We start from the raw sequence: 1,112,865 nt of genomic DNA, 5'->3' as shown, positions 1-1,112,865 counted from the left end.
CTGCCTTGTGCTGCCCACGCTGGCTTGCTCTCCAGTTAAACTAGAAGCTCCCTGAAGGTAGGGGTCCCCCTGCCTCCCACCACACAGCCCCACCCCCTACCCCCAACCAAGAGATTTTTTTTTTTTTTACCCAGAGCCATGTAAGAGATTCCCAAAGAGGGAAGCTTTGCGGTAGGAAAGTTTGGGGGTCCTTAGGTGAACTCTTCAAACTTTCCCAGCACCACAGAAGAGGCCCTTTCAGGGCCCCAAGGTCCCCACAGAATGGTCCCTAGGGCCCTACAATTTAGACCTGCCAGCTGCAGGAGTGACTGGGAGCAGCTCACAGCTGGGGGCTTAGGTGCAATTAACCTCCATGTGCAAAGCCAGGCTGTTCTCTGCTTCCTGTTGACCTGGGGGTACCCTGGAACACCTCCGCGCCATTCATGAGGGAGACATCCCTGCCCTCAAGGAGCTGCCAGGGTCACTGGAGAATGACGGCAGCGTGTGGGGACCAGCATGAGGAGCGCCAGCTTCCACCAGCTTCCCTGAGGAACTCCAGGTGGGGCAGGTGGCTGCAGCACCCATGCCTGGGGTTTCACACAATCTCTGCATGGCTCAGTGATGCCCACTGGGAGCCACGCAGGACAAGCCAGGCAGGATCTGCTCCCTCCCAGGTCTCTGGGCTGCCAGAGGAAACTGGCTTGTTTTGGCATCTGCCTCCACTGAGCTGGAGCCCTTCCTCTCCTGCTGCTTTGCATAGTGGCACTAATTCTGTCCTCCTGCATCCACCAGGGACCCTAGGCAGCGGGGCTGGGGGTGGGCAGGAGTCTTCACTTCTTCCCCTGAGCAGGGTCTCCCCCAGCTTGGGGCTGCCCTGAGTTCGGGGAGGCCTTGGTTTTACTGAAAGACAAATATCTTTGAATAACTGAGTTTCCCTAATGTTTTGAAGGGCTGTTGGCAGAGAATCATCAAGCAATGAGGCCTGCCTCCTCCCCTAGACACCCCCAAAGGCATTTGCCTTCATAGCTATGGTGTAGAAGTCCTCCTTGGGCTGCTTCTCTGTTTTAGGTGCTTACCCTATGGGAGTTGTCACATCTAACAGATCTCTGGCCCCCAGAACTGACTTAGGAAGAGGAAACAAAGCTGAGTGATGCTTGTGGAGATGATAAAAGCCTCATGTCTCAGTTGCTTTATCTGTAAAATGAGAATCACAAAAACTTGCCTTAGACAAGGGAGTTGAACCATATATTTTAAACATATATCACACAGTAAAGTTGACTTTGTTTTCTTTCGGGGTATAGTTCAATGATTTTTAGTACATGTACAGATTTGTATAACCACCACCACCACCACAATCAGGATACAGAACATGAACCAAAACCCTTTATTGGGCCCCCAAAATATTTATGTGTTGGCACCTCTTCTATGCCAATAAAACTTTATTGAGCACCGCTGTAATCACTTATGTGATCTGCTTAAGCCCCCGCATAACCCTGCAAGGGGGTAACATGACCATCATTTTACAAAGGAGGGAATGAAGGCCCAGGGAAATTACTATAATTGGCCACAGTCACACACAGACCTTCTGGTCCCCAAAGCAGCATTCTCTTCACCCCACCACAGCGCCTCCCTCAGAGGACTTTGCAGCCCCAAGACTTTGAAACAGAGGAGGAAGGCAAAGCAGAAGCAGGGAGGAGAGAATCCTGGGACGACTGGCCGTCCTCAGAGGCTTCCCACTGTTCACAAGTCCCAACCCTATGAGGGCTCCTCTCCCTTCTTAGTAGGGCTGAATGCCACATGCCCTTCCACATGCCAGACATTGCACCACACAGATGGCATATCGAGATGAACAAAAGACACAATCTTTTCTCTGCTGGAGCGTATAGTCTATGAGGAAGAGGGACAATAGCAAATAAATAAACACAAAGTGGTAAAATACATACAGAAATTTCACACTGTGGAAAGGGCTATGAAGGAAATAACAAAGATGTAGAGGTGACAGAATAGCCCGGGAAGTTAGGAACTGGGCCATCCTTCCAGGGGTCCAGCTCTGGGTGGCGCCTGTGGCCCTCCTCCCCAGAATGTAGCCCCGAGGCCCCGTGGTGGGCACATGCCCCACTGCCCACTGGGGGAATCCAGCCTGGTCCCTCGGGGCCCTAGGGTAAGCACAGGCTGGTTCCTCCTCCGTTCTAGCTTGACTTCCGGGCCTCTTGGTGCAGGTGGTGCTAGGCCTGGGCTCCAGCCTGAGGGCTGGGGTGTTTTTCCAGCAGAATCGGAGGTGAGAGAAAAACAAAACAAAATGCCAAAAGCTGCACCTGTTTGGGTGTCACGGCAGGTAGCACTTGTCCCTTCACAGGTGTCCAGGTCTTCTGCAAAGGGCCTCAAGGCCATCTGTAAACACAGGGCTTGGGATTCCCAGATTCCATCCTCACAGACTCTGCGCTCTTTAAACGACCCCAATAGCTGGGTTCAGAGCCCCATCTGTGAAATTCCTGGACATGCCCCGGCTCTCCACCCTGCTCATGGCCATGGCACCCTTGGGACCTGACACTGACTAAGTTGCAGACATAAAACAATAACAGCAAACCTTCAACTTGGAACTCCTCAGCCGCTGTCTCCAAACCCAAAGCCTCTACTTGGAAACTTGACTCCACAGAGAACAAAAGTTAACTAGCACCAAATCCTGAACTCTGAGTATAGCTTGTTAAAAACACATTTAGACAGACCCTAATGCAATCTTCAAATTAAAAACAAAGTCACCTTTCTCTCAGACGTAACACTACTCTCTCACCTGGCAGGAGAGGGAGGGCTGGCCGCTTTGCAGAACCCCATGTAGGGCTCAGTCTCTGTAGGTTGTTAAGTCCATGTAGAACATTTGTGTGCACTTGGAAGCAGCACACACATAGTGCCTCATCTACTTCTCTTACTTACATTTTTCATGCATGTATTGCTGTGCATTGTTATTTTTCTGTGCTTGTTATTTTAAACTCATTCTATGAGGATGAGACACTGTGGCCTGCCTTACCATTTCTGGCTGGGGGGTATTTGAGTTCTTGGCGCTGCCCTTCCATCCATTCCACTCAGCAGATGCTTGTTGAGTTCCTGGGCCTGGGACTGCGCCCACTGACAATTCCCCAACTTCCCGGCCTATTCTGTCACCTCTCTACCTTGACTATTTCCTTCATGACAATTCTCACAGTGTGAAATTTCTCTACAAATTTTACCATTACGTACTTATTTATTTGCTATTGTCTCTCTTCCCATAGACCATAAGCTCCAGCAGAGAAAGGATCGTGTCTTTTGTTCATGTAGACGCGCCCACCTGCCTGGTATGATGTCTGGCATATGGAAGGAGCACCAACCACTTGTTGATCAGTTAATGCATAAATAAGAGAATGAGTGAATGCATGATTCCATGAAAGGCAGGTTCCAGCCTTAAAGGGCATACAGTCCCATGAGGGGCATGACATGTCCACAAAGAACCACAGAATAAGGCAAGAGGAGGCAAAGGTGATTTCTAGGTGAGGCACCCATCAGGAAAGCACCCTAGAGTTCGCACAACTGCTGGATAAACCTCCATATTTTCAATGGGACTGTCTCCCTGGGGAATAATCCCCAAGGTGGGAAATATTCAATAGGTCCAGTCATACAGGTTGCTCTGCACTTCCAGATGGCTCAGAGACCCTCAACCAGTGTGAACAACACCCCTGTCAACCCCTCCCCCCACCCCCCAGCCCTCCAAGGCCCTGCCTCCATGCTTGAACCCTCTGGCAAACCCAAGGGTCCAATGAGATAAAGGAAGTGAAACGTGATGTACACTGAAACGTGCAATACACATGTGAAGGGATGTGACCTGGTTCAGTAAGTCCAGCTACACGGGGTTGTTTGTTCTGCCGCTCTTCTTGTGGCAGTGGATCTCATTCTGGGCTGAAGCTCCTTGTGTTCAATTCCCCCAGCTTCACTGAACATCCCCCGAGGGGGGACTTGATCCTGCCCTGCTAGCTTTGTGCTGAGGAAAGCCCTGTCTATGCCAGCAGTGCACTGTCTTTCCTGGGTGAGGGCTCTGAAGAGCTCGTGTAGTGGGAAGACCCAGGCCTTGAGTGGCCACCACTGAGGAGCTGAGAGATTTTATCCCTCTGAGCCTGAGCATCCATGCACGAAATGGGCCTCACACCACCTGCCACCCAGTGACGTGACATGGACACTCACAAATGTTGGTCTCCTCCCCTGCAGAAGCCCTTGGGAGTCCCCACATATTCTCTGAAGGCCTTGATCCAGCACTCTGAGTGATCACATGTTCAGACTGAGGCTGGAAGCAAACAGGAAGTGGAGGATGTCCTGGCGGCAATCCCTGCCTCTAGCCTCAAGAAGGCAGCGCAGAGCCAGCGGTGAAAAGTGTGGGCCTCACGTGGCCACGGGGGGAGCAGGAGGAGCTGTCCTCAGTCCTTCTGAGGCTGTCCCTCAGACTAGGGCACCTTTGACTCTGCATGAGATGGGCCCACGGACTTGAACTTCAGAGGGGCTCTAAAGCCTGGAAGGGGCCACTTTCAGATCAAGAACCCTGTGAGATTCCACAGTAGATGCAGAGAACCCCAGAGATGGTCAAATCCGGAGATATGAAGGCTTCCAAACACCCTGGAATTCATGGATTCCAAGATGATGGTGGATTTGTCATTAGCCTTTTGAGGCTGACCTCGGAGGCGCTAACCACAGCCCCTGCCCACTGGCCGCCATGCAGAGGCCATTGTTGGGCAATCCCTGAACCTGGAGGAGCCAGCGGTGAACCCAGGTGAAGCCCCAAGAAAGGGTGAGTGACTCCCCAGCACTGGAGGGAAAATCCCAAGGCTAATCCAAAGTTTATCTTCTAGTTATATATGTGGTCTCCTCACCCAAGGCCCTGAAAAGGTCCCCACCAGAGAAAAGGGTCGCCAGCAGCCACCTGACACCCGCCAGTTCTTTCCTCTTTGGGTGGGACGGCTGCCACTATGGCAGGTTTTGTAAGGGTATATCCCCAGGGGTCCCCAGAGTCCTGTGGTCCAACCTAGTCCTGAGGTCAGCATCAGCGGGTTTGTTGAGAGGAAATGCTCCCCTGCCCTGGCTGGTCCCACCTGCTCTAGGCAGCAACCTGCCTGTGGGGAGCCTCAACCATCCCTCACTGCGCCCACTTTGCGTGGCTCTTGAGCAGTCCTCAACTTGGACTCCTGTATCCCCACTCGTAGAGGAGGTCTGAGGCTTCTTCCATGGTCCACAGTGTGCATACAAGTCCCCCCAGCATTAGCTAGAAAACTGTCATGAAGGGCTCCACACCAGGGCCCCTTTCCTGGTGACACAGGAGAAAGGACCCCCTAAGAGGCAGAAGGCTGTATGGGGCTCAGTGATCCTCCTCTGCTTCCTGCCTGGCTTCCCCTCTTTGGTGGAGCTGGAAGGAGGGGAAAAGGGTGTCTCCCTTCCCTGTGGCCCCACTCTCCTATATCTCTAATGACACCCCACTCTGACCTTCCCACAGTCCTGCCTGGAAAATAACCCCCACAAGTCCCAGTATCCTCCCTGGAAGATCGCGAATCAGGGGCACAGTTGGGCAATGGCTCAGGAATGATGGGGGGAAAGCTCTATCTTCTGGTCCTAAAATGCGGAAGTGGCAAGGCATAGGCACTCACGTTCTGGGCCACAGGGGTGTGACTTTTCAACGCTGGTTGCCAACAGCATGACCAACTACCTCAGTAGGATTTGCTTCTTCATTTGTGTGTTTTCCCACAGGGTCAAGTGCTAACTGTTCTTAGACTCAAATGGTGGGAGGTTTAAATGGAGGGGAATGTATTCTTTCCTGCTTTTATCCCTGGGGTGACTTGATGCTGGTGACCTCCAGATGCTAAAACAGCCCTTACCCTGGGCACCAGGAGGCTGGAAGGCAGTGGTGCTCGCCTTCCTGTCCTGTTGTGGGGTCTCCAACATGCACCCCATGTCGCTGAGCCAGTCTTATCAGGGAAATGAGGGACAAGATTCTGCCCCTGAGGGAGGTACCAAACAAGGTAAAAGGACCTTTGTGATTAGGGCAGGGCGGGATCCCTGTATTTCAGAAGAATTTAGAAGTTAAAATAATTGAGCAGCACCTACCCAGTCTGCTTTGGAGAAAGGTCTTGGGATGATGCAACATAGGAAGTGCAAGGCTTTGGAGATCTGCTGTCTTGGCTGAGGTGGCTTGTGCCAGTAAGCCTCTCTGAGCCTCAGTCTCCTCCTCTGTGAAATGGGGTGATAATACCTTTTTCACAGGATGGGCATGAGGGTCAAATGTGGGAATGCATAGGCATGCTCGTCACGACCTGTTAAGCTCTATATAAATATTGAAAGGAGGAGAAGGAAGACTGGGAGGAGACTACAGTGTCTGAGAGCACCTTTCAGGGTGCTGTACCCCGAGTTCCAGAGCTGGGGGCCAGACAAGCCCTCAAGAGCTCTTTCAGCTGTGAGATTCTCTGATGGGGACAGAGCAGCAGGAGGAAGCACTTGTGGCCCGTGTCTGTTGCCACGATTTGTGCTTCTGGGTTTGCATCTCTGCAGCAGGTGCCAGGAGTGAGCACAATGCCTCAAGTTTTGGTCCTTTGCCCCATCCACCTGGGGGTGCTCCTACCTCAGAGAAAGGGAAGGGCATGTGTGGGGCTGGTGCCTTCTAGTGGTCAGTGTTAGCACTGCACCCAGGTGCATCCGGCTGGACCAAGTGGTGGGATGGCCAGAGGATGGTGATACCTGCAAAGGTTGGAATCTGGGGCTGAACTGTGCCCAGAAACCCCAGAATCTATTGCTGTTCTATGGCCCCTCTCCCAACACACATACATCTTCTCCAGTAGATGGAGGGGAGCAGTGCAAGGAGGAAGAAAGGCAGAGAGCGCGAAGAAGAGGTCAGCACAGCTCTCAAGGCACATGAGGCCTGACATAGCCCCACAATGATACCCTGACAGACTGCACTTGGAACCCAAACCTCCCCCTTAACAAGAGGACAGATGGGGTGGTGTCTCAAGCTGAGACCCTGTGAGCACAACCCTCAGGGCTGGTGACAGTGGAGAGGGGAAAATGACAAGCCTGGGGGACCTGACCCCAGGAGAGGAGCGGAACAAGATGAGTGGGAGGAGGTTCTAAATTATCCATTAGCACAGGCCCGTCAGTGGCCCCATGCATAAATGTGTAGAGAAAATTGGGGGGAGCGGAAGGGGGGAAAGAAAAAGAGCCGGGGTATAAAAAGGGCCTGCAAGGGACCAATTCCAGGATCCCAGGACCCAGCTCCCCAAACTGCTCAGGGTCCTGTGGACAGCTCCCCTGGCTGTGATGGCTGCAGGTAAGCGCTCCTGAAATCTCCCTGGGCGTGGTGTGTACTGAGGGTCCATGTGGCGTCCCTAACTATGAACTCCAGGGCTTCTGAATGTGCACATAGACATCTACACCCAGTCATGCTCCACCTTTAAAATGTTCTCAGTTCCTGCGGGGAGGAGGTGAAAGGAAAGGCCCCCAGGATGCGGAGCAGGCTGGCAGGATGCCCAGCCCCTGGCCCTGCCCATCCCTCTCTAGGCTCTGGGACCTCCGCGCTCCTGGCGCTGGCCCTGCTCTGCCTGCCCTGGCCTCAGGAGGTGGGCGCCTTCCCGCCCATGCCCTTGTCCAGCCTGTTTGCCAATGCTGTGCTCCGGGCCCAGCACCTGCACCAACTGGCTGCTGACACCTACAAAGAGTTTGTAAGCTCCCCCGGAAAGGGCGCTGGTGGGGGCGGCAGGAAGGGGGCAGGGGAGGACGTAAGGGGGGAAACCGAGGAGTTCAGGGTTGTTTCATCCAAGTGAAGATGCCGGCGGGCGAGCATAAACTCAAGGGGCTTCCCAATAAAGCAGCCTGAGCAACGTGCAGCAGCTTAGACGAGCGGGCGTTCCTCTCCCAGGAGCGCGCCTACATCCCGGAAGGACAGAGATACTCCATCCAGAACACACAGGCCGCCTTCTGCTTCTCGGAGACCATCCCGGCGCCCACGGGCAAGGACGAGGCCCAGCAGAGATCCGTGAGTGCCCGCCGCGGCCCGGCAAGGACAGCAGCCTCCCTCTCTCTAAGATCGCCCCCTCCCTTGGCAGGAGCCGGGTGGCGCGGCCTGCCCCAGAGGTGGCGGGGCTGGCGGGCCGGCGGTTCGGCGGCAGGGACCTGCGGGCAGAGGCCCGGCGCCTTGCCCACTGCCCTCGCCCTCCCGCAGGACGTGGAGCTGCTGCGCTTCTCGCTGCTGCTCATCCAGTCGTGGCTCGGGCCCGTGCAGTTCCTCAGCCGGGTCTTCACCAACAGCCTGGTGTTCGGCACCTCGGACCGCGTCTACGAGAAGCTGAAGGACCTAGAGGAGGGCATCCAGGCCCTGATGCGGGTGGGGCCGGCGTTGTGGGCCCTCCCCCTCCCCGGGGCCGTGCCCTCCTGGGCCTGGGGGCCCCGAGGGCCTAGCTGAGGGCTGGGGGCCTCCGTGGTCCGGAGGAGACCCAGGTGCCGCTCTCTTTGTGGCGGTCCTGCCTTGACCCCGGAGAAATCTTACCCCACGTTTCCCCTTTTGATTGCTCCACGCCCTGGTGGGGTGGGTGGGAATGTGGAGGGGCGGGAGAAGGAGCATCTCACCAGGACTGGGCCTCCCCTTGCCTTTTGCAGGAGCTGGAAGATGGCAGCCCCCGGGCTGGGCAGATTCTCAAGCAGACCTATGACAAGTTTGACACCAACTTGCGCAGTGACGACGCGCTGCTCAAGAACTACGGGCTGCTCTCCTGCTTCAAGAAGGACCTGCACAAGGCCGAGACATACCTGCGGGTCATGAAATGTCGCCGCTTTGTGGAAAGCAGCTGTGCCTTCTAGCTGCTGGGCATCTCTGTACCTCTCCCCAGTGCCTCCCCAGACCCGGAAAGTGCCACTCCAGTACCCACCATCCTTTCCTAATAAAATTAAATTGCAGCATATTGTTGGAGTATTGCCATTCCATTATGGGGTGTGGGGAGGCAGTACGGGATAAGGAATGGTTGGAGAAGACAACCTGCAGGGAACCTTTGGGGGCTCCTAGGAACCAAACCACTGAACCATAACTGACTCGGTTCTTCCTGGTCTGGAAAGAAGCTGACAACACTCCCCTCTGTGACTCACCAGTCCACCCCCAGGTGTGTGGGCCCAGTTTGCTGGGCAGTCACAGCTCAGGATCACCCCATTAAGTCCCAGCACCACAGCCCCAAACCTAGCCCTGAAGAGTGGGAAGAGATAGAAGCAAGATGGGCTATTATAAAGCGCAGAAGCAAAACACCCCAACATGTGAGAAAACAAGAAATCAGAATTTCATAATCACTCTTATGTAGAAATCTTAAGGTGAACACACATTAGGCTCAACTATCCTTAAGAAATGGGAATAAAATATCTTTGGGATGAACAGAACCACAATGTTTGGACACTGAACTGGGCCAAGGGAAGTGGAAGAGAGATGCTAAATTGGGGGTTGCAAATTTTGTGCCAGCTGGTTTCAGGTATATAACTACATAGGTAATGAGGGCTGGATGTGAAGGGATAAATCATAACTGATTCAGCCCCTTTGTGAGGGTACAGCATGGAGGGGTGGGGGCCGGAACAACCTAGAGAGCTCAGGTCCCAGCGGAGGGGGCCTATCCAGCCTTGTCACCATTCAGGTCTGCAGGAACAGGCTGCCAGACCTTCTGACTCCTGGAGACAGACAGGACATACAGGATACACAGACAGGTGTACATGCTGTCTTGCCAGTGGGTTTCAGCCCCAAACAAGTTCACTATGGATTCAATGAGACCAAAGAATTGACAGTGGAATGTTCTTGGAGTGAAAGGGTTTATACCCAATTTTATTCCCACGGTAGCAGGTCAGTCACTAGAATCCCATCCACTCAGAGCCACTCTGCATGCAGCAGGCCGGTCTCTGCCTCTGGGCCCCTCTGCCCCCGCAGCCGTCTCAGTCTCTGTCCTCGGCGCTGCCACCACTCCAATCTCATCTCTGCTCTCCTGCAGCCTTGCAGCCATACCACCATGTCGCCCAGAACACCGGGCAGAGCTCTTTCTATAGAATCAATAATGACGTATTGCCCACACGAATGTAGTGAGCTAGCCAACCAGGGCCAGGTGAGAATCCTGGCCATAGGAACCTTCACTTTATCCACATATGCAAATCGTCATTTTTAAACTTTGGGATAACTTGGTACAAGGGAAAGACTCAGAAAGACTTGGACTTGAATTTATACTTATGAATAGATTACTTAACCTCCCAGAGACCTGGTTTCCTCACCTATAAAACGGAGATAATAATATATTGCTTTACAAGGTTTATAAGATTAAATGAAATGGTGTTTCTGAAGTAGTTGACACATTACAGCACTCAAGAAATTACAGCTGTTTTTGCAGAAAATTTTGGGGTATTCCAAGTTTTCTAATGGAATGTTTAAATACCTGTTATTAAAGCATATTGTTTTCCTAATGGGATCTCAAATATTCCTTTCTTTTTTATTTCCAAATGAACTTAAAAGGTCAGTGATCAGTGCTTTAGAGTTGAGTTTTTAATCACCGAGGCACTTGACTAAGCAGTGACCTACATACAAATCAGCACCGAGATACTCGAAGTAATATTATCCGAAGGTGAGTTTACAGAGCCAATCATTCTTTTACAATGCAGTCAAGCTCCTAATTAGTCTTCCTGAAAGGTTCACATTTTCACATGCTATAATGAATTTTCTTTAAAACAGGACTCACCTTACAGAGAAAATGGAAGTTCCCATGGCCAAGATTCTCACCTGGCCCTGGCTGGCTTGCTCATTACACACGGTGGGCAATATATTGTTATTGACTCTGTATAAAGAGTGCCGCCCAGTGGAGAGCAGAGGCTGGAGCAGTGGCCATGCTGAGGACAGAGACTGAGATAGCTGCCGGGGTGGAGAAGCCCAGAGGCAGAGACCTGCTTGCTGCATGCAGACTTGCACTGAGGCGGACAGGATTCTAGCGCCTGACCTGCCACCGCAGGAATAAAGTTGGTTATACACCCTTTCACCCCAATAACATTCCATTGTCATTTTTCAGTCTCACTGAATCAAGAATGAACTTGCCCAGGGCTGAAACCCATTAGCAAGACACACCTCTGTTCATTTTGACTGTTTTACATTTAGTAATATAAGCCCTTTGGGAGTGGTGAAAATGGGAATAATCAGAACCCCAGAGCATCTTTTCTTAGCTCAGAAACCACTCGTCTGCCTCAGATCATTCTTTTATTGTCTTGCTTTAAAATCATGGAGTTTTAGGAGTGGGAGGCCTCAGAGATCATCCTAATTCCTTCTAATTTAGGAATCTTACTGAATAGCATCCCTTAAAGATGGTACTCACCTGTGTAGCACTAGCATCAAGCGAATTGCTATTTGATAAGTCAACTTACTCTATTAAAATGCTTTGGTGTCTGAGGAGTATTTCTTACATTAAGCTGAAATTGATATCCCTCATTTGACCTTAGAATTGTCTATTTGGAAATCTCATGGTCTTTAGAAGTTGACTTAATGAACGCAGATATAATTTTTTCGTGGTTTGATTAAGTGTTTTAAAAGAACTTAAGATGTGAGCCATCTTAAGTACTGTGTTTCTTGAGTGAATGTGACCAGAGAATGGTGTCTCCAGAGGGGGGCGTGTGAGGCTACCAGAAAGGGGGTTCTGAAGGGGTTGTGATTATAGCAGTGGACTGCAGGGGGAGCCAGACTCCAGGGAGCATTACAAGCTCAACTCTTCGGTTTTGCTCAATTAATTCCACAACCAAGGCTGATTGAGAATTATGAAGATGCCAGCTGCTTTTGCAAAATTTTGGAATTTAAGAAGACCTTAAAGGCCATCTACCCTAAACTCTTTGATTTGATAACTGTTATTCTGCTTTTCAGCGCTTCAGTTAGGCAGTGGATGGCAACCTCCACTGTAAATTAGAAACCCCTAGTATGTTTTCTTTCTTTTTTTTTTTCAAGAAAGCAAAGTAAGTTTTTTGTTGTTGTTGTTGTTGTTTTGTTGTTATCATTAATCTACAATTACATGAAGAACATTATGTTTACTAGGCTCCCTCCTTCACCAAGTCCCCCCCAAATACCCCATTACAGTCACTGCCCATCAGCATAGTAAGATACTGTAGAATCACTATTTGTCTTCTCTGTCTTGCACAGCCCTCCCCGTGCTCCCCCACATTAGACATGCTAATCATAATGCCCCCTTTCTTTTTCCCCACCCTTTTCCCTCCCTTCCCACCCATCCTCCCCAGTCCCTTTCCCTTTGGTAACTGTTAGTCCATTCCTGGGTTCTGTGAGTCTGCTGCTGTTTTGTTCCTTCAGTTTTTCTTTGTTCTTATACTCCACATATGAGTGAAATCATTTGGTATTTGTCTTTCTCCACCTGGCTTATTTCACTGAGCATAATACCCTCTAGCTCCATCCATATGGTTGCAAATGGTAGGATTTGTTTTCTTCTTATGGCCGAATAATACTCCATTGTGTATATGTACCACATCTTCTTTATCCATTCATCTACTGATGGACACTTAGGTTGCTTCCATTTCTTGGCTATTGTAAATAGTGCTGCGATAAACATAGGGGTGCATCTGTCTTTTTCAAACTGGGCTGCTGCATTCTTAGGGTAAATTCCTAGAAGTGGAATTCCTGGTTAAATGGTATTTCTATTTTGAGCTTTTTGAGGAACCTCCATACTGCTTTCCACAATGGTTGAACGAATTTACATTCCCACCAGCAGTGTAGGAGGGTTCCCCTTTCTCCACAACCTTGCCAACATTTGCTGTTTGTCTTTTGGATGGTGGCAATCTTTACTGGTGTGAGGTGATATCTCATTGTGGTTTTAATTTGCATTTCTCTGATAACTAGCGATGTGGAGCATCTTTTCATGTATCTGTTGGCCATCTGAATTTCTTCTTTGGAGAACTGTCTGTTCAGCTCCCCTGCCCATTTTTTCATTGGATTATTTGCTTTTTGTTTGTTGAGGTGCATGAGCTCTTTATATATTTTGGATGTCAACCCTTTATCAGATCTGTCATTTATGAATATATTCTCCCATACTGTAGGGTACCTTTTTGTTCTACTGATGGTGTCCTTTGCTGTACAGAAGCTTTTCAGCTTGATATAGTCCCACTTGTTCATTTTTGCTTTTGTTTCCCTTGTCTGGGGAGATATGTTCATGAAGAAGTCGCTCATATTTATGTCCAAGAGATTTTTGCCTATGTTTTTCTAAGAGTTTTATGGTTTCATGACTTACATTCAGGTCTTTGATCCATTTTGAATTTACTTTTGTGTATGGGGTTAGACAATGATCCAGTTTCATTCTCTTACATGTAGCTGTCCAGTTTTGCCAGCATCATCTGTTGAAGAGACTGTCATTTTCCCATTGTATGTCCACGGCTCCTTTATCATATATTAATTGACCATATATGTTTGGGTTAATATCTGGAGTCTCTATTCTGTTCCACTGGTCTGTGGCTCTGTTCTTGTGCCAGTACCAAATTGTCTTGATTACTGTGGCTTTGTAGTAGAGCTTGAAGTTGGGGAGCGAGATCCCCCCTACTTTATTCTTCCTTCTCAGGATTGCTTTGGCTATTCGGGGTCTTTTGGTTTTCCATATGAATTTTTGAACTATTTGTTCCAGTTCATTGAAGAATGCTGTTGGTAATTTGATAGGGATTGCATCAAATATGTATATTGCTTTGGGCAGGATGGCCATTTTGACAATATTAATTCCTTCTAGCCAAGAGCATGGGATGAGTTTCCATTTGTTAGTGTCCTCTTTAATTTCTCTTAAGAGTGTCTCATAGTTTTCAGGGTATAGGTCTTTCACGTCCTTGGTTAGGTTTATTCCTAGGTATTTTATTCTTTTTGATGCTATTGTGAATAGAATTGTTTTCCTGATTTCTCTTTCTATTAGTTCATCGTTAGTGTATAGGAAAGCCACAGATTTCTGTGTGTTAATTTTGTATCCTGCAACTTTGCTGAATTCCGATATTAGTTCTAGTAGTTTTGGAGATGAGTCTTTAGAGTTTTTTATGTACAATATCATGTCATCTGCAAATAGTGACAGTTTAACTTCTTCTTTACCAATCTGGATTCCTTGTATTTCTTTGTTTTGTCTAATTGCCATGGCTAGTACCTCCAGTACTATGTTGAATAACAGTGGGGGGAGTGGGCATCCCTGTCTTGTACCCGATCTCAGAGGAAAAGCTTTCAGCTTCTCGCTGTTCAGCATGATGTTGGCTGTGGGTTTATCATATATGGCCTTTATTATGTTGCGGTACTTGCCCTCTATGCCCATTTCATTGAGAGTTTTTATCATGAATGGATGTTGAATTTTGTCGAATGCTTTTTCAGCATTATGGAGATGATCATGTGGTTTTTGTCCTTCTTTTTCTTTATGTGGTGGATGATGTTGATGGATTTTCGAATGTTGTAACATCCTTGCATCCCTGGGATGAATCCCACTTGGTCATGATGTATAATCCTTTTGATGTATTTTTGAATTCGGTTTGCTAATAGTTTATTGAGTATTTTTGCATCTGCGTTCATCAGGGATATTGGTCTGTAATTTTCTTTTTTGGTGGGGGTCTCTGCCTGGTTTTGGTATTAGGGTGATGTTGGCTTCATAGAATGAGTTTGGGAGTATTCCCTCCTCTTCTATTTTTTGGAAAACTTCAAGGAGAATGGATATTATATCTTCTCTGTATGTCTGACTAATGTTTTCTAAACAATTCTTGCAGTAGCCTCCACTCCCTGCGATTCTGATTTAATTGGTCTGGAAGGCTTCCAGGCAAGAATGGTTTTAAAAGCTCCCCAGGTGAGTCTAATGTGCAAACCATGCTGACAACCACTAAGTATGGACCACAAAGATGAGATACACTTGTCCACAGCCACTATATTGGTAAAAAGGGGCAGAAGGAGCCGGGGACCTGGGCCAGTTGTGGAGCTCTCTATTTCTAATTCTAACTAGTCATTTAAAACTTTTCTAATAAGCCAGTAACAAAAAGACAAGTACTGTATGATTTATTTCATACTGAGATAGGGAGGCAGCAGGGAGTAACTCCTGCCCAGTTGAGGACACTGTGGGCCCTTGAAAAGGACAGTCTTACTGAGGCTTCAGGAATGTAGAGAAAGAACAGGGTGCTTGGGATTCAAACAATGTACCAGTGTATTCTCCCCACCAGGACCCAGTGATATGAAACAGCTCATTGCTCATGGTCATGCAGGCCCATTAGTTTACAATAGGGTGTCTGCGTAACCTTCACAGAGATAGGTTAAAATATAACTAGCCTTCTGGCTGAACCTATAGAAAACTGCTACTGCAACAAGCATAAAACCCTAGACACGGAGGCCCCAAGCAGCAACCTTCCCCTCCTTGCACCTGTGGGGAATACTTTCTCTTATCCTGAATAAAACTCTTTCTGTAAATCTCCTACCTTGCTCTCTCACAAAGTTCATTCTTTGACTCTGCGAACAAGAACCCCAGCATCAGTACGAGGTACTTAGTTACATTCAGAGACAGAAAGTAGAATGGTGGTGACCAGCATCTGGGAGTTTGGAGGAAGCTGTTTAATGGGGACAGTTTCAGTTTTGCAAGATCAAAAGAATTCTGGATATTGGTTGCAAAAGAGTGTAAATGCATTTGACATTCCTGAACTGTATACTTAAAATGGTTAAGATGGTTAAGTTTCATGTTATGCATATTTTACCACAATTTTTAATTTTAAAAAAATACATTTTTTCTAATGAGAAATCTTTCCCATGGTAAGTTACTGAGATGTGCACAAGAAAGAGTTCAATAGGCAGAGCTCAAATAATCCTGGACCCCTTGGAATAATATTTTCCTGACATCATGTAATCTTCTAAAATTTATTCTAACCTAAAATGACCACTTCTGAATTTCTTTCATCAGCACTGCTGTAACAGAATAGTGAGTTTTGTCTCTTTATACACATTTGAGAGCAGAATGGACACTTTCCCCTTTCTTCACAAGTCCCCCTCAGCATTACAGGGCCTGGGCTTCCTGGTCAGGCACATATGACACTCTGCCTTGCGGCTTCTTTCAGCCCCCCCGGCAATGCTGAGAAACACTTTGGAGATAGCAGTATCAGGGTCACCAACTCATCTCAGCTTGCATGAGACTCTCTCAATTTTGGTGCTGAAAGCCCCGTGTCCCAGAACACTCAGTTCAATGCAAAACGGGGACAATTGGTCATCCTACTAGGAGTCCTAAATTTTGGGGAATAAAAAAAAAGGGGCCTGAGGGGTAGAGAAAGGAAATGGAAAGGAAGAGAAAGAGAGGAAGGTAGAACACAGTGGAAAAGAGAAAGGAGGTGTTGATGGTGTATATGACTTTTGACGGCCTTCAATGGCTACCATGATTTTCTGACTCTTGCTTTGAGTTTATTATAATTATGGATATAATTACCACCATTATTAGTGTAATAATAAAAACTAATACTTGGAACACATGTATATAATACCATGTTAGTGTTTTTACAAGTTCCATGTCAATTCTTTCTAACTATAATCCCGTAATAGGTAAATACTATTATTATCCCATGAAGATTTAACTTGTTTTCTCAGGTCTGAAAAGAAAGACTCCAGAAGTCACCTTGACTTTAAGAGGGTAAACTTTTGGAGTATTAAAGGCAGCTCTTCACTTGAAGATAACCAGGGCAGGTATCCTTAATTGTGTCAGCTGGTTACTCTGTTGTTCATAAAGAGTATGACCTAAACCTTTTAGGGGGTGAGGCCCTCTGGAGACAAGGCAGCTACCCTTAGGCCACCAGTGGTCAGAGACTAAAAAGAGATGTGGGACCTTTTGTGCTTTAAGAACTGGTTGTACGGCCCCCTGGGGGAGGAAAGGGAGCAGAGGTTCCACATCTACATGGGGGAAGAGCCTACCCAAATCTGAAGAGCCCTGTTGGACGGATAGTCCAAAATACGGTACCCCAAGAAATGTAACCTTGGAAATCCATGCAAGGAGTCACCACTAGCTGAACTAAGCTCTGAGGAAACCAGTTGTCCTCCCTGAACATGGCAGCAGAATCAGGAACGCAGATCTGCAGAACTGCACGGTTTGTGTCGGACACGCTGTCAACAGCGACATCATGTGGCAGTGAGGAACAAAGGCAGGAGCTGGCTAAACCACCCAGGCTCTCCGCCGTAGAACCAGGAAGTCCGAAGGACCCCCTTCCTCCCTCCTCTTTAGCATTCACTCCGCAGGAGGGCTCTGGGGCAGGAAGTGAGCCTTGCAGGGGGATGTAAGCACACACATGATACAGCTGATATACTGAAATGGCTCGAGATTCCTGGATTAGGCTGCTCTGTACTGTCTTACACCTGCATCCTAAAGTATTCCCCCAAGTGCTTAATTAAAAAAAGTGAATGATTTATATTACATGCTGAGAGAGCAGTGGCTACAATATTTAGTGGAAAAACTGAGGCTGAGGTCTTTTTGGGGAGATGCTGTTTTGCAAAATCAAACTATTCCCAGTCACCTCCCGGAAGCCGTCCTTGATCCCGTGTTAGGCATTCTCATAAGAACCTGTAGTCTCCCAGTCATAGGAGTTAAGGCGCAATTTTAATTTTCTGTTGACTTGATCTAGCTTCCCTCACAGACTGTAAGCTTGTTGAAGGAAGGGACAAGTTTCATTCACCATTGTATCCCCACTGCCTTGTATGTGTTGAAACCAAAAGGTTATTTTTTTTTTTTTTTTTTTTTTTTTGAGAGGGCATCTCTCATATTTATTGATCAAATGGTTGTTAACAACAATAAAATTCAGTACAAAAGGTTATTTTTATACCTAATCTATAACCCAGGCTCAGGGAAGAATGAGAGAGAATTTTTTCACTCTGATGCCTATTGCTGCATTCTTTCTAGCGAGTGTCTACAATTTGGAAGGCTGTGGACCTCTGGCTGGAGGTCTGAACTTGAGTTTTGAGGGCAGGTCAAACAGGCTGCTGCTCTGAGCTAATGTGCCACCTGCCCTGGGTTGGTTGTTTATTCTACCAACTTGACATTCTTTTCTTAGAAACCATGCTCAAAGTGCAACTCTGTGGCTTAATAAAAGCTTTCAGCATGACACAGATGAGAAATACTTTCAGATATTCAATATTCACATATTTCAATAAAGTCACTTTTATTTTTACCATATCCAACATTGCAGTGACCCATACACGACTGATTTTGGGAGAAAAGATCTGATTTTATGATTCCCCATGTCTTCTCTAGGGGTGAATATTCTCTTCCCAAAGAACAAAGATGGAAGCTAAATCATAAGATCATATGGTAAATATTGTCACAAGAGACCTCCTGAAGCTGAAAGGATATAGTCTGTAGACATATGAAAATACATGCTTTTTTATGGAAAGGGGGAATAAACATGGGAGCTCTATCCTAAGAGTCTATATAGGCAAAAACAATATGTCAGTGTGAACTCACAGATGATTATAATGGATATGAAAAGGAATTCAGAGATACTTGAGGCTCTTAACTTATGAGGCTAATTTAATTGTCAATGAAAAATATGTCAAAAATCACCTTGAAAATAAAGACAGAGTTTTATTTGAGCCAAATTTAGGACCCAGGCCCAGGAAGATATAACTCCTACAGGTGGGCAGGAGATATGTTCCAAAGAGTCCAAGTCATATAAATGTTTTACATCTTTGGGGAGATAGACAAGAAAGACAGAACTTCAGAGGGATACATTTCATTCATATAAGGTAAGTGATGCAGAGAAGAGAGGGGGCTGACATACATCCTGGCATGGAAGGAAAATTAAGGGGAAGAGCAAATGTCCTTGCATATCTTTTAGCAGGAATGTGGGTGCTAGGTTAGCTGTTAATTAACAGATGGTCTTGTAATAGTTAGAAAGTTTAAGTTTTCATGGGTGGCCATTTTGAGACACCCAGGGACAGTGAAACCTTCAATACTTGGGCCTTAGATATCTTCTGGTGGTCTTTAGTATGGTGGTCAGCTTTTCTTTAGTTCATAAATGAACTCTAACTTCCAGGTCAGAGACAGAACACTGGGCTAAACAAGTGCTTGTCTGACCCAACACGTAATTTCTTACAGTTTTTACACTCCTGAAGGCACACAACATATGGTTAGTGGGCTGATGCCTAGGCACCCACTGACCCCTAGTGATGTCATCAAGCTCAGCTATGGGAGCCGGCCTTCCAGAACCCCGGGTTAGGGGAGCAGGGGACCGTGTAGGCAGGAATAGGGTTTTGAGTCCTATCCTTTCGGGTGGTACTCACTCTCTTTGATGTCCTGTCTCTCTGGACTAAGAAATTGGTTCCCACTTAGTCATGAGAAAACCATGAGAAATGAATTGCATTTCTGAGTTATTTATATCTCTTCAGTCTGATGTTTGGAAGCAAAGGGAAGTGGGAAGGGGGATGATGCAGCAAGGGCAGGATCTTCTTTCCTGAATCTACAAGTGGACAGATGAAGCACACAGTGAAGAGCAGGGGGCCCTTTAGCTAGTTGAATAAATAAGACTGGAATTCCTAGTGACTGGAATAAACTCAGAGTTGAACTTGTGGATAGATCAGATACAAGGGACAGGTTTTACGGACTGCAGAACACAGAGGATAACATCTCTTCCGTTCCCCTCTACTTCTCTTTCCTCCCTTAGGAAACCGCAGTAGTAGAGATCACCTCCAACCAAAGAGCTGTTTCTATTTAGCAATTACGTGCGTTGCACTCTTTTGCTTGTTGAATTGCAAACTGGCTTTCCTCCTCTTTATTCTTCTCTTTCTGCTTAGAGGGCAATTTCTGCCTTTCTATTTTGCAGGGCTGATAGTTGAAACACAGGGCTAGGGTGAGTACAGCCACTCCAAGGGCGACAATAATAATGACAAAGATGGTGGAGCTGATTCCTTCATCCAGACCTGCCCAAGCACAGAAGACAGAATTGGAAGGTTTGAGGGCGAGAATCACCCGGCCCCAGCCCACCGAGCCCACTTCTCAACTCAGCTTCCCCCACCCACTGAAATCTTTCTTCTTTCCATGTTTGGATAAGAATACCCGCCCACTGGGGGAGTTCCATCCTGGCCCTGGCAGCAGGGGGAGCCAAGCACCTTGAACAACGACAGCAATGTTTTTGCTGACGGAGCCCAGCTGGTTGGCAGCTGTGCAGCAGTAGGTTCCAGTGTGGCTCTTGGTTGCCTTCTGTGGCACTTCAAGGTCTAAGATCTCTCCATTCCACGTACACACCACGGTTGGAGTTAGGGTTCCCTTTGCGACGCAGGCAAGCATCTGCCCTGTCCCCTCCAGCCACCTCTGGTTGCCAGGGCAACCAGATTCCTCTAACCTGGGCTTGTCTGGAAAAAAGACAGTCCCCCAGTGAGCTAAACTCAGTGAGCCACATCCGCTCCTCGCCTTCACGTCAGCTCCCTCTCCCTCCCCGAGTCCAAATGCCGAGTCCCCCCCACCCAACAGCCTTCTTTCCAGGGGAGGGCCCTCTGTTCCCTGCTTTGAGTCACTCTTCTTTCCTCCCTTCCCCATGGACAAGGAGGCTGAGATGCAGCAAAGGGCATCTGAATGGAGTCAGACTAAATAATCCGGATGGCTCTATCAATGGAGGCCCTGGGGGCCCTGCTTCCATCTGTGCTTCTCGGTGAATGAGGACATAGGCAGGAGTGAACCCAGAGATGAGGATTTTTCTACTTTTCAAAATACAAATTTTTATGTGGAAATTTCCCTCCTCAGCATAAACTCTAACTATTGGTTCCTATGCCCTGAGCCATCAGCCCTCTAACACCACCTGATCACTTTAACCACATTCTTCTTTCTGTCCAATTTCCCCTCATGTTTCTCTATATTCACTTTCCTGGGAGTAAAGTAAGCCTGAAGAGCTTTAATTTTATCTTCTCCTTTGATTTTTTTCTAACTTTAATGAGAAAAATGTGGCAACTCTAATAATGAAGCCACTGGCCAAGAGCTCTGCAAATGGGTGACTAATAATCCTTATTTTGACAGCAAAGAGCAGGCCTCTACTCACATAAGACATGGAGCTGGACTGCCATGTTTCTCATCAGCCGCTGACCCTGTACCTCCAAAGAGGCCTCACAGGAGAAATTTCGGCCATCATCTTCCTCCTTGGTGGTAAGGGAAAGCCAGGCAGGCTTCCCAAGGGCAGGGAGGTCTGGAGCTCCCTGAAGCCAAAGAGTAGGGCTGGGTGATGTTAATACATGCCGTGAGCAGGTCACATTAATGTCTGTCCCTGCCAACGGGTATAATTCTTCTATCTCCAGGACTGGTGGAGGGAAGCCTATTAGGAAAGGAAGAAGAGAACCAAACATAGTTCTCAAAACCAGCAGCTGTTTCCATATTCTCTCTGCTGGTGGTATCCCCTGGCTAGGGAGACAACAGGGGAGAGACGGGATACGATTACTACCCTGTGCTGGGCGGCTGGAGCAACAGGGTGGTTGGGGAGTTGGAGAGTTTGTACAACAAATGCAGTATGCACACATTTGGCTATGCCGAGGCAGCAAGGAGAGCCAGATGTCTCTTCCCCTCACAGCTCTCCTCCTCACCTCAAGTAATTATTCCTAGAAACAAGTTCAAGCATCTACATCACTCTGTGTAGGATGGCCTAGGAAACTAAGGGAAGGATGGACAGAACTGCTGCCTAAATGCATGTCTCCAGCCTGCCTGCACTTACCAGAGGAAGATGAAGGCTAATGTTCACTTGCGAGTGTACCTAGCAAAAGTTAGCAGGAATATTTGCAGTTGAATCACCAAGCCTTTACCGGGAGTTTTCCACAGCTGGAGAAGGACAGATGCAGGTCACTCACTGTAGACGTGCACGGGCACGTCTCTTTTCTGTTCCATCAGACCCAGGGATACAAGGCAAGTCAGCTCCTGCTCCCCAGTCTCCACAGCCCGGACGGAGGCATTGGCCCAAGCTGTCTCCCTCCCAGGAAAGGAAGGGGCTCAGCTCCTGGTCTCCCAGGAACATGCAGAACACCACCTCTTTGGCTGGGAACACCCTGGCCACCTCGCAGCTCACAGTCCCGGCCATTCCAACCTCCAGAAGCAGAGAGACCCAGATTTGGGGGCTCTGAGAGAATTCTGCCAAGAAATGAGGGAAGGAAAAGGAGAAAAGCCAGGATAAAACCACAGTGTAGGAAGGGACTGGAGCTAAAAGCTCTCTGCCCCCCAGGGGGAGTTTAAAGCCCAAATACAAGTACAGCTTAGTTACCTTCCCACCATCCCAAATCCTGTGGGAACTTAGTCCCAAAGGCCAAGGTAAGAGGGTAAAATGCGCCTCAGGATTCCTTCCACACTTGGGCTCCGACTCACCAAAGGTCCGGAGCACCCTGACGGCTGAGCTGCCGCGAAAGAGCCCTCTGCCATGTGTACTCACGTCCAGGACTGCACGGCAGGAGAAATTGCACCTGTCATCCTCCCTTCGGGCTCTGTCACTGGGGACCTCAGCTCTCTGGGAGGCCACAGCCAAGCTTGGAAAGTTCTTTCTATGTAGTTCCTGGTCACCCTGGAGAAGGGTGAGGGTGAGGTTCTCCAGGGGCATCACACTGGGCACATGGCACTTCACTGTAAAGTCTTCATCCACAGCCACCCATGCAGGCTGCAGCTCCAGGATCACCTGCTCTGGTGGCTCTTGAAGACAAAAAGGCAGGCTTGATGAGAGAAAGCTACTCGCCTCTCCAGAAAGAAGTGGTGCGGGACAGGAAGCCTGAGGCAGAAGGTGAGTGCTACCCCGAGGCAGAGGCAGCTCTCTGCCACCCCTGCCCTCCATGAGTTAGCCTTCTGGCTCTTCTGCCCATCAAAGGAGGTGAACGCCATGGCTGAGAAATGTTGAGGGGTGGTCCCTTGTTTTGTCTGTTGCTGCCATTGTGGAGCTTTTTCTCTCTACCAGAGCTGCTTCAGAGGCATGAGCAGCCTCTCAGGAGCCCCTTAGCATCACACAAGAACTATACCGTTAACCAAGCTCTTACCACACAGAAATCACCCTTACTCTTACTGCCCTAGCTTTACCAATGCTCTCTGCCCACCTGAAAGGCCCTCCTCACCCATCCCTCTCACTTCAAATACTATTCATCCCGCAGGAGTACAGCTTAAGGCGTTCCTTCTCCATGGAGGCTTCTCTAACTACCCCAGCCCACAAAGACTCTCCTTTTTCCAAACTCTATTTATCCTAAGAAACTGTAGCAAATAATTCATCGATTTTATACTTTTTTGATCATTTATAAGGGTGCTTTATTAGCATTTGCTTCCTGTATTTGAATATATTCTCAAGCACAGATGTCTGGATGGCCTCTATGGTCTGCTCCTAATTTAGAAGCCTATACCAAAGAGAAATAGAAGTAGTTGGCTCTAGAATTCCTACAGTATGACAGAAATATTTAGTAAGGGACCTCATTCTCTCCCCTAAAATAAATCTCTAATCTTTCCCTAAATTAGGCATAGTCATGTTGCCCCACTCCCTCCCCAGCCCGGAGCCCCACTCCCTCCCCAGCCCTGAGCCCCACTCACTATACACGGTGATGCCAAGGCTTGTGTACTTTTGTGTCCCAGCGCAGGAGAAAAAGCACTGCAGGATGGAATTCTCTGTAACATCCTCCAGGAGAAACTCCTTCCACTGAGGCCCCCAGCCCACCTGGGTTCTTTTCAAGAAGGTCTCAATTCCACCGGGTCCTGGGTCTGGACAGGTGGTACTACAGTTGACCATTAGGGACTGTCCAACCTTTACCAGGGCCTGATCAGTCCAAACAGAAACCTCAAACAGCTCTTCAGTGGCCCCTGAAATGATCAACCACATATGCCAAAGACTCTGGTGAGGACCACGAGACCCAAATAAAATACAGAGACTATTCTATCTATAGGTTAGAGAATAGGAAACCTACCCTGAATAAAAGATACAGGGAACTGGATGAGAAAAAAACCCTAGTGAAGAAGATAGAACCCTGATTCCATCTTCATTCCCTCCACTTGTCATCTTTTTTGGTATCTTGATTTCTCCAGTAGAGTCACCATGGAAACTATGGAGCTGCTAAAAATCATGCCCAGGAAACCATTCTCTTCCCAAACTTCCAGATGTCTTGGAAGCTCCCAGGATTGGCTACTGAGGGCTCTCATGGGGGCCCCTAAGAAAAAGAGCTCTGTTACTTATATCTCAAATTTTGTTTCTCTCATAAGGATTTCTTTCACCAGAATCACCTGGAATGCTTGTAAAACTGGAGTGTAGCTCCACTTCAGACTGAATGTTTGAGTTTGGGAAAGTGGGACCTGGAAATATGCAAGTGAGCAAAACAAACACACCTGCTGATCCTTATGCACGCCAAATTATGAGAACCACTAGCCTAGAGGTGACTCGCAGGGTCAATTAATTCCCAAGAAATTTTTTACCTCTTCTCAAAGTAATCCTGTCCCATTTTGCTTTGTTGCTAAAGCAATGGATGTTTTTGGATGCTTAAGAGTTTCTGTTACAGGAACTTTCTCAGGTGCAATGAGGGAAACAGCAGATAAATCTTAGATGCCTGATGCTGGTGAGGGGCACAGCCTCCTGGAAGCTTCCCTACAGATCCCCTTTAGCTATTCCATGTCCGCCATTTACTTTGTCTCCCAAATACCAGTCCCCTCTGGGAATACACAACTCTTGCAGCAATGTTACCCACTAAGGCTCCAGTTCCTTCCTGCCATCCTGAGAACTCCTCACATCTGAGCCATGGGGCCCTGTCCTATCAAAATCCTATTGTAGTTTTTCATGATGCAGAGGGTGGCAACAAAGAAATAAAAATATTCTCAAGAGCAGAAAAATAGGACAGCGCTGGGGTAACAGGGAGTCAAGCAGAGAAGGCATATTTCTTAAGGAGAGTTCTATTATCCTGCCCCTTAATTTAGGTTATCCCAATTACAATTCTGTGTCCTAGTGATCCAAAAAATCAGAATGTCTCCCAAGGGTCCAGATAAGTGAATACGCAAGTGTTGCCCTGCTCAGGACTTCCCATCCTCTTCCTCATTGACCAGCCACTTGTGTCTGGGCACACGGTGACTAAAGAAACTCTCCCAAATAGCCTCACCTGGGCAAGGGATCAAGGTCAGCAGGGCCCAGACACCAAACAGTAGCATTTCCATCTTTATGAGAAGGTCCAAAAGCTGGAGAGAAAGAAAGGAGACAGCAATGCTGGAGAACGTGACCAAAAAAGAAAGAAAGAGGGTATAGAAAATGCTTTCTTTGATATTGTTAAAAGTCAGCCCCTTCCCTGAATCCTGGTATAGTTCCAGAGAAATTGCAGGAAGAATATCAGTGGTATGGGTGTCCTAAAGGAATGTCTTGCTTCTATTTATTTCAGTTTGGCTTATGTGTATAGCAAAATGACACAGAAAAATAATAGTAGCTATTAGATGAAGTGAGATTCCTGTTCAAGCTTGTACTGCACTTAGCTGTTTATATGTTTGCTTTCATCTATTTGGATCAATAGAAGAAGTCTGTCAGCATGAAAACATGAAAAATAAGGTGTAGAGAGAGGAAATTTGGCAGTGATTATTTACCAACATCCGATGAAAAGTGACCCTGAATTTGGAAATTAGGGTCACTATGGTCCCATTCTCTGATGTAAATAAGAAATGTTTCATCCGGCCTCTCTCTTCATGACCTCTATAAGATATTCTTCAAGATAATCCATCTCTTTGTGATCTGCCTCTACCATCAAGCAACTTTTGGATCATTATTTGGCTGAGTTAAGTCTGAAGGATCCACTTCTCTTTTCTCCACCAATCCATACCAACTTTCTTCTTTCCAAATGTCATTCAAGCTATTTTCTAAAAAATGTTTCTTAACTAACCCTCTCCTACTTCACAATCCCTCACTTATTACACATTTTCTGTACCTCATTTTATGCCAAACATGATTTCTGAAGCTATGCACATTAAAATAAAATTCACCTTAAAAGAATTATTTTAATGATGTAATCATTACTATGCTAGGAATTCCTTGAGGACAAAGGATTAGTCATCTTGCATTTCCAGCACCAAGCACAGTGCCTAGCATGTTATGGATATGTCATAAATGAACGGCTACCCTCAAGTCTTTTGGGGAGGGTACATAAAATAAAATGCATAAGTCTTAGTATAAAGCTCAATGAATTTTGGTATGGGTATACACTCATGTAAGCATCACCCAGATCAAGATATCAAATAATCTCACTAATTTTTCCTCTTTAACCTATCTCACCCATTCTTCCATCCTCTCCCCTATGACAACCACCAGTATGTTCTCTATGAGTCTATTTCTGTTTTGTTTGTTTGTTCTCAATCCCAAAGAGTTTTTAATCCAAAAGAGTGTGGTGCTAGACTAGTGCCACTTTGGTGGGACTACAGGATCTCCAGCAGGTGTGTTTGAGCATACGCAGGGTCCCGGAGACTACCCTGATTAAGTCGGGAGCAGGTATCGCCCCTGACCCTGCTCCCATCTGCACTATCAGTATGAGGGCAAGAACATAAACAATGGCGCTCACCCTGCTCTCCTCCACACTAGCAATGTGTGTGTGTGTGTGTGTGTGTGTGTGTGTGTGTGTGTGGTGGGTGGGAGGAGGGGTTGTAAACAATGGTGCTTACCAGCACCTCCAATCCTACAGTTCTGGCAGTTTCCTTACCATTTGGCAAGTGCTTTAGTTCTGAAAGTTGGTTTGCCTTTTAAACCAGTTTTTTTTCTGTGCCCCAGAGCAGGCAAATCAATGTTCTGGTAGCTCAGTGAACCTACCTACTGCAGGGCACATTCAGGGTGGGGCATCTCTCCATTGCCATGTCTCCATGTTTCCTGACCTTTTTTATGTGGTCCTTTTATCCCTTCTTATGCAGAAGGTGTTCATTCAGGCCTCAGTTCTTCCTCAGGACAAATTACTTGCTATGTAGGTACAGACTGGTGTGTCTGTGAGAGGAGGTGGGTTCAGGCTCTTTATAGGCTACCATCTTGGACCTGCCTCTCTACCTTCTAATTCTCTACCTTGTAACACTGTATTTGAATTTTCATCTGCTGGGCTTTGTACAGTGTACCTTTACTTGTATGCTGGTCTGAAAGGATTAGTTTTTTTTATACATGCATAAGGTAATAGGCATGTCAAAATTTATACTCCGAGGTGAACGTTACCCTTCAAAACAATCACTTTGGGAGGCTATAAACTTATTGCAGTGATGACACCATTATTCAAAACTTCTTTGGGGAAGTGATTTATTTAGATCTGGCCTTTAAGCTACACAAGAAAAACCAGTCTTTTTACTATTCTGTTATCCTTTGAGCAAAAACGTCATCACTCAGTCGTGTTATTTGCCAAACCTAGTGCTGGGTGACTTAATGTCTATTTTCAAGGAAGTTCTCCTATCATTGAAGATATTCTAACGTACCCTGGAGTCTGAAAGAAATTTCAAAACAGAAGTTTTGAGGCGTAACAGCTCACTTGGAAAAAATACCAAAGCCCCAAGCAGGACTATTCTTATTTATACATTCTTTCAGCGAACAATTGTCAAGAGCCTAGGACATGCCAGGCTCCTAGTAAGGTGTTGAAGGTATCACCACTTATCCTACATGTAAATAAAAAACGTCAATACACTGTGCCAAGTGTTATTATAAACACTGGAGTGGGGGACTAAAGTGAGAATAAATGAGTTACTTCAAGCTAAGTTGACCTCAACCCCTGGCACATAAGCCTTCAATAAATGTGACGATGCGGCGGTCCTGCTGCTAATGACGCGCTTTGTTTTTTTTACAGTGATGGATCTAAGCACACAGAACTGTTGCAGGCATTCAACAAGTATGAATGAATGAATGAACTAGATAAAATATTTACAAATATTTGAGTGGGGGACCTGTGCCCACCCACTCGTCTACGGAGCGTAAGGCCAGTTCTTGCTGGGAAGGGGTTTCTTGCCCAGCGAGTACACAAGGTGGCTCTCACGCTCTCAGTCCAACAGGCCAGGTAAGCTTTTAAAGGCGGATGATATTTAAAATACTAAAAAATAAGTGGGAAAAAAATACTTCAGTGAGCGCTCCTCAGGGTTTCCAGCTCACTAAAGTATGCGGAGGTGAGGCCCGCCATGAGGCCTGATCTCCACAAACTTGGTCGGGAAAGCAGGGAGGAGCTGCCAGAAAGAACCTGAATAAACCAAACCAAACCTAAATCCTCACTGAGGGCCACTCCTCGCCGCTCCCGCCGCTCCTCCGGCAGCCAGGCCGCCGCGCCGCTGGGCTCGCAGAACCCGTCGCGCGCTCAGACCATTTGGTGGGCACCACCGGGAGGGGGCGCGCGAGGACGCCCCTGGTTGGAGGATTTTTCTGATCTGCCTAGAAACTCATGACGTCTATGCAGATGTTTAACAAGGGTTGGCTGAGACAGCGAGGCGGGCGGGAAACTAAAACGACTGGAGGGGTGCGCCGGGAGGATGAAGATAGGCAGGGAAGCGTGTGTCCTGTTTGGCGGAGAGCGCATGTCTGCGTCAAGATAATGGCTTCTGAATAAAGCAAAGTGAGAACAAAAGGGAAAAGATTGTTGTAAGCAAATAATGGCTAAGGACAAGGGTTTGTCGGCCCCTCACCCGGCCCGTCCGTGTCGGGCCGGGCTGCGTACGCTTTCCGGGCGTTGGACCGCGGTGCCCCACTCGCCAAGTTTGCCCGGGGCTCCTCTGTGCTCTTCCTGGGTGAGGCGGGAAATGGACGCCTTGCCAATATCCGAAAGCCCTTTTTGTGCCCGTTCCCCCGTTTCTGTGCCGCACCCGCCTAGCATTCCCTTCCTCACCTCCTACCGAACTTGGTGGCCCCTGCTCCCCCGCCTAGGAGCCGTCAGTACGCCGTAAAAAGGGCAGTGAGCGAGAAAATCCTCTTCCGTTGCCTCTGCACCCCGGGACCCCTTTTCTCAGCTTCCATGTCAAATACCTTCCGAAGGTTGTTTCTAGACATTTCCCCAGAGCCCAAATTGGGCCAGTCTTCCGGGCATCCTGCTGCATCCTTGGTTCTCCCTCAATCTTTGGTCTGCCCCTGAGCTATGGTCTGGGTTCCTTGGTGCAGTGAAGGGATGCAGTTGAGGATTGGGGAGCTTGTTCTAAAGAGGACGGTTTTTATGTGCATCCACTATCTCATTTAATGTAACTACCTAAGAGGGAGGCATTACAATTAACCCCATTTCTCTATATGGAAGTGGCAAGCAAGGAAATTATTAATGTGGTTGGCAGTTTTGGTGTCCAGTGTAAGTCTTAAGAACTGTATTTCTTTCTTTTTAGACTATGAATGAGTGGCTTCTTGCCCTCGGGCTAACTCCTTTGGGCCACCCAGGGAAGTTGCTCTTCTTGAACCCTAGTGTACCGATGCCTTGTCTCCTTCCCCATACTAACAGTCTGAGGGAGAATAACCAATGGGTCGTCAGAAGCTTTGGGGCCAAACAAGCCTGTCTATGAATCTCTCAATGTCTTAACAGCTTTGGTACCATGGGAAAAGTATGTAACTTCTACTCTCCTCGTCTGTCAAAAGGAAGGACATTTAGTTTATGTATATGAAAGTGCCTACTATTGTTTTTAACATAGCTGTTCAGTAAATGGTAGTCTTTGTATTCCTTCTACATTCTCAGATAGGCCTTTCCTGACTATTCCCCCTAAAATTGCCAGGCTTTCTTTTTCTTTATAGCACTCATTAGTACCTGACATTAAGTTAAGTATCCAGTGGTGTCCTAGACCGGCTGCAAGAGATGGGCTGGCTCATCTCTTCCCAGATCTGTATTTAGGGATGTCAGGTAGCTTGAAAACCACCATGGTGGAAGTATTTACATCACAGAAATTGCCAAAGGTTACAAATTAGGGTTTTGTTTTTTGAGAACTGGTTGTTAAACATTGTTCTGTATATACCTGTTAATCCGTTCATTGTTTCCTCTCCAGTGTCATGTGGGCACAATAATTTTATCCGTATTGTTTATTGATGTATCCTTAGTACCTAGAACAATGCCTGCACTTAGTATGCACTCAATAAATATTCAGTAACTGAGTGAGTGAGAGTCTGTGAAGAGTGATGATTTCACACCTCCATTTTCTTTGTGGGGAGACATCAGGTAGCTCCTTCAGAGGACTCTTAGCTGTGTGATACTAGTCTCAGACTGCTTTCCATGTTCATTCTGCTTCTTCACCCTTTGTCCCCAAAGGTGGTGGCGACAATAGAATTTGGATTTATCCATCACCACAAACAAGCGTGGTTCATCATCCCCACCCCTGGCATCCTATGTCAGTACAAGAGAATGGAGGAACAATGCTTAGCAAATAAAATAATGAAAAAGTTTGAAGTATTCTGAAAATGAAAATTACCAAATTGTGACAGAAACACAAAGTGAGCAAATGATGGAAAAATGGCACCAATAGACTTGCCTAATGCAGCGTCGCCACAAACCTTGTAAAAAATGCAATATCTGCGGTGCAATAAAGCGAGGCACAAAAACAAGCCACAGTAAAACAAGGTATGCCTGGATTTAATTTGTCTGAAGTCATAGAGTAATTTAATGTCTTTATGATAATAGAGTATGTCAACATTTATCAAATTGTGAGGTTTAAATATGTGTATTTGACTGTGTCAATCATATTTCAATGAAGCTATTTTTGAAAAGTCTTTATGGGAACATTTAATATTCATAAATGTAATTTTCAGTGTTAGAAGCCAAAATTTAAGTTTCATGTGAGAATTTTTTTTAGGATTGTTTTGCCAATTTTTCAATTTGCATATCAGTTTAATAAGTTGTCCCTAGCAAAATGTATTTGTGATATGGTTTCTCTTGTTGCTTTCTAGCAAACTTGTACTTTATCTGATTTTGAACATGTCCACTTTCTCTTTTCTGGTTCTTTACAAATTCTTTTTCATGGTTAATGCATATCAAATCTAAGACTAGTTCCTAAGACCTACCATAGTAACCCCTTTAAGCTACCCTCATTTCTCTTTTGTGGCTTCGAATGGTGTTGATTGTTTATGTTGCATATTTATGCAAAATACTACCAAATCAGCATCCTATTCACTCTTTGCCAGAAACTAACCTTTTTGCACTTGTGTTTGCCAGGATTTCTTCACCTGCTTATTTTTTTCAGGTACTTTTGAATGTCATTTCCTATTTTGTCATATGCTTACATTTTTATTATCCTTTGTCCAATTCCTCAACGCCTTATCAGCCTTAACTTTCTTCAATCAGAATCTTAAATTTCAACATCTTTAAGGCTGTCAGTATAACCTCATCTAAAATAAAAATAGCTGTATCATATAAAATAGTCCTTTAAAAGTTCTGGTAATTTTATAAATTGATCAGAAGTGAATGAATTTGGCAAATGGTCTTGCTCCAGCTGATCCATTTCTTTATGCAAATCGTGCTCCTAAGGAACTGGAGTTGTTCCTTCGAATGGACAATTGCTTTGGTCCAGGCAGTCATCCTGTAGGTCTGGGTTACAGAAGTAGCAGGTTTGGACCTGACAAAAGCAGGAGGGACCCCAGCTAGAGGGCTGTTCCCTTGCAAAGCTGCCTCTCTCTTTGGGCTGCTCTATCTGTTTTCTGGGCTCCTCAAATCTGTTGCTTCCCTAATCCCTCAAGACTCTCTTCCTTACCTACTTCTTATTCCTGGGTCTGTCAGCGCCTGACTCAAAGGCAACTCATTGTTGATAGAACCTAAATGTTAAATCAGGATTGACAGAGTCTCAGTCAGAATTAGAAGAGCTGATAGTTAAGGATTAAAATCCGGAGTCCGTACTTAGTGAATTAGCCTTGGCCTGCCCATCGTAGTCAAGGTGAGGATAAGATGTGGGCTAAGAAGGAAACAACATAAAATCCAGGAATCCAGACAGAAGGTCACAAATCTTGTCCTAAGAGCAGGAGCATAAAGCTCAAGAAGGATTTGGGAGCCAAAGCTAACTATTAGGGTTAACCTTCTGCCCTGATGGGTTAACTCCTGATCAGGACTGACTTGGAACAGAGTTCTTGGGTGGGGAAGCGGAGGTAATTTTTATCAGTGTTACTTCCTGAGGAGGCATTGTTTCTGTACTGTCCTTGTCTTCCTGAGAGTTCACACTGGAGACAGAGCCCCAAATAAAAGCCAAGGCACAGTGTGAGGGGTACTGTTACAGAAATTTAGACCAAGAACCCTGGAAAATAGAAAAGAGAACAACAAATTGATGATGGCAGTTGGAGGATGGGGATAGGAAGTCACAGAAAATTCCAGATGCAGTGACATTTGAGTTGGCCTTGAAGAATAGAATAAACAGATACTTGCATAGCAGAGAACTGGGGAAGAACACTTACTCATTTAATAAACATGAATTGAGTACTTAACTTTGTGCCGGGTACAGTTCTAGGTAGTGGGGACACAGCTTCAAATAAGACAAAGCCCCAGCCTTGGAGGAGCTTATATTCTAGTGACATCAGAAGTAGAAGAACCACAGCACGAAAGGGCATGACATATTCAAGGAAGGGCAAGTTCAGTGTGGCCTGATGGTGGAATATATGGGAAGCTGGTGGAAAATAAAGCTAGAGAGGTGAGAGGACAGAGAAGGAACAGTCAACTTCAGAGACACCCCCCCCTCTGAGCTCTGCCGTCTCTCCTCACTCTCAGGTCTTCATACCAGCTCTGGGGAACCTGCAGTGGGGACCACAGTGGGCAGAAGGTTAGAGAGGGCATACAAACATGGGAAAATGGAAAGATGTGATCATATGTGTTGTCTTGGGCTAACACTGGCAGAGGGGATGGGGCAGGATGGCCTATTAGCAGAGAAACCATTTGGGTGGGTTATGGAAGAGATGCTGAGGACCTCACCTAAGGTGTGGGTAGGATGGATCCAAGAAATACTTAGGCAGAAAAACCAACATAACTTGGTGACTAAGACTGAAGGGGAGCAAGAGAGGAAAGAATGGAAGATGATTTCAAGTAAGAGCAGGATGGAGGTCCTGATGGCTTCCTCTCTTCTCTGCTTTTGGTTGTAGGAACCCTGGGCATCTAGTTGGGTCACTCCGTCTTTGGCTTTCAATTGCCTAAAGACTAACTTGAATGTCTCAGCAAGAAGTCTGGCCTTTTGCCATGTCCTCATGCCCTTAATCAGATAGAAAACACGAGGAGACTGGGAAGGAGAACAGTGAGACATTGACTTTGGATATACGGGTTTAAATGACCTGTGGAGCATCTAGCAGGGAGTTGGAAATGTGGATCTGAAGCTCAGGAGAGAGGTGGGGATTGGAATTAGATATTTAGGGTTATCAGAAAATAGTTCTTGAAGGAATGGGAGTAGATGAGTATGTCTGGGTAGGTCATGTATAGGTCTAAAGATAGAACCTGAGAGAACAAGCACATGAAGGGACCAGAAGGGGAGTAAGGATAAATCAGAGACCCCCTTTGGAAACCCCTGCTTATCTTTCCTCTGTCTTACTGGTCTGTTTTTTAGTTCTACCAGATGCTCTGGGTCCAAATTCAAGAGCCAGGAGGTTACCTCTGGGAGGGTTTGAGAAGTGACCCGGAAGAGGACCCTGAGACCACAGTGCCAGCTAGGTATCCAAATTTGCTATAACCCCCTACCTGTCTACCTTGCATGGGGAGAGAACGAATGGTGGAATCATGTCCCAGCCCTAGGCTCCAGAAATTCCAAGAGTGTCACCTGGACTATAGACATGAAGCCCACTTCTGAATCCTGGTATCTACTGCTGCTATTACAAGTCTCTCCTCTCCAGTTTTCCCTGCTAGACTTTGTTGACTATGAAAATATATGTATTAAGAACTGTGACCTCAATGTACACACAAAGGAGGAGCCTTTTGCCTTATGCTTCATGATCCAGCAAAACTGACTCTGGTCCTCCTCACCCTGTACTGCTTTGTGCCTTAAAGCGTTGTTCTGTTTTCTTTGCCTAACTCATTCATAACCTCTTTTGTATGATCTCCAAGAAATCTTCACTAATCCCTTTCCTCCATTAAAGGCCAACTCTGTTTCCCCTCAGTACCTTGTGAATATCTTAACAGTTGTCACATGGAGGAACGATCTACTATTTATGCATTTCTTTTCTTTACCAGAATATGTCAGGGACTAGCACATAGAAGATGCTCAAAAAATGCTTCTCAAATGGTGAATACAGGATCTGGTGTTTTACCATCCAGCCCTTCTGCTGCTCCCACTGGGCAGTGCCCTACCACTGCATCCATGTGGGAGACAGATGCATCAGCTGCCTGGATGCCCCACCTGGGATGGGCTCCTGGTATGGCTGCAGCAGTGCTATCATCCTGGTAAAAGTTTCCCACAATGACTTGACTATTCACATTGCCTCTCCTGAAATTCCAAGCTCCTGAGGGCCATCTACACTGAGGAGTGATCCTTTGCTGGCCTGCTCTAGTGGAGACACTGGGCCATCTGGCTCCAAGGGCCTTTCTCTTATGAATTCCTTGAGGGCTGTTTTACCCACCAAACTGCTGGGTGAGGGACCACAGAGCCCAAGCTAAGAATTATCGCTTTGGCTCTGTTTGTATTAAATACTTTGTTATTAAATACATTTTAAATTATATATTTTAGTTCTTTCTAGTCTCTTTGAGTGTCTGTAGATGCAGTAGGGTTCAAAGGTTATAGGAAAGTCCCTCTTCTGCAACCACAGAAGGTCATAGGATGAATTTCTGGAAAGTGGTCACTGAGCAGAATAAGTATCAAGGGAAGAAGGGAGGAAGAGAAAAAGGCCTGTCGAGTTGAGGGAATAAAGGCATGGGAATGCTGCTTCCATGACTGCAAGTCCTGTAATTGGCTGCACCATTAGGTCCCGTGAGGGTGGCAGTGGCAATGCCTCTCTCCCCCATCTCTACCAAGTCTTCAGTGTTAACTCAATGTTCTCTTCACAAGAATTGTCCCAAAGTGAGATATCAGATCCATTTGCATATTGGGTGACTACCAGTTTTATCTCCTTCTTCAACCCAAGTGCTCTGGGAAGTTTTACCAATCAAACTCCTTTTCTCTAAGTCCCCAGGGTATTTGCCTTTCAGTTTGAACACTGTTTCTTTGCAAGTAATAACAGACCAGAAGTAATGGAGATACAACAGCTACCAAGAAGAAGTCATATGTAGTGGTTAAATGCCTGGATTGTGGATTCTAGAGCCAGATCAGAACTAGACTTGAATCCCAGCACCATCACAGTGAGAGTGGACAAGTAACTGATATCTCTGCCTTGTTTATAAAATAGAGGTAAAAATAGTATTTACCTCATAATGCATTGTGAGGATTTAAATAGGTCATAGTGTACTAAATGCATAATAAATGTTAACTACATAATAAATTCTTACCGTCTAGGAGATCTTCCTTTAATTGTTACCATGCCTTAGACATCTCTATTTTCCCCTTAACACCTTGAGGACTTTGCATCATAGCATTGTTTACATTGTTTATCATTCACTCCTACTACACTCAAGGATCATTCACTTGTTTACACACATTTGTTGAGTAGTTTATAACAATGATTAAGAGACACAATATATACCCCAAAGAATGGAAACAGGTACTCAAACAAATACATATATGTGCTTGTTCATAGCGCCACTGCTCACAGTAACCAAAAGCCCAATGTCCATCAACAGATAAATGGATAAGCAAATTGTGGTGTATACATACAATGGAATATTATCCAGCCAGAACAAGAAATGAAGTTCTGATACATGCTACAATATCGATGAACCTTGAAATCATTATGCTAAGTGAAAAAAGCCAGACACAAAAGCCACATGTTATATGACTTCATTTATATGAAATAATAGAATAGGTAAATTCAAAGAGACAGACTGCAGGTTGGTGGGTATCAGGGGGTAGGAAGAAGGAGGAATGGGAAGCAACTACTTCATGGGTATGGATTTTCTTTTGGATTAATGAAAATGTTTTGGAACTAGATAGAGATGGTGATCATACAACACTGGATGTACTAAATGCCACTGAATTGGTCACTCTATAGTGGTTATTATGTGAATCTCACCTCAATAAAAAAAAATGAAAAATGAGACGAGAAAGAGAGAGTGTCTCTGTTCACAGTGCTTATAAATTTTAGTGAGGAAGCCAGATCAGGCAGTAAACCAGTACACACAAACAATTACATAGTGTAATGATCACTTGGTGGGAAGTAAGGAAAGTGAGTGGAAAAGTTAGGGAAGAGCTGGAGGCAGAGAGGCTCTGACATGGGAAGGGACTCTGCCGTTAGAATTGCCAGAAGAACCTCTGTACTGACCCTTAGCCAAAGCAAGCGATTTGGGGAGCTGGGGAGAGTTTTAAGCAAGGGATTAACAGGACCTGAACTACATTTAACAGTTTTGTTTTTAAATGCACTAACTTATCTGTGTTTTGCAGTAAGGAGTGTATTAGAATTACCTGGAGGCTTATTTTTAAAATACAACACTGGTTACATGTGTGTGTGTATGTGTATATAGTGGGGTGGCTGACAGGGATATTTTGGAATAGCTCCCAGAGCATTTGCCGCTACTAATTCCTCTAGAACTACTGTTGTTCTAGGAGTTTCAGAGGGTTGAAATGGACCTTAACTGTGCTATCATGATTTCTTTATCCACCCTACAGGGGTAGGGAGGGGCCCTGGTTCAACAGCTCTAGCAATTCTAGGGGCCTGTTCTCACACTGGCAGGTAACCCACTTTTAGGGATACAGAAGAAAAGGATCTCTGAGAAGAATTAAGTGGCAGAAAAGCAGAGGCAGTAGGGTTTATCACTGCAGGAAAGGTACCAAGAAGTATAGAAGAGCAAAACTAAAAAGGGTTGGAGGCCTGTTCTGTCAACAGGGTCTGGGATGCTATGGGGCAAAATTTGGTTGGGGATGAAAACAAAGCAGAGGATTTATAGAGTGAAAAAGTCTATATTGGTTACTTAAAAATGACTGAGTAGCAACAGCATGGCTTGGGAGCTTGTTATTAATTTGGAACCTTGAGCCCTTCCCTGGCCCCAGGCCTACTGAAGCATAATCTGCATTTTTAACAAGAGCCAGGATGTTTCTAGGGCTCATTAAAGAATCACTGGTCTGTATCACAAAGGAGGAAACCTCAGACCATCAGAAGGTAGGCTTCTTTGCACAGCTGAAGCACCTTATTTTGAACACTTTCTGATTTACAGGACAGTTGTTTTGGAAAAGGTACTGAAAATTTGAAAATCAAGTGCTATAAATCCTGGAGAAAGACCTTAACTGTAGGGAGGTTTCTCGTAATGAAAAATTCCTGTGCCTAGACACATTTCCTGTGGAGTAAAATATTAGGCTTCCTTAAAGTGAAACAGAGCCACGTTAAAAATATGCGATAAGAACTCGGAGCTTGTCTAAGGCAACCCTTTACACAGCTGGACTGGATCTGGGGCAACAGATGTCCCTTGGCAACTCTGAGGCACCAGGATGGGCTTTTAAAGAAAGTCAAGTTGGTGGCTGTTCTGCCCCAGAAAACAGCTCTCGGTTGAGTGTTTAATGCTGAAAATACAGAAAGGAGTGACAAAACTATTTTCAGGGGCGTAAGCGGGCACAATAGCTATCCGGCTGCACCAGAGCGAGAGTAGCAACTGCCAGTTCGCGGTAGAATCCCTAAGTGACCTTCGACCTCTGACCGCGCGCCTTGCTCGGCGTTTCCGTGAGCCGCTTCCGCCCCCGCCTCTTCGGCGAAGGGCTGGCCCAAGGGGTGTGGGCGGGCCTCTGCGGCTGGCAGTTAGGGGCGGTGCCTGCGGAGGGCGGGTCTCGCGAGGGGCGGGATTTGAGGAGGCATCCTGGCATTGGGCTGCCGGATATAGGCAGGGCCTTGTGCTGGGCTGGTTGGTGGGGGTTCGGAGTTAGTTGCTACCTCTGGGTAAGTGGACTCGGGTGGCCAAAGCTCCGGAGGACGGGGGCGGCAGCGGGCCCGAAGCAGATCCCGGATCTGGAATTTTCCGGGCAGGACCGGAATCAGGATCGGCCCTGCCCCAAACCGGGTCTGTGAGGAACTCGCGAATTTAGATTAGGAAATCCCGGAACCCGGATCAACAAATCCCAGAACCCGGAATTTAGATCGGGAAGTCCCGGAGCGCGGAACGCGGAGCGGACTCGGCACGGAGTCCGGAGCCCGGAGCCGGATCGCGACACCGCCGGACGGGACGGAACGATGTCGGGCCGTGGCGCGGGCGGGTTCCCGCTACCCCCTCTGAGCCCTGGCAGCGGCGCAGTTGCCGCGGCCCTGGGAGCGCCGCCTCCGCCAGCGGGACCCGGCATGTTGCCCGGACCAGCGCTCAGGGGGCCGGGGCCGGCTGGAGGCGTGGGGGGCCCCGGAGCCACCGCCTTCCGCCCCATGGGCCCTGCGGGCCCTGCGGCGCAGTACCAGGTGAGGAGGACGGACAGGCGGGCGGCCTCGCGAGCAGGCCTGGGGCAGGGGGCCGAGGAGGCCGCGAGTGAGGGCCTGGACTGCGGGCACAGGGGTCCTGCTTGCAGAGTGCACGGGACAGGCTGAAGGGCAAGGCCAGGGACCCTCGGGCTCGGATAGGTGATGGTGGAGGAGTTGGGAGGAAGACTTTGGGGCGGAGGGTTTGAAGCAGTTGGGAGGGGCTGGGGGACTTCCTTGGAACAGGGATTCTGAGTAACAGAGATGAAAGAGTTGTTGGACCTAGTGAGTTGTGCATGGGTAGGTTGAGAAAGTAGAGTGTAGATGCTGGGGTTGGGGGGACCTGGGAATGCTGAGAAAGTTTTGGAAAAGGGCCCTCACTGAGGAACCAGGGTTACCCTTCGTTCCACTCCAGTTCTGCTCGGTTTTTTTTTCTAGTTGGGAACTGGCAGAGTTCTAGCGTGTCTGAGATGGCTCCCAGCTGCTAATGAGGAAGAAGTGCCTGGTTTCCCATGGTGTGGGAGGCCAAGGATAGGGCAAGGGGGGGATTCCAGCCTGTGGGGGGTAGTCTAGTCCTCAGTCAGGCCCAGGAGCCTTTGCATGGGATGACTTTGGGTTAGACCAGAGATGGTGGTGGCCAGGCCTGAGGAAGGAGGAAAACCCAGTCCATCTGGGCAGACTCCTTTTGGCTTTCTGCCTGGTGTCATAATGTCCAAGAGTTGGTTACTCTGGAGGAGCCGAGAAGCTCCACTGAGCCCTGCTGGTCTGGGGCTGGAGAACCCTGCCAGAGTTGCCTCAAAGGGTTCCGTCCTGACACCTTTGGGGATTGGCTTCATGGAGAGCTTCTTAGGTTGTAGCTTCAAAGGCCATTGAGAGGCAGAGACTCAGTCCGTGGGGTCAGTGTGTGTGGAGCTCAGCCTGCTGGCGGTGCTCATCAGTCTCCTAGTCTGTTGTTTCTGGTTGTCCCAGAAAGCTTGGGATGGCCATCCTTTTCCTGCTCCCTCGCCACTTTAATTTAGTCTTTAGATTCTAACAATGCCATATCCCAACCCATGTGCCCAGCATTTGGCACTGGCTTCTTGCTAATCTCCCAAAGAAGCTTGGCTTTCTTTGTTCCAGCCTCATGTCTCCAGGTAGAGGTCCCAGAAATGGATCCTTATAGAGAGCAGGGTATGCATATCATCTCTGGGCCCGCGGCCCTCACTTTCTAAAGAGACGATTTAACTGGGGACGATGATTTCCCCCCCTTACCCCTCATTTTCCCTCCTTCCTCTAAAGAAGACAAAGGGCCCGGGTATTGACAGATAGAGACCTGGGGTCTGTCTTTCCCATCTTGTTCTACCCCTTGGGTATTCATGGGCTCAAGGTGTCACTGAGGGATCCCTACCTCAATCTTTGCAGCCCTTGGGCCAGCTAGCTGAGGCCTGGCCTGGGAGCCTCTCTCTGGGCCTTTGGCCTGGGAAGGTGCTAAGGAAGACAGAAGCCTCTCCAGTCTTTTTAGCTTGCAGCCCATGGGAACTGTGCCTTGGGAAAGCTCTGAGAGGATGGATTCCACAGTAGTTTGCAGGGAGTAGCCTTGGGCCCGTGGCAAGGCCCAGCTGGCTGGCTGGTTAGCCCTGGGATACTAGGGGTGGGGAACTGGAAAGGCGCTGAGCCTCTGCTTCCTATCCCACAAGCTTCTCATCACCACTGCCTCCTTTTCCAGGGAGGGTTAGTAAAGATATATGGGGAGAGGGAAGACCCTGCTTGGCCTCTTTCCAAGACCAGTTGTGTGACTTCCTGGAGAACGGAGGGGCAAAGGGGTTCCTGTGTGTCAGGGTGCGTGAGGTGAGCTGGAAGAACAAAGCTTTCAGGGCCCAGTTTGGGCAAATGGGGAGCCTATTGAAAGGGGAGAAGTGATGACCCACCTCCCTCCAGACAGTATTGTGAGCTGTGGATCTCAGTCAACTGAGGAACTTAGAGGGAAAAAAACACAAAATTCATATTGCTGGAATTACTCTGGAGATGTTGTACAGTTCTGAGGTTCAGGGCACCTAGCTGGGCCTATCTAGCTTTGCTGCAGGTGGGGAGTTAGGGAGCCTGAGATTTTCTTTAATCTCTTTTCTTTTACTTTTAACTCTTGGGTTGTTTTTTGGAAGAGGAAGAGTTACTGGTGCTTCAGAGCCCAGGTGTGGAGCTTGGCAAGGCCACGCTGGGACTTCATGAACTGCAAGCAGCCTTCCCCTGGGCCCCTTCTCTCTCTTGGGAGCAGTTGGGCAGCAGGGGGCTCTGCACCTGGGAAGTCTGGAGCAGATGACTGGGTGGGGCCTATTCTGGGTCCTGCCTGTGCTGCCCTGTCTTGGGACTTCCTGTTCAGGGAGTACTTGCCTAGGAGGGCTGGGTGGTGCTGAGGTTTTGTAAAACCCCAGTGAGTGGCTTCTGGGGGACCACAGAGCCCCAGCTTACTCCTGCTGCTTCAGTTGTTCCTCCCCTTCAGCTCAGGAAAACCCACCCAGGATGCCTGGGGCCTGGGCTTACAACTGTGGCTACCCTCAGTTTTTTCTGTAATCTCTGGCCATGGCTCATTAAGGCAGAGAAACAGGCTGTCTTTTGCTTTTTAGCAGCTCAGATGAATCTCTTTCTGATGAGGAGAGACTTCTGGAAGGCCTCCTAAGGTCGTTAGCCCTCATGTTGAGCGCAGATGCTTCCCTCCCACCTCCCCTTCCCCACATCTCTGGGTCATATTTCTGTCTGTCTCTGAGTCTGAACCTGCCTAAGGGGTCACGAGTATGGCGCTCTGTGGTGAGAACATGGGTTTAGTGTTAGATGAAGAGGTGGAGGGAGCGTTGAGTCTCCATGATGCTGAGGCCAGGGAGGGGATCCTTTGATTTGGTATGAGTCCCCTCCCAGCTTGGCGTGGTTGGCTGGTTGAACTGGTTGCATAATCTGGGCCCTGAGGCCAGCCCTGTGAAGCTGCCAGGGACAGTGTGTGCAAGGCAGAGCTGCCAAACAGGCCTTGCAGGCAGCAGCCATGGGGAAGGGGGGCAGGGGGTGGAGGTTACTCCCAGATGGGCTCCACAGAAGAGTCAGGGAGCTGGACCTCGATGGGAATTCCTTCTGCAGGCTTCTAAAGAAACCATTTCTGTCACCCAGATTCCTCTGCTGACTTTATGACTCTGATCCCTGCATCCCAAGATACTCTTACCTGCAGTCTCTGGTTTGGGATTGCAAGGGTTGAGTTGAGCCCAAGCCAGCCCCAAGTGCCAGCTGGTATATGGACCCCGGACAGAGTCCAGGTGCCAGCTGCTCTCTCCCCCATAGGCCACCCAGGAGCCATAGCTTCCCTTTGGGGGTCTTTTGGCATAGGCATAGGAGGCTGGGCAGTTGGGAGGTGAGAGAAGGGTCCGGTTCTGGGTTGTGCATAGGGGCCATATGGTGACCAGATGGTCTCTGCTCTGCCTGAGGCCACCCCCACCAGCTGAGACAAGTTCCAAGCCATCCTGTTGCAGCATGCTCACCTGGAATGCTGCTGCCTCGCGGGCTTGCCTGCCCGCTGGACTGCCTTTCTTCCCTCAGTCACCTACCAGGCTGGTGACAGGGTTCTGCCCTGTCAGCCTGCCCATATCACACTACACCCGTCCACCTGGCTGTGACATCGCCCCCATGCCTCCCCTCCATGCTGTGCTTCTCTCTCTGGGTTGGAAGGAGGAGGGTGCTTGGTGGCACCACCTCAGGGCCTCAAGAGTGCCTCACAGCTGGCCAGTCCCAGTGAGGTGTGGCGTGCTAGGGCTGCAAGATGGTGGTGGGCCCTGAAAAACCCCTAGGCCCTTCCCTCTGAGGGTAGGATTCTCCTCCCGCCCCCTGGGCTCAGGCAGGACTCATTCGCTGGCACAGCTGCCAGGCGGTGAAGGGGGCGGGGAAGGTGTGGTTTACACCTCTGCCCGGTTGCCTGCTCCCCTTTGTTCCTGGTCCTCCAGCCCAGGCTCTGCATTGTGCTGCTCAGGGTCATACCTGGCTGAGAAGAGGGATGGAAGGAATGGGCTATAGGCCTCATAGGAGCCTGCCACTGAATTATGCGCCCCCATTGACTCACTTTCTGCAGCGGCCTGGCATGTCACCAGGGAGCCGGATGCCCATGGCTGGCTTGCAGGTGGGACCCCCTGCTGGCTCCCCATTTGGCACAGCTGCTCCACTTCGACCTGGCATGCCACCCACCATGATGGACCCATTCCGAAAACGCCTGCTCGTGCCCCAGGCCCAGCCCCCGATGCCCACCCAACGCCGGGGGTAAGACCAGTTTCTCCCACTCTTCCCAGTACAGCTCTAGTGGTAACTTCCTTCTGTCCTAAGAGCTGCAGTGACTGAGGAAGATTCTTTGTTCTCTTTGGGGAGTGTCCTGGGGATGGGGACACTGGGTGCTGGGGGCAGGGATGGGGCATTTCAACTCTCAACCTCATAAATGGGTTCTGTCTTCCCTAGGTTAAAGAGGAGGAAGATGGCAGATAAGGTTCTACCTCAGCGAGTGAGTATGTTGGGAGGGGGCCCAGGAGGCCTGCCCAGTGGCTGACTTGCTGCCGGTGGAGGCAGTCTCCCTCACCCCTGGGATGGCGAAGGAAGGAACCAGCTCTGAGGCTGAAACAAGCTGGTGAACTCCTCCTCCCTTCTTCCAGATTCGGGAGCTTGTTCCAGAGTCCCAGGCATACATGGATCTTTTGGCTTTTGAGCGGAAGCTGGACCAGACCATTGCTCGAAAGCGGATGGAGATCCAGGAGGCCATCAAAAAACCTCTGACGGTGTGTGCAGCCTGGCTGCTCCTGGGCCTTCCCAAACTTCTCTGCCTGTCCCTGGTGTTTTTCAGGGGCCAGGCAAGGGTTTGCATTGGGCTGGAGTGGGATTTTTCACACTACACGATGCAGCCAGTTAGTGGAGCTTGGATTCAGTTTAATGTGGGCAAGCATGTTTTCAATGAAATATAAAATAGAAATTACAGTAACACTTCAGAGTAGAACTTAACCATAGTAGTAAACATTCGTGACATTCTTCTTTCAGATAGGGGTAGGGGGGTGGGGTGGTGTGTGTGTGTGTGTGTGTCCACATGCACACATGACCACATGTATGTATGTAAGACATTTTTCTTTCAGATAGGGGTAGGGTGTGTGTGTGTGTGTGTGTGTCCACATGCACACGTGACCACATGTATGTATGTAAGTAAACTGGGTCATGAGTTAAAATATAAATCTTACAGATTATGGTCAGAAGTTTGAAAGGCAAGACTAGAGGGTAAATAAGGACAGTTCCTATCTCCTTCCCTATCCCTAGAGAAGCTTTTTCTTTCTTTCTTTTAATAATAATCTAAGACAGACTGTGAGTGGTAAGGCTTTTCAGATGAGGTTATTCTGGGGCCATATGGATGTTTTGATTCATTGAAAATATGAGCCAGAGGCTTCCGATTTGCCCAGTAGCACCCAGTTTGTAGCTTTCACGCCACTGATCCCATGTGTCAGAATTGTTGGTAATGTGTATGTCTCCCCCATTATATTGTGAGGTCCTGAAGGCTGGACTGGAATTTTCTACTTTCGGTTCCTGGTGCCTAACATGGTGGTGTTTTCTAACACGTTGCTCTACCTCTAGCTGGTTGTCTTTCTCTCCTTAGCAAAAACGAAAGCTACGGATTTATATTTCCAACACGTTCAGTCCCAGCAAGGCAGAAGGTGATAGTGCAGGAACTGCGGGGACTCCTGGGGGAACCCCAGCAGGGGACAAGGTGGCTTCCTGGGAACTCCGAGTGGAGGGAAAACTGCTGGAGGACGTGAGTTGGAGAAGGAGGTATCTGGTGTGGGGTGGGGGAGTGGCCTGTGTAGGTTTAAAACGGGCCAGGCACTTGGGTACTCTCATAGAAGACCTGCCTGAGGGAGAGGGCGCTGCTCATGGTTGTGCTTTGCAGGACTCCAGGCTAGTTAGTGGTTGAAGATTTGTGCAGTTGTTAGAGCAGTTCTCCTTTAGATGGCAGTGAAGTGTCTCAAGGAAGGGGTACCCTTTTCTATTTAGTCCTGTATTGTCTCAGTGGCGCTGCATAGACAGCCCTTTCCCTGCCTGCAGTCTCTTGCTTTTCCCAGAGTCCAGCTGCTGCTTACAGGGCCCATGAATCTTCGGTATCCTGGGCTTCAATGTGGAAATAGTATTCCTCATTTTGGGGCTTAGGGTGGTTTAGGTTTTAGAGCTTAGCACCAACCCCATCTCATACCCTTTTCTGTCTCCAGCCTAGCAAACAGAAGAGGAAGTTTTCGTCATTCTTTAAGAGTCTTGTTATTGAGCTGGATAAGGAGCTGTATGGGCCAGACAACCATCTGGTGGAGGTGAGCAGTCTGGGGCATGGGGAGCATAGGCTAACCTGCTGTTGGGCAGAGAAATGGTCTTGGGCCCCTGGGAGGGCCAGGTGTGTGTTTGTGCCCACCCTTTGGTGAAAGAGTTCTCCCCTCCCCCCTGCCAGTGGCACCGGATGCCTACCACCCAGGAGACAGATGGCTTCCAGGTGAAACGGCCTGGAGACCTCAACGTCAAGTGTACCCTTCTGCTCATGCTGGATCATCAGGTGACGTGTCCTGGGGCCACAGGGAGTCCTCTGGGCGGGGGGAACAGGTTCCTGTTGTAAAACCCTGCCTGTACTCTTCTTCCACTTCATCTTCTCACAAAAACCCGTCCTCTGAATCCTGTCTGTCCCCAGCCTCCCCAGTACAAGTTGGACCCTCGGTTGGCAAGGCTACTAGGGGTGCACACACAGACGAGGGCAGCCATCATGCAGGCCCTATGGCTTTACATCAAACACAACCAGCTGCAGGACGGGCACGAACGAGAATACATCAACTGCAACCGCTACTTCCGCCAGGTTAGCCACCACACCGGCCCTCTAGTCACGCAGCCCACCTTGCCTACTGCTCAGAGCCTTGCTGGGCTCTTCCTTGGCCTCATTCTTCACACTGACCCAGAGACGGTCCTCTTCCCCCGTGCCCTCAAAGCCATCAGCAAGCCTTTGATGTTCTCTCCAGATCTTCAGCTGTGGCCGTCTCCGTTTCTCTGAGATTCCTATAAAGCTGGCTGGGCTGCTGCAGCATCCAGACCCCATTGTTATCAACCATGTCATCAGGTAAGTGAAAGGACTTCAAAGAGCTGTTCACCTTTCACCTGGTCTGAAGCTAAAGAGCAGTAGCAGGCGTGGTCTCTTGTTTTCACTATGTGCAGGTGTGGCCCAGGTGGGGTATGGATACAGCTGTGTGCTCACCCTTCCCCTCCTGTGCTGCCTACAGTGTGGACCCTAATGACCAGAAGAAGACAGCCTGTTATGACATTGATGTGGAGGTGGATGACCCACTTAAGGCCCAGATGAGCAATTTTCTGGCCTCTACCACCAATCAGCAGGAGATTGCCTCCCTGGACGTCAAGGTGGGCCCTCTGCCTCCAGCCTCCATTGGGGCCCAAGATGGGGGTAGGCAGTAACCGTACTAACCCTTGGAACAGGATCTCGCGTCCTTTGGGTTGGGCCTGCCTGGAAATATACCCCTTTGGGGGTGGGGCCAGCCTGATACATGTACCATTTTCCCCAGATTCATGAGACCATTGAGTCAATCAACCAGCTGAAGACTCAGAGGGATTTCATGCTTAGTTTTAGCACTGACCCCCAGGACTTCATCCAGGAATGGCTCCGTTCCCAGCGCCGAGACCTCAAGGTAGGGTCCTCTTTACTGAGGTCGATCCCGTTAAGCACTGAGTGATTTTTACCCCTATCACCATTTTTCCGGTAATGGGCAGATTGGTTCAGGGGAGGGAATCATGCTGTTGCCTTCCCCCTGGCTCTTCGCAGATCATCACCGATGTGATCGGGAATCCTGAGGAGGAGAGACGAGCTGCGTTCTACCACCAGCCCTGGGCCCAGGAAGCAGTGGGGAGGCATATCTTTGCCAAGGTGAGGCTCTGCCTGTTTGCCCTCCTGTGGCGCGAGAGCAGCAGAGGCCTCAGCTGCCTGCTGGTCTCTTCTCCAGGTGCAGCAGCGGAGGCAGGAACTGGAACAGGTGCTGGGAATCCGCCTGACCTAACTGCTCAGGGACCCCTCAGCCTGGAAGGCGACCATCCTCTGGGGCTGCAGACATGGGGAAAAGGATGGTGTGAAGGAGTGTCGTCTCCTGTCACCGTCTGCTCCCCAGCTTTAGTTTCATAAATGTAGTGATAGGATGCCTCATTGCTTGGTCCCCAAAGCCCTCTTACTTTACATGTTGGCTTTAACTGGGTTCACAACAGATGCCTCCTCTGCCCCCTGCAGGCAGGCCCAAGTAGGACTCCTGGAGGCCAGGCTTTGACATTGTGATGGGGACTTCTCAGAACCAAAGGACACTGGCTTTGCTTGTTTACAGACTCCCCCTGGGGGCGAGTTTCAGAGCTGGCTTCGGGGAGCTGGGCAAGGAAGAGGGGCACAGCTCACACCCTTCCTAGCCTTTCTAAACCAAAGTTCTTTGTCATTCCAACCAGCCCAGCCTTGTGGCTGGTATTTTCCCTTTCCTTTGGGCATTTGCACTATTTGGGGAGCAGGTTTTCTATGCGGGAGCCATTTTTTGTACAGGGGTAAGCTGGGATTTTCAGGGAGCCCTGTCTGGTGCCTCCTTCCTTATTTTCTTCCCTCAATCTATGCAAGCGGCTCTGGCCGCCATCATCTCCTGCAATGCCAGATGGCTGCCATCCCAGCTCTTGTGCCCAGGGCGGTAAACCTGGAGCGAGGACTTCTCTGGTGTGGCCTGAGGCACGGGTGTGTGTGGTTGGTGGAGGGCAGGGGGAGGTGGGGAGCACTGCTGCCCTCTGCAGCTTGGTTAGGAGGGTGGGCTCAGGGCTTGGCAAGTGCCATTTTGGCAGATTTGGGGATTTCGTAATAAATAAATCTTTCTTTATTGATGGTAGCAGACCCAGTCATTGAACAGTGTGGCCCCTCATTAACAGACTGAAATCCTAAAGGGCTTGTCCGGCAGAGCTTTATTTGAGGGATCCACATAAAAAGACATCCACCTCACTTCCAGAGCTTCTTAATGGACATGTTTTTCTCACTATCCTTCTGCATGACCTGGAGAGAGAGAGAGCATTACGTCATATGCTGGGTGAACACACCCTAACTCCACTGCTCCAGAGCCTCCGTCAGCAAAGGCAAAGATGGAGGCCTGTACCTTGGCTACTGCCATTTCAAAGTCCTCCTGGGTGACGTGGACCCGCCGCTCTCGTAGGGCATACATGCCAGCCTCAGTGCACACACCCTGAGCGGGGCAAAAAGACAGGCGCTGCTGCTGTGCCCCTGAACTTACACCCTCACACCTCCACCCACTGCCTTGGGTTCTCTAGTTACCTTCACTTCAGCCCCTGATGCTCCTGGCATGAGTTCAGCAATTTTTCGCAGGTTGATTCCCCGGGTTAGGTTCATTTTCCGAGAATGGATCTTCAAAATGTCTAGCCGGGCCTAGAGATGGGACAGGAAGAGCCTGAGCCTGGGCCTTCCCCACAGCCAGGGCCACTCCCAGTGCTCTCATCACAAACCTCCTCGTTAGGGGGTGGGAATTCAATCTTCCTGTCAATGCGCCCAGGGCGAAGCAGCGCTGAATCCAGGATATCAATCCTGTTAGTAGCCATAATAACCTGATTGGAGAAAGGGGGTGGGATCAGCTCAGCCCTTCCTCAGGCCGCAGGCCCTAAGGGCCCTCTTCTGGCTCATCCCGTGGCCAAGCCCATCATACCTTGATATTCTTGGTAGCCTCAAAGCCGTCCAATTGGTTGAGCAACTCCAGCATTGTGCGCTGCACTTCACTATCCCCTCCAGAACCCCCCTCCAACCGGGAGGAGCCAATGGAGTCAATTTCGTCCATGAAGATGATGGATGGCGCATGTTCTCGTGCCATGACAAACAGCTCCCTCACCATTCTTGCCCCTGTTCAGAGGCCAAGGTGGCATAAAGATGCCAATGAATTCCCTACCCTCACCTCCACCCCAACTTCTGCTTCGTTTTCATGTTTCTAGAACAATTACCTTCACCAATGAATTTCTGTACCAGTTCAGAGCCAGAGACACGAATAAAGGTACAGTCTGTATGATGGGCCACAGCCCTGGCCAACAGTGTCTTCCCGGTACCAGGGGGTCCATACAGCAGCACTCCCTAAAGACAAACGGCAAGACTCAGGGGTCAGGGCAGAAAGCCAGCCCCCAAGGTTCATTCAATGAATTTTACTGAGTACATGTTCTGTGCTAGAAGACCCCAGGGATACAAAACATGAACATTAAGGTCCCTTCTGGAGCTCTTATGCACATGACCCCAGTACCTGGCAGCATCACTCCCAGCTCTTCAGTGGGAGGGCCAGCTTAAGAATGCCCCAGTCTACCCTGCACTTGGTTTGCCAGAGGTCTTGGGGCTCGAGGAGTACCAGAATAGCACAGTCCTGCATAGAAGTCCTGTTTCTCACCTTGGGCTGCGCAATGCCCAGTGCCTCAAAGAGCTCTGGATGCTTAACAGGCAGCTCAATCACTTCCTTGATCTCCTTGATCTGCTTGTCCAGCCCACCAATCATCTCATAAGTTGAATCTGGTACCTTCTCCACCATCATCAGTGACACCAGTGGGTCAACCTTGTTGGGCAGGATCTTGTGCAGGGTGTAGCTGTCATTTCTTAGAGCCACCCGACAATTGGGTGTCACCTGGGGAAGGGGACAGTGTTTCAAGAAGTGGTGCGGTGAGAGCTGACCCTGACCTCCCACCTTGCCTGCTGCACTCACATCATTGATGTCAATGTTCTTGTCCACATCTACGACAAACTTGCCCTCAGGATGTACCTAAAGGAACAAGGGCTTGTGACCTCCCCTGACAGCCACCACATCACTAACCTCACCCATGAAGATCCATGAATCCTACATAACATGAGAAAACAGTCTTTGAAAGGCTACACACAAAGGTACAGGAATGCAGCGGGCAATGGGCTAGTCCCTGGGATCCTGCTGTCTTTACCTTAACCAACACTTTCTTCTTGTCCATGGCCCGGACTACTTCCCCCACATAGGAGCCCTGTTCCTGCAGCAGCTGTAGCTCCTCCCGCAACAGGCGAACTAGATGGGAAACAAACATAGTTCTCCACCCAGCTGCTTAAGTGTCCCTGCCCCCACTGCTCAATTCAATATGCAAGAACTAAGCTCCATCTTGAGGGAAAGCCGAAAAAGTCACTCACTCACGTCTTTAAAGGGTTGACAATGGGGCTAAGTAGACATGGGTGTGAACGATTACATAATGAAGGTCTAAAGCATCACCTTGCTTGGGGAGAAATCACTAAGCGCCAATGTAAAGACTACTTTGGGGAGCTCTGAACACTCAGACCTTAGACCAACTGTCCACACTTCCCATCATCCTCCCTTCACCTTTTGCATTAAGCTCATTTCTCTGCGCCTGCAGCCTTCGGAGATTTTGGCTCTTATCATTCACAATCAGCTGTGTAAGACAAAAAACAAAGGGCAGAAAATACTAAGAGGTTAAGATCCTGGCCATGACCTTCACAGGCTGGTATGAGCTGAGTCAGGGAAGAGCACAGGACACCTGCACATTGTTTCTAATTCTCCAGGATGAGCCCAATGACCCTGTCCTTTCCTCCAAGAGTCCCTCTGGGGCCTAGGGCAGTCATCAAAAAAGGCTGCTTGTCTAACACTGGTCCAGGAATAACAAACCCTAATGGAGAAAAGTTACAGCTGGCTTTTGTAGTCCATTTCTTGCAGGGCAGTAACATGGTACAGTGGGAAGATCTTTAAGCCAGAAGCCTAAGTTACTGCTCCACTGCTGTCAATTAAACAGCTAAGTAAAGCTACGGAAAGCCACTTAAAAGGTCTAGATCTGTTACCAAACCACAAGGGGGTATAGTGTCATCTATCCTGCCTTGATTTTCAGGACTATTGTGAGGAACAAATGGTATTATATATAAAAGCATTTCAAAAATGATAAACCAAATATAATACCTGCAAAAATACCTGGAGTTCAGAATTTTCCTCGTGGCTTTCCTCCATCTGATTTATATTCATTATTTTCCCTGTTTCTATGGTCCCTACTCGCCCTTTAGGCTTGAGCACCACATTGCCCAATTCCTTTTAATTCAGTCCCATGGAATCAGTGTTGTCCAGGCTTACTTCTGTCAGCCCTCACTCTAACTCTGCCCAAACCCCTCTTTGATAAATCTCATCTCCTGAGCCTATGCCTTCTATTTTATGAGAAATTCTCATTCGGGCTTTTTCCAAAAGGAATGGCTTTTGGTTAGGGGTACCTTTCCTGTTAAAGTTTGACTCCTGAAGAGGTCATAAGGTAACAAGCTGTGAATACCAATTACTTTCAAAGGGGTGGGGCTTGAGAATAACAAGAGACTGTTAGCTTTATGTACTTTATATTGTTGGCTGGTTACTTCTTTCCGAATTACAAGAATTTGTAGAAATCTGCTTCATTAATCCTTCATCCCCTTCTAGCTCCCTCTGGACCTCTGTCTGGAGTCTGTCCTCACCTGGAGTTCTTCAATCTTGGACAGGTAATACTGGCGCAGTCCACTGCCTGCCTTCCCCTCTTCCAGCTCCATCTGCAGACACAGTGTAAGTATTTAAACAGGCTAAACATTCAAGGGATAAAACCAGTTTGAACTCTGCAGAATTACGATTTGAGTTCTAATCCCTCACTCCCTGTCTTCAGAACCCTCCATTTCCCTCTGACTGAACTAAAAGAATGAGAATGCCGCCTACCTCAGAAGACTTTCAGGAGGATCGAGAGACGACACGCCCGGAAGCGCTTTGCACCGAGTCAAGCGCTGTACAAACCCCAGATATTATACCACAGGCTCAGCAAGAAGGACGACCGCCCTTGTCTCCGGCGATTCGCGGAAAGGCCGGTTCCGCTCCCATCGCTCCTCTCACTCCGCTCCCACCGCCGTCTTCCTCTCCCGGCCCTTCCCTGACCCGCCGGGGGCGGCGCTGACACAGCAGATCCGGTCCCAGGCGGCCCCCGTCTGGATTGGTCCACCCACTCCCGACCCACCCGATCCCCTTGCCCCAGCTGGCTGCCCATCTCGGATCACCCCAGCTTCGCATCCAGCCCCGGATCCCGCCCGGCAGCGGCCGCCTCCATACCTGTTCTGGTCCGTCAAGCGCCATCTTCCCGCTTCCGTCGAGACAGCCGGCATCCGAGCCCTCTTGGCGCGCAGGCGCAGAAGCAACGGCTTGGGGTATTAAGATCCGGGCAGAAAAAAGCTCCGGGTCAATGGGCGGGGTGTGCGGAGAAAGGGTAACGGGGGCCGTTATTGGGAGGCGGGGCTACACGAGGTTAGGAACCTTGGCAAGGGATGAAGAAGAAACATAACTTCTAAATATTGCTTTCTGGAAAGTTGGTTGTTTTTAGTTCAAGTAATCTGCTCTCCTGGTCCCAGTTTCCGATTTATAAGACCTGAAGACAAGAGTATAGAGAAAAATTTGTGGCCACGCTCAAAATGGCGGAAAACTTAGAGCCGGGGACACAAACGGCGGAAGCGGAAGTAGGTTTGAGCTTGCATGTGCCGCTCCGCCAGTGGGGAAAAGGTGCTGGGTGGAGAGGAGTGGAATGGAATGAGGCGCCCAGGTTACTGCTAAGGCAAATGGGGAACGGAAAGCGGAATCTAGTGTTCCGGGTAGAGATGTTCTAATTTCTGCTTTCTCCCCAGGTTGAGTGACACTCCTCCATTCCACTATGGGCAAGAAGGGCAAGGTCGGGAAGGGCCGGCGGGACAAGTTCTATCACTTGGCGAAGGAGACCGGTGAGTCCGGGTTCGCGCCGCTCGCAGGGTTCACGTTCGAGCCAGCGAGAGACGACCTTCTTCGGTTCGCTCCCCTTTTCAGCATAGCCTTCTTCCGCGTTAGGGTGGTGGGTTGTGAGGCAGCAGAAATCCCGTTGGTAAAGCGCTACGCGGGCTTTATTATTTTGTGGTGTCTCCAGGTTACCGTTCCCGCTCTGCTTTCAAGCTTATCCAGCTGAATCGCCGCTTTCAGTTCCTGCAGAAAGCCCGAGCCTTGTTGGATCTGTGTGCTGCGCCAGGGGGATGGTGCGTAACAGTCGGTACCTGTGGCTCCTGCTGGCAGCTGTGTTTCGGACTTGCATGACTTGAGTTGCACTGGGGGAGGGAGAGATACAGTAATGCCAGCCTCGAACTTCTGTGCATTCGAGAACATAGACTGCAGAGAAATGGTTTGGAATGTGTATACATGACGAACTCTGGCCACAGCACTTGGCACGGGCACCTAACACCAGGGTTTAGAGATGACATTGCGAAAGGGGACGAACAGTGCTGGGTGTTTGAATGTTTTGTCTTTTGTAGGCTGCAGGTGGCTGCCAAGTTTATGCCTGTATCCAGCCTTATTGTGGGTGAGTGACAGATGGACTGAGTGTTTTAGCTAATGGAAGTATGAGGTACTGTGTTCTGCATTTCTTTTCTCCTTCCTCGAGGCAGCGTTTTGGAATATCCTGACCTGATTTCTTCCAGGAGTGGACCTGGTTCCAATCAAGCCTCTTCCCAATGTGGTGACACTCCAGGAGGACATCACAACAGAACGCTGTAGGCAGGTAATGGCTCACTTTCTTCTTGAGCCTTTTATATGCAAACATCCATGTCTCTCTTCCCATCCAAATTCCTTGGTGGCAAGTCTTTCCTGTTTATCACTCTTTGAGCAGTGCCTGCAAGGTGTCTGTAGGACAAGGCCCACCATAAGCCTGGTGGCTTTACTTCATCAGGAATGAGGTGTTTGGAATTGGAGGAAATGCAGAGATTTTAGTGAAGTCCTTTCTAAGGGGCTTATTAGTAGACTGTAAGTTCCATGAAGACAGACATAGTGTTTTTTCAGTTGGATCCTCTGTGCGTGGAAAGGAATTGGTCCATGGTGGGGCACTCAGCAAATGACTGGGCGGACAAATGGCTGAACCAGGGACTTCATTCATAGCCATTTCTGTTTATTACCATAATCCCTTTTTCTTCTCTGTAGGCCTTGAAGAAGGAGCTAAAGACCTGGAAAGTTGATGTGGTGCTCAATGATGGGGCCCCCAACGTTGGGGCTAGCTGGGTCCATGATGCTTACTCCCAAGGTGCCAGGATGGAGGGCTGTGGAGATGAGGGTGGAAGCAGGCTAGCCCACTCAGGCTGCAGAGGTATTGGCTTAACTGTTTGTCTCCTGCAGCCCATTTGACACTGATGGCTCTGCGTTTGGCTTGTGACTTTCTGGCTCGTGGTGGCTGCTTCATCACAAAGGTTTTCCGTTCCCGTGACTATCAGCCCCTACTCTGGATCTTCCAGCAGCTGTTCCGCCGTGTCCAGGCCACCAAGCCCCAAGCCTCTCGCCATGAATCTGCGGAGATCTTTGTAGTCTGCCAGGGTGGGCATCAGGTTTTCTTTCTCTTGATGCAGTCTTCCCACTACCAAAGCACTTTCTAATATATCATATTATCTTAGGATTTCTGGCTCCGGACAAAGTTGACAGTAAATTCTTTGACCCCAAATTTGCCTTCAAGGAGGTTGAAGTTCAGGCCAAGACTGTTACTGAGTTGGTTACTAAGAAAAAGCCAAAGGTGTGTTTGAGGAATGGGGCCACCCTCAGGTCCTGGAACTCTGGGATGGTTAGGTCTGGTGGATCTGACAAACACCCCAGAAGGGACTGTTCAACCTTCTTCATTTCCCTTTCCAAGGCTGAAGGCTATGCTGAGGGTGATCTCACTCTGTATCACCGGACCTCGGTCACTGACTTTCTCCGAGCTGCCAACCCTGTTGACTTCCTCTCCAAAGCCAGTGAAGTGAGTCCCCAGACTTTGTGGGGTGAAATGAAGCTCCAGAACCATGGTCTGGAAATCAACCGACTCCTTTCCCTTCCCCCACAGATCTCACTAGATGATGAAGAGTTGGCACAACATCCAGCCACCACTGAGGACGTGCGAGTGTGCTGTCAGGATATCAAAGTGTTGGGGCGCAAGGAGCTTAGGTATGCGTTGGGGGTGGGTGTAGGTGCCAGGTGTCTGAAAGCCTCAAAAGCAGGGGAAGGCCTTTGAAGACCATGACATTGGATCTCTAGGAATAGGATGCTGTTGTGCTTGAAATTTGGGGTGGGGCCTGAAACAAGGGGCGGGAGACAGTAAAACAGTAAGGCCAGTGATGGTATTTCTGGGCAGGTCCCTACTGAACTGGAGAGCAAAGCTTCGGCGGTATGTGGCCAAGAAGCTGAGAGAGCAAGCGAAGGCACTGGACATCAGGTGAGGAGGGAACTAAACCAGGGCAGGGGCTGACTGCATGTTGGGGGTAAGCGTGTGGGAAAATAACCAAACTCCTTGGACTGTTTTGTCAGCCTCAGCTCGGGAGAGGAAGAAGGTGATGAGGAGGAGTCAACAGCCAGGCAGTCCTCTAAGGAGGAGGAAGAGGAGGAACAGCTGAACCGTACAGTGGCAGAGATGAAGGCCCAGGAAGTGGCGGAATTGAAGAGGTGAGGGAGCCAGGGAGTAGCTTGGGAGCCCCACTGCAGAGCTGTCCTCAGTATGTGAGGATGGGGGAGAAGGAAGGCATGGGTAGAGTTCTCAGCTGGGCAGGTTTAATTGCTCAAGCGGTCCCCTTAGGAAGAAAAAGAAGCTGCTGCGTGAGCAGAGAAAGCAGCGGGAGCGTGTGGAACTAAAGATGGATCTTCCCGGGGTTTCTATTGCAGACGACGGGGAGACTGGCATGTTCTCCCTGCGTACCATCCGGGGTCACCAGGTAAGGCAGAGTGAGGAGGCAGGAGGATCTGTTTGAGTATTTGGAGGTAGGGGGATTCGGGTGTTTTTTTTTGAGTGTGTTAAATGATTATGGCTCACAGTGGTTTCTTTATCGATGACTTGTTGAGAGATTAGGAAAAGAACAAAGGACTCATGTCTCAGAAGCCAGAAAGGAACATAGTACACCTAAAATGATTTCAGCTTTTAGAAGATTTAGATTTATTCTTCTAGAACTAGAATATGAAAACCAAGAGGTGCACTTTGGAAGTTTAGGCTATAATAGATGTAGCCAGGGGACCTGGGTTACCAGCTCGTAAGGGTTTCTCTCAGAAGGAAGCAATGTTATTCAGTTTACCAAGACCAAGTTAGTAGCTTGTGCACCGAGCTAGGGGTTGTTTGCTGAACACTGGAGAGCCTGCTTTTCCAGATAAAAGCAGTGTCACAGACTAGATGAGCTTTGTGGCTTGTGTGGGAACAGGAAACCAGGTCAACTTTGGTACAGAGAGGCAGTAAGCACAGTGGTCCTGGAGCAGACAAGCACTCATCCATTCTTTGCCTCAGTTAAAAAAAAAAATGGTTAGGTATAATCCTTGGGATGTAATAAACACTCATCTGGTAGCTGTCTTTGCCATGAGATATATTTTGAGGTCGATAATTGCCTTTGTAAGAAAAACAATTTTTCCTGTTATCGGTGGAATATGTACATTGTATTCTCAGGGGAAAAAAACAGTTTTAGATCATGTTAAGATTTGATGCTATATTGGCTGTGGGGTTACTTTTCCATGAACCTGTTTTTGCTACCTTTGAGGACAAGACAGCTGAGTGGGATAGATGAGTGACTTGGCTTAGAACAGGACTGTTCAAACAGCCCCATCACGTCCCTGTCTGTAAAAGGAGGTAACGTATTTGCCACAGTGCATTAGCAGAGAATGCTGCTAAGGATAAACTTGAGAAAACACACAGGGAAGAAAAGCAGTATGTTTCTTCTACATACCCTTGATCTCTTTTTCTGTCAAACTTCAGCTGTTAGAGGAGGTAACACAAGGGGATATGAGTGTGGCAGACACATTTCTGGCTGATCTCCCGAGAGATGACATCTATATATCAGATGTGGAGGAGGAGGAAGATGCATCTCTGGACAGTGACCTGGATCCAGAGGAGCTGGCAGGAGTTGGAGGACCTCAGAGGCTCAAGGCCCAGAAGTGGTAAGGGGGAAAGGGTACGTGGACACTCAGCTTGAGGCCCGAAGAAGAGTATTCCCTGGGAAGTACCTCCTCCAGGGCACTAATCCTTCACCCACATTACTTGGATCTATAGTGTACAATTTGCTGAAGTAGAAGATAATAAAAAAGAGGAGAAGGAAGAAGAGAATCCATTGCTGGTACCATTGGAGGAAAAGGCGGTACTGCAGGAAGAACAAGCCAACCTGTGGTTCTCAAAGGTAAGAGGAGGCTGGGGGCCAAGACAAGAATGGACATGCCCTGGGAGCAGGGGGCTGGGCTGAAGATTCCCCCCATCACAGGATGGCTTCAGTGGGATTGAGGACGATGCTGACGAGGCCCTGGAGATCAGTCAGGCCCAGCTGTTGTATGAGAGCCGTCGGAAGGGGCAGCTGGCACCTCCACCTTCCAGTGTGAAGACTGAGAGAACACCTCCCCGGTGCCAAGATGAGGCCCCTAAGGGGGCAGAGGCTCCACCAGGGACAGAGGCTGCCACTGGCCCTGGGGAGGAAGAAAGAGATGGCAGCTCAGACAGTGATAGCAGCAGCAGTGAGGATGAAGAGAGGTGAGTGGGTGCAGCTGATGGGAGAAGGAATGAAGAGGAAGCAGTGGTTCTGACCATTTCTCTAGTTCAGGGTTTCAAAGTTGGGTAAATAGAGAACTTTAAAAATATTGATGATTCTGGTTTAAGTGGTCGGCAGTACAGCCTGTGTCGTACGATTTCTAGAAGTTCCCCAAGCTTTAACTAGGAACCAGTGTTGAGATGAGGTATGTGTGGGTCTGAGTGGCGTGGGGAATGGTGGAACACACACCCAGCCTATACTCTTCTGCAGTTGGGAACCACAGCGTGGCAAGAAGCAACGCCGTGGGCCTACATCAGATGATGATGGTAGCTTTGAGGTAGTGCCCATCGAGGACCCAGGTGAGAGCTCTGCACCCAGTGGAATACAAAGAGACTGGAAGCTTCAGTGTGGGGAACTGAACTCTGGCTTTGCTCCTTCCTTCTCTAGCGAAACATCGGATTCTGGACCCTGAAGGTCTTGCTCTAGGTGCTATTATTGCCTCTTCCAAAAAGGCCAAGAGAGATCTCATAGATAACTCCTTCAGCCGGTAAGGTGGCCAGAGAATCATGAGAAGTGGCATGGGGAGCATGGGTAGGCAGGTGGTTTCTCCTCTAGGTCTGTTGTAGTCATCAGGGCTGGTGTCCTCTTCACCTAGGTACACATTCAACGAGGAGGAAGAGGAGCTTCCTGAGTGGTTTGTGCAGGAGGAAAAGCAGCACAGGATACGGCAATTACCTATTGACAAGAAGGAGGTGGAACATTACCGAAAACGCTGGCGGGAAATCAATGCACGTCCCATTAAGAAAGTGGCGGAGGCCAAGGCCAGAAAGAAACGGAGGGTAAGTGGTGAGGCTGCCTGAGATTAGGGGTGGGTGGGGCAGGGGAGGTGAAGAGGTCAGCCTGACTAAGGTCCCTGCACAGATGCTGAAGAAGCTGGAGCAAACCAAGAAAAAGGCAGAAGCTGTGGTGAACACAGTAGACATCTCAGAACGAGAGAAAGTGGCACAGCTTCGAAGGTAAGTAATGGGGAAGAGGTCACTCACTAAGGTACAGGGGATTGGAAGAGTGGCAGGAAGCCTCCAACCTGTTTCTTCCCTTCCAGTCTCTACAAGAAGGCTGGGCTTGGCAAGGAGAAACGTCAAGTCACCTATGTTATAGCCAAAAAAGGCGTGGGCCGCAAAGTGCGCCGGCCAGCTGGAGTCAGAGGTCATTTCAAGGTGGTGGACTCGAGGATGAAGAAGGACCAAAGAGCACAGCAACGGAAGGAGCAGAAGAAAAAACACAGGCGGAAGTGAACGGACCCACTAGGCCCCTGAGGAGACGGTATATGGACGGAGAGCACTTTGGTGCTGCCAACCCCAGCCTCCTGGTACCTCCTGTACCCTCGTGTGCTCCGCAGTCATCTGAGAAGACAAGTGGGGTACTAGAACTCTCCGGGTGGTCTTGAGTGGTGAGGAGGACATCCCATTAAAGCACTGCTGTAATGTCCTGCTGGTGCACAGCCCTTCTGTGAAAAGTACGGGGTACTGGATGAACAGTCATACCTTTTTAAAGTTAAGGGGAAGTGAAGTGTAGGCCTCTCAAGTTTTCCCCTCTCCTCTTCTGTGATCGTCTGAATAAAACTAGGATGGTACCAACTGGGTGTTCTGCCCTATTCTAAATTGTACTTCACAGGTACAACTCACTATGCAGTAGAAATGACAAACAATCCACCAGTCCCAGTAGTAAAACATTTACTAGAGCAAGCAGAAAGGAATGCACATCTTAAAGAAACCTTCACAAAGTCACAAAATTCAAAGTATATTTCTTTTCCTTTTATAAACAAGATAGAACAAAAATCATCAAAATCATTTCAGCAAAAGATTTTTCTACCATTGTGGCAAGTTAAAAAAAAAACACAATGAAATAGAAGGAGAAGACACTTTAAAAGCTGCTGTTGTTGGGTTTTTATTTTAAATTTAGCGACACTTCAAACCTGGAGCAAATACCGTTTCCAGGATCATCTTTCCCCTTCAATGGTAGCTGCACTGGGTCTGGCAGGCTGCTGCTTCCTCTCTCAGGGCTGGACACAAGCCTTGCTAGGGAACCTGAGCACCTATTCCGCCTTAGAATCACATTTTTCCCTTCCCTGCAGTCTGGAAGCACCAAAGTGCTTCCCATAACACCTCAATGGACTGGGTTTGCAGAAGCCAGCTCCTAAAAAAGGGAGTGCCTGGCCACACAGCTAAGAAAAAGAATTTAATCTAGGCGTTTGTAAGGTGACATTTTAGTAAAAAATATACGCTACATATAATATAAACCAAGAGTGAGTTTTGTGCCCTATAAAGGCCCTTTTCTTCCAAGGTTTCAAATGCCCCTCACGACAACTCACCTAGAGCCAAAAGAACTTTCTCAGCTCTGACTGCTTCCAAGGACCAAAACAGCTTCCTAAGAAAACATCTGAACATTGACCCAGATGAAGGGGTAATGTATCCAAGCTGCAGCTCTCCACTAAGGGCAGGGGGTCCTTACACCTAGGGCCCCAACCCAGCCCTGAGACACCTACTTACCAAAAATCTTTCTAAAAATAAAATTAAAGACAATTGATTCCACACTTTAGCACATACCCTCTAACTGTCCCATCGACTTTTCTTGCGCTTTGGTGGCTCTGGAACGGCAAAACCATCAGCTGTCTTATCTGTCTTGTTGTCCACCTTGTCCATCTTGCTGTCTACCTTGGGGTCCATCTTGCCCTCACGGTTAAAACCTTCTTTCCGGCTTTCACCATTCCGACCATCGTTTGCACCTCGGCTCTCCCCATGTCGGCCTCCACCTCCTCCATGTCTGTTCTCCCCGTGACGATGGCCATCACCATGACGGCCACTACTTTCTGGGTAGCGGTATCCATCTCCATGGCGACCACCATCTCCATGACGTGGGCTATCGCCATGCCGATTGCCACTCTCTCCATGACTATGACGGCTGCCACCCCGGTTCTCAGTGTATCTCTCCCTTTTCCCATTGCCACCCCCAACTCCTTCTCGGCCGTTATTCCCTGAAGCTGTGTTATTGACTCCCTGGGCTCCAGGAGTAGGGTAGGTCACTGGGGCACTGCTGAGGCTGCCGGCGCTGCTAAAGCCTGGGATGCCCTTGGCGGCACTGGCAATGGGGCTGTCAGGACTGCTGTGGCCCTGCTGGGCTGAATTAGTTGGAACAGAATTCAAGCTCCCTGCACTAGTCCATCCACTCGCCCCAGCAGCAGAGCTTCCAGCCTTCTGGTTGCTTAAGCTGGCAGCAACAAAGTGACTCTTGTACTGTGACTAAAAGAGAGACAACAGGAGTAGGTGAGATAGTAAGTTCAATTCAAGGAACGTGAATATATAAGCATGGCAATTATAAAATAGAGAAATTCTGCTGTCTTGGTACTGTGATGTTCGCATGTTGACCCACAAATCCTGCAGTTTCTGTGCTGCTCTATTAATGAAAAAGAAAAATCTTGGGATCTAATTAAAACATCAGTCTGGAGGCAAATACAATGTGTTAATTAAGGCCTAGCTAGTTCACTGGTTGTCAGCTAGATAACTGGAGCCAGAGTAGGTCTAGAAGGATGATGGGTACAGAGTGCGTAAGAGACGAGAATCAAATCTGTCTTAGCTAAAAAATGGTAATCACTCTCCACTAGATTGGAACAGCCTGGAGGTGGGCAACACTCCCGGCTATTGAGGCAGGGAAGGAACACCAAGCCTGCAGCGTACAATCCTGGGCTCTGGGTATGACTGAAGCAGGTGACCAATAAGAGGGGTTTCTCTAGCCTCTACACCTGTATCTCTAGGTAAGCGAAGGTTAAGTTTATATTCAAAACCGAAAGCAGTGAGAAGGCCCTAAATCCAGCATACAGCCTATACGCCCAGCCACCGATTCAGGAAGACTAGGTCCCCTTATTACTGCCCAAGAGTAATTTCAGACCTGGAAAGCAGCTTTCATTGCTGTCAGCCGATCTCCCATGGCTCCCGTGGAGGGCTTGTAGGCCTCGTAATTGCTCATTACATTGTTGTTATTTCCTCGGTCCTAAAATGAACACATTCGTGAGAATGGAAAAATAAGTAGGAAAAGCCCACTGCACAGACTGGGCTTCAATATACTGAAATCTGAAGTGGGAACTGCAATGGCAACAGGATATTTTTAGAAAGTTACTTATGTTTTGTGAGAGAAGATGCGGCAATAAATCATTTCAAAATGCTTTTGCCTTTCAACCCAGTAATTACTTCTATCCTGGGCACTGACCCTAATAATCAGAAATGAGGTCAGATTATGCCCCAAGCTGCTCATATGGTATTATTTTTACACATACACACACACATTATGTAATTATGTAAAAACTGAATGGAAAGGCCACAAGGCAGTGTAGCACATGAATGACTGCTAAAGCTCTGAATCCAGACCCTTGGAGTCTGAATCCCAGCTTCAACACCTGACAGTGTGTACCCTTGGGTGCCTCAGTTTTACTATCTGTATTTACTCTCACTGGCTGACTGTGTGTACCCCTGGGTGCCTCAGTTTTATTATCTGTATTTACTCTCACTGGCTGACTGTGAAGATTCAATTAATATGTATGATTGCTTGGAATGGCCTAGCACCCATTTAGTTTTCAGTGTTGGCTATCATCATCACCCATATCATCCATGCCACCACTATAATGTGGGAAGAGACTATTTCTCAGACACCAAGTTAACCAAAAATGTAGACTGATTCCTAAGCTAAGGACAAAAACTGTTGAAGTGACAGGGAACGTGCAGTTAAGCCATCAGGGGTGGTTTGTGAGAAAAGCTACCTCTCATCTCTGATTTAGTTTCCCAGATAACGTGGGAATCATTCCTACGGTTTAGTTACAACTACAGAGTAACACAGTAAAGGTAGAGTTCACAGAGTAACCATATGCCAATGTCTTATAAGCAGCAGGCTCTAAGCCAATGCTGGAGGGCTTATAATAGAAACAGACAACTGGGTCCCACCTCCAGAGTTTCTGATTCACTAACTATAGGGCGAAGCATGAGTCTGCATTTGCTGCTGGCCCAGGGACCATAATTTGAGAACCCCAGCTTATCTAGACTCATTTCCTGAGCATGCCTAGTCAGCCACATACACAGAGATGGTTCTTCAAATAGAAAGTCACAACATTAAGTACCAGCATTGTACTGACTCAAATTGGCAGATTAAACACAAGCTCCCTTCTAAGACAGGGTTTTGAACTCACTGAGGCTTTCTCAGGTTGGTAAGAACAGTCCTCAAGTCATGCACGACTCAGAACCAGCCCCAAGGGAACTACTGCAGTCTGGACTCACCGTGTTCTCAGAGCCTAGGCCGGGCCGCTCCCTGTAGCCTAGGCCGCCTCCACCGATGTTCAGCTTCTTGCCTTTCCCTCCTTTGAAACGGGATTTCCGAAACCAGGCATTCTGCATTGAACACCATTCACAGTTAAGCCAGGGGAGGAAGCAGCCAGAGGAAGGGGACAAGGTCAAAGAGGACACTAAGTGGGAGAACTTTCTGTTTCACCTTTAACCAATGTATTTATGGGAGGAACTGTTCACAGGAACCAAAGTTTAGCTTCTTTTTTGGTAGTTTAATCCACCAAATTTGTCAGGTTTAGCTCCTTATCTAACTCTTCTTTCCTGCTTCCTTCAGGGCATCCAGGAAGGTAAGTGACATGCGATAGATAATCCTCACGTGCAGAGCAGTTACTCTGGAAACTTCAAACTTCCTTGAAAATGAAACTATTTTTTGTTTCTCAAACAATCTGAACATACCACTGGACATAAAAATTTGGAGCTTTTAAGAATTAGCAGGTTTAGAAGTAAAGGAAAAAAGTTATGTGAAATGTGGTTTATTAAAATTGACTCTGGACAGATACCCAGGACAAGCAGCCACACAACTGAAAATTTTACTTACTCATAATAGAGCTTAAAAATTTTCACTGAACTCGATCACTGCCAGAATACTACAAACCAGATTTATTCACATTCTGTTCACAAAGCAAACATCTCTATGGGAGGTTAGAGCTTCATCAACAGTCACATGTTATAGTCAAAGTACTTGAGAGGCAGGACAGGCTGGGGCAGACTGCTTATCAGGGGACTGACGATGCACCACAATGTGAGAGCACAGGATTCCTGCGGCACAGAGAGAGATGTACGAAAATGCCCAAGACAAAATGTATCTCATTCAAAATTTGAGTTTGGGATGGGCTCTTTATACCCCAGGAAAGTAAAGAATATTCTAGTCCTTCCCGCAATTCAGGTCCTTTACTCCCAGGACCCTAAGCATGGGCAGTGCCACATCTCATCTGCATTATGGATTAACAGCTGGCCTAGGAATTTGACACACATGTAAATCTCTACTATCAGAACTTGTATACTGAACTCACCTATAATTTGGTCACTGCCTATATTAAGATGACTCAGGAGTTAATTGGGTAGAATGCTTCACTCGGTTTTGGATTGGTAATCAGTGTGGTTAAAGGTCTGAGATCCAAATCTTATAAGGAATAGTTAAATACATTGTTGTTATTTCTAAAGACATCATGTTTTAGCCCCCAAAAGAGAAGATGGCAGGGAAAGGCTGTAAGAATAGCAGTCATCTTTGCAATGAAATTTTTGCACGATTGTGGTATGCAACAAACAGAAATTTCAGAGGAACAGATTTTAGCAGAAAGAAAGGAGTAACTTTTTAACATATGTTGTTGAGAAGAAGAGAAGACCAGCCAGGTACATTTTAATCATATTTCTGTTATCTGCCTCAGACTTCAATTGTTTCACTTAGTTTTACAACCTGGAGTAACCTGAAGTGCGCCTGGCGCCTTACCTGCATTGCCAGATCTAGGAGTTCCTTGGAAACGTGCTGATTGGCTCCTTCCAAGTTGCGGACAAGGTCACCAGCAAAATTGCTGTCCTTGGGAGTCAGCAAGGTATAGGCCACACCCTTCTCACCGGCTCGCCCTGTGCGGCCAATCCTATGAGTATGGGTATCAATGTCTCGGGCCACATCATAATTAATGACAGTCTTAATCGAAGGAATGTCCAGACCACGGGCTGAAATAAAAAAACAACGAAAGTCTTCATTTATCATCTGGAATCAAAAGACCAAAGTAATTAAAAAATGCTCATCTGCCAAGAAGCCACATTCCTCTTATCTAGGCAAAGTGCATGGTGTGGTGAGCTCAGATACAGGCATACAAATTATAACTCTAGGACAAAATTCACTTTCATAGATTCTATGATGCTGGACTGTCTAGTGTAAGGAACACACACCTTCTGCTGTCAACAATCTGCCAAGCATGGCCTCTCTCTTGCAATAGGAATATATAAAAAAATGAAAACTATTATCAAACATGCACTGAAACACAGAAATAGCTATTGAAACTCAGCAGAACAAAGCCAAAAACCATCCTTCAGAAAGTTTTCTGATCTTGAATGAAGTATGCCTAACTAAATACTCAAGGTGAGATAACTACTATATTCAGACACATAACAAGGGCATAGTCTATGATATAACTGCCTTTGTAATTTTTCCCCCAAATGTCTTCCAACTGCAGGGATTCTTTTTTTCAGAGAGAAACATGAAATGAGAAGTGGTACCCAAGCTCCAGACTGTGATCACTGTGCTCTGACCTGCCATCCCACAGGGCATGGCCAGCTAGGCCAAAAGAATGCCTTCAATCAGCCTGCTCAGATGTTATAGGGCTCATACAGCAAGACAGAGCATCCTTACAGCACAGGAACCTAAGGCTATTGGGGAATTCATCCTCTACCTGCAACATCTGTGGCCACCAGGACTGGGATGTCTTTTTTCTTAAAGTCTGAGATGACCTTGTTTCTTTCACTCTGATCCATGTCCCCGTGGAGCAGACCAAGATTATGACCCTCCTGCTTAAGGTTACTGGCTAGCTCTTCAGCATTGGCTTTTTTAGTAACAAACAGGAGGACACTCCCTGAAGAGGTAAACTCCACCAGACGCCGGGTAAGCCAGTTCCATTTACTAGGCCCAGAATGGAGAATTTCTACAATCTGTGTCACATCTTCATTTGCCTAAAAAGGAATAAATAAAACAGATGATTTTGACATTTGTGACACAGGGCACCTCAACAAGGACCAGACAGCACATTTTCTACTTGCTTCTAGAAGAACCTTGAACAATCTCTCCTCTTCTTGCACATTCCTTCTCACATCACTGTGCTCCCCATCTCCCCCATTGTATACATACACCTAAGAAATTTGTAAGCCCCAGTACTTGGCAGTAGTTTTTAATATGCCTGTTCAGATTATCCCTAATCACGTAACCTCCTTTTCTGTCCCTCCCACTCACTATGTGCGCAGGTCATACACGCACATAGAAGGCACTCAAAAAAATAAAGTGAATGTCAAATGTTAATTGCTCAGAACTTAAATTTTCAACACATTGCATATGAACAGGTAATAAAAACCTGAGTTCATTTTTACCAGGCCTTTCAAATCAACCCACTCCATGCTCTGCAGGCCTCCTCCCACACTCATTTGAAATGTCAGTTCCATCCTAAGTGACCATTAGTGTTCTAGCTTGCTTTTTTCTTTTAAATTCCTCAGAAGTTGTTTTTTTAACTCTTTACTATGGAAAAATTTTAAACATAATCAGCTCCATGTACTCATCACCCAGCTTCAACAATAAACATTTTGCCTGTCTTATTTCAAATTCCCCCCATTGTGTTTTTTAAAAACCAAATCTGAAACATGTTGCCTCATCTGTAAATATGTAATAGCATTTTTTCCCTTCTCAATAGTGAAAAATTTATTTCATGTCTCCATAACATAAGAAATAACAGCTTGGGTCCCACCCAGCCCTGCTTAGGGTTACCTCTCCAATATCTCCCTGCACCACACGGATAGGGTCGATCAGGATGTCTCTGGCCAGTTTTTCAATCTTTTTCCGAAAAGTTGCACTGAATAAGAGAGCTAAAACGTAAAGTAAATTCTTTTAAAGAAACAGTATGACTTCTTTCTTGAATACCCACTAAGCTTCCTACTTTCAGAATTATTCACTTTTTAAAAACAAACCTACTACACTTCAATTCAGTTAAAAATTTTATTCACTAAGGAAAAAAGATCTGCCCTGGTTCTATTTTTATACATTTTCAGTTAAGACCGGTTGTCAGCACGGTTCAGAAAAATGGTCTTGACTTCAAATTAGAAATCTGCACTGTGCCTTGCCTTTGCTCACTGGTTAAACTGTATAAATTGAGGCAAGTCATTTAATTCTCAGCCTTGATTTTTTCATCTATACAAATGAGTTCTATCTGATCATCTCTAAGGTCCTGTCCAGCTCAGGATAATGATTAACTGTTATTATCTCCTTTTCCATGGTTCTCACCTGTACATATGATCATTTTTGCTGCCATAACTGTGAGTGCTTATAAAATAAATAGGTATTATACTCTGAGTACAAATGTGGCTGAATAAAACTGCTTTATACATACTCTGTCTGTCAGGACGAACATGACTTGCTATGGATCGCACCTGGTACTCTGGAAGAAGCAGAACAGTAAAATCAGTATTATAACTCTGTACTAGTTTGTGATACCTGTAAAAAGTCAGTTTTAGTAAAAATCTTCATATGTGAGGTTATAAGTAAATTTTGAAACTCTTACACCTATCATGCAGTATGAAACTCTAACATGTTCCCTCCACCCGTTAGGCTGGGCCCAGTGCTGTTGCAATCAATAAAGAGGTATTTGGAATTTTCACACAGCTGGTAAGTCAAGGAAGACAGGAAAACAAAGTGCCCTGAATGATAGGACATTCACCTACCTAAGAACACAGACCCTGACCTCCACAATCAAAGGCACGTAATAAAAACAAAGCATAGAGAAAATATACCCCTTATTTTCAAAGGCACTTTCAAATGTCCTCAACCCAATCAAGCCAAAAATGCTTTTTCTGAGAGAACTCCTAAAAATAGTTAACATCTTAGCTATCTCTTTACAGTATCCAGGAGTATTTTTAGCTTTCTCATGCAGAAAACAAGTTGGTAAGTCTAAAAGGACATGAAAAAACTAGTATCATGATGATGGGGACAGAAGAAATTGGTACTCAAGGCATACCAAATCCCATGTCAAACATTCGATCTGCTTCATCAAACACAAGGTAAGAGACTCTTTGAAGATTGGTAGCTTTCTTCTTCACATGATCAATCAATCGGCCCTGGGATTCAGAAATGAAAAGTATAATCAAAGGCATGTACAAGAACTTTCCAGAGCTGTGCTCCCGGCAAAAGTGCTAATACTCCAGTCTTGGACTGTACCAGACACTAGTCCAACAACCTTGGACTTTATTCATTACAAGCCCAAAAGAATAGAAATTTTGAAAGCACAATTAGATTTCTCCTTTATGTTAATTATGATTTAAATTGTGGGAAAATGGCCAGAAGTATTTTTGTGAGGCAATCTGAAGTGACCTAATTTAAAGCCTTATTGATATGTCTTAATTCTAGGCAGTTCTGACCAGATGCTGAGTGCCTTTCTGATTATTGATGCTCTCAGTAACCACAAATCCATTTTTTAGAAGAACATAAGAAAAAAACTGTGAGGGGAACTATAGTTACTATGAGTATCTATGTCAGAGAACCTTCCTGGACTGCTATTTTTGTCGACCAATCAAAATTAAACCAAAGCCACCAGCTGCAATTCACCAGGGTATTATCAACCCCACTTTACCACATTTTAGGGGGATTTCCTCTAGTAACTAGCCTTTTTTCCATATCAAGAGAGGCTCAGAAGCCATTTAAACCCAAGATATACTTACTGGGGTGCACACAACAATCTCCGCCCCTTCCTGAAGGGCCTTGGCCTGCTCCCACATACTCCCTCCTCCATACACAGCCACCGATCGAAGATTATATGCCTTCCCAAACCGCTTACATTCTGCATGGATCTACAAAGTTGTTGACATGACGACATATTAACAAACTGTGCCACTAACAAATATCTCTATCACAACCCCAGAGGAATTCTGAAAAACACACAACCAATGTGATGTCATAGAAAATCAAAAGCTAGAAAATGCTTTAAAGTTACAATTTTACTCATAAAGCAAATGAATAAAGTACCATTATTACATCTCAACAGGCTATCTAAACTCTTGCCTTGATTATTTTTTTCATTACTCTTCCTAACCCTATCATTGCCTTTCTATCAAGCAAAATGAACTATTGGAGGAGAAATCGCTGGGAGCTTATAATTCCTGTACCATACTTCTCTCAAAACAGTTTTTAGGTTAAAGTGTGTATCTGGTTATACAGAAAATATGTAACACATAGTATTTTTCAGAAGTTGTCTGGCAGCACAAGTGAATATGCTTAATGACACCAAAGTGTATACTTTAAAATGGTTAAAATGTTATGTTTCATGTAATGGTAAATCCACCACAACTAAAATGTTATTTTCCTGGTAATTCTACCCATTTGACTGGTTAGTCCCTTCCTACCTCACATATAGAGGGGCATTCTACACAAAGCACATACCTGCTGGCAAAGCTCCCTAGTAGGACACACAATCACTGCAATTGGTCCGTCACCTGGTTCCAACTCCTTCTGGTCCATTATGTGAATCAACATGGGCCAGATAAAGGCTGCAGTTTTTCCACTGCCTGTTTTGGCAATACCAATCATGTCTCTACCACTTAATGCCACAGGCACACCCTAGAGGAAAAATGAAGTATATCCACTCTGAACTTTCAATTTTAAACATGTACTGAAGGAAATCCTGGGGTTAGAGTAAATGACTATTACTGACATTCATTTCCAATGGAACTAAAATCTCCTGGGCTATGCACAACCACTATGAAACAATGAGATACACCTGGAATTCCCATCAACTTCTTGATTTATAGGAAATAGTATTATTATTCTCTTCATGTGGATTGGCCATCATTTACAAAATATGAATGACTACATTTTGTTAGAAATACAGAAGTGGTTATTTGCAAATTTATAATGTTAAGTGGCTTACTAAAACTTCTTACCCTTGAGAAGGTATACAACAGACTGTATCATCCATATACAGAAAATTCTCATCTTCTGTGTAGGAATGAATAAATCCCACACTTTAATGGGAAAGAAAAGCTATTACTTTAAGTTATAAATGAGAAATTTCAGGTCATGGACAAAGAAATCCTACACACTGACAGCACTGTTTCTCCACAATCTTTTGAGGCCTAGAACTGTTTCTTAAGATGGTATTTGCAAAACATTTATCAAATACAAAGAACAATTCCTAGCCTCGAGGCAACCTCTTAGGGTGATAAATAACTCACTTTTGCTCTGTAATTTTTACAGGTTTCAAAAATAACCTCGGATTTCACACATGTCATTTTTTCCTTCTTAATTAAATCAAAAGTTGAAGACTAAGCCAGAGAGGAATTATCTGGACATCTTCTATCCATGTCAATATAATTCTGCACTAAACACAATTTTATTGCTTTGACCTGTTCGTAAAATACAGTCAACTGAATATCATGCCACTTCATCTTTTCATTACATTTTACTTACCTGGCACTGTATTGGAGTGGGCTGTGTGTATTCAGATTTCCTAATCTGGTGCATAAGTTGTTCATCAAACCCAAAATGAGCAAAACTACTTCCTGGTCTAGGAGGTGCAGCCCCAGAGACCTAGAAATAAATACAACTCCCACGAATGACTTATACTTCAAAATAAATAGCACTGGAAGCTCAACAATGATTACCTGCATATAGCATTTAGCTTGAATATGAAGAAGTGAAAATATAAATCTGTAGCCAAAGCACACATTGTTTAAAAAGGTAAAACTCAATGGATCTAAAACCTCATAAAAAAATATTCCTGAGATAATTGTCATGTGACTTAAAACAATCAAGTGCCTAGGAATCTTAATTCATTTTCTCATAAGAAATGAAAAACTGTTCAATGAATTGGAAAAAGTGATTCATGGTTTTTTGCTTTTCCATTTTGTGTAACTATTAACCAGATGGCAGAAAAAGTAAGATTTACTCTTGAAATAAAATGAAGAGTGAAGATGAACACCAAATAAGACACGTCTATGCCCAATGGTGACAAACATTATCCACTATCTCCATTTTCAGTTATGCCTAAAGAGTTAATGTACCACTTAGTGATGGTCCAGCCACTGTCAAGCACTGTCCAAACTGCACCCAGGTGAGGAATGGGGCTGATAACCTCCATGCTGACTCCAACAGCAGTAACCTTTCACTGCTTTTCCAGTGATGCTCATAGTTCCAATTAGGATTTCATTTAAAAGGTTTTCTGGGGGGGGGTTAGGGGTGATAACTCTTGGAAAAAGACAAGTATACATACACACACCTTTTGGAAAACAGAAGTTCAAACATCACTTAGCAGCTGACTGTTAAGGAGACACAGGCCAGAAAGTTGTCCACATCAGAGTAGATGTTACCATATTATCTATCTGTGTTTCACTTAACTAACATCTAGCAGCACCCGAAAACAATGTACAACTCCTGACTTTTTTGGTGGACAATTTAAACTATTATTCTGAAATAAGTGCATGCATATTTTTAAAAGGTGTTAATTTCTTCTATCTTTAACTAAAGTGTGTTGTATATAATTTGAGAAGCATATTTTACATATGAAATATTCTAAGACTTCACATGCTGTTCACATCTATTAATCTTGTCTCTTTTTCCTGGAGATGAGGACTCCTACCCTTCATCTCTAGCCTACCCAACACAGTTCTTAGCACACTGTACTCATGCAGAAATATTGCTGATTAATTTTAAGGTCACAATGACCCATTGTTCCAACACAACATAAAAGTTGGCTGAACACATAGCATTTATGTATGTCACATAAAAGAAAAAATAATTATCCTATCCTAAAATAACTGGAAGACTAAAACAGTAAAATCAAGACACATGAACCCAAGGGATGTAGTTATTACTCTATCAAAGACAGTTCAGGAACCATTAGGAAAAAAGGCTATGTTTAGTTATGATAAGCAATAATACTAAGCCTGGACTAATTAACATTATAAGAATACTTGGCTTCATGGACAACTTACCCGAAGATTGAGCTTATGCCGCAGATCTATTAGCTGCTGTGGGGTGAGGTTGGTTATCTCTTCATGCTCATTGTAAAAATTTTTCTCAAATGGTGGATAGTCAATCTGCAGGTCCAATTATTCAAAGTTAGTCTAGAATTCAAGAGTCAATCTTGTAAGTTTGATTTTAATGCACAACAATGTTTTATAATTACACACAAGTAAAGCCATAACCAGCTAGAGAACAAAAGAATTCACTTATTCATGACACACATCCCCAAAGTACAAGTACCTTTTCCTATTCCCATTTTCAATATAAACACCAACCTACTTCCTGAAGAGATTCTTAGACACCTCAGATGTGAACAACCTTGACACAGACTAAGGCATCTTTACAATGCCAAAGGCCTCAGAGAACACATATTTTAAAGAAGATGTTACACCCTATAACATTTGAATATGTTTTGGAGTAAGCTGGTCACCTAGTTCTAGGGACTTAAAAACATTTCTAGTATTTTCTCTGAAGGGAGCTCTGCCTTTAGAAGGCAAGTCTATCTGTTAAAAAACAATAACTGTTTATATATCTTTAAAAAAATGTGTGGCTAAGCATTTCCAATTCCAAAGAAGGAAGAAGCCATTTCTGCTACTCTCTTCATAAGCTTATTGTAACGAATAATACAAACATAAGCATATAACCACATATGAATTTGGCTAAATGATTCCCTTTTGACAACATGGTATGTTTATAATACACTTATTTTTTAAGGAGAATATAAGCCTGATAGGTGGTCAAAAACTTCACTATTCTGGATACAGACTAAAAAGTAATTAACTTTCTATGGCACTATCAATGAAAATAAGAAAATTTTAAGTTTCCCTTTAGCATTATCAATAGGCAGAACTTTTTGTCATGCTTCCCACATTGCTGCACTAAGCTGTTAACAGATTTCCTTTTCTTTAGTTAAGCTCCACAAGGGCAAGGGTTTTTGTTTGTGTTCACAAACAGAAATATGTAAATTTTTACACACAAATTTTTTTGTATCCAAAAAAAAAAAATAATGTGAAGAAAGCTGCTTATAGGCAGAAGGGATCTCCTTTTTCCTTATTTCTGATCTCTGGCAGACTGCCTATTACATTAGGACAATTGTGGGATACCCCAGCATGATGAGAGGTTTGAGCACTTTGTTATCTCAAACATTTTATTAGATGATTATTCCAAATGAAATACTAGATAATTATTCTGATGAAAATCCTTACTGGATTTTTACCCTCTACTGTGGATGCTTCTTCCTAGGACAGATTCACGTACTTTAGTTTCATTTGCCATATGCAAAATACCACGGTATTATGTGGTAGCATCTGTGCAAAAGGAAACATTTAAAAAATTGAACATAACCCATACTCTAGTCGAGACCAGTAGTTCTCAAACTTTTTAGCCTTGGGTGCCCTTTACACTTAACAAAAATACAATGAGTTTTCGTTTATGGGGGTTCTATCAATCAATACTATAGTAGAACAAAAAAATTTATTAATTCAAAAAATAATGAGTCCTTATGCTTTAACATAAATGCTTTAACAAAAAAAAACCCTTTATAACATTGCTTTTCATTTTTACAAATCTCTGTAAGGTCTGATTTAAAATAAAATGGTTCTTGCTATATTCAAATTGTTGTAGTATGTTGCTCTGATTGAAGCCCATGAAGAAAATCTGGTCTCACAAAGACATGTAGTTAGGAAAGAGAAGAGCATTTATTTTCAGAGTCTTATGTGTTTTTACTTTTCTGCAAAACTACGCTAAAAACTTGACAATCAGTCATTTCTTAAAGGTTATTTTCACTGTGTAATCTGACACCACATCAATGAACTTTCCACATTCCATTACATTATATTCCATGGGTCTAGCATACATTCTCAAGAGCCTTTTATTTACTGAGGCATGATTGTGATAATATCATGCGTTGGCCACTTGAAAATACTGGTTCCCTGAGGTAGTATGCAGATCACCCAAATGGTGAAACAACTCATTATATATTTTTAAAAATCACAGTTGTTTATCACTATCAATTTCAGTAAAAAGGACTTTAAGTATTAGAAAACTGTCAAGCTCACTGTGGTGAATATATGTCTCCCAAATTCTACTTTTTGCTCAAAAGCCCGAACTTCTACCATTGGTGATAAACACCATGAACTGCTTTCCTTAAAATGTCACTTGTTTTCTCAAGTGAAAACAGTGTTCCATGAGGAAAAAAACCTAGTTACGCTCACAACCCAAACACCTATGTGCTTTTCCTTGCAACAACTATATTTTAGCATGCAACAGAAATGCTTTACTTCCACTTCCCATTTTGCCACACGGAATAAAAAGATATGTAACATAAGGATCAAAATTTAATAAATAATGATTTTTACTGTTTCAAGGGTATACTTAAGTGAAGCTGGCTTTTTTTTTTTTAACTATGATGGTCTGACAGGGAAGACTGTAACAGACTACTAGAACACTGTCCTGATTCATGCTAAGCCATCACCAGTTTTACCTACCACTGCTTTTAGCCATTGATGCAAGTGCTGATGCAGTAAAAAAGGTAAATAATCTTAGCATTATTAAGAAAATTCTTTTGACTTTGTAGACTCCCTGAACAGATACTTCCAGGAGTCCTTGGACCACACTCTGAGAATGACTGCTCTAGATCTAGAATCACTGGGACACACAAGCTCTAGTCAGTATTTAACCTTAATGAAACATTGATTTTTCTGCATATGGGTATACTGATAACCTCATTCCTTTTTCTGATTTAGCAAACTGTAATTCCTGGTTTCACTTTGAAAGAACCATCCCTCACCTTCCCCAGATCTGGCAAAACAGTAAAGATTTAAAGCAATTAAAAATCAAATGCAGGACCAAGGGCGCATTTTCAAAGCAAGATGGTTAGTAATGGTCTGGAAAACATGTACAAGTGCTTGAAAAAATTCTTAGCCTAAAACTGAACGTGAGCAAGTGACTCAGCTGAACCTTGAACAATATTGGCTATAAAGCGTCACTGACTCAGTCACTTTCTAACTCAACCACTCAGCAGAGCTGACAAGATCCAAAAGAACAAATGTTCTCATGACACAGGGAATAAGAGCCAGTAGTACTCAGACACTGAGAAAACCTAATTATTAAAGTTGAAGAAAACTATCAGCCTAAAACAAGAATCAAATTCAGCAGGAAATACCATACCTCTGAATGATCAATGGGAGGAAGAGGATCAATGATTTTTTTGGAAGGTGCAATTGGATTTCCATCACTATCATATTCCAGATTATCTTCCTCCTCCTCTTGAATCACACCAGCAGTTGGGTTCTCTGCCATATACCGAAAATAAGCTTCCTGCAGGAAAGCACAAGTTCATAATCATCCCAAGTATAACTGAGAACATCTCTGCTTCTGTAATTACTGCACACAGTGTACCAGATGACTGCACACAGTTTAAATACCTACCAAGTAAGGCAAGACTTTTACTAGAAACGATCCTTTACCAATAGCAGTATTGAGAGGGACAATCAGAAGAAATGAATGAGACATTCAGCACTACAAAATGATTAATGTGTTTAACAGAAGACTTACAAATCTGTTTCTTCCACAGCCTTCCTGGGGTGGGCTGTCTACCTCCCCTGCTCAGAGCTGTGGAATACATGTTTGGCTTTACCAGTCCAAGTTTGGAGGCAGACACTGATTAAAAGGGTCACAAACCTGGAATGTGTTACTGCTCACTCTGGTTCCCTCCTCACCATCCCACGACTGAACAATGGGAAAAATACTCAAGGACAGTCATTAAAGTAATGCTCCATCCTGAGATTTAAGAATTACCAACAGAACCCTTAGAAAGGGATATAAGTGAGACGTTGCTAGAGGCCATCAGTAGTCCCACACTACTCTACTTCTTGACTTATCAGAATAAACATTAAATTTGGATTTTAAAAAAAATCAAGCTGAATAAAGCCCATATTTGTTTTTCATGTCACAGTTGATCAAATGTTCCATTCTCAACATGGGAAGAGCATGTGAATCTTTATATTACCAACTGGTCAAACATGTAGAAAAGGAGTATGTCAAATGACATTTCAATGAAGGCAAGCTCTAGCTTGTCCCTAGTAGATACTTTGTGGGGTAAAAATAGAAGATAGAAATACTGCATAGGAACTCACTTGGTCATCTTCCTCTTCAATGTCATCTCGAATACCCCTGGAAAAACAAGCGGAGAAACAAACTTCCCTGCAAATGTTCCACATACCCAGCTCCACACTTATAGCAGATTAGTGTTGAATTCCATACAGCACAGGAACTCTCAACACTAACCCATAACAAAGCAGCAATAAGCACACTGTAAACTATCCATCCATCATACACGTGTGGCTTCACTCTATAACCTGCAACTTGCATTTCCCTTGAATGCAATGATATGGTACCCCTAGGAACACCAATTACTAGGAAGGGCATAAGGAGTAAAAACTTTTGAAAATAGATACCCAAAGATCCTAGCCTTGTCAACCCTATACAACAAACACAATGAAGTTGTAAAAAGCATTTTATTTTTTGAAAAAATCCTCCACTTGCTATATAAACTAAAATGTTGCAATTTAATGTTCCCCCGAGTTTCTAGCTCTGGAGTAACTGCATTCAACCTTAATCCTTGGGGACAGAGAAACTACACCATCTCTTTTGTAAGTTTTGGACTATAATTCTTAAGCAGTTCACATGGAGAAGGGGACCATCACCACTTGCTGCATCTCAGGAGCAACAGAAAGTATGGCTGCTTAGTTCCCACAGCCATCTCTTTCTAATCAGACTTTCTGCCCAATCCAGGGCACTTGCTATTCCGAAGGCAAGCAACAGCACCAGTGTAAGGCAGCTGGGAGAGGATGTGACACACAGTAAGCACCAAAGACAGGACTGAAATCTCCACATGGCACAGAAACCTGGGAGAGGGCCTGAAGCACTGATTGCCAAGCAGAGGGAAAAGTCCAACCATGCCTACTTCTGTCTGGTAGCAAAAGGCTTAAGAGAAGCGTATTCAGCAAGGAGGAGGAGAATTCTCCTTCCCAGAAAATAACGTATTTCAAGTTCTGACTAGTTAATAAAGCATGACGTCCCTCCTTAAATAAGTTGGGTTTTATTAATAATACACAATTTTTTTATGATATAGTCAACATTATATCTCATAATCATATAAGCATTAATGTATTTTGTATTAATTATGGGCATATGTATTAACAATGAGCCCAAACTTTAGTAATTATGCTCTTAACCCCCACTATAACTTCTTGTGTTTACTAAAAAACTATTTAGAGCTGAACACCAAATACTATTCTACCAAAAAGAATGCTTTTTAAAAAATTACTGCAAAGACTTGTGTTATCTCTATTGTCTCCAAAAACAGTATTCAAGATACAAGGGTAACTTCAAATGAAGACATTTGTGTATTTTAATTTTTCTCTATACACTCTTGGGGAATAGGCTTTTGTAATACTTTAGCAATTTTCATGTAAACTTTGTGAGAGAGAAGAAAACCACTTACTTTACATTTTTTCTTTCCTTGTCCTTATCTTCAAGCCTCTTCATATCTCGAGCTGCCTGATCCTAATGAAACAAAAGGCCATGTGGAATTACAGCCACTAACAACACTGAAAAGGAAATTCCTTTATGAAGAATTTTTAGATTTGAACAAATGCCATTGTAGTTTTAGCTGTGCATTTTGACAATTATTTGTCAGAAATACCCAAATGTTTTAAAAACTTGGCTCTAATGGATTGCATGATAGGCAATTATGTACCATGTATGGAAACATTAGCAAAAGTACTTGATTGGTCACTTAGAAAAAATTTATTTAGGCTATAAAGGGTCTTAAATTCAGGCCAATCATCCTTTTTCAAAGCGTCAGTTAAGGCTATTTACGTCAGATTTACCAATAGGGCTGTAAACAGTGCAGGTTTCTGGAAAAGACTCTGGAAAAGTGGTTCTCAACCCAGGGTGGTTTTGTCCCCAGGAGACGTCTGACAATCTCTGGAGACATTTTTGGTTGTCACAACCTGCTGGGGGGTGTTGTTACTAGGACCTAATGGGTGAAGGGCCACAAATGCCACTAAACACCTTACAGTGCAAAGGACAGCCCTGCAACAGAGAATTACTGGGCCCCGAATGTAAACAGTCCTCAGGTTGAAACTTTTGCTCTAAACCTACTAAATCCACCTCAGAATCCCTGAGGGTGCAGTTAAATGCACGCAGTTTTTTCCATTTTCCACAGGAGTTCTTATTCACAGGACATTGATAATCACTGATCTAAATTGTTTTATATATGTCAAAATCAAGGTCAGAAGAATTGAGTAATTTTTTCCAAAGTTACACATTCTGCACAACCGTTTGTTATAAAGCAACATTGAGTTTTTCTGACTTGATTAAAACAAAAAGCCACTATATTATAACCTGGCATAGTCAGGTATTCTATCTAATCAAATGTTCCTGATAAAGAGGAATTATTTTAAAAAGAAATATTATACACAATCCACTTTTCAAGAGATTGAGCCAGATGTAAGACTTAAGACTATAACGAAGTGAAGACATAAGCAACATAAGAAATTGGTCATAAACACATTATTATTTTTAAGCGTACATAAATCTTTTTTTGAAACATTGGCTAAAAATAAGTCTTCATCTTGAGTTCAAACACTAGGAAAAGTTTATACCTGAGACCAAGGACTAATGCGATACTTTGGCAATAATACCCTCTGCAATCTTTGTGTCCTAAAATCAGCAAAACCCTTTGGGTACTATACCAAAAAATACCCAGAAGAATGATACTATATCAAAAAGATTTAACCTCCAAACAGCTTCAATGATTTTAAATGCCAAGCAAGAGAATTTGGACCATTCTTGTATACTCCCATTCAGAAAGGGCTATGCCAGCTTGCACTACCAGAAATTAAATCTAGAAAATCAAGAGCTAAATTATTCTTCGAACTCATCATGGGATCTCAAGAAATAATGAGAAACACAGCCCTCTGGGAAACATCCATAGCTCAAGATGAAAAAAAAAGATAGGTATAGGACATCTCAAACATTACAAACCATTTACTGACTTTACTGCTAGGGAGAATCGTTGTATGTATTGACTAAATCACTACCATGTTACAAAGCACACATATGTTGTGAACAGTTTTGGTAAGTGTTATGGCAGAAATACACAGTGCTACAAGAACTCAGATACAGAATGATACAGCAGGAAGCATGTAGCTTCACAGGTGAATCCTGGCTCTGCTACCTATTAGGTGTATACTCTTTGGCAAGTAATTTGATGACTACTAAATCAAGGGTGGCAAACTCAGATACCTAATAGTTACCAATTTGGCAAAGAATGAAGTGAGCCAGGGTAAGAAAAGTTGCTTTCTTTTAACACAGACATGCTATGCTTGTACTTTACCAAAGAGGAACATTCTTCTCAAGAAGGATGCTAATTTTTCTTGAATCATATGGCCCTGGAGTCTTGTATTTTCTGGTATTTGATAAGAGATTCAAACTCAGAAAAATATTCCTCCACTCTAAGAAAACTACAACACAAGTGTGATGATAAATGGTTCTAAACAGTGGCCTCAATGTCAAGAAGACAACAGGGATTTGAGTGACCTTATGGTTAATAGAAAAAGCATACCTTATCTAAAGCAGACAGCCATTTGCTCAGCAACAGCTTGTTTTCGCCATGCAAGAATGCAGGCTTAGTATTGCCCTATTTTCCTTCTTCCAAGAGTATGTACTTTAGACAAAATCTCCCAATCTTAAAAATGATGGTTCCCAATTTTAAAAAGCACATCTATATTGGATTCTCTTTCCCTCCTTCCTTAGAGGAGAGATGAAGTCTGGCTAAAGACTTCAGGTTAACAAGTAGTAGAAGAATCTGGAAGGACATTATTTCATAAGCTATGAAGTAACAGTTTTTGAGTAAGAGTAGTAACATGGTAACAAACATACTTTAGTTTGGTTATACTGCAACTGTACAGCACTTGAGCAGGAGAGAATAGAGACCAGGCAAAAGTTAATGAGAGTGTAAAGCAAGATGACTATAGTGGAAACAGAAAGAAGGAATAGATGCAAGAGATGACATGAAGACTGACAGAGCTTAGCCAATAGTGAAAGGAAAGGAGACATGCTGTACTGGAATGAGCTAGTAGGCTCTCAGGACAACTAAGCAAGACAAACCAGATTCCCAGCTCTGTCACACAGTACCAGAGTGACTTTGGACAAGGGATTTGACTTATCCTAAGGTTCAGTTTTCTTATTAGTTAAAAAATAATATTTATGTATTTTTTCTTCCTATTCCCTGTTATTATTCTGAAGATTAGATGAAATAAGTCAGGAGCATGCTTGACTGTCTGCTAAAAGGAAAATAAGAAAGGGGAAACAGTGAAAGGAAATAGTGACAGCCAAGGTACCTATGTGAATACTGATGCAGGAGAAGTAAGACAAAAGAAGGACCTGGTTGAGGAGAAAAGGATGAGGAACTGGGTTTAAGATGCCAGGGGGACATACTCATGTAAGAATGGCCAATATGCTTCTAGAAAAGCACAGCTAAAACCAAAGAAAGACTACGAGACTGAAGGCATCAATCATTCACATTGTAAATTAAATTTCAGAAGTGGATGAGGTTACTAGGAATGTATAAAGAGTGAACACAGCAAATCAATACAGAGAACTTTTAGGAGACTCATCCTATATGAGAAATTAGAGAATCACAAGAATGACAGACACAGATGGATATGTAATGATTTTCTGGGTACAGTTGTATTTTTTAAGAATTACCTTATAGAGATATAAAAATGCTAATGGATGAAATGATCATATCTGAGACTTACTTTAAAATAATCTAAAAGGGGTAGGAGGGGTTAGATGACATAATATTGGCCAAAAGTTGTAACTTGATAAAGTAGGGAGAAGGGTACATGCAGGCTATTATTCTATTTTTGTGTTTGAAATTTTTCATAATAAAAAGCAAATTAATTAAACAGAAGGAAAAATCAGAGATGGGAGAAAAAGGACAAAATGCAAAAGCCTGGTGAGAAGAGTTTTAAGAAGGAAATGGTCACAAGTTTCAATTTCTACAGAGAGCTCTTGGATGTTGATGGTAATGTTGATAACAAGAAATAAACACCAATAGTACAGAATACAGAATTCATAATTTTGCCAAATTTCTTAAGTTTAACTGCCTTACATAAGTATATATTTAATAAATGCTAGAGCAAATGAGATTATGTTCATTCCGTTTAAGAATGTACCAAGAATTAAAGAAGAATTATAACAAAATACACACAAATCTTGGGTTAATATATTCAAAAGTTACAGTTTAAATTTCTAGGCACTGGTCATCTCTGAAAATGCTAGAGGAACAAGAGGAAGTTTAAGAAACTGTAGATACAAGCACAAAATTCTTCAAAAAAGGGGCCAGAAAACAAATTCTCCATGAGATTCATTTGATCAATTTGTAGTTACTTAACATTTTAACAAGAGCTGCTACTTGCCTCTACTTCTGCCATGAATGCTTCCAAGGGATCATCATCACTGTCAGAATCTGCCGGCCTGGAATGGAACTGCTGGCGGGTAGGTGAGTTTTCAGCAGGAATATAAGGTAAATCAACATTGCTGGAGTCTTCTTCTTCATCTTCAAAATATCTGAAAATTAAAATGCATGATTGGTAAAATGAATGTTTACTTTCGAGTTGGTGCCTCTTTCATTTTATGGAAATTTTTATTATATGTTACTATTAAGAGATTTACCACTATACAGGCCAAATCAGAGACCTACAAGTTTTGGCTAAGGATGTAATTATTAAGTATTATTTAATACATGAAAAATTCTAGTATTCCAAAAAACAGTCATAGCAGATTCTCCATTTCAATTGTGTCTGTTCAAATCATATTTCCTGTTCTGTTAAAAGGCATGAGTTTTGAGTAAAAATTTTAAATATCATTATTGAATAGATATGCAAATATTAAAGACTATATTCTACAGAAAAAATTTATTTTTGTATGAAATTTTAAAAATTGTTTATTCTTTATAATCCTCTAAAATATTTTTAGAGATATGTTCATAAGATTAGGGACCTCAGAAGTCAGGCTATTTTCTGAGGACCAACAGGAAACTTCTGGAATTAAAAATTTATGTTCAATTCAAAACCATTCACCATACTACTACTTCAGTACTCAGAAGAGACAACTTCAATGTCTGGAGAAAGACTTACAAACATTCCAGAGAAGGATTATCTATATACTTCTTAATAAACTAAAACAAAACAAAACAAAACAAAACAAAACAAAACAAAACAATTGTTTAGACCTTGCTTCATAATTACATAAGACAACCAAATATTAGTTTAAATAAAGAACTGCAGCTTAAAATTTTAAAGCATTTCAAGTCTTCATAGGACTTATTTCAAAAGCTCTAACAACTGTTATGTGCTACACACACACACACACACACACACATACTCATTTATATAGTAGGTTTCATTCATTTAACTAATAAAAAAGTATCCTAAGTAGTAAACTGCTCTCTGGAAAAATGACCCTTGACTTGGCTAAACCTTAAACATCTACTTCTGTATTTAGTTTCTGAACAAAAGATGTTTTAATAAATGCTGCTGTGTACTTTAAAAACTTCAATCTTAAGGGTTTTTTTAATTTAAAAAAAAGCTTAAGCAGTGTCACAACTGGATTGGAAATAACAGCAGTAAAAGATTTCTTCAGATTCAACAAAGAGAAATTACAATCTATAGGAATTAGAGCTCAAACCTTCAAACCCTGGCTTCTTATAGTAACCACCTTATTCGACAATCAAGTCGAAAAAGATAACTGGTAAATGTTGCCAGAAAACTGGGCAAAAATCTGAGTAGATCATTCTGCCACTATTAAGAAGTTATAACATAATAGTTTAAAGAACTTGGGTGTTGAGGCAAACTGTGTCTCGACCAGTTTTTAACAACGTCCTGTTTTCAAAACAACTTATATGATGTCAATAAAAGATTTCTGTATAGACCATCAAAACCACGTGAATTATTTAAAACTCTTCAGCCATATTTAGGTTTCAATGGCCTCAAATCTTTTTTGGAACAAATAAAGGTATAAGTAAGTACACAAGTATTACATTCCTTTCCAATGAGTAAACCTGACAATTTAACTTTTTAGGAACAGTGCAACTCATTTTTTTAAATTAAAAAAACCCTTAAGATTGGAATTTTTAAAGTATACAGCAGCAGTTATTAAAACGTCTGTTGTTCAGGAATTAAATACAGAAGTAGATGTTTAAAGTTTTGCAAAGTCAAGTGTCATTTTCCTGGAGAACAAGTTTACAAGTTCAGGGATACATTTTCTTCAGTTAAATGAATGGAATCCACTATATAAATTCATATGAATTTGTGTGTGTAGTTCATTGTTATGCAACTAACCCAGTATGATAACCAATTTAAAAAGTCACTATTATTTGGTAAACAAATGGTTTCTTTGCCTCCATTTCTGTTGATGGAATGAGCATCTCAAAGCCCAACCTTAGCTAAATTACCACTTACGCATTTTCTTCATCAAAGTTGGCCCGTTTAGATCCAATTTTGTAGAAAGAAGGGAGCTGTGGTGGAGCCGACTTTCCAAAACCAGAAGAGCTGGTTGCCCCAAAAGCACTGTGGGACTGTTGGGGGAGTTTAGGTTCCTCCTTCTTTCCAGCACTAATGGCAAAGCCTCCAAAGCCAAATCCCCTCTTAGTGCCAGGGCCACCTTTATTCCAGTTCATGCTGTCAATGATCTGTTAGGAGCAAGATACACTAATATTAACTGAACCTCAGTACAATCCACTGATTTTCATGTCTCTTTAAACCTCTACCTATAATTTTATTTAAAATTTTTGCCTCTCAATTAAAACTTTAATAACTCTGTACTTCAGATATATATACAATATGCTAACCTCAACAAAACAGTCATATTTTCTAAAATACAGGACATTTTTTTAAAATTGGGATCTCAATGAAGACAAGAATGCACTATTTAATATCATCCCCTTCAAAAGGATTTGATTGCTTGCTAACTTAACATTTTCTAAGCTGTCAAGAATACTTGGAAGACAGCAAGTATATTGAAGGACCTGATATGCTTGTGCCAGGCAACTGAAGATATCAAGATGAAAAGATTTAATCTCCTTATCTTTATCCTCAAGGAGTTCACAGGCTACCAGGAAAATAGATAAAAAGACAAATAACAAAAATGAAAGATAAAAACAACCTACAATTACAATATAATGTAATGCTTGCTATAACAGAGAGTGAGGTACTACCAGCAAGACTGTCCCAAAATCAGACTGTCCTCTGGTAAGGGTATCTAGAAGAATCATAGATTCAAAACTTAAAAGATTAATCTAGAAAGTATCTGTGTAATTGTCTCACAAGGGTACTTAAGAACCGTGCATTTATTGAGCAACAGCCCACTAGAACACTACCCAGGCAGAAACCATGACTCACTGCTATTTTGCCTGAAGTATTCACTTAGCTTATGGTTCTGGATTACAAAGAAATTTCCTGAGCATTAATGAAATCAGTTTAGAAACAATGCCTCCTATCTTATTGGTCTTGGCTCTAAAAATTCTTTTTGAATGACACAAGTTACCTAGATTTTATAGAAATGAAAAAAACTAGGAAAGAAAAAAGGAAAATTTACAACTACCTGAAATTTCCTCTCCCAGATAATTTTATATCTTTTGCTACTTATTTTTCTACATATATTTGTATTCACACACACACACAAAATTTAAAAACAAAACTGAAGCCACACTGTACCTATCGTTACTGATTTCTTGACCTAATATACTGTGAACATCTTTAAATGTCAATAAATACATGTTTCCACTACTATTTTATAATGTTATGAAACATATCATATACCTTTGTTTTGTGCATACCCTAATTATTTCCTTAGGATCAATTTTTTAAAATGCAATTGCTTAACCAAAGAGAATACACATTCTAAGTTTTAAAATTTTTATTACTACTCACATTTATGGAAAAGTGTCCATGACACAATGGGTAAAATAAGGGCATAAAACAAGGTGGGTGAAATGATTCAACGTAAAAGCATGTGTTACATATACAAAAAACAGCTAGAAGGCTGTTTATCCAAATGTTAAGAGCAGTTATTTGATTTTTACTTTCTTCTTTGTATTAAAGTTTATCATTAATAAGAAAATTTTAATGTTTATAATAGACCCTGAAGTGAATGTGGAAAAGAGTTTCAAAAACTGCTTTTTATAATGACACCACTGAAGGGACCAGGAACAACATGCTCTACTTTTCTGTTTCAATGCCCCTCCCTTACATATACACCTGTATATATGCCTTACAGGTTTTGTATGAACTGCTACTGTATTAGCACTTGGTTCAGTTGGCTACGTGTTAGATTTGATTTATGCCATGTTAATCTCTACTCTTAGTGCCAGGTAGGGACTATCTTTATTCATTTTGGACCTTCCACAAAAGTTATGCACGGCTAATGTAAGTACTTAGTATTATTAGTTTATCTGAAGTTAATTAAGACCATCTCTACTTTCTCGTAAGAGGATTCAATATAATTCTAGTGAGATGAGATTTAGTAAGAATGTTTACAAGAAAATTTTAGTATCTGATATTGTTTAACCCATCTTTGAACCTCGCTTTACAAGAGCTGTTCCTAAACAACAAACATGATGGACTCTGAATTTCAGCCTTATTTTACCTAGTGTATATAACTGATAATGAGTGGCTAATAAATAAGCCAGAGAAATAAAAAGTTAGGCAAAAGAAGGATGGAAAAAAAACGTTAGGTTTGGGTAGATCTTAAGATGAATCATCTCTTACAGGAAAATTTTCAATGGTTTACTGAAAGCTTGCTGAGGAAGGTCAGACAGTATATTAGTTGCTGGGCATTTACAGATAAAAGATACAGTCCCATTCTCAAGGAGTTCACACTGTAGTTTTAGCCAGCTAAAACAACAACATGATGTGTTCTAGTAGAGGTACTGCACAAAGTACACTGTGGCTCTGGAGAGGGGTACCCTCCCAGGATGAGTGGGGAAAAGGCACAGGTTTTCTGGAAATGATGCTTGCATTAAGATTCGAAATCTGAAGAGACATTAGACCAGGGAAAAAGCATCAGAGGAGGGCATTTTAGACTGTAAGTAGTACCTCAGAGAATTGGAAATAGTTCAGTGCAGCTAGAGTTCAGTAGGACATTTGGAAAGTTACACATTTCAGAGATGGGCAGGGCCCAAATGAACAGCTTAGTATGCTATGCTAGGAATATACCACACAAAACTATATTCTGCCAGATAAAAGGAATAATAATTTTAAGCAAGGGGACATGTTTCAGATCAGTGTTTTAGAAAGAATAGGTGAGACACAGTAGGAAAAGATGGAGGCAGGCAAAATGGCTACAAAGTAACTATAAAAATACACATGTAAAATAACAAGGTACTGATCCAAAGAAGTGCCTATGTATAAAGAGAAAAGGGGGTGGATTAAAGCTATTTACTTAGATCTCTATGAGAAAGAATCAACAGGGATGCATAACGAACTAGATGTCAAGCTAAGGAATAATGCTGGAGGTTTCTGACTTGTACAGATTGGGTGAATGGTGATGCCATTAGCAGAGATGGAAACCTAGAAAACCAAGGCTTGGAAAAGCATGCATAAGGTGAGAGTTTAGTACCTATGGGAGAGATGCCAAGTGGGGTCTATAACTCAGAGGCATCTGTGATGGAGCTATAGATTCGATAATAGACATTTGCATCTGAGGTTACTGATGTACATAAGCTACCAGAGAGAGGGCAGAGTGAGAAAGGGGGCCAGACATGTCAATTCTTAGGGCATGTCAATATCTAGGAATGGGAGGAAAGAGGAGCTCATACGGAAACTTGAGAAGGAACAGAGAGAGGGAAGAGAGAGGAAGGGAAGGAGGATAGTAAAGAACAGGGACCCAAATGACGAGAGAAGTTTCACAGGCAGAAAAGAAACATCCGGTGTTAAAAACTAAAGAGAAGGCTGGTAAGGTAAGAACTAAAAAGCTTCCACTGGATATGCAACCAGGAGTCACCAGTGAAAGCCATTTCAATGGAGCAGCAGGGGCTGGGTTGAGGAACCACTAGTAAATAAGCGGTAGAGGATGGAGACAGGTCAAAAGGAGTACAGATTACTTTCCAAACTGTTTACCAGTGAGAGTAAGGAGAGAGTGAGGTATTAACTAGAGGACTTCTTTTTGTTGAGGAAGATATATAAGCATGTTTATACGCTAAACAGGAAAAGCAAACAGAGATAGAAACTGAAGATGTAGGATGACAGGAAAAATCAAAGAACAAGGTTCTGAGAAGACTAGAAGAGACAATTAACAAAACCTTAATAAGAGGAATAAGTAACTCTTCCTCCTAGACAGGAGGATAGGGGAAAAGGATGGGTGTACACATAGTCCGAGGTCAGACTATAAAAGCAGCAAATCAAACACTTGGTCTCAAAAATTTGACTTCTGCCACAGACAAGAGGCAGTGTGACCTTGAGGAGGTGAGAGCTGCTTAATGCTTTCAGATTCAAGCTAAATGGCTTTCAGATTCAACAAGACGCAAAATATCCAATACTTTTTCTCTTTACTCTTTGGAGATTTGGTCAACCAAAAGACTGAGAACACTTTAATGTCTTCTCGCCTTTCAATAGTTGATCTGGAACACACTGCCCATCTCCCCTCGTTTATTCCCTAGCAAGGCGAAACAGCTGTGCTTTCTATGTATCCCACTAAACTAGAATGTTAGCTCCATGAGGGCAGGGACTGTCCCTGTTTTGTCCAGCACAAATCCATAGTGCCTAGCTGTTTGTGCTCAAAAAAATTTTTGTTGAATGAATAAATATTCTGCATTCAGGCTCTACAAAATTCATCTCAGTGTCTGCGAAAACCACCATCTCTCATTATTACAAACCTTGCTATTTAGATAGCCATCCTGCCTTCCTGATTAAATCACCCTCAATTCAACATTAATTCCTTACTTTCTTGACAACAGTATTTCCTACTATTAGACCACATCCCTGACAGTCACAGAGGTCTGAGGGATTACAGCTGATAACAAGAAGCAAAAGACAACCTAATCTCATTGTATTGGGTTTTCTGATGTTAAAAGAAAAACAAATCCTCCTCTGATTAGGCTATTAAATTAACTTGTGTTCTCTAAGCAAGCATTGTTTGGAGGAGGTATGTATTAAATAGTTAATACGGAAATCAAAACACACTGAGGATACTAAAAATTAACTGTAGTTAAAATGGCTACTATAAAAAAACAAGAGAAAAAAACAAGTGTTGGCAAGATATGGAGAAACTGCTATTTGTGGGTCTCCTCAAAGCTCCCCTTATTTGGTCTTAACCACACAGCAGGGCACCCATGCTTAAGCCTTCTCTCAGGTAATAATAATATGCCTAGTACATCCTTCCTACCAAGCAGGCAAACATATCAAATAACTCTGAAACCTCACCTGTCTCCATAAACACTTCTCAAACTGGTAACAGAAAAGATGAAAACACCTAGCTTCTGTGCACAGAAATCACCACATGGCTTCCAACACCCAGGTAAAGTTCACAGACTTCATTAAAAACAACAAAGAATAACAAAAAAAAAAATCCAATTAAAAATGGACAAAGGATTTCAACAGACATTTCTCCCAAGAAGGTACAGCAATGGCCAATAAGCATATACAAAGATGCTCAATGTTACTAATCACTACGGAAATGCAAATCATAACCACACTGCCTCACACCCATTAGGATGGCTACTACAAAAAACAAGAGGAAAAAAACAAGCGTTGGCAAGATGTGGAGAAACTGAAAGTCTCGTACATTGCTGATGGGAATGTAAAATGGTTCAGCTACTGTGCAGAACAGTATGGAAGTTCCTCAAAAACTTAATCATAGAATTACCATATGATCCAGCAATTCCACTTCTGGGTATACCCAAAAGTAGTGAAAGCAGGAACAGGTATCTGTACACCCATGTTCACAACAGTGTTATTCACAATAGCCAAATGGTGGGAGCAATCCAAGTGTCCAGCGGTAGGTAAGTAAACTAATGTGGATATATACATATATAGCAATATTATTCAGCCTTAAAAAGGAAGGAAATTCTGACACATGCTGTGACAACATGGATGAACCTCCTTGAGTATCAATCATGCCATGTTAAGGAAATGAGCCAATCACCCAAGGGCAAATGCTGTATGATTCCACTTAAAGAGGTACTATAGTACCCAAACCCAGACAGAAAAAGTAGAATGGTTGTTGCCAGGGCCGAGCGGGAGGGAAGAATGAGGGGTTACTGTTTAATGGGCACAGTTTCAGTTTCACAAGATGAAGAGAGTTCTGTGGATCGTATGGTGGTGATGGTACTACAACAATGTGGATATACTTAATTCCACTGTACTGTACACTTTAAAAAATGGTTAATATTCCCTATGTGTACTTTACCACAATTATAAAAACTATGAAAATTAAAGAGTTAGAATTCCAGTTGCCCATGTATTTTATTTTATCCAGCTTGAGGAAAGAATGATGCTATGTAGACCTGTTTTTATTCTGAAATGCAAACAATACTTGTGAAAATTCAACTATATTTTTTTTCTTTAGGAGATTGCTTTGTAAAACAAAACATCTAATTTGAACAGAAATGAACTATATAATAGAACCATTAACAAAACTTAATAAGCATTTGGTTTAAAGAGAAAGACCTAAGTTGGGTCTTGGTAATAACAGTTTAATACTGATCAATGACCACTTTATTTTGTGCCCAGTACTGAGGGACAGACACCTCTTCTTTCCACCTCTACCTCCACCTCTACTATTGCAATAATTTCTGAACAAGTCTGTTATACAGGCTCCACACCACTACTACAGTGATCAATGATTTAAAATATACCAAGTGCTTATTCTGCCAGGCGGTGCTCTTAGGTGCTGAGGATACAGTAATGGAATCGGACACAACTCCAGCCTTCAAGGAACTCAGACTGGTCCAGGAGAAAGAAAAAACAAACCATGTAATTTCAGATAGCAGAAGTGCTACCAAAACCCTCCCCCAAAGCAAGAACAAAAAAAAACAAGGCAAGAGGCAAGGCCTCTCTGAGGTGACTAGTACTTGACATCTGACAAGTGACTCCCTGCACCTCTACTGTCCTAAGAATGGTTTACTGGAAAAGTCATGTACATCTAGAGGCTGCATCTACAACCAGCAAATATTCCATAATCTATGAGAAGTGACTTTATGTGGTATAAAGTATAAAATGGTGAAGTAACAGTGCATCAGAGATAAACAGTAAAAAGAGAAAATGAATTTCCACCTCCTTTGGCTAAGAGTAGTGTTTGTTAATCCTGTGGAATCAGAGAAGTCACACCCAAGGAAGGGGAGCATTCAGACGCTCAGTGAAAACCCTCTTCCAGGTTTTTTCAGAGCCTGGCCCCAAACTTCCTAATGTGCATTTTCTCACTCTGTCATTCTCTTCAATTCAATAATAGCTCTCCAGAGTTAATAAGGCTGGAAATGAGTCTATTATGGCAACGAACTACTTTACCACTCATATGTCCTGGGCAGCAGCAGTTTTCCAAGAAAACCAAGCACTTTGGTAATGCTCTTCCCTTAACTTCAATTCCCTCTCCACCAAATCTCTCACTGTATCTGCCTAACCAAGGTGCTATCCCTCAAAGCACATCTCAAATAGCAACTCCCAGAACTATGACATGAATAGGATTCCACCAGAAAAGTGGTTATCTCCTTCCCCAAAATTCCTTTCTCATCTTAAAATACTCAACAACTAACCATAACTACTTGTGTTGCTTTATCTAACTCCATGTTACAGGTTTCATAGGTGAAGAAGCAGGCTTATTGATTTATTTCTCATTTTCCAAAGCATATACTCATTATTCATGTTTATTCAATATACAGGAGACCCAAGGAGATTTACAACTTAGCCAAGGAAAAAAACTGAAGGTAGTGTAATGTCCTACTTGGTATTCTAGGCACCAAAATGCTGTGATTGAGTAGAAAATCCTAATGGCATAGTAAAGCAGCACAGACCTCAGAGCCAGGCTATGTTTAAGCTCAAGCTTTGCGACTAACTTGACATGAACCTCAAGGAAGTTATTTAGCTTCTCTAGGCCTCAGTTTCCTCATATGTAAGATACTGAGAATGTTGCCTATTTCACAGGGTTAGTGTGAAGAACTGAATTCATACACCAAAATTCACTTAGAACAAAGCTTGGTGCATAGTAGGTGCACAGTATTATTAACTGTCATGTTTATCATTAATATTTCTCCAGAAAGCAATCTCTCCACTGGTAAATGGAGAATATCAAGTGCTACCCTAGACTACTCAAATCCTTTTCAACTCAGGGATTTCATACTTAAGAGCCACATGACAATCACTATGAACTGACAAGGGGAAACAGGCTTAATAACTAGAACCCAGGGTAGGCACAGAAAGGCAACTGAGTAGAGAAATGTGAAGGAAGACATTTTAGGGAGGAAAGCTAGAAAGAGCAAAGGCTAGGAAGTTAGAGTAAGCATGGGACATAAAGGAAGATAATTTGGCTAGAATTTATGTTTTGAGCAACGGTGGAAAATAAATCTGATCTAACTGACTTTAAAAAACAATGGACTAAAAACAACTGATTATAAAACCTTGTTACTCCACCACTTGTGTTTCTGGAGTAGGAGAAAGAGTTCTAGTGACAGTTGATTAGCATCTACTCTAATAATCCACCTTAAGAACATTTCATACAACTATAAACCAGTGAGTTTTTGAATAAAAATTCATACAAAACCCAAGAATCTCATCACATTCTTCTAAAGCCAAGTGTAAGTAAATGCTTGGTCACCCTTATTTTAGAGGCATATTCTCCCTCTCTGTTAGTTTAAGGAAACTAAGAGCTAATTACTTTGATAAAGCTAAAATATTAAGAGACCACAAAGAAATTCAAACGGTAATCAAAAAACTACCCAAGAACAAAACCCCCGGGCCAGACGGATTTACCTCGGAATTTTATCAGACATACAGAATATGCTTGCAACTCCATATAAATTATTTACTGACATCAGAGAGGCTCCTAAGAAGGCCGCAAAAAAGTTTGTGTGGCGATGTTGATGCTAATTACTGATCCCCTCAGGGCTGCACAAAGATCGCCGACTATACCTTTTACTGTCTACTAATTTGGCAGGTTTTGTCTACCGGGTCCCCCCACTTGGAGGCATCTGCCAACTGCTGCCGACCTGGGTCAGAACCCTCCCCGTGGCCATCCCTGCCCCGGAGACCAGTACCCTGCAAACCCTTCCCTTGCAGGGCGGCGCGCACCGCCTCCCGAAAGCCGCCAACAAGGTCTGGATAAGTTGCGAGAGAAGCGGGGGCTGTAGGAGGGCGACGGGTCTTGGAAGGACGCCTCGAAACCTGAGCCCTACACTCTCCCGCTCTCCGGCCCCCTGGGCCTCCAGTGCCCAGAGGCTCCGCCGACTCTTTGTTAAGCGAGGCCGCGGTTCCCCAACCCTCGCTAGGCCCCGCAGTTGCCTCCAGTGCCCTCAAGGGGTAGCGGCCCCGCGTCCAGACCCACCTCCACAAACCTGCTGTTGTGACTGCAGCGGCAGCTGCTACTACCGCCGACCCAGAAAGATCCCACAGGCTGAAGTACGCACAGTCCAGGCCCCGTCCCGCCGCGCTCCTTCCTCTCCGCCCCCTTCGACGACGCCGCCGCCGCCGCCTCTCGGCCCGTTGCTGACTGGGGGAGGGGAACGCAATCCTGACATGCGCAGTGGAGAGCGCGGGTCGAAGGGCGGAGCCTGGCGCTCCGGCTCCCGGAAGGCGCGGCGGGTCGGGACCTTAAAGCTGCAGAACACCTGCCAGTCTCCTGCACTCTGACAGCGCCCTGCTGTCAGGTACGGAGTGTTCACTGCCCATCTAGGAAGTGGACCTGGGAGAGAAGGAAGAGCAGCAGTGGTAGAGAGCCGCCCAAAACTCCCAAGGAGCTTGAGCGGGAACCACATGTACATAAAATTGCCAACCCTAAACTATGGTCTTTTGCAAATGCGACCTGTGCAACGTTTCACCGCGTGCCTCTGGCCACGTGGTCCCATGGAGCATGGCCACCTTTAGCTTCCGGGGCACTAGTGCAGCTCTGTGACAACTTGACTGAACCCTAGTGGAGATGGCTGGGATCGGCTAGGGCGGCTCTGGCCGGGATTATGTAATTTTCCCAGTAGCCCCGCCTAGCCTCCGCTGGCAGGAGCGGAGCAGTTCTCGCGCGGTCCCCTAGGTTGCGTCTCGTCCCCCGCCGTGCGCAGGCGCAGGCGGTCTGCTGGCATTCTTCGTAACGGATGGTGGAGGTTGCGTAAAGAGTACCTCGGCGTCACTTGAGCTACCTGGTCCAGCTGTGTCCTAGAGGCATCAGGGGCAGTAAAACTGCGGTGATCGCGCAGGCGGCCTGGCCGAAAGGCAGAACGTAGAGGTGACTCCGCAGGAGCGCTGGGCCGGGTTCTAGCCGCCGGTGCAGGTAGGAAGCGGGCCATGATGCGGTAGTCGGTGGGGCCCTGCCAGGCCGAGCGGTTACTCTTGGTTGCATGGCCTAGTCCTGTCTCACCCAACCCTCTAGGTCCGTCCTGTGATGACGTGCATCGCTCCCCTCGCCTTACCGCTAATCCTGACTTTATTAAAAACAGACTTTGTCCACCCAACGCCCATCTTCCTGTTGGTTTTCCGGATTGGAGTGATTTTAACGGTTTTTTGGAACCTTCCCATAAAGCTGCGAGCAAATGCCCACCCGAAGGGCAAAGTTAGAGAGGAAGCTTATAGTTTCCAGCAGGAAAAATAGAATATGGACGTTAGGATGAATTGATTCTCCTTGGTGGGGAAAGACTAGACCGGGATGGTTTAACAGAAGCAACAGCCTCTGTGACTAATTTTCTCTGAAGATTATAGGATGAGACGTGTTTTTGACCGATGTGTGTAAGGAACCAGGGGTATGTCACCATGATTTCCAGAAGTCTTACAGTCTGGTCGTTGTCAGCATGGCCTAGTCTAAAAATGGCAACAAGGAATGATTCCCCCAATTACTCCTTTTTCGTTTTTTAAGTCCTGACCCAGTCGCCGAGAGACTACTGGGTGAACTAGCAGAGGGTAATCAAATCAGACTTGTTAGTACTTGTGTTCACTGCCCCAGGAGTCTCAGGACTGGATGGCCTGGCAGGAAGTTGTGTTTTTGAAAAATGAGTTGACAGGTGCAGCAGAGAGGCTTATGAGAAAGAAGGCCAAGGCACAAATGGCTTGGAAATTTTTAACCTAAATAACCTTGAAGGAGCCGTGTTAATAATGCTGAGTTACCTTAGAAATGCGTGCAACCTTGGGTTGCAAAGTGTTGGGCAATAACCTTTGATACTGAACCGATTCATTTAAGAATTTATGGTATTGTAGATATGAGATGTAGAATATTTATTATTCTGGAGCAACTTGCAAGAGTAGTACCTACTATTTTTGTCACCCACTCACCTTCCATTAGTACTCCCTGCATTCTGGCTTCCATTCTTACCACTTCCCTGCAGTTGCTAATAATGATTTCCTTATTAACATGTGGAAAGTTGGGGTTATATCTTACTTGAACTTTATGCAGCAATTGAAACTGAGCTGTTTCTAAGAAATATGCTTCTCTTTTGATCTCTCTGATGCCACTTTGACCAGTCTCTTTTTCTTTAGCCATCTCTTCTTCATTTTCCTTCCTAGTTCTTCCTATTATACCCACCTCTTAGCTTTATGATTTAGTTCAAGATTTTTAGGTGCCTTTTTTTTTTTTTTTAACCTAACTCTCAATACTCCCAGGAGATCTCATCCATTCCCACACTATCTCTTTTTCTAGTTTAGGCTTGTATCCTGAACTCCAGACTTGTATTTCAAACTACTTCCTTTTCTCTCTGTAAGAATCGGTTATAATACCTTTTAAGGGATGGTGTGAAAAGTAAGGTAAATGTCAGTCATCTAACATAGTGCTTGAAAACACTCTGAACTTCTCAATAGGACTAACTGTAACTTATCTGCACCCCTTCCACCCCCCGCCCCTGCCCCGTTTTCTCCTCTGTTATTGCTTTCCATCTCAGGGATGACTTTATCCAGCTCTTAAGCCAAAACTTGGAATCACTCCAGATCTTCCTTTCCCACATTCCCTATACCCAGTCACTTTATGCTGACAAGTACAATTCTTAAATATCTGTCAAATCTGTTTTTCATTCCCAATACCACTGCCATTCTAATTAGCTCAGCCACTTCCCGTTTTTCCTGCCTCAGGTGCCCTTCTCCAGTTCACGGGATGTATGAGCTGTCAGAGTTAAACTCAAATCTGGTAGCGTCACTTTCCTATTTAAGTACTTTTGTTGATTCTAATTATCCAGACTTCTTAGTGTGGTATTTAAATAAAGATCATCAAGATCTGGCCCTTAGCTTCATTTCTCCCACTTGTCTACAAACTCAGTGCTCCATCATACCAAAATCCTAACGCATGCTGTTTCAGGCCTCTGTGCTGTAGCAGTTCTTCAATCTGCAGTGCCTTTGCAGTGCAGGACCCATGCTTTGGTTTATGTTTCAAAGAACTTTTTATTGCAAAAGTGGATCATAGGAAAATAAAGGCAAAATGCCCATAATCCTACCATACAGAATGACTACTATTTTTATGTAGGTGTATGTCCTTCTCAACTTCTTCATATGTATTTGCTTCTAAAAAGACATAGTTGTAACTTCATTTATAACAATTTCTAATGGACAAAAAGTAAATTTGTTTTTTGTATGTACCTATAAATGTAACCAGTTTTAAGGTTTTCATGTCATAAGTGATACTGTAGCACATATCCTTGAAGCTGAATTCTGGTGCAAATTTATGATTATTCAGGAATCATGTTGTACTTCTCTTGGCATATCTGATGTGATAACATGCTCAGCGAAGGTACATTTAATTAGATATAGTAGGATCATTTTATGAAAAGCAGTGAAAGGCAAAGGAGTTTTTAGATATTTTTGCAGGAACTGGATTGTCTTTGTGTTTTAGAAGGATGATAGTGATCTTTAGGGAGAGAGTTGAGACAGGGGAGACCATTTAGGATGATACTGTGTTTCTTCAGCAGGTGGTGATAACTTGGATTATCATGGTGGCTCTAGGAATCAGAGATGGAGACAGCCGGATTGATGGCTGTTTAGATTTCTTCAAAGAGAAAAGAAAGTGAGAAATTAGATACCTTGCTCTTTTCAACAAGACTGGAAAAATGGGATTGCATAGAAATAGAGAAATTAGGGTACCTGTTGATATTCAGGTGATTGTAAAGCAGGGGTCAGCAGACTACAGCTTAAAAGACAGACTGTTTTTATACAGCCTGTGAGTTAAGAATGGTTTTTACATTTTTAAAGGGTTTTTGAAAAAGAAGAACATTAACAGATGACTATGTGGCCTACAAAGTCTAAAGTGTTTACTGTCCGACTCTTTACGTAGGGGGTCAAAAAAAAGTTTCTAGGGCATCAAAATGGCCATGTCTGATACAGAGCTGGTGTTTAGGTAAGAGTGGAAGACTAAAAATACAGCCTCAATAGATTAATGGTTGAAATCTACTCTTCAAACTCCAACTCAAATGTTCTTTTTTTGGAAAGGCTGTCTGATGATTTTGTGGTCCTTCACATTTTCACATCATTTGATACATTTTGTCACAGATCCGATGTCATACTCTTGATTCAGAAACTTGTTTAGGTGGTAGAATACCTAGTGTTCTTTTCAGAAAGTTAGGGAATGCCAATATACTTAATTCCACCATGCACAGTAGGAACAATTCTGTTAGCAACAAAATTAAGTAAATAATATAAAACTCATAGCCACTGGCTTATATTTGAGAAACAGCCTGACAAGTGCTTCAGAACAGAGGCAAATCTGGAATCAGATCATAGCTCTGTGTCTTTTGGTAGTTGTAGTACTTAGCATCTCTGTACCTCATTTTCCTTATCTGTGAAATAGGGGTGTTAATAATGTTACTTTGCTCAGAAGGTCATTATGAAGATTAAATTAGTTTCTTTTTGTAAAGCCTTTAGGACAGTGTCTAGCACTTTGTGTTTTAAACATTTGCTACATGATGATGATAATGCTGCTATACACACACAGAAAGTTGATTTAAGTATGAATGGCTTTTCAATTTATATATTATTTTTGTTCCCATTAACAGATAAATAGTTGCATCTTATCCTTATTTCATTATACACTTCCCCAGTTCCTAAAGAGCTTTTTACAGGCTCTCAAAAAATGCTTACTGATTATGCAGTATAAATGGAACCAACTTAAGGAGATTGAATTAGTTGTCCAAGATTTTACAGATACCTAGTGACAGAATCCAGACTAGAACCTAGGCCTCCTGACCCTCACCTTGTTGTTTTTTATATAATGCTATCTGAAATGAATAGTATTAAATGAAAGAAAAGCAGAAAGGATTTGTAAATTAATTTTTTTCACTTTTTACAAAATTTGAGTATATGCAGTATATGTTGAATGGCAGTCCATTTAGGGTTTTGTTGGTTTTTTTGACTCATTTTTAAGGTGCAATGAAAGCCTTCCATGCTTTCTGTATTGTCCTGTTGATGTTCGGGAGTGTCTCTGAAGCTAAGTTTGATGATTTCGAGGATGAAGAAGACATAGTAGAATATGATGATAATGACTTTGCTGAATTTGAGGATGTCACAGAAGATTCTGTTACTGAAGCTCCTCAACGAGTGATAACCACTGAAGATGATGAAGATGAGACCACGGTGGACTTGGAAGGGCAGGATGAAAACCAAGAGGGAGATTTTGAAGATGCAGATAACCAGGTGAGGTTCTTTTTTGTTGATTTCTTGGGAAATTGGAAGGCTAGTGAACTTGGGAACTTGGCCCTCTTCCCAGACATTGAAAGTAAAACCCAGACGGAAGACCTTTACTCTCTTCTGTTTTTATTTCTGCTTAGTAGGTGGAGCTCTTCCAAATGTGGTGTGTTCCCACCTTTTACACTAATTGAGGATTGAATTGTGTTTTTCTCCTCTGTGGAAAGTCTGGCTGGAGAAGGGGTGGAGAATAGATACCATGAGTCGGTGGGAATTGTAGAATTCAGTGTTCAAAAGCATGGAGAGTCATCATTTGTTAAAAATATGTAATATCTCTGTGTTCTGTGCTTGCTACTTACATGTTCTGTATATCTCTATAAATGTTGCTTACAAAAATGAGATACAATTGCTGGAGACGTTTGTAGAGGAAAACAGATTGTGCATCATTTTTGTAGGAGGGAGATACAGAGAACGAGCCATATGATGATGAAGAATTTGAAGGCTTTGAAGACAAACCAGATACTTCTTCTAGCAAAAATAAAGACCCGATAACAATTGTTGATGTAGGTATATGGGATTCTGAATTCTAAAACTACCAAAAAAATATCTTCCTGTCATTCATCCCAGAAATAGAGTTTTGTGACATGCAGCTGGTGTTGATGAAATAGTGGGAGCTGTATGAAAGAGTTTGACATCAATTCTTCTGATGAAACTCCACACCTAGAGAAGCAACTTCTAGGTATATTAATCAAGGAATGATGAAGAGGATAGCCATTGAATTTATTTTGGGGTAGGACTGAGAATCAAATTTAATACAAGGGGCTTCTCAGCTTTCCATCCTCATATTTCCTTGAAGGTTCTTTTACAAAGGTGATCTAAAAAACCAAAGTGGGCATATTTTTCAAAGTACACCCATATTCAGTGACAGCTCATACAAAGTATCTGCTTCTGTTTGTGGGTCCTCTCATTGTCCTTCATCCAGTGAGTTAGATTCCATCCTTTAGCCTCAGCCAGTTAAATGGAATGATTGTTTTTCTGATTTAGGTTCCTGCACACCTCCAGAACAGTTGGGAGAGTTATTATCTAGAAATCTTGATGGTGACAGGTCTGCTCGCCTACATCATGAATTATATCATTGGGAAGAATAAAAACAGTCGTCTTGCTCAGGCCTGGTTTAACACTCATAGAGAGCTTTTGGAGAGCAACTTTACCCTAGTAGGTAAGTACAGCTAGTTCAAGTCCAGCTGCCTTCTTGAGAGCCATCTGGTAAGAACTGTTCGCACCCCTCAGCGTAAGTATCTAACTACTTTAACAGACTGCTGAAGAGGATGCTTTTTATCTCTCTCAAGGATCCCTATTTTTTGGGGGGTTTTATATATTGATTAAATTATATTTATGAAATAATTTCCTCATCCTCATTAACCAAAAATTGATTCTAATTACATTGAGACAATCAGTGTTAGTCAAAACAAGTTAATAAAAGTCAGGCTGAAAGCAAGGAACTTTGACATTTTAGAAATGAGAAATCCCTCAGCATTTCTACAGGTTCAGGATACTTTAGTTTCAGATCCACTGAAGAGGGATACACTGTGGACGTTGTACCTGAGAGGACTCCCTGTAGCTGTGTAGTATAGGGAGTAAGGTGGATGTTCGACCCCAACATTTTCAGTGAATCATACTAAGTGGTCTGATCCCTAGGGGATGATGGAACTAACAAAGAAGCCACAAGCACAGGAAAGCTGAACCAGGAGAATGAGCATATCTACAACTTGTGGTGTTCTGGTCGAGTGTGCTGTGAGGGGATGCTTATCCAGCTGAGGGTAAGTAGGGAATTTCTGGTACAATGTAGACCTTTCATATTTTGTCCAGCATAATTCCAGTCCTCTTAAGTTCAGTGTCTCATTCTTTCATGTTTGACTTACAACAAGGTCTAAAAATCATCTTTTTACTAACTAGAGTATGTTTGAAGTGTATGATTCCCCCTCCAAAGTCTTTCCTTTATAAGTATAAATTGCAACCATTCTCCTGTTTTTTGCAGTTCCTCAAGAGACAGGACTTACTAAATGTCCTGGCCCGGATGATGAGGCCAGTGAGTGATCAAGTGGTATGTATGTATTCTTCCTGCTAGTTTTACCTGTACAGATTGAATTTTTAACTACTTAGAGCTTATTCCATTTCTTGACTGGATTCCCTGGAGTTTTAGGCAATTTGTGTCCCTTACAAAAAACAGACCCTTTTTCAACACCAACAGCCAATACTCTGATTACCCAGATAGCATCTAGGTGTCCAACAATTTGGTTAAATTCTGACACTACCTACTTGGGTGTCAGTGCCAGATCCCATTAGTTAAAGGTCTCAGTCCCCCAAGATTGCCCACATTTTAGATGCCAGTTGCAAGTCCTAGGCCACCATACTTCTGACCAGCTATAAATCCAGAATTCTCACGACTCAGTAATTTGCTAGAATGCTTCACAGAACTTAGGAAAACTCTTTGCTTACATTTCCTGTTTTATTATAAAGGATATATTCAGGAACAGCCAAATGGGTGAGAGGCATGCAGTAGGATATGGGAGTGGGGCGGTGTGCAGAGCTGCCATGGCCTCTGTGGATGCACTGTCCTCCTAGCAAGTCATTGTGTTCAGCAACTGGGAGCTTTGGAGCTGGGGTCCTCTTCTCAAGGTCATTGAGGTTATTAGCAGAATTCAGTTCCCCTGTGATTGTAGGTGCCCATTTTCTTGTTATTTGTCAACTAGGAAACACTCTTAGTCCCTAGAAGCCATTCTCATGTCCTTGCCACATTGTGTCCCCCATAAATCCTTTTACATTTTGATCTTTTCTTCAAGTAGCACCCAGTCCCTTCTGAGAACTCACTTGATTAGGTCAGTCTGCTCAAGATAATGTCCCTTTTGATTTACTCAAAGCCAACTGATAGGGACCTCTGGCCATATAACACCACATAATCGTGGGAGTGATGTTGGTTTCAGGGGAGGGTAGGAATCTTGGGGGCCATCTGAGAAACCTGCCTATCACAGTACCTAACAGGTGAGTTTTGTTGATTTTTTTTTTAAGCAAATAAAAGTAACCATGAATGATGAAGACATGGATACCTATGTGTTTGCCGTTGGCACTCGGAAAGCCTTGGTGCGACTACAGAAAGAGATGCAGGATCTGGTATGTCAAGTTCCAACTCAAATGTATGTAGAAACTATGCCTCTTTCTTACATAGACAGTTAGCTTCAGGGTAGAGTATAATTAATGATAATGCTTGAACATCGTTAATTACTGCAGTGACATAGGTCAGTATATCTTCTCTTAAGAAAAAAAAGTCTTTGCATGATAAGTCATCATGTTTTACTTTCAATTCTTTCTCTAGAGTGAGTTTTGTAGTGACAAACCTAAGTCTGGAGCAAAGTATGGACTGCCAGACCACCTGGCCATCTTGTCAGAGATGGGAGAAGTCACAGAGGGAATGATGGATATAAAGGTAAACGGAATAGACGACATGCATTTGCAGACTGTGGCATTTGCAGAGTTCTCTCCCTAAAATGTTCTCCATTTTATGACAATGCACTAGTTGCGTATTCCTTTCCCACACAGACATTAAAATACCTTTAAGCAATAGATTAGCTCTTCAAAAATATAATTTGAGTAGTCAAGAAGTTCCTCCCTCTAAATCAAGAGCAAATTGTTCCTAGGATAGCTCATGGGCTTTCAGGTTTCTTTAAAAAGCACTACAACTTTAATCCTTATCACCATGTCATTTAGTCAATTTTTTCATTTCAGTTAATATAGGAAAAGAGAGAGGTATAGAGCCATTTTTTTTCTGTCAGTTTTTACTGTTAGTAACAGAACATTTTAGTATCATAAAAATATAGAATAACTCAAAGATAGTTGTAAGTGTAAGTTCAAGGTGCTGTGTTTATGAATTATCCTCAAATTATTTTAGATTTTATCTTCTTGTTTAGAACATTATTTTGAGACATATTTTCAACTGCTATTAGAAGAAATTTAATCATTGATGTGTCTAAGGAAAGATACCCATTTTATTATAGGGATAGTCTGCCTTATTTAAGTTTAATTTTTTTAAAAGCTTGAGCCTTAATGCCATTGGATAAAAGCAAGGAGAACTGAAGGGTGACTATCATTATGAAAAAAGGGATATGCGTCAAACCCTACTTTTAAAAACAAATTTTCTTTTCTTTATTTCAGATGGTCCACTTTCTTACACATAATGCTGACAAGATTGAATCTGTTCATTTTTCAGACCAGTTCTCTGGTCCAAAAATTATGCAAGAGTACGTATGTGATAAAAATATTGAAATTAGTTTTCCTCACTAGCTTTCTGTGTTGAAACAGCTGCAAGGTATTTCTGCAATTTCCCTTAGTAAATAAATGATTGAGGGAAGTTGGTGACGGGCACCCAAGTTTTCCTTTGCTTTGACTGAGTGCATCAGGAAGGTAACTGAAACCCTGCAGGAGACAAGCCTCCCTCGTTTGCATGTCACTGCATGTACCCACTACCCCCTCAAGCAAGGAGAATGAGAATCTTATGGAACGGTGAATACTAAGAAAATGCAATTGCTAATTTCTTTATCCTTTGTGATCTGGACTCTCTTTCTTTTTTTTTCTTTTTTGTTTTTAATTTATGATACGAATCTGCCTGTGATGTTTGACTTGTGTTTGATTGTAAAGAAGTGTACATTTTGCAATTCATGGCCTTTTCTGGTTTTCTTTGAATAGTTGGGTGATTATATTCTTTTGTAGTATACTATGAGGCGCCCTGAATGCCTGTGAAATTTCTGTCTTTATAGTAATAGTATTCAAATGTACATATTCAGGGCTTGGGCTTACTTGAATTCACATCCTGTCTCAGGAAAGTTGATCTGGATTTTAGTTGTGTATCAAAATTACTCTAGTCTATGGCTCTAGATAGTGTTGCATCATCCTTGCTTTGCTCAGCTAATCACACTGTGGGCAGTGTATCACATTGTGGCATCCATGGAGCCTTTTGTGGGGGTATGGAAGGAGTGGAGGGCTCATGGTTAAAGATTACAAAGGAATCTTTGGTGAGTTAGAACTAAATCATATATGCTGAAGTAGAGTATCTCTAAATTTATTCTGAGCCTGACTCTAAAATACTTCATTATAGGAAGATAGAATAAGAGTTGGAAATAAAACATAAAAATCCATCAAAACAAACAAAAGCCTTATTTAAAAGATGGGCCTCATACTGAGTACAGGCTCATTTCTGGCTTCCCAGGTGAGATGGAGTATATCCTGCCTGGAAGGAACATCACCGGAGGTGTTCAGGTATAGGATAAAGAGTACTTGGGAATGCATCCGTCAGACAGATTAAGTGGACTAAAGCCCTTTGGGTTTGGAGATTATATTTGACTTGGGGGTGCCAAGCCACATACTGTGCTGATTATTTGCAGGTTATCTGTTAGAAATCTAAGTGAATTGGTGACTTATGTACATGGAAAGTATCTTTCTTGTGTTCTTTCTGAAAAGACTTTTCTTTTATGACAGGGAAGGTCAGCCTTTAAAGCTACCAGACACTAAGAGGACACTACTGTTTACATTTAATGGTAAGTATTCTGTGTCCTGTCTGGGTTCCTTGTTTTGTGTGGGATGATCTTAAGGAGAGTATTGTTCCTCCTAAATGATAGCTATAAAAAACTAAATTAAAATTAACTCTATGCCTGCTTATTAGTTTTTGGGTTTCTTCACTAAGAGGTTCTTATTATAAGTTCTGATTTCTATTTACTGCTGCATTTTAGCTAAGAAACTTGTACAAAAGGAGTCTGTTAATTGAAAAAAGAAAAAAAAGTGGGGTGACCCAGAAGTATTCTGCCATTAACTCAGTAGGAAATGGCTTTGTTTTCTAGTGCCTGGCTCAGGTAACACTTACCCAAAGGATATGGAGGCTTTGCTGCCCCTGATGAACATGGTGATTTATTCTATTGATAAAGCCAAAAAGTTCCGACTCAACAGAGAAGTAAGACGTACAGCCTTTGTTATAAGTTGGCATCTTTTATATTTCTTTTCTCCCGGGCGTCAGTTGTCAAATGTTTTCTTTGCTAGTTGACTTGCAAGTGCTAAGTGAGAGCAGTTTTTATGAGAATACCAAATGGGATTTTGCTTCTGTTGGATTGAATTGGATTTCTTATGAAATGCTCTTTTTCTTGGGGAAAGGGTAAACAAAAAGCAGATAAGAACCGAGCCCGAGTGGAGGAGAACTTCTTAAAGCTAACGCACGTGCAAAGACAGGAAGCTGCGCAGTCCCGGCGTGAGGAGAAGAAGAGGGCAGAGAAGGAGCGCATCATGAATGAGGAAGATCCTGAGAAACAGCGCAGGCTGGAGGTAAGACTGTTCTTACTGCTGGGGTAAAACTAAGATGTATAAGGATGCCTCTTTGCACCGTATTGGCTGTTAAGATAATTCTGTGTAGGAATATACATACACAGCTAAGAGTTTAGCATTTTCTTAGCATTTGGGACATTTACTTAATTCATAGCACTATAAAGAAGAATAAATAATTTTCCTGTTCAAATCATGGTAGATTGAGTCCATGGTCCTGAGAATGATATGAATTATCCCACTCCACCAACACAATCCAATTTTGAAATTTCCACTGTCATCTTAATAAGCCAGACGCTTAACTGAGGTAGAAAGGAAGGAGTTTTAATAGAAGTCAGCAAGCATGATGCCCTGTGGTCCGAATAAACTTGTTTTATAAAATTTTTAATTTGATTACAGAATTAGAGAATTCTAATAATTTTTGTTTGTATTTTTGTTTTCTATTGTGTACATAACTAGAGTTTCAAACTCAAATTTTTTTAGGCTCTAGTATATTTCAGACATCAGCATGTTCTCACATCTTTGCAAAGTAAGGTGCCATAGTCCATCCTGCTCTACAATTTTAAGCCTTATAATGCTGGTCAAAAGAGAGGAGGACAGCAAAGTTCTGGGAGATGTGAATTTTAATGAGAATAATCTCAAGAACTGAAGAAATTCTTAGAAGTAGAGGAGGCACTCTGCCAAGAAAAAGTGGAATGCTGCATGCACCTCAGTTGGTAGTAGAGTCATCCGTGGAGCTGAGTGCAGTGCCCAGGATGCCACAGGCCTCCTCTCATCTGATCCTCTTAGTTTTTTGTTTGATTTGGTTTAATTTAGTTGACGGGTATTTTCCCCCTGAAAATTGAGTTCTGTGTTTATGCAACCTTGATAAATAAAGATGGCTTTTTAATAAATACACTGGAAGAATCTATATGGAATCATTAATAGATAATGCCTTTCCTTTTTTCTATGAAAAAAGTTCACCAGTTCTTTCTGGGGTTTGAAACTACAAAACGTTTAAGGAAAGGTTGGGGCAGCCAGAATTTTACTTGTCAGATTGTAAACTGCTTTGTGGGTATAAACCATGAATTTTTTTTTATGACTACCACTTTGTAGTATCTAGGCCTGGGTTCTTGTGAAAAGATCAGTGAATTAAATAAGAAAGGAGGTGGAGAGGACTTTAGTCAGTTTCAGACTTGGGTGAATCATTATCCAAATGATCTGGACCTTCCTGCCATTGCTAGTATTTGTTTTGTTTTCTTACATATTGAATCTGAAAACTAAAGAGAAACATACATACATACAGATTACCTTAATCCTATCATGTAAAAATAGTATAACATAATCCTTCAGACAACTCTGATCCCTAAAGTTAGCCATTGTTAACAATATATAATTTATTTAGTTCTGCAACTTACATATGTGTGTATTAGTGTACAAAATCTTCTTCTTGATGTAGATAATTTTACATTCTGCAACTTTTTATATTAAAAACAGAATTTTTCCAAGTGTCTTTCCGTATTTGTGCTTTTTTATTCCGTGAGGAAAACAATTGTAGGAGAGAAAGAGAAACTGGCTACCAATAAGTAGTTCTACCAATTTATACTTTTACCACTATATGATATGAGAGCTCTTTTCTCACATCTGTATAGAAACTAGTGATCAATTTTTTAAATGTATGATCCTAATAGTTGAGAAATAGTATCTCATTTATTTTGCATTCTTGAATTATTGAAGGTGAATATTTTTTCACATACTAACATTAACATAAATTTTTCTTAAATATGTTAATGTAAATAGATGTCTTCTCTTAACCACTATCCTATATTCTTCGTTGGTAGTTTCACACATGTGTATAATATGTAATATGGGAAGGGATGAATAAAGTGTTGGGGAAAGAATGAATATGATGGAGGTATGGGTTGGAACAGCAGGAAAGGGACCTGTGGACAGTACTTTGATGATGTTATACAGCTGTCCCAGAAGACTATAGCATGTGACGTATATGCTGCTGGTGTTTGCTTGCTACTAAGTCCTCACAAGAGGCAGCAGCTGCCAAAAGGGGTGGATTCACTCCTGCCTCTGAACCCAAATGCAGAATGCATTTTCCCATACAAGCAGTGTTAACAGTGATGGCTCTATTCTTTAAGATCTTTATACTATAAATAGCACAGTTATAGATGGTAAACATTCAGGCTTATGCTGCTGTATATGTGCAGAGTTTTTTGTTTTCTAATGTTGGAACCTGACAGTCAGTAGTTCCCAAACCACCAATTTACAAATCACCCTTTGAGACATAATATATTATATTATCAAGAACTACAGATACTATGGGCTTCTGCTTTTCCTCTTCCCTCTTTTCTCATCCTGGAGGATTGAGACTCCTGGAGGAGTATATTTCTTAGGACATTTCTGCCCCTTAAAAAAAACCCTAAAAAAAATTAAGTTTGAGATTGCAGCTGAAATCAGCTTTGACAGATCTGACCACTAATAACCAACAGCGAAGTCATACTTTGAGTTGACCTTGAAGGCTTCCCTCAATACAGGTAATAATAACCAGGGACTTCTGCTACCCAAATAATGTGTTCGAAGCTTCTTTCTTTCCTTCTACACAACTTCCTAATTCCTAAATATAAATATAAAAAATCCCCGTTGAACATTATTAAGTATTGTGCTCAGGAATAACATATATGCTAAATAAAGATTTATAATTAATAACTGATCAGATAAGCTCTAAAGGTTTTTTGAACTGAAGTACACATCCTTGGCTGGTACATATAAATGTTATCGTGGAAGTTGGGCTAGCGTTTCCTGGGTATGGGAAAAATCAAACCAGAATAACAAAGCTTAAATGTAGTGTTTAGTTCTTTCTAACTTGAGATTTTAGTTACTTTTGCTTCATTTCAAGTTAATTTTTATGAACCAACATAGATATTAGCAATTGTTAATAATTATCTTCTCAGGTGTTATTTACAGTGTAAGCCTAAGTTTTGAATAGTAATATAAGCAGTATCTAGTTGAGATTTTTTTTTTAAACATGTGCTTAGAACTTAGTTTGTATTCCCTCTTTCTCTCTAGGAAGCTGCCCTGAGGCGTGAGCAAAAGAAATTGGAGAAGAAGCAAATGAAAATGAAACAAATAAAAGTGAAAGCCATGTAAAGTCATCCCAGAGACCTGAGTCCTGATGCCACCTGTAAGCTCTGAAATCATAGGAAACAAAAAATAGCAATCCATTTCTCATCTTAAGGTTCGAACTCTCACAAGTGACTGAGAAATCCCTATTTCATCATCTGTTCAGTTTTTGGAGTTGTAAAGAGGTTATACGTACATTGGAAGGACTCAATAATTTTCTTCCAGATAATCAAATTATTTTGATTATTTTATAAAAGGAATGATATATGAAATCTGTAATTTTAAAGTATTTTAAAATTTATAACATGAATTATCAGTGCTTTCAGTGTTTTGATGCTTGAAGAAATATCATGAAATTTATAGATACATAATGAGTGTTGCTTTTGTTTAAACTAGGCAGTTGAAATGGCTTTGAAGACTGTCTCTAAACCAAGATTCCACAAACAACTCTTGGAATTGCACAATAAACATTGGTGTTTTTCTTCTGTGTTTGCATTAAACTTGTAAAAAAGTAAACTTTAGTACACTAAATGTGGTATTGAAATTTCAGGAACTCAAAACAATGTAGTTCAGTATATGTTTTGTAGGTGGGAAGTCCTGATGGCAGTATTACAGGATATTTGTAGACTTAGGATACTTAACATGTACATGGAAAATTCTAGGGATAAGTAGTACAGGAGCACAGTTTTTTCATTACCTGATAACACGAGCTAATGACAATGTGAATGTTGTATTTTAAGTGGTTTTATGTTTTTCTTGATATAAAAAATGCATGGAAAATTAACTGCTTCACCTAGATCAGCTCAGTGGTCCTATGTGAAGTCATAAATGTTTTCCTTCATGGTTGCCACAACCTATTGGATGTTCATGGAGAAGCTGTATTCTCTGTTACAGCTGTGTCCCTTTGCTTCTCCTTCTGCTTTCATATCTTCCACAGTTGAGACTGGGTATGTTCTTTCAAAGAAATAGCCATGAATATGCATAAATATACTTTTTAAAATGAGCTTTCCTAAACTATTCAGAGTACTTTCTGCCTCTTGAGGAAGGAACTCTTGGGAGAGAGGCCCATCTCTCTGCACAAGCATTTAGCTTGTGCAGATGTCTGCATTTTATAAATGCTTCTTACTAAGAAAACATTTTTAAGTCACTGCTTGTACCAGGTAACTTTTGCGGGGGACGAGAAAGGGTTGGGTGTTTTGGTGGAGAGGGGTGGGTGGGTATTTTTTGTTGATGCTGTACAGCAGGTGTGTTCTGAGGCAGTAACAAGCTGCTATGAAAACGGGATGTGCTGCTGCCTTTTAACTGCATGGAAACTTTTGACATGAGTTTTTCTCTAGGTTAATGCAGAAATGTATAAACTGGGAAATGCAAATGTAGTTTTTAATACATAAAATTAAGTTATTAAAATAACAAAAATTTAATTAATGTAATGCTATATAATTCTAGAATTACCCTTCTTTTACAAACCTTTAAAATACATTTTAGAAATCAAAGTTGATATGCTTTGCTGTCTTCTGATTAATAAAAGCTTTTAAGTCCCACACATTTGGACCATGGCAGCTAGTTTTGTAATTTAAGTATTCATATGAACTACCTATGGACATACATTAAACTAATTGACAAAAATTTCAGAGTGCTGCCTTTACTTTTCTGGGGTTGCCCATAGGAATGTTCTTTCTGTTCAATAAAAGTCAGTCCTGAAATGCCTTTCCTTCAGAAGAGTTGTCCTTGACAATAATTTCTTGGTTGCTACATATTTTTAGAATGTTGTGTATTTTTAGAACCTTATCTGTTATTAATGCACCCCTTCCTGAAGTCCCCCTCGTGAGTTAAGGCACCATTAGAGGATGAAGGAGAATGTTGTTGACTCATACATTGGAAAACCACTAAGCCTTCCATTCTTTTCTGCATAACCTGGACACTCATAAGTGCCAAAATGGGCACTGGACTGGTCGTAAGATAAAGACCTGGCTTTTAGTGCCAGCAACACCAATTACTAATCTTTGATTAGGGCAAATCACTAACCTGCCTGAGTCTCTCTTCTGGTCTTATTTCTAGAAAGTGAGGATAATTATGTTCCCTACCTACCTCACAGGTAGGTAGATACCAAGAGATGATATATGTAAAATCCTCTTGTAAACTTCAGCATTTTAAAAACATAAGCTATCATCTAGGATTGTTCTCCAAGTCATACATTTACTTTACTCTCTTTTGCTTTCCTTTCTCCCAGTGGAAACCAGGCAGATCCTTTCAGAGCTTTCTAACCTTAACTGCAAAATCTGATGGTACTTTGGAGGCGGGGGAATAGTTCAGGATTCTGTTTCCCTAGTAATGGAACCTTTTCTTGTCAAGCACCGGCTGTGAAACTCTTCTTTAGATGGGACTTAGACCAAAGAAAACCATTGGTTGGCATTCTCATTCCACCTGTCCAATAGGAATTGGCACTGTGAAAAAATTTAGAGCAGTGTTGTACAAGGATATATTGGTTTTGGTGGAAGAGGTGAAATACTCTACCCTCCAAGATTCTCTTTCCTTAATGTTCCCGCCTCCCTCATTTTAAACAATTTAAAAGGAGGTGAAAGGGAGGAGACCATTATACCCACAGGAGTGGCTTCTATTACAGACTGCTAAAATAATAGTGAAAAGTGTTAATTTTCTCAGTTTCTGGAGTTTGGTGATCAGCAAAAGATTTGCATTTGGAAGAAAGTTTAATGTTTTTATCTTTGCACAGTTGAATGCCATCTCAGCTCCATTAATTAAATAATAGCAATTTCAGAAGAAAACTAATTTTTTCAGAAAGCAGAACTTTCTACTACTAGCCCACTTTTAATGGATATTACTAGATTTTTACTTTCATCTTCTATAATTAAATATTCTTTTTACTTTTACCTATTTGGTTTTATCTAAATAGTGTAACTTATTTAAAGGACACACAGGCCTTCTTTAAGAACTTATTTCCATAGGAGTTACTCGGAAATCAGGTATTATAGCCATCTTGGTTATTGTATCAACCTTACTTCAGGGAGAACTCTTAACTGCTTTTCTATCACATTTTCAGCTTAAAATGTTTAAGTGCTTTCTTCTGCATCTTTTTCTTGCATATAATTGTATCACATAGCAAGGTTGTAGCAAAGCTAGAAGCCAGTTTTCTGCTTCAGGAAAGAGCCCTGGATTTGTGGCTGGGACCCAAGTGCTGTCCTAGTGTTTTTAACAATTCTGTTCCCTCATCTGTAAGTGGGCATTATCTACTCTTCCTTCTCTAAAATGGCTGTTTAGAGGACATACTAGATTAGATAATATGTATAAAATGCTTTGACATTAAATGCTTTACAAGTTAAATAGTCCTGCTCTACCTGTTAAACTACATATCATAAGCTTTTCTGTCTCATCTGAGTATCCTAGGCAATTAGGTGTCGCGACCCTTCAGGGACCGAAGCAACACGCCCAAGGTCTTGATTCTTCTCTAGGCTTTATTGTCTAATCTCTCGCGGAGGTTACAGCAGTTGTCGGGAAGCTCCTCTCCCTCCCGGTGGGCTCCCTTATATTCAGTCACCCAACCAATCCGGGACAGTATCATGTGTGACCTTTAAGCGGATAGGTGTCACACGCCACTCTAAGCGGGCAGCACGAGCTGTGCACGGGTACGGAAGTCTGCTGGGCCAATCCCCAACAGGGAAGAGGGGAAAGGGTGGTGAGCAGGAAGCAGGTGCCATCTTTAGGGCGTTGTCCAGCTAGAGTGGGGCTCAGCCTCGGCCGTAGGCCGGGCCCCCACAATTAGGTTTACCTTCCTCAATTTATGTGATTTCAGAAAAGGGCAGTGCACTTAGTTTAACCTGTATGGTGAGAGTCAAAACAGCCAGGAACTTCTCCATCTCCATTTCATTTAAGCTACTTTCAGAAAGCACCAGAAATCCTGGGAGAGTCCCAGTCCTTCCTTATAAGTGAAAAGCATTCAGAAGCTTGTGCATCCCAGGACTCATGACAAGGCAAAAGTAAAGCAGGCAAGGATTGACTTTGCCAAATCTGAAAATTGATGTTTCATTACACTGCTTTTCTAAACTACCTGGATTTAGGAGGCCCTTTTGCAAGGGTAACCAGAATGAATGAAAATGTGCTCCTTGAAACAGTCACAAGAGTCTGAGCCAAAAGCTTCTCCAACTAGCTTTTGTGGACAGTCATGAAGATGGTGAGATCCGTTAGTCCCCTGGGCTGATTAACATCCAGTTAGAAAATGACATAGCTATTGGGTCAGGTATTGTAACAGATGGGAGGTACCTCCAATGTTTAAATTCCCCATTGCGGTGGCTGCATCAATTTTGGCATCTTTTCAGGCACTGACATCTCTAGAACCCTCAATTCCAAAGACCACATGTGAAGGTTTTTTCAGAAGAACCCAGCCAAGAATTTTACTTCAGTGTCCACTATACTATCATGTTTTGTCTGTTTACCAAGTTTGCTCCTGTGAGAGGCATCTCTTTTTTGAGAATGAGAGAATAGGAGGGTAAAGCTTTGGAACGTTAAAGCACTAGGTAAGATCAAAGGGAAGTATGTAGAATTGACTGAGACCCTGAGGTGCATATCCACTTTCACTTTCAGTGTGGCATTTCCTCAATTCCAAAGGCTACATGTGAAGGTCTTTTCAGAACACAGTCAAGAATTTTACTTCAGTTTCTGTTATACTATCTTGTTTTGCCTGTTTACCAAGTTTGTTGCTGTTAGAGGCATTTTATATTGAGAATGAGAGAACAGGGTAGTGCTTTGGAATGTTAAAGCATTGGGTAAGGTCAAAGGGAAGTATGCAGAATTGAATGAGACTCTGAGGTGCATATCCGCTTTCAGTTTCAGCGTCATTACTTCCACCTGTCCATTTGAACGTAGCTGAACTTCTCTCCCATTTTGGAAGTTAGACCAGTATAAATCTGTGTCAAGGCTAAAATATATAAAGAGCTCACACACCTCAACAAACAAAAAGCAAATAATCCAATTAAAAAATGGGCAGGGGATCTGAACAGACACTTCTCCAAAGAAGAAATTCAGATGGCCAACAGGCACATGAAAAGATGCTCCACACCGCTAATCATCAGAGAAATGCAAATGAAAACCACAATGAGATATCACCTCACACCAGTAAGGATGGCCACCATCCAAAAGACAAACAACAACAAATGTTGGCAAGGATGTGGATAAAGGGGAACCCTCCTACACTGCTGGTGGGAATGTAAGCTAGTTCAAACATTGTGGAAAGCAGTATGGAGGTTCATCAAAAAACTAAAAATAGAAATACTATTTGACCCAGGAATTCCACTCCTAGGAATTTACCCTAAGAATGCAGGATCCCAGTTTGAAAAAGACAGATGCACCCCTATGTTTATCGCAGCACTATTTACAATAGCCAAGAAATGGAAGCAACCCAAGTGTCCATTAGTAGATGAATGGATAAAGAAGATGTGGTGCATATACACAATGGAATATTATTCAGCCATAAGAAGAAAACAAATCCTACCATTTGCAACAACATGAATGGAGCTAGAGGATATTATGCTCAGTGAAATAAGCCAGGTGGAAAAAGACAAGTACCAAATGATTTCACTCATATGTGGAGTATAAGAACAAAGAAAAAAACTGAAGGAACAAAACAGCAGCAGACTCACAGAACCCAAGAATGGACTAACAGTTACCAAAGGGAAAGGGACTGGGGAGGGTGGGTGGGGAGGGATAAGGGGGAAAGGAGGTATTACAATTACCACACATAATGTAGGGGGAATGGAGAGGGCTGTACAACACAGAAAAGTCAAGTAGTGATTCTGTAGCATCTTACTACACTGAAGGACAGTGACTGTAATGGGGTATGTGGGGGGGACTTGATGATGGGGGGAGTCTAGTAACCATGTTGCTCATGTAATTGCAGATTAATGATACCCCCCCCAAAAAATATGTGTCAAGGGTCAGAGCTGGGAAGAGCAAGTATTCATTACTCGATGATATATATCCAGTTTTGGAAGACCCTTCCACTCCCCAGGTGGAGTTAAGTCACTGAAATACCGCAGTCTCACAGAAGCGAGTCTTACTCCACCACGTGATTGCGTCATTTCTCAAGCCCTGCACGCCTTGGCTTACGCTTGCTTGCCTATTAAGGCAAACCTTAAAGGTTTCTGCAGATACCTCTGAGCTGTGGATAAGGAATGATGCAGGGACAAAAAGATCCAGAAGGAAAAAAAACCGATAGTTCCCTCTGAGCTCTAGTTGTTGAGCTATTTCCCTCCTTTTACAGATAAGGAACTTGAGGCACAGAGAAAAGGTGGGTTTCGCCTTTGCAGCTTCTCAGTCTGATGTCCGAGAGGCCAAAGTCAGGGGCACTTGAGATGTCTTCCAAGAAAAGCGCCAGACAGCGCTGAAGTCCTACCACACGAAATGGAAAAACAAACTCAAGGTAGCCAGGTCCTCAGCCAGGGTTGGTTTTCCTTACTCCCGTCCCCTTGACCGTTTCATTATTGAAAAACATCATACTTCCGGCTTCGGGACAAAGGCTCTGGGGAGTTTTCGGACGACCAGCTCGGTCTTTGGCTTTCACAGACTAGGGAAACGTGGCCCCCACACTAGAGGAAATGGATTTCTTCTGTTGGAGACGGAATAACATCAAGTACGCGCCGCGCTGAGAGACAACAAAGGCGTAGAAGCTGTTTTCCGTGGGCCTGAGGTGTGGGCCTGCAGCACTGAACAGGGCATGGGAACAGGGCGGAGCCTCCTCATCCCCGGGGGCGAGGCGGGGGGGAGGGGAGGGGCTTCCTCCGTCGCGGGAGGTGCGGTGGGCGGGGCGGAGCTCTACCCACCTCGGCCGGGTCCCTCTACTGCGCATGGCACGTTGCGTACCTCTCTCCCAGCAACCAGCCTGCAAGCGGCGCGGCCGTAAACTAAGGAGGCGGAGCTGAGACGGGGTCTCTACTGCTTGCTAACTCCAGGATCAGGTACCGGGCTGGCGGGGCCACCTGGTGCGCTCCAGGCATCAGTCTCTCCTCGCCCTGACGCCGATTCCATCTCCTCAGGGGTGCGCCTTCGCCAGAGAGGCCATCCCAGGCTCCCCGTCACCCTCCACGGGCCCCTTTTCACCCGAGTTCTCGATTCCCGCAATGAGGGGCTGCAGCCCGGGAGCAGGATAGGCTTGGGCCTGGCCTGGAAACACCGAAGCAGACTTGTCAGGAGGGACAGGTGGGCGCCTGCTTTTCCTCGCCTTCATCCTTCCCAACTTAAAGGTGGGAAACCTGGGGCCCAGGTGTCAGTTTGTCCTGCTCAAGCAAAGAGGTGGCAAATCCTAGCGCTGCCCTCCCCGCGCCCCATCTCCATCTCAACCCAGACTGGACAGTCAACGAGTCAAACCACCCCACCGCCCTCCTCCCCCCAGCAAACAACCCCGTAAGAAGAGAGATCCACCTAGGTGACTCCCTGAATCAGGCAAAACAAAGAGCTTCTAATTGCATTGTTTTCCAAGAATGTTTAAGGGCCCACAGTAGATTTGGGGTGGGGATGGTGGGCGGGGGTAGGGAAGTGAGCGCGAGGGTAGGGGAGTGGTTAAATAAAATTGTTCAAGTTTTCAGGAAATGGGGAACTAACTTCTCTGCCCAGCCTTCTGCTACGATATCCTAGCATATTCTAACTTGACTCATCCCAAAGAGGAAAAGCCGTTCAAATTGGTCCTATGGTAATACCTTTTGAAGTAGAACCATGTTCCAGCGGTGTATTTGCGGCATTAAGACAGTTCTTCATTGATTCCTACGTTATAGAGACACCCAAGACTGTTTCTTGTTCCTGAATGTCGTCTGATTACCTACCTCAAGCCAGGAGCCTATTCAGCAGTTACAGTGCTGAACTGGATAGATTTGTTCCCCCACCCTTTAACCACGTTTCTTAGAGGTATTGTGGCTCAAATGCATTTGTAACCCCAGACATGAAGGAAGTTTAGAAAAACAGTGACAAAAATCGGGAAAAAGGTAAATGAATTCTTTCTATACCACTTGGCATCTAGTCAGAAGCATTTTCAAATCAAGTGATGCCTGATGCCTTCTTTGTCATCACTATATCTTTGCACACATAGCCTTGACACTCTCCCTTGGCTTCTCAGTTATTACTGGTTTCTAGAGCACAGGCTTGGTCACAGGTCTAATCAGTACTCTACCATGTACTGTGTAATTGTAGGTGTTTGACCTTTCCAAGCCTTAATTTCCTGATGTGTAAAACGGGGGCGGTAATACTTACTGTGTGACCTTCTCTCTGTGAAGTATTTAGCACAGATCTGACACATAGTAAGTTCACTATAAATGTTTGCTGCTTTTATTATTTTTGCTATTATTAATTTACAGATATGGGAGCGCCCATATTATGTCAGACAGAGTAGCCCCTGGGAATGCAGCAGTGAACAAGATGCATCCCTTGCCCTCAAGGAATGTATATTCTAGCAGAGGAACCTGATAAATAGGCAGTTAGGAGTGTGGTAAATGTAAGGGTTGATCACCTAACCTAGGTGGATGACAGGTGGGGGAACATGTCAGGGAAGACTTCCTGAAGCACAAGATAGCTGAGATGAGTAGTGAAGTTAGCTGGGTTGGGAGTGGGAAGGTGCTCCAGGAGCAGAAGCAGAATCTTTAAAGTTTTTCCTTTGGGCTCCATTGCCTACCTGTCTTTCAAGTACCATGTCCTGAATATGGACCTGTCCCAAGGCTTGCTTAGCCAGGTTCTGCTTTTCTCTCACCATTTTCCCCTTCAGTAAATCTGCCACTCAAATAGCTTTCACTGCTAACTCCCAAGTTCACATGCCATCCCTAACCTCTCTCTTAAGCATCAGTGTTACTTTTTAAACTGAGTGCTCTGTATTTCCACTCAGGACGTAAAACTGTTTTCTCAAAACCTCAGTATGATTTAAAAACCCAAACTCATCTTTCCATCAAAACCACTTCCACCTCTGAACTTTCCTTTTTTATTGTTGATATGCTACTCTTTTCCCAGTTACTCCGGCACACAAAAAAACCCCAAGTCATTGGAGTTGTCCAAGGCAGAATGGGTTCCCTGATAAGGTAGGGAAGTTTTCAAGCTGAGACTAGATAACAGGAGTTTGTAAAAACTATTCCTCCAGATGGTGGAAGATGAGCTAGATGACTTATGGTGTCCTTACGAACTAAATATAATTCCTTTATTTTTCCTTCTGTCTTATCCATCTACTTCTTAACATTCCCTCTGCTATAGGCTCTTATCACCACAAATATGATCCACTAAAATTGTATTCTACTGGCTTTCCTTTCTCTGGATTATATTCACTTCTCCCTCTCCCATCCCTTTGCAGATTAATATTCCTTAGAATGTTGCTTAAAATAAGGCTTCTCAAACATTAGTGAATATAATGGTCCACAGATCAGCAGCATTACCACCATCACCTGGGGGCATGTTAGAGCTACCAGGCGCCACTCCAAACCTGAACCAAAATCTGCATTTTGACAAGGTCGTCAAGGGATTTGCATGCACGATAAAGTTTGAGAGCAACTACCTTAGACCACTGTTTAGTGTTTATTACATTTTTGTTCAAAACATACAGTGGCTTCCTTCTGTCTGCTGAATAAAATCCATCCTCTAGCATGCACTTAAAGCCTATTTCTTCTTTTCGTATATGCGGAGTTCTGCAACTGCCCTCACATTAATTGAAGAGTATAAGCAAAGTGCTGACTCACTTCTCAGCATGTCTGGTCAGTCAGTATTGCTGAGAGCCCACTGTGTGGTAGGCACTATTCTGTGGAGATACACCTGTGGAAAAGACAAAGTAAACACTAAGTAATTAGTAGCTAATACTATTTCATGCTTGGAATTCCTATTTTCTTTAAGTCCTACTGGACATTCAAGCCCCACGCCTTCAGTGAAACTATCCAGGTCCCCCGCAGCTCAGAGTAATCTTTCACTTTGATGAACTCTGTATGGAGTTGTCCATTTCTATTTGTGCACTCCCCAGACCCGCAGAATAAAATTTTTAGAGTGAGAGTTCAGGCATCCATTGGTTTTTATAATTATAAAAGTTAATTTGAAACACGCTGGTTTGGGAACCAGTGGTTCAGATCATTAGTGAAGCTGTTAATGTGGCAGCCTAGAACCAGTTCTTAGGTCTCTTCAAATGGACAGTTATATTAAGTTTATACAGTGTTTTGGAATTGATTTTATTTCCTATTTCCATTATTTATCCAGAGCATAGACAATACCTTCAGATAAAATTATCTCTTTATCTACATTAATACTCTTTTTTCTTTCTGTTATATATGGATATGGACCTTGTTTCCTCTTAAATTTCTTTTGCATGGTGCTTTGTGTTTAATGTTATTAAACAATGTGCATTCTAATCTTTTTTTCTTCAAGTTCAATCTATATTTTTACTATTTCATCGCAGGATAATTGATTCTCAACATGGGCTGGGGAGGGTGGGGTGGCTTCTATAAGATGATCAGGGTAGTAGTGAGAATAAATACAATTTGAAAAAAACGTATAGATGATTTTGAAAGGCCTCCTCTCTCCCCTGGATTGAAAACCATTGCTTTGATTTCTCTGGAGAAGTTCTAAGGATTCCAAGAACTCTATGTACCAGATTAAGCTCCCACCCCCATTGCTGTTATAGTACTATCACCAACCACCTAAGCGCACCTCAAAAAAAAAATGTATTTTTTTCCCTAGGTTCCTTAAAAGCATTTATTATTATTTATTTTAGTTATTTTACTTTTTAAATCAACTTTATTGAGATGTAATTTACCTACAATAAAATATACCTACATTAAGTGTATGGTTTGTTGAGTTTTGATAAATTCACTCATAACCACCACACAGTCAAGATACAGAACATTTCCATCACCACAGAAATTTCTTACGTTCCTCTTAGAAGATGCTCCCTCATCTTACCCTTGGTCCCAGGCAACCAAGAATATTTTCCAGAATTGGAAGATCCAAGTCTCCACACTAAAAAGGCTAAGTGCAACTGGCCTAGAAAGCAACTAGTCCCGATTATAGCAGGAGTATGGAAGACCTTGGGAAAGCAATCTCCAGTGAAAAACTGGAATGATGAGTTTGAGTGTATGGAAAAATACAGTGATAAGGCAAACAGTGGAGAGGTTGAACTATCTGGAAAAAGTTAATAATAGCTACATGGGAAATCAAGCATGTGAAAAAATGAGGCAGTTATTAACTCTAGGGGAAAAAATGTACAAGAAAGACTTGGTCTTTTCTGTTTGCCTCAGCTATGACCCATGTTTACATAGTCATAAGGATGTAAATGTAGACTATTTAACCAAAAAATATGTCAGAACTATGTCGGATGAATGAAGGCAGGAAAGTAGGATGCAGAAAGGTGATGAAGGAGAGCTCAGTCTTCATCTCCATGGCAGGAAGTTAGTAGATAAATGTCTAAAACAGATGTCATGCCATATAAACATTATTTAAGAATGATGATAAAAAGCAGGATAAACAGCTAGATGGATTGAAGGTAACTGCTTCTGGGATGGGATTGGTGGGAGCTTAGGTCAAGAGAAATTTAAAAATGAAAGAAGAAAGCCATATAACAAACTTGTCTTTTCTTATAAAGATGCAGTGTTTCAGAATGTTCTTGGCCAAAGACACCCACACTTATTGTCACTGAATGTTTCTTTAAACAAATCTTTAGGATCTAGCAATTTATAGGTCTGGCATTGTGCTTTGTATGGTAGACTTGTAGTAAGTTTCTGTTAATCAAAATATATTTGTAGAAAAGGAGATTTAACTAACTCAAACTGTTTCTATTTTCCTTTTAGGTTAAAATTTTTGAAATTGAAATAGGTCTTCGTATTAGGAACTCATGTCTTTTCTTGTAAGTAAACCAGAGCGAATTAGGGTGAGTGTTTCTATTCTTCTTCTGGATTTACTATTTTTATTTTCTGAAAAGCAGTGTGTTTTGACAGATGTTGTATGTGGTTTTTCATGTTATGCTTAGAGTAAAATGTAAGTGAGCGATGTAGGAAGTAAAGCAGGTTATATGCTGCCTTTGCTTCTGAGAACAGAGCTTGTAAGCAGAGGCCGACCAGAGACACAGAATGTACCCACCAGCTTGTCTGATAAAGAATTATCAGACAATTTTATGATTATCAGCTTATTTTATGAATATCAGTCATATAGCATTAAATGAGTTGATGGCTCTTTTCAGTGTATATATGTAACCACTAACAATCTGTCCATTTCTATGTATTTTTAATGAGTTTGTGTGTTTTAAAAAGCAGTATCACACTGTAATCATTGGAACACTTTTCTAAATATGATCATAGGTTTTAATTAAAGACTTTTTGAACATGAAAAATTTTATTATACCTGGAAACTTAAGCTAAAATGACCTCAAGAACAAATACTGGATTTGGCTTCTTTATAAGGTTCCATGATTTCACAAAAGGGTATCTAATTTATTGTCAAGTATTTAATTTCTAAATGTGGTAGTAATTATTTTAAAATTTGTAACAATGTATAAATGCCATGAGACATAATGAATATAACACTTTCTTTAAATATTAAAGTGTAAAGTACACATGAGTTTTTTATATAAAGTTTTTTATTTAGGGTATTATTTCTTTTTTATAATGGAAAAAATTGATACAGACAGAATAATGTTATAGTTCCAATTCATAATCCATATTATGTAGTTCATTCCTGAATATTAATCTTTTTTCTTATGTTTGTGTATATAAGTATATAAGAACAATTTATACTGGAAAGAGTAAACTTCACTGTTAATTAAGAGGAAAAATGGAGTGTCTCCTTAGCCTGAACTCTGCCTGATGGAAACTTTAATACCAGTCCTTAAGTGAAATATCATCTTGATTCCATTCCTTTTAAATACAAGCTGCTTTACCATTCCAACCTAGCCTGATTCATGTGAAATCAGACCACTGATCAGCATGATGGAAATCCAGTACTCGTTTGAGATACGCAAAGTGAACCATACATCCATCGGTCAGGCTAGTCTGGTTTCTGTAAACTTGGTAGAAAATGTTAAGTGGTGATATCTTTAGAAACTCTAGTGGGTGAAAGAATATGCAGTTTACCGTTCGCTATTACAAAGTAATAGAGACTTATGAAGAGCTACTGTTCCATCCCTGTTCTCTCTGTGCTGTGAATTCTGGTAATATTTTTCAAGTTGGCCAAAACATCTGTAATAGACAGCCATGGAATGAGTCAAATGGAACCAAAAGGTAGTTTTATGTGTAGGAAGGACAAAAACATTCTTCATGGCCAGCACTACAAGTTTCTCATCTGTCAGAGTTAAGAAGTGTTCATCAAATTAGGCCAAGAAGAATAGAGAAAAGGATTAATATGTTGATTCTAGTTGATTTAAATCCAACTTTCTTTTCAAAACTTTCCCATAGAAGTGAAGAGCTGGAATACTTATGAGATTCTGCCCATTTGTCACATTTGGTTTGGACAGACACCTGTAAAGAAGGCAGCCCACTGGTCATAGGCCTGTGTGATTCAGATTCATTTACACCTCTTCTCCCTCAACATGTAGTCCCCATCCAAAAATTAATTTTAAATGGGTCCAAAAGAAAACAGGATGTCAGCATGTGAATAGCCTTAGTCCTACCATTAACTAGTTGAATCTTCATCTCACTAGGCCTGTTTTCTCTTCTTTAAACTGGAAAGAGTAGTACTAGCCTTGTCTACCTCACTAAACTGTTATGAGGCTTAAATGCAACACTGCTTGGTAACCTACAAAGTAATTAGAAACCTATTATTAGATACAGCAAAGTGTGGATGATGGACTAGGTTCAAGGAATACAAATTATCTGTCAAGCTGATAGAAACACTTCTGTAAGGTTTTGGGGCAACAGAAAGTGCTACAATAGAAATGAAAACAAAGGAGGTGCTAGTACTGTGGCATATCCACATTATTCAGTAATAAGTTTAGGGACTAGTTGTAAAGAAAAGGTACCCACTACGCAATGTTCAAAGCTATCCAAATGTCACAAGGAGGGGTGTGACATGCAAATGCCTGCACCTTGGAATCCAGAGGAAATGCTTACAGGCCAACTTGCACCACTGGAGCACAGCCTAAAGATTTCAAGATCTCTGTGCTCTTTGCAGATTTCCTTCTACAGATGTTTTATCTTCAACTTATATCTATTAAAACTATGGGTGATATTTCTTAGACACCTGCCCTGCTTGTAAAATGTTCCTCCCAAGTCACCTGCAGGACACTTAAAGTCACCAGTTACCAAACTATAGGGTAGTTGGCTGTCCATTTATTGGCTGGGGAGTGGTTAAGCAGAGTGGATTCCTAACTCAGTCTCTTACTAGTTACATAATCCTGGGCAAGTTACTTAATCTCATTTCCTTTTCCACAAAATGGGACCAGTAATAGTATCCATCTTTTCAGGTTTTCTGAGGGTTAAATGAGACCATATTTCAACAAAAACTTGGAGGTTATAGGCAATTTAATCTGCATGCTGTTTGTCTGAGTGTCTAATAAAGTACCTTTGCTTTGGAAAAAAAAAAAAAAACTTTCCCATAGAAATGTATCTTAACTGTATTGAATGATTCTGGTTTTGTAGTTGTGTTTTTGTTTGTCTGTCTAATGGCTGATAGCTAATTTCTTGTGGCTTGGAAGAAATACTAATTCTCTTTGGGGTTTTCCTCTTTAGCGGTGGGTCTCGGAAAAGTTCATTGTTGAGGGCTTAAGAGATTTGGAACTATTTGGAGGTAAGTACAGTATGGCATTTAGCATTTACTTCAGGATACCTGTTACTACTGTTGTTGACTAAATAAATTATAGAAATAAGCAATTCAATGGGCGATTGTAAACTACAATTGTTATATTTATTTGGTTCCTTTTTCAATCCATGATTTCCTAAAGATTTGAGGAGTAATCTAGCAGTTTCCTTGGCCTATCTTGATTGTTAGAAAGCCAGTATTTACTCAGAAGCACATGTGTTTGTTCTAAGTATCTGTCCAGTTGAAATGTATGTTCTTAAGGGAAAAAAGAACAAATGTTTAAAAGTCTCTAGCCTTGAAGATTTGAAGAATAAAAGTATAGTCAGAACAAAGGTAGCAGTGATGTAGAAGTTCTGATTTTGCTGATCAATCTAGTTGACTCATCTTTTCGTGATAGAAATAATGAGACTTAAGAGAATTAAGGAAAAATGTATCAGGACAGAAATATTAACTTTCTATTATAAAATCTAAATGTTGATTTCAGAAGTAAAGTAGATTTGAACTTTGAACACTAATGGACCCAAGCATTCCCCTCTATTTTCAAATTGAGCCATTTGGGGAACTGTGATCTTAATTTAAGGTAAAGAAAAGTCTTTTCCTTAAAATAAGATAGTAGTAGAGCCCTATTCTTTGTGTCTGAACACCAAGATTCTATCTCAGACTCCTATAGCTAAAGAAATAAGCTATTAGACTGAGTGAATTGGTTGACTGATCCAAATACCCCAGAAAGGCGCAAGTAGGTGAAAGCTAAAGTTTGTTAGTCACTAGGTGGTACCTAGTGATTTATTTTCCCTACTGCCATTCAGAGAATTTCTGGAGTACGAGTATTCATGAGCTTTGTCAAAATGTTGTGTTTTAGGCAAATGAGAGTTTAGAAAAATTATGTTGTTTTTGTTTTTGTTACAAAGGGTAGAAATTAGCTGCACGGGAAAGGGAAGGCTAATGGAACAAAAATATTATGTTCTGGTCCTATTCTCATTTTCTTCCCAACATTAATAGGAATACAATTGTTTAATTGTAAACACTGGCATCAATGAAAACTTAGTTGGAAGTCCAGTTTACAATCAGTTAAGAATATTCCAGTATATGTTAATTGAATTAATGGATTTTGGTTTCAATGTTTTGAGTGTAGGATCTCTGGCTGCCTTTTGACAATTCCCTACTCTCTGATCTGAGGAGAGTGCAGAGACTGTTCTGTATATTGTTTAAATATATAACACACACATACACACACACTTGATTAAGTGTATACATACCAAATTTTATACAATTTGGAATTTGCCTTCTACTCTGGAAAATTGGGTTTGATTTCCTTTAATCTATTCACCTGGTTTCATAGCTTTGGTACACTGTCTTAAGCAACTGCTCTTGCCATATGTATGCCAGAAAACTTGATGTCTAAGGCAAAAAAATAATTCTTATTTTGATAAATAGAGGCTAATTTATCCTGTAGCCAAACTCCTGTAGCAGTATAGTTGGATGCTGTACTTTCTAATTTAAGATATTTGGAAATATATAATCATTCCAATACATTACCATTAAAAATCTACTTTGATGATTTTTATCACTTTTATGGAATGGAGAAAAATAAAGTACAGGCACAGAATTTGTCTGATTTAAGAACAGAGAGCTATTTCAGTTGTCCTTTGCTCTCTTTTTTTTCACCAAGAGTAGCTGAGGGCCAAAAAACCTTGTTTTATTTGCATTCAGAATAGAATATATCTGACTAGAGAATCAAACTGGGTAATGGTCCCATACACATATTGCTGTATTAAACTTTTTTTGCCTTTTTTGTTTTTAAATCTATTTTCTAGTCCTTGTGCTCCCTGGGGAAACAGCCAACCATCTCCATAAGTTTATAATGAGCTTTCTGTTCACAGTGTAAGACTCTGAAACCAGCCTATTGAGAGTGGCATTGTGTGCTGATGAAAAAATAGATGTATGACCAGAATTATAGTAATGGAGTTCTACGCAGTGAAGAACACCCACGGAATAATAGCCTTGCCAAGTTTTGAAGAGCTGTAGATTCATGTTTCAAACCCCATCTACCTGCAGCATTTTTACCGTGGATCTGTGTGTGTGTATGTGTGTTTACATGTGTGTGTTTATATGTAGCACAGCAGGCACTTTTTGCTGTAACTACTCAAGTGTTTTCTATTAAGAAATGTAGTCCTAAGTGCAATAATTGCTGTTCGGAATGTGAGTATGAAAAACAAAATGCCAACAATCCATTTCTCTACTCCAGAGCAGCCTCCGGGTGACACTCGGAGAAAAGTAAGTGACTTTCTAGGTTCTAATGCTGTGGCTCTTGCATGGAGGTGACATCATGTGGAAATTTGTGTGTTGTGTTGGCTTATCATTTTATGTTTCTGCTTATCCATCATTGAGTTTTATTTGTAGTTCCAAGTAATTATTTTACTTGTGGAGTTTCAGGTTTCACCCTGGAAAGACTTTAATGTGTACTCTGAAAACTGAAAACGTCTCAGGCACTTTGTATCTCTCTTGGAGATTGAGGTTTCCTCCCCTTCCCAACCCCACAAGTCATCCACCACCCCTTCCTCCAAAAAAGAAAGTTTAAACAATCTAGAATGTGGTTATCCATTAGTGGCTAGAGGTACTAAATTTTCCATCCTTATTAATAATAGATTTCAGTCCACAGAGATACTATAGAATTTCTGTCTAGATCATAAGGTAGGATCTGAAATCTCCTACCTTAAAAAAAAAAATTTAAAAGTACAAAATAGAAGATGTATTTTTTTACTGGCCAAGGTTATTAAGACTCTTGCCCTGCTTCTTACTCTTCTAGCTTATTTTACCTAAGTAAAGAATGCCATATGTGCACAGTGTACCAAGCGATTTTTGATAATATGAATCAGTGTGTTAGAGAGAGGATAAGACCACTTTTCCGAATAGACTGCTTATTCTTTTTGGATGACAGGCATTTGCACCTTTGCAGGCGCCCCACAGCTGAATGAAGGATGAAGATGTTGCCTAGGAATTTATCTTTGAGTAACATTTCAGCTGTGCTTAGATAGCCTGCTAGTCAGGAGCACCTCTCCATCAGATCCAAGTATTTTCTAGTCAGGAGACCAAAAACATTCCCTATAGGATCAGTTAGGTATTTTTCCAAAATACAATGCCAGTTAGATATAATTTTTATATTTTCATAGCTGCCAATGTGTCACCAAAAGTTATCCTGTGTGAAACCTGTGGGAGGTTGAATGTATTTATTTGGTAGCATTTCATAAATATTGTTTTTGTGTGCTTTATTGTTCTTTGTTTTAATCTATTTTAACAAAGTTATCATCTTATGGTCATTTCTGGGTATCAGTGGCTTATGTATTTTTCAAATTTTCAAAATAAATAAAGTGCTCTTTATAGTGGGGAAGGAAGAAAAGACTTTGATGAAATTAGTTTCTTTCTCTAGGTCATTTGAGGTTATGCATTACATGAATAAAACTATGCCAGGCTTTGTTTAAAGAGAATGGACTAAATATTTCACCCTTTTCATCTGAATTTTGATGTCTGCCATATCTGAGACAATAAAATGAACTAACCTGCCTTTCTTGTGGCAATATCAGAACAGACTTCCTCCTTTCAAAATACTGCCTTGTTTGTTTGTTTGTTTTCCTAAATAAAGGTCGTTTACTCCCTGAACTCAGACCTATAGAGGATCTGCAAAGTAGAAAGCAACCATTTTAGGGTTGCCTCCAGTGAGATGGGGACCAAGTGGTAGAGGAGCCCCCGCACCCACTAGACAGTTCATTTCTTGCAGGTCTTGATGACCCAAGAGTGCATATCCCCAAGTACCTAAAGAATTTTGTTTTCTAACTAAACTACTCAAAACACATTTGAGTGGTTTGCTGTAGTCAACAAAGGTAGAAATATTTTTCAGGTTACTAACTAATCAAATCAGTAGTTAACAGATCTTTCCCTACCTAGGCCCAACAAGAGTGTGTCTTTAGCGTGTAGCCTAGAAGACAGTATGTCTTAGGTGCACTACTAGCAAGGAAGGGGGGCAAAAGTAATATATCTAGTTTTCCAAAGGGGGTTATTTAAAATGCATATAATAAATATTTTCATCTCAGGATGCCAGCTGTCCCTCATAGTCTCTTTTTCAAATTAGAGAAACATTAAGAGTTGGCCTAGGAAAGATGTTCAAATACAAAGTAGCTCAAGATTTGTTCTCACTGGGGCCGTATTGTTACCTGCTGAAAAATGCAGCACTTTCTCACATGCAGATATCAGATCCTGATCTAAAAAGCGCGCCTGTATCAGGTGATCTAGTGAATGTGTTGTATGTGTGAGGGCTGGCTTTCCCATATTGGTCATTATGTTGAACCCCATTTGCAGTGGAATGGCTGGTCGTTTACCCTTTTCTCTTCTTCAGTCCATGGGAGTGTCAAGGTCATAGGCAGAAAACCTCCTCAATTCAAACTTTGCATAAATGATTTTTTTTAAGTATGTGCCAGCATCTTTCTAGGCATTGGGGAATACATCAGTGAACAAGACAGACAAGGGCCCTGCCCTCGTGGAGCTTGCGTTCTAGTGGAGGAGAAAGGCAATAGAGAAATAAATTGCAGTGATAACTATTGTGAAACGAGTAAAGCAAATGAACAACAGAGTGACTAGGAGTCTACTTTACCTGGCTAGACAGTCTTCAGTGAATAGATAACTTTTAGATTGAGACCTCAGTGAGAAGGAAGAGGCAGCGATGAGAAAACAGCAGGGCAGCCAAGGAGGAGGGCAGGAGTGTTCCAAACAAAGTGATAGCTAGTGTGAGTTTCCTAAGACAAGCTGCTTGTTTGTGTGGGTCAAGTGTAGGGAATCAGGGCAGCCAGGCATGGGAGGAGACTGTAGACAGAGGCAGGGGTCAAAGCATGTGGATCCCACAGGCTAGAGGAGGGAGTTTGGCTCTTAAAGAACCCCTGGATCTTGTGTTAACTGGTGACACTGATTTTATTGAGGAGTAGATTGATACTTGAGTAAATAGGATCTGCAGAGCAAGAGTTAGAGGTATAAGTGTGTAACAGGGAGTTAGAGGTATAAGGTTCAGAAGGTGGGACTCTGCCAGACTAATTGTGCAGCTTGTAAATTGTAAACTGGGGAGTTTGTAAAGATGGGGAGTCGCCATTTCAGAGCTCTTGGTTTGGACTTTTTGCTCAAATTGCTATTCCATTTTGTCCTTGGTTGTGTATCTCTCTTAGCTGTGTGAGGCACCTGGCATGTAGTGACCAGTATCTCAAGATTGTGTTGAAGACAAGACAGTTTCCAGAAGCTACAGTGGCTATTTATTAAATGATTCTAGAATTTGTTTTCAAAGATTTGAAAACACAGATAAGTGTTTACCAAAATCAAACCATCTCAACTCTTGATCAAACTCTACTTAGGATTCTGTCTTCTCCATTTTCTCTGGTCCATCTTATGAGCAGGAGAGTGACCAAAAAGTAGACAGCAAAAAAGGGAGGAGAATAGAATTCACATTTACTAATGCCCGTGACATACCAGATAGCACTAAGCTCTCTACATATTTTATCTCACTTAATTGTCACAACAACCTTATGAGATAGGAATTATTCCACTGATGAGATTAAGGAGAGCCCAAGAGGGTAGGGTGACTTGCCCAGGGTCATAGAGCAAGTGATAGACCTGGGTCGGAGTTCTGCATCTTTCTAGTCCCTGAGCCTATAGACTTTGCATTATACCATATGCTTTACTTAAAACAGCCTTTCCCAAATCATCTTTCCCAAAATTTAACAGACATAAGGCACAAAAAGGTTCTCTGGACAAGTATCTTTGGAAAATGCTAGGTTAAAGTTAAACAAGTTTCTTTACTGTAGAACTTCTCAAAGCCTTTACTATGTGAGTGTGCCATGTGATTCTCCATGAGACAGAGTATGCTGCATTTCCTAACTTAATTGGATGTGTAAACTTTATTCATGCATTAACTGCCAGGCTCCGTGTTCCATGGGGCCTACTTTGGGGAAACCCTGCATTAAGCAACTCTTAGAAAAATGAACGAGACAGAAAGAGGCATTTTTACCTTGGAGAAAACCCGCATGGCCAATAAATACATGAAAAGATGCTCACCTTCACTAGCAATCGGGGAAATGTAAATCAAACCCACAATGAGATTGGCAACAATTAAGTCTGAAAACACCAAGTGTTGGGGAAAAAAATGGATCAATGGGAATATGCATATATTGCTAGCAGGAGTGTAAATTGGTATAACCATTTTGGAAAACAGTTTGGCATTATCTCATAAAATTGTTAATATACTCTAGAAATTCTACTCCTGTATGTAAGCTTCAGAGTAACTCTTCCATGTAGGCATCAGGAGACACATTCCAACATGTTCTTGGAACACAGTTTACAATAGCAGAACCGAAAACAACCCAGAACACCCAACACTGGAATTGATAAATTGAGGTATGTTTATAAGGTGAATATTACACAACATGGCTGTATGACATAGCTAAATACAATATAGTTGAATCTTAGAAATATAAAAAAATGAAGGGTAGTTTGGTGACAGGGCTCAATTTGGCTTAACTAGGTTCCTCTTATTGTCAGAGAAAGTGGTGTGGGAGGCAGACCCCCACTTGGTTTCTTTGCCCACTGACAACATCAACTGTTTGAAACCAGATGTGCTTGAAACGTCAGGAACCCCCAACAAGGTGGTACCACTGTTTCGGAACATTGTCAACTCACACTATTCTGGCTAGTGCTGAGCTGAGCTGAGCCTTTCATGCACCCACTCAGACCTGTGCCTGACTGGAGGTTAGGTTTATGAATGCAGCATAGGAAATAGAGGAGCTAGCCAAAGGTTTTCCCTTTCAGTTACACACACATCTGAAGAAAGAGGATCCAAAAAAAAGAAAAATGTTCTCAGTCCCTAAGGCATACAAATAAATGTAGTTCTGGAAGGAGGAAACTGAGTCTCTTAAGCTTAAGGAAGAGCTGATGGTCTGCCATGTCTTTTGCTGGACCTTCCTTCAAGACCCCAAAGACCAGAGGTGTGACACGCATCCAAACGGCTGGGATCCAGCTTCATTTGCAGCACGAGTGGGCAGAACAAGGGAAAGGTCACTTCTGCTGCCGAGGGTGACAGCTGAGGCCGGACAGCTCTTTTTCCACCTGCAGCCCAGTGTGTAGGCTGTTTTCTTGCTTCACTTAGAAATGATTAGTCTGGGCTCTTGGTTTGCTAGAGAGGGGCTTCTGCTGGCCTCATTTTCCCTATAGAAAGATTCAGCATTTGACCTTTAGGATCTTGTAGTCAGGACCTTAATAATAGGACCCTAATGCAGAAGGAAATTGAGAACTCCCCCACCTCTCTATCCTTCTCTTTTCTAAATATGCCTTTATCCAGACATCCTTTCCCTAAGTAAAAATTTCTTAGTTTTTAGTAAGTGAACCAGTTGTTGGAAAGGACAAGCAATGAAGAGTTGACTCAACTCGTCCTTGACCCGTTTGTGGACAGCACTGACGCTTACGGCTCTGCTGCTGGTGCTGATTACATGTTGGATGTCTGCTGTTTTACTTTACATTTCTCATCAAATAGTGCTGACGCTATTTCTTTGCCCCAGAATCAGAAATTGAATGGTTGTTTAGATGCCAGTCTCCTCGTGGGTCTGAATTACCACCTCCCTACTCCCATACCACCTCCAATTTTCTCTTATTAACCTATTTTTCTTTTTCTTTAGACCAATGAGGCGAGCTCAGAGTCGATAGCATCCTTCTCCAAACAGGAGATCATGAGTAGCTTTCTGCCAGAGGGAGGGTGTTATGAGCTACTCACCGTTACAGGTAATGTCCGCGGCCGCCATTACCTGCACGCTGCAGGGGACTGCCGTGGCGGTCTCAGTGTCTCCAGAGAAACGTGGGCCAGATACTGTCAACTAGTTAGCAAGATTCACGGGAATAAAACTGGCTTTTGTGGGTCTTCTTTGGTTTTCTTCCAAGAATGGGAAAAGAGATCATGTTACCAAGAGAAACTCTTTTTGCAGTTTTTTCTTTTTAGCTGTACGCTTCTCATGACCTGGGCCGTGGAATGGTTGGCTAAGAAGGAACCGATAGGAGAAAAATCCAGAAGTGTCAGCTGTGAGAGTAATGGTTGCCTTGAATTTTATTTTTAAATCAAGTCTCTGTAAGGAAGAGGAAAATCTCTGTTGTTGTTGTCCTTGTTTATGGCATTTCTGTTCTCTCTTAGGCAAAGGATTTGAGGACCTGATGACAGTGAACCTGGCAAGGTACAAACCAACAGGAGAGTATGTGACTGTACGAAGGGTTAACCTCGAAGCTTGTTCCAATGAGATGGTGACATTCTTGCAGGTAATAAAATGTGAATGTAGCACTTGAAGGGTGGGCTCTTAATAGTCAGTAGTGATTATAAGGCATCTTTTATCTCTGACCTCTGGAAGTAGCTTGCAGGAAATGAAGGTAGACCAGACCAAGAAAGTGTGGAAGCTCTCCATGAGGGATCTTGGGCCTTTGGCACTAAAGGTTCTGTATGGCTGCTCAGCCCAATTTATATTTCTCTTTCCTTCTCCAGAGACTCCTTTGTGACTAATTTGTTCATTTATTTATTATTCAGAAAGGCTAAGTAACTTGCGCATGGTCACCCACACTAGTCAGCAGCAGAGGTAAGATTCAAACGCAGGGAGTCTCGTTCCAGGCGTGGGGTAGCTACCCTGCTGCCATGGCCACCTGCTGGCTCTCCACGTCCTACTGGCCTGAGGTTCCTTTCTATGAGAGAAGCAAGTAGCTACTCTCTTGTTAAACCGGCAGGGACCACAGGCCTGGTAACCTGAGGGCTGGGTTCTCCTTGGCTAATGGAGGCCTGCACTGGGACCTTCTGAGGTCCAGGGCCCAGGTCCGTGTATTTTCAGTAGTTAATTGCAGCCCCTCCCTCATCTTCATTTGCAAATGTTCTATTACCAGTTCATGTGTGCAGAGTAGTCTTATGGGTCTGAGGATGGAAAAGAAAGTCAGTCCCAGCTTAGTTATTTGGGGAAAAAGACATATCTAAGTTTGTTCTAGAGCATGCTGGACTTTATGATTCTTTTTTTAAAATTCTGTAGAGCCATGGACAGGTAAAAGGTACTACCTATTTGGCCTGAGCTCATGTGCCAGAGGCCAGGACCCTAGAGTTCTCTAGTTCTTTTGCCTAATTTTTTCCCCTACATCTTTGGTCCAAATTAATTAAAAAATTCCATAGGTCTTACACATCCTATAACTGCTCCTAAGGAAGGGATCTCTTAATCTGAGGCTCCTGTAGAAATGTATTCTAATGTTTAGTGGTTGTCACTGGCTCCTGAATACTTTCTTCCCTTGGTCTGTTGACCACACGTCTTCTTTTACGATAGGAAAACCTTTTTTATTTCCTTACTTAAAGAAGAATTCTGTGCTGTGGCCCTTGAAATCAAGCTGTCTCTGGGTGGTGAACCAGAACTCTCTGCTGTGTCATCAGCAGTCTCCCTGTTGGTGGGCACCTGTTTCTTGAGGCTCTTTGGGACTGGCTGGTGAAGCCAAGCTTAGGCAGAAGCTGGCAGAGCCATGCTGGGTCCCTGCAGAGTCAACAGAGCCTAGTGTCTCTCATATTGGTGGACATTTGCTTAGGCCACTCCCTGGACTCTGGGAATAGCATGCAGAAAGTACTAGATCCCCTGATTATTCACGCTGCCACCTTCACATTGAGCACCATTCTTCAGTACCCCTTGGTTCTGACTTCAGCTTACCATTGCTTTCAGGGGGAGCTTCATGTCTCTAAACTCTTCAACCATCCCAACATCCTGCCATATCGAGCTACCTTTATTGCAGACAATGAGCTGTGGGTTGTCACATCATTCATGGCATATGGTGAGTGGGAAAGAGGTACTGGCAGAGAGGGTCCTAAGGACTCTGTTGTCAGCTGGCTTATGTACTGTCTTCCTTTCCTGTTACCCTTCCCTATGTTCCCACAATTCTTTCTTCAGGTTCTGCAAAGGATCTCATCTCTACACACTTCATGGATGGCATGAATGAACTAGCGATTGCCTACATTCTGCAGGGGGTTCTCAAGGCCCTAGACTACATCCACCACATGGGATATGTACACAGGTACATTCTTAGGTGTATTCATCCTTTACGAGAGCAGGGATCTGTGCCCATGATCCCCCAGGTAAACAGTTGAAAGTTGACTGAAGTTAGTGAAGCCTACAGTTTAAGTCAACGCTGGGGATTCTGCCCTTGCTCTGACTTGGTGGACAGAGCATGTAGCCTGCCGGTGCTAAAGCTACTGACTTTCCTTTTACTGAGCAGTTTGGGCCTGCATACCTTGTGAGAGGAACTAATCTACTGTGGGCCCCTGCACCCCCATCCCTCCTCTCTCCTTGGAGGGTGTATGTGTCTCACAGTCAGCCCTGTACTGAGAGTCTGGGGAAAAGATAGGTTGCTTGCTTAGTAGATGGTATCAGGAAAAGTGGCTCATGAGAGGGAAGATAATAAAAACTGGATTCCTACGTAACTTTACACACAAGGAGCACTTCATATAGATTAGAGGCCTAAATATCAGATATCAAACTACAGATTTAGATAGAAGGAAAGGCAGGGAAATATTTTTGTGACCTGAGGCATAGAAGAACTTCTAAATGTTTTAGAAGCACAAAACGTAAGACAAAAACTTGATGGATTTGATTATGTCAAGATTAAAGATTTCTAAACCCACACCATGAACACAGTTAAGAAGTGGGTGACGACATGGAAGATGTTAGCTTTGGCTAAAACACCCAGATCAGTAACAAGGAAGTCTTGTCAATCAGCAAGAAAAGGGTAGCAAAGTTATAAGAAATGAGCAAAGTATATGAAGTTAATAAAAGAGGAAACCTAAAGGACTTGTGATCATGGGAACAGACCCTCAAATCTGGCAGAAATCAGAAAAGCAAGTGAAAACAGGAGGACGTCACCTTACACACCTGAGACTGATGTAATTCAGAGGCTGGATGAGGTCCAGTGTGGTGAGGAGGTGAGGTCTCCCCTCCACATAGCAGAAGGTGGCCCAGTGCAGCCAGTCAGCGTCACTCGGAACTGGGACCATCAACTCTGCCCCCGATGGACACCCCAAGGAAACCCTCACCCAGACCCACGCGGGACCTGTGTGTAGATGTCACTGTTCATATTTATGGTGGCAGAGGCAAGTGTGAGTGTCCCTTCCTAGAAGAATGGATGTGTGAGTGTTAGACCCCCCAGGGTAAAGGTGGCAATTAGAAAGAATGATTGGGTGTGTGTGAGGATGGCAACATAGCCCTGAGAGACAGAGGAACATGGGACTGTTAGGTAAATTGGAAATAAATGCATATGACACAATGATACACTTTACTAGAATACCTACAAACAAAAAGTACAGGTTAAAACAGTAAGTATAGGGGAAGCATTGGCCTGTGAGCATAAACGAGAGCTTCAATGAAATATAACTAAGTTTAAAATCTGGTGATATGTAAATGGGGCCATGCTGTTTTCTCTTCTTTTGTACAGGTTTTAAAGATTTTCGTAAAAACGTGTCTGTGTGTCCAGGCCGACCTTGTTTTATTGTGCTCTGCTTTTTAGTGCTTTGCAGATTCGGGCATTTTTTACAGATTGAAGGTTTGTGGCAACCCTGCCTCAAGCAAGTCTGTTTTGTACCATTTTCCAACAGCATTTGCTCATTTCATGTCTCTGTGTCACATTTTGGTAATTCCCACAATATTTCAAGCCTTTTCATTATTTTTGTTTGTTATGGTGGCCAGTGATCAGTGATTATGACTTGCTGAAAGCTCAGATGATGGGTAGCATTTTTTAACAATAAAATATTTTTAATTTAAGTATAGCAGGTACAGTATTTTTTAAACATAATGCTATTGCACACTTAGACTACAGTATAGTACAAATATAACTTTTACATGAGCTGGGAAACCAAAAAATGCATTTGACACCCTTTATCATTATACTCACTTTATTTCGGTCATCTGGAGCTGAACTGCAGCCTCTCTGAGGTGTACCTGTGTGTGACAGTGCAGATACAAGTAAGTACCCACAGCACACACACAAACATGCTGTCAAGGCAGAGAGCTGACTAGAGTGTGAGGACCAGAAGCCTGTGTGAGAGAGGCTCCTGCTGCTCTGTAACACCTCCCTCTGTGCCCCACCCCTGCCAGGAGTGTCAAGGCCAGCCACATTCTCATCTCCGCAGATGGGAAGGTTTACCTGTCTGGTTTACGCAGCAACCTCAGCATGATCAGCCATGGGCAGCGGCAGCGTGTGGTCCACGACTTTCCCAAGTACAGCATCAAGGTTCTGCCTTGGCTCAGCCCGGAAGTCCTCCAGCAGGTCTGTGCTGGGTCTCAAGGGGTCCCTGGCCCCCACCAACTCAGGCTTTCTGAAGGAAGCCTTTAGGAATTTCCTGTGATGGGAGCGCTGTCTGTTTCTGCGTGGAGTAGGGGATTCCCTGAGGGAGGAGGGTCCCTTGTCAGCAGGTAGGCTTGGGAGGCCTCGAGGCATGGGCGTTATGTACCCGTTTCAGGAGTAGTTTCCCCTCTTTGGGGGTCCCAAACTCTACCTGATGCTATTTCAGCTCCCTTCAAAGATCTTCCCGACTTAAGGGAAGAGAGAGCATTTGGAAATAAGGGAGCCCTCTGCACCCTGTGCTGAGCAGAAGTGCGGGGCCCCGCATTGCCTCCTGCTTGTTCCATAGCATCACCAACATTCATTCCTGTTCAGAGAGCAGCTGTTCCTCAGTAGTGAAGGCAAGGGGGGCGTCCTCGTTCGGAGACGCGCATTCTGTTTCACTCATCAGCTTTTGCTCCACTCCCTCTTTATCTGAGAACAGGGACCAAGGCTACAAGTAGTGATCTGTGGCTTTTTCTCCTGACTTAGAATCTTCAGGGTTATGATGCCAAGTCTGACATCTACAGTGTGGGAATCACAGCCTGTGAACTGGCCAATGGCCATGTGCCCTTTAAGGATATGCCTGCCACCCAGGTGAGCCTGCAGCCCAGTGGCTTCCTTCTTGCCTGCCTGCCTGTCTGCCTTCTGCCAGTGTGCTTGCCACACTCGGGACTCAAAGTCCTCTCCTTCCAGAGCCCCTCCCAGTGGGGGGAGATGGTTGTGTAACTCTGTTTACTTCTCTTTATGACAACTGCTGTGGCAATGAAGCCCAGGGGAGGGGACCCCCAGAACAGGCCCACTGCTGACATTTGCAGGGCCTAGAGCAGGACTGCCAATGGAGGCCCATGTACCATGTGTCTATTTAAAATACATAAATCAAGCTAACGACCTTTTATAAATTTACAAAATATGTTCTATCCTCTTATTTTGATAAATATATACCTGGAAGGCGAGTTCCACTTTAGAATTCTCAGACTTCTCAGGTTCTGTGCTTCCACGTTCCAGCCAATACCTTTGGAACCTCCAGCCTGCAAATTCAGCTTCTGTTCATGCCCCTGACAATGACCGCCCTTGGCTACTCCTAGGCACACACAGCCAACTGGCATAGTCTGTCCTTGGGAAATGGACCCAGGGGAGAGGCTTACACAGGCCCTGGCACATCTGTGATGTGGACCTGGTTCTTTTGGGCAAGGATTACCTGGATCCGAAGTAACTGGAGAATGATATAAAACTGGGGGTGGGTGGGGGCCAGAGGGTGGGCTCTGAGGGAGCCTCTCCCTTGAACCCACAGACCACTTGCCTTGTAGGGAGAGGAGCAGCTAGAGAAGGGCCAAAGGGGAGCTCCGTGGTGCAGGGTGCTCAGGGAGGTGACATTTGAGTCTCAAAGGCAAATAGGAATTAACTGTGAAAAGAGTGAGGACTAGAAGGAAATTCCTTTAGGCAGAGGGAACAGCATGTGCAAAGACCCAGACTCAGGAAAGAACCGGATCTGGGGAACAGCAAATAGTTGTAAATGGCTACAGTGTGCAGGTACTTCTGGGGGGCTGCTGGGTTATGTGACTGGAGAAGGAAGCAAGGGCAGCTCACAAGAGACTTTGTATGCCGCATCAGGCTCTTGTGTCGAAGCATATGGAGAACCGCTGCAGGCCTCTAAGCACAAGCGTGATACCTTGGATATATATTGCAGAAAGATTACTCTAGCCAATGGATTAGATCTGGTAGATTAGCTTGGAGGGTACGGAAATCTCGGTAAGGAAATCTAGAAAATCTAAGTAAGGCAGTAACAGGAGATGCTGAGGAACAAGGTTTAAAGGCTATTTCAGGTGAACAAAAAGTACAAATCCAGAACTCGCACTGTCCAACAGAACGTTCCAAGATGATGGAAATGCTCTGTATCTGTGCTGTCTATACCATGTCTGACCGGTGTGGTAGCCACTGGCCACCTGTGGCTGATGAACATTTAAAATGTGGCCAGTGAGACTGAAACACTGGATATAAATTAAAGTTTAAATAGCTACATGGTACTGGTGGCTACCATATTGGCACAGCTTTAGAGAGGGTTCCAGGTTTCTGGCTTAGACAGCCCATGAAGTTCATGAGGATATCCGCAGCAGTCCCCAAGGGGGGACTGACTTTACAGGCGCTGAGTCTGAGGAATGGAGCCGCTGCCGGAGCTTGGCCTGCCCGGGCGCGCGGGACCCTGCTGGCAGCCCCTGGTGTGGCAGACTGGGCTGGGCTTCAGAGAAAACAACCCGGCTGCTGCCCTTACCCTAGGGGGAGGGCTCTACAGTTAAAGGGCCTGCTGCCTTGTAAAGGGGCAGTGGGACCTGGGAGCCCCTTCCTTCCAGCCGTGGCGAAGGGTGACTTTTGCAGTCCCTCCCCTCCTCTTCAGTTTGGCCTAGCCAGGGTGTGGCTGCTGAGCCAGTGGCCAGCGTCCCTGTGCAAACGTTAGACTTACTCCACTTCCATGTTTTCTCTACATCCCCAAATTCACATTTATATATCAAGAAAAAGCTTATTTGTGAGGAAACTCAACCAGCCCTCCCTGGCTCTGTCCTCGCAGATGCTGCTGGAGAAACTGAATGGCACAGTGCCCTGCCTGCTGGACACCAGCACCATCCCTGCTGAGGAGCTGACCATGAGCACCTCACGTTCAGTGGCCAACTCCGGCCTGAGTGAAAGCCTGGCCACGAGCACCCCCAGGGCCTCCAATGGCGACTCACCATCGCACCCCTACCAGCGCACCTTCTCCCCACACTTCCACCACTTCGTGGAGCAGTGCCTTCAGCGTGGCCCAGACGTGAGGTACATCCACCGCAGAGCATGGCCTTCTGGAGGAGCCCAGGGGGCCCTGGAGTTTCAGGCAGGGTTTGAGAGGCAGTGTGTGTCCTGTAAAGGTCTGGGCTTCCCAGAGGTGTCCAGAGCCCCCACAGCAAGAGGGAGGAGCGCAAGGGTGTGCTAAGAAGGGGCCCGGGTAGTTCTGGCTGTTGTTTCTCGTTCAGCTGAGGGAAGAAGCAGAGGAGAACTGGAGGAGAAAGACTAAGTGCCAGGATTTTGGAAATCTGGGGGCCAGGGCTGATGCAGGTCTCTCTTGCTCTTTCCCTGCAGACCGAGTGCCAGCGCCCTCCTGAACCACTCTTTCTTCAAGCAGGTACAGTGGCCCTTTGGCCGAGCTCCCAGCTCCCTTTCTTGCCTGGGGCTCTGACCACTCTCAGCCCCTTAGCTTTGGGGCCTCCGGGTAGAGTCTCCTCCTCCCTTTGGAGCAGCTGGATCCAAGCCCAACTCTCTCTCCGCCCAGATCAAGCGGCGTGCATCGGAGGCCTTGCCTGAGTTACTTCGTCCCGTCACCCCCATTGCCAACTTTGAGGGCAGCCCATCTCAGGATCACAGTGGGATCTTTGGCCTGGTAACAAACCTAGAAGAGCTGGAGGTGGAGGACTGGGAGTTCTGAGCGTGGGACCACCCTGGGACGCAGGAGCCTCCCGGGACCCTTCCTGAGGCCTGGCCACATCCCCACCCGCCTGGGTGCAGATTGCATAGAAAGGACGTTTCTGCCAGGAGAGCTGGCTGCCTACTGACCTGGAAAGAAATTCCTGGAGAGACTTTTCTTTACTGCTCCAGGGCTTTTGAGACACAAGGGAACCCCAACAACCAGGGATCAAGAGGGGCCAGAAAGCTGACATTCCTGTCCCATCAGCAGCTCAGGTGACCTCGTCAGAAGGAAGAGGTGCTCTTCTGGCCCGAAGTCCCGAGCCAAGGGTTTGACTCAGGGACTCAGGGACTGTGTGGCTTCCTCTTCCCACCCTTTCTCTCCGACCAGCCTAATTCTATCCTTACCCTCTGCTCTCAGATCCTTGGTCCACAGAGAGGCAAGCCATAAGCAACCTGCGCCCTTCCCGCCACCCCCAAGAGCTCTCCCTAATACCTGAAGGGAAGGCTGTTTCTCCTTGAAGCACAGGTTGAGGTTGGGGCAGTCCATCCTTATCCGTTGTATTGCTGGGGCCCTGACTCGTAAAATTTTCCCACAATTCATCTTTGTGGCTCATTCCTTGCCCACAAGAGTCCACCTCACAGCCTCCTGCCCGCTGCCTCGGTGCTTTCTCCAAGGGCCAGAATGTCTTGCCTAGCCTGAGGGCTTACATCCATATGCTATTAGTTTCATTACCAGAAAAAAATTAAATTTTTTTCCAAAGAACCCATTGGAGGGTGGAATTGTGTGTTGGCCGTACAGGTTCAGACATGAGTCATTCCCCCAGGTTCTGCCATCCGAGAGTTGTCCCGTGAGTTGATGAGGAAGCATAGCAGTGACTTCTTTCAGTAGAGAAACAGCCTCACATCACACCAGTTTCTCTTAAAATCCGTAATAGATTGGTCTCAACTGTCTAAACTTTTGATGGCCTAGGGCCATCAAAACCACTTTGGGACTGGGAAGATCTGGGTGCTGGAGACCAGCCCCCTGCAGGACCCCTTCTGAATCACTAGGAGCCCAGCTGAAAGAGGCTCACTTTTGGCAGGAAAGGAGGTGGCGGGTTTTGTTTGTCAGCATGACTTGCAGTATCTCCTTACCATTGGAACCCAAAGAGCAGGTAACTGAAGAGCCAGACCTGCCCCCTTCTGTGACCCTGGATGCTGACCAGTGAATCCAGGGAAGGGGCGAAGCTGGCCTCGGTCCCCACGGCGCTTGGTGGCCTGCGTGTGCACCAGCCGGCAGTCCCTCGGGTGAGGCGCCCTCCTCTAGCTCAGCACTCCGAATGTCAGATTGCGGAAGTGCGCCTCCCTCTTCCCTGAAGCTGCTTTGAACCATCAGTGCCCTCACTTTGCCTGTCCTCAGAATTGTAACACCAGAAAGAAAACTAAAAGCCTCTTCCTCTGGGCAGTTACAGGGGTTGGCGTGAAGGGAATGACACCTACCAGGAGCTGGAATGGGGAGACCTGACATACAGTGAGAAGGCCAGATCACGTTTATTCCGACCCTCCTCCTTCCTCCACCCAACTTCTTTTTTTTTCCGCTTAAACTTCAAGTTCCCTTTTCTTAACACCATTATCAGCCTGTTTTCTTTCCTTGTGAACTGCTCTCTTCACGTTGCTGTCAGCTCATCCTCAACACCCGAGCAGCTGATCCTACGGTTGCTGTCTGCGGTTCAGCCATGTATCATCCTGGGCAGGGCGACCAGGCAGTGCCCACCGGCCGGCCTGGCCCTGCTCCTTGTGCCTGATGGCTTCACCTTCCTTGCATCACTACAGTCCCCTCTGAGAATGTGATGACAGATGTGAAAACTGTGGGAGGGATGCACATAAAACAGTTTTAGAAGTTTCTCATACACACTCCATCCAGGGAGTCCTCAGGTCTGCAGCTCAACCCAAACATAAATCTTCCTCCGGAGAGGGACAGGAGGCCAAGGAGAAAAGTGAAGAGCAGGATGGTACACTGGGTGAGCCAAGGGAACAGCTGGGGGCTGGGGAAGCCTGCTGCCTCCCTCCCTCCCCCGCCAGCCCCAACGCGGAGGCTCTTCTGTTCCCTGACAAGTGTGTGGGTGGCGCTCTGGAGCCACTACTTCTATTCCTGCGACAGTGTGGGAACAAGCTATGTTTAAGGCGGTGCTTCATGGCACAGCTTCCAGCCTAATGTCAGGCAGAGCCCAGCAGTTCCTGGTGCCCCAGTCGGCTGTGGTCTTGCTGCAGAAGTCCCTGTCCAGGAGGCCACTGCTGGGTGTTCCCAGCACAGCCGAGGCTCTATCACTGCAAGGGAGGGATGGTCACCTGCCCTCTGTGTGCCCCAGACCTGTGTGCAGTGTGTTGGAGACGCCAAGATGCCAACAGCTGGTTTGACCAGAGGGCGCCAACAGCTGGTTTGACCAGAGGGCAAGGAGTAGGGAGGGGAATCAGGGGGCTTGGCTTCTCATGCCAGCCCTGTTGTGCTAGCTTTGTTACTTGTAACAAATCACTTCAGATCATCAGGCCTCATTCCCTTCTGTCAAATGAGGTTTGGGTGCACCGAGATTTGCTTGTTTGAAGGATGCAAATCTCTCCGTTCTCAAGCTCTTGCAGGCAGCAGTACCTAATGGGGCCGGGGGTGACTAGTCCCACAAAATGAGGCCACAGAAACCGTTTAGGACGTTGGGCCTTAGGAGGGCAGGTGCTCTGTGACACTTAAGGCACAGCGTCCCCTGTCCCCTTTTTACGGGTGTGCAGAAGGTGTTAAGAGGTGGTCGTCCCGCCAGACCACTAGGGGAGGCCAGCCCTTAGGAGTGTGGGCGGCCGAAGGTGCCTGAACACAGGGGCCCCAGGGCCTTCTCTGCACCGCAGACCGGGCCTCGCAGCCTTGTGACCAGGCGTGGCGGGACCGCGTGCCGAGCCGCCGCTGCTATCTTCTTCCGCCGGCTGTGCGGACGCGCAGGGCGGCCCCCGGCGGTGGGAGGGCTCCGCGGCCCGAGGGGGCATGGGAGCCAGGATATGACCCTGGGCTGGCCCGCGGGGTCTATCAGACTGTGGGGCCCACCGAATGCCGGGCAGACAAGGGATCTGCAGGGCCTGCGCCCGCAAGGGCCAACCAGGGGAAGCAGAGGCACCCCGGTTATCTTTTTCTGCTCCAGGGGCTTCGCGGGGAGCGCCATTTGTCCCGTGACCCCAGGAGCCTCAACTTGAAATTCTCCCCGCTCTGGGGCATTCGGCGCCGGAGCCTCCGGCCCCGGTCCCTCTCTCCTTCCCAACGGGCCGACGGGGCGGCCGGTTGGCCGAGGCCTGCGAGCGCGTGGCCCGAGGCCGGTGCAGAGCGGCCGGGCGGGGACAGACAAAGACGGGGGACGAAGAGCGAGGGAAAGACAAAGCGCAGAGGGGCTCGGCGGCGACGACGGGGCCCCGGAGGCGGCTCCGGGAGCGGCGGAGCCAATGGGCGGGCGCGGGGCGGGGGCCGGCGGGGGCGGTACCGCGATAAGGCGGTGGCGGCTGCGGCCGCTCGGGGACCACTGGCAGCGGCGGCAGCTCGCGCCCGCGCCTTCCTCGCGCCCGAGGTGTCCCCGGGAGACCGAACCCCGCCCCGCGGCCCGAGCCGGGGCCCGGTGAGAACCGCGGGCGGGCAGGGGGGAGGGGCCTGCATCCGGCTCTCAACCCAGGGCGCCCAGGTGGGGGCTGCAGGCTCGAGAGACGCCGCCCGCGGGGTCCCGAGCCGAGCGCCTCCGCCCGTCGTTCTCACCCTTCAGGGCGGGCTTCCACTTGGAGGCGGGACCGAGCCCCCCTAGGCTGGGCCTTCGGGGGTCCTGGGTGCCCCCGGCGTGGGTCCAGGGACTGAGGAGCGGAGCGCTTTGTAGGCGGCTCGCCCGGCGGGGTGGGAGGCCGGGACCGCGAGCGCTGTCCAGGGACTGGGCCGGCCGAGCAGGGGCCGCCCGCGGTCTCGGCGCCTGGGCGGCCCGCCGGGCAGCTGGGGCCGGGGTCAGGCTGGGCCAACGGATTCTCTCCGCAGCCCTGCCCGGCTCGCCCACTCCTGACCTTCCCTCATCCCAGGCTGGGTCCGGGTTCGGGTTCGCGGGCGCTCGCGGCGGCTGCGCGGGGGCCCCCTCCCCCAGTCCCTGCCTGCGAACCCTGTTCTTCCCCCGACACATGGCACTCAGGGACCCCTGCCCCTTGGGGAGCAGCGTGGGGGGTGGGCAGGCGAAGGGGAGGTGGGTGAGGGACGGAAGTGGCAAGACCTAGAGCAACAGGAAATGACTTAGGGAAAGTCCCAACCACAGCCCCCCAGCCCCCTGCCTGTAAACACCCCACCCCCACCCTGCAGGCTGGAGAAGGGCTTGTGGGGCCCTCGCGATCGCGATCGACTTCCCCTTGCAGAACGCAGCGGGTGCGCGTCTCCACCCAGGGCCTCCATCACCTCCAAGAGCCATGTTCCAGGCTGCTGGAGCAGCCCAGGCCACTCCCTCTCATGTAGGTGATCCAGCTGGTGGGAGGGCTCCTGGGCAGGAGTCTGGCCTGGGGGTGAAGGGATAAGGCTCGGCATGTTTGCCTGCCACCCTTTACACCCCCCTGGGATCTCGGCTGGTGACCACAGCCATGGTCTGGGGCATCGCTCGGCTGACCCTGCCCTGACTGGCCCTCTCCCCCAGGAAGCCAAAGGCAGTGGTGGCGGCAGCTCTGTTCAGCGCTCCAAGGTAGGCGGTGAGGATGGGTGGGGGGAGGAAGCGGGTGCTGGCCAGGCCCTTGGCTGAGTCTCTCCCTGCAACAGTCCTTCAGCCTTCGGGCCCAGGTGAAGGAGACCTGTGCCTCCTGCCAAAAGACTGTGTACCCCATGGAGCGGCTGGTGGCAGACAAGCTCATTTTCCACAACTCTTGCTTCTGCTGCAAGCACTGTCACACCAAGCTGAGGTGCGCCCTCGCCCTGCCCCTTCCCTCCCCTTCCAGCCCTGACCTGACCTGATCACAGTTGTTCTGCTTCTGCAGCTTGGGCAGCTACGCGGCGCTACATGGGGAATTTTACTGCAAACCCCACTTTCAGCAGCTGTTTAAGAGCAAGGGCAACTATGACGAGGGCTTCGGCCGGAAGCAGCACAAGGAGCTGTGGGCCCACAAGGAGGTGGACCCCGGCACCAAGACAGCCTGAGGCCCTTCTGACCATCCACCCCCTCCACAGAGGGGCAGGGCAGGGGGAAGGATGGGAAAGAGATTGGACTTGGGCTCTGGTGGGCGGGCAGGTTGGGAAGGGGATGAGGCCGTCTTGCTCAGGCAGAGGGTTATAGGGGCAGGGTTCTGCTCCAGGATTCTTTCATTCTTCCTCAGTGGGTGTGGGTGGGGGTTTGGGAACCAGGAATGGGGTTTAGCTCACCACCCTGCCTCCAACCTATCCCACCTCACCACATGGTCCCGAAAGGCCCCCAAGCCCAGCTTCCCTATCTAGGTGCCTTTTCTCCAGCAAGGAGTCAGCATGCCCCCCTCAGGGTCCCAAGCTCCCTGCCTGCCACCCAGGGCCCTGTGTGGCCCCTATGTCTCCCCATCTACCTCTGCCCTTATTAGCTTGGTCCTGAGCCATGGAGACTGACTTGGAAGAAGGAGAGCCAGAGTATCCCCTGCTGGGCCTCACAGAATACCCACCAGGAGTCTGGTGGGGAAGAAGGGGGAAGTGGAAGCAGCCCTGCCCCCTGAAAAGCAAGGCTGGGGCATGCCCAGTGGGGCTTGGGACCAGCTCACAGCCCCAGAGCTAAGAAGCGGAAGCTAAAGCACCCAGCCAGGCTGAAAGCCAGACTGGTTTGGGGGCTGAGGGCGGCCATGCTCCCCTCCTCTTTTCCCATTTCTGCCGGTTCTGACTGTTGTGATCAACCCTGTTTTAAACATGTTTCACCAGATCCTGACTGTGTATTACGTGGCCTAATGGCAGGGCTTTGTGGCAGGAAGGACACTCACCACAGGGAGGTGAAAGGAGTAGGGTCAGCCCCAAGCACTCCTGGCCTTGAGGGGGTTGGGAAGCTGACAGTGGGTATCAGGGAGATAACAGCCAGCCTGAGAAATGGGAGTGCGCCTATTCTCAGCCAGGTGCCCATGCTGTCAAACTTGGGTGGTTTTAGAACTGAAACTCCACCTTGCCCCTCTGCCTTGTTTTGGTTGAGAGCTTGAGGCCGTCAGTGGGTGATGGTGCCGAGCCCTGCTGCTCTTCAGTATGTTGGGGTCCAAGGCAGAACCCTTCTGATTGCTTGTCTGGACCTTCTTTATGCTGGAAATCAGCGAGAGATGTTGGGAACCAGCAAGTCTGACGAAGGTTTCCTAGTCTCTGGGCCCTCTCCCCCACTGTTCTCTTCCCTGATTTTTCAAGCTCCACGGAGAGGAGCAACCACTGTCAGGTAGTGCAAGGAGTGGGACTCCCTACCCCCAGCACAAAGTCTGGGTTTTCTTGCCTCAGACCCAAACTGCCCGTGGGCTCCATGAGTTGGTGGAACAAGCAAGCCGACTCCAGGGGGATTTGCTGCCACCACCCCATACAACTTAAGTTCCTAAAAGAACTTGTGCCCACAGCACAAGGTAAGGAACTGGGTGTTGAGCTCTGATGGCAGATGGCATCCTTGGCCTGGGTACTCAGAGCGTGAGGAAAGCACTGAGCACCTCATTCAGGGCCGGTCCAACTTCTACACCAGAGGCATCAGATGGGGACAAGAGTTGTCTCTCACTGCTCTGAACTAAGCTCAGCTGCAGATAAATGAGGGCAAGATGGCAGTGAGGCAGTTCTTGGATGCACGTGGTCCCTACCCTGCAAGGATACAACTCTGGGTCTTTCTCTGAGCTGGGTAAGGTTCTGCTAGATACCAAGGTCCTGGGAACTCAGCTGTGCGTGACATTTGGGTCAGCAGGGCTGACGCTGTCACCTTGGTACATCAGCCTTGACGGAATCACCCTCAGCAGAGCTCCTGGAGCAGGGAGAAGGGATGTCACCTGAGTTAGCAGTGGTACCAGCCAAGTATCCCATTCCAGGATCCCTCTTGGAATCATCTGAAGTTCTCTGCCAAAGGACTCAAGTTTGTTACCAGGTACCATACCTAGTTCTTCCCAGGCAAACACCTGCTCCCTCCAACCCCAACCAAAAGCATTGCCACAGAGCCCCTCAGGTATAAATGATCCCTTTTATTGTAAATAATGCGCGACACTGGCCTGGCTTTGCACTGCAAGCCCTCGGTCAAGATATAGTCAAATAACTATGGCTGCAGGTTCTTCTGCACGATCCACAATTCAGACACAGACACAGAGCTGCGGGGGCGGGGGGCGAAGGGGTAGGAGGGCAGCGGAGTGCTGACTGGTCTGTGTTGGGTTGGCCAAGACTGACATACCCCACAGAATGATGAGCAAATGGTGGCATGGCCCATCCCACAGCAAGCCTGGGCCTGCTAGGAAACTGCCCTTCAGACACTTCAGAACCGAGGCCATCCTAGGCCCACAACTTCTCATCTGGATTATTTAAAAAAAAAAAACAAATAAATTAAAATTAAGCAACAGCTTGGTCCTGAGGATGCTGACCCAGCATATCCACAGTTTTTTGGCACAAAAAAAATCAGGGTCTTGGGTTTTTCTTGGAGTGCAGTGTTTGTTGGCTTGTTTGCAAATTAATTTTTAAAACAGATTCCCTGCGAGGTAAGACCCTGGGGTGTGGGGCTCTGTGAGAGCCTGAACCTGGGACACACAGAGTCGTCTCATTTTGTCAGACTGGGCACCATGCTGTTTCTCCTTGCGGAAAGGACTAGGGATGGGGGTGTGGGCCCAAGAAGAGTGCTACAGCCATCAGGACGGGGGCACAGAGAGGCCAAGCTGCCACTTGGCAGCTTTGGTCAAGATGAGGGGCCGGTCCGCACCCTGGGCAAGAGCCGAGGTGGTGGCAGGAGGTGCCTGACAGAGGCCCCTGGGGAAAAAGGATGGAAACAGGCCCAGGCCCAACTGGCACCGTGCAACACACATTCCTGCAAAACCAGCTGCGTTTGTTTTCTCTCTTGAGGTGTCCATCACCTGTAACAGTCTTGAATTGATATATATAAAAACCATCAATATGATCTGAGATATAAATTAACAAGTACAAGGCCTCACATTACATGATGTGAAAAGGCTAAAAACAGCGATAGAAACTACATTCATAAAAGTGCATCGTCAACATACAACGAAGGCTTTGGCTTGTTCTGGTGCCCGTGGGGAAGTGGGCAAGGCTGGCAATGAGCTGCCTGGCACTAATCCCCAGCTCCCTGGAGATGCCCATCCCTGGGCACTGGCTTTTTTTTTTTCCTTTTATGACAACTCCCAAGGAAACTGGGTGTTGAGAGGGAGGAGCTCTAGCAATAGGCACATTTTGGAGGGGAGGGGCCGGAAGAAAGGACCAGCACCCAGGCTGAGGTAAATAAGGCCAACTCTAAGCTGCTTGGAGACACTGGCTCCCTGACCCCTGCTGCCACGCCTCTTCCAGGGGAGGAGGCAAGAAGGGAAAGAGGCTGACAACTCATAGGGATGGGCAAGACTGGCCCATAAGGAAGAGAAGGTGGTTTTGAACAGTTGGTGGCATCACATGGGCACTCTCTTCTACCAGGTAGAGAGGGCTCTGGCCTAGCAGGGTTATGATTCACCAACAGGCTGATACAACTCCCCTAGCCATCCCAAACAGCCTGCTCAGGGCTCAGGGAGGCCAGCTGGGTCAGAGGCCCTCGCTGCACTGTCCAGTGTCCTCTCTGCTCCAGTGAGGGAACAGGTGCCAGGCCAGGTGCACTAAGGCCACTACCTTCAGCTCTTTCCAATCCAGCCTCAGGCCCAAGCCCACCAGCAGGGGTACTCAGAGCCCAGAGGGCACACAGTCTCCAGTTTAGAAACTGGGTACAGCATAAGAGTGACTACAACTTGTAAAACAGAGACAATTGCATTGACAAAACTGGGTCTTCCCCTTGGCGGGGTAGTTCCACATCTCAGGCCCCTGCTTGGGGAGGCAGGGTCACAGGGACAGGCAGGATAGGCTCCTCCTTCCCTAAATAAGGCAGCATAACATTTGCTTCATTCATCTTTGGTAAAGACAGGGACTGCAAAGCTGACCTGGGGGCTTCAGGGAGAACACAGCCTGGGCCTCTGCCTTCCATTGGCTATGGGATGCTGGGCTTTACCTCAGGCTTGGGTGGGCTTATCCAGCCCTGGGATGCCCTGGTGGTCTTCAGACAAGGGGAGGAGAAACAAAATAACACTCTGAATGAAAGTAACACTATTCAGACATCACGTCCATCCTGTGCCCCCAGACCCTCTGGGCTTTGGCGTTGATTGAAGTGTCAGGCCATGCCCCAAAGGTGGGCCCTGTGGCGCCTCTCACACTGTTCTGAGCCCCTTCTCCTCCACACTGAGCTCAGGACACTGGAGCTCTCGGGTCTGGCGGGCTGAGGAACCCCAGTCCTTGAAGCTGCAGCCACCCCACCCTGGCTCTGAGCCCCCACAGCAGAGAGGCACAAATGCTGGCTGGACTGCAGCTCCACGGTCCTCAGCCTTGCCTGGGAGAAGCAGCAATTTTGCTGAGCCCTCCAGCAGCCCCGTGCCCATGCAGCAGGGGCAGCCAGCAGCAGGGTGACCTTGAGAGCTCAGTACACGAGCTGTGCAAAGTGGTGGGTGAGCAGCTCCTCGGCAGAAGGTCTCTGGCGGGCCTCTACAAAAATGCGCCTCAAGAAGTCCCGGCCATGCTCAGATATGTGGGAGGGCAGCTGAGGATTGGTGGGCTGGGTGGCAATCTTGAAAATGGCAGCCATGGCTTCATACTCTGCCCAAGGTGGTTTCTCTGTCAACATCTCCACCACAGTGCAGCCCAGGCTCCTGGAAAGAAAATGCCATGTCAGTCTTAGCCAGCCCCAGGCTCTCTACCCTGGCTGCCCTTGTGAAGAGAGGTGCCTTTCTCAGAACACCTTGAGGTGGGATGGGGCAAGCTGAGGGCTGACACCTCTGTAAAGGGTCCCCAAGGCCAGAAGAGGCTTCAGAGCACTGCCAACCTCACACATGCGCTTCATCAACCTACATTCACCAGAGTGCCTCCTGAGGTTGGGGAAGAGAACCACTCAGTGTGGACAGAAAGGGCTCTGAGATGACTGTGAGTCTCCTACTGCTGCTGTAACAAACTATCATGAATCTGGTGGCATAAAAAACAAATTCATTCTGGAGGTCAGAAGTCTAAAATAAGTCTCTTGGGGCTAAAATCAACATGTCAGAGGAGGCTCTGCGTGGAGACGGCTCCCTTACCTTTCCCAGACTCCCTCTTAGAGGCTGCCTGCATTTCTTGGCTCATGGCTCCCTGTATCACTACAGCCTCTTGACTCCACTGTCCCATCTACTACCCACTCTGATCTCCCAGCTCCCTTGTATAAGGACTCTTGTGATTAGACCGGGCCCACCTGGATAATCCAGGATAATCTCCCTTCTCAAAAGTCTTAAATTAACCACATCTGCAAAGGCCCTTATGCCAGATACGGTAACATTCACAGGTCAAAGGGATTAGTGCATGGACATCTTCTGGGGACCATTATTCAGCCCACCACAATAATATTCCAAGGGGAAGAGACACTCTTACAACTTCTAGACCCTTAGAGAGGATAGGGATGAAGTCAGGTAGAGCAAATGCAAGCCGTCTGAACGCTATGGAAAGGGGCAGAAGCCTGTTTTGTTTACAGGCTGACCCAGGTCTCCAGAGCAGACCCTTCTTTTGGGGTTTAGCAAACACACACGATGTTCCCACAGCCTAAGTTCCCAGCAGTAACCGCTGCTATTTGGGGCTGAAACATGACACACGGGCCATCTGCGCTGTGGCAGGCACCACCACTGCTGCACGCATGGAGCCTGCATCCTGGCCTGGCTACCACACTAGAGCCCCAGAGGCCCATTTCTAAGCTTGAGCCACTACAGCCCCAACAGAGGGAAGGCATCCCAGCACGCCCTCAGTGCTCACCACACGTCTGCCTTCCGTCCGTAGCCCTCACCGCTGATCACCTCAGGGCTCATCCAGTAGGGCGTGCCGGTGACTGAGCGCATGCCTGTGCCTGACATGCAGATAGTCTGCAGGCGCTTGCTGGCCCCAAAGTCTCCCAGCTTCACATTCCCCGCAGAGTCTCGGAGGATGTTGGCTCCTAAGGCATGAAAGGGCGAAGGCTGCAGCCCTGGACCCTCTGGGCATTTTCTCCCATCCTCCCCCTTCCTGCCATCCCAGGTCACAGGCCTGCTGGGGAAGATGGAGGCTATTACAAATTAGACATGAACTGCACATAACAAGAAGGCTACTGACTGGAAGCCTTATCCTTACAGCACAAAATGATCAATCATCACCATGGCCGACATCTGCATGGCATTTTACAAGTATTTTCCCAAATTACTCCACCAATCTTTACATCAATCCCTGAAGGATGCACTGAGGGTCCTACTTTTCAGAAAGTTCAGAATGGTTAAGTGACCAGGTCTTAGGGACCACACAGCCTGTCCCTGCTCACCTTTGATGTCCCGGTGAACAATCATGTTGCTGTGCAGGTAGGACATGCCCTCCAGGATCTGCCGGGTATACTTCCGAGTCACGCTCTCTGTTAGAGCTCCATAGGCCTTCAACTGGTCTTTCACTGAGCCCTACAGCCATAAGAGTCAGCACGTCAGCACAGGAAGGGTGGGCAAGGGGGCAAAGCTATTTCCAGCCCCCAGTGTTGCAGCAAAGGTGTAATTCATCCAATCTCCATGCAACGTGCTATACTTTGCTAGGGGCTCTTGGGCAGCATGAAGAAGAGTATCAGACAGTCCTTCCCTCATACAACATACCCAAATCCAGAGGGAAGCCTTTCTGCTTCAGGTAAAGGCAGTACTTACTGGGCAGCACAGCCACCCTGTAAGCCTCAGGTTAGGGTGGCCTGGAACGCTTCTAATCGTTCACTGTAGCCAGATGCAGGGCCCTACCAACTCCAAGTCCCGCCATCACTTCACCTTCTTCCCTGAGCCTCTGATCAACAGACCTATGTCAAAACACCCTCCTCTGCAGCCCCCAGTCCCAGATCAGGCCTTCTCTTGTGTGTCTCACATGCATCAAGGAGCACATACCCCTGGCATGTACTCCATGAAGATGGTCAGAGTCTTCTCGGCACGGTCCCGCAGGCAACCATAGTACTGCACGATGCGCTCATGCTGCAAGTTTTTCAGCAACTGGATCTCACACTCCAGAGCACTAACCTCCTAGGGAAGGAGCCCAGTGGTCACCTTGGCTCTCAGGGCCCCAGTTCCACCCGCCTGGGATCAGTTCAGCTCGCCCTAGCCTGAGGCCTCAGAGGGGTCTGTCTGCTTGGGAACTTCAGCTGGAGAAAAGGGGGTTGTCTCAACTGTCTGGCTTTGATCACCATGCAGGGCAATCCTTGGGATGGTGGCACGCCCATGCTCAAAGAAGGGGTTGTGGTGCTTAGCTAAAGTAACTGCTGTATTTGCCCATGCAAACTGGAGTGTGGGCCACACCCAGGGCTGAACTCCAAAGACAGGCTCCTTCCTGGGCTGAGAGCTAAGAGATGCCTTACTTTGTGAGGGCAGGCAGGCACTGCTCTATGTGGTGCTGCTCATAACCTCTCAGTTTGGGTTGCTTGGTACTTTGACATAAACTCAGTTCCTCATTCCAAATCTCTCCCCTGCGTACTTGATGCTCTTAGAACTACAGTCTCTTCACCCCATGGCCAGGACCAGGGTGGAGAGTAAGGGAACCTGGGAGGAAGAACAATGGGGGAACCAACCTATAGCACCTCAAGCAATTAGTCTATGCAACAAGACAAGGCATTGTTGTTGAGAGGGAGAAGCTAGAAGTCTGCCCTTGGGGAAAACAGTACCTTGCTTGTCTCAGGACTGTCTGGGTCAAACTGGACCTGCTTGGAAGCAAGTTCTCGTCCTGTGTCCACATCATAGCACAAATAGACCCTGCCGAAGGCACCCTGGCCCAGGAGTTTCCCTCGGCGCCAGTTGATGGGGGCACTGGGAGCTACGAGAGCAGAAGCAAAAGGGAATCAGTTGGTGCACATGACTTACTGGACTCCTGTCCCACCCTCCATAGGCTCTATGATGGGACCTCTGCCTTGAGCCCCTTGCTCACCCGGCAACATCACATCGGTCAGCACATCCCCATCCACACCTGAAGCAGGCCCAAAGCCCTGGTCTATCAACCTGAGGCCTGAGGCCTGAGAAGCAGATGACTGGCTGAAGTCATCATTAAATGCTCTTCTGTATCCATCTAATACCTTTACTTCCAAAGCCCCTAAGTATCTTAACACAGCAGGGGTCAGGGAAACTGCTCTTCAGTTTACACACACAAAGGATTGAAGACCAGAGGGGGAAGTGGCTTGTCACACAACAGCAGAGTGAGGCCTAAGTCTAGTGGGTCTCCTGCCCACCCACAGGCTCCTCCAGTGTGGGGAGGGTGGGGCAGGGCAGGCTGCTGCTGAGCCCAAGAGCACCAGTAGAGCCACTGCTTCCACCCTGTAGCCTGTCCGAGCGTCCCCAGAGCAGTGTCTTCCTAGCCAGGGCCCACTACTCACACTTGGTTGGCACGTTCCTCTCCTGCACAGAGAGGGCGTTTTCACTGTCTGCGCTCCTCAGGCGCCCTCGGGGGTCCAGGTATTGCACTGCTAGACCCATGTTCTCGCCATTTGTGCTCAAGGAGCGGCTGGAGGGCACCAGGGTGAACAGGTTGCCTTGATGACGCCGTATTCGTGGAAATGTTCTTCTGCCTGAAGGGGTGCAGGGTCCACAGCAGAGCAAGTCAGACTGCTAGCCACAAGGCTAAATGTGCAAACCAAGTTATACCCCACCTCTGGTCCATCCTATCTGCCTTCCCACCTGACTTATGTCAGAATGGCTGATGTCCCAAGAACAATGAGAATCAGAACAAAAGCAGGAATCAGAAGCAGCAATAGGTGGTTAAGGGAGCCCTGGCCAAAGGGAAGGCACAGGGCTGGCCCTTAAGCCCCACATCACTTGCAAGGCCAATCTCCTGCTGAAGCCTGTTTTCCTTGGCATCCTAATCCTAAACCTCTGTGGAAGCTCCCTCTGTCTGCTGCCATGGGACAAAAGAGGGCACTGCAGAGCTTGTGCCATGGAGCATGCTGTGGACTCAGACAATGGCCAGTGTTTCCAGTGGCAGCAGCTTGGTCTACAAATACCATTCTCCCTCTCTTCCTCTGCCCCCATCTCCAATGCCTCAACTCTAGGCACAGTTCTTCAGGAATAAAGGATACATAGGGTCTGGAGAGCTCAGGCCCAGTGCCTCCAGTTTTCTGTGGCAGTCACCACATCCCTTCCGAGGCAGCCAGCAGGGGGCAGACGGTGGCACACTCACCGTCGTTGTAGTCTTTGTGGTGCACAGACACATGGTAGCGGCGGGGGTAGGTTCCACCTTTGACCCCTTTGTCATAGAGCTGAGTTTCCCGATCTGAGTAAGACAGAGGCATTACTGGCTTCTGGGTAGGTTAACATGAGTGAGCCGTTGAAGCCCCTGTGCCACCTGAGACCTCAGAGCAGCAGGCCCCAGAAGAATGAAAACACAGTCCTGGCTTCTCAACTCAGCCATCACACTGCAGTGCTCACTCACGCCCTGGTGGACTCACCCGAGAATTCCTGTCTGTTGTCTGGGAAGCTCTGAGCTCGGGACATTCTTGATTTCCGGAAGGATGGGCTGGAAAAAACAAAACAAAATCACACAGTAGATTTCAGCATACTTCCAAAGCAGTCCACTAGGGCAGAAGGCAGGATATCCAGATGGACTCCCTTTCCTCCCGCCCTCTTATGTCATTACAGGGTACGAAGCAGAATTGGAGAGAAACAGCCTGTTTCTGAGTTCAGTCTCCTACTTTCTCTTTACTGGTCTATGGCCCAAATCTGACAGGACTGAATAATAAACCCCTGCAGTTCCCCCTGGCGGCCACAACACTTCTTGCACTTTCCTCCCACACTGGCAGGAGAAGAAGAGGTGCAAAAAAGTCTCTTACTCAGGGCAGTAACAGAAATAGTAACAATACCAAGCACCTTCCTTTCAGACTGATCACCACCACTCCATTTTAGAGATGAGGAAGCCAAAGAAATAGATTAAGAGACTTGTCTGAAGCTACTTGATATTTGGTGGAGCTGGGATCTATCTGGCTCCAGATCCTATGATGGGGAGATGAAAGCTTTATGCTTAAGTCACACTGGGCCTCAAGTTAAGTCCACATCACTGGGTTTCACCCCCAAGGAGAAGAAAGCAAAGCACTGGAAGGATGAAGGAAAAATCCAAGAACCAAGTGGGCTAATTTGGCTATCCTTCCCAGCATCCACCTGAATGGTCCCTTCCCATCCATGTGAGTGCTTTTTGAGAGGGCCACAGGTGAGAAACTCCCACATCAGTGACATGGGGCTGTTCCCTACTTTCCAACTAATAGACCTTCTGTAGTCCTGCCCTATCACCACCCCCATCCCCACCTGATGACAAGGCTTAGGAGACAGTCCAAAGCCAGGCTCAGTCACTGTCTCGGCAGAGCCCTCAGTTCGTGGCAGCCTCCTGGCACTCTTATTAGGCCTTCTTGGTCTCCTGGTTGGAGAGCAAGCCCCAAACAAGGCTATGAATTGGGTACCAACAGGTTGACTACAACTGTATGCTATGATATATATAGAGAGAAGACAGTGCTCATCAGTGGTCAGATCTGTCAGGAAAAACACATAGTACACATTTAGCCATGGTCACAAGGTCATTACCTATGTGAACAATTAATCAGTTTTACAAAGAAAAAAATAATCTCCAAACCTGTCCTACAGTCTCTGACCATAGCCCTAAGCCCAGCCAGATGTGCTCTTGGGCATTAACAAGGTGAAGGTGAGAGACTGGCTGGATTAGTATCAAAGCCAACTGCAAACACACCCTCACTGATGGGTGAACCAGCTCCGCAGAACCATTTGGTATGTAAAGGACAGCACTTGAGATCCCTCCCAAAGTGTAAGAATGAGATCACACACCAAACAAGCACTGTGGGAAGCTGAGCGGTCTGGATATTTTATTTTCTGTTTTTATATCCTAGTTTCTTATTCTACCAGAAGCACATGGAGAAAACAAATGAAAGCAAGCCCACAGGTAATAATTCAACTTTGTCCCCAAACACTAAAGGGCTACTGCTTCTCAGTCCAGATCACAGCAATGAGGCCAAGAGTACAATACAAGCTCAGCCTGTATTATGTAGAAAGTCAAAACATGTAAAGCACTTGGAGCAATACAGCAAGTATTTAATACATGTGAGATGCTATTATGAGCTACTATTACATTCATCTAACTATATAAACATAACGTTCTCATGGCATTTGGAAAATTAAGAGGGCTAGGAATCCCAGTGAGAGGGTTCTTTCCCAGAAGCATGACACTTTAACAAAGGGTTTGCAGACCAGTGTCTGGATCAGAGGCACATATACTTGCTAACTCTATTTCTTCAGCCCAGCAGTTCCAAAAACGCCTACACACTAGCCCCCAAACCAGCCACAGTCTCATACCTGTCTGCTGACCTGTCCAAGGACTGGCAGCTTCCCGACAATGAATTTTCAGCACTGCTTAGGGGATCCAGCATCTGCAAGGCAAGTCATACAATAAAAGCCCAGCCCCAGCCCCAATCCCAGCCAGGCTTTATGGCCCAACCAAGGGCAAATGGTCCTTTTTTTTCGAAATAGGAAAATGCCCTTTTCTCTGCCTGTGTAGTGCTAAGAATGGTTAGAAAGGTACCACTCTTCTCCAAAGTTTGAAAGGTAAGTTTCCAGGAGGAAGAAAGAAAAATGCCTGGCTGGCATCCCAAGGAGCTCTGCCAAGAGAGCAAAGCAGAGATGCTGCTTCTCTTGTTGGCATTTTCTTGGCTCATGTACTTTGGCACCTGGCGCTAGAGATGGTACCACCCTGCAGAGGCTTCCAGTGCATTTGGGTGGGACCATAATACTTCTGTTTACAATCCATAATTTATAATTTACAAAGACAAGTATTACCCTCACTTTACAGATGAGCCACTGCAGGTCTAGAAAGGCCAGGAGAACCATCTGAAGTCATGAAATGAATTAGTGTGCAGTTGACACAGAATAAACATTTTCAAGTTCCTGTTTCTCGTGAACAAGCAATAGATATCTATGTAAGTATAAAATGTTTCTCTGGATGTAAGTATAAAATGTTTCTCTGGCCCCTGGTCAATCAAATGCATTAAAAAAAACTTTCAGATTATCTTTTTCTCCAACTACTCTCCCCTTTATATCTTCCAAGGTGGGCAATACTCACTACCAAAGTATTCATTATTTGGGATCCAAAGTTATACATTACATAGGGAAGCAGAGTATCAGAATTATGAAAATTCACTAACTTTCATAAAATTAGTTCCAACTCAAATGGTCTTCCCATTTAATACCAGGGCCCATCTCACCTGTAACTTCAAATGCTTTAGGGTGTACTGTCATGTATGATTAAAGAAAAAACTTGCCAATCAAGGCAAATTAACCGCAAAGTAAAACTGCAAACCTTGCTAAGAAAACAGGATTTCCCCAAAAGGATAAAACCAGTATGGGAAAGAACTGCTTCCAATCCATCAAATGCATATTTAATAAGGTCAGACCAATTAGCAGACCAAAAGAGGAGAGGATAGGCAAGTGCAAGTCAGTTGTGATGGAGGAGGATGCATCTCCAAGGTTCAAGAGAGGCCTTGGAAAACCCGCTGAATTCCATGGAAACTCCTGCAAAAAAGGACCCTCTTTATGACAGTGCTGCAGAAGTCAAAGAGCAAGTGAAGGAAGTTAGTTGTGCTTGCAAAATTTTCATAAGAAAAATGAAGCCAATGGGGAACCCTCCTACACTGCTGATAGGAATGTAAGCTAGTTCAACCATTGTGGAAAGCAGTATGGAGGTTCATCAAGAAACTCAAAATAGAAATACTATTTGACCCAGGAATTCCACTCCTAGGAATTTACCCTAAGAATGCAGCAGCCCAGTTTGAAAAAGACAGATGCACCCCTATGTGTATCACTGCACTGTTTACAATAGCCAAGAAATGGAAGCAACCTAAGTGTCCATCAGTAGATGAATGGATAAAGAAGATGTGGTACATATACACAATGGAGTATTGTTCAGCCATAAGAAGAAAACAAATCCTACCATTTGCAACAACATGGATGGAGCTAGAGGGTATAATGCTCAGTGAAATAAGCCAGGCGGAAAAGACAAGTATCAAATGATTTCACTCATCTGTGGAGTATAAGAACAAAGAAAAAAACTGAAGAAACAAAACATCAGCAGACTCACAGAACCCAAGAATGTACTAAAAGTTACTAAAGGGAAAGGGACTGGGGAGGATAGGTGGGAAGGGAGGGATAATAGGGAAAAAAAAGGGGGCATTACCATTAGCAGACATAATGTGGGGGGGGGCACAGGGAGGGCTGTACAACACACAGAAGACAAGTAGTGATTCTATAGCATCTTACTATGCTGATGAACAGTGACTGTAATGGGGTATGTGATGTGGGGGGGACTTGGTGATGGGGGGAGTCTAATAAACATAATGTTCCTCATGTAACTGTAGATTAATGATAACAAAATAAATTTTAAAAAATGAAGCCAAGAAAATTAAATGAATCACACTTTTATTCATTCTAAAAATCAGCAAATAGATGCAGCTATTAACTAAATCTGATTAAAGAAAAAACAAAATAAACTTATCTTAGTTTCAGTTTCAAGAAAGTCCCAAATGAATATTCTTTCACTATATACTATGCTATTTCTTTGTTAAGTGGATTTATCTTGAATGGCCGGTTACTAGGAACAGTTCTTTTCAGCCAAAGAGGTGTGGCACTGGGGAAGGACCCAGGCATCCCCCAGTCACCACCTTCCTTGGCCGCTTTCTAAAATGTCTGTCCTCACTAGAGGTCTGATACTCTCATACCTTCCAGGCTAGGTAGGTCAAGAAAAGAAGTAAAAGGACCAGGGTATAAGACCATGGGGAGGGATAGAGACCAAAGGCAATCAAACTGATTTGCAATCTTAGATTTTATACTCCAGCTGTTGGCCAGAAGTGCTCTGGGAAGAAAAAATGGAAAGGATGGTCAGGAAAATATCCAAGGAGGAAATGTGCAGTTAAAAGCATCCCAGGCCACTGTTCTAAACATAAATTTATCTGGATGGCTGGAGTATCAGAGAGAGAAGAAGCAGTGTAAAAGGGATCATAGCCTATGTAGTTTGAGTAATGCTGTACAGGGATTTAGTTATTGAAAGGAAAGAAAAGTTTTAAGAATCAGTTTCAGGGGAAAGAAAAGTTACAAGAATCCATTTTGTGTAAAATCCTCCATTTGATGGTGCTGGCCATTCCACTGAATGATTTATCCGTAAGAAACTTCCCCTTTCCAGACCAAACCCTAAAATTTCTTAAAAGCAGGTATTTCTTCTTGGAATCAAAGCAAGCACATTGAAAAGACTTCAGAATAAAGCCAGAGATCTCACTCTAGCTGAGGTTCACTAAATCAAAATGCCATTTTCATCAAGTGAGCCACTAGTTTAAAAGCCATCATTAAAATGGATGAACAATTGTGGTGAACACACCCTAAGGTGACCCCCCCCCCCAATGAGTCACAGCCTTGTAAATCCCTCCCCTTGAGTACAGACAGAACTGGAAACTTGCTTCTAGTCAATTGACTATGGCAAAGAAGATGAGATATTAATTCCTGTGATTATGCTTCATTATATAAGACTCCATTTTTGTAGACTGGAGAAGAGATTCTCCTGATGGCCAAGAAGCTGCAATACTGTGAGAGGACCATGTGGCAAGGAACTATGGGTGGCTTCTAGGTGCTCAGAGTGACCCCTGGCTGAGTCAGTAAGAAAACAGAGATCATGGTGCTACAGCCATAAGAACTGAATTCTGCCAACAACCATGTGAGCTTGGAAGGGAACCCCAAGCTCCAGAAAGGAGTGCAGCCTGGCTGACACTTGAATGCTACCTTACATAACCCTGAGCAGAGGACCCAGGTAAGTCATGCCTAGATTCCCAGCTCTGGGAAACAGTAAAATAAATGTATGCTGCCTGTGGTAATATATTACATAGCTGTAAATATCTAATATAGCTGTCTACCATCATAAAGTTCACCCAAAGTAACCAATCCAACAGTGTTATCTGGAGATGGTATACTCCTAACTTTCATCAAGAGACAGTAAAACTAAAATATGGCCAATGGGAAAAAAAATCTTATCAGTTTAGGATTGGTCATGTTAAAACTGCTGAAATGACAGGTGGTTGTAAGGGAGGATACAAATAACAGAGCGGTGTTCTGCAGGGAGACTAGTGAGAGGACCACAGAAGCGGATAATTTGTCAAATGCCCATCCAACACCAAGGAGGCAAAGTAGTTCAGATCCTGTTTTGCCTGGAATTGATATTCGGCCCCTAAAGAATAATCCATATTTGGGGAGGCCTTGTTTACAAAAAAGCTACTGGATGGAGTTCAAGTCCCTCAGCTCTATACCATGCGCACTAAGGAAAACCCATTATAACCTTGGTCTGACACACTCCAAGGCACCCCTCGGCCCCCATACTCACGCACTGCTCGCTGGTCTCTGGGATGAACTCCCCCTCACTGTTGATGCTGGTGTAGGACCCCTGCCGGGCAATGCGCTGCTGCCGCTCAGGCACATACCCTGGGGGAGGAGAGCTTCGACCAGGATTCTGGGAGCCTAGAGCACAGAAATAAGAATTCAGACTACAGAGCTCAGGACGCACAGCTGGAGAGCAGCAGATATGGCACCAGCTCAGACCTGTTGCAGAGGCTGGTCAAAGTCCGGTTACAGCTCTTTTAACAGCCTGGAAGAGAGATCAGCCTAACAAAGTGCTGCGGCTCAACAAACTTTCTGAGCCTGGGGGGTCCTCCTTCTAATCTGAGAACCCCCAAGGAGGAAGAAAAATAATAAAAAGGTCAAAGAATGGTGGGGAGGGTTGGTCTCTGAAAGACAGTCTCTAAAGGGTTTAAACTATTATTTCAAGGTCCTTCAAGAAATTGATTCCTTCATTCTTCTGCATGAAGCCAGTCATTCAGAATATATTAGCTCAATTCAGCTATATGGAAGACATTTTAATGAATTCACTACCAAGAACACTTCTCATCTCCTATTGCAGGCATCAACACAGTATCTCTAAGGACCACTGACAAGGTGTGGTGTCTTGGGCAGGAAGGCTAACCTAGGTCTCTCGGCTGCCTGACTTTCCCACCTGACACCAAAGTACAAGCCAGAGACAAAACTGCTCTGAAAACAGGCATAGAATTTTGCTGAATTTCCAATTGCAGCACCTCACTCACAGGGTAGAAGTTACTAATTCTGAAATAAAGAGGTACCTGAGCCATGCCTTTCAAATGATCTCAAATAGCATGTGGAGGAAAGAGTCAGTTTGTCCAAGTTTTCTAAGCCTTGGCTTAGAAAATGAACTGCTCTGAGTATAAATTCAGGGATATTATGTCATGAACAGAGCAGTGAAATTAGCCAAGGCAATTTTTCTTTTCTTTTTTATATTGTTATTTCTCATTTAATCCTTACAACACCCCTTCAGTGGAGGTGCACTATTATCGTCTACACTGAGCAGAAGGGAAGCCAAGGCCCAAAGTCATAGAGTGACTTAGTGGCAGGGCTGCAGATAGAAAACAGGCTTTGTGATTCCCAGTGCAGAACAGCCAAGGCAATTCTGAGAACATAATTTATTTCTAAAAAGGGAAGGCATGCTGCTTAACACAGTGGTGTAAGGCAAAACTTCTCCCTGAACTGGCCAGGCCATCCACTCTTCATGAGTGATCCAGAGGATGGGGATCCCCATGCATCGGGAAATATGCCAGCCTTTCTTCCAGGATCAGGAGGGAGACTAATGTGGGGATTTCTTGACAACACAAGGCAGTGTCATGTTTCATGAAGCTCAATTTCAGAGTGATTCTATCCACAGTCACTTGTGAGTCAGAGGCCAGGGATGCAACATGCCATGTAGCCAAAAAGAGGGCTCAGAGGCAATGACAAGATGGAGGTAAGGGGAAATATAGATTAGGAATGAAAAAGCTATTCTACTTTTCAGTGGCCCAGCTGTCAAAGACCCATGTAGCTGGCCATTTCCCTTGACACGGTATCACAAAATTCTAGTGTATGTAAAAAAGATGGTTTTCTTAAGCCTTACTGGGCTTCAAAACATAAAACAATATTTAACACTTGGCTTACAAACATCTCCTGCTTCCCACTTCTGACTCTGATAACATTTTAACAGTCCACAAGTTCTACAGAAATTCAACAATGTTTACAACATAAGCAGCAGAAGCAACCTAAATAGGCAAGCAAGGTGTAGTGAGAAAAGCCTAAGCTTGGGAATTAGATGAAAGGGGTTCAAATCAGGCTTTGTCACTCATTAGCTGAATGACTTAAATAAAGTCTTGCCTAAATTTCCACATTTACAAAAATGGGGAGAACCATCTATCTCATAACCTTTTTTGGAAGTTTTAAGTGTGGTGGCACAGGTACACAGTAGGAACTCAGCAGAATTCCACTCCTTTCCTTCACTCTGTATGGCAGATAGAACAGGCTGGACTCAAGATCATTCTTCCCTTCTTGTATGCCTTCCTGCTCTTCAGAAGTTAATCAGCTAAAAGCTAGTATTTTTAAGACCCCCTTAGGTTCAGCCACTCAGATGTACCTGTGTGAGATTTGGATGACTTCCTGCTATCCCTGAGCACAGACCCTGAAGCCTTGGTTGTTCTGCAGCAGCATCAGAGAGCTCCCTCACCTGGTCTCCTATTTGCCCACTATCTTGGCACAGGTGCAGGCAACCCCGTGTTAAGTGGTGTGGACCACAGTGGAGGGGCATTGTTTCTGGATCTGGTGACTTCATGATTATAGAAGAGGGAGGAGGTCTATGGTGTGTCTTAACCTAGAGTCTGTTTCTCTCACTCTCCCAAAGAATCTGTAAGCCAGAATGTACACTAAATCTCTTCTTCCTGAAACTAGTTAGAGTGGATTGTGTTCTATGTAACTGGACCCTGACCAATATGCTCTGGAGTGAAAAGGTATTACACATTTGACCTAGAACAAACAAAAATGTCTCTTGTAAGGGATTGATCAGAGGGAAAGAAAACTAACTTATTGATGATATTCCAGACAGTGGTCCAAAATATCCCTAGGCAAGATGAACTGCCCTCAATCTGTTACATGGAATATCGAGGGTTAGATCTCCCTGGGATAAAATACCCATGATCCCCTGACACTCTTCCTTCTTTCACCAGCTGCCACTGAACTCTCCCCTGGTTTTGCAGGTGGGATGGGACTAGCTCACATAAGGCCAGCACTACAGACCCAGGAGGGGCTGGGGGAAAATAACAAAGGTTTTCTGAGCTTTTATTTCCAGCCAGAGACTTTCACTTTTTCCAATACACATTGCTGCCTGCAGAGAGCCAGCCTTGTTATCTGATGGGCAATGGGCCAGGGGCTATTGTGCACAGGCCCACAGCTTGGGGCAGGAAAGGGAAGTCTCCCCAAACCAATGGCTATCAGAGGAAGTGAATGGAAAAACCAGGAGTTGGCAGAACTGCTCCAGAGCATTTTCAGTTTTGTTTTTATCTTCATTTCAGAAATTGGGAGCCAATGAGACGTATAACAGCAGTGAAGAACAAGTGAGACAGGGACCTGAACAGGACAGGATACTGAACTGCTAAGACTCACCGATGCTCACATATTTACCAGCAGGGACAGCAGTGAGCCAGACAGCGCAAACCACAGTGCTATGCAAGACAGCTCATTCTAGGTCTCAGAAGGCAAGTGTAGTGGGGATTGGAAGGCTCTATGGGACACTCTTTCTTGGCATTCCAGCCTGATCTTGCTCTAGTCTCATCAGGCTACTTGTACCAAGGGACCCAATTACTTCGTCAGTTGAAGCAAAAGAGCAGAGTAGTAGTCCAGTGTGCAGAGCGGCCTACAACTTCACATGAAGGAGTCTAACATAAGGAGAAGGCTAGGGGTTTAGGCTGCCTGCTGCCTGCATTTCTCCCAGGGCACAATAGCTCTCTCCTAGCCTCCTTAACCCAGACTGGCAGAGTCAGAGCAAAACTCTATCCCTAGGATATGGTTGAGACTCTAACTCAAAGCTGAGAGATAGGCTCTCAGGTTCTCGCCCTTTATAGGAGACTCCTGTCAGAGCGCTTGATGCTGTCAGGAAGTTGTCTCTGCAGGGAATTCTAGGGCTTTGGGTCAGTGCTAATGTGCAGGTCATTGCAAGTACAAAGAGAGAGCTTTTTTTGGCCATCAACTATTTTCTCTAAACCCTGTTCTCTCTTGGGGGTCAGATGAGATGGGATGAGGGACCAAGTCTTTTTTTCTTTCTCAATGGAAAATTTGAACCAGCATTTCCCAATATGCTCACAATGGACCAGGCTGTGAAGAACAGAGGTTCTCAACATTTTCATTCCATAAGCCCCTAAGAATACCCTATATGTTTCAACTTTCAAAATTCCCATTTTATTTTGAAGGTGCCTTCATTACTAAACAGTTTCTGGTCTCATCTAGTATCACAGAATAATTTATAGCAAGAAAGGAGAAAAAAACCTGTGGAAATGAAAGAAGCTGACCTCTGCAGTCCTGGCTTCCACTCTTCCAAATCTGTAACTGGACTGGAAGTTTGTACTGTGCATCACTCTCCAACCCATTATTGCCTCGGGTGGGGGGTGGGGGGGGTCACTGTAAGTCATCTAATCTTTTCAACGTTCCTTTTTGTCCTTTGCCTGCATTTTCCTTCCTCTCCCCTCCTTTCCTCCCTTTCTCCTTGCCAAGGCATTATAAGCCCTCTGACCCGGACTCCCCAATTTATCCCCAGCAAGAGTCAGGTCTCCATGGTCCCCTCATTACCATCTCAATCTCATTTTTAGCCGTCTTTGTGTCTCTGCTCATAAACATGCTCAGATCTCTACCTAAAAATACCCTGACCTTATTTCTGCCACTCCCTGAAGCCACTAGCCCACCTTTTTTTCTTTCACAGCCAATACTCCTTGAAAAAACTGATGGCCTCCACTCACTGGCTGCTGCTTCTTTGGGGTTACAATCTGGCTTTGCCTCACTGTGGGATGCAATGGCAAGACAGATGGGATGCAGGAGCAAGATGAGGTGAGAACAGAAGCAAAGGCACTTAACATGATGCACTAGACCAAACAGGAGTTAGAATTTGGCAGGGACAAGTCCTTCAGTTGAGGTTTGGCTACATGGCTTAAGGACACCACCCAAGGTATTATGCAAGAAATGGTGCTTGAGCTCAGCTTCAAAGGTAGGTGCAATTTCTGTAGTCAAAGATCTTAGGAAGGGCATCTTCACATAGGGAAATTCCATCTGCCCACAGAAGTCTCTCTTTTGGGTTAACTTATTACTTAGTAGTTTGCTTGCCTGCTTTTTGTTTTTTAGCATGAACTAGTTTAACAGACTAACTGGCATTAAAAAAATTGGAATTCAAGGTATGTGTATTATGATGGAAAAAACAAAAAATAAAAGGTGCACAAGATAGCTGGTTTCAAATATTTGAAAAACTGTCATATGAAAGATAGTATCTGTTATCTGTGTTGCTCAAGAGAGCAGTACTAGAGTCAATGGGTAAAGTGAAAGAAGGCATATTTTTCAACTCAAAATAAGGAAGAACTTCAAACAAACAGAGCTGTCTGAAATTGGACTGGGCTACCTTGCATGTCCCCATTACAGAAAATGTTGCAGTAATGGCTGAATGACCTGCATGTTGCAGTCTCTTGCTGAATACTCAGAGGTTCATTAACGTTGGTGGGGGAGGAGGGCAAAGAATCCCCTCTCCTGTTGGTGGGAGACTGAACTGCTAAGGTTTGTCCTTTGACCCTGTTTCTACTACTAGGACTTCTCGTCCTCATGCTTTGCCCCTGACTCTTTTTTCTGCTTCCTTCTACATCCAGAAGGCCTACACTATACCAGCATAGCAACAGCTCAGGCATTTGTGGATAAAAATGACAAGTTGTCTTTTCTAGCTCAGACTAGAGATCTGAGCATGTTTATGAGCAGAGACACAAAGACGGCTAAAAATGAAAAGTACCAGCCTGTCTTTTCCAACCTGGCTGGAACTATGTAAGGCCTCCTCTCTACCTTCTCCTAATTTTCCTCCTACTCCTCTGGTCAGTCCCTTCTATGTCCTTCGCAGGTTCATCCTCTAATTTTTCACTAAGTGTTTGGGTTCCCAATGCTTAATCCAGGCCCTCTTCTCTTACTCTAGTCTGGGTTTAGATATTCTCATCTGGGCCCATGGCTTCAGCTTGACATCATTTCCTTTTTGTTTTTCTCTTGCCCTGACCTTCTCCCTTCTGAGCCAGAGACCTATATATTTAACTGTCCAACTGTTACCTCCTCTTGGCCGTCTTAAAGGCACCTCTAATTCAACCTGTCTGAAATATCAGGTCTGCCCCTTCTCAGCACCTGAAACCAGGTTCTCTTCTATCGTTCCTATCTTAGTCAAAGACAGGGCCATTTATCCAGATCCATAAACAAGTAACTTATCTCTTGCTCTTTCAACACTTGCAAATTCAACCAATACCATAGTTCTTGAACCTTTTAGTCTTAGAACCGTTTTGCACTTTAAAAACAGAGGGCACTTAAAGAACTTTCATTTATGTGGGTTACATAGATTGATACTGTAATAGAAATTAAGGCTCAGAAATCGTAAAAACACAGTAATACACAAGCACACATTCCATCACCTATCAGAGCAATGACATTACCTCTGGCACGTAATCTCTGGAAAACGACACTGTACACTCGTGAAAGAATGAATGGAAGAGCAAATCATGTTTTCGTACTATTATGAAAAAAAGTTTCAACCTGGCAGACCCCCTGTAACAATCTCAGGGAACTCCTACCCCAGTCCCCACTTGGAGAACCACCACAATGCCATATTCTGTTAATTTCACCTTCTAAATTTCTCAAGTCCACCTGGCCCTTCCTCTCTCCACTACTGTCACTAGCCTAATCCAAGCTTCTTTCATCGGGACTACTGCATTAGCCTAATACGGTTCCCTTGGACCCATTCTTGCCCCCCCTCCAGTCTACTCTCCATACTGTAGCTAGAGCAATCTTTTCAAACACAAATCTGAATATGTCATGCCACCTATTCCTCTTTGCTTAAAAAACGAAGGTGGATTTTTACTGCTGTCAACATAAGGATCAAAATCTTCATCACGGTCCCCCAGGCTCTGCCTCCCTCCAGAGTCTCAGCCTGGTCCTCCTCCCCTCCTCCCCAGTCCTCAGCTCTCCAGCCCTCAGGGCTTCTTTCTGTTTCTCAAACACACCATACTCCCTCTGCTATCAGGCCTCTGCACTGTAGCTCTCCCTGCCTACAACGCTCTTCCCTGTATCCCCTTTGCGAAATTCCCATTCATGCTCTAGCTCATAGCCTAAGGCTTGCCTGGTTCCAAATCAGGACACATTTCTCCGCTATACACGCTCACAGCACCACACACGTCTTAGTCATAGCCTATAAATTATATATTAATAATATCATGATAAGTAAATGTCTTCCCATGGGTCTATAAAGGCCATGGAGACAGGAGCCATGTCTTTTTTGCTTACTATGCTTTTGGCACAGAGTAGATATTTTGAATGAATAAAAATGCAGTCTGATAACAAGGTAATGTGATGAGCATTATAATGGAGATGGACATTTTCAGTGGCTTCCCACTGCCTACCAAACAAGCCAAAGTATAGACATGTGACCCAGACAACCTTTCTCAGACTTCTCTGTATCTCCTCCCAAACATATCAGCCAATCTGAAGGACAAGTGAGATTTCTACAGGCAAATAGTTAAAAGCCCTCTCCCCTTATCCTTCCCTATGGAGATCTTCCATAATCTCTAAAGATCCAGCTCAAACAGCTCCTCCACAGAAAGCATCTCCCACACATTCCAGTTAGGAATTCTCTCTCCCTTCCTCAGCTCTATAAAGGCTGGCAAGCTCTGCCCACTTCTCTTGCCACATCCACTACACTCCACACATGCTCCAAATCACCGGGCATTATGGGAACCCACCACTTTATTTTGTGATTGTGCCTGACAGGGGCTCTTTCCTGTGTCTGAACTACCTGTCTCTACTCTATGCTCAGTAAATCTTCCTTCGAGTGTCAGCTCCGATGTTCCCTCTGCTGGGAAAGCCCTTCTCCAAGGTTCTGTGCAGAGCTGTTTACTGTCTCCTCTGTGCTCCCCCCCCCGCCCCCCCCGCCCTTCCACATGCCTACCTTGTGGCATTCATCCTAGCTCAATGGCTGGAGCATAATGCTTACTCAGTGAAGGAGCCTAGGATCTATGTGTGCCAGGAGGCTGTGTTGCCCATTCTCCAGATAAACAGAACTCATTCCTCAGCATCCTCAGACAAGGGAAACTCCCCGTGTGGCTCCCTACACAGCATCTGGCCCTCCCTCCACACAAATCACAGGCTCTTGCTTAGTATCAGGCAGCCCAAGCATTGCCCATATCAATCTTCACTGCTCACTCCACAAATTAATGATGCTGCCCTCCTCCAGACCCTCACTCTGTACGAGGGCTCTGGAACAGAGGCCAAGCTGGTTATTTTCCAGGCTTCAAGGCACCTGGGTTATAGGGCCAGAGATATTCAGGATAGGGTCTCCTTGGTGGGGTGCTGGCTCTCTCTTCAACCAGCTTACTGAAAACAGCAATTATTCCCATTAGAGAAATTAAAAATGCATATACAGACTTTCAGCTTGGCAACACCCACTACCATTGGTTGCTTGAGTTCCAGAGATTACTCCAGAAGGCTAAGTCAGTGCCTCAGTAACACACTTTTCCTGCTACTTCCTCAGGAGGCTCATCACACAGACAAGCTCAATGGCAGGACCAGTGTTCAGACTGCCCCAAGCTCAGCTCAAGATCTTCAGAGAGCAGTTCAGTTTGATACAATTCTACTTGCATGGCTAGAACCTGCCTTCCTAGTGCAGGAGGGGTCCCAGCGACATCAGGGTAGCAGCCTTGACACAAATATTTGGTAAGGCCAGATTTTCTTCTTGACACAAATGCCACAATTTAAGGAATAGGCTTTTTTCTCTGACTCTGGGAAATGGGTCCAGGGCAATATATTGGATTATCTGGTATAATACAGGGACCTGATTTAGATTCCTTTCCTGGGGAGACCAGGCAGCAACTATAAAGCTTTCAACCAAGTTAGCCAACTGTATATACTATGTCAACAGTTTCCTGTCCTTTCCAGACAACTTGATTCTTAAAGAGTTTCATTGGTCAACATCTTCCTCAAAGCATAAGGAAGATGCTTATGCTCAGGAATCAAACAAGATATTTGAGGTCATAAGTTAAACCTGAACTTCACAAGTTCTTTGGGGAAACACTGGTCAAAAATCAGGGAGCACTGCTGCTGGAGTCTTCAAGCAGATGTTTGAGGATATCACTTTCTTAGGGATGTTTAAATGCAACTTGATTATGCTGTCACACCATTATATTGTAAACCATCTGAGAGTCAGGACACCGTCCCGGTTATTTCTTTACCCTGTCTCTCCAGATGAAAGCATAGAGGATTACTCTGTACAGAGCAGCAGTTGATAAATGTTTGATGGCTATTTTTCAATTAACAAGTACTTGATTATTTAAAAATACAGGAAGACAGGTTAGATGAGAGGGGGAAAAGGGTGAAATACTCACTGACAGAGAGGTGCCTGCTTCTGGGCTCAGGGGGCTGGTAGATGGTATTTATGTCTCCTGCAGACTGAGAAGCTTTGATCCGCACCTGCCTGGACAACCCGGAATGGGGAGAGGAACTGGTCTGCAAGATAAGAGGAAGAAGGCTGAGCTGTCTTTAAGCAGGCAGGCCACTAAGGCTCCCTCATGCTTCCCTAGGCCTCCTCTTGCTCTCAGCTGTCTTCATGTTTCCAACACCTAGCTTTCCCCAAATCTCACTCCTCAATCTGTTTTAGCAAATCACAATTTGTTTGACGTAGTTTTACAGCTTCAGTGATATATGAGCACTGAGACCCAGTGTCCCAGTTTCACAGGTGATGATCAGAACACAAACAGCTAACAGGTATTCCTATAACAATATCCCACACAGAAAAGAGTTGTAAATACACTCTCATAAAATTCTCCATGGGGTTTGTGAAGAATAGCAGGAAATTATTTCACCAGCAAGATCACCTGCTGAGTGGGGGATGGAAGAGAATGATGGCAACCTCCCTGCCCAAAATTCTGCTGATAAATATTTGTATCAATCTTCATATTCATGAGCATGTCTTTTCAAAAACAGGCTGCTTCTTCCCCAACCATAATCACTTCCTGGAAATTAAGGTAAGATCTCAGTTGCTTCATATTACCAGGGTTTATGCATGAACCATCTTAGGACTGTGTTCATCTGGGAAAGGCTGTCATAGGCACCATTCTGCCCGAGGTCAAAGACCTCGGAACAGGCTCAGCACCCTTACCACATCCACCCCCACTTTTGTACTAACCCAGTCAAGCTACCAGGTGAGACCTAGAGAGAAAAAAAAAGTAACAAAGGGGGACTTTGCAGTAAAAAAGCTGAAAACTGAAGCTTAGAGGTGAGCAAGTGATGTCAGGATGTGATTACAAATACACAGAGCACAACTGAGAGTGGGAATGGAAGTGGGGATTTATAAATAATTTGGATCAAAGTTTCTACTTGCTTCTCTTTTTTACCTCCCACAAGAAAAAGAAGTCCGACCTAAACAAACCATATCCTGCCCTCTAGGAAAAAGGTTTCCCACTCTCAGGGGCAAGTTTGGCTGCCTCCTTTAGTCTCCACACACCAGACTTTATCACATGCAGGGCTGTCTTGACAAACCGTCTTGCTCTAATGGGAAGTCAGAACCAAGGGGAAGTGAATGTTCTTGCTGAAGCCACCGATGTGCAATAGCTCCCTGCTGAGAGTCAGAAAGGAAAAAACAGTCAAAGCCACATACTAGGGAAGCAGGGCAGTGAAGAGCAAGCAAAGGCCAGAGCCCTGTGGTCAGAAAGCCAAGAGCTGCGTGATGAGCACTCCAAGGACACCCACTTGAACACAGGGACTTTACACATAGTAGGAAGTCAATTATCTTGGCAGCATGAATCTAAAACACACCAAAGAATACATAGTCTATACTCTCAATTTCAAAATCTAAAAGCCGAGACAGGAAAGTAGGTTCAACAGCCAGCACAAGCATAGATTTGTCAAAGGGAAAGCCATAGATGTGGCAACAGGCTGGAAAACAGAAAACAGGAATTAGTGAAAGTTTCAAAACAGCATTTCTCACATTTTAACGTGCATACAAGTCACCTGAGACCTTCCTAAAATGCAAATTCTGGTTCAGGAGGTCTGGGGTGCGCCTGAGAATCTGCATTCCTAACAGGCTTCCATGTGGTGCTGATGCTGCACACAGACCACACTTACAGTATAAGGTCTTAGGAAGTGAGTCATTCTTCAGTTTAAGGTGATGGTTCTCAACCACTAGAACTGCCTGTGGGGTTTCTGACACCTCAGACCAACTACTCAGAATCTTCAGGGATGGGGCCCAAGGATTAGTGTTTTTTAAATCTTCCCAATTTGGGTATTTATAATATCCAGTCAAGTTTGAAAACCCTGGTTTAATGGGATAAAAGAGAATAGCACAGTAAACAAAAATGAGGTTAAGGCAAGGATTTAGGGAGCCTTGAACAAGGCTTAGAAGTGGGAAAGAAAGGAAGGAGGAAGGTGGACAAGGAAAAATAAAAGGGGACTGTAAAAGAGTGAAAGGAGAGCCAACAGGGGTAAAGGGTATAGCTAGGAGAACATTCTAAAGATGGCAAAGAGAAGGTGCCATGTCAACCTAGACTCTTCAAAGTTGTAAAAAGCAAATTCAATGAAAAACTCACTGAAGGACTCTGTGGGTAGCAGTGTGTATAGCTGACACAAATAACAGGAAACCAAGTGCATAAAGATTGAAATGACTGGAAGTGAGGAGATGAGCAGCAAAAGAGGCTACAAAAATTGACCCAGAAGTTATCTTGAAAAAAAGATTTGGTGATAAGAAACAAAAGGAACAAGTGGACTCAACTATGCAGGGGGAAGAGGTGTGTGTGTGCAAGGTTGCTTTAGTTTGGTCCATGGGAACATAAGTTGAGAAATGGCACCCTGGATCTCACCAGTCCTCTGCTTTGATGGTGGCACCAAGAGTCCTTGCACAAAAGAGCATGATAGTTATGACAGTTGTGGAAGCCTCCAGGTTATTTAATAAATTTACAGCTTTAATATCCATAAATTTATTAAAAACCTATAAAAAGAAATTTTCGAAGCCATAAAACTTCAGAATAATGGATGCCATGTTTGTACCACTTATACAAATTCTTATTTCCTTATTCTTTTAAGATAACCCCCAATAATCAAAGTGTTTATCCAAATTGAGATTATATGAGTACCCTGGGCTTTCAATATCCCTACTGTTCAATACTTTTTAGAGTTTGGTTATATATTTGCTTAGACTGCCATTCCTGATTAAAGAGTTTCAGGCTTTCTAGGCTATTCGCATATAAAAGTGATCCCAACCCCTTGAAAATTCTGTCTTGGACTTTTCCTAGCTCAGTTATCTTCTGAGCTGTGGGGAACAGAATAATACAGCATCTCTAGTTTTCCTTCTGGGTAACATTGTACTTTCAGTTCTGCTTCTAATGAACTGTAGAGGAAACTGGGTGAGGTTTTCCAAGGACCACAATAATTCTAAGATCCCTTTTCTGGATGGTAACCGATAGGTACTCAACTATAAGTCAGAACATCTGGATTCTAGATTAGCTCTGTCACAATATACTGCCTTACTTTGGGTCCAATTTATGAATTTTTGAGACTCCAAGTCTCAGTTTCCCCAGGTGTAGACTAGTGACAACAGATGCCTGGCCTGGACCCCTCAAAGTTGTAAGAATTGAATGGGAGATGAAAGCACCTCATACATGTAAGGTGTTACTATTTTTCATCAGGGACCAGACAGAAGCTGTTCTGTCCAGGAACCTTTGTTCTATCTTCCTGCACTTGCCCCATTATTTTAAGAAAACTAAAGAAGAATTATCCTTGATATTTTGAACTTAAATCATAGACAAGATAGTGTCAAACTCATTGATGGGAAATTTGGGACATGAGCAACATTTGGATGAAATGATTAGAAGTTTATTTTTGTCAGAGAGAATCTAACAAAACAAAATGCCATATTCAGTTTAAGGTGGCTAGGTAGTTTTTATCATATTCAGATATAAGTGACAGAAGAATGTTAAGCTTGAGATTACTTTATGACAGCAGAAGAGCTGGGTCTAGGAACTGTAAGAGGCTCAAGAGCAGAAAGATAAATGAAGAATTATATGTTTACATGTTTAGAGCAAAAATCTGTAATAGGAGTAAGTGAAGAATTGATGGTCCAGGCAGAGGTTATTTAATAAATTTACAGCAGAGGTCCTAGGCAGAGGTCTAGGGCAGCAAGAACTACTAAAGGAGTTGAAGTATCTTAAAATGGCAGTAGAAAGCAAGGCAAGAGAGAGGCTCTTTAGACTAAGGTGAGATTCTGTGATTACCAAAATCCAGTTCTCAGGTAAAAACAAAAAAACTCATCAAGAACTGGCTAAGACATGGTTGTGGCCAGAGGACGTGGCATAGGTACAATAATATACCTTGCCGAGGGATGAAGACAGAGGCAAGATCAGAAGCTATCACAGAAAGATCAGTAGAAAAGGAATCCAGAGAGAAGACAGGAATAAAAAGGGAAATAAAAGTTTGTGGTGGTAACAAAAGGTAGATGAGGCAACAGACTGCTTCTCAGCTACGTAGAGAAACAAAGTGGCTGACAGTTACCAGCAGAAGGAAGTGAAGACCAGGAAGATATGATATCCTGGAGCAGTACACTCAGGTGTTATTTGTGGGCTGGTGCCAGGCCACAATCTATGGTGTACCAGTCCTCCACAAGGTAAATACAGAGACGGAGAGTAACTCTTTACAGATTTCTATGGCAATCCGGCAAAGAGCCTATGTCTATTAAAATCTAACAATAAAAATTATGTGCTTGTATTTTGTAAATATTTTTCCATTTCGTTTTCAGTTTTTGTATTTTAAAAAACAATTGGTCCATGACAGACTGGAAATTAGAAGAACAAATCTGGTATTTCATCACAGACAGTTGGAGAACTATTCTAGAAGTAGGATTCCTGAGCACACAGCAATTTTGGATCATGATACTTCTGTTTATTAAAAAGCCTAAAGTCTAGCTGAGGAAGTTCTCAAGGAAAGACCTCATTACCCCTGCTAGTCTTAAATATTACATATCTTTATAAATGCAAAGAATAGAAGCAGCTTAAGTATTCCAACAGTAGCAAAAATAATTTAATTAAATTATGGTATATCCACTCAAGGGACTTATGCAGCCTTATAAATTATAATTATGAAGATTTGTATACTGACATAAAAGTGTGCATGACAATGCTAAGTGTAGCAAAAAATAATAATTTAATTAAATTATGGTATATCCACTCAAGGGACTTATGCAGCCATATAAATTATAATTATGAAGATTTGTATACTGACATAAAAGTATGCATGACAATGCTAAGTGAAAAAATAGATTAGAAAATTCATGTATGAATAGCATGATAATACTTAAAATATGTATACGCATGGTCAAAGACTAGAGGGTCATATGCAAAAATAAATCAATCAACATGTTAAGGTGACAGGATTATATAAAATGGTCTTTTTTTAAAATTTTGTTATCATTAATCTACAATTACATGAAGAACATTATGTTTACTAGAGTCCCCCCTTCACCAAGTCTCCCCCACAAACCCCATTACAGTCACTGTCCATAAGATGGTCCTCCTTTAAGAAATTATTTACAAAAAATTATACTGACTTTACCATAATTTTTAAAAATATAGGTAGGTCCTTAGAAAGAGAGGCATCAGTGTGGCATTTATTTTATGCAAAATCTAATGTAACACCATGAGTGTCAGAGCTCTCAAGGTCATCTTTCAAACAGCTCAGTGTGTTACAGAGGTATCTGTAGCTACGTGTACCCCTTCATGGATGGGAAAGTGGATATAAAGAGCCAGTTATCTATCCCTTTTTATCAGAGGGGTAGAGAGATCACAATTAGGGATACTAGCTTCCCGTCAAGCAATCATATCATTGAACCAAACCCCAATTCCAGCATCTGCTGTAAGGAAGGGGTTTGTGGAACATGATCTCTGCTTGACTCTTGCTAACAATTCAAGAACCATTCACTATGTTTTCTTAAGAAGATGAGTAGAGAAAAGGTTCCAAAATAATAGGAATCTCAAGGAGCTTACAATCTTCTGGGGTAAAACTTACAAATACGCAACAACTAGAGGGCAATCACTAGGCAACCTATAAACTAGTGTGAAATTATATCCAGTGACTAATGGAATAGAGAATAGTCAAAATGGCCTGAGTAAAAAAATACTGACCAGATTGTAGAAGGTTAATCAAGCTAGGACCTAAAAAAATAGTTATAGCCATGGTCTGGCAAAGAGGGAGAAGGAAGAGCTGCAGAATGGGGAGAATATGCTGAAGAATATAGAAAGATGAGACTAGGGAATTGAAAGCAATGGTTGGTAATAAACCCTGGATGCTAGGCTAAATTTAGATCTTATATGATAGGCAATAAGGAAGGACTGTGAGGAGCAGGTGAGTCACCTGACCAGAGAAATAAAATAAAATATTTTACCTCAGAATACTTCCCAAAACATTTTCAGGAAAAAGACCTATTTGGGATAGAGAAGACCAATCCTCATGCACAGGATTCTTCTATAACATTAGAAAATGTTTTCTTTATTCTATTGTTTCCTAACTGTGTCCTCCCATATCTCCCCCTAATCAATAGGACAGCCCAACCCCATAAGGCTTTTTAAAATAAATGGTCAGAATGAGCACCATTCCATCTAAGCTGTCCTGGTGTGGGGTACCCTGAGTTCTCATGCAGCAATGTCAGCTGACCACAGTTGGCTGTCTTCATAAGGAAAGGAAAGATTGCCAAGAAACCTTCATGGACATGCAGCTGAAGAAAACTGGTGGAAGAATCAGTGCTTAGAAGACAAACAGATAATAAGCATTCTTGTGAGAAGTAGGCTCCCCAACAACCCTTTAGGAAAGGAAACTGCATAAGGGATAATTCCTCACTTCTGACAGCCCCTGCAGATTGCCTGCCACTTGGTAAGGCAGCAGCTGGTAAGTTATAAGAGGCCCTCCAGCCCACGGCCTTTTCTCCATTAAACAAAAGCAAAGTTTATTTCCTATATGTGTCCTAAGGGAAAGGCACTGTTGCTGAGGAATTGTGGGAGTTGGGTTTACAAAGCATGACAGTCTCAACATTCAACTCCTTGACAGCCTTTGCTAATCAGCACCCCCACACTTATCAAATGTGTCTTGGGGTCCAAATCTAAATGAAAGAACGTTAAATACCGAGAAAAATAATTTTCTCCTTTACCATAAAATGTTTTCCTTCCTCCCACACCTCAAGCCAAGTAGTTGCAACCTTAACACTGACAATCTGACTTCCCAGTGAAATCAAATGCACAAGGAGAGCTGGTCACTGATGCAGTGGGCTGGGCCATGCTTATGTTCTCAATCAAGATGTGGCAAGGAAGACAAAATTCTCTCAAGGAAGCAAGGGGAACTCCTGAGACAGCAAGCTTTGTCGTTAGCTACCTGGCCATAATAGGGGCTGCTTACATGGTTTCTGTCCTGGGACAGCAGCAATATCCTGAGGCTTTTCATGCTTGAGCTTCTATCCAAAATGTCAATTGCTTTATCAAGATCATCTTGGTTCTTCAGTAGGATGGAGAGCTGTACCACAGGACACAGAAAAAAGGATAGCATATAAAATATAAGTCTTCAGTTTGTAAAAGTAAGTTTGGAGGAAAACCACCTCACTGGATACTATGGGGGTCTTAAACTGAAACCACAGAAATATTTTCTTTTCCTTTTCTTTAAGTGTGCAATTCAATAATTGCTAGTAAATTTACAGAATTTACCAACATTCAATTTTAAAACATTTCCATTGCTCCAAAAATCTCTTGTACCCATATATAATCATTCCCCCTTCTTCCCTCTAGCCCCAGGAAACCACTTATCTATTTTGTCTCTATGGATTTTCCTTTTCTAGACATTTCCTATAAATGGAATTATACAACTCATACATATTCAAATCATACATATTCTTTTACATCTAGCTTCCTTCACTAAGCTCAACCTTTTTGAGCTCTTCTGTGCCGTAGTACATTACCAGTACTTTGTTCTGACATATTTTCTGAAAAGAGCTTCCTCTCTAAAAATGTGCTTTACTCCAAAGCATTAAATCCCAAGCAATTATAGCCCCCGTATTTCTTCCAAATTAAGCAGTAGAATCATGTCCCACTCTATCTACACTGACATTAACAGAACAATCGGAAAAGGTACAGGAAGTAGAGATGGCCAGGCAGAGGATGAAAACTGTTACTCAGTAAGAACACAAATTTAGATCAAAGAGCAGGGTTTAGTATCTTAATGTTACAGAGATAAAAATCAGTGACTAGAGCCCAAAAACTATCTCTTCTATTTCATTACACCCAAGTACTAAATAGAAGGTCCCTGAGGGTACAGATAAGTCTTACTTGATATTAAAAACAGGAGACATTACAAGTATGTAGTATTAAATGATGCAAAAGTACACTTTGCCTAAGACCCAGCAAATACCAGATCCTATATATTTGTGGCACACACAAAATAAAGCTAAAGTCCAATTGATTTCTTCAGTTCCTAATTTACAATACAAGGGGATGAGAACTCTAAATCCTGGGCCAGGAAAAAGCAAATAGTAAGAAGAACATTTAAAATAAAACCTCAAGATAACCTATGGAATGGGAAAATATTCTGCATATCATGTTATATTATAAAGGAATTCCTTCCTGGGCAACATTCAAGGCAGGAATAAATAAAGACTGTGGGGGTAGGGAGAGATAAAAGAAATAACTGGACTAGGTATTAACTTTAAAAAAATTAAAGCTACAATTTTGCAAATGTGTAATAATGGTCTAGTAACCAGAATACATAAGAACTCATAATTCAACAATAAAAAGACAAATAATTTCCTTTTAAGTGGGCAAAGGATTTGAATAGACATTTGTTCAAAGAATATATACAAATGGCTAATAAACACATGAAAAGATGCTCAACATCATTAGTCATTAGGGAAATGCAAATCAAAACCACAATGAGATACCACTTCACACCGACTAGGATCTATAAACAACAAAAAAGTGTTGGCCAAGATGTGGAGAAACTGCAACCTTCATACATTGCAGGTAGGAATGTAAAATGGTGCAGCCAATGTGGGAAAGTTGAGCAGTTCCTCAGAAAGTTAAAGCACAATTCCACTCCTAGGTACATATTCTAGAGAACCAAAAACATGTGTTCATAAAGAAATTTATATACAAATGTTCACAGTAGCATTATTCATAACAGCCAGAAAGTGAAAACAACACAAGCATTCATCATATCCAGATAGTGGAATATTATATGGATGATATAAGGAATGAAATACTGACACACGCTATAACATGGATGAACCTTGAAAACATTATGCCTATTGAAAGAAGCCAAACACAAAAGACCACATATTGTATGATTTCATTTGTAGGAAATATTCAGAATAGGTAAATCCAGAGATACAGGAAGTAGATAAGTGTTTGCCAGGGGCCAGTGAGAGAAGGAAATGGGAAGTCACTGCTGATGGGTACAGTGTTCTTTGGGGTATGAAACAGTTCTGGAGTTAGATAGTGGTATTTGTTACACAACTCTGTGAATATACTAAAAACCACTGAATTGTACAGTTTAAAAGAGTTAATTTTATAGCAGGTAAATTGTATCTTGATAAAGTTATTATTATAAAAATATAAATGCAAATAAAGTGTCAACAGACTTTCCATTTGTGGTTCTCAAATTCTGACAAGGTGAACTTTAGAGGGCAAAGAAAAACAAGGGTTGAGGGATTTTAAATTACAACTTAAATTAGTCAATTCTTGGTCACTGACATTAGTGAAGTATGGAAAGACAGCATAATCTAAAACAATATTTATATTTGGCTTTTGAATTAATATATGCATACATATGTGTTTAAAGGAATGCCCAACATTCTGGGCAGCCACTTTGTTGGCAAGTGAGTTTGAAAATGGATTTTGGGTCATCTGGAATTCTTAACAGCAATATTAATAGAAAAAGAAATGAGTACTAAGTTGTCCAGAAAAATCTTTACTGAAGATCATCTTCAATGCTGATTAGCTAGCTGACTTTAGCCTTCCTTCCTTCCTTGTTACTGAAGTTTGAACCTAGAAGTTCTATGGATTTGACATTTATATTTTTTTGATTTTCATATCCTGTATTTAAAATGTTTCAGTATACATACTTGGAAATACTTAACATCTGTATTATATATTAACTATAGAGTTAGGGTTTATTTTCCCAATCTGCTGTTATTTCCAAAAGCAAAAGATCAAATAAGTCTTATTTTTGTTAGCCATTTGTACCGTATCCAACTGTAGTCATACATTTTATACATAGGAGACCAGGGAGTTTTCAGCCAACAAATCTCAGTTCCTACAGATTTCAGCCCCAAACTATAGAGAAAATTCTTAACTCTTTAACCAGTAAAATAAAACTACACAGTAAGGACCTGACTCTCAAAGAGCCATAATGTTGCCTAGCTTGTCTCACCTGCCAACTCAATTCCCTCAAGATACATGCTCTTGACTAGGCACAAACACATGTTCAGTCTAATGCAAAACATCAGCCTAAGCAGACTATAGCCTCTAATACTTTCTTGGAGCTGGGAAAGCAGCCAAGCAACTGACAAGTCAAAAGAATTCCTTCCTGGGTGATGTTCAAAGTATGAATAAATAAGGGCTATTAAGGTGTGGAATAGGATGAAGAAGAGTTAAAGAAATTACTGGAGTAGGTGCTAACTTTTGAAACAAGCTTCATTCACAAGTTAAACTCTGAGAAAAGAATCTGGCATTTATGACTGTCAATAAAGGATCTACCCACCAGTTTCCACACCTCCCCTGCTGAACTCTCTGCTTCTTGTTAAGGCTATGCTGGAAAGAAAAGGATAACCAAAAAATGTAAAGGAGACAACATAAGCCTAGCCTTGATGCTATACCTGATTCTACGAAGAAGTATACAGCTACTGGCACTGAATGAGCAGGAAGAATGGAAACAGCTATGTAATCTCCCATGTAGCAAAAAAAAGAAATACCAGAGTTATTTGAATTAAGAAAAGAGGCTCCAGAAAATGAAAACCTACAGATGATATTAGAGGAACAAACTAGGAAATCCCCAGTTAAACAGAGAGAAAAAAGGCAGGCACCTGTCCCCACACCACCCATCTACTATCTTACCTCATTGTTCATGTAATGTAGATCAAGAGGCTGCCCAAACACTGTTGTCACCTTGTGCTCCACATCTTCATATCTCACAGGCCGGCTGAATGCTATAATTCTGAAAAGGAACAGTAAGTATGGTTAATTGTGTATTTTAAATGTAATGCTTCTGAGTGATACCTTCCTTTTCAACATCGGTTCTCTTTCACACAGTTTGCCTTTCTCTCTGTTGTCTCTTTTTCTTCTCTCACCTATCTCTCACCCTTCTTCTGAGCATCACAAACACCACTCAATCCCAATTACTGTTTTATCACTTCATCTTGGACCTTTCTGTCAATGACAGTTGAGTCTCATAGCAGGACACCTGGATTTCAAAACTATATTCCAAACAGTCCTGTTAGGAAGAAAACCTGGAGATTGGAAGGTCTTTTCCATTGTTCATTTTTGAGATGCCACAGCAATCTCATTACCAATTATCCCTAGAAGTGAGATTTCTTAACACAGAGTCACAGGAATTTCCCTTGAGTTGAATATATGCCTGATCAATTTTCTTAATACATGTGGGCACATTAAGTCATGTTGATATTGACACTTTTCTAGATAGACTCATTAGGTTAAGTTCAGAGAACAATTTCTATAAACAGAGGGTAGAATAAGAACTTGTTCAAAGAAGTATTAAAATGATTCATCACCAAATGTCACAGCAAAATTTAAAAGTGGGGAAAAATGAAACAAAATTGGTATCATGTTAATAATGTTAAAGGTAGGTGACAGGTCTATGGAAGTTTAGTATAATATTCTCTCTACTTTTGTGTGCGTTTTAAATTTTCATAATGAAAAGTTTTAATGAATGTATTAGCTTGAACTATATGAATCTGCTGACAGTAAACAATTTTTTATGTACAAAAGTAACAATTTTATATGGGTCCAACCCAATACTCTAAAACTTAAATAAGTTAAAAAAAAATAAGCAAAGAGCTCAAAGAAACAGAAGAAAATATCAGAAACTCACATATATATATCTCTCTCTTTCTCTCTCTCTCTCTACACACACACACACACACACACACACACAGAAAAAATGTATTAAAAAAATAGAGTGGAGCAGGTCTTCCCAAGCATTACATAAAATACATATGACAAAAAGGAAGAAGATAGATTTGACAAAAATATTTAAACTTCTGATGGCAAAATAAACCATCAACAAAGTTAAAAAAACAAATGTCAAGTTTGGAGGAAATACTTGCAAAAATCACTAAGAAAGAACAATCCAACAGAAGTGTAGGCATGGGGTGCAATAACACAATTCACAGAAAAGTTACGAATGACTAATAAATACCTGAAAAGATACTTATGATATAATGGGGGGAAATGTATATTAAAACCACCTTCACCTCTCAGCACACCTAGGCCAGATGAAATCTGACTAGCTTGTGGTGGAGTCACACACTGGGCCATGGAGCCTCCATAGCTCTTGCCCTCCTCCATGTTTAGAGGAAGAATGTGTGGTTCTTTCACATCTTCCCAGCTCCCCCCAGAGTGGGAAGTGGTATAACCAGAGGAAGAAGCAATAAACCGCAGGAAAGAGGGATCTGAGCCACTGGATGTTAATGGGATCTAACCAGATAACTTCTTTAATGTTCTTTTGTGCCCAGCTGGCTCAAATCAGTGAGCAGCATAAAAGCCTTCATTACCTTGAACCGCACTATTCAATATGGAGCCACTAGCCATATGTACTTACTTATATTCAAATTAATTAAAATTAAATTTAAAAATGGCTCCTCAGTCCTACTTGCTATATTGCAGGTGGTCACTAGCTGCATATGGTCAGTGGCTACTATACTGGACAACACATAAACATTTCCATTATAGCAGTAAGTTCTATTGAACAACATTGATAGAATACTACTACAAACATAATCTATCCTTCACACAAACAGTACCATCTCAGGACAATGATTTCTCCATAATAACCTTTCATTTTTAGAAATTATACTGCTGTATATATTAGATTATATCTACCAGGAAATCCATATTGTAATCCTTGTATTTTTTCCCTCAAATCAACTATTCCAAGCAGTGATACTGTTAGGTGCTATCTAGATATGGGTGTTTTCTGGAGCTTTTTGAGAATGGCTTTCTATTAACTTAATACCAAATCATACCCTCCTTCACCGGAACCTCAGCAACAATTCAAGAGGCTGCCAAACACTGCTGTCACCTTGTGCTCCACATCTTTGTATCTCACAGGCCAGCTGAATGCTATAATTCTGAAAAGGGGCCAGCCTTTCTGAATAAAATATGAAGATACCATTGAGTTATACCCTAGCACACTGTTAGAAAAGGATCAGGCTCAGAGATAAATTCTCCTTATTTGGCCTGGCAATGAGCCATTCAAAACCCCCAAAAGTAAGTCTGGTCAAGATCAGAAACCAGGACTTTCAGGGTTGGTAAGATTTAAGATGCTGCCATCACACTGAATAACAGGCAATTTTAGGCCAGTGCTTCAAAGAGGGGTCTAATACCTTTGACAGCCACCCCTACCAGTGTTCAGACATGAAAGTTTTCAAAGGAAAGGAGATCCTAATCTATAGTCTTCCTCTTTGCTCCCCTAAAATTAAAATGGAGGAGGGTTAGGAGTCTGGTCCACATACTTCTAAAGCAAAAGAAAAGTCAGCCCACCAGAATGGACACTTTGCATAAACAAATGGATAAAGTCACTACTTCTTTCCTCTTTTCTGTAAACTCTAATTTAATTAATTCTAATGTAACATTTAGATAGAAATGATCCATTTTCCTTGTAAAAAGTAAAGAAAGCCCACAATAACATTCTCTACAAAACCCTAAAACACAAAATACATGAAGCCAGAGCTGTCTGGTACAGAGCACTTTCAACTTGGCTTTCCTGAACCAACTTATGAAGTCCTCAATTCCACACATAGTACACAAACAGTGAAATGTCATGGCTCCTGAGAACAGCTCCATAAAAAGAGAATGTACAGTTCTCAAAACCTTGATACCAATATTCTAGTGCTCAGGGCCATTCCTGCCTGACCACCTTAAATACTTGTGGTTTCAATCTGGCAGTGTTTCTGAAACTGAACACTCACACTTTCTCAGTGTATGTCTGCCACTGTAACTGCATACCACTTGGGGAACAGGAATTCACAAGAGCGTAACTGCATAATTAGGCCCTAACACAATTGAGCTTTTGATTTCATATCTATTTCTGAAAACTCTCTACTGCTCCAAGTTTGGCAATCTCTCCATAACTCAGTCAGGTCAGAAGTGTGAAAAACAGCAACAATGAAGTGACAATTTAACTTCCCTGCTACTGGCAGGACACAGGATAAGCAGCTGGGGACATACCTTAGAAGCCCTTCCTCCCTCCAGGCCTGGAACAGTCCTAGAACCCACAAGGCAACAGCAGGACCCTGGCTCTGCACACTGCTCTTTGCACAATGTTCCACCAGGCAACCTCTGACAATCCTGCAGGCTTGTGAATGTATCTTTTTAAGGGAAAACAGCAACTACAGATCTCCTCTGGAGGTAGCTTCAAGGAGGCTTAAACATGCCAGCAGCAGAGAACTACCTGTACTAAGAATGTCTGGAGGTACTAAAGTTCTAAAGTAGAAGACAGGATTCCTAAAGCAGGAAGATCTTATCCTCACGGGTAGGCTTTTCACCTCTCCAAATGCTCAAAGCAAAGGGAAGTAGGGTATCAATGGAAAAGAAAGGCAAAGAGTGGGAAACATATTAAAAAGCACATTTATGAACATATGTGCCATACACATGTCCACACAGGGTCCTGAATATCCCACAACCAGAGTTCTGTATGCTCTTTAAAAGCTTTTCCTTAAATAACTTGAGAAATTAAGTGGAGTCTTATTTTTCTCCACTGAGAACTACCCTGACTTCCTACAAAAAACTAAATATTGGCAATGGAGAAAAGGACAGAAGGGTTTTGTAATATTGCTTTCACTTCCCTAACAAGGTAAGACACTGAATATAGACTGAAAAATGTCCTCAAATGATCTGAAATATTTCACAACCAAGAGACTTGGTGCAGCTTCCCATGACCTAGAGACCTTATAAAGAAACTTCCAATTAGTCAACGTGTTCCCTGATGTGTTCAAAGCCAAGGCCATTCTACTAGGGATGGGAATGGCACCATGTCACAGAAGAATCCTGACCTCTTGTCCACAGGTAGCACAGAATGTTTGGAAGCCGTGACTCTGAATAGGGCTAGAGTCCTGACTTCCTCTCTTAGCAAAACAGCAGACTTCACAGCAGCAAAGTAAGAGCAGAAGACTAACACATCAGCAGTTGAAATGGCTTCCAATTCTAAGACCAGAACAAGATTCAACTGGTAGACCAACCCAGGAGTGAAACTTTCCCTTTAATGCCCAATCAACCCCATTACCCAGTCAGTGACCCCACAGGTACCCCTGAGGAAAATGGCTTCCACAAGCTCAATGCTTTCTGAGAACTGCTGCACACATGAACACAACCACTGATTAGAAGGCAGACTTACCGCCTCTCCCCGTTGTGCTCAAACTTGATTCTGACGTCACTCTGCCAAAGGAATGATAGACAGATTAGTGGACTCTGCAGCATGCTTTAATCCTGCCTTTCCCACGTAAGCCTCAGGCAGTCCTTTAGCAACATTAGTAGCAAACAGCCCTGATGCTCCTGTTCTAGCTTGTCTACCCCACAGGCATTCCTTCAGTGAGTTGGGGCTTTCCTCTTCTAACCCAACTCTTTGGGACAAAGTTCTTGGGACAAGATCTAAGTGGCTACCTCAGCTCAGCTACTATGCTCTGACATGTCATTTGTAAGTACCTACACTCTTTATTTCCACAGCTGGCTCTGGAGCTTCTCCTACTATAGCACCTCCTAGCCAGGATACCTTTCATTCTTGGCTGATATGACTGAACAGGGAAAGAAATCTTCGTGCTGATTCTTCCTAGCTATATGACCACAAGCAAGTTACCTGTCCTCTGTGAGCCTTAGTTTTCCATCTGTTGACATACCTAATTTGCAGAGACCATAAGAGCTTTATGAGATAATGTAAGTAAAATATCTGATACACAGTAGACATGCAAATAAATGGCTGAGGCTGCTACTACTGATTTCCATAATCCTTTCAAGGGCATTTCCAGGTGGGTAAAGTGGGACCCTGAACAAATTACCTTGTAACAGCCCCCAGTTTTGTCCTAAATGACCATCATGGGTAGCCTTAGCTCTGGGAGGACAGGGATCATGTCTATCTTGTTCCTATACTTCCAGTGACAAGCAAAGGAAAGGGTTTATAATACTTGTGTTTACTATTTGTTAAATGGTTTAACTGACTGAAGAACAGAATTGAATATAAATATCAGGAACAAAAGGAAGTACAAGTGTTAGCATGTGAAGGAACAATCAAGGAGATAAAGATACTGTAAATGGCTAACAAATAACTTGAGGTAGTTCAAAATGACAGGAAAAGGTTAGAGATATTACAGAAGAAAAGAACAAGTAGAGAGGAAAAAGAAAAGACTGTCAGGAAACCAACAAATAATTGAGATAGAAGAGAGAAAGGTTCAGAGTCAGTGAATGAAAATTATACTGAGAAAGACAAATTAATAGATTGTGCCTTGGAAGAAAGAACATATCTTTTGATTTCATATCTATTTCTGAAAACTCTCTACTGCTCCAAGTTTGGCAATCTCTCCATAACTCAGTCAGGTCAGAAGTGTGAAAAGCAGCAACAATGAAGTGACAATTTCAGAGTATATGAAGATAAGGAACACAGAGCAGACAAAGAAGACAGAAAGGGAGAGTGATTGAAAGGTAGGATGGGTGCATAAAGGACTTCCTTTTCCCAAGAGAGGGGGGGCTAAAATTCTTCCAGTCCACTGAACTAGACCAGTGGTTTTAATTTTGACTCTAAAAATTATTAAGGACCCCAAAGAGTTTTTGTTTATGTAGATTATATATACCATATTAGAAACTGAAACTTAGAAAATTAATTTTATTTATTTAAAAATAATTAAGAGCCACATGTTAACATGAATACATTTTTATTAAGAAACTACACACACATATATATATATATATAGAAAAGTTTAGTGAGAGAACGAAAATCTCTTTAATGCATGGCTTAATAGGAGACAGCTGGATTCACATGTCAGCTTCTGTTTCCAATTTGTTGTGATAACATGTATCATGTAGCCTCTAGTAAACTACTGAACATTCTTAAGAGAATAAGCATAAAAAGGGCAAGTAACCCCTTAATATTATTATGAAAATAGTTTTGACCTCATGGACCTCCTAAAAGGATCTTGGGGAACCTCCAAGGGGTCCCCAGACCACACCTTCAGAATCACTGAATTAAAATGTAATGAGCTGTTCTCCCTAGGTAACTGAGGTTCAAAGAGCTCTGTGTCCCTGAAAAGTTCACATATTAAACAGGGGACAGCAAAGAATCTCTGAGAAATAAGTCTGTGATGTGACAACTCTTCAAAACACAGTCCTGATAGAGCCCTTTCATCCTTTAATGGAACGTATGAGCCACTTTATTCATTAATGGTATATGACTATAGGTAACATTTATTGAACATTTACTACATACTAAGCCTGTTCTAAGCATATCCTATATATCAATCAAACTAGCCCTGACAACAGGTACTATTATTGTCTCTATTTTACAGGAGAAGCTGAGTTACAATAAATTTAAATAAGTTCCTTCAAGGACACAATGCTAAAGAAGAATCAAGAGTCAAACCTTGGAAGCCTACCTCTTTACCATGTTATGCTACAACTTAAGTGTTATACAGGTAAAGGAGGTTTTTTTTGTTGTTTTTTTTTAACTCACAGATGCAGGGCTTCAATGGGAGCACTGAAAAAAGTATCAAAGGATTGTGACCTTCCTTTCTGGAGCTCATGGAGGTGGAGTAATAATGGAATCAGAACTAGGAGATCGCTACCAATCATACAGCAAGCCATGGGGCCTGGGGAACCAGTAAGGGAGGTTTTAGCTACGGTTGTGAGTGGATGGGGCTGGAGGGGGTAGGACGGGAAGGCAGTGTGCCCCATCTGGTCTGCATTCCAGGTGAGGGTGTGCATGTGCACACATGCATGGGTGTATGCAAGCAGAAAGGGCAGTGCTGCAGAGGAAGTATCCTGTGGATTCAAGGTTTGCATGAGTGACAGCAGGTTTTTTCACTGTCTTCTTTTTCTCCTTCCCCTGAAATGCCAAGCAGTTACCATGTCAAGGGCCTTCCAAAGCACAGTGCCTGAGACATGCTGCCAGGCCCTGACATGCCATCTCCAGCTTCCTATACTCTCTAGTTCCCCAACTGGCTCTGGAGTACCCCCATGCTCACTGCTGTTTGCAGCCCTGTCTGTCCCTACAGAGGGTAACTCCTTGCTCACAGCCCAGCACACCTTGATGTAGCTCTCATTATTATTTTTTATTAATAGATTCTATTTTTAGTACAAATTTAGATTTACAGAAAAACTGAGCGGATAGAACACATGTACTTTTCTCCCCTCACACACAATTTCCCCTATTAACATCATACATTAGCATGGTATATCTGTTTCTGTTACAATTCATTAACCAATATGATGTATTAATCAAAGTCCATAGCCTATTTAGATTTCCCTAGTTCCACCCCCGACTGTTAATTTCTTTAAAAATATTTTTATTCCATTGTTGATTTTTATCTAATTACTTTAGTAGTAATAAAAAACACTTAACAGCGCTCATTCTTAAACTGGGATGTTATATGTAGATGCACCTCTGAAGGACTCCCCTCCATCCTTTTGAAGGACTGAAAGAACTAAATCTATTTCACAATGGACCATAATCCAAGCACTGTTTCACACGAATTTTGTCAGAAAGGTAATTAAACTTCTGCCTCAAACCACAAATCACTCCTACTCAAAACTAACCAAGCCTGTGATTAGTAAGCAATGTAAACAAAGATGCCAAGCACTCTGAATCTCTTCTTCAATGTGGTGAAAGCCTTTCCAGAGCAGAATGCAGGCCCATGACCAGCTTCCATGTGTCACACAGGGTATCAAAATCTTTCAGGTTCCTAAATCTGCATTTCCCCCATCAGGCTGACTAGAATAAGCTATGGATCAGGAAAGTTCAGATAAAGATACAGATTCAATTATTCAATTCCTTCCTGCCAACCACTGTCCTTGCCTCTCTCTGGGGCACTCTGCACTGCGGCCAAATCCTCTTTCACGGGGTTCTTTCTTCCCCCGCCTTCTGTGCCTCTACCCCATCCCAGAGAACCTGCCACCACTCTAACCACTTCTGCTTTCTTAGTGATTCCTCTTCCTCACGCCTACCCCCACCCCCACCCCCACATACGACCATTCCTCGATGTTTGGACCTTTGGGTTTTGGACTTCTCCCCCTCTCTTCACATCTTTTCCTCAGTAGGAATAAAAATTTAGGCAATCTAGGAGATTCCCAAATCTCTATGTTCAGACCCAATCTTTCAAGCAAAACATCATCTGTCTGTCAGGTATTTGAAGCAGATAAGCTGTTGTTAAGAAATTAGCACTAGAGTCAAACCGATTGGCTCCAAATCCTCGCTCTACAACCTCTTAGCTTTGTGATCTTGAAATTACTACTAAGTTTCCTCATTTGTAAAGTGAGAATAGTGATAGTATCTACCTCATGAAGTTACTGAAAGAATTAAATGAATTAATAGGGTAAAGATAGGAGAACAGAACCTAACACAGAATAAGTCTCAATAAAGATAGATAATACAGGGCATTACCCTTTAGCCAAAACCCATGAGGCCAAAATTGTTTCAGAATGTACTTTTTTGATTTAGAAAGGTAGTATGGTACATACATGTTCTATATATTATATGACTCCCCCAAGGGCCAGGTTTCTGGGGCAGCACTCCCATGGCCAAGGGGTTCTATGTTACAGTCTAGAAAGCCTAACTATAAACACACTCTGAACTGAATGGAGAAGTGCCACAGTTGCTGAGAAAAAAGTTCCAGTACAAAATTTCAGGTCTAAGCAGGTTCAAGTCCCCCTACCCACCACAGCCACTCTGGTGAAAGCAATAATAAGAAATAATAATAAGAAAGCCCCTCTGTACTGCTTAGTCTCTCATGAAGTTAGTTTGGAGTTTTGTGACTGGTTCTGACAAAGAACTGGAAACAGAATCTCCACAAGTTCCAGGTCGGTGGATCCACCCTCAATCATAGTCCCTAAGTGACTGTGGTGAGCACTGTCACTTCCTCCATACTAGACATATTTGTTGTCACTGAGGTTTATCTGTTAATACAACACAAGTTAGTTTTTGTAGTGCAAAGTATGAATATTCACAATAAGTGTAATAAATACAGACTATAAATAGGCCTGTGTCTGTTCAGGCCAGGGTCAGATTTTGTTGCCAAATGAGCTTGCTACAAATTTACAGGAAAAAAAAAGCCTTTAGGTTGCAGTATTTTTGGATTTCAGGATTGAAGATAAGTGATTGTGGACCTGCAAAAACCACATACAATCTCAGAGTTTTTTCACTGTAATATCAAACTCGACTTAGCCATATGTGTCTGAATCAACTACCCTCCCAAACTAGTCTCCCCTCTCATTGTTGCCATTTCTAACATTGCTACCACTACTCTCTTGGCTACAAGTTCGAATCTCTGAGTTGTTTGATTCTTCACTTCTTTCTCCTCCTCACATCCATACAAGTTCCAGTTTTCCCTTCAATAACCTCCAGGGTAAGACCCAAAATGACTCCATAACTCCTTCCACCAAATTCTAACTCCTTCTGCCAAGTTCATCTTTCACTTTCCTGGCCTCCTATGCCACTTACTATCTGTACTATATTCTTAGGCATACTTGCATCTTTCCTTAGTTTCTTGTTTCATGTATTTCTCATTTCCCAGTAAGTCTGCATAATTCCTAGTGTTACAGTCTAGAAAGCCTAACTATAAACACACTCTGAACTGAAAGGAGAAGTGCCACAGTTGTTGAGAAACAAGTTCCAGTACAAAATTTCAGGTCTAAGCAGGTTCAAGTCCCCTACCCACCACAGCCAATCTGGTGAAAGCAATAATAAGAGCCATGCCTGGAGGGCAGTGCAGATTTGGGAAGTCAGCAGGGGCAATAGGAGTAACCAATGATGATACCAAACTTGAGTAGAAATGATCTTCTCAAAGTCTGAACTCAGTAATTAAACTTGCAACCCAAGAGGGCTCCCAAGGCAAAAAAAAAATTCAAACAGTGTTTATTAAACAAAGGTTAGTGAACTAATTCGACCTGGAAAAGGCCTCAGCTAGCCATCATCCCTGGTACCCTTTTCTCTGATTCTGCAGAACTCTGTCCCCCTGTATTTGCTAAACACCTTCGATGGCTCCCACACCTTTGGCATTGAAGTACTTATTTTGCCAGAGACAGTAAATAATGAGAAGAAAAAGGCAACACAAATAATTTAATTTGTGTGACTCAGGAAAGTCCTAAGAGATCAGTGGATAAGATGATTACAAAGCAACCTTCTTTTCTGCCCTAGTTCTTTCTGTATCTTCAGTCCTAGAATTATGCAGGCATGCACATGCAGTAGGGAGTCAGTGACTATGAGTGAATAAGTCAATGATCAAATGGTGTATTAGTTATCTATTGCTGCTTAGTAAATAAACCACCACCAAAATAATAAAGAAAGAAGGGGAAAAAAGCAACCTTCTTACAAAATAGAATACAAAGCTTGTATATTGCTTTATGTTTTATGTTCAAACTAGCCAGCCTATCTTATCAACAGCCCTTGAAAGAGAAAGGAAGTCCTGAAGAGCCAGGTCTATCATAGTAAAAACAAGACAGTCTGCTCAATCCCCGACTCTGAGGAAGAATAGCTCCTAGAATTTGTCTCCTTTTAGAACTGATAGCCAAGAGCCCTGCTCAGCTAGTTACTGCTCTGAAGAAAGCAACCTTTCCATTCTTAAGCACCCACTAGTGAACATCTCATGATCCTGGGCTTTGTTTAATCTTCTACCTACTATTTTGATAAGATTTAAAGCAAAGAGGAATCCATGAAAATAAGGATCCTATTTCTTACTCCACTGGGATTTTTCAGAAATTGGGCAATATTTGGAGTTTGCAAAGGACCATCTGATAGACAGTAATGACAATCCAAAAAATGTAGAAAACCTTAACCATTTCAGTTCCAAGACAGTATGCACAGATTTGGTTAGAAGCTTTCACTAAAGCTTATAGCCACCATTCCAAAACACAACAGAAGTGATATAATCACTACTGCTTTTCATTTGCACATTTGTTTTATAATGTACAAAATGTTTTACATTTTATGATCTTACAACAACTTTAAGAAGTTTAAAAAGTTTAAAAAAATGATTAGACTTTCACATGGTAAAATTACCATGACCAAGAGTCAGAAGATCTGGTTTGCTTCCTGGCTCTATTCAATACTTTCATTAAATCACTTTGTAAACTTTATAATGTATTATACACATGCTTATAGTTTATGTTGTTAACTGCTGTTGTTGAAGGCACTCTAAATAAAAATTGTAAAATCCTATGTTACTGGATTATTAATAACTCAGTGACTTCTAGGCCAGTGCTCTTTCCACTACACTGAGCTGTCAAGCTCACAGAGTAACAGCACCCGTTGATAAAACTGACTTGGTGACTACTAAAAGGATGCTGCACATCACAGCCTGAAAAACTGTCCACAGGCCCCAGCCACACCTAGGGCTAAGAAGATTCAGCCAGCTCTAACCAGGCTGTAGGCTTCCAGGGACCCAATGTGTAAGAGGGAAAATATAGAGAACACAGATTCCACCTCCTAGCAAATAGTTCATAGCTGAGCACCTCATTGCTCAGGTATTTCCAGAGCAGCTCAAAATGCTTAGTTGTTCTCAAATGCATTCTCTTTTTTAATTATTTACCTAGCCTGTTTACTTAGGGAAGAGGATGTCTGAAGTCCTGCCAAGCAGAGATACTAAATTAGGTTTTCCAGTTCTTCCAAGTCCAAAACAGTTCTGTTAATGAACCCACAGTTCCTCTGGCTCTCCTTGCTGTGCCAAGTTTGAACCCCATGAGGCCATGCCAATCTCAGCTCTGCCTTCTGGCCAGATTGCCATTCTCACACTGAAGCACTCTTTGCCTTGCCAGCACCATCCCATCCCTGAATAAATAACCTCTCCTACTGGCCAAAATACTTGGTTAGATTCAACTGGGTCTCTGCAATTTGAATTGTTAGCCCAATTTGGCATCTCTTAGCCATTTCAATCAGGTTTTGATCTTTCATTCCTCTCTCTCTTCCTAAGCATGAATCTTCTGGCAGAAGAACTGGCAATGTAGAAAACTGTTTAATTCTATCCCAGGCCTAAGTGAACCAAAACAAGAAGAGTAATAAATGTAAATTCACTCTGTAAATTGTTAAGTCCTATGTTAACAGATTATTAACATCTCCAGACTATTAGGCCTGAATCTTTTCATCACACGAAGCTGTAACAAGTCTCTCCACAATGTTTCTCACACCCCAAGTTCACCCATCTTTCCTAGAACTGCATTCACTGACACTTTCCCTTTCTTTCTGCTTTCAGAATTTTTCTCCAGAATACTTCTTCCAGTCTAGAAGTTGAACATCTGCTACACTTTCCAGGAGAGACCACTCTACTACCTTGACTTTATTAGGGGGAAAAGCTATCTGGATACTTTCATTGCCCTTTTACCCAATAATAGCCTAACACTTTGAACTTCAATTTCTAAACAGCTATGTTAGTTCCACAGCTTCACATTCTAAGATCCCTATGCCCTCTGGAACAGAATCTTAGATAGGATTCCCAATGATGAGCTTATCACAATACACAGAAACTCATGACCTGTGTGGAAGAATGAATGTACCAATGAATCACAAAATATCTCCAAACATGCACTTAATTTCTTGCCGAACAAATCAAGTCCTTTATACAGTACATAAAGTTGCACTGTCCAAAAACAATAACCACTATCCACATGCGGCTTTTTAAATTTAAGTTGATTAAAATTAAATGAAATTTAAAATTCAGTTCCTCAGCTCAATACTTTTGTATGGCTAGTGGTCCCTATACTGGACAGCAGAGATACAAAATATTTCTATCACCACATAAAGGTTATTGAACAGCACTGATAGAAAGCTGCTTATGAATATTTTTGCTCTGAGAAATGGTGACCAGAAGCACAGAAGAACATAGGTTATGAGCAACCAGTGCTCCCTAAAATCCACTAAAATGACTTGTCCAGGAAATGAACTCCACACTCTTCCAAGCACTAGCATCAGATTTAAAAGCACATTTTAGCTTTAACAGGTAATTTGGTTCCTTACCAAAAATTTCTTTTTCTCACTGGCCCCTGCACATGAGCTTGTTGTTACTGGGGGGCTGTTCAGAAGGGCTGAGCTGCTGCTGTTCTGTTTTTTCTTTAAAAACAAAAAAACTGAGGTTAATAATTTGTATCCTCCATGCAACAGAAAAAGTTTTGACTATATACAAGTAAATTGTGGATCCAAAGAGCCAGTACCTCTTGTTCAGAATATTCCTAATCAGTAGTCAATCCTTTTTCCAGCCTTCTCCTTCATAACCACTGACTTCACTCCAGTAACAGAGCAACACACAAAGAAGAAGATCAGGACTTATCTTATAATAGGTTGTAGGCTCTAAGCAGAGGATCCTGAAAAGGTAATCTCCCTTCACTGAATGATCAGGGACCACTCCACTCCTTCCCTTCCCAACCTGGTCCCTTTGGGCCTTGCAACTCAAGTAAGCTCCCCCTTTTCACTTCCTAACTGATACCCATACTAACAGCCCCATTTGGAGAAAGATCAGCTGACTGGGGCAGCGGTAGCAAGCATACTTCACATAGGAAGACAGGAAGGAAAGTGAGGTCATTAGGCTCAAGCCTGGGGGAGGGGACTCACTTCTGGTAAAAGGCTCCTTCCAAAAGCAGCTTTGAATAGAAATGAGTTACAGCAAGGGAGAACTCACACAATTAGACAGAATAATGTAAGAAAACAGTACAAGAATGGGCCCTAATCTGTTGTTCCCCCATTTCTGTAAGGTAACCACAAAAACAAAAGCAGCTTTCTAAACTAATCCTTCTGTTATAACATGTAACAGAAGCATTCAGGGGCCCTAGTTTTCCTAAAGGCAGGAAATACTCTGGGAGGCTATATCTGGCAGACCTAAGCCAGAAAAAGTTCTAGAGCCTTATACTTTCTCTAGAAACCTAGGGTACTTTTCAAGAACTGGTAGGCAAAGTGCAAATGAGGAGGGAGGTTAGCTGATAACAAAGAGAACCACAAGGGAGGACGTCATGAGCAAATTTTCATGAACACACCAAACAACCATCTGATGTAAGCACTAGGTACCCACCAGGGAGGAAAGCTCCCCATCATTCACTCCTCTCTGTGGGTCAATATACACAAGAAACAAAGGAGTAAATGATGCTAGAGATAAGAAGAAGGTGCTCAACAGAGAGTAAGTTAAAAGGTCAACAAAAATAGGAACTGTTTTCCTAAAGAGCACACAACTCTCAATGAAACAGGCATTCTTATCTATCTGAGCTAATAAGGGGAAACAACTAAACAATAATAACTAAATCACTGACTGTTACCTTTAGAATATATTTTATGACTTTTTATTAAATAAATTATCTTCCTACTTATATTTTACATAAGCTAATACTACATTTTTATATTGTAAGGTAGCTAAAAACCTTCTGATTTAGGGATTGTGAATCTGGATAAAACATTTGCCAAATAATCAGTAACGGAAAAATTATATGAATATTGTCCCATAATAAGTGAAGGAATTGTTCTTACCCTCCACAGATGAAACACCATGCAGAAGGTCAGATGCACAAAGCTTTGGGACTCCAGATCATGAACCAACTGGTTGGTATATATCACTTAATAGACTATGAAGGCATGGAGCCAGTAGCATTCTAGTCTGATATTAGAGCATCTTTGTCTTCTCAAATATTTCCCATTTGAAAACGCATGCCCAACAAATCTGATTAAGTCTGTCAGGGCCACACACACCTGCCTATTTGGGTGTCCTGTGTCTTTGTTCTTCATGGTATCATATCCAGGCACACGGGGACGTCGGCTCATCTGGAGGGCCACCAGATCCTTCATGATCGAGTTCAGTGCCTCCTGTTCATCTGCAATGAAAGCAAGCACATGGGCTGAGACACTTTAACACAGACCAGCAAGGTACTTTCACAAAAAATTATTGTGTATTATGTGACTAATACTCAGGGAGTTCTGCCCAAGTGAAATGACAGACCCTGTAACTACAATCACATGGATTTGCTGTCTATGAAAAGTAGATAACTGAGGTCAGACTGTGGTGATTTGAATTTTAATGGATTCTTAGCGGCTCTCCAACCAGATTTCTGATAGCAGTGTTTACTAATTCACTGGGTTGGGCAAAGGAGGTGCTTGGAACACAGCAATTCTTCAGTGCCAGAGAAACTTAGCCAGAAAAGATAGATAAAAGTTGGAGTGAAGTGAAAAACAGCACAGCACAGCAGGATAGTAGGATACTGTGTGAAAAGATGAATTCATGCAGAGCTGATTATAGGACAGAATCAGTCACAGACTTATTCTTAAAGTATCACATGTAGGAGAGCACATTTTGAAAGGTACCAAGCAAGGACCTCAGGTAGCTGCTTTGACCAGAAGTTGATTTACAAACCCAGCCTTTGAATACCCACCTCCCAACTTTTTACAAGTTTATAGGCCTTCTGGTCCCCACAGGCAAGTCAAAGACAGCTCTATTGTTTTTCTTCCCTACCTGACCAAGCAATGCATTGTCTCTGAGACTTTTACTGGCATTACATTTAATCCCCTTTCTTCAAATAGCATTGAGTACTAGAGTTCTCATGTATTGAAGACAACTAACCAAAACCTAGAATCCAAACCAGCCCAATTCCAAGTTTTGCAAAATTCTTCCAGGTCCTTCAAGGAATCCTTATCCACACAAATAGCATTTGGGTGAAAATAAATAAATCTGTTCATCTGGAAAGGAACAAGAAGGATGAGTTGATACACTTATTTTGGTGACAAGTGAGTCAGTCACTTGGGGACTTACGGCACACCTTAAAAAAGCAAGTACAAAAGACTCCACCCAAAAAGAGTGCCTATCTTTTGCCCTTTATCATTGTCCCTTGGAAACATTCTAATACCTTGTGGAAAGAAAAGAACAGCATGAAGAAGAGGAAGTAAAATTGCACTATTTGTCTCTCCCCTCTTCCTAGACTGAATCTGCTCAGGTGCCCTACATACCCTCCAAGGAGATGCAGAAAAGGAAAAAAGTTACATGTCCATTAAAAGGTTTTTCCCTGCTCAGCAAAGTAAAATTAGATTTAAAATTTGCAGGAGAAACACCAGTAAAGAGCTTCCCATCTAATTCCACTTTAAAATATATAAGGAAGTATTTAAGAGAGTGATAATAGCTGTGGTACTGAAAGAATGAGGTAAATGGGATAACGAAAGAAGAGGAAGTGGGTATCTACAGACAGGCACTTGCCAAAATTAAAACACATATATCCCATCGATTATTTTATGTTTTCTAGCAATTTCCCTATAGGCTCCTTAAAGAAAGGGAACTTTCTTGGCTTTTTGCTTTTTTAACCTCCCAACCAAGGTTTTAAAACTAGAGGATAACATTTACACTAGGAAGACTGGCTTTATATATATTCTATATATGAGCTTATATATTAAATTGGCTTATATATTACTAAATATGTGTATAAAATTCTTGGGCCAACTATAACAGTAAATTGGGATCATTATAAGGAGGATTATGACCAGACAGATGTTTTCTGAGGCACATCCAGTTAAACTCCTAACAGCGGAATGACTGTTGTTTTCAGTATCAAGGTAATCATTCTTAGAATTGGTAACTTTAGTTGATTCAAATCAGATTATTGAGCCAAGATAGATGTAAATACACATACACAGATAAATATACATGTTTTCAGGTCAAATCCACAACAAGTATGACTAGAGAAACCATTTCTAATTTTATGTAAGATGATACTATTTTAAGAGCAGGTTTATCAGGTTGACAAATTCTGTTTCCAGTAGGCTAACCAATTCCTGGCATTACTTAATGAATAAATTTGTTTGGTAGTTCCAGCACGGAGAACACACTAGAGGAAGAGTTTGGCCCTATCTCTTGAAATCCAGACAACTGACACAAATGAAACAGGATTACAGAATCTGATTTTGGGTCAAAATCAAATACATTGCTAGAGGCAGACAGATTCTTAAACTGATACTTCAAACTAAAGGCATGGATAAAGACAGGAAGTAAATAAAGAGGCTCTTTTAGGCATTTTTTCCTGGATTGAGATTTTTTAACTGAATTACCAGCACATCAATACGGAATTCCTTAAAAAATAAAAACAAAACTTTAAAAAAAAACAAAGAGCAGCTTTTTTAGAGTACAACAGTTGGTCATATATGGACTTTGGAGCCAGAAAGACCTAAGTTTAAGGATGCCTTGAACAAATCACTTATTCTCCCTAACCCTCAGTTCCTCATCTGTAAAATGGAAATAATAAAAGTATCACTTCACAGAGCTGCTGTGAGAGTTAAAGGAAAAAACAAAACTTACAAATTACTCCTCATGGTACCTAACACTTAGTAATGCTAAAAAAATGCTGGCTATGATCATCAATGGGAAAAGACTGGAGGACACTTAATCTATCCTAATACTTAATTTTAGTCCTAAATTTTTATTAATCATTAACAATAACCATCTACTGAGTACCTATCATGTATTACACATTAGACAGTTTTGAAAAATACTTCAAGGTATTCAAACTCTAGTGGTAAAAGAATAAATGACATAAAAATATGAGGTCATACAAATAAAGAGATTGAATTAGACAATATACAAACCAGAGTACATAAACCTGTGTAAAAAATTTTTTTTACAGTGTGAGTAGCAAGAGGTTGTACATGTGATTTTACATAATTATTAACAGAATAAAGATTCTTTCAGAAAAGCAAGGTGTTCCAGCTATGCAAGAGACCTTAAAAAATGAACTGAGGACAAGAAAGGACATGATAGCAAGTGAGGGGTAGCAGGGACAAAAAGAGGGTCAGGTTCTAATCCTCAGTGAACAGTAATCCTTATGGAGTAGAGTAGGAAGAAGGTATGTGGGTAAAGAAGCCTTTAAGAGGATTGGAAAAAACAAGAGTGACACCACAGTGGCCCAACCCACAGAAGGGCAGCTGCAGCCCAGCCAGGTCCATAGGGCGGTAGAGACAGAAACAAAAATTTAGAGAATCAAGAAGCTGGAGATAAAATAAAATTGGAAGTAGTGGAAATCAACAACTCATTTGCAAACTTTACATGTGAACAAGTTGAAGCAGGGGTAATAGTATGCTGTAAACTTGAAAAGATTTTCTGAGGATGGGGATTGTCTGACACTTTTGAAAGTTACCAGGAAGAAGCACAGAGGAAGAATTAAGAGGTTAAGAATCTAGAGAAGGAGTATTCATAGAAAAGAGAAAAGAAGAGATCTGTGAAACATGGATTAGGGTTGGGTTTAAAAAGTGGAAGTTCTTCAGAACTCTTGACCAGACAGGTAATTATCTATCCATAATTATCCAGCACCATGTACTTTGTCTTCTCTGGACACCGTGACCTATAGTATGGGGGCTGCCAGGCAACACATCCTCTCTCTTTAGCTCTAGCAGAAAGTCAGTCTTCCAAACTGAACTATTACTTCTATCTAAAAGCAGGGCTTAAGGCACTCCCATTTATTTTACTTATTTATTTTTTAGTGAAGTATAGTTGATACATAATCTTATGTTGGTTTCAAGTATGTAACAGTAACCTGTATTATTAAATCCTTACCCCAACTAGTGCAGTTACTATCTGTCAGCATACAAAGTTGTTACAGAATCACTGGCTATATTCTCCATGCTGTGCTACCATCCCCTGACCAATTTATATTATGATTGAGAATTTCTGAAGGTACTCCCATTTATGAATTCCCTTTGCTAAGAACCCAGAAAAGTTTCCAGAAGCACCATTTGCTTCAATAAACAGTGTTGTCCTGCATGATATCTATTTACTATGTCAGAAAGTTTCTCTTCTCCATTTCTACAAATCCCCAAAATAGTATCTTAATCTTTGTTTTCACTTAACTAACGGTATTATTCCTTTATCTTGCCAACACTCTATCCAGTTCTGCCAGATTGTCTGATCACACTGCTCACCCAGGAGATCCTGTGCTTCAGAGTACTCCTGAGCCAGATTTGACTAATAATTCATGACATTTCAAATACTCCCACTGCCTCCACCCTGTCCATACCTGCGCAAACATCTTTTTCTAGTAAATGTAGCACAAAGACCCAATCCTCAATTCACAAGAAACTTTTTTCCTTCAAGGACATGACTGAACCCATGCTATAGCTCTGATGTTTGTTTTTCTGTTTATGGGATATACCTGTCCTTCAATATTAATTGATGGCTCAAAACTTAAAAATACATATTACAAAGTAAGTCACTGCTTACTTATAAGAATCTATATATCACTACTACATTTAATATTTAATGAAATTAATCTAAAGGTCTAGAGACTATAGGATTGTATATTTCAAACCTAAAACTACAGAATTGTTCTCTCCCCACTGTGTACCTTTGCACAGTTTTGACCAAGTACCTATAACACCTCATTGTTAATTCATTAAACTGTGATCCCAATTTCAATCAAAACAGTTGCTAACTATTCAGTCTACACAGATGGTCAGTTCTGGGCAAACTGAGTTCAGACTAGTGCAACTGGGAACTCCCAACAGCCTTGGAACCCTCAGGACACAAGGTATCTGTAAATCACATTGATTCTGACTTCAAATCAAGTTATCACACCAGAACCACACCATTCTTAATCCAATATTCCGTTCAATAGTTTCCTGTAACATTTCCAAATAGTAACATATTTTTCAGTAATATTCCCACTAAGTTTAAGATTGTGCTTATTAAAAAATCCAAATGAACACTAATTAACCTCAGGTGTTATTAATAGCATTTGCCACTATAACTGCTTAAACTAGAAGAGAATTCTAGTGTGACCAAGAAAAAACAACCAGTCAATCCCAATTATTTTTTATGACCATATAGTATCAAAACCCACCCACTTACCCACCAAAAAATTTCCTATTATTTACAGGGATAAGTGTAGTTTTCACCAGAATTTACTGGGGCTAACAGCTAATATAAAATCTGACCTGTTTTTATTACCAACTCAAGTTGTCAAACAGGCTTGAGTGTGGGGCTTAGAGCAGCTCAGGAAAATATGACTTAACCAAAGAACCTGCAGGGCATAGCCTCTAGTTTTAGTCCTTTCCTTGCTGGGCTCAAAATGAACAAGTGTAATGAAAATATCAGTAAGTCCATGTTTCTCTCTTTTCAACCCCTTGGAGTTTATTTAGAACTACAGCAACTAAAGCAAACTAACCTGGGAATTTGAATTTTTATCATTTATATCACCAAATGGAAAGCAATATTTAAAAGAGAGACTGTGTGTATGTACATATATTCTTGCTGATCCCTATACAAAGCAAATTAAAGAGCCAGGTTCTGGGAGAATTCAGTTATTAGCCCTAATTACATGTCAAGGTCATCTACAAAATAGAGAGAATGATATAGGGAAAAGTGTTGAAGGCAGGCAGTGATCTTAAACCAGGTTGCCAAATACACTGCAGCCACCAGGCAAGTTAATTCCCACCTCACTATCTCAGTTCCTTCATGTAAAACTGACCTGGGGACACATGAGAAGACACTGAAGTCCTGGTCCTTTTTCCTTTGGGGCTCTGGGCCCTATCTATATAGTTCCTTTCTTCCCTATTACTGTCTCTCCATATACTCAGACACTTAAACAAAATGTCTTGAAATGTGAGAACAGACTGACATTTATTTTCACATTAGACAATGAACTGCACCCAACATGTCTGGGCACTCTAACTGGTTTAGCAGTCAAGAAAGTGGGGAATGGGAGGTCCACAAACACTCAAGTATTTCATGCTCCCCTTTGGGACTTGAGACTGCCCCCACAGGTGAGACTCTCACAAATGCAGGTTCATAAATCAATTAAAGATTTATTTCAATTATCAAATTCCAGAACACAAGATAAATGAATCTGGGGAGGACAAGAAGAACTATGTGCTCCATTTACTATAAATGTTCAGTAAGTATTGGTTGAATTATGTATTTCAGACCTTACAGTTCCTTTTATGCTTACTGTCACAGGAGACTTTCCCCAAAAGAACAAGCATTTCTTGGGAAGGAAACAGTAAGTCCAGCAAGTGAAAAAAACCACCCCTTACTGTACGAGGGGCTGCATAGAACAAGGCAGTTCATTCAAACCCAAGAGTGTAGAGATAGGGCAAAAAATATCTGCCCTAAGTGACACAGCATACACTTAACCTCCTATAAAAATGACTTGACCTTGCTATAGGGCAAAGCAAACCTTAACATTCTCTCTTCACAAGGGGCACTTTACAGATGCAATGAATGGTTTTGCAAAGGATCTTTTGACATAAGTTTACCCTTTGAATTACTTAGGACAATACCAAACACTTGCCAATGCCAAACTTGCGATCGTGGACAACAGTGTCATTATTGATCCAGCAAGAAAAGCAGAGTACTGGACATCTGAAATGTTATTTGCTTCTTCATCTCCTTCAACAGTTATTAACTAAATTACCAAAAGGACATGAAATATAATTCAGTTCAAACGCTGTGTGTGGAAGACATTAAAAGATATTCTTAGATTACATCTTCACAACAGAAACTTTAAATATTGATAAAAAGGAAATGATTTCATAGAAATTATTTTGTATAGCGAATGCTTCCTTCAAAAGTTACATAATTTCAGGAATATCGCAAGATAAAAATAACGGATGTAAAACACTGCAACTGGATTTTTCAAAAAGTAGGATGTGAATTATAACTGGCAGCCCCCACCAATTCCTAACCTCCAGCAATCTGCGCGCAGCTCTCATCTCTCAACCGCGCGGTAGATAACAGGGATTGCCGTTTTAATCACCTCCCACCCTATCTCCCCACACTCCCTCCCCCCTGCTCTGGGGAGCGCACAGGGCTGGAGAGCAAGCCCCGGGAACTCTCACAGGCCGGCCTGTGTGAGCAAAGGGAAGGAAATGACACAGGCAGGAAAAAAAAGCAAATCAAGGAAAAGACACAACAGCAGCTGGGCCTGCACCAGCCTCCAGCCTGGGCCCCACACTGCGCTCTCGCTTCCCCGCCCTCGGGTTCGCAGTCCGGCTCGCTTGGGGCCGGGGCGGGCTGCCCCGCGGAGCACTGGCCCTCGATTCCGCTGCCGCTTCCTCGGGATGCGCCCATGGCGCGGCCCGGAAGGAGGCTGCCGAGTGGCCTCCGCCGGCCGGAACCGCCCCGGCGGGCCGGGGAAGCCAGAACCCCACCCCCGTCCCGGAGCCTCGAGAGGAGCGGGCGGGTGCCGGCGGTCCACAGTCCCATTCGGGCGGGCTGTCCATGCCTGTCAGGCAGCGGCCCAGGGTTCTCCTCCCCTCAGCCCGGGGCGGGGCAACGTGAAGCGCGCGGGCACAGGCCGGGGCGGTGGCGACACTCACCCATGGTGGCGATGGCGGCGGTATCGGCTCGGGCCTGAGTGTCACCTCCGCAGCCGGAGCTGCATGCCGGGGGCCTGGGCGGCGGGGACGGCAGCGGGCCTGGCTCCGCGCGGAAGGCGCGGGCTGCGCTCGGGCCCCCCGCCGCCTCCCCAGGCTCCGGCTCCGGCTCCGCCCGCGGCCGGGCGCTGTGGCATGGGCAGGGTGGGCCGCTACATCCCCGGCGCTCCTCGGCTCGGCCCAGCCCGGCCTTGGCGGCGCCGCTCGGCCCGCCCGCCTGCCAGTCCCTCAGCCCGGCAGTCGCTCCGTCCGGCCACCGTTCTCCACCTCAGGAACGCTCCGAAAAACAAACCGCTGGTCGCGCAGCTCGTCCCCTTGCCTGTCACTCACCGCAGTGCCCGCCAATCCCAGGCAATTACTGGACCTTCGTACCACCCCTACCCACCTCACCAGCCAATAATGAGGAAGTCACCGCCCCCACTGCCCACGCCCACCAAGCCTCTTCCCAACACCCTCTCAGCCGCCTGCTAATCATCAGCACCACACGATGGACCAATCCCGCCTACTCTCACAGGATGCCAATGGACGAAGTGAAGGCGGTTTCCGAGGGCTGTCTACCTTCTGCCAATCAGCTAAACAGCACCGGTTCACTCCGCGGCTAGCCAATTACGTAGGACTCTGAGCACCCGCCTCTGCGCATCCCTCGCCCGCCCTCTCCCCGGGAGGTCTGGGTTGCTCCAATCACAGCTCGTGGGTGAGGCTCCGCCCGCCTTCCCACCTCCCATCAGTTACTGAGGCTCCGCTGGCGCGCGGGCTGGCGCAGTTCCCCGCCGGCTACTTTGGGGCTGGAGTTTGGGAAAGCCGTTGGAGAAACACAGCGGCCTCTCGCCCTCCCGGTTCTCGACGGTCCCTGAGGCTGGCGTCCTGCCCGTCACTGTGCTCACACTAGGTGCATAATAAGCGGGACGGGTTCTGTCTCTGAGCGTTTCCCGGCGTGTGGCCACCTCTGCTGCCGATCCCCTGGCCAGTCCACCGGTCCATACACTGCGCTTGCCCGGAGGCAGGGGTGGCCTCACCACTGCCCGCCTTTTCCTGGGTCTCAAACCTTCGGGGCCACACCCTTGGAGGGGCTGGGGTAGTGCTGGAATGTGGGTCCTTGGAAATCTGCGAGTGTACTGCGGGCCAGGGCCGAAACCAGTAAGTGGAAATTCCAGAAAGGTTCTTTCGGGGTAAAAAAACCATATTTCTCTCCTTACAAAAGCAATACAAGCAAAAGTAAAAATACCACCCCGGAGATAACTTTATCTCTTTCCTACCTAGATAATACAATGTCTGACAAAAATGGTTTCATATTGTTTGGTAATATGCTTACATTTTATTGTTAAGTATTTTCCCGTGCCACTGAATATTGTTCCAAAACAATTCCACTGGCTGCATGATATTTCAAAACAGAGAGTGACCATAATTAATTTCCCAACCCCCATTGTTCAACATCTTATACACCCAGATCTGCAGATTCCAAGTCCACCACAATTAATGTGGGTTCCCTTCCTCTAGTCCCTGTTCCAGTGTAATATAAATCAGAGTCCAGAATAATCTTCCTCAGATGCCGTTTTCAACTGTCAACTAAGGGCCTTTAGTGGTGGCTTTACCTTGGCTGTCAAATCTTAAGAACTACCTTAGACTACCCTCTTTCTTTACACCTTCTCCCTCCCCCAATATTTAATCAGGCACCTTGTTTTGTTAGTTTATTGGGGTTTTTTTTCCCCCTTCAACAAGCTTTTAAGTCTGTCATTTTCCCACTTGACTAGATCCTTACCCAATTTATTGAAATTCCTTAACTATAATCTCTCTTTTCTGGGCAGGGGAGATAGAGTAAAGGAGAAAGAAAAGTAATATTTATCTGTCATTTACTGTATGCTAGGTACATCATCTCATTTAATCCTTCCAAAAACTCTGAGGCAAGTAACACCATTGGCATTTAAATGATGAAAGTGAAAGAGTAGTACCTTGCCCAAGTTGTAGAGCCAGGATTCATACCATGTCTGTCTGACACCCAAAGACCATGTTCTTGCACTAGGCCAGTACTTCACAGTTGTTATTTCATTTTCACTCCTCTCCAAGGTGAAAATTTTAAATTACATAAATTTAAATTCTGACTAATGAGAAAAATTAAATACTAAGGACTAAGATTTTGGTCAGGTAGGATTGAGTTTTGAAGGCCACATAACACTATATTATTTAAGGTTTTTTTCACCCTTAAGAATCATTTTTTGCCTGGTGGGGACATCACCCCATTGAGAATTTGGTAACAGGCCAGTGCTGGAGGAGGTCACAATCTGCCAATCTTAGGCTCAGATCTGACCCTTGACGTTATTGACCCTTGAGATAAATATTTCAAAAAGGCACATTTATGCCAATGGAAATCTAGTACCCACTCCATTGCCTGTATCCAAAGGTCTACTCAGCAGCTTTTCCTGGAATGTCTAAAACAAATCTCCAAGTTCACGTTTTACACCAAACTCATGGTTTTCGCTTTGCCTCCAAAAAACTCTGCTCCCAATTGTAAAAACACAGACCTGTGAATTTTCAGTGATCTTACTCTTCCTGAACAATCCTATATCCAATCATTAAGCAGTTTTTTCACCTCCTGTTTCAAAATATATCTGAACCCAACCATTTCTCACCACTACCACCCTAGTCCAACCTGCTATCCTCTCTCCTGGATGACTGCCCTAGCCTCCTAACTGGTATCCATGTTTCCTCTGTGGCCACCCAACAAATGATTCTCTGCACCCGCAGTCAGGATGATCCTTGTAAAACATAATTCAAATCATGTAATTCCTGTGCTGTCTACCTTCTAATGGCTTCCATCACACTTGGAATCAAACCCAAACTTTGTCACAGCCTTTCAGGCTCAACAGGAGCTGGAACCAGCTATTCTCTCCTACTTATTTCTACTGCTCTCCCATGATCACTGTCCTCCAGCCACACTGGCCTTCTTTTACCATACTTTGAAACCTACCAAGCTCAGAACCTTTTACCTCAGGACCTTTGCACTTGCCATTTTTCCTGCCTGGAATGCTCTTCCCCAAGATGTTCCCATGGCTAACTCCTGCATTTCATTCAGTTCTCGGCTCAAATGTCAAATACTAAGAATTCCTAACCACCCCACCCAAAAGAGCTTCTCTCCCCTCCATCATTCTCTATCCCTGTATTCTGCCTTATTTTCCTACAAAGTGCCTGAAATTTCATATTTACTTAGTTGCTTTCCCTCCAAACTACAATGAATATAAACTGTGTCAGACCAGGGATTTGTCTTGTTCACTCCTCTTACCACTAGCACTTAGAACAGTGCCTCACACATAGGAAGAACTGCATTGCAATTGGACAAGCCTTTTAACTAAAAAGAGCCCTCTTATTTTCCTTTTAAAACTCCTTTCTTTTGAGGGCTCCATTTCTATTGTCTGTCCCTTAACCAGCCATCTCAAACATTCCCATCCTGCGTTTAACATACAGGATTTTGTTCTGAGCTCCAGAGGCATCACCTTTGAGTGTCTCACAGGTGCCTCAAATTCTACAGGTCCAAACTGAATTCACCATTTTCCTTCCTAGTTCTGTATTTCCTCTGCCCATCTTAGCTTCTCAAGTTGGATGCCTCTGAGTTATCCAATTTGGAGAGCTCTATTTCCCTTCCTCTACAGCTAAGCTTGCCCATGTATCCAATCTATCCACCTCTTCCCCACCCTCAGCTCCACTATCCTAGTTCAAAACACTGAACTCTTTCTTTCACTGGGATTACTTAGTTTATCAGTCTTCCAATGTGTAATCTTTTTAAAACAAGCACCTGGTCCTCTCATGCTCTAACTAAAAACTAGTTTCCCATCACCCTTAGGAAAAATCGAATATGTGAATGTAGCTGAGAAGGCCCTTTAAGAGCCAGACCATTCCTTCTCCAGTCACAAGTTTTTCCATGTCCAACCTCTACCAACCCCATCATTCAAAATCTGTGTTCTGGCCACACAGAACCCTGACAGTTCCTCAAAAAGGACCCTCTGTTGCCTCTACACTTCTTCATATGCTATTTTGTTTCAAACATTCTCCTCCTCCACTCTTGCCCCTACCCCAGTCTTTCAGGGAAAGACTACCCAAACACCACTCCCTCCAGGAAGCCTTCCCAGATACCCCCAAATCTGGGTATCAGAGCACCTAAGTACTTTCTTTGTCAAAGCACTTGTCCTACTCTATTATAAATGCCTGTAAGAAAGTAAACATAAAGACAGAAGCTGTGTCAAGTTGGCATGCCCAGCATCTTTCATAGAATGTTCAAAACAACAAGTATTTGTTGAATAAGTGAATCTCAAATGGAGACATTAATAATTTATTTCCACAAGTCTGCCCTTTGTATTTTATCTTCTCTTATGTTGTTTCTTTCCTCACTCTTAATTTTCCCCATGTGAGGCTCCCATCTGGGCCATGATGTACCTACCCCTGGTTTTACACGGAGTTGATGCCCTGGTTAAGTACCTGAGATATACCTGACCCCAAGGATCACAACCTGCCCATAGCGCTCAGACCCTCAGAAAGTGCTGGTCCCATTAGGGGGCTCAATCACATGCTAGCTGCACACTTTCTTTTTTTTCTTTCAAGAGCATAGGGATACTTCTATGCTTGAATGATAGAGAACAATAAATAGAAATGAATGAATTCTCTTGGGTAACTCAATGAATCTGGTGTTAAAAAAGAAAATAAACCATCCAACCTATCACCGGATTTAATGAAAATTCTTTTAATTCAGAGGTAAACAGGACAAGTTCAGAGTACCAGTTCAACTAGTTAGTTTATCTGCATTGTTAAGGAATGACGTATACCTCACAGAAGATTTTTATCACATGATATTTATATATTATTGACATTAACTTTCAAAGAAAAATTGCTTTTCATGTTGAAATTCTACTTCTGCAAATTTATCCTAAGGAGTACTTTGCAAGTGAGCAAAGATAAACAATGTTCACTGCACCATCTTTTGTAAGGTAAGACAGCCCAAATGTCCACTGACAGGAGACTAATTAAATCAATTTTGGCATATAATTAATACAGTAATACTATGTAGCTACTAAAAAAAATGAAGCAGACTTCATACTAATACCAACAAATAAATATTCAGGATATATTGTGAAGTGAAAAAAAGGAGAAATGACAGGTTATATAGCAGAAATGTATATAATAATCACATTTCAATTTTTTTAAATGTTCATTCATACTTAGTATCTATTTCATAGGACTGTTTTGAGAATTAAATCAGTTAATATATGTTAAGTACTTCAAACAATGCCTGGCAACAGTAAGTGCTCAATAAATAATAGCCTTGTTTCCCACTATTATCCCCATTTTATAGATGAAGAAATAGGTGCAGATTAAGTTCTCATCCAAGTTTACTAGGAATTAGCAGTCAGAATTTGTTCCCCAGAAGATTGGTTCAAATGAGTAAAATAATATAGAGTAGTTGTTAAAGTTGGTTGTATCTTAGGAAGTAGATTAGATAGGACTCTTATTTTTTTGTTATATATCTCTATAAGGTTTGGCTTTTAAAAACCAGTAATTGTTACCTTTTTGGCATAGACAAAAGAAGAGAAAGTAAAAACTGCTATCCCATCACTGCCTGGAGATAAAGAGAAAATGAATTCAGTCAAGACTAGGGTGGTATCTATCATAACACTTGCTTTTGCTAGACCTACTGGCTCATTTATTTTTCTCTTCATAGAATGTCTCCTTCAGAGGAATTCCCAGGGATGCAAATAAAAATCTAGAATTTGAGGTCTCTCAGCACCTGAAGCTTTACTGACTGCTATGCTGTATGTTTCAGAGAGGAGAAAAAAAACCCAGCCATATGGTTGAATTCACTGTTCCTATTCAATTCATCCAGGGCCTTTGGCAGAGGTTGGGTAGCTACATACCACATGAGTGCTTCTTGTAAGAGTCAAGGCTGTGAAAGGAGCTTTCACAGATTCCTCCAGCCCACTGAAAGGACACTTGAAAGTGAGCCCAAGTCAGCTACAAAGTGCTGAATGATTTTTTGTTGCTAAGATAATGACCAAAGAGGAGGCAAAGGCAAGTCAGAAGCCAATCCCCCCGGAGGCTTTAAGGTGACTCCTGGTCTTTCACATCCTGTCTCCCTAGTTAGACAAGAATGTGACTAATTTTCTTGTAAAAAAATTTTCCCCTGATAAAAGTAGCTCATGTTTATGGAAAATAAAAATCATAACCACCATCTTTGATGTTATGGTACATTTCCTTCTAGAGCTTTTTTATAAGTTCATATGTATACTATGATTTATATTTTAAAATTTGGACCATACTATATATATAGTTTGCATCTTTGTTTTCCATTTAACATTATATATTAACATTTTCTGACATAAAATATTCTTTGAAAAATAATTTTTAGTGACAGAAAACTTCATATACATAAAAAGTTACTTAACTATTTAATTAAATAGTTAGTTATTTAACTATTTAACCTGTGTAGCTAAGGGTATCTACCAGATCTAGAGGCAGAAAAGGTCCAAACAAATAAGGTTTCATTTCTGCCTTTCCCATATTAACTGCAGGAAAGCCTGCAGGGCACCACCAGGGGTCAGTGCAGAGCCATCTAGTATGCCTTTATATTCAACATTTACAAATTATGTTTATTTTATACCAAGGTCTAGCAATACAAGAGATGTTAGACTTGTTCTCACCTGCTTGGTACGAGACCATTTGTGAAGAAAATACGTGGCTTGGCTATTTTATAGGTCTCCTGTGAAAATCAAGTAAAAAAGTATATGGAAGTATCATAAATTATGAAACAGCATTTAAACTTTAAGTTGCCCTGTTTTAATGATGTGCTTTTCAGATTATTTGTATGAGGTATCTATCACCTATAAAAATTAAAGAACCCCAGGTAGTATCATGATTATGAAATGAAGTGTAAGAGCATATGCTTTGGTATAACTGTGGATTATTTCATTGGTTTTCCTCCCCCTAGCCTTTGCTCTCCATCTGCTGAAGTCATTGTGAAATTGGTAATTTGTTTTTCCTAGAAGCTGAAGTTACCATTTATAGCCAATTTGGGTTGTGCTCTTTTCCATCCTCATTTACCTGAGGCTTCTTCAGGAAGATTACTCTGAGCTCAGAGCTGGTTTAAACAACTTACAAGTAGGTGAGTAGCAGGGATCAAAAATCTACTCCAGGCCTGACATTCTTGATGGGCTCTGGCACAGGTGTTTGGCACTCCTGGTCTCTCTAAATCCAGAAGTGACACCACAGCAAAAGGCACCAAGGCTCCATCTCCCACCTCACCAGGTTCCTGACTCACCCTTCCTTCTGTTCTCATTTCCTCTGCAGTTCACAGTGCCCCATTACTTGGCATCAGGGATGAAAAGGAGCTAGAGTTGGGCATCTGGTGGACCAAGCAGCTTTCAAAACCAGCTTGGCATAGCCTTTTCTGAGAGCAGTCTAATCTGCCAATGGGTCCACTCTGACCAATTTCAGAACACACGGGATCCTGGGCAAAGAGAGGCCTGAGAGTCCTTTATCACTGGCACTTGACTTCCCACTGGGTTAGAGCCTTAAGCTCCCTGGAGAAGCAGGGCACAGAGGCAACCCAAAGAGAATGAGGGTGTATGCACAGCAGCTCACACTACCCATAAAAGAGCAGTCCTGTGTCTTAGAGCAGGATCAACACAGAGCACCAATGGAACAGCTTGTGCTCCTGGTAAGTCTGGCTCCTGGTACATAGTAGGTTTTTGATAAATATTAGTTGTATGAATGACAGGTGTAAGCTACTAGACCAGCATTAGAGCAGAGTGCCTGGGGAAAGCTACATTTCTATGGTTAATCAAAAAATAGACAATAGTTCTGGGACCAGAGTAGTGGAACTAAACCTATCAACTTAAAACAAAGTCAAGAGGGTCATAACAGCTAGCCACAAAATCAGGAAAACTCAAGAGCCAAAAACAGCAACCCAGATCAACCACTGTTATTATTTAAGAGCAGTTTCTAATATAGGCCTTCAGGGCACCTACCTTCCTACAAGGGCCAACTTCCTGAGATCAGAGTCTGATTAGCTGACTGGGCTCTACTGTGCATCCAGGAGGGAGTGCAGGGACTCAGCCCGGAGTGCTCTGAGACACCAGCAGAGCTGACAAAGAGGCCCCAAGGAAATGTGGTGATTCCCTTGGCCACAAAACTGCAGGTCCTAGTCTTATGCCTCCTAACCTGCTAGGCTCCCCCATCTGCTTTAGTCTTACAGGACACTGCAGAAGGCTGTGTTCCAGAATGGGCTGCCAATTGCCTAGGAAAGTGCCCAGGGGGTAACCAGCCTGGTTACTCAATGTTGTCATAGACTTGGATTACATCCTCATGGTTGCCAAGAGCCTGGATGAGATGGGCAGCCTGCTCCAGGTCAGTGTCAGCCAGCTGCACCTTTGTGTGGGGGACGAACTCTAGTGTACAGGACACAGAACACAAGCCCAAGGAGTCCAGCTTCTTCCGCACTTGATGCAGTGAAGAGGTATCACAAATAAACTACGGACAAAGGAAAGTCAGGAAGTGAGCAGCCAGAAGATAACAGGGCCAAGTCAGATAGAACTTTGTAAAACATGAATAGAACTACTATAATGTATCACTGGGTTTAAGCTCTTCCCTGGCAGAGACACAGTTTTCAGTATTCTGAATCCTTCTACCAGTCTACAGTACAGTAAGCCCTATCCAGTATTCACTTAATAAATGTTTGTGCAAAATATGTGAACTCTTTATGTCACCTGTCCTCTGAGCACAGGAAAGAAACTTGAGATAGGCATGCCTTAATATGTATATTAGGACACTTAGAAGTCCCCCAAACACTAAGGCTTCATACTCACTTTAAAAATGTTCTTTTCCTCTTCGTCCTCAGTTTCCTTGACATCCTCAGCTCCTGCTTCAATTGCCAGCTCCAGGGCATGCTCCAGGTTCACAGCTTTCTTCTCTCGGTCCTCCACTCCCACTACGATCACCCCCTTTTTGTCAAATAAGTGGCGAGCTCCTTCAGCCATCATCCCCCTGACAGGAAAGGAAATGGGCCAGAGTGAATGCCTTTTAGACATTCAACCTCCACACAGCACTGCATTCAAACACTGTATTTTCCACCCAGCCTCTGGAGTATAGGCAGGCACAGAGCACCTCTCTTCTGGAAGGAGAAGATACAGCTATTGCTGGGCAGGGGAATAAGCCAAATATATCCCCACCTGATATTTTCTGCTCTGATCAGAATGTGGAGGATGCAAAGACTTTGCTCATCACTTCCTGTGCAATTAAGATTCCTGTCCTAGTGCTATGTTTCAAGGTGTGTACATTACATGGCTAAGATGGAATAATGGGACAAAGAGCCCCTTCTACACCTAATGAACAAGTCATTTGGATCCTGCTTAGTATAGAACACATAAAGAGAAAATAAATGATCCCATTTGGATTCTGCTAAGGATGAAGTCAGCTTAAAACCTGAAATACCACCAAGAGCAGCAGTACTTCCCCTGCAAATTAGAACCTCAAGGCTTCATCCCCTTCCCCTCTCCCAAACACACACCTACCTATTCTTGCTCAGGATATGTCTGATGTCCGAATAGCACTTGGAGCCACTGCTAGATAATGCCTCAATGAGCAGAGAAAAGCCACCAGGGCCTCGACCCTCATATAGCAAATAAACAGCCTTGGCTTTCTGTAATAGACAACACAAGCACATTTTCTTATTTCCCAATTCTCTCCTGCATGCCAGCCTAGAACCACATATACCACAAAGTGACTCCATGGGATGGGCTCTCTGGGCTAGAGCCCAGGCTCTCAAGTCTTTATTTTTGTCCTCACCCTCTGGGAGGAGGTCCTTGGGACCAACTTTTGAGGTAACTGGAAGTGCTTACTACCGCTTACTTGGAAGGGGTCATTTCTCTGGTCCCTGAACAATCAACCATCTCCCAGTTTTGTTTCCTCCCCTCCCCAGCTGAATCCCACATTTATTTCCCAGTCACTACTATGAAGACTCATCCTCTATACCCCACTCCACATGAAACCCACCTGGGATGTCTGTGCTCACCATTGTGGGAAATCACACACCTGAGCCCTACCATGAGCGGCACTGGAAATAGCATGGCCACAAAATTCAATCAATCAAAGGATTAATGACCAATCTCATCTGGACCTCCCAAGTCACCTCTACTCATCCCCTGCCCATGCATCTGATCTTCACCACTCTCTCCAAACACCCTGTCTGCTGCCTGCCCAGGAACTCTCAACCAATGACTTTCTTCCTCTTTCCAAAGGAAAAAAAGGCCCACTGGTGGTGGGGGAGGGAGAGACCCTCTGTCTCTACCAGCTTATCTGCACCATGCTCCCATGAAGACAGGATGTATAATGGTTAGAGCACAAGGACTGACATCTATGTGGTTTCAAGTCTGTCATTTTCTGTGTGACTTGGTCACCAAATCTTTCTGTGCCTCGTGTTCCACATAAGGTTGCTTTGAAGATCCAGAAATATAAGGCATAAAGGGTACTTATCAAAATGCTTGGCCTAGAGTAAGCACTCAATAACTTTTGTTATTAAGATGATTATTACTTCCTAAGATCCTTCCTACTTGTCCCAGAGAAAGAGGTGTCCCCTTACCCAGGCTCAAAGGCAACTCCCATACTTGGGCTCTACATTCCTGCTCCTCCCACTACCACTACCACTCTTGTCCACACACTCTCACTTTCTACTGGCTTTTCTCCTTTAGGATATAAGTATCTGAAAAAGAAAAGCAAACTCCTCCTCGATCTAACATCAGGGCTTTCCCCACACTGTAGCCCTTCTTTCCAGCCCATCCCCTTGCGACTTGGCTAAGCAGTACTAGGCTGTATGGGTCTGCACATTGTCTATCCATTCAGTCCCTTAATGTTCTCCTACAGCCAATATCCAAGGACACAGAGCCACCAGAAGGCTCTGGGTTGAAGGTGTCAACCACTAGGCTACCCCTTCTCTCTGATAATTTAAGGAGTGTTTGGTGGCCTTCCAGACGTGGACCCTGCAGGGGCTGTGATCAGTAAGAATGTCAAACTGAGGACACACCTCCATTTTCAGTGATGCCTCAATCGTTGACTTGGGCATGTGCTTGCTGCGACACACCTCTAAGATGTTGGCCAGATTACTGTTGAGCTCAGGGTTGGGTCCTCCTTCTGAGATAGAAAAGATGAATGAAGACATCGCATTACAGCATGGGAGATAAAAGGGATTTCTGACCCACCCACCCCCAATCAAAACAGTAAGTCATCACTTAGCTCTCAATGAATTTATAGCACTTTATCCAGTGCTTGAATAGGATATAATGAAGTATTTTGGAAGTTTCAAATGCACTCTTTAAGAACAGATCTTTCTGCTAGGTTTCAGTGAACACCACTTTATATTAGATGAATATGTAAGGGATATAAATTGTACCAACATTTCCTGTACTTATTAAAACAGCTTGCTCCGACTCTACTGTTTTGTGTGTAACTACTGAAATGCTCATATGACATTGCAATAATACTGCCTTTGAGGGCAGGGGCTATACCTTCCTTATTTTTGTTATCACCACTATCTGATGCCAAACAAACATCTGACAGTGTTGCTGTAACTTAGTACCAAGAATCTAGAAGAAAAGGAAGCCAAGAGAAATATCAGGCATAGGTTTTAGGGGTAAATCAATATTCACTGAATACGTATTTTGTGCCAGAAACTCCCTTAAGGTTGACACTATCCCTGTTTTAGAGAAGGAAACTGAAACTCAACAAGGTCAAGCCATTTGCTCAAGATCACAAAGTAAGTGACAGAAACCAAGTATTTCTGACTCCAAAGTCCACATATTTTCAGGACCTTTTCTCCATTCCTACAGGTATCTGACACTAAATTGAAAACAACAACAAAACAAAACAAGAACCTTTTTATGGGGACCATACAACTGAGAAGACATGGTTGCAAACCTACCATCCAAGAAAATTTGTCTCAGGAAACTTTAATGAAGCAAACTGAGGCCTGGGCAAGTAATAGCTTTATTCCATGCCCTGCCACAATATATATACTATCAGAGGGGACTGCAGAGGGCTTGAATTGTCTCTTCAGGAAAGATACATGTGACCTTACACTTAGGGTCTGTTTCTATGAAATATTCAGCTACAGACTAGGATGAAGTAGTCACTTTTACCATCTTATTTTCCTAAGAGCAGGTCCTTGAGAAGCTGGCAGATGCTCAGCATCTGGAAAGGTGAGTGGGGACATACAATGTAAGCAGGTGTTTGGAGGGCTTTTGAGGTGGGCAACGCTAAAAATTGGGAAAGGAAAAGAAAATGAGGGCCGAGGTTAGGAGTAGGCCCTGACCTACCTCCAGGAGGCAAAAAATGACTTTGGGCACAGAGAAGACAGAGGAGGGTGATCATCAGGTTCTCACCTTTAACTGCTAGGCGTATGCTCAAACAAAGCTTGGAGAAGATGCGACTCCTTTCCATGTCCTTGGGACCCTTAATGTGCCGGACTTTAGACCACTTGTTGTGTCCGGCAGGGACCGCCGCAGTGAGGTGCAGTGTCCTACCCCAAAAGGTGCTACAGCCAAAGGGGTTAGGCTGAGAGGCCGGGAAGACGCGCTGAGAAACGGCCCGGACCCCGGGGCATCGCTCCCGAAAGTATGGGGCAGCGGCCCTGCTCAGGGAGACGGCGGCCCAGGCAGCCATCTGATCAGACCCGGGGGCAAGGGCAGCGAAAGAGCAGCGGCCACGGTGGGCCCGGCCCGTCCGCCGCCTAAACAGATGTATCTGGAACCGGCAGCCGCTCCCACCCGTCACCAGATTACCAAAGGCTCAGGCCCACCCAAAGCAGTCCGAACCCGAAGGACCCTAAAACGTTTCCAAGAGGCCAGAAGCGGGTACGCTCGATAATGTGGCACACTTCCTTTCCCCGGTCCCTTCGAAAAAGGCGTCCCCACCGCCCGCAAAATCTGTTCCGCCGCCGCACCGTACTCGCTCCTCTCTCGCACCTGCGCAGAGCCGGGGTCAATGTGGAGCGACCCACTGCTCAATCCTTTATGTTTGCCTGGGGAGCCGCGGACTTTATTTCCCACGGTAACCAGTAGCTATACATCTGTTAGGTAACAGATGTTGCTTCCGAATCGCTTCCCAGCTCTGAGCAAGTCCAGAATAATAAACTTTTTGTTGCAAAAAAAGTATGTAGTTCAACCGCCTCATTTTACAGGAAGAGAAACCTCCGCCAGAGATATGATTTGCCCCATCATTTTCTTTCTCTCAACTTTTTGTTCCCTGTCCGTAAATAAAGTACTATTGCTTGCTTTGCCAATTTAGGAAGGTTGAAAAACATAAAATATGGAGATTTAAAAGTAATAAGGTCTTACATAGATAGCAATAACCATAGTGATGAAGCCCCTTACTGCAAGAGATGGCTTGAGGTTCAGATGAGACACAGGACATTCAGGAGACAAAGGATGATCAGAACAGCCTCCTAGAGCCAAATTCACTTTTCCATTTTCCCTCTGCTCTCCCAAAAGGGAAAACTGAGGCTATTAGGAAGAGAAGATAAAGAAGAAACAAAGTGCCAACTGTTGAAAACTTCCCAGCACTCCCATGATGGTGAGATTTAAGCCCAAAGGACTTGGTATGTTAGGTAGAAAACAAGACAAGGTGAAGTTTAGGCTTGTAGCTTCGGCGTTAAGACTGGGTGGGTCCCAACCTGGATTGTCCCACTAGCTGGTGTTACCTTGGGCAAGTTCCTTTACTCTCATATATTCCAGTGTCCTTACCTGCGGAATGACCTTACAAGGATTTACATGGGATAATGAACACAGGCACCTTGCCAGGATATGTGGGATAAAGTACACAGGTAAAGATTTTGTTAGTTTATTATATTAGGTAAAAGCCTTTATAATCTCAATCTACTCATCTTTCCAATCCCATGTCCTAATACTACCCTCCCATTGGAGGGAATTAACTGTACTCTGAATATGAATTCTGCTCAGCTGTCACCATTTTGGTGAAGTCTCAGTTCTGCTTTGAATTTCTAGCTATAACTAGTAGCTCACTTATGAATTGCTTTTTTATTACCCAAGCTACTTAGTGATGGACTCAGCACTCTCCTCCTTGTACTTTGCCAGATCAGAAACCCCAGGCTGCTCCTAGTATCTCTCCAAATTCCTGTATTAAGTACAAACCTTTCTCTTTGCTGGCTTGTGTTCCAATTAACTTCACCTGGTTAATTTTTGTTTTTCCTTCAAGATTCGGCTCAGGCATCATTTCCCACCAGAGGAAAACATCTCCAAATTCTCCAGGTGGGCTCAGATGCCCTACTCTGTGCTCACACAACCCTTCATGCATGCCTGTACCTTAGCACTTACTTTTTTTTAGTATCAAAATGTTTATGTCTGTCTTTACCATGTTATTAAATACTTTGACACTGTAGTCCTGGTGCAGCACAGTTCCTTTTTAAAAAAAATAATACCTTTATTGACATATAATTCACATTTCATACAGGTCAATTTAAAGTGTACAATTTTGTATTTAGTATATTCAGAGATTTGTGCAGCCATCACCACAATTTTACATTTTAATAACCCCAAAAAGAAACCTGTACCCATTAGTAGTCATTCTCCATTTCCTCCCAGATACTCCCATCCCAGGCAACCACAAATTTACTTCTGCCTCCATGGATTTGCCTATTCTGGACATTTCATATGGATGGATCATTCAATATGCAGTCCTTTGTAACTGGCTTCTTTCACTTACCATAATGTTTCCAGAGTTCATCCATTTTGTAGCATATATCAGTGCTTCATTCCTTTTATTGCCAAATTATATGCCACTGTATGCACATACCATTTTATAGAGCCCTTCATCAGCACATGGACATTTGAGTTGTTCCCACCTTTTTACTATTACTAATAATGCTGTTATGAATAGTCATGTACAAAGGGGTTTTTTTAGACATATTATTCTAATTTCTCTTAAGTATATATGTAGGAGTGGAATTAGTGGTTATAGAGTAACTGTTTAACCTTTTGAGGAACTGCCAGAGTGTTTTCCAACAGTTGCGTTATTTTACATTACCACCAGTAATGTATGAGGTTTCCAATTTCTCCACATCCTCGCCAACATTTGTTTTCATCTCTGTTTGACTATCACTGTTGCCTGCCTAGTGGGTATGAAGTGTTTTCTCATTGTGCTTTTGATTTGTATTTCCCTAATGACTAATGATGTTGAGCATCTTTTCATGTACTTACTAGCCATTCATATATAGTACTGCTTTTTGTAATTTAAAAATATAGTTTAATGTGAATGTTACTTTAAGTAGCAAAAAGAAAATTTAGGGAAATCTTAACCATAAGTAAGTATAAAGGCCAAAACAAAATTTGAGATTGCCTTAGCCCAATCAGCTTAAGTCCAACAGGGCAAACCTGTAGTTCAACAAAGTCAGACGACTGACCCACTTTAACAAGGGATACTATACAACAGGGGGATGGTGTGAGTCTTATCAAAAGACAAGATAGTTGTAAGATTAGAGGGTAAAATGCAGGTAGATAAAACTTCAATGAAATAGTTTGACAGGCACAAGGGAACACAGAGCTGTATGAAGAGGGTCAACGTCAGCTCTGGACTGCAAAGTGGACCCAGGGGCCAACTTTCTTGGAAACTACAAAGTTAAAAGTGGATTGTCGTGTTCAGAACCCCCTGCTCTGAAGCTCCACATTTGGGTTGAAAATCAAGGCTCCTTCCCTAAGTGACTTAGATTCTCTAAGCAAGACTGTAAGGCTTCCCCCTCAACTGATATTTCAAACAGCAAACTTTCTGACAGTCTATGATTTTTAGAGAACAAAGTTTCTCAGTGAATTAAAAAAAAATAGTAGTTGGTCAGAGAAGGTAATTGTTAGGACACTTAAGTTTTGGTGTGTGCTTGGGAGAAGTAGTATTTCCCATTAACACTGTATCTAGCTAGCTAATTTTATCTGTGATGAACGGCGGCAGGGTAGAGTTCTACTTGATCAGTCTTGGTCTGAACATGGGCTCAGCGCTAGCAGCAAATGAGGTGATGCTGTTTAGTCCAGATGCTTCACTAGTTTGATGGTGTGGCAGTCCTTACTATCTGTCCGCTACTTTTCCTCTAAGCACATGGTAAGGGAGTTCTCGACCTTCCTTAGAGTTAGGCTGGATGAGTCACATGACTAAACCTGGCAGACAGGCACAGGAGCGAGCGAGCCTGTCCTGAAACTCATCTCACCCCTCCAAAGCAACTCTGGTGGCCGCGTTCTGGGTGATGAAGCTTTAAGATGGAGGAGGGCTGACCAACCTCCAAAGGGCTTCGTGTAAGCAAGAAATAAACTTTCACTGAGTTCAGTCTCTGAGGCTTGGGGGTTACTGCAGCATAGCCCAGTCTATCAAAGTAAATACACTATTACTCCTCCAGCTTTCCCCTTAAAAACCCAAGGACAGGAATCACGTATTTCCCATAAAATACACATCATCAGACCCAACAACACAGTTCAGACAGAGCCAGCAGGTACTGGTCACATAGGTTTAAACTCTCAGATGACTTTTTGCAGACCCACTGCCACTCCCCATCTTCTGACACAAAGGCAGGCACTTAGTGAACCCATCACAATTTGCTTTTCTTCTCTTCCCTTCAAACAGCTCAACACGAATGAAAATAAAAATGGAGTACTCATCCAGGACTCATGGCATTTGAATAGCAGTGGGCATATGAACTCCTTCATCTGTCCACGATGGGGCACAGGCTTGGGAAACTGGCTCGGACTGGAAAACTCTAATGGGCTGTGAGAGCCTGGATACAAACCCACGGGATCTGGGAGTTATTTCTTTGTCATCCTTCACAACCAAGAGATTACTAAATCCTGATTATCCCATTTTACCAATCTCTTCAGTTGAGCCTCCTCCTTTCTGCTGCTCCTTAGTTCTGGCTTTGACTTTTTCTCACCTTGACAATTACATTATAATTGTGGACTCTGCCTCACCCCTGACTCAGAGGCACTTTTTTGACTCCTAAAATGCGGTTTTGAGAATGACTTCTCTCTATGTAAATTTTCTAGTCTCATGCAGGAATAAGGTCTAAGCTTTCTGCAAAGCACAAAAGACTGCCTGATCTGGGTCCTGTTGGAATGTGGCTTGAGCCACATTTCCCACCAGTCCTCATACAAAACCCCTCAACATAATAATTCTGAACACCATATACTTTCTTGCCTCTATAAGTTTGTACACAGATGTTCTGTTTTAAATGTCTTTCCCTCTTTCCAAGAACTCCTACTCAGCCTTCAAAACCCAGTTCAAACTTTCATCTTGTGAAGTTTTCCCTGACCCCTCTGGCTCCCACTCAGGCATGGGTGATTACCTCCTTCTCAGGGCCAATGGTTAGCCTGAATGCACCTGTTACTCCACAACACTGCCAGTATTTGTTTATGTGGATGCCACCTCTGGTAGACTGTGACTTGAGGGCCATGGACCCTGGCAGAGAATAGGCGTTCTGTGTTTTGCTAAAGACGGGGAGTCAGGCTATCTGACAGTATGGTGGGCTCGGGCAGTGTGTCCCCTAGCCAGGGTCTTGAACATGACCACGAGGGTAGAATGGGAAGCAGTGAATTCATCACATGAAGAAATTCAGTCAGTCTATACATGTTCAAGTTTTATTACAAAGTATGATGGGCAGAAAATATGGTACTTCTTATACAGGAGGCTGAAACAGAATGAAAGGGTGAAAATTAGGTTTAATATACTCAGGAAGCAAGAAATAAAGTCAGATATAACACTGCACTTTCAGGTGCCTTTGAAGTAGCCTTTGATGGAGATTTACCATCGTGGTTTTGTAGCACAGTGTTAAAAGTTTATTATAAGCCCTGTGTACAATCTGTCCTGTGAAAATAATGTTTTTAAAAGAAAAATGGTTACAGTACAGTTCTGCAAGGGGTAGCTTCCTCTCCACCTGACCACAGGATGCCACAAAACCTATAATAGAGGAAAATCCAAATATAACAAGAAATTAAGTTCAGACACACTAGGCTAAAGGGGACAGAAATTGGTTGGCTAAAGCTTAACATTTCAGAGAACAAGAAATCTCCATTTTCTACATTGAGGTTTGTACAATCATGCTACAAATTCTCACTTGGTGGGGAAGGATGGAAAATCATTGACAGAGGGGTCATAAAACACATAGGAACCAAAGCAAATGATTCATACTCGACTCAAGCAATTCAAAGCTTTAGCTCAACAAGTTTCATAACACACTGTAAATCCACAATCAACCCAAGGTGAGAACATTTCTTTTAAATGTCAGGTTTCACAAGTTCATATTCACTGGGTTGTCCCACAGGTGGGTACTTGTAAGTTTTCCAGCTGTTACACAGACCGCCAACACCTTTCTTCTCGCGTTTGCACTTTGATCAGCTTATCTGTTCCTAGTCCAGGCCTCTTTGGGTTTCCATACTTAAAAGAGCATTCAGCAAGGAGCCTGAGAGGACTTGGCCTCTACTGTGTGCCAACATATCTGACGTTGGCCATTAGCAGCAATGACAACTGTGGCAGAAGAGGGTACAGGTGGGAGGGGCAGCAAGGCTCGGCAACGCCACAGCCCCTCGGCAGCTGGCCCACCCGGCACAGAGAGCTCCTGGTAGAGCCTCGCCTAGGCTCACAGCCACTGCTCAGCTCAGCTTTCCTCCCAGAGAAAACCCACTTTAAGTGCCAAGCATGACCCACTTTCCTCATCCTGGAGGACACAGAGTAAAGGAAGAGTCTGCTTTAAGGTTTCTACTTCAACAGTCGCCATAACCCCAAGCCAGGTGGTCTAAGGGGCTGCCATATTCTCCAACTTGGGCAGGTGGAGGGATGGTTCTGGGCTGGCCTTCCATGTGTGGTAAACCCAGCAGCTCCTACCTGTCCTTACAACTGGGGAATCCAAGGCCCAGGCTGCAGCAGGGAGAAAGTTCTACAGTGGAAAGGGAGTGGGAAAGGAAGAGAAAGAAAAGGGAGGGGGGAGAGCAGGCATGACTAAAACCTCTGCTGCTTCTCTGTACAAGCCTACAACCAAGAGCCCCCATCTGTGACAGTCATATGACTCATGACACCAGCAAACATCACCTATGGCCACACGGCTGCGGGAAGGGGCTCCTCTGCCGTGAGCTGTCATCCTGTCCCCACTTAACAAGCATCACAGACACCTGATGGTCCAGGAAGGCTGACACAGGCTGAGGGCATGGTCTCCCACCATGGCCACATACAATGGACAGTCTGAATGCTTCCCCACCTAAGACCTTTACTGCCTTCTAGTATTTTCTCCTTTGATCTAGAGAAACACGACCAATTTTCTCCCACATCCTAAATCTCTTCCTACAATTTCAGCCACAACTATCACCAAAACCTGGTAGGAATCCCAATTTTTTTGGTTTTCTTCCCAAATCTTAACCAGTTCTGGGAGCCAATCCTGGTTCTGATAAATTACCACCCAGTTTTCAAATACCTTTCCTCTTCAAGTCCTCATCTTGCAGCCTGCTTCCTCCCTGGAAGGGGTCCACTATTCCTGGGTGTAAATACTCAGACTCTTGAAGGAGTTGTACCCATTCACGATTCTCTGTTGCAGAACCTCAGCCTTGATTTACTCAGCACCTCAGAGCAGACAAGGACAACAGCTTTGGCTCAGGGGTCGAAGACTACGTCAAAGGGAGCCCAGAGGGGTCGCTCTGCAGCCTTCCCATTGAAGTCCTGGCAGCTGCTCTTCTCACACTGAAGGAGAGAAGATCCAGGACCTCCCACCCGTCGTTGCTAGCTGTTGATTTGAGAACCTAAGCATATTAAACAGACACTTGGTTTTAAAACTACAACAGATCTCTGCTTACTGGAGCACAGCTGGTTAAGTGGCTTTCTAAATCCTAAGACTACAGAAATCCCCTCTTCAGCCATGAAGCCACCTTGTCTGTGGCATAAACAAAGAATAGGAGAGCTAGGACTTCAAAATATCAGCATTGCAGAACTGTATGTGTGTATCTGCTTAGGGAGACTGGGGAATCTCACCGGGATTCCAGGTGGGCTGCCAGGAGGAAGAGGACCACACTGAAGGGCCTACGCAGGGGTGATAGAGCTGGGAATCCACAAGGCAAGGGGAAAAAACATCAAAAGCTATTAGTTTCTAGAATAAATAGCAACTTTATGCACATATATTCTAATTACTATTGACTAATCCTCCCTCCTCAGGTTATTTCCAAGTTCCAGTTGACAAATCTCACTATTCAGGCCAAGTTTAAGTGCAGAAAAGGAAAGCAATCTTAACTCAGAACTCAGTGGAGTAAAGCCTTGCCCCAGCAGGACAGCCCCTCCTACCAGTCCGACCTCTAGCTCAGACATCTTCTAGGGGAAGGATCTGATGTCCTCCTAGAGCAAGCAGCCCCCAACAACTCAAACTTGCTACGGTTGAGAGAAGGGCCCTGGAATCATCAAACACCATTACAAGGAGAAGCGGGTTCTGACCAAGATCCACTCACTTTACATCCCCGAATAACAAAGTGCAAATCTGGTGGTAAATGCAGCAGAGTCAACATCAAGCAGATGGCTGAAGAGCCCCAAAATCAGAGTAAGAAAATAAAAAGGTGGAAGGGAAAATACCCCAACTAAAAATAGGAAACTTTTTCTTTGGAACAAGCTCCTGTGTAGTAAAGGGAAAGAGTGAGGACTTTGGGGACACAAATAGATCTGCTTCTGAAAAGGAAGACTCAACCTAAAGAGTTTAAGGGCCCAGAAAAACAAAGCAAACTGTTCTGTTTCTCAAGAGCAGGTAAGAGTCTGAGTAGACAAAACCATCAGCCTTCAGGTCTGCTATCTCCTACTCTTAGATGTGCAATTCAGAGGGGCTCAGAAACCTCAGAACTTGGTAGAGCACAACAAACCAAACACCCCACCTCCCCCCACTATGAGCACGTCCCAAACTGACTGCCCAAGGACTCATCTACCATTGGAATCACACACAAGGCCCCTGCATGGACTCATTCACTGTAACGGAAACAGACCCCTGCAGCCTCCAAGTCCAGTACTGCTCAAATCCTACCCTGGGGGCACGGCTGTTCACAGGTGTAGGCAGAGCTATTACCTGGCTGACCCTGGGGTCTCTGAATCTTCTGTAGCTATCTATTTACTTGACAGCCTATTAGTCCACCCCTTACAAGAGCTGACAGTCTTCCACATCATAGAGATCTTGTTCAGGGTGAGACACACAGATTGAGTGCCTCTCAAGCAGGACCTTGGAGCACTCAATCCAAAGGGTGGTCAATATACCACCAGTCACAGTAAACTAAACAGAGATACTGAAATTCAGCTTATAGATCATTCTTGGTTATCATCCAAGACATGAAAGAGAATGGCCTGAGGCTTATTTGGAGGTTAAAGCAGACTCTGAAACTATGTACTGGAAATTCGCTCTAAGCTCAGCTTTCCTGAAACAATTCCCCTCGAGTCAAGCACCCCACTCAGACTATCTCAGCTCTAACACATTCCCAATAGGTTCCGGTGGGGTTGGAGGGAGGTACTTTGGGGAGTAACAGGAGGGAGGCATTACTCGTCTGTTTTGGAGCCCAGAATGCCCTTGAGAAGAGCCAGGCTGTGAAAAAGTGAGAGGTGGCTGACTTCAGAGCACCAGGGCAGTTTAGGGCTCCTGGTCAGGTGCATTCCACTCAGACAGTGATTCAAGAAGGCAAACTGCTAACAGGGTTGATGACTCAGTGCCAGACGTGGGCACTGAGGGAAGAGAGGAAGGTCCTATAGGGAGGACTATGAAACAGGAAGAAACCAGGAAGAGTAAATTTCCTTTCATAAAAAATTTAGCCTGATAAAAAATATACAAAGTTGAAATTTGTTAAAGACATTGATAATAGGAGGAAAGACAACTTCAAATTGGTATGTGTTCCCACTTAAATGCTAACATGGACACGGACACAGATTGCTGCCTTGGGCAGCAGACAGACAGAGACATCTGGGGCAGATGAATACCTAAAGAGCCAGTGCCTGTGATGCTCATTAATACAACAGCTGACAAACAAATGTACAGAAATTTAATTGAAGAATCAAAGAGTAAAGGAGAGAAAAATCTTAAAACTCAACCCTGGGCTGAGGAGGTGCCACACAGCACTGCATCTGGCACAGACAGCGATGGGGTGACTGGCCAGGAACTCCTAGAGCAGCTTCTGGTAACAGTGGGTGCAAAGCAATGAAAGACATACTGGCCACTGGAACATTTTTCTTCTTACTTTGGGGGCGGGCCAGAGGTGGGCAACACACAGACCCCTGCCTCGTGGGCATGGCGCCACCAGCACTACACTCTGAGTATCTCCAGACAGTTGTTGTAGCAGATGGCAATCCAGTCGGGCTGAGTCGATGCCCACTGTACATTGTTGATCTCTCCTTCAGCTGTGTAGGCCAGGATGGGGTCCTCAATGGCCCGGGGCATCTGCTGGATATCCCAGATGAGAGCCTGATGGTCATCCGCTAGGGACAGAAAAAGCCAGCAAGCTAGGTCACAACTCAGGCAATGAGGATAATGACCCCTTCCATTAGGGTGCTGGGGGAGGTGGTGTCACAGTTTACAAACCATTTGTTCACCAAAACTCCAATGAGCCCCCACTTTATAGACGATGAAACGGAGATTCAGGACAGTTAAGGCCACTTGCCCCCAAACCAGAGCTATACAGCTGGTGAGTGGCAGGGCTGAGATTCAGAGTAAGGCCTGTGTCCCTGGCTCTACCTACTGCTACAGAGCTAGGCAGCAGACCAGGATTTAGATGGCAAGCATCAGGAAAGGATGAGGGGGTGGGATAAAAATAATCCCAAACTAAGTCACTGCAGCCACTTAAAGTACTTAAGTGATTACAGTTCCCTCTCTGATGATTCAATTTAATGGGATTCCCATTTTATGGATATTTATACTTCAGTGAGGCATTACACAGACAATGAAATAAAAGCACTGTGTGGATATAGTCTATTAAGAACAATTCTCTGATGAAAATGACCCTGGGAAACACAAGAAGGTAATTGTCTTAAAAATGTATATATAAGCATATGAAAAATGACTGGAAGGAAATATATCAAAATGAGAACAGCAGTACTGTTAGGATGGCAAGGTTTTAAGTTTATTTTTCTCTTGGTCTTAAGTGATCTGTAATGTGGTCATATTACTTTCATAAATCAAAATATAAGTTCGCAAATTACAAGAGGGAAAAATAAAAGCAATGACCTTCAATACCTCACTGTCCCTGGATACCAACCACCCATCCTGATGTGAAAGCCTCTCTGATACACAGGAGAATTGGAAAGGCTAAACCTTCCTGGGCCACGCTCATGTGGGCAGCACGCGCCTCCTGCCAAGGCCCTGCAGGCTGCACAAGCTGTGAGACGCCCTTCCCAGGGACACCTGTGTCAGATCTGGGGGGACGTTTTAAACACTCAGCACCTTGTGATGTATTGAGTTCCTTTTCCTCAACACTCAACCAAGCCACTCTTCAGCAGCAGTTCCTTTGACTGAGGGACTGGAGTCAGGCGTAATACACACAATGGCAGCAAGCCAGGCAAAGGCACCTGACAGGAGCAGAAGACGGGCTTCTGCAGGGGGCACCAGCACTGCTCTCCAGGAACAGTGGACAACACAACTTTCTTTTTTCCTTTTCCCACCCTTCCCTGTCCACACCCCTGGGAAAAAGGAAGGCAATAATGAAGAAGTCAGACCACAGAGGAAGGCAGCAGGCCCCTAACTGCTCCTCAGTGAGACATACAGGCATGAGCAGAGGACCCAAAACAGGAGACGTGTCATGCCTTTCAAATTAACGCTAAAATGGCAGACACCAAACCATGAGCAAGGAATGGCTCCACAATGAACAAGGAAATGAGGATGCCACTGATCAGTGAGGAGAGGAGGAAGTGTGTTAGAAGGAAACGCAAGGCACTGGAAAAGACAGGAGCAGAGCCTATGGGGCGAGACTGGACTCCTGGGTAAAACAAAGGACGAGACATTCACACTGGGGGGGGGGGCTGCTGTGTCCACATGAGAAGGCATGGATGGAGACGCTGCTCTTAGGGGTCACCTGTGGAGCGAGGGGACTGAGGGCGAAATGACTTTCACCTTCTTATTTTGTATACCTCTGTATTAATTTTTATTAACAGACTTATTTCCAGAATAAAAGCACACTGACTGACGGCCAGAGTATTACTAAGGGGTACCCATTCTGGTCTGGCAAATTGTGAAATGAGAACTGCAAGTCACACACCACTGACCAGGCCAGGCCACGCAGGGGCCCTTCACACGTCCAGAGCCCTGGGCATGTTCATCACACCTCCCAAGGGAGGTGTCAGTTGTGACGGTCCCTAAGATTCTGGTCATCCAAGAGAGACTGCCCCTCTTCTCCATGGATGCGCCCACCTAGACTTCAGGAGGGGTAGTGTGAGAGACACAGGCCTGTAACTGACACCTGAAGTGAACAGCATATGAAGGTGCCCCAATACCACTGAGGGCACAGGACCATCTGGATACCTGGACTGCTTCAATTTCACAAATGTACAGAGGAGCAACTGGGTTACTCTGTGTAAAGCTCTCACACTATCCTTGAAAAATAACAAGAATTACAATTTAAAGGAGAGAAAAAGAAGATCTCCTTCCCTTTGCCTTCTCATTACTCCCCCTTCCCATTCCTCCCTCCCCCACCCCAGCAATTACCTGCAGTACAGATGTGGCAGGATGAATGTGGGGCCCAAGCAATGCCATTGACACACGCTCGGTGGTTGTTTAACCTGGCAACAGGTGTGCAGGGAACTCGGACGTCCAGAATCACTACCTGCAGAAATAACAAGTAAAAGGCTCAAGAACTTCAGGGTGTGGCAGGAAAAAACAAAAAGATGCCACCCAAGAAAAAAATCTGCAAAGCATAACTTGTTCATTTGTGGATTTAAAGACTGTTAGAGACAGAGGGTCTCAGTCCCCAAAGTATTACATACTTTGGATATTGGAGGAAAAAAGAAAACAAAGAAGGCATAGACAGTTTGTATCTTAAGCAACACAAGGCCTTAGACTAATAAGGAAGAGGAGAAATAGGAGTAGGTAACATGAATTTGGACAAGCCAGGAAGTCCCAGCAGGGGCCTATGCTAAGAATTCTGTACACACTCCGCTGCATGAATGGGAGCCCCCTCCCCGCAACCCCCAAAGCAGAATTTGAAATGGAAGGAGCCTTAGGTACTGGCTTAACCGCAAGTTAATTACTGCATCATCTACACTCACCATTTACTGCTTTTATCAAGCAACAGGCTACAGAGAGCCGCCACTTCCACGTCTGTTTGCTAAAGCTGGGAGAAGCTGTCCAGACTAAAGTAGGGGAAATCTGTTCCTTTTTTTTTTTAATCTGTTCTTTACTCTGCACCATAAGCACTTATGACTTGGTTTACTTTTTAGATACCACTTTTTTTGGCTCCAACCCCGACTCTCTCCATGTATTAAAAAGTTTTTAACACACAGTCCTTGTTCTAAACCAGGTTTTCTCAGTACCACTCACATTTCAGGTTAGACAATTCTCTGTCGTGGGGGCAGACCTGTGCACTATAGCATGTTTAGCAGTATCCTTGGCCTCCATCCACTAGATACGAGTAGCACAGCTCCCTACCCCCAAGTCAGGGCAACCGAAAATGTCTCTAGACATTTAAAAAGATCTTCTGAGGAAAAAATTGCCAGCAGTTGAGAACCAGTCTTCTGGATACAGTAAGCAGTGCCAGAGGTAGGGGCAAGGCCTATGAGCGCCTGAAGTGGGGTACTTACTTCCATTCCATCCATGGCCATGGTGGCCAAGTAGTTAGGGTCCTGCTTGTTCCAGCAGAGGCGAAGCAGCGGGTGATGCTGTGGGTCTTCGTAAATGATGGTGCTGTGTTCTAGATGGCGGAGGTCAAACATCCGCACGGAGCCATCAGCGCCCACAGAGGCAAACATGTCTCTGCCACCCCCAGCCCGACTAAACGCGATATCATAGACCTGTTGGTGAGTAAGAAGCTCAGTTAGTCCATATCCGTAGCCTCCTCCTCCAGTAGCAGGGAAACCTGCTGTCCCTGGTTCCCCTAAATCCCACTCCTGGTGCAAGAGGAGGTAAATAAAGCCACTGTCTGTGAGTACTGCCACCTGGGAGCTCTAACATCAGTGACGTCCCCAAGATCACTCTGCTATAGAAATTGGCTGGCTTCTTCCCAAGTTCCTGCCTTTATCCCGTAACCCCTGTGGTAAAACAAAGAGCGCACACCCTGCTGTCCAGCACAGCACAAGTAACTCTGAGCCAGTGGCTGTCCTCTGCCACACTGTTAGACTGAGACATTTATTTCCCGGGCCTCAGTGGCTTTCACATGCGCACAACCAACAGCAGACCCGTGACCACATCAAGGCCAAGATCATCGATTTGACAGGTGGAAGCAGCCCTCCTGCAGACACTTAATAGCAGCCAAGCAAGTTCTGCAAAACCTGGACCTGACACTTGTTTGCAAAAAGAGGAACAGCAGTTTTGAATCGTGGAGGCTCAGGCATTCCTATATTCAGAGGTTTAGCATTACTCTCCTGTCCTAGGACATGCTCTTGTTTCTTCTCCTAGTTGGTTTATATTCACAAGTGAATCCATGTAGATTTTGAATCACTATTTTCTGCATTAATTACCTGTTGCAGACATTACACACCACTAAAATAGGAGTGGAGAGCAACAGAGATCTTCAGAGAAAGAAAGGGACAAGAGAGACAGACAAAGCCACAGGCAGGTGGCAGGTGGTGGTGGTGGTGGTGGGGTGGCAGTACAGAGAGAGAGAAAGAGAAAGTAAAAAACAACTGCCAAAAATACCCATCTTCTGGGGTCAAGGATAACAGCAGCCAACTTCTGGGGAGAAGTGAATGGAATCTCTTACTAAATACCAGCCTTCTTGAGGTTCTGCCTACTAAGGGACACTACCAAATGAGCATTTGTTTCTATTCAACCTGATAAATTCCTTTTTCTTGGGCTGACTGAAGGAATCGTGCTTTTCCTTCTATGGCATGAATCAGGAGTGGTTCAAAAGGGAACTGGGCCTGTCATCACAAGGAGGCCCGGCAGGTCAGGGCTCTGCCCAGCTGTGTAGGGCAGGGCACTTTTATCAATATGTGCACCCCCCCAGAAGCAGGGCCACCAGGGCAGCATTACTAAGCAATACGATGCCCGTCAGCGTTGTGGCTGAGGTGTAAAGCTCTCGCAGCTTTGACCGACTGCTCCTTCATCTGTGCTGCACAGTGTATTTCACCATAACCCCAGGCAGGTGACAACTCTCAGATATGTGCTACCCTTCTCTACACCAATCCAGCAGGCAGCAAAAAGAGCCTCCAAACGCCTTTACTTTGCAGTGAAAGAGAGGTGGACTGGGAAAGAGCGAGGGTGCTAGCAGGTATCACTGTTTCTCTCAGGGTGACCAGCCTTATGTCCACTTCTTCAAGGCCAGGGTGCTGGCCCAGGGTCTGTCTGCTGTTGAGATCCTTTCCCAGCCCTTCCCTCTGGTAGGGGGAACCTAAGATATTTCTCCTCCCCTCTATTCCCTGAAGTGTCTCTGGCAGTGGCTTTGTCCCCTCCACGGTTCCAGCTTTTGCCAGGTAGACCCACTCTGCGCTCCAGGAACCCTGCCTCTTCCTTTTGCCCCTCCAGCCTGCGGGCAGTAGCAGCTCCTGGCTGCTGCTATTCTCTGCGTTATCTCACTGGTGCTGGTGTGGCTCCTTGCTTTACCACTGCCTGTGTAAACCATCTCCTAGATCAAATCCCCTCAGTTTAAATATTTACAGTAGTTCTAGTTTTCTGGGCTGAACCCTAACAGAACAGCAGGCTAACTTGTCTTGTAACTAAAATGTAGCAATCTGTTCCACCTGATGCCAAGAGGATTTCCAGAAGTTCCTTACTGGGCCTCTCTGTAGGACAAACTCTTCCTTGGCCACTTGGTTAGCAGCAGCCAATCCCAGCAGTCCTGTAACAGATCCCACCCTCAGGGGCACAGAAAGCCAAAAAGAGCCCTTAGAAAGAATGATAATCTGCCCTCCTGTGGATGACCTCAAGCTTCCAACCTAAGGTCAAGGCATCTTTTTTATCTGTCCAGGTATTAATGCTTCTGACTGTGTGGAGTAAGGTGGAAAAGAAAAGGGAACACTACCCACAGGAAATCAGAGGGCTAGGAGCATGCAGTGACTCTGGGAGGAAAGATTTATGGCCATTTTCCAAAATCACTCAGAAAAATGCTTTAAAACACAATCACAAATAACTCTCCTCGGGTTTTCCCATAAACATAGGAGAAACATCACCATCAAAATAAACCATATTTAATTCCAAATAGTTTTCAAGTATTAAGTATTAAACATACTAGAATGTCATACACATTAGAGAAAAAATGATGAATGAGGTTTGTCTGCCAGGAAACTTTTCCTCTTCCTGCCTCCCTCCCACCATCCTTCCCCACAAAAAAGTAAATATATTTCAAGATAAGTGTCATTTTTTAATCACATCAGGGTCAAGTTTGTCTAGAGGCAAATTCATGATTACAAAACAGCAATCTCTGGCATAAAAACTATAGACTAGAATAAGTCGTATTATCCAATAAATGCCTTACTTTACCAGTGTGGTTTTCTGCTGTTTCAACACAATTTAGACAAGATGCTGGCATTAATTATGATTCTCCACACAATCTGCAAGTAGTGAGAGAACAGCCTGATCTCACACAGAAGGCACAGACAGCAGCTGAGGAAGGCAGAGAAGGAACGGTGTCATTACCTCTTTGTCGTGGGCGATCAGTTGGGTCTTCACATGGCCAGACACAAGATTCACTCGCCCCAACACCTGCCCTGTCTCCAGCCCCCAGATGGTACAAGTTGTATCAATGCTGGAGGTACCTGGAAACAACCAGTGCAAGTCAGGGCTACAGGAATGAGATGCCCACGCGAGCTCCTCTCCTCGTGCTTCACTCCTCCATTCAGCCCAGCAGACAACATGCCACAACACTTCCCAGCAGAGGCAGAGCCAGAGTCACGCATCCAGTCCTTACCCTAGGACCTTTGACTCTGACTGGAGAGACAAAATACACACTCATGGGAAGCTCAACTCCATTTAAGGAATTAACAACACATGCTGTGTTTAGCCTTTTCCCCACCTGGCCCCCTTCTAGGGTGATGTGATGCATGTACCTCAGGCCCCAGGTCAAAAACTGGCCCAGTGTTATATCTGAGAAAATGTATCTTTGCTCCTTCAGAGTGTAGTACACACTCCCTTACTCCCTTACCCAAAAGATAAGGATCCACCTCATTCCAGTCAAAAGAAGTCAGTGGAGCACAGAAATCCGAATTCTTGTTATTGTTTAACAAACATTCCAGCCTGGTCTCTGTTTCACCAACCTGAAGGAACAATGTTTTAAAAAGATCAGCCAGTCTTATCCTCACAAAAAATCTTTAAAGCCCTGTTTAGACAGTATCTTAGTAAATGAGAGACATGGGGGCAGAACATTTTTCTCAAAAATAATAAAACCCAGAGGAACTTCCTGAATGCAGCTTCTTCCAAAGCTCTCTCCTCTGCCCAGCTTAATTTTCAAATTCTCATCCCCAGATTTTTCTAGAGGAGAGGTCTTCCCCCCTCACTCAATCCGGAATCACTGTGCCTTGCCTGGCTGGCACTGACTTCCAGGCTGTAGGAGATGCCACAGGTGATGAGCTCAGCTGAGCAGGGAGGGGAGGCTTCAAAATCCACGCATACATCACTAGAATCACTGGCCAGTACTTTAATTTACTCAGAAATATCTTGGCTGTAAACAGAGTACAAGGCCTGAAGTAGTCTCCCCACCCACACAGGTTATCGTCATTACATTAGGTTAACTGAGCCTTGGGTTTCCAGAGCTCACTGCAGCCAGCAGCAGGACTTCAAAGAACCATGGCTAGATTCACTGGGAAATCTGCTGAGCCAAACAACATGATTCCAGATCTGCTACCACTGGTTTCTCCCGGGCTGCACTGACACCTGCTGCCTCTAACCCGCCTGTTCTCTGATGATGCCACGCTGCTAGCAACAGCTGATGAGGAGAAAGCCGGTTGGTCTGGCTACCAATCAAAGCACCTGCTTACCCTCCACACACGAAGATAGTCACCACTTGTTGCCAGGAGGTCTGGATAGACGCCTTTTGTGTCAGGGATCCACATGAGCTTTGTGGTGGGATAAGGATGGTCAAAGGTGTTTCGGCAAATAAACTCCGAACTTTCTTCATCTAAACCAACAAGCTGAACCTGTGACACAACCAAATCGAGCCATGTAAACATTTGATTTTCTGCAACAGTATCAAATACATCAGAACCCTGGCTGGGGAAAGAAGTCCTGCCGCTGTCCTACAATTTACAGCAGAGCGAAGAACTGTTACAGAGGGAGAGCACCATCCCTGTGCTCCGACGAGGAAACCCGGAATCAGGGTGGCTGAGTTACATCCAACACTGCAAAATGAGAAGAGGCAGAGCCAAATCTGAAAGTTTTTGGACTCTCAACTCCTGCGCTCCTGACCCAGTACCACAGAACCGCCATTACTTGCCCAGGCAGTTCCACCTTCCCCCACAACCCCTGAAGCACCTGACAATGTGTGCCAGTGGTTTCAGTTGCCCCAGTGACTTGAAGTGCTGTGGGTATTCAGTGCCCAGGGGCCAGGATACCAAACACCCTGCAGTCCCATGCAACAAAGAAACTAACATCTCACCTAAAAAGGCAGTCATGCACAAACTGCCCCCTGGCTAGGCACCCACCAGCTGGAACAGGCTTACACAGAGGAGTATGTCAGATGAACATTCAAGAATCCAAACCACCATGACAGGCAAAAAGAGTGGGTGCCATGGATGAGGAAGTTCCCTGGTTCTGGCCACTTATTCTTAGTCAATTTTATGTATAATGATATGTATCCACCATTACATACAGAATAGTTTCACTTCATTTTTTACTAGGTTGTTTTTCTTATTGAGTTTTTAGAGTTCTTAGTATATTCTGGATTCAGGTCCCTGGTTATGTATTTTGCAAGTATCTTCTCATAGTCTATATGGCTGTTTCGTTATTTTCCTTCAGTGTTTTTTGAAGAACAGAAATTTAAAATTTTGATGACATCAGTTTATCATTTTTCTTTTATAGCTCATGTGTTTTGTGTCCTAAGAAATCCTTGCCCATTGACTAAGTATTTTTGATGCTATTATAAATGCAATTGTTTTTAAAATTCTATTTCCAATTGTTTGCCACTTCTGAGAAATACAATTGATTCTTGCGTCTATTAATCTTGGATCCTATAACTTCGCTAAATTTTTAGTAGCTTTTTTATAGTTTCCTAAGGGTTCTTCCATGTGTACTTATAGATCTTGACATCCATGTTTGACTTGAAAAAAATCTGTATGGTGACCAAAGCTAAACAGGCATTTTTTTTTTTGGTATCATTAATCTACAATTACATGAAGAACATTATGGTTACTAGATGCCCCCCATCACCAAGTCCCCACAACATACCCCATTACATTCACTGTCCATCAGCGTAGTAAGATGCTGTAGAATCACTACTTGTCTTCTCTGTGCTGTACAGCCCTCCCCGTGGCCTCCTCCTCCACATTATACATGCTAATCATAATGCTCCCTTTCTTCCCCCATCTTATCCCTCCCTTCCCACCCATCCTCCCCAGTCCCTTTCCCTTTGGTAACAGTTAGTCCATTCTTGGGTTCTGTGAGTCTGCTGTTGTTTTACTCCTTCAGTTTTTTCTTTGTTCTTATACTCCACAGATGAGCGAAATCATTTGATACTTGTCTTTCTCTGCCTGGCTTATTTCACTGAGCATTATACCCTCTAGCTCCATCCATGTTGTTGCAAATGGTAGGATTTGTTTTCCTCTTATGGCTGAACAATATTCCACTGTGTATATGTACCACATCTTCTATATCCACTCATCTACTGGTGGACACTTAGGTTGCTTCCATTTCTTGGCTATTGTAAACAGTGCAGTGATAAACATAGGGATGCATATGTCTTTTTCAAACTGGGCTGCTGCATTCTTAGGGTAAATTCCTAGGAGTGGAATTCCTGGGTCAAATGGTATTTCTATTTTGAGTTTCTTGAGGAACCTCCATACTGCTTTCCACAATTGATGATAAACAGTCATTTTTATGGAACACATACAGGATTTCAAAACCCAACATTTGTTTGGGAAGATGATGTATGAAGTTGTAGGAGTAGGAAAAATACACTGCCCCCAAACACAGTAACACTGTCCTAAGACAGCCAATGTGATATCACAATTCATGATTAACTGCTTATTTGTAATGCAGATGTAACAACTTAGAGGAAAGAGCAACAGTTTCAAGTGGGCAAGTGAGAAAAAGTGGAGTTGGGATCTCAGCACTCTTCAAAGGAAGAGGCTGAAGGCAGGAAGCTCAGCCCTGAGACCCAGGTGGGAACTGCTGGGAAAGGTTCAGAGCCTTTGGCAGCTGGGAGTGAGAACAGCAGGAGATAAGCCGAGATGGCCACAAGAGGTATTCGACCAAACGAACAGTTTTTAGGGAATTAAACAGTTGACAGTCTGACCTTGCAGAAAGTAAAATGTAAAGAAGATTCTGGATGGAACAGGGAAAACTGGCATCAGCTTTCGTGGGGTAAGGAGGAGAAAACAGATGAGAGGCTAAATTGTTGGGCCCACTGGACAGAATAAAGTAAGCCTCTCACATACATTCTGGGCCAGGTACTTCATCCAAGTATTTATTCAACAAATATTCACTGAGTGGCTACTAGGTGCCAGGCACAGTTCTAAGCACTGGGGATACAGCAGCCAGCACAAAAGACAAAATCTGTCTCTGTGATTAAAAAAAACACTATACTGACTTCTAAAAGTTGCTTTTCAAATCAGGAATTCCCCCTCAAATCTCAAAATATCAGATCATGTGAGCATTCACCACCTGGGATCCCCTTAACCAGACATTCAAGGCTTTCTAACACCCAGCCCTGGCTTCCCTTACCTTCCACTTTTGTTTACCTAATTACTGCTTCCCTTCCCTTTCCTTACACTGCCCTCAGGTAAGCCTCTCACCTCCTTTCCATCAACCCACCAAATCCTCCTGCCCATGTTAATACAGCACAGTGGCATCAGGCTTCCAGGGCTCCTTATACTTGCCGCTTGTTAGCTGTGGACCTCGGACATGTTTCCCAAACCGTAAGGTGAAGATATCCACGGCACCTGCCTCAGAGTTGTATGTAACACTGTAAACTGCTCGGTATGTTAGATCTCACCTCCCTCCTAAACCACCTGCAGCAGTCCCGGTGCCGTGATCTTCCAGTACTCATCCAGTCCACCCATCTGATGACTAACCCCGTACTGCCTCATGAATGCACACACATTACTGTCTTGTGCTATTTCACTTAGTAAAAGCCCTAAAAACAGGGCCTGTGTCTTACGCTCAGCTTGTACTGCTGACAGCAACAGTTTCCACACTTGGCTCAGACTTACTGGAGTGCTTCACACATTCCTGGGTGCCCCAACTCCAGCCTAAGAGTCTGATTCAACAAGTGTCAAGGGAGGCCTGGAGTCTCCCTCCTTACGAGCCTCACTGGTGACTGCTTCAGCAAGGTCTGACATCTTCTGCACAACAGAGAACCCAGGCAAAATACCAGGAAATGGCTGGGATTTAATCTTTCCTGATCTTCCCAAAGACTTCATGTGTCTGGACAGACTTGTGCTTTATCCCTTGCCTAACTGACGTTAGCTCTTCTGCTCCAAGTTGCCAACCAAGCAGTGAGAGGAATAACTGGCTCGTGCCATTACTCCATTTTTTGTTCAGATACTCAGACATTTAAAATTAGTGATGAAAGTGAATGGAAGTTTTCTGTGAATATTCATATAATACTGAGTGAGGTGGTAAAACTTTGCATTAACTCTACTCCCAATTCTACACACTGACGCTCAAACCACAGTTTAACATATATCTTTCCAAGTCCATGCACTTATATACATGTGTATATGGCTGCATTCTGCAACTTGCTTTTAACAACATATCTTGGAAGATCTCATGTCAGTACAAAGAGCTCTCTACCTCATTGTTCCACAGCATACCGTGGCAAGCAAACCATAATTCGCTTAATCATTCATAGTTACTACCACAGGAATTATGAGGTAATAAATGTGTGTTTAAAGCTTTTAAAAAAATGTTAATAGATTTTTTCCAAAGTCTTCAAAGAGGCTGCTTCCATTTACACTTTCATTAACAGTATATGAAACAGTGCCAATTTCCTCATACCTTTGAAAATACTGAAAATAATCTTAGGTTTTTTGATAATCTGACAAATGAGATATGGTATTTCACCACCATTTTACTACTGAAGCTAAGCATGTATTTGTTCCCTATTTTTACTTCTAAATAACAACTGTTAATATCTGAATGCTTATGGTAGACAAAGTATTAAGCACTGTGCCTAAAGCTTCACACGCATTATTACTTCATTAACCTTCCATGTCTCCATGAGGTAGGTACTGTTCTTTTTCCCACTTTCATGAAATACTGAGATGTTTTCATGCCCAAGAGCATGAAGCTGCCTTTTAAATATAGTAGTCCCATCCCACAACCCAAGCTCTTCACCTTATGCTGAAAAACAGCAACTCAAAACACCAGTTTATTCTGAGTTGTGCGTCTCTTCCTTACTGATCCGTAGGCGCTCCTCCTCTTCCGGACGGCTACTGTGCCTTTGCTACCTAGTTCCTTTGGCAAGTCGCCCATAAAACTCTGAGGGTGCTGCCTTTCAGGAGGTAGAACTTTGATTACATTTTCAATTCATCAAAAAATACTTAAGAATTTAATTATTCAGGTTTTCTTCTTCTTGAGAAGAGTTTGGTACTTTTCTTCGCCTTAAAACTGTTTCATGTAGGTTTTTGACTGTAGTCTTACAAATCGGTAGCACTCTCATTCTTTACACCCTTTACCCGCCCCCCGACTCCAGTGTCCACCCGTGCCCACAGGAAAGAGGAGGCTCTGCCCTCTTGCCCTCATGAGGGTGAGGACTGTTGCTCTTCTGCCCCTACCCTTGACTCCTCTGACCGCTACACCGGCTGGCTGAGGCCTCCCTGGCCCTCGGGCACGCCTCACTAGTGCGCCTGCACATCCTGCTCCTGCCAGGAGGCAAATCAGCCTGCTCGTAACGGGTCTGGCCATCCTTTGCTCCAGCTTCTCTGTACTTTCAACTGAGTCGGGGAGTCAGGTTGGGGCTGCCTATGAATTAGAAATGGAAAAGCAATAAGTCTTATTCAAGCTTTAAGGCCAATCTGCCTTTTCCAACTAAATTTACCAGGGAGAAGCACCACAGTGGAAATGCTCATTCAGCTATTAATAGAATGGAGCTAGATTTCTCCTTGGCTATTATTATTTGTATATGATTTCCTTGGTAAGAGCTCCCAATGGGAACGGTGGTGAGTGAAATAATTTAGACACCAAAATTCTACCCTGAACGCCTGACTGCTTAACCTGTCATTTTTTTTTTTTTGCTCAGACTTACAAGTTTTATCTTAGTCATCTTTCGACTGGGTTTTTCTTTAAATAAGCTTTTAGATTAACAGAATTATATGTAAGACCATTGTATAAAACCAAAGTGTAAGTATACGAAAAAACTTAACTCCCCCATCCCATCCCAAATGTCACACTATTAATTTGGTGCACACTGCTTCTACAGTTTTCTCTAAGCTCAAACATATATAAACAAATATAAGGTTTTCCCTCAATTCTGAGAAAAACGGGATATTTTATCCAATGCTATAAATCTTTTTACGAATTTAATAAAATGGGCATTCCTCAAGCCAATATGTAGATCCAAGTCATTAATTAGTGCATATTTCATAGAATAGAGGCACTGTATGGCTCAACAGCTCCCCTAATCATGTACATTATGTTTCCCTTTTCACCACTACTTCCTATATGCTTTGTACATATGTGCTTATATCCTTGTATCTTTATTTCTGGAGGTGAACGTCCCAAGAATGAAATGCTGTATTAGAAGGATGTGCATTTAAAATTTTAATACATGATTTACTTTACAAATAGGCTACAGTAACTCATACTTCTACCAGCAGTATGTAAAGGTATTAATTTCCCCAAACCCTCAACAGTAGAAACATTAACCTAATTTTTATATACTTTGAAAGGGAAAAATACCACAAGGTTCAGTTTTCATTTTCTTAAACTACCTGGGAAATTTCACACTAAGTAAGTAGCTCCTACTGTCTGCAATTTCTTGAAAATATTTCCCCTGGCCTATCATTTGTGTTTTGACTTTGTCCATTGTGCTATCTTTCCACGCATAAATGTTTTGTTATGTACTGTCATCTGTCAATCTTTTCCTTAGTTGGCTCTGGGCGACAGGCTTAAAGACTGCATTCTCCTCTGCTCACTCCCACTGTTGCAGTACAAATTTCCCAGTCAATTTTCTTCTATTGTTTGTGGGACTTTCCTTTATATTTAATATTTGATCTGGAATTGATTTTCATATACAGTGTGAATTAGAGGGTTCTAAACTTTTCTGCCAGATGGGTAGCCAATTATGCCATACAAGTTATTAATTTATTTCTCCATGAATTAAGGTTCTATCTTATCACATACTACATACTTCTATTAGATACTTTGATCAGCTTTGCAATATTCTATGTAGTTCTGCCAATCTCTGGCTTTAAAAATATACTATTTCCAGTATGTTCATTCTAATCTGGTTAAGTCAAGTGTTCTCCCTGTTTTTCAACACATTCTTTTTTTTTTCCCATAATTTATTTTTTGACATTGGTATATATTTAAGACTGTGGAGAAAGTATTCCAGTTCTGGCTTTGCTTTTACCTTCTGTGTCATTTTGGGCAAGTCAGTTAGCATTTCTGGGCTTCAGTTTCCTCATCTTTCTGTACGTTATGAAACACGGTATTTTTTTCCAGTCAGTTGATTTCCCTTAACTTAAAAAAATGTTTTTTCTTAATACATAGTATTTTTGTAAACTAAGTTACCTTTTAAAAAGTGTATTATTTTTACAATATAAATCTTCCATATTAGGCATATTCTCAGATATTTACAATGGCACAATCTACAACAGTTGCAGATTTGTAGACATCACTGCATTACCTCTGACATCAAACATGGCTGGCCTAGCTTTCCTTCTCTTCAGAAGGACTTGATCATTTTGCCTGCATGTCCAAAAGATTCTTTCTTTACCCTTAAAATGTAGAACCTTTCTAGGAAAGTTTTCAGTACCAATTATTCTGTGTCCATTTTTCTTGAGATAGTTTGAACTCATTACTTCAAACCTTTATTTCTATAAAGTTTTAACTACTTGACTTTTTGTGTTTCATCTCTTTAGGCTTCTTCAGGGACATCAATTACACCTAAGGTAGAGCTCCTTTATTTTCTGCATCTATTATATTCTTTCTAATGGTTATTTCCACTTCACTGTCTCAATCTGTCTCCTATCCTTCACTGTGTTTACAGTAGTTTGCATTCATTTTTATTCTCTTTCCAGTGTGGCTTTTAATTCTGTGATACCTTTGTTTTGTCTTCTCTTCCATTATTTTCCTGGGCTCTACCTGCCAATGTTTCATTTTCTCCTGTCACTGTGACTTATCTTACCTGATCTCTTGTATCTCTGATAGGAGTTCTTTATTTTCTTAACTTCTTTGTATTTACAATGGAAGGACTATTAATTTTCAACTGAGGTAAAAACACTTTTCTAGTATGGGCACTTCACCTGCCATTTGTTTCCATTTTTTTCCTCCTTTCTTAGAGTATTTTTCCATAGTTACTATGTTGGCTCCTTTTGAATGAGGCAAGTTCTTCCTAGATGATCTGAAGGAAGGTCCTATGAGAGAGGGGCTAGGACCGTGTTCCAAGTTAGCAGAAACTAAAAACTAAAACGTGGAGCTTTTGCATCTCCCCAGCCAACAGAGATGAGGTGCTGTCAAGCTGCTCTCAATTCAATCTCTTTCAACCTGCCTCATTTTAGCCCTTCCAGAGAGGACAGCACAGGCTGTGGGTCTCCTTGTACAGCTTAGCTCTCCTCTGATCCAAGGATTTTGCTGGGCAAAATCCTATTCTGGAGAACTTTGCTCTTCTAAGTTTGAAATCTGCAGCTACTACTTAAAGCTGTTTTCAGTTAAAATCTGAAAAACAGTTTAAAATCTGCTTTCTTGGTCTCTTCACATACCCATTTGACCTTCACTATACTGCTGTCCTTCCTCACACATTGTGGAAACATAAGGCAATATTATGACTTGAATCATCTTATTGTCAACATTAAGGTTACCCCTGTGCCTTTTTCTCCAGTCTTCCCTGTCCTCCTACCAAACCTCTCTCTCTCATCAACTGCCCTTTCTGCAACTATTGCTTCACAACTTTATCCCAACATGTGAAACTAATGCCCCTAAAAACAAAAAGCTAGGAAGATAATTTTTACTTTAAACTGTGGATACTACTGTCAGATGTCTCCTAAGAAGCAGATATGCAACATAAAATGTTTATTTACTCCTTGGAGGCGTGACTTCACTTACAATTACTTTTCTGGATAACAACATAAATTACTTCTCATGATACTCATACCTTATGTTTTTAAAAGACGTAAAAGGTGCCATGTCTACCTTGTTATTATACTCTTTGAGAGGAAACTGTATTTCACTTTATTACACACAGTGCTATAGGTACCAGAATGTGAAGGTGAATGCATGTGTGTGTGTGTGTGTGTGTGTGTATAATGTAGTTTTTTAAAAAGCGCAAGTTACACCCTCCCCAACCCCTGCCACCAATATACCACTCCAGTTAGGGGAACATTTTCCTACAAATGTTAATGTTCCAAAATCAGCTAAAGCAAAATTCTGAGAGAATAAATGAGCTTTTTCTGGTCTTTTCCATCTGTCCTCCCTCAAACCTGTTCCTGATTACTATTGCTCAATAGCTACAGAGAGGTGCTGCCTGTCAAACTTTGAGATAATTCTGGCACAGCACCTCTTCAGCTCTTGGCTCAGAGCATTACCCAATCAGCTCTGGCATCTCGGCTCAGGCAGGCCAGACTACCTATAGAACACAGATTCATTCTCTGTTCAAATCACAACATCTCCAGTAAGTCTGTGTGAAACAGGTTACAGCAAAAGAAAACAAAGCAGCAGCATTTTTATCCAGTGGTCCCATGGAGGAATTAGTCCTCTCACTGTCTAGAAAAAAAAAAAAAAGAGGAAGTTAAAGCCAGTAGAGTTTTATATTTTAAATTCCCCTACTGACAAGTCTTGCCAGGGACTGATGGAGAACTGCAAAATTCTAAATATCTATCAAAAATACTTATGTTCATTAAAACACTTTCTCTTTTTTGCTGCCAATCTCAAATCTGCTAATAAAGTCTGTAGAAGGTTACCAAGTATTATCACTGTGAATAAAACACATGTGTATGTATTCAATACATATTTGTTGAACTAATGAGCATATGAATGAGAATCCTAACGGGCTGCTACAAATACTGATAAATGAAAAATTATATGCCGGAGTCAAAATCATGTGCCAAACAGACAAAGTAACTGCATTAAAAATCTCAGAGGAATGAACACAGGCTGCAAGGCAAGCATTCATCTCATGTGTATTTCAAGTACAAGGTAGTCTTACCCAGATTCATCACCAATATTACTCAAAATGCATTAGGTATACGGACAGTTTCTCTCTTCAGAACCTCAAAAATGTTTTCTGTATGTCAAATCTTAAAGAGCAAATGGACAGCTAGGTAAATATTAAGGCAAAATTGATCCCAATCACTCTGCCAATTCCATTCAAAACCAACCCTGAAGCATGCAACTAAGTGGTATAGATGCCCAGGAACTGCTACCCATCTTTCCCCATAAAAAGAGAAACATCACCTGTCTAAAAACCACAGATACTATCAAAACTCAGCAAAAATACCAGAATTCTTATATGAGAGCTACTGTGTCGAAGCCAGGTAGGACAAGAGAAAATGAGCTTAAACTAGCACATTATAGTATTTGGAGTCTGAGTACAAGAAGCTTCTTGACCACAAAATGGGTTTGGTTAAATTAAAGGAATCTCCCCACCTGACCCCCACCCTGGGTCTTTGAATTGAAAGCAGAGGAATGAACATAAGGACCTTTTGAGGTAACTTTCGGACATAAAGTCCTGATTCCAATCTGGAAAATGTAGAAGTCAAATTTACCTAACATCCATATAATTCTTCTTGATTATATTTCAATTATAGGCATAGTAATAATGATGATTAAATAATAATAGCTAAACATTTCTAAATCGCTTATTATGTGCCAGGCAGAGTTCCTGAGCCCAATATATATGTTAACTCATTTATCTTACTTATAACCCTCATTTTACAGGTGAGGAATCTGAGGCACAGAAGTTAACTTGCCCAAGACCACACAAAACTGGGAAGTGGCCAGACTGAGATCTCGGCTACTGCTATCTGGTAAGGGAGTCTTTTCCATGGGATGGAGGGCAGAACCAATGTCAGGTGCATGCCCATGCAAAAAGACAGGACTCCTGCCTGTGGGCAGCAGAAGCCAAGGCAGCTTCAGGGCAATGTTCTTAGAGTGCCCCCAGGACCACCAGGGCTGAATCACTTGGGTGTCTGTTAACTTCAGGGGTGGAGCCTAGGAATGTACCAGTCCCACAGGGGATTCTTACACACACACAAAAATGTAAAGAACCATTGCTCCAACACCCAGTAGAGACCACAAAAAGAGAACATAAAACATTACCAAGAACCAATAATGGGGCTTTTCATTCCAAGTGTAGTTGACAGGATCTGGTTCTTCGCTCTGCAACAATGCCCAAATTTATTCAAATGGTGGAACATCTGGAAGTCAAGTTCTTGAACCACTAACAGAGTTAATTCTATTGAACTACAAATAATTTTACTATAGGAAAACATGGTTATGTTAATACAAAATTTTTAAAGTTATAACATTTTCCTTACAGTGTCTCCACAGTAAAAACAGATGACTATTTCTGGGCTTTTTCATCAGTTAATCATCAGTTAATATGCTGTGTCCACTTATTTTGTCCTCTGCTGGCTATCACTATTGATGGCAAGCAGGAATCAAAGATCTGGAAAGTCTAACCAATAGTTTTTATATTCCTCTGTATTATGACATATCATACCTCCATGAAAAGGCGTCTCCAAAACTGAGGCTGAGAATCACTGCACTGAGGTGGGATTTATGGCCACGTGCCCCTAGGCACAGCTCCTCTACAGCACCGTTTCTTAACTTGAGGTCCAGAATTGCATTCATAATTTCACTAACCTCTAGCTGAAATTTCAGCATTTTCTTCCATTACAAATCAAGGCAGCTATTCACAGTGGCATCAATATCTGTGACTTTGTCACCAACAGAAATCACTGATTCTTTTCATATCACCTTTACAGTAATTACATTATTTTGAAATGCTGTTGACCTTCATCATTACTTCAAAATAGTAATAATTACACCGGAAGGTCTAATTTAATGAGTCAGTTCAAAAGTACATGTTAACACCACTTTAAAAAATGTTTTCGATAAATGTAGTTCACTGTAATTGGTTTTCTTCATAATCCTATGTATTTCATGCATTTGAAAACATAAAGATGAAAAGAGGTCTATGGGCTTCAGACTGCCAAAGCTGTCCATGTGTATGCACATACACGCACAGATTAAGAACTCTGACTTGGATAGGTGGGGGCACAAAAATAGTTTTAAGACATTGTATTGCCCACATCATGCAAGTGAGTTAAGACAGAGGTAACTGCCTGCGCTGTTACTACCAGGAGTATCAGTCTGCATTTCACTGTAAGACCACACTGCCTGTGCGCGTGGCACAAAGAAGGAGTTCCACACATTGCTAAATGAAAGGACAGACTTTGGGGTAGAGCTCCTGCAACTGAGGTGTGACACCATTTACATCACTGATTCCACCAGCAGCCTAACTGTAGCTCAGTTTCTTCTCTCTTGGAAAAAGTACTACCACTTACCCAAGCTGACTCTGAAAGAACTTACAAGAAAAAAAATCATCAATTCATATGAAAAAACTCAAGCCCTTAGGAAGATATAGTTTACTTAGAAAAAAAAAGTATTTTTAAACAACAGTTCTAGCGGCCCCAATTTTATGAACAGTTTCTACATCAAGACCTTGAATTACACTCCCAGCTCTGCTGTCCACTATGGCTATGTGGAAGCGAGAGGCATCTGAGAAAAGAAAATTAAGCTATAATCTTGCTCAGGACTTTCTGCTTTCTGTGAGCAATGGGTGGACTTCAAGATCAGTGCATACTCCCTGGGATTTGTTTATAAATTGTGTATTTGTGATGTCTGGGCAATATAGAGTCCATTGCTTTCATCTATTTATCAAAGGGGGTTCCAAAAAAGTTAAGACCTAACTCTAGAAAAACAATTGTGATCCTGAAAAATTGCACACAGACTTACAATGTTCAATTTTTTTTTTCATGGTACTTTTATGTGTGAAAAAAGAACTTTCCTACAACAAACCGTGGGTCAGAAATGGTAAGACTGGCAGGGGCAATGCCCCACAGCTACTCAGCGGATCAGACAGAACCCAACACTTGACCACCTTGGCTTTTTTCCCTGCACTACGCCTGTCACTATCCACACAGTTTTATTTTTCTTAATTCATTGTGTCAAGCAGAGGTACAGGCATAAACGCCACTCGCGGCAGCTTTCAGTTGCTCAGATCACTATCGATCACAATGTTTACTCTAATACAATACATAGAAGAGATTAAGGGGTAAAGGAAAAAAAATTCTTCCCACTGACTTATTCAACAACTTTCAAAAATAAATTTATGCTGCACTGCCAGCTTAAAAGCTTGCTCCTAGGACCCGTACTTCTATGAATTCTTAAATTATGGATGTCCAGAAAGACTTACAGCTCAAGTTTACACATCTATATTACCATGAAAGATGCCAAGAAAAGACAGGTCAAGTGTCACCCTTTCCTATTCTGAAAACAATGGTGGCATTCCAAAAAGGGGTAGCTTTGAAGAGAACGCATATGAGAAGGCAATGGCCTGGCAAAAGGGCTGGGACGGGCTGAGGGAGCAGGGGGAGGAGGAAAAAAGTCTGCGCAGTAAACTGCCCTAACAGAAACCTAGTTTCGCCAGAAGTGAACGACCATCGACCGAGGCTCCATCATTCTCCTTCACAGCCATCATTTTCTCTTCCCTCCGCCGCTCCGCAACTGAAGCAATGCGGCAGAAGAGGGGATAGGAGTGATATATGGCGTAGCTCTGGGGTATAAACTAGGTCCGAGACCTGTTTCCGTCAAGAAATAGCTGACTCGGGCAAGTCGCAACATGGTGCCTCAGTTTCCCCATCGATAAAATGGGGTTAACTTCGCTCCTGACCGCACAGGAAAGCTGCGAGGGTTAAATGAGACAACGAGTGCCAAACCCTGTGCACACGGCCAGACACAGAGGAACGGCCGAGGCGCTAAGGCAGGTCCGCAGAAGGATGCGGGGGTCTGCGCTCCGGCCCCGGAAGGGAGCCCCGGGCTGCTCCCCGCCCGCTGGTTCCGATCCCCGGCCCGGCCCACCTTGTTGTTGTACTCCTCCACGAAGCTGCCCAGCGCCAGGCGAAAGCGCTTGTCCGGCCGCACGCTCCAGTTCATGGCGTAGACGGTCCAGGGTGCTTCATACTTGTAGATCTCCTTCCGTTTGCCGTGCAGGGACATGGTGGCGGCGGCGGGGCCGCAGTACCGGCCAGGACGACCGCGGGCTGCCGCGGGCGGGGTGCGAGGCGGGCGCGGAGCCGGGCCTGGGACCGAGGGGTCAGAAAGGAGGCGGGGCGGGGGCGGGGGCGGGGGCGGGGAGGGACAGTCTAGCCCGGAAGAGGGGCCCCCGCGACGGACACCGACAGGAGGGCCCGACCCCCAGTTCCAAACCTGCTTGGGCTCGGGCAGCAACCCCCTTCCGTTTGGGACTTCGCCCCTCCCTCTTGGAACGGAAGACACAAGAGCCCCTTATCGGAGCCGGCCGTTGGCTGCCAGACACGTCCTTTCAAAGGGCTCCTTCTTCTCACTGGCTACTGCTCCTTTTAGATCCTGAAACCTCCTGGCTATTGGCGTAAGTGTTTGTCATTCCAATTACTTTCCCCACCCAATTCCTGGAGGGAGGTGCTCTCAGCCCCAAAGGTCATTGGCTAACAGAAATGTCAGTCAAAAAGATAGAGGCGCAGTGCGGGTGAATGGGGGCGTGGGTGACATAGAAGCTAGGCGTGCGGAGTAGCAGGCCTTCAGGTTCTAGGTCACGTACTTGCGAGTGAACCCTCTAGTGTGCCCTACTCTGACTTCCCCTGTGCTCTGCTATTCCTAGCGGCTTCTCTACACTGTCGACTAAAAATTAAAATTCCGTCTTAAACCAGCTTGCTGCTTTTTGCTGCTCTGAGCTCGGCGGCCTTGCAGCCTGGCCCTCACCAAACGGGAACCACCTTAATTGTCCCCTCGTGCTAAAACCCCCTTTAAATCAGGTTGTTGTTCGCCCAGTGCCGCTAGGGCAGGCCGCAGACAAGCCTTTCAGACCGACTAGCTAATGTACTGGGCTAGGCCAGCTTTAAGTCCGGCCTTTCTCTGCTTTCCTGACCATTCTAGAAAAGCTCAGAATTCTAGGGTTGGTCTTCAGTAGGCAGCGACCTGATGAACTTGGCTCAGAAGTTCTTGTCGGTTCCCATTCCATCCTTTCCCCGACAGGAGTTCCAAGACAAATGCTAATTAAACCGTAAGTCTATCTGTGTCATGAGTTTGAAATGCAGAAGAGTCTGAATCTATAATTTAAGTGTTTTCCAATTCCTTGCTTTCAACAAAATTCAAGGATTGTAGTGATATTTAACATAATTTTTAAAGATAAATGTGATTGTTGACAACTCAAAATTCAAAGAATGAGTGACACTGGTATGTCACCCCTCACAGTCTTACCTACTCACTTATGTGAACAGGTGTTCTTTGTTGCTTAAGTTTTATTAAAAAAAAGGAAAGAAAAATAGGTACAAAAATGTTGCTGAACTTTGTCCTGGCCTAATAAAAAAATGATATCCACATACATGAACTGAGAGAAAAATATCTTTTTAAGAGCTGTGTTTCCAATAAAATTTTAATTTCTATAAAAATCTGAATATGTATTATGTTGTTTTGAACAACTGTACTAATAAGTATAACCCTTAAAGCCTTAGTAAGGTCACAATTAATTTTAAAATTTCAATGTGTGTATGTATTTACATTGCAAATAGATATAAGGTTATCAATAGATCTTAAAGCATGGAAATAAATTACATGTAGCATAAACTATGAGGTGAATACAATGGAATTATGAGAAGAGAAAAGGAAGGATGTTAAAGAAGAGCTTGTTCTCATGTTTTTAAAATGAATGATGTTGGCTCTCAAATCATTATGCTCTTAGGTCAAAATGGATCAATATGAATGAAACAATTTATAAAGTGCCAATATTTACAGCACATTGGAAATTAGATCCTTTGCAACTATTTAAACTTATAATGAAATACTTCAGATGTCAACTTAAAAATGTGTAAGGGGGAAATATATTTTCAAAATTCTCTTAGGGAATCCTAAATTTGCAGTCTATTTGCAACAATGGGAATGGAAGTAAAGGGTATTATGCTCAGTGAAATAAGCCAGGTGGAGAAAGACAAATAACATATGATTTCACTTATTTGTGGAATATAAATACAAAGCAAAACAGAATGAACAAAATGGCAGTAGACTCACAGACACTGAGAACTGACTAGTGGTTACCATGAAGAGGGCAAGGGGGATAAAGGTGCACAAAAATTCTCAATCATAATATAAGTTGGCCACGGGGATAGTAGTACAGCATGGAGAATATAGTCAGTGATTCTGTAACATCTTTCTATGTTGATAGATAGTAACTGCACTAGTGGGGGGTGAGGATTTAATAATACAGGTACCTGTTAAACCGCTGTGTTGTATACTTGAAACCAATATAAGATTGCATATCAATGACACTTCAATAAAAAAAATTCTTTTAGGGAATACTGGAAAAGGACTGAGGATCAGAGACCAGGTACTTTTTGGACCACAGCCTGTTTCAGTGGACTGGTTAACTGCACATGTTCTCAAGCCAGCTGTCTGGGTTGAAATTATGTCTTTTTCCTGTATTGTTGGACAAGATGTTTTTTTAAAAAATCAAAAGTATAATTTACACTTAGAAGTGTACATACTTTCACATTTTCCACATATAACCAGTTATACATAACCACATATAACCTAGATCATGAAATATGAAAAGTACCAGCACCCCAGAAATGCCCCTCATGCTTGGGCATGTTTCTTAGTCTCTCTCTGCTTCTGACCCCACATTCTCAAATGGGGATAATACTGACCCCATATGGTTGTTGTGAGGAATACATGAACTAATATCTACAGAGTAATCAGCAGATGCCCGGCCCAGGGAATGCTATGGAAGTGTTGGCTGTTGTCATGATTCCTGTTGGCCACCAAGTGAGCACCTACCGGTTTCCCTTCACCCAGCCTGGCTAAGAGCCCTATGTTCCAGGGGCTCCTGAGCCCAGCAGAGCCAACCTCAGGTCCCCAAAACACTCCTCATGAGGAGAACATGGAGAAGACCACAGCTATTGGAGTCACACCCAACTGATGACCTTCAGGTAAATTACACACCCAACCCAACATGAAATGTGCAGACTTTATTAGCTGTAAAACACTCCACTGCCTTTATGGTCCTTAAGGTCATCACAGAAACATCAGGGGTGGCATGAGTGGAGGAATGACAGAGCTTGGTGCTCTGATGTGCCCACTATAGAGGATGTTTTCAGCTCCAGCCAGTTCCCAGGCTCTCAGCAGGAGGTCTGAGCAACCTTGGGTGCTGGGCAGTGAGGCGGTGTATAGTTCTGAGGCGGGAGGTGATTGCACCCAGCCCACAGCAATGTTGTCACACAGAAGATCAGAAACGGCTCTTTTCACTGACCCCTCCTTCTGCTCTGTAAGTTACCACCACGCCTGAGGTTCACCCACCCTGTACCAGGCCTGCTGTCTAAACAGAGCCCTGGAGGTGGCTGGGGAAAGTTCTCAACCTCTCCACCTGTGCCATCTGGGTCACCTGGGTTGGCAGTTTGTAGCTACTCTAGAATTGTTTTCAGACGCCCATTCTGGCAGCTGTCTGCCTCCCCCAAATCCTTAACTCTCCCCTCAGCCACCTTCAATCCCCTCATGGTATCTTTTATTTTGGGCTTTGCTGGTTCTAACTCCCTGCAAATCCAGGATCCGAGCCATGTCTCTGGAACACCAGCTGCTTGGGGACTGAGCCAAGGTGTTCAGGGAGGGAAGGAAAGCGGGGACCACAGAAAAGTCCCTGTACCTCCAAGGGATGCAGAGAGGAGCTCAGGGGTGACAGGAGCCCCTCAGGCTGCTCCACTTCTGAAGATAATCTCAGAGTTTTAGCCATTGCCTTGACCAGGTGAGGTGACCCGGAGGAGGAGTTCCTAGGCTTTGGCCTACATTCATCCAAGTCACCACAGCTTGCGGTCTGAGGGGGCGAGAAAGAGGGAGGCACACAGTGAGGGGAACCCTGCACCCAGGCCACCCTGACTTTGGGGATGGGAACTGACAAGCGCCCTATTGCCCTTGCCCCAGCTGTGGGGTCTGTGGTCACAATCTGGGCTTTGCCACCACCTGTCCAGGCTGCCTGTCACGACTCAGACTGTAAAAGAGGGCAGCAGAGACCACAGCTGTTCTCAGGCCACAGAGGCCCCGAGCCTGATTCCACACTGAGACCAAGTTGGGGGTGGAGGAAGAGACACAGCTGCCTCCAGGAAGGCCCCCAGCCCGGGAATCCCCTCACCTGCTCACCTGTGCAGGAGGCGGACTGCCCTGGGGCAGCCTAGTTCCTGGACTCTGAGTTGTTGAGGCTGCAGGAAACAAGGCCAGGTCACTGGAAGCAGGGGCTTCCAGAATGTAGCCAGTGTGACCCTGAGGCAGGGGCTGCTGAAGGAGCTGCAGGATACGGCTGAGGTCTGAGGACATGCGGGACTCCAGCCTGACAGACATAACCCCACAAAGTCAGGGTCAGAGTCAGGGTTGGTGAGAACAGCTCAGGTCCTGGGACCAGCTCTCAATTCTGTAGCCTGAATGCTCTCCCTGCTGAATAGCCCAGCCAGACCTGCCTGTAGCTATATCCCCACTACAGTCTGCAAACCTTGCCCAAATTCCCCTCACATTCCTGACTCATGTAATAACAGTGACCAGGCACTCCTGTACACATCTAATCCTCATAAGGAGGCTTTGATATGGATCATCTGATTATCCCCATTTCATGAAAGGACAAACTGAGGCTCAGAGTAGTTAGGTACCTTGCCCACACTCCTGCTGGTAAATTGCAGTCAGAATTTGAACCCTGAAGCCCTCAATCTGCCACCACACTCTGCCATCCACAGGCTACACCCTGTTTCCAAAGGCTCATGGAATTTTTGTCCAGAGGAGATCACGCCCCTCCCCCAAGAAGGCCTGCTTGACATGCCTGGGTTTGCTGGGACAAGCCATCCAAGGAAGCATGCTTAGTAGTAGCGATGGGGAGGGGGTTGCAGCTAACAGGGGCTCACCACTCTAAAACCCACAGGGCACCCAGCGATGTAGCTAAGCCACCAGGTGGGGGCACTCATCCCTAGCCCTCCACTGGGCCTGCCCTCTGCAGCCACCCCATCCCTGGCTCAAAGGGCACTCACCTGTTCATTTGAGCCTGGAGCTGCTCTAGCCTCGAGCCTAGCTCCTGAGGCCAGTAGTCGGGGTCTCCCTGAGGGTTTGGGGGGCTCTGCCTTGGCCTTGGGGGCACTTGCTGCAGCAACTCAGGCCAGAGGCCAGATGCATCTGAGATGCTCTGGGAAGGGGCAGCAGCTGCAGGAGGGAAAGGGAAGCCTGAGCTTCGGTCTAGCTGACCCCACAGGCCTGACCTTCTGGAGCAGAGCCAATGCCCCTCCCCTGCCTGCCAAGGGAACACAGGGTGGGCAAAGTGGAACTCCTTACCTGGGTGCCCTGGAGTACAAAGTCCTGCCCCCATGGAGATCTGGCTGCCAGGACCCAGAAGGGTGTAGCCCTGGGAAAGGGGCTGGGGCCCTAACTTGGGGGTTCTGGGTAGGAGGGCCCCGAGCTAGCCTTGCTGTCCAGGAAGCTGCAGCCCAGCAGGTCCCCTGCTACCTTGATGCGGAGCCCCAGGAGGCTGGCTAATATCCACCCCTGGGGCAGCCCTCCCTCAGACTGAGGACCCAGTGGGAGGAAGGGGGCAGGGGCCTCTAGCACTGAGCTTAAGGAGGGAGCCCCTGTCCACTCACTGAGGGGAGGCCGGATGGGAAGGACCTGAGAAGGGGCAGGAGGCTGGGCAGGAGCTTCCGGCTGAGGTGGGCAGACGCTGCTGAGGGTTGGCTTTGCTCACCTGACTGGTTGTCACTGAGGAAGAAGCCCTGGTGGTCCTGGCTGCCTGGATCCTGCTGGGGAGCTGCCTGGAGACCCACACCTGCCTTGTGGGGAACAAGAGCATCAGGTCAAAGCGACCAAAGCTGGGACGGGGCCTTTTTGTTCTCCCCTGCCCTGTGACCCCCATGGCCCTTGTGACAACTAGTTGAGAAAATGGTGACAGGTGCCTGGGCTCCGTAGTGATGCTCCAAGTGGCTTCCTGCAGGTTCTCTCCTGCATGAGTGGGCAGAGAGGAACAGGGGCTTGGATTCACACAGACCCCCACAGAGGCCGCCTTGAGCAGCAAGGTCTGGGGGCAGGAGGCAGAGGAGCTGTTCCCCTGGTCCTCCCTCCCCTGAATGCTCTGGGGCTCCCACCTCAGCATGGGCTAATGGGGGAGACTGCTCCAAGGAGCCTGGGTCTGGAACCCCCAATCCATTCAGGAGATGAACTCAGCAGTGCCTTGGCAGCCCTCCCTCTTGGCACCAGGACACTTTGAGGCACCCAGGGGTGGCAGGTGCCCCAGGCTACGGGGACCACAGCCCTCCTGCCCTGGTGTCACCGAGTACTTGGGCCACCTAGGCTCTTTGTGGCTGGGCCCCCCAAGGCAGGGTCCTTACAAAATGTCTCCTAGACAGATCAGGTGGGAAGGGGAGAGCATGGGGAGGGAGGAGAACAGCAGAGGGGACAGGGTGGGGGGGGCTGTCCACAACAAGAGAGCCTGCCTCAGCACCAACCCCCAGAAGCTGGGCATGGGCCTAGGCCGGCAGAGCCCCTCCTCCTGAGGCTGGGGGTGGGGGGCTCAGTGTCGGTCTCAGCCACCATTTGCTTCCACCATGTGCCCCTGCCCCTCCCTCCCACTGGCCGATTCCAGCCCCCCTCCCCCACTCAGCCCCTCTGGACACTTCCAGTCTGTACTGGCTGTCTTGCTCCTGGGCAACCCTGGGCTCTACAGAAATCTGTTCTCCCCACACACCCTCGTGACTTCCTTGGTTATTTAACTATATGGCTCTTTATTTTTCCTGGTTGTTGTAATCTCCTCCACTGAGTGATAAGCTCGAGAGGACAGGCCACTCTATCGCTTGTTTACACCCCTGGGACCTGGCACTGTGAGCCCCTGGGCAGCAGACACCCTCTCTTTCAGCTTGATACCATGTGGAAGAAAAAGCCTAGACTCTATGGCGTCGTACAAACTTGAGTCCACGTTTTGGCTCTGCCACTGGCTATATGACTTACTAATGGCAGTATGGCTTTGGTTATTTATCCTCTCTGACCCTCAGTTTCTTTATCTGGAAAATGGGGGTAAATAACACCATTTGCAAGAAGGCAAAATGAGATCATATAAAAGTGCTCAACAATTGATAGCTATCATCATACTTAGCATTATGTTGGCCATAGTAGGCACAGAAGATATGACAAAAGTTGCAGGATGGGATTGAAAGGGAGAGGGTCAGATGGGCCCCCTCAGGCCAGGCAGGCCAAACTCTCAGCCCAGTAGCAGCTGGCCAAGGGCCACCAACCACCCCAGCCCAGCCAGCCCCAACTCACATCCCGCAGGTTGAAGGTGACTTCCAGCTTACTCCAGAAGCTGTCTGCAAAAGCGGGGTACATGTCCAGCACCTCCAGCAGGTCTGCCCGCTGGATCTTGTGCAGGTCACAGTAGGTCAGGGCCCGCACATCCGCATTCGACTTGACAGGCTGGGCATGGAGGCTAACGGGCTCCCCAAAGATGTCATTCTTTCCTGCCAGCCAGAGGAGTGGGGATCTCTCTAAGGCCTGGTTCCAAGCTCTCCTCTGAGTGCCTCCCTGGGGGCCCCTTGACTCTGACTTCTCTCCCATCTCAGGGATCCCACCAGACTGGATCCTCAGGCTCAGGATCAAGCTCTGGGGACAAAGCTGGATGTGCTGCTGGCTTGGGGTGGGGAGGGTTGAGTGGGAAACCTGCCCTCCCCTTGTCCTCTGAGCTCTGCAGAGACCCCTCCGTCACCCCAAGGACGTGGGTCCTCCTGCTGTCTTCAGGCCCCAGAATCACCACTCCCATTTGCACCATTCCTGGCCACTGCTCCTACTCCCCACCAGGGGACAGTGGGCAGTAAGACACTAAGGGCCCCTGCTCAACCTCTTCCTCTCTCCTCAGCCCGCTGCAGTCAGTACGAGTGCAGGGACCCCAGGGCTAGGAGTACCTAGCTTCCCCAAGGCAGGGCCGAGGCTTATGTCTCCTTGTGTTCCCACTCCCCGTTGTAGGCCAGGTAACCAGCACGGCCCTCGCAGAGGAAGCCTGGGGAGGTCACTTCCCCTCTCTGGGCCTGAGTCCTCATCTCTAAAATGGCTGTACCCATGCCTGCCTTGCCTACCCCGCTGGCTGTCCAGAGGAACTGATGGGATACTTGAGCAAGTGCCTCAAATAGCAAGAGGCACCAGAGAGGTTGACACAAGGCACTGGGAGGGACAGGTGTCATAGGGTGGACATGGGATGGATCCTCAGGGCATGTGGTGAGGGTTTGGGGCTCTTGTGGTGCCAGGCTCTGTGTGGGCCACAGGGTGTAAACCTCCACCCACAAAGAGCCTCCCGAAGTCCCCACAAGACAGGCATATAATCTAACTGTTTACAGATGACCTACAGAGCATTACAACAGAGGGGAGCCAAGGGCTGGGGGAGCCATGGCGGCAGGAGGGGCTCATCTCCCCAGAAGTGGCCGAGGGCAGGGAGGAGGGGGCCTACAGATGAGTGAAGTAGGGGCTGGGTTGTAAGAATGGAGTAGGATGTGGCCAGTGCTGCAGTCAGGGCTTTGAGGACCAGGATTGCTTTGAGGTCCACTCCACATGGGAAAGTCAGCCCCCCAAGCTGGGCGATATGGCACCAGGGGCACTAATGTTTTACACAGTGATGGGTAGAGGCCAGGACACATCTCCACAGGATCAAAGGCCATTCACAGAGGAGGTGCATAGGGCCTGGCGAGGGAAGGGACTTGCCAGGGTCATATCCAGGGTCACACCCAGAAGATAGAAATCTGGGCAACATTATGAAGTGATGGCTTTCTAGTAGATGAAGGATTATGATCTAATGTGCATTTCCACTCAGGACAAAATGAGAGAATTTCAATGTCTCTAACTGAAACTTAAATTAGACTGGCTTCTTAATTATTAATAATAATGATTATCCTTTCCACAAGGATGGCACTTCTAAGTTAGGCTGGGAGTGTGATGAAGTCTCATAGAGGAGCCTGTGCTTGAGCTCAGCCTTGAAGGGTGACCAGGGTCTGTCAGGCAGGGGTGCAAGGTAGGTGCTCTGAGCAGAGTGGCAGCATGTGCAAAGGCACACAGGTATGATAAGACGGGCAGGTTTGGAGAACAGTAAGTAGTTTGTGTGGCTGGAGCATGAAGTGCCAGGGGAGGATGGCTGGACTTGGAATAGCTGGATTGGGAAGGACTGTACATGCCATACACAGGGTTTACATTTGTCCTGTGGGTGATAGGGAACCATGCAAGACTCTTGAGCAGAAGAGGAGTATGCACAGTTGTGACTTTAGGTCCCAGGCAGAGGTATGAGGAAGACAGAGTATGGGGGCAGATCAGATGCAGGGACATGGCAAAGGAGCTCCTGACACCAGCCCAGGAAGGACAGGATAACAGCTGGGTTCAGGCAGGGTCAAGGAGACAGGTGTGGGACAGAAAGGTTTTAAGGAGGGGGATAGACAGGGCTCTGTGGCTGCCTGGATGGGGGGCCTAGGGCAGGAAAGGAGAAGGCTGCTCCCCTGGTTGACTCCCAGGTCTCTGGTTGAGGCAATGGATGGTTCAGCGATGGGGATTCTGAAGGAGCTGCTTTTCAGGGAAGATGATTTCAGATTGAGAAAAGTTTTTTGGTAGGCCTGTGGAATATAAAGGTGGCCACACCCGGGAAGAAATGGAATATTCTGGTTTAAGGAGAGCTCTGGGGGGTTCTTTTGGCATAGGTGAGGCTGAGATCATGGGATTGCGGAGCTGGCCCAGGTGAGGGGGCAGCGTAAGGACAGCAGAGCACACACTTGGTGAACACTGGTTGAGGGCAGGCTGGAGGGAGAGGACTGTGCAGAGAAGCCTGAGAGGGCCTGTCCAGTGGCTTGGAGGAGAGCCCAGCCAAGGAGACCAATGGATGGCGAGGCTGGCATCCTGATCAGGGACTTGGGGTGGGCTGAATTCAGGGAGAAAGCAAGGATGGTGAGAATTGCCTCAGAGAGGTGATGTGACCTGCCCAATGTCACATGGCTGGTAAGCAGCAGAAGCTGGGTGTGCCCCAAATCAGACCCCAGCACAGTACTCATATCCTTCCTCCAAAGTGCCCAGCTGTCCTTACAGCTGCGTGGAATGAGACTGGGGACTCCCCCCAAGACAAACCCTCACCCTGAGCTCCCCAAGAGTGGAAGAAGGTAGGAGGCTGTCTGGACCTCTGAGTCATGTCTGGCCACTTTCCACATGCCCTCTCTGACCTCAATTTCCCTAACGGGAAAATGGGTCCTGTGGCAGAGGTTTGTTTTAAGGATTCAGTGAGCTGGGTATAAAGCTCTCCCAGGCACGTGGCAGGTCAGTAAGAGAAGATGCCACCATCATCAGGAATGCAGTGGTCCAGGCAGCACATCTCTGCTCCCACCACACCACCTACTCCTGCCTGGCCCTCCCCAACCAACCCACCTAGGATGGCCACCACCACGTCGTCGCGCAGGATCTCGATGGAGCCACGGGAGATGAAGTAGAGCGTGGAGAGCACGTCGCCAAGGTGCACCAGTGTGTCCCCGGGCGGGGCGTGCGTGGTCTTGAACTTGACAGCAAGCGCGCGCAGGCAGCCCTTGCTGGCGCCGTGGAAGGCAGGGCAGTGCTGCAGCAGCGAACGGTGCAGGTGCAGGCAGATGTCGGCCTGCAGGCACTCGGGGAAGCCCTTCAGCACCTGTGTGTGAGGCGGCGGCCGCGTCCGGAGGGGCGCGGTGTGGGGAGCGAGTGGAGAAGGCTCTGGTGGCGCCCTGTGTGGCGACCTGGGCCTCCCCCGGAGCGTTTGCCAGAGCTGGAACTTGTGCTGGGCCGCCCGTCCCACCCTGGGCAGGGCGGCAGGGACTCACCGCGTTCATGTCGATGCCATTGGTATAGGACCAGGCGTGCTGGAAGTACTCTTCGAGGCGCTGCCGCAGCGGGTTGGGGATCTGGTGGAAGCGGATGAACTCCTTGACACGCAGCATCTGGGTGTGGTAGCGCGCGGTGCCTGAGTACAGGCGCTGGATGATGGCGGACACGTTGCCAAAGATGCTGGCGTACATGAGGGCTGGGGTGGGGGGCGGAGGTCCAGGGAGTGAGCGCCTCTGTATCCCCACCAGGCCACACCACCCCAGGGCCCCCTCCAGGCCTCCCTCTCCCTGGGAGCCCCCATGGTCTGGGACCCTCTGTCCAGGCCAAAGTCAGGAGGGCCCAGAAGGGGCAGGGCAAGTGGGGAAAAGGCCCCGGGCTTCCTGTGCCCCTCGTCTGCCTATGCCTCTCAGCATCGTCCTGTGCCCAGCAGCCAAACTCCTGAGAACTAGGGCAATGGACTTTTTTAGTTCAGATTTGTTTTCTCCTTTAAGTTGTAAAAATAAAGGGAAAACTCTTGGTCTCTTGTTTTCACCCATTTTTTCCCTTGTTTTTGTTTTTCTGGGCTTTCACATCTCTAAATACTCTGAACATGACAACTTCATCTGCGTGTAAAGTTTCACACTGCCTCTTGTGTTCCTAGACCCGGTTTCTTGAGAGCAGGCAGCACAGTGCAGGGCCTGAGAGCACACTCAGCCCTGGGAACTGGCCCTTCTGGGATGGAACTGGGTTTCTCTACAGACCCTGGCAAGTTTCTTGGTTTGTACAACAAGACCTCTGGTTTCTTGGTCAAAACAGGGCTAATAATACGGCCTTCACTAATAACATAGCTGGTCCTGGTGCCTAGCACATCACAAGGGCTGTAAGGTGGCAAACTCTGTGTATAGTTGGTGTATGCATGCAAAATTTGTGCATCATGCTTACAATCTGCCTATCATGCACATTGTTATTATTATGTTATATCTCACCACAAAACTGAAAATCAAATTCCATGGGTAAGGCCTGGGGCATAAGGTGGCACTCACAGCCAATGAGCATGATGCAGATAGAGAAGACCTTCTCAGAGTTGGTGTTGGGTGAGACGTTGCCGAAGCCCACGCTGGTGAGGCTGCTGAAGGTGAAGTAGAGCGCGGTGACATACTTGTCCTGCACTGAAGGGCCTGAGGCTGGGTCGCTGCCATTGTAGTGCTTGCCAAGCTGCACACCCAAGCTATCCAGCCAGCCGATCTTGGGCTCCAGGTAGGGCCTCTCCACATTGCCGATGGCGTACCAGATGCAGGCCAGCCAGTGCGCGATGAGTGCAAAGGTGCACATCAGCAGGAAGAGCACGGCCGCTCCGTACTCGGAGTAGCGGTCCAGCTTCCGGGCCACGCGCACCAGCCGCAGCAGCCTGGCAGTCTTCAGCAGCCCGATCAGGGTTGTGGTCTGCAAGGGCAGGGAGGGGGCGTTAGCCGGAGCTTGGACTTGTGCTGGGCCGCCCGTCTCACCCCGGGCAGGGCGGCAGGGACTCACCGCGTTCTGCAAGGGCAGGGAGGGGGCCATGGGACCGGGGGTCAGCCCTTGAACAGCTGCACTGAGGACTGCATTCTTCCACTCAAGCCTAGGGTCACACAGTCATTCAACCAACACTTGTGGAGCACCTACTCTGGGCCAGGCTCTTGGCAGAGGCACAGTGTGTGACCTTAAGGAGCTCTCAGCTTAAAGCTCAAAACTGTTAATTGTTAGGACAGAAGTTCAGGGGAGCACAGAGGAAGGGGAAGTCAAGTCTTCAGGCAGGACATGGGAGGCTTCATAGAGGAGGTGATGCATGAGCCAAGTCCTGAGAGACAAAGCTGAGGCTCCAGGCAAACAGAAGGGAGAGGAAAAGGATATTCCAGGTACAGGGAGCAGCATGAGCAAAGGCATGGGGGTGTGAAATGGCAACGAAACATGGTGCTGCAGCCTGGAGCAGAGTGAGGAATTGGCCTGGAAGGTGGTCAGGGACGGCTCCAGAGGCCTGGGGGTCCACAAAGAGCATGGATTTTATTCTAACCCACTGTGGGGCCACTGAAGGTTCTGAGGAGAGGGTCAGATACGTGATCTGAAACTCACTCTGGCTTCTGTGTGGAGCAGGGGAGTGTGGCAGGTGTGGGGCTGGAGCAGAGGTGGATAAAAACACTCAGGGTCCAGGCAGGGGCAGTGGGGATGGAGGGGAGGGGAGAGGATTTGGGGGTAGATCTGCTTGCATGGGAGCAGGAGGTCACGACGGCAACCCCTAGTGGACAGGCCAGCTGGGGGGTGACTGGAGCACAAAAGGCATAGCTGCTCTGAGTGGACAGCTGATCCCGAGGAGGTGCAGCAAAAGCCCTTCTAGTGGGACTAGAAGCTGAGAGCTTGGAAGTGCCCTTGTGTCAGAGATGGGAAGCAGGGTGGAGGGGCTGGAGGGTGGGAAGGGGGCCAGGCAGCCTTGCAGGAGCAGCCTGGGGATTCCCTTTCTAACCCCAGGGTAAGTGTGGTTTAGAAGTCAGCCTGAGGGGCTGGTACTACAGGAATGCCCATCCCAGAAGGAGCTGAGTTGTTGAGCACAAATAATTCCCAGGCCTAGGGCACAGCCTTGGCTGGTCCTTATCCAGGGCTGGGAGATGGCAGATGCCTGAGGCCCCCTTTTCACCTCCACTTGCTTTGGCAAAGATGCCCAGTGCCAGGCACTCTCTGCAACCAGGGCTGTGTGGCTGGGAGGCCTCAGGGCTGGGACGCAAGGGTTGGCCTGAACAGGGCTTGCTCACCTCATCAGAGCCGGTACGGAAGATGAGCAGGTCAAAGGGGATGGCAGCCACCATGTCTATGAGGAACCAGCCCTTGAAGTAGTGGACGGCGATGTGGCGGGGATGGCTGACCACCTCATCGTTGGTGTCGACATAGGTGGTGCGGAAGTTGATGACAATGTCCACAACAAACATGATGTCCACGATGAGGTCCACGACGGTGAGCGGGTTGCAGGTGTAGCTGCAGTCCCCGTGCCGGGACTCGTCCTGGTCACTGAGCAAGAAGGCAGCCGAGTAGGGTGTGAAGACAGCCGTATAGATGACCAGCAGCAGGATGAGCCAGTCCCACACGGCCTTGAAGGGGCTGTAGTGCAGGAGGGTCCCACGGTGGATGTGCGGGGCCTGTAGTTTATACTCTGGAAGCACGTCCGCGCTCAGGGACAGGACCTACGGGTGGGGGCCACGGGGTGGTCAATGGGGCAGCCATGCTGGGGAGACAGATGGGATGGCTTAAGGCATAGGGCTGAGGCCTAGGAGGGGAGCATGGGAGAGGGTGGGTGACAAGGGCTGTGGAGGGCAGGGTGATGAGCAAAGGTGGGGTGGGCATGTATGAGGCAGATTCATAGGGGCAGGTGTGTTGGAAGGAAGTGAAGGGTGGGTGCACACAGGACAAGGAAGGCGGCTCTGGCCCACAACAACCTCAAGTTTGAAGCTCACAAACTCCCTCAGAAACAGGCCGCCCTGGGGTGGGTGAGACAGGGCTGGGGGAGGGGACCCAGAGAGGGCCCAGCTCAGGGTCATCTGTGGGCATGTTCCAGAGAGGAGCTCAGACTGAGAGGGTGGCTGGGAGGTCAATCCTCTCCTGTGGGTTTGTAGGGTTCCCAGAAGTCCAGGGTTCTGAGGGGAAGAAGTCATCCCCAGAATAGCTTCTTAATTCCTAAAGGATCTGATAATGTTATCTGTCTGTTTTGGGGCAAGTTTTATAACCTCTGTGATTCCTAGTTCTCTCATCAGTAGAATTGGGTAACAAAGGATAACCAACTCCCTGGGGCTGTGATGATTAAAAGATGGCGCATCTTGATGGTGCCTGCTGCACTACATGAGAATTCCTCTGCCCTGTTCATCCTATGGCAGACATTGCCCCAACAAGGGCAGAGCCCAAGGGGTACCACACCGACCCCACCACCCCCGGATAGGGCCCAGTACATGGCCCTGGGTTAAGAAAATCTGCAGTGTAAGGTTCTGACCTTGCAAACCAAATCCATTAACAGATGGGGTCGCAATAAGGAAGATCCACCAAAGGGCTGGTTTCAACCAGAGGGCCCCTGATCTGCCATCCAAACCCTAGGAGGGGCATGGTGCCCCTACCCTGCAGTGACCTTTTGCTCAGCCTTCTTTTTCTGGCCTCCACTCCTATTCTGCCTCCTGAGGAAGCCTCCTCTGACTGTGCAAAACTTGGGCCCTCTTTTTCGATTTACCCCATCCCTTTTAAACATCCCTGACCACGTGGTTATTCTCCACTGAACTGCAGGCCACTTTATATGCCCAGCATTGGGCCGCATGGGAGCTCAACTAACAGGGGCCGAAGGAGCTCCAAAGGCTGGGCCATCACAGCCACCCCCACCTTTCTGAGCTGCTCAAGACCAGTGGAAGATGAAATAGCAAAGCTTGGGGAGTGGGATGGAGGATGCAGGAACTGGGGGCAGGGGGGCGAAAGGAGAGTGTGCCATCTCCCCCATCACAGAGACCCCCATTCTCCCCCACCTCTGGAGCCAGCATGAGGGCCCTTCTCCGGTAAAGCCAGTCCTTCCCAGTGTCACCAGAGATGCAAGGCCCCCCGGATGTGGGAACTCAGATGTGGGGTCACAGCCCTCCAGGCCCTGGTGGAGGCCCGGGTGACCTCCCTGCTCTGGGCTGGCTCCTTCTCCTGAGCTCTCTGTCAGGCCCCTAGCCCACCTTCAGGCCCACACGGGATGGGTTAGGGGGGTTAAGGGGGGCTGGGGTAGGGAGCAGGACAGGAGCAGGCAGGTGGGTGGGCGCAGGGACCCCGGGCCCAGCCAGGCCCAGCACTCTTCACGGGCAGCTCTCCAGTCCGGCAGCCCCAAGCACTGCTGCTGCTCACCCAAGCGCCCTGGGGTGAGCAGCTCGGTGGCGAGCAGGCCAGGCTGTCGGGCCACTGCACCTGGCCTCTGAGGGCTCGGCCCTGCCACCTGGGGTCCTTCTTTCCCCACGGTTCTTGTGCTCAGTGAGGGCTGTGTCACAGGGAGTCTCCACCCCATCTGCTCCAGCTCAGATGTTTCAGGTAAAAGCAGGCAGGGAGGAAAAAGAGCTGCTCTATCCCTCAGGAAAGCAAAGCCCCAGGGGAAGTGGGGAGCAGGCCCCCGCCCATGCTCTGCCTCTCCTTGCTTAGACCTGGCCTAGGTGCCCCGTGATGCCTTCTGGGGCTGGCAGTATTCAATGTCGAATGGGTCCTCAGAGATCACGCAGTCCAGCTCTCCCCTGCAGATGAGAGCCGGGGGCCCAGGAAGGGGATAAAGGCCCTTGCCTAAGGTCACAGAGTGAGTCAGTGGCAGGATGCTGGGCCCCTGAACCTCAGGTAGGGCTCTTTGCATTCTGTTCTGGAGTGGTCAGTGGGGGGCCTGGAGCATTAGGCTCCAAGGAGAAGGGACAGTGGGGCCAGATGAAACAGAGGACTCAGGGAAGTTTGCCTTGGGCTGGCCCAGGAGGGACAGAGTGGGAGGAAGGCATTTTGGGCCCAAGCCCTAGGAAGCTGCGCAAAGAGCTGAAGATGTTAGACTGCATACCCTCTGCCTGGATTGAAGGCGGACTCTGTGGTGTGTGGGTGGGGTGGCTGTTACCCCAAAGGCAAGGAGCAGGAGCAGAGCTGGGGTAGGACTTTGGGTCTGAAGTATCACACTTGATACACAGACACTAGAGGGCTAGACAAACTAGCTCCCTATGCTAGCACAGGCCCTGGAAGGGCCCAGGCGCAGGGCCTAAGATGGGGCCTGTGAGGCCTGGCACATCCCTGTCTGCCCTGCCCTGCAGCCCGCACCTGGGTGACCTTCTCGGTGACGTTCTGGGTCCGCTCCACCACTTTGTGGGGTGCGATGATCTCAATCTCTGTGGTGGAACCCGAGCGGTGCTTCTCCAGGTTAAACTCCACGAAGTTGAGTGTGAACTGCGGGATCTGGCTGATGGTCCTGTACTTGACCCTGCCCGTGCCAGGCCCCTGTGCACTCGGCCTGCTGTGAGAGCCCTCTGAAACCAGAGCCCAGGTCAGAGAAGCCTGGGCCAGGGGACCAGCTGCTCCACCTGGGGCTCCCGCTCACCCTCCCACTGCCACCTGCACCCCACCTCACCAGAGCCCAGGAAGCTCTGGGACAGCAGGCACTGGGACAGGCTGCGGCTCCCGCTCTTGGCCAGGAGCTGGGCGAGGTCTTCAAAGTTGAGGATGAACATGATGACAGCCCCTTCCTCATTCTTCACAGGGACCACATCCACCAGGCAGCGGAAGCTGGAGGCTGCAAACATCATTGGCAGGGGTGGGGGTCACAGAATGGGTTTTTTACTGCAGTAACCTGGCCAAGGGAAGCTAGAGAAGGGGCTGGGCTAAGATCAAATTAAGGGCAGCCATGGGGTGAGGAGGCCTGGACAGCGACCAGAACTATTGGGCAGAGGTGGGTGATACTGTCCAGCAGGTGCCCCACCCACAGGGCCGAGAGGAGGGGAGAGCAGCTAAGCTGCTCATTAGGAGATAATGTTGCATCAGGCCCAAGTCCACACTTGGCCCTCAGCTCAGGGTTTAACCTTGAGGTTTGCTTCTGTTATAATTAAAGCTGAGCAGATGGGGGTGGATTAAGTGGGGAGGTGAGGTTGGGCATTCTGCCCCCATGTAGCTCTGGCTGGCCCTGGGTTCAGCAACTCTATTCCCATCCCACAAAGTTGCCCTGCTCCCCTGACACTGAAAGGGACTCAGTGAGCACTGAGCCAGCTGGTCCACTGGGTCTCCAGCTCTGTGGTGGCACCCAGTGGGGCTTCAGGGGGCAGACATAGACCCCTGTCCTGCAGGTCCTGGGCTTGAGAATCCGACTTGCCGGGGCTGGAAGGGGACTTGGAGTGGGGATCCCTGAGCTCTGAGCACACAACAGCTTAGAGAGGGGAAGGGACTTGTCTGGGATGGGGACACGGCAGAGAGGCCCAGGCTGCTGTTCCAGGCCTGGGGTTAGCTTGGGGTCCCAAGGAATAGGTGCTGGGATGGGAGCAGGGAGGGCAGTCGCCTGGGGTCTGGAGAGGGAGATGGCAGTGTGGGGGCCGGAGAGGCCCCTCCTGCTGCTCTCCCCACCCTTTCAGCAGCCCAGACCTCACTGCTGGTCCGCCTGTTCCTCGCGCTCCAGGACCAACCTCCCCTTACCCTGCCCTCCACCGCGCCTGCCCACAGGTGGGTGGACCAAGGCTAAAACTGGGGGCTAGGTGGGTGCTTTATAAGCCCCTCTCCATGATACGCATTGGTCCCATGCCCCTCAGCTCAAACTCCTGGTGGGTGTCAGGCCCAAAGTAGGATGCTAAGGGGCCGGGGCATGCTAAGATCAGAAGGCAGAGCTGTCCTCCCTGTGGGCAGGTTGGGTCTGTTCCACTTACCAGCAGCCAGCAACTGTCCATCATGTTGTGTGTTAATTGAGTGAATGAAGGAATGTGTGTGTAAATGAGTAGGTAGGAGGCTGACTAGCACTGGGTGTATTGCTACTTTGGGGTCCGCTGGAATCATACTTCCCCTAACTCCCCAGTGATGCTCACCTCCCTTGGTGCTTCATCACACCATCAAGTGTTGGGGTGCAGCTGAGCTCTCCCCATCCTCCCTCGGAACAGGAATCTGCTGGATCAGATTCCCAGACTCCCAGGCCAGGCAGTCATCTGCCAGCTGCTGTACTGGGCCCCAGGGGAGACATTCACACTGAGGAGAGGCCTCCCACCTACCTCTGTGACCATTACTGGGCTCCCAGTGCCTGTAGGCTCTGCCTCCCAGGCCAGAGCCTGGCACTTGTGTCAGCCCAGGGTGTTGCAAGGACCTGACCAGGAAGCTGCCTTCACCAGTGACCTGAGACACTGTGCCCAAGGTCAGACTATGTCCTCATTCTCTCCAGCACTGCAGAGGTTGAGCCTGGCAGGATGCAGGGAGAGGGCAAAGCTGGGTAGAGGGGCAAGGCCTCCAGGCTCTCTATGCTGCTGGAAGCTGCCAAGGCCCAGGCTTCAAGTGGTGGTATCCACCCACGGATGCTGTCTTTGGAAAGCTGGGCTGGGAACAGACTAAAGCCCATCATTGCCCTAAGGGCTGCAGCAGGGCTGTGCATGGCATCCTACGTCGGATCCTCATGCTTGTTGTCTGTGAGGTGGGCAGAGGCAGGGGGCTATAAGGATTTGCACAAGTTCAGAGCATTCTTCCCCCTATCCTTAGGCTGTCCTCGCTTACAAGTAACTGTGTCTGGGTGATGAGAAGTGGGTGAGTCTATCACCCTAGGCTGTGCCCAGCAGAGGCTGTGCTCCTGTGCCCCAGCCCTGTCCCTGAATGTGAAGCCACAGCCTCTGCCTCGTTCTCCCTTCCCAGGGCCCACCTCCAAGACCAAGGGCAGCAGGCTCATCTGCCCTCTGGGACACTTCCTTTCTGCTCTTTCCTGCTTCTGGGATGTGCTCCTTCCTTCAGTTTTCCATCGTTCCCTCCCCTCCCACCTGCCCCGCCCCTCGCTCCTCTTCTGCAGCCTCCCTGCTGTCTATTGCTTCTATCTGTGTGCGCATACCCTATCCAGGATTGCAGTGGGCCCTCAGGGAGGAGGTGGTGTTACCAAAAGCTGCCGCTAGGAAGGTGGCTGTCCCATGCCGCCTCCATGGTGTTTCTGGCATTCGTGGGTGAGTACGAGGAAAACACTGGGGCGTGATCTCGGCCCTTGACCTGGCCCGTGACTGGAGCAGCCCCAGCTTCTCTGGTCTGGCTTAGGGATTAGGGGATCCTCTGGTTTTGAGTCACCAGAGAAGAGGACCTGGCACAGGTAGGCAGGGCAGAGCCCCTCTGGCAGGCCCCCAGTGGAGGCAGGGGTAGGGTGAGGAAAAGCTGAGAGCTCTCCATCCCTCCCTTCAGACTCTCATTGGCTCTAGTCTGGTGGCCATCCCCAATCCTCCTACCTGTCAGGTTCTTACATTTCCTAGTAAAGGCAGATGGAAGAGTCAGATTCTCAGGGGTCCCCTGAGTCTCAGGGGGTAATTTTGGCCAAGTGCCCTCTCCTCTTTGAGTTTGACTTGGCCCAGCTGCACAATGTGGAGATATATGGACACAGACTTTCCACCTTGACTTGGAGAACTGTCAGTGGATTACCCCTTTAAAGGAAAAGAGGATTATAAATCAGCTAGAGTTCTGTTCAGGACCCCTTCCTACCTCCCTGGAGTTGGGGAGAGGTGGGGACAGGACATTTGACCTCAACAGGGAAGATATCACCATTAGCAATTCCCTCAGTGGGAGTATAAGGTGTACATGGATATGATTTTAAAAAATTATGTCATCAGGGTGGACAATAAGGTGAACAAAAGTTATCTGAGTACCACATCCTTCTTGTAGGATAATACAGACCAGAAAGCTCCCTTCTCCAGGTTTCAGGCCAATTTTAGGCAGGTCCCAGTGGTCAAAGTCTTGTTCTATAGGACAAGGTAGGGCGTAGAGTGGGGATGGGGGCAGACTGGCCTTTACGGGCCCTCAGTATGTGGGTAATTTTCCATTCTCATTCAGAGCCAGCCTCCAAGACTAGGTCCCTGGCACCCCTTTTGATAGCTGGAGGGCCCCGGCAGCGTTCCGAAAACCTGGGTCCTGATGTCCGAGGGCCACGGTAGCTCTGACCTCTGCCCCCTACCAAAGCACATGCAGAGTTTTGAGGAGACCTTAACAGCCCTGATCTGACATCCTTAGGAGTCTGGGATTAGCCCTCACCACTTTGGGACCCATGTAGAGCTCTGGGGCCAAGGATGGGGGGGGGGACAGAGAAGGACCTTTCGTCCCCCCTCATTTCCTGGTGTCCTATCCTGTTTTCCAGGACCCTTCTCACTCCCCTGACTGTCACCTCCTCCCTGCAATGATGTCAGGAGGTGAGGTCACAGCTGTTAAAAATATTCTGCCTTCATTAACCCTGTGAGTGCTGCCAAACTAATCTAGGTTCTTCCTAGTCCCCTAATCACTACCCCTGCATTCACTGGCATGGCAGCAGCAGTGGGCAGCAAGAGGGACGGCTGGACCTGCCCAAGAAGCACCCTGGCAGCCCTTAGACACACACATGCATGCATGCACACACATGCTATCATTCACACTTACACTCATGCTCCATGCACACACCAGGCCTCTGATCTCTGGCTCTTAGCACCTCCAGGCCCAGTCCAAAGATGCCTGCCCTTTATCTGCACTCAGATGATCCTCACGCCTGTATTTCCTGGGAAGGGCCCTCTTCTGGGGCTTCCTTCCCCAGAAGTTCCTCCTCTGAGCACAGAGGCAGTGGGGGGTCCTTTCTCTCCTCTTGGAATTACTCAGATCAGACATCTCTTCTGAGGGAAGAAACCAGAGAGTTGGGATCCAGTCCCAGGTTGGACCCCAGCCATAGGATCTTGGACAAGTCCCTCTTTTTCTTGGGCCTCAGTTTCCTCATTCATGAAATGAAGGGATTTATCTAAACCAATGGTTCTGCAACTTGGCAGAACATCTGAACCACCAGGGATACACCTGCTTGGGCCTCACTGCAGCAGTCTGAGTCAGCCGCTCTCTAGGGAAGGTGTATTTTGGAAAACACACTCCAGGTAATTCTGATGTAGAACCAGATTGGGGGGCCATGATCCAGGTGACTTCAAGGAGACTTTCAGGATCCTAGGTTCCACCCATCTCCCCCAGCCCTACCACCTGAGGTCTGAGACTCTGAGGTCCAGGGATGGGGTCGGGGTCCTAAAGACCTGCAGAACTCTTTATCCTCAGCCTGTGCCCTATGCCTCTGTTTTGCTTGCAGTAAACTTGAGTCTCTAGGTCAAGACAAACTCCAGACCCTATCTCCTGGGGTAGGTGGAACTGGGTAAGCCAGGTCACCCCTCTTTCCAAGTCAGCAGCCTCCACAACTTGCCTGGCCACAGAGGCCTTGAAAGGGTGATTCCTCCACTAATCCCCGGAGCAGACGGAGATGAGGAAAGGTTAATTTCCATCCCAGCTGCCTGACAGCTGGAGCTGACAGTGACAGAGTGGGCAGCCAGGAGCCTGGAGACTTGGGGAGGGATAGTGGAGTGGGAGGCCCTGCCTGAGGCCAGGATCAGTTGGTGGCTTGGCCTGGTCCCTGGTCTCTGAAAAGGACCTCAGAAGTCATGCATCCAGTGCCTATTGCTTCCACTAATGTTAGAGAAAACTGAGGCCCACGCAGGAGACAGAATCTGTCCAGGCCCTTTGGTCCCTGGGTCAGTGCCCTCCCCATGGCCACTCTGGCTAGATGAGAGAGGGGCCAAACCTGCCCGGCAGAACCTGTGGCCTGAGGGAGTCTCACCATCCTTGCGGTAGTAGAGGATGTCCACCTTGCACTCCTCGGCCCCCAGCAGGGCCTGCGCCAGGCGGGACATGGCACTGCGTGGGGTGTTGGGGCCTGTGAGGAAGTCGCAGGTACATGGTCGCTGCATCACCTCCACTCGGGAGTAGCCGAAGAGTTCACAGAAGCCATCGTTGCAGTAAATGATGGCGCAGTTCTCCATCTGAGCATTGGCAATCAGGAACTTACGACCTGAGGTGGGAGGTGGAAGGTGGGAAGCCCATGGCAACCAGGATTGGGCAGCAGGGAGAGAAAGATCACAGGGGCTCTTGACAGCAGTGGGGGAGGGGGTCTAGGTGGAGGAGCAGAACAGTGACCAGAATGAGGAAGGGGGGAGGTCTGGGGAGGGTGGGAGACCAAGGAGGCCACAGTCATGGGGGAGTATGCAGGACTCCTGAGTGGTTAGGAGGGAGGGGAGGGCAGTGACCAGAGAAATGGGTGAGGGGTCAGGCCTTCGGACTGTGGGAAATAACGGGGTCGGTGAAGTGGGAGGGAGGCCCGAGGCTTCCTGGAAGCAGTGAAAGGGGTCAGGAAGTGAGGGCAGGGGTGTGACTATATGGGGGTCCGGTGTGGGGAGAGATCCTAGAAAGACCAGAGTGGTAGGGTCAAGAGGTGGAAAGGAGGGAGTCAAGGAAAGCCCTGGAGGAAGTGGGGTGTCAGAAGGGGTAGGTGGGTCAGTAATAGGAGAGCTAAGAAAAAACTCAGGGGAGAGGAAGGGGCTGCACTCTGCGCCGAGTGCTCCCGAAGGGAGGGCGGCACTTGAGGTAAGTGGGGCCCGCTGAAGCGGAAGGCGTTGGGGGTCTTCCAAGCCACAGATTTTTCATTCAGCATCCGGGACCTCCCACCCTTCAACATTCGAAGTTAGTAAAGGGGTCCGGCCACTCCTGCCGCCGAGCCAGGACTGCAGGTCGTCCCCTCACCCCAACGCACACACTCACTCTGGCCCTCGAACTTGCGGATGATGGTGTCCAGGTAAGTGTTCTGGGGCGCGACGTGGCCCCTGCGAACTGGCATCTTTCCGCCGCGGCCCTTGCCGGGAGGCAGCAACACCCGGCTCTCCGCGCCCCAGCCTGCCCCCGGGCTCAGCTGCGTCCGGTTCCGGGTGGGCGCCGCCCCCGGGGAGGGCCGCGGGGCTCCGTGCCCCGCCCGCCCGCCAGCGTCTACTCTCCGCTGCCCTCCCCTGCCCTCCGCGGCCGGCCGCTGCCGCGCCTCCTCCCACTTGCACCGCCCCGGAGCTGTCCTCGCCGCGGTGCTGAAAGACGCCGCACGGCGGCAGCAGGCGGGGTCCCCGCGGCGGGAGCATCTCTCCCGGACCCGACGGGGCAGGGGCGGGGCCCGGACTCCTCGAGGGCGGGGCGGGGCGGGGCGGGAGTCCCGCGCCGGGATGGGGCTGGGCTTCTCTGAGGAGCTCCTGTCCCAGGGGCCTGAAGCCCCAGCCCCTCTCAGACCCTCTGGGTGGAGTCTCTCAGGCCGGGGCTGGGGAGCTGAGAGGTGGCAGCGGGATTGTTAGACGCTTCAGGTGGTCTTTTGCTGAAGGTTCCTTTCCGGGTCTTACCGCGGGGCCTGACCCTGCAGTAGGATGGTTAGACCTCGTGCCCTCCCCTGCCAGTGCTCTCCAGCTGAGCCCCATTTCCCGTGCAGAGCTCCTAGTGGCAAGCCCATCCAGAACCTGGTTCTGGTAGAATGGGGTAGGAGTACATTCGAAAGTGCACAAGAAATATACAATAAGGTGCTTTCTTCAGAGGCCTGAAAGCTCTTAGCATACCGAATTGCTTGAGAGAACAGATTTAAAACCACCTATTAGCAAATGACCACTGATAAAAGTGTCTGAGTACTGACTGAAAATGATTACATTAGAAGAAGCAGATGGGGATGGGGTGAGGTTTATTGAAATAGGCTTCTTGGAGAGGAGGGAAAGAAGAGTACCACTGTTCACTGAAGCATCTCGGTGGGCTTGGCGCTTTGCAGAGGGTCCAATGACCAGCTCTGAGCCAGGCCTTGGAGGGCAAGTGTTCAAATGCAGCATGTCCCATAGGCAAAGGCTGGTGGAATCAGTGCAAAGAGGCTGAGCGAGGGAGTGAGAGAGCTGAAGCTGGTGAAAAGGGGAACTGATAGAGACCCTCAGATGCCATTTTGAACATCGAGATTTCATTGATGACAACGAAGTTCTTAAGCAGTTAGACATGAAGGAAATATTCTGGTGAAAGAAACTTTACAGTGGCAGGTAGGGGATGGAGGATGAACAAGACGGCTCAGTAAGGTTTTTGCTGGTCCAGGTGAGAGGCTTGGAGTCCTGGGCTGGGTGTGCCTTTGCTACACAGAGCCACAAGCCTGATGGGGGCCTCGTTGTCCACTGTGGCTGGCAGATGGGAGGGCTACAACTGTGGCCTCCTGGGTGGGGGGAGCAAAGTTGTCCTGGCTGCCCCTGTACGGGGGGAGCAGGCTGGCTGTGGAGGAAAGGTGGGGCTATTTCTCATGGGCTCAGTGTGTGGGATGCTGAGCTCTGAGGAGGGACTTGAGCAGGGGACACATTCATTCATTTACTTACTTATTCAAACATTTTACAAGTTCCCATTACTTACCATAACCTGTGCTGGCACAGGGGCACACTCCTGAGGGGTGTTCTGCCCTTACAGAACTAACAGCAAGTCATGGGGACAAATTAGGACATTATAGCACAGAAGAAGCAGTGACAGAGAGATCAAACCAGGGTACTGTGGGGCCTGTGGCCCGAGTAAGAAATGCTTGAGCTCAGCCAGAGCTCAGAAAAGTCTCTTGAAACCTGAGCAGAGGTAGTGTCCATGGAGATCTCAGCCCAGTCCCTCTTGTCCCTGAACCCCTGGGCTCAGATCCTTCATCTAGAAAGAACTAGTCCCATCCTTTGGCCACCCTCCCACCAGCTCAGCTGCAGCCCTGGTGCCTCCTCTCTGTGGTTACTGGCTATGATGTCACTTCCCCTCAAAATTCCCCTAATTTCTGACAGGCACTGATTCTCAGCCTCCCCAGGAATCCCTGAGGCCTCAGTCCAAACTCAGTGAGTCTCCATGTATTGGGTGTGGAATCCCCATGGCAGGCAGACCAAGGCTGGAAAGAAGGGGCCCAGAGGAGTAGGAGCAGAGGCCTGCCCTCTTTCTTCCCAGGCTTGTCCCTAGATACTCATTTTCCAAATGTCCTCCTACAGTTCGCCCCTACCCAAGTGAGCCTGAAAAGGTGTTGTTTGCCCTATGCTTGATCCCCAGGGCAACAGGCCAGGCAGCAGGTGTGTGTGTTGAACAAGGCCATCTCTGGAGTGGAGTGGCTGGAGATGAGCCCTGTTTAAATATTAAAGAAGTCAATCATTAATCAAGCCTGGCTCAGAGCCCAGCTACCTCTGTCTTCATTTGGGAGGGCCTGGATTGGGGCAGAGAGGGCTGTGGGGCAGTTTGTGAGGCTGACAAGTACCTTTTTAGAAGTGGATTATGCAGCCCCACACGGAGCAGGCCAGAAGATCTGCAGAATAATGTGTGGGCTAATATACACAGCACAGGGCTCAGGAAATGTGCTGTGTGAAATGGGAACCAGTGGCTTGTACAGGAATGTCTGGGTCTACTTGAATACATTTTATAGGGGGACTGAGGCAGTGTCTTGTTTCTAACGAGAGCATACATTACTTGCGCACTGTAGCTCCAGCTCAGCCCCACCCCACAGTGGGTCTTGAAGAACAAAAGCTGTGTGAAGAATCAGCTCTGGGAATGAATTACAGTGAGGCTGGGTCACTAAAACTGTGGTTCCTGAACCCCTAGGGGAAGGAGGTTGGCCTGGAACCCAGGGCATACACAGAATCACATGGGGTCAGTTGCTTGTGTACATGACCTCACATACATGAGCTCTCAAACACACAATTGCAACCCCCCATGTATCCAAATCTGCCACAGCTACACCCAATTGCAGCTGGACGCTATGCATGAAAGCTGTTTCCTCCCCAGCTCCCCATCCCTCTCTGGCTTGGCCATTCTCCTCCTGTCCCCAGCCTCACCAGGCACACTGGCTTCTAGTCCCACCATTCAGCTCTCATCCATGGAGGCTTCCTGTTGTGCTGTGTGAAAATCCAAATGGTCAGGCTGATTGAGCACAGCATCAGGATGAGGCAGATGCCCAGCAGGATCCACGGTCTTTTGGCAGCCTGGTGAGGCTCTATGGCCATGCCCAAGAAGTAGGTATTGGTTGGAGTCTTGAATGCACTGGTGTCCTGTGAACTGATGTCCTGTGCATTGGTGTCCTGGGCCAGTGACCTTTTCTACAAGGAGTGCAGCCTGCAGGCCAGCAGTAGGATCACCAGGAATATGACAAATCTCAGGGCCAGCAGCACCCATTGCCCAAATTTGGTCTTGTCAAGTTCCAGCTCCAGACCTAGGAATGTCATCTTATCTATGTTTTTTCTGTGGAAGACACATGAGTCTTATAGAGCAGGTAGAACTGGGGAGAAGGCCCTGGGGTGCCCTGTAGTGATCAGAGAGGATATGACTGCCACTGGCTTTCACTCTCAGCTTCAGGGACCCACCTTCCAAGCCACAGGTGAGGGCATTGCTCTGGAAGGAAGGTGAGAAAGAGGGGTGGAAAGAAGAGGAGGAGGAGATGGGGACAGATAGCTCCTCTATACCCCATAGCACCCAGCAGTGGCTCTGTGCAAAGGTCAGAAGGCAAGATGCCCACCCTGTGCTCAGATGCCACCTGGCAGTCTAGATGAATGGTGCACAAGGATGTAACTGAACCAGTGGCTGGGGTGCAGGCTGTGGTCTTGACTGAGGCTGCATCAGATACAGACAGGGTTACGCAGCAGCAGTGTTGTGCTTGTTTAAGCCAGGTCATGGATGGGCCAGGGGTTAAGACTGCATTTGGGTGGGAGCTGACCCAGGGCAGCCTAGGGTAGGGTTTGGGGCTGGACCAGGGTCAGATTATCAAACCTTCAAAGGAAGAGTTGAAGTCTGGCCAGCCCAGGATCTCCCCCTGCTGCACATTCTCAGTCACCAGCCAGTTCCGTAGGGGCCTGAAGTAGGTCATAAAGGCTTTTGTGGACACCTCCGTCTGCCCAGTTATCTTCTCCAGGACCTCTGGCCAGGGCTTGCTTGAGCCCAGTTTAGGACATCCCTGGGAGAGTGGGTACAGCTGAGTGTTGCTGGGACCCTTCAGTAAGCCCCACCCTGACCTAGGGCTTTGTTGGCCGGACTTTGCCCACAGAGTTCCGCATAGTGGATAAAATCACAAATTTTGTAGTACGATCAACTTGGGTTTGAATTCTGCCACTCAGTAGCTGTGGGACATTAGGCAAGTAACTTAACCTTTCTGACCCTCTGTTTCCATATCCTTAAGATGGAGATAATAGCAGTACCTACCTCCTAGGGTTGTGATGATGACATAAACACAATGCTGGGAGGATATTATGCAGGCAGCAAATGTCAGCTACTAATTACTGTTTTATTACTGTTATTATTGCCACTACTGTGATGATTATTATTAGCCTGGACTTAAGTAGGCATAAAGTCTTGAGACACTATTTGCCATGAGGGGCTCAGTGTCAGTAAGGAGCGGCAGCTCTTCAGCCCTGTCTGTCTCACAGGGAGTGTTTGTAAAGATTAGAGAGATAATGAGCGTGGGATGTGCTCTGTGCACGGCCTGCAGCGCTGCACAAATGTCAGCTCTGTCTCAAAGCACACCCAGTGCTTGGTGGCAGGGGGTCGAGCCTTAGGCTTGGCCCACACACTTACAATTGGGGTACAGAGTGTGCTGAAGCCAGGGCTCTGGGCTCCTCCATCCCAGGGCTCCCTGCAGAGGCAGCAGTAGGCATATGTTGATCCTTTTCAATCTGTTTCCCCATCTGACCAGGAGAGGAGGGGCCTAGAGGCCTAGAAGTCAGAGTATGGAGTCTAGACTAACAGGACCAGGTTCACGTCCCAGCGGAGCAACTTATAGGCTGCATACTCTCAGGCAATCAACATGACCACTCTTAGCCTCAGTTTCCTCATCAATAAAATGGCCCCATACCTGCCTTTCATGTGGTGAGGATTAAGTCACATAAGGGTGGTGAAAGAGGACTTTGCAGCTTGCCAAGACTGATACACATAGCTTAATAAACAACTGGGAAAGAATGAGACAGGGAAACTGAAGGTCAGTGGATCTTTGTCAGAAATCAGTGGGAAAGAATGTAGTTAAGATCCTAGAGAAATGGAGGAGAAAAGCCATCAAGATGAAAAGGAAAAAAAATGCACGGCTAACTTTAGATAAGAGGATTTTATGATGCTAGGTCCTGGGAGACAGGAAGGATCTGACGCTGGGAAAAGTCTTGACCGCTGAGAACCTACCTATGTAGGAACAGCCCTTCATAGGGCAGGAGAAGAGGAGGTTGGACCAAAGCCCAGCTGATGGCCCACATGGGCAGAGCATGAGACTTACAAAGGTGACAAGTGGGCTCTTCCCAGAGCCCTCAACTCCAAGGTGGCAGCAGTGGGCCGCACGGACAAGGTCAGGTCCACCACGGCTGGGCGGGTGAGGCGGGAAACTTGGGGACTTGCAGCAAGTCCGCTTTGACCTTCTGTTTTCAGCAGAACCAGCCCAGGGCAATTTGGTGCGTTTAGAATGATGAGTCAAAAGTAGCAAAATCAGGTTTTAAATGTATTAGGCAAAAAAGCAGCCAAGAATGTTGCCCTTCCCCTTCTCCCTGGCAAGCATTCCCTTCCTCTCCCCCTCCACAGCCCGTATTCCACTCTGCTGCCATCTCACCCCCTCAAAGCTCATGGCACACCCTTTCTCAGAGACCTCTCCGCTGCCCGGAAGCTGGTGTTTGCGGTCCTAGACCTGGAACTCAGGCTCTTCCCTTGCCAGGGGCTGGACAGCGATGCGTAAAGACTGGGGAGCAATGACCAGTGATGACTGGCAAGGGATGACATGCTTTGCTGCTAAGTCAGAGCCTGGGAGCCTTGTGTGCCCTGGTGGGGTGGGGGAGGGAAGCAATGAGGATGACTGAGGTCAAATGTCCCACCAATCAAGTGGGATGAAGGCTCAGTTAAAAGTGAGTTGAGGTATAGGAAACAGAGGTCTGCTATTTCTTGCATTCCTGCATTAGGGGTCAGAGGTCCCTGGACATGACCTCCTTACCCTCTTAGCCTGTTCACCAAAGCCCTTTCCTAGTGCACCTGCCAGGGTCTTTTATTGTGATTACAGATTTAGCCTGTGGTCTACTGCCCCTTGCTGGAAATAGAGCACAAGCAAATGTTTGCTGAATGAATAAATAATGGGCAGCCAGAGAAATGAATGCAGAAAGCAGAGGCCCTTATGCTCCACACACTCGGAAAAGTTCAAACCTGGGCAGTCATCTAGACTAAATCCATGTAGTATGAAAAGATGAAAAAGCAAATAGACTAGGGAGACAATAGGCATGCAAGCTACAGGCTTCCCTGGGAGCAAAGCTGGAGGGATCAGTCCTGCAGCCCCATGTGGCCTAGTGGTTATTGAAAAACTACATTGTGGAATCTCAAATATGCTCGTTAAATTTGCAAAGGATTCTAGATTATGTTTTGTTAACCCTCTAGGACACACAAATACAACTCAAGATGACTTTGATCAATTAGTGAAAAGGACCTATTGGAATCAATTGAAATTCAGTGGGGAAAAGCTCTCATCAGTGGACAGGCTCTGTGTCTCAGTGTTTGGATCACTGATCTTGGAACCAGTAGACCTAGATCTAACCTCACCAAACCTGTGATGGAAACAACAGGGTGAATGATAATGTGTCCTGGAGTCAGTGTGGGGCTCCAAGCATGACTTTGCAACTTGATATGTAATCCCATGACCTGTCTTGGCTTCTGTTTTATCATTTATGAAATGTGTATAATACCCACTTTGCAAAGTTATGAGCTACCAATGAGAAATTCCGTAAGAGGACCCATTAGAGAGCCCAGCCTGTGATAGTAAATGCTTCCTACCATCAGCTCAGCTTTCACTCCCTCCAGGTTTGCTTCAATACCAAAACTCAGCTCCACAGAAGCAGGAATGGAAAGGATGGGCTAGAGACCAAATGCAAGGAAAAAGACTGTGAGAAGGGGCTCAAAGTGGGCCCCATGCTGACCAGAGCATGCCAAGAGGTTGGTGTAAAAGCAACCTGGTCACCCTGTAAAACTGGATCCAGGTACCTCCAGGAAGACATGGGAACAGCAGAGTGCACCCAAGGGTGCATCAAATGCTGCTGAGAGAATAGGCAAGCACCTTGCAAGGAAAGAAGACAGGATTCAGATGGAAGACTGGAGGCTGAGGCCACACCCTAGCACTGGCTTACCTGGGACAGTTTGATTCATTGGTATATGTGAGTGAGTGGGTATGTGTGTCTGTGTGTGTGTGTTACCAGGAAGGGGCTTCATAGAAGGAAATGGGCCTTGTTACTGTAGGAGAGACTGCGGGCTGACATAAAGAAGAGCGTCCACTAGAGTATAAGCTCACTGAAACTCTGCCCAGGGTATATAGGGTGGCGGAGTGAGGAGAGGGGGCCCAGGGCAGGCTTCCAGCAGGAAGGGATGGGACGCTGAGAACAAATGAGGGAGGAGGACACTCACTCCAGGAGCTTCTTGGCCATCTTAGAGTTGTAGATGTTACACTGGTGCAATGGCCCCACGTGGCCTGAAGCCTTGCACAGCGCTTCGTGGAATTGAAACTGGAGCACCAGGCTGAGGAAGTACCTGGGTAGAGGAACATGAGGGCAGACTGGGGAGTCGGTGTCAGGAGTGGAAAGCCCAGGGCCAGTTGGAGGCTGGCAGCTCTGATGCGCAGTGGCCGCGAGGGCCCAGCCGTCAGTCCCAATCCAGGTGGAGGCTCCTTTGTCAAGGTGCCACCTTAGGCTGGCCCTGGAATCCTGCAAGTGCTCTCCTTCTCAGCCTCCCTCCTTCCTGCCCTACTCTCGGGAACAGCAAAGATGCTTTAGAATATTACCATCACCTCCATACAGGATCTGATATCAAAGCCCCAAGGATTCTAGGGCATGGCCTTCAGAAGGCTGTGCAACTCGATGGGAGGAGGCGGGCAGGGTGCAGAGAGACAACTGGATCTAGGGCCTTCCCGGGATTCCTTGGCCTGGTTCCGGTGCCTCCAATCCCCCAGCTCCCAGGGCTGGTTCTGCTGGCAGGGCCCAGAGCTTCACCGTAGGTAGGGCACGCTGGCAGAGATGTGGAACTTGGCACCTGGGTCGAAGTCATCCTCTGTCCAAGGGATAGAGGGGTAGAGGCCCTGGATCTTTAACCTGGTGGGGAGAAGAGGGGGCTTGATAGTGCTGCCTGAGGGTCTTCAGAGTCTTTTACCTTGAAGCATTTGCACAGCTATAAAAACTGGACCTGGTGTGCAGAGGACACTTAATGCATTTTCATTGATTAAATGGGTTAAAAACATATGGGACTGGGAATTAGAATAAAATAATAACAGTGGTTAACATTGAGCACTTCCTCTGTGCTAGGAGCCAAGCTGAACACTTCACACAGATTGACTCAGCGCCGTCCTGCTTCTGGGGGGCACAGGAGGGAAAGAGCTAGGCAAGGTCCCCGCTTGCATCCTAATGATGGGGCTTGGCTGCAGGCCAGCTGACCAGGGTGAGTCATCTAGTGAGAGTGACGGAGAAGAAAACAGAGTAACATCCCTTTGGCTTAGTACTAATTAGTCCCATTTTACAGATGAGCAAACCAAGGTTTAGAGATCAGGGAACTGGTGGCAGGACTCAGAACTAGTCCCTGGCAGATACTGATAACTTTCAAGTTCAGGTCTGGCTTTGCCCCTTGGAGCTGTGTGACCATGAGACAGTCACTGGTTGTCACTGAGCCTTATTGTAAAACAGGGATAAAATGACTCATGTGGGATGACACAAAGGGCCCATCATTCCAACACTGGCTTGCTGGAGAACCAACCTCTGGGCTGACAGAGTCGGACGGTTCTTCTCCTGACAGGTGACAGGAGCTTGTCCAAGGCTGAGGGAGTCGCCACCCGTCTCCCTCAGCCCCCGGTTTCCATCACCTGGGCGGTGGTGGGTATGGCGGATGGGGAAGGAAAAGGCCCCTCAGGTGCCTCAGTTGGCTGGCGGAAGTGCCCTTGGAGGTGCACAAGCTCAAGACTGCCAGCCCCACCAGTGAGGCCTGAAATCCAAGCAGGGCTGGGAATGGGAGTGGGCAGAGGGAGAAATGCCCAGTCCTGCTTGCTCGCCCGGGGTTGCTGTATGACCATGGGCTGGTCACAGGTTCCTCTGGGAGTGGCCATGGGCTGTTGTAAAGGCTCAGTAAACATGGAGCCCAGTGCAGAGTTAGCAGGCCTCTTCGTGGTTTCCCCACACCACGCTGTGGCCAGCAGATTTGAGCCAGTCAGTCTGAGGCCTTGCAGAGATGGAGAGGCCCTGGCCATGGGTATTTATTTTCTAATCCAACAGCCAGGGGTCAGTGCTGGGGTGTGACATGGATGCCTCTCAAGAGCGATGCTGCTTGGCTCCTGGTGGGCCCCTTTGGCAGCCGGTGCTGACCTTGGACACGCCTGGGGGTGCTAAGCCAGAGGCAGGTGTGTACGGGCACCCGGGCACCAGGAAAAGGGCAGTGGGTTTGCCAAGTCCTTTGCTTTTGCGCCCACCTCTCCCATTTGCCAGATCATGTTCCCTGCTCTTCCTGGCTCCAGCCCTGCCCAACCCTGTGCCCACCTCCTAAGACAGGCAGACAGGTGGAGAGAGGAGGGGGCAAGATAGGGGGTGCAGGCGGGGGAGTGCTGGCCACAGGGTGAGCACCTGAAGTCCTTGCCGTCATAGAAGTCCCATGCGGAGGTGTGCACTCCACCTCCCACCCATCGGTTGGCCTTTCCAAACATTGATTATTTCCAGAACTCGGGAGAAGGGGAAAGCAGCCCCAGGGAGGTGAAGAATTCTTCAGCCTCTTTGAACATTTTCTCCAGCTTCCAGCGCTGTGGGAGAGAGGCAGTGCATGGGGCCCTGCCCAGGGGCACAGAGTGGGCGGGGGCAGAGGGAGGCTGAGTACTGACCTGGCTTTCCATGATCTTCGTGATGTCCTCAGGGGCTTCCTTGGGAATGGCAGGACCAGGTCTACGATGCTGACCCAGGACTGAGCCCACATGTTCCCTGGAAGGGGAGTGGGTGGGCCAAAAGGAGGTAGGAGACCTTTTCTCTCCTTACTGTGTATGTGCTTGGAGGCTTCTTCTGCCCTCCCGGCCCCTGCAGTCAGCAGGCTTTGCCCAGTAGGTGGGCAGGGATGGGGCCTCCGGGTTGATGAGCAACGGGCCCGTAGTGGTGGTGCAGGGCCTGGCACACGTAGGCGTGCAGGTTCGGGTAGAGCGGCTGCAGCTCCTGGAAGAGCTGCTCCAGGTCGTGCTCCAGTGTGTCAGGCTCATACTTGGACCACCACAAGGCCCCCATGTCTTTGTAACCTAGGACAGGAGAGGGGGCTCAGAGGAGCTCACCACCCACACTCCAGCCCTGGCCTGGCAGGTGGGAGACCGAGGTACCTTCTGGGGGAGACATGACACCCGTGATCCTCAGGGTCTTCATCAGACAAATGCAAAAAATACCTCCTAAGGCCACTGTCCATATTGGTTGAGATCAGTGGAAAAGCACTTAGCAAAATACATATTCTGTGCACCGGGTTGGAGAGGGCCTGGGTAAGGCCCTGCTCCTCTCACCCACCTGAGCCCCACCCATTCAAGCCCTCTGGCCACACTAGCTTATTTCAGATACTCCCAAACACCAGCTCCTCCCCTGGCTGCCTGGAACGCTCTCTTACTTCTCGCTTACCTGGCTCCTTCCCACCTTTCAGGCCTTGAGAAATGTCAGAGAGGCCTTCCCTGGCCACTCATCTGAAGCAGGCCTCTCCTTATTCTCCCTCAAAGCCCTTTCCTTCTCAGCGTGTGTCCCAGTGGTAACTGGAGATGTGTGTTTGCATGACTATTGCCTGTCTTCCAGAGCACTGTAAGGCCCCCAAAGGGCAGGCACCTTCTGTGTGTTCCCCTGCCCATCCTCAGAACCTCCCCAGCACTGGGCAGAGAGCAGGTACTCAACCTGTGTTTGTAGAAAAACACAGTGAATGAACCACCTTTGCCCTCCCCAGCTGCAGGGCTCAGGGTTCCCACCTCCAGGTTACCACGGGCATTGCTCTGTGCCCCTGCCAGGCCTTGCTCTGAGACCCAGCAGTGTGCGGGTCAGGCTGGACTCGTGCATGGGGTCGGGGGCCTCACTGCTGAGCTTCGCAGCCTTGTTGCTGAGCTGCATGTAGCACTCGAAGGTGATTTGAAGCTGGGGACCCACGGCATCCCACCAGCCCTGCCAGGCCCACAGTAACTCCTTCTGGTCCCAGGAGGGGGCCATGAGTTCTGTGAGGTCTGTGGCCAGAAAAGGGGCCCAGGTGGGACCCCCACTACTGGCCTGCCTTCTGCCCTCACCCATCCTAGGCAGCTTCTGCCCCTCAGTCAGGGAACACAGTGGGGGCAGGGAGGAGGACGAGGGAGGCAGCGTGGAGGGGCTGGGGTTACAGAGTCTGTGGTTGGGCAGGGGGCAGGGCTGGGGTGCTCACCAGGCTCCACCGGCAGGCAGGGACCCTCATTCAGGCACACCTGGGCCATGCTGTATGTTGTCTTCATGGAGGCCAGAAGCTTATTGTACTGGGCGGGGGGGGGGACAGGTGTCACCCAGGGCAAGCCCATGCCCATGGGCCCACCCTGGCGCTAGCCCCACCAGCTGGGAGAGGTGGCCTGGCTGGGGCCCCACCAGCCTCTGATTCCCTCCTCCTCCAGAGGCAGCTCTGGGCCCTGGCCCTGCCCCTCGGATCTCCCTCCTGCCCCAGACACTCTGGGTCCCCACCTGGCTGGCCCACCCACCCCCCGGGCTGGGAGTATGTGCCCAGAGACCTGGGGGCTCTGTCCATCACCTCCTGGAGCTCGTCCTTGGTCAGGGCTGCCTTTTCTCTGTTCTGCAGCTTACTCAGCATGCGCCTCACGGTCGGGTCCTGGAACCTGGTGATCTCAAACAAGCCGGCCTGGCTGCCAAAGTACAGCGAGTGCTGGGACTTTTCCACGTCCTTGTGCAGCTAGGAGAGGCACCGCGTTTGCCGTGGGAATTTGGGGGAGGGAGTAGGGGCTCCACACTGAACTCCTGGGCCACAGCCCTCACTCCTCCCCAAGCCCACTTTATGGACTCAGCATCATTGAAGATTTGCCAAGAGGGAGAAGGGAGGGAGTCTAGGTCCCAAAAAGTAAGGAGGTGATACTTTTTTATGAGAGGAAAAAAGCAAGAGATTCTTGCCCAGAGGACGCTTAGGGCTGCCAAGAGGCCGAGAGCCTGCAGCGCGCTTTGACACGTACTGTGGGGCTTCCCTCTTTCCTCTAGCTCTGGGCAGAGGCAGAAGGTGTGGTTCCCCATCCCTCCGAGACTCCCAGGGAGCGCAGGGGAGAAGGCGCTGGGGTGGAGGTGGTACCACACCATGTGCTCCTGATTTTTCTTGGTGGTGTTGGTGACATAGTCCCAGGTGGCCTCCATGAACCGGTTCCACACAACCTGGGCTGTGTGCTCATAAAACTGCAGGAACATCTTTGCTATGGTCTCATTGTAGAACTTGTCTGCAGAGGAGATGGGCATCATGCTGTCCCAGCAGAGGCCACCCCTGCCTGGGCCCCTTGTCCAATCCTACGCTCCTCTGGGTCCCAGCCCCACCTGAGGTCTGCTCATCCTCAGTCCTGAGCCATGGCAAGAGCTGCCCATAACAGAAGAGCACAAATAGGGAAGGTCCATGGCACGTCCATCTTGTGTCCATGACCAAGAGAACAGCAGAGCTGGGGGAGGCTATGGGCCAATCACAATCCCGCTCCATGTTGTGACGTCAGGGGCTAAAGGGTCAGCCACGAATGTCAGAACTGGAAAGCCCCCACCCATCTTCTAGTCCAACTGTCCCCATTTTACAGGTGAGGAAATAGAGGTCCTGAATGGTCAAGCCATACAACCTGGTTCACAGAACTAGTTAGCGGCAGAGCCAAGAGGGGAACCAGGGCTCCTGACTTTTGGGCCAGAGCTTGTATCACTGTACTTGGTCACTTCTCTCTGGTGCTGGAGCCACCCTTGGGCCTTGGCCAGGGATGGGTGAGACCCTTCCCTCCACAGGCGGGGGTCATCTCTGAGCAGGTGGCTGGGCTGATGGACAGAAGTGGCTCTGGGTCTTGACTCTGGAAGCACAATTCTTTCTCCATGTTCTTCCATCTGGGCCTCCTATGTTCACATTTTTGGCTTTTTTCTCTTGGTTGATGTGTGGTCCACCCCAGGGCTGTGCACGACCCTTCCCCTGCCTTGTCCTTACACCTGTTTCCCCAGGGACAGCTTGATCCCATGACTTCTCAGTCGGTTGAAGGTCAGCAGGGCTAGGTTGTGGGGCTGGTACCTTCCATTTGGGGTGCATGCCCTTGAACTCTTTTCAAGATAGTGATTTGATTTTCTTCAGATAAATATCCAGAATTGGAATTGCCATATGGTAGTTCTATTTCTAATTTTTCAAGGAACCTATTTAAATTTTTTTCAGGCCTAAACCAAAGCCACTGGATTCACTTGTGTTAGAGCCAGGATCGGCTGGGGTTGGGAGTGAGCAGCTGGAGGAAGGCTGGGGGCTGGGAGGCGGTGGGGAGATCTGAGAAACTGCCCAGCAACCATAAGCATCTCTGCCCCGGGTAGCTGGTCACTGAGGAGCAATCAGCTGACAGGTATCAACAGGCGCAGCACAGGGAAGGGCTCAGACTTCAGGACCACTGTAGAATATGCTGGAATGTCCCCTCTTCCTTCTGTCACCACCTCCTCTTCCTCTGCCTCCTTCCAGGTAGGCCTGGCCTCATCCACCCTGCCTCCTCATCTGAGGAGGCAGAAACAGAAGTCTGAAGAATTCTAGTATTTCAAAAGGACTAGGGAATAAGGCTGGTCTTGGTGACCGCGATGTTGTTTCTTTGCCCTCCGTCTGCAGCTCAGACCTTTAGGGTTTGCATGCTGGTGCCCTCATGCTCTCCACAAGCTCTGACAAGCAGCATGCTACCCTGAGGTTCACAAAGATAGGAAAGGGGGTGATGTGACCTTTGTCTGGCAGACAAAGAGCTTTCGAAACAGGCTGGGGAGGGGATTAATTAGAGAAGTTGGTGGTAGAAAGCTCGGAACTATTTAGAGGATATGTTTACAGATTCCATTGTCCTAAGCAGTCATAAACTTCTACACTCTTACATCTAAAACACCTCATCTCCACATCCTGCCCCATGGAACAGGCCTGTACAACCAAGTCTGTGTGCAACACACACATAGACACATGCACACAGACACACACGTACACACACAGACACAGCCACATATGGTGGCTGGAGATCGCAGGGTCAAAAACTGTGGGCTGAAGACTATTAGGGCACAGATACTGGGGGCCAGGCCTGGCTGCAGCACTGGGAAGAGGCTCAGGGTGAAGGGTCCTGACAGAGGGGGCCAGGCTGGCAGTGGAAGCCTCTGGTCCCAGAAAACAGGCCAACTTCCATTTGACCAGGTTCTAGGTTTGGCATTTCAATGTCTGAAAAACAGATCTAGCCGTGGTAACTGGTAAAAGGACATACAACTAAATGCAGTGTGATCCACTCGAAATATGTCTCAGAAAAAAGGCTGGAAAGATGTACACTAACATGTCAATAGTGCTTATTTCTTGGTGTTGATATAAAGGGCTTTTATTGTCTTCGTGGTTTTCTGTATTCTACAATAAACATGGAGGTAAGAGTTATAAAAATGCTCCTCAAAATGATATTCCCTCAAACCCATATAGGCCTCCCGAGGGAAGGCTCAGGGTGAGGCCATGTGCTGGGGTCGGGCAGGGGTGCCTCTGGCAGCTAAACCCTGCCCAGGAGCCAGTTCCTGCCATGTTCCAGCATTTAGGGCCCTTCTCCAACTGGGGCAAAGGGACCTGGCCTGGGGCCCCACGGGCAATACTCAGGTGGCTCTGTCTACTTACACAAATGGACACGGAGCTGGTGCAGGCAGGAGCCTGAGGTGACCACAGGGCCAGCTTGGCACTGCCAGTGAGTCAGGCACATGCAAGGTGCTCTCCCCCAGGGAACCTGAGGACAGCAAGGAGCCTCCGTCTGGAGGGCCCAGCCATTTATGGGAACAGCCGGGGCAGGACTTCCAAAGCACATGGAAATGTGGGCCAGAAGCCCAGAATGTCTGCTCCCCCTCTGCTTCCCAGAGTCCTGCTGGGCTGGTGCCCAAGCTGGACAGGGGCTGTGTGCCATGGCAGGACCCTGGCTGGCTGCCTGGGCTGGAGATAAGACAGGCGTGGGTGCAGAGTGGTGGGGCCAGACCTCTGGGGCATTTTCCCAGGCTCTTCTTAGAGGAGGATGAAGACACTCAGTGCAGGGACCCGCTTCCCTGCCAGGAGGTGGGAGGACAACCCCGTGCCTGCCCCTGGCTTCCTCATGAGGGACACAGGCTCAGAGGGGGACGGCAGGACCTTTAATTGTATTCACAGAGACTGGGAGGGACTCCATGTTAGGTGGCCTGGGATTGGGGGGCAGGAGCTGCAGGGGTTCGTGGTCTGGGGTGGAGTGGGGAGGGGTGGGGCGGTAGGAGGAGGAGGGCGGGCTGGGGTGCGCCTCGAGGGGAGTGGTGGTCTGGCCCACTCCACGGCCCGTCCTGCTGCTGGTTGCTCTGTGGGGAGGCCTGGCCTGGCCCAGTCCCGTCGCCTCAGGAGTGTCTTAGCTCCACCTCAGAGCCGAACTGGGGCCCATGGTGGGGCTGGCGGAGGTGGTGACGGCGGAGGCTGAAGAGCCGCTGCGTGAGGACCAAGGTGGCCACCAGCAGGGTGACGCCCAGGAAAAGCAGCACCCACTGGCCCACGCGGGCCTGCTGCTCCTCTAGGTCCAGGCCCAGGAAGTTGGCACGGCCAGTGCCCAGGAAGGAGCCTTCCGAACGAGCTGGGCAGGGAAGCAAGGAGAACGAGGCGGTGGGCAGGGCAGGGTCACTCAGGCCGGCTCCCCTGCCCTCGCTCTGAGGTCGGGCTTGGGCCTGCCTGGACTGGGCAGGGGGCTCAGCCGCAGAGAGCTCTGGGGGCCGGACGGGGGCTGCGCGGGGCGGGGGCTGGTACCGGAGTCTGGCGTCCAGTTGTACTGAGGCCAGCCCAGCTTCTCCCCATGCCGCCCGTTTTCAGTGAGGAGCCAGTCCAGCAGCGGCTTGAAGTAGCTCATCATGGCTGAGGCGGACATGTTGGGCTGGCCCGTGATCAGCTGCATGGCTTCAGGCCACGGCTTGCTGAAGCCCAGCTTCAGGGCATCCCTGGGGAGCACCAGAGAGGGAAACTGAGTCAGGAGGACAGGAGGGGAGGCTCTCTGCTCCTCCTGCCCAGCCTACTTCCCACCCTCTAGAGCCCCCGTCCCAGCCTAAGCTCCCCCTTGGGAGGGAGTCTGGGGGTGTGGGTGGGGGGCGGGGAGGGATGACTGGACCCAGGGGCTCCAGTTCCCTGCTGCAGGGGGCACATCGAGGGGTCGCCTAGGCCATAGGCTGGGTGTTCCCAGCCCGCTGGGACCCTCAAGGCTGAAGGGTCAGAGGGTGAAAGACAGTCAAAGGAAGGCTGGAGAAGACTCACGCCAGGCGCTTCCCTGCCGCCTGTGACTGGTAGATGTCACACGTGTGCGGGGGGCCCTCGTGGCCTGCCGCCTGACACAGAGCCTCGTGGAACTGGAACTGGATGACGAAGCCGACAAAGTACCTGGAGGGGAGGACAGGCTGGGGTGCTGAGGGCCCTGTGCCACTGACCCCAACTGCCCTGCCTCCTCCTGCAGCCGGGTTTCCAGGGGAGCCCACCCCGGCCTTCCGAGTCATCAAGGGCCCTTCAGCACTTCCCACCTCCGAGGCACCCCCTACATTGCTCAATGGTTTGACAGGCTGCTTTGGAGGCAGTAAGGTCTCCGACCTTGAGGTACATGCAAGTAGAGGGCAGTTGCTGCCCAGAGGGTCACGTGTATCTGGCAGGGTGGCCTGGGCATGGAAGGCGGCCCAAATGACCTCGTTTGTCCCAAAGCAGCAGGGGTTCCCTGGTGGAAACCCAGTCAGGGCCAGAGCAACCTCCCCAAGCCTGGAAAAGCTTTGGATGTCCTGAACCAGCAGTGCAGGCCTCCCACTTTGAATGCTGAGCACAAGCCATGTGCTACTAACTTTCCTGACTTTTCCTGGAAGACCTTTGCCAAGACTGCTGGTCAGAATTTGGAATGTGCCACCTCTGCCTAGAGAATCATCTACACTAAGTTGGGAAGATCATCATCACATGGTTCTGGCTTCTGTGTGGAAGCGAGCGCCAACATGGGAGCATGGAAACCAGCCGAGAAGAGGGGGTGGGGATCCTCCCTACATGTCATTGTGGGGCACTGTCCCCTGGAGCCCCACCCTGAGGTCTCCCCAGACCCTGCCCTCCCAGGAGGGTTCCAGATCCTACAATCACCCCTCCTCGCCCTCAGCAAGTGCCCTCAGCAGCGTGAAGGAGAAAAGAGGCTACACTGGCCGCCTTCCTCTATGCCTGCGTGACCCGTGGTGCTCTTGTGTTGCACATTCCACTGAAGGGCGTCATCTAATAATGGTGGGCTATGGCCTCCCTTTCCCGAGCATGGCCAGCAGCGTGTAAAATGTTAGCTCCTGCCACAGTTCTGTGAAGTGGGATTCCACAGTTGAGGAAATGGATGCCCACATACAATGAGGAATTTGCCCAAGGAAACCAGTAGTGGAGATGACATCTGATCCCAGTTCTGTCTGAACTCTAAGCCCACAACCACAAACCCCAAAGAACACAGCCTCTCAATCTAACTGGTCTCTAACTAGGTTTAACATATTGAAGGTCTTCCAGGTACAGGTCAAATTATATCATAGGCAATATGTTCAATATATCATAAAGCAATCACAGCCTTGTTAAAAAAAAACAAAACAACAACGCTCAGGTCATGGTCTAGCCATACGTCATGGTTAGTAATGTTAACTGCCCAACCAGCATCTTGTAACCACTAGGCAGTGACAGTAGAGCTTCTGTTTTCAACCGTCTGCAGGGTGGAGGCTCTTGTCATATCAAGAGTGAACCAACGTTCCGCCGTGGTCACAGGTTAGCAGCCCAGGCACCTGTGCCATGCGGCCCGGCCCCTGGGTCACCCTGACGGTAGCTCTGTTTGGACACTGAGCTGCCTCCTCCCTTTCCCATTACCTGATATAAGGCACACTTGAAGGAATGTGGAACTTGGCCCCTGGGTCAAAGTCACCTTGAGACCTGGCCAATGGAGGACAGAGGCCCTGGTACTTCAGCCTGTCAAGGGGCAAGATACATTGGTGGGCAAGTTTGGAGAGAATCAAGTCAGAGAGAGTTGGCATTGTCACTTGAAGGACTGTCCCTGCAGCAGGGGCTCCACTGGGCACCCAGCCTCTGGCACATTGTGCCTCTATGATCACCCCTACATACCCTGCCACTAAGACCCACATGCAGGCATGAGCACACACACACACACCCCAGTTGCAGACACAGGCACCTGCACACATGCTCAGGGACGCCACACACACCCCAACAGCAGCATTCTAGAACCTGAGGCTCCACCACTCCTGGTTGTAGTTCTCCTTGGTGATGCTTCCATCAAACACCCTCCAGCGCCACTGGTCGACAAGGTAGCTGAAGGGGATGAAGGCGATCTTCTCGAGCGCCATCTTCATCAGAAAGTTGATGTCTTGCTCTGCAGAGGGAAGGGAACCTGGCTGTCAGATCCATGCCTGCCTCCTGCCATGTCCTAGCAGCTTGGCAGGGATGGGTGTGTAGTGGGTGGGGAGGGGAGGAGCGGCTACACCTCTTTAGGTTCAGGGACCTGCCTCTTGGGATGGTCTGTGGCTTCCATCCTTCCCGTTCACCCTGCCAGTGGCCCCCTTTGTCTCAACTGCCCTGCCTGTGGGCCATAAGTCCCCTCTCCCCACCTCCCAATCTTGCTGTCCCTTCTTGGTCCCTCTACCCACCATGATCTCCCGTTCCTCTCTCACCGTAGCCGCTACCCTCGCTACTCAGCAGGTTGATGCTGTGTAGGTGCTTGGGAGTAGACACCGAGAGGGCCAGCACATCCCCAATGGCCTCATGAAAGCCAGGGTTGGCACCCTCCCGGAAGGTCACAGGCAAGTCCTTGTACTGCATGAAATACTGTATGTGGCCCATTTCGTGGTGGGCGACCACCAGGTCCTCCATGTTCACAGCGGTGCACTGCTTGATCCTAGGAGCAGGGGGTGGGGAGAGGGTGTGTAAGGGGGCTGGTGAGGAGCCTTGGGGCAAACGGACCCGGTGTACTTACTGCATGCAGAGCGCCATTGCTCTGGGCAGGTAACAGCACTACCGAAGAAAACCCAAAGGAGATAAGGAGCAGGCCTGAGGGAGGGGACTGGGGGGTCGGAAGCTCCTAAAGTACGGCCATTTCTCTGCCCCCAACTTCTCTGAATAACTCCAGCCCACACTGCTGGGGTGCTTGCTCCAGAGGCATTGGGGCACTCAGCTATGGTCAGTGCAGGACTTTCTAGAATGTGGGTCCTGTGTTTTCTCATGCAAATGTTTTGTCTCTCCCAAGACTTAGGCTTCCTGAAGGAAACAGTATCTTAGCCGTCCCACACCCAAAGTGTCTCAGGCCAGTGAACATATTTGCCACAGGACTTCTTACAGCCAGGACTGAACTGGTAGCTGCAGGGCGGCCAAGCCAGAGCCTCTGTCTCCCTCTCCATCCTTGCTCATTGTCCTTTGCGAGCCAATGCAATTCTCCGTGGATTGAACCAGAACACTTCAGTTCAGGGCCCCATTTTCCCCGTCACTTTATAGGGAGGGAGAAGAGCTGCCAGCATCCTTGTTACAGAGAGGTTGGGATCGGTCCAGGCCCCGTGGCTTCTCACCCAAGGGAGGTCCCCCAAAAGAGCTCTCACCCCTTGGCTCTGTCTACACCCAGCCCTTGAGCTGCATCCTCATGCCTTTAAAAGAACGGCCCAGGGCTGGATGATCCAGTGAGCCCTGTCTGGTTTGTTCTAGGCTGTGTGTCTACTATTCTCGTAAGGGACACTACGGCTGTGGCAGGTAATCTTTGCCACTCCTTCCAAGAGGGACGGTCTTCTGTCCCCTCTCTTGTATCTCGGATGGCCTTGATTTAGCCAATAAAATGTGGCAGAAGTGACTCTGTGCCAGTTTTGGACTTAGCCTTTAACAGACCTAGCTGCTTCTGCTTTTCCTCTGGGGGATGCCAGGTAAGGGATATGATTACCTGACTGCCACCCTGTGAAGATGCCCAAGCTGGCCTGGGGAGGAACCCAACTGACAGCCTGAACCAAGGCCCACTGGGCCACCCCAGCCAACCCTGGCTGCCAGACCTTCCCCATTAGTGCAGAGCAGGGACCGTGTGTTGCCTGAATTCTTGGCCTATAAAATCATGAATATAATCCAATGGCTGTTTTATGTCATTGAGTTTTGGGGTGGTTTGTTATGCAGCAATAGATAACTGAAACCCTATCCTCCTCCGACAGCTTCTGAGCCTTGTCAGGGTGAGGGTGGATGTGTGTGAAGCCCCCCGAGTCCTCAGGTGCCTCCCTGTGTCACGGTGCACGCACCCAGGGAGAGGGCCAGCAGTATGCAGGGGCTGCTCCGGAGCAAGGGAAGGCCAGGCAGCGAACGCAGTGCTTACATCCAGCACTGGGGGGACCTTGGCTCTGACCCACAGACTGAGATGGCAGAGCTGGTCAGTGCTTGAGAAGACCCTCACCCAGTGGATGGGATCCCCTGCCAGAAGCCAATGGCCACGCTGGAGCCATGCCGCGACCTCGATCCCCGGCCCCTAGCTCCAGCCCTCGCACCTGTTCCTGCTCACTCTGGCTGAGGGCATGGGCGGGGAACCTTTGGTGGCTCACCTCCTTGCCTACTCAGCTCAGGGTAAGGTACCTGGCTGCAGCCCAGACACACCTGAAGTCCTTGCCGTTGTAGAAGTCCCAGGCGGAAGCATGGCACACTACCTCCCGCCCATCAGTCGGCTTCTCCAGCATCGACCTGTTCCAGAACGTGGGGGGCACAGGAAGCAGCCCCAGGGAGGTGAAGAATTTGTCTGCTTCCTCAAACATCCTTCTGGGTGTCCAGCCCTGCAAGCACAGGACCCTCTGCCAAACCTGAAGACTGTGCGGACAGAGTGTGTGCTGCTGGGGGGACGGGACTGGGAGAAGGCCACACTGGAAGGCACTCCTGAATCAGAGGTCCCTCTCCCACTGGGCAGGGCCTCCCTTCCCTGAGCCCTGGGGCCACCCTGGAGGAGCAAGTGTGTGAGGAAGGGCCTGGGGCGGACCTGCTTTATCATGGCTTCCGTGGCATCCAGCTTGGGAGCTGAAGGGAAGGGCACCACCAGGTCATAGATGTTGGACCAGGTCTGCGCCCACATGTTCCCTGGAGGTGGGTAGGGGAGCAGATGGCAGGGAGAGGAGAGAGAGATGTTACTTCTTAGGCGAGGCACCATCAGGTAGGGAGCCAGATCCCAGTCCTTCTGACCATTACAGTGTCTCTTGAGCACCTCTGGGTTGCAAACTGTGCTGGGCACTTGACATACATCATCTCCGTCTGCACATGCAGCACATGAGGTCATTACTGTTCTGGCTCACAAGCAGGGACCTTGCTGGCCGTCTAGGAGTCAGGTGGTCCTCACTGTCTTTGGGCAGTGAAGACCAGTGTGACCAGCAGCTGTGTACAAATGCAGAAGCTTTGGGTCTCTGGAACATCTATGTGCAGGTAGCTACCACTTAATGAGAATTAAGTAAACCCCCACCAGGGCCCATGGCTCCTAAGCGAGGGGGCTTTGGTTTAAAGGCAGGCAGGCAGGCCGTACTCCTGACCAGCCACTGGGTCCCCTCCATGTTGCCTAAGGGTTTATGCGGTCACCTGGCAGGAACTACCCTCCTTTAGGAGAGTTTGATGCCTCTGTGTTTGGGGCCAAGAGAAGAGAGCCCAGTTCTCCAGGACTAGGCAGAAGAAGATATTCAGAATGAATGCAAACATCTGGAAATGGATCAGGAAGAGAGAGTTTTCATAGCCAAAGGAGAACTAAGCTTCAGGTGGACACTATAGGGCAAACCAGGGAGAGACCGAGTGAGTCAGAGTGTGAGCAAGCCAGCGGCTAAGCGCTCCAAGCCCAAAGGCCTGAGCGTCCCAGACCCAGAGGGTCCCCTGCCCCAGCTCCCTGGGCCACCTGGCTCATGGCTTTCCCTCCTGGGATCTGTGTTTCTCAGTCAGCAAGCTGATGTCCACTCTGAAATTCTTTGGTCTCCCCAGAGGGGGATCAAGGACAGCTGGTGTCTTGGGCCGCAAAGACCCTCCAGGCTGAGAGGGAATGAAACTGAAAGCCGGACCAGCTTCTGGGGTCTCCCTCATGATTTGTAAATGGTCTGTGACCCCATCTGGCCTCTCTGCTCAACAAGCTCCCCAGGAATGTGTTGACAAAGGCCAGACAGGGACCGGAACTCCATGCCCCCTCTTGGGGAGGCCTCAGCTCCCTTCACAGCCCTCCATCCCTCTCCTGTGTCATGCTGTCTTGAGCTGTGAGGGGTGACGTGGCCTCCGTGTGACAAGATCCCCTCACTGCCTCATCCACGGTGACTTGCGTGGTGGGGATCTGTAGCAAACGTGCTGCTGCATGCCAGCAGAGGCTCTTCCCACACCCAGAACCCCCAAACCTGGCCTTGGAGGCACCCCCTGCAGGCTCAGACCTTTCACTCTCTGGTTGGCGAGCCACTGAACCGCTTCCCACCGGCCCCAGCGCACCCTCCATCCCACTGTGGTCTGTCCTCAGCCCCTACTCAAGGCCGAGCCCCTGCCCTTACCCAGCAGATGAGCGGGGATGGGGCCCTCCAGGTTGATGAGCGCTGGCCCGTAGTGGCGGTGCAAGGCCCGGCGCACGTAGGCGTGCAGGTTCAGGTAGAGCGGCTGCAGCTCCTGGAAGAGCTGCTCCAGGTCGCGCTCCAGGGATGGCATCTCGTACATAGATCTCCACGAGTCCCCTGCGTCTCTGTAGCCTGCAGGGGGGCACAGCCAGGCTCTCTGAACACCTGACCATTCCCCAAGCACCCCTGCCTCCTCCAGGGGCCCCCTCTCGGCAGGCTCACAGTCTCTGAGGACCTCCAAGGGCGCCAGCGGGCCTGGAACCAGGGAGCTGGAGCTGTGGGCGGAGGGACTCACCGTTGAGCCGGGCAGCCTTGTTGGTGAATTCCACGTATTTGGGGAAGAAAGGGAGGATGGCTCTCCCTGCCTTGTCTCTCCAGCCCTTCCAGGCCCACAGCAGTTCGTCGTGTTTCCGGGAGGTGGCCATCAGACTCGTCAGATCTGGGGCAGGGGTTGAATGGCTTCAGCCCTGAGCGGTCGGCTCCCCTCCCACCTCCCTATGAGGGGACGCAGTCCCAGGACCTCAGAGCTGGAATGAAACAGGTGAGGGCACGCAGAGGAACCACACAGGCCTGTCCAGCAAGATGGGGGGAGGGTGCCATCCTCTCCACGGGGGCCTGTTTGCCATCACAGACAAGCGCCAGCTTTCAACAGTCCTGTGGGGCTCATTGTTCCCCCAGGAGCAGGCTGGGGGTGTGTCTGGGTTGCTCAGCCAGGAGGAGGCCAGGCCAGGGCACAAGCCAAACGCCCAGCTCTGGAGCCGCAGCTCCCCATTCCTTCCCTGTGCAGAAATGTCTCAGAGGTCAAAAGACCTGAGCCCTGTTCTGGCCTCCCTGACCCCACATTACCTGGCAGGTCACTGGACCCCTCTTTCCCTGCCTATGAAATGGGGACAATGCTGGCCCTCACGGGGGAGTGAAAATGGAACAGGAGCACGAGGCCCCAGAGCAGGAGCACACCACGTCCATCTCTGTCCCCACAGGGCCCAGAGCATCTCTCATAAACCGTCACTGAACCAGACTGAATAGGAGACTAGCTGTGGAGACAAAACACAGAGAGCCACCCAAGCATGGTCGGGGGCCGGAGTCCTGGCTTCGTGCCCGGCAAAGCCACTGACTGCATGTGTGGCCTCCTCGATGTGGATGACACAAGCTGACATCCACCTCATGGAGCTGGGATGAGGATGGCATGGGCCTGTGTGTCGATTCCAAAGCCACACACAGACCGATGGCAGCTTCCCTTCCTGCCTGGCCGTCTGAGATAGAAGATTGTGGACAGCCTTCAGGGGGGCCATCCATACCTTGCCACCTGATTTGTGCTTTTTCTCCCTGTTCTGGACATGCTCTGGGATATCTACATCTCATAGAGAGAGACTATGTTCAAATTAATTTTGTTTGAAAAAAAATGTGCTTTGAGAATTTCACGTCTGCCCTCTGTTGAGGGAGTGTTCTGTCTTTGTGGGAGTCTGCCATCACCAATGGCAGTGATCTGATGGCCCGGTCCTGGACTGAGAGGCTAACTGGGGGGGGGGGGGGGCGCCCTTTAGTGCTCTTCTCCATAAACACACGTACACACACGCATGCGCACACGCATGGCTCCTCAGTGCTTTGCGTGCATATCCGTATATACAACCCGTAGGCCAAACCCCATCGCAGGAAAGTTTCTCTCTCCTGTTTATTTTCCATTTCCCCTTGTATTTGTCATTGTTCTAATGTGGGACTTGGGCAGAGGGCCAGGAAGAGATGGTTTCTGGGTAGAGATTCCTCAGGAGTGTTTATGCCTCTGGGTCCCCGACCCTGGTCAGGAGAGAGGAGGGAATGTGTCTGTGTGCAGGTACTTGGGTGTCCAGCTGAGCTCTTTCAAAGCAGAGGAGGGAAGGAGACCAGCAATGTGGGGACAGGAGGGCGACAGGCAAGCGCCAGGTCACCCCTCCCAGCAGTAAGTGGCGGTGCAGCGGAGGGAAATGGGCACGCTACTGGTGAGGCCCGCTGGAGCGGGTTCCGTGGTCCGTGGTGTAAACGTCTGGGGGGTGTGAGGAGGGTGTCAGAGAAGTTGGGGAAGACATGGATAGGACGGACGAAGGAGCACAGAGGGGCGGTGCCTACAATTACTCTCCCTATTTGGGAGTTCAGGCCCTCAAAAGACAAATTTGAGAATCCCACTGCTCTGAAGGGCAGAGTGCAGGGAGGAAGAGAGAGAATGGGGAGTCTGGAGGGGGCACCCAAGAGAGGGCCATGGATTACGGCAGAAGTAGGTGCTGGTTCTAAGTGGTGGCAGAGAGGCCCCACTGGTGGAAATGAGGGAAATGAACTTCCTAGGCCTGCGCTTTTCAGGGGCCAGCACCCCTAACGCTGTGCCAACCCAACCTCCCTCACCCATTCCCATGTGCGCTCACCAGGCTCTAGCTGCAGACAAGTGCCATTGGCATGGCACACAGAGGCCACACTGTAAGTGGTTTCCATGTCCAGCAGGATCTGGTTGTACTGCAGGAGGAAGAAGACAGGCAGCAGGCTGCATCCCTTTGCTACCTACTCTGCCCCAGTCACCATTGTGGGCTGGCGGGGAGGCTGTAGAGCTAGGGGAGCATGCTCCCCGAGACTTGCTGCCTTCTAGGAATTCTGGGGGTATTTGTCAACATGGCAGATGTCATGGCTTGACAATTCAAGGAACAGGAGGCAGTGTGAAGGCCGGCCCCCGTGCGGGGCTCCCTCTCTGAGCTAGGACCTGGCACTCCCTGCTGCCCCTAAGACATACCTCCTCCAGCTCCCTGGCCGGCAGCGCTGCCTGCTCTAGGTCCTGAATCTTCTTTATCATCCGCTTTGAGGTAGCGTTCTGGAAGTTGGTCACATCGAAGTTCCTAGCCCAGGTGCCATACTTGACAGTGTGGTTTGCCATCTGTAAGTTCTTCTGCAGCTGAAGGCACAGGAGGAACCATGTCATGGGGCCCAGGAGCTTTGCAGAGGCCTCAGGGAGAGGCACCACGGGGGAGCTGGAGGGACTGGGGGTGGTAGGGAGTGGGGCAGTTTTGTCAAGTTGTTGCCTTTGCCTATAAAGACTTTCTTCAACCTGGACTGTCTATGACATCCTAGATGCCATGCAGGCCCCTCAACAAAAGCTTACAGTCAAGCACAACATCTCCCGGCAGGGGTGGGCACAAAAGGAGAAGGTCACCCCTTATCTCAAAGGCTATCATGATGGAGGCAGCTTGGTATTAACCTGTGGCCTCCGTGAGCCTCAGGGTCCCACCACAAAACGGGAATAAGATCACTGGTTCTGCAAGGCTCTTGCGGAATAAATGAGGCAACGGACGGAAAGTGTTAGGGGGCAGTGGCCAGCACACAGCTGTCTCTGAGAAATGTCAGTTCTCTGTGGCTCGCCTTGGTATAATCTGCCTCACCGAGCAGGTGGGGAGCGGGGTGGAGAGCGGGGTGGCAGGGAAGCGTAGCCCTCACTATGGCGGCAAATGAGCTTTCAATCTTTTGAAAATCATCTTTAGTGTTGCTTATTTTTGTACAGGTTGTTTTGTTACTAACAACAGATTGTTAATGAAAGACAACTTGTTTAGGCATTGAGTATATGCCCATCCAAATCTGAAGGTGAGTATTGTTTTAAATATTCCATTGGGATTTTCCACAAATTCAGACAGCCTCCCACACTGAGGTAACAGCCAGGAAGGGAGGGAGGGAAGGGGGGTGGCCTGCTCTGCCTTGGGGTTCAGGGGTTGGTCCCTGGGGGGAAGCATGCATGAGTGTGAACGTCAGGCGTGGAGAGAGCCCTTACCAGGATCTTGCTCGTCTCTGTGGTGATGTTGACATTGTAGTTCCAGTTGGCTTCAGCGTATTCGTTCCATACCACCTGGGATTTCCGGTCATAGGCCTCCAGAAACTTGCTGGCCTCAACCTCATCGGTCACCAGGCCTGGGGGACAGAGTGGAAGGAAAACAGGTCTCCCCTTGCCCTCTTACAGCATTTGGCCTGAGCCCGCTGCCACCCCTGCCTCCCGACCCTCATAGCCCCACCCTGCCCCCAGCCAGTCCCACTTGGGCCCTGGGTTGTCTGGATGCTGGTCATTGACTGGTGGGGTGTTGTCCAGCTGCTGGTTGATTCCTGGCTGGTTGTCACCTGGAGGGTGGTCTCCTGACTGGGGACCAGCACGGGGTTCCCGCAGCAGAGCAGGAGGAGGAGGAAGAGAAGGCTGGGCAATCCTGGAGCAGCCCAACGGTGGCCCATGGCCGCAGGAGAGCAGAGCCCTGCAGCCACTGTGCCCTGGCCAATAAGAGTGGAGCCTGCAGTGTGACCCCACAGAGCAGGGGGCCTGGTCAGCCTATCCCCAGCCAGCCTCAGATCTGGTATACTGGTTCTAGAAGGCTGGAGAAAAGACATGCCCATCCCAAGGCCCTGCTGATGAGCTAAGGAAGCTGCCTGGCCCTCCAGGCCAAGGTGCCAGGGCCCAGCTGGGGGGGCTGACTGGATCCAGAGCCCAGAACTGAGACCTTGCCTTAGGGCCCAGCCCCACCCTCATCCAGGGCGTTACCAATGCTCTCTGGGTAATTGTTGGGCATTGGTGGCCGCCACTGATATTCTGGCCAGCCCAGGACCTCGCCGTTTTTCCGGTTCTGCTCCTGCAGCCACTGGCTGATGGGCTGGAAGTAGTTGAGCAGTGGCTGAGCGTCCAGGGCATCTGAGCCAATCATATCCTTCAACACCTCCTGCCAGTTCCGTGAGGAGCCTGCCTGCAGTGCCTTCCTGTCAGGCAGAGCGGGCACCGTGGGCAGGGGGCACTCAGGCTGGTGTCCCTTCCCGGCCCCCAGGCCCACACGCCCCACCCTCTGGCCGCCTCTGCCCCCCAGTGAAGCAGTATCATTAAGACTCAGACCCTAGGAGGTCTGGGAAGGGGGAGGGGACATTAGTTTTGCCCCATGCCAGGCATGGGGAGGCAACCTCCATCAGTCCCACCCTGTGCTGCCCCCACGGGGAGCCAGTGCCTTCTCCAGCCTCTCCCCTCACCCTGCCACTGGTTTCCCCTGCCACCCACACACCGGAGCTTGGCCCCCGCCTGGGTGGACTGGAAGATGTCACACTGGTGCAGCGGGCCCTGGTGGCCTGCCTCCTTGCACAGGGCTTGGTGGAACTGGAACTGTAGGACAAAACTCACAAAGTACCTGTGGGCACAGGCTGGGCATCAGTGGGGTGATGGGGTCCTTGCCCAGGCACCATTCAGCTTCCCACAGGGCAGAGGCCAGCCCAGGGACTGCCCAGAGGGAGAAGGGAGGCCAGCTCTGACTTAGGAGAGAGGTCCACTCAAATTCTGGCCCTCGGTCATGGGGCTAGAGGGAGGGGGACAAAAGGTGTGACAGAAGTGGGCAAACGTGGGGAGCAGTAGTACCTGATGTACGGTGTCACGTGTGGGACGTGAAACTTAGCACCAGCATCAAAGTGGGTTTCGTTTCGGACAACTGGAGGACAGATCCCCTGATATTTGATTCTAGAAAAAGATGGTTTAATTGTTGTAGGACCAGAGAGTCGCACACAGGCTGATTCAGCCTTTGCTGAAAAAGACTGCTATGCGGACATTCCCGGCGGGCCGTCCCTTCCCCCACCAGTGAACTGGGGAAGACTTCCTGGAGGAAGGCAGGAAAGAATGGGAAAAGGATGGAGTCATCATCAGACAGGTGGGGGTTCAGACTGAAAGCGGCAGGAGGGCCCGGTTGCGGCTGCCAATGCCCAACAATTACCCAGAGAGTGTTGGTAACGCCCTGGATGAGGGTGGGGCTGGGCCCTAAGGCAAGGTCTCAGTTCTGGGCTCTGGATCTGGTCAGCACCCCCCAGCTGCGCCCTGGCACCTTGGCCTGGAGGGCCAGGCAGCCTCCTTAGCTCATCACTCCACTGGGGTCAGGCCCTTCCGGATCCCTCTTTGCTTACCGAAGATACCACCAGTCAAAGTTGTAGCGGGAAGATGGGGTACGCCCACTAAAGACCCCCCAACGCCACTGGTCCACCAAGTAGCCAAAGGGCAGGAAAGCAATTTTTTCCAGTGCTATCTTTAACAGGTAGTTGATGTCGCTTTCTGTGGGAGATGAGATGAGCAGAGAAGTCAGAGAGAGAAGGGAGTCTGGCCAGGATAGGGGGGGTCCGGGGAGGAGCCTGTAGGAGGTGGGCTGGGTAGATGCAGAGAAGGGAAGGTTGGCCCTGCAGACCATGGGGCCCTGCTGGGAAGAGGGTCTGTGGGCAGTGCTGAGTTGTGACTCAGGGTGGGCTCTGAGGCTCCACGTGGGTCCCCAGACTGCCTGGTTTGGAGCAGTGGGGCAGAAACAAGAGGGGCAGATGGGGGCAGGGGCAAGAGGGGTCCTGCTGTGAGACAGACGGGGTGTGGGTGGGGCTGGGTCCTCTCTGCTCCCCATACCCATGTCATTGGTGACATGGTCCAGTAGGCCGATTTTGTGCAGGTGTGCAGGTGTGGAGACAGAGAGGGCCAGCACGTCCCCGATGGCCTCATGGAAGCCAGGGTTGGCACCTTGGCGCAGGGAAACGGGCTGCTCCTTGTACTGCAGGTAGTACTGCACATGGCCCATCTCATGGTGCACCGTGGACAGCTGGTCCATAGTGACCCGTGTGCACTGCTTGATCCTGGGGCAGGGAGAGCATGGGGATGAGGGTGAAGGACAGCACAGGGTGGAGGGCAGGGCACAGTCGGGGGCTGGTGCCTGAAGGAAAGAAACCAGGAGAGCCCCTCCCAGGGGCTCGAGGGAATGGGTGGAAACATGACAAATACTTCGCCTGCCCCAGTCCACAATCAGGCCTTTTTCCTCCATTCCAAGGGACGGAGTTGCTCCCTGTCAAAGTTGCCAAGGGAAGGCAGCCTAAAGGGTCTCAGAAGCCCAATAGCCTTACAGTAGATGCAGCCCCAGCCAGTGTTGGGGCTGGGGTGCAGGTGGGCCTGGGAACTGGCTTCTCTGTGCCCCGGGCTGCCCGCCCTTCCTGGGGCCTCAGAGCCCTCCTCGTCCCGTGGCTAGACCTGAAGTCTTTCCTGTTGTAGAAGTCCCAGGCAGAGGCGTGGCACACCACCTCACGCCCGTCATTTGGTTTCTCCAGCATGGATTCTGCCCAAAACTCAGGAGGCATGGGCAAGAGCCCCAGGGACGTGAAGAATTCCTCTGCCACCCGGAACATGTGCGTGACATTCCAGCCCTGGTGGTGGGGTGCGGGCACAAGTCAGGAGGCCAGCTGCTGGAAGCTCGCTGTGGCTGCCCCAGGGGCAGGTCTGGGGTCCCCCATCTAGGTCAGCTCACTGCCCATGAAGGGCACCTCTGCTCTGTGGTCTCCTTTCCCAGAGGCAGGGCCCCCACTGACCACAGCAGACACGCTAGAGCAGCCTGCTCTCACTCCCCAGCAGAGGGCTTCTGGAGGGAGCAGCTGACACCTCACTGAGGACACACACCCCAGCTCACTGCTTATACACACACTCCAGGCCACTGCTCCGTAGAAAGGAAGGGACCAAGGTCCCTACCTGACCCTTTTCCCTCGTGACCCCTTCCCTCACCTCTCCCTATGCCTGGATGACCTCCCTATGTCTCTGGCCTGACCCCGAGCTTACCTTCTGCACCATAGTACTGGTAACATCAAGATTGGGCTTGTCAGGGAAAGGCACCACCATGTCATAGATGTTGTCCCAGCTCTGGGCCCACATGTCCCCTAGACAGCGGAGGGGAACCAGACAGCTTGGCTCCCTGATTCCCCACGCCTGTCACTGAGCAGCCCCTGGGCCCCTGCATCCGGACCCAGGCACTCTAGGGCAGAGTGGACACCAGGTCTCTCACACACCAGACACCACGCTCCCGAGCGCAGCTGGCAGAGGCCAACTGTGAGCCCAAGTGATGCTGCTGGGGTCTTTTCTGAGGGTGCTGGGGTCCCTGCCTCCCAACCCTGAGGTGGGGCTACAGGGCTTGCTTCATGGGGCATAAACTAGGATTATTATTCCTCTACTTTTAAAGTTTTTGTTTAAATTATTCCCCAAAGTCTTCAGTGTGATTCCTAGCTCTCTGTTCCCTACCAAGTTCATTACATGCTCTAAGCCTCAGGGTTCCTGGGACATGTGCGGAGGCAAGGCAAAGCCCTTACCCAGCAGGTGAGCAGGGATGGGTCCCCTGAGGTTGATGTATCTGTCTCCATATCGGCGGTGCAGAGCGCGGCGGACATAGGCGTGGAGGTTCAGGTAGAGGGGCTCTAACTGATGATAGATGTGTTCCAGATCCTCCACGAAGGTGGGTGAGTCGTACCAGGAGCGCCAGTAGGCCCCTGTGTCTGAGAAGCCTAGCAGCAGGTGGAGGTTGGGTGCAGCTCAGGCCCAAGGCTTTGGTACCTGTACGCCCCAGCTACCACTTCGCCATTCGCCTAGCTCAGGGCCTGTGTACCTGCCAGCTGGCTGGAAAGGATGGCTTGGGGGTTGCTGCTCTATAATTTTCTAACTAGGGTTTGCTCCAACTCCAGTTAAACAGACCCTAGAGAGCATGGGAGGCAAAGATGAACACTGGGGCTGGGCGGAGTGGCAGGAGGGGTGGTGCAAGGCAGGGCAGCAGCTGGAGGCAAGCAGACAGGGCTCATGCCCATCCCACTAGCCACCTTTTGTGCGACCTTGGGCCAGTGCATGCAATCATTGCAGGCTGCTGTGTCTGCCTCGGGTTGGGGCTCAGGGGAGACAGTGGGGCAGAGCACCTTGTGAGCTGGGGAGAGAGGTACCCACACAAGGGGCAGGCTGGGGGCATGCTCACCATCCTTCCTGTAAGCCTCATTGCTGAGGGCAGTGAAGTTCTGGTACAGGGGTTTCAGCGGGATGCCTGCGGCATCATGCCAGCCCTCCCAGGCATACAGCAGCAGCCCGTAGTTTCGCGAGACGGCCAGGATGTGGATGAGCTCTGAGACACAGGTGGTCAGGGTCAGTTAGGTAGTTTCTGTGTTGAAGTCGACAACAGCCTTCACCTGAGCTCCCAGGCTGGTCCTCACTATCTCCACCTGCTCTCTCAACATCATGATACCCCAAAAGTCAAGAGCAACCTACAAGTTGGGCAGGAAGGGGCTAGGAGCTATACAAAGCAAGCAGCCAGGCAGGACCCTCGTCTCTAGGGAAATGATGACCTAAGGTGTCTGACACAAAGAGGACATCCAGACACCAAAACCCAGACAAATCCTTCATGGCTCATGGGATGGAGTGGCTGACTTCAAGGCAGGGGTATGGGGGCAGGTCCTGTGGAAGGCTCCTGGGAGGCTGCGAGGACCCAGGAAAAGGAAAACCAGGTAGCCAGAGGGAAGGCTAGCGGAGATGGGCGAGGTGATGGGTGGGGTCACGGTAGAGGCTGGAGTGTGGAGCTTTCAGAAATCGGTTTGCCAGGAGAAGCTGCGGTGTGGGGGCATCTCATGGTTTAGCCCCAACTGGCGATGAATACTTTTGCTTTTACACACTCTCTCCACAGGCTCTCCCTTTAAACATACCGTCCTACCGGGTGCAGCAGGGCAACGGGGAAGGGCTAGGAAGCCGGAGCCCAGCCGGTAGCCGCAGAACCATACCTGGGTCCAGGGACCAGCAGAGGGCAGTCTTGTTGGGGAAGCAGACCTTGGCAGTGGAATAGATCCTATTCATGTTGCTTAGCAGAGCGTTGTACTGGGGAGTGAGGGTTGAGAGACTGTTAACAATGATCAGCCCCTAGAGGTAATCTGGCCACCCCCTCCTCTTTTTGCCCGCAGTAAAGGAAGCCTGGAGAGGGCTCTCAGTGGCACTAGGGGCACTTCTGACCACTGACACACCAATCCCCTTTCCAGTGGAGGCAGCCTGCGGGGGGTGGAAGCAAGCGCCTGGGGGTTAGGGATTGGGTCGGGGTTCCAGACGAGCAACGCCGCCAACCCTGCAGTGAGGGCAGTTCTTTCTCACTCTCTGGCCCTGAACCCTTCTCAGTCCTTCTCAGTCTTTCTAAGGAAGCCCACAAACTAAACCAGCCTTAAGAGAATTTTTTTTAAAAACCCTGTTTCATCTTGTACGGGATGAAATTTTTCTTTCTATCCCATAATACGTCTTCTAATCTAAAGTAACTTCCCTATCTCCATCTTTCCACCCCCAAGGAAAATCAATGCTCCAGGAAGCCATTCTATGCCCACGCCAGCTTCCCCGACAGCCGGAGCCCCTGCAGGCGCCTGGGTCCCTCCCCGCCAGACTCCCCTCCCCCACCGCACAGGAGCGCCTTCTGCCTCCACCCGCAGGCCCGCCAGGCCCACCTGCTGCCGCTTCCCCACGGGCAGGTTGGCAGGGCCCAGAGTGCGCACACCGCTGATGACCCTTCGCAGAATCGGATCAGTGAAGTTCTGCCAGATTGGGTCGTACAGCTCCTTGGCCTTCTGACCCCAGATCTCCGCAAACTCCTGGTTGAACAGGGCCGCCTCCTCCTGTGGGCACCAGAGGGGCACGGGAGAACGTATAGAGGAGATCATTGCGCTGGGGGAGGTGGGGAAGGCCACGGGCTCCTGGAAGCTGAGGCTTGCGGCAGTACAGCTCCCTCCTCCCGGGACCTGGACGCCGGGAAGTGGGGGGGACTTGCCTCAGGGGAGCGGTGGGGCAGAAACTGGGGACACCAGAGAGGCAGGGGCGGAGAGTGTGAACAGGCAGGGGCGCTGACGGGAACAGAGAGAGAGGGGTGGGCTGCGGTCAAAGGGGCCGAGCAGGGCGGAGAGGAAGCGCCTTCAGCGAGGGCTGCAGCCGACCCAACCCGAAGTCATCCCTGGGCGCCGCCACCCGGGGGAACTGAGTCGGCGTCAGAGGGCCAGCCTCATCCATTCGGCTCCTGTTCTGGGCACGGGCTGCGCCCAGCACGGTGCTGGGGCGCCCACCGCCTGTCTGGGCAGGGTTAGGTGGGAGGCCAGCGGGCCCCGCAGGCTGGGGGACGGGGGCGAGCGCCCGGGTGACTCTCCACCCCCCAGGCCGGGCCCCAGGCCTGTGATTGGGCGCCCGGGCCCCGCCCCCGCCTCGGACCCGCGCGCCCACCTGGCGCCGCGCGTTCTCGTCGCTGATGTTGGTGTCGTGAGCCCAGCTGGCGCTAGTGCTCAGGAATAGCACCTGCTCGGCGCTCGAGTTGAAGCTCTGCACGAATTGCTGCGCCCCGGCCTCGTCCGCGGAAAAGTTTCCGGGCAGCAGCACAGGGTCGATTCCCAGCGCGACCAGCGGCGGCCGCAGCAGGAGGAACAGCGTCAGCAGCGGCAGGCGCGGCGGCCGCTGCCCCGGCCCCGCACGGCCCGGCGCGGCCCCCATGGCGCGGTGCGCGGCGCTGCCCCTTCTCCCGCGCCGCGCCCTCCCTGCGGATTATAAAACCCCGCCGCCGCCGCCGCCTTGCGACACACCCCCACCTCCCCGCCCCGCCGCGCTTCCTCCTCGGCTCCAAAGTCCCCCGGCCGCGCGGGCCTAAAGGAGCGGGGCGGGGACCGACGCTTCCTGGCCCGCCTGGTCAGGGGCGCCGGCCCGGGGGAGCCGAGGCAGCCCCTGCGAGATGCTGCCCGGGGTGGCGGGTGGCGCCTAGGTCAGGCTGTCCCAGGGGACGCCAGAAAGGGGAGCGTTCCTCCACCCCGCAAGTCCTCTCGCCTGAGGCTGGGGGACCCAGCAGTTTGCTGGCACACGCGAGCCTGCCCGCCGTGCCCTCTCCTTGCTGTCACACAGCCTCGGCGCAGGGACCCGGGAGCCCAGCGGTCTCCGACGCTCCATCCCCGGCCCAGCCGCCCCATCTCCCTGGGCTCCGGAGAGACACCGGGGGGAGCTGTCCGCAGCGTCGCTGGTGCCGCAAAGATGGGGTTAAGGCTCCGTCGCCGGGTCCAGCCGCTCGGCTAGTCCTCGGGGGGAGGGGAGGCCTGCGCCGTGCGGGGAGAGTTCTGGCCTCCGCAGGCGCCTGGGAGGTGCTGCACAGATGCTCAAAGCCCCTGGCTCACCTGGGGACCGACCGGGTGGAGGGCCTACCAGGAAAGGGGGGCAGCATGGAGGCGCTGTACTGGGAGAAGGGGCGCGGAAGCACCGGAGCGCTGGCACACCTGCTCTCTTCCCCCTGGGGACACGGGCCGGGAGTCACTCATGCCGAAGCAGCCACACAGACTTGCAGCCTTAGAGGGCTGCGAAGTAGGGCCTAGCCATGGGCACACACCCCTCATTTGACAGATGAAGAAACTAAGGCTCAGACAGATTGAGTGGCTTGCTCCACGTCACCGCAGGCCTCCCCGACTCCCTGTCAGTCTTTCCCAGTCTCATCCACGTGTCTCTCAAGCACTGGGGAGGGAGGAGAGTGGCATCCTCTTGAGAGTTGTGGAGGCTGAGCGTCTTCTAACTCCTCAGCACCGCGGTGCCTGTTCCCAGAGGTGGGAGGACCCTTCACCCTAGTAGACAGCCCGCCACGGGTGTGGGAAGGGAGGACGGAAGGAGCAGAGGCCGGGCACAGGGAGCAGGGCGAGGGCCCGTGTCACCACCACTGGGAATCATTTGCAGTCCTGGGTATCTGCGTGTGGCATGGCACCTGGGGATCACCTGGGCTGACGTTGCTGTACGGACTGCCTGCGCAAGGCTCTCTGACCTGAGTGCCCCTGAGATCTGCGTTGTTGGATGACACGGTGCCAGGGAGAGCTGTGTGGAGGAGGATGGGGGTGGAGCTAAGAGGAAGGTGGGGAGAAGAGGAAGGTGGCTGCCCCAGCCTTCAGGGGAGGCAGAGGCTGGGCTTTGTCATCAAACTCAGTGGGAATAGGTGGGGGGAGGTAGAGGAGAGCTGGGCGCCCTGTGGCGCCCCTCCCACCAGGGGACACCAGCGCACTTCAGGGACGGCTAAGTGGACACCCGTAATCAGAGCCGCCCTGGCGAGGATGAAGGCTTTGCGGCCGGGAAGGAAGGAATGACCACTATTCCCGCCGAGTCTCCTGGTGGCAAGCGCACAGCCTCCTGCAAGGATTACACGAGGAGCCAAACCTCACTAATTTGGCATTTGCGGTAATACAGGCTCTGCTCCTTTGATTCCCATGAGTAAAAGTTAAAAATAACTTCTCTTGCTCTGTATTTTTCAGGTCTTATTCATGAAGGAGAAAGATAATAAGAATACACCTTATATGCGGATAGCACGTTACATCTTTCTAAGTTCTTTCGTGTGAATTATCTAATTTGATATTTATAATGACCTTGAGAAGCAGGAACGAGATGAAGTCCTTGGGTCAGTCAGCTACCTCCGGAGGCCGTGAGAAGGACGCAGGGGGTCTGAGCCCTGCTGGAGGCTGGAGCTCCGGGGAGGCCTGTGCACACAGCCGCGGGGCCCCGCGCGGAGGGAGGCGCTCGGCCTGGGAGAGGCTCCATCTCTCTTCCAGGGAGGACAGGGCAGGTCACCGCAGGCTGAGAGAAACATGCTTTAGAAAATATGCCCAACAATAAAACTGAGTCCAGAAATAAACCCTGACATTTACATCCAATCGATCTTTGACAAGAGTGCCAGGACAATTAATAGAGTCGGGGGAGAGGGAAGAGCCTTTTTGACAAGCGGTGCTGGGACAGCTGGATCTCCAGATGCCCAAGAATGAAGCTGGACTCCTACCTCATGCCATTTACAGAAATTAATCCAAAATAAATCACAGCCTTAATGTAAAAGATAAAACCATGAAAATCTTAGAAGAAACATAGGTATGAATGTTTGTGGCCTTGGATTAGGCAATAGTTTCTTAGGGAAGACCCCAAAAGCAGAAATGATAAAAGAAAAATTAACTTGGTCTTTATCAAAATCAAAAACTTTTAAGCTTCAAAGGATACTATCAAGAAAATGAAAAGGCAACCCAAGGAATGGGAGAAAATATTTCCAAAGCATGCACACGATGAGTACTTGTGTCTGGAATATATAAAGGACTCTTACAACTCAACAATAAAAAGACAAATAACTCAATTTAAAAATCAGCAGAGGATTTGTAGAGACATTTCTCCAAAGAGACACACAAATGACCAATAAGCATGTGAAGAGATGACCTGCACCAGTCATCAGGGAAAGCACATCAAACCGCAATGAGATACCACTTCACGCCCACAAAGATGCCGAAAATAAAAAGAGAATAGCAAATATTGCCAAGGATGTAGAGAAATAGGAACCCTTACATATTGCTGGTGGCACTGGCAAACAGTGCAGCCACTTTAGAAAACATTGGCAGTTCCTCAAAATGTTACACACAGAATTACCATGTGACCCTGCAGTTCTATTCTGAGGTATGCACCCAAGGGAATTGAAAACATGGCCACACAAAAACTTTTACATGAATGCTTACAGCAGCATAGTATCATCCATAATAGCTAAAAAAATTGGGAGCAACCTAAATATCCATCAGCTGATGAGTGGATAAACAAAATGTGTTACATTTATAAAATGGAGTATTATTCAGCCATAAAAAGTGAAATATTGATTATATGCTATAGCATGGATGAACCTTGAAAACATTATGCTAAGTGAAAGAAGCCTGTCACAAAAGGCCATGTATTGTATAAATCCATTTTATATGAAATGTCTAGAATAGACACATCCATATAGACAGAAAGTAGATTCGTGGTTACCAGGGGCTGGGGGAGGGGAAACGGGAGTGACTGTCGATGGTATAGCGTTTCTCTATGGATGATGAAAATATCCTAAAAGTAGTAGTGATGGTTGCACAACTCTGAATATACTGAAAACCACTGAACTGTACACTTTAAATGGGGGGAATTTTATTATATATTAATATATCAGTAAAGTTGTTATTAAAAAATATGCCCAAGTGTTTACTTCTATCATTCTGTGCTCATCAAGGAATTGCCTGATTATTGGTTGGCTTTCAGAGGAGCCCCGGTCCTGTCACTGAAGCCCCACTACTCCTCTTTGCTTCACCAAAACCTATCCATCTCTCAAGGGACAGCTCAAGTCCTGTCCCTAACATGAGTAGCTCTAGTTTCCTCAATCTGTGCTAACCTCGCCTTTCTTTATTTTCTCAGCATTAACTCACATGGGCACTGAAAGCAAAGTGCAGGGCAAATAGCACTGGATTAGGGGCCAGAAAAGTCTGTGTCACACTTACAAGGCTTCTAAACTGAGCAAGGAAGCTCGTTAAGCCTCAGTTTCTTCATGTATAAAATGGCTATGAACACTTTTATCCATTCTCCCTCTACATCTGTGGGAAAATGAAGACACAGCCCTTGTCGGTTGTCACACAAAAACAAGATGTTATTAATATTATCAAAATCACTGGCTAACATTCCTTATAGGCAAGGTACTGGGCTTAGAGAGGAATACATTACTGCCTTTCATGAAAAATCGGGATGTAGAAAAATGAGCTAAGGCTAAGTGCTTAGGGCTAAGGAGGCTGGAGGGAGACAGTTCATGTAGGCTGGAAGGCACAGCCAAGGCTATTTTGCTCAGAAGAAGGCAGGGTTTAGCCTCAGGGAATCAGAGGGACAGAGGCCCCCCAGGCAGGAAGGCTGAGCTGAGTGTGGGAGTGGGAATGACAAGGGTGCTTGGAGGCCAAGGTGAGTGGCTTTAGACTCTCGACCAGCGCTGTCCAGGGGGACTTCCTTGTGATGATGGAAATGTCTGTTTACAGAAATATGAGCCTCACATCTCAAAATAGCCACATTTTAAAAATAAAAGGCAACAGGTAATATTTATTTTCATAACATATTTTGTATAAACCAATATATCAAGAACATTATCATTTCAACATGTAATCAATATAAAAATTAGTCATGAGATGTTACTTTTTTGTGTGTGCTATGTCTTAAAAATCTGGTGTGCATTTTACACATCTCAATTTGGATGCTAAATGTTCAACAGAATGAAATGTAGTCCTACCAAAGCAATACAGTTGTGTATTGTTTCTGTTTTTAAATTATAATTAATTAAAATTAAGGAAAATTAAAATCACTCAGCCACATATCAGATGTTTAATAGCCACATGCGGCTGGTGGTTTCTGCGTTGTTCAGCACAGCCTTAGAGTTAAGATTCTGTGGGTAGATAATGGGACTGAAGCTAGAGACAGCTTCCAGATCCACACCTCCGGCCCAGACCTCCCTGAGCTTAAGGCTCATAACTAACTGTCTTCCAGAAGTATCTGTCTGGGGTCAGGATTATGATGACGACGGCCATAAGACCCCAGAGGCCACTTCACCATGGAAATGTGGAATCCTAGCTTTGCAAAGTACTTCACATATGCAAAGATCACATATTGTATGATTACATTGATGTGAAATGTCCAGAGAAGTCAAACCTAAAGAGACAGAATAGATCAGGGGTTGCCTGGGGCTGGGGGTGGGAGTGGGGCGTTCTGACAGTGGGTACTGGGTGATGGAAATGTACTGAGATTAGTGTGATAGATGCATAATTCTTTAAATAATTTCATTATTATTGAACAGTATCATTGTACACTTAAAAGTGGGTGAATTATCCTATAATGTGGAAATGTAAATTATACTTTGATAAAGATTTTTTTACAAAGGCATCATGTTAGTCTTCTGAGGCTTATTTTTTCTCTCACAGTTATGTTTCTGAGACTACTGGTTTTGTTGCATAGAGTTGCAGTACATTTATTTTATTTATTATTTATATAGTATATTTATTTTATGCAGTACATAATCCACCATGTAATTATACCGCCGTGTGATTTATTTCTCCAATTTCTAATCCTGTCATTGGACACACTATTCCTTGATTTTCACTATTACAAAATAACTTTCCCCCAACATTCTTGAGCATGTCTTGTGTATACTTGGTATACATAAGTAACTTTATGCCTGTTGAATCTAATAATAAAATATCAGGGCTTACACATTATATGTCCATTATAAACTTTGTTTTTTTGGAATTCATCTTATTGTATTTTACAAAAGCCTTATTCTCCCAAAAGATTGACAATTAAAGAGAAAACTGGTCCTCACTGAGAAATATTGCTCTAAGGAATGTACTGGAAGTAAAATTGCTGGGTCAAGTGTATGTAGATGTTCAAAGATATGCAAAAATTCAAAGGTGTCCAAGTGTCAAACTGCTTCCTAAAATAATTGTCCTGATTTGCCCTCCTGCCAACAGAAGACAAGATTCCCACATTCTTCAACACTTAGTAGTGTCCAACTGTAAAATTTGTGCCAAGTAATTCCCTTGTTACTGAAGAGGTTGAACATTTTCATATGTTCATGGGCCATTTGTGCTTCCTCTTCTCTGCGATTCCTGTTTCCTTTGGCCATTGAAAAAATATATTTTTTTAATTGATTCATACAGTTCTTCATATATTCTGGACATGAGTCCTCTGTCATATCAATGCATTGCAGATATCATTCCCAGTTTGTGACTAGTTTGCATTTCCTTGGGGTGTCTTTTGATAACAGAAGGCTTACTTTTAAAGTAGTTGTATTTGATCTATTTTGTCGTTTGTTGGCTAGCTCCTCTTCACTCTTTGAAGATCACCCCGGTTGCCTGGTCAAGCCCCTGCATGGTCCCTGTTGAACTGACAAGCTCTGGAGCAGAGCCCAGACAGCCCTTTTGAACCTGCTGCTTGCCCTCAGCCCCGCTTTATACTCAGTGTTTATTCTGGAGCTTGTGTTTCCACCTGCATCTTTCCCTGCTGCAAAGGCCTCCCTCTGCATGCAGAACCTCACCAGGTCACTCCCAAATCCCAGCTCCAGCACAGCCACCTTTTTTTTTTTTAACAGTCCAGTGGTCTTCATTTTTACCCTTAAGGCCACAGATGCATAGGGAATTCACAGGCTTCCTGCAGCCCAGGCTCCTTTCCACTGCTTCTCATGGCGTGCTTCCCCAGGTGGAGCAGGCTGGCACTTCAGCGGACCCAGCTACCTTTCTCCTTGGCTTCCTTCTTTTCCTGATCATTTTCCTTCCCATGTTTCAGGAAGCTATTTCGGCTCCTGGAGAGCTTAATATGCTCAGTATATACATTGATTCTCTTGGCAAGAAGCTTGCCCCTAACTCGTTTGTTTACAACAATGCCAACAGCATGCTCGGTAGCATTGTAGGCTCTTCCAATTTTGCCATGGAAACATTTGTGGGACATTCCTTTTTTTTTTTTCATGTAGCTTCTGCCAATAAGACACTTTTTTATTTTGGTACCATTAATATACAATTACATGAGCAACACTGTGGTTTCTAGCTTCCCCCCATTATCAAGTCCCCACCATGTACCCCATTACAGTCACTGTCCCTCAGCATAGTAAGATGCTACAGTCACTACTTGTCTTCTCTGCTCTATACTGCCTTCCCTGTGCCCTCCCCTACATTATGTGTGCTAGTTGTAATGCCCCTCTCCTTCCCTTCCTACCCATCCTCCCCAGTCCCTTTCCCTTTAGTAACTGTTAGTCCCTTCTTGGGTTCTGTGCGTCTGCTGTTGTTTTGTTCCTTCAGTTTTTGCTTTGTTCTTATGCTCCACAGATGAGTGATATCATTTGGTATTTGTCTTTCTCTGCCTGGATTATTTCACTGAGCATAATACCCTTTAGCTCCATCTATGTTGCTGCAAATGGTAGGATTTTTTTCTTCTTATGGCTGAATAATATTCCATTGTGTATATGGACCACATCTTCTTTATCCATTCATCTGATGGGCACTTAGGTTGCTTCCATATCTTGGCTATTGTAAATAGTGCTGCGATAAACATAGGGGTGCATATGTCTTTTTCAAACTGGGATCCTGCATTCTTAGGGTAAATTCCTAGGAGTGGAATTTCTTGGTCAAATGGTATTTCTACTTCGAGTTTTTTGAGGAACCTCCATACTGCTTTGCACGATGGTTGAACTAATTTACATTCCCACCAGCAGTGTAGGAGGGTTCCCTTTTCTCCACATCCTTGCCAGCATTTGTTGTTTGTCTTTTGGATGGTGGCCATTCTAACTGGTGTGGGGGCGATATCTCATTGTGGTTTTAATTTGCATTTCCCTGATGATTAGTGATGTGGAGCATTTTTCATGTGCCTGTGGGCCATCTGAATTTCTTCTTTGGAGAAGTGTCTGTTCAGATCCTCTGCCCATTTTTTAATAGGGTTATTTGCTTTGTGGGTGTTGAGGCATGTGAGTTCTGTATATATTTTGGATGTTAACCCTTGTTGGATATGTCGTTTACAAATATATTCTCCCATACTGTAGGAGGCCTTATTGTTCTGCTGATGGTGTCCTTTGCTGTACAGAAGGTTTTTAGCATGATGCAGTACCATTTCTTCATTTTTGCTTTTGTTTCCCTTGCCCGAGGATGGGGCTTTCCTTTTTAAACAGTGCCCATTCCCTTGATGTCAACAGTATCACCTTTTTTGTAGATTCACATATATGTGGCCGAAGGAACAGCTCCACGTTTTCTAAAAGGCCAAGAGGGATACAGTGGGTGCCTCTGCTCTTTCCTTTGTGTTGGTCATTTTGGCAAGTTACTGGAGGATGGTGGGTCCAGCCAGGCCGAAAGGCACACCATCTCTTCTCAGAGGCATCTGCAGACCCCCACTGTATCACTTCTCTATTCAGTGGGCCCCAAGCCTGGCTAAATGCCAGATGATGGCAGTATATAGGTTTTTACTTTTAAAATGGGATAATTTTTACTGTAAGTATAGTTTATTAAATAAATACATTATTTCAAAACATGGGATTCCTTAATGATGGGATGTTTGAAAGGGGAGAAAGGTTGGGAACCACTGCTCTCTGGCCAGTGATGTCTAAGAGCCCCTTGACACCCGGCTCTGTCTGAACATGCCCAGGGAGGGACGCTCACTACCTCGGTGAGTCGGGCTGCTTCGGCTGCTAGAAACTGCTTTCTTATGCTGCGTCTCCTGCCTCATCATTTAGACTTATTATTCTTCACTACACTCTCTAGAGAAACACTTGTCTTTTTTTGACACAACCGTCCTCCAACCTGAGAGGGGGCATCGTGTCTATCCGTGTCTCCTTTTCTCCAGGAGAAACACATCACCCTCACTGATTCCTGGGAAGAGACGGTTTCCAGATTCTTCAGCACCTGATCCTCCTCTCGTGAGTGGATTGAAGATTTTCCATATCCCTTGTATACCACATGCCCTTGGTTGAGGAAAGTCGCAGGCTGGTCTGAACTGCACAGAACGGGCCCTGATGCAGTCAATGTGAGTCTGTTTACTGGTGCAGCTGAAGAGGGTTGTGGCTGTTCCCGCAGCCTTGTCAGCCCTGTGGCTCATACTGAATCCAGGAGCTGATGAAAACCCACAGATCTTATTCCTGTGAGAAATCACCGGTTAGTACAGGTGCGTCAGACTTCCCCTCTAGATGCAGACTATCTGTCAAAGGCAATTTTGCCACTTCGACTCAGTGCCGCTACCTTTCGACTAAGTTGTCTTTGCTCACGTGTCCTAAGCTCTCCCCCAACTTCCCATTAAGCCCAAAGTTAATAAACAAGTATTGTTTTTTCAAAATATTGACATTCCAAGGACAATGTCCTGTGGTAACCAGGCATCCTTGGCCCTCTTTCGATCACACTCTGCCTTTGGGGTGTCAGGCCCCCGATTCCCAGGAAGCAGGGCCCAGGAGAAGATACATGTCTTCTCTCCAGGCCCAGGGTGAAGGCCGCTTTGCCATGGATGTGGACAGTGACAATCCTTCCCCGCCTCCCAGGCCAGGAACCTCTGAGTAATCTTTGACTCATATCTGTCTTGTCTCCTATTGCCTAATCTTGTCTGATCTTCATTAAAAATGTCTTCCTCCTTTCCTTTTTCTAACTCGTTCCTCTGCTCATTTCTCTTGTGCCCAAGATGGTCTTGCCAGAACAGCTCCCTGAATGTTAAACAAGCAGTTCCCGAAGAGGTGAGGGGTGCCGAGCCCTGGACAGGGGAGTCCCTTGGCCTGAGTCTGAAAGGAGGGCTAGGAGTTGATCAGGACAATCCTTGGAAGACTCACATTTCAAACAGAGGAATCAAATTTCCATCTGTCAGTACTGGGATGTGCACGGAGGCTGGAAAAGCCAAGGTGGGAAATCAGACTTCCTCGTAAGGATGGTTCTAGGTTGGGCAGTGTCCTGAACACAGTTGTATTACAGAACCCTTGGTGAAGATAGGTAACTAGCAAGCTCAGAAGGTTGCAGGAGAAGACAGTGGTGTGGGGCTCCCCAGAGACGGAGGGAAGTGTTGATTCAGGAATGGGCCAAGGTAGGTGGGACTGAAAGGCGGCAACAGCTGATTGGAAGGAGGGGCACAGAGAGGGAGGAGTTGAGGGGGATGATGATGCCTTGAAAGGCATGTTCCTAGGAAGGGAATATTCTAGAAGCAGGTTTGGGTGGTGGGAGGACAAGGCGGGTAGGGCTTGGTTTTGTAGGGTGCTGGTCCCTTGCTGTGAGGGGGTGGGTGACAGAGGAGCCAAGTCTTCCCACTCCTGCCATCGCTGGGGGGCCTCTGGTCTGCCCCCCTCCTTGAGATCCTTTACCCCTTTCCTCTGCCTGCCTCCTGCCTCCCAGGATGCTGCTGGACCAGACATCCACCCCAGAGAAACTTCAGGGGGTGTTGAGCTTCCCCATTCCTTACACCCAGAGTATTCAGTCACCCGGCTTCCCACCTCTGTTACTGCTGGGTGAGTATGGGAGGGGTGGGTGGGGCTGCCCAAGAGGACCCAGGAGCACTCGAAACACCACCCAAGGCCCGAGAAGGTAGGCATTGAGCCTGGTTCCTCCCCACGCCAGGCCTGGAATTCTCCCGATGGTGGCTGCTTCCCCCATCTCACCAACACTAATGGTCCCTCCGACGTGCTGGGCACTGTGCAGGCGCTGGGCTATAACGACCCCAGGCTCTGTCTGTAGAGTTGGGCAGCTAAGGCTTCCCATCATTACTGTACACCTCCGAGCAACCCTGGGTCAGGTACTATTGCATTTCCATTTTGCAGATGAGGCAACTGAGACACAGAGGTTAGTAAGCTGACTAAGGTCACATGAGAGGTGGAGCCCCAATGCAAAGCTGGACAAGTGGCCCGGGGGAGCCACTCCGCTGTCCACTCCTTCCCCACCTCCAGCATGCTCACTGCCTCGGTCTACTCCCCCTTGCATGGCAGGTGTCATATTCTTTAGTCAGGATATTCTTATTTTTAATCCAAAATGCCCTTCTCTGGGTTTTGCCCCAGTGAGGTGACCCCTACTGTGGCCACTGTGTGGATGTGGACAGGCAGGAGCCCTTGCTCTTCCCGGCCCTGCGTGGCTCCTCCCCTTCCCAGACCCCCTGCCGCGGCCCGCACGGCCCTCATCAACTCTCCGGGGGCCCCTCCTCTGCTGCCCTCCAGTCCAGCCTCCTTTGTCCTGAAGAGCACGCCTGGTCACAGCTTCAAACCCTTCCGGCTCCTCGCGGGCTGAGGGGCAAGCCCACAGTCCTCCGGGCAAGTCCAGAGTCCTCCCTGCCGGGCCCCTATCAGGGCTTCCCGGAGCGGGTCACTGGTGGGTCTGGCCCTCGATAAAGCATTCAGCGGTCAGCAATAAAGGGAGCAGAAGGAGCAGAGTGACACGCATAAAGGTCATCAGCATGTTTCAACCACACCGCAGCTGTCCTTTCTTGGTGACAATACCTTTAATCCCAAATATCCTTTCTATTATTTTTGCAGTTAAAATATTATTTCTTTCAGGAAATGGTGGTGAGAGAAATGAAGTACTTTTTTTTTTTTACGATGTATTTTTTTGATGTCCCTACTTGGCAAACTAAAAAATGTTCACAAGTCTAGTCTCAGATTCCCTTTTCCCTGACAGTTCTGTGGTCTATGGAAGCTGCCCCGCCAGCGTGTCAAACAGACTCTGGCCTCTCAGGCCCCAGGGCGGGAGAAGAGATACCATGCTAGCAGGAGACCCCGTGGTGGGACCCAGAGCATGGAGGCACATTCATCTTTGAGTCCACCCCTTACCTCTAGATGTCTGGGACCCTCGAACACCAAGGTCCTCTGACCACTCAGGACCAGTCCCAGCAGCATCCTGCGCCCTGCCTGGCCTCCCCCACTTCCCAGAGGACATCAAAGGAGGGTGAGAGGAGTTCCCAGGGAAGAAAAGGACGTTTTGTTCTTAGTTACCTTGGAGTTTTAGGAAGCACCTGAGGGCCTTTTATGCTGATGTCAGGCAGAAAGTCCCACGTTGAGGGGCGGGCAGCCGTGGACTTCTGTGGCGAGGCAGAAGCCACTTCATGTCACTCCCCTGTGAGAGCGCAGGAGGAGGAGGGAATCTGAGATGAGACCCTTCTAGCTCAGCAGACCTTCTCGGCTGGCCAGCTGGCAAGAAAGATGCCAGGGCTTCTGGGGTGAAAACTCTCCATGGGGAACCTGGATAGGGTGGGGCTGGGCCCCACAGTGGGCCCCGTCTTCCAGGGGAGAGCTGGTGCTGACTCACCCACCTGGGCACTGGGGGGCCACCAGGGGTAGCAAATGAGCACCGGGCCACTTCAGAGGCAGGAGCTGGGCTCGCTGGCACAGGGCCAGCGCATTTGCTGTGCAGCTGCCCAGGCAAGGGGTACAGCTGGGTCCTGACTCCATGGTGAAGCCAGGACTGAGCCCTGGGCCAAAGTAAGCCCTGGTGGGCGGGGGTGGTGGTGGTGGGTGTGTGTGTGTGTGTGTGAAAGCCGCACATTTGGACCTATCATTTCCCGTCAAGCTGTGAAGGGCATCTCACTTCACAACGGATAATGAGATGTTGGGATGGACCATGACTTATTAAAGCCCCCACATAGTATCCTTGTCTCCAGCAGCAGTAGGACCTGAAGCCTCAGAACCGGCTCCTGGGGAACATTTTTGGGACCTGGAGCTTAGGGGTGAGGTCCTAAACCAAACCTACCCAGAAGACCTGAGTTACCTGTTGCCGAAAGAGCAGGGGCCCAGCTCTGGCCCTGCCCTGGGTATCAGCCCCTTGGATGCCTGCAAGAGCAGAGGCATGACTGCCCGCAGTGAGGCAAGAAACGAAGGATCAACCCAAATTTGGGGCCAGCTGAGGGGCATGATTCCCCCTGGTCCGAGCCCACTACTTTGGGCCTCCCACTGGCTCGGTGGGAGGTTCTTGGGTGCGAAGGTTCTGAGCTAAGGTCAAAGTGCCTTCGAATCTAATCTGCTCTCAAGGAGGACCAGCTGGCCTGATAGGAGTACTTGAGCAGGAGATAATGGCCAAGGTCAAGAGACGTATAGAGGATGGAAGTAGGGGAGGGGCAGAACAGTGCACAGTGAACCTATGAGTCAGGACAGGTGTGCTGCTGACTGGCTATGCCCTCGGAAGAGCCTCCAACCTTCGTGCACCCTCTGGAGATGGTGCCTCACATCACTGCCCCTGTCTCTTTGCTCTTCTGGGTCAGCTGAGGTCCTACCCTGGGAGAGGACTGCCATAAAGCTACAGCTGGGGAGTGCTGCCCCTGCCCTCGCTATTGCCTGCTTGGGGCATCCTCCAGGGCATAGCTTGGTCACCCCACAATTCTGGCTCAGAGTGGTCACTACCACCTTGCTGCACCCCTGTCCTGAGGGGTGTGGGCCCAGAGTTTGAACAGCTTTGGGAGCCAAGGTGAGAACTCAGAGCTGCCACAGGCTTGAGCGAAGTGCAGGAGTTCTAGACCTGAGGTTTATGGCTGCTCCGCAGAGGTGATCAGACACTGCCATTATCAGCAGCACCTCCCTCCCTCTCCATTCCGGTACTGACACCACCCAGGGTTCTGGCCACCCCCCACCCCAGGCCCCACATTCTTGCTCCACTGGGTCTTACTTTCCACAATTCCCCCAGCACTCATGGAGCAGCTCCACGTAGCTTGTGACTGACCTTGACCACTGCAGGGAGAAGAGCAGGGGCATAGGGATTGGGGACAAGCCTGGGACACAGTCCTCCTCACCACATCCTTTCTGGAGGGAGAGCTAGCCTGAGGGCATGTGGTGCTGAGCCTGGGCTCCAATGTCTCTTGCTCAGGCTGTATACCAGCCACAGGGTAAATCTTTTTGGCTTGATGAGGGGAGCCTGGCTGTGCCCTACAGACTGTGCCCGGATGCCCAGCTTCTCCAGTGTGTGGTGGATGTGATCAGGGGTCAGACACAGCTCCAGCTACAGGCCGACAGACGCTTCTTAGATGCCCCAGGGATCACTCAGGGGGTCCCTGCTACACCTTCCCATCTTCAACCGCTGCCCTCTCTCAAGGGCTGGCTTGCTTTCCTGCTTTCCTATCTGCACACTTAGCTAATGTCTTCTCTGCTGGGGGAAGAGGAGTGTTGAAAGGTAGGGTGAGATGGAGGTGATCATGCACGCTCCTGCCTCAGGGCCTTTGACCTGCCTTCCTCTTCCCTCAGCTGGAATGACCTTCCCCGGGATCTCCATGTGGCCTGCACTCCCTTCCTCTCTTCTCAGAGAGCCTGCCCCTGCCCTCCTCAAGAGCAGCCCTTCAGCCTGTGACATTCCACCCCTTCTCTGATTTCTTTTCTTCATAACACTCGTTGCTACATGCAGTTGGGTTTCTGTGTGTGTGCATATGTATGTGTATGTGTACATATGTGTGCATATGCTATTTTGTTTACTCTGTAATTATCCATCTCCCTCACTTCACAGAAGATACATAAAAGCAGGGACCTTGTCTATCTTATCCATTACTGTCTCTCCAGGGCCTAGGACAGTGCCTGACACAAGTAGGTGCCCAGCCCAACACACTGGGCTGACTTGCTTTCAGTGGGAAAGCCCGCCCGTCTGTTGCCTCCCGCCACCAGTGAGGTCATGCCCCTTTCTGCACCAGGCTGGTCCCCACCACTGCTCAGCCATCTCATGCCTGTTCTCTTGGGGCCTGAAGAGGTAAAAGTTGGCCTGGCTGTCATACTCATGGCCTCTCCATCCATCCTGCAGTGTTATCTTGGCTTGTGGGCAGGTTACTCTTACATGGCTAAGTCTTGTTTTCCCAAACTGGACCGGCCTTGGGTCAGCCTGGGACCCACAGCCTGGGACGTCCCTCAGCAGATCCCCTCACAGTCGGGAGGGCCCAGGTGACTCACTGTCTTCGTGGGCAGCTCCAGAAGACAGTGGTCGCTTGCCTGCCTTGCTGCTGCCACTCCTGCCACTGCCCCACTGCCGCCTTGCTGGACACTGGCTGCTCCTGCTGGGGCTGCTGCTTTGCTGGCCACCACTGCTGCCCCCGAAGCTAGAGGTTCTCCTCCCTGAGTGATAACAGTGCCGTTTTAAGCTCATCACAGTAGCCGTGTACTTTCAGATTCAGACTCCCTTTCTTCCCAGGGCAGTTGGGGCAAGTTCTCCACCTTGGAGGGAGCAGGCCGGTGACACTGTCCCAAGCCGAAGGCTGCTCTCCCTCTGTGCACTGCTCAGGGCTTTAGTTATTATGTGCCATCCCAGCAAGGCCCTCCTCCCAGAGCTGGTTCAGGCGTGTTGATGCCCACTGTGGCCCGGGGCCCCGAGGTGTACGAGCTAGGCCTCCCCGGCCTTCCAGCACCACTCCTGCCCCTTCAGCTGCTCCTTCAGTGGGAACACTTCCGCCCTCGCCTCGCCCTGCTGCCCCTGGGCCACGTTCACGGGGGATGTGTGTCGTCAGCACACATCCTGGAGCTCTGATTCTGCGCTCCTCCCCGCCTGGAGACCCCCCTCACCCCACATCTGGGTTAAGCCCCCTTTCTATGGGCTGATTGTTATGGCCTGAGAGTACAGGGATGTGCCTGTCATGTTCACTGTTACCCAGTGTGGCCCAGCACCTGGTGCATTGAAGGGACTTGACCAGAACTATTGTAATGAATAAATCAAATCTGTGTATCCTACAGTGCCTTTGGACTGGGGAACCCAGTCTCCTAGGCCTTCTGTTCTCTGCAGCTCAAGGTTAAGGTGTGTGCCTGACACGTGTGCTGAACAGGAGCTAACTGGCTGTTTCAGCCTGTTGGGGGTGGGGAAGCTTTGCTGAGAGGGGCCAGAACAGCTAGGAGTCCCCTCTCCTGTCCTTCCCATGCAGGAGCAAAGGGAGGATTGATAAAATATAGGACACTCAGATTTGAATTTCAGATAAACAATGAATACATTTTAGTATATTACTTGTAGTTTGTAGGATACATGCCAAAAAATTAAATTCCAATTTAACTGGGCATCCTGTTTTTTTCCTTCTTTCTAAATCTGGTAACTTCGGAAGGGCAGACGTGATCAGCCAGGTGCTCGGGGGATCTGAGGTCCTGTTTACAAGGTACATTCTGCTCACTGCATTGGCTCTTCCTGCTCTTTAAATGCTTTTGGCCAAAGAACAGGGTGAACATGAGGTGTGGTTTCCCAGAGCTGTGGCTAGCGTACTTCATCCCGTGCATCACCCCACATCTCAACCTCCAACCCCAGCTGCTGGGCTGGATGTCCAGGGAGGCCTTCCTGAGGACTGGATGTCCGAGCTGAGGTTTGAATGAAGAGCCAGGTAATGATTGGGAAGAACATTTGCAAGAAGAGGTGAGCATGAACCCAGCGAGTCTGAGGAACATACAGGCTAGTGTAGCTTTGTGAGTGCAGGAAGGGAAGGATTTGCACAGGTCACAGTCTCTGTCCTCAAGAAAGGGCCTTAAAAAGCCTGGCCTGGCCCCAGCTGTAGGCTGGGTGCGTCTCTGTCTTCTCAGGCAGAAGCCTCAGCAGCAGGGAGAGGTGGGGAAGGGAGTGTGAGTGCCTGCCATCCTGGGCTGGGGATTCTGGCAGCATTCTGGCACAGTTTGGTGGGATCACTTGCTCCTTAAAATGGCTGAGTGGACTGTTGCGCCCTTAAGAGCAAAGTGCCCATGCGGCTGGTCTCCATGGAGGTACCCTACCTCAGAGCGCCATCTCTGTGCCCTCCCCACTTTAAGCAGACTCCTGAGAGCCTGTTGGCAGGGTGTGCTCACCCTCCTGAGAGGAAAGTGCTGCATCCCAGGGCTGCAGGGCCATGGGTGGGGGGACCCAAAGGGCCCCAGCCTGCTTCAGCACGAGCCTCTCTCATGAAAGCCTTACAGTGGGGAGCTCAGCTCTCGAGTCGGGTTCCCACAGAGGCTCTGCTCTTCTGGGCTGCCTGGCCCGCCCCAGTCCTCCTCAGAGGCCAAATACACACGCCCGAATAATAGGAAATGGCTCAGTTCCACATTCAACTCACAAAGCATTTGTTGCCTTCTGTTTGCCTGTTGGCAAGCTAATGAGGCTGTTTTTAAATTAAAATGTCCATTAGCTCCCTCAAGCTACCTCAATGAAATTTATGTTCTAGGAGGGTTTAAGCTGGTCACTCTGAGGGGGTGGACCCGAGTACGTCTGCCCTGTTGGAAGGTGTGCCCAGGGCAGTGGGCACCCTTGGGGGTCTTGCCATGTACTTGAGAGAATGCTCTCTCTGTCTGGGGTTACAGGATCCCCAAGGCCCACCTTGGCCAGGGCCCTCCAAGAACCTCTAGCCTAAGGATAAATATAAATTCTTAGCAGCCACTGTCCACGGGAAGCCCACCATGCTGGGGGCAGGTGGGGGAGGGATGTCCCTTTGTTGAGGCTCATTTATGTCTCCAGGGGAGGAAACCCCATTTCCGTCCTACCCCCAGGCCTTCGGTGAGTCTTGCCAGTTACCCACAGGAAAGAACCTTTTGTTCCGAGCTTGTAGGAAGTCTGAGCTGGACTTGTTATCTACCCTCAGCATTTCCTGGACACGGGGCTGTGGTAGAGGCTGGTCCTGAGCCTGAGTGACTGGGGCAGGGGAGGCTGCTGAGTTTGGGCCTTCGGAGAGGCTGGTGTGAACTGATATTTATCCTTAGGCTGGTTTGCCTGAGGGCAGGTAGTATTAGGAAGGACCTCTGGCTTGGGAAAAGGGGGCAAAACATGCCTGTGTGTGTGTCGGGGGTGGGGGTGCGGAACAAGGGAAGGTACCAGCCTCCCGTACGGTGCTATCTCCTCCCTGGGGGCTGGGAGCCCGGAGGCGTGTCCCCCAGGCGCAGGAGCGGCAGCGTGGGCCCAAGCCCGGGCCGTGTCTGACACCTAGTGGCCACCTGCGGCCGGTGGGGCGACGGGAAGGGAGGGGAGGCTGGAGGGAGGACCGAGGCAGCGCGGGGACCAGGCCTGGGCAGGCCCGCAGTGCAGGCCGGGCACCCCGCACCTCTGCCTCCCTCCGGGCGGCCCCGGCGGCCCAGCCCCAAGCCGCGCCTGCGGCCTGCGCGCCCCGCCTCGGCCCCGAGAGCTCCTTGACGCACCCCCGGACTCGCAGACCCCCGTGCGCCCCCGAACCCCGGGGTCTCGGGAAGCCAGGTCGCGGGGCCTGAATCTGGAAGGTCACCCGAGCCCGGGTCCAAAAGTCCGAGTCCGGTGGGCGCGGGTCTCGCCCCGCAGGGCCCTGCGCAGGAGCCCCTGCCCCGCGGGCGTCAGGGTTTGGGCCCGGGCTCCGACGGGGGCCCGGCCCCGGGACACAGGAGCGGCCCCACGGCCCCCGCCCGTCGCGTGACCCTTGCCGCCCGCCTCGCGGCCAGCCCCGCCACCGCCGCCCGGTCCCCATGGCGACGCCGCAGCGCCAGGGCGGGCGCGGCTGGCAGAACCGGCCGAGCTGCCGGGCGCAGCGGCGCGGGGCGCTCCGGGCGGGTAGGCGGCGCGGCGCCGAGGGGACGAGCGGGCTCCGGGCTCCGGGCCCCGCGCCCGGCCAGGTAGGCGGCCGGGGCCGGTGGGTGCGCGGCGGGCCCCGGCGCGGGGGCGGGGAAGGGGCCCAGGTGTGGGGGGGCTGGGGCCCGGCCGCGCCCGCCCCTCAGGCCAGGCTCTCCGGGCCGCAGCGAGCGTTTCCCTGCCGCCGCACCTGCCCCTCTCCTCACCTGCCTCCTGGGCTCGGGGGACCACGGAGCCAGGCCGGGGCTTAGGGAGCTTGTCCTGCTCCTCCCTGGGCTGTAGCCTTCGCGCCGGGGGTGCCTCTGTGCTGGGCCTCTGCGGAAGTGAGAATGGACTGGCAGGTGATGCCACGTTGATCCATGGTGCCACGGCACTTTAGAAACAAGGTAGGGACGAAGTGGCTCAACCAACATTTGCCACGACTGTCTGAAACCTGAAACCGGGTCGGCCAGGACTGCTTGCTGGCTGCTGGGCCTCCCTTGACCTCGCCTTTTGCCTCTTGGGGTGAAATGCCCAGCTGGTAGATCCCTTCCTGGTTCTCCCGGAACATCCCCGGCTGTGGGTAGGAGTTTCTCACTTGAGAATCCTCCTCGCTGAGTTGGCCTTGGTGGGCCCTGAACTGTGGGTACAGGGGTGCATAACTGGGCTGAGGAAGGGGTCCCCTGCTGCCTCTGGCTCCGGCGTGATAGCAGGGCCACCTTGCCTCTGTGCCTGCCCTTTTCCGTGGGCCCCCGCAGGGAGGAGGGTCCATGGGGACCCTGGAGTACTGACATGTCTGCAGAGGCCAAGCCCCCTCCCAGGTCCCCCCACGGGTTGCCCCTCCCCTCTCATGCCCTCTACCTTAGCAATCTGGGGATTTTGAGACTCGTTAAACAAAGCTCAGTTGTTGGACGCCTCGATTCTGTTCGTTTTCTCAGCAAATTTAAAAAACAAAGCTTTGCCACTTTCTCAGAGATACCTCGTATTTGTCTCGTGAAAATGGATTGAGACAGAAAATACCGGCAACTTGTGAATGCCTGGGTGAGACTCCTACAGAGAAGGGCTTCTGCAGCCCCACCCTCCACCCCGCCCCTCCAGGCAGGAGGAGCCTCCCAGACGCGAGGTGTAACCCACCTCCGGATCGCTCTGCTTCCCTGTCCTGGCCACCACCTCTTGGCAGGCAGAGCTTGGCTTCTGCTAATATGGAGTGGGTCAGCAGCACTAGAAGGTGTTGGTGGAGGAATCAGCCCCAGACCCAGGGGTTTCTGCCATGTGAGGGGACTGGTGGTAGACAGAAGGGCAATGTGGATTTACTAGAGGGGGTAGTGCTCTCTGTGGCCTCACACAGCTTGTGTCAACAGTTCTGATGTGCAGATTTGATTTTTGTTAAATTGCTATTTGGTTGAATGCCTACTGTGTGGGAGGCGCGGTGCTAGGCATGGGTACATATTTATCCCACCAAATCTTTGCTATAGGCCAGTAAAGTGGCACCCAAGATCCCCCTACCTTGTGGATGAGGAAGCAGGCTCAGTGAGGGGTGGACTAGCCCAGCAGCAGTCATGCACCACGGGGCTGGCACCGAGATCACATCAGCGACCAGGGCTACACGGTCACTTTCATGGCCCCTGGGCACTTTCGCCTTCCTGGGCCCCTTCTTCCATATAAAAACCAAATAAAAGGTATATTTTACAATTACTTGGGTATTAAGACAAAAATAATCTAGGCTGGGTTAAAAATTAAAACATTTCTTCAAGCCTAAAAGCCTTTTCTCTTGATTATAGCATAAATTATTGCCCACACATGTGGGTCCCTGTTAAGTACTGGGAACCCTGGCACTGAGCCTCCTGTGTGGAGAGCTGGCTCAGTGTCTAACATTAAGCTCTGCTTTCTTCCTGCAGGCTACTTTGGTACCCTGCCTGACAGCTCAGCCTTCATTTGCCTACTATTCCATCCCATTCTAGGACAATTGAGCCATTTTCCCCCTCACTCATCAGGAAAAGATCTAGCCTCCAACCCCAGTACAATATTCTCTAACCCAATTAAATCCCTGCTGTGGATGAGGAGGGCTGTGGCCAGGCCAGGCTCCCTGCTTCCAGGCTGTAGGGCATGGGCAGTGTCTGGTTCCCATAATGCGATTAGGCCTGGTGGCCTTTTGATGACACACAATGGGCATGGGGAGGGAGAGTGATTCTCAGCACATTCCAGCCCTGGGGGTAGCTCCTGTCCCCGTTTGATTGCATTAAGTGGCGTCTGCCTGCAAGTGTGTTGGGGGGGAGAAGTGAAAGCCTCAGCCCAAGGTTCCAGAAGCTGCCAGAGCTACTGTTACCCTGATCACATAGCACAGGAAGAAGGGTGGCCACTTGAAGGGTGACACGGGCCCCCTCTGGTCCCAAGACTATGGTCTGCTGCGCAGAGGTGACCTTTGTGTGGAGAGGGGCTGCTTCCAGGCCCTTGACACTGCTGCCCACACTTCTGCTCTGGGAACCCAGGAGGACCAAGGCATTCTGGGGGCCAAGCCAGTGAGGAGCAAAGGGTGAGAGAGTGTTCTCACAGGCTGGGAAATCAGGGAGCGTGAGTCAAAGGCTTCTGCTTACTAGGGGGTGAATCTCAACTGATTCCAAGGCTTGAGGATGTAGTTGCGTGGGTGAGTGGGTGGGTGAGACTGCAACCAGAGCCACTGAAATACGTTCTCTCTCCAGCCTGGGAAGGAGACCCTCAGAGCAAAGACAGGGTGTCAGTTACATAGAACTGAATAAGCGAAGGAGGATTGCTGTTACTAAAGGAATCTTTCAGTTCATCTTCTGCAAAGCACAATACTCACCACTTCAGTTTTTTGTACATCTGGATTTTCCACACTTGGATCTTACGGCTTGTGAAGTCACCAGGACGGTCGTGTTTGGTGGGAGTTTTCCTGTCACCCCTTATACTTGGACTTAGAATTACCTTCAAATTGGAAAGGGACATGGGGATGACAGCTTGGGCCTTTGTAATTCCAATAGTCATTCTTTGTCTCGCTTCCTCGTGGATGCCTAGCTCCCTGGGCCCTGTGCCCATGGAGCCACTGACATGAAAATCTTGCAGCTCTCGTCACTGCTTCTCTCCTAACCTCCATTCCCACCCTGGGGCCTTTTCTCCCAGGGAGCCCACCAGGGACACCAGTGCCCATGCTGGGATGGGTTTAAACTGCTTGGGACCATGATTCTTTGAGGGGTGAGGAGGATGCAGGGGGACTGGCATGGGGCAGGGGAGTCCACCTTGGGGCCCTGATGCAAAGCACCTTCCTTGGCAGGCGCCCATTCAGGTCCTAGAGTGGCTCCAGTATTTGGGAAGCATGACAGCTCTATCTGTTACTGGGCAAAGCCACATCAGCGACAGACAGCTGGCTGCTCAGCACCTGCTCTTTGGAGGCCTGAATTTATCTCATAGCTCAAATTCTTACTCTCCCATTTACTTGAAAATCTGTATCTGCTCTGCAACTTGTCTGCAAGCCCCTGAAGGCAGGGACCAAGTCTTAACTGTACCGCTCCAGCATTCAGCCCTGTATGGCCAGCATATAGTAGGTTCTCAATGAACAACTGAGGTGGGCAACTATTTGTTGCTGATTTGGGGCATGTCATTTATCCTCTTTGAGTCCCAGTTTCCTCATCTGTCAAATGGGGATTGTACTCCTAGTCTCACAGTGTTTTTGTGGGGGTTAGATGAGAATGCGGGGATGTGGAGTGCCAGTAGGGGCCTCCTAGTCAAGGTTCCTTGTTCTCCCAAAGCACACAAACACCGTCGCTACTCCACCAGTGTGTGTGCAAACAGCATTAGGGCTCCGACTTCCAAGGGGATTCAGGCTATCAATCTGCAGTGTGGAATGGTAAAGCTGCTCCTTTAGTCACTGTGCTATTCCAACGTGGGTTTTCTTTTCAGCACCAAGTGCTTCACCAGGTCTCAGCAAACACTGACTGGGTGCGCTACAGTTTACTCAGTTCTGACACTGTCTACCTGGGGATCCCTCAGGTTAAGGCCCAATCCCACAAGACTGTCCCCCTTCAGACACCAGTCACAAACCTAGGTTGTCACCTATGCTTCTGACCAGGCAGCTACAGGTAAAAGAGGTTCCCACCACCTCTTTCTCAGGTTCAATTAATTTGCTAGAGTGGTTCACAGAACTCAGAGAATCACTTTACTTACTAGATTTACTGTTTTATCGTAAAAGGATGTAACTCAGGGATAGGCTGAGGGAAGAGGTACCTACAGTGAAGTCTGCAAGGGTCTCAAGCTCAAGGGAACTGGGGTGTGCCATCCTCCCCCAGAAGCTCTCCAAACACCAGCCTTTTGGGCTTTATGGAGGCTCCATGAGACATGGTTGACGAAATTGTTGGCCGTGGGTGACAGGGCTCAGTGTCCGCCCCTCTCCCTACCAGGGGTCGAGGAATGGGACTGAAGGTTCCAGCCTTCCTATCACTTGGTTCCTCTGGCACCACCAGCCCCCATCCTTGGGTTGTCTGGGGAGGTGGGGCTCACTAACTTAATGAAGACCCCTTTTATCCCTTTCTTCCCTTGGCAAATTCCAAGGGGTTTAGGAGTTCCATCCATATACTTCCTGTTGTAAACCACAGTATCCCAGCCATGCAGAGAACCTCACTTTGCTGCCTGTTTCATTAAGAGGTGGGCGGGGAGGGAAAGCTAGCTCTGCTTAACCCCCACCGAGTAGCTCCAAGATCCAGGGCGCAACAGCTTTGCTGCCCTGAGCCCCACCTCTGTCCTCGGCATTGGGCTTGAAAAAGAGGAGCTGCGCAGGTCGCCTAGCAGCAGGGCTGTTCCTTCTGTCCCTCCCAGTCGGAGCTAATCAGATCCTACTGTGCCTCAGGCTCTCTAGGGATGAATCTAATAAAAGAGGGGAGGACAGAACTGCATTTCTCTTTTCAGTAAATTTTCCTGTTAGAGTCGGGCTAAGGGATTAGATCCCCGAGGACGCCCGAGGAGGAAGACACAGTCCCTGGAGTCGGCGAGCCCCCAGGGCCACGGAGCAGAGAGGCACACGTGGGTGGACGGTGAGGCAGAGCAGCAAAGGTGAGGAGGCTGCCAGCCAGCCCTGGGCTGCAGAGGAGGGGCAGCGTGAGGTGGAGGGACAGCGGCAGCTGGTGCCGAGAGCCAGGTTCCAGCAGGACTCCTCGGAGGGCACTTGGTAAGAAGGCAGCGGGACGCTGATGAAGCTGAGGTGGGAGCTTGTGACGGGGCTGGCACTTCCTTGGAGGCAGTGGGTGGCCCTTTGTGCTGGGCGGGGCAGTGACTTGGGGGGTGGGCTTTGTCCCAGTGCCCCGTGGGTCAGGCAGATGGGGGAGGGTAGAGATGGGGCGGAAGCTCCATGCCCTGGCGGGGAGCAGTGAAGATGGCTAGGACAGAAGTGGTGGCGGGAGGCCTGCGGCTGAGCCCCTAGGATCTGGCGGCCAGGCTGCCGAGGTGTCAGAGCTGGGACCAGCAGATGGGCAGAGGACCTGCAGGGCCAGGGGAGGATGTAGTTATGACAGGGAGAGGAGTTTGATGTGGCCACTAATGCCCAGGTGGACATGGACAAAAGACAGTTAGAAATGGGGTTTGTATTTGGGGGAGAGGGCAGCAGAGGCACTAGATTTCAGAGTTGCCATTGTAGAGGTGAGAGGTAAGGAAAGAGGCAGGGGATCCAGAAAAAGGGGTTCAGTGACAGGGCTTCTGGAAACAGGTGTTCCCACTTGCCATGGGAGTGTTTCTGGAAGATGATTTGACAGAATATATCAAAAACCTAAAAAAAGAACAGAGCCCTGGCTGCAGAATTGCATTTCTCCACTTAGGAATTAATTAGACAAGTGTGCAAAGATGACCACATAATGTTTTAAAAATAAAAGCTAGCTAAATGTTTAACAATAGGGGATTCGAGGATTGGTGAAGACACGGATAATACTGTGAATTTATTAAAATGATGACATAGATGTATATTCACTGACATGAAAAGATGCATGATCTATTAAGTTAAAAAAAGCAGGCTAGAACTTGGTATAATCCTATGTCTACAAAAGAATACTTGTGTTTCTAGGAAAAAATGATGTTAGGATATAAATCAAAATGTTGACTACCTATAATTTTTTTCTTTTTTTGTTAATCTGCCTTTTAGTGTTGGGGGTGTGTATTATTAACACTACCCCTGCCCCAGCTTTTTAAAATGGTGAAATTCCCAACAGCTGTGAGATGTGGCCGAGAGAGCAGTCCGGCTGTCAGGAGGGGGAGGCTGGGCCCCCTGGAAACCAATCCTGGGGCACCAGTGGGGCGCATGAGCTCTGCGGGGGTGGGGTGGGGGGTAATCCAGGCTGTTGGCTATCTGCTCAGCTGTCTCTCTGTATGGGGGGAGGCAGGACATTTCCCTTGCGGGGACAGTGAGAACAGTGAGGGCAGGGGAAGAGGTGAGTGGGCAGCCACCTGGGGAGGGACGTGAGGGCTCCGCCCTCTGCAAACTGTGGCAGCACCTTTTTGTGGGCGCAGGCCACTGCCAGCACCAAGGCAGAGGAATGGACGCTGGCTTGTGGGCTTGGGCTGGCCTGGGGTCAGGAGCACCAGCAGATTGAGGGTGAGGAGCTGGCACGAAGGTGGCCATCCTGAGCTGGGGTGAGGCTGTGGAAACACCCAGAGGACGGGGCAGAGGAGCCAAGGAATATGCTTACCTCGTGGACCCTAGGCAGGCTTCCCCCAGCCCCCTGCAGAGCAGGGACAGTAACGTGCCTTTTTATGGACCTCAGGCAGGGGCGGTGTGAGTTAAGTGATGTGTAGGAAACATCCTTGGGCTCTGAGTGGTGAGGAGTCATTCCCTGTAGGCCTCGTTCCTGGAGTCTGAGGGCGGAGCGCAGATCCTACCTGCCCTGCCAGGGGCGGAAAGAAGGGGCTGTGGTCCAGGCCGTGGGCGGGCAGGCCTCCTTTCCATGTCCAGCTGCAGCTGGGGAGGTGGGCTCGCTCCTCAGTCCAGCTGTACCTTATGACCCATCTGGAGGGAACACTATGACTAACCCGGTACCTTCAAGGAACTGGCTCACTTCTCTGTAAGTCACTGTGAGCCGCACCTGAGGCGGCCCAGGGGCCCATGAAGCAGAGTAGCACACAGGTGTGGGGCCTCCTGCTCTCGCCGGGGTGTGGAGTGCCTTCCCTTGCACCCTCCCTGCACCTCATGTGGGTCTGTCCTGGGGAAGGCCGGGTCCTCCCACTGACGCTTGGATGGTGGGCCCTGGGGGCCTCGGGTGGGAATGGTGAGCACCGCTTCAGCACAGGGCATGGGGCAGGGGTGGAGAGGGAGGTGGGGGGGGTTGGGCGGGATGCAGCTCTTGGAGGTGGGGGCTGCTCCTCAGCTTGGCCCTCTTTCCTTTCCTGCAGCAGCTGCGTCCAGCATGGAGAGCCTGGCTGGCACGGCCCCCACCCCCCGCCCCGCGGCGCTACCTTACTACGTGGCTTTCTCCCAGCTGCTGGGCCTGACCGTGGTGGCCACGACTGGCGCTTGGCTGGGTCTGTACCGAGGCGGCATCGCCTGGGAGAGTGCCCTGCAGTTTAATGTGCATCCCCTCTGCATGATCATTGGCCTGATCTTCCTGCAGGGGGACGGTGAGTTGGCCCAGTGCTCCTGGGAGCCAGCCCTCTTGAGAGCGCTGGCAGGAACACTGTCACTGAGAGGCCTCTTGCTGTTAGACGAATCTAAGAGTCTACGGAAGACAGGAAGGAAGCTGGCTTAGAACCTGAGGACACTGGGAATCCAAATCAGGGGCCCTGAGGTTGGGAGGGGCAACTCTGCCAACTTGTCTCAGGGGTTTGGCTGCCTGTTCCAACAAGGATCGTCCGAGGGACTGTGTGCTTCACGGAGCAGAAAGCAGGGGCTAGGCTGTGCTCGGAGGCCGTCTTCTGCAGGGTGGTTTGAAATTGGGGGAAAGAAAGTGTGTGTGTGTGTGTGGCAGGGGTGGGGGTGATGTAACTTGGAGCTAGCACTCCTCTCTGGGGTAGGAGCAAAGCGGGGCTTGGCCCCCACCCTGCCTCGAGGCCAGGGACTGGCTTCTGCTTCTGGTAACTAGAAAGCTGGATCTCTGCCTGCTTGACCCATTCTTCCTAGAGGTGGTCCTGGTGACAGCCACACCCTCAGCGGCAGAGGGCCATGCTGAAAGCCACCGGCCCTGTCCACCTGAGCACCATCAGGGGCTTAGCTTGGGACCACACAGCTCTCCCTTGGGAACAGGGGTTTCCCTGTTAGGAAGCCTGTTCACCAAAGCAGTGAATATCTGATCAGGCTTCACTATTGGACTATTTGAGGACCATCATAGCCAAAACGTGACCTCAGACACTTAGTGACACCTTGGGGTGATTGCATGATGAATCTAAAACACAGGACAGTGACTACAAGGGGCAGGGCGGGGGGCAGGTGCAGAGCACATGTAACCAAGGGACCCTGCCTGCCTGGGAGCTTTGCTTCCTCTTTCATTTCCTGCGGCTGCGGTACCCCAACAAACCCTTGACCCAGATCACCTATCCAGCCCAGGTGTGTGTCCTTGCTCCCACGGCAGGGGTCCCCCGCTCTGGCCCGAGCGCTGACATTCCCACTCCCGCCTCCCATTAGCCCTGCTGGTTTACCGGGTCTTCAGGAACGAGGCCAGACGCACAACCAAAGTCCTGCATGGGCTGCTCCACGTCTTTGCGTTCATCATCGCCTTGGTGGGTGAGTTCCGGCTGCAACCTTCCCTTTTCCCGCCTGTGCTTTCCATGTCCGTCTCCATTCTGGTTCTGTTATGGCCCCTCCCTCCCCCTCCTCCCCCTCAGGCAGTCCAGCGGGAGGGGACCCTGGGTCACCGCCCAGCTCCCTTCCCCGTGAGCCCATCCTCACACGCCCCCGCCCGTGGCCCAGGCCTGGTGGCGGTGTTCGACTACCACAGGAAGAAGGGCTATGCTGACCTGTACAGCCTGCACAGCTGGTGCGGCATCGTCATCTCTGTTCTCTACTTTGTGCAGGTAAGTCCTCTCAGCCCCGCAGCCAGGGGGTGGCGGCAGTAGGGAAAGCAGGCCTCAAACGGTGTGCGTGCCACGGAGGGGCCTCTCCAGAGAGGCGGCCAAAGGGAGAGAGGTGCGTTAGTGCGACTGGATGCTGTCTGCAGGCTCTGCAGAGGGTACGAAGCCTGGGTTTTACGGGTGAGGGTGCCTCGGACCTGGTGCCCACCCAGCTGGCATGGCCCATACGTTTGGCCACAGGCCCAGCCTTCCAGCTCTACAGGTGTGATGGACTGAGGCCAGGGGCCTCCCCGTATGTGCCCAGTGCCTCCCCCGGCTCCCAGGCTCTGAGGAGGGAGGGAACCAAGTGGGTGGAAGGAGGGGTGCGCAGCCCTCCCCTGCCCGGGATGCCTTGGGCTTGGTCAGACTGATGGCAGCTCAGGCCCCGGCACCGCCATACCTTTCCTCCCAGTGGCTCGTGGGCTTCAGCTTCTTCCTATTCCCTGGAGCTTCGTTTTCCCTGCGGAGCCGCTACCGCCCACAGCACGTCTTCTTTGGTGCCGCCATCTTCCTCCTCTCTGTGGGCACAGCCCTGCTGGGTCTAAAGGAGGCGCTGCTATTTAAGCTCGGGTGAGTGTCCTGTGCTCCCAGGGCCTGGAGACGGAGCCCTGCCCTCTGCCTCCCTGGACGCATGCCTGAGTCAGCCAGCCGTGCAGGGGGCTGGGCTGGAACACCCCACCTCCTTCTGGCCCAGGTGCAAAGGGTACTGGGCCTCGTGGTGACCCCTTGGGTGGCTTTTCCCTCCACCCTCACCATGCAGGACCAAGTACAGCGCGTTTGAGCCTGAGGGCGTCCTGGCCAACGTGCTGGGCTTGCTGCTGGTCGGCTTCGGCATGGCTGTGCTCTACATCTTGACTCGCGCTGACTGGAGGCGGCCACCCCACGCGGAAGAACAAGCTCTCTCCATGGACTTCAAGACGCTGACGGAAGGCGACAGCCTCAGCCCCCAGTAACTCCTGCTCTTGTTCTCTAGAAAAGGGCCTGCCTGCCGCCAGCCACCCCGATTCTGGGGAGCCCACCCCCAGAGGCTGTTTGCAGGATTAGCAGCTCCAGGGAGGGTCCCAGCCCAGTGGGTGGGAGCACGGGGGCAGCCTGCCCTTTTGAGCGCTGATTTCTGGGGTTTAGGGCTTGGCCTCCTCTGCTTTCCCTTCCTCGCTGCTGCTGCCTTAGAGTCCTGCCAGGAGTGCACAGGCCCCTGATCCTGCTGTCCGTCGCCCCTCAAATGGAGAAGCTTTGGGTTGGACTCTGGGTGGTTACCCTGGTTGTGGAAGCACATAGTCACTGAAGGATGGGAGCAGCGCCCCCCACACCCCCAAGGCAGCTGATACTGGGCCACATTCAGGGGCCGCTGAGAGCACAAGGCTGTGGGAGAAACCATGAGCTTTGTGACAGGCCTGGCAAAGCCAAAGCTCGCTTTATGTAACACTGAATCCAAACCAGGCGTCTCGCTAGCCTGAACGGCACGTGATAAGAATGAGCCCGGTCTTTGGCAGTGCAGGAAGTGACACGATGGGTAAAATATGTTGGTGTTCAGAGCAAGGTTCCCCGCGTGGGGCAGGACGGGCCCTGGGAAGCTCTGGGGACGGGGCTGCGGCCCAGCTGTGCCCCGAGCCTCCCCCTCCTTGAGCCTTCAGTGGCCCCGGGCAGTGGGCGGAGGCGAAGGAGGTAGCCGCCTGCTCACTCCTGCAGGGTCGTGACCAGCCCGCCCAGGCTGTGCTCTGACAGCTGAGGCGTGTGTCTTTTCAAAGTGAAAAATGATCGCTGTTGTCCTGGTTCCCTTTCCGTGAGGAGGGCGGGGCTGTCTGCTTCTGTTCAGGGGGGACGCCTCATCCTCTCTTATCTGGGCCCGTTTTTGTGGGAAATTGGGACCGAGTCAGAATCAGATTAACCTCCCTCCATCCCCGTATGTGATGCTGTGAGCTGATCAGTCTGGCTTTGGTCTAGAAATAACGTGATTAGAGCACTGATCTTGTGCTTCGTAACTTGGCAGCTGCCCTCTCGTTTTCCTCATTTTTTGGGCTTTGAGGAACATGACACAGTTTGAGACAGACACAGTACTTAAAAGAAGAAATAAAATCTCCCAATTTGACTACTATTCTCTTAACAGCTGCCTTCTGCACACGTAAAAGCTGCCTTAGGGAAAGGGGCTAGTCCCGTTAAGGCCCATTGCTTATCCTTGCCTGTGCCCGGGCGATGCCCCTGCGCAGGGTGGCGGCTCTGGTCCAGCACCCCCCACAACCCCCAGGAGGATGGCCAGGGCCCCCGCCTAGCCTCTCCCCGTCTCCGCTGCAGCTGGCCGCGGCGAGGGTGTGCGTCCCCATCTACAGTGTGCTCTGCAAGGGCAGGGGTGCCATCAGTTCTCTCATCACCGGGCACACACTTGTAGAGCCAAATATTTACATGTGGGAAAACGCCACCTTAGACAAACTACCAAAGTACAATTGTGAATCTCCCTTGCCTAATGCCACAAAGAGAAATGGAACCTTATTTGCAAAGAAGTCTGTAAACTGGTCTGTTTGCCAAAGTGTACACTGGATGAGACTAAGGAGCCGAAAAGCCCTCTGCCCCAACCAAAGCTCATGGTGGTGGTTTATTTTCTTTTGCCTGTGGCCAGTCGTCTGTGAAGAGCAATGTAGTGGAACAAATGATTCAATAAATGTCTCCAGCAGATCCCTTGCTTGTTACCTTCATTTACTGTGGCAATAAAAGGAGCCAGTGCTCTTTATGCTTCTGTAGTCTCTTGAATCAAGGCTTTTATGTGGACCTGCATTTGCTTAAAAGCATGCAAAGCACATGGCTTCATCTGCGTCACAGGCTGGTCTCAGTCAAGATCAGGGCCAGCTCTCAGTGTGAGGGCAGGGGCATCTTAACCCTGCTAGTGTACTGCCTCACTCCCACCCCTAGGGCCAGCCTCTGAACCCTGGGTAACTTTGGATATTCAAATGATTCCAGACATGAGGATGATGCCTCTCCCTCCAGAGGGTTACTCCTTCACACCTTACTGAGTTTGGAACCCCAGAAGTTGCTCCTCTTGACCCTGGCACAGACCTGTTTCTCCAGAGGAGTGCAAAGTCGCATCTCCAAGCTGCCTTCTTGACCCACCTGTGCTTCCTCTGGCGCTGCTCAGATGGCCTGCTGTTCTCAGATTGGTACCTCTGAGGAAGGGGCTGCAGGCTCAGGGAGAAGCTATCGGGCAGATCTGATTCAGAGTCCCATCCCTGCCTCCACGACCTTGCTCAATTTAAACTCTCAGGATCTGCTTCCTCCTTTGTGTTTTGGAATGTGCCAAATGTCATCTGTCAAGTCGTGAGAGGAACAAATCAGAGGCCACTTGTAGGGTCCCTACCATGAGTCTGGGCATCCCAACAGAGTGGCCCATTACAGCGGACTCTGAGCACAGCTTCTTCCATGGGGGACCACAGGGCCTTGCAGACACGATACCCTTATTACAACACCTTATCCTTACTCCTGGAAATGAAGGACTCAGTTTCCAAGTTTCTCCAAGCAACTCCAGCTTCCATTTTTAAAATAGCACTATGTTCCCCAACTCTGCCTATTCACCCAGCCTGTGGAAGGGGTGTCAGGCTTGCCACATGCATGTGTGCCCGTGGAGCATCAAGATGGGAAGGGCTGCTGATGGCACCAGCTAGGGAATGAAAATAATAAGGGAGACAGTCTGATCTGGGATCTAAGAACCTGCACTTGCTGAATTCGCTGTTTGCTGCTCCTCTGAGTGGCTTTTTGTTGAGGTTCAGGGCAAATTCAAGAATTAGCTTTTTAGTAATCACTACCCTTCACCTTTCTTCCGATGTCCCAGGCATCCTCAAAAAGCTGGGGCTTCTGCCAATCACTTACTTGTATTTTTTTTTTTAGCAAAAGAACTGGAGCAGCCTAGGGGTGGTTTTCAGGCCGAGCAGGCAGTTCCTTCCAGAGTCCTGCCTCTCCTCTTTGAGGGTGAGTCTGGCATCGAGGCTGGGCTGATGATGGTGGTGCATGCCTGGGGTTTCCAGCTTCCCAGCTTTGGTTGTTTCGGGGAAGTGAATGTAGTTGCAGAGCAGGGATGTTTGTTCAGCACAAGCTGGCGTCTAGAGGAAGTGGTCTTCCTTGCTTGTCCCTGAAGTTAAGACAGAGGTAGCGGTGGGAGGCTGCACGACTCAGTGCCGGCCACTTATAAAAAGGTGTTGACTCTCCAGCCAGTTTCAGAAAATTTGCAACCTCTCCATCCACAATTCATTTGCCTAGCTCTCCATCTGGGGAGGACTGGAAATTCTGGCCATATTTCTAAAGAAAAAATAAAGCCACTGGACACTGGGCTTCCAGCTTTGAGTAAGTTAACCTCAGGAACTACAGCTAGGGCGGCCCCCACCTGGAGCATGCGGCCTCTAACCTTAACAGCTCAGACTGGCAGCCCACCTCCACCTTGGCTTTGGGTACAGTAGGTGGACTGCAGTACAGCTTCAACTGTGAAAAGGAAATAAAAAGAGCTCAGAGCTCCTTAGTGTGGCTGGAGAAAACCTCTTCCACTCAAGAAAAAGCCGCCCTTTCTTAATAAATGTTGTAAGCCTTTGCTGACAGGCCTTTAGAACCAGCTTTTCTTGTCCACAGTTCTTGAGTGCCTACTGGACACACAGTGTCCGGCTCCAAGAAGGCGCTTAATAACTTCCCTGAGTGAACAAAGGCCCGAAGGGGTGCCTCTGAATGCCCCACAAGAGACCAACCGAGTTGTCAGGAAGTGGCCTTCCCTTTAGCCTGCCAGAGCTGCCCTTGGGGCAGGCCTCCTCAGCACTGCAGGCCTCAGTGAGGGTGAGCTTGGCAGCCAGCTCCCAGCACGGGTATTATAATGGAGAAAGCACAACACCATGTTTTTCCAAGTGTTACCCATTTATAAATAAGTACATTTGCTTTCATACATACAGTTCATTGTACAGATGGCGATCTGTATACATGGGCAGGAAAGTGCATTCCTTTAACTTTTCACATCTATCTCACACAGCTCACATGTACAGACGAGAAAACTGCTCAAGCAAGTACAGCAGAGGAAACTGTCTTTCCTTATACACAGGGGGCTAGATGCCTCTGTTGGGTGTGGGACATCCCCACTGCACGAGTTCACAACTGTGTGGTGTTCAATATATCAGGGTAGAGAACGAACATGCATTGGGTAATATATACTGTACAGAGAAGTCTTTTACATTTGAGTTATAGAAAACCTAAAGGAAAACTAAGTGCATTAAAGCTTTTTCCAGCAAGTGTCTTGAAAGGACAGCAAAGAAGAGGAAGAATCAAAATCATATTAGTACAAATCACTCTTTAGTTGTAGACTGTACATGTCTGTACTAATTAAAATCATCTTGGATTTGGAGGAGACGGAACAGAGACAAAGATGCTGTGCTAGGTGGAAAGGAGGCCATGCCTGAGAATGGCACCTGCCGTGAGCCCGAAGAGCTGGCCCCACGCAGCAGGAATCAGCCAAAGGGAAAAAAAAAACCCCCAAACCCAAACCAGAACAGGAAGTGTAACTTACAGGATTTCCAAAATAACCTGTGAATGAAGGAGAAATCTGGAGCCGGCATTTCTAACTCTTTTTCCCAGTAAGTTGGTACACAATAAGGCAGGTATATTCAAGTACTGAATTTTCCAGAATTAACTCTATCTGGTCCTGGGGACCCAAAGCATTGAGTCCCTCTAACCAGATGTTCTGGTTAGGAGTCAGGCAAAAGAAAAATCCAGCCAGCAAATGCTGTAAAAACAAAGCAGCTAGGCTCCTTCCTTTCCAGAGTAAACCGAAAAAATGGGAGTGATGCTGGCCTGCATCTGTATGCGTTCAGCCAACACCTGACAGGCCAGCCTAGTGGGGATACCAGAGTCAGCAGGAAGAAATGAGATGATGTGGGTGAGGAAACATGGAAGTAACACTTGATTTTTGGTGTCCAATTATGCATTCATTTGGTACTGACTTTCAAAGCTCTGACTGTGGCCAGCACGTGGCCACAAGCATCTCAGGGGGGTTCAGCTGCTGTGAGGCATTGGACACCGGAATGCAGGTTACCAACACGTCAGCCCTTGAGTGGTCTGTTATAAAAGGAGTTGATGAAGACCCAGTGATTATTCAAGTAGCTCTGCACAGTGGCTCCACCAGCCCCATTGTGCTTGTGTCCAGGACCCCACTAGCCACCTGTTCTTGGGAGCAGCCAGAGCTGAGTTCAAGGCATTGCATGGTGAAGGTTTCCATGACACGTCTTTGCAGGTAGCTCTTACCCCTAAGCCCTTTGTTCATTGTTGTTATCATGGTAGATAGATGGTCAGTCTGGAATTCCTAGAGGAAAAGGAGAAAAGGCCACACCTCCCAATGCACATGCAACAGGGCAGCACAGGCCTGTGCAGCAGCGGCAAGCTGCCTTTGTGGGTTGGCTTCTTGAGAAGCGGCAGCCCAAGGACAGACAGGCAGGACGGGCGAGACTGGGACAGGGGTGGGCGATCCTGCCCGCCTGGGGGAGCCTGTTCCATTTTGTGGCAAAGATTCAGTGAGCAACTGGTTTTGTCCAAGGCATTTCTGCAGTAGAAAAATAACTATCTTTCAATCAAATCACCAACCGTGACACCTCCGGAGTTACATAAGTTGGAGGCCGAGAGGGACTGAGTGGGGTGCCCACAGGGCAGAAAGGGGTCTTCCATGTACCCGTCCATCCACCAGAGCAAGGGTGTTCTAGGCAGCCTCTCCCTGGCTGAGGGCTCAAAGCAGGTAGTGTTCAAAGAGCTTATCTACAGCTGGTAGAGAGGCCAGAGACACCTTCCAGGCCTTTCTTCCCTCCTTCCTGGACGCTCTGAGCCTATGGGCTGCCTGCAGACCAGGAGGAGCCTCCTCCAGAGGAGATGCTGCCCTTCTTTGCCACCAGACAAGCCTGGTGCAGAGCCACAGGGACACCTAGTGGTAAAGTATGGTGAAGCACGGTGACATCCACATAACGCACCGTATATGATTAAAATCTAAGGAAAATACTTATGGATATTAAATTAGATACTGATTAATTTTTCTATTGGGTACATCTCTGGAATATAAAAATACCAATATTTAGAGAGGGGTTCTTAAACTACTATACAATATAAGGACTGAGAATACCTTTCTCTATGCTGTTCTGTTTACAATAATTTAGGAAAAGTGTTATAATCCAGGTTAACTAAATTAGCAAACTTGTATCTCTGGACAATGACCTGGTGTATTGTACATGATTCAAATTAGTGGAATTTTCCTGAGCCTTCAAGTGTAAGTTAAACACATCTAAAAAGGGGGGTACATGGGAGAGGAACAAGAAGGGTTTGTGCTCTATTAACTTGAGACTTTAATAGTGCACGTCAGCAACCCGGACAAGGTACAACAGCAGATACAAAATGGCCTCCATTTTGTCCATGCCAAATTCTCATGTTACACAGGTTTTCCCTTTACTTTGTAAATAAACATTAATTTTTAATTGTTAATTGTGTGCCTTACTGATCCAGTAAATAAAGAAACCATGTCTCAGGAGTCCCTAAGAAAATTGCTGGAAAAGCACTTTAAAATCACTGCAAATATTTTTTTGTATTGAAAAATTCTTAGTCTTTTTGATGCTTATATACAACAGTTATTTCTTGTGCTATAAATGTTGTGATCCACTGCTAGATTTCTTTCTTTTTTTTTCTTTTTTCTTGAAAAATACACTAAAAGACAAGAGTGGTTTTGCTATTTTCTAATGAAGACATTACTCACACTTAAATATCCAGTATTTATCAGAGTTACAAAGTCAAACAGTAAAGCGCACCCAGTTAGAGACATGATGTGATGGAAACCCATTAGTGCAAGAATTCTGGACGAACAGAACACACAACTTGGTGAGAAACCTGTAAATTGAAGTTTGTCACCACTGCTTCCATCTCAGGGTGATGTGAACTGGGTGAGTGGAACTTTGCAATTTCATTTGAAAAGTTCCCCCCGACCTGAAGCCAGACATTGATTCAGCAAGTATGCTGGGGAGGGGCATCTCTAAGATACAGTACTAAGATCATCCCATGGCAGTGAAGTAGCAAAACAGGGCACAGCAATCTGCTTACAAGGAAACTCTGTCTCCTGCCCCAGGAAGGTCCAGTTGGCATTTTCTAGTCTAAAACAACTGGCGCCCAGTAGTGATATTCACTCCCTCTTACAGTGGCTAAAAAAGAATTGCATTTTGACTGCTGACATTTTAGGTGTTTTGCCCAATAAGGCATAGGCCCTACATTTCCTGTTTGTTCAGGAAAACCTAGAGAGACCCTGGGGAGAAGTGGCATCAGTGGTGTATTTGTAGAATACAGAACTTGCTCATCCACCTGTGCAGGTGAATGCAGGTGGTACATGTGGTGTTCCAAATAAGCAGGGGCACTTTTCTAATAGACACTGAGAAATTTCCAGAATGTAACAGCAGCTCCTCAGTGAGAGGTGGTTAGAAAGGGATGGGATGCAAAAAGCCCCTAGGGCTGAGATGTGGACAAAGAGGGAGCTGAGAGGCTGCTGGGGTCCTGATGTAGCCTGATGCTATAGCTGTACATCTCATCTTCTTGATGAGGGGGTAGAGAGGAGACACAGATGTCTGCAGCTGAGCAGGAGATAGTCCTGAAGCATCAGAGAGTGGAAAGAGTCTGGGGCTTGAGTTAGCCCAACTGTCTGCTCCTAGTACAGAGACCTGCTTGTTTCAGGCTGGGGGCAGAGGGGTCCATCTATTTGGCAGGATCTAGGTTAGTAAAGAAATGTTTCTGATCTCAGCTTCATGCTTCCCATGTCTTGGTGATACTTTCTGAAGACACTTAACAGGTTTGATCACATCTGGATTTTTATTCAGGAAACTGCTCTTCCTGTAGCCCTTTACTAACAAGAGCAGAATGACTTCTAATAAGACAATGAATTCTCTTTTGTTTAGGTTCTTAAATTTTAAGAACTGATGTGCAGTCCGTACCAGGCCTGTGCTAAGGCTTTGGTTTCCATGTTCTTGCTGTCTATATCATCCCAGCCGCAGCCACAGAAAGGACAGGTTAGCAGAGGACCATAAGACATAGAAGATGTGTGTGGGATGGCTGGATCAGAAGGCTCGCTACCTCATGCGCCCTCCCCAGTGCACAAAGTGGTCTCTGTCAGCCTGAAACACTTGGCTGTGTCTGGTTTTCAAATATCGCTCCCCAAACACTCCTATCTAGAAAAAGAAGAGAAACAATTCCTAGAATGGTAATGAAACTATAGACCTCAAAGTGGAATTAGACAACATGGAATGCAATGGCCCTGGCTGTAAACTCCAGGAATAAGTCTCACGGTCTCAAGAGAATTCAGTTTGCTTCTCAAAGAAACAAATTCTTCACTATACCATCTGGGTGTAAAAAAAAAAAAATGATGGTCAGGAGGACAAAATATGGCTCTAGGCAAAGACCCAGCTAACAGGATTATTGCAGTAACTTCAGAAGTTTGTTTTTTTTGTGGAATATGATGCTCAGTGGTGTATCAGGACCTAAAAAGTAGATTTCTCAAAGACAAAGATTTTCTACAGCCTGTCACTGAGAATCCAGAACAGTCTCTTTTTCTATATACTTATTTATTCCCTCCTCCACCCATGGAAAATCTAGCTTTTAATGGTTAATTGTTGGCTAAAAACCTAAAGAATAACTCTCAGTGAATTATTTAAAAATATCCATGATTCTCATCCAATTCCCTTGGCTGACTGAAATATGTGAAGGTCTAGTTTCTAAATGTTCCTAAAATGCCTCTTGGAAAGTCAAAGTAGTGACATTTCAAATGATTACATTGTTTATTTCCTTTTGATTTAACAGACTTGTTTCTTCTCTTTCTTCTGGACCCTTTTGCTCTCCCAGGAAGACCAGCAATAATCTAAAGGAACATTCTAGACCTGATGACTGCAGGGAGCTGGCCCTCAGGGGAGGAGGCCATGGCACAAGGATGCACTGGGGCCGGCTATTCGGGTAACACTGGATAAGAATGCAAAGGCAAAGGGGCGTCACACTCTTTCTAAAGTTCCTAGAAGAAAACGAACAAGAACATCTTACTTCTGTAAAAAAGGAGAAAGACATTTACACAACAAGAACATCAGTGAACGCGATTGTCTCCTGGAAAATGCTGACCAGCGTGTCTGATCTCCCTGGGTTAAAGCACATGACACAATCTCCTCGTTGGCATTGGAAGAGAGGGAGAGAGCATGTGGCTGGGGCAGAGATGAGAGAAACTCAAGTCCTGGCTCAGTGGTGGCCAGCTTCCCAGTCAGCTGCATGCAAAGGATTTCAGCACGTGGGCTGCCACCTCTGAACACCACACAGAAACTACATGGGAAATTAAGCCAGAGAACTACCTCGAATGTGGAAACCAAGCCTGAAAATGTGCAGTGAAAACATACGGGTCTCACTCCAACACATGTCTTTTAAACATTAGACTCCACGAATGGTCTCTTTGGTTTGATAGGGGATGTCTGCCCTTGTCGAGAGTCCCGGGACAACTGCCTGTACAGGTTGTCCTGGTATGCCTGAGCCACAGGGAGGGTCCGAGCCACCTTCACATCAGGGTATGAGGAGGCCTGGCTGACTCTCTCCAAGAGGTCTCCACGGGACCCATTAGCCAGCATCCCGTGGGGGCTGTAATAATCGTCCTCCAGCAAGTGGCCGTTCTGTGCATTGTTGGTTTTGTTATAAAAGGCAATGTTGCTGATGGATGATGGTGGACTGAAGGACTCAGGCTGAGGCAGGTTGCCTGGAGACGTGGGGCTGAGAATGGTGTCCACTGATGACACTGCCCAGGTCCGATTCTGCTGGTGAAGATGGGGGTACTGCTGAGTCCGGGCTGTCTTATCTATGATCCCCATGAATGGTGTGGTCCTGGATCGGGTGGGCTCACTGGGGTAACCTCCCTGAGTGGGAGACACTGGCGACAGCTCGTCACATGACCTGTCATACACAGGTTTCAGTGGTATCTCCATTTGCTGAATCGAGGAGGATGGCCGGAAGGTAGGAGTTAGGTTGGAGGCAGATGAGATACTATTGCTGGACGGAGAGAAACGGAGGCCTACGCTTTGGGAGTGCAGCAGTGGCCTGGGGGTCGGTGGGTGGGGCTTGATTTCATTAGGGTTGACACTAATAGGTCTTCTGATTAAATGTGACACATCGGGGGAACCTAACTGGCTGGAGGAACGCTCCAGATCTAGTTTTGAGTGACAGACAGGGTAATAGGATGCAGACTGGCTACGCCCAATCTGTGGTGTCTGGCTGTATCTCATACCACCTCGATATGCTGAGGAAGGTCGCTGTGGAAGGTCTTCTTTGGTCAACCCTCCGTGCTGACAGATGGCCCCTGCACTCAGGCTGGCCTGCACATGCTGCACAGGTCTGCCATCCCCTACAATCCCCCCAATTGACCCCTGATAAACCAACCGGCTCTGACTTACTCCTATGTCTCCTTGTGAAGACTGGTATTTACTAGCCATTGAATGGGCTACTTGGCCATAGGCCCCTGTGGAGATGACGGTGCTTGAATGAACTGCCGAGCTGGGCTGGTTGCTTCTCACGATCTGGGCCTTGGCAGGCTGTAGCCTGAGCCCTTGCTGGGGAACTGCCACAGGAAGCTGAGGCATCTGGTAGGGCCGCTGCGCCATTTTGGATAGTGGAGATTTTGGTCTGCCGGGAAGCTGACCAACGTTTGTTTCTTGCTGATAGCGCACCGGTGAGCCGGACTGGGACCTGTAGATGCTCATGCTCTCAGCCGGAGGGCTGGCCCTGTACTGAGGGCCTCTGCGGAGAGGGGATGGGGGAGGGCTCGGGTACTCCTTGCCTGGCCCTCCCACAGGAGGGGGGCTAAAGCGGTAAGATCCCCCCTGATGAGCTGGGGACGTAGGTGGCGGGCCAGGTCTGTAATGAGAGTTCTGGTGAGTTGGAGAAAGGGCAGGGGAGGTGGCCTGGTAGCCCTGTCTAGTGGGAGAGCCTACAGAACTGCCGGGCCGGAAGTCAAAGGCCTGGTGAGAGCCACGCGGTGAGCTGGAGACGCAGGCTGCGTCCCGGTGGGCCGGGGAGCAGGGGGGGCTCTGGATTACAGGGAGACCCTGGCTGGGCCGAGCCTCCGTCTGGAGGCCGATGGAAACATTTTCCATGTCCTGTTCCACGTACTCCTCTTCGAATATGTCCTGTACAGAGTACACATCCTCACGCTGCGGCTCAGGCTCCGCCTCTTCTGGTAACTGCTGCTGTGGCGGCTGCGGCGGCAGCTGCACCTGCCTGCACTCCTCCTCCACTCGCATCAGAAGTCTCTGGATCTCACGGTTGTTTGGACACAGCTTGATAGCCTCGTTCAGGTCCTCTAAGGCTGCTGCAAACTGTCTGCTTGACAAAATGTAAACACGGGGATGGGAGTTACTCTGAATCAACAGGAGTTCCCGAGAGAGCCGAGAGCATGGCCATTATTTCAGAGGCAGTGGTGGTGCCTGGGGGTGGGGGAGTGGTTTGGTTTGAATGGTAAGGAAGGAAACAGGCAGGCTGTCATTCTAGAAGAGTCCAGAATGATTCCCTAGCCTGTTCAGCCTCCATCCTCCTTCTGGCATTTTTGGGATTAGTGGGGAAATGCCCCTTTTTGTCAGTCAAGCCAGGCCCTTCCGGAAGGTTCTTAGTGTCCAAATGCACACCCAGGCGGTGTAAGGGTTGGGTGGGGTTGTCATTTACAGGGTCACTGTCAATTAGCTTAAGAATAAAAAACAGTAACTACAATATTTAAAAATCTTGCTGATCCAGCAGAATTTTTTCTTTATATTCTTGATCTTTTGGCTCTAAATTTCAGACCTGTTCCATCCTAGGCAAGAACCCTGTCCTCTACCCTTTCTACCCCTTGCCCCAAAGCACTGTCACGCCTCCGTTGCACTGTCTCAAAGCTGAGTGGGCAGTAGGCTTGCTGACTCTAATTTGCAAATGAGGACACAAACTCACTAAGAGATATTTCTGTCTTCTCTTTTAGTATTGCCCAGAAAAGGGGAAACTGGCCTTGTGGGGAAGGAATTATCCAGGGGGAAAGAGAATCTGATAGTCAGCTTCTGTAAGAACTTTGTTACCCCAGCTAGTTAAGCCTAATATTACTGCCACGGTTATCACTGGACTTAACCTGGGGATGGATCTTTCAGGGCTGTATTCGTGGCAGTGGGTCTGAAGCAATTCTTTTCCAGGCTGAGTTTGGGAGAAGGGCAGGATGCCAGGCAGGAGGCATCTAGGACAGTGAGAGGTTATCCAAAGATCACTGATGGCAGGTTATATGCCTTCTTGGAGACTTTCCTGCCCTTTGGCCAAACCACTGCAGGTGGGCAGGGGAGATGGAGCTTCTCCTGGGCCACCTCAGTCCTGGTGGCAAGGACCTTCTATTCCCGTGAGTGTGTGGTGTGGTGAGGAGGGGAGGTTTGATGCCACCAGACTTGAGGAGAGCCCCAGAAGGATGCCTAGACAATCCACGGACTCCCCACAGGCCTACACAAAAAGGAAGAGGACCCTGTGGTATAAGTCACCCCTTCCACTTGTCCCTCTAAAAGGGCTGGGAGGATATCTGGCTTAAGTGACCTCTTCTTCAGTCACTGGTATCCCTCTACACTACTGCTTTGGGGGGTAAAACTTGGTAGAGATGCCATAGAGGCTTCTCGGAAGAAGGTGCCACTCTCCAACAATGAAAAGGCATTTTTCTCCCACAGTGAAATGTTCTGGCTCTACACAGCCCTGAAGAGTTGCCAGCCTGAAGCTGAGTCTTTGCTATGGGAGCCATCCCCAAAGCTTGGCCCTCGGAGTTCGCAGGGACAGACACATTTGGGTGCATATGCCCCAGGATGGCCAGATTTCCAGAAAGGAGACTCTTGCTTTTCACCCTCTCTCTCTCCTCACCTGCTGCTGCGTTTTGCCCTTGCTCTTGCATAGTAAGCTTCATAAGATTTCGGTTTCAGCTCCAGGGCCTTAGTAGCAAATTCCTCCGCCATTCCAAAATCCTGTCATTACAATAGGTGTGCAAATGAGTCATTGAAGAAATATGAGAAGTAGACAGCTTGGGAATAAAACAGATTATATGTACATTTCTTTAACATTTATGGATGGAACACCTGGGATTCTCAACATGTGTGGCATGGCTTAGCCACGTGGCCCAGACCTGAAGTTCCTTCTGCCTCTGCCCTGGGTGGGCCTGCAGCTGCTCACCAGAATTTATCTGCCCAGAAGTATTAAAATGTTTTTGATCTGACCTCTTTCTGCTTTTCTAATGAAGTTCCTTCTAGCCCGGAAGCCTAACATCCACCCTGAGGCTGGGAACCTAAACTCTTGTTACACGCACGTGTGTAAGGCAAACACACGCATATCCACGTCCTGGGGATCCTCGTCCTATGCCCACCCTCCCACACACCCCTGGACTCTGGCTACGGGAAGAATGAAACCCAGGATGGAGGCTGCGTAAGGGGCGACTGCACTGACTTGGACGCTAGGTGCAGGAGGGGCGTTGGACAGACTTGGGTTCAATTCTGGCTCGGCTTTGTGACCCCTCACAGCGTGTTGTGTGCTCCCTCACCTGTACCTACGTTGCACGCAGGAGTAAGAGCAACGGAGCATCTGAGAGCCCTGTACACAGCTCCTGGCACAGATGCTCAGGAGTCTCCTTTCTGCCTTTTCTTTCTTTTAACTGGTTCCTGACTTAGAAGGCGTTTAAAACAACAACAAAAACAAAAACGAGAGGGGACTCTGGCTGTGAATGGGGTCTGTGCTGTCACCTCATCTCTTGGTCACTGAGGCTCCCCAGAGGGACGTGGTCTCATCTATCCTCATTCCGAGAACCCTGGGAGTAGGGACCAGGTGAACAAAGCTGTGGTCTTACAGATTCCTCACACACTACGCTAATAGGGAAGTTCTTTCTCTTCTTAATGTCAAAGCCAGAGTACTGCATGGGAGCCTCTGGTTACACTGGTGATTCCTAAGGCAGAAAACAAGGTCCTTGGCAGAACAAAAGCCCTGGGGCAGAGGTAAAAGTTAAAGAAAAAAAATTAAAGACCAATTTAAAAAAAGGAGACAGATATCAGGCGCTTAGCATAGTGTTGGTCACTGAAAGTGATTATTACTGATTTCTGAACAAATGTGGAGCCACAAAGTATTCTATCCCTACTCTGTTTCCAATCTCACCCTTAAACTTTTACATTTGGGACAGATTTCAGGGAAGATTGGAATGTTTTTAAGAAGTAGATTGTGAGGCAGAAGAGAAGCCAGCAGGGTGGTGGCAGCTCCTGAATTTTGGCCCATTCTCACTAGTTGCACAAGGGACTGTGGTTGCTGTCCCTTCTGTTCCATGGAAGAACAGTGGATGACATGCCATAGCTGTATTAGAGCTCTTTTCGTTGTCAGATTTCAGGTGGGTGATAGGAAGGTCATACACACAAATGACCTTTCTGTAACTAACAGCACATTTCTTGGCCACTGAGGCCAAAATCTCACTTCTGCATAGCTGCGTTCTTTATTAATCAACATTCCTGCTTGGCTTGGATTACTTTTATCTCCTGAGGAACTGTGGAACCTCAGGCTGGTAGGTGTCAGAGATTCCTGACACGACTTTGGCTATTCCCAGCATCTGAGAGGGGGTTCTTGGCCTGGGAGTGTTGGCATGTCATGGGAGCAGTGGCTGAGGGCACGACAGACTGTTATCTACAAGGCAGGCAGGAAGGACCATGGACTACTTGAGAGGTAATGGAAGACCAAAAGGAGCTTTAAGATTAGACAAGAAGGGCCACGGCTTGCTGGAATAAGAAGATGAAGAAAGAAGTGAAGTTCAAGATTAGTCCTAGAAATTAAACTGTAAAGTTCGCAGTTCTGAGCCCTCTTTCCAGCCCTTCTTAAATGACTAGGGTTCTGCCAGAAAGGAAGGGGATGACTAAAATTCATTATCTAATTGCGGTTGGAATTCCAGTGACCACGGCTCTCACATGTTCCCAAAGACCAGAAAACTGACTTGGGGTTGGGGAGGATGGTGATGGCATCCAATCACTCTCAGTAGGAATTAGGAAAATTCGAATAGCAACAAAGTGACCACAGCATTCGCTTTTTTACAGTTTAAGGTACGGATTGTACTTAGACTCGATTTCTTTCAAATTGCAAATGTCAGTGCTCTGTGAAGGACAACCAAATTCCAAATGGGGCGGAGAACAATTTCAGGGGCCTGGTAAAAGCTGGTGAGCGACATGGACAATCAACTTCCAGGACTGCAGAAAGGAGTTGGGGTGAGAGGGACTTACGTTCATTTTCCTGCGACACCTTGAGAGGTTGAGGAGGAGAGACACCTTTAGCTCCCGGAAGGTTTTCAAGTCCTCACCAAACCCTTCTCTAGGGAATTTCTTCAGAGCATACTGGTAGCGCTGGGCGGCCTCCTTCACTTTACCTTTCTAATGGAAGTACAAGATGGTAAAACACATAGTTGGTCTGCTGAGCAGCTGAGGAAGTTTGGTCCCACTTCCTTCCTCTTCTCAGCAGTTATTACTAAGAGGTAACCCTCCCAACAGCAGCCCAGGGCAAAAGTCTGGGCCTGATGCTGGAAGCAGAAGGGTCCAGTCTTTTCTTCAGGAAACTCACCCAGCAGAAAAGGGAAAGGACCCCAGCTTCCCAGCTGGATTCCTAAGGGACTGACTTTGCTCATTTCAGAGCTTTTTCTAGGCCTCATCTTCTTGGGGAGCAAATCACTTCCTCGTCCCAACCACCCCAGAGTCATCACTACTTCTTTACTCTTGGGTTGCCTGGAACACTCTTCTTGTCTGATGTCCCACCATGCTGGTCCTCTACAAAAGGTCACCATCTTCCTCACAAAGGACGTGGGAGCTAAAACAGTCTAGCTGTTGCTTCCCTGATATCATGGCATAAAATAGTATCAATCAGTTTTCCTGTTGCTGGAAAAGGCATGGTGTAGGGTGGTGGTAGAGAAGTGAGGTATAGATTTGTGATTCTATCTGTGTAGGAGGGATTTTCCAAGACGAAGCTTATCTATGACCAACTTAGGGACCTGGTCACAGGGGCCTTGAACTTCTCTTACATTTCCTATCTGAAAATCTGTAAGCTGAGCCCAGAACGATGCAGGAGGCATCTCCTGTTCCTTCAGCTGACCTCAAGCCACTCCATTCCTGCTGTAGATCTGCAATGCCACCAGGAATCTTGGTCTTTTATTTTCTCTTTAGTATTTTCACTAAGGAGGGTTCAGGAGTCTACCAAGGTAGAATTTAGGGCAGGAGCAGTGGTAGCTCTGCCTGTTCTCATTAGGAAGTGGGACTCCTTGTCTTAGAACATCAGAGTTATGCTATAACCAGGGCTTATATTCTTGAGAGCAATGCCATTCTCAAGTCCAGAAATAGGACACCTAGAGGAATGAGACCCTTCTTTGAAGGCATGTGAAATCACGGATGGGTCAGGATTCAAGTTTCCCAGAAGCCTGAGAGTCCCTAGATTATCTTCTCTCTCACTTGAAGGGTGCTCAGGTAACAGAATTGCTTCCGGGAAGTCTGTACACATTATTGTGCTTCACAATCACTTCCTTAACTTCGGGTCTTGGGAAATCTCAGAGGTACCCACTGCCCAGAGATGCATTAGAGCTGTATTTGGCTTTAGGAGAAGACTCAGCTAATCCTAACTCAGAGATGACTCTGACGTGGACTGTTCTTGAGGGACTTCCTACAGGCATGGGAGTTGGTTGGTGTCAGGGTATGGAGCTTCCAGCTTGAACTGTGAGAACAAAAAGACTCCCTGCTCTTGCTGTCATCTGGTGAGTGAGTCACGCAAACCGTGGCAGCAATCAAGCAAAACTGCCACCTTGGCCTCCTCACCTTTCTCAGGGGTGCTGATGGGCTGTGTTACTACAGACTTTAAAATCTACAGACATATTAAATATGAAAGCTAAGATCAGTGCCTTTTCCCCACAGACTGGAATATCTGTACTGCGTTATTTTACTTTGTGTCTCGGGGATTTCCAGGTCCCACTTACAGATTCCGTGTAGAACCTATGTAACTGCCCTGTAGTGACCAGATGAAACTAGGTCTTTAGGTTCATCAGCTGCAGGCAGGTCTATGCTATTCTTGCTCTCCTGTTGGGAAGTTAAAAACCCAGGATCCTTAACTTATGAGGTCATCAGTGAGGGGTGCCTCTGGAACGAAGGATGAGAACTGTTAAGACTTTGGGAGATTCTACGTGTAGAACGTTGTGTGTGCAGATTCAGTGGCTGTTTGGGGGAAACTTTGTTCCTCTCTCCCCTCACCTTATAAAACATGTCCCCCTCTTCCATCAGCTTGCTCAGCAGGATGATCATGATGTCTGGTTTGGAGGTGGCCATTGCCCATGTGGCTGGACCTGTAGTGTACAGGATGCATGATGGGTAAAAAACTCATACAATGTAAGGGTGGTAGGAGCTAGGTGAAAAAAACACCCTGGGGGGATTTCTGCTGAGAGAACAACTTGCTCCACAACAATTTCCTCATCGTTTAGACCTGGGAGTATCTTAGCCACTCCCACCGCCGAGAAGCTGTGTTGGATTTGTGTTCACCTTAAAATAAGAGTATCTGAGCTGTCTGAGCTCACACCACAGGAGGGCAGCAAAGCCTGCACGTTCACGTATTTGGGCAGGCAATGGCTCAGTCTGGAGGTATTTTAAATAAGGAAATCGGGAGAAAGGATTTATGCTAAATGTTACCATAAGATTTAAAAATCTAAGAAAGGTAATTTAGTTTAGATTCTGAGACTCAAAACTCCCAGCTGTTTAGTCTCTTAATTTTTACATATGTACTCTGCTGAAGGGAAAGCATTAGAGATTCTAAAGGCTCCCTTAATTTTTAAATATCAAATAGGACTCCCTGGGATTCTTTGAACCAGGAGCACAGTTTGAATGTCAGTCATGAAACAAGGCAGCAGTACTGAAGACTACTTCACCCGCACAGAGAGAGAAAAGGTTACATTGATTAGTTTACAGATGCCTGAATCATTCACCAACTAAGCTTTTCAGGGTTAGTTATCAAAAGTTCAAGTTATTCTCTACAACAGTCATTAAAAAAAAATCTTCTTTTAAGGTGAAGTAAATTAAAAGATTAGAGGTGTAGGGAACTCATGCAGGCTGAATCAAAGGGGAGAAGGCAAAGCTGACCAAGCCATCAGACTGCGCCTGATGCTGACAGCGGTGGGATATACCTCGTGGGCGACTCGGTAACGTCTGACAACCTTCAAAGAAAGGAGAAAACAAAAAGTTGTAGGAGAGGAAAAAAAAATGGATGAAGGTGAGAAAAAAAAAAAAAAAAGAAGGAAAAAGCAGCAGTGAGAGGCAGGCAGCAAAAAAGCCAGCATATCAGCCAACCCTGCCTATGGGTCTGGGGGACGGGGCAGCAGATGGGACAGCAGAGCAGGGGCTGGAGGGTCTGAAGCACATACAGAGCAGGGAAAGCAAAGGCTAACGGCAGTGCAGGGGTCCAGGGTGCTCACGGCGGGGCTGGTACAGAGGCCTTAGCACTAAGTGGTGCTTACGGTTAGAGCAGCCTCCTGGCTGAGGCTACTAGGGGCATGGCAGATAACCATGTGATTTTGGGCACAGGGTAGCACAGACCATGGCTCAGAGGTGCTTTCTCTGGGCCAAGGGCCTTTTGGTTCATTTGGACGATAACTGGGTCGGGGCAGGGAGAAACTATATACACTCACACCAAACACCCAGGGCAGCCAGACCACTGGACCAGTCTGGCCTCTGGGCACAGATGGCCAGCACCTCCTTCCTTTCTCCTACCTATCTTGGCTCCTTTCTTCAAAAGAGTGACAACAACAGAAGTGTTCCGGCACCCCACTGCCCTATCCAGAGGGCGCATTCCGCTGTAGTCGACATGCTCAATCATGGCCCCATGATCCACCAGGAACTGGACCTAGGACACATGGATCAAGCTGTTAATACAAGTGCAATGGCTCAGTACTGCTCCACTGAGGGCTCTGGCTGCTGCCTGGCCTTTATTCAGCTGCTGGTCTGTACCGGGCTAGGTGGCCATGCTACTTCATGCCATACCTATATTCTTGGTCTTCAGTGGTGTTTTGAATATTGCTGCCCTCTAGATCCAAGAACTTTCCATCAGGAATTGTCAACATGTTACTCTACTCCCAATCATACGTAACATCATGGATGGAGACCCTCCCCTGTCCCTACTACTGAGATGTGTTTAAAGGCACTCACCACTTCAGCGTCACCATAGAAAGCTGCCAGATCCAGTGGGGTGCGGCCATTCTTGTCAGCATGGTCCGTGGCAGCCCCATTATCCACCAGAGACCGCACTACTGAGAGATGACCCTTCAAGCAAGCCCAGCTGAGGGCTGTCAATCCTTCTTTGTCCATTAGAGCAATGGAGGCACCTGCGAGAGCAAATAGAACACAGCATGAAAATTCACAGCACGAGGGAAAGCTGGTCCTTAAGGTGTACATTCTGCAGAAGCACAGGTATGTGGGCTGTCTTTCAGTAAAGCTGTTAAAAAAACCCCTCATCTAGCAAGCTGTCAGTGGAGGAGAGTCTAATTGTTCTACAGGGTATTCCATGTCCTCCACATCTATCCCCAGGCTTACTTGAGTGTCATTACTCCCCTGTGAGAATCCTTTCTTTTCACCAAATGCATGTGCTCACTGCCTCCAGAGTTTCCCATAAATGTTCCCATATCCTCTCTTTTGGTTATGTTGCTCCTATGGGTCAAATACCTTTTCTTTCCCCACAACCTGCCTCTCTTCTACCCATTCTCTAGGAACCATCTCAAATCCCCCTGCCTCCAAGAAGCTTCTCCTGGTTCACTGCTACCTCATCTTGAACCTTATTAACATGTCACCTTATTCTGTTATTAATCTCTTTTTATGTATGTAATAAATTCTCAATGAATGTTCTCTAAACTCAGAGAAAATCTTCCTTTTATAATAGTATACACTACTTCAGAGACTCTCATAAAACAGGAGCTCAGTATGTTTCTCACTGAAGAATGTACCAGGCCCCTTTCTCCATCCCTAGAATGCGGGGCAAATGGACTTATGGGAGGAAATTGAGCCCAGGCCATAAAGTAAAGGTGGAGCTTAATTAAACTAGTCAGCCTTCAATAACCCCATCCCCATTCTCCAACCCTTTATATTCTGTATCTGCTTCTCTCCAACACTTCTATTTTTTTTTCTTTTTTTCTTTTGGTATCATTAATCTACAATTACATGAGGAATATTATGTTTACTAGACTCCCCCCTTCACCAAGTCCCTCATACCCCATTTTAGTCACTGTCCATCAGCGTAGTGAGATGCAGTAAAAATCACTACTTGTCTTCTCTGTGTTGCACAGCCCTCCCATGCCCCCCCCCATAATATACATACTAATTGTAAGGCCCCCTTTCTTCTTCCCGCCCCCTTCTGCCTCCCTTCCCACCCATTCTCCCCAGTCCCTTTCCCTTTGGTAACTGTTAATCCATTCTTGGGTTCTGTGATTCTGCTGCTGTTTTATCCAACACTTTTATTTTTATCTATAAGAATCAATCATACCTGACACTTGATTTGTGAGACTAATTCAATTTACATTTGGTTCTTAGCCTAGACAGTAACCACTTGGATGGCAAAGAGCCCATCCTTGCTAGTTTAGGAGAGAACCTGAGAGAGTTCTTTCACAGTTGGTATGTCATACTTACTAGCTAAACTGGAGATCAACTTATTGCACAGAGCATTTCCGAGGCTGCTTCTTCAGCTGGACAGGATTCAGATGTGAGATCAAGTGTAGGACCTGCCACAGCCAGGCTCAGGGCCTACTCAGCAGTTATCTGGCCTATCACCTTTTTATCTCTAGAAGTCAGATAACCAGACCTTGTGGCTTCTCATAGCAGGATGAGGCGCTGGGAGGTACTGCACCTCTAATCCTGATGAGAGTCATTCATGTGCTGCACTACTTTTTCATAATAGGATAGCATGCAAGTAAAACATTGACTCTAACATGGAATTTGAAAACGGGACACAATCCAAGGAATTTTCTCAGATGCAAAATCTATAAAATCCCTGAACAGAACCTCCAGCAGAGAGGAAAAAGCAGGGTAAGAAGGCTCCGGATGCATATTAAAGATAAGTTGATTTTCCAAAGATAAGGAAAGCTGTAATTTATGAAATTAAAAGGAGATACACAGGAAATTAACCCATATGATATGTTCAATTTACTTCCAAAATTCGATTTGTAATCATCTTTTCTCTTCCCCGCCCCTTGCAGTTAATGTAATCACAGTTCTCCCAAACACCCATCTTAAAACTTTGGAGTTATCTTCAACTTTCCTATCCCTATTTCCTATAAGTAACAATCTTTATATCCAAAGTCATTTTTGCATTTGGCCCTTCTGTTCTAGTCTAACGACTACAGCACCTGTATTAAGGCCTCATTACCTCTCATCTATCCTGTCACAATGGCTTCTTAATTGACCTACCCGGTCCACTATAATTCCTTCAGTAAATCTACTATTCTCACTATTGCCAAAGTGATTTTTTTTTAAAAAGCACAACTCTGGCAACAATTCTCTTTTTAAAAATCTTGAATGGCTCCCCACCGCCTTCAGAATTAAGTCCAAATTCTCTTAATCTGCTCCTTTTCAACTTCTTTCCACACACGTTTCCAATTTTATTTCCCAACAGTCCTTGTGTACTCCCCTGGACAACTTGTCCATTTTTATGAACTGCTGTGGTGTTTCTCCTCCTCAACCTCTCATTTACTTTCCCCTCCCTAAATACAGAGCATTTTTTCTATTCAAATTTCAGTCTGTCCTTTTCTATCTCAAATACTTTTAACGGAGCACTTAGATTTTTCACTTCAGTGGTTATTTATCTTTGTTTCATTCCTTTCTTGTCAGATTTTAGACCTTTTGAGGGCACAGGTTATAGTGTATTAATTAAAAAAAAAACACCTCACAGTTCCTAGCATAGGTGGTTCTGCAAATAATGTAGGCTAAATAAAGTTTGTGGAATTTGTTGATTTAGTGAGAGTCCCTGATTTAAGTGTGAAATAATGAAATACTGACAGTCCCTGACTTAAGATGGTTTGACTTAAGGTTTTGGATTTTACAACAGTGCAAACATGATATGCATTCAGTAGAAACCATACTAGAATTTGGAATCTTGATCTTTCCCCAGGCTAGTCATATGCCTTGTGATATTCTCTCTTGATGCTGGGCAGTGGTACGAAGCTGCAGCTTCCAGTCAGCCACACGATCATTAGGGCAAACAGCAGATACATTTACAACCACCTGAACTCATACAACCACTCTGTTTTTCACTTTGTTACTCCTATTCAGTAAATAACATGAGACAGACAACACTTAATTGTAAAATAGGCTTTGTGTTAGATGATTTGTCCAAACTCCAGGCTAATATAAGTGTTCTGAGCATGTTTAAGGTAGGGTAGGCTGTTATGATGCACATATATGTTAGGTGTATTAAACGCATTTTTGCCTTATGATATTTTCAACTTCCAATGGGTTTACTGGGATGTAACCCCACTGTAAGTCAAGGAAGATCTATATTGCAAAGAGCAGAGTGTCTGCAAAGGTATGGCAGACTCCATCTCTGGGCTCAGTGCCCGACGAACTTGTGTTGGTGTGCAGTGGGCACTGCAGCTATCTAAAAGTTATCAGTGGCTGAAGAGGTCCTGCGTTTTCCAATACACTTGGGTTGTTCTGCGACATTTACTCTTGCCACATCTTAGCCTGAGAGCCTGGGTACATCTTCCTTCCCCTCCCAGCACCACCTTAGCAGAAGTGAGGATATCATGAAACCAGACTTGTTTGGTGGAGAAGCAAGAACCACTTTTTTGCACTGGAGAGCAGTTCTCTTGATTCTGACCAGACTTGTGAGGTCTGAGGCTGAAGAAACAAATCTCTGGAGGACACAGCTAAAGATCCTGAGTCTCTGAGTTCTAGTCTGAAATCTGAGAAATCTCACCTTCTTCCTAACTCAACTATCCTTAACAGCTCTGGCCAGGACATGATTCTTCAGGAGGTTTGTTTCCTTGAAGTGTTCGTGCTTGTTGATATAATTATAGATGATTGGTCCAGTTTACTAATAGGGGAGGTTAACTGGAATGGAGTCATTAAGGCTGATCACAATAACACTACCTTCTGCTGTGTAAATGCTCAAGCTCCACTACATGGTACTGTAGGGTCACCAGTGCCTCAAGCTTTTCTACTACAGAGGCCCACTGTCACTCACCAGTTTTGCATAGGTGACTGAGGTCATAGCAGTCAAAAGCAAGGCTGAGTACTTTGGATGGTGTTGTGACCACAATACCCTTTAATTTTTTTGCCATTCATCTGGAATATGTGAATGTTGATAAATGTCAAAAGGAATTTTTTACCACAGGAGGATAATAATATTCTGATTCCTTAAATAGGGCCCCACTGTCAGGAACTGTCTTAACCTCTGTTTGCCTCCTATGGATACAAGAAGATATTAGCAGTACTGGTTTACAGAGGAATTGATTAAGTCAAAATACAATCCTGGGAAGATGAATATTCGTTGAGTGTATATTGAAAGATCAAAGTTTGGAGATTACATATTTGAATTAAAGATTTTAGGATATGTTCATTTGATTCAACTATGAAAAATCTCTCAAGCCATTAGGAAATTGAGTTAGAAGAGTTAGAAGAGTCTCACTGTATATAAGAGGAGGTGCACTTTCATTTTCTAACCACCTAGATTAATAATATCTATTCTTAACATCTTTTGGAATTCATCACTGGAAATCATGAGTTCCTTGGGTTAGGATGGCAAAGATCATCCAGAGTTGGCATCTCAGGACTGACCTTGTGCAAGTAGGAAGTCCACGGTTCCCAGATGGCCTTCAGAAGCAGCCATCATGAGGGGAGTCCGGCCCTGTTTGTCTGCCATGTTGACATCAGCCCCATGGGTGAGTAAAAGATCAACAATCTGCAAGCACAGAGGAGCAGGGGCCATGAGCCAGGAGAAGCCACCAAGCAGACACGCACATTGTCCCTGCACTGTGCAAGCTCTCCACAGGTGACTCTGTTGCAAGAAGCCCCCTGGCACCTGCAGTCCTGGGACCATGTGATTTGATCTCTGACTCTCAGGTACAGCTAAATGAGAAGAGTTCAGCTCTGAATGTTTGATCAGTCATCAAGGAAAAAAGAACTTAGGAAAAAAGGCCATGATATAGACAAACAATTCCCAAGTGGGAGCTCCAGCATGAGCCACTACCCACGCCACTGCCATTTTGTTGACCTCTAGGGGTTGCAAACCTGCTTGCAGTGAATATTTACGACCGAACTAAATACAATCAAATGCCTCTGATAACTCTTCAGCACTGCTTGGCTTCTAGAGCTTTTTGTCTACTCAATTACTTCCAAAGACTATTACCAATATGCTTTCTTTTCTATCCTAAGTTATAAATCAGCACTTACCCAGAATCCAAATATCTGGGAAGACTGTGTAACTAGAATTTATATACACTACATTTTCTTTTAGTAGTCTGATATACCTGCCAGCAAGTTAGCAGGGATCTGCTGGGAAAAGAACCTTCCAGAGCACCTGTGGATACTGTGAAATATGAGGAGGTCACTCCATGACCAGGCCAAAAGTAGCCAGTCCTTCCGTACAATGTAAATCATGATGATTCTGAAGGTTAACTTTGTGATATATTTTCAGTTAACAAGGATATTAATAACAAAGTCCCAAGTCCTCAATCCTGATGACTGTGGGGTAACCCGAAGTTAGTGATTTTTTTGCTCTTTGCTTCAGAAGTTCCCACCTTTAACTCACCTCTGCCGAAGGGACTGGAAGTAGCTTACCTGCCAGTGGCCCTGTCGAACGGTGCTGAATAGGGGTACAGCCCCTCTGCGGTTTGGCTGGGCCACTGCTGCCCCTTGTTCTAACAGCAGACGACACACTTCCAGTTTGCCCCTTCCGGCTGCAGCTGTCAGGGCTAAGGGCAGAGAACACAGACTGAGAACAGGTGGTCCTTCTTCTCTCCAGCCCTCTGTGTTAGGCATAACAGTATGTCAGTGTTTGATTAATGTAACTGCACTTTACCTCCAAGAATAATGATTTTAGCTACTTTTGCCATGAAGGAAAATTCTAAAGAAAAATAATAAATAAAACCACATTTAAGTGAGCTTCCAATATATGGAGACAATGAAAACAATAAATATATTGAAAAACCACCTTTGATCACAATTAGTTGGTTTCATTTTTCCTACCAAGGCTGTCTTCTCTGCTTTTGACTTACTGCTTTTTTGTACCTCTTCCAAGCTACAAACCTTTCACTGGGCTATGTGTGGGTGGAATATGGAGAGAAGGGCCTTTACAGAGTCTTCTTTAGAATTAGCTAGGAACCACCCCTGGCCAAATTCTACTCCTTGACCCCTTAAACCCAAAGAAACTAAGTCAGAAATTGCAGTCTAAGGGCCTCTTTTTCTTCTTTAGCTGAGACAGACGTTTCTATACATTTACAACCATTTTTACAGGAGGGTCAAAATTGTTCAAGGTAATAGTCTTAAAGAAGAGAGAAGAGGTGGTATGACAAAGGCTCTTATGAATATAAAATAATGGAGTCATATAAAAAATAGGTATAGTGAATATTAGGGACATAGCAGGATGAAGCTTAAACTTCTTTTTTTGTGCTAGGGTCCATTGTTTCTGATGTTTGATACAGTGGAGATTCTATGAGTGCCTATTTCATCTTCTGCATACTATTTTGATAGCAGCAAGAGGAATTTGGAGATATGCTTTTTACAAAGTCCATATTTGAACAAATATATATTTGTCTTAATCATGGGATCTCAAAGGCACTGGTTTAATGTTTGAAAGAATGGATGAGGGTAGGGGGGATGGTAAACATTGCTAGAAGATGTCAGGAATTGTGCTTTGAAAGAAAGAAGACAGGTAACTCTTTCAGAATTGACTTGGAAAACTGATGTAGTAGTCAGCAGTCCTTCCTTCATTATGGCCACCTACTCCAATGACAAATCAGGAAAAGATAGTATTTGGCAGGTGCAGATATTTCAGTTTGCAAATGTAGGTATCTAATCAGGCAAGCAATTGAAATTCCAATCAAATGGTCACTTGTGATTTTTTTCATTTAAGTGCAAATCATGGCATTTTTGTCTTTGGGCTTGGCCAAATTTATCCACAATTGACTGATTCATATGCAAAACCAAAACTACCTGTAGTTTTTACCAAGATAAACCTCCAAATAATTTTTTCCTTCCTCAAGGATAAGAAGGGATTATAAAGGAAAATGTGACAATTTTAGAAGATATATTCACTCTTAGGCTAGATATACATATGCCTTGTCTTACGTATGTTTTCAGTTTCATTTTGGAACTCTTAGTACTGGCATTTCTGTCCTGTTCCTTACAGGAGGGCAGAGGCTTGGCCCTATCTGAGGTGTGGGTCATTTTCAAGCTCTGCATGGATGTGTACAAGTATTGATGGGTGTCAGTATTTACTTGACAAAGAAGTTTTGCCTCTTGTTCTCTAAATGAAAGTGATCCTCCGTCTTTCCAAAGTTCATATTTCTAATAGTTCAGAAAAAGACAAACAAAAAACTTTAGTTCTTGGGTCAGAACACAAGAGTAGTTTAAGGACTTGACTGGAAATCATCAGGTGTATACCTTAAAGTAATACAATGTTATGCTCAGTTCTATTTAGTAAAGCTGGGGAAAAAAGAAAAAAATCTGGGTTGATACTTGTTAGGAACAATTGGTATTATTTTGTTGGTACATAAAACAAATGATTTGGAAAACTACTAACTCCCATGTTCTGATCCCATTTAAAGTAGCTACTAGGTGACTGGGCTGAAACAACCTCTCTTTTAATGTTCTGTGTTTGTGTGTGTATGTGTGTGGGTGCAATATATTCTTTTTCACAGAAGAATTTATAGTGCCACGGAGAAAATATTTCAGAATCAAGCCTTTCACCAATGAGGCCAATTCACAGAACACAGTTGAAAAAAATCACTCTAGTGCCCATCCTGAAAGCTAAACTTATACCGTGCACTCTAACCTAGAGTTACATTGTTCTGGCTGGCCCTCTTTAACCTGCTGGATAACACATTTATATGAGAGGCAATGTTTCATTTGGCCTCTTTCTTTGTTGTATCATCTCTGTTGCTTCGGTTATGATGTAATTTGGCAGGAATCTCCAGTTGATAGCTAGACACGGTCATTAACACAGCTGGCCAATTTCATCTCAGAGTAACAGAACTAAGTAAAATAGGATCTGAACTTTTCAAGATCCAAGAGCAAGGAGTTGCTTTGGCTGGATTTTATATAAGTCTTATCAAAAACTCTTAAAACTTTCTGAAAGAAAGAAGATTAAGGTAAAGCCAGTTCTGTAAAATAACAAACTGATTCTTAGAGCAAACACAGCAGTTTGGAGCTAAATCTCTTCCTAAGAGACCAGTAACAGAATTTGTTCCCTAGCTTGTCGGCATCTGATGAGATTATCTGACATCAATGGTTCTTTTCCAAAGGGAAACATCTAAGGAACTGGAAGAGGCAGACAGGATGCAGCTCACAGCTGGGGAAATAGCCAAAGCCTGCTTGGATGAGATGCTGAAACTACATGGAATGTGGCAAAGCAAATGGTTCTTTTGTTTCTTTGTTTTTGACCTTGAGATATTACAGCACAGACAGGTCATGTAAGACCAATGGGAGGGAGGTGGTTGGGGAGACACAAACTGAGCACTGCTATCCAAAATAACATTAATTAAATATTTATTGAGCTACTGGTTAGACACTGTCTCTGCTCTAAAGGAATTCATCATTGAGTCAGGATGATAAGTAAACCAATGAATTACTATACACTGTGTGTGATAAACACAAGAGAGGTTGAGTCCATGAGGTTGTATGGAGGTGGCAAAGAGGAAGATACTTAGAGGCATGCAAGGACAAGGGGGAGGCATGCTAGGTGCAGGAAGAGCATGTATAAAGGCACTGAGGTGGGAAACAGTGTATCTATTGTTACTGGACTTACTGGGAAGACAGGCAGCAGATGAGACTGGAGATCATGACTGGTCTTTTAATGCTACATTTAATAACTAATGCTACACATGGTCAATGAAGGGTTGTAAGCAGGAAAGTGACATGAACAGATTGTGGTTCAGAAAGATCACTTTGGCTGATGTCTGGGAGATGAATCACAAAAGGGTGGGGGGCTAGGGATAAGAACAGCTAGGAGGTAGTTGTAATAACCTAGGCAAAAGATGATGAGGGCATGAATTAAGGGAATCTTGTTTATTTTGTGAACTCCTGCTTCTTTTGGGCCATGGGATGGCTCAGGCTCCAGAGTTGCTAGAAATTTTAATGCTGGTCCTGGTCTGTGCCCACAAGACAAGAGAAGAAGAGGGAGTGGAGTACAATCTCATCACCTTAATTGCTTTTCTTCTGTGCTGTTCTATAAAAAGCCTGTGAAAACTCCGTGGGGTGGGAGGGGTCAGCTAGATGGTGAAATCTGGTGTAGGAAGACACTATCAGGAAGGATAAAGAGGCTGCAAAGGAAGACAAAGGCAACCAGGATATTCTAATGATCTGCTTTTAGAAAACCCAATATGTAAACATCACATCTCAAATTTCACTATATGCTAAGATATATTTCATTGATTCTAAGATGTACTTTTTTCCCTTCACATTTTAACATCTCTGAAATTGGAATACATCTTAGGGTTGATGTTATAACAAACTATGCAGTTTAACAGGTAGAGGTGGGTTTTGTTTTGTTTTTGGTAGTGGTATATAAAAGTCTCTTATAATTAGTGATGTCTTAGGTTTGACAGAGTAACTAATACATTTGTTGGAAACATGACCATTGTATTTTTCTCAGGTGAAAATTGTGTTAAGCCAGGGTTGCAGTTATGAGACCCAACCAGTGGGCTGTAGGTCAGAGACCTACATTCATTTTATGATGAAAACATATAGAAGATTCTGCCACTGGAGAAAACATTACAGTTCAATGGGTCATTATAAATTTTAAATGACTGTGTGCTTAAGTTAGAAAGGAACATGTGTACTTAGTAAACCCATTACTATAGATAGAAAAGCAACTCATAGTGTATTCTGTACTAGCGATGAGTTGAAGGGACATTTTTACATAGCAAAGATATTATTTCTGAAATCAAATAACTTCAAAGATCCATACATTATATTATAAGTGCATTTTATTCTAACTCATTTAAATAGCATTTTGTTTATAATGCTGAAATTATTTTATACAAATATCAAGTTAAACACAACACAGTTCTGATTATAGGCAAACTGACACAAAGCTTTGATTTTTATTATCTTGAGATATGGTACTATGTAAGCAAATTACTGTTAACAAATTTTATTGCACACTTTAAAGCATGATATATTTAAAAAGTCCTAAGTCTGTAAAGTTTTATTTTAATATGAAATTCATATCACTAAAAATAAGTCTTCCACTTAGTTCACACCCTTCTTGGACATTTTTAAGAATTCTTTCCAGTACAGCACTAGAATGTGTTTGATATTTATCCCTATGATTGTTAGTCTTATAATTTCCATCCCTTATTACCATTGGGCCATTACATTTTTTGCCCTTCCCAGTGATTACTTGTGCAAGGCAACGGGGGTCTGTTGGGCAGTACGGCAGCACTGTGCTGGGGAAGGCTGTGCTGATGGGGCAGTAAGCTGACGCGTCCCTTCTGCAGCTCTAGGCCACAGTACGGATACTCCAGAACTGCAGGCGTCCTGGCCAGGACCTTCCCCTCAGCCTGTCCTCTGGCTTCCCTCTGGGTGGGGGACCAGAGACAGCAGCTGCTTCCAGCTGCACATTTTCCTTTAATCTGCCATGGGCTCTTAAGCTGCAGCTGCCTGGCATCTGCTCCCTTTGGCTCCTACAGAGGAAGGGATTGTTTGAGAAGCAAGTCCTGAGCTTTGGACCTTTTTACATAATGTGAAAGACGCCATGAAACATATATAAGATTTTTGCCATGGGCAGAAACATCACAGTTCAATAGGTCATTACATATTTTAAATGATTTCAAGTGTGTTCTGTAATTTCTAATACACTGACCCTAACCAAAACAGACACCCTTCATATTTAGTAAGATATTTTCCCTAAATTGGCCATCTCAATATTGGTCTACTCCTGGCAAATATGGCACATATCTGTGGTGACTTTATAGTTTTCGTTGCTTTGGTTTCATAAAAATGAATAAATTGTTACTGTTTCTCCAGATGTTCCAGTTTAGACTTGGGGGAAGGCAACAATCATTTCTTGCAAAGGCCACAAGGAAGAGGCCTCTGTAGAAGTAACAGACATCACTTCGCTACAGATCAGGAGGGACTGCATGGGGCTGTTCTTTACTAGGTGGTACCTTCATTTCGTATCCGGATAGCAACTTTACTCATAACGTCTCAGCTTAACAGCTTCAGATGCTACTATGCCATGATAACGCTGGATTAAGCCAGAAGGGGTGAATAAAACTTAACCACCTGATTTATAACCACACGTGGAAAGAGTTATTTGATGGTATAAATATTTATTCCTAACTGCTACAAGGATCAGATTTAAAAAAAGAAAAGAAAAGAAAGGCAAAGCCACAACTCTTCTCTGTTCTGGTTTGGCACATTGTAAGGGAACTTTCAGTCTTTTAAAAATATTTGGAAACGAGTATGGGAAAATTTTGTTTGAAGGAAGACTCCAGTGCTAATGGTATGGAGAACCCAAAGGAAAAGATGACTGAAATAAGGAAATTGCTTGACTTTTTATTTTGGCTAAATTGGTCTCCAATACAAAAGCTCTCAGACAGAGACCACCAAATAAGACAGAGTATGCAGAGAAATGAGGGGGTGAGATGCAGAGAGTATCCCCACACAGGCACAACATATTCGTGAGAAGTACCTGTCTCTCCCCAGAGACTGTCAAAGCTGTTGATCTGTGCTCGCTCCACTTCCTCTTCATCTTTTTCTGGAAGATCAAGTAGGTAGGAGACAATCTGAAACAAGAAGTTGTGTCAGCTCAAACTTCAGGTGGAAAATTATACTGCTGATGCTAGCCTGTGAGGTTTAGAAAATACTTGGGTGACCCAAGTGTCACGAAATCTCTTGCACACAAAGGAATCAGAACTGATTGTCCTGGCAAAGAAACCCAAAGCTGCCTTGAGGGCGTCTGTTCTAGCAGGTGCAGTTTACATGTTTCTCTTGAAAACAATTTACTTGCATAACATGTGATTTAAAAAAAAATTACATATTCCTCATATTTCAGTTAAGGAAGCAACCCCTCATCCTCCCCATACCAATAAAGAAACAGAAAAAAACAATTGATAAACAAAAAACAGAAAGTAAATATGGAGAAAACACGGTATTTCTTCAGAGTAAAGTGATTACCCTCTTTTTCCCCTTCAGAAGTACAAGGACTATTCAGAGGACAATACAAGGAGAATGGTGGCTAACAACAAAGAAAGTGACAGAATTTGACTGTAGAGAGGGTTAAAAAACCTCCCATAGGTAACAAAAATTTCAGTTTTATTTAATATTCCTTATGACATATCAGGTCAGTTGATAGGGTAGCTGTGTGAAGCATCCTGTGCAGTGCGCTGAGCCAACTTGTATGGGCCCATGAAAGCTGATGGTTAAACTTTCAGAATCTTGCAAGCTGGCTGTTTAAACAAAGATGTTTATTAACATCTTTAAATAACAATTACATTATATTAAAAAAAAAGGTTAAAAAACATAAAATCTCATAACTTCCTAATTATTTAACTACATTTTAGTATTAATATATCTGTGCTCTTAAGGTTATTTATATTTACGGTGTCTGTGGTTCCTGTATGGGGAAATATTATACAATGGTGTATTATGTTATATCTCTCTGCAACTTTGTGTTCTGTGATGTCACATTAGTAGCCTGAAATCAGCCATGGTGGGAATATTTGATTTTATTGCAAATCAGGATTTGATTTAGTGCTAAAGTGGAAAAGGAGTTCAAGTTTAATGGATATAATTTGTATGATGGTAAGAATAGTTTAACAGTAGACCACATATCAGATTTAATGATAATAAAATTATTGGGAAAAGAGTAGCAAATTGGGGTGCAACTCCTTTTATCAAATCACGGTTTGAGTTGCAACCATAGACTGGCTACAGATATAAATTTAGCAAAAATCAACAGAAGCATCCAATTAAGAGTATTGTACATTTCTTGGTTATTTGTAAACTGTGTGTTACATGTTCTTTTTGTTAGTAAAGTTGATAATAAATTTAAGTATGTATGTACACACTCACACACACATTCCTACTTCACTGCACTCCCCTCCCAGACCTGGTTGTTAAACATTTCCTAAAATGCTACCAATTCTATACATTTTGCCACTGTATTATTACTATCATTAATAAACTAGCGAAAATACTGTTTGTATAGTGTTTAACAGTTTACAAAGCACCTTTCACATCAGCCTTGTAAAAAAAGAATTTGTTAGACTCACTTATTAGACTCACTTTGATGGGAAACTAAGGTTCTAGGAGATTAGGTAACTTGCCCAAGGCCCAGAGCTAATTAGAGTAGCAAAGATGGGTCTCAAATCTGATCCTTCTCAGATTCCAAATATATGCCCTTCCCATCCCACACTGTCTACTACCCATGGGAACACAGTTCAACAAATAATCCCTCTGGGCTTAGTGTCACTGTTACATAGGGTAGAAAGATTGGATCATATAATTTCTAAGGTACTTTTGAAGTCCTGAGCCCACACTTCTAGGCACCTTGGCACTGGAGACTTCTGGTGCTTCATGGAGTCTTGTCTCCCTATTCCTCAGAGCAATGAGCAAAAGCTAGTTCACATAAATTAGGCTGGCAATGCAACCTTTCCTAGGTCCTTCAATATGTATAGCTGGAACAAAACAAAAAAACCAAATACCTTATCACCTGCGTTCTTACCTCGGTGTAACCCATGCTAGCTGCAGCAACGAGGGCCTGCTGGATGGCGTGGCTCTTCTTAAACACTCCTTGCTGCTGGCCGGCCATTGTCCAGTCGCACTGAATCAAGAACTTGACAACCTCCAGGTGACCTCGGAGGGCAGCGTGGACCAGAGCACACTGCCCGTTCTTGTCCAGGTGATCCACCTGAGGGGAGGAGACAGAGAAATCTGTGTGAACGAAGACTTGTGGCTGCACTCCCAACCAGTCACATCAGCTCTGCCCAGGTCTGGATTACTAAGATTCATTTTTTCCCCTTTCCCTGAGCCAATCTCAGAAAATTTAGAAAATACTTTCCTACTCAGGTTAGGTCATCACTGAGCTACAACTCTGGTAGATGCCCCTCTGGGCAGAACCTGTTTTCCTAAGGTCAGGCTTTTGTTTTCACACACACACAAAATCCTGCCAAAACTCAGAAAAAGAAGACCCACAGCTCCAGCTTTGTTTCCCTGAGGCACATTCTCCTTTGTCTTCCAATAGTTCTTTTCAGACTCAGTTTTGAAAGACTTGTGGCTCTGATGGCACAAAAAACTGTCTTTGAAATCTTGAAAGGGAAGAAAAACATTTCAAAACTCAAATTTTCTGGTGTTACAAAGAAGCAAAATATCTTATATCATGAATCATACATTTGACCACCCAGCTTTGGCAAAGGCCACTTTTCTCTTCTAATTGGAAGGCAGAATCTCAAAGATCCAGCCAAAATGGCTAGAGGTACTTGGAGCTGAATGCTCACTAAGTTCCAACAGCAGTTTTTACAACTGTGCTGTTGGCTACAAGTTTAGACTGAAAGATGGGCCTGATTAAGATCAATCTACAAGAAGGTAGCCACATGTTTGCATAGATGAGTAGCCTTTTCTAGTGGGGAGGCAGGTTATCTTTAAGTGGTAGTTCAAGCACTTGAAACAGAAGTTCTGTGTCTGGGTCTCCATAGCTTTAGTTCCACCCAGCCATCTATTTAACAAATGTTCACTGAAATCCTACTATGTGCAAGGTACCACACAGGATAAAAAGGTGAATACGAGTAAAATGTAGATTCCACTCTCAAAGACTTTCTATCTGGAGATACAACCAATGTGACAGAAACCTATCTATCCAACAAGGTGTATATAATAAATGTGTAAGGAAAGTAAAAGTGCAATAAAAGTTTAGAGAATTTCCAGGTAGAATCAGTAATGGGTTTAGAAGGAAGGGTGTTATGGCCTAAGAGTTTGTGTCCCCCTCAATTATATGTTGGCATTGTAATTCCCAAGGTGGTGGCATTACTTAACTCTTTATCACCAAGGGAAAAACAGTTCAGAGTTGAGAAGCCTAGAAGACACCTTAATCAAGTGACAGAAGTTAACATCCACCTGTGATAAGACAGTAACACTGTGGACCCCTTGACGTGCTACATTAGTAAGGGCACAGCATCACTTTTGTGGTATTCTTGCCCAAAATATATAAACTCAATCTAATGATGAGAAACTATAAGACAAACTAAAATCAAAGAACACTTTGTAAAATAACTGGTTAATATTCATCAGTATTTTAATGGTGAAGCTGGGGAAGAGAGTATGAGGATGGACAAGACCACTGGAGGAAAACATCTTAGTGAACAGTTGCACTGGGAGTAGGAAGACAGAAGAGCAACCGGAGAGGAAGGAGGAGAGCTAGGGTATTACACTGTCTTGAGAAGTATTGTGGTCAATCTTGCCAATATTATGGAGAAGTTTAGAAGGGGAGAAATGAGAAAAACTTCCTTAATTTGGTGATTAGCAGCTCTTAGTGACTTTTGAGACAGTAGCTTCAGATGAATGCCAAGAGGTTGGGGTTTTAGAGAACTTTTTATTTTTTAAAGAATATTATTTATTAGGCATTGCAAGAGATAGCTGAGCAGCAGCAAAGACCCAGCTAAGATTAGAATATGAATCCACAGTTATAGTAATGAGGCCCAGTTATTATTTTAGAGGTGTTCAGTCAAATGAAGAGGGCATTACAGATGGACCATCACTGTGTCACAGTAAATTTCACTGAGAGTCCCAGGTCCCAGCTCCCAAAGGAGTCTGCAGAGTTCCACTTTCTTCCCTTGTGAAAACACTGGGCACCTCAGAATGAGGTCATACATATTACTTATATTTCATTGCAAAACCACCAAAATCCTGTTTGTTTTCAGGACTGAAACAAAATACTGTAAGGTTATAATTTTCCCCAGAGGCCTATACTTTTGAGACCAGCATTTTCCTTTTCACCAATATTTCAAAACTGAGTTCTTTTACATCAGTGGCTCTTGAGGTACTATAAAGCAAACACATTTTTAAGAAATGTTTTCAGAGGATTAAAGTATACTAACAGAAGCACTCCTGAATGCTTCTGATCAGTTGGAGTGTAAATAGGATCATCTTTTCTCTACCTCTACTACAGGGATGCTCTTCAAGGTAGAACAGGGAGTCTGGTCTCTGTTCTTATCTCCATGGCTAATTTCTTCTCTACACATTAAAGTTTACAGTCTGCAGGCACTGTTCAGTTCAGACTTCCCACTGCAGTCTCCTTGCCACACCACTTCTCCTTCCTCACTCTGAGCTCAGTAGACAATTTCTTGGTTGTTAGGTAGGAACTTTTCGTGGCTGCTCATAAATGCAGTTTCCTAAGTACTGCCCAAAGGCTTCAGAACCGTGCCCAGAGGCAGCATGAAGTGGCAATGGCAGCGGGCCAACACTGGGATGTGGGCACAGCCAGCACTCCCTGTGACCTACCCTCAGGAGGGTTGGATGGACTCTACCTAGACTCATGTGGTGATGCAGGAAATGAGGAAGACTACAGCAGGAAGGAAGGAAAAGGGGAGAAGGGACAAGTTGCAGAGTCACACAGCTGTTACCTTGGCCCGTTTTTTGCACAGCAACACAACGATGCTCAGGAAGCCTGCCGCTGCGGCATAGCCCAGAGGAGTCAGGCCGCTTTCAGAAGAGGCATCCACGTTGGCCCCAAACTCCAACAGCAGGGCCACCATTTCTGTGTAACCAAGATGAGACTGGACACAGAGAATTGGAGCATTATTTAAAACCTCTGTCCGATAATTAATATTGGCACCTCCCAAAATCAGCAGTCGGCTGACCTAGAAAGAAGTAAATAAATAGAAGTGATACTCAGACAAGTATCAGTCACATCCTTTTAGTCATCTGGGACTGCACAACAGTGTTCAGGTGCATTTAGTAACTGCTTTATTTTATCATCTTCATTTGTTCCTTTTTTAGTATCTTGCTTTTAGAAAGGGAAGTAAAATGCTTCCTTTACAGTAACTAGTGCAAAGTCTAACCCTACTGTAGTAATGAACATAGTTTCTATTAATTAAGTGAACTGTTGGTCAGAAAAGCTTCTATTAAAACAAAGGCTACTGGAGACTGATTTACTCCCTAGAAGGAGCAGGACCTGATCCTGTAAATCAGAGCCAGCTTAGAAGGTAGTAGGTCAGTAGGTTTGGTCTTCAATTCACAGAATAAAATGTAACAATTCAAAATATATTATCAATAAAAGGCTAATAAATAGGAGACAGTCCAAGGCAAGTCAAAGATCAATAAAAAAGACACTTAAATGTCCTTCTAATTTTATTTTTTCATAGTTAATTTTTTAATCTGTCTGTAATTTATAAGCACTTACCTTTATATTTGGAGTGTAGAGATTTCGTAAAGATGCCAATGCCATAGAAAGACCTTCTGTGCTATAGGAGATCCAGAGACCTTGGAGGATGGAGGATGATACACCAACTTTTTTACTCAAACCCTGAAAAAAGAAACACATAGCAGTCCCGCTAAAAATTACAATCTTTGTAGTACATAGTGGCCTTTAGGTTTGTGGCTCTAATAAATGAAAGTAGATTCTCACCCTAACAACACATCCATGCTCAGCAAAGCCAATTCACTGATGAGGACTAGAAGTAGTCCTATAGGAACAAGCCAACTTGTCTCTATGCTAAGTAGTCTGGCAACAATCTATTGAATACCTCTTTTCTGCTGTACCTGGATGTAATTCTTTCCCCGGTTTTTCTATTAGCTTTCTTGAGTCAATCTCTTAAATTCAAGTTAGTAAAATACACAATGGGACAGAGATAATGAAGTGTGATGGTTGACCCCCATCTCATTTTCTTGGGCTTCTGGGAAAGCTATATTTCCAACCTCCTGTACAGTTAGGTGACCCAGATGACTGAATTCTGGCTAGGAAAGTATGGGCAGAATTAGTATGTCAGATTGAGGCGTGGCCCCAAACCTGCGTATTTCTCCACACTTTCTACTGTCCCTCTTGACTGCAGGCCAGAGTATCCAATGGAGGATTCTGAGGCCCTAGGCAACTTTGTAACTACTATAGGGGAGAAGCCTGACTGGACTGCAATGTCAGTGAGAAATAAACCTTTGTTAAGTCATTGAGATTTTAAAGGTTTGTTATAGCAGCTAGCATTCCTCACCCTAACTAATATAACCTAAAACGATCATGTCTGTTTATCCTTAGGAAAACAACAATATAGGTGTGATTGCCATAAGCAACACATTTTCTCTAGCATAACTGGTATAGGTACCATCCCACTGCATGTATAATGCTTGCCCCTTTCCAAAAGGAAGTTAGACAATTTGTTTTATATATATCTGGATAGCCAGACATTCTCTGGCAGTCATCCTACTATTCTGCCAATATCTGGGTCAAGTAAGTTAAAGCAGGAAATCCTGAGGGTAGTTAAGATATTAACAATGAAGTTTGGGACCTAGTAAGTGGATCAGGGAGGTATTCTTTTTAAAAGCTTACGCTACTTCTACTTGCCTTGTGTTCCCTGAAATGCAGGTTGTTCTTGCCTAGAATACTTGCTATGCCCAAATCAGCAACTCATGGCTAACCCTGTTTTATTTATACTCCTGTCCAGACTTCAGACTCCCCTATCCCCGTGACTGGATTATTTTGAAGCAAATCCCAGACATCTTATCAGTTAATGTTTATTTCAGTAAGTGCCTCTAAGAGATAAGGACTCTTTTTCAAACATAGCCCAAGAGCACTATCATACCTGAAATTAACAAGGATTCTATAGTATCAAATATCCAGGCAGTGTTAAAATTTCCTTGACTATTTCAAAAAAATTTTGTTTTGTTTCAACTGGGATCCATAAAAGGTCCATATACTATAACTGGCTTAAAAACACTTCAAAAATGTAAAGAAAAAATTAGGATCTTTCCTTTAACTTTTTAAACAAAATATTATAGGCCTATTCCATACCTCTACATATACTTTTGCCTCATTCTATTTCGAGAGACATAGTAGTTCATTATATGTATGTATCACAATCATAATTTCTTTAAGTTAGGTCCCTAGAGATGGATATTTAGGTACTTCTGTTTTTTGTTTCTTATTATTACAACTATGTTTCAATAGTCATCCTTGTACATATATCTTTATGTACTTGTGCAAGTCTATCTGTAGGATATGTTTCTAGAAGTAGATGCTTTTATACTGTGTGCTATTTTGACATGGCTTTGTCAATACATCTGTGTTTAAACATTCCCAACATGAAATCCACAACTTGACAAAATGAGGAAGGATGAAGCCAATGACTTCTACTCTTCATCTTGTTCCATTCTGTCCTACTTAAAATGATGGACAAGAGGGTAAGCCAAAAGGGCTGGGGCAAATCCTGGCACAGCAGACCTTTGTGTGCCCAGACACACTATCCCATGCTGGGAGGCTAAAACAGAGTCTAGTTATCACCCTTACACTTCAGAGAGATGATTCTTACTTTTATATCCTCCTCCATTATTTGAAAATGGCTGCTAAACTTCTACATTATCCATATTCTCTCTGCCCTGGAGGGGGGAGCTTTGTTGTGAATCTCTCTACCAGAGTGTCCATCTAGGCATGAAGAGCTGGGTGCACTGTGAATAATGAAGACTGATACCACATCTTCTGACTGCTCATTATTATTTCAGGACTTCTTTCATTTGTATTAATAACAGGGACATTAATCACAAACTCTCTAATTTGGCTAATCAGTTCATATGCAAACAACTATCAAAAAATGAAGCACACCCATCACTAAGTGTTTATGATTGTTTATTTTGACATATGAGATTGAGTATTTCCCATTCTTTTTGGAAGAATTCCAAGTGCTACTCAGGGCTGGAGTCCAGACAAGTTAGGTTATAAAGCTCGCCTCTATGGTAGATTCTGGAAAACCAGGAAACTTAGCTCCAAATCCCCTTTTGGGCCTTAGTCTCCACTTGGAATATGTGTGGGATTCAACAAGGTCTTTTGAGGAGCAAGAAACTCTATTCATCAATTAGACAGAAAAGTAATTAGAAAGAAACTAGTATCTGTAATTCAACAGAGGAAACTTAGCAATGGAAGGCATGCTTTATATATATATGGCTGACGGATAAAACGGGAAGGAATGTAACATTTATTCAGTACCTACTACATAGCTAGGTTCTGTGCGAAAGCGTTTTCATATGTTAGCTCCTTTAGTTTAATCTAATTTTTATGACAGTCCTAATGAAGTAGAATTTATCACCATTTTTATCTAAGAGGAGACAAGCTAGAGAGGGTTAAGTAATTTGCCCAAAGTCACACCACTACTTAAAAAAATGGAGCAGGAATTAGAAGCCAAGTCCTTTTTACTCTGAAGTTCATATTCCTTCCACTATACCAAATTGAAGAAAGTAGATGTACCCAAGTCAGGAATTCAGTTCTGAATTTCTAGCTGGAAAAGCAGCAAGTAAGAATAGACCGAACAGCTGACAACTGGCTTTTCCTTTTGCCTTTAATTACAAACCATTCTCTAGCCTTGAGTCTCTTCAAAATTGTTGTTTTTAATCCAGACAATCTGACCAGCTAGTATGGCTTTACTCTTATGATTTCAGCTAAGCATTGTTGACTTCTTTTCCAACTTTGAACTTTAAAGTAAAACTATGACTATGACTTGTACTAGTCAACTTTCTATTTAACATTGATTTAAGTGGTATCCCTTAGATAGGTTCACTTAATCCATAGAATATTATGAATATTATCTTACAGAAGAATAATGCTAGACCAGTGTTTATGAAAGTCACATAGCAATTCTCCTTTTGCTCAAGATCTCTGGCATCAGCTGGAGTTTGGAAAATGTTATGTTTAGCTTCTCTGGAAGATGTAGCAATTCACTCCTCTGCTCAGGATCTATACATTTGGATTTAGTTTTCTTGAATGTAAATTGCCTCTTTTCTGTGTGATCCTCAGCATAGTCTCAGTCATTTAGGGATACCAAAGGCATTTTAAATGAGAAAGCCTGAGATGTTTAGAGAAAAGCGGGATGTTCCCAGAATTCAGTCATTAATTTTTGCTCAAGGAGACTTGGGTGGACTTCCACTTCTGGTAATGATGGATCTAAGTGATCTGGACAAACATTTCTGCTAAATGCAAATAGGAAAAGCTGCACAAAATTTAAGAAGCATCCTCCTTAAAGACATGAGAGGACTAACAAGTTGCAGAAGAATTACTGGGCCAAGATCTAGGATAGATAGAGTTTAGGGGAGCAGTTTACAGCTGCTTTCCCAAGGGGTGTGTGTGTGCCAATTCTGCAGAGTTAGCTAGGTGTACTTTTGATAGCTTTGGGATTTTTAGGACAGTGAAAATTACTCTCTGTGATACTGTAAGGTTAGGTACATGATATTATCCCATTTGGCAAAATCCATAAAATTGTACAACACAAACAGTAAACACTGATGTAAACTATGGACTTCAGTTATATATATCACAATAATATATCAATATAGGTTCATCAATTTTAATAAATGTAGCATACCAGTACAAGATGTTAATAATAGGGGTAACTATGGTGGGGCGATTGAGTATGTGGGAACTCAGTATTTTCTGTAAACCTAAAATTGCTGTAAGAAATAAAGCCTCTCAAAAAAAAAATTCTGGGTTTAAAAAAAGTTCTGAATTCTACTCCAGAACAATGAATGGTGATCTTTGGGAATAAGGCTCAGAAATATGTATGTGTGTTTAAAGATCCCCAGGAGAATCTACTATATAGCCAAAGTTGAAACCCACTGATCTAGATCTATAGATAGATCTTAAATATACAAAGATGAGTGAAAAGAAGTTAGAGCACTATATAAAGAATGTATTATTTATATCAAGTTTAAAAAACATGAAGTAATTCATTCTGCATATTGTTCATGAATACATGTTTATGTTTGAAAAGTACAAAATATGGTTGAGAAGAACACATGCTAACTACAGGGTAGAAATTATCTCTGAAAAGGAAGAGAAATAGGGTAAGAGGAGGACAAAGGAGGCTTCTACGGTAAGTGTTACATTTTTCATTTCTTAAAAATATAAAGATTTGAAGCAAACATGGAAAAATCTTAACATTTGTTAAATCTTGTAGAAAGCATTAGATTATTCAATTACCTGTTCTTTCCTATTTGTTAGAAATACTTCATAATAAGATTAAAAAAAGGGATAGGGACATCTCTTCCTCTAAGACAAGAAAAAGGAAAGTAAGAATTGATGACACATTGATTTATTGGTGAGAGAGAGTAATTAAGGAAGTCACACTCAATGGCTTTGATTTTTTCAGGGACTCAGAAGTCAGGCTGTTTGTTGATTTAGTTGACTTGGTTAAGAGCTAGAGAAAAAAGGAATGTGAAAAGAAGCTGAGTAAGAATAAAACTTGGTAAATGAATTTCAATTAAATGGCCCAGTAGATGGACCAGAAAGCAGCACTGAGAATCCCAGTGAGGTTGGAATAAGTACAAAGGAAATAAGCCTGAAATATACAGCTAGACTCCAGGACTTGGGTATGAGCTTCACTTGTACCATGGACTTGCTCTACTGATTTCTTCTGCTTGGTGGGGTTGACCCTTTGCTTCTATGAGGTGTGGGAAGAAAGTTTCAGTTTTGTTAAATTCAACCTGACAAAGGTGGCAGGCAAGATCCTATTATTAGGCACAATATAACCAAAAATAACCCATAATTAAATTCTGAGCTAATGGATTCTTAAAGAGAACTTAAGGCTCAGATAACTAAAGAAAGTGTTTCTTCAATATCCATAACTAATGCTCAGGCAAGAAGGGCTCTCTTTTGTCAATGGTAATGGAGTCTCTTCTTTAATTTGTTAGAATCTAAAATTATAACACTGCTTACCAGCCTGTAGAAATCTCTTTATTTTTTAATTTAAATTTAATTTAATTTGTTTTTATTTTAGTATCATTAATATACAGTTACATGAGCAACACGGTGATTACGAGATTCCCCCCATTATCAAGTCCCCACCACCTACCCCATTATAGTCACTGTCCATCAGCGTAGTAAGATGCTATAGAGTACTTGTGCTATACTGCCTTCCCCGTGCATACCCCCCACCACATTATGTATTCCCATGCCCCCCTACCCTACATTATGTGTACTAATTATAATGTCCCTTATTCCCCTTATCCCTCCTTTCCCACCCATCCTCCCCAGTCCCTTTCCCTTTGGTAACAGTTAGTCCATTCTTGGGTTCTGTGAGTCTGCTGCTGTTTTGTTCCTTCAGTTTTTGATTTGTTCTTATAGTCCAGATGAGTGAAATCATTTGGTACTTGTCTTTCTCCACCTGGCTTATTTTACTGAGCATAATACCCTCTAGCTCCATCCATGTTGTTGCAAATGGTAGGATTTGTTTTCTTCTTATGGCTGGATAACATTCCATTGTGTATATGCACCACATCTTCTTTATCTATTCATCTACTGATGGACATTTAGGTTGCTTCCATATCTTGGCTATTGTAAAAAGTGCTGCGATAAACATAGGGGTGCATATGTCTTTTTCAAACCGGGATCCTGCATTCTTAGGGTAAATTCCTAGGAGTGGAATTCCTGGGTCAAATGGTATTTCTATTTTGAGTTTTTTGAGGAACCTCCATATTGCTTTCCACAATGGTTGAACTAATTTACATTCCCACCAGCAGTGTAAGAGGGTTCCCCTTTCTCCACATCCTTGCTGGCATTTGTTGTTGTTTGTCTTTTGGATAGTGGCCATTCTAACTGGTGTGGGGCGATATCTCATTGTGGTTTTAATTTGCATTTCTCTGATGATTAGTGATGTGGAGCATCTTTTCATGTACCTGTTCAGCCTGTCTTGCTCAGAATGTTTGAATACTTCAAGACAACAGGGGAAGCATGAAGAAACAAGAGCAATCTCATCTTAGGGATCTTTGCTATGGCTCAGATATCTTAAGATCATGGAAAAAACTAATTTTGGGCTTATCTAATATGTTTCTTTAAGGCAAATTATTTACATATATATTATCAGTGATTCACTTTTAGATATCCAAGTGTCTCAAATGAATTACAACTGTTTTTATCTGACCAACCACGTGGACATGTTGGTTATACTGAAAGGATACTGGTAAAAAAGGGAATGGTACCTTTCACTGCAGGGAAAGGACTGGCAAACCATGGCCTGAGGCCAAATGCAGCCTTCCACCAGCTCTCATAAATCGTGTTCTACTGGCATATGGCCACAGCCATTCATTTGTGTGTTGTTTCTGGCTGCTTCTGAGGTACAATGGCAGACAGAGTTCAGTGGTTTCAACAGAGACTATATGGACTGCAAAGCTGTATTTGCCAAACACTGCTATACAGGGTGCTAGGTAACCTCTGAAGGGAAAGAGTGATATTATGTGGAGTTTATGCTCATTATTAAGTCATATTATCAGTAAAGAGATTATTATTAATAATTGATCATAAAACCTCATTTAGATATGTCTATTACTTTGCATTTTATAGTGTACTTTTTTCTATATATCTTATATCTATGATGCTTATAATAATCCTGAGAGTTAGTCATTGTTACCATTTTGCAGATGAGAAAACTGAGAATGCATAAGTGGCAGGGTCAGTACTTGAACCCGTGCCTTCTGACTGATGTCAGAGATCTTCCACTCTCAGCTGCCTACTTACAGCACTTTCCCCCTGGGCCACTAGTTCTATTCTGGTAAGAAATGTTACAGGATTGACTAATCAAAAGAACATTTTAGGGTGGGGAGGAATTAGCAAAATAGGTGAAGGGGATAAAGAGGTACAAACTTCCAATTACAAAACAAATTAAGTCATGGGGATGAAAAGTACAACACAGGGAATATAGTCAATAATATTGCAATAACTTTATATAGTGATAGATGAGCAACTACACATCATGGTGAGCATTTTGTAATGTACATATTTGTCAAATCACTATGCTATAACCTGAAGCTATTATATTAATGTATGTCAACTATACTTCAATTTAAAAATAAGGAACATTTTAGAGGGTAGCATTCAGGGAGATAATTGCAATTGCAAGAGCATTCTGAAATCCTTCCAGTGATTAGACTCAACACCCTATGTTACAAACTAGATTGAAATACATCTGGCCACAATTCACAGATTTAAAAAAAACCTAAGTGGCAATCAGAGAATTGCAAAGACTTATAAGTGTTCAACATTACTGGACATTAAGGAAATGCAAATTAAAGTCACACTGAGATACTATTTCACAACCACTAAAATTTTAGGGTAAAATAAGAATGATGAACAAGGTCTAACAAGTCTTAGCAAAGGTTTGAAAAACTGGAACACTCATACATTGCTGGTGGTACACCACTTTTGATAGACAGATTGGCAGTTCTTTAAAATGTTAAGTACAGAGTTACTATATGTCCTAGCAATTCCACTGGTAGGTGTATATATATATATATATCTTCAGTTCTCTTAGATATATTATATATATATATATATACACACACACATCTTCAGTTCTCTTATATATATATATATATATAAGAGAACTGAAGATGTGTTCACACAAAAACCTGAACACTAACATTGTGAATGTACCTAATGTCATTGAATTATTCATTTAAAAATGGCTAATTTTATTTTAAAATAATTAAAAAAGAGAAAAATCAGCATGCTAATGTTCACAGTGGCATTATTCACAGTAGCAAAAGGTGGAAACAACCCAAATGTCCAACTGGTGACTGGATAAGCAAAATGTGGTAAATCCACACAATGGGATATTATTTGACAACAAAAAGGAATGAAGTTCTGAAACATGCTACAACATAGATGGACTCAAAAAACATTATGCTAAGTGAAAGAAACCAGACACACAAACCACATATTGTATGATTCCATTTACATGAAATGTCCAAAGAAGTCAAATCTGAAGAGACAGAAAGTAGATGAGTGGTTGTCAGGGGCTCGGGGAAGCATGGAGAGTGACTTCAAACAGGCATGAGGTCTATTTTTAGGGTGATGGAGATATATTAATAGTGGTGCTAATTATACAACTATGAAAAGCCATTGACCTGTACACTTAAAATAGGTGAATTTATGGTATATAAATTATACCTCAATAAAGCTGTTAAAAACAGAATGCAAAGGGCTCCATAGAGAGTCACATATCCAGAATTATAAGCTCTCAGGGTGATTAATAGTATTACAGGTGATTTTTTTCATGACTAAAAACAAAGGAAATCTAAAATTAACTGGAAAGGAGCATAAATTGGACCAAATGTCACTGCTCATTGGAAGTTCTAGGTGATTCTGGTTGTAACCATAGAGTCTGTCTTTGCCTTTTTATGACCCTCAGCTGAGGGAGACAGAAGTCTAGCAGTTTGAGAGAAGCTAAGGCTTGTCAATAAGGAACACTGTGCATTTTAAGGACCCTGAAAAGTACACCATCAGGAAAGCACAGGCCAAGTCTAAATTCTTCAGCTCGCAGTCATGTCACCACCATGTGCTGTATCCACCACCAAAACTATATTTAGGAGGTGGTAGATCATATGTGGAACTCATACAAACATGTTTATACCTTTCTTTCCTAAATGGTTATACATGTACATTTCCTGGAAATATATTTATGGAGTATTTATGGCCTGAATCACACATGGAGCCAATCTTATCTCAGGCAACCATGTTGTCTGCAGTAACATAAGATAAAACTGTGTCAATGACAGGAGTGTATGGTTTAAATATAAGTTTCCCTCTACTGGATAAAGTCATACTGGGTCAAATGAAAGTCCTTATCTTTTATCTGTTAATGTGGTGTTTATTTTATGGTGCAGAAAAGACAAGCATCAGCTTCTTTACATCTGATCCTAGGCAGATGGAGGGCTAAAAGCTTAAGTGTTTAAAGAAGTGATGCTTAATACTTGTTACTTTTCTATCTAACTGGAGGATAATGATCTTAGAGTTCATAGAAGTAGCAGATGTTTTTCAGTCCACTTGAAACTGCAATTAGACACCTTGCCTGTAATGTTAGTCCTACTCTGTTCCCACTAAGTAGGGTCACTGGGTAAGGTCATTTCTGGTACAGTGATTTGTTAGATAAAACAATTATGATTCAAATAGAGGACTTGTCACTGGGGGTTTTCACTTTTATTTGTCTGATGAGACAGGTTTCTGGCTGTGTGCTTATATACTGGGAAGAATTTGCTAGGCTCTTGGAGTTGCCCTAATGTCATCTTTCTCTTCAAAGAGAACTGTTTAATCTTTAACAGTATCCGTTGGGGTAAGTCCAACATAGAGAACTGTTGAAGATTACCTGTATCTCTTAATCCTGAGGCAGGAAAAGCACTTTGAAGAGACTGTAGGGATTGGAGGTAGCAGAAGGAATAGCAAATTGTGGGCTAGAAACACTGGAACAAATTTCTTCCTTCACTTTTGTGCTTTACCCTACAACTAGTATCTAGACTATCAATTCCTTGAGATTAGGGACTACAACTTTTTTGTTTTTTTATCCCTAGCACCAGTACAATGCCTAGGTAAACACTGAATAAACAAATGAATGCAGACATGCACAAACAGACGAATTATGTGCCCTCTTGTGGATCCTCCATTCCAGCCATGAATATTCAGAGAGGGAGGCTGATGTTATAGAGTTCTTAAAAGTTTTGAAACTACTGGTAGAAAAACTGGAGTTTTAATTTGAATAGAGAATGGGGGAAGTAGCACAAAGGAAGGTTATAGTTGCTTCCAGGTAAATAGTCTGAAAATTATAGCAATGAGGAACACTAATTGCTACACCACCACCACTATCTTTAGGAGGTGGTAGATCATATATGGAGTTCACACAAACATGTTTATACCCTTCTTTCCTAAATGGTTATACATGTACATTTCCTGGAAGTCTAGCAATCCACAAAACTAGCAGATAACAAATGTGGTTCTCTTCCCAAAGGCCTATGGAGGAACAGGACATACATTTTAGGCACTAGACCAAATCTGCAACAAAATAATTCTAGAAAGCAGAGACAACATGGAAATAACAGTAGCTTCCCAAACACAGTGTTAAGGAAAGCCTGCTGGAGACGGAAAGAAGAAAAGACTCCAACTTCTCTAATTACCTTAAAGATGTGTGCTTTGAGGATATGATGTCCTAGTTCAATAGTCTGCTGTCGGTTTAGTTTTCCCTCTTGGCGGGAAAACCAGAAGGCAAGTAGTGTATGACCACTCCTGCAAAGAAAAAGAGACTCATTTTAGAAATTCTAATGCTCCAATTCTGCTTTGGGTAGGGGACTGTTCAGATCTAGCCATACTTCCAGCAAGACTGCCTCCTTCAACCAGTTTCTCAGGGAAGGGCACCTGCTGCTGGATACAAAGGTTCCTAACTTTTACCAGTCCTTTACCCAAATCACATGTGTGAATATCACAAAATGTCATTTCTAGTTGGCTTATGCCTATCCCACGCACAGATGGCATTAAAAGATTCATTTTTATTTCTGCCTCTGACAACTCCCCTTATTTCACCCATGCTTTAAATGTCAGTCTTCCTCAGGATCTCATTTTTGGCCCTAGTCTGTTTTGTCTCTCAATAAGTGCATCCATTCTCAAAGCTTTTACCACCACCTATAGTATATCCTGTATCTTCTTCTCTATCTAGACTTCTCAGTCTTAGACTAATCTACATCCAACTGTCTATGGATTTCGCCACCTGGGGGTCCCACAGTCAGGGCTCAGACTCTTGTTTTTCTGCAGCTCTCTTAGCCTAGCTCTTCTTTTGGCTCTACTTTCTGGGCAGCTGACACATGATTAAGAGGTTGCAGCAGTTCTGAGCATCATGGGGAGATAAAACAACGTACAGAGGCAGGAAATGAGTTTTCTCCTTCATAACAGATTGGGGATCTGTCAACAAGGAGATGAGAGGGTATGGATGCATCGAGAAACCTACAGTCTAGTAGGAGAGACGAATTATGTGCCCTCTTGTGGATCCTCCATTCCAGCCATGAATATTCAGAGAGGGAGGCTGATGTTACAGAGTTCTTAAAAGTTTTGAAACTACTGGTAGAAAAACTGGAGTTTTAATTTGAATAGAGAATGGGGGAAGTAGCACAAAGGAAGGTTATAGTTGCTTCCAGGTAAATAGTCTGAAAATTATAGCAATGAGGAACACTAATTGCTACACCACCACCACTATCTTTAGTCAGCAAACTCTTCCCTGAGTAGTCTTTTTTGATCAGCCTCTTACCTATCCTCCAAGCTGAGAAAAGGATAGCACTTTCTAGTTGGTGTTACCATTACAAGTTGTATGTATCTTTCGTACAGTGTCTGCTACACTATTACATGTTCTCTCTCCTACTAGACTGTAGGTTTCTCGATGCATCCATACCCTCTCATCTCCTTGTTGACAGATCCCCAATCTGTTATGAAGGAGAAAACTCATTTTCTGCCTCTGTACGTTGTTTTATCTCCCCATGATGCTCAGAACTGTTGCAACCTCTTAATCATGTGTCAGCTGCCCAGAAAGTAGAGCCAAAAGAAGAGCTAGGCTAAGAGAGCTGCAGAAAAACAAGAGTCTGAGCCCTGACTGTACAGCATCAGGATAATACAACCAAAGTCTGAAAAACAAACACATTCTTTATTTCTTCTTTTTTAAAAGCTTCAGTAAAGAACCTGGAGAATAGAGGATGGGACAGCTTCCATCAGGAATCATCTCGGAGATATTTCATTCCAATAAGACTTTAAAAAGAAATTCTACCATGTTCTAACCTTGAGCTTCACAGAATTTTTGAATGCTAGTGGATACTAAGCCACCTCATTTAATTGGATAAGATTAACCATATGGAAAGGAAGTTATGTAATTGAAAGAGTGTCTCAGATGAGCATAGCCTACTTAGAATCATCAGGTATCATCTGAAGGTATGCTGTTTCATGCTTATAAAATCTGGAAATTGCTACTGAACTTTTATTTATCCCTTGAAAGCTCAATTCTGTTGGTAGGCTATTTTAATAGAGCATATGTAAGTTAGAAGATGAGAAGCATTTATAAAGTGCTCTATCTCAAATTCTCAAAAATTCTATCTAGTTATTAACACCGAAGTTATTGTAGCCTCTCTGGTGTAAGAATTATTACTTTAAGTGACTCATTCATGGGCGCACACAGTGACTAGACCTGACTACAGGTTTCTGACCCACTACCTATGCTTCAGGCCGTTTCCTAATGAGAATCCACACCTATCAGGATTAAGGTAAAAAGCTCTTGTCTGACAAGGGAATGAATCAGACACAGAACTGACTTTGCTCTAGCATTTTCATTTTACTACCGTAACTATGAAATCCTGGCAAGATGCATACGTTTGTCTAGTATGCATTTCAGCTAGCTCTGGTTGTTAGTGCTGGCTGTTGCTGCTGTTGGTCAGGCACTGAGGAGAAATAGCAGGCAATTAGGTTAAGGAAAAGATGAAGGCGATTATGGACACGAGCATATCACATTACTTATAAAAGAATGGATCTGATTAGTTCATTGGACTCAAAGCATATAATGTTCAGGACACAAAGAGTAAGCAATTTATACTACATGCTAGTATTTCCAGCTGTACCTTACTGTTCTGATAAAATATGGTGCCATTGGCTAACATACAGTCTGAATGGGTGATACAGCACTTGTCTGTATTTCTATTTTTCTTATTTGCTCATGCCTGAACCTTATTTCTTTTGACTCCTAGCCTCACCATTCTTTAAGATCACTACTAGCCTCTTAATTGGTTTTCTTTTTCATTTTTTCCCTCCAGCATTAGGCTCTACTGAAACTCCTCTCTTAAAACTCTCTCCTCTGACATCTGGGACACCACCTGCCGCCTTTCCTCCCATTTCCTTCAGTGACCTCACTTCTTGCTTCACTCCCCATTCTCTCTGCTTTCTTAGGCCACTCCCATCAGTCTCTTGGCTTCACTGCTCACCTAGACATCTCTAGCAGTGAAGCATTGTTTTGCTTCTTTAACTGCCTGCTGGATCCCTCTACCCTCAAATGACAATTCAAATGACCTGTCAGGACACTGATTGGCGTTGAAGCCTTCTCTCCAAACCAAATCCCTTTACAATTTACTTTTAAAAATACTGTCAGTCATGAATGTACTTCATACCACTGAACTGTACAGTTAAAAATGGTGAAGATGAAAAATACTCTTATGTGCATTTTACCACAATAAAAACTTTTTTTAAATGAAAAAAAAAATCCTGTCAGTCACTCTGGAGAAAGGCCTAGCTGTTTTGTTTCTCCTCGCTGTACACTTCCTCTCTTGGAAAACTGCAAGAGCCTCATTCTCTCCATAGCCTGCGCCTTGGCCCATGCCACTAATTGCCCTGCAGAAACCTGATCAAAATTCTGCTCAGAATTCTTCAATGGCTTTCTATTTCCTCCTATATACAATCTAACCTCCTTAGCATGGTATTCAAAGCCTCTCTATATTTGTCTCTTCTCCATTTGTCTGTCTTTATCTTTTTATCTTGTACTTATAATTTCAGACAGAGTAAATTATTTTAGGATTTCACACATGCTTTCCCGCTGCCTGGAATTCTCTTCCTCATTTAGTTCATCAGGCAAACTATTTCTCCCTTTGAAAGTCTCAGTTCACATCATCTCCTCTGTGAAGTCTCCCCTCTTCCCCCTAGACTCGGGGGTTCTTCCCTTAGGTCCTTGTTGTACCTGGTACCCATCTCCATTACAGCACCTCCTGGAGCATACTCTGCTCATCACTCTTCCCACCAGACTGTGCAACCATGCAAGCTATGCTTTCTCACACACGTATTTCTAGGTAACAGGAGCACATACTTGCAGAGTAAGTGTATTAATGCCATACATTTGTTTACTACCTTATTTTTTTTCAAAATCCTTTAACACTTTACTCAATTATCACACAGACCTATCCTACAGGCACAGGAGTAAATACTGTATTTAGTGGAAGTATGCTATAAGTATGTGGAAATAATTCTGCCCTCATATTACCCCCCCCCAGTGGTCTTTAAAACCACTTATCAACCCTCATTAAAGCTGGTTTTGATTATCATCATCTTTAATTATAGAGGGAAGACATGGGTATGTTCAGTCATGCCTAAAATCATTTCACACTGCTTGGGGCTTCCTCGTATTATAGTGGGAGACTGACAAAAACTTAGCATGATTGAAGGACAGATCCCAGTTCACATAGCTGGATGTAAAAGAGATGGGATAAGAACCCAGGGGTCTTCTGAAATCTAGTTCCGTTATCATACTGACAAGGTTAGCAACTTGGTTTTTATTTCTGGGCACATCTGTGTGAAAAGGTCAACCAATGTAAAGAACAATTCATTTGTGTAGTACAAAATGTTCTTAATATAATTAAAATGAGCAACTGTTAATTCTGACATTTTTGGTGGCATTTTGGGAGAGAGTAGTTAAGACATAGAGGAAGCCATGTGACTGGGTTCTGGCTAATGCAATACAGGCAGAAATTATATTCATCACTTCAGACCTGGCCCAGAAAAATCTCCAACTTCACGACCTTACTTTCTTATTTCTCCTTCTGACTCTAATAATTATGCCCTCGTAAATTACTATTTGGTTCATCATTATTACTAGTATTTAAATATACCCATTCTGTTTTCATGCTTCTAAACTTCCCGCCTTATACTCTTAACATGGTGACTCTTGTTTAGTCTTATGGTTTCTACTGTCAGTTATTGGCTGATAACTCTCAAATCTGTAACTCCATGCCTTGAGCTTTCTTTTCCTATTCTCTGATGTCACATGTATAAAATATTTGTGCATCTTCACATGGAGGCACTTCATTATACACATGTCCCAAACAGGACTCACCTTCCCCCATAGGCCTGTTCTTCCTCCCACCTTTGCTCATACTTGAACCCCTCCTCCGTTCACTGCTCTTTGTTGGTCAGCAGCTTCACTGTCCTCCATCACTCGAGGTAAGTTTTGTAGTTATTTTTAATGTCTCTATTCTCACAAAAAAGGACCAAGTGCTTTTGAGTACCTCCAAAATGTCTTTCCTACATATACCTTGCTTTCTATTCTGACATTATAGTTCTTGGCATCTCTCACCTAGACTACTGCTGCAGTAAGCCTCATAACAGTACCCCACCTGCAGCCTCAACTGTCCTTCAACCCATCTTCCATATACTGCTTGTTAGAGCTACTTTTGACATCATCCATCAGTTTTCTGAACATTGTCTCCTCCTCCTTAAAAAGTCATAAAGACTCCGTTTTACCTACAGAATAAACTGCAAAGTCTTAGGCATTCAAGGTTTTTTTTCCTAGAGACACTTCCTTTCATTCTGACCATGTATCTTATTCTCTGATCATAGCCTCTCACAATTCCCCAAAGCCACACCTTATCTTCACACTTGCATTTGCCCCTGCCACGATCTTTTCTTGCCTACCCACGGGGCTCTCCCACTCCAAAGCTGCTTAATGGGATCAATTCATCCTTCAAGGCCAAATTGAACATTGTCTCTCCTGCAAAGCATTCTTTGTCTAGGTTCCTACAGTACTTTGTATTACGGCACTATTGGTGGTTGCTGTGGGTCTGACTTCCCTTCAGAGGGTAATGGCTTTAGTGTCAGGGGCTGTCTTATTCACTTAGGTTTCTCCAGTGTATAGTAGAGTCCTTGGTGTAGAGTGGAATTATAAAAGGGAGAATGAATGAGCTCAACAAACATTCCATGAATGAATAAATGCAAAGCAGATGGGTTCGAGGAGGACTTCCAGATCCACTTTACAATTACTACCCTTGAATTTGCAGGCACCACTGTTGCCACCATTTGACTGTGAAATGAGTGTGACTATGACTCAAACACTGAGATCAGACTGCCAATCCTGATCTTTTTCACCTCTCATCTTAACGAATCTGCTTGCAGTTAAACTTTGGCGGTTGCTGCCTTACAGTCTACTGTTTATTATCAGTTCTCAGCAAATGACACCCACACATCTTTGTAAAAATTCTTTCTCCCAGCTTTTCAGTCAGTAACTGCTTTAGCATGTTCTTTGAATGGCCTTCTCATGGAAACTGAATACAAAATACATTTCTAGTCAGCTTGTCCTGCTGTTTCATATTCAACATGGAAATGAATGAGCCTGATGAAAATAAACTGTAAGTAGCAGACTATAAACAAAGCATGCCCAATATGTACCTTTGTAGAAGTACGTGGAAGAGCATCACTTCTTTTTAAACACAGAATATAGACAGAAATTTGCCTTCTCCCATTTCACCTCAGTTTCTTACTGTCCTTCTTTTCTTTTGATACATTACTGGCCCTAGGAAAATGGACATCTCTCCTCTTACAATGAAGTCTTTAGGCAGTTGGCAGGGCTTCATGGGCCAGAGAGCTACGACTCCATTGAACTGTAGCAGTTTGGAAATCAACAGGAGGCACAGATTTATCACTCTTATCTTCCTCCTCCACGTTCCTCAGCTCTTTGTTTATATGCCCTGCCTTGAATTATAGTTGGTTATAAATGTGTTAAAATCATGAACCTGTAAGTCCTGGTAGACAGACCTATCTTACTTATATTTGTATCCCCTGCAGTGCTTAACACAGAGCCTTGAATATATTGCTTGGTAAATGTGCATTGAACGCTTGCTGAAATGTGTGTCTTCACTTACTCTGGCATGTGGTAACGGTGAACAAGAAAGACACTGTCTATTGAACTGTGAGAAGAGTTTCTCAAATATTTTCAGTTATAAGCTTAAAATTAGTAACACTTATCATTCCTTTGTTTATTCACTAATTATTAAAAAAAAATTGACTGAGTGCTTACAGTGTGCCAGGCAGTCTGTTAGTCATTAGGAAGACCAAGGTAACCATGGCAGGGAAAGTCCTCAGAAGCTCACCACATTCTAGAGGGGCAAGTGGACAAAAGCGAGTACTCCCGTATAACAAATTAATGATAGATTATGACAGTGTTAAAAAGGAAGTAAAAAGGTTATGATGATAAAGCCAGGAGGACTTAGGTAAGTGGACAAGAGATGGCATTTAAAACAAGATGAAGGAGTGAGGTCCTGCAATGTGATGAAGCCAGGGAAAGTGACCAGATGGAGGGAACTGTTCAGTGCAAACGTCCAGAGGTGGGAAAGAGTTTAGCAAGTTCTAGGACTGGCAGGTGATCAATTATGACAAAAATATTGTGAATAAGAGGGAGAATGAATGAGCTCAATTTAAAGAGGTAGGCAGAAGCTATCTTTGTAATATAGGGCTTTGAAATTCTAATCACAACAAAAACCACTGAAGAATTTTCTGGAGGAGGTCATATGGTCTGATTCATGTTTAAAAAAAACTCACTTTGAACAGAGTGTGGTATTTGCCATAGAGGAGGGGGGTGGGGGGATGGGTAAAACAGGTGAAGGGGGAAAAATTAGTGAGAATGTTTGATATCTTGATCTGGGTGATGGTTACATGAGTGTGTAAACATGCTAAAATTTATCAAGCTGTACACTAAGATTTGTACATTTTATTGTATGTACCTAAAAAAAATCATTTTGGCTGCTGGTGGAGAATGGATTGAAGGGGAGCCCAATGAGGAGGCTAAAGCAGTTCACATGAGAACTGAGACTGTGGTCAGTAGAGATGGAAATAAGCAAGTGAATACTTATGAGTAGTATGTAAGTGGTAGAACCAAGTAGGACAGAAGGCTATTAGTGTTGATTTTACCAAATGTGGAGATCTAACTGCTTCTGAAAGTCTCCAAAGACAGCTGAGTAAGTTGCTCTACTCACAAAAAAGAGAATGTGCTGTCATACCCCACTAAGCTGGTGATAGCTCCTGACTGTGTGTCATTAATCTTTGTTTGGCAATTTAGGAAAGCCCGTGGGATTCTCATCTTCTCATTCGGCCAGTGGTGCTTTAGAGACTTCATCATCAGGACAAATTGCTCTATACTCTTATGCTACTTTTCAGCACCAAAAATGTCCCTTAATCACCTGTTCTACTTCTCCTCATTTTAGATTTTTAGTAAAGTTGTTTTAACTAGGTTTTGCTAAACTGGGCATACCACTAAAAAAAAGAGCTATATATAATATACACATACATATACAGACACACACACACATATGGCAGCAATACTTTCTTGTAGCAAAATCCAACACACAGGAGAGTACAAGTATGTTCTGTGCTTTTCTTAGTTGACTCTTCTGCATGTACACCAACTCATAAAATGATGCTCTCTCTCTACCTTATCATAAGCAGAACTATTTCTCTGTATATTATTAACTTGGCAAACATCACATAAGTTTTTCTGACAGTAAGAATAAGCAGTTCTCAGTTTTAAGTGGGTTGGAGAAGAATGGTGAACACTGGCTTTACCCAAACTTACTTTTGGATTTGAAAAAGGAAACAAATGTTATTGCTGCCCATCTTTGAAGGTATGAGAGTTTTAAAGATGGGAACAGTGTGCCATTTGACTAACAGATGTGGGTCTCATGTTTTATGCTGAGAGAAAACAAATTTGTAATGTTAAAGGGCATTCATGCACTGACAAACTGGACATATTCCAAGATATACATTATATTTCAGGTAATTTTTCCCTTGTATTATATCACAAATACATGACCTTGGGTTGTTAGAGTAATACTTCATATTTGGGTCTCAAATTTATTCCTGATGCCAACAGGGTGTTAGAAACTGGATTAGATAATAAGGAAAATATATTTATTGGCAAATTAGACAAATACCCAATGATACTACAGATCAGTGAAATCTCTTGCTGGAAATTACACATCCAAATCATGACATCAGAAGATGGATTGCCTCTTAGTGGTAGAAAAGAATCATAAGTGAAGCAGATCTAGATCTCGCCTGGAGCTTAGACAGCCAGTATTTCCAGGCAGGTAAGACCATCTACTAATAGTCAAGTGCTTGGTACACTTCTCTTCTCTTTGCTTTAACTCTTCCAAACCTCGTAAGGGCTGATTTAGTTCCAACAGACCTTTTTTTTCCTTTTCATGATCCATCACTTTGCTGAATTCTTTCCTAATGCTTTTAGAAAACAGAACCCATCCCGCAATTTAAAGGTCTGTTGCAGCAGCCTGTAATGGCTATCTGGAGCTGTAACCTCGAGTTGAGCTTCAGTGGGGGTAAGTTTAAATGTCCTCCTGCCTGGAGGCTCATGTTTGGATTAAAAAAAACCAAGCGAATAAAATCACAACCTTGAAACTCACCATTCTGTGGTCATTTCAGACCCATGCATTCTACAAGAAGCCAGTCAGTACTCCCGCACATGGTTTTCCTTTACAGGGAGAATGCCCTCTTTTTGTCCTTTAGAAAACTTTGTGGCATGGATTTTGGAGCACCAGGTCTCCACTGTATGATCCACTGACTAACATGGCCAAATAATCAGGAAAAATGCCAGCAGACCATTTATTTTAAGACCTCAATGATGGTCACAAAGAATCAACTATCCCCAAACGTACAGGTAGAGTTTGTGAGCATTTTCCCTTTTGACCTACCATAAAACTTGCTTCTCTTAGTTTGAGGAAATCAGATCAATCCAAATCAGGCTTCCAAATCACCACCTCATTAGATTGTATCAGCTCAACACCCATTAAAGTTCACAACAAGCTTCATGTATTTTATTCAAACAGTTCAAAAGAAGGCAGCTGAGGTTACTCATCTCTATATCAAAATCATATATATACACATTATATATATATATATATCTCCATCTGAGGGCTGTTCCCAGGGATGGGAGGCTAGATACCATAAAAATAGAGATTGTGAGGAAAGGAAACAGAAAAAAAGTGTGGGGATTCATTCAGGGCTGGCCTAAAGCTATGCAGAAATAGTAAGCAGCATGGCAAGGCTGTAGAAATTAGAAAGCACCACAAGGCTGGTGGTCCCCAACTGTCTACCTCCTCTGCTTCAAATTTCAACTATCAAACTCATTTATGGGTTAGATAACAAAGGCTGGTGACTTCTCTCAAGTGCCTTACTTAAAATGCACAAGTTGTTTGAATGTGTTTTCTACCTCCCTCTTGCTAGACTAGCAGAGATCAGTTTATTAGATTAGTGAGTTAATCAGATACCTCAGTGCCTGAGGGAATAAAATATACAACAGACTAATTTCAGAGTACAATAGTGATGATCAGTGGGAAATAGCAGAATAAGGTGTGAGGTCTAAGGTTTGTGGTGCTTCAAGGAGCATACTTTTTTTTACCTAGCATGTAAATCCAAAATCTTAAGAAGTTTTGATGTGATGAAAGATTTTTCAGTGATACCCCACTTACATTTTGATAAACACACACAAATACCCCACCCTGTTACTAAGGCAAGAAAAGACATATGTAACTCATCTCCTCCTGTGACAGATCTATGTTTATGCAACATTTGGTCATTCTCTCTGGGATGTCAATTCTCTGCCCCGATTCTGGGATAACAGGCAGTCTGATGATTAAAATAAGGAAAACTCTATCTCAGCTGTAGCATTGACTTCTGGCTCTGATTATTTCCTCTTTCCAGCACCATCCTCAGGTTACTGACTCTCTTCAGTTTAGCAAAAGTACATCCACCTTTTTTGGCTTCAGTAGAATATTTTCATCTGTATCTAATTCCCTAACAAGGTCAACATGCTAAGCGTGAACGAGTGTTGAAAACCCAGAAAAATGGACGAGAAGAGATAGAGATGTCCTGTTGTGTCTGAGAGTTCTCTTTACCCAGAGATATGCATGTCAGGCACTGGCCGACTTGCTGTCACTTCAGAGTCTTCTTGAGTGGGTTTCCACTGGTCTACTGAAATACATTAGATGCTTTGGAGAGAAACTGGAGAACCCCGGGAAACAATGTACAGGAAGTAGTGGCTAAAGTCCACTAGGCCAAAACTCTGCTTGGAGAGAGTCTTCCTAAACAGGTCTTGCCTGAAATGGAAAGCAGTTATAGCCAGTTTCTTTGAAAGGCCAGCTTGGGCTTTGTCAATAGCATTAAATTCTTAGTGAATTTCTACTAAGAAGCTCTGAGATCAATATTTCAGTAACAAAGCTGGTGCCACACAGTATTGGGTTAGAAGGCTGAATTCCAACTGAAGAAATGTAAGGAAGCTTTTTTGATAACTCCTGGTCCTATTTTATTCTCTGCCTTTATGTGATATATGATGATGCCTCAGCAGCCCTGAGTGTTATTCAATCACCAGGGAACAGACTACACAGCATCTGAAGTTAGAAGTGTTTGCTCTTCTTATCCCAGTGCATCAGCCTGTTCCGAATGCTCCTAGTTAATAAACCATGTTGAGAATGTAAGCCTGTAAAAGCCGTGATATGGCTATATAAACACCGTATTTTCTCCTTTGGGAGCCCCTGAGGATTCCATCTGTTGTAAGGATATTGTTAACTCAGTGGCAGTCTGGCTGCCTGGGACCTCAGCCTTCCGTCCTCTGAGATGTTCCAGGATGAGAGAGTGGATGAGCTAGCAAAGTTTCTCTAGAAACTGATTTCAAAGTGTTTATTAGGCAATTCTAGATTGGTTTCTTTTTCTTAAATATGTGGTTACCAACTCTACATATTAAGCATTGGTAGCAGTACTAGTGGGATTGATAATAAAAACCTATTGGGAATGCCATACACTTCACAGAAGAGACTCAGACTCAGGTTTTGTTTTTTTGTTGTTAAAGAAATCTTGTCCCCCCAAAATGCTAATAGCAGAAGACTGTTGCTGCCTATCCAATTAGCCACAGGATTTAGTTAAGGTATATCTGAAGGGTCTATTACTACAAAGAGAGAACAAAAAGAGTGTTCCCTAAACACCTTCTTGATACTCTGTACCATTCTAGGCATTACACTACATAACCCCACTTAATTCTCAACAACTTAGAAATTATTGTCCCTTTTATGCAGACAAGAAAACTGTCACAGAAACATGTAACTTTCTAAAAGTTAGAAGAGAGAGGATTTACATGCAGGTAATGTGACTCAAAAGCTCATGTCTTTCCATTACAGCTTGTTTCTTTAGGTTTCCCTCTCAAGGAAAACACCACAAAATCTGCTGACTGGCTTAGTATCTTCATCAGAATCTGGAACTCATTTTCTAATGAGTCGGCATGAAGTAGGCTGAGCAGCGTGTGCACGAACACAGCTGTCTCTCATAAGGCTGGGTGAAGAATGTGCCATGAGAGTAACAAACCCCAGCGTGGCCAGAGAGGCTTTGTTTCTCTGGTGAGTCACAGCCAGATTTGGCACATCTTTTTCAGCCGGACTAAGCTTTTTTGCCAGCTATGTTGTTGGTGTCTTCTTTGTTTCCATGAAATCAAGGATATATATATTTACTTTTGAAAACACCAACTTTATTAAAAGAATACTTCCTTTGAAAAGCTAGTGTGGAGGAGTAGAAAGCACACCTCACTAGGATGCTAGAGATCTGGGGTCTACCCAAGAGAATGGCAAAGTTTCACATCTAGTCTGGTTTGTTGAGCCAAGAAAGATCTTAGGTCAGAGTAAAGCTTCTCAGGAGGGAGTGCTGGGGTAAATCCGTAATGTCTGCCATGGCACAAGACATGGGAGTGGTGGTCCACCCCACATACTTGCCAGTCCTACTCTAGCCCCTCTTTCTTTATCCCTTCTGCTAATTTGCTGACTTTGGGCAAGTGATTCAGCATCTGAAGGCCTTTATAGTAAAATGAAGATGACACCTTTTTTATCTAAAGGTAGACTGGTTAGACTACTTGATGTCTTCAAGTCTTTTTCAGCTATAAGGTTTCAGATTTAATTTTCCAGTATAAGTCTTAGCAGTAGCAGGGCTTTAATGGGGTTAGTCACTGGTGACTTTAATAACGGTATGGCTTGTAAAAGGGCAACTACAATTTGAAAATGATTCTGCTCTAAGGCAAAGAGACCAACAATATATAAATTCTTTCTTCATAGACGGGGAACACTAAGGAAGTCTGTGAAATGGCTAAATTAATCAGCCTGTGATAACTAGTTCAATCAGAGAAAATTATTTAGAAAATACAGGAATGTAGGGGAACATTCTAAATATCTAAGCAGATTTTGAGTTTTAAGGAAGTAACATCATGAGAAAATAAATTACTTAACCTCATTATAGCCTTGTCTGGAGAAGAAACAGAGAATATTTTTTTTGTGTGTGTGAAATGTTCAGTGAAGAACACTTTTCATTGCATTCAACACCAATGCTCCATTCAATAAATATAAAACTGCTTATTATAGATTTATGGCTTACCTGGGATCACAGAGAAATTTGGTTTTCTCTCCTTCTTCTCTCCAGATAAGCCATTCTCGAAAAGAAGGATGTACAAACATACGAGTCATGTCTCTGCGCTTGATTAGAAACATGGAGAGATTCTCCATTCTCTGTTGAAAATCCTCCCATTCTAGTGTGCCTTCAATGCTACCAGCATTGATGGCCTGGAAGATATGTTCATCAGTCAATGGGTGGAGAGAGGCCACGGCCACATTCAGGAGAGGCATCACCCGGTCAAAGGAAGACTGGGTTGGGAACTTCATATTGCACTGGAGCAAATAAACCTCAGAGAGTGAAACAGGAACTACTTTGTAGCTAGAGCTCTTTAATACTAGATAGCCTTTCTCTATGAGGTCAAATGTGAGTTTCAGGTATAAATAGGACCCTTGACTGAGGGTCTTGAGATGAGAACTGAGTTTGCCAAATGTAGTATTGTCCATTTTGCCATTAAGTGAAATGTTATTCTGGATCTCTGAGCTGCTGTGTATCCGGTGCAGGATGTAAGCCTGCAGGTCCTGGTCTATGGCTTCATTTTCTTCTAGTCGATCCAAAAAAATCCTGTGGAAAGGCAGCAACTTGGTAATTTCCTAAAACAGATGGAGAGAGAGAGATAGACAGAAAGACCTTCAGTTTCCCCTACTCTTGTGATAAACTATGAAGTCCATCAATTTATTATGAACTTCCAAGTGGCTAAAGAGGGAACGCGATCAAGTATTAGTATCCATAGAGTAAAACAAACTGGTTGCACAGGAGGGACATAATTTTTCCTTATATTGAGACCTAAGATAATTTTTTATGGGTCTTCATATAGGGTACTTTAGGAGTGATTTAATGGTCAATATTCTAAATAATACTCCTAGAATAAATTAAACCTGGAGTACCATATAACTCTTTTGTTGTAATATTTCAGTGTAAACCATGGCATAATGTCAAAGTACAATTCAGTAAGACAAATGCATAAAGACTCCAAGGATGCCATTATAAAAAGGTGGCTTTCTAACCCTCCTCATAAAATGACTGCATTTTAATGTAGGCCTTTGGAGCTGCCTTAGCCCAAAGTGTACTTCTAACAGTGGGAAGCTTGGTACCTTGGGGAAATGGTATTGGGGAAAAGTGACAGGGCTTGTGGTGGCTTAGGCTTGGGTTCCATCTTACCTTATGAGCTAAAATACTTTGCTCCTCTAAGTGTCCACTCTCAGTCCTACATCAATTTCTTCTTCTTGACTGGATTACAGACAAATGACCCTACAGTTCCTCCCTCCAGCTACCATCCTATCTCTCTGTTCCCATTTTTAGCACAACTTCACAGAAAAGTTTTTCTCTATTATTCCTTACTCCTCCCTTCCCATTCTCTCCTCATCTGTTGCAATCAGGCTTCAACCCCATCATTTTACTGAAATGGTTCTTGTCAGTGTTATCAGAAATCTTCACTTTGCCAAACCCACAGTCAAGTTTCGGTTCTCTTATCCTTGACCTCTCAGTGGTGTGTGGCACAGGTGACCACACCTTTCTTCTTGACCCGCCTTCTGCACTTGCTTCCACAGCATGTTCCCTTCATTCTCTCTCAGCTCACTGGCCACTCCTACCCCCTTTTTTGTTGGCCCCTCTTTCATTTCCCAGGCCACCGAAGGCTCAGGTCACCATCCTTCTCTCTTATCGAGCCACTTTAATTCATCCCATGCTTCTAAATATCATCTATATGTGGATGATGCTTAACTTTGTTTCTAGTTTAGTCATCCCCCCTGGAGCTCTCATCTTGTATCTGTCTACTCAACATGTACACTTGGATGTTTCACAAACTTAATGTGACCAAAGCAGAGACACTGAATTTTGACCCTCCTAACACAAAACCTTCTCATGTCAATAAATGGTATTACCACTGACCCTGCCACCAGATCACAGGAGGGATCTGTGATCTTTCCTCAAATTGGCATCTGCCCAGTTGCTCACCAAAAACCCCTGATTCACTCTTGAATGTTCTCTCTTGCTCACACCCAGTGGATTCAGCCTATCATCAAGTCCTTTTGATTCTCCTTCAAAATATAGTCCAAATATGACCACTCCACGGTGTCTCCACCATTACCAGTCTAGTCTAAGCCACTATCACCTGTCACCTGCACTTCTGCTTCCATTCCTTGTCCCCTACATCTTATTAGCTATAGTCAGAAGCCAAAGAAATCTTTCTAAAAAGGTAAATCAGATCTCATCACTTTGTAAGGCTCCTTGGAGAGGCCGTTCCTATCTGCCCTGTCTTAAGTAACTATCATCCCCATTTATCCCTTTACCCTATTTTACTTATCTTCAGAGCATGAACACTACCTACAATTTTAATATATGTCTAACTTTTTACTTATTTATTGTTTCTGTTCCTTATGAGAATAACATAAGCTTCATGGGAGCAGAGACATTGTCTGTTGTATTCACTGCTGCATCCTTAGCTCCTAGGAAATGTCTGACACACTTGAAGTATGTAAGAAATGTTTATGGAAATAATGATCAAATATGAGGGTTCATTTTTTAAGACTCATGAATGAAGTATCTGGAAAATTAATATAGGTCGACTTATGAAGACACTGAAATTTGGACTATGTAGATTAACATGTATACTGCTTTTCCAGTTCTTTGGTATACTGAAAAAAACTCCATCAGTCATATTTAAAATGTCTTTTGAGATTGCACATGGCATTATGTAAAAATGTGAATGAGAATAATGTCTCCTAAGCATACGTTTTAGTAAAACTAGTCAGAGATTATATTCCTGGAAGTTTGTTTTATTCATCCTTCGTCTTTAACAATTAAGCTACTGACCAATAATGGTAGATTACATAACTTCTGGTTGTAAAGATGCATTTGTGTTGATTCATCCACATTCTAGAATTGAAAATACTTTGAAACTAATAACAAACATCTGCAAGGCAGTGGCCAGGATTAGAAGTATAGTTTCTGGTCAAAGAAGGCAGTAAAGCTAATTGTTCATTATATAAGAATAACACTAATTACCTGGGAGAGGGGAAAGGGAGGGAGTGAAGACTATTTTCTGTACATTAGCAATGGTCATGAGGGGGTTGAGTCAAAATAGTAGGATGGGTATATAATGATTTTTTAATGTCCATCAAAAGAGGCAATGGTTAGGGGAAAAATGGTTGAGGAACCCTCTTTTAAACCAAGTGTGAATAGAATGGGAGATACCAACTCTGTACAATGAGAATGGTAGAGAAGGTGGAGTCATTCATCCTTAGCCCATAGATCTTTACAAGTTTAGTTCCACATTCCTAGTCCTTCTTCCAGGTCATTAAGTGATCAGTAAATGAGCAGAGAAGGTAATTTAAAAAAAAAATTCATCTCCCAGTTGTAGTAAATTAAATCAAAGCCTTGGTGTTGCCAATATTTCTTAGAGGATGTTACACACAGAATAAAGTCCACCTTTATGCTATAGAAGAGCTGTTCAACTAGAAGCAGAAAGAGGAAGTAGAAAAACTGACTCTAGACTACAGACTGAACTGTACTGTGCATGGCATTAAATTATTTAAAGAAAGCACAACAAAAGTCAAACAGTAAATTAGGGTGTTAGGGATTCTATCTGCATTGCTGTCCTTAAGACAAAGTCTAGAGAAGTGGACTTTCTTTTCATGCTATTTTGAGGGACACTTTTTATCAACACTTAACTAAAGCAAAGGGAGCTTGAATCTGAGCTAAAAGAGTCATATCCAGAGGATGTTCTCTTACGTCTCTTACTCTCAAAATATGCTCTTTGGGAATTATTCTTGCTAGCACTATAGGATATGGTAGAGTTTTAAAAAAACTCATCATTAAAGGAACAAGGACCTAGAACTTTTTTCAGTTTAAGCATTCTCCAAGGTAAAAAGTTATGGCCCCAAAGCAAACAAGCACATACCTGTAAACTGGTCCTAACTGTTACAATCAGTTTGAGCCAGGAAGGAAATTTTCCAATCATTTTACTCAGAAATGACACAATTGTATCCCCATAATCTGGTTTGTGAAATTCTGCTTCATTTAATCCATCAATTAAGATGATGAAATCTTCATCTGGGATTTTTCTCTCTGAGATAGAAAGAAACAAATTACTTAATTACCAAGTGGAGAAGTTAGTTCTTTTTGGGTCTTTGATCATGTATCTGTTCAGAAAAAATATTAGAAAAGATCTCTCCTGTGTTTGGTGAATGCTCAGGATACGTAATTCATTACAAAGACATGGCATAATTCATTTAGTGAGTTCATTTTGTTTTTCACCAGATGCAAAAGCTTTTGCTGCGGAGTGTATGTGTCATCATCATGAACATTCCCCCCATGTCATCAGCTGTGAGATAGCTGGGATATTATATTTGTGAGAATTTGCACATGGAAATTAATTTTTCTCTTATACTTGAAAAAGACGAAAAGAACATGTTTTATTTTCTATCAGACACATATCACATGCTCCTTTGGGAATTAAAAAAAAGTTTAATTTGAACTCTGAAGCACTATATTGGACTACATGTGAATGTGTAGTGGGAAGGAAGGGATGGAGGAACAGAAAAAAGGAATTCCAACCAACTGACAGATCTGAACCAAGCAGGCTGGCTCCCCAAATTGTGTAGAACTAGCGGATTCCTAGGTTATACCTAAAGCACTTCAGTGAGCCCAGACTGCTGTGTGATCTTCCTGGGGGAGGAGTCGTGTGGGGGAAATACAAACACCTGCCACTTTTTTGTCCATTCCCTCCTGGGCTCTACACTATCCTGAACTGACAAAATCAGTTTATCTTTAGGGGTAGGCAGTAGTAGAAGGCTTGGTGAGATTTCAGGCCTCCATTCTTATTAAATGCTTATTGATCCTTGAACTACATTGAACAAAAGGATTAAAAAAAACCCAGGATGAAATAATATTTTAGTATAAATGCATTAAGGGTAACAAGTAAAAGTTACTAATTAGTAGGACCTTACAGGCTTTGAAGGGATGAAAGCAGCGAGAAGAAAGAAAGAAGTGACTGGATGCCTGAAGCGAGAAACAGGTTATACCTGAGGAGGAAAAATGAAGATGAAGCTGCAGACAGAAGGAAAAGTCTGTGGACTTCTGTGCAAGATTGGCTCTTTTAGCCTTTAAAATAGGCAAAACTAATCAAAACTACTTATTTTGGTTTCGTATTTAAAAATAATGCATTTTTTCATGATAATAAAACTTTAAATTTTCCCCTAAAATACAAGTTTTTTTTACATAAAGGAATTTCATTTCAATATCCCAAGTAACCTAAGTCAGTTTCTTACAGAGTTTTAACTATTACTTTCATCTGGTGATTTTTTTTTTTTTTGAGAGGGCATCTCTCATATTTATTGATCAAATTGTTAACAACAATAAAATTCTGTATAGGGGAGTCAATGCTCAATGCACAATCATTAATCCATCTCAAGCCTAATTCTCGTCAGTCTCCAATCTTCTGAAGCATAATGAACAAGTTCTTACATGGTGAACAAATTCTTACATAGTGAATAAGTTCTTATATGGTGAACAGTGCAAGGGCAGTCATCACAGAAACTTTCGGTTTTGATCATGCATTATGAACTATAAACAATCAGGTCAAATATGAATATTCGTTTGATTTTTATACTTGATTTATATGTGGATCCCACATTTCTCCCTTTATTATTATTATTATTTTTATTTTTAATAAAATGCTGAAGTGGTAGGTAGATGCAAGATAAAGGTAGAAAACAATAGTTTAGTGTTGTAAGAGAGCAATTGTAGATGATCAGGTGTGTGCCTGTAGACTATGTGTTAATCCAAGCTAGACAAGGGCATTAAAACATCCACGGATGCAGAAGATTTCTCTCAAAACAGGGTGGGTGAGGTTCTAAGCCTCACCACTGTTGATCCCCAATTTCTCACCTGATGGCCCCCCTGCGACTGTGCCTGTCTTAGGTTGTTCTGGTGACTTTTTAGGAAGAGAAATGAATATGGGTTCCAGCTCTAACTATTAACATTGATTATTAATGAGACGGCATTCTAGATGATGTAATATTAAGACAAGACATTATTCCTTTAGGGAATCCAAAGAGTTAAGGAAGAGAGCGGAGGTACATGGAACTAATTGGAATTTACTCACACACCTGTGGACGCTTATGTTCTTGATTTTGAGGACCTTGGCTCACTTATGAATAACTGTGTCTTTAATTTCCGTACAGAAATTTTCGAATTGCATTCTGCTTGGTAGCTATAATAGTCGGATCCCTTACCACTGAGTGCCAATCACCTGGTCCCCCCAGGTGGTGTGCTGTGGCCATCCTGTACTTGTTCAGGAGAGCCCAATGGAGTATTTTCAAGAGCTGGTTGTTAAGCATCTGGTAGCTTGAAATTGGTCAAGGTGGGAATATTTATTCATACAACAGAAACCAGCAAATGTTACAAGTCCTCCTTCCCCAGCTGGCTGTTCAAAATTTACCAGCACCCCACTGTCTCCACCACTTCAATTACATCCCCTTTAACTCCACCCAGGGGTTAAGAAAGAACTTCTTCCTAAGAGAGCCATGATTTTCAAGTGGAGAAAAAGGCTGATGATAATGCATCTGTTGAGATTTCCTTTGGGAAAAACATTTCAAACATACCCCCGAGAATAAAGATCAAGAACATGCTCTAAATTATGATGTAGACATTTTAATGAACAGAATAATTCAACTGCTAATAAATTTTCATTTGCATAAATGCTCACATTATATTATTCATCCCATGAGAAAGCAGACAATACATCATTTATTTTTTTAAAAAGGGAAATATATGCCCCACTTAAGAAACTATATTGTTCTAAATCTTGTTTTTTTTTTTAAATTTTAATTTTTTGAGATTCCCTTGTTTTGAAGGAGTTACTTAGAAGTCACCTTTTAATACAGGTAATATGAGGTGTCAAAAATATTTCATCTGTTAAGAAGGATAGCATGTTTATCTAAGAACATTTTTTTTAGGATTCAGAAGAATAAATGCAAAGAATTTCCAAATGGTACTGATATTGTAAAACAATGAAAACAATGAGAAATTTTCCTTTCCTTTCCTAAAATGATGAGGTTTCTCAATTATAAATTTAAAAGGTGAGACTTTAATGATCTTAAGATTTTGCCTTTCAAATGCAACCAGCCTTCCAAGAATGCTTCTGCTTGTTCATTTTCAAACTTTTGTAGGTATTTAAAAACATACTGTGAATGGCTTTTGGAAGACTTTACAGACAAATGACAACTGGGGACCAATAAAGGATTGCTACTTCATATTCTGCCACATAAGAACATCTGAAGTACAGCTACCATTATTTCATAGAATAAAAAATATTTTAACATTAAAAAGGCAGGAGAGACGTAATCTAAGCTTTACATTATATATATATGCAAAACTACACCTATATTTACATCCATACAAATTCTAGGCTGCTTCTATTTTCTTATTTTGTCTTGGACAAATGGAAATTTAAAATGGACTGGAGCTTAGGAGCCACTGTTCTAGTTTGACAAGTCCCTGGAAAGGTTTCCTAAGCTCTTTAACCCTTGTTTTAAATCTCTTGTAAATATATATTCACTAGGGATCTCCCCCTGCCCTCACTTACATGTGTACTTAACAAATATTGAACTGTCTTCCTTAGTAGCCCATTCTAAGACTCTCCCTAGGTGTCTGAGAGAAATAAGAATTATAGAGACTGCAAGACAAGACGTGATAGTACTAAAGTCAGAACTGAATCCTAGTGCATGACATTTCATTACTGCTGTATTGTACAGGAATAATAAAAAATGAAAAGGCTCATATCAGACATTTTTATTCAGAAAAGCTGCACATTACATCTGAATTACCTTTCTTTTAGTTGGGACAATGGATTAGTACACATTGGTGGCTGAAGCAAAAGCTCACTGAGAAATGTCATAACTTTTCCACTTGTTTTATATATATGTGGGTGTTTTAGTTATCACACTTATAGAATCTTTAAGGATTGTGAAAAAACACTGACTCTCATTTTTTAAAGAATAATGGATAATTTGAAGTCTAGCTTCTGAATCTAAACTGAAAATTAAAAAATTAAAAAATTAAAAAATTTTAACTTAACTTGCCTGGAAAGAAAACTCCAGCTACCTTAAAAAAATTGTTTTAAAATTAATGAGGTAAAATTTATATACAGTTAATTATGAAGATCTTAACTACATAGTTTGATCAGTTTTGACAAATGTATGTACTCATGCAACTAATATCCTGATCAAAATACAGAACATTTCTATCACTCCAGAAAGTTCTCTCAGATTCCCTCCCAGTCAGTCCTCAAAGGGTAACCACTGCTCTGCTTTACATCACCATAGACTACACTTGCTTCTTTTGCTTAACATGTTTTTCAGATTCATCTACATTGTTGGGTGTACTACTAGTTTGTTCCTTTTTAACACTAAGAAGTAGTTCACTGAATGAATATACTACAATTTGTTTGCCCCTTATTCTGCTGATGGATATTCAGGTTGTTTCTAGTTTTTAACTCCTATGAATAAAGCCGCTACAAACATTCTTGTACAAGTCTTTTGGTAGACATACGTTTTCATTTCTTTTGGGTAAATACGTAAGAACAGAGTTGCTTGGTTATAAGGTAGATTTATATTTAGCTTTATAAGGAAATGCCAAGTAGTTTTCTAAAGTAGTTATACCATTTTATACTCCCTCCAGCAATGTATGACAGAGTTCCAGTTGCTTATCATGACCACCAATGTTTGATGATGTTTAACTTAAAAATGTTAACTATTCCAGTGGGAGTGAAGTGGTGTTTCATTGTGATTTTAATTTTAATTTCCCTGATGACTAATGATGTTAAATACCTTTTCAGGTGTTAGAAGACTATTTGTATATCTTCTTTTGTGAAGTGTCTAAAACTTTGGTCCATTTAAAAACTGGATGATCTTTTCACTATTGACTTAAAGGAATTTTTTAGGAATTATGGACACAAGTGCTTTGTTTTACACACACACACACACACACACAAACACACACACAAACACACACCCAGAGTAAATTATTTTCTCCACTACTGTGATGTGCTCTTCCTTTTTTTTTAGTGGTACCTTTTGTTGAGGAGACACTTTAAATTTTGATGAAGTACAACTTATTAATTTTTCTTACAAGATTATTGATTTTTATCTGTTAAGAAATCTTTACTTATCCCAAAGTTATGAAGATATTCTCCAATGTCTTTTTCTATTAGCTTTAGATATTTAGTTTTTATATTTAGGACATGATCTATCTTGAATTAATTTTTGTGTATGGTGTGAGGTAAGGATTGAGATTTTTTCCCCCCATACATGTATCCAGTTGTTTCAGTATCATTTGATGACAAGAATTCTCTTTTTACAAATTATCTTGGCACCTTTGAGGAAGTTTAATCTACAACATATGTGTGGATTTATTTTTGGATTTTTCCATTCTGTTCCACTGATCTATTTATCTTTCTTTGTGGGAATACAATGCTTGACAGTGGAGAGCTGGAGCCAGATCAAATTGGCTACTGCAAGCTGATTGCTACTTTTCAGGAATCAAATCAGGATACACCCCTGTCTGATTGTTAAACATTTACTAGCATACCCCTGCCTGTCATTACTTTATCTTTATATTAAGACTTGAAATGACGTACTGGTGGTCTTCCACCTTTTTTCTTTTTTAAGATTGTTTTAGCTATTCATGGTTCTTTGAATTTCTATAAATTGTCAATTTTTCCCAAAGAAAATCCCGCTGAGATTTGGATTTGGATTATGCTGAATGTGTAGACCAGTTTGGGAAAAACTCTAAACTACAAACATGGCATGTCTGTTCCATTTACTAAGTTCCTCTTTCATTTCACTCTGAAATATGCTTTGTAGCTCTCACTGTAGAGATTTAATACATTTTTTTAAAGTTTATTGTTAAGCATTTTGATGCTATAGGAAACGGTATTCATTTTAGTTATCTACTGTTGCATCAAACTAAACTAAGGCTCAAACGGCTGGGGGCTGGAATCATCTGGAACAAAAATTCATGTTTGATGTCAGGGACAGAATGACTTGACGACCAGAACAGCCAACTGGAACCCTTTTATGTGGCCTCTCCATGTGGTCTGTGCTTCTTCACAGCATGGTAAATTCAGGGTGGTCAGAGTTCTCACATGGCAATGCATACCTCCAAAAGCAAGTGTTTTAGTGAACAAGATGGAAGCTGTGTGGCCACTTATGACCTAGCTTCAGCTGCCACATAGCATCACTTTGTAGTACTCTGTTGGTTGAAGCAGTCACAAGGCTGCCAAGATTCAAGGTGAGGAGATGTAGATCGTAACTCTGGATGAGAGCAATGTCAAAGAATTTACAGCCAAATTTTAAAACTGCCACATTACTTTTAAAATTTCAGTTTTCAATTGTTTGCTGCTAGAACATAAATACAACAGATATTTGCATATTGACCTTGTAGCCTGAAGCTTTGCATTTATTAGTTCTACAGGTTTTTTTTTTCTTTCGTAGATTTCTTGTGTGTTCTACTAATAACACTGTCTGCAAATAAAGGCAGTTTTACCCTCTTCCTCTACAATCCTTGTACTATCTGCTGCTTGTTTGTTTTCCTATTCTGTTAGCTTGGACCACCAGTGAGTAGAAAGTTGCATGTAGAATGTAAATAGTAAGAATGAGGGAACATTCTTGTCTTGTGCCTGATATTAGAGGGAAAGTATTTAACATTTCCATATTAGTTGTATGTTTCTTGGAGTTGTCCCTTATTAGAGTAAGTTTTCTTCTATTCCTAGTTTGCAGAAAGTTTTTACTGTTAATTGTAATATTTTATCAAATTCTTTTCTGTACTTTTGAGAAAATTATATATATTTCATATAAATATAGATGTATTTAAATATTCTGTTAATATGATGAATCACACTGATTAATTTTTAAATGTTAAATTAACTGCATTCTTGACTGAGTAGGACTAATCAACTTGCTATTAATTTTTTTAGGGTTTTGCTTCTATGGTCATGAGGAATACTGGTCTATAATTTTCTTTTCTTGCGAGACCCTTATCATATTTCATCTCAGTGCTATGCATTGAATCTGCATTTTTCCCTCTCTTTCTTGATCAATCTTTAGTCGATTTAGTCAAAGGGATAGAATACAGAAATTACAATTCTTATAAAGCATAAAGTACAGTTTCTGACATATAGTAAATGTTTAATAAATGTTAGTAATAAAATTTTAAATTCTTATTATACATAGAATAATATGTTAAGTACTATAACTGAGATATAAAAAAAACTCATGTCAGTTTGGAAGGATGCTGTGTCTTACTAGAGAGGGGCAGGTGGATTAGCAGGTATCTCATGAATAAGTGCCGTTTAAGCCAGTCCTTGAAAGATGGGTAGAACTCTTGACAGGCAGAGATGTGAGGACAGGGAATATTAAGACAATGAAACAATGAGCAAATGTATGTTGGCAGGAAACTGTAGGGGAGTTTTTAAGGGTTAGTGAACATTTTTCTTTACATGTAAGTTTAGGATTCATACAGATAAAAGTATGTGGTAAGGCTGGAAGTAGGTTAGATCTAGGCCATCAAGCACCTTAAATGCTAGATGAAGGAGCTGGAAGTGAATTCAGTAGGCAAAGGGATTCACTAAAGGTTTCTGAACAGGGAAAATAAGTGATCAGAAAAATGCTTTATGAAGCGTTATTTGCAAGAAGTACCATACAGTCTAGAAGACTGGAGAGACTGGGCAGATCTTACCCACCAGGTATGCCTTGAATGAGTTAAAGATGTGCTCAACGCTGAATTCCTTCAGCCCTCAGGGCGTCAGGGTCTTGGCACAGGTGTAGGCTCAGGTCCAGTCATGTCATTTTTTATCTCAGGATGCTATACAAACTTTTGCAATTTTCTAAGTGTGTTAGGATGTGAAAGCAGCACCAAACTAGAAAACCAGGGAAACCATGAAGGGCAGTGATACAGATGTGAGGCAATGGGCAGGAGACAGCCTTGGGGTGACAACGGTAGGAATGAACTGAGATTAATGGATGTGAGAAACATCATGAAGGCAGAATTAACAGAATTTAGAGACTGAATATACAGAACATATGATTAAAAGTATTTGTGGAGAAATTCCAAGGTATAAAAAATGCTAGGTATGGTAATGTTAATAGGTAGTAGAGTATAGACAGAGGTCACCAGAGTTGAGAAGAGAAATTCTGATAACCCAAGTAACCAGCATGGAGGTTAAAATAACTGGAGGTGGTGGCCAGGAGGATGGGAATCCTAATCATGTTGCCATGTGAGTACTTGTGGGAGCCTGACAGCGGCATGCAAGTCTCTCAGGAATAAACAGGACTGCTCAGGAATCTCATGATTGCTCAAATCCTCTTTGGCTTCCAGCACTGACACAACATTGTTAAGGGGCTGGGCAGATTCAGGTGGAGGAGGAGACGGCTGATTTGAGCCCAGCCAGCAGCAGAGTAGCAGAGGGAAAAGGAGGAAAAGCATGAGCATTAGCAGGAGATGGACTGCATTTCATTTTTCTCCTACTTCTTAGAAAGATCTTAATACCTGTTAAGTATCTCTTAGGGACAACTGATTTTTAGTATATATAGAGTTGTGCAACCATGGACCTGTTTCTAAAACGATTATTCCTCAACTGTGGAATAAATAGAAAATATCAAACATAAAGACTGAGGAGGTTACTAACCACAGGAACTCCACAACACTGAGCTGGTGTTGTGGCTTTACCGATTTATCTGAACTCCACAGAAGGGACTGGCAGCTCATTATATTTAGTACAAGAAAAATGCATTATATTTGGAAGTGAGAAAGAGAATTTTTATAAAGAAAGGAGGAAGTAGCAGTCTCTGTAGGAATTTTCATTTTGTCAAGTAAAATCTTTTCTCTCTTAACTGTATATCCTGTAGGACATCAGCGAGGGAACATTTAGTTTTGGCAAAGAGATAAAAATATTCATTCCTATAGCATGCCCTGGGAGAGCTTGGGCTCCAAAGCCTCCACCTTTCACCCTCTTTACACCACTTCTGTACCTTTGTGGAGATTCTCCAGGGGCTCTAGGACTCCCCTCCGGAAGGAGGCCATGGGGTCTTGAACACAGGACCGAAGGCTCAGCATGCTCTGTAGGTGAGGTTCCCGAAGAAGCTGCTCCCGATAGGCTGCCAGCTGGGGTGAGCGGCAGAGCAGAGCAGCAACATTGTGGACGAATTCTGGTACCAGGCAGGTGTAGGCATTATCTGCTTGGCAATAGTGATAGGCAACCACCTACGAAAGAAAGATGAGAATGCAAATGGGTTTATCAGTAGCAGGAGCAAGTGTCATAGCTATTATGTGATCATTCTCCAATATTTTCCACCTCCTCATTCCTCTACTTTTCCAAGTAAAAAGAAAAGCCCAATTTTTCTAAAATCTGAAACCTGATACAACATTTCTATGTATACATATGATACCATAATTTAAAATTAAATTTATAAATACAAATTGAGTTTTCTCTCTGGATATTAAGAACCAGGAAGCAAGTCTGAGAATAAAGATTTACATTACTCTTTCTAATATTTTTCCAGCATAGGACAGTATAGAAAAAAGTCTGATCTGGTAACCAAATATTAGGAATAAGATAATCAGAGAAAAACCATATGCTAGTCTTAGCAAACACATCTGCTTATAAGTTATCACTTAAAAAAAATTACAGCTGTGTTATAAACAGCCTTATAAAGAATAAAATAATTTAGACTTAAAAATTACCATTAAATATTTTCAGAGCACCTAGATACAGAGAGAATCAGAATTTGATGACAGAAAGAAGAAAAGGAGCGAGATTTTTGTTTGGTACAGGTCTTGGATTCAAATACCTTAGAAAGTGTATGAATCAGTATCACCCAGGGACTGGGCTGTCTGGCTGGAACCTGGAATTTTAAGCTCACTCTATACCTTCTGGTTGTTCTCTTTGCCTCAACGGCAAATGCAGAAGGTGATTTAAATCTAGATCACTCTGTTGGCTCAGTACTACCCACAAAAATGATGGGATTATATATGCAGCACGAAATTAGTAGAGGAGAGTCAGCTTGAATATATGGAAAGCACTTGGCATGGTGCTCAGCACAGAATAATGGCATATTAATGTTAGCTAATGCCACCACCATCATCATCACCTTCCTCCTCCTCCTCTTTCTTTCTCTCCACCATCACTGTCATCATTAGGATTCTGTATATTTCCTTTTTCTGCTACTAGCTTTGTACCTACACGCATCTGAAATGTGGCCTAGGAGCATTCATAGATACATTACTGGGACTCAAGCTGTTCAATCACCTCTTAGAGAACTGAGTTATTCTCTAATGGTTGTGCTTTGGAAAGACTCCTAATCTGTAGGTATGGCCAGCCAAGCTCCTTAACAAATGTTGGGAATGTTGCTTTTAAAAATAAATACCTGAAATCCTTCTCATTAAGCATAAAAAAAATTGACCTATATAGGAAATGTCACTACACACATAAAGCTGAGGATAGGAACTGTTTGTGAGTGAAGAAATAGTGTCTGAGCACAATATGGAACTGGAAATGAGAAGGTGTATTTAGAAAATCTGTACTTTTTTCTTTAGACAGATTGGTCATTGCTTTATTACCTAATCTCAAACACAATATAAAGAATGCAAAGAGAAAACTTGGCAGCAATTGATCTGTCCTCTCAATGAACAGTGAATGTCAATCGTTATGTCCACATGGGTACAAATCTCCACTTTATAAAAAGCAAACAGCAAGCCTCTGAATCAATATGAATTTTCATTATATTTTACCTCAATTGATTCCACATGCCAAGGCAAAGCACAGCTGAGCAAATCAGCAGTAGTTTACCCTTTCCCTAAAGTAAGGGGATGTAAGTTTGAAGATAAAAATTCTGAAATTTAGGAAGAGGGTTCTTTTACTGATTTCATTAAGAATGATCTGTGCTCTTTTACTGATTTCATTAAGAATGATCTGTGCTCTGTCTGAATGAGGTTTTATCTAGCAAAGGTCATTGCTAAAGCTGCTCCTTCTGTGGCTGCCTTTCTTTTAACTTTAAGTATTTCTTTGGCACTCCAAATACAAAGTCTCAATTCCTTTGCAGAATTCAGGCAACATCTTCATGGAATTTGCACTCTGATTCAAAATAGGTTACTTACCAGACATTTCAAAGTTGTTATATAGTATGTATAAATACATACAATCTGTCAAAAACATTTGGTACTCCCCCCAAACTGCCTACTGACATTATCTACAATTTTCCTATGTACACTAATAGGAAACAAGTCTGGGAATGTGGATTTCTTCTGTAGTCTCTCATTGTGTCAGTGTTCTGGGGCGAATATTTGATCGCTACATGCAGCTCTGAGGAAGTCATCATGGCCACCCATACTCAGTTACTATTACTCCAATTTTTTGAAAATGGTTCAGAATTAATCTATCCCCAATAAATCAGCAGGTTCAACCCTTTCTTCTTGGTGAATTCTTGTCTCTCAAAATGACTTGGAAAAATTTCATTTTCAGCTGTCTTTCTTATTTATTATTTTTTTTCCATCCCAAGTTTTTCTTATGTTGAATCCTTAAATTTTTATTGAAGCAGTTCTATCCAGAATATATTGGATAGGACCAGAACTGTAGTAATAAGACAATGAGAAAATTTTAGATTACTCCTGTGAGGTAAGAAAGAAAAGATTTATTTGTTGGCTATAGAGACAAGAGAAAAGACTAAAACTCAGTATTAGCTTTGGGTATAAAAAGCTTTTGACTTAATGCTGTACATAAGACATGATAAAACTGAGCATAAGCTTCATCAAGGGCCCTAATTAATGACTGAGTAGCAGCAAATCTGTCAGACTTGTGTTAACAGACCCAGGTCTTCATTCTCCAAAGACCACTTTCTATTTCAAATGAACAATCTGTGACAGGAATAAGTGAATCTCACATAAAGAAAGGCAGCTTTGAATATCTGGAATTCACTTGGATATAAACATTTAATTTCTATCATAACTGGCATTTGCATCATTTAAATTTTAACACTGTGACTGCCCTTCCTTTAGTCTGCTCTCATATACTTACTCCATGTCTCCTTTCCACCACTGCTTGAGCGCCTCACCACCACCTGATTTCCTACTCAGCACATCCTCCCCAACACTTTAGCCTTCAGTGTTTCCACAGGCCCACCCTTCAGCATAAAGAACAACTTTCTCTCTTCTTCCTCCTGCTCTCAGCAAAGGCTGTGATCCTCGCCCTGAGACTGGAAGCTAAGAAGAGCTTCTAGACTTGGGTCTGCCTCAGTAATTTTCCAGGTTGGAGCTCTACCTTTTTTTTGGCAGTAGGACTTTTATTTGTTCTTTTTTAACTTTTTATTTTGAACTAATTTTAGACTTACAGAAATGTTGCAAAAGTAGTACACAGTTTCTGTATATCCCTCACCAAGCTTCTTTTTTATTAACATCTTACGTAATCATGGCAAAATGATCAAAACCAGGAAATAACCTTGGTACAATACGATTAACTAAAGGGATTATGCATATTTTACTAGTTTCCCACTAATGCCCTTTTCTGTCCCAGGATTCTATTCAGGACCCCACATTGCATTTTGTTGTTATTTCACCTAAGACTCCTATACTTGTTAAGAGCTTTTGTCTTTCATGATCTTGACACTTTTAAAGAATACTCATCAGTTATTTTGTTAAAGGTCAATTTGGTTTTCTTTGATGTTCTCCTCATAATCCAACTGAGACTTTTCGGCAAGAATAGAGCACTGTGCCCTCAGTGGATCATACCACAGGCTTCACAGTGTTGACATGTCTTGTTAATGGTGATTCAGACCTTGATCACTTGGTTAAGCTAAATGTTTCTGCCAGGTTTCTGTACTGTAAAGTTACTCTCTTTCTCTTTGTAGTTAATAAATATCTCGGGGGAGATACTTTGAGACAATGCAAATCCTCTTTCTTCTCAAATCTTTGCCCCCTGACTATAGTATCCGTCAGTAGGTTTTGTCTGCAACAATTACTGCTGTGGTGCTTGCCTAAGAGTGACTTTCTATTTCCTCTTTCTTTTTACATTTATTAATTGGAGCTCTACTGGAAGAAAGAGCTGTCCCTTCTGCCTGATTTATTTATTTATTTGATTTTAATAAAAATGGACTTATTTTATTTTACTGGTTATAATCCAATACTGTATTTATTTTGTTGCTCAATATGTTCCAGTTTTGGTTATTAAGATCTCCTTCAGGTTGGGGTCTGTGTTCTTTCCAGCTCCCATCTTTTTGAAAGCATTTCCTTGCTTTCTGGAACCACAAGATGTTCCAGCTCATCTTGTATTTACCCTGCTATAGACCTAGCGCCATTTACTTCCCCAGAGTCCTGGTTTCTTTTGTTGGAGAATGGTGTTTAGAAAACAAGATCTGAGTAGTAAGTGTGCTATGGCTGTTGAAGTGTTATTGCTTTTGGGCTCTTTCAGTGAACAAAGCAAGTAAATGCATGTATGTATACTAACTCACATATAAACATCTATATTTCTTTATCTCTATATTTATCTATATCTATAGGTATATCTTTAGATATAAATATATGTAAGTATATAATGATACCTCAGATTTCAATCCAGTACTCTCTGGCACATTTTAGACTTCCCTTTCCTCATCTGTAACTTCTTTCTCCAATAATGAGAAACCTGGTTGTGTTATTTACAATACATGTACTTATTCAATCAATACATGAAGGATTTTCAGAATCGCTAATACATATTCCTATGAGAAACACATTTATTAATTAGATTACAGCATTTATGCACAGTTCTTTTTGTCTTAAGCTTTTATGGTTTTCAGTTAAGAAAGTTTTTAACTTAATTTCTTTTCTCTGCCTTCCTCAGTGTGATCATATTATTTATTTGTAATACAGTTAGGTTCATTTGTAAGTGTTTGCATTCTATATTAGGATTTCCCCTCATATACTGGTTGGTTTTAGTTATTTTTTGGGTCTGTGGAACATTACTATGTTTCTAAGAGTCAGAGTTATACAAGATATATTCAAAGTGTCAATTGCTTTTCATCTCTGTACCCCATTCCCATTATCTACTTCCTGCCATTCCTTCCCCACCCATCTGCTTTATGGATCACATCTCTTCTCTTTTTGGTGGATGGATTAGCCTTCCTGTATTTCTTTTGCACAAGTAAACAGATACATATGTATTTTCTTACATCCCTTTTTTTTTCTTTTTACATGAAAGTTAGCATTCTACGGATATTCTTTTTCCTCCCCACCCAACAGTACATCCTGAAAATACCCAAGATAATTACTGATATAAAAGAATTGACACTGGACTTTGTCTATCAAATCAAGAGAGGTTTTTAAAGGATACTTTTTAATATCACTGATACTTTTATAAAACTAATCTTTTATTGGTTTCAAGTATACAGGACAGTGGTTCAACAGTTACCTATATTATTAAATCTTTACCCCCACTAATGTGTTTACTATCTGTCAACATAGGAAGATGTTACAGAATCACTGACTATACCCTCCATGCTGTACCACCATCCCCAGACATGTTTGATTTGGCTCATGCAATGCCAGCTCAAGTAGTGTTCTTAAAATTTTTGAATTTGTTGTCAGCATCAAAACACTGGGACATTTCACATAAACATCTGGATTCCTAGATTTTGGGGAAGAATTTGGCAACACTGGATATGGCTGGAAAGCTGAGTGGTGATGGCACTAACTTTCCCTGTCTCTGGTCCTCCCTGCTGTCTGTCACCCACGTCTCAACCCTGTCTGAGTGTCGGTTATCAGCTGTCATTGAGTATGTGCTGCCATTTCCTTGTAAGTCTGAACAGCAGTACTGAATATTGCTCTGTCGATTTCTAACTATGTAACCTTGGATAAGAGTCTAAATGATCTGAAAAATAGGCCCCATGATTATATGTGCTTCAAAGGGGTGTTGAGCATTCATGTAGTTCTAAGATGATTCTTATTCTGATTGTTCTAAAGAAAAGGCTTAAGCCAGTTTATATGGAATACTTAAAAACAGAGATGTCTTTTAAAGTTGCACTGAGTTAGCAATTACTGTGAAAAAAAATGTCAGATAGCTTTCAGAAGCCCACTTAAAAATAGGTGTGTAGGTGTGTACCAATAAGTCGGACAATTAAAGGTGAGGTTGGGGGAAATATGCTGCTTCCGGCTCTGAACTGCACTGGACTTCTACAAAGAAATTAGAACCTTATGATGCTGCAGATGACTCCCTGTTCCTCACTGCTAATTAACCAAGATAAGAGACTTCTTTAAATTTTGTAGAGAGACATGTTGTACTCTGTTCTCTGGAAAATCCTCAAAAAAAAAAAAAAGAAAAAGAGGAGAATAAGAAATAGAAATGCAAACTCCATCTACGGAAATCTATAATCTCAGATTATAATACATGAAGATGGAAATGGATATAGGATTCATAAGTGACTTTAGCAGATAGAAGGTGGCAAACCAAATGCCTTTTAGGGGTTATCACAACAGGAGGAAACCAAATCATCTGTAAAACCCCAGAAAAGCATAGGAGTTAGAAGCGCCAGGTACTGTGGAAGATAGGGTTAAGGAAGGGAGTTGAATGCAAAAACCATTTGAAGTTTATATAAAGAGCAGTTAGATCATCAGAGAGCCATCCCCACCCTCCTTACCAAGTGAATGCCTTCCCCAACACCTACAGGAAAGAGAACTGTATCCCCTAGAGAAACTAAACTGGAGAGAATGTGGACTTAGGGACATCAGACAGAGTAGGTAGGATCAGGTATAGGGCTGATAACAAGGGGCTTAAGTGGAAGTGTGCATGCTGAACAGTGAAATTCCACTCCCTTCTCCAGCTTACTCCAGAATGCTGGCACCCAGGCAGAAAAACCCTCCAGGACAGAGACTGGTAGATTCTTTGCTAGAGAAGATGAATAGCAAGAGAGAAAAACTTATAATAGACACCAACTTTTAGGTATTTCCAATAAAGGTTGGTAGGGCTTCTTAATACTCTATATATAGTTAAGCTCTCTATACACACAAGCTTCCAATCAGTTTTTCAGTGCCTAACAAAGAAGAGATAAGAGAAAGTACTGCATCCATAAAACAAGAACAGGGTGCTATAAAAAAGAAGGGAACAATGCAGGGTGGGGGAATGAGAAGAGCCATTGGAAACTGAAACTATAATAGTCAAATAAATGTTATTGTGAAAGGACTGGAAGGTAATGTTGAGGAAATACCTTAAAGGTAGATCAAAACAGAAAAACAAAAGTATAGAAAATAGGAAAAAAGTTAAGAAAACTAGAACATCAGTACAGGAAATCTGATTTTTGATTAAAAGGAGTTACAGGAGAGAAGAGAGAAAATGGTGGTGAGTGACTTATCAATAAATACACAGCATTTTCCTGAATCCTGATTATCTACAGGGCTTGCTAGGTTCCAACAGGACAAATGAAAAGAAAACCCAAAAATAATGGTGATAAAAAAAAATTCTAAAAGCTTCAGAGAGAAAAATAAACAAGGAATTAGGAATAAGAACAGTAACATATTATTTAATTGCAATATTAGAAGGTCAAGACAAAGGAGCAATGCTTTCAAAATTCTGAGGGAAAATAATTTTAAACCTAGAATTATGTTATGTCAAACAAACAGTAACTTGTGAGAATGGAATAAAGATGCTTTTAGAAATATTAAGTCTCAAAAAACTTATTTCCTATGCATTCTTTCTTAGAAGCTACTGGAGGATTTGCTCCACCAAAATGAGTGAAATCAAGAAAGATGACATAGGGTCAAACACAAAAGAAAATTAAGAGGAATTTCCAGGATAACAATTAGGCAGTAAGCCTTGAGAGAATTGTTAGGTCCAGACTGAGCTTGGTGGATGGAGTTCTAAGTTCAGGTTGGCTCTGGGATGGGTGTCAGGGCAGCAAGGGAAGGGAGATATAACTGATGTGGAACATTGTATTCAGAGACATTTTACAAAAAGTATTTAAGACTTATGGAATGACAGCCACAGGTTTGAAGAAAAATAAGCACATTTTAAAAATGAGGCATTTCATAACCCCAGAATAACAAAATCGCTCAAGAAGGATGTATTATCCTTGGTTCCACAGTAAACCGTATTTGTACAGTATTAAAACTGAAAGTACTATTACATACACAAACTGTATTGAGATGGTAGAGGAAGGAAGGAAGGTAAAAGACCTAAAATTCTCATCATCCATAATAAGAAGCAATAGGTAATATGTAAACTGATGAAAAAAGTTACAGCAGGGTATAAATACTTAGAATATTATATGAATATTTATAAAGGTGAAGATCAGAGAAATGGCCCTAAGAGTTGAAAATGACTGCATTTGGGGAAAGGGTAGGTTGAGTTGGAGAAGAGAATTACTGTTTATAAGTAAGTCTTTGAGCATTATTTGATTTTATAAACTATGGGTATGTATTATTTTATTAAAAATAGAAATTAAAAACCCAAACATATAAAAAACATTACAAACCATGTAATATAGCAGGAAGAGTTCAAGCTAGGAAAATAAGCTACTGAATACTTAACACTGTGATCTTGGGTAAATCATAACTTCTTTGTGTCTCAACTTCCTTATCTATTCATTGTGGGACTTTGGTTATTTCTAAAGGCATTTCCAGCAACACTTCTGATTCCATAATAAGTATTTTTTTTATCAGGAAAGAGAAACTTTTCTCATGGTATACTTGTACATATTTTTGTTCACTTTGCCAAGGGTCTCCTTACCTCTCTTTGCCCCTTGATGTTAAAATGGAACTAGCATGCCCATGAGCTAGGAATCCCATTGTACCTGTGAGGCTAGTCTCCGCATAGCCTCTTCCTGCCGCCTGCGCATTTCTGGAGTTCCTGGGCAGCTTCCACTGGTGATGGATGAGTGGGCTGAAGGTGGTTGTGTGAGTGGCAGCTCTCTGTTGGCATCCACATCTGGATTAAAAAGATGAGATGTTTATATTAGATAATCATAAAACTGAACTAAAGGAAGATTCATTAAATTCCATTGGTTCTACAATCCAGCAATTCTACTCCTAAAGCATGAAATGAAAACACATTTCTACGTAGAAACTTGTATACAAATGTTCAAAGGAGCAAGATTGATAACAACCAAAGAGTGGAAACAACCCAAATGCCCACTGATTAATGAATGGTTAAACTGTGGTATATCCATACACTGTATATTACTCAGCAAAAAAAAAAAGAGAGAGATACTAATACATGCTACACTATGGATAATCCCTGAAAATACTACACTCACTCAAAGAAGTTAGTTACAAAAGACCATATGGTTCTACGTATATGAAATATCTAGAACAGGGAAACCCATAGGGACAAAAGTAAATTAGTGGTTACATTGGGGTATAGGCAGGGAGTTAGGAGGAGAATGGAGATTGCCTTCTTTTAGAGGGGAAGAAAATATCCTAATATTAGATTACGGTGATTGCTGCATAACTGTGAATATACTACAAAACACTGAACTGAACAATTTAAATGGGTGTATTGCATGGTATGTGAATTTTAACTTAATAAAGTTGTTTTTAAAAAACTCCATTTATTCATATTATTTGGAAAATATCTTACTACCAGACATTATAGACTATATTTATGAGTATGGATCATACTTTAAAAACTGGTACCAAAATGAGCAGACTGTTATGTGAAGGTCGACAGTAATTGAAAAGGACAAGGACAGGGGAAGGTAGTCCTTAACTTGCTAACAGTAGGACTGAACTGAGTCTTCCATCCAACTAGCAGAGTAAATTCCCTGGTCCCTGGATAGAGTTCTGAGTAATTATAGGAGGGTAGGTATGAAAGATGGCAGTGAAAAAAGACTAAAGGCATGTGTGAGTTGAGGTAAAGTTCAGTGATTGTCACTGTATCATTTCTGCTGTTCACTCCCTCTCCCCAGCCTATTCCCCTTTATCTGGTATTTGATTTTGTGGGTAATTATTTCGTGAATACTCTCTGTCTCTCAGCTATTCCCTTTTGGAGATGCCTTCTTTTTGGTCTGAGTGTCTTCACCTTCTGTTTGGTATTTGGAGAACAGCAGAAGTAAAAGTTAGTAAGTAGGCAGTAGTCAGTGAGCACAGCAAACTAGCTAAATAGACTTCTGAAATGAGCAGAGCAAGGAGGGTAGGGGTTACTTACTTAACAGCTGGCTAGGGGCTTGGCAGCTGTTAGCAAATGTCAAATTCAAGTAATGACTACATTGCGACTTTTAGTGAGAGGAAAATATAGTCTTGTATTAGAGCTTCCCTAACTACTGTACCGAGTATACTTGCAGTTAATGTAATAATGCCTGAATTACACAATGGGTCTATTTTTGCAAATGTTTTTGTTCTTAGTGTGTATGTTATGGGGTGGGTGATGACGGTGGCACAGACTGATGGGGGAGTCAGGTTTGGGAAGGGGTGTAGGCGGAAAGCACGATGACAAGCCAGTGCCTGCCTTGACAGCTTTTCTGTACCTTCCCAGGGAAATGACAAGGAGGGGGCGGGCTGGGGGCTGAGTGTCTGTGGGGGAAGGACAGAGCCGGGCAATGCAGTACTGCAGGCTAACTGCTCACATCTTCCACAGCAGTACTGCTCTGCGTGGACGGAGGAGCAGGGCAGGAGAAAGGATGACAGATGGTGCAGAGATGGAAGTTGGGAGCTCCAATAACTTTCCACTTAGTTTCATTATTACTGCAACTACATCATTGGTAGCAGTGACTGAGGGGCAGGAAAGCCATTTGGATTCCAAATAAACCTATCCAAGCATAATGTAAATTAAACTCTGTAAAAAATTAAGCCAACTCTCTACATACAGGCATCATTCTTATTCATTAATGAAAAAAATTCTGCTACTGTCACTAACATTCCCAGTGCCAGCTCATATGGCAACAGGTTAATACCAGAGCTTGTACTTTATCCTCACTTACTCCTGACCCTTCTGAAGGACTGGCGGTTCATTCAAGACGGCAGAGGTAGAATTCATTTGGACATCAACAATTACTTTGTACGGGGCAACTGCTGGTTCTGTGTAATTCTGATAAATACATAACCACATACTGTATCTCCTCTGACACCTTTTCAAGTTTTGAAAGTTAATTATCAGGCCAATTCTACAGTCTCAACCTATGGACATTTATCTTATGAAAATATTTTTAGTGTTTCTTTGGAGATAAAAGACAATGGACATTAGAGAATAACTTAATGAGCTACCTTCTATAAGAACTCTGCTTTGGGGAGCACATGGCTGTTTTCTATTAACCCTTGTTCTTCTAGGCCTAGAGGGGGACTCCCAGGTATGTCTGCTTTCTGAGAAAACAGCTCTTCTTGCCCTTAGGATTTATCCTGTTATGTATAATTTTACCATCTGTTATCTGCAACGGTGATTACAGAAGGGTCAGAGAGACTATTAGCTGTCTGGTTTTCTTTCTGACACACTCAAATAGTTAATGTCTTAGATTGCACAGATAAGAAGCAGTTTGGTGGAATATTTAAGCACTCAAAGGAAAATACTGGAATAGGTGTGGAAAGTTACTTTCAACCATGAAAATATGTTCTTAGAACCACAAAATTTTAGTATAGGAACAGATCATAAAGATCACCTAGTCCCACTTTCTTCACACTACAGATGAGAAAACTGAGGCCTAAAGAACTAAAGTAAGATCCTCAAGGTCATAAAGGACAGTCATTTTGAGTGCTGGGGCTCAATCTGAATGTCTGGGCTTTTGGCTACCATGACACCATGTTGATGTACCTCAGAAATGCATCATGCAGAAACTAAGCAGGACATTGCTTTTAAGAAAAGAACTCTTCAATACCAATTCTTAACATAGCCTGGTGAACAGGGACTCTTGATCAACCAGTTTCCTTTCTAGACACTAGATCTTCTTTTATATGTTAGATATCCATAAGTTTACCAGAGGCAATCAGCCTACTTATGATATGAGGCTGCTTATTAATTTCAGCAGGAAGCCAGGATGTTTGGAGGGTGTTCTTTGATTCCTGTTGATTTCTAGCACTGGCAAAACTCTGTAACTACTATGAGCTCACACAAACCATTTCTAGTGGTTGCTATCTGAAAATCTGAAGTGAGTTAGATTACTGGCTTGGACTAGTAGGGCAATAGTTTCTTTTTCTGTTCTTTTATAACTAACAGAAACCAGGTAGACCAACTCTATACACAGTATATAGGAAAACATCATACATTTCCTTTTATCTCCTTTACTAAAGTTGAGTTCCACCAATAAGGAGGCAGCACAGCAAAATGGATAAGAGACTGGCATCTGAAACTAGAGAGTTTAGGATCAAATTCTAGTTTCACCATTTACTGGCTGTGAAACCTGGGAGGCTTCCTTAACCTCTCTGAGCCTCACATCACTTATCTGTGAAATGAAGATAACAGGACTACCTCACTGAATTGATAAGACGATTGGGTGAACTAGTATTTGTTAGGCTCTTAGAGAGTGCCTGGTACTCAGGACCATAGAAGAATTTTAAAAAACCTAGTGGTGGTCATCAAACTGCACCCTGGCCATGGTGAAAGACTCATGAGTATATATGAGATCTCAGCATCTTTTCATAAGGAAGCAGGAGACACCCTTCAAGGGCACAACGAAGCTCAAGCCCAAGCAGAGCGTACGGACATCAACACAAGGAAATGAAGACTGCAAAGAGACTGAGCTGGCATGTAACAAGCACACGTGGGTACAGGCTGAGCAAAGCTGACAGTGCCGGAAGCACACGGCTCCTCCAGGGAACTGCTGCAGTCATCATCCAAAGGAAGACTCGTCAGCCAGCCAGTAGGGAAAAGTCATAAATTTATTCCAAGAGAAAGGTTTTCTCAGTCACACTGAGGTGGCTGCTGGGTATGCAGGTTAAATGCACACAGAGTGTTATACTCTTTCCCTCGACTCTGGATGAGTGGTCCTCACACGCACATCAGGTTTGGCAGATTAGAAAATAGAAGATCTAAGACTTAATATGAGTATGTCAAAAACAGTTTCAGAGCAATGAACAGGGAGTTCTTTAAAAAGGAGTACGTACGTTTGGGGGAGGCATGTGGGCTGTCTGAGGCAATCTGTCTCATCCGTGTTCCGTGGCAGCTGAGGGCCACCAGTCTGGAAATGACGGCAGTTTTGCCGAATCCAATGTTCCCCACAATCACTACTCCTTGATTCACGCTGGCATTTGAACTCTGAAGCTGAGCATCTATTTCATGGAAAACCCAGTCCCGGCCAACAAACACTGACTCTGTAGTGATGCTGGGCACTTCAAACAGCAGAGGCTTCAGGGAGATATCTGGAGGCCTGTAAGGTGCAAAGTGAACTGGAAGGAACAACAAGAGAACACAGAACTTAGGCCAAGCCGTCAACTTTGAAAGAAATAAAGAAAAAAGGAAGTATGGCTTAGGAGAATTAGAGTTACGTTACGATGGTATTCTGGGGTTATTCAGAAAATAATAAAACTCTGAATTTTGGTTTTATACAGATAAGCAACGGCAGGTAAGCTAGAGTATCTGATACTCTAGTGGGCTGAAAACCCACACTGTTAAAATAGTAATGATTTACAGAACAGTCAGAAAATGGGGGTGATATTCAGAATTACTAAACAGTGGGGATGGCCTGGATACCAGTAATCAGGAGGATGCAGAAGAGTAAGGAAATAGGGCCTTAAGGCCTCCTCCTATGTCTGGGGATAACCTTTTAATTGCTGGACTGTGGGGAGCTACAGGGTTGGAACTCCTGGGGAGAGGCCAGGCTATTGGGGGGCATCCAGATGACTTACAGCATCAGCTCTTAACCAACCAGTAAGGACATATTTCAGTCCAGTGACCAATATGGCCATACCATTGCATTTCAGTCTTGCAAAAAGCAGTGTAAAGACGACTTGCCTGTTTCTTTAAAAATGTCAATGGAAACAGTAATTCCTTTAAGTTCCTGATGGTATTTAAAAAAATCTAGTAGGTATATTAAGGGAAGCAAAGACTTTAAAAGCTTTGATATTTAAAAGTTCTTCAACACATTAAGGAGTCAAAGAGGCAGAAACCATACTTTCACCCAAGTCTTTGCACCTGTACTGCTTGTAATCATGCCAGTTAAAAAAAAGATTTTGGCTTATATACACAGGTCTTGGGGATGGGTTCCTATTACTTTTCTCAATATTTTTTTCTGCTCTTATGTTGTGGGATGTGCTAAGGGCCAAGCATAAGCTCTACTTTCAATAGTTCTCTAAAATTGTGTAAGAGATGTGACTTGGTTTCTAATTATATTGACAGTAAAAAGAAGTCCTGCCTGCCCTCCCTTATCTGGGTTAAATGTCCTCCTAACTGTTTGGAGAGTAGCTTTAAGATATATCATTTTATCTGACTGGTACCAGGTATTTCATTTCTGTATCTTTAACCTTACACACTGCTTTGACACACAGTAGGTGCTCAATAAATGCTTACTGAAAGATTTCATTAAAAAGAAGTATTACACTCTAAGCTCATTTTGTATTTTAGAGAATAAAAGCCAGGGGTGGGAAAGGGATGAGGACAAGAGAAAGGGAAATCATAAAATTAGATCTACCCATACTGCTTATACTATTTTAGAACATATTAAACCACTTATATATCATAAGATGGTATTTAGAGATGGGAGCTTACTTGAGAAAATGTACACAGACATATACACATTTTCATTTAAAACTGAAAGTCATTAGAATGATAACTGAGCATTAGAAAAAGGATAACAGTTCAAAAAGTACTGCAAATAGTTAGACATATAAGGTCAAAATCTATAATATAAGTAAATAGTTTTGTTTATCACTTTAAAAATATCCCACATTTTCATAAACACAGAAAAAGGAGCTGTGGAGGTATGGCTATATGGTCATGTATAATTTCCTGATTTCATCTCTTTACCAAAACTTACTCTTTTATAATCTATAACTATAAGTACAGAATTCAGTATATTTAGACTTTAACTTGTTAAAAACATATTTTTAATTCTAGTGTCTTCTAGCTAATAGATTCTATTTTACTTTTCTTAAACATTGAGTTATAATTCACACACCATAAAATTCATTCTGTTAAAGTACACAATTCAGTGGTTTTTAGAATATTCACACAGTAGCACAACCATCACTATCTAAATCCTGAACATCTGCATCATCCCCCAAAGAAATAGCCATTAGCTGACATTTCCTAGTCCTCTTTCCTCCCAGACCCTGGGAACCAGACACTTTCTGTTTTTACAGATTTACCTATTCTGGACATTTCACATTAATATTATCGTATGTGGCCTTTTGTGTCTGGCTTCTTTCACTTAGCGTAATGTATTTGAGGTTCATTCATATTGTAGCATGTATCAGTATTTTATTTCTTTTTATTGTTGAATAATATTTCATTCTATAGATGTATCATATTTTGTTTATCAGCTGATGGACATTTGGATTGTTTCCACTTTTTGGCCATTAAAAACTATGCAATGAATATTCATATACAAGGTTTTGTGTACTTATGTTTTCAATTCTTTTGGGCATATATCTAAGGAGTGGTATTGCTGGGTCATATGGAAACTGTTTAACTTTTTGAGAAACTGACAAACTTCTATTTTACTTTTGCTATTTTTTACAGAAGCAATACATATTCATTATAAAAAATTTAGGAATAGCAGATATAAAAAATAGTAATAATCCATTAGCCAGAGCAAAATACTATTCACATATATTCTGAGTATTCTCTCTACCATATGTATTTATTTTAAAAACAACAAATGGGATCATACTATAGATACTGTTTCATAATCTGCTTTTTGCACTTAGCAATTCCAGAGTTCTAAAATCAGTGATTCTGTTGGACTTGCCAGTTTAATGGTTGCTTCAGTGGAGGGACTGATTCTTAGAGCTCTTAACTCCATCATTTTCCATGATGTCATTTGATAGTAGCCGTGCTGCTAGCCACTCAGGGGGTTTCCTGGGTATTTGAGTGCCCTTGGTGGGCGGACACTCAGACAGACATGCTGAGCTCTGGCTGGGCAGTCAGGACTCTCCGGGAGAAAGGAGAAAACATGAGCTCAGCCGGCTTGACGAGTCTAACAAGGCCTAGAGAGACCCAAGTTGATATAGTTGGTTTCCGAACTAGAATCAAAACCTAATTCTGACTCCAAAACCCAGGTTTTTTTCTATTATAAGATGTCACTGTGAAACATGAGTTATCCCACTGATGACCAGAACTGGTTAGGCTTAGCTGACTGGCTGGGCTATCTTCTTCACCTCTCCTATGCTTCCCTTTAGGAATTACATGCTTGGCCACAGATGATCTTTCCAGAGAGAGAAGAGCTACTGAGACACTGACTGCTTTCTATATTAATAGATGTACTTACTCAGGTTTGAGATTACATTTTCTATCAAAAGGGGCTTTTATGAATATGACCAATGCCAATTTATATAGAGTAACTATAGACTCAATTTAAATGTTTTAAGTTTTGGAGAAAAATTCTATTAAACCAACTTGTTCTCATGTTGACGTAATCTCTCATCATATTTTATTCTACTGAGAAAGCTTTGACATTTTAAAAGTTATTTTAAAAATTTTCTAAAAACGTAATCAATTCACAAAAGCCTCAAGGGAAGAACAGACAAAATTAGACCGGCACCATATGGTAAAACAACTGCAGACACCAAGAACAGCCTAGGAACAATTCTCTGTATTTCTGAACCTAAGGCTTTTGTAAGATCAATGTGATAAAAGAAAGCCATATTTCCTATGTACCAACAATAAATTTAGGGCATCTGAACAGAAGGCACTTTGGCCTGCATTGTGGGACATGAAGACAATGAATATTCTGTCGAGTTCATATTCCTAAATAAATGTTTCTTTGGGTATCAGGTGGCTTCCAAGAGATTTTTCTAAGGCAGAAACTACTGAAATAACCCAGTGAGAAATTACCACTGCAACTATAGCTGAACTAAGGGAAAAAGATGGGCTAGTCCATACCATTTAGTAACACTTGTGTCTTTCTTACTTCTGGCACTCAAGAGTTGGCAGTCCCAGGGCAGCAAAACCATGCCATCCTTCTCAAAACATTCCAATAAAGTATAATGATATCTGTAATTTACTTCGAAATTTGTAAAAAATGATGGGTAAACAGGTATGTGATAAAGTAAGAGAATAAAATGTTAATGATATAATCAAGGTGGTGGGTATGTGTTTATTGTAAAATTCTTTTTTTTTCGGTCTATCTAAAGATTTTCCAATAAATGCTGAAGGAAAAAACATTCCAATACAGCACACAAATAAGACAAGCTTTGGACAGTTTTTCAAAATGGCCTTAACCATGCCAGACTCAGATCAGAGTGTGTATTTTGTCAATGCAAATTAGGTTTGTAGTGGAAAATGAATTCTCTCGAGGAAACATTCTCTGTGAGACCATCAGTAAGTGCAATTATGTATCTAGGCACATAGAGAAAATTGACATTTTTTAAACTAAGGCAAAGAACAAACATTTAAAAAACAAACAAAAGCACATTAGGGCTAACAGGTCAGCTTGCCCAAGTGTAAATATAAACAGTCACAACAAGGGGAAAGGGTAAGAAGAAATGGGGCAAAAGAGTTCTAACTGTATTTAGACTAAATAAAGCATATTTACTCATGGAAAACAACTATGAATCATCTTAAAAGAAGTCAGTCACAGGACTGGCAGAATAAAGGATATGTGTAACACTGCCAAGGTCTGGTGCAAATGGGAGCAGAGTTGTATTTCCTCACATTCTTTCATAATGACTGTAAAGACTAGCCTGGAAGCACCTCTGTTCATCAGAACAAAAGATAATTTCAGACTCATTATTAGGGTTTATGCCATGAATGCTACTCTTTACACAGAGCAGAGGGAAAATGCATGTGCTCCAGATAAAACCTGGTATCATATTAGTACTAAACATAAGTCAAAAAACATGCTGATCTTTTTCTTAAGAAATGCTTAAACCAAGGCTCATTTGTCTACTGAGTTTCTAGAAGGTTCACTCTCCCATTTACAAGACTAAAATCTCTTTAGGGTCTGTTGTTTATTCTTGGGGCCCTAGAATAGAAGTACAGTAGGCAGCTTATTCCTACCCTTAGAGATAAGTTTTTGAAGAATGTAATGCAATTTGAAGCAGGTACGAAAAGAAAAGAAAATCTAAATAGTCTCAGAAATGATCACTCCAGATAACTTTTACTAAAACAACAAGATTAAATAAAGCAGAATCACTTCCTGGGTCAGGAGGGGAACATACAGCTTAGTGGGTAAAACTGCAGAGTCAAAGACAGGATGCCTCAGCTTGTATCCTGTCTCTGTTACTAGCTGTGTGACCTTAGGACAGTTAGTTATATTCTCATTTCAGTTTCCCTCATTTTCAATATAGGGATACTGTGAGGATTATGGTGCCTAGGACAGTGTCTGGTCATTAACTGTTAGCTGCTACCACATCATAAAGCCAAAAAAGACATCCTGTGTAGCCATAATCGCCCCTCCTCCCATCATTAATTTACTTGAAACTAAACTTAACAAAAAGGATATTGAGAACATACTGACTCTCCCTGAGTCCTCTTCTCTTTCAGGTTTCTGACATCACCACCCAGCATTTTCAAAGAGCCATGCTTGGTATTGTCACTTCCATAGCAGTAACTCATTCTAGCCTGGATTCCTCAAATGCTACCCTGCTGAATTTGTTTTGGTTAAGGTCACTAAAGACTTTCTAACAGTTAAGCCTAATGGTTTATTTTCAGTCTTTATGCTTCTTAATGATTTAACACTTTTAACTAACCTCCACTCTTTGAAATGCGTTCCCTTCTTAGGCTTAGCACGACAACACCTTATTCTAGTTGTTTTTTTGTCCTTTCCTCCAGATATATCTTTAATGATTTCTCCTCTTCTGTCCATTGCTAAAATACTGCCAATTCTAGATTCTGTATTTTATTGTTTCTCCTTAGGTAATCTCAAAACAAAGACTAATGGCTTTCAGAACTGTAAGTGGCAATAACTTATATTTCTATTCTAGAACTTGTATAACATTTTCAACAACTTATAATAAGAGTTATCTATTTGAATTTCCAATAGAAATCTCAAACTTGGGATTCACCAGGATTTCTTCTTCCTTAATTTTTAAATCTAATTTGTCACAGGTATTATCAATTAATCTTGAGGAATAACTATGAGATATAATTCCTTTTTCTTTCCCCATTCCATTTACACAGTATAACTTTGGAGGAACTGCTGGATCACTCTAAGTTTCAATTTTGTCATCTATAAAATGAGGATAATAAGAGTATCTATTCCATAAGGTTAAATGAAAAATGTATGTTACGTTCTTAGCTCAGAACCTTAATCCTCAATGAATGATAGCCATATAGGTTAAGTTTTCAACATCTCTTGCCTTTACTACATGAGAACAGCAGTAAACAACTTCAAGTGGTCAAATACAGGTATACCTGGAGTCCCTGAAGGTAGGGGACAGAAAAATACATTTAAAGAAATTATGGCTATAAAATTTCCAAATTAGATGAAAATTATAAACTCATAGACCCAAGAAGCTCAATGAGCCCCAAGCACAAGAAATATGAAGAAAGTGATACAAAGGCACATCATAATTATATTGCTTAAAACATGATAAAGAGAAATCTTAAAAGCTTCCAGAGAATAAAAAGGCACATTAACTACAAAGGAACAAAAATAATAGATGACAATGGATTTCTTGTCAAAAACAATGCAAATGAGAAGACTGAGAAAACAGTGGAACTACAGCTTTAAGTTATAGAAAGAAAAAACCTGTTAATCTAGAATTCTATACCCAATGGAAATATTTTTTTAAAATAATGGTAAAATAAAGATTTTTTCCAGATATATAAAAGCTGAAAAAAAATTAATCACCAGTAGATCCACAATACAAGAACTGTTAAAACAACTCCTTCAGGAAAGAAAAAAATGACACCAGACAGGAGTATGGATTAACACAAAAAATGAAGAACACAAGAAATGGTAACTATGTGGATTAATAAGATTTTTTGTTATTTTTAAAAAATTCTTTAAAATATAACTGACTTATATCATGGGGCTTATAACATTTATATAGGTAAAATGTCTGACAACAGTAACATAAGGACTTGGAGAAGAAAATTAGGACTATATTATTGTGCAGGAAAGAGTTAAAATAACATGCCTGAGACCATTACCTTTAGAAAGTCTGCATGCAAGGTCAGCCTTTGCTTGAAGTCTGGGGACATGGATTTCAAGAGGATTCCTACCATTCCCAGAACTAGTAAGAGTGGCTCACTGTGCCAAAATTGTACAAACAATATGGTTTATGTGAACACCTACTTTTCTTCTGGGTGTCTGGAATTTTAGTATATTTTAGGCAAGGAGGTCTGTGACTAGACCCCAGCATTCTGCGACTTCTTTGAGAGAGGACACTTGGAAGCTTGTGTCTGGTTTCCTCTAGACTTTGTTCCATGTGCCTTGTCCCTTTGTTGAGTTTGTTTTGTATCCTTTAACTGTAATAAAGCATAGCTATGGGAATGTCTATATGCTAAGTACTGTGAGTCTTCCTTAGGGAAACATTGAATCTGGGGGCACCCCTGACACAAGTACTGTAAAGGCCTTATACTATACATGAAGTGGTATAATATCACTTGAGGGTACACTTTGATAAATTAAACCTACATACTGAATATAAACTAATTACACAAAGAAACGGAGCGAAATGTACAGCTAATTAACTAAAGATATAATATGGACTCATAAAAATACTAACTTAATCCAAAAACTGTGATAAAAATTGGGAAAAGTGAGAAAAGAGATCAAAGAATAGATGGGAAAAATGGAAAGCAAATATCAAAATGATCTATTTAAACCTATCCAAATAAAAAAATCAAGTAAGCGCAAATGATCTAAATATCTCATTAGAAGACTAGATTAAAAAATAATACCCAACTAGATGCTGCTTATAAGAAACCCACTTTGAATGTAAATACACAAATATGGTAAAAGTAAAAGTGCAGAGAAAGACACTACGTTAACACAAACAGAAAGCTGGAATGGCTATATTAATATCAAAGTAGATTCCAGAGCAAAGAAAATCATCAAGGATAAAGAAGGCCATTTCAAAATGATCTGTGGGTCAATTCATCAAGAAGACATAACAAGAGCATCTAATAAAAGCTCTAAATACATGAAGCAGAAACTGCATGGAGATATGGAGGAACCCACAATTATCAGAGATTTCAATATCTCTTTTTTAATAACTGAGAGAACAAGTAGACAGAAAATCACCAAGATACAGAAGCTTTGGACAAAACAATTGCCTTGAGATATTCGATATTTAGAGAACTGTCTACCCCAAGCCAGCAGATTCTTTTCAATGGCACATGAACAATTTATCAAGATAGACCATATTTTGGCTCATAAAAATGCTGTATAAACTTATAAAAATTCATGCTTTACAAAGTATGTTTTTTGACCATAACAGAACTCAATCAGAAATCAACAGCAGAAATACATCTGGAAATTCCCCAGAAATATCCATGAGTCAAAGAAGAAATCAAAAAGCAAATTAGTATTTTGAACTGAATGAAAATGAAAATATAAAATATGAAATGCAGCTAAAGCAGTACTTAGAGGGAAATTTATTGCGTTAAAATACCTATTTTAGCAAAGAAGAAAAGTCTTATATCAATGAACTCATCCTTTACCATAGCAAATTAGCTCAAAAGCAAGAAAAAGCTCAAAGCAAGCAGAAGAAAGGAAATAATAAAAATCAGAATGAAAATAAAAATAATAGGAAAACAATAGAAAAAATCAATGAAAATAAAAGATTTAATAAGATTAATAAAATTGGTAAGCCTCTTAGCATACTAATCAGAAAAAAGGAAAACATAAAATTTAATGAGAATACAGTGAAGAATGAGAGTAGTAGGTAACACGATTATTAGAAGGGTAAGGAGATATTATGAACAACTTTATGCTCAACATGTTAGATAAAACAGACAAATTTCTTAAAAGACACAAATACCAAGGCTCTTTAAAAAGGAAACGGGTGACCTGAATAGCTTTATATCTACTAAAGTAATTGAATTGATAGTTAAAAACCTTCCCATAAAGAAAACTTCATATACCCTGATGGCTTCATAAAAAAATTCTGCAAATTATTTAAGTAAGAAATAATATCAATTGTATAAACTCTCTAAAAAACTGAAGAGGATGGAACACTTGCTATTACCATGGTATTAAACCCAGAAAAGAACATTACAAGAAAACTACAAATACCTCTCATGATACAAACAAATATCCCTCATGAACATAGTTGCAAATAACAGAAAACTGTAGCAAACTGAATCTAATATATATAAAAAGTAATAATACATCATCATCAGGTGGCTTTTAAACTAAGAATGCAAAAGTTAGATTAAATAAAAAACAACATATTTACCATATTAATGAAATAAAAATGAAAACCATATGGTTATTTACACAGAAAAACCATTTGACAAAGTCCAGCATAAACTCCTGATTAAAAAAAAAGCTAGCAAACTAACAGTAGTAGGGAACTGTCTCAACCTGACAAAGTGCATCTAAGAAAATCTCTCACACATCTAATGGTGAAAGACTGAATGCTTTCCCCCAAATACTGTGAATAAGGCAAGGATTTCTATTCTCTTTGCCTCTGTTCAACATTGTACTAATTCTAGTCAGAGTAATAAGGATGTATTCTAGTCAGAGTAAAAAGGATGATGTAAAACTATATTTGCAGACAATATGATCATCTATGTAGAAAATCCTATGGAATCTTTAAAAAGGCCATTAGAAGTAACAAGTGAACTTGGCAAGGTTTCAGGATACAAATCAATTGTACTTCTATATACTAGCAACGAACAATCAGAAGTTAACATGAAAAATACTATTTATAATAGCATAAGAAATATTAAACACTAAGGAAACGTTAAAATATTTTCAACATCTGAACACTGAAAACTATAAAACATTACTGAGAGGAATTAAGGAACATCCAAATGAATGGAGAGATAAGTGTTCACGGATTGGAAGACTCATTATTGACAAGAAGTCAATTTCCCCCTAATTTATCTACAGATCCAACACAAGCCCCATCAAGATTCCAGAAGGCTTTTTTGTAGAAATTTACAAGATTTCTTATGGAAATACAAAGAACCTAGAATAGGCAAAAACAACTCTGAAAAAGGACAACATTGAAGGTTAACAATACCTGATTTCAAGACTTATTATAAGGCTACAGCAATCAAGAGGATATGGTATAAGCATAAACATAGACAAATAGATGAATGGAAGGAAAGTAGTATAAAAACAGATCTATACAAATATGGATAACTGATTTTTGATAAAGGTGCAAAGGAAATTCAGGAAGGAGAAAGAATAGTCTTTATAAGAAACAGTGTTGGAATAACTGGACATCTATATGCCAAGAAAAACCTCAGAAAACAAAAATCTTTGACACACATCATGTACCATACACAAAAATTAACTCTAAATTAATCATAAACCTACATGTAAAACATAAACTGTAGAAATTTAAGAAAGTGTTTGTGACCTTTGGTTCATCAAATAAATCTTAGGTATAATACTGAAAGAATGATGAAAGACAAACATTCATTAATTCTAACTTCTAAAAGCTTCTGTTCTTCAAAAAAAACTGTTAAAGAGAATAAAAACACAAGACATACACTGGGAAAAGTTATTTGCAAGCACATATATGGTAGAGGACTCATATCCAAACTATATAACAAACTCTCAGAACTCAATAGTCAGAAAAAAAATAATCCAATAAAAAAGTGGACAAAATACATGAACAGATAATACATCACCAAAGAAGATATTCAATGGCAATTAGCACATGGGATGATTAATGATAAGCACAATGTTGAAGAGCAGATCTCTAGAAATTTATCATCTTGTATGACTACAACTCTACACCCACTGAATTCGAACTCCCCATTTTCCCCCTCTTTGCAGGCCCTGGCTAGAACCATTCTAGTTAGTGCTTTATATAACTTACATAAGTGAAATTGTGTGATATTTCTCTTTCTGTGACTGTTATTTCCTTCGGCATAATGTCCTCACATTTCATCCATGTTGTAGCATATGGCAATATTTATTTCTCTTTTTATGGCTGAATAATGTTCCACTGTATGTATATGACACATTTTCTTTGCCCATTCATCCATCAGTGGACATTTATTACCACCACTTCACTATTGTGAATAATACTGCAATGAACATGGGAATGCAGATGTCTCTTGGAGATCCTGATTTCAATTCTTTTGTATAAATACCAAGAAGTGGGCTTGCTGGATTACATGGTACTTCTATTTTTAATTTTTTGAGGGACCACCATACTGTTTGCCATAGCAGTTGCACCATTTTACATTCCCAACAACAGTGCACAAGGGTTCCATTTACTCCATATCCTTATTAACATCACGTGTTACTTCTGTTTGTTTGTTTTGATAATGGCCATTCTAGTAGGTATGAGGACATATTTTCACTGTGGTTTGCATATCCCTGATGATTAGTGATGTTAAGCATCTTTTCAAATACCTTTTGGGCATATGTATGCTTTCTTTGGAGATGTCTATTTAAGTATCTTAACTATTTTTTAACTGAGTTATTTGGGTCTTTTTTGCTATTTTCCCTATATATTTTGGATATTAACCTCTTATCAATTATACGCTTCACAAATATTTCCTCTCATCCTGCCTTTTTACTCCCTTTGTAAGTACTTCAATATACAGGTGCCAAAGAAATTTCTTTCAATTACAACTCCTTTACTTATGGATTCTAGGTTTCTTTAACATTAGAATTCACTTTTCCCCCTTATCTTAAATGTAATTTAACATATTTTTAGTTCTCTATTTCTTCTTTCTTAGTTGATCTACTTGTCTTCTCTGTTATGGTTCAGTTAACAGTTAAAAACACTGAGTTGCCGCCAGTGATTCCATATGCGAAAGGGTCTTACTACACACTTTATTGTGTTAATTAATACAACAATCCTGAAAGAGCAACAGGAAAGAAGGCTGTGCCAGACTGCATACACCTGAAGAAAAGAACAGACCTCATATAACAGTAACGTACTAAAGCCGTGACCTGATGGGACCCAAGCCCTCCCCAGCTCACTGGAAGGAGGAAGAGAAATGGAGTGGGGAGGGAGTTGGAGGCCTGGGACTGCTGAACACCTAGCCCTGGAGATCTGCTCTGGGAGCACGAACCTGCATTGCATGGTGCTCTGGTGATTAGTGGGGTTGGAACGCTAAGACAGGCAGAATACCTGGAGAGACTGAGATTCTAGCTGCTTGTGGAAAACAGGGATCCATATCTGGCTGACCTGGGCGGGAAGTCTGAGACTTCCCAAAAAAGGGAGAGGGCTGCTAAAGGGGCAAGGACTGCACAGAACTTACTGCTCAGGAGAATGACAGATAGAATTGTCCGGGTGCACTCTGAATAGAAGGTTGGGAACTTTCACAATCTTCAGGCACTCCAGCCCCCTGACTGGTTATGCAGCTCCAAGGCTCCCCATCATGATACCCAGCCTGCTGCGCCTTCCTCCTGGCCAGCCTGCACCTGGCTCACAAATCAGCAAACACTGCCCTGGCTTCAGGCTGGCCAGAGGAAAGCCCCACCTACATGAGCTACAAATGCAAAGCATAGAGGCTTACACCTGTGTGTTCGGCCCACTGGTTCTGGCAGTGGAGGCAGGCATAGAGGCTGAGAATCAGGAAACAGCTCTTTCCTCCCCCTAGCCACCAGCACCATTCCCCTCCAGGGGCTGAGCAGCTGAAGAGAGTAGAGCTTCTGGGCACTAGAGGGCGCCATATACAAATATAAAACGTCAAAGGAACATGGTTCAGAGCAAAATCTCAACACCAGAAAAGGATCAAGTGAGACTGAACTAACCAATCTTCCTGAAAGAGATTTCAAAATAAAAGCCATAAACATGCTCCTGAAGGTACAGAAAATATTTAAGAACTTAGGAATTAATTTAGGACAGAGATCTAATTGTTGAGGAACACAATGGAGGGTTTTAAAAGCAGATTAGATACGGTGGAGGAGATGATAAATGAAATAGAAATTAGAAAAGAGGAATACAAAGAAGCTGAGGTACCGAGAGAGAAAAAAGGATCTCTAGGAATGAAAGAATATTGAGGGCACTGTGTGACCAATCCAAACAAAACAATATTCGTATTATAGGGGTACCAGAAGAAGAAGAGAGAAAAAGGGAAAGTGTCTTTGAGGAAGTAAATGCTGAAAAATTCCCCAATCTGGGGAAGGAGATAGTCTCTCAGGCCATGGAGGTGCAGATCTCCCAACAAAAGGGACCCAAAGAGGACAACACCAAGACATGTAATAATTAAAATGGCAAAGATCAAGGATAACAACAGACTATTAAAAGCAGCCAGAGAGAGAAAAAAGATCACATAAAAAGGAAAACCATCAGGCTTTTCAATAGAAATCTTACAGGCCAGAAGGGAGTGGCATGATATATTTAATGCAATGAAGCACAAGGGCCTCGAACCAAGAATACTCTATCTGGCAAGATTATCATTTAAATTTGAAGGAGGGATTAAACAATTTCCAGATAAGCAAAAGCTGAGAGAATTTACCACCAACAAACCATTTCTACAGTGTATTTTGGAGGGACTGCTATAGAATGAAGTGACCCTAAGGTAAAATAGCTGTCACCAGATGTAATAAAAAGGGATAGACAAAGAGTACAGAATACGATACCTAACATATAAAGAATGGAGGAGGAAGAAAAGGAGGGAAAAAACAAAAAAAAGAACGTTTACATTATGTTAGGTTAAGTTAGACTCTTAGATAGTAAGGAAATTATCCTTGAACCTTTGGTAACCATGAATCTAAAGCCTGCAATGATAATAAGTACATATCTATTGATAATCACCCTAAATGTAAATGGTCTGAATGTACCAATCAAAAGACACAGAGTCACTGAATGGGTGAAAAAACAAGACCCGTCCATATGCTGCCTACAAGAGACTCACTTCATACCCAAAGACATGCACAGACTAAAAGTAAAGGGATGGAAAAAGATATTTCATGCAATAGATAGGGAGAAAATAGCAGGTGTTACAGTACTTGTATCAGACAAAATAGACTTTAAAACAAAGAAAGTCACAAGAGACAAAGGACATTATATAATGATAAAGGGGTCAATCCTAAAAGAGGATATAACCATTATAAATATCTATGCATCCAACACAGGAGCACCTACATATGTGAAACAAAAACTAACAGAATTAAAAGGGGAAATAGAATGCAATGCATTCATTTTAGGATATTTCAACACTCCACTCACTCTAAAGGACAGATCAACCAGATGGAAAATAAGTAAGGAGACAGAGGCATTGAAAAACACATTAGAATAGAAGGACCTAACAAACATCTACAGAACTCTCCACCCAAAAGCAGCAGGATACACATTCTTCTCAAGTGCACATGGAATATTTTCAAGAATAGATCATATACTAGGCCACAAAAAGAGCCTCAGTAAATTCAAAAAGATTGAAATTGTACCAACCAGCTTCTCAGACCACAAAGGTAGGAAACTAGAAATAAATTATATAAAGAAAACAAAAAATCCCACAAACACTTGGAGGCTTAACAACATGCTCCTAAATAACCAATGGATCAAAGACCAAATAAAAACAGAGATCAAGCAATATATGGAGACAGATGACAACAATAATTCAACACCATAAAATCTGTGAGACGCAGCAAAGGCCATGCAAGAGGGAAGTATATTGCAATACAGGCCTACCTCAGGAAAGAAGAACTGTCCCAAATGAACAGTCTAAACACACAGTTAACGAAACTAGAAAAAGAACAAATGAGGCCCTAAGTCAGTAGATGGAGGGACATAATAAAGATTAGAGCAGAAACAAATAAAATTGAGACCCAGAAAGAAACAGAAAATCTGAACAGAACAATTACTAGCAATAAAAATTGAATTGGTAATCAAAAAACTACGCAAGAACAAAATTCCTGGAACACATGGCTTCACCACTGAATTTTATCTAACATTTAGTGAAGACCTACTACCTGTTTCTCCTTAAAGTTTTCCAAAAAGTGGAAGAGGAGGGAATACTTCCAAACTCCTATGAGGCTAGCATCACGCTAATACCAAAACTAGGCAAAGACACCACAAAAAAAGAAAATTACAGACCAAAATCTCTAATGAACATAGATGCAAAAATACTCAACAAAACATTAGCAAACTGAATTCAAAAATACATGAAAAAGATCATCCATCATCATCAAGTGGGATTTATTCCAGGGATGCAAGGATGGTGCAACATTCGAAATTCCATCAATATCATCCACCACATCAACAAAAAGAATGACAAAAACCACATGATCATCTCCATAGATGCTGAAAAAGCATTTGACAAAATTCAACATCCATTCATGATTAAACTCTGAACAACATGGGTACAGAGGGCAAGTACCTCAACATAATAAAGGCCATATATGACAAATCCCCAGCCAGCACATCATACTTAACAGCGAGAAGCTGAAAGCCTTTACTTAAAGATCAGGAACAAGACAAGGACACCCACTCTCCCCACTTTTATTCAAGACAGTTCTGGATGTCTTCGCCATGGCAATCAGACAGCACAAAGAAATAAAAGGCATCCAGATTGGTAAAGAAGAAGTTAAACTGTTACTGTTTGTAGATGACTTGATATTGTACATAAAAACCCCTAAAGAATCCACTCCAAAACTACTAGATCGAATATCTGAATTCAGCAAAGTTGCAGGATACAAAATTAATACACAGACATCTGTTGCATTTCTATACACTAATAATGAACTAGCACAAAGAGAAATCAGGAAAACAATTCCATTCACAATTGCATCAAAAAGAATAAGATACCTAGGAATAAACCTAACCAAGGAAGTGAAAGACCTATACTTCGTTAACTACAAGACATGCATGAGAGAAATTAAAGAAGATACCAATAAATGGAAACACATCCCATGCTCATGGATTGGAAGAATTAATATTGTCAAAACAGCCATCCTGCCTAAAGCAATCCACAGATTCAATGCAATCCCTATCAAAATACCAATAGCATTCTTCAACTAACTAGAGCAAATAGTTCTAAAATTTATATGGAACCACCAAAGACCCCAAATAGCCAAAGCAATCCTGAGAAGGAAGAATAAAGCTAGGGGGATTACGTTCCCCGACTTCAAGTTCTACTACAAAGCCACAGTAATCAAGACAATTTGGTACTGGCACAAGAACAGACTTATAGACCAATGGAACAGAATAGAGAGCCCAGATATAAACCCAAGCATATATGATCAATTAATATATGATAAAGGAGCCATGGACATACAATGGGGAAATGACAGCCTCTTTAACAAGTGGTATTGGCAAAATTGACCAGCTACATGCAAGAGAATGAAATAGGATTATTAACTAACTCCATATACAAAAGTAAACTCAAAATGGATCAAAGACCTGAATGTAAGTCATGAAACCATAAAACTCTTAGAAGACAACATAGGCAGAAATCTCCTGAATATAAACATGAGCAACTTCTTCCTGAATGCATCTCCTCGTGCAAGGGAAACAAAAGCAAAAATGAACACATGGGACTACATCAAACTAAAAAGCTTCTGTACAGTAAAGGATACCATCAGTAGAACAAAAAGGCATCCTACAGTATGGGAGAATATATTTGTAAATGACATATCCGATAAGGGGTTAACATCCAAAATATATAAAGAACTCACATGCCTCAACACCCAAAAAGCAAATAACTTGATTAAAAAATGGATGGAGGATATGAACAGACATTTCTCCAAAGAAGAAATTCAGATGGCCAATAGGCACATGAAAAGTTGCTCCACTTCACTAATTATCAGGGAAATGCAAATAAAATCTACAATGAGATGTCATTCTTTAGTTTTTCCAAAGTATCCACAGAGTTGATTTTAAAGGTAATAACAAACCATAACTTGTCTTCTCCAAAACTGCTTTTTAAATTTTTCTAGGTTGCATACTAGACAAGGATGATAGCAACAGCTGTAAGACAGAGAAATGAGATTATCTGAGCTACATTTTAGATGAATATGGCAGCCAGGCATTTGCTTGATTAGAATATGGAAAGACCAGAGGAGGAAGACAAGCTAATTAGCTGTATTGAGAATGGCGAACAGGAGAAGAATATGAGAAACTGAAGAAACCCATAGTGTGCTGTACCTGAGAGGTTATAGGAGATAATGAAAATGGTGATTCCTAGCTAACTTGAGGATTTAAAGCCAGAGTGAGAGGAAAACTGGGGTTCCAGTAATAGAAATAAGCAAGTAGGAACTGGTTTGGGCTAATGAATCATAGCGGTGTCCTTTCTGATCATAGCCCCTGATGAACAGACACCATCTGGCAATTACTATGTATACGCAACTCTTTCCCATCCCTAACACCCTAGAGTACAGAGTATCTACAATAAACCACTGTATTGCTATTATTATATTACTTATTGCCTTTTATATTATGTTGTCTATGACACAGTATAGCATGGTGGTTAGAGCACAGGCCTGGAGTCAGCCAGATATGAAATGAATCCCGACATTGCCAATTACTAGACATGTAACCTTAAGCAAGTTATTTAACCTCTCTGAAGTCCCAGTTGCCTTATCACCACTTACATCAAAGAGTTGTAAGGATTAAATAAGAACATGTTTAAAGCTCCTATGATTGTGTCTATAAAGAAAAAGATCTCAGATAAATTTAAGTTATCATTTTTATATGTTTAGAAGTATCCCATTCTCAACATTTGTCTTAGTGCTTTAATTAAGACCACTGTATTCAATTAATGTGGGGATAAAAAAGGGGCAAGGCTTATTTTACTCTTGAAAATAATATTCAGTCTTGAATAACTTGTGTATTAAATTTCAGCTTTCTGACGCTGGTCTTGTAGGAAAACATTCGTTGAGAAAAAGCTGGAGTCATTCATTGCTGAGGGAATTTTGAGGAAGGGAACAAAGATCTTTGGAAAATAGTAAAAGAAATGGGGAGAACACAACTTTCTTGAATGTTGTCATATGTTTCCTCACATTTACTACCTCAAAATGTAGGGAAAATATAACAACAGTAAAGCTTTTAAAATGTGAAACACTGGATAAGACAATTATATAACCATGTCAATATGGTTTTGAGGTGTTACATTGTTGGCCTTGTAGATGGGACATAAGATTTATTTTCTTGGAGCATCAGAACTGACTAATTACTTGCAATAGAAGAGTAAATACTTAAAAATTTTAAGTGATTTTTCAGTGATGAAACAGCTATGGCCCTACAAAGGAAATTCTCCATTTCTCTATTTTATTAGTATTTTTACTCCATAAAAATATGTTTTATATACTACAAGATTGAAAAGCTTAGATCATTTTACTAAATCAGAAAATATTTTGCAAAGTATTACTTGAGGAAATTTACTGACATTATGGTTACTTATAATAAGATTTAGTCACTTTTAGAGAAAGTAATGATAGATTAACTGGGAAGCTGATTTTTTAAATCTAATTTAGATCAAACATCAAAATGGCTTAATAGTTATTTTTCTTTATTGTACTTAAGGCATTTAAAAATATTTTCACTGACTTATTCTTGCAGAATTAGATAGCATGATTAGAATTGCTTTCATGTTACTCCACAGCCTTTCTTCAAGTAATGTGTTATTCAATGCAAGAGGTCAGTATATGTTTGTTAGAAGATTATGTGGTTTATAGATTCCTCTCTTTCTCATAGGTTATTTCACCCTTGTGGGTCTTGTGGGGGAACTTTGCTGTATATTAGCTACTGTTTGGGTTTTCAAACTTTACGATGGAATTTATCAAATAAGGCTGGTTTATATAAAAACCAGATCTGTACACCTTTCTGGAGTTACTTTAACAAGTAGTGATCAGCTTAAAAAAATCATAGCCAGACCACTCAAAAAAAGCATAACTAGTTCCCAGCAGACATTCAAAGACATCCTATTTGAGCACTGCATTTTCAAATTTTAGGGTTCTTTGCAAAAGAGCTGGCTGGAGGTGGTGAGAGGATCAACTTCATACAGCTAAAGCTTACAATCTACCCATCTAATATTTATATATAGGCAGTTACGTGCATGCAACCTTATCTCTGGGTTTTGAATTTACCTCAAGAGAAGAAGTTTAACCTTGTAAAAATAAAACAATGAACAATGAAACAGAAGAGACTAATGGAAATATTTCCTCGTAAATGTCACAGCCAGGCAGGCAATGATTAAGATGACTAAGCAACCTCAGGGAGGTGTGACTCATGGGCTGACAGAGTATTAGATTCATGACACGCATCTTAGTCATCTTCATGAAGGACTCATTGCTTTGGAAAAATAAGGGACTCACCAGTGGTGTGAAGACCTGATTTTATTTGGTAAAAAATCAATTCTTTGCTTTTGACAAAGCCAAGTTAACTGTGGCAGGGTCAATTTCACATAAATTCTGACAATGAGTCAGACTACTATTTGCACATATGCCCTCCAACCCAGTATCTATTAAAGCAGCTACTAAGCCCAATGTTTGTGAATGGCCATTTATGCAGTGGGATTTAGTAAAAGTCCTAAGGAAATCAACGTATACTGAGAAATAAATTTTAATTAGGAATGTATAATTTCTTCAAGCAAAACAGTGTGATTATGATTTAACATTAGGCAGGTTATAGTCAAATCATTAATAATTTGTTGTTAATTTACCCCAAGTCATGATGCTGTGATTTGCTTTGTGTATTTTAACTTCTCCTGGTTCCCTTTATATGATTACATCATAAGATTTATTATATCTATTCATAAAAACCAACAACCCCCTTTTTCCTTTAAGTAGGCAGCCTGTTTAATTTCTTTCTCTGTGGAATAAGGGATTCCATTAAGATAGAAAGAGTGAGAGTTTTCAGGTAGACAATTTCTAACAAAACTCCCCATTAACAAAATGATGATTAAAATATGCACCCGCCCCCCCAAAATTTTTTTAAAACTTGAATTAAAAAATTTAAAAAGGTTTCAAATTAGTACCTGCCTGTCAAGGACATTAGGCTATAGGACTAGAAAAGGCACTTGAAGTAGGTTAGACAGCTATATACTCTGCACTAGTACACAATTTCTGTATATATATTATTTTCTTAGATGGTTGACAGCTAGGAATCTACTAACTTGCTGCAATAGGATCCTGCACAGTGTACTTATGTGACCTTCTCCCCATTGTTTCTGGAAACATCAATTTCGGTAGAACAGTTGTTCAAAACAGCTGTGTGGAGAAGTAAACAAAAAAAGACTTTTTACTAATGAAGCAAGAAGCAAATGTTAATACCCCACTTGAAGGTCCAAGTTCTAGCTCAGATGTTACCCCAGCAACTTCTACTTTTGCAGTCAAAGACTACCATTATGATCAAACAATTAGTAACTATTAAGGTAACTGTTAAATGAACTATGCCTGTACTCTTAAATCATGTTCATGAACAACATCTAACCAACTCTCAAACTACACTTTTTTGCACTTCGGTAAACAGACTGTATAGTCCTTAAGGGCATAAAACATCTTCAATTACAATGATATTTCCTAAACCAGTTCTTAAAGTATTATCTGAAAAGTCCTGGGGGTTCTCAAGACACTTTCAGGGGGTCCACAGAGTCAAACTATTTCCACAATACTAGGAGGTTATTTACTTCTTATATATATAGTCATTATATAGTTACACAATACTTCTACTCTTATTCTCTCTCAAGTGCACAGTGGAATTTTCCAGTGCTTAGATGTTAGTACCTAATAGGTCTACTATTGTTTTTTAAAAAATGAACAGCTATTCTAATAAATGCTCAGGTTTTTACTGAAGTATAGTTGATATACAATATTATGTTGGTTTCAAGTATACAACATAATTATTCAACAGTTATCTACATTATTAGATGCTCACCCCAACTAGTGCAGTTATTGTCAACATACTAAGATGTTATAGAATTATTGACTATATTCTCTATACTGTATTCTCATCCCTGTGACTAATTTATATTCTGATTGAAATTTTGTGCCTTTTTATCCCTTTCACCTATTTCATGCACTCACTCCAACCCCTCCCCCATGGTAACTACCAGTCACTTCTCAGTGTCTATGGGTCTATTGCTGTTTTGTTCTGTTTTGTTTTAGAATAAATTTGCAGTCTTAATTTCTAGTATGACAAATATAAATATAACTCATATAACACAAGCTTTCTAGGATCCTCAATACTATTTTAAGTGTGTAAAGGGCTCCTGGGACCCAAAAGTTTGAGAACCACTGCTCTAAACAGAATAGGGCAAGACTGCCTGTATGAAGTACCCAATAAATGCTTGCCACCTCTGTAGACATATATTCAAGGGATATTATTTCAGATAATCTCTATACTTGGAATCAGTCAGTAAACATAGTACCTATTAGATACACTACAGTGTACATGCTTATGAACTACCTTCTCTGAAGATCCAAGGCTATTTAAAACCAGAATAGTGATTAAAAAGCTATTTCATAGGACTTGTTTGAGTATATATAGAAAGATATACCTCTACTGTAGGAAGATACATCTTAATGTATATGTAAAATAGTTTTCCAATTACTTTCTTTTTTGGGGGTAAAGTTGTTTTACTTCAGCCATACTAGAAGAAGAAAAGATATAAAACTGAAATATGACTGTAATTTATATGTTCCTTTACATAAAATCAGAAAGCAGCATGTGGCATGTTTTTAAAAATTCATGCCTGGAAAACAGTATGATTCTGTTTCTATATATAAAGTACAATGTTTTGGATAAATAATCACAGATTATAAATATAAAGGCTAGCCAAGCAGGTCTATAGAAACAGACCTTTCCTTTCTTGTTAATATATTTTAGGTCACGTCATAAGCGATAGAGTTCATTTGTAAACGATCATCAAGATAACATGTTCAGGGGAAGATTACTGTCCAGGACCTCAAAGTTCTAAATTAAAGTATGCTAATTTTAGAAGGCAAATACCTTAGTAAAAAATGAGTCTCTTATGGATTAATGCACTCATCTGGATGGCATGTTCTAATCACTTAAGACTGCTAAAAGAAAAGTTCTTTTCAGAAAAGACAACTTCAAGGAACTGAAACAATATCATAGCACCTTTATCAATGGACAAACTCCATTTGATATCTCTGCATAAACACCTAGCTCACTAGAATGCATTTGTCGAAGATCTTACTAAATCATTAGGTACTAGAAACAGACATGTGCATCAAGTACTAATAGAAACCAGCATGAAAGGTTCTAAAAAAATATATACAGCCGAAATCTGTCAAATAATTTTGTTTTCTAAGTAGAATAAAATCTATTATTCAATGACTAGTAAAGCATAAAATAAACCAACAATGTATGTTTTTCAGTAATGAGATGCAAGGTGATACCAATGTGGCAGATTTGCAAACAAATCTGAAGTTCTATATAAATCAAGAGTTGTGTTCAATCTTCTTTATGCCTGTGTATTCTGATCTTGGCACAAATCATTTATTTGATCTTTTGACTGAATTTATTCAGGCTTTGGATGTAATAAATGTACCTGTACCAGCACTAAAATGGTGCTTGACATAATTCTACCTTCTGGGCTGAACATACATAATTGCATACATTAAGCAACTAGTATGTGGCTAACTGAGAAATGGTAACCAGGATGGGTAGGATTGGGAACTAAAACCATGAGGCCATCAACATATATTGTTGATGGGAAGTATGATAACTGTAGCAATACAATCAGTTATTTTATGCTCCTAGTTGTCTAGCCATCATTGAAAAACTCTAAGTATGTTGACTTCCAAAACAGGCAGGAGGTATGTATGAATCCCTGCCTGTGTGAGTTACACGTGGGGCACCATACAAATTAGAGCAGGGCATAGGACAAGGGGTGAGGAGGAGAGCACAGGAAAATACTCTGTAAGATATAATGACAAATGCACTTGATGCAGTAGAGCTGTGGATTACTATATACTGAAGAAAGCAGACCATCTCTTATGGCTAATGGAAATAGGTTGGTTCATTTTGAGCAAACAAGAAACATAAGCAGAGAAACAAATACCAGGCTCTTGATTAGACCTTAGTCATAACAAAATGAAAGTCTTTGAAAAGATCAGGTTTTGATTACAGAAGCATGTAGCATGCACAGAGTTCAGGAAACAGATTATCTTCATGGGAAAAAGATAAGTTGTTTAGATTTTGCCAGGACAGGACTAGAGGCTCTGTCTAAAATTCTAAGAAAATAAAAGTAATATATGCCCCTAGAATGAAAGAGATATAAATTCTCTAGCAAAACACATGATTATCCACACAAAATTCACCTGAAATATGGCTAGGGCTCAAGTTCATCAACAGTCACTTCGGAAATCCAGAACTATAAAAAAGTTATTTCCTCCATCACCAATAGCCTGTTACACTTGTTTTCTTTCAAAATTTCAAGGAACCAACACTTACAACTGTTAGTTATTGTAATGCATTTCTATGATGAGCACAGTGTGTTTATATTGCTCTTCTCTGGTTACAGGTTCACTTCTTAAGGGAGGCCTCGTAATTGTGGAGGTTGGAAACAAGGAATTCTTTGCCTCTTGCCTGTTCCCAGGCAAAGCCCTTCTGTGGTTCTAACCTCTTAAATCCTGCTGTGTGCGAGCACCAGCCATGCTCTGTCTTGGCATTCGAAGAGACGTTCTCAAAGGTGTATGTCTCTGCTCATCCAGGTAAGCAAGGTCCTCCAAGTGGGCAGAACTTGTGGCTGACAAGACAGAAGAGTTTAGTCAGAATTATGTAAATTTAGAAAATTGTCAGTTAGTTTTTATTGCCCAAACTCTGAAAGCAGTGCTTATTCCGGTAGATACATTTACCAAGAGTTTGCTGAACTCAGAGCCCTCAGTGCCTAGAATGTATGCCAAAGAAACACGTAAAAGGCTGTCTTCAGGGCCTTCATCACTACCGACTGCCTGAGCTAATGGAGAGGACTAGCAGTAAGTTGGCAAGCACATTAATGCCTGACAACAAAGATTATTAGTTTCTGCTTCTTTTGTGTCACAAATCTCATTTGTAGAACATGATATAAACATCATTAGTGGAGAAACCTGTTCCAAATTACATTGAGCACTAAGAAAAATATGAAGGTGTATTTTCAACATTTTCCCTTCACAGTAAAGAATGAAACATGAAAACATTCTGAAAACAATTTTCACATGCATGCGTGTGTGTATGTACATACTGTAAAGGTGGGCACCTGGGGCAATGGACAGAGAAATTTCCTAACAGCATTTAGGAAGCTGCCAATGCCCATTAATTCCAAAAAACATTTTGTTGCTCTCTTAAGATAATCAAGAAATAATGGCCTCCCACTGCGTTTATAAATCGTTTAACACCCTAACCCAGCCAAGAGAGAGAAAATGGAAGACGGGGTGGGGGGGTGGGGCAGTGGGTATTGGCACTGCTATATATGGGCTGTTGGGTCTATTCACAATGACCTAAAAAAAAAGGTAAGAAATCAAGAATCAGGAAGTGAAGACAAAAGTCTTTAACAAAAAAGGAAAAAAACCCAAAGCTTCTATAAGAAAATGGTTCCTTAGAGTTTATACATTATTAAATTACACCATTAATTCAATCTGTTGCCAGCTATGCAAATACTGTGCTGGTGGTTAGTTTAGTCATTCAATGATAATTATTTACTGAAAGCTAACCTCTGGGCTAGAGTACCTTTAAAATTCCTTTTACATCTGCATTCTGTGATACTGCTTCATTATCAACATCACATATGTGAAAGGGATTGCTGTTCAGTTATTTTCTGTGGTTCTAACCTCTTAAATCCCGTTATGTGCCAGGCACTGTTCATGGTGCCCTTCCTGGTGTAGTTACCAGTTTACCTCTGGTGACTATTTTGAGTGGATGAAAGGAAACAAACTAAGATCATTCTTTCTTGGTTGCTTAGCTCCAATGAAGTATTGTCTGTGTTCCCAATCAATATAAGACACAAACAACAATAATATAAGGTGGATTATAAATGGGACAAAGGTATTAATGAAAGTCATCTAAGAGCTGAAAAAAAGAAAAGATGGAGAAAACAGAAGAAAGGAAGAGAAAAGAATAGGAGAGAACAAATCCTAGAGATTATATATTCTCCTCATCCTTCAATTACTGCAATTGTCTTAGCAACCTGGGTCTATTGGACACCTAGACAAATGGAACTTTTCCAAATTATAGTTTCTAGATATAGTTTCTATAAGGAAATAAAAATCCTTGAAAGCTAGTCTAGGGAACTTAAATCAAGAAGTCAAATGCCACATTACATATCAGAGAAAGAAGAGTATCAGAGGAATAACAGATAATCTTATTTCTGAATTCTGAAATTAGAACTATCCAGAATAGGTAACTATTTAGTCTTTAAACACACTAGGAACAATGAGTCGTATACCATTCTACTGGCATTCTAATGTGATTCTGTAAATTCTTTCTTATATTTAATAGAGACCCTCCTGCTTTAACCAAAGTCTATTTTCTTTTGTTTGTTTCTTTATCCAGAAAAAGGGAACCCTCAGAGCTCCAGTCTCTACAGAGCCATCCTTGAGCTCAGAAGTACTAGCTTGAGATGAGTAAGGCTCTGCTCACAGAGATCTGAGCTGTAGCTTTCTTTTGTGGGGCCTTTGCTCCAAGTTTCTGTGGTTTAATAATCCCAGTATCTTCTCTTTATCCCACAGGCTCAGAGGTGGTGGCTGCTTCCTGCATCTGCTAAATCCATGATACCTCAATGTTCTCTTTTTACCTTTTCAGTTCTTTAAAACCCAGTTAACAACTCTTTATATATCAAATTTTCTGTTAAAATAACTAGGTGGTTTCTGTTTCCTGGTTAGCTCCTGACTGACATAGCATAGAAAACAACTCAACAGCAATCCCTTCCACATATGTGGTTTGATAATGAAGCAGTATCACGGAACGCAGATATGACAGGAATTTTAAAGGTACTCTAGCCCAGAGGTAAGCAAATCTGGTTTGCTGTCTCTTTTTGTGAATCATGTTTTACTGGAACACAGCCTAGCCTGTTTAAGTATTCAACTACTCAGTTGAGTAGTTGTGGCAGAGGCCATACAGCCTGTAAAGCCTAAAATACTAGCTGGCCTTTTAATAAAAACTTTGTTAGACCCGTCTAACCAAATCCCCTCATTTTTTCAAATTAGGAGACAGTAAGTGACTTGCCTAAAGGGAATTACTCATTTTTGGTAGAGCCAGACTTTGAAACCAGCTATCCTGACTCTCAATCCCCTGAGAGTTATTTGCATTGTATCCTCCTTTGAAAGCTCAAGAGATTTAATTCGTTCTGGAAAGACTTACTCTTCATCACCTATTCATCTTTGTCACTTTCTCTCAACTCTGTTTTTTATGGCTTCAAAGAGCAGTAATCAACTTGGGCAATAAAGGCCTTGCTGATGCAAAGTAAAGGTGCCCTGTATGTCTTAGACTAGTACATCTCCATGGTAACATAGGAAGTCCTAACTCATTTGTTTGTTTTTTTAAAGAAAAAAATACTTATGAGGTACTTTTTAAGCTGATAAAGAGTAATATGAAAAGATCAATGGCAATGAGTATCTTTTATTCACATCAAAACAAAATACAAATGAAACCTTAACAGTTAGTACTTTATATAATTAAAAAGCAAGGTTCTGGAAGGGTTCTTTTACAAAAATGGTCCTATATGTTAACATCTAGAGGTTTGATATAATAAAGAGAATGTATATTTCATTAAAAGTAGGCAGAATGATAAAGAAATTGACAAAATGGGGTGGAGCAAAAAGCTGGAGTAAGAACAAAAAAAGCCTACAGTCTTTCCTTTTTATATTATATCCATCTACTAATCTTTTAAAGATTAAATTTGGGGAGAGCTATACTTAAGAATACAGATATAAATTAAATAACAGTTACATAATCCATTTAAATTTCTTTGTATTAAAAAACTTCTGGCAAGTACTTTCAGCCATACTCTTAGTTTCACATATTCATCTTCTTATACTGCATGAAGAGCTGTTGGCAGTTTTTGTAAAATATTCATGCTTAGTATGAATTTAAGAAGTTTTACTAAACTAATCTTTACCATAGTAACTCCTAGGAAAATAAACATCAATTGTTCTATTGCTTTATTTCACAAAACCAAGAAATGTAGTAAATATTCAATATCAGACAGATGACATTAGAAGATAAATACTGCAATTACTGAGCTCAATGAATAGTTCATTTCTTCACAAATCCAAATACTCAGGCAAAATGAACTAAGGAAAGTGGTGATACTCAGTAAGTGCAATAGCTCTGAAGCCCTGATTCACGCGCAGAAAGATCCGAAATCAGCAAATGGGTAACTATTGCTTTCATTTCATCTGACAGTGCAATTAAATTACGGTTACTGTTACCTGAGTATATTAAAACATGCAATCTTTTCCTTATTGTAGCAATGAATACCTTTTTGTTGACCTCTGAATCTCTCATTATTTTCTTTATTATGTATTTTACTGTCTTTTTTCCTCATTAAATCATTCCTTAGTCCTATTTTCAGTTTCTCTCTGCTTCATCATTTCCAAAATTCTTGTCACTTTCTAATATATTATTTAAAGGCAGATGAGGTAAATCTTGGAAAGATTAGCCAAGAGACCTGAAATTCTGTTAGTTGTGGCCCTTTGTCCTACTAATGTATTGAGTTGTACTCTCCCTCACAGTTACTTGTATCTTTTGCATTTGCAGGTCACTTTCTGAGAAAAAGTCTTTGTCATACTTTGTCAAACATCTACTCTTTGTCAAAATCTGTTCAGTGTACACTTCCTGCTTACCTGATTGATCCCCCCAGTCAGAATTAATTCCTTCTCCTCTTTCACCAACCATGTAACATGTATTGCTAATTAGAACTTGTGTTAAGCTAGTTGTTTACATGTCTGGTTCATCTTTAATAACCCCATCCCTTCAGAGTAAATCAGAGTACCCTGCACATAATGCTCAGTGCAGAAATGAATTCCAGACTACTTCTACTTAGACTTAGAAATTTGTTTGGCTCTATCCTCACCTTCCTCATTGCTCTGCTTAATGCTTGAGAGACATCCCTACGGTAATGTGCCTGACTCCAATGATGTTCATATAATCTTCCTTCAGGTACTGCTGGTCCGTCTCTAACTTTTTTTTCTATAGTACATATCACTTTCTATCTTACTGTATAAATTACTTATCTACTTTGTGTATTTTACTTTCCCTGGCTAGAATATAAGTTCCATGAGGATGGAAATCTTTGTTTTATTGATGACTCTCAAGTGCTTTGAACAGTGTTTGGTATATATGTACACGCTCAATAAATGCTTGTCTACTAACAGTAATTGTATTTAACATACACTTTGTGTTTTGGTTCATTTAGAACAATGAATGAGTAACAAATTAGGTTTGTCTTACAGGATTATGTGAAGCTGAGAGTGAAGTCGGTAAGCTATAGCAACACAACCTTGTGTATCATCATCCCATACTAACATGGTTCCCACCTCATTGTGCTACCCTTACTGATCATCACCCCATACTAACATCGGTGATAGATCTATAGGGACACATGGTTCTCACCTCATTGTGCTACCCTTACTGTGAAACTGTACTGGCAATTTCTTTTGGAGATAATTCCATCAAGTTAAATCAATACTGTAATATCTAATGAACACTTTCCAGATACAAGTATAAAGGATAATTTGGTAAGTTGAAGCAAAATGAATAGGAAAAACAAATCTGTAACAAAAATTTTTACATAAAAAGAAAATGCTTAAAAAAGTAAACCCATAATAAAATCAACGTCATTAAAAAGCCTTGTTTTCAGAGAAGGAAGAGGGAAGTGGACAAAGGGAGCATATATATTTTTTGTGATGTAATCAGACTGGAACAGCTAACTCACTTATAGAACATTTAACTGACATATTTTTCGAAGTTAGAATAATTTGATACACAGGTGGGCAGAAAAAAATTAAGCAGATGACATTTGGTACAAAACATTCCAGAGGCAACTCTATATTGAATTTGGAACCAGTTTGAAATGTTTCTTCTTATATCATTTGCCACTAATACAAACACATTTTAGTAGAACTATTGTCATCCTGGCTGACCTGAACAGGGAACCTGCTTTATGTTTATAACTTAGGGCAAGAAGCTACTCCTCTGTCTTTATATCCTTGATTCATAAAGCCAACATTCTGGCTGATGAAAAGCCTCTCCCACCCTTTTTAAAAATACAATCCTCTTTACAGTTTCTGATTGGATTCATTTAAATTCCCCAGAATTCCTATTTTGCATTTCTGGATTCTTAAGATTCTTTCCTTAGGAAAATGTGCAGCTCCAAACATTAACAAGTAGATGGTGATAGTCTGTGTTTTTAACTGACTTCTGTTGTTCATCTGTTTCCCTGATAGACTCATGTCCCTGAGGACAGCTGATGCAAGCAAATATTGCCTGCTTCCCACATCCTTCCAATTCACTGCCAATCTCATTTTAAGACATCAAGGATGACCATAGACAGCCTACTCTGATAATTTCTGCCATACAACTGCATGTCCGTAAGGATTCTATACTTTTTCTAACACTTATAAATATTTATAAATAAATAAATATAATTTTTATAAATTTTTAATAGTGACTTACATTTTGAAGCAATAAAAGACATAGCTTTTATTTTTTATTTTAGAATTTAAACTAAAGGTGTATAAACATCCAAATTTATATTTAGAAAACTGAGCTACTCCAGGAAAAACCCAAGCCTTAATTGCCAAAACTTGTATTTAATTACTTCACTATTTGAGTTAAAAATTTTTATGTTTTCAGTAAATAGTACTACCTTCACATATGGTATATGGAGCTTTAAACTAGTGTATCTAACTTCCCTTGTTTGAGTTTTATGTCTCTGAAAGTATACACCCAAATCCAGTTAACCAATATAATTATACTGATATTAATCAGACTTCTATTTTAGTAGTTAATAAAAAGTACATGATTGTTTAAAAAAATTTCATTACATACATTTCTTCCATTTATGTTGTGAGTTAAAAGCTCTGACAAATTAAAAAAAAATCACCATGAACATTGGCCTATGTGCTGACTCTTCCCCACAAGTAAAAGTACTATAGAAGCCATGTGTCCTTTCCATTCTAACACCAAGGGTCTTATGGAATAACATGAACAGTTTTATTTTTTAGAGTTTAATTCAGCAGAAGCTTCAAAGATTTTAAAATAATTCCTTGACAATTTCTTGGTCCTGCTAGATGTGGCCCTATAAAGATGCCAAGAAGCTCAGGCAAAAATGGTTTTAATTACCGAAGTGGGGAGAAGCCTGTAACACACCAAGGACAATTTAAACAATTATTCCCGTAAGTTTTTTTAAAAGTAATGCAAATGGTATTTTCACATTATTATTCAACATATTTGATCTCTAAAATAAATAATCACTCATACTGAGATAAAGTTTAAAAAAGAAGGGAAAATTTAAAGCTGAATTTGAACAAGGCCTTTTATTACTGGCATTCATAATTTTTCTCCCCAACTGTTCATATGCTTAGAACAACTTACACATATGATTTACCCCCTACTATTTCAAGCTCACTTCATATTTTAAATCCTCAAATTCCTGTTCACCAAGAAGATTTGAGTATTTGATCTTCCCCCAGTTTGGGGAAGCACTTCTATGTATACATTAGGAAGTAAAGGAAAATATGTACATCTAGAGGTAAAATGAGACGAGTGGAACCTCCTGCACTTAAGAAAATTTATTTATAAAAAAGGATTTAGATATCTAATCAAGCTATCAGAGGTTGTGGTCTTATCAAATACTTAGATACATTATAGAGTTAGTAGGGTAATTCTCTTGTGAAAGTAATTTTATTTCTCTACATTCTGGAAACACTTTCAACCTATAATCTATTAAATTTTGAAATTTGGTTTATACCTCACTTTCCTGCTTCTTTGTGAGGTTTCCATGGTTTCCAGATATAGAAAACAGTCCAACATAAACTATTCCCTGGCCTATCTCTTGCCCTGTAGAAACAATAGGTCTGTTTGTATTACATTCAACACGGACAAGAGATAATTCTCCAATAAAGTATTTGTTCAACACAGTACTACTCTGGCAGTACAAAATCCAGGACAGATCTATCTGGCTTCTGATGGTGCATTTACCCTTTGCCCTTCCTTTGAAGAACCATGATCAGTACTGTTTACAAATGTGAAACACTCTGACAGCCAGTAAGGCCACTGTTAGAGGATACTACTCTGATAGTGAAAAAATAATCAACAATTATCTATAGGCATAACAATTTAGGCTAATTTATCTCCCTGCTCCTTTTTTCAACATGGGGGAGGGACAGGAAGGGAAAAGAAAAGGAGAAAGCATATAAGTACAAGAAATATTTTCCAATACTTGAATTAAAAAGATAAGCTCCAATAACACAGAAATATTACTGTTTTGTAATACCTGATATAAACAGTATACTTTCCTTAAAAAGGTAGAAAAAACTGACACCAAGAGCATGGTCTGTAATATAAAAATTTGATAAACTGATGTCATCAGAAATTTTGTGCTTCATAAAACTGAAAGAACAAAAGAGCAGCAGACTCACAGACTCCAAGAAGGGACTAGTGGTTACCAAAGGGGACGGGGGTAGGGGAGAGGGAGGGAGAAAGGGATTGTGGGGTATTATGATTGGCACACATGGTGTGGGGGGAATCCTGGGTAAGACAGTGTAGCACAGAGAAGACAAGTAGTGACTCTGTGGCGTCTTACTACACTGATGGACAGTGACTGCAGTGGGGTACAGGGAGATTTGATAATACAGGTGAATGTAGTAACCACAATGTTTTTCATGTGAAATCTTCGTAAGAGTGCCTATCAGTGACACCTTAATAAAAAAAAAAATCCTCAAAGGCTTAACCAAAAAAAAAAAAAAATTTGTGCTTTAAATGTATCAATAGGAAAATGCAAAGATAAGCAACAGACTGGAGAAAATATTTTACAAACTCATCTCTGATAAAGATTTGTATCCAGAATATTCAAGAGATCCAATTCTTAGAACTCAGTAAGGCAAACAAACCCAATTAAAAAATGTGTAAAAGGTTTGAATAGGTATTTCACCAAAGAAGATATACAAATCGCTAATAAGCACACAAAACAATCTCAACATCATTAGTCATTAGGAAGATGCAAATTTAAACCATGACTAGATAGCAATTCACACCCACCAGAATAAATACAAGAGATAAAATAGTAACAAATGGTAGAGAGGATGTGGAAAAACAGGAATCCCCATACACTGAGGGTGGGTTTGTAAAATGATGCAGTTACTGTGGAAAACAGTTGGGCAGTTTCTTAAGAAGTTAACAAATTTATCCTATAATCCAGCAATTCCACGCCTCAGTATCTATATAAGAGAAATAAAAATATATGTTCACCCAAAGACTTACACACCAATGTTCATAGCAGCACTATTCACAATACTCCATAATTGAAAAAACTGAATGTCCGCTGACTGGTGAATGGACAGGTAAGATGCAGTATGGCCATACAGTGAAATACTATTTGCAATAAAAAGGAACCTATTTCTGATATATTCTGTGTTATAGATGAACCTCAAAATGTTATGCTAAGTGAAAGAAGCCACACACAAGAGATCACATACAAGTGACTCCACTTACGTGAAATGTCCAGAAAAGTAAGTCTATAGAAAGTAGGTTAGTGGTTGCCTGGGGCTAGAGGTGGGAATGAAATTAACATTAAATAGACATGAGGAATCTTCCTGGGATGACAAAAATATTCTAAAACATTTATGGTGAAGGTTACACAATTTGGTAAATATACTCAAAATTAATTACTGACTTGGGTGAATTACTTGAAATGGGTGAATTTTACAAAATGTAAAATATGGCTCAAAATACTTGTTTTTAAAAAAAGAAAATTCACAAGACTGCTGCCTCAGGACTTCAGGCAACCATTGAACTAAAAAGGGGGCAATTAGAATCATTTCTGGTCAGTATGGGTACAATCCTACCTTTACATTCTCAGTAGGTGGAAAACTTTAATTATCCATTTGTTGAAAAGTTATTAGGTTATTTTTAATCAACAGTAAAAATATTTCTTCAAAGATCTAGTTTGGTTGCCTAGGAGTGCTATTTCTAAACCAAAGACAAGGGAAAACCCTTCTGGAGAGACAGGAGCCTATATATACTTTATATATTTTAGAAATTGAAGTATGATTTACATATATAATGTATATAAATTTTACGTGTAAAGCTCAAAAAATTTTATGTATGTGTACACCCCTGCAACCCTCATTTAGATGAAGACACAGAAGACTCTCTTAATTGACATTTTCACCAAAGGTAAACACTACTTTACTTCTATCACCATAGAATTGCCATAGTTTTGTCTATTTTTCTGATCTTTATATAAATATACTTCATACAGTATGTATTCTCCATGATGTTATCTGTAGCTGCAGTACATTCTTTTTCATTGTGGTATACAATTTCTTTATCTAGTCTACTATTGATGGACATTTGGATGATTTTCAGCTTTTAGGTATTATGAATAAGAACGTTCTATTTGTCTTTGACTAGCACAGGACTTACTTTTGATGGACATTCTATGCAGGAGTGGAATTGCCAGGCTTTAGGTAACATGCATGTATATATATAGCTTTATAGAGCTTTAATAGTTCTTACCAAGCAGCTTTACATGGTAGTAGTACCAATTTATTAATATATTTCCATAAAAAAATGTATGACATTTCCAACTGCAACACACTGTCACTAGCACTTGGCATTGCCATTCCTATTAATTTTGTGGGTTTGGGCATACTGCTATCTCACTGTCAACTGTAAAGGGTATTTTATCCTATTTCTAGGCTAACAAGTCTGATGCTGGAAGACGACATGAGATATCCAGGTCAGAGACGAAAGACAGTTTATTACTCAGAGGAATAGCAGTAGCCAGAGTATCAATACAGTGTATTTATGCCAGTCCTCTCAGCCCCAATTCCCACAGGGCAATACAAAGAGGGCTAAGTGATACCTGCACACGCAGATGGCTGCATTACGACCTACAGATTAGCTGTGACCACAGTTTGCATTTTCTTGGATTCTATATGAATACAATCACGCAGTATGTACTCTTTATTATCGGGCTTCTTTCAGCATAACTATTTTGAGATTTGCACATGTTGCTGCAGTTCACTCATGTTATGTAGCTCACAGTTAATTTCTTTCTATTGCTGCGTCCATTCTAAGGATATGCTAAAATGTGTGTAGTCATTCACCTGTTGATGGGCATCTGGGATGTTCACAATTTCTGACTATTACAAATAAAGCTGCTATGATCATTTGTGTACATCTTTGTAAGAATATTATGTTTTCACTTACCTTGTATAAATCCTACTGATTTTTTATCTTACATGTCTCTTACATATATTATAATCATATACAGGTAATGTAGCGTATATTATACATTATACATATAATATGAATATTAATATATATATTTTAGAAAGTCATAAGTAATATAAACCTTTGAGGAGAGATAGTAGGCAGGGAGAGAAAGGTGGCTTTTCCTTTTCCTTTATATCATTTGTTTGAATCTGAATTTTCAGTTGTTTTATATAATTATGTAATATATATGAACCTTTAATTTCTAGAATCTTAGCAGGAACCACTGGGCAAGGACATATGGCTCATTTTTTGTTTTCTTTTCTTCTTTGTATCTCTGTATTTTGAAAGTCTAATAAATGCAAAATTTTAAGACAAAAAAGAGGAAAATCTTTCAAGCCACTCTCTCAACTATACTGATAGAGCCTTCAACCTGGCAATTCATTCCCTATAATTTTGCACAATATCAGAAGTTTTTAAACTGTTGAACTCCCAGATTTCCTTCTTTGGTCATTCCTATATGGATGGACATATATAGTAATTTTCTAAACTCCAAATTTAATACTATGACTCCTATTTATACTCCTCATACTCAATAAAATAAACCTAAACCTATTGTCTGAGTACCTTAGGGCCTTGGTTTCACCTCCCAAAACCATTTTCTACCACACCTTCCATGTACCCAAGATTTTAATCATGCCAAGATACCAGCAATGTGCCAATCTCTTTAACTTCTTGGTGCCTCCGTCCTCTTTTTTCTGTTAGTTCTTCTTGTGAATTCTTATTCATTCTTCTCTATGATGTCTTCTATTCCTCTCTACTCTCTCCCTTTGCACTTAGATTCTTCCTCCTGTGCTTGTATGGTACTTTATGAATTACTATATTATAGCATTTATCACATTTTAGCTGAGTATTTTACAAAACAACAATGGATGTCAATCAGAATTCTAACTTGTAATCCTCCATAAAATTCTTATCTTACTATTTGCTTCAGTTACTGTTCCAGTGGATATACAAAAACTTACTGAAGTACAACTGTAGCAGCCATAATTATATTGATGTCTATAAGTAGTAAAGTTCCTAAAAGGCAATTAGAAAAAATACACCATAAGGGGTAGTTTAAAAGCCTGATAAACTCACAAATTGGATTACGATTCCCTAATTAGACCAATTTGGCTAATTAGTACTGGACAACTCTTTGTAAACCATAAGGTTAAATTTACATAAGTTAAAATAATGAATCTCTATAGACATTGATGCTCAAGAAGGGCAAAGTATTTTATAATCTCTTCAGCAAACTAAAAAGAGGACAATAGAAGCTCATACCTTCTATCTCCCTTAAGTGCTCAGGGCTCTTTTCAAATAACAGAGCCAGAATTTTCTTAGAAATGATCGTGACTTAGTTAGGAAGTAAACTGGAATGTGCCATTAATATAATAGCTATATTTCCCCATTTTTATATAACCAGGATTTAAATCTTCTCTTCTGGAAAGACTGAATTTGCCTAGTACTTTCTTATAAGTTATAGCATTCTAGAATTCTAATATGACATGGCCAGGGATTAAGATATTTACAAGAGCCTAGGAGAGAAAAATTTGTCACAATATAAAAGTGAATAATCTTGAAAAATTAATACCAAAATCTGTGGTTACTCATCTTTCAGATGAGCTATTCTCCCCATAATCACCTCTGATGACAGATGCTGATGGTTTCCCAGAGGACAGAACAGATAAAATAATTTAGAAAAGGTCCGTTAGGGAAATGGGAAAAGCAAGAAGCATCATACTATCACCTGTGTAATATAAATAATTACATCTGGGAAATATGAGTTCTTGACTACAATAATATATTATTATCTTTCGCCAGTGAGACAAACCTGTTCAGGCATTCATCAAACAACTAAGAAAGACAAATGTAGCTTTGATTTTATAGTATGGACAAAGTCCAGATGATGATGCATTTTGAAAATGCCCGACTATTCTGCCTAAGATCCTGGTCTGAATTATTACATAGCAGCTTAGCTGTATAAAAAGTATCCCTTGATATCAATTCTGAACAGCTGCTAAAGAATAATGTCTTCATATTCCAGCCACCTAACCTTCCATATCATTCCTTTATGACAGAGACTGCTAGTAGTGTTTGAATTATTCTTCAGCAATGTGGGCACCTGGTGGTTCTTCTATGATAATATATCAGAGTATTGTGAAAATATTGAGCTCCCGAGATAGGAAGTTGAAGTCTTGCCTGCCTGTCACTCCATTGAACTATGGATGATAATTTCTGATAATACAAATTCTACTGAAATATGCTTTAATCTTATAATGTTTTTTAAAACTAGAGTTTTTTAAAACAAAAACCTCAAATTGAAATCCTTCAAAGACTTCTGATGTGAGAAAAAAGGCTTAACACTTTATAGGTTCTATTTCTGATTTTATGTGTGTTTTAATATGTTTTGGGAACAGAACAATCACTTGAGGAACATGAACAACACTCAAAAGTTTTTGTATTAACCAAACACAAAATAGCTTAGTCAAAGGAAATGAATGGCAAATTTAAATACTGTTAGAGCAGAATTTATTTTTATTTCAATATACATGCCAGTAAAATGGTCATTAAAAAAAATAAAACAAACCTTACCTGCTACTGAATTTGGCCGTGGCATAAGATACAGAGGAATAGACTGTACCGACTGTGATAAAACTGTTTCTAAATTCCTCTCTGGGATCTTGTTCAGACTATAGGTGGAAGCTGTCATGTTTTCATCTACTCGATATAAACAAGAATCCATGCTGGATTTTTGAGACTGCCAAGGTTTTAGGTTTCCTCCGGATCCCAACTCTTTACTGCTTTCTCCACCATATTTTGTGCGTTCCATGTTTTCAGAATAGCTTGTCAATGTAGCTGAAGAAAAGAGCAAAACAAATTAAAAAAACAAACTCAGAAATTAATTTTTACTACTACCCAAATCTGTGACTACATAATGAGAGTATCAGTAACATTATTAGGTATTCATATATTTTGTTTGATGAACTGTCTATTCAAGTCTTTTGCACACTTTAAAATAGGTTTGTCTTCTATGATATTTTAAAACTAATAATAATTTTTATCTGGATATTCACTACTCTTGTTGATAAAGACTAAATTTTTAATGCCAGATAACAGACTTCGGTCAACTGTCCTGAGAAAGATTTATTTTAGAACTATGTACTTTTTTCCAATAATTGGGACCATGGATTTTGACACCATACAGACCAAAACTTGAATCTCAATTTTGCCTCTCAACTATCTATGTGAGCTGAGGCCATTATTTCTGAATCTCAGTTTTCTATGAAAGATTATTATACTATTAAGTAATATAGTTTTTCTTACAGCTAAACTGTGCCAGCCCTGTACTTATTTCTGGGGATGCCTGGAAGTCTGGTACTAACTCTTAGCCAAAACAAGGTCAACTGGAATAAATAATGATTTATAATTTGCTGTTTGAAGTTTGAAACTCCCTTAGCAGCACCCAGGACTAGTTTTTTATTGATAGCTGACACCTGGAAAACTTTGCTTGGCTATGTAACCAGACGGGCATAAAAATCTTCACTGTAGACTCTTGAGCTCCTCTGAAACCAAGATTCCTTGTACAAATCTTGGTGGTTTATACTCTGGGGACAGAGCACATCCTATTTGATTAATAAAGGACCTATATCTGGAAGTGTCTGGGTTCTCTGTGCTTGCCTTTTTTCTAGCTTTACTAAAAGCATTATGTAAGCATTCTCTGTTCGGTCTTATCTATCCTATCAGTATCGGGTCCTGTGAAATCTTCAAAAGTAACTTCTTACAGGATCAGTATAAGGATTAAATGATGGTGTCTGGTCCATAGTGTATACTCAATAAATGGTGGTTATTATTATTATATTAGTTAGGTCAATTATGCAAGAGAAACACTGTTCTTGTTCATTTTAATGGGCAGTATCCATATTTCTTTAACAAACATGCTATGTTATCACTACCCAAAATTTACTTAGTGCTAAGTGATTAGAGACATGGGAAGGACGACAGAGTCACTAGCACAATATCTGGAAAAAGTTATGAAAAAAATCTGCATGTTTCTGAAAACAGGTTGGAGAAAACACACAAAAAACTCAAATTACCTAATGTTCAATTTATGACTCAGAGGGGTGACTTTCTAAATGTAACAATTTGGAACTAACAAAGAACACAAAACATCCTACTGGACATATATTACTAAAGGAACAAGGTGCTTTGATTAGGAGCTTCTGATTTTGCTTTTTAGTTAATAATGTGAAACATTAGGGAAATATAATCACTGAATGATGAGCACAGTCACAGACACTTCATCTTTGTAGGTGATCTACATCTTAAGTGATCTAAGGGTATATATATAGGCTATAAGGCCAAATTTGGTAATAAAATCAGTACCTAAAAAAAAAATTCTGAGATTTGATTAAAAGAGGAAATTCAAGAATTATACCTTTCTGAAATGAACTGTGATCTCTAGATAAGCAAAAGGCAGAAACAAGGCTTCATGTTTAAATTCGTTTTGATGTATAACCATAGGGACCATTATTAAAACTTAACATGAAAAAGGCCTAGGATAGAAAAATGACCTATATCTCTCAGAGGTTACTATTATCAAGATTTTTGCTTAAAGCTATATATATAGCTGAAAGGAGGTTTATATGTAGTTATAATTTAAGTTAGTGGTATCTAACTAAGTACACATATATGACCTTTACATTAATAAAGGTATACCAATAAAATAACAAGAGTCACAAATATAAATTACCTTGCAAATATTTGACAATTGTGTTGGTGATACTTCACCATGTATTTAAGCAAGGTTGTGACTTTGAGGAGAGGAAATCTATGACTCGAACAGGGAATATTTTCTGTGGGAGAAATTAAATCACATCTGGGTGACCAGACCATGTGGAATCAAATAAATCACTTATTTAAAACCTTTTAGAACCCTAGAGAGGAACTTTTTACATTTAGAAAATTTAAATATTTAGGAAGCTTGCATTATTTAGTATTCTAATTCTCCTAACTAGGATTCTGCATATTTTGGCATGCTCTAAACAGTGATACAGTCAGGCACATGAATGGCTACAATTCTGACAGTTGTAATTGAAAAATGTAATGCGTCAAAAGGGATCACACTGAAATGGAAAATACATAAAGGAATTTAAAATAGAAAACTTAAATAAATACATTTAATAACTTCTGTACTTTTTGCTGATGGGGCAGGATTTACATATGGAGCATTAATAAACAATAGACCATCTTAGAACTTTTTGTTTGAAATAATGTAAGCAATATGCAACTTGGGAAAAACAGATGTTTCTATAATCAGAAGGGAAAATACTTAAACAAAGCATATTTAACAGTTAAGGTAAGCCGGCCTTGAGAATCCAAAGTAATAACAATATCATTGACTATTGTTACTTTATGCCATAAACAATTCTCTTCCGATACAAACTGCATTTAAAAAAATAAAAACTAAAGGGAAGTCATTTTTCAAGATAAACTCCTCACACATAATTTGATAACTATTCTATATCAAAGTAATTTTATGACCAGATATTATTCTCTTCCTCTCATAATTTTACAAGGAAATCTGTTTTAGTATTAATATGCATTGAAGAATGGAAGTTCATCATTTTTGGAATTAGATCTGTTATCCATGAAGACACTTATTTTTACAAAGAACATCGTTTTGGAAATTTGTCAGGAAAAAGAGGAACACTGCTTACTGTAAGTCAAAGCAGGATCCCATTTTTAATTTTTGTAACATATGAACATTTACTCTGAACATTCACTGATATGTTAAGCTTCCCTTTTGAAAGTAACTACTGGTAAACAGATTTTATCCGATCTGTCAGCACCATCCCTTCTGTTTGGATGAACGCATTCCTAAAGCTATTTTTTATGTATGGAAATATACATGATATGCAGTTATTGACACACTAATAATATCAACAGAAGAATTCAGGAACTGAGGCATGGCTAGTTATTATAAAAGTGATTTTGCCAAAATTAATCATAAAAAGAATTTAAAAGAACAAAATTAGTAAGTGGAGAATTCTAACCCCTACTATTTATTCAAATCTAAAGAAGTTCTATCTTGTACCCAATGGTCACTCTAAGCACTGCCAAAAAAGTAATTCAAAGAGCCAGGTCAGTCCTTTATCCTATTCCACCTTGAGCTTTCCTTCTTTTTATAAATATTTACTAAGCACATACTATGCTACCACACACCAGTCACTGGAATAGGTGCTACAGACACAGATGTGTATAGCACAGTTTCTGCTAGCGAGAAATTAACAGTCCAATGGTGGAAAGCACTTTCAAAAAGTAATTAAAATACCATGTGTTTAATGCAATGATACACTGATACACATGTATTCCTGGGAACATGGAGTAATAATATACATACTGCATAGGAGATAGAGCAGAGAACTGAAGAGAGGTGATGGTAGTTAACAGTGAGAGACTATTTAAGCTGAATCTTAAAAAATATGTAGGAGTTAGTCAAATGTAGGAGAAGCAGAATGATAATTATGAGCAAAAGCATAGGGATGAAAACACTGGAATATGTAAGGTAACGATAAAATCTAATGATTCTAGAACAATATATGCAAGGCTAGAAGTAGTGGAAGAGAAGGCTGGAGAAATTGGTGTGGTCAGATCAGTGGGGCCTGGGCTTTATCTTACAGCTAAATGGGAACCAAAAGAGATATGACCAGATTTGATTTTCAGGTAGTCTGTTTCATCTTACAAGTAACAGAACGAAAGGAGTAATTTATTTTTTAGTTTTAATTCACTTTGGTGGCTTATGAAAAACAGACTTAAAGCACAGGCAAGAAGCTGAGGGAACAGTTAAATTTGTATTACTCTAAGATAATGAGGCCCACCAAGGCCATGCTAAAAAAGGTGAAAATTAAATACAGGATGAGAAATATAGGCAGAGGGAAGTGGCAAGGACTCATTTTGGCTTTCAAGGGATTTCAAAGAATCTATAGATTGCTTTGAGAAATATAATCATTTTAACAATATTACACCTTCCAAACTATGAATGCCTCCAATCTATGAACAATACTAAACCTTCCAATCTATCCATTTATTTAAGTCTTTTAAAATTTCTTCAGCAATGTTTTGTAGTGTTTAATGTACAATTATTTTGCATCCTTGGCTATATTTCTATAATTATTTTTTATTTTGGTATCATTAATGAACAACAACATGAGCAACAGTGTGGCTACTAGATTACCCCCATTATCAAGTCCCCACCACATACCCTATTACAGTCACTGTCCATCAGCATAGTAAGATGCAATAGATTTACTACCTGTCTTCTCTGTGCTATACTACCTTCCCCGTGCCCCCAACCCCTACCTTATATGTGCTAATCATAATGTCCCTTATTCCCCTTCTCCCTCCCTTCCCACTGACCCGCCCCAGTCCATTTCCCTTTGGTAACTGTTAGTCCATTCTTGGGTTCTGTGAGTCTGCTACTGTTTTGTTCCCTCAGTTTTTGCTTTGTTCCTATACTCCACATATGAGTGAAATCATTTGGTACTTGTCTTTCTCTGCCTGACTTATTTCACTGAGCATAATACCCTCTAGCTCCATCCATGTTGTTGCAAATGGTAGGATTTGTTTTCTTCTTATGGCTGAACAATACTCCATTGTATATATGTACCACCTCTTCTTTATCCATTCATCTACTGATGGACACTTAGGTTGCTTCCATTTCTTGGCTATTGTAAATAATGCTGCAATAAACGTAGGGGTGCATATGTCTTTTTGAAACTGGGCTCCTGCATTCATAGGGTAAATTCCTAGGAGTAGAATTCCTGGATCAATTGGTATTTCTATTTTAATTTTTTTGAGGAACCTTCATACTGCTTTCGACAATGGTTGAACTATTTTACATTCCCACCAGCAGTGCAGGACAGTTCCCCTTTCTTCACATCCTCACGAGCATTTGTTGTTCCTAGTGTTCTATGCTGGCCATCCTAACTGGTGAGAGGTAATATCTCATTGTGGTTTTAATTTGCATTTCCCTGATAATTAGTGATGTGGAGCATCTTTTCATGTGCCTGCTGCCATTTGAATTTCTTTTTTGGAGACCTGTCTCATATCCTCTGCCCATTTTTTAATTGGTTTATTTGTTTTTTGAGTGTTGAGGCATGTGAGTTCTTCATATATTTTGGATGTTAACCCCTTGTCAGATGTGTCATTTACAAATATATTCTCCCATACTGTAGGATGCCTTTTTGTTCTATTGATGGTGTTCTTTGCTGTACAGAAGCTTTTTAGCATGATGTAGTCCCATTTGTTCATTTTTTATTTTGTTTCCCTTGCGTGAGGAGATGCATTCAGGAAAAAGTTGCTCATGTTTATATTTAAGAGATTTTTGCCTATGTTTTCTTCTAAGAGTTTTATGGTTTCATGACTTACATTCAGGTCTTTGATCCATTTTGAGTTTACTTTTGTATATGGAGTTAGTTAATAATCCAGTTTCATTCTCTTGCATGTAGCTGGCCAGTTTTGCCAACACCAGCTGTTGTATATTGTATATCCATGGCTCCTTTACTGTATATTAATTGACTAGATATGCTTGGGGTTCATATCTGGGCTCTCTATTCTGTTCCATTGCTCTGTGGGTCTCTTCTTATGCCAGTACCAAATTGTCTTTATTTCTGTGGCTTTGTAGCAGAGCTTGAAGTTGGCGAGCATAATACACCCCACTTTATTCTTCCTTCTCAGGATTGCTTTGGCTATTCAGGGTCTTTTGTGGTTCCATATGAATTTTAGAACTATTTTCAATAGTTTGTTGAAGAATGCTGTTGGTATTTTGATAGGGATTGCATTGAATCTGTGGATTGCTTTAGGCAGGATGGCCTCTTTGACAATATTAATTCTTCCTATCCATGAGCATGGGATGTGTTTCCATTTATTGGTATCTTCTTTAATTTCTCTCATGAGTGTCTTGTAGTTTACAAAGTATAGATCTTTCACTTCCTTGGTTAGGTTTATTCCTAGGTATCTTATTCTTTTTGATGCAATTGTGAATGGAATTGTTTTCCTGATTTCTCTTTGTGCTAGTTCATTATTAGTGTATAGAAATGCAATAGATGTCTGTGTATTAATTTTGTATCCTGCAACTTTGCTGAATTCAGATATTCGATCTAGTAGTTTTGGAGTGGATTCTTTAGGGGTTTTTATGTACAATATCAAGTCATCTACAAACAGTAACAGTTTAACTTCTTCTTTACCAATCTGGATGCCTTTTATTTCTTTGTGCTGTCTGATTGCCATGGCGAAGACATCCAGAACTGTCTTGAATAAAAGTGGGGAGAGTGGGTATCCTTGTCTTGTTCCTGATCTTTAAGTAAAGGCTTTCAGCTTCTCGCTGTTAAGTATGATGTGCTGGCTGGGGATTTGTCATATATGGCCTTTATTATGTTGAGGTACTTGCCCTCTATTCCCATTTTGTTGAGAGTTTTTATCATGAATGGATGTTGAATTTTGTCAAATGCTTTTTCAGCATCTATGGAGATGATCATGTGGTTTTTGTCCTTCTTTTTGTTGATGTGGGGGATGATGTTGATGGATTTTCCAATGTTGTATCATCCTTGCATCCCTGGAATAAATCCTACTTGATCAGGATGGATGATATTTTTTATGTACTTTTGAATTTAGTTTGCTAATATTTTGTTGCGTACTTTTGCATCTATGTTCATCAGGCATATTGGTCTTTAATTTTCTTTTTTTGTGGTGTCTTTGCCTGGTTTTGGTATTAGAGTGATGCTGACCTTGTAGAATGAGTTTGGAAGTATTCCCTCCTCTTCTACTTTTTGGAAAACTTTAAGGTAGATGGCTATTAGGTCTTCAGTAAATGTTTGATAAAATTCAGCAATGAAACCATCTGGTACAGGTGTTTTGTTCTTAGGTAGTTTTTTGATTACCAATACAATTTTGTTGCTGGTAATTGGTCTATTCAGATTTTCTGTTTTTTCTAGGTCAACCTTGGAAGGTTGTATTTTTCTAGAAAGTTGTCCATTTCTTTTAGGTTATCCAGTTTGTTAGCATTTAATTTTTCATAGTATTCTCTCATAATTCTTTGTATTTCTGTGGTGTCCGTTGTGATTTTTCCTTTCTCATTTCTGATTTGGTTTATGTGTGTAGACTCTCTTTTTTTCTGATTAAGTCTGGCTAGGGGTTTGTCTATTTTGTTTATTTTCTCAAAGAACCAGCCCCTGCTTTCATTGATCTTTCTATTGTTTTATTCTTCTCAATTTTATTTATTTCTGCTCTAATCTTTATTATGTCTCTCCTTCTACTGACTTCTACCTCATTTGGTCTTCTTTTTCTAGTTTCATTAATTGTGAGTTTAGACTGTTCATTTGGGATTGATCTTCTTTCCTGATGTAGGCCTGTACTGCAATATACTTCCATCTTAGCATGGCCTTTCGCTGCGTCCCACAGATTTTACGGTGTTGAATTATTGTTGTCATTTGTCTCCATATATTGCGTGATCTCTGTTTTTATTTGGTCATTGATCCATTGGTTATTTAGGAGCATGTTGTTAAACTTCCATGTGTTTGTGGCCATTTTTATTTTCTTTGCATAATTTATTTCTAGTTTCCTACCTTTGTGGTCTGAGAAGGCTGGTTGGTACAATTTGAATCTTTTTTAATTTACTGAGGCTTTTTTTGTGGTCTAGTATATGATCTAGTCTTGAAAATATTCCATGTGCACTTGAGAAGAATGTGTATCCTGCTGCTTTTGGGTGGAGAGTTCTGTAGATGTCTGTAAGGTCCATCTGTTCTAATGTGTTTTTCAATGCCTCTGTCTCCTTACTTATTTTCTGTCTGTTTGATCTTTCCACTGGAATGAATGGTGTGTTGAAGTCTCCTAAAATGAATGCATTGCATTCTATTTCCCCCTTTAATTCTGTTAGTATTTGTTTCACATATGTAGGTGATCCTGTGTTGGATGCATAGATATTTATAATAGTTATATCCTCTTGTTGGACTGACCCCTTTATCATTATGTAATGTCCTTCTTTGTCTCTTGTTACTTTCTTTGCTTTGAAGTCTATTTTGTCTGATACAAGTACTGTAACTCCTGCTTTTCTCTCCCTATTAGTTGCATGAAATATCTTTTTCCATCCCTTTACTTTCAGTCTGTGTATGTCTTTGGGTTTGAAGTGAGTCCCTTGTAGGCAGCATATAGAGGGGTCTTATATTTTTATCCATTCGGTGATTCTATTATGTCTATTGATTGGTGCATTCAGACCGTTTACACTTAGGGTGATTATCAATAGTTATGTACTTATTGCCATTGCAGGCTTTAGATTCGTCGTCACCAAAGGTTCAAGGGTAATTCCCTTACTATCTAAGAGTCTGATTTAACTCACCGTGTATGCTATTACAAACACAACCTAAAGGTTCTTTTTTTTTTTCCCTCCTTTTTCTTCCTCCTCCATTCTTTATATATTAGGTATCATATTCTTTATTCTTTGTCTATCCCTTGATTCACTTTGGGGGTAGTTGATATGATTTTACATCTGCTTAGTAATTAATTGTTTTACTTTGCTCTGGTTTTATTTCCCCTGGTGACAACTGTTTGGTCTTAGCAATACTTCTATCTATAGAAGTCCCACCAAAATGCACTGTAGAGGTGGTTTGTGGGAGGTAAATTCTCTCAGCTTTTGCTTATCTGTAAACTGTTTAATCCCTCCTTCACCTTGCTGAGTACAGTATTCTTGGTTCAAGGACCCTCTGTTTCATTGCATTAAATATATCATGCTACTGCCTTCTGGTCTGTAAGGTTTCTGTTGAGAAGTCTGATGATAGCCTGATGGGTTTTCTTTTGTATGGGATTTTTTTTCTCTTTCTAGATGCTTTTAAAAGTCTGTCCTTATCCTTGTTCATTGTCATTTCTTAAAATAATTAATTAATTAATTTTTATTTTTTTTCATTGCCATTTTAATTATTATATGTCTTGGTGCTGTCTTCCTTCGGTCCCTTGTGTTGGGATATCTGGGCACCTCCATGGCCTGAGAAAATATCTCCTTCCCCAAGGTTGGGGAAGTTTCCAGCAATAATCTCCTTAAGGACTTTTTGTATCCCTTTTTCTCTCTCTTCTTCTTCTGGTACCCCTCTAATGCGAATATTGTTCTGGTTGAATTGGTCACACAATTCTCTCAATATTCTTTCTTTCTTAAGAGATCCTTTTTTCTCTATGCCTCAGGTTGTTTGTATTCCTCTTCTCTAATTTCCATTTACCATCTCTTCTACTACATCTAATCTGCTTTTAAATTCTCTATTCTTTGTATGTTTCATTTGAGATACAGAATTTCTTAATGATTGAATTTCTGTCCTAAATTTGTCCGAGTTCTTGAATATTTTTCTGTACCTCCATAGGCATGTTAATGATTTTTATTTTGAACGCTCTTTCAGGGAGATTAGTTAGTTCAGTTTAATTTGGCCCTTTTTCTGGTGTTTGCGAGATTTTTGTTTGAAGCAGTTTCCTTTGACATTTCATATTTGTATGTGGCACCCTCTAGTGCCCAGAAGCTCTAGTCTCTGGAGCTGCTCAGTCCCTGGAGTGATGTCAGGGATCACAGGGGAGCAGCGCTGGTGCCTGGAGGGAGGAAAGAGCTGTTACCTGCTTCCCGGCTGCACTGCCTGTCTCCACTGTCACAACCAGTGGGCCAGGACACAGGTGTAAGCCTCTGTGCTTTGTGCCTGTAGCTGCAGTACTCAGGGCTTCCCTCTGGCTGTCCTGATGCCAAGGTAGGGACTGCCAGTTTGTGAGCTGTACAGGCATGCCAGGAGGAAGGTGCAGCAGGCTCCATATCATGGTGAGGGGCCTCTGAGCTGCTTAGCCAGCCAGGGGGATGGAGCACCTGAAGCTCCTGAAAGTTCCCAACCTGCTGGGCACAGTGTGCCCAGACAACCTTGTCCACCTATCCCTTCTCCCGCGCAACAAGTTCCATGCAAGCCTTGCCCCTTCAGCAGCCCTCTCGCTGCTATGAAGCCTCTCAGACCACTGGCCTTTCCTTTGTCCCAGAGCAGACAGATGTAGATCCCTGCCCTCCACAAATGGCTGGAATCTCAGTCTCCCCAAGTATTCTGCCTGTTTTAGCTTTCCAATACCACTAATCTCCAGAGCACCATGCAATGAAGGTTTGTGCTCCCATAGCAGATCTCCAGGGCTGGGTGTTCAGCAGTCCTAGGCTTCCACCCACCCACTCCCTGCTCTGATTCTCTTCCTCTTGTCAGTGAGCTGGGGTGGGGGAAGGGCTTGGGTCCCTCCGGATCAAGGCTTTGGTACGTTACCCTGTTTCATGAGGTCTGCTCTGTTCTCCAGGTGTATGCAGTCTGGTTCAGCCTTTTTTCCTGTTGCTCTTTTAGGATTAGTTGTATTAACTATATTTTCATAATATATGTGGTTTTGGGAGGAGTTCTCAGTCTCACCTCTCACGCTGCCATCTTGAATCCTGCTACATTTATTTCTAAGTATTTTTTTGTGGTTTTGATGCTACTGTAATAGAATTGTTTTCTTAAGTTTCTTTTTGGATTGTTCACTGTTAGGGAACTGAAATGCAACCAGTTCTGTGTGACTTTGTATCCTGCGAGTTTGCTGTAAAAATATTTTTATTTTTTTGTAAATGTAAAAACATTAATATTTATTTAAAATGTATCAATTCACATGTTGACATATACTCACTTAAGTAACAGATATACTGAGTTGCCATGACATTAATATCTGCCATACCATCGAAACAAATAAATTTTTGATTTGATAACTTTTAGAAGGAAGTCAAATGAGGAAGAAATATTTTATTGTATTTATTCCTAATCACTCCCATTTTCCTAGCCTCTTCCAGCTTTTGTCATTTGTTGATCAGCCTCTTCTCACCTCTTCCCTGAAACTTTCATCCTCCAGTGGCTTGGTAACATTTCACTGCCCCAATTATCCTGTTTATCTGTCTACTTCTTTTTTGGTATCTGCTGGCTCATTCTCCCACCTCCAGTTCTCTGCTCAATTTGAATGTGTGCTAAGATTCTCACTCAGTCCTGTTTTCTTCTCTTTTTATTTATTTTCTTCAGATTCTTCATTTCCCAAACTTCTTTTTTGAAATTCATCTTCTTATGAACAATTCCCCTTAACAAGTATATAATAGGCAGTAAATATATAAAGAACTAAGAACTCCATGGAACTCTACTAATTCAATGAGGGATGAACTTTTTTGAACCACATCTGTGGATAGATGATTTTTGTGAATTATAGGAAGAAGTAGAAAGAAGTTTTTTGATCCACTCTTTTTATTGGGTAGTATCTTTAAAGGAATGATTAATATTGGGTAGTATCTTTAAAGGAATGATTAAGCAGGGAGGGATAAATTTCATTAGCTTTCTCTCTCTAGCATCATTAAAAAGAGGACACATATAATATATATATATATATATATATATATACACACACACATATGTATATATATTCTCAACAATTCAAAAGCAGAAATTTTGTAAACCATAAGCTTGTACAATTATTTTAAAGAAAAAAGACACAAAATGATTGATACAAAAACCAACTCACCAATGATGCCACTATCTCTGCTTTCAAGGGTGGAGGTTGGACTAGTGACAGCTCCATAGCTGCAATCCTTGGCAGTTGCATTTGTACTGACTGGCGGGAGAGTGGAGCAGGGGCTACTGGCTGGTGGGGAGGCAGTGCTACTAGTCAAGGTAGAACAGGGACTTATCCGTTGGGTGATTGCTGAGGTCTGAAAAGTTGGAATGAAAAATAAGTAAGATAAACTGATCAGCTGTTAAAGTAAAATAAGTCTTATGGTAAAACATATGCTTAGATGAGAAAGAAAATCTACATGCATAGCTTTTACATCTATTAGGTTCTATTTGTTTTTGCTTTCCAGGATAAGAGATTTTGCATTCTATAACTAAGGTGAAACTTGATAAATTTTAACAGAAGCAGGACTATGACCAGTTTTTCTGCCTAAGAAATTTCCAGTGACAAATATTCTTTATCATTGTCATGAATTAATAGAGGAATTTTTAATTAAGCACAAGTTGTCCTTGGGATTTCCAACCAATAACATTTTTCAAAGGCTTGGAATTATGTCTTGTTAGTAATTTTCTTTGGATAGAAAAAAAAAGCTCTATAGCCAAGGAGAAATAAAAACAAGGTTCTTAATGCAAATAACTTTTTATATATATATAAAGGTAGCTGCCCCAAGACAATAAGTGAATACAAGGAAAATGCCTTATTCTAAAAGTTTGTCTAATAAAATAGATCAAACAATATTTAATACAAAACTAAATAATTTCTCGTAGGAACTAGTTTTAGACTGAGATCACCCTGTATCCCAAATGATCCTTAGACCTGAAGTTACCTCCTTTTGAAGTTTTTGACAGGAAGGAATAATCACCTGAAAGACTGGTGGTAATATATTCTGACTTAACTAATTTAATGACAATTTACTTTTCTTATCCCTTTCTACTCAGGTAAGTTACTGAAATACAGAATAACAGTATATATTTTTCAAACACTAGTGAAATTGTATCCTCTTTAAAATGGTAAATGGTCAGTGGCAAAATTACTTGAAGGAGCACATGATAAATTTGATATCTTTAAATGTAAAAGAAGGCTTTCAATTTCTTTACATATAGAGTATCTACGTATATGCTCTTTGTTAAAATTGAAGATTTACATTTAATAACGTGACTGGAAAACATGTTGCTCACTCACTAGATATGAGAATACTGAGGCTCTCGATTTCCAGATGCCATCCCTGTATTTAATCATCTGTGTTAAATCCAGTTTTGGTTTTAATTTAAATGTTATAGCTGGGTCATAAAAGATACATGCAACTCATCCAAACTGACATTCTCAGAATCCTGGAACCAGGTACATCTTTTCAATCATATCAATATTAGGAACTGATTTTTCTTAATAACACAATAAGCCCTCAAACTATGCCATCTCTTCTACTATGTAATTTTTCTCCAGAGGAAAGAGGAATTTCAATTTCTTTGTAACCTCTACTTTTATAAAATGAGACTGGTCTACCAGAGCCATGATTTTTAACAGGGCATGCAGCAAAATCGCCTATGAAGTGTAAAAACAAACAAGCTCCCATACAAAATTGACAAGACTTACTGAATTAGAATCCTCCCTACTTAAAATATGGCATGGCAATTTTTAACCTCCTCATTCACATTTTAAGAAATAGGTGGGTAGATGAACTGAACTATACTAGGATCTTTTACCTTAGATATATCTATAGTTATTCTTCATTGGAAAAAGTTTCATTTTGGTACAAATTATTACTTCTATAGCAACCCATTTCCATTTTTAGACAAGATTCTCAGTCTGTTTTTTGAGAATGGAAACTGTATTATATGCATGACACAGCAAATGTGGGGATTAAACCCAAATGACAGTATTTTTTACTACAAGTTATTTTCTGCAAAATAAAGTAAATATCACAGAATATATGCTTTAAAAGCACAACTTAAAGATCAAGCTGTAAAGTACAAAATTATTCATGGCTTATGAATGAAAAGGCAGGCCTTATATTTATATAAAGAGGCTAGTTAATGGGATAAAGAAGTATCTTCCATGCACAGAAAGACAACATTCTCTACTTTGTATGCTGTGGGCTAAAATGGACACTCTAATTAAGTCACTCCACTTCCCAAACCTTTCAGGGGTTTTCCCATTGTTCTTAGTGTCCTCCAGAAGGATCCAAAACTCCTAGTCTGGATCTCTTAGAAGTCCTATAAATACACAAGGTAAGAACCTAATTCTGTAATTCATAAGGTACCTCTGAATACCCGAAAAACTACTGAGGGAAGAAAATACAGTGGTCAGTTGGACAACACTTTCAATACATTGTCTTTTGCAGAAAAATGATATATGCTGACTTGCTTATGCTGGATTTTGCCACTACTAGTAGTATCCTGAGGACACCATTACAATAGGGTATTCCTAAACAAAGCAATCTATCTTAGTATTCTGTTTATCTCAGAAGAAAGGCACTAAATGAATATGACCTCCTGGTTCTTAATAATCTTCCTAAAACTAGAAATTCCAATGATCAGTGTAGCCACTTTCTTCTGTGATTCCAAGACAGTTTAATGGTATATAATATTTCAGTAATGCTATTATTTAGCTTCACTACTAATATTTTACATTTGTTTAATGCTTTACAGTTAAAAGTATAAGGCATAATAAATATTATTTCCCCCACTTAGGTAAATGTGAAAATGAAGCTCTCCTACATATGAAAACTATGAAGTCATTTCCCCCAAATCATACAGTTTCTACATATATACATATATATATATACACACATACAAATACACAAACACACATACATACACACATAGACACTAAGTATATTGCATATTATTTTATACCTTTTATTTATATGACAATTTGCAGCTTATAAAGTATTTTCATATTCATGGCTTAACTTGATCCTCACAACAGTCCTGTCAGGTTTTATTGTTTCACATTACACTGGACAGCATAGTGTAGCTGTTAAGAACATAGGTTGTAAAGGCAGACTGCCTGGATTTGAATACTATTCCATCACCATCTGGCCGTGTGTTTCAATTGTTTTAATCTGAAAATTGGAATATAAATGGACCCTACAACTTTGGGTTGTAAGGAAACTTAAAATAGTGCAAATAAAGCAATTAGTATAATGATTAGCACATAGTATTTAATAAATGTCAATTATTATCGCCTATGAAAACCTAAAGCTCAGAGAGGTTAAGTGACATGTCCAAATTTATAAAATGGTAGGTGGCAGAGTTGGAATCAGCATACAAATTTTCTTGTTTAGTGACTTTTCTATTATACTGTATCACTTTAATTACATCAAATCAATGATACTATTAATTTACTTACTTTAGGACTATTTCACTCTGTAAATACACAAGTTAAGGCATACTCCATAAACTTGTGACTTTATTCACAAATTCACGGGACATGCTGTGACATGAAGCATCTCAAAAGCAACCAAATATAAATTTTAGCAGACAAAGAAATGTGAAGTAACAGGGTCCTTGGAAAATATACTGTAACATCATGTTACCTGATCATTATTAGAACAGTCACATTTTAACTTGACATATCAAGAAATAAAAAGTAAAATATGTTTTATACCAATATTAAAAAAGCTCTCAACATATATCATTCCCATTTTTTATTCACAGAGCATAGAGCACACTGACATGGTTACAATGTAAATTGATACAAAAAAATAATCTCTGCCATCATGAGCTTAAATTCTTCTATGAGACACAAAGAACCCCATAACTAATCATGTAATGTAAAAAATTACTGATAAAGTAGCAGGATAAGGGGATACAGTGATGGGCAGGTGCTATTGCATAGAGTGATTAAGGAAGTCCTCTCTGTGGAGGTAACTTCCAGAAGAGCACTGAATGAAGTGAGGAAGTGAGCTATGTGAGAAGAGCATTCCAGTATAAATGATTGTTTTATGTGTTCGAGCAATGACAGAAAGGCCAGTGCTGCTGAAAGCTGTAGGTGAAAGGCAGAGGGGTAGATGCAGGAAAAGAGGCAAGGGGGTCAGATCAGGTAGTGGTTTTCTGGCTATGGAAAAGATTTTAGATTTAGTTCTAAATGTGATGGTAATATGGTGGAAAATTGAAAGTAGAGAAGTGAAAGGATCAGATTCACATTTTACAAGGACCATTCTGGTTATTGTGTGAGCAGAATACAGAGGGGCAAGAATGGAAGCAGAGAACTATTAGGAGTACATTTATTCATACAGTAAATATTTACTGAGCACCTACCAGTGGTAGACACTGTTTTAGGTACAGAGGATATGGCAATAAATAGAATAAGCAAAAGTTCCAGGCCTTCTAACCTTACATTCTAGTAGCTATTGCAGAAGCCCAGGCAAGAGATAACAGTGACTTGGACTTAGATGTAGCAGTAGAAGTAATGAGAATGAATCAGATTTAGCATACATTTTTGAAGACAAAGCCTACATGATTTGCTAAAAGAGTGAAAGTGGAGTATGACAGGGAAAAGTCAAGAATGGCTCCAATGCTCTTGCCCTAAGCATGTAGGTGATAACCACCTACTTAGTAAATACTGCAGACAGAGAAGATTCTGGGAAAAAATGGAAGGGTTCAATTTTGACATGTTAAGTTTGAAATGTATCTTGGACACATAGATAGAAATGGTAGTATAGGCAGCTGGACATACAGATCTGGAGTTAAGGGGAAAGGCAGGGCTAGAAATAATTCAGGAGTTAAAATAATATTTAAAGAAATAAGAATGGAGCCATTTCAACATGATTAGAATCTCTGGGCATATGAATTTCATAAAATTTGCACAGGTGATACAGTGTGCCCAGCAAAATCAAGAACCTAATTTAAGAAGTGAGGATTTAAAGAATAAAGAAGTTTGAGGAGAGAGCTCTGGAACACCTGAATATTATCCACATGATCAATAAATATATTCAAATAATCCCTGTATGCTTTATTGTTTTATAACAAGACTAACACATGACATAGAATCTTCATTAATATTTATTAAGAAAATGCAAGTTGAAATTCACTGTCATCTTCTGAATGAAATAATTCACTACAGGACATTTGTTTAAAAGATTAAGACCACACAAATGAATCTGAGTCTAGTACTTCTTTTGCTACATTTAAACTGAAAAAATTGGAAACAGCCAGAAGGAAAAAAAAATCTATGAAATAATGTTTTTTTCCAAATTGCTGGTATTTTTAGCTGAAATGAATATTTAAAGTTAATTTTTCAGATTTTCTACTTTTCTAATATATATATTTAAAACTAAAATTTCTTTTCTGAGTACATCTTTTTATATATACTGTGAGTATTATTATATTTTATTATTTTAATTTAAAATATTTTCTAATTTCTTGTGATTTCTTCTTTGATTCAAAGGCTATTTAGAAGTACATTAATATCTAAATATCTGGGGGATTTTCTAAGTTATCTTTCACCTATCATTTTCTAATTTACCATTTTGTAATCAATTTGTTTACTATGGTCACAGTAATTACAGTCTTTTGAAGTTGAGACCTGTTCTATGGCTCAGCAAATACACACACCTAAAAACAATGGTCTTTCAATGGTACTGTGCTCATATATATGCCGATTTTGTTTGTTGACTTATTTACTTATCTATTTCCTCATTCATTCAATAAGTGAGTCAAAACCTTAAAGTGGCTTTTTAAACCCAAGAGTGAAATTAAAAGATGTTTTATAAACTGAAGAAATATAGCAATTATGGAAAATTAAGTTATGTAGCCAGGCCCCAAAAAGCATTCAACAATTAGGATTATTCTCTGAACATACACACATATATCTCTTGCAACATTTTTCCTTTCTATGTATAAATAGGCTGATTCTTCCCATGTTTCACAAAGTTGATAGTAAGCAGTTTACCTGATTTTCATCCTGTATTTCCATGTTGTATTGGTCACCTGGCTGAACTTCTGTGACCTTCTCTCCAAGCAGGAAACCCAGACGAGTCATGAGTGTGTTTGCTGCCTCATCTACAGATGGAGGGGGACCAAGTTCCTGTTCAGCATCACCTATAAATAACAGGAAGGCATTGATAGACATAAATCTTTCAAAATAAAAATGCCCAGTCCTACAACTATTTTTACATTCAATTTGGTCATTCATTCCCTTTGTTTCCACATTCTACATCCAAAACTGCAAGGTCCCTGTCTAGAAGCTGATTTTCTAATTTTTACATATTATAATTGATATATAGTCTACTCAGATTATCCTCAATTTATCTACATGAAACATTTGAGTATGAGAATGTTTTTATAACTTATTGAATATAAATTCCTAATTTCTTTGGCATTTAGCCTTCCAGTATAGCTCCAGTCTTGAGATCTAGTTTCTGGCCACGAGCACCACCTTCATTCAGGTTCTTTTATTTTATTTTTTCACCTTACAGTTTGTGTAAGTGTCCTTTTTAAATTTTGAAATCAGCTTAGATTTATAAAAAAGTTTCAGAAGTACAAAGTACATTTTTTTCCTTAAGCATTTGAAAGTACAGACATGATAGCCCATCATCCCCAGATCATATATATTTCCTATAAACAAGGACATTCTCTTACATAACCACAGCACCAGGAAACTAACATTGCACATTTTGATGATCTCATCCACAGACCTCATTTAAGTTTTGACATTTGTCTTAGTAATGTCTTTTCTAGCAAAAGGATTCAATTCAGGATTATGCAATGCATTTCGTTCTGAGTTCTTTTTTATCTCTTTTAATCTGGAACAGTTCTTCAGTCTTTTTTTAACCTTGATGACCTTGACACTTTTGAAGATTAAAAGCCAGTTATTCTGTATAATGTCCCTCAATTTGAATTTATCTCATGTTAAACTCATGATTCAATTCAGGTCATGCATTTTTGGCAGGAATATCACAATATCACAGTTAATACTGTGTTAACTCTGATCACTTGGCTATGGTAGTGTCTGACAGATTTTTCTACCCTAACATTATACTTTCTCTCTTTGTAAATGTAATTAAGTATTTTGTGGGAGGGGTTGGGGTTGAGTGTACTTTGAAACTATATAAATATCCCATTCCTCAACAAAATTTTTTATGAAATACACATAGCAAAATTTGTCATTTTAGCCATTTTTAAGTGTACAATTCAGTGACATTAAGTACATTCACAATGGTTGTGCAACCATGGCCACTGTCCACTTCTAGAACTTTCATATCATCCCTCAAAGAGGCTCTGTACCTATTAAATAACTACCCATCTTCCCCTCTTACTAGCCTAGTCCCTAGTAACCTTTATTCCAGTTTCCATCTCTGGAATTAACCTATTCTAGGTACTTTATAAAAGTGAAGTCATACAAATATTTGTCCTTTTTAGTCTAGCTTATCTCACTTTGTTTAATGTTTTCATGGTTCAACCATGTCGGAACATGTATCAGAATTTCACTCCTTTTTATGACTGAACAATATTCTACTGTGTATATATCACATTTATTCATCTGACGTTGGACACTTGAGTTGCTCCCACTTATTGGATACTATGAATAATGATATTATGAACACTGTTGTACAAGTATCAGTTCGAATTTCTCCTCAACAAACTTTTGCCCACTCTTTTTTAATATCCGTTAGTGCTTCTTGACTGAATTACTCTCATGATTGCTGAATGATTTTTCTAAATCCATTCCTCTTTCCACAGTTGAGTTTCTCTTCTTCAACTACCTAACATTTATCACCTATCTGAATTCAAAGATTCTGATTTTATTCATTGTGCCATAATACGTTACTATCATTATTTACATTGTTGCTCAAATGGTCCCAGATTTGGCCAGGGTAAGCCTTTTCAATTTGGCTCCTGTAAACTTTTGATATCCCTGTCATCTTCTGAGCATTTCTTTGCATCCTGGTGTTAAGATATTCCAGATTCATCTTGTACTTTCCCTGCTCTAGGCCTGGAATCTGTACTGTATTCAAAGAAGCCCTGGCTCCTTTTAGTGGAGAGAGGTATTTAGAATATCAGGTACGCTCATTGCTGTTGGATGTCATTGTCCTCCACATCCACTTAGTGGACAGTTAGGCAATATAGTCACACACACATACATATATATATATCTGTATGTATACACACACCTTTATATTTATTTTTACTTGTAAAGCCATACATAAAACCATAACCCAAAAGTTTACAGTGATGCTCCAATTCCAATTTAATACCATAGGGTTAATTCTAGTTTTTTTCTAAAGTTGTTACTCTAGTTTCCAACAGTGAGAAATACAGCTCTCATTAGCCTTACTTATTTAATCTAGTGCCCCTACATGTAACAAATTTCACAGCTGCTCATTGCCACCATGCACACAGATGCTATACTCACCCTGGCTGGGTTCCTATGCATGCCAAATGGGCCTGAGCTATGACATCCCCCACAGACAAGGTCACTTTTTCAAAATTAATATGTAATTTACATATCCTAAACCCTTTTCCCTTAAAGTATACAATTTAGTGGCTTTTAATATATTCATAAAGTTATACAACCATCACCACTCTCTAATTTCAGAATATTTTTATCACTCCAAAAAGAAACCTCAATTCAGGCTAATTTCTGCCCTGAAATTCAAATCCCTAAAGTCCTGATCTCTGGCATTTATTTTAATCCTCTAGTTCCACACTGTTATGTCTTTGTCATACAATTAATTTTTTTGGTTCTCTATTTAGCCTATTTTTCAGTTGCTATCAACTACAGGAATTATTTTTTCATATCTTTTCACAGAGGAATGCTAAACAAAGTAAGTATAGTTTTTCTCCAGACTCATCATCAAGATAAATTTATTTCAAAAGAGAACCTACAGGAATCCCATAAAAAAGGATCCTGGGTACTCAAGATGATATGCTAAAATATATGTGATGCAGAAATAATTTATCTAAACTATCTGTTTATATTAGCTTGATTCACTGTCAACATTTTTTTTGGGTTTTGTTTTACATTCAGATGCATTTAGTCTAACCTTGTAACAAGTAGCACAGATCCTATAGGACATTATAAAAATCTTTTTTTTTTTTTGAGTCAGATATGTCCTTTCAGCATAGCAAGCATTAGCTATAGTGTCTGGGATTGATGCCAAAATACAATAGTTTCTTAATTTTTTTGAGTATCAGTATCACACACTAAACCACTGAAGATGGCAAGAAAGTAAGATTTACATTGTCTTTATTCAGTTTAACATTTATTTTAATTTCTTTAATACAGTGACAAATTGGGGGGGTCAAAGGAAGGGACTATATATATATATATATATATATATATATATATATATGTATTTTTATATAACACTATTGAACTCAAGTGTTCCATCTGTGGAAAATCTATGAAGAATTCTCAATGAATTTATGTCAGAGTAGAAAAACAGGCTCTCTATTCCCTTCCCTACTTTTTTTCCAAGAGGTAATAAAAATAGATCTCTCTGCCACAGAACTGAAATAAGATAATCAGTATGTTTATTTTTATATTACAAACATTTAGATTTACATAGTTTTCCCCACCCCAAGAATGATGGAAAGCTTCTTATTCCTTGATAAAATAAAAAGGGAACTGCTATATTCAAATTAATAAATTATTGTCTTCCCCTTCTATATATTAAACTAGCTAAATCAATAGTTGAGAAACTATTGCCTTATATAACTGAGAAATAGTTGAGGTTGAGAAAGTCTGAAACAGAATCACATTATCTTTTAAAATTTCTCAAACAAGATAGAACTCACAACACAGTAGGAAAACAAGTGTCCAACTGTTATTTCTGAGGATTCTTAGAATTATTTCAATTTCTGGCTTATGATGAGTTTTTAGTCTTTGGGCTGTTTTCTTCCTGACTGTGGGGTCTGTTTTCTGTAATGCTAGATTCTAATAATCTTTTCAGTCTTCAGTGGACCTTAGTCTTATTGTACTACATGGGCAGGACTTCATTTAGGTTACATAGAATGGGGGATTATATAAAGGCACAGAGCAATTTAAATAAAACTAAAAATACGATACATCTCAGATTTTGCACAGGTTATCTTTTATTAATTTTAGTACAGCTAGCATATATGGGGATAAACTATATGCCAGGTACTAAGTATTTTAAATATAGTAACTCATTTAAGTATCACAATTGTCCTATGAAGTAGGCACTCTCATTCCCATTTTATGAATAAGGAAAATGAAGCATACTAGCTAAACTCAAATGGTAATAAGTAGCTAATTCAGGCAATCTAGATTTAGAACTTAAAGTCACAACACCTAGGTTATACTGTCATCCTTTCTAATCTCTCACCATGTTGCTGGGCTTCATGCCCTACACCTCCCCTCCATCCAGGGTATTTGCTCGAAACTCTCAAAAGTCCTCTTAAATCCTCATACCACACATTTTACCTATCTTTTGGTCTTATCCATAACCATCCAGACGACAAGAAGAGGGTATCATCTTCATAATCAAACAAGCCCAAATAAGGTATGTCCCTAAACAAAAATAGTACCTTCCTTGAGTGGAATTCTATTGTGACTTCTTCAATAATGATGAATTTGGAGTATTATAAACAAAACAATATGGCTGGTAGGTTGTTGGAAAATAATCACTGTGAGACTACTATACACAAAATAAATCATACAGCATTCATACATTATGCTGATTAAAAGTATTTAAATTCACAGCTCGTGGTTTTTATTTTGGTTACTTGGGAGCAGTGTGCTTATGCATTAGGCTTTGCTCCCAGAACACCATAGGGAGTTGAATGGGGAACAGCACCATAAAAACTAGTGCATTCTAAAATTTACATGGAAATGAAACGACCCAGGAATAGTAAAGAAAACCTGAAGAATGACTTGTTTGTTAATTTAATATATTGCTGAAGTAATTAAGACAATGTGATTGACACAAGTGTAGATTTAAAAAAACTCCAATGGAACAGAATAAAGAATCCAGAAGCCTAATTATACATATATCACCACCTTCCTTATTCAGCACAAAGGTGCCAAAGCAATATTTCAGTAACAGGCTGGTATTTTCAATTACTGGTGATGGATCAATATGATGTGAATAAAAATGAAACCTTTTCCTACCTCATACCATACACAGAAATCAATTCCAGATGGATTACAGATCCAAATATGAAAGGCAAAATGATACATTTTTTGGAAGATAACCTAACAAAATATCTTCATGACCTAGGATTAGGCAAAGATTTCTTAAATAGGGCATAAAAGGCACTAACCATAAAAGAAAAGATTGGTAAGATGAAGTTTATTAATAAGAAAAATTCTGTTCACCAAAGACACCATTAAGTTGGTTAAAAGGCAAACCACAGAGTGGGAAAAGATATCTTTAGTTCACATATCCAACAAGGGACACTTCTATCTAGAATATATAAAGAACCCATACAAACCAATAAGAAAAAAAAAGACAATCCACTTAAAAGATCAACAACAAAAAATCTACATAGGAATTAAAAAAAGATGATATCCAAATGACCAATAAGCCTATGAAAAGCTGCTCAATATTACTGAGAAAAGAAAATCAAAACCATAATGAGATATCATTACATATGTGCAGTGAAGAGCATGCAAACAAAAAACACCTGAGGATATAGAGTATAAGAACACGGCTGTGATGGTGGGAATGTAAACTGCAACCCTAAATTTGGAAACATTTTTAAGTTGAACATACTAAAACCCCATGACCCAGAATGCCCACCAATAGGTATATACAAAAAAGAAAAGTACACATAGGCGCATCAAAATATACACAACAAACATTCATAGAATTGTTCATAATAGCCAAAATCGAAAATATGCACCAACTGTAGACATACAATGAAATGACAGCAATAAAAGAGATTCTCACACATATACTATTGAACAAAGGAAGAGAGACTCAAAAAAGTACCTACAAAATTATTTCATTTATACAAAGTTTGAAAACTCGTAAAAGAAATAACTGATAATGGCAGTGAGAATAGGGCCTGTTCTTGTAGGGAGTGGACAATGATGCAGCGGAAGCATGAGGAAGCTTGTGAAGTGCTGGTAATGTTCTACATGTTGATTCAAGGTATTGGTTGTATGGGTGTGTTCACTTCATAAAATTTCATAGAGCTGCATAATCACAACTTGTGTACTTTTCTGTATTTATATTTTAATTTTTCTTAATTACAGAAAATATATTAAGGACAAAGGACATTGGGTTTGAGAAGGAAACAGTATCATAATACCTGCTGTTGTTGGCTTTTTTTCCCCAAGAAAGAAACCTAGAATGATGTTACATGTATTAAAAAATTTAGTATAAAATAAAATATTACTTGTCCACTCCTCCTGTGCCAGTTAACAATTTAAGTGGAACAATGACATAAGGACAGAGAGAAATGAACGTATCTTAACATTTTATAAATTGAAGGAAGTGCTTCCCTAGAGAGCACAGAGAAAGAAACAATCCACCCTGTCTGGAAGGGTGGAGGAAGAAAAAAGAGGGAAGAGGGTTCTTGGAGGCCATAGTCGAGATTCTTGAAACAGACAAGGTTGATTTTTTAATAGTAGAGTTGGGGAGAAGAAGCAGAGGGACAATTTTCATACTGCAAATCTGTATGACTTAACAGTTTAACACAAATACGGAACTCTAAGTTTAAAATTGGTTAAATGTAGCATATTCAATGTTTTTTTTTGGCATATATATATATTTAGTTGCCATTAACATACAATTACATGAGCAACATTGTGGTTACTAGATTCCCCCCATTATCAAGTCCCCACCACATACCCCATTTACAGTCACTGTCCATCAGCAAAGTAAGATGCTATAGATTCACTACTTGTCTTCTCTGTGCTATTACTGCCTTCCCTGTGCCCCTGCTACATTCATTATGTCTGCTAATTGTAATGTACCTTATTCCCCTTATCCCTCCCCTTTAGAAACTGTTAGTCCATTCTTGTGTTCTGTGAGTCTGCTGCTGTTTTGTTTCTTCAATTTTTTCTTTGTTCTTAAACTCCACATATGAGTGAAATCATTTGGTACTTGTCTTTCTCCGCCTGGATTATTTCACTGAGCATAATGCCCTTTAGCTCCATCCATGTTGTTGCAAATGGTAGGATTTGTTTTCTTCTTATGGCTGAATAATATTCCATTGTGTATATGTACCACATCTTCTTTATCCATTCATCTACTGATGGACACTTAGGTTGCTTCCATTTCTTGGCTATTGTCATAGGAGTGCATATGCCTTTTTCAAACTGGGCTGCTGCATTCTTAGGGCAAATTCCTAGAGGTGGAATTCCTGGGTCAAATTGTATTTCTATTTTGAGTTTTTTAAGGAACCTCCAGACTGCTTTCCACAATGGTCGAACTAATTTACATTCCCACCTGCAGTGTAGGAAGGTTCTCCTTTCTTCACATCCTCAGCAACATTTGCTGTTTGTCTTTTGGATGTTGGCCATCCTAACTGGTGTGAGGTGATATCTCAATGTGGTTTTAATTTGCATTTCTCTGACGATTAGTGATGTGGAGCATCCTTTCATGTGTCTGTTGGTCATGTGAATTTCTTCTTTGGAGAATGTCTGTCTGTTCAGCTTCTCTGCCCATTTTTTAATTGGATTTTTTGCTTTTTGTTTGTTGAGGTGTATTAGCTCTTTGTGTATTTTGGATGTCAACCCCTTATCAGACTTGTCACTTACGAATATATTCTCTCATACTGTAGGATGCCTTTTTGTTCTATTGATGGTGTCCTTTGCTGTACAGAAGCTTTTTAGTTTGATATAGTCCCACTTGTTCATTTTTGCTTTTGTTTCCCTTGCCTGTGGAGATATGTTCATGAAGAAGTTGTTCATGTTTATCTTCCAGAGAGTTTTGCCTATGTTTTCTTCTAAGAGTTTTATGGTTTCATGACTTACATTCAGGTCTTTGATCTATTTTGAGTTTACTTTTGTGTATGGAGTTAGACAGTAATCCAGTTTCATTCTCTTACATGTAGCTGTCCAGTTTTGCCAACACCAGCTGTTGAAGAGGCTGTCATTTCCCCATTGTATGTCCATAGCTCCTTTATCCTATATTAATTGACATATATGCTTGGGTTAATATCTGGACTCTATTCTGTTCCACTGGTGTATGGGTCTGTTCTGTGCCAGTACCAAATTGTCTTGATTACTGAGGCTTTGTAGTAGAGCTTGAAGTTGGGGAGCGAGAACCCCCCTGCTTTATTCTTCCTTCTCAGGATTGCTTTGGCTATTTGGGGTCTTGTGTGGTTCCATATGAATTTTAGAACTATTTGTTCCAGTTCATTGAAGAATGCTGTTGGTATTTTGATAGGGATTTCATTCAATCTGTAAATTGCTTTAGGCAGGATGGCCATTTTGACAATATTAATTCTTTCTACCCAAGAGCATGGGATGAATTTCCATTTATTAGTGTCCTCTTTAATTTCTCTTAATAGTGTCTTGTAGTTTTCAGGGTATAGGTCTTTCACTTCCTTGGTTAGGTTTATTCCTAGGTATTTTTATTCAATGTTGTTTTAAGAGCATTTTATTAAAAAAAACATAGGCTCTGGAGTTAGCAAACTGATGCTGCCTATAATTCCCTTTGACCTTTAGTGAGTCTCTGGTCTTTGAACTTGGGTTTCCTCATCCGCAAAATAGAGACAGTACCTGTCACATTGGATTGTCATGACAAGTCAGCCAAGTAATGTTTGCCAAATGCTCACTGCCCAGACTGGGCTTGGTGACCTTACTGTCATTGTAAATTGATGGAATAATAAAGGGCATAGTAAAGGCTTCAGATTAAAAAAAAATAGAGTGTTTTATTTCTGGAAGAAGAATTTTGATAGTAGTACTAGTAGTAACAGTAACACTTGTTGAAATATTACTGTCTGTCACTTGTCTAAGGCCTTACATGTATTAAATCATTTAATCTTTACAACATTCTTAAAGTGAGACACACAAAGATTAAATTCTTGCTCTCCCATGGTTATAGAAAGGTAAGTGACAGAGTTAATATTGGGGTCCAGGCTGTGTGGCTTCTGAAACTATGTTCTTAACTGCCTTGTTATTTTGCCAGGAGATAAGTGATTATTGAGTACAAACTGTTTATACTGTTATTTTATTTATTTTTGTCTTTAACATTATCCAGCAGAATTACCTGATGATAGACAATAAAGGAAAGCATTCATTAATTCAATATTTACTGAGTACTTCCTATAAGTCCAGTACTGTGTTAAGTGTTAGATACACATTTATATCCTTTACATATTTATAATGAGCAATGGGCATAGTCCATATCCTTAAGGGAAACCAGAAAACCAGTAACTTAATTAAATAATAGTAAATTAAACAGTGTGACAAATACAATGTAGGCAAGAAACAGGATGTTGTAAAAAAGCAAGTGTTGAGTATTTCAGAACATTTTAGACTTTACTTTTCTTGATGACACCAATTTTCCTTTCAGAGATGGTTTATACTCTACAATATTTGCAAAAAATTAGTAGCCAAACTTCTAATTAAAGTAGCCAAACTTCAGAGGGATTAGACAATGATAGAAACAATGCCAGGAAATGAATAGCTAATAGCTAATGTATCTGAATCCCTAATCTGTATTCCTCATGGCAGGCTACACATAGTCTAGTTTTACAGACTCTCTCTATTTTTTAGTAAGTTATCATTGATACACAATCTTACAACACTGTGGTTACTACATTCACCCATATAATCAAGTCCCCCCCCCCCCACTGTAGTCACTGTCCATCAGTGTAGTAAGATGCTATAGAGTCGCTACTTGTCTTCTACACTCTCTCTCAATTCTCAGCATTCTCTCAGCATTTTCACATTGGGCTGTTTACGTTTTTCTTTATGATCTGTTAATTATAAACTGCTTGTTCCCATCTATTTCAAGACTCACAGATTTGTACCAAATAAAGAAACCCATGCTTTCTCTCTAACAGAGTTACAAAACCTATGATTAGCTTGGCTCAACTGCCAGGGCTAACCTGGTTATATTTTCACTTCTTAGTTCTTAAATGATTACCTACACTTTTTCTTTTCAGATCAATGTTGGAAAACTGGTGACTGCTAAAGCAGGAGCTGCTGTTTGTCACAAGAAGTACTCAAGCTGGCATGGGAGCCCTTCCACAGCCTCCCCAAATTGAGCTCCTGCTTTTGAGAATCCCTGCTGACCAGTGATAAGAGTCAAAGCAATTGCCACCATCTCATCTCCACTCAAGAGTGGATGGCTTCAAAGCACTCTCCTACACTTCTTAGTTCCCTTGGGCATATATGAATAAGAATGGGTTGGGAATGGATGAAATAATCGTTGAAACTGGGGGATGGGCACATGAAAGCTTCTTTGGATATGTTTAAAACTTTACACAAGTTTTTCCTGACTTGGCCATGTGGCTTTACTTGGGCACTGGAACATTAGGAGCAGAGGTCTGCAATACACCTGGGTGGCTGGGCTTGCACCCTTGTCTCTTGAGTTCCCCAAGAAAAGAGCTTCTCTCTGGCTGATGCCTTAAGCCCAGGTCCCACAGTGAATACACACACAGACCTGAGCCCAACTTGAACCCTAGCATTGCTCAGCCATACATGCTCTCAAACAGAACCACAACCAACACTTGCAAATCCATGAGTAAGGAAACAAATGCTTATTATTGATTGTTGTGTTTTAGGGTGGTTTGTTAGATAACATTATTGTATCTAATTTTTAGACATTTAATTCAACTCAAATGCAACCATAACTTAATTAGCAGACCACAATGAAATCCTGGTGGTTTTTGCTACCATTTTCTGTTCAATATAGCCGTTCTTTTACTCACCTTCATATCCACTACTTCTAGCTCCTGATTTTATTTTCTTACTCACCAATTGGTCTTCTCTTTTTAAAGATCTATTTTATATACAACAAATTGTATTCCTATAAAGCATGTCATTCAGTGAATTTTGGCAGATATATACCTCTGTGAAGCTACATAAAAATCAAGATTTTTTTATTTTTAAAAATCAAAAATCAATGTTTCTATCATTCTCGGAAAATTCCTGTACCCCTCTGAAGTCAAATCCCCTCTCAACCCTTAGCCACAGGCAACCACTGATCTGCTTCCTGTTTGTATTTTCTATCACTTTATATAAATGGACTTCAACAGCATATATTCTTTTTTGTCTGGCTTCTTTCACTTAACACAATGTTTTGAAATCCATTTATGTTGCTGAGTGTTTTGATAATTTGTTCCTTTTTAGAGTTGAGTAGTATTCCCTCACAGGGCTATACCACATTTTGTTGTATGTTCCCTGCTGATGGATACTGGAGTGTTCCCAATTTTTGGCTATTACAGGTAAAGGTGCTATAAACATTCACATGAAAGTCTGTGTGTGGACATATATTCTACTTTCTCTTGGACAAATACATAGGTGTGTAATGGCTAGGTTATAAAGATTAAAAGTTTAAAATTTTAACTTTATAGGAAATTTCCAGTTTCCAAAGAAGTTTTTCCGTTTATGTTCTCACAGTGTGTAAGAATTCTAGTTGCTCCATATCCAACACTTGGTATTATGTGAGCTATTCTGATTTTAGCCATACTAATGGGTGCACAGTGGTCTCTCATGGTTTTAATTCACATTTCTGTGATGACTAATGATGTTGACCATCTTTTCATGTGTGTATTGACCATTCCTATATCTTCTTTTGTGAATGTCTCTTCAAATCTTTTGTACATTAAAAAAATTAGGCATTCTTGTTAATTAGTTGTAAGAGTTCTTTATTTTGGATACAAGTCAGTCAGACATAATACATGCTAATATTTTCTAGTCTATGGCTTGCTTGTTCCTTGTTTTAACAGTGTCTTTTGTAGAGCAAAAGTTTTAGATTTAGATAAAATCCAACTTAAAAATTTTTCTTTCATAGCTCACACATATGCTCTATTCAAGAAATCATTTCCTACCACAAGGCTGCAAAGATTTGCTCCTAGTTCTTACATTTAGGTCTATAATGCACTTTAAGTTAATTTTTGTGTATGGCATGAGATAAATGTCAATATTCAGTTCCCCCATAAATTTCCCTGAAATCTTTATTGAAGAATAATGGCAATCCTTTAACTTCGTTATTCTTTTGAAAAACTGCTTTGGCCATTCTAGGTGATTTGCATTTCCATACAAATTTTAGGAAACTAAGACTCTGCTCTTAAAAGGCCAGCATACCATATCACTCACTCTGAGACCCTGCACAGAGGCAGAGGTTTGAAAAGTGTCTGGGTTATATATGAAGGAGATCTATTAACTAATTTTTGACATCTGCTGAAGGGGCACGGATGTGTGGGAACTTTCTCTGAGAACTTAAGTGCTGGCAGGTGCCAATTTGTTGGCCCTCCTTCAGCCTTGCTAGCTTGATATTGGTGGGAGCCATGTCTGACACCCTCCATCTACCTTGCTACAGTACTGCCTGCCTGCCCCCAGTGTTCCCCTGTGGACCTGTCCAGAAGACATCCCTCTAATGTGGCTCTTACCCGGCCATACCTGGTGGGCAGCCTCAGCTAGGACCAGTGCCCCCCAAAGTAACTCATGTCCTGGGGAGGAGGGAGGCCTGGTTCACCTACCAGTATGCTCCCATTTGTTATGGCCTAGTCATAACAGGAAGGCACCCACAGCCCACATAGGGGACCCCCTTGAAGCACCTGGTTCTGGTAGTCTGGGAGGAATTGCACTACCACCCCTACAGGATGCCTTTTATATAAGATCACTACTTTAAAGACCAGAAGACACAGCTGACCTCCCTAATACACAGAAACAGAGAGAGGCAGCATAAATGAGGGGACAGAAGAGTATGTTCCATATTAAATAATAAGACAAAACCTAGAAAACAACTAAACTAAATGGAGATAAGCAATCTACCTGTAAAGAGTTCAAAGTAATGGTCATTAAGATGTTCACTAAAATTTGAGAGAGGAGTCGATGAGCTCAGGGAGAACTTCAACAAGAAAAACAACAGAAAATATAAAAAGAACCAATAAGAGGAAGAATAAAACAAATGAAATGAAAAATACACTACAGCAAATCAATAGCAGATTAGAGGATGTGGAATAACAGATCAGTGATCTGGAAAACAGGATAGTGGAAATCACCTATGCTGAACAGCAAAATGAAAAAACAATTTTAAAAAAAGAGGATAGAATAAGAGACCTCTGAGACAACATCAAACATACTAACAATCGCATTATAGGGGTCCCAGGAGGAGAAGAGACAGAGAAAATGGTAGAAAACCTATTTGAAGAAACAATGGCTGAAAACTTCCCTAACCTGGGGAAAGAACCAGACATGCAGGTCCAGGAAGCATAGGAAGCCCTAAACAAGATGAACCCAAGAAGGTCCACACTAAGACACATAATAATTAAAATGTCTAAAACTAAAGAGAATCTTAAAAGCAGCAAGATAGGCCCAACTAGTTACATACAAAGGAAACCCTGTAAGGCTATTAGCTGATTTTTCAGCAAAAACTTTGCAAGCCAGAAGGGAGTGGCATCATATATCCAAAGTGGTGAAAGGAAAAAATAGCATACAACCAAGAATATTCTACATGATTACTGAAAGGAACAAACCTATAACCAAGAATACTCTACTTGGCAAGGTTACCATTCAGAAGAAGAGCTACAGTTTCCCAGAAAAACAAAAACTACTTCATTACCACTACAAGTGGCCTTACAAGAAATGCTAAGAAAAGACTGTAACTACAAGTAAGAAAATTAAGAAAGGAAAAAATTTCATGGGTAAAAGCAAACATGCAGTAAAGGTAGTAGATCAATTACGTAAAAGCCAAAATGAAGGTTAAAAGACAAAAGTAGTAAAATCAATCATATCTATAATAGGTAAGGGATATACAAAATAAAAAGAAGAAAGTATGACATCATATACATAAAATGTGGAGGAAGAGAGTTAAAATGTAGTGCTTTTAGAATGTGTTCGAACTTAAGCAAACCATCATTAACTTAAAATATACACATATATAGGACTGCTCTATACATAGGATGCTATACATGAACCACATGGTAACCATAAACCAAAAATCTATAATAGATACACAAAACATAAAGAGAAAGGAATGTAAGCATAACACTAGAGGAAGTCATCAAATCACAAAGGAAGAGAGCAAGAGAATGCTGAATTTTCTAATCTGTAAATATGGTATATTTCTTCATTTATTTGGTTCTTTAATTTATGGCAGCAATGTTTTATTTATAATTTTTAGTGTATATGTTCTGTTAAATTTATCCCTAATTATTTCATGATTCTGAATGTTACTGTGAATGAAATTGTTTCTGGACTTAACTTTCCAATTGTTCTTTGCTAGAATATAGAAATACTACTGATTTTTATATAATGACCCAGTTGTACTTCTCTTTCAAACTTACATAAACACATTTATATAAACGTAATTGGAAATGTATGCTGCAAGTATTGGTTTGTACTTATGTATTGCTCTGCTAATATACAAACATTTATGTAATATAAAGGTAGCTAGAGTTGGGGAGGCAAATCTCATTCACTGTGGAACATGACATAATCAAGGCAGGTTATCAGGGGCTTGCTTTAAACCAACTTTGGAAGAAACAGTAATGAGACAGGAATTAATTAACTCTGGCATTAGGATTCTTAAACAGGAAAGGAATATGGACAGACTACCTTCTGAATTCATTAGGCAAGCCCCTAAATATATACAGAAACTTTCTTAAATGTTCCCAGGTGCAACAACTTGAGGTGCAACACTGAGATGCCACTGACTCTTAACAATGCAGAGGTTAGAGATGCCAACCCCACCGGCACAGTCTAAAATCTGCGTGTGACTTTTTTAAAAATTCATTTTATTATCATTAATCTACAATTACACGAAGAACTTTATGGTTACTAGACTCCCCCCTTCACCAAGTCCCCCCCATAAACCGCATTACAGTCAGCGTAGTCAGATACTATAGACTCACTACTTGCCTTTTCTGTGTTGCACATCCCTCCCTATGCCCCGCCCACATTACACATGCTAATCATAAAGCCCCCTTTCTTTTTCCCTGCCCTTATCCCTCCCTTCCCATCCCTCCTGCCCAGTCCCTTTCCCTTTGGTAACCATCAGTCCCTTCTTGAGTTCTGTGATTCTGCTGCTGTTTTGTTCCTTCAGTTCTCTTTGTTCTTATACTCCACAGATGAGTGAAATCATCTGGTACTTGTCTTTCTCCGCCTGGATTATTTCACTGAGCATAATACCCTCCAGCTCCATCCATGTTGTTGCAAATGGTAGGATTTGTTTTCTTCTTATGGCTGAATAATATTCCATTGTGTATATGTACCACATCTGCTTTATCCATTCATCTACTGATGGACATTTAGGTTGCTTCCATTTCTTGGCTATTGTAAATAGTGCTGCGATAAACATAGGGGTGCATCTGTCTTTTTCAAACTGGGCTTCTGCATTCTTAGGGTAAATTCCTAGAAGTGGAATTTCTGGGTCAAATTTCTATTTTGAGCTTTTTGAGGAACCTCCATACTGCTTTCCACAATGGTTGAACTAATTTGCATTCCCACCAGCAGTGTAGGAGGGTTCCCCTTTCTCAGCAACCTCGCCAATATTTGTTGTTGTTTGTCTTTTGGATGATGGCGATCCTTACTGGTGTGAGGTGATACCTCACTGTGGTTTTAATTTGCATTTCTCTGATGACAAGTGATGTGGAGCATCTTTTCATGTGTCTGTTGGCCATCTGAATTTCTTCTTTGGAGAAGTGTCTGTTCAGCTCCTCTGCCCATTTTTTAATTGGATTTTTTGCTTTTTGTTTGTTGAGGTGTATTAGCTCTTTGTATATTTTGGATGTCAACCCTTTATCAGATCTGTCATTTATGAATACACTCTCCCATACTGTAGGGTATCTTTTTGTTCTATTGATGGTGTCCTTTGCTGTACAGAAGCTTTTCAGCCTGATATAGTTCCACTTGTTCATTTTTGCTTTTGTTTCCCTTGCCCGGGGAGATATGTTCATGAAGAAGTCACTCATGTTTATGTCCATGAGATTTTTGCCTCTTTTTTTTCTAAGAGTTTTATGGTTTCATGACTTACATTCAGGTCTTTGATCCATTTCGAATTTACTTTTGTGTATGGGGTTAGACAGTGATCCAGTTTCATTCTCTTACATGTAGCTGTCCAGTTTTGCCAGCACCATCTGTTGAAGAGACTGTCATTTCCCCATTGTATGTCCATGGCTCCTTTATCATATATTAATTGGCCATATATGTTTGGGTTAATATCTGGGGTCTCTATTCTGTTCCACTGGTCTGTGGCTCTGTTCTTGTGCCAGTACCAAATTGTCTTGATTACTGTGGCTTTGTAGTAGAGCTTGAAGTTGGGAAGCGAGATCCCCCCAACTTTACTCTTCCTTCTTAGGATTGCTTTGGCTATTCGTGGTCTTTCATGTTTCCATATGAATTTTTGAACTATTTGTTCTAGTTTGTTGAAGAATGTTGTTAGTAATTTGATAGGGATTGCATCAAATCTGTATATTGCTTTAGGCAGGATGGCCATTTTGATGATATTAATTCTTCCTAGCCAAGAGCATGGGATGAGTTTCCATTTGTTAGTGTCCTCTTTAATTTCTCTTAAGAGTGTCTTACAGTTTTCAGGGTATAGGTCTTTCACTTGCTTGGTAAGGTTTATTCCTAGGTATTTTATTCTTTTTGATTCAATTGTGAATGGAATTGTTTTCCTGATTTCTCTTTCTATTACTTCATTGTTAGTGTATAGGAAAGCCACAGATTTCTGTGTATTAATTTGGCATCTTGCAACTTTGCTGTATTCCGGTATCAGTTCTAGTAGTTTTGGAGTGGAGTCTTTAGGGTTTTTATGTATAATATCATGTCATCTGCAAATAGTGACAGTTTGACTTCTTCTTTACTGATTTGGATTCCTTGTATTTCTTTGTTTTGTCTAATTGCCGTGGCTAGGACCTCCAGTACTATGTTGAATAACAGTGGGGAGAGTGGGCATCCCTGTCTTATTCCCAATCTTAGAGGAAAACCTTTCAGCTTCTCGCTGTTCCGTATGATGTCGGCTGTGGGTTTTTCATGTATGGCCTTTATTATGTTGAGGTACTTGCCCTCTATACCCATTTTGTTGAGAGTTTTTATCATGAATGGATGTTGAATTTTGTCGAATGCTTTTTCAGCATCTATGGAGATGATCATGTGGTTTTTGTCCTTTTTGTTGATGTGGTGGATGATGTTGATGGATTTTGGGATGTTGTACCATCCTTGCATCCCTGGGATAAATCCCACTTGGTCATGGTGTATGATCCTTTTGATGCATTTTTGAATTTGGTTTGCTAATATTTTGTTGAGTATTTTTGCATCTATGTTCATCAGGGATATTGGTCTGTAATTTTCTTTTTTGGTGGGATCGTTGCCTGGGTTCAGTATTAGGGTGATGTTGGCTTCATAGAATGCATTTGGGAGTATTCCCTCCTCTTCTATTTTTTGGAAAACTTTAAGGAGAATGGGTGTTATATCTTCTCTGTATGTCTGATAAAATTCCAAGGTAAATCCATCTGGCCCAGGGGTTTTGTTCTTGGGTAGTTTTTTGATTACTGCTTCAATTTCTTTGCTAGTAATTGGTTTGTTTAGATTTTGTGTTTCTTCCTTGGTCAGTCTTGGAAGGTTGTATTTTTCTAGGGAGTTGTCCATTTCTTGTAGGTTTTCCAACTTCTTAGTATATAGGTTTTCATAGTATTCTCTAATAATTCTTTGTATTTCTGTTGGGTCCGTCATGATGTTTCCTTTCTTGTTTCTGATTCTGTTGATATGTGTTGATTCTCTTTTTCTCTTAATAAGTCTGGCTAGAGAGGCTTATCTATTTTGTTTATTTTCTCAAACAACCAGCTCTTGGTTTCATTGATTTTTTTTCTATTGTTTTATTCTTCTCAATTTTATTTATTTCTTCTTTGATCTTTATTATGTCTCTCCTCCTGCTGACTTTAGGCCTCGTTTGTTCTTCTTTTTCCAATTTTGATAATTGTGACTTTAGATTATTTGTTTGGGTTTGTTCTTCCTTCTTTAAATATGCCTGGATTGCTATATACTTTCCTCTTAAGACTGCTTTTGCTGCGTCCCACAGAAGTTGGGGCTTTGTGTTGTTGTTGTCATTTATTTCCATATATTGCTGGATCTCCATTTTAATTTGGTCATTGATCCATTGACTATTTAGGAGCATGTTGTTAGGCCTCCATGTGTTTGTGAGCCTTTTTGCTTTCTTTGTACAATTTATTTCTAGTTTTACATCTTTGTGGTCTGAAAAGTTGGTTGGTAGAATTTCAATCTTTTGGAATTTACTGAGGCTCTTTTTGTGGCCTAGTATGTGGTCTATTCTGGAGAATGTTCCATGTGCACTTGAGAAGAATGTGTATCCTGTTGCTTTTGAGTGTAGAGTTCTATAGATGTCTATTAGGTCCATCTGTTCTAATGTGTTGTTCAGTGCCCCTGTCTCCCTACTTATTTTCTGTCTGGTGGATCTGTCCTTTGGAGTGAATGGTGTGTTGAAGTCTCCTAAAATGAATGCATTGCCTTCTATTTCCTCCTTTAGTTCTGTTAGTATTTGTTTCACATATGCTGGTGCTCCTATGTTGGGTGCATATATATTTATAATGGTTATATCCTCTTGTTGGACTGAGCCCTTTATCATTATATAATGTCCTTCTTTATCTCTTGTTACTTTCTTTGTTTTGAAGTCTATTTTGCCTGATACTAGTACTGCAACACATGCTTTTTTCTCCCTATTGTTTGCATGAAATATCTTTTTCCATCCCTTGACTTTTAGTCTGTGTATGTCTTTGGGTTTGTGGTGAGTCTCTTGTAAGCAGCATAAAGATGGGTCTTGTTTTTTTATCCATTCAGTGACTCTATGTCTTTTGATTGGTGCATTCAGTCCATTTACATTTAGGGTGACTATTGAGAGATATGTACTTATTGCCATTGCAGGCTTTAGATTCGTGGTTACCAAAGGTTCCAGATTACTTTCCTTACTATCTAAGAGTCTAACCTAACTCACTTAGTATGCTGTTACAAACACAATCTAAAGGTTCTTTTCTATTTCTCCTCTTTTTTCTTCCTCCTTCATTCTTTATATATTAGGTATCAAATTCTGTACTTTATCTCTTGATTGACTTTGAGGATAGTTAATTTAATTTTGCATTTGCTTTGTAATTGGCTGTTCTACTTTCTTTACTGTAGTTTTATTACCTCTGGTGACAGCTATTCAACCTTAAGAACACTTCCATCTATAGCAGTCCCTGCAACATAGGCTGTAGAGATGGTTTGTGGGAGGTAAATTCTCTCAGCTTTTACTTATCTGGAAACTGTTTAATCCCTCCTTCAAATTTAAATGATAATCTTGCCAGATAAAGTAATCTTGGTTCCAGGCCCTTCTGCTTCATGGCATTAAATACATCATGCCACTCCCTTCTGGCCTGTAAGGTTTCTGCTGAGAAGTCTGATATTAACCTGATGGGCTTTCCTTCGTGTGTGATCTTATTTCTGTCTCTGGCTGCTTTCAGCAGTCTGTCCTTATCCTTGATCTTTCCCATTTTAATTACTGAGTGTCTTGGTGTTGTCTTCCTTGGGTCCCTTGTGTTGGGAGATCTGTGGATCTCCATGGCCTGAGAGACTATATCCTTCCCCAGATTGGGGAAGTTTTCAGCAACTACCTCCTCAAAAGACACTTTCTATCCCTTTCTCTCTCTCTTCTTCTGGTATCCCTATAATGCGAATATTGTTTGTTCCGCTTGGATTGATCACACAGTTCTCTCAATATTCTTTCATTCTTAGAGATCCTTTTCTCTCTCTGTGCCTCAGCTTCTTTGTATTCCTCTTCTCCAGTTTCTATTTCATTTATTGCCTCCTCCACCATATCCAACCTGCTTTTAATACCCTCCATCGTGCTCTTCAACGATTGGATCTCTGACCTGAATTTATTCCTGAGTTCATGGATGTCTTTCCGTACCTCCATTAGAATGTTGATGATTTTTATTTTGAACTCCCTTTCAGGAAGAGTTACGAGGTCCATATCATTTAAATCTTTCTCTGGAGTTGTATTAATAATTTTACTCTGGACCAGGTTCCTTTGGTATTTCATGTTTGTATATGGCGCCCTCTAGTGTTCAGAAGCTCTATTCTGGAGCTGTTGAGCCCCTGAAGCAATGTTGGGGGTTGCAGGGGAGCAGAACTGGTGCCTGGGGGGAGGAAAGAGCTGTTCCCCGCCTCCCGGCTGCTGTGCCTGTCTCCACTGCCTGAGCCAGTGGGCCGGTCACACAGGTATAAGTTTTTGTTCTAGAGCAGCCAGATATGAATCCCTGCTTTCCTCAAGTGGCCAGAATCCCTGTCTTCCCAGGAATTTTGCCTGTATTAACTTTCCAACCTGGTAGTCATGTGAGTCTCAGGAAAGCACCATGAAGTGTAGGTTTGTGCTCCCAGAGCAGATCTCTGGAGCTAGGTATTCAGCAGTCCCAAGCCTTCCACTCCCTCCCTGCTCCATTTCTCTTCCTCCTGCCAGTGAGCTGGGGTGGGGGAAGGGCTCGGGTCCTGTGGAGCCACAGCTCTGGTATGTTACCCCATTCAGTGAGGTCTGCTCTTTTCTCCAGGTGTGTGCAGCCTGACACTGTCCTCTTTCCTGTTGCTCTCTCAGGATTAGTTGTGCCAACTATATTTTCTAATTGTATCCAGTTTTAGGAGGAAGCCTATGTCTCTCCTCTAACGCCACCATCTTTATGTGTGTGACTTTTGACTTTCCAAGAACTTAACTGCTAATCGCCTGCTATTTCAGTAGACTGGAAGCCATACCGATGATATAAACAGTTGACTAACACTATTTTGTATGTTATATATATTATATATTTTTCATGTGTATGTATTATATGCTGTATTTTTACAGTAAAGCTAGAGAAAATGTTTTCAAATTTTTATAAATTTCAAAAACATTTTCCAATATGTTTATTGGAAAAAATCCACATAGAAGTGGACTTGCACAGTTCACACTCACATTGTTCAAAGGTCAACTGTATGTTTTTGAACTTAACTCCAGGAGCCTGGTTTTGAGTTCTTATGGCTGGGGATAAAGGTAGGGAGTGGAGGTAGTGTAAGGTTGTAAAAAAATGAGGCTAATAAAAGAGCTGTAAAATGATGGGTACTGTAAAGAACTCCAAAAGTAAGATCATTCTAATTTACAAGTGTGAGGAGAGCTATAACACTGATACACTAGAAAAGGGCTTTACCTCACCCAGCGTAACTTCAGTGCCATGAAGATGACTAAGTCAAAACCAATTAATATGGACAGTGACACACTGCCAAGGCATTCTTAGATTCCAAAGTCACATCAAGAGCTGCCTTTGTCACTGGGAATGATAGCATGGTAAGCTGTCATGCAGATCACAAAGCACAGAAGAGAATGGCTCAAGTGGCTGTGGACATTAAGTAAAGGTAAAGTAAGCGATCCAGGCCAGGAAATGAACTTGCAGAGTGGTATTGCAGTGACTATGTTCCAGGTGAAATATTGTTCTTGTCATTTTTACTACCACAGATGTTATTATTCTGATAAAGTGTAAGGAATCCAGTTCATCACTTTTTTTGTGCATATGAGTTTGAGTCTTAGCAAAAAAGCATTTCTTGTGTGTGTGTTTTGTTTATGTTCAGGCATGGAAGTAAAAAATGTGCTATGTTTTGAATACTATGTTGTGTGAAAAAGGTATGGAAATAAATGAGGACCACCCAAATAAGAACAAGTTAAAGGCTATTTATTCAGAACTTGCAAGGCAGTCAGCCACCATCATGTGCACTTGGCAGAGGCTCAAAGACAAGCAAGAGGAGTGGAAAAGCTTTATAGTGGGAAAAAGGGAAAGGACTGAGTATGCCCTGATTAGAGGCATTAGGCATGGGGAAACTGAAGTCAGGCTAACCAGAAGCGGGCATCCTATGTGACTGGGTAGGTGTGCAGTGCACATGTAGCTTTCTCCCATTGTTCCTAAGCTGGAAGTGAGGGCACACAGTAGGAAAGCTGTCAATTAATAATCAAGCCCTGATCATTTTGTTACATTAAAATATAACAACAATAGTGGTTATTGTTGGCTTCCTGGACTGGTTGCTCAAAATAGCAGTCTCACTTCCTATAGGTCTGACTTGTAGATAGCAGGTTGGCTTCCTGGGCTAGTTGCTGCAGATTGAGGGTCAAATATCTATTTTTATATATGGTGTGGCCACTGTATACATATTTGGTTTCTCAAAGGATAGTGTTAAGGTAAGTTTATTCATGCATATCTTTTCTTTGTCCTGATCTTTGAGGACAAATATGCCATATTTGGATAGCAGATAATATTTTCCTAAAATCCTCACTGTTTTATACTCTTTTATTATGTTCTCTAATTATACTTATTACAGTTCACTTACAGCTGATTGATCTGTTGGCTGCCATGACAGAATTCTGATCCAGTGAAGCTTTATGCCCCTTCCCATATACTAGTCACACTGGCCATGTATGTAGCCTTCCTCCCACACAGAAAAAAAAGTTTCCCAGGAATTAAAACAAATAAAATACAAGAAATCCAAATCCACCGAGAGGCATTCCACTCCCCCTTTCTCAACACTGTGGTGAAATTATGTTAAAACACAGATTAAGAAACATGGTTTCAGTGTTCAAGTTTATGAGCCCCTTTTGTAGTAATTTAGACAGTGAAAAGACACACTCTAAGTAGGGAGAAAATTATGTCATTTACATATATTTATAACATACTAAAGTTTTTCATTTTGCCTTCCTCTCACTTCTTGGGTTTGCCTCACTCAATAAACACTGAATAAGCATCTCCTATGTATTAGTTACCACATTAAGCACTGTGGATACAGTGGTAAACATAAGGAAGAAAATGTATTAAATTTTAATTTATTAAACTTAGTAAGTATTAAGTTCTACAGATGGGTGTTTTTGATAATTTTAGTATTTATTTTTTTTGTTTGGATATTTAACTCTTTTTCAAAAGATTTCATGAGAAAAATGCTGTGATGATTCACCTACAGTTTAATTCCTCCTTTCTTCTCTCTAGGACAAACAACATATAATCTGCGTCACTGTAAAAAATGTTACTTGGTTAGGGATCAGTTAAGGTATTTGCTGTACTAGAGAATTCAATTTATAAAGTAAAATTTAACCAAGAAAATAAGCATCCTTGCTCTGGTAAGGTACCAGAAAATAGGATTGATATTTTATGTCCTTGACTGTAATACAAGTTTTACTTGTACACAAATAAATTCTAACCAGTGTTCTTTTCCCTTTAAGACTTTAAATAGAAAAATTATTTATATAAAACAAATAATGCCTTTCAATTTTAAGGAGAGCCTTCTGTTCTACAGTACCAAATATGATTTACATGTATTAATAGAAGAGTAAGGCTTTAATACACACACACACACATACACACACACGACATTTTGTGCTAAACACAAAAATATGTGGCTTTTCATATTCAATGTTTTAATAAAACATAACGAGCAGATAAGAACATTCCTGTTAAAATTGGTTTGCAACATAGCTAAGCAATGAAGGCCTTGTGTCTCATGATCCTCTTTAAACATTACAAGAAATTCTCCAACCATTTTGCATGATGACTTCTACTATGTATTAAAAATTTTTTTCTGGCAGCAATATAAACATTAGCTTCATCTATTCACAATTACAAGTGAACTACTATGGCTATTGTTAAGTGTAGGATAAAAGCAGAAAACATAATAATGCTAAACTTACATCAGAGATCTATGAAACACCCTGGAATTTGTGGCTGGGTGAAGCAGAGTTTCCTCCCCCATCTAATGGGAACAGGTCAGATAACACCAGATGGAGCTCAGTGACAGAAAGGCAAACTTTCCAACAATTCATTAACACAGGTAATTATCATAACCAATAGGCAAAATTTGTCAAAACTTTGATGAAGAATACTAATCTCTTTAAGATTTAATTTCTCAGTCCAAATAGGAGACAACTTGCTCAAAGAGATGGACCATGAGCCAGCTCTAAAAGCCTGTTTGAAAAGGGGACTTTTTAAATATTTCAAGTAATCAACTGACTAATAAAATGATTTTACTTTCTTATTATAGCTCTCAAAATTTAAGGGGGGTGGTTTGTCCCATGAGGAAGTGTTCTAAGTCCGTTGTAGTGTGCAGTCTGTTCCGATCTAGCATCACGGGGTGTGCAGAATGAAAAAATAAAGATGTTCCTTTTACATACTTTATGATGTGTACACGCTATCTAAAAATATAAATGCTAGAAAATTTTTCCCCAAAGGAAATAATGGTGGCAGTAGTTGGAGACCCTCCAGCTGATGACAGCTAATAAAAACCAGACTTATAAAATATACTTTTTAAAAATTTAAAAAGAGCTAAACACCTAATAACATGGTGATTAATCATAAGGAACAAGGAGAAGATAGAAATCCAGAACAGAGATCTTACCCAACATTGGGGGTCACTTTAGCACCAGGGACATTTGTTAATGGTGAAGAAATAACTGAGCTGTCCTTTTGGCTATCTCATAAGGTCAAGGAAACAAAATTGGAGTCTAGGATCTGCCAAGAGTGGGAACTCTAGTAAAGATAGCCTGCACTTTGGGCTGACTCAAGAGCTACACCTAAGGAATAAAGATGAACCAAAAGTAAACCAGGCTTTACAGTCCTCATTTGTATCACCTCATTAGCCTGGAGAACTTCAAACCCTGAACTTGGACTGACCTGGTCCCAGATGGAAATGAAAACCCTCTCTGGAGAAAAAAAAAACATTATCCTACATTCAAGTTATTTCTACAAATATTTTCAAATATTAAATCCAGCACACAAACAATTGGGGGTATGAAAAGACAAGAGAATTAGCAGAAATAATAGGCAAAAGAAATAGTGATAAAGATGGATGGGTCAGAGTACTGTAGTTAATCTCTTAAGATAATTTTTCATATTGTAAAAATGTGATAGGAAAGAGCCAGTGTCTACAAGAAGTTGGGCAGTGGGGATGGAGGAAGGAAAGAACAGTGGAAGAGTTACAAGAATAAGAGTCATTTGATGATCAGTGTTGGAGATAGTGAGATGTAAGTATTTCCCTAATACCACTAGTGGTTATTGATTGAAGAAAACTCCCCCTAGTTCTTTTCAAAGTAATTTCACATTTCAACTGCTCAGTCATGTATAGTGCTTCTCCTGGTATAGCTGAACCACAGCAGCTAATAACAAATGATATTCCAAATATTGGTATAGGTAAGCTAATAAAGGATCTAAATTAGGAACATTTGATCTGAGGGCCTCAGATATACAATTTTTCAGAAGTCCGCGAATCCCCTGAAATTCTGTTTTGACAGGGAGAGAAAAGGAAAATTTTCATTCTTTCATCTTCCAGTTCTTCTTTGTCACCTCCTAAAGAGGGTAATGATTCCCAGTAACTCATAGCAGAGGTTGCAGACCCAAATACCTTCAGGATACAAGCAGTTTTCATGTATCTGGTATGGACAGGAGTAATGCTGGTAGGAAATGACAAAGTCCATGTTGAACTGCAGAGTAACCAGCCAGCCCAAAAGCATTTTAATTCTAATTTTTAAAAATGTGCTAGACAAAGAATTTTTTGATACTTAGCCTAGAAAAATTTGCTTCCTGTTTTTAAGTTAAATATAAGTTGGAGGTTAAGATTGTGGTCTGAGATGTCTTCCATAGTTCTAAAAACCATCTCTCAATATGGAGAATCCAGAGGGCAGAAAATTAGGGAAGAATGGTTCCTGGTGGTAGCCAGGAAAACTGGATCCATGTTAGGCTACCAATGACAAACCTTAACTGAGGAAAAAACTGCGTAAGTTGGGACAGGTGCACAAAAAACTACAGAACCTTTAATCGTAGGACCCCATCTCTAGAAAGTGGAAGTATTTGAAAATCTACTTTTCTTTCCCCTCCTTCCCTTCTAAATTACTGTCTTCTTTCAATTATCTCACCTAGGACCTAAGTTAAAGAATCAACTTCTAGGAAATTTCTCCAGTAGCAGAGGGGAGTATTTGGATGCCCAGCATCTATGGTTATGGTATGGAATGGGAGCTACCATGATGCAACTTCAATAAAACATTCTAGTCTTTGATTTTTATTAATTTTGGTTTGCTCAGAATAGTTTTCAGGTAAAACTATTACATAGGGCAAACAAATCTAAGTGCTTTATGAATTTTTCTGAAAACCCAGACAATATGCAAAATTCTATATGTATATACAATTTTCTGAAGGTGTCCATAAATTTCATCAGTAATCACTCTGCAATATATCCATATATCAAATCACCATGCTGTATACCTTAAACTTATACAATGTTATATGTCAATTATATCTCAATAAAGCTGGAAAACAAAATATACTCCCTAAAAACCAATGACAACTACATTTCTCCACTTAATCTTTAATAATCCTATAGTCCTTTTACTAATAACTTAGACATACACAAATAAATAGGAAAAAAAATCCTTCAAACACACACACACACACACACATACACACACAAACAGTGGTTTTCCCTTTTGCTATTTAGGAATGAAATTTTTATAAGATTAGGGATTCTGCATTTTTTTTTAACTCATTAGTTTGGCACTTAACTAAATGAATAGGCTTTTAAATGCTTATAATTTTCCCTCACAACATCCCACTATTTTGATTCTCTCCAGATGTGGGAATCACTATAGAGACAGAAATTGATCACTGCTTGTCAACACTTACACTATTGTTTCCTTGCCTAAATAACTGCCCCCAATGTACAAGAAGAACTATGTGCACATCGATGTATGATGATGACTACTTGGCTGAAATGGAAAGCAGTGTGTGACAAGCTCGAGAACTTTAAATGCTTCACTGAAATCTCTATGACTGATGTTTCTCACTGAATATTCCTTTGGGTTTTAAACTGAGGTTTCTGACATCTGCTTTGAATAGACATACGTTTGAGGTACAAAATATGATAAAGATGTGCTACTTCTGTAATACAGTATTTCCACACTATTCTCTTATTGGTCTGGATTTCCTCATCTATAGCATAATTGATTCTAAAGAAGCAAGCAAGGTATTTATATACTGGCCACCATAAGGAAAGTATCATCTTCAAAAGTCATGTTTGTCTAAACGGCAAATTTACTCTGTTGGCAACCAAATCTGGGATTTATTCTAGAAACTGCACACTAAAACAACGAGATGTAATTACTTAGGCTTAAAGGGAAAAGTGCCATTCTAGGAAGAATATTTATTTCACTGTACTTTAATAGTCAGTACAGATTAGGCAAGGGAAAAGACCTACAGATAGTTTATACTGAGCAAGGGATAGATATAAAAATATATCTAATATAAAAAGGGTAGGCTACCAAGAATTCTAGTAAACCAATGGCTAAAATCTTCAAAGAATAAATGATATAACCTCAGTCCAGAGAAACTGCAACAAGAAAGGGTTAGTGACTGATACAGTTTGATGATGTGAGATTTAAAGTTGAAGTGTTAGGGAAGAAAGTAGGAGAATGGTCCAGAATTAACTCTCCTGGGTCAGGTCTTACAAGAATTTGATTATGTTTCACATATCTGTGATAAATTTTTCTATCCTTAATATCTACTAATCCATATTTTTAGCATTTACCTCTACTTTTTATTCTGGTATTTTCCTTGTTTGAAAAATGTTCTAATTTTTAGTTATTTTAACTGCTGTTATTTTATAGATGAGAGGATTTATTCATTTAATATTTGTTGATTACTATCTAGCAGACACTGGTCTGAGCACTAGGGATATAGTGATGAGAAAGCTGTTCTGAAAAGTGCCATGTTCACAGATCTTATCATTTAGCATAAGCTAATATTTCAGTTTCCTGGATTGCAGTTTAGGAAATCCTGTTCTGAGTAAGGATATCTGTTCTAATGTTGCAAATATAGTCTTAAGATGGTAAATGGACATAGTAATTTTCTATAATGTCTATGGTTAATGTATGGTTTTTTTGCATGAATATATTTAAAGACTGGCCACATATTGAAAAGGGGAATAATGTTACACTTTGAAAAAAATTTCTGAATAGTGGTAAGAGAGAAAGGTATAGTACAAAGGGGTGGTAAGTTTCTTTTTTTATTCTTCCTTTCAATGTTGATCAAGTAAAACAAATCAGTACAGTAAGTTAATCAGCAAGTATTAGCTGCAGCACCAGAATCTCAATATGCCCATGAGACAGATTTTTTCCAAGCCCAAACTTCATGAAACTGGTATGAATTACTTTATTATTTAGTTATTTTCAGTGAATATATTTTTCTATTTAAGTCAAAACCCACTGAATTTAAAGATACAATAACACTGAAGATATAATGGCATTGATTATAAATTGCTTAATAGTCAGTATAGATTAATCTAATAATTGGTAATCTTTAAATAATCTGTACAGGTGAAGCAAGGAAAGACCTATGGACAGTTACAAGAAGACAGCAGGAAAGTTTTAAATATAAAAAGGGTGGGATACCAGGAATACTGTAAACTTTTCTATCAGAATACAAGGATGAGGATTCATGTTTCCAGACCATGGAATGGCATCTATTAAATATTTAGAAAAAGCAAGGAAAATTAATTGCTTCATTTAAGCAACTTTCTTCAAAATTCCAATTTTGAAGTGTGGGTTAGACCCTTGCTTCTAACAAACAGAATATGGCAAACATCTACAGGGGGCTACTTTTGAGATATTCTAAAAGACTGTCACTTTCATCTTGCATACAGTCACTCTTCCTATTGCTTATTATTCTCATGAAGCAAACTGCCATGTTGTAAGGTTCCCTGTGGAAAAGTCCACATGGCAAAGAATTGAGGGTGGCCTCTGGCTGAAAACCAGTGAGGAACTGAGTCCCTCAGTTAAACAGAACACAAGGAACTGAAGCCTTCCAACAACAGCTATGTGCATAAACTTGAAAAGAGGACCCTTTCCCAGTTGACCCTTGAGATGACTACAGCCCAGGCTGTCACCCTGAATGCAGCCTGGGATGGACTGTGAGCCACAAAATGTAGCTCAGCCACATCTACACACCTGACTCACAGAAACTATGAGATAATGTTGTTTTAAGCAACTAAATTTGATGGTAATTTGTTATATAGTAATAGATAACCAATACAAGCTTCTGTTCTCTAAAGGTGCTCAGTAAGCAGAATTTAACCAATAGTCCCCATGAGCCTTATACATTTAAATGTTATAATGAATAACTTACAGATAAGGAAAGAACAAAAAAAGGGATTTTAAGTGACTGAGAGATAATGCTAGTGGCAACACCAGATAAAGAATCATAAATCTCTAGTTTCTTCAGTGTCAAAACCCAAGTTAAGAACACCTTTCTGTCCATTCCTTGCTCCCATAGAATTTTTTCATGGACACTGGGCTGCAAGAACATATATACAGCTTAGGAAAAGAAACATACAAAACTACATTTTTTTCCCCCAGAAATACATTAGTAATAGTAATAGATGTGAGAGATAGGATATTTGTCATAATAACTAATGTTCCAGACACCGTGCTGAGTAAATTATGTATATTATCTTACTTAATCACCAAAAACACTCTATAGAGTAGGTAATATCATCTTCATTTTACAGATGAGGAACTAGAGGACTGGAAAGATTAAGTAATAAAATTACACAGCTAGTAAGTAGCACATCTAGAACTGAATCCAAGTTTGTCTGATTTCAGGGCCTGAGTTATCACTGCGAAAAACTGCCTCCATTGAAAAAAACAAAAACCAAAAATCTTACAACTTAGTATCTATACATTTACATAAACTGCTTGTAAAAACAGACCAAGGACTATAGGTTTAGAGGAGTAATTTTATCCTTTTTATAAAGCACTCAAAAAAAAAGATGATTAACTTACAGCATTCTTAGACAAAAGACAGTAAAGGGTCTAAAACACTGTAACACTATAGCTAAGGTTCATAGAGCACTATGGACCACATAATTGTTTTTGTTAATTTACGTTTTAATTGACTACATCTTCACAGCATTCCTATGGTGTGGGTAACATTATAATTCCTATTTTACAAATAAGGTAATAGCAATTCTTATGGTTAAATAATTTGCCTAAGGTCCCACAAGCTGTAAGTGGCACAGCTAATACTTGAACGCAGGCAGTATGGCTCCAGGGTCTATAGGTGAAACCAGTGCATTTTACTCTAAACCAGTGCATTTTACTGCCTTAAACACCACAAGTTAAAATGGTCTTCAGAGTCAGTGGAAAAACAGTCCATTTGAGTATCTAACTAAATTATGAATCTAAGCAGCACATTCACAGACCAAGTCTTTAGAATTTGTGACGCAAAACATCTTGAGAAAAATTAATCCAAAAGTCAGTGTAATGAGACTGTTTAATCTTTAAACTGATAAAATATAAATCATGAAAGCAACTAAAAATGTTAAACGTGAAGTATTATTCAACAAAGCATCTGTCCACTGAAATAACTTTTTAGCATGTTAAGAACTTATTAGTGGATAAGGAAATGTGAGGAAGAAAAGCTATTCATATTCATATTCTAGTTCTTTTGTATACTTATTTTCATAATCTATAATCAGGCAATGTCTCTCATACCTAAAATACACTGGAATTATTTCAGTTTATCTCTCTTCTGATCTCTCCCTCTTCCCTCCCTCCCTCTGTCTCTATATATATACATACATGCAAATACACACACACACACATAAAATATATATACATAATATATAAAATAACTAACTAGTATGTATATATTTTCATACCTGATTAGACAGCACTGCTGTTCAATTATTCCCTTCATTTGACAGACAAGTCTATTGTATAACTTTTAGCATTTTTGTTTTGTTCTAAAAGTTGCACCATTAACAGTCTTTGTTTCATTTCAACCTTTACAACAATATTTTCATCCTTTTACTGGGGTGGGGAAAGTGTGTGTCACAGACTAATTTGAGAACCTGTTACAGAAAGAAGCATGTATTTCATAAAGAATAGTGTTTGCATATAATTTTAAGGACTTTAGAGAGTCCCCATAAAACTCACCAATTTAACTCAGCTTAAAAATCCTGCTTTACACTTTTTGTGTTTACAACATAGTAGACATAAGGAATACAAACATAATGTAACAGAAGATGTGAATTAAAAGAAAAGGCTTCTGGTATCCATATGCCAACTGAAAATCATATAGAGGGTTTGTTTATAAGTATAAAATTCATGGCAAAACAAATGAAGCATGCCTATTTAGTATAAAGATAATATTTAATAATGTTTTAAGGGAAAAAACAAAAAAACAAATAATCGTTTCTTTTAAATGAAATGACTAAATAGGAGTTGGGAAAAGCGGGTTCATGGAACTACCAACTTTATGTAAAATATTTTATCTATAGTGGCTTGTATTTGTGCTGATAAGAAATCTATATGATGCTGATAAGAAATCCCAATAAAAAATCCTTTGCAAATTAAAAAGCTACATAAAGATGAATATGTACCAAATGACTATCATAAAACTCTCTTCCATTCTTGAGTTTCAGTTCAAATACACCCTGATTTTGTTGTCACCTTAAATAACACTGTCCTTTGCAGGACAATGCCATTTTCAAAGAGATTTAAAAGAATCTATTATAAAAGGATTAATCTCAAATTTCTCTGAAAATATTTGGTGTGGATAGAAGCCTGTCTGTTTTTAGAACACTCATCTGGATTTTGACCCTTAACCTTGCACATGTAGTCAAAAGTCCTATAAAACTATTGACTTGGCTTGCCAGCTGTGTCAAGGTTCATTTATACATTTGAAATTATACATTATTAGTGTGTCATATAAAAACTTAAAAATCTAAGATATAGAATATTGCTATCCTTTAGTGATATTTGGTTATTGAAAATTTTCAACACAAATTCACTACAGAAATTTTAGGAAATGAAGACGTGTGTGATGATGAACAATAACAACAGGACAGGTACTAGTCTCGCTTATTATTTATTTTGCCTGAGCTTAGCATTTGGCATATACATTATTTTGCTTAATCTAAACAACCTTATGAAATAACCTCTTGTAAAAAAAAAAAAAAGATCTATTTTACAAAGAATTTAAGGCTATGAAAGTTACATAACTTAGTCACCCAGTTAACAGGTGACAAAATCAGAAGTTAAACTCAGATCTAACACCAGAACCTGAGCTCTCATTCACTAATATATGCTGCCCAAGAAAAAGAATTAAAATCACCTGTGATCCTACTAGTCAGATACAACCACTGCTAACATGAGAATTATCTCACCACCCATCCCACTCTGTCCTCTGATTTTCCAATTCTCTCCCTCTTTAGGTAACAATGTTAGTTTGGTGTATTCTTCTACATATGTCTCCCTACGAATGTTTATTCATGGGTCTATACACATTCGTTTTTAATGTCTTAAATTACAGAAGTAATGTCATGTTACATATAATTGTTGCTGTGACAGGAAACTGAGGCATAGAGACATTATATGACATTTTCAAGATCACAAGACTAGTAAGAGGAAAATCAGAATTAAAACACAATAGACACATTTAACTAAAAATTACCCTAAACTTTTACATCTTATTTTTCCCTGATTATTTAGAAAACAATATAAGATTTTATGCTATGCATCAGGATTATCACTCTAAATACAAAAAAATTAACTTACATTTATGAGCATTTATATGAACCAATCTCACTGCTAAGTGCTTTGTATTTATTGACCTTATTTAAGATAATTATTCCCATTTCTACAGATGAGGACTTAGAAAGGTTAAGTTACTTGCCCCAAATCACAAAGGCAAAAAAGACAGTGTTGGATGCATTTATTCTCTTATTTTGGGAATTGTTTTATTGAAATCACCAATGTCAGTTGGTTACCCCAAAAAATAGAATACAGCCATGTTTCATACTTAAAAACTGAATTTTCTGCTTTTTAATTTAAGGGTGGTTGAGGGGTATTTATGGAATTTACACAGTAAGAGCATTAGAGGCAATGTATTTCTGGACTATACTGTGTCCACTTCAACAATAAGTCCTGCTTGTGGCCCCACACAAAATACTTAAATCCTACAGGTCTTAATTTACCCACTATAGAACAATTATCAAACACAATTCACTTCCCCTACTCTGGTAGTTGAGTTACCTAACATCATCAACTCATCTCCATGATACCAGCTGCAAATCCAGAACAGTGTTCACTTATGTTTTTCTCACATTTTCTGCATACAGTAACTCTGATTTGAGGACTAGCAAAACTTAAATGAGGCATTCTAGAATCTAATGCTATACAGGCTGAATCTCTCAATTTGTTAAACAAATATTCTGGATCGACAGCCACATGCCAATGTAGCCTACCCTAGGCTTTGCAAGCCAAGTATCAATAACTTGCTCTTGTCTTATCTACACTTTCACATGTAGGACAACATTTACCAAGTACAAAAAGATAAACCAAGAAAAATATATGTCCATTCCTCAGACACAAAAGCTTTATTCTTCCAACCTAAAATACAACCCAAAGGTTTAAATTTAGATAACACAAACATCCCAATTAAGTCTCAGGAGGCAACAGCAGAATGAACTCTATCAACTTCTAGCACTGTTCACTGGACTGCTTGTATGCAGCCTGTAGCAGCACTGTGACTCAGTTTGTTTTCAAAGTGTGGAACCTCAATCAGCAGCTTCAGCACCACCTGGGAATTTGTTAGAAAAGCAAATTCTCAACCCACACTAGGCTGGCTGGATAAGAAATTCTGGGGGTGGGCCCAGCAATTAGATTGAAGACGTTTGAATCAGTCTGAACTAGGTAGGGTCCCAGGTAATTCTGAAGTATGCTAAAATTTGAGGACAACTGCTTTAACTTTTAGCTTATGATTGTTGCCTCTGAGATATACTACTAGACAAAATTTGCATGTGATAATGAATAAAGCAGGTGGACCAGAAGATACCAGAACACTAGCTTTAACTGTGTGATGTATGAATATACAATACAATGCAATCATTGTTCTGTTACTATATCCTATGCAAGAGAAAGTCAGAACAGATTGTAATTTGTTTGCTTTTTGAGTATACTGGATTCATTCATTCATTGTTAAATTTGGCTATGTAGAGGATCTTCAATCCTTAGGTCACTCATCTCAGTAGAAACTTATTTTCAGGGTTTAATAACTTTATTATGAAAATAATTTTACTATGGAAGAGTAAATCACTAATAAGTTTCTGTGCTTTAAACTTGTTTGAGATAAGAAAAGAAACTGCAGAGCATGGCAATTAACATATTGGCAACATGTTTTCGTTTCTTCCTGGCTTTCTGAAAATCTTAACTGACATTTAGTTTGGTTCCATTCCAATTCAGCAAAGATTCATGCTTGTGGAAAATACATGTAAATAATAACATGGGTAAGATTTCTCATAGTAATTCAGCACTGGCAGTTCAACAAACAGCAGCTGCCTTGCTTCTTGACAATTAACAGCGTCTAGATTAGATTAAGGATGTTAGATGGGCAATCAGGAAGTGAAAGATTGTCTCCCTGATAATCACGCTGATTTACAAATGTGGAAAAGAGAGGCCTTTGTTCTGATAGGGTTTCTCTTCTAGAATTCCATGCAGGGATAGGGAATTAGCACATTTATTTATTTTATTACACTAAAACTTGCGTGAAGAAAGGCAAAGCACACTATTCCATTGCCTGGGAAGTATGCAATGGCTCAAAATGAAAAAGATTCTCCTGACAATGTATTACACTGCCATTTAAATAGCTATTTCATTCCTTTCAGAAATGAAAAGCTGGTTCCTAATACATAACTGTGATTGATTTAAAAATGAACAGTCATCTCCAGCAGTGTATGAAGTCCAGGGCTCTGTACCCTGAAAGTGAAATCTCCAAGGTCTTTCAATATTCAAAACTGACTCATAAAATGAAATGTCTCTGATTAGGTTCGGTCCAAGTTTTCACCTATTGCCTTTTTTTTTTTCAAACATGTCTTACCTGGCTTCAGAGGTACATTATCTTGACATTTCAGACTAGATTTACAGATACCCTCCCTAGAACTGAAATCATTTTATTCTGGCTGACCCTAACCTGTAAATATGTAGTGGCTGCATTCACTGTGCTTTAACTAAACCAATTTTAATGAGCAGGAATAAACAAAAGATCTAAAACCAAGGCTTGTAAGGTCCTAACTAAAGCTCTGATCTGTATACTTAACTGGAGCTGTGAACATTTCTGACACAGCTCTATACACTCACTGTAGAGTGAGTGTAAAGGATGTTGCCAGGCAACTCATCTAAGTTTGGAAGAATCTAAGCATTGATAATGAGTCTGTTTCAGTTTGGCTCCCACACAAGAAGGGTTTTAGTGAACTTCTACATGTGATTACAGGCCATTCACAAGAAGAGATATTTCTAAAAGTGAGTGTCCAGGAGTCCAAATCAGAAATCTATAATGTTTCTTTTCTAATTCAAGTTTAACGCTTCCAACATCACAACTATTTTCTATAATGGTCCAGAAATCCAACAGGCGTTAGGCAAAACAGGTCATATGTAAAGGACTAGTGTTGAATGAACATTGTTATTCATATCTTTAACATTCTTGTTTGCATATGGCCAAAGCAAAATTTCTTCAAGTATCTCAAATCACAAAAATCACTTTGAAAACCATCAACCAAAATTATTTTAATTCTTTTGAATATTATCTTTGAAATTGTTCTCAATACTTACTCTTATTATTTTATCAATAGTCAAAAAGGATGCTCAGTAAAAACTATGTTCTGATTAGGAAAATATGCAATCAGTTAGAAAAAGGGTAATGGGTATGTCTTTATTAACAGCATACATGTAAAATACTGCTGTGCTGGATGGGCCTGATCCAAACCTCCCTCTTTCAAAGCAGACGCTCTGCATGCACGCTTACCAGGGCAGTATGCATCCACGTCCAGTTTCTGAGCTGAAGTGAGGGTTGGTGAGCCAAGCTCGGATTCTGGAATTCGTGGGCTCTCAACAAACTTTGCCTTCCTCAGAGGGGCTAAGAACAAAAAAAAAAGAGACAGAGAGAAAGGGAGAAGGGCATAAAAGGAGAGAGGGGGAGGGAAAAAGAAAGGAAGGAGGGAAGAAAAAGGAAAGGGAAACAGAGGGAAAGAAAAGGGAAAGAGAGAAACATAGAGGGGTCATGAGTAAGGGGAACAGCAGGCAACAGATGGAAGCACTTAAATGAACGACACACTCTGTCAGACTCAGATCAGGTTACCCTATTTTTTGTGCCATAAAAAAAATTAACTGCATTCTTCATAGAGGAGATGGGTCTTGTTAAAAAGCCACTGCAAACTGGAAAAGCTAAACTCTAATATTCAGAACTATGAGCAAAAGTTGTAATTGCCTAATACCTTTAGCTATTTTCTTTCTATTTAAGGTGAAGAACTTTCTTATGTTGTCTCCCTTTGCCATTAAATACAGGTATTAACTGTGGAAAGCAAAGGACTAAGCTTTAGCGTTTTGTTCATAATTGTAATGCCAAGGTTTTCTTTATTCAGAAATAACTACTATAACACTCAGTTCTGATAAATACCATTAAGTAGGATTAACCTACCTAGCTTAACAAGGAAATCAATCACTTGATCACTCAGCTATTAAGGTAAAAAGTCAAAACTGCTAGTGGACTAAGATATTAACCAGCCATGCCAGTTTGACACTGGATGCTAAAGATAAAGAGATATGATTTAGTTACAAATATAATCATGAGATCTATGAAACAGTAGTATTTCATGCCATGGGATCTATTCTTGTAAGGAATGAAATATAAAGTATAATTCACAAATTGAAAGTTTTACTTATTAAAAATTCATACAAACATCATTTAACTGGTTTGTGGGGGGAAAATTAAGGAATACTACTAATATACATTTGAATAATCAAATATATTAAAAGTTATATGTTTAAAGTTACATATAAAGATTGTTTTGGTACTTTCAAACTGAGTTCTGTTAAATAAACTATAATGGGGTGAAAGTGCTTAGCATAACACTGGTGCAAAAGTATCAGCTGAATCTGAAATTGATTTGTATGCATTACATATTAGTGTCATAACTATAGGTATCCAAGACATGTGAATGCTTAAGACCACATTACTTTTTTCAAAAGTTTCTGGATGCTCTTCAAAATCCTCATCCATTACTAATCCATATTAAATTATTCCTAAAAGACCTGAAAAAAAGTAATGTAAAACTTTGTCATTATAAGAATCTTTTCTATTTTCTTTGGAGGATAAAACTAATAAAGTATTAAAAAATATAGAAAATAGTTTTGTAATGTGCCAATACTCAAAACCTACAGACAACTAAATCACACTTTATGTTAGGGTATATATATATTTTTAAGTCTATGTTAAAATAAATAAATAAAGCCTGTTACTGTCTCCATGGCAACAAAGGCTAAGGGTGCTTACAGTATGGTTTGCCACCAATAGTAAGCTTTGGAATAGCAGAACTCTTATCTCAGCTATGAGTGTAATGTTGAGTCAATTAAAACAAATCGCTATTACAAATGAAGATCTCAAGTGATGTATATGCATATCTGCAAGCTACTAATATACCCAATATTACACTCATTATAATCTCACCAACCAATTAAAAAATAAAGAAACATTTATTTAGTATTGCTTTGCATAGGAGAAATAATCATGTAATTCTAAAAGCTATTAAGTCCTTCACTAAAATTCTGTTTTATTTTATCATGGCAATAGAATAACTATTTTACCTAAGTTCTGAAAGACACCATTGGTCCCTGCTCAAGGGACTCTAAATTTCTAGAAATTCTAATAACCATTTTTTCCCCATTTTTTATTTTTTATTATTTTTATTTTGGTATCATTAATCTACAATTACATGAGGATTATTATGTTTACTAGACACCCCCCTTCACCAAGTCCCCCCTACATAACCCATTTGTCACTGTCCATCAGCATAGTAAGATGCTGTAAAATCACTACTTGTCTTCCCCCACCTTCTCCCTCCCTTCCCACCCATCCTCCCCAGTCCCTTTCCCTTTGGTAACTGTTAGTTCATTCTTGGGTTCTGTGATTTTGCTGCTGTTTTGTTCTTTCAGTTTTTCCTTTGTTCTTATATTCCACACATGAGTGAAATCATTTGGTACTTGTCTTTCTCCACCTGGCTTATTTCACTGTGCATAATACCCTCTAGCTCCATCCATGTTGTTGCAAATGGTAGGATTTGTTTCCTTCTTATGGCTAAATAGTATTCCATTGTGTGTATGTATTACATCTTCTTTATCCGTTCATCTACTGATGGACACTTTGGTTGCTTCCATATCTTGGCTCTTGTAAATAGTGCTGCAATAAACATAGGGGTGCATATGTCTTTTTGAATCTGAGAAATTATATTCTTTGGGTAAATTCCTAGGAGTGGAATTCCCAAGTCAAATGGGATTTCTATTTTTAGTTTTTTTGAGGAACCTCCAAATTGCTTTCCACAATGGTTGAACTAGCTTACATTCTCACCAGCAGTGTAGGAGGGTTCCCCTTTCTCTGCATCCTCACCAGCATTTGTTGTTCATAGCCTTTTCGATACTGGCCATCCTAACTGGTGTGAGGTGATATCTCATTGTAAATTTCATTTGCATTTTGCTGATAATTAGTGAAGTGGAGCAACTTTTCATGTGCCTATTGGCAATCTGAATTTCTTCTTTGGAGAAATGTCCGCTCATATCCTCTGTCTGTCCATTTTTTAATCAGGTTATTTGCTTTTTGGGTGTTGAGGCATGTGAGTTCTTTATAAATTTTGGATGTTAACCCCTTATCGGATATGTCATTTACACATATATTCTCCCATACTGTAGGATGCCTTTTTGTTCTACTGATGGTGTCCTTTATTGTACAGAAGCTTTTTAGTTTGATGTAGTTCCATGTGTTCATTTTTGCTTTTGTTTCCCTTGCTTGAGGAAATGCATTCAGAAAAAAGTTGTCATGTTTATATTCAGGAGATTTTTGCCTATATTGTCTTCTAAGAGTTTTATGGTTTCATGATTTACATTCAGGTCTTTGATCCATTTTGAGTTTACTTTTGTGTATGGGGATAGACAGTAATCCAGTTTCATTCTCCTGCATGTAGCTGTCCAGTTTTGCCAACACCACCAGTTAAAGAGGCTGTCATTTCTCCATTGTATGTCCATGGCTCCTTTATCATATATTAATTGATCATATATGCTTGGGTTTACATCTGGGCTCTCTATTCTGTTCCACTGGTCTGTGGGTCTGTTCTTGTGCCAGTACCAAATTGTCTTGATTACTGTGGCTTTGTAGTAGAGCTTGAAGTCGGGGAGTGAGATCCCCCCCACTTTATTCTTCCTTCTCAGGATTGCTTTGACTATTTGGGGTCTTTGGTGGTTCCATATGAATTTTAGAACTATTTATTCCAGTTCGTTGAAGAATGCTGTTGGTAATTTGATAGGGATTGCTTTGAATCTGTGGATTGCTTTGGGCAGGATGGCCATTTTGACAATATTAATTATTTCTAGCCAAGAGCATGGGATGTGTTTCCATTTGTTAGTGTCCTATTTAATTTCTCTTAATAGTAGTATCTTGTAGTTTTCAGGGTATAGGTCTTTCACTTCCTTAGTTAGGTTTATTCCTAGGTATTTTATTCTTTTTGATGCATTGAATGGAATTGTTTTCCTGATTTCTCTTTCTATTACTTCATTGTTAGTGTATAGGAAAGCCACAGAATTCTGTGTGTTATTTTTGTATCCTGCAACTTTGCTGTATTCTGATATCAGTTCTAGTAGTTTTGGAGTGGAGTCTTTAGGGTTTTTTTGTATAATATCATGTCATCTGCAAATAGTGACAGTTTGACTTCTTCTTTACTGATTTGGATTCCTTGTATTTCTTTGTTTTGTCTAATTGCCGTGGCTAGGACCTCCAGTACTATGTTGAATAACAGTGGGGAGAGTGGGCATCCCCGTCTTATTCCCAATCTTAGAGGAAAACCTTTCAGCTTCTCTCTGTTCCATATGATGTTGGCCGTGGGTTTTTCATGTATGGCCTTTATTATGTTGAGGTACTTGCCCTCTATACCCATTTTGTTGAGAGTTTTTATCATGAATGGATGTTGAATTTTGTCGAATGCTTTTTCAGCATCTATGGAGATGATCATGTGGTTTTTCTCCTTCTTTTTGTTGATGTGGTGGATGATGTTGATGGATTTTTGAATGTTGTACCATCCTTGCATCCCTGAGATGAATCCCACTTGGTCATGGTGTATGATCCTCTTGATGTATTTTTGAATTCAGTTTGCTAATATTTTGTTGAGTATTTTTGCATCTATGTTCATCAGGGATATAGGTTGTCTGGTTGTTTTTATAGTTATTTTATTGCTTTCTTATACTCTTGTTATTTGATGGTTTTCTTTAGTGTTGTGATTGTATTTCTTGTGTGTGTGTGTGTGTGTGTGTGTGTGTGTGTGTGTGTGTATGTATCTATTATAGGCTTTATGTTTTTGGTTACCATAAGGTTCATAGTTTCCTATGAAACTATGTTAAGTTGGTAGTTGCTCTATTTCAAACAGTCTCAAAGTACTACCTTTTTATTTTTCATCCTCCACACTGTATGTATAAAAAGTCATAATTTGCATCTTTTATGTATGCCTTGTCTGTTTTTACTACTTTTGGGTTTTTTTTAACTTGCTTAGTAGGTAATTGTTGTACTACCTTTAATGTAGGTTTATTTTCACTGATAAAAAATACTTATGCTTCCGTGGATGTTTTGTTGCCCTTCTCTAGCTTGGATTAATACTTAGTCTATAGGCACACACCTGATCATCTACATTTGCTTTCTTACAGCACTAAACTATGTTTTCTACCTTTATCTTGCATCTACCTACCACTTCAGCATTTTATTAAAGATAATAATAATAATAATAATAATAATAAGAAGAAGAAGAAGAAGAAGAAGAAGAAGAAGGGAGAAATGTGGGAATCACATATAAATCAAGTATAAAAATCAAACGAATATTCATATTTGACCTGATTGTTTATAGTTCATAATGCATGATCAAAACCAAAAGTTTCTGTGATGACTGCCCTTGTACTGTTCACCATGTAAGAACTTATTCACTATGTAAGAATTTGTTCACCATGTAAGAACTTGTTTGTTATGCTTCAGAAGATCGGAGACTGATGAGAATTAGGCTTGGGGTGGATTAATGATTGTGCATTGAGTCCCCTATACAGAATTTTATTGTTGTTAACAACCATTTGATCAATAAATATGAGAGATGCCCTCTCAAAAAAAAAATGTATCTAGAGGCACCAAACCTTTAGCTAGCATTGGCTTTATGACTTTTGATATATATTGATATAATACATGTTAATGTCATAAAAAAATATTTATGCTTAAGAACATTTCCATCTACAGAAATCCCTTTAACATATCCTGTAAGGCCAGTTTAGTCATGAATTCTTTTAACTTTCATTTATCTGAGTAACTTTTAATCTCTCCTTCAATTCTAAGTGATTACCTTGTTCAATAGAGGATTCTTAGCTGCTTTTAAAAGTCTGTCTTTATACTTGATCTTTGCCATTTTAATGATTATATGTCTTGATGTTGTCTTCCTTGGGTCCCTTGTGTTGGGAGATCTGTGCACCTCCATGGCTTGAGAGACTATCTCCTTCTTCAGACTGTGGAAGTTTTCAGCAATTACATGCTTGATGACACTTTCTATCCCTTTCTCTCTCTTCTTCTTCTTCTGGTATCCCTATTATGTGAATATTGTGCCATTTTGATTGGTTACACTGTTCTCTCAATATTCCTTCATTCTTAGAGATCCTTTTTTCTCTCTGTGCCTCAGTTTCTTTGTATTCCTCTTCCCTAATTTCTATTCCATTTACCATCTCTTCTACTACATCCAGCCTGTGTTTAAATCCTTCTATTGTATGTTTCATTTCAGATATTGAATATCTTAATGATTGAATATCTGTCTTAAATTTGTTCCTGAGTTCTTGAATATTTTTCTGTACCTCCATAGGCATGTTTATGATTTTTATTTTGAACTCTCTTTCAGGAAGATTGGTAAGTTCAGTTTCATTTGGCCCTTTTTCTGGGATTTGTGAGATTTTGGTCTGAATCACTCTCTTTTGACTTTCATATTTCTATGAGGTACCCTCTAGTGCCCAGAAGCTCTGGAGCTTCTCAGCCCCTAGAGTGAGGTTGGGGGTTGTAGGGGAGTGGTGCTGGTGCCTGGTGGGGAGGAAAGATTTGTTTCCTGATTCCCGGCTGCAGTGCTTGTCTCCAGTGTCAGACCCAGTGGGTGGCACTCTTACCACTTTTATTTAACATGGTACTGGAGGTATTAGCCAGGGCAATCAGACAATATAAAGAGATAAAGGTCATTTAAATTTGCAAAGAAGAAGTAAAACTGTCACTATTTGTAGATGACATGATACTATTTATAGAGAACCCTAAAGACGCCACCAAAAAACTACTAGAATAACTGAATTCACAGAAGTTGCAGGACACAAAAACAATAAACAGAAATTTGTTGCAGTCCTATATACTAACCATGAACTAGCAAAACAAGAAATCAGGAACGTAATTCCATTTACAATTGCATCAAAAGAATAAAATACCTAGAATAAAACTAAGCAAGGAGATGAAAGACCTACTGTACTCTGAAAACTATCAGACACTCATAAGGGAAAGTAAAGAAGACACAAATAGATGGAAATCTATCCCGTGTGCACGGACAGGAAGAATTAATATTGTCAAAATTGCCATACTGTCCAAAGCAGTTCACAGATTCAATGTAATCCTTATCAAAATACCAATGATATTCAATGAACAAAAAATCCTAAAATTCATATGGAACCACAAAAGACTCTGAATAGCCAAAGCAATCTTGAGAAAGAGGGACAAAGCTGGGGGTATTGAATTAATATTAATTCAAGATATACTACAAAGCTATAGTAATCAAAACAGTATGGTACTGGCATAAGAACAAATCTGTAGATTAATGGAACAGGAGAGCCCAAATATAAACTCACGCACATATGGTCAATTAATATATGATAAAGGAACCATGAATATACAATGGGGAAAAGACAGTCTCTTCAATAAATGGTGTTGGGAAAACTGGACAGCTACATGCAAAGGAATGAAACCGGATTACTATCTAATTCAATAGACAAAAGCAAATTTGAAATGGATCAAAGTCTAAATATAAGACATGAAACCATAAAACTCTTACAAGAAAACACTGGCAAAAATCTCGTGAACATAAGCATGAGCAACCTTTTTGTGGACATGTTTCCCAGGCAAGGGAAACAAAAGCAAAAATGAACAAGTGGTACATACCAAATTAGAAATTTCTGTACAGCAAAAGGACACCAACAGCAGAACAAAAAAGCACCTACAGTATGGGAGAATGTATTTGTAAATAATTTAGCCAATAAGGGGTTAACATCCAAAATATATAAAGGACTCATACACTTCAACACCAAAAAAACAAAATAACCTAATTAAGAAATGGGCAGAGGACCTGAACAGACATTTCTCCAAAGAAGAAATACAGATGACCAACAGGCACATAAAAAGGTGCTCCACATCACTGATCATCAAGGAAATGCAAATCAAAACCACAATGAGAGATCACTTCACACCTGTTAGAATGGCCCATTTCCAAAGAACAAGAAGTAAAAAATGTTGGCAAGGAAGTGGAGAGAAGGGAGCCCTCCTACACTGTTGGTGGGAATGTAAATTGGTGTAGATACTATGGAAAGCAGTATGGAGGTTCCTCAAAAAACTAAAAATAGAAATACCATTATGACCCAGTAACTCCACTCCTAGGAATTTACCTGAAGGAAACAAAATCTCTGATTCAAAAAGATACATGCACCCCTATGTTTATCATCTCATTACTTACAATAGCCAAGTTATGGAAGCAAGCTAAGTGTCCATCAATAAATGGAATGGATAAAGAAGATGTGGTATATATATACAATGGAATATTATTCAGTCACAGAAAAGAATGGAATATTGCCATTTGTGATAACATGAATGAACCTAGAGAGTATTAGGCTAAATGAAATAAGCCAGGTGGAGAAAGACAAACACTGTTATGATTTCACTTGTATGTGGAATCTAAAAACAAAACAAAATGAACAAAACAGTAGTTAATTCAATAGACTCTGAGAAGGGATTGGTGGTTACCATGGGTAGGGGGATTGGGCTGGGGTGGGAGAAGGGAATAAAGAGGCACAAAATATCAATCATAATATAAGTTAGTTATGGCTATGGAAGTCTGGCATGGAAAACAGAGTCAGTGGTTCTGTAACATCTTTCTACATTGGCAGATAGTAAATGTACTAGTTGGGGTGAGGATTTAATAATGTGGGTAACTGTTAAACCACTGTGTTGCATACTTGAAACCAATATAATATTGTATATGAACTATTCTTCAACAGAAGAGTTTTATGGTTACAACAGTTGAAAAATTTCTAGGGAAATAAATTTTAAAAAGGCTGAGAAAGAGCAAACCAAACTTAAAATCATGCAGAAAAAAGAAATAATAACAATTAGAGCAGAAAGCAATAAAATAGTAAATAGAAAAATAGATGACAGCAATGAAATCAGAGTTTGAAAAGATGAACAAAATTTAAAAACCTTAAACTAAACTGACCAAGAAAAATAGCAGACCCAAATCACCAAGATTACAAACCTAAGAGGGTATATCACTGTCAAGTCTACAGAAATAAAAAAAATTATAAGGTAAGGTTACAAACAACTTTACGTCAACAAATTAGACAGCTTGGATGAAATGGATAAATTTCTAAAACACAAATGGTCAAAACTAAGAAATAGATCTAAATAGACCTATAATATATAAGGAAATTGAATTAGTAATTAAACATCTTCTCATATGGAAAAGCTCAGTCCCTGGTGGTATCACTAGTGAATTCTATCAAATATATGAAGAAGAAATAATAGTATTCATTTACAAACTCTATCAGAAAATTAGGGACTGGATAAAGTGACCTTGAAAAACAGTTTACTTTAGGTACATAGGATTAGATTTTATTTCAAGGTCTAAGAAAGCTGTAATGCTATATATTTGATTTATGAATTTAATCTATTCTCATTTAATATAATCATTTGCATATTATGCTTTGACTCATTCTAAAATCAGTTAATATACCAAAAAGGTTTAAAAACTAAGTTTTTTTATACATTATATCTATTGATGACAGTTTTCTCATAGAGGTTTATAAAAAGTTATCATTTTGCTCTGACCTTATTTGGTAATTCAAAGAAGAACAAAATATAAGAAAATGTTTATAAAAGAACATTTTAATAGTAGGGAAATATGCTCAAACTTTGCTCTTCAAATATCAGTGGGAAGTAATTCTCTTTGTGACGTATATAGTCTCCTTTGTAAGTTAGTGAAACTAACTTCTTTCTAGAGCCCAATTCTAATGCTAGGTACATAACTATGAAAACAAAATTCATTTTCAAAAAAGCTATGTAACAGTCAATATAATTACAGCCATCATTTGTATAACAGTTTATTTTATTCTTTTATTTACATTTTTACTGAAACTCATTTGACCTTCATACTTTTTCTGTGAGGAACATATTAACCCTGTTTTGCAGATGGGAAAAGAGAATTAGAAGAGCTCTTGCAATCTAAGTGGCAGATTACAATCTCATATCTAGGCCTTTTGATTTAGAATAGTGTATTGTTTCATTTACAATATTGTTTTTCAAAGTATGGGACTCATTTTAGGAAGACATGATTTTAAATTATCTATAAAAATGGCAGTAAATCACACTGAATTACATAGTATGGTAGACTTCACTAGTGCCTGCCAAAACCCTTGTCTCCATTCCTTTCTGAGCACTGGGTTGACTACAATTGCCACCTCCTGTGACGTTTAGAAAGGACTGTGTGACTGGTTCCCACTTACGAAATGAGGACAGAGGTTGACATAGCCCCTGCATGATTCTGTAGTCTGTCTCCTCTTCTGGCACAAAAATCAGAGAGGCCTCATGTTGAGATGGTAAAGATACAAGATCAAAGCAGCCTGAATTGCTCTGTTACTGCACAAAAGACTGGAGAGTTGCCCAGGTTTGCTGGGTAAACTAGAAATAGACCTTTGTCATGGTAAGTCACTAAGATTTTTGAGGTTTTCATTTATGACAGCATAGTCTAGTTTATTCTGACTTTTATTATAGCTACAGTGTTATTCCCTTTTTAATTATCTTGCCATTCTTCCAAATATGTCAGAAAAATTTTAATGTGGTGCTAATATGAGCTAATCCTTTTTAACATAGGGAGAAGAGTGCAGTTTCAGTGCCATTTGAAGGTAAAATATTTAGGTAGACATAATTTTCTAGTTAATCATACAGCACATGATATGGATTTTTCAGTTTGACTAATGATGTAACATTTCTTTTAAAGTAAATCTATTGAAATAAAAGCATGAAATTAAAATAAAATATTGGGAAAAAAGTATGGTGATGAGCAGGTACAGCAAAAATTATGAAGATGCTTATGCCAATTAATTGTATTTGAGAAACAGTACCCTGTGCCAAACTGTATCTTAATAGGGTAACTTGATTTAATTCTGTATCTTCCGTCTATTCTGTGTTAGAGCAAATGTTTATACAACTTCCTTTAAATTGGTATCTAATACAAAGGGCTAGAACTGATCAAGTATTTTTAGGTAATTAAGAACAATCTATTATAGTCATGATTGGGATATTGCTTAGGCATTAAAAATAAGAGAATCAGGAGATAATAGGTATAAATGGGGAAAATAAGTAAGTAAAAAAAAAAGGTTTCTAATATGAATGGACTTACGGACATTTGAGCATTGCAGTCATTTGATTAGATAATCAGAGCAATCTGCTCTTAAAAATTTTTTGATATCTTTTCAGGAAAGCCAATCCAGTTCTAAATACTTATCACAGCCACTGATGGAATAGTCAGAGGCCAAAAGTGGGGAAAGAAAAAGCAGAGTGAATCAGTTTTATTAACAGTACAAAATTTTAAGAACCTATATACAGGTTATATTGTGGCATCCTTAGACAAGTGTGCTATGTAATACAGAAAAGCTTCATTTACTTTGTTAAGCTGAGAGAAATCATGAGGCTGTTCTTATATGTGAATGGTACTAACACTCATAGCTTCTAAATTGTGCTACCACAGTTCGAAATAGGTGAAGGGTCTCATCATGCTCACTCACAAAACTAGCCACAGAAAGGAAAACCTTTGAAAAATTTGCCTCTGATAATGATGAAAGAGAAAAGTAAAGATAGATAAGATAGAGAAGAGAAAGCACTTATTTCAGGGAGATGGAAGGAAAGATACAGGCTGGCAGAGAGGTCAACACAGGATGTAGGTGTACAGATAGACCCAAGCAGCCCTTCCAAGAGCTGAAGCAGAGTAAGAGCCAGCGCAAGAGCCAAAAGGAAGAGGGCATGGTACGGATTTTTCAGTTTGACTAATGATGTAACCATCTGAATGAACTGGTGCACATACAAGCTGGCTGAGAAAGACTGAAGTCTCTCAAGGCACTTTTAGACTTACGTATTTGTAAAAATTACAGTCATCCCCCATGGACGTATCACCACAGTACAGTATAATCACGTATCAGGGTGGGCCAAGAGCTAAAACAAACAACCCTAAAATCTCAATGGCTTAATACAATGTAAGAGAGTTCTCACTCAGTGTGAGTGGTTCAGTAGGAAGCTCCTTATCTTAGAGCCTCAGAAGCTCTGGTGGATTCTCTCTATCATGCTAAAGACCAGGGAAGAAAAGGGAAAAACTGCATATGTGAAGTTTCTATAGCCTAGCCTGGAATTGGTATACATTATTTACACTCATATATTATTCAAAATTCAGTCATGATACACTTATCTGCAAGGAAACACTGAAATACATAGTTTACTTGTGTGCCCAGAAAGAAAGCAGAATAGTTTGGTGAAAGCATAGTATTCTTTGCCATATTCTATATGATAGCTTGGACATTCAGTGAGATGCAGAACTAAGGAACAAAGCAGCAAATTCTGTATAAATTTAGCCATTTTTTACCTCATCAAAACTAGGGCTGACAAACATCATCAAAAATGAGGATCAGCCTAAATCTATATATTTTTTTCATTCAAATACAATGCTTTAGATTATAGTGCCTGGAACAGTGTCTGGCAAATGAGAGCTGGTTAATTATCATTTGCTAAATGAATAAATAGTATACAGTAGAAAATCAAAGCAAAAACAGGCATTACAAATAAATTCTAAAACAAATGTTTTAAAAAGTGAGTTTTACCAAGCACTCATGGGTAATATAAATGTTAATCACACTATAAATCACCTCACTGAGACTTAGACTTTCATAAAACAAACATTGTAGAAAATCATCATCATAATCAGACTATAATCATTTTCTAACTTTGATGATTGGACTGTTTTCCAGAAAAAATATCCAACAAAATATGCCAAGAAAATGGTTAAAAGGGAAACACACCTTGGCCATGTCCAAGCCCACATTCAGGGATATTTGAAGATGCATTAACGAAGGAAGTCAATATTCTCTCTATTCTTGAGTTTCACCAGAAGGCTAAGCAGCTGCTTTCTGACCCTCTAAGACATGTAAGTCAGTGACAGATCAGTCTCATCTTTTTTGGCCTTTTAAAGAGAGTTTTGCTTAGGCAGGTCTGGAGTAACTTTCTGCTCTAAGGCTAGTTTAGTCCCATCAGTGTCCTTCCTTGGATCTCTAACGAATGCTCCAGATTTTCACAAGATCTCCACACTCTGGCTGGTGAAAACGAAAAAAATTTCCCATTCCTGTGGAAACTCCAGTAACTGTTCAGTTTATAGGTCCCTGGTATTTATTCTTTCCCTAGCCTCACGAAGTTTCATCCCACCTATGTGGTGGGATTGAGTTAAAGTATTACTATTTAAGTTAAAGACTCAAAGGTACTGCTATGTAGAGTTTTGTAGTTCTGTTTCTGCGTAGTTCCCTGTTCTTCAGAACTATGTAATTCAGTTGCCTTGGCTTCCCCAATTTCTGATCTCTTTCCTCAGTTCAGGAAGACTATCAACTCCGAGTTCTCCATTATTAGTAGAATACCTTAAGGCAAAAAGCTGGAGTTCAGCTTTCTCCCCACCCTTTCTCTCAGGGACCACTTTACCATATGCCAATTGTCCGATGTCTGAAAACAGTTGTTTCTAGTGGGGGCAAGTCCAGAACTGGTTGTTCCATCACAGTGGGAAGAAGAGGTATCTCATGCTGTTTTAATTTGCATTTTCCAGATGCTTATTATTCACAATGTGGCTAACAAGAGGCAGAACCTTGGTCTTATATACTGCTGTAACCTTAGTAATGCTTATAATAGTACAGGGGACAGAGCAAATACCATTATTTGTTAAATGAATTTATACATATTTGTAGATGTATAAATGTCCTTCATCTATTTAGTGATTAAGGCCTAAGAAAATTGGTGATTCTAAATGGTACCTAAGATAGCTCAAGAGTAAGCCTGTTTTCATGCAGATTTACATTGTGCTACACAAAGCATATACTAGACACATTTATACACAGATAGGCTGTACAAAGAATAAATATGGAAATAACATGGTGCTTCAAAGAAAGTTACTCCATAATTGATTTCAATAACTTTTTACTTCAATGAATTTTGAATAAATTAAATAGAAATTCTCATTTCAATAAACCATAATTTAAATCTTTGTTTACCCAAATATGTTATTACAAAGAAAGAGGCAAGTTATTGCAGCTTACTACTCATTGTAAATGTCATCTCTTTACAGCAGTGAATGGCAAAACAGGCTGTGTGAGATAAAATATGGCAATGTAGATTTTAATTAATTATTTTAATATCTTTTCATATACAAATCAATAATCTGAGTGCAGAAAAGCCTTTTAAATATGCTAATACAGTACTCAAATGCCAATTAGTTTAATGGAATTAGGTTTTATTTCCACACATCTGAAAAAACCCAGGTTTTTGATAACATAAAAAGTTTCAAATTTCAAAATTTCAGGTATGTGGCTTATGAGTAATCACTGGTTTATTGATATAAGCAAGTCTATATATTTGTCAAGCCAACTTATGAGTTTTAAAATAGCTATGTAATATAACTACATTTAAATTTTAAATATTACATAAACATGTTCCATCATAGAAAAATCAGAAAATACAAGGAGCAAAAATAATGCAACTAATAATAAATCAGAATCCTGCCTCTGTTAAAGTTTCAGAGCATATATGGCCTTTTCTATTATTTCATTACATATAAAATAAAAATGCCAACAGAAGCCAACAAAAAGCAAGCTAAAAATGAATGATTATTTATTTTCTTAATATATGACTTTTGAAAAAGATACTTAGATCCTAAAAGCAGCAAGTGAATTCACTGAGCAATATTTTACACAAAGTGGGACAGAATGATGACTGAGAACAGGTGCATCATTAATATGAACCTGAATATTAGCCACAGTTCTTTCCTTGTTAAATGAATTTCACCTTCTCAAAATATAAAATGTCTTTCATTTTGTAAATGTAACATAAATATACAGCATGTTTTTATATGTAACTTATGAAATAATACATAACAAAACATGTATGACTGTAAGACACAAGACTAGATTATACATGTCCTAAAAGTTAGCCAATATAGCCCAATCTCTCCTAAATTAGATGAAAAAATGTGCTACACAAAGCATATACTAGATATATTGATATCTAGTATATCTTTAAATATGAGCCATAATCTCTCTTTTAAAGTTGTTATGGGGATTAAATTTGAAGAGTATAGATAAGGCTAAAAAAGATATTAATATTTATTATTCTTTGGAAACAGATAGCTGAGGCATAATGTGCTACCGAAGGCCACAGACTGAGATACCCTGGAACAGAAATTAAAATATGCATCTTGGATTCATGGATTAACGACAGCACACACAACACACTCTCTGTACATCTCTAGACTAAGTGGCCTATGTAATCATGAGAATATGCCACTTACCTCTCCAAGTTATTGTAAACAATAAAATGAACTCCTCTTTGTAAAGCAACTAACATTTGCATATAAAATGTGCCCAATACCAGATGATGCCATTATTATGTTAGAGTAGGGATGCCACTGTGACAGGTAATGGGGGGACGTGCAATGTACAAAGTAGATTTTAGATGCTGATCAGAATGTTTGGTTTCCAGATGGGATGACTGATGACATCAAACTGCAAGAGGTAATCTACTCACACTTCTGGTCTCAGTTCTGTCTCCCTGTCTCCCCACACCCACAAGGATAGTTAAGGATGAAGCTATTCTCTTTAGTGGAATGTGTATTATAACAAGAGTACTAGTATAGGTCCTCTTGTCTGTATGATGGGGAAAGGTACAGTATTTTGGAGAAGTGGTATTTATAATAGGAGAAAGAGAGTAGCTAGTTCATTTTTGAGCATTTTAGTAGATATGCTTTAAAACTATGTTAAGTTATATGGTACTGGATCCAGGATTCTGGCACTGTAAATTTGGAGTATCAATCCCATCCCCCTTCTATTATTTGTGTCTGAATTGTCAAACCCTACAAGATTGTAAGCTCTCTGAAGGTAGGCACTTTAGAATAATCACCTCAGAACAGTGTTTTGAGAATGATATATAATGCCATCAATTCTGCTTTCCATTTTGCATCAGCTATCAATAATGGCCGAAAAATATGATTAGGTATAATAACACAAAATTCCTTTGAAAAGATTAATTTCACATATACTTAAGAACAGAGAGAAAAATAGACTTGAATAGTAAGCATGTAAATGATGGTCTGCTGTCATTTACTGACAATCCTAAATTGACTTCTCTGAGGGAGACCCAAAAAGTCTAGGGTTAACAAAGAGAGAAAAGAGTTAATCATTAGGAAAGGACATTAAAACTTTTTCTTTTTCAAATCTTCAGTGAACTAAAAAAGATCTTAGGCAGTCAATGTGGGAGGCAGAAAACAGCTGTAATCTGCATGAACATAAATACTGTGCCAGACTAATGAAATTCTGGCAAGGGTAGTTTAACAACAAATTAAGTCTGTCCCATGGACAAAAATGACTACTGAGACATTTCCAAAGAGAAAATGTGAGGGGCCAATAACTTTTTGACTTGTTTTTGGAATGTTCAGTTGCTACTAATCTTATACTAAGGAATTCACAACAGGGAATAATTTACTACACACTAACCATGGGTAAAGAATCACAGTATTTCTCTAATCTTAAAATATCTGTCAGCAATTCCCAGTCTATGTACAGGACAAGTTGTTTTTCATCTCTCTGAAACCTTGGGATCATCTGACTCGGAAGGAATAGTGAAGTAGATAAGAAGATGATTAACTCCTGAGAAGAACACAGTATGGAAAGATGAGTCATCTACTCTGATGGAAAATAAACCATGAAAACACAGGGTTAACTGGAGAAATAGAACTATTGTCTAGCAGGCAAGGCTTTGATTTAGAGATGGAAACAGGAATTTTTTCTGCCTTTATTAAATACCCAAGGCATGAATCTTGGTTTTACATTAGTGAGAGGGTTGTCTATAAATATGCAAAAAGTAGGCACTAATTTAGCTTAAAGATCTTTCTTTCTTTAGGGTTTTCATAAGTCATCTTCCATTTGTGGTTTTTAAACTAGTAAGACATATTTCTCTATTCACCATAAAGATCTGAACAAAAATCCTGGTAGTAGAATGAAGGTAGAACCAGTGTTACACAACACAGCAAAGAGGAATGGAAGCCAAAAAGTAAATCTCAAATTTAAAAGTTTATGAATTTTTCATATGATTTCTGAAATTTAATAATGTATCTCACTGAATGTATATAAAAGAGAAAACATAATTATGTCTAAGTATGGAATAACAAATGGTAAGGAAAAGAACAATATAATCAAAGTTATAAAATTTCACCCTAATGCTAAATGTCAGCTCCCCAGTGCATAAATATTTCTATGTTTAGAAACAAATAATTTGAGAAAGCTGACAGACTGTTTGCTTATCTTCACAACATTCTTATGAGGCAGCTACTCTAATTATGCACATTTTATAAATGAGGATATTGAAAGTGGGAGAATATAAAAAACTTGTAAGAAGTCACACAGATGTTGAGAGGTAGTGCAGGAACCTGAACTTTGCCTGACTATAAAGTTCAGGAACTTAACTACTTCCGTAAACTACCTGTATGTACCCAAAGGGACAGAAGATTCTGTATACATATCTCTTTAGTTTGACAGAGAGCATCTCAGCTCAGTGGATAGGGGTTCATGTTACCAAACACAACTTTCCACTCACAATTCAACCTGAACCTAAGTCACCTACAGATAAGAACAGAATTCACAGGTCTTTTCCATATTAATCTATGGTTCTTCTCATGAGTCTCCCAAACTTGGTCTGGGCTATTTAAAAAATATGATGGTAATATCCTAGAAGTCCTCTTATCCAACACTGATAGGCCTAGTAGTTAATCAATTTATCAAAACTGTTGGAAGAAGTGGGAAGAGACAAAAATGATATATGTATAGAACGTTTTAACTTAAAATATATACTTATTCACCAAACTTTTGATATAAGACCAAGGCCTTTTTGTTTGAATATGAGTTTCTAACCTTTCTTTCTGACATAAACTGCACTAAAATGTATAGTCTATTCATTTTCTTTAAAATAAAACAAAAATTTGACATCCTAAGTACAGACAGATTTTTAGAGATTTTTAATTGAATAAATTCACCACGTAACATTGTATAAGTTTAAGGTATAAATTTGATACATTTACATATTGTATGATACATTTGATGATACAAATGATACATTTACATATTGTAATATGATTGCTGATAGTGATATTTATCAATTACATAATTATAGTCTGCACTTGATTTCTATACCTTATTTACCATTTGATACACGTTTGTACCCTTAATTACCATCAAACTTATACTCCTCCTAGTGTTTTCACTCTAATTCATTACAGCACTTTTTTTAGCAAGTTACTTTTACTGACATTTTAGTTGATTTTTCCCAAAGCCTCTAGCATAGTTTTCCCATAAACAATAACTTTGTAAATGCTTTCTTGGATTCATGTCATTAGTGTATATACAATTATATTATCATAATAAGGAGTACAATGAGCATTAATTTATCTCTCAGTAAGCATATATCACCACAGGGATAATAATAATAGTACCTGGGTGTATCAGAAGGCAGACAACTGGCTTCTAATATCCACCTTGTCCTGACAACAGTCAGTAGGTATCAAAAAGGAATGGAGAACATTATTTGGTCCTACAAGTAGTTAGTTGAAAGTCAGTTAAGAATCGGTAGGGCTAACCCCACATTGCCCAGGGCATTGTTAAGTGCAAAATACCGATGAGAACTAAGATTGGACTCAGAAGCTTAATAAAAAAATCCTGCCAGTCCCCAGAGCAAGACAAGGATGCAAGACATGGATGCCCACTCTCACCACTTTTATTCAAAACTGTACTGGAGGTCCCAGCCACGGCAATCAGACAACACAGAGATAAAAGGCATCCAAAGTGGTAAGGAAGAAATTAAACAGTCACTATCTGCAGATGATATGATATTATATATAGAAAACTCTAAAGACTCCACAAAAAAACTGTTAGAACTAATAACTGGATTCAGCAAAGTTGCAGGGTACAAAATTAATACATTAAACCTTTTTGTCTTCCTATATACTAACAGTGAACCAGAAGAAAGAGAATTAGGAAAACAATTCCATTTACAACTGCATCAAAAAGAATAAAGCACCTAGGAATAAACCTAACCAAGGAAGTGAAAGACCTTTACTTTGAAAATTATGACAATCATGAGAGAAATGAAAGAAGACACAAATAAGGGGAAACTATCTCTTGCTCATGGATAGGAAGAATTAATATTGTCAAAATGACCTGCCAAAAGCAATCTACATATTAAATGCAATCCCTATCAAAATTCCAACACATTTTCCAATGAACTAGTACAAAAAGTTTTTAAATTCCTATGGAACTACAAAGGACCACCAATAGCCAAAGCAATCCTGAGAAAGAACAAAGCTGGGGGAATTATGCTCCCTGACTTCAAGCTATACTATAAAATTACAGTAATTAAAACAGTATGTTACTAGCATAAGAACAGACCCACAGATCAATGGAACAGAACAGACAGCCCAGATATAAACCCACAAATACAGTTAATTAATATATGATAAAGGAGCCATGAATAGTGCAATAGGGAAAAGACAGCCTCTTCAACAACTGGTATTGGAAAACTGGAGAGTTACATGCAAGAGAATGAAACTGGATTACTGTCTAATTCCATACACAAAAGTAAATTCAAAATGGATCAAAGACCCAAATGCAAGACATGAAACCATAAAACTTTCAGAAGAAAACATTGATGAAAATCTCTTGAACATATGTATGAGCAATTTTTTTCCTGATCACATCTCCTCAGGCAAGGGAAACAAAATAAAAAATGAACAAGTGGCACTACATCAAACTAAAAAGTTTCTGTACAGCAAAGGATACCATCAGCAGAACAAAAAGGCAACCTACAGTATGGGAGAATACATTCATAAACAATTTATCCTATAAGGGGTTAGCATCCAAAATATATAAAGAGCTCATATGCCTCAACACCAAAAAAAAAAACAACAAATAACCCAATTAAAAAAATGGTCAGAGGACCTGAACAGACATTTCTCTAAAGAAATTCAAATGGCCAACAGGTATATGAAAAGATGCTCCACATCACTGATTATCAGGGAAACGCAAATTAAAACCACAATGAGATATCACCTCACACCAGTTAGGATGGCCACTATCCAAAAGACAAGAAATAACAAATGTTGGCATGGATGTGGAGAACTGGGAGCCCTCCTCCTACATTGTTGGTGGAAATGTCAATTGGTGCTGTCATTGTGGAAAGCAGTATGGGACTCCTCAAAAAACTAAAAAGTAGAAATACCATTTGACCTAGTAGTTCCACTTCTAGGAATTTACCCAAAGAAAATAAATTCCATGATTTGAAAAGATAGATGTACCCCTATGTTTACTGCTGCATTATTTACAATAGCCAAGATATGGTAGAACCTACGTGTCCATCAATAGATGAATGGATAAAGATGATGTGGTCATATATACAATGGAATAGTATTCAGCCATAATAAAGAAATTCTGTCATTTACAACAACATGGATGGATCTGGAGGATATTATCCTCAGTGAAGTAAGCCAGGTGGAGAAAGACAAATACCATATGATTTCTCTTATTTATGGAATATAAATACAAAGCAAAAGCGAATGAACAAGACAGCAGTAGACTCAAAGACACTGAGAAGATACTGGTCGTTATCATGGGGGAATTGTTGTGAATGGGTGGGGAGGTTGAGGGGGATTAAGGGGCACAAATATTCTCAATTATAATGTAGGTTGGTCATGGGGATAGTGGTACAACATGCAGAATATAGCCAGTTACTCTGTAACATCTTCCTATGTTGACAGAGAATAGCTGAACTAGTTTGGAGGAGGATTTAATAATATGGGTTACTGTTGAATCAATGTGTTGTATACTTGAAACTAAGATAAGATTGTATATCAACTATACTTCAATAAAAAAAGATGCTGCCAGTCCCCTATAGTGACTGATAACAACCACTGCCCATAAGTAACACGATAGTGATGACCTAAACAGTGATGGACTGGGAAATTAAAATATGAACAGATTTCCAAAAGGAGGAATTATTTGCACTTTTGAGATATTTCATTCTCTAAACCTAAACTATTTGGGGGATATCCTACTGGCTATATTTTTCAAAAACCATTTGAGAAGTGTCAAAAGCAATACTAGAAACATAAAACAAAACCATTCCAGACAGATAGATGTTAACTAAAATTGTCTTCTCAAAATCCAAGGCATAATCTAGGAAAAATTATATAATTGGAATTAAAATTAAGTTTGAAGTAGAAGAGGTAAAATTATGAAGCTCATAGTTCAGTGTCACATTGCACAAGTGAAATAGTTTAAAGTAAGGTAAGCTGCACTAGATATTAACATATCCACAAAAGCTATTCATTAAAAAAATGATTTATCCCAGAATGGGAGAGACCAAAAAATACTAGACATTTGGTACAATAAAGAGAATTGCACGACATAATAGGGTAGACCTAATGGTAAGAACAAGAAAATAAAAGGAAATTTAAATCTCAGTTTTGCCAAGCTAAATCTGAGATTAACTTTTGGTAGTTAAAAATGAGAAAATTAGTCATAACTGCAATACACCCCAGCCTTGGGCTTAGGTAGGCTGGCCTCAAGCAACTTTTCAGAAAGAAGTTCTTAAGCCAGGTCAAAATTGGCATGGAGAACTATTGCTTCCTTTTCTCGGCCTAATTATCTTAAAAGAATTCTGAGAATTGGGGAAGGGAGGAAGAGCCTGACTCAAATGTTGCATCTACCTCCAGACTCAGTTTGAAAGTGTTTTACCTCACAAGACTGATCAATAAGTAAAGGTGAGTCAGGCATTTTCAAGATGTCTCTAAAATAAAACCTTAGTGAGCAAAGGCTCTTAACATTATACGAGGGTTATCTGCTTAGCTGGAGGCATTCAAGCTAAAGATATAACTGAAGCATAGGTAAGCTCAGAATGTTTTACTGATTTATTCAACAAATATTTTATTTAGCATCTACTGTGAGTTATCTACTACATGCCTGGCATTGTGCTAAATGCTGAGGATATAATAATAAAGAGGAAAAACACTGTTTTTGACTTATAAGGAGACAAAATCTAAGCTACTCACATACTAAATAATAATAAAAGTTAAGAATGGGCAATTATCATCTGAAACTTTTCATAGTATTTCACTCATTTAATCTTCACAACAATCCTATGAAGTAGATACATTACTGGCTTTTATAGACGAGGAAACGGAACCATAGAGAGGTTAAATTACCTTCCCAGGGACACAGAACTAGTAAATGTCTGTCAGGATTCAAATCCAGGCAGTCTGGCTCCAGAGTCCACAGCCATGTGATATAGTCTTTATGCTCAGCTATCTTGCTAAATAATTTAAAACTTGTATTTGTAATAGATGTTAAAATGGAAAGGCCTACTGTGCACTGAATGTACAAATTAACTGTAATTCTAATCTTCTCATTATGTCATAAGAAAATTACAACTTATCTATTCATACTTTTTTGGAAGACTTTTTTTATTTTTTAATTGAACAAGAGAAGAGAAATAACACACTTATCAATTGTTTTAGTTTGAACATGAAACCAGTTCCACTGGAAGTAATACAAATTCACACTGAAATACTCTGAACACTAATGATTCTTCTATCAGAGTTACAGAGAGAAGTAAACACCAGTACACACTGCCATGGACAGCAAGATGCTTTCTAAATCCAAGCGTGCTTTAAACCTTCTGATCAGAGCATTAACCACTCTTTGCTCCTTTAAAAACTTAATCTACCAAGTAAAAAGTAGAAATTTTCCTTTCTTACCAGAGGAAAAAATTGCAAAAGTAAAGATACCAAAAGAGATTAACAGGGTCTTAAAATTCTCAATAGTGACATCATCATCAATTATTACTGAGAACTTACTATGTACTAGAGGCTGCTGTAAGTACTTTACTTGTAAAAACTCATTTAATCCTTACAAACCCTATGGAAATTGCCACTGATTTCATACATGAGGAAACTGAAACAGAGGTTATATAACATATCTAATATCACAAAGCTAGTAAATGGCATCATCACAAATGTAAAATAGTCCTCTTGCTTTAAGGATAGGTTCAGTTATATAAAAATTAAAATGGGAAATTTATTGGAATGATCATGTTAAATGAAGAGAAACTTAACTTTTATCTTCAGAAGTCTTGAAGAGTCCTATATATGGCTATGTTTTTACAGACACACCAAAGAACTACAACTCTAAAAGGTATATTTGTGTATTTCCCATTTAATGCTTCTTTCCTCCATTTCTACCCCTACCTCTTCTATGTAGCCTCTCTTCCTTTCTTCTTTTTAAAGAAACAAAATACAGTTATTTGCCTAATGCAAAATACTGCAGCTGAGTCTGGACTAGGACTTAGGAAAGAAAAAGCAGAGTTACATAACAACAGATTCATGGTCCTATATACTTGTATTCTTGTATTCATTTGTATTCTTGACCTCTTTGTGAATTTGAAAATAGTGATTAAATATCTAAAAACCCTTTCAAGCCACCTTGGATCTCAAAATATCTGACAGAGTGTTCCTTATTCATCTTATCTGTCTTTTAACATGGGCTTTTCTCTTTTGATCCCTTAAGTGTATATTCCCTAAAGTCTACTTCTTGACCCCAAAGAGTAGGTACTGGAGTTACAGAAAGACTTACATTGGATACTGATCTCCTACACCTAAATTACTTAATGGTTAACCTGGTTAGACCTCTTTTTTTAATCTATAAGATCAGAGTCATAATAGTGCAAACTCTACTGGTAAGATAAAATGAGTTAAAGTGGCAATGCCTGGTAAATGCTCATGAAATATTCACTTCCCACCTTTTCTGTTTATTTGTTCTATTCTCACTTAAGAGATTTTTACCTACTCTTAAACTTTTAATTACTCTGTATAACTTCCACATTTGTATCTTAAAATCTTACTTTTTTTCAAGTGTTGAAATCCCATTTCCACTCTTAACATCCTGCTATCACCTTGAACTCAATGTGCCCATTCTCTCAAAACCAGCTGTCTTAATCTCAGTTCCTACTTAATGAGGCTGAAGTCTTAGAATCATCTTGGACAGATCTTCCTTCTTCCTGGATTCTATAACTGGTCAGTCACCAACTGGTCAGGAATAATCCTGAAAATCTTTTTCTCCTTGTGCCTTTTCCACTGCTACCATCTTAGTTTACCACTGTCTCCTCAATCCACTCCTGGTTTTCTTTTCCACAGCATTCTTTATGAAACCTCTGTTCCAGACAAACCAATACATTCACCATTTGAATGTGTCCTGTACATTCTTGCTTAAAGATTTTACTCAAGTCACTTTACTTATCATTTCACTTTCAAATCCACATGATAAATATAATCTTTCCCATTAAAGAAAAAATCATACTACTTTTTAAAATATTAAAGCACAATCTGGGGGAGGAATCTGAGTAAAATGTAGCTTTTCCATGACCTTCAGGACTGCTCTCATACTTTGTTCTGCACAGTTATCCATTCTTCTTTCCTTTAAACGTGGCAACTTCCTTTAGCCACTTATTTCCCTGAGGGTGCTCCTTGGGACACTTGTTTCACATGATTTCGTAGGAGTCATAACAGGAAAAAAAGGCTTTGTTGTCAAATTTTAGAGATGCTAGATCAAACAGTTAAATAGGCTTCTTTACTGCAGGACTTCTCACAGCTTGAATAATGCTAAAGCACTTAATTCCCCATTATTATTATTCTTTATTTCTGACATGAAAGTATTTCTTTCTCATGTCACTACAGCTTGACCTAGCTCCACACCACTACCCAGTCTTTTGAACTGACTAAGCCTTCTAGCTTTAATCAGACTCCTTTTTCATCCCTGCCTCTTGATTCTTAGTCTATTTCTCCAGAGAAATACATGTTTCTTTCATTTCAGGAACTTTATTTCCTAAGAATGATAGCCAAATGAAAAGATCTAACTAGTATATTATAAACGGGAATTCATACAGATAGTAGTATGTTGGGGTATGCAAATTTATAAAAGAAATGCAACATTGTTTTCCTGAAGAGTGTATGATTTTAAAAAAGCAGAATGTAGACTATTTTAAAAGAAAAATATGTACCTTTCAAGAAACTTTCAGGATTGCTTTTGGATGGCCTTTGAGTCTACCTCCCACACCCTTTAGTATACATTACATTCCTCTGTCCTAAAGGCACCTTGGAGTAAAAGTGAAAGAACCACTGACGTAAACCAAAGGGTACAGAAGAGAATTATTACTTAGAGGATGTTTCCTTTGTATTAAGTACTATACTAGATCCTTTACATAGATTATCTTTCTTAATCCCTACACTACACATACAAAAAGGCATTATTCATTAACTTAATAGAAAAGAAATTTCCAAGAGGTTAATACATCTTGAAGTGCAACACTTACCAACAGTTTAATGTTTTTCTATATAATGTTGGATTGACAAAGAAGACACACCTATCATAGTAATATTATGACTGATTCCCATGAGAAAAAAAATTGCTAAGAATCACTCTTTCAAAATAATTTATCACCAATGTGAGACTTTCAGTCTTAAGAGGCCTAACAGAAATAAGGCACCTATTTCCTAGTAAAAGCTTATAATTAAAAGTGGTACTAACAAACTTCCAGATATTTGAAAGTGTTATTAGGTGACATATTTAAATTTTAGTTGATGGAAACCAGGAAAATAACTTAAGCCTTCTATATTTATAAATTTTATAAATTATTTATTCACTAACATTTCTTCCCAAATAAAAGCGGCACCTACTATCAACTACAATTTTATTATCTGTTATATGAGTAATATAGCAAAGACTTGAAAGATTTCAGTGAGTAAACCTGGAGATGTGAAACTATTTTGAAACTGAGGGGTTAAACCATAAGTCCAAACATGAGGCTTAATTTTTTCACAAAATATTGAGTTAAAGCTGCAATTTCAATCTCTACATACTGAGATAAACCAGATGGCTCTTACTTTAACAAATCCTCGTATCTAATATACAGAGTCACCAATCAACTTACTGAATAATCTCTCAAAATATGGAATTTCAGTAGAGGATTTTAAATTAGACAATTTATAAACAAATATGCTTGTGTACAATCTTTCAGGAATATACCCACTGGGGAAGGCCCCAAACAAACAAAAAACAGAACAAAACAAAAACCAGGCTGTGCCAAGGAAGATTACTTTAAAATGAATAAATCTGTTATTAAAAATATTATCCTTATTAAAAAATGCCCAAATCAATCTTTGTTACTATTAATAAGAATTATGGTTTCAGAGATAATGGAATACAAAATCCTTTGTATAGAATATGTTTATGAAGATGGACCAGTCATAAAGAAGTGTTAACTTACAAATGTACACAGTTATTAAGTATAGATAAATTAAAAAATTCATATTTTCTTTTATAGCAATGGTTAAAATGTGGATATTCAAATTTATCTAATCTATTAATTATAGGCTTTCAAATAAAAATACAATCTTTTTAGTAATCACCGATATGATGGTAAGCATATGTGATTATGTACTTTCATTACCCTCTACTGTATTAATTCTCTCTAAAGGTTTCTTTGGACAGCCATATGTATAGATCTATAAGCAAAAATTTCAAAAACTTCAGAAGAAGGAATATAAATCAAAATGTTATAATGACATAGTAACAAAATCTTTGTCCCCCTAATTGTGTAAATTAAAGGAACACAGTTTTGTTCCTAAAGTATATCTTTTCTGAACAACATGCATTTAGGAAGAGAACATGCATAATTCTGGAAGATAAATAACTGAATGAACAAGCCCAAATGAAATGCCTTTTTCTTTTGTGAGGTGGCTAAACATCAGTCTAAACGTTTTAATCTTGAAAAACCAAGTTCCTACTTTTAGTACATTTCTAAGTAGCATGGTTAGCTGAAGAACTAAAAAATGAAATAATTAAAATCCAGAAAATGGACAGAGTCTTCTGAGAAAATTCAATCTATAAATTCAATTATCTTAAATTTATAATTGCCAAATGTTCTAAAAATATAAGAATGGTAAATCTCTAATTTGCCTTTCTCAACTGGGAAAATATACAATATGAATCAAGATAACTAACAAATAATGTCAAGTTAAAAAAGAATCCTTAAACTATGCAAGAATATCTATTTTTTAAGTACTCCAATTAATGAAATAAGAAAAGATTTGATGTATTAAGAAAACACAAAATTCTATGCTACCATGCTGCTATTTTTAAAAAATATATTTTATTCATAACACAATTGCAATTGGAAGTAGAAACCTATTCTGGAATCACAATCTAAAAAAGCAATCTGACCTTCACATTTACATTAAAAAATTAACAGCTTTCTTCACAATGAAATATTCTTTTTAAAAATATTAAACTATTTAAAGATTCATATAATATATACATATATATATATATGTATTACACACACATAAAGTAAAAGAACACAATTATAAATTAAATAGATGTGCCTAATGTCATTTCTTAATGGCCTCCCTGAAAACGAAGTGTCAGAATCTCTTCGGTTGCGTTTCTTTTTCTACAGAGCTCAAAGAAGGCCTCCGAGCTCAGAAACCCGTGTAACACACAAACACACTACTCATCATACTTACGGGTATTGGTTTTTCCTCCTCGTTAGTCAATACTATATATTCCTTTCCCTGAAAACCTGAAAGGCTTCTCTTATTCAATGTTCATGCTGATCTGTCACGTCAGTAATGATCCACACTTTAATCTTCTCCAGCCAGCTCTTCTCACGGCCCAGAACTCACTGTGTTACAGGTGATACTTCTTGTAGCAGATGTTGATTATGGTCCCAAGGCACAAGTGATGCTCCCAAAGGAGCTTAGAACTCCTAACAACATCACCTGCTTCTTTTTGTATCCAGAGATGCAGTGTGGTATTTGTTTTGAACAACTAATGATTTCAAGAAAGATTATACTGACGAGTTCTTTTCATTAGATTGCTTGACATAAGCTTATCCTTTCAGAATACTGCAGTAAATATAGACTATGATTCCCTTAGGAAAAAAGGATGTATTTTTATACAATTTTTCTGTGGTGCAGTTTAGTTTACCCTTCTCCTGCTAAAGCAAACTGCTGGAAGAACTGGTTCTTAGGTCTCTAATGGCACAGCGTTAACATAGTGAATGATTCACGGATGTTCTTAACATTCAGGAGTAACACGGAAGGCTAGCAATGCAGCCCAGGTCCAGAGCTGATGAATGGTGCAGTGCTGCTGTTGTCATAGCAACTGAGAGGGAAAAAGCAGCACCATATAAGGAACTGTGACATGGATTCTGGGAACAATTTATATTAAAAAGCTGTAAGCTCCTTGTGCTTTAAAGCTATAAGCTCCTCTCTTTCTGATTCCTTCTCAGATTTTATTTTCCTGAACTCCTAAACCAGAGCTGTGTGAATATATACTGCAAAATACAGTAAATAGACACTAACAAAAAAAAATGCATGTTGAGGTAACTAAAAAGATGAATAATACTTTAGCAACCTAATATGTGCCTGGGGTATCTTCACTTGTTGGGTTAAGTGGTAAAATTAGACAATGATAAGTAAAGAGCCATCTAGAATTGAGATAGCAGGAAATTTATTTTTAAGTACTTAGAGATATTAAAAACCTTATTAAATGCCTTTCATTCAGATGGTAGCATCAGATACATAAACTGCAGAACCACTAACTGAATGACTAATATAGCAGTGATGGTATCAAAGAGAAGCATACCCCTCTTGTATTCTTCTGGATGCTTAAAGGTTCAAAAGACCCTAACTTCCCTGAAAATGCTTATAGCCCTCACTCATGATCAAGGAAATTTCTTGTGTCAGTCACTGGTAAGACAAGGTTGATGTTCCATCCCGTGTTTCTGAAGGTCTTTCTCTGCTGGACCTAGAGAACCTTTCTCTTGTTACAGTATCTCCTCACCTCATAGGGGTCCAGAGAGTCCCTGCCTTGCCAGTGGACAGCAGGAGAGCTTCAAAAAGAATCATGGGGAAGGGAAAAGTGTCAATGCATGGATTTGGGAATGGTAATGGTACTCTCTACAGTATTCTAGACAAGATCTGAACTGACTTGTGCAGAAAAAGCTTTTATTTGGCTTCCAAAGCAGGGTCCACTGGTGCTATTCATCTATGTTAGATAGGTTAGTTCTCTATGAAATTGTTCTGTATCATATTAATTTGTTTTTCTTTCCTGCCACCACATATTTAGCGAAATGTTCAATACAAAGTAAAACAACTAGGTCCACTTATTTATTACACTGTTCTCTTATGTTGGCAGCATTGCTGCTGTAATAAAAATTATGACACAATTATATATGTTACTCATAGGTTTATGATGTATTAATCTATGCAAATGATAACCTCAGTAAAATGTGAATAAAAAGGACTGCAATGTGTAGGAAAGATGTGCACTTGACTGCAATGTGTAGGAAGGATGTGCACTTGACCTACAGTCTTCCAATTATAGATGTAATAATGGTTCAGTTGCTTACTAGACATACCTATGGGTAAGTCACCTAACTCCAACCCTCAAATTCATCATCAGTGAAGTATGGGTAATAGATATATTTTCTACCTTCTTCCTAAAGCAATTGTGGAAATAAAACAATGTAATGGAAAGGCTTGAGATTCTAAAAATCTAGGTTATCTTATTTAAAAATACCTAACTAAGCAAAGTAACAAAAATAAAAGGGAAAAGGAACTTCAACAGAACTCAACAGACAGAAATGTGCTGGAAGAGTAAACATTTTTTCAGACTGTTTTTATGTTTGACTGAATATTTTGTCTTACCACATGGCACATATTTGTCTCAAGGAGCTATTTCATTTTAGAATTATAGTAAACAGAGTTACTGTGGACTAGTGTTAAAGGATTAAGATAATCATGAAAAGTAATTCTGCTGTCCCAACATGACTTATAAATGTCTTTAGAAAATTATAACTTGGAGATAAAGAAGTACAGTTGACCCTTGAGCAATGCAGGGTGGGTGAGGCAAGGGAAGGTGGTTAGGGGCACCAATTTCCATGCAGCTGAATATCCATGCGTAACTTCTGACTCCCCAAAAAAACTTTATTAATAGTTTATTGCTGACTGGAAGCCTTACCAGTAACATAAACAGTTGATTAATCCATATTTTCTATGTTACACATATTATATACTGTGTTTTTACAATAAAGTAAGCAAGAGAAAAGAAAATATTTTTTAATTGTTGCAAATCTCCAAAAAAATTCCAATATATTTATTGAAAAGGATCCACATGTAGGTGAACCCGCACAATTCAAACCCATGCTGTTCAATGGCCAACACTATAAGCAATTTCTATAAAAGTGTAGTACTAAAGAGGATGCAAAGTAAGAAACTTGTTTCAAATGATCATCAATTATTTTTTATCTCAGCTAACTAGAACTGGAGGGTAAACCTAAAAATAAGCAATTATGTTAGATTTGAAAATTTCATGGACAGCACACCTCAGTTCTGTTTCCTTGATAGTCTAATCTCTTCTTTCTAGCAAAATTTTAAAATATTGTCTTGACAAAATGATTATTTTTGAGGGCCAGTCTCTTCAGTTATGACTTTCAGAGTACCAATAATTCAATACCTTAGGAAAAAGAAGGCAAGTTCACCTCTGCCCGAAATCTAGTTGAGCTGATCCATGCATTAGATTGATTCCAGAATAATTTTGTAAGAAATGCAAACTTGAACAACAAACCATTTTTCCAATGACTCTCATTTTAATGTTGTTTATGCTCTACAGAAGTAGACTGGGATAAGAATATGGCTGAGGAACTTAAGAAGACAGGTTACATAGTGCTTGCTTTGTTCTGAAAAACTGGGTTTAACTTGAGCTAAGCTATTCCTTGGCTATTAATTTTTAACTCCCTTATGATTAATTTAGGCAAACCATTCTAAAACTCACACTGACATTTATATTCTTTTTATTTTTATTCTTTTTCCAATCTTCCCCCTCAGTAAGCTTTCTCTAAAGAGTAATAATCGGTTCTAATCTCTACAGCGCTTAAAGGGTAGGGTGATACTTGCGAAGAGGTGAATATATGAAATCCCTGTTCTCACAGAAGTAAAGTATCCATCCTACTTGTTTTGGTAAATTCGAGCTTTGGTCAAATTTCTAATGTGGGGTTTTTCCTTTCCTAGGAATGGCTACTGCTCCAGATCAGTACTCAATTTGCAATAGTAGAGTGATGACTAACACACAAGAGAAAGAAAAATATTCTTAAAAAGCATATAATACAGCCTCTACACATAAGCCAACTATTCATCTGGTGGTCAAAAAAAGAGTCAGATAAACTAGCAGGGTTAGACATACTGAGAAGTAATATTTCTGTCTAATGAATGCCATGAATGATATTTAAGGGATTTCACACAGTTTTTACTTGATATGTTGACTTTATAACTAAACCTCTGAATAAAATGTCCCCAAATGTGTGAAGCCACCTCTAAATTATAATCTCAACATTTGAAAAAGATCATTTGCTGGTAGGGAGCTCTTCAGGGTGTTTTTATTGGTAAGTAGAATATAAAAGGCTATATTGAGTTACAAGATGTACACATCAAATCTTCTCACTTAACTCATTAAATGAATGTGAATTTAGGAAATTCACTAAATTATGTAAAAAAAATCACTTCTAGAATAATCATTTTCAGAAGCCAGAAATATAGACTTTAACCAGAAAAGGAGAGAAAATATGGATGTTCAACCAACCCTGGTATATATCAGAATACTGCTCATTAAGTTGTCTAAACAAACCAGCTCATTCACATACACAGACAATTCCAAAATAACCATGTTTCTTTTTTTTTTTTAATGCAATGACATGAAAGAATAAATGACACTGGGATCGTGTTTTTATAATAAAGAATATGTCCCTTGGAACACTCTGCCCTCTGCTGTTTAAATATTCACCAGAGAGGGAGTATTCTGCCATGCTACATGTTCACTACTGTTAAAGGCTAAATACATCAATTTGGGCACATAATTTATATAATGAGAAAAAATATGGTTTAGTATTACAACAAATTCTGTTATTATAATGTGAGTGCATATTTTGTGTTAAGCTTTACATGATCCCATACTATAATTTACCTACTGTTTGGAGAGTCACTAAGAGGATTTCTTCTGAATCATGGATATTCACTTATTTGCCTTTCACGATGCTTTGTGACTGAGAAGTATTCATGATCACCAATATTATTTAGTCTTTATATTGAGAACATTTGCCACTTTCTAAACTGTTCACATTCCATAGCAGGTGGGCACATAAGCAAGTAGGGAAGACTGGGTCAATTAAATATAAAAATAGACTTCCAAGGAACTATGGCATAAAATTGTGGTGAGTTTTCTGGGGAAGATCACAGAGGAAGCACAGACAATGAAAGGTTTCTTTTTCTGCAATTTCATGGTTATCTGCCATGTTTAAAAGTTATTCCCAACCCTCAGAACCACCATGGACTAGCTAAAATGGGTATCAGAGATTATTAACCAAGTGATTGTCAACTTTTTCCCATTAGGATTCTATTATTACTTTTCTCACACACAGACTTACACTTTGAAAGATTTTATCTATCCAAAATTTTATTAATTTAAACAAAGATGTAATAAGTATTAGCTAGAGTTTCAAATAAATGAGTTGATTGATCACAGTAAGGTGATATAATTTCACCCAAAGCAAAAGCAAAATAGAGTAGCCTATGTAATTTTATGACAAGCAAATGTATATTTTATTTTAGGCTTTTTTAAATACTGAGAATTACATCAGGGTATAGTATTGAATGTTACAGAGCTGAGTGGTGGTAAGGATAATGATATTTAAAAATAACTGATATTGTTATTTTTAATATGTTTATATCTTTAATAACTACATTTAATATAAGTTTAATATTTTTAATAAGTACATGTCAAATGTGCTTATATATTTGACACAGTAAGTGGTAGGCACACAGAGAAACTTTTTACACTCATTTCTGTATTCCTTGAGTGTCATTATCCTTACTGTACATCCAAGGAAACAGAAGCTCAAAACAGTTCATCTATGCACATAATGCAGCACATGTGTGAGTGTGGACTTTTAATCCAGTTCTTTGTCCAGGAAAGCCTAGGCTCTTGACCAGTATGGCACTATTGGTTCTTTTGGGCACAAAGTTCTAAGCCTTTACTTGGCCATATTATAAATCTATCTACATCTTTATTCCACAAAGATTTATTGAAAACAAAATATTACCTTATGATGTGTTGCCATTGTTAAACATTTTTCTCAATGTTGACTACCTGGCCCCTGTATTCCTCAGATTAACAGGTTCCACCCACTTCCTGTGACATACAACAATTACCTACTGCTGGTCATCCTCATGTTTAGAGTCTGTTTAAGCCTCCACTCAGTGATTGCTACTAGACTGTATCTTACTAAATTGCCTTCTCCACCTCAAATCCTAGGTGTCCCTGGTTTAACCCTTCTTTGGGCCACCACTCCATTAGAAATGCGGATTAAAGTCCAATCTATATATTTTTAGGAAATCATATTTCTAAAAATAAATGCAGAGAAAAGAAGCTATAAGCCAATAGTAATTCTGAAAGGGAATATATCTTGAGAGTATAGATTAAAAATTAACAAGTAACTTATATGACCACAGATGTATGGAAGACTATAAAGAAATAAATATGGCCATACCAGGAATTTTTTGATAAAGATGGATTTGTGTCCAAAAGAGAAATATACACAGAGAGAAGAATATATTCAAAAGGTGAGGAGTGGAAAACCCTTTAATTGTATTGTCAAGGAAGAATAGAGTCCCAGCTGAAAAGAGCTATGTTTTTAAGATAGCAAAGAAGGATTATTGGGATATTTTTGGAATAAAAAGGTGGAAAGGGAAGGGCAGATCCAATGCATGGGAAAGATAATAAAAGTAATGATTTTGTTATAAGCTTCTATTTATTAAACAGCTGCTATGCGCTAAGCTCTTAATATCTCATTGACATACTTAATATTTTATTTAACCTGTATAAGGCCCCAGGAGGCAGAAATAACAACATGGATAATAATATTATAATACAGATAGGAAAACTTGCTCAAAGTAGTTAATTGTCTTGACCAAGATCATACAGCTCAGAAGTGGCAGGGTCAGGGCTTGAACCCAAGTATAACTGACTCCAACATTTGCCAACTTAACAGCATTTGCCTCCAAGCAAGAGACACAGAACAATTAGTCAACCTTCATTTTCCTCTAATCTTCATTAAGAAAAAATTACATTTAACCTAAAAACAGAATAAATACTGTTAAGAAGTCACTGAAATCTGTTATGAGTTAAAAAACACATACTCAAAATCCAGATCTATACAACCTACATTTGAGTTCTAAGAGAACATGACAGGAATACGAAACTACTAAAATCAGTCTCTGTAAAACAATACAGGAAATTAGGAGGGCTATAGAACCAGAGGGCAGCAAAATACAGTTATTAAATAGTTTATATAAAATCATTACAAAAGGAAAAATACTAAAAGCCAATAACGGGTCACAAGAAAAGTAATTCCAAAATAATCTCATGTCCATCTTGATATGGTTACTAGACTAGACGGTGAGAGAAAAAACATAGACATAGTAGCATCTTGATATTGGACAGGTTTTAAACAAAGTCCCTTAAGCTAGGAAAAAGCATACATGATGGTGGCTTTCCAGGATATATAGCATCACCATGTGAAAGAGGAGGTTCATTTATATCATACAGTTCTAAAAGACAGTACCATAATTGGTGGGAGCAGATTCCCACAAATTAAAGTATTGACTATCAAAACTATTCAACAAAGGATTAGGCTATGTTACAAAGCAGAAAGTTTGCCATCATTCAGTTTCCACAGAATTCCAGTGTTTCCAAAAATTGCAAGATGATTATTCTTATGTGGAGAACATATCATAAGTACACTAAAGTACATAAGGCTACGTAGACTAACATTATATATAGACTCTTTTTAATGTCAGAATAGCTTTAAATGTTTTTTGCACGATGTCTCAGAAACAAGTCAATAATTCCATTTTTTCCATGATGAAAATAGTTATTTTGGCCGTAGCTAGCATCTAAAATGAACTAGACTGCCACATATTCAGATTGGTTATTGTGACTTATTTACCACCTAAACTGGATTGCCACACAGTCATCCCAATCTATTGGCAGCAGTTCATTTTTAAATCAGGCCCTCAGTTTTTTCCCCCCAACAGATTAGATAATAACCCATTTGACATCAGTATTTGAAGGTTAGTCCTCCAAAAAGTAGAGGGATTTACTTAAGGCAATGAAACAAAGTACTTGAAGGTCACCTCCCAACAGCTCAGAACTTGTATTTGACAGATGATAAAAAGTCACCCAAATCTCTTTTAAAATAGTAATAATTATAGTTAACATTTATTGACTCTCTGTACTTTACATCAGACACTGTCTTATGAACTTTACGTGTACCAACTATTCCAAGTCTCCTAACAGTCCTCTGAGGTAAATATTATTATTATACCTATTTTAGAAAAAAGAAAGCTGAAGTACAAAGATGTAACAAATTTGTGTAAGTTTACATAGTTAGGAAATAGCAGCCAGGGTCTATTTTGTTACACTGCCTCAGGAGATTTTTGGATTCTACACATGGCAAAAAAATACAAACACTACAGAAGAATACAACAAATTTCATGTCACCCCTCTCCCATTTTGAATTAGTTACTTTATCTCCATCCTACCATCAACTGTACTTATGTGTATGTGTGCATGTGTATAATCTTAAGACACAAATGGATTACCATCACTCATAAATATTTAGATTTTCATTTTTTACTACATAAACAATCCTACATATATACACAGAAACATACATATACATTTCAAAATGGTTCAACTTTATTAGTAAAATAAACTCTCAGCAGTACAAGAGCTGTGTCAAGGATTATGTGCATTACTTCTGATACATATTGTCAAACTATCTTACAAAACTGCACCAATTTACAACCCCACCAATAATGTGAACAGTCAAAATTTAACTTTTACTAACCTTAGTGCATATAATAGGCAAACAGTATAAATTTAGTAAGTGTTGAATGAATTACTGACACTCTTCATTATTTATATTTTAAGAAGTATGCTAAAGAGCTTTATGGTATTATGAACAATAACACATTGGAAAGAACACTCAGTAAAAATCTAGAGAACTATAATAATTCCATTACCACAGATAGTTGGGGCCAACAGTGTGTCTCTGCAGAACAGCACCACCCAGATAAACCAAATGAACCTTAAGGCTGAATAAACCTTTAGGTCTTCTAATTTCTCTTTATTGCTTACACCATTTGGCTGCATCTTCTGTTACTTGAAATAAAAAAAGTCTTAAACGATAATCCAGATGCCCTGGGTAAGTTATTTAACTTCTCTTAAACTCAATTTCTTCACTGGTCTAATGAGACAAGTTTGGAATTTAAGGGCCTGAGTATTAACTTTGGCTCTGACAGCTTCCTGGTTGTATTATTTTGAGCAAGACATTTTACCTTGCTAGGACTTAATTTACTCATCTATAAAATGGAGATACATGTGCACAACATAGGAGCTACTATGTCAATGTCAAACAGCAGGCATTCAAAAGAGAATTATCATCATTATTGTTATTATGCAATAAAAAGTATGACTTTTAAAACATGCAAAGTTTTAAAGTTCCAAAGTGGTATCTAATGTTAAAAGCAATTTTTAAAAACTTCTCAACAAATTTAAATGTTTTGTTGACAATGACTAACATACTTAGAGCACTTAATATTTGCCAAACATAGTTTTAATCAAGCAGTAAACACTGTGATCATTACTGATGCGTAGGCATGACTACCTATGAGGTGAGATGTATTGTTAGCCTCATTTTATAGTCGAAGAAATAACGCATGTTAGTAAAGTGACTTTCTCAAAGCTGAAATACAAACTCAAGCAGTGTGACCACAGAGCCTCTTTCTCTCTTAACCACTTTATTGTATTAACTTGTTTTTGTATTGAATACAGTGAAGTATATATACATATTTAAAAATTTGTTTTCAAGCTCCAAATTACACGTGTTTATTTTTAAGCAGGTCTTTCCCCATTCTTGTCCCATGAAGACTAAAGATAAGTTTAAGTATTTGGAAAAGAAGGGACCTATTTCTGTAAATGGATCTTCATATACACTTGTATAAAGGTCTAAGATAGTATGTTGAGAGTGTAAAGATTATATAATAACAATGATAGGAAAAGGTTACTCCTTCATTATATCTTACAAAATAAAACAAAAAAATTGTAATTGTCTTTTCACGACTCTATTAACCGTTAGAAGTTAAGGATCTATTAAAAGATCAAAAATACATATATGACGTTAACAAACATGGGATACTCCAGGTCCCTCATACTCTATTCTTTACATACTTGCCAATGAGGTCTTACTAGAAGGTAACTCAGAACATATTACTCCCCATTCCAGCTCTGTGTAATAGCCTACAGAGTAGGCCTCCTTACCACAACCCTAAAAACTCTGGCTTCTGCCTATTTTTTCAATTATTTTCTACTATTCTCCTCCCTGACTTATTCTGCTGAAGCCATATTTGCCTTCTTTCTATTCCTTAAACATGCCAATGCTGCTTTTTTCTGCTTTCGCACTTCTGTTCTGGCTGTTCCCTCTGCCTGGAAGGCTCTGATCCCAGATCTTCCCATGGCTGTCTTCTTTGTTAGTCAAACTTCAGTTCAAATATCTACTCCTCTAACCGACCACTCCAAAGAATGAAAACTCTACCTTCACACCAGTGTCTTTCTCTGCCTATTTTATTGCCTTCATAGTACTTGTCTATATCTAAAATTATAATATTTATTTATTGGTTATACATTTATTATCAGTCTCCCTCCCAACTGGAATATAAATACTTTGAGGCCTTAACTGTTTCTTCCCACTCTATCAACTGTATGTGCCTGGCATATTGTAGGCCCTAAGCAAATATTTGTTGAATGATTAAGTAAAAAGGACAGAAGAGTAATAAGCAAACTCCCTTGACTATAGCACAGGCAGGGAGCTAAATATTAGAAAGTCAGAAAGAAAATAGAGCAAGATGACTATTCTGACCCTACTCATTCAGTTGATTGGTAATAATGAATACAAGGAATATAAGACACTTGGACGTTTAAATGCATGGAACTGGGTAAATGAGTAAGTGTAGTCCCAGTGGCTGGATGCATATTGTTGCATTAATTTGGAAGACATTTCCTTATGGTCTACTAATCTTTCTCCATCCAACTTTCTTTTTATTTATTTATAACAAAATATAATTAGAAAAGGAAAGATGGATAATGAATAATCTACTAAGATTTTTAATTTAAATTTCAAAGTAATTTCATACTAGGTTAGACCAGAAAATTCTTATCGTATCTGCTTCACTTGGCAGAAATTGGTCACAGAAAAATCATGGCATCCTCTTTCAGGAGACAGATGTCTTTCATTCAGAAATTTAAAAATATATTCTCAATCTTTAAATTCTTGGATCCTTGACAATCTCTTCAGTAAATAAAACAAAACTACTTGAGAGGCTGCATACATTTCAAACACTGTAAAGTTAAAACTGAATAATTTATACATGGAATTATTCAAGCATACCTCTTATTACTGTTTCCCTGTATCCCCTCTGTGATATTAGGTATATTACTGACTTTGCTATTAAATGCATTTACCTTTTAATAAAGGTTGCCTATTTAAGTTGAAGTTCACACTGGGATAAGCAAATGGGATTAGGAAAACAATATTTTCAAAACGTCAGGCAATCCAGGTCACTTTATAAGGAAATCGAACTTTTCTTGCTATTTCTTCCAACATATATGGTAAAATGAGGTACACCACTTGACAGCCATCAGATTTTGTTATTTATATTTTCAATAATCAATAGCACCTTAAGCTGCAAGGGGGGATTTCTAAATAATGAAATTTTATTCAAGCCAAATCACATAAAATTTATCCTATTTTTAGATATCACAAGGAAATAAGTATTCTAGTAAAATGTTACTATTTTGCCAATTTTTATCTAATGACCAAAGAATCAAAGTGGACTTTGACTCAGTTACTTTAAGATGCCTAAAAAAACAACATAAGAGGCATGACTTACAGTTTATATAACTTGTAAAGAGACATGACTTAAGTTTTGTGGAACTATGAAACAAACAAATGTTACTTATTTTAATGAAAACTATAGTGCAAAAGTTTCATTCAAATTAGATGGAACAGTCTAAAAACCCCATTTCCCCCTGTCACCTCTTATTTTCTTTTGAATTGTCATATGACAATCAAACTTCCCTACTATCTAACTCAATGCCAGACACAGAGGAAGTAGTCAATAATCCTTTGGGAATGACTTAATTTCTTGCCTCCATCCATGTACACATAACCCATCAATATCAGTCAACTTACTGACACTGGATATATATTGATAATGTTAAAAGCTTAAATGGAAAAAAATTCATTTAGTAAAGACAATTTCATATCTAGCAACTTGACCTGAATGGGTAGTACCTATTGTGAGATTATATTAAGTCAATGCAATCTATAATTAATGAATTATAGTAAATATCCTAAGAAGCCAGAGGAATGTACAGTGAAGAGAAAAATATCTAAGTCAGCTTTAAAAAACAGATATGAAATACAAAAATTAGGATTTCAAACAAAAATGTGACTAATGTACCTTTGCTGAATTATGAAGATCTTATTATCCTAAAATTATAATTATCTCCATCTGTTAATCTGACATGAACAAGCTGATAAATGAAATCAGAACAACAGTGTATTCTGGCAAAATTAGAAATTTCCTGAAAGCCTAGAAAAATAAGTCCTCAACAGATGGATCATTTAGAAAATAAATATATCAACCTGTCAAACTGAGTACTATTCTAATTCCTTAAATTAAAATCAGTAGGAGCTCCACTTTTCAAGTCTGTGACATTAGGAAGGCCAAAATGGAAAATCCTAAAGATGCACATAAACATATCTGATATGACCTAAAGTGTCATACTACAGGTTTCCTGTTAAACATACTAAATTTAGGTAAAGTCCTTACCAGTTAACTTCTTCACAGGTTGGAGCCGAACACTGATAGACTGATGTGTGAGTAAGGGGGAGGATGGAAGAGAGCGAGACATGCCCTCCATAATCCGAATGTGCTGCATACCTTCACTCACTGGAAGTGGTGGGACGGCGTAGTCTGGTTCAAAAGCACAGTCGCTTTCTGTGGAGATGCCACCTGTTAGACAGAAGGGGATGGAACAAAAGAGCTGTGAGAAAAGATTCTTCTTATTCTATTAAATTTTATCTTTTAAGGTGATTCAGAACAGTACATGCTGATAACGATCTTCATTGTAACAAGCCAAATAAAGGTAATTTCAACACATATATTCATCTCTAAACTTACTGAATACTTCACTCCAGGTCTACCTGGGTACTTCACTCCAAGCCTAGCACTAGGAAACTGAACATGGGAAGAATAGGGTTCCTCCTTGTAGGGGGCTTACTGTCTCCTGAATGACACAGTCATATAAAAAATAATTACAGTACAATGCAATAAATGTTACAAGGATAGCAATGGTCTTCAATTTTTTTTCCAGATGAGAAAAACATGAAAGAAGATAGTTACCACCTGCTAGACAATCCAATATGTGCAACTGCTAGTAGGATCACTGTTTCTTACTACTTTTCTCCAAGAAAGTACATGAAAATACAAGCAAATAATATATTATTTTATGGTAATCTCTGAATCTGCTCTAACATTAAAAAAAAATAAAGTATATGCTGTTTCCTGCCACTTACATACTGGTGACTTCTACTTCTGGTAATGGCAGATTATGTACTCAGACCAACTTTTCCCTAAGAAAAACTAGAACTATATATATTTTTAACATCTTGAAGGCAATGCAGAGTTAACAGCATGATTAAAAATTCAAGGAAAAGACTGAAGCCTGCCATCTGGGTCTACTTTTTCTTAGTGGCAACTAAGAGGCTAAGGCACTATTGACAGTTTATAGAGCTGGGAGATTGAACAATTGAAATGCAAGGAGAACCGAAGTGCAGAGGGGAAGCTGGTAAAACTCCAACACTTGTTTGGAAGCCCAAAGGGCTATAGTCTATGAGTTAAGTATGAAGTAAAACTTGACTGGCCTTTGCAAAATGTAAAGTCAGCTCCAAATATCCACCAAGGCAATCTTGGATTGTTACTGCCTGCCAAACACACACACAAATCATCTAAGAGGAAAACAACATCATACATCTCAAATTATTTCAATGATTTTTCAGTATCTGGCCCTTAATTAACAGTAACAAAGAGGTAAGATGACAGAAGTAAATCAGAAAGATCATACACAAGAAGATCTAAGATGACACAGATTAGGTAACAATGAGGCACAGAATTTAAAGTAGTATGTTTAATATAAAAAATATTAATATACTTAGGAATAAATTTAACCAAGGAAGTGAAAGATCTGTACACTGAAAACTATGTAAGACACTGACAAAAGAAACTGAAGAAGATACAAATTAATGGAAAGATATCTTGTGTTCATGGACAGGAAGAATTAATATTGTTAAAATGTCCATATTTTCCAAAACTATCTACAGACTCAATGCAATCCCTATCAAAATTACAATGGCTTTTTCACAGAAATAGAAAAACAATCCTAAAAAGTGTATGGAACTACAAAAGACCCTGAATAGCTAAAGTAATCAAGTAATCTGGAGAATGAAGAACAAAAGTGGAGGCACCTGATTTCAAATTATATTACAAAGCTAGAGTAATGAAAACAATTTGGTAGTAGTATAAAAACAGACACAGACCAATGTTAACAGAAAAGAGAACCTAGAAATAAACCCAAGTATAAACCCACCCTAATTTTCAATAAGGGTGTCAAGAATTTACAATGGTTGGAAAGGAGAGCCTCCTCAATGAAAATAATGTTGAGAAAACTGGAGAGCCACATGCAAAAGAATGGCAATGATCCTTTATCTTACACCATTTACAAAAATCAACTGGGCATGGGTTAAGGCTTAAATGTAAGACCTGAAACTGTAAAATTCCCAGAAGAAAACATAGGGAAAATATCCTTGAAGTTGGCAATGACTTTTCTGGATTAGACACAAAAACACAGGCAAGAAAACCAATAAACAGGTGAGACTGTATTACATTAAAAAATTTCTCCATATTGAAGGAAATCATCAACAAAATGAAAAGGCAACCTACCAAATAGGAAGTTTCTGTAAACCATGTATCCAATAAGGGGTAAATAAGCAAAATATGTATGGAACTCATACTCAATAGCAAAAAAATAACCTTATTAATATGAGCAAAGGACCTGAATAAACATTTTTCCAAAGACACATAAATTGCCAATAGGCACATGAAAAGGTGTTTGGCATCACTAATGATCAGGGAAATACAAATCAAATCAATAGATGGGTTGAAAAACAGATTCAACACACATGAAGAGAGATTAAGTAAACTAGAAGATGAAATGTTTGTGCATCAAAGGACACTATCAAGACAGAGAGAAAAAACAACAATCCCCAGAATGGGAGAAAATATTTGTGAACCATGTATCTAGAATCCAGAATAAAGAACTCCTACAACTCAACAGCAAAAAGACAACACAGTTTAAAAATGGGCAAAAACTTAAATAGACATTTCTCTAAAGAAGACATATAAATGGATGATATGCAAGTGAAAAAATATTCAACATCATTAATCATTTAGAAATGCAAATCAAAGCCACAATGAAATGCTACTTTACACCAAGTAGGATGGCTATTTAAAAAAAATGGACAACAAAGAAATGTTGGTGAAGATGTGAGAAATTAGAATCTTCATTCATTGCTGGTGGGAATTTAAGATGGTACAGCTGCTGTGTAAGAACAGTTTGGTAGTTCCTCAAAAAGTTAAATACAGAATTACCATATAACCCTGCCAGCCTCATTCTATGTATACACCCAAAAGCAATGAAAACAGGTTCTCAAGCAAAAACCTAAACATGACCATTCATAGACGCAATATTCCTAATAGCCAAAAACCAGAAACAATTCAAATATCATAAACTGGTGAATGGATAAACAAAATGTGGTTTATCTATACAATGGAATATTAATTACCAATAAAAAGAATGAAGGCCTGATTCATGCAACAATATTGATAAGCCTTAAAAACATATGCTAGGGGCGGAGCCAAGATGGCGGCACGAGTAGAGCAGTGGAAATCTCCTCCCAAAAACACATAGAGCTATGAAAATATAACAAAGAAAAATCTTCCTAAAATAGAGACCACAGGACACAGGACAACATCCAGACCACATCCACACCTGCAAGAACCCAGCGCCTTGCGAAGGGGGTAAGATACAAGCCCCAGCCCGGCGGGACCCAAGCGCCCCTCCTCCCGGCTCCCAGCGGGTGGAAAGAAACTGGAGCAGATTTTTTTTTTTTTTTTTTTTGGCGAGTGCTTTTTGGAAGCCTTAAAGGGACAGGGACCCTGTTGCTAGGGAGGCAGGGTGGCGGGACCGGTGAGCGGGTGCCTGGGACCGGCACTTGAGGATGGAGGAAATCGCGCGTTTTTTCCCCTTTTTTTTTTTCTCTTTTTGGCGAGTGCTTTTTGGAAGCCTTAAAGGGACAGGGACCCCGCTGCTAGGGAGGCAGGGCGGCGGGACTGGTGAGCGGGTGCCTGGGACCGGTGCCTGAAGACAAAGAATATCACGCGTTTTTCCCTGTGGGACCGGTGGGCGGGTGCCTGAGACCGGCACTTGAGGATGGAGGAAATCGCGCGTTTTTCCCCTTTTTTTCCCTCTTTTTGGCGAGTGCTCTTTGGAAGCCTTAAAGGGACAGGGACCCCGATGCTAGGGAGGCAGGGCGGTGGGACTGGTGAGAGGGTGCCTGGGACCGGCGCCTGAGGACAAAGAATATCCCGTGTTTTTCCCTGCGGGACCGGTGGGCGGGTGCCTAAGACCGGCACCTGAGGATGGAGGAAATTATGCGTTTTTCCCCTTTTTTTTTCTCTTTTTGGCGAGTGCTTTTTGGAAGCCTTAAAGGGACAGGGACCCTGGTGCTAGGGAGGCAGGGCAGCGGGACTGGTGAGCGGGTGCCTGGAACTGGCGCCTGAGGACAAAGAATATCGTGCGTTTTTCCCTGCGTGACCAGTGGGCGGGTGCTTTTTGGAAGCCTTGAAGGGACAGGGACCCTGGTGCTAGGGAGGCAGGGCAGCAGGACCAGTGAGCAGGTGCCTGGGACCGGCGCCTGAGGACAAAAAAAAAATCACGTGTTTTTTCTTTCTTTTTTTTTTTTTTCGGGTTCCCTCTCTCATTGTTGCTGTTGTTGTTTTGGTTTGGAGAGTGCTTTTTGGAAGTCTTAAAGGGGCAGGACAGGTCACTTAGACCAGAGGCAGGGAATCTGGGGATCTCTGGGCACTCTAACCCCCTGGGCATCAGGGAGCACAGAGGCCCCTTACGGATATAAATAGCCTCCCAGCCGCTCCCCCTCCAACGGGGCTCCACCATTTTGGAGGAGCAGCCCCAGCCAGGCCACGCCCACAGCAACAGCGGAGATAAACCCCATAGCAACCGGGCAGGAAGCAGAAGCCCTGTCTGCACACAGCTGCCCAGCACAAGCCACTAGAGGTCGCTATTCTCCCAGGTGAGGAAGGCCACAAACAAAAAAGAAGAGAAGCTCTTCCAGCAGTCACTTGTACCAGCTCTGCACACTATCTCTATCACCATGAAAAGACAAAACTACAGCAGACAAAGATCACAGAGACAACACCTGAGAAGGAGACAGACCTAACCAGTCTTCCTGAAAAAGAATTCAAAATAAAAATAATGAACATGCTGGTAGAAGATGCTGACAGAGATGCAGAGAAAAATGCAAGAGCAATGGGATGAGATGCAGAGAAAAATGCAAGAGCAGTGGGATGAAGTCCGGAGGGAGATCACAGATGTCAGGAAGGAGATCACAGAAGTGAAACAATCCCTGGAAGGATTTATAAGCAGAATGGATAAGATGCAAGAGGCCATTGAAGGAACAGAAGCCAGAGAACAGGAACGTATAGAAGCTGACATAGAGAGAGATAAAAGGATCTCCAGGAATGAAACAACACTAAGAGAACTATGTGACCAAGCCAAAAGGAATAATATTCGTATTACAGGGATACCAGAAGAAGAAGAAAGAGGAAAAGGGATAGAAAGTCTCTTTGAAGAAATAATTGCTGAAAACTTCCCCAAACTGGGGGAGGAAATAATCGAACAGACCATGGAATTACATAGAACCCCCAACAGAAAGGATCTAAGGAGAACAACACCCAGACACATAGTAATTAAAATGGCAAGGATCAAGGACAAGGAAAGAGTTTTAAAGGCAGCTAGAGAGAAAAAGGTCACCTATAAAGGAAAACCCATCAGGCTAACATCAGACTTCTCGACAGAAACCCTACAGGCCAGAAGAGAATGGCATGATATACTTAATGCAATGAAACAGAGGGGCCTTGAACCAAGGATACTGTATCCAGCACGACTATCATTTAAATATGATGGCAGGATTAAACAATTCCCAGACAAGCAAAAGCTGAGGGAATTCGCTTCCCACAAACCACCTCTACAGGGCATCCTACAGGGACTGCTCTAAATGGGAGCACCCCTAAAAAGAGCACAGAACAAAACACACAACATATGAAGAATGGAGGAGGAGGAATAAGAAGGGAGAGAAGAAAAGAATCTCCAGACAGTGTATATAACAGCTCAATAAGCGAGCTAAGTTAGGCAGTAAGATACTAAAGAAGCTAACCTTGAACCTTTGGTAACCACGAATCTAAAGCCTGCAATGGCAATAAGTACATACCTTTCAATAGTCACCCTAAATGTAAATGGACTTAATGCACCAATCAAAAGACACAGAGGAATAGAATGGATAAAAAAGCAAGACCCATCTTTAAGCTGCTTACAAGAAACTCACCTTAAACCCAAAGATAAGCATAGACTAAAAGTCAAGGGATGGAAAAACAAATTTCAGGCAAACAACAGTGAGAAGAAAGCAGGGGTTGCAGTACTAATATCAGACAAAATAGACTTCAAAACAAAGAAAGTAACAAGAGATAAAGAAGGACACTACATAATGATAAAGGGCTCAGTCCAACAAGAGGATATAACCATTCTAAATATATATGCACCCAACACAGGAGCACCAGCATATGTGAAGCAAATACTAACAGAACTAAAGAGGGAAATAGACTGCAATGCATTCATTTTAGGAGACTTCAACACACCACTCACCCTGAAGGATAGATCCACCGGGCAGAAAATAAGTAAGGACACAGAGGCACTGAACAACACCCTAGAACAGATGGACCTAATAGACATCTATAGAACTCTACATCCAAAAGCAACAGGATATACATTCTTCTCAAGTGCATATGGAACATTCTCCAGAATAGACCACATACTAGCTCACAAAAAGAGCCTCAGTAAACTCCAAAATATTGAAATTCTACCAACCAATTTTTCAGACCACAAAGGTACAAAAGTAGAAATAAATTCTACAAAGAAAACAAAAAGGCTCACAAACACATGGAGGCTTAACAACATGCTACTAAATAATCAATGGATCAATGAACAAATCAAAATAGAGATCAAGGAATATATAGAAACAAATGACAACAACAACACTAAGCCCCAACTTCTGTGGGACGCAGCGAAAGCAGTCTTAAGAAGAAAGTATATAGCAATCCAGGCACACTTGAAGAAGGAAGAACAATCCCAAATGAATAGTCTAACATCACAATTATCAAAACTGGAAAAAGAAGAACAAATGAGGCCTAAAGTCAGCAGAAGGAGGGACATAATAAAGATCAGAGAAGAAATAAACAAAATTGAGAAGAATAAAACAATAGCAAAAATCAACGAAACCAAGAGCTGGTTCTTTGAGAAAATAAACAAAATAGATAAGCCTCTAGCCAAACTTATTAAGAGAAAAAGAGAATCAACACAAATCAACAGAATCAGAAATGAGAATGGAAAAATCACGACAGACTCCACAGAAATACAAAGAATTATTAAAGACTACTATGAAAACCTATATGCCAACAAGCTGGAAAACCTAGAAGAAATGGACAACTTCCTAGAAAAATACAACCTCCCAAGACTGACCAAGGAAGAAACACAAAAGTTAAACAAACCAATTACAAGCAAAGAAATTGAAACAGTAATCAAAAAACTACCCAAGAACAAAACCCCGGGGCCGGACGGATTTACCTCGGAATTTTATCAGACACACAGAGAAGACATAATACCCATTCTCCTTAAAGTGTTCCACAAAGTAGAAGAAGAGGGAATACTCCCAAACTCATTCTATGAAGCCAACATCACCCTAATACCAAAACCAGGAAAAGACCCCACCAAAAAAGAAAATTACAGACCAATATCCCTGATGAATGTAGATGCAAAAATACTCAATAAAATATTAGCAAACAGAATTCAACAGTATATCAAAAGGATCATACACCATGACCAAGTGGGGTTCATCCCAGGGATGCAAGGATGGTACAACATTCGAAAATCCATCAACATCATCCACCACATCAACAAAAAGAAAGACAAAAACCACATGATCATCTCCATAGATGCTGAAAAAGCATTTGACAAAATTCAACATCCATTCATGATAAAAACTCTCAGCAAAATGGGAATAGAGGGCAAGTACCTCAACATAATAAAGGCCATATATGATAAACCTACAGCCAGCATTATACTGAACAGCGAGAAGCTGAAAGCATTTCCACTGAGATCGGGAACCAGACAGGGATGCCCACTCTCCCCACTGTTATTTAACATAGTACTGGAGGTCCTAGCCACGGCAATCAGACAAAACAAAGAAATACAAGGAATCCAGATTGGTAAAGAAGAAGTTAAACTGTCACTATTTGCAATGATATGATACTGTACATAAAAAACCCTAAAGACTCCACTCCAAAACTACTAGAACTGATATCGAATACAGCAAAGTTGCAGGATACAAAATTAACACACAGAAATCTGTAGCTTTCCTATACAATAACAACGAATCAATAGAAAGAGAAATCAGGAAAACAATTCCATTCACCATTGCATCAAAAAGAATAAAATACCTAGGAATAAACCTAACCAAAGAAGTGAAAGACTTATACTCTGAAAACTACAAGTCACTCTTAAGAGAAATTAAAGGGGACACTAACAAATGGAAACTCATCCCATGCTCATGGCTAGGAAGAATTAATATCGTCAAAATGGCCATCCTGCCCAAAGCAATATACAGATTTGATGCAATCCCTCTCAAATTACCAGCAACATTCTTCAATGAATTGGAACAAATAATTCAAAAATTCATATGGAAACACCAAAGACCCCAAATAGCCAAAGCAATCCTGAAAAAGAAGAATAAAGTAGGGGGGATCTCACTCCCCAACTTCAAGCTCTACTACAAAGCCATAGTAATCAAGACAATTTGGTACTGGCACAAGAACAGAGCCACAGACCAGTGGAACAGATTAGAGACCCCAGAAATTAACCCAAACATATATGGTCAATTAATATTTGATAAAGGAGCCATGGACATACAATGGCAAAATGACAGTCTCTTCAACAGATGGTGCTGGCAAAACTGGACAGCTACATGTAGGAGAATGAAACTGGACCATTGTCTTACCCCATATACAAAGGTAAACTCAAAATGGATCAAAGACCTGAATGTAAGTCATGAAACCATTAAACTCTTGGAAAAAAACATAGGCAAAAACCTCTTAGACATAAACATGAGTGATCTCTTCTTGAACATATCTCCCCGGGCAAGGAAAACAACAGCAAAAATGAGCAAGTGGGACTACATTAAGCTGAAAAGCTTCTGTACAGCGAAAGACACCATCAATAGAACAAAAAGGAACACTACAGTATGGGAGAATATATTTGAAAATGACAGATCCGATAAAGGCTTGACGTCCAGAATATATAAAGAGCTCACATGCCTCAACAAACAAAAAACAAATAACCCAATTAAAAAATGGGCAGAGGAACTGAACAGACAGTTCTCCAAAAAAGAAATACAGATGGCCAAGAGACACATGAAAAGATGCTCCATATCGCTAATTATCAGAGAAATGCAAATTAAAACTACAATGAGGTATCACCTCACACCAGTAAGGATAGCTGCCATCCAAAGGACAAACAACAACAAATGTTGGTGAGGCTGTGGAGAAAGGGGAACCCTCCTACACTGCTGGTGGGAATGTAAATTAGTTCAACCATTGTGGAAAGCAGTATGGAGGTGCATCAAAATGCTCAAAACAGACCTACCATTTGACCCAGGAATTCCACTCCTAGGAATTTACCCGAAGAACGCAGCAATCAAGTTTGAGAAAGACAGATGCACTCCTATGTTTATCGCAGCACTATTTACAATAGCCAAGAATTGGAAGCAACCTAAATGTCCATCGGTGGATGAATGGATAAAGAAGATGTGGTACATATACACAATGGAATACTACTCAGCCATAAGAAGTGGAAAAATCCAACCATTTGCAGCAACATGAATGGAGCTGGAGAGTATTATGCTCAGTGAAATAAGCCAAGCGGAGAAAGAGAAATACCAAATGATTTCACTCATCTGAGGAGTATAGGAACAAAGGAAAAACTGAAGGAACAAAACAGCAGCAGAATTACAGAACCCAAAAATGGACTAACAGGTACCAAAGGGAAAGAAACTGGGGAGGATGGGTGGGCAGGGAGGGATAGGGGGGGGGAAGAAGAAGGGGGGTATTAAGATTAGCATGCATGGGGGGGAGGGAGCAAGGGGAGGGTGGGCTGCACAACACAGAGAGGACAAGTAGTGACTCTACAACATTTTGCTAAGCTGATGGACAGTAACCGTAATGTGGTTGTTAGTGGGGACCTGATATAGGGGAGAGCATAGTAAACATAGTATTCTTTATGTAAGTATAGATTAAAAATTAAAAAAAAAAGAAAAGAAAGAAAGAAAGAAAAGGGGGATTACTCCTTGATAGGATAAAACTATTGGTAAATTAAAGATGAACGCATGCTTTAAATATCCTTAATGTTGATCACTTAAAGGGTGTCAGATGATCAGCTATGGAGGTACTCTTTTCTGATAATATTCCTTTCTCTTAATAAAAAAAAAAAAAAAAGCACTTACTGTGTGCTGACCTCCAATGAGTTCTACACAGTGGTATAGAAGGCATGTCAAAGTGTGGGCAAAGGGTCTGTTTGTTTCTATGCAGAAGATCAAGGCCTAGGTTGGATACCCAGAAAATGAACTAAGATATGATATGAGGAGGAGCTTCCGGCATCAGCACTCTCTGGAGGACTTGTGCCAGGGGATGATCATCAAAAAGCCTCCACAGGGATCCGGACGATGCTGCGGTTGTGGCTGCATCCAGCCCACCGTCTCCTGGACTTGCCATAGGAATGAGGAGGGAGATGTCTAGGCTGGCATGTGCATACAGTGAGACAACGAATTTGACCGGATCTGTACTGTTGGAACTCAACCAGGAGTTGGGAGGGGTGCAAGGTGTAGCACTCCAAAATCTCATGACTATAGACTATCTATGGTTAAAAGAACATATGGGATGTGAACAGATCCCAGAAATGGGCTGCTTTAATTTGTCTGATTTCTCTCAGACTGTTCAAGTACAGTTGGATAATATCCATCATATCATAGACAAATTTTCACAAATGCCTAGGGTGCCTAAATGGTTTTCTTGGCTTCACTGGAGATGGATGGTAATTATAGATTTGCTTTGTTTATGTCACCGTATTCCTATTATGTTAATATGTGTGTGCAAATTAGTAGTTTAAAACCTATACATACTTAAGGTACTCTACAAGAAGATATGTCAAAGAAATAATCAATCCTCCCATGTTTCCTTCCATATGCTACATCTATAGCTTTTCTTCTTTCTTCCTAATTACAACCCTTAAATAGAATTCGTGCCTCATATCGAATTTACCGAGTATCATAATTCCTCCAGGTGGTAAAGATACCTCGAGACAAGTGCTGGGCATAGAAGCCACAGGGCATAAATCTGCAAAGAAGTAAAAAGCTAACCTTTGCAAACAATATGGCTTCTCTCTCACTTACCAACTTTACATTTCCCTGTATTGCCCCAGAAGATGACTGGTTAGCCAGAGACGGGTAAGATTCCTCAAGGGAGGAACAACCTAAGACGGGCACAGTCGCAGGGGGGCCATCAGGTGAGAATTTGGGGATCAACAGAGGTGAGGCTCAGAACCTCACCCCCCCTGCTTTGAGAGAAATCTTCTGCATCCGTGGATGTCTTGCTGCCCTTGTCTAGCCTGGATTAATACTTAGTCCATAGGCACACACCTGATCATCTGATCATCTACATTTGCCCTCTTACAGCACTAAACTATGTTTTCTACCTTTATCTTGCATCTACCTACCACTTCAGCATTTTATTAAAAATAAAAATAATAATAATAATAAAGGGAGAAATGTGGGATCAACATATAAATCAAGTACAAAAATCAAACGAATATTCATATTTGACCTGATTGTTTATAGGTCATATTGCATGATCAAAACCGAAAGTTTCTGTGATGACTGCCCTTGTACTGTTCACCATGTAAGAATTTATTCACTATGTAAGAATTCGTTCACCATGTAAGAACTTGTTCGTTATGCTTCAGAAGATTGGAGACTGACGAGAATTAGGCTTGAGATGGATTAATGATTGTACATTGAGCGTTGACCCCCCTATACTGAATTTTATTGTTGTTAACAACCATTTGGTCAATAAATATGAGAGATGCCCTCTCAAAAAAAAAAAAATCAAACAAATATTCATATTTGACCTGATTGTTTATAGGTCATAATGCGTGATCAAAACCGAAAGTTTCTGTGATGAATGCCCTTGTACTGTTCACCATGTAAGAATTTATTCACTATGTAAGAATTCGTTCACCATGTAAGAACTTGTTCGTTATGCTTCAGAAGATTGGAGACTGACGAGAATTAGACTTGAGATGGATTAATGATTGTACATTGAGCATTGACCCCCCCTATACTGAATTTTATTGTTGTTAACGACCATTTAATCAATAAATATGAGAGATGCCTTCTCAAAAAAAAAAAACAAAAAACAGCAGAAGAGTCACAGAACCCAAGAATGGACTAACAGTTACCAAAGGGAAAGGGACTGGGGAGGGTGGGTGGGAAGGGAGGGATGGGGGGGGGGAAAGAAAGGGGGCATTACCATTAGCATTTATAATGTGGGGGGTGGGGCACAGGGAGGGCTGTGCAACACAAAGACAAGTAGTGATTCTATAGCATCTTACTATGCTGATGGGCAGTGACTGTAATGGGGTATGTGGGGGGAACTTGGTGATGGGGGGAGTCTAGTAAATATAATGTTCCTCATGTAATTATAGATTAATGATACCAAAATAAAAATAATAAAAAATAAAAAAATAAAAAAATAAAAAAAACATATGCTAAATGAAAGAAGCCAGACACAAAAGGCCACATGTAAGATGCCACTTACATGAAATGTTCAGAAAGGAAAATCCAGAGAAAATGTAAATTAGTGGTTGCCACGGACTACAAGAAGGGAATAATGGAGAGGCTACTTAGTAAGTACATGGTTTCATTTGGCACGATGGATTAGATTGTAGTGATGGTTGAACAATGTTGTAAAAAAGCCCCTGAATTATATAACTTAAAATAGATAAAATGGTGAATTTCACCTCATAAAACTTTATGTAGATATTTATCTACTCACACATTTATTCAAACCAGAAGCCTAGTACTCACTGTGAATTTCTTCCTGACATCTCTTTGCAACAACTGCATTAAGAGTTATGCAGAAAGCAACCCAAAACAGATTTCAAATCTGCCACATTCTCTCCATTTCTACCACTACCAAAGTCCAGAACACTATTAGCTTTCCCCAAACTTCTGTTGGTAGAAACCTAGGATTTATTCTGTATCCGTGGATCTGGGAATTTTTACCAGGATACATCTTAACTTTTTTCTTGTCATTAGTCTCTGGGTCCCTTCCTTTACTGTGCTGGCTAATTCTTCTCTTCCAACTGTTCTTTCTTTTCTCTCTGGAACTGTGATCAGATGGATACTGTATCCTGTAGAACTATTTTTCGAGTCTTTTTCTCTCATAATGGATTTCCAGTCCTTGGACTTTCATGAATAGACTTGAAACTGATCTATATGGAATCATAACATTTTACGAGTTTACAAACAAAGAAGCATGCCATCAGTATAATTCCCTGAGGAATCCTTTTATGAAGAAACAATATCTCTTGATGCATGCATCCAGTTAGTGAAGCATCTCTTGTTCATTTGAAATGTTCCAATGTTAAAACTTAGCTGATAATTTTAGAATCTAATAACACTCCTTAAGGAATAATACTGTAATCAGTCTAGTCTGGATGTCCTAGTTTACATTTCTGCTTAAAAATATTTTCCTCCATCTCTTCTGTCCTATATGACATTCTTGAACTCATTTTGGATACAGAGAAAAAACTAAAAGTATATGTTTCATGTAAAGAAAAGCACTGGTCAGCATTCACTGAATTTGTACTAATTTTTCTTGGGTAACTAACCTCAAAATCTCAGTAATCTACAAAAACATTTACTTTCATGCTCATGGGACTGCATATTGACTGTGGGTTAGCTGATCTAGTTTGGCTATCAGGTTCAGAACTGATAATATATACACTAATGTGTCTTCAATATTGGTCCTAGTCAATAATGATCATGGTAGATCAACAGGAGTGCAGGAGGCCAAGTCAAATCAGAGGAACATATTTAAAACCTCTGTTCACTAATATTCCATTTGTTCCATTTCAGCAGGAACTACTAAGAAGTTGCACAGAAAAAGGAATGGATGTATAATTTATAACAGGAAGTGAAAAATAGGAATCTAATTTACTAAACACATAAGAAGATATTTACTGGTATGCCAAATTACTCAGTCTTTATCTTCTATCTTTTTTTTTTTCTACCACTTTTTCTGCTTCAACCAAACAAAAGTTGTTGAAATAATGTGATGGAGATATGGTAGAATAAAATAAACTTAGTTTGACAGAAAAAATTCATTTATGCTGGACACCTGGTGATTAAATATTCATAAGTTGAACTAAAAAAGCACAGGGATATCAAGTATATGGACACTGAAGAAATGTTAGGAGTTATAATGATTCAATAAAAATTTCAGTTATCACTAAGTCTTATATTTAATACAGGTTATTATTAGATACTAAAGTTCAAATTAAAAAAGAAATTCTTTAGTCTAAGGCAATACCTATTTTAAACAAATGCTGTCTAATTTTTCAAGTTATATAAATAAGCACAAATAAAACTTATAAACCAAAAACCTCTAGCATGATAACTCATTTAACTATACACGATTGGATAATTTTTCAGTTACATGTTACACTTTGATAAAAGTTTGTTTTTTAAAAGTACACAGAAAAACAAAACAAAACATAGCATAGTGATAAACTAGCCCCTAGAGTCAAAGGGCTTTTACATAGTTCAGAACAAAAGGGTTTTGCCTAAATTATTCCAAAGATGCTTTTAACTCAAGGCTTATATCATTCTGTGACTCAGTAATATTCTCAAACGTCCATACATTAGTCAGAAAATAGGCCAGGTGAAGTGTGAGAACTTGTACAGGGTCATGTAGTCAAACAGCATGACTGCCTATGCAGAAAATTCTAAATAATCTACCAAACAATGCTACTAGAAAAGTAAATTAGTTAAGCAAAATCTAGGGTTAAAGAGTCAATATACAAGAATTAAGTGTCTTTCCACTGTTGGTGGGAATGTAAATTGGTGCAGCCACTATGGAAAACAGTATGGCAGTCCCTCAAAAACTTAAAAATAGAAATTCCATTCAGCCCAGTAATTCCACTTCTGTGTATTTACCCAAAGGAAACAAAATCACTAGTTCAAAAAGATATATGCACTCCTATGTTTACTGAAAATTATTTATAATAGCCAAGATATACATGCAACCTAAATGTCCACTGATAGATTAATGGATAAAGAAGATGTGGTACATATATACAGTGGAGTAATAACCATAAAAAAGAATTAAATCTTGCCATTTTTGTGACAGCATGGATGGACCTAAAGTCTACGATGCTAAGTGAAATACAAGTATCATATGATTCTTGTGGAATCATATATGTGGAATCTAAAAAAAAAAGAAAACAGAAATAGACTCATAAATACAGAGAATCATCTGGTGGTTGACATAGGAGAGGGGGTTGGGGATAGGCAAAAGATGTGAAGGGAATAAACTGGCCCCTAAAACAAGCATATCAAATATAACATATATAATAACAATGCATAATTTGTCAAAAGGCTTTCATTTCTGAAAGAAGGGAATTTGGCCTAAATTATTCCTAAAGTCCTTTTAAGGCAAGATTTATATCACTCTGAGTCTCCAATATTCTTACAAGTTGTCCTGCAGTACGTGAATGTATAATAAACTGTGATACATCCAGACAATGGAATATTGTTCAGTACTAAAAAGAAATGAGCTGTCAAGACATTAGAGGACATGGAGGAACTTTAAATGCATATTACTAAGTGTAAGAAGCCCGTAGAAAAAGGGTACATACTGAATAATTCCAACTGTATGAACTCTGGAACAGGCAAAACTACGGAAACAGTAAAAGATCACTGTTTTCCAGAGAGGTTGAATAGTCAGCATATAGAGGATTTTAGGGCATGAAAACTATTCTGTATGATACTATAATGGTGGAATCATGTCATTCCCATTTGTCAAAACACGTAAAATGTACATCAAGAGTGAACCATAATGTAAACTCTGGACTTTGGGTGATAATGATGTGTCAGTGTAGGCTCATCTACTGCAATAAAGTTAACACTCTGGTGGGGATTTTAATAGTGGAGGAGACTGTGAGCGTGTAGGTGTAAGGGGCATATGGGAACTCTGTACTTCCCACTAGAACCTAAAACTATTCTAAAATGTAAAATCTATTTTTAAAAATTTAAATACACAAACAATAAGCATACATAGAGTAGTTATTTTAGGACTCTGAAAATAAACAGTAGCAGGCTGATTGGGAAAGGTGCTGAAGTGGTGGTGAGTTTACCATGTTTTTTCCTCAGTTGTTGCCTGGCCTGGGCTCAAAGGCAGAAGGGTACACCAGCTAAGAAAAAGCTCAAAGAAAATCCCTCCCTTGCTGGTGAGGGGCAAGAAAGGGGAAAATCTAGACACTAGGGAAATTCCTTTTCTTCCTTTTCTCTTCTATCTCAGTCTCCAGGCAATTCTATGGTGGTGGCAGCATGGAGATAGTAGTGTGACTGCACAGTACCAAAATCTCTGGGAGAAGTAAACCCTCATCTCTGACTCCAGGAATCATGATCCCAAGGGTGTAAGACAAGTCCTCATTGCCTTTTTTTCTCTCTGTTCTCTTACCACTTGACCTGGATACAGACATAGTTGTAGGAACTGAACAGCAGAATGGGAAAACTAGAGTACCAGGAAGGGAGGGCCTGGGGAACTAGAATGTGCTGGTGAGACTGGGATGTGGAGGGATATCAAAACAATACAAGTAAGCTGTGTATAAGCTTCTGAACTCATCTTTGAGCATCGTGTGCATGGGTCTGACCCTAAACAGCATACCCTCTGCTTTGAGAACAAAGCAACAAGACATACCACCACTCTGATCCCAGCATGGACACTAGGTCACGTATGTGGGACTGATTTAAATAGTACTGTAAATGCTTAGGAAACTGAACTGACAATGGAACCACAGCCCCCAGAAGGCTGGCAGGAAACTATTCTGAACATAATCTGGTCAAATGGCCACTGACACACACACAAAAATCAATGTTCTCCTTAGGATTTAAATAAAATACAAGGTCTCATATCATAATATTCAAAATGCCCAGGACATAATCCAAAATTGTATGGCATATGAAGGAACAGGAAGATCTCAACATGGTAAGGAAAAGTCAATAAACAGATGTCATTCCTGAGATCACAGAGATGTTAGAATTAAAAATCAAAGACCTTAAAGCAACTATTAGAATAATGCTTTAGCAAGTAAAAGCAAACATTCTTGAAATGAACAGAAAGAGAAAATCTCAACACATCTTTCTTCGGACCAGCCATATGTCAAGTATTCAACAGCCACAGGTGTCCAATGACTAGTGTGTTATTTATTTTTTATTAAGGTATTGTTGATATACACTCTTATGAGGGTTTCACATGAAAAACATTGTGATTACTACATTCACAAATATTATCAAGTCCCCCCCATACCCCACTGCATCACTGTCAATCAATGTAGTAAGATGCCACAGAGTCACTACTTGTCTTCTCTGTGCTATACTGCAATGACTACCATACTACACAATGAAGTTCTAGACCTATATCCAGAATCAAGTTCAATTAGTCTCTGGAGTAGAAGATAAGAAGTGTGATCCATGCTCTAAACACTGGAAAGAACCAAGGGTGATGACTCTTACTATATCTCCATTCAACTTGTCTGTGCAGCCTGTGTAGAATACGGTCAAATCTTGGAGAATGACAGCAAATTTTTGAAACTTATTCAGGTTGTGACTCCCACTGCAGCTCCTGTTTTAGATGTAATTTTGTTGCTAAAGCAAATCAATATATCCCTAGCACTTGGTCTGTAGTAACTGACCTGAATATGAGAACATCATAATAACAGTATGCATTCAGTTGTCAGGGTCATTTTCACTACCTACCTCCTATTAATTATCCTGCTCTAAGTAATAATGTAATCCACAGGGACCTTAACTGCCTTCCCATTCTATTAAGCACCATGCCGGCCTACTACACTGAAAATTTCATGCTGATTAAATTTGGTGAATAGGAAACACCAACAAATCTAGATACTGTAGCAAAACACATCATGCCAGAGGGTGGGAAATAAATCCCACAAAAATTCAAAGGTCTTCCTCATTGGAGAAATTTCTGTGAAACCTATGGCCTTCAGCAATTCAGGATATCCCTTTCAAGGTGGAGCTGCTGCACCTACTCTCTCACAACTGAGAAAGAGGTACAATGCCTCGTAGACCTCCTTGGATTTCTGAAGCGACCTGTACCTCATTTGGTTATGCTATATGAACCATTTACCAAGACTGCTGGATGTGAGAGAAGCCAGGATAATAGAAAGCTCTGCAACAAATATGGGCTGCTGTGAAAGCTGTTTTGCCACTTGGGTTACATAAGCCACCAGATTTATTGTTTCTTGTAGTATCTGTGATAGATAGGGATTCTGTATGGTTATTGCAGAACTTTAGGTGAATCTCAGCACAGACATCTAGTATTTTGTAAAAAACTATACCATCCTGTGCAAATAACTGTTACCCTTTTTTGAAAATCATCTCTTGGCTTACCACAGGGCTTTAGATGAATGCTTGACTATGGCCACCATGTTACTACTGGACCTGGGCAGCCCACCAGAACTACACATTGTTGAGCCAACCAAGCAGTATGGGTGGGTGTGTACTGTAACACTTCATCATCAAAGGGAAGAGGTCTCAGGGAGACCAGATCAGAGTAAATCCTAAAGGCATAAGTAATTCACATGAGCAAGTGGCTCAGATGCCCAGAGTTCCTACTCCTGCTATTCTGCTTCTTTTCTCTCAGACTAGGAAATTCTCTATGACCATCTCACTAAGGGAAAACAAAACAAAACAAAACAAAACAAAAAAAATCAGGCTTGTTTACTGATAGCTCTGCATGACGACATGCTACATGGAAATGACAGCACTACAGCCTCACTCTGGGGTTGTCCTGAAGGGCAGTGCTGAAGGGAAATCCTTCCAGTGGCAGAAATCTGAACAGGATACTTAGTTGTTCCTTTTGCCTCAAAGGAGAAATTACTCTTTGGAAAGAATAATTAGAAAACTGGTTGACAAGGAAATCTGGGGATAAGTCATATGGATAGACTTCTTTGAAAGGGCACAGAATACAAAACAATTTATGTTCCATGTGAATGCTTACCAAAGAGCAAACTGCAGAGAAGGTGCTTAATAGCCCAGTAGATAAGATGACCTATTTGAGAGACTCAGCCTGTCTATCTATCCTTGCCCAAAGGGCTCATTATCAAATAGGCCATGGTAGCAGGGATGGAATTTATAAATGGGCTCGGCAATACAGACTTCCACTCACCAAGGCCAATGCGACTACAGCCACAGCCAAGTGTCCAGCCTGCCAACAGTCCATGCACACACTAAAGGAGAGGTAGGTGGAGGCCTCTAATAGATGGTACCTTTCGTGGGATGGCCAGCCAGTTATCTCTCTATTCATCCCCAGCCCTGGATGATTTCCCCATCCTTCTTAATAAATCAACTATGAATTTAATATAAATAATGTTTATAGTATTCAGATTTTCAAGTTGTCTTAGTCTGCCCCCTTGTGGGAACCAGCTCTTCAATATCTCACTAGGAATAAAGCTGATTCAATCCAACCTATTCTTCAAATGAAACAAAACAAGAAATGTATTTACTCAATAATAATTTTACTTCAGGCTTTACTAATAGGTTGCTTCCTCATACTCTGTTATCTAACTGTTTATGATCCTCACTAAAATTTATAAACTTTTTAAAATGAACAAAACATCAGTGGACTCATAGACACTGAGGAGTGACTGGTGGCTAATGTTAGGGAGGATGGGGGTGAAATAGGTAAAGGGAAAAAGAGGCACAAAATCTCAAAGCCATAATATAAATTAGGCACAGGGATGAAAATACAGCACAGAGAATATAGTTAATGGTTCTGTAACATCTTTCTATATTAACAGTAATTGCACTAGTTGGGGCGAGGATTTAATAATGTGTTTAACTGTTGCATCACTATGGTATACTTGAAACCAATAATATTGTGTATCAACTAAACTTCAATTAAAAAACTAGTAAGTTTTCAAAAAGGTTTTTACTACTTTTGCAGGAAAAATTCAGATATTTTAGATTAAAATCTTTCTAGATGTCCAACACGCCTTTTCTAGCTTTTTTAGTTGTCACGTCTTATTCTTTCTCTTCTATAAATCTGGAGAAGCAAGAATTGGCTTCTAAGGCTTCTGGTGTTAACTAGGCCAATTATCATAATGTTAGTAGGAGTCTTAATATGTCCTAATACAAAATGTGCTTAGGGTTGCATATTCCAAGAGCTTAAGATGTTACTAAATAAATTATAATGAATCACTTTGAAAATCTGAACACTCACGAGTGAAAAAATGGTATAATAAATTATGGGTTATTTTTGCTATGGACTATTATATAGATTTTAAGAAATTAGAATTTAAGTATGTTCCTGGAGGGATGGCCATGCTATACTGTTGACTGGGACAACAAAACTAAAACTGCATTTTATTTTTTAAAATATTCAAACTAATATATACCCATACATACACATCCTGCATATACCTGTATGAGCTCAGGGGAAAACATGGAAAGACCAAGACTGAAATGTGGCTAGTATTGGTTAGTTTAGGAGAGTGGAAGAAGCGACAGCCCTAATATATTCTTGTTAAATGTCTACATTGTTTGGTAAAAGGTAATTTCAAATAAAATTATTATAATTCACATAAAAAAATACCAAGTATGACTAAAATATATAAATACATTCTAAAACATCCTTAGTATCTCAAGACAATAAGAAATTGTTGGTGAGAGGGCCAATTTCCAGTTTAATTTTATGGAAAAAGTGTTACACAAAGAAAAATCAACAAAAAGATGTATCTCATAAGAAATGTAGATCTAGAAATTAAGACACTTTAGAGGGATTTATTTTTTTTATTTTTTATTTTTTGAGAGGGCATCTCTCATATTTATTGATCAAATGGTTGTTAACAACAATAAAATTCAGTATAGGGGGGTCAATGCTCAATGTACAATCATTAATCCATCTCAAGCCTAATTCTCATCAGTCTCCAATCTTCTGAAGCATAACAAACAAGTTCTTACATGGTGAACGAATTCTTACATAGTGAATAAATTCTTACATGGTGAACAGTACAAGGGCATTCATCACAGAAACTTTCGGTTTTGATCACGCATTATGACCTATAAACAATCAGGTCAAATATGAATATTCGTTTGATTTTTGTACTTGATTTATATGTTGATCCCATATTTCTCCCTTTATTATTATTATTATTTTTATTTTTAATAAAATGCTGAAGTGGTAGGTAGATGCAAGATAAAGGTAGAAAACATAGTTTAGTGCTGTAAGAGGGCAAATGTAGATGATCAGATGATCAGGTGTGTGCCTATGGACTAAGTATTAATCCAGGCTAGACAAGGGCAGCAAGACATCCACGGATGCAGAAGATTTCTCTCAAAGCAGGGGGGGTGAGGTTCTGAGCCTCACCTCTGTTGATCCCCAAATTCTCACCTGATGGCCCCCCTGCGACTGTGCCTGTCTTAGGTTGTTCCTCCCTTGAGGAATCTTACCCGTCTCTGGCTAACCAGTCATCTTCCGGGGCCATACAGGGAAATGTAAAGTTGGTAAGTGAGAGAGAAGCCATATTGTTTGCAAAGGTTAGCTTTTTACTTCTTTGCAGATTTATGCCCTGTGGCTTCTATGCCCAGCACTTGTCTCGAGGTATCTTTACCACCTGGAGGAATTATGATACTCGGTAAATTCGATATGAGGCACAAATTCTATTTAAGGGTTGTAATTAGGAAGGAAGAAGAAAAGCTATAGATGTAGCATATGGAAGGAAACATGGGAGGATTGATTATTTCTTTGACATATCTTCTTGTAGAGTACCTTAAGTATGTATAGGTTTTAAACTACTAACTAATTTGCACACACATATTAACATAACAGGAATACGGTGACATAAACAAAGCAAATCTATAATTACCATCCATCTCCAGTGAAGCCAAGAAAACCATTTAGGCACCCTAGGCATTTGTGAAAATTTATCTATGATATGATGGATATTGTCCAACTGTACTTGAACAATCAGACAAATTAAAGCAGCCCATTTCTGGGATCTGTTCACATCCCATATGTTCTTTTAACCGTAGATAGTCTATAGTCATGAGATTTTGGAGTGCTACAACTTGCACCTAGAGGGATTTATTTTTTAAGGTCAGATCTTTTCTTCTAAGTCTTATCTAACTATCAATAAATTTATATTTTAAGTATCAGAATGGAAAGGTTCTAAATACATATTACCAACGAGGCTGATTTCAAAGTTTTGGTGTAGATGGATATAAAATCTGAAGTATAGTCCTACTGAAAATAACACCTACTTCACAGCATTATTCTGAGAATTAAATGAGGATTATGTGAAAGCACCTAGTTCAGAGCCTGGAACATATATATTATTAAGTTTTGATTTCCTTTATTCCTAAAGCAATCTATGTTGGAAGCTAAATGATTTATTTTCAGAATAATAAACTATCAAAACAACAAAACAATCCTGTACATTTGTGATACCATACCAGACACAGGCTTACACTGAGATAAAGAAATGACACATTGAATACTCAAATAATTTTCCTTATCATTCTATATATAAAACACTCTTGGTTTAATAAAGAAATCTTTGTAACCTACCAGACTGAAGAATAATCTGTGTGTGTATCGAGAACATGAACATCTCATTTCTACTAAACATTTTACACATTTGGAAGGAAAGAATAAGAAGACAGCATGTTTGACAATTGAGGACATACTAGAGACATGTTAGCATGTACTAATCAAATGAAAGTGGCTACAAATAATGGGAATTATGCAGTGCCAAACACTGTATAGATACCCATCTTCCAGCATGGGTCAGTTATGGGCATTACACCAATATACATCTTGTATATTACAACCTAATACCTGTATAATGCTATCTTTGTAAAAGTAAATCAAAACTGAGTTTCAACTATATCACACTGGCTTCATGCATTTATTTAATATTTAGAACCAAGTAAGTTCTGTTTGCATATAGTTGACCTCTAATGAGTATTTGATGCAGAAAACGGATCTAGTACAACAACAGAAAAAACAATTCTGATGAAGTAACCCATAATTCCTAAAGCACAGAACCAGGATTCCTAAAATTGGTAAGCTTCCTTTATCACTTTGATGGCCTAAATGCAGGACACTGGCACCTGCTGAATGCAAAAATGTTACTGTAAATGAACTCCTAGATTACTAGGAAAAATAGAACCAGCAGACAAATAAGACCAAGAATATAAATAATATCATCCAATTATATGCAATATGCTACACTGGAAAGCAGAAAACAACCACTCAACCTTAGAAAGCCATACTGAGGTTAGCTTGGCACTATCAGTTTTACTGTCATATTTCAAGAGTCTCATTTCACAAATCAGCAAAGCTGATAGTCTGACAAACTACCCGTATTCAACAAAATTCTCACAGTGCTTTGCTTTTTCAGTTATTCAAGTAATAAAAGTAAATACTGCATTAGTATGTGGCCTGGGCACAACCACATACTTTCCAAAGTACACTAAGTACTCAATTTTCATTCATTCTAACAAATTTTTATACGCAAGGGCTCTATGGCTAGCGTGGTGAACAAGATAAAAATCTCTGCTTAACTGAAACCTATATTCTAGTGGTTGAGACAATAATAAACAGGCAAATAAATAGTTTCTGGTAGTGATAAGTACTGTGAAGTTTAGGTCTGGGTATTTAGGATGGTCAGAGAAGTACTCTTTGACTTAAGCAGAAATCTACAGCCCTCACTCAAGAAAGAGCAAGTGTATAGGCCTTCCAAAGAAAACAATCTTAATATGTTTAAGCAAAAAGGCCAGCACGGATTAAACAAAGTAGATAATGGAGGGAGTGAGAGGATGTCAAGTTAGAATATTTAAGAACAGGTCATGTAGGAAATGATAAAGAGTTTATTCTGAATGTGATGGGAAGCCACTGGAGAATTTTTTCAAGTTTGAGGGAAATATATGATTTGACGTGTTTTAATAAGTACACTATATCCATCAAATGGAAAATAAACTATTTTGGCAAGGATGGAAATAATAAGTAAGGACACTATTACAGTAGTTAAGGAAAGGAATCATGGCAATTCAGACTAAAATGGCAAAAATATAGGTGGTACGGAAATGACAGAATATTTTATTTTAAAAATAAAAAAAATTTAAAGCACTACAAAACAAAACAAAAAGCAGTAAGACAGGAGAAGTTAAGAAACCCACAGAAGACAGAAACTAGATGCAACTGGATTGAGGAAATTATAGCCCAGAGCATGTGTGGGAGGATAACTGCAAAAGATGACAGTGATTCCAGGTCTGTTTTAAGCACAGAAGAGATGCAAGAAGGAGGAAGTGCCAAGGAGCAATCTCAATGAGTGGGGTATGATCTGTGTCAGGGAAGTAGTCAGGCCATCTCCCATCTCCTGTCCTACATTTGATAAGCAGAGGACATCAGAGGTCTCTGCCCTGAGGTTACAGCAGTTGAGTGTGGGTATGGTCGTGTCAGAATCCACTGCACCTCAGACAGAGCAGGTCCAAACTAGGTAGGTAACACACAAGAGAGAGCCCTCATGCCCAAACATCTTACTTTACATGTCTGTTATTATCACTGGAGAAGAGATATGAAATAGAAACTATACCTACAATCAGGAAGGGCAGATTATCATGCATTATGCACCTATATAGACATGTCAGTAGTTTAAAGTTACTGTTTGTTCTTAATAGACTGGCATCTGTTCTGGTTAGTTGGTACCTATGACAAACTCATTATTAAATACTTTTAGTATCATCCTCCAGAAAAGCAAACACAAAATGTAATAAAATGTTAGGGCTCTGGTTCTGGGTTGAAATGGAATAAGCACACCACACCTTAACAGAATGTAACTTCCAAACTCCCAGCCTGAATGAACTCCACTCAAAGTGGAACTCCAGGGACAAAGGAAGATACTAGACAAGTTTTCTTTTTCTGGTTAGAGTATGAATGTGGGTTGGGGTAGGGCTCTCCGTATGTGACTAAGAGGGTGGGGGAAATCCCCTGGCTTTTTTCTCTTTCTTTTGTCTTCTAGCTCTGGCCCCAGGCAAGCTCTATTTCACTACAGGCAGCTGTAGCTGAGAGGATTTAAATCCCTGAGGGACAGGAATCCTTTCTAACTATATGACCACTGGTATGGGGAGTGTGCTAAAACTGCAAGAAGAAATAGATAAATCCACACTTATAGTCAGATATTTCAATATTCCTCTCCTAATAACTGACAGAACAAGCTGACAGAAAATCCACATACACCATTAGTAGAACAAAAAGGCATCCTATAGTATGGGAGAATATATTTGTAAATGACATATCCCATAAGGGGCTAACATCCAAAATATATAAAGAACTCAGATGCTTCAACACACGAAAAGCAAATAACCTGATTAAAAAATGGGTGGAGGATCTGAGCAGACACTTCTCCAAAGAAGAAATTCAGATGGCCAACAGGCACATGAAAAAATGCTCCACACCGTTCATTATGAAGGAAATGCAAATTAAAAATCACAATGAGATATCACCTCACACCAGTCAGGATGGCCAACATCCAAAAGACAAGCAACAACAAATGTTGGTAAGGATGAAGAGGAAGGGGAACCCTCCTACACTGCTGGTGGGAATGTAAATTAGTTAAACTATTGTGGAAAGCAAAATGGAGATTCCTCAAAAAACTAAAAATAGAAATACCATTTGACCCAGTAATTCCACTCCTAGGAATCTACCCAAAGGAAACAAGATCCCATATTCAAAAAGACATATGTACCTCTGTATATAGCATAGCACTATTTACAACAGTGAAGATACGGAAGCAACCTAAGTGTCCATCAGTAGATGAATGGATAAAGAAGATGTGGTAAATATACACAATGGAATATTATTCAGCCAGAAGAAGAAAACAAATCCTACCATTTGCAACAACATAGATGGAGCTAGAGGGTATCATGCTCAATGAAATAAGCCAGGCGGAGAAAGACAAGTACCAAATGATTTTACTCATTTGTGGAGTGTAACAACAAAGCAAAACTTGAAGGCACAAAACAGCAGCAGATTCATAGACTCCAAGAAGAGACTAGCAGTTATGAAAGGGAAGGGGGTGGGGAGGGAGAGAGAAGGGGATTAAGGTGTATTATGATTAAAACACATAATGCAGGGGGGTGACAGGGAAGGCAGTATAGCACAGAGAAGACAAGTAATGACTCTATAGAATCTTACTACACTGACGAACAGTGACTGCAAAGGGGTGTGGGAGGGACTTGATAAAATGGGTGAATGTAGTAACCACAATGTTGCTCATATGAAACCTTTATAAGATTGTATATCAATGATACCTTAATAATAATAAAAAAAGAAAATCAGCAGAGATATAGAGGACCTGAACAACACTATCAATCAACTTGACCAGACTGACATTTACAGAACCTTCTACCCCACATAAGCATAGCAGCCATTCTTTTTTAGTGCACACAGAACATTTAAGATGGAGAATTTCCTGGGCCATAAAGCAAGTCTCAATAAAAAGAGATTCAACTTATAAAAATTGTGTTCTTTGTCCACAGTGAAATTAAATTAGAAATCAACATAAGAAAGATATCTGGAAAATTCTCAAATGTTTGGAAACTACATGAACATGCTTCTAAATAACACATGGATTAAAGAAGAAATCAAGAGAGGATTAAAGATGGAGGTGTGAGAGATGAGACAGAGGCTTCCTCCTAAAACTGCATACAATTTGAATATATAGTTGGTCAAACTAATCCTGCGAGAGCAACAGGAAAGAGGAGTGCACCAGACTGAACACACCTGGAGAAAAGAGCAGACCTCACGGAACAGCGTAACTACCAAAGCTGTGGCCCAGCCCAGCGGGAACCAAGCCCTTCCCCCACCCCAGCTCACCAACGGGTGGAAGAGAAATGGAGCCGGGAGGGACTGGAAGGCCTAGGACTACTGAATACCTAGCTCCGGAGATCTACTCTGGTAGCACAAATTAACACTTCATGGTGCTTTCACGATACTCGCGTGATTACGGGGTTGGAAAGCTAATACGGGCAGAATTCTTGGAGAGACTGAGATTCCAGCCCCTTGTGGAAAGCAGGGATCCATATCTGGCTGCTCTGGGATAAAAGCTTATACCTGTGTGCTCAGCCCACTGGTTCAGGCAGTGGAGACAGACATAGCAGCTGGGAAGCAGGAAACAGTTCTCCGCCCCGCCCCACCCCGCCACCAATACTGCTCCCCTGGGACCTCCGACATTGCTTCAGGGGCTGAGCAGCTCCAGAGAGTAGAGCTTCTGGACACTAGAGGGCACCATATACAAATATGAAATGCCAAAGGAACCTGGTGCAGAGTAAAATTAATATATAACTCCAGAGAAAGATTTAACTGACATGGACCTTATGACTCTTCCTGAAAGAAGAAATCAAAGGGAGAGCTAGACCATCTTTTGAACTAAATGAAAATGAAAACACTACTCATCAAAGTCTGAATACAGCTAAAGAAATATAGAGGGAAATGTGTAGCACTAAAATTCCTCTATTAGAAAAGAAAGTTCGAATATCAATGACCTCAGCTTCTACCTTAACAAAGTAGAAAAAACTGAAAATTAAACGCAATGTGGGCAGCAGAAATAAAAGGAGCAAAGCAGAAGTCAATGACATAGAAAACAGAAAAGCAACACAGAAAATGAATGTAAACTGAAAGTGAATCTTTGAGATGAATAACATTTACATATCTCTATCCAGAATGATCAGAAAAAAGAGAAAAATAGTACCCAACTTACCAATATAAGAAATGAGAGTGGTGGCACCACTACAGATACAACAGATTTTAAAACATTACTCAAGAAGAAATAGATAATTTAAATGGTCCTATATTTCTTTAAAGAAACTTAATTTGTATTTTAAAACTTTTCTGCGAAGAAAATTCCAGGCCTAGATGACTACCCTGAGAAATTATATCAAACATTTAAGGTACTTCTACACACAATATTCCAGGAATTTGAAAAGGTGGAATACCCCTCAACTTCCAACTTACTCTATAAAGCCAACATTACCCTGACAGCAAAATCAGACAAGACATTGTAAGACAAGAAAACTAAAGGTCAATATTCCACATGAACATAGATATAAAAATAATTTAAATGGTCTTAGCAAATCATATCTAGCAACTCTACAAAAACAGGCCACCCAGGCCAATTTGTTCACCTTGCTTTGGAGCACTGCTTCCACACCATGATATGGTCCAAATAAAATCAAGTATCTATACCACACTGGAATAAACTGGTAAATTTATTACTGGAGGTTACAGCATGGACACCAGCTACCCCAGACACTGACCAAAGGACTAAAGACGTATTCTGTAATCTTCTTTCTTACACATTACTTGTTTTCTCCTGAGTTTAGAACTCTTTCTACTTATTATCTTAAGTGTTTATCACAAATTCAACCCTGAGACTTTTGTCAGTTGTCTAAAACTTGTAAATCTAATTAAATGCACCAGGTTTCTATCAATTTCATTTTCCTAAAGATTACTCTTCTGGAGGCTTCTAACTTACTACAATCTGTTTTAGTTGCCCTCTCTCCCTGTCATTTCATCATCATCGTGATGTTTTCTTTACCTTTCTACTTTGTTGAATTTCCTATTTCCTGTAACCCATTTTTTTCTTTTATTTGGCTCACTTTCTCATTTTGATGCATCACATACTCCAAAATTTCCTAAGGAAAAGTACAAGGCAGGCAAAAAACAAACAAAAAAAGGGTGTATGTCTTAAAACATCTTATTCTTTTATCTGATTAATAGTGTCAACGAATATGGAATACTATCATTGGAATTATTTTCCTTCAGAATTTGAACAGTGATGCTCCATTTCTCATTGAGTTTCTAATGTTCCCACTGTGAAGTCCAACGCCAATTTATTCCTGTTACTTTTCACATGATATGACAAGTCTTTTTCTTCTCTGGAAGCATGAAAGTTCTTCTTTGGTCCACTGATTTGAAGTTTCACCACAATGTGTCTTTGTTTGTGCTTATGTTCAACCATTGTAGAGAAAACACAGTATGCCTTTTCAGGAACTTGATGTTCTTTTAGTTCAAGAAAATTCTCTTATCATTTTGTTGATGAATTCTTTCCCATTTTCTCTGTTCTTTCTTTTGGGAATGACTATTATTCAAATATTGAAACTCCTGGACTGGTCCTTAAGTTCCTTAACATTCCTCACTTCTTTTCTATAATGTATCCTTTTGTTCAACTTTTTCAGAGATTTCCTAAATATCAGTATTCTAATACTTCTGAAAGCTTTTGAAATCTGCAATCACAATGTCTAATTGTGTTAATGTCTAAGAGCCTCCTTTAAAAATCAGAATATTATTCTTAAATAATATCTCCTTTTTGTTTTCATGGCTATTTCTTTAATAATATCTCCTTTTTGTTTTCTCCTATTTCCCTGAGGATGTTAATAATGGTTATTTTCTTTTGCAAAATTTCTGTTCTCTCCAAGTTGCTTTATCCTATTTTATTATAGGATTTCCTCAAATATCTAGTTACCTGAGTTAGTTGCTCATATTTAAGAGAAGAGAACTAAAATGCTGATTAAGAATTTTGATACACTGAGTGATGTAGCTAGGCTGTTTACTTAAGGAATCTCTCATTAAATTTGTGAGTCCCTGTTTTTACTCGGATTCCTCAGAAAAGACTTCTCCAGCCTCCTGTGTGGAATGTTAAAGCCTAAATGCCAGCATCCTGGTAGCCCAGCAGGACAAAAGCAATTGGGGTCCAAATCTCTTCTTTTCAGTATAGGACTTCTGCCCTCAACTATGCCTGATGTGTCCCAGTCTAGAGGAAATCTATTTTTCCCCTTTCTAAAAAATATACTTCTGGGCTTTGCAAGGTTAAGGGTGAGGAGCTGGGCACTTGCCCAGCTGAGTGGTTAGCTAATTTTGAAGAGGAGGTCCAAGGAACCAAGTGCTTTTTCAAATGAGTTTTAGTGATTCTCTTTTCACCTCTACTTCCACATCCTACCATTCTTGAGTTTTTTGAGGCTTTTGGAGGGTCAATAAAGTTGTTTCCTTGATTTTTCTCTGCTACTGAGTTTAAGGTTCAGTTTTCAATTATTCATATACTGTCCAATTTCTAAAACTTTTTTGTAGTTGGCTCCTCTCTAATCCCCCTTTACTGATCTTTTGGTGACTTTCTGGAAGAAGCCAAAGTAGAAGTGTGTGTTCATCCCATCTCTTTATTATTGGTAACCACGGATGCTCATTCATTTTATTCATTATAGGAGGCTTTGTATTTTTTATTTCTGTTTTTTGAATGAAGATTTACAAACAAAATCTCCAACAAGGTAACAAAGATGCTTTTACTGTCAGTTAACTCTTATAATGACAAAATTCCTGCTGACTTCTAATGGGTAGTAGTGCTCACGATCATGGAAACCCCTGATTTTATTATTAAGTTTAACTTTTGTTATTAAAATTAAATTACACTCATTAATTTCAAAAATTTTTTAACTGGAGAGGATTAAAGATGGCGGTGTGAGAGGAGAGACAGAGGCTTCCTCCTAAAACTGGATACAATTAGAAAATTTAGTTGGCACAACTAATCCTGAGAAAGCAACAGGAAAGAGGAAAGCATCAGACTGCACACACCTGGAGAAAAGAGCAGACCTCAGTGAATGGGGTAACGTACCAGAGCTGTGGCTCCGAGGGACCCGAGCCCCTCCCCTACCCCAGCTCACTGGCGGAAGGAAGAGAAACGGAGCAGGGAGGGAGTGGAAGGCTTGGAACTGCTGAATACCTAGCTCTGAAGATCTGCTCTGGGGGCACAAACCTACATTTCATGGTACTTTCATGAGACTCGCATAACTACCGGGTTGGAAAGTTAAAACAGGCATGGTTCCTGGGGAGACTGGGATTCTGTCCGCTTGTGCAAAGCAGGGATCCATATCCGGCTGCACTGGGACACAAACTTATACCTGTGTGCCGGGCCCACTGGCTCAGGCAGTGGAGATAGGCACAGCAGCCAGGAGGCAGGGAACAGCTATTTCCTCCCCCCAGGCACCAGTACCGCTCCCCGGGGACCCCAACATTGCTTCAGGGGCTCAGCAGCTCCAGAATAGAGCTTCTAGACACTAGACAGCGCCATATACAAACATGAAACACCAAAGGAACCTTGTCCAGAGTAAAATTGTTAATACAACTCCCGAGAAAGATTTAAATGATATGGACCTCGTGACTCTTCCTGAAAGGAAGTTCAAAATAAAAATCATCAACATTCTAATGGAGGTACGGAAAGACATCCAAGAACTCACGAATGAATTCAGGTCAGAGATCCAATCGTTGAAGAACACCATGGAGAGTATTAAAAGCAGGTTGGATATGGTGGAGGAGACAATAAATGAAATAGAAACTAGAGAAGAGGAATACAAAGAATCTGAGGCACAGAGAGAAAAAAGGATCTCTAAGAATGAAAGAATATTGAGAGAACTGTGTGACCAGTCCAAGTGCAACAATATTCGCATTATAGGGATACCAGAAGAAGAAGAGAGAGACAAAGGGATAGAAAGTGTCTTTGAGGAGGTAGTTGCTGGAAACTTGCCCAATCTGGGGAAGGGCATAGTCTGTCAGGCCATGGAGATTGACAGATTCCCCCAACACAAGGGACCCAAGGAAGACAACAGCAAGACACATAGTAATTAAAATGGGAAAGATCAAGGATAAGGACAGACTGTTAAAAGCAGGCAGAGGCAGAAATAAGATTACATACACAGGAAAGCCCATCAGACTAACATAAGACTTCTCAGCAGAAACCTTACAGGCCAGAAGGGAGTGGCATGATGTATTAAATGCCATGAAACAGAAGGGCCTGGAACCAAGATTACTTTATCCAGCAAGATTATCTTTTAAATTTGAAGGAGGGATTAAACAATTTCCAGATAAGCAAAAGCTGAGAGAGTTTACCTCCCACAAACCATCTCTGCAGTCTATTTTGGAGGGACTGCTACAGATGGAAGTGTTTCTAGGGTTTGATAGCTGTCACCAGAGGCAGTTAAATCACGGTAGGGAGGGTGGAGCAGCTGATTGCGAGGCAAATGCAAAATTAAATTGACTATCCCCAAAGTCAATCAAGGGATTGACAAAAAGTACAGAATTTGATACCTAATACATAAAGAATGAAGGAGGAAGAAAAAGGAGGAGAAATAGAAAAGAACCTTTAGATTGTGTTTGTAACAGCATACTAAGTGAGTTAAGTTATAAGGAAAGTAACCTGGAACCTTTGGTAACCACGAATCTAAAGCCTGAAATGGCAATAAGTACATACCTATCGATAATCACCCTAAATGTAAATGGACTGAATGCACCAATCAAAAGACATAGAGTCACTGAATGGATAAAAAACAAGACCCATCTACATGCTGCTTACAAGAGACTCACCTCAAACCCAAAGACATGCATGGACTAAAAGTCAAGGGATGGAAAAAGACATTTCATGCAAACAATAGGGAGAAAAAAGCAGGTGTTGCAGTACTAGTATCAGACAAAATAGACTTCAAAACAAAGAAAGTAACAAGAGATAAAGAAGGACATTACATAATGATAAAGGGCTCAGTCCAACAAGAGGATATAACCATTATAAACATATATGCACCCAACACAGGAGCACCAGAATATGTGAAACTAATACTAACAGAACTAAAGGAGGAAATAGAAGGCAATGCATTCATTTTAGGAGACATCAACACACCATTCACTTCAAAGGACAGATCCACCAGACAGAAAATAAGTAAGGATACAGAGGCACTGAACAACACAGTAAAACAGATGGACCTAATAGACATCTATAGAACTCTACAACCAAAAGCAACAGGATACACATTCTTCTCAAGTGCACATGGAACATTCTCCAGAATAGACAACGTACTAGGCCACAAAAAGAGCCTCAGTAAATTCCAAAAGATTGAAATTCTACCAACCAACTTTTCAGACCACAAAGGTATAAAACTAGAAATAAATTGTACAAAGAAAGCAAAAAGGCTCACAAACACATGGAGGCTTAACAACACGCTCCTAAATAGTCAATGGATCAATGACCAAATTAAAATGGAGATCCAGCAATATATGGATATAAATGACAACAACAACACAAAGCGCCAACTTCTGTGGGATGCAGTAAAAGCAGTCTTAAGAGGAAAGTATATAGAAATCCAGGCATATTTAAAGAAGGAAGAACAAACCCAAACGAATAATCTAAAGTCACAATTATCAAAATTGGAAAAAGAAGAACAAATGAGGCCTAAACTCAGCAGAAGGAGGGACATAATAAAGATCAGAGAAGAAATAAACAAAATTGAGAAAAATAAAACAATAGAAAAAAATCAATGAAACCAAGAGCTGGTTCTTCAAGAGAATAAACAAAATAGATAAGCCTCTCTAGGCAGACTTATTAAGAGAAAAAGAGAATCAACACACATCAACAGGATCAAAAGAAAAATACAACCTTCCAAGACTGACCAAGGAAGAAACACAAAATCTAAACCAAATAATTACCAGCAAAGAAATTGAAGTGGTAATAAAAAACTACCCAAGAACAAAACCCCCGGGGCAGATGGATTTACCTCAGAATTTTATCAGACTTACAGAGAAGTTATAATTCCCATTCTCCTTAAAGTTTTCCAAAAAATAGAAGAGAAGGGAATACTCCCAAACTCATTCTATGAAGCCAACATCACCCTAATTCCAAAACCAGGCAAAGACCCCACCAAAAAAGAAAATTACAGACCAATATCCCTGATGAATGTAGATGCAAAAATACTCAATAAAATATTAGCAAACAGAATTCAAAAATACATCAGAAGGATCATACACCATGACCAAGTGGGATTTATCCCAGGGATGCAAGGATGGTACAACATCCGAAAATCCATCCACATCATCCACCACATAAACAAAAAGAAGGACAAAAACCACATGATCATATCCATAGATGCTGAAAAGCATTCGACAAAATCCAACATCCATTCATGATAAAAACTCTCCACAAAATGGGTATAGAGGGCAGGCACCTCAACATAATAAAGGCCACATATGATAAACCCACAGCCAATATCATACTGAACAGTGAAAAGCTGAAAGCTTTTCCTCTGAGGTCGGGAACAAGACAGGGATGCCCACTCTTCCCACTGTTATTCAACATAGTACTGGAGGTCCTAGCCACGGCAATTAGACAAAACAAAGAAATACAAGGAATCCAGATTGGTAAAGAAGAAGTCGAACTGTCACTATTTGGAGATGACATGATATTGTACATAAAAAACCCTAAAGACTCCACTCCAAAACTACTAGAACTAATATCGGAATACAGCAAAGTTGCAGGATGCAAAATTAACACACAGAAATCTGTAGCTTTCCTATACAGTAACAATGAACTAATAGAAAGAGAAATCAGGAAAACAATTCCATTCACAATTGCATCAAAAAGAATAAAATACTTAGGAATAAACCTTACCAAGGAAGTGAAAGACCTATGCCCTGAAAACTATAAGACACTCTTAAGAGAAATTAAAGAGGACACTAACAAATGGAAACTCATCCCATGCTCTTGGCTAGGAAGAATTAATATCGTCAAAATGGCCATCCTGCCCAAAGCAATATACAGATTTGATGCAATTCCTATCAAATTACCAATAACATTCTTCAACAAACTAGAACAAATAGTTCAAAAATTCATATGGAACCACCAAAGACCCTGAATAGCCAAAGTAATCCTGAGAAGGAAGAATAAAGTTGGGGGGATCTCGCTCCCCAACTTCAAGCTCTACTACAAAGTCACAGTAATCAAGACAGTTTGGTACTGGTAGAAAAACAGAGCCACAGACCAGTGGAACAAAATAGAGACCCCAGATATTAACCCAAACATTTATGGTCAATTAATATATGTAAAGGAGCCATGGACATACAATGGGGAAATGACAGTCTCTTCAACAGATGGTGCTGGCAAAACTGGACAGCTACATGTAGGAGAATGAAACTGGATCACTGTCTAACCCCATACCCAAAAGTAAACTCAAAATGGAACAAAGACTTGAATGTAAGTCATGAAACCATAAAACTCTTAGAGAAAAACATAGGCAAAAATCTCTTGGACATAAACATGAGCGACTTCTTCATGAACATATCTCCCCAGGCAAGGGAAACAAAAGCAAAAATAAACAAGTGGGACTATATCAAGCTGAAAAGCTTCTGTACAGCAAAGGACACCATCAATAGAACAAAAAGATACCCTACAGTATGGGAGAATATATTTGTAAATGACAGATCCGATAAAGGGTTGACATCCAAAATATATAAAGAATTCACACACCTTAACAAACAAAAAGCAAATAATCCAATTAAAAAATGGGCAGAGGAGCTGAACAGACAGTTCTCCAAAGAAGAAATTCAGATGGCCAACAGACACATGAAAAGATGCTCCACATCACTTGTCATCAGAGGAATGCAAATTAAAACCTCAATGAGATATCACCTCACACCAGTAAGGATCACCACCATCCAATGGACAAACAGCAAATGTTAGCGAGTTTGTAGAGAAAGGGGAACCCTCCTACACTGCTGGTAGGAATGCAAATTAGTTCAACCATTGTGGAAAGCAGTATGGAGGTTCCTCAAAAACTCAAAATAGAAATATCATTTGACCCAGGAATTCCACTTCTAGGAATTTACCCTAAGAATGCAGCAGCCCAGTTTGAAAAAGACAGGTGCACCCCTATGTTTATTGCAGCACTATTTACAATAGCCAAGAAATGGAAGCAGCAACCTAAATGTCCATCAGTAGATGAATGGATAAAGAAGTTGTGGTACATAATCACAGTGGAATATTACTCAGCCATAAGAAAAAAACAGATCCCACCATTCGCAACAACATGGATGGAGCTAGAGGGTATTATGCTCAGTGAAATAAGCCAGGCGGAGAAAGACAAGTACCAAATGATTTCACTCATATGTGGAGTATAAGAACAAAGAAAAACTGAAGGAAGAAAAGAGCAGCAAAATCACAGAACCCAAGAATGGACTAATGGTTACCAAAAGGAAAGGGACTTGTGCAGGAGGGGTGGGAAGGGAGGGAGGGATAAGGGTAGGGAAAAAGAAAGGGGGCCTTATGATTAGCATGTATAATGTGGGGGGGGGGGGCGGTGATAGGGAGGGCTGTGCAACACAGAGAAGACAAGTAGTGGGTCTACAGCATCTTACTACACTGATGAACAGTGACTGTAATGGGGTTTGTTGGGGGGGATCTGGTGAAGGGGGGAATCTAGTAACCATAATGTTCTTCATGTAATTGTAGATTAATGATAATAAAATAAATAAAATAAAAAATAAAATAAATAAAAAAATAAAGATTGGTATAATTTTTTCTATTAATTTATACTGATTTTATTTTTAGGATTTTAAATACATAAGCTCATTTTCTACCCTCAACTAAATTTACTGAGATGTAACTGACACACATTACATAAGCCTTAGGTGTATAATGTGTTGATTTGATAATCTTATATACTATAATTCATTTTCTTTATTTTTTTAATATCAAAGTAAGTTTAAGGGGGAGAAAGGTGAAAAATTAGTCAAATTCCTCACATATTTGTAATACATGCATATCATTTAAAAATGACTAAGTACTAGCGCTTAAAAACTTCCAAATCAAACTAAAAATATTGTTCCTCTTTTTACTCTACAAAGAATAATTTTATAGATATTTTATAAATATCCCAACTCTAAAACTTGGGAACAGCCAAACTGAAAAACTGAAAAAAGGGAACAGGATTATGGAATAAATGAATGAGGAGCTTTTACATGATTGAAACACTGTACATTTGTAAATCTAAGCTTTATTTTATTTGTAATGAAGATTCTCTAAAAAGCATACACAGTAATGACTGCCTGAAATTTATAATCAGTTGGGGGTCTCAGTTCTCACTGTCTTTGAGATTATTCATTCAAAAATACTTACTCAATAAATACTATATACCAGGTATTTATTCTTGGCACTTGAAATACAGCAATGAACAAAACAGACAAAACTCTCTGTAATAATGGAACTCTCATTCTAGTTTTGAACAGAAAATAAACACAAAGGTAATAAGTACTATAAAGAAAAAGGAACGTGGGGATACTAATCATGCCATTTTAAATAAGTTAGGGAAGGCATAGCTGAAATCTCTCTTACATAGAATACTTTTATCTAGTTTGGAATTTTAAACAGAAAAGGAAAATAAGTAAGAAAATCCCAATTTAAGACAGCAATTATAATCAAAAAACTTTTCTTCTGAGAGAGCTAAGACAACAAATGTTGTATTGACAAAATTTTAAGATACCAATGTGATAATATAAATGTCACTGTTAAAGATTTATCTTTGGTTATATTCCAAAAGTGATATCCAGACATATACCATAATGCTCCAAGGTTACTCAAAACATTAGTATCATTTTAAAAATGACATGAGGCTATTCTTTATTTTATCTTGAATAAATGCTATCATAGAGAACTTTCAGACTGTAACATTTAAAGCTTTAAAGGAGAAATTAGAATATCTAAACTAGACCCAATGAAAACCTGAGTCCTTAGATTAAGAACTAGAAAGTAATAGCTGATATCTATGCTTTTTGATTTAATAATTAATTAAATGAAAATTTACCTTGCCCAGAGCGGCTTTGGCGAGAGTCTACACTTGACTGCCTTCGATCCTGTGGTTCCTCGCTCCCTCCATCTGCATAAAATTAGAAGAGCATAAGCAAATAGGTAATGAAACTGATGTAATATCTTCTCTGGTGCCAACTATATCTTAAAACAACAATATCATTTGTTTTCATTTCTTATAATCTCAATCATTAACATATATAAGAAATTTTCCTATAAACCAAAGGTTCTTACCCTTGTTTATACTCCCTTTTGAAAATCTAAAGAAAGTGAAGATGTTCTTTCCCTACCCCCATACATATACACTCTGCTTCGCATGTAATGAATCAATGTTACCAATTCTGAAGTTATTCTGAAGTTCATTCATGAAATTCCATTTTAGAAGCCTTGATTTAAAGCAATATTTAAATTAATTAAAGCTGCTCATTTGTCTAATGTACATCAAATAATCCCATAGTTGAATGTTTTACTATAATAAAAATTACATTTACATGTTTTATGAAAGACCAATGTAAATCAGAATCAGAAAAACTCAGAAATGAGGAGACACAAACCAAGGAAGAATTCTCAACAAAACAAAAATCGTTTCAGTGATGAAGACTCAACTACAAGAAACAAGAGCAAATAAACATAACCAAAAATCTTAAAAGAAACAGAAGGTAAAAAGGAAGAAAATCTTTAACACATTTTCAAAAAAGAAGAAAGAAATCAAAAAGGATTTACAAGAAGGTGAAAAATATGGGAAACAGGCAAAAAAGATTCAGTGTAAGAATAAAAATAGGAGTCCGTAAAGAAGAAAATCAGAGAATAGAATACTAAAAACTATCAGAAAACTTTCCAGAAAAGTGTCTATGTGTAATATATATAGTAGTGTGTAAATACATGTATACATATATGTGTGTATATATATATATATTTAAAACTACATATTGCAAGTGCACTCGTATACTTTATCTCATCAACTTAGATTAATGCACCAAGACATTTTCAACTAAAATGATTAGACTTTAAAGAAAAAAGTAATAAAAAAAGACCTTCAGGCATTTAGGTAAAAACATTACATGACTTTTAAAGAGGAAAATAATAGAAGAATATGGAATAATCTATTTAAAACACACAAAATAAGAAAATTTGAGCCAAAGATTTTACATTCAATAAAACTATCTTTAAGTATAAATAGTAAAGACAAACAGTTATCAAGAACCCAGGGAACACTGTTCCCATGAGATCTTCTTAGCTCTACTAGAGAACTAACTTTAAGTAACCAAGTGACTACAGAGACATCAGAATAAGGACTGGTGGTGGGCATTAAATATAAAACTGATTGTAGAATTAAGGCTAAACGAGGATTTTTAAGAGGAGTGATTATGGTATGCAAAGTATGTAAGATCTGACGATGTAGATATAGCAAAACCATAAATAAATGGGGGAGAATGGAGAAAGCATTGACAAACATAAAAATTTTGATTTCGGTAATCAAAATTAGTGGTAGTAATGTTCTGAGACTGTTGTGTTAGGTAGAAAGCCTACCAGCCAGAGACATGAGCAGCCAGAGAAGAGGAAGATAATGTTCAAGGAAAAAACACCCAAACTCGGCCCATGTAGGGGGTCCCACATGAAGACAACAAAGGCTTTGCAGGGAGGTAACTTCCTTTCCTATTAGAAGAACCAGGCCAAACTGGTCCCAACCAGATTCCAACGCGGGGCAATGAACAAAACTAAGAATTGTCCAAACCACACCTCATCATGAGAAAGGACATGCGCACCGAGAGGGATGGCTATATAGATGGACCCGGCAATCAAATAACCTCACCTTGTTGATTAACGTTTAGGCACCTCCTAGCCAGAATGTAATGTAAAGGCCTCCCACCTAACAGACTGAGGCTTTTGTCTACTTTGACTCCCGCCCCTCCTCCCTTGGAGTGTATTCAAATAAAACTTTCACTCTGCTTCGCTATTGTGTTTCCGCTTTTCGATTCTTTGTTTTGGCAGGGAAAAGATCTGAGGATAACAAACTCGACCTTCAACAAGACCACTGTATTTATATAGAGGGATAAAGCAAATGAGTAATTATGGAACACTGTAATGCTGTCATCTTGAGAACGGGAATTCTCAATGTGGAAAAAAGAACTTTAGATGAAATAATATGGAAGTTAAGTTAAAAACTCTGCAGTATTGAATCTGTATTGGAAACAGCAGTATGATCGTATAAATCACAGGTATATCCTAGCTCTCTCCACTGAATACGCCAAGACATGGTAACTGACAAAGCAGCACTGATCATCCCTAGCGCCCAGATTGTGATCTTGAATGCCATTGTCCATTAAGGGAAACCAAGATTTCTTTAAAAAACTGGTTTTTTAAAGATAAGCCTGGAACAACCTGACATATCCAACAGTAAGGAAGCTACCAAAGAAAAGTCCAACTAGGGTCGTATCAAAAAGATTCAGTGAAAAAGCCCTCACTGGCCCTGAGATCATAATGGTGTTTAAAAAACAAGACCACCATACTAACTAGTCACCTTCGAGGTTGACAGGGACTCAGTTCATTATCTTGAAAACCAGGGAAATAAAAGGAAAGAATCAAGCAATTCATTCTATATTTCCTATATAAACTGTACTGGTAGCCAAAGAGTGTAAGAGAGTTCTCCATATAAAAATTATTCCAGAAAATAAAATGGGAAACAAAAGACAGAATTAGAATATTACTATTTCACAATTTGTAATGAATTAATAGTCCTGCAGGCATTCAGATCCATGACTAATAACATCAAGAAAGAGTAAAACAGTACAACCCAGATACTATATGCCTCCTGATGATAAGAACATAACTATAATTTTGCCAAAACAATCAAACCTGAGTCCAGTCAAACATCTGAATCTAGCTATTAGTTTTCAGGAAAAGCAAAGGCAAATAGAGGAAAATGTCCAATTGTTCCTGAGTGCCCAATCAACAAAATTTGGACTGTGGGAAATTCTACAGGTCAAACAACCCAGGTCTTTCAAAAGATAAAAAAGATAAAGCACTATGAAGTTCTGAATTATTGTGGAATAAAGATTCATTTTATCAAAATAGAAAACAATACCAGAAATCTATGGCATCTTGTATCAGCTATCAGGATATATAAACATAGCCCTAGTCAATTTTCCTTCCTATCAGTTAATTTTTTATGCAAATATTCTTCATTTCCTCCATACTTGAGAATCAACTACAATGAACAAGCACTCATATTCAGACATGTCTTAAATTTTCATTTTTCTGATTTATATATGTAATATTAAGCACTTAATATTATATATATGCATCACATTCTGTTTTAACATCAACATGTCCTTGAAGTATATGAGAAGTAATATGAAGAGAACACAGACATTTCCCCTCAACAGCACAGTCTTCCTAAACAGTAAGAGGAGAAAAATAAAAAAAAAACAAGGCTTCAAACAGTATTAAATTCGATGATTCTGCAGAAGGTAAAACAACCCAGGAAAAATTCAGGCAAGAAATGGTTTAAGACAGGTTTTGAGTCAGCAAGACAATGAAAAGACAGCAAGTTATCAATTTTGACACATTTATAATCTAAAATGTCTTAATTGCCTGAATTTTAAAAATTACTTAGAAATACACTGCAGTTAATTTGAGCAATTCATTCCTCTAAGACTGAAACCTTAACCATGTCCTACTCCAATGGAGACAAATCCTAAGAGTTGATAATAATTATCAGGTAAAAGTAAATAGTTAAATAGACATTTTTTAAAATAATAAACTCACCACTGCCCCAAGATGGTGGAGAAAAAAATTTCAACCTCTTTAAAGTGTTTCTGGTATGCTTATGGAATCAATGAATTCATTATCCAAAACAGCAGGACTGCAATAACACACAGTACTTTAAATGCTTTTGCTTTGTTTAACACACAATTCCTTCAGTACAGATAAGACTTCCCACACGTAATACTACATCTGCTTTTATGGACAAAACAGAAGACCTTCCTTCATCACGCAAGTCAAGTAATTTGCGTAACACTGATTACCTCACCCTGGAGTGTAGAAGGCAGAACAGGGCTGTGTTTGTGAAGTTAGAACCAAACCTGAGTTAAAGACTTACTTCACATACGTTGTGAACTTTACAGAGGAAAACCCACAGATGTAACAGGCACAGAAACAAAAAGAAAAGAACTGACTGACTCAAGTGCTAACTTTTAAAATCAGAACTTAGGTTTCTTCGATTTACGGTAATCATCAGAGAACATTTATTTTTTATCACATGGAAGAGAGAGATCAAATGTTGACAGGTCAAGTAATATGAACAGAGAATTGGTTACTGAATTTAGTCACGTAGCTGATTTAGCATGGTTCCTTTGGAGTGGCAGGGGTGAAACCTAATAGGATTAAATTCAAGAAAGAATAGAAAGCTTTTGAGAAAGTTATTGCCTCTCCCTAGACATGGAAGACAACCCATGGAGACCATGGATATTTTGGTTACCATCTTGTAAACACAAGAGGAATAAACAATAGGATAAAGTTAACAGTCTGAAAATTACGGTAAAGACATGGATAACAAAGCTCTCTTTAACACTGGATCTCTGGACTACAATCATGCAATCCAATAAAACCTCTCCATTATATAAACTAGAGGTCAGTAAACTAGCTCACAAGCCAAATCTGGCCTGCCACCTATTCTTGGACAGCCAGTGAGCTAACAATGGTTTTTACATTCTTAAATAGCTGAAAAAAAAAAAGATTTTGTGACACATAAAAATCACATGAAATTCAAATTTCAGTGTCCATAAATAAAGTTGTGTTAGCACACAGTCATGATCACTCATTTATATACAGTCCATGGCTGGTTTCATACTACAAAGACAGAGTTCCATATCTGCACTATATAGCCTGCAAAGCCTAAAATATTGACTATCTGGCCCTTCACAGAAAAGTTTGCCAAACCCTCATATAAGCAATTCTGACTCAAATATTCTGTCACTTGCAACCATAAAATCCTGAAAATACATTTCACTATATCTGGCGGTACCAAACTACTTGATGATATTCAATGAGGAAAAGCATTATGAGGTCTCCATCAATTTATTCATACTATTTCCTCTACCTAAAATGCAGTTACCTTACTTGACAATATAATAAAATTGTATTCAACATATATTAACAGTGCTTGCATCTAGCAGAACAGAGTTGGACTCAAATCTTTTTACTATTATTATTATGATCTTAGGAAAATTAATTAAATTCTCTGAACCTCAGTTTCCTTTTCTGTGAAGGTGATACAGTAATACCCTTTAGATTTGCAGTCAGAAACAAACACAGTAGTAATATACACAAAACACAATGTGCCATCTGGCACTAAATAAACATTTATTAAATGATAACTGGAATCTTCATCTATCGTCAACATTATCAATAACCATGTCCCTTCACCAAAAGATAGCGTAAATGTCATTTCCTACCTTCTCTATAAAGACTTCCTAGATGCCTACCAGAAAGAATTGCTCCTCTTCTGTGCTCCCATAGCACATTATACATATCTGTTTCACAGCATTGCCACATTGTGTAATAGTTCATTATTTATATGACTATCTCTGGACTGTAAAATGTTCTAAGTGTGCCTTTGAAAGCCTTTTTCATCTTGGTATTTTCAGTGCCAAATGAAGGCTGATATGGAGTGGGTTTTCTTAAGGGCCAGCTCTAAAATTAATGCTCATCAAATCAAACCAGGTTCAAGAAAAAAATAATAATGTGGTTTGAGATACAGGTTAAGACGGAGTTTAAGGAGTTCAGTATTTTTCTTTTCTTAGCCCAGCTACTACTATATAAAGAAAAGATGAGCAGCATTATTCCAAAGCATTATGACCTCATCCTCCACATCAATCTCAATGATCTTTATTATCAGTAAGAATTTTCATAGGTAAGCCCAAACTCATCTAAAAGTGCTCTAGTTCTTAAGAAAACATCTATAGCATCTCTTCCTCTAAAGAAAAAAGGACACACTCTATACCAAAGAAATATACTAATTAACATAATGCCATCATCACTATAGCTAATGCTCTTCAGAAGTATACTACAAAATAGTTTCAAAGCCTGCCAGAATATAAAAATGACAAGTTTACAGGCTTAATAGACCTAGCTTGTATACTGCAAATCTAAAAAAGAAAAGTAACTTCCCTAAGATGAGTTATTAATTTACATTTGCCTAAGGCATCAAAAATGTCCCAGAGATCTGATCTGTAACTCAAGAAAAGTTCTATTAAACACGTAATGTTTTGATTCTCATGATGTATCTATGCATCAATGATGATGACTAATAACAGGAAAACAAAATAGACTTGCTAACCATAAATGGAGCAATCACCAGTAATAATATCAGTATTTTAAAAGTTGATGACTGTGCTTTCAAGGTGCACAATGAATATACAAAATATTAAGCCTAACACTGAATTAAATAGAGTAACATTAAATTTAAAGGTGTGTATGATTATATATTATTGTTTTTTAAATAAGCTTTTTATTTTAAAATAATTTTAGATATACAGAAAAGTTGCTAGGATAGTACAAACAGATCCCATAAACCTGGTGTCCCACTTAGTCATTTGTCAAAACTAATGCATCAATGTTGATTCATTATTAACTGAAGTCCACTCTTCGTTTATATTTCCTTAGCTTTTATCTAATGTCTTTTTTTCCATTCCGTAATACATTACATTTAGTCATTGTATATCCTTAGGCTCCTTAGACTTGTTTTTGGTGACCTTGACAGTTCTGAGTAGCAGTGGTCAGAATTCTGTAGAATGTCTCTCAGTTAGGATTTGTCTGATGTATTCCTTACGATTATCCTGGGGCTATAGATTTTTGGGGAGGAAGACCATAGAGGCAAATTGCCATCCTTATCATATCATTTCAAGAGTACATACTTATCAATAACATAAAACTAAACTAACTAAATATGTATACAAATCTATAGATCCTACATAACTGAAAAGGAAAAATGAGGCTCTAGCTTCTTGGACTGTGCCACCATTATTGAAAATAGCCATTACCTATTCAGTCCTTACAATGTGTCAGGCACAATGCTAAATGTTTCACAAATTTATGTTATTTAATCCTCCATAAAACCTGATGAGATAAATAATAAATATTATTCTCATTTTAATAGATCAGGAAATAGGAGTTGAGACTCTAACTAAATTTGGCCACAGTTATAGAGTTGGTAGGTGTAGGATTCAGGATTTGAAACTAGGCCTGATACTACAGTCTGTTTTCTTGTCTACCACTCTGTCATCTCCTTGCAAAAGAGAATATAGTTTATTTTATATCTATACACAAACATACTGTGACAGGTTAGAAAACTCCAACAGTACAGTTGTAGGAAACCAAAAAAAGGATGAAAAAATTCCAAGGTGCATCTGAAATAATCTGATTCCAAATGTCTTCCCTTCAAATTTGGAACTCAGTATAGCTCGCTCAAATTCTTGAGCTTATTTTAAGAGCTTCCTCTATGTGGTGTTTCCTAGTAAGCCCAGATCATCTCTACAGATAAGCATTTCTTACAGTCATAGAATGAGAGTGAGAAGGAATTTTGAGTTTATTTTTGTCAATTTATACTGTTTTAACTTTGTGAAGTTGGAGTTTGAATAAAAGTCCAGCACAGCAACTTACAACAGTTAAAAATATAATTGAATATCAACAATAAATGTATATATACACACAAGTGTGTGTGTGTGTGTGTGTATGCATGTATTTTTTAAAATTTATTTTTGGTGTTCTTATCTGTTGAAACTGGATGCTAAGGAGGATACATATGGGTCTCAATCTTGGTTGCACATTAGACTGATTTAGGGAATCTAAGGATTCTAAAAAATCCTTTATGTTCAAGCTACTCCCCAGATTAAGAATCATTGAGAGGCATGAAAATTTCTTTAAAACTCCCTAGATGATTACAATGTCCAGCCAAAGCTGAGAATCATTAGAAATTAAGTGGTACTGGGGTATAGTGATGAACTGGACCCACCTGAAATTTTCTAGTGCCAATAGATGCTGTAGGTAGAAGATACTAATTTTACAGAAGGATACAATCTGTAAATTGAGGACAAGAGTTACATTCATAGGTTCACTTTCTGATCTCTTTTCTTCTGTTTATTACTGATTGTACTTCATTTTGGTGACATGGGGGTTTTGTGGATTAAACTGGGATAATATTGTATAATGTGGAGAGGGTTTAACTTATAGTTAACTAGTCTAAACTTATGTCTTTGAGCTGGGCTTGGTAAGTTATGCTACCTAGAAGATATCATCTAGATGTATAGTTTCCTAAGATTCTAAAAAACTCTAACAGCCTCTGCTTCTTCACATTAACCTGGATCTCAGGGAAGCCACAGCTTCTAAAGTGTAAGAAGGGATGTTCAGGAACAGTACCAGATTTTATGTGCAAAGACAGAGAGGAATAAAAGAACATGGTGCACTTAGGGAAATTCAAAGAGTCTAGTATGGCTAGAGCACAGAAAGTATGGGGACAAGACAAGATATAAAAGCAGCAAAGTTGGCAGAGGTATAATCACAAAAGGCATAATCATTTTTCATGAAGACCCATTTAAACCTTATCCTGTAAAGTGTGGGGAAGAAAATGAAGGGCATTAAGCAGAGGAATAGCATGATCTGACCAGTGTTCTCAAAAAATAAGTTTGGCCAGTATATGAGCATTGGCACTATGGAGTGACAGGTTAAAGGCGACGAGATCCCTGCAGTAAGCCTGGAGGACAGGGAAGCCCGAATAAATGCACCACTATTGTGAAGAAAGATGAAAGGGCAGGTTCATGGAATATTTGGGACACAAAACTGCAAAGACTTTACATTCATTTGAAAGAGTTGTTTCTAATTACTATCATCAATTTTCTTTTCCCCTTCTTCCTCAAGTCTGCCCCTTTCAGGCTTCTGCCACTCCAGAAAATTCACACTCACCAAGATCTCCTATGAAGTCCACGGCTAAATCCAATCATTAGTTCTCAGTTTCATTATTTTTTGACTTATCAACATCTGATGCAATTAATTATTTTCTTTTACTTGAAGTTCTCTCTTCACCTAACTTCCAAGACACTACACTACCCTACATCTGTGGCTCCTTCTCAGTCTCCCCGGCTTGTTCCTTCAATCTATAAACATTGTAGTGTCCCAGGCTCACTTTTCTAATCTGCAGTCTTTGATATGTACATTCCCTTGTTTACCTCAAACATATTTATGGTTTTATGTTTCATCTGTATGCTGATGATTTCCAAATTTGTATCTCTAGCCTGGGCCCTGTGCATGAACTAACTCAATATGTACAGTGTTGCCTACCCTACATCTCTCCTTTGAATATCAAAAAGGCATCTCAAAATTTAACATGTCCTAATATACCTCCATAAATCTGCTCCTCTCACAATCTTCCTCATCTCTGAATAGCAACTTCATTCCTTTAGTCGCTCAAGTCAAAAACCTCGGAATCATCCTTAACCCCTCTATTTCTCTTAGATTGTACATGTAATCTAACAGTAAATCTTATCATCTGTTCATTCATAACGTATCCAAGCTGCTTCTCTCCCTTTGCCACTTCTCCCCTGGTCTAAACCACCTTCTTATACTACAACCTGGTTTCTCTTCTTCTGTCCCAGCCTGTCTTTATTCTGAACACAGCTATCAGAATGGTTCTGCTAAAACACAAATTAGATTGTGACACTCTTCTCAAAACTCTTCAAAGATTTCCCATATCAAGGTCTCTGCCTAGAATACTTTTCTCTCAGACACCAGCTTGGCTTGTCCTTCATCTCCTTCAGGTAGGTACCTAATGATCCTGAATGATGCTTTTTTCCCTCACACCTGTACTTCCCATAATTTTTTACACAGACATACTTTTTTCTCCCTTTCTTGCTTCATTTTTCTCCATAGCATAGTATTTTCTTTATCTTAATTTTGACAGTCTTATCCACTAGAATGTAAATTTCATGAGGATAATAATTGTGTATTCACTGTTCTAATCTCTCAGACCTAGAACAGTATCTGATATATCCTAAGTGCTCAAAAAAATAGCTACCGAATTAATTTCCATGAATGAAATGGGTGAAAGAAGGGAACTCTTGATGCCTTAGAATTCTTGATTTGGAATTTCAATGGACTACCATAATGCCATTAACTAAGACAGAGACTAGAAGATGGGAGATTGGGAAGGAGACATAATAAGCCACTTTAACCAAGGATTCAATTTAATATCTGATTTAATCTTGACCTCTAGCACCTCACTGATTCTAGATCTAGAACTAGATGGAGGGAAAAGCCAGAAGTGAAGTTACTTAATCCCTTGATTTTTTAAAAAACAAATAGGTCATTCTCAAATAAGAGTTCTGTAATGATTCTCAATTCTCAACCCAAGTATTTATGTTTTAACTTTAAATCCATTATTCTACAAGGAGCTCCTTATTCATCTATTTGTGTGAAAATTGGACAGGTTCATCTTTATAACAACTGCCTTTTTCAAATCTCTAATGTCTCAAATATACCTCAAACTCTGAAAGTCTAAACATGAAATACTTCTCCTTCAAACCTGATACTCTCTATCAGAGCTCATGACTCAATAAATTCATCACCATATATGGTTAATTTTCCTTCCTAAAAGTCTCTTGAAGCCACCCATCTCCATCTCCAACCTGCGCCCATTTCTATATCCACTTTATTCTAAATGTTTATCCACAAAACAGCTGCGTCTAATAATTATACCATTTAATGTTTAAAATGTTTAAATGATCTTCCATCAGAAAATATAAAAATTCTTAATACGGTCTACAATGGTTCTACTCTTCCAGCTTCATTCCTAAGTAGATCTCCCTTTGTTTTCCTAAACTGACTTTCTTTCATTTTCTGATCTCTGCCCTCAGGGTATCTATGGCAGAAACCTGAGAAATAACTGTCATATACTTGAGGACTCAGGATAAAATTGTTTTCACCCAAAATTCCTGTCTTTGTATATGAGGATAAGTTTGAAAAGCACTAGTAATAATTTTTATTTTATATCACATAATTCACAATAAAATGAACCTTTATATTTATTCCTCTTACTCCCTAAAAACATGGAATGATAGCCAAACTACAAATCAAATCTCCCCTTCCCACCTCACCCCTAAGAAAAGGCACATACTTCTGTTCTGACTGGCATGTTTAATTTAAATATACTGACACTCATTGAAAAACCTAAGTAATAAAAGGCCAAAAAATCATTATCTAAATATGCCTCAAAATTTTTTTAATAAAGTATATTTTATCCTCTATGTATGCCTAAATAATATTTTATTGTTACTGGCTTATGTTTATATATGAATGTGTTTTTTAAAGTATTTAGTGTAATATCATGCACTTGTGGGCAACTAATCTTTACTGTATTACTTGATTGTGATAATGATGGCAATAAAAATTTGAGAATCACAATGTTCCAAGGAAAACGTGCTATTAAAGCTAACAACATGACCTTGGTATATATAATAAACAGAATTCAAAACCAATATTTCTTTCCCTAAACTTATCATTAGTAAGGTTCTTACTAGAGTATTACCATTTTGTATTTTTTTTCTAAGGAACTAGGAAACATGAATACAACAATGATTAAGTGGCTGAATAACAGCAATCATTAGGATGAAGTAGAATATAGAAATATTTAATCAGAGGAACTGAATAAAGAAACAGAAAACAGACTCATATATAAATAAAGGTACTTCATCTATGAGAAAGTAGCATGAAAAAACACTGGGGAAAGGAAAGGCTATTCAACAACAAATAGATGTGGGAAAACTGCCTTTTACCATGAGAAAAAATAATTAGATCCCCTTCTTACACTACAATCCCTTTACCAAAAAATTAAAGGAAAAGAGAAAAATCAAAATGTACTAAAAATCTGAAAATGAAAAACAACTTTAGCCATTTTAAGCAAATATAGGAGAATATATTTATGATCTCTAAGGAAAGACTTCTGAAACAACACACGGGGAAAAAGAATGATAAATAAATTTTGGCTCAAGATAAGTTTAGACATAGGTTTAGTCTTACAACCAAAAGCAAAATTTTAAGCAGGATAGAGACTGGGAGCCACTATCTGCCACAGACCAAGAATCAACCTAGAAAAGAAATCTTCTGTAAAGAGAATAAATATCTTAGGCTTTACAGACTACATGTTCTCTGCTTCACTATTTCAGCTCCACCATTTTAGCAAAAAAGCAGCCCCAGATAATATGTAAATAAGTGAGGATGGCTGTATTCCATAAAAGTTTACTTATGGACACTGAAATGTGAATTTCATTATTATTTTCACATGTGACATTTTATTAATTTTTTTCCTCAGTCATTTAAATTAATATAAAACTATCTTTAGCTCACAGCCTATACAAACACAGGTGGTGGGCTAGATTTAACTCATGGGCTATCATTTGTTGAACCCAGTTTAAAATATATAAGAAGTATCAATAAATCAATAAGAAAAAGATAAATAAGCCAAGAGAAAAAAGCATAAAGAACATGAGGAAGTTATTAACAAAAGAGGAAATCTGAAAGGCCAATAAACAGATGAAAGAATATTCAGCCTTGCTAGAAATAGAAATAAATCCATAGGGTGTTACTTTTCGCCTACCAGGTTGGGAAAAATGAAGACGTCTGACCATATATATGAATGTTGCCAAAGATATGGCTAAACAGGAACTCTCGAACACTTCTGAGAAGAATGTAAAATGGTACAGTGACAGAGGAGAGAAATTATCCAGTAAAAGTGAAAATATAAATAACCTACAACCTGCAATTCCATTTCTGGGTATAGCCCCCAGAAAAACACTGGTAAGTGTGTAAGGATATTCACTGCAGCAAAAAAACCCCACAAAACAAACACTGGCATAAACTCAAACTTCTATTAGGAGAGAAATGGATAAAAGAAATGTGCTCATAAAATTGAATACTATACAATACAAAAATGAAATAAACCAAGTCCATATATATCAACAAGAGATAAGCAAGATGCAGAGTATTAGAATGATACCACTTAAAATTTAAAACAGGCACAACACTAAAATAAAAATTATTTGTGGATACATTGATATTGGGATTTTTCATCTCTGATAAAGGAGATTCAAACATACTGCTTTTTTCTTTAAGCCAAATTCTAAATCTGTCTATGAATCTGTGTATTGTCTCTGTATACATCTGTTATTGCAGTTACTGCAATGAGAACTAGTAAAAGCCATGCCATATTTTATTTTTAAATTATGGGGATTTACATTTATGAAAATTCATTCTTACAGCAAAACAGAAAATGGACTAAAGGGTTAGTGGAGACTGGAGAGAGTAATTTAAGTGAGAAAAGAGGAAATCCTAAAATGGAAGAAGAGAAGAAAAAGTTGAAAACTTTCAGGAGTTTTAATCAATCACTCTTGATGACTGATTAGATGTTGGCAGCCATTTTGGGGAGTGTAGAAAGTTTCAAGTATTTTCTACCCACTTGCTGAATACACTTGCTATGGACTTTTAAATAGCTTTAAGAACTGACATCTACATTAGTTGCTGATGATAATGTGCCATCAGCTATAGCTAAGAGATAGAAAAAGGACTTTAGAAAACAAAATATCAGTTAAAGCGATTTTGAAAGAGATATTGCAGAAAGGTTTTCTCTGCTCTGCAGTTCCTGCCAGATTAGGTACACAATTGCATGCTCCTGAGGGCTAAGGGTGCCATGGAATCTTTATCTTCAGTTACTGGAGGGAGAGATGATGAAGGAGTTCAGAACCACCCAAGTACAAATCTTGGCTCCAACACTTACTGTATGACCTTGGCCATGTGACTTCTGTTTCCCTGTCTCTCTTTCTTTATCTGCTAAATGAATAAAATAATAGAATTTATCCCATAAGGTTGTGAAAATTAAATGAGTATAATTATGTATGTATGCCTTTATACACACACCAAAGTGTCTGCTATTACTCATTTATCAGTCACTAAGGCACTCACTAAATGTGAGGGCATTATACTATGTGCTAAAGAAACAGATACCAAATTTACATTGTGTGCCCTCTTATAGTACATAATAACCATTACACTGTGAGAGACAGACCTGTGAGCTAATGTGTTGTCTTCAACCTAAGCAATTAATAATTCCTGAAGCTATTTCTCAATCTATCCCAGACTATCAACAATTTTAATGTCATTTACTTTCAATAATTACTAAAAATCAATGGAAAAGGCTTATGCTTATACAGAGGAAAATTTTTACTAATATACACATCTACAGATATTGTAATTTTATGAACTATATTTTCATTCTTATCTCTGAATATTCCCATTATTCTATTTCTTCTATCCCTCCAAAAGATTCATAAATAAATCTATAATCTAAAAGTCCTTAAATAAAACTCCCATAAACTTATCTCTAAATTGTCCCCCATTTGAAGAATGTACTCATTTTTTATTTCTTTTACCTTTAACCACCGTGTTAGCCTGAAAAATTAATAAATAATATCCTCAGAAACTACCTGGATCTTCGCATTACAAAGACAATGGTGGTTAAATGAATATTTACAAGTTTTTTTATTGCTTAGTTGAAAATGAATTACTATTTACAGCGTAAAATCTTTTGATTTTATGCTATAATAAAGTATTTGCACATTTTCTTTAATAAAATGATGTTTCTTTTTTGTCAAAAGCACCTAGCACAACAGTCATTCCCTTATCAACTTACTCTGTAACATTCTCCTTCAACAAAAGATATCTTAATTGTATCCAGTTCTCTATCACAAATTTATAGTACTAATCCTTGCCAGCCATTTTGTTTTCAGCTTGTAACACCAGCAGCCAGCTGCTTTCAGCCTGACTCTATTAGCATATCGGATAATTTAGAAAATAAGCACAGAAATGGAACCTAGAATATATAGTTGGTTTTTATCAGAACAGATCTATGCATAAGATATTACTTTTTAAATATGCTTTAAGATGTTTCTCTACTTCCTTTCAATATAATTAATTCTCTTAATTTAAATGCTCATTCTTGTTCACAGCAATTTTTCCCTCCCCCCAGATCCTACAAATGAAGTTGACATAAATAAATGTTCAAAGAATTCTCAAATTTTAATAGGATAAACTATAAGTATATTTTAAGTATTTTCATAAAAGGTGTTGAATATCTGGTACTATAACTTACAAGTATATTCCGGCAGATTATTTAGGCAAGAATAGTAAATATATAAAAGCTAACATATATTGTTCTCACATCTCAAGAGTGTTTCTAATAGCCAGCAGACAGCAAACAATTCTCCACCTGTTTTGACTTGCAATAGCCTGCTGTTTGAATGTCAGTGACAATGTACCCTCACCAAGCATCACTGAAGTCTTAGATGACAAATTACCCAATACAATTTTAATATGATGGTGAAGGGTAGGGCCAAAGAGTTCCCATTAGTGTCCTGTACTTCATAACTCTTTTCCATCATAAGCTCCCCCTCCCCCAACAAATCCACTCATTCATATTTAATATTCTGAAATTATATTATTCATTAACCCATTCTATCATTACACATAAAACCCCTCTTAAAGCAACTCTCCTAGATCATTAAATACTACTACTTAGTAGTTTGTTACTTAGAAAGTTTGTTAATGTAATAGAACATTCCCTAGAAGTAGTAATAATAAGCAAAGCAAAAATGAGACTGAAAGGGAAAAAAACCTGCAAGGAAACCAAAATGCTAAAAGATAAGGATTACTGAAGTGCTTTAACAACTTCACAGTCTCTTCCAAACCCCTCCCTGTCTCCAAGACATTTTGTTTCAACTGTGGTACTAACTAGCCATCCAGGCTGCTGTAGAAACCTCCTTAGAATGGATTTCAAGGCTGTGTGTCTTGTGAGGAACCAATCAGATTTCTTTGTTTCACCTGCAATAGTCCATCAGGATTATATAACATTTTAGATCCACAAAACATTCCAATAACATAGTATGTTTCAATCTACAGTTACCTATGTTGCTACTAAATTTTGCACATAAAAATCCCATATTACTCTTTTGTGTTATTCAATAAAATTAAGGAAATATAGTACAGATGAAAGTGTTAGTTTTCTTTTTGGGGAGAAGATGGAGTGAATTTGCTTTCTTTAAAAGAAAGAGTTTGTGAAAATATAGAACATGAGTACTCTTCAGACTACTAAGATGAATGCTGATTTCTGTTATTTCTGTCTACAGTAAAGTGAGTGAGGTAATCCAAAACAGTGGCAAACAGCCATAAAGTTGTTCATTCTCATCACAAACAACATGTTGTTAGTACAGAATAAAACATTATAAGTAGATTTTAAACTCAGGCTTAATCTTTTGCAAAAAATGTTAAAGCACAGAAAAATTGTAAGTGAGGTATTTTAAATGCTTGGATAAATATTTTCTCAAACAGAAAATCTAAACTATAAATGTCATACCCCAATTTAACACTAAGGATACTAAAAAAGAAAACAGTATAGCAGCAGCACTGTTACCTATATAATAAGAATACTTGCAGTACACTTGTACTGGAACCATACAAATATTCTCTCTCCCTCTCTATCTCTGCTAGAGATAATACTGCATAACTTAAATACTGTTCTTCTGTGCTATTAATATAACAACTCAGATATTCAAGAACACATTAAGCTGGAACCTGTGAATCTAGTATTTTCTTTCTTTTACAACTCAAAAGTCATCCCACATATGATGGTCATAAATCAGTAAAGATTAAAATAGTGTCTGAATGCATAAAAAAAGCTGAATCTATTCGGTGTGGCTTAAGTAAATATATATTGTCTCAACTGGACAGCTCCCCAGTAACATGCAGCCACCAAAACCCAAAATATAAGAGTACATAAGTAAAATGCTTCTGTGAGGGAGTGGAAAATTAAACCTCCATGTTTTTTTTCTATGCTTGATGTTCAGTTGTTTCTATACTGTACTTCTAAAATGACAGCGCCAGGAGTCAATGCTGAGCATTGCTTAAGAAACCAAGGACAGAGAAATTTTACTTGTCCTACTTCCTCTCCTTATTTTATACTCACTGTCTACAACATGGCTGTTCTTACAAACAGTCTGGTTTCATAAAAGAGGTAATCATTTAAATCATGACTATGTGCAATGCGAACTCACACTGCATTACGGTCATCAATAAAATATGAAGTACCAACTCATGTTCATTCTACTTATTCCCCATCTCACCAGAGAATGCCCTACTAATGCTCTCTACTATTATAAAATGAATATAAGGCCTGAGACATTGGTAGCAGCTGTGACAAATGTGTAACATAAAAAACATAAAACCTGTAAGTGCTTATTTGTTTAAAAAAACCTAGTATTAATAGGAAAAACCCCTTCATGTGTATGTGTGTTATACACATTACACATATTCAGTACAAATATAAATCTGTTTATAAGCTCCATGCATGCATTTATTAATGCTACACATGCAATATACCTGAAACCTCAGTATCTGGAGGGCATGCACATTTCAGATCTGTACATTTTCATTCTTGAATGGCATAATCAAACATTAAAACAGTTAAGGGTAACTGACATAATGAACTATATATCCAAGCTTGTAATCTTGTTAAAACTATTTTCTCTGCTATTCAGTGTAGCAAACCCACCTTTGGTTCATACTGACGGTTATTTTTTTCCCATGCCCTCTACATGCTGCACCATTTTGTTTGTCTTCTGGACAGTGGAGAAAATCGGCAGAGCAGCAGTGAAGGAGTGTACTGGAGTCAGCAGAGGCAGTGCCAGCCTCCTACTGCAGTCTGTATATTGAATGCACTCAAACCCACAGGTGCCTACGTAAAATCCTCCAGCTGCAGCCTGCAACTTAATGTTTCCTTCAGCAGATCTGTATGCTCCTTTCACTTTGCTTTAACTCAATAAATGGACAGAATGCACAACATGTGCACCTTTTAAAAATGAATTTTACATAAATACTTCTACAGACATAGTCTCTATTAAGAAGCCAAAAAATGAGTGGCTTTTTAAACCAGAAGGATAATCACCAGAAGAGATACACATTTCTAACATTTACAAATTCTAAACTCAATTTTTTCAAGAAAGTATAACATTAAAAACTAACAAATGTATTTTATTATATCTTCTTACATAAATAGCTAATGAAAGTAATTTTTCACATAACCATATCATGTATAAAGAGTCCTGCCTCTAACCATACCTTTTCATCAACAAATTATCCATCAATAAGAAAATACAGACCTTACATATTAAAATAAGTGAGTCTAAATAAGTCAATGTTCAAAAGCTGACAGATAAAACAATGAACAGGCCCACAATCATTTTACATAAACTTCAAAGACATAAACTCTTATCGACCAGAATTACAGAATTTTAAAACTGAGAGATACCTTAGAGACAAATGAATCTCATTCTTTAATTTTTCAGATGGACAAATTAAGAACCAGAGAGGTTAATGCTAAAATACATTTCCCAAGGTTATATAACCAGCCAGTAGCAAAACTTGGTCTTCTAATTTCTTTTAATAAATAAATAAAGTAACACACCCATGATTAAATAGTAACCTGAATATTTCTAAAACTATTAAATAAATTAAGTTTGTGGCTTAAAAACATTTATAAAACAAATATCTACTTGCAGATGGTTTCACAAGTGAATTCTACTCAAGAATTAAAGAAATAACACTGAGTCTACACTATCTCTTCCAGAAAATAGAAGGAAACAACCCCAACTCGTTTTATGAAGACAAAATTACTGATATCAAAACAGATACAAACATTACCAAAAAAAAGGAAAAGAAAACTATAGACCAATATCCCCTGTGAACATAGAAATAAAGATCCTCAATAAATTATCAAATCAAATCCAATAGTGTACAAAAAAGTACTACGTAAGAGGGGTTTATCTTGAGAATGATAAACTAATATTTGGAAATCAAAGTAACCATCAATCATATCAATGATTCAAAGAAGAAAAATCACATGGCCATATCACTTAATGCAGAAAAAGCATTTAACAACATCCAACATCCATTCATGACAAAAACTAGAAAACTAGGAATAAAAAGGAGGAATTTCTTTAACTTGATAAAGAACATATACTTAGTGGTCAAAGACTGAATGATTCACATCTAAGTGCAGGAACAAGGCAGGAACACATACTCTCAACACTTTTAGCCACCATCATACTAAAGTACTAGTCAGTGCATACAGACTGGAAAGGAAAAAATAAAACCATCCCTATTTTCAGAAGACATTATTGTCCACTTGATAAATTCAAAGGAATCTACCAAACCAACCAACCAACCAAAAACACTACCTCTTAGAACAAAGAAGTGAGTTTAGCAAGATCACAGTACAAAGTCAAAAGACAAAAACCAATTATTTATATATATATATGCACATACATATATTTCACATATTAGCAGTGCACTAGAAATAAAAAATTTTAAATACCACTAACAATAGCTTTAAAAAAGATAAATGTGACTTCTTCAACATTTAAAACTTTTATTCTGCAAAAATCAGTTATGAGAACAAACAAAAAAAAGGAAATCACATATTCAATGAAGGACCTATATCTAGAATATACAATGAACTCTCAAAACTCAATAGTAAGAAACAACCTAATTTAAAAATAGGTAAAGATATGAACAGACATTTTGGAGGCCATAGAGGACACAAGAAAGGTAAGTAAGCACATGAAAAGATGTTCAACATTATTAGCAATTAGAGAAAAGAAAATTAAAATCACAATGAGATACCACTACACACTTAATATAATGGCTAAAATAAAAAATATATATATACATATTTGACAATATCAAGTAGTAGCAAAGATGAACAATAATTATTATCTCATACATTGCTGGTGGGAATGAACATGGTACTGCCACTCTGGAAAATAATTTGGCAGTTTCTTATAAAGTTAAACATACACCTACCATATAATCCAACATTCCCACCCCTAGGCATTGACCCTTGAGAAATGAAAACTATGTTCACACAAAAACCTGTATGAGAAAGTTTATAGTGGTTTTATTCATAATTGCCAAGAGCTAGAAACACTCCAAATGTTCTGCAGTGGGTGAACAAACTAACACATCCATACAATGGCATACCACTTTGCAAAAAAGGGAACAAACTATTGCTGGATAAAACAACTTGGATGAATCTCAAAGGCTTTAGGCAGAACAAAAGAAGCTAGTCTTAATATTATTCATTTCCATTTTTATGACATTCTAAAAAAAGAAAGAAAATAGAGATAGAGCATAAACAGCTCATTGGTTTTCAGGATTGGGAGTAGAGGAATGTATGTGACTAGAAAGGGATGTCATAATGTAAGCTCTACCATGATGTATACTAACTATGGTGTCAGCTACACACATTTATATGTGTTAAAATTAACTTTACGTACACATGCAAAAATAAATTTTACATTATGTTAGGTTTTTAAAACTTTGACCACCACTGTGGGGTCATGACTTCCAAAGCTAGATTTCTTACTTTCCTTGGATATCCCATCACCACTTCAACTTACATACTATGTAAGTAAGATATGTAGGTTATCTCCAAAAATGAATTTATTACATTTCCCCTCAAACTTAAAGTGACTGTCACCACCATTCTCCCAGTCATCTATGCCAGAAACACAGGTGCAAGTTCTGTGAGTTACTACATAACAAGGACAGTAACTTGTTTTATGGCATTGCCAGTACCTCATACTGAATCTAGCACACAGCAAATACTCAGTAAATATTTTTGTTGAGTGAATAAATGAGTAAGACTATGGCTTCTACTTCATTTGACCTCACATCCAATCATTCAAATTCAGTTGATTCGTTATTGAAATCTGTCCACCCCGACTGCCACCTTCTTATTTCAGGACATTACCTCTCACCTGGATGCTGCTGCAATGGCTCCTAAAGATGACATGTGGGTTTTTTGCCCACCCACCATTACACACCCCTTTCTGGTAACTAACCTTTACCAACTCTCACTCCATCTACTAATTTACTTCCTCCCTCTGTCACAATTTCCAGTAGATTAAGGTACCTAATTGTGGGTAAAACTGCAATATTTCCAGATTCTCTCACCAGGCCTTAGTGCATCTCTGTATCAGTAGGTGTCTGCCAGGGATGGAGAGAAGCAGTCCATCTCCATATCAATAGGGAATTACAAGGGGGAGATTGGGCCTATCTGGACAGGAGAGGTTGGGTGGGGCCCCTTTTTGCAGCTGGGCAGTGAGAAACACGGGCGAGCAGAAGTGGACAACTGCTTTTAAGCAATAAATGAGTTTCTCCCACTTTATTTCTTCCTTTGACTGATTTTGGCTTCAAAGGTAATTTGCCCCAGGCTGGGAACATATTTTACCCCATGGAGTTACATCTGGCATAGTTGGCAGAATCCCTGAATCCAAAATCTGTCATCATGGGTGCAACCCTTGGGTGGGCTGCCCCTAGAGATGGTGGGCAGATATCTGGAAACCTCCCTGTGAATGGTGGGGAGGCCCCAGTTGCTGTTGAGGTGGGGGTGGTGATGACTCAGTCATCCTTACCTCCGGCAGTAATGGAGGGTACGGCTTCACCCAGGAGACCCCTATCCATGGGGTTTTCACTTGGGGAGCGCCTAGTGAGGAACTGGTCTAGGGTAAAGCACCTAGATGGGTGGAGCCTTCCCTAGAACTGGAGAAGGGTAGAGACACCAGAAGCTGTGGAATTAACCTTCAATGAGATATAAGACTGCTTAGAGGCCCTGAGTGGCCATGTGGCAGCTGGGACACTGGGATATTTGTTTCTCAGGATAATGGAAAGGGTTATCAAGGAGACAGACATTCTTCAGCAGGAGAGAGACACACTTCAGCATCACTTGGAGGAGCTGGGCAATGACCTATGGAATGCCCTTAAGAAAGAGAGACAGTTACTGAGAAGACAGGTCACCACCCCCACCTCAGCAGCAACTGGGGCCTTACCACCATCTACAGGGGTTTTTCCAGGTATCTGCCCACCATCTCTAGGGGCAGCCCACCCAAGGGTTCACCCATGAAGATAGATTTTGGGTTCAGGGATTCTGCCGACTACGCCAGATGTAACTCCATGGGGTAAAATACAGGGATTCTGCCAACTGCCTCCAGGGAGTAACTCCAGGCGGGAAGATACATTAGCAGTGAGGGAGATAGCAACAAGAGAATCTGTGCTATAGGAGGTCATGGGGGAGGAGGAGGAAAGAGTGGTGACTTCAGCCCCAGAGATGGTAGAGATGTCAGGGAAGGATGAGGGGGTAAGGCTGAGGGCCGAACTGTGGCCAAGGCCACAGTCCAATGCACTAGCCTCTTCCCTATTAAAGACCCACCCAGTCATAATTAAGGGGGAAAAAATGCACAACCATGGGTTCCTCAGGGGGAGAAGCAGCTCCCTCCCCAGGTTGTGGAGCACACCATACTCCACTCATATTCCAAGGATGATATTGGACATGAGCATCTGGTTTCAGTAGAATTTGTTGGAACCTCTGCCTACATAGCTTTTGTGTCTCTGGGATATGGGGGGTGGAAAACATTGTTATGTTGGGTTCTGAAATAGGTAGACTGGCTTCCGTGATGACTCAGCCTTCCCTCCAGCAGTGGTTGCAAAGTGCCTGTCATACCTCAGGGAGTCAGGTGCTTCTGGATTGGCTGACAGCAGCCATCAGGGCAGTTTGGCCTAATCAGGGTGATTTACCATACTTACCCACTAGATGGAAAACGTATACAGAGTTCCAGCAGGTGTTACAAGAGTTGGGCATGAAAAATATCATCTATAATATTTTTATAGGGCCCCCATGAAGAGTTGTTCACCATAGGAATGAGACATCTGGTGCTCCATACGGATCCCCCATATCACTTTGGGTCAAGGCTCCCACCTTGGGGGACATAGTTGTGACTGGAGATCACATATAGAATTAGCAATTCATTTGTCCCCTGTGAATGTACAATACGTTCTGGCACTGGTGGACACAGGAGCAGAATGTTCTCTGATTTATGGCAACTCTGAGTGTTTTCTTGGACCCTTGCTGCAATAGATGGCTATGGGGAGAAGGCAACTAGAAGAAAGCCCAAATCTCATTGGGGATAGGGCGTTTACCCCCAAAGGAGTATACTGTGTACATTTCTCCCATCCCTGAATATATTTTCGGGTTGATATTTTGCAGGGCCTGTGGTTACAGACCACCACAGGTGAGTTTAAATTGAAAATTGAGGTAGGTGTGATAAAGGTAGTTCTAAGGGGACATGCTAAGCACCTGCCTGTAGCTCTGCCCATACCTCGGCAAGTGACAAATACTAAGCACTATAAATTGCCTGGGGGACACAGGAAATTGGAGAAACTCTACAGGAGTTGGAGAAGGTGAGTATCATAAAGCCCACTCATAGTCCCTTTAATTCTCTGGTGTGGCCAGTGAAAAAGCCAGATGGTCCCTGGCATATGACTGTGGATTACAGGGAACTCAATAAAGTTACATCCCCTGTGCATGTTGCTGTCCCCTCTATAACAGCCATTACGGACACCCTCAGTCATGAACTAGAGATGCATCATTATGTTGTGGTCCTTGCTAATACTTTCTTCCCTATTGACATAGCACAGGAAAGCCAGGAACAGTTTGCTTTCAAGAGGGAAGGCTGGCAGTGGATATTCACTGTCCTTCCACAGGGATACCTCTACAGTCCTACCATTTGTCATTGACTGGTAGCCCAGAACTTGGCCACATGGAGGAAACTGCAAACTGTGAGGCTGTATCACTACATTGGTAGTATCATGCTCACGTCTGATTCTCTTTTAGATTTAGAAGGGGCAGTTCCTAGACTGCTGCAACATCTATAGCAGAAAGGATGGGCTGTGAACAGCACCATGGTTCAGGGACCTGGTTTGTCAGTTAAATTCTTGGGGCTTGTCTGATTGGGTAAAACTAAAGTAATCCCAGAAGCAGTCATAGACAAGGTCTAGGCTTTCCCTACCCCTACCACTAAGGCAGTATTATAAGAGTTTTGGGGTTTTTTAGGCTACTGGAGAGTGTTTATCCCATATTTGGCAAAAATTCTGAAGCCCTTATACCAGCTAGTACAAAAGGGCATCAGGTAGGACTGGGATGAAACATGTGCAGTTGCTTTTACTGCTGCTAAGAGAGCAGTCAAGGCCATACAGGCCTTGAGTGTAATGAACTCATCAAGGCCCTGTGAACTAGATGTTCATGTAACTGAAGATGGTTATGGATGGGGCGTTTGGCAGTGGCTTGAATGGCTCTGCCAACTTACTGGATTCTGGTCACAACTCAGGAAAGGAACAGAGATCCTGTACACCTTGATAGAGAAACAACTGGCTGCTGTGTACCATGCCTTGCTGGCTATGGAGTTCAACCACCTATCTCATCAAGGGGTGGGTGTGAGACTGGACCCAAAGGCACAAATGCCTACTCTGGCCAAACAGAGCGCATTTTATGGGAAAGTTTTGTTTTATCTTTATGGCCAGTTCATGTACCTCCCGTAGCCCTATATATTGACCCATCTCTAACTCCCACAGGGAGGGGGCGTGAAGGTCTGGTATACTAGACCAGGACAAGATCCCATTCCCGCCACTGTCCTATCACAGGACAACTCGCTTGCTTGCATCCTACCTGATGGACAGGACTTGCCTATGCTGGTGTCATTAAAACACATATCTTTTTGCCCTTAAGGTGATTTTATTTTACACTCCCTGTGGCCTGGACCCACCCACTGGCTGCAGCTGCCTCATGATGACTGCTCTGAACTCCTTACCCATTCATCTACTGACTACCTGTGGAATGGGTGAGCAATGATTTAATCTGCATAGGATTTTGAACCCAGCTGAATCCTCCAGCTTGAGGATTATCATGATTTTACTTTTGTTATTTTATGTTATTAGTCTGGTTGCAGTGCTCCAGTTTTTCCACACAGGGGCCACTGCAGAAGATGGGGAATGAGTAGATTGTAAGGCAAGATTTCTGGAGGGGTGGGCTGTGGGTAAAATTACAGTATTTCCAGAACCTCTTGCCTGGCCTTAGTGCATCTCCATAGAAACAGGTGTTTCCAAGGGTTGGAAAGAAGTAGTCATCTCCATATCAACAGGTGACTACAAAGGTGGGGAGAGCCAAGGGCATATCTGGATCAGAGAGGCTCGGTGAGGCCCCTTTTTGCACCTGGGTCACACAACACATGTCCAAGAAGTAGATGACTGTTTGTAGGCAATAAATGGATTTCTCCCACTTTATTTCTCCCTTTGACAGATCTTGGCTTCAAAGGTAATTTGCCCTGGCAGAACACATTTTCTGCCCCAGAGTTAGACTAATCCAAGCTGAAATGATCACAAACTTTGTCCTAACCCAAGTCTAAAGTGTGATTTGCCAGGATATCAGGTGAAAGTTAGGCCAGACTTAACGTACCTATTGGCATATAGAATTGAGTACAATATAATTGTGCCAGTATTGGATGCCTGGATTATAAGATACAGAAGTCAAGTATTGTTGGTAGCCATGTTCTACTAGTATTTGAACTGAATAGCAGAGAAAAGTAATGTGTAAGATTATAAAAGAATGAAATAGACATAACAGGAAGAAGCAGATACAAGAAGTGGGAACCAACCAAAGTACCAAGCTACCTGTATGTAGTTCACTAAGTGTGTCAAGATCTCTTACAACTTCATCATGCCTTTATACTTCCTGTATCCTTTGTCTGAAACTTACTTTTCCCAATTTCTCAAATTGGCTGTTATTTAGGTTCAATGACAGTCACTACCTTCTCCAAGAACTGTTCTACTTCCCTCCAGTCTGAGATGGAGTCCTTTCCCTGTACACTGACAGTGTCCTATGAAAATCTTCATAGCAATATATTAGTATTAAGGAGGACAAACACAAAGAGGTCCTGTCTTTCCTATGTGGAGGCAAATATGCTTATCCTCAAACTCTTGGTATAGGAAAGACTCTTAATTTTAAAAACAACAAGTAAAACACATAACTAAGTTAGTAAAACAAAGTGGCAAACTCCACTGGTTGCTTACCCAATCCCTTCATTCGTACTAACGGAACCTTGATTTTACTTTTGGTATTTGCTTCAAGGGAAGCTGGTTTTCTCCTGAACCTCAGGAGATAAACCTTAATTAATAAATGAATCTTAATAACAATAGTTGCAATTCCACTAACTGGTTTAAGAATGGTTATATACTATAATTTAGCCAGTGGGAAGTGAGGAGAGAATAGGAAGAGGGACAGATGGCTTTCAGGGAAGTTTTCCATAATCTTTAAAACAGACCCAAGAAAAAGCCAGTTGTTCTACCAGCTTTTGAACAATGCTATACAATTGAAGGAACAGCAGTCCCCTTGTAATTGTAAGGACAACACTAAGAATGATGATCAATATGCTAAAAATGGCAGAGCAGAAAGATGGAAAGAGATTGAGTACTTGATAATCCTGCTGAGTTTCACAATTTATTTATGTATAATCACAACTCCAGAATTCTTTATTATGTGAACTTACAAATCCCCTTCATTTCTTTGGTAACTCTACCCATTCTAACTGCTAAACAGCATATGAAACTGACCAGGAAAAACATTATATAGGATGTAATCATTTAAATTTTAACATAAAATTCCTATTACCTATAGGAATTTCAACTTCAATAAATCAAGAAGCAGAAATACTGACTTACATGTTAAAATCTTTACTTACCAATTTAAAACTCAACAATGGAAAGAATCTGAACTCTTTAGCATGGCATATAAAACATTTTATTAACTGATGAGTGATTAACTGTCCATTCTTTATAACAACTTTCTAACTCACCTTAAGTCCAGGAACAGAGAATTCTTGTGGCTGCTAGAATGCACCATATGGTCTCCTATCTTTATCTACTAGCAAATGCTACTTTTTATATGTATTTCCTTAACACATACACCTTCAAAGTTCAACTTGCATTCCCCTTCTTTCTACCTATCCCTCAATTATACTGTCACTGTTGGTTTAAGAACCTCTCTCCTCATTAGACTTTGAGATCCCTGAGAGTAGGAACTATCCCCAGCATGTACTCCAATGCTTGGTTACACGGTACACAGTTAAGATCTAAAAAATCTTTGTGCAATGATTTAATGAACCACAATTTGGGAGCAGTCATTGATAGTTCTTTCAATTACAGTAATGAACAATGCAGATTTATAAAATATATCCATCATTATGGAAATTGAATAGTTCCATTGAATAGACTACTCTAAAGGATCACTAAGTTATTTTCAAAATCAGTTTTACCTGATTTTTTTAAAACAAAACACAAAATAATGTTATGATGGCCTTTTCAGTAAATTTATAACACATGACAAATATTTTTAATAAATGATGGACTAAGGATACAAAATTAATGAGATGTGTCTGTTCCCAACAATATTCTTCATCTGAGCACAGACCACTACCTAAAGCTTTATAATAACCACAAATGTATAAACATTTATAAATATTATAAATATTTACCAAATCAAAACTATAGTCCCCTAAAATCTCTAGTGAGCAAGAAAAGGAAATCATTCACAGCTATATCTTTATTGTATGTTTTTATTAATATTACTCCACTGATTACATAAAATAATTTTACAAAAGACGTTTCATTTGAAAACTGTTGAACCATAGGATTACTATGCAAGTCTTTCAGTCTCATTCTAATAAACATGACATTTTCAAGGTGAGGTCAGGTCCTGCCAAGCTAAGAATTTTCTAATTAATACCTTAGGAAAATCAGAATGGCAGCAGGATAAAAGTGAGGGTAGGTAATGATGAGTCAGAAAAAGTAGTATATTTATTCACTTATTCAACAAATATTATTGATCTAGTAATTTTCAGGCACTATTCTAGGTACTACGAATAAGAAAGTCAGTGAACTAATAGGGCTTACATTTATTGGGGAAGATAAAAAAATAAAAGCAAACCAAGCAAAGAAAGTAAAATACCTCAAAAAATGATATTTACTTAAGGATTGAAAGGGTAATTGGATGGAGTTTGAAAATGGTGGAGGCTAAAATGGAAGCCCAGTATGAAGATTGAAAAGAAAGACCACTAAGTGTTAAAAAAAGGTTATATGCATGAATGGGGGCAGAGATTATATGGAAAATCACTGTACCTTCCCCTCAATTTGGCCATGAACATATGTGATACAAATTAATAAAGTCTATTAAAAAAAAGAAGAACGTTGGAGGGGCAGACAGCATTTAATCACCAAGGGCTCCTCAAGGTTAGTGAAAGACTTTGAACTTTATTCTAAGACCTACTGAGAATGACTGTATGGTTCTAAGATTAGGGTTGATCTAATGGATGAAGTTTATGTACGATTACTATGGACCTTTACTAAGCCAAAGCATGGGTAGTAGAAGGAAAACTTTTCTCCCATAGACAAAAATTTCACTGAGATAGAGAGAAATCAGCAAAATTTTAATGACAATGTGAACTGGCTTAACACTATAGAACAGGGGTCAGCAAATTTTCCTGGGCCAGACAGTAAATATTTTTACTGTCCCAACTACAGAATTCTGCTTTTGTAGCATATAAGCAGACATGGACAATACATAAAACAAATGAGTATGGCTCTGTCCCAATAATTTTATTTACAAAAACCGGTGGTAGGCCAGGTTAAGCCTTCAGGTTATGTTTGCTAACTCCTTGTCTTCCTGCCTACTGATTCTCCCTCCACACAGGACTTCTACCACATTCATGGTAGCAACAATCTGGGAGACTGAAAGCTTGACATAAAGTTAAAGACCTCAGAAGCAGATGGTACTTAGATCCTAGAGTACTGCTAAAGGGAGAGGACTGACATATACATGGAACAGGCCTTAACCTAGACATCTGAAATACATGTGAACTGAAATAAAACTGCAACCTACCCCTTATCCCTTCAACACTCCATCAAATCCAAGAGATCAGAACCTTATCATTAATTGCTTTACATAGGGAAAGGCTTTCTTTCCTAGGGAAAAATATTATTTATTTCAGTCTCAATTATTGACTTCAGTTCTTTTAAACACATCTGTAAACACAGAAAAATGTTGAGATGTGTGAAGAAGTGGGTAAATGTGATCCATAATCAAGTGGCAAAATAATTAAAAGAAGCAGATGCACACATTACTTAGATGTTAAACTTAATAGAACATTAGCTATGAAACCATAATTTCTAGCTATTATGTATAAAAAAAGAGGTTGAAAGAGAAAAAAAAAAAAAAACGGATGAAAAGACTAGAAACTCCAAAAGAGAAATGGAGTATCTTTTAAAGAACCAAATGAGCCATCTGTAACTGAAAAATACTATCTAAATTAAGAACTAACTGGGCTTAAAACTGATTAGACACAGCTGAAGAAAGTATCAATAAATGTACACACAGGCCAACATAAATTAACCAAAGGGGGAAAAATTGATCCAAAAAAAATCAAAGAAAAAGAACACAATTTGAAATACATGAGGTATAACTAAAACCATCTAACACCCAAGTGAAGTACTAAAACACAGATGAAAAAGGAATAGAAGAAATTCTTTAAGAAATAATGGCTAAAGTCATCCACAACTGATGAAAGACATCAATACACAGACCCAAGAAAAGTTCACCCAAATCCAAGCAAGGTATCAGAAAGTAAATCGTACACCTAGGCATATCATAGCCAAATGCTAAAAGCCAAGACAAAGGAAAAAAAATTAAAGCAGCCAAACCAAATTAAGTAAATAAATAAGTCACATTATATTCCACAGAAAAAAGTGAGAATTATGGCTGACTTCCCATCAGAAACAATGAGTCAAAAGATAATAAAAGAACACCTTTAGAGTGTTGAAACAATTGCCAAACATCTTCAGAGTGTTGAAAGAATTGCCAATCTAGAATTTTATATCCAGAGAAAATACCCTTCAAAAATGAAGGCAGAATAAAAACTGAGAAAAAAGAAATTAAGATAATTCATTGCCAGAAGACTTACATTTCAAGAAACATAAAGGAAGTTCTTCAGAGAGAAAAAAAAATTATTCCAGATAAAATACCATTTTGTAAGAAGGAATAAAAGAGCCTAGAAGAGGTAAATGAACAGGTAAATAAAAACGACACTTAAAAAACATCTTATACTGACTACATAAAGCAATAATACAAGGTATTGTGGGATATATTTTATAGTGAAAGTAAAATAAAGGACAACCAAGAGAAGGATATAAATAGGATTAAATATCGTAACGTTCTCACAGTGCTCACAATGTTGTAAAATAAAAATTTGAGTTAAATCACAAAAAGTTAAAGATGCATATTGCAAATCTCTTTAAGTTTCCAAGAAACTTTTTAGCTAAAAGGCCAAGGAAACAGAGGATATAGTCAAAAATGTTTCATAAATCCTAAAAATGTTAGGGAGCAGGGAAAAAAAGGGAACAAGGAACATGTGGAATGCAAGATACAAAGAGTAAAGTGAGAGACTTAAACCAATCATATCAATAGTTACACAGCCATTGTAAATGGATTAAACATAACACTTTAAAAAAGAACATCAGATTGAATTTAACAACAAAGACAAAATTGCATAATATTTACAAGAGATATACCTTAAATACAAAATCCAAATAGATTTTAAGGCAATATTATTTGAAGCTCAACTAAGGAAAAATTAACATACAGGGGAAAAAAATTACTAGAGTTTACTTAATAAATATAGAAAAAAGCAAAAACTTTTCTTAGAAGTTTATTTAAAAAATTTTTTGTCCTATCAATGTAAAATACATTTTGCTTTCCAGCACCCATTAAATAGTTATAAAATTTGATCAAAATTCACCCAAGAAAAAACAAATCTCAATACTTTAAAGCAAGGATTGGCAAACTTTTTCTTACAGAACAAGATCATTAACTTAACTATTGCAGGATTATGACTATATGGTCTCTATCACAAAAGGATGTTATGTTCTAATAAAACTTTATTTGCAAATACAGATTATTAGTTTGCCAATCACTGCTTTAAAAGTTAACAAATAATCCCTTGGAAAATTTTATGCTGATTAAATTACACAACTCAAAAAGAAAATCAACTCTAACTAGACTATGTAAAAAGTTAATAATGTAAATATTACATGTCAAATTTTATGGAATGCAGCAAAACCTGTATCACAGAAAAATTCGTAATGTAAATGAATAGGAAAAAAACAAAATTAGTAAATCTGAGTTCGATCTTCTGAAAAAGATTTGTTCTCAGATAAGACTGAAACAAAGCTAAGAGATAGCAAATATAAAAATATTCAGTATTAGGAGAAACTGTTGTCAAATGAACATAACATATATCACTTTATGCAAGTAAACTTAAAAACTCAACAAAATGGACAATTTTCTAGGAAAATAATAAACTATCCAAATTTCCTAAAGGAAACCTAATTAGATCAATGACAATAAAATAGAAAATACTGTCAAAAATCTACCAAAATAAACTAGCTCAGGTCAGCCATTTTTGTGTCTGAGTTCTACTAAATTTTCAAGGAATAAAAATTTAAATGATGCAGGCATATCTCAGAAATGTTGCAGGTTTGTTCCAGACCACTTCAATAAAGCAAAAACCTCAATAAATTGAGTCAAATGAACTTTTTGGTTTCCCAGCTCAAATACAAGTTATGTTTACACTAAATTGTAATCTACTAAGTGTGTAGTAGAATTGACTAAAGAAAACAATGTACATATTTTAATTTAAAAACTTTGTTACTAGAAAATAATGATAATCTGAGCTTTCAGCAGGTCATAATCACTGATCACAGATCACTGTAACAAATATAATGATAATGAGAAAGTTTGAAATATTGCAACAATTGCCAAAGTATGACACAGAAACACAAAGTGAGCAAATGCTATTAGAAAAATGGTGCCGACAGACTTGCTCAACACAGGGTTACCTTATACTTTCAGTTTATAAAAAACTTATTAGTATCTGTGAAGCACGATAAAGTGAAGACTCATAAAACCAGGTATGGCTATATATAAAGCACAGTAAAGATAGAAATCATGACAATTCATCTTGCAAAGTTAGCATAACTCTAAAAGGTCTGAAAAAATAGGATGAAAATAAAACTGGAAATGGGTGTTAAAATTTGATTGTTAAGTATATGTATCTCTCTGGTGAGAAATGTTAATAGTTTAATTCTTAACTGCTATAAATACCTGAAATATAAACAAAACCAGTGAAATCATATTTGTTTCAAAATACAATTTCAAGTTATCACCTTTTTTACTCTCCAGCCACTTTTATTTCTATAGCTCGCTGTCCTCTACCACCAGGTAAAAACCCTTATTCTCTCTTATATGGACATGTTCTGTCACTTCCTCTAGTGACTTTAACTATGACAGCCTATCTTAATTGACATGGACAAACGAATTTCATAAAGAGTATCTCAATAGCCAACCGCTAATTGGGCAATCTGATGGGCAGAAAAATAGAAAAGGAAACAAATTGTCAATAAATAAAAGACAAATTTGGGTTTTATTACAAAATATTTTGTAGCTTTATAATTATATAAGTAAAATCCTCTCCTCGTTAAACAGGGTGAACTTTCTAACCAAATTTGTTAGAATAGGTTACAGAAAAGGTGAAAACCCTTGCAAACCTTATGTTATAATTTCATGGTTTAATAAGACACAGTGTCCCCTAGAATGAAAATATATCTTTATAGTATAATTTGCATTAAATAGTATTATACATATTTCTATATCATTTACTATGAACATTCATTATTCACAGAGCAATGAACATTTTAATTAATTTTAAAGCCCACTAGACAGAAAAAAACAAAACAAAATCCACCAACAACAAATGCTTGTAAACAAGTACCCTATTTCCATAGATGTTTTTTTTTGCTGATTTTTGCTCTGGGGTGTATAAAAAGAATTTAACTCAAACTCAAATATCATGCAACCAGGACTTAGTACTTAATGAATAAACCCCGGAATGACAGAAACCAAAGGCATAGCAAAAAGTAAACCTGATAAACTGGACTTTATGAATGTTAAAAAGTTTTGCTCTACCAAAAATACCCTGTGAAGGGGATAAAAAGACTACCAATGGACTACGAAAAAACATTTGCAAACCACATATCTGACAAAGGCTAAAATATATAAAGTACTCTTAAAACTCAACACACAAGGGGAAATAAGATGTCTGTGTTAGAAGTCAGGCAGAAATCTCCCAAAACCACATACAATATGAAAATACAGCAAATATGACTATTCCTAAAAGAGTAACCAGAAATAAGATTGTACCAGACAGTCTACATCTGGGAAAAGAGAATGTATCATGGAAAAGGGTAAAGCAAGAAAGGCACGACCCAGCGGGACCTGAGCACAACCCCCACCCCAGCTCACTAACGGGAGGAAGAGAATCAGAGTGTGGAGGGAGTTGAAGTGCAGGACTGCTAAATACTCAGCCCTAAAAATCTACTCTGGGAGCACAAACCCACATTGCATGGTGTTCTCCAGATTAGAGGGGTTGAAAACCAAAGTCAGAGACGAAGACTCAAGCTGCGTGTGACCATAAGGTTTCCACAACCAGATGCTCTGGGACAAAAGAAAGGCGGGTGCTTTGAAAGACTTCCCAACAGTAAGAGGGCAGCTAAAAGGGCAAGGACTCAGGAGAAGGAAAAGGTGGACAAAATTGTCCCAGCACACTCAGTCCAGCAGGTTGGGAGCATTCAGGAGCTTCAGGTGTTCCATCCCCTTGGCTGGCAACGCAGCCCCAAGGCCTCCCACTGTGATAAGGAGCCTGCTGCTTCTTCCTCCCCATGGGCACCCATGTGTGGACCCACTGCCCACCCCACCATTGTTCCAGACCAGCTGTCGGGCGGCCCTGCCTAAAGCAACTACACAGCTTAACCCACAGGCTGCTCCCTACATACGGCTCACTGGTCCTGACAGTGGATGCAGGCACTGTGCCCAGGAAGCAGGAAAGGGCTTTGTCCTCCTGGGAGGCACTGGCGCCATTCACCTGCAACCCCTGCCAGCCAGAGGGCAGAACGGCCTATGGCAGCTTAGGGGATTAATGCAGAGGCTGCTCACTGCACATGGCTCACTGACACTGACAGTGGAGACAGGCACTGAGGCCTGTAAGCAGGAAAGAGCTCACTCTTTAGGGAAGGCACTGGCACTGCTTGCCAGGGACCACTGACATTGCTCCAGGATTAGAAAAAGGCAGAAGAAACTTGTTCAACCTAAAATCACTCAAACACCAGAAAGAGGGCTCAGTGAGAATGAAATCACAAATCTTCCCAAAAAAGAATTCAAAATAAAAATCATCATCATGCTAATGGGGCTACAGAAAAATATTCAAGAGCTAAGGGATGAATTCAGGAGGGAGACAGACACCTTAAAAAATACACTAGCTGAAATGAAACATACAATGCAGGTATTTAAAAGCAGATTACATAAGGTGGAGGAGACAGTAAATGGAATAGAAATTAGAGAACAGGAATACAAAGAAGCTGAGGCAGAGAGAGAAAAAAGGATCTTTAGGAATGAAAGAATACTAAGAAAACTGTGTGAGTAATCCAAACAGAACAATATTCACATTATAGGGGTATCACAAGAAGAAGAGAGAGAAAAAGGGATAGAAAGTGTCTTTGAATAAATAATTGCTAAAAACTTCCCCAATTTGAGGAAGGAAATAGTCTCTCAGGCCATGGAAGCCCAACACAAGGGACCCAAGGAAGACAACACCAAGACATATAATAATTAAAATGGCAAAGATCAAGGACAAGGACAGAGTACAAAAAGCAGCAAGAGAGAGAAAAAAGATAACCTACAAAGGAAAACCCATTAGGTTATCATCAGACTTCTCAGCAGAAACCTTACAGTTCAGAGAGAGTGGTATGATATATTCAGTGCAATGAAACAGAGGGCCGCTAACCAAGAATACTATACCCAGCAAGATTATCATTTAAATTTGAAGGTGATTAAACAATTTCCAGATAAGCAAAAGTTCAGGGAATTTACATCCCACAAACCATCTCTACAGTGTATTTTAAAGGGACTGCTCTAGATGGAAGTGCACCGAAGACTAAATAGCTGTCACCAGAGAAAATAAAACCACACAGTAAAGGAAGCAGACCAATTAATTACTAAACAAATGCAAAATTAAATCAGCTACCCACACAGTCAATCAAGGGATATACAAAGAGTACAGAATATGACACCTAACATAAAGAGTGGAGGAGGAAGAAAAAGAAGGGAGAAAAAAAAAAGAATCATCAGATTGTGTTTATGACAGCATAATAAGTGAGTTATGTTCAACTGTTAGTAAAGAAGCTGCCCTTGAACCTCTGGTAACCATGAACCCAAAGCCTACAATGGCAATAACTATATATCTATCAATAATCACCGTAAATGCAAATGGTCTGAATGCACCAATCAAAAGACACAGTTACAGATGGATAAAAACAGTAAGACCCATCTATATGTTGCCTACAAGAGACTAACTTCAACCCCAAAGACATACACAGACTAAAAGTGAAGTGATGGAAAAAGATATTTCATACAAACAATAGGGAGACAAAGAGCAGGAGTTGCAGCAATTGCAACAGATAAGGTAGACTTCAAAACAAAGAAAATAACAAGAGACAAAGAAGGAAATTACATAATAATAAAGGGGTCAGTCCAACAAGGTGATATAACCATTATAAATATTATGTACCCAACACAGGAGCACCTACATATGTGAAACAAATAATAACAGAATTAAAAGGGGAAATAGAATGCATTGCATTCATTCTAGGATATTTCAACACACCACTTACTCCAAAGGACAGATCAACTAAACAGGAGACAGAGGCACTGAACAACACATTAGAACAGATGGACCTAAAAGATGTCTATAGAACACTCCACCCAAAAGCAGCAGGATACACATTGTTCTCAAGTGCACATGGAACATTTTCAAGAATGGATCATATACTAGGCCAGAAAAAGAGCCACAGTAAATTCAAAAAGATTGAAATTGTACCAACCACCTTCTCAGACTACAAAAGTATGGAACTAGAAATAAATTACACAAAGAAAACGAAAAAGCCCACAAACACATGGAGGCTTAACAACATGCTCCTAAATAACCAATGGATCAAAGACCAAATAAAAATAGAGATCAAGCAATATATGGAGACAAATGAAAACAACAACACAATGCCCCAACTTCTGTGGGAAGCAGTGAAGGCAGAAAGTATACAGCAATCCAGGCCTATTTAAAGAAGAAAGAACAATCCCGAATGAGCAGTCTAAATTCACAATTATTGAAACTGGAAAAAGAAGAAAAAATGAGGCCCAAAGTTCGTAGAAGGAGGGGCATAATAAAGATCAGAAAATAAATAAATAAAATAGAGAAGAACAGAAAAAATTAATGAAATGAAGAGCTGGTTCTTTGAGAAAATAAACAAAATAGATAAACCCCTAGCCTAGACTTATCAAGAAAAAAAGAGAATCTACACACATAAACAGAACCAGAAATGAGAAAGGAAAAATCACTACAGACACTACAGAAATACAAAGAATTATTAGAGAATACTATGAAAAATTATATGCTAACAAACTGGATAACCTAGAAGAAATGGACAACTTTCTAGAAAAATACAACTTTCCAAGACTGACCCAGGAAGAAACAGAAAATCTTAACAGACCAATTACCAGCAATGAAATTGAGTTGGTAATCAAAAAACTACCCAAGAACAAAACTCCTGGACCAGATGGCTTCACCGCAGAATTTTATCAGACATTGAGTGAAGACCTAATACCCATCCTCCTTAACATTTTCCAAAAACTAGAAGAAGAGGGAATATTTCCAAACTCATTCTATGAAGCCAGCATCACTCTAATTCCAAAACCAGGCAAAGACCACAAAAAAAGAAAACTACTGACCAATATCCTTGATGAACATAGATGCAAAAATACTCAACAAGGTATTAGTCAATCAAATTCAAAAACACATAAAAAAGATCTTACATCATGATCAAGTGGGATTCATTCCAGGGATGCAAAGATGGTACAATATTCAAAAATCCATCAATATCACCCATCCACTACATCAATAAAAAGGACAAAAATCACACGATCATCTCCATAGATGCTGAAAAAGCATTTGATAAAATTCAACACCCATCCATGATAAAAACTCTCAACCAAATGGTTATACACGACAATTATCTCAACATAATAAAGGCCACATACGAGAAATCCACAGCAAACATCATACTTAACAGTGAAAAGCTAAAAGCTTTTCCTCTAAGATCAGGAACAAGGCAAGAATGACCACTCTCCACTTTTATTCAACATATTTTTGGAGGTCCTAGCCATGGCAATCAAACAACACAAATAAATAAAAGGCATCCAGATTGGTAAGGAAGACACTAAACTGCCACAGTTTGCAGATAACATAGAAAACCCTAAAGAATCCACCCCAAAACAACTAAAACTAATAACTGAATTCAGTTGCAGAATACAGAATTAATACACAGAAATCTGTTGCATTTCTATATACTAACAATGAACTAGCAGAAAGAGAAATCAGGAAAACAATTCCATTCACAATTGCATCAAAAAGAATACCTAGGAATAAACTTAACTAAGGAAGTGAAAGACTTATACCCTGAAAACTACAAGACACTCTTGAGGGAAATTAAAGAGGACACTAATAAATGGAAATACATCTCCATGCTCTTGGGTAGGAAACATTAATATTATCAAAATGGCCATCCTGCCTAAAGCAATCTACAGATTCAATGCAATCCCTATCAAAATATCAACAGCATTCTTCAACAAACCAGAACAAATAGTTCTAAAGTTCATATGGAACCACAAAAGACCTCGAATAGCCAAAACAATCCTGAGAAGGAAGAATAAAGCAGAGGGAATTATGCTCCCCAATTTCAGGCTCTACTACAAAGCCACAGTAATTAAGACAATTTGGTACTGGCACAAGACCAGACCAATAGACCAACAGAACATAATAGAGAGCCCAGATATATACTGACACATATATGGTCAATTAATATAAAGGAGCCATGAACATACATTGGGGAAATGACAGCCTCTTCAACAACTGGTGTTGGCAAAACTGGACAGCTACATGTAAGAGAATGAAACTGGATTACTGTCTAACTCCATACACAAAAGAAAACATCATACTTAACAGTGAAAAGCTGAAAGCTTTTCCTCTAAGATCAGGAACAAGACAAGGATGACCACTCTCCCCACTTTTATTCAACATAGTATTGGAGGTCTTAGCCACGGCAATCAAACAACACAAAGAAATAAAAGGCATCCAGGACCTGAAATAGATCAAGGACCTGAATATAAGTCATGATACCAAAAAACTCTTAGAAAGATACATAGGCAAAACTCTCTTGAATATAAACATGAGTAACTTTTTCATAAATGTATCTCTTTGGGCAAGGGAAACAAAAGCAAAAATGAACAAGTGGGACTATATCAAGCTCAAAAGCTTCTATACAGCAAAGGACACCACCAATAGAACAAAAAGGCATCCTACAGTGTGGGAGAATATGTTCATAGATGACATATCTGATAAGGGGTTAACATCCAAAATATATAAAGAGCTCACACACCCCAACACCAAAAACTCAAATATCCAATTAAAAAATGGGCAAAGGATCTAACAGACACTTTTTCAAAGAATAAATTCAGACGGCCTAACAGACACATGAAAAGATACTCCACATCACTAATTATCAGAGAAATGTAAATTTAAACCACAATGAGGTATCACCTCACACCAGTTAGGATGGCCAACATCCAAAAGACAAGCAACAACAAATGCTGGTGATGATGGGGAGAAAGGGGAACCGTCCTACATTACTGGTGAGAATGTAAATTAGTTCAACCTTTGGGGAAAGCAGTAAGGAGGTACCTCAAAAAACCTAAAAATAGAAATACCATTTGATGCAGGAATTTCACTCCTAGTTATTTACCCTAAGAAAACAGGATCCCAGAATCAAAAAGACATATGCACCCCTATGTTTAACCCAGCACTATTTACAATAGCCAAGATAAGGAAGCAACGTAAGTGTCCATCAGTAGATGAGTGGGTAAAGCAGATGTGGTACATATACACAGAATGGAATATTATTCAGCCATAAGAAGAAAACAAATCCTACCATTTGCAACATCGTGATGGAGCTAGAGGGTATTAATGCTCAGTGAAATAAGGCAGAGAAAGACAAGTACCAAATGATTTCACTCATCTGTAGAGTATAACAACAAAGCAAAACTAAAGGAAGAAAATAGCAGCAGACTCACAGAACTCAAGAATGGACTATTGGTTACTAAAGGGGAAGGGGTTGGGGAGGATGAGGGGCAACGGAGGGATAAGAGGATTAAGGGGTATTATGATTAGTGCACATAATAGAGGTGAGGGCAAGAGGAAGGAAATATAGCACAGAGAAGACAAGTAGTGACTATTGCATCTTACTATGCTGATGGACAGTGACTGTAATGGCGTATGTGGTGGTGACTTGATAAGGCGGAATGTAGTAAGCACAATTTTGCCCATGTGAAACTTAAACATAAGATTATATATCAATGATACCTTAATTAAAAAAAAAACTCAACACACACTCAAAAAGAGTCCAATTAAAATATATCCAAAAGCCATGAAGAGGTATCTCACCAAAGACAGAGGGCAGATAAGCCCATGAAAATATGCTTAACATCATTAACCACTGAGGGAATGCAAATTGTAACCACAATTAGAAACAAATACACACCTACCAAAATAAGTAAAATAAAAATAGTGACACCACCAAATGCTGGTGAGGAAGAGGAGAAATTAGATCATTCATACACTGTGGTGGGCATGCAAAATAGTATAGCCACACTGGAAAAGAGTTGTCACTTTCTTCAAAAACTAAACAGGCAACAAAAATGGGTCTTTCAGTTTCAACCCTGGACATTTACCTCAAAGAAATGAAAACACTTTCCCTGTATGAATAGCAATTCCACTTCTAGATATATTCCAAAAAAAACTGAAAACAGAGACACAGACACTTGTTTACACAATGTTTACAGCAGCATTACTCAAAATAGCTGAAAAAGGTACTATTAATGGATGAATGGATAAACAAAATTTGCCATATAGACAGAGACAAAGTAATTACAGGTTATCAGGGACTGGAGAGAAGGGGAAAAGGGGAATTAATGCTTAATGAGTACAGAGTTTGTGTTTGGGGTGCTGAACAATTTGGGGTTCATAGTGGTGACTGTTGCACAACACTGTGAATGTAATTAATACCACTGAATTGGACAATTCATAAATTGTTACAATGATAAACTTGGTGTTATAATACATTTTGCCACTATAAAATGAGTCCATGGACTGTAATACCAGTGCAGTGCCTAACAGAAGGGACCATTTCAACAGTCAACAGCATAGGATCCCCACAGAAAACAATTTTAACCTGAGATGAGCTTATATTCAAACCCTGGAAAACAACATGAGGAATAGTCCACCATGAATTAGTCATAAAACATAACACAAGAATACAATGACATAAAAGTCTAGTATCTTGCCTCTATTTCTCACTCAGGTCTCAATCATGGCAGGCTCTAACTGAAAATTTAGAAGGTATTTTTTGGTCATAAAGGTAGTGTTCCATACAATGTATTGGATGGTTCCACAAAATGAAGTAGCAATAATACCCTTGGTCTCATTAATACCATGGTTTTTCTTGCTCTCTCCTAGACATATCTAAGGCTATTTGTCTATACGGCCATGTATTTATAGTTTGTTTTAATACCTTTTAAGTCACATCACCAAAATTGATACTTTTTTCATCTTTGGTTATTTTCATTTAAAGTTCCATAGAATTTTAAAGTTATTTTACCCAACTGAAAATGAATCTGTTTTCCTGAATGGAATTACAATAAATAAATTTATGTGTAAATCCAGAGACATATGTCTTTCCATTTGCCTAAGTCTTAAACACTTCAGTGAGGTTTCTTGTCAAATCTATTCCTGAGAATTAATGATTGTTATCATGGTGAATGTAATTTTTTTCATTTACATTTCTAAACAGTAAATATTGGTAGAGCTAAAAGTGCCAACCACCTTGCCAAGTTATATTATTATTTCTCATAGATATTCACTGGATTCTCTGGGGTTTTCACCGCATTTAAAAATACAGCTGACACCATTTTTTTCAATATTTACACTAGTCATTTTATTTTCTTGTCTTTCATGTATACTAGGAAGCTTCCAAACAGTTTTGAAAAAGAATGGTTAATAGAAGAAATTTCTTACCATGCATTTATTTTAATGGAAATGGCTGCTACATTTCTTTGGTGTAATGTTTAGCTGTTGGATTTGGTGAATGGTCTTTATTATATTTAAAGTACATTTAGTGATGTTTTTAATGGCTGCTTAGTTTTATAAAATGCTTCTTCAGAATATAATACAATAATGTGGTTTTTAATATTTTTTTTAAGTTAAAAACTTCTGTTGATTTTCTGATATAGAAACACCATTGCAATCCTGGAATAAATTCTACCTGTTGTAGTATATTATCAGGAATTATTTATATTTAACTATATAAGCTTTACTCCCTTGGGCTCACTATTCTTTCCGCATCTGCTGCTTTCCTCACATTTATTTCTTAAAATTTTTTATTAAGTTATTATTGATATACACTCTTATGAAGGTTTCACATGAAAAAACAATGTGGTTACTACATTTATCCATATTATCAGGTCCCCACCCATACCCCAATGCAGTCACTGTCCATCAGTGCAGCAAGATGCCAGATTCACTATTTGCCTTCTCTGTGCTACACTGTTTCCCCCGTGATCCCCCACATCATGTGTACTAAACATAATACGCCTCAATTGCCTTCTCCCTCCCCCACACCTCCCCTTTGGTAACCACTAGTCCCTTCTTGGAGTCTCTGATCTGCTGCTATTTTGTTCCTTCAGTTTTGCTTCGTTATACTCCACAAATGAGGGAACTCATTTGGCACCTGTCTTTCTCCACCTGGCTTATTTCACTGAGCATAATATCCTCCACCTCCATCCATGTTGTTGCAAATGGTAGGATTTGTTTGTTTCTTATGGCCAAATAGTATTCTATTGTGTATATGTACCACATCTTCTTTATCCATTCATCTACTGATGGGCATTTCGGTTGCTTCCATATCTTGGCTATTGCAAATAGTGCTGCGATAAACATAGGGGTGCTTATATCTTTTTGAGTCTGAGAAGTTGTATTCTTTGGGTAAATTCCAAGAAGTGGGATTGCCGGGTCAAATTGTATTTCTATTTTTAGTTTTTTGAGGAACCTCCATATTGCTTTCCACAATGGCTGAGCTAGCTTACATTCCCACCAGCAGTGTAGGAGGGTTCCCCTTTCTCCACATCCTTACCAGCATTTGTTGTTCTTAGTTTTTTTTATGCTGGCCATCCTAACTGGTATGAGGTGATATCTCATTGTGGTTTTAATTTGCATCTCCCTGATGATTAGTGATGTGGAGCATCTTTTCATGTGTCTGTTGGCCATCTGAATTTCTTCTTTGGAGAACAGTCTCTTCATATCCTCTGCCCATTTTTTGATCGGGTTTTTTGCTTTTTGGGTGTTGAGGTATGTGAATTCTTTATTTATTGTGGATGTTAACCCCTTGTCAGATATGTCATTTACAAATATATTCTCCCATACTGTATGGTGCCTTTTGGTTATGTTGATGGTGTCCCTCACATTTATTTTTTATTTTGCTGGGAGACAGTCTTGAATAATTTTTTTTTTCTCCCAACAGCTGTGCTATGCTTAGGGCTATACTTACTGAGTTCCTGACTAGAAAAATAGTATTTTCCCCCTTACACTTGAAAGATGGTTTACTAAAATGATGACACAATGACATCAAATAATGGCATTATTTGTATCAAAGAAACATATCTGAACATTAACCAATTACTTCCATGATTTTAAATAATAAAATTAAGACAAAAGAAAAACATAACATTTAACTTAGAAAATACAGAAATGCATATATTTTCATAACTCATAATTTTAAAAAGCCATAGTTGTCTTTTCACAAAACTTAGGAGTACCTAGTCCTACACACATTAGAAGAAATTTTTACATTATAAATCTGAATTAAGTTATAAAATTCAAAGCTGATATCCTTAACATATCCTTAAACTTTGCTTAAGAACATTCCCTTTTTATTATTTGATATAAATCTATTTCTGTGAAATATTTATATAGTGGCCCACATAGAAGTTCAGATTAACTACTTAAAAGACAAATTATCACAGGCAATTTCTCTTTATTATAAATCCCTTTTAAATTAAGTATTAAGTTGGTTTCCTAAAACAAAACCAATTATGATGCCTATGAGAACTTACCTTATTAATTTTAGAAATAAGCCATGAGCCAAAGTTAATATAAATAATAAAGTATTCACCCAATTATTAACAATTAAACAAAAAACTAATGATGAAAACACTAATGATGTCCTTCCATAAACACACTTTTTCTTTTAACATAAAATTTATTCTTGCTTTGGAATTCTTAGAGTATGTTTGGGAAAAAGTAAATAGGGTTCTTTCCAAATAGAATACAAATCACTATTTTTATAACTACTGTAAATTATAAACATTTTACATTAAAACCCATGGAGAAGAATAAATGATAGAATAAGACCCCCCAAAAAATTATTATTGACATAATTACATAGTAAATAAAAGGAATCAGCTTTAATGCCACAGCAGAATTTTGACATGTATGGATTTAACAATTTGATCTCCACTATACTACTCAAAAGTCAAGGATACAATAATTTGTAATTTTGCTAAAGCACAAATTTGATGCCTCCCTCTAATAAGGATAGTATGTAGAAATGAGTCTATCTGGTACTAGGTCAATAAGACTATCTAGCATCTGCATCTTAATCTGGCTTTACTGCTTTCTAGTAGTTATCTTATATGAAGTAATTGTGAAGTGATAGAAAATGCTTGTGCTAGCATCAAAACTGAAGGTGTGTAAGAAAATCATGATTCTAGGACAAAAAACAAAATTTGGATAAATGATTTCTTCAAAATTAGGAGATGGTCGAATAAGGACATAGCCTAGATTTCTGACACATATGAGAGAGAGAAAGAGTGTGTGTGTGTGTGTGTGTGCGCGTGCGCGCGCAAAATCAAAAAGTGAACAGTGGGGTAATGTCAATTATTATTAGTCTTCTACCAAATCTAATCAGTGTTTGGGGAGACAAAATAACTAAATCCAATGTAGTTCTCCAGGTTGGATTCTAGAAGAGAATGAGGACATTAATGGAAAACCAATGAAACCCGAAACAGAAGTCTGGAGTTTAGTTAATAGTAAGCACCCATGTTGGTTTCTTAGTGACAAATGCACCATGGTAACGTAAGATGAAACAATGGGGAAAACTGGGTAAGTGATATAAAAGAATTCTCTGTACTATATTTGCAACTTTCTTGTAAATCTAAAATTAACCCCAAATGAATAGCTTATTAAAAAAATATGTAACTAGGCAAAGGAGGAAATAAAATAGGAATAGTAAAAAACAAAAGTAATAGAGAATAGAAACAGACATATTTAAGAGTTATGAGAAATAGAGATTTAGACAAATATAGATAAAAATATAGACTTACTAAGCTCAGCAAAGTAAGAGACAAGATTGAGAATATTGGCAAAGAAATGGAAACAATAAAAAGAACAAAATGATGTCTTACTGCAGATTGTTTTTGTTGTTTTTTTATTATCATTGATATACAATCTTATGATATGTTTTCACATAAACAACACAGTGGTTTCAACATTCACCCATATTGTCAAGTTCTCAACCCCTCTACTGTGGTCACTGTCTATCAGTGTAGTAAGAGCTATAAAGTCATTAATTGTCTTTATTGCCTTCCCCATGACCTACCTCTATTGGGATTGTGATTATAGTGGCACTTAATCCCTTTCTCCTTCCCTACCTTTCCTCCCCAACCCCTCCCCTTTGGTAATCACTAGTCACTTCTTGGTGTCTGTGAGTCCACTGCTATTTTGTTCCTTCAGTTTTGCTTTGTTTTTATACTCCACAAATGCATGAAATCATTTGGTATTTGTCTTTCTCCACCTGGCTTATTACACTAAGAATAATACCCTCTAGATACATCCATGTTGTTGCAAATGGCATGATTTCTTTTACTTTTATGGCTAAATAATATTCCATTGTGCATATGTACCGTCTTTTCTTATCCGTTCATCTAGTGATGGACATTAGGTTGCTTCCTTATCTTGGCTATTGAAAATAATGCAGCAATAAACATAGTGGTACATATGTCTTCTCAAATCAAGGATCTTCTTTTCTTGAGGTAAATTCCTAGGAGTGGAATTACTGGGTCAAATGGTATTTCTAGTTTTCATTTTTGGAGGAACTTCTATATTGCTTTCCACAACAGTTGAGCCAATTTACATTCCCACCAACAGTGTAGGAGGGTTCCCCTTTCTCAGCATCCTCACCAACACTTTTTGTTTCTTTCTTCTGGATAGTGGCCATCCTAACTGGCATGACGAAAGATCTTGTGGTTTTAATTTGCATTTCCCTGATGATTAGCAATGTGGAGCATCTTTTCATGTGCCTATTGGCCATCCATATTTCTTCTTTGGAGAAGTGTTTGTTCAGATCATCCACCCATTTTTTGATCAGGTTATTTGTGTTTTGGATGTTGAGTAGTGTGAGTTCTTTATATATTTTGGATGGTAAGCTCTTACAAGATAAATCATTTATGAATATATTCTCCCATACTACAGTATGCCTTTTTGTTCTGCTGATGGTGTTCTTTGTTGTACAGAAGGCTTTTAGGTTGATGCAGTCCCACTTGTTCATTTTTGCTTTTTTTTCTTTTGCCCAAGGAGATGTGTTCAGGAAAATGTTGCTCATGATTATATTCAAGAGATTTTTACATGTTTCTTCTAAAATTTTTATGGTTTCATGACTTACATTTGGGTATTTGATCCATTTTGAGTTTATTTCCATGTATGGAGTTAGACAATAATCCAGTTTCATTCTCTTACATGTAGCTGTCCAATTTTTTAGGCACCAGTTGTTGAAAAGGCTTTCTTTTCCTGACTGTATATTCATGGCTCCTTTATCATATATTAATTGACCATATATGTGTGGGTTTATATCTGGGCTCTCTATTCTGTTCCATTGATCTATGGGTCTGTTATTGTGCCAGTACCAAATTGTTTTGATTACTGTGGCTTTGTAGCAGAGCTTCAAGTTAGGGAGCATACTCCTACCAGCTGTGTTCTTCTTTCTAAGGATTGCTTTGGCTATTTGGGGTCTTTTGTGGTTCCATATGAATTTTAGAACTATTTGTTCTAGTTTGTTGAAGAATGCTCTTCGGTATTTTGATAGAGATTGCTTTGAATCTGTAGATTTCTTTAAGCAGGGTGGCCATTTTGACAATATTAATTCTCCTATCGATGAGCATGGGACAGATTTCCATTTATTGGTGTCTTCTTTAATTTCTCTCATGAGTGTCTTGTATTTTTCAGAGTATAGATCTTTCCCCTCCTTGGTTAGGTTTATTCCTAGGTATTTTATTCTTTTTGATGCAATTGCAAATAGACTTGTTTTCCTGATTTCTCTTTCTGCTAATTCATTGTTATATATAGGATGCAACAGATTTCTTTGTATTAATTTTGTATCCTTACTGCAGATTGTTTTTAAGTTGAAAGGGGACAGTTCATTATGGTAAAACAGCCAATTCACCAGGAGGATATAGCAACATTAAACTTCAATATATCTAATAAGATAGCTTCCAAATACATAAAGCAAAAATTGTCAGGAACTAAGAGGAGAAATAGACAATTCCACAATCATGGTGTGAGATTTAATCACACTTTTCTTGGTTAACAATTTTTAAAAACTAAGTAAGGATATAAAATATTTGAGGACCAACATTAATAAAATAGACCTACAATGAAGCCAATAACTGCAGAATCCATATTATTTTCAGGTGTATTCAGAACATTCACCAAAATTGATCATATGTTAAGCTGTAAGGTGAATCTCAATAAATATCAAAAGGATAAAATAATACACCATAGGTCCCTGATAATAGTACAATTAAGCTAAATTAATAATAAGATAACCAAGAAATCATCAACTATTTGGAAGAGAACAATTATAATTTAAATACTTATGGGTCAAGAAATCACAACAGGAGCTAAGAAAAACATTTTTAATTGAATGATAATGAATATACTACCAATGTAAATCTATAAAATGCAGAAAACTTAGGAAATTAAGAAGATTAAAAGAATTTACCTATAACCCATTAACAGAAGACATTTAGCACATTTCTCTTCAATATTTCTCCAAAAGAAGTATATATACTTTTGGTTAGGTTTTACTTTAAAAGCTAAAAAATTATTCCCTTGTTCTTAAATCTTTATAAACTTTAATAACTATAAAAACCTTCAATTTATATTTCACTTTTTATGTAACTCTTCAAAGAGAGTTCCTGTTTTTACAGTCTTATTCCCCAAAGAGTTTCTAGGACTGAAATAATTTCACATGTTAATTCAACAAGTATACTTAGATCTATAAGGTTTTTAGTTAGGGGACAGAAGCATTACTCTCACATATTAGGAGCCAATTTTTCCTTCCTTCCTTTACCTAACTGTTCCTGATAAGTATTCAAGTGTCCCTTCCTCTTAGTAAGAATATGACAGCCTATAAAAACATAAACTTTTTTTCTCAATCAGGTAAACTGCCAAAGTGTTGTAGCATTAATTCAGATCCCTAAAAGAATTAAAAGATCACACAAAATAAATGTATCATAGCTCCTTACCACTTGATCTGTTTTTACGACTTGATTTCCCTCCAGTAAGAAGCATCTTGAGACTATTCCGAAACATGGTTGTGCTACTGTAGTACTCACAAAACTGTAAAAGAAAATGAGAAAATATCAAAAAACTTGATATTCTATTCAGAATACTGTTAAGAATGAAGTTGAAATGCATAACAAATAATTGTGCTTATACAGTATTATTTAGCTATATAACAGAAACATTTAATCAATTAATTTAATTAAACATTTCAAAGTATACCATAATATTTTGTGTACCTTAAGACATAATGGTAGATATCATGAGGGTAGAAAAAAATAGAAAACAGCATTAGCTATAAATAATCTACCTTTTACTTGACTCTACATTTCTTAGGCAATTTCCCCATATGCCCAATGCACATACACCCAAAGTTTAAAAGTGTAGAAACTTATAGCAGCTGTATATTTTCCATTGGTCAAGCCAGAATTCTACATCACAAGAGAGATTGTTCTTTATGTTCCACTCCTATCAAAGGAAAGTCTCTCTAGCTGTGCTTTGGATTATGTCTTCTCTCCCCTTTCAAAAAGTTTTATCCAAAAATCATCTTCCTTTTCTCTCTCAGGTTCAATTTTTTCCTTAAACATGCTAGTATGTTCTATCCAAAAACAAATAAGCAAGGCCCTCTCTTTATTTGCACATGGCCCAATTACTGTTCCTATATCCTTACTCTTTTTAGCAAAATTTCCCAGAAGTGTTGACAGTACTTGGTGCCTCCAGCAGATTGGACAGAAGAGAAGCAAACCAGAACAGAGGTGAACAGAAAATATCCAAACCAAAGCACAGAGATAAAGGTTGAAAAATACAGAATAGACTAAAAGAGGCATATGGAATACAATGAAAAGCTTAACACACATATTGAAATTCCAGAACAAAGAAGAGTAAATAAGAAAGAAGCAATATCTGAGGGATAATAATCAAGAATTTCATAACATCAGAGAGAGACATAAAATTACATCTTTAATCAACAAGAGGAAAAAAATAACATTTCAAGGAGCAACAATCAAAACACTAAGAGATAACTTTCAACACAAATGATCAATGGCAGAAGGCAATGGAATGACTTCTTAATTCTGAAAGAAAATAGGTGCCAATAAAGGAATCTTTTCACAATTAAAAATATGTTTGAAAAATGAAACTGAAATAAAAGAGATTTCAGAAAAACAATTTATCAGTAAAAGAAATATTGAAAGGGAGTTCTTCTAACACAATGACCAAATAAAGACATTTTCAGATGTCTGATACTAGAAAAAAACACAGAAATTCAAAACAGAGCCATAGAAAAGGAAAAATGTTGACAAATATGAATGAACAGAGACAATAAAAATAACATTACTAGTCTGTTAAGTTTAAAATATATGTAGATTTAAAATGAATAATGGAACAAAGAAGTCGGGACTTGGGTGAATGGAGTTAAAGTTTCTAATATACCTTCATTATGCAAGAAGTGGCAGAAGTCATCATTTATATTACATTGCAGTAACTCAAAGTTCATGTAGTAATTCTAAGAGCCATTAAAAGCTAATTGAGATGAGAAAATAAGATATTTGACTGAAAGAAAGAAGTGAGAGAAAAAGCATATACATGTGAATAAAATATAAAACAAATAGATGGTAGCTTTAAACTCATGTTATATGTTGTTATGTTAAATACTCTACTGAAAGATTACTTTTGGACACAGAAAGACTGAATATAAAATGATAGACGATACACCATCTGAAAACCAATTAAGAGGAAGCTGGCCTAGCTATGCCAATATCAGAGTAAACTTGAGGCAATAAACACTACTGAAGATAAACAATTCTTAGTAATTAAAAAGTCACACCAACAAGAAGATACTGTACAATCCTAAATCTGAATGCACCAAACAACCAATCTTAAAAATATGTAAAGCACAGAAAGATCACGGGAAGATGGCGGCATGAGTAGTTCAGTGGAAATCTCCTCCCAAAAACATATATATTTATGAAAATACAATAAATACAACTATTCCTAAAAGAGACACAAGTGGATACAGTACAACAGCCAGGATACATCTACATCTGTGAGAACTCAACACCACACAAAGGGGGTAAGATACAAGCCGCAACCAGGTGAGACCCAAACGCTCCCACACCCCAGAACCCGGCGGGAAGAAAGGAGTCGGAACGGGTAGGGAGTCAAACCCCAGGACTGCTAAACAACCAGCTCTAGAAATCAGTGCCTGGAGCGCAGACACAAGGTGCATGGGGTGCTGGATATTAGAGAAACGGAAAAGCAAAACCTGCAGGCAGGTCCCCGTCACCAGCACTCCTGAGACAAAATAAAAGTGAGTGCTTTTTGCAAGTCTTAAAGAGACAGGGACCCCACAGCTGGACAAAGTCATCCCGGCACACTTAGCCAGCAGCTGGGACTCCCAGGAAACTTTAGGCACCCTAAACCCCTGGGCGGCAGCACAGCTCTGAAGCCCCTCACAGCATTAAGCAGCCTGCCAGTTGTTCCCCCAACTGGCGCAGACCCTGACACACCGGACCAGTAGTGGGAGAGTGGCAACGAGCACAATGGGCAGCAGTGCCAGAGGGGATCGGGAGCAGCCTGTGTGCGCTGGTGGCACCAGAGGGGACCAGGAGCGGCTTGTACAAGCCCGCTGCAGTGGCGACTGAGCAGTCTGGGAGCGGCCCACACACACCGACAGCAGTGGTGCCAGAGGAGCCCAGGAGAGGTCCGCACAAGCCCGCAGCGGCGGCAACCGAGCGGTCCGGGAGTGGTCTTCATGTGCCAATGGCAGCAGTGCCAGAGGGGCACAGGAGAGGCACGTGCACACCTGCAGCAGTGCCAGAAGGAGCAGCCACGCTCCCAGCAGCCAACCGGAATCCTAGCCCAATGCACAGCTGCTTGGGCCAAAACCAAAGGCTGCTGCTGGCACACAGATGCCCAGCAGGGGTGCTGCTATTGCAGAGGAGCGCACCTGGCATGTCTGCCACTTCCCACAGGGCTCCACGCTGCTCTGACAGAGACCCTGCCCACAGCAGCATAGGGAATTAACCTGGTGGCTGCTCCAGGAGTGTGGGTAACTGACACAGGCAGCGGAGAAGGGAAAGGCATCCAGCAAGCAGGAAAGGACTTTCTTCTCCCAGCTGACATACCCACAACCTGCCTACAGCCACCACTATCACCATTAAAAGGCAAAACAATTTAGACCAATCCAAAATAGTTCAGACAACACATGAGAGAGGATCTGCAGGGACAGACCTAACCAGTCTCCCTGAAAAAGAATTCAAAATGAAAATCATAAACATACTGACAGAGCTGCAGAGAAATATACAAGAGCTAAGGGATGACGTCCGGAGGGAGATTACAGAAATGAAACAATCTCTGGAAGGATTTATAAGCAGAATGGATAAGATTCAAGAGGCCATTGATGGAATAGAAACCAGAGAACAGGAAAGCATAGAAGCTGACACACAGAGAGAGAGATAAAAGGATCTCCAGGAATGAAACAATATTAAGAGAACTGTGTGACCAATACAAAAGGAACAACATCTGCATTATAGGGGTGCCAGAAGAAGAAAAGAGAGAAAAAGGGATTGAAAGTATCTCTAAAGAAATAATTGCTCAGAACTTCCCCAAACTTAGGGAGGAAATAGTTGCTAAGACTATGGAGGCACACAGAATTCCCAACAGAAGGGACCCAAAGAGGACAACACCAAGACACATAATAATTAAAATGGCAAAGATCAAGGACAAGGACAGAGTATTAAAGGCAGCCAGAGAGAGAAAAAAGGTCACCTATAAAGGAAAACTCACCAAGCTATCATCAGACTTCTCAACAGAAACCTTACAGACCAGAAGAGAATGGCATGATATATTTAATGCAATGAAACAGAAGGGCCTTGAACCAAGGATAATGTATCCAGCATGATTATCATTTAAATGTGAAGGAGGGATTAAACAATTGCCAGACAAGCAAAAGTTGAGGAAATTTGCCTCACACAAACCACCTCTACAGGGTATATTGGAGGGACTACTCTAGATGGGAGCACTCCTAAAAAGAGCACAGAACAAAACACTAACATATGAAGAATGGAGGAGGAGGAATAAGAAGGGAGAGAAATAATCATCAGACTGTGTTTATAATAGCTAAATAAGTGAGTGAAGTTAGACAGTAAGGTAGTAAAGAAGATAACCTTGAACGTCTGGTAACCAGACGTTCTAAATCTAAATCTAAATCTAAAGCCTGCAATGGCAATAAGTACGTATCTTTCAATAAACACCCTAAATGTAAATGGACTGAATGCATCAATCAAAAAACATAGAGTCACTGAATGGATAAAAAAGCAAGGCCCATCAATATGCTGCTTACAAGAGACTCACCTCAAACCCAAAAACATACACAGATTAAAAGTCAACGGATGGAAAAAGATAGTTCATGCAAACAACAGAGATAAAAAAGCAGGTGTTGCAATACTAGTATCAGAGAAAATAGACCTCAAAATAAAGAAAGTAACAAGAGATAAAGAAGGATATTACATAATGATAAAGGGCTCAGTCCAACAAGAAGACATAACCATTATAAAAATATATGCACCCAATACAGGAGCACCAACATTTGTGAAAAAAACACTAACAGAATTAAAGGAGGAAATGGAATGCAATGCATTCATTTTGGGAGACTCTAACACACCACTCACTCCAAAGGGACAGATCCACCAGACAGAATATAAGAATATGTAAGGACACAGAGGCACTGAACAACACACTAGAACAGATGGACCTAATAGACATCTATAGAACTCTACAACCAAAAGCAACAGGATACACATTCTTCGCAAGTGCACATGGAACATTCTCCAGAATAGAACACATACTAGGCCACAAAAAGAGCCTCAGTAAATTCCAAAAGATTGAAATCCTACCAACCAACTTTTCAGACCACAAAGGTATAAAACTAGAAATAAATTGTACAAAGAAAGCAAAAAGGCTCATAAACACATGGAGGCCTAACAACATGCTCCTAAATAATCAATGGATCAATGACCAAATTAAAATGGAGGTCCAGCAATATATGGAAATAAGACAACAACAAACCAAAGCCCCAACTTCTGTGGGATGCAGCGAAAGCAGTCTTAAGAGGAAAGTATGTAGCAATCCTGGAATATTTAAAGAAGGAAGAACAATCCCAAATGAATAGTCTAACATCACAATTATCAAAATTGGAAAAAGAAGAACAAATGAGGCCTAAGGTCAGCAGAAGGAGGGACATAATAAAGATCAGAGAAGAAATAAATAAAACCGAGAATAAAACAATAGAAAAAAATCAATGAAACCAAGAGCTGGTTCTTCAGGGAAATAAACAAAATAGATAAGCCTCTAGGCAGACTTATTAAGAGAAAAAGAGAGTCAACAGAATCAGAAATGAAAAAGGAAAAATCACAATGGACCCCAGAGAAATACAAAGAATTATTAGAGAATACTATGAAAACCTACATGCTAACAAGCTCGAAAACCTAGAAGAAATGGACAACTTCCTAGAAAAATACAACCTTCCAAGACTGACCCAGAAAGAAACAGAAAATCTAAATAGACCAATTACCAGCAAAGAAATTGAAGCGGTAATCAAAAAACTACCCAAGAAAAAAAACGCCCGGGCCAGATGGATTTACCTCGGAATTTTATCAGACATACAAAGAAGACATAATACCTATTCTCCTTAAAGTTTCCCAAAAAAATAGAAGAGGAGGGAATACTCCCAAACTCATTCTATGAAGCTAACATCACCCTAATTCCAAAACAAGGCAAAGACCCCACCAAAAAAGAAAACTACAGACCAATATCTCCGATGAACATAGATGCAAAAATACTCAACAAAATATTAGCAAACCAAATTCAAAAATACATCAAAAGGATCATACACCATGACCAAGTGGGATTCATCCCAGGGATGCAAGGATGGTACAACATCCAAAAATCCATCAACATCATCCACCACATAAACAAAAAGAAGGACAAAAACCACATGATCATCTCCATAGATGCTGAAAAAGCATTTGACAAAATTCAACATCCATTCATGATAAAAATTCTTAACAAAGTGGGCATAGAGGGCAAGTACCTCAACATAATAAAGGGCCATATATGATAAACCCACAGCTAACATCATGTTGAATAGCGAAAGGCTTAAAGCTTTTCCTCTAGATTGGGAACAAGACAGAGATGCCCACTCTCCCCACTGTTATTCTACATAGTACTGGAGGTCCTAGCCACAGCAATTAGACAAAACAAAGAAATACAAGGAATCAGGATTGGTAAAGAAGAAGTCAAACTGTCACTATCTGCAGATGACATGATATTGTATATAAAAAATCCTAAAGACTCCACTCCGAAACTATTAGAACTAATATCAGAATTCAGCAAAGTTGCAGGATACAAAATTAACACACAGAAATCTGTGGCTTTCCTATACACTAACAATGAACTAACAGAAAGAGAAATCAGGAAAACAATTCCATTTACAATAGCATCAAAAAGAATAAAATACTTAGGAATAAACCTAACCAAGGAAGTGAAAGACCTATACCCTGAAAACTAAAAGACACTCTTAAGAGAAATTAAAGAGGACACTAACAAATGGAAACTCATCCCATGCTCCTGGCTAGGAAGAATTAATATCGTCAAAATGGCCATCCTGCTCAAAGAAATATACAGATTCGATGCAATCCCTATCAAATTACGAACAGCATTCTTCAATGAACTGGAACAAATAGTTCAAAAATTCATATGGAACCACCAAAGACCCTGAATAGCCAAAGCAATCCTGAGAAGGAAGAATAAAGTGGGGGGGGGGGGATCTCACTCCCTAACTTCAAGCTCTACTACAAAGCCACAGTAATCAAAATAATTTGGTACTGGCACAAGAACAGAGTCACAGACCTGTGGAACAGAACAGAGACTCCAGACATTAGCCCAAACATATATGGCCAATTAATATTTGATAAAGGAGCCATGGACATACAATGGGGAAATGACAGTCTCTTCAACAGATGTGCTGGCAAAACTGGACAGCTACATGTAAGAGAATGTAACCGGATCACTGTCTAACCCCATACACAAAAGTAAATTCGAAATGGATCAAAGACCTGAATGTAAGTCATGACCCATAAAACTCGTAGAAAAAAACAAAGGCAAAAATCTCATGGACATAAACATGAGTGACTTCTTCATGAACGTATCTCCCCAGGCAAGGGAAACAAAAGCTAAAATGAACAAGTGGGACTATAACAAGCTAAAAAGTTTCTGTACAGCAAAGGACACCATGAATAGTGACAGGAAAGGAGTGACACACAGCAGCAATCCACTGGAGAAATCCGCTTTATTAGGGAAAGGTGCTAGGTTATATAGAAAGGGGCATGGGGTGATTGTGGTGTTACTCCTACAGGGCTAGTGGCTATTGGCTAGGTGCTGGGATTGGGAGGGGGGCGAGAGGTGATTGGGCTTCAGGTGGCGCCGGTGGGAAGCGAGGATACCCAAGAGAAGCCGGAAGTTCACCATCTTACTAGTGGGGGCCCTTCATTCCCCCCTTTCTCCTCTATGGGGTTGTGGACGTTGCTTTCTCTCTGACTGCTTCCTGCTGAACAGGGGCGGAGAAGGGAGTGAGGGCTTGAAGATTGAGAGGAAAGGGTTGATAGGACTCCCCACAGTAAGGATGAGTAGATGTGGACTTCTTCAGGTTTGGAAATCAATGAAGGTTCCCTGTAACCATAGGTCGAGGACCTGTTGATTCTAATGGTGCCAAGAGGATATGGGTGTCAGGAGCCAGGCATCTGTGGCCATTGTTTCCAGGAACAGTTTCCAGCGGAGAGTGGGGTCCATCTCCGCATGTGGTGAGGAGGTTACGTGAGGGTGAGGGATCTTCTGTGGCCAGAAGCTGGTAGTTCCTGAGTAAAAGCTGGTTGAAAGCTTGATTAGAGATTTTTCCGACTTGGGATTTGATGAACTTTATTATACAGGGTAAGAAGTGACAGGCGAGAAGAATAATTATTATGGGGCCTGCAATGGGCCAGACCCAGGTAAGGAGGGGGTTTGTTAGTACTGAAGAGAATGGGTTGGAATTGGAAGCAGAATGGAGGCTGGAGGCAAGGTCGGTGAGTTTGGTAATGTCAGTTTCTACAATGCCTGATTCATTGATGTAATAGCAGCACTCTTCCCGGAGGAAGACGCAGGTGCCGCCCTTCTCGGCTGTAAGCAGATCTAAGGCCTGCTGGTTTTGAAGGGTGACCTCAGCTAGCGAAGTGACCGGTCTTTGGAGAGAGGCTAGGGAATTGGCAGTGGATGTCAGGGCTCCCTCAAGTTTGGTGTTGAGATCTCTAACTGCCCATAGAGAGTGACCCAAGGCTCCTCCCGAAAACCCTGCCCCAATGGCTGAGGTGGTCAAAGAGATACCGACCATGATGTGAAGGAAAGCAGCCCTTTTTGTGCGCGAGGGCAAGGGAGGTTGGAGCTCAAGAAATTCTGCAATGCTGTAAAGTGTAAGATGTGGGATTAGGCTGATGAGAATGCAGGGTGTATCGGAGTTGGGAGGCAGTGAGTTGAAAAGACTGCCATTACACCTAAAGAAGTGTCCCGGTTGCGTAAAAGTCTTAGAGCCGGAGGTAGGGGTGTAGATAGAGAGGCAGTGAAGTGCACTGGAGGGGGGTGGAGTTGGGCCTACACAGTGGTGGATGGTGAGATTATTTGCATATTCTGGTTCCCATAGGGGTATGTCTGCCAGGGGGTGCAGGGGTTGTCCTTCTGCATGGAAGGAGTAGTTGGAAATATTAAGGGGCATGGCAGCCAGCAGTGGGCACTGTAGTGATGTGAGGGTGTGGTTGAGAAAGATGGTGGTGTCTTGAATGAGCTGTAACCAAGAGTAGGAGGTCAGGAGTCTGGAGGGAGGGAGAGTCTGTAAACTTTTGTAGGTTAAGAGATCTTTTAGGTGATGTGGGGACAGAATGGTAAGGGGCGCCCCGAATGTTAGTTTATGAGCTTCTTTCTCCAAGAGCTGCCCAGCAGCTAATGCCTGTAGGCAGGGGGCCCATCCCCGAACTGTGGGGTCTAATTGCTTAGAGAGATAAGCTACTGGGGCAAAGGATGGGCCATAATATTGGCCTAGGACTCCTAGAGCTTGACTGGACCTCTCATGAATGTATAATGAGAAGGGTTTCAACAAATCAGGGAGATGGAGAGCTGGAGCTTCCACAAGGGCTTGACGGAGCTTAATGAAGGAGTGTCGGGGTGAAGATGATAATGATTCTTCAGGGGGGCCCTTGCTGAGGTCATATAGGGGTCTTGCCAACAGGGAGAAGTGAGGGATCCACGCTCGAAAATACCCAGCCAGGCCTAGAAAGGAAAGGATTTCTGTCTTGGTTTTGGGAACGGGCAGGTCAGAGAGGAGTTGTTTTCTGTCTAAGGTAATGGACTTTTCTTTGTTGAGACAGAAGGAATCCAAGGTAAGTGACAGAAGGGGAAGAGATTTGAGTTTTGACAGGGGATACCCGGTAACCTCTGGAAGCTAGAAGGTTAAGTAGAGAGGCAGTGTCAAGTTGAGACTGTTCCCACGAGGGACTGCAGAGTAGAAGATCGTCTACATATTGTAATAAAGTGGACTTGGAGTGATCATGATGAAACTGTTTGAGGTCCTGAGCTAGGACTTGTCCAAAAATATGGGTACTATCTCAGAAGCCTTGTGGCAAAACTGTCCAAGTAAGTTGTTCAGAATGTCTCGTGTATGGGTCCGTCCAGATGAAGGTGAAAAAATCTTGGGAGGAGGGGTCCACAAGGATAGAAAAAAATGCGTCCTTGAGATCTAGGACTGAGAAGTGGGATGCTGAGGCAGGGATCTGTGATAAAAGGGTGTATGGATTTGGAACTAAGGGATGGATAGGGACAACAACCATGTTGATGAGGTGAACGTCTTGGACAAGGCGGAAAGATCTGTTGGATTTTTTAACAGCTAATATGGGGGTATTAAATGGGGAGTGAGTGGGTCTGAAGTAATTTTTGTTTAAGAGATCTTGAATGATGGGTTGGAGGCCTATGAGGGCTGAAGTGGTTAGGGGGTATTGGGCCGGACAGATATACTGAGAGGGGTCATGTAATTTGATAGAGGCAGGAGGACATAGGGCCACAGAGGGGCTTGTAATGTCCCAAACTTTGGGATTTACAGGGTGTATGAGGGCGGAACCGGAGCTTTCATTGGGTAGAGGGGGGTCGTCAGCTATGAGGGCCATCAGAAAGGGAGTACTGGGGGCTGTGGGAGTGGATATAGTTATGGAAACATGGAGGAGAGAAAGCATGTCCCATCCTAGTAAAGGGATGGGACACTGGGGCATAACCAGGAAGGAGTAAGAGAAAGGTATGGGATTGTTTTGGATTGTACATAGAAGGGGGAGGGGGGGGGGTTTAATGGGAAAATCTGTTTACCTCCTACCCCGACTATAGGAGTAATGGCAGGCGTGGTAGCGCCCCGGTATTCTCACAAGACTGAGAAGGTGGCTCCTGTATCTAGGATGAAGGAGATGGGGCGACCATCTACTATTAAAGTAATACTGGGCTCCTGTTTGGTGATGGAAATGGTCGGGCGAGAAGCCCCCGGGACCCGTCAATCTTCTTCTGCCAGCCCCACTACGGCGGGCTTAGGATGGGGGTTGTTCGTCCAGCCTCCCCTTCGGGTGGTTGGGCAATCAGACCCCCAGTGGCCCTTTTTGTGGCATCTGGGGCATGGGGTGGTAGGAGATCTGGGGGAGGGGCACGCACTTGACCAATGTCCCTCTTTTCTGCACTTGAAACAAGCTCCTGGGTGGGGGGGGGCTTGTTTGTAGAGGGGCGCCCAGGTTGTGGTTTTATCAGCTGGGCCAACATTTGGAAATTGGCCTGATCAGCCTTTTGTTTACGGCATTCTTTCTCCTCCTCCCGGTTATGGAAGACTTTAAAGGCCACTGTTAGGATCTCAGTCTGTGGGGTAGCGGGGCCCTGTTCTAACTTTTTGAGTTTAGCTTTAATGTCAGGGTAGCTTTGAGCTAGGAAGTATGTCATAAGGACTATGTCATAAGGACATGTCTTCCTTCAGGTGTTTCTGGGTCCAGGCTGGTATACTGTAATAGGGCTGGAGTGAATCTGTCTAAGAACTCGGAGGGGGTTTCGTCTCTCTTTTGAATTATGTCTTGTAGCTTTTGAAAATTGACTACTTTACGAGCTGCCTTTTTCAGACCTGCTATTAAGCAGGAGGCAAAAATATCTCGAGAGCGGAGACCCACGGCGGTGTTATAATCCCAGTGTGGGTCTTGTTCAGGGACAACAGTGGGGTCAGTCCTGTGGGTTTCACTAGCGTGTGTTTGGGCGAAGTCCCAAACTCGTCTATGCTCTTCAGGGAGGAGAGTATTGGCCAGGAGCATGAAAATGTCATGATGTGTGAGGCTGTAAGACTGGAGGGTCCATTGAAACTCCCTGATGTATGTCATGGGATCAGTGGAAAAGGAACCTAGGCATTTCTCTAGTTGGGCTAAATCTCCTAAGGAGAAAGGGACGTGAACGCGCACCATGCCTTCGGATCCTGCTACCTCTCGGAGGGGGGGGCGATAATTTTGGGAGGCCCTTGGGACCGAGTCTGAGGGGGACTGAAGGGTTCTGGCTCAGTCTGTGGGGGGAAACAGGTGATGGGGGCAAAGATGTGATAATTTGGGGGGGCCTCGGGACCGAGTCTGAGGGGGCAAAGATGGAGGAGGCTCCTGGGACTTAGAGGGGGGCTGAAAGGCTCAGGCTCCATCTGCGGGAGGGGGGAAGGTGAGGGGGAGGGAGGAGGAGGAGGTGAGGTGGGGGAGGAGATGGTGATGGAGGGAGGAGAGGAGGGGGAAGGGAGAGGACGGGAGGCTTCTGCAGGGGTGGAGGCAGCAGGGGCAGCAGTGGTACAGGAAGGGGGAGAGGCTGTTGTAGGAGAAGAGGGGGAAGGGAGAGGACGGGAGGCTTCTGCGGGGGTGGAGGCAGCAGCGGCAGCGGTGGTAGAGGAAGGGGGAGGGGCTGTTGTAGGAGAACAGGGGGAAGGGAGAGGACGGGAGGCTTCTATGGGGGTGGAGGCAGTGGCTGTGGTGGAGGGTGGAGGGGTTGTAGGAGGGGCAGGGGCCGAACGGGGAAGCCTGTATGGCGGAGGCTGGTCAGCTGGGTCAAAGGTAATTGAAAAGGGACTGGGAGTGTGGGGAGGGGAGGGAGAAGGCTTGCAGGCTAGGAGAACTTGGGGCTGGGAGCAGGTGGTGCAGAGGCTGGGATTTTGAGCTAGGAGGTGAAAAGCTTCAATATAGGGAATCTCCTTCCATTTTTTCAGGCGCTGGCAGTAGTTAAAAAGATCGCGAGTGATGTTAGGATCAAGAGTTCCCCCTGCGGGCCATTGGTTGTTATTGTCTAGGGGGTATGTTGGCCAATCTTGGGAGCAATATTTACGGAGAAGTTTTGGTTTTATATCAGGTGTCAGGGAGAGGGTAGCCAGATGCTTAAGCAGACATTCAAGAGGTGAACTTTCAGGGAGGGATGAGGAGGCTCCCATGGCTAAAGGACAGAGAAGGAGACAAACAGGGGAAGACGAGTGGAGATCCTCGGACTGGAAGCAGACTGCAAGGAGAGAAAGGGTGTCCCCAATGATCCTTGGTGGTCTGCAGAAACTCGTATACGAGTTGGAATTTCTTAGGAAGTGTGGGTCGTCACCCAGACTTCTCTAAGAAGGCAGAGTGCCGGAGTCACGAGGTACCTAGTACTAGGAATTTTCGGCAGACAGAATGGATTTCAGCAGACGGAACAGGAGGAGGAGGGGGGAAAAAAGGAAGCGTTCTCATCCGCAAAGGAGTCACCTCGTTTATGGCTGTTGGAGGGGGGCCTGAGGGTCTGCTGCAGCTGTGAAGGCCTGAGGCAGGGATTTATGGCTGTTGGAGGAGGGGCCTGAGGGTCCGCCGCAGCCGTGAAGGCCTGAGGTGGGGAGAGTTCCCTCCTCGTCCCCGAGCGTCAGGGCCTTGCCGGACGATCATGGTCAATGGCACTGCGATAGCTCGGGGGAGAGTGGCCCACTCCGGGGGGAAAACTTACCTAAAGGCCAGAGAGGAGTGGTGAGTGTGATGAGCCAGCGCCGGAAAAAGAGGACGAGGGCAAACTGTTGCTGGTGTCAGGGGGAAGACGGGGCCCAGTTGGGGTGTCCCATCTCCCGGGTTTCGGCACCAATGAAAGGAAAGGAGCAACACACAGCAGCAATTCACTGGAGAAATCCGCTTTATTAGGGAAAGGTGCTGGGTTATATAGGAAGGGGCATGGGGTGATTGTGGTGTTACTTCTAAGGGGCTGGTAGCTGTTGGCTAGGTGCTGGGATTGGGAGGGGGGCGAGAGGTGATTGGGCTTCAGGTGGCACCGGCGCGAACCGAGGACCCGGAAGAGAAGCCAGAAGTTCGCCATCTTACTGGTGGGGGCCCTTCAAATAGAACAAAAGGTACCCTACAGGATGTGAGAATATATTCATAAATGACAGATCCGATAAAGGGTTGACATCCAAAATATATAAAGAGCTCACACACCTCAACAAACAAAAAGCAAATAATCCAATTAAAAAATGGGTAGAGGAGCTAAATAGACAGTTCTCTAAAGAAGAAATTCAGATGACCAACAGACACATGAAAAGATGCTCCACATCACTTGTCATCAGAGAAATGCAAATTAAAACCACAATGAGATATCACCTCACACCAGTAAGGATCGCCATCATCGAAAAGACAAACAACCACAAATGTTGGCAAGGTTGTGAAAAAACGGGAACCCTCCTACAGTGCTGGTGGGAATGTAAATTAGTTCAACCATCGTGGAAAGCAGCATGGAGGTTCCTCAAATTGCTCAAAATAGAAATACCATTTGACCCAGGAATTCCACTTCTAGGAATTTACCCTAAGGATGCAGCACTCCAGTTTGAAAAAGATAGATGCACCCATGTTTATCACTGCACTATTTACAATAGCCAAGATATGGAAGCAACCTATATGTCCATCAGTAGATGAATGAATAAAGAAGATGTGGTACATATACACAATAGAATATTACTCAGCCATAAGAAAAAAAACAGATCCTACCATTTGCAACAACATGGATGGAGCTGGAGGGTATTATGCTCAGTGAAATGAGCCAGGTGGAGAAAGACAAGTACCAAATGATTTCACTCATCTGTGGAGTATAAGAACAAAGGAAAACTGAAGGAACAAAACAGCAGCAGAATCACAGAACCCAAGAATGGACTAACAGTGACCAAAGGGAAAGGGACTGGGGAGGATGGGTGGGAAGGGAGGGAGAAGGAGGGGGAAAAAGAAAGGGGGCATTATGATTAGCATGTATAGTGTGGGGGGGGCACAGGGAGGGCTTTGCAACACAGAGAAGACAAGTAGTGATTTTACAGCATCTTACTATGTTGATGGACAGTGACTGTGAAGGGTATGTGGGGGGGACTTGGTGAAGGGAGCCTAGAAAACATAATGTCCTTCATGTAATTGTAGATTAATGATACCAAAAAAAATTTGTAAAGCAGAAATATTTAAGACTAATGGATGAAACAGACAAATCCATAATCACATGGGAGACTAACACACCTTTACCAATAGCTCAAGCAGACAAAAAGAAATTTACTGACATATAGAAAATTTCACCTACACGATTAACCAACTAGGCTTAATAGATATATATAATACGCTCTTTCAAATAAAAACAGAATACACAAACACACACAGAACACATACCAAAATGGAATGTATGCTGGGTCATAAAACAAGTCTCAACAAATTTCAAAGTACTGAAGTCTTTGAGGGCATATTTTCTAAGTTAAAAGTGAATACCTTTTAAAAATTGAGAAAATCCCCTACTGCTGGAAAATTAACTGGTACACTTCTATATAACCCATGTAGCAAAAATAAAAATTACTATGGAAGTTTAAAAATACTTACAATGGACAATAATGAAAAGATGACTTAGGGAAACATACAGAATGGAACTGAAGCAATGCTTGTAAATTAATGTATACCTTAAATGCATGTATTAGAAGAAAAGGATGAAAATCAGTATCAAGGCTTCTATCTCAAAACGTTCAAAAACCCCAGCAAATCAAATCCAAAGAAATTAGAAGAAAAGAGTAAAGAGTAGAAATGAATGCAAGAGAAAACAAATGCAAAAGAGGTAAAAACAAAGCCAAACACTGAATTTCTTAAAAGTAATCAAATTGATAAACCCCTAGCAAGGCTGATCAAGGGGAAAATAGAGATAAATTGCCAATATCAGGAATGAAATAGCATTTTATCAGATACTAATGGCTTTTAAACATATAATAAGCAACTTTACACCAAATGTATTATATTAATTATATTAATTTATATATTAACAAAATTTGATGGAATTATATGAAACTAATTCTTTGAAAAAATATAACTTACCAAAGCTAACACAAAGTTTAACAGAAAATCTGAAATGACTCCATCTCTATTAAAGAAATTTATTTTATCAAAACTCCTCCCACAAAGAAAATTACAGGGTCAGATTATTTCATTGGTGAGTTCTACTGAATGTTCAAAGAATAAAACCAATCTTACAAAATTCTTTAAAAAAACAGAGGTAATACTTCCCAACACATTTTATGAGGGCAGCATATTCATAGCCCAAAACCTAACAGATTACAAAAAAAGAAAATTACAGACCACATACCTCATGAACATGGACTCAAAAACACTCAACAAAAGACACTGAAAACTACAAAAGGTTGCTTAAAAAACACTTACATAGAGATATGCCATGTTAGATTGGGAGGTTTAGTATTGTTAAAATGTCATTTCTCCATATACTGTTCTAAAAAGTTAACACAATTTCAGTCAAATTCCAGCAGACATTTTTTTGTAGAAATTGAGAAGCTGATTCTAAAATGCATATTGTAATACAAGGAGACTAGAACATCCAAAGCAATCTTGGATACTAACAAAAAAGCTGGAGCACCTACATGATCTAAATTCAAGACTTACCCTAATTAAGAGCTCAGTAATTTTGACAGGATGATAATGACCTAAGTATTATCAAGCATATCAATGGAACAAAATACGTAGTCTAGAAAAAGTCCTACACTTAGACAGGCATACCTCAGAAATATTGTAGGTTTGGTTCCAGAGCACCACAATAAACTGAGTCAAATGAGTTTTTTTGATTTCTCAGTACATATAAAAGTTATGTTTATACTATACCACAGTTTAAGTCTGCCATAACATTGTTTAAAAAAAGAGTACATACCTTAATTAAAAAGTACTTTATTACTAAAAAACTCAAACCCTCCTCTGAGCTTTCAACAAGTCAAAATCACTCATCACAGATCACTGTTAACACTACTGTAATAAAGAAAAGTTTGAAATTTGCCAGAATTAACAAAATGTGATACACAGACAAGAAGTAAGCAAATACTGTTGGAATAATGATGCTGACAAATCTACTCCACACAGGGTTGCCACAAATGTGCAGTTTGTATTAAAAAAAACAACTCATTGGAGAGGAATTAAAGATGGCGGCGTGAGAGGAGAGACAGAGGCTTCCTCCTAAAACTGGATACAATTAGAAAATTTAATTGGCGCAACTAATCATAAGAGAGCAACAGGAAAGAGGACTGCGTCAGACTGCACACACCTGGAGAAAAGAGCAGACCTCAGCAAACCGGTAACCTACCAGAGCCCTTGCTCCACAGGAACGGAGCCCCTCCCCCACCCAAGCTCACCAGAGGGAGGAAGACAAACAGAGCAGGGAGGGAGTGGAAGGCTTGGGACTGCTGAATACCTAGCTCCGGAGATCTGTGCTGGGAGCACAAACCTACATTTCATGGTGCTTTCATGAGACTCCCATGACTACTGGGTTGGAAAGTTAATAGAGGCAGAGTTCCTGGGGAGACTGGGATTCCGGCTGCTTGTGGAAAGCAGGGATCCATATCTGGCTGCTCTGGGACAAAAACTTATACCTGTGTGACCGGCTCACTGGCTCAGGCAGTGGAGACAGGCACGGGAGCCAGGAGGCAGGGAACAGCTCTTTCCTACCCCCAGACACCAGTACCGCTCCCCTGGGACCCCAACATTGCTTCAGGGGCTCAGCAGCTCCAGAATAGAGCTTCTGGACACTAGACGGAGCCATATACAAACATGAAACACCAAAGGAACCTTGTCCAGAGTAAAATTGTTAATACAACTCCCGAGAAAGATTTAAATGATATGGACCTCGTGACTCTTCCTGAAAGGGAGTTCAAAATAAAAATCATCAACATTCTAATGGAGGTACGGAAAGACATCCAAGAACTCACGAATGAATTCAGGTCAGAGATCCAATCATTGAAGAACACCATGGAGAGTATTAAAAGCAGGTTGGATATGGTGGAGGAGACAATAAATGAAATAGAAACTAGAGAAGAGTAATACAAAGAATCTGAGGCACAGAGAGAAAAAAGGATCTCTAAGAATGAAAGAATATTGAGAGAACTGTGTGACCAGTCCAAGCGCAACAATATTCGCATTATAGGGATACCAGAAGAAGAAGAGAGAGACAAAGGGATAGAAAGTGTCTTTGAGGAGATAGTTGCTGGAAACTTGCCCAATCTGGGGAAGGGCATAGTCTGTCAGGCCATGGAGATTCACAGATCCCCCCAACACAAGGGACCCAAGAAAGACAACAGCAAGACACATAGTAATTAAAATGGGAAAGATCAAGGATAAGGACAGACTGTTAAAAGCAGGCAGAGGCAGAAATAAGATTACATACACAGGAAAGCCCATCAGACTAACATAAGACTTCTCAGCAGAAACCTTACAGGCCAGAAGGGAGTGGCATGATGTATTAAATGCCATGAAACAGAAGGGCCTGGAACCAAGATTACTTTATCCAGCAAGATTATCATTTAAATTTGAAGGAGGGATTAAACAATTTCCAGATAAGCAAAAGCTGAGAGAGTTTACCTCCCACAAACCATCTCTGCAGTCTATTTTGGAGGGACTGCTACAGATGGAAGTGTTTCTAGGGTTTAATAGCTGTCACCAGAGGCAGTTAAATCACGGTAGGGAGGGTGGAGCAGCTGATTGCGAGGCAAATGCAAAATTAAATTGACTATCTCCAAAGTCAATCAAGGGATTGACAAAAAGTACAGAATTTGATACCTAATACATAAAGAATGAAGGAGGAAGAAAAAGGAGGAGAAATAGAAAAGAACCTTTAGATTGTGTTTGTAACAGCATACTAAGTGAGTTAAGTTATAAGGAAAGTAACCTGGAACCTTTGGTAACCACGAATCTAAAGCCTGAAATGGCAATAAGTACATACCTATCGATAATCACCCTAAATGTAAATGGACTGAATGCACCAATCAAAAGACATAGAGTCACTGAATGGATAAAAAAACAAGACCCATCTATATGCTGCTTACAAGAGACTCACCTCAAACCCAAAGACATGCACGGACTAAAAGTCAAGGGATGAAAAAGATATTTCATGCAAACAATAGAGAGAAAAAAGCAGGTGTTGCAGTACTAGTATCAGACAAAATAGACTTCAAAACAAAGAAAGTAACAAGAGATAAAGAAGGACATTACATAATGATAAAGGGCTCAGTCCAACAAGAGGATATAACCATTATAAATATATATGCACCCAACACAGGAGCACCAGAATATGTGAAACAAATACTAACACAACTAAAGGAGGAAATAGAATGCAATGCATTCATTTTAGGAGACTTCAACACACCATTCACTCCAAAGGACAGATCCACCAGACAGAAAATAAGTAAGGACACAGGGGCACTGAACAACACATTAGAACAGATGGACCTAATAGACATCTATAGAACTCTACACCCAAAAGCAACAGGATACACATTCTTCTCAAGTGCACATGGAACATTCTCCAGAATAGAACACATACTGGGCCACAAAAAGAGCCTCAGTAAATTCCAAAAGATTGAAATTCTACCAACCAACTTTTCAGACCACAAAGATGTAAAACTAGAAATAAATTGTACAAAGAAAGCAAGAAGGCTCACAAACACATGGAGGCTTAACAACACGCTTCTAAATAGTCAATGGATCAACGACCAAATTAAAATGGAGATCCAGCAATATATGGAAATAAATGACAATAACAACACACAGCCCCAACTTCTGTGGGATGCAGCGAAAGCAATCTTAAGAGGAAAGTATATAGCAATCCAGGCATATTTAAAGAAGGAAGAACAAACCCAAATGAATAGTCTAATGTCACAATGATCAAAATTGGAAAAAGAAGAACAAATGAGGCCTAAAGTCAGCAGAACGAGGGACATAATAAAGATCAGAGAAGAAATAAATAAAATTGAGAAGAATAAAACAATAGAAAAAAATCAATGAAACCAAGAGCTGGTTCTTTGAGAAATAAACAAAATAGATAAGTCTCTAGCCAGACTTATTAAGAGAAAAAGAGAATCAACACACACCAACAGTATCAGAAATGAGAAAGGAAACATCACGATGAACCCAACAGAAATATAAAGAATTATTAGAGACTACTATGAAAACCTATATGCTAAGAAGCTGGAAAACCTAGAAGAAATGCACAACTTCCTAGAAAAATACAACCTTCCAAGACCGACCAAGGAAGAAGCAGAAAATCTAAACAGACCAATTACCTTACCAGCAAAGAAATTGAATCAGTAATCAAAAAACTACCAAAGAGCAAAACTCCTCGGCCAGATGGATTTACCGCGGAGTTTTATCAGACATACAAAGAAGACATAATACCCATTCGCCTTAAAGTTTTCCAAAAAATAGAAGAAGAGGGAATACTTTCAGACTCATTCTATGAAGCCAGCATCGCCCTAATACCAAAACCAGGCAAAGACCCCACCAAAAAAGAAAATTACAGACCAATATCCCTGATGAACATAGATGCAAAAATATTCAATGAAATATTAGCAAACTGAATTCAAAAATATATCAAAAGGATCATACACCATGACCAAGTAGGATTCATCCCAGGGATGGAAGGATGGTACAACATTCAAAAATCCATCAACATCATCCACCACATAAACAAAAAGAAAGACAAAAACCACATGATCATCTCCATAGATGCTGAAAAAGCATTCGACAAAATTCAACATCCATTCATGATAAAAACTCTCAGCAAAATGGGTATAGAGGGCAAGTACCTCAACATAATAAAGGCCATATATGATAAACCCACAGCCAACATCATACTGAACAGCAAGAAGCTGAAAGCTTTTCCTCTGAGATTGGGAACAAGACAGGGATGCCCACTCTCCCCACTGTTATTTAACATAGTACTGGAGGTCCTAACAACGGCAATTAGACAAAACAAAGAAATATAAGGAATCCTGATTGGTAAAGAAGAAGTTAAACTGTCACTATTTGCAGATGACATAATATCATACATAAAAAACCCTAAAGACTCCACTCCCAAACTACTAGAACTGATATCGGAATACAGTAAAGTTGCAGGATACAAAATTAACATACAGAAATCTGTGGCTTTCCTATACACTAACAATGAGCCAATAGAAAGAGAAATCAGGAAAACAATTCCATTCACAATTACATCAAAAAAAATAAAATACCTAGGAATAAACCTAACCAAAGAAGTGAAAGACCTATACCCTGAAAACTATAAGACACTCTTAAGAGAAATGAAAGAAGACACTAACAAATGGAAACTCATCCCGTGCTCTTGGCTAGGAAGAATTAATATTGTCAAAATGGCCATACTGCCCAAAGCAATATACAGATTTTATGCAATCCCTATGAAATTACCAACAACATTCTTCAACGAACTGGAACAAATACTTCAAAAATTCATAGGGAAACACCAAAGACGCCAAATAGCCAAAGCAATCCAGGTGGTGGGGATCTCACTCCCCAACTTCAAGCTCTACTACAAAACCATAGTAATCAAGACAATTTGGTACTGGCACAAGAACAGAGCCACAGACCAGTGGAACAGATCAGAGACTCCAGACATTAACCCAAACATATATGGTCAATTAATATTTGATAAAGTAGCCATGGACATACAATGGGGAAATGACAGTCTCTTCAAAAGATGGTACTGGCAAAACTGGACAGCTACATGTAAGAGAATGAAACCAGATCACTGTTTAACCCCATACACAAATGTAAATTTGAAATGGATCAAAGACCTGAATGTAAGTCATGAAACCACAAAACTCTTAGAAAAAAAAAGAGGCAAAAATCTCATGGACATAAACATGAGTGACTTCTTCATGAACATATCCCCCTGGACAAGGAAAACAAAAGCAAAAATGAACAAGTGGGACTATATCAACCTGAAAAGCTTCTGTACAGCAAAGGACACCATCAATAGAACAAAAAGGTATCCTACAGTATGGGAGAATATATTCATAAATGACAGATCCAATAAAGGCTTGACATCCAAAATATATAAAGAGCTCATGCACCTCAACAAACAAAAACCAAATAATCCAATTAATAAATGGGCAGAGGAGCTGAACAGACAGTTCTCCAAAGAAGGAATTCAGATGGCCAACAGACACATGAAAAGATGCTCCACATCGCTAGTCATCAGAGAAATGCAAATTAAAACCACAATGAGATATTACCTCACACCAGTAAGGATGGCTATCATCCAAAAGACAAACAACAACAAATGTTGGCAAGGTTGTGGAGAAAGGGGAACCCTCCCTCACTGCTGATGGGAATATAAATTAGTTCAACCATTGTGGAAAGCAATATGGAGGTTCCTGAAAATGCTCCAAATAGACTTACCATTTGACCCAGGAATTCCATTTCTAGGAATTTACCCTAAGGATGCAGCACTCCAGTTTGAAAAAGACAGATGCACCCCTATGTTTATCGCAGCACTATTTACAATAGCCAAGAAACGGAAGCAATCTAAGTGTCCATCAGTAGATGAATGGATAAAGATGTGGTACATATACAGAATGGAATATTATTCAGCCATAAGAAGAAAAAAAATCCTACCATTTGAAACAACATGGATGGAGCTAGAGGGTATAATGCTCAGTGAAATAAGCCAAGCAGAGAAAGACAAATACCAAATGATTTCACTCATCTGTGGAGTATAAGAACAAAAGAAAAACTGAAGGAACAAAACAGCAGCAGAATCACAGAACCCAAGAATGGACTAACAGTTACCAAAGGGAAAGAGACTGGGGAGAATGGGAGGGTAGGGAGGGATAAGGGCAGGGAAGAAGAAACGGGGTATTATGATTAGCATGTATAATGTGGGGGGTGAGGGAAAGGGGAGAGCTTTGCAACACAGAGAAGGCAAGTAGTGATTCTACAACATCTTACTATGCTGATGGCCAGTGACTGTAATGGGGTTTGTGGGGGGTTCTTGGGGTAGGGGAGAGCCTAGTAAACATAATGTTCTTCATGTAATTGTAGATTAATGATAACAAAATAAAAAATAAATAAATAAATAAATAAATCAGAAAAAAAACAACAACTCATCATCCACAAAGAATAATAAAGCAAAATGCAGTAAGATGAGGTATGGCCTGTGTTCCCATTTATTTTCAACAAAGTCATTAATGTGTAAGGAAAGTCTTTTCAACAGTGTGAACAGATAGTATAGATATCCTTTTCTAAAAAAAATTAACCTTTATCTGTGTCCATACAATACATGAAAGTTAATTCAAAATAAATCAAACATAAAACATCACATAAAACACTAAAATCGTAAAGCCTTTAGAAGAAAACATAGGAGAATATCTTCATTATTTAGAGGTAGAGAAAGGATTCTTAAAACAGAAACTAATAACAATAAAAGAAAAAATAACTGATATTTGGGCTTCATTAAATTTGTAAAGACATCTGCTCATCAAAAATAACATTAATAAAATTAATAGGCAAGTCACAAACTGGGAGAAATTATTCCAAAACATGTATCTAAACCAGAAATGATATCCATGATATATAAAGAACACCTCCAATTCAATAAGAGACAAATTTTTAAATGGGTAAAAAGTCTGAACAGACACTTTAAAAAAGATGATGTATGAATGGCCAAGACACCTATTAAAAGAATTCAACATAATTTATCATCAGGGAAACACAAATTACAATGAGCTACCAATGACTAAAGTCCCACCAGAACTAATTTTTTAAAAGCCTGACAGTATCAAATATTGACCAAGAAAGTGAGCAACTGAAACTCTTCAACGTATTGTTTTAGGAGTATAATGGTACAATTTCTTTGGGAAAAGTCTAGCAATATATTATAAAATTAAGAATATACTAAATGTATGACTCCCTTACAAACTGTAACATATGTGCATAAAAAGACTAGTAAACAACTTCATAAAAGCTTTATTTGTAATAGCCAAAATCTAGCACAGGTGTTCATCAACAGGAAAATGGATAGACTGTGGGACTTTCATAAAATAGAATACTACTCAACAACAAAAAGGTATGAACTATTCATATATTCAAAAACACAGATAAATCTCAAAATATATATGCTAAGTGAAAGAACCTTACATAGCAGTGTATGCAGTAATCTACATTAGGAAATAATTCAGAATAATGGTTGATGTGAATATTAGTTGAGAAAAAGCATAAGGAAAGTTTCCAGGATAATGGTAATATTCTTTATCTTGAGGGAGTCTGGGATACACAGATGTATACATTTGTTAAAACTCAGCAAATGTTCACATAAGATTTATGCATACTACATATAAATTTTACCTCAAAAGAAAAAATTAAACAAATATTGAACTATATTTAATGATATTCAAGCTTAAATATTTAGAGGAAAGCACACTGATGTCTCTTAACAGCTTTGAAATGAATCAAAAAATGAAATGAAATGTATACAGGGATGGGAATGTAGACATGTAATAAAGCAATTATAACAAAATGTTCACAGATCTGAAGAGGTGGGTATACATGTATTAACTATAAGATTATTAAACTTTCTATATGTTTGAAATTTTTTGTGTAAGGTAAAAACACACTCCCACATAGGAGATTCTGGGGCAAGATGATCTTAACAATGCATTTAAGGAAGAAATAATACCAATATTACACAAAGATTGTTCCAGAGAGTAGGAAAAAAAAGGAACACTTCCAAACTCATTTTCTAAGAAAAGAATAGCTGATAGGAAAAATCAACAAGGTTGCCACAAGACAGAAATATTACAGACATCTCTTTTGACATAGATACTAAAATCCTAAACAAAATATTCACAAAATAAAATCTACTAACATATTGATCAGGACCAAGTGGGAGTTTAATTCCAAGAATTTATTTATGAAATATTCCTTTTATATATTTATCCTGAAGAGCTATTCTTAGTTTTTTTCCCCTCTAATCTTAATTTAAGAGACTGAATAGAAACTCTAACTTTGGTAAATACTTACTTCAGTAATTATTTAAATACTTAGAGAAAGTATGTGTTAAATGTAAGGATATATGTGAAATATACTTCATTTAAAAATATACCAAGAAATCTAAATAATAAATCTTACAACTCTTCAATCTATATTTTCCTAGAATGAACAACTATTTTCTTATGTACCAGATTGTTTATATACAAGTCAGAAAAAAATACATATTTAAAATATTCTAATATAATCTCATTTAATCTTCATCAAAATCCCTTAACAAATCCGCTTAATGTAGTATTTGCTTCATTTAAAAAAAAAGGAAGCTTAGGTAAAGAAAAGTGAAAGAGCAAGCCCACAGTTATACAGCCAATATATACGTAAGGCCACAGTTGAGCCTATGTACTCTGACCTTCTCTTCAGTGCCTATTCTTAAATAAAGAAGACTTAATAAATCCATTAAAAACATTAACTGGAACTATGAAATTTCTAAATCTAGTATCCACATTAAAAGTCTCAGAAGTATTATTCCAATTAGTTCTTATTTTTAAAATATGTATAATACTTGTGTGTATGTGTATGTCACTATCACATATTTTAACTCATTTTACCTTAATCTAGTGAGTTGAAAAAAAGAAGTAGTGGTACAGGTTGCTTTTGTCTTTGCAAATGAACCAAGAAAAATAATGACAAAACTTATTGGTGTAAGGAGAAGAAAAGAGATCCTACTATAGTGGACACTATGATGTCCCCATTACAGGACCAGTATACCCATCCCCCAGGTATTAATGGCTCACAGATGCTGCCCCTTCTCCAGACAATTGCTCTAGGATGACTAGACCCACCAATGACATGTTAACACAGGGGTACAAAAGACCAGCTCCTTTAACTCAAGGGGGACAACTTTGTGGTATGATTTATTCCCAAAGCCTTCACCTATCTCTTCTTATGCTTTATTTTTCTTCAAATACTTCTCAATTAAATATACCCCCTTATTGTCAGTTCCCCCACTAGAGTAAGCTCCATAATGCCATGGAAGTTGTTAAATTTATTGCTGCAAGCACGTAACTGGAAAATTATTCCTGGTAAACAGTCTGTGCCAATTACTGAATTAATAAATTCTACTTCTTCGATTTGTATATGCTATACAAATCAAATCCCTTGCAGAGAAACCTGGTCTTACTCTATTTATCCTCAATGCCTAGTTCATGGGAGGCTCTCAACAGTTCCCAAATGAATGAATGAATAAATAAATAAATAACTGAGCAGAGTCAATTAATCAGACTATTAACCTGGTGAAGATGTAAAGGGGCACAATATAAGCAAGTTTCAACAGACAAATATAGGTTATGAATTAACCAGAACATGGAGATGACCTTAGGATGATTATGCCATGCCGTATAGTCAGGGAAAGGCAAAGAAACTCTAGGCAAGTTCAAATTTTATCTGAGGAAAAACCAAGAAAATTCTAGTTATACTTTAAGTTTTTGCCTAACTCAGACTTTACTGATATATATGTTGTTCCTCAAAGTTTCCAAAAGTGGAAAATATATACGCCCAGGTTATTATTAGAAGAACAAATAATTATTTAAAATTTACTAAGACTAGGAGTCAAAAAGAATAAAAATTACACATCTAAAAATAAAGCAATATAACATTCTAATTTAAGTAAAAAATGATAGGTGGAAAAAATTAATTATAATGATGACCATTTTTGAAGTATAGAGGGTTTTTCATTTTCTAGTCCTAAAACATTTTATGAAAATTGACTGAAATATATAATGAAATAAAATAAAATACTTAAAGAGAGTTATCCATCTCATAGTTATATTTTGATAAAATGACTTTCATATTCAAGTTAACACACCACTAGAAAATGTATTGTAATGAAATAGTGCTATGGAAAAGCCACAAAACAGAAGCTAACTGGGAAATAGTTTGATCCAATTGGATTTATGACAGTAATAAATGGCTGAATTTCATCTTACTTTTCCAAATTTTACATTCACATTTCAAAACGTTAACTCTCAGGAGAAATCGTGAAATAAATTCCTGGCAAGTGAATGTCTAGCAGGAAACAAACAAGCCATTCACAAAGCCCCAATAATTTCTAATCATCTTATACTTAACTGATTCTAATATTATGTAATCCACATGGCCCCTAAGCTTTTAAGTTTGGGACACCAGTCCTATTCAGGGAAAGTATTGACTATTTCCTCTAAATGGCTCACCAATTTAGAGGCTGGAGACTCAGTATCTTAGATCTCAGTACCTTCTTGCACTATTTATTAGTGGACAATATATTTCCATTTTCAATGTTCATCCTTCCTGCATACTTAAAGCCCTTTTCTTATTCTGTTACTCAAAAAAGGAGCATAATCTCCCCCCTCACAAAATGTTTAATAATTACATAATCATATCATTACTAAGCACTTCTGGACTATTAAGGCTAAATAATCATGGTATTCCCTTTAGCTTTTCCACAGAGTACACTTTCAATTTTATTATTAGTCAGCTTTATTTCTATGTCTTTTTCTACTTTGTCCATTTTGAAGGGTTTGGTATTATGTTTTATTGTCACTTTTGGTTTCGTGGTGGATTGGTTTCTCATAGTTTTGTTTTTCCAATTCTAGGAACAAGTTTCTTGACTATGCCGTTAGAACTATGCCTAAAAGGTAAGCTATTATCATTAGAATGCTTTTAAAATTCTACAGGATCTGGAGAAAATGCTTCAAACATAAAGAAAATTAAAGTAAGGAAAAGTAATATACTAAGATATAATCTGTGGAACTAACTACAAAAACAAGAATTCATTATCCAAATGATGAATTAAGTATTATCTTTCCTTACCCAGGCAACTAAAAAAATCTTTTATGATTCTCTCCACAATATTTATTTGGACATTGCCTTCAGAGTCCCCTTGAAGACAAATCTGTTGAAATAACTACAAAAAGCAAACTACGTATCTTTAAAATTAATGCTACCCATTTCAAGCATTTATCACCTAAAATTTCCCTTCAGAGAAATTTTTGTAGGGAAAAACACATACACATACACATTTACTAAACATTTCAAAGAAACTTTCAAACACTACAGGAAAAGATGCAGTGGTTAATGATGCAGACATGATGGAAATGTTGGAAAAAAGTGGTAGTATTTTACAATACATGGTTTTAATGGAAGAGATGCTAAACAAATATATATATTCTTTATTTAGACACTTTAAAAATGTACATTAAAAAATATAACACCATTACTTTTACAGAAGACATAAAAGATAACATAGCAAAAGAATATAATTATGACTAGATAGTTGTTTCATGTTTATTCAGTGTATGTTTATCCCCCTAGACTATAAAAGTGAGGTTACCAATGAAGACCTTAGAACACAGCACAGTAGCTGGTATATAAAAGGCATTTTGTAAGTATCTGTTGAAGGCACAAGAGGTTCCAAAAAATGGATTCATGAATAATCTCAGAGAGAAATAGAGAAGAATGGAAGACCTCAAAAGAGTATGCATATAAAGATATTGGGAGAAGTAAATAACCAATGACAAATGCAATAATGTGAACCATCAGAAGATTGGTAGAAAGATATATCTAGCAGCAGCATGAATTGCAGCTTTTGAAAAAGGTAAAAACAAGCTTATGTTAAAAAAGTAAATAAATAAACAATGACAGGACCAGACCAACACAAGAAAGAATTATTTGTCCATTATCTGAAAATTACATGCTTTTCCATCTCTGAAATAATGCTGAATGACCAGTACATTATCAAGAATGGCTTTCCATTCTTGATGGAAATTACTAGATGCTTTGTCCAAAGTCTTGCATCTTCTTCCAAGGTCTCAAAGAAGTTTGGAGACACCCACTTTGTAGTCTTTGTTTTTTAAGCTCTCTTAGAACACATCTGAAAGCGCAAGATTCTCACTTTCTACCCAAAATGTCAAGAGAAAGATATTTCATGATCATTAGATGAGAAGATGAATGCAAAAAGGCAGTTGGCAGCACTCTAATTCTAATGATAAAGGTGAAACTGATCATGTGGAGAATCTTAGACTGTGAGTCTTCAGATCACCACATCACAGATTAATTTTCTCACACTCAAGAACTAATGAGTAAATCCTAGAAATGCAAGGTTGGTTCAATATATTGAAAAAATTAACCAATGTAATGCTTACATCAAAAAGGGACAAAAACCCTAATAATCATCTCAGTAGAAACAGAAAAACACTTGACAAAAATCCAATACCCTTTCATGACAAAAACACTCAACCCAACAATTCTATTACACAATTCTATTACCAGGGGTTCAGGACAGCCTAGTTTTGTTCGAGGCTGTTTTGCAGGACAGGCAACAATATGTCAAACACTAAACCATTCTGAATGCCTCTCCACACCATCCCCAGGAGAGGAAAAAGCTCCATTGCTTTTTAAATGTATACTTGGTTTACAGGCAGGGGTATGACAAAATTATTCAAGCATAAGAAAGGAAGAACTATACCATTGTCCCATAAGAAAAAGCAGTGTATCACAGTGATTAAAAGTACAAGCTCACTGCCCTGCTACTTCCTAGTTATGTTATATTGGGCAAGTTACCTAAACTCTGTATCTTACAGATGGCTGTGAAACTAAATAATTTGTATAAAAACTTAGCATAGTGACTGGCTTATAAAAATGCCCATTATCTATTATTTTTTATGTAAAAGCCCATTAGATATTGGTCATTATTTTAGGAGGCTCCAAAGCTTTATGTTGTACAATTATTTTATTATTAAGATTTAACAAAATGAAGAGACTTATGGAAATCAAACATCCTTCTATCTCTTTTTGTCTAACTCTACTCAGACATCACCCAGAAAACTCCCATGACCACCCCCTGCCAAGTGCTAGGCACCTGCTCTTTCTGTTTCCTTCCCTCAAACAACACTTATAAAATTCTATCATAATTGATTTTTTAACTGTCTCCTCTACTAGCCTTTCAGCTCTATCTATGAAGGGAAGAGCTAAACTGTCTTTTTTTCTTCATAACTTCTCTAACACATAAAAAGTACTCAATAAATATTTGCAGAATAAAGACATAAACCAATACAATAAAAAATGTTAACAAAATGAGCTGCAACAATAACCTCTCTCCCTAGTCCAACACACACATCGCATTGCATCGCATCACACCGGGATCCTGATCCATACAAAGCCAGAATATAGAGACAACCAGTGTAATAACTACCAGAGTTTTGCTCTAAGAGGCAATCGATACTAGCAAGATAAAGATTGGTTAATCTTGTCAATATACCATTCTGAGACGAAGCTATCTACTTGCAGATCTGAAGTACCCCTGCCCCATCTTGACAAAAACAACCATTTTAGTGGAAGAGATGAGAGTGACTTCAGAGAGATACATTACTGTGTTGACAGCCATAATAAACACAGTGAAAAATGGCTCTTTAAGCTCCATCTTCTGGAAGGTGAGAAACAGAGGCTTCTTGTAAGGGTATCTTAGTTTCTGCTACCCTAGTAAAACTTGTCCTGACAGAGTATACCCATTACCCAAACCCTTCCCATCTGTTGGAAAAGGACATAGACAAAAAACCTTTGCACCCCAAAGTACACAGACTCCACACTGCCTTAGACACAAGAATTCCATCAGGCTGCTTCAAGTATCCCCTACCTTCCCTGAGGCTGGTGGGTCAGCAAGTGAAGGTTTCAATTAAGTCCATGTCGCAGAATTAAATTATTATAATGAACAAGCCACAACCATTTTTTAATTGGTCTGTTTGGGGCACCTGACTCACATACACATACCCTAAAACCTGAATAGGCTACAGCTCTGGTGATGTGCACTGTGGGAAGCCTAGGATTTCTAAAAGAATTTCAGAGTTAAAGAAATAGGTGTCATGACTGGAGAGAAAAAGATGGCACTGTGAGTGGTGTGGTGGAAATTTCCTACCAAAGCCACATGTATTTTGAAAATACAGCAAGTATGACTGTTCCTAGAAGAGTGACCAGAAGTAGCAGTACACCAGCCAGTTTATATCTGGGAGAGGTCGACATCTCATGGAAAAGGGTAAGATGGAAGGCCGCGACCCAGCGGGACATGAGCACTCCCCCCACCCCAGCTCACCAACAGGAGAAGGGGAATCAGAGCATGGAGGGAGTGGAAACACAGGACTGCTAAATACCCAGCCCTAGAGATCTACCCCAGGAGCACAGACCCACACTGCATGTTGCTCTGTAGACTGGAGGGGCTGAAAGGCAGAGTGTGAGACTAAGACTGAGAATGGGTTCCCACAACCAGCTGCAAGGGGACGAAAGAAAAGCAGGTGCTTTAAAGGACCTCTCAATGGTCAGAGGGCTGTTGGTGGGGCAAGGGTTTGGGAGAAGGAACAGGTGGACAGGGTCATCCTGGCACACTCAGCCCAGCAGTCTGGGAACTTTTGGGAGCTTCAGGCACCCAGGGCACCTCACCACGATGGGCAGCCTGCCACCCCTTCCTTCCTGCCGGCACCTGGGTGCAGGCCGGCTGTCCCCACCATAGCTGCTGACCAGCCGAGGGCAACCCCGCCACGAGCAACTACACAGCTTAAGGCAGAGACTTCTCCCTGTGCGCAGTTAACCGGCCCAGACCCAGAGGCTGCTTCCTGCATGTGGTTGACCGGCACAGACACTGGAGACAGGTGCTGAGACCAGGAGCCATGAAGGAGCTTTGTTATAGCGGCGGAACCCACGCCGCTTGCCTGCAACTCCTGCCTTCACCCTAGGCCATCCAGAGGGCCACCCTGCCCACGGCAGTTTAGGGGATTAACCCAGAGGTCACTCCCCGCATGCAGTTAACTGGCAGACAGCAGAGACATACATGGTGACTGGAAAGCAGGGAGGGATTTTGTCCTCCCAGCTGACATTTGAGTCACTGGCTGGTGACCACTCCCATCACTCCAGGGCTATGGAAAGGCAGAAGAACCTTGTTCAATCCAAAATCACTCAACCACCAGAAAGAGGGATTGGTAGGACTGAAATCACCAAGCTTCCTGAAAAAGAATTCAAAATAAAAGTCATAATCATGCTAATGGAGCTACAGAAAAATATTCAAGAGCTAAGGGATGAACTCAGGAGGGAGACAGACACCTTAAAAAATGCACTACCTGAAATGAAACATACAATGGAGGTATTTAAAAGCAGATTAGACGAGGTAGAAGAGACAGTAAATGGAATAGAAAATAGAACAGTAATACAAAGAAGCTGAGGCAGAGAGAGAAAAAAGGATCTTTAGGAATAAAAGAATACTAAAAGAACTGACTGACCAATCCAAACAACAAAATTCGCATTATACGAGTATCAAAAGAAGAGAAAGAAAGGGATAGAAAGTGTCTTTGAAGAAATAATTGCTGAAAACTTCCCCAGTTTGAGGAAGGAAATAGTCTCTCAGGCCATGGAAGTCCACAGATCTCCGAACACAAGGGACCCAAGGAAGACAACACCAAGACAGATAATAATTAAAATGGCAAATATCAAAGACAAGGACAGAGTATTAAACGAAACCAGAGAGAGAAAAGAGATAACCTACAAAGGAAAACCCACCAGGCTATCATCAGCCTTCTCAGCAGAAACCTTACAGGCCAAAAGGGAATGGCATGATATATTCAATGCATGAAACAGAAGGCCTCTCACCAAGAATACTATACCCAGCAAGATTATCATTTAAATTTGAAGGGGTGATTAAACAATTTCCAGATAAGCAAAAGTTGAGGGAATTTATATCCCACAAACCATCTCTACACTGTATTTTAAAGAGCTGCTCCAGATGGAAGTGTGTCTAAGCCTAAATAGCTGTCGCCAGAGAAAAATAAAAACATAGCAAAGGGATTAGGCGAACTGAATACTAACCAAATGCAAAATTAAATCAGCTACCACGAAGTCAGTCAAGGGATACACAAAGAGTACAGAATATGACACCTAACATATATAGAATGGAGAAGGAAGAAAAAGGGACAGAAAAAAGAATCATCAGATTGTGTTTATAATAGTAAAAAAAAATAGATATATACTTATTGCAATGGCAATAAGTATATATCTATTGATTATCACCCAAAATGTAAATGGACTGAATGCACCAATCAAAATACAGAGTACAAAATGGATGAAAAAACAAGACCCATCTATATGTTGTCTACAAGAGACTCACTGCAAACTTAAAGACATACAAAGAATAAAAATGAAGGGATGGAAAAAGATATTTCATGCAATTAATAGGGAGCAAAAAGCAGGAGTTCCAGTACTTGTATCAGACAAAATAGACTTCAAAACTAAGAAAGTAACAAGAGGCAAAGAAGGACATTACATAATGATAAAGGGGTCAGTCCAATAATAGGATATAACCATTATAAATATCTATACACCCAACACAGGAGCACCTACATATGTGAAACAAATACTAACAGAATTAAAGGGGGAAATAGAATGCAATGCATTCATCTTAAGAGAATTCAACACTCCACTTATTCCAAAGGACAGATCGACCAGACAGAAAATAAGTAAGGAGACAGAGGCAATGAACAACACATTAGAACAGATGAACCTAAAAGACATCTATAGAACAATCCACCCAAAAGCAGCAGGATATACATTCTTCTCAAGTGCAAATGGAACATTTTCAAGAATGGATCATACACTAGGCCAGAAAAAGAGCCACAGTAAATTCAAAAAGATTGAAATTGTCCCAACCACCTTCTCAGACCACAAAGGTATGGAACTAGAAATAAATTACACAAAGAAAATGAAAAAGCCCACAAACACACGGATGCTTAACAACATGCTCCTAAATAACCAATGGATCAAAGACCAAATAAAAATAGAGATCAAGCAATATATGGAGACAAACGAAAACAACAGCACAATGCCCCAACTTCTGTGGGAAGCAATGAAGGCAGAAAGTATACAGCAATCCAGGCCTATTTAAAGAAGAAAGAACAATCCCAAATGAGCAGTCTAAATTCACAATTATTGAAACTGGAAAAAGAAGAAAAAATGAGGCCCAAAGTTCGTAAAGGGGGGGCATAATAAAGATCAGAAAATAAATAAATAAAATTGAGAAGAATAAATAGAAAAAATTAATGAAATGAAGAGCTGGTTCTTTGAGAAAATAAACAAAATAGATAAACCCCTAGCCTAGACTTATCAAGAAAAAAAGAGAATCTACACACATAAACAGAACCAGAAATGAGAAAGGAAAAATCACTACAGACACCACAGAAATACAAAGAATTATTAGAGAATACTATGAAAAATTATATGCTAACAAACTGGATAACCTAGAAGAAATGAACAACTTTCTAGAAAAATACAACCTTCCAAGACTGACCCAGGAAGAAACAGAAAATCTTAACAGACCAATTACCAGCAATGAAATTGAGTTGGTAATCAAAAAACTACCCAAGAACAAAACTCCTGGACCAGATGGCTTCACTGCAGAATTTTATCAGACATTGAGTGAAGACCTAATACCCATCCTCCTTAACATTTTCCAAAAACTAGAAGAGGGAATACTTCCAAACTCATTCTATAAAGCCAGCATCATTTTAATACCAAAACCAGGCAAAGACCACATAAAAAGAAAACTACAGACCAATATTCCTGATGAACATAGATGCAAAAATACTCAACAAGGTATTAGTCAATCAAATTCAAAAATACATAAAAAAAGATCTTACATCATGATCAAGTGGGATTCATTCTAGGGATGCAAGAATGGTACAATATTCGAAAATCCATCAATATCATCTATCCACTATATCAATAAAAAGAAGGACAAAAATCACATGATCATCTCCATAGATGTTGAAATTGACAAAATTCAGCACTCACTCATGATAAAAACTCTCAACAAAATGGGTATACAGGACAACTATCTCAACATAAAGGCTATATACAACAAACCCACAGTCAACACCTTACTTAACAGCGAGAAGCTGAAAGCTTTTCCTTTAAGATAGGGAACAAGACAAGGATGCCCACTCTCCCCACTTTTATTCAACATAGTTCTGGAGGTCCTAGCCACGGCAATTAGACAACACAAAGAAATAAAAGGCATCCAGATTGGCAAGGAAGAAGTTAAACCATCTCTGTTTGTGGATGACATGATATTGTACATAAAAAACCCTAAAGAATCCACTCCCAAACTACTAGGTCTACTATCTGAATTCAGCGAAGTTGCAGGATACAAAATTAATACACAGAAATCTGTTGCATTCCTATACACTAATGATGAACTAACAGAAAGAGAAATCAGGAAAACAATTCCATTCACAATTGCATCAAAAAGAATAAAATACCTAGGAATAAACCTAACCAAGGAAGTGAAAGACCTATACCCTGAAAACTACAAGACACTCTTGAGAGAAATTAAAGGGGACACTAATAAATGGAAATTCATCACATGTTCTTGGGTAGGAAGAATTAATATTATCAAAATGACCATCCTGCCTAAAGCAATATACAGATTCAATGCATTCCCTATAAAAATACAGACAGCATTCTTCAACTAACTGGAACAAATAGTTCTAAAATTCATGTGGATCCCCAAAAGACCCCAAACAGCCAAGGCAATCCTGAGAAGGAGGAATAAAGCTGGAGGGATTACACTCCCTAACTTGAAGCTCTACTACAAAGGCACAGTAATCAAGACAATTTGGTACTGGCACAGGAAGAGACCCAGAGACCAATGGAACTGACTAAAGAGTCCAGATATTAACCCACACATATATGGTCAATTAATATATGATAAAGGAGCCATGGATATACAGTGGGGAAATGACAGTCTCTTCAACAGCTGGTGTTGGCAAAACTGGACAACTATATGCAAGAGAATGAAATTGGATTATTGTCTAACTCCATACACAAAAGTAAACTCAAAATGGATCAAAGACCTGAATATAAGTCATGAAACCATAAAACTCTTAGAAGAAAACACAGGCAAAACTCTCTTGAATATAAACATGAGAAACTTTTTCATGAACATATCTCCCCAAGCAAGGGAAACAAAAGCAAAAATGAAAAAGTGGGACTATATCAAGCTGAAAAACTTCTGCACAGCAAAGGACACTATCAGTAGAAAAAAAAGCATCCTACAGTATGGGAGAATATATTCATAAATGACATACCCCACAAGGGGTTACCATCCAAAAAATATAAAGAGCTCACACACCTCAACACCCAAAAGGCAAATAACCCAACTAAAAAATGGGTAGAGAATATGAACAGACACTTCTCCATGGAAGAAATTCAGATGGCCAATAGGCACATGGAAGGATGCTCCACATTACTCATCATCAGAGGAATGCAAATTAAAACCACAATGAGATATCACCTCACACCAGTTAGGATGCCAACATCCAAAAGACAAACAACAACAAATGCTGGCAAGGATGTGGAGAAAGGGGAACCCTCCTACACTGTTGGTGGGAATGTAAATTAGTTCAATCACTGTGGAAAGCAGTATGGAGGTTCCTCAAAAAACTAAAAATAGAAATACCATTTGACCCAGGAATTTCATTCCTAGGAATTTACCCTAAGAATACAGGATCCCAGATTCAAAAAGACATATGCATCCCTATGTTTATCGCAGCACTATTTACAATAGCCAATATATGGAAGCAATGTAAGTATCCATCAGTAGTAGATGAATGGATAAAGAAGATGTGGTACATATACACAAGGGAATATTAATCAGCCATAAGAAGAAAACAAATCCTACCATTTGCAACAACATGGGTAGAGGTAGAGGGTATTATGCTCAGTGAAATAAGCCAGGTGGAGAAAGACAAGTACCAAATGATATCACTCACCTGTGGAATATAACAACAAAGCAAAAACTGAAGGAACAAAACAGCATTAGACACACAGAACCCAAGAATAGACTAACAGTTACCAAAGGGAAAGGGACTGGGGAGGGTGGGTAGGAAGGGAGAGATAAGGGGATTAAGGGGCATTATGATTAGCACACATAATGCAGGGTGGGGGGAGCACAGGGAAGGCAGTACAACACAGATAAGACAAGTAGTAACTCTATAGCATCTTACTATGCTGATGGATATTGACTATAATGGGGTATGTGGAGGGCACTTGATAATGGGGGTAATTAGTAAGCACAATGTTGCTCATGTTATTGTATATCAATGATATCTTAATAAAAAAAAAGAAAGAAATAGGAGCCACTACTTCAGCAGTATGCCAAGACCCTCCAAGCCTAACCAGCACCAATAAACTATTTGGTACTGACTGTGATATTGTGAGTTTAGAAGAAGAAATATAGATTTGGCCTTCATCCACTATTCCTGGCACAAAGCTCCTAAAAACCTTGGAATTTCCTAAGAAAGCAATAAAGGTGTCTTTTATTATAGCAATGAGATAACTTCTGGAAAGCCCCTAAGTACGGAACCAACCATGTGATTAGAGGGTTGGAACTTTCAGTTTCACTCCCCTTCTCCAGTCCCATCTCCAGAGAAGAGAGGGGCCAGTGGCTGAATCCATTACTAATGGCCAGTGACTTATCAATCATGCCTATGTAATGAAGTATCCATAAAAACCCAAAAGGATGAGGTTCTGAGAGCTACCACCAGGTTGGTGAATACCTATGGATTTGGGGAGAGTTGCAAACCTAGACAGCATGGAATTTCCATGTCTTTTCCCACATACTTGGCCCTATACAACTGTCTCATATGGCTACTGCTGTGTTATATCCTTTTGTAATAAACTGGTCATATCATAAGTAAAATGTTTCTCTGAATTTTGTGATCCACTGTAGCAAATTAATTGAACAAAAGGTAGGGTCTTGGGAACCTCCAATCTAGAGCCAGTAGGTCAGAAGCATAGGTGACAACTTGGACTTGAGACTGGCATTTGAAGTGGGTTGGAAAGGGTCAGCAGTCTTGTAGCACTGAGCCCTTAACATGTGGGGTCAGACACTATCTCCAGGTAGACTGTCAGAATTAACTGCTTGGCAATGTTGTAAAAAACAAGTATTAAACAGATTGACTACAATTTCTTTCAGGTATTAGCCCCATACTGTTGGTTAGTTAAACAGGATGTAGTATCTGACTAAGTTCCCAATACGTGCTCTCTCTGTGTGCTAATTTTATACAATCAGACACTGAGAGGACCCAAGGCACTACCATCTACATGTCTTAGCTGGCAGCTTCCAAAGGATGGTAATAGTTTTGATTTCATCAGTGTTCCAAAACAAAAAGAGGAAAGGGGGACTTAGGAGGCACCTATGAGGAAGGAGTAATGTATTCCCAATCCCACTTCCATGAGTCTGTAGATACAGTTTGCATAAAAAGAACAGTAGTTAGAATTACAGACTCCCAGGAACTTTAGAGCACATTTTTAAAAGATTGCTCTGTCACAAATCAATATTTAAGGGACCATATTGAGTTTCTTTTAAAAGCTGGCATGACAACCAAGTCTTAAAGTCTATATAAACAACCAAGTATCTATTAGAGACATAACTACCTGGAAGGACTTACAAAGAATAGAAGCAATTATTTAATGTACTACAGTTAAAACTTTCTGTAACAAGGAAACTTCAATCCTCACTGGTTTAAGCAAAATAGAGAAATTATTGCTTATTTTAGAGAACAATCCAAGGGTAACACTCACCTCTGCTGTAACCAAGGCTCAATTATATCACCAGGATCCAACTGTTGACTCTGCTTATATCTCCACTGGATCTATTTTCAGCCTCTACAGTGTGGCCCCCAGCAATTTCAAACTCACACCATCAGCACACCCAGCCCAGCAAAAGAAAGCAAGGGTCTTTGTTCTAAGAGTCACTCTGACTTGACGGTTCACATCATGTATGTACTACTGAACCAAAGCAATGTGATGCACTGATTGGCTGAAGCCTAGGTCACGTCCTCCACCTCTCTTGGTGGGGATGTAGCCCCACTCAACCCATGAATGAAGTATCAAGGAACGGCATCCCATGCTAAAACTGAGCCATTAACCAAAGGGGAAGCAGAATGTAAGCTGAGGAGACAAGCAACAAATGTCCACCACAAGGCTATACTGCCCACAAGAGACAGAGCTAAAGACATCACTCAGATGAGGGTCAGTTCTACCATAAATAACTCAGTTAAACAAGCTATGAGACAGACATATAATTTCTTAAACAAGGAACACAGAGATTTTGCCTCATTCATAGGCTTTATTGCACCAACTCTAGAAAATAGATTCTTGAGAGATTAAGCAGGTATTACAGACAGACTACATGACTCTCACTAAGTCCCTTGCCAACTTGACCAGAGAGCCTACCAGGCCTTACCATCCAGTATCAGCAAGAAAATGGCAGAGGCAACTGTGTGTACTTGAGAAACAGGTATTTAATCTATAGATTAGTTTCAGGGAGAGACGGGGAAGGTCTGAAAGCATCAATTTTAAACAATGGTGGACAAGTCAATACCCCTGTGATGACTTTTTGTGACCCCAATAAGCATCTGCACAATAACCCTTTACACGCCCAACTTGGATGACTTAGGGGACAATGCTGTATCAAGATGATTCAGAGAAAATAAATATATGGCATTCTCTATTCAGAAGCCACCCATCAGGAAGACTAACGTGCCATTAATAAGTTTGAGTTTATAACTGAGGAAATTACCCAAAAACGCAAGGAGTATGCACCAAGAGGTACCCTTATAAATATAGATAAAAAACCTCATATGTGTCCTTACTGGAAATTGAGTATCACAGGGCAGCAATAATAACCCTTAAGCTATGACATTAGTATTCATTATTGGCAATGTATAATCAACAGCCCCCATCCATAAATCGCTGAGGCAATATCTAGGAGTAGTAAAAGTCATCTATGTTCTAGAACAGCCCTGACTTCAGCTATTGCTCCCAAATGTGAGTGGCATATTTGTATAAAGTGAGAAGATTTGTAGCATCTTACAGCAGTAAAGGGGAGAAAGTGAACAGTGAATACTTTTGATAGGAGAAACTGGAGGTAATAATGTTCTCTATTCCAGGAATGGCAGAAATTATCACTAATTAATGGGATATCGTATAAGGTACTACAGTGCTCCAGCAAATGGGCTTTGGAAATGACTGTATACTATCTCAAAAGTACTGTCCAATGATGCAGAGGGATACATGCCAGCTTATACAGTACAACCAAACCAGGGCCAGAACTAGCAGGGCGAAGTAGGGAGGAGGGCCATCCCTGCCTGCCAACTGACACAAATAAACATAGATTAGCCAGTAGTGCTCCAAGTGGGAGCAAAGAGCCTCATTCACTGACCATGTCTAACAACACACTTCATGAGTGAGCAGGACAGGGCAATCATAAGCAAAGGAAGGGAATACACAATGCCTTAGGGTGAGGTTTTTAGTTACTTCTCAAAAAAGCAGGACACCTCCCATTACCATACATGGAAGCAGTGAGTTCCCTTCCACAGACTAATGCAGAAGCCTCAGACCGTGGACTGTGTCTGTGATATATCTAGGGCAAGAATATGAGAATGGTATCAGTACTGCAGAAGGATGGGTAAGGGGTGGGAAGAAACCTCAGTTCTGTATTAGGATGGCAATACTTCCTCTGAACCAGGGAATCCAACCAAAATTCTGATGTATCATAAATTGAGGTTGCCCAGAAAAGATACTTTCTATGTGGCCTGACACTTCCACATAGTGTCAGTGGGGTATACACTCTACTAACTAAAAGGGGAAGAAAAAGTACTCCCTTTCCTTTTTTTTTTTTTTTTTTTTGAGATGGCATCTCTCATATTTATTGATCAAATGGTTGTTAACAACAATAAAATTCTGTATAGGGGAGTCAATGCTCAATGTACAATCATTAATCCATCTCAAGCCTAATTCTCGTCAGTCTCCAATCTTCTGAAGCATAAGGAACAAGTTCTTACATGGTGAACGAATTCTTACATAGTGAATACATTCTTACATGGTGAACAGTACAAGGGCATTCATCACAGAAACTTTCGGTTTTGATCACACATTATGAACTATAAACAATCAGGTCAAATATGAATATTTGTTTGATTTTTATACTTGATTTATATGTGGATCCCACATTTCTCCCTTTATTATTATTACTATTTTTATTTTTAATAAAATGCTGAAGTGGTAGGTAGATGCAAGATAAAGGTAGAAAACATAGTTTAGTGCTGTAAGAGGGCAAATGTAGATGATCAGGTGTGTGCCTATGGACTAAGTATTAATCCAAGCTAGACAAGGGCAGCAAAACATCCACGGATGCAGAAGATTTCTCTCAAAACAGGGGGGGGGTGAGGTTCTGAGCCTCACCTCTGTTGATCCCCAATTTCTCACCTGATGGCCCCCCTGCGACTGTGCCTGTCTTAGGTTGTTCCTCCCTTGAGGAATCTTACCCGTCTCTGGCTAACCAGTCATCTTCCAGGGCCATACAGGGAAATAGTACTACCTTTTATAAGAAGTCACAGGATTCAACTAGGGGAACAGAATAATAGGATGAGTCTTTTAACCTATGCCTACCCATCCATTTCTACTGAGTCAAGGCATGTAATGATTATTGGTCTATTCAGGTTTTATATTTCTTGAGTCAATTTCTTTAAAAAATTTTTAATCCATCTATTTCATCTAAGTATTAACATGAGCTTATGGCAATATGAACAGAAACCAATAGTGTTTACTACAGAATGGAAAGGGCCTTATCTCTTAACCACTGTTTTTTAATATTTTCCTTCTCTTTATCTATCTGTATTACCCTCTGGGCAATTTCTTCAGATCTATCTATAAAACACTAATTCCCTCTTCAGCCATTTCTACCTTGCTAACTTAACACTTCCATCGATTTTCCCCCTTTTTTTCAGTATTGCATATGATGTTACAAGAAAAAGCCAATCATGTTATAAGTGACAGCTGACAAACCACTGTACCTTTCACAATACAAATATGCAATATGTATTACTCTATTCTCCCTACTGTTTGTCACTTCAAAGTATTTTTCTGAATGATGTTAGCATACCTCTCATATTCTAAACCATAATTTTTATTCCTAGGAGTTCTATTTCATATTTTTCAAGTCCATTGAACATTTTTATTGTTCCTTCCCATTTAACTCCCACTAAACATTTTAATACACACATATTAATATTACATACTACATTAATGTATTTATGAATATAAATAAATATATAGGGAGTATATATCTTACAGATGTAACTTTATATTATTTCCATTAATACCAGTACTGAAGATTTTGTAGGTCTGGTTCTGTTCTGATTATGCTTAACTCGTGGCAATTTATTTTCCTGTGTTCTGTAAATCTGTGCATCTGTGTGTATATGTGTTCTCTATTTTCACCTTCTAAAATCTCCCTTTTCATATATGTGGGAGATTCCCAATCTGTCTTCTATCTGAACTTCTCTTTCATATTTTCTATTTCTTTATTTCTGTATACTTCTCACCAGTCCCCCATACGGATGGTGAAATTAGACTCCATGTGGGACCATCGTGTTCTTAGCATTATGACTATGGTTGTGCCACTTCTCACTATTGTAAGTGAGCAGCACTTCCTCATTACAATTTCAAGAAATCAGAGTAGTGTTTCAGGCCAAATTATATAAACAGATAATCCACATGAGAAATAGAAATGGTCAAGAATTTTTTTTAAAGTCCAATAATCAGGAAGATGAAAATTAAAAGTGTAACACTCTTGCTCATCCACAAGATAGGTAAAATTTTAATGCTAAAAATGTCCAGTGAGCTCTGGAGGAATGGATATGCTCAAAATACTACTGGGGAGAGTATTAGTAAAATATTTTATGGGAAATTTGATAATATCTATAAAAATGTAGAATAAACATAGTTTTGGGCAATTTCATTTTTGGAATCTAGACTCAAATGGCTACACAAAGATATTGTATACTAGTGTGTATTTGTGTGTGTATTTGCCATACACCAGGCCCTGTTGAGCACTTTACATATATTAACTTATTTAATACTTATAATAATCCTTTTGGTAGGCCACAGGTTAGATAACCATTAGACCCAGTATTCAAATCTAGGTAGTGTTGTCCCAGTAATTTCCAGAGTCTTTACTCTCAATCACCTCACAGTCATACCTGCACAAAGATGCTCATTCTAACAGTATATGAAATGTGAAGGAAGGCATGGATGTTTATGGCAGCTTTCCTCATAATTTCTGAAACCTGGAAACAACCAAGATGTCCTTCAGTAGGTGAGTAGATAAACTATGGTATCCAGACAATGGAATATCATTCAGCACTGAAAAGAAATGAGCTATCCAACGATGGAAAGCCATGGAAGAAATTTAAATGCATATTACTAAGTGAAAGGAGCCAGTATGAAAAGATTATATACTATATGACACTCTGGAAAAGGCAAAAACTATGGAGATAGTAAAGGACAGTGGTCCCTAAGGATGAAAGGGGAGAGAGGGATGAATAGGCAGAACGAAGAATTTTAGGGCAGGGAAACTATTCTGTATGATACTACAGTAGTAGATTCATGTCATTATACATTTGTCAAAACCCACAGAATGTACAGCAAGAGTGAACCCTAATATAAACTATGAACTCTGAGTGATAATGAGGTATCAATGTAGATTTATCAATTTTAGCAACATTACCACCATGGTGTGGGATGTTGATCATGAGGAAGGTTGCATGTGAGTAGGGACAGAGAGTACAAGGGAACTCTTTGCACTTTTTGCTCAATTTTACAGTGAATCTTAAATTACTCTAAAAAAGTAAAGCTTATTGTTTTTTAGAAAAGAAAGTGAGGGAAGGAAAGAGTTAGGGAGAGCCCATTATTAGGAAAATGATTAATATTTTGGCATATGAAATATTATGAACTAAGGAATACTACGTATGGTTTAACCAGAATGCAGTACATTCATCCTAAGATGAATAATTCTCCAAGTTTTATCTGTAAGTGAAAAAAAAACAGCAAGTCACAGAGCAATATAAAAAGTATGGCCTTATTATAATTTTTAAAACTCTATTTATATATCTGTATTAGATATATAGTTAAAACTGTGGTGTAAAACTTATGAGAAAATACATATAAAACTTCACCATGGTTCCCACAGGAGATGAGTACAGTATGGCAAGGGAGATAAAGGTGAAACTTTTATTAAATATACTTCTAGAATTTAAAAACATAAAAATAAATAAAATACAGTTTGGCATGTAGTACATTTACTATCTCTAGTTCCAAAACATTTTCATCACCTCAAAAGTATTTATTTATTACGGATGTCAGTATAAATTTTCAATTATTCAGTAAGTCAATATAAATTTTCTGTGAAACCCCATAAAGCAGGTAAAATCTCGAAGGGTGAAGGCTGAGAGAACACACTAGAAAATCTCTGCCTTTCAAGGTGACTGCCTCCTCAAAGAGTTATCCCACCAACCTACAATGTCTCAATGCACACCGAGAAGCACATATACCAAAAAAATCCATACTCATGAAAAAAGTTAAAAAATTTAGATCCTTTCTAATATACCCATTTTCTAATAAAATTTATTTCTTTTGGTATCATTAATCTACAATTACATGAGGAACATTATGTTTACTAGACTCCCCCATTCACAAAGTCCCCTCCACATACCCCATTAGTCACTGTCCACAGCGTAGTGAGATGCTGTAAAATCATTACTTGTCTTCTCTGTGTTGCACAGTCCTCCCAATGCCCCCCCTCCACATTATACATGCTAATTGTAAGGCCCCCTTTCTCCTTCCCCCTCCTTTTCCCACCCTTCCCACCCATCCTCCCCAGTCCCTTTCCCTTTGGTAACTGTTAGTCCATTCTTGGGTTCTGTGATTTGCTATTTTGTTCCTAGTTTTTCCTTTGTTCTTATACACCAACAGATGAGTGAAATCATTTGGTGCTTGTCTTTCTCCGCCTGGCTTATTTCACTGAGCATAATACCCTCTAGCTCCATCCATGTTGTTGCAAATGGTAGGATTTGTTTTCTTCTTATGGCTGAATAGTATTCCATTGTGTATATGTACATTTTCTTTATCCATTCATCTACTGATGGACACGTAAGTTGCTTCCATTTCTTGACTATGGTAAATAGTGCTGCAATAAACACAGGGGTCCATCTGTCTTTTTCAAATTGGACTGCTGCATTCTTAGGGTAAATTCCTAGGAGTGGGATTCCTGGGTCAAATGGTATTTCTATTTTGAGCATTCTGAGGAACCTCCATACTGCTTTCCACAATGGTTGAACTAATTTACATTCCCACCAGTAGTGTAGGAGGGTTCCCCTTTCTCCATATCCTCTCCAACATTTGTTGTTGTTTGTCTTTTGGATGGTGGTGATCCTAACTGGTGTGAGGTGATATCTCATTGTGGTTTTAATTTGCATTTCTCTGATGACTAGCGATGTGGAGCATCTTTTCATGTGTCCGTTGGCCATCTGAATTTCTTCTTTGGAGAACTGTCTGTTCAGCTCCTCTGCCCATTTTGTAATTGGATTGTTTGCTGTTTGTTTGTTGAGGTGCATGAGCTCTTTATATATTTTGGATGTCAATCCTTTATCGGATCTGTCATTTATGAATATGTTCTCCCATACTGTAGGATACCTTTTTGTTCTATTGATGGTGTCCTTTGCTGTAGAGAAGCTTTTTAGCTTGATAGAGTTACACTTGTTCATTTTTGCCTTTGTTTCCCTTGCCCGGGGAAATATGTTCAAGAAGAAGTCACTCATGTTTATGTCCATGAGATTTTTGCCTATGTTTTTTTCTAAGAGTTTTATGCTTTCATGACTTACATTCAGGTCTTTGATCCATTTGGAGTTTACTTTTGTATATGGGGTTAGACAGTGATCCAGTTTCATTCTCTTACATGTAGCTGTCCAGTTTTGCCAACACCAGCTGTTGAAGAGGCTGTCATTTCCCCATTGTATGTCCATGGCTCCTTTATCATATATTAATTGACCATATATGTTTGGGTTAATGTCTGGAGTCTCTATTCTGTTCCACTGGTCTGTGCCTCTGTTCTTGTGCCAGTACCAAATTGTCTTGATTACTGTGGCTTTGTAGTAGAGCTTGAAGTTGGGGAGCAAGATCCCGCCCACCTTATTCTTCCTTCTCAGGATTCCTTTGGCTATTTGGGGTCTTTGGTGTTTCCATATGAATTTTTGAAGTATTTGTTCCAGTTCATTGAAGAATGCTGTTGGTAATTTGATAGGGATTGCATCGAATCTGTATATTGCTTTGGGCAGGATGGCCATTTTGATGATATTAATTCTTCCTAGCCAAGAGCATGGGATGAGTTTCCATTTGTTAGTGTCCTCTTTAATTTCTCTTAAGAGAGTCTTATAGTTTTCAGGGTATAGATCTTTCACTTCTTTGGTTAGGTTTATTCCTAGGTATTTTATTTTTTTTGATGTAATTGTGAATGAAATTGTTTTCCTGGTTTCTCTTTCTATTAGTTCATTGTTAGTGTATAGGAAAGCCACAGATTTCTGTGTATTGATTTTGTATCCTGCAACTTTGCTGTACTCCAATTTCAGTTCTAGTAGTTTGGGAGTGAAGTCTTTAGGGTTTTTTATGTACAATATCATGTCATCTGCAAATAGTGACAGTTCGACTTCTTCTTTACTGATCTGGATTCCTTGTATTTCTTTGTTTTGTCTAATTGCCATGGCTAGGACCTCCAGTACTATGTTGAATAACAGTGGGGAGAGTGGGCATCCCTGTCTTATTCCTGATCTTAGAGGAAATGTGCTTTCAGCTTCTCACTGTTCAGTATGATGTTGGCTGTGGGATTATCATATATAGCCTTTACTATGTTGAGGTACTTGCTCTCTATACTCATTTTGCTGAGAGTTTTTATCATGAATGGATGTTGAATTTTTCGAATGCTTTTTCAGCATCTATGGAGATGATCATGTGATTTTTGTCCTTCTTTTTGTTTATGTGGTGGATGATGTTGATGGATTTTCGAATATTGTACCATCCTTGCATCCTTGAGATGAATCTCACTTGACCATGGTGTATGATCCTCTTGTTGTATTTTTGAATTCAGTTTGCTAATATTTTGTTGAGTATTTTTGCATCTATGTTTATCAGGGATATTGGTCTGTAATTTTCTTTTTTGGTGGGGTCTTTGCCTGGTTTTGGTATTAGGGCGATGCTGGCTTCATAGAATGAGTCTGAAAGTATTCCCTCTTCTATTTTTTGGAAAACTTTAAGGCGAATGGGTATTACGTCTTCTCTGTATGTCTGATAAAACTCCGCGGTAAATCCATCTGGCCGAGGAGTTTTGCTCTTTGGTAGTTTTTTGATTACTGATTCAATTTCTTTGCTGGTAATTGGTCTGTTTAGATTTTCTGCTTCTTCCTTGGTTGGTCTTGGAAGGTTGTATTTTTCTAGGAAGTTGTCCATTTCTTCTAGGTTTTCCAGCTTCTTAGCATATAGGTTTTCATAGTACTCTCTAATAATTCTTTATATTTCTGTTGGGTCCATCGTGATGTTTCCTTTCTCATTTAGGGTGATTATTGAAAGATATGTACTTATTGCCATTGCAGGCTTTAGGTTCGTGGTTACCAAAGGTTCAAGGTTAGCTTCTTTACTATCTTACTGTCTAACTTAACTCAATTATTGAGTTATTATAAACACAGTCTGATGATTCTTTATTTCTCTCCCTTCTTATTCCTCCTCCTCCATTCTTTGTATATTAGGTGTGTTTTCTGCGTGTGTGCTCTTTTGTGTTTCCTTTGACTGTTTTTGTGGGTAGTTGATTTTATTTTTTGCCTTTAGTTAGTATTTGTTCCGCTTTCTTTGCTGTGATTTTATTTTCTCTGGTGACATCTGTGAATTAAGAGTGCTTCCATCTAGAGCAGTCCCTCTAAAATACCCTGTAGAGGTGGTTTGTGGGAGGCAAATTCCCTCAACTTTTGCTTGTCTGGGAATTGTTTAATCTCTCCTTCATATTTGAATGATAATCGTGCTGAATACAGTATCCTTGGTTCAAGGCCCTTCTGTTTCATTGCATTAAATATATCATGCCATTCTCTTCTGGCCTGTAAGGTTTCTGTTGAGAAATCTGATGATAACCTGATGGGTTTTCCTTTGTAGGTGATCTTTTTTCTCTCTCTGGCTGCCTTTAATACTCTGTCCTTGTCCTTGATCTTTGCCATTTTAATTATTCTGTGTCTTGGTGTTGTCCTCCTTGGGTCCCTTGTGTTGGGAGTTCTGTGTTCTTCCATGGTCTGAGACGCTGTTTCCTCCACCAGTTTGGGGAATTTTTCAGCAATTATTTCTTCAAAGACACTTCCTATCCCTTTTTCTCTCTCTTCTTCTGGTACCCCTGTAATGCGGATATTGTTCCATTTCAATTGGTCACACAGTTCTTAATATTCTTTCATTCCTGGAGCTCCTTTTATCTCCCTCTGCATCAGCTTCTCCGCATTCTTGTTCTCTGATTTCTATTCCATCAATGGCATCTTGCATCTCGTCCATTCTGCTTTTAAGTCCTTCCAGAGACTGTTTTATTTCTGTATTCTCCCTCCTTAGCTCTTGCATATTTCTCTGCAATTCCATGAACATGGTTATGACCTTTATTTTGAATTCTTTTTCAGGAAGATTGGTTAGATCAATCTCCCCAGGTTCCCTCTCAGGGGAGGATGTCTGTGTGATTCTGGTCTGAATCAAATTCTTCTGCCTTTTCATGGCGATGGGCAGATGGCGTATGTGTCAGCTAGGAGAACAAAATCCCTTCCTGCTTGCTCCTCACGTTCCTCTCCTGGGAAAACGGCGGCCCCTAGCGGCTTTTGTTGGGCAGCTGTGTGCAGACGGGGTCTCTGATTCTTGCCCAGCCGCTGTAGAGTAAGCTCTACACGGTTGCTGTGGACGTGGCCGCTTTCAGGCTGCTGCTCTGCTATGGCATGGCCACGCTGAAGGGGGAATGGGTGGGAGGCTGTTTATCGCCATGAGGGGCCTCCAAGCTGCGCTGCCGCCCAGGGGGTTAGTGCGCCCGGAGTTCCCCAGGATTCCCAGCCACTGGGCTGAGTGTGCCAGGAAGCTTCAGTCTAGCAGTGAGGCCCCTGTCCCTTTAAGACTTTCAAAAGGCACTACTCACTTTTCTTTTGTCCCAGGGGCGCCGGCTGCGGGGACCTGCTCGCAGGTATTACTGCACCGTTCCCCTAGTATCCAGCACACCACACACTGTGCATCTGCACTCCTAGTGCGGATGGCTAGGGCTGGGTATTTAGCAGTCCTGGGCTCCCTCTTCCTCCCTGCTCTGACTCCCCTCCTCCCACCAGAGAGCTACCGTAGGGGGCGCACTTGGGTCCCACCAGGCCGCGGTTTGTATCTTACCCCCTTCACGAGGTGTTGGGTTCTCTCAGGTGTAGATGTAGCCTGGCTGTTGTCCTGTATCTTCTGGTCTCTATTTTAGGAATAGTTGTATTTGTTGTATTTTCAAAAATACATATGTTTTTGGGAGGAGATTTCTGCTATCCTACTCATGCCGCCATCTTGGCTCCTCCTCCATAAAATATTTTAAAGTTATGTTAAAAACTGTTTTGTCACCAGTTGAGTAAAAGGTCAAGTGAAAAGAGGAGTAATTACAGAACTACCACTACCACTTCCTGCATCATTTGCTTTCCCTTGGTTTCTCCAAACCATATAATGAACGGGTCCAGCATTGTGACATTAAAATTAAACTGCTATTTTAGAGGACTAAGTCCAGGCACTAAGAATTCTTATAAATAACATCAAGAAACAACCAAAACACACACACACAGCAAAAGCTTTATTTTAGTAACACATGTTAGCTAAAATTCTTTACAAATTATATTTTTGGCCTTAGGAATGCTTCTCTACTTCTAAAACATGTGAAATACAGATGGCAAGGCTGCCTCAAGTCTTGTTCTAGTATTAATATTAACCTGTAAGTAAATTTTAAAATAAAATGTCTTTTTATCTTCCACTTATTCAGTGTTTATTATGAACAAACTAAGTATAAGGCCTTGAGCAGGTACTGGAGGAAATTTTTTAGAAGGTTAGTAACAGTTCCTGCCCCAAAGGAGCACCATTCAGTCTGGTAATGAAAGTTAAGGAAAAGCTAACACATGTACAATTTAAGATAGAAAGTGCCAAGGTAGCACAAGAGAAAACAAAGTATAATGGGAGAGATTACTTAGAGGTTTAAGTATACAAACATTTTAGTGTCTACCAGGTGCCCAGCCCCATGCTGGGTGCTGAGGATAAATAACAACATAATAACAATGCACTATCCTCAAGAAACTTACAGCCTAATTTACAGGGGAGGAGAAGACCCTATTAATGGCTTCAAATAATGCACAATTTCAGTGATAGGGATATTCATAAAATGCAGGATAGTACAAAAAGCTACAGATGCTTGTCTACCCACCTTTGGATAGTGGGTGAAGATAGTCCTAGTGAATTAAAATATTCTGCTAGTTTACTGATGTAATTTTTTAGGGGTTAAAAATACTTAAAGAAAAAAGTGTTACATCCTGTCATCATGTCCCCTATTTAAAAAATATAATCACAAAATCATTATTTTTATAAGCATGGTTATTAGACCTAAGTATGGCTTCTAGGGCAGTTTATGCAAGACACCAACTGTCAAAGTTGAACATTCTTAGTACCAAAATGCTAATAGAACTTATAACTATGAAGAAAAATCCATCTATACAAATACATTCTTTTAATCCCCATTAGATATCCATAAATATAGCTTCAATTGATATAAAGCATTAATAATTAAAATAGTTATTGATATAAGTACAGAGTCCAAAGAAAATGTCAAATTGTGGCAGGAGCAAGGGAGGAAGAGGATTCAGTAAATGATGGGTGAAGTGGCTAGTTATTAAAGAAAAAAAGCAGGTGGATAGATAGTTTATCACTTTTACCTACATGTAAAAATAAATTCTAGATGTATTAAAAGTATAAATAGAAAACATTAAAATCCTAAACTATAAAAATAGCAGACTTGCGGAATAGAGAAACCCACCTTAAAATTCTATGTGAAATCACACAATATAAGCCAGAGGGCATACAGAAAAAACGGGAGTGAGGAGCACAGCACTCAAAACTGCATCAGTGAAGCATAAGAAAAACAAAAAATGGAAGAATCTTTTAAAAAACAGCAGCATAATTTTACATATATTAAATGGCTAAGAAATAAATACTACTGTAAATAGAGTACCTTGAAAAAGACCTGCTGAGATTTGTTTGCGGATGCTGAATGTCAGAAGGGTTTTAACTTGTGAGTTGTTAAGTTTCTCAATGTCTACCTTGAATCACCATCACTGTCAGATTTGACCCCCTTTTCATACCAAGCAAATAAGATAGTTACTTGTATTAGTGTAATGGTAAGAACTGGGGTTCTGGGGACATTCTCCATTGCCACTTACTAGTTTTGTGTGACCCAACAACCTTTCAAAGCTTCAGTTTCCTCTTATGTAAATGGAGGCTAAAAACAAAAGTACCTTTCCATTCATCTGTTGTGCAAATTAAGGGCACTAAAGCAAGTAAAGTGCTTAGCACAGTCTGGCACTGACTAAGCAATCAATAGGCATTAAAGTATTAAATGAAAATCAGTATTAATTGGGGATATAAAACATCATCAGTTTTTACCATACCTTCTGATCATCACTTTTCTGAACTCCTTAGTTCTTGATTTATAACATGCTTTACACTGGCTAGCTACTTTTTAAAAATGTGACCTTCCTGGAGGCAGACTTCTCTGTAAGTAAAATAATTTCTCATAGCTTCTCTGAGATAAAGGGAAAAGTTCACACGAAAATCATGGCTTTTCCCCATCCTAAAAGAACCTGAATGTTAGTCACGCTTCCTTCCCTCTCTGTGCTCAGGTCCCAGGCATGCAGAAGAACTGGAGCTGGTGCAGGTTTTGTTTTCTGAAAGAAACTTTAGAGCTAGGCCTGAGTGATGGATTTGGAAATCATACTCAATGAGGATCGTCTTATTTTTTTTGCCCTAATTATGCACCCCTAATTGTATACCATGAAAACTGTGTATCTCCCTTCCTTATTTTCCTCTAAATTCCTGATTGCCTGTTTTGGGTTATAACCCAAAACATTTTCACTATACCTTAATATATCCCACTGTATACTAACTGTTTCAAAATTCGTGCTTACACATGAAAACCACTGCTATTCTCAACATACAGAGAAAACCACATTGCAGTATGAGTAAAGCTTAAGTGCAGAAAATCTGCAAAAAAGTAATTAGAGCAAAAAAGCAGGTCCTGTCTAAGATACCCTGAGAACAAAGTGATCTGATTCCCCAGATACTTGACTCTTATCTTGCATGAAATTACTCTCACCAAGCAAAAACAGCATAGGTGAATCAAAAGACTGTGCTTAGTAGAGATGTATTACACTGACCATAAAAACTGTGAAGGATATAAATCTTCCTAACATGCTTTTTGAATCATGTTACTTCTCTTGTTTGCACATTTTTGTCTCTGGCCCTTCCTCCACAAAAGACTTACTTTATCTTCACTGGACTGTGTATTCACTCCCTACCAATCTTCATTATTATCATACTAGCAGATAATAAGTTACTGAAATGCTTACTATATGCCAGAAACTGCACTAATGAATGCACTGTGCATTCATCTGTTTTATCATATAACCCAAAAATCCTATGAAATGAGTCTTTTACAGATGAGGAAAGAGGCTTCAAGGGATCAAATAACTTCCCACAAATCATACACCTAGCAAATAAGTCAGAAAGTGAACTTGTCAAGACTCCAAAATCACATCCTCCCTCTGTACTATGAGATGCTGTTTTTCCTTACATTATTAATCTTTGTATCTTAGCATGCTGCTCATTGTCTGGTATGTAACATGCAATAAATACTTTCTGAAAGAATAAGTTTAATTATTCTGACATTAAAAGTTACCCACTTGGATACATGAGAAAATTCCCACAATTCTTTAATGAAAACTTTCTTCTCCAACGAACTATCATCACTGGGATCCACAGGATTTGAACCCTGGCAAGTGGGGAAAGGAGGAGAGAAGAGCACTTAGTCTTTTCTTCCAATGTAAGTAATAATTTCACCTTGTAGTATCTCCACCTCTGCATATTTTATTGTAAGCTCTGTGACATGCTTATAAGGAAGCTACACAAATGTTTTAATGAGTAGTTATCACTAAGACTACAAAGAAAAAATATGTGGCCCAAACAAGTACATGAAATACCAGTATTTGCAAATAAAAAAATTAAAGGATATAAAGCAAAATGGAATGTATTTTCCTAATCTGAGAATGTATTTATTATTAATAAAAATATTTGCCGAATATCAAACTGGTGACATTTTATGATTTGATACATTAGGAGTTTTTGGTCAGACATGCAAAGGAATATTAGTATTTAGGCATATGATGATTATAAATCACAGAATACTAATGAACTCTGTAAAAGAAACATGAAATGATCTGCTTTGTGAGAGTTCCCAAGCCATTAAACAAGTATTATTTTATCTGGTTTAATTTGAAGAGTCAGCCACAATCCTTGTAAGATGCTTGATAATCCTCTATCTAAACAGATCTCAACAAAGTTGTGCACAGCATTCACAGTTTATCTTTATTCTGATACAAAAATCACATCATTTTTACGTATCTAAAAGATCAAGCATCAGGAACCCTCAGATACTCCCTATAATTTTTAAAAACCAATAAACTAGTCTAAAAGAGCATCACATTTTATTAAAACACCTTAAACACTATTTATACAAAATCTTTACTCAAGACTGCTAAGTGGACAGTATAGAGAGGTCATGTAATATAATACAGAGTATGGTCTTTGAATAAAGATTCACCTATATTCATATCCTGGCTCTATCAATTACTAACCATATGACTCTCTGAACAAGTTACTCAGCCTCTCTGAGCCCCCATTTCTCTTCTGCAACAAACATGACACCATCTAACTCGCAAGGCTGTGTTAAGGAATAGAGATGCATGACTTGCATACCATCTACCAACTGATGAAGTTGCCTACTCACTCTTTCTTATTAACAGAGTATCTATTTTGAATAAGGTAGTAATGTGCTTAAATACAAACTTCCCAGAATCCCCTGCATCCTGTGTTGGTGATGTGACCCAATTATGACCAGTGAGATGAAACTGTAAGGCTATTAGCAACGACTGAAGGAAAACTATTGTTTTGCTTTTAAAAAGCTAAGATGTCTAGGGAGCAAATAGCCATCTTGCAAACTGTAAGGCAAAGCCACCCTTCAAGGATAGCAGAAAAACATACAAGAAGCCTGATTCCCTGATGTCACTGTAGAACTACCATAACCCCTGGACTGCCTGTACCCACATTTCCAGTTACCTGAAAAACAAAAAACACAAACAAAAACAGATCCTATTTGACTAAGCTACTGTACTTGAGTTTCTGTTACACACAGCTGAACACAATCCTAGCATAGTATGTAAAAGCACCTAGGAAAAGAATCCAACACCCAGAAGATCAGTAAAGGCAATTATTCCACCAAACTTCTCATTTAACAGAATGTGTTAAATTATTCATTAGTAGTGTTAAATTATTCATCAGTAAAGAAATGAAACAGTGAGATGCCAACTAACACACACACACACACACACAAGCCAGTTATTTTAAAATGGAGCATTATAATGTATTCGTTAAGATAAAAATTCTATCAGTAGAGGATCAAAGAATGAATAGCTTTAATCAAGAAAGGTGTTGTCCTTGATGAGGTAGAGAAAAGAAAAATATGCAATTGGTTGAAAATTCTATTAAAGTTCATTCACTAATATTTACAGCATGCCCACAAATACAGTGTGCAAGCCCTAAATGCCATGGAATGAACTATGTGAAGTTGAGACAGCTGTTAGAAATTAGATGTAAAGTAAAGGTCCAAATAAAACCAGAGGAAGCAGAAGTAAACACAACTTTAAGATTCTGTTTCGATAAAGTAAAAATTTAAAGAGAGTTAGTAACAGATAAAGATTAAGAGGAAGTATAGTTTTTTTAAAAAATAACAGAACACTTACCTTAAAATAATGAAATAAATTATGAAATGATAGTCAAAGGAGAATACTACCAAGATACCAAGATCAGACAGAGTACAGAAGAGTATAGAATATACTATGAAACAAAGTAGTCAGAACAGACAGGTAATAAGAGAATCAGAAAGAAGGGCAGAGAAAGGGGGAGGATAGTTCAGGAGAGACTCAGAAAATAAAATTAAGGATAAAAAAAAAAGAGACACAACTTTAAATTAACACACCCACAGCTTTAAACCTACTCACCTATATCCTGCCTAATCCCTTCCTGCCACCTAAGCAAGCTTTTTTATTATCACCTTTAAATCTTTTCCCCTACAAATTATCCCAGTCTTCCTTATTATTGTTTCTTTTCTTCTCATTGTCCTACAATATCTATTAAAATCCTATTTTCCTACCAATTTTTCTGATAATCTTCACATGCATTCATGACATGTAAAACAATTGTTCTGGATGTACCACTACAGTAACTGAAATTTTAGTTTTTCCTTCTGACTGATTATAAGGCATGCTACAGTTTTGAGAACTACTGCTGTAAGCTGAAAAAAAATATTTAAGCCTTAAGACTTAAAGAGCTCCAACTTCCAGATAGGACTAATTCATTTATTCAACTCATTCAACAGTCAACAAACATTATCTACTATGTGCCAAACACTATTCTAAGTACTGAGAATACTGCAAGGAACCAGTCAGCAATCCCTGCCTTCAGTGAGTTTAGAGTCTACAGAAATATTTACATAAATAAGTAAAACATAGTATGTCAAAAGAGATGCCACCTATAGGAAAAGAAAAGGGCAGAGGAGGAGGACAGAAATATTGGGGGTTGAAGGAAAAGGAGGCTTAAGTGTTACAGTTGGAAACAGGTGAAACAAAAACCTAAAGACGATCAAGTAACCTATGCAGATACCTGGGGAAAGAAAATTACAGAAAGAAGAAACGGTAAAAGCAAAGGTCATAAGCAGAACCATGCTTAGCTTGTTCAAGGAACACCAAGACCTGTGTTGCTACTGTAGAGTGGATAAGGAGGCAGGGGGAAAGGTTAGGGATGTAGATGAGATGAAAGAAAAAATGACTTGAACCACAGTGTATAAGCCCTTATTATTGGCTGTTGTAAAAACTTTAGTATTTATTCTCAGTAAGATGGGAAGTCATAGGGCAGAAAAAGAACACTCTAGTTGCTGTATTGAAAAGAAACTTTAGAAGCAAGCCAGTTACTCCTAATTGGATTACTGGTTACAGTAATCCAGATAAGTGATGTTCCTAGCTCAGACCTGGGTGGAAGTGGTCAGTAGTGGTCAGATTCTAGGTGTGTTTCAAAGATACAGCCAACAGATCTTCTGACAGATTAGATATGGGGAGTGAAAGAGAAAAAACAGGATGACCCCAATGTTCTGAACAAATAAAATAGTGGAGCTGCCATCAACAAGACGGAAAAGACTGCAAGTAGAATAGATATGGGGGAAAGGGAAAGGAATAGTGGGAAGTTCAATTCTGGGAAAAAGTACTTCAAGTATCAGACATCCAAGTAGAAATATCTAATAAACAGTTGGATATATGAATCTGGAATTTGAGAAAGAAATCTGGATTGGATACATTTATCTGAGACTTATCAACATATAGATAGTAAATAAAGACAAAAGCCTAAATGAGACTATCAAGGGAGTGAGTACAGACTGAGTTCATATGACATGAGGACTCAGAATTAACTATTGCTATTAAGCAACTGGAGGTCACTGAAGTGTTTAGAAGGAGTTCAAGAAGAATGTACTCCAATGATATGAAAATACATACACAAAAGACTATTAATTAGATTACTATTTTTTTACTGCAACATATTGGAAGCCATGTAAATATCCAAACACAGGAAATTAACTAAATAAACCATGGCACATATACACTATGGAGTATTATATGTTACTGTAAAAAAAATTAATGACCTCTATAAATTAATATAAATGATTTTGATAAAAAAAGCAAAATTCAAAATAGTATTATAGCATGCTACCTTCTCATAAGAGGAAATAAAATATACATATATATGCTAATTTTTAGGAAAAATAAACACAGGAAGCATAAACCAAAAACATTTGGCAGCCAAGCTGTAAGCCAGAGAGAAATATTCATAATTTTCCTAAATTCAAAACACTGGAACTCAGCTGTAAAGTACAGAGATCTCTCTGAAAACTTACCAATGCTAAGATACCAGACCCTCCTGACAAAAAAATCCTGACACCACCCTCAATATATTTGAAGCCAACGGTGACCTGAAATAAACTGAGCTACAACAAATCCAGTCGGGGGTGAAATATAAATGAGATTGACTCAGCTTCCCAATCTACTACTGGACATTAAGTAGTTAACATGCCCTTCTCTAAAGGCAAATAGTATTTACCTCAGTTTACCATTCTTTTATGCAAAATGCTTAGCATACAATCAAAACTTAGGAGATTTCAAAGAAGAAAATGCAACCTGCACTAATAATTAACTTTTTGGCTCTCAGCTACAAATTCATCCTTTTTTGCCTGCTGTGTGCAAATGGATCTGAACCTTTAAAAAAGTGCTTGCTTTGCCAACTGGCACAATGTTAAGCTTTGCCAGTAGAAGTCCCTGGAGAGACTTTACAGGAGGAAAAAGGTTTGTTTCTGGATTCCAGTGTGCTTGCTCAGTAGGCTCCTACAGAGTGCATGGTTTCTCCAGTACCTGGTTCCTGCAGGACAGGCGGCTTCTCCAGTGTCCTGCTCCTGGACTACATGGTGACCAGGAGTACCCAGGAAACAGCACTTTCCCCCAGCATTCTCCCACAGGTAGTTTAATAATGGAGTACCTTTGGTGAGACTCTTCTCCTTGTATAGCTTTCCTTGGTGAGGCAGATTACCAGCAAGTTCCACCAGTAGCATCCAAGCAGTTTCTTTGCTATTCAGTAAGTCATGGCCATGTGCTTTTCAACAAAGTCTGAAAGTCAGCTGGGGGTAAGGGCGGCAATCTTCCTTGAATACTCTATCTTGGTCAAGGAGTAGTGGCTTCTCCATACATAGGCTCTTCCTACATTCTCTACTTATTAGCCAATCCCTCATTACTCCATTTCCTTGTTAGAGTTAACAATTCTTTATATTAAAAATGTTCGTGGTTCAAATCATTATGTAGTTTCTCTCTCATGAATGGACTCAGACTGATACAGAAGCCAAACCAAAAATTACTCAATGTATGACTCCATGGATATGAAGCAGAAGAATAAACAAAACTAATTTATGATAGTACAAGTTTTAGAAAAGGCTGCCTCTTGTTGAGGGAAAGAAGAAGGACTGGATAGAGACAGGCATGAATCAACTTTCTGAAGAGATGACAGAAATGTTCTATATCTTGTTTGTGGTTTTTACACAGATGTATTACACAGATGATACAACTATTAAAACTCACTAAATTGAACATTAATATTTTTGCATTTGAGTCCTTGTAAATCATATCTCAATGAAAAGGAAAATGAAAAAGAATACAAGGCTCCACAGAGAAATGTCTGATTCTGCTGCTGGGGTAGGAAAGAAAAATATGAGCCTGGAATATCATGTTGTACCCAAAAGTAAGGAAGTGCTCAAAATAATCATCATGGGCATGTGACAATGGGCTGGCCTGAAGCAGCCAGCTCTGGGCAAACCAGTAACAATTTGAGCATCAAAACAAATGGCAGAAATGGAGCATAACCCACTAAATAAAGTAGGAACCCATGAATTCATAGTGTTAATTAAGGAACAGATGCAGAAAGTTTTGGCTGGCTCTTCCACAGTAGAATGTTGTGAAATTATATGTATATCTCCCCCATTTCTGGCACAGAGCTCCTAAAACCCTTATAATTTCCTAAGTGATAGGAACACAGGAGCATCTCTAGTTCTAATATTTGTCTTTGACTCCATTCCTTACGCAGGGCTCCTAAAACCTTATAAATTCCTAAGTGATGAGAGCACTAGGAGCATCTTTTGTTCTAATGAGGTGACTCTGGGTGGGCTCCTGTGGGGGCTCCCTGGATGGGGGCTGGTCACCAGAAAGGCCAAGCCATGAATAGAAGCTTGGAATTTTCAGCCTCACCCCCATTCTCCAGAGAGGGAAGGGGGTCTAGAAACAGAGTTAATAACTGATCATCCAAATGAGGAAGCCTCCATAAAAACCTAATAGTGTGGGGTTTGGAAAGTTTCCAGGCTGGCAAACACATCCACACTGGCAGGGTGCTACACCCCAATTCTAAACTCCTGTGCTCAGGACTCTCCCAGACCTTGCCCAATGTATCCCTTACATCTGGCTGTTGATATATCCTTTTAGCATATCCTTTAATAATGTATATATATTATTATAAATTAATGAATCTTGGTAAATGTAAGTGAGTACTTCCCTGAGTTCTGTGAACTGCTCTAGTGAATTAATTGAACCTGAGAAGAGAGTCATTGTAACCACTGACCTACAGCTGGTCAGTCAGGAGCACGGCTGACAACCTGGATTTGCGACTGGTGTCTGAAGGGGAGGGAGGCAGTTTTGTGGAACTGCGCCCTTAGCTATGAAGATCTGATGCTATGTCTTGACAGACAGGGTCAGAATTGAGTTAAACTGTAGAACACCCAGCTAGTGTTGGAGACTTGCTTGTTGCTGTGGGGAACCTGCCCCCCGCTGACATTTGGTGACTAGAATTGTCAGAAGTGGAATGTTCGTTGTGAGCAGTAAAGGAGAATCACAGGAAAGAAACACAACAGGGAAGAAAGGGGTTTTATTCTACTCAGGAAAAGAAAATAGTGAGTTTTTCCAGTTTAAATTTCAACTAATAAATATAGACAAAATGGCTGAGTCAGAGAATCATCATTCTGTAACCATCCTAGTAATAATTGTAGTGAAAATTATTAATGACGCTAAGATGGGCAGGTGAAATTTTATAAGCAACATATTTACTGTAATTTCAAAACAGCTTCCAAAAAATTACATATATACTACAAAAAGAAAACAGTAATTTTACAGTGGAGAAACCTAGTGGACATCACCTTAACCAAGTGATCAAATTTAACATTACCAATAATGGCTCAAATCAGAATTATATGCCTCCTGACAAGAAAGGACACACATCATTTATGTAGTATTCCTGTCCCCAAAATGTAAACCTAAGGGAACAGACAAACCAAGGTGAGGTATAGTCTGCAAAATAACAGTACTCTTCAAAAGTGTCAATGGCAAGAACACAAGAGAGGCCGAACTGCTCTAGATTAAAGACCAAATCCACAACAAAATGCAATGCATGATACTGGAATAATCCAAGACTGGGATATGGGGGAGAGGAGAATGCTGTAAGGACACATTGAAGGAAAGAGAGAAAATGTGAACACGGACTGTGGATTACATAATAGTATTATATCAATGTTAAATTATCTGATTTTTGACAATTGTATGAGACATAGGAGAATGTCCTTGTTCTTAGGAAACATGTACACACATAATAACTGCAACCTACTTTCAAATTACTCAGGAAAAAATATATATACATCAACAGAATAATAATGCACATATTAACACCTGGTGAATCTGAATGCAGAAAATTTCTTTTGTACCATTCTTCTACTTCCTTGTATGTTTCCATTTCAAAATATAAAGTTGAAAGAAGAGTGGGAGGATAAAAACTGGGGAGAGCATTACAGACAACTCTTGAAGGGTCTGCTGTAAGATGGAACACAGAAACCAGGTGGTAGTTGGAGAGGGAAGTGAGGTTCAAGAAAAAAAATTTTTAACATGGTTGCACACCAATGAGAATCAGCTAAAGAAAGGAAAAAATGAAAGAGGAGAGAATTGTTGAAGCAGTGTTCTTGAGCAGGCAAGAGTGGATATGACCTATTGCAAAAATGGAGGAACTGCCTTTAGATAGAGGTACGAATAGCTCTGCAGTAACTGTCAGAATATGGATGTAAATGCTGGTAAGTGGGCAGACGTGATAGTGAGATTCTATGGATGTTCTCTTCAACTTTTTCAATGAAGTAGGAAGAAAAATCATTAGCTGAGAAAAGAATGGAAAGACATATTGGAAGTGTGAAGTGACAGAAAAGAGTGTGAAATAATCATCCATTCATTCTCCCACCTCCTAGATTAAGAATATACAGCATGGTTACCTGGAAGTACAAGGGTTCCACTTGAGGTCTATGGCCATGAACTTAGAATGGAACCAGCAAGGTTGTGTGTTTCTCACTAAACACATTCAGCTTCATGGGTGCAGGCATGGGAAAGGTGGAAGGCTGGATATAACTAGGAATGTGGTTCTGGTACAGCAAGGGCAATGAATCAAGAAGAGGAACTGGTGTTAAAGGTACATGCAATGGTGAATTATTACTATGATTGATCTAAGCTAAGGAAGGGAGCGAAGCTATCAAGAGGGTCAGACAGTGAAATGGTGACTCTATGGATTAAAGGTCCTAGTAGGGTTAAAGCAAGTGGTGGCCAGTGTGGGATGCATGAAACTGAAATTATCGAGAGGTTGCAATTATTAGTCAAGATCTAGGCTATGACTCTGGTAGTGAATGATTTAGGTGAGATGGAAGACAAGATCACTGAAGGAGATTCAAAGAACTAAAAGATGTTAAAAATATATATACAAAGTTGAAATTACCAAGAATTGAGCTCCATTATAGTAAAGACAGACCAAATAGATTGGGGGATGGGAAATGGATCCAGGAGATTTTTTTTTAAGTTAATTAGAGGGAATCCTGTATAATAAAGAGTTTGGCTGACTTGTTCTCAGTTCCTGAGAGGTAATCTCTAAATCCTGGGAATGTCCTGAGTAATAGGAGTGTCTTTGTTACTTGAGGTGGGCCCTGACAATTTATGCTAATGAGGTAACTCATGGTGGGGAAGTGGGGTGATAGTTTATGCTAATGAAACGACTCAAGATGGAGACTGGCTACACCAAAGAGACCAACCATGTGATTAGAGGGTTAGAGCTTTCAGCCATGTGGTATCAGACTGACCTCCAGGGAGGAGAAAAGGGCTGGCACTTGAGTTTAATCAGTAGCCAATAATTCAGTCAGTCATTCCTACATAATTAAATCCCAATAAAAACCCTGGATACCACAGTTTGGGTGAGCTTCCTGGTTAGCAATACTGTGTGTGTACTGTTACACTGATGTGCCAGGAGGGTGATGTGTCCTGATTCGAGAGGGAGTGGACACCAGAAGCTTCACATGACCACCTTCTAGACCTCACCCTATGCATCGCTTCTTTGGCTGCCTCTGTTTTACATTCTTTTTGCTACAGTAAAACTGTAACCATAAGTATAGCACTTTCCTGAGTTCTATGAGTTGTTCTAGCGAACTGTCAAACCTGAGGGAGCAGTGGGAACCCCTTAACTTGTAGCCAGTTGGTCAGAAGCGAGAGTGACTCTGGAAACCCCCAAGTTTGTCACTGGGAAGTGAGAGTAGTTATGTGGAGGACTGTGCCCTTACCTTGTGAAGTCTGGCCTACCTCTAGGTAGTAAGCCCAGTAGTCATTGTAGAGAATGAACTAGGAGATACAGCCAACAGCATTAAGAGGGTTATAGTAAATAAAATCTGATGACATGAGTTTCAAAATGAGAATTTTAAGGAAGAGAGGAAAATGATTTGAATGCTGAAAAGGGGAATAAAGAAGTTATCTACTTTATCTCCACATCCAGGGATATGAGGGTTTTGGAAAGAAAAAATGGGAGAGACATCACTTGAGAGGGCAGAAGGGTAAGTAATGTCCTCGGGAGAGAGAAAATTCCTAGGGCACTACAAGTTCTATTGGTTATGAAGATGAGGAGGAATCAGTGAAAGAAATACACTAAAATAGAGCATCCAGTGACAAAGACCAACCAAGAGATAGTGGTATCTTGGAAGCAAATGGCTTCAAGGAAGAGAGAGCAATCAATTGTATCAAATCATGCTGATAGGTCAAGCAAGACAGAGGCTAAGAAATGACAGTAGATTGGAGCAATGTGAAAGCCACTGATGACCATAACAAGCAGTTCATTGAAATGATGACACAGGAAGCCTGGATGGAATGAGTTCAAAAGAGAATGGAGATAAGGCTTTTCAGTACCCTGGAACTCAATAAAAAACATACAACAAACCAAGAAATGTTTATTCAAGCAAACTACCTAACTTCAAGTAAGAAAAGTATAAGCCTATTGGCATTTTTGTCTGGGGCTACTTTTATTCTCCAGAAACCTGCACTCAACAAGCAATAGTTCAACCACGGTGGGGCAGGCCATGAAAACGAGCTTTGCTGCCACAGCCAAGCCTGACTCAATTAGCAGCATTGCCAATCACAGCCGTCTCAGTGGCAAGCAAATAGGGAGAGCCAGCATCTCCATTAGCCTGAGGGTGGAGTCCTGCTGGGAGCAAGCAATGGACTTATAGACTACCTTGGGACCTAACAGGAAGTTCCAGTTGGTGAGACAGCCACTGGAGGTTGGTAATCCTTTCTTACACCCCAGGTAATGATTTTTTAGTGCCAAGACAATTCAGTGGAAGAAAGGATAGTCTTTTCAACAAATGGTGCTGGGGCAGCTGGATATCCATATGCAGAAAAATTAATTTAGATTCTTACCTCACACCACACACAAAAATTAACTCAGTTAATTTTTTAATTAATCTATAGAAACAAAGCAGATGCATGGTTGCCTAGGACTGGGGCTGAAATCAGAAACTGAAACGCAAAAGGGAATTTTGGGGGCGGGTAACGGAAATACTGTAAAACTGGACTGTGGCGATGACTGCACAACTCTATAAATTTACCAGTAATGACTGAACTGTATTCTTACAATAGGTGAACATTGTACTGTGTAAATTATACCTTAATAAAGCTATAAAAAAACAGAGGGAGTTGTATAAGGTGAACAAAGATAACTGGTACAAATGAGAAAAGAAATGGGGCAGTAGGTGGAAGGAGAAGGTCAGGAGAGGGTTTCTTTAAGATGAAAGAAATTACAATATGTTTCTATGCTGTTGACAGTGATCCAGGAAAGGAAAAACAGAAGAATTGCAGGAAGAATGTCCTTAAGGAGATAAGAAAGGCTGGGCTTGAATGGACAACTGGTGGGAATGGCATTCAATGGAGGAAAAGACAGTTAACTTACAATAACTGGTAAAGATGCAGGTGGTAGAAGATTGTTTCTATTTTCTTATTCTTATTAAAATAGAAAGCAAGATCACCAGCTGAAAGAACACTATATCCAGCCAAGAATATCACTCCCTTATCAAAATAAAAGAAAGACATCTTCACTCAAGCAAGGATTCAGATATTATGCCACTTGTACTCTGAGGAAATTACTCCAAAATTTTATCAAACGCTTTTCTGACATGTATTAAGATAGTCCTGGGTCTCTTTTGTCCAGTCTCCACCACTCCAAGAGTTGTGGTGGTAGTACATGATATAGCCAAATCTAAGAATAATACCATATATTACCAGTCCTAGAAATGCCTTCAAGAAATTTATATCCTAAGGAATGCATGTTTTGCTAACAAGCCCAACAAGAAACGCCTCAAAAAGATTTACACCAACATCTCCAAGGCAATGAGCACCTGTACAGAGGCCAATAACGTGCTCATTAAGCCCAAAATAATCACAGACAAGATCTTAAAAGGCGCCAGACTTAAACTGGACTGGGTCACACATATTATCCATCCCAGTCTCCGGAAGTATGCTTATTTCCATCCTGTCAGGGGTACCAGGCTTTGGCAACTAAAGGCCAGGAATGAAACTAAGGTCAAAGCTAAGGCCCAGTCCCCACAAAGTCCCTCCAAAGACTTCAGGAAAAAGGCTTCTACCAACTTTAAGGATTAAAGAACTGTACAAAACTTGGACTTCCATCCACATGGGTGAGCATCTCCCTATGCTATTTTGTACAATACAATACAAATTCCCCCTACTCACCTCAAAAGAGAGAATGATACAGTTTTTATCTTGTGATTTGCTAATATAATAAATTGTTAATATTTAACTGTACTTGCCTTAAATAAACTCTGGAATAAACTCTACTTGATTATGATGTATTTTTTTAAAAACACCACTAGATTTGTTTTCTATTTTATTTAGAATGTTTGCTTCTCTAGTCATGAGTAAGAGTGAACTAATGTTTATAATAGCAAAAAATAATAGTCTTAATGTCCATCAATTGGAGAACAGAATAAATTATGGTATAGTGTGCTATGGAATGTTATTCAGCTTTTAAAAATTAATTAGGCTTCCATTTACTAAACTGGAGAGATAACTATGATATATTCTTAAGTTAATAAAACAAGTTACAAAAAGCCTGTATTTATGTGTATATATGCTTCTGTTTTTGAGCAAAGAAAAATGTGTTGAAAATAGTGTTGGTTAATGTTGACTAACCCCCCCCCCCAAAAAAAAAGTGGAGAAGGAAGAGACCTGAGGGGAGAAGAAAATATTAATGTTTTCTTTATTCATCTCTGGTTTATTTTAGCAACTATAAACTGTATTAGTACTATCTTTTTTTTTAAGGTAGAATGGGGGTTGTGGGAAAGATAACTGTTATCTATTGTAAGCAATGATAATATTTGTTGACAGCTAATAAATGGCTACATTTCATATAGCCTCAAACAAACAAAAAAAAGAAATTATTTAAAGCAAGGAGAGGAATCATTACAAAGTTCATTTATTTAAAAATACAAAACAATCCAATCTGGAACCAAAGTTGTATGTTAAGTGTTCTTTCCCAAGTGCATTAAGCAAGATGTCTTTAGGATGAACTAGTTTTTATTTTATATAACACAAACTTATCAGTTCATGGATATTTTGACAACTAAGGATAAAACTAAAAGATAATCAAGTCCATTTAAAGAAAAACATTCAATGAATAACTGTACACTTGATACACAGATTAGCAGAAATGGGCAAAACATTACAAAAATAATTGAGGCTTGGGAAAAATGAGATTTTGAAGAAAAGGGGCAAACTTTTTCTACTGTATTATTTTACACTTAAATTGACAAGTCCTTTTTATGAAGTAGATCACAAAAAAACCGCAACCATCTTGACCGATTTGTCACATACAAATTTTAAAAAAAGAAAAATCACAAAAAGCTATTAACAGGCAGGATGTGTTGCATGGTGGGGAATAAAGTTATCACACACAGAAAAATTCCAGTTATTCATAAAAATAAGAGATGTCTGTAAAAGTTGAAAACATGTGCATGATGGAATTGAAAAAAAAATGCCAAAGAATTCATTGTCTCAAGAAATGCTGTGGTCTGCTATTTCACAGTGGAGATCAAAAATCAACTTTTTATCAAGTTTGTGGTGCTTAAAAGGAAATAGCCCAAAAAGAGACGCATATTAGGAGTCTGCCCAATGGCATCTCTCTCCTAAGAGTTTTTATTTTTAGGTTTACAGTTATTCAAGAACTCATTCTTCCAGCTTTCTTCAAACCTTTCATAAGAGAAAATTTCAGGTAACAAAATAAATCAGCCAAATTACCATGGGTTTTCAGCCTTGCAAAGCTAAAAAGAAGAGCAAGGGGAGATGACAAGCTGGCCTGACAATGCTGGTAAACTGTAGGGAGGAGCTATGTGAAACACACCTCACAAAAGACAAATCCAGGAAACTTTTCAAGGCCTAATAACAATTACCATTTATTAGTACTAGACATTGTCCTAAGGATTTTCACTGAATTTATTTCATTATTATCAAAACTGCAAGACACAGCTAGTAACCCCCTCATACCACTAGTAAATGATAGAGCAGTAACTCAAACCTATTTTCATGACTCAAAAATGCACAAATTCATGTTCTTTCTAGTGTACAGGGGGTCTCATGGTTGTAGAATTTCAAAAGCTTCTTACTGAACAACTACCTAGTTATCCTATAACATAGGAATGTCTGAATAATAACTTCCAAAGGAAGTCTGTCTTCCTCTTTAAAGCCCTTAAAAAGAAGAGCAAAGATTTTCTGATGCTGAAGCAGGACTGGGGTAGGTAGTAAATCTTCATCCCACATGTCTACTAAAGCTAATTACTTTCATTCACCCTAATTCACAATCTTAGGGAGCTCTACAGGATCCCATGGAATTTGAACAGAAATAGAATTCTAGACTACAACAAATACCCACCAGGCTTCCACAGCCCAATGAGCTTTGCCTTATCAAATTTCAGCAACTAGAGTGAGAAACTGTGGGACACTGCAACACAAGATTAGGAACACAGGGCTAAGAAGGGACCTCCTTCACTTAGGCAGAGGGAATTTACTGAGATCTGAGGCAGCTCCTTCATGCCTACAATGATTAAATCATAACATCTACATACTCATTCCCATTTCCAAGTTTATTAACTAATCTATCTATAAAGCTGGATCCATTGAATGCAGAAAGGGGGTTTTCGTGGCATTGGAAAACTGGTGCCATATTTCTTCATGTTGTCAATCTCTATAATCAGATATGTTAGCTGATGTGATCAGATATAACAATGCAAGCATGGTATTACACACAAGGAAATAAGCATGACTACCTGGTCCAAAGTTATCTGTTTGGAATAACAAGTTTTCCATCATTATTACTTATATACTTTTCTTTTTAAATTTTATCTCTACAATACTTGCTGATGTTTATAAAAAGGAATATATAAATGACTGTTTTCCTTTTCATAAAACCTTTGCCACCTAAATAAAACAGTAAAACTTACCAACACTGACCAGTGAAACTGTGGGGAAGTGACAAACTACATTAATGATTTTTTTTTAAACTGTATTTTGCAGAGGTAGGATAAATATCTAGGGCACAGAATTCTGGATTACAACTTTAGCTTCTATTTAAGGAAGAATATGAAATGCCCACATTCAACTGAAAGACTATATTAATAAAAGTAACTGTTTATACATAGTAGTCAATATATATTTAAGTGAATGATTTAATGTGTTTATAACAGACCACATAAAAATCCCTCAATTTTCCCAACATAACTAATTTAATTCAACTCATATACCTTAACTACTATATGCCTGTATAGCACACTAACATACAAAATCAGGGGTTTTTTTCATATAATAATGATCTGCTTTTATGTAAAGTACATACATGAGAGGTTGAGATCTGAGCAAACAAAGAAAAATGTTCTCTTATATGCAGTCCTCCAAATCTCTCCACTTGGGACGCTTCTTCTAAGAAAAAGGAACAGAATCGAATACACTTTGCCAGAAATTTCTTCAGAGTTAGACAAAATATGGGCACTGTAAGGAGGTACAATAGGAGCCTGTCAGATAAATCACTGCTAAGGCAAAGTGACCAATCTTTTCTCAGTGAACAGACAGAAGCAATTATGCCCTGCAGAGGCCTTCAATAGACATAGTTGGTCTATCTCCAACTTATGACATTTAACAAACATTTAATGGGCAAAGATATATAATAAATCAAGGACTGGTAAACTTTATCTGTAAAGGACTAGACAGTAAATATTTAGGCTCTGTGGGTCAGATGGTCTCCATCACAACTACCTAACTCTGCTCTTGTACCCAGAATACAGCTATAGCCAATATATAAATGAATGAGCATGGCTATAGTCCAATAAAACGTTCTTTATGGCCACTGAATCTCCTATAATTGTCACATGTTCCAAAGCATTCTTCTCCTTTTGATGTTTTTTTCAACCACTTAAAAATGTTAGTTCACAGGCCATACAAAAACAGATTTTGGAGTGTATTTGGCCCATTGCTGTCATTTACCAACCCCTGTAATATACAATGAAAAATAGTTCAACTAAGGTTCACATAGAGAACCTTCTAATCTTCCTCCCTTCATATGGAAAAAAAGAACTTTTGTTTATCTTTAGAATTAGTTTCAATTTTGGTCCACAAGTTACTCTAATATTCTAGACAATGTGTGTTACGTATATTTCCCTATACATACTTCCTGGTACCTTGAATTTCCTCTAACTCCACCGTAAGAGATGAGGTTTTAAAGGCATAACTCAGATAAGTATCAACAACCTTTATTCAGTATGTAGATAATGAACACCTACTATGTACTAACTATGCTGAATCTGAAAAAAAAGGTGCAAATTCACAATGCCTGCTTTCAAGGAGCTCATAGACTAGAGATAAGACAGGCATATAAATAATTAAAATATGCTGTGATAACTACTACAATGTTCACACTTAACAGGTGCAATGGGAGAACAGATAGAAAATGGCATGCCCAAGACCACCCAGGAGAGTAAGCAAAACCTTCACTCAAAAGGTAGTATCAGGGCCAAGACATGAAGGCTGAGGAGCAGTTTGCCCAGAAAACAGAAGAGTAGAGGAGTCTAAGCAGACAGAATTTCATATAGAAAGGCATGGAAAGGTAGAGAATATTACAAAATGAAGGATGCATAAGCAGTTCAGTATTCCCGAAGCACAACTGTGAAAAGAATGTGGCAGACAATGAGTATAAAGTGGGAGGGATCAGATTATGAAGAACCTTACATGGTTTGCTAAGAACTTTCCATTTATCCATGAGGTGATTAGGGGTCGCAATAAGACCCTGAAGAAAAGAGTGACAAGATCAGATGACCAAGTTACTAAGATCACTGTGGCAGCAAAGTATCTGTGAAAGAAAGGCACATAAATGCAAAAGGATTAGTGGGCAACTGGATTTTTAAAAATCACACCAACCAGATTATTCACTATAATGCAACTACTCAGTTTAAATGACTGACATGAGAATCCCAAGTTCTGATAAAAAAAAGAGTTTCAAAGGTAGAATATACCATGCACTGAATAAAGGCAGACATTGATATAATGAAGAAAAGGGTAAAGAAAGGGCATGATTGAGACTAACACCAACTTAATTCTTCTGTCTCTCAAACTTAGTTATGTTTACCTTCAAGTACTCAAGGACAAACAGAAGCTGAACATAAGACATTGTTGTAATGTGTGGCCCAGGAAAAAGCAACTTTTATGATTTTGTAACATCAATAAAGATAGCTCTCAAAAGATTTATAAAGGTATTTATTTAAATAAAACTGTCTTAATAAAAGAAATCTGTTTCCAGAAATAATTATAGTATAATTACTTTAAGAGAGCTTTTTGGAAAAAAGAAAAATGCCTCCCAGAAACTTTCATTTATTGTATCCTCAACCTGTCTTAGCCTTCTAAAACTCAGGGCCAAATTTCTTGTTCTCCATCTAATATTACCTTGAATTTTAAAGGCTCAAGGTAAAAAACCATCTAAAAGAAAAAGAAAAGGACCACTGGGTAGAAAAATTATTGCTTTAAATCTTTAAGCTCTTCTTTTAACCTATTCCACTCCACAGATTTTTAAAGAGACTCATCAGGGATATATATTCTGCATCACCATATACACATCTCCCTAACTCATTTTTTTAAATCATAAGCAATCTTAATCTAATATTACTTACTATAGAAACTATTATTCAAATAAACCAAGTGATAGTTTTCATGATGTTATAACAAAGACTAAAGAAGGTATTTAAACAGTGCCTTCTCTCCAAATAATAATAATAATAATAGTATTTGATGACTACAGGCACTCAGCACATATGACAATGCTGAGTTTCAATTCACTCACAGAAAAAAAAAAGTACAAATAATTAAACTAGCTTCCAAACTATTTTATATTATTTGTTACCTTGATTGGACTAGTTAGAAAAACAAGCAGCCATCTTCAACAGCTTGTTCTAACTCCCTAAAATAAAATCTAGGTATCATCAGTAAAAATATCCAGCTAATATTGGTTATTTTGGTTATTCTGTGTAAATACAATCCAATATAATTCAAATACTGTGCCTAATCAGTGTGTCTCAGAGATTCTATTTTAATTCTATTGTAAGAGGAAGAAATATGACAAGGATAGAATTTTGATGTCTTTCTCTCATGCACATTTGTTCTACCTAGTATCTATTGAGTTTCAACTACCTTAATATTCCTCTTTTGGAATTACTGGTTTGGTATACAATAGTCCCCGCTTCTCCTCAGTTTTACTTTCCATAGTTTCAGTTACCCATGGTAAACTGCAATCCAGAGCAGATGATCTTCCTTCTGACATACACTGCCAGGTGAATAGTAGCCTAATGCTAGGACACAATGCCTACATCACCCACCTCACTTCACCTCATCACACAGGCACTTTGTCATCTCACATCATCCTAAGGGTTAGTAAAGGACAATAGATATTTTCAGAGACCACATGCACACAACTTGTGGACACTACATTATTATAATTGTTCTGTATTATTATTAGTTGTTGTTGTTAAGCTCTTACTGCACTAACTTATAAACTAAACTTTATCATAGGTATGTGTGTACTGGAAAAGGCATAATATATATAGGGTTTAGTACTATCCAGTTTCATATGTGTGTACTGGAAAAGGCATAATATATATAGGGTTTAGTACTATCCAGTTTCAGGCATCCACTGAGGATCTTGGAAAGTATTCTCTGCAGATTAGGAAGGAGACTACTGTACTCCTATCTAGGCCTTCCTCCTTCTCCAATCAAAAAAATGCACACAGAGTCACTGAGAAAATACTAAAACAGCCAAGGTATTTATGAGGAAGAGGGGAAAAAGCTGGAGAGCTAGCATGGGACAGTCAGGATTCAGTACTGAAAGAGAGAATTAATCTACTAATGCTTAACAATGTTAGTGAATCTTTATGATAAAGATTGCAAACACCAAATTAGGTTTTATAAGTGAAATAGTTTAAAATTAACTATCAACCAACATACAATACAGAGCATGATCTGAGTCTATAACAAATTTAAATATATTAAACAAATTTTGAACAAGTCCACCCATAATCAGTAGGATATTATATTTAATTCCCTTTTAACAAAGTCCCTTATCATCAAAAGTATAAAAAATTGAAGACAGGTGGGAAGGGAGGGATAAGGGGAGGAAAGGGGCATTACAATTGGCACACATAATGTAGCAGGGGGTACACGGGAAAGGCAGTATATACAGAGAAGACAAGTAATGATTCTATAGCCTCTTACTATGCTGATAGACAGTGGCTGTAATGGGGTATGTGGGGGGCACTTGATGATAGGGAGAGTCTAGTAACCATAATGTTGTTCAAGTAATTGTACATTAACAATACCAAAATTTAAAATTAATAATTAAATTAAATTAAATTAAAGATAGTATGTGATTATATGAAATATGATTCACAGAATGGCAAAATGTTTGGCTAAGAGAAGAAAATAATTGTTACAAGTGTAGGAGGTGATAATACATTTTTAAATTGGGTGGAAGGTGTAGGAATATTGGTTGCATTGTTACTCTTTATAATTAATATGTTTTTATAAATATTGTTACATATGTATTAAAATCTATAAAACTATATGTGAGAAAAATCTGAGCCAACAATTGTTAGATGGAAAAGGTAAAATGTATATATGCATCCAATCCATTTTTGTTAATTACAAGAGATCATAAAAATATTAAGTACAAAGAAAAAAACTGGTAATTTCCCCTTAATTTTCTTTAAGAAAATCAGCAGTGTTTACCAGTGTTTTAAATATATAGTACAGATGTACATACACACACACATACATATCAACCTACTTGAAAGTAGGTTTCTACCTCTACAGTTCCCCCAAAAACCAACCTTCATCACAATTGCTTTAAACTTAGTCAGGCTTCCTTAACTACATAAAAAGTACTAATACTCCTCTACTCATAACCCCAGAAATAAATTACAAAAATAAATTCCTAAAGAGAAGTGATCATATTATAAGTAACTGTATTTTTGGTGTATTTGTAGGCTTAACATTTTAATGTGTCTCTCTTAAGTTTATCTACATCTGTAGTATTTGCTTTTTTATGATGAACACCTGCATTTCATGATGGGTGTCAACACAGATTTGATTGAGAGGGCAATACAGAATACTGGTTAAGAGCACAGAGTGTGGGGCTGGAGCTCCTGAATAGAACAAACTAAATAATCTTGAGCAAATTATTTATCATCTCTGTGTTTCAGTTTCCAATCAGCAAAATGGAAATAACAGTAAATACCTCATAGGGTGCTGGGACTCATTATAATACAGATCACAGGACTGGCACAGAGTAGGTGCTATATAAGGGTGACCTATTTCTACCAGTACGACTGCCAGTAATAATACGGCACCATCTTCACAAACATATTGAAAACATTCTGAGCAATCTGAATTACTGCCTGAAATCAGATACTTTCAAAAATAGACACTATATCTGAAGCATGACTAATTGTTAAGTTTAAAGCCCTGCAACTTTGAAGAGAACAGGTAATTAATTTAAAATCTACATAGTCACTCTATCAAGAACAATCTGAGAACAGTTTCTGAAGTTCAACTATCAATTTCTTCCCTTACACAAGGGGGCAGTGATAACAAGAAAAGAATGGGGCTCTGCATCACCTCTTCCTACAGACAGTAGGGGGTGGCAGTACATATGGCTTACAGTCGGCACAAAACAGGAAAACCCAACAGAACTGCTCTTTATTCTCCTCTGGCTCTCTTCTCTCTGCTTTAGTCCCAACATAGCCTCAAGATGAGGGACATATCTACAGAAATGACTAAATAAAACTAAAAATTAATCTTCAGGGAAAATTCAGTTTTGTCTCTGAGGCAAATGATCCCTAGATGGCTGAATTTGGACCTAGGGAAAAGCCTATCAGTATGAATTTTCAGATTATCTGGCAAATTACTTAATGTTCTTATTATACCAACACTCAGACAAGTTATTCAGTTTCTCTATAAGAATATAAAACACTAAAATCTCATCAATAATTAACTGTATCCTAATGAGCACATCCAGATATTCCTGCTTGTTTCATGGCACACTCACTGAAATGTTACAGATAAGTTATATTCAATAGCTCATGGAGCTGTCTTTTGTTACTTCGGAAATTCCAGCTATGTTCTGACAATCCTCTCAAAACACAGCTGTTCTTCTTAAATATAAGTCACAATGTTTTGCAGCATGTGGGTAATTTCATATAGAGGACAATTTAATATTTTATTTTTATGCCTAAGATGATCTACCTGAGAAATGCTGCAAGAAGCACTCCACTGACAATATTCTGGTTGTTGCTTTTTTATGCCACATTAACATTATTCAATTTTCCCCCTATTTTGCCACCCCAACACTAAGAACATGCAATAATACATCACTGCTGTCATTCACTGTAATCAACCACTGCAAAAGCTTTTGGCTTCAACCCCTCAAAATGCCTGAAAATGTATCCCTTTTGTTCACCATATTGTTTTGTTTTCCTCATTCCAGACATTTTCACCTGTGTAAAAATGAAGAAAGAGGCACATTTGAAAAAAAATTCCCTTTGCCTAATGATCTTGAACTCAGAATTTCGGTCATGATGTGGTAGGGCTTTTTTTCTTTCTTTTCCTGGAGAGGGGCAGAGAAGAGAGGGAAAGACACCCAAAACACCACATCTTCCTAATGTTAATTATCATTATTTACGTTTTGTGAAAACCATTTTAAACATTCCACAACTGGAATAAATGGCACGATACAATTGTATCAGTGCTCCACACGCTGATGGCAAAACATGGCATTATTTTAGCCCAATTTTTTTTCTTTCCCATCTCACAACTAGACACAAAATGTTTTCCTTTCATGTGAGTACTATATCTCAAGCATTAGCATATCATATAGCGCCTCTCGATTTCCTGTGATAAAATATCAAGCAATGGGCCTTATTAATGTTTTCTTATACTACGCCTGCTATCCCAGAGGAATTGTTAATATCACTAATAACATTTTCATCAGGAATTTGAACGCCACGCAGGCCAACCCACCCTATGCCTTACCTGACACATTCCACAACTACTTTTATACAGCATTCTGGGGGCTCATTTTGCAACTCGTTCTGCACCACATTCCCTGCCACGTTTAGCAATCTGCCTCGCATCTCATCCTGGGTCCAGGTCATTCGGAGACTCTCGGCACCGAATTCCACGACACCTCCGGTGACACCGAAGTGACCGATCCCGAACCCATCTGAAGCCACCCTGACTGCCACATTTGGAGCCAACCTTCCCCACGCCTTGGACACTGGAGGCACTTGGCTGCCCGTTTCGCTGTCTCCCCGATCGCCCCCGCCCCTCTGGCTGGAGCCGAGGCGCCGGAGGCGAACGCCCCTGTCACTGAAGCGACCTTTCCTTCCTCGGCTCCCCGGGGCTCTTACCTGCTGCTCTGAGGGGCTCGGTGCACCTCGGGGTCAAGCCCCAGCCCCGGAGATTCCCGCGAGCACCGCGCCGCCCGCCGGCGCCGCCCGCGATTCCCAGAGCCCCTCGCTGCGCTCCGTCGCCCGCGGCGGGTCTGCGCCCCGTAAAGGCGCGGCGGGGCCTCGGGGCCGGCGAGCACAGCCCGCGGCGGTCCTTCTGTCAGCGGCGGCTCGGGTGCAGGCTCTCGCCCCTCAGCGCGGCGGCGGCGGCGGGCGCCCAGCTCCGCCTCACGCGCGGCACAGCCGGGAGGTGAGAGCGGGGGGGATGGGATCGGGGGCGGGGCCGCCCGGAGGAGGCGCGGAGGGTGGCGGCGGGAGGGCAGCGCCGGCGGCCCGGAACCCGGCGATCAGAGTGCTCGCAGCTTTCCTCGCCTGGCGGGCCGCTCGCGCGAAGCGGTGTGCCAGGGGGCCCGGCCCGAGCCGCGCGCCCAGCAACCCGCGCCCCGCCGGCCGCTCGCTAGCGCCGCTGCCGCGCCGGGGGCGTCGCACCCTCGGCGGCCGCCCGCAGCCCCGCCCCCTCCGCTCCGGGGCGGGGAGGAGCGCGAGCGCGGAGGCAGAGCGCGTGCGTGGGGGCGCGTGCGTGGTGGAGCGCGCGCGCCCCCGCCCCCTGCACGGGTTGGGGGTGGGGAGCGGCTGGCGGAGAGAGCGAGGGTAGAGAGGTTGGCCCCTGGCTCTGCCGCTCCGTGAGGTCTGGGCATGTCTCGTCTCTTCAGGGGGCTTTGACTTGGGGGCGGTGGGGTCGAGAGCATTCAGTGGGGAAGGGGAGAGGAAGCTCACTAGCAGACAAGGCCCTAGATAGTTGGGCCCCGCCCCCAGGGGTGATGTCACTCTCGAGGTGCTGCTGTCACGTGCGCCCACTCCGGGCCTGTCCTCCTGCTTTGACGGCCTGAACGGTCTTGTAGTTCTCCTCCACTTCAGTCACCTTGCGCACATACCACTCCTAGAGTCATCGAGCTGTGCAGATGTCAGTTATTCTTTCCCTGATGCTCACTTGTCATCAAGACTGCTTCAAAATGCCTCCGTCGGCTGTGGTGCAATCAGAACTAGGTGCAAAACCAGCTATGGTGGGGAGGGTGGAGGGAGGAATGAGAAGGGAGACTGTTATCTACAGAGTATTTGCTGAAAATTTACCAATCACAACTTGAGAGCTTGAGGTGAAGTTGGGACACTGTTTCTGTCACTTTCAGGTTGGACCCGAAGCAGCGTGTTTTAAGGGTCGGCAAGGTACGGAGACCAACCACATTAAAGCCTCTTTGAAGGTCGTATTTCCCCCCCTACCCTCCATCTAGATCTTCCTTTTTACCTTACTTTCCCTTGCATCATAAAACAGCAAGTCAACTGTGGAAGAAGTCTGGATATAATTTTTTTCATGTGCTGTAAGATGATGCAGAACAATCACTGTTACATACTCTGCCTGGCTAGTCTTCACTTCCATAAACTGAAATGACCTTTCGTGGTCATCCATTTCCTCATGAGAAGCTATGATTGGAAATAGATGCACCAAATTACTTCAGTCAAGGAACTTATGTCTGTGGTGTTTAAGATAGTTTGTAGCAGTCATTTGAATCTACTTCATCAAGGAGTTTGTTTTTTTAATTAATATTAATATCAGAATAATACAAGAAATTGAATATAAAGCTATTTCTGACAGCTTGTCTCTACAGTGAGTGCTTAAAAAGTTAGAACTAGAGCACTTTTAGATACTACAGCTAAAATGACATAGTGAAGGATTGGTATATGTGGAATCTTTTGGCAACAACCTCAAAAAGTTACGTTACTTTCAGTAAAACCTACCTATCTATGGTGATAGAGGCAGAATAGGGATTACTTCTGGGGGAACTGACTGAGAGAGGACAGGAGGGAGCCTTTTGGGTTGCTGGAAATGTTGGGTTGCATATATGATCTAGTTAATTATTGCAAGAGTTAATATATGTGCAAAAATATTTGTGTGCTTTATCATATCTCAATTTTTAAATTTTGTTTTAAAGTGTATACACACATAAGAGTGTATATCAATCATACCTTAATAAAAATTTTTTTAAAAATAAAATAAAAGTGTATACACACAGATGTCATTACCTCATCATGACTGCAGTTGCAAATAGCTGGGTTTTAATCTCAGTGTCCACCCACCACTTACCAGCTCAGTGACCTTCCCCAAGTCTCTAAGCCTTCTTTTCTTCATCTATGAAATGAGGGTGATGATACTGCACAGGATGGTTGTAAAGATCAAATGAAATGTGTTTGAAAAATACTTAGCACAGAGCCTGGTATAAAATAAGTGCTCAGGAAACAGTAGCTATTGTTATATATTTGCCCTATTCTCCTTTGGTCTCTTTTATTTCTTCTGAAGATTACTTTGTATCTAAGCCTTTGCCTTTGAGTTACAAGCTAATAACATTCCTTCCCCCAAGAAATAACAAAAGGCAGTCAGGGATGTAATGTGTTAGTTTTCAAACTAGTTCAGGTGTCAGTACTTAGAAATTATGATGCTCATTGTGGAACACTAGGAAATATTGATACATTTAATTCTGCCATATGGACTTTACACAATTTTACTAGTACTAAATCTGGCTGTATTTATGCAGATCTCCCACATATTTAAAAAATAATGTATTTTAAAATACATCTGCGTTTTTCCTTTAAAATGTGTTTGCAAATTTTCATAAGGTAACAAAAAGTTTTAAGTCCATTTTTCCTGGAAATTAGAAAAACACTGTAATTGTGCAATTTGAGCAGCAGAGTTCTTTATTGGATTTTCCCATAGTAAGTTCTAATAGCTTTGACCCATAGGGTCCCTTAATCTGATGAAGTGAGTAACTCGGATTCACTATTCTCATCATACTTCCAAAGATCCATCTCCATTTCTTTTGGCTGCCCTTTCCCAAATCTCATGTTCACACTGAGCATTGCCAGTGTCTGCTGGAATGAACTCACTGCTTCTCTGTTTTGATCATCCAACATGATTCTGCTCGCCAGTTCTCTTCCACATACTTCTGCTGTTACCTCTTAAGAGTTTGCTGCCATACTGTAACTTTGTGGAGGAAATGGTAAGGGATGGAGAGCAACATTGTAGAGAGAAGCCACCCCTGTTTTCAACTCCTCAGTCTGATTTCCTTTTCTGTCACTAATTCTTAAATTCAGAGAATGCTAAATTTCTTACCTACTAATAATCCATTCTAGTCAAGAGCTGATATAGTCTGTAGGTTAAGTTGAAAACATAATGTATCCCATGTAAGAGGAATCTGCAAATAATTGCCATTAAGTAGCTGAAACTTACCCTATAACGCCCAACTTTTCCATACCATTCAAAATGCCCTTTCTTGGTCTATCAGCTCTATACAATGTGTCTTCCCCTGGCACCTCTAAATCTCTTAAGTAAACCAGCAGACCCACGTTTTTTGCCCTTTTCCTTCACCTCTCTCCCTACTGAATAAAGGGTAACATCCACCACTGATTGATTGCCTCCTAGCTGCAAATACTTTACTAAATGCCGTATATATACTTAATACTTAAATACCTTACTTAATTCTTACAGCATTCTATCAGGTAAGTATTATCTCAATTTTCTAGGTGAGGAGGGAAGAAGAGGTTCTGAGAAGTTAAATGATTAGGTCAAGGTCACACTGAATAGCAGACAGAGCCACTATCTGAACCCAAACATAAACCTTGTCCTCTATCAGTTACTTTCAGGGTAATGTTTTATAAGATGTAAATGAGAACACAGAATACGTCTGTTTCATATGTGAACCGTGTTATACAATGAAAGTATTTCTGAAAAGTTGATGTAAAAGAGACTTTTCTCCTTGAGTTGATTGTTTTTCATAATCTCACTTCTTTTTATCTGCAATTGATGACTTCCACTTTGATAGCCTCAACGTTTTCCCCACCAACTTGCACCTCAGCCTTTTGAAGAATATTTAATTTCTAGACTAACTTAAAAACATTTCCACATAGAGGAGCTACTATTTAAAAGCAGTTTCTAGTAAATATCTTTCATTATACATGAAAAACTCATGTATAATGTGAATAACAAAACTCCATGTATTTTTACATTGATATTTATAAATGCTTGACAAGTATTTATATCTACTCTATGTATATAACTGTGGAAAGTGCCGTAAGACACATTTAACTAATTTGGGAGGTGTCTTGCATACTAGAACTTCATAATCTATTTGGGAAACAATGCTTAACTGACATTAGTACAGCATGTTAGAGAATTAAGTGTCAACATGAGAAAAACTGTTATATAATAATTCATAAAAGGGAGAAGAGACAAGTTTGATTGGGATAGTATGGGACCACTTCTTGAACGAAGTGAAATAGGGGAATTATGTAGTTGGAGAGAAGGAAAGACTATTCCAAGAAGTTTCCTGGAAAATCAACAAAAGTTCAAAGCAGGGAATGAGCATAACTCAGGTCAAAGAATTAACCCCTTTTGGAGGTGAGTTGCTTTCTTAACAAAGACAAGCATTGGTGTGAACTGCAAATAGACATGTTACAAGTCTAAAAAACAGACCAGTGAGCAATATGTATAGATGGATACAAGAGTATTTGCAAATCGGGAGGTAAAAGAGGTAAAACATCAGTTGGTAAGAGGTTGGAAATGTGGGCCAGTACCAAATTGCAGTGTCCTACCCAGGAAAGGAGACTTTGTGAAGTTTTTGAGCAGAAGAGTAACATGATGACAGTGTTTAAAATATTCATCTAATAGGGTAGATTTGAGTAAGGAGGAACAAGAGATTAGGATCTGGCTAAGAAGATATTACTATTTAATGAGCTAAAGAAAGTGACAGCTGATAGTCAAGAATTGTGGCAATAGAAATAGAAAGGAATAGTTCCAATAGCCATTGCATGGGAAGAATTAACATAACTTTCGTTGAATGCAGGTTGGTAAAGAACAGTAAGAAACCAAAACAACCAGGTGACAAGACTGTCGAGAAGACCATGGTACCAATGACCAAAGCAGGGGAGTCAAAAGGTTTGGTTTGAAAGAGAAGAGATGGTTTGCACATAGTTTGTGTTTGTAGTAGTTCTTTATTGCTTTTGAGTTACAAATCACTTCCTTTGAGAACCTGATAGAGCCAATGGATCCTCTCTCCAGGAAAAAAAAAGATACTCCTACTTTTACGTAATACAGTTTGTTGTAGACATCCATGGAATTGATTGCCAGAAAGTTCTTGACCCAAGTGGAGCCTATCAGAGCCCTTCCTGGGATTTTTATAGTTTATATATCCAAATAACCAGGTCAGTCTCTCCTTAGTAACTGAAGCTATGAGTGTGATTAGCTGATGTGTTTTCTAACATGTGAGCCTAAAAACACAGAGAATGCTCAAATATAGAATGAGAGGAGAGACAGAGACAGAGAAAATACCAGGTCAGAAATGAGAGAGACAGAGCACATGTCCTAATGGCATATACTCCAAGGATCCATCACATTTCTAGTTTTGGATTCCAGGAGATTCCTAGTCCTTTATTGAAATTCCTCCATGGTTGAGCTTGTTTGAGCTGCTGCCTCTTACATATGAGAGTCCTGATTAATTTACAGGTTAAAGATATTAATTGAAACCCACTCATGGGCTCCAGGTAAGAACTCCTGGATTAAGACAATAGGAAGTCACCCAAGTGGAAATAGCCAGTAGAGGGATGGACTTGAGGTGAGAAAGGGAAGGAAATAAATACTCAAGAGGTACTCTAGTAAAGGTGTTCAAGAGTAAGAACCCTGGACCCACAGTGACTGCACTCAAATCCCAGTTCAACCATTTGATAAATGTGTGACCTCAAGCAAGTTATTCTACATTTCTAGATCTTAGGATACAAATATGTGAATTGGGGATTAAAAACTACCTACCTTCTAGGATTAATGTGAAAGTTGTTAATACATATAAAAGAAGTATCTGACCGATAGAAAGTCTCTTATTCAGTGTAACAGACCTATGCCTAGGCATTTTGCATATGTTATATTATTTAATTTAATACTCATAAAAACTGTATAGGATTGGAATTTCTTATTCCCATTTTACAAGACAGAAACACCAAGGCACAAAATAACTTGTCCCAGGTCCCACAGTAAGGGACAAAGTCTGGATTAAAATGCAGATATAGTATATTTGAACAGAAAATAGAGCATACTACCCATCTTAAGAACTAATGTATCAAAATAAGGCAGTGGGAGGAGGCAGCAGTAATCCTAAAATACAGAAAATGGGAATCAGAGAGCAAAGCATTAATTAACAAGACTATCAGGAGGAGGTGGTAGTGCCCTGGCCTTTGGGCTCAACCTGCCAAGTCCTGTAGTGGGTATATACCAAATACAGAGCTGGGTACATCTAGCTTACATAGCTTAAAGTCATTAAATATTGAAATTATACAACCTACTCTGATTCCTGCTTACTGAATTCAGATCCATAAGATCTTAAACTCCATGAAAACAGGGGACATGTTTGCCTTTTTCATGGTTGTATCTCTCACATACATCTGACACGTAGATATTCAGCATCTGTCTGATACATATGTTGAATATATATTTGTGAATTAAATTTATTAAATAATCAAGTAGACGTGCCTAAAAAGGAGGAAAGGGAGTAGAAAGATTGTTTATACAAGCAAAAGCATTCTAACTGGTGTATAATTTTCCCATCGTAAAATTAAAAATTAGCCTTTGGGGAAATAAAATAGTTTGTCATGATTTTACCAAGAGTTCTGGGCTTATAAAATGAAGGACAAGACAATACCAAGTTGACCTTTCAGCCAACCTTCGTCAGAAAACCCTCCCCTCAGGTCACGGCCTTCTAATTCATAACAAGTGGAAACTGAAAATAAACTTATTTACCGTTAAAAATTTTAGTTTATGGGATCAACCTTGAGAAACACCTCTATTTGAGGACAAGTTGGCACAGGAGAGAAGCCACAAGCAGAAATTACACGTGTGGTTGGTACTGCTTAGGCACAGACCTCTTCCTCATTTCTGTTGAGAGTTTGAAGGTATTTAGTATTGATCATGTAACTTCTATAAAAGACATTTAGACTGGAAAAGGAGGGTAAATAAAGTTGCATTTGTAACTCCCTGTAGGTGGATCTCTTGTTTATTTCCTACCCATTCCTACCCAGTTTATTAAAACATACACAAAGTTGATTATGAAAAATTGAAATGCACTGCATAAAGAACATTTACCCGCAGAGAATTGAAAACTAGCATTTAATTCCTAATTGCAACTCACCTTTAAGATAGGATCTTCGATAAAGTATTTTTAGCATGTATTATATTTTCTATATTTTGTGCTTATTAATAAATAAGCAGTGACCAAAGCTAGAATCACTGCTTTGTATATAGTGAATGACTTCATCTGTGCTAACTGGTTTAGGAAACAGTTTAGGAAACCTATGCTTCTTATTACTAGTATCAGCATTTTCAAGTTTCCACTTCTACTCATATTTGTGAATAGTGATACAATGTAATAAGAGTGTCAAATAATTGCAAAAATGAAAAACAAAAATGGTGATGTTGCTGAGAATAAACTCTTGACTGTTGGGCCATGCCACTGTGTAAGAGCTTAAAAATGTTTGTCAGCAAATACATGAATGCTTTAATTCAATGTATTAAAAAATGAGGGGAGAATATATTTGTAAATGACATATCTGACAAGGGGTTAACATCCAAAATATATAAAGAATTCACACACCTGAACCCAAAAAACAAATAACCCTATTAAAAAATGGGTGGAGATTATGAACAGACACTTCTCCAAAGAAGAAAATCAGATGGCCAACAGGCACATGAAAAGAAGCTCCACGTCACTAGTTATCAGGGAAATACAAATTAAAACTACAATGAGATATCACCTCACACCAGTTAGGATGGCCAACACTGAAAAGACTAGGAACAGCAAATGCTGGCGAGAATGCAGAGAAAGGGGAACCCTCCTACACTGCTGGTGGGAATGTAAACTAGTTCAACTATTGTGGAAAGCAATATGGAGGTTCCTCAAAAAACTAAAAATGGAAGTACTATTTGACCTAGGAACTCTACTCCTAGGGATTTCCCTAAGAAAACAACTTCTCAGATTTAAAAAGATATGTGCACCCCTATGTTCATCGCAGCACTATTTACAATAGCCAAGATATGGAAGGAACGTAAATGTCCATCAGTAGATGAATGGATAAAGAGGAGGTGGTGCATATTCACAATGGAATACTATTCAGCCATAAGAAACAAACAGATCCTACCATTTGCAACAACATGGATGGAGCTAGAGGGTATTATGCTCAGTGAAATAAATCAGACAGAGAAAGACAAATACCAAATGATTTCCCTCATTTGTGGAGTATAACAACGAAGCAAAACTGAAGGAACAAAATAGCAGCAGACTCACAGACTCCAAGAAGGGACTAGCGGTTACCAAAAGAGAGGGGTTGGGGAGGGTGGGTGGGGAGGGAGGGAGAAGGGGACTGTGGGGTATCATGATTGGTGCACATGGTGTGTGGGGGGTTACGGGGAAGACAATGTAGCTCAGAGAAGACAAATAGGGACTCCAGCATCTACTACACTGATGGACAGTGACTGCAGTGGGGTATGGGGGGGGACTTGATAATAAAGGTGAATGTAATAACCACATTGTTTTTCTTGGGAAACCTTCATAAGTGTGTGTATCAATAATACCTTAATTTAAAAAATGATTGAGGAACATCATTCTGTAAGAAGGTTTGAGTTGATCTAAAGGTGAAACCATAAACATTGATGACCACCTATTTTGCACTCATAGTTGGCACATTTTTTTTTCAAGGACAACAAGCTCAATAAATTATAACACTGTCATCATCAAGGGTATGTATTGTGTGCCCAAATACAAAGATGATGCTACTGACCCACCACTAAAAAGACATGAAGTTTGAGTTGATTCACCAATGTTATATGGGTTTTATTGAACCTGCCATATCCCCTCACTCAAAGCACCTAAGTAGTTAAGAAATATTAGGAGGGGCAATCAGCAGCAAAGGGAGAATGCTTGGCCTTTACGGAGAATGACCAATCATGGGTTAGTACCACAGCCCTAATCAATTAGTCATGAGTAAAAGTAAAGGTAAGAATACAGTATAATTGTGTAAATTGTCTTTGTTTTCTTTTGTATAATGGAATACATTTAATTTCTTTTTAATCAAAAGAGGCTTTTGACAAATGAATTTTATAAAATATAAGGCAATCGTAGCTTTGTTGATGTGAAATGTAAAGAGGTTTTAATTATTTAAAAGAAGGAAGAATAGGCAAAATGAAGGTTTCAGCTGGACTTTATCTAGATTTAATGAACCCTGCCTGACACACGGTGTGAAAGGAAAAAAAGGAAGAATTCAGTAGAGGTAAAGGAAAAGGGCACTGAAATGTTATGTTACCCATCCAATAATTGTGATGTAACTTGATTTATGTGGAACTCGGCTACCTGATGGTCTCATCTATCTGAAGTACAGCAGAGGAGCAGGGAAATGAAGCACATGGAAAAAGACCTGGGCAGGAGCAAAATGAGAGATCACTGAAGTCCATGCCCTAAATATCATACCCACTACTCCTAAAGATTCACTGAAGCCTTTCTCAGAGGCTATTAATTTTTACTTGGATTCAAATTTAAAAGGCCTGGCAATCTGGTTTCCAAAGTCATAAAAAATTCAAAGCAGTAAACTAGAGGAGGGAGGAGAAGCTCACATGCAGGCATGCAGATATCAGTGAGAAGAGAAAGCGGGAAGTCTGTGAACAGGGTAGAGAAGAAGAAAGCCACAAACGTTGCCTTAATGATCAAAAAGCACAGCAATTTAGGGCCTTTTGCATAGGGGAAAACAGGCCTATATATCTCTATAAGCCTTAAGGAAGGAATTGTAAAGACTGATTCTATATTAACCCTGAATAATCAAGAAAATTAAATTACATTCACTGTAAAGACATTCCCTGAGTTTTGCAGCACTTGACTTTATGTAAATAGTTCCATGAAGCACTTAAATTTTGAAGATGTGAGATTTTATATCATATTGAGAAATGCAAAGAAGTCAAGTGTATAAATGAACATCACAAAGTAAGTGTGCAAGGCCAGGTACAAGGAGATCATGGTCTTCCATGGCCAATCTTTCATGGCTGTCATTCCCACACAGACCCTCACTGTGTCAGTTTGTGTTGTGACACTGCCATTTGTTTATTCCTCATTTTGTTACTTTCTAATCATGTCCAAAAAGTGGCTAACTGATAGTAAGAATACAGGACCAGTTTTTAAGAGTAAGTAAATTGAATAAGAGCAAAATATTAAATTGTAAACAAGTATGAAGATATTGTCAACTTACCCTAATTTTGTGTCATCTAAGACCTCTTGGAATATCTGTTATACATTAAAGATGTTTAATATGGTAATATTTAGTATTTTTTAAATTGGAAGCAATTAATTTACCAACCTTAAAGAATGGTTAAATAAATTATGGTACATAAATATTTGATGAACAATTATACAACCATAAAAACTCTATTTGTATTAGGAAATTTGTATGGCATAATACTAACTTAAAAAACAGGATACAGAATTGTATGTGAAGCATAATCTCAGCAATATACAAAATATGTAGAAAGATTAGATGAAAAGATCTCATTAGTAATGGCTACAAAAAAAATTTTTTTAACTACAAACTATATGTGCAATACCCACACAAAGAAAACTACACTGAAGGAAATTTTTGAAGAACTACATAAATGAAAAGGCATACATATTTCTGTATTGGGAAGACTCAATATTGTAAAGATGTTATTTTACCCAATAATTTACAAATGCAATGTAACTCCAGTTAAAATTACAATAGGATTTTTAACAAAATAGACATGCTAATTCTAAAATTCATCTGAAAGAGTACATACTTAAGAATTGCTGGACAGTTTTTTTAAAATATGAGAGGACTCTTCTTGCCAGATATCAAAACATACTATGCAATCACAGTAATTAAAGTGTATATTGGCTCACAAATAGAAAAATAGATTAATGAAAGAGAATAGATCACCAGCTACTGACACAAACATATGTGGAGGCATTTCAAATAATTGAGAAAAGGTGTTGGGACAATTGGTTATTCATTTTTAAAACATGGATATATCTCTTACATCACACCATTCCCCTTCTAGCAATTGGCATCGTCAAGGCCAAGGCCTGAAGAGGCACAGGCTGCATAGTAGAGGCCAACATGGCTGGAATTGGCATAGTGGAGCCACAGAGGCAGCAGGCACCGGGTGGGGTGAAGGAGATAACAAGCATGGCGGAGAGATCTGTTAAATACAGGTACAGTGGGCAAAAGAGGAAGTACGTGGCGGATGGTAAAAGCAGGTTTTTTCTGTCCAAGAAGGGAGTTACAAAGAATGGAAAGTGAAAAGTGTATTCCTCCCTAAAACAAACTCTGTGATGTTGTATTGGTGAAATTGGTGTGAACTCTGTTTTATATATCTATATCCTGCTTTGGATGCTTGTGCTAAGATTATATAGAATATACACTTTTTTTTTAGGAAATACACAATAAAGTATTTAGAGATAAGGTCTTCATGTCCACAATCAATCAGGTGTCTCATATGGATCAAAAATATATATTGTATGTATATAACATATGGAATGGGAGAGAGAAGAGATTAAGTAAATGTGATGAAATGAATCAAGGTGATGGAGTTCGTTATAACTACTCTTGCAACTTTTCTGTAAGTTTGTAATTATTTTAAAATAAAGTTTTAGAAATAATTGCCAGATGTATCAAAAACCTAAGTAATTCTACTTCTGGGAATCTATTCCCAAAAGTACTCTGATATGTACACAAAGATGTTGTCTGTGACTTCTTATTTCATCATTCTTGATCATAAAAATTAGAAAATAGGAAATATGTAGAGAATGGTTAAGTAAATTATAGTATATCCATACCATTAAATGATGTGTAGGCATAAAAAAAGAGTGAGGTAGATTTATATGTGCTAATATGGAAAGATCTCCAGGATATATTGTTAAATAGAAAAGCAAGTTATAGACCAAGAGGTGGAGTGTGACCCCATATATGTTTAAAGCAAAAGTCAAAAAAACCTGCTGTGGGTTAGAGAGTGTGTATGTGTATCTATGCTTATAAAAATAAAAAATGGTCTGAAAGAACCCACACCAAACTGTTAGCAATGGTTAACTCTAGGGAAGGAGAACACTATACTTGCCAAACTTTTCATAGTGGCCATGTAATGTTTTCATTATTAGTTGAAAAAAACCTTAAGTACAAAAAGGTACAAATGTGTACAATACATTATGGAAGATTTCCTATCAAGATTATTATAATATTTAATGCTGGGAATTACCTCTGGTTATCTGGAAATTTTCTCATCCAAACCCCACATATAGGGAATTGGCCTTCCAGTGGACTGTGCCCAGGTACTTTATCATTAACTTTAAAGAGGATTAGGCAGCCTGCTGAGCCTCTCTCTCCTTGCTGGGCAATCGTCCAGAAGTGAATTCCCTTGCAGCTCACCAAAAGGAGGTCAAACAAGTCCCCAGGGACTCTCAACAGAAAGAAGTTGCCAAAGGCTAAATTTGGCATGGAAGTCAGGCCCTGTACTGAATAAACTGCCAGCACTTTTCAGTTATGCTTTCGAGATCCTGATCAAAATAGGCAGGACTAGATAGCTATTTCCCAGAGTGGCTTAGCAGCCCAAATTGGAAACAATTGTTCAAACCAGAGATTTTAGGTAAACCTGAAAATGTAAAATTCCTTCTTACCTCCTTGACCCCTATTATCTCTTACTTAGAGGATATTTAAATTCCCCTTCCTCTCTCTTGCTCCAAGCAATTTATCCTGGTGATAATTCCTGCCAACCCAGTCAGATCCTCAGTTCAGACTGGAAAAGCAGGATAACTTTTTTTCCTTTTTTCTTTTTCCTTTTCAGGTGTAAATAGTCAGTTTTGTATTTAAGTTCCTTTTGGGGGGGCCCTTTTATTACACAATTTTATTGAGTTGTAATTCACATCAAATTCATCATTTGAAGTATATAATTTAGTGGTTTTTAGTATATTCAGAGTTGTTCAACTATCACAATAGATTTCAGAACATTTCACCACCCCAAAAAGAAACCTTTTACCCATGAGTAGTCTCTTCCCATTTCCTCTCTTATCCTTCTACCCTATGCAACCACTAATCTACTTTCTGTTTCTACAGGTTTGCTTATTCTGGACATTTCATATAAATGAAGTTATTTTTGTGGTCTTTTTTGTTATTTCTTTTAGCTTAATGCTTTTGAGGTTCATCCATGTTGTAGCATGTGTAAGTACTACATTCCTTTTTAAGGCTGAATAATACTCCATCCAATGGAACATTTTATTTATCCACTCATTAGTTTATACATATTTGAGTTTTTGCTTTGGAGCTATTCTGAATAATGCTGCAATGAATATTTGTGTATACATTCCTGTGTAGATATTGGATTTAAACCTAGGAGTAGGATTACTGGGTCATATTGTAACTCCATGTTTAACTTCTTGAGAAACTGCCAAACTGTTTCTCAAACCAGCTGCACCATTCTACATTCCCACCAGTGATGAATGCAGGTTCCAATTTCTCCATATCCTTCCAACACATCATGCTGGCCATCCTTTTTATCATAGCTATCCCATTGGATATAAAGAAGTATTTCATTGTGGTTTTAATGTTCATTTCCCTAATGACTAATGAAGTCAAACATATTTTCATGAGCTTTGTTTATTTCCTTTGTGTATTTGAACAGCTATACAAATTGTCCATTCTTTAACTGGGTTGTTTGTCATTTTATTACTGAGTTGTAAGAGTTCTTTATATATTATATAAAAATATATAAGTATATATAATTATGCCTTATCAGATATATATCAGGTTTGCAAATATTTTCTCCCATTCTGTGGATTACCTTTTCACTTTCTTTATAGTGAGTGAAGAGGAAGAGAAGATAATAGAGAGTGGCTGCTAATGGGTAAGGAGTTTCTCTTTCAGGTGATAAAAGTATTCTGAAACTAAAAGTGGTGATGGTTGTACAACTGTGAATATACTAAAATCACTGAATATACTAAAATGGTGGGGGTTATGGTACTTGGATTATATCTCAATTTTTTTAAGTATTAAAAACCAGTTTAAAAAGTGTGAGCTGATCCACCTGACTTCAAACCTGACATCAACCATTTCATCTGAATTTAACAATTTTTTACTGATACTCTTAGATGCTGAGGGACAAAGATGAAAAGACCTTGTTCTTACCCATAAAGAGCCCAGAGCCCAAAAGGAGAGTTCTAATTTTAACTGAACTTTGTTAGGTAGAGGTGGGCTTTGGGATCATGGGGGCCATACTAAGAACACTGGGCTTCTTTCTAGAAGCAGTAGGAGACCACTGAAAGCTTTTAGTTGGGGATTGACAGGATCAGTCTTCTGTTTAGACAGTATCATCCTGGCAGCTGTGTAGAAGACTGATACGAAGGTAGCCTGGCTAGTATCAGATCAGTTACAATTAGAATTGCAGTAGTTTGGGTAAGAAATGGTGGAAGCTTGAACAGAAGCAGTGGTGGAAAGAATGGAGAAGAGGAGGTTAGATTTAAAAATTATTTAATAGGTAAAACTCTATAAGACTTGGTGTGATGATGAGAGAGAGGAAGAAGTCTGGGATGACACAGATTTCTGGCTTGGTCACTGGGCAGATGGGGGTACCATTAACTGAGAAAAGGAATGTCAGAGAATGAAGTTTGTGTGCTGAAACAATGAGTCTGATTTTGGATAGTACTCAGGTGTAAGACCCCTGGAAGATAATCAAGCAGCTATGTCCATTAAGCAATGTAAATTATAACTCTCTCTGATGCAGTGTCCTGATCTACAAATGGCAGTATTGTAATGAGGACTAACAATTATACACACACACACACACACACACACACTGATGTATATAATGTATATTATACATATATATAATATATATTCTGATATATACCTCAGATTTCAGATATTGGGGGTATTCACCAATCTACTTTGGGGAAATTGTAAATTCTATGAACTATTTATTAAATATGTGCCTAGCTTTCTACAGAAAACTTGCCCAGTGGTATCAGAGGCATATTTATATTTACAGGTGCAGCTTGATTTAAGCCAACTCAATGAAAATACAGATGCACCAAAAAGGTCAGAGAGGGTGATAATTTGCTGCTCTTAAAGACTCAGTATAAGATTCTTTTAATTAAGCATTCCTCCTAGTGAATATAAACCAATTTGTATTAGAGAACTTAAACCTACATACATGAATGTAAGTTACATACATGAACAAATTGGATGTGTTCCCTAAACAAGGAAGGCTTTGCCTTGAAATAGCATTTATGGTATCTGTTAGGCAGCCTTTGGTCAAACTTAATCTTTATCTGTGCTCCTAGATTCAGGACTGTTGAAGTTTCTGTGGCTCAGCCCAGAAGCCCAACAACACAGAAACTTACAGGAGGAGGAGGAAGGACAAAAGCAAATATAGATTCATGATGAGATGGGCCATTGGTGCCAGAGGAATTTTCTGGGTAGGAATGGGAAATCGAAATGTTGTTTGTTCTTTATAAGAGATTGTGCCTGTGCTTTTCCAGAAAATGGAAAGTGAGCCAGCTGAGCAGGGTCATCTCCAGCACTGACACACATTTGGGTACATAGAGAATGGGCACAACAGAATTCTTCACAAGATGGGTTAGGCTGCTGGTCCCTGCCAGGAGTTAGTCTAAAATATGTTTGAATGAAGATATCTGGGCTCTTCAGACCCAAGTAGATTGTTTAGGCAAGGAATAATGTCAGCACATGGTCATTTATCTGAATAGTGACCCGAAGTTTTGAGTATCTTGCCAAAGGACAGAACTTTAAATTAATTTAACATGCAGATTTTTAAAAAATTGTTGGACTGAATTTATCTTTTCATGATATGAAGGCACCTCAAATAATCAGGATGCATTGTATTCAGGATCTAATTTTCCAAATGTCAGCAAGCAGTACATTTCAAAAGTAATTCATTTTGCAATGTGTTTTTCCCATTAGACCCATATGGCCAGAAATTATTGTAAATAATAGCCTAAGAAGCTGGGATCATTATTATATCAGCTAAGGGATCTGACTGGCCTGTTGACAGTGCAAAGTTACTTCTATTGATAAGAGAACAAGAATTCCACACTATTTCAAAAATGAACATATTTGGTGTCTTCTACCAACTGCTCCTCTGCTACTCTTTAGCTTCACGTAGAATCTGTCTCCTGCTCGCTTGTCTATATATAGTTGCCTGAACATGACTTGCTATTTTGCCTAGGCTTTGTGTGTTCTTCTCCCTACTTAGAAAAATCTACGCCCCTTCTCTTCCATATATTTCCACCTAAACTTCAAAACCAAAACATACTTCTGTTCACATACCTTCTCTTATAGTCACATTCCAAGTGTGACCATCTATTATTTTTAGTTTATCTATTACAGTTTTATTTTACATGGGACCATATTTTCTTGCAGTTATTAAAATATTCCTTTGGATTCTATCAAAGTTGTTTTGTGTGTGTGTATGTTTTAGCCTCCAATTACATTTTACATTCTCTGGAGCCCTCAAGAACTGTACCTTTTCTCTTTAGCCTCCAGGAATAGTACAGTGACTCACATTAAAATGAAATAAATGCCATACCTGTGAAACACTCCAAACAGCCTGATACGTTTGACAGCGATATCAAGAAAGATTTTTATTAAACAAGTATCGAATCAATTTCAAAAGGTTAAAGATGTAATGTGAGTATCCAGTCTGTCCTTCATGGATCTTTTATCCAAGAAGTTGCAAAAATTTTCATTGTATATATTTATAGTAGATGACTTTATCACAGCTCAGGATAATAAGGATAATAATTTATAACTTATTGTTGAAAGATTCTATACTAGAAAACAACAAGGTCAGTGCACTCATTATCAGCTTACAACAAATTTTATTATTCAACATTTATTCAGCACATACTATATAGAGATAACATATAGTAGACCCTTTGAAAGGGCATTAAATTTACTTCCTATTTGAGAAACCAAGAAACACAAAGGGAAATAAAAACAAAAAAATAGAACAAATTGTTATCTCAGTTCAAGTTCTAAATAAATGACCCCCACAGTGGAGTGCTGACTTAGAAGGGTTGGAGAGGAGACAAATGAAGGAGTGGCTAGAGAACTCTTCCTGAAGACATTAGGATGTAAATTTGGTCTCAAAGGATGAATAAAGGAGAGACTAAAGGCACAGAGGGAAGAATGTGCATGCTATGTTTAGTGACAATGTTTGGTCCATCTGTGTGAAAGGGTACATGGAAACCTCTTTAAATGCCACATCATTATTACTGTTTTAAATGATCAATACTGATTTAGATAGCTTCTTTCAAGTGTTGTTCATTCCTTCCTGCATTTCTGGGCTTCTAGATGGATTCTTTTGACTTCTACTTAAAGAAATTCTGTTATTATGTCTTTTAGTACGCATCTGTTTGCAGTGAACTCTGTAGGTTCTGATCTTTATGAAATGTCTCTGATTGACCCTAATTTTTGAAGAATATTTTTGCTAGGTATAGAATTCTAAGTTTGTTGTAATTTTTTCTACTCTTTAAAGATGTCATTCCATTGCTGAGTGGGAATGGAGGAGCGAAGGGTTGTTTGTTCTTCATGAGAGAGTATGGCTGTGCTTTTTCCAGAAACTGGAAAGAACAGCATTTTCCTTTCATTTCAGTCATTCTTGTTTCTATGATTTCTGCTGGAAAAGTTAGCTGTCAGTTTTACTGTTGCTCATTTGAAGATAAAGTACCTTTTTTTTTACTCTAGTTAACTGACACTTTTATATTAGCATTTAGTTCCCAGTGATTTGACTGAGCATGCTTCTCTTTGTATTTATTCTGCTTCAGATTCATAGACCTTCTTGATTCCGTGGATTAATGTCTTCTGTTAATTTGGGGAAATTCTTGGCTAGTGTGTCTTCAAATATGGCTTCTGCCATATTCCTTGTCTCCACTCCTTCTGACACTCCATTGACAATCATAATAAGAAGACCTTTCTTTATGTCCCACATTTCTTATCCTCTTTTCTCTATATTCCATACTTTTTTCTCTGTGCTTCAATCTGGACATTTTCTACTGACCTCTCTTCTAGTTCACTCATCTCTTCTGCTGGTTCTAATACTGTTAAACTATTGATCAGATTCCTAATTTCAGTTATTCTATTTTTCACTTCTGGGATTTACAACTAATTCTTTTTTATTAATTGGTATTAATTAACCAATTCTCCGGTGAAATTCTCCATCTTTTCATCTAATTCTTTAAACATACTAGCCACAGTTATTTTTTTTAATTGAGACTAAATGAATAACACAAATATGTTTGTCCCCTGTAGGTTTATTTCTGTAGTCTTTCTCTTGATTTTTAGTCATTTAGTCCTGTTTCCTGGCATTATCTATTTTTTAAAAATTGAATGCTAGACATCATATATGAAAAATAAAACTCTGAATGATGGTATTATCCTCCACTGAAGAGTTAATTTTCTTCTGGCAGTGAGATAGACCAGGCACATCACCTTTATCCAGGTAAGACTGGCTTGCCCTAATATCTGAAAGGGTATAACCCTTTCAGGGCTCTTAATGAAAAACCTTGTTTGTTTACTAGGGTTCTTTCTCCTTGATGGACCCTGTGATTGTTAATTTGATGTGCCAATTTGATTGAGCTAAGAGATGATCAGGTAGCTGGTAAAATATTATTTCTGACAGTGTCTGTGAGGGTGTTTCTGGAAGAGATTAGCATTTGAATCAGTAGACTGAGTTACAAAGATTACTCTGATCAGTGTGGGCAGGCATCATTCAATCTGTGGAGGACCTGAATAGAACCAAAAGGTGGAGGAAGGGTGAATTCTCTCCCGCTTCTTGAGCTGGGACATCCATCTTCTACTGCCTCAGACATCAGCTCATCAGATTCTCAGGCCTTCAGACTCCAAGATTTACACCAGCATCCGCATTCTCAGGCCTTCAGTCCTTGAGCGGGAGTTACACCTTCAGTTCCCCCGGTTCTCAGATCTTCAAACTTAAACTAAATTATACCACCAGCTTTCCTGGTTCTTCAGTTTGGAGATGGCAGATCATTGCTTCCGTAATTGCTTGAGCCAATTCTTATGATGAATCTCCTCTTCTCTCTCTCTCTCTCTCTCTCTCTCTCTCTCTCTCTCTCTATATATATATATATATATATATATATATATATATATCTTAGTGTTTCTGTTTCTCCAGAAAACCCTAATACAGATCCTGAACTCCAACTTTTTCTCCCCAGGAAAATCTCAAAGAATAGCAATATTAATCTTCTACGGTATGGGTAATAAAAACATTTAAACATTGTTTGCATATACTCCTCTCCTATATTTTAATGGTTGGACTATATCTACTTTGTCAGATAATATAGCCACTGTATATCACACTCTCCTTCTGTTAGCCTTCATTTAGTCTTGCTTATACCAGTAAATGTCACCACTGGTCCTTATTTTGATATCTCTCCAGTCATTTTGTTTCCTTAAAGCTCATTCACTAGTAGTTTCCTCAGGAAGGGCTCATGAGAACAATATTTCTTGAGTTCTTAGATGTTGATAGCAGTTTTCCTTTGTCCTTCTTACTTGACTCATACTTCTTTCCTTAATTATCTTAAAGATATTACTCCAAAAGTAAGTTTGATGATAATCTCATTTTCTTTCCCTTATAAATCATACATTCTTTTTTTCTAGAGGCCCAAAGGATTTTCTTTCTTTAAAATCCAGTCATTTTACTAGAATTTGTCATTCTGTGTTTGCGGTATATCCTATCAGTGTGGTATTTCAATTTTTTTTCCAGAAAGGTTTTCTTGAGTATAGTTTATAAGTATTTGTTTCCTTATTTTTATTTTCTTTCTTAGGGACTTGTTATCTGTATTTTGGATCTTCTCTGTCACTCTTCAATATCTGTCATTTTCTCTCAAATCCTTTTTTGTTTCTTCATTTTTAAAATGTTTAAATATTTTCTCCTATTTTACCAATTTCTCTTCAGACATTAAGGTTGAATTTATTTCCTCTCATGTCCTTTCTAGGATACTCATTTCTTTTTTTTTAATTAATTAATTTTATTTAAACAACATTATGGTTACTAGACTCTCCCTATTATCAAGTTCCCACCACATACTCCATTACAGTCACTGTCCATCACCGTAGTAAGATGCTATAGAAACATTACTTGTCTTCTCCGTGTTGTACTGCTGTTCCCGTGTCCCCCCACTACATTATGTGTGCTAATTGTAATGCCCCTTTTTCCCCCTTGTCCCTCCCTTCCCACCCATCCTCCCCAGTCCATTTGCCTTTGGCAACTGTTAGTCCATTCTTGGGTTCTGTGAGTCTAATGCTGTTTTGTTCTTTTAGTTTTTGCTTTGTTCTTATACTCCACAGATGAGGGAAATCATTTGATACTTGTCTTTCTCCACCTGGTTTATTTCACTGAGCATAATACCCTCTAGCTCCATCAGTGTTGTTGCAAATGGTAGGATTTGTTTTCTTCTTATAGCTGAATAATATTCCATTGTGTATATGTACCACATGTTCTTTATCCATTCATCTACTGATGGACACTTAGGTTGCTTCCATTTCTTGGCAATTGTAAATAGTGCTGCAATAAACATAGGGGTGAGTATGTCTTTTTCAAATTGGGCTCCTGCATTCTTAGGGTAAATTCCTAGGAGTGGAATTCCTGGGTCAAATGGTATTTCTACTTTTTTAAAAAATTTTTATTTTGGTATCATTAATCTACAATCACAGAAAGAACATTATGTTTACTAGGTTCCCCCCTTCACCAAGTCCCCCCCACAAAACCCTTCACAGTCACTGTCCATCTGCGTAGTAAGATACTATAAAATCACTACTTGTCTTCTCTGTGTTGCGCAGCCCTCCCCGTGTCCCCCACGCACTATACATGCTAATCGTAATGCCCTCTTTCTTTTTCCCTGCCCTTATCCCTCCCTTTCCACCCATCGTCCCCAGTCCCTTTCCCTTTGGTAACTATTAGTCCATTCTTGGGTTCTGTGATTCTGCTACTGTTTTGTTCCTTCAGTTTTCCTTTGTTATTATACTCCACATATGAGTGAAATCATTTGGTACTTGTCCTCCACTTGGCTTATTTCACTGAGCATAATACCCTCTAGCTCCATCCATGTTGTTGCAAATGGTGGGATCTGTTTTTTTCTTATGGCTGCATAATATTCCATTCTGTATATGTACCACATCTTCTTTATCCATTCATCTACTGATGGACATTTAGGTTGCTTCCATATCTTGGATATTGTAAATAGTGCAGCGATAAACATAGGGGTGCATCTGTCTTTTTCAAACTGGGGTGCTGCATTCTTAGAGTAAATTCCTAGAAGTGGAATTCCTGGGTCAAATGGTATTTCTATTTTGAGCATTCTGAGGAACCTCCATACTGCTTTCCATAATGGTTGAACTAGTTTACATTCCCACCAGCAGTGTAGGAGGGTTCCCCTTTCTCCACAACCTCGCCAACATTTGTTGTTGTTTGTCTTTTCGATGATGGTGATCCTTACTGGTGTGAGGTGATATCTCATTGTGGTTTTAATTTGCATTTCTCTGATGATTAGCGATGTGGAACATCTTTTCATGTGCTTGTTGGCCATCTGGATTTCTTCTTTAGAGAACTGTCTACTCGGCTCCTCTGCGCATTTTTTAATTGGATGATTTACTTTTTGTTTGTTGAGGTGTGTGAGCTATTTATATATTTTGGATGTCAATCCTTTATCGGATCTGTCATTTATGAATATATTCTCCCATACTGTAGGGTACCTTTTTGTTCTATTGATGGTGTCCTTTGCTGTAGAGAAGCTTTTTAGCTTGATATAGTTACACTTGTTCATTTTTGCCTTTGTTTCCCTTGCCCGGGGAGATATGTTCATGAAGAAGTCACTCATGTTTATGTCCATGAGATTTTTGCCTATGTTTTTTTCTAAGAGTGGTTTCATGACTTACATTCAGGTCTTTGATCCATTTGGAGTTTACTTTTGTGTATGGGGTTAGACAGTGATCCAGTTTCATTCTCTTACATGTAGCTGTCCAGTTTTGCCAGCACCATCTGTTGAAGAGACTGTCATTTCACCATTGTATGTCCATGGCTCCTTTATCAAATATTAATTGGCCATATATGTTTGGGTTAATGTCTGGAGTCTCTGTTCTGTTCCACTGGTCTGTGACTCTGTTCTTGTGCCAGTACCAAATTGTCTTGATTACTGTGGCTTTGTAGTAGAGCTTGAAGTTGGGGAGCAAGATCCCCCCCAACTTTATTCTTCCTTCTCAGGATTGCATTGGCTATTTGGGGTCTTTGACGGTTCCATATGAATTTTTGAAGTATTTGTTCCAGTTCATTGAAGAATGCTGTTGGTAATTTGATAGGGATTGCATCGAATCTGTATATTGCTTTGGGCAGGATGGCCATTTTGACGATATTAATTCTTCCTAGCCAGGAGCATGGGATGAGTTTCCATTTGTTAGTGTCCCCTTTAATTTCTCTTAAGAGTGTCTTGTAGTTTTCAGGGTATAGGTCTTTCACTTCTTTGGTTAGGTTTATTCCTAGGTATTTTATTCTTTTTGATGCTATTGTGAATGGAATTGCTTTCCTGATTTCTCTTTCTATTAGTTCATTGTTACTGTATAGGAAAGCTACAGATTTCTGTGTGTTAATTTTGTATCCTGCAACTTTGCTGAATTTCGATATTAGTTCTAGTAGTTTTGGAGTGGATTCTTTAGGGATTTTTATGTACAGTATCATGTCATCTGCAAATAGTGACAGTTTGACTTCTTCTTTACCAATATGGATTCCTTGTATTTCTTTGTTTTGTCTGATTGCCGTGGCTAGGACCTCCAGTACCACGTTGAATAACAGTGGGGAGAGTGGGCATCCCTGTCTTGTTCCCGATCTCAGAGGAAAAGCTTTCAGCCTCTTGCTGTTCAGTATGATGTTAGCTGTGGGTTTATCATATATGGCCTTTATTATGTTGAGGTACTTGCCCTCTATACCCATTTTGTTGAGAGTTTTTATCATGAATGGATGTTGAATTTTGTCGAATGCTTTTTCAGCATCTATGGAGATGATCATGTGGTTTTTGTCCTTCTTTTTGTTGATGTGGTGGATGATGTTGATAGATTTTCGAATGTTGTACCATCCTTCCATCCCTGGGATGAATCCCACTTGTTCATGGAGTACGATCCTCTTGATGTAGTTTTGAATTCGGTTTGCTAATATTTTGTTGAGTATTTTTGCGTCTCTGTTCATCAGGGATATTGGTCTGTAGTTTTCTTTTTTGGTGGGGTCTTTGCCTGGTTTTGGTATTAGGGTGATGTTGGCTTCATAGAAGGGGTTTGGGAGTATTCCCTCCTCTTCTATATTTTGGAAAACTTTAAGGAGAATGAGTGTTAGGTTTTCTCTGTATGTTTGATAAAATTCCAAGGTAAATCCTTCTGGCCTGGGGCTTTTGTTCTTGGGTAGTTTTTTGATTACTGATTCAATTTCGTTGCTGGTAATTGGTCTGTTTAGATATTCTGTTTCTTTCTGGGTCAGTCTTGGAAGGTTGTATTTTTCTAAGAAGTTGTCCATTTCTCCTAGGTTTTCCAGCTTGTTAGCATATAGGTTTTCATATTATTCTCTAATAATTCTTTCTATTTCTGTGGGTTCTGTCATGATTTTTCCTTTCTCGTTTCTAATTCTGTTGATGTGTGTTGACTCTCTTTTTCTCTTAATAAGTCTGGCTAGAGGCTTATCTATTTTGTTTATTTTCTTGAAGAACCAGCTCTTGGTTTCATTGATTTTTTTCTGTTGTTTTATTCTTCTCAATTTTATTTATTTCTTCTGTGATCTTTATTATGTCCCTCCGTCTACAGACCTTAGGCCTCATTTGTTCTTCTTTTTCCAATTTCGATAATTGTGACATTAGAGTATTCATTTGGGATTGTTCTTCCTTCTTTAAATGTGCCCAGATTGCTGTATACTTTCCTCTTAAGACTGCTTTTGCTGCATCCCACAGAAGTTGAGGCTTTGTGTTATTGTTGTCATTTGTTTCCATATATTGCTGGTTCTCCATTTTAATTTGGTCATTGACCCATTGATTATTTAGGAGCATGTTATTAAGCCTCCATGTGTTTGTGAGCCTTTTTGCTTTCTTTGTACAATTTATTTCTAGTTTTATACCTTTGTGGTCTGAAAAGTTGGTTGGTAGGATTTCAACCTTTTTTAATTTACTGAGGCTCTTTTTGTGGCCTGGTATGTGGTCTATTCTGGAGAATGTTCCATGTACACTTGAGAAGAATGTGTGTCCTGTTGCTTTTGGATGTAGAGTTCTGTAGATGTCTATTAGGTCCATCTGTTCTAGCATGTTGTTCAATGCCTCTGTGTCCTTACTTATTTTCTGTCTGGTGAATCTGTCCTTTGGGGTGAGTGGTGTGTTAAAATCTCCCCAAATGAATGCATTGCATTCTATTTCCTCCTTTAATTCTGTTAGTATTTGTTTCACATATGTTGGTGCTCCTGTATTGGGTACATATATGTTTATAATGGTTATATCCTCTTGTTGGAATGAGCTCTTTGTAATGTCCTTCTTTATCTCTTGTTACTTTCTTTATTTTGAAGTCTATTTCGTCTGGTACTAGTATTGCAAAACCTGCTTTTTTCTCTCTGTTGTTTGCATGAAATATCTTTCTCAAACCCTTGACTTTTAATCTGTGCATGTCTTTGGGTTTGAGGTGAGTCTCTTGTAGGCAGTATATAGATGGGTCTTGCTTTTTTATCCATTCTATTACTCTGTGTCTTTTGATTGGTGCATTCAGTCCATTTACATTTAGGGTGATTATTGAAAGATATGTACTTATTGCCATTGCAGGCTTTAGATTTGTGGTTACCAAAGGTTCAAGGTTAGCTTGTTTACTACCTTACTGTCTGACCTCACTTGCTTATTGAGCTGTTATAAACACAGTCTGATGATTATTTCTTTCCCTTCTTTTTCCTCCTCCATTCTTTATATGTTGGGTGTTTTGTTCTGTGCTCTTTTTAGGAGTGCTCCCATTTAGAGCAGTCCCTCTAAGATACCCTGTAGAGGTGGTTTGTGGGAGGCAAATTCCCTCAACTTTTGCTTGTCTGGGAATTGTTTAATCCCTCCTTCATATTTTAGTGATAATCGTGCTGGATATGGTATCCTTGGTTCAAGGTCCTTCTGTTTCATTGCATTAAATATATCATGCCATTCTCTTCTGGCCTGTAAGGTTTCTGTTGAGAAGTCTGATGATAGCCTGATGGGTTTTCCTTTGTAGGTGACCTTTTTATTCTCTCTGGCTGCCTTTAATACTGTGTCCCTGTCCTTGATCTTTGTCATTCTAATTATTATGTGTCTTGGTGTTGACCTCTTTGGATCCCATCTCTCAGGAGTTCTGTGTGCCTCCATAGTCTGAGCAACTATTTCCTCCCCAGTTTGGGGAAGTTCTCAGCAATTATTTCTTCAGAGACACTTTCTATCCCTTTTTCTCTCTCTTCTTCCTCTGGTACCCCTATAATGCAGATATTGTTCCTTTTGGATTGGTCACACAGTTCTCTTAATATTGTTTTATTCCTGGAGATCCTTTTATCTCTCTCTGCATCAGCTTCTATACGTTCCTGTTCTCTGGTTTCTATTCCATCAATGGCCTCTTGCATCTTATCCATTCTGCTTATAAATCCTTCCAGAGTTTGTTTCACTTCTGTAATCTCCCTCTGGACATCTGTGATCTCCCTATGGACATCTGCACTCTCCCTCCGGACTTCATCCCTTAGCTCTTGCATATTTCTCTGCAGCTCTGTCAGCATGTTTATGATTTTTATTTTGAATTATTTTTCAGGGAGAGTGGTTAGGTCTGCCTCTGCAGATCCTTTCTCAGGTGTAACTATCTTGGTCTGGACCAGATTTTTTTGCCTGTTCATGGTGATTGCAGTGGCTGTAGGCAGGTTGCGGGTGTGTCAGCTGGGAGAAGAAAGCCCTTTCCTGCTTGCTGGTTGCCATGCCCTTCTCTGCTGCCTGTGACAGCTACCTGCACACCTGGAGCAGCCTCCGGGTTAATATCCTAGGCTGCTGTGGGTGGGGTGTCCGTCAGAGCAGTGTGGAGCCCTGCGGGGAGTGGCAGGCACACCAGGTGCGCTCCTCCATGCTAGCGGCGACCCTGCCGGGCAGCTGTGTGGCGGCAGCAACCTTTGGGTCTGGCCTGGGCAGCTGTGCATTGGGTGGGATTCCGGTTGGCTCCTGCGAGTGCGCCTGCTCCCTCTGGCTCCACCGCCAGTGCGCGCGGGACTTTTCCGAGCAGGGTTCTACCTGGCTCTGGCTTCACTGCCGCTGGTGCATGCGAGCCACGCCCAGGCTGTTCGGTCGTGCTGCTGCAGGCTAGCCCTGCAGCACATGGATCTGCTCTCGGTTCCTTCTAGCGCTCCTGCCCCCGGCTCATGCTCCCACTCTCCTGCTACTGGGCCTGTGTGTTGGGGTCCGTGCCAGTTGGAGGAATGACTGGCAGGCTGTCTAGTCCTGTGAGGGGTCTTCAGAGCTTCACTGCCTCCGTTTAGGGTGCCTAAATTTTCCCGGTATTCCCAACTGCCAGGACAACTTCGTCCAGCTATGGGGTCCCTGTCTCTTTAAGACTTGCAGAAAGCACTCACTTTTCTTTTGCCTCAGGGGTGCCGGTTGCGGGGGCCTGCCCACAGGTTTTGCTTTTCCGTTTCTCTAATATCCAGCACCCCGTGCACCTTGTGCCTGCGTTCCGGGTGCAGATTTCTAGAGCTGTTTGTTTAGCAGTCCTGGGCTTTCACTCCTTCCCCGTTCTGACTCCTTTCTTCCCACTGGGTTTTGGGGTGGGGGAGCATTCAGGTCCCACCTGGCTGCAGCTTGTATCTTACCCACTTCGTGTGATGCTGAGTTCTTGCAGATGTAGATGTATCCTGGCTGTTGTACTGCATCCACTGGTGTCTCTTTTAGGAATAATTGTATTTATTGTATTTTCATAAATATTTATGTTTTGGGGAGGAGATTTCCTCTGAACTACTCACGCCGCCATCTTCCCGTGATCCCTGGTATTTCTATTTTGAGTTTTATGAGGAACCTCCATACTACTTTCCACAATGGTTGAACTAGTTTACATTCCCACCAACAATATAGGAGGGTTCCCCTTTCTCCACATCCTCACCAACATTTGTTATTGTTTGTCCTTGGATGTTGGCCATCCTAACTGGTGTGAGATGATATCTCATTGTGGTTTTAATTTGCATTTCTCCGATGATTAGCAATGTGGAGCATCTTTTCATGTGCCTGTTGGCCATCTTAATTTATTCTTTGGAGAAGTGTCTGTTCAGCTCCTCTGCCCATTTTTTAATTGGCTTATTTGCTTTTTGTTTGTTGAGGTGCATGAGCTCTTTGTGTAATTTGGATGTCAACCCCTTATCAGATATGTCATTTATAAATATATTCTCCCATCCTGTAGGATGTCTTTTTGTTCTACTGATGGTGTCCTTTGCTGTACAGAAGCTTTTTAGTTTGATATAGTCCCACTTGGTCATTTTTGCTTTTGTTTCCCTTGCCCAGGGAGATATGTTCATGAAGAAGTTGCTTATGTTTATGTCCAAGAGATTTTTGCCGATATTTTTTTCTAAGAGTTTTATGGTTTCATGACTTACATTCAAGTCTTTGTTCCATTTTGAGTTTACTTTTGTGTATGGGGTTAGACAATAATCCAGTTTCATTCTCTTACATGTAGCTGTCCAGTTTTGCCAACACCAGTTGTTGAAGAGGTTGTCATTTCCCCATTGTATATCCATGGCTCCTTTATCATATATTAATTGACCATATATGCTTGGGTTTATATCTGGGCTCTATTCTGTTCCACTGGTCTATGGGTCTGTTCCTGTGCCAGTACCAAATTGTCTTGATTACTCTGACTTTGTAATAGAGCCTTGAAATCAGGGAGCATAATTCCTTCTGTGATACTCTTCATTTTTAAAATTATTGTTTCTTTATTTCTAATTATTTCCTGACTCCTATCACTTTATTTCTGAGTTTCTAATTCTTATGTCTGTTATTCTATATCACCTATTATTTACTTAATAATTTATAAATAGCAGGTTACAATTTTCTGTGTTTTGTGGGTATGTCTTTTTGGCCAGCTTTCATTGTCTACAGCAGTGTTACTCAGTCCTTATCTCCCACTTTTCTCATTATAAAAACTATGTGATTTTTATATTTTTCTCTTGCTTCTTATAATGTGAAATTAGTTTTCCTGAGATTTGTTACAAGGTGGCATTCACGAAAGTTTTTCTCACTTCACAGAACTTACACTATTGTTTTGAAGTTAAAATATAAGGCAGCTTAGAAAAAGCATTTGACAAAATTCAACATTCAATCATGATAAAAACTCTTAACAAAATGGGTATATAGGGTATGTACCTCAACATAATAAAGTCCATATACAACAAACCCACAGCCAACATCACACTTAATCGTGAAAAGCTGAAAGCTTTTCTTCTAAGATCAGGAACAAAATAAGGATGCCCACTCTCCCCACTTTTATTCAACATAGTCCAAGCCACAGCAATCAGACAATGTAGAGAAAGAAGGCATCCAAATTGGTAAGGAAGAAGTTAAATTGTCACTGTTTGCAGATGACATGATTCAGTGTTCACAGGTTTCAGGTTTTGCTATCCAGTTATGTCTCTGTTTTTATGTAAGATTTCAGAGAGATGAAAAACTATGCGACTGACGCTGTCACTTCCCAGAATCCTCTTGTGAGTTAATTCAATTATAAGGGTATTTTGTGTTACAGTCCCTTTGGGAGACTCCTCATAACTTATGAGTGTTGACAAATACCATAGAAAACCTTAAAGACTCCACCAAAAAACCAGTTGAACTAATAACTGAATTCAGCAAATTTGCAGGATACAAAATTAATACACAGAAATCTGTTGCATTCCTGTACATGAACAACAAATTAGCAGAAAGAGAAATCAGGAAAACAACTCCATTTACAACTGCATCAGAAAGAATAAAATACCTAGGAATAAATCCAACCAATGAGGTGAACGATGTTTACTCTGAAAACTACAAGATACTCTTGAGAGAAATTAAAAAAGAGACCAATAAATGGGAATCTATCCCATGCTCATGGATAGGAAGAAATAATATTGTCAAAATGGCCATCCTGCCTAAAACAGTCTACAGATTCAATGCAATCCCTGTCAAAATACCAACAGCATTCTTCAACAAACTAGAACAAATAGTTCTAAAATTCATATGGAACCATGAAAGACCCTGAATAGCCAAAGCAACCCTGAGAAGGAAGAACAAATCTGGGGCAATTATGCTCCCTGACTTCAAGCTCTACTACAAAGCCACAGTAGTCAAAACAATTTGGTACTGGCACAAGAACAGATCCATAGATCAATGGAACAGAATAGAGAGCCCAAATATAAACCCACATATATATGGCCAATTAATATACGATAAAGGAGTCATGGAATACAATGGGGAGAAGACAGCCTCTTCAACAACTTACGTTGGGAAAACTGGACAACTACATGTAAGAATGAAACTGGATTATTTTCTAACTCCATACACAAAAATAAACTCAAATTGGATCAAAGACCCAAATGTAAGTCATGAAACCATAAAACTCTTCAGGGAAAGCATAGGCAAAAATCTCTTGAATATAAACATAAGCAACTTCTTCCTGAACGCATCTCCATGGACAAGGGAAACAAAAAATGAACAAGTAGCACTACATCAACTAAAAAGCTTCTGTACAGCGAATGACACCATCAGCAGAACAAGAAGGCAAACCTACTTTATGGGAGAATATATTCATAAATGATCTATCTGATAAGGGGTTAACATCCAAAATATATAAAGAACTCAGATGCTTTCACACCCAAAAAAACAAGTAACCTGATTAAAAAATGGGCAGAGGACCTGAACATATACTTCTCCAAAGAAGAAATATGGACGGCCAACAGGCACATGAAAAAATACTCCACATCACTAATCATTAGGGAAATGCAAATTAAAACTACAATGAGGTATCACCTCACACCAGCTAGGATGGTCACTATCCAAAAGACAAGAAACAATAAATGCTTGCAAGGAGGCAATGAAAGGGAAACCCTCCTACACTGTTGGTGGAAATATAAATTGGTTCAACCATTGTGGAAAGCAATATGGCGGTTCCTCAAAACACTAAAAATAGAAATACCATTTGACCCAGTAATTCCACTCCTAGGAATTTACCCAAAGAAAACAAGATCCCTGATTTGAAAAAATGTATGCACTGCTATGTTTATTGCTGCACTATTTACAATAGCCAAGATATGGAAGCAACCAAAGTGTGTATCAATAGATGAATGGATAAAGAAGAGGTGGTACATATACATAATGGAATATTATTCAGCCAGAAAAAGAAAATAAATCCTGCCATTTGCAACAACATGGATGAATCTAGAGGGTATCATGCTCAGTGAAATAAGCCAGGCAGAGAAAGACAAATACCAAATGATTTCACTTATTTGTGGAGTATAAGAACAAAGCAAAATAGAAGGAACAAAATAGTGGTAGACTCATAGACACCGAGGAGGGGCTAGTGGTTGCCAAGGAGGAGGGAGCAGTTGGGGAAGGTGGTTGGGGAAAAGAGAGGGGGATTAAGGGGACAATAATTTGCAATCGCAATATACATTGGTCATGGTGACGGTAATACAGCACAGAGAACACAGTTAATTACTCTGTAACATCTTACTATGTTGATGGACAGTGACTGCACTGGAAAGGGTGAGGACTTGATGATATGGGTGAATGTTGAACCACTGTGTTGTGTATTTGGAACAATCATAAGATTGGATATCAATTATACTTTAATTTTTAAAAAGGCAACTTGTTTTATGATATTCTACCACTTTGGTCTAGAGCTTTTCTTTCCCTCTGCTGCTCATGTTCCTGTTTTGTTTAACTTTTATTCCACTCTACGTAGTTTCTCTGTGGGGTGACTCTGTCCCATAAGGTGGTTGTTTTCAGAGTTCACAGAAGCAAGGCTACTCTAGCCCCATCAGACCTTTTTCCCCATAGACTTGATACTGACATTGGTCAAAACCCCTCCAGTTTAGCTGCTATTCTCAAACTGACCTGCCTCTTTCCAGTCAATGCCTGTTGCTTATGTGGGGGATCCTCCTGTTCTCAGGTTCCTCAGATACAGTTTCCTTATCCTTTTTTCCGCATGGACACTGATACCATGCAGGTCTTCTGATTGTTAGTTGTTTATATTCCACCCACTTGTATTTTGTAATAGTGGGGATATCTTTTCACCTCATTTCAATGTTCACAGGTTTCAGGTTTTGCTATCCAGTTATGTCTCTGTTTTTATGTAAGATTTCAGAGAGATGAAAAACTATGCGACTGACACTGTCACTTCCCAGAATCCTCTTGTGAGTTAATTCAATTATAAGGGTATTTTGTGTTACAGTCCCTTTGGGAGACTCCTCATAACTTATGAGTGTTGACATCTTGCTTCTAGTTGAGCCTGGGAAGGTTAAGGGCTTTAAATCTTAGATGTTTATGGAATCAGAATTAATGACCAAACATACGGAAGCTAAAATATGAACATAGTAAATTGCCAACTCACATGAATTTTTTAAAATTTAAATTTAATTACAGCAATATTTCTGAGGATTTGGGGATTGTTTTTAACAGTATGTAGCAGAAACCCTTTGTGTATATAGTCTCAGAATTAACACAATAAAGTGTTCTTTTATGAGATGCATATGTGTATATTTCTTATATACAGCTTCATAGGAGGTAATATATCTGTATGTATTGTTGTAAATTTTATTTTAATTTTACAACTCTATAGTAGGGAAATTGTTGTAACAACTGGCAAAAAAAATTTGGTATCCAATATTCAGGCTGTCAATTGAAACTGTCATGAGCTCTAACAGAATCCAGCATGGACCTTTAAAACTAGAAAAATCTCAAGTGGTCATCCTGTCCAGACCACAGCCTGAAGAATCTTTATAACTCAGTGTGTTTCAGTACAGACAATTTTAAGAGCAATATCTGTAGCAAATGGGTTTTGGGTTTTGCTATCAGATGAACTAAAGTATAGTGGCAACAAGCACAGCAGACAGAAATAATACTTACGCATGACTTCAAAAAATATAACAGAGCTATGGTAGCTAGGAAACAGCAGCACAGATAATACACTGAAGAGGCATAGTTGAGGAGCCAGGGGTAACTCTAGGGCCACGTTATGATGCTATGTGAGAGGCACTGCACACAGTTGCCATAGCTACAGAACCACACAAGCTATAGACACACAGACCCTATGTGCCCACCCACACTGCTGCCACTTCTTTCCACACCTGCCCCTCTGAGTTTTCTACAGCTCCAGGGTAAGGAGAAAAAGTCCATATGGCTTAAATCAAAATATTTTTTCACTTCTAAAAATCAGAATAAGAGACTCAGAACAGAAGGCAAGGAAGCCCTGGGAAACGCTTATTTCCCAAGGGTCAAGAGGCTTCAGAACATCCACTCCAAGAGGAAAGCCTGATGACCCTAAGTCACCCACCTCCATGTCTACTTACATATTCATTTTTACCCTCTTTTTTTCCTCTCCTGGCTACACAGATCCTGTGTCTCTCTGCCTTCCCCACCCCCAACTCCCTGTCTTGACAGCAGCACCAGGGAGAGTTATAACATTATCCAAAGGAGTACATGTGGATTGGTGTGGCAGGGCAGGAATTACATATTTGGTACTCTGGGATTAAAGAAATGCTTTTGGATGCCACTGCCAGATTTAAAGTAAAACCAGGGTAAACTGAAAGAAAACATAGACACACGTACATGCAGTGGTTGCTGGGGATAGGGAACGGGGAGAAGAAAAAAGAACAAAAGAGAGAAGCATCTTGGATATACTTAGGGAGGCCCTTAGGTATCACCCTGAATTTGGGGGTGGGAGATGCACAATGACAAACACATGTTGGGAAGGCCCCTGGGGAAACATCTAATTTTCCCTGGTGTACTCACCTGGCGAACTAACTTACTGGGTCACCAGGGACTTCTTCACATTCATGGCTGTCATAATGTGAATAAAATGGTTTAGGTGCTCTCTGGTTCTTTTCGGGGGATTTAAGGTGAAGTGAAGTCTCCAGATACTTAAAGCACACATTCTTTCTCTGCTGCACCCATATAAGCCAACCCTGCCTTAAATATCTGAGATGGTGTGGCACAGAGGAGAGATGGGGAGAGATGGCTCTGCCATCTGCATTAGTTTCATTGTCGGTTAGTCAGTTGCTATAACAAAGAACTGCAGGCTGAGTGGCTTAGAACAACAGAAATTTATTGTCTCACAGTTCTGGAGGCTAGAGGCCTGAAATCATACTTCAGTGGAACCTGTTGGTGAATCCTTCCTTGCCTGGTCCTAGCTTCTGGTGGTTTGCCTGCAATCTTTAGTGTTCCTTAGCTTGTAGACCTATCCCTCCAATCCTGCTTTAACCACATGGAGTTCTCCTTGTGTCTCCTCACATGGTGTTCTTTTTATAAGAACATGTTGGATTGGAGACCTACTCTATTCAGCATGACCTCATCTTAACTAATCACATCTGCAACTACCCCATTTCCAAATAAGGTCACATTTTGAGGTTCTGGGATTAGCACTTCAATATGTCTTTTCTAGGAAGACACAGTTCAACCCGTAACAACATCCCTCCTGTCTGAGTTTAAAGCCAAGCTCAGACACTTACTAGCCGTGTGATCTTGGGTAAGTTATTTAGACTCTCTCAGATGAGGTTACCTCATCTATGAAACAGAATGGTGGCAGAGGTCAAAAACAACTCACAGGGTCGTTGCCACATGGAAGAGTAGAAAAGGAGAAAAGAAAGGAGCACACGTGGTGGAAAATGACAGAGAGGCTCTGTGGACGTGGCCTTTCACAGGAGGAAGCCCTTCTGACCCAGTGAGTGAATATTAGGATGCTAGGGGCGAGGTGTCAGGCTGTGGGTCAAAGGTAGTGAGCAAACCTCTTCACATGACCCTGTGTGGGTTAATTTAAAAGGCAAAGCATATGACGGTCTTTGAATTCAAAGGCAGGGGTGTAGTTAATGCCTTGCATTTACCCCTAGGCTGCTTCATACCCCATCCCGCTCTGGGATGAGGTATGCTTCCCCATGTGTTCCTTGCTTTATGTTACTCTTATATGATTCAGTGGCAATAAGTACCGACACTCTGTGGTTCCTTTGTTCACTCATTCATTCAACAAATATCTACTGAGTAATTAAGCCCTGTTCTGGGCACAGAGGAAATAGAACAAAGTAAAGAACCCACTCTCACAGAGCCTTCATGAGAGAGGGGGAGACAGACAATAAACATGTTGATTTCTAATGCTAGGTAACTATACATATCACAAAGAAGACAAGCAGGGTAAGGGGAGAGAACATTAGGGATGAGGGTAGGCAGGGAAGGCCTCTCAATATTGAATTTGAACTGAAACCTGAGGGTCCATGTGCTGTCTGAGGGAAGAGAATTTCAGGCAGAAGGAACAGTAAATGCAAATACACTGAGGCTGGACCCTACTTGGTGTATTCATGGAGCAACAGGAAGGCCATGTAGTTGGAAAGGAAATGTGTAAAAATTAAGAAATAAAGATATGTAAGTGTTCATAGAAATCATGGGAAGTAGTCTGATACAGGAAAAAAGTAGGCTTCAAAGCCAGCAAAACCTGAGTTCAAACCCAAGCTCTGCTATTTACTAGCTTTCGTTGCTTGGACAAGTCATCTAACAATGACATTTAACACTGTCATATCTTGTCTATAAAGTGGGAAAAGTAAGTGCTGTAAAGTGAAAATTAGATTTCAAATGAGGTTTAAAAATGGATTGGTTTTGGAAGATAGATTTGTGTTGAATTCCAGTTCTGTATCTTGCTGTGTGGTTGAGATTTGGCTTTTTCGCATATAAAGTAGGAAGAGTGACATTATGTAATAGGATTGCTATGAGGATTTAACTAGATGAAGTATGCTTCTGTGTTCTGCAGTTTCATTATTATGTGTTTGATTATGCATTTGTTTTTATTTGTCTTTCTCAGAACTCAATATTTTCATTTAATCTGAGGACTCATATCTTTTTTTAAATTCTGGAAAAATCTCATTCATTAGTTCTTTGAATGGTATCTTTTGCTTCTGCTTGCCATTTTCTTGATATCAATCAGCATGGGCTATCTTATGTTGCAAAACAAATATCCCAATATCTCTGCAGCTTAAAAAAATAAGGTTTATTTCTCATACCGCCTACATGTCCATTGAGAACTGACTGGTGGTCTCTGCTCTGTGTTGTCCTTACTTTGAGAGTCAGTTGGTAGAACCACCACAGCCTGGAATGTTGGTGGTTGCCTTGGCAGAAGAGGAAAAGAGTGTGATCAATTGTGTATTGAGTCTTAAATCATCTTCCCAGAAGAGACATGCCTCACTTCCACTCATTGCATTAACTAGAGTAAGTCACATGGCCATGTCCAACTTCCAGGTGGTTGGGAAACTCAGTTATTGCATGTGTCCAGGAGAAGAACTGAAGATATTTGGAATAAGCAATAATGCATCCTTCTGGAACTCTATTAGGTATGTGTTGGATTCTCTCATTCTGTCTTCCATGTCTTTTAACTCCTTGTTCACACCATCTCTTTATCTCTTCCTGAAGCTGCATTCCCTTAGATAATTCGTGAATTAGCTTTTCAACTATACCTACACTACTATTCAACTCAACCCTGAGTTTTAATTTTTTAAAAACTTCATTTTTAGATTTTTTTAAATCCACAAGCTTTTAAAAATACTATCCTATTTTTTGCCTCATGGATTTCATCCTTTTATATTTATAAACATGATTAGGTTTCTCTCAGATCTATTATTTCTAGTTCTCAGGGTGAAAATCCTATTGGGAATTATATCTGCCAACTCTTGTAACAATTCGTTTCCTTGCCCGGTTTATACATTGTTGTTATGAGCTCATATTCAGTGAGGATAGTACCATATTCCCTGAGTTACAGAAATGTTCCCACAGGGCAGTTTCACATTTGCCTCTGCACAGGCTCTATGGGTATCACTGGATTCATGTTAATGTCTTAGCTAGGAACACAGAACCACATGGGAGGTGAAGTTCAGACTCAACACTCCACCCGCAGGTAGTGTGGCCCTGAGTTCTGCTTTCTCATGGGTAAATGTCTTTCCGCACATAACCTTGGGTAGATATCCAGCTTTGCTAACACTTCCAGAGGCTCATGAGAGGAATTTTTGTAGCTTCCATTTCAAATTATGCAGACCTATATGATTTGGGGCTGAACATAGGAAGCTGAGTCCCAATCCCCTTCAACACATGTCTTGCAACCTGCACTTCACAACTCACGCTGCCATTGGAATACCAGCTCCCATCCATTAAGGTCTATTTCAGGTTCCAGCCTCCCAGCAGCCCTTCACTTTTTCTTCCCTTTTATCATTCTGATTATTAGAACACTCCCCATTTCTAGGACCTGGAGATACTTCTTACTCAATTTGAGCTCAGTTATTTAAGGAAAAAAATAGCTTATTTTAAGCAGCATTTCTATGTGCTTAGACTTGGGAATGGAGTTCTTTTAATTGCCTCATTTCTCCACATGGACCAGAATTTCCTATGCCTTTTAAGGTGAAGAGCCTTAAAATGAGTGAATTCAGTAAGATGATAGCTAATAGATTATGACAAGTCAGGAAAGAGCTTTAAAGAGGGGAGACATATTCATATACATATGCTTGAGGAAAGAAACCATGTAAAAGGGGAAAATGGCAGATATGGGAATGAGAGGGAATAATTGCACAGGAACAAGGCTGGAGTCAACGATGGAAGATCTTGGGATTTGGAGCACAGGTAGAGGGATTAGCTTTAGCAGGAGAATCTTCCCTTCTTCCTAAGGAACTGAAAGCAGGCAAGAAATCGTGCAGGTTTATAAAAGTTGTTGGGGAGAGTCTGGAAATTAAGGCTGGATAGCTCCATTTTCTCTGAGATAGGATACAAGGTGAGCAATGGAGATGGAAGCTGGGGAGTGGTGACGCTTTGCAAAATCAGCTGTGAAGAGTAGGAGAGTGAGTGAAATATGGACACATGAAGGAACTTCCAAACAGACAAGCTGAGGTTTGAAACTGCACATATCATTTACACATAAGCCCATGTATAGAAGTGAAGTGTGTGGTTGGGTGGGTGGAGGGTTAGAGTTTGCAAGGCAATTGCAGATAAAGGACAATCAAGTAAGAGAACAGAGGATGGGAAGGGAGTGGATGAAGGGAGGAAATATAGAAACTGAGCTGAACATGAATTAAACCCATCCTCAAATAGTAACACAAAAATGGAACAAACTGGGCCGTGTTTAATGATACTGCCCAGTGGCACAGTCAGAACCCTGGAAATGGCAACATCCCTCAGCTACAGTGTTACTTTGTGACCAGGTTTTCCTCTTATCCTTTCCATAACAATTGCCCTGTCATTGTGGTAACAAGTACTCTTTCTGCTTTTGCTGATATTGATACATACACGCACTGTCTCGTAGCCTCTAAGCTCCCCAGGGGTGAACACATGGTTGGCGTGGCTAGTGGTCACCCTTATGGGCAAAGCCCTTGTACCAGGCCATTACATAGCCTTTGATTTTTGGATCAGGCATCCAGCCTTGGCCCAGTCAGCTAAAGCCAGGACGATGGGGTCACATGGCAGGCGTGACATGATGCATAAGGAACCTCTCGGAAAGGTCTAAGCTTTTTCCACAATACTTTCCAGAAGGCATAAAACTGCAGGCAGGACTTTTCTCATAAACATGGGAATAGCAGTTCTCTTCCTGAACTTCATAATAGATCTCCATTCATTTCTCCATTTCTCACTTCACTCCAATTTGGGGAGCTGGACACAGTTCAAAAAAGTCCCTATTTAGAGCACCTAATTGTGTAAGTTACATATGTTATTTGCTTGGAATTTACTCCACCCACACCCTGTACTCACATATGCACACAAATAAGCTCATACACTTTTTTTTTTTAAACCCCTGGCTCCCATCTTGAGAAAAAAATAAATTGTTTTCTACACATAATTTTCTTCCTGGCATGCCGACGTTAACAGTAGTCATGTAGAATCTTCCAAAGTGTGATAAAATGAATGGTTTCAGTTTCAAGGTGGGATTTTACCACTTAATATAAAACATTCTGGTAATGTCTATCAATTTATATTATCTAGAATAGGGCTTCACAGACTTTTTCTGTAAGGAGCCAGATAGTAGCTATTCTAGGCTTTGTGGGCTATATCACAACCACCATCCATCACAACCATTAAACTCTTCATTGTGGGGCTAAAGCAGCCATAGACAGTATGTAAATCAATGGGTGTGGCTGTGTTCCAGTAAAACTTTATTTACAAAAGCAGGCAGCAGGCTGGAGTTTGGCCCAAGGCTGTAGTTTATATTTATAAACATGATTAGGTTTATAATCCTTGATCTAGAGGATATTTATGGTTTCTGCTGTTTGGCAAGGGCAAGAGCCGAAGCTGACAATAGTAGTGATTTTTCTAACAGATGGCATGGGAAATTCTACTGACTTCCCTTATGTAGATGAAATTATGCGATAATAAATAATTGAAGCTCACACTTCACACAACTCTGGAAAGTGCCTAGCCTGTGTGGCCGTATGCAGCAGTGCCAAACGGATGTAAAATGATTTTTCGGCAGTTTCGATTTGAGACCAGATTAAGGCAAAGCAGCAGGTAGTGTGTTCATATGTCCGTCCAACATTGATTCAGACACTGTGACGTCTGCCAAGGACACATCAGTAAATCAGTCAAGGTCTGTGTCCTCCTGGTCCTCAAGGAGCTGATGGTTTAGTAAGGTGTGTGAGTTTCCTAGGGCTTCCCTAACTAAGTACCACAAACCAAGTGGCTTAAAAAAACAGAAATTTATTGTCTGTTCTGGAGGCTAGAAACCTGAAATCAAGGTGTCAGCAGGGCCGTGCTCCCTCTGAAGCCTCTAGGGGAGAACCTTTCCTTGCCTCTGCCTAGCTTCAGTGATTTGCCTGCAATCCTGGGCATTCCTTTGCTTTTAGCAGCAGCTCTTCAACCTCTGCCTCTCATCACGTGACCTTCTCCTCTTGTGTGTCTTTGTCTCTGTCTCTTTTCCTTTTCTTATAAGGACACCAGTCATAATAGATTCAGGGCCCCACCCTATTCATTGTGATTTCATCTCCACTTAACTAACTATATCTACAAAGACCCTGTTTCCAAATGAGGTCACATTCTGGGATTTAGGACTTTGGTATATCTTTTTGGGGGGACACGATTCAGTCCATAACATAAGACAAGAATAAATGTAAAATAAATGTGAAAACTTATGGTTGCTATGCTGAAAGTCTGTAAAGTACAGGGTTGAGAGCAAGGATGGAGGAGGGAAGTTTTACCTGGGAGAGTCAGGAAAGGTTCTATAGAAGAGTGAAGCTTGAGCAGATTCTGAAAAATGATACCAAGTGTTTGCCAGGTGAAAATGGGGTGTAGGGTGGGAAATGGGAAAGCATCCCCAACAGGAGCAGCAACTGAGACAGTAACTAGTGTGACAATTTCATAATGTTCCACTACAACCTAAAAGGGGTTTAGGCTTCCTGTTTCCCAGAGAAATAAAAATGAGGTCTAAACACCATGGCTATTTGATGCTTCTGTGACAGTTATTCAAGAATTCTGGCAACTCCAGAATTTCAATACAGGAGGGACTCAGGAAGACAATCTAATTGGAAGGTGGATGACTAATCAAAGCTACACATTGTTCTAACTTAATTTGTCTGATAAAAATAGCAATGTTGTCTAAAGATGCCTTTAACTGGGCACTTTATATAAAATGGAGACAATGTCAATTGCATATTTCAAAGAATAAGCACAGCTGGGTGGGGGGGAGCTAGAAGGGGTAGTGATGCAGAAACCCTCCTCCCAGCCAATCACCCATGCGCATCCCTAGGAGTTGAGTTTTGTTTCTGTTCCTGGCTTTGCACTAAGTGATTGAATGTGTTACATTTCATTATCCCCTATTTACAGATGAAGGCAGTGAGGTTTAGAGAGGTTAAATACATTGCCCTCCTCATACAGCTAGTGATTTCATTTTAATGATATTCTAAAAACCCATAGTAAATGCATGAATTGGGATTTTGCACTGACCAACCAGTAGCCACTAGACACATGTGGTTATTCAAATGAAAATTAATTTAAAATTCTGTTCCTGGGTTACACTAGTCCCCTTTTAGTGCTCAATAACCACATGTGACTCGGGGCTACCACATTGGACAGTGCAGACACAGAACATTTTCATTAAGAATAAAATGACCACTTTATAACTGAATACTGCCTCATGATTTTGCTCATGTTCACTGTGTTTGTGATGAGATTGGCTCACTGTAGCATTCTCCAACTGCAGTTGGAGAAAAGAATAGTTAGCCTTATTCTGTGAAGGATGCATTACTGCTATATTAATGAAGGTAATCTAATAGTTCAAATAAAGAAAAATTGCATTATAAATGCACCAAAATCAAAAGAACCTGCCCTTTGGCAATCAGTACCGTGTTTACTTTGTAATCAGTTATATAGTTTCATCAAAATAACATCATCCATCTCATTAAATTAGTATTGTCAACTTAAATATCATTGGCTCTGGAGTTTTGTTTAAACTTAACCTGAAAAAAAAAAGTCTTTAGTTTATAAGAACTATAAATATTAGGAGTTTGCACCTAGTTTTATTTTTGTACATTTGAAAATAACGTTATGTTAAAGATAATTTAATAAATGTAAGGATCAGTGGAGAATTTTCATTCTTCTTTAGAAGGTGGTGTTACATTATCTACCATTGAGGAACACAGTGAAAGCCATTAGGATGAAGGGCTTAATCACATGACCTGTTAACCCGTAGGCCCAGGTCCACTGAGCTTGCGTAATTGTCAGCATCCTATCAAATCCAGATTAACTAGAGCACTTCTGGTGCCAGGATGTGTATTCTACCAGTATATATCTACCCAGGGATATATTATGATACCAATTGTGGCAGCTGGAAGGTTCACACTGACAAAGCATTTCACTCCACAATTTTCTAATCACCCCCCTGTTTGAGAATTGATTTACACTATTCATAAATACAGAATCTTCCACCTCCCCTTCATAGCTCTCAATACATGGAAAATGTTTGTAGTGAGCAAGAAGACCACAGAGCAAAACTTAACACTCCTCATTTTCTGACACATGAATATTTTTTCTCTGTCTTAATCAGATCAACTATTCTCAGGCACTTCACTGATGGGAAATAGGACTCAAGAGCGTCATTTTCATATTACCACTTCACCACGTTTTACTCAAAGACTTCATGTCTTCTCACTTAGTCACCCCACTTCAGCCCCCAGCTTTCCCCTTGAAATCTGCAGATGGAGTCATACTCATGGAGGCAAAGTCTGCTTTCCTCGCCATAAATGAGAAATGGAGGCATATCTGGGCTGGGCCATCTCACTGGCTACACCCCAGGGCTGCAGGCAGTGCTAGCTCCTCTTTTCACTGCGATTCCAATAGTCAGAGAAACCTAGGCAACTTCTGTACCACTGGGGGAGTAAACGATTATTTTTAGTAGTGTTGTATATTACACTGAGACCCCTTATTTATGCTGTGGCACTGTGTATGTATTCCCAGAACCTTGGCTGAATTTCTTACCTCTTATTTCTGAAAAATGCTTGGTAAATATTCCCACTATTTCCTGCAAAGTGAGACTTAAAGAAAACACAGCTTCTCGTAAGTGGCAAATAAGCTACCACAACCGTATGAACAAGAAGGATACTATTAAGTACCAAAAAACTGCTTTCCTACCTTTAAAAATACCCCCAAAGACATGCAAACTAAAACTGAGAAGAGTTTTGAAAATCTGCCTCCCCTTGAGAAGGTGTTTCTGACTATTGAGATAAGTAGTAAAGCAATCTTTTACTCAGATTTTGCAACTCTAGTTAATTATAATTGTGCAGTTATGACAAGCTAATAATAGTAGTCACATTCATTTTGTTCTTACTGTATACCAGACACTCTACCAAGCTGTTTACATATATCATTTATTCTTTACAACCATATAAGTGAAGGTAGGTAGTATTAGCTCTATCTTACAGATTTAAAAAACACAAGCAAAAGAACAAAATTAGGAGGCTTTGAAATTACCCCGAGGTCACATAGTTACTAAAAGCTGGAGATAGGATTTGAACTCAGAACTTCCTGAACTCCCAAACGCATATTCTTAGCCTCCCTAGCAGTAATACAGTATACTAGGAATAATAAGGATATATGTAATAATAAGCTGCATTCCATTTAATGGGTTGCTACTTCTCAACCTAAGCGTTCTGATTTTCCAATATTTATTTCCAACCTCCAACGAAACTATCAAGACAAAATTTCAGTGTGGTCAGTTACAGACCTTTTTTTTTTTTAATTGAAATATCATTGATACACAATCTTATGAAGGTTTCACATAAACAGCATTGTGGTTTCAACAGTCACCCATATTATCAAGTCCTTACCCCCTTCCCCACCCCCCACCCATTGCAGTCACTGTCTGTTAGTGTAGTAAGATGCTATAGAGTCATTACTTGTCTTCTCTGTGCAGTTACAGACCATTCTTAAGTTAATCTCAAGGTGTTGGCAACTCAAATATCGTTCACAAAGTACTTTTTCTTTTCTGCTCCTAGACCGCAAGGTTTGGCTCGAGTTCCCAGAGCACTTGCCTCTCATCCGAGAGTCCTTATGGCGAGAACCGGTGCTCTTCGCATCCCCAGCTAGCTCTCAGCAGTGCTTTGCGATCACGACTTTACTTCTCCCGCCAGGTCGCCTTTGCAGGAGAATTCAGCCACCAACAGCTGGGCATCCACGGGACAGGAGCAGAATAATGAATTACCAACTTGAAAATTCAAGAAGAATTTTGGGGGCCTGGATTTTTTCCAGGTCTCTTGGTAAGCATCCTAATTTTTGTCAATAAAAAAATTACTGATCTTTAGTAAAACACAAGTGAGGTTACAATCCAGGTTACTTTTAGAAGAGCTTAGCTTTTATATTGAGTATTATTAGGTAAGCTTTGATAATTAGCTCTCTAAATCCTAAACTAACCTGTTGGTTGTGAAAGCCGCTGTACCCTTCCCAGCCGGCTCCTCCCTCGGGTCCAGGAGCAGACTCAGCCTGCCTACCCATTGTCACTTCTTGTCCCTTATCAGTTAGTTTAGGGAAAAATGTTTCCCCAGAGAGAAGAGTAGCAGTCGGGCAGGTACTGACTGGATAGTTACTCCATATGCTAGACAACGTATTCAGTAAAATTTTCCTAATATGGAATTTGTGACTTTTGTTATGGACTTGCCTGAAGTTTGCATTTGCACTAATGAATAAAAAGGGTTTGCTAGGCAAATAAAATTGTCTACATAATTGTGATTTGTCAAGACAAGAGGATGTTAAACCTGAAGGAAAAAAGCATGTCTTTTGCTGTGGACTGAGTGGTGTCCTCCCCAAATTCGTATGTTGAAGCCCCAGCCCCCCATGTGATGGTATTTGGAGGTAGGGCCTTTGGGAGGTGATAAGGGTAGCAGAGATCATGAGGGTGGGGGCCCTCATGATGGGATTAAGGCCCTTGTAAGAAGGGGTAGTAGTGAGCTGCTCGTGCTCTTTCTCTGCCTTTCCAGGACTCAGCAAGAAGTGGCTATCTCCAGGGCAGGAAGGGAGCTGTCACCGGAACCCAGCTAGGCTGGCACCCTGATTTTGGACTTACAGTCTCCAAAACTGTGAGAAAATAATTTCTGTCATTTAAGCCACACCGTCTATGGTGTTTTGTTATGGCAGCCTGAGCTAATACATCTTTCATTACTTAAGAAGCATCTATTTACATGCAAAGATAATCAATGATTTAACAGTTACCATTTGTGTGTGTGTTCATGAAAGAGAAACTGATAGGACTTCTCCTTGGCAATGCTTTTGTGGTACTCTTTAATTTGGAAGTGATAAAACTGCCTTTTAAATAATTGTATAATGCAGCTTTTTCAACAGTTTGGACAGAATTGTAGCAGGTTAGTCAGAATTTGTGAAGTTCTACTCTTTCGCCCAAAAACTTTATATAATAAAGAGGTTATTATATGTCATAACAAATGAAATGTTATAGCCTATATGACACATAGGCACATTCTCCCAGCAAAATTTTGTTTTTTAAGAACACTAGAAAGGAATGTATGTATGTGGATAATCATTGAGGCTGGGTATTGAGTACACGGGGTTCGCTGAATTCTACTTTTGTGGCTATTTTAAAATACTGATGATACAAAGTTTTAAATGAATGCATACATACACAGGAGCTAGTGCATAGACAAATTCACTCTGCAATGGGAGTGTGATTGCTTAGCTCTGTTTTGGTCCGTAACCATTTTTTAAAAAAATGGAAAATGACAACCTTCTGGCCTCTTTTAAAAAAGTGCAGACTGTGCCAGCTGACTTGAATGGGAGAGAACGTTTTACTCTCTATTTTCACAGCTGTCTTATCAGTTTCCTAAACTCGGTTAGGGTGGAACACAGGAATTTCACTATGGGGGGACTAGGAGCTTTCTGTTGTGCTTTGAAGATAACGGTATCTTCTCCGGCTTACCTCTTGGAGTGAAGACATTTCCCCAGAGGGAGGAAAAAAAGTGGGGCCTTAAAGATGTCTTTATGGAGTTTGTAGAGTGGTTGAAGTTAACAGTGTATCGAGAGCTCTGCCAGCCTTGTGGGAAAATGATTTGGTATTCAATTGTTTTCACTTGGGCACTTTCCCAGACTATGTTTAGTTTGACTAGATAAAGCCTCTCCATTCCATCTTACCCCTCCTCCACCCTAAAATTCCCTGAACCCGAGGTGTGGCAGGCTTGCTTTGTCCTGAATGAAGTAGGGCGAGCGCTATCAGGTAAATAAGGAAAGCACCCTTTCAGTCTTCTAGCCTGCTGACGTCATGGCTGTGTTCTCTTGACTTTAGTGTGGAAATGAGGATTTCCACAATTTCAATGGGAGGGTCTGTTACGGTTCATTACTGGCTGAATAATTACTTAGGTTCTTGACCTCTTTACGTGATCTGGATTTCCATGCCTGTGCGATATGAATTGAGCTGAGGGCTTTAGAAGAAGCAAGAGGATCTTTTTTTTTTTTGCAGTGTTTTTATTTTACTCATAACCTAGTTTTTAGACTGGAGATGTGGGTGTGAGCATCCAGGCCCTTCGTGAGACATTACACAACCTATTAGAGTTCTACGGAGTGGATAGAAAAGTGCCTATAACCCACTTGTTGAAAGTGTTTCATAATACAGACTCTCAAACCCCGGAAAATTCTTCAGGGCATGGAATTATTGACACTTGTTTCTTGATGGAAGAGAAGAATTCTCAAAACAATTAAATACTTACTGCTTCTGTAGTTTACAGGGCCGAAGGGGAAGGGAGGGCGCCGTGACAGGCTGGGGGCTGGGGAACGCTTTGCCTCTGCGACTTGTCAGCCACTGACTGGTTCAAAGGTTTGGACACAAACCTAGAAAAAAATACCCATATTTAAGGGTTTGCAGTTAGTATAACTGTTAGATTCATCAGAATTTTTATCAGAAATCATGAAAATGAAAGCACACATGAAGGTCTTTTCTGTCCCTTTGTTTCTCTGAAATTTTCAAGGTAGATTTGTTATCTATGCTTCATCATCACGAATCATATTTTAAGAGTGCACACGGTACCAATGCCGTCCATTAGGCAACTGGGGAAAGTTATATAGAAGTTTGAATCATACTGGCCCCAGATTTCAGGGATTTTTATCTTTTACTAATTTATCAAATATTTATTGAGTGCCTGCTATGTGGTAATACCATTCTAGGTGCTGGGCATATGGCAAAACACAAGAAAGATGAGGTTCTAATTCTCACAGGGCTTGCATTCTAATGAGAACAGACAAAGCAACTCAATGTCAGATAGGGAAAAACTGCAGTCTGAGAAGTCTCTTTAGGGATTATCTATTCCAGTTCCTCCAAACATACACCCAAAGAAAGAAGACAGTTTAGAAAATGGAAAGCATAGCTCACTATCTGGTATGGGTGGATTGCAGGGTTTGGGACAGGAATGAGAGAGAAAAGGGGATTAAGGAGCGCAGGAGAGGAAGGAAATACAATTTAAAAAATAGTATAGAGTTGGGATTTATACCCGTGAGACCTGGGGAGGGGGCTGAGGAATGAGTAAATTCAGCTGCTACCTTCTAGAGACAAATTTTTGCAGGGGCCATCAGGTCCATTGTCCACTGCAGTCTTTCTGGCCTGGAGGGGGCAGCAGTTAAGAATGGCATTCACATCAACTCCTGCTCTGCTTCTTTCTGGAGGGGAGCAAGTTAAAGAACTGCTCTGTGCCTGTTTCCTCACCTGAAATACGGGTTTAGAAGCCTTCCCTTCATAGGGTTAGTGTGTAATTAAACGAGCTGTGTAAAGCACACAGCACACTTAGTATCTTCCTAGACAACCTGAGCCTTTGGGCAATTTTTCTTCATGGTCCTTGAGATTAGGGAACATGTGTTATTATTTTTTAACTTCCTAAGACACCTAAGATATAGTCTTAACCACAGTGAGTTTTGAATGCTTGCCTTCTTTCCCCCTCCTTTTCTTTACCTTTCTTTTTGCTGTGCTTAAACCCTCTATCTCTTTTCCAGTTTCCTGCCCACCAAGGCCTGTCTCAAAACACCTGTCCTCTACCTCTTGTCTTTCACCCTCGACACTTACGTTTTTGTTCTGTAGAATGTTCTGTTGCATGCAGCATCACATAAAGTCAACATGAGGTGGGGCTTTAGCCTTATTCTGTTTTCCCACCCAAAGCAAGGAAGACTTTAAATATGCTCACCTTGATTAAAAATGAAAGTCTATACCAAAACTAATTCATCTCTTGCTGCAGAGTTCACATATAATTTCTCTTCGTGATCTAGTTGCTTAACTCCTCAGAGACTGGTTCCCAGGAAGCTTTTCTACTCAAGAAAGTAGCTCAGCCCTGTATCCGTTTTTGACATTCTCAGTCCATTTCATATGTGTGCGTGTGTATGTATAAAGAGAAAGAGAGATACCTCTCCCATTAAAATGTAAGCTCCCCAAGAACCTTCCTATGCTGTTGGTGGGAATATTAATTGGTTCAACTGTTGTGGAAAGCAATATGGAGGTTCCTCAAAACACTAAAAATAGAAATACCATTTGACCTAGTAATTCCACTCTAGGAATTTACCCAAAGAAAACGAGGTCCCCGATTCAAAAAGGCATATGCACCCCTATGTTTATTGCAGCACTATTTACAATAGCCAAGATAGTGGAAGCAACCTAAGTGTCCATCAGTAGATGAATGGATAAAGAAGATGTGGTACAGAACCCAAGAATGGACTAATAGTTACCAAAGGGAGAGGGACTGGGGACGATGGGTGGAAAGTGAGGGATAAGGGCGGGGAAAAAGAAAGAGGGCATTACAATTAGCATGTATAGTGCGTGGGGGACACAGGGAGGGCTGTGCAACACAGAGAAGACAAGTATTGATTTTATAGCATCTTACTATGCAGATGGACAGTGACTGTGAAGGGGTATGTGGGGGGGACTTGGTGAAGGGGGGAACCTAGTAAACATAATGTTCTTTCTGTAATTGTAGATTAATGATACCAAAATAAAAATTAAAAAAAAAGAAGATGTGGTACATGTACACAATGGAATACTATTCAGCCATAAAAAGAAAAGAAATCCTCCCATTTGCAACAACATGGATGGATCTAGAGGGTATTATGCTCAGTGAAGTGAGCCAGGCAGAGAAAGACAAGTATCAAATGATTTCACTTATTTGTGGAGTATAAAAACAAAGCAAAACTGAAGGAACAAAATAGCAGCAGACTCATAGACAATGAGAGGGGACCACTGGTTACCAAAGGGAAGGGTCTGGGAAGGATAGGTGGGGTGAGAGAAGGGGTCTAAGAGGCACTATAATTCCCAATCACAATATAGGTAGGACATGGGGTTGGTAGTACAGCTTGGAGAATACAGTTAATGGTTCTATAACATCTTACTACGTTGATGGACAGTGACCGCAGTGGAGGGGGTGAGGACTTGAAAATATGGGTAAATGTTGAACCACTGTGCTGTGTATATGAAACCATCATAAGATTGTGTATCAATGATACTTTAATTTTTTTAAAAATGTAAGCTCCCCAAGGACAGAGCCCTGCCTAGTTCTTAAAACTTATTTAAAACTTATTTTTAAATTATGAAATATTTCAGCCAGAGGAAAACAGAAGTAAAAATAAAAAACACAAATGTGTTATACTCCATCCAGCTTAAAAATATTACCTGCAAGCTGTAGCTGTGTTCCCTCCTTCCCATTAGTAATCTCTATCTTGTATGTATCATTCCTATGCAGATTTTTATCCCTTGGCTACATGTCTATGAGTCCACATCATGTTCCACTTTCCTAGGGTTTCCAATGTGAACAGATAATAGGGTCTCTCTCAAAGTTTGTTGAATGAATGATGCTTTCTGGAGAATAGGAACTGGGTCTTTTCCTTCCTTTTCTGTTTTTGTCCCAAAGTCTTTCTCACATCCTATCTCACATGTCATGTTTAGATACTCAGTATAGTATCTGCCTTTCTGGGTGCTTGTCTTTTTCCACAGGAGAACATGCTCTGCTTGGACCCCACTAATGAGAGGCAGGGGAGGAGAAGAAGCCATAGTTTTCTGGGGGCTATTATGGGCAGAAGTAGGGGCGGCAGCAGATGGATAGCTGACATGGGATTTTGCCTACAGCTTCTGGGTGTTCTGAGAATCCTCTTTGGTTCTACAGGCAGCTGAGCTGACTGTGCGCTGCCAGATCCCCTGAAGGAGTCCCTACCGTCCCTCTCCTCCCCACTGCAGCTTTCCCAGACTTAGGAAAGCCTCTGATTCCCTCTGTTAAACCCCTTCCTATCTGAAAGATGTAGAGGGGTGGCTCTTTTCCTAACTGCATCATGACAGCTAGAAGGACCTAGTCCATGGGCTCCCATCGGAAACCCTAGAAGGGTAGAATTTGATACGGAGGCTCCCTAAGCCCCTCAGAGCAGTTGTGACAGGACATTTGGAAGTGACGGGTCCTCGACTTCAGGGATTGGGAGCTCTTCACGTTGTCCCCCAAACCTATGTTTGTGGGATCCGAGGAAACAGGGTTTATGGTAATGGTAAGATGAAAACAACATTGAGTCTATAAAACTGTGTGGAATCTACTGAGACAAAATAAGCAATATATAAAGAATTTTAATGTTTTATCATACACATGTAACTGTACAGAATGTACCTGAAGAATGCCCAAGAAACAGATAACAGGGCAGAGAACAAGGTGGCTAAGGGACAGGGGTGGGAGAAGAACTATCCAGGATCTTGTACCTTCTGGATTTTCTACTATGTGCATGTATTATCTACTCCAAAAACATTTTTGTTTAATAGCAACCACTGTATGCTGTTCTTGTATATTGATATTTACACCCATTAGATTTTCAAAAATTACAAACTCTGACAACATAAAATGTTGACCATGAAATGAAAAAATGAGAGCTTGCATGTGCTGTTCATGGGAGTTTGTAGAACTACTTGAGGGAGGTTGAAGAAGGTATCGATTTAGTCATGTCAAGCAAAGTTAAAAATGTACAAACCCTAGGAGAAGAAAATCCCTCTCTATGTACATACCCTGGAGAAATATTCATCTATCAGGACAAAGGTACAAAAATGTTCTTACAGTATTGTTTATAGTATTTATAAAGCTGGAATCTTAAAAATATCTGTTAATGGAAATAAACAGATATAAAAATGAAATATTATGCAATAGCTAAAACAAGTGGTTTAGCTTTATAAATATCAACATGGATGGTTCTGAAAAATGTGTGAGTGATATACAATATGGAGCATTTAGGTAAATTCTAAAATATACATACTACACAAACTAATAAAGCTTTTTTTTTTTAAATAGGCCAGAAAGTTTCATACCTAATTCATGAGAACAGTAGCCTCTGTTAAGAGAGGAGATAGGGGTTGTAATGGAAAATAAATAGAAAAATAAAGATCAAGTTTCTTTTATTTTTCAAAAACAATACAAAGCAAAATGATAAAATCTTTTTTGCATTTTCGTAGTACAGTTTCATAGGATCTGTACTTTTCTGTGGCACTTTTCAAAAATCATATTGTATATTTCCTAATCTCCTCCCCTGACCCACTGCAGTCCGGATCTGTCTGGCCTCAGTCAGGATCCCAGCAGGAAACAAAGGGTACAGTCAGATTGGGTAATTTGAGGAGAGTTTAGGGACTCTTTACAAAGATGCTGACTGGGTACAGGAAAGCCAGAAGAATAGTGTGGCACCCTAGGGGCTACTAACAACAGGAAGCTGTCACTACCCTAGGCCTGCAGGAAAAGGGGAAGGGCCCTTCCCAGGGACAGAGCCTGGAGAGTACTGTGTGGAGAGGGCCCCCAGCAGGAGTGGTGGCCTTCCTCAGGGAAGGCAGCCAGCCCTGGTGGCCCACCCCAAGGGAGCCAAAGAAAGGAGATGCCTGGATCTTTCTCTCCCTCCTGCCCTCTGATTTCCTGTCAGTATTCCCCTTTGGCCAACCCTGGCCTGAAGCCAGAGGGCCAGGAAATCCACTGGTGTTGCCCACACAGGTCAGCCTCCCCGGGCCTGGAGCAGGGACAGACCGAGCGTATCCATAGGGCCCATCACATCTCATGATGTTTGCCAATGCCTGCTAATTGTCAAATCCAGGAGGTGCTTAAGACTTTTTTTAAACCTAGTTTGTTGGTTGGATTTTACAATTGACTTATCTTTTCTCTTCCCTCCTCTAGTTTTCCAAAGAACTCACAGGCCCTTTGCTAGTCTTGTTCACTGGAGACCCTTTCTCTACCTCTCTCAAGTGCTAAAAATCTTCATGTTTCCATTTCAGACCTTCTTTCCCCACTCGTCCACTTCCATGCATTTAACTCCCAGCTCTTTGCTGATGAGGACTAAAATGTTGATTTCTAGCCAAGACCTAGCATCTTAGTTCCAGACTTCTCAACAGCAACGTGTGATGGCCACACAGGCATCTCAAAGTCAGCATGACAGAGCCAAACACATCGCCTTCTTCGGTACACCTGCTTCCCCTCATGGTTCCCAAGGTGAGAATGGCCCTGCCACCACCAAGCAGAAACCCAGGGGTTTCCTTCCTCTAGTTTCTTGCCTTGTACATACATACTGTCCGATTCTCCTCCCCTTGAAGCAGGGGCTGATCAGAGGAGAGCTCAACCAAGCACAGAGATGGTGAGCTATTGACTGGATTTGTCCTGGAGAGGTGACACAGTTGGGAAAAGATCAGAACCAGGAAATCAAATGCAAGTGGCTCTCAACCACGCTGAGCATTGGAATTTTCTGGGTCCCTGGACCCCAGATGAAACCAGTTAAAACAAAACCCTGGTGTTGTGGACTTTTAAAGGAAAAACACACCTCCTGTAGCTCTACTCTCAATATTGTACAACACTACTTAGCTTCTGACATCTGATGTGTAGGTTTTCCACACATTGAGCAGTTCTTTGATATTAGCCGAATGTCCTACAGTTTTAACTCCATTCTGACACTGAAGATAGTGGATGCAAAGTTGTTCCTTCTGGGTTTTTATGGAGTTCTCATTACACAGGCATGATTGATGAAATTGTTGGCCATTGGTGACTGAACTCAATCTCCAATCCCTCTCCCCTCCCCAGAGCGGGCTGGGAGGTAGAGATGTGGGGACTGAAAGTTCCAACCCTCTAATCAGGTTGGTTTCCCTGGCAACCAGCCCCCCTCCTTGGGGTTTTCCAAAAGTCACTTCATTAACATAAACTCCCAGTGGTTGAAAGAGGCTTGTCATAAATAACAAAAGACACCCATTTCACCTTTATGCTCTGAAGCTATTTTAGGAACTGAGGCCAAAACTAAATATTTCAACAAAAGGTGCTCCTTTACAGGGGTTTTAGGAGCTATGTGCCAGGCAGAGTGGTGAAGACCAAATATGTATTTCTTATTATAAAATCACAATATCACAGGACTAAATTGTGTTTCCCACAGATTCATATGTTGAAGCCCTAAGTCCCTGTGACTATACTTGGAGATAAGGCCTCAAGGAGGAGATCAAAGTTCAATGAGGTCTAAGGGTGGGGCCCTAATCTGCTGTAACTGGTGTCCTCCTAAGAAGAGGAGACCCCTGAGCTCCTGCGTACACTCAGGAAGAGGACCCCGCAAGGTGGTGGACATTTGCAAACGAAGACGAGCCAAGTCTGACAGTACCTTGATCTTGGACTTCCAGCCTCCAGAACTATGAGGAAATTCTGCTGTTTAAGGCACCCAGTGTGTGTGTGTGGTATGGCAGCCCAAGCGGACTGATACACTGGGATAGAGTACAAACAGGGGTCTTCGCATGAACTCCCTGGGGGATTCTGAAGCATGAACAAGCTGGAAAACCAGCTAAACAGAAAACTGGACATACCTACAGAAAGACCAACAGGGTGACAAGCCAGGGAAGCCAAGGAGGAGGAGCAGCCCAGATGAAGAGAGCCGCCTCAAGGACGCCTGAAGCTTCTTTTGGCACAGGGTCAGCTCAGGCTTCGGCTGGCATGCCAGAATTACAAAGGGGATCAATGAGTGAGGTGGTAAGGCCCTTAGCAGTCATCAGCTCCTGTCACTTAGCAGTCCCACCTCCTAAATACCTTCTGCTCTGCCTCCTCCTCTCCATCAGCACTTCCCTTTCCTTCTGTACTCTAGGGGTTGGTGACTGATGATCCATTGGCCAAATCTGACCTGCCCCCTGTTTTTATAAAGACTTATTGGAGTAGGGTCACACTTACTTGTTGTCTATGTATTGTCTGTGGCTGCTTTGCACTATAACAGCAGAGTTGAGTATTTGCAACAGACCATATAGCTCACGAAGCCTGCACTGCTTACTATCTGGCCCTTTACAGAAAAGGTTTGCCCACCCCTGCTCTGGTGTATGGCTATGCTCTAATGTTAATTTATACATAGTGCCTCACTGGTCCAAAAGAATAAAAATCCTTCACAGCCTACCCAAGCCAACATTTACTGAGCACCTACCATGTGCCAAATTCTATGGTAAGAAGTAGGGATACAGCAGTGGACAAGAGTAGCCATATTGTTCTTACATTCAAGTAAGAGGGGCCACTACTGTGGACACCTAACTTTAGACAGCGATGCATATTACAAATACACACAAAAACAGTTTATTAGAGAATACCTGGTGCCTCTGTCACCTGGGCATTGGCACAGCATGACCTGTAACTCTATAAACCACTCTTGCAGTTTGCACCGTTTCTGGGCCAGGGGAAAGAAACACTATAGTACATCCTTGGTGGTATGTCCTCAACGCTAAAGGTGACTGTGTCAGAATGCCACAAAGATTTTTGTGTTTCGCCAACACTGATGTGGAGGAAGACACTTCTTTGGCATGTGGGGAAGATTTCAACAGTAGAAGGGCTTAGGTAAGAGAAAAAGGCAAATTAAATAAGTTGTCAGATCCTTCCTTTCAGTATGAATGCAATAAATTGTTGCAAAACTAAATATGATTTCTCGGTGGGACTGAGGGTCCATTTTCTTGCTTCTCTTAGGATTCTTTCAATTCATAGTTGCAAGGGTACTTATGAAATATTATGACAATAACTATATTAAACAATTCACATTATATTTTTGCATATGTAGGTCTAGATATAGCATGTGAAGCAGGATACCAATTCTTTACCTGTCAAGTAATAGACATTGCACACTAGAATTGGAATCCTTTTATTTATGTATAAAATAAGATTTCACTAAATTTAAATTTTAGCTTGAGACCATTTGATTAAAAAATTTGGTATTCATTAATTATACGTACTTTGCCTTTTAATTTTAATATGTAGTTCTGAATAATTTAGAAGAAAAAATCATGTTTTTCTTATTTTACTTTTTTGATGAAAATAACATAAGTTTGATATAATTTTAGTACAGTATTATTTGTAATACTTTAGATTATTATAAGCAGGTGAACAAACATGTGAAAATCTAGATTTTAATAGCATAACTAGTGGTTTTGTCAAAATGAAGACAAGAAAATAGAATTTGTAAAATAAATATACAATAGTTCTTCAATTGTATGTCATTTTCATTACTCATCTAAACATCAGTCTATTAGTGGAACACTCAGACATTCGCAATAATAATTGTCTTATATTTTGCCAACTTTTAATCATATCAAAATCATAGTTCTGCATTTTTTTTTTACTTCATACGAAAGATGTATACTTTTATCCTTGTCAGGGTAAAAGTATAAACCTTGTTAGCTTTTAATTTATAATATAGTGCTTAATGCTTAAATATTTAGACAAATGGTACATGGGATTTTATGTTCTTGCCCCAGGGCCCACAAATGGAGAAGCAGGCCAATAAGATAGACCAATCTCTGTCGTTAAGAAACTTATAGTCCAGAAGGAGACAAACGCAGGCCATTGTGATTGTTGTGATACAGTAACAGAGGGCTAGGGAAACTCACACCAGGGTGGGTGCTATCAGGGAGTACTTCCTGGAAGAAGTTATCACTAGGCTGAGAGCTGAAGGATAAGTAGGTGTTTTGTTTATAACCAGGTGAAGGGAGGGGAAGTGTGGAAGTGAAGAGACATAAGAGGAGAGTTCTAGGCAGAAGAAACCGTATATATCAAGGGCAGCAAAGTTTTTCCATATAGGGTCAGATACTAAATATTTGAGACTTTGCAGGGCATATAGTCTCTGCTGCAACTACTTCATTCTGCTGTTGAGTATTGTATATTGTGTTGTTGTATATATTGTAAGCAATACACAAATGAAGAGCTGTGGGTTTGTTCCATTAGAATTTTATTTACAAAATAGGCAGCCTGCCAGCAGATCCTTGTTTGCAGGCTCCTTGGTATTCAGGAAAGCCCAGAGTTGGGAGAAAGCATACTTGAGGCTTTAACAGGCCATCAGCATAGCTGCTGCATAGAGGATGAGGTGGGGCAGGGTGTGAGGGGCCTGGGGAGCTAAGAACAAGGCTGCAGACATTGGATGGGAAGGAGATATGAGCATTGGAGAGGATGCTGCGCAGACATTGGATGGGAGGGAGATGTGGGCACTGGAGAGGATGCTGCTGTCGGCATCCTGGCCCAGGTTAGTAGACAAAAGGAGAGAGGTGAATGTTATGGAGAGAGATTCAGTTAGTGGTAGGGAAGAAGAGGGAAGGAAGGGGTCAAGGCTGACTCCTACAACTGCAGCAGGCAGTCAGGGAGAAGACGTGGGAGAAGCAGATTTGCAGGGGGCTGAGGATAGATAATGGGATATTCCCCAGAAGGCTCAGTTCAGTTCACATACACACCTTGTTGGCTATATGTAAAAACGTTTTGTCGGAAATGTGACTGGCAGTATCTATGAAAGTACAGTCTATAAATCCTGAGAAAGTCAGGGGAAAGCTGAACATGCAGACCTAAATACCTTTGTAATGGCAATCCTGGGGGAAAATGACTATTGACAGATTTTCTCTCGCCTATGGAAACTGCAGGCTTTAGTCACTCTGGTTCCCTTTTATTCACAACTAATTTAACAATGGCACAAGGACCCAGTATATGCTGATAACAATGGGCAATTTGGTCAGGAAAGACAGCTTTACCCAGGCAGTAAATCTGGACAACCAGATGGATTGGCACATCAGACATCAAGCATCCCCAAAATGCAGGATTTGCTGCTGTCTAGGGAGTGGGGGTGGGGGTGGGGATGTTGATATTCCTACAGCCCCTCACCCACAGCCACCTCTGGAGTGGGAGCCTGCATAAGATGAGGGTGTGCTGGAGAGAGGTGGGTATGGGGGGCAGCCTTGGTGAGCACTCCTTGACATATATTCTCTCTGGGGTGGGTTAGCTGTAAGCGTGGTTCATCTGTGAAGCCAGAAGAAGGGTAGCATTTGCAGGGCTGAAACATTTTAGAGGTTCTTTGTCTGGGTGTGAATTTATGAGCCTATGGCATTTGTCATCAATCAGACATATACTCCATGCAGCAACTGCCTTATGACGAAAGCTACGGGGCTGTTTGAGGAGCAGTGACCCCCACAACACAGCGGAGGCAGCTGCAGCCTAGTGCCTCTCAGAACCCCATCGCAGGGTTCAGGAGTGCCAGAGGCCGCCATCATCTCACCGGGATGAAGGCCCCCCTGATTCCCTTCTTGCCCCCTTCCAATCTGTTATCCATTAGGCTGCCTGAGTGTCCTTTTTAAAATGTAAAGTAGATCTTGTCACTCCTCTGTTTAAAAGCTTTAACAGTTTCCCACGCATGTAGAAGAAAATCCAAACTCCTCCCATGGCCTATAAGCCTGCCCACTGTGGCCCAGGTCTCCCTCTCCGGCCTCTCCCCACTAGAATTCCTCCGACCCAAGCATGCTTTCCCTCAGCTCATCCAATACCCCAAGCCCCTTCCTTCTGAGGGTCCTTACTGTTCCTTTATTCTAGGAAACTTTTTGTCTACCTCTACCCTGAGTATGGCTGGCTCCTTCTCATATTTCAGATATCTGCTTAAAATCTGTTGCCTCAGAGGGCCTTTCCTGATTACCCAGGCTAGGTTCAGTCTGGCCCTCTCTTATTCTGGCTTAGCACCATGGTCTTTTTTTTTTTATTATAAAACTTTACATAATTTATAATATTAATATTGTTTATATGTTTGCTTATTTTTTGTCATCTCCTCACCATGACCCACTAGACTGTAAGTTCCTTGGAGGTACGGATCATAATTTGTTCACCACTGTATTCCCAGAGACAAGCACAGTGCTTGGCACATGTATGTTCAACAGATACTTATTGAGTACGTGAATAAATGAATACATAAAAAGCCATGCAACTGATCCGTCAATCGATGGATCCAATTGATGTACCTGCATAATTTCTGTACCAGTTACCTATTGCTGGATTACAAACCACGGAATTTAATGGCTTAAAAACAGCAACTTATTATCTCATGTTTTGTGTGTTCAGTGGTCTCAACTGGGCAGTTTTTCTTGAGATATCTCATGTGGTTACAGCCAAATAGCAGCTGGGGCTGGAGTCATCTGAAGTCATAGTTGATGCTGGCTGTCAGCAGGGAGTACAGCAGGGCTGTTAACTAGAATGCCTGCACGTGGACTCTCCCTGTGGCTTGGGCTTTTCACAGCTTGGTCACTGGGTTTGAGAGGAAGTGTCCCAAGAGAGTAGCTCCTTTTCTCTAGTAGACCCAAACGGAAGTTGCAGGCTCCTTATGAGCTAGCCTTAGAAGTTCCACAGTGTCATTTAAGCCATATGCTAATAATCACAAGAAAGTCACAAGGAAGTCCAGATTCAAGGAAGGGAATTTCACAAAGGCATAAAAACTAGCACTGAGAGACACAGTTTACTGGAGGCCATCTTTGCAGACTGGCTGCCACAATCTCGCTTATATCATGATTATGTCAATATTTCTATTCCTAGTTTACATTCTTTTATTTCTCTTAAGCTCTTGCTCAGACCTTCTAGAGTTTATATCCTTTATTGCAATGACGCTTATTGGTAAAGGTTGAGCATCTCTTTCCCAAGTTTTCAAAGGGCTGGAATTAGTCACTTAATTTCTAGTTACTCCAGGAAACTGGTTTACATTTTGGACGCTAATTTGCTGTGTTAGGAGCCGCAGTCTTTCTGCGCCTCTTGGTGTGGAAGAAGAGAGGCCGGTGCTGCTGGCCAACATCCAGGAATCTTGGTGCTCACTGTTCACTGCCAAGAGCAGTGCGCTGACCCCAGCCAGCACTCCCGGCACTGAAATCACTGGCTTTGCGAGCCAAGCCTGAGAATTGAGTTTGGGATCATTTCAAGGGTAGGAGATGCCAGCCCTGTCTCAGTTTGCCTTGCAGCTAGTGTTTTCATCCAAATGTGAAAAGCTCTCCCTCTCCACCTCTCTTGCATGCTCCCCACCCCCCCTTTCCAAATGTCCTTCCAGCTGCTATTTTTGAATCTGGCCTCAAGGCAAATGTTTCACTGTAGCAGAAATACTGTAAAATTCCTTCCCTTGTTCCCACAGATAATAGGACAATTCCCTAGAGAACCCCAGAAACCTACCACTTCAGAAATGGCCAAAGGCAATCCCAAAGAGCAGATCTAAGGAAATAGAACTATCACAAAAGGTTGTCATCAGAGGGATGGGTCAGACAGTGTAACTGTTTTTAATGGCACTGGCTGAGTCTCCATACATTTTCTTTCTCTTTCAGGTATGAGGTCAGTTTCAAAGCACCAAACACAATGGAAGAGCAGAAAATAGTATGAAGTTTGATGGGCCTGTAAACACACAAACCTGGGATATAAAAAGAACTTTAGTGGGCAGTGTATAAACAAGGAGAAAATCCTATCCAAAACAACTTGCAAAAGTGCAGAGGAAGCAGCATCCTTGAAAAACAATGAATCATAAAACTCCCCCCACCCCTTTCTGATGGACAGAGAACACAAAAACGGACTAGCATGAATACTGCTGAGAGGTGTTTCCTTGTCACTGCGATTTCAGCACACCTGGGGGAGGCCTGAGGATGGTCCGTGTCAAGTTGAAGAAGTAAGACTGTCTGAATCATGAAAAGGAATCCTTCCATTAGACACTTTCAGAAACATGTGCGTCATCTTGAAGCAGTGCTCAGGCTAATTGGTTATTCCCTTCATGCTCCAGCTATTGAAATACGTATTTCACTGCAAATTCATGAGTTCAGTACTAAGGCAAGTTCAGATAGGTACCTTTATTGGATCCATTTTAAATGATAAAAACTGTATGAGAGAAAATGTGGAAGTCCTTCCTAAGGAAGAGGGGCAAGACAGAGTGTAATTTACAAAAGTTGATGACAGCCATGTGTTTCCTACAGAATTTTCCCAGGGATAGACGCATAGAAAGGTGGAGACTTATAAGGACAAATGTTTAGGTGTTGAGTAGATCTGGCCTCATTCCTCATCCTTCGCTCTCTCCGTGGCCCTTACCATGTGACTTTATGGACAGCCGCCACCCTAGCCCTCAAAAGGGAAAGAATAGATTTTCCTACCCTTTGACTCTGAGTTTGGCCATCTGATTTACTCGAGCTGAAGGAACATTCACACATATGATGCAAATAGAGGCTTTAAAAAGCACTTGTTCAGTTGGACTGAACAAGTCACGCCTCCACCTCTGTCATTCCAACAGAAGAATGTGCCCAGGCTGGCTGGCTAGTCCGTGGGGTGCGGGGAGGGCCACATGGATCAGAGTTGCCTTGCTAAACTCTGCCTAAAGAAACCCCGGCTGACTGCCCAGGATGAGTGAGCTCAGTCTAGATCAGCCGATCCCTAAATGCCTGATGCATGGACTGTAATAATGCATGGATTACTATTGTTATGCAACAATGACTAACCAACAGAGGTGTGATGGGCTCTTATTCTCTCTCTAGGTAGTTCCCTAACCTCAGAATAGCTCTAATAACATAAGGGTTAATAAACAAATGACTCCACAGAGACATTAGTCGATATTTACATTATAGGCCTACTATTCTTATCCAAAGCCACAGAAAGCCTTCCTGAGTCTAAGGAAAGATTCGAAGACTTCATCCAAATGCTCCATTTGGGCTTAGCTGCCTTCACCAGGATTCAAGTGCAAGTAGTTTAAGTGGTGTAAGTGTGGGAGTGGGTAATACCAGGGAGGAAAAGCAGTCAAGGATGTGTTACCAAGCCAGCTACTACCATGAGCAACGGGACCTTAATCCCACTGGGCAAGTCTGTGAGCCAATGCAGAGCACACCCCAGAGAAATCCCATCGGAGGGATGGGCAGCTGGGGCACTTCTTCAGCTCCGGCCAGTCCCTGGCTGAAGGCCACTCCGGGAGAAAAGTGCCAGATGCTTCCAGCAGCCACACCAGCAGGAGCCAGAGAGCACCAGCAGCAGAGGGACCGCAGGTGCAGGCCGCTGCAAGCCTGCTAGTCCTGTATGAGAGGTGGCAGGGCGAAGGCATGGTCAGACAGGCCACTGGCAGATGTGCTTCTCCTCTGTTATGGCTTTGCCTTTTGTGGGGAGCATGAACCATGGTAGGCTGGTTGCTAGGTGGGTCAAGCATGTGCAAGCCAGGTCGGAGCCATAAGATACCTTGTGCGCTGACCACAGTGATGTGCTCCTCCCTGCCAATTTTCTTTCATATTTCACATTTTCCTGTGGCTTCTCCATTCCTTTCTCCTACCCTCATATCACTTTCTAGGGTGTCCACCCCACTGGGGTGAAGACGGGTGGCAACACCAGTGACTGGCTCTTATTGCAGCTGCCCACAAAATGATCATTTAGGTCTGTCGGGGCCATGGAGCAAAGAAACTGACACTGTCCATCAAGTGGAAAACACACACCATTTAATTTTTACAGCATCCAGAAACAAGTGTCAGGCTTCCCTCTGAAAGGCACCACCACCCAGTGTGGTAAGTACAATCACACCCAATTCCCACACAGTAGCTATGGGTTCACAAATCTGTGTATATTAATCAGTGTTCCTCAACTGTTTCATCAAAGTTCCATGATCAGTAGAAAAAAAGAAAACCGTATACCCCGAACCCTATTGGTAATCCGAAGTAGGTTTATTTGCACTGAAAAAAATGTTTTAAGTTACTTACCACTAAGTGTTATGAACAGGATGCTTTGTCTGCAAGCACCATTTCCTTGGAGGAAATCAGAGTCCCTTGCTGCACTGTTGCCACTGGGCTGTCATTCATAATGGCCCTGATTCCTGGTCAGAGGGCCAGGCTGTTGACAGGGACAAGCCATACCATGGTTCTCCACTGGCATGTGTCTTAAGCAGGGCCCAACTGTAGTCTTTTCTTTTTTTTTTTGAGACGTTTTTCTAAGTAAGGATCTGGAGTTGCCAGCAATCAATTGCAACTTGGAGAAAGCCTGAACACCGAATAAGGCCAAGGAGAGCAGCAAGATGGAAAGACAGCGAAGAGTTCTGACAGCGTAACTGGAGTACCTGTATCCAGCCGTCCCTGCAGCTTCACAGGCTTTCCAGTCATGTGACCCCTTCAAAAAAGGGGGAGGAGGGGTGGGTTTGCGAAGGCTAGTTAACTTGCAATCAAAAGAGTCTAAATTGTTTAGTAAAATAGACATTCCAGAAATAGTGCCTTGTTCATCCTGGGGCTTCATATTTCCCGCAGCAAACTGTCACGTATCCCCGAGGAATGTGTGAGGCCTTGTGTCTTTATTTCAGAGATGCTTTTGCTGTACCTCTGACTAGTCTTCAGATCAGCATTGATTCTGAACACTTTTGCTCTGAATTTCCCCTGCGCCTCCCCACCTGAGCCTCCTGGGAAGAGTTTAAGCTCCGTGCTGTCCTATCCCAGCCACTCCTCCCCCGACTGTTCCCCACAGCTCTTCCAGGTTTGCGCCCACGCCTTCTCGGATCCTCTGCTGTCCACCTAATACCATTCTGCGCGTGAACATCACGCTTCCCTGCCTTCTCACCCCTCCTTCTCGACTGTGGACAATCCAGTCTTTGAAAAACCAAGTCCATGAGATATTAGGAGAGAAACTTGTGACAGATTTCCGGGGTTAGAGCAGAGAGGAATAGGCCAGGGTGACATGCTATCACCAGAGCAGACTGGGGAAATCCCGGGATGTTGAAGCCGTGAGTGGTTTTCGAAAACAGAAGGCAAAGGCAGAATCCCAACCCAACAACCACAAAACATTCCTCTTTTATTAGTAAACCATTGTATGAGTCGCACTGTACTTAGGGCTACAGGAGTACACAAAAGCAGTAGCTGACAGGCCTTACTTTCAAGGCAAGTTTAATTTAGCTGAAGGATAAAGTAAAAATTTAGAGAACGATCACGAGGTGAAACGTAAGGGTACGTGGCAAAGCAGAACAAAGAGTATTAGATGAGTAATAAGCAGATGTGGTGGAAGGGAAGGGCTGAGTGAGGTGAGTTTGCCAGAGAGGGAGTCTTGGAGGAAATGAATCTTGAGCCAGGCTCTGAAGGAAGTAATTGACAAATGTAAACTCTCCAGCCGGTCACGGGGGAAGAGGCTCCATCTGCAGGAGTTGTGTAACTCAAATCTGCTCTGACCTGTTTGTGAAGACGCAGGCCAGCTCCAAAGCTATTTAGCCGGTAACTGTGAGGCTGCACAAAACCACCGTTCTGGTCAAAAGAATGCAGTAGTTTGGCACTGGGCACACCCTGTAGATGATGTCATGTCTGCAGATCAAAGCTAAGGTAATGTCACCTGGAAAGGTAGAAGACTTGGAAAATAATTTGCATTTTGCTTTTTTTTTTTTTTTAAGCTTTCTGTTCCCAAGGTTCATTTTTAATATAAAGATTTTCATTTCCAGTACAGCTCTCAGTAAAAGATCATTTTAAAAAGTCCAATTCCTTGCAATGAAATGTAAAATTTACAGCAATACAAATGCTTGTTGGTATGTTAACTGTGCTAATTGAAGCAGAAGTCCTCTATAAAACACAAACAAACAAAACCTACTTTTTGCCTTAGGAGCAGAAAGCTAAAGAGAGACATAATAAACAAATCTGCAGACTGTTCTCTCCTTTTAGGAGTTATCAACTAAAACATGTTCTTTAGCCATAATGAAAACACATTTGAAAGTTTCTTGCTTATTCTGGCGAGATCAAAACAAATTCTAAAGAAACCACTTCTGTCAAGACTAGAAGCTTTGGCCTTATTGCCATTGTTAAAAGCAATCCAAGAAATACTATTTAAGGCTAATTTTGCTGCCCTTTTGAAGAGACTTTTGAAACCATTAAAAGAAAGGACCCACAAGGGAGGAAAAAAAAAGAAGATAGTAAGCTGAATTGCAAGAACTAGTTCTTCCTTAGCAGTAAGGGTCAAATTACATTGTCCCCTGTCCATGGATGAAACAAAATTTGCTCTTCGGGGCTGCCAACCCCTTACTTGACAACCACTACAAAATTTAACAATAAATGAGATTGACTGCCTACTTCACCAGGCTGGGAGTATACCTGAACTTCTACCAGAAGGCAGCCAGACTCGAGTTCATGTCCCGGAAGGTTAGGCTACAGCAACACCTGATGAAAAAGGTGATGGGCACATATTTCTTTCCAAGGCATTTGTATCCTGCACTCTGGTTCCAGTCTTACTGCAGAACAAAGATCAATTTTCACATTTTTTCTCTAAATGGATGGGATCTGAAATTACTCCCCCTGACAATAAGCATTCTCAAGGGCTCTGGTAATTGTGTAGCCCCACACAGCAGAAAAGAGGTGCTAACAAAAACACATAGACAATTGGTTACCATCATCAATTTCCTCTGGTGCCAGCACACATAACTGCAATAAAAAATGAGGTTGTGGGTAAAGTCTATTCCTTCTCAATCCAACCAGCTGAATGCCAGCCAGCAGGTAATTTCTTCTCCAGCGATCTTTGGTTATGTTTGTGTACTCAACTGTAATCATAGCCAGGATTTGTTGGCAGAGAAATCAAGGACCTACCCTCCTGCCCAGTAATTTTTGCATATCAACATTCCTGCATATCATTCTACTCCTTCCATTTTTTATTCTGCTCCATTTGTGAGAAGAGTGTCAAATGACCTCTTTCACGATGGACCATAGTGGACAACTTCATTCTGATTTCTGTCTTTAAAGGCTTAATTTACGTGGGATGCTTAGATTAGAGACAGCTCCTGGCTCCTGCTTTCTTATTGGTTTTGTCTCAAATGCACCAGCAAGAGGGACAAAGACTGAAGGCAAACGTAAACTGCTGTCAAGGTGAGTTAGGACACTGACAGAAAACCTGACGGAGCAGGGACGTGACGCAAGAGGTACTGCTTACTCAGTCTCCAGGCCTCAGATTGTCTTGCAGCCACCAAAAGCTGCTCCAGCGTTAATGAAACAGCACTCTCAGGAAGGTGCCCAAAAGGTCAACTGCCTCACTGTTCTAGGAATGATTTATTTCCTCTAAAAGATTCCATCTAATTCAACCAAAAGTAAATTTAATAAGAAGCACTTTATACGCTTGTACAAATTTAACTTAAGTAGGAAGTTGCTATTTTGACAGTTTGACAATGAAGGTATAAGCAATGGGGAAAAAATTCTCATGAAGTACATAGAAAAATAGATTAAAAATGTAACAAGATCAGGTTCACCTTTTGGAAATTCTGGTTCAGTTTGGGGTCTGGGCAGTCAGTCAGTCTATCAACAGAAAGGCACATTTCTTTCATTTCTTTGCCTGTCTGAAGTTAAATAAATAAATAAAATGTTCCTATCCATGTTTGCTACCAAAGAATTTCCCTTTTGCAGTCCCAGAAAACCAGATCGGAGAAGAAAACCCACATTTACTGAATGTCAGACCTTATGTTAGATACTTTATATACAGTACATATTTCATAAGTGTTATCTAATTTAATTTTCACAACACTGAGGAATTATTATACCCCAGGGTGTCTGGCTTCTAAGCTTGAGCTCCTCTTTCTGTATTACATTATGGCACACAGTTTGCCGAATTTTAGAGAAATAGAATAAAATTTACTTGACGGTAAAATCATAATGAAAATAATTTAATCTTCTATTGTGATCAGAAAGGCACTTTACCTCAAGTTCTATTTTTCTAAACAACTATCATGGCTTAGTTTTATTACTTTTACATCTGTTGTAGTTAAAAATAAAAAGGTGTAGGTTAGGTTGAATCCATACTGACCCTATATCATAGTCTAATATCAAATTATTTACTTAATTGTCTTCTGTAATAATATGAGAGAGCAGGGGGGAAAAAGGTAATTACTTGAGGCTTCTGATTTTGTGGATTCTGTAGTATTTGGTATTTACTTCTTTGTGTATATCCATTATTCCCTACTTTCAAACTTTGGACCTGGGGACTTTAAGAAAATTATGGGCCCTAGTTCTCTAAACAACCATTTTGGTTTTTATTTAAGTGAAATTAGATAACATATGACAATATAACAGGTTCAAGAAGGGTTGAGAAAAGTTTGTGGATCTCAGCTGCCTAAAAATTAAGAGGAATTAAGGAATTTGGGGTCACATTCCTAATTTCTGAGAACAATGTAATGGAAAACCACCACTGTTCCCCATAGAATGTTGTAGAGTATTGAGAAAGATTGCATTTTTAATGCATTTCTCAAGTTCATTTCCATCATCTTTCCTTCAAAAGCCATTTTAACGTTTTAACCATCTAGTCTCTTTTAATTTTATCATTATTATCTAAGACTCTGAATAAAAATCTTAGGATAGCATTTTCAAAAATGAGTTCTATGAAATACTAAGTTCTGTGATTTGCTAATAAGGTTCTACTAAATGAAGAATCTCCTTAGGGAATGATAAATTAAAGAAAATTACACAGGTTCCACTTCTGGTAATGACAAAGCAGTCATGTTAAACCAGCCCTCTGCAGATAAAAACTATATTCTTAAGAAAATATAAAAATTCTTAGAAAATATAAATAATTACTAGAGCACTAGAGGATGATCAAAAGCACCAGAGAATGATCACAGGTAGATATTAAAGTTCCACCAATGCTATGAAGAAGAGCATTGGGTGAATTTCCCATTTTTACAGCTTTTGGCCTTTCTGTAGAGCAGGTCCTACAGAGAACTGTGCTGGGCAGAATGGCTAAAACTCAAATAGAAATTCAATATTATTGAGTTAAAGAACTAGAAGACATAGTTTTGAGTGACCACAGCAGCTAGGAAGTGAAAGCATCTCAGAAAGGAGAGAACCAGGAAGGTTGAGGTCCAAATTATGTGTATAAACTGCCCAAATCTCTGGTTCATATCTGAACCATGCATGCATCGGTCAGACTCCAAGTAGCCCAGCTAAGACTAGAAGAAGTTAACAGGTTTTCATTGATGCCCTTTTTAGGGAAGATAGAGTTTGCATTTTGAGCTTAGCCATGTTCTCTCTCTTTAAAGGAACATAATAGAATTCTGTATTTCTACAATGTATCGTTCACAATATCCAGAATGTAATCCAAAATTACTCAACATACAATGAAACAGGAAAATGTGACTCCTACTGAAGAGAAAGGACAATCTACAGAGACCAACCCCTAGATGACCCAGATAATGGAATTAGCAGACAAGAATTTTAAAGTAACTATTTTAACTGCTCAATGGTATAAAAGAAAATATGCTCCTAATGAATAAAGGAATATGAAATCTCAGCCAAAAGACGGAAACTATAAAAAATGGAAATTCTAGAATAGGAAAATATATCCTAAAGAAAATTGCATATTTCTTTAATGCAGAGTTTCAATATATGCCCATGTGCATTATAAATCTCTAAGATGGAAACGAATATGCAACTGTTCCCCAAATTTATTTGGGAACACTAAATATTTCACAGAACACTAAAGAACATCTCTATTGAACACAGTTTGAGAAATACTACCCTAGAGATTCAAGTTAAGGCATCTGCAATTAGACTGGAAACAAAAGCTCTCCCACTTGGTTTGACTTTGGTACTGAGTCAGTATTCTGTAGGGCAGATATAATTCTGAGTTATGAGGCAGAGAACAAATATGTATTTAATATTTGCTATGTGCCAGACAGTATTATTTATTTCATAAAATAGGTTTTATTATTGATTTAATATAAAGCACTTTATTAAGAAACTGGTGCCAAGAAAAATTAAAAAGATATTTGCTCAAGATCGCTCAATTAGTAAGGGTAGACAAGAATTCAAATTCATTTCTGCCAGACTTCAAAGCCCGTAGTCTTTATTCTATTCACTTGCTACTCAAAGTGAGTTATGTGAGCCAGCAACAGTGGAATTTTCTGCATGCTTGTTAGAAATGCAGAATCTCAGGTCCTGATGAAGACCTAAAACCAGAAATTGCATTGAACAAAACGCTTGGGTAATTTGTAAGTACATTCAAGTTTGAGAAGTATTGGTCTATACCAATGATTAATACCAATGTATATATACTTGGTATACACATTGGCCTGTACTAAGTGGTTTGCACACAAAGTGTAATGTTTGTGCAAAGCAGCATCACCATCCTGAGATCTTGTTGGAAATGCAAATTCTTGGGTCCAATCCTAGAACTAATACATCGGAAAAAAAAAAAGTATTTGAACAAGCTCTTCAGATGACTGATTCTGAGGCACACTAAAATTTAAGAACATTGATCTGTAACATGCTCCGTCATGTTAAATAATTACTGAAAGTAACTAGAGTTGGCTAGAAGAGAGAATGAATAAAGGCAAAAGTGATTGAATTGAGAGTTGGATCCTGACAAAAATAAACTAAGACCAAATAGGATCAAGTTTCAAGTAATAACCTATATGAAGAAAAGCATATAATTTTACTGAGAAACATAAAAAAATAATTTGTAAAGCATTGGCATTTCCTCCATATCTAGACTTTACATACTCATTTAATACAATTAATTACTATCCTAATGAGGAGCTTGATAAAGAAGCTTTAAACTTCATATAAAAAAACAAGCAAAAATAACCAATAAAAAATTTTTTTAAACAAAAAAGAAGGGATGCTAACTCTAACAGAAATGAAAGTACATTATAAAGCTTCAATAAACAAAATATAATAATTTATAACTAGATCATGAAATAGATTATGTGACTCCTAATATACTGATTTTCAAGAAGAGGGGCTTTTTCAAACAATACCATCCCCTGGAAATTCGAGTATGCTTCCCTTTGTAGTCCTCCAGTTGTAAATCATTGCATATTGTGAGTTTGAATTTTGTGGATACAAAACTGCTAAGAACCACTTTCCTAGAATATATAAGAATTTAATATATAATTGAAAGTGCATCTCGAATGGGGGAACATCTGGAATATTCAACAATTCATACTGGAGGAAATGGTTAATTATTTTGGAAAAAAAAGTAAGGTAGAGCTTCCCATCAGAATTTGTACCACATATATTCCAGAAGGTTTTAAATAGTATAAAATGCAACAGAAAAGATAAATTTGGTTACATAAAAATTTAACCACAAACAAAATTAAAGAGTTAATAAGAAATTACACAGAAGAGTCTGTAACAATTATGACAGAGGAACGTTAACAACATTAATATTTAAAGCATTCTTACAAATCAATGACACAATCACTAATGCTCAGAAAAAAAATTAGGCAAAGAACATGCATAGGTAAGTCATGAAAGAATACAGATGTCAATAATCGGTTTTTTAAAACTTTTAAAAAAGCTGCTTTTGAGAAAGATTAGTGAGAAGGATGTCTGTCATGTTTCCCTCAGAAATTACTTTTCAGAGAAAAATGCTCACCTAATGTGGATTGTATTCCTTACCATGACATATTTAAATATTTATTTTTATTGAGCTAAAATTGACATATAACTTTATTTTCAGATGTACTTGACTCAACATTTGTATATATTGTAAAATGATTACAAGTGTATTTAACATCCATCACCACACAGTTACAAAAAATGTTTCTTCTTGTGTTGAGAGCTTTTAAGATCTATTCTCTTAGTAACTTCAAATATGCGATATAGTGTTATTAATTATAGTTATCATGCTGTGCATTACATCCCCGTGACTCATTTATTTTATAGCTGGAAGTCTGTACTTTTTGACCCCCTCCACCTATTTCACTCACTGACCCACCCCCACCTCTGGCAACCACCAATCTGTTCTCTGTATCTATAGATAAGTTCATTTAATTTTTCTTTTTTAAGATTCCACATATAATTGAGATCATATGGTATTTGTCTTTGTCTGACTGACTTCACTTAGCATAATGCCTTCAAGGTCCATTCATGTTGTTGCAAATGGCAAGATATCATTCTTTTATATCTTCTTAGCTGAATAATAATCCATTGTGTGTATGTATATATATGTGTGTGTGTATATTTACACACACACACACACACACACACACACACACACACACACACACACACACACACACTACATTTTTTTTATCCATCCATTAGTGGACACTTAGATTGCTTCTATATATTGGCTATTGTAAATAATGCTGTTATGAATATGGGGGTGTATACATCTTTTCAAATTAGTATTTTCATTTTCTTCAGATAAATACTCAGAAGTGGAATTGCTGGATTGTATGGTAGTTCAATTTTTAAGTCTCTGAGGAAACTCCATACACTTTTCCATAGGGCTGTACCAGTTTACATTCCCATCAACAGTACACAGAGTTCCCTTTTCTCCACATCCTTATTTCTTGTCTTGCCAACACTTCTTGTCTTTTTGATAACAGCCATTCTAGCTAGTGTATGGTGATATCTCTTTATGGTTTTTATTTGCATTTCCTGGGTGATTAATGTTGAGCACCTTTTCGTGTACCAGTTGGCCATTTGTATGTCTTCTTTGCCCCAATTAGCTTAGAAACCCAAATGAATTTCTCTCAGGTCTCTATGTGTACATAAGTGATGAGAATTAAACAAACAATCCCAACAATTGTCCCCCAAATGAATCTCTCACTGACCATTATTGATGCCGGACATTTGCATCTATTATTATATCAGAATTTTGATCTTAATCATTGCTTCCCCTTGACATTTCTGTCCCCTTGGTTCTCTCCTCCTTTCCCTGTTGTTTGATGTCAGTTATTGCTGCTTCTACCTGACTCCTCTCTAGCCACCCTTTTCTCAAATGTATACCACTCCCCATGCCTTCCAGTAGGTGTCTGCTAATATAAATTAACACATATCAATATTTATCAAATTAGTTGTCAGTGCTTGTTTTTACATTTCCTCTTGCCAGGACCTGTGAAGGGTCTGAGATGTCTTCCTACTTGCAAATTAAGAGGTTAGCATGTCACAGTTTCATGGATGCTGGTAGATAATGTAAGGCTCCTGAGTTGGAGGCAAAGGACTTTATCACTCACGGAATATCAAGTAGCATCACTTTCATGATTCCATCAGTTCTTCTTGCCCCCAAAGTCTCAAAGAGTGCCACGGAGGCATCCAGGTGGATGCTGTACACACAGCAGATCTGCCTCACTGCTGAGGAACCTTGAATTTAGGGAATCTGAATCTTTCATAATGGACCACAAGCAAACCTGCCCAAAGTTCACCTTGGAGAGAGACATTATTATACATGACAGTAAACAAACCAGCCCTTTGCTACTTTATCTTTTAAGGCTTTTCATCTATACAAATATTCTTGAAGATAGTGTGGGACAAAAGCTAGCAGTGCTTCTGCTCACAAGACAGACAGAAAAATGGGAGATCCACTGAGAATTGTCTTCCAGCATCTTTCCTACATTTTTTGGTAACTTTTTATTCGATATAATATCAAACTTACTGAAAAGTTGCAAGAATAGTACAAAGAACTCCCTTATACTCCTGTGTTTGCCAATTACATTTTGCCCATTTGCTTTATTGTTCACTCTTTCAATATATGTGTGTGTGCATGCATGTGCATTTTCTTAGCAAGCTGAGAATAAGTTGGAAACATTATGCTACGTTGATGGAGGTTTGTCCCGTGTTGTTGATGTTAAATTTGATCACTTAGTGTCTGCCCAGTTTCTTCACTGTACAGTTAGTTTTTCCCTTTGTGATTAGACATTTATTGGGAAGTACTTTGAGACTATGTAAACATGCTATTCCTTATAAAAAATGTACCCACTAGTTTTAGCATCCATTGATGACTACCCAACCGGTATCATTTCTTCTACATTCATTGGTTGCCTTGTTACTGTAAAGAGTTTTCTCTTCTGCATTTATTTTTTCATTTATTTACATCAAGTGTGGACTCACAGAAACCAGTTTATTGAACAGGTTATAATCTATCACTGTCATTATTTATTATGAGCTCAGATTGTCCCAAGTTTGGCTGGTGAGAGAGCTCCTTCAAGCACTTTCTGCTGCAACAAGATCTAGGTTCATTATATACTTTCCCTATTTTAGCCCTGGAATTAGTCTTTACGTCAGTGCTTCCTTTGAGTGGAAAATAGTAGTTTGAAACCAGGATCTTAGCTTTTAATGTGCTCACTGTTACTGGTGTGATACTGTTTTTAGGCCTCTGCCGGAAGCAAGCATATACATGAAATCATGAGTTCATAGCGATACCTCCAATTCCAGATTCCAAACATCATGGGATACATTCAGCTTTTTTTCTTTGAGCTATAATTGACATATAACATTATATCACTTTAGGTATATAACATTATGATATATGTAAATATTGAGAAATGGTTACCGCAATGAGTAATCATCACACCTAGTTACGTTTTCTTTTTTATGATGAGAACTTTTAAGATCTACTCTTAGCAGCTTTCAAGTATATGACACAGTTTTGTTAACTATAGTCACCATTACACTACATCCATAGGGCTCATTTATCTTATAATTAGAAGTTATACCTTTGGACCCCCTTCACCCATTTTGCCCCATCCCTATATCTCTTTGGCCTTTGGCAACTACCAATCTGTTCTCTGTATCTGAGGTTTTTTTTAACATCCTTGCCATATTAACTCTATTCTCTATAGTAAGAAGCCTGGATCCCATTATCCTGAATATGTTTACTCATTTGCAAGAGAGGAATGTTCCAGAATTGCTTACCTATAGCACTGAAAAACAAACCTACTAGAGCTCAACATGATTTATGTTTCTCTTCTAAGGTAAAATTTTCAGAGTGAAATGCACAGATCTTCAGTACATGAATGAATTTGACAAATGCATATATTGATAAGAAAAAGAACATTTCCATCCATTATGATTCTTCCCAGTCGATCCTTTCCAGCTAATACTTTTTTCCACGAAGGATTACTTGTGCTTGTTGCAGAGTTTCATACAAATGGAACCATATAGTATGTACTCCTTTGTGCCAGGTTTATTGCGCCCAGTGGAATGTCCAGAGGAGCCATCTGTGTTTTGCATATATCATTAGTTGCATTTTATTGCGAATTATTTTTCTATGGCACGACTACACAAGAATTTGAATAATCTTTCTCTTACTGATGGATATTTTAACTGGTTTCATGTTTTTTGACTATTATGAATAAAGCTGCTATGAGTATTCTTGTACAAGGCATTTTATGAACATACATTTTAATTTTTCTTGGGTAAATACCTAGTAGATGTAGAATGATCAAAATCAGAGGATAGGTGTTAAGTTCAAGTTTGTGAGAAACTACAAACTGTTTTAAAAAATGGTTGTACCATTGCCAAACCTTGCCAAAAATTTGTGTCTTCAGTGTTCATAATTTTAGCCATCCTAGTAGGTATGTAGAGGTATGCCACTTGTTTCCCTGATAACTATGAAGTTGAATACTTTTTATATGTTTATTGGCCATCTGGATATTTTCCTTTAGGAAGTGTCCAAGGCTTTTTCAAAAAGAGCTTTGTTGAGATACAATTCATACACCATCTAATGAAACTATTTAAAGTATACAGTTCAGTGGCTTTTAGGATATTCATAGTTGTGCTTCTATCATCACAATTTCAGAATGTTTTCATCACCCTAAAAAGAAACGCCACAGTCCTTAACTATCTTTGCCTTCTACCCCAATCCCTCTATCTCCCCTGGCAATAAGCAACCAATAATCTACTTTCTAGCTCTATAGACTTACCTATTCTGGACATTTCATAGAAACAGGATCATATAACATCTGGCCCTTTGTGACTGGCTTCTTTCATTTAGCATGTTTTCAAGGCTCATCCATGTCATAGCATATATCAGTATTTCTTTTTATTGCTGAATAATATTCCATTGTGTGGATACACCACATTTTATTTGTCCATTAGTTGATGGATCTTTGAATTTTTACTTTTTGGTTTTACAAGTAATGTTGCTATGAACATTCATGAATAAGTTTTTGTGTGAAATAAATGTTTATTTCTCTTGGGTATGTACCTAGAAGTGGAATTGCTGGATCATATTGTAACTCTATGTTTAACTGTTTCAGGGACTGCAAGATTTTTTTCCAAAGCAGCTACATCATTTTACATTTGCATCTAATTTCCCCCCATCATCACCAACACTTGTTATTATCTGTCCTTTTGTTACTTTAAGTATCATCTGTCTTAAATTATTTCTGTATATAATGTAGAAGGTAAGGTTCGTTTTCTTCATATGGATAGTCACTTCTACTACTACTTGTTGAAAACTCTCCTTACTCCATTTAATTTCTTTGGCATATTTGTAAAAAAACTGATTAACCATATAAAAGTGGTCTAATCCTGGGCTCTTTGTTGTAAATATGTATTTTTGTTTGTTTTCAATTTTACCACATTCCTTATTAGATTTCAGCCAAAAATCATAGTTAAAATTAACTGATCCATCAGTTTGGGGGAAAAAGTATAAACATGAATGGTTTCTCTGGCTCAGAAAATATAGTATTGATGAGCAGTAATCAATCAGTAGAGTTTTCCATTTTATTAATATGTCACTGACATACAACATCATATAAATTTAAGGTATACAACAAAATGATTTGACTTACATATATTGTGAAATGATCACCACAGTAAGCGGTAACCACTTTAACATCCATCATCTCATTGATAGGAAAAAACATTTTTCTTCCTTATATAAGGACTCTTAGGACATACTTCTTTAAAAAGTTTCATGTATACTATATAGCAGTTTAACTATATTCATCATGTTGTATGTTACATCCTTGGTACTTATTTATCTTCTAACTGAAAGTTTGTGCCTTTTGACCACCTTCATCCAATTCCCCCTCCTTCCATCCCCTGCCTTTAGTAACCACAAATCTGATCTCTTTTTCTGTAAGTTTTCTTTTTTTAGATTCCACATATAAGTGAGATCATACAATATTTGTATTTCTCTATCTGACTTTGTTTACTTAGCATAATGTACTCAAGGTCCATCCATGTTGTTGCAAATGGCAGGATTTCCTTTTTTGTGGCTAATATTCCACTGTGTGTGTGATTACATTCCATATCTATCTATCTATACACATATCTACATACCACATCTTCTTTGTCCATTCATTCATTCATGGACACTTAAGTTGTTCCCATGTCTTGACTACTGTAAATAAAGTGGCTATGAATGTGGGGCTGTAAACACTTTTTGACATAGTGTTTTCCTTTCCTTCAGATACAGTCCCAGAAGTAGAATTGCTGGATCATATGGTAATTCTCTTTTTAAATTTTTGAGGAAACTCCATACTGTTTTCCACAGCGGCTGTACCAATTTACATTCCCACCAACAGTGAACAAAGTTACCTTTTCTTCACATCCTTAACCTCATTTGTTACCTCTTTTTGATGATAGTTATTCTAACAGGCATGAGGGTGATTACTCATTTCCCTAATGATTAGAGATGTTGAGTATCTCCTTATGTATCTGTTGGTCATTCATATATCTTCTTTGCAAAAATCTATTCAGGTCCTTTGCCCATTTTTTAATTGGATTATTTGTTTTTTGCTGCTGAGTTGTAGGAGTTCTTTATATTTTTTTAATGTTCACTCCTTATCAGATATATGGTTTACAAATGTTTTCTCATTCTATAGTTAAAATAAATTTTTTTTGACCATTTCTTTTGCTATCCAAGAGCTTTTGGTTTGATATAGTTCCACTTGATTTTTTGTTGTTGTTGCTTGTGCTTAAGGTGTCATATCCAAAAAACAATTGCCAAGATCCATGTCAAGGAGCTTTCTTCCTATGTTTTCTTCTGTTTCATGGATTTTAGTCTTAAATTTAAGTTTTTAATACATTTTGAGTTAATTTTTGTGAGAGGTATACAATATGGACCTAGTTTCTTTTACATGTGAATATCTAATTTTCCAGACACCATTTATCAAAGAGACTGTTTTTCTACATTGAATATTACTGAGTCTCTCGTCAAATATTATTTGGTATGGGTTTATTTATGGACTCTAGATTCTGTTCCATTAGCCTCTGAGTATGTTTTTATGCCAATATATATGTGTTTCGATTATAGCTTTATAATATAGCTTGAAATCAGGAAGTGTAATGTCTCCTGCTTTGTTTTCTTTCTCTGTATTGCTTTTCAGGGTCTTTTGTGGTTCCATATTAATTTTAGAATTTCTTCTTGTCTACTTCTTTAAGAAATGCTATTGGAATCTGGATAAGGATTGCATTTAACCTATAGATGGCTTTGGGTAGTATGGACATTTTAACAATATTCATCCAGTTCATGAACACAATATATCTTTCCATTGATTTGTGTCTTTTTTATTTCTTTCATCAGAGTCTTATTTTCAATGTAGAGATCTTTTCCTTCCTTGGTTAAATTTATTCCTATGTATTTTATTATTTTTGATGCTGTTGTCAATGGAATAATTTTCTTTCTTTTTCAAATAATTAATTTGTTAAACAATGCTACTGATTTTTTATGCTAATTTTGTATCCTGTGACTCTACTGAATTCATTGATAATATCTAACAGCCTTTTGATGGAGTCTTTAGGGTTTTCTATATATAAAATTATGTCATCTGCAAATAGAGACAATTTTATTAAGAAAAGGACTTTTCTTTCTTTTTCCTAGCTAATTGCTCTGGCTAGGACTTCCAGTACTATGCTGAATAAGAGTGGTGAGAATGGGCACTCATCTTATTCCTGATCTTAGAGGAAAAGGTTTCAACCTTTCATTATTGAGTATCTTATTAGTTATGGACTTGTCATATATGGCCTTTATTATGTTAAGATACATTCCTTCTATACCTAAATTGCTAAGAGTTTTTATTATGAATGGATATTGAATTTTGTCAATATTTTTCCTGCATTTATTGAGATAATCATATTTTTCTCATTGATTCTATTTATATGATGTATCACACTGATTGATTTGCATTTGTTGAAACATTCTTACAGTTCAGGGATGAATCCCACTTGATCATGGTAATTGATTCCTTTAATATGCTGCTAAACTTGGTTTTCTAGTACTTTATTGAGAATTGTTGACTATGTTTATCAGAGATATTGGCTTATAGTTTTCTTTTTAGTGTCCTTTTCTGGCTTTGGTATCAGGGTAATGCTAGCCTTATAAAATAAATTTGGAAGTGTTCTCTCCTCTTTGTTTTTTGAGAAGGGATTGATGTTAATTCTTCTTTGAATGTTTGGTACAATTTACTAGTGAAGACATCCTGTCCTGGGATTTTCTTCACTTGGAGGTTTTTTATTACTGATTCAACCTCCCTACTAGTATTGGTATGTTCAGATTTTCTATTTTTTCCTGATTCAGTCTTGGCAGACTATATGTATCTAAGAATTTTTCCCACTTCTAGGTTGTCCAGTTTGTTGGCATATAGTTGTTCATAATAGCCTCTTATGATCCTCTGTATTTCTGTATCAGTTATAATGTCTCCTTTTCCAGTTATAATTTTATTTTTCCTTGGTTAGCCTAGCTAATGGTTAGTGAATTTTATCTTTTCAAAGAACCAACTCTTAGTTTTATTAATCTTTTTTTTTCCCATTCTCTATTTCATTTATTTATGCTCTATCTTTATTACTTCTTTCTGCTAACTTTAGGCTCAGTTTGATCTTTTACTAGTTCCTAGAGGCATAAACTTAGATTGAGATCTTTCTTGTTTCTTAATGTAGGCATTTATTGTTATGCACTTCCCTCTTAGAACTGCTTTTGCTGCATCCCATAAGTTTTGGTATATTTTATTTCCATTTTTGTTTGTCTCAAGGTATTTTTTTTATTTCTCCTTTAATTTCTTTGTTGATCAATTGGTTTTTCAGGAGAATGTTGTTTAATTTCCATGTATTTGTGAGTTTTCCAGCTTCCTCCTGTTATTGATTTCTAGTTTCATGCCATGTGATCACAGAAGATACTTGGTATGATTTCAATCTTCTTGAATTTGCTAAGACTTTCTGTGTGATTTAATATATGGCCTATCCTAGAAAATGTTCCATGTGTGCTTGAAAAGAATGTGTATACTGTTACTGTATATGTCTGTCTCTTTGGTCCATATGGTCTCTAGTGTTGTTCAAACCCACTGTTCTTTATTGATACTCTATGTGGATGATCTATCCATTATTAAGAGTGGAATATTAAAGTCTCCAATATAATACTATCTCCAATATAATGACAATATAAAGTCCCCATAATAATACTATTACTGTATTGCTGTTTATTTCTTTTTAGTTCTGTTAGTTTTGCTTTATATTTAGGGGCTCCAAGGTTGAGTGCACACATATTTACAATATATCTTCTTGATAGGTTGATCCCTTTATCATTATTCAATGTTCTTTGTCTCTTTTTATACTTTAAAGTCTATTTTATCTAATAAAAGTATACTTACCCTTTTTTTGTTTACCATTTGCTTGGAATGTCTTTTTCCATTCCTTTATGTGTGTCTTTAAGGCTGAAGTTAGTCTCAGATCATGTTTTTTAATCCATTCAGCCATTCTATGTCTTTTGATTGGAGAATTTAATCCATTTAATTTTAAAGTCATTGTTGATTTAAAGTCAGGATTTACTATTACCATCTTGTTCATTGTTTTCTGGCTTTTGTAGATCCACTGTTCCTTGTTTGTTATCCTGCTGTCTTTTGGTATCAGTATATTTTGACTTTTTCATTATGTTCTTTTGTGTAATTACTACAACTTTTTCCCTTGTGGTTACCATGAGGCTTATATAAAATATCATAAAGTTATAACTCCCTACTTAAAAGTGATAAAAACTTAACTTCTATAGCATTTCTAAATTTCACACTTTTACTTTTTTCCCCCCTCACATTTTAGGTTATTGATGTTACAGTTTACCTATTTTTTTTTATTGTGTAACCAGTAACAGATTGTGGTCATAGTTATTTTTTTACTACTTTTAACTTTTAAACTAGTAAGTCAGTCACACACCATCATTTCCATCTTACAGAACCTAACCATGACTATATACTTCCCATTACCAGTGAGTTTTATACTACCTTATTATATTTTTATGATGTTAATTAGCATCCTTTGTTCCCACTCAAATAACTCTTTTTAGCATTACTTGTAAGGCTGGCCTAGTGATGATGGAAATCCCCCTCAGCTTTTGCATGTTCAGGAATATCTTTATCCAAGGAAGCTGTCCTTCAGAAATAAAAAAAGATAAAGAATTCTTGGTTGGCAGTTGTTTTTCTTTCAGTATTTTGGAACATGTCATCCCATTCTCTCCTAGCCTAAAAAGTTTCTGCTGAGAAATCTGCCCATTGACTTATGAGGGTGCCCTGGCATGTAACCTCTCCATTCTCTTGACTCTTTCAAAATTTTTTGTTTTTGACTTTTGACAATCATAAAGCATCTTAGTAGTGCTATTCAGGCTCAACCTATTTGGGGTCCTTTTTGGCTCATGAATTTGGATGTCTATTTTTTAATCCCCAAGTTTGAGAAGTTTTTAGCCATATTGCTTTAAATATATTTTCTGTCCCGTTTTTTCTCTTCTCCTTATGGAATTCCTATAATGTAGACATTGTTTCTTTGGACTGTGTTCCATAAGTCCCATAAGCTTTCTTCATTCTTTTTTTTATTTTTATTTTTTGCTCCTCTCGCTGATAATTTCAAATATCCTATCTTCTAGGTCACTGATTCTTTCTTCTGTATAGTTGAGTCTGCTTTTGAAACTCTGTTCAGTTCTTCAGTCATTGTATTTTTCAGTTCTAGGATTTCTCTATTTTTTTAATGGTTTCTATTTCTTTGAACTCTTCATGCATTGTTTTCCTAATTTCATTTAGTTGTCTAATCAGTAAATTGATATCACATTTCCATATGAAGAATGTCATTATCATGGCAAAGAAATTTTATAATTATAGTTTGGTAATGATCAAATATACTGCCACATCTTTAAAAACAAATTTCCTTCTTGGTTAATGTATTTTTTACTTTGTAATTATTAAAAATCAACAGAATCAATAAATTACATTCCACCTACTAAATTCCTTTTCTTAGATCCTAAGTAGGCAATATTTTTCTAGTTATAAATTCTCTTCTAGGATGTTAAAAGGCAAATTTAAATAGAAAAAAAGTTTTCAAAAACACTGAAAGAAGATGCTATTAGTTTATGGCTGTATTATAAAACATGCTTGATAAACTGCACCTCTGAGGATTGCCAGTTGTATATGTGTGCATGCATGTGTGGTGAGATTCACCACATGAGAGAATGGGGGTAGGGAGATGTCCAACTCACTAGCTTTGAAAACTAGCAGAGATTCCCTAAGATGTTCAGAGAATGGTGTCTTTAAACATAAATAGGATGTATGGAGAAACACCCCAGTTTAGGAACCAGGTAGGTCTATGTTTGAATCCTGGCTCCACTGCCAGCCAGTTATATCTCATCTGAGCTTCAGTTTCCTCATCTACAAAGTGGTGGTAAGAATACCTAATTAGCAGGAGTGTTGTGGGGATTAAACCTTAATGACTTGTGGCTAGGTATCAGGCCTTCACTCATCGCCACAGCCAGGGATGTCTGTATTCTTTCCCTTCTTTACCCACTCTTAAAGAAATAGTGTGGTCTTAAAGAGCATGAGTTTTGGAGTCAGCTGAGCCCCAGCTAGGAATTCTGGTTTTGTTACTTGAAAACTTGTGATCTCAGGCAAGTTATTTAATGTCCCTGAGCCTCAGAGATGAGGAAACCCAGCACATTAGGTTAACGTGCCGATTAAATCACATGGTTTATATTTAGCTCCTACCACAGCAACTGTTGGGAGATACTCAATAGAAACTGTTTTGCTACAACATGTGTTTCTTAAATGTGAATGACTTCACATGCTATGGGTAAATGGGGAATTGGTATAACACAGTAAGTCATATTGGTTCCCATGTAGTTTTTTTCTAGCATGTTAATGTTTTGATGCAAGCAGAGGCAAGCTTCCACACAGTAACTATCTCTTTAGTAAGAGGAAACCTTAGTGCTTCAGGAAGGCCTTAAGGAAAAGCTGAAAATACACAGAGCTGCCTTCATTAGTTGTAGAAAACGACTGATTTAGTGACTTTAAGAATCACTGTGTTATCCTCATGTCAAGCTTTCTGGAGAAGCTGAGGGTGCAAATGAAGAAGCTGCAAAGACATTTCCCTTTAAACTAGAATGGCAGATTGGTAAAGACTACTACTCCTTATATCGAAAGTTTAATTTTGATGAAACTGGTCCCTATTAGGAATGGATGCTCTCCAAGACTTTTATCTCAAGAGCACCAGGAGGAGCCCAGTGTTCAAGGCCAGATGCAGTGTGGGAACATTTGTGCAAGTTGAAATTTAGTGGGGCTAATTTTGTTAGCTCTGACATTGTTTTTGTTAGAGCTCTACTTACAAAGTTACATCTGTTTTGAGTGGTCTGCCTCCACCCAGTTATTGTCATTTTGTAGACCATGGGAGATTTTCAGAAACATATCGGTGCTAGTATAACAGAAACATCTGTATACTTTCTCTTTACCTTTATTGTTTCTTCTGTACTTATGAAGGAATATAAATGTGTAGTAATGAAAACAATGGCTCACGTTTTTTGGTGTACTCTTTACAAATGAGTTAACACATTTAATTTTCACAACTACCCTGGGCGCTAGGGCCTGCTATTACACCCATTTCTTATATGTGGACACTGAGATTTATAAGTAATGTAAATAAATTGAGATTAACTTGCCTAGACTCACACAGCTAGGAAGTGGCAGAGATTTAAAATGTGTTTTTTCTACGCACTTAAACACACATCATATTGTTTTATTTTGTTGGTTTTTTAACATAAATGGGATTATGCTTACATTGTTTCTGTAATTCACAGGCTTTGCCCTATTAGAAAGCCGAAGTAGAGACAAGCTGTTAATAATTCACAGCTATTTACATTTCACAAGATGAGTGTCTCATTCCAAGAAATCAGGCTCATCAATTATTTGCATTTGGTAACATGTTAATTATACAAATAATTAGCCTTGAGACTAGACATGAACATGAAAGTATAATGAATAGTTTTGCTAATTGCTCTTTTCTGTTATGGACAGTCCCTGATCTGAAGGATTAACAGCTCCTCTATTCGGCTTGCTAAATGTTCCTTTCATTTCGTGGAAGAGTCCAAATCAGGGATGATAATTGGATTGCTTCTGTCATGCCTACCTTACCCCATTCAGTAGGGCTGTTGGGAGCACTGTGTTACGCATTCTGAGGGCCCGCCTGGGCCAGGGGAAATCACAGTGGGATTGATGGGGGTGTTGCTGTTTCTGGCCTGAGTGTTGAGACTTACTTCAACCTTGGAGGTCATGGCATCGTACTTTCCGGGACAATCCTACAGATGTGCTGTGTTCTGGGGTAGGGATAGGAAAAAGAATCAGACGTGGATGCTGCCTTCTTGTAAGAGGCCATACACAAAAAGTGTCAAGCCCTAAAAGTAATAGTGTGACAAAAGGGATCAAAAGACAGATGATTTCTAGTAACAGGACGGCTGGGGCAGAGATGGATCAAGTGTCCTTTTTGAATTGGCCTTGAAGGATAGACAGAAATGGGGGTAGGGGTGAGGAAGGCTCAGCGTGTTTCCCATTTGGGGGCAGATAATGAATCATCTGCTGTAACAAGGAAGAGGGAAATGTGAATGTACCCAGGCAAGTACAAGAATTCAGTGTAGCTCGAATGTAGAAAAATAAAGGAAGGTAAAGTTGGGAAACAAGGGCAGGCCCAGGTTGTGAAGGGACTGGGAACATGAGATTATGAATGATCTAGAACAATGTCTCTCAAGGGATGCCCACAGGTTGTTCATACTTTTTATATAAAGATCCTGTTGTCAGCTACATTGGAGGACATTAATTAAAATAAACAGACTTCTAAACTGCAGGGGTTTTCAAAGTTTTTAAAATGCTAATGTACACTGTGAATTTCCAAGAAGGATTATGAGGTGTGCTCCCAAGAAAAATATGTCTAAGTTTAGGATTTTTGCAAACCATGAGATCAGGGTTCAGCAGGACCTTTATGAAAGTAATGGCCATATAGTGTGTGATACCCGCAGAGTACACATTCAGCATCACCTGCTAATTAACCAACTGACTGATCTGAGAATGTATAGTATTGTTGCAGGAATAGGAGAAGATTATTTGCCCTAAAGACAGCATCAATCCCCTCCATCCCCGTTTGTTCCCCCCTCTGTTCTATTGTTCTAAGGATTGGCCTTCAGCTGCCGACCCCTTGCCCCCTTTTCAGCCAGGGCCAGTTGCTCTCAGCCCTGGAATTCAATTCCCACCCTGATAAAACCTTGCCTTGTGTCAGTGCTCTAATGGCTCCCTGTTTGGAATCTCCCGTCTGTCATCCTGGATCCCAGATGTGCTGCCTGCCTGGCCTTTGGTGGCCTGATGACCCTTGACCCCTCCCCAGCCCATCTGGACTCTTTCTTTGCCACTGCTCTGACCTCCAGACAGCTTGAGTTTTTCTGACCTCCTGGTAAACCTCAAGGTGTCCCATCTCCAGATGTTCACAGCTCTGGGGTGACTGTGGATCTGGTTCCTGCCACTCATTCAGAGATGAGGCACCTGAGTGCTACATTCTGGGGAGCTGGGCTCAGACATGCCAGGTAAACACCCTTCTGCCACCTTCCCCCGTTGTGGTGGCTTCCAGGTGAGATGCTGTAATTCTGCTTTGGAGAGATGAGCAAGCAGCCTCTAAATGTAACATCATTTAATTATCCGATGTGAAGAGGAAAAATCTTAGCAGTGACATGTATAGAGCCACACTCCCAAGAAGCTTCAGTCGACTGGGCAAAATTAGGTAGGATCATACAACAATCTAGAAAGGGGAATCACTGGGCTCTGTTGCATGTTCAAGAAGCTAACAGTGGGGAGATTAAATGAGTCTAGTGAGCAGGTAAAGGCCTGGCAGGTAAACTTGCTGGGAAGGAAAAGTAGAAACTGTAAAAGATGTGATGATGCCACTATGAGGCAGCTGTTGTGACCCAGGAAAAGGACTTGGGACTCATTCCAAGAGTGTGCAGCAAAGACTCTGGCCCCCAAAAAGCCTACTGATTTTTAGAACTTGTTAGGAAGAATACAGAACAAAATACAAAGAAAATTTTGTGAGGAATGTGCAGTTCTAGTGGGTGCCTTTCAAGAAAGGAAAGAATGGAGTTCACAAGGCATGTCAAGGGGTCCAGGGACTGGAGGGACCTTCTGTATGAGGCCGGGCTGGAGGCTGACAGGGAATGTACTGCAGCCTAGAAAAGTACAGAGAAGATAGACCAAAACCCACTCATTAGAATTAGCAAGTATTCTGAGATACTCTCAAGATCTCAAGCAAGTAAAAAGTGGTTATGAAATGTATGGAACTCATTACCCCGCCAAGAGGTAGCATAGGCTAAAGAGAGGAATAGCTTCAAAACTGCTTGCATAACATCACAGCCCTTGGGCTCACCCTCAGCATCAGTGGAAAAGAGCTTGGGCTGGACCACACATGCCAATATTACTTTTAAAAAAATCAAGTATAAATATGTATATTGTCACATTATCAGGCATCTACCTTCTATTAGGTGCCAAGCTTGGCACCCATCATGTACATTATCTTTAATCCTTACAATAATACTACAAGAGATAATAATCCTTCCTGTTTCACAGGAGAAACCCCTCAAAATAGGCTAAACAAGTACCCAAGGCCACACAGCCAGGGCGTGGAGAAGCTGACACTTAAAGGCCAGCAAACTCTTACTGACCACACTACCTCTTCTCTCATCCATTTATGTTCTTCTGTTCTTTATGCCTAAATCAGACTACTGGCCCAAATTCCAAGAATAGTGGTTTTGTCCTTTGCTCACTGCTGAATAAAATGGCTTCAGTCATTATAGGGCTAGCACATTTGTTCAGAACTCTCTAAAGTTCAAAGTACCCAGCTGGAGAGAGGGGACGATTAAGGTCAGGGAACTGAGACCAGAAGGGGAATGGGAAGGCCTAGTAGGAGTCAGGTATTGTGAGTGTTCTGATATAATTCTCCTAATACCCATTTTAATTTCCATTTTGGAGTTGAGAAGACTGTGTAAAATAACAAGAAAGCCATACTGCACAGGCTCTAGACCCAGTATATGGAATCAAATCTGTCTAACGAATACCAAATTGCTTACCTGGAAGAAGAGACCATTCCCTCTCTGCTCTCCTTCCTTTAGGAAGGCAACCTCAGAGGCTATCTCCATTGCCGCAAACCCCAGAGGGCTCTCTGCTCTACACTGCTGCTAAGTCAACTTATGGTAGGGGCCGAGGAGTTCATGTTGTACAGAAAGAAATTTGAGTTCGAACTGCATCCGTCAAACATTGTCAACATTCTTCCTAGTCAGCTACAGGGCTGGTTTTCAGCAGGACAGATGGACATTCTGATTCTTTGAACTCAGGGCTTCTCAACCTTGGCATACTGACCTTGTGGGCAGGTTACTTCTTTGTTGTTGGGGACTGTCCTTTGCTTTGTGGCTATGTAGCATCATCCCTGGTCACTACCTGGTAGATATCAGGAACATCCCCTTGCCCTCCAGCTGTGACAACCCAAAATGTCTGCAGCCTGTGCTGAATGCCATGGGGCTGGGGAGCAAAATCACCCCAGGTGGAAACCCACAGCTGTAACTCAAACCCAAAACCCAACAAACCAGTCGCTGCACCCCCAGGAATGTGAGACGAGGTGAAGTGGTCCAGGGACACCTGTGGGTGGAGTCTGGCTTTCCTGGTCTCGGGGAGGGAACACAACACACAGACTGCTGGCCCTGTACTTACTTGATGCCCCCACGAGACGTGAAAAATGTAGAGCTTTCGATGTGCAGATGGCTCGCACTGCTTAATTACCGGCAGAAAGCCTGCTAACGTTTCCCTCCCTCTCCCTGCCTGCACCAGCCTGCCAGGAGCAGTGGAGGCATTAACAACAGGGAGTAGTTGCCCTTTCCCGCATCCTTATCACACACTAATTATTTTATTCTAAAGAGACAAAGTACAGAGAATGTAACATATGATTCTGACGACAAACAGTTTAAAAAAAAAAAAAGAAACTGTCGGCTTTTCCTAGGACTAGAGCATAGGAGCTGGTTGCTAAGCAACTGGGAAACTGCAGACTCCTGTACTGGCCATGCTGGTTTCGGAAATGAGCCATAAAAGGAATTCCCCAGTGAGAAGGGATCCCATACCATTGCCTGGTTACCATGGACACCATACATAAGTGATGGATCCTGGGTTACAGGCCCTGCTTAAGAAAAAATGTTGCCCCGCTTAAGGCCTGAATGGTATGAGAAGAGTATGGAAGCCTTCTTCCCCTACGCTATCCATGAGGGCACGGCCGGGCCCTTCCCCACGTGCTCCCCTTGGAGAGGTCTGAATCTAAGTGACTGCGACATTCCATCCAATTTCAGCTCTGCTTTTATTTAATACGTTCCAGTCTTTGCTCAAGTTGGAAGGGAGTGCAATCTGGAAAGCAAATTTTTAAGCAAGAAAAGATGCCTCGGGTGGCAGACAGCCTGTCTGTCTGTCTATCATCCACTCACTTGGGGGTCACATAGGGCCAAGATCAGGCACAAGGGCACCTCTCTATGCTCACAAGTTCAATTGGAATTTTGCAGAACAAGAGAGATTAGCAGAGAAAAAGACAATAACCGTGACTCCAAAATGAAATTGGCATGTCATGCAGAGCAATGCACAGAATAGGCCACTGCAATTCTGTCAGAAATGAGGAACAGATTTCAGATAATAGGAGTGAGAAATGGGAGGCAAATATAAAGATGTGGAGCTTAAGATACAAAGATGTGCAGGTTTAATGGAGCTTCCTTTGCCGAACAGTAGAACAAACAGGCCCTGATGTGGTATCACAGACTCCTGCCTCATGGACAGCTGACTAGGGACACTAGACTCCAACCTCCAAGTCTTGCAGATGAGGAGACAGACACCCAGAGAACAACAGTGATTTGCTCAAGGTCACAGAAGACAAACACTTCTCAAGAGTGGTCTATAAAGGACAATCAGCAATTTTAATACAGCTACGTAACAAGTTACCCCAAAACTTGGCAGCTTAAAACCACCACCACTTCTTATCTTACAGTTTCTATGGGCCAGGAATCCAGGAGCACCCCAGCTGGGCATCTCAGACTTGGGGTCTCACACAGGCTACAGTTGAAATGGTGGACGGGCTACAGCTTCTCAGGGCCCAGCGGGGGGAGGGTCACTCACATGGCTGTCGGCAGACCTCAGGTCCTCATGGGCTGCTGGCTGGAGACTTCAGTTCCTTGCTATGCGGGCCTTTCACCAGGGCAGCATACAGGGTGGCAGCTAACTTCCTTAAAGCCAAAGGGCACCTGAAATGGAAGCCACAGTCTTCTTTAACCAACCTAAGCTCAGAAGTGACAACCCACTATTTTTGTCAGACTCATCAGAGTTGAGTTGCTCGGTCCAGCCCGTACTGCTAGGGAGGGAGTTCCGCCAAGGAACAGGTGGGAGGCGGGGCCCACTGGTGTGCCTCCTAGATCCGAACCCACTGGGAGAGATGGGGGTGGGGCCGAGCTCCCAGTTGGGTATGGAACTGGGAGAGGGAAGGCCGAGGGGGTCCAGGAGGGGGCAGCAAAGGGAACAAAGGGTAAGCGTGAAGAGAAAACATACTAGAAAAGGGAAAGAACCCGGTAGGATGGGAACAGGGAAATGGAGGGGAAAGGGAACTGGTGAGGTGGAATAAAGAACATAAATTATAAAATAAAATGGAGAGAAACTGGGAGGAATGAAGTCCAGGGAGAGGAAGTCCAAGGAGGGGAAGCAAGCTGGGAAGGAGGAAGCAGAGCTTAAGCAGACAGTTCAAAAGAACAGGAGAGAGCATTATTAGTGAGGTGGGAAAACTTAAGGAGAGATGGAGAAATGGGGAGGTATTACGGGTGAGGACAGAAGGTAGCAACTGGAGGGAAAATAACAAGGACAATAAAGATTTATTGAATGCTAAGAATTGAAGTGCTTGCTTCATTTAGGCTTCATTCCAGCCAACACTGTAGATGCTGTTTACAGGATTTCAGAGATAGGGAAATTGAATTTTAGGGTTAAGTACCTTCCCAAAGCTGTACAGTTAGGAAGTGGGTGAAGCAGGCTTTTTGCTGGGCAGCCAACCCCAACTCTTAGAGTCATCTTGGTCGAAGTGGGCCTGAGAGGTGGGGAGTTTATTCCCTTAACTGTGTATGCATGAATGCCAGCTCTGTCTCTTCCGCCATGCCCCCAGAACCCCTGTCCCACAGGTTTGGAAAGCTAGCTTCCTTGCCAGTAACAGTGGGCTTGTGACATGAGTTCTAGGATGAGCCTCAGTTTGTCACATGGACTCACACATACTAACACACTTCTGCTACACTGTGTGGTTATTTCTCCACATCTGCTAAGAGCCACGAGGGCACCGTGTCTTGTTCTTCGAATCCATCATGGTGTGCTCTACTCTCCTGAGCAGGTATTCGAAAAACTTTGTGGAACCAAACATTTACTTCTCCTGAATCCAATGAGAAATTCTGTTTTAACTTATTAGCTTCGCAGTAGAGTGGGAGAAGGCTGGCTCTCTTTAGGCTCAGCTCTTCACTAGCTGTTTGACTTTGGCAAATTACTTAACCACACAGGAATGCAGTGTCCTTATCAGTAAAATAGACAGGTTGTCTAGGTGATCTTTTAAGTCTTTTCTAATTCTGAAACCTCATGAATTACCTATCAGGGACTAGAACTAGGAGTCAAAGTAGAAATGGTCAATGGATCTGATACAGATACAGGCCACCACTTAGGCAGACTTGATTCTACACTCCATTTGCCAAGATGCCAATCCATCAGTATGCCTCTCAAGGGAAATTCAGCTCTAACTACTCTTTTGTGGCATCTGTGTGCAACAGAGACTCCATGAACTTAATTCTCTCATCTCTGCAATCTCTCTGTGATGTCATTTTAGGAATTTAGAGAGACTCATCAACTCTCAGAACAATAGGAGACCAACCAGGGCGTGGTTGGTTCAGCTGTCAGAGTGCCATTAGGGATAAAGAGAGCAGAAGGACTTGCTGGGGATAAGAGGTTCCAGGGCCTCCAAGAGATGTTGCAGGAAGTAGGCTGTCCAGGTTTATCACACTTGGCAGTAGTCTGTTTGCCATTGGTACTGAGGAACACCTGTTTGGCACTTGACCACTTAGGCAAGTTATGGGCGGTCTGCCTGTCACACTGTGGTCCATGAGGTACTAGGGATGGACAAACACTTTCAAAAAGCATCCAAGGGACAAGCACATGTTAATCATGGGAATCCAGCCAGTGGATTACAGATCATCTTGAGAATAAAGGCCATATACATTTGTGCTTTTGTGTTCTCCATCCCCTGAAAATGACAGATGGGAGCATTTTGAAAAGCCTTGATAGTAATCTATTGGTTGTGGCCACTCCACATTTCTCCATAAAGAAAATATTTTAAGGGATATATTTCACTTTCCTAATAATGGATTTCTAAAAGCCTTTTTGATTTGCAGAAAATGCATATGGAAGACACTTACCAATAAAGAAGAGTTGTGTTAGCAACTCTCAGGAGCAAGAGAGAGTCAATCCCCTCATACATGCTCTAAGAAACAGTGCAGCAGATGGGCTCGTGTCCTGCCCGTAGCCATTTACATTTCAACCATTTATATCTGGCTTATCTTCCAACTGCCAGGACTTACTGTCCAAGTGCTTTCTTGGATTTCAGTAGAAGGTAGAAGTGCTGGGAAGTTAATGCTCTCTCTCTACCCAAGAAGCAGCCCTCAACCAATGAGGGAAGGAGGCAGGATGTAAATCGCCCAGCTCCCTGGCCCTCAGGCAGTATGAGTCTGAGGTGTGTCCCACGGAGCCCCCAACAGGGCCAAGCCCCATTTGCCTATAGCAGTGACCTCCTTGTCATATCTTTTTTACTTGACTTCCTTCCGTTCTCTGTATTACTTCCCACTCCCCTACTGGTGTTTCCTGGCATTTTCTCCTTAGCAAACCGTTTACATTTAAACCCTTATCTCAATGCCTGCTTCTAGGGGAGCCCAAACTTCTGCTAGGGCAGTAGCAAGGAACAGAGAAAAATGACTGCTATTTAAAGGAAGGATTTTTGTAAGTGGTGTGCTCCCATAACACATTTAGGAATTTATTTACAGTTCATTACTTTTATTTACAGAAATGCTATGGGATAAATCAGATAAGAAGAGCTGCCAGCGAAAGACCAGTCATAAGTGGAGATGGAGCGTCTCTGAAATGGTCACAAAGGTTACTAGGAATGTTGATTTGATTTACAAAACTTCTGTTTACTCACAACTTTCCTCAGGAGAATTGCAGCATACCTGTGTTGATAACCAACTGCAGCATCTCTTGAGACTCAAGTCTGTGGAGTCATCTGGAAAAACACACTGACTGGTGACAGGGTCTCTTCAGAGGAGCTGATGCTGGAGCTTGGCGGTGCCCACACTGGCTCGTCTGGTTTGCCTGCAGTAGTAGCATCTGGTCCCGAGGCTGCCCTAGCGCAGAGGATGGGGAGAGGAGAGCACAGATAACATAACTTGAAGGGCAACTGAATAGGAAGCTGCTTCCAGCATGTGGGCTCAATTTTCCTCAAAAAGCTCATAACGTAGCTGTCAAAAATGGCACTATGAACCCAAATTATAGGATAATTGTGTTCAGTCCCAAATTCAACACAATAAATGTTATTTGCTCTTATGCCCTAGCAACCATCTCATAGGGGAGAGAAAAATACCATACAAAAACAAAATGTAAACTTGCAAAGCAGTAATAAAACCAGCACACAACTATTCATTTCAAGTCTATTTTGAAAAGCCTTTGATAATACCAGTAATTCCCTGTAAAGCTTCTATTCTCTTGCCACAATTCCCTTCTGGAGATGGAGAGAGGTTTTGCTGTTCTACAGCCATTCCTGTTAGGGAGATAAAGTCTAATTTATCTCCCAATTATAAATGTTTGTCATTCTTAAAAAAACTAAAAAATCCCTGACCACCTATATCCAGCTAAACCTACCACAGATTGCGGGGCTTAGTGGCAATATCAGTGTGAATCCTCCTTGTTTAGCACAACAAAACTCACGTAATGGTCTTAACAAGACGCTTCCATGTAGCCCAAGAGCCTTTCCGCAAGTAGCTGAAACATTCCAATAAAAAGAAAATTCAACTGTCTACCCATTTTGAAACGTTCTGATGCTTTCATAGCAGGCAGGTTGGTTTTATGCAGGACCCTTTTATGTCCTGGGTGATTCTGTGGAAGCTGAACAATTCCTCGGGGTGCCACTAGCAGGTCCACTAACAACAGAGGGAGGAGGAGGAAGGGGCTCAGGACACCTTCTGTTGCAAGAACAGAAATCTACTTAGATGAGCTCGTGTAAGAGGGTGACAGTTATAAGAGCTCGTGGATCTCAAGGAAAGTGGAAAGATCAGGTATCAGGAAGGGTGGGAACCTGCCGCAGATGTCATGGGAGAGTGAGATAGTAGAGAAAGGGCAGGCAGATTTGTGCACAGATGTCCCTAGAAGGGGGCAGGCCTGCAGACAATTAGTCTCTTTAAACATAGGAAGACAAAAGGGAGAGTAAAGGGGGAATAGAAGTGGGAGAAGAAGTAAAAACTGGACCAAAGAGAAAAAGAAGCTATGCACACACTGAGGATTGACCCAAGTCCTCCCCAAATGCTTCAGCCAGCAATCAACAGCTCCCTCACTAAAGATGGGCTATCCCTAGTATGGAACCAGCCTGCCTCAGAGCAGGGGGCTGCAGGCCCTTCCAATTTACCCAACTGGTCATCCTGATTTACATTCTGATTGCATGTTCTATTTTAAAAGAGATAAAGTTATATTAATTGAAATGATGTACATGATCTTGAGGAAGTCTGTATACTTTTTATTCTTAAGTATTTATATTAAAGCTTTAACAGCATGGCCTACATGTATGATAGAAATAATCCACAGTTGTATTTTGGGCACCCTGATGTTCCTTGCTACAGCTGGTAATGGACTTCAGTTTGCTTTACTAGGTTTATTTTCACATTTATGGTGGCCACTCTTTATCCCAAGATATATGACCTAAACTTTAATACATCGGTGCTTAAATTCCACTTCAGTTTTTTTAGAAACATTTCCTGAATATCTATGACATTACACACTTTGGACATTGACATTAACATATGATGCTAAACACTTATACGGATACAGAGTTGAATAAGACACAGCCCTGTCCGTGCATCTTGTCATTTGAAAGTGGAGGGAGAATTAGAGACATTAGATATATCAATAACTAGAAGGCAATAAAGACTATTATCAGCTTCCATGCAGGCTCTCAAAACCTCCCCAACCTTCTGATTGGAGCCTCAACCACCCCTCATCGCTTGTTCCTCCTTCTACCCCATCTCTCTCTAAATCCTACCCACCCTTTCATCCTACTCGTCCCACAGCCATACAGTCCTGGCAGATCCTTCTATGTCATGTGACCTCTGTGGAGGCTCTGCAGCCTCTGCTTACTCCAATATGACGGAGGTTATTACTAGAGGCTTTAAGACGTCTGAGTCCTCTGGCCCAGAGACCATCTCTCAGGGAGACCCCACACACTGAACGTTTACCTGAGCTGCTGGGCACTGGGACCCCTTTTGCTACTCAGACACTTGCTCTGTTCTGGTTCATCCAGGCCCTCACACTTGTGATTCCTCTCATAACAGCTCTCCATGCTTTCAACAGGCTGGAGCTGTGTGTGTGAGCACATACCAGAGGGGAAAGGTAACGTGGGTGGGCTTGCCGACTCTTATTCCCTCCCTTGCCTTCCTGTCCTGTTTCATCTCAAAGTCCAGGTGAGGGACTGCTACACACCATGCACGTGTTGAGGGCTCACCTGTCTCCATCAGCCTTGGAGAGAAGCTGAGTACCAAGGACAAGTTCAGCCTGTTTACAGCAAAGAGACTCTGTGGTTGGTCTTACAGGATGGGGTATCATCCTGAAATCCCCACCCCTGGGGGTTTGGGTATGCTCGCTCCTGCCTTCATTCCCTCTCCCCGCTCACAATGGGGATAGAGATCCGATGCCAGGATTTGCCACCATCAATGCTTACTTATGATCCAGGGTCCTCACTGCATACTCTAGCCTGCAGCCCAACTGCTTTGGAAATGCAGACTTCAGCAGGACCCTGGCCAAAAGCATCTGATTCTTATCAGAGGCTGAAGGACAGGTTTTACTGGATTTCCTATGCCCAAACTTGAAAAGCAAGTTCATCTGCCCCTTTACCCTACACACTTGGGGTTCCATCCTATTCTTGAAAAAAAGTCAAACTCTCCACTTCCATAATGACTCTAGCGATCACCACGTGGCCTAGTAACCACTGGCTACTAGACACTAGAGGCAGGATGACCAATGTGCCAGTTTCCTGGGACTTGGTACTTTCAGAGCTAAAACCTGGAAAGTCCAAGCAGCCCTGATGAGTTGGTCACCTTAACCTGACCTGACCCCTGACCTCTTAGACCACCTCTCCAGCATCCGTGGGACCTGCAGCACAGCCAGAATCCATGGGGACAAAGGAAGAGCTGGATCTGGAACAAGTGCTGCTGTCCTTTGCTTTCTTCAGTCTCTTGTGTGTACACTGGATAGTCTTTGGCCCCCTTGGCCTGGACGGGGAAGGAGCAAGAGGACAGGGATTTTCCTCACCACATGCCTGGACTGTATTCTAAGTCTTGTAAAAATGGGATGTTGACAGTTACTGTAGACTGAGAGATAGATGAGTGGTGCAGAACCGGGTCAGGAACCTGGACTCCCATACCTTCCCTCCTTCCCTCCTCCAAGCCTTCCCGCGAGTCATGAGGGAGTCCATACTCACCGAGGCCAAAGAGAGGCAATGGGACATTTTCTCCAGTGGCCCTTGGGCGCTGAACCGTACTGTCAATCTCCAGTGAACGGGCCTGGGTCACTGCAAGGGCTGAGCCAGAACCAAAGCACAAACCCAAACCTCAGGTCAAACCACTCCAGTGTCACAAAAGGCCAAGCCAGGAAGGCCGCCAGTGAGCAGAGCCAAAGAACAAGGCAGGGATACAGTGCAAGCGAGCATTTGCCCTGCTGGCTGAAGCCAGGGGGGTTTCCTAGCCAGAGCTCTAGGGGTGCCAGCTGGGCCAGACACCACCTCCCCGCCAACAATCCCTAGGCCCCCTGAAGCACTGGCATCCAAAAAAAAGTGGTGGCTCGGTCTCCAGCCACGCTTTATTTTTCTGGAATGCTTACAGGCACCGGATCTAAACATCTAAATGCAAACTATGCATGTGCTCTAGGACCTTTATTTTAAAAGCTCTGTCTCCATCGATGGCTCATTAAAATGCCTCAATTCAACCAATTCATTGGACTTGCCTCCTTTTGGGGGAGGTAAGTTTCCCCTGCCATGGAAGCCACTATTGTGCAACAATCCATGGGAGTGGTGGGCAAGAGACCTGGGAGTCAGTGTTTTTAAAGGTATCTGGGATTGACTTGACGTAAAACATGTAACTTCTCAGTTTCCTCACCTGTGAAACTGATTGGGTTAGCCTTTGGAAACCAAGGTTTTTTCTAGCTTGTATAATTTACTGTTTTCTCTCTCTCTCTCTCTCTCTCTTTCTCACACATACACACACACATTCATTCTATATTATTTCTGGATATTAACTCTGAATGCCATGCTGGGCCATATTAGAACCTAAGGCAAAAAGAAACATCAGTAATACTGGTTCTTTTTATTTAAATTTTTGATATTTTTTTCATCGTAGATTTTTTGGATTAAAATATTAATCTTGATTATGAGTTTTTGGTGCCCCCTTCAATGTGTGCCCAGGGCAGCTGCCCCACAGCCTCGCCCTGGCTGCAGCCCTGCCATCCCTTCCCTGCATCGGGGTGAGCTGCCTGATGAGGGAAGAAGGAACCACCACAGACAGGCAGGCAGGAGACTGGCCACTGCGCACTTTACCGAGTGACCTAGGGCCAGCCATATGGTTATTATCAGTGACCCGCCTGTAATGTCTAGTGGTTTCTGTTGCATTTGTTTCCCCCAGCCAAAAATCTAAGTGTTGAGACCCTCGTGCTTGTGTATTGTTGTTTCAGCCCACCCTTTACGCCCTAAATGCCCAGCACAGACTTAAGCACCAAATTATTAGAGCAAAATAGTGGGACACACACAGAATTCTAGATTTCATACCCTACCCCTTGACCTTCCGTAAGACAACTATTTGTCATTTTTAAAATATTTTTAAGTTAAGACAATAAAAACATAAGCAGCTGGAAAACCAGAAAAGTAAAATAGAGTTGTCTGGGCCCAATGTTACCAAATAATGAAAAAAGAAATTTGGGTTTCATTCCCCACTTTTTCCTTTCAGGGTCAAGAGGAGCAGAGGGAGGTAAATCTTAGACAAACAGCCTCATGGGACAGAGAGGATCCCAGAACCACCTTGCTGAGGCAGGTCACCTTTCTCTAACCTATCACACCAAGGCTGGCAACTACCCCCGGCTTGCAGAGGGCTCTACAACAGAACATCTTCAAACCACCCGGGCTCAGGATGGAGAGCAAATACAGCATTGAAATATCTGTGAAAAATCTGCATTAGAGGACATTTAAAAGGAACTGTCTTCTTCCAGTTGGATACATTAATAAAGACTAGTAACTCCCATACTGAAGTCCTGGCAAGCCTTTATCAAGTAGATAAGTGATGACCTGTGTTCAGGCACTATACAGTTGAGACTTGAACAATGCAGGCCCACTTATCCATGGATATTTTTTTTGATAAGTATATTGAAAATTTTGGGGAAATATGTGACAAATTGAAAAAATTCACTAGTGAATCATATCACCTAGAAATAATTAAGAAAATGTACATCCTGAATGCATAAACTGTATGTAGATACTAGTCTGTTTTATCATTTACTAACATTAAACCAACAGTAGGCTATTAGCAGTTAAGTTTTGGGGAGTCAAAAGTTAGACATGGCTTTTTAACTACAGGGAGTCAGCGCTGCTAACCCCAGTGCTGTTTGAGAGTCAGCTGTCATGAGATAGGGCCCTAGGCTGCATTCTCTGCTTCCCTGGCACTAACTGGCTGTGCGCCATTGAGCAAATCACTTACTGTCTCTGGGCGTCACTGTCTTCATCTGCAATAGTGTCAGACTAGATCCCTTCTCCCTCTGACATTACACAGAAGAAGCGCTCTTCAAGGGCTGGGCAGGCTTATTTGTTAAACAGTCCCTTCTATTTCTCTGCCCTGTCGGCCTTTTTTTTTTTAATAGAAAGTATCAAATTCTTCATTTGTAGGTTTCAAAATGTGAAGAATAAGAAGCCATACTGTACAGAATGAAGAGCAGAGAAACAGAGCTTTCTTAGGAGTCTAACAAGCAAGTTACACCCCCACAGAAATGAAATGGAAGCATGAAAAATGGTAAAAATCTGGGAGTCTGTGCAGGCAGAGCAAGTACCATGTTGGTATTTTTAAAAAGATTTTCATCCTGTTTGCAACACCTTTGTGCTTCCTTCATGGATTTCTCCATCTTTTTCAGCTCTACAATGGTGAGCTATTTTAAGACTGTTTTCCTTCTATACAGTAATACTGTTCAGATAGGCAATTTAATTGTCATCATTCTTTTTCTTAGTCTTTCAAGACCTTTTGTTATGGTGAAATAATTTTAGGCACACCAAGCACAAATCCATTAAATACTTTTCCTTATTTCACTAATGAACTCTTGTGGGTGGTAAAAATTACTTTAATTCCACCCATGATACTCACATATCTGTTAAATTTTTATAGTTGAGAAATGAAGGTTGCAAATAACTGCATTCAAATGAGAGTCTCCTCTTAAAATATTAAGTCTGTTGCTTCATTTATGCCGAGATGTATCTAAAGAAAAATCTGTAAAAATACTTCACAAAATGAAAACTATTCAACAGGTCTAATCTCAGGGTTGATATTGCAAATGTTTTTACAGGCTGGACATGCTTAGGAAATGGAAGGCCCCCGGGTTAATGGATTGGAAGAGAATCTTCTGAACAGATGCGTTTCAGCTCAGCCTAATGGGCATATCCGCAATTGGCACCCTTGCTCAAGGCATGGTCCTGACAATACCAAGGGCCTGGACTGAATCATTGTGCAGCTCAGCCCCTGTGGCTCAGTTGCACAACTCAGGCTGTAGCCCTGACACCTCTGTGCCCTGTTAGGTTTCACATACTACTACGGCAGGTCACAAACCAGAAGAGTGGACGACATGAATGGAGTGAGGCAAACTCTTGCCCTCAGCATGGAAAGGAAGGCCACGCATGTGCTCCGCGAACGGAGACCAGGGAAGCCACTTTGACAGGTGAGGGACGACACGTCTAACAATGAGAGGTCAGACCTATTCACTCTGATTGGAAGGCATGCTGAAAGGGAAAACAGAAATCATCACTGTCACACTGATGACAGTAATGATGCCATCGGTCAAGGGGGAGGGGAAGGGACGGAGCGGGAGGGATATAGGAGCAGGCGTGCTTTCAGAGAAAAAGGGCAGAAGCCGGAGTTCTCTGTAGGGAGACAGGACAGGTGTCACAAAGCAAGAAAGGTCTGAGTCCTGTCCCTGAAGATAAGTCTTTTCAGAACCACCAAGGACCTTGACAAATGTGGAATTGGGATTGATGAGTGCTTCCTTATTTACAACCAGTCCCTTCCAGAGCCAACTCTCGTTTTCCTAATGTCAGTGCCTTAGCTAGGAGGAACGGCGAGCTGATTTTTCTTTATTCCGATTTCATTCCAGCTTCTGCCTTTAAATGTGTGCAGGCTGCTCCAAGGGTTCTGCAAACGTGGGGCTTTAACCCCACCACTCTGTTTTCCCTCATCTCTTATTCTCGACTTCTATCTCATTTCTCTCCTCCTTTCTTTCTACACTCCAAATGGGTTGATGAGAAGACACAATGACAGTAAGAAGGAGACAGTCTGAAAGCAGACAGACAAAAATCCCCCAATTTGTGTACTGTGGCCCTGGAGGAATTACTAAGGAAAGCCTGACAAGCGTTCATACCAGTGCTGAGTTCAGAGCGTAACAACACAACCGGGAAAATCAGTCAGGGCTTTAAAGAAGAAATGAAGGAAAGGAGAAGAGAAGGCAACTGTCATTTTTTTTCTTAGTCTATAAAAATAATTATTTCATTGTACTTCCACACACACACACACAAACCTGATACCTCGATTTTTTTATATTAAATGGCAGTGAGCCATGAAAGAAAGACTGCGGAGAATTACTGGTGGAGTCAGCCTCAAAAAAAAAAAATTCTCTCTCAAGTGACAGTAAATTGGATAAATACTATTTTTAGATGAAATATATCTAACACCAATGCCCAGATGTGATTCTACCACATGAAGAGAAAAACAAATCTATCTAAAGCACTGAGCTGTACTTGAAAACATTTTTAAAAAATTTTCTGGTAATAATGATTTATAATGGAAAGACTTAGACACATGGTACTGACCTTCAGCCGCCCCAGCTGGTCCCTTGGGAACATCTGCACACATGGCTTCAACATGTAGATGATCCCAAGGTTTACATTTCTGATTTAATTGTTATTCACTCTCTGGGCTTGCGATTTGTCAGCTGTCTATTCCCACATGAGCATAAGAAATAAGGGGAGAGGAATGCGTGTTTCAGGATTTCTGTGCTAGGCCAGTGGAGTCCTCTAACATCACCCTGACAGGTCATCTCTTTGTTCAGATGACACTGCTTCTGCTCCAGACATTCTTTGAAGACCTCCTACTCATTCACTCTACAATTATTTATGAAGCACCTATAGTCTTCCAAGCTGAACATAAAGGGCTGAACAGAACAAATACAGCCCCTGCCCTCATGCTTGCAGCCTAGTGGAATTTCTTGTGGAGCCCACACTACAAATTACGAAAGAAAATCAATCTTATTACTTCAGCGACACAAATCGTAGTGTCATGTTTGATCACCATCTTCATTACCGTGCATGACCCTGAATAATGTCTGGCCATTTGAAAAAAATCAATCCCTGAAATAAAGTCGCTGAAGATGACTCTAAACAACGTGATACAGGCTTTAAGAGAAGAGTTACAAATAAATTACTGGACAATGGCATCATCGCTGGAATAAAGGCATGGCCTCTCCAAGGGATTCTTTCTTCAGTTTGTGCTCCTCTAATGGAGTGAGGACATTTGCCCAGGAGAGCAGAGAGGTGGCGGGGAGAGGCCAGGACAGAGAGCTAGGTGGGACAAGTCCAGGCAGGTGACAAAACCCTCGGGCAGAGGAGGGAGCAGAGCATGGGGAGGAGCATTAAGTAAGGCAGCGTCGGAAGACCCGACCCCAGAGAGAACCTTGGCCAGGTATTAGGAGAATCCATCCCCAAACTGGATGGGGAGGCGTGGGAACTAGATCTGTATGTGGGCACCAAAGCCCAGGGGAGTAGGAATATCCCAGTTACCCAGAACAGCCTGGCACGAGGAGCTGCACTCACCTAAGGCTCGGGAAGCAAGCAACGGGGCAACAGCGCTTCTCCTCCTAGTAGAGCAGCCACAACTACTTTAAATCCTTCAAGACTGTCTGGTCGGCCCCTCCTTTGCCACAAGAAGGAGACAAAGAAGACTAACGATAATTATGTACTTATTACACGTGGTCAATAAAGGGCTAAAATGGAACAGGGACTACTGACTTTATTTGACATTATTTCCTAATGATTCCTTAGCTACCCAGGAGCCATCTGAAGTTGCATGTATACAAAAGGACCCACTTTTTGTAACTGACAAGTCATATATCCGGTTTTGCTTTTGTTTGTTTTCCCCAGCATAAGAGATGGATTTGCACACAGCTCGATTAACTCTCCTGCTCTGAATATCCCACTCTGGAGAGCAGTCTAACTGCAACTTGGAGTGTGCTGATGGGCATGAAATAGAGCTGATCAAACTGATGAGGCTGTCAGGCCTGCAACATCAGCTTCACTCACATCATATTCCACTACTAAACTCACCAGGACGTCCAGAGTCCGCTTCCTTTCTCTCCTCAAGAGCCACCCCATTGGGAAAATCTTTCACGCCTAGCAGAAGAAATATCTTGTGCTCCTCGGTGCCTTCAGTAATGCTGCTCCCCTGGAGGGACTCTCGTGGAGTTGTCCTCTTGGTCACCATCCTGAAGCCCTGCTTTACACCAGTGGTTTTCAAATATTCCTCAAACATACATCCATGGAGTAGCCTGGCGGGTGGGGACCAGGCTTCCCCACTTTGGTACACACAGAGCTGCTCTTTATATTTTAAATTCATTTTCTAAGCTGAACCTCCATGCAAGATTTTGCTTGATAAAACAAAAAGATTGGAGGAGGCTCTTTTATGCATTTATTTTCAAAAAAAGAGGTGAGGATACTTGAAATCATTGTCCTAGACCACAAGTCAAGTCATTTTGACCATATGTGGATGGCCAGGACTAGACCATGGGGAAAGCAATTCCTTCCACAGTCTGCTAAGCCCAAGGCCTAGACAAGAAAGAAGAAAATGGGGAAATAGTTAAAAGGGGAAAAAAGACGGAAGTCAGAGAAAGAATAACATCAATTGCTACAGTAGTGGTTTGGGGGACTTTCTCCCCAGAAAATGCACACAAACCCATTCTCACCTCATACTGCGCAAACCGTCTGTAGGGCTCCATGGACCATGCAGTCCCTCACCTAGGGACCCAGGCTGAAAAACCCCACGGGAAGAAAGCAGCTCACAGCAAGGACCTTAGGCATCCCTTTCAGTTACATCAGGTGTTGTGAAGACAAAAATCCAGATTCTTTGATTTTCTTTAATAAAGCTCTGATCACTTCAACGAATTCTTCTCATATGAACCAAGGTGAACCACACTCAAAGTGTTGAACATGAGCTTTCAAATATTATACTCAGGATTTTCACCTGATTTAATAGCCTTTATCAACTACTCTCCAGTCCCTACCTTTAGATCTCTAAGCAGAACAAATAATGTACTTGTCAGTTTCAGGTGACGTCTGCCACTTGCCAAATGTGTTTCAACAGTTGTCATATTAATAGCTCCCCTTGGAAGCACAAACAATTGAGGCTTTGCTGGAGACATCTAAAATTATTGTGTTATTATAACAGCAATAGCCTCATGGTGTCATCCTCAAACCTCTCATACCCCCTTAGGCCTTGATCGTTGTTGATAATGAAACTTTTTTTTTATTCATTCACTTAGTTAATATTTTTGTTATTTTTAAGATATAATTCACATAAAATCAACCCTTTTAAAGTGTACAATTAATTGGTCTTTAATAGTCTGAAAGTTGTACAAATATCAACACTAATTCCCAAACATTTGATAGTGAAACTTTTAATCTGTCTTCTGTTTAGAACCTTAAGAACAAGTAATCTACCAAGTCCATACCCTGTCATGCTTAATCATTACCCAAAATAGCCACGGTCTGTTCTGGCCATCCATCCCCCTCTTACACTAACAAAGTAGGGTTTGACTCCAGCACAGACTTTCTCTTCTGAGTCCAGCCTAACATATCCAGTGGTTTACTAAGTTACCACTTGTACAGCCCGAAGATACCTGACGCTTCACATACCTAAAGCTGGACTCTTCTTTCCTCCAGATCTCCTCCTCTTCTTGTCTCTCTGCACCCACCACCACACACACAGTGCTCGAGATGAAGATACTAGGTCTTTCTCCTTTTCAACTCTCACATCCAATAGGTACTAAGGTCTAGAGATTCTACCTCCTTTTTAACTAAGTGTTTCATGTCGCCTCTTCTTCATTTCCCTTCTGGATCACCGCAACATTCTAACTGGCCTTTCTAATTCCACTTTTAGCCCCTCTTATGCCAGTGTGTGGCCAATGACCTTTCAACATGACAAACTTGATCTTGAAACCATTTGTACTTAAAATCCTTCAACAGATGCCCTCTTGTCTTCAAAACACAAACCAAACTTCTTACATGGAACACAGTGTTCTTCTTGAGCTGTCCCCAGGTCTGCTTCCACTCCACCAGACCAGCCCCCACAGCATGGGCCCAGTAAACACGTGCTATTCCTCCTCCTCGGCCACACTTCTTCCCTTGCTTAACACCTTCTCATTCTTTGAAAATATATGGAATGTTCATGCTGGCAACTATTTTGGTGCTGTACACATGCATTATAATTTCTAACCCTCCCAACAATCCCATGGGACTTGCAGAATTTGATGATGGTCGCACAGCTAATAAGTAGTTAAACAGACTAAAATCCAGGCCTGCTTAATTCCAGTGCCTACATTCTTTCCATGAAGCCAGCATGTCTCACTTTAGTACTATACTCTGACATCTTCTCCTGGGAGCCTCCCCTGATTTCTCATGCTGCTTTTGCAACACTCTGCCAAGGCTTTTCTCTAATAACCTCAGGTAATATGCAGTACTGTGTTCATCAGGCTCCATTTTCTGCTGTGAGTTTCTAGTAAGCAGACATTAAGACTTTAAATTATAAAAGAATATCTGCAACACAAAGAAATAAAAGGCGTCCAGATTAGAAAGGAAGAAGTTAGACTGTCACTGTTTGCAGATGACAGATTATACATAAAAAACCCTAAAGAATCCAACCAAAAACAATTAGAATAACTGAATTCAGCAAAGTTGCAGGATACAAAATTAATACACAGAAATATGTTGCATTCCTATATATTAACAGTGAACTAACAGAAAGAAAAATCAGTTAAACAACTCCATTTACAACTGCATCAAAAAGAATAAAATACCTAGGAATAATACTCACCAAGGAGGTAAACGACCTTTACTCTGAAAACTATAAGACACTCATGAGAGAAATTAAAGAAGACACCAATAAATGGAAACAAATCCTGTGCTCATTGATAGGAATAATTAATATTATCAAAATGGCCATCTTGCCTAAAGCAATCCATAGATCCAATGCAATCCCTATCAAAATACCAACAGCATTCTTGAGTGAACTAGAACAAATAGTTCTAAAATTTGTATGGAAGGACAAAGGCCCTGAATAGCCAAAGCAATCCTGAGAAGGAAGAATAAAGCTGGGGGGGTTATGCTCCCTGACTTCAAGCTCTACTACAAAGCCACAGTAATCAAAACAATTTGGTACTGGCACAAGAACAGATCCATAGATCAGTGGAACAGAATAAAGAGCCCAGATATAAACCCATACATATATGGTCAATTAATATATGATAAAGGAGCCATGGAAATACAATGGGGAAATGATAGCCTCTTCAACAACTGGTGTTGGCAAAACTGGACAGCTACATGCAAGAGAATGAAACTGGATTATTGTTTAACCCCATACACTAAAGTAAACTTGAAATGGATCGAAGACTTGAATACAAATCATGAAATCATAAAACTCTTAGAAGACAACATAGGCAAACATCTCCTGAATATAAGCATGAGCAACTTCTTCCTGAATGCATCTCCTTGAGCAAGGGAAACAAAAGCAAAAATGAACTCATGGGACTACGTCAAACTAAAAAATTTCTGTACAGCAAAGGACACCATCCACAGAACAAAAAGGCATTCTACAGTATGGGAGAATATATTTGTAAATGACATATCTGACAGGGGGTTAACATCCAAAATATATAAAGAACTTACACACCTCAACACCCAAAAAGCAAATAACCTGATTAACAAATGGGCAGAGGATATGAAGAGACAGTTCTTCAGAGAAGAAATTCAGATGGCCAATAGGCACATGAAAAGATGCTCCACATCACTAATCATCAGGGAAATGCAAATTAAAACCACAATGAGATATCACCTCACACCAGTAGGATGGCCAGCATCAGAAAGACTAACAACAACAAATGTTGGTGAGGATGTGGAGAAAGGGGAACCCTCCTACACTGCTGGTGGGAATGTAAGCTAGCTCAACCATTGTGGAAAGCAATGTGGAGGTTCCTCAAAAAACTAAAAATAGAAATACCATTTGACCCAGGAATCCCACTCCTTGGAATTACCCAAAGAATACAACTTCTCAGATTCAAAAAGACATATGCACCCCTACGTTTATTGCAGCACTTTTTACAATAGCCAAGATATGGAAGCAACCTAAGTGTCCATCAGTAGATGAATGGATAAAGAAGATGTGGTACATAGACACAATGGAATATTATTCAGCCATAAGAAAGAAACAAATCCTATCATTTGCAACAACATGGATGGAGCTAGAGGACATTATGCTCAGTGAAATAAGCCAGGAGGAGTAAGACAAATGCCAAATGATTTTCTTCATTTGTGGAGTAAAACAATGAAGCAAAACTAAAGGAACAAAATAGCAGCAGACTCAGAGACTCCAAGAAGGAACTAGTGGTTACCAAAAGGGGGAAGAGGGGGTTGGGAGGGAGGGAGAAGGGGACTGAGGGGTATTATGTTTAGTACACATGGTGTGGGGGATCACGGGGAGAACAGTGTATCACAGAAAAGGGACACAGTGGATCTGTGGCATCTTACTACACTGATGGGCAGTGACTGCATTTGGGTATGTATGGGTGGGGACTTAATAATATGGGTAAATGTAGTAACCACATTGTTTTTTCATGTGAAACCTTCATAAGTGTATATCAATCATAGGTTAATAAAAAAATACCAATAAATAAATAAATATTAACAACAACAACAAAAAGGAAAACAGGCAAAAACCTCTTGAACATAATAAACATGAGCAACTTTTTCCTGAACAAGTCTCCTCAGACAAGGGAAAAAAAATAAAAGTGAACAAATGGGACTACATCAAACTAAAAAGCTTCTCTACAGCAAAGGACACCATCAGCAGAACAAAAAGGCATCCTACAGTATGGGAGAATATATTCATAAACAACATATCCAATAAGGGGTTAACATCCAAAATACATAAAGAGCTCACATGCCTGAACAAACAAAAAGCAATAACCTGATTAAAAAATGGGTGGAGGATCTAACAGACACTTCTTCAAAGAAGAAATTCAGATGGCCATCAGGCACATGAAAAAATTCTCCACATCGCTCATTATCAGGGAAATGCAAATTAAAACCACAATGAGATATCACCTCATACCAGTAAGGATGGCCACCATCGAAAAGACAAAGAATGACAAATGTGGGCAAGGATGTGGAGAAAGGGGAACCCTCCTACACTGCTGGTGGGAATGTAAATTAGTTCAACCATTGTGGAAAGCAGTATGGAGGTTCCTCAAAAAACTCATAATAGAAATACCATTTGACCCAGTAATTCCATTCCTAGGAATCTACCTGAAGAAAACAAGATCCCTGATTCAGAAAGACATATGCACCCCTATGTTTATCACAGCACTATTTACAATAGCCAAGAAATGGAAGCAACCTAAGTGTCCATCAGTAGATGAATGGATAAAGAAGATGTGGTACATATACACAATGGAATATTATTCAGCCATAAAAAGAAAACAAATCCTACCATTTGCAACAACATGGATGGAGTTAGAGGATATTATGCTCAGTGAAATAAGCCAGGCAGAGAAAAGAAAAGTACCAAATGATTTCACCCATTTGTGGAGTATAACAACAAAGCAAAACTGAAGGAACAAAACAGCAGCAGACTCACAGACTCCAAGAAGGGACTAGCAGTTACCAAAGGGGAGGGGTGTGGGAGGGTGAGAGGGGAGGGAGGGAGAAAAGGATTAAGGGGAATTATAATTAGCAATCACAGTATAGGTAGGTCATGGGGAAAGCAGTACAGCACGGAGAAGACCCGTAATGACTATAGCTTCTTACTATGCTGATGGACAGTGATTGCAATGGGGTTTTGGAGGGGACTTGATGATATGGGTGAATGTTGAAACCACAATGTTACTCATGTGAAACCTTCATAAGATTGTATATCAATGATACCTTAATTAAAAAGATTATCTGTCCACACATGTTAAAATTCAGATAATACACAAAACTATTAAGTAGCACCCCCAGCCCAGCTCCTTAAAATTTTAACCTACATCTTATGTAACCTTCCAGAAATTTTTATGACTATGGAAATATATGTATATATATTCTTTCTTCCAACAGATGGGTTCTGTACATACTTTCCTGCCATTTGTTTTTTTCCCTTAAGACTACATCTTAGATAATTTTGTACACCAGTACTTGTAGACCTACATATCTTCATTTTTTTGTAGAAGCAAATCCATGTATACTATTTTCACAATTTGTATAAGTGAATAAAAGTGTTTAAAGGTTAGAAAGTCATTCTGGAAAAAAGAAATCTAGCTATATGCTGATTATAAGAGAAACATCTAAAATATGATGCAGAAGGATTAAAAGTCAAGAAAGTCATTGAATAAAATAAGAATACACAAGTATATGTGCAGGCACATGTGTGTAAATAAATACATGGAGGAACTGGGTCCAAGATGGTGGTGTAGAAAGAGTCTGAGCCCACCTCCCCTCGTGTACACACCAAAACAATACCTACACTTTGAGCAATTCATCCTGAAGAACAAGCCTGAGTGAACACCATCTGTAAAACAAGGGATAAAAAGATTACTTAAAAAACATCAGGAGAGATGGAGACATGGTAATGGAGCCCCACGCCCAGTGTAGCCCTGCAGTAGAGAGGCATATTGCTGAAATACCAGAGTGCAGACTCACCTCCCCAGGGCACAGAAAGCCATAGGCTGGAGGGTTTAAGCGCAGCCACCAAATGGCAGGATTACTGTGGGAACTCTCTCCGGTGCCTGAGATGCTGGCGAGTGCCACTGTTAGCATTCCTCCCAGACACTGCCAGTGTGAATGGGAGCAGGGTGAGTGCAATTGTTTACCTTCCCCCCAACACACACACACTCCTAGCAGAGATGGGAGCAGAGTGAACAACACTGTTTGTTCCCTGCCCACATTTATAGTGTGGACAGGAGCAGAGTCAGGGTGAACACATCAGGTCCAGACATGACAGAGGTGGCCTCCCAGCCCCTGCCTACACCCAAACATGGCTATCAGAGATACAGCAGCCCCACTAACATGGCAGTAGAGTGACACTCACATGGAGTCACCCTGCCTGTGCCCCTTCCATCCCTGGCCACCCTGTGTGCATGGCCATAGCCTGGTGCCAACCTGGGACCCCCAGACCATGCCCCTCAGCTTCCAGTCACCCCACCAGAAATGTCACCAGCCTCTTGTCAACCCAGGAGGTCCCCAGACTATGCTGCTTTGACACCAGCCACCCTGCTAGTATGGCCTTGGCTGGCCATCACACAGGAGGCCCCCAGCCCATTCTCTGGTAGCCCCAACACTGGGACAACCCAGTCCATGCCCACCCAGCCTCCAGCCAGCCAGCCAGACAAGACCTCCAGACACATGCAGTCTACTGAAAGGATGTTCTTACTCAAGGCCATGCCTTAAAGACTGGGAGAGGGAGCCCTTTCAGCTAGCCTATAGGAACAAACACAAAATCAAACAAAATGAGAACACATAGGGATATGCTTGAAACACAAGAATATAACAATATTTCAGAGAAAGAACTAAATGAAACAGTTAAGCAATCCACATAACAAAGAGTTTAAAGTAATGGTTATACTGATGTTCACCAGTTTTGAGAGAAGAGTGGATGAATTCAGTGAGAACCTCTACAAAGAGATAGGAAAAAGAACCAGAGATGAAAAATACAATGAATAAAATAAAAAAAACAGTAGAGGAATTCAACAGCAGATTAGGGGATGCAGAATACATCAGCAGTCTGGAAGACAGAGTAATGGAAAGCACTCAAGCTGAACAGCAGAATGAAAGGAGAATAAAAAGAAATGAAGATAGCTTGAGGGAGCTCTGAGACAACATCAAACGTCCTAACATTCACATTCCAGGAGTCCCAGAAGGATATGAGAAAGACAAAGGGGTGGAAAACTTATTTAAAGAAATAATAGCTGAATAATAGCTGAAAACTTTCCTAACCTAGATAAGAAAACAGACATCTAGGTCCATGAACCCAAATAAGATGTATCCAAGGAGATCCATAACATCTTAATTAAAATGTCAAAGATCAAAGACAAAAGAGAATCTTAAAAGCAGCAAGAGAAAAACGAATTACCTACAAAATAGGTCTATCAGCTGATTTTTCAGTGGAAACTCTACAGCCCAGAAGGGAATGGCATGATATACTTTGACTGCTGAAAGGGGAAATACCTATAACCAAGAATACTCTATGTAGCAATGTTATCATTCAGAACTGAAGGAGAGATAAAGAGCTTTTCAAATACATGCAGATTAAAGAAGTTCACCATTAACCAACCTTATAAGAAATGTTAAAGAGACTTCTCTAAGAGGAAAAGTCCACAACTAGAAGCAAGAAAATTATGAAAAGAAAAAATTTCACTGGTAAAAGCAAACAAATAGCAAAGGTAATGGATCAAAAGCTATTATGAAGGTTAAAAGTAAAATCATCTACTACTAAAAATCAGTTAAGGAAATCACTAAATAAAAGGTGTTAAAGAAGACTTTATATACATAAAACTTGGAGGAGGGAGAGTTAAAAACATAGTGCTGTTAGGATACATTCAAATGTAAGCAACTATCAACTTAACAAACTGCTATATATGTAAGATATATATAAATCACATGGTAACCACAAACAAAAAGCCTATGATAGAAACATGATAAAGGGAAAGGAATTCAACCATAACTTTAAAGAAAGCCATGCACAAGGGAAGAGAGAGAAGAAAGGACTAGAGAAGAATTACAAAAACACCCTGAAAATGTTTAACAAAATGGCAATAAGTATATACCTAACAGTAATTACTTTAAATGTAAATGGACTAAATGCTCCAATCAAAAGACACAGGGTGATTAAAAAACAGACAGAGGATATGAACAGGCACTTCTCCAAAGAAGAAATTTAGATGGCCAACAAGGCACGTGAAAAGATGTTCCACATGGCTAATAATCAGGGAAATGCAAATTAAAACCCCAATGAGGTATCACCTCACACCAGTTAGGATGGCCAACAACAAAAAGACTAGGAACAACAAATGCTGACGAGGATGCGGAGAAATGGGAACCCTCCTACACTGCTGGGGCGAATGTAAACTAGTTCAACCATTGTGGAAAGCAATATGGAGGTTCCTCAAAAAACTAAAAATAGAAATACCATTTGACCCAGGAATTCCACTCCTAGGAATTTACCCATAGAAAACAACTTCTCAGATTCAAAAAGACATATGCACCCCTATGTTTATCGCAGCATTTTTTACAATAGCCAAGATATGGAAGCAACCTAAGTAGATGAATGGATAAAGAAGAGGTGGTACATATACACAATGGAATACTATTCAGCCATAAGAAAGAAACAAATCCTACCATTTGCAACAACATGGATGGAGCTAGGGAGTATTATGCTCAGTGAAATAAGTCAGGCAGAGAAAGACAAATGCCAAATGATTTCCCTCATTTGTGGAGTATAACAACAAAACGAATCTGAAGGAACAAAATAGCAGCAGACTCACAGACTCCAAGAAGGGACTAGTGGTTGCCAAAGGGGAGTGGTTGGGGAGGGCGGGTGGAGAGGGAGGGAGAAGGAGATTGTGGGGTATCATGATTGGTGCACATGGTGTGTGTGGGGTCACAGGGAGACAGTGTAGCTCAGAGAAGACAAATAGTGACTCTGTGGCATCTTACTACACTGATGGACAGTGACTGTAATGGGGTATGGGGGGGACTCAATAATAAGGGTGACTGTAATAACCACATTGTTTTGCTTGTGAAACCTTCATAGGAGTTTATATCAATGATACCTTAATAAAAAATTTAAAAAGACATAGGGTGACTGAATGGATAAATAAACAAGACCCATCTATATGCTGCCTACAAGAGATTCACTTCAGACCTTAAGACACACACACAGTGACACTGAAGGGATGGTAAAAGACATTGTATGCAAATAGAAATGAAAAAAAGCTGGAGTAACAGTACTTATATCAGACAAAATAGACTTTAAATGAAACAAAGACTGAAAAGAGACAAAGAAGGATACTATGTAATGATCAAGGGCTCCATCCAGCAAGAAGATATAACAATTGTAAATATCTATGCACCCCAGAGAGGACTACCTAAATACACAGAGCAAACATTAACAGACATGAAGGGAAAACGGACAGTAATATAGTGATAGTAGGGGACTTTAATATGCCACTCACATTGGTGAATAGTTCTTCCAGACAGAAAATTAATAAAGAAATAATGGCTGTGAATGACACATTAGGCCAAATGGACCTAATAGAAGCAGAACATTAAATCTAAAAACAGCACAATACTCATTCTTTCCATGTACACATGGAATATTCTCCAGGATAGATCACATGTTAAGTAACAAAACAAGACTTAATATATTTAGGAAGATTGAAATCATACCAAGCATCTTTTCTGACCACAACAGTATGAAACTAGAAATCAATTACAGGAAAAAAACTAGAAAAAAACACAAACATGTGGAGACCAAACAGCATTCTATTTAACAACCAATAGGCCAAAAAAGAAATTAAAGAGAAAATCAATAAGTATTTGGAGAATTATGAAAATAGAAACACACAATACAAAATCTTTGGGATTCAGTAAAAGCATCCCAGAAAGTAAAAGGGGAAGTATATAGCGTTACCGACCTACCTCAAAAAAACAAGAAAAATCTGAAATAAGCAATTTAAATTAAGGAACTAGAAAAAAAGAACAAAGAAAACCCAAAGTTAGTAGAAAGAAGGAAATAATAAAGATCAGAGTGGAAACAAATGAAACAGAAACTAAAAAAAAAAATACAAAGGATCAATGAAACTAAGAGCTGGTTCTTTGAAAAGATAAACAAAACTGATAAACTATTATTTAGACTCTTGACAAAAAAAGGAGGACTCAAAAAAAAAATCAGGAAAGAGAAGTTACAACTGACACACAGAAATACAAATATAAAAGATTACTATGAAAAACTATGTGCCAACGAATTGTACAACATAGATGAAATGGATAACTTCTAGAATCATGCACTCTCTTAAAGACTGAATCAGGAAGAAATAGAAAATCTGAACAGGCCAATTACTAGTAATGAAATTGAATCAATAATCAGAAAATTCCCAACATCAAAAGTGCAGGAGCAGATAGCTTCACAGGAGAATTTTAACAAACACTTAGTGGAGTGTTCATACCCATTCTTCTCAAGCTATTCCAAAAAAAAAAAAAAGGACAGAAAGCTTCCGAATTTATTCTATGAGAAAAATATCACCTTGATACCAAAACCAAAGACACTACAAAACAAGGAAATTATAGACCAATATCCCTGATGAACATAGATGCAAAAATCCACAACAAAATATTAACAAACTGAATTCAAAAATACATGAAAAGGATGATTCACAACCAAGTAGGATTATTCCAGGGATGCAAAGATCATTCAATAGCCACAAAGCAATATGATGCACCACACTAATAAAAGGAAGAATAAAAACCATATGGTCATCTGAATAGATACTGAAACAGCATTTGACAAAATTCAATATCCATTTATGATAAAAACTCTCAACAAAGTGGGTATAGAGGGAACATATTTCAACATAATCAAGGCAATATATAACAAACCCATGGCCAACATCCTACTCAATGGCAAAAAGCTGAATGCTTTTCCCTATGATCAGAAATAGGACAAGGATGCCCACTCTCCCCACTTTATTGTAATAGCACTGGAAGTCCTAGCCTTAGCAATCAGGCAGCATGATACTATGTATACAAAACCCTAAAGACTCCACTAAAAACCTGCTAGAATAAATGAATTCAGTAAAATTGCAGGATACAAAATCAATATACAGAAATCTGTTTTGTTTCTATATACAAATAATGAGCTAACAGAAAGAGAAATTAAGAAATCAATCCCGTTTACAATTGCATCAAAAAGAATAGGAATAAATGTAACCAAGGAGGTGAAAGGCCTATACTTTGAAAACTATAGACATTGATGAAAGAACTGAAGAAGACACAAGTAAATGGAAAGCTATCCCATGCTTGTGGATAGGAAGAATATTGTTAATTTGGTGATACTGCCCAAAAGCAGTCTACAAGTCCAATGTAAACCCTATCAAAATACCAAGGGCATTTTTCACTGAACTAAAGCAAATAATCGTAAAATTCATATGGAATCACAAAAGACCCTGAATCCTGAGAAAAAACAAAGCTGGAGGTATGTATCACACTCCCTGATTTCAGACTATACTACAAAGCTACAGTCATCAAAACAATATGGTACTAGCACAAGAACAGATACGTAGACCAATGAAACAGTGGGAAGAGCCCAGAAATAAACCCATGCCTATGTGGTCAATTAATATATAACAAAGGAGGCAAAAATATACAATAGGAAAAAGACAGTCTTCAATAAATGGTCCTGGGAAACTGGAGAGCTACATGCAAAAGAATGAAACTGAATCCCTGTCTTACATAAAATACACAAAAATAAATTCAAAACATATTAAAGTCCTAAATATAAGACCTGAAATCATAAAACTCCTAGAAGAAAATATAGGCAGTAAACTCTTTTCTGGATATGTCTCCCCAGGCAAGGGAAACAAAAATTTTTTAAAAATAAGTGGGATTATATCAAACTAAAAAGCTTCTGCACAGCAAAGGAAACCATTAAAAAAATGAAAAGTCAACCTACTATATAAGAGAACATATTTGCTAATGATATATCTAATAAGGGGCTAACACCCAAAATATATAAAGAATTTAAACAGCACAACACCAAAAAGACAAATAATCCAGTTAAAAAATGGGCAGAGGAACTGAATAGACATTTTTCCAAAGCAGACATACATGAAAAGATGCTCAGCATCACTAATAGTCAGGCAAATATAAACCAAAACCACAATGAGACATCACTTCACCCCAGTCAGAATGGCTAATACCAACAAGAAATGGCAAGTGTTGGCAAGGATGGGAAGAAAAGGGAATTCTCATACACTGCTGTGGGACTGCAAATTGGTGCAACCACTATGGAAAGCAGTATGGAGGCTTCTCAAAAGACTGAAAAATACCATATGATACAGCAATTCCACTTCTGGGTTTATACAAAGGAGAAAATCACTAGTCTAAAAAGATACATGCACCCCTATATTGCTGCAGCATTATTTACAATAGCCAAAATACGGAAACTACCTAAATGTCCACAAATAGATGAATGGATAAAAAAGAAGTGGTACGTATATACAAGGAACGTTAGTCATAAAAAAGAATGAAATGCCATTTGTGACAACATGGATGGACCTACAAGGTATTATGCTAAGTGAAATAAGTCAAAGACAAATATTATATTACTTCATTTACATGTGGAATCTAAAAAACAAAACAAATAAACAAGCAAACTAAACTGAAATAGACTCATAAACACAGAGAACAGATTGGTGGTTACCAGGATGGGGAGTGGGGGGAGGGGAGGAGATGGGTGAAATAGGTGAAGGGAAAAAATTAGTGAGAATGTATATCTTGATCTGGGTAATGATTACATGAGTGTACACATGTCAAGATTCATCAAGCTGTATGATAACATTTGTATCTTTCAGTATATGTGCCTCAATTTAAAAAATACATGGAGGAGTAGGGAAATTTCTGCCTTACAGAAGAAAGCCAATTGGTCAATATCAAAGAAATAATGGAAGCAGAAAATTGCCATTTGGCAAACATCATAGCAATAATTGATACAGGCAAAAGTCATTGATTTTTACTAAAAATAAGGGTAAAAAATTGAGGCATAACAACGTGTTTACAATGGTCTCAAAATAACTTTAACACAAGAGAGAATTTATAAATTACAAGGGAAAAATCATAGCTTTCCATTGAAGATACTTGACAGGCACCATCTTCACCAAGTGGTCTGCATTAGCACCATAATTAATGGGACCTATTGACATCATCTAATATGATGCACTAAAAGGGTCACAGTATCACTTCATCATTTCAGTCAAAATGCAGAACCTGAATAAAATTATGAGGAAACATCAGACAAACCCAAATCGAGAGACATTCTGCAAAATAACCAGCCAGGCCCTACCCTTCAAAAATGTCAAGTTCATGAGTGACAATGAAAGCATGGAGAAAGCATTTCAGATTAAAGGTGACTAAGGAGATAGGACAACAGAATGCAACCTGTGATTTGGGACTTTCTTTTGCTATGAAGGATATTATTGGGACAAATCCCAATGACCTATGAAAATAACAAATCTGATCTTGTTAACCACTTCTCCTTAAAAATCCACCAATAGATTATTATCTTCAAAATACAAACCAAACTCCTTTGCATGGATTTTCAGCACTTTCCATAAGCTGTCCCATCTGTGACTCCTTCAGCATGTATCTCCAAGCCATAGCCTTTTCTGTTGCTGTTTAGTCCAGCCTTAACCTCATACTGGGCAGGGAGCTACAGGAGAGCAGAGCCTGTGCCCCAGCCCCCACCACCCAGGATGTGGGAGCCAGCAGGGTGCCCTTGCTGCACATGAGCTGTATTTTGGAGTGGCGTTTTTAACGCTCTCTCAGGTAATTAGACAATGCCATTGGCCCCTCACCAATCTCTCCATTGTCCCACACTCTGTGCTTGAGCTCTGTGTGATGACAAGGTTCTGTGGACCCACAGTTTTGACCTGTTACCCCTGGAAGTTTCTCCCTGCTCTACCCTCTCCCCTGGACTGGCACCTGGCTCCTCTGAGCTCCTGGAATAATACTCTGACATTGCTACGTAGGATGGATGTTTTCCATACATATGTTTGTTGTCTTCCATAGACATCTCCTTGAGGATGACTGATGTGTGGATTGCACTGGACCAGAGGCTCTGAAGTCTGGGAAGAGGAGGCAAGATGTATGTCCCTGGATTGGAAAATGTGGAAAAGCCCCCTGGAGAGAATTGCCTTCGGGTAGGGCCATCAAAGCAACATGGGGTGGGTGGAGACCTATAATTAGACTTACTCCTGACTGATTTGAGTCCTCTGAATACCCGAGGCATTTTATTTCTCATTGCCAGGTCTTTCCCTACTTTAATTAAAATGTGAACTTCTGTATCTCGATGGTGGTTTAGAGCATGGTCTTTAGAGTCTGAGAACACTGAGAACACCTGAGTTGCCTGTTGCAGGTCAGTGGACCTCACAGACCTCAGGTTCCTTTACAGAACCTTTCAAGAGGGAATAATGGCACTTATTAGGGTTACAGCAATCATTAAATGGAATGCTCTAGATAGAGGCAACAGGGAACCACTGAAGATGAGCAACTGAGCAATCATTCTGAGGGCTTGGAGTAGGCACAAAACTAGGACATCTGTCATATCCCACGCAGCAAAAACATTACGTGATTCTTAATTGTTTTATTTTGAGATCACTGTAGATTCACATGCAGTTATAAGAATACAGAGAAATTCTGTATACTCTTTACCCAGTTTCCCCCAGTGGTCACTCCTTATAAAACTATAACACAATATCACAACTGGGATATTTACATTAGATACAGTCAAGATGCAGAACATTTCCTTCCCCACAGGGTTTCCTATGTTGCTCTTCCATAACCAAACCCACATTTTTACCACCCCCAACCCCTCCTTAACCCCTGGCAGCCACTAATCCTTTTCTACAATTTTGCCATTTCAAGAATGTCATATAAATAGAATCATATAGTATATAACTTTTGGGATTGGCTTTATTTACTCGGCATAATCCTCTGGAGAGTCATGCAGGGTTGTAGCAACAGCTCATTCCTTTATATTATTCAGTATTTTGGATGTACCACAGTTTAACCATTCACCTGTTGGAAGAAACTGGATTGTTTTCAGGTTTTGGTTATGTGAATAAAGCTGCAGTTAACATTTGCATATAGGTTTTTGTGTGAACTGAACATATGTTTTAATTTTTCTGAAATAAAAGTCCAAGAGTGTAATTGCTGGGTTGTATCATCATTACAGATTTAGTTAATAAATTGCTGAACTGTTTTCTGGAATGGCTGCACAATTTTACATTCACACCAACAATGTAAGAAATTCAGTCTCTTGGTATCCATGCGAACATTTGATGTTATCAGAATTTTTTATGTTAGCTATTGTAACAGGCAAGTAGTAGTATCTCACTGGCTGTTAATTTAGACTTCCCTAATGACTAATGGTAATGAAAATCTTCTCCTGTGCTTATTTGCCATCTTTAAATTCTTCATGTCTTTTGGTCATCTTCTAGTCGGATGTGCTTATTTTACTGTTGAGTTTTGAGAATTCTTTATATATTCTAGATACTAGTTCTTTGTCAGATAAGTGGTTTGCAAGTATTTTCCCTGTAGAAATACGTCCAGAACTGTCTTTTTAATCTCTTAAGTTTTTTGCAGAGCAAAATTAATTTAATAAAATCTTATTAACGTTTCCTTTTATGGATATTGTTTTTGGTGTTAAGTCTTTGCCTAGACCTACACATCTCAAAGATTTTATATTTTTTCTGATAATCTCAACAGTTTTACATTTCATACTTCAGTCTGTGATCCTTTATAAGTTGATTTTTATATAAAGTGTGAGATTTAGGTCAAGGTTTGTTGGGGTTTTCTGGTGCTGTGAATGTCTAATTGCTCTGGCACCATTTCTTGAAAAGGCTTTCACCCATCGAATTGTTTTTACATCTTCCTCAAAAATCAGTTGGACAAATTTGCATAGGTCTATTTCTATATTCCTTTTTCTATTCTATTAGTATATGTGCTTAACATGTCTCTTTGCCAATACTATGAAAAATTAATTACTAAAGCTATAGAGTAAGTTTTGAAATCATGAAGACTAATTCTATTCTTTTTCATAATTGTTTTTGCTTTTTGTTTTGATTTTCCATATAAATTTTAGAATAGCCTTGTCTATATTTATAAAGAAATCTTGATGGGATTTTGATAGGAATTACATTAAACCTTTATAACCATTTGGGGATAATTGACAACTTTACTATGTTGAGTCTTCCAATCCATGAACTGGGAATATCTATTTAGATCTTCTGTAAAAGCTTTGATTATATTGTATAGTTTACAACATATAAATCCAGTACTTTTGTTAGATTATAGGTAGGCATTTTTTTTGAGTGATTGTTAATAGTATAGTTAATCCTTGAACAATGCAGGTTTGAACTATGTGGGTCCACTTATATGCAGACCCACTTCAGTCAGAGGTCATGTGGTCTCTTGAAACCCAGGTGGTAGCCTTGATGATTTCTGAACTTGCCTTCAGGGTTCTTTGCTTTTTTTGATTAACACACATTTACAGCTGAATAACTCTGTGGTCCAGTCCTGTAGGACCTAAGAAATCAAACAGCCTTTCCTTTTTTTTTTTTGGTCACCTTCAGTTGAAAATGGTAGTATCTTTGCTAGTATAATCCAATCTCTATTCCTATTGGCTAGGAAGGAAATAAGCTTCTCTTTCAACACTGTACATAGGAATCTCCTCAGTTAAATACCCGATTTTCTCACTCACAAGTTCTACCTTCCACAAAACACTGGAATACAGCTCAGCTATGATCTTTGCTGTTATAGCAAAAATCACCTTTTCTCCAGTTTGCAGACACTTGCTCATTTCTGTTTCACTAGAATCACTTGTAACACCCACGCTTCTAGCATGCACTTCAAAACTCGTGTACGTCTACCCATTACCCAGTTCCAAAGCTGCTTCCAACAGGTTTAGGCATTGTTAACAGCAGCACCCTAATTCTCAGTACCAAACCTGTCTCAGTCTGCTTGGGCCGCTGTAACAAAATACATACCATAGACTGGATGACTTAACCAAAATTTTTCTCATAGTTCTGGGGGTTAGAAGTCCAAGGTCAAGGCGCAGCAGGGTCAATGTCTGATGAGGGTTCTCTCCTTGGGTGGTAAAGGACCACCTCTTGCTGTATGCTTACATGGCAGAGAAAACAATACCTCCCTTTCTTCTTATAAAGCCACCAGTCCCATCATGAGGGCCCCACCCTCATGACCTCATCTAACCCCAATAGGTCTCAAAGGCCTTGTGTCCAAATATTATCATGTTGGTGGGGTTAGGGTTTCAACATATAGATTTGGGGGTTTGATGGATACAATTCCACTCTAGACAGTACTATTGTTTTGCTAGGCTGCCCCTTTCTCAATCCTTTGGCTAGAGACAGAAGGCTTCTGTTGAGGTTTTCTTGTCGACTCCTGTTGGTGTTCCAGGTTGCTGGCTTCTTCAGTTCCTAGTCTGAGATGTTGTATGAGGCAAAATGAAAACTCAAGAAACTCACTTCCTCATTGTTCCTTGGGTTGCACAGTCCCTAGCCATTCTGACTTTCTTCCACCTTTCAGAACCTTATGTTGGTTTTATATCAGTATTTTTGCTGTGAGCATCTTTACTATAGACATCTTTCCTGCCAGCATTTCACCATAAACATTTTCCTAATTGGTCATAAGACAATTTTGTTGTAAAAAATAAAAACCGATTGACAGTTTGGTTTCATTTCTCTATTAATGCAGTGCTCCCATTTTCATATGATGTAACTTAGCCCTCATAATGGTCCATACTATAGTGCAGAGTTTTAAACCCACATTTCCCATAGAACTCTGGAACATCCATCAACAGACATAGGACAATATGCCAAGAACAAATAACTGTGCAGAATGCTCTCACAATGCAATGCAAGGCTCAGTCACAAATATACATCCTCAACTTGGAAACCAATACTTCTAGTGAAGGGAGATATTTTGTAAAAAAAGGAAAAGGTGTGATGCCAAATGAGGAGACAAATCAACAAGCAAAAAGAAAAATTATAATACTATGAACAACACTACTTCAAGGCAAGTAAGTGCTCAAGTACACACCACAAAATAAAGCCAGTTTTATGCACAATATTACCATGAAATGACATACATTTTAAATATATTCAAATATCTTATGTTTCTCAGTAAAGCCTTTTTTATTTGTCATTTTTCATGTTTAATTTTTTTATGACTGTCTCACTTATTTGTGGTGATTTTGTCTTTTATGGCAAAACTGTCTTATAGTAAAATTAGTTTTGGGAGAAACTGTTTGCAGCAAAACTACATAGAACCATTTAATATATAATGCCCAGGGCTTTTAGTTGTATTTAGTAGAAGGAATAGTCTACCTTTCTGCTATTCCATTCTTTTTAAGGATTTTATTGGAGGGCCCTGCCATAATCAACTGATGTACATTTAGGTTGTTAGTAAATGTAATATTTTTTTCACTAAGAACAATGCTATGGCAAACAAGGGAATCCATTTTTTGGGTATTTGTTTGCTTTTCATTTCTGTACCGCCAGGGCTCAGTAGTGCCAAGCCACATAACAGGTAGCTAATAAATGTATTGAATGAATGAGTGAATGACTGCACTGGGACTGAACTACAACTTCATTCTTTACCTAGTGTACACTTAATTGCTCCAAAGATTCTTACCACATCAAAATGAGACTATAAAAGTTCAAGAATTAAAACTGTTACAAGCTAAAAATTAGCTTATTCATTGAGAAAGACTTGAGATACGCCTTCTCTGTCAGTATTTAAATTTATGGTGGAAGGAACTTAGCTTTCTAGGTATAGGTTTCAACATACGGATTTGCAAAAATGGTTAGAAGGACATCAAAATAAAATCTCAGTGTTACCTCTGAAATTTCCTTAGTGTTCTGCATTTTCTACAATAATCACTCATTATATCTGAAAAGAGTAAAACAATAAAAGTCATTCTAAGAGTGACTGAAAGGAAAACTCAATAGCCCAAAGCTGTGGTCACTGGGGGATAATCTGGAGTATTTACAAACAATATCATGCTCTATCTGTCTATTGACTGGTAATCCTGACCCTGCATTACCTCCAAGATAGAAATGGAAGTGTATGTGAGATGTGTCACTTCACAAGACATCATGGCAGCTAAGGGAGGTAGGCCTATGGGGAAACTGCACAGAAGTTTCACACAGCTGCACCCAGGGTTCATCAGACGAGTGGCCAACATGGGTGGCAGATTAATGACAACAAAAGCTGGCATTTATTGAGCCTTTACCTCGCATCAGGTACAAGGAGCACTGTCCTCATAACAATCCTTGCCTCATGCTGCAGATGAGAAGACAGAGGCAGATGTGCCTCCTGTGATTGTCTTATATCGCACAGCAGCAAGCAGAGGAGCTAAGATAAAGCACAGGAAGTGTAGCTCCTGAACCCAAACTTTAATCTCAAGGGTGTCAAGAAGGCTTTCTCTGATCTAAAAATACCATCTCTTCCAGCTGTTTGGCAGATCATGCTTGCCCAAAGCAGCATTATGGTGCTTCTAAAAGAAGGGAAGATGCTAATCTTGCCTATGGGAATTCTGAATTCTGTGTGGACAGACACATCCCTGGGACATTTCCTTGGGGCTCACCACTGATTATCTGTTCCTACTTCAGGAACATACCCCCACAATTCATTCTCATCCTTAACTTTTGACCATTATTGGACCTTTGCCTTTGAGATGGGCTTTAACCACTTCCTCAGTTGGGCATCGTATCTCCTAGGGTATCATCCTCAGATGTTCTTCTAGCTGCTTCTCATGTTCATTCACATCTTTAGTCCCTCTGCTAGGGGCTGACAGTACTAGGGATTTCCTGGTTTTGCTCCCTGTGAAAACATAGTATTCCCATGGAAGTACACTAAGTCTTATTAGTATTTTTTCCAGCAAATTAACACTAAGGCATAATTTCCTGGGCCAGAAAATAAGAATAGGCTACAAAACTCTTAAAAATGGAGGAGATGACTTTTGATGATGACACTGATTATTAGAGTGATACCTATGAGGCTCTAGACACTTCACATAGATTGTCTTATACATATAATCTTCACAGCCTTGGCAATAAGATCATTTCCCTTTTATAGATGAAGAACACAAGGCTCAGAGAGGTTAAATAACATTACTTAGCCAAAATTCAAATCCCAGTCTGTCTGGATTGCATAAAGTGTTTTCCCATATCTACGCTTATTGGAAAAGTAGAGAAAGGAAAGGGTTGAGGATTCCATATATTGTTTATATATACAAATATTAGCCCATTACTGGGGTCATCATTTACCAATTTTCTGGCCACTAAAAGACATTCATTGGCTCACAGACTTTAGTTGATGTATTTATAACACACACACATACACAATATTTCTTGAAAAATAAAAATGATATTCTGCCAGGAATCACTGGTAAAAACAAAAGGGAACAAAATTGACTCTGCCCAATGAATTAGAACACTAACTTCAGCATACATTTCTCTGTGCCTTCTAAATTCCTTTTGCAGAAAAATAAGTTAACATTTCACTTTTGGAAAACTCAGATTTCTAATTATTTTTGGTCTTTCTGAGGCTTGAATTAAATCCTATGGGTCACACTTATTTGCTCTCGGCCAGTGTTTCTCAAAAGTATGGTCTATGGGTGCTGGGGATCCCTGAGGCCCTTTTGGGGTGTTCAGAAATTACAACTATCTCCACAAAACACTAAGATGTTATTTGCCTTTTCTCTGTGTTGAAATTTGCATCGGTGTTACACAACAGGGGCAGGTAAAACTGCTGGAGCCTTAGCAAAATTCAAAAGCAAAGGCACCAAACTGTACTAGTCTGAAAGGTCCACTGACTTCAGAGAATGGAACAAAAGGCCACAGACTGGGAGTAAATATTTATAAATACATATCTGATAAAGGACTAGTATCCAAAATATACAAAGAACTCCTAAACTTCAACAATAATCCAATTTTTAAAAGAGCAAAAGATAATCTCAATAGGCACCTCACCAAAGAGGACACACAGATAACAAATAAGCCTATGGTAAGATGCTCGATATTGTATGTCACTAGGGAATTGCAAATTAAAAACAAGATACTACTATATATCTATTAGAATGGCAAAAAAAAATACTTGGTAATAATACCAAGTGCAGATGAAAATGGGCAATAATAGGAACACTCATTCATGGCTGGTGGGAATGTGAAATGGTACAGCTACTTTGGAAGACAGTCTGGCAGTTTCTTAGAAAACTAAATATAGTCTTACTAGAGGATCCAGCAATCACGCTTCTTGGGATTTACCCAAATGAGTTGAAAACTTATGTCCATACAAAAACCTGCACACAAGTGTTTATAGCAGTTTTACTCATGACTTCCAAATATCAAAGACACCCAAGATGTCCTCAACAGATAACAATTTGTGATACACTCATCAATAGAATATTGTTCAGCTATAAAAAAAAATGAGCTATTAAGCCATGAAAAGACAATAAAGGTACATTAAATGCATATTGTTTGGTGGAAGAAGCTAGTTTGAAAAGGACATATACTCTATGATTTCAACTATAAGATATCCTAGAAAAGGCAAAACTATAGAGACAGTGAAAGATCAGTGGTTGCCAGAGGTTCGGGGAAGGGAAGGGATAAATAGGTGGAACATGATGATTTTTAGGGCACAGAAACTATTCTGTATGATACTGCAATGGCAAATACATGACAAACATTCGCCAAAACCCATAGATGTTTATATCACAAAGAGTGAACCCTAACGTAAACTATGGATTTTAGTTAATAATAATGTATCAATATTGGCTCAATTGTAACAAATGTACTAAGCTAATGCAATATGTTAATCACAGAGAAAGCTCAACAGGAGGAGATGGGAGAGTATAGGAAACTCTCTGTACTATCTGCTCAATTTTTTTGTAACCCCAAAACTGCTCTAACCAATACGGTCTGTTAAAGAAAAAAAAAAAGTCCACTGATAGGATTTCAGATTCCTCATTGTAACGAACCTTTAAGAAACTACCATTTGTCAAATTTGGGTTTGAGATCAAATATCCATAATTCTTTGATAAGGCTGTTAAAATACTCTCTTCCAACTACATATCTGTATAGGGCCAGATTTTCTTCATATACTTAAACCAAAGTAACATCATGACAGATAGAATGAAAAAGCAGGTAGGAGAATACATGTGTCTTCTATTAAGTCATACAGAATCTGAAACAATCCCTCTCTTCTCACTAAACTTGTAGAAAATAGTTTCCTTTTGACATGCTACTTCACATGCAATGATTTTTTTAAAACATTTTTAAATAAATATTTTTTAAATGTTTCAGTTCTCTTTTTTTACACAATAAATATTGAAGATATAATCCACACAAACAAAAGTTCCTTGAGGTCTTCAAGGAATGTTGGAGCATAAAGGGATCCTGAAACCAGAAAGTCTGAGGGCCACTGCCCTGGGCCCGTGCAGTCTGGTTAAAATTTAATTTTTAGGTTATTTTCTGGACCATTTGACAAGTGATACACTAATAACAACTACATCTAATAGTTACACAGAAGCTGCCAATATGCAGAAAGCAGCCATAAGGCTGTCCAGGAGTATGTAAAAATATGTATGCGAAGCATATCCTTTTTTCAAGTGTGAATTTGGACTGCATTCAACTTTTATTCTTCTGTTATCTTCCTTTAAAATGAAACATTTCAAAGAATATAATAAAACATGAAGGTAAATAAAAAAACAGTGCAAGTCAAATTTATGGTGTGGGAACATAAGGCTTGCTATTACAGCTTTTAATGGCAGATAGTTTACAATAAACATTGGGCTTAGCCTGGTAGAAAATAGTCCCAGACAGGAGGTAATTACTTGTCCATCTCCAAGCATCAGAAACTCTGGAGGCCCTCCAGCTGAATAATGCAAATCTGCCAACTGTCACTCATTTTCACTAAGGCTTTTTTTTGTTGTTGTTTTAATTAAATCTGGGGGAAGAAAGAACACAAGATCAACTTCCCTCTGAAAGTGCTCAAATTCCATGGGTGGATAAATCCATGACCCATCCTTTTACACTGTCTTTATCAGTCTTGAGTAAATCACAAAGACTCCCATAAATAGAGTCACACAGGGGAATGGAATGTATACTGTGTTAGAAAGGGACTGTTGCCAGCAAATCTGAATATTACAGTGAAGGTTCTATAAATGGTAAGAGAAAAACAGCTAGATCCCCATACAGATAACAAAAATATAAATGGACCTTTTAGTGAGCTTTGCATCATCACATATGAAATAATAAATACACCCAAACAGAGATAAAAAGAGGAAGAACAAAATTATGCAACAATTCTGTCGTTAAGATATGTGGGCAGCATGGCTCAAAATAGAAACCAAGCAGTTTTCCAGAGACTTGCAGGTTTGAGATAAAGAAAATATAATCGCTCTAATTCTTGTTTAATCCTGTTTTCTTCAGCTTTTGTCAGAAACTGTTATCCACCTCTGGTTATTTGAGGACAGTGGGACAGTTCACAGAAATATACCTGAAACAGATTCTTACAAGAACTTAGTCTAAGTTGGTTACATTTAAAAAAGAGAACTGTGGCAAAATTCAAGGTTATGTGTAGGGGGAATCACAAAATACAAACAAGATGCCTGTTTTACATTAATCTCTAATATGCTTCACAAATAACTCATGTTTATTTTTGCTGTATGAATACTTCAGATTTAAGGGTAATTTAGCACCAACTCAAGTTAACTAAAAACCCTTCATCTGTTATTATTAACGCCTTAGATTATTTGAAATCAAGGGCTCTCAATGTTACACTGTGTACTTACCCAGGGTGTTCTCTTCTTAAAATGAAGGATGTGGGTAAGAGTAACTCTGATTTTTATTTGGATTATCATTTTGTTAACTAAGAGGTTACCCCAGTGCTACAGTGGAAATTTCCATTTCATCTTATGGTGAATGAAAGCATTTTTCCTTACACGGCCGTGTATAGCAGAACTAGTCTGTCCTATGGCAATGCTAATAATAGCCTGACTGGTTATATGTTCAAAAATAATTTAAAAATAAATTATACTAGTGCCTCATATCGAATTTACCGAGTATCATAATTCCTCCAGGTGGTAAAGATACCTCGAGACAAGTGCTGGGCATAGAAGCCACAGGGCATAAATCTGCAAAGAAGTAAAAAGCTAACCTTTTCAAACAATATGGCTTCTCTCTCACTTACCAACTTTACATTTCCCTGTATGGCCCCGGAAGATGACTGGTTAGCCAGAGACGGGTAAGATTCCTCAAGGGAGGAACAACCTAAGACAGGCACAGTCACAGGGGGGCCATCAGGTGAGAATTTGGGGATCAACAGAGGTGAGGCTCAGAACCTCACCCCCCCTGCTTTGAGAGAAATCTTCTGCATCCGTGGATGCCTTGCTGCCCTTGTCTAGCCTGGATTAATACTTAGTCCATAGGCACACACCTGATCATCTGATCATCTACATTTGCCCTCTTACAGCACTAAACTATGTTTTCTACCTTTATCTTGCATCTACCTACCACTTCAGCATTTTATTAAAAATAATAATAATAATAATAATAGAGGGAGAAATGTGGGATCAACATATAAATCAAGTACAAAAATCAAACGAATATTCATATTTGACCTGATTGTTTATAGGTCATAATGCGTGATCAAAACCGAAAGTTTCTGTGATGACTGCCCTTGTACTGTTCACCATGTAAGAATTTATTCACTATGTAAGAATTCGTTCACCATGTAAGAACTTGTTCGTTATGCTTCAGAAGATTGGAGACTGACAAGAATTAGGCTTGAGATGGATTAATGATTGTACATTGAGCATTGACCCCCCTATACTGAATTTTATTGTTGTTAACAACCATTTGATCAATAAATATGAGAGATGCCCTCTCAAAAAAAAAATAAATAAATAAATAAATTATACTAGATCTTATGAACTGCAATGATCTTCATTTGCAATTTCATTATGAAAATTTATGACATGTCACAGGTGTCAAATCCAAAAGAAATAATGTGGACCGTGAGAAAACAAATAAGATTTAGAAGGGAACTGAAGTACTAGTTTTCTATGATTTTTCCTTCTGGCACTGGTGCTCACAGGGTCTAGGGCAAAAAGGAAGTATGAAGGTATTAGGTCAACCTTTTGTAAAACCAATGAACTCAATATTGAGTATGAAGAAGTCTTAGACTTACCTAACAAGCGGCACTCAGAAGGCCTACAGTAGACCAGAGCTCATGACCGGGCTTCACCTGCCCCTTAGAGTGTTTTTCTAAAAACTGAATTAGTTGCCAACATTCACAAATCAGGATACTTACAAAGACAGAAACAAACGCAGCCCTGCATTTCTGTCTTCCAGAACCACTGATGGTCTGGCTACACAGCACCAGGTTCGCTGTGCCCTGCAAGCTGGGCCATGGGGTTCCCCTTGGGCCATGGGGTTCCCCTTCCCATCTCTCCAGCCCTCCTTACTCATGCGCAGTGCCTGCTTAGTGCATGGATATATTTGCACGTGAGGCCCCTGTTAACGAGCCACTGTCTTCAGCTGTGAGTCAATGGAGACAAGGCTGATCAGACCCAGGCCTTTGCTCCTTTGGGGTCCCTTCCCATCCCTTCCAATAAAACTCTATTTTAAGTGTAGCGTTTCAAATCCCAGTAGGACATAAAACGGGAGACACTTAGGGCCATTTCCCCAGATCAGAATCACTTCAAAGTTAACATTGATCTGAAGATTTTCTGGGAAAAAAGGAGTTCAGAGACTTTTCTTGAAGTCTATGTCTAATCTGGGTTGACCCGGGTATGTACCTCTATTCAAAATGAGAGTAATTCTGGGATCTAACAAGAAAAGACCTTCAAGTGAGGTATTTTTGAAATGTTTCTCTGTGAGAAAGAGTGGAAAAGAATACTTGGATTCTGGGCCCCACTCGGACTCTGACAAGCCGTAAAACCCCGCCGTGAGTCACTTCCCTCCCTGAGCCTCTATTTCTTCACCTATAAAGTAAAGGGGTTTTTTCTACATTCAGAGTCTAGGCTACACGTTCGAATCACCTGGGGACATTAAAAGGGCTGATGCCTAGGTCTCACCACAGACCGATTGAATCTGATTCTCTGAGATGGGACCCAGGAATCAGTATTTCCCCGATGCTCCTCTCTGTGATTCTGAGGTACAGAGAGGGAGAAAAGTCCACATCAGCTGTGAGGAGAGACAAGGAGAGACGGTCTCCAAAGTTCCTCCCTGTTTCTGATTTTGTGGCCTCAGGTTTGGGAGCAGATGCCGGGAGAAGAGCCATTTGTGCTGTGAATTTCTCCTTTATGTCAGATTGCCAGCAAAGACAATTCACCACACACTAAAAAAAAAAAAAGAAAAAAAAAAAGACCTAGACTACAAGCCCAAATTCTAACAACCGCTGCCTTAAACTCACTCCCCACAACCATATTCAGCATCACTTGCCCAGGGCACAATGATTCCCCCATCATAAATATTTTTATCTGGACAAGATGTCAAAAGTGTTGCCACTTAGAAGATGCCAGGACCTTCCCAGTAGGATAAAGTTACCACCAGCCACACATTACCCCCAACATCTGAAATGTTCCTGCTCCCACCTGAGATAGGCTGGCAGTGAAAAACAGATGCTGAACTTGGTACATTTAGTACAACCAAAAAAAAGATAATCGCCTTAATTTTTATCTCAATCCCATTTTGAAATGGTAATGTTTCAGTAGAGTGGGTTTAATAAAACACATTATTAAAATTAATTTCACCTGTTCCTTTTTACTTTTCTATGATTACTAGAAAGGTCTTAATTACTTAGGTGGTTCACATTGTATTTGTGCTAAGAGGGGTCCACTTTCTAAAGTTTATAGTGTTTAAGGAAAGGTCCTCAAAATGACTAAGTTGGGGTTTGGAAAACATTTAATTACTGGTCTTTACTGTGCACACTCCTACAAGGGAACTGTTCTTCATAGAACGGACAGAAACAGCCTCAGCTGGGTGGGGATGAACCAATCAAAGGCGAGGCTTTGTGCCCATTGGACACTTTTGCACACCCAAGTACTGCCCTTGGGAGAAGCCTAGAGGAATACTACGGGGAGAAGGGTGTGGAAGTTACTGGTCATTTCCCCCCTCCTTCCACCTAACATTGGGAGTACAATGTTGATCTACCTGCCTGTTCCCAGTGTCTCCCCCATTCGTGCACTCACCCACAACAGCTCTGTGTGTGAGACATAGAAATGGTAAAGAATGAACTAAATTAGTGGGGCATTTAGAGGAGCCAACACCTAAATGTTCCACTCACACGAATTTGTTTTTTATCACTAGTGTCTCCAATCATTCAAAGCAGTTGTTCCTGGAGTCTTGTGGGATTTCTAGCCAAGAGGTCTTAGATTAGCGGTTAGTGGGCCCCACCCTCTCCTTATCATACAGCCACAATAGAGGGCCGGGAGGGGAAATCATGTAAGACTGAATGTTGGGAAGAAGGGCCAGCTTTAAGTGCAGAAAGAGCAGGCAACTGTCCAGAATATGTGAATTCAGAGGTGCCAGGAACACGCCAGCCCGAAGGAAACGCTGTTCGCAGCCGGCTGCAGCTCTTTCAGCTTAAGGCTTTGAGGTCTCATGAACGCGCATGTTCCCAGGTGTACCCTACACTGTATTTGTTTAAACCGTAGCATAAATACTTTCAGATCAATTTGGTTCGGTCAGTGTTGATTGACTATTGGTGGCTGCCCTAAGCAGGTTCCAATAAGACTGGTAGGAACCCCTTCCAGACAGGGAGGGAAAGAAACATGTGGGAGGGAGGAAAAGGGCAGAGCCGGTGAGGCTGGGAATGCTGACAGCGGACGTCACCGAGCTCACTGCCTAGCCTGCGTCTGGCACTGTGAGGAACGCCTCCCTCGGAAGGGAACTGGCGCCACCAGGCAGCACTGAGTAGGGCCTCAAGCAATGCTGGAGGCACTTCACCATTCCCCACGGTGAGAACATTTCCTGCTTGCCATTTCCTGCCCCCGTCCCAGGCCCGCACCTACCCTACTGAAACTTACTCCATGATCCCGTTTACTTTCCCTCTTCCCCCACAAGCACCAAGACCACGTTTCATTCCTCTGTGAGTCCCCAGAAATAAGCAGAGCACTTGGCGTTAAGTCTTAACAAGCGTTTGATGAATGAGTATCTGACTGCACCTCCTTTCCTACCTGGGGGCACCAGAAGACTCTGGCATCCTGCTGATGGCGCCTGTTCCAAACCTCTGCGTCAGACTAGCCCACGTCCCTAAACTCTGGACACAGCATCTGCAACAGAGGTAAAGCAGAAGAGGTGAAGGTCGGGTCGGGGCATGAAGATACCGCCACCCATGTGCACACATACCTATTTATATGCTGCCAAAATGTTGCTCTGCCCTTTCCCATGGATATGCATTACTGTTTTACCCCCAAGCTCACGAGGTTTCTATGAGAAAAAAACCATTATTGTGACTTGTTCTGCTCTATTTTGTATCAAGATAAATAAATAACAGAGTTTATCAAAACCCTACCCCAGCAACAGGAGATTATTATGCTTTTCAACAAACTGACCCACCATCGTTTTCCAGCATTTATGATATGCTGCAAGTAAGTGCCTGGCACTCAGAAAGCTCAAGGTTCCAGCAACAGTTGTGTGGCCTTGGATAAGGAACACAGGGAGACTCTTTGTCCTCTGGTTTCTTCAGTGAATTAAGGGAGAGAATGGTATATTCAATGAGTATGAAGAAAGCTTAACATTAGTCTGCATGAAGCTCTTTGAAATGCAGGAAGGGCACTCCAGTGTATAAATTTAACACTTACCCTACTGTTCACTCAGAACCCTTGTCTGAACTTTTATAAAATCTCTCTGTACATACACACACACAAATATATTTAAAATTGCTTAATTGCTTTTAAAAATTTTAAGTAAACACACTGAAATGATTACAAGGCATCTGTATAATGTATACAATGCATGCCTGCCACGATAAGAGCCATTTGAGAAACTAAATGACATCAGTGAAAGAATAGCAATGAGTCGATTGACGAAATATTGCATTAGCAATGGCCTCAGAACCGGTATGACGCTAACCGAATGCTTTTTCCTTTCTTTGTAATTTAATCATTTTTCAGTTAAATTAATTTTTAAAAATTCACTTAGATAAGCCACCTTTGTTAAACACACACACACACACACACACACACACACACACGCTCCAGGTATAGGTGGAATAAAAGACAAACGGCACTCATGTTATGACTCTCTACCTCCACTTTATTTTGGAAATGGACAACATCCTGTTTCATTTTTCTATATCTGCCAAGGATTTTCCATAACTCCTTCCTGCTAAAGTATGATGTCAAGGGCTCCCAAGTACCCTAAGACAGAGACCCAGTCACCACGATACAGATACAAAAGTGCAGCCATGAGAGGCTCCACAGTGTGTCTTTTTTTTTCTTCAAATTTCTTTTAATATAAACAAACTGGCTGAGAAGGTAGCTTTGCAAAGGTAGCCACTCTGGGAAGAGTGCTGACAAGCCCGCCCCACACGTCTGTGCTTGGGCTTGCTGGTAGAGCTTATTCCCCACAAAGCCAGGAAATCGAGGACTGAGCATGGTTAAGTCATGTTTTAAGAATGTTCTCTCATTATCCTGACTCAGAGAGTGCAGTGAGCCACAGAAGGAAGGCTGTACAGTGATACCTTCTATTCTGTCTGGTTTTCAACAACTGCCTTCCACTGTACTGATGGCTGAAGCCTGATGCCACGGAGGCTTATGGCTTCACAGCTTTTTCCAGGGCTGGAGCAAGCCTGTCTTCTCCCGTTGATGTTTTTAAGCTGTGTAGCTAGGGGTTATGCTCAGTGAAGGAGAGGAGGGGGGCAGAGGAGCATCTAGGAGAGGTGAGCAGAAGCACAGATGGGACTAACCTGGGAAGAGAGGAGAGAACCAACGACAAAAATGATGAGCCCAGAAATTTGTTTGGGAAAATAGAAATCTGAGAGCTGTGGTTTTGTAAACCACTCTGACTCTTAATGAGAAAGGCATAGAAATGAGGAAATGGGGATGAAGAGGGAAAAGAGGGAAGAAGAGAGGCGAGGAGAGCAAGAAAGGAAGGAAGAGTGGGGGAGTAAAAGGAGCAAGACTCAGGGTGACAGAAAGGCATCGCCAAGGACATTACCGGGACATGAACTGTCGAGAAACTGAAGTTAAAAATCAGGAATATGCTATCCACTCTGGGACCCCTGGTCATGTCAATGTCCTGGAACAAGGAGAAGTATCTTTGATAATTCATCTCTAATCAGCTTTTATTGTGCCAATGGACAAGCATGTGCTTGAATGACATTTTGAAGGTTCCTCAATGCTGGACTAGAGGTCATGAGGTCATAACTACCAGTTATGTGGTCCCTTTCTGCAGCCGGGTCACAAGAGACACGGGCAAGCAGAAGTGGACAACTACTTGTAAGCAGTAAATGGATTTCTCCCACTATATTTCTCTCTCTGATTGATTTTGGCTTCAAAGGTAATTTGCCCCGGGCTGGGAACATAATTTCCCCTCAGAGTTACAATGTCAAACGTCCACTTAATGAAGGTCCACAAGTTGCTCAGTGCTCGTGCCTCCCTGCCCTTCTGAGAAGGATCTTTGTTTGGCCTGAGTATGTATTTGCCCAGAAGTACGTTTAATGGTCATGTGAGATCCCTGATGATGTCATGGCTTTCCAAGCCTGCCTCTTGCTCAGGGCTTGATAATCAGTCCACAAATCAAACTCTTGGCCAAACATATATGGCTTGAGTTTATCCAAAGTCCAAACAAACCAGATACTCCTTCTGGACAGAAGTCAAATTCTTTCCTTTGGCAACAACTTCTCAGAAATTCAGGAAAGCAGTATGTTTTATGTTCTCAAAGTTTTTATAATCACATCCAATCTTGTATCAGATGCATCAGTTGCCATAATGAGGGTTTTGAAAAGTCTGAAGCTTCCAAAATGGATAGAGAAATCAAGCCTGTTTGAACTTTTGAGAAACACCTCAGCACTGTAGGATCCAAAACTTTAATGAGTGCTCCCTCTCTTTGTAAAAGAGCACAATAGACCAGCTACCATTCCAAATAAGAAAAATTCTAAGTGATCCTCCAAAGGACATCCTTTTGATTAGTATTATTACAGGGAGTTTGCCAATCTCTATTAAAGTCTACATTATTCCACAAGAGAGTCAGATCTCAAATATTTGGTGATAAACACAAAACAGGCATTACTAAATTTCATATAGCTCATGGATGTCTGCAAGCCCCAAATTGGATTCACCCCCACCATTAGGGATGAGGTCATAAAATGTCAGTCTGTGAAATTCAGGATAAAAAACATCAACATAAAATAAACCATCATGCTATTAGTGATGTAAGATTAACGTTTTAAAGAAATAACAAGCCTAGAGAATACTATGAAAAATTATATGCCAATAAATTGGACAATGTAGAAGAAATGGACAACTTTCTAGAAAAATACAACCTTCTAAGACTGACCCAGGAAGAAACAGAAAATCTGAACAGACCAATTACCAGCAATGAAATTAAATTGGTAATCAAAAAACTACCTGAAAACAAAACTCCTGGCCCGATGGCTTCACAGCTGAATTTTATCAAACATTTAAAGAAGAGCTAATACCCATCCTCCTTAAAGTTTTCCAAAAGTAGAAGAGGAGGGAGTACTTCTAAACTCATTCTGTGAGGCCAGCATCACTCTAATACCAAAACCAGACAAAGACAACACAAAAAAAGAGAATTACAGACCAATATCCCTGGTGAATATAGAGACAAAAATCCTCAACAAAATATTAGCAAACCAAATTCAAAAATACACCAAAAAGATCATCCATCATGACCAAGTGGGATATATTCCAGGGATGCAAAGATGGTACGATATCCAAAAATCAATCAATATCATTGTCTTACTAATGGGTTTCAGCCCCTGACAAGTTCACTATGGATTCAATGTGACCAAAGAAACGACAGTAGAACGTTCTTGGGGTGAAAGGGTTATACCCAACTATATTCCCATGGTGGCAGGTCAATCACCAGAATTCCATCCACTCAGAGCAAGTCTGCATGCAGCAAGCCAGTCTCTGCCTCTGGGCCTCTCTACCACTGCAGCCATCTCAGTCTCTGTCTTCAGTGCTGCCACCACTCCTGTCTTGTCTCTGCTCTCCTGTATTCTTGCAGCTGTGCCACTGTGTTGCACAGAGCACTGGGAGGAGCTTTTTAATATATAGAGTCAGTAGCAATGTATTGCCTACACATGTGTAGTGAGCTAGCCAATCAGGGCCAGGTGAGAATCCTGGCCACAGGAACCTTCACTGTATCCACAATCATACATCACATCAACAAAAGGAAGGACAAAAATCACATGATTATCTCAATAGATGCTGAAAAAGCATTTGACAAAATTCACCAACCATTCATGATAAAAACTCTTAACAAAATGGACACAGGGGGTACATGTCTCAACATAATAAAAGCCACATATGAAAAACCCACAGCCAACATTACACTTAGTCACAAAAAGCTGAAATCTTTTCCTCTAAGATCAGGAACAAGACAAGGATGCCCACTTTCACCACTTTTACTCAACAGTACTGTAGGTCCTAGCCACAGCAATCAGATAACACAAAGAGATAAAAGGCATCTGTGGATAAAGTAAAGGTTCCTGTGGCCAGGATTCTCATATGGCCCTGGTTGGCTAGCTCACTACATATGTGTGGACAATACATTGTTATTGACTATATAAAGAGCTCCACCCAGTGCTCAGGGTGATACAATGGTATGGCTGCAAGGCTGCAGGAGAGCAGAGATGAGACAGGAGTGGTGGCAGTGCCAAGGACAAAGACTGAGATGGCTGCGGGTGCAGAGAGGCCCAGAGGCAGAGACTGGCTTGCTGCATGCAGACTCACTCTCAGTGGACAGGATTCTAGTGATTGACCTGTCACCGTGGTAATAAAGTTGGGTATAAACCCTTTCACCTGAAGGATGTTCCACTGTCATTTCGTGGTCTCATTGAATCCATAGTGAACTTGTCCGGGGCTGAGCTGAAACCCATTGGCAAGACAGCATCCAAATTGGTAAGGAAGAAGTTAAACTGTCACTGTTTGCAGATAACATGATAGTATACATAGAAAACCCTAAAGACTCCACCAAAAAACTGTTAGAACTAATAACTGAATTCAGCAAAGTTGCAGGATACAAATTAATACACAAAAATCTGTTCCATTCCTGTATACTAACAAAAAATTAGCAGAAAGAGGAATCAGAAAAACGACTCCATTTACAATTGCATCAAACAAAACAAAAATCTAGGAATAAGCCTAACCAATGAAGTGAAAGACCTTTACTCTGAAAACTATAAGACACTCATGAGAGAAATTAAAGAAGACACCAATAAATGGAAATCTATCCCATGCTCATGGATAGGAAGAATTAATATTGTCAAAATGGCCATCCTGCCCAAAGCAATCTACAGATTCAATGCAATCCCTATCAACATACCAACAACATTCTTCAATGAACTAGAACAAATAGTTCTAAAATTTGTATTGAACCACAAAAGACCCCAAATAGCTAAAGCAATCCTGAGAAGGAAGAACAAAGCTGGGAGATTATGTTCCCTGACTTCAAGCTCTACTACAAAGCCACATTAATCAAAACAATTTGGTACTGGCACAAGAAAAGACCAACAGAACAATGGAACAGAATACAGAGCCCAGATATAAACCCAAGCATATATGGTCAATTAACATATGATAAAGGGGCCATGGACATGCAATGGAGAAACAACAGCCTCTTCAACAACTAGTGTTGGCAAAACTGGACAGCTACATGTAATAGAATGAAACTGGATTATTGTCTGACTCCGCTCACAAAAGTAAACTTGAAATGGATCAAAGACCTGAATGTAAGTCATGAAACCATAAAACTCTTAGAAGAAAACATAGGCAAAAATTTCTTGAATATAAACATAAGCAACTTTTTCCTGAACACATCTCCATGGACAAGGGAAACAAAATCAAAAATGAATAAATGGTACTACATCAAATGTAAAAGCTTCTGTACAGCAAAGGATACCATCAGCAGAACAAAAAAGCATCCTACAGTATGGGAGAATATAATTGTAAATGACACCTCCAATAAGGGGTTAACATCCAAAATATATAAAGAGTCCATATGCCTCAACACCCAAAAAGCAAATAACCTGATTTAAAAAATGGGCTGAGGATCTGAACGCTTTTCCAAAGAAGAAATTCAGATGGCCTACAGGCACATGAAAAGATGCTCCACATCACTCATTATCAGGGAAATGTAAATTAAAACTGCAATGAGATATCACCTCATGCCAGTTAGGATGGCCAACATAGAAAAGAATAGGAACAAATGCTGGTGAGGATGCAGAGAAAGGGGAACCCTCCTACACTGCTGGTGGGAATGTAAACTAGTTCAACCATTGTGGAAAGCAGTATGGAGGTTCCTCAAAAACCTAAAAATAGAAATACCATTCGACCCAGGAATTATACTCCTAGGAATTTACCCTAAGAATGCAGTTTCCCAGTCTCAAAAAGACATATGTACCCCTTTGTTTATCGCAGAACAATTTACAATAGTCAAGAAATGGAAGCAACCTAAGTGTCCATCAGTAGATGAATGGATAAAGATGTGGTACATATACACAATGGAGTATTATTCAGCCATAAGAAGAAAACAAATCCTACCATTAGCAACAACATGGATGGAGCTAGAGGGTATTATGCTCAGTGAAATAAGCCAGGCAGAGAAAGACAAGTACCAAGTGATTTCACTCATCTGTGGAGCATAAGAACAAAGCAAAAACTGAAGGAACAGAACAGCAACAGACTCACAGAACCCAAGAATGGACTAACAGTTGCCAAAGGGAAAGGGACTTTGGGGGGGAGGGGAAGAGAGGGAGAAGGGGAATAAGGGGCATTACGATTAGTATACATAATGTAGTAGTGGGAGGGGCAGGCAGGGAAGACAGTATAGCACAGAGAAGACAAGTAGTGATTCTATAGCATCTTACTACGCTGATGGACAGTGACTGTAATGGGGTACATGGTGGGGACTTGATAATGGGGGGAATCTAGTAACCACAATGTTGCTCATGTAATTGTATATTAATGATACAAAAAAAATGCAATGAGATATCATTTCACACCAGCTAGGATGGCCACTGTCCAAAAGACAAGAAACAACAAATGCTATCAAGGAGGCAGAGAAAGGGGAACACTCCAACACTGTTGGTGGGAATGTAAATTGGTTCAGCCGTTGTGGAAAGCAATACGGAGTTTCCTAAAAAAACTAAAACTAGAAATACCATTTGACCCAGTAATTCCACTCCTAGGAATTTACCCAAAGAAAACAAGAGCCCTGATTCGGAAAGACACATGCACCCCTGTTTATTGCAGCACTATTTACAATAGCCAAGATATGGAAGCAACCTAAGTGTCCATCAATAGATGAATGGATAAAGAAGAGGTGGTATATATACACAATGGAATACTATTCAGCCATAAAAAAAGAAATCCTACCATTTACAACAACATGGATGGATCTAGAGGGTATTATGCTCAATGAAATAAGCCAGGTGGAGAAAGACAAATACCAAATGATTTCACTCATTTGTGGAGTATAAAACAAAGCAAATCAGAAGGAAGAAAATAGCAGTAGACTCATAGACTTCAAGAAGGGACACTTAGTGGTTACCAAAGGAGAGGGATGTGGGGGATGGAGAAGGGGATTAAGGGATAAAATAATCTGTAATCACAAAATAGGTAGGTAACAAGGACAGTAGTACAGCATGGAGAATACAATTAATGACTCTATAACATCTTACTACATTGATAGACAATGACCACAATGGAAGGGGTGAAAACTTGATAATGTGGGTGAATGTTGAACCACTGTGTTGTGTATGTGAAACCATCGTAAGATTGTATATCAATGATACTTTAATAAAATAAAACAAAAAAGAAATAACAAAGCTTGTCAAATGTTTTATAAATTTCTGAATGATGTACCTTGGTAGGTCTTCAGATCTCAGCAAGGAGAATTCAATCTATATAATGGAAATAATGATAGCAAATTTGTTGAGCAGCTATTATGTGGCAGGCACAATGCCAGAGACTTTTCATTTGCTACTTCATTAATCCTCACAAGCTGGTGTGGTGAGGAGGCCCTGACTATTCCCATTTTAACTCTGAAGATCTGGAAGTATGAAGGGGTATGAAAGGTGTTCACTATACTACAGCAAGTGCCACCCCAGGAATTGTAACACAGGGTTTCTCAATTCCAAACTATGCTGACAATGGCGTAAGTGGAAGAGAAATGGTCTCATGAAGCTGAGCAAAAAGGCAGTTAACTCAAACAAAGATGTGGTAAAAGTCCCCAAGAGCGTTGAGAATCCAAATCAGTCACCAATACTGAAACACCTCTGGGGAGAAGGAAGGTTATTCCTTAAGGCTTCCTCAGCCTACTAGAGACATCCCTAAAGAACACTCAAGTCCCTCTTGATCTAATTCAATATTCACCAAACCTTCTGATCTTTAATTTGATCTCCTGGGGTTGCCTTTTCCACCAGGAGGGAGTCCCTTGTGCACCTGACCAGGGCTGGTCAACTGCCAGTTTTATTCTCGAAATAAAATAATAATGTGTTCTGGTGGAGAACATTTAGTCTCTGCTGAATGGAATTATTGGGAATCAATTCCTAAAAAGATCCACTCTGAATGAGCTAAAACGGCATTTCTGATGCTACAAAATGAAGGACCCGATCCTGGGTCTTCAGTGACCTTCATCAAAATGTACACATAGTCCAGAGACTATGACACAGCCTACCAAGCCCTCTAGCCATCTTAATGACATCGATGTAGGCCACTTTTAATGAGTACCATTAAGAGACTGTCACATTGCACACCCACTGTCTGACCAAATAAAGCTATGGGATGAATGCAGAATGTCCCAATAGCCCACCATGGCATAGTCAATAGGCCATTAGCCAGTTTTTTAAATTAATCAGATGAATCCCCTGTACAATGGGGTTCTGGAGACTCCATGAAGCTTTAAAGCTCACATGCCCACAGTCCCCATTTTAGGAAAGCCACTCCTAGAGGTTCTTCCTGGAAACCTCCATGGCTCATGCTTGTGCATTGAATGGAGGCAATATCACCACATTGGCCTCGACTGATGAGAACAGAAACCCATCAGTCATGGCGACGATCAAGGTAAAAACAAGCGTGTTGTATATGAGGCAGGTCATCTGCTTCTGAGGCCACTGGGTTTCTGCTCATCAGGGGAGCTCCTGATAGCGAGAAAGTGACCTAGTTAGATTCTCTCTTTCAGGAAGAGGAACTATTAGGTGGACAAAGAGAGCAAGGGGTGTTCCAGATCAAGTGAGTAGCTGGCCCAGGCCTCCAGGGGGCTCTTGGGTATCCCAGTCCCAGAAATTTTGGGAGGCTTAGACTACATAGCTATCCCTCTGGTGACCTTACTTTTTGCACTGAATTAAATATTTCCTTCAAAAATATACTTGTGAAACTTAATCCATGGTCTACTTCTGAAATTTCATACTTGAAAATTTGCCTTTTGCAGAACTCTTAGAAACTAAAAAACTTAATGCTTTTTTGCAAACACCAAATATCTCAATCATTAGAACCCACATCTCTATCTACCAGGGACATTTTACAAGGAATAATGATGAGTAGAATCTTTTCCCATTGTGTTTCTTCCCCACTTCAATATTTCTCTTACTTAGCACTTTGCTTTTGAATGCTAGAACTATTCTTGTTATGTACATGCCAAGTTTAAGTTTACTCTTTAAACACTATAGTTGGAGTCGCTCAATAACTTTTTACAGGCTGACCTCCAGCACTCCCACCCTCTTTCAAGGGCACTATGATTCTTTTCGCGGAATTTAATTTTCAGAAATATTTGAAATGAGTTTAAAACTGAGATATGAAGTGACATCTCTAAACCTTATTTGAAAATCTTAAAATATCCATGGTTTACCCTCATGTGCATTAAATAAAAACTTAAAATGTGCCTCAGAATGTTAAGCTACTGATTATTGAGTGCTTACTACGTGCCAAGAATGGTGGTAAATGTTTTGTCCTCATTTAATCCCCACAGCAATGTTTCGAGGTAGTGTTATTTTCTACAGATGTGCAAGTGGAAGGGGACATATCTGGGTCCAGTATGTTCCAAGGTGCTTTTTACTAGTAGGCAGCATCAGGGCAGGGGGCACGGGGAGCCCTGCTCTTGAGCCCTGGCCTTCTGCTCCCCCTGCGTCCTTGGCACACCACTTCTCTTCAAAGATTTCAGCTGGGCTTCCACTACTTCCTCGGTTAATCATTAATGATTACTAACAATTATCATTAATAATTACAATTACTTTTATTTGAGGGAAGCTCTAGCTTCAACAGAACAAGTTCTCTACCTATCTTTTCACTGTTATAGTTTCAATCAGTGTCTTAAAGATTTTGCATGTTTAAGGATCTCCTTTTGAGAGGCAAAACCCTGGGGAGAGCTCTTAGGTCAGTACTTATCAGTTAATGCTTTGATAAGGATTCCCTGAGAGCCAGCTGAGAACAAGAACAGAACCTGCGTTGGGCCCCCAGAGGGAAAGGTACTGGAGAACTGGTGAAGGACCTATGAAGGGTGGATGACCAAGTGCCCCGCACCAAGACCGCACCTAAGTACATTTTATCTGGATTCTGCCCAGCTCAGGACATGCCTTAGGAGTCAGTGTGAAGTCTGCGAGGGCTGCTCAGTGAGCATCCCACTGTCTTGCCGAGCCGGGCCCTAGTGAAGAAGTGCTGAAGGAAGAAAAGCAGGACGGCAGCCCTGGGGGAGGGCAGAGGGAAAACCGGGGCCGAGGGTTCAGACTTCACTCCGCGGGCAGCGAGAGCTTCTTAGCAGGGGACCAAAGACACTAAACCTGTGCTGCTTACAGAATAAATGGCGGGGAGAGGGTATGGAAGACAGGGTCCCCGGTGTGTTTAGGATACACAATAATACTAAACAATAATCCAGTCATGAGGTCATGGAGCCCCATGCTAGGGTGGTGCTGATAATAAAAAGCAGGGTGACAAGCTGCAAGGGACTTGGACACCAACCGGGTTTAGGGGCTTGAGAAGACGTCCAAACCACAGACACATCACGCTGGGCGCTGGCGAAAGGTCCAAGAATTTCCATTCTCCTTTTTCCCCATTCTCTACCCAGTCAAAAATGCCCTGATTTGACATCAGTTGGCAAATTACTGAGTGCCTAAGAGTGCAAAATAAATGGAAGTCATCTTTGCCTATTAAAGTCATAGACAGAAACAAACCAGGCAGAAAGGTGTGACCAGCACAGGTTCTGACTCCTCCTTCCAAATCTGGGGGCCCTGGGCTAAACCTCTAGGAACCTCCTTCCTGAGGAAAGGCAGCCACGCTTACTGCTAACCGGGGGGTAACCGTGCGCGGGTCCCGGTGCTGCCGCTGACAGGGCGCCTCCCTTCGTCATCTGTTCCTTCCTTGTTACGCTGGAGCAGACATTTCTGGGATGCTCTGCTTGGCTCAACTCCAGGGCTGCGCTGTCTTTCCTCTACCCATAGGTCGCCTTTAATAGTATCTTATTCAATTAAAAGTATTTTCCCCTCTGGTTTCCTAACCACGTCCTTTATAAAACACAGCCCTGATCCAGGGCAGGAAGGATGACCCCGACATCTGGGTCTGGGCTCCGACGTCGAGACAAAGCCAATCGCCTCCTCCTCCGGCACTTCCTCTCCGCCCGCCGCCATCTCCGCTGTCCTCGGCGACCGCATCCCGCCTGGTTCCCACGGCAACCGGCCCGCGCCCCGCCCCGCCCCCAAGCCCGCGCGCGGGCCGCGTTACCAAGGAAACGGGAGGACGCCGGGCAGCCGCCCCATCGCCTCCTTCCCGGAAAGCCCGGCCGCCGCCGCGAAAAACGGCCTCGGCGGAGGAGGAGGAAGCGGGTCGGCAGAGGGAGGGGACAGCGAGCGGAGGAGGAGCCTCGGCGCCTTGCGCGGACGATGGCGGCTCCCCCGCCCCGGAGCCCGCGCGCGCCCAGCCCCTCGGCCCGGGAGCCTCTTGCCGCGGGGAAAGGACCGACGCGCCAGGTAACGGCCGGCTCCGCCCGCCCGCCACGCCCCGTTGCGACGGGCTGCCGCTCCTGCGCGGAGGCGGCCGGCAAGTAGGGCTACCGCCTCGCTGGCCGCTGCTAGGGGCCCGGAGGGAAATCGGGCCCGGAGCCTGGCGGCCCGGCGCTCGTCCCTTCCGGCTGGCCGCAGCTCCGGTTCCTAGCTGCCGCCGGGACAGGGCTGGGAGACGCTGGGATCCTCACCTGCGCGCTGGCAGGCGCCCCGCACCTCCCCTGCCTGCCCCGCAGACTGCCCGGGAGTGCAGGTGCGAAGTAGGTGTACACGGACCACGGCTTCTGGGGGCGAAACTGTTGACTGTTACTGTGGAGAGCATCGAATTGCTTGTCCATCCTGTGACATCGCCCTCATCCCCAAAGTTCCCCAATTGCACTCTGAATCCCTGTCTTCTGGGCTCGACGGTCCGTGTGTGACCGCCCATCTGTTTCATAGTTTCACAATAAAATGAAGAGTCACCGCTAAAGAGATTTCTTACAAGCCCTTTACAGCACCCCCACTCCTTGATTTCCTCAGCCGCTCGGCTTGAAGAGTCAAGTCATCTCCATCCTCAGTCCCCGTTCCTCCTCTTTCTCTTGGGTCACAGTATTCTTTCGGTGGAAGTGTTAGGACAGTTAAGCCTAAATCACTCATTTTGGTTGCTTATACTCAAGTCGTTTTCATATGTTACCATTTTAAAACTCTAGGGTCTTTTTTTTTTTTTTTACAGCTTAGATTTAAATCCTGTAATCTTTATTAGTTAACTGTGTAAAAGGATATGTTTTCCTGAACTTCTTCCAAGGATCTAATTGTGGAAAATGGGGAATTTATAAACCTAATTGTCAGGTAATATATATAGCCGTTTAGATTTTTAGTTCCAAAGGAGCTTCAGCCTAAAGAGAGACTTAAATTTGCATTACTCTTTATTGCTGAACCAATAAAATACTCACTTTAATGATATTCTAATATAAGAACATAGTGAGAAAATGGTAAGATGACTTGACTGTTATTAAAAAGAACTCCCATCAAATAAGTTTCTTTTGATAGATGTGGCCATAGAGCAGAAAGACAACATATATGATTTTTTCAGAGAACTGAAAAAAATATATTCTGCAAACAGATTCTGTACTTCCTTAGTCAGGGAAATTCAGTTTGAATTCACTGGAAGTTCACACTCGAGAGGAATACATATGTCACAAAGTTCTTAGAATATTCCTCATTGAAATTTCACAGATAGGTAGAATTTTGAAGCCAAGAAGAATCATTTTCTCTTGCTTTCCACGAAGCAGGACTCCCCTCCCCCCATGCCTCCTACTCCCTTCTTTCCTTCTCCCTTTCCCAATTTAATGTGGTCTCGTGTTGATTTCTACAGCACAAATTGGCACAATATATTATCACCAGAGACTTAAAACAGAAGTGGGCATGACCATGAGCAGATTGTAAATTGAGAAGCTGTTTAAAGGTGAGAAACAAAAGAGAATACAGAATGCTATTTTTAAAATACGTGCTTGCCCACATTTTCTGATCACCTCCTTGCCCCCTCCCTCATCTGTCTGTTCTTGCCGAGGAAAAAGTTTTGGCTTCAATTGGCCATCTGGTTGAGCAGGCCCACAAACCTGAGATCCACGAATGAAACACTATCTCATGTGAATTTATTTCCATACAGTTATCTGTTTTTTCTTCATCCTGGCCAGTTTTTCAAACCTGCAGCCCAGTATGAAGTTCAAGTGATGCTCCAGAAATGCAGAGGATATTTGCCAAAACTATGGTAATCTCCTAATAATCCGTTTCCTCGGTGCCTGTAGTATTTGTTTAATCTCACAAAGTATTGGTGTATTAAAAGAAGAAATTGCATGTGGCACCATGATGCTTCTAAATATTCATTCTATAGTAAAGTACAGCAATGGAGACTTTATGGGAGACTTTGTAGACAATTTTAATGTCCTTTACTTGGTAGATGATTGTGAAGTCAGAGGTAAGCTAGCATATAACTCAAATAGTGTTATTTCCTGCCAATTTAGACAAAGTTATGTCATGTCTCTTGACTTAGAAGTCTCCTTAAAATAACACCTTATTAGAGCCAGGATAGATTATCTGACTTTTCTATGTTAACTTTTTAACCAAAATGTATCATCCAAGTGACTCTGGGATATTCTCCTTTAGTGACCATTAACATATTTTCATTATGAATCTTTATGTTCTCTGCCTGATTAGTATTCAGACAGGCTTCTCTTTCTAACAGTAGCAGCAGGGGCTCATTTTTCTACCTGTTTTAACACAACTGTTTTCTGAAAAGAGTGGGATCATAACCTCATTCTGTGCAGGTACAAATTCATATGAAAAGTTGAAAGTGATCTCTTTCAAACTATAGTTCCATAAATGACTATTAAAATGCTCAGAGACAAAATTTAGGTTTGTGTGTAGTCTCTGGAACTACCTACTGGGTTGTAGTTTTAAGATTGTGACTCTCAAAGACCAACTTTCTATACTTAAAAGAAAATAACCCATGAGGAAAGAGCATAAATTGCTAGATTTGCTCAGGGTTAGATAAACCTTGTGAGATTTCATAGTGACCAGCCCACACTGGGACACCGTGAGTCAGGGGCAACTGATTCTGCCAATGTCTATACAACTGAAAAAAAATGAAGGAAGGAAGGAAAGCCACAGAATGTGGACACCTGAGGGCAAGGATGTGGTCTGTCTTATCTTGCTGTTTTTCCAGAGCCTAGAGCAGTACCTCTCACATGGTAGTCATTAAAAAATGTGTGTAGGAGAGAAGAACACAGCTGGAGGCACCATGCTCCCTAATTTCAAGCTATACTATAAAAGCTATAGTAATCAAAACAGTATGGTACTGGCACAAAAACAGAAACATAGATCAATGAAACAATAAACCCATGCTTACTTATATGGTCAATTTAATCCATGACAAAGGAGGCAAGGACACAGAATAGCGAAGACAGTCTCTTCAATAGGTCATGCTGGGAAAACTGGACAAATAACATGCAGAACAACAAAACTGGATCACTGTCTTAGAGCATACACAAAATTTCAACTTGGAATGGATTAAAGACCAAAATGTTAGACCCGAAACTATAAAACCCCTAAAACAAAACATAGGCAGTAAACTCTTGGACATCAGCCTTAGTGATTTTTCTCTGGACAAGTCTCCCCAAGCTAGGGAAACAAAAGCAAAACTAAACAAGGGACTATATCAAAATAACAAGCTTCTGCACAGCAAAGGAAACCATCCACAAAATGAAAAGGCAACCCACAGAACAGGAGACTATATCTGTAAATGATATACCTGATAAGGGGTTAAAATCCAAAAGATATAAAGAACTCATACAACTCAACACTGAAAAAATAACCCAATTGAAAAATGGGAAGAGGAACTGAATAGACGTTTTTCCAAAAAAGAAATACAGATGGCCAACAGACACATGAAAAGATGCTCAGTATCACTAGTCAGCCAAATGCAAATCAAAATCACCATGAGGTAATCACCTCATAGTCAGAATGACTAATATCAAAAACACAAGAAATAACAAATACAGTGAGGATGTGGAGAAAAGAGAACCCTCATACACTGCTGGTGGGATTGCAAACTGGGGCAGCCACTATGGAAAGCAGTATGGAAGTTTCTCAAAAAACTAAAAATAGAAATATCTACAACTCAGTATTTCCACTTCTAGGAATTTACCTGAAGAAAACAAAATCACTACTTGAAAAAGATACATGCACCCCTATGTTTATCACAGCATTACTTACAATAGCCAAGATATGGAAGCACTGATAGGTGAATGGATCAAGATATATGCAATGGACAATGTTCAGCTATAAACAATAATGAAATCTTGGCCATTTGCAAACATGGATGAACCTTGAGGATATTATGCTAAGTGAAATAAGTCAGAGAAAGATAAATGCCATGTGATTTCACTTATACGTAGAATCTAAAAAATAAAACAGATTCAAATACAGAGAACTGGTGGTTGCCACAGGGAAGTGGCTGTTAGGGGAAAGGGTAAACAGGTGAAGGGGATAAAGAGGCACAAACTTCCAATTATAAAATTAGTCACAGAAATAAAAAGTACGATACAGGGAATATAGTCATACTGCTATAACTTTGTATGGTGACACACGGTAACTACACTTACTGTGGTGTTTTGAGATGGATGCAATTGTGAAATCACTATGTTGTACACCTGAAATTAATAAAAGAAGGAAATCTTGCCACTTGTGACGACATGGATGGACCTTAAAGGCTTTATGCTAAGTGAAATAAGTCAGCCGGAGAAAGACAAATACCATATGATCTCACTCATGTGGAATCTAAAAAAACAAAGCACGCGAAACAAAACAAAAACTAACTCAGATACAGAGGCCATACAGAGAACAGATTGGTGGTTGCCAGAGGTGGGAGATAGAGAATGGGCAAAATGGGAGAAGGGGGTCAAAAAAGCACACATTTCCAGTTATAAATAAGGACTGAGGATGTAATGGACAGCATGGTGACTACCGTTAATGATGCTATATATTTGAAAGTTGCTAAGAGAGATCTTAAAAGTTCTCATCACAAGAAGAAAAAAAATTGTGTGGTGATGGCTGTTAAGTAGACTTATTGTGGTGATCATTTTTCAATATATACAAGCATGGAATCATGTTGTACACCTGAAACTAATGTTACATGTCAATTACATCTCAGTTTTTTTAAAAACGTGTGTAGAAATAAATGAAAAAGCATCACTGGCCAATAAGCAGGAGTAGTGTGGGAGCCTTGATGACCTCATAGATGAGGTCAAGCAGCCTCTTTATGAACTGTGCCATTTCCTAACTTCGTGAACTTAAATATTTCACTCATAAATTTAGGCCACACTAATCAGTCAAACTTCTTAAAAGCATTGTCTCCACTTCCTTAACCGCTCATTTATGCAACTCACAGCAATCTGTCTCCAGCCCCGTCACTCCACTAAATGCTCTCACCAAGGTTATTAATAACCTCCTTGAAACACGCTCTTCTCAGCATCTGTGAAACTACACCCACCTGGTTTTCCTCTTGCCATTCTGGCTTCTTTGCAGACTCTCTCTTTGGCTATCTGTTCTCGAATATGTGTGCTCCTCGGAGTTTTGTCCTCGTTGTCATCCTCTTTCCAATACCCATTCTGGCTTGAACTTAAGTTATCACCAAAATGCGAGCAGTGTCCAAATCTTCTCTTATCAGTTCCAGAGCTCTGTGTCTAATTGCTTCCTTGACATATCCATTTGCTATACCCCAGCTGCTTCAGACTCCCTGGGATTTTCCTCACCAACCCATTCCTCCTCCAGAGTTCTCTGAAGAATGTTCACACCTGCCAGCCAGTAACCTGGTGTCTTGCCAATGGGTTTCAGCCCCGGGCAAGTCTGCCATGGATTCAATGTGACCAAAGAAAATGACAGCAAAACGTTCTTGGGCGAAAGGGTTATACCCAACTTTATTTCCAGGTGGCAGGTCAGTCACTAAAATCCCATTCACTCAGAGCGAGTCTCCATGCAGCAAGCTGGTCTCTGCCTCTGGGCCCTCTGTCCGCACACCCGTCCTGCACAGCTGTCCTCTGGGCCTCTGTCCTCGGCGCTCCCACCACTCCAGCCTCTGCTCTGCTCTCCTGCAGCCTTACAGCCCTGCCACCATGTTGTACCCAGAGCACTGGGCAGAGCTCTTTATATAGAGTCAACAGCCATGTATTGCCCACAGGTGTGCAGTGAGCTAGTCAACCAGGGCCCGGTGAGAATCCTGGCCACAGGAACTCTCATTTTATCCACACCTGGGCAGCTTCCCGCACACTTCCCTTCCCTGCCCCATCCATATAACCACCAAGTCCTGATGATTTTCCCTCCTGAGTATCCCGTGAGTCCATCACGATTAGGGTGTGTGCGCTGGTGTGAGACTCTCTGGGCTCAAATCCCAACCCTTCCACTGAACAGCTCTGTAACCTTAGGCAAGTAACTTAACCCCTTTGTGCCTCAGTTTCGTCATCCATAAATAGAGATACAGTGCTGGCCTTGCAGCAAGGTCATGAAGACTGAATGAGTTAATACGTGTAAATGTTTAGAACAATGTCTAGCACTTCCAAGAGGCTAATTAGTAGCTATGATGTCCTTTTTCTCCTCCCCTTCTCTCCACTGTTGCCACCCAAGGCTGGTCACCATCTTACCTGGATACTAAAACATATTCCCAGTGGTTTTTCCACTTCCGTTTTTATTCTCTATCCCCAACCCCATCTATTCTCCATGCAGCTGGAGGCACAAACACATGCAAATCTAATCAGTGGCTCCCCTGGTTGGAACCTTCCAGTGGCTTTATATGGCTCTTGGCATCTTGGCCTCCCAGATGCGCATGAACCTGCCCTGCCTGCCCTCCGGCCCTTCTGCTGCTCTTCTCCCCAGCTCTCTGCTCACGGCACTGAACTCCTGCTCCTCGAACACTCCGGCCCCTTCCTGCCCTGACGCTTCTGCACCTGCTGCCCTTTCTGTCCGAAATGTTCGCTGTCCCACTTCTTGCCTAGCTCACTGCTTTGCAAACCCAGTGTCATTCCCTAAGGAAAGCCTTGCCTCGCAGGACATGCTGTACCCTCCCATGATAACTCTCTCTCAAAGAACCCGTTATTTCTACTCCACAGCACTTATCAGAGTGAGGGGTCCCTTGTCAGTATTTACACAATTGGGATTTGAACCCAGTCTCACACCAGTATATGCACACTAATTGTGATGGAGTCAAGGAGAGAAAGTCATCAGGACTTGGCGATTGTATGGTTGTGGTAGGAAGGGAAGTGTGAGGGAAGCTGCCGAGGTTACTAGCTCGAGCGGCTACCTGGTCAGTGTGAACTTCCCCTGCCAAAAAACTCTTCGAGAGGAGCAGGTTTGTGAGCAGACCATGTGGAGTGTGAGGCGGCTGGGGTACAGCAGTGTTCAATGTCAGTCTTCCACCCTAGACCGGAAGCACACACAGGCAGGGGCCATGTTCATCTGGCTGGCTGCTATACCCCATGTCCCACAGAGTGTCTGACTTAGAATAGGGGTGCAGTAATTGTTGAATAAATGAATTTAAGTTACCAGAGGCTCATAACTTTGGCCATAGCTAATTTAGCTAGACTCCTAGCTAAACGTAAGTCAGGTGTCGGCCAATCTAACTCCCTCTGAATAACCAGAGCAGGATCCCCGATGAATGTGGCTGATGAATGTGACTGCATTATTGATGCCTGGAACAGGAGGGCAGTAAGGCCATCGACACCAATACAAAGAATCTTTTCCATCTGAAAGGAGCATCTGTGCCTTTGAAACAATGGAAATTAGATTATTAAGAGAATAAAAGCAATTATACTAAAATAAATCCAAATAGGGCAAAGCCACAAAGGATTATATTATGGTACATTTATTTATCTTTTAAATGCAGGTCGGGGATTAAGAATCATGTTGCATCAAGCAAAGGACAGGCAGAAGTTCATCAGTGATGTTCAGTATCTGCGGGACATGCAGCATAAAGTGGACTCTGAATATCAGGTAATTGCAGAAATTAAGAATTATCTTCTGCCTTCACTCACAGTATTATAAGAGAACTCAGGATACTGTATCAGTATATGACAGGCAGTAATCGCTTTCTAAAATCCAAAATCCATCACTTACTTGCTGTGTGACCATAGAAGGCCACTTTATCTTTCTGAGTCTCAGTTTCTAATCTGTAAAATGGGAATAATAATAGTACCCACTTGATAATATTGTCATGAAAATGAAATGAGAACATTTAAAAAATATTTAGCATAAACCTTGTCAGCAGATGAACATCAGGGCTTAAATGTGATAAAAGAGCCATCAAGAAAAAAGACATTAAGGAGTTAACTGGGTCAGCCTGCCACTTATATAATAACATGCCCTTCCAGCTGTCATCCTGCCAGAAGAAAGGTGGTTAGCACATTCTACGATCAGCTAACTATTTGTCACCCTAGTTACAGTGTTTACATGCAAACTCCAAACAACCGGGAGCCTCAGGAGACAGGACACGATTACCCAGAGCTGGCATGGGACAAACTTGCCAGGCAGGGTGTGGAATTCTGGGAGCAGTTAGGAAGTGTCACTCATCCCACTGGCTGGAGGTCAATTCTCGCCAATCAAGGCCTCAGCTGAGGGTGGGAAAGCACTCCTGCCCTAAGGAAAACCCAGAACTGCTGTTATCAGCAATTTCAAATATAACTGAACCTCCCAGGTCGCCAAGGAAACCAGACCTATCTCGGTAACCTGATTTCACCTGTATAATACAGCTTAGCTCAGGGGCCGGAGATGAAGTCAGCGATTTCCTCCTACAACTTGCCAACCTACCTACAAGATTATAAAACTGAGGGATTTCTGTGAAATAAGAGCATAAACATCTGAACTGGGCATGCTGGGAATCCTTCTAATTTTCACAAAGATGCCTCTGCCACACGGCCCATGTTTAAAATTATCTCCAGAACAGGCACATAAGAAAATCAATCTTATTATTTGATGGTCTCTGCTGAAGAAAAGTCACACAACTTTATGGATTGTAGATGCTGTAGTTTCATTTTCTAATCTCAGCTGCATTTCCAGTGACCTTAATAAGGCCACTTTCCATCCTTATAAATATCTGTACATGTTAAGTACCTACTACATTCTAAACAAAGTCCTTTCCCTCCTGGAGTTCTTATTCCAGGATTGAGAAACAAACAAAACACACAAGTAAATGAATATGTAAGATAGTTTCAATTACTGATAAATATAATGAGGTGAATAAAACAAAGGTAATGGGGTGGGGGTGATGCTCCTTCACACAGGCAGGGAAGTGAGGTAACATTTGGTCATAGAGGTCAATGATGGGAAAGAGCCAGCCAGAGCATCCTAGCAGAAAGAAAGCACGTGCAAGGGTCCTGAGGCGGGAAGCAAGGCTGCAGTGGCTGAAACACACTGCCTGAGGGAGGATGCGGGACATGATGAGGTGGAGGAGGCAGGTAGGCCAGGTCACCCTGAGTCTCTCAGGACAAAGCATGGTATTTGGAGTTTATTCTTATCACAGTGAGAATTATTGGATGATTTTAAGTAGGGGAGAGGTACAAGCTGATTTATATTTTTTAAATATCACTCTGGCTGCTTTGTCAGGGAGAACTGAAAGGGATGAGAAAAGCAGCAGAAAAACTAGTAAGGAAACTAAGATAGAAATTTAGGACAGAAACTGTGGTGGTTGGACCAACAAGACAGGAGTGGAGATGCTGAGAAGTGCCCCCTCTCGCCCCTGCTCCCCCAGGAAGTAGGAGCGGAACAGACTTCTTGCTGATGGATGGAAGGGCAGCGAGGCAAAGAAAGGCATGAAGGGCGACTCACTTCGACATGTGCATCAGCTCTCCCTCTGTTATTGCCACTATTTCAAGCTTTTCTACCTTTTTCAAACCTCCAATCCCCATGCTTTCAACAAAGAACTTCCCTTCCTGTGTTATACACACAGGACACAAAGAGCCCGCAGTGGAAGCCGGGGGCACCTTCCATTCCAGGCTACGCACTCTCTAGCTCTCCAATTTGGGGCAAGTGGCGCTCTCCCTGACGGTGCCTGGCCGGAGATGCTGGTCCCTGCCCCTCTGTCTCCAGCCTCTCTCCATCCATGGCCCTCTCATCAAACTTCCCTTCTTCTAACCACCTCAGCCTACAAACAAGCTCAAGTCTCTCCCACACTAAGAACAAAAGAAGCAAGCCGTCTGAGGACCAGGTGTCTTCTCTAGCCACAGCCCGGCCACAGCCCAGATGGCCCCTCGGTCAGTTCCACTTCTCTGCTTCCTCCCCTCCCATTCACCTCCTTACGCCCTGCAGCCCAGCCAGCACCCCACCATCCCTGAAACTGTTCTCGCTCAGGTCAGCAGCCAGATCCAGTGGACACCTTTATAGTCTTTGTTTTCTTAAGTTTTATCTACACTTGACACTATTGCTCTTTTCTCCTTGAACATTACTTCACTTCTTTGACTTTCTGACATCACTTGACGTTTCCTGATCTTTGCCCTGTTTCTCTCACATTCCCCTCTCTGCCCCTCACATGAGAATTCCCCCAGGTTTCTGTCAGCCTGATTTCCTTCTCTGTGACCAATGTCATCCCCTCCCGTGTTTTTAGCCAGCACTCATAAACTAATGGCTTGCAATCCTGAGTCTTCTCTAAGTGTCAGAATCACAGGCCACCGTCCGCGTTGGACATTTCCATCATGATGTCACGTAAGTGACCCAAATTCAGCGTGTCCACACTGGCACTCCATGCGTCCTGCCATCCTCCTGTCTTCTCTCTATGATGACAGCGGCCTAAGTCTTCCCTGACCCCTTCCTCTCCCTCACCATCCACATCTCGCCAATTACCAAGACCTGCCAGGTTCACCTGAAAGCTTGTGCCTTGTGCCCTCTTTTCTGTCCCATTGCCAGCACTCCGGTTCCCACCTGTATGGTTTCTCTCCAAGACGATTATAACATCCTTATAACCAGTGCCCTGGCCCCCAGCCTTGCCATCTTGCAGATTGCTTTCTAGAAATCTATCTAAAATGTGAAATCGACTCTGCACCTGGAATACATGAAACCCTTCTGTCGCTTCCCTCACCTAAAGGCGGGCCCGAGACCCGAGAACCACAGCAAGACCAGCCTAAGCCTTAACCGCTTCTCCGACCTCTTTTTCCCCCTTCTTTCCTTCTTGACAGGGTGGTAAAGACTGCAGTTTTAGTTTAGATCTAAAGGGAACTTCGGTACTTCCACAGCACCCTTCTTTAAAAAATTAATGTATTGAGGTTCAATTTACACATCATACAATTCACCTGTTATACTTGCATCATTTCACACCTTTCAGTAAACTTGCTAAAGCTGCAGCCATCACTGCTACCAGGCCTGAGAACGTTTCCATCATTCCGATTCCAGCACACCCTTTCCATACCTCTTTCACATGTTTACGAAATTGTATTGAAATTGTCTTTTGTGTGACTTCCTCTCAAACGGGACTATAGCTTCTTAAGGGCAGAAGTGGACTCTATGCTGAACCGAATGCTTTGTCTTTGATGAGAGCCAGCATTACCTAACTTTACCGCCAACTCTGTTTATTCGACTTAGATCCAGCTGACTTGTAAATAATCCTAAAAGTCAAATCCACCCTCACTGAGCATTTTCAAAACCACGCACCACAAGGTCTGCAAAAAATAAATATGGTTGTCTTTAATATGTTCTAAGTATTATTGAATTAAGTATATAGCAACCGACAGAAATTACTTTGAAGGGAACAGTGATGAGTTATTTACATTATTTAATCTATCCCTTGCTTTGTTCCAGAAGGGATTTAACATTGAAGTTTAAGACTCAGTTGCAGACTTTAATGACCCCTCAATAATTTGGTCCATGTATGACCTGTGTGCAGAGAATTTACTAAGGCCAACTTTGCATTGGGTGGATATTGACACCCTGGGTCATCAATGAGCTTTGCCAGTTATTTGTGGCCGAAGAAATCTCTGAGATTTCTGTCACTCTCAGTGCAGCGAGCTGTTTAGACACTAGGGGTTCCCTGTTTCCAGATGACAAGCAGTGTAAGGCCTGATACCTAGTCCTGACTCCCAAGCCACATACATTTGCCACATATTCCTTCTGTACTTGCCTTGCCTTTCATGAATGGGCTCAAACTGAAGCCCTTAGAAACCTCCTGGATACACTATTTCTGCTACATCCTAAAATATACTAAGGGTTGGTATGCACCAAATTAGCAGTGCCTTGATAGGTCTGTGTGCTAGCAGCGGGAGAAGTGGATTAAATCCACCCTGAAGCATTTTGATGCTACTCTTTTCGGTGGTTGGGTGGGACCCTTTTGAAAACACAAGAGGAAATAAACATCTATTTGGCATATTACATGCTATTTCAGAATCTGGTAAGTAGTCCATAATTATACACCATCTCAGAATTTGGCTCTGTCTCTTTGAGTATGTGCTCCATGGCTTTTTTTTTTTTCCTTCTTTTGGTCAAATGTGTTTATGTAACTTGAGGCAAAATTTAGCCATTAATGTCCACTGAAAGCTGGAGAGAAAGATTACACTTGACATTTCAGAATGATTTTCTATAATCTATCAAATGTGTTCAAGTAGGTTTCACTTCATGTCACTTACTCATCCTGGTGCTTTCAAGTGCAGAGCCAACACCGGAACATGATGATGTAAACTTGCTCGAGGGCGTGATGGGTGACTACCCGGGCGGCCGGGGTTTGGGGACCGTCCATCCGCTCACGGGGTGGAGGTGATGGAGATAATTCGACTTCCCCGCCTGTAGGAATCAGGGGCAGGGTTCTCTACTCTCTCACCTCTGAGGTATGCTTTTCTCTACTCTTCACAGACAGAACAGGAACATAAACTCATTTGAGGGGACTGTCACATCAAACTGTTTTTACACCTTTGATTTCTTGAGCTCTTAAAACTAATGATCTTTACTAATGTCACCGTGGATAATGAAAACCCCAAACTGGGGCTCAGATCATAAGAACAACAAAAAAGAGCCAACTGACGGCAATGGCAACTCCCACTCCTCCAGCGCTCACCATGTCAAGGACCGATGACCTCGGCGGGGGCGGGGTCTCGGTCGCAATGTTTCTGTCCTAGAACTGCGAGTCCGGGTAGTGACCTGCGGTGCACGGAGTCTCAGGCACCAGGAGCCTGCAGGACTGGAAGGAAGGGACTGATAATAAAGGAGACCAAAGAAACTGAGTGTCTTTGTGGATTCTGTGCTGGCAATGTGCCGTTAGAGAGGCCCCCGAGTGACCCCGAGCAGGGTCACCTCCACGGGCTGGCTGGGGGAACGGGCCTCCTCATCCGGGGCAGAAACACAAGGATGCACTGCAGAAGAAAGAAAGATTCTTTCTTCCCCTGAGCCCAAGATCACAAAGTCACGTTATTTGGCAAAGGCTGACTGCAGAAGCCAAGCATGAAATGGGATTGGAAACGACGATGAAGCCTAACGATGGCAACTATAGATAGGGGTGGTGGTGGTCACAGTGAGTGCCTTTTACTGAACACTGGTCCCGAACCCGTGGCTCAACTCCGCGTGTTCCCAGCAGTGTCTCCTGCTTCCCAAGCATCCTGCAGCACAGGGACACATCTCACAGATGAGAGAAGCAAGAATCCGTGGAGTTAGTCAGCTTGCCCAAGGTCAGGATGCTAGAGGGTGGCAGAGCCGGGGTTGGTGGTGTTTACCAGTATCGAGTTACAGTGAGTCACAGAGCCCACGTCATCCCCCACAGGCATATATGCACGTTCTGTGTTCTGCCCCCACAGCGTGGCTTCTGCCCAGAAGGCAGCCTGACTGTGTGCTCTGCAGTCAGAGGGATGGGCTGGCAGGTGGCGCCACACCAGGGAGGAGAGAGGGGGAAGCCCAGATTCTCACCGGAGGGAAGAAGGCAGAAGGTACCTGAAGCCTTCAGTTTTCCGGCTGCCCTCAGCCAGTTCTGCCACATGAACAGAAACTTATTTATAGCAATCCGGCTCCAGACACGTGCAATTCAAAGGAGAATGTTTTCAAAGTTCCAGGGTAAGACGAGCCCCTGGTGACTATGAATTACAAATCCATTCCTCATCCGCGTCCTATGGATTTTCTACTCCTCTGTCCCTGTCACTTCAGAACCCCCAAAGCAGAAACAAACAGCATCCAAAACAACAAAAAAGCCTCACATTTGCAGATAACAAGAAACCCAGCCGCCTGGGGGATGTATGGCTGGATTCTCACTGTTTCTAGGACTGCAAGGCTGGGGCTTGGCTCTGTCCCCGCCTTCCTTCTCCTCAGCAAAGCTGGAACTTCAAGAGCCCTCATGTTTGTTTTACATGGAAAGATTGCTTGGCTGTATCAAGATAAAAATTAGGAAGTGCCTACCTTGTCCCTGGGTAGCCCTGCCCCCCTGTGAAGGGAGAGACAGGGAACCAGAGACAACAGAGTTCTTTTTTCAACATTGCAAACCTTTCTAATCCTCCCCCCGCCTTTCGGTAAAGAAATATTTAAGTCGCATGCATTCTTGGAGAGAATTTTCAAAAAACACTCAGCCCACAAGAATTCTGTTCATCCCACAAAATCTGCCTTGGTCCTGTGCGCATTTGCTAACGCTGGCTCCTTCACGTTCAGCCCATCAGCACTTTCCCCTTGAGCCTTAATACCAGCGGGCAAGGGGAAAACACAGATCTGCTCCCCCAGGACACAGCAGCCCTCCCGGGCTCCTCCCAGATAGGAGCTCCGATCTGCAGTCACTGGAAGAGGAATGGAGAAGAGGGGGTTGGCCCTTAGCTGAGCTTCATCAAACTCTCTAGCTGACTCTCTTTCCCTTACTCTAGGTTTACCTTGTTATTTTTTATTATTCGGTATTTGTTTGTTTAACTTATAATTGTTACTGTCCAGTATTTGTGGGGGGTGGGAGTTCTTGTTTATTTTTTTTAAAACACTGCCCAGGATTTATTAAAATGGCTTGCTCTCTATAGGGCATAGTTTTTGGAAATAAGATTAGCTGTAGGAAAAAAAAGAACCTCAACTATGTTGGAGTGCTCTCCCTTTCCAAGCAGGGCGGTGTGGGGGGGGCGGGGGGACTGCACCTTTCTCCTGGGAATACAGGATTCCATCTGCTCATCTGCTGCAGGTACCACCGAGGCCAGGGCTTCACCTGCAATTCAGTTGTAAAGCACAGTATAAAACTGACTCTGTTCCCAGTTTCAAGTGGTAAATGCTTTGCTAGTATCAGGTCATTGCTATTCTTAACCTTGTCGTGTAGTTATTAGGCTTTTCCCGTAGCTATTCCCATTTTCCTATGAGATTCTGGCAAGTCCTTCTACATCAGGAAGGAGGTGCATTTTTCAACAGAGGAGGAAGATGCAGGAGGAAGCTCTCCTTTCTAACCCAGCGAAGGAAAGGGGCATGCCAGACCTCATTCAGGAACAATATTGTAGGTCTTTCTACTGCATTTCTTTGCTATCGCAGCAGATAATTTGGCTCTGGCAGGCCAAAGGCGAATTTGGTCACTGGAGCTATAGAAATGCTCCAAGAAGTTTGACTATTCAGGAATATTTGAAATATCAGTTGAAACCCCAAAAGCACATGATATCCTTTGGATTCAGTCCTGACACTGGAGGATAAAAATTTTGGCATTAGATTTTCAGTATAAAAAAAAAAGGGAACATTGTTTTGCATGGTTATTTTATTTTTATTATTTGGCATTTGGGATTTGATGTTTCCCTCCAAAACAAAAATGCAGTTCAGCTGACATTAAGTGCTAGATGCTGGGGGATTCAAAAGATAAGAGGTGGTCCTTACCCACAGGGGTCTCACTGATCAGCAGGAGAAACAGGCTCCAAAATAAAAAATGAAATACAGTGGCAAAAAAATCATACAATTCAAGCTATGTATGTATAAAGAAGCAATTAATTCAGCCTGGGGGAGAGTAACAAGGCAGGGAAAAGAGGAGAGAGGCCACGTGAGCTGGTTTGTGGTAGGCAGCAGGATTTGCCAAGCAACATCTTGTGAAAGGCACACCAAGTGGAAGGAACAGCACATGCTAAAGCTCTCGTGTATGAAAATCCTTTATGGCGTAGGTATTGCATGATCCCAGGGGACAGGGAGGATGGAGGTAGTGTGAGGGGGAGCTGTGATGAGAATGAAAGAGGAGAGAGAAGTTAATACAGAGCAATGGGAACTGCCTTCCTTGAGGTGGCAATTTGCTGGATAAATACTTGTCAGAATGCCTCCTAGTGTGTGTTGTTTGAATTTACTAAAGCAGTGACTGATAATATTGGCCTGGCATTTGGGGCAAAGGGAGGAGGAACGGATGCCTGGGTGGGTGCCCTCACGCTTGGTAAAGGTGTTGGTGAACCTGGGAGATGTACATCTTGTATTTCACATTCCTCACAACAGGAATTAAGCATAAAGTTATCAAAGCTAGTTGTAGACCTAAGCCAAAGAAGCAGTCTTTGTTCTCCAGGCTTGTCTAAGGCGACAGGACTACAGAAGAGACCCAAATGAGAAGAAACGAGATCAGTTTGGGGGGCAAGAGACAAATTTTGAGAGATCCCAATTTTCAAGCGGATCTTCTTTCAAACAGGTACTTAGAACTCTGGGAGGCATTCTCCTGCTTCTGTCTGTCTGTCTGTCTGTGTGTATGTGTGTGTGTGTGTGTGTGTGTGTGTGTGTGTGTGTGTGTGTGTGTGTGTGTGTGTGTGTGTCTGTCTGTCTCTTAGGAAAAAACTGACTTAAAAAAGGGATGGAGGAGAATCCTAAAGGTCAGAGAGTGGCAGGGGCAGGAGCCACCCACTCTGGGTACTACTCCCGTAACCCCTCCGCTGAGTGGTGTCCCTCCTCACCCTGGTTGGGTCTCACTCTTCTGACCTGTAGATAAAGGCCCTGGTGAAGATGGTCCTCAAGGCACATCCAAATGAGAAATGCTGCAGCTCTTTGGACTTGAAGGAGCTGAGCCTTCTAATGCATACCTGTTACTATATACCTATACCTCTGTCCGTCTGCTCTGTCTATACAAATACAGATGCAGATAGATACAGGTATATAGATGTATCATTACATATGGGCTTAGAGCCTAGCCCATTGTATCGCTTAGTCTAGTTTTTATTTTAAATAGAGTAAAATGCAGTCATAAATGCATCATGTAATAACTAGAAATCATTCAAACATGTTTGTCTGGATGATAACAAATAATAAGACCACCTCATAGCAATATGATAATGATGGTAAAAGTGGCTGTTGTCAACATTATTTGAGTGCTTGCAATGTTCCAGCACTGTGCTAAGCACTTTATACACATTAGCTTATGTCGTCCTCATAATTCTCTGTATATTACCTCATTTCACAGAAAAGAAAACTGAGCCTTAGAAAAGTTACGAAACTTTACCTACAATTTCACAGCCAGTATGTGGTGGAGTAAGGATTTCCATTCAAGCAGTCTGACCCCGGGGAGGGTGCTCTGAAATACAGAGCTATATGATCATATTTCATGTTGAAGATCTTATCTGTATAAGAATTTTACTTATCTTGTGTAAGCTCTAAATACCACATGCTGCATTCAATGCCAGTTGTTAGCATGGAGAATTGATTTAAGATGAGTAATATGCCTTTTATGAATTCTTATTTAATATTTTATGCCTAAAATATACTCTAGAGAATAGACTCTCTCTTTTCTATCAGTGGCGTGCATCCCTGAGCTAGATCCTGGATACCTGATATCAATCAAGTTCTCATTGGGATTTCTTCTTTAATCTAGGATGTTCATACTGCAGTTATTTAATGTTCAAAGGACACCTTTAAAACATCAATGATAGATGTTTATGGATGTAGATATATCCCCAGGAGAGATCTGTGCTCCCTATTAAGGAACATAAAGTCACACAATAAAATATTCCACCTCAAGTCTGAAGGTGAAAGAGACTCTCTTACGATACTGGCAGCACCAAGAACTTGTTGCCTGGATCTTTTCCTGTTAGTAAAGGACTAAACACAGTGCCTGCTGCTGATTAAACTTAGGGAGCGAAATTAATCCAAAAATTAAATCTAGTTTGGCTAGAACAACACACTGCTAGCATTAAGATAAATTCTCACATTTTTGCACTTAGAAACAAAAATCAAGAATAGATTAAAAAATTAAGTCAAACAGTAGCACGTAGTAACCTTCTTAGGTTGAGATTACTAAACAAATGGGCAGCTGTGTTCTTCTATTGTCATGCAAAGACTCACCTGCATGGCCACGGTCACTTTGTTTGGTGATGGTCATGTAATTGGGAGATTCTAGGTCTTAAAGTCTCATGCTCCTCTCAAACTTCGTCAGGGGGACAAGCTGGTGACGGATTCCTATAGTTTTCTTCTTCGCACTATAAAAATTATGCTTTCTTTAAATCGTCATTGCAAAACACTCAGACCACATCTAACAAAGGACATGGTTGTACATATCAAAGTGATTATGAAATAAGGACAAAAACATATAATAAATGCATAAATCTGGCAGTTTGTAAACATGGACGGGATTTTTCACATCTGCACTATGTCACTGTACCCAGTATGTCAGAGAACTCAAAACAATGTTGCTTACATCATCTCGATTTCTTCTAGATCATAATGTCCTAAGGGTTTGGGCCTTTGTACAAGTGCCTTCAAAGTCACATCTTCTCTATTAAGAAGAGTGACAAAATCAGAATTTTCTATAGTAAAATTCACCCCTGCTTTGCTCTCCGTATTACAGATATTCTTTGGGGGATACTGGAGGATTTGCCTCTGGACACAAAAGGGCAGGAGGGCAGGGTGAGAAAATGTCACTGAATACACCACTCCCAAGGGCTATTTGACCTGTGTGCTCATTATGCTGACCTCTCCCGGCTCAAGCCTTCCACTTTTGCTTGGTGCAAATGAAGCCAGAGATGCCTTGTGACGCTCAAACCCGATACGTGAAATCTTCAGCCCTGGAAATCATGGGTTGGTTTGGAGTTTGCCCCTCCCAGCCTTGAACCCCTGCCCAAATTCCTATGAAAATCTGGTTGTTCTTTAACCTTCACAGTCTGGGCCTGCCCTGCTCTGTCTCAAATCCTGAGGGAATGCAGAACTTATTAAACCTCCTCCGGTAGGATCCTCAGGGCCAGGGAGGTACCGGAGCTCATCCGCCAGAGGAGGCTGTGAATAAGAAAGCTGGCAGCTCCCAAAGGAGATCCCAGGCCAGCCTGGTGGAGCTTCCAGAGCTCAGTACGTCGGCTGTCACTTCAGGCACTAGAGTTGCAAAAGGTGCCTGGTCACCTGACCAATCAGAAAAAGGCAGGAGGAAGACAAAGCTCAATGTGACAGAGCAAAGTTAACCCAATTCCTTCTAGAGATTCCTGGGGCTGAAACCTCTGGGGTGTTTTGCCTCCGATTTGTGAAGGCAAGTTCATTCCTGATTGAGTGGGGAGTAGGAAAGTGGATTGTTTCACCCATGGAACTTTACAGTACGGTCTGTATGTGAAGTGAACCACCACCAAGTTTCAACACCTGTATTGCAATGTCCATCACCTGTTCATCCCTTAAGCCAGTCTCACATGATCACAATTCTGATGGGCCTAGAATAAGCAAGGCAGTTACCACCAAGCAGATCCAGTATCAGGCTGTCACTCCCAGACACCTGCCTAAAGGTGAGCATATCACCAAATGCACAGTTAACATGGCATGACCTCCTCACTATAACCAGTGGCTTTAACTGCTCCTCAGGCAGAGGTTGTGTTGAATCTAAATCCAGGATAAAGCAGTAACTACTGAGCCTGGATCAGATGTTCTTTAAAGTGGTACCTCCTGAACACATTCAGTTAGTGATGTGGTATAGTAGAAAGAATGCTTATCATTGAGGGCCAGCTCTGTCCCCATTAGAGTGTGTACGCAGGCAAACCACTTTCCTTCTAAGCACTTCAGTTTCCCATCAAGGAGATACTTATCGCTAATGCTTATCTCATGGGATCACTGTGAGAGTGAGTGAGACTCATGTCACGCTAACATTAGACTACATTATAAATTGCCTTGGTGTCCGACTATTCTAGCAAATGATGCTCCAGCAGATATCAGTGGTGGAGCAGGTTCTGAATCTTCTAGAATACCTTCTTTTGTCTCAGCCCAGACCACATTTCAAGAAGCCAACCTAAAGTAGCAACTTAATTTTAGAACCTTTTCAAAGTTACATACAACCTTGTGCACTGTTTAATCAGGTTAGAATTTAATAGCGAAATAAACAGCAGCTCCACATAACCAAGTAGAAGTTGGATGGTTTAGTAGACTAAAAAGGAAAGCAGTCTCTCAATGTGAGCAGGAAACAGCTGCTGGCCTGGAGGAGCCTGCCATGATTGACGGGGCAGCAGGATACTTCACCCTATCAAACCTTCACAGAAAAGGGACAGAATTTCCCCCTAGAAAATGGTGAAAATGACTATCCCAGGACATGGGGGCCAACAGCCTTCCATAAAGAGAGACATCATGGGCCTGTCTTGTCTTGCAAGATCCTGCATCCTTGCTGGAAGGGACAGTTTGAAATGCACAAACCTCAAAGACTGAACATGTTGTCACTGCATTTACTCTATTGACAAAAAAGGTGGAGATCAGGTCTAGTTTTTTGAGAGCACCATTTGCTCTGATAATAAGAATAGAATCGTTGTCCGCCTCACCACCAGCAACAGGGCAACTATTTAGATTCCAGGTCACAAGGACCCAATGTTGCATTGGAAAGAGGCAGTTAACCTGACACCAGCTGGCAGCTGGCTCTGCCCCAGGCCTGGCCCAGTGGGATGTTTACAGCAGTGAGATCACCTGAATCTCCCAGAAAGCAAGGTAAACTTGTGTGAGGGTGGTTACCCAACACAAACATCTTAATTGTTTTGTCTGTGACAATCCACAGATGCTTTGGAAGTTAAAATGAAAAATAAAGCCTCTTCAAGTAACCTGTAGTGGCTTAAAAAGTCAGATTGTCCATCCACACATAAGGGCAGCAAAAGTCTAGAACTGTGCTGTCCAATCAGGTGGCCACCAGCCATGGGTGCCTCTTTAACTTTAAATTAACTAAAAAACAATTTAAAATTCAGTTCCTTAGTATCACTAGTTGCATTTCACATGCATAGTAGCACAGGTGGTCCGTGGCTGCCGTATTGGACCATGCAGATATAGGACATTTCCAACATTGCAGAAAAGTTCTGTGGCATCTTCCTTGATTGCGGTCAAGTTCAAAAACCAAAACAAGAGAAGGCCCCATGAGCCAAAGAAGGTTTTTTTCCCCTCAGAAACCGGCCCTGCACAATCCACAACACAGCACTTTGCTCCCTGCAGCTCTTTGCAAATGTTAGCCCTCAGTGATGATTCAGCTGTCTGCCAAGGCTGGCTTGATTTGCATTTTGTTTTCCACACGACCTGGGTATATTTGCATGACTCCTGTTTATCCACTACCTATTTATTCAGCCTATCCAGCTTGTGAAACCTTCAGCTCCTCCTCTTTCAAGTGGCTCCTGGGGAGTTGTTCTCCCATTAATCTGTCAATGTCAACCTACCAACACCCTTAGCGGTGAAAGCAGCCAGGGCTTAGCGCATGGCATAAGTGTTCCGTGAGTCACGCTTTTAATTTTCTTTAACTTCTACTTGTCCGTTGTCAGATTCCTTGGGGGTCAGGCCTCCCTCCTTTCTGGCTCCAGGCCCATGTGCAAATCAGGCAGGTCGCACACGCACACACTGGTTCTAACAGCCAAAAGGCCCCACCCTGGGAGGCTGTGAGTCATCTTTAACACCTGGCATGGAGTTTGTCACAGCCGCCCTCGACTGTAGCTCAGATTCTAGGTGCACCTGAGTAACACCCAGCCCTGCACACCACATCTCCAGCTGCAAATGTACGTCACGGGGAGGGAATGTACAGCCCACGGTTTGACGAGTGCAGATCTGTGGGAATTTGCATCAGTTTTCCTTTTTAGCCATCAACCTGTTCACCAGGGCATGTCCCACAAGCCCTTCAGACTCCCGCCGCTGAATGCATCGTCCGCCCCTCAGATTGGTTCCTCTTCCTGACTTTATTTCCGACCAAGCCAAAATTGTGGAAGTTATCTCAGACTCCTCCTCCGGCTCCTCCTGCTCCGTTTCCGCTGGACACTAAAGCTGGACTGTTTTAGCGCCTCTCTTGAATCTGCCCTCCAGCATCTCCCCGGGCAAGGCCCTGGCTTTTTTTGCCCGGAGGAGTCATTTCCCTGGTCGTTTTGCCTTCACTTCACCCTTCCCAGCCAGTCTTACAGGCAGCAGTAAGAGTGATTGATCCCTCTGGCAGCAAGTTGGATCATGTCACTCTATTAAAAATTCCTTAGTGACTCTCCATTGTCTTTGGGATCAAGTTCAAACACCTTAGCAAGGTACTCCAGGCCCTTGGTATCAGGCCTGACCCTTAAGTCTGAGGGCACCTCCTTTGGGAAGTTTCCAGAGCTTCTCCTGGGGGTCAGGTGACTTTGCTCTTCTCCCTCTTCTGTTTTCCCATAACACTGTCGGGGCCCAAGTCCTCCTGGGGTACATCTTCCTGTCTGCCTCGTCCATTAGGCCGGAAGCTACTCAGGAGCAGGCACTGCTGATTGTCAGTTTTCCAAGGCCCACCCCATAATAGGAGCTCAGTGAATGATCGGTGGCTGACAGATGCAACAATGTTTTAGGAACGTGCACATGTTGAAGTCACAGCAATGTAATCGGAACAGCCAAAATAGGCTTCTCACTCTGAACGTGAGAAGAAAGGGAACTTGAAATCATTGAGAGGCAAGTTGTTTGCTCGAGGAGGTCGCCAGTGTGCCATAGCCAGTTTGGGACTGAAGATGAGCCAATAACAGTCAACCATTTGGAAACCCCCACACTGGTGGTGACCAGCCATAACTGGCTAAAGAGAGCAGTCTTTTCCTGGGTTGCCACTCTGCAGAGGGACTTCTGTGAAGCTCCAGGTAAATTTCCTTTGTCACAGGTAGGCGAGAACACAAAGACGTCAGAGCAACTGGACTGCAGCTCTCCGTGGACAGAGCCAACTCAGGACAGCCCAGGACTCACTTGTGCTTTATAACGGAAGTCGTCTTGCTGTGATCAAACATTCCACTGGATAATTCACTAGACTAAATTGGATTATTTCTTTTTTGATAAGATTATAGACTAATTGGAATGCCTGGTGGGCATGCCCCTCCGTGGGCAAACCCACGGGGTGCTGGAAGGTTTCAACAGCATTAACAGAGCAAACAAATAATAACCGTATCTTGGGCAAAGCCAGCAGTACTTCATTTCTCCTCCTTTTTTGTGCTTTGCCTCGGCTCCACTGGGTAATTTTAAAATAGGGCATGGCAGCAAAACGGGCGCCTGTCGGTTTAAATTGCAGCCACTTCCAAAATGTTGTCCTGCCTTTTTCAACAGATAAGCAAGACAGCCTAGAGTCAATCCTTCCACTGGGTGACTCTGCCATTCGGCACAGTGATACAACCAGTTGTTATCCCAGCTCGGTGAGATTGTTGGTGCTGAGAATTGGTAGCCTCTGACCCAAAGGGTTCCTTGTGTTAACTGGACTCAGCAGTTCAGACACTGCATGAGAAATTATAATAAAGTGGCTTTTATTTTCTCAGTTTATGTAGTGCTATGTATCAGTTTATTACATTTTATCAGTTTTCCCTACTTTTTAAATAAAGGTTCCAATTAAATTTGAGAACCAAAAAAAAAACTGTCAAAAGCCAATTCAAATAGTTATCAAAATTTAAAATTTTCCCTTTGCAAGATCTCATTATCCAGGTGTATATCTTCATTAAACATGATTTACAACATAGAGCATTTCATCCTAAAACTTTTTCTGTTTTTGTATTATTTTATTCATTAAGGAATTATAAACCACTTAGGTCTAAGACCCTGTTTTCGGCGCTAGGGGCATATGGTCATGAATAAAGCATGTGCCCACCCCAGGGTAGTTCACGGTGTTGGTGAAATAAGACACAAATGCCTGCTGTTCAAGACAGTATCGGAGGAGTGGGGTAAGAAAGCAGGAGGAAGCCTGGGAAAGCTTCACAGAGGACACAGATTTTTCAGCTGATTTCAAATTTCAGCCAGGGCAGGATTCAGAGAGATAGAAGTGGGGTGGGGGAGCCGAGGGGCATTTCAGGTGGAAGGAACAGCTGAAATCAAGGAGATGGGCACATTTGGAAAAGGCTGAGCCATCCATCTCCCTGCTACACAGCAAGTGAGCGTCAGCCTCTCTCAACAGTTCTCCTCCCTGGAGTGGAGGGGGTGCCATTCGTGCCCCTCCTGCACACCTGCCTCAGGGTCAGGAGGTGGGAGGGCACCCTTCTTGCTCTCTGGTGCTGCCCCCACACCACCGCTCCCCAGGCTTTGGTGGAAACACTGGCTCGCTGAGGCTTGCGCTGCTTTGTCCCAGCACGCCCTCCCTTTCTGTCACCCCTCCTGTCTCCTGAGCACTCACCCTTCTTCAGTGAGGGGAGCAGGGGCTCCATCTCCGTTCACCCTGGTCTTCTGCCACAATCCAGGATGGCTTCAGTGTCCACCTGGTACTCCAGCCATACCCTGACCCCTCTGTTCCCGGCATCTGAAGTGCTCCCTTCACTCCACTCTGCTGTGTCTCCCCCACCCACCTCCATCATCACCAGCCTTCCAGCTCTCCTGCTCAGCCACTTCCACCACAACATTTCTTCTACCCTGGGAACCTCTGGTGCGCCGGCCCCTCTCCCTGGGCCCCTCATGCCCGCTCTCTACTGATTTCCCCCTCCTAAGCAGTCTACATCCTGGACTCCATCCTCTTAATAATTCCCTTGCCCTTTGTATTTTTCTCACACCTCTCTAGCAAAATCCCACCTGTCTATGGTCCCTGGGCCACTGGCAACTGCTGAGGAAAAATCACCCAGCTTTGAGAATGGGAGGCCACAGCCACCAACCTCCTGGAACTCCTCAAGGCCGCCGAGTTCCTCCAGCAGCTCTTCCACTGCAGACCGCTGCCCTGTCCCAGCCTCCCCGCCTCCACCCCACTCCACAGGGGGCCTCAGGTGGAAGCTTCCTCAGTGCGCTGCTGCCCACCCCACCTGCTCCTTCCTTCTGCAACACCCTCTCCCACTCACACCCATTCTCCCCTCTCCACCTCCCTGCCCTCCTCAGGACCCTCACACCATCCATCAACCTTCCCCTGCCTGCTGCCTTCCCATCAGCATTTAATCACAGTCTAAGGTCTCCGGCCAAAAAAAAAGCAACAGACAAGCCTGCCCGTGATCCCACATCCTCTCCAATTATTTCTTCTCCTTCACGGCCACAGTTCCCAAGAGAATTACTTACACTGCCTGACTCCATTTCCCCACCCCCTACTCACTCCTCGACCCACTCCAATCTGGCTTCCACGCGTGTCACCCCACAGCAATGGCTCTCCGTTGCATGACTTCCACACCTCTGGACACAGCAGTCTCTTCAGCCCTCACGGCGCTCCGCCCCTCGGCCCCTTTGACTCCCTGGGCCACTCACTCCTCCTCAAAGCCCCGAGGGCCCTGGGCTCTGCAAAGCCCCATCCTCCTCCCTGTCTCCGAGGGCAGCTTCTCTTCCTCGTCTCTTCTCTCCAGGCTGCGTCCTGGAGCACCTCAAGGCTTGGTTCTCTGCTCTCTCCATCCCTGAGGGTTTTGTCCAGTTTTTATACCACAGGCCTCTTGGGCACTAGATCCTCTTCTCAGAAGAATATTTTTGAAAGCATAAAAGAAGATACACAGCCATATCTATATTTCAAAGGAAACCACTCTTATGGAAACAGTCATCAGAATATTTTTAGAAATCTGTGATTCAGTAATATATGTGCTTCTTTATTAACACGTTAAATAGCAAGTGATGGGCGTAAAGGGTATTTTGAGACATCTGCAACAAATTTAATGAGATGTGAAAATACCTGTGATTTCTATTGGCGACAAAAATCTCAGGCACTGCTTATACTACTGCAGTTTGTTGCCTGTGTTCGTGAATGAAAAATATGCTTAGATTTCAGTTAGAGATTAGCGAAAATCAAGATGTAATTTATTCCCATCCAAGTTCATGACCTGCCCACAAGAAGCCCTGCTCTGTAAATTCTCCTCAGGTTGTCTCATCAAGATTTGACCACCGACCTTTCACTGTTACCAGATGATAACATGCAGGGAACAATTTTTTAATCTAATGAAATACATGTTTATTATGAACCATGCAAAAGAAAACTAGCAGTGTTCCCACAAAGTGCCCAGTTTATCCCAGCAGCTCTGACATCTATATAGTTATATCTATATTTCTGTTCCATTTCCTCCCAGTATTTTACTCTGACAGCTAGAAAAGTTAGGAGAATTGTACAGCAAATATCTGGATATGTACCCACCACCTAGGTGCTACCATTGCTGACATTTTACTCTATTTGCTTTATCACATACAATCTGTCTGTCCACCCACATATGCCTCTTATGTTCCAGTGCATTTCAAAGTAAGCTGCTGCTATCAATATTTTGTGCCCCTGAAAACTTCAGCATGCACATCAACTAGAGCTGAATATTTATGGGTTTTGTGGTTTTGATTGTTCATGTTTTTCTTCCACTTTTTGAGGTAAAAATGACCTAGAGGAGTTGTACAGACTTTAAGAGTAGTATTTAGTGAATTTGGACAAATGCATGTAACCCTGTAACCCAAACCCCCACCAGGTTTCCATTTTCCCCGTGAAGTTCCCTCGTGCTCCTTCCTGCTCAATCCCTGCCCCTGTTCCTCCCAGAGGTGACCACTTTCTGAGTGTTTTCCTGTAAATCAGTTTTGCCTTTTCTTGTTCCATTTTTTTAAACTGTTTTGAGTTCAACTTTTAAGTCATCTCAGATCCTCCTCAGAGATAAGTGGAATATACATTCTAAGTAGATGAGATAAAAAATGAGCCAGTGTAAGAGTTAAAAGTACACACAAATTACAAATTAAAATTAAAACCTTCTCCCAAAAATGATAGAGACTTTTTAGAAAAGATAAAAGAGTCAGAAAAATTATGTAGAAATGGCATTCTCACATACATCTGGAAATGTACATTAGTACAGTATTTCTGGAGGACAATTTGGGAACAAAAATTGTAAATCTTTGTGGTATTTTTAATCTACTAATATAATTTCCACTTCAGGGAACTTAATTAAAGATGTGTATAAATATACAAGAATACTCATCATAGCAAAAGTTTGGAAGCAACCTACACAACCAACAAAGAGAATTATGACAGATCCATACAATGAGGAATATATTCTAAAGGCAGAGAACTGCCGAGAAAGAATAAGCTTTACTTAGTGGATTCATTCTTAGACTAATATTTGTATTATAATTCTGAAATTATTCCATGTTTATTGCAGAGCAAAATGTGAGTAAATATACTAATATAATTAAGGCATAAAGATTTTAAATAGAAGAAAGATACACATATAAAGAAAACCCCCATGTAGTGTTAGATTTTAATTAGAAATACTGCTGTGGACTCCTGATTTTTTAAATACATATTTCTAATTAATTCCATTGAAAGGATTTAGGAACAATTTCACTCTGGCAGCAATGAGCACACCTACCAAGTGGGGTTTGATTTCTAAGTACGTCTTTCAACTAAAAGGAACCAGAGCTTCTTGGAGAAGTAGCTAATTCCTAGTCTGAGTCGGGTAAAGTACAAAGTGAGGCTACATTTTATTGTACCAAAAAGCCAAGAAGTACTCAGTGATTCAAGTCAAGAGTCAGCATGACTGGACTCCCTCTCACCATTTTTGGTACAATCGGAGCATCAAAAAATGTGATTAGGTAACTGAATAAAAAATATCCTTGAGATCACAGTGATCATGAGAATCTTAAATAAATAAATAAAGGAGAAAGAAGGAGGGAAAGGAAAGCTCCTCCTCAGAGAAGAATGCTGGTTAATAACTGTTGAAGAAATGACAGAATTGGAAAAACCATCATTCTGCTACCCCAGAGTAATTCTCAAGTCAGGCAAAGCACATCAAAAGATGCTAAAATCCTTAGGTAAAATGCTGTTTATGAATAAGCGAGCTATTCAAGATGAAAGAACCATCCCTAGATTACCAACTAATTACAAAGTCGGATGGGATATACCTTTACCACAGAGAAATGTGCAGTCACCACCTTACCCTATGAGACCAAGCAGCGTTGTGAGGTGCCAATGTGAGAGCATAAAGACGGAAGCCACACCACCTTTAGAATACTCATGCCCAAATTATTAACCTGAATTTTATTATAAGGAAACATTCAAATTCAGAACATAAAACTTTCTATGAAGCTGGGACTCTTTAAAACAGCAAAAATCATGAAAAGGGCAGAGAAGTACACACTAAAGAGATATAATAACTGCATGTATGTATCAGAAAAAGCAGCCAAAAAGATATTTTGGGGACAATTTGGTTCAAATATGTAGCTACATATTAGATGTTGGGGAACTACTACATTTCCTTAGGTAAGATAATGAATGGTATTGTGACTTTGTAGGAGAATGTCTGTTTTGGTAGATGCATGTTCAAATATTTATGGGTGAAGGATCATGAAGCCTGATCACTTTGAAACTATTCAGAAAAAGCATATATACATTATATACATATATACAGAGAAAGTGAATTGGTGAGGTAAAGAGTAATGGATGTTATTTATACTATTCTTTTAACTCTGCAGATTTAAAATTTTTCAAAATAAATTTGAAAAATTTTAGAAAGCTGTCTATTGATGCCATGTATTGTTGAATGAAACAATATGTATGGTGTGATTCTATTTTTGTAAAAGTGAATAATATTTACAATATGCATAAACATATGCCAGGATAATGTTAGCTGCTGTAACAAAGAGACCAAAAGAACTGTGATGATTCGATCAAGATAGAAGTTTATTTCTTGTGCCTGTGCCAGTCCAGGTTGGTGGGCAGCTCTCTTTCACTGGGACTTTCAGGGATTGTCTTGAACACATGACTTTCAAAGTTGCTGCCTCTCCAGCTGAGGCGCAGGGTCAGAGAGGATCTCTGAGGCCGGCGGCACACATCACACCTGTGCTCTTTCTCCGCTGGTGAGATGCTCCTCCTGAGGCCACAGCTAGTTGCAGGGGAGTCTGACACATTCAGTTCAGGGTGTGTGGTCACATCCCAGCTTCAACCCCTATCACCTGAGGAGGGATTTCGGTGGAAAGCCAGTACTCTCCATCACAGTCATTAAAAAGGGGTCTGAGAGACTATATACTAAGCTATTTGCAGTCTTTATTTCAAGGTTCATGGGTTTTTTATGTCTGAAGTTTTCTTTCTGTATGTCTGTCTCTATTTTTCCATTATGAACGTGCATTTCTTTTGTAATAAAGAATTACACTTTACAAAAATAAACCATCGATACTGTGAGAAGGTGATTTTGCTGGCAGACTTGCAATATGCTGTTTTCTCCCCCTGAAAGAAACGGTCAGGCTCATTTCAAGTACCATGCTAATTAAGCATTTTTCTACTCAGAAACCTTCAGTGGACCCCATTTTCTATGAAACTGACTCTCAGTCCTTCGCCTGAATCTCAGAGCCCCCTGCCCCCTGTCTGACCCCGCCCTGCCATCCAGCTTATTTCTCATCCCACCTCTCCATGCCCTCTGCTCCGGCCACTTGCCTTGCCACGTGAGACTCATGCCTGGCTTGCTACTCCATCCATACCTTGGCTCATGTGCTGTCTCAGCCTAAGCCAGTTCCCACTCATCTTCCAGGTCCCAGAAAACCCCACCACCTTCATGAACTTCTCACCTTTTCCTTGAGTTCCTTTGGAACTTAGAATTGGTGTCACCAATTTATTGCTTAATTGAATGTTGTCTTGCATTTTGTTAGTATGGTACAAATCTTGCCTCTCCCATTGAAAACTTCTTGTTTTCATATTCCTTCATAGTACCTAGCAAGGGGTTGAAGACACGGTAGGTACTTAAGGCATTTCCCAATTAATTTCCATGTCCTATGACCTGTTATTCTGTGCAGGTAGTATTTTCATAGATGATCTCCATTTGATGGCCAAGTCTTTCATGTTTCTCAGACTCGCCTCTCAGCTAAAAGGAGAATATGAATTCAAATAAAGGATGAAGGAAAAATATGTTGCAGCAAAACTATTCCTGGAAAATACCCAACTGAGGGCAGTCTCTATGTGCTACTAAACACTACACTTGAGTGTTCAAATTTTTTAAGTCTCACAATTTTCTGGCTGCATACCACTCCCTTACCCACTGTCCGCCACATGGAACTGCATCCCAGAGAACACTGTAACACTGGTCCCCATGAGCATGAAAAGTGTGGTCACCATGCGAGTAGATCAACGTGATCTGTGCAGCACACAAGAGGTTAATTTGCATCGTAAGAAATACCCAGCAAGTATCAGAAAACATGTCATGTTCACCATTACAGTAGCTTGCAGCCGAGTTATGCCCAGAGGCCATTCCATAGCGGGATGGGTAGTGATCAAGAAGCAAGTTCTAAAGTCCCCCGTGGCCCTCCTCTGGAGAAGAGACCCAGCGGTCACCAAAGGGTATGAAGATCTTAATCACTGAGGCAGCTGTTGCTCTCGAACCAGTGGCACAGGCTGGGTGGTTCCAACCTGCTAGCATGAGACTCACAGAGGAGGTGGCAGGCGGGAGAGAGCTCCCTACAGAGGGTGATGGTAGAGACAGGCTGTGGTACTCAGGCACCGGGAGGCCCGGCTGATCCTAAGATCCACTCGGCTCAGCCTCCCACCGCATGACACACGGCACAGAAGGGTCTGTGCACATCCAGCAGAATTCAGCCGCACGCCTGGAGGGAGGGCAGGAGGAAGGCAGCATACTATTTGAGAGCCAGTTTCCTGGGTCTTGGAAATGAACCGTCAGCAAGAGTCGGAACGTAATGCTGTCTCTTGGGTCCCTGTCCCCTTTAGTCTCCTGGATCTTCTGATATCTCTGCTCAGTGTCTCCTTGCCATTGGGTCCCAGTTAGAAAACCTAGTTATCCTCACATCCCTGAGGAAAGTCTGCACATGTATCCCACAGTTTGGTTTATTTCCATTTCCTTGTTGTTGTTTGTTTTTTCTTAACCTTTTAGACTTTGATTTTGAAAGCCAAAGCTGGTTTTCTTCCCTCAAAGGAATAGCAATGTGCTATTGCTTCCACCTCCACGTGACATTTCAACTTAGGAACATGTGGGGGAAGCAATGAAAATTGTAATTACTGTTCAAAATTACAAGTGGAAAAGACATAGTTTTAAAATGAACTGTAAATCAGAATAATTTATTATCGTTCAATAATCTCTATGTGTTAAGTAATCGCCATTAGAGCTTTACTATCTGAAAAAGAAAGTTGAGCATATTTTCTTAATGTCACGACCCTTCAGGGACCGAAGCAACACGCCCAAGGTCTTGATTCTTCTCTAGGCTTTATTGTTTAATCTCTCGCGGCGGTTACAGCAGTTGTCAGGCAGCTCCTCTTCCTCCCGGCAGGCTCCCTTATATTCAGTCACCCAACCAATCCGGGACAGTATCATGCGTGACCTTTAAGCGGATAGGTGTCACGCGCCACTCTAAGCGGGCAGCACGAGCTGTGCACGGGTACGGAAGTCTGCTGGGCCAATCCCCAACAGGGAAGAGGGGAAAGGGTGGTGAGCAGGTGTCCAGCTAGAGTGGGGCTCAGCCTCGGCTGTAGGCCGGGCCCCCACATCTCCCCCTTTATTGTTTTATAACCAAAGGGCTGTCGGGATCATGCCTGTCTTAGGTCGTCCGGAGTCTGCGGCATTCTTACCCGTCCTCAGGCAACAGACAGCTTAGGTCTGTGCCCTGTCTTAGGTTGATATGCGCAGCTCCCGATCTTACCCGTCCTTGACTACTGATCCAGCATATTAAGCCATACTCTAGGGGAGATGCCTTCCTCTAGTGCTGCCATGGCCTGCAACAGGACCTTCCGTTCTCCCCGTTGCTGTTTATGTAACAGACTTTCCTCCCAAGCAGGAGAGGCCCACAATTAGCAATACCAGTAATACACCCTCATATATGCAGCCCACAGACAAAACCTCCCCCAAGAGGTCCAATTGTTCTTGAAGAAGGTTCATGCGTTGGTTGACCAAGGCCATCCCATTCTTAAAATGGCCATTGATGACGTTCTGCGCTGTCATTGCCGAGGCAGTGGCCTGGGACAGACCATTCAGCGTCTCTGCCGTAGGAATGGTGATAGTCAGCGCGGTGGTGGCTGCAGCTGCAGCTCGGCTCCGCCGTCGCCTGCTGTAGGATCCACGGCAGGAGCAGAAGCAGTGCGATCATCTTGTACCTCTGCTCCGGGGTTTTCCACTCTGCGTATCAGACGTTCAGGCACCCAAACGGGGTTCTGCTGGTCCTGTGGAAAAACACAAACCGAGCCTCGGGTCCAGATTATCACTGGGTCCGGGCCTTTCCATGTTCCTTCCAACACATCCTTCCACAAAACTTTAGGCATGTGTTTTGGATTGGATTGTTGGCCGTGCCACTCTGCTGCACTGCGGCCATTTTTGTCCAGTGTTCTAAAATCTTCTCCTTTCCCCCTTTTTGTTTATATAAGGCATTCTTGAGGGTGAGGTGGGTGCCTTCCACCATACCCTGACCCTGAGGGTTGTCTCTAGCTCCCTGCTGCTCTCATGACACAAAAGGATGTCATCCATATAATGATAGATGATTATCAGGGGAAACTGTTTCCTGACAGTTTGTAAGGCCTTCTTTGCATACACATTTTGGGGCTATTAGCCATGCCCTGTGGCAATAAACCTTTGACAGTCTCTGAGGTGAAGCGGGATGGAGAAGAAACAGTCTTTGATACTTTTTCCTAATTACAAAAATAGGTGTGTTCCATGGCGAGGTAGAGGGCTGGAGGTGACCAGCTGCTATCTGTTCTTGTACTAAAGTGTGGGCTGCTTCCTTCTTTTCTTTGGTGAGGGGCCACTGAGGTACCCACACGGGCCTTTTTGACTGCCATGTTATTTCTATAGGCTGTTTTCCCTCAGTGGCCCCGAAGAAAAACCCAATCTTGGTCCTCCGGGCCCTTTGGGCAGTCTCCCTGCTAAAAGGATTGGTTGTTCTGTCCCTTGGAGATCCTTCCCTAGTCCTCTAGTGCCCGCGTACCCCTGTTTTTTCATTATGGCATTAGACTGCTCACTGTAAAGAGTCTCTGTGGTTAGTTTAACTCTGCTATTAAACCTGTTCTCTAGCTCATCCCCCGAAAGTTCCCCGTCTTCATCCTCATCATATGGCAGTCTCTGTTCAGATCCCCCTTCCGATGCCTTTGCGGAGGCACGCTCTTCTCGTACTTCCTCTAATATTTCCTCCCCCTCTTGGATGGCCTCTCAGCAGCTTGGCTTCTGTCCCTTCAGGCAATTTTTTACTCGACCCCAAATAGGGGTTGTCCCTAGTGGAAAGGGCTGGTGATTTTTCCTTCATCTAAGAACCATGGGGCATGATTCTCTATAGTGTTCAGGAATGCCCTGGCAGTCTTCGTTTTAAGGGGCTCCCTCTTGTCTAAGGAGTGCTTTCAGAGGTTCCTCGGCCCTAACCCTAGAGGCCTCCGTCCCCATCCTCTCTCTAAAGGGGCAAGTATCCTAGTTATGATTTAGTTGGACTACGTCGCTAATTCCGCGAACCTTTTGATTTCGTCGCCACTCTGCGAACCTTTTGATTTCGTCGCCACTCTGCGAACCTTTTGATTTCGTCGCTGCTCTGCGAACCTTTACTGGCGCCTCCTCATTCCATATATTATAATAAACAATGTCACAAACACTAACAGGACACACACACTACACATAAACACCCACCGCAACTGCCTGCTGTCTGCCCTGCCACGTATACTTTCAGTTTACTCGCCGATCCACTCACCCTCCTCGGTTCCCTCTCCCTGTCTGGCCAGCTGACTGAACGGCGTCCAGCAACGTTCATCGGCAGGCACCAGGGTCAGCGGATCAGGTCGCGACGAGGTTTAGCAATTCCCGGGGTTCGGCACCACTTGTCGCGACCCTTCAAGGACCGAAGCAACACGCCCAAGATCTTGATTCTTCTCTAGGCTTTATTGTTTAATCTCTCGCGGCGGTTACAGCAGTTGTCAGGCAGCTCCTCTCCCTCCCGGCGGGCTCCCTTATATTCAGTCACCCAACCAATCCGGACAGTATGATGCGTGACCTTTAAGCGGATAGGTGTCACGCGCCACTCTAAGCGGGCAGCACGAGCTGTGCCCGGGTACGGAAGTCTGCTGGGCCAATCCCCAACAGGGAAGAGGGGAAAGGGTGGTGAGCAGGTGTCCAGCTAGAGTGGGGCTCAGCCTCGGCAGTAGGCCGGGCCCCCACACTTAATACTAGATAAATTTCAACTGCATTTTTGTAAGACTATCATAAATTATATAACCTACTTCTAACCAAGAGTCTGCTGTCAGAATCACCCACCCTTTCATTCATATCTGGAATAGGTGAGAATTTTTCACAGGGGCCTTTGGTTTTGGTTTTGACAGTAGGTAGTTAATGTTCAGTAGTTAGCTAGTTAATTTTTTTTTTTTTTTAGTTAATTTTTTAAATGGCTGAACATGAATTAATTGCTAATTGCAAACGCCAGCACATACATGGCACTTACCGTGTACCTGGCACTGTTATAAGTACCATACATATATCTTAACTCATTTAATCCTCACAGAACCACCAAAAGATAGACACTGTTCTTCACGGGTAACTAACACTAACCTTATGTCACACAACCACCACGTGCGAGATGGGATTCACTCCCAGAAAGCTGGGCTCCATTCAGAGTCTTAAATACTGTGCTTTAGTGCCAGAATGAATTACCACACATCTTCCACCCAAGGATCATCCTCCCCAGATGACATGGTGGGTTTTCACGAGACAGGACCCAAGAGAATAGCTGAGTATATGAAAGGACATAAAGATACAGAAGGCTGAAGGATCGGCTTAAGATTACTCAGTTAAGCAAGCTCACTCGTGTTATAGTTCTTGCTATGGTGGCTTTACTTTAGTTTTCAGCTAACAACACGCCCACTTCTAGCTGCCATTTCTGCACTTTTAAGAATGATTGCATAAGTAAGGCTGATGGAACCAGGAACCAGAAGCCAGAGAAGGATGTGCTCAGAATGCAGGCGCGCAGTCCCGCACACGGAGGCATGCTATCCCAGCCACGCTGCCACCCACCTCTGGTGCTCCTAAAGGCTTGAGGTCTAATGAATGGATAAAGGAATGATAAATGTGGCTTAACACCCTACCCAATAAAGAGTCCCTTCGCCAACTCCTCCCAATTCACCACTTCCCAGAGCGAACAAAGAATAACACACCCGCTGATGGGAACGGGGAACAGGGAGCGGACCCACCAGCAACAGTGAACACCGTTACTGCGCCCGATGCTCTAATCATGGGTATTGGGATCCTTAGCCCGGAGCGTGTCTCTTGCCTTCCCATTAGCTGGAAATAAAGGGCTGAAGAATAGATCACCGTGTGAGCAGACTTCACCCAGTAATATGTGTGGTTTGTGTTGGGCAGTTTGTGGCAAAAATTCTGCCACATGTTCACTTACGTTCTGGCCTGTGACAACCTTAGGTGTCATAGTTAAAATCTGCCCACATTTCCTTCTCCAAGGACAGACAGCCCACCTTATGTTCAGAAATGACCTAATGCTTTATCTTTGACATTTCAGAATAATTTTCAAGGACTTCAGAATCGAAAGGGAAAAGGGAAAACAACCAATCCATTGTGTCCTTTCCTCTTTCTGTCCTTTTAGCTGAGGGCAGTCTGTTTTCTGAACATGTAGGGAGAGATAGTAATTATTTGTTTGACAGCTGTATCCCAACTCTAAATTACAAAACATGATTTGTAATCTTGGAGGATAATCAACTGTCCACCTGTAAATTTGTACGGATTTCCTCACAGTAGACTGAAAAGTAGGGGGCTTTTTTAGAGTTTAGTTTGTCTTACACTGTACCCAATAACTCAAAGCCACTCAGAGTATTTTCCTGAGTCAGGAGCCTTGAAATGAAAATGGCACAACTGTCAGCGAGAACGATGACTAGGATCGAAACAAATTGCCACAGGTTGGGGAGGTGGAGAGGAGCATTCATTTAGCCTTCTGTTGCTACAAAAGACTGCATTTTCAGAGGACTTTCCAATACCAGATTAATGTGCAAAGTAGAATTTAGTGACCCTGCCCCCAGAAAAGAAGGGAGGGAACCTCATAGTTTTGTTTGTTGCAGAGCGTATCACCTAGCAAATCATATGAACACCAGGGTCTAAAATCATAAGGCAGGATATAAATCACCCTTTAAGACCAGCTACATCTCATCATCATTTACACTGTTTCATCATTTCTTTGCGTGGGGGTAAGTACGGCAAAGTATAAAACAGTTGAACGCCCGGATGATTTTCATCACGTCTGCAAGGCTGTGCTGAGATGTTCTGACACTGCAGGAATTACGATTTGTCCATGAGTAGATTTATACTGACTTCTTTTCAGAAGACTTTTTAAAAGGTGAGTCTGTCTTATGTTACACCCAATAATTTGGAATATTAAACTGAGGTCTTATTCAGTCTCAATACTCTATCTAAATTTCCTTTTCATTATCAAGTATATGGTTAGCATAAGGATCATTTTTTTCTTTGCCCATCCACAAAGTAGTTCAAATAGCAGGAAGTTTTAAAGCCCTGATTGTTTCTCCTGCCTTCATATGCAGCTTTTACCATGAGCTGTCTCTCAGTCAGCAAATGACTTCAGGGTTGGAAATGCATTCTTTTTATGATGTTCTATAAGAGAGACACAAAGAAGTGCAATCTCAAAATCTTCTGCAAAACAGTAATTAACTTTGCTTTTATTTCTAAGTTAACACACCCAGTCTATCAAAAACTCACTGGTGAACAGGTGTGGTGAGCATGGCAGGAGGCTGCAGGTTGCTGCCGGCGGTTCGCTGCACTTGATTCGTCCCTTCTCCCTCTGCCCCACAAAGGCGACCGATTAGGCCACTGATACTCAGACACCTTTCATTTTTGGTAGAGTTCTGGTGAAGAGGATCCTCTAACCGAAACAAGATTATCTGCTGAGAATCCTGCAGTTAAGTGTGATTCCAGACTTCCAGCAATTGACCAATCATCAGTCAAGCAGAAACATAAAAGTACCATAACTCCACAGAAACCAGAGAAAGCAGGCCCCGGCAACCCCTCTCCAGGTGAGTGGCTGGCTTCTTGATAGTCACCAAAGCTAAAATCCCAGGAGTAAAGGTAATGACAACAAACCGGTGGCATGGGTTACACCTAGTGTTTTCCAAGTGGCTTCATGTCAGAGTGGAGTTGTCCAGTCAAGGAGGCCTGAATTATGTGGAGAACAGTCTCTGCTCACATTTTCTGCCCAGTTACTGGTTTCGGGGGGCCCAGAATTGCCGCCTTTTCATCTTTATCCTTCAGAGGGGGGATAAAGGCATTTGGCCCCAGGTATCAAGTTTTATGACTCAAGAGGGAGCATGAAGGGAAGCTTTCAAAAGCATCTGAATGGAATAATTTATAGTCAAGAAAGAGAGTAATAAAGTCCTCCACTTCTGGGGTTGTCCTCTAAGAGAAAGGGGGCTTGATAAATCCTCTCTTTTGTGCAATTTGGTAAATAATTCACTTTTTAGTTGCCTTTGAAGCAAAGACAGGTCGTCTGCTTGAGCACTTCTTGAAGCAGGAGTGATTTAATAGTGTCCAGAAAGGGGGATTAAATTCAAGTGAAAGTTTAGAGTCCCCCAGGCTCATCCCATCAGAGCCAACATCTGGAGGACAAACTTGATTCCTCCGGGAGCTCACGTTGAAATTGGGGTAACTAGGCAGAAAGGTCAGCCTTCTGCTTGCTGGGGAATGGAAATGATCCAAATTAACTGCTGAAGAATTCGTAAATAGCGTGCAATTCATTTGAAGCCAAATCACAACCACTTTCTAATCCTAAATAGCGCCTGTCATACATCCACCCATCCAGACAAATCTTAAAGCATTTTCAGAAAACCGCAGCTCTCGCTCAGATTAACCACCCACATTTTATTGCATTAATGAAGTAAAAAAAAACGATGTCTTCCCAGGCAAAGCCCCAACTCATTTTCCTTATTTAATCAGGGGAAAATATCATCATAGTTAACAATTTCTCATTTTAAACATGCTTAGTTAGGAATTAAGTTTTTAATTCAGCTGTTTAAGAATGAAATAGGGCAGATAAGATCCTTCCCCAAATATTTCAAAATACATGTTGTAACTCACTGAATTGGGGATGTTTTTAATAGAATAAATTGAATTTAAGTTTAAATAAATGCAACTCCATTCACTCAATATAATTTTTAGCCTTTTTGCTAAAACTGGGTAGCTGTTGTCTAATGGTGTGCTTTGTCATCTGTGGAGAAAAATCATTAAAATGAATAGTTTAGGCCCACTCAATGATTTTAGTTTGTCTGATTAATACAGATGTTTTTCCAACTGAGCAAACTCCATATGGAGCTTACCACACTGACAAAAAGGGAGAATGAATTCACTTTACATTCTATAAAGCATCAAATTTGACGAATTACTAGACTGGAAAACACCAAGAGAGCCAAGTTGGCAGAAAGATATCTATTTCATCAAATGAGGGATGTTACTTATAGTAAAAGCCTTTATCGTCGTGTGTGGTCCTAGACTATGTCCACGCAGCCATAAGCTGGACTGTGGCCTTGCTGTCCCAGGAGCAGAGCGGGCCTGGCGATTAATGTCCATCGCTACAGAAGCCAAGTCAGTTGTGCAGCAAACTGGGTTGACCATGAAGCTGGCTAAAAGCAAAGCCTTGGTGTGTTATGATCCATTTGTTTTATGTGTGTTGACTCCCCCTCAGAATTCCTCAATTAGCACAGCAAAATGAGAGCCCAGAGACGTGGGAGAATTTAAGCTGAGTCTCTTCAGGAAAAGACTAGTTGGGCGACAGAGACAACTCCGAGAATTTACATAAATACCCTGCTACTATAGAAAAAGAGGACTTGGGGCCTGAATTATCTGGAGACCTTGACCTAGTGCACCAACTAAATTCATAGTCTCCTGTTTTTCTTCACCTCTGTAGGGAAATATTTTCCAAAGGCATTTTGGGGGCAATCCTAAATTGGCAGCATCACCAAAACTTCTTCATACGTCAGATCCGAGGTTCTGTGCAATACTGAAGCAACAAATGCAGTGTAAGCCCTTTGCAACCTGCCTAATAGGCGGAACTTCCATGCTGAGTTATGCCGGACCTCTCCTGAACAAAGAATACAGTGGGGGAATGTGGCTCGCCCTACATGCACACCTATGTAATGACAACCCATGCTACAGGAGAGATTGCCTTACATGCAAACTACCATCTAGAATCCCTACAATGGCTATTTACAACATAGGAACCATCAGAGCCCTCTACAGATAGATTTATAACTGAGAAGATGTCAGATTTTCATCATTCTTCACACTCTTATTAGAAGGTATTCATGCATTTTCAATTATATTCATAAATTCCATGGAACTGTTCCATTTGAGTTGACTTGTGATTCATCTCTCTCCATGTAGTTTTGGACAAGTGCTTTAAAGTCAAAATGCTTGGATTAACAGTTAGGCCCCATTTCTTATTTTCTGGGTACCTTTTGGCAAGGAACATCTCTGAGCCTCAGTTTCCTCATCTGTAAAATGGGGGGTCAGATCAGAACAGATCCTACCTGCTGGGATTGCTGTGAAGATTCAGTGATAAAATATATTCTCAGTCATTAGAACAGTGCCTAACACCATAAGCACTTAATAGATAGTAGCATTATATCTAGCACATGAGAGCTGTAGTTAGTAGGGAGAATGAACTGGAAAACCTTGTTTTCTTTGTTCTAATGTCATCCCCCCTCCCCTGATATTCTTCTTCCTTTACCAAAAATTGAAGTTGTGTTTTTAAAAATCCTAACATAAATGCAGGTACAGACACTTTAATATACACTGAATTTCCAAAGCAAAACACTGAATGGAAAAAGATGAATAATAAGAAAGCATTCACCAAGCCAGAGATTTTTGCTTTATCTCCAAAAAGACATGGAAAATTCAGGCAGTGAGTCAAGACCCAGCTAGGTATGATGTGCAACTTATTCAGAAACCCTATTTCATAATCAAGGTGAACACTGATGCAAGGTGAGAAATAAGCCTAGCAAAGTTACATATTCTTATTTTAGAATTGTGTGTGGATCAGTGAGAAATGGAGCAGGCAGCAGGCCCGGCGAGTACAGGGGGACAGAGAGGTGCAGGGAGCTACTGTGGCCTCCAAATCCTGGACTCCTGCTGGCTCCAAAGGTCTGTCCCAGCCTTAGCCTGAGTTGGAAAGGGGCCACCTCTCCTTTCCAGGACACGTAAAGGCATCCAAAGGCCATTGTGCCATGGGGTTCTGGCGCCTGGAGTCCTGTAGTGCTCTCTACCCCAGTGCCAGGTCCACAGGGAGTGAGGTGGCCTCTGCTGCCCTCTCCTCTCACCTAGAGCTCAGGCACAGTCCCCTAGCTATGTGCCAGGAAAACGGATCTGGATGGAGTCCTGTGAGCCTGCTTCCAAAATCTTGCCCTTTAAAACAAAGCCAAGTGTTCTGAAATTATCCTCACTTATTACTGAGTTCAATGTTAGTCATTACCACATTCAGATTTGTAGGAGAAGCAAAACCTACTGTCCTTATAGCGGCTTATCATGAAGATGTGTTCTTGTAAAACTAAGAAAGAGCAGTGAATTCAGCTTTCAAAGGATAAATATCTAAAATAACTGTGGTCTCCTTTGCATTGGGAAATATTTATTTGAAGAACAACCTTGAAGAGAATTTGAGGCAAATTACACATCTTTGTAACTTATCTTGCAAAAAAGTTCTGGTAAAGATTTTCTCTGAACAGTCAAGATTATTGGGTTTCCAGGCAGTTCATTGGTGTCCAAGAACTTTCCAAGCTATCTGTCCAGGTTAGAGAACAACCCACATGAGCAAATGCTCCCATTTTATACAGAGAATTATAAATCTCAGCCCATTTATGGGAATGCTTCCTTGTCAGAGGAGCTTGGGGGTGTCACAGAGCCCAGAATTCGAAGTCCTGGCTCAGAATACTGGTCTACCACACTATAGCCCCAAATGTGAACTGGCAATTTCTCCAAACTCAGTTTCCTCATTAGTAAAATGAAGTGATTATCTACCTCACCAGGTACACAGGAGGATTAAAGCCTGGGTATAGACTAGGCCTCAGGTAAAGGTTAATCCCCAACCCTCCCTCTGTTTATAAAGCCCAACAGCACCTGCAGCTCCTGGCTTAACATCTTTGTAAATGGACAAGAACTGCTCAATCAGGTATTTTAGTTTGAGATATAAGGGAGGTTCCAACTTGATTACAAAAATTTTATATAAACTTGCTTTTAATGGAGCTAGAGGGTATTATGCTCACTGAAATAAGCCAGGTGGAGAAAGACAAGTACCAAATGATTTCACTCATATGTGGAGTATAAGAACAAAGGAAAACTGAAGGAACAAAACAGCAGCAGAATCACAGAACCCAAGAATGGACTAACAGTTACCAAAGGGAAAGGGACAGGACGATGGGTGGGAAGGGAGGGAAAAGGGCGGGGGAAAAAGAAAGAGGGCATTACGATTAGCATGTATAGTGTGGGGGAGGCATGGGGAGGGCTGTGCAACACAGAGAAGACAAGTGATTTTACAGCATCTTACTACGCAGATGGACAGTGACTGTGAAGGAGTATGTGGGGGTCACTTGGTGAAGGGGGGAACCTAGTAAACATAATGTTCTTCATGTAATTGTAGATTAATGATACCAAAATAAATTTTAAAAACTTGCTTTTAACTATTTGACGATCAGGGAAGCCATCCATTTATCCAGTACCCATGGGGAGGTTAGCAAATACATTCGGCCCCCACCTCTTCCCAGGACATGTGCCACCAGGGGTGCGCTGCTGTTCTCATCCATCGCTCCTCCTCATTCGGCACTTCGGTTCATTTACTGCATGCTCACCTGCCAGGCACTACATGGGTGCCAGGAATGCAAAAATAAAACACACAGGACCTTCCCTCCAGGGACTCACAGCTTGGTGGGAGGGCAGGACACCAACAGGCCCCTCCCAGGGTAAATTCAGCTAGTTTGTAGGGAGGGCAGCGGGGTGGAAGCTCCGAGGCCCCCGGATTCAGCCAGGGGAGGAAGGAGAGAAAGACATGCCCAGCAGGGGGGACTGCCTGTGTGAAGGCACAGAGGACAGAGAGCAAAGAAGAGAGGGAGAGGCAGGCAGACAGGCATGGAGGAGCTACAAATAGCCTAGGGCCTCATGCTCAAAGTGTCCCCAGGCTAGGAACAGAGGCATCATCTGAGAACTTGCTAAAACGCAGACCCTCAGGTGCCAGCCCAGGCTTACTGAACCAGAACCCGCATTTAACACCATCTCTGGGATATTCGTATGCATATTTGAGAAGCTCCAGACTACAAATTAGGAAGAGCAGCGTATAAAATTGACCACACTACAGGTAGGCAAGGGCCTGACTCTCATGCTGTGGGCAATGGAGCATCAGTCAGGGAGGGGTCTAAGCAGGGAGGTGACACACTGAGCCCGTGACTGTGGCCTGGGAAGAGGGCCAAGTCACCAGACAAGGTGTAGTTGCAGGGGACCCAGACAGAAAGGAGAAGGGCCGATCTGGAGCAAAAGCAAGGGGGTGAGGGAAGGAATGTTTCAGGGCCTAAACCTGGCAGAACTTGTGGATTATACCATGTGGGGCTTAGGGAAAAGGAGACACCCAAGAATGTGGAGTTCTGGCCCAGAAGACTAGGCGAAGGGAGGTTGCGTTTGAAGAGGCTGAGAAAGAGGAGGGGCCATCCCATCCCTCAGGCATGGCCTCTAAAGGGTCGGCAGGCAGGCAGGAGGCCAAGCTGGGAGGCACCCAGCACCCAGTTCTGTGGCTCCAGCAGGGAACTCCCAGCCACCAGTAGGCACCCAAGGGCCCACAGCAAGTACAAGGTGGCTGCACGCACACGGGTGTGTCCCCTATGCGAGGGGATGGAGTAAGAAGAGAGATGGTGGAGGAACCTTAGGAAAGAAGAACAGGGAAGAGTGGGAGATGCACCCGCAAAGAAATGATGCAAGAAGGAGCCACCGCAGGCGCCGAGGGAAACGAAGGAGTGGGTAACAGCACTGAATCCTACAGAGCATCCCAGGAAGCACGGAAGACCCCTTCAGTGTAAGCAGTGGTTTTATCTGGATGGTTACAACGATGGCATTTAGAATTGGGATTAATTTCAGATAAGAATCACCGGGGAGGTGCTTAATTAAAATACATATTGCTGGTTCCCGGTCCTGACCCAGAGCATCAGAATCTGCAATGAAGAGGTCTGCAAAACTGCATCCACCAGCACTGCAGGCGATGCTCCTCACGGCGCCCAGGCAACTGTCCTAGAGCCTTGCTTCTCACACTGTGAAGTCCCTGGGAGACACCCAGGGACCTCGATAAACCGCAGGTTCTGATGCGGTCGGGTTGGGTGGGCCAAGACTCTGCGTATCTAAGAAACTCCCAAGTGACATCTGTGCCACTGGCCCTTAGGCCACACAGCTTATTTTGCAGACGAGGAAACAGGTTTCTGGAAGGTAAGCAGTTGGCCCAAGGTGAACCAGCAGGTTAGCGGCAGAGTGGAGAGGTTTGTTTGTCAGGCGTGAGGGGGTATCTCGGGGTGGGACTCCACCAGTGTCCACACTCGGCCTCCAGAAAGGTTGGCAGATTGAGGGTGAGGTTAGTAAGCAAATGATTAACTCGGCCTGGAGACCTCCCTCACCCCCGTTTTCCCCCGTGCTTCCTCTCCCTTCCCAGGATCCCGCCAGGATCTCTCCGCTGCTTCCTTTCCCCAGGCCGCCCCTCTGCAGTGGAAAGGCCAGATTAGGGCCCACAGGGGGCAGCTGGAGGACTGGGGGCACAGCCTTACCTGAGACCTGCAGGCCCCCTCAGGTGGCTGCCCGCTCGGCCAATTAGGCCGCGGGAGAGGAGGGACCCAGCGCCTCCACCCAGAGCCCGGTGGGGAAGGAACTTCGCTGGGTGCCGTCAGGGATGCCAGAGGCTCCTGGCTGTTAAGGGTGTGACGGTGACGCCTTTTGCTCGGTCAGCTCCTTGGTGCCTTTGAGATACAAGCCAGGTGCTTCCTGGGATGGGGCCAGACCTGCTTAGAGACACCCACCCCGAAAAAAGTCTTTGCTTTCTGCTTTGTTCACAGACTTCTAGGTCCTTCCCCATGGCGAGCGCGCCTTCCTGATTGCTGTTTTTCTTTTGTGCAGGTGACAGCAGCGAGTACCCCCTGTTCTGTGTTGAATATTCCCCTTTCTGCTCTCTTTGCTCAGTCCCCTGTCCTGCAGCCCAATAGCAGTCACTGCTGCCTCCTCCTGCCACTTGTGCCACTGGCCCCCAAAGCGGCCCAGGACCCCACCTCCCGCCTCCTTCCCTCCTTCATGAGCTACTCGCCCTCCTCTTCAGGCCCCAGGCCCAAGGCACCGGCCACCATGTGGACCTTCCCCATCTCCTGCCCCAGCCCGGCAGAGATCCCTGTGCTATGTCTACCCAGCCCCAGGAGGCCCAGTAAAATCTACCTCATGTGGTGAGTTGCCCTCGGCACAGCACGCAGCACGGGGAAAGGGGGCTGTAGGCTCCCAGAAGCAGGCAGCCAGAGGACAGTGCCGACAACTCCGCATGGTGGGCAGGGAGCAGGAAGACAGACAGCAGCTGCCACTTGCCCCAGCCTCCCTGTGCTCGGGAGGGAGTGACCAATAAAATCCTATCATCTCTCAAGACTCATTTGATTTCTTCACTCCTGTGTCTGATACACTTTGGAACCTTCCCACCAGAAATCAAACAGGCCTCTCAGTGTCTGATCATACCCAGAGTGGCTCTGGGGGGTGGCTGGGGACAGGCCCCTGTGAAAGAGCACACGCTGGGACTGAAAGCCCCTTCGGAGCAGGGACCGATTAAAGGGCGAAACCACCGTTTACATTTCCTTTCCTGCCTACTTATTAGGCACTACATTTCCCAAAATCAGAAATCCCACCTCCTGGGTTCCAAAATAAAACATATTTATGGTACATAATTAAACTTTAATTAAGATCTCCTCTGGGTATGTGAGACAACACACATTTGCAGCACAAATAGGCAAAAAGAAACGGCCTATCATTTGTGACTGTACAGAAAGCTGCCTAATGGCACCAAGGCGATGTGCTCTTGCAATTAAGCTGTAATTCTTCCCATGATCTAAAGGAAGCAATACATTGTTTTAAAAGGGCACCTCCTAGGCCCCGGGCATCCGAGTCAAGATAGTGCGAGGGAGGGATTAAAGCTCAAGAATCACATTCTTCTCTCTTTTCGGCTTTATCAAGAACCATGTCTGGGTGTGGCAAGTGATGTGAGGAACTGAACAATTATCAGGTGCATAACACAACCGGGCAGATGGACCTGGTTCAGTTGTCAGAGTCTTGCATAAACAGGAGCTTTCTACCTTTTCTTCTTTTCCTGGGCAAATTAAGAACTAGTCAGTCAGCAGCTGCTGTGTCCCAGCATTGTCAAGAGAACTGACGCAGACACCTTATATCTAAACTGCTGTTTGGTTTCTTTACTACTGGAGAAGTCAGCTTGCTCAGATACCAGGAGGAGCTGGTGTTTCATGTTGTCCAAAGCTAACCAGTCTTCCAAAGTTCCCTGAAAACTCCAGGACGTTGAGTGGCCTGGTGACAGGACTCCTGAACACAAATCTCTCCCTCCCTGTAAGGCAGAGTCTGTCCTACCACCTGAAGAGGAAATTATGTTTCATCTTCCAGTGTAAATATAACTTGGTCTTCATGAAGATCAGTAGATGTACCAGGCCATGGGGAGGACCACCCTAGAAGGGCCCCAGAGGTCTGAAGTTCGGTTCACTTGGGTGTGGGTAAGGCGATTAGGAACTGGAAGCAAGGTACACATAAGCTGTGCAGTCTAGGTCGCGTCATTTGTGATGGCAACTGCAGACAGAGAAGAGGGAATGTCTCGCAAGAGCTTGCTTTCCATAGCATCGGAAGTGTCCCGGCAGGGAAGAAGTCAGCAGGGCAGCCAAATTAGATTATAATCTTTCAGGTCATGGCCAAAATGTCTTCCTCATCTTTGTTACATAGCAAAGGTGCACAGGTTATTTCTTGAATAAATTATAATAAAAGGTTGCTATTTGCCTTTTGGATTTTATGAAAGGATTGAGGTAGAGAACAAGAACCATGCAATAACGGAGGCTGCCGAAAAAGTTGCTCTCAACCTATGAAGCCTCCAAAACAAGTTTCTGGTTAAATTCTTTTCTCATTTAAGTGACTTCAGATTTCCACTTAGGAAAACTGGTAGGAGTATTCCCATTTTACAGCTGGGAATACTGGGCTTCCAACTGCCCAAAGTCAGAGGATCCTGCCTGCACTTCCAGCAGTGATTTCCTCACTGCCAATCCTGGTTAAACAATCTCTAGTTTTTCAGCGTTACTACTTTAGTTTGCAGAACACTCAATTAGAGGAAACATGGTAATGGAAATCGTTTCAGAAATCATTGTAGAGAGCTGATGCTCAAAAAAGAGAGCTTTTTTGAACAAGGATACAAAATAACCTGGTATCTTTGGTTATCTTGGGTGTTTAGCATAGGAAAACATTTGTTCTACTTTTGGACGTCCCTGTAGTTTCAGCTGAATGAATCTTCTCGGGCCCTGCAAATCATACCAGGCAATTATTCTTGCCCTGTGCACAGGCCGGCCAAGGCAGGGGCTTACTCTAGTTAGAGAGAAAAGACACACCTCAGGCAGCTTTAGAATATTAAAATCTAAAGACCAGAGAACAGTGAAAGTTCTGGCCAAAGCAGAGTCGGAGCAGACATTATGGACATAGAACTGCAAACAGGCCTGGAAGGACTTGCTGGCTAGCCGAGGTTGGGGACGAAGGCCTTTGGGAGGGGGGATCACTCTCCGGAGAGAGTGAGGGTGTGCACGGACAGGGCCTGGGCGTCCAGGTGGTGTGACCCTCTTCCTAGGTATGAAGGCCATGTGAAAATTCTGCTGGGATTCCAGCTGGGAATCAAGGTGAATCCTTGTGACCACAACTTTTGGGCCAATCTGGAATATGCACGGAGCTTGGCCTGAGCCCCAACCCAAGCCTGCCCCTTCCCTAGTCCTCCTCCTGTTTCTTCCTTAGTAAATAAGAATCTGGCTGCCTCCCGGTCAGTCAGGTGAGAGGCAGGAGGCAGCTGTTGGCTGCTGAGTGGGGAAGGATGAGATGCAGGTGAGGAAGGGGAGCCTCCGGATGGGAGTGATGCAACTCTTAGTGCTGAGAATGTGGCTTCCCCATTTCCTCTGTGCTGGGTGCCCTACTGAAAGCCCTTGATCCCTCTCCCCTCCTCCTCCCAGTCAGTGAAATCGTGCCTAATCACCACCCTATACCCTCTGCAGAATACATCGTCATTTTCCAGAGAACTCTCTTCTCTCCTTCCTGGTCACACCCACAGCCTCTGGGCTCCATCCACTCCCCTGTCCCGTAAGGGATGCCACCAGCACCTCCCCTCTTGCAGCAAGTCCCCGTGGCTCTGGGTCCTTTCTGTCCTGGGACGCTGAGCCCACTGCTTTCCCCTCCTGGGGCCTGACAGGAGAAGTAGGCAGAACCTAGTCATTGTATTAAACTGGGCTTCATGGGTTGCCAAGAACTTTCATTAATTTCCTGAATCTGGATGAAAACTATTCACGCCACCACAGCCTACACTCTGGAACATAAATCCACTTGTCCTCACGGGCCAAGAACATCTGTGCTCTTGCACACAACTCAAGGACCCTTGTTGCCTGCTGGCTATGGCTATTTGTGAAATTTCTGAACTGTCCAAAAGGGGACATGCCAGGAAAATTCTCTGGGAAGGATTTAGCTCAGATATTCAGTTTAACTGCCTTGCAGACTTAAGAACTTGTAAAGAGGCATGAAAATTACCAAAATTCTTTCCCCAAACTCACGTGCACTGACACTTAATACATGTGAAGGAGAAACTTCATATTATTCATACCAATTAGCAACCTGATTCAAAATGTGGAATTTCAAAAATATTCATTGGGAACTCAATGCACATTAGCATTTCTGCTACTGTCTTCCTGGAAGTGTATCCTGTCAGCATACTGGTGGGTAGTGCATAAGCAAGAAAAAAGGTATATGGTCCCCAGATGCTTGGAACCTTTCTGGAAAGCCATCTTGGCTGCTAATAAACAACCTGAGGATATGCAGGTACAAAATAAGTTGTGATTCAAAACTGGAAGAGCACCTGGGGAACAGGGCTTTTGTGTGTCCCAGCTCCTGTGTAGAAGGCTCTTGACAGTTGTACTGCAGGTGTCACTGATGTTCATTAGTGGTGATAACAGCCCTGTGAAGCAGGTATTAGTCCCATGTAATGGGGGGAGGACTAAGGCTCTGAGAGATGAAGTTATTCAAGCTCACATGGCTATAAGGTTGCAAAATGAGGTTTCAAGTCCAGCTCTTTTCTGGCTACCTGAGTCCACTCTCTTACCTGCCTTCCCCACTGCTGGGCCTTTTGAGCATTATTTATGCAGAAGATGTTTTCCTGTAAAAAATTAATTATTGAATATGGAAGCAATCTAAGTGTTCATCAATAGATGAATGGATAAAGAAGAGGTGGCACATATACACAAGGGAATATTATTCAGCCATAAGAAGAAAACAAATCCTTCCATTTGCAACAACATGGATGGAGCTAGAGGGTATTATGCTCAGTGAAAAAAGCCAGGTGGAGAAAGACAAATACCATATGAGTTCACTTATTTGTGGAACATAAAAACAGAGCAAAACAGAAGGAACAAAACAGCTTTAGACTCAGAGACACTGAGAAGGGACTAGTGGTTACCAAGGGGGAGGGAAAGGGGGACTGTTGAACCACTGTGATTATATTTGATAAAATAAAATTTTAAAACAATTATTGAGAAGATTTTGCACCTTTCAGCAGCCCAGGCACCACAGATTTTATCAAGGAAGAGGAGGCCAAAGCTGGGGAGACTGACAGTCAGCTCAGAAATACAGAGACCACAAGCATCCAGGGACAGAAGCAGACAGCAGAAATTGCGGCTGCTGGCAAAGGCACCAGCCCTCAGGGGAGCAGGGAAGGTCCTGTGGTCCATGCTTCTTGGTCCTCAGAGAGGAGAGCTGACCTCTGCTGTCACCTGGTGGATTCTGTATGGTTTTTGGACATTTGTGCTTTTATGTGAAGGAGAGGGCACCTTAAAATGAAATGCTGAAGAGGTTTTAAATGCAAACTATGGATCTAGTTTCCTTCTCCAAAAAAGAATGATGGGAAAAGATAGGGCAGGGGGAGCTTATTTTTTTATTTTTTTCGCCCATTACTCCATAAGGCTCATACAATCTTCCACCTGCACCTAGAAGACGCCTTCTGTTATCCCGAGAGTCACTGAGAATTTGTCCCAACTTTCTATTCTATATTTTCTATTTTAGTACCTATTCAATTTTCTATTAGACAAGGATAAGTGCTCATTCCTGCAGTTATTTTCTCACTGGTCTCTCGCTCATTCTTTTTTGCACATTCTGAAGTGGTTTGAATTTTACCACTGACAGCTCTGAAGCAAATGTGACAAAGGGGTAATATATAGAAAGCTCTTACAAATCAATAAGAGAAGCAAGACGACCTACTAGAAAAATGGGGAAGAGGCAGAGCAATTTCACAGAAGAACAAATACAGATAGCTAGCAAATATTTCAAAAGTTCAACCACACAAAGTAACAAATGTAAATTTATATGAGGTAAATTTGGCCAGTCAAGTTGGCTAAGGTCTTGAAAGTATTACTCAATACTGACTGTGAAACTAATAACTAACACATCCTGGGCACTGTTGTGACAAGATACGATGCCAAGCCTTTGGCCTGCATTGTTGGGGATATTGTAAGTCTGGGGAGAGGAAATCCCAGGGCAAAATACCTCTAGAAACCAAAATCAGTCAAAGGAAGAAATAAAGTTTAAAATCCATTTATTGCTCACAAACTGTAGTCCTGGCTGTCTCTTCCCTGCTCCAGCAGAAGCCAAAACCAGCCCTCCCGCAGGTACAGAAAAGCCCTCCATTGCCCAGGTAATTACCCATTGATATGGAGATGAACTTCTCTCCACCCCTGAGGAATGGTGCAAATGCACTAAAGCCATACTTCTTTCCACCACTGAATGCCTATTGATATGCAGATGATATCCAGGCAAGATATTCAGGAAATGTTACAATTTTACCCACAGGCCACCCCTCCAGAAATCTCACCTTAAAATTTACTAGTCCCCCCTCTTCCGACCTATCTAAGCAACAGCAGTAAAATCTTGATAATCCTCAAGCCAGAGGATTCAGCCTATGCAGATTGAGTAAATGTACTTTACAGCACAATCTCTCACTAAGCACAGAATGTTTCTCCACTTGTTTACTCATTCCTAACAACTATGCTAGATCGCTCACAAAACTTTTACCAAACATAAGACAAAGTCAAGCCTCTCTTTAAGCATTTTTTCTTGACAACAGCAACAAAATCATGATAATTCTCAAGCCAAAGGATTCAGCTAGGTTCAAAGCCCCATGCCGATTAAGTCCAAAGATTAAGTCCGGGGGGTGCATCCAGGACACAAGGACTGTAGAAGCAAACAACCGTGATTGTGGGGGGCCACTTTGCTGTTATTCCAAGACTACACAGGAGGCCAGCTTCCAGGCCTTTTCCCCAAGGTGCTAGAAGAGCCAGCCATCGCCGGTCCATGTGTTGAAATGTCCAGGGCCACGTCCATTTTACTCCTAATTGCTGAACCCATCCTTGCAACGCATGTCCAATAAAGTGGGTGCCTTGATTGCTCTCAATCACTGGTGACTAGCTATAGGCTGCAAAGAGACACTCTAGGCCCCTCTTGGTGGTTTGCTGATCTGCACAACGTTCAGGGCACTCCTTCCGGGACCAGCTGACTTCTTCAAAGGTCAATGGCAAGCCCCACCGATGGGCTACAGTCCACACTGTTGTGTGCCCCATGTGCAACAAACGCTGATGTAGCCATTGGGCCACATCAGAGGCAAGCTTTCCTTCTAGCCAGTGCACCTGGGCCAATGCATCTGCTTCATTATTCCCTGGGGATACCAATGGCCAGTCACATGATATATGGTAGTTGTCTGGGCCATGCCACTCCGTGGCCTTTGGGTCCAGTCGCTCACCCACCCTGCGATGGGATAAGTGGTATTACCTTGGTCGGAGCTTTTCCGGCAACGGGCTCAGTAGCCAGCAAGGCGTGGTACACAGCAGCCAGTTGCTTCTCTATCAGGATGTACCAGGCCTCTGCCCATAGTTGTGAGCAGGCTCCAGCCGGGAGCAGAAGCAGCAGCAGTGGCAGAAGCAGTAGCCTTAGGCTCGGGCCACAGGCCGGGGTCGGTGCGGCCAGCAGCGGTGGTGGTGCTGTTAGGGTCCAGGAACTCAGGGTTTCCCCGAGAGAACAAAGCACACAGGCATGGAGATGTAAGTACAGGCAAAGTCTTTATTCAGCCAGCAAGCTGGGGTCGACAGCACCTCCCCTGACACGCAGGCCGAGTCCGAGCTGCCGACCCCCAGGCAACTTTAGGTATTGCTTATATAGGATTTTCACAGCTGTTACACCGAAGCCCGCGCATTTCTACAACCAATAATTTTAAAACACATTCTATATTGTAACCTTTTAGGGAACACTCCAGTTGCCTGACCGCTTCAATTGTTATCTCTTGCTTACCCAAGCATGTCTATGTGACTTATCACGGATCACGCCCCCAGGCTGTTGCCCACTTCTAGGTATCTAACTTAAAGCAGGCGCATTTCTAAGCTTAGCCTCGGGTTGTTTATTCAAAACTGAGTGGCCCATGCTTTAGGCAGTTAGGTTAAATGTTATTAGTCCTTTTTCCTGACTCTTGATGCCTTCTGCCCTCCTTTACAGTGCCTCCATGTTGGCGCGAGTGCCACTTCTCCTCATCATTTCTAGGGGCGGCCCTCCCAAGGGTTGTACCCATTATAACAGATTTTGGGTTCAGAGGAACCCTGCTGACTGCACCAGATGTAAGTCCAGGGAGAGGAAATCCCAGGGCAAAATACCTCTAGAAACCAAAATAAGTCAGAGGGAGAAATAAAGTTTAAAATCCGTTTATTGCTCACAAACTGCAGTCCCGGCCAGCTCTCTTTCCTGTTCCAGCAGAAGACAAAACCAGCCTTTCCTTTCCCCTCTCCGGTACAGATAAGCCCTCCATTGCCCAGGTAATTACCCATTGATATGGAGATGAACTTCTCTCCACCCCTGAGGAATGGTGCAAATGCACTAAAGCCATACTTCTTTCCACCAATGAATGCCTGTTGATATGCAGATGTACCAAAGCCAGGCGAGATATTCTGGAAATGTTACAATTCTACCCACAGACATGCTTTCATATCCTACCTGTGGGGTAATCTGTACAGACCAGAATTTGGCAACAAAAGGAATGTTTGTAACGTGTGATAAGTCTTTGGAAAGTTCCTACCTTTTCACCTAGCCATCCCACTCCAATGAATCTGTTCTAAGACACTTGTCAGTGCCATTTATGATGGCAAGAACCTTGAAACTATCTACCAAAGAACAGGAGAGTAGTTAAATTATGATGCATGTATATAATGTACCCTTATATATTAATTCATACCATGTTCTTGAAGAGTAATTGATGTCGGGAGAAAATGTTCACAATAAAATGTTTAGGAAAAGAAAAGAGGACATATAGTTATATATATCCAAGTATCCCAATTTTTGTATTAAAAAAATAGAGTTTTAGAAAGACAGCCCTGGGTTGTAAATTCAAATCCCTTCAGGCAACAGGCCCATAAGGCAAGAGAAATATACAACAAGGGCTGTAGGGCCTGTGGTAAATCACAACACGCTCCACCTAAAGGCACTTACTGTTCAAAGCACTGCTGCAGATGAAGTGCCCAGGAGCCTTGTGTGTGCAGCCGACCCCTAGCTTTCCGGAAGAGCAGCAAATGGCCATCGGAGTTTTGGATTATGGGTGATTTTTATTTCTTCTTCATCCTCTTCTGTATTTCCTAAATTTTCTACAGTGAACATCAACTACTTTTATAACCAGAGGAAAGCAAAAGTACGTGGCGGTCGGTCACGTGCATGAAGTCTAGAATGCATGTACAATCTTACTATAGATGGATGCTTTTTCTGGTTTCATCTCTTGCACCCAGAACATCCAGTTGTACCTCATTGAACCCCTGAACACGGCAGGGCCTTCATTCAGAGCCGGAGTCCACGTAGGGCCTCAGAGAGGCATTCAGCAGCATCTGTGGAGCCTGGAATATGAACAGCACATCCTGGCAATACCAAATTGGATGTTTAGTCCCAGCCCTAAAGCTATGAAATCTGCTCCCTATTTGATAGATGCAAGAAATTGGGCTAAAGTAGCATAAACGTAGGATGGCACAGTCTGCTACCTTTAGGGGAAACACATACATGCTCACGCATACGGGAAGTGCAGTCCTGGTGACGAGGAGTAAAGATGCCTCCCCTGGAGTGTTTCTGGATCCACAGGAGCAGCAGCCCTCCACCCAGCCTGTCACTGCTCCTGGTCCAGATGCCACGGTCACTGAGTGACAGCTCAGCGGCTTCCATCCAGTAAGCTCATGGTGCCTGTTGAGTGTCCGTTTTTCAGAAGCTGCCCTCGCTGATTCTTTTGCACATTAGGCATCTCCTGAAACACGAACTAAACTGGCTCAGGGCAGAGGAGCAGCTCCTACCATCCAGCAGGGTCTGTGTGTTCAGAGAACAACCAGAAGATTCAGGTTAGCTAATCTCTGAGGCCCTTCATCAGATTAAAAGTGAACAGTAATCAACCAGAGCTTACACTTTTGAATCTTCCAAATAACATTTTTTCTCAAAAAAAAAAAATAAGTGGGTATATATCTATATATATATAGATATATCTCGGAAGAATTCCATTGGTCCCCTAAAAGCACTGGTTCCTCAAAAGGAAAGCAGCTCCACTCCTAGACATACACAGCCTGATGCTCAGAATCCCAGAGTCGCTGACACATCTTAAAACCCATACAGGCCTGACAAGAGAGCTTAACTGATTTCTAGAAGAGGTGATGAGTAAAAACTCATACTGCATCGCTGAGCGTCCCATGCAGTTAACAGTAAAAGAGGCTTACAGAGTACTACGACTTTAGAGATGTGAGCTGGTGCCCCCCCACCCCGGCCGGGAGGCCCTCAGTTAAAGTGAGTAAGCAGTGACTGAGGTGCTTGGCTGGGCCAGAGGCTCCGAGGATTTACATCACCCCCGCCTGAGCCCTTACCATGTAGACCCTTCCAAACCTGCTCAGTCCTGTCCACTTGACAGGCCGACTGCTTTAGAATTGGAATGATGAGGTCAGCAGGGCCTCATCAGCCCCTGCAGGATCACAATGCCAGAGCAGCAGAGCGAAAGGCAGACGCCAGGCAGGAACCAAGTGTCATGAGGCAAGTACTTTGGTGCGCTGTCCACACTGAGGGAGCCCCGCAAAACCCTCCACAGTACATACACATCGCAATGAATTAAAGGGGTTCTGGTTTTCACAAGAAAATTGGAAACTTAAATTTCTCGAGGGGTAGTGCAGGACAGTGGTTAAGAACACAAGTCACGGTATCAGGCAGGCTTGAATTCGAATGATCACTCTGTCACTTAGCAGAAGCGTGATCTTGCATAAGTGACATGAACTCCCTAAGCCTTGGTGCCCTCAATTATTAGACGTTGTGATTGTGGAACCTGTTTCATAGGGTTGTAAGGCCCTGATGTATATATGTACTCCAATGAGCATGGTATATTACGCGGTGCCTGACCTGTTCAGTATCAGCCCTCATAAGTAGTACTTATTCATTATTTTTATAAGGCAACTTCTGACCAAGTGATTTCACCAACAAAAACTCCTACCCATTTGGGCATTTTACCTCTCTCCTTTTTCTATATATCCTCATACTCAAGATTCAGGAAGCGGAAGGTAGGGAGGAATTCTACTACAGCCAGAGGTTACAAATTGACAAAGAGGAGATAATGATTTCATGAGAGTTAGAATTTTTATTTACACTAAGTACTAAATGCAACCAAAATCATCAGTGTAACTGGGCACCAGCCTCCAGAGCCTTCCGCTAATTTACCAAGGTAGACTATATTTTTCTCAGGATTTTGTAATGCTGTGTATGAAGCAGGAGGGTCATAAATGTATGTGGGGTAAATTCAGATGAGAAAGCCCTAGTTTTCCTTCTCCATAAATGCTGGAATGAAAACCATCACTTAAGAGATTTTCCCATTAGCAGCCCTGACTGGCCTGGGGCTGAAGAGTCTTCCCAAAGCTTTAAGGATCTGTATCCTCAGGGCCATCCTGTCTCCCAGAACCAGCCTGAACTCCACAAATGCACAAAGGAGAATCCAGAAGCAGTAAAATGAAGCTGACCCTAGTCCACTCCTTTCATACCTCCAGCCATTTCCACCATGCATATTTTCTTCTCTAGAGCTCATTGCCTTAAAGGATTTTCACCCTTGGTGTCTGAGGCCTTTGATCCCTGAAAAAAGTAGAAAAAATCCAATAGAATGATAAACTTGTCTTTTCTCAATACAGACCCAGCCACTCCACAAGAAGGCCCAATATGGGCAGGTGATGCTAAGCTGAAGAGGCCCAGTCGAGAGAGAGGAAACGTAGTCCGGTCCTCACAGCTCATGCCCATGCCTGGGAGTCCCCCTGAGGGAGCCCGGAAAGGAGAGCCGGGTGCTCTCTCCCAGAATGAGGCACGCCGGGCCCTATCCCGGGCCTGCCAGAGAGCCAGGGGTCCTCGTGGTGAGAGAGTCCTTGGGGCCACTGCTCACAACCAGCACCGTGGGAGGGCCCAGAAGGGTGCCGTTTAGGTTCAGAGACGAAGATTTTTATTCTGTTTTACTGTTAAACTCTGGAGAAGAAAATGATGACACTGAAGAGGAAATACAAGTAGAGGAAGAACCTCTGCTGGCTGGTAAGCGCTCCCCTTGGTCTCCTGCCAGTTATAAGAGAAGTGCATTTCCTGGGACTTCGGCCACTCAGGTCAAAAATAAAAATTTTGAAGGAAATTCTGAAAATTGCAGAGTTACTTCTGCAGGAAGAAGTGAGTCCAATCATGGCTCATTAAGAAGAAGCGGTGCAGTGGGGCCAGTGACAGACCAGCCATCTGTCGGGCAAAGGGTGTTCCAAGACCCTGGGTTGCCTGATGGCGGGCCTCCTAAAGAGAATGACAGTGAGAATGAGAAAAAGACCTTTAATTCATGGGATGCCAAATTCGAACCCCGTCTAGATGGTGATCTCACTGCTGAAAATGTCTGCAGCAATTGTGCGTCTAGGGAAGACAGGCCTAGTAACCGCAGCTATGAGAGAGACTGGTAAACCTATTTAAACCCTCCTAGGAGCTCTCCTGACTACTTTGTTTCTGGCAGACCAACAACTCCAAGATCACCCATGAATTCATCTTACAACACTCCTGGATCATCAATGCACCACGTTCTGAGAGATGATATTCCAGTACGTTTGTCGCTGTCCACATTATTTCACAGTCCAGACGCAAGGGAAACTCAATGTATAATGTTTGTCAACCACTGTCGCCCATTGGGCGTAGGAATCCATTTGCCAGCACTGGAAACCACAGTTATTTTCCAGTAAACTGTGGACATGAATTTGATGTCAGGGGAGCGGAAAATATTACTTTAACAAGCCCATCTCAGGGAGCTCCATTACATATGGAAGACCTCTTGCTAAATCCTCAAAGCAGCTTGCCCTCGGTGGAACCTTCCAGCTCCTCACCATCAAGAAGGAACTTACAAGGCCACTTGCAGGTGCCTGGGTCCCTCCAAGAAAGTACACCTTTTACTTTCTTCACGGTGTCTGATTTCCAAAATGATAATGCAACCAGAATGGCAGTCTCTGGTTTCACAGATGAAAAGGAAGACATGAAAATAAAGGCAGACCCTGAGAAACTCAAGAAATTGCAAGAAAGGTGTGGAATTTTCACAATTATATATATATTCCCATACTTTTTCATTCCATTTTTCCCACACTGAAATAAGCAGTGCTTTCATTAGAGGTCATGGGAGTTTTAAAGCATAGATAGGCCCTTCCTTGACATATCAATATTTGCTTATCAAGAAAATTGTCTCTTTCGTTGCTCTTAAAAAATATATATATATAAAGTAAAGTTCAGTGTTCCAGCTCAATTTCTTCAGTATTCCCCAAGTAGTCTTTTTCCTTGAATACCATACCTTTAAGAAAGGCAAGTTTGCCAGGTGTAAGGGTTTCTGGCTGCTACATAGGGCTAGCTCTTCTCATTGGCAATTAGGAACCAAGGTTTTTTACGAAAAGGTTGCTATCTCCCCAGAGAGGGAGCCATTCCACACTTGAAGTTCACCAGCTCTCCCTCATGGGACTGTGCAAATCCAACCAACAATTCTAGAATATGAATTTTCCCAACAAAAAGGCCATCCCCAAGCAGTTACCATAGTTACCCCAGCTCTCCGAAGGGCCAGCTTCGGTAACCACCATTTCCATTTCATGTGCTCTCTATGCATAAGAGAGAAATACCACCTTTTTTGAATTGCCTTATTTTTTTAGTCTTCCCTTTCTTATGAAATGATTTGGGGATATTTCACAACTATGAAATTCGATACTTTCTAAAGCCATCATTAAACACTATGTCAGAGTTTGGCCATTTCATTTATGGAAGGAGGTACTCATGCTGATGTTCAGGCTTACTGATCCGGAAATCAACTCTCTGAACGTGGGCCCTCTTTGTGTATGTTAGTATGGCTCATTTGGGAATATCCTACTGATCCTCACTTAGAAGTGAGAAAATTCCACAGCCACAAGTTAGAATGCAAAAAAGAAGAGAACATAGAATGCATCCATACAGTTGTCCCCCCTTACCTTCAGGGGATACGTTCTAAGACCCCCAGTAAATGCGTGAAACTGCAGATAGTAACCAAACCCTATGAATACTATGTCTTATCCTATATATACATCCTTTATCTGTGATGAAGTTTAACTTCTAAATTAGGCATGGTAAAAGACTAACACTAATTAATCAAATAGAACAATTACAACAATATACTGTAATAAAAGTTATGTGAATGTGGTCTCTCTCTCAAAATATCTCACTATGCTGTACCCACCCTTCTTCCTGTGATGATGCAAGATGATCAAATACCTGCATGATGAGATGAAGGGGAATGATGTAGGCATGGCGACTAGCCTGAGGCTAGTACTGACCTGACGATGGGTCAGAAGGAGGATCATCTGCTTCGGGACTGCCACTGACTGCACATAACTGAACGCACAGAGAGCACGGATAAGGGGGAGCCACTGTGCTCCTGTCTTTCCTCCGACTGCAGGAGGGAAGTGACTTCCTAGGTAGCAGCACCTTTCTTTACCAGAGTAAACAAGCCACCAGAAGGCGGATCCAGGGTTTAGGGCTGAAAGGCCTCACGCTCACCCGCCCCCCTCACCTTTACCTACCCAAAAATACAGCCTCAGACCCACTTGTCAGCAGTCTGGACTTCCGTCATCCCCAAGTGATGCCTTTAAGCTAAAAATGACTTCTTTTAAAAATGCATCCACTTTTAGGCATGATAATGCATTAAACAGCTATTATTTATGTACTTTCTGTATCAGACACTGATTTTTCAGTACATAATAAACCTTACACTTTTCTTATTGTTTCAAAAATGTTCGTTTTAGGAAATAATAAAAATATAAACTTAAAAGGAAAATCACGTGTAATCCTCTAATCCAGAAATAAGCAGTTAAAAACTTTGTTTCCAGTCTGTCATCTCTGCATATCAATGCAATTTTTAGTAAGCATTGGCTCATGTTTTATAATACGCCTTATTTTAATATTTCAAGCCCATTTCTTAATGCTACTTAACACTCTTTAAAACTTTTCCCCTTGTTAATTACTTTCAAACATACAAATAAGTAGATAACATGTGTTACACTGTAGAGAGTTAGAGATAAAATAACACTGAGCCATTCCCCACGTCAACCTTCCAGCTAATAGAATCTTACTGGAATTCATGAGGCCCTCACCCACTGAATCTCCTCATCTCCCTCCCTCCCTCTGTTCCTTCCCAACACCCTCCAGCCAGTGGAGACCATTCTCGCACTGCATTTATCATTTCTTTTTATTTTATGGCTGTTGGAGGTTTTCGGCTTTATGGTTTTACTATATGAATATATGTACCCCTAAACAATACACTGTGTTTACTTGTGAACTCTGCAGAAATGGAATCTCTTCCTCTGTGACTTGCTTTTTCCCCTTAATCATTAGCAAGATGCATCCTTGTTGGTATTTGTGGCTTTAATTTGTTGGTTTTTGCAACGACAAAGTATTCCATTATGAATATACCACAGTTTAGCCATTCTCTTGTCAACAGGCATTTGGGTTCTTCACTGTTTTCTGCAAAAAGCCGAATATTCCTGTAAATGTCTCCTGGTGCACATGGAAGGGTTCTCTGGGATGTTTATCTAGAAGTGGAATTGCTGGGTCGGCAGGTAGCAGAGCTTCCACTGTACTAAATAATGCCAATTTATTTTCTCACCAGTAATGCATATAGTTGTATACCTTATCAGCACATATATGACTGTTTTTTTGACTTTTTGCCAGTCTGATGGGAGTAGAATCACATTGTGGCTTTATATTTTCATGACTGTTAATGAGGTTAGGCATTTTATATGCTCTTTTAAATGTTCAGTGACCATTTGTGTTTCCTCTTCTATAAATTATTTGTCTTTGGCTCATTTTTTCCTTCAGAACATTTTTCTTTTACTTTAAGAGTCCTTTATATATTCTAGCTACTAATATAATCTGGCAGTTATGTGTTGGAAATATCTTTTCCCCATTTGCACTGCATCTTTTCTCTTTCTTGACATCTTTTCATGAAAATAAATTCTTAATTTTAATGTAGTCAAATGTACCCATTTTCTCGATGGATTGTGATTTGTGCCTTGCCCTGATTAAGAAATTCTTTCCTAACCTGGGATCATTACAATATACTTCCTATTTCCTATTTTCTTTTGATATCTCTACAGTTTTACTTGGCTACTTGGACTTAAGATGAAATGTTAAGATTTTGGACTTAAATGTGACGTAGGGTTTGATATGTGTGAGGTACGCTTTATGAATGCCCAGTTGTCCTGGGATCTCTCCCTGCTGAACCACAGAAACATCTCTTCAAATAACACAAGTATAGATGTATAAGTCTGGTTCAGGGCTCTCTATTTCCATCCTACTGGTCTTTTTTGTTTTTCCCTAATCCAATACCACATCATCTTAGTCTACAGCTGTAGAAGTTTTGATACGTGATGGTGCAAAGCCTCTCTTCCTACATTGTTCCATAAGAGTCCTTGACTACATTCATTTAAGAATCAGCTTGTGGGGATTTTCAGCAGAATTGCATTGACTCTCTAGATTATTCTGGGAAGAACTGACGTCTTGGAGATACTGAGACTTCCTTTGATAAACATTATATATTCTTTTTTGTTTGTGCCCACAATGGAAAACTGTAAGTCTGTTCCTTTTCATTGAGCTTCTCATCCTTGGAGAGAAAGGTATCTTAAGAAACCGAGCATGCACATCATATCCAGAGCAATGTCCATTTCTTCCTCCCCTTTGATTTGAGTCCGTTTCCGTTCCTCCACCTGACAGTCCAAGGTCCCCTGAGGATTCTAAAGAACAAAAACTTAAGAGCCTCCTGACGTGAATATCACGCAGCTATCCTTCACTCACCACTTGTTAAGATGCAAACGTATTTCCTTACCTTCTCCTAATTCTGTCCAGCAGTCCAGCAGCTTACTTTCTGGAATGCTGGCATTATTTGTTGGCAAGTGTTGTGTTATTGGTGAGCTCATATCCAGGTTGACTGATTCATCAGTCATCCCAACCAACACCTGCTGAGTGGTCTCTGTGCAAATACCCTGCCAGACTCTAGATGCACTTTACAGTGTGCAGAACACGTTCACCACAGTTGTTGCGTCCAGTCTGCCCACAGCCCTGTGAAGTGACAGCAGCAGGACTGTCACCACACCACGGCTTCGCAGATGAGGAAACAAACACCACGGAATCACCAAACTCACAGATTTTGGAGGCCAACCTGCCACCCAGACCCCTGACCACAAACCTCACGCCCCCACCCACAGGCCACACCACAACCTTCTCACAGCGGCTGCGCCAGGGAACAGGGCCCCAGCCGCTTCAGTGGATTCCCTGCACAACCCTCTCCCATGCCTGCAGATTCAGGGCAGCAGTGCAGGTTCCCGGGGCAGCTCGCGCAGATGGATCAGTAACTGCTGAGGGGCCCGACCTAAGGATTAGTGCACCTGTTATCAGTTACTACACCAGGATTTCAGTAGGGCTGGAGGGAGCCCAGGCAGGCGGGGTGCTGGGGTATGGCTCCCTCTCCCTGCCCCTCGATGCCCTGCAAACTGGTATTTGTGCAAACAGCATACATATGGATTCCTGGTCACGAGGGCTTGTTTTCCATTCAGTCTCTTGGAAGAGGACTCCAAGGAGGAGGGAGACTCGTGTCGCATCTGCCTGACAGCCAGGGGCTTCCCGGCCAACCCCCTGCTGGAGCCCTGCAGCTGCGTGGGGAGCCTGCGGTTCGTTCATCGCGAGTGCCTGAGAAAGTGGCTGGAAGTGAAAATAACATCAGGTAGGTGGGGAAGGAAGAGCGGCGAGCGTGCAATGACATATAATTAATAGCAGACACGGCAGCGTGGGGCTCAGGGCCTTGATGACAGCTCAGTCTCCACCAAGCAGCAGCTCGGGAATCGTGCCCCTGAGCCCGGAACGCTTGCACGCAGCCTTGATGGATAGTAGTGGGACTAAATGCTGTCTTCAAATAATGGGAGGGAGATGAATTCTTTTCCCAAGTCTGAGAGAAGATTCCTGGAGTGTGCTATTGAATTCTACCCCAACTTGAGGCTTGAGCAGAGATGCTAAGATTGCCGAACCCAGAAAAAGGTCAGCGGCTGACCCTCTGCAAGCACACAGCAGCCATGGCAGGTGGTAGACACCCGGCAAAAACAGTTCTGCTTCCTTTCATCTGTGAGGGAATAGGGGGTGTCACCTAAGAAACTGAGCAGAGATGCCTTTCCGTAGTACAGGTAGGAAAAGAGCACAGAGCTAATTTTCTAAACTACGTTAGATACACAGACTTCCATGTGCTCGTTTTGTCAGCTTTGTTTTATTAGATCTTATAACTGGGTGTGAAGCCCCTTCTCAACGTCCCGGGGACATCATAACCTACATACAGACACATCAGTAGGTCAGCTGTAGTTTTCTTAGCAGAGAATAGGACGTTTAAAACATGGTTTTTGGAATGAGAGCAACTTGAACAAAAGAAGATGGAACCTCAATGCAAAGAAGAGCTTGATTAGAAAACAGCTGCTGTGTCTTCCAGACAACGTTTTACCTCATAGCCAGACCCTTTTTCTCGCATCTCCCATGTTCTCCTCCTTGGTTAACATTCTTCCAGGCAGCCTGGAAGACTCAAGAGCTCCACCCTGTCCCGATGGGGTGTGGCCACACCCCCTCACCAAGAATGGCCCACCACCCAGTCAGAGAAAGATCCCGGGGAGCAGCACATTAACCGCTCCTCCCTGAGGCCCTTTTGCCACGTGCATCTTCCCAGGCCTGGGAAGCCCCAGACCCCTGCCCTCCTTGCTTTAATGCATCTCCACGTAGTAAGCAGAGCGCTCAGTCCTTCAGAGGGCAAACTAGTGGCTTTTGGCTGCTAATGATTCCACCACACAGTGCTTTATCTTATTAGAAATTTGGGCCAATTAAATATCTAGCACAGAAAAAAATTACTCATGAAATACATGATTGAAAGTGCTGCTAAATGCTTGTGAACGCCAGTGTCAGTGCGGAGATGTTGAGAAGGATTAGACTGGAAGACACAGGGGACATTCAGTAGCCTAAAGCATTACAGAATAATGCCAAAAAAGCCAAGCAAACAACAAGCAGATAAGGGATTACTGCTCATCCCTGTCCTTTGAAATTCTCCATTATTTACTATTTCTTTATATCCTCAGTGGAGACAAAGCAGAACTGAGGTATAAAATGGCATACACCCTCTCTTTACCAAATACATTCAGGTAACTCAGGAATCCTCTATATTCTAGTACATAAAATAAATGCCAGTATACCATCAGCCAAAAGGCAGCCCCCCGGGGGGTGGGCGGCGGGCAGTGGGGCAAGGCAAATGGCATACTGTTTGCTTAGACATAACAGCCACCGTTCTGCGCCCTCCACTTTTGCACTCAGGAATAAGATAAGCAGAGAAAAAATGGGGATCTAAAAATGCATGCTTAAAGAAAAAAAGTAGCAACCAAGGAAGGCTTTTCCTGTTTCTTTTCCCAGATGATGCACTCCGGCTCTGTACTGAGCCAAGATAGTGTGGTACTAGTTCCCACACACGGCCCCCAGCTCACTCACTTCTCGCAGGTAGGAAGTCACCTGGGCGTGAGTAAAGGAGGGTCTTTGGGCCACAGACCGAGGAGCGCTGCTGCCATCATTTTGGTCCTCACTAATTTATTTGCTTGGACCTGTGTTAGGTCTGCCAGAAAACAACAACCAAGGCCCAGTATTCATCCTTTTGTCAAACGCCTGTGTGACATACTCTCAACCTTCATGTACCAATTCCAGTTTTATGGACCAGCATGTTTATATTTAAACAGAAAGCAAGACCTGTTATTTAAAAGTCCTGGGAGTTTGACTTACACGTGTAAGGCTGGAGGCACTGGAGGGAGGAAAGTGAGGGCAGTGCAAACGGAACAAGGACAGCACCAAATAGCTCTGTGCCATATAAGGAAGGAACGGACAGCTCTTCCTGGACTCCAGTCCCGTGACGTGCCGACAAACCCCGGATGCAGACCCCCTCCATCCGGAAGGAAGAGACCTCTGGCTGTCCATCACCAATAAAAATTCCCCACATACCCCTGGCGCGGCCCACTTCCCCCTCCACTCCCTGTGCTTATAAAAACTCCCCACCTATCTGCTTAGGGGTGACTTCTCCAGCCTGTGTTTCAGACTGGTGAACTTCGCCAGGAATTGTGCTCAAATAAACTGCCTGGCCCTTTGTTGTCTCTCATCGCCTGCGTATTTCAGTTAGAATTTATCTTACAATATGAAGCTTGCATAATAATGAAAATTACTACAAAGGAAAATTTTCAGATCTCAGATTCAAGGTCATTTACTACATAAGATGGCTAACTTTAAAAAGAAGGCCACTGAAACTCAGAATTCATAATACACTCGCTCTTTAAATGCCAGCATGAAAAGACTCAATGTATCAACACAAAAAGATCCAGGGTTATTTGTGACAAAGAACTCTTTACTTTAAGGAGCGGATCTAGGCACCGTGAAGACCTGCAAGATGTGTAAGCGAGACCTGCTGGTTGACCTGGATGACTTTAACGTGACCGAGTTCTACCAGAGGCACCAGCATTCCCGGGTAAGAGACGCTCACTGCACTCTGCCTCAGAGGCCAAAGTCAGTGAGTGCAAGGTGTGAGTGGGGAGGAAACCCTCACCCTGATACAAGGAATGCAGATGGTCTGTGCATGGAGTGAGTCTGGGAGTGTCTGGCTGGTTCCCTCCCCTGAGAAGGCCTGTTACTGAATCGGACACTTGGAGGGTGGGAAAGTCCTGGTGCCCCAGGCTGAGGCTCTGCAGCCGCCAGGGACGAAAGCGGGAGGCTGCCTTAGCTGACTGGACACATAGAAGTAGGAAGAGCCTGGCAAGCTCCACACCCAAATTTGCCAAAGCAGTTTAACAGCAACAGGGGAAAAAAAAATCAAGGTCTTGGAGGAAATGATCCTCAATTTATGTATCAAGAAACTCTGGGGGTAATAAGAAACTGCTTTATTCGAGATTAATAAACATGTAGTAAGCACCTACTGCATGCTTTCTAACACCTAGCGCACTAATTCTTCTGGGGCATTTGGACTGCAATTTTAATACTGTGAAAGTTAGTTAACCCTACAAGGGAAGGTGATCGTGCCCAGGATAATAATTAATTGCCTAACTCTCAGGCAAACAATCTTCTATTTAGAACTGCACTGTATGGAAGCCACAAGCCACAAGTGGCTGATGAACAAGTGGCTACTTCTAATTGAGATGTGCTGTGTCAAATACATACCAAATTTCAAAGACTCAAAACAAAAAGAAAAAAAGTGTGAAAAGGTCACATACTTTTATATTAATTACATATTGGAATGGTATTTTTAATATATTGGGTTAAATAAAACACATTGTTAAAATTCATTTCACCAGCTTATTTTTATTTCTTTAATGTGGCTACTAGGACTTGTCAAATTACTTATGTAGCTTGCATACGTAGCTTACATTGTATTCCTGTTGGCTGGTGCTGATCTAGAAGGTGCCTTGCATATAATAAGCAGTTAATAAATATTTATCAAATGAAAATCCCATGATTACCATTATTATTTAAGACTGGCCTCCCCCAAAAGATGATCAGAAAAAAATTATTTAATAACCACAACCACAAAGCACATACTTATAAAACTATAAAATCAATGTTAGCAACTAAAATGTCACTCTTCAGCATAGGAGGCACTTGGCTTTCAGATCATTAGCCTGTATCTAGACCCTTTTGTGCAAAAAAGCACACCTGAGTCAAAATGGTGCATGTGAGTCTCAGCAATTCCATAGCTACCTTTTTAAAATTCTAAGGCTACTAGACAAAAGAACAACACAGTGGTAAGAATGGAGATTTGAACAGCAGAACCAGTAAGTCTGTTACAGTGGACATAATGCCACACCAGTGTCACAAAGATCAGGCATGAAGGAGCAGAAGGAAGGAAAGGAGGGGGAAAGAAAGGAAGAGAAAAAGAATTTCCTGAGAAATTATTTTGTGTTCATATATCTGGAGACCTGAGGGTCTCTAATCACTCAGTCATGACCCCCTGGCACCGAGAGCTGAGATGAGAAACAGAAGCAACTCCCAATCTTGGACCCGGAGGATATTGGAGTAAACTATCAAAAGGAACCAGGTCCCCTGAATGCCTGAGGTCAGAGTGCAGACAGGTTCCATGTGGTCACCTCAAAGGATAGATTGTTCCAAGAAACAGAGCCCGTCAGACTTCTGGAGGACATATCCAGATGAGGCCAGTTTACCCAGAATATCACCAGAACGGGCTGCAGACATCACAGCACCATGCAGCACAGGGGAATGCCTCATCCAGGAAAGACCCCCGTTGGTCCCAAGCATTTCCACGTGTTGTCCCTCTGCAAAGCTTCTGCTGCCACCAAATACTGGTGTTTGCAAAACTGACTCACTGAGAGCACATTTTTCCAGTTGTACTAAAATGTTTGCACTCATAGCCAGAGGCAGCCCACCCCACCGAAAATCACACCAGCTTCGGCTAAGATGTGAACCTAAATCCCATTCCCTTTCCCAGAGTTGCCATGTGACTGTGGGGAAACTACACAAACTTTCCGGATCACAGTTCTCTCATCTGCAGCAAGCTGGAGATTATAATTCCGACTTCACAGCATCGTCTATAGGAAAAGACCTAAGCACATCACCTCACACAGTGCCTGAGCAGAGAGGGTCTTGGAGGAAATGATCCCTAATTTATGTATCAAGAAACTCTGGGGGTAATAAGAAACTGTTTTATTTGAGATTAATAAACATGTAGTAAGCATCTACTGCATGCTTTCTAACACCTAGCAAATTAACTCTTCTGGGGCATTTGGACTGCAATTCAAAAACTGTGAAAGTTAGTTAACCCTACAAGGGAAGGTGATCACATGATGAGAACCCCATCTTACAGCCCCAGAGATGCCCAACCCCTGTGGACTCAGTGGAGAAAGCTAAGCGCACCAGGTCCAGGCCTGACGACCATCGCTGAACAAAGCCAACCAGCCCTCACAGGGGTCACGTCCTGGGCCTCACTGCATCAGACCAGCTGAAGAACCAGCTACAAACACATTGTGAGAAGAACTGTGAAAGCAATTGTGTCAGCAAGGAAAGAGATGGTGGCACACTCAAAGGGTGAGTGATGAGAGGTCAATGAAGGGCAAAACTGTGGGCAGTTAAAGAAAGCAACAAGGAGCAATGAAGCGTCCTGGGACTGGCAATGTGAACTCTCCCAGACCTGAAGCAACAAGGAGAGCAGGCAGTAGTTACCAGGGTCAGGAGAGTGACAGTCACAGGCGAGAGTCGCCAATAGCCTGTGATCGTCAGTAGACGAAAGCAGCCATCACCACACCCCTGCCCAGCAGAGAGGGAACAAGGGGCATGATTACCCCAGCCTCTCCCTCCTAACCACCCTCTGGTTTCCTGCCAGGGCCTCCCACTGGCCAATCCTAATGGAAAGCCGGAGGACAAGGGGGTCTAGTTAATGCAATTCATTGAGATCAGCCTTTAGGCCACAGAGCAGGATGGAAAGTGGATCTGGAGGGGAAAACGGAAAATATCCAGCACCGTAATCACTCTACATGGAGGCAGAAACAAGTTTAAATTAGCTTCAGTGAGAACTTGACAGGTCATCAAAGCTTTTGAAAATACCCTTCATTATAATCACAGGTAGAAACCAGATTGACAGACCCACCCCAGAAACACAAAGGTCCCAAGAACCATGTGCAATATTTATCTGCTGATGGAAAGCAGCTGAGGGCTCACACTTTTACAGCAGTTCTGACTGCTCTGATGGCCCGTTGTGAATTTAATGGTGTCTGTTTGCTAACAGTCTGAGTTAACTTGAGTCACTAGTTATAAGGGACTTAGACTAAGTTCAGAAACTCTCCATGGATCAAGATATCAAGAATGCAATACAACCTCAGTGGGTCCCCACCTGGGAGGCCCCTCGGCCTGGCCCTGGAGCTGATGTGTGCACCTGCACTTCTGCGGGCCAGGCCCTACCCCTGCCTCCTAAACCTTGGTGGCTCTGGGTGCTCTTGGCCAACCTGCAGTGCTCTTCCAACAGGTCCCTTCCCGAGAAGCAGGGTAGCTGGTACCAAATACAGACATGTACAAAGAAAGGGGCAACACCAGAAAAAGCCTAGAACTGGCTTCAGCTCAGTCTGGCTCTCCCTTGACCTTTACTAACTAGCTAGTAAAGCCACTAATTTATCAACTCATTCATTTTTCCCATTCAGATTTATTTTTGCTTTTCCTTAATTATAAAAATCATGAAGATACAAAAATCTCCCATAACCAAAATGAACATTCAGCTGCATGTCTTTTTTTTTTTTTCCTATTAAATTACTGATGCTTGGGCCCAGCCCTCAGAGATTCCAATTGAAATGATCTGGGATGGGCTCAGGCTATCCATTTGTTTCAAGTGTGGCAAAACACACAGAAGAGTTTGACTTTTAGAACCCATTTGGATGCATGTCTGTGCCTCCTCAGCTGGAGATGCCGTGGTGCCCAAGACCAACGCAGTCACGGCTCTGATGCAGAAAACCACAGCGAGTGGTCACCCTGGCATGGGAGGATCGGAACTAGGGTGTGCAGGCCGCTGTGGGAACTGAGGGTCTGACCCACTGAGATGACCTCCCTGCAGGAGAGACATTTAAGACCAGGAAGGAAAAAAAGGGGCAAACCCTCTATCCATGTGCCTTTGAGGGCAAAGTCTAAGATATCAGAGACAGACCGCACTTGGGATCTGCATGCAGATGGCGGGGTGCCCATTAAGGGCGCAGTCAGCACTGGCAGTGGTCTCTGAGGGTGTGGAGAGGCTTATGTCTGAGTATGTTTCCTGGTTTGGTTCAACGCAGATGAGTAGGGGCAGGGTGAATGCTATGGGCCTAACAGGGCACTGAAATATGATTATCCCTCTGAGACATTAGGTGGTTCCCATAGGGTCAAGTCTGGTTACTAGGCTTCCAGTGGCTAGATTAGAAAGTTCTGAGGACTGTCTAGAGAGTGGTCCCATGAAGCTAAAGCAGCTTTGGGGCCCCAGGACCAGGACTAAGCACCCAGGGGCTGCTGATACCTGGCAGCCCAGTCATAGGCCTGTAGGGCCTCCTTTCCTCCTTATTCAAGGATGCCTGAAAATCAAGCCCAACAGGCCTGCGGCAGCCTCTGCCCATCAGCAACTGCACACCTCCTCCTGCATGTGCGCTCTTGAACTGGGAAGTAGGACTCTACTGGATTCTGGTTGGGGCACTTGGTTTTTGAGTGGAAGAAAGAACTCCTAGGTAGCAACATTCCAGGCTCCAAAAAGGGCCAGGAGAAAACAGGTTTAAGAAAAGTTTAAATCACAGATTGCACATACCATAGAGGCCAGGCAGCTAACATGGACAGAATCTTCCAATAGTCACAAATAGGGAGTGGTGGCAACTGTGGCAAATGGAGAATACTCTCTCCAGCTGAGGAAGTTTATGCTGTCCTTCCTTCCAGCCAGAGCACATCCAAAGGTCAGATTCAGCCTATGGCTACCTGCTGATCCTTAGTTCACAGTAGTGGTTCTCAAAGATGGGTGGTCCTGACAGGTAGTATCAGCATTGCCCAGGAATTTGTCAGAAACGCACACTCTTGGGTCCTACCCCAGGCCCACTGAATCAGAACCTGGTGGGGAGGAGAGAGCCGGCAACTGTGTTTTAAAAGTTCATTATTCATGTTCAAGTTGGAGACACTAGAGTCAAAAGTCATGGCTGAATGGGCCACTGTCTGGTCCAAAATTGTACACTTTTTTCTCATTCTTTCATCTGTACACATGTTTATGGAGCACACACCATATACTGGGCTAGGCACAGGAGCACAGGGGCAGACAAGACACATGTGGTCCTTGCTCTGAATCCTATCCTTAATCCTTGCCTCATGTAGGATGATTTTGTTTTGCAAAATACTGTGTCTACTTGTATTAGCTCATTTTGCCTTAATGCCTTTGAAAAACAGGCAGAAGAGAGGGTAAGTCTACCCTTTTATAAAAAGAGTCACTTTGGCAATGCCCAGTTAAAACTCTTGGCTCAAAGTCTTAGTGCTTGACAGTGCCCCAGGCTGCCCATTCTGGGGACCTGCACCCACTGTGTGACAGAGAGGTGCTCTGCCATCATAGCTCGGCAGCAACAGGAGGCGCTCAGCGGGCCTCTGGCTGCCGTTGCTCTGAAGCGCAGGCATGGCCTCGCTCCATCTCTGCCGCGGACAGATGTCCTTGGACACATGCAGTCCCCTAATCACCCTCACACCTGGGAGCATCTCTTGAACATATTTGAAGACTTGATAGAAGTTCAGGCAGGCTGTCTGCTTCTTTGAGTGGATTATATTGAGCATTTCCATAGGCAGCAAATCTCTTGGCTGAAATGAGTATTAACAGAATGAAGGGGGAGCAGGAGAAAAGAAAGAAACACACTGGGCCGACGGGCTGACTGCCCCAGAGCTCTCGTCCACTGTTTCACATACCTCCCCTTTTCCAAGCCCCCCCACTCCGCCCCTCCTCTCCCTTCACTGCCCAAGGGCGGCAAAGTGTAATTTGATTGGGTCAGGGGAGGGGCAGTCAGGAGTAGCTCCAATAAATACCGCTCCAAAACCCAGTTCATTTTGCCCTGGCTGCACAAACACCATGGAACTCTCTCTGATAACAAATCCCTCCCACTTGTGGCTCGGAGCATAAAAGATGACTGAAACACCTGCTCTGATTGGCTGGCCCAGCCCCTTTGTCAAGCATCACAAGTTCTGCAAAGGGCACATAAAGGAGCCCAGCCAAGGAGATTTATGGCGCCGTGTGACAGGTCCCCTCCCACAAACCAGAGAAAAGACACAATCTACTAGAAGTGACTTTTCAAATTATCTGCAGAAAACATTAGTGGATATTTTCCCATCTGCATGCCTCAGGCCTTATTGAGTCATAAAAAGTAAATAATTTCCCCAAATGCTTTGACAAACCTGATAGTTCCAAGCCATTTTCTAGCTGATTGGTTTTCCATTATGCATTGGAGTGTCTATGAGCATAAAGGAGGACTGGCAAAGAGAGGGCTGGAGATAAAACCACCGGCAGCTTGCAGGCGGCGGCCAAAGAAAGCAAACAAGGGACGAGGCTGGGTGGTGTAGTAGGTTAGGAAGGCTTCCCAGAGGCAGTGACTTGCGAGACAGACCATAAAGGGAGCACCCATTCATGGGCAAGGTGGGAGGAGGTAATTAAAACAGAAAAAAGTAAAAACAAGCAATTTCCTCTCTGCCCACTCTCAGCCAAGGTCAGAAGAGCACAGAAAACATGACCAAAGGCTAAAAATAGGAGGCTAACTGGTAAGGAGAGTTGCCTTGAGCCCTTAAAGAGAGTTCTGTAGGATGGCGGAAGGGCCTGCAGCAGTGACCTTGGGGCCTGTGGTCAGCAAGTTCCGGAGGTGGTCCCCATTCAGGAGGAAGAGCACATCCATCCTTGCTCAGCTTGGGCACCTCTTCTGGCAGCTATTTCACCCTGGAAGAAGTGTGTTCTGCGCCAGCTTCCTGAGCTGCCCTCAAAAGGGAACAAGTGCCTTGGGCTGCTGCGGAAGGAGGCAGTGCTGAGGTGGCCACTGTGTCAGGTCTGAGCTTTGGCCATCCTGGGAAAGTGGCCACAGTTCTGACCTTTCTCAAGGGTGAAGTGAAGGATGCCTTGGCTGGCATTTTTAGATGCCCTGAAGCTTCCTGAGCACAGTCATGATCCCCCGACCCGTGGGGATTTGACAGGAGGACAGATGGGGAAATAAAGTGGCAGACAGGGAGGGGTCATGACTAACACGGCCAGTTTACTAAAGATCTGGGAAGGGTCCACAGCACGGACCACCAGACAGCCGGGAACAGAGGTGCCGTGGTCAGCCAGACCACCAGACCCTCCCTGTGTACCTGTGTTATAAGCACCAGCAGAAAAACAAAACACAGTCCACCCACCAAGAAAAGGTAAAAACATTAACAAGTGCAAAACACAACAAGTACAAAATAAAGACCTAGGAGTCGGGGAGCAAAGGATTGATTGGAACAAATCAGGTCCTCCAGGAAGGCTTCTGAGGGGACTCTGAGACAGCTGTAAAGGATGTCGTGGGCACAGTCTGGTAGAAAGACAGGAGTATTCAAAGCAGTGGCACAAAAGCAGGCCCACAGACCACACAAGAGCCTGAGCAAATGCCCTGAGGTTGGCAGGGCCATCGGCGACCCTGCAGGGTCCAAGCTCCCTGGGGGTAACATGGTGCCAGAGCATCCAGATGGAGCCTATGTGAGGCCATCACTAAGCCCAATTGTAAGGGAGAAACAATGCGAGTAAGGCCTGGGCCCTTTCTCTGGGTAAACAAGGGATCTAGGAAAATAAAGTGCCCCTCCCCTGCTCCACAGCTGGTGGCATCTGTGTCCCAGACTCTCCTGCAGAAAAATTTGCCTTTCTAAGACACCCAGCACTCCTTTGCTCAGAGGCCCATAGCTTCACACATCCAAGCAGCATGACGTCCAAGCTCCGCCATCCTGTGGTCCCACCTCACTGTCTCCCCAGTCTAAGCCAAAGTTTTTTCTAAAGTCCAAAGCAAACATTCCCCTTATATTTCAGCCACACCACTGAGTAGGGAATTTCGCCCAACAGATGTTCTCTCTGCTCTTTTGCCTTCACTGGCATTCCCTGCCTCTGCCTGAAAGGCCCTAGCCACCCTCAAAGTCCCTGCCATCCTGGAAGGACCTCCAAGAAGTCTTCCCCCACGTACACTCAATCAGTCTCTTTCTTCCCCCTTTGCACCTCCAGCATAGCACTTGACACACCAGCTCGTGTTGGAGCTGCTCATGAATGAGGCGCTTCTGCATCAGATGATGGGGTCCCAGTAGAGAGCTACGACCTTTTGCCCTGAGCTCCCTCCAGCACCCAGCTCAAGGCTCTGACACATAACTGCTCAAGAAATGCTCAGGGCATGGGACTGAGCCTGCAGCCCAGGGGTTTTTCAGAGCATCCTCCAGGAAGGCTGCCCAGCCCCCACCCTGGATCCCTTCCTGCTCTGTTCTTTGTTCCCAAGGGTAGGCATTGCCTGGGGGCTCGGGCTCTTGTTCCATTTCTTGTTCCATGGCCTTGATACCCTCCACCCCATTATTTAAATCATGAATACTTTTAGATGAAAAGTAAGAGCTTTCTCTTCCATATTTAGGCACAAAATGAGCTGATGAATTCGGACTTGTACCTGGTGCTGCTGCCTCACCTCTATGAACAGAGGTTTGCAGAACTCTTGAGACTCAACTACAACCGGGCTGCAAGAGAGAGGGTAAGTCTGGCTCTGACCTGGACTGTCCTGCAGCCATCCCCCAAGTCCTGCAGTGCTGTTTATTAGACGTGCAGTCTGCTGAGGTTCTCACAGTCACTTGGTGGGACATGGCACTGTTATCATTAGGACTAAGATCTAGTGGCTGCTAAGTGTATGCACAGTAGCCTTCTGGCTGAAAACTAGTGATACTCACATAATTGCTTACTATGAAACATGAGTAGTAATTAAATGGACAGTAATGGTTACATAAGAGGACATTTGGCCCCCAAAATACAGGCAGGCCTTCAAAGCTACCAGGGCTGGGGGTGGTTTTGTGTAGGCTTGCCCACTGCCCAAGCATGGGGGCTGTGAAACCAGGGACCTTCCCCCATAGGAGAGCTGTCGGTTTTGCTTTTGCTTTGGATCCCAGTTTGAGTGCATGCGCAGTGTGTATGTGTGTGCTGATGGTGTCCCATCTGTCTTTAGAGAAGTGACAGTGTATTTACCAGGAATGATGTGTGGCTCCTCTTCCTTGAAGAGGACCAGGTGCCTTCTAAGGGGCTTTGTGGTGTGGAGGGAGAAGCCCAGACCTACGACTCGCTGGAGCCTCATGTGGACTTAGCAAAGTCAACCAAAATGTGGGAGGTGGACAGGCCTGCCTCTGAAGCGTCCACGTCCACTTGGTCATCACTGAGTCAGTCAAAACTCTGCACCCCAACAGACTTCTCTCTTGGTTAAATGCCTCCGTGTGGCCTGACAGAGGAACTTCCTCACCTTAAGGTCATGACAAGGGCTGACACAGTTTTAGTGTTTTGGATTCCCAGAACACGCCTCGAGGCTTGAAACTTGACCTCTGTTCATGTCAGAAGGTCATCACTGGAGAGCAAGCCAGTGCAGCAATGGACAACTACCAGTGGTGCCACGGCAGCTTAGGTGACGCTTCACCACCCTGTCCCGCGTACCTCCCTTTTTCTCTCTCTCTTCTCTGAGTCTCTCTCGTCTTCGACCTCAGGCAGACAAGAGGCATCTTCTGGCACCAGCCACTGCCTGGAGGTCAGAACCCAGTGATCCCAAGTGTTCATCACACTGCTGTCGACCGTGCACGACTGAAGGCTGTCACGATCCATTTGGAGCCATCACTGTTTAAAATGCTGGGTTCAGACCTTTAGACATAAGAATTCTGAATTTATCCCTATTTTTTTCCTGCTTAAATTCTTCCCTCAGACCCTAAGCTCTCAATTAAGAAAAAGGGTTGGGTCTTTGCCAAGATATCTGCACAGGAATCTCACCCTCCTTTTGACCCAGGCCTGTCCTTCCTTTAACTCTTCCGTAGTTTTAATGGTGACATAAATTCCTCCAAGAAATACATTTTTTTAAAAGAGAAAGAAAGAAGAAAGTACAGGAAGCAGGAAATGATCCTTTGTTAATATTTCTGTAACCTCATTTTCATGATTCCACATCTTTTTAACGAACTTTTTATTGCACGTTGAACTTCAAATCACCCAGGGTTTGACATAGGTTACAGAGGGCCGCAACATCAGCAGGCTAGTGCGAGCGACGTTAGCCTCCAGGACTGCAAAGCAAACATGAGAAGACTTCAAACAGTACGACCCACTGGATGGAAACCAAGGCTCTCCAGCTTTGACTCTGAAGAACTGTCTGGTAAAACTGTCCTAGAGAAGGAGCAAGGGGCACCAGAAGGGAGCAGAAAGGACAGGGCAATACTCCTCTCTTACCGCAAGCTTACATTCAATTTGAGAAGCCCTGACATAGATCTCACCCGCTGAAACCACAGAGCATTGACCAGTACAAATAACCAGTTAAGAGGTACCCAAGAGGAAAGGAGGAAAAGAAATGCCTATTGTCAAACTCACACCCTTCTGGATTTGAGTCGCCGTACTTTTTGTAGAAAATACTCAAAATCTGAGGGTAACATTTAGCAAAAGAGAGGCATTCTGTTGGGAGAGAAACCCTCCTTCCCCTCCTTTACCTACCAAGACTGGAAAACCCATTCATGTCGGGTTTCTTGGTTGTGTCTCAATAAAACAGACAGCCAGGGGTGAATGCCTGTCACTGGTGGTGTTCATTTATTTATTCATTCATTCATGCCCTGAACTGTATCAGGTGCTGAGATGGGGATCAGAAAAAGCAGCTGATGCCAGACAGGATGCCATAACATCCCTTTCTTTGAGGAGCTTATGATCAACTTGGAAAATGAGCCACACCTATTTATAAAACCAGGAAATAATTGGAAAGTAGCACTTTCAAGAGCACCAGTGGGCCCAGTAATTCCCAGAGGTTGTTAAATTGGCAACACAAGATCTTCACTGGCTGGGGCTTCCTGGGGTTTCCAGCAATACCATAAACAAACAATTTGTCTCCCAGTGAGGTTGTGAACTACATGAAGGCAAAGCTGAGCCTTCTATACCTGTCTATCAAGATGCTGGGCACACAGTGAATCACATTTGACTGCTGACCATGTCCCAGGCACTAGGGATGCCAGGAACACTGAGTGATGACAAAAGTGCCAAATGACTGCCAAAGAAGGATGTGGTCTGCTGGGGGCTTGGAGGGGGGCTCACTGGCAACTTGGGCATGGAACCCTTACCTCTCTTGTACCCCACAGTCCTCCAGGGCCTAGAAAATGCCTGGCACATAGCAAGTGCACAATAACCTTTGATGCTCAATGAACTAATGAGACAAAACCCACTTCTTCCAGGATATGAATCTTGACTTACATTTTGGAGAAACTGAGTACAGATTCGTGGAGGGAAAGGTATTCTAAGCAAAGGAACACTCCCTAGTTCAAGGTATATTTATTAATTCAAAGATTTTCTGTGTGCGTACTATGTGCCAGGTTCTAAATTCTGGGAATACAAATATGACTAAGATAGTTCTTGCCTATGTTGGACTCAGACTAAATCAGGTTACATCTTTGATGTAACCAAGAGCATCAAAAAATGTGCTCTGTGTTATGATAGAAGATCGAGCCAGATGTGGAAGAATACAGAGCAGTTAGAGGACATGAGGAGCCACCATTCCTGTCTGTCCTTCCACTCCTTCTCCATAACAGACTCTCCAGGGCTTCAGGGGCACAGCCAATGTTTCAAAAGGCTTGCCTTCAATCCAATCATGTTGAACTCCCACTGCTTCCATTATTGTTTGTTTTATCAACTCATCAGCTGAGGAGGTGAGGTTTGAAGTCAGTCTTGTAGAGTTTAGCAGATGGACAAGGATGGCGGAGAGGGAAAGGGCATTCCACACAAAAAGAAACACAAAGGCTCAGAGAAATGAAGACTCATGTGTTTGGGAAAGTCAAGTGGCTGGAGCTGGCAGGAAGTGAGCCTGGAGGTACAGGCAGGGAGCAGGATGTGAAAGGTCTGTGTGCCCACCGAAGGGCGTCAAGCCTGGGCCTGGCAGGCCAGGAGGTTTGCAGTTTTGAGAATTAACAGGAGCAGCCACATGGAGGGTGAACTGGAGAGGGGAGAAATCAGCTGAGCAGCTGTTGCAATGGGAAATGGTAAGGGGGCTCATGTGGGGAGCACTGCAGATGGAAAGGAAGGATTTAGGGGGGCACAGAGTGAGGCACAGGCTGAAGGAAGCATTGATTGCTATTCTCTGCAAGTGCCAAGCAGGACACTGGCCCTTTCTCACTTCAGATGCTGATGGAAGAGCATCTCCAGAGAACACACAAGCCCACAGCTTCACTTGATCCCACTAGGCTCACCCTTTAATCTGATGGACACAGTGCTGTCCTGGATGGCGAAGCTGAATGGACTTGCCTTCCCTCCCCTCTTTCCCTTTCAGCACCCATCTGGGCACTCAACTGTTGAGGGCTGTACGTTTCTGGGCTTCTTGCAAGCCACAGGTTTTGTCTGTACCATGCTCTCCATTCCCCCAGTGAAATGTACCTGCACCAAGTGCCTCTTGCCGCCTGCCCGGGCACTCCCCATACTCCTGCAGTACTTAACTCACTACACTAAGTAAAACAAAAAATATCTGTCTACATTCTAAAAGGCAGAGGCCAGAAGGGCCCCCAGGCCTTCCATGGATCTTCACAAGCTCTTGCTGTCCCAGAGTGAGTTCCCACCTTTGCCTTCAGCTCTAGGTGTGCAGAATTAACACTTTAACTGCAGGAAAACATTCACATATATGAACCTGGCAAGGAGTGGCTGGCCTGGGAGGCATGAAGGGACTTGGAGTAACTCTGAAATCCCACTGACCATTCGTGTGTGAAGCTGGGTGGTCTTTCTCCAGGCCCTCCCCGTTCACACCATTTTTACAAAACCCCAAACTGGTATCAAAGGGCCCAATCTACCCCTAATATTCAACGTCCAGGCGTGGCTGGCCCACAGGTGGGAAAACGTCTCTACTCACCAAGGCGGTGTTCCCGATGGACTGTGAGAGTTGCTTTACGTAGATGCAGTCACCAGGTGTGGAGTCTAGAAGCAGGTTGGGATGAGGTCGTCTCCACAGCCTGGAGCAAACAGAGGCTGAGGCCACAGGTAGCATTCCTGAAGCATGATTTGCCAGGTCTCCATGGTACTGCTTCTCCAGGAGGGACTCCATCCTTCCCGGCCCTCCCCCTGGCCGGCTGGTGAGAGGGACCCGGGGGCCACAGCTGTCTCCACACAGGCCAGGCTGTTGCCCCAGTAACAGTGTCTGGCACCCCTTGTTTATCCTGTTACAGAGCCCTTCTTCTCTGGGGGAAGAGCCCCAGCCCTTCAGTACCAGAGCAGCATCCTTACAGCCTGGCACAATGGGCTCCCACGGAGCACACACTGTTTCTCATTGTGGCATAAAATGCCATAAAGTCAGAACAAAGAGGGAGCCCAGAGCCTTGATGGGCCTGCTGCTTCCTGCCAGGCAGAGAATACAACTGATTGTTTACAAGCCAGTGGTGAGGCAAGTGGCCAATTAGCCCGGCCTTCACCCCCGGCCGGCCTGCCGATGTGGTTCGGACCATCAGAATGGGATTCTGCTGTTCAGATCAGTTGCTGAAAGGAAGCAAGTCTGTTTACACTGCCGAATGTAGACGCCTCCAAGCAGCAAAGGTGACCCGGGCTTTCACTGCGGCTGTCCTCGGGGCAAGGCTAAGTAAGCCCTGGCAGGGCACATCAACCCACATCACCTTGCCCGTTTTCTCTGCCCCTTTAAGGTGAGGCAAGGGATTCCCAGAACATTCCCGAGGCCAGGGAACTATATACATCTGTTCACAAGTACTTTGGAAAAACAATTCATTTTTCATTGTCTTCTTTCTCATAGTTGTCAAGAAACTGCCCACAGCCCAGACCGGAGGAAAATGAAAGTAGGTTTGGGGGTCAGTTCTGCCATTTTGAGAGTGTTTGCTCATTTACTCTTTTTCTGTCCCTCTGCTGAACCTAATGCTGTGGAAGGAAGTAATGACCACCACCCGAAGGCAAAAATAACCCCACAAAGCTTGGGAAACTCTAGCGGCAGCAATCAGGAAGGCGAGTCCAAGTCTGCTGGAGGCTGAGCAGATAACAATTTTAATTCATCCTGTGAGCAAGGAAAAGGGCCCACGAAGGGGAAGATGGTTTTGCTGGGCGGGTGTAGGATGCCTAGCGACAGGCTTTCCCCTTTTCCTTTGCTGGGATTCTCCAGCATCCAGTCCTGGGGAGCCTCTTGGGTTCCCTTCTACGCCCCGAAGGGTGCCATTTAGCCATTACCAGGGGGAAACCACAGTCACCCACAAGCCAGTGGCTTTATTTATTGGATTTTCTCACCGTTCTGCGCAATCAAGTGGGTCAGAGGCTGAAGGGGAAAACAGGTCTCCTGAGAAACGTTCCGCAAAGGAGGCAGGAGAGCTGTCTTCAGACTGTCTCATTATCCCATAGAAAACCCAACTGAAGAAAATATGCTTAATTAAAGTAGGAGGGCTTGCAGCAGACTGGGGGGAACTTTTCCATCAGCAGGGAGAATAAACAGGTCAGGGAACTGAGCGCATGTGCCAATTCCGTCCCCAGAGGCACTCCGGGGTGGATATTTTACAGCTGCCTGCCGCCTGCCCCAAAAGGTTTAGAACAGTGCTTCCCACACGGGCTTTGCCATCAGAACCACCTGGGGAACTTACCAGAAATACAGATTCCTGCCCCCCCCCTCCCAGCCCCCCGAGATGCCGATGGGCGCCTTGTGATCCCGACGCAGCCGCTCACGGAGATGCTTTGGGGAACCCCGAGTGGACCCTCCTGGAGAAGCCGAACCAGCTAGGGGCTCCACAGCGCGGGACCCAGATTCCGACTCCGGAGAACCCAATTTACCATTCCGGGCCCGCAGCCCTGGGAACCCTGGCTGACCATTTTCAGAGCCTCGGGGGAGGGCCCTTCTCTCGGTTCACAAAAGGAGCGCACAGCCCGGGTGCCGGCGCCACGGCGGCGTCAGGCTGAGCATTGCCCTCGCGCCCTCGCAAAGCCCCGGGGGAGCCGGGCGCCGCCCTCGACCCCTGGCCTTGTGGCCCGAGCCGCCCCGGAGCTGCTGCCCCGCTCCGCAGCCGGGAAGGGGGCGAGCGGGAGGGGAGCGTGGAGGTCTAGGAAGACCTTTGTGTCTCGGGGAGAGGCCTCCGCGCCCGCCTGCAGGTCCCAATGCGGCCTTTGGCGAGAGCCGCCTCTCCGGAAAGGGCGCGAAGGAGGCGACCTCGGGCGCCGGGCCCCCGCACGTCGGCCGCCCGGGCCCGGAGGACTCGGCGGCCCCGAGCTAGGCGCCGCGCCCTCCCCGCCCTCGAGGAGCCCGGGCTCTGCCGGGTTCGGGGAAACCTGCGGCGGCCGGGCGCGGCCGGGTGGGTTCGGCAGGGCAGGGGCGCCCCCTAGTGCTCACTGCTGGCCGCTGCGCCCGGTTGGCCCGGGAGGCGCTGAGCCGCCGGGAGCCTTTCCCCGGAGCTCGGGGGCCTTCCTGGGGGTGCAGAAGGGGCACCTGGGCTCCCAGCCTGTGCTGCAGGGGAGACGGACGTCTCTGGCGGGCAGAAGAGCACCTCTGGGTGGTGCTCCTAAAGGAATCTCCACCGGGGGACCCTGCGGGCTCTCCCTGCAGTGCCCTATGCTGCTTTGCAGCCCTCGGTGTTGCTGAGGCTCCTGGTCCCGCTGGTCGTCACTGACCATCTCACTGCAGGAGCTGAGCCCAGCTCTAGAAGCCGCCCCCTCCTGCAGCAGCCCCCATGCGGGGACTGCCGGTTCTTCCCTGGAAATAGCCCACACACACCCCAGACTCCCGCGGGCGCAGCCGAAGCAGAGGACAGCCCTGTACAGAGGGTGCATCCTGGGCACGCTGGTCAGACACAGCATTTGGCTGGCTTCCTGCCAGAGCCAACTCAAGACAAAAGCCAGGGCGGCAGAGGCAGATGCACATGCCTCCCGCCCTCTCCTGGGCCACACTCTTCCCTGGTCCCCAGTAGCCTAGCTGGAGGCTCCTTAAGAACTGAGTCACAGCTGTGACCTGCCACCCTAGCTCAGTTCAGGAAAACAGGGAGGAAAAGGGGCGAAACATCAGGACCCACCAGGTGGCACAGAGAGATGCCAGCCTCTTTATGGCTCTGTGGTACCCATGCCAACCTTCTCACCGAGGCCCCGCTCCTCTGCACTTGGGACCTGAGTCCACACACAAATGCCACAGGAGCACTGAGGTAAGGGCAGCTGGGGAGAGTTCCTGGGTGGGTGTGCCCAGAGCTGACAACCTGTCACATGGTTCTGTGGCCAGACCCCTGACAGTTGCTTCCCAGTGGCACAAACAACTGTCACCACAGCCAAGGCCAAGGCCAGGGAGGGGAGTAATGCCCCCTCCAGCCATCCAAACAGGTGCCAACAGGAGCAAGCGTGAGGACCTTTAGGCCAAAGGCTGGGCCAGAGCACCACCCCCGTACACACAAGTCAAGGAAACTGGCTTTTGGGGGAAAGAACAGGCCAGGTAAGGGAATGGGTGGGGGTGGCAGGCTGGGGCTTCCTTAGGGTTGGAGGTAGAGGCTGAGATGGTCCAGGTAGGGATGAGAGGATGCCAATTGCTCCTGTTTCCTGCCCTTCTCAACAGACGGAAAACATTTCCAAAAAGTCAGGGAGCACTCACTCAAGCCATTGGGAACAGAAATATTGAGAACAGGAGTTTTCCCCAAGAATAAAGAAGAATCCCTCACTCTACCTCCTCCACTCAGACCCTCTTGCTTTCCACTGCCTCTTTGCCCACTTCCCTCCCATTGCAGGACCCTTTGCCTCCAGCCATTGATCTCTGACAGACTTCTTAAAAACCTAAGTCGATTCCCCCCTTCCCTGCTGAGTTAAGGAAGTGGGAGTTTATGTGGAGGCACTACCCTGAGAGGAGACGAAGGCTCCTCCCAGCGAGTAAGCCTGCAGACGTTTGCTGCGCCAAGCTGCTTGAGGATGTGGAGATGACTAAGATGCTTTTCTTGAGGGATTTACAGTCCAGCTGCCCTGGCCTGGCTGGAAGCCCAGTGGGGCAGTCTGGGGGTTCCCCAGACTGTGGTCTCTGTTCCCCACACTGTTCCAGGCACTGCAGCATGTTTCATTGGCCGCTGGGGGGCCCCACCCCATGACAGATCCCACAGTCTGCTATGGCTCTATAGCTTGAGATTTTCTTGCTTCTAGATTCCGAGGTGGAAGATGGAAATGAAAGCAGCACTTATCAAAGCAACAGCCAGGTCCTCTAGCAAGGGAGCTGGCCGTGGAGCTCAGCAGAGACCTCTGTCCCCAGCCACCTTTCCTACGCCCCCATGCACCTCCCTTCCTTCTCTGTAATGAAACTGAAACCAATGTGTTTGCAGTTCTCATTTCACTTTTCTGCCACTGTCTTTTCGGAGTCTGGCGAACGGACAGCAACAGTGACCAGCCCAGACCCAGACAGTCCAGGCCACACAGCCTGAGCTTGCTGGGCCCCTGCAGGCTGCCCTGCAGCTACTCCTCAGCCCAGAAGCCCCAAGGGACTCAGCAGCCCCAGCAGGTGGCCTGGTGTCCCTCTGCTGAGGGCATCTGTTCAGGCCTACTCCACCATGAGTGGAATTGAGCCTCGTATTCAGTAAACAGACTTTACTCACCCAGCTTTGTTTGGTGCTCGTTTCAGTGTCCTTGGCCAAAGGCTCAGGACCTCAAACTTACAGGAGAGAGGATGTCTCAGCCCCCATCCCACCTCCACATCTCCTTGGTCCCTGCCCTCACTACCACCAGGGATGACACATCCTGGCCCCCCTGGACAGTGACAGGCTGGATGGATGGCTGCCCCTGTAGGTACCCACTTAGGATGCATTTGGTGTGTGGATCCCACACTTCTCTCCTAATTACATCTTAGGGCTCAAGAACCAGAGTGAGGCGTGCAGAGAAAGTTGGTGAGAAAACTGTGTGTGTATGTGTGTGAGAGAGAATGAGAGAGAAACAAAGATAGGTAAAATAACAAAGATGGAGAGACTGAACTACTGACTTATGCAACAACATGATGAGTGAAAGAAGCCAGACACAGAAGACCACATATTTAGAATACATAGGATTCTATTTAGACTCAATTTCTAGAGAAGGCAGAACAAAACGAAAAAAACTATAGGATCAGAAAGATCCGTGGTTGCTGGGGTTTGGGCCTAGGGGCAGAGGGCGACTGCAAACAGGCTCCAGGGGACTTTTTTGGATTGATAAAAGTGTTCTAAAGATGTTTCATGAAAATGTTCACACAACTTGAGAAATTCATTAAAGCTCATTGCACTGAGCGCTTGAAATGGGTGAGCTCTCTGATATAATGTAACTGTAAAACATGCCTCAATTAATTTTCCTTAAAAATGGAGGAAGGGACAGAGAAGGGATGAGAGCGGGGAGGTGGGGGTGGTGGGCTGAGGAGAAAGTGGAGCTTCTCCCACCCCCCAAGACCCACACCCTGCAGACCAGGAGCCACCAGTGCAGACTGTGCTGCGAGGAAGGTTTCATCTGGGATGAATTATGGGGCCAGTAGGGTTTTAGGAAGGCTAGGCATGAATTACATCAGAATTATGTCCCACTCCCTGCTATGTTCCACAGTTAAAGTGACTCTACTACCACAAACAGGTGGACTCCACCAGGCAGCCTAGACGCAAGACCCAAGATCAAAACAAAGCTTTGAGGGTTAGCAGAGCCTGGAAGAGCCATTCAAGTTGAAAACATCTAATGTAAATAAAATTCCTAAAACCTCAAGTTCTTCCATTTGCAAATAGAGCCCCAAGCCCTAAGCATCCTATGAGAAAGCAGGCCTTTATTTTTCAACTGGACTTAAAGGTTAACTGAAGATAAAAGTTTTGTCCAGGAGTCAATACTGAGAATTATCTAAGAAGGTACAGTGCCTGTTTAAAAAATAAGTTTTATAGGGGGTTTGATGCAATGTGAGGTAGCTGTGTTAACATTCTGATGGGCCAAATCCACAGTATGACATGACAGCATCCAGGCCACTACCCTGAGGCCGTCACAGGTTTGCATCAGCCAATGCTGGGTTTACTCACACACCCAGGGGTGCCTTCTATGAAGTCTGGGATGGGAGAGACATGGCAGAACTGATATCAACCCCCACCATCAATTCAACATCGCTGTGGCCCAGGGGTCTGCCCGTGGGCTTCTCTTGGCCTGAGATGCCAAAAGGGCCAAGTCTCATTTATTGAAAGATACTGATGGAAAGGGCTCTGTTCTCCATAACTGGGTAAATTGCACCAGGATCTACTAGAAGTTGAGGCAAGTGGGGGGGTCATAGGGTCTTTACAAGCCTTTGGCTCCTAGGCAGCTGGCTTCATGACCCTCAAACATTGATCAACCATCAACTATGTGCCAGGAAAAACATGCACAATGTCCACCTTGTAGCTCAGTCTCACCAGGACAACAGGACATATATAGAAAAAGTCCAACCAAGGTAATATGAGTCTAGGCGTGCCACTGATAGAGCACTTCCTGAGCTGGGCCTAGGGATAAGCTTTTCCCATTTATCTGTACTCCTCACAATCAGCCTGGAAGGCAGATATTATTAACCCTGTGTTACACAGGAGGAAACCTGTATTAGGGTTCTCAGAGAAACAGAACCAATAGGATAGATAGAGATACATAGGAGGAGATTTATTATGAGATATTGACTCCCATGATTATGCCGGCGGCAAAGTCCTGCGATCCACCCCCTGCAAGCTGAAGGCCCGGGGAAGCCAGTGATGTCGTTTCTGTTCAAACCTGAAAGCCTGAGGATGAGGGGACCCAACAGTATGAGCCCTGGTCCAAGTCCAAAGGCCTAAGAACTAGAAGCACTGATGCTCAAGGGCAGGAGAAGATGGGTGTCTCAGCTCAAGCAGAAAGTTCACTCTTCCTCTACCTTTTTGTTCCATTCAGGCCCTTGGATGATGCCCACCCACACTGGGGAGGTAATATTCTTTACTCAGTCTACCAATCGAAATGCTAATCTCTTCGCAGAACACCGTCACAGACCCATCCAGAACTAATGTTTAATCAGCTGTCTAGGCACCCATAAACCCAGACAAGTTGACACATCAAATTAACCATCACAAAACCTAACCTTGGGAAGTTAAGCAATGTACCCAAGTTTACTGGGTAAAGTCAGTCCAAGGCCATGGTCCTAGACTGCCTGAGAGAAAGGGTAACATCCTTAACCAGCTCCAGAAGTCAGGGGAATAGGTGGTCACCACCACAGGGTCAGCAGGGCCTTGAAAGATGGGGAGAGAAGGGCAGGCAGGAGCACACACAGGCGCTGGGTGGTGAGGCCCCTCGCCAGAGCATGGTCGGTGGGCAGGTGAGCCGGGGGGCCAGGTTAAGTTGCTGAGGGTCCACCTGCAGGCAGCAGGGAGCTACCAAAAGCTCCCAACCCACACTGGTGAGATGATGAGAGTGGGATCTAGAAGAGCCAACAGTAGGAGGCTGGGGACAGCACCTGTTGCCACAGTGTCTCCGGGTGTCAGCTTGGTGGGGGAAGCAAATGTGAGCTTTAAAATATGTGTCAATGTCTGATAATCAGTTGAGTCCCACCTCATTTCTATGCATTCTATGCAATTCTGCACATTGTATCCCACCATCCAACCCCAGCCCAAGCCACCCAGCCATCCTGCCTCCACCGCCTTGGAAGGGAAGAACAGCAAAGAGGTCATTCTTAGCCCTTAAACTCAAAACTGGCTTCTGAAAGTCTCCGCAGAGATAATAGGCCAGGACAAAGTTCTTGAGTCTCAGGGCCTGACCGCAAGATTGCCGGGGGCTCCCTGGTGCTTGCTGCCCACCCCCAGCACTTTTCATGGAGCAAGGAGGGTGGAGAAGAGGGGGCATGGTAAGCCCTTCCCCCCTTTGTGTTTCCATTTCCCCATCTTTGAACGGGGGGCAGTAACACCTATCTCACAGTGTGTTGAAAGAAGAACACAAGTAATTCATGGCATGCAGTTGGAATAGGACATAAATAGTTTTATAATTTTCATCGTCATGGAGGAACAGCATGGCTGAGGCAGGGTCTGGAGTCCTCAGCAGCCCCAATCTGGGGAAAGACACCATCCAGAAGTTTCCCAAGTCCCAGAGAGAGAGATACAGAAGAGCAGCAGAAGGTGTCTCTGCAAGACTGGCAGGAACACACCCTGATGGATGGCCAGGGAGGAAAGGAGAAAATGCCAACTAATTTAGAAAACCTAAATTGACCAGCATTTCCCTGAAATGGCTAAAACTAAATTTCTGCCATTCACTGATACCAGAAGATAGTCAATTTTTTGCATTGATGACCAACAACATATCCATTTCAAGGGGAAAATGTCTGCTTGCTGCTTTGCTCCTGTTCTTTATCTGGTGCTGGCCCCTTGCCTGCTTTTCTGGATGAGGAAGGATTGAAATATGCAGCTGAAGTACTACAGATTCTGGTGAGAGTCAAGATGGAAGTCAGCCTTTTCTGGGGGCCTCTTGGCAGCCCTGGCCCCAAAGACAACGGCCTGAATCATTGGGCACTTTCGTCTCAGGCCGGTCCTCTTGAGGCCCTCCTTACCTCCTGTCTCCTTTCCCTCCTTCCTCCCTCTCCCTGCCTTCCTTTCTGGTGGTCCTCCCTGAAGATGCAATTCCTTCCCTGCTTCCTGCAAAAGACTCGAGTCCTAGTGCGCAAGGCAGCTTGGCAGAGCCCGAGAGCTCCGTTCCAAGATTGCCATGTGGTGTGGCTGGCTGGCTCCTCACCCCTGAGGCCCCATGGCGCTGCCCACTGGGCCAGGCCAGCTCTGCCAGGACACCTGGAAGGAGGCCATCTCGCTTGACAGGAAGAGCTGTGAAAGACCTGACACCTTTCTCTGGAGAGTGGCCCCATTCTCCCATTCATTCATGGATTCACTGGTCACTGAACATCCTGGTGGCCAGAGCTGAGCCGGTTTGGCCCTGCAAGTGAAGGCTGGGCTCAGTGCCTGGCATAAAGTGCTCTTTGCCTAGGCCTGCCAGGATGTGTCCCAGGGCATCCCCCAACCAGCGAAGATGGAATGTACAGGAGGTCCTTCAGGCTTACTGAATTGAATGAGCAGAAATAAAGGTCTGCCATGTAGTCTTCCAGACACAGCACGTCCTGGAGCCAGAGGCAAAGAGCCCCCGGCCCAGAGCCTTCCTCCTGTCCTGACAGAGTCGCAGAGATCACTGGGCGTTCCCTTACCCTCCCCTGGGCAGGCAGAGCCCCCAAACAGAAAGGCTTAGAACAAGGGCTGTGGGGAACCCCCGGGGAAGCTGTCTGAAATGCTTTTGCACAGGGCTCTGGGGAGGACGGGAGCCACCCAGGGGAGGAGAGAAGAGTGAGGACAGGTGTTTCTGGAGTGATCCAGCCTCGGGGCGCTCCCCGGCCTCTGCCCCCAAGCAGCATTGCGCATTTGGGTCACTTCCCCTTCCCCCTCAGAAGCTACGGCCCTGCCTTCACCCCTTGCTTCTCTTTCTCAGGGGGCAGGGATCAGCTGCAGGCTTCCCAGGGGGCGCCCGCCCCAGGATGGCTCCCTGAAGCCTGCTCATGCAATCTGTGTTGTGGCCAATGGCAGGGCACTTACACGGAGCTGTTCCTCAATTGGGAGAAGTGGATGAATGACTAACGACCTCCCGGTGGGACAGGGCTCCCTCCCCGATGTGAGCAGCCCCCTCCCCAGGTCCTGCTGCTGCCTGGCAGGAACCGCTCTTAGGGTTGCAGAGAAGGGAGGAGGGTCTGGGCTCAGCTTCAGCTGTGGACTCCAGAGAAGCAGCTGCTAAGCCCTCCCTGGGGCTCCGACTCGGGAAATGGCACCCATTATCCTGCTTTGGACTTGTCAGTGTGACTCTTACATTGTGAGGCTTCGAAACCCAGGACAGTATGACTTGTTCAGAAAAGTAGCACGAACAGAACACACACGCACGCACAGAATCTGACCACTGCTGAGTCCTGATCCAAACCACCATCTCAGAAGGTGGATCAGATCAGCCATTCCCACTGGCTCCCGCTCTACTTAAAGGGACATCCGGTTCCTACCCTGCCTTCAAGGTCTGGAGCAGTCAGGGCCCTGCATGCCCCTCCCCACACGCCCGCCAGCCTGGCCTCCCTGCTTGGTCTCTGAAGCACCAGGGACCCCTTGCACTTGCTAATCCCCCCAACGCCCCAGGGCCAGGGGCCTGCTCACTCCCGCCCCTCCACTGTCCTCTCACTTCCCCTGGCAAGTCCCTCCCCAACCACCCAGTCCAAACTAACGCCCTCCCCTTGGCTGCTTTGGACCCCTCATGGCACTTCGCCCACGACCTGGCATAGCTGGCTGTCCTCTGGTGGCAGGGCCTTTGTTCGCTGCTCTATCTCCAGCTCATATATCAGGAATGAAAGAGTGGGTAAGTGCAGGCAGGTGGGAGGGCAGGAAGGCGGTCTTGGGATCAACTCCACTGCTTCCAGGTGGTGTCTGAGCCCAGCTCCCCAAGGACAAATGGACTCTTTCTCCCAGCTCAAAGGCAGGTATGATGGCTGCCATGGAAGGATGGTGATGTGGAACCCCCACTCAGGGCCGGCCTGGGCACCTTGAATGTTCCCCTGGGAGCAGCAGCCCAGAAATAACACTGACAGCAAGCATCCACAGGCACTCGCTGTCTGAGCCCACAGGCTCTGTTCTAGCTCTGCACAGATGATCTCATGTCATCCTCAGACATCTGTAAAGCAACCGGAGGAGGTGGGTCCTGTTCTCCCATTTCACAGGTGGAAAAGTGAGCTAAGGTGCCTGTGCTCACAGCTGTTGGGGGGCTCTCACGCTCTCGCCCACAGACAGATCCCCAAGAACGGAGAAAAAGTGAGCAGGCCCAGGAAGGCAAGAGGTGGGAGTGCGAGTATCTCTGTGGGGCCCAGAGACAGGGTAACCACAGGCTGCAGAGAAAGCACAGTAAGTGAATTCCAAAATCACCGCTGAGGCGCTAGGGGGAACAGGGCTCACAATGGGACGAAGGAGGAACCTTCTCTCTCAAGCTTCTCAAAGATGTTTTATTTGTTTGCTTTGCTTTTCTCTTTTTTTTAAACAATAATGGCACATTAAAAAAATTTAAGAACTACAAAAAAGGGACCACGTCTTCGAGTCTGTGTTCACATTGTCCTGCGCAGTGGCGCCAGGACTGGCCGTAGGCTCCCACCGGGCTGGGATTCGGCCTCGTGGAAAGGCACTGGGTCGGCTGCCCTGCATGAGGCCACTCCGGGAGCCGGGGTGCTGTCCCTCTGCACTGCCTGGAGGGCGGGCGCCTGGAGCTGCCCCCGACCCCTGCTTCTCTGGGGCCCCCTGCACTCCGGCAACCCCCTCCTCTCTCTCTCTCTAAACCAGAGCCAGGAGCTGGACATGGTAGGGAACTTATTTTGGTCCCCACAGGGGACTCTTTAGAGACAGAGCTCTCCCCCAACCAGCAGGAGATGACACCTGAACCTAGCCTGGTCACCCCCAGGAGGGCAGGTGTCTCTCCCCAGTCCTGTCTCCAGCCCAGCTGACACCACGGGGCTGCACTGGTTCTCAGGCTCCACCCAGGCCCCTCGTGCCATGCCCGAGGCCACCCCAGCAAGCACAGAAGTGACAGACGCTCAGCCCCCTCAGCTCACCCCGACTGAGAGCAAGAGGGCTCCCCCAACAGTGGGACCCTGGCTCAGAAGGAAGGGCTGGGTGAGACACAGGGAGGGGAGATGGGCAAGATGCTCAGAGCTGAGGCTGCCAGGCGGGAGGGAGAGAAGCAAGAGGCGCTGGGTGAGGGCTCGGGGGAGGCCCCTCAGGCTCTGCAATGGGAAGGGGGTCCTGGAGCCTGGGCAGCCGGCCTGGGCAGGGGGCTTGCAGGGAAAGAGGAAGAAAGAGGCTCCCATCCTGCCTCTGGTCGCCGCAGGGGACTCAGGCCCAGGTGACAAGACCTTAGGCCCCCCCAAAAGGGAAACGCCACACTGCACCCAGCTGGGTTCGGCCCAGTCCTCACCAGCCCAGGCCTTGCCCAGCCCCAGATCCTAACAGTGGCTTCAAGGACACCCCTCCATAGGCCGGCTGGCCTGATAGCTGGGGGGCTCCGGCTGACCCAGGGCCCATCCTCCCCAGCTCCTCCTGGTCCGGCCCTGCCCACGCCCTTAGCTCTACTCCTGCTGCTCATTCATTTCCATGTCAGACACCAGAATGTTCTTCTCAGTGGCCTCGCTGGGCCCAGAGGCGCTGCGGCTGTACCTGGCGCCCTCGAAGGCCCCTCGCTCAGCGCTCCGTCGCCGCCGGTAGAGGACCAAGGCCGCGGTCAGCAGGGCCAGGAGCAGCAGCACGGCTGTCAGCACCACCACCAGGGCCGCTGGGTTCTCGGGGAGCGCGGCTGCGGCAGGAGGTGCCTGGCTGAGGAGCCACCCCCACCGCCCCACCCCTGGCAGCTGCCCCACCCCACCCCTCCCAGGGACAGAGGGGGAGGGCTGGCCTCAGCCTCGCCTTCTGCTCACCTGACGGGGAGAAGCTGCTCTCCTCAGCTGCAGGGAAGAGCAGGACCATTAGTCGTGCAGTAGTAACAACCACAAGGAACACATACAGAGCTCTTGATGAGTGCCATGTTATTAGCTCACTTCATCTCACAGGTGCTATTATCACCCACTTTTCATATATGAGAAAGCTGAAGGCCCAGAGTTTAGGTAACTTACCCATAGTCACACAGCACGTGGTTTGACTGGGGTTTGAACCCTGTCTGTACCCTCAACAATACAAAGTGATGGGTTTGCTGTCTAGTTTGGAAATTTTTAGGAAGGGCCAGTCCATCTTACAAACCGATTCATCATAGGGGTGGGCCCGGCAGCCCCCAGCCTGTCTGTTCGTGTGCCCCCCACCCCCGTATCACCTGCAGGAGGAGGAGCAGCCCCTGGCCCTGCCCAAGCTCTCGCTGAGCAGGGGCGGAGGAGGCTGAGCAGTGCGCCCAACGCCCTCACCTCGCGGGAGCTTGCAGACGACTCCCATGGTGGTGTTCGCGCAGGCCCCGGGCCGCCACAGCCCATTGCTGCTCTGGATCCAGTAGCAGCTGTTGTGGCTCAGCATGCTGGGGCCCAGGCCAGGGGGCCCCCAGTTGGAGTAGTTCACAGCTGTGTTGTCCTGCCAGACCAGGGTGCCTCCTGTGGGAAAGAAGGCGCTGAGGGAGTGTGGGGCGGGGGAGACAAAGCAGAGCAGGACCAAGAAGAGGCCTGGGCAGGAGCCAGCTCTGTAGCCAGCTCTGTAGTCCGCGAGTCCTCACCACACAAGCCCTGGTGGGGGGCGTCTCCCCTACAGCCTGAGGCCTTACGCTCCTGATCCCATCCACAGGGTACCCACCTTTGGGGTTGAAGTTCATGCCCAGCCAGGCGCCCCGACTCTGGCCCTCAGAGCTCTGCAGGTGCTCCCAGACAAACACGTTCTCCATCTCATCCAGAATGGACAGGACTGCCCCACCCGCTGGACACAAGGGGCCCACGTCAGGGCCGACAGGTCTCCTGGGGGAAGCAGAGACCCCCAGAGAGGCCCCAGCCCTCTTCTTTGGTAGCCTGAGTAGAGGATGTTACAGAGCCCATGCATGTGTGTATGCACGTGTGTGTGTGCAGGTATGTGGCAGGGGTTACATACATGTGATGTCACATGGTCTCCATGTACTGGCCCGTAAGGAGCAGTTATGTGGGAGTGCAGCCTACAGTCGAGTGTAGCATGGGGCTGCATTCACAGGGCCTATGTGTCCTGGAGAGCAGTCGCCACACAGGGCCTAGCCTGCCCTGGCCCACCTCTCTGGCAGCGCTGCAGCGCCTCCTTGTGGCCCAACAGCAGCTCCATGTGGAAGGAGTAACAGTGCTCCCGGAAGGGAATCCACGCAGAGTCGGCCAGGCCCTGGGGACAGCTGCCACGGTAGCCTATTCTTCGGGGAGGAGGGGGCCCTGTGGGGATGCAGGATTGAGAAAGTGGCCCAGAGTCCTTCTGGGATGGCCTGCACCTTACCTCCTCCTCAGCCCCAGTGGGTGGGTACTCACCACTGTTCACTCCACACACTGCCCCCTGCAACTTGGTGTCACAGCTGGTGGTGCGCCAGGCCCCATCCACATCCACATAGGCACAGCCCCCGGCCTGCTGGGGCTCCCCATCCTGCCAGCTCACGTAGCTCAGTGGCTCCTCTGAGACCCAGGAGTATCGACGGGAGCCCTGGGTACAAGGGCCGTAAGGGTGGGAGAGAGGCAGGAAGGCAGGGGGCTAACAGGAAACAAGGGGGAGATCAGGGGAGTGGGCCCCATAAGGGGCCGGGATGAGTGCTGGAACCCACCTCCCCACTGGCCAGCCCAATCCAGAGTGGTGTGCGCAGCCCTCGGGCAGCCTGCGTGAGGAAGGCCTGGGTGTAGGGGTCAGGCACGTGGGCCAGGCTGGCATTGCGGCTCTCACACAGCAGGAGGGCGTCGGGCCAGCGCAGCGGCTTCTGCAGCAGCCGGAAGGTGCCGTTGAGGTAGGAGAGCTCAGTGCCTGGGGCTGGAGGCGACGCTGCTGGGGATGGGCTCAGGGAAGGGTCTACAGGGAAGGGGGCAGGGCTCAGGCCAGCCTCTGCTTCCCTCATCCCATTCCCAGGCCTGAGGCCAGGGAAGTGCCAGACATCAGGCAGAGACTTGGGCTCCACTGGGCAGTGCTTGGTGCAGACTAAGGCTCAGTCAGTGTTAGCCAATGCTATTAATAATATATCTGCCCAATAATCAGATAAGCAAGCTGGAGCCTTGGTCTAGTCCTATGCCAGGGACCCAGGGCAGAGGCACATGTGCATGGAGCTGCAGGCACCTCAGCCCCCCATAAAACATCTGCTCAGTGGTTAGGTCTCCCTGGTCAGATCTTCACACCCCCAAACCTTCCTCCTGAGACCTGAGACCCCCTGCCTTTCCCTCTGATGGGTACCTTGCCTTTCTGCCCATCTGCTTCCTAAGCAGATACCAGACTCTGCGAGTGACCCTGGGGCCCCCTGAGGTCAAGACCATGTTTCATTACTCTTGGCATCGCCTACAGCATCTATGCCAGTGCTGGGGTTGCCCAATTCATGGGTGACACCTACCTGTGCCCTTTTGGCAGATAAAGCCATGCGTCTCCTCCAAGCAGCTCCGATCATCCCAGCGGCCCGTGAAGTGAGCTGAGGGGCTGTGCAGGACCACCGCACAGCTGGTCTAGGGGAAAGGAGCTGCTCAGGGGAGCCCCAGCGGCTGCCCCTCCATGCTCTGGCCCCAAAAGCCTGCACTATGAGCAAAGAGGCTGGAAGAGGCAGGGACCCTGGGGGTGAAGGCAAGGGCTGCAGGCCAGGGCAGTGGGAGCGGAGGGGAGAGCAGGGAGGGCATTCCTCACTGGTATGTTGCCGCTGGGAGCAGGGCTGGGGCCAGAGGGCTCCCCAGGGGCCCAGTTGGTGTACAGCAGAGACTCCTGCTCCACCCATTGGAAGTCCCTCTGCGAGGCATGGAGGCCAATCCAAAGGTCAAAGGTCACATTGGGCAGGCTGGCTGTGATGAATGCTACAGGAGAGAGAATTGTGAGCAACAGCACAGCCCCCTGCCTGCTCTGCTCTCGCCATTTTGGGGGGCTGTGGTAGAGGATACTGGGGCCTCCCCATGGGCTGGCCCTACCTTGTTCTAAGGGGTTCGCAATGGTGGCCAGTTGGGCCTCTTGCTGTTCACAGGAGAACTGTGCCTCTGACCACTTCACCTGGTCCTGGGGCTCCTGGCCCTGGATGCGGAAACACTGCGGGGTGGAGGGGGAGGCGTGATGTCCAGCTCTGCCTCACTGTCTCACAAGCCCTGAAATTCTGCTGCACACCCCTCAGCAGCAGGCCCTGGGAGGCTCTGGGGACTGTGAGAGCAAATCAGAACAGGGACATCTGGGTCTCCCTGAGCAAGGCTCCTGCACAGCAAACTCACACTCTTGCCCATGCTCTGGAGAATTTTTTAAGTGGGAGGATTTCTTTGGGCCACTGAAGACTATTACCCATGACAGTAGCACCTGGGCCTCCCATGGGGACAAGGTCTGTCTCGCTTTCAGCTAAACACCTTCCTGAGTGTTGTCTGAAATCTGTTATTTTGCCTTTTGAACTCAATGTTCATTTCTAGAATATTTTTATCTTTATTTCTGAAGGATCTTTGTTAGGCAGCAGCTTCTAACTCTTATTTTTTCTTTTCCCACCTTCATTACTTCCATAAAGTTAAAAGAATCCTGTATGGGAAATCTTTTATCAAGGGAAGACTCTTAGTTCGAAAATGAGTGATATCCAATAATTTTCTGTGCAGAGAGAGTATGATGGGGGGAAAAGAATGTAAAGAAGCTTTGGAGGCACAAAGCAGGGAGGGGGAGGTACAGGTCAGATTCCAGATCAGACTTAACTTTTCTGGCCTCAACTTTTCTATAAAACGGCAATGAAAATACCTGTCTTTGGGGGTCATTTTAAGGAGTAAAGAGAATAGTGCATGACACAGAGTGTGTGCTTAAGTGAAAGCTCTTACTATTAATGATTACACCTCGCCCCAGCTTACTGATACAAATGTCAGATTTGGGATAGAAAGTTGTAAATCCAGAAACAATGCCACAGTTTTTTGGAGGTTTGTTACAAAGCCCATATACCTGATTTACAGAAGTACTTCAGAGCCATTCTAAGGCCTTCTTTAAATAACTAGTAAAATTAGTCATAAAATTAGGAGCGGCGAGGTCACATCAGGACCAGCAAAAAGCAACAGCTAAGGGAGGAGGTATTCCGTTGGGTCCAGCAAACACTCGGGGCCTCCCTACCATGCGCAAGTGTATTAACTATGTCGGGTGCCAGGGGCCCCGCACTCCAGTAGCTTGGAACTAGTGGGAGAGGCAAACCCTTACATGTTTTACCTACAGCCAGATGCTGCAGGGATGCAAGGGAGGACACAGCGAGGCTGCAAGGTGCCTGTGGGAAGGTATGAAGAGGCACACTGCCTCGCAAACACCAAAGGCTGGCGACAGAGAGTAACTGTCATCATTGTGAGGATGACGCATTAAGAAAGTAACCAATTACACATATAAAATTTACTGTTTTATATTAGGTGCTAGAAGCCATGAGTATAAATTTTTGGAAAATTTTAATGACATGAGAAAATGCCCAAAATATCATACTAAGAAAGAAAAGCTGGATATGAAACTATATCATTTAGTATGATCTCAGTTATGTGGGAAAAGGAACAAAGTGGAGTAAAGATAGTGATGGTGGTTCTCTCTGGGGAGTATGGGTAAGTTTTACGTTCTGTTTTTTCCAAAGTTTTAACAATACACAGTGCCTTAGTTTTTTTTTTTTTTTTAAGGCAGAAAAGACAGAATATCTGCTTGAATATTCTGGAAAGTGTAAGAGCACCATGACACCAAGAGGCTGGCCGCACTCCAATGTGTGACAAAGATTTATGGATTATATTCTCTAGTGTTAACTGATCGAACCTCATAATTGGGCTAAATGGCCGTACAGTGTCCTGCAAAGAAAGCATGGACTGAAGTGCACAGGTAATGGGGGACCAGCACCCTTCTCTTCCTGGGAGAAACTTTTTTAGCCACTAGGTAAAAACAGTGAAGGCCTAAATCAGGTCTCATAAATTAGCCCATGGGTATGAAAGTAACCACTTTTGGAAGAAACTCACATTCCAGAGGGAACATTTTGAAGACATGTTTAGAAGCACATACATTCTGATTAATTGTATTGCCCCAAACTTTCCTGCACACTCAGAAGAGTTGGGAAAGTAATTTTCTAAATGTTGCTTTAAAAAAAAAAATCTTCCAAAGACTTTTTTTTAACACCCTTTTGATCGAGTCTTCTGATTCTTTTATGAGGCAAATCAGTTTAATATGCAGAAATTTACTAGCCAATTTTTAAACAAAAACTTTTGTTTAATTGGCTGAAGCAATGAAAAATGGAGAGAGTGACTTAGAAGGCCCAGCCAAAGGTGGAGGAACTTTTTTCATTTTGACCTATTTGTTTTTGTGAGGCAACTTTTTAACTGACAACAACCATTAAATGCATGTTTTAAAATCATTTGAACTTCAAACAAGAGCTGCAAAGTCACAAATCACAGTGTCAATGCATTTTAAAAATAATGAAGTATATGCAGTCACCTTGCTCTTATAAAAATTATTTAAATAGTAATAATTATAACTGATAATTTTTGAGTGAGCACATTCTTTCATACCACTAGGCAAGGAAAACTTTTAAAACTTAAAATGCTATTTTTAAGTCTTAAACTCATGCTTCCTATTGCTTTGTTCCTGCGCAGTTTACTGTATATAATGTAGTCACATTAGCATAGAAGTAAATATATATATGCACTTACACACATAATATACACACACATAGTTTATGTCAAACATTTTGTTTTACTAATAAGAGCTCATTACCAAATATTTTGTGACCACTGATCATAAAACTATGTGGACAACCTCATTACCTGCTGAATTAGAAGGTGCTTCTATACTGAATTATTTTCCAAGGAGTCTAGCCCTGGCATTGGGGTCAAGTAGGAGAGAGGTTGGTGGGTATGGGTAAGAGGTCATGACTTTGACGGTGCCAAAGGGCCAAGACTCCTGAGGTCTGGCCTTCTCATGTTCACATCCTCTCCCCTGCCTCTCTTGAAGCCCCACCCCCCACACCTACCTTGTTGAGGAACTGATTCCAGCCAGGGGGGCAGCCCCCCAGGGCCGTGGGTGGCAGGTCTGGGGCCTGTGCCTCTCTGGTGCTATTGCTGCGCTTGCAGATGTAGGGCAAGGCGGTCAGGCACCTCTGGTCCCCCCAGTCCTCTGCAGAAAGAGGACAGTCACTCCCAGCACAGAGCAGGGCTTAGCAACCTCACCTCCTGCCCTGGAAGGAGGCAGGACTGGGGCTCCAGGCCCTGGGTCCAGCTCTGGACTCAAGTCCTCTATGGTTGCCAGTCCAAGGAACAGGCTCTCCCCTTTCTGGGTCTAGCCATTCTTGGGTTGGGCCTGATGGCCTCTGTGCAGGCACACCTCACTGCTGCCGTGCCGGCCCACTGATGGGCTCCTGCCCCCACCTTGCCCTCACCTCGGCTGGCCGTCATGTACACACACTTCTTATCCTTGCCGATGAGCCGAGGTTTGCCAGGTGCCCAGGAGATGAAGTTTATAATGGAACCATCTGTCCACCTGCAATGGCACCAAGCAGGAGGTGACTCCAGCCTTGACCTGGGACCCAAATGCCCCTGTGTACAGCAATGAAGGCCACAGAAGGGGGGCAGGGAATGGCCCAAGTCCGGGGGTTCACTGGCCATAGGTTGAGAATGGGGCTATTGAGCTCAGTGCAGCTGGGAATCCAAGGGCCTGGTGCCTCCAGGTAAGACCCAGCCCTCCTTGAGCACTCATTTCTTTAACTAGAAAAGAAGTCTAAGAATCCCAGGGCAGGGGCAAGGGCAACAGTGTGCTCATTATTCTCATTTTTAGATGAGAAAACGAAGGCGCAGAAAGGCTGTCATTTGCTCAAGGCCACACAGCCACTGAGTGCCAGAACCGGACCCAAGTGCAGGTCTCGCTGCTTGTGTGCTGTCCCTTCCCCAGCTCCTGTCTAGAGTTGCGCTGGCCATTCAGGCCTCCCGGGTGCTGCTGGGAGGTGTTCAGCTTGGAGCGGCTGCAGGACCTCCACACCTGCTGCTGGGAGGGTTCCTACCTGAACCGCCCCTCGTTCTCTGAGGTGTGCAGGCCGATCCACCAGTGCTGCTCCTGGCCCCTGGAAAACTGGGGGAGCCAGACGGGCAGGGGAGGTTTGGCAGGGCCTCTCCACTGCCCCCGGGCCTGTCCTTCCCCTGCCCACAGCTCCCTGCTCGCTCACGTGCCCACCTTCTGCAGGTTGTGCCCCAGGAAGTCCAGCTCGGCCTGGCTGTGCACAGAGGCCAGCTCTGCCTGGAACCACGTGCAGATGAGCTGCGCCTGTGCCCACGTGGAGTGGTGCTCGAAGAACTTGTACTCAGCCTCCTGGAAACGCAGCCACTCCTGCGGGCCTGAGGAACAGCGCCCGCGGGGTGGTGGCCAGGTTGGGGTTGCCAGCTAGCTCAGTGGAGAAGGGGCAGGAGGGTCCCGGGCAGGCGGCAGGTGGGCCTGTCGGCCCACTGGATCTGGGGCAGGCACAGCGGTGTCCAGGCCCAAGCTTGCCTCTCCTTCGAGACAGATGTCCACAGGGCTGCAGGAGCCCCGATTCCCATTCTCTCCACTCAAACCCCTAACCTCTTGCGTTATGTCCCGGCCAAGCCCTGCCTGAGGTGACGCCCCTTCCCCTCTCCTGGGCGCCATGGGAAGCACGGTGAAATGGGTTCTCACCCTGCGGACTGATGTCGGGCTCCCGCACGTCGGTGCCTAAGGGGATAAACAGGACAGGGATGCTGCACGGAAAGGAGACCCTCTCCTAGGCCGCCCCCACCCGCAGCCCTTCGTCCCCTCCGGGTTCCCCAGCGCCACCCCACCCAACCTCGAGGGATCTTGCAGATCCAGTCCAGCTGCGACTCGCACTGCATGGCCACCCACTGCAGGGAGGCCAGGTCGAGCACTGCGCAGCCCCGGATGTCGTCGTCGTCGTGTCGGCTCCGATCGAAATTGTGGTAAGAGAACTGAGGGAGGTCGGAGAGAGGGCTGTCAGGCACCGGGCGCAGTCTGCCCGCACCCCCAGAACACGCGACCTAGAGGCCTGGCCTGGGCGGGGAAACCCCAACCTGCGCTGGACGCCCCGCCTCGGCTTCCCGCCCCTGCCAGAAGCCCTCCCCCGCTCAGCCCCGCCCCACCTACAGGAAGGCCACGCTCACCGATGCCCCGCCCACCCACTCCCGTCCAGCCTTCTGGAGGCCCTCTCACCCCAAGGCCGTCGCTCCAGCGCCAGCTCTGCCCGGCCCCGGGGTCTCGACGGTTCAGGCCGATCCAAAACCAGTGCTGTTCATGGACTTCGGGCTCTGATTCACTTCAGCACAACCGCGGGTAGGGACGAGATGGGGGATGAGAGGGGCAGAAGTCCCCTACAACAGCGCCCGACAGTCCCCAGAGCCGGGGGGCCTCTCCATCTGGGCTCCACCCACCGGGCATCACTGTCGGGTGCCTTTACGTGTCCTCCCGCGAGGGAACTGGCCCAGCTGTACCAGGCGCGCAGCCCACTGCAGGCAGGCCTGGCTCCCTCCCTTTGCTTCCCGTAGTGAGGGCTTTGCCCTGCCAGCAAGGTTCTGCAGGCTTTGGCTTGAGGGATGCCCATCAGTGAGGATGGGCATAGACTTGGGGCTCTGGAATCAGATCAGCCTGGATTCCAGTCCTGGTTCACCAAGGACCTACTCTGTGACCTTGAGCAAATAACCCAGCCTTTCTATCAGCCCACAAAGGTCACTGATAAGGGCTACTTCCTAGGGTTGCTGATCAGTGGGAGCTAATGTAATTACCACTCAGATAATGCAACCATGATGTTTGCTGGGAGAGAGGAGAGATCCCTGGAACTACGAGCTCAGGAAGCCCGGATCCATTTGGATTTTCTCTGGTGTTAAGGGATGATACGTGCTGTGTGTCATAGGATGCTGGAAGCCCACAGGACAGAGATGGGGTCCTGGATGGACATGCCCCACCCCCGGCCCCATGGGCAAATGCTCACGTTGTAGCCTTTCTCCTCCTCTATCTCCGGAAAAGCTGTTTATTGATGAGTGTGGGTTATTATGCGATGGGTCGGGTGGGAGGTAAATGCTTATCTTGGATCAGTAGAAGGTGTTGCCATGAAGAAGGGGTGGGGAGGGTGGTTGCTTTTGTGAAAATGTGTGAATGTGAGGAGGGCACTGCTGGCTCCATAAGGCTCATGAGCCACAGAGTCTCCGATGCCAGGACTGCTTGAGTGAGGACAGGATTTTGGCACTAACTGCAAATACACAGGTCATTCTAAGCCCTCGGACAGGCCTCCCAGGGGACGCCTTCACCCTGTCCCCTGCCCTGGGCCCAGCATAACCAAGAGCCCACACGTGTGCACAAAGGGCCACCACCCCCGGCTCAGTACCCGAAGATCTTGTTGAGCATGTTGGCCACGAAGTGCTCTTCCTCATAGCTAGCCAGGCTCAGCAGCTGGGCCCCCAGGTCCCGGCAGGCTCTCTGGGCCTGGACCCAGCTCTTCTTGTCCTGCAGCCGCTCCAAGCTGAACACCTACAGGAGCAGAGTCCACTTGTCTATGCTGTTCCCACTGTCCTACCTCCCCAGGAGATACCTGCCCTCCCACGATAGCAGTGGGGAGGCGGCTGGGGCCTCACTGGACAGTCCTGCTCACTAAGACACTCCTGCTCACCAGAGAAGGGGCTCAGGGAAGGGAAGCAGGCACAGCCAACTCCAATAGGACGCCTGCTGCCCGGCGCCCCTGACTAGCAGATCAGGACCCTCATCCCAGTGGAGCCACAGTTTACTGTGGGCAAGTCCCTTTCCCTTCCCTAGACTCCTGTTTCTTCATATAATAAAATACCTGTTTACTGTGGGCAAGTCCCTTTCCCTTCCCTAGACTCCTGTTTCTTCATATAATAAAATACCTTGGACTATATTAGTGGCTCCTCAATCTGGCAGGGCTTAAAAATACAAATTCCCAGGCCCCACCCTAACCTACTGAATCCAGGTCTCCATAGTGGCAGCCTAGAAGATTTTATTTTTATTTTTATCAGGCTCTCCAAGCGATTCTGAAAAGCAGCCAGCCTCACCTTCAAATTTGGGAACCTCTGAAACCTATGATTTCTATGATTTCTCCGATTCCTCAATTGTTGATAGACCACCTAGTAGGTGCCAGGCCTCAGATTCCATTGACAACAGTTTCTTTGGGAATTACCTCTGTCTGCAGTCTGCTGTGGGGAAAGTGTCCCCAGGGGCCCACCTGCTCCCCCCATGCCAACAGGCCACCTACCTTATAGCAGTGCCGGAGTTTGGGGTCTGAGGCCCAGCCCTGGGGACAGGAGCCGGTGAGGCTGGGTGTAGGGTCTGGCCCAGGCAGTTCAGGGGTCACTGGCGTGCCCAGGCTCTGCCGGCAGATGTAGCGAGCCCGGAACACAGTGCAGTTCTTCACTTCCCACAGCCCCATGGCACTGCCCGTGGCCAGGGCCACACAGCCCCCACGGCTGTACCCTGAAGAAGGGAGAAAGGAACCCCACATTCTTGGAGGACTCAGGGTCTGGCCTTCCCTCACATCCCCAAGAGGCACCACTCCAGCCCTCATCTCTGCAGGGACCCACTCTCCAGGAGGAAGGAAATGGAGGTGGAGTACCAGCTCTATGTCTGCTCCTGTGAGATCTTAGGCAAGTTGCTTAACCTCTCAGCCTATTTCATCATCTACTGCAACAGGTTATCGAGAGAGTTAAAAAAGACAGCATGAAATGGTAATAATCACAGAAAGCACTTACACCGTGTAAACCTCACATTAACCCTAGGAAGAAAGAACCATTATCCCCATTTGACAGCTGAAGAAACTGAGGCTCCAAGATGCACAGCTAATAAGCAGCAGATGGGCTGGGTGGTTATGGCTCAGAGCCTGTGCTCCTAACATCTTCACCGAACGGTACGAAGGTGAGTGCACTGGGAAGCCCTGGGCCTCCCCGGGCAGAGCAGGTCCACTGTGGCTCCCAGCCTGACAGAGAGTGAAAGAAGGGGGCTGACCGAGGGCCCAGAGGAGGCGCTCACCAGGCTGGTCCCGGTTCCAATGGGTGTACATGACCTCATCCCCACTGAGCCAGCGGAAGGAACCGGTGCTGTTGAGGTCCTGCAGGGCGGTCCAGAAGTACTCGCCGTCCCAATTGTAGATGAGGCTGCTGACAAAGGCCTGCTCGAACCTAGGAGAGAGAAGCTGGTCAAGGCAGGAAGCTCGTCCCCACTACTCCCTGGGCCACAGGCCAGATGCCCTGCACTAGGAGCCTGGGTGTTGAGCCTGACCAGGTACTTGCTCAGGGAAGTGGGGTCCCTGTAGCTGACACTCAGCAACCCAGCTTTCCCTCTACCTTCTGAATCCCTGTGCCTTGCTGAGAACAGAGGAGATAAGACACAGCTGAGGCCTCTCCTGTACATACAGCCCCACATCCACACTTGTTCCTGCCCTGCCCAGGCCCTGCCCCACACTGGGGTGGCTTAATAAACAGGATTCATTCCTATGAAAATATTAGAAAAAGGCCCTGAAGCCAGTTAAGGCTCAAAGGACACAGGTTCCTCTCTGCTTGACAGCAGGATGCTACCCCATTTGGTAGAGGGACCACGTTAGGCCGGGACATGGAGCGCCCGCCACCCCAGTACCTGTTGGTGATGGTGACCAGCTGAGAGCCGTGGTCAGTGCAGAGGCGCCGGGCCTCACTGTAGGTTGCCTGGTCCTCTCCCAACCAGTAGCAGGATGGGCTGTGCCATGTCCAACCCTGGCTCGAGAGAGCAGGCAGAAGAGGGACGTCTGTGGGGAGGACTCTCCTCCACCCATAAGTCCTGGGGTGGGGAGATGTCACCTGCGGCACGCCCAGGGGGCTGTGGGACAGAGCGGCCTGGGTGACACCACAGACAGCTCTTCCTGTTCTGTGACCTGTGCCTTGTCACTCCCCATTCCCCCCACTACCGTTCCCCACAGCTGCCAGACCATTGGTGGGAGCACGGCCCCAATCAGGAGGCAGCTAGTGACCTGGCCACGGCCTGGTGAAGAAAGACAAACGGCCTATTCGGACTCCTCTCTCGGGCATTTAAACTGAGAGGCGCAGCGGGAAAATTGCCAGTTGGCTGAGAAACCAGGGCCGAAAAGCTGGGAGAGCTGCCAGGATGTGGAGGGGGCTGGTGAACCTCAGGAGCTTGGAAAAGCTGGATTAGGTGAGGATGTGCCTAGACTAGGCGGGGAGGGGGGAACAGAGCCTCAGCAAGGGGCAACAAAGCCATGGAGGAGAGACCACTGCTCCTGAGCACCTGGCCCCCTACCATCCGTTCCCCACACACCCCATAGACAGCCCCCCTGTGCCACCCTGAAGGGCTCTCTGCTCCAGCCTTGCAGAACAGGACCTGAGGCTCAGAGCAAATAAGTGACTTGACTTTGCACACAGACACTGCAAGGCAGAGCCCCATATCATGAAGGTGCCTGTCCTCACCACAGCCCTGCTCCTACTGTGGGGACACTAGCTGCCTGCAAAGACCGTCACCTCCAGGGAGCCTTGAAGTGAGAAGCCTTGGGCTGGGCTTGAGGTTGAGAGAGACACAGCCTCCTGGGCAGGAGCCAGAGCAGAAGAGAGCTGGTGTATGTGTGTGCATGCGTGTTGGGGGCAGATCCCTGTACACTCAGCAGGGCTGTGCTAAGACCCTGGCTCTCCCACAGTGCTAACTGGCCGCTCAACCTCCCACACACGGTCTGCTCCCTCCCACCTCCACCTCACCCAGGCCAGGCAGAGCCGCAGGGCCAGCTGCTGGCCATGTTGGGCCCCCAGACTCTTCAGCTGGGTCCCTGTGTGCACTCCCCCTCCACCTCACTGGGGGGCATGCCTGTGGGTGTTTCCTGCTCCTCCCCTGGGGGAAAGTTTGGGGTGCAGGTCAGGTGGGTGTGGTAAGGGGCCTAATCCAAAGGAAAACAGAGTGAGGGGCCAGACTGGCAGGCAGGGTCAGGTGGCTGGAGGGTGGCCTCAGCACCACAGACAGAGACATCAGCGGCCAAAGCACCACAAAGTGCCCTTTATGAGCAGCTTCCCCGTAGACAGCCACACCACTCACACCCTGCTCAGCTCGGGGCCTGGAGGGGGCAGGGGGCCATCCATCTCTCACCCTCATTTATCCCCCCATTCAGGCCTAATCTCTACCCTCCCTGAACATCTTCTGGAAGCCCCTGGGGCTAGGCACACAGGAGGGAGACACCAGAGTGGCCTCATTCCCAGAGGGGACAAACAAGCACACACTGTATCAGATGGTGTGGTGTGTGCCTGCAAAGACAGAGGTGGCAAAGCAGGACTAGGGGTGAATCCAGGCAGTCTCCACTCAGGTGATGACTGGGCCAGACCTGGGGGCCGCCCATGCCCCCTCCTGCTCTCTGCTGCCTCTAGGAAGTGGCTTCCCCAAGAAAAGAGGGCTTGGGGCAGGGGGTGGTTCCTCCCAACAGCCCCCCACCCCCACCCCACCTCATCCAACATCACTCCTGGAACAGAACAGTTCTGAGCGCAGGAGGAGGGGGTGTGCCAAGGGAGGCGGCAGGATTCCCCTCTGGCCGGCCCCACCCAGGGGCAGCTCCAGAAGCACCCTCACCTTCCGGCAGCCGTGGTCCTCCTCGGCCACCCCCTGGCTTAGCTGGCCCGCCTTCTTGCAGATGGATGGCAAGGACTGGTTGCAGGGACTATCGTTCCAGCGACCTTCCTAGGGACACAGGGTGAGGGAGAGTCTCAGCAGCCCCAACCCCTTGGCAAACCTGGTTTCTAGACCTGGCCCTGCCTCTTGACTTGCTGTGTGGTTCTGGGCAAGATGCTTGACCTCTCTGTGTTCCAGACTGCAAAATGGGGAGAGCAGGATGAGTTCTCTAAGCCCCCCAAGGCCGATGAGAGCACAGAGTTGAGATGCAAATGCCTTGAAACTTTGACAAGCCCTGTCTAAATGGGAAAAGGTGCACTTTTAAATACTTATAGCTCATCTCATAAACATCAAGGACAAACTGGCTAAGACTGTTAGTGTAGCCAAAGGCAGGATAGGCGTATGAGACCCTAGTCTACAAGGTGTCCAGCCAGTACCTGCAAGTCCAGGATAAGCAGAGGCTGTGTGCCCAGACCTGAATCTCGGCTGATGGAGCTGAAGAGGAATTGAGTCCTTGGCCCCTCCTAACCAGCTTAGGCCTCCTGCATCCGCAGCCTCCCGGCGGAACGCAGGGCAGAGGTGTTTGTGCGTCCCAGCCCCCAGGAGAATACCTGGCACAGGGCACACTCAACAAATAACTGTCTCTAACTTTTTAAAAATAGCATCCCTATGCCAGATGGCTCTGTCTCTGCAGTCCCTGGCTCTGCAGTATCTCACAGCAGAATGTCCTATCTGTCCTTAGAGTAGAGTCTGTCCCTCTGGCTTTGCCCCTTTTTAAAGGGTCTTTTGCCTTTACTTAAAGCCCTGCACCAGTTCCTTCATCTACCCACGCTGCAGCTTTTCCCAAGCAATGGCAGGTAGGCATCACCGCATAACTTCTTGGGGAGACAGGGCCCTGGGGTGGGCAGGGCTGGCACAAAGCAGCCCTGCCTGGGGAGCATGTCCACATAATGTGGGTTCTGATGCCACCTGCTGGCGGGGAAGAGCAGCTGGGAGGAGACCAAGACCACACCAGGCAGCAAGCAGCCTGAGGCTTCACGAGATTGAATTCCTTTGATCCTCCCAATGACCCTCTGAGGTTTAGCACCTTTAGTGTGCGGTGACAGATGAGGAAACTGAGGCACAGATGAGGAAAAGAGAGGTTAAGTAACTGGTCCAAGGTGACCCAGCTAGTTTGGGGAGGAAGAGGGAGATTCAAGCCCTGGTGATCTCGCCACGTGGAAGTGAAGGAGTTGGTGGCGAAGAGGGGGCTTCCGAGGGGCAACAGGTGATGTTATAGGCAAGGGCTGAGAATAGGACATCCTTCTGCTGGGGAAGCACCAGGGGGTTGGGGAGAGGGGGCTCTCACCGGTCCCCAGATGGTGACACAGTCCTCTAGGCTGTCCCGGAAGTTGTTGGGCTCAAACGGGTGCCAATGGGTAAAGCTCACAAGGCTTCCATCAGACCACTCAAAATTCATTTGCAGTTTCAAATCGTTGAGGCCAATCCACAGCTCCTCCACCTCTGGGAGTGCAGCAGGAGAGAGGGATAGAAGACATAGGGAGGTCAGCCTCACCACCCCGCGATGGGTGAAGGGACAATCCCTGAGCTGAGCAGGATGGGAGGGGCAGGAGGGGGGCCCTGGCCCCAGCCTGGAGGTATGGACGGCAGCCCCTGACCTTGCTTGATCTGCTTGGTGATGAACTCCAGCTCGGCCACGCTGTGGATACTGAGCAGGTCGCCCCCGCCTCGCAGGCACGCCTTCTTGGACTCCTGCCAGCTGCGCTTCTCAGCCTGCAGGCGGTAGCAGTGGCCCCGGAAGGGCTGCCAGCCGGGCTCACACTCCACCTTCACATTGGCCCACACGTCTGCAGAGGTGCACGAGGCTGCTGCTCAGGGACTGGGTCACCCAGCCTGGGCACTGACCTACTGGGTGTCAACTCAGGCAGAACACTGAAGTCACCTCCTCCCCAACCCTGTACTAGATCAGCCCTTCGCACCGGTACAGGTCTGCATGCTGAATTAAGCTGAAAAGACAAAGCCTTTCCAGGGCTACTGGTGGCCCAGAAGGCGAGCCCCAGGCGGTGGGGGCAGATTCAACCCAGGACAGGACTGTCCCTCCAGCAGGGGCTCTCAGAAAGAGATGGGAAGGGATGCAGGACAGACCAGCCCTGGGAGCCTCAGTTTCACCCTCAGTAAATGGGGTTCCCTGCTGGAAGTCTTCTGAATGCCCAACTACCTGGCTTAATAAATGAAATCACCATCATTGTCTCGAGTTACACCCATTAAAGCCCTCCGGCCCAGCAGTCTGGGATGAAGGGTGCAGGGAAATGAGGTCCCCCAGGTTGGTGGCTGTGAAGTCACTGCTGACTGGCTGGCATCCCCTGGCTGGGATTCTTCCTCTTGCTCTTCCCCCACCCCCAGCTCCTCTCCTGCCCCCCATGGCTGAGAAGTCAACCAGGCCCAGGCCCTTCTTCCCCCAACTTCTATGCATTTCAGGTTTACCCTCTAGGGATGGGGGTCTGAGAGCAGCTGAGGCAAGCCCTCACCTGGGTCTTGGCAAGAGAAAACAAGACTTTACCAAACCACCCACAGTGTCAGGCTCAGGCAGGATCCTGCCCAGCCAGGCAGGAAAGCGTGTGCTTACTTGAAGCATCATCCCAGTCTGGGATTCCGGGAGATGCTCTGGGGTCTGGCCATACCATTTCTTGGAGACCTTGTAAAGTGGGTAGGGTTGGGAGCCTGAGTGGGCTCACTCTGTGGCCCAGGACCCGTCAGTCATCTCTTGTCGGCCCCTGAGCTATGACCCAAGGCAGTGGCCCAGAGCCAGTCTATGGCAATAAAAGGTCAGAAGCAGAAGTTCCCCTCTGTAACCTCTTAATTTCCTGGAGGATTGTGGATTTTTTTCTGGTTCTGATGTATTTTCCCTCTAGAAATCTCCTCCCCACCATTCCCACAGCTATTGGACTAGTTCAGAAACCCCTCTACCTACAGTAACAGTCCTTTGCCACATAAGGAGAAATGCTCCTTTGGGCCAGGCCAGGACTCCTGACTTAGAGCAGCCCTGCAAGGGATATGGGTTCATTCTCAGTTTGCACCTCAGACACTAAGCTGCTTGCCCAAGACTGCACAACAGTTTAGGGGCACAGTCCCTAAAGCAGGGCCCGGCCTCACCCCCAACTCCTCCACGAGGCCCCTAGAGCTATCCCGTGAATCACAAATTGGATCAAGACACTCCCTGGCTTAAAAATCTGTGAAGGCTCCTGAAGCCCCACCCAAACTTGGCCCAGCAGCCAAGACACTTCAGTGACTGGCTGCAACCTGCCTTCTGAACTGTTCTCCTTGCCCTGCGCTCTAAGCCAGTGCTTCTCAAACTACCTGCCCACGAACCGCCTGAGGATCTTGTGACATGCAGGTTCTGATTCACCGTATCTGGAGGGGGGCCTGAGATGCCGCATTTATAACAAGCTCTCAGGTGATGCTGTGCTGCTGGTCCAAGGACCCCACTTTAAGTAGATTCTATACTCCACCCAGACTGCAATACTCATCCTTAAAGCCGCTTGTCCTGCTGTGCCTCCACACCTTTGCACATGGGGTTGGGGTTCTCTCTGCCAGAATGCCCTTGCCTCACGCCTCTTTATGCCTTTTTAAACTTACACTTGACTTGAAAGGCCCAAATCCAATGTCACATCCATGAAACCCTCCTTAACTCTCAGAAGCTTCAATCAATTTCTCCCCTAGGCATTTCTTCTCACTTTTATTACACATATTTTTATAACAGTACATAACTCAGAATGTTCCAACTGTGTGTTTAGATGTCTGTTACCTCCAGCAGACTGTGACCGCCACAAGGACACAGAATTGCCATCATTTAACACAGTTCTCAACAAATGTTCCCTGAGTGAATTATCAGCACATCACAGTTTGTTCAGACTTTAGTGGAACCGCTAAGCAAGAATGGAGAGGATCCGAATCGCCTTGTGCTGGGTGGCTGGGCCCTGCTGAGCCCCACCCCAACCCTGTGGCCCCCACCCACGCTCACCGGGAGGCGGGGGCTCTGCGGTGGCGTTGGGCTTCTTCTTGCACACGTAGGGCAGGGCAGTGCTGCAGTCGCGGTTCTGCCAGCCACCAGAGGACTCCGTGCGGATCACGCCACAGTTCTCCTCACTTGGGTTGTCCGGCTGATCTGTGGGGAGGGCAGAGTGCCAGCACCCCAGGAGAGAGAAACTCATACCCTGGCCCCTAGAGGCCTGAGAACCTCCTGCTCCCTCAGAAACTCAGCCAGCTGGAGATGCCCAGTACTCCGCTCTGGCTGCCCTCACTGGGCACCACAGGGTCCTCATTGTTTTCTCACCTGGGCCCACAGCATCCTGAACCCTCACCCAGCAACTGGTACCAGCCCCACTCAGCCTCCCTGGCCAGCCTGCTGGTCCCTGGGTACCCTGATGCCTGTGGCTGAAGGGAGTGAGCAGGGGCCGAAACCTAGTCCTCTCCCCAAAGCCCTGAGAAAAGGGCACCAGGTCCTAGTTCACACAAAGGGGCTGCCTGGGTTGGTGGGGCCCAGCTCAGGATAGGGTGGAATTCTGTCCCCACCCCACACCACCACTTCCTGGAGTACCATACAAAGCAAGGAAGAACTAGTGGGCCAAGTGCCTGTGGCGTCCCCAGGGCCCCCTGCGCCTGGCGCCTCACCACTCTCCCAGTTGAGGTACTTCAGGGGTGAATGATCTGACCACTGCCAGCCTCCACTGGTGTCCAGGTCATTAAGGCCAATCCACAGTGTGGAGCTATAGCCGGTGAGCAGCCCTGACAGCAGAGCAGCGACAGTGAGAGGGGGCTGCCCCGTGCTCAGCCCTCCCACTCTCAGCCCCACAGTGGCATCCTTACTCCACAGGCAGGGGCGGGCCTTGGGCTCCTGCTGCCCTGCCCCCGCGGTGGGTCAGACCCTGGCCCATCCTCCCGGGCCCCGGGGTTGCCTGGCCCTCACCATTGATGTAGGTCTGCTCATGGATCTCGGTGATGCTCAGCAGGTCTGCGCCCTGCTGCTCGCAGCTGGCCCAGGCCTCCCTCCACGACAGTGTGGACTGGAAGTTAAACTGGTAGCAGCTGTCAGTCAGCTGATCCTTGTCCCAGAAGGTCTCACAGTCATTACCTGCCACCATGACAGCCAGGCATGGGTCCCTTCCCAGTCTCCTCCTTAGGGACCCACACGGGGGCCCCTCAAGGAGTGCACAGGCACCACACTGAGAGGAGGGGCAGCTTCTCACCCGGGGGCACCTACACTGAGGCCCCCCACGCCCAGCCGCCCTCCAGGGGCCACCCTGCACTCCCCGCTCCACCCGGCTGCGCTCACTCTTGATGGGGCAGAAGCCCCAGCGCTCGTCTTTGCCGTAGTCCTGGGTGGTGGCACACCACAGGTGCCCGTCCTCGCGGCCTGTGCTGGTGCAGCTGTGGAACCACTGGTTGTCATACTTGAAGGGGACGGTGCATGGCTTCCCATGGGAGTTTCCCTGGATGGTGTAGACCTCTGCAGGGGGGGAAGCCAGGCCCTTAGCATCGGACCCCAGAGGCTGCCCACCCCTTCACCCCTCTGGGAAGTCCTCTATAACCCTGGGAGTGGAGGGTGGGAAGGGGTCAGCAGAGAGGGGGTGGGGCAGTAGGGCCACAGTGGCTTTAAGGCTCCCTCTGCCATTAGGTCTGCCCAGGCGCCTGGCAGAGGCCCAGCTGCTCATCCCATAGCGCTGGGAAGGGGTTTCCCCAAGGCCTTGAAGGCCTGTCCAAAATCCTGCTGCCCCTCCCCCAAGTTCCGTCTTGGAACCAGGGTGGCACACAGTAAAAGGACCTCCTCCCAGGATGGAGCTGCCCACCACAAAGGCCCTTCACTAGGTGACTTGGGTCCATGATCACCCCTGCAAAATGGGGATCAAAACACCTGTTGGGGGTTGCCCTGGGGTTTCCCCTGAAGAGTGGGCCTGAGAGAAGGGAATTTTCATTTAATTTTGTTATACATTTTTTGTACTGTTGGTCTTTATAAGCATGTATTAATTTTTTTATACAGTTAATGCTTTGATTAAATGCTTTGAACTTAATTATTCAAAAACGCTTCCCGTTACAATTAGAGATGCAACCACCGAAGGTCTGCAGAGAACAATGGCCTTGTCCCCGGGGATCTCCCTCTGAGGCTCCAGTCCCGACACCAAGGGCGCTACCCCTTGCAAGCAGCCTCTCACCATAGTACGGCCGAGCGCAAAGATCCTCGTCACTGCCATAGATGCGCCACTGGCCACTGCGGGTCTGGTCACCACGCTCAGATGCACCAGCCTTGGACATGTTGCCAGCGCGACCCCCCAGGAACAGGGAGAGCTGGTCACCCAGGGTGCGGCAGTGCCAGCGAAGACTCAGTGCCTCCCGGTCACATTCGTACATGCCCAGGGTGGCCGTGGTGTTGGTGCCCGGCCAGCCTGTGCCCAGGCACTGCATGATACCCAGGTTGAAGAGCCGGTTTCGGGAGACCCACTTCCAGTGCTGGGCAGGAAGACTGGCATTGCAGGCTGGAGTGATGCGAACTTGCCCTCCCTGGGCCTCCAGGCACCCCTGCAGTCCATGGCTGAAGATGAGGAAGACACTGGGTTCTAGAAGGGAAAGCAGGACATGAAGCCATCACAGAGGCTCCCTGGCTAGCCCTTGATGGCCAGGGCTGCCTTCAGACCCTGACCAGGAGCCTGGTGCTGGATTGTCAGCCTTCTCTCCTATGTTACAGCTCTCAGTCTTCACTACTGACCCTGAGCCGGGGGCAAAAGGACCTGCTATCCACTGTGTCCAGACAAGGCAGAGCCGGCAGGGCCAGCCTCTGTTCTAGCCCCATGCTCACCTGGAGGCAGGATTCAGCCCTCCACCCCACCCCCAAAAGCAAACCAAACTCCACACAGCAAGTTGGGTACTGGATACTTCTCTGAAGATCTTATGACGAGCAGTGGAGGCATTTACATCACACAGCACATTGCAACTTTATCCCAATTGCTGTTATACAGTATGTTTTTTCCCACAGCTTAAGAAATTGAGACTTAAAGGTACAAAAAGTAGATTAGTGGTTGCCTGGGGCTGGGCTGGAGGTGACAGGAATGGGAGTGACTGCTCAATGGCAGGGTTTCTTTTGAAGTGATGAAAAAAATGCTCAGGAATTAGGTTGCTGCAATAGTTGCAAAATTCTGTGAATACATTAGAAACTAAGTGTACATTTTAAATGGATGAGTTCTTTGATATGAGAATTATATCTCTGTATGGCTGTTAGGGGTGGGAGGAGAAAGAAAGAATGAAAGAAAGGAAAAAAAGAAAAAATCAATGAATGAATGGCAGGGTAGAAGGGAAGAAAGAATGGAGGAAGGGAAACTAACTGAGGTTTAGAGACATGAGTGACCTCCTCACAGTATCACACAGCCAGTAAGCAAACCCAGGTCTTTCTGCCATCCGCCTTCTACTTGTTCCCCAACTGCCGCTTAAGTACACAGCACACACACACGGCGCACCCCAGTCTCCAAAGAACTTTGGCATCCATCAGCCACTAGCCCCTCTGGATCATGTTCATTTCTGAAAAACATGAATCTGACCACTAAGTTTCAAATCACAGCTCTGCCACTCAATGTGTGACTTGGGTGAAGTGTGCAACTTCTCTGTGACTCAATTTCCTCATAAGGCTATTGTAAAGTTTAAATGAGGTAATACAAGTGTTTGGAACAGGATCTAACACATGGTAAGAGCACTATAACTTATTATTATTATTTTATGTTATAAGTAAAAAAAACATTGACTAATGGTGGTGAAATGATGTGACTAATTACAAGGCTGGACAGAGATAGAGCTGAAATCTGGACCTCGTCTTCTGAGTCCAGGCCCCAAGGTCTTTCTGTTCTACCACATTGGCCTTGTTATCCTTCCATAGGCCATTCTCCACAGTCAGCCAGAATGATATTTTAAACATGTAAATAAGTTCCAAAAAAAATTTTTTTTAGTAATATTGGAGTGTTGAAGGTCATAAAGAAAACAGTGATGAATTCAATGACATGATTTTTTTCATGGCAAGAAAAATGCCATAAATGAAGTCAAAACTCAAATGACAAATATATATGTAAATGTAATTTATTAGAGGAAAATAGTTTGTTCCCTAATATAAAAAAAGCTTCTACAAAAAACATAATAGATTATGAAGAAAATAACAATGTAGTAGACAATGAGTAAATTTATGTACACACAGCTAAAACAATGAAATGCAATTGGTGCTTAAGTACTTGAAGCAACATCACTCATATTAAAAGAAAAAACAACATTAAGTCAGGCAAATCTCTGTCCTGCCTGAAGTATTTCAAAGATAATTCATCACCCTTCAAATAACATTTAAACTCTTTACTGTGAGCCACAGGAGCTTACACGGTCTGGTCCTGCCTACTAGTTTGATCTTGGATCATATTACTCCTCTTGCTCAAGTCACATTGATCTCTTTGGTCTTCCTTGAACAGGCCTGGTTCTTTCCTGCCTCAGGGCCTTTGCACTGTTTCCTTTGCCTGCATTTCACATTTCAAAAAAAAGTCACATTTTTAAAAAGGCCCTCCCTGACCTAATGTAAAGTCGCCACACAGTTACTTTTTGACACATTGCTTGATTGTAATTCTCTTCACAGCATTTACTATTATCTGATTTTTTTTCAACATCTAGGTCATCTGTGAGTCTGCATCTACTAAGTATTTTTTCTCTTGATGATGGGTCACTTTTCCCAGCTGCCTGCATGTCTAGTAATTTTTGTTATATACTGGACATTGTGGATAATGTTATAAAGTGTCTGTCTAGATTTTTTAAATTGTATATGGGATATCGTGGATGACATGTTATAGGGAGTCTGGATTTTTTTTTTTTTTTGGTCTTTCTAAAAAGAATGTTGAGTTTTGTTCTGGCAGGCAGTTAAATTACTGGTGGATCACCTTGATCCTGCAGAGACTTAGTTTTAGGCTTTGTTAGGGTGGGGTTGCTTGGGTTTTGCCTTTAGTGTTAGGGTGTGGCCCTTAGCCTTAGGGTTAATCATAAGGTGAGGCCTTTCTGGAGTTTCAAAGGGAAACCTTAGGCAATCACCAAGCCCCTCCAACTTGGTGGAACTTGAAATCCAAACTCTGTTTCCTCAACACCAGGAGGCAACTGAAACCTTTGCCCCCCAGCTGCTGTTTCTTGGTGGGAGGCCTCACTCTGCCTGTGCACAGTTTAGGAGCCCCAAGGACTGGGAATTGGTAGGAGGACATCTCTATGGCTCCTTGCTTTCCAGGATTTCCCTCTCAATTTTTAGCTTTTCTGGTAGCCCCAAACAGTAAAACTGCCACTTTCTGTTTGAGCTTCTCAAATAAGGCAGCGCTGTCGGTGGGGAAAGCTGCTTAAAGAACTTTTCTTTCAAAGACGGTTTCCTCCCCATTATCTGTTTTTGATTGCTCTTGAACCACTGTATTTTATATTTTATCTTTAGTCTGTCCATACTCTTGGCCAGAGAGTTAGACTAATACAAGCTACCTACCATTCCCAGGACCAGAATTCATTATCTGACACGTTTTTATTTTCTGTGTCTCTCCTCTTGTTCACAAGCTCCTGAGGACCTGCTCTGTCTTCTCCACCACTGTATCTTCAGTGTCTATAACTTAGCCTGACACATAGTAGTGCTTAATAAATACCTAGTGAAAAATGAATAAATGAATGAATCTCATGCCTAGATAACCACAACCAACCAGTCTATCTTTCTGCTCCTTGTCCTAGCTGCCAGATTAGTTTTCCTAAAACAGCACCCACAGCTCTTGTCGTGGAAGGTTCAAAACACCACAGCAGGAGGGCTGGTGGGTGGGACAGGGACACTGGCCACTCTGCTCTTGGCCAACACCAGGATGGGGTCCTCTGTGGGCAAGACACAGGTGACTTCCTGAAGAACCACTAGGGCAGCTGGCACAGCTAGCCCTCCCCATTCAGGGCCTCCCCTCAACCTGCTCTTTCCCTTCGCCACCCTCCAGAATCATAAACTAGCCCCAGCACTTGGTCCAGGCCTGTCCAAGCCTCCTCTAACCACTGGGTATTTGATTCCCAGGAACTGCACTCCAGTGAAGACCATCAGTAGTAACAGAGGTGGTCCTTGGCAGGGGGTAGGGAAAGGGCGTGGGACCGGAAAGGGGAGAAAAACAGTGCTTGCTTTTATAGATGCTTCTCAGATGACTGGACAATGTGGCCTAAAACGTCACAAGAGCCCAAAGCAGCCCAGGGAACAGCATTTCCCCTCCTTCTCAACCAGGAAACCCACACGTGGGCTAAAGCAATTCCAGCCAGCCCGCGCAGTCCTACCAAATGGCAAATGAAGGGTCCGAGAGGTCCACGTCAGCAGAGAGAGGCAATCCCATGACCAGGCCACCTTCCCTCAGTCGACAGATGAGGAAACTAAGGCCCAGAGAGGGAAGAGATTAGGATGCCCCATCACCGTACCTTTCAGCACTGTCCTAGTTTGGGCAAAACAGTGCATTTGCACATGGCAGGACACAAGGGCAAACACTCTTAAAATCCAGGTGTCTGGGGGCAGGGAGACTCTAAAGCACTGAGGATCTGCAGGAAGTGGGGAGAGGGGAGTAGCAGGTCACAGCACTGCCTCAGCAGCAAATGAAAAAAAGGACGAGGAATTTGGAAGCGGGGTCGGGGTGGGGGAGGCCTGCAGGAGAGGCACAAAGCAAAGGGGAGGCTGGGATGAATTCTTGGGGGTGGATGCTGAGGACTCTGCCAAGCTTGGGGCTGGAGGACTCTTGGGAGAGCATTTTCCACCCAAAGTTGAGGGGTGAGCCTGGGCCCTCAAAGAAAGGAGGCTGTTTATCCAGGGTCCAATGTAGGACGAGACCAAGCCCAGCCGGGGCCCAGCTGGAGATGCTAAGAGGAAAGGGAAGGGAATGAAAGCATTTTGAGAACTGACTCTGTGGCCTTTACACCCCTGCCCTGCTCTCAGCAAGCAGACATGAGGCAGCAGAGGGAGCTCATCCCAAGAGGGCCGCCCCAGTCCTACCCAGCTCTGGCCTCACTCCAAATGCCTGGGGGTATCAGGTGTCAGTTCAAGGACTGGAAGTGCCCCTCACAGATCTTGCATGTTCCTCACCGGGACAAAGATAACCTCTTACATTTTGTTGGCAACCACACCACACCTAGTGCAGTGTATCCACCAGGTTGTGGCTTATTCTGTGCTTGTTCAGTGGGTGAATAAGTGAATGAAGTGAGACAGGGAACTGTGCATTGGGTACCAACTGGATGTCATTTATTCATCCATTCAGCAAATATTTATTGAGAATTTCATATGTGCCAGGCCCTGAGGGTACAGTGATGAGCAATATAGGCATAATCTGGCCTATCATCACATGGTCTGGTAGGGGCTGGGATCTATGTGGGAGATACAGAGATAATAACAGAATCCTTGACCTCACTGAGCTGCCCATAGTCTCTGGCCTTTGCTTTTGTCTGCCCAGTAAACTCCTCATCCCTTCTCCTTATTTAAAGAATTCTCCTGCACCTCTGGCTATGTGAGTGAGTACACTCCTGGCCAATAATAGTGTCCATGCCCCTGGTCCCAGTGATTGGGTACAAAACCGAGACAGGGCTGATCAAAGTCCTCCACTGGGATGCATGCATTTTGCTCTCTCTGTTGAGATGACTAAACCAGGGCTGCCAATGGCCACGTTTCCTATAATGAGGAAGAGACCCTTCTGCTACGAGCAAGAATGAAGTAACACAGAAAGAGATGCATAGCTGAGAGATAGAAGGAGAGGAAGCGCATCACGGTGGTGCTGAAGGTCTAATCCCAGTCCTTGCATCCTGTGACGCTTCCCCTGTCCCATGAATCGCTCGGGGCTGCTTGCAGCCACATTCCCTTTTTGGCTGAGCTTGTGTGCATTGGGTTTCTGTCCTTGTAACCAAGAGTCCTGATAAACACACAAGCCTATGTCTAGGAGCCAAAGCCCATCTCCCAGTCTGGAACACTGGCCCATGCTAATTCCCTGGAGGCTGCTGTTCCAGGATCCCTCCAACCGTCAGCCCAGTGATGAGTCCTGGGCCATGTCAGAACTGACACCTGGATACAGGATCCCCACCTGTCCTGTCACCCCTCTGGCTGCCCCCCCACAGACCCTCCTAGTTGTGCAGATGACAAGCATCTATGAAGCCCTGTAGTAAGGGGCTGCAGGAAAATTAGACGGGATGGGCTCTCCCCTGGTGACATTTACAGTGGAACTGGAGAAGCAGAACTCGTGAAGCGGTCCATGAAAACGCTACGAGCAACATACCAGGGAGCATGCAGAATAGTTGGGTCTAATTCAGACTACATGGGGAATGAAGGAGTTGGATAGAAAGGGGTTTTCCAGAGCACTGAAGGGTGACAGGAACCTTCCTCACTTTTCAGACATCCAGTCATCACTCTGGGAATTTATTCCTGTGCTCAGAGGCACTGGGGTTTCAAAGCCTGGTCTCCTCCCTGCTGAGGCTCACCATGGCCTCCTTTCCTTTTCTACCTGCTGTAAGCTGTCATGGCTGCTTTGGCGGAGTCCTGAGGCTAAGTGCAGAGGCTCACAACTGTGTGTGTCTCAGGAGCAAACCTCTCAGCGATCCTGCAGCTTCTCCGGGCTCAGCCCAGCAGCAGAGGCAGCCAGAGGTCTGACCTCGCATAAGACGGCTGCTCTCCATTATGAGTTGAAGATGAAGACGTTGTGCTGAAGGAAGCAGAGGGGAGGTTAATTCTAGCACTGTGCCCAGCACGCAGCAGTCTCTCAACATGTATCTATTGAATGAGAGGCATGTCAAACAAAACCCTGAGAGGCACAAGCAGAGACAAAGGCTAGGAGGGTGTTCTATGACAAGAGCAATGACTGGGGACCTGGTGACAAGCCTGGCTCAGCACCTAGAGACCTTGGGACCAGGGGCCAGCTGACAAGCCCTGGATGACCAGATTTGGACCCCATGGGCATAGCAGGGTGGCCTCCAGCCACTGAGCCTATTAGCAGCAGGCTCCCCTCCCCAGGCCGTGCAGAGGTGAGGGGTCATCCCAGGGAAAGCCAGGGTTGCAGGGCTGCCAGCCAAGAGGAGCAGCTGTTTTCAATAAGCAACTTGGCCTGGAGGCCAGGCCTGGAAATGGCCCTGAGTCAGCAGAAGCTGCCAGCCCCGCCCTGCTGAGAAATCAACCCTGGGGACCCAGCACCCCACCCTGCCCCGCCCTCTGCTTGTGGCTGTGTCCATGTCCATAAGGGCAGACACCTTAGCCCTGGATGGATGGGGCACGGCAGGACGCCCCTTCCTTGGGAGGCAGGGGAGTTACAAGACCGGGTCCCAACCGTGCAATATCCCTGCCAAAATCCTGGGTCGTCTGGGCTTCCCTCTACCACGGACCCTCCAGGCTTTCACACCCTCCTCCCTCCTCCCCAAAGGCACCTCCATTCCAGCCCAGCCCAACTACTTGCCCTCCCTCGGGCCCCATCAAGGCTCTGCTGCTCTCTCATGCATGTGTCATCTCAATCTCTGTCCAGCCATGCTAAGCTTACTCTGTCAATCATTTCTAGGGATGTCAGTGTTCATGTTGCAAAATGTGATGTGCTATGTTCTGGGAAGGTGCGAAAGCAAGCTGGCCGGGAATGGGTTAAGAGGTGGGTTTGTCTAATGCAAGAGAAGAGGGATGTTGAAGGGGGGATAGGGTGTGGGAATTAGTGAAAATTCAGAAAGACAACTGTCACCCTCCCCGCCCCATCTTTCAGATGATGCGGGCTGGGTGGGGCTGCCCCCTGGGGCACGCTGGGTTCGCAAATCCTCGCCCCCTGGCCTCCCCCATGGCAACTGAATGGTGTTCGATCTCATCGCCTGCTGACTTTTATCTTCTCAGACTAAAGCATCGCAACCTCTTCAGTCTGTCTTCTGCCAGGCCCCGTCTTGCGGGATGAAGGTGGTGAACCGCCGGGCCCTGACGGAACCGGAACCGCTACCGCCTCCATCCTCTGGTCGAGCCAGCACCGACAGTTCCCGGGCACCGCCCGCGGCTACGCCCTTTCCCCGCGTCACTGCCTCACCGAGCATCCCAGGGGGAGCGCACCTTGACCCCTTCCTCCTTCACCCCTGCCCCCAGTACCTGTGGCACTGGGACCCTCCCGTGCCCTCGGAGTTCTGGTCTTGGCCGCCGCTGGACAGTGCCCTGCATGCCCACGCCGGCCCGGCGCCTTCCCTCCGATGTGCGCCCCCTCCTGCGCCAGGCTCCCTCCCTCCAAGGTGCGCCCTGCCCCCGCGGCGCGCGGCCCTTCCTCTCCCGCGCCCCCCGGCGTTTCCGCGCGGAGCCTCCCGCGCCGCCCGGAGGTCGGCCCCGCTCCCCAGCCCAGCTCTGCATACGGCCGGCTGCAAGGCCCAGGCCGGGCGCCGTCTGTTAGCCCGCAGCCAAAATAAACAGCCCAAAGCCACTTCCTTCCCCCGGGGTGGGGACGGGGAAGAGAGGGTGGGCAACTTTCACAACACTTCACGAGGGCTGCCGGCTCCGTGGCGGCAGGAAGTGGCTTTCTGCGCGGGCACAATCCAACATCACTGACCCGGCCGCGAAGGGCAGAATTGAGGAATCTGGACTGGAACTGGCCCGAGTTCTGCGTTTGCTATTGGAAGGCAGCGTGCAAGGCACAAAAAACACCTACACAACAACGCCCACCAACTTCTTAAAGCCGGCTGGAAGGCCTCTGCTGAGCCACTTGTTTTATTTATGTGGGAGGGAGTAGTGAGCGGATTAATTCATAAATATCACTGGCAGGGGAGTCTTATGGGCCCCGCCGCAGGACCAGGTTAGGTGCTCCACACCTACTTGACTGCTGAATAAATGAGTGAGTGAGTGGATTTATTAGAAGACATCCAGCCAAATATGGGGAGAGCAATTTCTTTTTTTAAAATTTAGTTTTAACAAAGTGGTTGCAGAGGAATGTGGGGGTAGGAATTGTAACCTAAGGTTAAAATATTATAAGTCTCCTTGGCTTACTGCAGAGTCAACAGAAACGAAGATAGCATAGACCCTCCTTTGGACCATTCTGTATTTTCCATAGTCAACACTTTTTTAAATGTAGATACTCACAAAAAATAAAAATGTGTTGAACTATACTGAAATGTAATAATTTGTTTGTGATAAATTAAGGTTTCAAATGTAAATATTCACTCTCTAGAAACATTTTATGAACAATTTCTAGATAACAGCCTTACAAATGACACTTAAAAAAAAGACTAGGGATTCCCATCACCCTGCACAGGAGGCCCTCATTAGCCAAGCACCCCTTGAGGACCCGGTTTCTGTCCCTGGGCTCTCCACCTCCTGGGTATTTGCCTGGTATAGTCTGGATTCATAATAAATGTTTGTCAAATGACAGAATGAATGTGAACTGAGGGATCTTAGAATTCATTCTTGAATACTTCAGAATGTTAAAATCAAACACACATGGGAGATAAGACTTGAAAATTCCCTAAACAGACAAAACCAGTTAGTCATACAAGCAAAGCTTAATTTAGCTTATTTTGTAAGACAAGCAAGGCTAACTTGACTTGGATCACCTCTGGCTTATGCCCCTGAAAATTATAGGCAACACCTAAATTATTCCTACAAATTGATATGAAGTAACCAGTAACCAATTCCCTTTCATTTAAGAAAATTCTAAATTGTAACCAATCACTGTGAAGCATAAAACAGTCACTGTCTCCATGCTATATAATTTGCTTTACGACAATATACCTCTGAACCTCATTCCATGTTTTGGTTTGCATGTTCCCAGGCTGCAAACTGTCTTTTTGATGTGCAAGCAATACACTTTTACTAATTACGACTTCTGTGATTCATTGGTTTGACTTCTGCTTCTGAACCTTTGTCAGTTCGTGGTGTCAAAAGTGGGATCCAAAGACAATCCCTTCCTCCTAAGTCCCAAGGCCAGTGAGCAACCAGGTGCTACTGCCCACAGAGACCATTGAACTCATTGCTTTCTCACTAACCCTAGAGTCTGAGGGTAAGTCTCTCTTGGATATGAGTTCTGCTCCTTTGCATTCTTAACTCTCCATCTCTGTTGTGCATAATTGCTGTTTTTGTTTGTTGAAGCTTCTTGGTAAGTTATCTTTCTTCTGTAAGGGGAGAAGCCTGTGATTTCCTGGGTTTTACGCAGTAGTAGGACTCCCGGGCTCCCCATAGATTATTCATTTTAGGGAATCTAAAGGCAAAGATGGAGTCCACTTGGTCTAAAACCATCGGCCACCTCCCTCCAAAACCTGCTTCTTGTATGTATACCCACTATGGACCAGGATCTTGTGCCTTTTTAGAAAATTGGCCAACTTTTGGATAATTTGTAATTGTAGTGGTCACTCTGAGGAATTTTTAACTTAGATAAGTCCCCCTTAAGGGGCACTCTTGAAAAGAGAGGCTCTCAAACCTCCCAGAGACAATGGAATGCATTCTTTGATTGGTATACAGAAGCTTTCAAAGGACAAAATAACTCCAAAAATATCTTCTCTAAAAGAATCCTTATAGCATGCAGATAAAAATCTTTAGAAAAAAACTTTGCCTATCTGAACAGATAACTTTAACTTAGTCCATCTGTCAGAAACACAATTTGAATATAACTATTCTTTTGAGTTTTGTATTATTGTGCCTGAGGGCTAAAAATTTTAAATGAAAGCTATAAAGTCTCAGTTTGTATCTGTCTATATGTTGATGTATATCTATGAACACATGTATATTATATATATATGATATTTTTTAAAATTCTATTTAATTGGCTTAAAGAAGAATAAGTGCTTATATAAATTAAGTAACCCTAAAACTTTGAAATGTAGAATCTGACCCAATATATTTTCAACTTCACATGATCTAGGATAATCTTCGATAAATAAAAACTACTTTAAGTTTGTTGGTTAATAAAAATAGGCTTAAGAATTGCTCTCTTTAAATGTAATGCAAACATACCATTTTTCCTGTGTCTACTCAAACAAGCTCATGATATCTTTGTTACAGAACTGTCAACAAAGAAAATAACTTAAGATGATGGTTAGCTGTTTGATGTCTAATCTAAGCATAATTGTTAAAAACAAGTAATTCAAATGAGATAAAAGTTTATACTAAGTTAAAGTAAATAATGGATACTCATTGAATTTCTAAATCTTTTCCAAATAAGATAGTATACTGAGGTACTAGTTGCTAAATATTAGTTTATCTACTTTTGGCTTTTGAATTTTTATAGAGTCAAGACAAAAGATATTTTGGTCTATTAATAAATATGTCCTTTGCCATATTAAGAAATTATACTATGAAAAACATCTGTCTTTAATTTTTTAATTATGTATTTATAAATTTGCTTATCTACTACAGGATGCTAATATATGATAGTGCACAACTGCTTGCTTCCTTGTTTTCACTGGAGGGGAAAAGTTACTAATAGTTAAAATTTATAATCAACAGGTAAAAATGAAACTACTAAATAAGAGTGAAGGGAAACAACTTTGTATACAAAATATGGAAAGAAAATGGGATTATTTCTACATGCAGAGTATGCAGGGAATACAGGATGTGTTTTTGTTGAGGAAAAAGAGAATAATGCTGTCTGAACTAAAATCACTGGTTGCTCTCAGAATAAGCAAGAAAAAAGAGTGGGACAGGACCTAAATGGATATAGAAAGTTGCAGAAGACTGTGGAAAATAAATTTTATGTTGTGAGGTCAATGATGGCTAATACTGATTTATTATAAAAACATGAGCTTTAATAATGTACTTACACGAAACTACTTTAAACTTGATTTTCTTTCATTTGCTAAAAGAACAAAGCTGTGTTGAACCACTGTTCTGCTCTTGATTCTGCTAAGATTGTGAAAGGTTTTTCTTTAACCTTTTAAGTAATCTACCTGGAAAATAAAGATTCTGTGTTTTAACAAAATAATCTCCTGTGCTTCACACTGTATCATGTCTTCAATTAAGAAAACAGTCTTCTCTATTAAAAAGCTAAGGGTTTTACAATTATATAACTTTTTTTATACAACTATTTGCCTTTGAACTCTCTTAACTGTCATTTTGGTTGAATGGATAACTAAGTATTGTTTCACAGTGAATTGTGATCTGATATGAACAAGTATTTTAAATCTTCTGACACGTTTAACAAACCTCCCCAAGTCAATTTCTGAATGAAGCCTTTTGACCTCAAGTTAACTTTGGAATCTTATAGAGGGCCCCTAGAAGATCTCAAGATTTGATCTCTTCATATAAAAGAGAAATGTTAATTTATTTAGACTTATTTGATATGTTAAATTGCATGGGAACATCGCCAAATAAAAAGTAATGTTTAACCTTCTCAGATTATATTTACATAGGTATATGTTATTAATATAAGTGTTCTAGAAATTATACAAAATTCCTAAAAATCTGATATGTCCTGGTATAATGTTATCAGTCATAATTCCAGTTATTATTTTATAATATTATATATCACAAAAATAACAATTTGCTTTAGATTGCATCATTTTTTTGGAGAACTCTCACTGGATCTTTAACCATAGCTATTTTTAAGTCTTTTGTCACTAACAGATCATTATTGTTTTACTATTGATTCTTCTGAAAGCATTTACAATCAACTATGCAGAAAAATGCTTCATCTTCTAAGAGACTATGGAAAAGACCCTGACAAGTACTCTAGAATACAGGTTTCTGGTAACTTTAAGATCATAACACTGAAGTAGGTAAGAATTTCTAAAACTCTAATAGAAAACTGACTAATTCTTAAAGCAGTTAACCCGAGATGAAGCAAAACAAAAATTAAAAACAGGAGACTGAATGAACTGATGAAGATAATTATAATTTTTATGACTTCATTTAAAACATTGCTGGTTTTTTAATGTTTTGTTTCCCCTATTTAAAGGACTCCTTTTTCTGCTTTTTTTTTTAAAGCTATTTGTAACTTACAGCAATTTGATAAAGTATACTTTTGTAAACAAAAGTTGAAACATTTTTCTCCCTATCTCATCCCTCCAAAACTCAGAAACTCTTATTAAACATTTTTTTCCCATGACAATATATGTATTTATATAGGCTCAACAAGAATCTGTTATCCTTATAATAGGACACAATTAGACAAATCCTTAGCATGGATTCTTTGCCTAAAGAGACTTTAAAGGTCTAATCTGAGATTCCTTATTATAGACAATTTAAAAGAATTAAGGTTGCCTGTATGGAGCCAATAAAACCCCTTGGATATTACCAAAGCTTTGACTGAAATATCATACTTGAGAATATACATAGAATCACTATCCTTACTATTTATGCAAATAATCAAGGTTTAATAAAGACTAGACTTATTTTTACAAATGAGTTTTGCTGTACATATCTTTGATAAAAGTGGGATACCTATTTTAAAGATTATATTTCAATAGAAAACTATAGTGTACTCATTATCAGATTCTGGTTCTGTTAATTGCCTTTGTGGTTTTGTTATCTACTTGTAAACATCAGAGAAATCACCACAATAGGTCACGTGTGCACAATCTTCATACCTGTTGCTGTATGGATCACTTGAGAATGTTCAAAAGAGCACCCAATGACATCAAAGACAGTCAAACTGCAACCCTGGAAAATCCATCAGATGGAGACTGTCATTCTCATTCTACCATCTGAAGATGCTTTGAACTGAAATCTAGACATTGCCTCAAATGGCTGCTCTCTAAACTCAGAAACCAAATGTATAATTTGCTTGAACTGTTAACCTTTGTTATTGTTTCCATAGAAATGACTTTTATTAAAGTACCTGATTGCTCACATCATATAGAGGCCTACAGTAGGTAGAAGATGATCTATACCACTGTCCCCTGAAATTAAACATCTTCGTGTTCATCCTGTTCTAAGTAATCACGAGGATATGTGGCTGCTAATACAGCATGTTGTGCCTACGTAAATAACACACACACACACACACACACAAAAACGTAAATTGACCTGGAAAGGTAAAGCCTGAATCTGATTAAACCTATTTGAGTTGTTTAGTTGGTTACATCTGGGCTTCTAGGAATCCCTGCCCTGGGAAAAAAATTTCGATCCTTGGCTATCATTTTCCTTGTAGTCATCATATTAAACAATCTAGTGCATTGTTTTTTAAACTCTCAAGGGTTTAAAATGCTTTTCAGTAGCCACTCATACATCAAATAATATCCAACAGGATTAGAATATATGAGGGACTCAAGGATCTGACATCGTGTATCTATGATGGCGATGTGACTATCAGAAAGAGCAATAACAAGACCCTTGTCTAGACAACTCAACTATTGGAAACAAGAATTATGCGATTCGTCAGCCCAGCTATATCCACAGTGGTAACCAGGAGTAACACTGTCCTTAGTTGGTCATATTGTACTAGGTGGTCACACCCTCAGTTTGCTAGAAGGACCAAAAGCAGAGAATTGCTAAAATCAAACAAAACGGAGACCACACTTGAAAATTCCCTGAGCAGATAAAACCAGTTTAGTCACACAAGCAAACTAACTTAGCTTACTTTGTAAGACAAACGAGGCCAACTTGTCTTGGGTCACCTCTTGCTTAGGCCTCTGAAAATCGTCACAAAATTGTTCCCCAAAGTTGATATGAGGTAAACACTACAGAATTCCCTTTAAGAGAATTCTATTATAATAAAACTCTAATATTGTAGCCGATCACCATGAAGAATAAACAGTCACTGCCTATACCCTCTATAAGCCACTTTATAACAACATACCTCTGAGCCTTATTCCATGTTCTGGTTTGAGTACTCTTGGTTTGCAAACTGTCTTTTTGGCGTGTGCACAATAAACTTTTGATAATTACAACTTCAGTGATTCATTGATTTTACTTCTATTTTTTTCTGGACTTTGACAAGAATGTGGAAAGTGAAACACGGACAGGTTAGCTACCTGTCCAAGGAAACTTCAACAATTGGAACCATGACTTTCTCAGTAGGACCAAAGCTTGTTAATGTTCGAAACAACATAATGCCAGTTTTGCCTATAAAGGTTGGCATGAAATTTATTGTCTAATATTGAGAATGAAAAAGGGAGTTAACATTAATGACACCAGTACAAGGTGGAACCAGGACTGTCACAGGCAAACTAGGACACAGGGTCACCCTGCACTTATGGAAAGAGATGCAAATAATGATACAAGCTAACCTTTCCCATGCACTTGTTAGTACCAGGCACTGGGTTCCAAGGCCTTCTCCTTAATCCTCTTGTTAATCGTCATAGCAATCCTCAGAAGCAGGTAAAATTCCTATCTCCGTTTGACAGATGAGGAAGCTGAGGGATTAAACATCTGATTACACAGTTGGTAAGGGGCAGAGCTCAGATGGGAAGCCAGGAAGACTGATTGCAGAGTTGAGCTCCAAAAAACTGTTCTAGGTACTTAAACCGATAACCTCTGGCTACTTGTGCTTGGCCTTCACAGTGTGTGAAAGAAAAGTGAGCCAACATTTAAAACCTGAGAGGTTTCACATAAAAATCTGGATTTCCAGCTTCTCTTGGAAATATTGAGAGGCCAGACAACACTGAGCCAGTGTTCCTGCAGGCAGCTAGTCACAGTTGCTGGGTGGAGCTGCCCACCTGGGAGGGGGGTTCACTAATTTGCCACAGTCCCCACCCATCCCTTTTGTACCCTCCTACCCCCATCCCAACACAGAGGTGGAATGAGGTGGCCTTTATCATCATGCTGAGTGACTGTTTTTATCAGAGTAGAGGAACATTCTTCAGTACCCTGGTCTCTATTAAGAATCACCAGAGGGCTGTGCCTATTCCAAAACAGAAGATAAGGGTGGGGGGTAGGAGGGAGGCCTCTAAATTAGGCTTCACTGTAACCACAATATCCCTGTAACATATTGCATTCCTTTCACAGGACATATCTGAAACAGCACAAAATGATTCTGAGAAATCATGACATGGTTCATAATGAGCTTTTGCTCTACTCACAGGCAATTCTCTGACCTTCTGACGTGGCTACTGAAGGATGACTTGTCTGATTCCAAATGCAAAGCATGGCACTCTTTATAGTTACCTGAATTTATTATCTTTTGCTTAGGAACTTTCAGGATCTCCCTAAAACTATATGCCAAAGATTAAACCCTTGCTGACTTCAGTAATGACCAGCCAATAGGACCTTATGCCAATAGGCCCTTATCCACACCTTTTCCAGAGGCACCATGTGGAGGGGTTAGGAGCGTAGCTCTGGAATCTGAACCCACACAGGTCCAAACCCCTGCCTGGGCTCTGGGGCAGCCAGCCTCACTTCGGGAGAGCACTAAGACCTGTCCCGTGGGTTTCTGGGAGGATTAAGCAAGACCATTATTGTTTTTTGGTATTTAAGCAAGAGCTTCTGTCTGACGGGAGGTAAGCTCAAGAATCTGTTTGTTTTACAGTGGAGCCTGGGAACCAGGCTTAGCAGACACTGCTATCTGGATAGAGGAAATGATAAAAGGAAATAAGGCCAGGACTTGAGTGTTTAAGCTGCTCTTCAGAAGAATTAAAAGAAAAATAAATTCCAGGGCCAGATGTGGAGTCCTCCCCCCCTATTACCCATGGGAGCCACGGCTACTACCATTTGTTTCTAGCCTCTGAACTTTTGGACCCCTTCTTGGGTGTGCCTGGAAGGTGTTTGAGGAGGTGAGGCATGGAGTGTGTGTCAGGGGAAAGCGGGGGGATTTATGGGAGGGTCGGGGCAGCTCGGGGTGTGCTGCTCTCCCCATCACATGCTGGTTCTGCAGAACTAAACTTCAAGGGCCGTCATACAGGGAAAATAAGGTCACACAATACGCGACTGGAAGGCAGCACGTGGAAGGAGGTGGAGGAACGCCTGCACCACTTGGCCTGGCAGGAGGACGAGGACAGAGTGTGCAGGGCACTCAGGCAGTCATGCAGCACTGGGGCCCCTTACCTACAAAATGGGGGGAGCAGAGGGGTTGGGGAAGCCCAGGCTGGGAATCCAGAGCCAGCCTCGAGTTCAGGTTCTCCTTCTGTATGACCTGAGGGGACTCTTGTTTTCTTACCTGTAAACTGAATTATAAAATACCTTCCCTGCCTCTTCACAGATTCCTGGAGAGAGCTACAGGAATATTGAAACAATCCTTATAGGTCTGTTCCCCCCATTAAATGACTCCTTGTGCTCAGGAGCTGTGTCTTACCCATGTGTCTCCCAGCACAGGACACAAAGCAGATGCTGGATACCCGCGCTGCGGAACTGAGCCGGACCAAGGGGGGTGGAGAGGCAAGCTGCCCTGTCCTATGGGTAAGGGTTTCACATCCCCTAAATTATACCCTCCTTAAAAACAGATCTATATACAGACACTGAATAGAAGGGAATATGGGAAACATGAAATTATTCGTTGTGCCAGAAGGTTGGGATTACACGTAACATTCTATTACAGTATTATAATGTTTCTCGAGTAAATAAAACCGAGGGAAGGGAGTCACAGGGGAGATCTTAAGATCTTTGAAGGAACCAAATCTCTGTATTTCCCACAGCACCCAACTCTGTGCTCAAAGTTCGAGTTTAACTTGCTTTGCCCTGGACAGCCACAAAGGGTCACACATGCACCACCACCATGGCGACATCTTGCAGACCTACCTTAACACATTAGCCTTGACCTACAAAGGAATGTCTGTGCAGGGCCCCCCCAAACCACTTCTTTCTCCAGCCTTTCACTCCCTTCTCCTGATTTCATCCATACATTTTTCAGGACCATATAAAAAAGTTCTGCTCCCATAATATCACTATCCCTCCCTCTCTGACAGTAATCAAACGTCACAGTGTAGTTGAGAGAGCTCAGGCTCAGGATGCAAGGCTGGGTTGGAATTCCTGCTGTAGACATTTGACCTCTCCATCCCTCAGCATCCTGCTTCATCTGTCCAGTGGAGAAAATCCTCCTTATGTTTACCCACCTAACCATTACTGAGCACTTGGCATGCGCCCGGAGCCCCCTGGTGCTGCCCATCAGGTGGCCGGCACACTGGCTGCGAGCACAGGGGGTTAAGGCCTCCCCGCACGGTCCCATGTAAACTCCTGGTGGTGGGAGCCCCAGAGGGACAACCTTTCTGGAGAATTTGGCGACACCTATCAAAAGCCTTCAAAAACACAAACCCTTTGACCCCAGAATTCACTTCTTAGGGATTTAACTTATGAACTCATTAAGAATCTATGCAAAGCATTATTTACTGTAGCAGTGAATGGGGCAAAATTCATGTCCAGCAATACAGTGTTGACAAGTAGACTGTAATACACTCACATAATAGAAATTGATTTTTTAAAGGTAATTTAGACATGGATAGAAGTTCACATTCTGATTTTTTAAAAAACTGAATGTACAGTATGACATCATGTCTATTTTCTTTTAAATCAAGTAAAGTCTGGAAAGACATTTTTTGCCATGTTGGTCTTTTTAATAACCTAGGGGCTTGCTAACAGTGCAGGCGCCCCTGCCCCACAGGACACTGACTGAATTAGAATCTCAGCAGGAAGGAAAATCTGGATGGTAAACAAGATTCCCCGGTGATTCCAAGGCACACCAGAGTTTCACAATCAGCATATGCCCACATGCTAACAGTGGTTATCACTGACTTGTGGGATAGCTGGTGGTTTTTGTTATCTTCCCTTTGCATTTTCTACAATCACCATGTTCGGTGATTCTTAAAAAATAGCCAGTGTGTTGGATGGAGCTAGAGGGTATTATGCTCAGTGAAGTAAGCCAGGTAGAGAAAGACAAGTACCAAATGATTTCACTCATATGTGGAGTATAAGAACAAAGGAAAACTGAAGGAACAAAACAGCAGCAAAATCACAGAACCCAAGAATGGACTAATAGTTACCAAAGGGAAAGGGACTGGGAAGGATGGGTGGGAAGGGAGGGACAAGGGTGGGGAAAAAGAAAGAGGGCATTATGATTAGCATGTATAGTGCGAGGGGGGCACAGGGAGGGCTGTGCACCACAGATAAGACAAGTAGTGATCTTACAGCATCTTACTATGCTGATGGACTGTGAAGGGGTATGTGGGGGGGACTTGGTGAAGGGGGGAGCCTAGTAAACATAATGTTCTTCATGTAATTGTAGATTAATGATACCAAAAAAAAAAGGTTATAAAGTCCTTTGTAAATTGTCTACTTAATAAAGTGACAAAATTTGCATTAACTTTCAAAAAAAAAAATAGCCAATGTGTGTGTGTGTATAGAGAATAAGTGAAACAAGTATCCTTTGTTTCAAACTTAAAATCTATGTGAGCTCCACCCATGTGCACAGAGTTAACACTAAATGCAGCCCAGCTGGAAAGAGAGGGTTGGAGGAATGACCCAAAAGGTGCTCCCTGGGAAAACCAACACACAGGTCAGACCAAACACCCAAAGCTGCTGCCAAGGAGCAGAGACCCGGACAACAGAGAACTTGGGTGAGTTCAGAGGCATTAGATGGATGCAGCTCAAGCCAGCTTCTCACCCTGAATCAGGATCCCCCCAGTCTGCAGGCCTGAGCGAGGGCCCCAGTGTGCCAGGATGCACACAGCAGTGTCCCCAGCAGTGAAATGAGGAATAAGCTGGATGTCCAACAAGGGATAAGGCATGGTACATCCACACAGTGGAATCCGGCACAGCCAGGGGAAGAGTTGGGTGGAAACATATTAATGACATAATGGCACTTGAAAGAAGAATGTCACAAAAACCACAGGAAAATATTATGTCAAGTTTTATAAAGGAAGAGGGAGAGGACAGGAGAGGCAATTTGGAAGGATATTCTCCAAAATGCTAATAGTGTTTGTTTCTTAGTGGTGAGATTTGGAGTAATTTCTTTTATTTATTTATCTTTTTGCTAACTTTTTCTAAAATAGGTATCATTTTTTACAATCATGAAAATGTATGCTTTTCTTGGAAAAAAAAATATGGAACATTGTCTTTTTGCAGCTTCATTCAAGTTCACTAAACTGAAGCTCCTCACAAGTTCAGATGTACTGGGAGCCCAGGGAGGGCTAAGGAAGGAAGGAAGATGGGGGAGGGAAGGGGTCTCAGGAGCCTTCCCAGGAAAGAGCGTGTCCAGTCTGACCACCAAAGGACTTTGTAAACCTTACCCCAAGGCCAACTGTGTGGAGGAAGTGGGGGCATGAAAAAGATAATTCTCAAATAAAATCTTTACACGAACAAAAAACAAGGGAAAGATACTTGTAATGAATATGGCAGGAAGCTCATACCAAGCCAATGAGAAAAATAGAGACCCCAATAATAGTAAGCTAAGACCTGAAGGGGTAAGATGATCAAGGACACAAACAAACAGTTCACAAAGACGGTGCAGATGCACACAGGTAGGTGCAAGTATTCTCTGCCTTGGAGTAGGTGGTGGGTTTGCAAATGTTCATTATATTATAACCAATACTTATTCATTTATAAAATTAAAGATCATGCCAGGGACCAAACAGACTTATATTACATACCCTGCACTGCTACTCACTAGATATGTGACCCTGGCTCTCAATTTCCGTATCTGTGAATGGGAGGAATGTGAAGATTTAAAATATAGTGTATGTGGAGTTGCCTAGTACTAACTCTGGCAGGAACTTTATGTGCTCAGTAAATAGTGTGGACCCCACTTCTCATTTGTTGCACAATGTTATATAGAGATGTCATGAAGCTTTTTAAAAAGCAGGAAGCCTTCTAAAAGCCTATCTCCTAACTTACTGGCACCTTTCTGGTTTGCACTCCAGTGTCATATACATGTACTGACATTTAGTACTTACAGAATTTGTATCCTGCTGTTCAGACCCCTGCTCTTGCTGTGAGCACCCTGACAGCATCTTCAGAAAACCTGTTCTGAGGCTCCCCACCCACTGGGGACTCCTTAACTGCAAGTAGAAAAGCCAAGCTCCAGCTACACCTTTAAAAAACCAATGGGAGGGGTTGGTGTGGAGCAGACCAGGTAAAACCCCAAGTTCTGGGGCCGCTCACATTGTAACCAAGCTTCACTGTCTCCTCCGCAGCCAGGCTGGCTCAGCTGGGCCGACCACAGTCCAGGAGGGCCACCTTCCCACCTGCTGCCTGGGAAGGGCCCGCTGGCCCAGGAGGCTCTGACTGAATCTGTGGAGCCACGTGCTGCAGGCTTGGCCCAGGTATGTGATGGGAGTCCAGGGAGTGCTGCCGGAATCACATGATCGGACAAGAAGGAAGGCGCCCCCTGCAGCCCTTGCTGAAAATACAGTCGTGTTTAAGAAAGGTCTTAAATTATAATCACCTCTGTTAGATAATATATAACACAATATAGTGTAGTACACTGTGACATACAGCTTCCATTAATTTGGTATGATTTCTCTACCGACCTCACCTACCCAAAGTATAATTCCTGTCATGTTAACATATACACATATACACTTATCAGCTGACACCGAGGGTGTGAACTGCATCAGTTCCCTTACACTTTGGCCCAATATATTGAAAAAAATGAAGATTTCTTTTGATATTTGGAAATTTTTGGAGATTTGTGACAATTTAGAAAAACTCAGATGAACCACTCAGCCTAGAAATATTGAAAGAGTTAAAAAGTTAAGTATGTCTTGAAAACAAAATATGTGGATAACTAGTCTTTTATCATTTACTGCTATAAGAACAGTAAGCTATTAGTAGTTAAGTGTTTGGGGGTCAAATGTTGTATGCGGATTTTCGACTGTATGGTGGACAATACCCTTAACCCTGATGTCATTCAAGGGTCAACTGTACATATACCACACACATCATACAACCGCTTTTGAACCTTTTTTTAGTTTCTGATATTTCAGCAACATTTTTCTTCTGTCTTTACAAAATTTTACAAAACCAATTGCTGTATGCTATTCCACGATGTGAAATACCTTTCATTTACTCGTTCCCTAGCTATTAGCCTTCAATTTATAAACAGATTATCTTAATAATAAATAATGTTATGTTGAATATATTGTTACATTAATCTTTGTTGGTACTACTGTAAGCAGTGAAATGGTATATATATTTTTTTGATTACCAGGAATTTTAAACATTTTTCACAGGCTTATTAGACATTGCCATTCCTTCTTTGTGAATGCTGTTCACCACCTTTGTTGTCTTATCTATTCTGATCCTGATGTCTTAAAACTACTGAAAGTTCTTGTATTTTTCTCATGGGCTTGTATGCGCTTCTTGCCACATACACTTACAGACATCTCTTCTGTTTGTTCTTTTAAATTTTATTTGGGACTCCACTTATCACAAGTTTTCCCACTAAGAGTGACCACTCTCCTGATTTCAAATAGCATAGATCAGTTTTGCCTCTTTTTTATATTTTATAGAGATGGAAACATATGGTATCAACTCTTTTGCATTTGGCTCAGTGTTTGTGAGCTTCATCCACACTGTTTGTTGTATGTAGTTGTAGACTGTTCATGATCATTGTATACTATTCAATTGTGTGGACCTACCACAATTTATCCATTCTATTGTTGATGGGCATTTGGGTTGTTTTCAGTTTAGGGCTAGTTTTCAGGTTTTGGCTATTAGGAATAGCACTGCTATGAACAACTTTGCTCTTTTAAGAGTGTAGTTTTAAGTTCCTTAGATTATTTACTAAATACAAAGAGGAAAAGACACCTTCCTAGCGGAGATCTGGTAAACACCACCTAAACAAGGTGATCAAAGTTAGTATCACCAATAGGGGAACAAACTGACATTAATGTGAAACAATGGGAAGGACACACTTCACCCATGTAGTTTTCTTTCCAAAAATGTTGACCATGAATCTAATGAGGGAACAATCAGGCAAATATAGACTGCAGACATTCTCAAAACAACTGGCCTGGAACCATCAAAAATGCAATGCCATATTAAAAAAAAAAGGCCAAGCCACTATTCTAGATTAGAAGACTGAAGAAATACAACATCAAATTGGATCCTGGACTTAAAAATAGCTGTAAAGGGCATTATTGGGACAACTGGAGAAATCCAAACACAGATTGCATACTAGCAGCAATTATTTTATCTATTTCTTGAATGTGATAAAGGTATTGTTGCTGTATAGGAGTATCTTTGTTTTTAGTTGATACATGCTGAAGTATTTAGGTGTGAAATGTCACATCTACAACTGCTTCAAAGCACTACCAGATACACGCACACACACAGTGAGTTAAAGCAAATGTGGCAAGAAGTTGGTGCTTTTAGGTGAAGAGTATATGGGTGCTCACTGTTTGTTTATTTTTCAACTTTTCTAATGGTCTGAGAAAGAGTATAATACCAATAGGGTTTTTTTTCCCCACTCAGCATTATGTCTCTTAAGGTCATCCATGTCGATGGATGTAGCTGAGGTTCATTCATTCACTGCTGCATTGTATTTCATTGTGTGTCTACAATCTATTTTTTTAAATCAAATGTACATCACAGTGGTTCAACAGTCCCCACCCACCCCTCCCCCACTCATTCTCCTCCCCCTTGGTAGTCACTAGTCACTTCTCAGTGTCTATGACTCTAATGCTGTTTTGTTCCTTCTCTTTTGCTTTGTTTTTTTATATTCCACAAATAAGTGAAATCATATGGTATTTGTCTTTCTCTGCCTGATCGACATGCTGTAATTTACCCATATTTCTTCTTTTTTGTCTCGGTTTTGGTTATTATAAACAGTGCTTCCAATCTCTTCTAAACCACCAATGCTGAGATGCTTCAGAAATGAGATTAAGCATCTCTGGGGTTATACCAGAAAGTCCTTTTCTCGGAGACCAACACTGCCTGCAAGGCGTTTCCTGGTGAATTCCTACCTGACTAGGCTGGTCTCACTCACGGCTGTGCTCTCTGCTGTCAGACAGTTTTCCACCCACCCCACATCTGAGATTTCAGAGATGTCTTTTGCTTCCACCTTTCTTCTAATGAACTTTAAAATTGCACCTAAAATGAAATCAGTGAACATTTGACTCTATTTATGTTGCTCTACATTTTGGGGAGATTGCTCTCCAAATAAAAGCTTTTGGAAGGCAGGAACCATGTCTGGCTGGTTCACCATGGTGTCCTTAACATCAAATACCCTGCCTAGCACATTGTCACTGCTCAAGAAAAACACAAAAACAAAAAGTTAACTGACTGAATGAAAAAAATGAAGGCCAGTGATCAGGCACTCAGCTTCACTTAACTGTTACTAATACATATTATTTCATAAGATTGCCTTGTGACCATAAGAACTTTCCTTCTTAGAAATATTTCCATGTACTGACAATAGCATATATTTGTCACTCGGAGCCACATAAATTGTCCATTGTTAAGATATCTCAGTTTGCTGAGCCATACTCTTGTCCAGGATTTAGATGGTTTCTAATTTGTTTTGCTACTACACACAGCCCTTCTATGAACATTTTTCTCTTTGGGAATAATGCCTTAAAAATTCCTAAAAATGGAATTATGAGGTCAAAGGATATAAAGTCTTATATATCTAGTTTCTTACATATTATCTGAAAGGCTGAATCCTAAAAACTTGAACCAATTCATAATGCCCCAGTCATACATGCTGTCACTTGGAGCTACATAAATTGTCCATAGCTTTGATTTTTAGTGGTCTTTGCACTTTCTATGTGACAACTTGCCATCTGAACTTCCTCAAGTGTGATTGGCTATAAACAGAAATTGAATTTTTAATTTATAATCCAGCTGTCCAAAACATTTCAAAGTAAAAATTTCTCTGGGGTGTCTCACAATAGTTCTTGAACAGTTCAAGCTAACTTTTGGCATTTATTCCAGTCCACTGGTCTGTTTAATTCAATGCCACATGTTTTTCATGATTGTGATATCATCTAAAACTGTGGGAGATAACTCTCTTCATTATTTCTACTACAAAAAACAAAAAAATTCTCATCACAAGACAAAAATAATATTTGCAACTACGTGAGGTGAAGGATATTAACTAAACTTATTCTGGCAATCACTTTGCAATACACACATCTATCAAATCATTAGCTATCTACCTTAAGGCAACACAGTGTTATATGTCAATTAAAGCTCAGTTAGCCAGCCAGGGATGGTGGACCCTAGTCTGTTATTTTTTTCGTTTCAATATTTACTAAATGTTACTGCATCCAAGGCACTGTGCAGGGATAAGATGGCCCTGTCCCGGAGTCTAGGAAGGAAGACAGAGCTCCACCAGGCAGGGGGCAGCTCTTCCAGCTGAGGGCAGCTCACAGGCCTCTGGGATGAGTTGGCACTCAGAGACAGACCTGTGCAGCCAGGCCCTCCTGGCTGGAAAAAAAGCATGAGCAGAGGCTTGGCAGAGCAGAACTCAGCACCTGTGTGTGATAGCAAGAAACTCAGTTTGACTTGGGCAAGGGATTGAATAGAAGAGGTAAAACCTGAAAATGGAAGATCTCCAACTCTCACTTCAGAAAAGTATAGATTTTGTTCTATTGATGGTTAAAGCTGCCCTTTAGGATCACAAATGTGGCGGCAGAGCTGGCACTGGACAGATGATGGAGGGGAGATAGGAGGCAGAGACCACAGATGAGACTACCTCAGAAAGGCCAGGGGAAGAGAGAATTTTCAAAAAATTGTCTGTCCATTCATAGGGAAGTAGTTGCTTTTTTTAAAGGCAGTATATCCTTACAATGAGACACTGAGCACCGTTAAGAATGAGGAAGCTCTGCAGCCTGTCATAGAATGATCTCCAAGAAAATTATAAAATAAAAATTATTTTATTGTATTATACAGCTTAAAATGTGGTCCTATTTATATAAAACAAGTATTTCTGCATGTGTGCATGTGTATAAAAAATGGAGGATTATCCCACGAACTACTGATAGTGGTTACCATGAGGGCGTGGGCTGAGGGGAGGGAAGACTTCACATTTTTTACATTTTACTTGTTTTCCACTGGGTATGCACTAAAACTGGGGCTAGTGGTGACATCCATGCTGCAAGGTGAGGCCTGAGGAAGACCACTGAATTTAGCAATTAGGGAGCCTCATCACCGTGACCACTGAGGGGCAGTTTCTCCGCCAGCTGGCTGACAAAGCCAGGCGGCCGGGAGGTGGACGCAGTATGGCCAACTGCGGTCTGCCAGGGACGGTCTGGGTTTTGCTCTGACGCCCAGGGTCACAGGAAACTCCTCAGTTCCTGAGTGAAGGTGAGCTAGATAAGTTCCATGAAGAGAAGTGAACAGAAGGGGAGGAAAGTTGAGGGGTTTGAGGAGTGAGGCCAAATGAGGATTGAAATTTACTTTTCAGGAAAAGTATGGTGACTTTTAGGCACTTACAGTAGTTAGCAAAATGTCACCAATGGCTTTAGGTCTGCTTTGATGTTTGTTTGTTTTTTAAGCGGCTGTAGTCAGGACTTTGTATTTTGAGGCCTATGTTTTTTCATAAATAAGTCCCTTGATATTCATATTTTCTCTTCTCAATAACAAAAATAGCAGTAATTTAGTATTATCGGCTAAGAAACGACTCTGTCCACCATTGTACTAGGCATTATCTCATATCTCATACATATATTATCTCATTGTTGTGTAATTCTTAAAATACTCCTACTAGGAGGTATTATTTTTTCCAGTTTACCAAAGAAGAAGCTTGAGCCTGCCTGAGGTCACAGAGCTGGTGGGCAGCACTTACGGTCCCACTGACACTGTCCCGATTTGTATTTCCAGAGGACTGACTGCTCCCAGCTGTGCCACACGCCTGCCTCAGTCTACTCAGGGGAGCACCACATCGGCCTCCCCTTCCAAATACTCTCTGAGGATGTCAGGAAAGGCTTGGAAACTGGCTTCTTGCTTTTCACTTCAGGGGCTCCAAGCCCAACACAGGACCTTCTCACCGTGTCCTCCCAGAGGCGATACCGGAGAAAAGAGGAAAAAAAAAGGCGGGGGGGCCTTCCATTCTGGGGTTTATCCCTGTGTGCAACATCCAGGTGCTTCTCTTCCTTAAGCCCAGGTGAGCCCCAGAGGCAGAGACACCTGGAGAGAGCTCAGGAGGGGAACAGGGCAGCAGGGGGGGCAGAAGGGGGGCTGGGAAGAAGCTGAAGTTTCATAGCCACCGTCCAGAACACAGCCAGAGCTGGGAGGCAGAACACAGGGCAAGAGGGGCCAGGCTGCAGCAGGCACCGGCCCCGCCCAGCCGGGCGGGAGGGGTCTGCTCCACCCAGGGACTCAGGAGAGGGCACAGAGAGGTCCGAATAGGAGCAGGGGGAGCAGGAAAGGAAAGGAGTTCTACACAGGGCCATGTGTGAAATTTGGGGGCTCACCCAATCTGCCCTCTAAGGGGCCAGTGCTGACCCATGCCAGCAGGTCCCTAGGGCTGCAGATGCCAAGTGCGGACCCCAAACAGGCTGCCTGTTTACTGACACAACTCCTAGCTGAGGAGTCAGTGGGATCTGCAGTGCCCAGGGTGAGCTCCAAGAGCTGCGTCACCACGCGATGGCCCACCCCACCCAGATTTATGGGATCCAGTCATGGGAAACGGGCCCCTCCCCGTCCTATGAAGGCCTAAATAGGAAGGGACACTTCCTGTCAGCAATGCCCAAGCCCTCCAGGTCCAGGGACCCCCACTGAGGTGCAGGGGGAGGTGGGCTCACAAGGACCGGCCACAGTCATCCTCTCTCAGCACAGCATGGGCTCATTTGACCACGGACTGAACCAACATGTGACTCCCTAACCTCGGGGCAGCTCTGGTGCCGGGTGGGGCCTGGCTCCTCCACCACCAGGCCCCTCTGTCACTCGCTGATGGATGCCTTCTCAGAGCAGGCACCTTGGATATCCTGAGGATACTGAGGGGGGCTCTGTCCTTGCCTCTGGGGCCCAGGGAGGAAAGCTGAGCACCACCCAGACAGCTGGAGTATGGCAGGGGGCTGCCCACTCTGCCTGCTCCCTGGGCTTCCTCTCCAAAGGACACGTCAAGAAGATGTTCTAGTCTTGGGAGCTCTGGGGAGAAACACGCGTGAAGCAGAACCTTCCAGCCTTTCCAGACGCACTCACTCTCGGCACTTACTTTTACGGAGACGCAGCACGGCCTGGTGCTGAAATGTTTGGGCTCAGTAGCCACACCTGGGTTCGAACCTGCTTTTACAACTTCCTAGTGGTCAAGTGGTGTGGTCCTGAGCAAATAACAGCTCTAAACTGCTAACTGCCAGGGTGTAAAATGGGTGATAACACCCTCCAGGGTTGTGAGATAGAAGAGCTACTGCCTGTAAAGCACCTGGCACAGAGCCCAGCACACGAGTAACGGTAGCCATGCCTACTATCGCTCCATCCCTCAGCAGGGCGCAGTGGGCCCATCAATGCTTACATTAGTGGCGAGTCCAAAGGAATACTTCTCTGAAAATTTCACCTCTCACATCATCTCATGGACCCAAATCACTGTGCCATGCAGGCATCGGCAAGATTTCTCTAATGGGAGCCAGACCTACACTTCCTCCTCCCCAGCCTGCACCCTCACCTTGCCCAGGTTAACAGCGGGAGGGCCGGATCTCAGCACAACCTTGGCTCAGCTGGGCACCACTCCAGCCCTGGCAGCTCACAGAAGGCTAGCGGTTAGACTGAGTTTTGTCGCGGGCGGATGGAGGGTGGATAGTAAGAAGGCCCCAAACTCCATGACTCACCAGGAGCTGGACCGGAACTGCAGGCGATCTGTCTGGCTGATTCTGGCAGCAAGTACCTGATGCCTTTGGGAAGGAACGCCTCCCCTCCTTGTCTTGTAGACAGCAGCCTGTACCCACAGGAAGGGTTCCCAAGGGCTCCTCACTCCTCCACCTGGACACCTGATTCCTGAGGCTCCCAGTTCCCCTCTTTCCAATCCGTATCTCATTCCTCTGCTCAGAAACCCTCAGGGGTTCTCCATGGGTCCCCACTGGCAGCTGGCAAGCTGTTCCCTTGATTTGGCTTCCCAGACACATGGCCACCTTCTTCTTTCACTCCCAGAGAGTGAAAGAAGAATTTCTCCCAGCCCACTCAGGGACACTCCACCCCAGCCCATAATCCTCACAACAGCCCAGCCCACCTTCCTGGTCTCGCCCTCTCTGCTCCCCTCCCTGCCCCCAAAATGTTTGGTCCCACCCAGCCTGCCTCCAAAGAGCATCAGTGACCCTTTGCCCTTCCACCCTAGTTTCTCCAACATTTTCTTTTCTCTAAGGATGCATCCTAACATCTTCTGTATCGTCCCTCTTCCCCAAGTACTTGGCTCAGCGTTGATCAGACAGTGCTAGAAAAATGCATCGATACTGCAATTTACAAAGAGGTCTTCTAACATGTGCTTTGTGGGTCCCTCCACAGAGGGGAAGAAAAGATGGATTCTGCCATCCCACACCAAGAAGACACTGCTGCCCAGCTGCCCCACCACCCACAGGGAAGCTGTGGCACTCCCCCCCCCTCAGCCCACAGGACTTTCCTTTTCTGGGGGTCAAGGAAGCCACCCACAGGCACCCCCTCCCCAGTGTAACTTTCACCCCAGCAGCCCCGCCAAACCCAACCCCAACCCCATATTGCAGGAGTACTTCGTGGGCCATCCAGATCTTGGAGCTGCGACCACCAAATTCAGCAGGTCCAGGGGGCTAAGGAGGGTATCTGGTCCAGAGGGGGAGCATTCTGGGCAGAGGGTACAGTGATGTTCAGGGGCCAGACCTACAATAGTTCCGCCCTCTTCTTGCTCAACTCCTGGGGTGGAGACCCGGCCATCCCCACCCCCAACTTCCTCCAGGCCCATACCTAGGCTTCTGGGGTGATTAATGCAATGCTACTGGGAAGGGGCCCCTCTGAGGCTGTGGTAGCTAGGGGCAAGGACGGCCGGGAGGAGACCAGGAGGCAGAAGGGGCACTCAAGGCGTCCTCCCTGCCTGGGCCTCTCACCAGGCATTTCCCCCGCTCCGTCCAAAGCTCCGCGGGTGGGGGGGTGGGGTGGAGGAGGCCGAGTCAGCACTCTGGCCGAGACTCTCCCAGCGCCTGGCTTTAAAATGGGCTCCGAGGCTCTTGGAACGGCCACCCTTCCGCACTCCTCCCGGCTGCCTGCCGCACTTCTGAGTTCCCCGCAGAGGAGCACGACTCCGGTAGGAGGGCAGGGAGGCAGGGGACAGCCTGGACCTGCTGTGGGGAGGGAGTCACTGCCTGGACTCCAGGTGGTCCGGAGTCCAGCAGGGGGTTCTGGTTGATGTGACTATGGGTCACCCCAGCCGCACCTCTCCCATCAGCACAATCAGGGCAGATACGTGTCTTGGTCTCTTACGTCACGGCAGGCGGGCCAACCAAGTGAGCACTGGCCACGACCAGAGGCCCCAGGTCCTCCAGGGGGCTGTCTGCGCTTGGCATAAAACTACAAACGCTGCACGGACTGACCCCTTTCACTCACCCCAGCCCCAAATGAAATACAAAGCAAGACCAAGCTGGGCCCAGCTCTGGCTAGAATACCCTCCAGGGCTATTCCAGCTTTGACTCCAAAGAGACCGCCCAGGAAAAAGATCTGTCCCTGAGCTCTCAGCTTCTGGGTGAGGGGTCTGTCTGTCCCCACGCTTCACTGTCACCCTTTGAAAGAGCAGCAGAAAGAGAAGGCACAGCTCCGGTTTTTGTTTTCCGTTGGTTGGGTTTTCGCATCTTTAGTAGCTCTTTTGCCGCCCAAGATCTGTCCACTCTGGAGGGGTGCCAGTTTGCTCAGAGCCACCCACACAACAGCACACACGCACACACAGGGTGGCCAGCCTGTCGGTGCATCCTGGTGGCACAAAACTGCCCCACAGAACTCCGTTCAAGCGGTGCGGATGCCGCATGCCACAAGCCGTCCTTTTAGACCAAGTGTGGAAAAGAACATACAAACACCCTCAGATGCCAGGAAGGGCAAACAAGTCCTTACGAATAATTCGTAAACAGTAATAACCCATCAGTCCTGGGGCAAAAGGAAGAGGACCGGCCGGGAGCCTCGTGGACGGAGCCTCTGGTTTCCCGGGACGCGCACGCAGGTCCCCGGCCGAGGGCAGGGCCGGCGCCGGGTGGTCCGGGGAGGGGGGGGCGCGGGGGTCCTCCGAGCCCGCCCTCTCCCTGCGGGGAGGCTGGAGACCCCCGAGCTCCCCTCCCCCGCCGCCCGTCACATCTGGTTCCACTCAGGTCCTCCCCCACCCCATGCGCTCTCCTCGTCCCCTCTCCCCCTCCTCGCTTTCAGAAAAGCGGAGACGATTTTTAAAAACCCAGTCACACACACGCACATACGCACACGAGCTCCTGGCCAAAAAAATAAAAATAAAAAAAGGAGGGAAAAGTCGAGGGAGGCCCGCTCCCCGGCGCTCCCCCCGCCCGGCCCCCGAGGTTGGCCAGCTTGGCAGCGCCTTACCCGGCAGGGCGGCGGCGGCGTCCCCGGGGGCGCCGGGGCGGCCGAGGGGCAGAACCCCGAGGAGCAGGACGCAGCGCAGCAGGTGACGCGGCCAGGGCGCGGGGGCCGGCCGGCGGGGCCCCATGCTCGCGGCGCGGAGCCCGGGCAGCCGGGGGCGGAGGGCGCGCGGGCGCGGCGTGTGGAGGCGGCCCCCGCGCTGGGCTGTGCTGGCCGCCCGCGAGGGGCTCGCGTCTTCCTCAGGGTCCGGGCGAAGTGATGCCTCCCGGGGAGAGGAGGGGAGGAGGCAGGCCGGGCGGAGGGGCGGAGGGAGGAGCGCGGCACCCGGGAGGGGAGGAGGGTTTGAGGAGCAGAGGGAAGGGAGGCGGGCCGCGTGGGAGGGGAGGGGATGGGAGGGGAGGGGAGGCGCGGGCCGGGCCGGAGCGCGCGCCGAGGGCGGGGAGAAGGGGGAGGGCGCCGAAGACCCCTGCGTGCGCGCTGGCCCTCGCCCTCCGTTTCCCTCTCTCCCCGCCTCGGTCCGGGCTGCAGCCCCAGACGGTGCGTCACAACTCCCCGACCCAAGCGGGCGGGGAAGCCGCTGCAAAACTTTCCGCAAACTTCACGGCGCGGCGGGACGTGGGCTGAGAGGCCCGGCTGGGCAGGGGCGGGGGCGCACGGTAGACCTCGGCGGCCAGACCCGGGCCGCGGGCGCCCGCCCTGGCCCGCCTCTTTTTGGCGTCGCTCCAGCCGCCGAGCATCCGCTACCTCCTCGCTTAGGGACCCGACCCCTCCCGGGTCTGGTGGGGAAGGGGCGGAGCCCGGGGCTCACCAAGGGGCGAAGACGACTGGGGGAGGGGAGGCAGGGCCCAGGTGCTGTGTGCGGAGCGCCAACAGTTGCACCTCGTCTTTTAGCATTTGCGTGACCCGTTGTCACAGTTACTGGCTCACAGGGGTGTAGCGCCTTTGCTAGCTGGGGCGCGTATCCAGAAACCTAGGGAAAATCTGTCCCAGAAGCCACACATCATCACTCTCACCAGCAACCCGACTGCTGGCTGGTTGCAAAGGCCCAAATGGAAATTTCATAAAAGGCAAGACAATCCAGAGTTATTCCGTATTATGCAATAGGTCACTGCGGCTCAGAGCACTGCGCTGGGAGTCAGGATGTTGGGAGTCCAGCCCTACCTCTACCTCTGATTTCCTGGGCGACCTCGGAAAAGTCGCTTGGGCTCTCTGTGCTCAGAGCCAGACTGAGACCTTTACTGAAGCTAAATGCAGAGAAGACTGACCAGGAGTAATCAAAAACACTATGAAACTGCTAACTTTTGTTTCCTGTGCTGTCCACCCTGGTGCTATTTTTGGAAATACCAAATTCAGAATCTTTTTCTCCTTTTCTACTACCCTTCCCTCAGGTTAATCTTTCTGAATCTCTGCAATGAGGTGTGGGGCCAAAGATGCTAACTTAGCTCTTTCCATCTCGGCTGGGCTAACATTCTTGGCAATTATTAGTACGGTGCCTGCAGGGCCCCAACATGAGCACCCACTTAAATCCCCTACAGTCCCCTGGAAAGATTCCCACCATCCACACTTTGGCCCTAAAAATATGGTTAGCAGCCAGGCCAGTGAAGCCCCTGGCACTCCATAGCTAGCTTGGCAGGTCTGACAGGGCCAAGCTCCTCCTGGTGACTGCTGCATCTGTCCTTTGGGGCACATCTTCTTGGTGTGGCATATCCTGGGGTCCCAGTGCTCTGCAGGAGACTGGCCATGCCGGGACTGCTTCAGAGATCATCTTCTTGGCCTCCCTCTTCTCATAGTCCTGTTATCTACAAGGGGTTTGAGGATTTGCCAGGTTCAGCCAAGCTGCTTTCTTTTTCCCTGTCTCGAGTTGCCAAAACACAGGATGCTTCTTCTCAAAGTCATCTTATAGGCTTCCCTCTGCTCACTTTATCTCTGGTTATGCTGGCCACAGCCTCACCAATCGGCCAGAGGAAACTCTGGAAAGGAACTCAAGCAGGGCTCCCAAGAGGCCTCCAGGTTCTCAAACAGGGTTGGATCTCCATTCCAATCTACCAGTCTGAGTCGGGTTTGGCATTCCTCCCACCACCAGAGCAGAAAACAACTACCTGACATCACAAGTGAATGACATGGGTCCAGAAAGTCTGCCATCTCCAGCACAGTCCAGTGCCAGGCACACAGGAGATGCTCTCTCATTTCTTCATTTGTCCACTGATTGCTAGCCCTGTGCTAGCTGCTAGGAAAACGAGTTGCAGCCCTAGAAGAATTTTGTTCAGTGGGGAAGACACACTTTTTGCCATATTCCAGACAGGTAATGGCAGCCACTCAAGAGTTGAGGAACAGGAACATGCATTGCTTTAGCGGGGACAGACGTTTGTTCATGTCTCTGCCAGGGTGGAACTTCCTGTTCCAGACTGCCAGGGTCACACATTATATTCTACTGATTGTCCATCTCGGCCCACTTCTGCAGCCACCATCTGACCTAGATCTTGAGCTAGTGGGGCAGAAAGCTGGGCGGCCATGTGTGGGCAATGCTCCCTCTGGAGAATCCAGCCCAGTCCCCCTGCTTCAAGATCCTGTGCAGCATCAGTTCTAACAAACATGGTCACAGTCTGCAGGTGTGTTGCGCATTGTGAGAGGGCTGGGGCTTTCAGAAAAACCCCTCACCAGGACCCAGACCCTCATCTACTTCCAAAAAAGGGCCAGTGTCCTCTGTGTCTACGGCCTCTTCATCATTCCTATTAAAGCTCAGCTGCAGCCATTTGTTACTCCATGCCAGACATCAGGCTAAGTGCTGGGGACTTAGTGAAGTCTATAAGCTGATCCAGGGATTTTTGCTGGAATACTATTTGCTATGGAGGAATAGATACTGAGAAAAGGCTCTCCCTCAGACACTGACTGCTGGCCAGCAACAGGCCCTGCAGGTCTGCTGATTTTATAAAGACCAGTTTAGTGGAAGGAGTACAGACTTCGGAGTTCAAATCCTGGCTCTCCCACTTAGTAAGTGCATGATGTTCAGTAAATTACTCAAGTTCTCTGAGTTCACAATTTCTATTTGTAGATGGGGCAACAATTCCTACCGTGTCCTGAGAACTAAATGTTAGGCACAAAGGGATGGCACAGCCCCTAGGTAAAGATGTTAGGGAATATTAGTCCCCTCCCTGCTTCCTATCTTCTTCCTTTGCCATTTGGACATCAGGGTGTCACCCTTACTCCTTACCCTTGGCCCTGCCTACCTTCTCCACACCCCCCACACGCCCTGCTCCATGAGAGCTACACAAGTTAGTTTTATCAGGATTCCAATACTGGGTGTTTTCCTTTGCGTGAGAGAAATACAACCTCCCCTCCTTGTCTGACAATCTCATATTTAACTGTATACAAAAATGATAGTTTTTTTTAACAACAACAAAAAAACAAATCCAGGCAGAAGCATCTCCATGCTCACTCTGGCTTGCTAATAAACAGCCCAACATGGGGCAGTGGGATAAGTCCAGGCCTGGGGGTCGGAAATGAGCTGGAATTCCAGCTCTGCCTTTCATTAGCAACATGACCCTGAGCAAGTCACTGCCCTTCTGAGTCTCAGGTGCCCTTTGATGTACAAGTTTTGGTATCATTACTCACTGTGCTTAGTTAGGGCTCCTCTTAAGTCTCCTCTTCCCTGGTTCTCAGCAGTCTCTCTAGCAGGAAGCTGCCCAGGGGAGCAGAGCTCATGGACACCCCCAGGCAGGCCAGGGGGTGTCCATGGGCTACACAAAAGCTTAGGAAAGAACGTAAGACAGGAAGAATGGCCAAGTGGAAGAAGAAGATAAAAAGATAGACATGGGTGGTCCCTACCTGAAGGCAACTAGAAAAGGGGTATGAACCCCAAGGGGCATGGCATCTAAGATCTTCTGCACCCTTCACCTTCCCAAGCCAGGGCGAAGTCTGGCCAAGCAGGGGTCCCACCCTTTCTTCCCTCTGTCTGGCCTCCTGCATCTCCTCATCTTGGGTCTGCACTCTGGCAATCCATCTTTTGAGGCCATGTGGCTGCCCCCTCGTCCATAGCATCGAGGATCTCAGGAGGGACGGGGCTAGAGAGGGAAGGAAGAAGGCTGGTTTGGGATTCAGACAGACACAGGTTTCAAGATTTGGCTCTTCTAGGCTATATGACCTTGGGACAGTCAGTTAACCTAAAGGAACAGTTTTTCCCACATCCACATTATGGTGGAATTTTACCGCTGGTCTGTCTTCTTCTGACTGGTCTACCCCAGTACGGTCACAAACATAACCTAAGACTCTGCCTACTCTTCCTAGGATCTTCCCCTTCTCCCTTTTGTTGAAGAACACCTAGGAGCCCCCAGCCCCTGCTCTTCATAGAGTCACTGAGTTTATATCCACTTGCTTTCGGTCCAACGGCGGTATTAGAAAACTGTTCCAGTAAAGGGACTCCAAATTCCAGCCTTCTTTTTCTCAGGAAAGGAGATTATTACCTCCCAACCCCTTCCTCCCAGGCAGCAGGAAGCACAGGTTTCTTTCCCATGAGTCTAAGAGCGTGGATGCGGACTCCCAGGTGGAGCCATCACAGAATCATGCCAGCAGCTGCCAGCAGGGCCCCAGGGGAAGCTCAGAGCAGGAGGGCTCAGGACTGGGCTGCAGAAGGGCTAAAAAATAAAATGTCTCTAGGATCCTCGCTGCCTCCTGTCTCCACTCTGGAGGCTTTAGCATGTCAGGAGCAAGTTGGCCGTTCAGTGGGGGTTCAGAGAGTAGAGGAGGCCAGAGGTACTGCAAGGAAGAGGGAACGGCAGAGCTGAGCTGAAGAACCAGCTGCAGTTGAGGGGGGTAGTTCACAGAACCCTCCACTGCCCGGCCCAGCTAGTACAGGGGGATGTTGTCACCTGTCTGCTCTGACAACCTGGAGCTGCATTCCTCTGCCCCTGTCCTTGCACTGAGGACTCGGCTGAGCCAGTAGTCGAGGCCTACTCTGGTCCACAGCTCTGGCTGGGCTACCAGCTTCTTCTCTCTTCAAGAAGTCCTCTGAGCCAGCTCCCTGGTCCCTGTCTCCCTCCCCCAAAGCAGGGTAAGGTTTTCTCAGTATTTGACCCTCCAAAGCAAGGCTGGGCCAACAGCCTCGCATGCGTTTCACTGATCCTGGCCTGGAGGCAGAACAGGCAGGAAGGGGCTCTACTGACGCAGAACCTCCCCTGCTCCATCCTTTCTGCCCTAGACCCCTGGAGCCCCTGACCTCAACAGGACCCAGGTGGCTGCATCCAGCTGGCCCCCATCCCAGTCGAGCTCCAAGAGACTGGCCTGACCTTCCACAGACCACAGCTAAGCAGCACGATGTGGACCGGGGGCACCAGTGGGTGGTGACCAGCATTTTAAAAATGAAGTAAAACAGTTAAATTCCGAGTACACTCATGCAAGTTAAATTCTGTAAAATACATATTTGGTTGAGATGTTAAATATTTCTTACCGTGGGTTGCCATCAAATAAATATGAAAAATACTGCTTTTGGGGACCTGAAACAGCTATGCAGTCTCCAAGCCTGACCCTGCCAAGCTCCGGTCTGCTCCCTCCCTGACCTGCCCCCAATTCTTTCTCATCCTCACATCTCACACCTGCCAACCCTGCCTCCCCCTCTGAGCACCGTGCTTCAACAGGCCAAACTACCTGTCAGTCCTTCAACTGGGCCCTGGGCTCACTGAGGGGCTGGCTCTTGTGATGCCAGAGTGAACACACACACACAGGACAAGGCAGGGAAGGGAGAGGTGTGCATGGTGCCATGAGAGCCCAGAGGAGGTCAGGCTGCAGGTGATATTTAACCTGAATTTTCAAAGATAGATGGCCAAGGCCAGTGAACAGCATTTGCAAAGGCCTTGGAGGTGTGAGAGAGTACGGAGGGGTGGAGTGACATTCTGTATGTAAGAGCACAGAAAGTATAAAGGACGTTTTCCTGCAAACATCTGCCCCTTCTTACTACTGAATTCTGCCTATCTTTCCAAGCCCAGCTCAACACCATCTCCCAAATCCCCAGGGACCTCATCTCACACCTAAGAAATTCACCAGCTCTCAACTTACATTTAGCTTCTGAATAAGCTTCCTTAAAGCAGAAGCTAAGACTGATGCACCTTTAATACCTCCCACAGAGCCCAGCACAGGATATTATAAACAGAAGACTCACAATAGATGTGTTTTGAGTGGATGCATCAAGTTCATAGAACTGACAGCTGTAGCTCAGAGAGGAGGCACCTGGTCCAAGGTCACGTAGCTGAGTGCAGTGTTGTGACCTCAACGGAGTCCTCTGCAGGGGCTCTCCTGCTGTCTTGTTCTATGATTCCAAACCCTAGCACTATTTTGTCTAGTTGATGTGGGCTGAGGAGCAGGGTTAGTGTATAAAGGTTGTGGGTTCTGAAGGAGACTGTAGATGCAAAGAAGCAATGGATCCTGAAATTTATTTGCAGGTAAAGACTTTCCTTTTCATGCCTCCCAGCAGCCTGCCCTTCTCTCAGGGCATGGGAGCTGGGCTCAAGGGCCCTGGTCTGACTCTGGGGCTGGCTTCCTTCTGGAACGGGGCCTTCCCACACTGGGCCTTCTGTGTGCTACAGACAGCTCTCCAGGGCCTCCCACAACATGGAGAAGGCATCTAGCTACACCCTCTGCTTTTTACTTTCTCAGCTGCTGAAAACATCTTCTCATTTCCCACTCTTTTCGAGCCTTACAGCAACGGAAGATGCCAAGGCAGAGGGGACCATTCCCACCTGTCTGTAAAGATACTGAGGAGCCAGAAGACACAGTTGGCCAGGATTTTTGCTTCTTCCTCTATAAGGCAAGATGACAAGGTCAGACAGCTCAGGAAACCTGAAAAACAAATGTTCTGTGAGGCCTTGCCCTACTTTCCCACCGAAGTTCAGTTCCAGCACGGGTCTCCAGAGGCAGGCCTGCTGCCAAGGACGGCTGGATCTTCCAGCAGGTTCTCAGGGATAGCCATGAGGGAACAGTGGGGCAGGGAGCCCTAGGTTAGGGCAGGACATGCCCCAGATGGCACTGAGGGCAGCCTTCACCAGTATCAAGTCTCTGACCAAGGACAGCCCACTGAGAATCCAGCTTGCAAAATTTTCAAGCCTACAGACAGTCCCTCCCCATTCAATCGTTCCCACCTACTACCAGTCACCAAACCTCTCTGGGCCTGTTTCCTCACCTGTAAAATGAGGGATATGTGTGTAGCTCACCCACACCTAGGGTGTAAGGCAACATAGCTGATAAACTTTCCCGCAAGCCAGCAGTCCAGTAATGCGGGAGCCCCTCCCTTCACTGACATGCCCCGACAGTCCCTCCTCAGGCCGCCCTCAGGGTGAAAAGGCTCGGACAACACAGGAGGCCACCACAGTTGCAGGCGCCTGGAGGTGAGGCTGTTCCCACAGTTCTGACCTGCAGCTCAGGGGGTGGGACCAAGTCGACAGCCAGCTGCCCTCTGACCCCTTCACACCACGGGTCTCCAGCCCAGCGCCAAACACATGCACACACACACACACCCCTTTGCTGACTCCAGCCTGTCTCGGGCCCCTGCTGAGCAACCCAAGCACAATAGGGCTCTTGTATTCCCTGCCCCCAGCAGGTCCAGGACCGCTCCCCAGCCTGACTGTTTTCCCAGCCTCTGGCAGGTTCCCCTGACCCGCCCGCAGAGCTCCGCAGCCAGTCCCTAACCACTCCCTCCTTAACCCTCCTCCTCCCCCTAATCTGGACTGGCAGGCTGGACTCATAAGCCAACCCAGATCACCCCCTCTCTGCAACCCTCAGGTAGAAGGAAAATGTAATAAATTAATTTACATGCAAAGGCTCTGGTGAGTCGTTAGGTATTTTAAGAGAAGACCATTAAGGGACATGTTGTGGGGTTCCCCTGGGGCTCCTGAAAAAAGGAGCATATGTATGACATTATTGCTCCTTGGACAGCCCAGAGTTTAAGACAGATTTTTTTTTATCCCTTATCAGAACATTAAACAGTCATCTCTGTCTTCCAGTTGGGTGAATTAGCCACCCTCTCCAACTGGTCCACTACTACTGCTGAAGCTGACTTGTGCCCTTCAGTGCTTAGTCATGTGGGGGAGAGACAGCACTGTCGGGGGAGAGGGGAGGTGCTGAGAACAGGTTCCCAGATGGCACTGATGCTGCTGCTCTGGGGACCACACTGGCCTGTAAAATGTTCCTCCCAGATGCAGCCAGAAGCAGTCGTGAATCCAGGTAAGAGGAGAGTGCAGACCTCGTGGGACAGTGGCTCATTCTGACTCTCAAGCCAGAGGGGAGGCTCCCGAAAAGGTCTGCATCACTGCCCCAAAGCAGGCAGACCTCCTGGCCAGCTGGCCAGAAGGACGGGTCTGAATCTCAACCAGCAAACCTGGGAGGTTCCAGGACCAGCAATCCCCTCACTGGATCTTGTAATCTTGTTTAAACCACATTTTTTTATTCTCTTATGTGTCAGGCACTTTACATACCTTATTCCTACTTCTTACTACAACCATGCAAGGAGATATCCCTGAGGCTTGCAGAGGTAGGTTCTGAACCAGACCTAATTATAAAGCCCAGGCTCTAACTGCTAGGTGATTCTGCGTTAAGAAACTACAACAGGACAGCTTTCGGAAGCACAGACTCTCCATAACCCAAAACTGGTTTGGGCACCATGTCTCTTCCCCACTTACCCCAGGTAGATTTTAATTAGAGAGCTTGGGCAAGTAGAACAATGAGTAAAGGGGGAAGCAAAAAAAACTGCCACGATGGATCATGCTAGTTGTAAGTCTGCCTTCTTAGAAGTAAGGAGCTGGACCTGACCTTGCTTCTACTCTAGCATTCTAGGCGATGACTCTGTTTAAAGAGAGTTGTTTTCTAAATTAAGAAACATCAGAGCTCCTTGACTGCTAGTCTTCTCAGCTAGAAGAAAACCTCATCCTTCCAGGACTAGTCAGGGCAGCAAACCCTCTAAAACAGCAGACATGTCCTGGTCAGCCACAGAAGTGGGGTGCATACAGCCTCAATGGCCAGTCTCCAATTACAGCTGCCCATCTCACGATGGATAATTTGGAGCCCAATTCCTTCCCATCAGACCCCAGTATTCCATCTCCTGGGACCCTGTGCCTTTGCCCCAGATTGTGAACTGACAACTGGGCCTTCCCTATCCTGCTCCCTGCTGTATTCTCACCAAAAAGCATGGTTGTTGGCACACTGGAGGGTCAAAAGGTGTTGCATGAATCAACACAGTCCCATCATGCCGGTGATGTCCACTGGGACTCAGTTCAGCCAGCAGCCAGTATTTGCCTGTATACACCCTACGTGGTAAGGGCCCTGTATGAAGTTGGAGAACTAGAGTAAAATCAAGAGGCTGGGAAATTCACTCATTAAAACTTATTTTAATATCCTCCCCACCCTCCAACTTGGTAAAGGCCAAAACAGTCTGGCTCGGTTTAATTACAAATTTATACACACCTTTTTTTTTGTCATTGTTTAGAATCAGCATTGTGGCAATAAGGGATTTTCCTTGGAAAAAGTGAAACCCATATTAACAAACTATGTCACTGAAGAACCCCATTTAGTGATTTCACTGGCTACCTTAAAGTCTCAAAAAGGTCAGCGTTCTGCACTAGTTCTCTGGAACCAGTCCATGCAGGGGAAAGAGCCTTGCCCTGACGCAGCCAAGCCCAGTCGGCTCCACTGAGGCCCTGGACCCAGTGAAAGCAAGGAGAGGGCGTACCTTCTTTAGGACAAGGGTAGAAAAGGTAGATCAACAAAATCCCACAGCTTCACCTATAAGCCCATGAGGAAAAGGAGGCAGGAAGTTAGGAGAAAGGCTTAAGGATACAGCACTCTTTCAACCTTAAAAAGAAGTTTAAAAAAACCCGCAAGATCATTGAATGAAGAGGAGGAAAAAAAAAGAGAACTTTGTATTTTGAGTAAATTTAAACACAATCCGCCCATCTCTTCACAAATGCAGACACCATCCTTTCAGCATTGTGCCCAATTTTTGAGACCCCATGAGTACTCTTTGCTTAGGAGCTTGAAAGTAATGGTTGAAAAGAAAAATCTATACACACACACACGTGTGCACATATATCATAATGTGTACATGCTTGTGAGCACAGGTATAAATATATTGCAATACAAGAGCTTTGGAAAGCAGGGGGCACCAAGGGCTCCGGCGCTGACTTCCATCCACTCAGAGTTCCACAAGGCTACACCTATCCACAAACCTCTCTCCAGTTTGGAACATTCCATCTTCCCTTAAGAATCTCTGATACTGGGGAGATCGGGCTAGGCCCACAAAACAGACAAGGGCCTTAGAAAATGTGTCACCAGTGGCATTTTTCACATGAAAAAGAACTACTAGACTCATGAGTTGAGAGCTCTCTGCCCTTCCTGACTTCCCTCTCCCCTGCCCAGAGAACTTGCATGCCTGAAGGCTGCATCTTTAAATATTTCTGGCTGAGTCCTCTTGCCACATATGTTAGTAACATTCCAAGCTGGCTACCACATGTTCAAGCTCTGGCCTCCTTCCCTCTCTGCTGTCGAGTGCTCTGCTGTTTCAAGGGCACGGTGGGGCCACGCATCTCCCATTTCAGCTCCATCTTCAGTTGCTCATACATCTCAGAAACAGCTAAATTAAAAAAAAAAGTTCCAGGAGACTGCTGATACCTGATTATCTATTCTCAAAATGCCTATTTGAGATTATTTTTTAACTTCAGTTGATGAATCTATTAAAGTGAGTTAATGTGTGTGCGTGCACATGCACACACAAACGCACACCAGTACACACCCACAAAATTTAGAGGACTGGAGGTTGTTCCCTGCCAAAAGATCTAACAGAGGAAAGCTTATGTGCTGATCAAGTTTTAATATCATGGTTAACAAGAAATATACACAGAGACCGTGGGTAGGACCTCCCGATCCCTGGAGCACATGGCTCCCCAGCCCATTTTCTGCCCGCCTCTGGAAGTTTTAAAAGTTACTACATTCAGAGAATCCAAGAGGACTGCATGGACAGATGAACCTTTATTTAAAAAAATAGCACTTCAAATAAATTAAAAGGGACAACTGTCAAGTGTTCAAATAATGAAGAGATAGTTGGAAACCTAGAGAGACTCCAAGTTGCAGTCTTCTAACCTCATTTTTTGTCCAATAGCAAACCCCACACCTCTTGGTACCCCCACCCAACCCTCCCTCCGGAGAGGAGGGCAGCAATTGCAAACAGGAGACCAGACGGAGGAGAAAGCTGCATCTGATTGGAATGAACAAGCCACGTACTTGCTAATACGGGTTTCACTTTATGAACAAATGTATTCTTTTAAAAATAAAAAAGGGGAGAGGGAAGCTGCATGTTTTTAAAAATTGAAATTATTTAGGGATAAAACACTAACTCTAGTGCCTTTAACGGGCAATAGCAACTTTTTTCCTCCGAAGTCAAACACCATCCCCAGCTGAGCCTTTGTGCTACAAGCTTTTCAGGAGATGTTACCTAAACTTTATTAAAAGAAAAGAACAAGTTTAAATATAGACACTGGACTAGCCCAGTCTGTATTTTCAAGTCCACATTCTTCATCTGAAGCACTGCATCAGGGACCCCCCCCTGAGTCTGCATATTTTCAAGTTCACAGTACATGGAACCAGTTTTTCTTTTTAATTTTTTCCTCACTCAGAGCAGCCACCGCAGTGGCCGTTGACGCTGGAACCTCGGGCGGGGCCTTCTCCTATGAGGCCTGGCCAGAGCTGCCCAAGGTCTCTCCTCAATGAGAATCGATGCTGTCATGCTCTATGGATGGGAAAAAAGCAAGAAAATAAAAGCACCTGGTACAGGTTTCATGAGATCCATTCGGATTCGCTATGTTCCAGACCCGCTGCTGAATGCCATTTGTCCACTTTGTGTGTGCTGAACAGTTTGTGGCCTAGAGTGGGTCTCAATTCGAAGAACTGTTATTGGATGCCCCCGAGGTTGATGCAATAGCAGCTCCAGCAGGGCTACTTGTGGAGACAGACTTTCGGATGTGAGGCAGCAAGTAGGGGTCACAGGCCAGCTGCTGGACATCGATGCGGTCCTCCTTTCGGTAGGCCAAGCATCGTCGAATAAATGCCTGAAAGGAAAGTTTCGTGAAGAAGCCTGAAGCAGGTAATTCTGGCACCCCAAGAGGGAACCCTAAAGCTCTGTAGCAGCTGCCAGGGCCCAGTGCATATGTCTCCTACAGAGAAGCGCTTAGAGGTTTCCAGGAAACCACAAGGTGGACCCAGAGAAGACCAGAGAAGGAGAGGTACTGGCAGCAGCAACTCTTTGTGGCCACTGACTCCCCCGATGGAGGCAGCTGAGCTGTTCCAGAGGGGAACCAGGGCATGACCTCTGAATATCTCTGCCCCCAAAACACAGAGACCAACACAAAAATCTCTCTTTGCCTTGGCTGGTTTGCACAGGCACAGTCTAATTCAGGGCCTGTCTTTACACACCACGGCCTCACACGCACTTCCTGAAAAGTGCAAACTGTAATGGCAAAGTACTACCACAGGCAGGTGCAGGTGTGGAGACCCGACGCTGGCTGACACTACAGTGTGTCAGATTGGTACATGCTTTTCTGGTGTCTTCATTCTGACAGGTCACTAAGCAAATGGTCAGACACATATCTAAGTAGTAAAGGAAAACCTGAAGAGAACTTGCCTCCCCAAGGGTACTGCCAGCATGCAAACACACGAGTGGGTTTTGACTCGGAATCCTTATTTATTACCAACATGGAGGTTTCCTTTGTATTAGGCATAAAGGGCTATATAGTCTCAGTTTCTACAACTTTTACCACCAAGGTCCTTGGACGGTTATCTGTCTTTTCCTATTTTTTAACAAGTTGTATTTAATCAAAGTCCTATAATATTTTAATGAACTGGTTTTTAAAAATCTAAAATATAATTATCAACCAAAGTCCATACTTCACAGTAGGATAAGAGTGATGTCTTGATGTAGGTCAATGATTATAACACACATACCACTCTGGTTCGGAACACTGACAGCTGGCGAGGCTGGGGGAGGGGTGCAGGTGCCATGTGGGAACTGTACTTTCCACTCAATTTTGCTGTGAATCTGAAGCTGTTCTTTAAAAAAGTCTTACTTAAAATGTCTAGAACATGAAATCAACTACTGATTTTCTACTTTTTCCATGTTTAATTAACAAAACACAAAAGTATACCAATCCTGGTTTTTCAAAATAAAAAACACCTATTGGTAGTCACTCGGTTAAAGTATTTCAAGGATAACAACAAATTCAGAGAAATGACTATGGCCTTTATGACCCTGGCCTTTGAAAATGAACGGTATTCTTTGTGAGTTAAGCAGGTTATCCTGAGTTGGATACCAGTCAAATAAACTCCTTTTACCTTGAATTTTCTCTCTATACAGCAGCCAAGGTAGGCTTTTGCAACAGCAATCAGATCACATAGTTGCCTGATTAAAACCCTCAAAACTGCTTCCCATCGCAGTTTACAATCAGTCCTGCTGTCTCTCCTCCCACTCTCCCCTCTGCTCCACTTGCTCTGTGAACCTGCCAAGCTTACACACACATCTGAGCTTTACTCACTTCTCTCTGCTTGGAATATTCTTCTCCCAAGTCTACACGTAGCTCCCCACCTGCATATCACTCAAGACTGCTCAAAAGGTCGCTTCATCATTGAAACCTTCTCTGACCATGCCATCAAAAAAGGGTTCCCACCTCTCTAGCCCCTTATTCTGATTTATTTTCTTTGTAACATTTATCACTATCTAAAACGTATCTGGTTTTAGTTATTCTTTGTCTCACCTAGTGGAATGTAAACTCTTTAAAGGCAGGGATCTTGTCTACAGTTCTACACAGAGAATGTCTTGCTACACATTCACAGTTCCTTCTCCACAACCCAGAAGAGGCTAGTAATTAATGGGCATTCAGTATGTGTTGTGGGAGAAGAAGGGGAGGGAAAGGGTTGCAAAAATACACATTTAGAGGGAGGAGAATGTTTCCAATGACTCCTGAATTTTGTACTGAATAATCCATCCACTATCACCCACAGAAATAATACAAAAAGCAAAGCAGTGGTTTCCACTGGGCAATGAGTGAAAACTTACCTTTGCTTCAGGTGTTACTACTGGCTTTGGTGGGAACTGAACTTCAGTAGCTTTAAGAATAGTATTTTCCTGTAGAATATCTTGCTGGGACTGGTTATGACCAAAAGGCTATCATATAAAAACAAAACAAACAGAAAAGGATAGGCCTCTGGTTAAAATTAAAGAAAACATAGTGTAAAACCATAGGGAAGGGAAGAAGACATGTGTTAGTGAGAACTGCTCAAAGGGACTTTGGAGATGATCTCCTCTCTCTCCTTCTACAGATAAAGGAGGAAAGGCTCAGAGCTTAAGTAACTTGCTCACAGACCAATACCTCGGTTCAGGCAGATCTAAGACCAGACGCAGCACCTGCTGTATCATACCACCTCTGCTAAGCTTTGCTTCCAGCAAAGAAAAAGATTCCGAGCAGGAACAAGCAACCCCTTTTGCTCTGAGTGATACCCTGTGGGCTTACACACTGCATATGTGTGCCAGTGACAACCCAAAGAAACAAGTAAGAAAGAGATGGAGTAGTAGAAGGGGGAAGGACAGAGTGGGAAAAAAAAACAGAGTTGGGGCTACTTAGTGGCTTCATGTGTGTCCCAAATTGCCATCTTCTCATAAAGTCTTAAAAAAATAAGTTTAAGCCTAGTATCATCTCCACAGGGTTTCTACTGAGAGATCACAATTCTTTCAGATAAACTCTACCACCATTATCAGTAGTACTTCTACATTATCAGAGACCTTAAGTAACTCCTACTTGCTATGGAGAGCTTCCCACATCACAGGTAGGATAAGGAAAGACCAGGGAAAAGTTAAAGAGGAAGCTAAAATCCGAATAAGAGCTTGGTCTGGGGATGGTAATAAAAGTATTCGGAGTCCAGAGGAGTTGCAGAATTCCCAAATGGCTTATACCCAGAGCTTAACGGACAGCACTGAAACATACAACATTAACAAAGAAATAAGATTAAATACATAACTGGCTCCTAATACATACATTTATAAGGTATTATGCTCACAAGGAAAACACAAATATGAAAATTCATTAATGTAGTTTTCTACTGAGGTTATTATTTGCTCAAATGATCTATCACCTTGATAAGAGGTAACAATGATTACCTTCCAACACCACCTCCCCATGCAGAAGCATAAAGCATGCTTCTATTAATAATAGCAGCTTTAAGTAATGGGGTGGTTGGGAATAAAAAGCCCTGCAGATATTTCAAGTTTCAGTTCTCAGGACCCTTAAGAATCAATAAACTATTTCATATAGTCCCCTATAAATATTATCAGACTCAAAACATATCCTAATTTAGAACAGCAAAAATGCATGTTTGCAACAGGCCAGCAACATTCATTAGGTGCCCTAGGATTGGAAATTTGTTCGTGCACAAAGCTTTTATTATAACGTCGGTATTTTCTTCAAACCACAAATTTCAGGATTCTGTTCTGTATGACCCAATGATTAGCCCCAACAGAATAGCCCACACCATGTCGCTGTATACACGTGCCACCCGGGGCAGAAGTCAAGCCTTCACACTGACTTTCTTCCTTCCTTACCTTCCTTCCGTAAAGACACTGGTAGAAGATCACACCCACTGACCAGACGTCAACTTTATTTGAGATCTTTGGTGGTTCTTTCCCAACCACAAAACACTCTGGTGGTAAATACCTGGAAGAAAAATGAAATAAAAATTCTTAGAAAAATGACTGTATAAATTAAAGGCATGCATAAGTACAGGAAGGCATTCCAAAAGTACTTGCTGGAAATAAAAACATTTGAATTTTAACAGCTGAAAAAGCAACTTAGACCTAGCTGAAGAAAGTAAATGTAAAGACATTCTAATACATTAGGAGGCAGTAATGTCCTGTGAAGCCTTAAAGTACATTTCTCAGTTTACTGAGAGGTGAATATTCTCCCTCCTCCCTACTTCACCCACCCCCGCCACCTTTCCCAGAGTTGTGCCTTATGTTAAGTGCCATTCAGCAAGCTGAAAAAAAGGAGGGAGGGACACAAAAAGAAGTATATTTCCTTTTGTGAAGGCAGAAGCTACAAACATTAAAATCTAACTGGAAGTGGAATGGGGTTCCTGTCATGTTGGCTGAAGATGTCTCTAAAAGAAATAACTGTTACAATTAAAAGTCCAAATGAATTCAGGACCCATTACTAATCTCTCTTCTTAAGGTAGCCTCTTGGAAATATGGACTGGAAATCACTACAATACATAACCAATGGCGACAGTAAAGTCCAAATTATCAAAGGATATTTTGTATTTCCTTCTTTAAGGGTGGCGATCAGGGCATACTGGAAAACTGACAACTAGTGTATAAAAAGCCGACCGAGTTGTTAGCACAACTCAGTCCTCATCTGAATCCGACCCTTTCCCCCAGCCCTTCCCACCTCTAAAAAGACTAGCTAGATGCTAACCACACCAAATTGAATGGTGTGGATGGTGAGTGCCTCCTGGCATTTAGGAAAGCAAATATGCTTCCACTCGTTGCTGGAGTCTTACCCATGGCACAGCTGGAAGGCAGAATTTTGAAGATAACAGATTGATTTTGGCAGATTTCATGCTGGCAAAATCAATTCTGTGAAAACTTTACTTTAGACCCTGCTGTTCTCCTAGTATAAAAATCTAAACTTATAGCTCAAAGGGGACCACAAGAGAGGCAGCAAATGTTCAGATGAAGGGCTTTCTTTTTTTAAATAAGTTAATTTCATGTTCTTGTCTCTTATTATTTTTGACAGACATTTTTGATGATTAAGACCACTGACCTTGATTATTCTTTCACAGTGAAAACTTTTAGCCAATACATTGGAAAATGAAAATATATAGAGAGAATTTGTGAACAGGGGAAGAAAGCAAAGAAATAAAAATATAGGAGAAAGAACTTATAAAAAGAACTGCTCCTCTATATGCCATTAGCATACTGGAAAACTGACAACTAGTTTTCATGGTTTTTGATTCTTTAATATACATGACTTAAATGTGATCTTGGATAAATAACAAATAGAACTTTGATTCTAAAATGATCACTTTAACATATCTGTTAACTTTCTCACAGAGGTGGGGAAGAACTTGTCCAAATACAGAGTAATAATTTAGCCAAATATTTAGAAAACAAAAGACATGGCCACTTGATAGTATAAGTCTGGCCAAGTCACTTTCTAGGTCTTGGTTTCCCCATTTGTACAGGAAGAATTAAACCTCCACCCAAGTAATACTGAAAATAATAAGCATTCTAATTCCCTATCAAGGACTTAGGGAGAGAGTAGAAAACAGTCCCACGATACCATACTAAATTGTGTTTGAAGACCAAAGTTACATATTCCATCACAGTAAAATCCTTAGAGAGGAAAATGGCTTAGTCTACAGGTCACTTACTTAAAAGCAGTATTCAATGTAGAAGAACTATGAAAAACCAAATAATGCAAATAGTAACTTAGAATTTGTGTCCTCCAGCCCTGTTTGTATCTCTGGAACATCACAGAAGGACCATATATTGAGGATGGTGATTATGACATGCTTCTACCAATATGGAGACTTCCTAAAATTTAATTTTCTCAGTAGCCCCTTCCCTATCTTACTTTTTATTATGAAAAAAATCTTCAAATATAATCTTAAGTAGAAAGAATAGTAAAAGAAGTCTTCAGATAAATATCACCCAGCTTCAATACTTATCAACATGTGGCCAATCTTCGGTCATATGTACCTTCTTCCCCACCCCTACCCCCCAAACATATTACTTTGATGCAAACCCCAAACATTATATAATTTTTATTTAAATTCCAACCTCTGAGTTTTTATAGCTTATCAAATATGGCAATAGGTAGCAATGAGATAACTTAATCTAAAGGTAAAAAGGCTTCACCATTTAAAAAGAAAATGCTGTCAAACAAAAAGTTCAAATCCATGTTCCAGTGAGTTTATGTAGCAGAGGTATATAGCCCCATTTCCAGAATTTCCAAAAGCAGGTATTTTTGTATTGTGTAATAACTGTTTAGTGACAGGAACACTAACCCACAGTAACCACCATAGTAAATAAACACTGTAAATGTAACTTCTATTTTAAACCTAGAATCTCAAAGTTTTAATTTAAGGACTCATTTTTACCAGAGATACCATTTCCACAAACAATAAAGAACAAGACAAAGTAGAAATTTTATGCACATGGTGTTTTTCTTCTAAATATGGTCAATTCTTTAATATACACAACTTAAATATGATTGGAGTGATGACAGTGGGGCTGATCCTGTGTGCTGTGAAATGGCCCCTCCCTCTTCTGCTCTTCTGTCTGCTTCAGATCAACACCCTCACTACTAGGCAGTCGCTGTTCTGCCAAGGCCCAGGGCACTCCAGATAAGTGATGTGACCAACTTAATACTATTTTCCATGTTCAGAATCACACATCTCAAGATGTGGCTCCGTGTTACCACCTCAGAAGGAAAAGGAAGCTCTGTTAACACACCTTTACAATCACAAAGTTAAATGCCTGGTAGCAGGTATCTTTTATGCTTCTCACTTGTCCAAAGGAAGACTAGGCAGAAGTCAGAGAAAACAGGCAGGTGGAGTCAGTGGGCTAGGGTGGTGGGAGGAAGTGTGATGCAAAGCCTTAGAACACAGCTGACAGAGATGGGTGACTTTCTTGGCAGACTGGGCTCACTTTCTCCTGTTTAGATTTCAAGTGATGCTGTCATTACTTTACATCCTCGTCTTCAAAGATCCCCAGCTCTTCAGAGTTCCTGTTCCTCATGCAACTCTAGAAACAAGTCCCTCATCACATTAACCCACCAAGAGACCTGCATTTGTACTGAAAAGTTTTTAGCCATTCTTTATATACACAGGAGCAATCTCATTCTCTTCCTTTCAGTAGAGCCAGCCCTAGGGATAAAAAAACACACAACTCAAACACCTGGCTACACACAGTCTCTCTCTCTCAATGATTTTCAAGAAAGAAAAGAAAAATTAAGACAAATTGCTATAAATACAAAGAGTCCAACTGCTAAAAAGACAGTAACTATCTGGGGAGGGAAAGTCTCCTCTGGTTTCGGCATTTTTACCTATGCAGACAGGAGATAGATATTATTAATTGCCAATGCTTTAGTATGGCACAACCACATCTCCACCAGCCAATTTGTCAGACTTCCCAATACCTACCAGTAAGTACCAGCACCTTGCGATGTTAGCTCCATGCCATCCACTGAATTGTAGCTATCATCATCCATGATCTTGGAAAGACCAAAATCTGTGATTTTTATCTCTCCACACGCTGTACCATTTACTAAAAGAATATTTCCTAAAAAGATAAAACTTCATGAATAAAAACAGACTTACAAATTGAGAGAGAAATCCAAGGTGATAACAGACAAGATGGGGACAAGTGAACTCAAACTCTTGCAAACAATAGCAAATATCTAAATCCCTGAAATAGAACAATCTGGACTCTGGATGCTGGGATAGAGTCCTCAGTGTCTGGCTGTTAACTTTCATTTTCCAAGAATCACCTGCTTAATGTGCCAAAACCACCAGTATGAGCAGTGGAAAAAAATAACTTGCCAAAGTAAAATAACTCACTTGTACGGTTGGTCAAAAATGGTGGGAAGTTTCATCTGAACTTTCAGTAAGGATCTCTCAACTCTAAACCACACAGAATAGTTTCAGGATAAAAAAAAAAAATCAAAGAAAACATATGAGAGAATCAAAGCCAGTGCCACAGTGCCACCTAGAGTTCTGGTGGTGGGCATGTGGACTGCAGTGAGTGAGGGAATGGGCATGCGTTTAAAAATCACTTCCACTGTAATGAGTATCTCAGTCATTTGAACTGTATTAGAACATTAAAGAACAGTGAATAACGAGATTCAATAGGTAGGTCCCAGAAGAGGAGAGCCAAGTTAACAAGCATGCCACACCAGGGGGTAAACGGGAACCATCCTCCAGACACCCTCGTTCTGCTGGTTAGAGCCGTCTACAGAGAACACACACAGGCTTCCAGGAAACAGCCAAGGGTGACAGCAAAATACAGAGGTTAAGTCTAACTGCCCTCTACTGTTTGCTGATGACTACTGAAGTCAGAAAGTAATCACACAAAAAGATGGAAAACCGTTTGGAACTTAATGAAATACGAGGATTATGTGCATAATCTCATTAATTTGGGGGCACGTATCAAACACTTGGAACAGAGGAACTGCTACATAGTGTGAGTAACGGGAAAAAACAAAACTGAGTTTGCCAGATCAGTTCTTTAACTGAGCTGACATCACGAACTGCCCTGGCTCTAAAGACAAGGACATTGTTTCTCCAGAGCATTTAATGACCTGACTCCCCCTCCTAAACCCAGCACTGCATGGCCAGGACTCTTTTATCCCCACACCTACCCAGGAAATCTGAAGTCGGATGTTATTAGGCCTCCTTGGTTCCTGCCAAATTCTCCAACTTTATAAAATTAAAAGTCACTTACAAGACCAAAGAAAAGCCACCAATACTCTCTCCTCAAGTTAGACATACCTGGCTTGAGGTCATAGTGTATGATGGGAGGTTTTATTTCATTTAAGTACTTTAAAGCATTCACGATCTGCATGATAATGGATCGGGCCTCTTTCTCCGACATTAATTTGTGCTGTTTCAGGTAGAAGTCCAGATCATTTCCCTCACAGTATTCTAATACTGTACAAAACCTAAAGACAAATAAACCAACATTTGATGGTGGGATAAGAGCAAGCAGGTCAAGACTAAATAAAGCAGCCACAACAAAGACTTCAGGTAAGCAGCCTTTCACTCCTTTCTTCTTTGGGCCTTAAAATACTCTTCTACTCTTTACTCAGTATAACCTACCTGAGTGGTCTGCAGGAAGAAAACTCCTACGCTCCCGGTGAAGAACCTCCACACCTTTCCTGTGGGAACCTGTGGGCTGAAGCTCACCCATGACACACCTCTTCCTGAATCACGACTAAACGAGTGCTGACGAGAACTCATGTATTGAAGCCAGGTATCTTCTTTGGGAAAGGTCTCCTTTACATATCAATGCCATGCCCCATTTCTAAACAAGCATTTTGTGATTAACTGCACAATTCTCACTGCAAACATTTTATACGACCCTGAGTTTTATATGACACAGAGAAAGACCTTAGGATTTGCCCAGGCCCCAGGGACTGGTTGTATGTTTACTACAGCTCCTGGCAGTTTGGCAAAATACTGTAGTACAACTTCCCTTTGCTAAATACAAGTACAGTATCTGTGGCTCTAACAAATGGGTTATTATATAGTATGGGCTTTCCCCCTTAAATTATATAAAAATACCATACAGGCCCAAATTTAAATCTATATACCATTTGTGGTACTAGGATAATGTGTCCATCTTCCATGGCAGTTATAAACTGAAGTGAGGCTTTCTGGACTCTGACTATTCCTGGGAGATGAATCCCTTTTAAACGATTCTGAGCTGTGACAATGAGGGTGTGTCATTCAGGATCTAGTCAGGAAATAAAAACCACTTGAGTATTTGAAACAAAAAGGCTTTAATTCAGGGAATTGATGATACAGATGGTGGAAGAGTTAAGAAGATAAACTGGCAAGTGAGGCAGGGCACCCCAGAGATCACCTATAGCAGGCAGCCACTGGGGCACCTTAAGGCCAGAGGGAGGAGATGGTGCAACCAGAACCCAGGGTCGCCAAGAGAAACTGGAACCAGCATTGGGGGAGGAGTCCCCACCCACCATCACCTCTGTCTCCTCAGTGGCTGAACCCTGTTAAACAACTGACACACGACCCTGGTGAACAGAGGCTACAAGGGTGAGGAGCAGAGAACAAAACAGGCTCAGGACTAGCGCCACAGGCTTCTGAGCAATTTGAGGCCTTCAAAAAGCACTGCAGCGAAACATGGACTAAACGGGCCTGTGGGATCCCCACACTGAGCAACAGCTTATGTGTCTTATGAAGCAGTGTCCTAGGGCATGCTAACACCCTATTTGAGAACGAATGCCTGAAATTTACAGATTCTGATCTGGGATGCTGAAATCTGAGACAGACTCTCAGGCTTGATGGATTTATTATTTGACCCAAATGCAAGCCGAAAATAAAACTCACTTTTAATACCCAAACAACTCTCAGAAGACTCTCTCAAACAATGGTCTTATTTTTGGTGAAAATTCACCATACACATAATAGGAAAAACAAAGTAAACAACTCAAGAATAGCACATATTTAACTCAATTTCTCAGATTAGTTAAAAGTATATACACAATTCAAAATATCGGATAACCCAAGTCATTATATTTATCCTTGAAATGGTTTTCGTATTTACATTTCTACACTGGGGGTAGAGGGAGGGTGTCCGATTTAGAACTTAAGGAATTTACTCTAAGCAAAACAGTAAAGCCATGATACTTGCTCTTTAACTAGACTCTTTTTCTGAACCCCACTCCATGCTAAACACGCAAGGCTATGCTTGGTTCAAGGCCCACCCCAGTATAAAAGGGAAGATGGAGACAGATGGAAGAGGGGATGGTTAGGTCATGTTTCCAAGGGTTTTCTTTTAGGGTCATTTCTAAATGTGGGCCAATTCTTGGCCTTCCTGATATACTTGCTGTCTAGAACAGGCCAAAATTCCTAGAATCACCCTGCGAGGCTGGCTAACAGGAACACCTACAGGCCAGGTCCAGGGCATGTTCTTCTGACTCTAATCAGACTTCCACAGAGAAAATGTTTCCAAATGCTGAGATATTACTAAACTTCTGGATAAACCCACAGGTCCTAGAGCTCACCTACACCAGGTAATGAAATATAACAATGCCTAAGATTATTAAAGATCTCAGACAACTCATTTAGCTTCTCTGGTCCTCAAATCTCCAGCTATAAAATGAGAAGGCAGACCTAGGATATTTTTAAATTCTTATGTCTATAAGCCTATGAACCTATACATTACCACACAAGATTAGGTTACACCTTCATCTGTGGCAATTCACTTGTGTTCTATGATAAAACTACACTGCTTGTACTTCTTTAAAAGGCCTGTCAGTGTTCACCAGGGTGGGGCGGGGACTCTCTCAAACAGTCCACACCCACTGGTACATGTTAGTGGTTTGGTGGCACCAATCTGTGCCAGTTTCCAAGAGCTGACAGCTAAATTTTCAGGATTTTGTGAGCTGGTTATTGAGCCACTGGTAGGATGAATATATAAACAAAAAGTGGCATTTGGAACATATACAGTCATTAAGAGGAATGAAGTACCAATATCTGCTACAATGAGAATGAATCTTAGTAAGACATCAGGCTAAGTGAAAGAAGCCAATCACAAATGTCCATATACTGTATGATCCATTTATATGGAAGTCCAGTACAGGATATCTATAGAGACAAAAAGTAAATTTGTGGTTGCTTCGGCTGGTGGTAGGGAGGAGAAATAGGGGGAAGACAACAGAAGGTTCAAAATTTCTTTAGCAGGGCAGTGAAAATGTTCTAGAATTGACTATGGTGATTGCTGCACATATCTGTGAATGTATTAAAACTGTTGAATTATAAATTTTAAATAGGTGAACTGTATGGTATGTAAATTATATCTCAGTAGAGCTTTTTATTTTTAAGGTTGGTAGCTTGAAATTAGACATTGAGAAATTTACACCACAGAAATTGGTAAATACTACAAATAAGCCCCAGCCCTCTCCCCACACCAAGCTGGTTGATAAACATTTACCAGACCACAGCTGCATACCTGTGGACAAGGGATGTCTTGCTGGCCCAACTGAAATCACCTATGGTCATTTCCCATAAATAAATATATTTGGTTCCCTCAGAGAGTATTTCCTGGACCCAGATTTAAACTCTATTTCATGAGTAGATAACACACTGCAAGAAAATAATATTAACTGCTAAGCTAAAATGGCATAGCACTTACGAGTCAGTGTCCAGTGAAAAATAATCATACAGCTTAACTATTCTGGGATGATCCAGTTCTTTGTGAATCCGGTATTCCCTACATGCATGCCTGTAAACGAAATGGAAAATTAACATTCTGTACTTAGGCCTGTCTTTCAGAATTCTTCAAGGATGCCCCTAAATACATTCTCATTTCTCCACTGTTTCTGCTTGTTTCATTCAGATTCATCTGGTCCCCGTATCTTTCCTCACCCTTTTTTCTCTACTAGCATTTATCAAGCTATTGAGAAAACAGTAGGTGCTCATGTATTTGTCGAATGAATGGATGCTAACCTTATGTCCCTTTCAAGTTTATTCTATCACAATTTCACCTCTTTTAATATTTATACCCAAATTACAGAGCTTTAAAAATTATAAAGGCAGCATTTTTTCTCTCCTCTAAAGCTAATACTTCACAAATGTTTATATCCTGGGATTACATCAAGGGGATCGATTTTAGCATGTAAACTCCTTGGGTAAAAGAACTGCCAGTTATATAAGGCAATTAGCAGTGCTTTTAATTGTTTCTTTTTAAGACCTACTCTTTACAGAAAGAATTTAAAGAGCTATCAACTTTTCTTTCTCCTAAGAAAATGTGAGATTAATAGAAAACTTGGAGTTACGGAAACCTAGTTTACTTGGAATAAGAATTTACATGTATGTGTTAACATTTCTTTTTTAGTACTCTTCCAATTCTAAATCATTTAGTAAGATTAGGAACCAAAATGTATTATAATCTGACATGTTCATATACTGAATTTTAAGAGAATAATAGAACATGTTTATTCAATATAATCACTAATAATTTTTAAAGTACTTAGTTCTTATTTATAAAGACAGTGACAGGAAATTATATTTTAAGTAATCTAGCATCATTTAGTTTAGAGCATTTTGTTATAAGGCAAGAGTCAGAAAAGAGAAACTTTCCATAGTATAAAATAAAACGAAAAATAAAGTGATCTTTTCTGTAATTGGTACACTCCACAATGTCAAAAATGCACAGGAAGTACTCAACCAAAGAAAAACTGGGGAACAATCAGGGGCAGGCAGGCAGAGGAACAGAAATCTAGAAGTAATTAAATGATTTTCCCCAACGGAAATTCTGATTGACTAGGCTTATTTGTCAAGCTGCCACTTTTGGCGGTTTTTGCTTCTTCTGATGCTTCATCATCCTTGTCTTTCTGAAAAGGCAAGGCCTGCCAGCGCCACGGCAGAGCCGTGCTCCCGCGCCCGCTGCCCTGGCACGACGACGTCCTGAGCTGTGTGACGGCCCTGCCCTGGGCTTTACCCTCACAGCGCGGGCCGTGTGGAGGCCCTGCCGGAGACCCACGCCTCGGGGCGCCTGCGGAGATGCTGAGCAAGTGCGTGTCTGGCCCAAACCCTCGTTCAGCCAAAGCAGCTCCACACCTGTCCTTTTCCCTACATCAACATTCCATGTACTATTTCATCTGGTGGTAAGGTGATGTTGTTTTAAAAAAAAAAGATGGAAAAACAAGGTTAGACATTGGCTGTGAGTCACTGAAAGTACACCCTCCACATCCGGCTGCCTCTGGGCTGCTTCTCCCGCTTCCTCCGGAGGGCGGGACTCTGCCGGGCCTCCCCCGGGTACTCTCCACTGGGCCTCCCCCCGGGCACTCTCCACTGGGCCTCCCCCCGGGCACTCTCCACTGGGCGTCCAAGGGAGTGACGCGCTGTGAACAAGACACTGGAAGCAACTTATCCACTGAAGTGGTAGTCTTCTACTCTCTTTAAGTGGATATATATTTAGATTTTTTTAAATGATTTTATCCTAGATAATCAGAGGAGTATCATGCAAGAGTATACTAAATTCAGATACAATTATTTCTGCCGACAGCTTGTATGAAATGCTTCCTACTGCAGAGTTTCATAGTGTGTTGTTTTGGAGAGCTAAAGAAATCTAGTAGTAACTATTAATGCTTTTAAATTTTAAAGTAAAACAATCTTTGCTTTTTGTTTGGGGGGTAAGGAGAAAAAAGGAGGTGAGAAACAGAACCCAAAATTAAACAAGACAACCTTTTATTTTGAGTGTTTTCCTTTTTTTTCCAAATAAATGTCTTGATTCCAGATGGGACTGAGAATTCATCCCCATAAAAGGAAGAGTAATAAAAGACCTTACTGTGCAGGATCACAGCAGCATTCTCCTATTTCATAATGTTACTGTGACACTGAAGTGTACTAATATGATATAATGAATCATAAGAAATACATATTTGGTCATTCACATGACCAAATATATATTTCCAAGGTATACTGGTTTTCATCCACAGTTCCTGAAAACACTGCTGTCCAAAAAGTGAAACAGGTGTTTTGTGATCTTAATGAGACTTGGATCCAACCAAGCGCAGGGACTGGAGGCTGAATCAGCCACTGGCCAGTAATGTAGTCAATCATGACTATGCAATGAAGCCCTCACAAAAACCCCTGAGAAGAGCTGCTCTCTCTGCTCTGCCTGCTCTGCTCAGCTGGCTCCTGCTTCTCTGTCAGGAAGAGCTTCTACACTTGGGGAACCAGACGCCTTCACGGGCCCCCGAGCCAGGCCCCAAACTCCTTGAGGACAGAAGCTCCTTCATTTGGGACCTTGCCCTGTGTCTCTCTTCATCTGGCTGTTGACTTATATCCTTTATGGTACCCTTTATTAAACTAGTAAACATGAGTTCTGTGAGCCACTCTAGCAAACCAATTGAACCTAAGGGGGAGGTCATGGGAACCTCCAATCTGTAGCCGGTAGGTCAGAAGCACAGGGAATAGCCTGGAGCTTGCTACCAGCACCTGGAGTGGTGGGTGGAGGCCAGCCCTGTAGGGCAGAGCCCTTAACCTGCAGAATCTGGTGCTGTCTCAGGGCAGGTAGCATCAGAACTGACACGCTGCTGGTGTTTTGAGAATTGCCTGGTGGTAGTACGTGTGGGAATCGGGTCCAGGAACCTGAATGGAGTTATACTACTATTACTGCTGTGTATAACATTGTTATTACACATATATGTAGGTAAAAAAGACTCCATTTCATTTGGTGTCAGACGAGTGGGAATCACTACTACTTTAAGGTTTAATCTGAATTTTTAAACATAAATCTGTTATGTGTTTGTTATAAGCCTCCTTTTAAGTTCAAAGGAGTTAATGACATTTTATTAATTCATTATTATCAGTACCCTAAAACTCATAGTATGATTTCGTATCACTTAGCAAGAAAAATCCTTCAAAGGTGGAAGTGCTTAACAATTTCCCACCAAAGATAAATGGAGGTCACAAGAACTTTATACGCCCCCTCCCCACTGTGTCTGTCAACTAGGAAATAGCCCCTGCCCAGATGGCTCCATAAGCACTCAGGTGCCATGATTCCCTCCCACCTCTGGTGAGGAAACAGAGAGTAATACAGCCTGACTGTGAGCCTGGAGCTGGACCAGTAAATATCTTGCTCAGAAAAATGGGACAATCTTCTTCACTTGCTCTATGACTGTTTGGTAGAGAAATGTAGAAAGGCACCAAACTCAAAACAGCCAGGACTCAAAATAGCTCGTCAAGGAGGTACACAGTCCTGGCTTCAATCCCTCAGTTTCAAAAGGCTAGGGCAAGCAGAACGCCCACCTGTAGTTAAGACAATACTCAAGACCCAAGTTCTCTTTAAGGTCATACTGAGATACTGAGACTGGGTAAAGCATGTAGAAAAAAAAATCCCAGCACAGGAACTATTTTCTCAAGGTTGACCAAGGCTGATCCCTCATGGAGTCAACCAGTCTATAGTGGTCAGTGCATGTAAGACACAGAAGAGGCTCCAAGGAGAGCCAGAGGACACTTTAAAGGGAAGCACGTACTCTTCCAACATCCTTAGACACTCTGAGCAGCTCAGTATAACGGCAACATCTCTCTTTCATAACTGGTCAGAACAACATATGGTTTCCCTCTCTGAAGCGCTCCTGGCAGTCACTGTGGCATGCCATTCGTCCCTGCACGTCAAGTGACTGGAATGTACTTATAATAATGTAACTGCTCCTCAGAAGCATCTGGACTGCAGCTGCCTGTCATGGAAGATATACAGGCAGGATGCCATGCATAAACCACATATTGTCCCTTTTCCTACCTCTGCTAAGGCCTACTTCTCCTAATGCTACAGGAGGAACCCTGTCCTCCAGTGCTGAGCGCCACTGCCAATCTGCACAGGTAGGAAGAGGTCCCTTGCCCTGGTGAACAATAGGAATACAGCAAGAGCTGTCTCTGCCTTGGTCCATGCCCAACAACTGGTTGACAATGTAGAGATGTTTTATTTTCCGCTTAACATTTAGAAACCAACCAAAAGGCAACTTCAAAGTCTCCTGCTTTTTTCCCTCCAAGTACCATTTATAAGAAAAAACTTGCTTTTAGAGAAAGGAGGTGGTTGTTTGTATCAAAAGGTTTTTTGTATCCTCCTCCTGTCAGGAGTAGGATGGGTCTAGCTCAGCACCTGTACCAGGAAACAGTGGGGCCTTAGTAGCAGGTTAGGTGCGTGTGGCCTCCAAAGCAAGTACCCACGGATGCCAATGTTCTGGTGCTCAGCCTGCTTCCCGCTGCGGGGTGCAAAGAAATCATAACCTGCCCCTCACCCCCCACTCCAAGTACAGATGAGGGCTGCCCAGAGTGGCATTCTGAAGAGAGGCAAACACAGTAAGCAGGCCACTGAGCCTGCAATCTTTCAGACAGGCAAACTGTGATGGGGGAGATGAGCACAGAGCTGAGGAGCAGAACCAGTCTAACAAGTACCAATGAGGCACACCAGGTGCCCCCCATTGTATCCCCCGCAATGAAATGACTGAGGCAGCTGAAAAAGCCCCACCCAAAGCTCCCTGGGATCCCTACACCACCAAGGGACACTCTCATCTGGTTTCTAGGGCTAAGCAACACTGATTTTTAAGGCTTGTTTACTGTAGCTTACTTTAGACACACAATGGAAAGGGAGGTTAAGGGCACGGGCTTTGGATTAAAGGAAGTCTAGACTTAAATATCAGCTCAGACATTACTTAACTGTTACTCAAATTCTGTATCAGTTTCCTCATCAGCAAAATGGAAAATTATTCCATCTTTCAGGATAGTTATGAGGATCAGACAACACAATGCATATAAAGCTCCTGACATAGCTACTGTTACTAAACTCAGCAAACTGAGACGCGCTCCAGGATCACTTACTTGTGGTAATTCTCCTTTTTCTCATCTCTCCAGTTTTTATTTAACTGGTGAATTTTCACAGCTACATATCTTTGTTCTGTTAGATCAAATGCCTGTAAAAAAAAGGAATAAATTACACTCTAGATAAATGTTAACAAGAGTTACAGGCAATTGACTTGAAGCTTCTATTGAACAGGTCCACATACCCAAAGTCCAAAATGCATTATTAAATAAAAACAGCAGAGGAAGACAACACATCACATACTTGTTTCACAGTTGCAACAATCTTCTTGAAACTTGTGATCAGATAATTTAGACATTGCCAGACACACTGGCACACCAAGGGGTTTAGAAAATAAAACCAAGGACATACAACAAAGAGAAAGACAGCCCATGCCTTAACAGTCACTTCCAAACAACTTACTTTCTAGACATCATCTACACTGTTCGGGACCTCTCTCCATTAGGCTGGCTCTCTTCCCTCAGCTGACACTGGGACTTGACATGCTTCAGCAGTAAGTCCTGCCACTTTTGAAATGCTGGAGATGGAGACTATCTACCCCCTTGAGAAATAACCCATCTGGATATACCCCTTTGCCATGTTTGCTAAGAAAATAACCTCATAATTTTTAATACTATGTTGATTAAAATTAAAAACATTAAAACTAAAACAAAAACCAGCTGTGCCTTTAGTCCCACCCATATATGCTGATAAAATAAAAAGCAGTTTTTGATCCCTACAATGTCTGTAGTCAGTCACACCAAGTCACTTCTCCAGCACTGTCCAAAGCAAGAGACATGCCTTCCCCAAAGACCACCACTACTGGCAAGTTCCCCATCAGCTGGGTAGTGCTGTGTCACGGACTGGTTAACAGATGGGTTTTTGAGGCTGTTTTAAGTGTAAATCACAATTTGATGAAGTAAGTAGCATTTTAATACAAAAGGTTTCCACTATACAAAAGAATTTATTAGGGAATTCTTTACAACAAATAGTTTTCTTAGTTTTTAAATTTCAGATTAAAAACCTACTATTTCAGTTCCAACACTGTTACCACCCATTCATTATCCAGTTTCCACAACTGTACAAACAGATGAAAGTAACAGGCACAAGATGTACACAGTCCATGAATACTGGAGAGGACTGTTCTAAAGATCTTTTAAAATGTAACCTCCCTATAAGAAAGCACCTTATGCAAGAGAGCGTTGCTTAGAAAACAAACTTCTAATTTATACTAAATTTAAAACAGTATGTTTTAAAATATAAAAACCACTCAGTTCAAACACAGTATCTTATTTCACAGAAATGCGATCTTTTGAACTATATTTTTCTCCCAAAGTGTGAAGTCTACCTGGAAGCATGTATACCATCATGGCTTTGCCATAGGGAACCATTCCAAGTCATTGCAAATTAGACTAAATACCATCTAATTTGTGAAAGCACAAACAATACTGCAAGTGTCATTTTCTCCAACTACCACACCGGATTTTTGAATTCAAGTCACTGTGCTCCACCACTGCATTGAGGGGCTTTGGGGCAGCAGAGAACAGCAGAAGAATGACTACATTAAAGGTACACATCATTGCAAGAAGTATCTAGATTTCAGAAATGTTAAAACCTTTGAAGACTACATTTGGAAAAAAAATTGGATGAAGAAATCACTTAAGAAGTAACTGGGAAGCACCAAGAACCATTTTGATGAGTATAAAAAAGGAGCAGTCTACTATGAAAACCTATATGCCAACAAGCTGGAAAACCTAGAAGAAATGGACAACTTCCTAGAAAAATACAACCTCCCAAGACTGACCAAGGAAGAAACACAAAAGTTAAACAAACCAATTACAAGCAAAGAAATTGAAACAGTAATCAAAAAACTACCCAAGAACAAAACCCCGGGGCCGGACGGATTTACCTCGGAATTTTATCAGACACACAGAGAAGACATAATACCCATTCTCCTTAAAGTGTTCCACAAAATAGAAGAAGAGGGAATACTCCCAAACTCATTCTATGAAGCCAACATCACCCTAATACCAAAACCAGGAAAAGACCCCACCAAAAAAGAAAATTACAGACCAATATCCCTGATGAACGTAGATGCAAAAATACTCAATAAAATATTAGCAAACAGAATTCAACAGTATATCAAAAGGATCATACACCATGACCAAGTGGGGTTCATCCCAGGGATGCAAGGATGGTACAACATTCGAAAATCCATCAACATCATCCACCACATCAACAAAAAGAAAGACAAAAACCACATGATCATCTCCATAGATGCTGAAAAAGCATTTGACAAAATTCAACATCCATTCATGATAAAAACTCTCAGCAAAATGGGAATAGAGGGCAAGTACCTCAACATAATAAAGGCCATATATGATAAACCCACAGCCAGCATTATACTGAACAGCGAGAAGCTGAAAGCATTTCCACTGAGATCGGGAACCAGACAGGGATGCCCACTCTCCCCACTGTTATTTAACATAGTACTGGAGGTCCTAGCCACGGCAATCAGACAAAACAAAGAAATACAAGGAATCCAGATTGGTAAAGAAGAAGTTAAACTGTCACTATTTGCAGATGATATGATACTGTACATAAAAAACCCTAAAGACTCCACTCCAAAACTACTAGAACTGATATCGGAATACAGCAAAGTTGCAGGATACAAAATCAACACACAGAAATCTGTAGCTTTCCTATACACTAACAACGAATCAATAGAAAGAGAAATCAGGAAAACAATTCCATTCACCATTGCATCAAAAAGAATAAAATACCTAGGAATAAACCTAACCAAGGAAGTGAAAGACTTATACTCTGAAAACTACAAGTCACTCTTAAGAGAAATTAAAGGGGACACTAATAAATGGAAACTCATCCCATGCTCATGGCTAGGAAGAATTAATATCGTCAAAATGGCCATCCTGCCCAAAGCAATATACAGATTTGATGCAATCCCTCTCAAATTACCAGCAACATTCTTCAATGAATTGGAACAAATAATTCAAAAATTCATATGGAAACACCAAAGACCCCGAATAGCCAAAGCAATCCTGAAAAAGAAGAATAAAGTAGGGGGGATCTCACTCCCCAACTTCAAGCTCTACTACAAAGCCATAGTAATCAAGACAATTTGGTACTGGCACAAGAACAGAGCCACAGACCAGTGGAACAGATTAGAGACCCCAGAAATTAACCCAAACATATATGGTCAATTAATATTTGATAAAGGAGCCATGGACATACAATGGCAAAATGACAGTCTCTTCAACAGATGGTGCTGGCAAAACTGGACAGCTACATGTAGGAGAATGAAACTGGACCATTGTCTAACCCCATATACAAAGGTAAACTCCAAATGGATCAAAGACCTGAATGTAAGGCATGAAACCATTAAACTCTTGGAAAAAAACATAGGCAAAAACCTCTTAGACATAAACATGAGTGATCTCTTCTTGAACATATCTCCCCGGGCAAGGAAAACAACAGCAAAAATGAGCAAGTGGGACTACATTAAGCTGAAAAGCTTCTGTACAGCGAAAGACACCATCAATAGAACAAAAAGGAACTCTACAGTATGGGAGAATATATTTGAAAATGACAGATCCGATAAAGGCTTGACGTCCAGAATATATAAAGAGCTCACACGCCTCAACAAACAAAAAACAAATAACCCAATTAAAAAATGGGCAGAGGAACTGAACAGACAGTTCTCCAAAAAAGAAATACAGATGGCCAAGAGACACATGAAAAGATGCTCCACATCGCTAATTATCAGAGAAATGCAAATTAAAACTACAATGAGGTATCACCTCACACCAGTAAGGATAGCTGCCATCCAAAAGACAAACAACAACAAATGTTGGCGAGGCTGTGGAGAAAGGGGAACCCTCCTACACTGCTGGTGGGAATGTAAATTAGTTCAACCATTGTGGAAAGCAGTTTGGAGGTTCATCAAAATGCTCAAAACAGACCTACCTTTTGACCCAGGAATCCCACTCCTAGGAATTTACCCTAAGAACGCAGCAATCAAGTTTGAGAAAGACAGATGCACCCCTATGTTTATCGCAGCACTATTTACAATAGCCAAGAATTGGAAGCAACCTAAATGTCCATCGGTAGATGAATGGATAAAGAAGATGTGGTACATATACACAATGGAATATTACTCAGCCATAAGAAGTGGAAAAATCCAACCATTTGCAGCAACATGGATGGAGCTGGAGAGTATTATGCTCAGTGAAATAAGCCAAGCGGAGAAAGAGAAATACCAAATGATTTCACTCATCTGAGGAGTATAGGAACAAAGGAAAAACTGAAGGAACAAAACAGCAGTGGAATTACAGAACCCAAAAATGGACTAACAGGTACCAAAGGGAAAGGAACTGGGGAGGATGGATGGGCAGGGAGGGATAAGGGGGGGGAAGAAAAAGGGGGTTATTAAGATTAGCATGCATGGGGGGGAGGGAGCAAGGGGAGGGTGGGCTGCACAACACAGAGAGGACAAGTAGTGACTCTACAACATTTTGCTAAGCTGATGGACAGTAACCGTAATGTGGTTGTTAGGGGGGACCTGATATAGGGGAGAGCATAGTAAACATAGTATTCTTCATGTAAGTGTAGATTAAAAATTAAAAAAAAAAAAAAAAAAAAAGCAGTTACTGTGCGCTGACCTCCAATGAGTTCTGCACAGTGGTATAGAGGGCATGTCAAAGTGTGGGCAAAGGGTCTGTTTGTTTCTATGCAGGAGATCAAGGCCTAGCTTGGATACCCAGAAAATGAACTAAGATACGATATGAGGAGGAGCTTCCGGCATCAGCACTCTCTGGAGGACTTGTGCAGGGGGATGATCATCAAAAAGCCTCCACAGGGATCCGGACGATGCTGTGGTTGTGGCTGCATCCAGCCCACCATCTCCTGGACTTGCCATAAGAATGAGGAGGGAGATGTCTAGGTTGGCATGTGCATACAGTGAGACAACGAATTTGACCGGATCTGTACTGTTGGAACTCAACCAGGAGTTGGGAGGGGTGCAAGTTGTAGCACTCCAAAATCTCATGACTATAGACTATCTATGGTTAAAAGAACATATGGGATGTGAACAGATCCCAGAAATGGGCTGCTTTAATTTGTCTGATGGTTCAAGTACAGTTGGACAATATCCATCATATCATAGATAAATTTTCACAAATGCCTAGGGTGCCTAAATGGTTTTCTTGGCTTCACTGGAGATGGATGGTAATTATAGATTTGCTTTGTTTATGTCACCGTATTCCTATTATGTTAATATATGTGTGCAAATTAGTTAGTAGTTTAAAACCTATACATACTTAAGGTACTATACAAGAAGATATGTCAAAGAAATAATCAATCCTCCCAAGTTTCCTTCGTATGCTACATCTATAGCTTTTCTTCTTCCTTCCTAATTACAACCCTTAAATAGAATTCGTGCCTCATATCGAATTTACCGAGTATCATAATTCCTCCAGGTGGTAAAGATACCTTGAGACAAGTGCTGGGCATAGAAGCCACAGGGCATAAATCTGCAAAGAAGTAAAAAGCTAACCTTTGCAAACAATATGGCTTCTCTCTCACTTACCAACTTTACATTTCCCTGTATGGCCCCGGAAGATGACTGGTTAGCCAGAGACGGGTAAGATTCCTCAAGGGAGGAACAACCTAAGACAGGCACAGTCGCAGGGGGGCCATCAGGTGAGAATTTGGGGATCAACAGAGGTGAGGCTCAGAACCTCACCCCCCCTGCTTTGAGAGAAATCTTCTGCATCCGTGGATGTCTTGATGCCCTTGTCTAGCCTGGATTAATACTTAGTCCATAGGCACACACCTGATCATCTGATCATCTACATTTGCCTTCTTACAGCACTAAACTATGTTTTCTACCTTTATCTTGCATCTACCTACCACTTCAGCATTTTATTAAAAATAAAAATAATAGTAATAGTAGGAGAAATGGGGGATCAACATATAGATCAAGTACAAAAATCAAACGAATATTCATATTTGACCTGATTGTTTATAGGTCATATTGCATGATCAAAACCGAAAGTTTCTGTGATGACTGCCCTTGTACTGTTCACCATGTAAGAATTTATTCACTATGTAAGAATTCGTTCACCATGTAAGAACTTGTTCGTTATGCTTCAGAAGATTGGAGACTGACGGGAATTAGGCTTGAGATGGATTAATGATTGTACATTGAGCGTTGACCCCCCTATACTGAATTTTATTGTTGTTAACAACCATTTGATCAATAAATATGAGAGATGCCCTCTCAAAAAAAAAAAAAAAAAAAAAAAAGGAGCAGTCCTACTTCTGGGTATACAGTCGAAAGAACCGAAAGCACAGTCCTGAAGAGATGTATGCATGTACATGTTCAAAGGAGCACTACTCCCAACAAACACCAGGAGGAAGCACCCCAAATGCCCACTGAGGATGAATGGATAAAGAAAATGAAGTATACATATACAGTGGAATATTATTCAGCCTCAAAAAGAAGGAAATCCTGTCACATGCTTCAACATGGATGAGCTTTGAGAAGATTATGCTATGTGAAATAAGCCATTAATACAAAAAAACAAACACTGATTCCCCTTACATGAAGTGTCTAAAAGCAGTCAAATTCATCAAAACCGAATGTTGGCTACCAGGGATCGGGACGGGAAAAGGAGGGGTGGCAGTGTCTCAGTTTTGCAAGATGGCAAAGTTCTTGGGACCTGTTTCAGAACAACATGAACATACCTAACACTACTGAACAGTACAATTAAAATGGCTACAATGGCAAGTTTTGTTTTTCAACCACATTAAAAAAAATTACCAAAAATTAAAAATAAATTAAGCATATGACTCAAGAGTGAAAACAAGTAAAAATAAAGACAACAGAAGGAAGGGGCTAAGGCAAAAGCTAATGAAATAGAAAAATCAAACCGTAGATTTGATCAACAAAATACAAAATGGATTCTTAAAGAAGTAAAACATTGCCTCATCTCTGGCCTATTAGTCATGAGATACAAAAATAAACATTTCATAAGAAAAGAGAAATAACTATGGTACAGATGATATTTTTAAGTCAAGATGAAACAGATTTTCCAGAAAAATTTAATTATCAAAAGTGACTTAAGAAGGGGGGAGAAATATGAATAGATCAGTATCTGTAAAAGGAACTGAAAAGGTGTTCATTTTCTTCTAAATTGACACCTACCCAGGCGGCTCTGAGTCAGCTCTAACCGTTACAGAAGCCAGCAATTCCTGTGTAATGCAAAGCATTCCAGGCATAGGAAAAGAGGAATTTCACAGTTCATTCTTGGATAACTCTGATATCAAAACTAAACAGTGCTGCCTATATGCAAAAGATGACTATGAACCAGGCCCACTTACGAACATTGATTAAAAAATATGAATAAAATACTACAAAACCAAACCCAGCAAGCAGTACACTAAAAATAATGCACAACATTATGTATATACTAAATGCCACTGAATTATCCACTTAAAAAGTTAAAAGGGTGAATTTTAAGTATATACAATAAAAAATTAACATTAAAAAAGGGAAAATGGTATAACTAGTTTTTACTGTTTCATCTGAAATGAAACTAATTATTTTACTCAGAAGAGTTCCCTTATATAAGTCTATATGGGCATGACCTAAATCATAACAATGAAAACTGCACCTTAGAAAAGAGGGCATTACAAGGGTCATGCAGTAAAGACCAATTAATAAATCAATTCTGCATTTAAAAAGCCTGGGGCCAGAAACATGTGGAGAAATTTATGTAGCTGTGGCTGGGAAGATGTTATGGGCCTTTGCTACATTTAAAGCTGGCTGAATTCCTCTATTCCCCCTTTACTAAGAATCAACTGGAGGCTGCTGGCCCAACTGAAGCACTCTCAGCCAGGATGCGCCTTCAGAATACCAGCTACTACTGCTCTTAGAAAAGCGAACATTTTAAAAACAAAAACAGGTTTTCAAGTAAGAATTAACTTAAGCACATCTATTAAAAAAAAAAGTTTATGAGAATAAAAGTAGCACATAACCACTTCTACCAAAAGTAGATAAGGCAGAAAGTATAGAAACAGAATAAAAACTACCGTAATTCCACTACCAGGAGCACTGTTTTTCCTTTTTGTTTTTTTTAAATTTGTATTTATTTTTATATTTTTATTTTTAAACTTGAAAGCAGGGCAAAATATTGTATCCTGCTTATTAGTTACCTAAGCTTACTAAAAGCAGTTCTCCCGAAGATACAGGTTCTTAAAAGTTTTTGAATTTCAGTCAAAAGATATCAACCCACAGTTATCACTATTGTAAATGTTCTCTAAGGTGGTAATAACCAGTGATTTAATCCTCAGTCTTTGCACCCAGTCCCACATACTTACCTTGTAAACTTCACTGAAACCTCCTCTACCCAGAAGATGTAACAACAAATATCTGTCATTTAACGTTGGATGATCTTTGAATCTGTGGGAACAGGGAATATATAACATCCTGAGGTCAAGAACTACACAATCTCCCATATTTGTAAAATTCCCAGATTATCTAACATTTTATACGTATGATTTTAGCTACTGTCGACAGCTTGGCACTTAACACCAATACAGTTAATTCTGCACATAAAGTTACATAGTTCAAAAAGACAGCATTGTTACCATGAACAGCATTGGCTGGAGCCACAAGGGGTGGTATAGCACAGCAACAGTTAGACCTGTGGGCTCTACTGACCTTCCTGCCTTCCGGTCCTGCTAAGAAGTGGGGGGTAGGGGGTGCTCTACTGAGCTCCCTCCCTTTCAGTCCTGGTAGGAAGAGAGAGAGAGAGAGAGAGAGAGAGAGAGAGAGAGAGAGAGAATGTGTGTGTGTGTGTGTGTGTGTTTCAAAGATGTTTGGTCCTGTGTGTGTGTGTGTGTGTTTCAAAGATGTTCGGTCCTGTGTGTGTGTGTCTGTGTGTGTTTCAAAGATGTTCGGTCCTGCTAGGAAGTATATGTGTGTGTGTGTGTGTTTCAAAGACGTTCGGTCCTGTGTGTGTGTGTGTGTGTCTGTGTGTGTGTTTCAAAGATGTTCAGTCCTGTGTGTGTGTGTGTGTCTGTGTGTGTGTGTGTGTTTCAAAGATGTTCGGTCCTGCTAGGAAGTATATGTGTGTGTGTGTGTGTTTCAAAGACGTTCGGTCCTGTGTGTGTGTGTGATTCAAAGATGTTCGGTCCTGCTAGGAAGTATATGTGTGTGTGTGTGCCTCGGTCGTGTGTGTGTGTGTGTGTGTGCGTGCGTGCGTGCGCGTGTGTGTGTGTGTGTGTGTGTGTGTGTGATTCAAAGATGTTCGGTCCTGCTAGGAAGTATATGTGTGTGTGTGATCTTCAAAGATGTTTAGTCCTGCTAGGAAGTGTGTGTGTGTATGTGTGTGAGATTCAAAGATGTTCCCATGGCCATAAAACTGGATTTGATTATAAAATGAGTCACATATTCTATGTATATTTGTTTTCTTAAGACGGAAAGTCTTCATGATATAACTGTATTCCCCATATAGGATCCTGTCTTGTGTTGTTTTCTAATAGTAAGACAAAGAAATTAGAGAATCTGGCAAAAAAAATTAAAATATTTCTACCTCATTCCTGATCTTAAACAGCCCCATTATTAATCCTGAAGTTTCTTTAGGCTGATTCTGAGAAAGCAGCATGCCATGGAGAAACAGGACTGCATGGTGGAGAGCTTTGGAGTCAGACCCAAGTTTAACTCTGCTTGATCACACTAGTTACAGGCTCCTGGGTGAGTTAACTTATTTTCTCTAAGCCTATTTTTAAATCTATGTACTGAAGATGACCTACCTCATTGGATTTCATGAAGATTAAATGACAGAACATAAGGGCACTTAGCACTATGCCTGACACACAGAGACTGCTCAGTAATGGTAACTGCTGTTGCCTGCTCTTTACAGAAAGAAAAGTCTATTGCTCACACTGGCCAAACAAAAATATACAAGCTGTAGCTATGCAAAACAAAAACAAAAAGAAAACAATTTCATGTCTCAGAATCAGAAAGATGTGGGAAAGAGCAGCTTACAGACAGAAGCCATTTCCCATGTGCAATCTACTTTGCAGTCTCAATCCCTTTAATGACATATAAACAGAAGTGAGCATTTACCTACATTTAATGTGCTGAACATTAGAGTTTTGCTTAAAACCTCAACACTCCAGTGGCCCTTAAAGATCATTTGGAAACTGGGTGTCACCTCAACCCAGCAATCTTTCCACAACACCACACTGTCACCTACGCTTCCCTTTAGTAACATTCTGTAGGTAAATCTGGACATACAGTGTTATCTCAGCCATTTACAACTGCAAAGCTATATTGTTTTAGAGACCCCCCTACTCATGTAAAATGCTACTGGTTAAACTAAAGCAAATCATAATTTTGTTAACACTGTATTACATCTTATAGTAGAGCTAAATACACTGGAATCATTTACCAAATTTATATGAAGCAAAAACACCATTCGAGACCATTCATGTCAGAGAGTGCTCAGCAATCTCCAACCCAACATACCCCCAGGTTGCTTACTGTGAATTATCTTCATTATGTATCCTTTTTAGTTCCCTGATATGTAGATTTCTAACTCTTTCTAGCCTTTCCAGCTCTGCCTGGATCTCTGCTTCTTCCTAAAGTGAAAAGGAAAGAAATAGCTCAAAACACGGGAAGCCTTATCTTTTTAGAATCTCATTTCAAAAACAGCAGACATTTCTCTTGTGAAAAGCTAAATGAAGATGTTTTGCACTGAAAAAGGTTCTTTCAAGAACTAGAATTTTGATAAAAAACAAGCCCATAGAAAAATAAAATCCAAACTATACAGAGTACAACAGGAAAGAAGTCCTCTGCTCCCTGTACCCTCCTCCCTATAGGTATAACTACTGTTAAGTTTCTCGTGTAAGTTTCCACAAATGTTTTGTTTAAGTACATATAAAGGCATGCAATCTTTTTTTTTTTAAAACAAAAATCAGGTTCTCTATCTAGTTCTGTTCTGTAAGTACAGATTATACTTGATACTTAGGTTCCACTGATACAACAAGATCTGAGAAACTCATAGGGAAAAAACACACACAAACAGTTTACTAAATATTATTGAACCTCATCACCATAAGCAGCACCTACCAAAAATATACGGGGCTGTTCAATCTAAGAGATAACCTATCTACATCTAAAAGAACTCCATGAACATCATCAATAACAAATTCTATGTAGGTGCCTTTGTGTTATAATACTGTTGGTACAAGACCTCTTCTTAGCCAGTTTAGCAAGAGATAGGAACTGCTATATAATTTAAAATACCACAAGAGTTTTCAAAAGATCACCTGCTTTAATTGTATATTTAATTTTACAATAAGGATAACGACTTACAAAGCCTTGGTTAACAGAATTATCTACCAGTACATCAGCAGTAGAAAAAGTACTAGCATGTGGTGGCTCGAACTGACTCAAAAATGCAAAGACACAAACTCACCATTAGAATACAGGATGTGACTACAGAAAGTGATGGCAAGATACCAGCAGGTACATGAAACTGTTAAATTTGCCCCAAGAACCAAACAGCTTCAACACTACATGTAAACTAAAAATTACATGTCTCCAGATAGATTTTCTCATTATACTTACCTTTTTAAGATGACCCAATCTGAGTTTGAAGATTTCTTCCTGTTCATGGTATTCCGCTAACGTTAACCTGGAAAATAATGGTAGTAATTCCAATAAATTATTTAAAATTATAGTGGGCCTGTGTAAAGAGAAATACCAAAGCATGCTATTCAGTCTCTTAATTAAAATGACTAAAAGATTATTTTGCAATACTTTGACAGGAGAAGATGTCTGCGATTTATAAGATGTGATGTGAAGGAAGGACTTTAAAGCCAAGTCTAATTTATTTTAAAAAATGAGAAAAATAAATGAGCTGTATTTTTACATTTATAAAGTAAGTTTTGTCCCATATATCACCCAGATGAAAACCCATTTGGAGAGAATGCCAAAAATTGTAGGCCTAAAAAATTTTTGAAGGGTAAAATAGTCAATGGATATGATTATTTTTTTACCTTGATACTATACTAATGAGAAGGAACAATACAGAAGAAAGAATCCATGATTTAGAGTCTCGAGCTCAAAATACAACCTGGGACACTGGCCATGTGACCTTGGGCAAGCAACTTTAACCTCTGAAGTCTTAGCTTCCTAAAAATGTAGCAAGTAATGATACCTATTTGACAAAGCTGTGGTGTCTATTAAATAAGAACATAAGAAGAATCTATAAATTGTAAAATGCTACATACAATTCTCAAAGGGCTGACTTGATGTGTAATCACGTGTTTCCTGTTCCACCTACCCCAACTGCATCCTCATGTCTCAAGGAGGAGCATATCAGAAGTGATACCTTACTCCTCCACCTTCAGCCTCTAAACATTCTAGAAGCACACATATATACTTTAAAGTTTTAGATCTCACTGATATTCTAAATGGCAGGAGAAAGAAGAAACAGCTATTCAATTCTATCAACGACGAAGGGCCACACAGCCTCTGAGGTCTGACTTACAGAAAACAAGTAACAAAAAGAAATACACCTAGGGCTGTTACATCTATCTGTCAATATTATAGAATATACCTTTAATATTCTCCAGAAATATTACATCCATTACTTTATATCACAGTAAAAAAGGGAGAAATGAAAAACCATAGTTAAGAATTTTCTCTGCCTGAAATAGGCTGCATACCAGCAAAGGATAATGTGACTCACTCCAAGACTCTAGAGGGCTGTTTCTGACTTCTGGCCAAAGGAATGAGCCAAATCACAGACACTCTAATTAAAAACTGGACCAAAGGCCTTCCAGTTTGAATTTTACACAGGACTCCAGATGGTAACTGCTTACTAACACATTCCTGGCCTAGACTGAATTCTAATTATTGTTCTATGGAAGGAAGCAACCTATGTCTTCTCTATTACTCCTAAGTCAATGATTTCATGCACTGTCATCAAATAATTTTCAAGTAATACTGGGGGGAGAGTCCCTTCACAATAGAGTCACGAAAGAAAACAATGATCAGATTAATGCGTACAATATCTGCCTGGAGAATCTTTCAAATCTGGGCTCCTACTTGGACCTTTTAAAGGACATGTTTTTTTTATTTATGATCTAGTTAAAAAATACCCAGAGTCATATAAGAATGAAGATATTTTCTAAGCTTATTCACTATGCACACTTTTTATCACTAGACTTAATGTAATTATTAGATTATGCATCTGTTCATTTCTTCTAAATAAGCTGTGAGCTCCTAAGGCTGGGGCTCTACCCTTTTGTTCTGTATCTCCAATGTCCACAATAGGGCCAAGTATACAATAAGCATTTAAGAAAGACTTACAAATGTACGTCAAGGAAAAGGCCCCCCAACACATTGGGTGTGCAGGGGGTGAGGAGTGGTGTTAAGCCATTTTCCTCATCAGAATAAAGATAGATATATATCTAAGATGTGATAAACTTCTAACAATGGTGTAATAAAAGTATTATTATACTTAGGGTAGATTATGGGCTAATACATTTTTGTGAACTGCTATGAAAACATAAGGCAAAAGACATGAGTCAATAAATTATACGTTATCATTATCTTTTATCTGTGGCTATCTTTATACCTGAAACTTATTTTCACACACAATGTCAGCTTTATAAAATTTCTTTTTCCCATGAAAAACAAGCATAGGCCATGACAGAAAGACTGAGTACCATACCAATGACTATTTCTATAAAAATATACATTTTAAACTTCAAACATCCAATTCAGAAACCACTTCGTGATTAACATCAATTCTTTAGAGGTTGAGTACACTACTTATTTAAAGATCTTTTTTTTCCCTTTTTAATGTGAAAGCCTCTTGAACACAGAGGTGATGGCTTAAATGTCTTCAAGGAAGGCAAGAAATATTGTAAACGGGCAAGTAATACATAGGTGTTATTTCCCATGCCAATTCTAATGGTTTGGCAGTTTCTGCCTTGTTGGCAAATTATAGCCTGTGGGTCATTCACTTCATGACCTGCTTCTCTCAATAGTTTTATTGAAACACAACCACATCCATTCATTTATGCATCATTTATGGCTACTTTCAGGCTACAGCAGTAGAATAGTTGCAACAAAGACCTGCTAGCCTGCAAAGCCTGAAGGATTAACCATCTGGCCCATTATAGAAAAGGCTTGCCAACTCCTGTCCCAGAGGAAGACTCCTTTAGTAGTCAAAAATTCAATGATCAAATCTGGGAAATCTGACATGGGGCAGGAGCAAAAAAGGCAGGCATCTATACTCAGGATGTTCTATCCATCCCACACATGGTAGCTATGTAATAATTGTTGATTGGCAGTGAAAAAGATGACTACACTGAACTTCAAGATACTGACTGGTGTTTTCCTTAGGTCCCCAGAACAGGAAAAAATAATAGTGATGTCAAGAGTTGTCCCTTCCTAAAATAAAACCTATGTTTTCTTAGCTTACTCCTAAGTTAGTGACTGTAGTTAAGTACTCTCTGACCAGTAAAGAGCATTCTTCAGTCTGAAAATATTGGCCAGGAAATCCCTCTAACAGGATACCAACATATCATAACCTAGAACTACACATACACTATTACACCATTTGAATACCTTAATGACCTCACATTTGTTACAAGAGCAGTCAAAGATCATGATGTCAAGTGACACTACTTCTCTCTCATTCCAAACTCCCTAAATAATATCAGAACTAAGAAAATGAGTTGCTCTTATATGACTTTTATATGAGTTAAGCAAATCCATTAGTGTAACTAAAAAGAATGGCGAAACTCTAGAAATCTCCATTATCATTTTTTTGATGATTTATCATTTTTTCCCAGTGTCATTCAAGAGAACTTTTTGTATGTTGGGGGACATTACAACATCTCACAGCTCATGTCAATAAAAACATACGTTTCGTTTTCGGCTCCGTTGGTCTTGCTTTTCCGCTGCTTCTGCTCATTGGTTGCTGGAGGGGCCTGTCCCATTGCAGGAGGTTTCCGCTTTGCTAACATTTTCCGCTGTCGTTCTATCTCTTCCCTCTGTGAATTTATCCTTTCCTGTTGCCTAGACATATAAAAGATGTTGTACAAAGGAACAAGGTCAAGATTTTTTTTTAATGGCTATAGAATGAACAAAATTATCTTTGTCACTTGCCTATCTGATAAGATTTCAGAAAAAATAGGCCCCATTAAATCCAATAGAGATTTGATTTTAACTTCAGGTTGGGAGAGCTAAATAAGCAGTGATAGTAAAGATTTTTTTTGGAATGAATCTGTGCTTTAAGACATTGGTTATACTGATTATTCTCATGGTAGTAGAGTGGAGAGGAAGGAACAGCATCAAATTTCTATTGTGACCTTATTTTCTGACTCGAAAGGAATATTTTTCTGATTCCTTTTTAATAGTTAAGAAAACAACTCTCTCGTATAACACCACTGAAGACCTAAGAAGTACAAAAGGTTCCAGATGCCTTTTTATTTGAATAAAATTTTCCTCAAATTACATCTAGAAAGATACCAAATTTGAAGGAGGCTAAACAAAGTAAAAAAACATTTTCCATTTTCTTTTTAGATCTACCTTTTATTCTAGTCTACAGGAGCCTTTTTCATCCCCCAAGTCATTTCCACTCATTGATATAGTGAAGCCTGAAGTTTTTTGAGAAAATGCACATTCAGAGAAGCACAATGAAGCCCCTTGCAGCTAGAAGAAACTCCTTAGGAAATGGTATGTAAAACAAATCAATAAATGACATACATAAAGATTCTTCAGATATCTATCTAACACCAATACCGAGAATTATTTCCTAATAAGATGGTCAAATTTTTCTAACTTGTTTACAAATTCAGAGTCAATGAAAATACCAATATAAGAAAGCCACTTTCTCCCTTGTATCCAGCCACATAACAGATATTAAGGTTTAAAGACTTGGTATATAAAAATAAAGCAAGATTGGGGATTAACCATTTAGCAGACTAAAATCTTTAAATCATCTATCACAGGTGATAGTCAGTCACTCCCCCTCGCCTACCATGACAGCCCCATCTCCTTGCCTTGATCCACCCTTCATTTCTGCAGAATGAAAGAATCTGATGGAATCTACTCTACCCTCTTCCCTAAACACTATAGTAGTGAGTCTCTAGACCTTTTCCAGATTCAGTGGATCTTTCTTGAAAGAATGGCAACCAGAAAGACAAGACTATACGCCAGGGTAAATGGCCATAATAAAATTTATGCTGCCATATCTCTAAGGGCAATACTGTGAGCAAAGTTAACCTAATCAAAGTATTGCAATTAAATAACTACTTGGCTGACAATACAATTTCTTTGGCTTTGGGATAAGCTGGGTCACTGATTAGATGTCAGTTTAAGAATGGAAATTTTAATTCAATAGTTTTCTGCTTGTCTGAAAAAAGATTTAACTATCATTAGAGATACGTCTCCCCCTCCAAAATATATGTATATGAATGATTCATGGTGTAAAAGAATTTTGGGTTGAGACACAGAATCCTTAGGTAAAATCAAAATCCTCCTTCAGACTCAATGAATGTCCCTGAGGAAAATATTTACCTACTCAAAAGTTTCCCAACCAAAAAAGTTGGTGAAATATTTTTAGCTCATTTCTACCCTTTTAGGGGCCATCAGTGCAAGGCACTCTGAACTCTCTGGAGATAACCATGTAATATATAGTTTAAACTATAATAAACTATAGTGGGCTAGTGGAATGCCACAACACTTTGTCTTTGAAGACTAACTGCTATGGAAGATTAATATTTTAGCAAACATCTTTATTAAACATGAAACTGAGTTCTATTGCTTTCAGGGAGAATCTACACATTTAATCTCTGCAGATTCACCAAGAAAGGGGCCTTAGAGCCATCATATATATAAACCATGAACACATGGTACACCGATGCCAAAACACCTTTGGGGAAATCCTAAATTGTATATTCTGAGGATGAAAGAGCTTGCCTGGGCATACTGATGTGCCAGAAGTTGCCAGAAGTTATGATTGTCTACAATAAGAATTCCTGCATTAATTCTTATTCTTGAAACTATTTAGCTATTTATATTTACAAATAAAAGCTACCTTAAAACAGTCTATCAATGAGACTTCATTTAGGTTTATTTTGGGACTACAGTCTGGATTCTGTCAATAAACCCTAACTTCTTACAGAACAAGAACCATGTCTTAACAACCCTTGTGTCTCCAACATACAAGACAGTGCCTTTCATAGAGCAGATCCTTAAGTGTTTCTTGCGTTGCATCAATTTTAGAGAATGCTCACTCTTTATTACCCACAGAAAGATTATCTGTACCAACATTTATAGAAGCATCAGTGGTCTGATAAATCCATCCCACTCAAATCTAAATAACCCTATTTAAAATTTAAGCCATAGCCCATAAGAGAAAATAAGACAATCAGTCTTAGTGAGGCACCATTACAAGTTGAACTGTGTCACGAGAAAAAGTATGTTAAAGTCCTAACCCCATAGTACCTTAGATTATGACCTTTGGAAAGAGGGTCACTGAAGATGTAATTAGTTAAAATGAGGTCATATGGAGTAGGGTGGGCCCTTAATCCAGTATGACTGGTGTCCTTATAAGAAGAGAAGAGAGACAAAGAGACAAACAGGGGGACATCATGTGAAGATGGAGGCAGACACTGAAGCTATGCTGTCACAAGACACAATAGTCACAGAATGATCCTCCCTAGAGGCTTCAGAGGGAGTGTGATCCTGCCCACACCTTGATTTTGGATTTCTGGCCTCCTGAACTGTGAGAGAACAAATTTATGTTGTTTTAAGCCTCCCAGTTTATGGCATTTTGTTACAGGAGCCCTAAGAAACAAATATAGACACCTTCAGCTAGACTCCAATCATACTATATAACTAGCAGATGAGGTATTAAAAAACGCACACATTTTTCAGACATTATTTTAACCAAAAAATATTTTAGCAATTATCTACAGATAGCACCTGAATATCACAGATGAGAATTTTTAAGGATTCCCAGGATTTCATGTGTTCTTTATCTACTAGGAACTATGAAATGGTATGGAGAGAACAGCTGGCATTTACAGAATCGAGAAAAGAGTTGTCTCTCACTATGGAGCATGTCACCGAGAATCAGAGGGTTCACAAGACATCACTTTAAAATGAGATTCTACAATTTCTTCCACACCAGAATACTTGGACTATCATTACAATGCTATACAGTTCAATTCACTCCCTCTGATAATCTTTACCTTAAATGACCATAATTTTGTATACAGGTAAAATTCCGTTATTTTACTGTTATTTATTTCAACATAAACAAAACCCTAATAAAGAATTTTTTACTGCCTTGCCACTATTTGAGACTTTAAGACTTATTTAAATAAAAAATAGCATACTGAATAACAATAGTATTTAATATAACTACTTTCTGAGATCTATAAAATATGCTACTTTTTCAATAGAGTCAAACACACTTTGGAAAGGAAAAATTACTAACTTGGCCAAAAAACATTACAAATCCGATTATGATTTTCCTATTAGACAGTAAACCTTCCGTTTTAGGGAATAAAGATCATTTCAGAAAGAGCCAAGGAACAAAGGGAAAACAAAAGAACTATGTTGCAGCTCCTCCTTTTGAGACTATATTTGATTATCTGATTAAATTTTTAAATATCTTGAGGTTTGTCTCTTCCCTTAAAACCTAGTCCTGCTGCTGCCGCCTGGTGTTCAGCTACCTTACCTACCAAATGCTGTGGAATGGTGTTTCCCATACACAGAGAATTATCATTTGTGAGGATACCAGACACAGCCATTTACAGATAAAGAATTTCAATTTCTGCCTTAATCATCAAGAAAGGGAGTTTTTCAATTAATTAATTAAAGTAAAACTTAGAAAATACTTATAAATACTAAACATTGGCCAGAAACAGCTTCCAAAGAGATGAGATAGACATTCTGTAATTTCCGTGAGTTAAAATCAGGAAAAAATGCTATCCACCTAGCAGAAACAATCCTGGTCAGGGACCTCATTTAGACAGTCCCAATTTCTCTCATCAAATGCTCTACAGCATAGTCATAATTTTGTACTTGGTTTAAGATTTCTAGAACCTTCTGGGCAGCAGGCTGCTTACTTAGTAAAAAGATAAAATATAGTTACTATCAGCAAAAACAGTAATCATGCCTTAGAAATAGTTACATTTTACATCTCTATGCAAACCTATTATCTTTTTGAGTCAAAATCTTTTGACATTTTAAAACTGCCCTCTTAGCGGTAACCATTGTCAAAGGCTGGCAGGGCATCACATTTGGGTCTCAGTCTGAGTATTAGGTGGCTTTCGCCAGTAACGGGGATACAAATTATATCTTCTGATCCAACTAACAAAACTGAATGCTATGCCATTTCCAGGGCAATGTACACATCTTAGGGTGTTATGAAATGAGTATTGTGCCTCTGTCCTGCGCAGCTGTTTATACCGCCCTGGTGCACTTCTGCTATCAGCGGTTACCTATGCTTAGTGCTCAGAGCGGATGCCAATCTGAGTCTCTGGCACTTGGTCTAACTCAAAAGGCTTTGTTTTTCTCCCAGAGTTTTGTATCTTTGGCTCAAGAGTCTCTTATCACCCCAAATTATGCATACTGATGGTATATTTGTGAGCCCAAAACACACCTAAGTCAAGTTGGAGGTTAATTATAGACAAAGCAATGATTACTAATGTGTAACCCAGAAGTTCACTTTAACAAAGTATCATTAATAACATCAGTACCTGTACTTTTCTTTCAGGCATAAATTTGTTACTTATTTATGATTCATTACTATTCAAAAGCAGTCCCATGCTCTCCAGTTAATGCTCAGCAAGTTATCCAGCAAGAAAAATAAGGCAAGACAGGCAGTCTATGGAACCCTCCAAATCATGATGTACGATCAGAAGTTTGAGAACCTGTGGTTAAAAATACAATGCCTGCAACCCACTCTCAGGTGGATGACCTAACAAATCAAAATAAATTAGATACACCAAAAGGTACTACAACCTCAAGATGTTTTCTTAAGTCCTGGGCTAATATTAGCTATTTACACAGTTGGAATTTTAGGATTTTACATGTTAGTTCCCTCCTTGGAGTAAACACTTGAATGTATCGAACAACTTACAATAAAGTGAAGAGTGTTCTGCATTCGAAGTTGCTGACAGGCAGACAGTGGGGATGGTCAGCAGCTTAACCACTGGCTCAGTGCCTGCCTACAAGGAAGCGACTATCTCTGATGACTGGATGCTGTCTCCTTAAAGAGCCTCCGGGGCATGTCCTATAAGGTTATTCTAGGGTTTTATTTTGATTTATACCTAACTCAGGAATTTCTTCCTTATTTAGGTCCTTGCCCATTTCATTTTCCTGTGAACCCAGGATAAATGCTCAGCTGACTCCTCAAGAAAACACATTAAATAATTGAAAAGATATCAAGTCTTCAATTTTTCTTCCTTAGCTTTGGCAATTCTGATTCTTTTAAGGTTTAATTTAGAACCCAGGTTTTATTACTCTGATTACTTATATCCTTTTTGTTGGACTTTTCCTCATTCCCTGTATTTCTTTACACAATTTATGGCTAAAACTAAATGAAAAGATAACTCCACTACTAAGATTCTTAATGACTATGATTACAGAAAACTTTAAAAATCCAAACCAGCCTTTCAATTCTCAATTTAATCATCACAATTCACTTACTTGATAAGGTTCTGGAAAGCATAACCATCTGTCCACTGTTCAGTAAAAGAGGCCCCATGTCGGACAGTGGTAAAGTGGCCCAATCTCAAGCGGTCTTGCATGCTCTTATCTCTACATGCCATCTTCTCTTGTTTTGACTTATGGGAATGGACAAATAGAAAATAATTTTATTTTCCTATGAGAACTCAGATATAGCATTATATATTTATTTTTGTACTATACTGCTCAAAGTTTAGTATAACTGGCTGAATCTACATTGATTTTAGAAAGGACCCTAAAACTAAATTCTTCATATTAACATATACCTGATTATTTTTCATAAAAATGGGCGCAAAAGTGGTTTCCTTTCTATAAATGAATGAACTCAAAGGTGAAAGTTTTCCTCAGTATCTTTGACATCAATAAAATATTTTATCAGTGTTTAAAGGTATTTAAAAACATTATCAGTGTTCCCTGTCCTTTTAACAGCATTCCAAAGATTTCTGCGAAAGCAAGCACCCCCGCCAGCCTCCACCCAGTCTGTCTCAACCTCCTAGCTTATAATAATTTCATCAGGAAGTATTGCTTTCTTAAAACTTCCAGTGTAAGATGAATAAGTACTGAGGATATAATTTTAAGAACTTTCAAGAAATAGTTACTAATAACTATTAAAGTCAAGTCACAACTAATCAATTACCATAATAAATTAGGTATCCAATTAATCATATACAGGTATATGCCAACTTAACTTTTTAAAGTAGAAATCAATTATTATGCTACTATATGTTACTCCAAATATCATGTCTGAAACGGAAATATAACTATTGCTAAATGTTCGTAACAGCAGTAGGATACACACTACAACTGATAGGATGGAATAAGAATTTAGGAGAGCAACACCCCAATAAACTCAACGAGGACAAGCTGTCCCAACACAATGTTCAAAGCAATGTACAACCAGAAAAAATATCCCAAATTATCACTCTAGATGCTTCCTCCAGTGTCCATGCGAAAAGGACTTGCAATTGTCAAATCATAAGAAGCCTTTTCCTAAAAATCCCTACTTTGAAATAGTTTCATCTCAGGTAAGAAAGGAGGAGCCACAATAACGACACCCACTGAGCACCCTGGAAAAGAGTCTGGGTTACCGTTCACCACGCACCTTCTCTATAAGGAGTTTCTTGCTCATCGTCACACACCGATTTAATCGTTCTTTGTATTTCTCTAGCATCTTTTGCTGTTCATCAATCTGCCGTCTCAAATCACAATTGGCCTTCAATGGAAAAAATTTCTTTAGTTAGCTCCAAAGGAGATAGACTAATTAAAAAGCAGTTCCTACAGTATCTGAAAATGTTGAATCAAATCCAAAATTAAAATTCAAAGAGGTAAAAGTAACTATGTCTTTAAAAAAAAGGCAAATACTTCACTCCTTTATTTTCTCTTAACAAACTTATCATCTATCTTTTTTTAAAATTCATTTTGGTATATCATTAACATACATGAGCAACATTGTGGTTAGTAGATTCCCATTATCAAGTCCCCACCACATACCCCTTTAGTCACTGTCTATCAGCACAGTAAAATGCTATAGAATCACTACTTGTCTTCTCTGTGCCATACTGCCTTCGTGTGCTATTCATAATGCCCCTTTTCCCCCTTATCCCTCCCTTCCCACCCATCCTCCCCAGTCCCTTTCCCTTTGGTAACTGTTAGTCCATTCTTGGGTTCTGTGAGTCTGCTGCTGTTTTGTTCCTTCAGCTTTTTCTGTTCTTACACTCCACATGAGTGAAATCATTTGGTACTTGTCATTCTCCGCATGGCTTATTTCACTGAGCATAATACCCTCTAGCTCCATCCATGTTGTTGCAAATGGTAGGATTTGTTTTCTTCTTATGGCTGAATAATATTCCATTGTGTATATGTACCACATCTTCTTTATCCATTCATCTACTGATAGACACTTAGGTTGCTCCCATTTCTTAGCTATTGTAAATAGTGCTGTGATAAACATAGGGGTGCATATGTCTTTTTCAAACTGGGCTCCTGCATTCTTAGGGTAAATTTCTAGGAGTGGAATTCCCGGGTCAAACAATATTTCTATTTTTGGTTTTTTGAGGAACCTCCATACTGCTTTCCACAATGGTTGAACCATTTTACATTCCCACTAGCAGTGTAGGAGGGTTCCCCTTTCTCCACATCCCTGCCAGCATTTGTTGCTCCTAGTCTTTTCTATGTTGGCCATCCTAACTGGTGTGAGGTGATACCTCATTGTGGTTTTAATTTGCATTTCTCTGATGATTAGGGATGTGGAACATCTTTTCATGTGCCTGTTGGCCATCTGAATTTCTTCTTTGGAGAAGTGTCTGTTCAGATCCTCTGCCCATTTTTAAATTGGCCTATTTGCTTTTTGTTTGTTGAGGTGTCTGAAGCCCTTTATATATTTTGGATGTCAACCCCTTATCGGATATGTCATTTATGAATACATTCTCCCATACTGTAGGATGCCTTTTTGTTCTATTGATGGCGTCCTTTGCTGTAAGGAAGGTTTTTAGTTTAATATAGTCGTACTGTTCATTTTTGCTTCTGTTTCCCTTGCCTGTGGAGATACGTTCATGAAGTTGTTCATGTTTATATTCAAGAGAGTTTTGCGTATGTTTTCTTCTAAGAGTTTTATGGTTTCATAACTTACATTCAGGTCTTTAATCCATTTCGAATTTACTTTTGTGTATGGAGTTAGACAGTGATCCAGTTTCATTCTCTTACATGTAGCTGTCCAGTTTTGCCAACACCAGCTGTTGAAGAGGCTGTCATTTCCCCATTGTATATCCATGGCCCCTTTATCATATATTAATTGACCATATGTGCTTGGGTTAATATCTGGACTTGCTATTCTGTTCCACTGGTCTATGAGTCTGTTCTTGTGCCACTACCAAATTGTTTTGATTATTGTGGCTTTGTAGTAGAGCTTGAAGTTGGGGAGTGAGATCCCCCCCACTTTATTCTTCCTTCTCAGGATTGCTTTACTATTTGGAGTCTTTTGTGCTTCCATATGATTTTTAGAACTATTTGTTCTAGTTCACTGAAGAATGCTGTTGGTATTTTGATAGGGATTGCACTGAATCTGTGGATTGCTTTAGGCAGGATGGCCATTTTGACAATATTAGTTCTTCCTACCCAAGAGCATTGGATGAATTTCTATTTATTAGTGTCCTCTTTAATTTCTCTTAGGAGTGTCTTGTAGTTTTTCAGGGTATAGGTCTTTCACTTCCTTGGTTAGGTTTATTCCTCGGTATTTTATTCTTTTTGATGTAAAAGCAACTATCTTTTAAAGATGAATTCTGTTACTAGAACTGGGCATGGTTTCTACTGATATTTTACTCCTCCCAAAAGCCAGTTACAGCTAAATTCAGTACATCACATATACCTAAGTCGTCACAAAATAGAAGGAAAAAAAACCTACAATAAGTGAGATGTTTAAAAATAGAAAGGGTGATTGAGTACTTACAGTAAAAAAATTAGTTTTTAAAGAACCACATAATGTTCCTTATGTTCAATGGTTATTTTTCTGTTGTTGTTCCCAAAGAAAAGGAGACATGAATTTACATAAATGTTTCTTACCAGAGAAGCCAGGCACACCCATGCCTGCCTAACACAGAACTAACAAACAAGTTGAATACAAGGTCCTGGTTCAAGAATGCCAGAATGTAGATACAGTTAATTTAGCTTTGGTCAGAAAGATGGACTAAATACTTTGAAAAATTCAAGCCTTTTACAATAACAGAGAAGGAAAGAACCACTAACCCAAAGTCAGTTTCTGACTTGGAACTCCTGAATTTACTCTTGTGTTAAACAAAGGATCTCTATTTTTTTTGCAAAAAAATGCTTCTTTACATTAACTTGCTTTATTTATGGGAAAAAAAACAAACAAACATGGCATTTCCCAATCAAATGATGTGTTTTTAAACAATAAAAAGCACAAGTGGAAGATATTACAGCACACTCAATTTTTAAGATTTTTCAACTTCATTTTTAAAGTGATCAGTGTACAACGGCTTCCATCTCTAAATTTTTACTTTCCTCATAAGTATAACTTCTTCCTATCAGCTCTTACAAAGTTCTACAGGTGACATTATAAAGACAAAGTGCAAGTACATTTGGGTAAATATAACTATCCAATTCATACTAAAGGATCTGCAAGTGGAAGATTATATAATGTTTACTACATGAAATTCAATCTACTTTTTTGGAATGTTATCATTCCATTGAAATCCATAATCTAATGTATGGAATCAATCTGTGGCAGCTTATTCAAAATGTTATAACTTTAAATAAATTTTTGTGGTTTCTAACACGAATAATTTTGTGTTGAGGTTTAAAGTAGCATTTGGCTAGCAACTCCTGACGCAGCCTTAACTAACATCTCACTAAAATGGGAGAACTCAATGAACGATCCCTGAGTGTCCAAAAGGAGGTATCAAGACCAGTGGTCATTCCCCCTGCCCTGCCAGATCAAAAACACAAGTTCTAACCAACTAGAAAAGATGGTAGCTATCCTTCCTGGCCTCCCTTTTTGACCTATCCATTCCTTTGGTACTGCTCTACATCCAAAGAGAGACTACAGCTGTCAGAAAATGAGAGTACAAGGTGGGTAGTGTTGAGGAAAGATGACAGATTGCTTCTTGGAAAATGAAAGCAGGCATTCTTTTAAAATCCGAAAGGATTATTAAGTTAGGATTCAGGCTTTCACATACTCTATCTTCTCAATCTTAAGTGAGTCAGGATATGAAGGTAGATGAGTCCATGATCCTTTTTCAGTCCAGCAGAGCTACTCTGACCAAAAACCTACCAGTCCTGGAACTGGGCTAGGAGCTTCTTAAACCCATAATATATCTAATTATAATTTTTGGCAATTCAGCACCCAAGTGAATAAATAAAGGAATAAGAGCAACCCAAGCCAGTATATATGCCAAAAGTGAAAGACAGAAGATAGGTACTAAGGTGAAACATGGTTCTCCTTACTGAAAGACAGTAAAAAGGAAAACAACAAAAAAAAGTATTTCTGAATAAAGAAAGAGAGCAGCAGCTTGAGGACAATAAAAAAGAATACCCTAGAGAAATCAAAAGAACATTTAAAAATACTGCTTGCTATATTCCATAAATGCAAAAAGACATGATGTCTATGAATCAGGAATAAAAGAATGTATAGATGGGACAAGAAAGTGAATTATGTAAGGAAAAAAGTGGTAAGTAAAAACATAAGTAAGCAACCACAGCATCCAATAATAGATGAATGGATAAAGATGTAGTATATATACACAGTGGAATATTTTTCAGCCATAAAAAAAGAAATCCTGCCATTTGTGACAGCATGAATGGACCTAAAGGGTATTATGCTCAGTGAAATAAGCCAGGCAGAGATAGACAAATACCATATATTTCACTTATTTGTGGAATCTAAAAAAAAAAGAACAAAATAGCAGTAGATTCATAGACACTAAGAAATGACTGGTAGTTACCATGGGGGAGGGAGTCGGTAGGTGGGTGGGGAGGGGGATAAATGGGCACAAAATTTCTCAGTCATAATGTAAGTTGATCACAGGGATGGTAGTACAGCATGGAGAATTCAGCCAATGATTCTGTAACATTTTCCTATGCTGACAGATAATAACTGCACTAGAGGGGGTGAGGATTTAATAATGTAGGTAACTGCTGAACCACTGTACTGTACACTTGAAACCAATATAAGATTGTATACCAACTATAATTCAACAAAAATTCATTATGAGCTGCAGTAAGTATCAAAATATATGGAAGACATAATGAATGTTTAATGAAATTCAAAATCATATTAAATGAGATATAAAATGATATAAGAATAGAAATCAGGCCAAGGTAGATACCAAGGGAGAGGCCAGTTTAAGACAGAAAAAGGCAAAAAATCAGGCATATCCACATATTTCCAGATTAAAAATATACAGACGCATAAAGAGATGTACCTGGGCCAAATTTTTCTAATACACAAATAAAGGTGAGGGGGATCTATCGTTATCACAGAAAACAGATTAGTGCTTGTCCCTTAGGTCATGGCCTTCTCTGAAACATGAAATGCTAGAAAAACTACAAAGGGGCGTGTGTACATATGTGTGCATGTAGGTTCTCTGTTAGGGAGGTGAAGGGAGGCAGCCAACAGGTTATGATGCAAAATGTTACACATGGTGCTGTTTTCACGTGGGAAGGCAAGCGAAAGAACTCTCAACTCTACAAATGCACCAAAAATTAGACACTAAAAAGGATATATCCTTCTTGAAAAATTATTACATAAAAATGTGTTCCAGTCATTCAAGAGATGAACTAAGACTAAAAACTATGATTAATTTACATTTCCCTGTATGGCCCCGGAAGATGACTGGTTAGCCAGAGACGGGTAAGATTCCTCAAGGGAGGAACAACCTAAGACAGGCACAGTCGCAGGGGGGCCATCAGGTGAGAATTTGGGGATCAACAGAGGTGAGGCTCAGAACCTCACCCCCCCTGCTTTGAGAGAAATCTTCTGCATCCATGGATGTCTTGCTGCCCTTGTCTAGCCTGGATTAATACTTAGTCCATAGGCACACACCTGATCATCTGATCATCTACATTTGCCTTCTTACAGCACTAAACTATGTTTTCTACCTTTATCTTGCATCTACCTACCACTTCAGCATTTTATTAAAAATAAAAATAATAATAATAATAGGAGAAATGTGGGATCAACATATAAATCAAGTACAAAAATCAAACAAATATTCATATTCGACCTGATTGTTTATAGGTCATATTGCATGATCAAAACCGAAAGTTTCTGTGATGACTGCCCTTGTACTGTTCACCATGTAAGAATTTATTCACTATGTAAGAATTCGTTCACCATGTAAGAACTTGTTCGTCATGCTTCAGAAGATTGGAGACTGACGAGAATTAGGCTTGAGATGGATTAATGATTGTACGTTGAGCGTTGACCCCCCTATAATGAATTTCTTTGTTGTTAACAACCATTTGATCAATAAATATGAGAGATGCCCTCTCAAAAAAAAAAAAAAATGCCCCAATCAGATAATAAAGACTTTGAAAATCAAAAAAAAAAAGCAATTTCAGGGCATTTGACTTATGCTTATGTTTATGCTAGTATTGTTATTAAGTCAGATCCTACTTTAATTGTCCATGGCCAGTCCAAAAAGAACAGTGGGATTTCATAATGCATTCATGCGGCAGGAGGGCCACATTATATCATCATGGTTCAAACAGAAAAAAAATGGCAGGGGAAAAGTACTTCTCATTATGAACATGGAAGTAATGGACATAAAACTCAAAACCTCAAGAATCAGTGCTGTGTTCATGTTTGGAATGGTGATTTTAGTTTTGGTCAAACATTAGCTATTACATTAAGTGTATGTTGTTACATTTACATCTTGGCTTTGGAGTTGTGTTTTTACTTAAATTTTAAATTTCTTTTGGTTTTATATTTGCAGAAGAGATACACAAAGGGTTTATGTGTATATATAAGATTTTATGTGTATACATCAAGTAACAGTAAAATAATTTAAAAGTCAAAAAAAAAAACAAAAAAAAAACTATGATTAAAAGAAAAATAACACTGCCAATGAGCTTTGAAACCAATTTAACAAATATGTGTGATACTGTAAATTAGACATAAAACTCACTTTAAGACTTATATAAAATATTTAAGCAATTTAATAATAACAGCTAAAAACATTAGATTTTACTCATAAAAACCAGGCTTATGGGTTAGATATGTGTTAAATTCTAGATTTTACACAGAAGTAAATTATACTATTTTATATTTTGATAATTACAGAAATAAAGGTAAAAATTTTCAGAGAAGAGATAATCACACACACAATGACTTTTATTATCTTTATTATTAAACAGAACCTTTATTCAAACCGAGTCTTACCAAATATGAAAACTGTTAAAACAAGGTTGCAGATTCCCACCCAGCTGTGTTGTGGAGGCCCTGGAGGTTCCTCTATAGAACCTGCAGGACCCCTGCAGACAATTTGAAAACTACTGTCATTAGTACAAGTAAGGATCAAACCTAACCTTCTAATTCACTGGAAAAGATAAAAATGTTAGCCAATTTTATTTATAACTCAGTAATATTTATGTATATATGCATTTTATGTTAGTGTGTAAATTTATGTATATTTCTGTATAAATATACTACAAGTGGCTCAAAATAATTACTGAAGGAAATGTACCAATGTTTTATCTCAGTTACTGGAACTACAATCATATTTTTCAGTATTCTCTAAATTTATTATAAAAAGCATGGATTGTTTTTATAACTATTTTTTAAGAATGAGCCAATAGGCCTAACTGCATATTAAAAATTTATTTTTATAATATCACAGAATATTTTCTAGAGGTATCTTTTAACTCCAGATTAGCTGTTTTTAAAGTTTCTCTTGTAAGCAAAACCTGGGCTGAAAAGTACTTGGGAAATAGTTTTTAAAATTCAAGAATATTAAAATAACTTCTCAGGAATGGGAAAACAGTATTATATACTTATTCCCACAGTTCCATGAAATACAATAGTTCACATATCTAGTATACATGTATACTATTTTACACATTTACATTTATATTTTACAATATAATATTGATCTAGGATAAATTTAAATATTAAAATTGTACTATGTAAGATATCCAATTTAAAGGTAGTGCTTACAATTAAGGTGTGGTGCTGGTTCCCACTCAGACTCCCTCAGATTAAAGGAAAATATTCAAATGTTTATGATTTAACTTTGTTATCTGGTAATACTAATCACCTCTACAATACGCACATAATCTACATATACATAACATCAGTCAGTGCTTGTTATAAAATCTCTTACCAAATTTTAATACTTACTCTTAACAAATCATCTATTCTTCCTTCCTTCTTCTCTAAGTCAGAATTCTTACTGTTTTCTAGTGCAGATATTTTTTCTATTGTGAGGTCAGACTATAGAGACAAAGAGAAAATAAATTCAGAATTAGTCTCAAAATATTACATGTCTTCTCATTTTTTCTTCTTACTTTTTTAGAAGAAAGCACTTGCAGAAAACTAATAGCCTGGAATCACATGGCTCAAGAAATTAAATCTGCTTTTCTCATCCCATTCTTTAAGCCTTAGATTTTGTTACACTGCACTTCAAAAACATGTTAACTCTGGAATCAAATATATGAATTCTCCAACTTCCTAAGCACTGAACAATACAGAAACACCAATCTAGAAATGAAACTAACTTCATCGAAAAGGACCGCAGAGACATGACCCAAATCTCTGAAGAACAAACACGCCACCCAGTGGAAGCAAGCACAACCGAAAAGGGAGAGATGAAGCTGAATGCTCAACTATGTCTGTTCAACCATTCAAAACCTCTTAAATTAAAGTAAAATTACAACCTACTCCTGAGGGTTATATAGCCCTTAAGATGTAAGAAATTCTCCCAGATGGCCAAGCATCCTGTCTTGAAGGCAACACAGTGCCAAGAGGCTTCAAGAAAACCCAGTATACTATTTGGCTAGCTCAACACCACAAAGTGGAGGATATACTCACTTCCTTTTCAGGTTTTAACTTTGGATGTTCACAACATTCCCTAAATTAAAGAGTGTTTGAAAACTATTTAAGGAAGAAATTATGTTGGTGTGCCACAGTTAAAGAAGTTTAGGTTGGTCTTGCCAAACAGGTAGATACAAGGAATAAATTAACTACTTTCATAAATTAGGGAATTAACATTCATTGAAGCCTACTGTAAGCACTGTTCTAGTAAGCATTTTGTATATATTGTCTGAGGTAATCAACCACCTTTTACAAATGATTTGTACTCAAGAAAACTGAGGCCTGAGAAGACAAAGTGTAAGCTGCAGAGGCAGAATTTGAACCCAGGCCTACAGGTCTCCAAAACAAGTGATCTTCCTCACCAACACAATGCAGTGTAAGCATTTTCTGCTGTAATACACCAGCACAGTAAAGAAACAATTCAAAAAGTTAAAGCACCTTCCAAAAGACTTTAAATACTAATAATTCAAGTTCTGAATATTGTACACACAACCAATGAGGTAAAATCAAAGGAAACAAAGAAAGGACTCATAGATTTTGTAGGTGGTTAGCATTTATTTCTAAGCAGATATTTTCCTCCTCTCCTTATCAATCACCAACCTACCTGGGTCTGTCTGTGCTGGATGGAGATCTGTTTTTGGGAGCTGCCGGAATGCTCTGTGTTGCCAGATCCCGTAGAAGAGGGACTGTTTTGCTGAGCCTGTAGTAAAGGTATATTACCAATCACAAGAAAGTTTTACATCTTTCTCCACAAACAACTGTATGAATGAAAATGATTAACTATATAAAACAAACGCCTTCTCATGAAAGTCAGAAGTCAAGGCCATGTAGCCAAGATGAAAGTAAAACAATTCAAAATGAGAAGCAAAGGCTAACGCTGGTGGCTGGGACCATGTTTCTGTAAATAGTCTAAAGTACCAAATGCTTCTAAATAAATTTTTAAATAGTGAACTTGAGAAAATTAAAAGTTGTTTCTGTAATAACAGGCCCTTTTCACCTGTAGTGTAACATGCTTTTGTAAGAAAAGGCTGGCAAAGCACCCAATGCACAAGGAGGGCTGCTCATGACTCTAGGCAGGAAGGACTGTGAGTTACTACTATTCAGAACAGCCTCCTAAGTCCACAAACATTATCCATGAACACACAGTGGTCCAAAAATTCAGGTTGTTTTCCTATATTGTCACTTGATCATTGTAACTTTAACACACAACCGGATAGAGGACATTTGAAGGTATTTTTAAGTCTATAAGGTTTTGGATTTAATATAATTCAGCTATTCAGGCATATACAAATCATTATACTCCCCAATTCCTTTTAAGAACAAGACTATACCTAACATAATATAACCCATCACAGATGTAATTAGGAAATATTGAATATTCTGCAGATTATGGGCTAATGGAAATATAGTGCTACTATCTCAGGGAATGCAATGTTTCCACATATGTGAATACTTTCTAAATATTCCTTTAATTATTTTCCTTACTCATTAACATATTAGCAATGCTATAACCACCATTTTTGAGCAATTACTGTCAGGTAAATGCTTCACTGTCATGATAACAAGTAATGCTTACCAAAACCCTAAAAGGTGGTTATGTTTTCCACTTATAACCTTTTGCTAAGTTACAGGTACTGTTACAACCAGGCTGCTAACAAGCTAAGAACTTCGTACACAAAATTACACCAAAGGTTCACAACCACTTTGTAAATAAGGTAGGCGGTATTATTTTCTCCCTTTTTACTTACTCATTCAACAACTACTTGGTGAGTACTCCCTATGTCTAACTAAGGACTGTGCTGGGTGTTAGGGACACAATGGCTAAAAAAACAGAAACAAGACCCACAGACCCAGTCATTATTCTGCCTCAATAAAGCTTACAATCCAAGGGAAGATAATTATTAAGTACTCAATAAAATTTGTTGAAAGAAACTGTTCAATAAATGATCATATAATAAATAAAAAATTCCTATTAGGTTAAGTACTGTACTAATATGTAACAGGGTACAACCCAGAGATTAAGGGCTGAATTTCTATAGAAGGTAGTATCAGAGTTTAAATTTGAAGGAAGTAAGCAGGCAGAGAGGAGACAACAGGGTCATTCCAAGTAGAGAATGTGTCCAAGAACCCTAGGGGAAGACAGAAGACTCATGGGGGGATCAGAGAAGTCAGAAACAAGGAACCAGTCTCAAAGAGGTTAAACAATGCACACATCCTGCAAGTGGTAGAGCTGCATGCAGAGCCAAGCTGAGGAAGAGTCCAGAGCAGGGAAAATGTTCTCTGCCCTTTCTCTACCATGTGGCAAATCTTTCGTTTTTTTACTGAGCACTATGAACCTCAAGCACTATACTGCACTATGACACGAGCATTATCTCCTTCAGTTATCATTAGATTGCTCTTAAAATCCTCTCCCTTAAAAATGTTTCTAAATGAGGATGACTAAACTATATCTGCAGTAAGAGATGGTAAGAATCACATGACTGACTAAAAGGCTCTTCTATAAACTTCATAATTTTAGTATGTGGGTTTGGCTAAAATGCTTCTTTTTTTTTTTTACACGTGCTCATTTCTGATTATAAGTTTTGCTGTGGCAAACGAAGGGTGCTAGAATGTGATTTCACGGCAGGTTTCAATTTAATGCTTTCTATAAAAACATGTACAAATAGCCCAATGATAAGAAGTAAAACTGCAAAAGTTAACTAAGCAAGTGGAACACAGGTTAGGAGGTAGCAACTTCTCATGAAAACAAAAACAGTGCTTTCAAAAGGTAAAAGAACTACACAAATATAAGGACTTACAAGTGAGTCCGTGGTAGAAAAAGTGCTCTAATTCGTATAATTCACTCAATACTAACTGTGAACCTTGATGCCTGGTCCTGTGTCAAACACTTAGGAGTGCTAAACTGCGAAACAGAGAGCTTATCCGTGATGACAGAACCATGTCCCAAGGAAATGAGAACGGACATTGGTGGCCTTGCTGAGCAGTGCTCTGTAGTTGTGCATTTAGTCCAATCCCTGCCTTGTAAAATATTCTTCTCAGACTCCTACATTCTTTGTTCCTATTATAAAAATGGTATTGGCTTCTAGTGTATCATTTAATTAGATACTTCTAATGTATCAAGAAAACCAACAACACAAAGACGATCTGACATGAAAAAACAAAACTTGATCCAAAAGAGAACAGGTAACTCAAGAAAACAACTTTAAAAATATAGTATGTCAGAGAGGGTCAAAAGGATATCACATAGATCACAGGCTGGTTGTCCCAAAGTCCTACTGATATGCAGAGATTTTTTTAATGAATCATAATAGCACAAGAAACAGGGAGAGTCAAGGATCAGAAATTTTCAAAAATGAATTTTAAGCATGCAAAAGTAAATTGGGATCAGATTGATAGAGAAAGTAAAACAAAGAAATTCACAGCTCAAAAAACATGAGCAGTAAAACAGGCTGGATCTTTTCAAGGAAGTTCCTGCAATGAAGCTCCATGTTGATACTTATGTACATTTACAAAAACCAGGAATGACCCATGGGACAATTATCAGACATTTGAAACATTCCAGCAGTGTCCCATTTAATCCCCCACACTGAAGACTGAGGGGCCTGGACACTACAGCTTCTTACCCCAAGTCTCTTACATAAGAATAAAACTTAGAATGAATGTAAATAAATTATTTCAAAATGAAAAATCAGTGGGTCTAGGGAGAGGGAAGGAACACTCCTGATGTGAACATTGAAGCTTGGGGAAAAAGTCCAGTATCCCAACCTCCACAACTGACATAAAGAAGGAAAAACAGAAGGCACTGCAAAACTAGTGTAGTTTACTCACCAAAACAAAGGCCTCCCTATTTTGACACTTGCAGGGAGCTGGTCTCTCCGCCTACAGTACCAGATACTTGGAGAGATCACAGTCAACTCTCCACCATGTGTGGTGTGGATTATTTGGGAATCAGTACTATGCTAGTGCAGGGGAAAATTCACGCCAACGACCTATATTAATCACTTTAACACTTCCTCCAACTAAAGCTAAGATGTGCATTTTCAAGAAAACCAAGAACCCAAAGAAGATTTGACATGAAAAGACAAAACTTGGTTCAAAAGAGAGCAGATAACTCAAGAAAAACAACTTAAAAAATAAAATATGTAGAGAAGACAAGTAATGACTCTATAGCATCTTACTACGCTGATGGACAGTGACTATAATGGGATATGTGGGGGGGACTTGATAATAGGGGGAGTCTAGTAACCATAATGTTGTTCAAGTAATTGTACATTAACAACATCAAAAGAAAAAAAGAAAAAAATATATATATAGTATGTTCAGAGAGGGTCAAAAGGATATCACATATGTAAAAACAAAAAAACAACAAAGAATATGAAAAATAAACTTGACAAACATTATCAAAAATTTTTTAAATAGGTAAGTCAAATAACAAAACAGGCATGGTTGAATAAAGAATCAGTGATCTGGAAGACAGTATCAGGAAAATTTCCCAGAAAGTAAAACAAAAAGTCAAACAGCACAGAAGAAAAGTTAAAAAACATTAACAGCACAAAAGCTCTCGAACTATCTAACAGGCTCTCCAGAGAACACAGAAAGAATAATCACAGAACAGTAAATAAAATATCTCTGAGGTAAAAAGATAAGTTTTAAGAGTGAAAAAGCCTACCATATGACAAGCAGCATTAATGGGAGGAAAAAGATAAACAGTGGGTAGACTTCAAGAACAAAAACATACCATAAGGTCATCTCAGTAGCTGTAGAAAAAGCATCCAACACTCTTTTGTGATAAAAACAATCAAACTCAGAATAGAAGGGAACATTCTCAACCCCCACAAAAAAGACATTCCCTGAAAAACATGCTGCCTACACAATACTTACTATCAAAGATCCCATGCTTCCCCCCTAAGATCAGCAACAAAATAAGGATATCCACTTGAACCACTACTATCCAACACTGCACTGGAGGTTCTAGCCAGGGCAATCAGACAGACAAACAAATAAATAAATAAAAATAAAAGGCATCCAGATTGGAAAAGAAGTAAAACTTTCCCTGTTCACAGATGACATGATTTTGTATACACAAAGTCCTACCAAAAAAGCCAATTAGCACTAAATAAAACACAAGCCAACAGGACTGCAGGATTCAAGGTCAATATATAAAAAGCAACTCTGTATTATAGCAATAAACAATCTGAAATAAAATTAAGAAAATTTTGTAATAGTATCAAATAGTTTTTAAAAAAGGGCATGAACTGTACACTGAAAACTGTTAAGTATTATTAAAAGAAATTAAAGAGACTTAAATACACACACACGTAAAGAGAGAGAGACCTCAATCTATAGATTCAGCACAATTGCTTTAAATATCAGCTGATTTGTTTACAGAAATTGAAAAGCTGATCCTTAAACTCATATGGAAATCTAAGAGATCCTGTGGCCCAATCTTGGAAAAAGAATAAAGAGGAATCACCCTTCCTGATTTCAAAGCTTAACACTGCAAAGCTACAGTAATTAAGACAGTGTGGTACTGGCATAAGGACAGGCATATATATAGCTCAACTGAGTAAAAATCTGGAGTCCAGAAATAAACCCCTTACATTTATAGTCAATTGATTTTTGACAAGGGTGCCAAAACAATTCTATAGAGAAAGAACAGGCTTTTTAAACAAATGGTATTGAGACAACTAGATATTAACAAGCAAAAGAATAAAGCTGGACCCCCCTTCCTCATACCATATGCAAAAATTAACACAAAGTAGATCATAGAGCTAAACATAAGAGTTAAAAAGACACATAGGTACTCGTTTCAGCAGCACATATACTAAAACTGAAATGATACAGAGATTAGCATGGCCCCTGTGCAAGGATGATACACAAATTCATGAAGCATCCGTGTTTTTGTACAGCATGGAAAACATAGTCAATGACTCTCTAACATCTTTCTGTGTTGACAGACTGTGGTGCACTAGAGGGGGTGAGGATTTGGTGATGTGGGTAGCTGTTGAACCACTGTGTTGTACATTTGGGGCCAATATCAGATTGTGTATCAATGATTCTTCAATAAAAAATAAAAAAACAAACAACAACAAACAATGCCAACTCTACAAAAAAAAAAAGGGCACTTAGATGAAAAACACAAGAGTAGATTTTCATGACCTTATGTTAAAATACAGCCTTCTTAGCTAAACAATGAGAAGCATAAGCAACAAAAGAAAAAACAGATAAATTGGACTTTTTCACAATTAAAATTTTCTGTGCTTCAAAGGACACCTTCAAGGAAGTAAAACAATCTACAGGAGAAAATACTCGTAAATCATATATTTGATAAGGATCTAATATTCAAAATATATAAAGAACCCTTACAACTCAACAACAGAAAGACTAATAACCAAATTTTTTAAAGGCCAAGGGATTTATGTAGACATTTCTCCAAAGAAAATATACAAATGGCCACAGGCAAATGAAAAAATTGCTCATTATCCTTTAATATTCAGGAAATGCAAACCAAAGTCACAATGAGATGTTGCTTCATATCCAGTGGGATTGTTATATTCAAAGTGCTCGGTAAGTGTTTTCAAGTTTTAGAATAATTTATCAAGCAGAAAAGACTCAATTTACTTAAAATTACAAACTAAATACCACATACTTATAATTTAAAATAGTTAAAAAATTGAAAGATGAGAAAGGAAGCTGGGTAATAGTTATGAGTATGTATGTCAAACTCATCTCCCAGAATAGGGAATAAACAGATCTTGTTTAAAGTTGATTAGATAAGAAACATTTGAAGTTAAAATGGTAATTAGTAGAAAATCTAAAACACAAACTGATAACAGTAGTTCTCTCTCTGAGGGGTGTGAAGGAAAAAGAACTTTACTTTTCTCCATCACTTCAAGTTTTCAAGGGCCATGTACATGTACTACTTTTACAATTTAGAACATCATATGCTTAAAATTTAAGAAATCAAATTTCCTATGTTAAAACATGTAAAATTATGTAAGTTTTAAACATCTGAAGTATCAAACTCATATACTGTCACCCATTTTTACTTAATACCTATCTAGAGATCTTTCATTGTTAACCCATATGTATGTTTTTTGTCAACTGTATAGCATTCCATTGTGTACATATATTTTATTTAACTAGTCTCTATATGAAGGATGCTGAGTGTCTATCAGCACAGATCCCATCCTAGCTCTGGAGACACCAAAGTCTGCAACCTGATGGAGGCTTCACGGGGGGTGGGGGGTGGGGGGTGGGGGGGGCAGGGGAGAGCCACTGTCAAACAAAGAAGTAAATTATAGCAGGTCAGCTGGTGGTAAGACTAAGCTAAAGCGGGGCACAGGAGGTAGATATTGTATGGGGTGGGCAGGGAGGAGTTGATGTTCTATAGTGTAGGACTTATTTTATACAGGACTCTGTCTTAGGGTAAATTTAAATAGAGACTGGATAGAACTGAGGGAGCAAGGCATGATGGTATCTGGCGGAAGAATGTTAAAACTAAAGTAACAGTAAGTAGAAAGGCCCTGAAGTAAGAGCCTACCAGGTACTATTTGAGGAAGCAAGGCAGCCAGTGTTGATGCAACCTGGTAAGGAAGGGAGGCAGTAAGTAGTAAGAGATATCAAAGTGGTAGGAGACAGACCATGCAGGGCCTATGTGCCAATTCAAGCACTTCAAGTGGAAGGAGTGGCATGACTCGGCATTCAGTTATTTTCAGGTGGATCACTCTGATCTGTTGAGAACATATTAAAAGGAAACAAAGCTAGAAGTAGAGTCCAGTTAAGAAGCTACCACCATAACCTCAGTGGGAGACAGTTTAAATTCAAGTGGTAATAATGAAGGGGGAAAAGACAAGAATGACTCCAAGGTTTTTAAACAATTAAAGAGCTGACAACTACTAAGATGTGGAAGGCTATGGGAGAAAGGAGTTTGAAGTGGGTGAACAAAATGAAGCATTTGGTTTTGGACATGTGAAATTTGATATGCTGGTTGACATACAGAGAAGATGACTTTTACAGGCAAGGGACCACATAGGTCTGGCAATTCAGGGAAGGGTTCTGAGCTACAGACATAAATATGCAAGTCCTGCAGACAGGTGATAATTAGGGCAAAGAAACTAAATGAGATTATGTAGAGAATAAAGGCAGATAGAAAGGTCTAAAGATTAAGCCCTGAGGCACTCCAATGCGAGGAAGAATCAAGAGGAAGCCATAAAAAGAACATGTGCTTGGAGAAGAAGGGAGTGATCCATGGTGGCTAATAAATTGGGCTGGCTAAGTTCTGAGAACTGATCACTGGACTTAGCAACATGAAGGTCACATTCCAAGTTGAAACACTGGTAGATAGAAATTATAATTATAAACAATAATTATTTTTGTGCAGTTTTATGGGAATGGAATTTCTGGACCCAATAATATGTAAACTTAACACTGAGATACATTACCAATTTGTCCAAATGACTACAACTTAGAGGCAATATAAAACTGCATGTGTGTCTAAATTATCAAACTTATTAACCTTCCATTTGATAGGTCAAAAATGTTATCTTGTTTTATTTTGTATTTCTCAATGGCTGAAATTAAGCATTTTTTTCATATTATTAGTCATTTGTCTTTTTTTTCCCCATACACCTGTCTGCTCATAGCCTTTCCCTATTTTTTTAGGAGACTTGCTTTTTTATCTATTGATTTACAATATCTGTTTTATCTTAATGTTAGCTTTTTTTTCCTTCTTTATTTTACTAAGTTTATATATATCTGGCTGGAACCTCAGAGAAGCAAAGAGAAACAGAACCATACCAAAGCATTTAGGCCTTTGGTTTTTATACGGTTTCCATGTTCCTTACTCTGACATATCATTCTTACTGCTAACTGCCATCTCTCTTCCGTGTGAGAACAATATGCCTGCAGCATCTCTCAACTCCTCTAACAGCCTGAGTGTACAAGGTGACAGAACTGAGCAGGTGGCTGTCCTTCATATGCACCCACTCCCAAGCCTGCACGCACACACCTTTTATGGAAGGCTTACAACAGGGGAACAAGTTCTCACTGATCGAAACCCTTTGTATTTAACTATATGCCTGTCACACAGTAGTCATTCAGTAAATATTTGAGGAATGAAAAAAGGGAACTCCCCTTAAGTGAGAAACAGGTAGTTTTTAAGACAATGTAAGAACTAAAGGACAAACAGCTTCCCCCACCCTGCACCCCTACCAAGGTTCTGCCTGGGAAAGTTAGATCTAATATGAAGATTTGACAAATGTAAGTGAATAGTAAGCACACAATGAAATATATACATAGACATAAAGACAGATACAATCTCTAAAACAGTACTATAGAGAACCACTACATTCTCATACAAAGTATTCCATACTGTCAGGCTACCCACAGTATCATACTGGTTAATTCTCCCATTTTATGTTATTTCCTTTGCCCCTGAGGGATGAAATTATACTGTCCTCATACAAAAAGTTTCTCCATTCCTTTGATGATTAAAAATTCTGTAAGTGTTTTAAAAACGTATTATCACTTTTTTGAGGGGAAGCAATAACTATAAGAAAGTATTCCAAATAATACACAATGGTTCCCTATCTAATTTTTTATTTCCTTTCCCTAAGACACTATTTTCAGGGCCTTTCTGAATACAATTGCATGTGGGTTAGTGATTCAGATTCCACAGAGCAAATAAAGAGGAAACTTGGATTATAACTGGAGAAAATGAACCAGTAAAAGAGAACAAAGTTTGGACCACTGGTGACTTTAGCTCTGAAAGATGCCCCTAAAAATGGAAGAATAGAGCAACGGGCTTTCCCTTGCTTTATACCATCTTTGGCAACAAACAAGTAGTTGGTAGGGCACAGAAACCAAGAAAAATAACAACTTTTGAGTCAAACTGCATTATAATTTAGCAAATAAAAATGGGGTCAAACTTTCTTAGCACTCAAATTCTTACTATTCAGAGAGGGGGGAAGAAGCAAGCTGAAAGGAGCAAACAGCCAAATTTTCCTAGCAAGAGTCCCCACCAACACCAACACTCTGAAGAGGCAAGAGAAACAAGCACAGAAGCTGCCCAAATACCAGAGCAGGAATGATTGGTAAGCGTGCTACCGAATGCCTGCCTACATGCTGAAATTTTATGACTTGAATATATTGCTTTAAATAATGATGGCTGGAGTCTGGAGATTTTATTTTTAATTATACAAGCACTTTGGTGATAATGGAATTTGATCTGTATTTTCTTTACTTCTTTGTCAACCTAATATTGTATTTTTCCTTTCCATGGTGGGCTCAGACTTCGACAGTTTCTCTCAGTTCCCTGAACCAGAGGACAGAGTAAAAGCACAGTGCCTTTACCAGTTACAGAGTCAGAAATGTCATCATCTCTCTACAAAAAATAATGACTCCACCTTCAAGGAGCTCCAGGGCAACAAGGATCCGCATAAACTTAGCCTTGGTACTACTCACTGAAACAAAAGTGAAGCAGAGGCCAGCTCCCCTCTGTGCCAGCTGCTCTGTGTCCAGCCGGGGTTTCGCTAGCATCACCGACATCAGGGTTGGCAGGGCCGACTGCTCTTCTGATACCTCCTTTGCAGCACTGCCATCTAAACCATAGAGAGGCTGTTCTACTCGTCGCTGGAAAACATTAAAGAAAATGCACAAATCACTTAAGAAAATCTAATATTGCCAAACATGAAACAGATTAAAACAGTTAGCAAATATAAGAATTAAAAATAACACCCTCTGTAAAAACAAATGTAGAGAGCATGACTAACATTATCATTGGATTATAATATATCTAAAATCTGAGTTAATATCTTAAATTTTGTAAATTATATTTTAATGGTTCTGTATCTATATAACATTGTAAGATTATCTTGCAGGGTTCAAAAATGAACTTCATAATACCATCAATCCTACAAAAGAAATGTCGTTTCTATCCTGCAGATAAACGAAGATTAAAACATTTGCCCCTAATTTAAAGGTAGATCTTATTTCACTCTCAGTTCTATTCTCACCATACTATACTCAGATGTAAAAATCTAAAATAAATACAAGCAAAACAAGTTTCATAATATACTAATAATATACCATAATTATGTATGATTTATTAAAGAAATGTAAGGACAGTTATTATTTTACAAATCTATTAATGTACCTCATTACCTTAATTTTAGGGAGAAAAAAAAAAATCAAGACTCTTCCCTTGAGATGCCAAAAAGGATATGCACAGTTAGACAACTCTTCAGAAAAAAAAATGGAAGTATCCATCTTTAACACAACAAAAATAATGTTTCCCAGAAATCAACATAAATATAATTAATGATGCTATACTAGAGACACTCATCAAAGTAAGGAACTAGATAGGGGTTAACACATTAATATCACAATCATTCTACGTTATTATAGAAGTCTCAGCCAATTTGGTAAGAAAAAATATGAGGTATAAGCATTGGAAAATATTAAAGATTTAAAAGTGTCATTTTTTGATGATATAACTATTCACAAAGAAAACCAAGCAAATCAACTGAAAAACAACAAATTATACCTAGGAAGATGGCCAAATATAAAATAAATACACAAAAATCAGTGGCTTCCACATATACCAACAGTAACTGATTATAATCAGAATACGTAATCAAAGAAAAAGATTCAAAATTTCAAAAAATCTGTAAAATACTTAGACACAAACTTAAGAAATATGCAGATTACATATAAAGAAAAACTATTTTCACCGATGGGCTGAAAAGTTAAGTGGTGATACCATGTTCCTGGATTCAAATTTTATAGACGTCAAATTTTTCTAAAGCAAATGCTTAGGGATTTTTTTTTTTTGGTCGTCTTGTTTTTTTTAAGAGAGAGTGTTCTGGTGGTGTAGTTCTCTCCTGCACCCTTCTGGGAAGTTATTTTATGGAACTCACAAATTAACTCTGAGGTTCACTTGGAAAATAATCAGAATTAGCCACAAATTTTTGATAAAGAATATCACGGACATTTGACTAGCTATTAAAACATATTACACAAAGCAACAGTAACTAAATCAGTCTACTACTCGGTACAGGAGCAGACAGATCAAGCAACCGATGGCATAGAATAAAAAATTCAGAAATAGATTCATATAAAATGGAAGTATAATTTGTAATTAAAGCACATTTCAAATTAGTAGGAACTTATTAAAATATAGTAGGATATTTATGTTGGTATTCAAAAACAGACTATTTCCTTGTACATAAAAATTAAAAGAATATATAAACAAATGATTTTATGATTTTCTAGTGGTGACAGATTTTTTTAAGCATGACATTAAAAATACAAACCATATAAGAACATCTAAGAACACAAAACCAGTATGTCATAAAGGAAAAACACTGATAACTTTTTGACTAATTCAAATTTTTTTTCTTTTAAATGGTGAGAGTCAACATAAAAGACAAAATTACAAACAGGCAAAAATATTTACAATATAAATGACAGTGAGTTAACAATCTTAATAAATAATGTGCTCCTACCCATCAAGAAGAGAAAAGAAATACTTCAGTAAATAAATAGGTAAAGGACCTAAACAAGCATTAAAAGAGAAATCAAAAAAAGCTATTAAATTTATGAAAAAATGTTTAATATCACTAATGAAGAAATGTAAGTTAAAACAAGATATTTTTCTCACTGGCAAAGATTACAATGATAAAATTCAGTATCACAAGTATACAGAAACTGGACTCTCAAACTGCTGATCATCTGCTAGCGATTACATGATGATATTTTAAAGAGAGCATATTCTTTGAGTAGAGAGTTATACTTTGGAACTCTATCCAAAGGGAAAAAATGCGTAAGTACAGATACATATGCACGGACATTCAAAGCAGCACTATTAATAGAATACAAAATGTTTATGGGATATTGGTTAAATAAATTAATACAACAGAAATGAAAATCTATTATATCAACATACAGGTATACATGTAAGTCCATTAAACCCTTAATAACAGTTCTTTTGGAGGGAATTCTCTATTTTATCACTTCTGAATTGTTGGACTCTCATAAACAGCATGTTATCACTTTATCAGGAAAAACTACTTCATGTTTTCACTTTAGAAAGTAGAAGTAAAATAAACTAACCAAAATGATACTAACAAAGGAATTCAGTTTTTTAATCTATGAGCAGAATCTACCTTCCTAAGACCAACACTCTTATCTCACCAAATCCAACAGCTTAAATTCTAGCTCCCAAACACTTGTGATACCCATCCACAATACTCTCCCTCCTTGGGAGAAAGAATCTCTGATGTCACAATATTAAAATTAGTCGTTCTGTTATTTATTCAATAAATATTTGACAAGAGCTGAAAGATTTTTAAATATTTCTATAAATTCAGCAGGCTGTGATGTTTGACCCAGTCTTCCCTTAGAAGACAAACTATAAAGACAGGACAAAATATGAAAAAGTTATTACAAGCATCAAAGGGTTGGTAAGATAGTAGAGATCTGCAGGGCAAAATCTATGGGAAATCAGGAACACAAGACAGGTAAAAGCAGCACCAAAGTCATACTTGCCCTAAGGATAACTATAGCTCGTGATTTCCATTTCAGAGCACCATGGTGCCAAGCAGTCAGTCGCAGACAAAGGCCCACCCAGCGCAGGAGACTCAACAACAAACCCTTCCCACTTTAAACTGGGCTTCCAAAGGGCTACACACTCGGGGAAAACACAAACCAGATGAAAAATTTCCCCCACCCTCAGGGAGCTGCAAGGAAGTTGCCTTGGCAATGGCTGGGGGCTCCGAAGAAATGTTAACACAATCCAAATCAGTTTTGCCTGGGTGGTTGCAATAAACAAACCAACCAAAACACAAGCCATGAATTTAGTAGTTAGAAGTGATGTTAGATTGGTAGATTCTCTAGGCCCTTGTAAGAAGCAAATAAAAAATTCTCCCTGAAGGAACACATCTTCATCCTAGATCTCAGAGAAATTTCCTAAATAATTTTTCCAAGAATAATGAGCAACACACAGAGAAAAATGAAGCATTAAAGAAATAAAGCCTTGAGCAACAGCTAAGAAAAACAAGAGACAGCAGAAACAGATTCATGAAAACACCAAATACCAGAATTATCAGACAAAGAACTGTGTATACTAGATTTTTAAAAATAAAAGACAGGCTTGAAAATACCTGCCAGAAAGATAAAATAACAAAAATTAGGAATTCAAAGTGGTTAACAGAAAATTAGATACAACGAAACAGAGAATTTGAAAACTGAAAGGCAAGAAACAATCCAGAATGGAGCATACAGAGACAAAAAGAAAACAGAAAGAAGAGGTATAGTGATGAAGTGAGACAGTCCAACATACGGTTAATTGGAATTTCATAGGAAGAAAAGGAGAACAAGGCAGAGATAATATTGACAAGACAGTGGCTAGTAATTATCCAGAACTGGTACAAGACACCAACCCACAGATACCAAAGCCCACAAATCACAAGCAAGAGAAATAAAAGGATACATTACAGTGAACTGCAGAGCACTACAGATAAAGATTTTAAAAGCAGCTGGGGCCTGGGAAGCAGACACTTGCAAAGAAATAACAAGTAAATAAAAGGTGTTTCTCAATATCTTCTGGGGGCCAGAAGATAGTAATGATACACTCAGTTGTGTTCAAAGAAAAAAATGGCAATCTAAAAATATACAAAGCAAAAAGATCCTTCACGAATAAAGACAAAATAAAGTTTTTTAAGCTAACAAAACCTAGAGAGTTAGAGTTAAGCCCCAGCAGATACATACGAAAGGAATACTAAAGGAATACTTTGGCAAAAGAAAAGTGACCTTATGTAGAAGTAGTAAGATACAATGAAGAAAAAGTATAAAGATAAGTATATAGGTTAAGTCTAAACCAACACTGATAGTATAAAATAATGAGGTTTTATGAGGCTTTAAAAAAAGGGCAAAGTAAAAACATATGCCACTACCACGAAGTTAGCAGCAGGTAAGTAGAGTTAATGTTTTCAGGTCGTCATTTATTTGGGAGGAGGGTAAAGATACTATTAACATAAAATTTTGGCATATTAACGATGTGCGGTAATTTAAAAGAGAAACACTAAAGAGGGCCTAGCTCCTAGAAGAGGAGGGAAACATGAAATAATGTGAAAAAAAATCAATCCAAATGAAAGGAGAAACACAGGACAGGCAGAAAAAAAAAACACATTAAAAGATGGTATATGTAAACCCACTATAATAATAATTATATTAAATGTAAATAGAATAATATCAAAGTTAAAAAAGGATTAGAGAATGAAGGAAAAAAACCTCAACTAGATGATATTTGTCAGTTACCTTGAAAACATAATAATGAGAAGTTGATATAAAAATGGAAATATTTATGCCCTACAATGGTTTGGATATGTTAAACACCAGATAAAATGCATTTAGAGCACTGTTTGGGTATTACAGACTAAAAACTGAACAAGATATTATCTCTTCATGTCAAGTGGGAGAAGTAGAATAATTACACCTTTATGTAATAAGCACTGCAAGATGGAAACAGCAGTAAACAAAGTGCCTGCTCTTATAGAATTATTCTAGTAGAGAAGGTAAGCAACAGATTAACTGCATGGTTAAAAATTAAAATATAAATTATTAAGCGAAATGTGTTAAAATTGTACCACACACAAAAGACAATGAAGGATCCACAACCGATGGCAACACAGATGACTCTCACAGAAGCAATGCTGAACAAGAGAAGCCTGACACAGAGTATACACTGCATGATTAAGTACAGAAACAGGGAAGACTCATCTATAGGGTTAGAAGTCAGGATAGTGGCTCTCCCCAGTGGCAGTGGGGGAGCTAATAACTGGAAGGGAGCATAAGGAAGTTTGAGGGAGGGGGTTAGGAATATTTGTTTCTTGTGCTTATACAGTCTGTGCAAATTCATTAAGCTATAGACTTCTATGTATACTCCTCTAAGACATGTATAAATAAGAACCAATGAAAAATTTAAATATACATGTCAGGTGATAACTAAGACTTAAAATAAAGGAGAATTAGGGACAGAGCAATAATGGGTAAGGGACCACTATTTTAGAGTTGATCATGAAAGACTTCTCTGATAAGGTCATTTTTGAGCAATAACTTGATGAAGAAATCACTAATCATGCTGTTCCTGGAAGAGGGATTAGCAAGTACAAAGACCCTGAAGCAAAAGAGAGCCTCGCAGCAAAAAAGGAGCTTCAAGGAAGCTCATGTGGCTGTAGTGGCATGAGGGAGACGGAGACCAGTTGGAGATGTCAGTCAGGTGGGTGAGGACAACACAGATCACATAGGAGCTTCTAGGCAACATAAGCCTAGAACAGTTTGGACTAACCACTGGACAGTTCTCAGCAGAGGAATGCCAGGATCTGTCATAATTTACTGAACAGACTCACTTGGGCTACTATATGGAGAACAGGTGAGACATATGCAGGAACAGGGAGACCACACAAGAGGCTAAGGCAGAGAACAAGAATAGAAAAGTGATCAGATTCTGACACATTTTAAAGGAAAAAACAGCACTTACTGGTGGATTAGGTATGGGGCATGAGGTTATGACCTGAAAAAGGAGACAGAGTAAACTGTCATTTACCAGAATAGGGTAGACTGTAGGAGGAGCAGGAGGTGGTGGGTGTTCTGGTAGGGAGGGGGAGCAGAAATTCCTTTGTGGACATTTTAAAGCTGTCCGTTACTTATGTAAGTGCAGATGTCAAGTAGTGAACTGGATACATAATTATCAGGGATGCCAATGCCCAAGTAAAGGGCTGGCAAGTTATTCATCCTAAAAGGCACATATGGATAGCGACATGAACAGCTTGGTGGGTTTGGTGTAGGAGCATGTGAAAGTCCCCTTCTGATTGTTTCTGTTTTTTCAGTAAAATAAAAGAGCAAAGCCATCAGTGGAGACAGTAGAGGGGGAGGAAGTGTTGCTGAAAGCTTGTAGGAAATGACAAAAATATGAGCTATTTAACTAGGAAAGGAAACTAGGGAAATACGACAGGCCTGGCAGGCAGCTAGAGGTCATGAACTTATTAAAGTGAGATCAAGATCAGCCAGCATGGGTGTATGCATTTTCCTCCAACCATGCTGAGCTGCATAGAGGCAGGCAAGGAAAAGGTGGAAAATTAGATTTAGCCAAGGGCCAGGTTTCTTCAGGCAAGTATGATGGAGAGAGAGTGGGGAAGGGGAGTGAGGGGATCAACAATAATAAAAACGAAGCACAAATTTTAAGTTGGGAGGAGAAAGAGGTTCTCAGAGCAATGGAAAAAAGGAAATTAAGGTTTGGTTCCTATTCCAACACCTAATACCCACTTAGATCTGCATCACGATGGTGACGCCCAGCCCCGACCCATATCACTGGGAAGGAACCTCTGAACAACCCAAGCACATCTCTTTTGTATTCAGGTTAAGACTTGACTTAAACTGACAGATGATAGATCAGTAGTCACAAAATTAAAAACCAACTGAAAAAAAAATTTCAAGAAGAAGAGATAACAGACAACAAAAATTCTGTAAATCATATCTGTCCCACAGATAATTCTGCAATCTCATTTAACATTTAAAACTTTTAATTGGTTTAAAATTTAAGAAAAATAAAAGACAGAGGCCTCAATAGTTATCTAATAAAGCTCAACCAAACTAAATAGATCTACACACCACCGTATCTAACATTTTAAATTATGGCAAGGATGACAAAATACAACCAAAATTTTTCAGCTGACTCTACTTTCAAAAGTGCTTTAATAATTATAAGTCATCCTAACAAATGTATGTTTTTAATGAGACAGAAGATGGGAAGAAGTGCATTTTAAAACACTTTCACAGTACTGAAGACTAAATCACTTAGGAAAAGAACAGTTAACCAACTTTGCTGAGAATGAGTAAAACAACTTTCCTAAAGAGACACCTAGAATGAAAACTTCTAATCTTAGGGAGACCCCTCTTCCCCAAGATCCCACAGCAGTATCCAAGGGAGGCACTGGTAGACAGAACACACTGTCAAGTAAAAGGTCTTACATGATATCAACAAATTGCTCAAAGGCATTCAAGCAAATTAACACAAAATCCTACATTAGCTATAGGGATTCTCAACCTTGGCCACTCACGACATTTTGGACCAGATAATTCTTTGTTGTGGGGGCCCTGTTCTGGGCATTATCGGATGTAACAAGCATCCCTGGCCTCTGCCAAGTAGATGCTTATGGTCCTCCCTAGTTGTGACCAAAGATTACTCTAACATTGCCAAATGTCTCCTGAGTGGCAAAACTGAAGGCTTTTCTAAGATCTTCAGCTCTCATGTATAAGCAAGAAATAAACCTATCTCAAGTTTGTATAGCTTCTCTACTATGTCACTGTGAATAAGCCTTGAGAACAATTCAAATGCCACAAGCTAATCAAAAAATTTGTAAGAAAAGAATTTAGTTATAAGAACATGCAAGTTTGGCAAGCATGAAAACCTAATGTTTGGGTTGGAAATCACTTCCCTGACAGAACACTCAGCTGTAGGCTCAGAGGCAATTTATTATACTGAGAAATAGGGTTAGTTCTTGTAAAATGAAAATGTACTAATACAGATTTGAATCTAAGTGACTGATAGGTAATACTATGAATGTTTCTCCTTAATGCCTCATTCCCCTTGGGTAATTAATGGAAGAGAAACTTTCGTTTGAGTGTTCCTGGGCTTCTTGTCTTCTACAACAGGTGTCAAATTTCTCCAGGTGAATGCTTACCGGTAAGGGATTGGATAAGGAATGTTGCGGTGAGGATCGTGCAACTGGTGGAACACTTCTGCCAGGGCTGGTTCCTGGCCCGCTTCCCCCAGCAAACTGGCCAACAGGGAAAAATGGATATGAATAATTCAAAACAGTACTATGCTTCAGATAAGGAGAGTAAAAGATTAATATATAAACAGGTCTTAATTATATATGGCCCCTTTAAGTTAATACATCTTATTCTAGAGAGAAAATGTCATTTAAGTCAAATTCTGCCATCATTTCAATGAGATTTTAAGAAGGAGCTCCAGCAGAAATGTACCAAGATAAAAAGAAAACATGGCTGGCTAGAAAGCTGAAGGTACACATGGTTTTGAAAGGACATAAGAGAAGAATGTTTTCCCTTCTGGTCTCAAAATACAGGAAGCAGGAATACAGCGGTACAGTGGCTGCCAGTGTCCTCTTTAGTACCATTAACCACGGGTCAGTGAGCTCGCTACATGTTCCACAGACTACAGGGAAGAGGACAAAAGAGGGGTTCAAGTCATTCCACTTCAATCTTTGTAAGACACGGAACCTAGTCTGGCCAAGAGAAAAATCACCTCATTTGTGAATTTTTATATCATCACAGACAAGACACATCATCACAAATTTAGCTTTAGGAAGTTAGCAGCAGTTTCCTCTTAGAGAGAGAAGGGGTGGCATCAGGCTGATGAAGATGGAGAAGGAGGGGAAAAGAACACAATAAAAGGCAAAATACTGCTTTATTAAGCCTTAAATGAATGTGAGGATTTAGGTTTTAAAAAATCACTATAGATTTTTTTCCCGAAAAATTTAACTTACCTCAAAGTAATCACTAATTTTATGTCCCCTAGGAGTGCCTTTCCCTGAAAATGAAACCAAAGTAAGTATAGTTTTTCCAATAACACATGTAAACCATCATTCACTAAAATGTACTGTGTATTCATTAACTGCATATGTTGTTATCAATTCCAGTGCAGGCTTTACTTTTAACAAATGAGCCAAAATACCTGTATCCTAAGAGCAAACACAGTTTTCTCCATATAATAAATGTCTAAATAAACAGTGAAAGAAGACTTTTCCACAGCTTGCTTTCCTTGAAGATTCACCCATCTTTCTTTTATAAATAGACTACCTTATGCCACTACTGTAAATTAAAATAAAACTACTCTATAATCTACATCACCATCTAAGAGAGTAAGAGTTCAAAACAAACGGGTTTATTCTATTTCACAAAAAACTTTATGTGACCTTGTCACTTTGGGAGAATTTCCCCCCCAAAAGTGAAAAAATGATTTGTAGATTAAAAAAACAATTAAGAAGAAATATGTAAAAAAGACTGGAGCTTCAGTTGCTTAGAATGGGGGGCAGGAGGAGAGCCAAACCAAACCATTTATTCTTTCTTTAATTATATGAAAATATTTGGTATTATAACTATCATAGTTACAATTTTCAATTCAATAATTGACATGCAAGGAAGCAGGTAGAAAGAACAACTATGTAAATGAAACCATTTCTGCTTGCCTATAACAAATCACTGATAATTATGCAAAACATAGTTAAAACTCCAAGGTAAGTGCTTTTCAGTGCAGTACATGCTTAGTCTGAAGAAAAACTTCTGATGAGAAAATCATCGACTTATAACAGGGAAAACAAGAGTCCCCAAAGAACTGACAGTTTTGTCATGTGTGTATCAAATGGCAAGTCTATAATAAACAGCCTGGTAATCCCTTGAGATACACAAATCTCCTTTGTTAGGAACCTCTGTATACAAACTAATTATTCAGTGTAAGTTGGAAAATTCTAAGTCCATAGAATTTAATATTTTTATTGGTGTGAAATTATTACTACCTTGGCTAGTTTCATATGGTTCAGCTTTTCTTTTCCGGTTTCGCTGGTCATTCTGTTTTTTCTCAGGAGTCTGTTAAACACCACATACATAACAATTAGCATTTTCTTAAAATTTTCACATTATGAAAATTAGAGTATATAAAAAATATCGAACTTATAAGGAAGACTTAACTGACACAGACAAGTCCTAAATCATGTCCCACTATGGGCAGTGTCATGAAAAGAGTACAGGGTCTGGAACCAAACCATCTATACAATTTTGACAAACTTCTAAAATATCAGAGCTTCAATATACTCATCTGTAAATCATATTTGCTGCAAAGCTTAAATTAGATATTTTATAAAGCACAGATGTAGTACAAACATCTAGCATACAAGGCTGTCAGACAGCAGCTGTTACAGTATTTATACTTTAAAAGAGTTTAAATCAAAACCCTATTTTTCAAAAAGGGAGTATCTGCCTAATCAATCAACTGGCTCTACTTTACTGAAACTTCTATCTAACTGCAAAGTAGGTGGTTGTAGATTTGGACCCATATCCATACAGCTAGGTTATCTGCCTAAAAAAATCATCTTCAAATTCTGTTACTAAAGTCGGCCGAGGCTACATTGACCCACTCTATTTAAGTACTGAAAAGTGTTAAAAATTCAAGGGCACCTAACCTAATTCAGCTGCAATTGAAAATTTCCGCCTTTTATTGATGGCAACTAGGCAAAAAAAATTTTTTAATAAAGGAAAATAACACCCATACAAGATTATAATAATAAAAAACCATCAGGACCACATCACATCTATACAGACACAAAGAGCACACACCTCAAAGGGGAGCCATTCACACAGACCCTAACTGTGCCCCGGGAAGCTCTGCAGTGCAGTCCTTCAACACAGACTGGAACTGTGGGAATACGAAGTCTTGCAATTGCAAATGGATGTGGCTTCTTACCTCTACTTCTTTATCACTCAAGGACCCCACGCTGCACAAGCTCTGGTTGGAAGACTCACTATTGAGTGGCCCCTGGAAAGAAAAAAAAAAAAAGGAAACCTAAGATGACAGCAAAACTGAGGAGGAAGACTGCTGACTTTGATATCTAAGCCAGGTCAATGAAGGCAAGAGTTACTGCAACACCTCCAACCAACTTGAGAAGAACTTAGTCAACCATAGTACAATAACCCTCATGTTAAAGTTCCCCAACTGCTATTATTTTCATTTCCTTTATTCACTCTAGTCAGGTGCAAAAATACCCTGCTAAGTAGAGTACTTCCACATATAACGAATTCATTTTTTAAGAAAATCAATTCTCTTGGCCTCTTGTATCACACAGGCAGTATCTGAAAGTTGAGATGTTAAAGAGTATATCAAGGGTTCCTTATGCAGGGTGGTAATGGCATTATTGAAAACAATAGAGCAGTCTAGGCAAGTAGTGGAATTTAACAGCTGGGTTGGTCAGGGAGCGAGCCACACCAGCACCAGTCATCCCAGGGTGACTATAGGGAGAACTCAGCTATGCCTCCCTGAGGAGCACCACCAGAGGCTTAACGCTGTGGGGATTGAGATGGTAGGAGAGACTTCACTAAAATAATCCAGCCAGTCACTAAATAAACAAACATGTAAGAATCCTATACTGAGCAAAGCATTTTTTTCAAAATATGAAGGCAAAAGAAAGACCTTCTGAGATAAACAAAAAGCTTCCTCAATCTGATAAAGGGCATCTACAAAAAACAGCAGCTAATATCACATTTAATGGTGAAGGACCAGATGCTTTCCCCTAAGACATGGAACAAGACAAGGATGTCTGCTCTCACTACACCTATTCAATACTGTACTGGAGATTCTAGCCAGGCAATTAGGCAAGAAAAGAAAAACAAAGCATTCAAACTGGAAAGGAAGAGAGGTAAAACTATCCCAATGCACAGATGACATGATTTTGTATACATAAAACCCCAAGGGATCCACTAAAATGCTATTATAATTAATAAGTGAGTTCAGCAAGGCTGTAGGACACAAGATCAATGTACAAAAATCAGTTTTATTTCTGAAAATGAAATTGTCATGAAATTTTTTAAATATGAAAATGAAATTAAGAAAACAGTTCCATTCACATTAGCATCATACTTAAGAAATGCTTTGGAATAAACGAAAGTGTAAAATTTCTACTCTGAAAACTAACAAAAAAATCATCGCAAGAAATTAAAGATCAAAACAAAAAAACTCCTTGTTCATGGGTCAGAAGACTTACTGTTAAGAGGTCAGTCCTCTACTAGGTGATCTACAGATTCAATGTAATCCCTATCAGAAACCCCAAATGACTTCTTTGTAGAAATCGACAAATTGATCTAAAATTTCTATATACAAGGGACCAGAAAGGCAAAACAATCCTGAAAAAGAACAAAGTAGGAGGACTCACATTCCCTGACTTCAAGACTTACTGCAAAGCAACAGTATTGATCAAGACAGTATAGTACTGGCATGAGGACAGATCAATGAAATACAACTGAGAGTTCAGAGATAAATCCATAATCTACAGTCAGGTGATGGCTGACAAAGCTGTCAACACCACCACTCAATAGGGGGAAAATAGTCTTTTTAACAAATGGTGCTGGGACAACTGAATGGCCACAGGCAAAACAATGAAGTTGGACACTTTACCCCACACCACATGTAAAAATTAACTCAAAATTGTTCAAGGACTTAAATACAATAGTCAAAACTATAAAACTCTCAAAAGAAAACAGAGAGGGTAAATCTTCATGACCTCAGATGGGACGAAGGATTATTAGATGTGACACCAAAAGTGCCAACAACAAAAGAAAAAAATTCTCCAAAATTGTATCAAAATTTGACTTTTTCAAAATTAAAAACTTTTAGAGGTTGAAAAGACACTATCAACAAAGTAAAAAGACAACTCAAAGAATGGGAGATATTTGTAAATCACCTATCTGAAAAGGGATTTGTATGCTGTACAAAGAACTCTTACAACTCAATAGAAAGACCACCCAACTTTAAAAAGATAATGTTTTTAAAATTAAAGTATCAATGATACACAATCTTACATTGGTTTCAAACACACAACACAATGGTTCAACATTCACCCATACTATCAAGTCCTCACCCCCTCCAGTGAGGTCACTGTCCATCAGCGTAGTAAGATGTTACAGAATCGTTAACTGTATTCTCCACACTGTACAACTGTCCCCATGACTAATCTATATTGTGATTACGAATTATAGGGCCCCTCTTATCTCCTTCTCCCTCCCCAACCCTTCCTCTTTGGCAACCATTAGTCCCTTCTCTGTGTCTCTGAGTCTACTGCTGTTTTGTTCCTTCTGTTTTGCTTTGTTTTTATACTCCACAAATAAGTGAAATCATTTGGTATTTGTCTTTCTCTACCTGGCTTATTTCACTGAGTGTAATACACTCTATATACATCCATGTTGTTGCAAATAGGATTTCTTTTCTTTCTATCGCTGAATAATACTCTGTTTTTTATACGTACCACATCTTCTTTATCTTTTCATCTATTGATGGACCCTTAGGTTGTTTCCATATTAAAAAGATATTGTTTACTTTTTTTACTAAAGTATCATTGATATACAATCTTATGAAAGTTTCACATGAACAACACTGTGGTTTCAACATTCACTCACATTATCAAGTCCTCACCCCCCGCCCATTGCAGTCACTGTCTATCAGCGTAGTATGATGCGTTAAGAGTCCTTACTTGTCTTCTCCATGCTGTACTGCCTTCCCTGTGACCTACCTATATTGTGATTGCAAATTATAGTGCCTCTAAATCCCCTTCTCCCTTCCCACCCACCCTCCCTAACCCCTACCTTTCACAGTAACCACTAGTCCCTTCTCGGAGTCTGTGAGTCTGCTATTTTGTTCCTTCAGTTTTGTTTATTTTTTAGACTCCACAAATGAGTCAAGTCATTTGGTACATGTCTTTCTCCACCTGGCTTATTTCACTGAGTGTAATTCCCTCTACCTCCATCCATGTTGTTACAAATGGGTAGAATTTCTTTTCTTTTCATGGCTGAATAATATTCCATTGTGTATATGTACCACATCTTCTTTATCCATTCATCCACTACTGATGGACACTTAGGTTGCTTCCATATTCAAAAGATAATTTTTAAGTTATCTTTTAATTTAAAAAGATAAATGTAAAACAGACCCATCGCTCAATGGAACAGAATAGAGAGCCCAGATATAAACCCACACATATATGGTCAATTAATATATGGTAAATACATTAACTGACCAATTAATATATGAATATACAAAGGGGAAAAAACAGTCTCTTCAACAACTGGTGCTGGGAAAACTGCACAGCTACATGCAAGAGAATGAAACTGGATTACTGTCTAACTGCATACACAAAAGTAAACTCAAAATGGATTAAAAACCTAAATGTAAAACATGAAACCATAAAAGTCACAGAACAAAATATAGGCAAAATCTCTTGAACATAAGGATGAGCAATTTTTTTCTGGATACATCTCCTTGAGCAAGGGAAACAAAATAAAAAACAAACAAGTGGGAATACATCAAACTATAAAAAGCTTCTACAGCAAAGGACACCATCAACAGAACAAAAAGGTGGCCTACAGTATAGGAGAACGTATTCATAAATGACTTATCCATTAAGAGGCTGACATCCAGAATATATAAAGAACTCATATGCCTCACACCAAAAACAAATAACCCAAATAAAAAATGAGCAAAGGATCTGAACAGACATTTTTCCAAAGAAAAAATACAGATGGCCAATAGGCACATGAAAAGATGCTCCATACTGCTAATCATCAGGGAACTACAAATCAAAACGATAATGAAGTATCACCTCACACCAGTCAGAATGGCCACTATCCAAAAGACAAGAAATAAAGTGTTGGCAAGTATATGGAGAAATGGGACCCCACCTACACTGTTTATGGGATTTTAAATTGGTGCAGCCACTGTGGAAAGCAGTATGGAGGTTCCTCAAAAAAGCTAAAACCAGGAATACCACATGGCCCAGTAATTCCACTTCCAGGAATTTACCCAAAGAAAATAAAATCCCTGACTTGAAAGACATATGCACCCTATGTTTATTGCTGCATTACTTACAATACTCAAGATATGGAAGCAACCAAAATGTTCACTGACAGATGACTAGATAAAGAAGATGTGGTCCATATATGCAATGGAATATTATCCAGCCATAAAAAAGGAAGAAATCCTGCCATTCATGACAATATGGACAGACCTAGAGGCTATTGTGCTAAGTGAAATAAGCCAGGTGGAGAAAGACAAAAACCACATGATTTCACTTGTTCGTGAAATATAAAAACAAAATAAACAAAATGAACAGAAGAGCAGCACACTCAGACACTGAGAAGTGACTGGTGGCTGTCATGGGGCAGGGGTTAGGGTAGGTGGGTGGGGAGGGTGATAAAGGGGCACAAAAATTCTCAATCAAAATATAAGTTGGTCATGGGAGTGGTAATACACATGGAGAATATAGCCAGTGAGTCTGTAACATCTTCCTATGTTGACAGATGGTAACTGCACTAGAGGGGATGAGGATTTAATAATTTGGGTAACTGATGAACCACTGTGTTGTATACTTGAAACTAATGTTAAGATTAGTATGTGTATTGACCATACTTCAATTTAAAAAAAACTAAAAAGATAACTAATTTAAAAATGGACAAAAGATTTCAATATCCATTTCTCCAAAGATGATTTGCAAATGGCCAATGAATAAAGGAAAAGAAGCTCATTGTCATTAGCTAACAGAGAAATACAAATCAAAACCTAAATGAAATATCCTTCACATGTACTAGGACAGCTAGATTCAAAGAAACAACAAGAAAGGGCTGGCAAGAATGTGGAGCACATGGAACCCTCATACACTTCTGGAGGGAATGTAGAACAGTACAGCTGCTTAAAAAACAGTCAGGCAGTTCACAGTTCTTCAAACAATTAAACACAGTTACTCTATGACCCAGCATACTTCTCCTAGTGATATACAGGAGAGAAACTAAAATGTGTCCATACAAAAACTTGGACACAAATGTTTACAGTGGCATTATTCACAAAAGCTGAAAGGTGTAAACAACCCAAAAGTCCATCAACTGATAAATGGTTAAAAAACGGTGTATCCATCAATGGAATATTATTTGGCCACAAAAAGGAATGAAGTTCTGATACATGCTACAATACAGATGAACCATGAAAACATTTTGCTAAGTAAAAGAAGCCGGTTACAACAGATCAAACTATCAAATGATTCCATTCATATGAAAATCCAAAACAGGGAAATCTAAGACAGACAAAATGAATTAGTCATTGCTCAGGATAGGAGTAGTAAGATATAGCGGTGATATCTAAAAAGTATGAGGTTTTCTTTTTGGGGTCATAAGAATGTTCTAAAACTACTGATGTCTGTACATATTTGTGAATATACTAAATACCAATGAACTATATATTTTAAACAGGTGATTATATGAATTATATCTCAATAAACTGTTAAAAAACAAGTTACTAGTATTAGTGTCAGAATTTACATTCCTATTAGGATATATTAAATATTCCTTCCACTGTATCCTTAAAGCACTACTTTCAAACTGTAATTAACACAATATGCTCGAGAGCCTCATAGTGAGATACTTGTGAAGCTGCAAAGAGAATAAAGCGCAACCAAAGAGAAGAAATAAAATAAAATCATGTATTCCCAGTGACATCAAACAGCAAAAAACTTACCCCTGTAATTACAGAGTTCCATGATGCTTTAAGGGGAAGAAAGAGCTATATGTACATAAGAATTCTATAATAATTTAAATTGAATATTTCTATGCCCAACTTTTAAAAATATTCTGTTCATGAACTGTCTTTATTATAACTTTTATGAAGTTACATTTCCCCCCCCTTGGATAATGATAAACCGTGTGACTATATTTTAGCTATCCTTACCCACCAAATATTCCTCACTTTCAAAAAGAAATGGCAACTGTGATGAATATGGAGAAGAGAACTGGAAGAACCTATTTATTAGCAGTTGCTGATAGTGAAATCAACTCTAAAGAGTACGTAACAGTGGTGTACACTGTAGCATTTGAAAAATCAATGCAGGAGGCACAGGGATCCTTATGGTTCCATGGGTATGTGTGTCTAACCAAAAGAAAAAAGATTAAGAATTATTTAATCTTCCCTTTCCCTTCCTTCTACGAAGCACAGCACCCCAATTATCATAAAATCATTAGATTTAATTTAATTAGCAGGGATAATGACATATATTCCCTGTTCTCATACAGCTTACAATCTAGTAAGGGAGCTAACCAAAGACTTTTAGGCAAACTGAACATTATCGTTCAAGAAAATTATTATCATTAAAATAGAATAAAGCAGAAAAACTGAACTAAATTAAAGGATTAAAAGGCATGACTAAATCCAATGTATGATCCTTAATTTGATCCTGGATATCAAAACAAAGCAAAACCAAACAACTATAAAGGACATTAGGGGACAAAGGCAAAAAGTGGACTATATATTATTAGATAATCAAGTCCCTTTACAAACTGATCTATTATTATCAGTTCCTCAATTGTAAACTTTCCCATTTGTTGCATCTTCTTACTAAGATGCTTTTCAGTTTTGTATGCATTCATACTCAGCTTTGGGAGAGTCGACCCACATTTCAGGGATTAAGGAGCAATCCCCTCAGGGCAGTTAAATGGTTGCCTCTGCCAGGGCCCTGTAACATTCATCAGTTTTAAACACATTTCTACTTTAGTTTTCCTATCCAGGATTTCCACACAATGGAGTTTCCATTTCTTACACTAGGCTTAACCAGCCACAAGTCCAAAGGTATATGGCTCACGACTATCTATGTCCTGAACTGGTGGGCATTTTTACTAGTTCTAGTTCATAGATGAGCTTGCCCCTTCCCAATCCCCAGTTTTATACGGTTTCAGTTCAGGCGTCTGGCCTCAGTTACTGTCTCCAGGTGTAAACTGAACACCAAGGCATGAAAGCTTATGGGCCATCAGGGCTTAACTCCCATTCACTGAGACATCTTCAAATATTTGAAGCTATAATAACTGAGATTCAACTTTTCCCATTATTCTGACACTGCTGGAATTATATAATTTTCATGTTATCTCTTTAAGCCAGTCAAGTCTACTGAATTGTTGTTTTATCATCTTAGTTTGTTCCTTTTGATTTAGTTGCCTAGATATAAAATCATAGCATTTGTAAATAGTAAGTTTTATCTTCCTTTCCAGAATTTCTCTTATTAGTTTCACATTCACTGTATTGAATAAAACATCATAAACAGCATTGTTTTGTTCTTTTTTCAAGGTAACTCCTCTACCGCTTTACTATTAAAGAGTGGATTAAGACCTTTTCAACAAGTGGTTCTGGAGTGATTACACATCCATAGGCAAAACCATTCATATGAACTTCGACTTAAACCTCAAACCTATTTTAAAAATTAACTCAAACCAGATTGAGAACTTAAATGTAAAACATTAACTCATAAAACTTTCAGGGGAAAAAAAGGATAAAAATCTTCACAACCCAGACTAGGTGAAGAGTCATAGACTTGACACCAAAAGCTTGATCCATAAAAAAACAAAATTAATAAATAGAACCTCATCAAAATAAAAAACTTTTACTTAGCAAGACCCTGTAAACAGGAAGAAGAGAGAAGTCATAGACTGGCAGAAACTATTTGCAAACCAATATCTGACAAAGGCCTTGAAAGTAGAGTATATAAAGAACTCAAAACTCAAATTTTTTTGAAATTCAATTAGAAAACTGGCAAAAAAACATGAATACACATTTCACTGAAGAGGATATAAAGACATCTAATAAGCATAAAACAGATGTTCAGGGGCAGAGCCAAGATGGCGGCTTGAGTAGAGCAGCGGAAATCTCCTCCCAAAACCATATATATTTTTGAAAATACAACAAATACAACTGTTCCTAAAAGAGAGACCAGAAGGCACAGAACAACAGCCAGACTACATCCACACCTGCGAGAACCCAGCACCTTGCGAAGGGGGTAAGACACAAGCCGTGGACCGGTGGGACCCGAGCGCCCCTCACCCCAGCTCCCGGTGGGAGGAGAGGAGTCGGAGCGGGGAGAGAGAGGGAGCCCAGGACTGTTGAACACCAAGCCCCAGCCATCCCCACCAGAGCGCAGACACACACTGCGTGCGTGGGGTGTTGGATACTAGGGAAACAGGACAGTAAGACCTGCGAGCAGGTCCCCGCAGCCAGCGCCCCCAGGACAAAGAAAAGCGAGTGCTTTCTGAGTGACCCCACAGTTGGACAGAAGCGTCCGAGACACTTAGCCTAACAGCTGGGAATCCCGGGGAATTCCGGGCATCCTAACACCCTGGTCAGCAGTGTAGCTAGGAGGCCCCTCACGGAGATAAACAGCCTCCTGGCCATTTCCCCCTCCGACACGGCTCTGCCATATCAGAGCAACAGCCTGGGGCAGGCCATGCCCACAGCAACCACGGAGCTTAACTCCACAGCAACCGTGGAGCTTAACTCCATAGCTGCCGGGCAAGAATCAGAAGTCCCGTCTGCATGAGGCGGCCCAGCACAAGCCGCTAGAGGTCGCTGTTTTCCCAGGAGAGGAAGGTCACAAACCAGCAAGAAGGGGCATTCTCCCAGCCGTCACACATGCCAGTTCCACAAACTATCTTTATTGCCATGAAAAGGCAAAAGAATTTGATACAGACCAACATCACAGAGTCAACCCCTGAGAAGGAGATAGACCTAACCAGTATTCCTGAAAAAGAATTTAAAATAAAGGTCATAAACATGCTGACGGAGCTGCAGAGAAATATACAAGAGCTAAGGGATGATGTCTGGAGGGAGATTACAGAAATGAAACAATCTCTGGAAGGATTTATAAACAGAATAGATAAGATACAAGAGGCCATTGATGGAATAGAAACCCGAGAACAGGAACGCATAGAAGCTGACGCAGACAGAGATAAAAGGATTGCCAGGAATGAAACAATATTAAGAGAACTGTATGACCAATCCAAAGGAACAATATCCGCATTATAGGGGTACCAGAAGAAGAGAGAGAAAAAGGGATAGAAAGTGTCTTTGAAGAAATAATTGCTGAAAACCTCCCCAAACTGGGGGAGGAAATAATTGATCAGACCACAGAAGTACACAGAACTCCCAACAGAAGGGACCCAAGGAGGACAACACCAAGACACAAAATAATTAAAATGGCAAATATCAAGGACAAGGACAGAGTTTTAAAGGCACCTAGAGAGAGGAAAAAGATCACCCACAAAGGAAAACCCATCAGGTTATCATCAGACTTCTCAACAGAAACCTTACAGGCCAGAAGAGAATGGCATGATATATTTAATGCAATGAAACAGAAGGGCCTTGAATGAAGGATACTGTATCCAGCATGATTATCATTTAAATATGAAGGAGGGATTAAACAATTCCCAGATAAACAAAAGTTGAGGGAATTTGCCTCCCACAAACCATCTCTACAGGGTATTTTAGAGGGACTGTTCTAGATGCAAGCATTCCTAAGACTAAATAGATGTCACCAGAGAAAATGAAAACATAGCAAAGAAAGCAGACCAACCAAATACTAACTAAAGGCAAAAAATAAAATCAACTACCCACAAAAGCAGTTAAAGGAAACACAAAAGAGCACAGAATAAAACAACCAACATATAAAGAATGGAGGAGGAGGAATAAGAAGGGAGAGAAATAAAGAATCACCAGTGTTTATAACAGATCAATAAGCAAGTTAAGTTAGACAGTAAGATACTAAAGAAGCTAACCTTGAACCTTTGGTAACCACCAATCTAAAGCCTGCAATGGCAATAAGTATGTATCTTTCAATAGTCACCCTAAATGTAAATGGACTGAATGCACCAATCAAAAGACACAGAGTAATAGAATGGATAAAAAAAGCAAGACCCATTTATATGCTGCTTACAGGAAACTCACCTCAAACCCAAAGACATGCACAGACTAAAAGTCAAGGGATGGAAAAACATATTTCAGGCAAACAACAGGGAGAAAAGAGCAGGTGTTGCAATACTAGTATCAGACAAAATAGACTTCAAAACAAAGAAAGTCACAAGAGATAAAGAAGGACATTACATAATGATAAAGGGCTCAGTCCAACAAGAGGATATAACCATTATAAATATATATGCACCCAACACAGGAGCACCAGCATATGTGAAACAAATACTAACAGAACTAAAGGAGGAAACAGAATGCAATGCATTCATTTTAGGAGACTTCAACATGCCACTCACTCCAAAGGACAGATCCACCAGACAGAAAATAAGTAAGGACACAGAAGCACTGAACAACACACTAGAACAGATGGACCTAACAGACATCTATAGAACTCTCATCCAAAAGCAACGGATACACATTCTTCTCACATGCACATGGAACATTCTCCAGAATAGACTACATACTAGGTCACAAAAAGAAACTCAGTAAATTCCAAAAGACTGAAACTCTACCAACCAACTTTTCAGACCACAAAGGTATAAAACTAGAAATAAATTGTACCAAGAAAGCAAAAAGGCTCACAAACACATGGAGGCTTAACAACATGCTCCTAAATAATCAATGGATCAATGAACAAATTAAAATAGAGATCAAGGAATATATGAAACAAATGACAACAACACAAAGCCCCAACTTCTGTGGGACGCAGCGAAAGCAGTCTTAAGAGGAAAGTATATAGCAATCCAAGCATACTTAAAGAAGGAAGACCAATCTCAAATGAATAGTCTAACATCACAATTATCAAGACTGGAAAAAGAAGAACAAATGAGGCCTAAAGTCAGCAGAAGGAGGGACATAATAAAGATCAGAGAAGAAATAAACAAAATTGAGAAGAATAAAACACTAGAAAAAAATCAATGAAACCAAGAGCTGGTTCTTCGAGAAAATATACAAAATAGATAAGCTTCTAGCCAAACTTATTAAGAGAAAAAGAAAATCAACACACATCAACAGAATCAGAAACGAGAATGGAAAAATCAAGACGGACTACACAGAAATACAAAGAATTATTAAAGACTACTATGAAAACCTATACACTAACAAGCTGGAAAACCTATAAGAAATGGACAACTTCCTAGAAAAATACAACCTTCCAAGACTGACCAAGGAAGAAACACAAAAGTTAAACAAACCAATTACGAGCAAAGAAATTGAAGCGGTAATCAAAAAACTACCCAAGAACAAAACGCCCGGGCCAGATGGATTTACTTCGGAATTTTATCAGACATACAGAGATGACATAATACCCATTCTCCTTAAAGTTTTCCAAAATATAGAACAGGAGGGAATACTCCCAAACTCATTCTATGAAGCCAACATCACCCTAAAACCAAAACCAGGCAAAGACACCACCAAAAAAGAAAATTACAGACAAATATCCCTGATGAATGTAGATGCAAAAATACTCAACAAAATACTAGCAAACCGAATTCAAAAAGATATCAAAAGGATCATACACCACAACCAAGTGGGATTCATCCCAGGGATGCAAGGATGTTCAACATTCGAAAATCCATCAACATCATCCACCACATAAACAAAAAGAAGGACAAAAACCACATGATTATCTCCATAGATGCTGAAAAAGCATTCAACAAAATTCAACATCCATTCATGATAAAGACTCTCAGCAAAATGGGTATGGGGGGTAAGTACCTCAACATAATAAAGGCCATACATGATAAGCCCATAGCTAACATCATACTGAACAGTGAGAAGCTAAAAGCTTTTCCTCTGAGATCAGGAACAAGACAGGGATGCCCACTCACCCCACTGTTATTTAACATAGTAGTGGAGGTCCTAGCCACGGCAATTAGACAAAACAAAGAAATACAAGGAATCCAGATTGGTAAAGAAGAAGTTGAACTGTCATTATTTGCAGATGACATGATATTGTACATAAAAAACCCTAAAGACTCCACTCCAAAACTACTAGAACTGGTATCGGAATACAGCAAAGTTGCAGGATACAAAATTAACACACAGAAATCTGTAGCTTTCCTATACACTAACAATGAACCAATAGAAAGAGAAATTAGGAAAACAATTTCATTCACAATTGCATCAAAAAGAATAAAATACCTAGGAATAAACCTAACCGAAGAAGTGAAAGACCTATACTCTGAAAACTACAAGACACTCTTAGGAGAAATTAAAGAGGACACAAGCAAATGGAAACTCATCCCATGCTCTTGGCTAGGAAGAATTAATATCATCAAAATGGCCATCCTGACCAAAGCAATATACAGATTTGATGCAATCCCTATCAAATTACCAACAACATTCTTCAATGAACTGGAAAAAATAGTTCAAAAATTCATATGGAACCACCAAAGACCCCAAATAGCCAAAGCAATCCTGTGAAAGAAGAATAAAGTGGGGGAGATCTCACTCCCTAACTTCAAGCTCTACTACAAAGCCACAGTAATCAGGACAATTTGGTACTGGCACAAGAACAGAGCCACAGACCAGTGGAACAGATTAGAGACTCCAGACATTAACCCAAACATATATGGTTAATTAATATATGATAAAGGAGCTATGAACATACAATGGGGAAATTACAGTCTCTTCAACAGATGGTGCTGCTAAAACTGGACAGCTACATGTAAGAGAATGAAACTGGAACACTGTCTAACCCCATACACAAAAATAAATTCAAAATGGATCAAAGACCTGAATGTAAGTCATGAAACCATAAAACTCTTAGAAAAACACATAGGCAAAAATCTCTTGGACATAAACATTAGTGACTTCTTCACGAACATATCTCCCCGGGCAAGGAAAACAAAAGCAAAAATGAAGAAGTGGGACTACATCAAGCTGAAAACCTTCTGTACAGCAAAGGACACCATCAATAGAACAAAAAGGTACCCTACAGTGTGGGAGAACATATTCATAAATGACAGATCCGATAAAGGCTTGACATCCAAAATATATAAAGAGCTCACGCACCTCAACAAACAAAAAGCAAATAATCCAATTAAAAAATGGGCAGAGGAGCTGAATAGACAGTTCTCCAAAGAAGAAATTCAGATGGCCAACAGACACATGAAAAGATGCTCCACATTGCTAGTTATCAGAGAAATGCAAATTAAAACCACAATGAGATATCATCTCACCTCAGTAAGGATGGCCACCATCCAAAAGACAAACAGTAACAAATGTTGGCGAGGTTGTGGAGAAAGGGGAACCCTCCTACACTGCTGGTGGGAATGTAAATTAGTTCAACCATTGTGGAAAGCAGTATGGAGGTTCCTCAAAATGCTCAAAATAGACTTACCATTTGACCCAGGAATTCCACTTCTCTAGGAATTTACCCTAAGAATGCAGCAGCCCAGTTTGAAAAAGACAGATCACCCCTATGTTTATCGCAGCACTATTTACAATAGCCAAGAAATGGAAGCAACCTAAGTGTCCATGAGTAGATGAATGGATAAAGAAAATGTGGTACATATACACAATGGAATATTAGTCAGCCATAAGAAGAAAAATCCTACCATTTGCAACAACATGGATGGAGCTAGAGGGTATTATGCTCAGTGAAATAAGCCAAGCGGAGAAAGACAAATACCAAATGATTTCACTCTTATGTGGAATATAAGGACAAAGAAAAACTGAAGGAACAAAACAGCAGCAGATTCACAGAACCCAAGAAGGGACTAACATTACCAAAGGGAAAGGGATAGGGGAGAATGGGAGGGTAGGGAGGGATAAGGGTGGGGAAGACGAAAGGGGGTATTATGACTAGCATGTATAATGTGGGAGGTAGGGGAAAGGTGAGGGCTGTGCAACAAAGAGAAAAGAAGTAGTGATTCTACAACATCTTACTATGCTGATGGACAGTGACTGTAATGGGGTTTGTGGGGGGGACTTGGTGAAGGGGAGAGCCTAGTAAACATAATGTTCTTCATGTAATTGTAGATTAATGATGACAAAATAAAAAAATAAAATAAAATAAAAAATAAAAAGATGTTCAATATCATTAACCATTAGGAAAATACAAATTCAAACCACAATAAGACTTCATTACAACCTAGCATAATCCTAAAATAAAATACAGTGACAAAACTAAATGCTAGTTTAATATGTAGAAAAACTTCAACACTCATACATTGCTGATGAGAATGTAAAAAGGTACAGCCAATTTGGAAAACTGTGGCAGTTTGGAAACTTTGGCAGTTTCTCTTAAAACTAAAATTATAGTTAACATTTATCACATGACCCAACAATTATACTACTGGACATTTGTTCCAGTGAAATAATGTTCATGCAAAAACCTGTACACCAATATTAACAGTGGCTTTATTCATAGCAGCCAAAAACTGGAAACACACACCAAATGTCTTTCAACGTGTAAATGGTTAAACAAAGTGTGGCGAGCCACACATGGAATACTACTCAGCAATAAAAAGGAACACACTATTTATATACACAACGATTTGGATGGATTTCAAGGAAATTGTACCAAGTGAAATAAGCCAATCGCAAAAGGTAGTATACTGTATGATTTTATTATATAATATTATTTCTTAAAATGATGAATTTATAGGAAAACAAATCAGTGGTTGTCAGGAGTTAAGAGTGTTAAGGGAGAGTGGGTAGAGGTGGCTACAAAGGAGTAGCAAGAGCTTTGTGGTGATGGAGCAGTTCTGCATCTTGATTATGGAGGTGGTTTTAAAAAGTTACACAAGTGATAAAACCATATAAAAGTACATATACATGCACACACAAATGATACATATACAATATGAAATCTGAATGAATTCTGTGGATTTTATTAATGCCAATTTCCTGGTTTTAGTATCGCACTATAATCACATGAGATGCACAACCTGGAGGAGCAGGGGTGCATGGAACCTCCCTTATCCATTTTTTTTTCAATTTTCTTTAAATCTACAATTATTATTTTGAAATAAAAAGGTTTAAAGTTTTATTTTTTTATTATTTATCTGCTATAGTTAAGTAATAATAATAAACAATACTTAGGTAGCACTTGCTACATGGGCCAAGTAGTCTGTATTAGCACGTTTAATCTTCCTAACAACCTATTATTGGCTCAATTGTGTCCTCCTCAAATTGATATATTGAAGCCCTAATCCCTATACCCCAGCATTGTAATTTGGAGACAGACCCTTTAGAGACATAATTAAATTAAGTGGGGTCATTATGATGAGCCTTAATCCAGTATGATCAATATCCTTATAAAAAGAGGAAATTAAGACACAGAGACACCAGGCATGCACACACACAAAGGGAAGGCCACATGAGGACACAGAGAGGTGGCCCTGTGCAATCCACGGAGAGAAAGCCCTCAGAAGAAACCAACCCTGCTGACACCGTGACTTTGTACTTCAAGTCTCCAAAATTGTAAGAAAATAATTTTCTGCTGTTTAAACCCAGGAGTCTGTGTTATGGAGGCCCCAACAAACTAATGTAGAACCTCCTAAAATAGCTGTTAGTACTACTCTCATAGAAGAGAAAACTCTAAGAGAAATTGAGTAAACCCCCAAAGTCACAACTGGTAAAAAGCAGAGCCAAGATCTAGACTTGAGTGATCTGGCTTCAAAATATGTGCTACTAGCTGTTCAGCTATACTGACTCTAGACATATTAACGAATTTTTAAAATACTGAACTTATCCAGCATTCTTAGGATAAACTACTGGAGACAAATAAAGGAATTATCTCCTGCAGCCATTTGCTAGTATTTTTATTTGAATTTAAACATCTATATATTCAGAAATGAGATTAGGTTATAGTTTTACTTCCTCATATTTGTCAAGTTTTGCTATCAGAGTTATTATTATTTAACATGAGAATTATCTATTCCCTGAAAGGTTAGGACAGACCATGAGTGACTAGGGAGTGGATTTTTGCCCCATTTCAAGGAGTGGGAGGAAGAGAAGGAGGAATTTTTTTATAATAACGATTTTTCCTTGTTTTTGATTATTGTATCTTACTTTGTCAACATTTAATCCTATCCTTGAATGAAATTATCTACTTCACTGAGACTTTTATATTAGTATCATATAACTAACAGCATGTTTCCAGTTTTTTTCTCTTTACAGGTCCTCAATGTCTTTTGTTAGATCTACTTTACTCCCTCTATTTTCCCCTTTTTTGTTTCTTAATTTTCCAACTCTGAATTAATTCCTATCCTTTTGTTTTGTAATGCAATAAATTTTTTTCCTTTAAAAAAAATCTTTCCTAAAACCTTAAACTGAATGGTAATTCATACTCTTGCAAGTTAAGTACTTTGATGTACATATTCCATGAATTTAAGTACATAGTATTTTCATTTATCTTGTTTTCTAAGTAAAATAGTCTGTTACTTGATATTTGATACACAATAGTTATTTGGAAGAATGCTTACTAATATCTAAGTCACTGGGGAGGGGAAACTGACCCTTAAAAGAGGCAACTTAGGCTCAGAAAGAAACTAGTAAGTATTTTTTTTAACAAAGTATGATAGTTAAGACTCCCCATTTTCTATGCCAACATTTAAACTATTTACTCTGTCTCCTGCTACTAATGATTTTTTTAAGTAAAAAATCAAATGGACAGTTTAAAAAATAGACAAGAGCCGAGTTTCTGTTTTAAAAAAAGTATGGTTTCCGAAAACAAAGTAAAACACATTCCTAATATACTTGAAATGCACTTTTGGGGAGGGGGAGGAATAAAAAAAATACTTCAGTTACAAGTCTAAAGAAAACTTTGTAGAGAAGTTATAAACCCATGAAAACTGAGGTTAAGATACACACAAATGCTGACAACGAGTCTTTAGCACATGAATGAAGCCCACATAAACTAAGTAAAGCTTGTAGAAGTAGGGACCAAAGGTTAATCTTCCACTTCTGTAAAAGTTTAAATGTCAACATTTGCTGAGTTTCTAAAGACTTTATTTCCTCCTTGGACTAAACTGGCATCTTAAAAGGAATTGAGAACAGCAGAAAAGTCAAACTTGATTAAGTTAAAGGAGGACAGCTGACATGGTCAAACTACCTGAGGTATTAAAGATATACCATTAAAGGCTAGACCTAATGGAAAGTTAAAACTAAGGGTCTCTATACTTGTTTATAGTCGTTAGCAGCACCACCTTTTTACACCATAGCAGAGTCAAATATGCAATCAGAAGTGTGACTCCCAGAGACCAATAATACTGGGATCATAGTGTTCCTAGCAATGAAACAGATGGGAAGTCTATTAAATTCTTACTTGATCTGTATAAGCAGAAAAAGTTCTAGGTCAAGTAAAAAAGGGCCTAACTTGAATCTTTTGAAGAGAAAATCACAGATCCTCAATCAATCCCAAAATGAGTCCGTTTACAGCCCCTGAACTCACTGAATAAAGGGTCTCCTTGAGGCAGATATCCCACTACACTGCCAAAAATTTACACTATTTTACTAGCGGCCTTCCCCCAAAGAACTCTGGCTTTTACTAGGGTGACTGTGCACTGGGGAAAATGAAATAAAGACGTTTCAAGGTGTCTTGCCAATGGGTTTCAGCCCCAGACAAGTTCACTGTGGATTCAATGAGACCAAAGAAATGACAGTGGAACGTTCTTGGGGTGAAAGGGTTTATACCCAACTTTAGTCCCACAGTGGCAGGTCAGTCACTAGAATCCCGTCCACACAGAGCGAGTCTGCATGCAGCAGGCTATAGTCTCTGCCTCTGGGCCTCTCTAACCCCACAGCCATCTCAATCTCTGTCCTCAGTGCTGCCACCACTGCAGTCTTGTCTCTGCTCTCCTGCAGCTTTGCAGCCGCTCCACCGTGTGGAGCACTGGGCGAAGCTCTTTGTACAGTCAGTAACAACATATTGCCCACATGTGTGTAGTGAGCTAGCCAACAAAGGCCAGGGGAGAATCCTGGCCTATCCACACAAGGATTACTAGACACTGCTTCAGACTGACATTAATATCAGAAGAACAGAAACATCACAATGGTCCATAAATCAGGGGCTTATGGAGGTGTGATCAAGGGAATTTGGGCTCAAGTCTGTCTAACAGTGGATCTAGTGGGTCCCTGACCCCATCCTGTGGTTATTTCCTCAGTTTCAGAATGCATAATTAGGATAGATACTATGTGCAGCTACTGGCGGAATCCCCACATTGCTTCCAGAATGTTCCCAATTTAGCAGAGGGCACAGTACCCCTTTAATTTACAGAATCATCTTCAGCAACTCTCCATTCAAGAAAATAAACTTTTAAAGAACAAAAGAACTTTGACTTATTTAAAAATTGGCAGCACTATTACAATCTATTCTAATAAAATTTTTATAACTATAAACCAGAGTAACTGAAGTAGCTCTTCTATTATAATGAACCTTGATACCAAAGTGTAATTTACTAATCTAGAAACCAGAAATGCTCAATTCAATTAACCAGCTTCACTGTAATAGTAACAGTAGCAAATAGACCTGGATGGCATAGGTACAATGAAGTCCATTTGTGACTTCCACTTAATTTTGAACAAAAGTGGGATAACTTTATTTTACACCTGAAACTAATAACGTATGTCAATTATACCTAAAAAAAAAAGTGGGAATGATTTTAAATGAATGATTCTGTGTTTTATTAAGCAAACAAATTACAGTACATTGTCAAGAAAATCCTTAACTAAAAAAAAAAATTATTTTTAGTATTTCAGGCATGTCAAATCCTAACCATGTAATTTAATAACATCCATTTCCAAACAAGCAAGCTCAACAATACGAACAAGAAATCCTTAACTGTCTTGTCTCCTAGAAATCTGCCCATGGAGTCTATGTAATTCACTGAGGATCTGGTGCATACAATCAAAACGAGAGATTAAATATGTGTTGGCAAGAATATTATAAAGTTCAACCCTCATATAATGCTAATGGGGATGTAAAATGGTGCAGCCACTTTTGAAAACATTCTGACAGTTCCTCAAATGGTCAAACTAGTGACAACAACAGTATGGAAGTCCTTAGTTTTACATTAGATCCAGTCTGCAATGGATTCTCTCTTAACCTGTAAGACCCAGCAATTCCACCCCTGGGAATAAACCCAAGAGAAATAAAAACAAATGTGCACACAAAACCATGTACATGAACATTTACAACACCACTGTTCATAATAGCTAAAAAATAGAAACAACCCAAATCACCATCAGCTGAAGAATTAAGTGTGGTCTATCCATACAATGGAATATTATTTGGCAATAAAAACAAATGAAATTTTGATAATTCTGTAACACGAATGAACCTTAAAAACATGATACTAAGGGAAGGAAGGCAGTCACAAAGGACCACATATTGCATGATTCCATTTTTATCAAATGTTCAGAATAGGCAAATCTATAGAGACAAAAGTACACTAGTGGTTGCCTAGAGCTCAAATCGATGGTGCTTTTGAGGGTGGCAGCAAAGGGCTAAAGTTTTTTCTGAGGCGATGAAAATATTCTGAAACTGATTGTGGTAATGGCTGTGCAATTCTGTAAATATACCAAAAGCCATTGAGTTGTACACTTCAAGTGAATTGCACGGTATGTGAATTATGCCTCAATAAACCTGTTTTTAAAAAAAGAGATCAGTGCAATTATGCTGGATACATGAAGTACTTAGAACCACAAGACTGTATGACTATTGTGGTAGATACAGAAGAGAATCAAACACAATCCTGCCCTCCAGAGTTTTCTGATCATCTATGGAAAGGATTAGGTTACCATTTTCTCCCTCTAATTTTCAAATCCTTTATCTCATTTAGTATTTCTTTAAATAAGTGATGAAACACTCCCTACAAATGTGTTCACAGGATGATTGCTTAAAGAACGGTGATCCAAATTAGCTCTACATATAGCAACACCTATGTGGTGGATCTCAAAATCATCTGCTGAGTGAAAAATACGTTGCAGAACAGTAATGATAGTATGATTCAGTTTTTATAAAACCACATACAAAAACCAGTATGTTTTCTGAATAATCATATCTGACTTGATTATTTATAGTTCATTATGCATGATCAAAACTGAAAGTTTCTGCGATATGACTGCCCTTGCACTGTTCACCATGTAAGAACTAATCACTATGTAAGAACTTGTTCACCATGTAAGAACTTGTTTGTTACGCTTCAGAAGACTGGAGACTGTTGAGAATTAGGCTTGGGGTTGATTAATGATTGTGCATTGAGTCCCCTATACAGAATTTTATTGTTGTTAACAATCATTTGATCAATAAATATGAGAGATACCCTCTCAAAAAAAAAAATCAGTATGTTTTCTATGGGTAAAATTAGTACATTATTTAAAAATACCTAGATGGATATATAACAAACTTCTCAATTACAGTTCTCAGTATTATAAAAGTATGCATGTATTTCTTATATAACTGAAAATTAATCATTCAAAAAACTAATCCTAAGGGGAGGGAGTATGATTTCAATATACAGAGGCAGTAGTCATATGGACTACTATATATTTCACTTTAAACCTCACCATTTGGCCTTTACCCCTTCTCCTTATGGCAGGAAAAACTCCTTTACAGATTAAAAACTACAAATTCAATATATACAGAATATTGTAAATACAAAAGCTCTGTATAAAACCTGAAGCACATTCACAGTAAATATAATATAGAAGACCTGGTTGTAAGAACAAAAACATAAAGATTGACATTATCCAGATTTAAAATATCCAAGAAGTACATAACCCTGAAGAAAGTTTGATGACCAAAAGTTTAGGTTCTTGGCTGTCTTTCAGACCATTAATTAATGTATAAAAAACAAACCCACTGCCATCTCCTACAGGAAAATTCCTATTTAAGAGCCCAATATATTAGTATTAGCAACAGGAGGCACAAGTCTAATTCTAGTTCTGCCACTTAGTGATTGTGTGTGGCATAACCTTAATCAAGTCAGAGGCTCTCTCTCAGCCTCAATTTACTCCTTTGTAAAACTCAGGCAGACATCACTAATGTCCTTTATGCCCCTTCAAGGGCTAGAATTTAATTTTAAGTTTATCTAACCAATGACTCTACCTCACACACACATACATTAGCAGTTTCCAGTCACCACACATCTGGTCTGAGGGAAGGACAGTCAGGAGCCATTCCACTAAGGCAGGGCAGTCTCATCTGCTCACCTTCCAACTCCAAAGACTACCTCTAACCTATCATTGAGGATGGTAGTATACTTAGTATAAGCCATGTAAAGACTCTTGGCTAGGTTACTGATACTTCAAGTGAACTGCACAGTATGTGAATTGTGCCTCAATAAAGCTGTTTTTTAAAAAAAGATCCAGTGCAATTTTTTTACAAGCTACATGGCTCAGAGTTAAACTAACATGGCAACCGAAGTAGACAGTGATTTGATTAAAACGTATTTAAAAACTGATGTCTTGACATGTCAGCTGTGAGGAATATCACAAACTACATCACTGGTTTTTTTTCTTCTGGATAACTTATTTTTTAAATAAAATAGGAACAGATTCAAATTAGCACATAAAAATTAATCTCACCTTTTTGTATCTCCTGAATGGGAAAGAATGGAATGGCCCAGGGGTGTGACCAATAGAAAAATAATTGAGAACAGCTGGTATCAACAGCTTGCAATCAGGTAGGTGTGGGACAGAATCACTGAACCCACTGTATTAAACTGGACAAATCACTTAAGCTCTGTGAGCTCTGGTCTTCTCATCTGTGATAAAAGAGATAAAACCTCCTACCTTAGGGATATTGCAAGGATTAAATAAAATAATCCTGTGTATTAGGGAGGGGGGGGTGAAACAGTGCCTGAAATACAGTTGGTACTCAGTGAAAATTAGTTACCTCTTTCCCCCTATATGAGAGTATGGGAGGTATGTATGGACCATCCTTACCATGAAACTTTAACCAATCAAACCAACCACTTTTAACAATCCTATAAACTGCCAAGCATGCATTACAGTAAAATAGTTTCCCCAAATAGAGACCAGATTATTCAGTAATTCATAATATTTAGGATCTAACTAAAAGGTAAGTTACAATATTTAAGATCTAACTAAAAGGTAAAGGCTTTGAACCATTTATCTAAATCAAAAATACTAAACCAAAGGTAGAAACTCAATGCCCTAAATCTATTTTTTCCTTCATTCTCCACTAGGTTATAAACTCCACGAGGGCAGAATCATCTATTGTATTCACCACTCTGTACTATATCCCTAGCACAGCATTTATTACATAATAAGTATTTAACAAATACCTCATAAACAAACGAATGTTCTTTAACCCTCTACCTCAATGTCCTCATCAATGAAATGGGAATACAAGATAATTCTATGACATATTACAAGGAACTCTCAGAAATATTCTCACTCTTCTATTCTTGGGGAATGTTTTTATATTTATACTATTTGATACTACTGTAAATGGTACTGCTTTTTAAACTTCAATTGTACATTGCTAATATATAGAAATAAAGTTGATTTTCATAAATTGATCTTGCATCTTAAATTCTAATATCTTTTTTATAGATTACTTAGGACATTCTACATGCACAATCATGTCAAATAAACAGTTTTTCTTTTCCTTTCCAGTCTATAAGCTTGCTCTTTTTACTTGCCTTAATGCACTGGCTAGGACCTTCAGAACATGTTGATGTTGACTAGAAGTTGTGATAGTATCCTTGACTTATTCTGGACATCAGGTTAAAAGCATTCAATTTCTCACCATTAAGTATGTGGTTCATTAAGGTTTTTCATAGATGCCTTTCATCAGATTGAGGAAATTCTCCACTATTCCTAGTTAGCTGAGAGCTTTTACCACAAATTAGGGCTTAATTTTGTTCAAATGCTTTTTATACATATATTACAAGATCATTTAGCTTTTCTCCTTTGTTCTATTAATATGGTAAATTACACTCACTTTCAATGTTAAATCAATCTGCAATTGGGCTTAAGCCCAATTGGTCATAATGTATTACCCTAGCTAGATTCAATTTGCTAACTGAATTATTTAACATTTTGTTAATTATTTTTGCATACATACATATGTTTATATATTCATAAGGGATATTGAGCTATGATTTTCTTTTTCATAATATTTTTGCCTGGTTTGGTATCAAGGTAATAAGATAATATACTGGCCTCACAGAGTTTTCAAAATTGTGAAAAATTTATTATCACTCCTTCCTTAAATGCTTAATAGCATTCACCAATAAAGAGCCATGTGGGTCTGAACTTTTCTTTGTGGAAAGACTATTAATTACAAATCCAATTATCTTTAATAAATACAGGGTTATTCAGATTTGCTATTTCATTTATTTCAACTCCTTAGTTCTTTTTAGTTTGCTAACTTTTCTAGCCCTTCTGGCTAAATTCTATTTAGTTTGCTCTTTTTCTAGCTTTTTAAGGCAGAAGCTTGGGTCACTGATTTTAGAACTTTTTTGAACCTTTAAATTTCATTCTAAAGCACTGCTTTAGCTGCATCCCACAAATTTTGACATACTATGTTTTTATTTTCATTCAGTTCCAAATATTTTCCCATTTCCCTTTTGAATTCTTCTTTGACCTTAAGTTTGTTTACAAGTATGTTATTTAATTTTCAAATACTTGGAGATTTTCCAGGTATCTTTTTCTTTTTGATTTCTCATTTAATTCCACTGTAGCAAGGGTGCTCGCTGTATGATTTCAATCCTCTAAATTTGTTGAAACATGTTTTACAGCCCAGCATATAGTCTATTTTGGTAAATATTCCATGAGCCCTTGAAAAGAATATGGGCATAGTATCCTATGAATGTCAATTAGGTACAGACCATTGATAGTATTGTCCAAATCTTTACATCCTTGACTTTTTTGCCTTTTTTTTAATCAGTTACTGAGAGAGCATGATGCAATTTCCAACTGTAATTGTGGATTTGTCTATTGCTCCTTTCAACTGTCAGTTTTTGCCTCCTGTAATTGCATGCATATTCATTTATGACTGTTGGGTCTTCTCGATGAACTAATCCTTTTTCATTATGAAATGTTACTTCTTTAACCTCCTATAATATTGTTCTGAAGTCTCCTTTGTCTAATACACATATAGCCACTCCAGTCATTTTATACTTAGTGTTTACATAGTATCTTTAGTCATCCTTTTAAATGTAAAGACAGGCAAAAATGAAGTGGTTTTCTCATAGACAGTATATGGTTTGATCACCTAAGTGTGATGAAACATGACACTGTCTCTTAATGACAGTGCTAGAGCATTTACAATTTATTTACCAATATATTTGGGTTTAAATCTCCCATACTGCTAAATTTTTTCATATTTGTCATAACTTTGTTTCTTTTTCCTCTTCTTCCTTCTTTAGGCCTGAGGTGTATTTTTTTTCTGTACTCCATTTTATCTTCACTTAAGGGATTATCAGCTATTATCTCCCTCTCTCTTTTTTTAGTGGTATGCATATTTTACCTTTCATAGTCTACCTTCAAATAATCTGAATACTATTTAAATCAATAACACATACCATATCTTAGAAAGTCACTGCAATCAAATGTTTACTAGTAAAAGCAAAATCTTATTACAGCAAAAGTTACTATAAAAAATTCTGTAAGGATAGCCCATAATAAGAATTTTGTTTTAAATTTTTATTTCAGAAACAAAACTTTTGAGAACTAGTTAAAATAAGTCATCTACAACAAATGGCTCCCCTGGTTCTGTTCCAGAATATGTAATAATTGGTTTTTTAAAAATAATTCCTTATGAGTGCTTTTAATACTCTTAACTTGCTCCAGTATCTAATGACATGTAGATCCCCCTCACTTTTCCCCCACATCTAAACACCTCTAGAAAAACCCTCTTTCAAAATGAACCACCAAAAAATAACAGTATCAAAAAAAGAGGGCTTTATGCAACATCATCAGCTATCTCTAAATAAAATCTTTTAACTTTATATTAATTATGAAAAGTTCCTGTTTTCTCTCCAGAACCTACAACACTGTGATTTTCGATAACATATATTTTTACAAATAAATTCCATTATTCCAAAATATGAAAGCCCTACTGAATCTGTTATGGAAAAAGTTTATCTATAATAGAATTTGTAGCAGAACTCAATATTGGTTGTCATTCTTAAACCTCAGAATATATATTACTAACACACACAATACAGCACTAAAAGCCTTGAAGGTTATCTGGTATACAGGTGTGCTACTTAGATCCCCAAATTTAGTCCTAAAGATAATAATGTGAGTCCCTGAACTATTTTTCACCTACAGAGCCTATTTAAAATGCCCAATTTACTTGACTTCCGCTAAAATTTTTATAAACTCCATATAGATAAAAGGATTAACTCCTTGTAGTAAAACTCACCTTATATTGCTCTAAAGCTCTGATTAATGAAATTAGGGAAATAAAGTAATGCTTAATAAATTTATTTTAATAGAAAAAAGGCCTTTTAAAACATGGCCTCCCAGGGAGTGAAGAAAAAAATAAAAGGTTGGGAATTAGATTTAGTCCAATCTCCTAAACAGTAACTCTCTATACAGCATCTCTCATAATTATTTACATGCTTCTGCTCAAATACTTCCTGTAAAAGAGAAATACCATATAAAGCAGCAGGTTCTAATTTGAGACAACTAACTGCCAGACAGTAGTCTTCAACTCACAGAACTTTTTAAGAATGTAATGAAAACTGGTCCCTTCCCCTCGGAAAAAGGCATATGCATGAATGTATACAAATTTTTACCTGTGAACCTTATGAGGTTCAAGAATCCTGCCATCTGTCCATGGTCTCCCTTGCCACACTTGACTATGGGGAAATAAATGTTCTCATTCACTGATGCGAGGAATATAGTTTTATCCTCCCTATGGAAAGGAATGTAGCTGTAACTACCAAAATTACAAATGCTCGTATCCTTTGACCAAGCAATTCCACTTCTAGGGATTTATCCTGTAAACATACAGAAACATGTGAAATGACATTATATACAAGGCTATTCACCATAGCACTGCTTCTATCAGCAAAACACTGTTGTCCATCTAAGTGTATATCAACAGGGAACTGCTTAAATTATGGTTCAGCTGTAAAACAGAGTATTAAGAACTCTTGAAAAAAAATGACAAGGACATTCTATATGTACTAATATAAAACAATTTCTAAAGTATTTTAAGCATGAAAAGCAAAATACACAATAGTGTAACAATACACTTGTCTTTGTATTTTTCAAAAATAGTGGAGGTCACTATACCTAGGTATTTGCATGCACATGCACACAGCTTAATATTTCTACACATATATGGCATAGATCCCATGTATCCTATCATAATGAAATACAAGAAACTGCTAATAATAGTTACCTCCATGGAGGGAAACCAGATGGAAATAGGAAAGGCATAGAAGACATGTTTTACTGTCTCTGAAATCTTTAAAATTCTGTACTATATAAATATAATATCTAATCAAAAGTAACTGTTTAGGAAAGAACCTTTGTCCTGGATTCTAAGCAGTTTTGCTCAGCTTCAAAACTAAGCTAATCTGTACTATCATTCTGACTTACTCATAATACTTTATCAGTATTTTTCTTAGGTTGTTCATCTACAGTGATCTTTCTGAGCAACACAGAAAAAGCCTCATCATTCCACATACAATCTGACCCTGAGCAAATTATTATGCTCCCTTCTTTTAGCTTAATAACACTTTCACATCTCCACATCCACCCTCAGCACAGACTTCTGAGTTGGTGTCTGCCTGATTATAAGGGCCTCAAGAGTATATAGTTCATCTGGCTGATTTTTAAAAAATCTCTAACACCTAAATACAGTACAAACAGTAAAAGCTGGCTGAACTCAATTGCTAAAAAATTTGGCACTATCAATACAGCTGTCACATCTTTTTTCCTTCATCTTATCCAGATTATCACGCAGGTATGTTAAACAACTTTTCATAAGAAATTGACAGAGTATTTTATGTCTTCTTTATAGCTGGCCAATTGTTAAGAAGTTTGGTTTGACGGTAGTGGCTTTTGCTAAATTCGAACACTGATTCTGGCTGCTAAACTTAACTAAGATAATAGAAGCTATCCCTGACCTGGAGGTACCATCTCCTGAGATCAACTGGCCCTTCGTATTACATTTTAATTCCACAATTAATCCTTAATATTCCTCTGGAGTCAGGCAAAACAGGAACTAAATTAACACCAATTCTGGCAGCAGTTAATATAAGTCAAGTATTTACTCTTAATAGAAGTAAAATTATCAGTCATACGGGTCATATCCATTACAACAGACAACATCACCTTGTTGTCTTTATGTGGGCAACATTCCTTATTTGAGGTAATCCTGGTTAAAATAAAATTCTAGTAGAGCATATTTTGATAGTCATTAGCTGTTATCATTTTAAAATTAATCTATGCTTTGGTTAAAAAAAAGGGGCTATCCATCTTACTATGCTGATGGACAGTGACTGTAATAGGGTATGTGGGGGGGACTTAATAAAAGGGGGAGTCTAGTAACCACAATGTTGTTCAAGTAATTGTACATTAACAATACAAAAAAAAAAAAAGTGTGATAAAAGTAAAAAAAAAACCGGGGGGGCTATCTTATGTAACTCACCAAGTTATGTGACAGCTTAGTTCTTCAACTTCCTGGACCAATAACACCATGTATTTACAAAAAATTAATGTAATTTGAATATTACTAGTTCTTCTGCAAAATATTGTTAACAAAATTTTTCTAAGGTTGCTAAGGCTTTTACTGAATGTGAACTAAAAGAAAAAGAGTCACCACTTTCTGCTGCCCTTTGTCAATAAAAAGGGCTGAGGGGGAGATCAAGCCTCAACAAGAGTGAAGTTTAATATGATCCAGCCATTCCACTTCTGCATATGCACCCAAAAGAAGAGAAAGCAAGGACTCATACAAATTATTTGTACACCCATGCTCATAGCAGCATTATTCACAGTAGCCAAAAAGGTAGAAGCAACCTAAGTGTCCACTGACAGATAAACGGAAAAAATGTGGTACCTGTATTGGAATATTATTCAACCTTTAAAAAGTAATCCTGATACATGGATGAGGCACAATGACATTACGAGAAGTGAAATAAACCAGTCACAAAAAGACACATACTGTATGAGTCCACTCATGTGAGATTTCTAAAGTAGTTAAATTCATAGAAGAAAGGGGGCTGCCAGAGACTGAGGGAAGGAGCAAACAGGGAATTACTATTTGTAAGACCTCCAGTTTTACAAGGTGGAAAAGGTTATTGAGAAGGGTAATAGCAGTGGTGGTCACATAACAAAGTGAGTGTACTTATGGTTAAAATGGCAAAGTTTAAAGAGAATAAAGCTTAATAACCAAATTCTCTCTCTTTATCACCTTCATCTAGTGAGGATTAGAAAAGATACATCACTGTTTCTTTGAGAGTATTTTTAGAAAAATACTCCACCTCTATTTTCCTGCTGCTGTCTTCAGAGTACACTTAATGGGCAGGACAAGGTATTTTTTTTGTTCCCGTGATATTTGCAACCCAATTCCCAAAAGCCTGTAAATATATATAACAAAGGGCTTAATAAGGAAAGAATTCCGCAACACTTTGTTTCAGCCTTTGTTCCTGAGGGTTTTTTTTGTACGTTAACATCACTACTCATTCTTTAACAGTATTAATGCCTAATCAGAATTTTCAAGTTTTATTTTCCCCTATCTCAAATATGGCTCCCTCTTTTGGTGTTGTTCATCCAAAAGAAATTTTTTAAATCCAAAGTGTCCATAGCTGAACTGACTTCCAAGTCAAACAGCTAGTTAACTCCTTAGAAGGTAACAGGACCAAGGCTACATTATTCCTATTTAAGTAAACTTCGCAGTGTATATAGTTTTTTTATAGGGTATGTTAAGAGAGTAAGATATGACTATAATGAAAATTCTATTCTTAGCTCTGTATCCCAAATTGCATAAGAAACTACCAACTAAGTCTCTAAAGCTATCAAAACCAACCAAAATTCCCTTACTGTGAGCATTTCTCAGCACAAGATGTATCTGTGAGAGTAACACCTCTTACATCTGATGATTAATGTAGTATAATATGTTCTATTGTTAAACAGTAAAGATAAGATTCTAGAAAATGAGTGTACTTGAATACAGAAGAAAGCAAAGAGCCTGACTTAGTCATGACAACCTTGGAAAACAGGTAGAACTAATAAACCAAACTGAGAGGAAGAGCTTTCACTAGTATCCCAGATCCTTCAGACTACTCTCATCTGCAAAGGAATGTTCCTCAGGTAGAAAGCAAGAACAATTCAAATTATGAACCTAGATTTCCCATGAAAGTCTCTACAAGGGCAAAAAAGCTGACCAGGGGGAGGCAGGTATTAGGCCAAACGACCCTACAACAGAAGCTCTTGGTCCCATTCTAAAGGCTACTCTCAAATGAACCAAAGGGAAGAGAGAGGTGAGAAGGTGAACCCCCCTGCAGGCCAAAGTCATCAAGTACTCCAGGAATCATTTCTCTTTTAATGTATCTCAAGTCTAAGGAAAGAAACCTTGGGACCGGAAAAAGCCAAGTCTCTTTCTGCATTAGAAAAATGGGGCAAGTGTATTGTAAAAGTCAAAGATATTAGCCTAAAAAGCATTTAAACATGGCTAACATACTAGGAAGCAGATTCTTTTATTTATTTATTTATTTTTATTAAGGTATTATTGATATACACTCTTACGAAGGTTTCACATGAAAAAGCAATGTGGTTACTACATTTACCCATATTATCCAGTCCCCCACATATCCCAATGCAGTCACTGTCCATCAGTGTAGTAAGATGCCACAGATTCACTGTTTGCCTTCTCTGTGCTACACTGTTTTCCCCGTGACCCCCCACACACCCTCAATCCCCATCTCCCTCCTTCCCAACCCACCCTCCCACACCCCTCCCCTTTGGTAACCACTAGTCCCTTCTTGGAGTCTCTGAGTCTGCTGCTATTTTGTTCCTTCAGTTTTGCTTCATTGTTATACTCCACAAATGAGGGAAATCATTTGGCATTTGTTTTTCTCCGCCTGGCTTATTTCACTGAGCATAATGTCCTCCAGCTCCATCCATGTTGTTGCAAATGGTAGGATTTGTTTCTTTCTTATGGCTGAATAGTATTCCATTGTGTATATGTACCACATCTTCTTTATCCATTCATCTACAGATGAACACTTGGGTTGCTTCCATATCTTGGCTATTGTAAATAGTGCTGCAATAAACATAGGGGTGCATATGTCTTTTTGAGTCTGAGAAGTTGTATTCTTTGGGTAAATTCCAAGGAGTGGCATTCCCGGGTCAAATGGTATTTTTATTTTTAATTTTTTGAGGAACCTTCATATTGCTTTCCATAGGAAGAAGATTATTAACCGATCCATCCCATCACATCTAGAAGTAGTTAAGACCAAGTGAAACCTACCACCGAGAGGGATCTAGCAATTTGAAACCCAGACAAGGCAGAGAGGAAGAACAAGACCAACCAAGCCAAATCACACCTAGACTTGGTTGATGTAAGAAATAACTAGTAGCATATCATTAATTTTCCTTCCCCTTGCCTTTAAAAAAAATAAGTTTTGAGAAATATTTATATTTAATCTTTGTTTAACTAAAAGTGAACAGAGAATAAGAAATAACATAAATGATCCTAATGGCCAGGAATGATGACAATAACACCACCACAACCACGTATAGGAAGGAAGGAAGCAGATGAGAAGTGAAAAATCACAAGGGGGAAAACAAGATATGGATTCTTTACCCACTGTAGCACAAGAGTCCATGCACTTCTGTGTTAGAGAGTTTTACATTACTGACTGAAAAGGGGGAAGGTAAGGAATTACTATACCAAGCTCCAGGAGAAAACAAGAACTCAAAAAGGTAAGCTCAATGCTCAAAAACATTATTTTTCTACTTGAGGGCATTTGCTGATTTAATCCTAAAGAAAAAGCTTTGAAACTGAGCTGTATTTTAAGAGGCCTTGGAGTATGGGAAGAGAAGAAAGTCAAAGCCTAGGACCTGTCCAATGAGGGGAGTCTGGGAAACCCACAGACTTAAACAAGAAGCACAGGGCTACCCTGTCAGGATATGAGCAATCCAAAAATAAACCAGCCATTGTGAAAACTAAATGGATAGGTTTATGCAGGTAAGACAAATTTAAAGAGAAAGAAGTGGAAAGTAAGTCAGACTATAGGCATACCTCAGATATATTGCAGATTTCGTTCCAGACCACCACAGTACAGTGATCATCACAATAAGGCAAGTCAAATGAATGTCTTCATTTTCCAGTGCATACGTACACTGGATGGTAACGTACTTCTGTTGTAACACATATCAATTGTTTCCCGTTAGTCCCCTGAGAATATGGATGACATCTTTCTGTGACTTTTCAAGTGCTTACCACCTTGTATACACTGAATAAAAAGTTATATTTACACTATACTGCAGTCTATTGAATGTACAATAACATTATGTCTAAAAAAACCAATGTACATAATCTTAATTAAAAGTACTTTATTGCTAAAAAGTTTAGCCATCATACAAGCTTTCAGTGAGTTATCACTAATCACAGATGACCATAACAAATATAATAATGAAAACATTTGAAATATTGTGAGAATTACCAGAATGTGATACAAACAAGCGAAGTGAGCAAATACTGTTGAGAGAAGGGAACCAATCAACTTGCTCAAGCAGGGTCGCCACAAACCTTCAGTGTGTTGTACTAAGTGCAATAAAGCAAAGTACAGTATAACAAGATACGCCTGTACCCAGTATTCAGCCCTGGGAAATACAGGTCAGTATTACAGAAGACAGGTAAGAGGCAGAGAAAATACCGTAAGATGGTCTAATGTGTTTATATGGAGTGCAAGAAGGAAAAGACAGAGTAAGGCAGAGACAAATATGAGACAGTGGCTAAGAGTATTCTAGAACTGATGAAAACTACCATCCACAGAGTCAAGAAGTCCAATGAATCCCAAGCAGAATAAATAAAATTAATTCAACCATTCACAAACATCTACACACAGATGTTTATAGCAGCTTTATTCATAAATGCTAGAATTTGGAAGCAACCAAGATAGCCTTTAGCAGGTGAATGGATGAACTGTGGTATATACAGACAAAGGAATATTATTCAGTGATTTTAAAAAAAAGAGCTAACAGCCTTAAAAAGACATGGAAACAAATTAAATGAATATTACTAACTGAAAGAAGCCAATCTAAAAAGGCTAATACAGTATGATTCCAACTATATGACATTCCAGAAAAGATGAAACTATGGAGACAGTAGAAAGATTAGTAGTTGCCACCATTAAGGAAGAGAGGAACAGTTGGAGCACAAATGAGTTTTAGGGCAGTCAAACTACCCTGTGTTATAATGTAACAGACACACACCATTGTGCATTTGACCAAACCCACAGAATGTACACCACTAGGAGTGAACCCTAATGTAAACCATAAACTTGAGTGATAATACCGTGGCAACATAGGTTCATTGATTTTAACGAATGTACTACTCTGCTGGGGGATGCTGATAATGGGGGAGGCTGTGCATGTAATAAGGGGGCAGGGAGTATATAGAAAATCTCTATACTTTCCACTCAATTTTGCTCTGGGCCTAAAACTACTCTAAAATGATTTCTTTTAAAAGTGTATGTGTGTATGCTCAGGTTCCCAAAAAAATTTAGATATAAATAAAGCATAGGAAAATAAAAGGAAAAAAGACAAAGTAAGCAGCCTAGACAGATCTCCCATCCCCACTTTATAGTGTAGAAAATCAAAGACAAAGAGAAAAATCTCAAAAAGGGACAAAGAAAAAAATAGATTACCTTCAACAGAATGGCAATGAGACTAAAAATGAAAAGCGTATAATGAAAGCCAGCAGACAACAGTGAACAATGTATTGAAAGAAACTAATAGCCAACTTGTAATTTTAAACCTAACAAAAATGCCATTCAAAAAAAATTCAAAAATGGACATATTAAAGCAAATAAAATGGGGAGACAATCACTAGCAGACCCACACTAGAGGAATTCCAATGGATGTATTTCAGACAAAAGAAACATATTTCAGATAGAAAATCAGAGGTACAAAAAGGCATGAAGAACAGAGATGCAACAGGGAATGAAGAATAAACTGGTAAACTGGTAAATATGTAGGTTAGGCTAAATGAACTCTGACTATGTAAACCAGATTCAATAATAATCTATGGACTCAAAAATATATATACAAATGGTAGATACATGACATTTTTTGCATTTATCAAAACTCACAGAACTGTACAACACAAACAGTAAAACCTAACATTAAATGATGGACTTAAGTTAACAATAATGTATCATTATTGGTTCATCAATTGTAACAAATCTGCATAATACAAAATGTTAATAATAGGCGAGAGGGGTAGAGGAAGGAGCACATGGGAACTTTACTATCTGTTCAATTTTCTGTAAACCTAAAACTGCTCTGAAAATAAAGTCTATTAATTAAAAATATAGAGAGACAAATAGAGAACAATAGTATGTGAGTTAGGAGAGGAATAATGGAGTTACATCTTCAAGGCCCCTGAATTGACAAAGAGGAGGGCAAAGATATTAACTGACATTAATAATCTTTGATAAAGATACATGTTATAATTTCTGCAGTAACCAATGAGAGTACATAAATTTCAAACTAGAGGAGGGAACAACAGAATGTTAAAAATAATGTAACTGACAAAAATTTAAAGATAAGGGAAATAAAAATTATGAGAATGCTTATTTCTCTATTTCACAGTGGAGAATAAATGGAAAAAAATCATTTCACAAGAAGGTAAAATAAGCTTAAGAAAGGTTTAAAAGAAATATAAGAAAGACTTAAACCCAAATATATGTCACTGCATTAAATGTAAATGAACCAAATCTCCCAATTAAAAAACAAGAGTTTTGAGACTAGATTAAAATAAAAAGCTAGAGCAGACCATACCTATATGGTTGAAAAATAACCCTATTTACATCTTCTCTTTTGAAATTCAACAAAGATTTATTCAGTGTATACAAGGTGGTAAGCACTTCAAAAGTCACAGAGAAAGATGTCATCCATATTCTCAAGGGACGAATGGGAAACAAATGATATCTGTTACAACAGAAGTACGTTACCATCAAGGGCTAATAATAAGACAATACAATTAGAATGGTGGGGGTATCTGGAAAAGCTATAAAGAGACAACTGGATTATGTCTTGAGGAGTTAAATGAAAGTTCATCAGGCAAATAAAAAGGAAAGGTAGACATATTCAATAAGGTGTTGACATCCAAATCATATAAAGAGCTCATGCATCTCAACAAACAAAAAGCAAATAAACCAATTAAAAAATGGGCAGAGGAGCTGAACAGACACTTCTCCAAAGAAGAAATTGAGATGGCCAACAGGCACATGAGAAGATGCTCCGCATGCTTAATCATCAGAGAAATGCAAATTAAAACCACAATGACAGTATCACCTCACACCAGTTAGGATGGCCAATATCCAAAAGACAAACAACAACAAATGCTGGTGAGGTTGTGGAGAAAGGGGAACCCTCCTACACTGCTGGTGGGAATGTAAATTAGTTCAACCATTGTGGAAAGCAGTATGGAGATTCCTCAAAAAACTAAAAACAGAAATACCATTTGACCCAGGAATTCCCCTCCTAGGAATTTACCCTAAGAATGCAGGAGCCCAGTTTGAAAAAGACATATGCACCCCTATGTTTATCGCAGCACTATTTACAATAGCCAAAAAATGGAAGCAATCTAAGTGTCCATCAGTAGACGAATGGATAAAGATGTAGTACATATACACAATGGAATATTATTCAGCCATAAGAAGAAAACAAATCCTACCATTTGCAACAACATGGATGGAGCTAGAGGGTATTATGCTCAGTGAAATAAGACAGGCAGAGAAAGACAAGTACCAAATGATTTCACTCATCTGTGGAGCATAAGAACAAAGCAAAAACTGAAGGAACAAAACAGCAGCAGACGCACAGAACCCATGAATGGACTAATAGTTACCAAAGAGAAAAGGATTGGGGAAGATGGGTGGGGAGGGAGGCATAAAGGGAAAAAAGGGGGCCTTACGATTAGCACACATAATGTAGGGGGGGACACGGGAAGGCAGTATATACAGAGAAGACAAGTAGTGATTCTAGAGCATCTTACTATGCTGATGGACAGTGACTATAATGGGGTATGTGGTGGGGATTTGATAATAGGGGGAGTCTAGTAATAATAATGTTGTTCATGTAATTGTACATTAATGACAGCAAAATAAAAAATAAAAAATAAAAAATAAAGGAAAGGTAGAGAAGACAGCAGAAGCCTGTTTGCTAACATTACAGGTCAGGAGCTCAGTCACAGGTTAGGTAGCAGTGCACAGCAGGTGCAATAAATAACTGGTCATGAACCTGAAAAGTTAGGAGAGGGAGTTTTAACTTTATCCAGCAGGCAATGGAGATCTTTAAAGCAAGGATGTAAAACAGCAATATTAGTATTTTTAGAATCATAACTGGTGGCAGTTCACGGAAAGATGAATGGAGTAGGAGAGACTGGCTAGGGTCTGGATTAAAGCAGTAGCAGTTGGGGGGGACAGATGCTTGAGAAACTTCAGGAAAAAAAGAGACCTAAGTTGAGACTTGACTACTTGTGAAATGAGGGCTGAATTAAATACTAAAGTAAATGAAAGGGAAAAGAGAAAATAAAGGCAAACATAATTTATCAACAGTTCCTTAAAACTTACTGGTATAAGTGTAGACTATTTCTCAGCATTTATGCTTTTTAAGCATTGTCTAACTATATATTAAATGAAAACTACCTAAACGTATTTTAAAGACAAAATTATTGGCATTGGTATGTGAAATAGCTAACACTAGATGTCTATCACTGACACCCAATTTATGTAATTGACTACAGAAGAGAAAGGTTATCAGTTGGCTACACATCTTTTCAGAAGTTAAATTTTACTTTACTTCAAGTAATCATGTGTCAAACTCACAAATCTGTAAAAGGTTAAGGAAGAGATCATTTTAAAGAGGACATCAAAAATTTACCATGTAAAAAAAAAATCTACCATGCTGTACTATTTAGAAGTACACAGTCTTACTTGGGGCTCTATAATGTGAAGGTTTTTACTGTGCCAAAACAGGCCCACGTTCATGTCTTCTCATTTTGCTCTTCAATACCATCCACATACTGTCTAATCCTTTTAACTCAATACAACTGAAACCAATGACATTAATCAAAAAAGTAGGTTACAGTGAGGAATCTAAAAAAAGACACATTTAACATTTTCTTTGAACCTAAAACATGTAAATGTATATTCTGTTGCCAGTCTTTTGACAGAGGCCTTCTGAATTATAGATCCACTGATTATAGTTCCACAGTCTCATCCAAACCACACCCATAGTGCATCGTCCACAATTTCCAGTTTCGATTTCTTTAAAAGTGGAGCAAGACTTAAAAGATACTTGCCAAGGATCTAAATAAAAAATTCTTCCAGATTAAAAAAAAAATTTATAAATTTTTATAGATATCTCCTTACTGACTCACCTTGTATTTAATCTTTACAAGCAGTTAGTTTTCATAGATCAACAATTCTTTCATATTACAATCATACTTCATTGGTTTACACAATTTTATTTCAAATTATATAATTATAATACAAATGCAAGTTATCATAAAGGAATCTCTGGTAAATCTATAAATCAACTGGTGGGAAGCAATGCAGTGGGTGGGCAACGGGAAGGATGTCTTATAAAAAGAGACAAGTTATTAAGACTAATATCCCTGTTATGAAAGGCCTTGATTCACTTCTTATTGCTTTCATTGTACTTGAACAGTATCTGGCATATAGTACATGCTATGTCAGTATTTGCTACTACTATATTAGTCTTAAAATTCAACTAGGTACAGATAACAAACAGTGTGTGAAAGGGAGGAATTCTCCCTACTTCACAGTGTCCAGAATCAGAGACTACCTGTGCTTAGCTTGTAAAAGGGAGCAAAGTATGGAGTATAAACTGCAATAGGTCCCCACTGGAAACAAGGTACAGTCAGTTTCATGTTACTGGAAAAGGACTAGCCAATGCTTAAAGTTAGAGAGCTTAAAAAAAGGCTTATATATAAGGTCAACAAGAAATGAAGAAATAGGTTCACAGCCCAATTTAACCTTACACCTCAAAACACTAAGGAGAGGGGTGCGGCTGCAGGTCCTCTTAAGAAGTGGCAGCTAGACTAGAGAAGGCAGGACAGCTATAGCTTCTCAGTGCACATTAGGCTACTTTCCTTCATCATCAACTCATGACAGAAAGCACCAAGCTCATAAACAAAAACGACATAGTGCAACCCCAAAGTGTAAGACAAATGCTTTTGGGTTACCAGTATTTATAAATACGCTAATAAAAAGAGAAAACAAATGCATATAAATGAAGAAAACTTAAAATTTTCAAGTAAGAAACCTAAATATAAGTATAGAGCAAGTAAAATATAAGTAATAAACATGGTGGCTTAACCATTTCGTTTTAGCCTAAGTTTTGTGATGTGTGCCTAATCTGCAGGTGTAACATACTTGAAGCCACATAACAGAAGATCTATAACAACTACCAGGTGCAAAGACTGCGGCTACTTAAAACACTCCTGTCCACTAGGAAAGAATCCACAGTGGCACCAACTTTCTTCCTTCTATGGACATCAAAAAATACTGAAAATGTTATGCTTAGGAGAAACTCAGAGACAGCCCACGGGGCTGCACTGGTCCCACTAGATGGCACTGTCTCAGGAGAGCCTCTCTGCTCTCCCATTAGGAGCAAGGACTGAAAAAACTCTTCATCTTCACAAAACTGAAAGTTGTCCTCAACACAATGACATCCTCACTGGGAAACTGTGACCCATAATGAGGAAATCAAAGGTAGGAGGAGTTTTTCCAAAAGCACCTTTCTCCTCGTACCATGGCCTACTCCAGACTCCTACTTCAAATCAGTGGTCTGAGAGATACAATGTCTTTTTGCAGGCAGATGTCATAAAAACATGGAGATTTTCTTTTTCTCTTCCTAACTCTGCAAACTACGAAATTTACCCCTTTCTTTTTTTTTTTTTCAAGTCTCGTGTCATGGAAAAACAGAACTCTCCTGTCAGTCCTTGAATAACATATTTACTGTAATCGATATACTTACCATGACTGGATATATCAAAATAATGACATAAAAACATTTGGATAAATGAACTTCTTCTTCTACAGGGTAAATGTAGAACTTTCTGTCAAACTATCAGAAAGATTAAGTTTTCTGACACCTTATTTAGTTACATGATTTTAAATTGGGCCTGGGCAGCAAAATTTACAATGTCACTCATTCCCATCACTTACACTCAATTCTAACAAAAAAAAGTGTACTTGGATGTAGCTCTCATGAATCTAAAAACAGAAGAACAGCATCCTAACAACAAAGCCCAGTGAAATTAAACTACATACAATTTAAATATAAACTTACTTCTACTAAGTGGGTGACTTGAACAGATTTAGGTGAGCCTTCTGCTGAATTTCCAAAAGACAGATCAGAGGTCACTCTTAGGTAATCAACCGAATCAGAGATCAATTAATACTCAAATACACTGCTCCCTTCCAGTTAAAGCTACTCTACCCAGGTCAGGAAATTTATATTTAGTTATGTAACTTCAATATGTAATGGAAATCAGGAATACAGCCCCTCCAAAGTGCTACAGAAGCCAGTTATTTAATTATAATGGCCAAAGAAACCAAGCCCTACAAAATGTGTAAAAATTCTGTGTTCCTTTTTCACAGTTCTAAGACAGGTCTCATTTCACCACCATTTCTCTCTGGACCTCCTGCTCTCTCCACAATGAGGGTCTGGAGGCAATGTGTTGAGATGTCTCATCCCTAACACCCTGCACAATGCCTAGGATGCAGCAGGCACTCAATATCCATTGAGTAAACAAAAACTATGAAGTTATCCCAGCTCACCAAAATTATGAAACCCAACAAAGCAGGCAGTTTTTCCAAGTAAATCTTGATAAACACCTTCTCCTTTAAGAAGCCACTAACTGAACCATGATACTAATAAGTCACCATAAGAAATAAAATTTCTTGAAAAGCACAGAAAGAAATGTATCACATGAAGCCAAGGTTCAAAAACTCACAAGTCTCCAGACCAAGTAAATGCAACAATCTTAGAATGGTGAAGCTTTAAAAAAAAAACATACATATTTTACACAGTGTATTAAAATCATAAATGTTTTTACATACTGTACTAAAACCATCGTATGAGAGTAGAAGGGTGAAGTAGCAGATACATGAGGACACACAGGATGCCAAAAAACTGCTTAACACTTGCCTGCTAATGGGGGCTTCATTTTATTTTATACTCCCAGAACTAAAATAAAGAGTGAACAAGAAGGAAAAATAGGGGGAGAGAGAAAGCAGTCTGGGGAGCAGCCAGGAGGAATCTGCTGAATGGCAGATTTGGAGAACTAACAGCCTTAGCGGAGGCAGATTTTTCAAAATGCTACAACTATCCAGCAAGTCCAGTGTATGAAGCTGTGCCAATACCTTTCCATTAACAGTTTTCTTCTGCATGACTGAATAGTTTTGACAAAATATAGCATAGGATCTAGAAACATATCCTGTTAGTACACCTGCAACAAAACCCACGGGAAACCTCTCCTACTTTAGAGAGGGAGAAAGGAGCATGTGCTACCATACAGAACACCATCAAACATACTGTTGAATGGCTGGAATGACGGTAGGATTTAGAAGTTCACTAGATCCTGAGCCGAATCTTCTCCCCTGCAATCTATCAGTATGGTCCACCCAATTGCTCTTAGTTGTTTTTTAAATGTGTTTAAATTAGTCTATGAACAGTGTTCATTATCATCATTTTACTCACCTTACTAACACCAACTCCAGTAAACCTGGCCTCTAATAATTCCTGCCGTCGTGGGTCCAGGCTATGCAATTCTTCCATCATTTCTATTGAAAATGAAAAAGTAGGTTGTGAGACCATAAAAACTAAAACTTGAGGAACCAATTTTTAGATCACAAAACGCACAGTAATTATTTCAGAATGGTCACATACAGGTAAGCGTCAAGTAAATATTGCATACAAGGATTAACAACAATGCACTGCATCAAGTAGTAAAACATTTAAAGTTGTAAAGTGGCTCATTCTTCTCTAATTCTGATTTTTGCTTTTCAAATACAGCAAAAAAAAACCCTCACCCCCTTCATATAATCTCTGTAGAAGTTGAGCAACGACTAGCAAAGAAGAAAGCTGAGTTTAGCTAAGTACTTTTGGATATTTCTTTCCCAAACACACAGGAACTAGTTCTTAATCTAAAAATATGAATCATTAATAATAATTTCTAACTAACATAGAATGAATCAGAAGCTACAAATAACTTCAAATAACGCTATTACACAGCTCCTTTCTCTGAAGAACTCACAGCAGCTCATGAAAAAAGGAATTACTTTAAATTTAATAGAGAATCCATGGTAAAGCCATCAACCTGCATTCACTCAGGAAATTAGTAGAGCTCCATAACCATCCCTTTACGAAATCTTTTTCTGACCACTCCCTAGAGCAGTAGGTTTCTCTAGACATCTGCTTTTAGCACTCCTTCAAGCAGGGAAGGGCAGGAGGACACCATTTTTAAACTCCTTCCATGACCAATTAATACACAGGCTACTTTCAGCAAATACGTCCATCCTCTGCAAGAGATTAACTCTTGGAGAACCCACTGGAAACCTAGTATTAAAAGTGAAAAAGGAGCATACAGTATTACACAGAAACCTTTTGAACATATTATTGGTTATTGGAATAATTGGCATGATTTAAAAGTTCACTTAAAACATGAATTAAACATTCTCCTCCGCAATCTAACAACTCCACAATTTCCAGTAAAAATCCCTACAAGTCCTCCAGTTTCATTTCCCTTCCTGGACTGAGAGCCCGGGGCAAAGGGGAATGAAAGGGTGACAAAGTTTCACCCACACATACAAGAGCAGGTTAGACAGGGAATTAGAAAATTCTCGCAAGAGTAAAAAGGCATCTTTAAAACAGAAAAAGAGGGAAAGAAAAGAGATTGAGAGTGTTGCTTCCCCGAAGTGGCCTTCCTCGCATCTAGCCCTGCCCTAAGCAAGGCCGGAATGGCAGAGATCGCAGCCTCCCTCAAACCCCAGGGTCTCTCGCAACCTTTCCTAACGCTCCATCCTCAGGCCTGGCCCGGAAAATGACGCCCCAGCGGTTATTCCATTTAATGTCAACTCATGTTAAGGAAACATCCACTGTGTCTCACTCCGGCGGGGCCTTGGGCTGGGATCCTCCCTGCAGCCCACAGCCGGAAAGCAGGACCGATGGGGCCTGGTCCCGGCGCCCCTCGTCTCCCGCCGGCTCCAAACTTTCCCCAACTCCAGGCCCACCTGTCACGGAGGGAGGGCGGGCCAGCTCTCGGGGGCGCCCGGGAGGCTCCCGGGGCCTCCAGCTGCCGGGGCGCCCCCCTCTCCCGCCGGCCGCCGGCTCCACTCCCAGGCCAGGGCCGCCTGGGCCTCCCCCTTCCTCGGCCCGACCCGCAGCCCTCCGGGAGCCCCTCACGCCTCGGTGCCGAGGACCTGCGGCCCGGCGCCGACGTCGGCCTCGGGGCGGGCCCGGGCCGCAGCCTCCTCAGTCGAGGGGGTCCCCAGAACGGCTAATGCCCCAGGCCCGGCGCCCTCCCGGTCCCGGGGCTCAGCCTCTCACCTGCCGCCGCCGCCGCCGCCGCTCCACGCTCCCCCAGGGAGGGGCCCCGACCCGACCCGGCTGCGGACCGCTCCGCTCTCCCCCTGGGCAGGCCCGGGGCGGAGCCGGGGCCTCTCCTGAGCGCCGCAAATCCCCGCCCGGGCAGCAGCCGCCGGCGTCGGGTTCCACGAGAGGGCCGGCGGGGGAGGGGGGCCGCGGAGGCCGCAGATCCCCGGGCTCGCGTACAGAGCCAGGCGCCCGACACGGGCCGGGGCCCGGACGGCCGCGGGGGGCGCGGGACCGGCCTCCTGGCGCCGGACAAAGGCCAAGGGAGGCGCAGGAGTGCCCAGGCCGGGCCGGGAGGTGGGGGCCCGCTTGGCTGGGGGCCACTCGGGTGCGGCGCGGAAGGCGGGGGGGGTCGGAACCGCTGGTGCCCAGGACCCGCCTCCGGCCCCTTAATCCGGATCGGTTCGGTCCGGATTAGTAGTGATCGGTGTAAACACACTAGTGAAACCGCGTGTTTCCTCGCGAGATTTGCACGGCTGGGAGGCAGGGGGGGTTCCTGGGGGGGGAGTCGACAGTGGGGAGGAGGGGGAGGGAACGAGGAAGGTGGAGGGGGGGGTCCCCTCTGCCCCGGCGCCCCGCCTCCTCCAATCAGCGGCCGGGCTGACGGGCAGGGGTTAACCAGGGGACCCCGCGCCTGCGGAGGCGGCCGCCGCCTCGCCGGGCTTCGGAGGGCGGGCGAACGGGTGGCGCTCGCGGACCGGCTGCCCCGAGAGCGGCCCGGGCTGGAGTCCCAGAGCCCCCGCCGCCGTCTTTGTATGAGCGGCCCCCGCCCGGCCGAGGCGGTTGGGCCGGCGCCCTGGGCCGCGGACCGGCGCTGGAGGGGCCTCACCCTCCGCCTGGGCTGGCTGCTCCCCGGCTCCGCCTCACCGAACCTCGCGCCCGCCTAATTCCTCATTTCCACTAGTTTGGGTGAGAAGTGGGGCCGCTCTAGCCAGGGACGGATTTGAGAGGAAGAACCCCGGGAACCGCGGACCCCGCCCGAACTTCCCTGAGACGCCCTGCTAGTGAGTTCGCTGTGCCCACCGGAAAGCGGACATCACTCCCTCCACATACCTAGTTGGCAGGGCGTCTCCAGGGACAAAAGGTGCCCTGGGATCAAAGCTGAGCCCCCACCCCCACCAGGATGCTGCCCTCCGGAAGGCGAGCCGCTGCCCCAAAGGGACTCTCCCTGGGCACCCGGGGGGAGGTTCCATTTCAACCTCTGATTAAAAACATGGCCCTCCTGGGTACTTAGGGGGCCTGAGGGTAAGTGCTAGAATGGAAAAAACAGGCCTGCCCTTCAGAGAATGTCTACTGAGGAATGAGAAATATGAAAGCGTGAGCTCTTGTGCGTAGTAGCCCCTGCTGCGCGGAGGACTTCCTGCATAGGGAAAGGCTCCCACTGTGATCACCCATCACCAAAGGAGCAAAGCACTCTCTCCACCGACTCCTATGAGCCAGGACACTAACTAATGCAAATGCCCAACTTTTTATTTTCTTCCGATGCTTCCTCGATCAGATGTCTGAAGACGACTTAAGGACTAGAAGCAAATCACAAGGGGAAAATTCAAGCCATGAACAACAGCCTGGAATTTTTTCAGGTGTTAGGCAAGTACTTCAAGTGGAGTTTCTGCAGTTTTTTCTTATCCCTTCTTAAGTCTTCCTATGTTAACAGAATACAGGCCTGCTGAAAGGACTCAGGATGGCAGTTCACTTTGTGTTAGTTGTCCAACCTTCCCAACGCCTGGGCAAATTTAAGCACTGTGGAAAAACCTCATTAAAGCAAGAGTTACCTTGTTCCAGATCCCAGCCAGGTTGCGAAGTGCACACAATTATTTCCAAAGATAAACATAACAGTGTTTGAAGGGGAAAGGAGAGCAAGTTCGGAGAACAGAGAGCAGGAAAAAAGGGCAAAGTGGAGGTCTGTCAAGGGGCAGGCAGTGTCATGTTACTTGACTTCCACTCCAGCACAAAAAAAGCTAGCGAGGCAAGCTTTCATTATAGTGAATGATCAAGAAAGTAACCCCTTAAAGTGACACTGAGTTCTTAAATGAGGAGAGAAGAGTATAAAAGAAGAACAGGACAGAGAACCG

General features: G+C 42.0%; 20 protein-coding genes, 6 long non-coding RNA genes and 1 other non-coding gene across 85 annotated transcripts; 11 read left to right on the top strand and 16 right to left on the bottom strand.

The window, feature by feature from the left end:
* Positions 1-3,782: 3,782 nt before the first annotated feature.
* Positions 3,783-8,923, top strand: LOC108403155 (somatotropin). 3 transcript variants are annotated; one of them, XM_073235770.1, is made up of 4 exons: positions 3,783-4,786; positions 6,819-7,697; positions 7,895-8,359; positions 8,632-8,923. In XM_073235770.1, the coding sequence occupies exons 2-4, from the start codon at positions 7,482-7,484 to the stop codon at positions 8,830-8,832; spliced, it is 882 nt and encodes a 293-aa protein (XP_073091871.1). In that variant the 5' UTR covers positions 3,783-4,786; positions 6,819-7,481; the 3' UTR covers positions 8,833-8,923. The 3 variants fall into 3 exon arrangements, with proteins under 3 accessions (XP_073091871.1, XP_017525618.1, XP_073091870.1); XM_017670129.3 differs by having other exon boundaries at positions 3,783-7,697; positions 7,895-8,011; positions 8,198-8,359; XM_073235769.1 differs by having other exon boundaries at positions 3,783-7,697.
* A 9,533-nt stretch (positions 8,924-18,456) lies between these two features.
* Positions 18,457-25,121, bottom strand: LOC108400890 (intercellular adhesion molecule 5). The gene is given in 8 exon segments (XM_017666535.3): positions 18,457-19,909; positions 20,099-20,341; positions 21,022-21,291; positions 21,818-21,927; positions 21,929-22,094; positions 22,326-22,643; positions 23,520-23,786; positions 25,067-25,121. Coding segments are annotated over 8 exon segments (1,638 nt in total). The 3' UTR covers positions 18,457-19,700.
* A 3,255-nt stretch (positions 25,122-28,376) lies between these two features.
* On the top strand, positions 28,377-34,446 carry LOC118968107 (uncharacterized). The gene is made up of 3 exons (XR_005055470.2): positions 28,377-28,507; positions 30,167-30,475; positions 33,426-34,446. It is a non-coding gene; the product is annotated as an uncharacterized lncRNA (long non-coding RNA).
* A 3,313-nt stretch (positions 34,447-37,759) lies between these two features.
* On the top strand, positions 37,760-47,244 carry SMARCD2 (SWI/SNF related BAF chromatin remodeling complex subunit D2). The gene is made up of 13 exons (XM_036997120.2): positions 37,760-38,331; positions 42,410-42,594; positions 42,787-42,829; positions 42,978-43,100; positions 43,961-44,116; positions 44,568-44,663; positions 44,798-44,899; positions 45,032-45,193; positions 45,354-45,451; positions 45,612-45,747; positions 45,909-46,031; positions 46,166-46,267; positions 46,344-47,244. Exons 1-13 carry the CDS (start codon positions 38,116-38,118, stop codon positions 46,395-46,397), a joined length of 1,596 nt encoding a protein of 531 aa, XP_036853015.1. The 5' UTR covers positions 37,760-38,115; the 3' UTR covers positions 46,398-47,244.
* Positions 47,245-47,305: 61 nt separating this feature from the next.
* PSMC5 (proteasome 26S subunit, ATPase 5) lies at positions 47,306-51,597 on the bottom strand. Of its 2 annotated transcripts, none has more exons than XM_017669960.3 (12): positions 51,471-51,597; positions 50,855-50,926; positions 49,734-49,803; positions 49,330-49,427; positions 49,101-49,157; positions 48,792-49,022; positions 48,361-48,487; positions 48,072-48,262; positions 47,875-47,973; positions 47,687-47,797; positions 47,511-47,597; positions 47,306-47,410 (listed from the first exon to the last, which is right to left on the bottom strand). In XM_017669960.3, the coding sequence occupies exons 1-12, from the start codon at positions 51,492-51,494 to the stop codon at positions 47,357-47,359; spliced, it is 1,221 nt and encodes a 406-aa protein (XP_017525449.1). In that variant the 5' UTR covers positions 51,495-51,597; the 3' UTR covers positions 47,306-47,356. The 2 variants fall into 2 exon arrangements, with proteins under 2 accessions (XP_017525449.1, XP_017525520.1); XM_017670031.3 differs by lacking the exon at positions 51,471-51,597 and adding an exon at positions 51,087-51,324.
* Positions 51,547-58,515, top strand: FTSJ3 (FtsJ RNA 2'-O-methyltransferase 3). Of its 3 annotated transcripts, none has more exons than XM_073235767.1 (21): positions 51,547-51,565; positions 52,037-52,129; positions 52,309-52,414; positions 52,688-52,734; positions 52,853-52,932; positions 53,349-53,448; positions 53,541-53,735; positions 53,813-53,928; positions 54,046-54,150; positions 54,235-54,335; positions 54,523-54,603; positions 54,696-54,830; positions 54,961-55,096; positions 56,119-56,300; positions 56,413-56,536; positions 56,618-56,880; positions 57,149-57,237; positions 57,326-57,425; positions 57,534-57,717; positions 57,800-57,894; positions 57,981-58,515. In XM_073235767.1, the coding sequence occupies exons 2-21, from the start codon at positions 52,063-52,065 to the stop codon at positions 58,171-58,173; spliced, it is 2,499 nt and encodes an 832-aa protein (XP_073091868.1). In that variant the 5' UTR covers positions 51,547-51,565; positions 52,037-52,062; the 3' UTR covers positions 58,174-58,515. The 3 variants fall into 3 exon arrangements, with proteins under 3 accessions (XP_073091868.1, XP_017525071.1, XP_017524999.1); XM_017669582.3 differs by lacking the exon at positions 51,547-51,565 and adding an exon at positions 51,757-51,871; XM_017669510.3 differs by lacking the exon at positions 51,547-51,565 and adding an exon at positions 51,874-51,954.
* Positions 58,516-58,594: 79 nt separating this feature from the next.
* DDX42 (DEAD-box helicase 42) lies at positions 58,595-91,771 on the bottom strand. 4 transcript variants are annotated; one of them, XM_017669337.3, is made up of 18 exons: positions 91,599-91,771; positions 82,519-82,748; positions 80,476-80,626; positions 76,488-76,549; positions 75,118-75,154; positions 74,150-74,299; positions 70,951-71,055; positions 69,428-69,547; positions 68,402-68,578; positions 67,684-67,812; positions 66,984-67,083; positions 66,360-66,407; positions 65,741-65,838; positions 64,662-64,938; positions 63,716-63,942; positions 62,200-62,310; positions 60,824-60,925; positions 58,595-60,177 (listed from the first exon to the last, which is right to left on the bottom strand). In XM_017669337.3, the coding sequence occupies exons 2-18, from the start codon at positions 82,734-82,736 to the stop codon at positions 59,488-59,490; spliced, it is 2,802 nt and encodes a 933-aa protein (XP_017524826.1). In that variant the 5' UTR covers positions 82,737-82,748; positions 91,599-91,771; the 3' UTR covers positions 58,595-59,487. The 4 variants fall into 4 exon arrangements, with proteins under 4 accessions (XP_017524826.1, XP_017524899.1, XP_036853013.1 ...); XM_017669410.3 differs by having other exon boundaries at positions 91,589-91,769; XM_036997118.2 differs by lacking the exon at positions 82,519-82,748 and having other exon boundaries at positions 91,599-91,769.
* A 533-nt stretch (positions 91,772-92,304) lies between these two features.
* CCDC47 (coiled-coil domain containing 47) lies at positions 92,305-106,801 on the top strand. The gene is made up of 13 exons (XM_017669226.3): positions 92,305-92,524; positions 96,584-96,852; positions 97,299-97,406; positions 97,888-98,062; positions 98,542-98,663; positions 98,882-98,947; positions 99,913-100,014; positions 100,217-100,327; positions 101,053-101,138; positions 102,373-102,431; positions 102,732-102,841; positions 103,039-103,206; positions 106,261-106,801. Exons 2-13 carry the CDS (start codon positions 96,589-96,591, stop codon positions 106,339-106,341), a joined length of 1,452 nt encoding a protein of 483 aa, XP_017524715.1. The 5' UTR covers positions 92,305-92,524; positions 96,584-96,588; the 3' UTR covers positions 106,342-106,801.
* Positions 106,802-113,139: 6,338 nt separating this feature from the next.
* STRADA (STE20 related adaptor alpha) lies at positions 113,140-137,653 on the top strand. Of its 12 annotated transcripts, none has more exons than XM_017668378.3 (14): positions 113,140-113,279; positions 113,358-113,520; positions 118,119-118,174; positions 120,990-121,047; positions 123,305-123,333; positions 128,763-128,865; positions 129,269-129,390; positions 130,809-130,917; positions 131,034-131,157; positions 133,230-133,401; positions 133,948-134,052; positions 136,022-136,263; positions 136,567-136,609; positions 136,757-137,653. In XM_017668378.3, the coding sequence occupies exons 3-14, from the start codon at positions 118,163-118,165 to the stop codon at positions 136,907-136,909; spliced, it is 1,272 nt and encodes a 423-aa protein (XP_017523867.2). In that variant the 5' UTR covers positions 113,140-113,279; positions 113,358-113,520; positions 118,119-118,162; the 3' UTR covers positions 136,910-137,653. The 12 variants fall into 12 exon arrangements, with proteins under 12 accessions (XP_017523867.2, XP_017523720.2, XP_017524177.2 ...); XM_017668231.3 differs by having other exon boundaries at positions 118,119-118,198; XM_017668453.3 differs by lacking the exon at positions 113,358-113,520 and having other exon boundaries at positions 113,155-113,279.
* Positions 137,654-140,388: 2,735 nt separating this feature from the next.
* On the top strand, positions 140,389-142,793 carry LIMD2 (LIM domain containing 2). 3 transcript variants are annotated; one of them, XM_036997499.2, is made up of 5 exons: positions 140,389-140,516; positions 141,283-141,375; positions 141,555-141,599; positions 141,674-141,813; positions 141,889-142,793. In XM_036997499.2, exons 2-5 carry the CDS (start codon positions 141,334-141,336, stop codon positions 142,046-142,048), a joined length of 387 nt encoding a protein of 128 aa, XP_036853394.1. In that variant the 5' UTR covers positions 140,389-140,516; positions 141,283-141,333; the 3' UTR covers positions 142,049-142,793. The 3 variants fall into 3 exon arrangements, with proteins under 3 accessions (XP_036853394.1, XP_036853393.1, XP_036853395.1); XM_036997498.2 differs by having other exon boundaries at positions 140,390-140,516; positions 141,230-141,375; XM_036997500.2 differs by lacking the exon at positions 140,389-140,516 and adding an exon at positions 140,551-140,761.
* A 1,241-nt stretch (positions 142,794-144,034) lies between these two features.
* MAP3K3 (mitogen-activated protein kinase kinase kinase 3) lies at positions 144,035-200,394 on the bottom strand. Of its 2 annotated transcripts, XM_017668057.3 has the most exons (17): positions 200,017-200,393; positions 192,424-192,545; positions 190,711-190,803; positions 181,900-181,940; positions 177,384-177,483; positions 173,683-173,796; positions 166,638-166,758; positions 157,502-157,635; positions 153,442-153,515; positions 151,536-151,603; positions 151,268-151,360; positions 150,468-150,659; positions 149,766-149,914; positions 148,999-149,130; positions 148,407-148,536; positions 147,872-148,049; positions 144,035-146,748 (listed from the first exon to the last, which is right to left on the bottom strand). In XM_017668057.3, the coding sequence occupies exons 1-17, from the start codon at positions 200,018-200,020 to the stop codon at positions 146,520-146,522; spliced, it is 1,974 nt and encodes a 657-aa protein (XP_017523546.1). In that variant the 5' UTR covers positions 200,021-200,393; the 3' UTR covers positions 144,035-146,519. The 2 variants fall into 2 exon arrangements, with proteins under 2 accessions (XP_017523546.1, XP_017523621.1); XM_017668132.3 differs by lacking the exon at positions 190,711-190,803 and having other exon boundaries at positions 200,017-200,394.
* A 4,392-nt stretch (positions 200,395-204,786) lies between these two features.
* Positions 204,787-213,017, bottom strand: TACO1 (translational activator of cytochrome c oxidase I). The gene is made up of 5 exons (XM_017667940.3): positions 212,484-213,017; positions 211,130-211,236; positions 209,622-209,749; positions 208,917-209,094; positions 204,787-208,581 (listed from the first exon to the last, which is right to left on the bottom strand). Exons 1-5 carry the CDS (start codon positions 212,761-212,763, stop codon positions 208,381-208,383), a joined length of 894 nt encoding a protein of 297 aa, XP_017523429.1. The 5' UTR covers positions 212,764-213,017; the 3' UTR covers positions 204,787-208,380.
* Positions 213,018-217,713: 4,696 nt separating this feature from the next.
* On the bottom strand, positions 217,714-243,999 carry DCAF7 (DDB1 and CUL4 associated factor 7). Of its 2 annotated transcripts, XR_001854258.3 has the most exons (8): positions 243,683-243,999; positions 230,203-230,361; positions 229,371-229,482; positions 228,866-228,984; positions 225,874-226,083; positions 224,783-224,900; positions 222,327-222,564; positions 217,714-217,777 (listed from the first exon to the last, which is right to left on the bottom strand). XR_001854258.3 is itself a non-coding variant. In XM_017667793.3 (7 exons), the coding sequence occupies exons 1-7, from the start codon at positions 243,818-243,820 to the stop codon at positions 222,392-222,394; spliced, it is 1,029 nt and encodes a 342-aa protein (XP_017523282.1). In that variant the 5' UTR covers positions 243,821-243,998; the 3' UTR covers positions 217,714-222,391. The 2 variants fall into 2 exon arrangements, 1 of the variants encoding a protein (XP_017523282.1); XM_017667793.3 differs by having other exon boundaries at positions 217,714-222,564; positions 243,683-243,998.
* LOC118968127 (uncharacterized) lies at positions 238,598-243,667 on the bottom strand. 2 transcript variants are annotated; one of them, XR_005055491.2, is made up of 2 exons: positions 240,857-243,667; positions 238,598-239,302 (listed from the first exon to the last, which is right to left on the bottom strand). It is a non-coding gene; the product is annotated as an uncharacterized lncRNA (long non-coding RNA). The 2 variants fall into 2 exon arrangements; XR_012130838.1 differs by having other exon boundaries at positions 238,598-239,298.
* Positions 244,000-246,784: 2,785 nt separating the features above from the next.
* Positions 246,785-267,225, bottom strand: KCNH6 (potassium voltage-gated channel subfamily H member 6). 9 transcript variants are annotated; one of them, XM_017667674.3, is made up of 14 exons: positions 266,945-267,224; positions 265,968-266,198; positions 260,778-260,939; positions 260,471-260,676; positions 257,437-257,862; positions 255,697-256,096; positions 254,671-254,870; positions 254,249-254,501; positions 251,129-251,322; positions 249,557-249,645; positions 249,155-249,258; positions 248,857-249,025; positions 247,985-248,171; positions 246,785-247,661 (listed from the first exon to the last, which is right to left on the bottom strand). In XM_017667674.3, the coding sequence occupies exons 1-14, from the start codon at positions 267,018-267,020 to the stop codon at positions 247,377-247,379; spliced, it is 2,982 nt and encodes a 993-aa protein (XP_017523163.3). In that variant the 5' UTR covers positions 267,021-267,224; the 3' UTR covers positions 246,785-247,376. The 9 variants fall into 9 exon arrangements, with proteins under 9 accessions (XP_017523163.3, XP_036853568.2, XP_017522935.3 ...); XM_036997673.2 differs by lacking the exon at positions 249,155-249,258 and having other exon boundaries at positions 249,561-249,645; positions 255,697-255,782; positions 255,942-256,096; positions 266,945-267,221; XM_017667446.3 differs by lacking the exon at positions 249,155-249,258 and having other exon boundaries at positions 249,561-249,645; positions 266,945-267,221.
* A 648-nt stretch (positions 267,226-267,873) lies between these two features.
* LOC108400809 (angiotensin-converting enzyme-like protein Ace3) lies at positions 267,874-282,297 on the bottom strand. Its single transcript, XM_073232904.1, is given in 14 exon segments — positions 267,874-270,395; positions 270,950-271,133; positions 274,585-274,711; positions 275,170-275,268; positions 275,924-276,029; positions 276,866-276,953; positions 277,032-277,072; positions 277,075-277,128; positions 277,242-277,433; positions 278,238-278,381; positions 278,573-278,660; positions 278,927-279,085; positions 279,478-281,066; positions 282,011-282,297. Coding segments are annotated over 13 exon segments (1,800 nt in total). The 5' UTR covers positions 279,637-281,066; positions 282,011-282,297; the 3' UTR covers positions 267,874-270,036.
* Positions 282,298-282,488: 191 nt separating this feature from the next.
* ACE (angiotensin I converting enzyme) lies at positions 282,489-301,297 on the bottom strand. Of its 3 annotated transcripts, none has more exons than XM_073235750.1 (25): positions 300,977-301,297; positions 300,214-300,381; positions 299,512-299,605; positions 298,719-298,862; positions 298,069-298,260; positions 297,545-297,642; positions 296,966-297,138; positions 296,354-296,577; positions 295,873-296,017; positions 295,337-295,435; positions 294,990-295,112; positions 294,485-294,696; positions 293,732-293,868; positions 292,706-292,864; positions 292,347-292,434; positions 290,249-290,392; positions 289,894-290,085; positions 288,369-288,466; positions 287,996-288,168; positions 286,054-286,277; positions 285,611-285,755; positions 285,239-285,337; positions 283,640-283,762; positions 283,142-283,329; positions 282,489-282,971 (listed from the first exon to the last, which is right to left on the bottom strand). In XM_073235750.1, exons 1-25 carry the CDS (start codon positions 301,238-301,240, stop codon positions 282,742-282,744), a joined length of 3,936 nt encoding a protein of 1,311 aa, XP_073091851.1. In that variant the 5' UTR covers positions 301,241-301,297; the 3' UTR covers positions 282,489-282,741. The 3 variants fall into 3 exon arrangements, with proteins under 3 accessions (XP_073091851.1, XP_073091852.1, XP_073091853.1); XM_073235751.1 differs by lacking the exon at positions 300,977-301,297 and adding an exon at positions 300,534-300,663; XM_073235752.1 differs by lacking the exons at positions 294,485-294,696; positions 294,990-295,112; positions 295,337-295,435; ... (7 more) ...; positions 300,214-300,381; positions 300,977-301,297 and adding an exon at positions 293,991-294,457.
* Positions 301,298-302,908: 1,611 nt separating this feature from the next.
* LOC140849183 (uncharacterized) lies at positions 302,909-320,461 on the bottom strand. Its single transcript, XR_012130836.1, has 4 exons — positions 320,332-320,461; positions 319,698-319,864; positions 312,993-313,113; positions 302,909-303,340 (listed from the first exon to the last, which is right to left on the bottom strand). It is a non-coding gene; the product is annotated as an uncharacterized lncRNA (long non-coding RNA).
* On the top strand, positions 317,187-331,173 carry CYB561 (cytochrome b561). 12 transcript variants are annotated; one of them, XM_073235754.1, is made up of 8 exons: positions 319,506-319,535; positions 319,774-319,877; positions 324,388-324,531; positions 326,854-327,078; positions 328,079-328,177; positions 328,364-328,467; positions 328,886-329,073; positions 329,264-331,173. In XM_073235754.1, the coding sequence occupies exons 4-8, from the start codon at positions 326,868-326,870 to the stop codon at positions 329,454-329,456; spliced, it is 795 nt and encodes a 264-aa protein (XP_073091855.1). In that variant the 5' UTR covers positions 319,506-319,535; positions 319,774-319,877; positions 324,388-324,531; positions 326,854-326,867; the 3' UTR covers positions 329,457-331,173. The 12 variants fall into 12 exon arrangements, with proteins under 12 accessions (XP_073091863.1, XP_073091857.1, XP_073091861.1 ...); XM_073235756.1 differs by lacking the exons at positions 319,506-319,535; positions 319,774-319,877 and adding an exon at positions 317,189-317,320; XM_073235755.1 differs by lacking the exons at positions 319,506-319,535; positions 319,774-319,877 and adding an exon at positions 317,208-317,352.
* On the bottom strand, positions 320,677-321,707 carry LOC140849184 (uncharacterized). Its single transcript, XR_012130837.1, has 3 exons — positions 321,506-321,707; positions 320,977-321,124; positions 320,677-320,751 (listed from the first exon to the last, which is right to left on the bottom strand). It is a non-coding gene; the product is annotated as an uncharacterized lncRNA (long non-coding RNA).
* A 2,192-nt stretch (positions 331,174-333,365) lies between the features above and the next one.
* Positions 333,366-707,673, bottom strand: TANC2 (tetratricopeptide repeat, ankyrin repeat and coiled-coil containing 2). 11 transcript variants are annotated; one of them, XM_036997193.2, is made up of 28 exons: positions 707,176-707,673; positions 632,505-632,598; positions 584,622-584,693; positions 546,964-547,146; positions 507,015-507,125; positions 470,974-471,122; positions 465,091-465,277; positions 453,100-453,363; positions 439,670-439,795; positions 415,999-416,280; positions 411,762-411,895; positions 402,981-403,212; positions 393,851-394,017; positions 389,935-390,542; positions 376,854-376,962; positions 366,124-366,246; positions 365,345-365,581; positions 362,452-362,637; positions 360,418-360,511; positions 354,342-354,475; positions 353,340-353,463; positions 348,726-348,901; positions 348,291-348,423; positions 347,708-347,737; positions 346,785-346,876; positions 344,784-344,930; positions 342,406-342,506; positions 333,366-340,875 (listed from the first exon to the last, which is right to left on the bottom strand). In XM_036997193.2, the coding sequence occupies exons 2-28, from the start codon at positions 632,569-632,571 to the stop codon at positions 338,931-338,933; spliced, it is 6,213 nt and encodes a 2,070-aa protein (XP_036853088.1). In that variant the 5' UTR covers positions 632,572-632,598; positions 707,176-707,673; the 3' UTR covers positions 333,366-338,930. The 11 variants fall into 11 exon arrangements, with proteins under 11 accessions (XP_036853088.1, XP_073091843.1, XP_073091844.1 ...); XM_073235742.1 differs by lacking the exon at positions 707,176-707,673 and adding an exon at positions 706,799-707,167; XM_073235743.1 differs by lacking the exon at positions 707,176-707,673 and adding an exon at positions 706,799-707,167 and having other exon boundaries at positions 333,366-340,872.
* Positions 707,674-749,923: 42,250 nt separating this feature from the next.
* On the top strand, positions 749,924-769,056 carry LOC118968156 (uncharacterized). Its single transcript, XR_012130835.1, has 5 exons — positions 749,924-750,313; positions 751,031-751,129; positions 765,625-767,032; positions 767,768-767,820; positions 768,232-769,056. It is a non-coding gene; the product is annotated as an uncharacterized lncRNA (long non-coding RNA).
* Positions 769,057-846,952: 77,896 nt separating this feature from the next.
* On the top strand, positions 846,953-929,601 carry MARCHF10 (membrane associated ring-CH-type finger 10). Its single transcript, XM_073235741.1, is given in 15 exon segments — positions 846,953-847,092; positions 848,480-848,569; positions 854,540-854,646; positions 863,096-863,215; positions 883,648-883,819; positions 895,630-895,795; positions 901,127-901,146; positions 902,327-902,501; positions 902,503-903,254; positions 903,257-903,689; positions 908,228-908,394; positions 911,090-911,199; positions 919,814-919,927; positions 925,172-925,214; positions 928,516-929,601. Coding segments are annotated over 13 exon segments (2,424 nt in total). The 5' UTR covers positions 846,953-847,092; positions 848,480-848,569; positions 854,540-854,556; the 3' UTR covers positions 928,578-929,601.
* On the bottom strand, positions 898,798-902,327 carry LOC140849181 (uncharacterized). Its single transcript, XR_012130834.1, has 2 exons — positions 900,992-902,327; positions 898,798-900,446 (listed from the first exon to the last, which is right to left on the bottom strand). It is a non-coding gene; the product is annotated as an uncharacterized lncRNA (long non-coding RNA).
* Positions 929,602-935,324: 5,723 nt separating the features above from the next.
* On the bottom strand, positions 935,325-988,209 carry MRC2 (mannose receptor C-type 2). Of its 2 annotated transcripts, none has more exons than XM_073235740.1 (30): positions 987,904-988,209; positions 956,810-957,211; positions 955,933-956,106; positions 955,567-955,731; positions 955,272-955,385; positions 954,622-954,765; positions 952,259-952,447; positions 951,949-952,103; positions 950,562-950,669; positions 948,600-948,715; positions 947,997-948,145; positions 947,227-947,444; positions 946,345-946,487; positions 945,177-945,279; positions 944,797-944,935; positions 944,649-944,684; positions 944,172-944,332; positions 944,002-944,069; positions 943,384-943,484; positions 942,979-943,121; positions 939,953-940,067; positions 939,678-939,841; positions 939,394-939,502; positions 938,626-938,864; positions 938,342-938,507; positions 938,096-938,245; positions 937,656-937,775; positions 937,280-937,459; positions 936,803-936,829; positions 935,325-936,681 (listed from the first exon to the last, which is right to left on the bottom strand). In XM_073235740.1, the coding sequence occupies exons 1-30, from the start codon at positions 988,025-988,027 to the stop codon at positions 936,458-936,460; spliced, it is 4,446 nt and encodes a 1,481-aa protein (XP_073091841.1). In that variant the 5' UTR covers positions 988,028-988,209; the 3' UTR covers positions 935,325-936,457. The 2 variants fall into 2 exon arrangements, with proteins under 2 accessions (XP_073091841.1, XP_036853322.2); XM_036997427.2 differs by having other exon boundaries at positions 938,339-938,507; positions 987,904-988,207.
* Positions 988,210-999,401: 11,192 nt separating this feature from the next.
* Positions 999,402-1,111,236, bottom strand: TLK2 (tousled like kinase 2). Of its 3 annotated transcripts, none has more exons than XM_036997184.2 (22): positions 1,110,749-1,111,236; positions 1,108,901-1,108,983; positions 1,068,926-1,068,997; positions 1,067,982-1,068,051; positions 1,066,953-1,066,996; positions 1,066,128-1,066,223; positions 1,057,849-1,058,016; positions 1,047,989-1,048,084; positions 1,046,692-1,046,784; positions 1,038,943-1,039,053; positions 1,037,802-1,037,938; positions 1,032,000-1,032,152; positions 1,028,685-1,028,751; positions 1,027,596-1,027,693; positions 1,025,426-1,025,507; positions 1,017,046-1,017,137; positions 1,011,851-1,011,940; positions 1,008,466-1,008,635; positions 1,007,119-1,007,257; positions 1,003,520-1,003,631; positions 1,001,981-1,002,088; positions 999,402-999,980 (listed from the first exon to the last, which is right to left on the bottom strand). In XM_036997184.2, the coding sequence occupies exons 2-22, from the start codon at positions 1,108,979-1,108,981 to the stop codon at positions 999,807-999,809; spliced, it is 2,253 nt and encodes a 750-aa protein (XP_036853079.1). In that variant the 5' UTR covers positions 1,108,982-1,108,983; positions 1,110,749-1,111,236; the 3' UTR covers positions 999,402-999,806. The 3 variants fall into 3 exon arrangements, with proteins under 3 accessions (XP_036853079.1, XP_036853081.1, XP_036853083.1); XM_036997186.2 differs by lacking the exon at positions 1,110,749-1,111,236 and adding an exon at positions 1,110,433-1,110,647; XM_036997188.2 differs by lacking the exon at positions 1,066,128-1,066,223.
* On the top strand, positions 1,053,185-1,053,288 carry LOC118968199 (U6 spliceosomal RNA). Its single transcript, XR_005055728.1, has one exon. It is a non-coding gene; the product is annotated as a U6 spliceosomal RNA (small nuclear RNA).
* Positions 1,111,237-1,112,865: the final 1,629 nt, after the last annotated feature.

This window comes from Manis javanica, chromosome 4 (genome assembly GCF_040802235.1).
Source record: "Manis javanica isolate MJ-LG chromosome 4, MJ_LKY, whole genome shotgun sequence".
NCBI lineage: Eukaryota > Metazoa > Chordata > Mammalia > Pholidota > Manidae > Manis > Manis javanica.
The sequence above is the reverse complement of the archived record's forward strand: the minus strand, read 5'-3'. Positions and strand labels throughout refer to the sequence as shown.

Bases quoted from the DNA above. Each gene is read 5' to 3' on its own strand.
- LOC108403155 (XM_073235770.1), top strand. From the start codon at position 7,482: ATGCGGAGCAGGCTGGCAGGATGCCCAGCCCCTGGCCCTGCCCATCCC. The intron at 7,698-7,894 runs GTAAGCTCCCCC...TTCCTCTCCCAG, and splicing joins CTGACACCTACAAAGAGTTT to GAGCGCGCCTACATCCCGGA. The intron at 8,360-8,631 runs GTGGGGCCGGCG...TGCCTTTTGCAG, and splicing joins GCATCCAGGCCCTGATGCGG to GAGCTGGAAGATGGCAGCCC.
- SMARCD2 (XM_036997120.2), top strand. From the start codon at position 38,116: ATGTCGGGCCGTGGCGCGGGCGGGTTCCCGCTACCCCCTCTGAGCCCT. The intron at 43,101-43,960 runs GTGTGTGCAGCC...TTCTCTCCTTAG, and splicing joins CCATCAAAAAACCTCTGACG to CAAAAACGAAAGCTACGGAT. The intron at 44,664-44,797 runs GTGAGCAGTCTG...CCCCCCTGCCAG, and splicing joins CAGACAACCATCTGGTGGAG to TGGCACCGGATGCCTACCAC.
- PSMC5 (XM_017669960.3), bottom strand. From the start codon at position 51,494: ATGGCGCTTGACGGACCAGAACAG. The intron at 47,974-48,071 runs GTATGATGGGCT...TTCTCCAATCAG, and splicing joins AGGCTACCAAGAATATCAAG to GTTATTATGGCTACTAACAG. The intron at 47,598-47,686 runs GTAACTAGAGAA...TGCCCCGCTCAG, and splicing joins CATCAGGGGCTGAAGTGAAG to GGTGTGTGCACTGAGGCTGG.
- FTSJ3 (XM_073235767.1), top strand. From the start codon at position 52,063: ATGGGCAAGAAGGGCAAGGTCGGGAAGGGCCGGCGGGACAAGTTCTAT. The intron at 52,130-52,308 runs GTGAGTCCGGGT...TGGTGTCTCCAG, and splicing joins TCACTTGGCGAAGGAGACCG to GTTACCGTTCCCGCTCTGCT. The intron at 53,449-53,540 runs GTGCCAGGATGG...TGTCTCCTGCAG, and splicing joins CCATGATGCTTACTCCCAAG to CCCATTTGACACTGATGGCT.
- DDX42 (XM_017669337.3), bottom strand. From the start codon at position 82,736: ATGAACTGGAATAAAGGTGGCCCTGGCACTAAGAGGGGATTTGGCTTT. The intron at 71,056-74,149 runs GTATGGTATTTC...TTGGACCTGCAG, and splicing joins CTCCCATTGATCATTCAGAG to ATTGACTATCCACCATTTGA. The intron at 63,943-64,661 runs GTAGAGGATGAA...TTTTTATTTCAG, and splicing joins GGTGGCCACAGATGTTGCAG to CCCGTGGTCTGGACATTCCT.
- CCDC47 (XM_017669226.3), top strand. From the start codon at position 96,589: ATGAAAGCCTTCCATGCTTTCTGTATTGTCCTGTTGATGTTCGGGAGT. The intron at 97,407-97,887 runs GTAGGTATATGG...TTTCTGATTTAG, and splicing joins ACCCGATAACAATTGTTGAT to GTTCCTGCACACCTCCAGAA. The intron at 103,207-106,260 runs GTAAGACTGTTC...CTTTCTCTCTAG, and splicing joins AGAAACAGCGCAGGCTGGAG to GAAGCTGCCCTGAGGCGTGA.
- STRADA (XM_017668231.3), top strand. From the start codon at position 118,163: ATGTCTTTTCTTGTAAGTAAACCAGAGCGAATTAGG. The intron at 131,158-133,229 runs GTACATTCTTAG...CACCCCTGCCAG, and splicing joins CACATGGGATATGTACACAG to GAGTGTCAAGGCCAGCCACA. The intron at 134,053-136,021 runs GTGAGCCTGCAG...CTGTCCTCGCAG, and splicing joins AGGATATGCCTGCCACCCAG to ATGCTGCTGGAGAAACTGAA.
- LIMD2 (XM_036997499.2), top strand. From the start codon at position 141,334: ATGTTCCAGGCTGCTGGAGCAGCCCAGGCCACTCCCTCTCAT. The intron at 141,376-141,554 runs GTAGGTGATCCA...CCTCTCCCCCAG, and splicing joins CCCAGGCCACTCCCTCTCAT to GAAGCCAAAGGCAGTGGTGG. The intron at 141,600-141,673 runs GTAGGCGGTGAG...TCCCTGCAACAG, and splicing joins GCTCTGTTCAGCGCTCCAAG to TCCTTCAGCCTTCGGGCCCA.
- MAP3K3 (XM_017668057.3), bottom strand. The intron at 166,759-173,682 runs GTAAGCAGCCCC...CTTATCTTGCAG, and splicing joins TGTCCCAGGACAGAAACCAT to ACCAGTTCCTCTCCCCATTC. The intron at 149,915-150,467 runs GTGAGTAGTGGG...CTGCTCTCGTAG, and splicing joins GAGGAACGTGCCAACCAAGT to CTCCCAGTGCCCCCATCAAC.
- TACO1 (XM_017667940.3), bottom strand. From the start codon at position 212,763: ATGGCTGCCTGGGCCGCCGTCTCCCTGAGCAGGGCCGCTGCCCCATAC. The intron at 211,237-212,483 runs GTGAGAACCTGA...TTTCTATCTCAG, and splicing joins CATACGCCTAGCAGTTAAAG to AAGGAGGACCCAACCCTGAG. The intron at 209,095-209,621 runs GTAGGTGTGTGT...CTTTCCTGTCAG, and splicing joins CATATCCTGAGCAAGAATAG to GGGGATGATGGCTGAAGGAG.
- DCAF7 (XM_017667793.3), bottom strand. From the start codon at position 243,820: ATGTCCCTGCACGGCAAACGGAAGGAGATCTACAAGTATGAAGCACCC. The intron at 229,483-230,202 runs GTAAGCAGGTGC...TTGTTCCTTCAG, and splicing joins ACTATCTTCGTGTGTGGAGG to GTTGGTGAAACAGAGACCAG. The intron at 226,084-228,865 runs GTAATGACACCG...ACTCACCAACAG, and splicing joins TGATCGCCCACGACAAAGAG to GTCTATGATATCGCGTTTAG.
- KCNH6 (XM_017667674.3), bottom strand. From the start codon at position 267,020: ATGCCAGTTCGCAGGGGCCACGTCGCGCCCCAGAACACTTACCTGGAC. The intron at 251,323-254,248 runs GTGGGTTGGTTG...TCTGGCTGGCAG, and splicing joins CGTGGTGGTGGCCATCCTAG to GAAAGAATGACATCTTTGGG. The intron at 249,646-251,128 runs GTGAGTTGGGGC...GTTCCCCACAAG, and splicing joins TCACCTTCAACCTGCGGGAT to GCAGGTGTGGGTCTCCAGGC.
- ACE (XM_073235750.1), bottom strand. From the start codon at position 301,240: ATGGGGGCCGCGCCGGGCCGTGCGGGGCCGGGGCAGCGGCCGCCGCGC. The intron at 300,382-300,976 runs GTGGGCGCGCGG...TGGTGCCCACAG, and splicing joins ACGAGAACGCGCGGCGCCAG to GAGGAGGCGGCCCTGTTCAA. The intron at 298,261-298,718 runs GTGAGCATGCCC...ACCTGCTGCTAG, and splicing joins TGAGGCTTACAGGAAGGATG to GCTTCTCAGACACAGGGGCC.
- CYB561 (XM_073235762.1), top strand. From the start codon at position 326,868: ATGGAGAGCCTGGCTGGCACGGCCCCCACCCCCCGCCCCGCGGCGCTA. The intron at 328,178-328,363 runs GTGAGTTCCGGC...CCCGTGGCCCAG, and splicing joins GTTCATCATCGCCTTGGTGG to GCCTGGTGGCGGTGTTCGAC. The intron at 329,074-329,263 runs GTGAGTGTCCTG...CTCACCATGCAG, and splicing joins GCGCTGCTATTTAAGCTCGG to GACCAAGTACAGCGCGTTTG.
- TANC2 (XM_073235742.1), bottom strand. From the start codon at position 706,831: ATGCTGTATAAAAGTAGTTGTGGAATGTGTCAG. The intron at 362,638-365,344 runs GTAACAGCTGTG...TCCTCCCCTCAG, and splicing joins TGTGCAAAAAACGGGCCAAG to GTGGATCACCTGGACAAGAA. The intron at 340,876-342,405 runs GTGAGGAGAGAG...CATTTTGTCAAG, and splicing joins AGGGCAAAACGCAGCAGCAG to CAGACAGTTTGCAGCAGCCT.
- MRC2 (XM_036997427.2), bottom strand. From the start codon at position 988,027: ATGGGGCCCCGCCGGCCGGCCCCCGCGCCCTGGCCGCGTCACCTGCTG. The intron at 943,122-943,383 runs GTGAGGGCAAGG...CTCTTTCTGCAG, and splicing joins GTACATGACGGCCAGCCGAG to AGGACTGGGGGGACCAGAGG. The intron at 939,842-939,952 runs GTAGGGCCAGCC...TCTCTCCTGTAG, and splicing joins TGCGAACCCCTTAGAACAAG to CATTCATCACAGCCAGCCTG.
- TLK2 (XM_036997184.2), bottom strand. From the start codon at position 1,108,981: ATGATGGAAGAATTGCATAGCCTGGACCCACGACGGCAGGAATTATTA. The intron at 1,003,632-1,007,118 runs GTAGGTATTGGG...TTTTTCTTCCAG, and splicing joins CAAGGTGCTGGTACTTACTG to GTATTTACCACCAGAGTGTT. The intron at 1,002,089-1,003,519 runs GTAAGGAAGGAA...TTTATATGATAG, and splicing joins AGTGTCTTTACGGAAGGAAG to CCTTTTGGTCATAACCAGTC.